The sequence below is a fragment of the Dermacentor variabilis genome, chromosome 7 (genome assembly GCF_050947875.1).
Source record: "Dermacentor variabilis isolate Ectoservices chromosome 7, ASM5094787v1, whole genome shotgun sequence".
NCBI classification, from domain to species: Eukaryota; Metazoa; Arthropoda; class Arachnida; order Ixodida; family Ixodidae; genus Dermacentor; species Dermacentor variabilis.
Genome location: NC_134574.1, coordinates 27,551,950 through 28,630,533, shown reverse-complemented (window position 1 = coordinate 28,630,533; position 1,078,584 = coordinate 27,551,950). Strand labels below are relative to the sequence as shown.

Below are 1,078,584 nucleotides of genomic sequence, written 5' to 3'. Positions count from 1 at the left end.
TGAGAAGAAGCTTTCCTTGCTCACTGCGATAAGAATTAAACTAATAGCTCAGCGTTTTACGCAGTGAAAATTATGAGCCTCATGACAAGGCTTTTGTTCCGGAAGTCTCTTTAGGGCAGCATGCATCCAGGACTCGCGGCATGTTTCCTATATCCAGTCATAACACATAATAGCGTTAAGTAAATTAATGTTATATTTCTGGGCTTCACAATTCAGAATCACTAAGGGCCACAACAAGTTTCTGTGAAGCCAAGCGGGCTACAGTTAAGGTGGTAGAATATGAGAGATGTATGAACTAAGTGGCGGTGCCGTGAAGAGAGTGTCTCCGCAAACGGTCGAGTTTACGGCTCGACTCCTTCTTAACAGCGGTTCGATATTCACTGAACTTTATTAAAGAAAGTTAATGGCAGTGCCCGTGTGTCACGCTTTTATTTTGTTTTGACATCGTGCACTACAGAAGCTAAACGATTTTGAATGAAGTGTTCAAGAAAAGCTGAAGCACAGTGCAGGCCCTCCACTGTTTCCCACCATTGAGGCGCAGACTACAGAATGAGGGCCTTTAATGACTATGACAGTGTCAAAGAAAGCGGAACTGTCCTCAGAGATCTATGTGGCCTTTCGGATGCACTACTTTCTCTTTCTTTAGTGCGTTGCCACAGTGTTCCGAGTGCAGATGTGACATCTCAGTGAGAGACATGTTTCTGATCTCCATGAAATTGAAGTTAAGCATAAACTATTTATCCCTTGTGCTGTTCTTGGCGTCCAGAAACATGGTGTCGCGACACATCAACAGTGGGCTTCCACCAGTTCCTGAGCCAACTCAGCAATAGGTTTACGTGCCCCTGGGGCATGTCATCAAGGAAACAATCCCAAGTTGCTTCAAAGTGCAGAATCCAGACTGCAGTTTGATTGCAATGATGTACGGAGAGAGCAGCCCTGCACAATACAGGAACAGCGCCTGCTGCACTCACATTTATTTATTTATTTATTTATTTATTTATTTAGCGTACCCTCTATGCCATCCCGGTACTATAGAGGGAAGTGGTTAAAGTAAAACGTTTAAGTTCAACAAACTGGAGTTAATAAGGCAAAACAAATGGCACCATAGATACACAAAGTGAGATATGGAGTTTGTAGGTACAAGTTAACTATGTGAACAAAAAGGTTCCTAGTTATATTTTATTAGCCATGACGTTCTTGAATAATTGGTGATCTGCGATGGTGAACGTCGAGCCAGGAAGGCGATTTCCCTCATTGGAAGCGCTTGGTAGAAATGACTACAAGAAAGCGTTGGATCTCCATAATGGAATGCCTACCTTATCAGTATGATCTAGTCTGGGCGATTGATACGAAGGTGCAGAAATAAGTTTCTTGCATAACAGCTGGTGGCGATACATTGGTGATGAATACATTTTGAAAAAGGTGCATGCGGAACATTTTGCGCCCTTATGACAAGAATGGTAAGTTAACGCTAGATTTCATGGCACAGATACTCGCTATTCTGTTAGAAAGAAAGAAACCAGTAGAGTTATTCTAAATCATTTCGAAGGAGTACATTAGGTGTATTTGACCTGTGCCACAGATTGACGCGGTGCTCTCAACTTTGGGCCCTGTAAGAGCTCCACAGAGGAGAAACTTTAAGGAATAAGGTGCTAAGAAATGTTGCGTCCTAAGTAACCTAGCGTTCGGTTAGCGTTACTTATTATATGCGCGATGTGGCTATTCCAAATCAGATCAGATGAATCAAACCATGATAAAACGGTGTTAGGGACAGCTTGAAGCCCGACCATTACAAGGGTGGGTATACCCTGAAATTCCTCGTAGCTATTACACCATACAGAGGAGTGTGCTAGTGCTCAAAGGCCTATGGAGGGAAGTTCTCTGATGCATTCATTACTACTGACTTCCATTTTGTAAGCCCTGTGCATTCAGGCGACGTTGTAATGACAGACAACATGATCCCGAAATTAGAACACGTCTTGAAGTCACAGAAGTAGTGATGCCTCCTTTCCTGCAACATTGTGGCCAGTTCTCAGAAAGTGATGTTCGCGAGAGGTACAAAATTGTACAAGTGAGAACTCCTGTTGGGAGGGCTGTTCAGCACACTTATATTTTCAACTTTTTGAATGTGCGTGTGCCTACAAAGCTGGCCCCAGCAATCTGTTATATATTTCCTGTCGGCTGTCTTCTGGCAAGCCTTCAGCCAACTATCATACAGGGAGCAGAAAATTCAGAAGCAACTAGGCAGTATTCATGTCCAACAAGAACGTGGAAAGCATTGATAAGCAACGAGAAGCATGTGCGCCACAATATTTTGTTGAAAGCAAAATATGAAAGTACTCTTTCGCTTATTCATGCATAAGGAGTGTTGACGCAATATACATTCACTCAAAATAACTTCTGCTGTCTAAACTCCAAGCTAAATATGTTAGGCACTGACACGAGCGAAAAGTCTTCATTGTAAAATTTCCAGGCAAGCATGACATAAAAACATGTGGTTATTCGGCCGAAAAATAAATTATTAGAAAACGTATGAAATAAGTAGGCCCATGCTATCACTCCCCAGCAATTAGGAAAATTTGCTGTTATAAACTAAGAAACAAAACCCCAATATATTCATCAATTATTGTCCATTCGTGAAAAACTTCTCTTGCTGACATCCTAGTTAGCTAACTGCTTTTCAAAGGCTTGCAGCCCCATTTTGTTCTGTGTTGCGTTAGATCTAAATAGCCTGTAGTATGCTGATTGCCTTTGCTTTCTTGAAGTCACGCTTAGGCAGTGCCCATTATGCAGCCTAGCTAGATAGTGCGTATGCACTATCACGCTTTTGTGATCTGCGCTCAATTTACAGCTTCCTTGCGCAGGGTGATTTGCAAATGCACGCACACATAATCACTGTTTCAATATTTCTTTATATAAGACAATATGGCATACGCGTATCTACCAGGCAGGCACCTGCACCCCCACCGTCGGAAGGGAGGGGCAGAGTATGCCATTTGTCTCCCCCCTCCCACTTTCGAAAGCAGTGACTGGCTGCTGCACGCTGGATAATCCAACATCCGCATTGTCCAACTTGTCTTTCAGAATAGTACCGCCGAAAGTATGTGCTTTTTTACAACGTATCCCCTGCCTTGTAAGGAAGGATTGTCTTTCCGGTTATGCAGATGGCGAGCGGCCAACCACACTAAGCAGAGTACAGTACTTCAGGGAGCGAGCTGTCTACGTGATGCGCCTTGCACTCCTGCAGTGCTAAGGCAACGTGTCGTCGGGCGGTCGAAAGCAAGTTTGCTCGTCCGCTCCTAGTATCATGCCGTGTTTGTTGGGGCCGTCTAACCTAACCATCTATGAATACGCAAAATCCGCTCTGTTTTTTTTTTCTAATTTCACGGTCTGTTATCAGTGTTGTGATTTAAGCTATTTTGTCACTTGATTTCACGATTTCTTGTCTGTCTAGCGACAAGCTTTCCAGTTTAGGGAGCAGCGTCTTCTTTGGCGACATTTTAACGACTTAAAAGCTTGGAAAGTCGCTTCGAAAATGGCATTCCAGAACGGAGCTCATAATTCAAAAGCTACATGTTGACGGCACAAAATCGCGGTGCTATGTATAGGCTCCATTCCCATGATGATGCAAAGTTATTTTTATAATGGAAGTCTTCCCAATGTATTACGCGAGGGGGCGTCGCCGCGTATGGGCGGGTATCATCGGCTCCGTGAGTTTGTTCGTGTAACTCCCGTCTTTTTTGTTATAGGCCGCCGTTCCTGCGACCCGGTCGTAGGAGTGTAAAGGGGGGGGGGGGGGTAAGCGTTATAGTGCCCTGGTCGTTCGAACGCTTAGGGCCCGAAAGCGTTAGGTTCACCCAAATAGACGCTGAATAATGGTTTGGCTTGGCTCCGTATATTATTTTTAAATAGGTGGCGCTAAAGCGATGAACGTGACGATCGCGCCCTGAATCGGTGCTTGCGTTCTGCCCGTGCGGTCTTCGCCTGTGTCCGTGGCTGTGGAGAAGTGATTGTAGCTGTTTGATGTCGTTAAATGTGAGAGCTTGTGGCGAAGTGATTGAGTATGGCCGTAGTAGTTCTGCCGATGTAGTGTTTTGCGGACTTCACCTGTGACTGATCGTGTTGCCCAATAGTTTTGTGGAAAGCGACGTGGTTTGTGTGGATGTCATCGCAGCGTTTGCCAGCTCCTGGGTGGCCCGTGTGCCAGTTATTTATGGCGTTGCCCAGTAGCTTTGTGGAAGTTGATGTACCTTGTGTGGATTTCGTTGCCGCTTATGACTGCCTTAATTATAGGTGGTAACGCTGCCTTTTGAAGCGCGTCCGAGCGCGAGAAACTTCACCGATTTTTTTTGTAAACAACGTGGACGTCTCGAAATGTTAGCTAGAAATCAATCAGCAGCAAGCCAAGTCTTTATTTTGTGGTTTTTCGAGCTTATGCTCATGCGAGCAGCAGAAGGACAAAAAATCCGTTACATAATGTCAGCTCCATAAAATTAGCTTTGCCGCAGTACAGGCCTGTTATGCGGTGAAGCATACGTAATGTATTGCGGTAAAGTATATAGAAAAAATAGGCAGGGACCACTGCGTTACTGGGCGATTTTCTTGTATTATGGTCATGGCCGTGCGCGAACAAGGAAAAATCACGGTCGAAGCGCATGGCACAAACCTTGCCAATGCTTCAACTGGAAAAAGAAAGAAAACGAATTGGAGTGGGTGATGTCAAAAACAAAGCCTTGACTTTTGTATTATGAAAGCAGTTCCGAGAATAGTCAATCATATTCCAAGCTCCTGCATTATTTATGATTGTTTAAAGTATATTCATATATTGTGCACCAGCCTTAGCACCAATTCTAATGTACTTTAATGATGCAAGTTAATAACACGTGGCAAATATATAATTTGTGCTGTATGGTGTTGTGCTGTTTATAAGCTGCTGCTTTCATGTGGTAATGTGTACATTGGCTGGAAGAGTTGATGCATCCTCCTTATAGAACTCATTGAAAGGTGAACCGCCTGTCAAGTCATCATTGTTCTTGCTGTTGTACACCAGATTTCACAAATATGGGGATAGTTATGATACAGAAAGAGTAGCTGAGGCTTAATATATCGAGATGCATGCACAGGAGTGCGGGAGTCGACCATCTATCTCTCTAAGTCAGGTTGAATGTGCCTACATGAGTAACATTTACACTTGTTGGGTGTCTGGTTTCTTTTATTGTTAGCTTAGTTTGTGTTTTTTCTAACATTTGAAGGCTTTAGTGTGTGTTGCTGTGTATGTATATAATTGCTTCCAGAGTGGCTTTCTTGTTGCTAATAAACTTAGAGAAGGCAGCGTTTTTCATTTTGTGCATCAGACAGCTAGTGAGCATGTCTCAAAGGATGTTGGATTGTGTTGCCATAAGCAACAAAAAGGCATAAGCATATAAACTGCTTGCTGGAGGTACTCTTTATAGCATTAAGAATATTATCATGCTGATAACTCTGTGCACAATAATTAGAAAGATCACATCATATCTGACATGTCTTCTTGCCACCATGAAATCTTGTCAGATGCATAACACGGGACATACACCACAGATCTTGGCCAGCCATTTTCATTTGCGATCTCGAGAGAGAGAGAGAGAGAATAAACATTTTTATTAGGTAAATGCAGCTTTGGAGAGGCGTCCTCATTCCAGAATGCCTTGAGCTCGGGCCGCGTACTAGGCCCTCGCAATCAGCCGTTGCTCATCCTCGAGGTCGAAGCTGGCCAAGGCTCTCTCCCAAAGCTCGTTAGTGGGGTAAGGGTTCGGAGGATTTAATGGTGCCGCTCTGCAACCTCCTACTATGTGCCTGAGGGACCCGGGCTCTGCGCAGAAGCGGCATTGCGGAGAGAATTTTGTAGGGTGTATGAGGTGATTTCTGGTTGGGCGGGGGAATGTATTAACCTGTAGAGCTCGGAGGAATCGCTCCTGCTCTCTAGGTAGTGACTTGTGTGGGGGTGCATATGTTCTGCGGGTTAGCTTGTAGTGTTGTGTGATGTCTTGGTAAGAGACTAGAGGGTGCATGCGCTCAGGTTCAGATTCCTTGGCGTCGGCTGAGTGGGTCAGATCTCGAGCCACGTGGTTGGCGACCTCGTTGCCAGGAATGTCTTGATGAGCTGGCGCCCAGATGATCATGACTGATCTCGTTGGCGGCTTTTGATTGATGATCTGGAGCGTAGTGGTATGAATTCTGCCACTAGCAAAGTTGCGGCACGCCTGTTGGGAGTCGGTCACTATGACTTCAACCTCTGTTTGTGAGAGCGCGAGGGCTATGGCCGCTTCCTCGGCTTGGAGGGGACTGTTTCGTGTTAGCGAAATGCTGCTCCGATGTTCTGTTTTGACGACTACGGTGGCTGTTGTGGCTGCACGTCTGGAGTAAGAAGCCGCGTCCGTGTAGGCTGTAGATGGTAAAGTTCCGTATCGCTTGTGTATGGCCAGGGCGCGGGCCTCCCTTCGCTCTGCGTGGCGCACTGTGTGCATATTGCGAGGTAGAGGACGTACGGTGATGTTTCTCCGGATGGCATGGGGTAAGCTCACAGTCTGAGGCGGCGGATGGCTCAGAGGGGCAGAGAGCCCCAGGCGTAAGAGAATGGACCTCCCTGCTTCCGTAATCGCCAGCCTTGTTCGCTGACTGGATAAATGTGCCTCGATCAGCTGCTCGGCCGTGTTGTGCACACCTAGTCGTAGTAGGCGTTCTGTGGACGTACTGATTGGTAGGCCCATCGCCTGCTTATATGCCTTTCTGATCATTGTGTTGACTTTCTTGAGTTCCGTCTCGTTGAGTAGTGCGTATGGAATAGCGTAAGTTATTCGAGACACGACGAAGGCTTGGACAAGCCGAAGTGTGTCCGCCTCCCCCATGCCTCTTGTCTTGGTTGTTATTCTCCAGATCATGTGCGTAACTTGGGCTGTTGCATTCTTAAGCTTTTGAATTAATATTGTATTGGTGCGATCCGACTGCAAAACCATTCCCAATATCTTTACGCTCTGAGACGGAACGCTGGTGTGTCCCTCCAGTTGTATGTTGATAGTGGGCGAGTCGGATGTGTGCTGCTTTCGCGGTGAGACCAGGAGTAGCTCCGACTTTTAAAGGGCGCAGCTGAGCCCGCATGACTTAGCATAGTCGCTCACCACGTCTGCAGCTTCCTGCAAGCGGTTCTCCATTTCCCCGATGGACCCTGTGGACGACCAGATGGTAATGTCGTCGGCATATAGGCCATGGCGGATCCCTGGGATGTTATCGAGGAGCGGCGGTAGGCCTATTAGGGCGATATTGAAAAGGAGAGGGGATAACACTGTGCCCTGTGGTGTGCCGCGCCCACCCAGTAGGAAGGGGTTCGTGGCTTTGTCCCCGACCTCTAGGATGGCTTTTCTATCTGAGAGGAAATCTCTGATATCGGAGTACGTCCTGGCCCCACAGCCCAGCCCGTTTAGCCTCTGTAAGATTGATGTGTGCTTGACGTTATCGAACGCCCCTTTAAGATCTAAGGCGAGGATAGTCGTGGGGGAGTTGCGTGTCGCTGGTACAATCACCTCCTCTTTCAGCTGAAGTAGGATGTCTTGAGTTGAGAGGTGTGGACGGAATCCTATCATCGTTGTTGGAAGTTTCCCCGAGTCCTCCAGGAATAGTTGTAACCGATTGAGAACGATGTGCTCTAGGAGCTTTCCTACACACGAAGTGAGGGAGATCGGTCGTAGGTTCCCAATGGCTGGTGGCTTGCCTGGCTTCGGTATCAGACGAACCTCGGCAATTTTCCAGTCCTTGGGAAGGTTTCCTTTCCTCCATACTTCGTTAAGATGAGCGGTAAGCTCTAGTAGCGAGGGGCAGTCAAAATTTACGAGTGCCTTATTGGTAATTTGGTCCATTCCCGGGGCTGTGTGGCGTCTCAAGCCCATTATCGCCGCTGTTACCTCATGTAGATGAATGTCCTCATCTAGGAGCTCGTTAGGGGTGCCGGTGTATGGTGGCAGAGGCTCCGATGGCTGGGTGGGGAAGTACTGGGCTTTGAGAGACAAAAGGAGGTCCGCGTCGTTTCCAGGAAATTGGTGAATTACTCGGGCCATATTGTGGTGGGATTCCGTTTTGCTGCTGGCCGGGTTGATTAAATACCTCAATAACTTCCACGTCTTGGAAGTACTCAGTCTTCCTCTCAAGCTGTCGCAGAGGGATAGCCAATTCTTTCGGCATAGCGTGGTAGCGTATTCCGCCGCCTCTTGTGTGAGTAGTGCTATTCGCCTCTTGAGCTTGCGATTTAATCTTTGCCTTTTCCAACGATTCAGCAGGCTACGCCGGGCTTCCTACATGTGGAGCAAGCGAGCGTCGATGCTTGGAGTGGTGGTGGACGTTTCAAGCATTTTGCTGTGCGCCTGCACATCCTTCTGAAGCTGAGTGATCCAGTCCTTAATTGACTGAAGCTGTTGGCTCTGTTCCTTCGCAGCTCTTTCTTCTCTTATCTCCCGCAGCTTGGTCCAATCCGTGAGGTGAGCTGTGCCTATCCTGGCTTTGTATTCGAGCCCATGGAGAGTGGTGGCTAGCAGCGCGTGGTCGCTGCCTAGGTACTCCTCCAGATTGGTCCAGCAAGCTTGGGGGATATTTCTGGTGAGGGTTAAGTCGGGGTTCGTGTCTCTTTGAACACTTGTGCCAAGCCTCGTGCTATTCTTTGGATCGTTGACGAGTGTGAGATCCATGTCCTCAATAACTTTGTGAAGCATGTTTCCCCGGGGGTTGGTGTACGTATAACCGCAGAGGGGGTGGGCTGCATTAATATCGTCCAGAATTAGAAGCGGATGGTTGCCTGCTGCGTGCGTGGCTTGCTCCAAAACCAGTTTGAGGACCGATGGCGCGCTTTTCGGCCGACAGTAGACGTTTAGAACAAACATGGGACCCTTCTTCTTTGTTGCCTGTGGGATAATTTCGAGCAGAATGGCAAGCGGTTCGGATTGCTGGAGATGGTGTTGAATCGCCACTAGCTTCTTAGTGACCAGGGTGTGAAGGCTGCTGCCTGTATCGGTGCCATAAGTGACGTATCCGGGTAGGCGGACGTGTGTGTTCGTTTCTTGCAGTGCGATGATTTCAGGTGGTCTTGTCGATGTAGCGATGTATTGCATCAGTGATCCATACTTGTTCTTATAGCCCCGGCAATTCCACTGCCACACCGTGGTTTCGCCTGGGGAGCCCCCGCGTTTACTGCATATATGTTGAGGCAGAGCCATTTGGTTATCAAGGGGTGGTGATGCGTGCACAAGATGGGGTTCTGGGGAGCCCAGAGAATCTGGCAATTCTGGTAAGGTCTGATGAGCTGTTTTCTTGGGGCGCCGGCCCTGACGAGCTTCCAGGGCTAGTATGCGTTCCTCTAGCCTCATGATGCGTTCCGCCAACTGAGTGTTAGAGTGTTGTTGTTGAGTTGCGAATTGTTGTTGTTGTGCAGCTGACTGTTGTATAGCTGTGAGTTGTTGCTGCATGGTAGCTTGTAGGGATGTCTGAAGGCTTTGAATAGCTTTTGCTACTACCTCTTCTACCTTCTGGAGAGTGACATATTGGACGGGTATGACTCCCTGCAGTGCAGTGGGCTGCGCGGTTGCTCGTTGCGGTGTCGGGTTTGAAGTGACTGTGTGAGCTGGCTGTTCTTCCCGTTTCCGCTTCTCCGGGGGTGGGGTTGAAGTGTTTTGTGTAGGGGTAGTGCTATTTCTTCCAAGCAATTCATCTTTAAGTGCTACGAATTCTGCGTGTACGCTAGGGATTTCTGATTTGAGTTTTGCGTTTTCTTCAGTGAGACGCCTAATCTGGGCATGTGCCTGTGCCAGCTCTGTGTCAACAGGGGGGGACGAGCTTTGGGAGAAACCACCTGTGCCCAGCTCACCTCCTGCGTGACCTGCGCTGCTCCCTTGCTTCCCCTCCGGCCGCTTGCGGAACGACCACGGCTCGAGGTCCTGCCATGGGATGGCGTCCGTCGTCGCGATGAGGTCCTACGCCTGGAACCGGAACGCGGCCTTGAACTGCTCCTCCCCTGGACAACTCCGCGTCGTTTCGGGGACCGCGACTTGCGGGATGCTGAGCGCTCGCCACGCGGCCTCGGAGACGAGGAGCCTGCTCTCAGGGTCTGCTGCGGTTTCCGGCGGTTGACGGGCGGCAGGAACCTGTTGGGGCAGACTTTCGCTGCTGTCGGGTGATTCCCGCCACACAGAGAGCACCGAGGGTGGCACTCGTGCTGCTCCGTTGCTAGCGAAGTGCCGCACTCTCTGCACTTGGGTGTGGCGGGGGGCCGCGGGCAGACGTCCTCTCTGTGGCCTGTCTCGTTGCAGGTTCGGCAATGTGGCACGGTTCTCTTGTAGAGGTAGCACCGCAGAAGGCCGGAAAATTCGATGTAATATGGTACTGTTTTTCCCAAGAATGTGATCACCATGGTGGTTGTGTTTCCCAGTCTTCTACATGTTAGCGCCTCGTATCCAGGAGATTCAATGCGTTTAAGTAACATTTCGGGCGTGGTGTCGTGATCGATGTTCTATATTACCCCTTTGGAAGAGTTATCGGGGGAAATTCCGTATGATGCAATATCATATGTTGTTCCATCAGTTGTAATTATTTACATCTTGCTTAGTGCTGAGGCCATAGCTTCTGAGGCAGTGCTCAGAACAAGGATGTTTTGGTCTTCGTCGATGCGTATTTTGAATCCGGCGGAGCCGATTTGTAGCTTTGCCTCATTTGTGATGGCGTCCAGAAACTTCCCGGGGCTCACCTTGTTGAGCTGCAGGCCGTTCCGTGGACGGACCGCCAACTTGTAATCATCGGCAGGAAGGGGGGTTGTCGGGGCTTGCGCATCGCCGGTCGGCTGTGGCGGAGAACGGGCTTCGGTGGCGTTCGGGAATGTTGGGGCGTGGTCGAGCGCGCCTGCAGCCGACGGCGACGGGCACGACTGGTAACATTGATCCACGGCTCATTGTCTTCTTCGTTCTCCTCAGCAGCCCGAAGGAGTCCTTGGGATTCGCGAATTTCCATGTCCTCGTCCTCCGGGGCCCCGGTAGCCGATTGGTGGGCTTTGTCGGCGCCGGCATTGAGCAGCGCGTTCGTCATCTGCAGCGGTGCGGCGGCCGAGGCCTTTGCTAGGCCTCGCCACTTGCGAAGTGGGTTTAGCGGGGCGTCCCCGCTTCGAAACTTGATGTGGCCGTAAAATGCAAAATATAGCACTTACACCCTCAAGTTTGGTGTTGACGTGCTCTGGCTGACTTCAGGCACACGATGATTACGTAGAAGCTGGATGCGGAGGTGATTTCGCCGAAAATGTAGCTTCTGTGCGGAGCAGATGTGGAGCCCATCCGACCCGTCGCCACACTTCGTCGTCTTCCTTGCGATCTCGACCTCCTACCACTGAGCAGACTGGCCCAAGAGACCAAACATGCAACCTTTATCTGATTAAATGTAGTGTATGTTGCACAAAATTAGATGTCAGGTGTTATTGTTGACACAGATACATATCTGTGAGCCTCATAAACTAATGTCAAAAAATAGCGAATAATACCCATGAAATGCACTCTTGGTAGGATGGCAGGACCATTCTCTTGCAGAGCTAAATAACAACCATGCAGCAGTATCATGATATCAAGCTGAACAATAATTTGCTCCAACAATAGTTTCCTTCGTGGAACATTGCATTGATAGTCTTGAAATACAATACCCATTGCTAACAGAAGGCCTTCCAATTTATGCATGACAGGAGGGCATATTTTAGGTAGCAAGAAGAAACAAACGGAATAGTTTAAAAGCAAGTGGTTTAGAGACAAAATGCCGTTTTATTCCATGCCAGAAAAGCAAGCAGAGGTTGAAATGCTTTCCACATACATGCCTTCAAGGTGCATGTACAGGGTCTGTCCTGAGAGTAATGTCAGTAAGGCGATCGAAAATCATTTATTGAATTTGTTGTTACAAAAAGTTTAAAAATCTGCAAAATACTCTCCTTTTGCGCCAATACATCGGCTCCAGCGAGACTTCCAGCTCTCGAATGCGTTGTGGTAGTCCTTTTCCGGAATGGCCTTTAATGCTGTGGTGCTAGCTGCTTTAATCACGTCCGCTGTCCCAAAATTATTGCCTTTCAGGGGTGTTTTGAGGCATGGAAACAGAAAAAAGTCGGGGAGGGGGGGAGCCAAGCCCGGGCTGTACGGGGGCTGGCGGATCGTTGGCCCCACTGCATTAACCAGGTAGTCGGTGACGATGAAGGCACTGTGGGCCAGCACATTATCCTGGTTCAACTTCCAGTTGTGTGCAATGTCCGGCCGGATATGTTGAACCCTGCGTTTCAGTCTTTCGAGGACATCCACATAAAATTTGGAGTTATCAGTGGTTCCAGGTTCTTCAAACTCATGATGAACCAGCCCGTCGATGTCAAAAAAACAATGAGCATGATCTTGATCTTTGATTTGCTCATCCTGGCTTGCTTCTGGGGAGGGGACGAGTGTGTGTGCCACTCACATGATTGCCTTTTGGTCTCCAGGTCATATTCAAATACCCAAGTCTCGTCTTCCGTAATGACGTCGTCCAAAAATTTTCGCTCACTTTAGCACATGTTGAGATTTCCTTGGCATGTTTCAACGCGGCCTGACTTTTCGTTGTCAGTGAGCACTTTTGGAACCATTTTTGTGCACGCCTTCCGCATGCCGATATCGTTTGTAACAATTTCATGAACTTGAGTTTTCGGAACGTTTAACCTATCGGCCATTAAACGAACACTTAATCGTTGGTCTGAGTTCAACAGTTCCCTCGCTCGTGTCACATTGTAAGTCGTAGTGGTCGTGGATGACCATCGAGCACAGTCCTTGTCGTCGCCCTCTTCCCGGCCTTCCAAAAGGCCTTGCGCCACCGAAACACTTGCCGATCTGACCAGGCATGTTCTTTATAAGCAGTCTTCAGCATACTAGCAGTTTCCGCAGCGGTATTGCCAAGTTTCACACAAAACTTGATCGCAAATCTTTGTTCTAATGAGCACTGCATTTTCACTTGCACAAGAATAAAAAACAGCTCTCACAGACGGGCCCGTCCGACACTCTCCGATGTTCGGAGCACACTGACTGGTGCACCGCTGCTTAGCTGGATTCCGTCACTACTAGTTTCAACCAGTTAGACCGCTCTGACATACAGTCACATCACAATAAATTTACTGACATTACTTTCAGGACAGACCCTGTGTGTGGTGATATACAAGCTTTTTAGATATAAATGTTGGGAAGATATAAATGTTGGAAATGTTGTTGTTGTTATATATATATATATATATATATATATATATATATATATATATATATATATATATATATATAATTTTGTACAATCAAGCACAGAATCATTGCCTTCTACCTGAGCTAACGTATGGGGCAGAAACTTGGAGGTTTCTTGGAGACAAAAAGGGGCATTGTGTTGTCATGTTGGAAAACACTTTTCCGGAGGAGGGTGTGTCAGCTACTGCCATAAATTTTAATAAAATTTATACCAATATAGCTGACATCAAATGTTGAGCTGTCACGAAGTTGAATCAGTCTGGTTTGACAACAGTCTCAAATGATGTTAAGGTGGGAAAAGGTCTTCTTTTATGCGCCTTCTTCCGTGCAAAACACACAAGCTTAGGCAATCCATTTCAGAACCATTGTGTCGGAATATAAATCATGGCTTCATGTTTCAGAATTTCTGCAGACACACATTGACAGGCTGGGAATCAACGACCAATTCCTTGCCGCCAGCAATCAGACTGTTGTGCCCTTCCTGCAGGAGCATAATCTGGGAAAATGGGCAGGCTTTAGTATAGATGCAGAATATTTATACAATTCTTTGCCGCAGGTGCGTCTCTTGCAGTTTGTTAAGGACTGCATACAAAAGCAAGAAGGTTAGCTGGAATTTGCCTAAAGGTGTAAAATTATTGTTGCAAACTTTCTGAAGCTTCTTGATTTCTATTTAAGGTCAATTTTGGTCTGGTGGAAAAGTAAAATATGTGTCCAGAATGCTGGCATCTGGATTGGTTCCGGTGTTGCACCAGTGGTCAGTAATATTTTAAGTTATGTTGACCAAAAAATAATCAAAACCTGAGTGGGCTTGCTCTTAAAATTTTCAGATACGTGGATGATTATTTGTTTTTCATGAGCAAATTATAACTTTCGCAGAGCTGTCATCGAAGCACTGAAGCTATTTAGAGAACAATAGCAAGGTTTGAACTTCGCTTTAGAAGTTCCAGAAAAAAAAACGTGCTGCAACTTCTTATGTCAGGCTTACTTTTATGTGCGATCACGTATGCTGGGGATACCAGTTGAGAACTTCTAAGCTCCTTCTTGATTATAGGTCTAGCCATTCAAAACTTATTAAGTACAGTATTGCCACTCACGCAATTCGAGATGCCCCAACCAAGAGCTATCCTAACCTTATCCTTGAAAGTGTAAGGAATCTGGTGACAAGGCTTAATGAGGCTGGTTATTCAGTTTCGGCGGTTTTTTTATCTTGAAGCACGTTAATTAAGGAACTTAAGGTGCGACCAGGGTGGAAGAAGCTTATGGAGCAAGAGCGAAACAAAGTTGCCCTTACCCCTCGATTAATTGTCGCACAGGCAGAAAAAGGTGGCTTCTAAGTTCCAGGAGAGGATTGGGTTTTCATTTAAAGATAAGCTCAAGGGAATATGTGAAGCAATAAGCAAGCACATTCTTCACAACGGGTGTCTGAGCAGGGAGGACTGCAGAGTGAAATATAGCATACAGTTTGTCTCTTGCACACGAAATGTTGTTTATTCGATTCCTTTTTCTTGAAGCCTACAAAATAAATATCAGTCGGACTGGAAGGTGCTTAAACATTCGACTGAGGAAGTACCATAGTTTTTTTAAGGGTTTTTGCGCATCCACACCTTTCTGTGCATTGTTGCAGAATTGGGCGTCATCCAGTTTTTGAAAGTACTATTCTGCTGTTCACACACTGTGAAAAGCTCTCACATGAATTAATGGAGGCTTATCACATTAGAAAGAAAGGCTCACTATGAGTTAGCCAGCCATCCATCTCGCTGCAAGATAGCGAGGTTGCCGTACTAGATCTTAAGTAAAGCCACTGAGTTGCATTGTGCCTTAGTAATTGTTTTTTTTACATTGATTAACCAGCCGTGACATGTGTGTGCCGTCATACATGTGCATTCGGTGATGTGAAGGTTGTTTTGGTATGTATCTGCATTTGCTAGGGGGCCGGGTGTTGGTCACGTGGTGTGTTATATATTGGTTGTTTTCTTTCAATAAACTTCATTTGATAGTGTTGTATCCTGTCCCATTCTATTACTTTTGTCGGCATCTGTCATGCAGTAGCTGCCATGAAGCTTCAACAACTTGCCCAATTTTCTATCGTATTTTCTATCGTATGGAGCATTAGTTACGGAATGGGTGCAATGGTATATATATATATATATATATATATATATATATATATATGTGTGTGTGTGTGTGTGTGTGTGTGTGTGTGTGTGTTTGTGTGTGTGTGAGAGAGAGTGTAAAGGTAAAATGGTGGTAAGGTGGGGTGGTAAATGTAAAATGAAGAGATTTTCACATCATGACTAGTCCTTTTAACACATTTACCTACATAATTAAACACTCTGTTCTAATTAAGCACCTTGTACATAGGTATTCATATTACTAATAATCTTTCAATGCAAATGCATATCAACTTTTTGAGTAATGCTAATAACTGAACACATGGCTTATTGTGGTGCAAGTTTTCTTGGGACTCCTGCTTCGCCTAAACTTATACTGTATAATATGTATAATATACTGTAATATGCAAAACTGGAGTATGCTTCATCAATCCGGGATATACCTTCAAAAAACACAACTCTCATATTTAGTTGAAGCCATACAAAACCAACCTGTACATTTGATTGTAGCTGCTTATTCCCACACCGCAAGCATATCAACAATTAAAAGTTGCCTTGTTTGGCTAGGCAACAAGAAAACTTACCTTTTTATTTCACGAATTCTCAATTGAAACATGTTTTTAATTACCTCCTTGTAGCTCATTGATATATATGTGTGTGCGTGTGTGTGCGTGTGTGTGTTCTGAGGCTGCCTTTTACAGGAACAGTAAAGATTGGTTTGGCAAGTTGGCACCTGTACCTTGAGGTTGTACTTCATTCTCAATGAGATACAAGGAGGTAATAACATATGTTTCAATTGAGAATTTGTGAAATCAATGGGTAAGTTTTTTTGTTGACAAGCCTGGCCAATCAAGGCAAGTTTTAATTGTTGATATGCCTGCGGTATGGGAATAAGCAGCTACAATAAAATGTACAGGTTGGTTTTGTATGGCTTCAACTAAATATGATAGTTGTGTTTTTTGTCGGTGTATCCCGGATCGATGAAGCATACTCCAGTTTTGATCTTGCAAGCATATTATACGGTATAAGTTTAAGGGAAGCAGGAGTAAAAGAAAACTTGCAGCAAAAAAAGCCATGTGTTCAGTTATTGGCATTAGTCAAAAAGTTGATATGCATTTACAGTGAATGATCACTAGCAAAAAATCTCATAGGGCAACCTAATAAAAGTTATATCAGTTTTTTTCTATTGCATTATGAAACGATACAACTGATACACTGATAAAATTACTTTTAGTTCTAATCCGGACGTATATGTGCTATTCTGCTTGTACAAGTCTACTAGTGTATTGTTTTTATTAGTGTAATAGTGTATTCATATTAGTTTGCCAGATCTGTAGTCTATCAGTATCTATGTGTGTTGTATAGGTGTAATGTGCTTCAAGGAGAAGCAAGCTTAATCATTTGCCCAAAAAATGAGTCAGAAATAATGCATTCATATTATCAGAAAAGACAATACATATAAATCAAATACGAAGCCCAGGATTCAGAAAGGAAAGATTGTTGGAACAAATATACACCATACAACAGCTTAAAAAGAATAAAAATGTGACCACATTTAAAAGAGAAAAGATGTTTAGATTGGTTCACAACAAAGTTTACCTCTTTAAACAGGAGGTTATTGGCAGTCAAGCCACCGAATTGGTTCACACGTACACCAGAAAGATTAATAGACTTCACAATCTTGAAAGCTAGTGAATGGAAGTGGTGGGTTCTTCATTATTCATTACCATGCCATCATGGCTTTTTGCCAGATAAGTATGTCAGACGTTCCAGTTTGCTTGTGGAGGGTGTCTATATACTTCTACTAGACACCGTCACTTCAGATGACCATAATGAGATCATTTGATCTTCTCTCGCAGTTTGTTGTGAAAGCACAGTCTTTGTTTGGATTGGGTGCAATGACATACAATGTACACCAAATCCTGCAGCTTCCAGAAAGTGCGGCTAAACTAGGACCTCATTGGTCGCATTCTTCATTTGTATTTGAAGGCGGAAATGAACTTCTTGTGAAATTGGTCAGCGGAGCTAATAATGTTCCTTTACAAATATTGGAATGTTATCTACTTGCTCGAAAGTTACAGCCAGCTAAAGCTAGTTTAAATCTTTCACCAGAAGCAGTGAGTTTTTTTGGTGTACAGGAGAGGAGAGCTGGTCAGCAAACAGTTTTGTTAGGCACTGGAAAGCTGTGCCTGAACTTGGATGAAAGTGAAAAACAGGCTGTAGTCCACAACCGTGGCTGTGACTCAACAAGTGTCACTGAATATTAGCGAATGGTCATCAAGCAACAAACATTCCACTCTCTCTGGTACACATGAACTATAAAGACTAAAAACAGTGCATTTTTCAGCTTCTCAAGTGCGTTTTCTCTCATTTGTAGAATTCTTACTGGAGCGAATTCTTTAATTCTGAAATGCAAGAAACTATTTCCTGTTGAAATTCTCCATGCAAAGCACCTTTCAGTCTGCATCAGAAGAGAGGAGCCACTAGTTTACTTGACACCCAGCGAAGTTATGCGCCTTTATGTGTTTATAGAAATAGACAACAATATTTTTAACGGACAATACGAAACCTTTATGAAAGAGACTAATTCCCATGCTCAAGACATGGCAACGATGAACAGTATGTCTTCAGCCATGGTACATGGATGTCTGGTAATAACAGGTTATAGCTTTAAAAAAACAGTTGGTAACAGTGCACCACACTTTATGGCGTTCTGTAATAATCAGCTTTTTGATGTTTGAATATATTAACCAAGCCAGAGCCATCAAAATTCTAGAGTGTTTATTTTTTCTTGCGTTAGCTTCCTGTTTTCCTAATGAACCAGCTAGCCCAATTTGCCACTCTTCATTATTGTACTCTTGTTGATTAAGTGCTTGGGGAACTGCATGGTCTGCATGTTGGCAGTAGTGATACAGCTGCTGATGAACAGCTGCAGTAGCCAAAATGACAATATTTTACAGGGCTTATGCACAGTTTCGAGTTAATGTCCTTACATTTAGCGAACGGCCCTACTTAACCAAGTGACTGCCTTGAGTGGGTGATCACAGTGAACAAACAGTGCTTCACTGGCAGATGGTAAAGAGGTAAAGCTTCTCAATCTGTATGCAGAGGCATGGAAAGCAGCTGAATATTAAGTGAGCAGTTATGCTACTTGATACAACAGCATCATTTTCACACCATGCATCTGTCTGCCTCACTTTATTTACTCCTTTGACTCAATGTAGCTAGGTGCAAGTTTATCCGTTAACTGTGGCAGCATGACTAAGACACTATCTTTTTTCTGAATGAAACCCGCAAACTCTGAAATTTTATTTTAACAGTGTATTACGGTTTGAATCAAAGACTCCAAACACTATATATGAAGCCTGTTCTGATAGTCTTCTTTGCTTTCGCATGCTGGTGGCTACACAGGTTAAACTACTTTTACACATTTCGACGTGCGGTTGTTGAACTAGCACCCAGTGAAGAATTGTGTCTTCTGATTTTGCAATGTGTGCACTGATGTTTAGCTGTTTTTGTTCGTGATTATGTGGTTTTAAATATGGTAAATCCATGTTCTTACTTGAATAAGTTCTCAGATCTGTACTCACTTTTGCTTAAATAATATTGCTGTGTTATCATGTTCTGATATATTGCTGTAGATCTTGTACCAATAGCGATGCTTGCCCTGTTTCCTTGCTTCCTGTCAGTGTGCCATGCCAGTTTGTTCTTTTTCCACAAGCTCACTTGTGTTCTGTCACATATCACAACACTTTTGGGGTGAATGCAAAAATGCATAGTCTAGAGAAAATAGCTTCATATGAAGTTGTATTATTATGAAAGCATATGCCAAATAGACCTGGTGTTCTATACAGCATCTGTGAGCACAAATGGGCTTGGTGAAGTTGGTACTTCAGTCTGTGTTCTTCCTCTTATGTGTTTGTTTAAATGTGGCTAAAGTTGCTTGCCTATCATTTCGATAGTGGAGTGTAAAATAAACCTTAGTCATGTTTGTAGTCATGTTGCTTGTGTCTTGTCCTTGTTCCTTTGTGGATGGATGCATTAGCATTGTTATAGTTTTCAAATCAAGTATGCACAAACTAGCCCAGAAAGTAGCTTTAATGAAATCAAGTTGGTAGTGTCTAATTTATGGCAATCACAAACTCAGCCGGACATGTTAGAGCTACAGTTAGTATCCACAGTCTTGAAAGTGCTTTGTTTTGCTTTTGTAAATAAACTTTACTACAACAGTAGGAAGATACCTATGAAGAAAGGAGTCAGAGAAGTAGACACAATCTCTGCAGTGCTATTCACTGCGTGCTTGGAAGAAGTATTCAAGCTATTAAACTGGGAAGGTTTAGGAGTAGGGATCGACGGCGAACACCTCAGCAACATTCGGTTTGCCGATGACATTGTTCTATTCAGGAACACTGCGGATGAGTTAAAACAAATGATTGAGGACCTTAACACGGAGAGTGTAAGAGTGGCGCTGAAGATTATTATGCAGAAGACAAAGATAATGATAAATAACCGGGCAAAAGAACAAGAGTTCAAGATCGCTAGTCAGCCTCTAGAGTCTGTGAAGGTGTACGTCTACCCAGGTCACCTAATCACAGGAAACCCTGACCATGGGAAGGAAATTCACAGAAGAATAAAAATAGGCTGGATCGCATACGGCAGACATTGTGAGCTCCTGACTGGGAGCTTACCATTATCATTGAAAAGGAAAGTATACAATCAGTGCATTTTATGGGTGCTGACATATGGCGCAGAGACTTGGAGACTGACAAAGAAGCTTGAGAACAAGTTAAGGGCCGTGCAAAAAGGGATGGAATGAAGAGGGCTAAGTATAACTTTAAGAGGCAGAAAGAGAGCATTTTGGACAAGAGAGCAAACGGGTATAGATGATATTCTAATAGACATTAAGAGAAAAAAATGGCGCTGGGCAGGTCATGTAATGTGCAGATTAGATAACCGTCGGACCATTAGGGTGACAGAATGGGTACCAAGAGAAGGGAAGTGCAGTAGAAGATGGCAGAAGACTAGGTGGTGCGCCAAAATTAGGAAATTTGCGGGTGCTAGTTGGAATCGGTTGGCGCAGGACAGGTGTAATTAGAGATTGCAGGGAGAGGCTTTCGTCCTGCAGTGGACATAAATATAATGATGATGATGATGATGATGATGACAGTAATGCTGTTTTGGATATGCATTAAATGTTGCACATCCGTCTCGCAAAATTTGTAAATGTAATTTTGTATTAAAAGAACTGGAGCACACCTGCTACAAAGATGGACTGATGCTTTTCTCATGCAACTTCCCCAATGTACTTTCACAGGCTAAGTAACACTGCTGTGCTTTGAAAACGTTTGCTTTAATTTATGTTGAAACATGTTTAGGATAATATATGTGCATACAAGCTGTAAAAGGTTTTGATAATTGCACAGTTTACACACTTCATTTTTATTTGATACTCTAATATCCCAACTGTGTTTGTTAATCTGTTCACGTGGCAGGCAATGCATTCAGGGTTGTACATTCAGTTCATTTTAAAAACGTCTCTTCAGGCGTTTGGGCACCGGCATGTGTGCTATTTCTAACATGTTTTATCAGTGCCTCAATGAGATTTCTGTATGTCATATGATGATATCTATCTGGGTTTAAAAGACTGATACGTACATCATGCTATTTGGTCTTGTAGGCAGCACAGTGAGATCTAGCTGCTGCCTGCCAGTCTGGTAAAGAGTTCTATGGGTCAGGTAGGAATATATATCACTCTTAGAAGGAGCCGTACAACCTATACATATTCCTAAGAGACTTGTAGAAATTTCTATCAGTTTTTTTTGCTAGGGTACTGATGTTAGGTTTTTAAATAGTGATGGCACTCCAAAGAGACATTAGTGGAGACATTGCCCCACTGGGAACGTGCAGCAGCTAAGCCCAGTGGGGGGGGGGGGGAGGGGGGAGAGATATGGACTGGGCGCTGGCTTGCGAGAGCAAGGATGACGTGGCGTTGCGGCGGCGCCCTCTCCCCTCACGCAACACCTGGCGCGCTATAGCGACGGCAGATGTACCCTTTCGCCCGCTCTGCTCCGTATAGGCACGCTCGCAATGTGGTCACAACCAATGGGATTTGAGGTTCCATTTCGCTGAGACGACAGACGCTGCCTTTTTTACTCAGTGGGCCATTTGTTTAGTCTGTTTGAACAGAAACGGACCTGCCTGACTTTGGTTGTTTCACGACAAAACACACAGTAATCAAAAGAAAGTTTAGTTTTCTACGTTAAGTTCATTGCGAGATCTAAAATGAGAAAAATCAAGGGCCTAAACACTCAGCATTGAGGCACGCCAGAAGTGACAAAAGACAGATTTGTCAATTATGGTTGTTAACATACAAATTGTGTTTAGTCATGAAGAAAGCATTCAGTGAATTTTAGCAATTGCATGTAGATCAATATTAAGTTAGCTTATTCAGGAGAAGGAGGCCGTGGCACGAAGTAGCAGAATTTAAGACGCTAAAAGCATCCATTCAACGCAAGAACTAAGTTCAATGGAGGAGATCAAGTTAGTGAACTTGACAATATAGTTGTGTTTTTCATGAGAGACAAGGTCTTATGGAAACCATGTTGACATTTGTTGTAGAAGTTTTGTGACACAATTTAGGATTATTATGGAGATTGAAATAAATGATGTTACAGGGAGGCTTGGCAATTGAGGCCAGCAATTGTTCCGCCCAAGTGTCTCTCATAATATTACTGTGGTAGATCGCCACGTGCATTCTGTTGTAGAAGCTGAAAAGGTAATGCTAATCTGTGTAATGCATCTGTCGAATGCCGACAACAGCATGATGCTGATGTGGTGACAACGATGGCGTGATCGACGATGGGATGACAATTCTAGAGTCATCACGATTGAGGCATAACGACTTGGGATGATGAGTGCATGCATGGCAATGACTGCGTATTTACTAAACAGCGTGAAGGCGGCTGCATCTGACGGCGTGATGTTGCAACTACTTTGAAATGACAATGTAATGATGACGACAGATTGAAGACTGTGAATGGTGAACAATGATGCGTCCACTTGGCAACAAAAGAAAAACATATGAGGACAGCTAAGCATGTCTTAGCTGAGTTGTGATTGTGAAAGCAATAATGCCCAATTGAAAGCCGCTGAGCAGTCTTTCGAGTTTTACGCTGCAAGTGTTGCACCCTAGAGCTACATTGGGCCCGAGCTAGCAAGCAGCAGCAGCCTGCGGTGCCAACACCGCATGCCACCGACGTGCTGCATGACCAGAGACCAGGAAACAGCAGTGGCCACCAAGGCCGGCAGGCACGCGCAGCAGTTAACCCCAGTGGAGGGGGGAGATACGGACCGGGCGGCGGCTTGCGAGAGCAAGGATGACGTGGCGTCGCGGCGACGCCCTCTCCGCTCACGCAACTCCTGGTGCACTATAGCGACAGCAAGTGTACCCTTTCACCCGCTCTGTTTCGTCGAGGTGCGCTCGTGACGTGGTCGCAGCCAATGGAGTTTGAGGTGCTGTTTCGCTGAGACGACAGACGCCGGCTTTTTTGCTCAATGGGCCATTTGACAATTTCGCATAAATAATCGCTACAGAATAATGATGACGTGGTTATGTTGAGGTCGCATTCACGTTTCGTCTACACGGACCACCCTACCTGTGTACTTTTGGTATTGGGGCCAATTCTGTACCATGCAATACATTCAGCCATGGAGCACCCGCAACGATCACGCGATAGGCTAAAAACGCTGTGCCCTAAACATGCACCCATAGAGTGCCCCAATATTGAAACCAGCCGATCCGTGCATAGTGAAACGTTCGCATGGCCGCGTTTGCCACGTGGCCGTGCTATGCGAGTGTGTGGCTGATATATCAATTGAGTAATCGAAAGACAGGTTCCGAATACATTTACTAACCAATTTGAGCCCGCGGCACTTTTATGTGCTGCTTTCAATAACTGTGTGTGGTACCCCGGTTCCCGCAGTTGCCGAATGCATGTGGCACGTACATTAGCAGCAGCGCTCGGTGTGTTTCGACTAAAGCAATTTCGTTTCAATTCTGCTCGCCACTCATGGCGGCTGTAGCTGCTTATAGTTATACAGTACTTTGGTGATAAAGTGCAGTAAGTCTAGTTAATAAATTCATTGGAATGTGAGGTTTTATTTTGTTAAATCGAGAACTTCGTCAAATTGAAACCACTTGATTAGATCAGGCAACATGCCATAAAATTGATGCAAGAGCCAAAAATGTCGTTTTTCCTACATTCACACTTATTGTAGCAGTTGATCATGTACTCTGCCTTAACAGAAGAAGCGAATAAACATTCTTAAAAGCTATACGTCAGTGATACTAAAATCACCAGAACTCAATAAAACCTACTATACCCACATTTTCTTTTTAATTATGGCAAATCAGGCAAGATATTAGTTGATTCTAGGTTTTCAGTGCTCATGAATGTGACAGTGAAAGCATTCAATGTCATGTAGTGTAATGCAACGAAAACAATGACACAAGAAAAAGCAAAACACAGACATAATTAGGCGCTTGTGTCTCTGTTTCATTTCTTCTTGTGTTCTTGTTTTTGCTGCGCTACACTACAAGCCGTTCCATGATGATCAACGAACAAGCCCACATTGCCGCCCCCGTGTAGAGAACAGGAAATTTCGTTATACACTTAAACTTTGATGTAACAAAGTAGGTAAAATCGGCAATTCGCTTCGTTATATAGAAATTTCCTTGTATTGAAATTCGATCTGTTATGCAAATGAGTACAGTCGCCGATCGATTTTTGTTGCACGGAAAGGGGGCATGCAATTTTCCGAATTATTGGGCAATAAAGAAAAAGCAAGTTTGAATGAGAAAACATTTTATTTTGACGAATATAGGAGTCAGCGATGAATGATACGGTTTCATGCCACGTTGATATCTTCACATCAGCGGTACGTACGAATTAAGTGACGCCATATGCTTTCGCGTGCCCTTCGCCCCCAAAGCATCGCCCGGTCGCACTGCGACGACGCTATCATGAAAAGCGCCGGCAGCTGGGAGCGAATGCTTCGTCTGCTTCTCGTTCCAACGGGTCATCAAAACTCGAGATTGCGCAACCTTCAATATTAACGTGCGGGAAAACAGCTTACATGATGCCACGCCGTCTTGGCATGCCCGCTCTTTCCACGTGCAGCAGATTACCTCTAGAGCAGGGTGCGCGGCTGCATATGCGCTCAGCCGCGCTTACAGCCACGCGCAGTCATGGCCGAGACGCGCGCCAACTTACTCCGCCCCTTTGCGCGCGCTTGATCGCGTCACCGCGAGCTCGCTTACCTTCCCCACTTTGCCATTGCTCGCGTGGGAAGGCCGCACTTACGAAGCCACCATCTTTCTTGTCTCACCCTCGCACTCTTTCACTCGCACCTAAAGCACAAGTGCGCGGGGCGCGACAGGATCTGATCGCACTTGGACTTGATTTATACGGAACATGATGCGGCTCCAAGCTGTTGTTCTTGTCGCGCTGCACGCAGTTTGAGAGGTGCGTTTGCAAGCAGCCTCTTGTAATTCAATCATTTGACTATCTGCGTCCGCGGAAATTACCATTGATTGTCTTGGCACTCCTCTGCGGCAGAAGCGAAATTTCGTTATATTGAAATTGCACACAAACACACATCTTTATATTGAGGCTCTAAATGCATGATGTTCTATGGAGAAGAGGTTATGAAAAGGTAAATAGTTCGTTATATCGAGAATTTCGTTATACTGAGGCTTAACTGTATAGAGATTTGAATTTATATACCTTGTTGTGCAGCTCCTTGGGTCATGGTTTCTATGACTATGACTCATATGATTCTGTATCTGTTGCGTAGAAAATCTCTCTCGCCCCGTTTTCCTACCGTTCTCCTTTTGGAGGAGGCCCCCTCTTGATGCTGTCCTTGTTCCACTCTTGGCCCACATCATTTCATAATCGAGGCATGTAAGGCCACAGTTCCTTATGCGATGCAGCTCTGACATCATGCGTACCATACAGAATTGTACATGAGCCTGAGCCCATGCATAACCATTCTTCTGATCAAATGTTAATATTTAAACTGACGTCCTTTCCTCTTGCATGACAGTTATCTCTGCTGTATTGTTGCTGCTCTCTCATGTATGTATACCAATCAATTATCTTAGTCAATTTCTTCTTAAACATTGAGTCCAATCTTTGCCAACTTAAGTGTGTGTTGAATGTTAATTTTTTAAGACCTGTCTTCACAATCTGCCTCCACCTCATCCATTTTAGCATGCTCAATTCAGTCACTTCTCCATTCTGACTTCTAGGTGACTTTATTAAAATTGTTTAGGTTCCATACAGTATTGCTGGTCATGTATTGTCCTATAGGTTTATTAGACAGTGAAAATCTTCAACTTGACTAGAACCTGTGTAACCTAAATAGCATAATGCATATTTTCAATTTTTCCAAACTCTGTCAATTCTGCTGATTCTGTGGGCTGTCCAAACTTTCCATGTTGGTGCTTTCAGTTATCATTGAACCAAGGTATCCGTCTTCTCTATGGTTTACCCTCAAGGCTTCCCTTTCATCTACTCTGAGAAATTGGCATGCGGCTACCAGATGTGGGCAGCTTGCCTCACAACACATACACATGCTCAGCTACTTTTGCCAACCTTTGTGCTAGATCTCAATCAGCATGAGCGAAGCAGCGAGAATGGGGAATTATGAAATTAAGGCAGATGTTCGAGCATTAAGGGAAGTCATACTTATGTGGTGAGTACATGTGAAGAAAAGTATTCAGAAATGTTGGGAATTTGCAGTTTCCTGTTTATTGGTCTATTAAACTCTCCCTAGCTATTTCAGTTATTTCATCATGTGTTGCAAATTTTAGTTGCAATATGTTCTTCTTAAGGGCTGCCACACTTACTACTAGAAGTTTGAGAACTTATATACCTTATTCACTTGGTTCATTCATACCTACAAGCAGCAGTCTTTTCACTTTACATCAGCTATTGAATGTAATGCCCAGATAAGTTCTCAGTCTACTTAAGTGGGAGTCACTAACATAGTGAATGATCATGAAGCATGTGTGTTAGAAAGTGCCTTCATGTGGTGCAGCTGTAAGTTAAGGTAGGGGATGCTTTGGAAAGCACGTTATGTGGCTTACATGAGAATTATTTTATGCCAGAAAGCACACAAATATTTGTGTTTATTTCTGGTGTTCTTCTTCCTTAATTACGTTCTTGATTCAGCGCACATATATAAAGCAAGATATCTTAGCTTGTTCTTTCTTTACATTAGCGAATTACATTAATCATATGATAGCACACTTTACATAATTGAGCACATTAAAAGTCACTTGGCGAGCAAAACATGTACTTGTCTTTTTGAATATTCCAGCCTAATGTTTTAGTGTGTGCAGTTTGGACGTGATTCTTGAGAAGCAATAAATCTGCTTCAAATATAAGAGGTATAACTGCTTTTGCTTAAAAATAATCCTAATCCTCCTTTGATAGCTGTCCTTTTTTACTAGACAATACAACCATGGTGCTTAATTCCAAGATAAATATGCCTGCTGTAACTGTATGCATCAGTGTTTGACTGTTCGTTACCTACTATTCCTATTAGAAAAATGTATTTGCCAAGCTCCATTTATTTGCAATGAAGTAGTGAAGAGTTTGACGGCAGCCTGTCTGGTTTGGTTAAAAGAGGCACGGTAAGTAGCTTAAAATTAGATGCTAACCATAAAAATGAAAAATAAGAACTAGTTCAACTGGAGCTTTGTTCACAATTTTTGCGAACAAGACTTTCAAGTGGGATCCGAAGCATCTATCTTGTATGCCTGATCTTCATTTGCTCATTATTATTATTATTTGAATTCATCTAGCCCTAAAGAGGTGGCAATTTATTTCGAATACTACTCTTTGCATTTTGTTTCCATTGCTGAGTTTTTTTTAAAGTAACTTCATGCACCACACAAGTACAACTCAAACATTTTCATTCTTTCAAGGACGTCACAACTAGTGGAAGGTATTCTGCACTAACATAATTATTTTGAGATTTCCAGTAAATACGTAGTCCTCATTAAAAGTATCTAAATAATTTTGGCCTAAGCGGTTATACATTAACCATGTAGGCTTCATCAACTTCTGACATCACTTGGTCTTGGCAAACTTGTGAGCTGACAAGTTTGAGCATGCAGTCACTTCCCTCCATATTTGGTTCGATGAAGGCTTGCCCTTTGGTGCTACTCTGGATCCACCCCCGTTTCCTGTGATTACCACTACGGGCTTCAGGCACACACCCTCAGGAAGACTTTTTATGCACAAACCTGGTTCTTTCACACTTTTGGTAAGACAGACATGGAAAGCAAGGATGGCATAGCAGGCATGTTGGTTACAGAAGTACTTTATTAAATAGCTCTGTACGTATTCATCTTGTGGACATTTCCATATCCTCTTCGGCTGAATTAGCTGGAGGAGCATGTCTCCTTCTCATGCATACCCCAGCCCAGCCAATCAGAACTTCAGCAGCGGATGAAATGGACATTTACACTAGGTGGACACGGAATACATCCCCTGTGCTCTGTCCTATCTTTCCACCCTTCTCTATGTATTTTACTCAGTAAACTACTGGTTCAGCAAATCGGCCACCTTAAGCAATCTTCCAATCGCTCAGCACCTAAAAGGTATACAATACAAATAAGGCACTGTAAACCCAAGCAGTTAGGCTGGCGATTGCTGCTGTTATGCACCATACAGGCAGATGCAATGGCTTCACTGTAGCTTTATAAGTTAACTTTACTGAACTTTGAATTTAGAGAAGGCAGAATATAAAAACAGACTAGCATCTTTCTTATGTCATTCATGCCTCTGCTTTTTTGTGTTACTAAAATAAGTATGTTGAACCTAAATGAAGTAAAAGGAAAAGGAAATTGTCACACTAATTTCATTTCACTGTCTTTTGAAAGGTATAGCAAGATTTTTTAACTGCAATACGAGTTGTTACGTGTTTCGATCTTAATGTTCATTTCTCATACTCCAATTGGACTACAACTGTTCCCTCATCCACAGCTATCAAGGCCTTATGGCAAATTTGGAAGCTCTCTGGACTGAGTAAATGCTATGCATTGCATTATTTCTTAATAAATTTTTATGGCTGCCTTTAACCTCTATAGTTCCTCATTACAGCCAGCATCTCTCTTGTGACCACATTTAAAGAGCTGGTGGTAATGTATGCCTAACAAGAAAGATGGGTACCTTGTAGGGCTAGTATGCTCTAAGTAAATTGTTTTATGCAAAAATTGCTGACATAATTGTCTGACAAATACTGCATCATGTTTGCTATTTTGCCTTCTGTTTCAATTTCACTGCATCTATACATTTTACGAGTGCATGAGTAGGGTTCAAGGCTGTTCTTTAAAATGCTCATGAGCACTCATCGTGATCAGTTCCCCATATAAGTGGTTTTGCTGATGAGAATACAGGAATACAAGCAAAATTGACATGGAACCAACATATACATAACGTCTGCATGACTGCCTATCAAAAGTTATATTTTCTGAGAAAAATAAACTGGAACATGCATCGCGTAATGTAAAACTTATTGCATACAGCGCCTTCATTAGGATGATACTGAATATTCAGCCGTTCTTTGGAGTCCCCATCAAGTGACGCTTAAGAGGAAGTTGGAAAGGATACAGAGTCTGGCGGCACGTTTTATTTGTTCGACATACCAAAGGAAGGAATCGGTCACGCTTATGTTACAGCGTTGCAACTTCTATCTTCTTGAGGTACGTAGGAAAAAATATAGGCTGAAGGTGCTTTATCAAATAATGCAGGATCAGCTTTAGATTCATAAGCTCAAATATATACATGATCCAGGCAAAAGATATCTGCGAACTAACCACGACTATGTCATAAAGCTGGACCGTACCAACAGCGATACATATCGATACTCATTTTTCCTGGATGCGATAGAAATGTGGAACCAATTGCCAAATGCTATTGTTAGCCTAAAAGATGTCACCGAAAATGCTGCTGAGGCATATTTATGGGAGTTTTCGAGTTAGTTTTGAAGTGCCAAGTGATATGTGCGACTTGATATTCATTGTACGTATTTTGATAAATGGCAGAAGTGTGCTGAACAGCATTCAAGTGAACATCTTATTAACTGTGAATTGACAAGTGTTAAGCAACTTTACGTACATTCACATTGTCCATATTTGATTTATGTAATTGTATTGTCCTCTTTGTTATGACCCTCTAGAGGGTTGACAGTATAAATAAATAAATAAATAGACAACGAGGAATGTGGGTAAGAACACTTTATTTTCAGCACATATGTATTTTTTTAATGAACGGCTGTTATACTGCTAAAATCTGCACATTTAATAAAAGTACACTGCTCTGCTACATCACTGCACGCTAAGTGCAAGTATCCTGTACCAGGAAGTCAAACCAAGACGTGGGATGTTCAGTCTGTGAAAATAAAAACGAGTTTGAAACAATAACGTGCAAAAACTAAAGCACACTTAAGAAAATAAACACAGCACAGGAACATATCCAATGAATCAGAATTACTTTGAGAGCAAACATATAGTTTCTATGGAACAGTGAAGAAACCTTATTCCTCCGGCTTTTTTTGTGCGCGAGAAAATATGAAAGTGCATGCGTTCTCCCCATATTGTGTATCTGTCACCTTTTCACACACAACAAAGATGTTGTCTCAATGTGCCCAACTGTCTTTGCATATCCATTTCTCTGCTCTCATACCATGATACCTACAGTTAAAGGCTGTAACAATGCTTAGCTTGAATGAACCAACACAAGCTACATGCACTGTGTTGTTGAACATGGCATTGTAAGTTAAGATTTATGCACAGAACATTCATGTGCTATAAAATTTGATTGTCATTGTAGGCGAGATAAATAAAAAGAAGGTATGTAAATAAGAATGTTCCCTAATAAGCTGTGCAGAAGTGCTCTCCCGTTTGGACAGAAGCCGAGCACAGCTGCAGTGAACAAGAAGCCAACTTTTACAGCATTTAAAATCTAGGTTCTATATGTGCTACAGATTTTTCTGAATTCATGGTCGAAAATCTAGGGTTAAAGGTGACAAACATTTAAACAGGTCTCTATTCGGACTGGCAATGCTATGTGTCACCTAGTTTGATAAAATATGCCATATCAATGGTCTCCCAAGCTAAGGCTGCTGTCCAGTTGCAAGTGCAAATCACTCAATTATGTCTAGGGCACGTTTGAGCAAAAGGCAGCCAAGATTACTGTGCCATTGAGGTCTATTTCCTGACATCTGATTTCTTCTCAGAAAGCTACCTCTCTAAAAAAAACCTCCACTACAACATAACCCAAATCTTTCTTGAGAAAAGCCATCACACTGGTCCTTGAACTATAATTACACAGTGGCTCCTTGTGACGTAATTTTATGTACATCAGCACCTTACAAAGTACAGGAAAATTTAATAATGGCAGCGTGACAGGTACACCAAAAAGTAAAGGGATAAAACATCACACATGCTGCCATCAGTGTTCATATCTCTATTTCAATGTGGATGTTTTTAGCAGTGAATACATGTTCTCATTCAACTGAGTTATAATATTACAAAAGCGAATAATAATATATGGGGTTTTACGTGCCAAAACCACTTTCTGATTATGAGGCACGCCGTAGTGGAGGACTCCGGAAATTTAGACCACCTGGGGTTCTTTAACGTGCACCTAAATCTAAGTACACGGTTGTTTTCGCATTTCGCCCCCATCGAAATGCGGCCGCCGTGGCCGGGATTCGATCCCGCGACCTCGTGCTCAGCAGCCTAACACCATAGCCACTGAGCAACCACGGCGGGTTACAAAAGCGAAGGGCAAGGGTCTTTACATTCTAAACTGACAAATGTGCTTTATTACGATTCACCACAATACAGGAGGTGTTTTGCAGTGAACGGTCACGTAAGGTTTTGGCTAACTACGGCAGGCGTGTCCTGCAGCGAGGCCTCTTGTGTATTGCGGTAAAGCGTATTATTGTGACAAGAGCTTACCTGGCATGTGTGGCTTTAGCCAACAAAAATTCTCAAGACATCATGCATCCTGCCGCGAAAATCTGCTTTGTTTAGAGTAGAACATTAGGTTCTTCGCTGACAGAAACCATACATTCCACATTCACGTAAATCTGTCCCAATATCGGCGCGCTTCACCTCAACACACAAATATGTTGCGGTGATAATGGAGGTCGAACAGGCTGGTGCAAATGTTTCGACAGGAGAGCGTGCCTTCATCAGGGCAACTGCTTTCCTTGGCAGTTGTCATATACGTGACCCCCCCCCACTCCCAACAGGGGGAGATTTAGCTAGACCTTTGCAAAGAAACGTACCGACAAGCGTTTGGTAGTGGCTGGTAGAGATGCAGGAGTCTAAAAAGCGTTGCAAAATTCGGTTCCGTAAGGTTAGCTTCACCGCAATACAAATATGTTAAGCAGTTAGACACATGTTTTGCCGTGAATTATAGCAAGGTTACCTGGCCTTTGATGCAAAGCAGCTTCCCAAGAGGCACGCTAATCCAGTGGCTAGTTATGCAGTTCCCCGCATGCGTGTGAGTTTAATGCGTTCGGCGGTTTCCCAGTGACATACAAAATGACATTGATTGACTGTGTTGTAAATGGGCGATGGCACTATATGCTGATGCAAAAGCGTCGTTTCGCTTTCGAAAACTGCACTCGGCTAAAGAGAACACCTTGACTCGCATATGACCAAAGCAGTTGAACAGGGAACTACGAAATTACGTAGCTATTATGGAAGAAATCAACAGTTCAGAAAAAAATGGCCGTGTAAACATTAACTGGCTTACGAGGTCGACAAACCAACGGTTCAAAGCATCACAGCCACGTCCGAAATAGCGCTGAAGGCCGGCCAGTACACTTAGGCGCCTCGGCGCGCGTAATGTAATAGGAGACGGCAGGTCCACAAGTACATCATTAAGGAACACATATATGTCGGTGCAAGCGGTCACTCTTCAGTTCTGACATTCTTCACCCCGTCGTCTACTGCGGCGAAGCTGACTTCAGGACGCCGATTTCTTCAGCTCATCTAGCGAGGCAGGTCCGTTTATCACGCTTGGCAATGTTTGACATTTTCTGCATTATTTCTTTTGTTCTTCTTAATTTTATTATCACAGTGACCCTGTATCACGCAGTAGCAGAGCTAGTGCCGCGTCTTAGCTGCTTTAGGAAAGGTAAGCGTGTATGCATGCTGGAACGGCGGCATTGGCTCTTATTTGGAAACTTCAAGAGACGCTCTTCCGCGCAGCGATGCCATTTGTATTATTAAAAGAATGCCGGTGATGAATAAATGAGCCGCAGCAAAGCTGTAAAAAAGTAGTAGGAATGCTGTTCTAAGATCCTCTCGCTCGAGCGAGATGGTCTTAGAAAAAAAGCGCGATGTAACGCGATCTAACGGAACACCTCGTCATGCCAGTGTTTTCTTACGTCCTCATTCTTACGCGCACCCTCCTCTGAATCAGACTACTGAATGGTTCTGTGCACGCACTGATGATCCTGACGAAGGCAATACCACTCACATGAGCAGCTCCATATAAGATATGCCACGGCCCATTCCACATGCCGGCTGCAATTTGACGCGGCCATGAGACAAAACATGCGCACAAGGTACATAATGGTAACGCATCAAACAACTCACAGCCCCACTCCTTTATTACAAGCATATAGCGTGGAAAGATGAATTACTCACGCTCTAAGTGGGCACGGAATACGAACCGCTTCGCAGCGCAGCCGGCTCCGTAAGACAGACGCCATGGAAATGAGCGGATGTGACATCATGGGTTAGAGCGGACGTGACGTCATAGGTGAACGCAGACATTTCGGGCACCTTTTGTCTGCTGTGCCCCGGGCACAGCAGACACGGCCTTTGTTATATCGTAGTCGCTCTTTCAGGCGACATGTGTGAAGATTTTCGCGACCCTTTGAGACTATTTTTGAAAAGGTCTGTGCATTAGAACGCCTTTTATTGTGACTTTTGTGGTTCCTCGCCTACAAGAGCTTGGTGGCTCTCTGACGCTGTAGGCGTTGACACGCCTCGTGCGTGCGTCATGAACCAGGTTGAGGTCATCATCATTACCATCAGCCTGGTTACGCCCACTCCAGGACAAAGGCCTCTCCCATACTTCTCCAACTACCCCGGTCATGTACTGATTGTGGCCATGTTGTCCGTGCCAACTTTTTAATCTCATCCGCCCACCTAACTTTCTGCCGCCCTCTGCTACACTTCCCTTCCCTTAGAATCCATTCCGTAACTCTTAATGACCGTCGGTTATCTTCCCTCCTCATTACGTGTCCTGCCCATGCCATTTCTTTTTCTTGATTTCGACTAAGATATCATTAACTCGCGTTTGTTCTCTCACCCAATCAGCTCTTTTCTTATCCCTTAATGTTACACCTATCATTCTTCTTTCCATAGTTCGTTGTGTCGTCCTCAATTTAAGTGTAACCCTTTTTGTAAGCCTCCAGGATTCTGCCCTGTACGTGAGTACTGATAAGACACAGCTGTTTTAAACTTTTCTTTTAAGGGATAATGGCAACCTGCTGTTCATGATCTGAGAATGCCTGCGAAATGCACCCCAGCCCATTCTTATTCTTCTGATTATTTCGGTCTCATGGTCCGGATCCGCAGTCACTACCTGTCCTAAGTAGATAGATACCCTTATCACTTCTAGTGCCTCACTACCTATCGTAAACTGCTGTTCTCTTCCGAGACTGTAAGCATTACTTTAGTTTTCTGCAAATAATTTTTAGACCCACCCTTCGGCTTTGCCTCTCCAGGTCAGTGCGCATGCATTGCAGCTGGTCCCTTGAGTTACTAAGCAAGGCAATATCATCAGCGAAATGCAAGTTACTAAGGTATTCTCCATTAAATCTTATCCCCAATTCTTCCCAATCCAGGTCTCTGAATAACTACTGTAAACACGCTGTGAATAGCATTGGAGAGATCGTATCTCCCTGCCTGATGCCTTTCTTTATTGTGATTTTGTTTCTTTCTTTATGGAGGACTACGGTGGCTGTGGAGCCGCTATAGATATCTTTCAGTATTTTTACATACGGCTCGTCTACACCCTGATTCCGCAATGCCTCCATGACTGCTGAGGTTTCGACTGAATCAAACGCTTTTTCGCAATCAATGAAAGCTATATATAAGGGTTGGTTAAATTCCGCACATTTTTCTATCACCTGCTTGATAGTGTGAATATGGTCTCTTGTTGAGTAGCCTTTCCAGAATCCTGCCTGGTCCTTGGGTTGACGGAAGTCTAAGGTGTTCCTGATTCTATTTGCAATTACCTTAGTAAATACTTTGTAGGCAACGGACAGTAAGCTGATCGGTCTATAATTTTTAATTCTTTGGCGTCCGCTTTCTTATGGATTAGAATTATGTTAGCGTTTTGCCAAGATTCCGGTACGCTCGAAGTCATGAGGCATTGCGTATACAGGGTGGCCAGTTTCTCTAGAACAATCTGCCCACTATCCTTCAACAAATCTGCTGTTACCTGATCCTCCCCAGCTGCCTTCCCCCTTTGCATAGCTCCCAAGGCTTTCTTTACTTCTTCCGGCGTTACCTGTGGGATATCGAATCCCTCTAGACTATTCTCTCTTCCATTATGGTCGTGGGTGCCACTGGTACTGTATAAATCTCTATAGAACTTTTCAGCCTCTTGAACTATCTCATCCATATTAGTAATGATATTGCCGGCTTTGTCTCTTAACGCATACATCTGATTCTTGCAAATTCCTAGTTTTTTCTTCACTGCTTTTAGGCTTCCTCCGTTCCTGAGAGCATGTTCAATTCTGTCAATATTATACTTCCTTATGTCAGCTGTCTTAGGCTTGTTGATTAACTTCGAAAGTTCTGCCAGTTCTATTCTAGCAGTAGGGTTACAGGCTTTCATACATTGGCGTTTCTTGATCAGATGTTTCGTTTCCAGCGATAGTTTACTCGTATCCTGTCCAACGGAGTTACCACCGACTTCTATTGCACACTCCTTAATGATGCCCACAAGATTGTCGTTCATTGCTTCAACACTAAGGTCCTCTCCCTGCGTTAAAGCCGAATACCTGTTCTGTAGCTTGATCTGGAATTCCTCTGTTTTCCCTCTTGCCACTAACTCATTGATCGGCTTCTTATGTACGAGTTTCTTGCGTTCCCTCCTCAGGTCTAGGCTAATTCGAGTTCTTACCATCCTATGGTCACTGCAGCGCACCTTGCTGAGCACGTCCACATCTTGTATGATGCCAGGGTTAGCGCAGGGTATGAAGTCTATTTAATTTCTAGTCTCGTCGTTCGGGCTCCTCTACGTCCACTTTCGGCTATCCCGCTTGCGGAAGAAGGTATTCATTATTCGCATATTATTCTGTTCCGCAAACTCTACTAATAACTCTCCCCTGCTATTCCTAGTGGCTATGCCATATTCCCCCACCGCCTTGTCTCCAGCCTGCTTATTGCCCACCTTGGCATTGAAGTCGCCCATCAGTATAGTGTATTTTGTTTTGACTTTACTCATCGCCGATTCCACGTCTTGGTTGAGGTAGTAGAAGCGAAAGACCTTTCCCCGGAGGAGATGCTCAAGTGGTGGAAAACGCACATATACGACGCCGCATGTCAAGACTCACTCCGCAAGGACGCCATCGCTGCCACCGCCAAGGCCGCAGCATGAAAACAGATGACCTCCAGGAATGACAAAGTGAGGCCCCCCAAGTTCCTCACATGCTCATACAAGGCTATTTTCGCATTCGCGGAGGTTTCGACGCCTCCCGCTTCAGCCACTTACAACTCACCAAGCTTCTCTCTACAGCACCCGGGTTTTCCGCCCACTGTGGAGCTGCGCCAAGAGGTCGTTACCATCAACCCTACCACTAACACAGTTACCCTCAGCACGGAAACCTGCGATCTCTTGACGAAATATCTCGCCATCAAGTCGCTGACGGCCGATGGCGTAAAACACGAAGTCAACTCCTACAGCGTTCTATCTGCTTCTATCCGCAAATAAACGCGATACGCCTAGCATTCAGATTATTATTAACGGGAAGCAAGTTCCCGTAGTAGACAAAATCCGTGTACTTGGCATGCACATTCAATAGAACCGATTCAATACGTATACACTTCTATCGGTTACTGCCAGCGTAGGGTACACCACACGGCTTATAGGAAGGGTTTACAATAAGCACGGAGGCCTCCACGAGGCAGAATTGCTAAGACGTTTTCCTTCCGTAAAATCATATTGTCCCTTCCTTATCTCCGTTTAACTAGGGCCGAAGAAGATAAGGATGACTCATTGATACACAGACTCTAAAAAGTTGCCCCAGGAGTGCCAAATAGAGCCTCCACTGAGAGCGTTTTGGCTACAGGTACCCTTATTACTTTAGTAGGTTGGCAGAAGCCCACCTGACAGCTCAATACCAACGTTTATCGAACACCCACACTGTTAGGCACTTTCTAAACTTCCTAAGTATTACACCAGCACCCATGACCAATGAGAAATGCAGTACTCCTCACGCGATACATGAGCGCTTTCATATCGCTCCTCTAAGAATACGCACCCTGTTCATCACTAACATAGAAGGTAACAACAAGCTCAAGCCCAGCAGAAAAAGTTATTTAACTACAAAGACGTGCTCTATGTTCATGCCGCAGAGTATCTGTGTGGGCAGAAATTCGCCATATCAGTCGTTGACTCCACTGGCACTGTTGCGAAGGGAGCATCCATTATAGCCTCTTCTTCGCAGGAGACGATGGTGATAGCGGTGGTACTGGCCGCAACAATACCCAATTACTCTGTCATAGTAAGCGACTCAAAAACTGTCATACACAACTTCGGAGCGGATAGGGCCTGTAGGACACCCTAGCCATTCTTTCTCATAATCTGCCAGCCCAACTTCTGAGTTTACCCTGGACACTTGTTCACGTAGGCCTAATCGGCAATGAAGGGGCGCCCCTAAGTGCTCAAGCTTTCGCGAACCGAGCGCAGGCTTGACTAGGGGAAGGTTGACACATCTATAACCTCCCTCCAGCATTCACCTCCAATGACAGATTGTTTAATGCCGCGACATTTGCGGGCATTACTGCCTAGGTCGTCTAACCTTTCCATCATTATAGATTCGGTCGTCACGCATACACGAGGTAATATGGCGTAAACTACAGACTCGCACTTTTCTATCTCCTGCTTCACGTCACAAAATTCATCCGGGAATATACCCTACCTCAGCCTGCGAGTTTTTCCCTGCTAGCAGAGCGGACCTTAACCACATTATGTGGCAATGCAAGAACCACTTTCCTCCCGCTAGCCTTTGTAGTGTTTTAAAGTAGGGAGCTGTAGGAGGCGGTCATGCGCAGCTACAACCCTGAACTTCAAAAAGCCATCCTCAGGTGGGCTGAGGTGGTGCAGAAGGCCTACCATGAGTAGGATAACCTTCCTCGCTTGCGTTTCGCAGCCCCTTTCCCTTTAAGATGGGATAAATATAGTTGTTTCTCTCTCTCTATCATCGTAAATCTGGTTCCCCGCACTATCGTCAATCACAGTCTTCCTATTGTGTGTATAAAATTGTTTTCTTATTCTGAACAAAACCCATTTGAGTGAGGTGAAACGCTGCCTTTTCTGAGGCATGACTAAATGTTCTCGATTGGAATACATTCGCAAGTGTAGGAGTAAATGATCTAATTGGAACTAATTTTATGTTCAGGTCGACAGTAAGAAGGGCGTAGAGCTCGGAGCTGTTGAACTTGTTCACGCAAATCTGAAGAAATTGCTTCCCTTTTTCACGGCTTTCCGACCAATTATTACTTCGCGCGGATTTTAGGTAGAATAAGGGTGAAAGCATAGTGTTTGACTTGCATAAATTTCGCGTAATTGTTATCGCCCTGTTAACCACATCGAGTTAAGAATTTATTCTCCTATTACGAATGTCGAGAACCAGAAATAATTATTGACTAAGTCCATTTTAGTGATAGGAAATGGTTATTTGTGTTCTTTTGAATTGAGCTCTATTTGCAATTTTTCAATCTGAAAGTGAACAGAAAATCTAAGCTGTCATCATCCGTCATTTAAATGTATTTGTAGGATATCAACACCGCTTTATTAAATGTTTCAAACCTCTACTCAGCTAACTGAAACCATTCGTGGTTGCACATTAATGGTAACCAAACAGTTAATTTGTTATGGATTTCAGTAAAACATTTGAGAATGTTTCTCACAAATAGTTAGTTTAAACTCCTCAATAGCAGGCAATTGAGAAACTGATTGTCAAGCTACCTATAAAACTGGCAGCAATATACTGTTTATGAAGGCCACTCTTCAGAAAGATTTTCAGTAGAGACAGGTACCGCAGGCATCCGTGCTTGGGCCGCTTTTATTTTTCATATTCATTATACAGAAGGGAACAGATATTTCATTTAAAATGAAATTGTACAGTGACGATTGTTTTGTTGCTTGGAGATCGAAAATTTTTCTGACCGAGAATACCTAAATCAGAATTCCCAGAAGAATATTCATTGATGTCAATTCTGGCTAATCGAAATCACTTTCGAAAATACCTTTATGACTATTAGACAGAATCGAAAATCTTTAAAATTTACGTTTGTGCAAATGATCTGCTTCTTGATAAAAAACTTGGTTCAAATACTTAGGACATTGGATGAATCACACCCTTCGTTGGTCAAAGCACAATTACCATGTTACAGCTAAGCCGAACCGAAACATCTTTTTTTCCCAAGAGCTTTACAATTATCAAGCAGTGCTTTTTTGTTGCTAGCCTATGAAGCTGTTGGCTTACCACTAGGACACCATGCTTCTGTGATGTGCTACTTTGACTCAGATTGATACTGGCAAAACAGCCAAAATACAAGAAAAAAATGATGTCCGCTTTACATATAACCGCTTGGGACGCTCTTCAATAATGGCTCTATTGGCCAAAGCTAATTTACTTGTCTCGTCCCAGAGGATTCTTTGGTCCCATATTAAGTTTTACTTATGGGCAAAACAATACTCATACACCAAAAGTAATCTCTTTCTTATCCAGATATGCCTCCAAACAGAAATAATTTAGGTTACTCCCCTTCGCACATGCGTTAATTGTTTGATGTACTCCTTTTTTTGTGAGAGTTGTTAACGATTGGAACAATCTAAGTAATGACGCAGTTCTTCTACGAAATGCTGACTCTTTTGTTTTGAAACTAGTGTGCTGAAATCGTGTTCTTCTGTCATTTGTATGCTTCGAGTTGCGTCTTTATTTCATATCTACCACCTTTTTGCAATTTTATCGTAAAATGACCAATTTAGAGAGCTTGGTTACGATTGTCGTATTAACGCCAATAATTGTACGGTTTCTCATTTCCATCCTATGCGTTAGATTGAACTAATCTCAACAGGATGCAAATATATAGTCGTCGAGCGTTGTTTCAGAGCCTCATATTTTGGACTCGCTAGATTATGCTGACCTACCGGCGGCAGTGCGACCATTAAAATGGCAAGTTAAAATTTGGCCGCTATTCCATGGTTATTTCACGAATAAACATTACTAATATTTCCGCTTTTCTTTGATGCAAATAATCTATGATGCAAATAATTCGACGCTTCTTGAAGCGACACTATAGGCAAAGTTTAAAATAAAGTATGTGCGTCTTGATTTTTCAAAACAATTAGTGTGCATAACACAATAATGGCATTTCTTGGCTTCGGCAGTAGTACTTATTGCATTTTTAGGCTGGCAATTCTGGTATTTGTTACATTTTGGATTTAGCTTTGTTCAATTATGAGCTCTGCGAAAATTCCCCTAGGGGATTGTAGCATCAATTAATAAACAAACATAAATGAAGGCCATGTATACCATGTTGATATTGTCACGGCTGACTTGAGACAACAGTGGATAGTGGTATTTTATCGAGACAATTTGAACAAGCGCTCAATTCAGGCTTCTTCATCTATAGCACCTCGCTTGCACACTCGAGGTCTTCATCGTCAGCGTGGTTGAGAACAGATAGCGCCGGGGCGTTTGCCCCCCTCCAGAAGGATCATCGTCCCGATGCTCGGTGGGTAGCACCCGGTGTCCAGCAAACCAGAGAGTGTCCCTGTCATTCGGGAAAATAAGGTTCATGGGCACCACGTGCACAGTCTCAGGCAGGTCCTGACGGCGCCTCGAGCAGGATGGGCTGTCTCGAACGACTTCATAGCTGACGTCGCTAAGGCGTCGTAGAACCTTGTATGGTCCGAAGTCATCATAGTATGCCCCAGCGGTGCCTTTACTGATGTGCCGGCGTTCATTGGTAAAATTTATCAGTAGTGCCTCTGTGCGACCACAGATTAGCCCGACGATACCCCGAGCCATGGCAACACCTTGAGGGAACAGAATTGCAGTTAATTGTTTGGCTACACCGTCCTTATTAAACTGTTCTCCGCAACTGACGGAGACAAGTCTGCATGGTAGTGGTGGTATGCAGACGTCGTCATCGGCGACACGTAATGACGTACGTTGGTGCTCTTCGTCGTAGCTCGTGTCTGTACTAGTTGACAGGGTTATCTCGCCATCCCGTATATCAACCACAGCACCGTACTGCCGCAAGAAGTCCATTCCAAGGATGAGTGATCAGCAACAATCTTTTAAAATCTCAAAAGTGGCGACAAAAGCTGCATTTCCTATCTGAGTCGTGCCGTACGTTTTCCTGTAGGTGTCCTAATCTGGCCCCAGGCATTTCGAATATAAGGGCACCTCCATTGCATTTTGACTTTCTTAAGCCGGTCAGCTAACTGCTCACTCATTATCGAAAATCTGCGCCAGTATCAACTAAAGGAAAGCTGTCACGCCGTGCCCATCAATCGTTAAGAGTAAGTCGGCACTCCCGAATTCGTCGGCGTCTCTGTTTCTACAGGTTTCTCTGCTCGTTTCTCAGTAATAATGGGGGATTTTCGGCAGTTCGACGACTTGCAACCATCCCCCCCACGTCACTGATTTCAGTTTCCCCACAGTGGGCTTGGAGAGCGGCCCCTTACCATGTCGGCGAAGCTGCGATGGTTCGGCGAAAAACAACGTAACGGAGACAGCGAGCGTGACCGGAGATTATCTGAGCTACTTTGTTGCCGAGTTACACTGGACACTGTCGTCGAAGCATGAATGTCTCTCTGGAAACTGTCCCGGAGTGGCAGGTGATATTTCTTGGATGCCACCCTGGCGATGAGGGCAAAAACGATAAATGTGCCCTGGTTTGCCACACTGAAAGCACGCTGGTGTGCGATAAGTAGTGCACCATACGTTGGTCCTTCGACGCTGGGATCTCCTGAAATGCTCCTTCTGTGCCTAGGCAGCCATAGGTGGCTGCTGGTGGTACTGCTGTACTGGCACGGTAGAAAGAGGGTGACGGACAGCGTTTGCGTAGCTATATGCGCGTGGCTCGAAGCGCGGCTCGGGACCCGGTTCAGGGAATGGCTCACGAGATGCAAATGCTTGCCGGATTTCTTGGCGGACAACTTCAGTGACCAAATCAACAGTAAATTCCTCCGATGTCGCAGTTTGCTTCGCAATCTCCTCGCGCACAATGTCTCTTATTAGTTCACGCAGCGAGGTCTCGTCTGTCACTGTCAGTACTGCAGCTCCTGCAGGCGCATGGTTAGTCAGGCGTTCGTATTGCCGGTAACGCTGCTGGAGCGCCCGCTCGATTGCTGTGGCTTCCTTAATGAATTCTTCCACTGTTGTAGGTGGGTTACACACGAGACCGGCGAATAGCTGTTATTTGACGCTGTGCATGATATGGCTCTGTTTCTTCGAATCAGGCCTGTTGGGATCCACGTGGCAAAACAAACGAGACATGTCTCGGCAAACATGGAAACAGTTTCGTTTAGTTTCTGAATGAGCTACTCGAGAAGGCGTTGTGCATTACCTCAACGATCAGTGGTTCCGAAGGTATCAAGTAGCCGACCACAAAATTCGTTCTACGTTGTCAGATGTGCCTTGCGGTTTCGGAACCACGTCCTTGCGCTACCTTCAAGAGCGAAGTACACATTCGAAAGCTTCTGGTCGCGTTTCCACTGATTGACCTTAGCTATGCGTTCGTACTGATCCAGCCTGTCTTTGGCTTCTTCATGTGTGTCACCATGGAAGACTGTGGGGACTAGATTGTTTTTGAATGTTCACCTGTGCTGGACTTGCAAGCGCCATTCCCTGAGTCGGTGAGGCCGCTGACAAAATTCCTTTCAAGAGACCGAATTCCAGCCACAGACATTGCGGGCGGCGGCTTCAGTGGTGCATAGGTGTCTCGACGCGTGGATGATGTCTTTAACGGCAGGATGCAGGGCTACTCGCAGTCGACCTCCCTATCATTAGGCAATGATGCGATACCCAGTACATCCACCAGTGTCACGGCTCACTTGAGACAAGAGTGGAGAGCGGCATTTTATCGAGACAATTAGAACAAGCGCTCAGTTCAGGCTTCTTCTTCTCTAGCACCACCCTTGCACCCTCGAGGTCATCGTCTTTGTCGTCAGCGTGGTTGGGCACAGATAGCGTCGCGGCACTATATTCACTGTCAAATACATGGACATTACACAAGCCTGAAATGTTTAGATAACTCATTTACTTCATCATCATCATCAGCGTATTTTATATCCACTGCCGGAAGAAAGCCTCTCCCTGCAATCTTCAATTACCTCTGTCCTGCGCCAACGGCTTCCAAATTGCACCAGCGAATTTCCTAAGTTCATCACCCCACCTAGTCTTCTGTCGTCCTCGACTGCACTTCTCTTTGCACCTATTCTGTAACCCTAATGGTCCACCAGTTATCTAACCTTCACATTACATCGCTTGTCTTGCTCCATTTTAACGCGATAGCGTTAAGGAGCTCGTGTCGCAGAAAAGCCGGTGTCGTAGGCGTCGATGTCGGGCGTCGGCGTCCGCGGCGTTGGCCGTGAGCGATAAATCATGGCAGGCACTTCATAAATAAAAAGCAACTTCCAAGATGGGCTGGGTGTGAATCGAACCAGGGTCTCCGGAGTGTGAGACGGAGACGCTACCACTCAGCCACGAGTTCGATGCTTGAAATCGGTACAAACGCGCTTTTAGTGAACGCGGTGTTGCCTTAAAAACGTGCCGTAGAATGTTATACTGCGGTGTATATCGGTAATTATGAGCACGTAACTTACAGAAGTCGCATTTACACGAATAGCGAAGTACGTTTCCGCTACATTTCTTCTGCGCTTACCGCACACGCAGAGCCATCTTGCGGCAAACACAGAAGACCCCTCCTCTCAATGTACGGCGCTGCCCCGACAGGTGGCGCGCCATGCGCGCATTGGGGCTGTGCTGTGCGCGGACCGGTGCCAGGCGCGTTGCGGCCCCGACTCCCTCTCCCCTGGCGACGCTTCGCCGTGCTCCCACGCGGGTTGCAGAATCGAGCGCCGTTCCTTTCTTTAGATTACTATCTCTCTATCTCTCTGCCCGTGCCGATCACGACGTTTGGCTGGCGTAGATCGTTCCCCCCTCCGAGACACCGAGTTCTTTGGTTCGTTCCGTTTGCTCAGGCGCACGTTTCGTTGCCGCGCAGAATGCTGCGTTGCTCGACGCTCTCCGTGTGATCGGTGGGCGCAAAGTCCGATGCGGGGCGCCTCGTAAGTGATGCCTGTGCCGTAGCGCTTTGTCTTACACCCCTTGGCGGGTCGATGGGAACGCTGTCGCGTTCCACTCTTGAAGGCGAAGCTTAAGCGTCCTCCAATTTTTCTTTTCTTAATGTCAATTGCAATATTGCCTATACTCGTTAGCTCTCTCATCCACATTGCTATCTTCCAGTCTCTTAACACTACGAATAACATTCTTTGTTGCATCGCCCTTCGTGCGGTCCTTCTTCTCGATCGTTTTTGTCAGTCTCAAAGTTTCTGCCACATATATTAACCCCGGTAGAACGCATTTATTTTAGACCTTTCTTTTCAATGATAGTGCTAAGCTTCCAGCGAGGATCTCACAATGTCTGTCGTATATACTCGAGCTTTACTTCACGTAAGCTTATAATATATTTTTCCAAACTTATTTAAAAGTGAAGGAAATTCACTAAACTTTGTTAAAGTTAGTGGAAACTTTAACGACCTCTTTGGCTGAATTCAGCAACACGCTTCAAAAAGGTTTTGCATCACAGGTGTGTGATGGTTCATTATGCATGACTGATAAGCAGGCCTGTCAATGGTCAATCAGGTCTGCCTGCGACGAGTCTGACCAACACTGGTCTGCGACCGGATACACTGCGGTACACCACCTTCACGCGGTGTACGAGCCCAGCAGCGCCTCGACAGAGAAAGCCGCGGACTGCCCCGCCGCAAACATAGGCTCACTGGGTGTCGCCGTCGGCTTCACCGAAGACGATGGGAAGTTCATGGCTTTATGTGGCCCCTTAGTTAAAGAAAAGGAAAAAACAAAGTAGGGGCAAACCCGCACCATCGTTAAGGTATAACGGGTGTGAAGGCTAATATAAAATAAATGAAAAGGGGCGGCCAAGGCAGCCCAAAATGGTGTTAGAGAAAAAACAATTGGGAAAAATAAAGGAGGCTGAGGCAAGCTTATAATTAGGCAAGCATTGTGTATAGAACAATGTCAATGAGGAAGAGGAGGGGAGCTGTAGATAGTAAACTGCTTCCTAGTAGAAACGGCTCTGCAAGCTGCACATGCACCCAAACCCACATCGCCCCCAGGGCAACCCACCAACGCCCACACAGGGACGCGCAGCTGTTTTATTGAAGAAAAGGACCAAGGCATCGGTGCATGTTTCGTGGTCGTACTCTTGCCGCGTAATCTTCTCGCGCCGAGTCGACTTGAGTAGTCCGGGTAGTGTCGTCTTGAGGGTGACGTCGGGCTTCGTCAGGGTAAACAGCTGCAAAGTTTGTGCAATAGTAGACGACACATGGAAAAGGGAAAATTGGAAAGAGGGAGTGGAGAAAATGGGAATGTAGCATGCGGTTAGTGCCATACAGCACGGGGAAGCCCCGCCATAGTTGGCTTATGCACTGCGGATGGCCAAGAACAGTCCTGCGAGAGTAATTGAAGTGGTGAAACGAGAGTGATAAGGAGCGAATTAGTGAGCGTCAGGAAGCGAAGGAGAGACAGGATCAGAAGGGGAAGGAACGGAGAGGGTTATGATGCGTATTAGCTTGAGGAGCAGGGCGCGGGATTGTTTGGTTTTAATGAGTGCAGGATACACGTCGGTTGAAAGGACATCGAGATTCAAGAGTCGGCGCAACCGCGAAGCAACGAGTGCGGTACGCCGGCATAAAGTCAAATAGTGAGTCTCATCTACATTAGGGGTACCACACGCGCACCGATCGGAGGGACTGAGACGGAAGCGATGGAGGTAGTACAAAATGTGGCCGTGTACGGTGAAAAAAATGGGTGAACAAACGAGTCGGGGGGAACCAAGATGGAATGGCATGTACTCTCCTGACCCATCTGTAAAGGCTGGTACCTTTGCCCTCGCGCTGCCAGCAAGATTGCCATTGTTGTAATGAGGCGGTAAATAATTACTTCTTGACGGACCGTAATGAGGTGGGGCAAGAACGAACGAGACCACTACGTATCGCCGACGACGCGGCCGCGTCGGCGATTTCATTACCTGCCACGCCCCGGTAGCCAGGGACGTGGAAGAGGCGGACGGTGCGACCCACGAGTTGCAGCCGGCGCAGCACTTGTTCAAATTTCCAGACGCGTTCATCCTTAGTGTGAAGGCTCGAAATCGCCGTCAAAAGAGATAGGCAGCCTGTATATAAGTGGATTATCCAAGCTCCACACACGTTCATTATAAACTCAAGGGCTTCCTCAGAAGCAATGGATACCGCTCTGTATGCGCTAGTGGCGTTCTCAATGCTAATCTTGTGCACCGCGAGAAGGCGGCCGCGCGGATCGAATGCCACGTACGCTACTCCCGCCGCGACTGTCGTGAAGGCGTCGTCTGTATACACGTGGTATGCCGGCAAGGTGGAAAGTATGGCTGCCTGGGAGGGCGTCAAGCGCGTGAACAAAAAACGACAAGCCGCGCGTGGGTGATGCGACCACTCCTCCAATGGACGCGTCCAGTGGACGCGCGGGTGGAAAGTGACCTGGCCATAATGGGTGATTTGGCGGAGAGTTAGCATGGAGGCCCCCAACCTGTCCAACTCAATATTCAAAGGTGGACAGTTGGCTAGGACATGCAAAGCCGTGGTGCGCGTGGTATGAAATGCACCGGTCAGAGCCACGAGAATGGAGCGCTGGACAGACAATACTCGGGTGGTTAAGAATGATGATGGAAAAGCCGGTCACCCCGCCGGAGACGCGTATGCAATCGCAGGAAGCAGAACCTGTCTATATAGACGCCGTATAAGCACGGGACGCAGCGAGAACTGCATGCCTAAAAATTTAGGAGATCTCGCAACCAAAACCTCGGCTTTGGTCTTAATAAAGTCAACATGGGCATGAAAATTAAGCTTGACATCAAAAACCACGCCAAGAATTTTAATGTTGTCGCTGGTTTTTAGGCAAGCGCCAACCAATCTAATGGATGGATGTCGCTTAGAGGTGCCAATGTGCCCATTGTTGAAAAAGAGGAAATAGGATTTTTCGTGACTAATTTTAACTTTCTTTTGTCCGGCCCAATTGCAAACCAAGGTGAGTACAGATTCTGCAAGAGCCTGCAATTGCAAGCGCGACGGACCGGAAACGAGTATAACTGTGTCATCTGCATACGCCTGGATGTGCACCCCCTGTGGAAGTGGAAGGTCTAATAACGAGTAGATCACCAAATTCCCCAGTAAGGGGCTAATCGGTGAGCCCTGAGGACTTCCAATAGACGGACGCGCCGATGCGTCTCCCGCGTTTGCTCGAAAGACTACTTGGCAGTCCTTCAGGAAGGATTTCAGTAGGTGGTAAACATTGGCGGGCAGCGGTGTTGGCGCAGAAAGAACACCGAATCGTGCGACAAGCTGTCAAACGTGCCTGTGAAGTCTATAGAGATCAACACCATCGGTATCTTGTCAGCTTTCAGCGCACTGCATGAGACGACATTTTAGGGCATACAGAGCCAGAGAGGCGTCCCGCGCTTGCGTAAAACCGAATTGTCGAGCCTGAAGGAGGTTGTGTGTGTGGAGAAAATAATACAGGAGAGAATTTAGCAGTCATTCTAATATCTTGCCCAACATAGAATTCATTACTATGGGGCGATAGGCAGAAGGGACAGAAGGGGGGCGACCGGGTTTTGGGATTAAGATAATCCGACCGACCTTCCACATGCAGGGGAAGTGGTCCAAACGGAGAGAGGCATTAAAAATGTCAAAAAAGAAACGCGGATGTAGTCGGTACAGGTTGCGAATGGACATGGCGGTCAGCCCGTCTAGTACTGGCGCCTACAGCGGATTCCGCCGGCAGACCGCTCGTTTAATCTCCGCTTCAGTGAATGGATAATCATCCCGTACCGCAGGATATGGACTCTGCACCATAGCCCGGATGCGACGATGGTAGTCGCTGTCAGCGGTTGGGTCTTCCGAAGCTACATGTGTCCGTAACACGAGGGCCGCCGAGTCTAAGACGGACGTGGTGGGAGTGCCGTCCGGACCTTGTAGCGGAGGAAGAGACAGTATGGGTGGTGAATTTTGAAAGGCGGTCCTGAATGGCACACCAAAGAGTGCCCGTGCCGTAAGGTCTTGGCACGCCGCCCGATCAGTCGCAGCCTTCGCCTGCCGGGTTTTGCACTTCTAGATAGAGTAGGCAGCAGCATACTGGGCTCGAAAGGTCTGACGCATGGCAGGGTCACGCGCGCGCTGAAAACGGCGTCTCATCGAGCGCACCCTGGCACGCTCTTCCTTCAATAGGGGCGACCACCAGGCCTTTTGCCCCGTCGCTGCGCGGACGAACCTTTCTAAGGTGGAGCTTACAGAGGGTGTTATAGATGTAGTAGAAGCCCTCTAGCACCATGTCGAGAACTGCGGGTGTTCAGTACTGACATCTGGAGATGCCGCGGAACTAGTTGTGGTCCCGGAGACATTCTAGCGTTTGGCCGCGTGTAAAGTTTGTCACGACGCACTGTTGTCGTCGTAGCCGCGAAAAGTGTGAATTCGATGTAGCGATGGTCCGACAACGTCTCCTCCTCGGATACCGACCAGCTATATCCCTGCTCCGTCAAGGAGAAAGAGGCTAGCGAGACGTCGATCCATGATCAAGCGTATGGTGTCTCGAAAGTCGGGAGTGAGTCACAATTGTTTAATATTTATAGTTCATTTCCGCATTCGAATTGTACGAGTTTAGCCCACCGCCCATCGCTCACCTCGGGTCCCCACAGCGCATGTTTAGCGTTAATATCACCGCCCAAAATTAAGTTGAGGGTGAAATGCTGGGAGACGACCTGAGTCAGTTCGTCCATAATTGGGTCCAAGGGGCGATGGGGTGGCGCATAGACAGCCACGACGACGAACGCCTTCCCAGCTCGTTCGCAGCGGAGCGCAACGATCAACTGGGAGGAGTATACTGGGAATATGTCGAAGTCTGGGGCCCGCGCCAGCAAGACGACGCGCGTGTGCTCTGAAGCGTGAAATGAAGTGATAGAGCGGGGCAAATTCTTCATGTGGTTGTCGCGCGTATGCGGGTCGAACAACAACGCAAAACTGAATTCACCTGAGATCATGTGTTCCACAAGCAGCTTGGTAGCATCGCGCGTACCGGCAAGATTAGCCTGGATAAATTTGATTGGTTTTTCTCTAGCCATGGCGGATGAGCACATGGGTGTCGGCAAGATCATTATGTGCACCCGGCAGACGTCACGAGGAGCGCCGGCGATGGTACCAAGACCGCGTGCACGAAGCCGACACCGCTAAGGGTGGTATCCTATCAAAGGAGGGCAGCACCGACGGGCAAGAGTGATCGGCCCAAAAACGACTAAGCGCACAATTCTGCCCTACTCCTGCAACTGTCCGACATAGAACGCTTTGGAAAAGGTAGTGGTGTGAAATAAGAAAGGATGCAAAACGGTGTAGACAGGGACGTAGATGAAAAGCGAATGCGGACACGTGTACGAAGACGCAAGATACGAGGCCGAACGGATGAACGAAAGGAAGACTGGGGAAAGGCGATGCAACGTACTTAAATGGGTGACTAAGGCGCGGCGGCCCCGCACCCGCCCGCGGCGGCCGCGTGCGCTGTCTCCCGCGCACGTAAAAGCCCCCCGACCACCGCGGACGAAGCGAAGCCACCGTGCTGCGACAGACGGGCCATAGGATTCAGGTTAGCCATAATCTGTTCGCACGCGCAGGCGGGCTATCCGAGCCATCAGAAGAGGGCACCCCCTATCGCCCGTCGGGTGAGAGCTCGGCCGCCCCGCCCGACGGCACTCGCTGCAGCACACCATCGCATCGCCCATGTGCACGGTGCTCTGCTCACCGAGATGTTGGCCGGCGCATCTGGTGCAGACTGCCCGTTCCGGTTGGTCGCGCAGAGGACACACACGCCGGGGATGGCCGTAAGTGGCACAGAACGTGCACGTGGGGACGTGCAGGTCCTCCACCACGGTGGCAGACGTCCATCCCACCTTGACGCGGCCGCAGCTAGGGAGCGCCGGGCACGCTGCGGGGCTCACCGCAAGCATATGGAAAAGTTGCCGGACCGCTCACGAAATGAGACCCGCACCTCGCAAGTCTCAGGGTCGAGGTTTACGTCGTGGTTTCCCGCGTTGATCTGGGCAACAATGTTTAATGCCAGGACATCGGGATCAACGCCAGTGATCTTGACCTGGGGTTTGCGTCGGTCAACAAGCCACACCGACATAGTCATTTTTGTGATTACGTTTTGTTCGATCGCCGCTTAGAGTCATTGGACAGATGTTAGGTCGTTGGTGAGAACAGTGAGGCCGCGGGACGTCTTTCGTATAGTTATGTCGCTTATTTTTTCTTTTGCCGGGTCGATGTTAGCTATTAGGATGTGTGATAGATCTTTCGCAGGAGTGTTGGTAGGGGCGAGCGGCGACAAAAACATAACGTTGGCGTGTTCTCGCCTTGACAACTCGTCCTCCGCGGTGACATCGACGGCCGAAGGCGCCGGGGCGAATGCGACAGGAGCGGGCATGCCAGGCGTGCCCACATGCGACACCGATCCTCCTATACGGGCCACAGCGGCATAGGATCGTGCTGGGGTCGCCGAAGGAGCAGCGGTCGGGCATAGCTCCGGACCAGCCGCTCCCGCCCGCGCCAGTTGGTTCCCGCATCTCGTCAGCACTTGCGCATTGCCGGGCCGCGACCGCACGCAGTTCAGCACACTCCTGCAACATATCCTCAATAGGGCCAAGTTCTGCGACCGGTAGTTGTTGGTTATCTTGCAATTATTATCGGACATGATGTCCGTTATTTGTTTATGATTGTCAATGGCGCGGTGAAACGAGGCCGAAAGAGCGGCATCAACGGCCCAGCGCTCGGAGCACGAGTCTGCAGGCCTCCGTCAACGCGGCCGGCGATCGGCAGACACCTGCCCCGGAGGCGCGGGTGCACCATTCTCAGACGGGCCGAGGTTGACATCCGCTAGGATGCGATCGCCATCAGCAGAAAATACTCATGCGTCTGAGCGCGGCGAGCTGCCTGTCGAGGCAGAGCCGTTCCCAGGCAGATGATCAGTAGCGGAGTTTACGCTCTCCGCCATGCCCCTCTAGCGGGTATGAGCCATGTGGCTCGTAGACCGGCAGCCGGCCATGGCGAAAAGTCGAAAACATAGAAAAATAGCCCATTTTAGCACAAACCAGCACGTCGAACTCGATCCCCAGATGTTCAAAAATAACCTGTGATAGAAATTTGGAGCCAGGAATCAGAAATTACTGACCTTTCGCCGATAAACAGGAGGCCGAGAGAGATAGGCTGTCAGGCACTTGTACGAGCGCTCGTGCAAGTCATCGCGACCAAGGCTCCCGCGTCAACCAACCACCGGGCGGCGCATCACAAACCGACACCCTCGGCTCCACCACAGCCTCTAAACACGCTGCAAGTCGTCGCTAATCATTCCATACGGCAGTCTATGCCGGCTGAGCTGCTGCGACAAAAACGCTACGAAGCTCGAAACCTCCAGCATCTCACCGCTGCAGCGGCACATAGGAAAGTTTTGGCGGACTTCCTCGTCATCTTCTCGACTGGAGATCCCGAATGAGAACAATTTTTACCACCAAGGGATCACGGCCCTTCGCATCGGTGGATCGATGGACGAGAGGAAGACGTATATTGCCATGCCGGAAAGCGGAGGGAAAGGAGTGATCCATGACGTCCCACTGGATGCAACTCACGAGGAAATCCTCGGTGCACTTAGAAGAAATAAGAAAAACCTATCGATCATTGGAGTCGGAAGACTTGGGGCGAAATCCAAATCTGTATTGATCCTGTTTGAAGACTGGAAAGTGCCGATGCAAGTTTACCTCCGATGCTTCGCCGCACGCTGCTACCTATACAAGAAAAAATATCAAGTATGCGTCACCTGCGGAAAACTTGGACATCGGGCGGATGCTTCCCGAACCCCAACGACGTCAGATGTCGGGGGTGCGGAGCCGGAAACACCGAACCAAATCACAGCTGCGAGCCTCGATACTTGCTATGCAAGAAAGCCCACCTCCTAGGCGACAACAAGTGCCGGAGATATATCACATGCCGTACATCATCAAGAAAAAATTATGGGAGAAGAAGATAGAACAATAGAAGCTCCAGGTGCAAGCCCCAACTCAAGGCAAGCTTCAGGCCACCACCTCGGCACCTAGAGAGGAGCACCGAGTCAGAGCAAGGGATGCTACAAGAGACCAGGCGGGGCAGCAGTCGAGAGCGAGATCTAGCTCGAGACCCGGAAGGAGGTACAATTCGTCGTCCGGAGGAGGCCGCCAGCAGACTTCAGCCAAGTGGCCTGCTGACCAGGGCCGGGTACCCGGCTTGCCACCCAGGGACTCCAAGGACCCGTGGGGAAAAAAGAAGAAAGAATAAAATACCCACTTGGTAAGCTTTGGTAGCAAGGGCTCCCAGGCTGAAAAACATGAGATTAGCTTACTTAATAAAGAAATAGAGGAGCAGAAGAAAGCAAACATGAGGTTAGAACGATTGCTGAGGGAAACCCAAAATCAGCTGAGCACGCTAAAAACAGAGAAGGTACCTGCAGAGGCTCCCAAAAAATGCAACACCCTCATCACTCCTCCTGCTCCTGTGCCAGCTGCATCTGGTCAGGAGAAAGATGATATGAATGTGGATTTTACGAAACAACCCCGTTCCAAACGTAAGGCGGGGGAGACCGACCCGTTGGCGAGCTGGCAAAAGAAAATTGAAACGTGGCTGATGAAAATGGACAAGGAGAACGAAACCATGAAAGCAGGACAGCTAGAGAATGGAGGAGTAATTGCGCTATTACAGGCGCAAGTGAACCAACGATCATGCAAGATAGACGCCCGAAGCACGTCGATGGATACCTTAGGCACGATAATAGCTAGACTGTGCGAAAAAATCGGCGCCATAGAAGCGATTCTTAATAGAACTGGATAAAAATTCGGTTAAGAAAAATGCCTCCACATTCATGCAGTGGAATTGTAGGGGGTACCAGAGGAAAAAAGCGTTGCTGCAACAATACCTCGAGCTGCAACAGGAAGCACCCGTAGCGAAAGTCGTGCAGGAAACGGGAAAGGCCCCTGTTAGATTATCGGGTTACCAAAGCTTTGACAGCGGCAAGGGGGATAAATGCTGAGTCGCCACCTTCGTAAAGCGAAACATTGCAACCATTGTCCATGATGTCTCCCCCAGCGAGGAAGAGGCTGTTCTCGTTGAGATTATCACAGGGAAGAAAAATAGAGATAGCATATATCCTGCTGAATGTGTACAGCACACCCAAGCAAAAGAAAATTAGATTCATTACTTTATCCCGCAAAGCACTCAAAGCCGTAGATGGGAGACCTCCCATCATTATGGAAGACTTCAACGCGGCTCACGAGGAATAGGAATATACATACAGGGACCCCAAAGGTAGACGAATGTGGGAAGATATACAAACGCTAGGGCTTACTCTACATACTGACACATGCGTCCCTACGTGCAAAGGCAACAGTATAACCAGGGACACAGCACCCGACCTCACGATAAGCCATATGGCCGGAACAGTAACATGGAAAAGCTCAGGACAAAATCTAGGCAGCGACCACTTTATTATTTCGCTCACGCTAGGAAAAGGCGTCAAAACACGCCTCATCAAACAACCGAGATTAACGGAGTGGGATAAATTCAGAGAGATAAGAAAGGAGGCCTCACTGCCGGACGATATCTACAATATCGACGAGTGGACACACCTTCTTAACACGCATATAGGGGAAGCGACTACAACTATAGAGGATGAGGATGCGCCGCCAGCACTACACAGCAAACCGCTGAACATGTGGATCAGAAAGAGTAATCTGGACAAAAGACTCAAGGCACAAAGATGGAACAGGAATATCCGGCGCGTACTAGCCAGACTCAACAAAGAAATAGAAACATATGCGATTAAGCTCAACGAGCAGAATTGGTACAGCAAGTGCGATGAGATGGAAGCCAATATGGGTCTCTCCAAAACATGGAGCCTTCTCAGACATCTAATCGAACCTAGTAAATCAAAAATGCAAGCTAGTACAAACCAGGTGAGACGAGGCATGGCTTTGTTGCCACAGATGACGAGCTCATTAGCGAGCTCCAAGAGACATATCTTGGAAAAGCAGAGAGCGAGGTGTTTAGGGGCTACGCGGGACCTCCCAATCCAGATCTCGGTGCTCCCATCACCATGACAGAGGTTAGAGCAGAGATTAATAACCTCAGCAAGAGATCGGCTCCCTGTCCGGACGGTATAACAAACACAGCTCTTAGGAATCTAGACGATGAGTCCATCATTGCATTAACGAAATTCATGAACCTGGTGTGGGAGAAAGGAGAACTCCCAAAAACATGGAAACAGGCGGACGTAGTCTTTATTGCCAAGCCAGGTAAAGTACCCCGCTTGAACAACATGCGACCAATCTCCCTCACATCGTGTGTAGGGAAATTGATGGAGCATGTTGTTCAAACGAGACATGGAGGAGAATGATCTCTGTCCGCATAAAATGGTTGGATTCAAGCCAGGGCTCAGTACACAAGATGTTATGCTAGGACTTAAACATGATATCCTAGACCGATACGACTCAACTGACACCAGGGCGATCCTAGGTCTCGACCTCACCAAGGCATTTGACGTTAGCCATAAGGCTATCTTGGTAGGCTTTGAAGAGGTAGGGGTGGGACACAAGGTATATGCATACGTGAAAGACTTTTTGTCACAGAGGGAGGCGAATATAAAATTTCTGGATGTAAAATCCCTTCCCATCACACTTGGGAGCAAGGGATCGGTGTTCTCACTCTTCCTATTCAACATAGCGATGAGGGGTCTCCTGGTGGAACTCAATAAGATTAAATAGATTAAATTTAGCATGTCCGCGGATGATATCAACATCTGGGTTAACAGTGGGAGTGACGCAGCCATCGATAGCGGCGAATATGGTGGAAGAGTATGCGGCCAGCAGAAGCTTGGCGTGCTCGCCACAGAAATCGGAGCTGTTAATTATTGAGGCAAAACATCAAAGGGGACGTGCTGGTAGCATCAGACCCATCACTGTTTTCGTAAACGGAAATGAGGTTCCCAAGGTGGAGGAAATAAAAATTCTGGGCATGCATATTCAGAGAAATGGATGCAACATCACGACGATCAAAAAGCTAGAAGGATACGTGGCGCAGGTCACGGGGATCTTTAGGGGGAATTTCACTCAAAGGCAGGGGCCGCAAAGAGAACAGCCTCCTCAGACCCATGCAAGCCTTCATTACCAGCCGTATAGCGTATGCCACACCGTATCTTGTGCTTAAACGAGAAGAAAAGGGTAAAATAGATGCGATCAATAGGAAGAGTGTTAAGAGAGCCCTGAATAAAGGGAAAATGAGACATCCACCTGTTCGTAGCAATCGCTACAAAGGAAACCCATACGGGTTCCTCGAAAGAAAAGCGTCATAGTTGAAGAAAAATTCGTCCTGGTCCGGGACTCGAACCCGGACCACAACCTTTCCAGGGCAGCCGCTCTACCATCTGAGCTAACCAGGCGGCTAGCAGATGGCAGGGCGAAGTCGAATTTGTCGACAACACGAAGCAAAGGCAAGAGTTTGACGTAGTGGTTCTGCGGAAACCCGCAAGTTGGAGAGAAGCAATGAATAAAGGGGAAATGAGACATCCACCTGTTCGTAGCACTTGCTACAAAGGAAACCCATACGGGTTACTCGAAAGAGAAGCCTCATGGTAGAAGAAAAATTCGTCCTGGTCCGGGACTCGAACCAGGGACCACCGCGTTTCTGGGGCCGCCGCTCTACCATCTGAGCTAACCAGGCGGCTAGCAGATGGCAGGGCGAAGTCGAATTTGTCGACAACACGAAGCAAAGGCAAGAGTTTGACGTAGTGGTTCTGCGGAAACCCGCAAGGTGGAGAGAAGCAATGAATAAAGGGAAAATGAGACATCCACCTGTTCATAGCAATCGCTACAAAGGAAACCCATACGGGTTCCTCGAAAGAAAAGCCTCATAGTTGACGTAATGTAATGTAATTACAATACGTCAACTAATGTAATGTAATGTAATGTAATGTATACCCCGGCGATGACGTAAACACGTCATCGCGAGGGTTGAGCACTTGACTTACTTGTTTGCACAACGCGTCAGTGCGGCCTTCCGCGGTTTAATGTACAAGACCTCCTGCCGTGCTTTGCATAGTGCGACGAGATAGCGGTCGGCCGGACATGCGATCCGAGCGCAACACTCTGTAGCGACCCCCACAGAAGTTGGTTGCGTAGAAAAGGGTTTTAATGACTTTCTGTTAACGGTTATTAGCGCAACTAATAGTTTTTCATCACCAGCGCGCCCTCACAACCACCTGAGCTATCTTTGGCAGCATGGCTGAATGTAGTGAAGAGCAAGACGCAATTGGGCTCGCGCGCTCGGACTGCGGGCGCGGGCAGATGCGAGACGACAAGAGAGAGAATGAAATAGCCGGCCCAGCGAGCGTGTACTGTCTCTTTTCTTTCGTTTCCAGTAAATATATAGCCATGGTTGACTGAGAAGGGGAACTTTAGTTGAGAGAGGTCGTCCTGTCACACTCTATCGGCACACTTGAGAATAGGCAACGCAGTCTTCTTTTATTGAGCCGGCGCGCACTCTCGAGCGGATCGTTTTTGCCGTCACCATCGTGGCTTGATGCAGACAGGGACGCGTCATTGGCCTCCCTCCAGAGCGATCATTATGCTATCATATTAGTCAGTGCACAACTGCAGGTTGTACATGTCACTTGGAAACATGAGGCATCATGCGCAACACCTGGACAGTTTCAGGTACATGCTGGCGTCGCTTCGAGTAAGAAGCGGGGTCAGCAGCGTCTTCATAGGTGACATCACTAAGACGGCGCAGAATTTTATACAGTCCGAAGTGCCGCCATAGAAGTTTCTTAGAGAGGCCACGGCATCTAATACGCCTCCATACCCAAACTATGTCGCCTGCTTGACAAACGACAGATCTGTGGATGAGGTTATACCGACGGGAGTCACCGTCCTGCTGGCGGGTGATTCGAACACGCGCGAGCTGTTGGGCTTCCTCGGCGTGCTCTGTAAAATCTGCGGTGTCAGTCTCTGTGTCGCTACAGTCGTGGGGCAGCATAGCGCAAAGCATCGTCATTACTTCTTCACACTGGAGAAAATCGAACGACCTCATTCCTGTAGTTTTGTGGCGTGCCGTAAGATACGTAAAGGTGAAATACGGCAAAATTTTGTCCCAATTCTTCGGTTCCGCATCGACATACATACAAAGCATGTCAACGAGGGTCTAGTTGGGTCGTTTAGTAAGCCCAATCATTTGAAGATTGTAGGATGTTGTCCTCCTATGGGTCGTGCCGCTGAGCGTGAGCATAATTACACGCTCCCCACTGAAAGCGATTCTTCTGTCTACTATGACAATAGCTGGGGCACCATGTCATACAACGACGCTCTCAATAAAAAATTGGGCCGCATCAGCTGCCGTGCCACTCGGAAGTGCCTTGATTTCCTGTACCTGGTGAGGTAGTATGTCGCGACTATGACCCCACCTATTTATTTCCGCTGGCAGATGTCGGAAATGGGCCTACAAAGTCCATTCTAAATTGCGCAAATGACGGGTTAGTGGGTGGCACTTCGCGTCGCTGACTGTCAAGGCATGTTGTGACCTAATGCATCACCTCTGCTGTAAGCCTTGACCAGCAGTATTTGCTTCTGATTAGTGGCAACGTCTGGGTGAAGCTGAAGTGGCCTGAAGTGGCGTACCCAGCTGAAGTGGCCTGAAGTGGCGTCGTAGTGGCATGCCTGCAGGATCTTTTTTGAGGAGAGTATACGGGAAGACCAGCAGGTAGTTGTGCCCTGTCGAAGAATATTTCTTTCGAGACATGATGCAGTTGCGTAAGCAGAACGATGACAGCCCGTTTAAAAACACTTTTCGCACATTTGTACGTCAGCCTTCCAAAATATCAAGTAGTAAAAGACCTCCGGATCGTCTTGTTCTTGATGAGACAAGGTGACAGCATCAACAACCGCTAAAAGGCCTGCGTATTTATCATCATAAGTACCTGGTGATCTATTTGGTAATCTTGAGAGGCAGTCGGCATCCAAGTGCTGCTTCCCCGATTGATGGACCACTGTCATGTCGTGCTCTTGAAGCAGTACACTCCAGCGTACCAAACGTCCAGATGGGTCTTTCATGTTTGTGAACCAGCAAAGCGAGGGATGGTCGCTCACTACTTGGAAGGAGCGGCCGTATAAGTACGGGTGAAACTTACTGAGTGCCTACTATAAGCAGACATTTCTTCCATGATAAAACACTTGGACTCTGCACGTGACAGGGTCCTACTTCCGTAAGCAATGCCTCGCTTGGCGTTGTCTTGCCACTGAACAAGCACGCGCGCTAGGCCCGCTTGGCTGACATCTGTGTGAGTTGATGTAGGTGCATGCTCATCGAAGTGAGTGAATACAGGCGTGGTTTGTATGTGCCGTTGTAACTCGTTGTGTGCCGCTTTCTGCTCATCTCCCCATTAAATGCTCCCGCATGGGCGTCTGCATGAGCAGACGTTTGGTGTTGTTCGACACCACGTACCCAAACACACGAGGGTTGCACCCTCCCGCGTATAGCCATGCGCGGCTTACCGTGTCCGGGGAAAGGGGGATCCTGGGGGTTGAGCCGATGCCAGGTGTTCAGACTGTTGAGGTCCCCCGGCAGAGGCAACACACCTCTTTGGCCTCTGCTTCACGTAGACGGCACCTCCAGGCTGACCCACCTAGGGGAAATCGGCAGTCGCCTTTTCCTGTCCTCCTTTCCGATCTTCGTGTTTCTCTCTGGCCTTTTTCATCTTTCCTGTCTTCACATCTTATCACTTCCTAGTTTCCTGGCGGTAAGGTCGATCCTTGTGTGGCTAGCCAGCCTTGGTTATGCTGTATTTGGTTATAGCAGCGATGTACGGCAGGCGTAGGCAGGGCTTATCTTGAAGGAACCTTTGACACGTCCCCCTGTTGGTCTCCATGGTGGGTGGTTGGCATCGCTGCCGAAGCCCCATCATTACTTATGGGAATAAACTCTCTGATCGCCCTCAGAAACGAGGGGGCATCGAATATGTCTTTCAGTTTTTCGGACGCCAAGTCCACAACTTCGCACGTTTCCATGTAGTTCACTCGGAAAAACTCGACAAACCAGTGTGCACCGTTTCACTGTTCGTTGTATCAAAGTCTTTAACTGATATTTTTGGTCCCGGTTATAAGGCGACGAGGATAGCAAGCGGTGATCTATTCCTGGAGCTCCGCGATCAGAAGCAGTAAGAGAAACTGCCGAAACTATCGTCACTTGAGGAAACCCAAGTAATAGTAACTCCGCACCGTACTATGAATACCACCCATGGTGTAGTTTCAGATGATGGTTTATTGGAGTTAACTGAAGCGGAACTCCTGGAGGACTTCAGTGAGCAAAATGTTATCAATGTCATAGGAATTAAGATGAGGCCGGATGGCAAAGAAATCCTAACCAAGCACCTAATAATCACCTTTGGTTCAAGTGTCCTGCCCAAGTCAATCGAAGCCGGGTACATGAAGCTCTGTGGTAGGCCATACGTGCCAAATCCCCTCCATTGTTTCTCATGCCAGCGTTTCGGCCACAGTTCGCAGAGCTGCCCAGGCCACCAAACATGTGCGAAATGCAGTGTCCACGAACACACCTCTGAAGCTTGTGAGAATGCTCTCCACTGTGTAACCTGTGATGGCGAGCACGCCGCGTACTCGCGGTCGTGCACATCCTGGAAAAAAGAAAAAGAAATTGTGAAATTAAAGTAAGAGAGAACACAAATTTCAAGGAGACATGCAGGCTGATTTCATATCTGGCCGAGAACACCTTTGCCGATGTGACGCGTCAAGGGGCAGCGACACAACGGTTACCGGCGGCTGTCTGACCCACAAACAGTGAGTGGGCAGACACGCCATCTGCATCCGTGGTGGTTGCAGCTAGCGCTGCTCCGTTAGCACAGCAGAAAGGGCCATCCAACTCCGGGCAGGTAGTCTCAAAGGTCTCGTTGAACGTGCCGAGGCCTTCACGTCAAACAAAGCGCTCAGAACAGCGCGTGTCCAGCACCGACGGCGCCACCAGTGCCAAAGCAGCGGCGAGCCTCCCTCGATCGCTCAAAAAAAGACAGATCCCGCGTCACGGCGCCTCCAAAGGGCCCATGAACTAATCTCAGTCTCTTAAATACACAGCACCAAACACATTTATCATTATGGAAACACAAATACTACAGTGGACTGTACGAGGGCTTCTACATAACCTCGACGACATTAAAGAACTTCTACATGAATACAGTGCAAAGCTGCTGTGTGTTTAAGAAACAAACCTCAGACATACGCTAACTAATTTTCTCCGGCAGTACGCTATTTTCCGTAAAGACCGCGATGACACTGTAGTGTTGTCCGGAGGTGCGGTTATCATAGTTAACAAAGGTGTTGCCTGCCGGGAATTAAAACTTCGTACGCCCCTAGAGGCTGTTGGTGTCCGAGGGGTGTTGTTTAACAAGCTAGTCACTATTAGCTCTATATACATTCCTCCGAATTGCATACTTCACAAAACAGAATTTCAAAACTATTTAGATGAACTTCCGGCACCCTACATAGGTGGTCGAACTGCCTCTTCATATCTTCGCGGTATCGCTGATAGGCTTCCGCTCCTTTTCGCTTCTCGCACAATTCCAGGTGGTCAGCAATACCAAGCTGTTGATCAGCAGGGAGAACCGGTGTCTTTCCAAGTGCTGCGAAATAGAGACTGCAGCCAATAGTGGTAGTGTGCGACCGGTTTTGATGAGCTACAGCGGCCTCCAAGCAGCGCTTCCATCCGCCTTTGAAACTGTGATACATGGAAATAAACTGCTTCAAGTCTCGTATGATTCTTTCAGCCATGCCATTTCCTGCAGGATGGTAGGGCGCGCAGCGTAGCAAAACAACTCCTCGTTCTTTCGCCCACTCTTGCAGGCGCTTGCCTACTAATGCTAGTCCATTGTCTGATATTACTACTTTGGTATTCTTAAACATCTCTCGGCTCAAGAGGGGCAGCCACACTATTTGCGCCTTCCCTACGCGGTGGTGCAGCCACAATTCTAGTGCACCAGTCTGTTGCCACTAGGAAAGACTGTTTTTCTTACGCCTGTAGCCTTTTTCTTAAACACTGCAAAATCCACCTGGATCACTTTAAACGGTATGTCAGAATGTCGAGTTAGAACCATCTTGTCTGTTCTCTGAAGGTACTTTATGGACTTGACATTGACGGCAAGACTGGACGTACCACTGGACGTCATCTTTCAATTGTTTCCACCGGAAACGCCGAAGAACCTTGCGGTAACTTTGCCAGAACCCGTCGTACCCGCCAGAGTCCGGGCAGTCATGGTAAAGTTCCGAAATTCGAGGCGCCATTGTTTCCGGGACTCCTAACTTTCCATCGTGGAACTCCAATTCTTCAGTTCCCTCGCACAGCAGAGTTGCGCTGACAGTCTCCTGATCAGTTGTTATCGCAAGTCTGGAGAGTGCGTCTGCATCCTTCAGGTGTTCTCCAGGTCTGTGATGGACCACGAAGACAAACTGCGGGACTTCACTGACCCACCGCGCAATTTTTTCCTCTAGGCTTCTCTCTAGGCTTTTTCCTCTAAGAATTCGTAATCGGTAAAGAGCGTGAAGCTCTTCCCATCCAGGTAAGGTCTAAAATAGCGTACGGCCATGAGCACTGCCAAAGCTTCTTTCTCTGTAGTCGTGTAATTCAGTTGCGCTTTCGAGAGTGTATACGAATAGTATCCCACGACCTTTTGTTGCCAGCTCGGTGGAGCTTCTGAGTCCCTCTAGTAAAGCACTGCACCTGTGCCACAATGAGAATCGTCGGTGTTCATCTCGAAGGGCAACTTGAAGTCGGGAAGCGTCAGAATTGGGTCAGACGAAATGATGCTCACAAGGCTTTGATGAACAAAATCACACTCTGCTTTCCACCGAAATTGCACATTCTTCGTGGCCATTTCTGTGAGGCAGTTTGTTTCCGTGGCATAATCTCTAATTAAAGCCTGAAAATGCCCCGAAAAGCCGAGAAATACCCGCAATGAGTGTAGCTCATACGGTTTCTGCATTTTTGAGATTCGTTCTACTGATTCCTGCTTTGTTGTCTTGGTTTGGCCATCAAATACTCTACCTAGAAACACAAATTTTCTTTGGAAAAACTCACTTTTCGTGCCATAAATCTTGAGCTCCGCATCACTCAGTGCTTGAAGTACACTAGCAAGATGCTCTGAGTGCTCTTCCTCATTTCGAGGGTAAATTATTATAACGTCGATGTAGTGCCATAAATCTTGAGCTCCGCATCACTCAGTGCTTTAAGTACACTAGCAAGATGCTCTGAGTGCTCTTCCTCATTTCGAGGGTAAATTAATATAACGTCGATGTACGCGTTACAAAACTGGCCAAGAAGCGGTCGCAAGACGTCACTCATCATCTTCTAGAACCAAGCGGCTGAGTTCCATCTAAACGGGAGTCCATAATACTCACAGATGTCAAAATGCGCTATGAAGGCAGAATATTTCTTGTATTCTTCAGAAAGTGGAACTTGCCAAAATCCTTTACATAAATCAATAGGCGAAAACACTCTGCAGCCACCCGTCTCGTCTGTGATAGAGTCCATTCGTGGAATATGAAAAGAAAAAAAGCTCTGTCTGCTTATTAAATTGCCTGTAATTCGTGCAGAGTCGGAGGCTTCCATCTTCCTTTGTTGCAATAGCGATGGGCGACGCGAATGTAGACGTGGATAGACGAATTATCTGTGCATCCAACATCTTTCGAACTTCGTTCTTCAGCCACATCCTGTTCTCCCGTGACATATTATATGGCTTTTTTCTTAACACTGTAGTATCGCCTAACTTAAATGGTACCTCAAACTTTGTAGTTGCCTTGGGATATCCCTTCAAGCATAGTAGTTCCGGGTAAAGCCTCTTAAGATCATCGCATGACGATGGCTGCCGCAGGCTCCACGAAGAAGTTGAAGAAACGCTCAGATTGTGCCCCTTTTCATCCGTAGCTACTTCTCCATACCAGTAGATGTTAAGGAGAAGTGCACTGATGGCTTTACGTGGTAGGAGCAAATTCACAGGGTAGTCCGTCGAGTACTAGCGCCTGCGTAGCAACACTGTTACCGAGACAGGATATTGGTAAACATGTCCATTTATCGTGAATAACTCGCCTTCCATCGTGTCCATGTACTTCCACAGCCCGTCCCTGTTGTACTTTCTCAGTCTCAACAATACGGGCATTTATAATTGTCAAGCTTGCTCCACTGTCAACTAACGCGCTCCTTTCGTTTCCATTAACAAAAACATATATATGCAAGAGGTTTGCATGCGACAAATAAACAGCTTCTCTTGTCTTCAGGCGGAAGCTGAAGCCCTGTTTATTTAGACTTTGTCACAGTGTCTGACTCTTCGTGTTGGCTTGAGAATGCTTGGTCAGTCAGAAAGGACACAGGAGAAGCGGTAAACTTCCAGCTTGCAAGCGGGCGTCTTTCGTCAGCTCGTGTGGCAGTTGGGCACCTTGCACCAGGCATCATGGGCTGCCGCTAGGGTCCCGAGTCCTATAGGTAGAGGTTTCGCATTCCCTGCAAAAGTTCTTCAGGCGTTTCGGGCCCTCTCACTTGTATTTGCTTCTGAAGGTCCGGACTCAAACCATGAATGATAAGCGGAACTACGGACGTCTCAGGCAAGGCTGAGTCAGCCAGCTGGAGTAGCTTCCTTTTCTCATAAAAATAGCTGAGTACAGACCCAGACCTGTACTTGAAAGCGATAGCTTCATCCGATAATAATACCTTGTTCTCTCCAAAAGAGCCGAGAAAATTCTCCTTCCACTCCGTCCATGGCCTGTTGATGTGAGCGTTGACACGCAATTGGCTATTCCTGACAGGAACAGTCGCATGCTTTTCACTTTATCTTCATCACTCTTCCAGTAGTTTTCATGCGCACATACTCATAAAATGGTAGCCAGGACCCAGGACTTCTGGAATCGCCATCAAACATGTCTGGCTTCACGTGTTCGAGACTCGTCCTGTTCATTCCCCTTTCAGTCACGTTTACAAGCAAACACATTCATTCATTTTCCTGTCTGTTCTGTTCTTCTTGCACTTCAAGAAACTAGTGAGCAGGTTGACGCCCCTGTCAGACAAAGCAATGGTAGCAGAATTCGCGCAGTTTCGAATAGAAGTCAGCACAAACTTCTCAAAACCTTGCAGTTTCATATTCAGCTACACTTATTCTTTCGCAACTAATTCATCATAAGTGAGCTTTATTCTGGCGCTCATACAGGAGACAAATGTTTCAGTGCTCACTGCTTCGGGAAGAGCTTGTTCCTCTTAACCTTGAGGCGTTGCAGCCAAGATTCGGATACCACCGCATTCATTTGCTCCAATGATTTGCTCCACCCACATCTCGACTTGAATGTCCATACGAATACGGAGGTCGGTATCGTGGTTTTTACCGTATATGTGTCGCCGAGTGCATCTCACTGCGATTTCGAAAGGCTCATCGCTACTTACGTTGCCTGGGTTAGTTGCAATGGCACTACCTCTGTGTTCGTCAATGTGGATGTGTCGAGACTGAAGAGGCAGTGGTTTGCACGTGTCATGTTGCAGACATATCTCCTGCGATGCTACACCTATCAGGCCCAACCGACCACAAAGCGGCCTACACGCCTTCATCCTGGACTAGCAAGATGAAGATAATGGGGTGTGTGGTGACTGTGCGCCATAAAGAGGGAGGATGGTATCGTGGTATTTAACGCGTATGTATGGCCGAGTGCATCTCCCGGCAGGGCTGTTACGCTGCTGCCATGGCGACTCTCTACCTTTCTCCCTCCTTCTATCTCCTTCACGCCCATTTCCAACCCCCTGCTGGCGGTGAGCCGTGCTCCCGCAAGGGTTGCAGAAGATAGTGCCAGCCTTTCCTCCTTTCCCCACAAGAACCACTTCTCTCTCTCTCTCACTGCGATGTCGAAAGGTTGATGTACACTTTGTGTTGCTTTGCTGCAATGACACTACCTCTGTGATTGTTGTCGGAGATTTCAATGTGGATGTGTCTAAACTAAAGAGGGAGTGGTTTGCAGGTTTCTTCTTGGAAACATATCTCTTGCGATACTACACGGATCCGGCCTGGCCGACCACACAGTGGCGTCGACGCCTTCATCCTGGAGTCGCAAGATGAAGATATTACGGTGTGTGGTGATTTGTGCCCCGTAAAGGTGGAGGGTCTCATCGTGGTATCTGCCATGTATGTATCGCCGGGTGTATCTCACCACGACGTTGAAAGGTTCATGAATACTTACTTTTCTTGGGTTAGTTGCAACGAGACTACCGCTGTGATCGTCTGTGAGTTGGATATGCATTTGTTGGGACCGAAGAGGGAGTGGTTTACGCATTTCTCCTTGCAGACATATTGCTGACGATGCTACACTGATCTGGACCAACCGGCCACCCAGCGGCGTGCGTGCATCGATTTGACATCCTCAAAGAACGTGTCTGCAGCTTCGACGATGCTGATCAGTGTATATCATGGCAACCACAAAGCCATTTTGACGTCGTTATTAAGTAACAACGGGTGATGCCAACAAAGCCTTTACAAGTTTTTTTACCGCGACGTTCACAGCTCCTCTAGTCATCCACGTTTGCAGGGTAGAATGGCCTTGATTTTTTAAAGCTCCGTTCTCAGTGCTCTCAGATCGAAGCTGAAAATACGTGCTGGTTCCACTTACTCATAGCCGCTGTCGGTGGTGATGGACTATATTGTGTTCCTTTCATGAGCGTCGATTCAGGGGGAGGGGCGGTTAGGGAAACAGCTGTTCTTCCTCCCCAGGCCAGAAAACTTAGACATCCCCAATTAGCCGCTGCATTTTGTTGTGGACATGTATACAGTTCTACTCATGTAACGTAGTAGAATTAGAAGCGCTCCCCCTGCTACAGCATTATTAAATAACCTACACGCAGCCACGAGCAACTCTTTGTAAATTTTGCAAGAACCTGTTTAAGAAATTTCCCAGTCTTCTTACACTGATTTCTTTGGGTCACTACCAACGGCTTATTTTAGTTAACAGTTCATAAGAAGAGCAAGTGCGAATAGAGAACCTTCCTTCAGCGGTTTACCAGCTGCAATCCGTTAACTTCGATGGGACCAGGCCGCAAGTACTTATCTTTATTTCTTCCGAAGAGATGGCGCATCAGTGGTGGCGACGTGATTTCGGGGGGCACGAGCACGTTTGGCAGCGTGTGAAGCCCGTTCTGTCAGCCCTACGTTATGATGTTTTCAACGTGCAATTAATGCGCACCCTCCCCCACCCCTCAAGGTGACGTTTCGGCCACACGCCCCCCCTCCTCGCCCTAGGAAAAGGCGGTTGCTGCGCTGCTGGTTCCTTCCAAAAATATAGTCATAGGCTCACGCACCAGAGTGCAGCATGACATTCCAGTGAGTCATGTGTAAGCTTATTTCTATCGCTAACTAGAGAACATAAAGCTGACAAGCGTCACTGCTGCCGGTAGCAAATTCGCTATGCTTTAGCGCACGCACCCTTGACGCACCCGACACTTGCCATGTGGTTGCGCTATCGTTACTTGACACTGCGCATTCCGCTAAGACTAAATTCTACAAAAATGGAATCAGTTTATAAACCCGTAACCCGGTTTCGGCGATCAGTCATTTGGGGCCAGTCTGCCAACACAAACTAGCTGTAATACGCCGATGGGATCCGCTGCAAGAGTTATCTTTCCTGTGTAAAGACATCGAGTCACTACCTGTTGCCGAGGCGTGAATCTAATCAGTGGCTCCGTGGAGCAGTGCGGCTTTCCCTGTCCGGTGCGCTCCTGTTAGCCTTCGCAAATGCGAGGGAGGGATTGTGATTTTCGTGCCGGTACCATGTACATTTCCGCAGCAGATCCCCCAGTCGAACAGCCTCTAGTCAATCGACCAATTTAGGTAAGAGAATTCGTCAAAACGGACACATGACCTTAGAAAAAAGATCGACTGTGAGGGCTGAGCTGACTCTGAGGTTGAGTGGGTCGGGACGAGCCCTCGGAGGCATGAGTGAGGACGCAAGGACTGCTTGTGTGGCTGTTGTAGAAATTGAAAGCACCAAAGGTATGCTACCATAGCGTTACTGCGATTAACTGTAAATCAAAACTACAACGTGCACATGGGCATTTTCTGGCCGCTGCCATAGGCTCTATTTGTAATTAAGTTAAATTGCGGTCATGCTCATTTCATACGCACCCGCAATAAGCTTTGGCGATACATAGCTGTCGATAGAGCACTTTGAACAAATCACTGTTTGAGTAGTTTGTAGGTTCTTTCTTTTTACAACAGCGGCGAAATTAATACGCATAGTGTCATGACTACTGATAATCGCAAACCACAACGATTCCAGGAACATCGTTCGGTTACTGAGTAATACGCATACTTAACAGGCACAATTTTCACGCCAGAGATAAGTGCAGAAAGGCCGAAAAATATGCGCAACAGGCCGGCTGCATCCAAGCCGTGGAGCTAGAGAGCAATGCTCACGGGGCCCCTATTATGACGCTACTTGCGGTGGTTCTCCTTTCGTCTTGTCCTATCCCCCGCTGAGCTCGTCCCGCGACTAGAGCGCAGCTAAAGCATAAATTAGATTGACGGGCGCCGCGTAGCGACAAGCATTATCGAGGAAATCATTTCAGGAGTTAATATTACTGCGACAGCATCCCAAACCAGCACAGATCTTCCTTCTTCAGAGCCACTTCAGCTTCCCTTTTAAGAAAGATTTAAGACGCCCGTGTAGCATTTCTTCAAGTAGCACTCCATTTTCATCGGCATGTCGGATAAAGCAGTGTCTACATGCAATAACGACCAGTCGACAGTCCGAATTTGGTTTCGCCATAAGAACCGTGCCTCAGGTCAGCTAGAATTTGAGATGCAGTACATGAAAAAACACGCAAATAAATAACACGACTACAAGCCAAACCGCAGCGCTTGTGTGAGCACAGCCATTCGGTCATTTTGAAAGACATAAAAGATAGCTGGACATAAGCTTGAATAGGTTCCCTATTTCTTCTCGTGGAAGAGCTAGATTATAGTGGTCAATAAGAACAAACTATGTGTTGTAAAATAGAAAAAGCGTATGCTAGCCCATTTAAGAGGCAAAAATTACTAAAAGTGAAGTAATACATTATAGCAAACAATTTTACAAATATATTCTAACCTTTTCTTGACATACGTTCCTTTGTTCGTTTTATTGTTCCCCCCACACACATTCGCGCTTCAGTCTTGCTCCACTCCATGATATTGTCGGCAATGCGTTTTGCACCGCTTGTCGGACCAATTTTCGCGACCAGCATAAACCCAGCTTGATCAGTGCACAACATTCCACGAACTATTATCTGGGCTGCAGATCACAGATGACGACGCAAAAAGCGGGGAAATATATAACGTGGGCTTATGTGAGGACAGACTCTACAGCAGCAACAAACCTAAAATTTATGCGTACCTAGAAGAATAATTTCTTTGACAAATAAAGTTTGGCAGTGGGCTCTAGCACAGGCGCTCTCTATGTTTACCACCTCTTCCAATTCTATGCGTATACGCACATTGTCTTGTCCAATCTTTTACTCACAATGGTTGATTTTTCAAGCGCCGGCACGCGACTCTAACCTTTTGAGCGAAGGGAACAATTGTCTAATACTGGGTGCTATAACGCAAAATTATTCATTCTGACTTTATTCCAACCTCCTGACATCAACTCGACATAATCACTGACGCAAACATCAGGCGGTTGTCCATTGCTGTTCTCTGAACATCCCAATCAAGCGCTCTCCTCTTTTGTAGAAGATTACATTTGCTTGGTTTGCAAGCGAATAGGATCGCCTACGGCGACAGGTTTTCCTTACCTAATTGGCTGACTGGAGGTGAGGACGGCGCAGAAGAAAAGATGGTTTCCGTGGGGCCGAGCAAGCGCACTGAGAGTAGATAACCGGGCGAGAAGGGTAGTGCCGACGTCTCTGATTGACTAGCTTCCCTTAGGTTGCAGTGCTTGCGCGAAACTCGCACCGGCGTTCAACAGGTATCTAAAAGCGCTGCGAATACGGATTCTCAGTGAAGAATATTTGGCGCACTGATAGCGTATACGCGCAGAAAGCGCTTCGAAACGTTATACTACCACGCGAAATTTTTATTATACTTAAGGAAATCAATTCTCGCCGGCAGCTCTGAAAACACAGTGCCAGAGAGATAAATGTACAGGCATCTGGTATTGCTTTTGGAACGGGCCAGCCTCCAGCTATTCCAATATAGTTCAGTTTTGTTCGGCATATTAATGTGATTCTTAGAGCGTCTATAATTGTTCATGCGGTTTAGATTGTTTCCGCGGTTTTATAACATCGCGTGACAGACCGGCGAACTAGGCGTGGCCTCGAAACACATTCACCTGTTGTGCAAGGTTAACGGTGACAACGCTCGGGTTTCTCAAACAACGACTCTAAAAATAGATGTACAACTGCGCGAATTCTATCCGCGTGTGGTGGATTTACATACAGTGATACAACGTCCGGGGTCACAAAGAGGCTGCCTGTGGGGATACAAAGGTCAATTAGTTTTGATAGAAAGTAAGTGGTGCACTTTATGTGAGAAGCGAATCCAGGGCGAAATTCCTCTAATAAGGCCATCTACGTAACGCGATATGTTTTGTGTTATGATTCCAATCACAGAGACAGTGGGATCGCCCGGGTTATTTTCGGTAGGAGATAAAACCTGCGTGGGGTAGTCCTCAGCGGAAGCAGGGATTTGGCAGTGACATTACTGATCCTGTTTTCTTTAAGAAGGTCACTGAGTGCCCTCCGAACTACTTGAAATTCCTTAGTGGGGTCTGTGTCTGCCTGTTTGTATAACATGGTTTTCTCCAGCTGGCAATCGCCTTCTTTGGGTAGCCATTGGTACTGATAATTACAATGACACCTCCTTTTTCCGTGGGCTTCATAACTCAAACTGCCCTACCGCGGAGGTTTCTTAATGTCTTTCCTTCTTCTTTAGCGAGTTTTCTGCGGAAAGGCTTTTCTTTCTAATTACTGAGATTGCACCCTGCTTTAATGTATATGCCCTGCCTTAATGTATATGTCGAGGTATTTGTGACATTGCGGTGCGGGAGTATACATTTCTCGTATATATATATATATATATTTACAGGAACCAGGATTGCTAACAATAAATATCGCTTCGAAAACAACCACAGTGAAAGGGACGCTGAACTTGGTTTTACCCAAGCAGTATGACCAGTGCGGTTACTTTTTAAAAGAACGCCGCACTTGGAGTATACGGAAAGACAACCGCAAGCAATTTTCTTGCTCTGTAAGTAGGCGTCCCACAGATTACACTGACACGGTTACTTGTTCTTTATTCGGGTGGTCGCTTTTCACACTCTAACAAATGTTATCCCTCAACGCGAAACGCGCCGGCATGTATCGGAAGTTTCTGGAATGATATTGATGGTTCTATCCGCTGTCTGTTGGCACCGAACCTTTTTTAATGTGATGGCACGTATGCGCGGCACGAATGGTGTCGAAAATTTTGGAGTACACGCGGGGGCCAGCTTTTTCTCTAGAGCGTTCGATAACTTATGTGTAAAAGCCGACGCGCTTGACCGGCAGATCAAATTTTCGACCATCACCGACTGTGTTCGCGACTATTGTTGTTCTTTAATTGTAACCTCTTTTTCGAGGGCACAATAAAACATTCGTTCCGTCAATCACCGTTTTGCTGCCTTCTTCACCGTCACTACCATGTGACAATACATTTCCTCCTTATTTGTAGCACCTATGTCGGCCGTTCTGACAATGTCAGGAACGTGGCTGTGCCGTTCTACTGCTGTGCACGAGGTTGTGCCCGAGCTTCCTGGCGCTAGTGACCGCATTGTCAAGCGAGTGATCCACGAAATCTCGATCGTAGACGTTACTTGAAAATTTGATGTCACATGACTCGCATAGCTTCAGGAAGTAAAGCGCGAAACTTTATTCTGGCAATTGTTTCAATCAGGAGCAGCAGCATCGATGAAATTAAAACAAAACCGGCTCAAAAGCTGGCACTAAAAGCGTGAGGCTCGATGATTAAGAGTTTCTGTAAATTTATATAATATGCGGTAGATGCTTTCCCCCACCAAATTTTCATGGTGCAGTACTTTCTAGCCTAGTTCCCTGCTTTCACAATTCAAAAGAGGTTCAAACGATGTGCTGAATACACAACAAATGATGCTTTGCCTACCTATGGTGTTATAGCTTCCCATCACTAAACAGTTTGGCTGAGCCAAGAGCACAGCATATGCATGGAACAGAACTCTCTTTTTCTTGAGCGGACCTGCACAGAAAAACAGCATTTAGGTATTGATAGCCTTCCTTATAGCAACAAGCTGGTCAGACTTTGAAGCAGTTGCCATGAGCCATATTCAGTTCCAGAATTTTCGGCACCACTTTTTCAACCAACGTCTGGCCAGTCGATGCAAGGCTCCTCAATCTACCAGTTTGCTTGGTACGATACCCACATTTAATGCAGCATTTACATGTTTTTATCTCGACTCGTAAGATGTCGGGGCATATTTTTATCTGAAAGCTACGCTCACAGAAGCCAGCAGATGTTGCGCCGAATGTTTATTTTCGCTTTATTTCAATTACAATCTTTTGTTTCATTACACGGCTAGCACAGCTTCATACATTAGTTTCAATGAATATTATATATCGTGCAGCGTCACTGCAATTTTGACTCAGTGACACCTACCTTATTTTTTTTATCCACGTGTCATTTAATCGCTTGATGAAACGGAAGCGATTAATGAAGGAGCACAACCGTATGTCGAAGGACGTGGTAGGTAGAAGCTTTATGTCTTGGTAACGTTATGCGCATAAACAAATGCACAACTAATCTAGAAAAAGAAGACGTCAAAGAATTGAAAAATTATTGGCCCATATCTTACTCCAAGTATTATATAAAATATTCACTAAGATAATCTCCAATAGTATAACTGCAACACTGGCCTTTAGTCAAGCAAGGCAACAAGCAGGTTTCAGGGAGGGATGCTCTACAATGTATCACATCCATATCACCAATCAGGTAACCCAGAAATCCGCAGAATACAATCAGCCTCTCTATATTGCTTTCATATATTACGAAAATGCATTTCAATCAGTAGAGATACCAGCAGTCATAGGAGCATTGCGCAATCAAGGAGTAGAGACCGCTTACGTATATACTTTTGAAATATATCTACAGAGAGTCCGCAGCCACCTTAATTCTGCGCAAGAAAAGTAGGAAGATCCCTATAAAGAAAGGGATCAGACAAGGAGAGACAATCTCCCCAATGCTATTCACTGCACGCTTCGAAGAAGTATTCAAGCTATTAAACTGCGAAGGCTTAGGAGTAAGGATCGACGGCGAATACCTCAGCAATCTTCGGTTTGCCTATGACGTCGTTCTATTCAGCAACACTTCAGACGAGTTACAACAAATGATTGAGGACCTTAACAGGGAGAATGTAAGAGTGGGGTTGAAGATTAATATACAGAAGATAAAGATAATGATGAATAATCGGGCAACAAAACAAGAGTTCAGGACCGCCAGTCAGCCTCTAGAGTCCGTGAAGAAATACATTTACATGGCTCAATTAACCATAGGAAACCCTAATTATGATAAGGACATTCTTAGAAGAATAAAAATGGGTTGAATCACATACGGCAGACATGATCAGCTCCTTACTGGAAGCTCACCGTTATTGAAAAGGAAGGTATACAATCAGTGCATTTTACCGGCGCTGACATATGGGGCAGAGACTTGAAGACTGACAAAGAAGCTTGCCAAAAGTTAAGGAACGCGCAAAGAGTGATGGAAGGAAGTATGCTAAGCATAACTTTAAGAGACAGAAAGAGACTGGTTTGTCTCAGAGAGCAAACGGGTATAAACGATATTCTAATTGATATTAAGAGAAAATTAAAAATTAAATTATGGAGTTTCACGTGCCAAAACCACTTTCCGATTATGAGGCACGCTGTAGCGGAGGACTCCGGAAATTTTGACCACCTGGTGCTCTTCAACGTGGACCTAAATCTAAGTACACGGGTGTTGTCGCATTTCGCCCCCATCGAAATGCGGCCGCCGTGGCTGGGATTCGGTCGTGCGACGTCGTGCTCAGCAGCCGAACAGCATAGCCACTGAGCAACCATGGTGGGTGACATTAAGAGAAAGAAATTGCAGTGGGCAGGTCATGTAATGTCCAGTATAGATAACTGTCGAACCATTTGGATGACAAAATGGGTACCAAGAGGAGGGAAACGCAGTAGAAGACGGCAGAAGACTAGGTGGTGCGACGAAATTAGGAAATTTGCGGGTGCTAGTTGGAATCGGTTGGCACAGGACAGGGGTAATTGGAGATGGCAGCGAGAGGCCTTCGTCCTGCAGTGGACATAAAATAGGTTGGTGATGATGATGATTATGATGATGATGATAAATTTTGCTGTAAGAAAAACCAGGCTCAGGGTATGGTCAGTTCGCGCATTTAACAACGCTCCTATTGCCCACGCTTTATTTGTAGGGCGAGATTAATACCGGCAGGTTTTGTACACACATGCCGTACTAAAGCACGAGAAGTCACTGACGCGAGCGGTTGTCTTCGTCACTTCATAAATTTCACCTATTATTTGTGCACAAAGCCTGTGGATATGAACTGCTGTTACCGATTCGCCCAAGGAGGCACAAGTAGGCTACTCAGGCCAAGATGTTGTGTTATAACGAACCTGTAGCCGTATGCGCGATTCGAGAATATGCTAGTGTGCTGCCTGCTTCACGTAAGTGTGGGAACGTTGGGCACATCTTGCTAAGAGCCTGCATTCGTGAAGTAAAAGATGAAAGCGTGTAGTTCCCTACTAGAACTATAGAGAGAAGGCTAGCACTGACGGCAAATCGCGCCACTACTGGAATGCTTGATACATTATGGAAATCCCCCTACTTTTTCATTCACCTTTAAAAGGAATTCTTGTGTTTTAACTTGGTGAAATGTGTTCCAAATTTCCTTTGTGGCAATTAATGACCTCATACTGCTACCACGAGTGAAATGCCGAATGGTATGTGACATGCTAGTCGGTGTGCAAAAGAAAATGAAGGCAGGAGACACGCGCCTTTGGCACAAAGGAAGGCCTGATGAAGAAGAAAATAAAATTATGGGGTTTTATGTGCCAAAACCACTTTCTGATTATGAGGCACGCCGTAGTGGAGGACTCCAGAAATTTCGACCACCTGGGGTTCTTTAACGTGCACCTAAATCTAAGTACACGGGTGTTTTCGCATTTCACCGCCATCGAAAGACGGCCGCCGTGACCGGGATTCGATCCCGCGACCTTGTGCTCAGCAGCCTAACACCATAGCCACTGAGCAAGCACGGCGGGTGAAGCAGAAAATGATGAACTACTTGGTGTGGCACAAGTGAGTGGAGACGCCAAATAACAAGAACACTACAGCTAATTGGAGACTTGCACATTCTCTGAGAAAGAAAGAGGTAAAGTAGAATTGGAAGAGCAAGTGCGAGCCGAACCACGCAGGTGGGAAGACGCCGACAGTGCTTCGAGTACTAGAGGAAGCTGTCGGTCCCCGGGACCGAGCATCGCGACTGCTACCGAGCCAAGGTGATTCCCCCTGTGTGAATTATAGCATCCTCCTCACTGCATCCACGGCATGTGGCACGCCTGACGTTATTAACCGGCGTTCGCCTTGGGGCGATCAGGAACTGCTGCAACTTCCGTCACCACGATTCGTCTGATTGGGCCGTCCAAATATCCTGGACTACACCAAGCCCTAGTCATCACTTTCTGTGCCAAAGGTGACCAATTTTTCTAGTCCTTTCCTGCCACGTTACGCGTCCTACGGAATCAGGACCTTGGATGAACTCAGAATGACATTCTCGTTTTGAGATATTGCTGTGTGCCGATAAGCATGACTTATCTTTCCTCCTTTTTCTTCTGTGCTTTGTTGTGAGGGCTTCCCACACCCCGCCCAAGCTCGCCCAAGACGGTGCGCGAGAACTCATGTACCGCGACGGTCTGGAGGCTCCGGAGGGGCAGGAAGGGACTCAGCAGAACGATCCACTTCTGACACTTAATGAAACTATTAGCATTACCAACTGGGCAGGAGAACTCACCCGAAGCTCAGTCGAGGCCAGTCAGCTACTCTTAGAATGTTGCAGACTGGATCTTTCCCGTCGTGGGACTACCTACGTAGGATATACTCGGATGCGGACCCTGGTTGCCCCGACTGTAATAAAACCTTTTGCTCTGTGGCGCACATGCTCTGGCGATGTCCCAGGTAGTCTAACGGTCTTCTCTCTAGCGAAGCCGAATGCTAGGAGGCCATCAGAAGCACGGTACTCTGAAAACAAGCTCAGGCTATCCAGTGGGCCCAGGAAAGGGCAGAGCATCATGGCGTTCTGTCCTCTACGTGGGCACAGCCAGTGGTTACAACAGCCTCCCGTTAGGGGGTTCTGACAGTAGCTCCTCTGGATCAAATATATTTCGCTGTCTGTCTGTCTGTCTGTCTGTCTGTCTGTCTGTCTGTCTGTCTGTCTGTCTGTCTGTCTGTCTGTCGGTGAATATAGTTTCTTTTGTTAACGTTCCAATACGGCTTCGTGTTCTATCGTCCCAGTCAGGCTTAGCTTAAGTAGCGACACTAATGCCCAGAGAACCTTGTAACGATTGGCGTCCCCGACCGGACGAAGCCATTTTAAGCGCATCCTTGGAAATGGCTTCAGAAATGAGTTCAATTGACTTAATCACGGTGGCAAGACGTCTAGAGCTGGAAGGGCAAGAGTTAAGTAAGTGGGTCAATCATGTATGGTTGATTATGAGCGACAAAGCTGTGAGGGAATGTGAGAAACGTAGAGCCGAGTGGGCCGCTAAGTAAGGGCGCCTACAGGAACATCTCCGTATTATGAAATCGTGGGATGATGCAACTCGGGCACTTAAGCTCAGCACAAATTGCGGGGGTCTAAGGTTTTGTGAATGCAAGGACACAAATCAAGGGAGACCACTGATTGTGATGTCAGTGCCGGGCAGTATTTGTTGATAGGTGTGCAAGCTGAGACCGGTGCCGAGACGCGTGCTGAAGGCCGCCAGTGAAACCAGAAACATTATTCCTGAGAACGACAGGTATCAATCAAATAGCGAGAAGCAATTTAGCTGCGAATATCAGCCGAAGGCGGGCGATTGTACCGCAGAGCAGACGCAGATCATGAAGGTTGTCGACAAACAGCTGACCACTTCTGGCGAACTGACCATTAACGTTTTCGAAGGTGATCTCGTTCAGTAGAGAGCTAGCACTGCACACGTGCGCCGTTGCTTGCCCTATACGAAACAGTATGTGTCCTTTCAGACATCGCGTTTGGTGGACACGTAAGGTTCAGAGTGGTAGATGTTTGATTCCCTCGAAGTGTCGATACTGCAAGTAGGGATAACTGCTAACAATCATGAGGGCAGGCCCCTCTTTAAGAATATGGGTGGCGTCGGTAAGGACTTCGAACCTTTATTTGATTATGGTAGTCCCAGTGTAGATACCCCTATTCCCACTTGAAATTTTGTTAAAGGCGGTACCACAATAATAAAACCCACTGTAGATGCTAGAATCTGCATTACGCACCGTTCAGTAGCAACGATTGATTGCAGCTGCAACGCTTTTATACATACAATTCACAACGTCCCAATGCTCTTGATGCATGAATGTATATGCATGCCTTTTGGTGTTCGCGGGACATTCATTGTACTACCATTCTCCACACGTCAAAGACAATTTTTAATCCGTCTTATGTGGGAACGAATAACATAAAGCAGCTAATTGATGACTGACTTTTTTCAGCTTTGACTTTGAAGTGGACACTTTTTAATTTCCTTCACGGTCTTACGTATAACTTGCTAATATGTGTGTTGATCTGCTGCGCAAAGTGCTCCAGTTTGTTGTTCTTTTTTGTTCTTTTTTTGAAGGAAAGCTTTTCTAAAGGGGGATTTTTCTCATGAGCAATGCGTACTAATGTGAAGTAAGATGCTAGTTGATGTGGAAAGAAATACGAGGACAGCTGACAACCGCTGATCGCACGAATGAACAACCGAATCAAGACAATGATGAAGACAATGCTGTGGCACGAGCAGTGGAGACACCAAATAACAAGAGCACTACAGCCGATTAGAGACTGACACCCTCTGTGAGAAAGGAAGAGAAGAAAGATCTCGAACAGCAGGGGAGCGCGAGACAAACCAGGCAGGCGGAAAGGCGTCACCACTGCATCGGGTTCTGGAGCAAGCTGTCGGGCTCTGGGCCCGAGCTTCACGACTAGAAGCGAGGCAAGAGATTACCTAAGCGGGAACTATGACCTCCTCCTCGCTGTCTTCACTGGAAGTGGTTGGCCTCGCGCGACTACTTGGCATTCGCCTGCAAGCGAATGGCGACCATTAGGAACTCCATCATCACAATTCGTCTGCTTGGGGCGCCAATCCTCGCGGACTTCAACCATTGGTAGTCCTCACCTTCAGCACCCATGGTGACCGTTCTTTCTAGCCCCTTTCGCGCCACGCTTCGTGTCATACTATATCACAACCTTGCACGAACTCACACTGACTTTCTTGTTTTGAGTTATTACCGTGTGCCAGTAAGCTTGACTTATTTTACTCCCTTTTTCTTGTGTGCTTTGCTGTGAATATTTTTTTCTTTTGCCGAAACGGCTTCACATCTAACGTCGCCCTAGTGAGCAACGCCCATACCCAAAGAGCCTCATAACGAATTCCTGCTATTCATTATACCACTGTAAGATCTTCAAACATAAGAAAGCTTAAAAATCTCGAAATTTGGAAGTAGTTTCCCGTGGTGAGTTCTAGAGCACAATTTTCCCCTATTCGTAGCAACGTCCAATTGTTCGACTGTGGAAGCGAAAGGATACATAAATTACTTGATAACGAATATTCTTGAGGGCCCTAAAAAGATATGCGGTTATCAGGTAGCGAAGCTCGGCGATAGTCGCAATGACTTTAGAAATTTGAAATCATCTTGAAGACGTTTTTGTAGTTACTTAACATGATACTGAATAGCTCCAACACATGTTCTTGTGTGCAACCGCGTGCTGACTGGGGCTTTCTACACACACTATGGTAAACACTCATATTGCTAATTGTAATAATCTTTATTTCATTCTAGTAGAATCTATTTTTAGATTCTGAGGTGTTCTCGTGAATAGTTCAAGGCTGAGCTGTCATTTCGCCGTTTGCAGGAGTGTTACAAAATGCCCTTTTGGAATTGCTGTACATGCGTCCCATAGAAAATGTGCACTAGCTGTAGCCCTTTTTCATCCAATACTGTCCTCTTTTCGTGATATACTACAACAGCGTAGCCCGTCGACACTACGCGAACCGCACCTGTGTGCCTGTGTCCACGGCCTGCATGGACAATGAGGTTGTACGCCCAGTGCTTTTAAAGTGTCCCTTGAGTGGAGGGGGGTGCTCTCATAAGGCGGCGATCAGTATAGCGTGCGCACACTCACAAACGCTCATATATATATATATATATATATATATATATATATATATATATATATATATATATATATATATATATATATATATATATATATATATATATATATATATATATCAGTGGCATAGCCAGCAATTTCGTTCGGGGGGGGGGGGCGGGCGGGCTCACGTTGCAGCTTGGCCTCCTCCTTAAGAGCAAGCTTTATTTTGCATTCTCCTCAGTACATGTAGAAGGTGCATTAGTTTTTCTTGGAAACCACTGCACAAAATTTGCTGAGGCTTGCGAACTATCAGTTCGAATTTTTCATTTAGATTGTAAATTTTTTCTTAAAGATTGGCACAAATCTCAAATTTTCAGAAAACGAAACTATCACGTTTAGAACTCTGTAACTCGACAATGAAAAATAATATCACAATTCTGTGAATCGCATATAATAGTACATCTACAGCGGACAAAATTGATATGTTACAAATGAATCTCAAACAATTTAGCATTATCAAAATACGGCTTTTGCAGAACCCTTGTACACCACGTAACTAATTCACGTAAGATACAAATTGACATACCAAATTTGACCGCTTTGACCCTTATAATAGATGCCGTTTGAAGAACCGCGATAGCTGTTTTTGATGAAGAGCTTTTAGTTTGTAAACGTCGTGCTTCTATGTTTTGTCGCACTTTCAAATTTTTCAAAATATTTTGAACAAAATTCAGGCCTTAAATCAAACTTCCGCTTCCAACAGATACTAGAAGTTAACTTTCTCAAATTAAACAAGTTCCATTAAAAGTGATCCAGGGGTTATCTCAGAAAAGCGTTTCTGCATTTTACATGCACTTGAATAGGCCACGTTGGAGTTTGGCCCGAGCTGAAGCTTCGTCTTAAACAATTTGTCGAATGTTCAAATACATGAATAATAACTGCATTGCCATTGAAAAAGATGCTGCAAACGAATTCTTGAACGCAACGCAGTGTCAAAACAAGAAATATATGTCTTTTTTAATAAAAATATATACTAGTATGTGCCAGAAATTGCGCTCATAATAACTGATATCAATGCTTGCATGTTTTTGTCTGTTTAATAAGTAAAGAAAATATCACATGATCCTTGGAACTGTATCAGTTCGAAACCAGCAAAGCAGTGCATGCCACTGGTATGAAAAATGTAAAGGCCATGAAATGAATAAGTTGAGGACAAATATGTTAACGAAACTTTGTCATTCAACAGCCTTGTTTACATTTTTGTACATATGCAATGGCCATTGAAAAATCTCAATGACGCTTTAATTTATTCCAATGTATTACGCAGGAGCAGCTGTCACCGGTCGTGTATCGTGAGTAATTGCACCGAAATTATTGTCCCAACAGAGAGCACCTATATAAAGCCGTTTTGCAAAACATACGTGGGTGAGTCAAATGAAAGTGAGCCAATGCAAATATATGATAAACGGGGTACTTAATTTAAAAGTAGTCTCCATGAACATTTAGACATATATCCCATTGACTAACGAGTCGGGTGATTCCCGCCTCATCAAACTCCTTAGGTTGCTGGTTCAAGAAACCTGCAACTGACTCTTTCACGTCATCGTGCGACACGAATCTGTTTCCTTAAGCTGCTCTTTTTTCATTTGTCCCAAAATGTGGAAGTCGCAAGGCGACAGGTCTTAGCTGTATGTCGGAGTTGCAGCGTTTCCCACTTGAACTTCGCCAGTTTTGTATTAACCACATCAGCGACGTGAGGACGGGCATTGTGGAAACATTTTAAATTAAATTATGGGCTTTTACATGTCAAAACCACTTTCTGATTATGAGGCGCGCCGTAGTGGAGGACTCCGGAAATTTCGACGACCTGGGGTTCTTTAACGTGCACCTAAATCTAAGTACACGAGTGTTTTCGCATTTCGCACCCATCGAAATGCGGTCGCCGTGGCCGGGATTCAATTTCGCCACGTCGTGCTCAGCAGCCCAACACCATACCCAGGTCGTGGAACAAGATGACCCCCTTCGTCAATTTTCCACGTCGTCCTTGATTGCGACACGCAGCCGATCCGGCGTTTCACAATATCGGAAACGATTGATAGTCTCTCGGGCTTTAGAAAATGCTATTAGTAATGGCCCCTGACGATCGAAGAAAAATAGTAAACAACACCTTTCCGGCGGAAATGACGGCCTTTGCTTTCTTTGGGAGCGGTGAATTCAAATGTTTCCACTGTAAGCTTTGCCGTCGTCTCTCAGGCTCGTAGTAGTTGCACCATGGTTCGTCCCCTATCACAATTGCTGGCAAGAAATCGTCACCCTCATTGTGATACCGGTTCAGTGAGTCAAGGCTGCGCAGAACCTTCTCCTGGCGGTGGTTCAAAATCGTGGGCATCCATTACGCACACAAGAGCCGATGACCGAGATGTTCATGAATTATGGTGTGAACGGAACCGCGTCAGATGTTCACACCCCCTGCCAGTTCATCGATGTTTATCCTTCGTTCTTCTCTCATCAGCTCATGAACTTTTACACTTGTGTTGGGGGCGATTGCACAATGGCTTTGGCCCGGTCTTGGATCGTCTTTGCAACTTTCACGCCCTTTTTCAACCGTTTGCTCCAATGCTTCACAGTAGCCGATGATATGCAATGTTCAACGTACACGGCAGCCATACGGCGAATAATTTCCTTTTGGGAAACACCTTCAGCTTTCAAAACATTCACTGCACCCAGCTGCTCAACTTCTGGAGTGTCCATTACGTCACGCAACCATGTTAAGTCCAGTGTATGAAAGCATTAAACAACATTTACCTTCACATCTGCGTCTGACTTTTGTAAATGAAAGATGCCTGTGTGCTACGGGCATGCCTCGAAAATAATGAACCGAACCATTATTGCGCGGTGTGGGTAGGCTCACTTTCATTTAACTCGCCCTGGTTCATTAGAAATGCGAAGATACAATGGAATACACAAATTCTTGCTAAAGGGCAAAAAAAGTGTCACTGGAAAGAAAGTTCACAGCACGTATACGCGAAACGTCGCAACAATGTATATAAATATACCTATAAGTCTCCAAGAAATCTACGTATCTAAGAAAATGTCACTGTATATAATGCGTCAGACAAGGCAAATAAACATGTAGCGCAATCAAAGATTCACCGAATCCTAGATCCCGCCCCCATTTCATCCACTCCATAAGATGTACCGCGTGCTACGGAAGACGGCGCGCTTGCTCCCCGCTTTTCTCCTTTGCGCACGCAAGACTGCGCCACCATCGTCGGCTCACCCATTCCACCCCTCCTACTCTTTCTCTCGCATATACAGCATGCGGCGCGCGGTCACGACGTTACTGCCCTGAGAATTCATACGAAACATTAGGGCGACGGCGACAGCAGGAATGCGCCTGGAGTCTTCATATAATTGCTATCACAATAATGTAACAATAGTATCCGGCAGCCGAAGCGTGCCGTGGCCGATCACTTTCCGCAAAAGAAGTAACAAACTGTCACCATGCGACAATGCACTGCGCCACAACGGTGTATCTTTTTTCTTTCCTGTTGTAGGTCGGGAGCACCGAAATGAAGAAAAACGCAAAGGAGAGTATGTTAGCCACAATCCACTGCCTACTTTGGGCACCTAATGTGGCTACCCAATGAATATCGAAGAAAACGTGGTGGCTTGGTCCACCGAGAACCATACGCATACTGCTCGGTATTTTACACCGGCGAGAGAAGACTTTCCGGAGAGATTGCGCTTAAGCGAACACGGTGTAATCCGTCAAGTCTTCACAGTGATGGCGGTGAGCGACCATTGTTTCTTTTTCTCGTCTGCTAGCCAGAAGGCGTCCAAAACTCTGCCAGGCGAAAATTCACTCGGCCAGAGAAATCCACGCGCCCACCGAAGTACACCGCGCGGTGGTTTCGGGGCAACACAAGAAAAACGCATGCCCTCTGGCTGCCTCAGGCATCATCAGGCAAAAATTTAAGAGGCTCAATGTGTCCTCACGAATAAAAGTCAAACTAGAAAAAATAAATAAGAACGTAGTTACCCCGGCTGGCTTTAGTGTCTTGACATGAATATTTTGACGTAGGTGAAAAAAAAATTGTGATATTTTTTATGCGACATGACAGCACAAATGAACCACCCCAGCGTATCTCGCTGCGTGTTTTGTCAACATTCCTGATAATGTGTTGATTTGGCTTGTCTCGTTGTATGTTCCGATCTAAGACTTTAGAAAAGTCCATGCACCTTTTTCGTCAAATGTTTATAGAAACATTAAGCCCACGAAGTTCCGGAATTGAAAATCTAAAGCACGACTGTGGAAATATCAATGCTCAAATATCAATGAAAATATCAAATATGAATGAAAAGTTTATTAGAACTTTAAACCCATAAAGTATCAGAATTGAAATCCAAGTGCTCCCGATTCCGCGGCCTCAGCGAGATGCCGCGACGAGCCCGCCCGCTACGCCTTTGGAACTTTGTGCTCGGATGAAGCTCTTTGTGTTACAATATGCGACTCCCGGCGAATGGGCGTTGCCGCGAAATACACCCGGATTTCGCGATGTTCCCGCTAAAATGTTTTTTCGAGCGTGAAAGGGACGTTCGAGACAAAATCGAGCATGATTTCCGGCGCCGGGGGTTTTTTGGCCGGCGGCGCATGGACGGCACGAAAAAATTTGGGGGGAGGGGACTCACGCCCCATAAGCCCCCCCCCCCCTGGCTACGCCCCTGACATATATATATATATATATATATATATATATATATATATATATATATATATATATATATATATGGATTGTAAGAAAGATAACGAACGTGAGCGCAGAGTCAGCAGCCTCGGCAGCACCAAGCGCACAGCAGAGGCTCGAGCTGGGCGACTGTGCTCGGTGCATGCTAGAATCGGCTGAGGCTACGGGCTCAACCAATATCCTTTATAAGTGATGAAGCCGTGCGTGGTAACGTTCCACTCTATCATCATGGAACTCCGTTCTCGGAGGCTCCCCTCTGCCGTGCCGCCCGCCGACCAGCAGGCTCTTCCATCGCCACCTTTCCCTTGCGCTGGCACCCTTCGCCAGCGGAAGCCTCCCATCTTCAGCGGAACCGACGACAACGAATTTGAAGAGTAGCTGTCGTCCTAGAACGGGTGAGTGTTCACAACAAATGGAATGACTCGGAGAAGCTGGCTTACGTATCATTCTACCTCGCGGGCATGGCCCCTCTCTGGTTCAGAAATCGTGAGAGGGATATCCTAACGTGGTCGGCGTTCCAGACGTCGATTACAGAAGTATTTGACTGACCCGCCGTCAAGAAACTCCGAGCTGAGCAGCGTTTGCGTACATGCGCACAGGACACGGTTGAGACATTCACCAGCTACATAGAAGACGTTCTCGATTTGTGCAGGCGCGTGAACGCTGCCATGACGGAAGCGGAAAAGATCAAGCACGTCATGAAGGGAATAGGTGATTAGATGTTCCAGATGCTTCTGGGCGAGAACCCGTGCACTGTTTTCGACGTTATCAGCTTGTGCCAGAGCTATGAGGAATTACGTAAGCAGGGAGTTCTGGCAAGGCGACATCCCACGCCAAATGCGGCATTACTCTGCAGCCTGACCACGGGCCCCGAACAAGCCTCCCTGATAACTCGAATCAACGATTTCGTCCGCGAAGAAGCCGCACGACAGCTATCTCTGGTGTCCATCACTGAGGAGTCTGCCAGCACGTTGCCGTCTCATCTCCGTAACGTGATCCACGAAGAAGTCGCGGAAGCGCTGCCGGCTATTCGCCAGCAGGATGCCGTGGCTACACCAGTCACTTATGCTACGGTTGCTGCAATGGCCCCTCGCAGTGTGCCCGTGCGTAGCTTCCAGCAGCCTGTGCAACGCCCTCCTCCTCCCGTCCCCTAGGCCACCACTGCCGTCGCTAACCAGTGGCGTACGCCGGACACAATCGCCCTATATGCTTTGCATGTAGGTATCCCGGTCATGTCGAAAGGTTCTGCCGCCGCCAATCGCAGGCGTTCGATGACGATCGACGAGCGCCCTATGTGCCGCATGATCCAAATGCACCTTACGGACCCTTCGACCCATCCCGAGCTCACTCCCAGACAGATCGCCATCCTCACTTCCAACGACTCCGGTCACTCTCCCACGTCACCGATAGCTTTCCCCTATGCGTCAGCGTCCATCTCTAACGAAAAGGGAAACTAGACGACGCCGTTCCCGAGGCAAGAACTGCGCAAGCGTCGCCATGCCGAAGTCCTCCTTCATTACCTGCCAATGTCATTGATGTGTTTATCGAAGATGTCGCTGCAGTCGCCGTTGTCGATACCGGTGCCGCTATTTCAGTTATGGAAGCCAGTTTCTGCGGCCCGCTTCGTAAAGTGACGACGTCTCTGTCTGGATTGTCGCTTCGAACGGCGAGTGCTCAACTCATTCGCCTTACTGAAGCTTCTAGAGCCTGTGGGACCGTACAGGACATCTTATACACGATTGAGTTCATAGTTCTTTCATCGTGCTCCCACGCCGTTATTATAGGATGGAATTTTCTCTCACGCCACAATGACATAATCAATTGCGCTCGGGCCGAGATTAAACTTTCCCAACTTGGTGACCTGGCGTCGGTCGATGCTCATCCTGCCTCTAAAATTGGCGTGAAAGAAAACACCGGTATTCCCCCGTGCTTTTCAGCGTTCATACCAGTCTTGTGTGCTACTATATCCGACGGGACGGTCTTCTCCGTGCCCTCTCATCACTTTGTTACATAAAAAGCGCTTCCTTTGCCCTTTGCAGCTCTTGACCTTGCCACTGGTGTCAGCATAATTCCAATTTACAATCATCTTTCATCGCCGCAATCACTACTCCGCCGTGAATGCCTTGGTTAAGTCGAGTCAGTCGATTCAGCTCGAATTGTCTCCGTCCTCGACGAAGTGCCTTCTACTGCCGTTCATGAACTGAATGCGCTCTCCCTACCCGACTCATCATGAACTGGTGTGTTCAGCGCATTCATTGTCGAAGATCTGACACTTTAGCAGCGATCTCAACTTTGCCAGAATCCTTCACCATTTCCGCCGTTCTTTCGACGTTGCGCAAACATCTCTTAGCCGTGCATCAACAGTCGAGCATCAGATCGACACTGGCTCTCATTCACCGCTGCCACAAAGGCAATATTGCGTGACCGCTGCGGAACGTCGCGTCATTGCATATCAGGTCAATAACATGCACCGTCGAGGCGTCATTCAACCTTCACAGAGCCCATGTGCCTCTGCCGTGATACTTGTCACAAAGAAAGACGGTTCCATCCACTTTCATGTTGATTTTCGGCGGTTGAACAAGACCACGTTGAAGCACGTCTACCATTGCCACGCATCGATGATGCTCTGGACTGTTTGCAGAGAGCCGAGTTCTTTTCTTCGCTGGATTTGCGGTCAGGCTACTGGCAGGTTCCGATGGCAAAGGCCGATCACCCGAAAACTGCCTTTGTTGCACCAGACGGCTTCTATGAATTGACCGTCATGTCTTCTGGACTTTGCAACGCACCTGCTGCGTTCGAAAGAATGATGGATACTGTTCTGCGTGACCTCGAATGGAAATCTGCCTTTGCTATCTTGACGACATTGTAGTGTTTGCCCCTGTATTTGCAACGCACCTGCTCCGCCTCCAGCACGTACTCACTTGCTCGATCAACGCCGAGTTGCAATTTAAGCTGAAGAAGTGTCGATTTGCTGTTCGCCAGCTCACAATTTTAGGCCATGTCATATCGAAAGAGGGCATTCGCCCAGATCCCGAGAAGCTACATGCTGTTACTGCGTTCCCACAACCTACCACTATGAAAGAGCTGCGTAGTTTTATCGACCTCTGCTCTTACTTCCGGCGATTCGTTCGAAACTTTCCATCCATTAAATCGCCTCTCACGCAGCTCCTTGAGGGCGCTAAAGATCTCTTATCACGGTCTCCAGCGTGTGACGACGTCTTTACAACCTATTTGACCCTCAAACGCCAACCGAAATCCATGCCCATGCAAGCGGTGCAGGCCGTGGTGCTGTGTTCGCACAGCGTCGACCTGGTCACACAGAATACGTCGTCGCATAAGCGAGTCCCACGTTAACCAAGGCGGAGACCAATTACAGCGTAACAGAAAAGGAGTGTTTGTCCATTGTCTGGGCGCGTGACGAGTTTCGCCCATATTTATACGGCAAATCTTTTGACGTAGTGACTGACCACCACGCACTATGTTGGCCGTCGACGCTAAAAGACCCATCGGGGCCGCCTTGCCCACGGGTATACTGAATTCAAGAATATGCGTCCGCGTGGTTTACCATTCCGGCGAAAGCGCTTCGACACTGACGCGCTATCCCGATCACCGCTTCCCCCGAAGGCCAATCACGACTCCGCCTGCGAGTGCACATTGTCCTCTCTAGACTTTGACACTATCGCTGCTGCACAGCGTAATATTCCCTGAACTGCATCTCTGATCGACCTTCTCTCGGATGCGTCGAAAGTTCCAGCGTCACGAACGCTTCGACGCCAAGTTCCCCATTTTAAGATTCGAGACCAGCTACTATCGATGCAACTGTGGCCCAGAGGGACGCCCCTGGTTACTCGTCATTCATAGAATCTTGCAATCAGAGCTATGCTCCCCGTTCCACGTCGACCCTCAGTGCGGCCACACGGGAGTCTTGAAGACCTACGAAAGACTTCGACACCACTAATAATGGCGGCGAATGTACAATTTCGTTCGAAACTTCGTCCGCTCTTGTCACGAGTGAATACGCCGCAAAGCGCCACCGCACAACTCCACTGGTGAACTCCAGCCTTTACAATGCCTATGCCGATCCGCTGATCGCGTGGACATAGATCTCTACGGGCCACTTCCGTTTACTTCTACCGTGAACAGGTGGCTAATCGCTGCGGTAGACCACTTAACAAGTTATGCGGCGACTGCTGCTCTACCAAATGCTACAGCGCAGGAGGTCGCCAACTTCATACTACGCCGTTCTTTCCTTCGTCATGAAGGTCCACCTGAACATTTAAGCGACAGAGGTCGCGCCTTCTTATCTGAAGTCATCGAACAACTCCTTGCTGAATTCGCTATTGTTCATCGTAAATGCACTCCTTAACACCCACAGGCTAACCGTACCACGAAAGGCTTTAAGGGGGGATGCTAGGCTAAAGGGTCAACTTTTGAAGCGCTCAACCAATGTTCATGAAAATTTCAGGGTTAGCTGACCTTGTTGTCATTAGAATAACTGCCAAATATCAGCACCCTAGCGCAAGGAGGAAAAAAGTTATAACTGTTAAATTTAGCAATCTTGTGTCAACTTAGGAAAACTATCATTCACAAAATAATGAAAATATACAAATTATTTGAAGTCGAGGTTTTGACGGAAGCCCGTCTGGTCGGGAGGCATCATGAAGAAGGGTAAAAAAAGAAGGACACCGACCACTGAATGAATACAAGAAAAGACGTTTCGGCTCCCCTGACGGGAGCCTTGTTCACAATGAAATCAAGTACGTGCGATACAATGTTTATATGGCTTTAAAATATGATGTAAGCAGCGCGTGTAGATGGGGGGGGAGGGTTCCGTCATTCCGGTTGAGGGTGCTATCTGTGATTTGGATTAGGAGGGATTCCAAGTGGTGTCTTGATGTCAAAAGGTAGACGATGTGTTCTGCATAATTCAGCGAGAAAGTAGACGATGTGTTCTGCATAATTCAGCGAGAAGTAGACGATGTGTTCTGCATAATTCAGCGAGAAGAGTAGACGATGTGTTCTGCATAATTCAGCGAGAAGAAATTCCTTCATTTTTGTCACATTTAAATAGTATTGAAGCGTCTATCCAATTCACAGTCGAGGAAGAAAAAGATGGCGAGCTGCCTTTTCTGGACGTCCTCGTAAAACGTGACAGGCGCAGTCTGACATTTACCGTGTACAGAAAGAGCACACACACAGGCAGGTATCTGCATTTTAATTCAGTACACCCGATGAACCAGAAGAGATCGGTAGTAGCCTCTCTTGTCGGCAGAACCAAGCGTATCTGCACAACGCCACAAAGCCGGGCTGCCGACCTACAAGAGGTTCACCGTAATCTCTCCGCATGTGGCTACCCGAGGTCGTTTGTGAACTCGGTGGAACGCCATCTGTCTCAGCCCCCAAGGCCTGACTGTGTGCTACCAAGAAAACGCGCCCCCATACCGTATGTGCCCGGTGTGAGCGAGGGCTTAGCCCGCGTTCTACGCGGCTATGACGTTCAGGTAGCTCACGTACCGTCCCAAAAATTACGCCACCGGCTGGTAAACGTGAAAGACAAGCTTCCAAAGACTAAGTTTCCTGGCATCGTCTACGGGATTCCATGTGAAGACTGCGACTGCGTATATATCGGCGAGACAGGAAATTTCGAACAGCGGTGGAAGCAGCATATCAACGATGTCAAAAAGAAAAAAGTCGCCTCAAACGCCTTGGCAGAGCATGCAGATGACTTGGGCCACAGGATTGATTGGGATAACGCCAAGATATTAGAAAAAGAGAGAAATTTGACATCAAGACACCACTTGGAATCCCTCCTAATCCAAATCACAGATAGCACCCTCAACCGGAATGACGGAACCCTCCCCCCCATCTACACGCGCTGCTTACATCATATTTTAAAGCCATATAAACATTGTATCGCACGTACTTGATTTCATTGTGAACAAGGCTCCCGTCAGGGGAGCCGAAACGTCTTTTCTTGTATTCATTCAGTGGTCGGTGTCCTTCTTTTTTTACCCTTCTTCATACAAATTATTTATGATTAGACACCTTCTAGATGGTTTCTAGTGCAGGATAAGGTCAGTTGCACATTTTTAAAGTCATTTCTGTAAAAATGGCATGAACTTTCTTTTTTTCACTGTCATTACATGTGAAAGATCTGCAAATGATTATATTGTCGCCATTTATAAGGTATTCTTTGTCATTTGTACATTATCATCATCATGTGGGTTTCATATGGGGTTCTTCTTTGTCATCGCATGTAGGGCTGGCTCTCGAGTGTGATTCGTGCTGTGGGCGTGATCGGTTCGCCGCATCTTCTACTTGGAATAAACGTAGTGACAACTGCTACGTCGCAAGTGGTGCAGCGTGCTTTTTGGTCCTCGGTCCTCTGACTCCCCGCTCAACCTCCTGGAGCTTCGATCCGGTCGCCGATTGCGCCAGCTGTCCGCCAGCATGTCGCAGGATGAGCCAACAGGCACTTCTACTTCCACCATCTCGGCCTCGGCTACCCCATCCTCCCCGTATTGGGTTGTCAGTGGACACCAGCGTGATCCCCATCTGTTTGCTGGACTTCGCGGGGAAGACGTCGAGGATTGGCTAGACGACTACGACCGAGTGAGTTCGGCTAACCGTTGGGACGATGCGTCCAAGCTACGCCACGTCGCCTTTTATCTGACCGGAGTAGCGAAGACATGGTTTTTCAACCATGAGTTTAATTTCACGAACTGGGGTGCTTTCAAACAGCAGCTTCACCAAATCTTCGCCACACCGGCTGTTCGTTCCGCCATCGCAAAATAGAAGCTCGACACTCGCAAGCAACAAACCGGTGAATCTTATACGTGGTACATCGAGGATGTGCTTGCTCTTTGTCGACGCGTGAACACGGCTATGACCGAATCAGACAGGGTTCGCCACATCCTCAAAGGCATCAGAGCTATTGCTTTCAATGCTTTAGCCATCCAGAACCCCGCTACCATCGCTGATATCGTTGCTACTTGCCAGCGCCTTGACGAACTCGAATCAGTACGGTTGCAGCCAGACCCCACTGCGAACACTACTGCCGACGACCCTACTTTACGAGCAATGGTACGCGCAATGATTCGAGAAGAGCTCCAGTATCTTGGCTTACCCGCAGGGCCTAAGCCTTCTCATGCCTCCGATACCAATCTGCGAGACGTTATCAAGAAGGAATTGGCGTCCATGACTGGTGCAGCGTACACGGACCCTCGAACCCCTAGGACCACATCCACGTACGCACAAGTAGCCGCAGCCACTAAAGTCATCGTTCCACCGATGCCTCCAAAACCAACACCGCCCCCATCGCGTCCACCACCAGCGCACGTACCCAAACCAGCTATCGGCAGTGGTGTCCTCCTCGTCCCATCTGCTACTACTGCGGCTATCGTGGCCACATAGCACGTTTTTGCCGCAAGCGCCAGCAAGACGAGCATCACGGATACGACGTATACGAACGGGATGACTTTTCGCCCGGAGCTACTTTCCAACGTCTAGGGAGCTTCCATGACCAACGCCGTCCTTATGGTCCACCACGCGGACGCTCTCCATCGCCTACTGTAGCATCCGAGTCGCCTCAGACGTACCGTCCTGCGAGACGCCGCTCGCCATCACCCCTTCGCCGCTCTACGTCCCCACTGAGACCTGCTTCTCAATTAACCGAGCGTCGTCCGGAAAACTAAATTATGCAGCTTTTGGAGGAAAAGCTGCATCGAACGACACGACAGAAATTCATCCATCGCGTCCGTGCAATGTGATATTGGTTGTAATAGAAGGTGTACAAGTAGAAGCTTTAATAAACACTGGTGCTAGTGTTTCAGTCATTCACTGTGAATTGTGTTCGCGACTTCGGAAAGTTACGACCCCTTATGATGACCCTACGCTACTCGCTGCTCAAGGGGCTGCCATTCGACATATCGCCATGTGCACAGCTCGTATCCATCGATGAACTTCTGCATCTTCGACTCAGAATAAACGTAGTGACAACTGCTACGTCACAATATGTTGGAAAAAATTTCGGCATCTGAAAAGTACTTTATCTTGTTCCTCACAAAATTTCAGTCTAGAGACAACGTCGGAAGCAGCATTCGGTGATGCAGATTGGAAATGATACTTTTCTTAAAGCTCTGCAGCTTTAGCAGCTCTGCAGCTTTTTCTAAACGCTGAAGCTATGGCTCTGTGGCGATTCTAGTGACATCAAGAGTCTTCACGAACTGGGTAAGCGTCATGTCGTGGGACTTCAACTGTTGAATAGGAGTGAAAAAGCGTCACAAATACTCCTCGTTGCAGTTTTTTTTTACATCTGGAGCATTGTCTTTCAGGGCAGATGCATAGTAAGCAGTGAGTTTTCTTACAACACTTTGTGTCAGCTTCGCCTTGCTTCCTAGACCTTGCGTCGTTTTCTTTAGTTTCGCAATTTAACTAAAAAGCGCAAAAAAACAAACTTGCTAACGTGGGCATTCACTTTGCGTTTCGTTTCTTGCCCACTATGCGGCCGCGTCTGTAAAACTGCGTTCAGAGTCGCGTTCGACGGGAAATGCGCGCCACCAACTTGTGAAAATATTCATTTTCTTCCTTTCTGCAGCTCAGATAACTACCATACTTGGTGAGAAGATTCTTTATTAAACACGCAATTCAGAACAACTCAGAATAAAAAAGTTTTTTTCACCGAAATCGGTATTTCAGCCCCGCATCCCCTCTTAATCGAACTCTTGGTGATATGATTGCCATGTATGTCGAACCTGATCACTCTAAGAACTTGTTCTTCCGTTTGTCACCTATGCCTACAACACCACGACTCAGGCCCCTACCTTATTCTCACCCTTTTACCATCTTTACGGCCGTCATCCTTCGCACGCAATCGACCCCATTCTGCCCTACCAGCCAGACTCATCCGAATGCCTGCTGATCTTGGAAGCCGCCAGACACGCCTAAGAATGTCGCAGCTGGCGCGCCGATTCACCTCGGACGACCAGAACCGTCAAAAAGCCAATCACGACGCCCAGAACTCGACTCCCACTTTTCTCCCGGGCTCCCTCGTCTGGTTGTTAGTGCCACACCGCACGCCTGGGATCGCTTCAGAACTCCTTCCGAAGTACGACTGGCCATACCGCGTTCTCGAGAGAACATTACTCGTTAATTACCGGGCTGAGCCGCTAACGCCCCCGTCCGACATGCGACGTCGTAACCGCGAAGTTGTTCACGTTCAGCATCTCAAACCATATCATCATTCGACCGTCCTTCCAGAACACTAAGTCGCCTGGAGGGCTCCTTTATTTCAGCGGGGCCATTGTAAGGAAAATAATGACGGTCAGCACAGAGTCAGCAGCATCGGCCGCATCAAGCACGCAGCAAAGGCTTGAGCTCGGGGACTGTGCTCGGTGCGTCCTAGAACAGGCATTCGCTTCGAGCCTGAATAAATCTCCTTTAGAATATATATATGATGTAAGCATTATTGCCCTTTATCTTTCTTCAGCTGTGTGTACTCATCATCATGGCCAGCGCCATTCTCATAAGCGCGTGGCTTTGCTGAATGATGCATAGAGGTATAACAGCTGCCTCGCAACTGGTGCAGTTTGCTCTGGATTCCTTGGTCCTCTGCGACTTCCAGTTTTTCTGGAACTTTGTTCAGGTCGCCACTCCCTCCGTCTTTCGACCGTGATGCCCCAATAAGAGCCACCAGGAGCCTCTGACGTCACCGTCGCTCCAAAACCGGCCGCACCTCCTTGACCGTCACCACTCAGCACCGCGGCCCTACCATGTGCGCTGGGCTCCGTGGTGACGGGGTTGAAGACTGGCTGGACAATTATGACCAAACGAGTGAGTGACCAAGTGAGTGAGTTCGTAAAGACTTCTCCGATGCCTGAGGCAGGCAGCTCAGACCGTGAGCTGTTTGGATACATTCATCAATACGCAAATAGTGAATTCCCGGTAAGCACTAAAATATTTTTTCTCTTTTTCTCTTTTCTTTCACACTACTTTTAATTGCTATTCAATTTCAGCGAAAATATATTGTGTATCTCGACGAGTGCTGAATCCTTTTTCCTTTTTCCAACTTTTTTTTTTCACTCCAGTGGTAAGTGCAGTTCAAGTCGGCCGAAAATATATCGTGTACCTAAGCGCTTTCAAGGCCGCTTGCGTGCGAAAGATTCGCTAACCACGATGTTAGGACAATTGAGAATTGACGCTATATCATGCAACTCCACGGAGGGCGGATAAGCAAACGGATCTCTTAGGCATGTAGGGCTCTCTGAACGCTACTTTTCGGCGATAAAGTAGCGTCGCCGCCTGCGCAATTATCCGACTGACCTATGTCGAATGCTCGGTTGTCATAGTCGGAAGTTCCAATCCTGTTTTAATTTTTTTAAATGGACGATGGTGTGCCTGAACTTGACCTCTTGCAGTGCACTACATCTGCAGGCTTGGAGTGACGCCTGACAACGGCAAAAGATGCCGAGAGTGAGTGGGGCTATACTAATCCAGGTACAACCAAATTAAGAAGGTCCACTAAGTTTCAGCAAGGAGAGTCCCTCACCAAAACAGGAATTGGACTCCCTGGTGCAGTATTCAGCCGCTGCCTTCCTCATGATTCCTAAAATTAACCCATGGCCCTCAGGCCCCAGCAGCTGCGGAGCATCTGACCAAGGCGGCGGTCAGACCTGTAGCGCAGCAGAGGCTGCTAAGAATCGCTGGACCCGGACGGGCGGCCAATGGAAACTGACCCTGGCATCCTTCAACAGCCGAACTCTGTCCAGTGTGGCCGGCTTGGAAGGACTCCTTGAGGAACTATCAGATATTGTTTGGGATATCGCTGACCTCAGCGAGATTAGAAGAATTGGTGAGGCTTACCCAGTGCTGACTAACGGCCATGTCCTCTGCTACAGAAGTCTCCCAGATAAGAAGCAATACGCGGTAGGATTCCTAATTTATAAGGACATAGCGGACAACATTGACAAATTCTACAGCATTATTGAGAGGGTAGCAGTAGTCGTAATCAAACTTAATAACAATTGTAGATTAAGGGGAGTACAAGCCAACGCTCCAACCTCCAGTCACGGTGATGATGAAGTAGATCAGTTTTACCAAGATGTTGAATTAACGATGAGATATTGCAAACTCATTATACTGTAGTAATGGGTGACTTCAAAGCAAAAGTGCGGAAAAAGAAGGCTGGCGAACGAGTAATTGGGAAGTACGGCGTCTATTCTAAGAACGCTAGAGGAGAGATGCTGTTAGAACTCCCAGAAAGGAATAAGCTTCGAATAAAGAACACCTTCTTCAGGAAGCGTAGCAATGAAAGGTGGGCCTGGAAAAGCCCTAATGGTGAAACAAGAAATGAAATTTATTTCATACTTTTTGACGATCCTAGCATAGCACAGGATGTTGAAATGACAGGTAAGGTAAAGTGCAGTGATGATAGCTTCAATTTGAACATAGAAAGAGTAAAATTGGTCAAGAAGAAGCAGGCAAACCTAGAGGCAGTAAGCGTGAAAGCAGACAACTCAAGCTGATACTTGCAAACAACTATACAGCTTTAGAACAGAGAGATGAAGATCACTGTGATGATGTGGACAGTGGTGTGTGGGGGTGACAAGACCAGCTTGGGATGATGATTGTGTTGTGGCAACAATAAGAAGAGAATTGGTGATGGTGATTGCGGAAGAAGATCACGTGCAACCAACAAGGAAGCGGCGTGCAGAGCACGCATAGCGTGAGAGCGAGTGGAAGTCTCGAACGGCAGCTGGCAGAACGGTGGTTCAAGGCTCGCGACCGGGTGTCCTGCTACCGTGTGAACCTGGTTGGAGATCCCACTCGTGGCTGAGCTCTGCTATGCACCAGCGGCCTGTTTTAGCGGCCTGGTGCAGTGCTTCCTGCAGGGCACCGGGACGTCTGAGGTAACTGCCTGCTGAGAGAGCCCGATAACTGGCTACTGTGATGACTGATGCACTACGCAACGACAACTGTCATGGTCACCACAACGACGACGCACACGAGCGAGTCATGATGTATTATTGATAGGCACATGCTTATATAGAAGGACGAACGGTTTCCGAATTCCAGTCCACGTGTATGTAAATCGTCTACATCGTGTTAGTGTTTCTATATAAAGTCTGTGTCGCATGTAAAAAGCTCCCGTCTGCCGTGTCGTTAATTGTAGTATCCTGGGCCCAATGGAAACAGCAATTTCGTTTCCATCACAATTTTGCGAGCCTACCAGGTTCCGCCAGTAATATCCCAAACGCGGAGAGCGGCATTCGGGTGTATACACGCAACGCTAGACGACCGATATGGATTTAGACAAGTTAGCCACCACTGCAACACAACTAGAGTCTCTGGCGCTGAATTTCGTGAGTGGATGGAAAGAAAACAGGCTAGGGAGCGGGACGAATGAGTAGCTGAGCGCGAAGCAGCCAAAGAAGCAGCAGAAAGTCAGCGGTTTGCAGACGAAATACAGCTACAAATCTTGCAGCTGAAGGTCAAGCTTCAAGAAGGAGCGCAGAGCCAGACATCGGCCCCAACCGCGCCGGTAACGTCACCAAGCCTACCCTTCTTCAATCCCCAGGAGTTACTGCCGCTTTTAGATGAACGATGAAACGACTTGCACGCGTATCTGCAGAGGTTTGAGTGCGTAGCCACTGGACAGGACTGGCCTAGAAATAAATGGGATGCCGCCGTAAGCATGTGCTTGACTGGTGAGGGATTAACTGTGAGTGGCCGTATGACTGCTGCTGGCTCCCAAAATTACGACAAAGTGAAGAGAGCGGTTTTTCAACGCTTCACATTTACAGCCCAAGCCCTTCACATTTAGAGCCCAAATTTTGTAAAGAATGACCAGAAGATGGCGAAACAGGAAAACAGTTTGCTGCACGGATCTCAAGCGACTTTGATAACTGGATTGCGATGGCTGACGTTTTTAAAATGTTTGAAGACCTGAGGGATCACGTTATCGCTGAGCAGTTCTTGCGTTATCGCTGAGCAGTTCTTGCCACCCCAAGCTTGCCATCTTCCTCAAGAAAAGGAAATGCAAAAATCTTACATCTCTTGCTTACACAACCGACCATTTCCTCGAAGCCCAGGTCTATAATATTGGGAGAGTAGTAGACGACTCCAAGAGGGTCAATCAACCCAGTGTTGCACCTCAGAACAAACAGCAGCAGATATGTTTTCTTTGTCACCGCAAATGACATACGACGCCTGATTGTCAAAGCGCTTCAAAAGAGGCTGAGAAATGGAAGTCATGCGGGCGCATTGGACACGAAACAGCTTAGTGCAAGACTAAGCCGAAGGAGAAGCACGTATCTTGCATCATAGAAAACAGTGTGGAAAATGGATATTCTGGTTCTCTGGCCAAATCCACGGAAGAAACATGCGCTATAATTTAATGCGCCACAACGATCGAGAACCCGCCAATATTCTTAGTGGATAGTATGCCAGTTGTAGAAGGACGAGTACTAGGAGAAGTAGCAAACGTTCTGCGAGATACGGGCGGCAACACAACCACTGTGTCGCATGATTTGGTTCCCGATGAGTACCTAATTGACAAAACCAGGAAAGTTGTACTGTTAGATGGCAATGGCAAGTACTTACCCAAAGTACACATCCGAATTCATACACCTTACTTCACTGGAGACATAAGTGTACCCTGCATGAATAATCCTCTATATTAGCTTGTGCTTGGCAATATTCCAAAAGTCCTGGAGCCACATGGGCCGGATCCTGATTGGGAATGTCTAGACTAGCCTCCTGAAGCAAATAATTTCAGTCCACCGCCGGCATCTGGAGGAATGTCACACATAGATTCCGCCGTAGCATGGACGCAGAATCAAACGGACTGTGGGATAAAAGTGCCGTTCACAGATTCGCCAGAAGTTACTCTGGCACAACTAGCCGAGGAACAAAAAAAGAACCCAAGTCTTAAGAGTAGCTTCAGTAAGATTGGCACTCGACTTTGTTCCCAGAAAGATACGGAGTATTACTTTTTTGAAGATGCAGGTCTTGTGTACCGTCACTACAGTCTACCTGCGGGAAGAACTTTTAAATAAGGAGTCGTCCGAACAAGTTTTCGACTCTATATTCTGAAAGTTGCTCACGAAAGCATCATGGCTGGTCACCAGGACGTTCGACGTACTGCCGACCGTATCCTCGGACATTTCTAATGGCCTGGGATGCATGAAGACATCAAGCGTTTTGACCGGTCTTGCGATGTGTGCAAGAGGACAACGCCAAAGGAAAAGTTGGTGCGCCCCTTTGGGCAACATGCCTCTTATACGGACACCGTTCGAAAGGGTTGCGGTTGATCTGATCAGACCGTTATCTCTGAGGTCAGATAAAAAAAATCGCTATCTGCTGACACTTATTGACTTTGTGACGCGCTATTCTGATGTCAGAGAGCTTGCTAATATCAATTCTGTCAGTGACGCTGAAGCACTACTTGAATTGTTTTCCAGAGTTGGCTTGCCTCGAAAGGTAGTCACCGATCAAGGTACAAGTTTCACTTCTGAGCTCATGTAGGAAGTCTTTCCACTACTTTCGGTCAAGTTTTTCCGGACCGCTACGTACTATGCTGTGGCCAACGGTTTGGTTAATAAGTTCAACGGTACTCTGAAGGCCATGCTGAAAAGAATGCGCCAAGAAAAACCACAGTCTTGGGATCGATACATCATCAGCCTGGTTACGCCCACTGCAGGGCAAAGACCTCTCCCATACTTCTCCAACAACCCCGGTCATGTACTAATTGTGGCCATGTCGTCCCTGCAAACTTCTTAATCTCATCCGCCCACCTAACTTTCTGGCGTCCCCTGCTATGCTTCCCTTTCTTTGGAATCCAGTCCGTAACCCTTAATGACCATTGGTTATCTTCCCTCCTCATTATATGTCCTGCCCATGCCCATTTCTTTTTCCTGATTTCAACTAAGATGTCATTAAATCGCGTTTGTTCCCTCACCCAATCTGCTCTTTTCTTATCCTTTAACGTTACACACATCATTCTTCTTTCCATAGCTGATTGCGTTGTCCTCAATTTAAGTAGAACCCATTTCTTAAGCCTCCAGGTTTCTGCCCCGTAGCTGAGTACTGGTAAGACACAGCTATTATACATTTTTCTCTTGAGGGATAATGGCAATCTGCTGTTCATGATCTGAGAATGCCTGCCAAATGCACCCAGCCCATCCTTATTCTTCTGATGATTTCAGTCTCATGATCCGGATCCGCCGTCACTACCTGCCCTAAGTAGATATATTCCCTTACCACTTCCAGTGCCTCGCTACCTGTTGTAAATTGATGTTCTCTTCGGAGACATTTAAACATTACTGTTAGGTTTTATCAGATTAATTTTTAGACCCACTCTTCTGCTTTGCCTCTCCAAGTCAGTGAGCATGCATTGCAATTGGTCCCCTGAGTTACTAAGCAAGGCAATATCATCAGCTAATCGCAAGTTACTAAGGTAACATAGATACATAGATCGATACATAGCTAATCTTATTTTCGCGTATTCAGAGCTGCCGCAAGCCAGTTTGGACTTTTCGTCGTTGGAATTCTACGACAGGCACGTGCGCGGACCTTTAAGCGTTTTGTAAGAGCTTTGAACAAAACATCACATCGGCGATGAGGTACGTACAACCTACAGCTATCTTGTGGACCTCAGGAACCAACACGAGGAGACATCTCACCTTGCCCACAAACAGCTTAGTAAGGCCCATAAAAACAGAAGTTTGATTATGATTGCAAGAGCAGACAAAGAAGACTGCAACCCGGGGACAACGTACTGATCCTATTACCGACTGACTCGAACAAGCTATTCATGAAATGAAAAGGCCCATTTACGGTATCTGAAGTCCGGAATGATGTCGACTGTGCCAATAACATAGGTGGAAAGATAAAAGTATTCCATGTTAACATGTTGAAGAAGTACGAGGAGCGGGAACTACCGAACAACCAAGTGTCTACAGCCACCGTTGTCAACGACCTAAACACGAAGTCAGAAGTTACTGACGACAATTATTCAGAAGATAATATGCCTTCTCTAAGCCTACGCCAAACCCAGACCACCGCGGACGTCAAGGTATCACAAAGCTTACATCTAAAACAGCAGGAGCAAGTTCAGGAATTGTGCAACGAGTTCGCAGAGATAGTTTGAGATTTCGCAGGCAAAATAAAACTCGTTGACTGTTCGCTGGAGCTGATATCTGAGAAACCTGTTCACGTACCCCGGTAGTCTCTTCCCCTGGCTCTGCGTGAGAAGGTAGAAAGCGAGGTACAACAGATGCTGCGATTAGGCATAATTGAGAAGTCAAAGTCCCCATACCATGCACCGATCCTTATAGTTAAGAAACCCGACAACACTCTTCGTTTGTGCATCGATTTCCACAAACTGAACAAAAAGTTGTTTTTGACAGTGAGCCAATCCCACGAATTGACATTGTCCTTGCGCTTGCAGGGAAACAGAAGTATTTTTCGAAATTTGACTTTACAAAGAACTACTTGCACGTACCCATGACTGCACAGAGCCTCGAAAAAATTGGCATTTTCAAGCATGTTGGGGCTCTATCACTTCAAATTTATGCCCTTAATTTGGAACCGGGACTGCCCCAGCTCTCCTTGCACGCCTAATGAGGGCAGTTTTAGGAGACCTACCCTACATATATAACCACTTTTACGACGTGGTAATCACCACCACTACCTGGCAAGAACACTTCGATGCCCTGCGACGCGTTTTCCAAAGCATACGCAATGCGAATTTCACGATCAAACCTAGCAGTGTCCAATCGGGCGAAATAGGTTTGCCTTCCTCGGACACCGCATTGGAGGTGCGAAGTTTGAACGAATGCTAAGAGCACTGGACAAGATCTTAGCCGCTAAGAGGCTAACCACGAAGAAAGCCGTGCAGTCGTTTCTCGGCTTAACCGGATACTACAGAAAGTTTGCTCCCAACTACGCCGAGATCGCCAAGCCCCTGACTGACCTTACAAAAAAGGGCCAAAACCATGTTATATCTTGGGGACCGACACAAGAAAACGCCTTCACCGTCCTCAAGGACAAGCTCGCCGCCAGCCAAATACATCAAGCCCCAGACCTCACGAAGCCTTTCGTCCTCCGCACGGATGCCTCGAATACGAGTCTAGGCGCTGTACTTCTACAGACCAGCGAAGACAATATTTTACGCCCCGTTGCTTATGCTAGTCGCAATATGCTGCTTAGAGAAAACCGTTATTCCACCATTGAACGTGGCTGTTTAGCGCTTGTCTTGGCTGTCTGAAGTTCCACATTTACCTTTGCGGGAAACCTTTCATTATCCAGTGCGACCATCAGCCACTGCAGTACGTGCAGTCGGCCAAGCACGTAAACAACCGTGTTCTACGGTGGAGCTTCTTAATGCAGGAGTATTCGTTTACTGTGGAATACATCAAAGGGTCGAACAATGTAGGTGCAGATTACTTAAGCCGTAAATGTACTGCGTCACCTTTTGATTCCAAATAAAGTTATCACACACACACGCCTTTTTAGGGCAGCACTTGTTAGAACTTTGGCATGCTTTCCGAAGTCTCAATGTGTTTGGGGATCAGTGCGTGCTCGTTAGCTGTTTCTGTGTACCACGAACCACCCGCCGTGGTTGCTCAATGACTATTATCATCATCAGCAGTAGCAGCAGCAGGGCAAAGGCCTCTCCCATACTTCTCCGACTACCCTGGTCATGTACTAATTGTGGCCATGTCGTCCCTGCAAACTTCTTAATCTCATCCGCCCACCTAACTTTCTGCCGCCTCCTGCTATGCTTCCCTTCCCTTGGAATCCAGTCCGTAACCCTTAATGACCATCGGTTATCTTCCCTCGTCATTACATGTCTTGCCCATGCCCCCCATTTTTTTTCTTGATTTCAACTAAGATGTCATTAACTCGTGTTTGTCGCCTCACCCAATCTGCTGTTCTCTTATTCCTTAACTATGGTGATATAGTGAGTGACTATGGTGTTAGGCTACTGAGCACGAGGTCGCGGGATCCAAATCCGGCCATGACGGCCGCAATTCGATGGGGGCGAAATGCGAAAACACCCGAGTACTTAGATTTAGGTGACGTTACAGAACCCCAGGGGGTCGAAATTTCCGGAGTCCTCCACTACGGCGTGCCTCATAATCAGAAAGTGGTTTTGGCAGGTTAAACTCTATAATATAATTTTTAAGGGGACCGTTAACTTTTTTTGAACTATCTGCACGTTCTTGCTCTCATGCACAAGAGCCTCTTATGTTATTTAGAATACTTGCTGGCCACTACATTAAGTTGGGGGCACTTGGGATTATGTGGATATTGGCGTGTGGCGGTGACAAGACCAGCTTGCAATGATGATTGTCTTGCGGTAACAACAAGAAGAGAATTGGCGATGGTGATTGCGGAAGAAGGCGCCGTGCCATCAACATGGAAGCGGCGTACAGAGCGCGCAGAGCGTGAGAGCGACCAAAAGTCTCGAACGACAGCTGGCAGAAAGGCGGTTCAAGGCTCGATGACCGGCGACCGGGTGCCCTGCTACCGTGCGGACCTGGCCGGAGATCCCTCTCGTGGCTGGGCTCTCCTGCTTACGAGCGACCTGCTGTTCTAACGGCCTGGTGCTGTGCTTCTGCTGGGGACCGGGACGCCTCAGCTAGCTGACTACTGAGGGAGCCCGACGACTGGCGAACGGGATGACCGACGCCCTACGCAGCGACAATCGCCATGGTCCCTGCAACGATGACGCACAGTCGCGATGCATGAGAGCTAGGCGCATCCTTATATAGGACAAACGACTTCCGAATCGCAGCCCGCGTGTATGTAAATCTTCTGTATCGTTTAGCGTGTCTGTATAAAGTGTGTGTTGCATCTAAAAAGCTCCCATCTGCCGTGTCGTTGTGAAAAGAATCCTGTGCCTAACGGAAACACGAAGTTTGTTTCCATCACAATGACATAGAGGTAATGAATGAAACCGTAACTAGGCTGGCTTCAGAGGCAGCAATTGAAGTGGGAGGCAAGGCACCAGTAGGCAAGCTCTACCAAGTAACAAAGGACCATATAACTTAAGTTAAAGAAATATAGTGTCCAACTCAGGAGATAAGATAGAAATCGCGGAACTGCCAAACTGGTCAACAAGGCGAAAATACGTACGGCTGGCATAAGCTATCACCTGCTCTGTGCCCTCTTGGTGCTGTACCAGGATACCGCCAAGACTCACGTTGCTGGCCTCGGTACGGCCTTCAGTATCAACGTCCGCGTCAAAGTGAGGAGCATCTGGTGGTGTCTGAAAACGCTCCCGTAGCTCTGTGAAAACCGCATGCTGCTCTTCATTCCAGACAAATGGTATATGTTCGTGTGTGAGGTGAGTGAGAGCTTCAGCAATCTTAGAAGAATTGGTGATGAAACGGCGATAGTACGCGCATTGCCCGCGAAAGCAACAGACTGCTTTCTTGTCACAGGAAACAGGAATCAAGGCTACGACAGTGGTCTTGTCAGGGTCAGGCCGAACACCATCCGCGCTCACAACACGGCCTAGAAACTTAATTTATATATCACCGAAGTGGGCATTTATCTGGCTTCAGCATAAGGTTAGTGCCGCGAAGCGCTTCCAGCACAGACTTCAGACGATCCCGGTGTTCGTCAATGTTGCCGAAAAAACGACTACGTCATCAAGATACGCCACACAAGTATGCGATTTCACACCGGTAAGAACCGTGGCCATCATTCTCTGGATTATCGCTGGCGCAGAGCACATGCCGAAACGAAGCAATTTGAATTCATACGGACCACCCTGTGTAACAAAGGCAGTTTTTATCAACCCCGTTCATCAACTTCAATCTTCCAGTGCCCGCTTTTCAAGTCAATAGATGAAAAATAATTGGCCCGTCCCGGTATATCGAGTGAATCATCGATGAGGGTAGGGTATGGTCGTATTTTCTACTCACGCTGTTTAGCCTCCTGTGGTACACGCGCAAGCGCAGCACTTCACCTTGTTTACCCGGAAGACTGGCGATGACCAGCGACTTTTGGAAGGCTTTATAACATCGTCCTGAAGCATCTTTTCACCCGCCGTGGTTGCTCAGCGGCTATGGTGTTAGGCTGCTGAGCACGAGGTCGCGGGATCAACTCTTGGCCTCGGCGGCCGCATTGCGATGGGGGCGAAATGCGAAAACACCCGTGTACTTAGATTTAGGTGCACGTTAAAGAACCTCGGGTGGTCGAAATTTCCGGAGTCCTCCACTACGGCGTGCCTCATAATCAGAAAATGGTTTTGCCATGTAAAACCCCATAATTTAAGCATCTCTTCGACTTGCATATGCATTGCATCATGCTTTTTGGCCGAAACTCGGTAAGGCTGTTGTTTTATGGGCGAGACGTCGTTATTGACGCCGGCACTATATTACTAATAAGACTTCCAAGAAGCTCGGCCTCCTTGAACGGCACTTGCATTTCGCTGATAAAGATACAACACTGCTCGCTTTCAAATCATTGATTCGGCCCTCTCTGGAATATGCTTCTATCTTATGGCATCCTCACCTGACAGGTCTTACTAGCATGCTTGAAATGTTACAGAGCAAGGCCGTGCAGTTTGTCCCGTCATCCTATTCACGATTCGTTAGCGCTTCGTCACTGCAAGCTGAACTTAATCGAGCTACGCTTGTCATGCGCAGGCGACGTACCCGGCTAACGCTTTTTTCACTCACTTTACCATAGCAACCATGTTCGCCCAAGCGCACATTTTTCCAGCCCGTCATACTTCAACCCGTCTCAATCATGCGCACAAAGTATCGCCCATTTTCGCCCGTACGAACAAGCATCATAATTTATCTTTAGCATTGAGTATCAGCGAATATAACTCTCTGCCGTCCAACATCGCCGAGATACCACATCCTTTAGTATTTCACTCAGCGCTCCTTGACTATTTACAAAATTAAAAACATTACCAACCTATATCTGCCTGTCTTCGTTTTATATACAGTCACTGTACGCTTTATTTTTGCAGTGTACTTTGTAATGTATTATAATCAGTGTTTTAATGGCTATTTAATAAACGTCCAATACTCGTCTTCAATCTATTTGGTTAGTCTATTAACTATGCTAATCTGAACATCTTGATTCAAATCAACTTGCTGTTCTTTTTCTTCTTTTTTTACTTATTACTCTTGTCTTCGATTTGTATTGTTTGTAAATCATATTTATGTGCTCACCTAAAATGCCCCCTCTTTGATTCCCACTAGGGCCTTTAGGCTATTGAAATAAATAAATAAATAAACACGTAATTATTCGTTGTTTCGTTGTAGGCGTCTGACGCACCTTAGAGAACGAGGCGAAATATTCTTCGAATTGAAGCAGCAATTCATGCAGCGCTCGTCGTTGTTGTTCCGGGAGGGTCGAATTATTGTCTACCTTGTCGAGTGATGCCGTCGCGGTACTCGGTGTCAATCGCAAATTATTGTCCAGTGTTGCAGATGTATAATATTCAACAATGTTCCTTATGGGGTAGGCGAAAGCGATATCAGTGCGATGAAAAAGGTGGCGGTGATTCTTTTAGAGACCAGTGTTCCCTCGCGCTGAAGTATTTTTGGCTTTTTCCTGTGCTTTATCGGGAGACGCCGCTCCCAGTGTCATGGCAATGCAAGTGGAGTCGGCAGAATGCCGAGGCGAGGTGACTGCTTCAGCAGCAACCAGCCCGAGGAAGAGAAATTGCCCTCCTAATGAAGCTGACAGCAAGGACACTGTGTTGTACTCCTGCTCAATCGATGACGCCTCAGATGACGAAGGCTTCAAAAGAGTGGTACACCGCAAGGCCGAAAGAAGAAATATCAGCGGACGGTCTTCGTCGAGTAAGTCTACCTTATGCCACAGTGAAGGGCATTGGCGCACACAATTCTTTTTGTGCCGAACACACCTACCGACCACCTCAACTGCCTTAATCGACAAGCGATTTTAGTTTCTCAGGAAGCTCTTTCTCACAAGTCAAGGATATCAGAATTAATAATCGAAAGAACGTCCTGGCTATTGATGTCCAGAAATGAAGCGATATCATTGCGTTGATGGCAATAAAGCTCCTGGGCAACATCAACGCCCACTACCTTATTCCGCCTTACAACGAAACCATGGCTGGTGTTATTTATGATATTGACACATCGATTAGCGACAGCGACCTGCCAATTTTAATCAAACCTGCGACAGATGGTGTCGCCTAACTGCAAGTTCGGCGCCTTGGCAAGTGGACCTGTGTAAGGCTCGTGTTTAAAGGTGACCGCCTATCATCACATGTAAAGGTCGGCCACTTTCGACATTTGGTACGGTCTTTCGTACCCAAACCACTCCAGTGCAGAAGGTGTGAAAGAATTGGACACGTGAGTGATGCCTACCGAATGCAACGATATGCTCACGATGTTCCGAAGAACATGACACTGACACTTGCCATACAACAGATCTCTAGCGCCCAAATTGTCAAGGCTCGCAAATTGCTTCCTCAAGAGACTGCCCACGCCTAAAGAAAAAGCAGAAAATCTTGACGAAAATGGCCAGAGACGGATCATCACACAAAGGTGCTTCTGCGGCGACAAGGCGACATCGCTCCCTGAAACGAATGTTTACGAAACACTCTTCCGCTTCGAGGGACATGTCCGGCAACGCCGCCTCCTGTTCCATGTGTCTCCAGTAAGAGCACGAATGTCAACGAAAAAACCGGCCATCCCGTTCATGCTTCATCAAGTGAGGTGTGGCCAGCACTGTCGAAGACATGCCACGCACCAGACCCAGCGCACATGACTCACCACTTAAAGTCCAATGTCGCTTCAGTTTACCAAATGCGAGACAAGGATTCTCAAGTGATTGCTGTGCTTAAGTCACTCACGGATTTCATGCGTCTACTACTAACAAATATGGACACTCCGACCGTTCTTAGCGCACGGCAAGTGCTGGACGCGCTGACTCCAGTGCTTGAAAGCATCGCATGGAACCATGGCCCGTTCCTCGCTGCCCTTCCGCAAGGAAGTCAAGAAAGCAACTCTATTGCAGTGGAATGCCCACGGCCTCAAATCAAGAATTTCAGATTTTAGACACTTTGTCTTCGACAATCGTTATCCCATCCTCGTAATTTGCCAACCGAACGTGCATAATATCATACAAATTTCTGGCTATAAGGCATTCATGTCCGCTACCTGTGGTGATGTGAGCAAGATTATTGTACATATTAGATGTGATCTGACATACGTGTTGCACCCAGTCCCGCCTCACGATGACAACCAGTACGTTTGTTTAATTGTAAAAACAGAGAAGCTTACGTTCACTCTCGTTGCTGTTTACATTGCTACTTCAAGTTGCTTCGACTCTAAACGACTGCACGACGTGCTATAAGCGACACCCGGACCTACGATTTTTGCCGGGAACTTTAATGCTTACCATCCGCTTTGGGGCAGTTTGAGCATGGACTCCAGGGGAAGGAGACTAATCTTTTGCCACACAGCACGACCTTTACTGCCTCAACGATGGAAGTCCGACATATTTACGCAGGCTTATATACAGTAGCTGCCTAGACTTCACGCTGGTTTCTCGGTGTCTCGAACGAAGCACGCAATGGTTTCCAGATATCGAATCGCAATGAAGGGACGCTATTCCTACATACCTGATGATCAAGGGACTATTTAAATGCTCCTCCACGAGCCTCCGGCGACTTCACTTGTCAGCGTTTTGGTCGCACATGGAGAAAGTATGTCAGCAAAGTAGCCATTCAAGTCAGGTACACGAAATTCAAAAAGCCATGCAAAAGGCTGCGCGCGGTTTTCTGCCTTTCCCGAAATATAAAGAACTTGAAGCCGAACTGCAGCGACTACGAGCGATTCGCCGGCGAACTGAGACAAGATACAGGAGAACCAAATCCATCCATGATCTCAGAGAGGCAAGGCGGATGCAAAAGAAGATTCAACGCCGCATTGATGCGCAACAATCTGAAAGATGCAAATGTTTCTGTGCGTCGCTGCATCCACGTGAGCCCTTATCTCAGATTACCTCATATATAGAGAACCATGCGTGGACTTCGCGTCTCACCGCAACAGCGCGTTCCTTTGAAATCTCTCGCTTCGCACCAAGGTCACAGAGAAATTGAAATTGCTGAATAATTTTGCTCGAGCCTTGCCAGCTTGCAAATTCAACGAGCACTTACACCATGTGTCACTCCTGTGCCTAGGGATTCCCGCATGGATGTAACGTTTTCAGTGGAGGAGTTTGAAGCGGCACTGGCGACTTGCAGGCGCTCTTCGTCACCTGGGCCGGACTGCTTTACCTATGCGGCGCTCGCCAATCTTGGACAGAAAGCACGACTTATGCTGCTAAACTATTAGGAGTTTTCGGCGCAATGGTTTGGTTCCACAGGAATTGAAATGCAGCCGCTTGGTTCCACTTCTCAAACCTGGTAAATCACCGTTAGATTTGTCATCGTACCGCCCCATCGCTCTGGCCAGCTGCATAGGGAAAATAATGGAAAGAATGATTTTGACGCGCCTAGAATGACACCTGAAGAATTACAACGTGTAGCCAGATGGTATCACTGGCTTCCAGCGTGGGCGCTCATCAATAGATAATGTCATCGGTTTGGCCACGTTTGTTCAACATCACAAACGTCTCAAACGACTCACTGCGGCATTACACCTTGATATAAAAGGCGTCTAAGGTAATATGGCACATTATGTCATTATAGAGACTCTGATTGAAGGCTGAATGGGTGGCCGCACTTTTCAGTGGCTCTGCAGTTATTTGACCGACAGGCATTTCTTCGTGATTACCGAGGATGGCGCCACGACTCAAGATCAAACACTGCGTGGAGTACCACAAGTGGGAGTGTTGAGCCCGACGCTATTCAACCTAGTGCTCGTTGGCCTAGTCAGATGCTTGCCCAACACAGTTCAACTATCAATCTATGCCGACGACATCTGCATTTGTAGTCTGCTGTAACACGACTGCAGGTATGAACAAGGCTACAAAAGGCAGCTACGTTAACATCACTGTACATGCGAAAACATAACTTTGAGCTATGTTCACAGAATTGTTGCCTTGTTGCATTGACTCGGCAGGCAATGAAGCTTTACTCTGTAAGTGTGAATGGGCAAGCAATTGAAAACGCATGAAAACACCTCTTTTTAGGGGTAATTATCGACAGCAACATATCATGGAGCCCACACGTTTCATTCCTAAAGAAGAGGTTAGTAAGAATAATACATCTCCTCCAATTTCTCGGCACAAAGTCATGGGGAACAATGGTGCGGTCAATGCTGCAGCTTTATTACGCCTTGTTTCTCGATTTCGCAAGACACAGCCTCTGTGTGCTCGGCAACACCTGCAAAACAAACCTGCGTGTACTCCAGAGACTACAAGCTCCAGCCCTAAGGACGTGTCTGGGCCTTCCAAGGTGTGCGTCTAAAACGGCAACGTCATAGCTCGAGTTCACCCAATATTAACGTACTTGGAAACCGACGCTCTCAAGGCGCATATTCGGCACGTTGCCCGACTACCTTCTCACCATCTTGCCGCTCTACCCGCGGAACGGTTACACGCAACTTTCAGCCGTATAATTGTTGCCAATCGTACCTCATTGCCATCGAAGTACAGCCGCCGTGATTTTTAATAATATAGCGCGAACGTCGACTGAACTGCTGGTGAGCGCCTTATAAAGGCGATAAGCGTGCAACAAGAGCGTGCAACAAGGCGAGTGCAACAAGGCAACAAGGCTCGTGCGCGAACTCTCGCCTTGTTGCACGCTTATCGCCGTTATAAGGCGCTCACCAGCAGTTCAGTCGACGCTCACGCTATATTATTAAAAATCAGGGCGGCTGTACATGCCTGCAGCAAGATCATCCTCACGTTTATGGAGCCTGCAGAAACATGCAATACGCCTCACCATCCCAGGAACCATGAAGACAGCTAACATGTCCTGAAGCAGGCCACATTAGAACTTTTACATGAGGTGCACAGTGACCGCGTACACGTTTACATCAATGGCTCAGACACATCTGCAGGTTCAGCTGCTGCTGCGGTAATACCAACAAGATCCGTCAAAATACAGCTAAAACGCCACGTGTATCATCAACGACAGCTTCTGAACTGGTAGCCCTGCGTGCGGCTCTGCATTTCATTCAGGAGGAACCACCCTATGCATGGTCAGTCTTCTGTGATTCCAAGGCAGCCCTACAGAGTGTACTCTCAGCACTGTACCATGGACCACATGAGCAGCTCGTCCCAGATATCAGCGAAGTTGCCCATCGCATAGTTGACGAAGGACACGATATAATATATCAGTGGTTGCCTAGACACTGTGGCATACATGGCAGTGATCGAGCAGACGCCATTGCCCAATCTGCCCATGACGGCGTCAACTGCGTTGCCATTCCTCTTTCGAAAGCCGACGCAGCGAAGAAACTTTCCGCACTTGCTCGTGACTTAGCGTTAGCTCTATGGAATTAATCCGAGTTCACTAGTTCACGCTTTAATACCCTGGGCCATTATTTACAACTCCGCATTCCACCCGAGCTTCCATGACGTGACTGCACCCTTCTAGTCCCTCTAGGACTTGGAGTAGCATCTTCGAATGCGTACTCTTTTCTTAATGGCCCACAGTAAATGGCGAACAGTCCACTTTGTGACTTCTGTGGGAGAAATGAAACAATCGTGCATCTTTTTCGTGAGTGCCCTCGTTTCAACCCGCAAAGGGCAGTCCTCTCACCAACCCTAGACAAACTGGACAAGCATCCAATGACAGGAAACAGCATCCTTGGAAACTGGCCTACGCGAGCATCAGCACGACCGCTATAAAGGCGCTGCTGCGGTACTTAAAAGACACGGGACTTTCTGACAGATTGTGACTGTACACTGTGTGACGTAGGATTGCACGGTGACACTGCGTAACACTGGGAATGTCTTTGCAGGTTGCGTGACAGTGCCCACAGAAACAATTCGTGTGTATTGTGTATATCGTGTGTACGCGTGTGTGCGTGTGTTTTCATTATTTTTCTTAACCTTTCCTTGATCTTTTTCTCTGTCTCACCTATCGCATCCCTTTGCCCCCCTTCCGGTACAAGGTAGCCAGCCAGAGATTATCTCTTGTTAACCTCCCTGTCTTTCCTTTGCCTTTCTCTCTCTGTCTCTCTCTCTCTCTCTTTCATTACTAAAATGTATTACAGGCAGTGTTGAACGTCCATCACGAAGCGCGAGGAGGCTGCGAGCAGCGCAGATACCTAGTGTGAGCAAGAGCGACACGTTGCCTTTAGCGATTGCCTCATCGCCACGTGTGCGTCCTTGTTGATGTCGCACACGACATCAACGAGGACGCTCGAACGCGGAGGCAACGCGATGCTATCGGCATAAACGCACAACGTGCGGAGATGGCTGCCGTCGGTTTTGTCTGGTGCTCTCTCCGTCGAGAGGGTCAACGTGCGCTTCCAAAGGTCGATAATAGCACAATATTTCCGCAGAAAGTCGATTCCGACGATGAGGTCTTGGGAACCATCTCGAAGTACAAGGCAACTGGAGAGAAACGTACATCCAGGGATGTTAACTCTGAGTCTGCTCATACCAAGTGGAGTGACTACATGCGCGCCGACAGTACGAATTTGTGTTCCGTACCGAGGCGTAACGACTTTCTTCAGGTGCGCCGCTAGCTTTCGACTCATGATTGAGTAATCAGTCCCTGTATCTAACAGCGCACTGACTTGATGGAGACAGTCGAGTACCAGAGGTATATCTAAAGATGGGCGGCGTGCGGGTTCAGTAGCTGTCATCATCGAATCGCTGCTGGTACGGGTGCGCCTTGATGAGAGGCCCTGCTCGCGTCGATTGACAGTGGCCTCGCCCCCGAAGGTTGTTGTCTTTAGTTTTCCCGTATAGGTCTTGGCGAATGCCCCTGCGCCGCCACTGGATTGCTATGGGAATCTTGAGAAAATCCTCTCGGAGACAGAGACCGTGATTGCCGCCGCAAGGGCAGTGGAGTGCACTACTGAGACACGTATTCTTTAATCACTTTTGGTCTTTCGCCTAATCTTGGCCTAGGCGAGTCGATGGCAAAACCAAGGCGGCGATAAGGACATTCACAGTAAAAATTTCCGCCTTCGCCACAGTGATACACAGTGTTCGCCTATCCGGTGCACACCAAACGGCCGACTGCTTTTGAAATGGCGGCCGATCTCGAAGTGCTGCGTCAGTTGCACTGGTGGAAGTCTATCGCGAGGCGTGGACCACACGAAGCGTGGTGGAGCAGAAATATAACGACTCCCAGCTTTCGCGTATGATGCGAGCCGGAGCTCCATCGGCACCGTTGGTGCGACGTCACTGGCAAGTGCAACTTACAGAGTATGCTGTACCTCCTTCTTTATGAAGCCGGGTATGGATCCCGCAGTAAGTTGAGGCGGCCAATGAATCCTTTGTAGCTCGTTGCGAACCGCTGATCGGGTGAGGTCGCAGAGAGAGCCCATCTTGACGTTACTTCCGGCAGCTGCATTCTGACCCATTGAAGGTGCGACACTGATTTGGGGGTCGTTCATAAATTACCCCTGCTGAAGCACTTTTCCCATTCTCATGGCTTCCGTTAAAAACTCAGCCACGGTCTTCGGGGAAACTGAGCGAGGTCAACGAAAAGCGGCTCCTTAACCCCTCCCATTAAGCGGCGGAGCTTTCTATCTTCTACCATGTCCGGGTCAGCTCGACGAAAGAGGCGCTTCATGTCCTGAAGGTACTTCACTAGGCCTTGGTACGGTATTTGGATGCGCGACCGAATGGTCCGCTCGGCTCGTTCCCAGCGATCAGCATTGGCGTAACTCGCCCGTTGGTGACGGCAAAACTCACTCCACGATGAGAAGAGTTCACGGTTCATTTACCAGGTACAAGTGCCATTCTCCACGCTAAATTACGCATTCTTTTGCTTGGTCATATCGATCTACCCATTGAAATCAGCGGCGCGTTCGAACTGAGCCAACCAGTCTTCTACGCCCTAGAGGAGGGAACAATGGAAGACTTATGGCCCTTTGTGTAGTGTATACTGAGAAGCAGTAGTAGTGGCTTCCATACCGCTTTGATGTGTGTCACTGATGTCGTCTCGAAGAGGTCCACGCTCAGGGGGTAATCCTCGGATTCTTTGGCTGGCGCGGTGAACAGGTGTTGTCACTTCAGGTACAGGGCTATCAGGAGGCGAGTTGCACATTGGCTGGGACTACCCAGCTCCTCCAACAGTTTGTCATGTCATGTGCTACAGGAGGTCTTTATGACAAGAAGTACTACATCGGCAGAGACGAGCTCTAGCCGAACAGATGGCCGATCCAAAAACAACTACTTACTGAATGCTGGCTCGTGCTCACAGCACCTGGTGACCTGGTAAAAATATCACCGACGTTACTGTAACAGGCCTATACGAGCACGTATTATCCCTATCACTTTGCTTTTGTAGATCAGGTTCATTGTTCTGGACACGCGTTGCCATCTAGTAGCACTGCCGAGAAGTAGGCGCGTGGCCTCCAAGACGACTAGCTTGGCGCTCTGTTTGTGAATGCTGAGAATCGTTCGTTCGTTTGCGCCACACTCCGTGGCACATAGTGACCCAAGTTGGGGAGTGGTTCCTTGAAGAGTGACTCATACCAAGTGTAGGCATGGCCCAGATTTCTAAAACTTTGGCGTGGAAGGCGTTCACTGAAAGCGGCACATAGCCATTGCACTTGTGGCGCAGCCTGATAATGTGCCGGGTTGCTGCCCTTGTGGAACCGCTGTGATGTGGATTCGATTCCTCCCAGCATGGCTTAAGTTTAACTGATCATTTTCGTCATTGTAGAGTGGCGCATTCCAGTGGCTCATACCCAGTAACACAAGTTGGCGTCACCGAAATTGGTGGAGCATGGCCTGACTAGCATTTGCGTCATTAATCCCTAATTAACTAACTAAAATAATTGAAGAGCGGCAGACACGTACTGACCAGTGCCCAGTGACCCGAATTCGCATCAAGGAAGTTCATTGAAGACCAGAACTGACCAGTTGGCACACAGACAGTGCTCCAAGTAGACGTCAAAAAGTTTTAGTGAAGAGCGGTGCATATTAAGTGCCGCATCTAAATTGACCCACGTCGGCGGGAAAAAAGTTCATTAAGAGCGGCACATTTGTATACATTGCCACATACTCAGTGATTCTAGTTCCCGTGACTGTTGATTTAGAACTCTATTCTCTCATTACAGCCAGCCTGATGTTCACATTCCACCAACACAAAACCCCGAGTGCGGAGCAGTGGGAGAGCCGGCTCACCAGCAGCGAGCTCGCCGCCCAAAGGGCAATGGTGCAGCACGCAAGCGAAGCAGCGCCGCTCAGTGGAGCCGTGGACTAGGGGCCCAACCCTGCTGAGAAGGTCAAGCGTCTGCAGCGATGAAGACGAAGACCGCACACTAAACCCTTAATCGACGAAATAAAGTGTTCTCTCTCTCTCTCTCTAGCCAGTCGACAATGGACTACACAGTGACACAAGTTGTCGTTGAAACGGTTAGGTATAAACATAGATAGATAGCCCCTGAAGAGTGCGTAAAGCACCCTGAGAATGCTAGCGCATTTACATGTTGCGCGCAATAATGCTCATGACACTCTTGTACATAAGGAATGACGAAGATGGAATGGCCACAACGGCATGAAGATGACGGTATGGTGACGACGCAACTGCAATAAAGAAATGATGACGAAGGCGCAATGACAACGACATTATAGTAACTACGACAAAATATCACGATAGAACGACCACAACGGCATGATGGTGACTGCTTGATGACTATGGTTTCACGACGACAGTGTGAGGACTGCGAGATCACGACGCTGGAGTCGCGATGATAGTATGACGACGAGGACAGCGCATTAAGCATGGATGATGTCGTTGGTGTGACGGTGGTGGTATGGCGACCATAAGTTGACGACGCTCGAGATATGATGATGTATGACGACAATGGTGTGATGAGAATGGCTTGACGAAGCTGGAGGAACGACGATGGTATGACGACGGTTTGACGGCCCTGAGATGTCGTCATGTTGGTATAATACCAATGGTGTGATGAGCATGTGGGCATGTGGGTGACGAAAGAAATGACAGGTCTAGAATGACAACTGCCGCATGACAACAAGGACATGACGACATTGGAATGACGAGAGCAGTATCCCTACGCCAAAATGAGGACGACGGAACAACCACGATCGCATGATGACTACCCTGCGATGACTGGGCGATGAGGGCAATCGCATGCCGACAATAGAATTATGACGATGGCTCGAAGGTAAGCGACCTGATGAATGAAAATATGACAACGCAGTGACAGCGACAGTACAGAAACAGCGAAAGGATATCGATGGCATCGATAACAAAGATGGCATCGATGGACAACGAAGAAATTATCACCACGGCAAGAAGGCGATCAACTCTAGGTGACGGCATTAGAACAAGAAGTGCTGCTAGGTGGGCCAGTTAGGCCACCGTGACACTTGAGAAAACCAGCGAAAATATTTAGACGCAAAGACGACAGAAAGAGGTGGTGTGGTGTCGCGTTATTGTGTCTCCGTGGTGTTGGTGCCAGCACTGTGGTACCTCTTCTTTCGGTCGTGTTTGCATCTCAATTTTTTTGCTGGTTTTAGCAAGTGTCGGCATAGGAACATTGGCATGTGGGTGTTAAAGATCACGTTGTGTTCACGTGCATCACGTAGCTCTAGTGGCTGCCTTAATTCGCATTATATCACGTGTTTGTTGGCACTATGTCTGGTACGAGCTAATTGGGCCACCCTAATTCGCACTGTAAGCGGTGTTTGTATGCATTATATTCGATAGCGACAAATCGTGCAAGACTAGCCAGCAGCCAGGGCAATGTTGCGACGAAGATGGCGTGATAACATTACTTTCAGTATCACCCACGTATTTAACAAAAGTTAATCGGCCCTAATGCAGTCAGCAGCAGCAGCACTGTTGAAGGAGAAGAAAAATAAATGTTCGCTCTAATAAGTACCGCTTCCTTGCACTAACCTGCAACATACGAAACAAAATAATTTAGTAGAGCACGTTGTTGGGCGAGTCGGTCGTACATACTTAAAGAAGGGAATTGCGCTAAAAAAGACACGGACAAGTAAGGACATGGACGGGCGCAAACTCGCGACTGATTTTATTCAGGAAGAACATAAATATAATACCTAGATTCTTATCCAATCATTGCCTAAGCGCACATGCCAAGAACGTTTTCTCTTTCTTATACAAATTGACACTAGATTCGCTTACGCATCCATCGCCTGACTTATCAATGTAAAAAGCCTCTGGAAGTTCACGTGCTACCTGGTTGCGACTGCGCCTTAAGATTTTGGCTCTAGCCAGCAAAGGCTGGCATGCTTTATCAGGCATAGCCAAACGGCATGCGCCGCAATGTAAGGGCAAATTTGACCCTTTTTCGTTAACCATAGAAAGCTTGTGTTCCCTTAGTCGTTCATTTAGACAGCTGCCCGTCTGGCCAATGTACACTTTTCCACATGTCAGGGGTATTTCATACACAGCCCCGACCGAACACCTGACAAACTGGGTGGCGTGACGTTTCGTGCAGTCTCGCACGCATTCCTCGCCGGAGACAATCCGGGGGCACAAAGAGGCCAACTTGCGCGGAGCAGAAAATACCACCGGCACACCGTAGCGATTGGCTACATTCTTTAGGTTGTGGGAGACCCTATGAATATAGGGGAGAACCGCGGGTCTGGTCTTCGGTTGACCGCCACGTTCTTGAGGTGTTCTAGGTTTGAAGCTTTGCAGAAGCTTCTCTGCCACAGCAGCCACGACGGAAACGGGAAAACCAGCCTTCTGTAACCTGCCAATCTGATTGTTGAGGCTGTCCTTTACCAGTTGAACACGTGATTTTTACAGGGCTTCCTTTAGGCACAGCATAACAATGGCGCGTTTTACCGTCTTAGAATGAGCGGACTCAAATGGCAACAGGTCTTTCCGGGCTCGTGGTGAGTACATCCAACACGTGTGATCTGGTGTTAAAGTGATGTTAATATCTAAAAACTGCAATCTATCTTGTTCAGGTAATTCGTGGGTGAAGGTTAGACCCCTCCCTTGTCGTTTAAAGACAGATAAGGCTTATTGCACGGTAACCGTGTGTGGTAACACGCTTTCTATGGTTAACGAAAAAGAGTCAAATTTGCCCTTACATTGCGGCGCATGCCCTTTGGCTACGCCTGATAAAGCATGCCAGCCTTTGCTGTCTAGAACCAAAATCTTAAGGCGCAGTCGTAAGCAGGTAGCACGTGAACTTGCAGAGGCTTTTTACATTGATAAGTCAGGTGATGGATGCGTAAGCGAATCTAGTATCAATTTGTATAACAAAGAGAAAACGTTCTTGGCATGTGCGCTTAGGCAATGATTGGATCAGAATCTAGGTATTATATTTATGTTCTTTCTGAATAAAATCAGTCGCGAGTTTGCGCCCGTCCATGTCCTTACTTGTCCGTGTCTTTTTTAGCGCAATTCCCTTCTTTAGGAAAAATATAAGTTTTGAGGTTTTAAGTGCCAAAAACACTTCCTGATTATGAGGCACGCCGTAGTGGAGGACTCCGGAAATTTCTTTAATATGCACCTAAATCTAATCACACGGGTGTTTTCGCTCCTACCATAATGCGGCTGCCGTGGCCGGGATTTCATCCGGCGACCTCGTGCCCCGTAGCCCAACACCATAGCCACTGAGCAACCACGGCGGGTCTGCATCGTGCAAGAGAAAGTAAATATGAAGGATAAAATTTCCCTTGTGACTGCGCAGCTGCAATGCACATCTTTTGAGCAGTACACACCAGCACATTTTAGAAAATAAAAATAAAATGGAAACATTTTCCTTTTATAAGCTACTTACTTGGACTTCCCAACTCCTCCACCTACATGTACGACTGCGTAGTAGTTCTTAGTTTGAAAGTCAGCTGCATTTTTGTTTCGCTGAAAAAAATGTATGATCATTGCTGCACGCACATCACAATTATCTCACCAGTTCTTTTCATCAAAGTACCCACCAGAAATCTTGTCAGAAATTTTGAACCTAAGAAATATCTAACCGGAGGAGTAATAAGTAACTAGGAAGTGCTATGTACGCCGAGTATAGCATTACAAGAAAACAACCGGAAAGTTAAATGAACAAAAGCTTTTAGTATCTGATTCCTACAATATACGTTCCGAAGCTACATCCACGATATATATCTAAATTATAAAATATTCTTGCTCACAATTATTGGTTTATGGCCTTAGTGCCCAATGCTACAGCGGGATTGTAACAATTGCTATTGTACACATCCTTCGAAGTATTTGTGCGCCAAAGAGACACGGCCTACCATGCACAACTAATTCACGGCGACACAATTAATGTGTCGCCGTGAAACAAATCATTGACATCAACCGTGCTCCGCTAGTTTACAGAAACATCTCTCTAACTTCTCGTCTCAGACGGCAGTGGTACAAGAGATCAAGCACATTTGATTATCTCATTTGTATTGCACCGGTTGCTGGCTTGCTACTCTTCCTAACAAAGGAAACAGTTGACATGAGTATTGAAACTTGGAAATTTAAAACAGGGAACTCGGCGTTCCGGATTCGATTCTGAATCGTGCATTATAGACTATGCTTTTAATTAAGGCAGCATCACCGTATAGCGACTACCCAGGACGCTCATCTGGTTGTGGAAGCCACGGCTGATTGCAAGTCACCAGCCAAATTACGAAGCAGTCTCGCGCATTGCAAACTGCTGCCGTTCGTCGCTTAAATGACCAGCGCGTCTACTGCGCGGGCAACACGTTCATCGACTGCAGCCCCGAGCGATCTACACGTATACACAATAAGCACCATCAAGCGGGTTTCGCAGCACAGTATTCGGTACTCATGATTTCATGATCTGGAACCCACCCGAAGTAGGTCTCACTAATACCCTAGAATCCGTTCAAAATCGTGCTGCTAGATTCATTCATGCTTCGTATTCGTATGAAATCAGTGCTTCATCCCTCAAAGCCGAGTGTAACTTATCACGTTTTTCTTACCGCCGACGCATTGTGACCCTCTCTCTATTTCACAAATTATTTCTCTTGCCACTTAATTGCGCTCGTTACATCATCCCTGCAGCTCATATACCTCATCGCACTGGTCATGTGTTACAAGTTTCTCGCCCACGTGCCCGCTATAAAACATTTTCTGCTTCATTTTTTTTCCAGAGCAGCAATAGATTGGAACGGCCTTTCTTACAATGTCGCCACTATCACGTGCCCATCAAGCTTCATGCATAGCATATCAAATATAACATCGCACTGACCATTGTGTCAACAATAATCTGCGTAAAAAAACCACCCCTATGTAATACCCCCTCGGGGTTTTTAAGGAAATAAAAATGAATGAATGAATGAATGAATGAATTGTGGTTTATTGTTAACATAGATCTCACACAGACATCAAGCAGACTGAAAAATAATCTGACCAACGTAACGGCAATTTAAAGACGGCTTTCCAAGCTAGGAGATAGGTTTGTAGTTATCGACAATTTGCGAGAAGAGTTCCCGAGCATGAACTCTACACTTCAGTAATCGTATCTCCATCTAAAGACCATGAATCAAAGCAGTTTTAACAGGCAAACGCAGTAGTTGGTTATCTAAACAATTGAATGCCACGTAACTCCTTGACCATAAATTGTATCCAAGAACAACTGACACAAATTGGGCGATAAAGAAAAATTGATCGGTGGTGAGACAAAAAACCTTGGCAATCAGGCAGACGAGATATAACGGCCGTGCCAAATAGAACAAAGAAGATCAGGCCATGACGACACTACCTCTGCTAAGCTTCTAAGTTTTGAGAACAAGACAAGCATACAAAAATGCATTTAAACTATAAAAATTAGAACAACCTCGTACGCGACCTGAGGTGGACTTTTCGCCTCAAATTCAGATAAATAAGGAAAAGCTCCAAAGTCTTACACGCAAAGAACAGAAACCACAGTGAGAAGTATCGTACAAATTACTGCTTGATAAACTTGTAATATGGACATATTCTACGCGTTTGAAAGTTCAAGTGAGGGGGTCGTGTTTCTTCTAGAGCATGATACAGCCAATCGTTCTGATTGACGCGAGAAATTTTGTACACATAGAACACTGTGCTTCAACATGTCCAGTTTTCGTAGTTGGCTAAACAAGTACAGTATCCTGATAAGGGGCATTCATTTAATGCTGTAAAATTGATGTTTTTCTGGGAACGAGAATTTGGTTCGATCCTGGCACCGACCATACATTTCTCGTGACTATTGCGTATTTATGAATACATGTGCGCATCACGCGGGGGTAGCGCTATTACACCTGTGATAAAACATCCCGTAGCTAGATTATTAAACAAATTCTCTCGTAGAAGAGTCGGGTGCTACGCCTGTTGGTACATGCACGTGTTGGTTTTCGTCTCTTTTGCACCCAATTGTCCCATTAAGCTCTGTCCGAATGTGTGTGGTTCTCTTTTTCTCTCCCCTTGTGTACCAGTCTTCGAAGGCTGGGTTTCGTAGTTCGTCAAAAAATTTGTATCGTATATAAAATATAGGTAGCCTTGCAAATGTCCAAGTTTTATCATGTATTGCCAGTGTCTGGAATCGTCCCCCAGATTCGCCTTATATGAATTGACTTGTGATATGAAGAAATCACTTAGTTTCATGCAAGATAAGTGTCCAACCTCAATTACAAATCGTGATGTCGACTTTAACTACCGATAAGAACTGGGGGATGTGTGCCCACGAAGGCCTTGCAAGGAATAAGGAATTCAAAAATTCCTCGATCTCCTTTCCTGGCTTGGTTTGTCACATACTTATTTCTGGATAGGTGACAAATGTATTTTACACTTCGTCTTTATAACCAGTCCTGAAACTATACCTATGCCAAATTTAAATTGTATTAGTGATCACAATGGCGGGCATTGTAAACCCGTGGTAAAAAGTATAAAACCAGAAATTCTAACAGACACTATCTAGGGCTACACATGTGCAAACTTTGACCGTTTGAACAGTGAACTGTCATCCTTGCGTGAGCAGTTCTTGGAGCGAATATCAAGCCGCAGTAAGATTGGCAACTGCATTCTACTAAGTGCCACACTGCGAACTAAAAGAAAAAAATTACATTGAAGATTTCACCTAAAAACATGTGATTCACTACAGACGTAATGTGTAGCATCAATAAAGGAACCACCGCTTAAGTACGCAAAGCTCTCTGCCTTGTTCACTTTCCCGCTGCTGCTGCAAGATGCTGTCTTGCCGAATAGCTAACGCACAGATCGGCATCCCTATATTTACCACCCATGCTCATGATCATTGCTGCGTTGCCATGTTCAAAATGGCATGAAGGTGATGAAATCTGACGAAGCCACACACATTGTCGTTATGCCACCGTCGTTATTGTACAGTTGTCGTACCTTTGTCGTCAAGCTGTCGTCGTCGTGCCATTGTCACCCATGTTGGCTGCTGGCTGCAGTCTTGTACAATTTGCCGCTGCCGGACATAGTGCACAGACCGGATATTGTGCAAATCGGGACATCCCGCGCTGGCCGATGCTACACGTAGGCGTGAATGCAAGCACCAACACCAACGCTCCGTCGTTGTCCTGCCGGCGTTCTCTTGTCGGCGTTCTCACTTCGTCATCATTTCATCGCTTCCATGTCATTGTGATTATTTTTGGTCGTCCTGACATCGTCATCCTTTAGCTGTCTTTACTCCTTCGTGATCGTGTATTGTAGCGCGAAGTGAACACGTACACACAAAGGAGCAGACAGGACGAGCGCTGACTCTCAACCAAATTTAGTTGAGAGTTAGCGCTTCGTCCTGCCTGCTCATTTCTGTGTCCGTGTTCACTTCGCGCTACAATCCAAGATCATGTTACCGTACCAACTCGCCCAACTTTCTATCCTTTTGCTTTACTCCTTCGCTGCCACTGCGTATTCGTATCGTCGGTCTCACGCCGCCATCTTCAAGCCGTCGTTGCCACACCGTCATCGTCATTCCGTCGTCGTTAAAGAATCCCCGTCATGCAATCGTGGTCGATTTATATTCGTCTCTTTGCAGCAAATTTCGCTGCCGTCATCGCCTTATTTTCAAAACTTTGTCGTCACGCCGCTGTCGTGTAACAGCCGTCGTCATTCCAGCAGTCATACTATTCTCAACCATTATTCCATTTCCACCATTGTCATCGTGCCGTAGTCGTCATTCCAGCTCCGCCATCTGATCGTCATGCCGATGCTGTCACGTCGTTGCTGTCGTCACACCAGCGGTTTCTTGTTTGAGGGACCTGCTGGTCGTCATCTCGCGATCATCATGCCATCGTCATGTCATTGTCGTTACTGCATCTTCGTCATGCAGTTGTTCCCATGCAGTCATGGTCTTTCCATCGTTGGCATATTTTTGCAATAATTCCACTGTCACCATGCCATTGTCGTCACGACATCGTCATCATTCCATCATCATGATTAGGTCGTCGTATACAGCCAGCTTAATACCGTCGTGGTCGCTTCATCCTCGCAATTCCTAGGCCGTGAGTCATGGAATGTTCATGTTCAAGCGCAACAAGTTTGTGTTCAAGGAGCTGGTTCCCGTGGCAATGTATCCAACTGGATCGTGTGATATCTGCTTGCAAACGATCGCTAAGCAGGAGATAGATAGATAGAACAACTTTATTGAAGAATAAAACGCTCAATGGTTGGAGCCCCTAGACAAGGGCCCCACTGGTTTCCGCACGCCGTTTTGCTTGTCGGATGATGGCCCTTTGGACCTCTTCCTGTGAGCTGGACAGCGCCGCCTCCCATTGTGTATGATCCGTAATTTCTGTGTTTGTCTTTTGTGTATATGCCGTGCATGCCCATGAGATGTGGTCTAAGGTTGGCGTGGCTCCGCACCATGGGCATGTGTCAGCATATCTTTCAGGGTGAATGCTATGGAGAATGTGCAGGTTGTTATATGTATACGTTTGCAGCTTTCTCCTTATAACCTGTTCTTCCTTACTGAGGTTTTTATCTGGGGGTGGTAGTTTCATTCTATTTCCTCTGTGGTAGTTTAAAATTGCAGAGTAGTTCTGGTCAATCGGGATCAGGTCTTCAGAGGTGTCCTGTGAGCACCCGTGGTGTGTAGCATGCGCACGAGCTACTCTGTCAGCCTCTTCGTTTCCCTTCATTCTTTCATGACTGGGTACACATATAAGGTGAAATCTGGCTCGGGGTTTTATATTTCGTAGAATCCTATAGGCTGCGGTGCATACTCGTCCCCTGAGGTAGCTTCTGCAAGCCCCTTGAGAGTCTGATAGGATGGTTATTTGTTGTTGGCTTGGTTCCGTCGCTTTGATAGCAAGGGCTATTGCGATGTCTTCTGCTTCCACGATAGTGGTGTTGCGAGTGGAGGCGCTAATGATTACCGTTCTTTTCTGCTTGCCTGGGTATCTTGCCGCGTCCACGAAGCGGGAGTTTGGTTTGTCGCCGTGCGTTTTCTCAATGTATGTAGCTCTGGCTTCTCTTCTGCCTGCATGTAGAGTTGGGTCCATATTTCTGGGTACTGGCGCCACTTTGATGCTGTTTCTGATTATTGTGGGGATGGGTTTAGCTTGCTTGTGTTTTTCTAGGAACTCGTGATACCCGAGTCTGCCAAGGAGTTTCCTACCCGTGGTCGTTTGTGCGAGTCTGTTTCTTTGAGTTATCAGTTGAGCTTCTGCCAGTTCTTCGAATGTATTATGAATTCCAAGAGACATGAGTTTTTCGGTTGAGGCGCATTGCGGAATTTGTAGGGCGATCTTGTATGCTTTCCGTAAGCACGAATTGATCGCATCCCTCTCTGTTTTCGTTTGCTCGTAATACGGCAAGCTGTAAATGAAGCGGCTAACCACCAGACTTCTGATTAGGTGAAGGGTGTCTGATTCCTTCATCCCCGACCTTTTAGTGGCTACCCGCTTTATCATTCTTGAGACTTGTGTTGCCGTCTTGATGAGGTTAAGCCCGTGTTGGCAGTGTTGATTTGATTGTAGCCACATGCCCAGTACCCGGATTGTGGTCTTCTCAGGTATTGCATCATTGCCAAGTCTGATTTCCAGTTTAAGGGCAGGGTCCGTCGGGGCGTTACGATTCCCTTCCCCTCTCCAGACTCGTATAATCTCAGATTTCTCTGACGCGCATTGCAGCCCTCTGGCTCTCACGTATGTCTCGATTTCACAGGCAACTGCTTTTAATCGTTCTTCTTTTTCACGTAGCTACCCGGTGACACACCAGATTGTAATATCATCCGCATATAGGGCGTGCTGGATACCCGGGATGGCTTGTAGTTTCCTTGCAAGGCCTATCATCGCCACGTTAAATAGCGTTGGCGAGATCACTGCGCCCTGGGGAGTGCCCTTGTTGGGTGCCTTGAAGGTCTTCATTTCTACTGCGCCAAATTTAATCTCAGCGGTTCGTTGGTTTATAAAGCAAAATTTTTTTAAACGTGAATGAAAGGGTCACCTAAACCGATGTTTAGAAACCGTAGAATCAGTGTTTTGTTAATTCTAATAATATTGTTACGTTGCAGAAGTCACATATAAAGATGTATTTACAGTATTTACAAAAGAGATAGTGACACATAAACAAGATGGCTGCCGAGACCGATTCCACCTCTACACGTCAAATCGTCGTCTCCTAACTGGCGCCACTCTTGGCTGCGCCGTAACATAACCCCCGCCTGTAAAGGCGCCGTCTTGGCGCTAACTATAGGGAAAGTGAACTCTTCAGCCAGGATACATGTACAACGTCCGTGGGGACACGCAAGCCTAGCGGAGCTTTCTCGTAGTGTATATTGCCAAGCTGACATAATATCGTGTAGGGCCCTTTGTTGCGCGGCATCAGCTTTTCAGACAAACCGACACTGTGACGTGCTGCCCATGGGAGTAGAACGCATCCAGGAGGAAATCGAACGTTCCGATGTCGGCTGTTGTAGCGGATCTTCTGCTGGGCCTGAGACTCGGTGAGCGGGGAGCCGGCGATCTGGCGTGCCGTACGAGCCCGGGCGAAGATTTCTTGAGCATATTCAGTGGGAGTGTTCGTAGAGGAAGGAAGCAGTGTGTCAAAAGGCAAAGAAGGGTGGCGGCCGCACAGAAGGTAAAAGGGTGAAAAGCCAGTGGTCCGGTCACCGGACGAATTATAGGCGAATGTCACGAAGGGTAACGTGTTGTCCCCATCACTGTGGTCATCGGAAACGTTCATAGCCAGCATTTCTGTCAACGTGCAATTGAGCCGCTCCGTTAATTCGTTTGCGTACGGGTGGTAGATGGTGGAAAGCTTGTGCTCGGCAAAACAAGAGCAAAGTCGGTCTTCAACTACTCGGGACAAGAAGGTGCGGCCGCGATAAGTGAGGAGCCACCGGGATGCGCAATGATGGAGGATGACGTCATGTACAAGGAAATCTGTCATCTCAGCTGCGCAGCTTGTGCGCAAAGTTCACGTGATCGCGTTCCGGGTAGCATAATCAATCGCGACAACAACCCACTTATTGACAGATTTTTACTTCGGAAAAGGGCCGAGAAGATCAAGGCTGACGCCAAAGAATGGTTGTGAGGGCACATCGATGGGGTGAATGCGTCCCGCGAGCAGCACATCAGGTTTTTTGCAGCGCTGACAGAGCGCACAGGCTGCAACGTAGCGGAGCACAGAGCTGTACAGGCCTGGCCAGTAGAAGCGGCGCCATACGCAGTCCTAAGTACACGAACAGCCGAGGTGGCCTGCACTGTGGCCGTCATAAAACTGCTCAAGAACTGACGTCCGGAGATGGCGTTATACAACGAGTAAAAATTCTGGTCCTTCAGGGCATTGGCTACGACAGTAGAAAACGTCGTCGCGGAGCACGAACATGCGCAGATTGGGCTCCGAATGTTTAGAATTGAGACGATCGATGAGAACATGTAAGCAGTTATCACGCCATTATTCAGTGCGGATGTCGTGAAGATCAGACATGGCCAGTACGCCAGAGTCAGTATCATGCGCATCATATTTAGGGCGGTCGACAGGATGACAGTATAAGCACTCGGAGTCCTTGTGCATATGGCCTGACTTGTATCAAACAGCAAATAAACATTCTTGGAGCCGTAGCACCCATCTACCCATTCATCCGGTGGCGTCTTTAAGCGACGAGAGCCACCGCAAGGCGTGGTTATCGGTAACCACAGAAAATGTACGGCTATACAAGTAGGGGCGGAATTTCGCAACTACCCAAACTAACGCCAGGCACTCCCATTCGGTAATAGAAAAATTCCTGTCGGAGGCTGAGAGGAGACGGCTGGCGTATGCAATTATTCACTCTGTGTTACGCTGCCATTGACCAAGTGCAGCCCCAATTATATGGCCGCTGACATCCATGTTAAGTTCCGTGGCGGCAGATGGATCATAATGAGCCTGCGATGGGAAAGCCTTGAGCAAGCGTACGAGGGTGGATAAAGCTCTGGTTTGCGCAACGCTCCATGCAAAAGTAAGTCGGTGAGTGGGCGAGCGGTTTGGACGAAATTATTGATGAAATGACGGAAATACGAGCATTGCACAACAAAGCCTCTTAGGTCTGCGGCGGAAGACGGAACAAGAAAAATCTGGACCGCGCGAATCTTGTGAGGGTGGGGTTGAACGCCAGCGGCACCTACGAGGTGGACAAGAACGTTAATTTGACAACGTCCAAAGTTGAACTTGGATGAGTTTACTTGTTGGCCGGCGCGTCGGAAAACAGCAAGAACAGCCGATAGAAGCGTCAGATGACTCGTGAAAGTTGGTAAATAGAAATCACATCGTCTAGATAACACAGACATCTGGACCATTTATATCCGCGAAGTAATGAGTCCATCATTCTCTCGAAGGCTGCCGGTAAAAACAAAGGGGAACCGCATAACCTTGAATTAGTAGAAGTCGTCAGGTGTTAAGAAGGCAGTTTTCTCACGGTTGATGTCCTCTACCGAGATTCGCCAACAGCCTGATCGGATGTCTATCAATGAAAAGTAACGGGCTCCGTGCAAGAAGTCCAAGGCGTCACCAGTAGGCGGCAAAGGGTTGACATCCTTGCGTGTGAGTTTGTTGAGGTATCTGTAATCGACAAAAATGCGCCAACTGCCATCCTTCCTTGACAAGGACAACAGGGGACGCCCACGGACTGCAAGATGGCTCGATAACGCCTTAAGTCAACATCTTACCGACTTCTCATTGTATCGTTTGTCGTTCAGCATATGAATCATGGTATGGCCGGCGGCGTATCGGATTGGCGTCCCCGGTGTAAATACAATGGGTGATCACCAATCTCTGGGCTAAAGAGCAGCCGCCAAGGTAAAAATGTTGCGGTAAGTTTCGGTTTCGAATGGACGGTGGAGGTCAGCAGCTTGTGCCGGAAGAAGATAGGTGCAATCATCTTCCTAAGTTCGTTTGTGAGAGTCGATGAATCAGAAGTTCCTGTAGAGGGTGATGGAATTTCAGCGTCAAGAGCCGACATCTCACAATCATTCACAGGCGAGATGTCGCTCAAAGACATGCCTCTGGGAGGGAATTGAGTCGAGCAGGTAAAATTCAGTAAGGAGAGGGAGCGAAGTCTGATAGCCTATAACACTGGGCATGGTATGGGGAATGGCAAAATTTCTTTCAAGTAATATGTCAACGTTTGGACATAGTACATAGACGCCGTCAGGAACAGATGGGAACGACAATAGAGTGAAGTATGTAGTGGCTCGAGGCCACAGGCGGATTTGGGAGAGCATAATTGTGGTTTTGTGACTGCTGAACTCTAGGAGCCGTGGGGCAGTTGAGCTGAATGACACCAGACACGCAATCAAAGATGCCTGAATGGGACGATAAAAAGTCTAAGCCAAGTATAGTGTCATAAGGGCTTTGTTCCAAATTGGTAAACAGTCGTTAGGCGCTTCGCGATGCCAGTGGGAGGGGTGCACGTACCAAGCACGGTAGGCGTTCCATCGTCGGCGGCGCAGAGAGTGTGTTACACAGCGGGTGGGAGAACTTTGTTCAGGCGTTGGCGCGACTGGGCACTCATCACGGATACATGCGCGCCAGTGTCAATGAGTGCGGGGACACTGACGCCATCGACTAAAACGTCCATCAAGTGCTGTTTCGTCGGCAAAGTGATCAGAGGGTATTGCGGTCGAGTCGTCAGTGCAGTGTCACCTCCGGGAGCTGCATCAATTAGTTTTCTGGAGACGGGCGTCGGGGCTGCACAGGTGGCAGTGGGCGACGAGCCTGCGGCGATAGGGACGATAGTCGACGAGCTGGTGGTGACAGGGACCGGTGGCGTCGGAATGACGACGAGGGGCTGTTCCAAGGAACACGAGCGTCAGTGTTTGCCTTTTGCGGTGCCAATGGAGGCTGATAACGACGCTCCCTCTGTTCGGCGCGCTAATAATTGGTGAATGGTGGTCGCAGACGGAAGGAGACAGTATGGTTGTTACAATGGTGAGCAACGTGACCTATACCGTGGCAGCCAAAACATATTGGCCAATGGTCTGCGGATCGCAACTTGGTTGGATTTCGGTAGCGCGTAGGATACCACGGACCAGTCGATGGACCTGGAGCCTGAAGAAGCTGTAAAGCGGCAACGGCACCGACAGAATGAACTCCAAGGTTAGCCAGTTCTTCACGGACTATTTCCTGCACAAATGATGCTGTAGGCAAGTTGTTGGGTTCAACTGTTCAAGTAAAGGTTCAGTACGATTGAACTGAATCTTTAGTCACCGAGAAAACACTTTTCGCTGATGTCCTCCGATGTCACAAACTTTACTTCCGCATGTTATCTAGGACATGGGTTACGTTCCCAATGAAATGGAAGCGCAGACGCACTATTGCCATCTAATGGCACAAAAATGAGTTATGCGTGCTATCAAGTACACGGGTCACATTCAAGCAGTCTATCTCTTCATTGGTTAGGGCGATTGATGGCACTCTGACACAAATGTTTCTACATCTTGCCATCTCAGCCGCCTCATTGATTTCTCTGGTTGTTTGGGGGCCATTTCTGTCTAAAAGCACGCAGCCTTGTAAAAAGGCATATAAGTTTTTTCTAGGTGATTCAAAATTCACTTAGAAGTCAGCGCTGTCTGTGTCCTAGTCTCTTCTTTCGCCCACCTGAAGCCTTGCGCTGTAAGAATAGGTAAGAATACGTGCCAATCTTTCAGCATTCAGAGAACCCGAGATCAGACCGGTCTGTCGCAATTTCCCCCAATCAGATCAACGCTTTAGTGTGCAATTGAAGTTTACTCATACTAAACTTACGCATCAGTCGACATTATTTGCAGCTGTCTACCATCGAAAAAATTGCCAAGTGAAATCGCTTGCGACAACTACCACGATGTATTTTTTACTAAAGTGTTTGCTGCATGCTGATAGGTTACAGGGTGTTGGCAAATTGTATTTTATCTTCTATTTCTTGTTCAAAAATTGTTTTTTGTGAGTGTATCCATCTTTCCTTATCGGGCCATATTTTCACTTCGTGAGTGCATTAATTTTGTATGGTTAAGGTGATTATATGATAGAACTAGGAACAGCGCAGCAGCGACAGTCTAGCCAGAGCACGGTCTCCGAACGTGAGCCGCATTCACGAGCGAAAGCGCTGAAGAGGAAGACCCACTAGAAAGCGCTGGAGAGGACGACCCACTATATCGTTCCAATCCTTCTCTACGATTACCCCCGGGAACGAAAAGGGACCCACCCGGCGACCTAACAGCTTTTTAATTAGTGGGTCATAGTAGGTCTTGCGGTGGTCGACGTTGACAATGTCTAGTCCACGACGGCGCATGTCAGGCGCTTCAACAGGCTCGATTACGTAGTTGACCGGAGATATGCGTTCGATGACATGGTAGGAGCCTTCATACTTGGGCAGGTTTGACGAGAGACCGGGTGCAGTGGAAGGGACCGAGAACTACACAAGCGCTCCAGGGAGGAACGTGGGCGCAGAAGTGGTGTCACCGCGAAACCTCTTCTGGTGCTTGGTTATTTGAAGTAAACGCCCGTGCGAGATCGCGACACTGTTCGGCGTGTCTGGCTGTAGCAGAAATAGGCGCACACTTAGATGGATCCGGCTTGTACGGAAGGATTGTGTCGATTGTGTGTGACGGGCGCGGGCCCTACGATAGTAAAAGGGTGAAAAGCCAGTGGTGCTCTGAGTGACGGTATGGTAGGCGTAGGTTGCGAAGGGTAGAATTGCATTCGAACTTGTGTGGTCGGAGACTACGTATATTGCTAGCATGTCGCCCAGCGTGCGGTTAAAGCGTTCTGTGAGGCCATTGGTTAGCGGATGGCAAGCAGTAGTTGTGTGGTGCACAATGTGACACTCCTTGAGGATGGATTCGACGACTTCCAACAAGAAAACCTGTCCGCGATCACTGAGCAAATCCTGCGGTGGACCATCACGCAGTATGAATCGCCGAACCTGGCAGGAGGCAACGTCCCACGCTGTAGCCGCTGGGAGGGAGTTTGCGCGATACGCGCTGAGAGTTTGCGCGTATCGCGTGAGGTGGTCAACAGCCGCGATGGCCCAGTGTTTACCAGCAGATGTCATGGGAAGTGACCCATGCAAATTTATGCCGACGCACCCGAACGTCCGGGTGGGGCAAGGTAATGGTTGCAAACTGCCTGGCGAGTGGCGCAGTGAAGATTTCAGGCGTTGACAATCGCCGCACGAGCGAACGAACTTCTGAACATAGCTGCATACCGCGCCAGTAGTGCCGCAATGCGCTGACAAGTTTTGAATACTCCCTAGTGTGCACACTGTGGATCAGAGTAGAATGACACGCATACTTAAGAACGCAGGCTGCGGCTCCTACTAGCAACTACTGGCGGCCATCGGTGGTGTATTTGCGTCGGTGGAGTAGGTCGTCGGAAATGGCGAAATGGTGTCTTCACGATGTAACGCGCGAGCGGTTAATTGTGCCGTTCGATCAGAGACCAGGTCTATCAGCGAGGCGATTCAGTGGTCATTGCGTTCGGAAGTGATGTTGCGTAGGTCGATGGGAGAAACGGCAAGCTGCGATACGGAGCAGCGGGCATTGTTGTCGGGCAAGTGAGAGCGCGAGAGGGCGTCGGCGTCAGACTGCTGGCGGCCGCTACGGTAGAGCACGCGAATGTCGTAGTCCTGCCGGCGAAGTGCCCAACGGACAAGGCGGCCTGAGTGGTCCTTCAGTGATGACAACAAAAATTGTGCATGGTAGTCCTTGACGACGTCAAATGGGCGGCCATACAAATGTGGCCGGAACCTACTAAGAGCCCAGATTATTTTCAAACATTCTTTTTCTGTCACAGTGTATTTACTCTCGGCTTTCGTAAGCGTGCGACGTGTATAATCTGCAACGTATTCAAAAAACCCGTGTTTGCGATGCGCAACGACCGCGCCGAGGCCAGCACAGCTGGCATCAGTGTGCACCTCTGTAGGGGCCGTCGGGTCGTATTGACGCGGTAGCGGGTAAACGTCCTTGCGATTAATCTTGCTGCGACACCGAAAGTCCAATCAGAAGCGTACAGAACCGTCTTTTTTCGCAACAAGAACAACAGGTGGTACCCATGCATAGACTATTCGAAGATCGAATTACTTCGCGTCGAAGCATGTCGTCGACTTGCTCGGTAATTACACGGCGTTCTGCAGAAGACGCCCGAAACGGGCAATGTCGCTGTGGTGGTTGATAGCCAGTGTCGATGCGATGCGTAACACTGGACATCAGGCCCAGGCAAGGTTGCCCAACGTCGAAAGAACAACGAAATTTTAACAGGCTGGGAATGCAACAAACTGGGAAAGTTGAGCCGGCGTAAGGTTATCAGGAATGGAGGAACGAAATACATCATAGGGTGACGGAGCAGACGTAGAAATAGCACTGAGCGTACTGTAAGTGGCGCAGTGCGTGCCATCGGGCACGTCCATAACTTGCGCGGCTTCAATGGCTTCCACGCTACCAAGACGTTCCCCTCGCAGAAACATCACAGTGCATGGGGACAGGTTGTTAACAAAGATAGCGCTGGATGCCTCAGTGACTTCTACGGACGCAAGAGGTAGCAGCAGACATTTTCAGGGTGCAAAAGTGGTAGGATAGAGAAAGTAGTGCAGCGGTGTCGTAGAGAAGAACTTCACTTTGGCCTAGTTGGTATTTACTGCATATCATATAGACCGCCAATAAAGACGGGGTCAGAGGGAGAGAACACATAAACAGCACGGGCGGGAACTTTCAACTGTTTTATTCACAGCAGCCCGTGGGCATATATAGGCAAATAGAACATGCGCAGATCGCAGCAAACAAGAATATACTTCAGCTTTGCGTGGCAACCAATTATAAAAAAAAATCTATTTCCGATTGAAACAACCTAATGGAGGTATCGCTAACACAGTCTTGGCGTTCCTTTTTTATGTGTTTATCGCCTCTTATTGAGGAGATAAAGATTCTGGGGAGAAGCCATGACCAGACTGCACGTGAACTGATGGAGGCTTATCACATAAAAAAGAAAGGCCAAGACTGTGTTAGCGATACCTCCATTAGGTTGTTTCAATGGGAAATAGATTTTTTGATAATTGGCTGCCACGCTAAGCTGATGTATATTCTTGTTTGCTGCGATCTGCGCATGTTCTATTTGCCTATATATGCCCACGCGCTGCTGTGAATAAAACAGTTGAAAGTTACCGCCCGTGGTGTTTATGTGTTCTCTCCCTCTGTCCCCGTCTTTATTTGCGGTGAATATTATATGCGGTGTCGTAGAGGCTGTTGCAATAGACAGTCACAACCGTTGACAAGTTCGGACAAGTTCGGAGGGACTCTGGTGTCGTTTTTGACGAATACCTTGTTCAGAGTCGGACCGTCGGCTAGCGCCAAGTCTGACAACAACGAGAGTTATATTTCAGCGCGCGCGCAATAAATCAGGGCATTGTGGCGAGAAAGAAAATCCCAGCCTAAGATGAGGTCATGCGATCATGAGGAAATGACGAAATCGACGGTGTATAGAACGTCCGCAACGACAACACGAGCGGTTCACGCCGCTATGAGGTGAATACGCTGAACCCTGTGAATACGGAGTGATATTCCAGAAAGTGGGGTCGTCACTTTTAAGAGAAAACGGCTAAGTTGCGCGGTCATGACGAATACGGCAGCTACAGTGTCCACAAGCGCAGATACGTGAACACTGTCCACAAGCTTGTCTGTCCCATTCGATGGGTTTTGTTGAGGGCTTTCAGATTTCGATGGCGTCGCAGGCCGTGCCTCACGGACTGCGACGACTAGTTTTTCTCCTCGCGAGAGAAAGGACGAGGCCGCATGGGCGATAGTCAGCGATGACGGGATAAGGTGAACGGCGCGTGACGGGCCTCGGACCTACTCCCGGTGACGATTCAGAAGGCGGGTCACCATATGGGCGGGGGGAACCGACAAGACTACTTCTCGGGGGTGATGCGGCGCTAGAAGGCTGCACGCGATTGCAAAAACGTCCCACGTGGCCGGCGTAGCCGCACGCAAAGCAGATGGGTCAATTGTCAGAAGTACGCCACCTATTCGCCGTGTCAGGACCCATCCTTGCACAGGAGGCATTGTACAGGTCGGCTGGTAGAATGGTTGCCCGGAAGGCTGCAGTCGAGGTCTAGACACGACATCAGCTTAGCTGAGAGGCGCACAATGCGGAAGTGGTTGGGGCTAGGCGGCGACATCGGCGTGGCTGAGTGGCGCAGGCGCACGGATCTGTGAGGGCCGGGTGACGACGTCTGCGGAGCTGCGATGTGCACCCGAAAGAACATTCTGGCGGAGCTCGATCAAAGTCACGTTTGTCTCCTGCTCAAGGGCGCGGTGGAGCGGAGGCACCAAACGTGAGGAGGGCTCCTGCATATGCTGCGGCTACGCAAATGACAGCAATGATAGTAGGCGGGAGATCTCCTCACGGACGAACGCCTTCATTTCCTCTAGCAACGCGGACTGGTTAGAAATTGTAGCCAAACCAGCGAGGGGTTCATGGCCCGATGAAGAGCGGCGGGTCAACGACCGCTGCCACCATAACTCTTCATAGCTCTGCCCAGTGTGATGATTTCGGACAGGGAGTGAGGATTCTTGGCGAGAAACATATTGAAGGCGTCGTTTTTCATACCTTTAAGTACATGATTGATCCGGTCAGACTCTACCATGGCCGAGTTTGCTTTCTTGCACAGGTCTACGATGCCTTCAATGTAACTGCTGAATGATTCACCCGACTGCTGAAAGCGTGCCCGCAAACGCTGGTCGCCGCGCAGCTTACGAACAGCAGGGTGACCAAATACATCGACAAGAGCAGCCTTGAAGGCGAACGAGGTCGGAAAGTCTGCTTCGTGTTTGTTCTACTACAGGCTGGCGACACCCGCGAGGTAGAACAGCGCATTGTTCAGTTTGGCTGGTTCGTCCCACTTGTTATGCGCGCTCACCCTCTCGTATGTGGTGAGTCAGTCCTCCCCATCGGTTCCCCATGTATCGCTTTGACCATTAATCGCGTGTAGCAGGGAGCGTTATGTGAACTATTAAGCGAAAGATTCCATCTTATTATATCCCCGTTCAAAATAATCTTGAAACTGTATGGGCACACGCTCATAAAAGGCCCGTGTTTTGCGGTTTGCTGCCGTCCACCTAATAATTGCTGAAATTTCGGTGGCCATTTATGTGTCGCCATTGATGCCGTTAAAGCACGCTATTCTAACACTTCCATTTTTCTAGTTCGAGATTAACTTTCCCAACATGTCCTGGTGTTCTGATCCTCCGGTTTCGAAACAGTTTTTGTCATAAATCTTTGCTCGGTATTTTCACTTTACGAGCTTGTTTTGCTACTTACTAGGCTATCATAATATAAAACACGATAGGTTTAATACTTAAATACTCTGATTTATCGTACATGCCTGGTCCTAGCGATGATCTAGCGCTCTGTTTTGTCGCAAAACATTGTCAGCCAAAAAGCCGTAGTTAAACAGAGCCTTCATAATCACAGGAACGTCAACTTTGAGGCTATTATTAATGAACTGTCCACAGTTCTATATGTTTTCTTAGAGGACCTCGCCTATGTCGAACAGAAACTTCTTTAAGAACCTAGTCATCAAATGCCTCAAGAACTTTGTTGCCATGAAACTAAGTATTCGAGATCACAAACGCCCACGGATGACGAAGTAAATAGTGCGGCTCAGAAGTAAAGCTAAACGAATAAGAAATCACCGTCAGTGTACCACAGAAGGTAATGACAGCAAACTTTCCAACATACGTCTGCAACTAAAAGTAACCAGTAAAATAGCAAAAAGCTACTCATGAAGTGTATATTTGAACAATTTGCTTCTCTCCTCCCCTGGCAAAGTTGGTGCGACATTTTTCTTCGAAAAGGCTGTCTTTGTCCTGTTTCTGTACACACAGAGAAACCGTACCTTATAACAGTTTGATCGCAAAGTCTTTCAATCAGCTTTTTTTTTTGTGTGTGTGTATGTATGTGTTCGGTATTTACCGACGACGACGGTCGCAAAATAAGCGTTCAACTTCCAGTTGATTGTCCGCCAATTAAAAATATCTCAGTGACTGAAGAAGGTATTTCATCTCTCTAGCTAAATTTAAATACCAAGAAACCGCCTGGAAGCGATGATATACCTAGCGCTTTTCTCGCGAGATGTGCCGAGTGGTGCTCGAAATATCGGTGCATTCTACTTGAAACGTCTTTATCGTGTGCAAAAGTTCCGGGTGACTGGAAGTACGTAAAGGTTACCCAATACCCAAATCATAAAACAGATCGCTCATCAGTTCGTACAGACCTTTTCCATTGTTGCCCCCACGTGCAAGAACTGTTAAACAAATTATATTTACACATATTTCGGTCTTCCTGAATGACAACAATATAATTGATTCCAGGTAGCATGGGTTTCGGAAGGGACTGTCTATAACAACGCAGGTTCCGAAAACTATCCACGAACTCGCAGCAATTCTAGGCAGACAGGGCCAAACTGATATATTTAAAGATTTCGAAAAAGCATTCGACCATGTGTCTCACTATAAACTACTTCTAAAACAACAAACACTACTTAAAAAATGATTCATTGATTTCATGGATTTGTGCATATCTGTTGCTAAGGCTGCGAAGTGTGTTTATCGAAGGTGACCGTTATGGCTCAGCACAGGTTTGGTCGGGCAATCCACGGGGGTCCGTCCTTGAGCCCTTTTTCTTTTCAATATTTGTCAATGACTTAATAATTGAAGTGCTCGTGAAAATACGATTTGCAGATGAGTGTATACTAAATGAAGAAGTTAACAGCGTAACCGACTAATGCTGTTCGAATTCTTCACCAGCCAAGGTGGAAGCATGATGCGCCACGTGGCAAATGCATATTATTGCGAAGAAAGTGCTCGCTACGTCAGTAACAAGAAAACGGCATCCCTTAAAATTTTCTTGGTTTCAGTGGTTATATTCTATTTATGATTAGTAGCTACAAAGACTTAGGCCTCGTAATTTCATCCGCGCTTAGATGGAACGAACACGTATCCTATACTGCAAAAAAAGGCAATGCGCCAGCATGGTTACTTCAGAAGGTTGCTACAACAGTCCGCACCAGAAATCTGCCTTTTAGCGTAGAAAACCAATATTAAGCCAATTCTTGTGTACGCTTCAGTAGTATGGGACCCTTACGCCCTCAAGAACATTAAGCAGTTAGGAGGCATTGAAAGAAAATCCGTGAGATTCGCAATTTACTTTTATAACTGGCACGTAAATATATCCGACTGATAATTTTCACAAACCAAACTTGGAGAGATTAAAATTAAGGCGATATTTTTATGTATTATTTTATTTTTTTATTTATTTATTTCCAGAATACTGCAGACGGAATCGGTCCAAGCAGGAGAGGGTACATGCATTTGTTAGTAAGCACTATGCCTTAGGATCAGCAACAATCGTGAACTTACAATTTACAACCAGAAAATATAATAACAAAACCAAACAAGGTTACAAAGCAAATACACTTTATGAGAGTACATGCCGGAAACACAGGCACATAGACAAAGAAGCACACTATGCACAATATTAAGTAATCATTATTTCTAACCATACAGTCAGATATATAGGCTCTCAAAAAGTTGAAGAACGGAGAGGTGATTCATGAGGCAGGGAATTCCAGTCGGATGTTGTTTTTGGGAAAAAATGAATATTTGAAGAAATTCGTGCGCGCAAATATTGGCTTGATGCTATGACTATGTTTATGTCGTGAGGGTCTGGTTCTGTCCCTTTCCAAGCAGTCCTGTGGCTGAATGTCTAGTTTTTGAAAATACAAGGAGTGAAGAAAGCGCAGGTGGGCAGCCTTTCTTCTTCCAGCCAATGGCTCAAGGGCTGCTGATGTAACATGGCAGACGGAGAGTCCCTTCGCTTATTCGCCCTTCGCCCTTGGTACAATTATTTTTGCACTGTTTGTGTCAGTGAGCCGACACATACAAAGAAAACCGAATTCACACATACATATACAGTGTAAAGTGCGCTTCTCCTTCTGAAAACGCAGCCACCAGTTCCAATGCTGCTGAAAGGAAAGGTTATATAGAGCCCGAGATTGCATGGAACTACCACTTATGACTGTAGGTGTATAATCTGCTGATTGGAGAGGTAGTCACATGCTATTTCTAGTCTCTTTTAGAAGCATTACTAAAGGTTGAATAGAAATTTATTCATAACTCACGAATTTCACGCATCCACAGTTTGGCTAAATAAATTGTGAGAAAAAGACATGTTTACATGGACTAGCGACCTTTTTCCTGCTGCAAAACTTTCCTTCGAAATAATGAAATAACTTTACAGCATCATAATAAATTGCATTTATCACAACTACTTGCTGGCAGTGACGAGTTACAGTGTTTATACCTTACTCATTGGGCAACAATACTGCCGAACACAAATGCTTCACGAACACGAGAACACGTCACTCGCAGAGAATAGCAACCATATATGCCTCTGTGAGATATGATAGCACATTTGTGGTCAAAATGTACGTTAGAACGACATCACCATCTCATTAAAAAAGCCTCAGTACAAGGCAGCAGCCAACTGCATAATGTGAATTTGCAACTGATGTCGAAAACTGGTGGCCTGTGTTTGAGTTACTTCTGGCAATTGACTGGGTGCTGAGAAATACCCGTCCTGGGCTGTCCCTACAAAACATACAGGGTTATGTCAAATGTTGAATATATACGCCAGCATTTAATAATTAAGTCGCAAAACAAACGAGTAAACCAATTAACAAATGTAATGTAAACAGAGTGCGCATCATAAGATAGGCTGTCAACTGGTAATGCATTATGTGAAAAACCTGAAATTACGTGAAACCATCACGTGAAAATGCATAGGAAAGACTATATGTTTGCACACAAAGCTGATGCACAATTTAATTTTCTCTAGCTTTTCCCGTACAATATATATATATATATATATATATATATATATATATATATATATTGTATATATATATATATATATATATATATTATATATATATATATATATATATATATATATATATATATATATATATATATATTCAAACTAATACGCCTGGTAATGAGAGCGTAATTAGTGTAAAATACTCACAAAAGTATGTACCCTGGAAAAATTTTCTTCAAGAGGCACCTGTTCACGCTTCGAATGAGTAGCGTTGTAAAATTTACGTACATGGCATTTAACATAGTTGCTGAAGATGGATTCCTTTGCCCTGTGTCATGTACAGTGAGCTACATGTATCTGCCCCCTCGCCCTTTTTTGTACTAGCTATACTGCGTGCCATTGCACCTATACGCGCGTCAGAAACCTCACGACACAAATAAAAAAAAGAAGCGCCCCTCACCAATTCGTGCATGTTGTACTGGGCCTGACCTAACCAAGCATGGACTGTTGCTTTTTATAGTAAACACAGGCACTGTGCTTATTGCAAGTATGCATCATGTCACTAAGCAAATATGCGATTTTATTGCACCACTATTTTTTTATCACGTGGATGTATCTGTTGAGAGGCAAGACAAAAAGCAGTCACTTCTCACAACTAGTCAGCTTTTTTTAAAACATGTTTTTAACTTTTCAATGGCACTTGCTGCTATGTGTTTGTCCCCAGAAAGCATACTTGATTTGACTTTCCAATAAGAGACATTACGTAAATATACCATGTTAAGATGACTGCCTAGAGCACGTGAACAATTTCATCTTGGGGTAACATACTGTATCTTGATTTTGTTGACATTTGGTCAAATGGTACACCCTATATACCCCCATATGAGTTTTCTTGTCCAAATTGCACGCCAATGTATTTTGATTTTTTGGCATTCGCTCCTCTGCTCTAAGTGAAGTTGCGCTGCACTGGCTCTTTCACATCCATGTGTCCTTGCAGCTGCCTTCTCGCGTTGTATAAAGTGGGTGCCTGAAAAATATAGTGTGCAAAAGTGAAAATAAGGGCATGGTATAAAACGAAATCAAGACAGTCAAGGTCATGGTAATAAAAGAAAGTCTTAGCTCTTAGTCTTCCTAGTGAAATGCGTGCAAAACATCCAAATGACTGCAACAGACACCTGCTAAACTAACTTCAATAATTAGATTTAAACAAAAAACAAATAACCAATATTTCATCCTTGTTTATCACCAATGTTAAAATACTCCTGCTAATAAATAGAATATTGGTCATTGTCAGACGTCATAGGTCTGCCGTAAGTCTGGTGTATCGCAAACACCACTTGTGACACATCCTAAGCACGTGCCCAGTGTGCCCCCCGCACCATCCCTGGTTGTGCCACTGCTGAAGCCATAATTTGAGGATCATAGCTGCAAACATGATGAGCAGTAGGAATAAAAATATGGTCCTCCAGTTCAATGGATATGACTGGATGTGCCTATAAGAAAGGGCAACAAATGCTTGTTATGGCAAGCTTACCCACATTTCAATACAAACAAGAAAGTTCACTGCGGCCTGCATCTAAGCTTACTAAAAGGCATGAACTTATTTTCATTTATGAGGTGCGCAATGGAGTTCATTTTTGACAGACTCGACTACTGCTGCAGTTTGAAATCTAGCATTTTTTATTCTTGAAGGCATGTAAAAGTTGCGGTTAGACCGCAGTAATTAGCTTATTAGACCAACTTATTGTTTTGTGTACGACAGACGACTGGTAACACGGAATTAAAGCAACATTTTATTTTGATATTTTATTTCTCTAAAAATATTAAAGCGATAAACACATTTTGATCTGCCATGCAGTAGCAAAAAGCACACGTTACGCTTGTAACCCCTAGAGGAAGGCTGATTTAGCTGTCGATATCACATAACTCTCACACGCCAACTCATATTCGCAAATGCATAGGAATGTCCAAAACAATAAGCGTATTCAAAGCGCCCCTACAATTGCAATGCCACACAGCAGCCGTTATATTCGATGCCGATGCATAACTCGCTGCTTGACAAATCAACGAGTTCGTAGACATAAGCATCCTTTCAGTTTCGCACTGTGCTCGAAAACCGCAACAGGAGACATTAAAACAGGCCAATAATCACACCATTTCAATACATGAGCAAAAACAGTTATGTCTTAGGGATAAACACCGTGAGAGCAATTTAGTGCGTGACGGCGGCGAGCGACGGCTTCCTAAGACAAAACTGGCCGTCGCTTGAACAGATGGCTCGGTTCTGGAAACCCAGAAATCGTCGCTCGTCTCCCGGAAGTTCTATGAGCGATTAGCCAATACCGCGAAGCCGGAACTGGATGTACATCACTCAAATCCTACCGAATGTCGCGCGGAACGAGCAGATGATTTAATTTTTATACATGCAAGGATAACAACCTACTGCATGACCTCCGGAAATATTTTATGCTACTTCTATAGTAAAATACATCAACGTAACTTACTAAAATACGCGTCACGCGTGATTGCAGCCCTCATACCGGCAACACCGGGGAGCCGTCGCTCAAGATCGTCGCTCGCACGGAGTTGGACTTGTAGGCGACGAGTGAACGCGACAGCCATCTCCATCGCGTCGCTTGTAGCTGTCGCGCGCAACAACGCTTATATGGGGTTTATACTTTATTCAGCATAAAACATGGATTCCTCATGCGCTTTCAGTAAGTTCAAGATAACGCGCCCAATTGACCTCTTGCAGCATGCAGCTGAATGCCTGCGGCAAAGTTTCTAACAAGCACTGGTGCTGCACGTAACTGATGTGGTCTTATGGAACATACCATAGTTCTGGCAGCGTTTGCAATTTTCAAAGCTCTTACGGATAACGGCAAAGTGATAAAATCACATGCAGTTATCGCTACGACTGGTTTTTTCGACTGACATCGGGAGACAGCGCGCTTGCCTAGTCCGTTATCAATCGCGTCGGCTAAGCACCGCGGCGACTTCCTGGCGATAACATTTCATATATGGAGAATGTGCACCTAAGTTAGAGTTCACTTCCCGTGGAGGACATATCCAAGGAATGACGAACGACTGTAGTGTCTTCGCGGCAACGTGAGATCGCTGACACACGATCTCCCTTGAATGTCCTTTGTTGCTGCTCGCTGGACGGATCTTCTTTTTCCGGTGCTGTCCTGTTCCGCGATCTTGAGTGCGCGCGAGAGGTGGAGCAACTCCGAGTGAGAAAGCAGAGCGCTCGCTACGCGTTCTTTTGAACGGTGGCGGCCTGTTCTCTTAGAAGCAAAACGATGTGTTCTTTGTTCAGCGTGCATGAGTGATACATTGCCATGTTCGGGGCCAGCCACCTACAGTTAAAGCAGAAGATTACGCTACGTTTTGTTCTCTATTGCAGCTACAGTAAAACAGGCATTCACTCTCTCTGAAGCGGAGAGTGAAAACCACATTTCACTCTCTCCTTGGTGACAGAGTGAATAATGCATTTCACTCCACTCGACATTTTGCGAGAGTAAAACAACGCTTTGAAGAGTGAACCGGCTACTGCACGCATGCGATACCCCCGCAGGGGCGTCTGCGTCAGCAGGGTGTTTGGTGTGTTGCGAAACCACGTACCCGAGCACACGAGCGTTGGACCCTCCCGCGTGTAGCCGTGCGTGGCTTAGCCGTGTCCGGGGAAAGGGGGATCCTGGGGGTTGAGCCGATGCCGCGTGTTCGGACCTTTAAGGCCCCCCGGCGGAGGCAACACACCTCTTTGGCCTCTGATTCACGTAGAAGGCACCCCCAGACTGACCCACCCGGGGGAAATCGGTAGTTACCTTTTCCTGTCTCTCTCTCCCTCCAGCCTTTGTCTTTCTCTCACTTTCCACCTTTCCTGTCTTCTCCTAGCTTCCGTTTACTTCCAATTTTTCCAGGCAGCAAGGGTTAACCTTGTGTGAATAACCAACCTAGGTTATCTCATATTTGGTTATAGTGATAACGTACAGCTAGCGTATGCAGGACCTGTTTTTACAGTCCCTGTAACGTCCCCTTGTAGGGCTCCACGGTGGGTGGTTGGCGTTATTGCCGAAAATTGCATTATTCTATGGCTAGTTCCTTCTCTCCCCTCCTTGATCGCCCTCAAAAAAGAGGGCGCACCGAAGATGTATTCAAGTTCTTTGGTCGTGAAAGGCCCAACTTCCCACTATTTCATGTGATTCACTCAGAAAAGTCAGACACACAAGTGCGTGCAATCTCCCCATTTCTAGTATCAAAGTCTTTAACTGAGGCCCTTGGTCCAGGTTACAAGGCGACAAGGATGGCAAGTGGTGATCATTTAGAACTGCATGATCAGAAACAATATGAAAAATTGCCCAGTCTAGGGTCATTTGGGGATGTTCCCATAACAGTATTTCCACACCGTACTCTGAACACCACCCGCGGCGTTGTCTCGGATGATGATCTGCTCCAGCTGACAGAGGCTGAGCTCCTGGAGGGCTTCAGTGAGCAGAATGTTGTCAATGTCAAGAGAATTAAGATGAGGCGGGATGGCAAAGAAATTGCGACCAAGCGCCTAATACTCACATTTGGTTCAAGTATTCTGCCCGAGTCTCTAGATGCCGGGTACATCAAGCTCCGTGTCAGACCGTATGTGCCGAATCCCCTAAGATGTTTCAAATGCCAGCGTTTAGGCCACAGTTCGCAGAGCTGCCGGGGCCGCCAAACATGTGCGAAATGCAGTGCCCTTGAACACGCCACTGAAGTTTGTAAGAACTCTCTCCACGGTGTAAACTGTGACGGGGATCACGTCGCGTACTCGCGGTCGTGCCCCTCCTGGAAGAAGCAAAAGAAATTGTAAGCATAAAAGTAAGAGAGAACATATCGTTCAAAGAGGCACGAAGGCGGGTACCAAACCTGCCAAAGAAAAGCTTTGCCGATGTGGAGCGTCAGAGGGCAGCGTCACGACGGCCTCCGGCGGCTGTCCGACCCACAAGAAGTGAGTCGGCAGTTACGCCATCTGCCCCCATGGTGGTCGCAGCTAGCGCTGCCCCACCAACCGAGCAGAAGGGACCATTAACCCCGAAGGTGGGTGCAGCCGAGGCTGCCCCAACCTCCCCGGCCCCTTCCAGCGCTGGCAACAGCCGGCGCAGCCAAATCCCTCAGGGAGCCCAATCGACCTCCGGGCTGGTGGGCGCAGGGGTCTTGCCCTCCAAGGCGGGACATTCCCTGGTAGCTTCTCGCTCACAAGAGCACGTGTCTGGCACCTCGAAAGAGGCAATGGACACTACACCTATCCCCACGGCGCGCCAAGCGCCTAAGGAGAGGCGAGGCTCCCTCGAACGCTCCAAAAAGGGCAGAACTGCCGTTACAGGGCCTCGAAAGAGCTCTGTAACCTAAGGCATCACCTCCAGTTCTAGACAGACAGCACTTATTTACTTCCAATATGGATACACAAATAATCCAATGAAACATCAGAGGTCGTCTTAGGAACCTTGATGATGTACAAGAACTTATCCAAAAACACAATCCAAAAGCGCTGTGCCTACAGGAAACACACCTAAAACCACAACACACAAACTTTATCCGACCGTATGTCAAGTTTCGCAAAGATCGGATGATGCCGTCGTATCATGAGGCGGTGTTGCCATTTTTATTCATGAAAGCGTTTCCTGTCAGCGTTTACAACTACAAACGCCCCTTGAAGCAGTGGCGGTTCGAGCTGTTCTTCTAAATAAACTCATCACCATTTGCTCGCTTTACGTACCCCCACACAACAAATTAAACAAACATGAATTTCAGTCATTTATAGACGAATTGCCAGAACCTTATGTTGTTCTTGGCGATTTCAACGCGCACAGCTCCCTGTGGGGCGACTCTTGTATAGATGCGCGAGGTCGTCTTCTTGAACAGTTCCTTTTTTCTTCTGGTGCGTGCCTTCTGAATAAGAAGAAACCCACATATTACTGTCTTGCAAACAATACCTTTTCTTCAATTGATCTGAGCATAGTTTCCCCGTACATACTGCCTGAACTCGAATGGGAAGTTACGAACAATCCCTACGGAAGCGACCACTTCCCCATGCTATTAGGAACACTTAAACAAAACGAATATCCACCACAGTCTCCTAGGTGGAAGATTGACACAGCAGATTGTGAGAAATTCCGAACCTTAACTAGCATATCATGGGTGACATGTCCTCGTTTGAAATTGATGCTCCTGTGGATTACTTTACAGCCTTCATTATAGATGCCGCATCTAAATGCATACGTGAAGTAAGTGGCTCGGTATGCAAAGGGCATGTCCCGTGGTGGAACGATGAATGCAGAATCGTACGTAGGAATGAGAACAAAGCGTGGGGTTTGCTACGCGCATCGCCCACTGCAGGAAATCTAGTCAACTTTAAAAAAGTAAAGTCCCAAGGCAGGAGAACCCGCCTACAGGCTAGAAGAGAAAGTTGGGAGAAGTTTTTATCGAGTATAAACTCTTATACAGATGAGGCCCAAGTATGGAACAAGGTAAATAGAATTAGAGGGCGACAAACATATTCACTCCCTCTGGCAAATACACAGGGCGATACACTGCAAGATCAGGCAGACTCACTTGGGGAGAACTTTGAGAGCGTATCAAGTTTTAATCATTATTCGCAATTCTTCCTGAAATATAAACAAATAGAAGAACGTAAGCCAATAAAAAGAAAATGTCGAGAGAATGAGCCTTACAACCGTCCGAATTGCCGAATTGAGAGCTGCCCTGAGCGCATGCAAGAGCTCCGCACCAGGATCTGATAGAGTCATATATGAAATGCTCAAAAACTTACACAATGATACGCAAGTTACCCTACTCACACTTTTCAACACCATCTGGGATGCAGGGTACCTTCTAACCGCATGGAAGGAAGCCATTGTGGTCCCTGTTTTGAAACAAGGCAAAGACCCTTCCTCAGTGGCAAGTTACCACCCCATAGCCCTCACAAGTTGCATTTGTAAGGTGTTTCAAAAATGATAAATCTGCGACTCATTCATTTCCTTGAACAGAGGAAAATGCTTGATCCTTATTAGTGCGGCTTCCGATAAGGGCGCTCCACAACCGATCATCCCGTACATGTTGAAGGAAATATCCGGGACGCATTTATACATAAACAGTTCTTCCTATCGATATTTCTCGACATGGAAAAGGCGTATGATACAGCGTGGCATTACGGAATCCTAAGAGACTTGTTAGAAATGGGTATCCATGGAAATATGCTTAACCTAATGGAAAGCTATCTGTCCAGTCGTACCTTCCGGGTAAAAGTCGGCAATGTACTTTCACGACCTTTTATGCAAGAAATTCGTGTACCCCAAGGAGGCGTGCTCAGCTGCACACTCTTCATCGTGAAGATGAGCGCGCTTCGCGCTTCATTACCACCGGCAATCTTTTATTCTGTTTACGTGGACGACATACAAATAGCTTTCAAATCTTGTAACCTCGCAGTCTGCCTGAGGCAGGTACAGCATGGCCTGAACAAAGTCTCAATGTGGGCAGACTAGAATGGATTTAAGATCAATCCTAACAAAAGCTCTTGCGTTCTTTTTACAAGAAAGAGAGGAATGATCCCAGATCCTTGCTTAGAACTATGTGGACAACAAATACCCGTAAACAAAGAGCACAAATTTCTAGGTGATATACTAGACTACAGACTCACCTGCGTCCCCCACATTAAACATCTTAAAGAAAAATGTCTGAAAACAATGAACCTAATCAAAATTCTATCCCATACTTCGTGGGGTAGTGAGAGGAAGTGCTTAATTATTCTCTATTAGAGCCTGATCCGTTCACGATTAGATTATGGTGCCGCAATCTATCACTCTGCACCCCCGAGTGCGCTAAAGATGGTAGACCCTGTTCTCCATCTAGGTATCCGTTTAGCCACAGGAGCTTTCAGAACGACTCCCGTACAAAGTTTATATGCAGAATCGAACGAGTGGTCACTTCATATCCAGAGAACATACATCAGCCAAACATATTTTCTGAAAGTCCACTCAAATACTGAACATCCCTGTTTTAATACCGTTAATGGCATGACATATGCTACACTCTTTCGCAATCGTCTCCCCGTAAGACAGCCTTTCTCGCTGCGTGTGAGGGAGCTTAGTGATGAAATGCATGTCCCACTCGTCGAGCTCCGCCTAATGCCTCCAGCTAAGCTGCTACCTCCTTGGGAGTGGCAGATGATACAAGGCGATATATCTTTCATGAAGGTTACAAAACACGCTCCAGAGATTGAAATCCAGATGCATTTCCGGAAACTGCAATACAAACACTCCTGCATGGAGTTTTACACAGACGCATCGAAGTCACGCGAGGGGATGTCATATGCAGCCGTCGGTCCATCCTTCTCGGAATCGGATTTACTGCATCCGAAAACTAGTATCTTTACGGCTGAGGCCTACGCAATATTGTCGACCGTGAAGCATATAAGGAAACCAAAACTAAAAAAATCAGGTACATATACGGACTCCCTTAGTGTTGTGAAGTCTTTGATGTCGTTCTGTAAGCACAAAAATCCTATAATAATTGAAATCTATTCCGTCATATGTAAAGCATATGTATCTAACCAGCATGTGCTTATATGCTGGGTGCCTGGCCATAGGGGCATCCAGGATAACGTTCTAGCGGACCAGATGGCCACATCAATTGCATCACCACACTGTTAATTCTACCGCTGCAGTCCCTGTCACAGACCTGAAATCTTTCTTAAGAAAGAAACTGCGAAACTACTGGCAATGCTTGTGGGACCTGGAAACAAATAATAAGTTGCATGTAATAAAGCCACAATTAGGTTTCTGGCCTCCTGTAACAAAATCACGCCGGATAGATGTCCTATTCTGTTGTCTAAGAATAGGACACACTTTTGGCACGCATAACTTTTTACTACTGGAAACGAGCCTCCAACCTGTGGTAGATGCGGGGAGAGGCTGACCGTCCTCCACGTCCTGCTGGAGCGTCGGGAAGCCGAATATGAAAGAAAGAAACATTTCCTCTTAGCATACCGGCAGCACATCCCCCTTGATCCTGTTATGTTACTCGGTGGAGAACCACTCTTTGATACTAGCGCTGTCTTAGGTTTCCTGAAAGATGTTGCATTACATGTAATTAGCCCATACATTCGTAGCGCCTCCTCTCTATAGAGGATAGCGCTGTGATAGTTGTTTCGTATAGCACATGCCTCTCGTCCCTTGGGTTCAAGGGCTCTGGCGAGGTAGTAGTGCTCTTAGAAAATTTTACCATCTCACATATTTTGTACATTGCATCATTTTTCCCAATACATTCTAGTGTTCATAGTATTCGTCATTAGTCATCGCCATAATTTTATAGCACGTAGATTTTACGCACTTTACAGCGACTATTTTAGGCCACCTTACAGCCAAGTCACATCTTCTTCACAGGACCCATCATTCCACCGCGAAATCACTAACACTGTCTTTGCGCTCTTTGGCTATATCTGGCCCTTGCGCCACTAAACCACACACATCATCACTCCTGCAATACCCTCCCTAGTTTTTTAGAGTGCATACATATTTGTCATGAAAAAGTATCCTTTCAGTATTCCGCGAAGGACTTCAGAAGCTGTCGGGCTATTCACCTCCTACGATCAGCTCTTTGTCAAGCGTTCTTTGTGATGAGGTCCAGCAACTGCTAAGAGACCCTCTTCTTAATGCGGACGCGCAACTGTTATTACGCTAGCCTCATCACGCGTCCTATTCTGAGGCTTTGAGGAGTCCTGTTACTCGTCCAGCTCCCCTTAACACCCTGTATCTCATCATGTTAAAGTCAGTCCGCCACCAGTCGTTCTATACATCAGCGGGGTGATTATCACCTATGGGCAGCATATACTCGAGCATGATGCAGGGACGTTCGACCAGCCCGCTCCGACAAAACTGACCACGCCAACCTTCTTAAATGAGGCCACTAAAATTGCGCGTGCGCAAGGTTCCTATCAACGCGCATCAAAAATAATGATACATCGACGACGACAGTACCTGACCCCACAACAAGAGTTTGCCTCGAAATACCTGTGCCGATACACGATCGCAAAATCAAAGCCTCATAGACGCGGAGTGCTCAATATTACGCGAAAAACTATGCTACTTGCCTCTACACCACTTGCCAGCTTGAGTATTCTTCATAGATTTTCGCGAGATCTAATCATCCGCACGGACGTTCTGAGCGAGAAGGGTGCTGTCATCGACCTTCGACAGCACTTAGTCATTTTCTCGACAAAGCACGCCGCAGGCGCAAACGATAACAACGAATCTGTGGTGTTTAGTGGCACAAGGGCCACGTATGGCCAAAGAGTGCCATTCGAGTGTTAATAAGTTTCCTGTGGAGTTATGACCTCTATGAACCTAATGTGACGTGGCTGTAAAGGGGCCTTAAATTTAGTTGCTATAAAGTTCGCAAATTGCATGACAAATGACGAGGACAAATGACGGATACTATATACATTAGGAAGCATTGTGAAAGAATGATACAGTATGCAGAATATGTCTGATGTTAAATTGGCTAGAGCACTACTTCCTCATTTCAGCCCTAGAAATGCAAAAGCCTGGAGAGACATGCTATAAACTATGACACCTGCATTCTCTGCAAATAGGATGCGCTACGAATTCAATTTGCTTATAACATGCAGAACAACATCATTTAAGAAACCGAGGACTGCTTCGGTGTTAAAAAGCGGTTCTTTACCAAGAAACATAGCCGGGCAAAGCGGAACGCAACACCCGTATGTAAGAGGAACATATTTGTTTCTCTCAATTTTGGCTTCCCGACACTCCAGGAGGACGGTCAGCCTCTGACCACATCTACCACAGGTTTCCACATCTACCATTTCCAGTAAGCAGAACGATAGGTGCCAAATATGTGTCCTATTCTGAGACGACGGAATAGAACATCCTTTCGCCATGATTTTATTGCGGAAAGCCAAACAACTAACTCTCGCTTATCACGTGCAGATCATTACTTATTCCTGCATGCCTCATGCATTGCATGTGGTTTAGCAGTTTCTTTAGTAAGAAAGGCTTCATATCTCTAATGGGGACCGCAGCGGTACGCTTAACAGCATGTGATGCAATTGACGTGGCCATCTGTTCAGCCAGAACGTTAACCTGGGTGACCACATGGCCAGGCACTCAACATAAAATGGCATGCTGGTTAGATAGATACGCTTTACACATGTCGGAATAGAGCTCAATAATTACGGGGTTTTCGTGCTTCCGATTGACATCAAGGCCTTCACGACACTTAAGCAGTCTGTATATATAACTGGTTTTTGGAATTTTGATTTGCTTATACGCTTCACAGCCGACAATAGTGGGTAGGCACGGCCGTAAAGGTACTTGTTTATGAATGCAGTGAATCGGATTCCGAGAAGGATGACCGACGGCTGCATAGGACACCCCTGCATTTGAACTGGGATTCTCTGTGTAGAACTCTGTTCAGGACTGCTTGTACTAGATTTCTACGAAATGGTTTCGGATTTCAACCTCAGGAGCGTCCTTTGTAACTTCTAGAAAGGATATGTCGCATTCTACCACCTGTCACTTCGAAGCAAATAACAGCTTTGTTGGATGCATTAGGCGATGCTCGAGGAGTGGGACATGCATTTCAGCGCTAAGCTCCATCAAACACAGCGAGAAAGGCTGTCACACAGGGGGACGATTACGGGAAAGTGTAGCACACGCCATATCATTAGCGGTATAAAGACATGGATGTTTATGATTGGAGAGAATTTGAGAAAATATGTGAGGCTGATTTAGGTTCATTTGATTTTGCGTATAAGTTTTCCATAGGGCTTGTCCTGAAAGCGCCAGTGACTAAGCGGTACCTAGATGGTGGAGAAGATCTAGCATCTTTAGTGCGCTCGGGGCCGCAGAGTTATATACGACGGCAGCACAGTCTAATCGTGATCGAATTAGGCTGTTATAAAGATTCATCAAACACTTCCTGTCGCTACCCCATGTTTCATGGGATTTTACTTTCAGTAAGTTCATTGTTTTTGGACATTTGTCTTTAGGATAGTTATTGTGTGGAATGAAAGTAATCCTGGAGTCAAGCAAAAAACCTAGATATTTGTGCTCTTTGTTGACAGGTATTTGTTGTCCACACAGTTTTACGCAAAGACCTGGAACCAGGCTTATAAGAAAGATATAACTGCTTTTTTGGCTACTGATTGTAAAACTGTATTTGTCTGCCCCCTTGGACACCTTGTTCAAGCCCTGCTGTGCCTGTCTCTTGCATACTGCGAGGTTACTGGATTTGAAGCCTATTCGAATCTCGTCTACGTAGACGGAATAAAAAATAGCCGGTGGTAATGAAGCATGAAGTTCCTTGTGACCTAATTTTTTACATAGAACTAGATTTTTGGCATTTAGCGATCTGCACCATACGCCACATGCCTGTTTTGCTGCCTTCGCGCCTCTCTGCAGTCTTCATTTAACCAAGGAACAGGTCTCGTGAGTGAACCACCCATTCGTTTGCGAGAACAACTTTTCGGCTGCATCAGTAATAAAAGTGGCAAAATGTACAACTGCACCATCTATATAAAAATTTATTATGAAATGTTGTGTTTGATAAGTTGATTGAATAAAATGGCCGCTGTCCGAGGATGCAAATTTCCGTTGAGAAATATGCGGAGGGTTCGCATGCACAGTTATCTGGCTTCCAGTTACATCAAAACGGTCACTTCGAAACAGTTTATTGATGAAGTTCGGTTCCATGTGAGGAAGAAGGGAAGAGCCAATGGTTAGATCTATCGCTGATTAATTGTTGTGTAGGATACGGTAATACGTAGGTCCCTTCTTATTTAAAAGCCGGCAGTAAACGTGAGGAGAAAATTTTCAATGAATCGACCTCTAGCGTCGCATCGCGAGTCTCTCCCCACCGCGTTGTGGGCATTTAAAATTCCACAAGTATGAAGGGGTCAGGAAGCTGATTAACGTTATAGCTGATTAAGGTTATAGAAATCACTTCTTCTGAGATGAAAGTTAGGGGATATGTATACAGAACGCGTACTGGCCAGTATAATAATAAGTATTGCCTGAAATTGAACCGCCGGAGGCGTTAGCCTCATCGCGGTGTTTTCGGAAGACACGTTTAGTTGCGAAGAAAGATAGTGTTTTGTAGGTTTAACATGTGTCCCTTGAACACACAGCAAATTCGAATTTTGTGTAGGAGTTCTGTAATATTGCCATGGTTATGAAGAAGTCCTCTAACATGCCATTGTAGTATTTTTGTCTCCATTACGTTAAATGTGTTTAGTGTTGTGTGGTTAACAGTCAAAGATTAGTTCCCGCACCCGTTCCAAGTGCCGTGACTCGAGGTTTGTCTTTTTGGAGCGATCGCGAGAGACTCTCCACTCCTTGGGCGCTGGCGTTACCGCCTGGCTGGTTGTTGAGTCCATTGCCTCTAGCAAGGGTCGACACGCGCTTTTGCGAGCGCTTTGTTTGACGTGAGGGCCTCGCCACGTTGCACGTGACTTTTGAGGCCACCTGCTCGGAGGTCGATGGTCCCTTCTGTTGGAAAAGGAGACGCAGCTGCGCTAGCTGCAGTCGCCGGGGCGGGGGGGGGGGGGGGGTGACGTCACTGCCGCCTCACTGCGTGTGGGTCCCACAGCGGCCGGAGGCGGTTGTGACGCGCCTCCTTACGCTCCACTTCGGCAAAGCTGTGTTTTGGCAGGTAGGATACCCGCCTGCATGCTTCTTTAAATGAGATATTCTGTTTTACCTTCATCACCGTAGTTTCATTTTTCCCAGGATGGGCAGGACTGCGAGTATGCGCCATGCTCCCCATCACACTTTATACAATAAACAGCGTGCCCGCAAGATGAAGAGGTGTATTCAAGGGCACTGCATTTAGCGCAAGTTTGGCAGCCTCAGCAGCTCTGTGAACTGTGGATGATATTTTCGCATTTCATACATCTCAGGCGATTAGGCACGTGTGGCCTAACATGGAGCTTGATGTATCCGGCCTCACTAGAATCCTCCAGAACAGTTGAACCGAATGTGAGTATCACGTGCTTGGTCTGCGCTTCTTTACTGTGACACCTCAACTTGATTCGTTTAACGCTGATGACGTTCTGCCCACTGAAGCCCTCCAGGAGTTCAGATTCAGTAAGCTCCAGCAGATCATCGTCTGAGACAACACCATGGGTGGTATTCAATGTACGGTGTGGGGTTACTGTTACTTGGGCATCCCCAAATAAAACTAGATTCCGCAGTTTTTGGCACTGTTTTTGTTCGCGGAGCTCCAGGAGAGGAGATTTCCCCTTGCCATTTTTGATGCCTTATAACTGTATCAAAAACTTCGGTTAGATACATAAAAACAAGGTATGGTGAGATTGTACGCACTGGTATGTCTGGTTTAACAGTATGAATGACATAGAAATGGAGAAAAGATTCTTTTTGCCGACCAAGGAACTGAACTACTTCATCAGTTAGCCCACTTTTCTGAGGGTGTTCAGGGAGTGGGGGGAAAGAACTAGCCATAGAACAATGTGTAGTTTTCGGCAATAACGCCAGCCATCCGCCGTGGAGCCGTACAAAGGGACGCTACAGGGACTGTAAAAAAAGTTCCTACCAACGCCAGCTGTACGTTATCACAATCACTAAATATGAAATATCATAGTCTTCTATTCACACAATCTTCCACCATTGCTGCGTGGAAAAATTGGAAGAGAAGCCAGGAGAAGAGATGAAAGATGGAAATTGAGAGAGATGAAGGTTGAAAAGAGAGAGCGACAGGGAGCCATAACTATCGATTTCCCCCGGGTGGGTTAGTCCGGGAGTGCGGTCTACATGAAGCCGAGACTAAAGAAGTTTGTTGCCTCTGCCGGGGGGGCCTTAACACTCCCAAAACCCGCCATTGACTCAATCCCCAGGATCCCCGTTTTCCCAGACACGGCTATGCTGAGCACGGCTACACGCGGGAGGGTCCAACCCTCATGTTCGCGGGTACGCGGTGTCGCCACACACCTAATGCCTGCTGACGCAGACGCCCCTGCGAGAGCGGAAATGATGACAGCCTTCCGAGAGCCACTTTTCACGCCAATGACGACACTGACACTGTCACACTGTCACGTGACAGCTTATCTGTACAAGGTGTAGCAGACTCTCTCCTGTAGTATCAGGGTGTCTGCATGACAAGAAGCATCATTGACCTCCAAGAAGGCCACTGTGAGGTGCTCGTCACGAATTTCAGCTATGAGCACCGGCATCTTTTTCCTGGTACTGCCATCGCCTAAGCCGACACAACAGCTGAAGTCACTATGTTTGGCTTCGGAAGCAGTCAACACTACAGAAGCGTCTTTCACGCCGTAGAAACAAGTCCAGCCCTTTCGGAGGACAGCAAAAAGGCGACCGCTGCAGAAACTGTTGCTGTGGGGTTTCCGCATTTGCTGAATGAATGAATGAATGAATGTTTGGTTTTGATTGGCGCAACGGCCAGGTATGGCCAAAGAGAGCCAAGCCAATGTTGATGAATTCGCAATGTAGTTATGAGTTCAATGAGGTTGATGTGACGTGGCTGTAAAGGGGCCTTAAAACAGTCGCTCTAGAGTGCGTAAAATCTATCTGTTATAATATTATGTCGATGATAATGACCTGTTCTATGAGCAATAAAATCCATCGTGAGAGAATGATGCATTATAAAAGATATGTGAGATGGTAAAATTACCTGGAGCACTACTGCCTCGCCAGAGCCTTTGAAACACAAGGGCCTGGAGGCATGTGCTATACAGTATGACTATCAAAGCGGTATCCTCTCGAGAGAGGAAGCGCTACGAATGTATTGGACTAATAACCTGTAGGATAACATCTCTGAGGAAACCTAGGACAGTGTTTGTTTTAAAAAGCGGTTCTGGACCGAGAAACATTACAGGATGAAGAGGAATGTGTTACCGTAAGCTAAGGAAAAATGTCTCCTCTCAAATTCGGCTTTCCGACACTCCAGGAGGACGTGGAGCACGGTCAGCCTCTCGCCGCATATGCCACAGGTTGGAGGGCCATTTCCGCTGAGTAAAAATTTATGGGTGCCAAATGTGTGTCCTATTCTAAGACGATAGAATAGGACATCTGTCCGCCGTGATATTATTGCAGAAGGCCAGAACCCTAATTGTGGCTTTATTACGTGCAGCTTATTATTTGCTTCCCTGTCCTCCAAGCGTTGCCAGTAGTTTCGCAGTTTCCTGCGCAAGAAGGTCCTCAGATCTGTGACAGGGACTGCAGCAGTAGGATGAACAGGATACGATGCAACTGATGTGGCCATCTGGTCCGCCAGAACGTTGCCTTCGATGCCCCTATGACCCGGCACCCAGCATATGATGACATGCTGGTTACATATATACGCTTTACATGGGACGGAATATAGTTCATGGATTACTGGATTTTTGTGCTTACAAAATGACATCAAAGCATTCACAGCGCTTAGGGAGTGCGTATATGTAACAGACTTTTTGAGTTTTGTTTTCCTTATATGTTTTACAGCCGACAATAGTGCGTAGGCCTCAGCCGTAAAGATGCTTGTTTCCGGATGCAGTACATCGGATTCCGAGAAGGATGTGCCGACGGCTGCATAGGGCACCCCCTCGCGTGACTTCGATGCGTCTGTGTAGAACTCCGTGCAGGAGTGTTTCTATTGGAGTTCCCGGAAATGCATGTGGATTTCCATCTCTGGCGCGTGTTTTGTAACTTGCATCAAGGATATATCGCATTGTATCATCTGCCACTCCCAAGGCGGTAGCAGCTTAGCTGGAGAAATTAGGCGATGTTTGAGGATTCGGACATCCATTTCAACACTAAGCTCCCTCACACGAAGTGAGAAGGGCTGTCTTACAGAGGAACGATTACGAAAGAGTGCATCATATGTTATATCGTTAAGGGTATTAAAACACGGATGTTGAGGATTAGATTGGGCTTTCAGGAAATATGTTGGGCTGATGCATGTTCTCTGGAGATGGAGTGACCACTCATTTGATTCTACATACAAACTTTCAATGGTACTTGTTCTGAAAGCGCCAGTGGCCAGTCGAATTCCTAAATGGTGAACCTGATCTAGCATCTTTAGCGCGCTCGGGGCTGCAGAATGATAAATCACGGCACTGCAGTCCAATCGTGATCGAATGAGGCTTTTGTGAAGATTCATCAATCATTTTCTGTCGCTGCCCCATGTTGTATGGGATAAAATTTTCAGTAAGTTCATTGTTTTTAAGCATTTCACCTTGAGATGCTTTATGTGTGGAATAAATGTTAGTTTAGAGTCAAGTATCATACCTAAGAACTTGTGCTCTTTGTTCACAGGGATTTGCTGGCCGTACATTTCGATATAGGGATCTGCAACGAGGCCTCTCTTTGTTGTGAAAAGCACACAAGAACTTTTGTTCGAGTTCACTTTAAATCTGTTTTCGTCTGTCCATTTAGATACCTTGTTCAAGCCCTGTTGTACTTGCCTCTCACACACTGCAAGGTTGCAGGATTTCAAGCCTATTTGTATATCATCTACGTAAACAGAATAAAAAAATGGCTGGCGGTAATGAAGCACGAAGGGTGTTCATTTTGACGATAAAGAGTGTGCATCTAAGCACACCTGCTTTAGGTACACTATTTTCTTGTATAAAAGGTCGCGACAATACATTGCCGATTTTTACGCGGAAGGTACGTTTGCACAGATAGCTTTCTATTATGTTTAGCATATTTCTACGGATGCCCATCCCCGACAAGTCTCGCAACATCCCGTATCGCCACGTCGTGTCGTACGCCTTCTCCATATCGAGGTATATCGATAGGAAGAACTGTTTATGTAGTAATGTATTGCGGATATTTGCTTCAATGCGTACAAGATGATTAGTTGTGGACCGCCCTTCTCAGAAGCCACACTGATAGGGATCAAGCATATTGTTCAGTTGAAAGAAATGAATTGGTCTACGATTAATCATTTTTTCAAATAGCTTACAAAAACAACTTGTAAGAGCTATAGGGCGATAACTTGCCGCCAAGGAAGGGTCTTTACCCAGCTTCAAGATGGGAATAACAATAGCTTCCTTCCATGAGGATGGGAGGTATCCGGCAGCCCAGATAGGGTTGAAAAGTGCCAGAAGTGTCATTTGTTTGTGTTCGTGTAAGTTCTTAATCATGTCATAGATGATTCTATCAGCTCCCGGTGCAGAGCTTCTACATGTGCTCAATGCAGGTTTAAGCTTGGCAATGTTAAAAGGACGGTTATATGGTTTATCCGGACGGCATTTACGATCAAGTGTCTTAAATTCAGCTAAGTGTTTATATTTGAGGAATGATTTTGTGTAATGTGTGGAGCCTGATACATGTTCCAACTGTTCGCCCAGAGCGTTTGCCTGGTCCTCCGAGGTAGTCCCTTGGTCGTCCACTAAGGGCAGAGGGTGGATTTGTTGCCCCTTTATCTTTCTTACACCATTCCAAACTTTAGATTCTTGAGTGTAGGATGTGATGTCCGGGAGAAACCTCTCCCAGCTAGCTCTCCTTGCCTGTCTCCGAGTGCGCCTCCTTTGTGACTTTGTCAATTTAAATTCTATGAGGTTTTCTGCAGTCGTGGAGCGACGCAGCAAACCCTACGCTTTGTTTTGTTTCTTTCGTGCTAGTCTGCACTGTTCCTTCCACCAGGGTACCCGTCTTTTACAAGAGAGACTTTGTGTTTGGGGAATGAACTTTACAGCTGCGTCGATTATAAAACAAGTAAAATATGCTACTGCATTGTCTATGTTAAAATCAATGATAAGATCTCGTGATAGGTAAGTTGCTTCCTTAAAATCATTCCATCCGGCGGAGGCTACTTTTCAATGGGGTGTATGTAGGGGGCATTCATGCTGAGGCATTGAATTTAACATTACAGGGAAGTGGGCACTTCCATAGGGATTTTATATTACTTGTCATTGCAAGTCCGGGAAAATTGAAGCCGAGCCAATAGACAGGTCTATTGATGAATATGAATTATTATTATTATTATTATAAGTTGGCTCCTTCTTGTTGAAGAGGCATGCACCGGAGTTCACAAGAAAATTTTGAATGAAACGACCTCTCGCGTCACATCGTGAGTCTCCCCACATGGTGTGGTGGGCATTAAAATCGCCTGCGAGTATGTAAGGGTCCGCAAGCTGATCGATTAGGTTATAAAAATCACTTTTTTCCAGTTGATAATTAGGGGGTATGTATAAGCAACATACAGTGATCAATTTATTAAAAAGAATTGCGCGAATTGACACTGTCTCAAGGGGCGTCTGAAGGGCGACCTGGTGACAAGCTACGGACTTGTTTACAACTATTGCTATACCGCCAGACGAGGTATTCGCCTGGTTGCGGTCTTTACGGTTGATGGCGTACTGACAAAGCAAGTTTGTTTGTGTACGTTTAAAATGTGTCTCCTGAACACACATCACCTTTAAGTTATGCCTGTGTAAGAGTTCTTCAATGTCATCGAGGTTGTGGATAAGACTTCTAACGTTCCAGTGTAGCCATATTTGTGTAGCCATATTGTTCGTGTCTTTATGCTGCGTTTCAAGAGGAGTCAAGTTAGGAAAATGACTTACGGAGCCTTTCAAGGCCCCGTGATTATGGTACGGGTTTTGTCTTTCTTGGAGCGGTCGCGAGACTCGCGCCAGGGGGGCTGGTGGCAAGGCCGCAACCACAATCGCTGTGGGCTGGGCCGGAGCCGGAGTCTGCTGCGACGTTGCCCCCTTGCGCGCCGCACCACCATAACCTGAGGTATGGAAAAACGAAAGACGTTTCCGCGCTTCTTGAAATGAGATGTTTTCTTTGATTTTCATTGTGATTGTGTCTTTTTCTTTTTTCCATGTAGGGCAAGTTCTAGAGTATGCTGGGTGTCCACTATCACAGTTGGGACAGCGGAGTGTGCCATTACAATTGTTTGATTCGTGTTGGTGTTCGCCACACTTTGCACAGGTTACTCGGCCACGCCAGCTTTGCGAACCATGGCCATATCTCTGACACTTGAAGCATCTTCGGGGGTTCGGGATGTAAGGCCTGACTGTAATTTTGGTATATCCCGTTTCTAGGGTTTCTGGTAGCACGCTCGATGCAAAGGTAAGGATGAGATGCTTAGTAGGAATATCTTGGTTGTCTCGCTTGATCTTTATTCTTTGAACTTGGATAACATTGTGTTCTTTCCAGCCCTTCAGGAGCTCTTCCTCGCTTAGGCTCAATAGACCTTCCTCGGAGATGACTCCTTTGCACGTTTTCAATGATAGGTGGGGAGTAACGGTGATTGCCACATTACGTAATGCTAGGAGATTAGAGAGTTTGCCATGCTGTTGAGTGTCGCGGACCTCAAGAAGAAGATCGCCACTGCTCATTTTCGTCACTTTGTAGCCAGCACCTAGTGTGTCGGTAAGGCATTTAGCTACGATGAAAGGTGAGATTCTTCTGTCTTTTCGGGATCTTGACTGTATCACATGAAAGCGGGGGAAGTTTCTTTGCGCTGGCTGAATAGCTGAAAAGTTTCTTCGGTGCGTCCTCATTTTGAAACAGGACGATAGGAAAGGGGGGGGAATGACCTCTTAGCCATGCAGAATAATTTAATTTTGGCAGCTACGCCAGCCGCCCACCACCGAACCCAATAGGGGACGCATCGAGTCCGGGAGGAAATGCAGACGCCAGCTGTACGTAGCCACTCTAACCCAATATAAAATACTTAAGGTTGGATACATACACCAGGTTAACCCTTGCCGCCAAGGAGAAGGAAGTAAATAGAAGAGAGAAGGAAACAGGAATGGTGGAATGTAAGGGAAAGACGACGGTTGTAGGAAGAGAGAGACAGGAAAAGGCGACTGCCGATTTCCTCCAGGTGGGTCAGTCTGGAGGTGCCGTCTATGCGAAGCAGAGGCCAAAGAGGTATGTTGCCTCCGCCGGGGGGCCCTAAAGGTCCAAGCACCCAGCATCGGCTCAACCTCCAGGATCCCCTTTCCCCAGACACGGCTAAGCCTCGCACGGCTACACGCGGGAGGGTCCAACCCTCGTGTGCTCGGGTACGTGGGGTCGCAACCCACCAAAGGCCTGCTGACACAGACGCACCTGCGGGGTTCCGAATTTGCTCCGGACTTTCGTCTCAGATAGAGCCAAACACCGATTACGAAACACTACATAATCCCCTACGAAGACGTGAACCGCATACGGCTACAGCCTTATCGTATTTCTCCAACGGTACGACATGCGATTCAGGTGCAAGCGAAAGAAATGCTTCAGCACAGTGTGATCCAATCTTTCCGCAGTGCCTGGTCATGACCGGGAGTTCTCGTTAAAAAGAACGATAGGACGCTACCCTTTTGCTAGCATTACAGGAAGCTAAATAGCATCGCAACGAAAGTCGAGTACCAGCTGCCTCGTGTTGCCGATCCTCTAGACAGGTTGCTACATGCGCGGTGTTCTTCCTACATCAATCTCAAGATTTACTACTAGCAGATAGGAGTAGGTGAGCGGAACTACCACAAAACTGATTTTGTCACTCCGGACGGTCTCCATGAATTTTGTGCTCTCGCGTTCCTCCAATGTTCTGCTCCCGCTACATTGCATCGAATGTTCGATACCATTCTCGCTAACCTGAAGCATACAAGCTGTGTCGTCTATCTGGCTGATGTTGTTGTGTTTTCTGAGACCTTTGATGGACGACTTCGTCGGCTTCGGAAGGTACTCATAGCCATTCGATCGGCAGATCTCACACTCAAGTCTCAAAAATGTGATTGTCAGCAAAATCTCAACAATAACTGAAGTAGCTCCGGCACGTGTTCAGGCCCGTAAGAGCTCGCTCCCATCCTGACAGGACTGCCGCCGTTGCCGATTTGATATCTACAACTGAAAAGACATAGGGACGACAATTTACAGGTCTGTGCACCTACTGTCGGCTCGCAATTGAAAATTTCACTGAGATTGCACAGCAGATATTTTGCCTAACGCGCGATCATAAACCATTCATGTGGACTGGGGAAGAAGAGACTACATTTGCGAAGCTACATCATTGCTTGTCTTCAGCGCTCCTGCTGGGTCATTTTGATGAGGACACTAATACTAAGACAAACATCCGCCTCGAAGCTGTACTGATGCAAACACAGGACGATAATGAATCAGTTATAGCCTACACAACCCGTGGAGTATCATGCGTTCAATCAAGCCATTCTACCTCAGAAAAAGAATGCTAAGGGGTGATTTGGGCTCGACCTAAGTTTCGACCATATTGCTAAGGCAGATAGTTTTATGTCGTCACCGAGTATTACGCTTTGTCTTGGTTGGCGAACTTCCGAGACCCTTCAGGACGATTAGCACATGGAGTCTTCTGCTTCAGAAATTTGATCTCGCCATTGTATACAAATCGGTAGACAATATCATGATGCCAACACTCTGTCAGACGCACCTCTTGAAGCTGACAATGAGACGTGGAAGATGACAGTGCTTTCCTGGGAGTTCACAGTGTGCCAGATCCTCTCGCTAGACAGCGAACGGACGCACAATCACGGCATATCGTTGATTCTTTTGAGGGCCACTACGCGCCTATCCCCATTTTAATTTTACGAGGACTGTCGTCATTCTGCTTACGAGAGGGCATCTTATACAAAAGAAATACAGGAGCCGGCGACAGATCCAATCTCCTAGTCGGGCCCAAATACCTCCTAAAGGATGCTCTCTTATCCTGCCGTGACAGGCCTACCGCAGGTCACTTGGCCTATTCAAGTACATTAGCGAGAGTACGCAAAATACACTACTGGCCTAGTCACGCTACCCTCACCGTTAACCGTTATGAGAAAAACTGTCGCGAATGTCAGCGAGGAAAATCAGCGCCTTTAAAGCCAGCTAGCCTGCTTCAACCTACGACCTACTGGGCGCGCCGTTTTGTCACGTGAGAATGAACCTTCTTTTACCGTTTATCTTGTCTTCTCCTAGAAAAAAGTGAATCATTGTCGGTACTGATTATTTTACTCGTTATGCTGAGACGAAAGCGGTACCACGGGGAGCAGCATCTGAAGTAGCCCAGTTTTTTACGCACCGTACCGTGCTTCGGCACGGCGCCCCGTCATTCGTCATCACTGACCGATGATTAGTGTTTACGACAATGTTCGCGGATGGCATCTTTACACTGAGTTACACAAGAAACTGGAAGACCACTGCATTCCTCCCTCATACTAACGGCTTGACTGAAGCACTTTACAAAACGTTGGCAGACATGATCTGTATGTATGTGGATGGGGACCAGAAAACCTCGGACGAAATCTTACTGTACGTAATATTTGCGCGCAACACTGCCACACACGAAGCAATACACTTCACGCCATTTTATATTGATAATTGTACAGATGTTCAAATGATGCTAGACGCCATGATTTCCTACTACAACCCCGACCGGTTCAATAAGCTAACTACTGACGCCGAGGAGTACGTCCAGTGCGCCGAAGAATCATGTCAACTGGCCCGCGTACAACTAAAACAGCCGCAGTGCGCAGATGCGCATTGGTGTAATCCTCATCATCGGCAAGTTAACTGCCAACCTGGTGACCAAGTTTCACTATACACTCCAATCGAAGGGCGAGGCCTCATAGAGATACTCCTGACGAAATACTCGGGACCATATAAAACCTTAAGACGTCTGAGTGACGTCAGCTATGAAGTTGTTCCAGACGGAGGCGCGCAGCCGAGTTAGCGCCGAGAACCCAATACGAAGCTTTTACATGTCCTCCACGTAAAGGCTTTTTTCACGCAGTGACGTTAATGTCCAGCTGTGATGGTTATACAGTGTTTCTCTTGCCACCTTTGATTTTGTTCCGGGAACTGTTAATGCATTCTTTTCTTTTTCGCGCACACTGAAGGTATATTTCGTGTGCATCTCCATCCGGTATTAAGCTGTGTGCCATTTTTTTCTTATAGAATCGAGTTTATGCTTATTTAAGAGGTTCTACATGCCACCTGGTGTTTGCAGGCAATCTTACAAACGATGAAATGGACGTATGCCACGCGCTAGTTATATAGAGTGTTTAGGCTAAGTGGTAGAATCAGAGGTCTTAGATCATGGACCCACTCGAGATCGGGTTTTTGTGTCGAGTATCGCTCTACGTAAAGCTGTTTTGTTCTGGTGCGCGACAGAAATTATTAAAAGTGCGCAGAATAAACACCAGGTCTGGGACAGTACTCTAAGAGCCGTGCAGTGGAGTTGGTTTAGTCACGGCTTGAGTAAGGTCATACTGCAGCGGAATGTCATAAAGAATAATCACATGGTTGTGTGGATGCGCTCCAGAATGTAGCTGGTCCCACTGAAACGCTAGGAAATAAATGCCTGGCATATAAAAATCACCAACTAAACGCAATGTGCTGATCGCCTACTCATGCATGTATTCTTCTAATTTACTTAAATTTTTTGGTGATGAATCTGGTGGTCTGTACGTAGCAAAGAAAATAAGAGTGCTGCTCCAACGAGGCAGTTTTATGCATATCCATTGCAGCTCAAGTAAATCATGCAGTTAATTCATACCAAACAGCTTTTTCTTAAGCTATGCTACTCGACCGTTTGTTGCTAATCAATTTTTGCGGAAAGCTAACTGGTGGCCGCAAGCCATTTCCGTGGCACATTTCATTGCGTAGCCATATGTCTCAGTGATGATAGTGATTTGGACATCATGCTGCAATAAGATTAATTCGAATGCGTCAGTTTTATTTGTAACGCTGCCGGTGTTTAACATGTGGAGCACCGTTAGCACTAAAGTTATGTAATGTAATTCCCGAGCTTTCTTCTCTCATCGCTCGCTCGTGACTTCGACTGTTTTTGTTGCGCCTCACACAAACACACACACACACACACACACACACACACACGCACACACACGCACACACACACACACACATATATATATATATATATATATATATATATATATTTATCACAATGGCCAAGGAACATGAATATAGTCTGGTAAATGGTCAACAGAGCGAGCACAAGCGCAAACAAAAGTCTTCTTTCACGTCTATGCGCGCATCCGTGGTTGCCACTACAGTTACACCCTGGCTGAAAAGCCAACCCTGAGGCCTAAGGAAACGGTAATACTGCCGTGTAGTAGTGCGGCCTAAGCCTATTCACATGAACTGTTTTGCGGCCGTGGTGCCGTTGGTCCGTAGATGGCTGGAGGGGCTCAGTCACTTTGTCGACAGGGTACGTATGATAATCCGGCCGGGAAGGAGCGGCATGCTTAGGCAGAAGCTTTGTGGGAAGGCTTGGAGGGGAAGAGGGAACGCTAAGTCATACCAATGCGCCAGGTGAATATGACGACAAAGAGCAGCTGTGGTCGTGACAGTCTTTCTAGCAGGCCTAATCTTGTGAGGCGGATGAGCGCGCAAAGCCGGTGGCATTGCTTAGCATACGTGGCGGCTGCAGATAAAGTCGTGGATTGAGAAGCATCAGGGAGGAAGGTGTTCATTAAGGAGGAAGACTCACGGTCGTAAATTAAGAAGAATGGAGAGAATCCTGTGGTTGTTTGAGGAGAGATGTTGTAAGTGTGGGTAACAAAGGGTAGTACCCGATCCCTATTGGTATGGTAAGCGAAAACACTATTTCCGAGGATGCTGCCTATTGTGCGAATAAAGCGCTCGCTCATTACGTTCGTTTGTGGATGATATGCGCTGGTAGTCTGATGCACCATCTTGCATTTACGTAGAAGAGTTTCAACGGCTTCGGAAAGGAAGGAACGTCCGCGATCACTGACTAGCTCTCAAGGCGCACCTTCGCGAAGCACGAAATTATGACGGATGAAAAAGGCGACGTCACGCGATTTGGCAGATGGAAATGCAGAAGCTTCACCGTAGAACGTGAGGTGGTCTATAGCGGCGATGATCCAGTGCTTGGTATTTAGAGTATTCGGAAGGGGTGTGTACAAATAAATTCCGATGCGGTCAAAACTGCTTAGTAGGGCAGATCAGGGTTTGGAGTGGCACAGAATTCGCGTAAAGTAGGCTCCTATGTTGTTGGAATTCGGAGCACGAGGGGACGTACTGCCAGAAGGAGCGGAAAATTCCGCGCCAGTAGTCGTGAAGCTGCACACGTGCGCAGGTCTTTAGCACTCCGGCGTGCGCGCCTTGCTCGCGGCTCCGCAGGGAAGGATGCACTTTTGTCAGAACGGAGATGACGCTGAATCCCCACAAAACATTTACGGCCACCGAATAAGCAAACGCGGCTGTAGAGAGGGTCATCGTGGATAGTAAAGTGACGAGCAGTGCTTCTAAGCATGCGGTTCGTTGTACACAGCTACGGGTCAGACATGAACTTCAGGAGAGAGGCCGTCCAAGGATCCTGGTGCTGCTCGGATGGCAAGTCGGTATATGTAAGGGAGGAAGAACCGTAGCTGGGGACAGAAGCAGCACCAGGCTCATGCGGAAGTGGAGAGTGGGAAAAGGCGTCGGTCTGCACATATAAGGCCAGACATGTATTCAGTTCGAGTATGATAGTCTCGGATACGTAGTGCGCAACGGGCCAGGCGAATACATAGATCCTTCACGCAAGGCAACCAGTACACGGGCACGACGTCGAATGGTTGGCCGTAGACATAAAGTGCAAATTTTGTGTTCGCCCAGACGATGGCTAGACACTCTTTCTTCGTAACAAAATTGTTTGCTTCCAATTTGGGGAGGGCCCGGCTTGCGTAAGAGACTACGTACTTTTTGGTGTCATAGTTGCTTTGGGCCAGAATATCGTCGAGGTGGACAGCGCTAGTATCGGTGTGGATTTCGGTAGTAGCCTCCAGGTCAAAATGGGACTAAATAGGAGGGGAAGGTTGGAGTAGCGTAAACTGGCGAATGTGTCGCTGTAAGCGGGCGACAAGCCAAAACAGCATGTTTGTCTGCGAGAGGCTGTGTAGAAGAGGCGATGATGGACGCAGAGTTGGGCACGAATCCGAGAAAATACGAAGAAAGGCAGATAAGGTGGCTTTTTGGGCATATTGGTAGGACATCAATGCCGCTTTTTGTTCACAACACGAGGAAAAAGAGGCTAACAAACGCGAGCGGAGACTAACAGTGTTTTATTTTGAAGAAGGTGACCACATATATAGCAGCATCTTTGGCATATCACGTGTGCACCGCAGGCAGAAAATTCCTATCTCTACTCAATAAGGATAGCTGTTTGCTAGAAAGGGCGATATACGATTTTGACGCAAAGGCGTCACCACACCATGTCAATCACTTCCTCTTCGATGATCAATCGGGTTAAGTGATTACAATTTTTGTTGACAATTGAGCAAGCACTATATATGGCTTTACACATAACCGTATTGGTGGCGTTTGCCTCATTACGCATACAATTCACAAAGTGGGAATCTAAAACGGCCCTTGTAGCCTGCTCCTGTAGCCTGTCTAAGGGATCGTCGGCTCTTACAAACGTACTTGGATCCACAGTTCAAATGCAGATTACAAGCTATTCCTTCCGCACAGTCAACGAGCTTTCACTTATGTCTCTTTTTGCATGCAGGCTCTTTGTGGGCACACGCACTGGTGAACCTGCACAAATATTGCAGTTTATCGGGAGGGGAAAAAACACATTTACATTGACCCGCTGGCCAATCCTGTTTAGTCGATGCCATATGCCATAGATATATGGAATAACAGCGACTTTCTGTAATGTGTGGAAGACTGAATGGCATTAGTTAATTGTGGTGACATGCGCTTCAACAGGGCTTCAGCAATGCTAACAAAGACATATGTAGGGTACCATGCGCTCATGAGGCCAAGTGCATATTCAGAGAGGCTGTCAGCCATGAGCTCTGGGCCAAAATTGCTAAAACAATTGGACAGGCATAACTTCGCGATGCCCGTTTTTACCAGGTTTGAGTACGCTGACCCATACGGGAGCAGTGCCGTATTGGCAGAGGGCTCGTATTTCCAGTATATGCGTTTGCCGCACAAGTTGCTGCCTAATGGAAGCTTACACTTTCTTGACCTCAGATTTTTATTCCCACAAAACGGCTGCTGTGCTGAGGGAACAAGGTTCGAAACCAACTATAGGAGCAAGTTGTTATGATGTGATAACTTTATTTGGAATTCGGCCACTGGGAGGCCCGGGCGTGGGGCCGCCTATGTGGCCCCTGGGAGCTCCTGCTCCCATGCTGCTTCTTTCGCTCGCTGAAAAGCCCAAAGTTGGTCTTGGAGTTCTGAGCTGCGCAGCACGGCCGAACAGCGCGCCCGTAGATTTTCTGGGGAGACTGCCATTTTACTTTGGTATATTTGACGCCACCCCAACATGTGTTGGAGGGTGGCTCTAACAGACGTGCATAGCTTGCACATATCACTCTCGTATATATCGGGGCAGAAAGTTTTTAGTTACACGGGGCTCGTTTATGTTTCTGTTTGCAGTCGCCTCCAAGTAATGGACTCAGCTCTATTCAGTTTAGTGTGAGGCGGTGGTAATACCCGCCTCCAATTTTGATAGAATTAGGTAATATCGCTAAATCTTGTTAATCTATCTTTTTCTCTCCAGATTTCTTCTTCCGCCTTCCCCTGACCGATGGAAGTCACTCTTTGCTCAGCTCGGCGAGTAAGACCTCGAGCATTGCAGTGTGCTACCTCGTTGAGGTTGACTGCGGGAACGTCTGGAGTCCTATGTGCTGGGAACCAGAGCAATTGCCTGCCGTTCTTCTCTGCATTGGAGAATTTTGCTTCATTCTCTCGTATGATGTGCCACGCCTCAGGAGAGATCCTACCTTTTGCATAATTTATAATGGCCGGTTGAGAATCACTGATGACGTACTGAGCATTCGTGGAGACGAATGCTAGTGCCAGGGCTACCTTTTCTGCTGTCTCGGTATGTTTGGTATAAATTGATACTCTTGTAAGAGCTTTTTGGGTGTGGTCTATCATTACTGCTACATAGCTCTTGATGTGTGGGTATTCAGCCGCGTCTGCGAAGGTTGCTCTGTTGTCTGACTCAAAGCTTCCGATCATTTTCTCTGCTCTACTCTTGCGTCTTCCGTCATTGTAACCTGGATGCTAGTTCTTGGATATAATTGGTACGAGGAGTTTGTCACGAATTTATCTCGTTATCGTCCTCTTTTTCCCGTGCAGAATGTGGTAATTCATTCCTAGTTTGCTTAGTATATGCCGTCCCGATTTGGTTTTCGTTAGTTGTTTTGCTTGAGATGTTTGATGCGCTTCTATAAGTTCATTCAGTGTGTTGTGGAGTCCTAACTTTGGCAAGAGATCCGTGCTCGTACTGATGGGAATCCCTAGTCCTAGTTTGTATGCCTTTTTTATCAGGTTGTTAATTGTTGTATTTTCAGCTGGAAACCAATTGTGGAAGGCTGCTATTTATGTGATCTGACTGATTACCAATGATTGTATGAGCGGTATGATACTTTCTTTCTTTATGCCCTGGTGTTTGTTAGTAATTCGTTTGTATAATCTCATGGTGTTTGTTACCTTTGTGTTTAACTTCTTTATGCTTTCCCATTTCTGCCTTTGTTCTCGATTACCTGAGCCGGCACCTTGACCTGGTTGACTATTGGGATAGTCCGCCCGTTCTTGGTGTGTAGCTTGATTTCCTCACGAGCCTTGTTTCTGTCGTAGCCTTTGGGATGCCTGCCCTTAAACGTGGGCCGGTACAAGAGAAGTTCAGATTTCTCTGGCGAGCATGTGGGGCCTGTTCCTTTGAGGTGTTCCTCTACTGTGTTAATTGCAGTCTGGAGTCGATATTCTATTGATCCGTCGCTGCCATCACAGGTCCAGAAAGTAATATCGGCCGCGTAGATTGTGTGATTCAGGTAATCTATGTGATTAATTTTCCGGTGAGTCCCATCAAGACGATATTAAAAAGCATCGGCTGGATGAAAGCACCTTGCTGCGTGCCGCTCTAAAAGTTATGTTTCTTTTTACCAGCGTGGTTAATGCCCTGGTGTCCCCTTCGGCATAGCCAAAAGATCTGTATCCTGCTAGCTTTGTAATCCCTTGTGTTTCCTGCAGGATTATGACGTCCGGTGTATCCTTGTCTTTTAAATACTGCTGCCAAACTGACTTTTCGTTTTCGTAACTTCTACAATTCCACTGCCATATCCTGAACCCTTCTATAACACGCCTCATTTCGGGTGCGACCATGGGAGAGAGATGGGAGGTTGGAGATAAACTGATCTTATATAATTACGTGTTTCTCAAGTGGGTAAGGATTGTGGTGCTTCTGACTCAATTGAGGGGAGTACATTACCTGGTGGCTGGTTTGCCTCTAGGATATCTAATCTAATAATAATTTCTGCTATTGCCTTAGCTATTTGATTCATCATTTCGTCCCGTTTTTCATTTGACTTTTGTATCTCTGCTAGGGTCTTTTGAATATCGGCTAATGCTTTATCTACCACTGTGTTATCTTGTTTATCACTTCTGACTTGAGCCTTGCGTTTGAGTGAAGGGGAGTAACCACCTTCGTTCATCTCAATGTCAGGGATTTCAGATGGCTCTTTCTTGTTTGGTTCACTGGGTCACTTGGATCGCTGAGTATATGACAATGTGTGCCGACCTGTCGCCCTTTAACGAACCTCTTTCACTTCGGAATAGGTCATGGGTACATAGGGGACTGGGAAGGCATCGGTTTTCCAAGAAACTCCTTGACGTCAAATTTCACCACCGGGGATGTTCTAATCGGTATGTGGTGGTCTTGAATGACCCTGTTTAAAGCCATCGTGGGTGACTGAATATGTCCTAGTAGGTGTGTGCAGATTTTTTATGAATGACACCGACTTGGATAACTAGGAATGTGCTACTGGAATTGTGCCGCTCTGCAAAAAAGGAACCCTTAAACTTATAAAACGCTGAATGGAATCGAGCCCACTCCACAAAGGCCCCTCGAGAACTGCAAACCGATGCTTTAGCAGGTTGTTGCATAAAGGCACTGGGTGTTTGCCCATTTTAACGGACGCCTTTCAGGCAATGCTTTAGCGAGCTGCGCCATGAATTCACTGGGTATGTGCAGTACGATAGACAGCTCGGCAGCTTGGGTCATTGAGTATGCACGTCTGAGTGTGTGCGGCAAGCGAAGTAACAATTATTAGCTCTCGCAAGCACCAGCGCTTCAGGCTTCTCGTGTCGCAGGCGACGCAGGGCCTTATGGGCAGTGCCACTACGGGGCGCAGCGTGTAAATGAAGACACGCGAGAGAGGAGCCCGGTTCTCGCATGACGGGTTTCACACCGTTTTTAAGCTCCGAGGCACCATACATTTCAGAGTCCCTCTGCAGACTTCGCAGCGGCGGCGCGACGTCGTGGCAGTTTTTCTTAGGGAAGCTGTAAAAAGGAGTCTTACTGCCGTACACTCCTCGTACATACCTTGTTTTGATGTCAGCAGTACTTTGTGTCCCTATAGTGACTCTATGCTAAAGCATTACCATCGACTGCCATTGTGGAATGGGTTACGTCGCTTTATTCATTGAAACAAGTGGTCTTGAGCGCTCTGCGACGACTGGGAGGTAAAGAACTCAAAGCCTGAAGGAGCGTCCTATCGATCGCCAATAAGAAGTGCATGCCGCAACGTTAAATTAACGGTTCTGCCAACAGGCACACCCAGACGGAAGATAAAGCGAGGCTGAAAAATGCGTTCTCAGAAAAGTCATAACAACACGTGCACGATTGCCAGTTTGTATTATAATTCACCAGGAGTGCACCTCACAGCTGATTTCGTATAACAGCTGCCGACACGAGAACGCAAGAAAGATGAACACGGAAAATCGAATGTTTTATTTTTCATTGATAATTGTCACTATGAAGTGTACTAACATATACAAAATGATGCGAAAAAACAGAGACACATTACGCAGTACTTAAGATCGTTCGCTTGATCTTAGGATCTTGTCATAGTCGCCGCAAATTTTTTTTTCATATTTATAGGCATTATATGCAGGATTCCCACACAAAGCTGTCAGAAGAAAATTACAATGTGATAGCGGATTGTTGATTGCTGCTTGTGTAACCCATAGGGAGCATGAAACCCGCTCTGTAAAAGAGAAATACAGTAATGAGGGAATAGAAAAAATAAAATATCTGCAAACATGTAGATCTACCTGCGGATAACATTATTTTTTGACTGTGGCCAAAGGTCCATCCATTCTCTTCCTTGCACTCTTTTTACAGGTAGGTAAGGCGGATCAGGAATGTTTTTTGTTCAAATATGTTCGATCTACCTCGGTGATTTTGCTTTGTTTCCCGTTTATATCCGTCAAACATAATCACGTGGAACGGCTAAATACTGACTTTCTTCGCGTCAGCCTTACTATTGCATGTTGCAGTGCAGCGGACCCGATACAGCGAAGCAAGTGCAGATGCGCGAACTAATTACTGCTGCAACTGCTGCATTCGCTTGTATAACAATTATATGCACTTTCATAGAAAGAAAAGCCCACTCTAGTTGGCGCCTCTCGACACGATAATAAGAAGTGTGTTTTTCGATAACCAAACAATGGTGCAATTACGTAACACTACACAAATTCAGTGTCTGGTGGAAATTCGTCCGGATTGCAGCTCCTCGCAGTTACGAACACGTCAATGTCAGTACAGCAATGGACATCAAATAACAGAAACTTCTAATAGCCTAAGCAGACCAAATCAAATCTTGTCTAAATAGTTTACTGCACTAAGCGAATTAAAGCCACGCTCTTTTTTTCTACGCACTTTATTTTAGGCTCAGAAGCACTTCCTTCTTGAAGCTTCTTCGGGAGGTAGCTTTATCGAAAGCTTTAGTCATATTGACACGTATACTTAACTTTATCGGGCGACCACGTTTCGCCGCCTAACAATTGTTATCGCACAGCGCAGGACGCGCCTGCATGTAAAAGAAGTTTCAGGAATGTTATCGATGGTTCCGTCCACTGTCTTGCACCGCAACTTGTGTAATCTGATTGCATCTATCCGCGACACGAATAGTGTAGAACTTTGCGGAGGACACGCGGGTCCCAGTGGTTAATCTGGAACATTCGACGACCGATCTATAAAAGCCGACGCGCTCGACCCACTGATCAGATTTTCGACGATCGCCGACCGTGTTCGCCGCTATCGTTGTGCTATATGCGTAGCCTGTTTCGTGGGCACATTTTCGCCCAATAAAAGTTAATTTTGTCGTTTACAGTATTGCTACCGTGTTCTTCAACGTCACCACCACGTACAATTTGGTGGAGGTGCTTTATGTTCATGTACCGGACGCCCCCGACAAGCCGTAATACAAGCCCGGACCGCAAAGACAACACCAACGTCGTCCAATAATACGGAGCAAGCCGCCGGCTACAGCAGCTGCCCCCGGAACACAGTTTTCTACCAGATACCACCAAGAAGACAGTCCAAGAAGATTTGTCCAGAAACGACCAAGAAGACATCCCCAATGGCAGCCGCAGCAGCCCAGGGAACCACCGACATACCGCGGTTCCACACTTGAGGACCCAGAAAGCTGGCTGGAAACGCATGAGAGGGGGGCTACGTTTAACAGCTGGGAAAGCGACGACAAGCTGCGACATGTCTTTTTTGCATTGGAGGATGCCGCCTGGACGTGGTTAGAGAACCGAGAAGCCACCTTAACGATCTGGGACCTGTTCCGAACTGCCTTCCTACAGACATTCGCAAGCGTCGTACGACGAGAACGAGCCAAAGCGCTATTAGAAACCCGGGTGCAGCTACCTAATGAGACAACCGCAAACTTCACGGAGGAAATGAGCCGTCTATTCCGCCACGCCGACCCTGAAATGCCTGAGGAGAAGAAAGTCCGCCTACTCATGCGCAGTGTGAAGGAGGAACCTTTTGCCGGAATGGTACGAAGCCCACTGTAGACCATCGAAGAGTTTCTTCGTGAGGCCACCAGCATCGAGAAGACACTCGAGATGCGAAACCGGCAATTCGACCGCCGCACCAACTCTACAAGCTATGCCGGCGTTCAATCACTGGCCTCTGACGACCTGCGCGAGGCTATCAGGGCAGTCGTACTAGAGGAGCTTCAGAAGATCTTCCCGTCGTCGAAGCCTCTACTGGCCTCGATTGCTGACAGCTCCAAAGATGAGGTTCAGCGGTCACTTAGAGTTCCGGAGGTGCAACCTCAATTCTTGAAACCGCAACCAGAAGCGATGACCTACGTCGCCATCGCCCGCCGTCAAGGTCCTCCTCCGCGACCGCGCCAGGGCCCTGTAACGCCGCAATTCCGTCGACCACCGCCGCCGCCAGCATGCCCACCTGTCCCCCAGCGCAGCTACCCGAGGAAGACAGACGTTTGGCGCGCTCCTGACCACCGCCCGCTCCGCTACCACTGCAGAGAAGCGAGTCACGTCTACCGATGATCTCCATACCGGGAGATGGGACTGCGAGGTTTCGCCGTCAATGTTCAGCGCCCGCAGCAAGATGAACGCCCTCGGAATATCGCCGACTACCTCGCCGCTACTCAATGGTGCTCTCGACGACCGTCGCGTTCGCCATCACCAGGCCGCTACCTGCCGCCGCAGCGCTGACCATAGACTGGCCCAGCCCGGGGCCGGTCAGCGAGCCCATATTCGGAAAACTAAAACAGCAACCGATGGAGGTGCGGTTGCTGTTCCTCTAACTGACGAAGATCCTCCGCCACCGACGAAGACACCGAAGAAACTACCTCGACGACATAACGACACGCCGCCGTCCCGACGAAGTCTGGAAGCACAGAGTACGACGACGGAAGACAACCTGATGACGCGACGTTCCAGCTTCAGTTCAACACGACGCAGCCGTGATCCGACGCCGAGACCTAAGTGCATAGCCAGACAAACAACCGACCTCGACGTGCTTCTCGACGGCCACGCAGCTACCGCCTTAGTGGACAAAGGAGCCGATTACTCCGTAATGAATGGACATATCGCCGCCCCGTTGAAGAAAGTTAAAACTGCATACGAAGGCCCTCAAATTAGAACGGCTGGAGGACACCTCATTACGCCGACTGGAAACTGTACGGCAAGAATTACCGTTAATGACCGGACTTACCCTGCCACCTTCGTTATCCTCCAACAGTGTTCACGAGACATCATTCTCGGCATGGATTTCCTGAGCCAACACGGCGAAATCATAGACCTGAAGTCAAAATCGATAACGCTGTCGGAAGATCAAGCGATACCGCCGGAGAGCTCTCGTAGTCACCATGCCTTGAGTGTGCTCGAAAGTCAAGTCAGCATCCCGCCTCGCTCCAGCGTTGTTATTTCGGTCGGCACAGAAGTACCCGCTGACGTACAAGTCGTCATCGAAGGCGACCAACGTATTCTACTCGAACGTGAAATTTGCGTCGTTACAGGAATCGCTCGACTGCACGAAGGAAACAGGAAAGTGCTGCTGGCAAACTTCAGCCAGGAGTTCAAGCACATAAACAACGGCACGACGATCGCATACATCGACGAAATCCTGGAAACCAGCAATGTGTTTCCCCTCTCGGATTCTGCCACATGTACCCCGAGCACCGTAGTTCTCGAACCAGACTTCGACATAAATCCAAGTCTCCCCATGATTAAGCAACAACAGCTGAGAAGCTTACTTCGACGATACAAAGAGTGCTTTTCGACGTCATCAAGGATTCGACAAACGCCAGTCGCAAAGCATCACATAATAACCGAAGAGTGTGTTCGACCATTCCGCCAGACCCCTTATCAAGTTTCTGCACCAGAAGGTGAGGCTATAAGGTACCAAGTTGTTGACGAAATGCCGCGCGGCGACATCAACCAGCCGTCCAAAAGCCTGTGCGCATCTCCTGTAGTCTTGGTGAAGAAAAATGACGGAACCCTACCTTTCTGCGTCGATTATCGTCATCTGAGCAAGATCATAAAGAAGGACGTATACTCCCTCCCACGAATAGACGACGCATTGGATCGGCTCTGCAACGCTAAATACTTCTTGTCAATAGACCCCAAGTCTGGCTATTGGCAAATAGAAGTCGACGAAAGAGATCGCGAAAAGACCGCCTTCATTACCTCAGACGGCCTCTACGAGTTCAAGGTTATACCATTCGGACTGTCCTCGGCGCCTGCAACGTTCGAGCGCGTGAGGGACACGGTTTTAGCAGGATTGAAGTGGCAGACATGTCCCGTTTACTTGGATGACGTCGTTGTCTTCGCCGGAAATTTCAACGATCACCTCCAGCGGCTTGCGACAGTACTAGAGGCCATCAAGTCATCGGGGCTTACTCTGAAGCCGGAAAAAAGCCGCTTCGCTTACGATGAGCTTCTGTTCCTAGGCCACGTCATCAGCAAATCTGGTGTCCGTCCAGACCCGCAAAAGAAAGCCGCCATCGCACAGTTCCCGCAACCCATTCACAAGAAGGCAGTGCGTAGATTCCTTGGCATGTGTGCCTGCTACAGGCGCTTTGTCAAGGTCTTTTCACGCATCACTGAGCCGTTGACACGTCTAACTAAATGTGATGTTGAGTTCAAGTGGGAAACGCCGGTGGGCGACGCATTTGAAGAACTCAAACGAGGCATGCAGTCGCCGCCGGTACTTGCGCACTTCGACGAGTAAGCCGATGCAGAAATCCATACTGACGACAGTAGCCTAGGCCTCGGTGCCGTTCTAGTCCAGAGGAGAACGTCGCCTAACCGCCGACGTTGCCTGGTACGTCAAGACATGCCGAGACAGTCAGCGACGCAAGACACCACCCACAAGGCCAGGCGGATTACTACAGCCGATCAAGCCTCCTTGCAGACCTTTTCAGCAGATCGGGATCGACTTGTTAGGACAGTTACCGACATCAACTTCCGGAAATTAGTGGATCGTCGTGGCGACGGACTATCTCACCCGCTTCGCTGAAACTAAAGCTCTACCCAAAGGCAGCGCAGCCGAAGTGGCGAAATTTTTCGTCGAGAACATCTGCTGCGACATGGTTCTCCAGAAGTCCTCATCACCGACAGAGGAACGGCTTTTACAGCAGAGCTCATGCAAGCCATTCTGAAATACAGCCAGACAAGTCACAGGAGGACAGCTGCCTACCATCCGTAGACGAATGGTCTCACGGAGCGCCTGAACAAGACCCTCGCCGACATGCTCGCAGTGTACGTCGACGTCGAGCACATGACGTGGGATGCGGCCCTGCCGTACGGAACGTTCGCTTACAACACGGCGGTGCAAGAAACAACACAGATCACGCCATTCAAGCTCGTTTACGGCACGAACCCGACGACGACGCTCGACGCCATGCTGCGGCACGTCACTGATGAGGAAAGTCTTGACGTCGCTACCTATGTCCAGCGCGCCGAAGAAGCCCGACAGCTCGCCCGCCTGCGGATCAAGAACCAGCAGAAGACCGACAGCCTACACTACAACCTCCGACGACGCTTCGTCGAGTACCAGCCCGGCGACCGTGTCTGGGTATGCACCCCGATACGCCGACGAGGACTCAGTGAGAAACTTCTCCGACGTTATTTCGCACCCTAGAAGGTCATCCGACGTATTGGTGCCAGACGAGGTCGTGTACGAGGTCGTGCCAGACGGCATTTCGCATTCACAGCGGCGCCGCGCACGATCTGAAGTTGTCCACGTAGTGCGCCTTAAACCCTTTTATCGACGCTGACGAACTTCCTTATTTTTGTTGTTTTCTTTGCAACGAGTGCTTTTGTTTATTACTTTCGTTTGTTTGCAGCATCGGGTTGATGCTTTCTAAGAGGGGGGTAATGACACGTGTACTTAACTTTATCGGGCGACCATGTTTCGCCGCCTAACAAATGTTATCGCACAGCGCAGGAAGCGCCTGCATGTAAAAGAATTTTCTGGAATGTTATCGATGGTTCCGTCCACTGTCTTTTACCGCAACTTGTGTAATCTGTTTGCATCTATCCGCGACACGGATAGTGTAGAACTTTGCGGAAGACACGCGGGTCCCAGCGGTTAATCTGGAAAATTCGACGATCTATAAAAGCCGGCGCGCTTGACCCTCAGATCAGATTTTCGACAATCGCCGACCGTGTTCGCCGCTATGGTTGTGCTATACGTGTAGCCTGTTTTGTGGGCACAGGTTCGCCCAATAAAAGTTAATTTTGTCGTTCACAGTATTTCTACTGTGTTCCTCAACGTCGCCGCCACGTAACAATATTTTTATAAGTTGTCAGGATACAGCTATGCAAACCACGAGTAAAGCTTTCAACTTGGTAGCGCGTTGTGTGGCGTCACTTTAGACGTCGTGGTTTTGTCTACATAATAAAGCCGACTTGATTGTGTTCGCACACATTTATAATTTAAAGCTACTTCTTCTAATTAAAGTATTTTTGGCTTTAGAGGTGGGGTTCGTTGCAAACGTGAAGAAGAATCTACGTGCAGTAGCTTAGGGGGGCGGGGAGAGGACGCATCGATAGCAGTCGGTGCCAGCGTGGCAGAGGGCGGGCTTTCTTAACGAAACAGGCGTTTCGATATAAATGTACGTGTTGAATACACGAGAGAAATATAATATAACAGAACATACGTGAGGTACACAAAACCAGTTTCGCAAAGGCTGAAGGAACCTTAATGGTTTCCAGTCAGATGTTAAAGGAACGCTTAAACGCTTTCTTTGAAAGTCTGTAAATGTATTTAAAGTTTAACGACGTGGTTTTATAAATCCTTTCCAGCAAAAATCATTTATATGCGTTCCGCGGAAACTAAATGATTGTCAGTATATCATCGCCTTTCATTCCCTACGTGGCGCTGGCACTCCTTCCTCAATGGCTTGCCGCAGGAAGGTTCGTGCGGAGAGGTACATTCCCAGAACGCTCCACCTAATCAGCATCACCGCGGCGCGCAATTAAAGCTTGATTTTACATCTTCACGTTGACCCCATTACTTCGGGAATATGCGCTACAATGCGAAAAATTGGTTGCCTTAAGTGAGACGCAGAGCGCTCAGCAATCAGGGTCATCGCGGAAAACCACGGCGGCGGCGTTATTTACATTGCGTAGCAGACTGCTCTTACACGCAACTGTAGTGCGTATCCGCAGCGTTTTCTTCGTGCACAAGAGGGCTGGAGGGTGCCTTCGCGCTGATGTGCTCTACTTTGGCCGTGCTACGTGGTGCAGACCGGCTTCGCCCTACACCAACTTGACGGACAGGTATTATCCACATGCAAATGGCACACTTTTCGGTGCTATCAACAGGTCAATGGAAGCCTGCGAACGCAAATAACCAGGTGCGGCTTTGAGTCGTGGCAAGCGTGTCTGTGGTCTGTCCTTAAGTTTCACGGGTTTCTAGGCTATTTGAGGGTTCTTGAATTCAGCGACACCCGATGGCTAAAACATGCATAAGCATGCTGGCAAAACTAATTCCCACGCAGGCAGTGGTGGCCGAGTTTAAGCAGATGATTATCGGCTTCTTCCTGAAGCACGTAATTGTTATCGAAATTCGTAAACACATTGTCGCTTACTGCAAGCTGTATATTTTCCTGCGTCCATAAATACACAGAGTGAAAGTACGAAGAGGCGAACTGATTGTAAGACACTTCTTGACTGATGTTTGCTATCCGCCAATTGGCGCCATGTATGTGACTCTTGTATATGACAACACATGACAGCCACCGGCCGTTTCAAAGCGAGTGAGAATACCTCGTTTGCGAAAACAGGGTGTGCAATTCGCACACCGCTTGTTAGTTGCAACGGCTGCACACAGCTGCAAAATTTGGATGATATATTCACAGCAGCCAACACTAAAAAATTTACATCATTATACGGAATAATTGCAGGCAAAAATAGGGAAAGTATGTCATATTTCAAAAATACGGCAAAAGCGCCCGTTAATATACGGAACGTGCTCTCAGTTTTAAGCTTTACGGACATTTGACTGTGATAATACAGCGGCTATACGCTGTTTTGAACGAGACTGACAGAATTCCCTATTTTCGTAATGCGAACATCCGTGTTATTTCGAGAAAATTTAAGCTGTCTGAATGAGCGCTTATCACAAAGTCTCAGCTAACCATATTTTATTGAACACGCAAACTGTACGCATTTGACTGTACAACTGGTCCTGCAGTCTGACGTGGTGTGGCTCGCAAGCTAACATGCCTTCTGTTTTGTAGCACTCGCATACCCGGCAGATCAACGGCAAAGAATATTTTCCTGCTGCCTTGGTCGACACCGCACGCCGACCAGTGTGGCTGTCCAAGCTGCGCATGCGTCAACGTTCCGCTGGCCGTCGTCTGCCCGGCAGCGACACGAGGGACGGCTATCAGGGACTGGACCGCATTCAAAAGCGGCAGCGGACAGCCATCCTGTCGCAGTCTGACGGGGTATGGGCTCGCAAGCTTACATGCCTTCTGCTTTGATGGTAAGCTATAATTTTAGCGATATCCACTTTTTCTTGCTTTGATACCCCCCCCCCCCCGCCCCGTCTGGCTGCGACAGGGCTTTATGCGTTGTGCTGTGCATTTTGTCATTTCCCTTGCATTCAAAATTGCAAACTCTACTGCTTGTCGCGAACCGGTGCCACGGGATGCGCTAAGCGTGTGCTGTTGTGAATGTACCAGCTTATATTACAATGGGAAGTACTCAGTCGTTGCAAAAAATAACGTAAAAGTCAGCTGGGTGATTTCTGAGTGTGCCATGAAGAAGACATCTGGCGCAATGATCAATTCTGAAGAGCCGCAGCCCACTCTGCGCGAGGTTTTGGCAGCCATAAGCTCTGTTCAAAGCAGGCTGGATGAATTCCACTTGAGAGTAGACAGACTTCATAAGGCCATGCAGTTACAGTCTACTGAGAATGACTCAGTGCTGGGATTAGCTGAAATGCAGAGTAATCTAATCAAAAAATTGAAAGCTCGATGGAAATGCTGTCAAAAAATATGATGAAATAACCACAAATATCGCTGCTCTCAGGAAACACTCTGATGAAATAGACACGTCTTGTGGCGAAGCACAAACAAATTGAGCAGCTGCAGATAGTGGTAACCAATTCGTAGATTTTTTCTAGAAGGAATAATATCAAAATTCATGGCGTGAAACCTGGTGGTAATGAAGACCTTAACATTGTTTTGAAATCACTAGCAGAAAAACTCGATGTAGCATCACTGACTGCTGATTGCATTAATGCAGCTCATAGGCTGCCAGCTAGGGAAGGAAGGATACCGCCCACAATCGTTAAATTTACTTCAAGTATACAAAGAGACACATGGTGTAGCAAACGTAGAATCTTCGTAAAGGAAAACATTCTCATCAATGAGAACTTGACGGCTGAAACACGGAGACTGCTCTGGCAGGCAAAGCAAGTTGCAAAGGCTAAGGCATTCAAGTTTGTGCGGACTAAGAATCGAGTGGTTTTCAAGAGAAAAACTGAAGGATCTGTCGCGAATAAAATTGTCAGCGAAGCTGATCTATTGAGGCTGAATTAGTCATCTCCACAGCGCTCAATTCATTCGCGGAATGGGTACAAAGTAGGTTACGCTCAAATGATGGCTGCACTGCACCATTTCTAGAGCTTCTGCACACTAATATCAGTAGCATTAAAAAGCACTGGGATTCACTAAGTGTGTACCTGAGCGAGGTATTGCAACCCTCAGACATCCTCATATTAACAGAGATAAAGATAACGCAGTCCGAATCTGCAGCGTTTGTTCTCAAAGGTTTTCAGTCACATTCAAAGTGCCGTGACCTGAGCAAGGGTGGTGGCGTCGATGTGTTTGTAAGAAGCGAATGGATAATGGAAGTAATTTCTGCGGACTTTACCGCAGCGTAAGTCGTTCCCTTTACATTATGCAAGCCTAAAGCTACTTTCATGGTATTAGCAGTATATAGACCACCTAATTCAGGTCTCAAAGTATTTTTATCTGAATCATCTGAATACATCCAGACTGCTGAAACGAGTGACCAACCGGTGAGGGGGTTTGAAGGAAGAAAGCCTCATCCGCCTTTTCCAATCTTTCATCGTCTGTCGCATTACTTACGTTGCGCCCTTTCTCAACTGGTACAAAGCTGAAAAGACTAAATTAGGTATCGACAACACGCTAGACGAGTTAATCGAAGCCCAACGTCGATCCCAACTAGAGCGCCTTACCCTAACAGAAACGGGCCGCAACATTTTAAACAAGCTTAATATCACCTACCACCGTCAACATGGAGACAAACACCCAATACCACGCGACATTCAGCAATGCCTACACGCCGACCCTATTCCTAAAAACATGCACCCAGACTACAACAAAGCACGCAGGAAGGCACGAGCTACCTCCCTCATCAAAACTTATGCCAACACCGCGGGCGTCGCCTCCGTCGACGCAGTTGAGTACCAAGATGGACGGCGCTTTGCGGTGGTCACCACGACAGGCGGCTTGCTCCGACATGCTGCCAGCATCGTTACCAGAAATTCCGAGACGGCCGAGGAAGTGGCCATCGCCCTGGCCACTCTTGACCCAGCCTGTCACACCATACTGGGCGATTCTCGCGCAGCAATCAACAACTACATCAAAGGTCATATTTCTAAGCAATCACTCCGTATCTTACGACAAGCCCCGCATTCGCCTGAAAATCAAATCACCCTCGTCTGGATCCCAGCACACGCCGGCGTTGTCCACCCGCACCTCACCAACCTTCATGAGGTTACAAACTCCGTAGCACGAGGACTAGTCAACCGCGCCGGATACGCTGCTGGTGCACCCGCAGGACGCGACCACCTTACAAGATACAACGACGTTGTGAAATCATTTTACCTCGCAAGAAGAACCTTCCCCACCCCTGACCGCAAGTTAAGGAGGGCACAGGCGACCACCCTTCGTCTGTTACAGACGAATACATGCCTCTCCTTCACACGCTATCACACTATATACCCCGACATCTACCCGAGCCAGACGTGCAAGGTCTGTAAAACTGAATCAGAAACACTCACACACATGCTATGGGAGTGCAAACGTCAATACCCAGACCTTAATCCCGTGGCCCTCTCGTCGAGATGGCACGCCGCCCTGCGCAGCTCCCATCTCGACGACCAACTCTGGGCGACCCAGTAGGCCTACGAAGCTGCGAAGAGGCAAGACCTCGACGTCCCATCGTGGGAAGCCTATGCCCAGCCGACTGAACTACTGGGGCTCATTAAAGCGCACTCTCTCTCTCTCTCTCTGAATTGTCTACATTCCTCACTAAACATGCTCCTCATAACATAATTAATCACCAAATCACCAAACCAAGAAAACAGGGAGTGGCTGACTATGTAGACTTGCTTTCAGCCCATGGTTTGGTACATCTTATACATGATTTCACCCGTGAAGAACTTGTAGCTTCTCGCCATCAGAGTGCAAATGCATTACATTTGCACTCTGCGGCAGCAGCAGCGTGGCGCTAGTCCTGTAGCTACATTCATAACCCGGGAATTCTTTCAGTAAACGCAGGTCCCTACGTCTGCGCATCTCGGCCAGGCATACAGTTTTTTTTGGCCTTCTGCAAGCTGAATTGCATCACTGCCACGTGTCTTGACTGCCTTCGCGGTGCCTGCGGTTGGGCGGCACTATCTACTGGTGCGCCGTACGTACCTGCTATGAAGTGCATCGCCTGTCTGTGGAGCAGCTGCCACCCGGGAACCAGTATATGAAGCCACGTCGACTGAAGACCGACTGCATTTGCACTCTGCGGCAGCAGCAGCGTGGCGCTAGTCTTGTGGCTACATTCATAACCCGGGAATTTTTTCTGTAAACGCAGGTCAGTATACACCACAACGTGAACCTCCTCCACCGCTACTTGATATTGCCGCCTGCTGCTGCTGCTGCTGCTGCTGCTGCTGCTGCTGCTGCTGCTGCTGCTGCTGCTGCTGCTGCTGCGGCCGCGAGTGCCCTTGTTGCATGTGTACAAATTTTCTGCAATGGGCCGATACTGCTCAGTGTGCTTCATGTAGCCTAACATTTCGCGGCGATGCACCTTACATTTTATGCGTGAGCTGTGGTTGCGGGTACCACTTAGGAAGTTGTTCGGGGGAGGACGAAATAACTATGACTCGAAAAAGGAAAAAAAAGTGGAACTGTGAAGCCTACAAACCTGAAGCAATGATTGACCCGGACAGCTCAGCAGATGCACGCTCTATCACTGATGTGCTCAATGAGCTAGCTGCCATAAATCAAAAGCTGCTTGAAGTGAACGTAATAAATAAAAATGTTGAGTTACTGAATCTGAAGGCCACTGTGGACGGCATCGAGTCTTTGGTAACACTTGTTTCCGAGAAGTATGATACGCAACTGGATAAGATGACAGCTCAGCAAAACAAAATTGGCACGTTAGAGAAAAGAGTTGCCGACATTGAAGCGTCAGCGCACTGTGAAGAAACAAAAAAACTCAGAAATGACCCTAATCAACTTGAGTAGTATGGACGACGACACAATATGGAAATACACGGCATAAGCTTCACCGACAATGAGGACTTGCTCAGCAAGGTTAACATCCTTGCTAGTGAACTCGGTCTGCAGCCTGTAACTACAAGGGAACTCGATGCGGTTCATAGACTTCCAGCGAAACAAGGAAAGACACAGTCGATACTACTGAGGTTTCAGTCTCGAACTACTAAAGAAGAATGGCTCAAAAAGAGTGCTGCCTTGAGGGAGAAGAAATCAACTGTGGGTTTGCGTGAGAACGTTACAACTACGAACAAGAGACTATTTTGGCTAATGGAAGCAAAGGCAGCTGAAAAAGATTACATGTTTACATGGATAAAGGAAGGAAAGCTGTTCGTCAGGAAACGTCATGGGGATCGCGCAATTAGAATTCAATCAGAAGATGACTTGTCCAAGATAGAATAGAAGCTGACAATGTCAGCAACACTGATATAAAATGGCAGAACTCTTAGCCAAAGAGACAACCGATACTATAGTCAAGCAAATTTCCGAGTAAATATGGGCAACTATATTCGTAACAAGCAATGCTTCTAAATTTTTCGCATGAATGCTAGAAGCCTCAGGAACAAATTTGACGAAGTTACCATGCTTCCCGACTCTCTGCACTACAGTTTCAATGTCTTGGCTTTTACAGAAACCTGGTTCAGTTGTAATGATTTTATACCCGAACTTGAAGGTTACAGCTGTGTGTCTGTTTGGCGATGTAAACGAAGAGGTGGTGACGCTGCATTCTATTTCCGCGATGACGTATTGTACAGCGAGCGAAAAGAGTACAATATGGTTATCGATGATTGTGAATCACTTGTGGTTGAGTGTGACGGCCCGCTTCTTGTTGTCCTGTGCCATCCACCTGCAGGTAGTGTGAATATTTTTTGCAAACTGTTGAAAAGTTCCTGGAGCAGAGCTTGTTGTTGAAAGTGGCCGTGTTACTCACTGGTGACTTTAATATTGACCTCCTTCTTGAGAAATCTCATAAATATGATATATTAGATGTTATTCACTCTTATGGTTGTCGGAATTTAATCGAAGCGCCAACAAGAACTCAACAAGAACTAGAATGTCAAAACAAGTACACTGTTAGACTTGTGTATAACGAACCATTTCAGTGATGAGATGGTCTCAGGCATAATATCTAGCGGCATCAGTGACCACTTACCAATCTTTTGCATTATACCGCGCTCCAACCATCGTAGTGTTTCGCAGAATGCGAAAGAAGCGACAGCAAGTAGAAAAATAAGTGACAATAACATTACGAAGTTCCAGGAGCTTGTAACTAACACCGATTGGAGTGTAATAGAGAGAGAACAAAATGGTGACCAGGTTTACAGTAAGTTTATAGCACTCTTTAAAGAAATTTACGACACTTGTTTCCCACTAGAAATGCGCAAAACGCAGCGAAACATTAGAAAGCCATGGGTCTCCTACGAACTATATAAAGAAATTAAACGCCGTAAAAAGTTATTCGAAACATTCATTAAATCGATAGATCCACACGTTCTGCAAGCCTACAAGCAGCTTCGAGTTAAAACAAACTCGAAAATGAAGAAGGCTAAACGCGAGTGCTATAAGAACAAGTTTACTGCGGCTGCAAACAATCCTTCACTGTTTTGGAGAACATTTCGATAATTATTGGCGGGCAACAAGCGAACTGTCCTCAGCAAATAGTTATCGACGGAATAACATTGTCAGGAGAATGCCTAGCCAACAAATTTAACTCGCATTTCCAGGTTTCTGCTGCGCAGTGTAGCGATGCTCCTGTAGGCCGATGTGAAGCATACAAAAGATGTCCTGATATGCCCACTATATTCCTGTATCGAACAAGCCCAGCCGAGATAGCAGACGTCATCTCTTCACTAAAGAATAACTGCGCATGCGGACCGGACGAAATAACTACAAATACTATAAAGAGTGTAGCGCAAGTAATGCCAACCGCTTTCGCATATCTGCAACCTCGCCTTATCGACTGGTGAATTTCCCGTGCTCATGAAAATTGCGAGAGTAGTGGCACTGCATAAGGGGGTGCGTTAGATAACTCAATAATTTCAGACCAATCTCAGTTCTTCCTATCTTTAGTAAAATCCCTGATCGCATTTTAAATAAAAGAATAGTTGGGCACTTGAAAAAAAAACAAAGCAATAGTACCAGCACAATTCAGGTTTCAGAAACAAAAGCCTACTGAGGAAGCGCTTTTGCATGCGAAAGACCATTTAATTAAGAACTTTGAAAAACAGACTTACACAATCGGAGTGTTTTTGGATTTTCGAAAGGCTTTTGACTCTATTTATCACGATATTTTGCTCCGAGAGTTACCCTGGTATGGCATAAGAGGTGTAGCATATACTTTAAGTACTATCTCAGCTCCCTTAAGCAGTTTGTTTGCCTAAAAGATTCTTAGTACCAACTTCTTGATTTAAACTGCGGTGTTCCTCAGGGTTCAATCCTAGACCCAACTTTGTTTCTTCTCTATATCAATGATATTGTTAACACCCCAAACACACCGTGCATAACTTTGCATGCAGATGACACCAGCGTTTTCTTCTCTGATCATACAATTAAAGAAGCATTTAGCGCATGCAAGAGATGGATGGGGCGCCTCAATTATTGGCTAAATTCAAATAAAATACAACTGAACTGCGAAAAAACAATGTACGCCATATCTAGACCTAAAGGAAAGCAGCTGATCGGTCACTACGAGTGAAATTTTGGGGGGCGCGTTATAGAAAATACGACGTGCGTAAGGTGTTTAGGCGTATGGTTTAACGAAAACCAGTATTGGTTAATTCATGTGGAGAACCTCAGAGCCGACATTCGTAGAGCGACGGGAATGATTAACATGTTAAAGTATCTTATTCCAATGAATTTAGAGAAACAGCTATATTACACACTAATACAATCTCGTCTACACTATTACCTTGTGGTCTGGGATACTACTACCAAAACTAACTTTATGTCACTGTATAGGCTGCAAAAAATAGCCGTAATGGCAGTTTGTAACCTACCTGATCTTGCACATACTAAACCGTTTTTGATAATCTTGGCATACTCCATATAGACCACCTATTTTTGCATAAACTGTCGCTCGAGGCGTTCCGTCTCCGTCAAGCTGATCACATACAGTTTAATCAGACCTTCGCCACCAAAGAAACTACGTATAATCTCAGATATGACCCAATCTCTATACCGCTTACTCGCACGAACTACGGCAAACAGGCATTAAACTTTCAAATATCAACCTTACTAAACAATAATCCCACAATCCTGGAACGATTACAAACCTCGAAATCAAGCTTGAGGTTCAAGAAATCTGTTAAAACGTATTTTCTTCGCTGCTTTATTGTATAACTTCCTTATGTACCACAATGTCATTGTTTTGTTTTCATTTTTAACATGTTCTGATTGAGATTCCAATGGTTAATCATTTTTGATATGTTTCGAAAATTGTAACACTTGTTGTGCTGCTGTTTGCTCCAGCGTGTCAACATGCTTTGGATGCTGCAGCCTTTGTCAGGCAAGAATATTGCCTTTTGCTGCAGCACCTGAGACAGCTGTATGACTCAAACAACAAATAAATGAAAAAATCATATAGCGTCGAAATGCCCACACTTTGAAAACGAGGCGGTAGTTATACATAAAAAAGTGGCAGATCATTATTTCGTGGCCTTGCGTGTTACAGATACTATCGCTCCTCAAGATGACGTAAATCACGTGGGCTACTTCATAGACGACAGACAGGTAGATAAGCTAGTCAGAAACTTTGACTGGACGACATTTGACTGCAGGAAATGCAGCGCTGTATTGACTTTTTTCGTAAGCTTTCATTAGTAGGGATGTTCAGAATGTTGTCATTACAGAAAAGTAGGATGGGCTGACCACTCGTTGTACTTCCCGACACAGATGACCTAAATATTGGATGTGAACTGTCACGAAAACAGGACAAGCTACCAACTTTGCCTAAAATAATTGGCTGATCACCATACACTGTGGGATAGGATGTTAGCGAAGCTTTGTATGCAGTTTGCTTTGATTGACGATGCTTGGCGGTGTCGTTGACGGCTAATATGTAATTCTTGCAGCGTTCAATTCAATGCCAGGGTGGTGAGTAGATGCTACACGTTACCTTTGGTGAACCACTGTTGTTTTTCTGCGTAGTTCACGAACAAACAGGGAGACGTGCTTCCTTGAGGCACTGATGTGCATTAGTGTTATTAATGCCTGGGAGGGTTGATAGATATCATCGCGTCACATGGTACATCGCATCGTGGCAGGAACCATGAACTTTATATGTGGGGCTGTATGTATACATTGTGTACATACATTCGTGGTCTGCCCCAAGTTTCTCTGCGTAGCAAAGACACTCCTGTTCCGTGCAACACTTCTTTCGGGCCTGGCGGTCCTCGACGCTCAGCGCAGGCCTTGGAGTCATTTTGCTGCCGCCGGTTCACGGGATACTTCTGGATACGTTGGCAGCACGCAGTTCAAGCGATATCTTTAGGCTATGGATGATTCTAATATTTACACTATTACAGCCCAGCACTTGCAACGCGCCGGCAGGGCTGTGCGGAGGCGAGCGTCATGTTGTATTGTTGCAGGAAACCCAGCTGCGTGTACCGACTAGACCTAAGCTTCCTGAAGAAAACCAATGTTAGCGAAATACTTTTATCTTGCCGCCGCAGCTGTAGCGAGGAGCATGAGAGAAGGCAGGAGAGAAGGCGTGCGTCTCGTAATTGGCTGAGCACCATCACGTCGAATTTTTCGCGCCGTTCTTTCTACTTGCTTCTTTTTTCGACTTGTCCGTGCAAACGTCGCCATGACAGTTGCTGGTCTAATATCTGTGAAGCGGTCTTCGCACGGTATTTTGTTTCTTTCGTGTAATATTCCTGACTACCTGCCTCATTGGAGAACCGTGCTATTTTTTGTTTTATGTTAGGGATTGCGTTTCAGTGTGCTGAAGGAGCAATAGTGCACGAACAAGGCTATTTGCTTCGTTCACGGGCTACTGAACTCAGGCGTGGTTAAACTTAGGCTTTGTTTGACTTGTGCGAGGGTTTCTTTCCCGGTTTTGGTGGAGATATTTTTCTCCTGATTGCGCTACCGTCAGACAACACCTCTGTATCAACAATTGTATATACCTATAAAGTGCATAGGCTGGCTGCTGTCTTATCTTGTGCATAAGATGTAGCACGCGTTATTTTACTACTGAGAATCCATTGCTTTGCCACTCCGTGCCTTTTTAGGTGCTGCAAATATATTTTTCGAGGACAAGCTGCTCTTTACAAGTGTAGATCATTTTCACTATTGTGAGTAGGCGTTATAGCTAGAAAAGTATACGTGGGGATCTTGAACGAGACTTCCCGCACTGTCTTTCACGCGTTGACAAAAATGTGTGACTTTGAGCAATTTGAAACTACACTATACCGGTGAACGTCATGCAAGCATTGTTCCGTTGTCAGCACGAGTCTGCGTGATTAAAGCGTGTTGACTGTCCATGCTATATTCTTTGTACATTTGCGAATGTATACTATTCAGTACAAACTTCGTCCAAGACGTTCGTTTTGTTTTCAAATGAAATCAAAACGAAATTTTATTACGCAATCATATGAAAGTGCGTACAAAGATATTTGGTTCAATAACTTAAAGCGGCTAGTTATGGGTACAATACAAAAAATGTATTGCAATAATTAGCAGTCTTATACAAACAAAATAGCGAAAGTATCATACATAAGCGGTAAATACTATATCTGATCACAGAACGGCGCTCAAAACGAACAAAACAAAACAAAATAAAAACTCAAGAACGTGCTTGGTAAGATAAGAAGTGGCATTTGCATATAATCTCAAAATTTGTCGCGAGTTTTATTTAAAGTGGCAAAGTACTCCACAGCTTCACCCCAGAGAATTGAATTCATCTTTTGCCGTACACATTAGAACATAAAGGGACATTAAGATTGCCGTTCCATGCATGCTGTTTGTTTGACAACGGAAGCGTGAAGATGGTACACGGCAAAGGTGTGTTTCTGTTCATTATTTTATTTACTAAGCAGGAAATCCTGTACTCCCGTATGTCAGTAAACGGCAGTATACGCATGCTCGCTAATGACCCCGTGAACCGAAGGCATTGGGCTTGTCGCCACATGTTCGCATGAACACCAAATATATTATTTTATCTTGTATTACGCGTGTCAGCGTTGTAACAGTTATTTCGTTTTTCGATGCGAAGTGAAGCTTTCTTGTTCACACTTTCTGTGTTTCTATCTACAATGAAGTGCCTTCCAATCAAAGACATGTTAGTAGTCTGCAATCATGTTTGTCTATTGTCCCTCTTTTATAGTTTTTTAGTAGCATCAAAGAATGCCTAGCTGTGGCGTAGAGGTAGAACACCCGCCTCGTGTGCAAGAGGTCCGTGGCTCGAATCCCGGTGCCGCGCAATTTTCCACCGGAATAAAAAAAATCCGAGTGTTGATAAAATTGCAAAAGAGGCCTGGAGTGTGGCCTGATCCCGGTGACCAGAACCGGTAACGCACTCCCTCACGAGAGCAGGATTGACCACCCTGGTGCAGTACTTGGCAACAACATCCTATATGAACACAACAATCAAAGGATCGACATTTGGGCGAGTTGGTACTGGTTGAACATCTTGAAGGGGCAGCGCAAAAAGACGATGACAGAAGGCAGGAACACACAGGACAGCGCTGAACTCACAACTAACTTTATTCGAAGGCATACATACACTTATGTACACAACCCATAGCCACGTGCTCTCCCGTCCATGGCGTCATTATCAGTGCGCAGGCAAAAAACACGCAAAACCATTTAATCTAATGCTACGTTATGTAGCGGCTTAAAAATTCAAATTCACTATCATGCAAGTTTATCGATGGCATGCTTACACAACGCGACCCTTTTTTCCTGATATGGAAGGCCTCAATAATCTCCCTCATAGTGTGATTTTTGTGCGTGGAAAGTATTGTGGTGTCTTTATATATTGGAGTGCACCCATGCTCAGAGCAATGCCGCGCGACGTGCGAGTAGGCATCACCCGTTAGTGAGCGCCTATGTTCAGATAATCTAATATTGAGGCAGCGACCTGTTTGACCGATGTATACGTGACCGCAGGAAAATGGAAGTTCGTAAACAACTCCCATTCTACATTGCACAAACGGGGAAGTATGCTTAACAGTGCAGCCTTTCCCAGCATGAGTGGAGGCAGCCTGGGCCAATTTCCTATCGATCTTACCACAAATTTTGATCAACTTGTTAGGGGCGGAAAAAACAACCTTTATATCAAATCTGCCTGCTACATTCCTGAGATTATGTGATAGTTTATGTACATATGGAATTACAACCAGTTTTTTCTTCTTGTCGGCAGGCTCTGGATTATTCATTCTTGTGGGTGCTCCTAGTTTTACACGTTTGACAAGCTTCTGTACTGCCTTGTATGCCTTATGTATGCCTTCGAATAAAGTTAGTTGTGAGTTCAGCGCTGTCCTGTGTGTTCCTGCCTTCTGTCATCGTCTTTTTGCGCTGCCCCTTCAAGATGTACAACAATCAAACCCCGGCCCTCAGTCCCCAGCAGCTGCGAAGCAACTGACCACGGTGGCGGTCAGACCTGCGATGCAGCAGAGGGTGCTAAGAATCCCTGGCTCCGGACAGGCCGCCATTGAAATATGAACCTGGTAACGCTTAACGCTTGAACGTTATCTAGTGAGGCGAGTCTAGCAGCGCTATTGGAGGAATTAGAGAGCAGTAAATGGGATTTTATAGGTCTTAGTGAAGTTAGGAGGCCAAAACAAGCATATACAGTTCTAAAAAGCGGGCACGTCCTGTGCTTGAGAACTTGAAGTCGGATTCCTGATTAATAAGAATATGGCTGGTAACATACAGGAATTCTAGAGCATTAACGAGAAGGCGGCAGGTCTGGTTGTGAAACTTTATAACAGGTACAACATGAAGGCTGTACAAGTCTACGCCTCTACATAATATAAGTCATACTCTATAACTCTATAACTACATCTCTATAAGTAGTCTACATACTCTATAAGTCTACGTGTCTACTCTGCGCTAACCCTGGAATCATAAAAGATGCGGACATGCTCAACAAGGTGCGCTGCAGTGACCATAGGATAGTAAGAACTCGAATTAGCCTACACCTGAGGACGGAACAGAAGAAACCGGTGCATAAGAAGTCGATCAATGAGTTAGCGGTAAGAGGGAAAATAGAGGAATTCCAGATCAAGCTACAGAACAGATATTCAGCTTTAACTCAGGAAGAAGACCTTAGTGTTGAAGCAGTGAACGACACTCTTGTGGGCATCATTAAGGAGTGTGCAATAGAAATCGTTGGTAACTCCGTTAGACAGGATACCAGTAAGCTATCGCAGGAGGCCAAAGATCTGATCAAAAAACGCCAATGTATGAAAGCCTCTAACCCTACAGCTAGAATAGAACTGGCAGAACTTTCGAAGTTAATCGACAAGCGTAAGACAGCTGAGATAAGGAAATATCATTTGGATAGGATTGAACATGCTCTCAGGAACGGAGGAAGCCTAAAAGCAGTGAAGCAGAAACACGAAATTGGCCAGAATGAGATGTATGCGTTAAGAGACAAAGCCGGCAATATCCTTGCTAATATGGATGATTGGATGGATATGGATGGATAATATGGATATGGAAAAAAATCCGCGTGTTGATAAAATTGTACAAACAGGCCTGGAGTGTGGCCTGATCCCGGTGACCAGAACCAGTAACGCACTCCCTCACAAGAGCAGGAATGGCCACCCTGGTGCAGTACTTGGCCACAACCTCCTATATGAACACAACAATAGCTGACATAAGGAAGTATAATATGGATAGAATGGAACATGCTCTCAGGAACGGAGGAAGCCTAAAACAGTGAAGAAGAAACTAGGAATTGGCAAGAATCAGATATATGCGTTAAGAGACAAAGCCGGCAATATCATTACTAATATGGATGAGATAGTTCAAGTGGCTGATGATTTCTATAGAGATTTATAGAGTACCAGTGGCACTTTCGACGATAATGGAAGAGAAATTAGTCAAGAGGAATTCGAAATCCCAAAGGTAACGCCGGAAGAAGTAAAGAAAGCCTTGGGAGCTATGTAAAGGAGGAACGCAGCTGGGGAGGTTCAGGTAACAGCAGATTTTTTGAAGGATGGTGGGCAGATTGTTCTAGAGAAACTGGCCACCCTATATATGCAATGCCTCATGACCTCGAGCGTACCGGAGTCTTGGAAGAACGCTAACATAATCATAATCTATAAGAAAGGGGACGCCAAAGACGAACTATTTGCCGTTGCCTACAAACTATTTACAAGGTAATCGCAAATAGAATCAGGAACACCTTACACTTCTGTCAACCAAAGGACCAGGCAGGATTCCGTAAAGGCTACTCGACAATAGACCATATTCAGACCATCAATCAGGTGATGTGCGGAATATAACCAACCCTTATATATAGCTTTCATTGATTACGAGAAAACGTTTGATTCTGTCGAAACCTCAGCAGTTATAGAGGCATTGCGGAATCAGGCTGTCGACGAGCAGCATGTAAAAATACTGAAGGATATCTATAGCAGCTCCACAGCCACCGTAGTCCTCCATAAAGAAAGCAACAAAAAGCTAATTAAGAAAGGCGTCAAGCAGACAGATACGATCTCTCCAATGCTATTCAGTAGGTATTCGGAGACCTGGATTAGGAAGAATTCGGGATAAAGGTTAATGGAGAATACCTTAATAACCTGCGATTCGCTGATGATATTGATTTGCTTAGTAATTCAGGGGACCAATTGCAATGCATGCTCACTGATCTGGAGAGGCAAAGCAGAAGTATGGGTCTAAAAATTAATTTGCAGAAAACTAAAGTCATGTTTGACAGTCTCGGAAGAGAACAGCAATTTACAATAGGTAGCAAGGCACTGGAAGCGGTAAGGGAATACATCTACTTAGGGCAGGTAGTGACGGCGGATACGAATCATGAGATGGAAAGAATCAGAAGAATAAGAATAGGCTGAGGTGCATTTAGCAGGCATTCTCAGATCATAAACAGCAGGTTGCCATTATCCCTCAAGAAAAAAGTGTATAATAGCTGTGTCTTACCAGTACTCATCTAAGGGGCAGAAATATGAAGGCTTACGAAAAGGGTTCTACTTAAATAGAGGACGACGACACGAGCTATGGAAGGAATAATTATGAGTGTGACGTTAAGGGATAAGAAAAGAGCAGGTTCGGTGAGGGAACGCAGGCGAGTTTATGACATCTTAGTTGAAATCAAGAAAAAGAAACGGGCATGGGCAGGACATGTAATGAGGGGGGAAGATAACCGATGGTAATTAAGGGTTATAGACTGGATTCCAAGGGAAGCGTAGCAGGGGGCGGCAGAAAGTTAGGTGGGCGGATGAGATTAAGAAGTTTGCAGGGACAACATGGCCACAATTAGGACATGACCGGGGTAGTCGGAGAAGTATGGGAGAGGCCTTTGCCCTGCAGTGGGCGTAACCAGGCTGATGAGGATGATGATGGTGATTAAGATGCCGAGCAATATGATGCAAAGATTCTCGAAGTGGGGTAAATTAGGTTTGAGACGTATTGGTCAACAGCTGCCTTAGACATCCGGTAGCAATAGTAAACGGCTGATTCGAAAGAGGGAGAATCACTTACCCTTTTTGCATTCTTGTTGCAGCGCGCAAGGCCAACTTTTGGGAAGTGATCAATGAGGGAAACCATTTCCATGTCTACCTTTCGTCCTTGAAAATGCTTTCTTTATAAATGAACTACAGGTTTGACTGCTATGTTTGAGCTTTAGAGGCAGCTGCGCAAGTTTGTCACAAAGAGGCACCGCCATTTTCACCGCATGCAGAGTTGACAGGTAGTGACGAAACGGCGAGAGTAGTTGGTATACTGCGCGTTTATAGCGCACATTTACACATGTTGCTGGCGTTATTATGGGAATATAGCACGCGCCTTAAGTTCTCTCATCGTGGTACTAATAATATTACTTTATGAGGGTGCACAAGCTCGAAACGCGGAAGCAGATTGGGTACACGCAGATGTACACGTAGGTACCTTCGAGTAACGCAAACACAACGAGTTCCTGAATCTGTAGGCGCCACAAAATCTTGTGCAAACGCATCACCTTTCGTGTGTACCGGCGAAACATTGAATTGATCGCAAACCTTTCACGTCAGTGAAGCGAGAACAACAAATTTGATCTCTGAAATAGAAATATCTCGCGAAGCGGCTTATTCTGTGAAAGTCGCAAAAGTATTTTTGCCCTCATGCACACTGCATAGTCCTGGACGACACAACACTCAAAGCGTCGGCATGTATATCAGCATCGTGTACATTACCTATACATTATTGGCGAGACAAAGGGTTCCAATTCTTGGGCTAGTACTGCATTCAAAAAGAATTTGTCACCAAACTAGCCTGAAGTGTTCACTCTAATGTACGTGGTTGTGTTTGGCATGAGGGTATACCGCTGAATCAATATTGATTGCCTATTAAGCCGCTCATGATAGCGTTGGGTATTAGATCCATAAACAGGATCGTGTTGGTGTCAGGTCCCCGCGTAGGCCCAACAGTTTGTGTAATGGAGAAGGAAGAGGTCCTGGTGTTCCTCCTCTTCCCCTTGCGGCTCGGCACAAGTTCGAACTCATCATCGGACGGGTCCTCGTTGCTGCGGAAGTAGACATAGGTGCCTTTGCTCTTGCTGTCAGTGTGCAGCCTGATCTGTTGTCTGGAGGCGGCCGTCGCTGACGCTGCCGGTTACGGCAGACGCCCTGGACAGTCCACTTCCATCACCACCGAACTAGGTGAGGCGACTGATAGATACACTGCAGATTCCGGAGAAATAGCCAGAGGTAGAAAAACAACCCTCCGCAAAGAGACACTCTCTCCAATCGCACTCAAGTGTTTTGCTTTTGTTAATGCCGTGATGTCCCTCGTAAGCAGTGTGAAGACTGCTAAACGGAGTGATCATGGAATCATCAGGCAGGCGCATTTGAGAAACAAGCAATTGCTGACTGAGAGTTCATCAACCATCGCGGAATGGGTGAAGACAGTCAACGCACTAACTGTAGTGTCCCAGTGCCTTCGGGACGACCACAAGTCCAGACCACCAGGGCGTAGGTCTTTCGACGCCGCATACCACTCCGTCACTCTCACGCTTCTAAGCTCACGCCAGACAATTTCATGCAACGGGATACGAATCCGACTAAGTATGCTGAGGGAGAATTGAGTGGTATCTGATTTAAAGCGAATTTTATACTCATCCTTGACGGTAGCAACTCCGCAGAAAAGTTCAGCGTGCCGGGGGCAACGCAAGGTGGCGTCGGCGCGTGTGTACGTGTCTCATCGGCTCCGTGAGTTTTTGGCTGTAATACCCGTCTTTTTTGTTATATCCTAGTCGCTAATTCATCGGGAATGTGTGAAGATTTCCGCGATTATCTGAGGCTATGTTAAAAAGATATGTGCGATATAACGACCTTTATTGTGACTTTTTTGGTTCCGCGCCTGCAAGAGCTTGGTGGCTCTTCGACGCTGTAGGCGTTGACTCAACTGGTATATGCGTCGTGAACAAGGTTGTGGTAATAGAAGGGGAGAATGTTTCCCCGGAGGAGCGGCAAGCGCAAATATATAGACTCACTCCGTAACTCAATATAGGCTCACTCAGTAACGACGCCATCGCTGCCATGCCAAGGCTGCTGTATGGAAACAAATGATCTCCATGGATAACAAAGTGAGACCTCCGAAGTTAGCCGAAGGCTCATAAAACCCCTTTTTCGTATTATCGGAGGTTTCAGCACCTCCCACTTCAGGAACGTAGAACTCTCCAACCGTCTCACTAGAGTAGCCAGCTTTCCAGCCGCTATGTAGCTCCACCAAGATGTTATCATCAACTCCACCACCAGCGCAGTTGCTCTCAGCACGGAAAGCTTAGATTGCATGACGAAATACTTCGCAATCAAATCACTCACGGTCGATGGCCAAGAGCACGTAGTCACGTCCTACAGTGTTCTAAACTCCTAGATGTGTAAGGACATTATCTACATCGGCAGAGTATGCCTTGGGGAAGTTTTCTACGAAAAGGACATTCAACCCATGCTTCGGGAGTGCAGCCCACAAATGAAGTTTCTAGAAGCCAGACTAATGGAGAAAACTTCCGATGGAGCATTTGTGACTTTCTAGGGAACGAAAGTTCCATTTTGGGTCACGTATGAAATGGTGATGCTCTGGTGCAAACCTTGCAGCAAAAAAATGGATGCCTGCACACACTGTTGGAAAGTTGGAAACTGACCAAAAGTCTGCCCTACGCACAAAGGATACTTCCCATAAATACGGAACTATGAATTCTGCAACTTTTGATGCCTGCATACCCAAGTATACCCAAGTATAGCCGAAGTCATGAGACTACATCCATTCCGTGTGCACTACGATGAAAGCCACAAATCTCACTCCCCAATGTGGACAACACTCCTCCTCTATCCTAGACCAAGTCCCTTCCTTGACCCAAGAAGTAGAGCCCCATTCTTAAGGACAAGCAACATAAAGATTGACCTCTTCTATCGGCTTGGTTTCACAAGCAAGTTTTGTTTCGGTAATAATTTCCTACACATTATCTAATGTTGAATTCCAATGGCGGAGTCGGAGCAGCCGACGGACTCCGCGAGCGAGCACTCGACTCTGGCGCAGAGCAACGCCTCCAGATCCGCGAGTGGAACACAACCTGCGCCGCCGGAGCAAGGCGGAAGCGGAAGTTCTATCACAGAGTTACCCAGGATGCCTTGCGTGTTGTCATTTCCTTCCGCTGTTTGCTCCCAGCACCGCTGCACTGATCACTTGTCTCTTCAGCGCCGTTCACCTGTTGTTTTTTTTAAAGTGCGGAATGGATATCTCGCCAAGCGTGCCGCAGCTTTTCCTTCCTCGCGAGTCATGACCGGTGGCGCCTCCCAGCAGACAAACGTGGTAAAGGAAATACGTCACGCAGAGTTCCGGCCCACTCCGCCGATTTTCGCGGAGCATCTTTTTCTGCTCCACGGAGTGACTCCCGCTCTGAATCCCCTCCGACTCTCTCATTGGAACACCTTACTCCCGCCCTCACTCTGCCATTGGAACAAACTTGCTCCGAAACGAGCAGAAAAAGTTGCTCCGACTCCGCCATTGGAATTCAACATAAACCTAATTAATCACCTGGATGCCTCCATGTACACCCTCCTACAGAAGTTTCAGGAAGAAAATCGTGTTCTACTAAACAAATTCTCGACCTACAAACCCCTAAGTAGCGGATATACATAAGTAGCGGATATAATCGTTGTCTTCGCTGCAGATTCACCTTGTTTGTGTCGCTTAACCGACAAAAGTTCCTTGCATGCAGTGTCGCTTGTGATGACTGTTGTCTTGTGATGAATGTGTTGTTTGCAGGCTTCCGATAAAGAATGGTCCTCAGTTTCCCGCTTTTTATGTACACGTTTTCGTCGAAGGAATTCATTTGAGTAGGAGAGTGGCGAGCAGCGAATTTCTTACTCGGGTGGAAGCGAATGAAATGGCTTGTGCCGTGTACAAATATTATTATTATGTCTTCAATGTAAGGCAGATTGGTGTAGGGTTTTACACGGCACGTAAGGATGCTTAAACAAAGGCGAGGAGCAGCAGATAAACAGCAGCCTAGCAGCAGCGAGCAGCGCGAGCTCTCTTGCTAAACACAGCACGGGTCGTCGTCGTCGTCGTCTCCGAGCCACTCTCGCAAACACGAGGCACTTCTGCTTCATTACATTGGCCCCGGGTGTGAAACGGAGCCATCCTGGCGACTCAGGGAGCAGAGAAGAAGAGGGGATCGAAATAAGGCTTCAGCCGGCTAACATGCACTGTCTCCCGACCTCGGCAACGAAGGTCCGGCGATGGTGTTACGGGCTCAACGATATAGTTCAAAGGTGAGGAGGCGTCGATGATCCGGTACGGACCGTGATACCGCGCAAGTAGTTTAGAAGAAAGGCTGGGCATGTGAGGTGGTATCCATAGCCACACAAGGGAACCAGTAGAAAACCAGCTTCTGACGACCCTGATCCTCGCTGGTCTACGAACGAACCAGCTGGCGGCAATTTTCAGCGTATCGGCGACTCTTGAAATAGTTGTGCACTCCGAAGCGTCAGGTCGGTAGGGCAGGATAATATCCAGAAGACACGAAGGCTCACGCCCATACAAGAGAAAAACAGGTGAAAAACCGGTGGTCGCTTGTGTCGCGGTGTTACAAGCGAAAGTAACGAACGGGAGTACGGTGTCCTAATTAGTGTGGTCGGACGAGTCGTACACCCTCAACATGTCGCCCAGTGTTCGGTTAAAACGCTTGGTGAGAACGTTCATTTGGGGGTGGTACGCGGTCGACTTCCGTTGAATGGTCTGGCACTCGCGAAGGAAGGATTGTGTTGCTTAGGACAAGAAGACAACGCCTATCACTGAGTACTTCTCGACGAGCACCGTGGCGAAGGACGAACTTGCGGAGAATGAACATCCAACTTCGCGTGCGGTGGCAGCGGGCAGAGCCGCGGTCTCTGCGTAGCGCGTCAGGTGATCGACGCCAACAATATTCCAGCGGTTTCCACATCTGCTGTATGGGAGCGGGCCATGTAGGTCAATGCCCACGTGGTCGAGCGGTCGAGCAGGGCATGGTAGCGGCTGTAGTGGGCCAGTAGGGTACCGTGTGAGAGTTTCGCTTTGTTGGCAGGCGCTGCACAATTGAATGTACTGCTGCACAAACCGATACATTCCACGCCTGTAATACCGTTGACGCAGTCTGGCGAAGGTTTTTAGGACGCTGGCGTGCGCGCTTTGAGGGTAAGCATGGAAGTACGGGAACATGTCGGAGCGCATGTGATGAGGGATAGCCAGAAGCCATTTCCGACCGTCAGGCATATAGTTGCGGCGGTAGAGGGTGTGGTCTCGCACGGCACAGTGGGCAGACTGACGGCGGAGCGTTCGCGTTGAAGGAACAACCGATGGAGCGGCAAGGTAGTCGAGCAGCAGGGCAGGCGATGGGCCTTTGCGTTGTTCGGAGGGCATGTCAATAGCGGCCAGTTATGACGGGTCTGATGTCGGAGAAGGAACGGAAAGAGAAGCCATATCAGGTGTCATCGTCGAGTGAGAGCGCGCGTCAGCGTCAGAATGCTTTCGACCAGAGTGGTATACGATACGAATGTCATATTCCTGCAGGCGAAGCGCCAACAGCCGAGGCGGCCCGACGGGTATTTCAATGAGGCGAGCCAACATAGGGCATGATGGTCAGTGATGATGCTGAAAGGATGGCCGTAGAGATAAGAACGAAACTTGCCCAATGCCCAAATGATGGCTAAGCATTCCTCCTCTGTAACGGTGCAATTTATCTCAGCTTTTTAAGGGTATGGCTGGTATAAGCCAGGACGTATTCTTCACTTGTGGATTTCCGTTGGGCCAAGACCGCGCCAAGGCCGACACCACTGGCGTCGGTGTGAACCTCTGTCGGCACAGTTGGATCGTAATGGCAAAGAATCGGCGGTGAAGTCAGAAACTCGCGTAACTTGTCAAAGGCTTCTTCGCACGCTGATGACCATGCGGAAATGCCTTTACTTGCCCTAAGCAGCTTCGTCAAGGGTGCGATAATAAAGGCAAGTTCCGCACGAAGCGCTGAAAATAACAGCACAGGCCCATGAAACTTTGCAGGGCGTTGATACATATGGGCTTCGCAAACTCGGCGACGGCGCGAAGCTTGTCGGGATCAGGAAGGACTCCGTCTTTCGAGACAACGTGACCCAAGACAGTTAACGTTCTGGCAGCGAAACGGGACTTCTTGAGGTGGAGCTGTAGGCCAGCTGAAGTGGGACAGGTCAGAATTTCATGGAGACGGGCGAGATGTGCCGGAAAATCCTGTGATAAACAGCTATGTCATCCAGGTAACATAAACAAGTCTTCCACTTGTGTCCGCGAAGGATGGTATCAACCATGGGCTCGAAAGTGGCGGGAGCATTGCAGAGCCCGAAAAGCACACAGGCCATCGGGAGTAATGAAAGCTTTCTTTGGGCGGTCAGTCTCAATCATGGGGACCTGCCAATAGCCAGAGCGGAGATCTAAAGACGAGAAGTATTCGGCACCTTGCAGACAGTCAAGAGCACCGTCGATCCGAGGCAGTGGGTAGACGTCTTTCCTCGTAATCCTATTTGGGCGGTGATAATCGATGCAAAACCGAATGGTGCCATCTTTGTTTCGCCCTAGAACGACAGGTGACGACCAATGCCTTTGAGAAGGCTGAATGACGGCGCGCTGCAGCATGTCGTCCACTTGTTCCGTGATAACTCCGAGCTCTTCTGGGGAAACGCGATAGGCACCCTGTCGCAAGGGGACATGGGAACTGTTGTCGATGGTATGAGAAACATTTGTCGTGCGACCCAAGGATGGTTCGTTGCAGTCGAACGAAGAAATGAACTCGTTCAGTAAAGAAGTTGAGTGCGATGAAATGGCGAGAGGTCTGCGGCGATGGCATTTTCGTAAACTGCTGAAGGCGGTGATGATGAGACGGAATTTATTGCGTCAAGTTGTAAAAGAGGGCCGCCATCGCGAACGTCAAGGTGTTCAATACACGTGACAACTTGCACAAATCCCAAGGTCTCATCGCGCAGTATGTTCTTTGGATACCGATGCGAGTTACAGATGGGTATTAAAGCGGATTCAGACCTAACAGTGAGGACGGCGAACCGGAGAAATAATTCCTTGCGTGGAGCAAGCATGTGAGATGGCGTAAACACCATAGTTGAGTCTAGCACGGCAGTACACGATAAGGTCGCAAGCGCCAATGTCTCTGGAGGTAGATCAATATCATCATCAACGAAGACTGTGAAAACTGAGGTCGGCGCCGATAGATGGCGAGTCACATAGCGGCGAAAGGGCCCCTTGCGTGCGAGAACAATCGATGCTGGCACTATGACGGGACAGGAAGTCCCACCCGAGGATATAGATCATGAGAACAGGAGGGCAACACAAAAAACTCGATGATGTACAAAACGTCTTGGATGACTACACGGGTGGTGCATTCAGCCGTAGGATGAATGCGTTGCGCGCTAGCAGTGCAGAGTGCCATGCCATATGGAGAGGTCGCGACGTTTTTCAGCTGGCGACAATGATTTTCATGGATGACGGAAACTGTGGCCCCGGTATCGATAAGCGCTTGAGTGGATGCTCCCTCGACGTGGACGTCAATGACATTCTGCGGCGAAAATTGAAAGAAATTTCGCTGAGCTTGCAGTTCTTGCCTCCGGAACTGCGCAAGTCAGTTTGCCTCGGCGGTAGGTGGCCGACGACGAATAGGTGACAGCGACCATCTACGTGGAGACGGAGAACGGCGACAGTCTGAATGGCGGTCGCGATCGAAGGGTCTCGGCGGTGAGTCAGTGGCATCTTCGCGGCGTATCTCAGCGGCATGTTGTGCCGCGTAGGGAAACTGGTCGAAGGCGTCACGGTTCGAGGGCATGTTTCGACGACGAAACCGCGCAACGTGACCAGCACTGCCACAGGCGAAGCAAATGGGCCTGTTGTGTGGCGTGCGCCACGTGTCGGCTGGACGAAGGAGCTGGGGTGACTGTCGTGGAACGGGAGCAGGTGGAACCCGGTGCTTTGGTGGTGGGACGGAATATGACAGTGGGGGTGGCCGTGTGACAGCGGCAGCATAGTTGAGCGGCGGAGGTGTGACCCGCGATGGGTAGCCGGCATAAGAGAGTGGTGCAATCGGAGATGCGAAGAGCGGCGGGTAGTCAACATAGGAGAGTGGTGCTGTCCCAGGACCTGGCGGGCGAATGGGGGTAAGTGCATCAGATATTTGGGTATAGATGGCTTGTTGTACGGCCGGAGGTAGTGTTGGGGCAGGATCCTGGCTGTGAAGGAGCAGCGAGAGCTGGCGGGCCGCTTCCTCACGAATGAAGTCCTTGAGCTGAAGGACGAGAGCAGAAGGATTGCTATGGCCAGTGACATCTGCAATGGCCGAGACCGAGTCAGCCTGTGGGATGGTTTGGCGGGCGAAGTTCGGTTGGCGGTGCAATTTGTCGAAACTCTGACACAGGTTGAAGAGTACAGAGACGTTGGTTGGACTCTTCGCCAGCAGCATTTGAAACACGTCGTCCACAATACCCTTCAAAATATGGTTGATCTTCTCATCCTCCGACATCGCTGGGTTAACAGGGCTACAGAGATCCAAGACACCCTCAGTATAGCTGGGGAAAGTCGCGCCCGGTTAATGTGCTCGCTGGCGTAGACGCTGTTCGGCGCGTAGCTTGCGGACGGCGGGGCGGCCAAACACTTCGGTGAAATGTGTCCTGAATGCCGACCAACTCAAAATGTCAGATTCGCGGTTCCTAAACCAGAGATTGGTGACGTCAGCAAGGTAAATTAGGACGTTGATAAGTTTAGGCTGGACGTCCCACTTACTGTGAGCGCCTACACGTTCAAAGGGGGAGAGCCAGTCTTCAATGTCATGTTCTCCGGTCCCACAAAAGATGGCCGGGTCGCGCTGACGGGGAACGCCGGTGGCAGCCATAGGTCCAGTCCACGCGTACGTCGCATCAGCCATGGTAACGGTGGCCAACGTACGATTGTGGAGCTGCAGGTTGACTTGAGAAATTCCAGCAATCTCCCAAAAATGTAAGCATATTTAAATAAAGGCGAGGAGCAGCAGATAAACAATATCCTAGCAGCAGCGAGCAGCCCGAGCTCTCTTGCCAAACACAGCACGGGTTGTCGTCGTCGTCTCCGAGCCCCTTTCGGAAAAACGAGGCGCTTCTGCTTCATTACAGGTAGAATTTCAGCAGGTCTACTCAAAGCTGTCCCATGAAAGTGTTCGCATAGGTGGGAGCGAAAGATGTTTCCATGCTAGTGCCGCAAGTTTGCAGATGGTGAATAGAATTGAATTCCAAATAGCTGAGCGTGAGAACTAACCTAAGGAGCGACAGGTAAAGATATGGAGCGTCTGCTTGGGGTTCGACTACGACCAATATTGATAAGGTTTTAATTCCTTCACTCATGGGCATATTATGTGGAGCACACACATAAAAAATGAGTAGAATAGCATGGTCAGAAAGGATTTCGTTGCCGTTGTTGCCGTCAGTAGTCCGAAAGGAGTGCGGCGTACCTTAAACAAAACATTGGATGCTGGAGGCATGTTTGACTGCGGGTGAGTTCAAAATTTAGAGAATGAATGGTAGGTGTGTTATTATCAGACGCTTTATACCAACCTGGGATTTCTGTTGTAAATATTTCTAATGGAGCGCAATGTATTTTAGGAAGACAAAAGGCGCCTGTTCTACAATCTGAATATGGCTTCGTGATGCCCAAGAAAAAAAGAAGCAGGCCGCTTTTATTTTGGTCAGTCATTTTGACCTTGGTCAGTGATCTTTATTTTCAACAATAATTTTACTTCCCCAGATGTCATGCCGCGGAACTCTTAACTCCATTGGCCTCCGCCACAAATATGGACAACTGGGTACCAGTGGGATTCAATGGTTCCTTGGCGCGTCTAAGCAATAGACAGCCTTCATGATGCAGCTACCAGACTCGGGTTTTGTTCAGTACACGGAGTTGTAATTTATCACGTCGGAGGTAGGCCCTCAAACACACCTTATTGAGAACCAGTAAACTAGACGCAGAATAAATAGGCAGGGGGCATCACAAGAGCGAAAGCAGAGTGCCCTTCCAGTAAGAGACCTGATAAGCACGACACTTCGGGGTCGGGAACATGTCTTCCTACAAGGTAACTGCTCCAGAAAACAATTTTACGCATTCAAGTAAAAAATTATACCGGATTAAGCAATCGCAGACGCCGGAGGTCGTGTGTGCGGCGGAATGCGCAATTGGCTTCCTTGAAAAAGATGAGCACGGCGAAGTGCGCACTCGAGTAATATAATTGCTTTCGGGTGTTGCAAATCTAGCACTCAGCAATTTCTCTCGAAGCACTATTGAAAAACGGTCAAATCCTCACCTCAAAGCAAGAATTTTGACGTTATGCCTGTCAATAATTGTAACGTCGCAGTAGTGCTCGGCCGTTCGGCATACCAGTCGAAACACAGATACCTAGGGATAGCGCATCGTATGCGAATTCTGATAGGAATGTGACCAGGAAGGTTCAAACAGGCTTGCAAAAGCAGCTATTAGATATTTCCCTGCAACTTCCTCAGTCAGGAAAGAAGCTGTATTGCAAAGTGCTCTGCACCAATAATTCGACTGCTGCCGTCGAGGGATTGCAAAACATCCGCAAGAGCGGTACACCTCTGATGCCCGTAGTCTACTTTCAAATGTCGCGCCTATTCCGCCTCTCAGAGTATATTGCCGCGCCGGTACTCCGTTGAAGAAAAGGAGAACGCGAGCGTGCAAGAGCGTATTTGTAAAAGCGCAGTGAAGAAGAAGAAGTCGCGGTGGTGCTGATATATAAAACGGCAACCTGATGCTGTTCTTTCTGCTCTACAACCCCTATTTTGACACTGTGACACTAGTTGAGGCGCGGGAGCCTGCGACCCTATGCGAGCAACCACTATTTGTAGCCGTACACCCAGTCGCGAAGCTCTACCTTCCGTAACGACTCCAGTGCACCGTTTTAGTCGACGCCTGCTTCACCTAAGCCCGTACTTCCCTCCCGTTGCGACTCCCACCAGCATGACAACATCATCGGCAGTTCTCCCTCCTTTACAGACGGCGTTTAGCCTTTCCCAGATGACTCTTGAACACCCTGACGTCTTCGAAATATTCCACGGCGATGCCTTTGAAGATTTTCAGCACTAGCTTGACCAGCATGAACGTGTCGTTCTGGTAAATCTCTGGAAAAAACAAAAATTTGCCCAGGCCCACTCTATGCGAGAAAACAGTGCTCGTACATGGTACGTAAACAGGGAAGCGTGCTTGCAAATGTGGGGCAATTTTAGTCGTCAGCTCCTCGACACATTCGCGAGCTCGGACCCGCGAAAATTACGCGCAACAATGCGTAATAACCCCAGAGATTACGCGCAACGAAACCGTCATCATGTATGCGGCGGAGCCCGTCTGAATCGCCGAGCTGACCCCGATATGACCAAGGCAAAAAAATTGCGTCATCTGATGGGGGAAATACGGAACCAGTCTTTGCCGGTCTTGTACAAAACTCGCCAACAACGGTCGGCGAATTCATCAAAGAAGCGACTGTCATCAAGCTGGTGCTTCAGCAATGTTGCCGCTACTTCGAACGCCAGCGAACAAATCAAATAAGCTCCGCAGCTCAGGTTGTTGACCACACTTAATTACGGGACATGATTCGAGACATCCTGCCTCAAGAGCTTTGCGCCATCGACATTCCTCCTACAGATTCGCCGGTCGTTTCTCCTGCCGAAGTCGTGCGCCAGGAGTTGCAGTAAGCCTTCTCCTTGCAAGCCCCATGTGCAACAACACGTCCGCCGATCTATCCCGACATGGTCCGAAGTCCTCCCCTTTCACCGCCGATAGCTCCATTTCAAGCAAGGCCCGTTCCCGTGCCGTGGTGACAACGGGAGTCGGTGAGACGACTTTCAGTTCACCGTACCGACTTGCGGCGCGGCCAACCGTCGACCCTTCTGCTTCCATTGCGCGGAAACAGGTCACATTGCGCGTTACTGCCCCCATGAAGATGCTGGAGCCTGTCCCTTTTCGCGTGCCGCTTCTCTGCACTTCGACGACCGTCGCGTCCCGAAGAGCGATCAGCTGTCGCCCCGCCAAGCAACCCGACTATGTCGTCGCTGGCAGACCCCTTCACCTGTGCCGCCTTTCGCTTCCCCACACCACCAGAGTTTCCTCAAAGACAGCCGCAGGGTGGGTCGCTCACCTAGTCCGCACCAGGGAAACTAACGGCAGCGACCTGCGGGGGGGGGGGGAGGTTGCCTTGTGTCGAGACACCAAAAATATCCCCATGCTCCCCAGGAAGACGATTGCTAACGCCGACGAAGACTACATGACGACGACGAATACTCCCACCGACGAAGACGACATGACGACGACGGATACTCACGCCGACGACTTTGCCCATGCCGATCTTAGCCTTCTGGTCGATGGACATCACGTCACCGCACTTGACACTCGCGCAGACTTCTCGGATATGGGGCAAGAACTAACCGACCGTATTACAAAAGTGAAGACGCCGTGGACAGGGCCCCACATAAGACGAGCCAGGGCTCAGCTAATGACACCAAAAGGAACATGCGCCGCCCGAATTCATATCGGTGATTCCAACTTCGTTGTGGCTTTCGTCATTCGCGCCGACTGCTGCAAAGATTACATCTTGGGGATGCATTTTCTGCGAGATCACGGCGCAGTCATAAACATTCCGGAACGTATGGTGAAGTTTTCTGTGAGCCCAATGGTGACACGATGTATGATGGGAAACCTGAACGTTTGCGAATCACTCACGATATGAGCATTCAGCCGCGTTCCTGCTGTCTTGTCTTTGCATCATGCAAGAATCCCTACCACAGGGATCCGACTGCGCAGCAAATTGTTGCACACTTGCTCCCGCAGGGTGTTTCTATTGTTAGAGGCGTACTCGACGTGACACACTGGCATGCGGAAGTCCTCACGAACATCAGCAACGAACGCCATCCCATCCAGAAGGGTACAGCATTGTCTACTACGACGACATCACCCGAGTAAAAGGTTCTTTCGCTCTACGAGACATGACTGGGCCGCCCTTGCCACCTTTGTCTGTTGACGTCAAATCCACCCTGTTGCTTTTGGAGCAGCAGCGCCTATTGGAGCTGATGCACCAGCTCGGAGATTCCTTTTCGATTGTGTCAAAGATCCAAAAAATCCCTAATGAAGCACCGTATCATCACGAATCACACTACGTGGGTGATTGGACAAAATCCCTACCGTGTAGTTCTAAAGGAACGTAAAGAGATTTAAAAACAATTAAAGGAAATGCTCGAGGACAGTGTGATAAAGCCTTCGAAAAGTCCCTGGGCGTCACCCGTGGTATTAGTCCAAAAGAAAGACCGCAGTCTGCGATTCTGCATCGATTACCGCAAATCAAACCAGGTCTTGAAGAAAGACGTCTACCGACCACCACGCATCAAAGATTCGACGGACAGGCTGTAGCATGAACGTAATTTTTCATCAATGGATCTGCGAAGCTGGTATTGGCAGATCGAGGCCGATGAGACAGATCGCGAGAAAACTGCCTTTGTGAACCCCGACGGTCTTTACAAATTAGAGGTCCTCCTTCTTTTCGGTTTGTGCTCAGCGCCTGCCACTTTTCATCACCTAATAGACACCGTACTGTCAGGTGCTGAAGTGGCAAACATAATTAGCCTATATGGACCACGTCATAGCGTTCTCAGCTAAATTTGAGGAACACCTAAGCCGGTTACCCACTGCTCTCCATGCTATACACTCAGGTGGCCTGATGTTAAAACTCGAGAAATGTCATTTTGGTTTCAGTGACCTGCGCTTCCTCGGCCACGTGGTCTGTCACGAGGGCGTACGTACTGATCCAGGCAAAATAGACGCTGTGGCAAAGTTCCCCACACCTCCGGGCAAGTAGGCGGTGAGGCGCTTCTTGGGACTGTGCGCCTATTACCAACGATATATTACGAACTTTTCGTGTATTGCTGCGACGTTAACACGTTTGACACAAGACTATGTTCCCTTTCTGTGGGGGAAAAGGTGCAAGTAGCATTTAGCAAACTACGCCAACGCCTGCACGCGCCTCATCTTCTTGCGCACTTCCACCAGCATGCTCCTACAGCCCTTCACACTGATGTGAGCAATGTTCGTCTGGGTGCCGTACTGGTGCAGTGGCAAGACAGCTCCGAAAAAGTAATCGCCTACGCTAGCCGAACACTCTCTTGTACGGAGGAAAAATAGTCAACTACCGAAAAGGAATGCCTCGCCGTGGTGTGAGCGGTTATCGAATTTCGCCCTTATTTGTACGGCTATTCATTCAAGGTTGTCGGCGATCATAATTCTCTATGCTGGTTGACTAACCTGAAAGATACATCTGGCCGTCTGGCGCGGTGGAGTCTTGGGATTCAGGAGTTCGACACGACCTTAATTTACAAATCAGGGAAGAGGCAGACCGACGCAGACTGCATCTCGCGGTCACCCGTCGAGTCCGCAGGTACCGATGATGTGGACGTGTATGCTGCATTTATTGGCGTCGTCGACGCTGTCACAATTTGATAAGAGCGGCGCCACGACCCAGAATTGCTCCCACTAATTATATTTCTTGGAAGGCCGAAGTAAACATGTTCCGCGACGTTACGGGGATTGCCGTCGTTTTCTCTACGTGAGGATGTTCTCTATAAGAAGAACTTTTCAGCGAGTGGCAGCACGTACCTGCTTGTTGTACCGGCATCACTTCTAAAAGCAATCTTAAAAGTATGCCACGATAAAACCACCGCAGGTCATCTAGGCCACAGGAGAACGTTTCCCCGACTCTGACGCAACTACTACTGCCCAAAGCTATCCGCTGCTCAAAGACATCACGTGTAAATATGTGCCGACAGCTAAAGGCGCAAGGTCCCTCCCGGTAAGCTTACATGTCTCTTATATCCGGCCAGGCCAGACCAGCCATTCCCCATACCAGGCCAGCCATTCGCCCAAGTTGGAATGAATTTCCTGGGCCCATTTCCAAATTCTACAGCTGGCAACAGATGGATAATCGTTGCCACCGATTACCTGACGTACTACGCGGAGACAAAAGCTACCCAGCAGGGCACAGCAGCCAAAGCAGCCAATTTTTTCAACGAAGGCATCATCCTGAGGAACGGCGTCCCAAAAATCCTCATCACAGACAGGGAGTTCACTTCTGAACCCCTTGACTCGGTTCTCAGACTCAGCACTACAAGCCACCGAAAACAACCGCATATCATCCACAGACGAACTGACTATCCAGGCGTCTTAATAAGACCCTCGCAGACATGCTTTCCATGTATGTCAACGAAGAACATAAGAACTGGGATCAGATTTCCCCTTACGTTACCTTCACCTACAAAACCTCTTGACAAGAAACTACTGGAATGACACTGTTCAGCTTGGTCCACGGTCGCGAAGCCGCGACAACACTGGATGTCACGCTGCCGCACGGGCTTGACGGCATACCTACCAATGTTGACGAATTTTCTTAGCACGCCAAAGAAGCCAGACAGCTTGCCCGCGTACGTATCTGGATTCAGAAAGACCAAGATGCGAAACGATACTATCTTCCACACAGGTCAGTTTTTAATAATAATAATATTTGGGGTTTTACGTGCCAAAACCACTTTCTGATTATGAGGCACGCCGTGTTGGAGGACTCCGGAAATTTTGACCACCTGGGGTTCTTTAACGTGCACCTAAATCTAAGCACCACAGGTCAGTTTTTGACACTCCCAGCGACATAGTACGGGTTTGAACACCGACACCACGTCGTAGACTTTCCAAAAACTCCTACGACGGCACCTTGGTACGCACAAGGTACGACGGTACCTTGGGCCGTACAAAGTGATCCGCCGCCTGAGTGACGTGAATTACGAGGTCGTTCCTGACAGTGACAATAGTTCAAGTCACTGCAAGCACTTGCCTGAAGTGGTACATGTGGTACGGATGCAGCAGTACCTGACAAACAAATTTTTTTTTACTTTCTTGTTTTTTTTTCTTGCGTGTTTAACTCTGGGCCGTGAACCACTGCCCTCATACGCCTAAATTGCTCATCGGGACACTGCTTCCTTCGGAAGGACGTAAATGCCGCGTCTGTACACCGCTGCAGAAAAGAGGAACGCGTGTGTGCATGTGCGTATTTGTAAAAGCGCAGTGAAGAAGAAGTCGTGGTTGCGCTCATAATTAAAACGGCCACGTTCTGCGGTGCCTCCTGTTCTACAACCCCTGTTTTGACGTTGTGACAATACGCTTAGCATACTGACTCTGCACACCAGCAAGACGGAGGCTCATCTCTAGAACATATGTCATTACATAAACAAGCTGAGGGGCATCTTTATGGATGAAGATGAAGAACTCGTGTCATTCGACGTAAGCTCCGTTGTACAAGCGTACCTGTGGATCTTCCGGCCTAAACTTGTAGGCAATTGCTTCATAATCAGCAGACTTTGTAGGGTCGCACCACTTTGTACGTCACCGAGCTGTGCACCTGGTGATAGTTTTGCTTGCACAACATGTACTTCTCGTGCAATGGCGAATTCCGCATTTTTGGTGAAGTGATGGCAGCATCCATTTCACTCACGACTGCAAATCTGGAAATGGAAGCACTTCAAGCCATGGCCTTTAGTCATTTCGCCCATACCTAAAGTGCTCTTGAGAAACGTTGACGACTTATTCCGCGTCATAAACAAGAAGGATGTGCACCGCTTCCTTGACTCTCTTAATGGTGTGGAGACTTCTATCAATTTTATTGTGAAAGAAGAGAAAGCCGGTTGTTTTCCTTTCTTGAATAAGATCGATAAGCACGCTTCCGCTCGCCTCGCCATGAGGGTGTACCAAAAGCCAACTCATTCGAGTAAATATTTTGGCTCCTAGTTTATTCCTCCGACCGGCCACAAATGTTCAGTGGTTTGTTCAATACTTCAACTCACACTTCACACCAGCTGCACTGCAGACAGCCTGCAAGAAGGCTTAACGAAGAATGCGTATCCCAGGCACCTTATACGGAGGTGAATCAAGTTCCTGATGAATAATCTACAGTCGGGCAGGCAATGGGTACTTAAGCATCGAGACGAAAGCACGCTACTGTCCCTTATACTCGAGGTGCGCACGAGCGACCCACCACAATGGATGAGCGATTGCAGTACTGCGATACTAAGCACGAGGTCGCGATATCAAAATCCGGCCTCGCCGGTCCTATTTAGTTGGGGGGATGCAAAAACGCCTTTATTACGTGCATTGGGGGCACATTTATTATAACTTTCTGATCAAAATTATTACGAAGGCGTGCCTCATAATCAAACAGTGGATTTGCCACGTGAATTTCCCGAATTCAGTTCAGTACTGCTGCAAGCGAAAGCCTAGCTTGAGTTTTAAAGAAACGTAATGTACAGATTGCGCATGTGCGAGCAAGTCAACTTAGATATTAATTGTTTATTGTGAGGGATCTTATCCTTTGGGAACAATTTTCCGGCATGGTATACAGGATAACGTGCACCGATTGCGAGTCTGTATATTTAAAGCAGAAATATCTGCAGCCTTCCCAAGCAGCACAAGAAGGATGTTAGCAAAGGCCACACAGTGACAAATGCCCTCGGAGATTATGCCAATCTGACGGGCTCCGAGATAAGTTTGGACAACGCACGCATTATGGCTACAGAGAAGAAATTGTCTACGAGACGTAATCTTGAATCACGAATAATTCAAACTACAAGTAACACAATCAACAGATCTCGAATAATATACCCTGTGTACTCCCAAACAAGGCATCAAGTACCGAACGCTTCTTGAGAACCTTCTTCTTAGCTGATATTCCATTGTGAACAAGCGATATGTATGAATCCTGAAACGTAACGTTTTTTTTTATTTTTACCTCGGTCAGTAAGCTGCTTCCTCTTTATCATTAATGTTATCGGACTGGACGGTATTCCTTCGAACAACTACATGTTGATGTTATGGCAGTAATTTACTGCCGTGAAATTACCGAAGTAAATATTTTTTACTAGGCAGGCTAAAAACAAATATAATTTTTAAGGATTGCGTTCGTTCAGCTTGCCATTCGAGAAAAGTTTCGCTGAGCGTCTGCGCTTGCAAGGGAAAATTCATCAATATTAGCCGTCCAACCCTACAGCTCATAAAATATTTCCATGAATTTTTACTCAATTTGAAGACTCTCTGTAAAGACGCATAACGCAATTAAAAATTTTTCTATGAAGTCTGAGAATTTCCTCCTAGAAAATTCGTTTGAACGGCTCAGCTTCATTCCATGTGCAACATTCACATAACAGCAATGCGGATATCGACACATTGTGGCTCACGTGTAGAGTCATTATATCTTATTGCCAACCAATTACATGCCATGTAGACAAAAGAAACTTAGTAGGCATAATCCATGGAAAACGCGTGAAGTTACATGCGCGAAATGCAAACTGAATGAGAAAATCGCTAGAAACTAATATATAAATATTAACGCATGACGATCTCAGGGCAGCTACCCAATGTAAGAAATCAAGAATTAGTAGAGCTAAACAGTTCTCTTTTATTAATATGCCTACAAACTTTTTGAAAGCTTCTCCCACAAGGTTTTGGAGCTACGTTAACGAAAAGAATTGTAACGACAGCGGAACCTCAAACGAAGGTATTAAAAACTCTGCGAAGTTGCTTAACGACTACTTCTGCTCCATTTTGACTGATGACAACGGCACACTACCAAAGCAGGCTTCTCTAGAAATGAGCCTCTAGAGCCACTCACACTAACCGAAACAGGCGTACTTAAAAACAACTTAACTTAGACCAAAATAAATAACCAGGACCCGATAGTATACCAAATGCATTCCTTCGCAGATAAGCTGAGGGGATGGCTAAGTACTGATTAATAATTTTTAACGAATGAATATCTTCGGGCTGGGAAACAGCGAAAGTGAAATAAATGACTGAATCGGGAAGTAAAAGAGAACCCGCTAACTACAGACCAAGCTCACTAACATGAACAGTCTGTGAACTACTAGAACACATTATCCTAAAGTAAATAGCGCGATACCTTGAACAGGAAGAAGTACAGACAGATCGTGCGCATTGTTTTCGCAAAAGAGTTTACATAGTCCCACAACTAATTCATATTGTTCACGATGTATCGTTAAGTAATGAGCTACAGAAACAGCATTGCCATTTGTTGGGCGTGTTGGTAAACTGAAAGCACATTTAGCGCCAGCAAACAAGGACGGAAGGGAGACGACACCACAATGCGCTAACTTTAACATCTTGATTTTCAGGAAATACACCTATATAACCCATGCACAGTGGCGCCACCTTATACAAATCTTACCCATCCAAAAAAGCCGTCTCCTTATCTAACAAGTCGACTGAAGGGGCACTAACACACGTGTCACTATTCCGCGAGATAGCCTGAGCCTCAATAATCTCTCCCACGTCTTTATCTTTGTGCTTCGCAAGAACCCGGCAGGATCCATACACCGGCGCACAGCCGCATTCCTGACAGTGGGTTGACAGATAACCGTATTGCTTATTTTTCACATTTTGGCAATGTTCCCGTAATCGGTCATTAAGACATCTCCCTGTCTGTCCGATGTATTTTTCCCACAGGACAGCGGAAGCTCATATACAACAGCTTCTACGCATCCCACTGGCGCTTTTGGATGATTCGTAGAGCATCCGCCAGCTGGCTTACGGTACGGGTCCGTTAATCGATATATTTTTGCCAGCTTTTCTGGTGCGGAAAAGATCACTTTTGTGTCCACCCGGCTAGCCATTTTCCTAAGTTTATGTGCCGTTCTATGCAGGTAGGGCTATCTTCCTTCGCTATTCGCTATCTTCCTTCTACGTTCCGTCCCTTGATTTGCCGTGTCCCGAGTTGTGCTATCTGACCTGTACCTTTTTAGCAGCTCCTCGACGACCGAAACTTGCACTGATTCCGGAAACCCTGCTGCTGATAACCTGCCCGACTGATCCATAAGACTCGTATAGATCTGTGGTGGCAAGACTTCTTTAGAGCATTTCCAAAGCATAAGTAGGCAATGCTCCTCTTGACGAGCTTCGAGTGAGCTGACCGACACGATAACAGGGGCTTATTAGCTCTAGGTTTATACTCCCAACACGTAGAAGCTGTTAGATATGAGCTGTTAACGTAGATGCGTAGACGCTGTTGTATATAAGCTTCCGCTGTCCTGTGGGAAAAAATAGATCGGACAGACAGGGAGATGTCTTAATGACCGATTACGGGAACATTGCCAAGATGTGAAAAATAAGCAATACGGTCATCTGTGTATGGATTCTGGCGGGTTCTTTCGAAGCACAAAGATAGAGACGTGCGAGAGATTATTGAGGCTCAGGCTATCTGGCGGAATAGTGACACGTGTGTTAGTGCCCCTTCAGTCGACTTGTTAGATAAGGAGACGGCTTTTTCGGATGGGTAAGATTTGTATAAGGTGGCGCCACTGTACATGGGTTAGATAGGTGTATTTCCTGAAAATCAAGTTGTTGAAGTTAGAGCATTGTGGTGTCGTCTCCCTTCCGTCCTTGTTTGCTGGCGCTAAATATGCTTACAGACACAAATCGATCTACTCTTTCTAAACTTTTGCAATGCTTTCGATCGTCTAACACAAAAAAATTAATTTATAACTCAAACTTACCTTGATAAAAGGCACTATTCTCCACTAGACCAACGTCTATCTTACTAGCCCAACTCAATTTGTAGAAGTCAACCAGCAATATTCCATTAAATCTAGCGTAGGATCCGCAGTTCCACAAGGAATTATTACGGCTGCAATTTAATTTCTCATATACATTCTAATAATCCAGTTAACGTTAGACATTTTGGTGACGATTGTGTTCTTTATCAGGTAATGAATTCCAATAAAGACCACGTGGCTTAGAACAACGTTTTGTCACTTGTATAAAAAGGTGTAACGAACGCCAAATGACTCTAAAGATTAACGAATTCGCTACTTTAACACTCCCGTGAAAAAAGATCAGATCAAAATTTTCTTACAATATAAATAACGCCACACTTAAGAAAGCGAAGAAGTACAAGTACATTGACTAAACATTAACACACGACTTCAGATGGGAGCGCTATGTAAACAACGTTACCTCAACCGCACAAAAAAGTTGTGTTTCTTAGACGTCTCAGACTAGCACCCCCAAACAAAAAACAACTAGCATATAACACATTTGTCAGATCTGTATTAGAATATGCTAACGCTGTTTGGTTTCCTTTCACCAAAGAACTCATTTACAAATTAAAAACAATTCAAAGGAAGGCACTACTATATATTTACAATAGATATAGGTTAACAGACTCACCCACAGAATTGTTAAAACAGGCCGGTCTACTGATCGTGCAAAACCGAGCCAAGCTCGCACTATTAAAAATTATGTATCAACTTATTCACATTGAAATAAAAGTAGACAGGTCGAAATACTTATATACTATAGCTAAAACACGATACTATATACTATAGCACAAACACGACTCACCTGCGAAGCATACGCTATCATTAAACAAGCACCCTTTTCATGCAGAAAGCCAAAAGTCTTCGTTTTTCTGAGTAATGACGCGCGAATGGAATAAGCTGGACCCTAATATTACAAACAGTCCAACCTTATCAACTTATTTACCATTAGCCGAAAATGAATTGCATGCTTCACAATTAAGACCTTCATAATATGCCTGTGTCGCCATACATTTCTGTGCCATTTATTTGATTTCACCATATTGTGTTCACAAGCTCAATTTATTCAAGAACACCTGAAACGTGTCTTATGCGCCTCTTTTGCACACCAAACTTTTTTATCTTGTATTACTTGCCATTACTAAGTATTTTTTTCATTCATGCAAATTGTTTACCTCTTTTCCTGTTGTAATTGTAATCTCAATTCCGATTGTTGCTCTTAAATTTACTGTCATGTGTTATTGTGTAATTAATACCTACCATTTTGTTCACCTTTGTAAATTGTCAACCTTTTTTATTACCTCTTGGTTTTCTTTAGCATTGTTAAAATGTATTACGTTATTTTCCTGCTTACTATGCTGTTTGCTTTTGCTAATTGCCTATCTATTGTGTGTGTAATGCTAATATAGTGTAATTATTACTATTGGATTATAACATAACTGTGTAAATGCCCTTCCTGTTATGATCCTTGATGGGATTGAAAGTATAAATAAAATAACTAAAATAAATAACTAAAATACAAATATAAATTGCCGCGACGTAGCCAGAGAAACTGGCAATAAATCAGTTTTCTGCCCTCAACAACCTCTAAGTTTATAAGTTATATTTAATCCCCTATTGTTCCCAATAACTTAGTTAGGTTGACGTTGAAAAATTCCTACAGCTCTCATGGGAAGCGCCAGTCACTTGACGTCGCCATTTGGAAAGAATAATTTGCATTAGTATTTCTGGGACGGCTGCATGTTTTTGTGCCGTAGACAAAACTGTACCGAAACTCTGAGCCATATACGCACGAAGAAACAATCAGAATACGCGAACTCTGCTAGACATCACCAACTTGGTGGCGTAGTTTCAGTAGCTACCGATCAAGTATAGCGGGTTCCTCCATGTATGTACGCTCAAACCAATGGGTAACCTCATGTGATAGACAACCGCGCCGAACGTCAAGTTACAAGTCTTACCCGTTTGATTGTAGGCTCCAATCAGTACACACTTGTCATCGCTGTAGAGCACGTACTCCATGTACACGTTTTCTAATAATGTTGTGCCTGAAGAGAATAAACCAAAACTGTCACACATAAGTCGCCAATAAATATTTCTCACAATCCACTCTCTATGGCTAAATTTCTCTTTCTTTCGGTCTAGTTAGTACTGAAAAGCGTCCACAGTAACACAATTTGCTGTTTTCTGACGATACAGCTCGTGTCTCCTGATCACCATACTCTCTCAAAAGGTGCTTGGGTACGAGCACACTTCGGCCACGGCTACTTGTCTCCGCACACTTGGCCTTCTGGGGTTGGCTCTTCGCACCAGATTTCCCGCAAAATGACAAGATTTCTGTTCCACTGTGAAAATAGCTCTTAGAGCTATTTTTCCTGGCGTAGCCGAGAAAACGCACCCATTATCATCATCATCACCACCATCATCATCTATTATTCTCTTAAAGGCCCCTGCTCGTAAGGGAGGTATTGCATAAGGGAGGCAGGTGGTTGGTACATTTACAGAATACAAAAAATGGTCGGTAATACAAAATGGGGAAAACTTGTGAAGTAATTGAATGAATAATGAACAGGATATGCATCGTCGAACAGGGATCACTAACACCCACAGAAAAAGAACATTATAAAGCACACACGGCGAAGCGAAATACAATTCAAGAACGCTTGGTACAGAGAAGTGAAATTGAAAAACAAAGCATGATTGAAACGAACAAAAATGAAGGTGAATTGTAGGTAATAGAAGAATTATTGTATGGACAATAAATAACGAAATTTTACATGATCACGTTCGAGCACAATCAATTCGGAAAATTCGTTCCATTCCAATATAGCAGTAGGCAAGAACGAGTTGATAAAGGCATTAGTATTACCGTGAAGACGCTAGACGCTCAATGAATCGAAAAACCGTGAGAAGGGTCAATCGTGGGACGAAGGAGCGTTCCAAGTAACTGCGAAAATGTGTAGTATATTGCCTGAAATAAACAGATTAGGACAATTCGGCGTCGGTACGCTAAAAAACATAGAGAGAAAGTTATTTATTTCACTGATGCTGTGCTTATAGTAATAATTAGAACATGTAAATCGTGCTGCGCGCTTTTGGACTGCTTCAATGGTGTTAATGAGGTAAATTTGATGGGGGTTGCAAATACAAGGCTCATATTGAAGCTTTGTGCGTACATATATGTTTCATAGGCCAGTTGTCTAACAGAGGGTGGTGACAAAGATTGATTTCTTCTCAATAATCCCCATGACCTCGACGCGTCTGCTGCATCCTTTATTATGTGTTATCACCAGGTTAGCTTTGTAGTAATTAAAAGGACCCCGGAACGATGTTGCCGATTTTGTACAAACGTACGGAGTCGTTAGAGCAGGTCCTTCTGATAAATAATTGGCGTACCTAAGGGCTCCTCGTAAAGTGTGTAATTTCATCCTCATCATAGTCATCATCACCATCATCATGATCAGTCTAATTACGCCCACTGCAGCGCAAAGGCCTCTACCATACTTCAACTACTCCAGTCATGTGTTAATTGTGGCCATGTTCTCCCTGAAAACTTCTTAATCTCATCCGCCACTGAACTTTCTACCGCTCCCTGCTATGCTTCCCTTCCCTTGGAATCCAGTCCGTAACCTTTAATGACCATCGGTTACCTTCCCTCCTCATTACATGTCCAGCCCAAGCCCATTTCGTTTTCCTAATTTCAACTAGGATGCCATTAAGTCCTGTTTGTTCCCTCACCCAATCTTCTCTTTTCTTATCCCTTGACATTACACCCATCATTCTTCTTTCCATAGCTCGTTGCGTCCTCCTCAATTTAAGCAGAGACATTTTCGTACGCCTCCAGGTTTCGGCCCCGTACGTGAGTACTGGGAGGACACAGCTGTTATACACTTTTCTCTTGAGGTGTAATGGCAACCTGCTGATCATGACCTGAGGATGCCTGCCAAACGCACCACAGCCTATTCTTATTCTTCTGATTATTTCAGTCTCATGATCCGGATCCGCTGTCACTACCTGCCTTAAGTAGATGTATACCCTTACCACTTCGAGTGCCTTGCTACTTATCATAAACTGTTGTTCTCTTCCGAGACAGTTAAACATGACTTTAGTTTTCTGCAGCATAAGTTTTAGACCCACCCTTCTGCTTTGCCTTTACAAGTCAGTGAGCATGCATTGCAATTGGTCCCCTGAGTTACTAAGCAAGGCAATATAATCAACGAATCGAAAGTTATTAAGGTATTCTCCACTAACTCTTATCCCCAATTCTTCCCAATCCAGGTTTCTGGATTTCTGGATCTCCTGTAAACACTCTGTGAATAGCACTGGAGAGATCGTATTTCCCTGCCTGACGCTTTCTTTATTGGGATTTTATTGTTTTTTTATGGAGGACTACGGTGGCTGTGGAGCCGCTATAGATATCTTTCCGTATTTTATATACAGCTTGTCCAGAACCTTATTGCCTAGTGCCTCCACGTCTGCTGAGGTTTCGACTGAACCAAAGGCTTTCTCAAAAGCAATGTAAGCTATATATAAGGGTTGGTTATATGCCCGCACGTTTCTCTATCAACTCACGGACAGTGTGATTGTGGTCCATTGTTGAGTAGCCTTTACAAAATCTTGCCTGGTCCTTTGGTTGACAGATGTCTAAGGTTATACTGATTGTATTTGCTATTACCTTAGTAAATACTTTGTAGGCAACGGACAGTAAGCTGATCGGTGTATAATTTTGCGTCTTTGGCGTCCCTTTTCTTATGGAAAAGGATTATGTTGGCATTCTTTCAGGATTAGGGTACGTTGGAGGTCTTGAAACATTGCGTATACAGGGCAGCCAGTTTTTCTAAAATAATCTGACCACCATCCTTCAATTAATCTGTTGTTACCTGATCCTCCCCAGCTGCTTTCCCCATTTGCATAGCTCCGAAGGCTTTCTTTACTTCTTCCGGCGTTACTTCTGGGATGTCAATTTCCTCTAGACTATTCTCTCTTCCATTATCGTCGTCGGTGCCACTGGTATTGTATAAATTTCTGTAGAACTCCTCAGCAACTTGAACTATCTCATCCATATTATTAATGATATTGCCGGCTTTTTTTCTAAATGCATAAATCAGATTCTTGCCAATTCCTAGTTTCTTCTTTGCTGCTTTTAGGCTTCCTCCATTCCTGAGAGCATGTTCAATTCTATCCATAATATACTTCCTTATGTCGGCTCTCTTACGCTTGTTGATTAAATTGGAAAGTTCTGCCAGTTCTATTCTAGCTGTAGGGTTAGCGGCTTTCATGCATTGGCGTTTCTTATTGAGACGTTTCGTCTCCGGCGATAGCTTACTAGTATCCTGTCTAACGAAGTTACTACCGACTTCTGTTGCAAACTCCTAGATGATGCCCGTAAGCTTGTCATTCATTGCTTCAACACTAAAGTCCTCCTCCTGTGTTAAAGCCGAATATATGTACTATAGCTTGATCGGGAATTCATCTATGTAATCTATTATAAGGTTTCAAAAATGTACATCGCTGCCGATGACAGCTCATTGCTCAGCTTAATTGTCACGGCCCCTACCCATATGACGTAAATCACCCAATTGACGTCAGTTGGGCGAGCTAACCAATTGGCTGCCCAGGGTGTGTCATCGATAATTTTTCCAACTTTATGGTGAACAAATGATGTTCGTAATAGTTGGAATGTTAGTCAATTCGTTTCTATAAAAATAAACAGGAAGAGAGTGCAGAAGAACAATTTCTCACTACACGTAAGCACTTCCACCACAAAGGAAGCGTCGTCTGCTTGTTTTACAACTTGCTCCATTTTGACGAGAGCTCCGCGGTCAGAGTCGGTCTCAGTCTTTTCGCGAGCACTATGATTCGTAGAGGAGGAGGAGGAAGAACTTTATTAAAAACACCAGTCAATGAACGTCAGGAGAGAAATGCTTCTCCCCCTTCGCCCCTAGCCGTCGGCCGGAATACCGTGAGACACAGCAGCAGCAAGGGCTTGACCGATGAGGTCCCGCTGGACGTTGGGGTCTGGGCTGCGGAGCAAAGCCTCCCAGGATTCTAGAGTGCGCGAACTATCATTCTTAGCCTGACATGTCCACACCATGTGAACCAGATTTGCTGCCTCATCACAGAATTTGCACTTTGACCTGAATACTCCTGGATGCCACTTGCTGTAGAGTACGGGGTTTGGAAAAACCCCCATCTGTAATTTCCTCCACATAACCTCATCTTTCTTGCTGAGCGTTCTGTCCGCTCCCGGGTAAATTTGGCGATTTAGTCTGTAGTATGCTATGATTTCCTGGTATGCGCGCATATCCTCTCTTCTGTTTATAGTTTCGGTGGTTTGGGAGCTTCCGGGGGTCGACCGGTAAGTGAGACCTCGGGCGACCGAATGAGCCTCCTCGTTCCCTCTAAGTCCCTGGTGAGCTGGTGCCCAAACGAGCAGAACAAGCTGCCTGGGTCCTCCTTCCCTGTTTAATATACGGATGGCAGTTTCCGTCACCCTCCCCGATTCGTAATTTCTCACAGCGTTTTTGGAGTCGCTGATGACCACATTTACCCCCCTTTGGCTGAGGGCCAAGGCTATGGCTACTTCCTCAGCTTCAACCGTCTCGACGCCACTGACTGTGCAGCACGCCACCGGTGTTCCGTCTTCTCTAACCGCCACGGCCGCGTGTGCCGCTTTGCTTTCATATTCCGCAGCGTCCGTATATAGGACGTCCTGTCGACAAGTGTATCTAGCTTGTAATGCCTCTGCCCTGTCTTTACGCCTGCCGTCGTGAAAGGCAGGGTTCATGTTCCTGGGTAGCGGAGGTATTTTTATCTTGTCCCTGATATGTCTGGGTATGTCGCCTGAGCGCACTTGCTCATGTTTGGGCTCGTAGCCTAATTTCTCTAGAATTTTCCTGCCTGTTTTAGATCCAAGTAGCCTTTGGTGCTGCGCGGTAACGGCAGCCTCAATCAGTTCCTCGAGAGTGTTCGACACACCAGCTTCATAAGTTTGCCGGTGGGCGTGTTCGGGGGGAGTCCGAGCGCGACCTTGACACTTTTCCTAATAATGATTTCGAGCTTGTTCCGTTCTACAGAACTGAGCTTGAGGTAGGGTGCCACGTACACTATCCTACTGATTACGAAGGCTTGTGCTAGCCTCAGGAGATTCGCCTCCTTCATCCCAGCGTGCCTGTTCGCTATTCGTCTGATAAGACGACACGTTTGATTTGAACTGGCTTCTAACCTAGCAAGCGTTTCATAATTTTTCCGGTTGGCCTGAATCCTCAGCCCGAGGACGCGGATACTGTCGACCGCAGGGATCTCGGCGCCGTTGACGTACAGGTGTATGCCCGCCTCACGCTTTTGGTGAAGCCGCCGTTTTCCGGGGGGCATCAGGAACAGCACTTCCGACTTTTCGGTCGAACATTTAGGTCCTTTGGGTTTCAGGTACTCCTCGATAATGTCAATTGCATTTTGCAGGGAGCTTTCAATTTGCCCATCACTGCCCTTGTTTATCCGTAGTGTTAAGTCATCCGCGTATATGGTGTGGTTTAGATTCTCAATTTCCTCCAACCGTTCAGGGAGTTTCAACATAGCAATGTTGAAGAGGGTAGGTGATAAAACCGAGCCCTGCAGCGTCCCCGCGTTACCCAGGTCAATGCTCTTTATAGATTCTTCCCCTATCTTGAGAGTGGCTTTCCTGTTGGTAAGAAAGTCCTTGATGTAATCGTACACTCTCTTCCCGACATTGAGTGAGTTCAAATTCTCCAAGATGGACGCGTGCCTCACGTTGTCGAATGCCTTTGCCACATCTAACCCCACAATCACTTTCGTGTCTCGCGTTTGCTTATCTATAATTTGGTCTTTGAGCTGCAGCATCACGTCGCATGCCGACAGCTTTGGTCGAAAACCGATCATGGTGTCCGGATACAATCCATTTTCCTCCATGTACCTATTGAGCCGCGTCAGAACAACGTGCTCCATAAGCTTACCCACGCAGGAGGTGAGCGATATAGGCCTGAGGTTCTCGAAGCCTAGTTTTTTGCCCGGCTTGGGAATGAAAATGAGGTTGGCGAGTTTCCACTCCTGCGGTATCGTCCCCTTCTCCCAGCACTCCTGCATATACGTTGCGAGGTTGGCGATTGAGCTGTCGTCTAAATTACGGAGCATTTTGTTGCTCACTCTGTCCGGCCCTGCCGCTGACTTAGTCCGTCGCCGATTAATCTCCGCTCTGACCTCAGCCAGGGTGATGGGGGCGTCTAATTCCGAATTCTCTCCCCCTCCGTAGTCCGGGAGGGGTTCAGGTCCGGCGGGATTGATGTACCTATTCCTAACTACTTCTAAGAGTTCCTTCTTAGTGCCATCAAACTGATGTGCCATTCTTTCCAGCTGTTGTTTGGACGCTGACTTTGTGCTATCCGGATCTAAGAGGTGGCGAAGAAGTCGCCACGTCCCCGCGGTACTCATATTCCTCTCCATCTGATCGCAGACGTTCCCCCAATTATGCTTCGTGAGCGTGATTGCGTGCTCTTCAATTTCCTTGTTTAAAGCCGCTATCTGTTTCCTGATATTTCGATCCCATCTCTTCTGTCGAAGTCGGTCCTCCAGCCTTTTCTTTTTCCTCCAGAGATTAACTAATCTCCTGTCTACCGCTTCGTTGTCCCCCTCAGTTTCCACCACTTCGGTGGCCTGTTTAACAGTGCGCACTACACCATCGCTCCACTCTGCAATATTAGAGATGGGAGCCGGGTCTCCCCTGAGTGCCCTGAAAGAGTCCCAATTTACAGCATCCACCCTCCTTTTCCGGGAGGTTGTCGGGCCTCCTTCTACCACCACTTCTATGATTTTGTGATCGCTGCCTAAGTCTTCGTTTGTATTGCACCACGTGGCTTTAGTGCCGTTCCCCGTCAAGGTGAGATCGGGTGTCGTATCACACGCGACACTATTTCCCTTCCTCGTAGGCTGCATCGGGTCGGGTATTAAATCCAGATTATGAGTTTGTATGTCGTCCCACAATTTCCTACCTTTGATCGAAGTCTGCTTATATCCCCATGCCGTGTGGTGAGCGTTAAAGTCCCCCACGATCAACAGCGGGTTGTTCTTAATTTTACGTAGCGTCGTCGCGAAGAGATCCCCGAAGTCGCATTTTCTTTGTCTGGGAGAGCTGTACACATTTAATACAAACAAGCTACAGTCTTTCTTTCTTCGCGGTATCAGTTCTACGAGGACGTGGTCGATTTGTGCATTCCCGGTGTCATGCTGCACCGCTGTGACGTTGCGCCTGATTAGGGCGGCCACCTGCGTGCTTTCGCCTTCGCCTAGATAGGATTTGTACCCCGACAATTTTGCCTTTCTGCCGCATTCCTGTAGTGCTATTAGCTCCGGTCGATCCCCGTTCCTCAGGAATTCCTGTAGGACCGCACGCTTGCGCGTGAAGCCTCTACAGTTCCATTGCCAAACGGTGTTTTTACTGGATCTGTGAGCCATGACTGCCAACTAGCTGAGTTCCTAATACTTGCTGGGTGAGCTGCTCATATGCCCGGTCTCTCTTCGCAAATTCTGCCTTAAGTTCTTCAGTGAGTTTGTTATCCCTCTGATGCAGTCGCTCTGTGAGATTGTTATCTCGCTGATGCAACTGCTGTGTCAGATTTTGGAACATCCCCAACATGCGTTCCTCGAAGGCCTTGCGCCATTCATCGTCCTGACCAGACTTGGTCTCAAATTTTTCCTCCAGTTTCGCTATCTTAATGTCTATCACTGCCTCTATGTCCTTATCTATCACGTGCTTCTCCATTTCCTTCGCCCTCTTTTTAGCAGGAGGCGGAGACGCTATCTGCTCCTCTGACCCTTCTGTATTTGGCTTTTGCGACACTTGCAGTTGTTTAACATGTGCTGAATTAGGCTTAAGCGCTATCTTAAGCTCCTCCATTTGCCTATTAATCGCGGCTAGCTGTTCTTTAAGCATGCGATTGGGTTGGGCAGGCAGGGCCTCCCAGGATAAACGCGATGAGGAAATGTTTCAGATTAAGGAAGAGAATCGCATGATTCGTAGAAGGATCGACATTTGGGCGAGTTGGTACTGGTTGAACATCTTGAAGGGGCAGCGCAAAAAGACGATGACAGAAAGCAGGAACGCACAGGACAGGACACATTCGTCTTTGTTGCGTTGTGGATTGCAAACTTAGCGAAAGCTGCGACATCGTGTCCCCCTGCAAAGCAGCAGACGAGCGGTCTGGCAGCGGCTCATCGGACTGCCGCTATCCGAACGATGCAAAGAATTGCGCGTTTGCAGCCGTCACTTTGCACCGGGAAATTACCAACGCAATAGCGTTTCGCGAGTCCGGTATTCGGGTAAACGCAAGCGCAAGGGTACAGGGCCTGGCCGCTTGACCGTGTCGTGCCACGGCATGAGCAGAAACGCAAATGTGAATGGCCTGCACGGCGCAGCCACCTGGTGGCACAGACTCAACCACACACAGTAGCAGTAACGAAATGTATTCTTGTTTGCTGCTGCTGTAAATTTTTCGCAGGAGTGTAATCGTTAACACGTTGCTTTTGCAAAAGTTTAAAACGTTTTACACTTGGTTAGAGCGATATCACCTCTTTGTTTGGCTGGTTAATCTCTGCACCAATGGGTGGCTGCACCGTGGAGACCAATCAGGCAGCTCACGCAAGTCTGCGCTAAAGTTCCTTCATCAGATTGAGTTTATGCCTCTAGCTATCCCCCCAAATGCCCAGTACACATGTGGTTACGTGAATACCAGACACGTTCGGCGCTGCCACAGAATGCTCGCAACACACGCTGCTTCGATACCTCTTACTTGGGGTCGACTGCCACGCAGCTGGCGGAGCGTTTGTACAGGCTTCGCGCTCTCGTTCGTAGAGAACCGGGAGTCGATGACACGACGTGCCATCATGACGCAGCGAGCGCGGAGCTTAGCCCCGATCATTCAGCGAAGGATTTGAGGAGAAAATGCATGACTATGAAGGAGGCTAATTAATATCGTCCGTGGCTCTCTTCATGTGAGACGTTTCACGCAAATTGTGGTGCGAATGATTAACTTTAGTTTTACCCTACGCATCTAGAAAATTTGTTCGAACCGTTTCAGGGGTCCTTTAAGACGCCAAGGTACCAATATTCCTGTACTTGCGAAAATAGTCTCGAGTGCGGCGAGTATGTTTAAGTTGAGATAACGCGTTTTTGAGACACGTGCATAAGTTTACATTTCGAAAGATTAAACTTCATCATCCACTTTGAGCACCAGTTATCAATTAGGTTTAAGTAATTCTGCAGATGTACGTGATCTCGGTGGTTATTGTTGCGGCGCTAGAGTACGCAGTCATCTGGGAATAGACGGACTGTAGATGAAATTTCTTTAGGTATGTCGTTGATAATTATTAAGGAAAGAAGCGGGCCAAGAACCGAGCCTTGGGGGACACCAGATGTTACTTTTGTTGTTGAAGGATGCTGACGTCCTATAGCAGCAAACTGCACTCGGTCTGTTAGGAAGCAGTTTATCCAGGATAATAATAATGGGTCGAGACTGAGTGCAGCGAGTGTATTGATAAGTATTTGTGATTGACACGATGAAATGCTGTCGAGAAATCGATATAAAGACGTCGGTGTGAAAGAAATACACTAAATTAAGGTGAAAGTCTATAGTAAATTCAAAAAGCTGCATTTCACAGGATAACCGAGGGCGAAAACCACGTTTTCGATAAAAAACTAGTTATACTAGTAGTTTTGTGTTATGTGTGGGTATATGATCTACTCCAGTAGCTTGCAGGCTATACTAGTTAGTGAAATGGGGCGATAGTTAGAAGGATGGCATAGATTTTCGGTGCTGAATACTGGGACAACCTTCACTGTGAGCCAGTCCTTTGGAACACATCCCTCCAGGGATAGAATGCGTAAATATTACCTGCAGGATGCAACTCGAGACGGTCTTAGTAGCCTTTAAAATTTTGGCTGGAATATTGTCAGGTCCAGGAGCACATGATATTTTAAGTTTGTTATTCAAAATAAATATACCAGTGGAAGTGACAGTGGCAGGATCTCGGTAATACAGGTGCACCACAATTAGCTCGCGAGTAAAAACTGACGTGAAGTGCGCATTCATTACATCTGAGCGTTCCTCACAAGGAACATGTGACCCGTCAGGATTAGTTGAAGACATATTAGAAGTGTGATTTTTGGGGTTTACAATATTGAAAATTTTTGCGGGGCTAATTCACACAAGATGCAACTTGACTTTATGAAAAAAAAGCGTTAACCGAATTCAGTATATTAGTGTAGACATGCGAAATGTTATTTCCATTTATTTGCCGAGGGTGAGGTTTTGGCTGCATGGTAAAGACGATTTTTTCTTTTCCGTAATCTCCTGATCGAGACTGAGTGCAGCGAGTGTATTGATAAGCATTTGTGATTGACACGATGAAATGCTGTCGAGAAATCGATATAAAGACGTCGGTGTGAAAGAAATACACTAAATTAAGGTGAAAGTCTATAGTAAATTCAAAAAGCTGCATTTCACAGGATAACCGAGGGCGAAAACCACGTTTTCGATAAAAAACTAGTTATCCTAGTAGTTTTGTGTTATGTGTGGGTATATGATCTACTCCAGTAGCTTGCAGGCTATACTAGTTAGTGAAATGGGGCGATAGTTAGAAGGATGGCATAGATTTTCGGTGCTGAATACTGGGACAACCTTCACTGTGAGCCAGTCCTTTGGAACACATCCCTCCAGGGATAGAATGCGTAAATATTACCTGCAGGATGCAACTCGAGACGGTATTAGTAGCCTTTAAAATTTTGGCTGGAATATTGTCAGGTCCAGGAGCACATGATATTTTAAGTTTGTTATTCAAAATAAATATACCAGTGGAAGTGACAGTGGCAGGATCTCGGTAATACAGGTGCACCACAATTAGCTCGCGAGTAAAAACTGACGTGAAGTGCGCATTCATTACATCTGAGCGTTCCTCACAAGGAACATGTGACCCGTCAGGATTAGTTGAAGACATATTAGAAGTGTGATTTTTGGGGTTTACATTATTGAAAATTTTTGCGGGGCTAATTCACACAAGATGCAACTTGACTTTATGAAAAAAAAAGCGTTAACCGAATTCAGTATATTAGTGTAGACATGCGAAATGTTATTTCCATTTATTTGCCGAGGGTGAGGTTTTGGCTGCATGGTAAAGACGATATTTTCTTTTCCATAATCTCCTGATCCAGTTTGAATACCAGGAATTTTTTGAACCACTTTTAATGCGGACCAGGGGTATGTCCTTGTCTATTGAAGTTAGCATTCTTTGTTTGTAGATTAACTAATTTTGTTCAACTGATCTAGTTAGGGCAGACTGCGAAAAATACTTACAAAATTTGTCAAGTTCTGAATTATTGGCCAGCATATTAGAGTTTCGGTAGTCGCGAATGTACCTTTTGGACGGTTGGCGTACGGGAACCTCAAGTGATATGTTGAATAAGGCAATCCTGTGTTCACTAATACCATCAACGCAATATACCGAATGAACTTGCTCTGGCTTGGAAATAAATACCACGTCAAGTGTGTTATTACCGCGAGTTCGTTCTGTTAACCACCTGGTAAAATTTAACAAATGGATGAGATCAATAAAGTCGTTGGACAGCCGTGACGCTGCAGTTAAATTGCCTCAGTCAGTATCGGGGAGTTTAAAGTTGCCGCTAAGAATGTATTCGGCACGAGGAAAGCGAAAAAACAGTCCCACTAACAGAGTGTGCAGCACGTTGAGGAAAGAGGAATCGGATTCAGGTGGATGGTATATGGCTAGTAGTATAAGTGTGGTGGAGGCAACGAACAGTTTAACGCCAATAATTTCGTAGTTACAGTTAAACGTGTGTAGATAAGCAGGCATGTTATATTTACGAAGAGCAAAACACGACCAACTCTGCGCCCCCTCCTGTCAAGCCTGTAAGTTGTAAAAAGTGATTTATCGTGAAAAAGTTTATCCTCAGCTATTAGTGGAGTAAGCCACGATTCGGCAATCACGACTGTGTCAGTCCTGCTCTCCTTGAGTAAGTCTTCAATATCTTTTTAGGCATATAGCTCTCAGCATTTTTTAGCATGTAAGACAACCCGAGATAACGCTGTGAAGGGACCTGTGTGGGGGTCGACAAGGAAGGAAAAGATCGTGCTGGTGCAAGAATATGCCCTAATAGTTACGACTTCAATTCAGTGACAGAGTCATTGTGGGCACTGTAAATAAACTGCTCATTAGCCATCAGGAGCCTATAAAAACGGATTTTGAAGGGAAACATTTTCTGTTCGGGCATAAAGTAAGGTTTGCTTCTCGCCTGCCACACACGCGCAGAATGTTCTTCCCGTACTGAAAACGAACAATCATTAGGTTTCGATACGGCAGCAACAATTTTTTTATTTAACTTAAAAACCCGCAAGCTTAACAATTCTGGGACGATATTTCCCGCTGTGGAAGCGGCCAAGCCTATGCGCTCTTTAAATAGCGTTGAATTCGAGAGGAACATCAAGCTTTGCGTCGCAAAATCAAAGTATGTGCTACTCTGACTGACACCACATTTCACCTTTCGCGTCTTTAGCGCCCCCCCCCCCCCGCCGCCTAAAATAAAACAACAGGTTGCATCGACGGAGACGGTCCTCGGCGTCATTACCTTTCTCCGTAAGTGCTTTAATTTCAGATGAAAGTTGGGAAAATGCGTTATTAGTGCCAGCATGGGAAGCAGGTTCTCGCTACCTATTATCCTAGACATTTTTTTTCCAGCGCATCAAGGCGCCTGGAAAGGCGGCCAGCAAGATTCTGTAAATTACATTGAACTTAACGGATGAGACAAAGTATTTTGGATTGTTTTCAGACGTGACAGTGCATTGGAAATAGAATCAAGAGTGGCTCCGCGGTTAGGTTAAATGTGTCCTGAAAGCATCAACAGGAGGGAACATAAGTACTGATACAAAACGCACACACCGGTTGATAGAGAAACCGACCCCATGAATCAAGAAGTTCACGGGGTCACAGCACCACAACTACAAAAGGTTCACTAGAACTGTAACTACAGGTATGTGGTAAATAATTACCCTCTGTTTCAAAGCACATATTCATGACCACGGTCTAGGCGGTGGCGTATTCCAACTGAAATTGCGGCGGCACGGGCTTTTGTAGAAAAAAATAATTATGGGGTTTAACATGCCAAAACCACTTTTTGATTATGAGGCACGCCGTAGTGGAGGACTCCGGAAATTTCGGCCACCTGCGGTTCTTTAACGTGCACCTAATCTAGGTTCACGGGTATTTTCGCATTTCACCGCCATCGAAATGCGGCCTGGATTTGATCCCGCGACCTCGTGCTCAGCAGCCCAACACCATAGCCACTGAGCAACCACGGCGGGTGAGGCTTTTTGTAGTTGCGTCGAAAATCCCGCCCTGATAATCACCATGTGTGGCCAGGTGACTGTGTCGATGGTGGCGGGAAATGATGGTGCTGGGTTAACTTTGGTTTCGGTTACGCTAGTAACGAGATAACGCAGACATGATCACTCGTTCGGTTGAAATTCTGGGAAGGGCCAGGTAGCATTGAAAAATTCGGCGGCGTTATCCATATTGAAAGAACCTGCATTATAAAGGGTATATTCATGACCATGGTCTAAGTAGCAGCGTTCCCCTAGCTGAACTTGCGGCTGCACAGGCTTTTGTAGTTGCGTCAATAATCCAGCGCTGATTGCAACTGTGTGTGGTAAGGTGACAGTGTCGACGGTGACTGGAAATGGTGGCCCTGGATTAAATTCGGTTTTTGTTGCGCTGATAACGGGATGACGCAGGCAGGCTGGCTCGCAGGGTTGATATTCTGGGGAGGGCCAGGTTGCACCGAAGAATCCTGCCGTCATGATTCATAGTGAAAAAACTGCGTGTGAAAGGGCATGACCTTGTTCTAAGCGGAGCGGTGGCGTGCCCCGCTTTTATGTGCATTTAGTGGACTTTTTCACAGAAGGAGCAACAACGCGACAGTCATTGAGCAAGGATATCTTTATGTCACCTTCGCCTGCCGACCAGTTGGGTGGAGAGGGCATCGAGTGACTTTGCAGAGACGATACCTGCAACTGTACGCCCACCGTAAAAGCGAAAACGCGCAATATCTCGCATGTGCACGAGCAGTGTCAACACGTGTCACATGACTGGAATCCTATCTTTACCTCATGCGCAAGCATGAGAAAAGGACGTCAAAAGCACTGCTGTCATGAACATGGTGCAATATAACTAGATGCTTGAACTTGAAGCACTACGGTGCGTGAGCAACTGACTGGGTGAGCGGACAACGTTCGGCGGTGAACTCGTTATCTTGCTTCGTGTGCGCGGTCCATTGGTTGCCCTGCAAAGCGTGCGCTGAACAGCATTATGGTCGTGGTGAAACGGTGCTGCAGATGTATGATCGATATTGAATTTAGTTCTTGCTGCAAAGGCTAGAAATGGCTTAAGTGCGCCATGACGCTTAGTTATGAACGACAATGACAAAATGAGTTGCAAGTGGCAGATTCAAGATGGCTGTATGTCAGCCTAAGAGTATTCGCTGTAAATAGCCTAACATTTCTCTATTAATATAATACCAATGAACAGTGAGTCCAACGGCTGTAAAAGTATCTGACGATGAATTACTTTCTAATACGCGTTAATTATATATAGCAGCACCAGCAACCATGCCGCACAAGGACGGTGAGGCATGTGCTCTGTAAGTGGCTGCATTGTTGCTGCACCCTCCAAGCAGAGGCTGTGCTACGAAAGCCCTGGCCAAATTATTTCTACTGTATTTCCTTCTGCTAAGAGATTTAGTGCTGTTTTAAAATAAATAGAGGCTCAATGTTTTGTAAAAAACGCTGGGCGCATATGTATTGGCACGTTTACTCTTTATCTTTTTTGGGTGACCGCTTTTCACCCTTTTCACCCACCTAAGAAATGTTCTTGCTAGGCGCGGGACGCGCCCGCATGTATCGGAAGCTTCTAGAATGTTATCGACGCCTCTTTTTGCTGCCTGATTTCACCGAAGCATATGCAATTTGAGTGTATAAGTGACCCGCATTGTGTAGAACTTTCTGGATGACACGCGGGCACCAGAGATTACTCTGGAAGCTTCGATGGCACATGTGCAAAAGCCGACGCGCTTGACCGGCAGATCAGATTTTCTATAATCGCCAACTGCGTTCGCCGATATCGCCATTCTTTCAGTGTAGCTTACTTTTGAGGGCACAGGCTCGGCCAATGAATCGTCGGTTTCGTAATTCTCAGTTTTTCTGCTCTCTTCGGCATCACTACTGCGTGACACCTGATAGAGGTGCTTGGTGTTCATTCAACGGACGCCCCCAAATGGCGTGACTCATGCTCAAACGCGGAAGACCGCACCAGAGTCGTCATGATGCCATCAGTTGCCATCAGCGCCCCACGATGCCGAGATTCCGTCGCCCAACGCCACCACGCCCACCTGTCGACCAGCGAAACGCCCCACTGAAGGCAGACATATGGCGCACCACTGAACACCGTCCGCTTTGCTATCACTGCAGAGAAGCCGGCCACATCTACCGCCGATATCCTGACCGCCAAATGGCACTGTGAGGGTTCCCCATCAAAGCACCGCGCCATCAGGAAGATGAAAGGCCACGTGATATCGCCGACTACCTCCTTGCTACTCACTGGAGCCCTCGACGACCGGCCCGTTCACCGTCACATGGCCACTACCTACCCGCCATGGTTGCTCAGTGGCTATGTTCTTGGGCTGCTGAGCACGAGTTCGGGGGATCGTATCCCGGCCAAGGCGACCGAATTTCGATGAGCGTGAAATGCGAAAACACCCGTGTGCTTAGATTTATGTGCAGGTTAAAGAATCCTAGTTGGTCAAAATTTCCGGAGCCCTCCATTATGGCGTGCCTCACAATCATAAAGTGATTTCGGCACTTAAAACCGCATAATTTAATTAATTAAGGCCGCTACCTTTCGACGCAGCGGACTCCATACACTGGCCCAGCCTAGGCCGGGCCATATCCGGAAAACTAAAAGCAGCAACCGATGGAGGTGCGGTTGCTCTTCGTCGAACTGACGAAGATCCATCGCCACCGACGACTACGGCGAAAAGGCTATCTCGACGACATAACCGCGACACACCGCCATTCTGACGAAGCCTGGTAGCAAAAATGCACTGACATGAAATGCCTATTACCTGATGACGTGACGTACCAGCCACACGCCAACGCGATGTAGCTGTGAGCTGCCGCCAAGACCTTACTGCAACGCAAGACAAAGAACCACCGACCCTGATGTGCTTCTCGGCGGCCATGCAGTCATCGCCCTACTGGACACGGAAGCCGACGACTGCGTCATTGATGGATTGTTCGCAGCCAAGCTGAAGAAATTCAAGGCTGCATGGGGAGACCCTCAACTTCGTACTGCTGGAGGGCACCTAATAACGATGACTGGAATGTGCACCGAAAGCATCACCTTTCACGACTGCATTTACCCCACCGCCTTCGTTATCTTCCAACAGTACCTTTCTCGGCAAGAACTTCCAGATTTAACATGTCGCAATCATCGACCTGAAGTCGAAGTGGATGACACCGTGGGAAGATCAAGCGATACCGCCGGAGAGCTCTCGTAGTGACCATGCCTTGAGGGTGCTGGAAGATCAATCGAATATCACATCTCGCTCTAGCATTGTTATTTCCGTCGGCAGTGAAACACCCGCGTACGCAGAAGGCGTCATCAAGGGCGACCAACGTCTACTGCACTATCGTGAAGTATAAGCCGCAAGAGGGATCGCTGGACTGTGCGCAGGGAAAGCGAAAGTGATGCTGTCAAACTTCATCCAGGAGTTAAGCACAGCAACAAGGGCACCAGAACCCTCAACATAGAGGAATTTCTGGAAACCAGCAATGTGTTTGTCCTCTCAGATGCTGCCGCAGCCACCCCGATGATCATAGTTCTCGAACAAGATTTCGACACAAATCCAAGTCTCCCCCTGAGTAAACAGCAACCGCTGCGAAGCCTTTTCGGACGATACAAAGACTGCTTTTCGACATCATCGGGGTTTCGACAACCACAAGTTGCAAAGCATCGCATAATAACTGGACAGTGCACCTGGCCATTCCGCCAGAGCAATTACCGAGTTTCGACGCGAGAACGTGAAACTATTAGGCAACAAGTCAACATAATCCTGGATGACGACATAATCCAGCCGTCGAAAAACCCGTGGGAATCACCTGTACTCACATGTAATTGACGAAAAGAAGGACAGAACCCTACATTTCTGCATCTATTATCCTCGACTGAACAAGATCACGAAGGACTATAACCCCTCCTTCATATAGTCGACGCATCGGATTGGCTCTGCAACGCTAAATATTTCTCATCGATGGACTTCAAGTCTGACTACTGCCAAATAGAAGTAAATGAGGCAGGTCGCAAAAAGACCGCCTTCATCACGCTCAACGGCCTCTATGACTTCAAAGTTATAACATTTGGACTTTGCTCTGCGCCTGCAACGTTCCATCGCGTGATGAACACGGTGTTAACAGGATGGAAGTGGCAGACATATACTGCTTACTTGGATAACATCGTCGTCTTCCACGGAAATTTCGACGATCACCTGATTCCACTTACCAGAGACCATGAAGTCACCAGGGCTCGCTCTAAAGCCGGAACTCAAACCACGCATGCAGTCGCCACCGGTGCTTCGGCAACTTCGAAGGATGTCGACGCCGAAATACGCGTTGACGCCAGTAGCCAAGGCCTCGGTACCGTCCTGGTCCAGAGGAACGAGGAACTTGAACGCATGATAGCTTACGCTAGCCGGTCGATGTAAAAAGCAGAAGGCAAATATTCTACAACCGTAAATGAATGTCTCGCCATGATTTCGGCTACAGCAACATTCCGCCCTTACCTGTATACAGGCCATTCAAAGACGTTAGCGACCATCACGTGTAGTGTTGGCTAGCGAACTTCAAAGCCCCTTCAGGACTCCTGGCACCATGGAGCCTGAGAGTTCAAGAGTATGACATCACAAGTTCGGACGAAAATACTCTGATGCCAATTGCCTATGGCGCGCCCCAAGTGACCCGTCGTCGCAAGATGACGAGGGTGACGACGCCTTCTTTGGAATAATAAGCGCGGAAGACATCGATGAACAGCAACGAGCGCATCTAGAGCTTAAAAGCCTGATCGAGTATTTGGAAGGGAGCACTGACGTTGTCCCCAAGGTATTTAAGCGAGGATTGTCTGCGTTCTCCCTTCAAAGCAACTCACTCGCGAAGAAAAACTCCCCAGTCCGCGCCAGGTACCTTCTTGTTCCCTCACTTCTGCGTCCAGAAGTACTGCACGCCCTACATGAAGATCCGACCGCTGAACGCGTCGGACTCTCGCGGACGATATTGAGGGTACAAGAAAAGTATTAGTGGCGACGCCTGGCCACTCAATTCGCCTGTTACGTTAAGAGACGGCGAAAATGTTGGCGTTGCAAGACACCCCGGACAAGGCCAGCGGGATCACTACAGAAAATCTAGCATCCTTACCAATCGATGTACGTGTTGGGAGCCTTTTAGACGTGAACATCCATAAATAAGTGGATCGTCGTGGCGACGGGCTACCGCACCCGCTTCGGTGAAACGAAAGCTCTCACGAAAGGTAGTGCTGTCCTGTCGAAGTGTTGAAGTTCTTTGTCGAGATAATTCTGCTGCGACATGGCACCTCAGAAGTCGTCATCACCGACACAAAAACGGCCTTCATAGCGGAGCTCAACCAAGCCATTCTGCAATACAGTCAGACAAGCCACAGGAGGAAAACTGCCTACCACCCATAGACGAATGGTCTTACCGAGCTCCTGAAGAAGGCCCTCGCCGACATCCTAGCAATGTGCGTCGACGTCGAACACCAGATTTGGGATACGGTCCTGCCGCACGTAAAATTCGCTTATAACGCGTCAACTCAAGAAACAACTTAAAACCAGCTTAAGCGGCGTCAAATGACGCTGCTTAAGCTGGTTTACGGCATGAACCCGGCGACGACTCTCGGCGCCATACTCCCGCAGGTCCCCGATAAGAGAATCTTGATGTTGCCACCTATATTCAGCGCACCGAAACAAGTCCACCAGCTCACCAGCCTACGGATTAGGAACCAGCAGAGGACCGACAGCCGACACTACATGCATCGACGACGGTACGTTGAGTACCAGCCCCGCGACCGTGTTTGTGTTAGGGCCCCAATATGCCGATGAGGACTGCATAAGTAAAGGAAGTACTTTTTGCCCTCCTGTTCTCCTAATGGGCACTAAACGAAAACGTGAAGGACTGAGACTACTGCCACACCTGCTACATGTCGGAAGGTAGTTCCGTTTAGAAGAGAGGAGTTAGTAGTGTATAAGTGCATAAATCTTAAGTTGCAATGCAGTACTTCTTGATGACTTGTTTTCTGAAAGATCCAGTTCTCTATTTTTGGCTTGATTGCCTACAGTTTGTTGGATGGCAGTGCCTCAGCAAGCGTTTCCGTAGCTCATGGCTTAACTTCTTTGTAAGGTACAGATGTGTTAACGTCTGCACCACAAATAGCTACAGACAAAGCCCTTTCGTCAGTAGGAATTTTGTCCTCTAGGTTTCTCTTGCCAAGCACCCAACAAAGAACAAATATATGGTTGGACATGTATGCTGAACACAGAAGGTTCTAGACATCATTATGAATAGATTTTTTGTATTTTCGTACTTTAGATACCCTACAAACAACACTGAGTGAGTCTATGAATATGACAGCCTTTGTTGTAGAAGTTTGCTGTATGTGTTTAACAGCAGTAAGGATCAAGATGCCATGGTTGTTAAGAAGCTCGTTTTCGAAATGCACCGGACGTTGAAAACTACGGTCCGAGAGCTGCACACGCTACACCATAGGCAGACTTTGAAGCGCCTGCACATAATTCGCAGAAGGCGTACTTTGCCTGGAGTTAAAGAAAGTGTGATTGTATGTGTACCTCCGGCATTGCGACATTGCTCCGATATTGCGACAAAAGACATATCCCACTAGAAACTGTACCATTACCAAGGTGGTGCATGGGAAGTTGGAGTTTTTAGGATTGTTTCTTGATGGGCAAGGCTAGTTTCATTAGCCACTTCTTATATGAACAAAGACAAAGGAGTGTGAACGTAAGGGAGGTTATGCAAACTCTGCCAGAAGACAAATGAGGCAAAGTTCAGTGACACGAACGTGCATTATGTACGAGAAGCTGAGGCATGTTCCATGTAGACGTAAGGAGCATTTCTTGGCCTCGATGTACAGGTTTTCCTCAGGGTTTGTTCTGAAAGTACCTGTTGCCAGGCGTATACCGAGTTTCTGGACGGGGTCAAGCTTATTAGGACACCCTTGGTGGCGAATAGCACACCGCGGCTCCATAGTCGAGCCATGAGCATACGAGACTCTTCAACAGACTAAGACACCTCCTGTCATAGCCCCAGCTTGTTCGAGACAGCAGCTTAAGCAGGTTCATAGTCTTCGGACACTTCGGTTTGAGGTATTTGTAGCGGAGAATGAAATTAAGTTTTTTTTCTAAGTTAGCACCAACAAATTTGTAGGCAAGGCTTACCAATAGTCTTTCTATATTAAGGTTTAATTTATTGCAAGTTTCATACGCTCACTTGTTTAGGCCAAGCTGTAGCAGTCTCTCGCCGATGCTGAGATGGCAAGACTTGAAACCTATCTGTACATCGTCCACAAAAAGTAAACAAGTGCGCCAGATATCACACTTTATAACGAATTTATTTTTATAATAAAAAGAGCACAGCCCTGCACAACACCCTGCGTTACACCTGCCTCCTGTATCTATGGTAGAGACTAAACATTACAAATTAAATACGACACGTGTTGTGAGAAAGGTAACTGCCATAACTGCTAACCAAGTTGCCGTGAATAGCAATTCCAGAAAGATCCCGGAGGATCTCTAAGCGCCACGCAGTATCATACCACTTCTCCATATCAAGGAATACTGATAAGGCGAGCTGTTTGTGAATAAAGGCATCCCGAATCTATTTTTCTATGCGAACAAGCTGGTCTGTCGTCTATCTGTCTTCCCTAAAACAGCATTGGCATGGCTCTAAGATGTTTTTAGATTAAAGACAGTTGAGCAAGTGCCTGTTTACCATCTTCTCCAAAAGTTTGAATTGCCAAATGTAAAAGCCATAGGCATATAACTGTCTGACAAATGAGTGTGCTTAGGCTGTTTTAAAATGGGAATTAAAATGGCCTCCTCCCAAAGAGAGAGAATCTAGCCGGTAGACAATATAGCATTGTAGAGAAAAAGAAGCGTTTTTTTGTTTTTTCATACGGTAAACGTTTTAACTTTCATGTATTATGCGATCAGACCCTGGGGCAGCCTAGTTGCCGCTTTCAGAGCTAGTTGAGGCTCTCCCATGCAAATTGGTCATTTGTATGCCTCGCTTTTTGCATTGGTCGTTATAATGGTTTTCGTTCTATTAATGTGATGTATCGTTGGAATGCATTGGAACAGTGCGACGAACCGAATATGCGTTCAAAATTTGCGTCCAGAAAGTACACCTGGGCTTCCACCTGTATCCATGAGTATTTACTTACAGTAGTTAATAGATTCGTGGAACTTTTCTTCACGCTATGGTATGGTTCACATAAGTGATCTAATACAGATTAGATTTCATTATTATTGAGCTTACACTTCGGGGGTATATATATGCGACATAGTGTGTCCGATTTATTTAAAGGTATTGCCCGAACTGACACTGCCTCAACGGTCGTCAGAGGGGCAACGTGTCGACAAGCAACATACCTGTTTGCCACTATTCCTACACCGGCGGAGGCGTTCGCTTCGTTACGGTTTTTTCGGAAGATGGTGTAATTACGAAAGCAGTTTCTGTCTGCAGCTTTTAGATGTGTCTCTTGAACACAAAGATATTTTTAATTATGTTTGAGTAGAAGTTGTTTGATATCGTCGCGGTTATGAACAAGTCTGCTAAAACAACATTGTAGTTTTGTGTCACCACAATGAAAAAGTGTCCGTGCTGTTTATTAAGGAGGCGAATATTAGCTAACGGGGCCCTTTTGAGGCGCCATGACACGCGATTCTTTCTTTTTCTCTCGAGTGGTCGACAGAATCCTGCCGCTCATTAGGTGCTGGCTGCACCGTTTCAATTGGTGCAGTATTACTCGCCTCTTCTGGAGCACTGGCAACGTGATCTGGTCAGCTCTCTGTTTGACTTAAAGGGCTCGGCAAGTCGGACGAGACCCTTGAGCGCACAAGCCCGGAAGTGTATGGCCCCCGCTCCTGGGGTGGTGGAGCAAGTTTGAGAGTATGCTGCATGTCCACCTTCACTGTTAGGACAACGTAGCGTGCCAGTGCAGTTGTCCGATGCGTCCTCGTGTTCGCCACATTTTGCACCGGTCAGTTGTCCTCGGCAGCTTTGCGAACCATGGCTATACCTCGCACCCACGAAACATCTTCTGGAATTTGGGATCTCCGGTCTGAGTCTAATTTGGGTATATCCTGTTCGTAGAGTTGCCGATAGCACACTCGATGCAAATATTAGGATCAGATGTGTAGTTGGAATATCACGGTTCCCTAATTCATTTTTCTCCTTTGCACTTGGAATATGTTGTGTTCTTTCCTTGAGTCCTCCAGGAAGTATTCCTCATTCAGGCTCAATAGATCTTCTTCAGAGATAGCTCCTTATTATTGTTCAATGATCAAGGGGGGGGGGTAATAGTGATTGCACCATTACCACCCCATTAGTGTCTGAGACCTGAAAAAGAAGTTCACCCCGGTTCATTTTCGTCACTTTGCAGTCAACACTTAGTGTGTCGGTGAGGCATTTAGCTACAGTGAAAGCTGAAATAGTTCTCTCTTTTCGGGATCTATACTGTGTATTACATGGAAGGGGTGGAACATTTCTTTGCTGTTGCTAGACAGTTAGGAAGTTTCTTCACTGCGTCCTCTTCTGGGAAGAGAAATTGAGGGAAAGACGTCTTAACCCTACGAAAAACATTTAATTTCCGTAGCTACACCAGCCACCTGCCACCGGCTCCAACAAGAGGACGCTACGATACCTGAAAGAAACTCGGACGCCAGCTTTACCTAGCTAATATAATCGAATATAATATACCCAACGTTGGGTATCTACCCCACATATGTACGCCCAGGAATGTTGGGAGAAATCATAAGAAGACGGGAAAGAAGAAACAGCGAGAGAAAGCTAAAAGGTTGAACAGCAGGACAGAAAAAAGCAACTGTCGATTTCCTCCAGCTGGATCAGTCTGGAGATGCTGTCTATGTGAAGCAAAGCCCAAAAAAGTGTGATGGACTCAGCCTCCAGGATCCCCCTTTCACCAGACAAGGCTAAGCCGAGCATGGTACAGATGGGAGGGTCTAACGCTCGTGGGTTCTGGTACATGATGTCGCAACACACAAAACGTCTGCTGACGCAGGCGCGCCTGCGAGAAAGGGCGTTCCAAACACAGGAAGGAAAGAGAATACAAGGAGAAGCATATTTCGTCCTTGTTTTCTTGTCTCATCCACTTGGTTTTAGCGTGTTTTCAACACGAATGTACCCTAGGAACTAGTTCACACTGTGATCATGTTACCTGCTGGCCATCATCTCAGGGTGATCCGAACCGGTTTCTTTCTCGCCATATGCGTGACTATAAATCATCGCTCATCCAAACAGGCGAGAGCAGGATAAGACCTCTCCTTAGCTATATTGTTCGAAGGTGTAGGACAAGCACGCCGCGGCTGGCCGCATGACGACACGGACGCGCATCACATTGATGCACGGAGCTTGCTGCTAGTGCATTAGAGCTCTAAAGAAGACGTACCGCACTCTAACTCAGCGTAACGCGATGATATCAACAACCACAGGCCGTCAATGTTTCAAGCGTTAGGTTCAACTAGGTTTGCAAATTTGAACATTGCCTCTAATTTCACCTGTATGTTATTCAACATGTAAAAGCGCCGACAAAATTGGTATACTCCACGCAGCGGGAGCCGGAGCAAAGGCAAACTTCATCGCAACGCCATCTACAGGCAGCGTCTGGGATCGAGACAGCCAATGGGTGCCCTTTATTACCTACAGGCATCTCGCTTGACTCGTGTCAATGTTTCGTGCTTCAGCTCGCCAAAATGCCGAGCGACGCCGCTGCAGTAGCAATCTGCGCGGAATATACCACTTTTGTCGGTGCATGTGCATTTCATAAAGAAACCTAGAAGGATACGGGGGAAAAAGGGGCGGGAGCTTTTACAGCACAGTACTTAGGTGCCTGTTCCTGCGGCAAGCGTAGGCATCAGCGGCGCATAACCACCGCGAACGAGCACAGCGAAAGATGGAAGCGAGCGCCGGGCACCGCGTGGCATGAAAGAAGAGAGGAGGAAAGCGGACCAAGGGGGGGGGGAGGCGGAAAGCAGAGGAGGTTACGTGGGGACGAGGAGGTTACGTGGTCACTTAATAGCGCGTGCTTTTTTGGTCCGTAGCAGACGCCGGCGCCATTGCCGGGTATCAAAATTGCGTTTTAGTTCGTTTCTGGCGGCGGAGTTTTGGCGTAGAGCGTTTCGCTAGCGCTGCTGCCATTTAAGTATTGCGGCGATACCAAGCCTGTGTTGCGCTAATGGGTGCAGCAACCAAAGAGGCAAGGGGAAAAGACTGTTCGTCATACCATCCGCAACAAGCTTGGCTGCACAAGATCGGCCGGGCAAAGTTTGAAAATGTGCGGGACCCGCGCCTTTGTTACGTAGTGGCCGTTCATCAGAAGTCGCTCGTATTTTTTCGAGAGATATAGGCCGAAGCGCGAGTGTTTGCAGCCTTTCATCGCCCTAAATAACATTCGGCATGGTTGTAGTTGGAAACGTTCACTCACTGCTACAAAAGCCGTACTTCATAAGGAGTGAGCCACGTCGTTCACGCTTCTGGTTGGGCAGGCTTCATTGTGATGTCGTGCACATTGCTTGGCGCACTCGATTCGCTGTAGTTGAAACCGTTGCTGGGCTCAGGCACGAAAGTTGCGCTTCATATGTCAATTCGCCCACGCTGTTCACGCTGCTTGCTGGGCAGGTCTATCTGTAATCTGACGCTCATTTCTAGACGTATTGTTTTTAGTTGGAGTCTGCTGACGAACTTTAGACTTAAACGACGGTTGTCGTTTGAGCCCCGCTGTTCGTGTTACTCGCGGTGCAGGTCTAGCTTTTAGTCAGCGCGCAGTGTTGCGCGTGATTGCATTTTCGGGGTTGTTACCAAAGTCGGCAGTTACTGTGCCTAGGCTCGTGGTAGGCCTAGTAACGGCAGCTATATCTTAAGTACGCCATATCTGCGCGCATAATAAATCATAATGCAGACATCCGCCAAACGCGTCCGAAAATATATCTGGTGACAGTATCTCGTTTTCGTGGTATTGTTCCGGTGAAGGCAATACCAGTTCCCTCTTGTTTCTACACCAATACTGCTGAAGACGCTCAGGAGCTTTCGAACAGCTGGATAGTTTTGTCGCGGAACCTGTCATCAACCTTTTGTCTTATAGCTTCACCTCCGCACCTGGAAACGCTGTTAGGTGTCTGGCGGTCTGGTCGAGCGCATTCTTCAGTTATTGGGCGATGCTTAGCAACTGGTGTTTGTCGAATCCTTGATGACGACGAGAAGGAAACCTTGCGTTGTTTCAGGAGACTTTTAAGCTGTGCCTCGGACTAATATTGAAGGCAAGTTCAGTAAGCTAGACCATCGTTTTAGGTTCGTCTGAATCCGAGCGGCCTAGCGCATCGCTGTCTGCTGTAACTCCTTCCACGCATGAAACCTTCGTGCGCGTGTTGAGGTGTTTAAAATCATGACGGCAGTTTGTCACCATTTCATGCACTATACCGGAGCGCAGTTGCATGATTCTCCATCCGAAGCTAACTTCACGGTGTTGTTCAGCTGTTCGTCACGCTCAACGGTGGATTTCATGTCTCTGCTGTCTTGCTGTCTTTTGTTCCCGCGGAAATTATCATGCTAGCGCGGAGTGGAATAGTGATTTGACCTTGAAGCACGTTCAAGGGATCCGGAATTAGACTCTTACTATATAGCAGAGCTTGGTCCGTGGGCAGCGTTATTGACTTGCACCTTAAGCCGATGACTATGCCGTGTTTGCTTAGGAACTCCATGGTGAGTATTATGTCCCGCGAGCATTGTGGCAAAATAACCAAAAATTTAGGGACTGCAAGCGACTGCTGAAGAAAGCACATACTGCGCAGTTCTAAGCGTAGAACGGCTCTGATGATCTATCAGAGCTCGTCGGAGACTAGCGCTTACATTTTGATTTTTGGCGAAAAAATAAGTAGGTTATATGGCCGCGTGCACATTCGCAGGGTCTTTCTGACACCCGTCGTTTCCGTTAAAATTGATGCGACTGTTTTTGGTGGATGCCGAATTAATCAGTCGAAGAGCTCTTGCTTTGGACCACGCATGAGGAAGTGGTCTTTCTTGTGCTGATACATGTCCGTGTGCGCGAATGACAGCTGTGGGGTCATGGCTTCCTGATAAATTACAATGTTTTCTTTCGGGACATTCTCACGTGATTCTACTATTGCTTCAGCCATCTTTTTGAGACGACGCTCGTGAAGGGGTTCAAAAATTCGAGGACGCTTAGGCTTCGCCTTCAAGAGTGGAACGCGACAGCGTTCCCGTCGACCCGCCAAGGGGTGTAATACAATGCGCTAGGGCGCAGCAATCACTTACGAGGCGCCCCGCGTCAGACTTTTCACCTACCAATCACGCGGTGAGCGTCGAGCAACGCAGCGTTCGGCGCTGCGTTGCTCGACAATCGTCGCTGCGTCGCTGACGCTGCGTCGCCACGACAATCCACTTATTTCCGGAAACTGATGTCGGAAACGGTGCCAACAAGTCTATCCCCATGTGCTGAAAATGTAGTCTATCCCCATGTGCTGTAGTGATCCCGCTGGCCTTGTCGGTGGTGTCTTGCGTCGCTGACAGTCGCGGCATGTCTTGACGTAACGGGCGACATTTACGCTTAGGCGCGGCCAGTATTACCTTTCTTGTATCCTCGATAGCGTCCGGGAAAAACAGAGGTGCCCAGCGGTCGGATCGTAATGTAGGGCGTGCAGTACTTCTGGACGCAGCGCCGACGGAACAACAAGAAGGTAGTTCTTTCTTTTTTTTCTTTCTTTTCTTCTTTATTGGTTTATCACATATACATGTGATGGGAGGCGAAGAGAAAAGCCATTCAAGGATGGCTTGAGGGAGTCCTTCGCCCCCACGCTGGCAAAGACAACAGCAGAGGCACACACGTCCTGTTCACATGGTCATACACATTTACAAAACCATCATATTAAGCACAACATTGCCGTAAAGCTTGACAAAACCATAAAATTAAACACATTAGTTACTGTCCTACGTAGGGCATCATGCGTTAACATACTTTACTTCACCTCAGCATCGAATGACAGCACATTTCATAAAAATGTACGCTTAGTAATAGTGACATTGAAACAATATATTTAAATAGAAATCGTAAAAAGCTCGAGTGGTCAATGTTAGGCTGGAAAGAATGTGTACAAGTCAGGTAATGATGCTTCGCGAATATTGATTTGTTCTTTATTGAACTCATTTAGTAGACGTGGAAGTTTGTTTTGGAGCATTTGCCGACCATAGCTAGTGTGACAATATGGGACATTCCATATTTCTGTTGTTCTAGTGGCATATGATGCTTCCTTCAAATGGAGATTCACCAAACTCATGAAGATAGAAATATGACAGTCATAGTTAAGGTGATATTCACGCAACAATTTATACTCACATGTGTCTTGTACTCTCACTATTTTAAATTTTTAAAGAGCTCCACAGTAGAATGCCGGAGTGGCACATTCTCAATTATTCTCAAAATTATTTTTTGCATTACTAATAGCCGCGAGAAATTCGATTGTGTTGTAGTCCTCCAGACCAAATGACAATAGTTTAGATAGGAAGCGAAGAGGGCGTTATAGATTAACAATTTTATTGACTTCGGAATTAAGTAGCGGTTTCTGTTCAGTATTCCCGTTATTGCACCTACCTTTTGTAATATCGCATTGATATGCTCATCCCACTGCAGTGATTCTGAAAAATGCACACCAAGTGCTTTAATAGACCTAACTAGCTCTATCTCTGAGCAGCGATAAACTAGGTTACGTACTACTGAAACCTTCCTGCCTATAGAATGAAACATCACAGCCTTTGTTTTCTTTGTATTTATCTTTAATTGGTTATTATCTGCCCACGTGCTTAGTTCCTCTAAAATGGCATTATCTTTATGAAAAAGTTCGGCATCTGATTAAGACGAAACAATTATGCTAGTGTCGTCAGCATAAATTACAAATTTACCTTCTGAAGATATATGGACTATGTCATTTATATATAAATTAAAGATCAAAGGCCCGAGAATGCTACCCTGCGGTACTCCTGAGATTATTTGCTTTCTGTCAGATACCATTTCATTCATTGACACAAACTGACGTCTTTCTGAAAGATAACTTTTCAGAAGCATCAGGGGAAGCCCACAAATGGCATAGTGACTTAATTTTTAAAATAAAATTTTATGATTTATGTAATCAAAGGCTTGCGTAAAATCAACAAAAACACCAAGAACCAATTGTTTTTGTTTAAATTTCTCCAATATGTATTCTTTCTGGTCGAGAAGAGCTAGTTCTGTTGACCGATTTTTTATGAATCCGCACTGGCATTTCGTTATCCCGTGCTTGTTGCAGAAAGGATATAGTCGATTATAGATTATTTTCTCGAAACCTTTAGAAAATACAGGCAGTATCGACACTGGTCTAAAATTCGAGGCGTCTTTTTTGTCTTCTTTTCTTATATAAAGCCACTACACGAGCCACTTGCATTTTGGATGGAAGAACACCGGTTGAAATACATAAGTTATATGTATATGTCAGCACAGGAGCGATTTTATTTATTACGTATTTTACTGGCCTTACTTGCAGCCCATCAGCATCGCAACTTTGGCTGTTTTTTTAGGCCAAGAAAACAGCGCTAACTTGAAGTTCTACTGTTGCTTCCAGAAAGAATGTATTTGCATTTTGAGGATCTAGAGCTGTGTAGGATGCACGTGGCCCAGTGTCAAAATCTCGCTGCACGAAGTAGTTGTTAAACACGTTGACCATACGGTCACCACTGACTGTTTCCGCACCGTGCAAGATTTCTGTCACCGGTTCCTTCCTGTCGCTCCGTCTTATAAATGAATTCAACTTGTTGCATAATATATCGGTTCGTTTAGAACAGGAAGAAAATAGATGAAAGTAATACATTTCCTTTGATTTTTTAAGTTCTTTATCTAAGGCATTTCTAAACCGCTTAAATGCACTTAGGTCTACTTCTTTACGCGTACGCATAAACTTCTTAAATAAACGATCTTTTTTGTCAATCTTGTGCAAAAGCTCACGCGTCATCCATGGCTTCCGACAGCCTTTCACCCTTTCTAGTCATTTGTAGATGAAGTGTTTTTTGTATAGTGCCGAAAAACAACTGAAAAAAGTATCATAAGCCACATTGGCATCACTAGAATGAAAAATATTGTCCCAACACACGTTACTTATATCCAAATAGAAAGCATCCAGAGCCGTTTGCGAGACACGCTGGAAACCAGAAGCAACATCAGTGTCCACTCTTGGACTGTCGGTCTTAATACAGCAGCATATTGGCCTATGGTCGCTGATTGGGTACGAAAGCACTCCTGTTGTAACCAAGGACTTATATTAATTTGCTATAAACAAATCAATGATGGTCTGCGAGCACATGGTAACCATTGTGGGAATATTTACGACGTTTGCACAGTTATAACATGAACGCAAATTTTCGAACTCAAATTTTTTTACATTATCGCAATTCATATCTATGTTGCAGTCTCCGCCGCTGACAACATTATACTGATTTTCATTTACAAATGTAAGCAAGTTATCTAAGAAAACAAGAAAAGAACGCATGTTGCCATCTGGAGGACGATAACAGGAAAGAATGACGACATTGCTAAAAAGAACACACACTACTTCGTAATCAGCAGTTACACAAGAAAACTCTTCAACCAGAACTGATTTAAAAGAACTATTGACTAACAAAGAAACGCCTCCCTCTCGTCGGGTTAGCCTACGCACAAAGAAAGTTTTCATCTCGGCAATTTGAAAAACATCCCAGTCATCTGATTGCCAGGTTTCTGTTAACATAATAATATCAAAGCAGTAATTCATCCTCTTGAAAAGACATTCAAGTTCCGCGACCTTGTTTCCAATGGACTGCACATTTAAGTGAAAGCACCGAAGAAAACCACTGTGCTTGTTATCGAATTCTCGGACTAATTCAGTGAGTGTAATACAGCCTAAGGAATCCATTGCAAGTCGTGTAATACGTTACACAAGCAGATACGCTGACAAAATAGGTCAGTCGCACAGGGCAGTCAAGTCGTCCTCACCCCTGATGACTGCAGCTGGTTCCCCATTCTTTCGGCGCACCAGGACTTTGCCGTTCGTGTGCCATGCATAATCATACCCAACCCTTGTAGCCCATGCTCTTGCTATCCCAAGGAGAATTCTTGCATGCCTAGTCATGTTCTCTGTTATATAGAGGCCCTCATTAGACTGTCGGAGAGCCTTCCTCCTCGCCAGCCAGATGTGACGTGTGTCCTGGTGCACAAAGCGAACGACCACTCCCAGTATCTTGCCCGGCTTGGATGCCATCCTGTGAAGGGCGGAAATGTCTGCACGACCAAGTTTATCAACACCCAACTTTGCAGCGACATAATTGATTTTAGATAGAAGGTCCTCCCCCTCTTCCGCAGGTATTCCGTGGATTTCTATATTCAAGCGCCTACTGCGCCATTCAAGGTCGTCAACGTCAAGCTGTAGATGGGCAAGACTTTTAACATTACAGGCTTTCTCAATTTTACCAACTCGTCCATGAATGCATTTTATCTCGTTCTCGTGCTTGTTTAGACGTTCCTGAATGTTATCAAATTTATCAGATAGCAGTTGAGCTAGCCTTTCCACTTCTCCGACTTTGTCAGTCAAAGGAAGGAGAGCAGTTATCTTCTTACTCATGTCTACTATCATGTGTTTGATTTCGGCATCTCCCAACTATTCTACAGTAGGTGCATTGCCCTTCGTACCACCAGGCCTGCAAGCCTCACACTTCCAGTTCTTCCTCTTAGTATCGCGTTTGGACGCAAATGCTTCTTCTGTCATGCCCGAACAGACTGTGCCATGAAAGCTAAATTCACAAACGCTGCATGTAATAACATTCTTGCCATCATTCAGTATAGCTCGGTAAGTGTAACACTTAGGCATGCTTGCAACTCAAAGTATCAGAACAATGGCACAAAACACAATGGGTGGCAGCGGCGACAGTAAAAAAAAATAAAGAGCAAGAAGCGTGCACACAGTGCACGAGAGTTACCAACCTGTAATGTACAAGAAGAACGGTCAGACGTGCGGCCTGCACTGTCGCCGCTGCCAAAAGGCGAGCTTCGTGCCTGACGGTACGCCCCCGATGCGAAGCACAGATCCGCCGCTATGTCGCTGTTCGTCATTGACAAACGGCGCGTTGCAAGACGATTTTCTTCTTGATAACAAGCAGGCGCGGGAAATTCAAAGTTCAGGCAGAATACGGCCGGCACAGTTGCTGGTTAAACTCCAAATTAAGCTATGAACACAGGGCCTGTAATGTACAAGAAGAACGGTCAGACGTGCTGCCTGCACTGTCGCCGCTGCCAAAATTCGGCACGGACTGGTGAGAAGTTCTTCACGAGTAGGCTGTTTTGAAGCGTGAACGAAGATAATCCGCGCCTAAATGCCCTAGGGACGTCGGTGTGCCCTTCCAAATATTCAGCGAAGTCTTCCGCGCTTATTATTCCAAGGAAGGCCTCGTCATCCTCGTCATCTTGCGGCGGCGGGTCAATGGAGGCGCGTGATAGGCAATCGGCATCTGAGTGTTTTCGTCCGGACTTGTAGGTTGCAGTGATGTCGTACTCTTGCAGTCTGAGGCTCCACCGCACCAACCATCCCGAAGGGTCCTTTAAGTTAGCTAGCCAACACAACGCGTGATAGTCGCTCACGACTTTGAATGGCCTGCCATATATGTAAGGGCAGAATTTTGCTGTTGCCCAAATGATGGCGAGGCATTCCTTTTCAGTCGGAGAATAATTGCCTTCCGCTTTTGACAGCGACCGGCTAGCATAAGATATGACCCGTTCATGGCTGTCTTTGCTCTGCACTAGGACGGCACCGAGACCTAGGCTACTGGCGTCAGTGTGGATTTCGGTATCGGCGTCTTATCGAAATGTTCATGTACCGGCGGTGACTGCATGCGCCGTATTAGTTCTTGAAATGCGTCGGCCTGCGGCGTTTGTCAACTCAAAATCAGATTTGGTTAGATGCGTTAGCGGCTCAGCGATCCGTGAAAAGTCCTTGAGAAAGAGCCTGTAGTAGGCACACATGCCAAGGAATCTACGCACTGCCTTCTTGTCGATGGGCTGCGGGAACTTTGTGATGGCAGCTGTTCTCTGCGGGTCCGGACGTACTCCGGATTTGCTGATGATGAGGCCTAGGAACAGAAGCTCATCGTAAGCGAAGCGGCACTTTTCCGGCTTCAGAGGGAGCCCTGATCATTTGATTGCCTCTAATACTGTCGCAAGCCACCAAAGGTGGTCGTCGAAATTTTCGACGAAGACAACGGCGTCATCCAAGTAAACAAGACACGTCTGCCACTTCAATCCTGCTGAAACCGTGTCCATGACGCGCTGAAATTTTGCGGGCGGTGAGCACAGTCCGAATGGCATGACCTTGAACTCGTAGAGGCCGTCTGGCGTGATGAAGGCGGTCTTTTCACGATCTCTCTCGTCAACTTCTATTTGCCAGTAGCCATATTTGAGGTCCATCGACGAGAAGTACTCAGCGTTGCAGAGCCGATCCAATGCGTCGTCTATCCGTGAAGGGGGTATGCGTCCTTCTTCGTGATCTTGTTCAGTCGACGATAATCGACGCAGAAACGTAGGGTTCCATCCTTTTTCTTCACCAGGACAACAGGAGATGCCCACGGGCTTTTCGACGGCTGGATGATGTCGTCGCGCAGCATTTCGTCGACTTGTTGCCAAATAGTTTCACGTTCTGGCGTCGAAACTCGGTAAGGGCTCTGGCGGAGTGGTCGAGCGCACTCTTCAATTATGATGTGATGCTTTGCAACTGGTGCTTGTTGAATCCTCGATGATGTCGAAAAGCAGTCTTGGCATCGTCGGAGAAGACTTCTGAGCTGTTGCTGCTTGCTCATGGGGAGACTTGGATTTACGTCGAAGTCTGGATCGGGGACTATGGTCGGCCGGGTAGATGCGCCAGAATCTGAGAGGAAAAAGGCATTGCTCGTTTCCAGAATTTCCTCGATGTACGCGATTGTCGTGCCCTTGCTGATGTGCTTGAACTCTTGGCTGAAGTTGGTTAGCGTCACTTCCACTTTCCCTCCGTGGAGTGAGCGACCCCTCTTGCGACACAAATTTCACGGTCGAGTAGTAGATGCTGGTCGCCCTCGATGACGTCCTCGATGACGCCCTCTACATCAGCGGGTGTTTTGGTGCCGACGGAAGTAAAAATGCTGGGGGCGCGGCGGGTTGCCCACTTGATCTTCGAGCACACTCAAGGTGTTGTGACCACGAAAGCTCTCCGATGGTATCCCTTGATCTTGCGAAAGCGTTATCGATTTCGACTTCAGGTCGATGATTGTGCCATGTTGGTTCAGGAAGTCCATGCCAAGAATGACGTCTCCTGAACACTGTTAGAAGATAACGAAGGTGGCAGGGTAAGTCTGGTCATGAACGGTATTTCTTGGCGTGCAGATTCCAGTCGGCGTAATGAGGTGTCTACCAGCGGTCCGAATTTGGGGGCCCTCCCATGCAGGCTTAACCTTCTTCAACTGGGCGGTGATGTGTCCACTCATTACGCAGTAATCGGCCCCTGTGTCGACTAAGGCAGTGACTGCATGGCCATCGACAAGCACGTCGAGGTCGGTGGTTCTTTGTCGGGTGTTGCAGTTGGGTCTTGGCGTCAGATCACGGCTGCGTCATGTTGAACTGAAGCTGGAACGTCGCGTCGTCAAGTCGTCTTTCGTCGGTGTAGTCTTGGCATCCTGACTTCGCCAGGACGGCGGCGTGTCGTCATTAGGTCGTCGAGATGGTTTCTTCGTTGTCTTCGTCGGCAGCGGAGGATCTTCGTCAGTTCGACGAACAGCAACCGCACCTCCATCGGTTGCTGCTTTTAGTTTTCCGGATATGGGCTCGTAGAGCGGCCCCCGGCTGGGCCGGTGTATGGTCGGCGCTGCGGCGACAGGTAGCGGCCTGGTGACGGCGAACGGGACGGTCGTTGAGGGCTCCATTGAGTAGCGGCGAGGTAGTCTGTGATGTCACGTGGGCGTTCACCTTCTGTCGGCGATGTGCGTTGACGGCGAAGCCTCGCAATCCCAGGTCGCGGTATGGGCATCGGCGGTACACATGACCGGCTTCGCCGCAGTGGTAGGAGAGCAGTGGTTGGGGGCGCGCCAAATGTCCGTCTTCGTTGCGTATCTGCGCTGCGCGACGGGTGGTCGTGCAGGCAGCGGCGGACGACGAAATTGCTGTGTTACAGGGCCCTGGCACGGTCGCGGAGGGGGACCTTGACGGCGTGCGACGGCGGCGTAAGTCTTCCTTTCTGGCTGGGGCTGCGGTAATTGTCGTTGCACCTCAGGAACTCCAAGCGATCGGTTCACCTCTTCTTTCACGATGTCGGCGATCGAGGCCACTTGAGGCTGCGACAATGGCAAGACCTTCCGCAGTTCATCGCGCACAATGGCACTGATGGTCTCGCACAGATCGTCCTTGGCCAGCGAGTGAATTGCGGCGTAGCTTGTTGGCTTGATGCGTCGGTCAAATTGCAGGTTCCGCAATTCCAGTGTCGTCGGGATGCTCGTCGCCTCACGAAGAAACTCGTCGACGGTCTTCGGTGGGCGTCTTACCATTCCGGCGAAAAGTTCCTTGTTTACACCACGCATCAGTAGGCGGAGTTTCTTCTCCTCGGACCTTTCTGAGTCGTCGAGGCGGATTGACGGATTGGTGTGTCGGCGTGGCGGATTTCCTCAGTGAAGATAGCGATCGTCTCCTTCGGCAGCTGCGCTCTGGTCTCCAGTATAGCTTGGGCTCGCTCTATTCTCACGATGCTTGTAAATGTTTGCAGGAAGCCGCTTCGGAAGAGGTCCCACGTCGTCAAGGTTGCTTCTCGATTCTCGAACCACGTCCTGGCGGCGTCCTCCAATGCGAAATAGACATGTGGTAGCTTGTCGTCGCTTGCCCAGCTGTTAAACATAACGACCCTCTCATACGTTTCCAGCCAGCTTGCCGGGTCCTCAAATGTGTAACCGCGGAACGTCGGTGGTTCCCTTGGCTGCTGCAATACGATGGGGGACGCTGGGGCTGGCATTAGGGTTGCCTTGGTCACAATCGTCTTGGTCTTCTCCGGTAGAAGTCCGTGCTCTGGGGGCAGCTGTTGAAGACGGCGGCTTGCTCAATGGTCCGGGACTACGTTGGTGTTTTCTTTGCGGTCCGTGCTTTGATCACGGCTTGTCGGGGGCGTCCGGCTCATGAACAAAAAGCACCTCCACCAGATACCACGTGGTGATGGCGTTGAAGAACAGTAACAATACTGTGAAGGACAAAACTTTTATTGGGCGAACCTGTGCCCACAAAAACAGGCTACACTTAAAGCGCAACGATAGCGGCGAACACGGTCGGCGATCGTCGAAAATCTGATCAGCGGGTCAAGCACGTCGGCTTTTATACAGCAGTCATCGAATGTTCCGGACTAATCATTCGGACCCACGTGCCTTGCACAAAGTTCTACTCCATTCGCGTCAGGTGATGAAATGAGATAACATGGGTTCGGCGACAACAGACAGCGGATAAAGAATCGATAACATTCCAGAAGCTTCGCATACATGCAGGCGCGTCCCACGCTGTGCGACCACATTTGTTAGGCGGCGACACGTGGTCGCCCGATAAAGATAAGTACACGTGTCAATATGATCTGCTGGTTAAGAGCATCGGCCTTTATACATAGCTCATCGAAGGTTTAAGTGCAATTGCTGGTGCCCACGTCACGCCTAGAAAGGACTACACAATTTGTGTCGTGAATACGTACTGATTACACACGGTTCGGCACGAACGTAGACAGCATGTTAAATCAAGGATAGCATTCGAGTAAACTCGAAATCATTCAGGTGCGCCTTGCGCTGAGCGATAAATTTATTGTGTTAGAGGGTAAAGCACAGTCTCTAAGTGAACGCTAAATAAGTACACGTGTCATTATTGTGAGGCCAAAGGTGAAAATTATGTGTTGGAGTCTTTGCACTTACCATCGCCATCCAGGGAACGCGGCGCCAGGGTAGTTGGCGGTTTGGTAGGTGGAGTTTTCTTAGGTACTTCTGGCTTTCTCTGTTCCACTGCAAATATTAAAAGAAGTAGGTTTACGCCTAAATAACGTCGACATTGCCGCGTGACCAGCAAATGATAGCTGCCGCATTCCGAATTGAAATTAAGATCGAAGGTAAAATATCCAAACGTATGTTATTTTGCATTAGCGTTTTTCACCTGTAAGAGAGTCCTTGTGGTTGCTGAATTTCAATTCACAGGCGGTATAGGGATCTTTTCTTCAAAAGCTAGGTACATTAACTCGCTGCTTCGGGTAATTCATTGACGCTCATTTCAGGCGACAGCTTGCGAGAACAGTGCATGTAGAGATATGATATGCGAAATGACATGCACAATATTGCCTTTTCTGTATCTTAAATATACCATGTACAATCGGGTTGGATAGTTCCACGTGCCAATAAAGCAAACAACGGCCGTGAATACAAAAGATTGCTCCAACCATATCTCACGCTTCGCCATTTGCTCTTCGAAAGCGCCTGCTGGTTTTACGCAGCTACTAGCGATTTCGTTTAATGGTGCTCTTTTATAGCGACTACAGTTGATAGCGCGAAACTGCGCTTGCGGCATCCATTTGTCTTTTGCGTTGAGCCGTCGACGAGTGTTTTTCGTCAGATCAAATACCCATCTGCAGCTTCACCTCGTCAATGACCAAGAAAAATCAGCCCACCATTACCGGCATTCAGACTTTAGCAAATGCTTGGCAATTCGACGGTTATTCCACTGCGGTCATGTGAAATAACTACAAAAGCGCTGGGACTTCTTTGCTTGGTAGACCTATGATGTCTACTATTCATTCTGAGCACAAGAAACTGAATTCTAGGTCGATATTATTACGAGGGCTATCTAATCGGGAGTAATTGGTTGGTACTCTTCATGCTACACTGCACAAAATCGCAGGTCAATACCTAGCTCGAACTTTCAGTCATACCTTCATCGATGTATTATCGCTCAACTGTAACAAGCCCGGGCGTATGAAGCACTGTTTTAGTGCTTGCTAATAAGTTATAAAGTTTGAGGCGAGAAAATGCACAATGTCGCTTGGTGGTGTGGCAGTCGATGACTTGGGCGTCAGCAGAGATATTTCATAGTTGACCGATGCTATTTCGTGCAGGACTCGATATGTCCCAGCGTAGCGTGAAAGGAGCGCCTCGCGAAAAGCAACATGACCAGATGTGAACCAGAGCAAAACTAGAGGGCTTGAAGTGAAGTAGGCATCTCAGCGTCGACCATCGTAGAGAAATTTTGTTCGGCCTGCAAGGAAGAAAACCGATCGCGGGCTACCATGCGATAATATGGAGTGGCTACCATTCATGATCATATGCAGTGGTTGATGTTGAAATACACGGATGCGCGATGTTGTAGGGCAAATGGGGTCATGGCCAAAGAGCAGCTAAAACGGCGAGTAGGTGGCTGTTTCATGAGGGGATGTATTGTCGGTGAAGGGTGAACGGCCGAGTCGTGTCCCAATCACTGTGGTAGTCGGCAACAAACATGGAGAGCATGTAGGCCAGGGTACAGTTAAGGCGTGCGGTAAGACCTTTGGTCTGGAGTGATATGAAGTCGCAAACTTGTGTGGAGTAGTACACGAGTGGGGAAGGTCTTCAACCACTCGAGACAAAAAGCAGTCACCGCCATTAGTTGGTAGCTGACGAGGCGCACCATGCTTAAGGATGATGTTGGAGGCGAAAAGTATAAGTGACAGCAGAAGCGCAGCTGGTCAGCACTACTCGAGGGATTGTGTATTGCGTGGTATCATCCGTAGCGACCACAACTCATTTGTTCCCCGTGGTAGATGTGGGAAAGGGGCCTCGAAAGTCCACCCTGACACTATAAAATGGTTTTGTAGTTCCTACCAAGCCGAAGGAGACCACCACGTGGTGTCATAATGGTAATGAACTGAGGTAATGGCGATAGTGAAACATCAGCGTGACGTTGATGGCTTGAGGGCAATATTAGGACGATGACCGTGTGGCGACGATTGCGTGAATATGATGGCATGACGGGAGTCGAATGCTAAAGTTAAAATGACTGCCACAGAAAGACTGACGGTGCACGACGACGGTAGGACAAAACATGCAGAACAACATTATGAGAATGACACAATGACGACGATTGCATGGTACGGGTATGAGTATATTGAGCTGATGAATTTATGAGGACAACGAAATGAAAACGCCTTTATCACTGAGCCTGTACGACGATAATGGCATAACGATAATATAGGTAAAGGTCGGATGTAGTTCGAATGATGACGATTGCACGACCACGGCAGCATTCTGGTATGACAACGAATGAATGACATCGCCTGTCGATCGACGACGCAATGAGAACGATGACATAATAACGTAGGAAAAATGACGATTCATTGAAGATTACCATCAATGGAACTACGGATGTGGTAGGACTCCAATGGTACGACGACAATGGGATGGCGGTACTGAAGTGATCACGATAGTAGAGTGATAGTGTTACCACGACACCATGGCGATAATGATATGACGAGGACTTTGTGACAATGAAGGCATAGTGAGAGTCGAATAAATAAGTTAGAATGATGATCAAGGATTGACCATGACTGCACCACTACGCTTTGACATCAAATGCATGCAGACAACTTTGACGACGGCGTAACAACAGCCGAATGACGAAACTGGAATCACGACCATTCAGCGACCACGAACAAGCGTTGTACGAATACGAACATGCGTAGCGGTCGAAGCCATTAGAAAGCTTGAATTGGCGTAGACGGCTTGACGACGATGCCATGATGGCAATAAGATTATGAAGACAGAATGCGACAATGGCATGACCACGACTACACAAAGACCATCACCTCGCGGTCAAAGCAGGCAGACCGCTTGGGTTACCGGGTCAGAGTGAGTGGATAGATAGATAGATAGATAGATATAGAGACAGATAGATGGATAGATAGATAGATAGATAGATAGATAGATAGATAGATAGATAGATAGATAGATAGATAGATAGATAGATAGATAGATAGATAGATAGATAGATAGATAGATAGATAGATAGATAGATAGATAGATAGATAGATAGATAGATAGATAGATAGATCACCATTCCTGAGAGTACGCAAGGGCCGGCGGAGAAGAAAAAGAGAAAGCGCGTTGGAGAACGCGGGTGGAGTCGAAGGAAAATCCAGGAAGCGACAGAACAGGCACGAAAAGAAAAAAAAACTGAAATACCATTTTTTGTTCTTCTTGTCTCCATGTTTTTTCTACGATTGCACTTCCGCAATTCATACTAACGTGCTAGGCATTGTGTTGCTTTGTATCAACAGAATGAAATGGTGTTTGTAAAGCCACTGTGTGTGGTAAATAAGATTGCTTGTGTATATCTCCCGAAAATTTTTGGTTCATTCAAAATGCGTTATGTTGTGTGATGAACTAACCAAGTTGTACATTACAACATGGATAACTCACATCTGAGATATAGCTCGAAACAGGGCAGGAATCAATACACATTGGACATACACTACACTTAACGTGCCATATTTCTACGTTTCCTTCTTGTGCCATTGTCTTCTACACCGCTTTATCAACGTGTCAGTGCTGTCATGTGGTACTTTGGTTCGGTGTTTGACATGAAGAAAGCATACATGAAAATTCGTGTCGAAGAAACAAGCCTCCTGAATCTCAACAAAACTGTGCGTTTATTGAACTTTATTGAAAAGAGATCTTACATGACTAGACATTAGAAATTTCATGAATAGAGGAAGGATTGGTAGAGAATTGGCATGACTGGCTGCTTGGAGGTGCCGTCTACTTTGGCTGCAATAGAATAAACAGCAATTTATAAGGCTTGTCAATATTACTACCACCAGCAACATTGTTAATCAGATAAACAATAAGTTACTTCTAATCAACAAATTTAATTACAAATGCTCTAGTCAAAATAAATTGATCACACTAAGCCTTGTTTGTATAGGTTCATAGCCTTATAGTCTAAAACCATCAAATGAAAAGGACCAGAGTAAATTGGTGGTTTCTTCGGAACCGGCAAATATGTCACGTGCCCTTTATAACATTCAGAAATAGCATTTTCAACATATAGGTCGAGCAGCCGCGGCTGCATACTGTGCATTTGAGCTTTCAACTTCCACTTCTCCAAAAACAACCTTGCAGGCGTTGCTGTTTCTGAAAGCAATCACACACTCTTGAAGCAAGCTCAAACCACGCATGTATAATTTCGACGCAGAACAAGCAAGCCAAAGGTACTTTCTAGGTCACATGCTGACACAATAGCAACAATGCAATGAAAGCGTGCCTTGCTCTACGACGTGTGGCTGTCAGGCCCTTTCAGGTATGGCTTGTTGTGTGGCGAAAGAAGTATTGTTGCATGATATTCTTTTTACTCCAGCATTCAAAATTGAAAATTACGGCCGTCAGTGTTAAACGTAAGCTTCCGATTCTCTTAAGAAGTTCTAATTTTGAACCCTCCTCATAAAAATTGCTGTTTTGTCAGTATATGCTTTTCAAGGTGACCTGTAGCATCTTAGTTACGTAAAAAAAAGCAACCTGTAAGTACGCATGGACCCCATACGTGACTCCAGCAGATAGTACCGCTTATTATAACTGTTCCGTGAATTGCAAATTTACAACCGAACAATGAAGGCAGCATGTTTTTGCAGATTGCCTTACTACGCGTGAATGCGCCTAATTGAGGAAATGTTTTAAAAGGTTGTCCTTCAGCGCCCAAAATAAGTTAGGTAGCCTGTGCCAACATGCCACACGGGTGACCAACAGCAAAAGGGCATGTCAAGAGCAGAAATGCAGTGGTATATTTACTGTTGTGACGCTGCGAAAAGGTTTCTCCTTCATGCAAGAGTTTCTATATCTATCAAACGGGGCAGTGGGTTCAAATCGGCATGCGTGAACTCAAGAAATGTTCAAAAACAGGTTAGATATACTCAGTTGTAACTGCATTGCAATGAATGCGCCCGCAAGCAGTCTTTTGAAGATGTGAGGTTCTTGGCACAATACCACGATAACGCTGTGTTTCCGAATCCTTTGATATCCAACTAGTGCCAACGCATGTGTAAGCCTCCCCGCGATTTCACTCCTTCCGAAGGAGATAACTTTCCTATCTCATTGATTACAATTTATCGCCGCTGTGCACGCTGAATTTATGTTCTTTTTCCTGTTTTTTTTTTCTCTTCTGGTAAATGATATGATATGTATATGATATGCTAGAACCAATACGGAGTAATATTCTTAAAAAAAGAACATAGCGGGCAACAATGACTAATTCTACAGCATTACTGGGAGGGTAGCAGCAGTGGTAATAAAACTAAATGACAGGTGTAGAATAATGGTAGCAGAAGCCTACGCTCCAACCTCCAGTCGTGATGAGGAAACAGAACAGTTTGATGAAGATGTTGAATTAGCAATGAAATAAGTGAAGCTCAATTTACCGTAGTCATGGAGGACTTCAACGCAAAAGTGTGGAAAAGCAAGCTTGTGATCAAGCAATTGGTAGCAATAGCATCAATTCCAGGAACACTCAAGATGAGAGGTTGGTAGAACTCGGGGGAAAAAAATAAGCGGCTAATAAAGAATACCTCCTTCAGGAAGCGTTGGAACCAAAAGTGCACTTGGAAAACCCTAATGCTGAAAAAAAGAAGGAAATTGACGTATTACTTTCTGCCGATGGGCAAGCGTAGTGCAGGATCTAGAAGTGTTACGTAGGTTAAACTGCAGTGATCATAGGATCGTGAGGTCTAGAATTCACCTCAATATGAAGAAAGAGCGAAATCGGTCAAGGAGAAGGAGGCCAACCTAGACGTAGTAAGGATAAAGCAGAATAATTGAGGGTAGTCTTGCAAACAAGTAGTCAGCCTTAGACCAGAGGGATGGTGATTACACAGAGGTAATGAACGAAACCCTAACTAGACTGGCCTCAGTAGTATAAAATAAAGTAGAAAGTAAGGCACCAAGGCAACCCGTAGGTAAGCTCTCTCCAATAACAAAATATTCCATTAGGAACCGACAAAGAACAAAAGTGTCCACGTCAAGAGATCATATTCAATTCGCGGAACTCACAAAATTGATCAACAAGGAAAAAGTATGAGATAGTCGAAAATTGAAATGTGAGAAAGACTGAGAACGCAGTAAAAATGGAAGCAGCATGACAGCCATGAGAAGAATATTTCACATAGGACAAGCCAATATGTATGCACTGAAAGGTCAGCGGGGGGATATCATGAGCAATGTCAATGATGTAGTAAAAACAGTGGAATAATTCTATGCTGACCTGTACAGTAACCAGAGCAAACATGTTACAACCAGTACAAATAATAATGGAAAAGGTACAGAGACTCCTTCTATGAATAGCGATGAAGTTGACTGGCCTTGCGTGGCATTAAACGGAAAAAAGTGGCACAAGAAATAATAACAGTCGATTTATTAAAAGATGGCGGAGAGATCATGCTTGAAATGCTTGCGGCTCTTTATGCCAAATGTGTATCGACTTCGAAGGTCCCAGAGAACTGGAAGAATATCAACATTATACTAGTCCGCTAAACACGACACACTGTATATTTGAAAAGCTACGGAGCCATTAGCTTGCTTACAGTAATATATAAAATATTCACCAAGATAATTTTCAATAGAATAAGGACAACGCTTGACTTCAGTCAACCAAGAGAACAGGCTGGCTTCACGAAAGGAGACTCCACAATGGATCACATCCATGTCATCAATCAGGTAGTCGAGAAATCTGCAGAATAAAATCCGCCTCTCTACGAGGCTTTCAACGATTATCAAAAGGCATTTGTTTCAGTAGAGATATCAACATTCATAGAAGTGCTACCTAATTATGGAATACAGGATACTTACGTAAATATCTCGGAAAGTATTGTTACGGGCAGAAAAGACGCTTGACAATATATATATACGCGATATATACAACGGGCAGAGGAGAGACATACAAGATGGAGTCCGTGCGCCCGACTAGCGGTGATCATCGTCTTCGTCAGCCCTCTCATCATCGTTTGCTTCTGAAGTGTCTCGTCGCATGACCTCAGCGGCGAAGGCGCTTTCCCGGCGCTTGGTAAGTATGAATGATATCGCTTCAGTCGAGCGACCTGAACGATATCAGAGGAGGATTGTGGTGTCAAAGTATCGAGAGCTTCTAACTCATAGGCAACGTCTGCCACTTGATGCAAGACGGCGAAATCAGCTTCCCACAAAGAGCAGCTCGCCAGGCTGGTTACCAAAGCAGCACGGTGTCACCAGGGTTAAAGTGGGCAGCGCGGTGGCGAGCGTCATATATGCGTCATTCCTTTTCTTGGGAAGTGGTCAGACGCAGGCGAGCAATCTCACGTGCCTCGGTTGCTCTAGATGGGGCATCTCGCCCATATTCTGTTCGGCAATTCACGTTTGGGGATCGAGTAATTGCGTTCGGCTGGTTGCAGATGACGGCTAGTGGACGCAATGACACAATCGCAAACGTGCAGTTGACATAATCAGGCCCCGAAGCGCGTGTACTTGTTTTGCCGGAATGTTAGTGGCGATCATCTTCGTTGTGTTATCTTACATCGAGAGGCTCGAATCAAAAGCATCAGGAGACGGGGAAGCAGACTCAATTAAGATGGAAACATGTCAGTCAGACGCTCGAGCTAGGGTTGCAAGAGAGAGATTATAGAGTATCACTTGAAGGCATTGTCCGAAATTCACATTAGGGAGACATGCGGCATTGCCGTTTATACAAATGACTGAGTGCGGGAACATGACATTTTGCGAGCAGAGGAAGGTACCGTTGGGCGACACGAGGTAATCGCCGTCGCCCACAGGGCCGTCAGGGGAGACGTTGATGCACGGCATTGCTAGATGTGGTAGACGAATATAATGAGCGGAACACAGCTGACTCGGCGCAGAATGAGAAGGCTCAACGGCATGAGGTAAGGCAAGCAAGATGACCCCTGTAGAGCACTCAATAAGAGCCGGATTCGCCGAGAGAATGCCATGTCCTAAGATGATTGCATTGGGGCACTGATCCAAGACGTAAAATAAAACTGAAGTGGGGCGCCCGGAAACACTGACATGGGCGGTGCACACTTAACAACAGCCGGAGTTGCATCATCGGCTACGCGAACTACCGCGATTGGAGCCGCGGTAACAACGTTCTTCAGACGAAGACGAAGGTGTGAGTTCATGACCAATATGTGGATGCCGGTGTAAATGGGTGCGATGACAGGTACACCGTCGACGTCTACGTTGAGGAGGTTGTGATGTCCCAGAAGTGTGAGCAGAGGAATGTCGAATGGGGTCGCCGTGGCAGGCTCACCTCTCGGAGCTGCGCCCTTCAGTTTTACGATGAGCGGTGGGAGTATGAGGGACAAGGAGAACGACGAGGCAGACGTGAGCGTGGCAGGGGGCGATATGGTGATGCGGAACGGTTTGATCGTTCTGATGGCGACGATTGCGAAGCGCTGTCTTCGCCATTGTTTACCAGCACTCGGAAACTGCCACCTGAACGTCGGATATTTCGATAGCTCGCCTAAGGCTGCGAGTTCCATGCACTGCAACTGTGGCGGGAAATGTAACCGACTCCACAACTGAAGCAGATGGACCCGTCATGGGAAGTGTGCCATTCTGCGGAATTCTGATAAAGAGGACGACTGGAGAGGCGCTAGAACAGTTTCGATAAGAAAAAATAGTTGCATGAGACTCGTCGGGGATACGCACCTGAAGGGGAACTGAGGAGGCAGTTTAAATCACGCGGCAGATGATGCACACAATACTGTCGGATGCATCAGGAACGGCTGGAGCAGGTGGGAGACAGAGGCCCTTGCAGGAACATGGAACATGGAACAGTCAGAACATGGAAAATACGCGATCTTTTCTGGTAAATACCTAACCATATAACCATATACCTAACCTGTACTCCGCAAGACAAAGATGAATCCCAAGTCATCATCATCATCATCAGCCTGGTTACGCCCACTGCAGGGCAAAGGCCTCTCCCATGCTTCTCCAACAACCCCGGTCATGTCCTAATTGTGGCCATGTTGTCCCTGCAAACTTCTTAATCTCATCCGCCCACCTAACTTTCTGCCGCCCCCTGCTACGCTTCCCTTCCCTTGGAATCCAGTCCGTAACCCTTAATGACCATCGGTTATCTTCCCTCCTCATTACATGTCCGGCCCATGCCCATTTCTTTTTCTTGATTTCAACTAAGATGTCATTTACCCGCGTTTGTTGCCTCACCCAATCTGCTCTTTTCTTATCCCTTAACGTTACACCTATTATCCTTCTTTCCATAGCTCGTTGCGTCGTCCTCAACTTGAGTAGAACCCTTTTCGTAAGCCTCCAGGTTTCTGCCCCGTAGGTGAGTACTGGTAAGACACAGCTGTTATACACTTTTCTATTGAGGGATAATGACAACCTGCTGTTCATGATCTGAGAATGCCTGCCAAACGCACCCCAGCCCATTCTTATTCCTCTGATTATTTCCGTCTCATGATCCGGATCCGCCGTCACTATCTGCCCTAAGTAGACGTATTCCCTTACCACTTCCAGTGCCTCGCTACCTATTGTAAATTGCTGTTCTCTTCCGAGACTGTTAAACATTACTTTAGTTTTCTGCAGATTAATTTTTAGACCCACTCTTCTGCTTTGACTCTCCAGGTCAGTGAGCATGCATTGCAATTGGTCCCCTGAGTTACTATGCAAGGCAATATCATCAGCGAATCGCGTTACTAATGTATTCACCACTAACTTTTATCCCCAATTCTTCCCAATCCAGGTCTCTGAATACCTCCTGTAAACACGCTGTGAATAGCATTGGAGAGATCGTATCTCCCTGCCTGACACCTTTCTTTATTGGGATTTTGTTGCTTTCTTTATGGAAGACTACGGTGGCTGTGGAGCCGCTATAGATATCTTTCAGTATTTTTACATACGGCTCTTCTACACCCTGGTTCCGTAATGCCTCCATGACTGTTGAGGTTTCGACAGAATCAAACGCGTTCTCTTAATCAATGAAAGCTATATATAAGGGTTCGTTCTATTCCGCACATTTCTCTATCACCTGATTGATAGTGTGAATATGGTCTATTCTTGAGTATCCTTTACGGAATCCTGCCTGGTCCTTTGGTTGACAGAAGTCTAAGGTGTTCCTGATTCTATTTGCGATTATCTTAGTAAGTACTTTGTAGGCAACTGACAGTAAGCTGATCGGTCTTTAATTTTTCAAGCCTTTGGCGTTCCCTTTCTTCTGGATTAGGGTTATGTTAGCGTTCTTCCAAGATTCCGGTACTCTCAAGGTCACGAGGCATTGCGTATACAGGGTGGCCAGTTTCTCTAGAACAATCTGTCCAGCATCCTTCAACAAATCTGCCCAGCTGCCTTCCCCCTTTGCATAGCTCCCAAGGCGTTCTGGTTCCCAAGGTGCAGTGGTGGCGTAGAGGAAGAGCACCCGCCTCGCGTGCAAGAGGTCCGTGGTTCGAATCCCGGTGCTGGCAATTTTACACCGGATTAAAAAGAAATCCGGGTGTTAATAAAATTGCACAAAAACAGGCCTGGAGTGTGGCCTGATCCCGGTGACCAGAACCGGTAACGCACTCCCTCACCAGAGCAGGATTGGCCACCCTGGTGCAGTACTTGGCCACAACCTGTTATATGAACAGAGAATCGCAAATACTATACTGATAAAGAAAAACTGTTCAAGACTCCTAGCAACCAAGTCCAACAAATAAATGATTCCAAATTTATGACATATAAGACAAGCCATGGTATTTTCTTTATAATGTGGAAGTGTGGCCTAAAGATATAATAAAATCAGTCAGCTTAATGTTTTGTAAAAAAATATGGAGACCATCAGGTGTAATTTCGCGATGTGGTTTGGAGAAATTCTTTCAAGGAACGTATCGACTTAATCATACTCGTGCAATATTTGCGGAAAGTCATGGCATAATAAAATTTATGCTTGTTTAGAGTTTTGTGAGGAGTGATCAGCACGAGACATACGGGAGTTAAAGAAGCATCCCTAATAAATGCTGTCGAAACTTGTAAAAAACAAGTCAAAAGCAAGTTTCCACACATTCTCTCATTACCGAATTTTTGCTTATGAGTGTCATATTATTTCCTTTCGTGGTAATACATTGTTTTCACGGACATAGCCTAACAAACTATCGCACGTTTCAGAAACAGCAGCGCATACCAGTTGGTAAACAATGGAATTTTAGCCTTATTCCGACTGCACAGTATCTATTCCATAGAAAACACGAGTAGATAGATAATGGCATCCGTTTGGCACAGTTTCTGATTATAATACAAAGCATGAATCGCATAACTGCAGTTCTCCAAGAATGTGATACCTATGCGATTATGCGGAGAAAGCACGAACAGAATGGACAAAGATAGATAACAGGAGCGTTGGCCAACAAGTTGATTTATAAACACAAACACACACAAACACACACACACACACACACACACATATATATATATATATATATATATATATATATATATATATATATATATATATATATATATATATATATATATTGTACTGAAGGCACTGGGCAGTGGGAATGGTGCTGGTGTGCTGGTGCAAGAGAAGACGACGACGAGAAGTGCTTGCTTCCCCATTACGATATAGCGCAGACCTGTTTAAGCCTAGCGCTACAACTTATAACTGGTGACCCTTCTGCTAGGCGAACACCCCCGTTGCATTTGGTCGAGCTGCTGGGTTTCTCTTCGACAACCTGCAACTCCGCAGTCGAACGCTACCACAAGCTGTTGCAATAGATGAACCGGGACCGTCCCAGACTGCTGCTCCCGTGCGCCCCACCATCGTCGGTTCTGGCGTCATCCGGCAGCGCGCTCCGTCTATATTTAGCGGCACAGACGACCACGACGTGGAAGACTGGCTCGCCGAATATGACTGTGTAAGCGCCTATGTTGGACGACCGCGCCAAGCTCACAAATGTCATATTCTACTTGACTGACGTGTCAAACCTATAGTTCCGCCATCATGAAGCCGATTTTACCACTTGGTCGGCTTTCACGACAACTTTGGCAGAGGTCTTCGGCCATCCCTCCGTTCGCCGGCTTCGCGCTGAGCAGCGCTTGCGTGGTCGAGTTCAACGCCAGCAGGAGACCTTCATCAGTTATATTGAAGACGTGCTCTCGCTATGCAAGCGCGTCAACTCATCTATGGACGAAGCTGACAAGATCAACCACGTCATGAAAGACATCATGACCATGCCTTCCAGATGCTCGTCGCAAAGAGTAAGTGCGGAAGCAGCGTGCATCAACACGCGCCGCTCAGCAGGACACCGCGCACCTATCTCCGTTAGATTTCGGCCGCGACGCTGCCGAAATCTCTGCTTTAATGTCGGAGATAATGTAGTTCATCCGACAGGAAGTCGCACGCCAACTCGCTCTGGCGAGCAGCACACCCGAGCCCCCGTCGACAACCTTGGCTCCTTCGCTTCGCCACGTGATTCCGACGCAAGTTGCCGCGCCGCTGCAATCTTCCCCTCCTCCGCAGCCTGCAGCTGGACCACTAACGTACGCTGACGCGTTCTCCTGACCTTACGCTCCTCCGGCTCATGATGCTTACTGGGCCACTGGCACCTTTTATGTGCCGCCGCCACCTTCACGCCCGATTTTCGTCCCTTACTCAGCCGCTGGAGCCCCTGTCGTCAACCCGTGGCGTACATCTGACAACCGGCCAATATGCTATTTCTGCCATTTTCTGGGCCACGTAGAACGATTCTGCCGCCGCCGTAGCCGCCGTTTACATGACAGTGGGGGCGCCTCAAGCTACAGGCCTGCTCGACTTCCTCGTCAGGACCCATCTAGCCTTCCTCCGAACTCATCTTACAGTCGCCTCCCTTTCGATGCACGCCGGTCAGATTCCCCACGTCGCGGATCCATTTCCCCAGCTGGTTCGCCGTCCCAGCCCAGCCCAAGAGTAAAACTAACAGTCGCAGTTGGAGAGGCAGGAACTGCGCTAACGTCGAACATTTCAAGGCCTCATTCTTCCCCGGCAAACGAAATTGAACTGTACGTAGACGGCGTCAGCGTAGACGCACTTACCGACACCGGAGCCGCCGTTTCTATTATTAGTGAGAAGCTTTGCCGCAATTTGAACGAAGTGACCAATCCCCTTACCTCTCTTTCTCTGCGTACGGCAACCTCGCATCACATTCAGCCTTCAGCGTCGTGCACAGCACGGGTTGTCATTCAAAGCGTTATGTATGTTATAGAATTTGTCGCCCTATCTCGTTCCTCACACGACGTTATTCTTGGATGGAATGTCATATCTGTCATTCAAGCTCTTATCGACTGCACTCATGCTGAACTTACGTTATCAGTGCCGTGCTTCGACCCTGACGACCATTCTGTTAAAGTTGTTGCCGCCTTTGACATCGATATCGCACCTTTCTCCGCCGCTCTGGTTCCTGTGTCATGTAACTCTGCTGCAAACTCATCTGTTCTGTCTACACAATCGGCCACTTGTGCGTGCCGCCGGAACTTTCTGCTTCCGTTTGCTGTCGTCACATTTTGCGATGGTTCTGCTGCCCTTTACGTGTGCAATCCGTCCGCCTGCCCATCACCCCTACTCCGCGGCGACTGCTTGGGTACCGCTGAAGCTTTCGATAGCGTTCTCCCGGCCACCATGTTTGGTGATACGGCATCACTTCCGATTGGTTCCGTCACTACACCCGCTGCGACTGATGCCCCTGTAGGCGTCTTCGCTCGTGCTGTCGACGCAGAACTCACACCTGCGCAGCAGACAGAAATCATCGGGCTCCTCCAACGTTTTCGCTCCTCACTTGACATTGACCAACGATCTTTGGGCCGAGCGTCCGCAGTCGTTAACCGTATCGACACCGGTCAACAAACACCATTGCGCCAGCGTCCGCATCGTGTGCCGGCTGCTGAACGCCGCATCATCGACGAGGGTGTTGACGACATGCTGAAGCGTGGCATCATCCAACCCTCTAACAGTCCCTGGGCATCTCCGGTTGTCCTGGTAAAAAAAAAGATGGCTTCATTCGGTTCTGCGTCGACTATCCCCGCCTTAACCGAATAACACGCAATGATGTCTATCTTCTGCCGCGCATCGACGATACCTTGGACTGTCTGCAGGGAGCGGAATTCTTTTCCTCGCTGGATTTGCGCTCCGGGTGCTGTCAAGTGCCAATAGCAGAGGCCGATCGTCAAAAGACAGCCTTCGTAACGCCGGATGGGCTATATGAATTTACTGTCATGCCGTTCGGCCTCTGCAACGCGCCTGCCACTTTCGAGGGAATGATGGACAACATTCTTCGAGGGCTGAAGTGGAAAACCTGCCTCTGGTATTTAGATGACATTCTGGTTTTTTCCACCGACTTTGCGTCGGGCCTCAGCCGCCTTGAGCAAGTACTTGCGTGCCTCTCCACTGCAGCGCTGCAACTAAATCTGAAGAAATGCCACGTCCGCGCTCGTACGCCTACTCTTCTGGGCCATGTAGTTTCAAAAGACGGTATCCTCCCAGACCCCACAAAACGTAGCGCCGTATCCGAGTTCCCTAAACCAATCACCATGAAAGAGCTTCGCAGCTTCATAGGCCTGTGGTGATATTTCCGACGCTTCGTCCGTAACTTTGCCTCTATTATTGCCCCCCAGACGCAGCTTCTCACCGGCAGTTCTGAGCCACCAGCCTTGTCCCCGGCGTGCGATGACGAATTCCAAGAACTACGACGCGTTCTCACCTCGCCTCCAGTACTGCGACACTTCGATCCCTCTGCTCCAACTGAGATCCATATGGACGCTAGTGGTGTCGGGCTCGATGCTGTTCTTGCACAACGCAATGGTGGCTTCGAAGAGTACGTCGTCGTGTGTGCCAGCTGCACTCTTACCAAAGCCGAGGCAAACTACTCGGTTACTGAGAAGGAATGTCTGGCCATCACTTGGGCTATCGGCAAATTTCGTCCTTATGTCTACGGGCGTCCATTTGACATCGTGACCGACCATCATTCTCTATGCTGGTAATCTTCACTCAAAGATCCAGCTGGTCGGCTTGCCCTTGGGCATTGCGCCTAAGAGAGTACGACATCCGCATTGTTTATCGCTCAGGCCGAAAGCATTAAGACGCAGACGCTCTATCCCTGTCACCCCTGCCCTCTGGTCCTGTCCACTCGTCTATTTCCATCTGCGGTGCCTTCACCCTCAACATTTCCGACACACCATCACAGCAGCGCAAAGACCCATGGATCTCTTCGCTTATTGACTTCTTGTCTAGCCAATCGCCAGTACCGATCTTTCGGACGCTTCGTCGCCAAGCCACGCACTTCACCATTCGGGTTAACCTGCTTTACCGCCGTAACTGCAATGCGAGCGGCCGCAAGTGGCTTCTTGTTATACCCTGACACCTCCGCTCCGACATCTGCGCACGTTCCACGACGACCCACACTGCGGCCACGCTGGGGTATTAAAGACATACTTTCGCCTCCAACTTCGGTGCTACTGGCCGGGTATGTACCGTTTCGTTTGCCAGTATGTCCGGTCATGCCACACATGCCAACGACGCCAGACGCCGCATCAACATGCCACCGGCCCCTTAGAACCTTTAGCGTGTCCCGTGTGCGCGTTCGACCGCGTCGGCATTGACCTATATGGTCCGTTTCCTAACACTCCAAGCGGCAACCGCTGGGTTACTGTTGCTATCGACCACCTCACGCGGTAGGCTGAAACTTCGGCCCTAGCATCTGCCACAGTAAAAGACGTCACCAGTTTTATCCTTCAAAACCTGATTTTACGCCATGTAGCACCTGGAGAATTACTGAGCGACCGCGGTCGCGTTTTCCTCTCTGACGTCCTTTTAGCATTGCTAAAGGAGTGTCGCATCATCCACCTTACTACCACAGCATATCATCCTCAAACTAATGGGGTGACAGATGCTTCATCTGACCACTCGAATTGGGATCGCATTCTACCTTTCGCCACCTACGCTTGCAATACCGCCACGCACATCACCACTGGGTTCTTCCCTTTCTTTCTCCTTTATGGACACGAACCTTCATGCACTATGGACACGATTCTACCTTACCGGCCAGATGCTTCAGAGTGCATGACTGTTTCTAGTGCGGCTGCTTGCGCCGAAGAATGTCACCAGCTCACTCGTTCGTTCATATCCCAGGACCAGTGGCGCCAAAAGCTTCCCTACGCTCCATCCTATACGGCGACGTGCTTTGCGCCTGGCTCGCTGGTCTGGTTGTGGGTCCTCTACTCCTCCAGGCCTTCCCTCCAATCTGCTCCCCAAGTACCACGGTCCTTATCGGGTACTGAAACAAACAACCGCGGTCAAATACCCATCGAGCCAATCGATACGCCTTCCGATCAGCGTCGTCGGGGCCAGGAAATTGTCCACGTCTCCCGGCTCAAGCAGTGCCATGACCCCCCGGCCCTCTCCTGTCCTTAGGTCCCCAGGATGGCTACTCTTTCGGTGGGGAGTGATTGTACTGAAGCATTGGGCAGTGAGCATGGTGCTGGTGTGCTGGCGCAAGAGAAGAAGACGACGAGAAGAGCTTGCTTCCCCGTTAAGATATAGCGCCTACCTGTTTAAGCCTAGCGCTACAACCTATAACTAGTGACCCTTCTGCTAGGCGAACACCCCCATTGCAACACACACACACACACAAATATATATATATATATATATATATATATATATATATATATATATATATATATATATATATATATATATACTTGACATATCTGCAACTGCAGGATACCAGGGTGTCGTAAGTAACAACTGAATAGTTGATGATTTCCATTGTGTGCCTCTTGCAATTCCTGTCAAGGCTTGGTTCTTTTCACCTTTTCGCGGAATGCACCCAGATTGCTCGACGGAGAAAAATGAAAGGCATGGTCTAGCTTTCTGAACAGTGTTTCTGATACTATGACTGACCTTGTGAATATCGCATAGCAGTGACCACCCCACCGTCAGCAAATGCTGTACCTGGGTCGACAAGCTCTCCTCCACTTGGTGATGGTGCTTTGATGAAGAGCTTCACAGCCAAACAGTGCGCCTATGCAGAAGGCAGAATACCCTCCTTCTAACATGAAGCATTGCTCCGTCGCACATGGCAATCACGAAAAACAACACTGAGGATAAGAAATTCAAGGTCACTGTCTAACGGTGGTTTTTCCTATACATGAACTTATGTAACACTGCAGAGAAGACAGGGAACAATCACTCTAGCCATTTAGTATCCCTGCGTCGCGTGGTATACAGTAGAAAGTTGTTAATGAAGCAGAATACCTTTACTACCATGGTGCCAACCGTAGCTAGTGTTTTACGATTTGTTGACTGTGTTCTCCGCTGTGAATAATTAGCCAGGTAGGGCTACTCAAGGGGCTGAGCCACGTTTTAATGTCTTCTTCACAGTGTCATGCATGTTCATGTAAGCAAAACTGCTACAGGAAGGGAAGCTCCAATATCTGGGCCTGAAAATTTTCTCTGGTGAGCCTTGTGCTTCAGCTATGATCCACACTCAAAGGTGGTTTAGCGCACTTGAACATTGAATTGTCTTGTTCCTACAGTAATATCACGGAGCACTCTTATCGTGTACACGAAGTGCTAGGCAGCTTCTAGACCCAGGTGCAACGTTTGCTTTTAACAGGGTGTTCGCACTGGGTTTCGACATCTCTCAGAAGCATTTACCGGCGTTGAACGTCGGTGGCATCTCAGGTTATAGAACTTCAAGGAGGTGGTGGCCTGCCGCTGTTACACAGTAAGTACATAAAGCCAGCCGTCAATTCAAGCAAATTCCTTGGAGTGTGGGAATTATCTTTTTTTTTTCAGCGCCAATCTCGGCACGTAGGTAAATGACAATTAGACCAGGCCAAGACGTCAAGTTTGCATCAGAGGTATGGGCTGGAGTTCATAGGATGTGCGGTCGGTGCTGTTTACAACATCCCACCGCCCGGCAGCAGCAATACGTAGTACAAACAGGCCAACTACCTCAGGAGTATCTTAGGAGACACGCACAGGCCCTTGACGAAAGATGTGTTAGCAACGTAACTCTAGATGTTGCTTTGTGCAGATCTAGGCCAAATGGTAAGCAAAGAACTATTCTCACGACAAAGTATCAAAGCAACGGTTCGCAGAATTGCTCGCACATACGCTAGCGTGTCGTCAGTTAATCTGCTAGGCAAATTGAAGCGTTCAGATCAACTACAGGAGCGTTCTGAGCAGGGCTGGTTGTTGCAATTTTAGAAGGGAATGGAACAGTGCACATATAGGATGAACTGAATACGTTTTTGCGCCCATTGCCTTCCTTTTTTCCTGGGAGTTGCGTTCACTCCCTTCCATATATTCATATATTTTGCTCGCCTGACCAGCAAACACAGCTGCGTGCTCTCGCTATAATTCGCCATTTTTGTATTGCCTTCTAATCTTGCACTTAACTAGGGGTGCGCGAATAGTGATTTTTGAGACGCCAATCAAATAATGGTAGAAGTGAATCGAACCGAATGTCGAATTCTTTTTAAACAATTATTAGCCGTTATCACAATTATTATAAAACAATGTTCACATCCCAGTATTCTTAAAATTAGAAATTATCTGTGATTTATGCAGTGCATTTTGAAGCATAGGTTATTAAAGGCAGAAGAAAAGGATTTGGAGTGAAGAAGTAGTCTCTTCAAATGCGCACGACTTTCAGAAAGAGCGAACTATCGCTGCACAGTCTGCGAAATGAGGCTACCTAAGCAGCGTGTACTGTTGTATCACGCAAGTTCTCATGTTTTATGACTATACTACGCCGGTGGAGTGAATATTTGCTGTAATTTTGCTGGAATGTTAAGTTGATTTCTGCGCGATTGATACTTGCCAATATTCGCATTTAAGAATGGCGATTATTTGATTTGGAAACCGAATAAAATAGGACATTATTTGATTCGTTATGCGAAAGTTTTAAATATTCGCGCACCCCTAAACTTAACTTATTGCGTAGATGAATTTTCACCTATTACAGTAAGCTGAACACAGACATAACAGGGGATAACAGTGAGCTTAGCAGTTTCTACACATGGTTTCCATGGAGCCTAAGCAAGACAGTGCTAGAGAAGAACGCGCAGGTGTATCTGCTTACTCATTAAGACAACTCTAGACAAACAATTATCTTATAGGTGCATGTTTTATCTGTTGCCGGAAATCCTGTATTACGGCGCTATTAGTGTTTGTCAAACACCACGCATATGTGCACCTAAATCAGGTATGAAACAATATCACTTTGAAGCCAACTTGCTCATGCTGAAATAACTGGTTGCCACAGGTAGAACAAAATGTCAGTTACCTTTTTGGATGCATCTTCATCAATTCTTCTAGATGCAGAGGCCTCATCCCATCCACCAACATTTGCAGTCAATGTCCATTAGGACTTTATATGCAATACCGATGTACGATAGAATGACACAGTTTACCACTACAAATGGCACCACCCAACAGAGTGCTTTGGCGCTGGTACTTGAAACAGACTCCCATGGCTGAGGAACTGAGCGCAAGGTGGCACCCATACACATAGTAAATCAATGAAGGGGGCTAATTGCTAGAAGTTCATGATCAAATTGCGCTAAGCATTGCACTGACGATTTTAGGTGAAGGACAGGACGTGGACGTACGTTCACGTCCTGTCCACTTAAAATCGTTAGTGTAACACTAAGCACAATATAATCATGAACTCATACATACTACACTGGTGCAACAGCTGCGTTTCAAATACTGATATCAGTCAGTTTTCGAGTTAAATTTTCCAGTTAAATCTCTCTCAAAAACTGTAGTCAATCGTCGCCTAAGCCTCCCCCTTACCGAATATCTCCTAAAATGATGCCGTCTACATGTTTTTACGCTCCTGTAATATCTAAAACGGCCACAAATAACGCAGGCCACGTATAAAAGCAGGCCACATAAAACAGGCCGCATATGGCGGTCTGCTTTCTACTCTTGGTATTTCAGCACACTGAGTTTGGACAAATAGTTTGCCCAAATGCCTACCTATTCTGAACGAGAAGAAAGGGGTTAACCGAGGGGCCCGATTTTTATGTCATATCATAAGAAGCCAGCAAACACTGACACCAAGGACAACATAGGGGAAATTACTTGTGCTTAATGACTGAAATAAAGAAACGATAAATTAATGGAATTTAAAGTGGATGAAAAAACAACTTGCCGCAGGTGGCAACCGAACCCACAACCTTCGCATTTCACGTGCGATGCTGTACCAATTGAGCTACCGCGGTGCCGTTTTGCCATCCACTTTCTTCGGTATTTATGTGTCCTATTAGAACCCTGGGAGTGTTAGCCACCGCCACCACTCACAGACATTGGCGGCGGACGTGGAACGTCCTTTATGCCGCAGGCGCCACCAGAACGTGATATTCTTTTGGAGGGTGGAGGCAACTGGTCAGTAAACCCACATATGCTAGCTGAAGGCATCAATGTTGCCGGATTCGAGACCCTCGTTATTTAATAAACGAAAAGAAAGGGGTTAACCGAGGGGCCCGATTTTTATGTCATATCATAAGAAGCCAGCAAACACTGACACCAAGGACAACATAGGGGAAATTACTTGTGCTTAATGACTGAAATAAAGAAACGATAAATTAATGGAATTTAAAGTGGATGAAAAAACAACTTGCCGCAGGTGGCAACCGAACCCACAATCTTCGCATTTCGCGTGCGATGCTGTACCAATTGAGCTACCGCGGTGCCGTTTTGCCATCCACTTTCTTCGGTATTTATGTGTCCTAGTAGAACCCTGGGAGTGTTAGCCAGCGCCACCGCTCACAGACATTGGCGGCGGACGTGGAACGTCCTTTATGCCGCAGGCGCCACCAGAACGTGATATTCTTTTGGAGGGTAGAGGCAACTGGTCAGTAAACCCACATATGCTAGCTGAAGGCATCAATGTTGCCGGATTCGAGACCCTCGTTATTTAATAAACGAGAAGAAAGGGGGTTAGCCGAGGGGCCCGATTTTTATTAGTCATATCATAAGAAGCCAACAAACACTGACACCAAGGACAACATAGGGGAAATTACTTGTGCTTAATAAATGAAATAAAGAAACGAGAAATAATGGAAATTAAGGTGGATGAAAAAACAAATTGCAGCAGGTGGGAACCGAAGCCACAACCTCGCGTGCGATGCTCTACCAATTGAGCTACCGCGGTGCTGTTTTGCCATCCACTTTCTTGGGTAATTATGTGTCCTAGTAGAACCCTGCGGGTGTTAGCCAGCGCCACCACTCACAGACATTGGCGGCGGACGTGGAACGTCCTTTATGCCGCAGGCGTCACGAGAACGTGATATTGTTTTGGGGGGTGGAGGCAACTGGTCAGTAAACTCACATATGCTAGCTGACGGCATCAATGTTGCCGGATTCGAGACCCTCGTTATTTAATAAACAAGAAGAAAGGGGGTTAGCCGAGGGGCCCGATTTTTATTAGTCATATCATAAGAAGCCAACAAACACTGACACCAAGGACGACATAGGGGAAAGAACTTGTGCTTAATAAATGAAATAAAGAAACGAGAAATTAATGGAAATTAAGGTGGATGAAAAAACAAATTGCAGCAGGTGGGAACCGAACCCACAACCTCGCGTGCGATGCTCTACCAATTGAGCTACCGCGGTGCCGTTTTGCCATCCACTTTCTTGGGTAATTATGTGTCCTAGTAGAACCCTGGGGGTGTTAGCCAGCGCCACCACTCGCAGACATTGGCGGCGGACGTGTAACGTCCTTTGTGCCGCAGGCGTCACGAGAACGTGACCTTTTTTTTGGGGGGGGGGTGAAGGCAACTGGTCAATAAATCCACATATGCTACCTGAAGGCATCAATGTTGCCGGATTCGACACCCTCGTTATGTAATAAACGAGAAGAAAGGGTGTTAGCCGAGGGGCCCGATTTTTGTGTCATATCATAAGAAGCCAGCAAACACTGACACGAAGGACAACATAGGAGAAATTACTTGTACTTAATAAATGAAATAAAGAAACGATAAATTAATGGAAATTAAAGTGGATGAAAAAACAACTTGGCGCAGGTGGCAACCGAAGCCACAACCTTCGCATTTCGCGTGCGATGCTCTACCAATTGAGCTACCGCGGAGCCGTTTTCCTATCCACTTTCTTGGGTATTTATGTGTCCTAGTAGAACCCTGAGAGTGTTAGTCAGCGCCACCACTCACAGACCTTGGCGGCGGACGTGGAACGCCCTTTATGCCGCAGGAGTCACGAGAAGGTGATCTTTTTGGGTGAAGTCAACTGGTCAATAAACCCCCATATGCTACCTGAAGGCATCAATGTTACTGGATACAAGACCCTCGTTATCAGATCGAACGTGATCACGTGAGAACGTGATCTTTCTTTTTTTGATTGAAGACAGCTGGTCAATAAACGGAAGGTTGCGAGTAAACCGAAGGCAATGCGAAGGTTGGGGTTCGGTTCCCACCTGCGGCAAGTTATTTTTTCATCCACATTAATTTCCATTAATTTATCGTTTCCTAATTTCATTTAATAAGCACAAATAAGTTCCCCTATGTTGTCCTTGGTGTCAGTGTTTCTTGGCTTCTTATAATATACCTATGCGGAAGCCATTATAAAGGTCTCCAAAAATTCCATAATTCTCTCTCCATGCTTGCAGCTTTAATTGCCTGCATTGCTAGCCATATATTACCGATGTAACGGGGAACAGCTCATACGAGTGAAATCTGCCCCCCCCCTCCCTGCCTTTATAAACTAGATTCATTCTTCTTTGCCACAAACTGCCTGGTATTAAGTAATGTCCGGTTTAATAGCTTATACAAACAGGCGGGTACAGTAGTAGAGCATAAGCTTCCAGATTTATTTTATGCGGACGACACTGTGTGGTTAGCTAAGAAGCCAATTTATTTGCAACATCTGGCGAATATCTGTGGACTGGAATTTGGACTGGAATTGTGGACTGGAAGTGGTCGATTTAGGCACCACTGGCCTCCTTGAAGCCCTGGAGTTCAGCGAGAATAGTAGCAAAGTAAACAAGTCCGCAATAGAGATTATCAAGAGGGGATCGGAAGTATGCGGAAGCAAAGTAGGGAAACGGCCAAAAACGGAGACGTACAAAAAGAAAATTCACAATAGGGGGTCAGAAAATTCGGTTGTGGGAATTTATCGGGAGTTTGTTGCCGTTTTCTCTTTTTTACATAGGCGGTATAATATCAAGGGGTAGGGGGCATGACCCACCGCCCAGTTCAAAACAGTACGCTCAGAACATCCCTTCGTCCATCCACCGCCACTGGACGACAACGCCATCGTCGGCTCCAATGGTGGTGCTGCGCTCCAAGGGTGACGCCTCGAACATCGGGGAAAATGGTGCCAGAATAAAAGAAAGCAAAGAAATTGAATTTTTACCTTCTGAGCGGTTTTCAGCTGCATAGATATATGGCTGTTTTTCTTCAGGCTTGATTACCTTCATCCACAGTTTCATTACTCTACAAGACAGAGAATATCAGCGAAATATCACTCAAATATCGATCTACAGCCAAGCTATTTGACAGTCTATTAACACGCAGTAAGCGCATTTTCTTCGGTTTCACATTACCTTCACTAATACGCAGCCGCTCCACATAACTTTGGAAGACCATCAATCCCCGTGATTCTTCGACTCCATATCTCTGTTAAATCAAGTCGGTATCGCCATTTCAAAACATACAGCTACTGAGACTCTTAACAACACATTTCGATCGGTCTTCACCAATGAAACTTGCAATAGCCCTCCAGCATACCCCCTGTTCAATCATGCATACATGGCTAGTATCAATTTCTATCTCCGTGGTATCTCCAAAATCAAGGACTCATTAAAAGTAACCTCATTTGCAGGAACTGACGTAATTATTCGCTAAATATTAATAACTACGAAGTATTGGCATATCATAATAAGCCAACAAACACTGACACCAAAAACATCATAGGGTGAAATACTTGTGCTTGATAACAATTAAACATATTAACAATTAACAATAAGCAATTAACGATAAAAAATAAGCAATTAACAAGAAATTATTGGAAATTAAAATAAATGTCAAAATTACTTGCCACAGGTGGGGAACGATCCCATAACTTTCGTAATTCGCTTGCGATGCTCTACCAATTGAGCTACCACGGCGCCATTACCCCATCCGCTTTCTCAAGTACTTCTGTTTCCTAGTAGAACCCTGGCAGTGTTAACCAGCGCCACCACTCATTGACGTTGGCGGCGGATGTGGAACATCCTTTCTGGCGCAGGCGTCACGAGAACATGATCTCTTTGGGTCACCCAAAAGATCCCGATCTCGGAAATTAGGCACCTCGGTTAACCTCATTTCTTCTCGTTTAAGCATATTATTAGAATCACTTTAGCGGAAATCTTCCAACAGTTTCTCGAATCAGGCTCTGTTCCTTTAGATTCGAAAATTGGCAATGTAATATATGTTCCAAAAAGTGGTTCAACCGACACTTAACGCCTCATTATCCTCACCAGTGTGTGTTTAAAAAATATGAGACCACGTTATTCACTCACACGTTGTCAAATTTTCTACTTCTGTCGATTTTTTTACTCCTAGCCAACACGGATTCAGCCAAGGCCAGCCTTGTGAAACTCAATTAGTCTTTTATTAATGATATCAGTTCCAATCTCGACAATAACATTCCAGTAGATGGCGCATTCCTCGATTATGAAAAAGCCTTCGAAAACATACCTCATACTCGAGTGTTGCCAAAGTTATCGTGTCTAAGCTTACACCCCTTAGTGCTTGTATGGATATGAGAGTTTCTCACCGATCGGCAACAGTTCGTTTCCGCCAAAGAAACCAATTGCACCTTGTGTACGGTCACCTCCAGTGTCCCAGAGTGACACTGGAGTGCCTACTTCCGCTACATTTTTAATTTACATCAATGACCTCCCCGCGTGCATCTCTTCAAACATTCGTCTATTCGCGGATGGTTGTTTCATTCACTGCTCCATCACTAATCCCACCGACAAACTGATGCTTCAGCGCCACCTTATAAACGTTGAAATTCGATGTGATAGGTTGCTCGTGGTTCCTAATATTCAGAAAACTTCCGTAATTTCTTTTCTTATTCGATAGGAATATGAAACTAATACGTACATGCCTAATGGTGAAGTCATTTGTTCAGTAAGTTCCTCCAAATATTTAAGACTTCACATTCCCCATGGCCTCACGTGTTCATCACAAGTCGATACATCACAAACAGAGCTTACCGCATCCTTGGCTAGCTGCGACGTAATATCGCCCTTTCCCCGCCCTCCGTTAAGTTATTAGCCTGTCAATTTCTTGTACAACCTCAGTTAGAATATGCTTGTGCGATCTGGGGTCCTCATAAACACAGCCTTAGCAGGACACTCGAGTCGGTACGAAATCGCGTAGCCAGATTCATCTTCTTTGACTACTCATATCATACAAGTGTCACTCAGTTAAAATAAAGGGCTAATCATCCCAAAGAAGAGAAGCGCCACAAAACATTCAGACTTTGCCTTTATCATAAGCTCTGACACACCTTCTCTCTCGACTACCCCCTTATCAAACCAGCATACCGTCCTTCAATCCGTATTAGCACGATAAAGCAGTTGATCCGCCACATCCTCGCACCCCAACGTCTCATCTTAATTCCTTCTCTTAAGGGCCTCATTTTACTTATGTGAACGTGACATTTGTGAGAACGTTTGATGGTGTTGAATTTTGTGTCGAAAAGGATGACGATAAAGGAACCAGAAGGCGATCCAAGGATGTGTGGTATGGTATGATGAACTTTATTTAATGTCCTGAAGATCAACCCTTAGGTTGATGCAGGCGGCTCCCACGTTGGTACAGTAAGGTTTAACCTTACCGCCGTATCGTAGGCCTTCTGGACGGCCTGTACTTGATCGAAAAGAACTCCACTGTGTAGGACTCGCCGCCACCAATCTCTCTCTTTGTCACAGTTTGTGAAAGTCACAGGACACTGCCAAAGCATGTGATCCGGAGTAATGATGCCATTACACTTCTCGCAATTGATTGGTAGCTCTCTTTCAGGATATAGCTTATTAATAAAGTTTGGACTTGGATAAGTTCGTGTGTGCAACAATCTGAGTCACCGCTTGAGCTCTATTAAGCTTAGCGTGTGTCACTGGGAATTCCCTTCTGCTCATGTAGCAATGCCTCGTGATTTCATTATGTGTAACAGGTCCCTGTTCTCCTCCGGTATATTAATGTCCTGGTCGCGTAGTGCACGGATAGTAAGTCTTCGCGCAGCTGCGTTAGCCATCTCGTTTAAATTCATCCGGGATGGATCGACAGGCCCCATGTGTGCAGGAAACCAGTGGATTTCAATCTCTTTGCTGTCCCACTCACCGATCAGCTGGGCAGCCCTTTTTGTTACAAAGTCATTGGTAAAGTGTCTAATAGCCATCTTAGAGTCACTGTAAATCTTCGTCCACTGATTATTCCTTAAAGCCAATGCTATCGCTACTTGTTCCGCGACTGTCGTGTCTTTAGTCATGATTGTAATATCATCCCGAGTGAGACCATCTGCATCTACTACTACTGCCGTAAAGGCTTTGTTTCCTCTGACCCATGCAGCATCTACAAAAGTCGCATGTTCTCTGTCGTGTTCTATCTCTTGCAGGAGAGCTTTGGCCCTTGCCTTTCGTCTTGCCAGGTTGTGCACCGGGTGCATATTTCTGGGGAAAGGAGTCGTCTTGATTATCTCTCTTATGCTATCTTTTAGTGCTACTCTGCCTTCACCTAAAATTTTGGATTCGGTTGGGCACCACCCTACCTCTTCTAGTATTGCTCTACCTGGCTTTCTTCCAGACACCAGAAATTTCAGAAATTTCCAGAAATTTGCTGAGCTTCCATTATAATGGCTATTGTGCTGTGGAACCCCAGTTTCAGTAACTTATTTTCCGTCGTGTTACTGGGTAACCCTACTGTTGTTTTGACTAGTCTTGAAATTATTCTGTTCAACTTGTTTAGCTCTGTCTGTGTCCAACTGAACATCCCAGCTACATAGGAGAAGTGACACAAGGCGAAAGCGTGGACCAGTCTCATGGCGCTCTCCTCTCCCAGTCCTCTGTGTCTGTTAGTGATTCTCTTTAGCAGTCTTATTACCTCCACAGTCTTGCTTGTGATGTGTCGTATTGTTCTTCCGTTTGCCCCTTTTGCCTCCAGGTATAACCCTAAGACTCTAATGTATTCTACATGCTTAATAGATTCGCTTGCCTTCGTGGTTAGTACTAACCTGGGTTCTTCGTCGGGAACATATCCCCTCGGTTTTCTACCCTTTCTTCTGTTCTTGAGTACAAGGAGTACAGACTTATTAGCAGACCATTAGACTCCCATGTCTTCTAAAATACACCCTACCTCATAAATGCTCTTCTGAAGTCTGCTTTCCGCATGTCCCATACTTCCATCAGCGGTCCATATAGTCACATCGTCTGCATAAATGGTAAAGTGAATGCCCTCCATCCCTTTTAATCCCTTCGCCACTTTTGACATGGCCAGGCTGAAAAGCATAGGTGACAAGACCGACCCTTGTGCTGTCCCTCTGTCACCGAGATACATCTTCTTTGATTTAACATCCCCGAATCTAAGGTGAGCAGAACGATTGCCAAGGAAGGTTTTGACCACTTCTTAGAGTTTTCTCCCCAATTCCAGTTCGGAAATAACTTGAAGTATTGCTCTATCCTTAATTCTGCCAAAAGCTTTTTCGACATCCAACCCCAAGAGAGCTCGAGTGTTTTTGGGTTTAGCTAGTATCAGATTTACGGTAGGATGTCATTGTCCTCCACATATTTTTTTTAGTCTGTTCAATATTACATGCTCCATTGTCTTTCCTAGACATGATGTTAACGAAATTGGCCTTAGTATATTCAAGTTGAGTTGCTTGCCCGGCTTTGGTATTAAGATAGTACTGGCCGTCCTCCATTCTTCTGGATATACCCCATCTTTCAATAGTTCATAATTGTATGTGGTGAGATATTTTATTGATTCGTCGTCCAAATTCTTAAGCAATCTGTTAGAGATGCCATCCGGGCCAGCTGCTGACCTACTATTCCGATCATACAGTGCCGTGCGTACCTTACTTTCGGTGAATTCCTGATCCATATATTTGCATTCTACCCCTAAATAGTCGGGATAGCTCACATCCTGATCCTCTTTCCTGAGAGGTAAGTATTTAGTAGCCAATCGCTCCATTATGCTCTCTGCGCTTGCAGTCTGACTTTCCTGGTGTACCAGTTTTGCCGCTGCCGTACGTCTGTTCGATTTAGTGCCTTTTTCGTTGAGCAGATGCCTGAGCAGACTCCAATTGCCTCCATGTTTTATCCTTCCGTCTACACATTTACACACCTCATCCCATTTTTGTTTCAGTAAATATCGTGCGTGTTCCTCTATATTCCTATTGAGATGAGCAATTGGTTTTGTAAGTCACCTGTTTAAGCGTTGTGATTTCCATCTTTGTAAAATTGATTGCTTGGCTTGGATCAAATGCGCCAATCTACGATCAATTTGTTCGACCTCTTTCTCTGTCTCTATAGCATTAGTTGCTGCATTCAAGTCGTCCCTTAGCTGAGCCACCTACTCTTGTAGTCTGAGGCACCCCTTTCTATCTGTGTCTGCTCTGTCTTTTCTGATTTTTCTGAAGTGATGCCAGTCTATGTGAGTGAAATGTTTTACCTCCACCCCCTTCGTTACCACCATTATGTGTAGTATATAATGGTCGCTTCCTAGGTCCGTACCAGAGTTGATCCAGTCTGCCCTGGGTAAGTTATAAGTGGAGGATAAGTCCTGGGTAGGTCTCTACACATTGAACTGCCACTCCTGGTAGGAAAGGCTGGGTCCGTGACAAGAGAAAAGCCTAAGTCCGTGGCGAGATGCCAGATTCCTTCCGCTTTCTTACTACTCCAGCGGTAACCACAAAATTGGTGCGAGACATTTGGGAGCTTAGGCGGCTGGCTGGGGAAGGGCGCACTCTCGCCGACTGAAAGGGTAATCAAAATACTCAGGTATTGATAGCGCTCGTGCTGTCAACTAGTCTGACCAATGATCAGCTGAACAGATGACACCATTTTTAGTGGTGCGCCGGATATTATAGGAATAATCAGTTCCGTTTTTGCATGCTTCGTATTATATATATATATATATATATATATATATATATATATATATATATATATATATATATATATATATATATATATATATATATATATATATATTGGTTTCAGCGCTAGTGGGCCAAGCGCTCTTGCACGGGGAGAGAGAGAGAGAAGGGAAGACGGAAAGGCGGGGAGGTCAACCAGACTGAGTCCAGTTTGCTACCCTACACGTGGGGAGGGGGAGGCGTAGGATGTCTATAGTCGGGCACTCAAGTCTGTTGCCCTCGGGTAGCGACAAAGCACTCGAACTGCTTTCTGGGATAATGAACTGTGAGGCCAGGCTCCCAAGATCTTCGCTTCCGTAAATGGCCTGTCATCCAGTCTATTTAAGTCATACTGGAGAGCCTCACGGTGATTATCGAAGCGAGAACAGTGGCACAGAAGGTGACTGATGGTCTCTTCACACTTGCACTGAGCGCAGATTGCACTCTTGCACTCTTGTACGGTGATGGCTCTTGTTCTACGGAGCTGTCACTGTCCTGACCGTTGACGTTGCACTGCTCTGAGCTCTACCAAATAACCACCTTTAGAATGAGTTGAATGTGCTGGGTAAACTCCGACAACCATCCTGGAACTCCGGTCTCATACTCTAACATCTACCATGCCCCACTACGCCTCCCAGCAAACGCCTCCTCCCGCACGTACCGCGTGTCCCGGGGTGCGTCGTGACCGCAACCCTCCTATCTACACTGGAGTGGACGATACTCACTTGTACGAATGACTCACGGCATACTAAAGGCCAAGCGCCCATAACAACTGGGACGAAGCGGCCAAACTGAGCCATGTTCTGTTCTACCTGGCTGGTGTGTCCAAACTGTGGTATAATAACCATGAAACAGAGTTCCAGACATCGTCTGAAGACTTCCCTCGCCGCTGTATTTGGTCGCCCTGCTGTTCGCAAGATGCGTGCCGAGCAGCGTTTGCCACAACGAGCACACCAGCCAGGTGAAGCATTCACCAGTTACATTGCAGATGTCCTGAACTTAGGCCGGGATGTCAGTTCGACCATGGCGGAGTATCATCGAATCGAAAGCGTCCTGAAGGGCATAGAGAACGACGCCTTAACATGTTGCTAGCCAAAAAATACCCGATTCGTGGCCGAAATTATCACACTGTGTCAGTGCTATGAAGAACTACGCATGCAGCAGTCACTGAGCCGTCGATCTCTACCGCGTGCCGAACCACTTGCTGGATTGGATGCCATATCGGACCAAGCAACTTTGCTAACAGAAATTAAGGCGTTCGTCCGTGAGAATATTGCCCAGCAACTCTCAATGATAGATTTTGCGCAGCCGCAGCCGGTACACACGCCAACGCCGAGTTTTGCGCCTCCGCTTTACCGCGCTAGCGCAATAAATCAACGAGATTTTGCCCGAGCACCATCAGCACGTTCCTACGGCTGTGCCTCACAGCTACACCGAAGTAATGGCCAGGCCCTAACAGATCCCGACAGCTGCGCCAATAAGCTACGCGGAAGTCGTCACCCAGCCCCACCAACTCCCTCAACGGGGACCTCTCACGTATGACAATCTCCTAGCTATGACTTGACAACAGCCTGACCTGCAATTACTTCACCAGCCACGCTATCCAACGCGTCCTCCCCCATGAGTGGGACCTGCCGCAGATTTGGTGGCGTACACAGGTCAATCCACCGAAATCTATTGCGTGTGGCTACGCAGGCCACGTCGCACGCCACTGTAGTCGCGTGCCGTCGCGTAGCACAACACCATATGGGTACAATCGTATGGTGGGTTCACCGCGCCCATATTACAACTACAAACCTCGGGCTTCGTCGTCACCATGCCGCTGCTCTGCTAACATCTGCCGCTCATCTTTTTCACGTCGACGCTCCCCATCACCAGTGCGGCCTTGTGAAGCAGCTAGGGAAAAGGAAAGCTAATCGTCGCAGTCAATGAGGCAAGGGCTGCAACGCCGTCGGAACGTGAAAGTCCTCAACCTAGCCCGACCAATGGGATAGACGTGTTAGTTGGCGTGCGCACATATGCCCTCGTGGCCACCGGGGCTGCTGTATCAGTTATGGACACAAAGCTTTGTCGTTCCCTTCCAAAGGATCACGACGCCCCGTGCTGGAGCCTCCTACAGCACACCAGGCACAGTCTCTTCCACCGATAGTGGCGTGCTCCACTCGTGTTCACATCGAGGACGTTGTATACGCCGTCCAATTTATTGTTATTTCATCGTGCTCCCACGAATTTATCCTGGGGTGGGAGGATGCCGTCATTCATTGTGCACGGGTCTAGCTAGAACTGTCCCCGATCTTAGATATGACGCTTGCTGATAATGCTCCTTTTGCGAACAAACTACTCGTCAGGCACCACACCACCGTGCTTCCCAACTCGTCAATGATTGTCTCTATGTATTGCAGCAACCTCTCTGACGCCGTCGCACTACTTTCTCCATCTGGCCCATTTAAACATTGTGAGGTCTGCTGTTGCCTTTTGCGACAGTGAACGTCATACACGGCTCAACAGCTATTTTCGTCTGTAACCCCTTCGCATACCCTGTGATGCTGCTTCAAGGCGAATAACTTGTCTATGTGGAAGTGATCGACAGCGTACGAATTAGAGATGTTCCCGAAAACACGTCCTGCGCCAGTTAGAGCACGCTCTGTGCTCTCTCTAAGTCCGATGCTTTGCCCACAGATGCGTTCGCTTGATCTATTGCCGATAGCATCACCCCAGCTCGGCGTTCTCAGCTTCTGCGCAAATTAGAAAAAAATTGTTCTCCTTCTGATGTTGAGCAACCTTTCCTGGGCCGGAGGCCTCCTTTCATACACCATGTTGACACTGACACCCAATAGCCATTGCGGCAACGCCCATATCGCGCCTCTGCCGCAGAAAGTCGTGTGATTAATGAGCAAGCAGACGAAATGATTCGCCGCGAAGTGATCTGACCCACAAACCGTCCATTGTCATCTCCTGTCGTCTTCGTTACGAAAAAAGGTCACTCCGTACGGTTCTGTGTAGACTATTGGCGCCTGAAAAAGATCCCTCCCAAATATTTATGCTAGTGCAGCAACAACAAACGGGTGTTGCGGGAAAACTGGTTATCCGGTATTCAATTTACTGGTTATTAGAATTTGAAAACCGGATAACCGGAGTGATCGGTTATGCAATTGGCAATTCGGTTATCACTAACCGCATATTCGGATAGCAGGTTATTCTGATACCCTGGTGTTTGTTCATCTGTACTTTTGCCCAAATTACCTGTGTTGCTCTTTTGTATTAGATTTGTAGATATTATTGCAACCGCTCGTGCAAACATGATATTCAGTCTTCTTAGCCTCCTTGCCTTCCGTTTTAAATTTATCTTTTGGAACTCCTTTGCTCTCTAAAATAGTACTACACTTCCTCCACCTCAAACAATTCCAAGCACCAGCTAGTTTAGTCGAAGTGCAAGTCAATTTAATGCCAGCGCCAAATAATTTCTTTTACATGCGACGTATTTTATTCCTAACGCCAGTCAATTAAATCCAAAGGTGCATTTACGGAGGTGTTTTACAAGTTCGAAACAATGACGAAATGTTATAATTTTTGGCCGACCATACAATACTGAAGAGCTTTCTTGAATAACATTCTCATATGACTACAGAAATACCTTTCCTGCGCTGTGCAGTATCGAAATATCGAAAACGCTTGGCTTTCTGAGGCGCAACTTGCAAAATTCATACGCCACGTGAGTAAATTAGCATACCTGACGTTCATACGCCCGCAATTAGAATTTGCATCCGCTGTATGGTCACCACACCAAGAATATTTCATAACCATGCTGGAACGCATCCAGTACAGAGCTGCCCGATATATAACTCGGAATTTTGAACGAAAGTCAAGTATAACGCTGATCAAGCTCGATATTTCGTTACAGCCCATAGACACCCACTGCAAGGTTTCTTTGCTCTGTCTATTTCAGAGGCATGTTCCTTCCGATAAGCCATGCATATTACCCCTCGAAACCCCGCCCACGTCCTCAAAATTACATAATCATTTTAGCTTCAAGGGAATTTTCGGTAAAACCACTCCTGTCAATTTACCGGCTGTACCTCGTGCCATATGCCACTGTAATGGTCTTCCCGATGATGTCGTCTGGATAACTGATCGTAAAATATTTCGTGAACGCCTGTGCCTGCGAATTACATAATCTCCTTGCTCTTATATATCTGCTATGCTTGATCATGCTGTGCTTTGCTTTCTTTTTTAGTTCAGTCATTGTCTTAGGTTTATATTTCAGTTGTTTCGATTGTACTTAACCGTTCTTTGTTTCATTGCCCCCTTACTCAATGCCCGACAGGGCCTGTAAGATGTTTTCTAAATAAAATAAAATAAAATAAACATCAAGTAACTTTAGCCACACTATAGATAATTATCAACTACGCCGACATGTATATCAAATGAGCGGGATAATCAAAAGCTATGCGATGGTGTACACGTAGTTGATGTCAAATCACGTGGGAAAGGGTGTCACCTCACATCGCGTATCTTTTGCTAGCCCATGCGTAATTCCCAAACATACTGACATGGATATCAAACGATCCACCTTCATACAAGATCAGCCTTAGTACGCACTTTGCGTACTTCAGACCACGTGGAAAAAGAGTCTTGTGACATCACGTAACTTAAGCCAGGCCGTAGATAATTACCAACGATGCCGACATGAATATCAAACGAAGCAGCGGTGTTGCCCTCGGTGCGGTCCTAGCACAGCGGAAAGAAGGGTTTCCTAAATATTTTGCGGCACATGCAAGCCGTATCCTTACTAAAGCCGAGACCAATTACTTCGTCACGGAAAAAGAATGCCTGGCGATCATCTGGGTGATTACCAAGTTCCGGCCCTATTTGTATGGTGTCCAATTTAATGTCGCCACGGAGCACCATGCACTATGCTGGCTGTCGCCATTGAAGGATCCCTCAGGCCGTCTCGCACGCTGGGCGCTTCGCTTACAGGATTACGATATCCGCGTACTGTAACGCAACGGACGCCAGCATGCTGATGCTGACGCCCTCTCACGTTCTCCCTTGCCAGAGACGACAATGCCTGCTGTGCAATATCCCAGCTTGACATTTCTTCCGTCGACATTTGGACCATCGCTTCTGAGCAGCGCAAGGACCCCTGGATTGCCTCCATCATAGACTGCCTTTCTGATCCTTCATCGCAGCCAACCACTCGTGCATTGTGCCGCCAAGCTCGCCATTTCGCTATTCGCGACAACCTGGTTCACCGACGCAATTACACCTCTGACGGCCGCCAGTGGGTACTAGTTGTACCTCGAAGCCTGCGTTCTAAAATCTGCGCATCGTTCCACTCTTATTCACAGTGTGCTCCCTCGGGACTTTTCAAAAAAATAGTCGTGCTTAATAAATAAAATAAAGAAACGATAAATTTATGGAAAGAAATGTGGATAAAAAAAGAACTGACCGTAGTTCGAAAACGATCTCACAGCATTCGCATGCGACGGTTGGGATTTCATGATTTCATTTATTAAGCGCAAGTAATTTCCCCTATGTTGTCCTTGTTGTCAGTGTTTGTTGACTTCTTTTGATATTGCGTTTGATTTATTTTCACCTTAAAAGCCCGGAGGCATTACATAAGGCAGCACTTTATCCCTAGTGACAATGTTAGAACAAATTTGCAGAACAGTAAAGAGGCAACAATAAACAAAAAAGAAGCCAGGAACAATCGCGAAAAATGGGAAACATCATGTTAGAGTAAGGGTAGGTGGGATCGGTAATTAAGCAATGTGGTTATATAAAACTTCGCGGAAAGTTTTATGGTCAGTACATGTAACGATATCTGCTGGAAGATTCTTGCAATGGGTTATTGTGTCGGGGAAGAACGAAGTGCTTATGGCAAATTATCGGGTGTTATTGTTTGCTATGGGACGGCTGTGGCTTAAGCAAGAGGATGTACGTAAGGGTGGATTTAATAGTGGATACCTGAAGTGCGGATGATAATAAAAGGTGTGAAGCAAGAAGACAAATGCGATCATCCCGCGCGAAGCAAGCGATCGAAGTTAGAGTGTACGTTTTAGTGCGGTTATGCTGGTTTCACGAGAGTACTTTGAAGTTAGAAACCTAACAGCGCGATTTTGCATTGGTTATATGTCATAGGTAAGATATGATTGGGAAGGGCGCCAGGTAAATCACGCATATTCCAACTGCGGACATACGAATGTTAGATATGCCACTTGTTTTTCTGGTGATGCGGCTTACAGGTTGCGTTTTAAATATCCAAGTAATACGTGAAGTATTATAACAGATAGTGTCAATATGAGTTGCCCATGATAGTGTCGATGTCATGTGAACGCCGAGATATTTGTACAATGGGGCATGATTGATAGGAGCCGAATTTATTATGCAGCTTTGACTGATTAAGCTCTGGTAGCGAGTGAATGACAGCGCTTTGCATTTAGTAAGGTCAAGCGGCATGAACCATTTCTCGTACCATACTGCGATGGAATCGAGATCCTGTTTTAGTGCAGTGATGTCATTCAAACCTTTGATAGGGGAATATAGGACGCAGTCATCAGCGAAAAGACGTGATTTATTCCTAACGTTAGTAGGTAAGTCATTGACGTAGATGAGGAAAAGTAGAGGCGATAAACCTGCGCCGTGTGGCACACCCGATGATACGCTGCTAAGCGATGAATTATGGTTATTTGCGGAGGTAAACTGTGTGCGCCCTTTTAAGAAGAAATCGGGCCCCTCGGTTTTCGCCCTTTTTTCTCGTTTAAAATATTGTTACGGGAAGGGAAACAAGAAGGTGCCATGATGTAGAGGAAGATGAAGACTGGCCGTTGCCTGAACGCCATATACAGCAATTGTATACATAAGGTATTTTACACTCGTGAGCCTGCTTTCTTCCTGCAACATTCTCGTGGAAGGTTAGCGATACAATCGCGGAACTTCGCAGCCGACGTCATCGACCTTGCGGCACAATGCCAATCAACCGACACAAGCGACAACCCCTCAGTAGCACGTGCCAACGGTCATGCTCTCTCATCCGCGGGACCCGGGGAAATTTTGTGGCACGGACAACGCCGACGTCGAGGACTGGCTTGTGAAGTACAAGCGAGTGTGCGAGAACAACAGGTGGGATCTAACAATGATGCTAGCACACTTGATATTTTATCCGAGAGGAACTGCGAATGAATGGTACGATAAACATGAAGCTGACCTAACGAGCTGGGATGTCTACAAAGACAAAATGCTAGACCTGTTTGGCAGACCTGTCGGTCGTCAGCTGGGAGCAAAAAATATCTTGCGTGCCGCGTTCAGACGTCCACAGAATCCCATGTCGTGTACATACAGGATTTGCTGACCCTCTGTCGCAAGACTGATAACAACACGACCGAGGCTGACAAGATTGGTCACATGCGATAAGGTAGTACAGACGATGCCTTGAATCTACTGATGTGTAAGGATTGTGACACTGTGCATTCAATTATAAAGGAATGCCGGGGTTTCGAAAAAGCGAAGGGCCACCGCATCGCTCAAAATTTCGACAGATTGAGCAATACCGCCGCGACATCTTCTTGCAAAGACCCGCCGCGGTTCATTCAGCCGACAGGATCGGTAGATATAACAGGCATCGTTCGCCGTGAGCTTCAGGCCATCACCCGGCTCCAGTTCTTTGCGACTGTCGAGAAAGCGTGCACGCTATCTCCCTTATACTAGCCATCCTTCGGGAGGAAAAATGAAGATTGGGCATTCCATCTCTCTGCTCGGTCCGCCATACAAACACCTACCAGATTTATCCGGCCGCTCACTCCCAGACGCAAAGCTTCCTGCCACTCCGTCGCAACGCAGCTGACTGCCGCACAGCGGATGATACATCCATCTGTGCTAATTGTTCTGGTATTGGGCACATCACCCATCATTGCCGCAACCACTGGTTGTCGCCTCTTCGGAGGTCGTCTCCGAGTCACCACCGCTAAGTGCCAGACAATCGTACTTTCTCGCGCTATATGCCCACTAGGAACATCAACGCCGACAGTGCTCCACCCAGATTCAGCCGCTCCCCGTCTCCGCAAGGTCGTAGGTCCCGTTCGCCTCTCGTTAACCGATATTCGTCCCCTTCTGCAACCGGTCACTTCGCGTCGGGAAACTAGGTGGTGCAGCTCCCAGAGGTGAAGTTGCAACTCCGACCCGGCCCACAAATCCTCTGTTCACCCTGCTTACATCTGGAAACCTACTGGACGTTGAGGTTGATGGCGTTCCTGTTACATCTTTCGTTGACACAATAGCGTGGCTTTCAGTTATGAGCGCTGCTCTCCACTGAAGGCTCAAAAAGGTTCTGACGCCCGCCGTACCGTGCACTGTGTTAGTAGCCGATGGGAGTACTTCACCTGTTCTTGAAATGTGCACAGCACGTGTGACGATAGGCGGCCATTTTACCGTTGTTTTATTTATCGCCCTTGAGCACTCTCCGCACGAACTAATTCTCGACCTCGATTTCCTTTCGAAATACTCTGCCCAAATTGACCACTCCGCAGGTGTGGTACAGTTGGATCTGCCGCTTCCTGCCGAAGCAACAACTTGTGCTTCACACCGTTTATGTTCTACTGAGTTTGCAAGGCTGTCTACACAGGCGGCTGCAAATGTCCTCCTGACGCCCTGTCCTCCCGTACCTGATGGCGAGTACGTCGTGTCGCCGCTTACTGGCGTGGTTTTCTCGCGCGATATTGCCTTACCGACCACCTTAATCCGTATCCGCGAAAATTCCGCTTGCATTCCAATCCTCAGTTTCGGATTTTCATCGCATGTGCCGCCACATGGTATTGCCATAGCGCATATCACTCCTTTAGAAGAATTTTAATTTTTTTCTTTGACCTCTGAACCATTTCTCAGTACCAGCGGACCTTTGTCGCCCACGCCAGGGGACGATGTTTGTAAGATGATTTCCCCTGACCTTCCTTCCTATCAAACAACAGCTCTTCGTCACCTCCTGTCATCATATCGGTATAATTTTATTTGTCTGACCGTCCACTGGGGCAGACATCTGTTCTGACGCATCGCATCAACACCGGTAACGCCAGCCCCGCTCAGAGGCGGCCATATCGTGCATCCGCAACATAAAGTGCCACCGTACAGAAAGAGGTAGACAGGATGATGGAAAAAAGATATAATTGAACCTTCCAGTAGCCCGTGGAGTCACTTGTTGTATTAGTAAAGAAAAATGTCAACTCGAGGTGCTTCTGCGCTGACTACCTTCACGTCAACAGGATAACAAAGAAGGATGTTTATGCCCTGCTTCGCATTGATGGCGCTCTTGACTGCCTTCACCAATCCCAAAACTTTTCATTTTTTGACCTCCGCTCCAGGTATAGGCAGATTAGCGTCGATAACAGGGACCGCGGGATAAGCGCCGTCATCACCCAGGACGGTCTGTACCAAATGAAAGTCACGCGCTTTGGATTATGCAATGCGCCAGCTACATTCGAGCGCATGATGGACTCTCTCTTGCGCGGCTTGAAGTGGTCTACAGGCCGCTGTTACCTCGACGATGTGATGGTTTTTTCGCCGAACATTGAGAACTACGTGCGGCGCCTCACGACTATACTCTCCGTGTTTCGCAGGGCTTCCCTTTAACGAAACTCCTCCAAGTGCCATTTTGGTCACCGTGAAATTAGTATGCTCGACCATCTCGTAAACGCCACCGGAATCCAACCTGTTCCAGAGAAAGTTCATGCCATGTTCAACAAATGTTCACCTTGTTCAACAAACAATATTCATAGTTTTCTGGGCTTATGCTCTTATTTCCGGTGATTTGTGAAAAACTTTGCCCATATCGCTCATCCTCTCACTGACTTTCCTAAGCAAGATATGCCTTCCTCTTGCGGAGCACTGCAGTAGAAAGCCTTCTCTACCTTCATTGAGCGGCTTACAATTTCCCCGATTCTCTCGCACTTTTACCCTTCTGCACACACTGAAGTACGAACTGAGGCGAGTGGTCATGGCATCAGCACTGTCCTCGCTCTGCGTCAACAGGGCCAAGACCGTGTCATTGCTTACGCCAGCCACCTTCTTTCCATGCCTGAGCGAAATTACTCCATTACTGAGAGGGATTGTCTCGCGTTCATAGGGGTGGTCGCAAAATTTCCGCCGTACATTTTCGGTCCGAGCCGAACATCAAGCCCTCTGCTGGCTCTCCTCTTTGAAGGACCCGACTCGACGCCTTGCACGTTAAGTATTGCATCTACAGGAATATATATTTTCTTTTGTGTATAAGTCAGGGCAGCTGCATAAAGACGCTGACAGCCTGTCCGGCAATCCCGTGGATCAACCGGATGATACCGATGTAGACTCAGACATCAGTACTCTTTCCCACTCCGGCTTCTTCCATATTGGCCACGAGCAATGCCAAGATCCTGTTATTCGAACACTTATGGAACGCCTAAGCTTCTCGCCCAGTGACCCATCCCTCCGGATGTTCACCGTGCGCGATGGAAAATTATGCCGTCGTATCTTTCGTCCTGATGGCTCGGAGCTCATTCAAGTCGCCCCCAAGCACTTCCGACTGGCGTGCTCCAGCAACTTCACGACGCTCTTACTGCAGGACATCCGGGTATCATACGCACTTACGACTGCCAGCGGCGCCGCTTTTTGTGGCCCGGAATTTATCGCTCTGTGAGCCGTTATGTCCGTTCTTGGGACCTGTGCCAGCGTCGGAAGACGCCGGCTATGTCACCACATGGTGTGCTTAAACCAACTGATATTCCTGCAGAGCCCTTCTTCCGTGTGGGTCTCGATCTCTTTGGCCCATTTCGAATTTCCATAAAAGAAATGGATTGCTGTTGCAGCAGACTATGCCACGGGATATGCGATTGCACGGGCGATTCCAACCACCTGCTAAAGATGTCGCTGACTTCTTACTATACGACGTCATCCTGCACCATGGCGTCACTCGCCAGTTACTCACGGATCGTGGCCGCTACTTTCTATCGAGGGTCGTCGATGATCTGTTCAGCGCATGTTCTATAGAAAACGAGCTTGCTACAGCGTACGACCCTCAAACGAACGACCTCACCGAGCGACTCAACGGCACACTAACTAAAATGCTGGCCGTGAACGTTTCAGAGGACCACCGCGACTGGTACATCGCTTTACCATACATCACTTTCGCATACAACTCGTCGGGTCACGGCACTACCGCGTCCCCACCTTGCCCTTGGACACGTTGCTACCATCCGCAGTAAAATCACCCCGCACTGGTTACGCTCGCGATGATATTGCCTTAACCACCCAGGACCGAGAGGTTCCACGTCATCGCCTCATAGTTTCGCATGCTTTTCAAACGTGACGCTACGACCGTCGGCGCCGAGCCCACCATTTTTCTCCTGGTTCCCTTGTCCTTACCTGGACGCCTTCACGTCGTGGCGGCTTGTCGGTAAAACTACCTTTTCGTTATTCCGGTACGTACCTGATCTTACGTCAACTGTCCGACGAGACATACGACATCGCCCCATTCGGTCATCCTTCAGTGCCTCCTAATGTAGCCAGTGATGTTGTTCATGTTTCCAGGCTCAAGCCTTATGTCCTCCTATTAAATAAGGCTCTATAACTTGTACCGCTACAGAGCTAACCCCGCCGGGAGGGTAATGCCACGGTGAAGGGAAAGAAGGTGGTGACATGAACTAGAGGAAGACGAAGACTGACCGTTTCCTGAGCGCCATATACACCTGTTATAAATATACCTTATCTCACATTAGTGGGCCTGCTTTCTTCCTCCAACAATATTGTTACGGCGTTAAAAACAATCACACGTATATTTACATGATATTTACAGTAATTGTAGCAGCTGACAACATGGTAGACAGCGCGCGAAGTCCAGAGCGTCGTCTTCTTCCGACCAAGATTAAAACAACTTTCTCGTCAGCATGCCACATGACCCCCGGGACCTGAAGCACAGGCTCGGTACTGGTTAGGAGGTGGGCGAGTGATACAACTTAGGACGCGCGACGTGGACCATGTCGGAGTGATGCTGAGCCACGCTTAGCTCAAGAGGGGCGATTTCGTACGTGACGTCATTTGCTTGACGCAAGACACGGTAATGGCCAGAGTAGCGTGAAAGTAACTTCTCTGAGAGGCCAACGCGTCACGACGGCGACCAAAGGAGAACGAGGGCGCGCGTTGTGTAATGGACGTCACGATGGCAGGCGTCATATAAGCGCCGCTAATTGCACTGCGACTCCACAAGTCGATGTCGGGAAATATGGCGTGCTTCTTGTGCTTTGAGTATCGCTTCGCGGGCGTGCTCGGATGGCAAATTCCGACTAGCAGGCAGAACGGTCTCGAAAGGTAGCTTAGGGTTGCGGCCAAACAAGAGAAAGAATGGAGAGAAGCCTGCGGTTTCACGGCGAGACGAATTAAAGGCGAAAAAGACGAACGGCAGGGCAACGTCCCAGTCGCGATGGTCAGCGGAGACATACATGGACAGCATGTCAGTAAGGGAGTGGTTTAAGGCGCTCGATTAGATCTTTAGCTTGTGGATGGTAAGCAGTAGCAAGTTTGTGTTTACTCGCACACGAGTGTAGAATGTCATTGACAACTTTCGAAAGAAAGTAGCGGCCTCGGTCGGTGAGGAGCTATCGAATGGCGCTGTGTAGAAGGATGATGTTCTCTAGGAGGAAGTCGGCGACATCGGCTGCACAGCTTGTCGGAGGATCGCATTTGATTGCACATCGGGTTGCGTAGTCTGTTGCTAGAGCAATCCACTTGTTTCCCGAAGCAGACGTAGGAAAAGGGCCTAAAAGATCAACACCTAAACAGAATAATGGATCCGATGGTACGTGAAGTGGTTGCCGGCGACCAGCAGGGAGTGTGTTCGGGCTTTTTGAGTCGTTAACAAAGGTCACACGCAGCGACATAACGGCAGACATCACGGTATAGACCAGGCCAGAAAAAGCGCCAACGAACCCGGTCCTAAATCGGTGACATGCCAAGGTGACCTGAAGTCGGTACATCATTAAGCTGGGTGAGAACAGTCTGACGCAGATTCTCAGGAACAACGAAGAGTCGGTCGGGGCCGTCCAGACGCATGTTAGATCGGTACAATAAACCATCTTGAAGTTCAGACATGCGAAGGGAAGGATCAGGCGTCGTTGAAGTGATCTGTTGAATAAGGTGTTCCAAGGAGGCGTCCCGACGTTGTTCGGCTCCTATATCGCGAAAAGCAGCCAGAGAGAGAACGATGACAGGTATGCCGGCACTTAAATGGTATTGCGCGACAATAAAACGACACGGACGTGAGAGAAGACGGCACACCAAGCGCTTGGTGCGTCGTCTTCTTTCACGTCCGAGTCGTTTTTTTTTTGTCGCGCAATATCATCTAAGTAATAGAATACCAGCTTGCCCGGAATGCTGCTTTCATTAGGTATGCCGACCGCAGAAACGTCAGGAGGGTCGACAGGATGGCGCGACAAGCAGTCCGCATCTTGTTGTAACCGGTCGGTCTTGTATACAACTGAATAGTTGTATTTTTGAAGGCGCAGAGCCCAGCGGCCAAGGCGCCCTGAAGTATCTTTGAGGGACGAAAGCCAACACAAAACGTGGTGATCAGTGACGACTGTGAATTGGCAGCCGTACAAGTACGGGAGGAATTTACCCACTGCCCATACGAGAGCCTGACACTCGCGTTCGGTGATAGAATAATTGCTCTCCGCAGAGGAAAGAACGTCGCTGGCGTAGGCAATAATATGTTCTCACACTTGTTGTTTCTGTACAAAGATACCGTGGCCACTGGCATCGGTTCGGACTTCTGTTGGAGCTGGCGCATCAAAGTGAGCGAGATGGGCGGGCACGTAATCAGCCCAATCAGCTCGGTGACAGCACCAGCTTGCTCAGGGCCCCAAATGAAGGCGGCCTCTTGCTTGAGAAGCTCATTGAGAGGGCGCGCAACGTTCGCAAAATTTCGGACACACCAACGGAAGTAGGAGCATCAGTAGGAGCAAGTAGGAACACCAGAAGAGTAGACGAGGTGCCCGAGCACAGAAATTTCACGACGACCAAACTGGCACTCGGACGAATTTAGTGGTAGCGTCGCCTGACGGGAATCAAATAGGATCGTCGGTAGGCGTTCGAGGTGTGTAGCAAAAGTCGGAGAAGAAACGCTCACGTCGTCTCGGTAACAGAAGTAGATGGACCACTTGAAACCGTGTAGGAGGGCGTCCATCATTCGTTCAAATGTGGCGGGGGCATTGCATAAACCAAAAGGCATCACTTTTAACTGTTACAGGCCTTGAGGAGTAATAAAAGTGGTCTTCTCGTGGTCCATGTCATCGACGGCAATTTGCCAGTAGCCGGAGCGAAGGTCGATGGACGAAAAATATTGTGCTTCATGCAGGCGATCCAGGGCATCGTCAATGCGTGGTAGCGGATAGACATATTTCCTATTTACATTGTGGAGGCTTCGGTAATCGACGCAAAATCACCAACTGTTGTCCTTCGTTTTAACTAGTACAACAGAGGAGGCCCATGGGCGGCAAGAAGGTCCGATGACGTCTCGAGAAAACATCTTATCAACTTCATGTTGAATGATATGTCGCTCAGTAGGCGAGACGCGGTAGGGTCGCCGATGCATCGGGCTCGCATCACCGGTGTTTAGTCGATATTTTACGACAGATGTTTCTCCTAGAACGCACTCTCCAATGTCGAATATGTCCCAGTATGAGGCAAGGAGGCAACGTAATTCTTGAGCACGCGGGAGCGGAAGGTCGGGTGCAATCATTTTCGTTAGGCAATTCAAGTCTTAAGGAACAGGGGGCAAAGAAACAGTTGAACACGAGGAGCTGTTCCAAGTTAAAGCCGAAATGTGGTAATCTCTGGCTGGCGTTATCTGCGCCAGGGGTGTTCCGCGCGGGAGTACATTTGTACAGAGTTCAAAGTTCCCAAGCGGAAAGGAGGACGTGTTGTCCCAAATGGTAGTGACGGTGTGAGGAAAGGCACCGCTATGCGAGAGCAGGACATCCGGATTAGGGGATACGATGTAGTACCGTCTGGTACAGAGGAATCGGGGTGACACCAATATAGGTAACGGCACGGTGAGGAAGGCGAATATGCTGAGTGGAAAGTAGCCGTATCGAAGAAATATCAGGAGGGTCAGTAGCAGCAGGAAGAGGGAGTTGCACAACACCAGCAGAACAGTCTATCAAAGGAAAATGGGTAGAAAGAAAGCCAAGGCCCAGGATGAGTTAATGAGCCCCCCCCCCGTGCTCTAGAACATAAAATAAAACAGCAGTATGATGTGCGGCGACAGTCGCGCAAGCAGGACACATGCCAATAACGGTTGGTGTTTCACCGTCGGTGACTTGGACCACAGGCGACGGGACTGGAGTGAGGACACGCTTGAGACGATTCCAAAGCTGAGCATTCATCACATATATGTGCGCGCCAGTGTCAATGAGAGCCGTAATAGGTACACCATCCACGTTCACTTTAATGAGGTTCCGATGTGTGGGCAAGGTGAGAAGGGGATTTTTGCGTCGGGTCGGTTTGGCAGCCTCAGCTCCAGGTACTACAACCGTTAGTTTTTCGAGTGGGTGCGTCGGAAGGAGCTAGGGGACGGTGATCGGCGTGATGCGGGCGATCGGGAGAAGCGGCGACGTGGCGAAGGAGAGCCGCTAGAGCTGGTAGGAAGAGAAGTGTCGTCAGAACTTACTTGCTTCGTTTGCGGGGGTACCGAGGAGCAGCATGAGGGACGGGGGATGGCAGGTAGGACCAGGGGGTCGAATTCAACGAAGACCGGCAGTGAGATGAAATATGGCCGATACGCCCACAAGTAAAGTATATAGGGCTGTCATCTGTAGTACGCTATTCGGCCGCGTTGCGATACCGCGGTAGGGCATTCAGGATACGGGTGCGTATGACATCGCTGGACGAAGTGTAATCAGGCCGACTAACTGAGCAGATGTTGGCCAAGCCAACTTTACCCAATTCTTGGCGACCGACGGACAGCATCAATGAGACGGTCGCCTGGTAATTGTCAGGGCCATCGGTTGGGGTCGTGACAGGACATGCGGCTTCTATTTCACGTCGCATGATATGTACAATGTCATCAAAGCGATTGGGCTTGGGCGGAGTGCGAAGGTCTTTGCAGGTGGACGTAGAAGCCGTGTTGGGAAGGCGGGGAAATGGCTTGGCAATGTGGCGACTCCTCGGTTCTTCAAACGGCCGCAATTCGATAATAATGGCTTGCACAGTAGAAGAATTCTTGAACACAAGGAGATGGAAGGCATCATCTGCTACGCCCTTAATGATATGTGCAACCTTACCAGGTTCGGACATCTTCGAGTCCACTTTGCGGCACAGATCGCGTATGTCCTGGATGTACGTGAAGTAGGAGTTATTGCACGTGTGGACTCGCGAAATGACGTCTTTTTGGGCGGCGTGCTGACGTCCAACAGGCTTGCCATACAAACCTTTGGGCGTCTGTTTACAATTCACCCAGCTGGTAAGTTCCTCCTCGTGTGTCGGAAACCAGACGCGTGCCGTGCCCACGAGGTAAAATATCAAATTAGCGAGCATGATGGTCTGATCCCAGTTGTTGCTACCGCTAGCCCGCTCATATAGTTGAAACCAGTGTTAAACATCAGTATCGTCGGTGCCAGAAAAGGCTCCTGCGTTGCGGGATTGTGCTAGAATGACGGTGGGCGTGGGTACCGACGGGGCCGAAGGATCCTGCCCTTGATCTGCCATTGTACAAGCAGCCAAACAGATCGCGCTGAGTAAATCCGTATTGATAATGATCCCGCAACCTCCACCAAAAAGGTTACAGGGTGTAAAAAAGTTAGACGCATATTTACAGGATATTTTCAATAATTGTAGGAGCTGATCCCTATTGAAAAATTTGTATGAGAAATTGAACGAGATGTATGCATGTCGTACAGATTTGACGAGAAATTGAACGATATGTATGCATGTCGTACAGATTTGACGAGAAATGAACGATATGAAATGCGTATTGAACGAACTCTCATAGAAAACGAGCGATATCTGTATGATGTGCTACGCAGACTTTTACGAAGTGCACGACATTTATGCGATGTGCGATAAGAATGCGTAGAGCTTGTATGACATGTGTGCGATGAGTTGCGTAGACCTGACGAGATTATGTATGACGTGTGTGATGTGGCGTGTGATGTGTACGCACTGTAGTCGTATGAGCAACTTGATCTTTGAGGATGACTATGAATTGCATACAAGGTGTGTGTACTCAAGTCGTAGTGCATACAAAAGCTCATTAATGACAGTGAGATTTATGATGAGTTGTTTGTAGTACATGCAAGAGCGTGATCAATGTGCTGTATGATCACATTGAACCATTGTGACACATATATACCAGCATAAACTACAGAGCAAATAAGATGTTCAGAGTTCAACTTCTGGAATTTCATGCAACGAACACATATACTTCCCCATCAAAGCTGGTGTCAGTACTTTTGATGCAATGATTTTCACTTGGGGACATATTCTCGGATGAACACTTATGGCGATACTACTGCCTTTGCATGACGCATTCCTCGACCAGCCAATAGGCACTGGATAGCACCATGATATTGTCGAAAGCTATCATAAAGAATGAATCCTTTGTTCAGAGTAGATCTGCCTAAGATTTTATTGCAACATAGGAGTCAGGTACCATCAAAGTCTCATAATAAAATGCTATATGTTTGTTTGTGCACGCAATAATCTGGCAATGTGATTATAGTACATTGGAAACACTTCAAACAAGGACGAGTTGGCAAAGTTTATTGCAGGAAGCTTGATCAGTGACAAATTATGCATGCACTTTGTCACATCCTAATAATATTGCTTTGCATCAGAGATATCAGTCAGAGGTAGTAATTTGCGAACTTGAACCTGCATATTTTCCAAATAGCCAAGTGCGTCAACCACAATACTGTCAAATACAAATCTGCTAAGAGCATGTTAGTGCGTGTTTATGTCAAATTGTAAAAGGTAGGCATGGGATTGGCCATGCATGCCCACATATAAAAATAAAAAGCACAACCACAAAACAGTGTAATAGGTTGGTGAACAGATAGCCAAAATAGCAGTCAAAATCCATCGCACTTTGTCACAAATAAATAAAAGATATGATAATAACAATCCCTAAATATGTCATGTGATCAATTGTGGTCATGATCACAGTTACTGCTGTGAAAAATTATTTGCACTAAGTGTTTCACAACTTGCTAAGAGAGCTTGACCTAGTAAAAAATCCTCATATGTGCACAGCAGTGGCAAAAAACGAGATGAGCGTCGCAACTTGGTGACCATTATCTGCCTACATACAACACAAAACTGAATTTGAATTTAAAGGAGAAATGACAAAGCAGTTCGTGTGCCAATGATGGTTAAGCACACTGCAATGCCTTGCCATGTGTTGAAAGCTGACCTCCAAGCAACCAAAATGTAAGTGACCATACACTGAAGCAGGGTCTTTAAATGACGAACGTGTATCACATCCTGGCGTTCGCGGACGCAGTCACCAAATGAAAAACACCTTTGCAAATCGCAATAACGACGAATGTCACGCGCGCGCACACAGACAGAATGCGAGCAGTTTCCGAAAGCACTCATGAAAGACTGTACGGACGTTCCTACGCATTCGACGCATATCAGAAGCGCGCGCGTGCGCACACACGCACACGCACACACACACACACACACACACGCACAAAAGGCGAGCAGTTTCCGAAAGCACTCGCCAAAGACGGTACGGATGTTTTTACAAGAAAGCAAATCCCGCCGGCGTGGCACCATTTTCCGAAGCACAAGCAACACCACTCATTAACAGTACACATCCGTAGAACGGCGCACAACAAGCCTGAACAAAGTGCACACCACTCGACGCCAAATCTGTCGTCGATTACGTCGCTGAGAAACACGAACACCTTCTAACATTCACAAACCAAACCACGATGTGCTGCGAACTTCAAACAGATTTCACGGCCCTGTCCGGTTGATAGGGCTGCTCCACAGGCTGTCCTCGCTGTTGAAAGCAATGTCAGCAAAGTTGTTGAAAAAGGTCGCCTAAAACACGCAAGGACATTGAAATAATACGCCTGTACTACCCCCACGCTACCCATGCGATCACGGTTACCGGAACCACAGACGGCGAAGTAAACAAAAGACGTCATTTCCCCTCATTTCGGACCGAGACTTATAGTTACTTTCTCAGTTGCACAACTCTTCCTTTCGAGCAAGGCGCGACTAGTTTCTGGGACTGTGAGGGCGCTGCGGTCGAGCTCTGCACCAAGTGAGCGGTGCTGCTCTGCTGACATGTGCACGTTAGTTGCGGGTGTTTGCGCTTCTTGTGCTGTAGCCGATTTTATTTTCTCACTGCATGTGCCTTGTTACTGTCCTCGTGCACGTGGCTGGCGGTCGAGCTCTTTTGCGTCCGGTCCAAGTTTTGCGCTCACGGAGACGCCCGTACCGGCGAAGTGTGGGTCACCGAGCGTTAACATTGCGTGCGCACTTTGGTTTGTGGACCCACTTTTTTTTTTCATCTCATTCCTTTCTTCCGACCTGCACCCCTAGGTATGGTGTCTGTAAAGTATTATACTTCAGCTTAAACAACAACAGAAAGAAATAACGGCTGCTTTATTCAGCGAGCACCATGTAAATGCCGAGTGCCGCGACAAACACCCATAACCGTGCCAGGCTATAGCAGACGACGCTCGGACGCTTGGCGCGGAGGTCGATGGCAGCGCTGCGGTGGCGGGAACGGCTGCGGGCTAAATGGTGCGCATAGGCTAGTAGTTGGGACACCCAAAGAGGTCTATAAACGTTATTGCGGCGGACCGGGCGGTCGATGTGGTCATCATCATCATCATCATCATCATCATCAGCCAAGTTACGCCCACTGCAGGGCAAAGGCCTCTCCCATACTTCTCCAACTACCCCGGTCATGTACTAATTGTGGCCATGTTGTCCCTGCAAACGTCTTAATTTCATCCGCCCACCTAACTTTCTGCCGCCCCCTGCTACGCTTCCCTTCCCTTGGAATCCAGTCCGTGACCCTTAATGACCATCGGTTATCTTCCCTCCTCATTACATGTCCCGCCCATGCCCATTTCTTTTTCTTGATTTCAACTAAGATGTCGTTTACCCGCGTTTGTTGCCTCACCCAATCTGCTCTTTTCTTATCCCTTAACGTTACACCCATCATTCTTCTTTCCATAGCTCGTTGCGTCGTCCTCAATTTCAGCAGAACCCTTTTCGTAAGCCTCCAGGTTTCTGCCCCATATGTGAGTACTGGTAACACACAGCTGTTATACACTTTCCTTTTGAGGGATAGTGGCAACCTGCTGTTCATAATTTGAGAATGCCTGCCAAACGCACCCCAGCCCATTCTTATTCTTCTGGTTATTTCAGTCTCATGATCCGGATCCGTGGTCACTACCTGCCCTAAGTAGATGTATTCCCTTACCACTTCCAGTGCTTCGCTACCTATCGTAAACTGCTGTTCTCTTCCGAGACTGTTAAACAATACTTTAGTTTTCTGCAAATTAATTTTCAGACCCACCCTTCTGCTTTGCCTCTCCAGGTCAGTGAGCATGCATTGCAATTGGTCTCCTGAGTTACTAAGCAAGGCAATATCATCAGCGAATCGCAAGTTGCTAAGGTATTCTCCATCAACTTTTATCCCCAATTCTTCCCAATCCAGGCCTCTGAATACCTCCTGTAAACATGCTGTGAATAGCATTGGAGATATCGTATCTCCCTGTCTGACGCCTTTCTCTATAGGGATTTTGTTACTTTCTTTGTGGAGGACTACGGTGGCTGTGGAGCCGCTATAGATATCTTCCAGTATTTTTACATATGGCTCATCTACACCCTGATTCCGTAATGCCTCCATGACTGCTGAGGTTTCGACTGAATCAAACGCTTTCTCGTAATCAATGAAAGCTATATATAAGGGTTGGTTATATTCTGCACATTTCTCTATCACTTGATTGACAGTGTGAATATGGTCTATTGTTGAGTAGCCTTTACGGAATCCTGCCTGGTCCTTTGGTTGACAGAAGTCTAAGGTGTTCCTGATTCTATTTGCGATTACCTTAGTAAATACTTTGTAGCAACGGACAGTAAGCTGATCGGTCTAAAATTTTTCAAGTCTTTGGCGTCCCCTTTCTTATGAATTAGGATTATGTTAGCGTTCTTCCAAGATTCCGGTACGCTCGAGGTTATGAGGCATTGCGTATACAGGGTGGCCAGTTTCTCTAGAACAATCTGACCACCATCCTTCAACAAATCTGCTGTTACCTGATCCTCCCCAGCTGCCTTCCCCCTTTGCATAGCTCCTAAGGCTTTCTTTACTTCTTCTGGCGTTACCTGTGGGATTTCGAATTCCTCTAGGCTATTCTCTCTTCCACTATCGTCGTGGGTACCACTGGTACTGTATAAATCTCTATAGAACTCCTCAGCCACTTGAACTATCTCATCCATATTGGTAACGATATTTCCGGCTTTGTCTCTTAACGCACACGTCTGATTCTTGCCTATTCCTAGTTTCTTCTTCACTGTTTTTAGGCTTCCTCCGTTCCTGAGAGCCTGTTCAATCCTATCCATATTATAGTTTCTGATGTCCGCTGTCTTACGCTTGTTGATTAACTTAGAAAGTTCTGCCAGTTCTATTCTAGCTGTAGGGTTAGAGGCTTTCATACATTGGCGTTTCTTGATCAGATCTTTCGTCTCCTGCGATAGCTTACTGGTTTCCTGTATAACGGCGTTACCACCGACTTCTATTGCGCACTCCTTAATGATGCCCATGAGATTGTCGTGCATTGCTGCAACACTAAGGTCCTCTTCCTGAGTTAAAGCCGAGTACCTGTTCTGTAGCTTGATCCGGAATTCCTCTACTTTCCCTCTTACCGCTAACTCATTGATTGGCTTCTTGTGTACCAGTTTCTTCCGTTCCCTCCTCAAGTCTAGGCTAATTCGAGTTCTTACCATTCCATGGTCACTGCAGCGTACCTTGCCGAGCACGTCTACATCTTGTATGATGCCAGGGTTCGCGCAGAGTATGAAGTCGATTTCATTTCTAGTCTCACCATTCGGGCTCCGCCACGTCCACTTTCGACTAACCCGCTTGCGGAAAAAGGTGTTCATTATCCGCATATTATTCTGTTTTGCAAACTCTACTAATAATTCTCCTCTGCTATTCCTAGAGCCTATGCCATATTCCCCCACTGACTTGTCTCCAGCCTGCTTCTTGCCTACCCTGGCATTGAAGTCGCCCATCAGTATAGTGTATTTTGTTTTGACTTTACCCATCGCCGATTCCACGTCTTCATAAAAGCTTTCGACTTCCTGGTCAACTTGACTGCATGTAGGGGCATAGACTTGTACCGCCTTCAATTTGTACCTCTTATTAAGCTTCACAACAAGACCTGCCACCCTCTCGTTAATGCTATAGAATTCCTGTATGTTACCAGCTATTTCCTTATTAATCAGGAATCCGACTCCTAGTTCTCGTCTCTCTGCTAAGCCCCGGTAACACAGTACATGCCCGCTTTTTAGCACTGTATATGCTTCTTTTGTCCTCCTAACCGCACTGAGCCCTATTATATCCCATTTACTACCCTCTAATTCCTCCAATAACACTGCTAGACTCGCCTCGCTAGATAGCGTTCTAACGTTAAACGTTGCCAGGTTCAGATTCCAATGGCGGCCTGTCCGGAGCCAGGTATTCTTAGCACCCTCTGCAGCGTCACAGATCTGACCGCCGCCGTGGTCAGTTGCTTCGCGGCTGCTGGGGCCTGAGGGCCGGGGTTTGATTGTTGTATTCATATAGGAGGTTGTGGCCCAGTACTGCACCAGGGTGGCCAATCCTGCTCTGGTGAGAGAGTGCGTTACCGGTTCTGGTCACCGGGATCAGGCCGCACTCCAGGCCTGTTTGTGCAATTTTCTCAACACACGTTTTTTTTGTATTTTCCGATGGAGAATTGCGCTGCACCGGGATTTGAATCACGGTCCTTTTGCACTGGAGACGGATGCTCTACCGTCCCCGCAGGATTTAAATTAAAAATTGGAGAATGGGGATTTGCGTGACAAAACCACTTTCTGATTATGCACGCCTTAGTGGAGGACTCCGAAAATTTCGACCACCTGGGGTTCTTTAACGTGCACGAAATTCTAAGTACACGGATGTTTTCGCATTTCGGTCGCCGTGGCCGGGGTCCGAAATGCGGTCGCCGTGGCCGGGGTCCGATCCCGCGACCTCGTGCTCAGCAGTCTAACACCATGACCACTGAGCAACCACGGCGGGTCCCGCAGGAGTTGTACGCCTCATTTAACCTACAGTGGTGCCCAATTTGATCAGTCAAGGTGGGCCAATCTGAGCTCGGTTATACCGCATAGATAGCACTCGGCTAGAGAACCTGGTATTTATGACCTGCACATGTGTGGCCACACATAATTGAGGATATATAATTTTTTCTTTTAGGAGGGTTTCCGTACAGTGATAAAATGAAGGAAAAGACATTAAAAAAAAGAAAAAAAATGAAAGGGGAAAAAAAGGAACATAACTTGTGATTTGAACTCGTGATCCTTCAATGTTGCCCGGAAAGGTAGCTCAGTCGGTTGGTTCGTCAAGCCAGCGGTTACTTTCAAGCGCTATAGCTCCTGTTCCGAGCCTCATACTTATGTGGAAAGGGGCTGGTGTTGTCCGCGACTGTCGGTTGGAAGGCATAATTTCTTGGAAAAATGGCCGCCAGAGGAGCAGCGTGAACTCGAGCGGCTTTAGAGACTAGGAAAACTGCCTTACAATATTTAGACTTGAGGGGAAGCTTCGTTAACAAACTATAACACGGCAATCAGCACTCGAATACGACGAGAGAAATTATTGAGACGTGGAAAATTCCCTTGAAATAATTCTGGTTTGCGAGACAAATGCTTGTATGTATTGAATCTCTTAAAAGATGAGGGGGGAAATATGCGCTCACCGAGAGGGCATCGTCATCACGAGACCACCACCTGGCTCCTTACGGGGATGTGGAGAGCTTCGCGGCCGGAACGAAGCCTCCCCTCTCCGCCGGCCAGGCGTGGAAAACGCGCTTTCCGATCGCTCAAGGTTGCGCAGGAATAGTTTAGCTCTAGCGTCTAGGAAAAGCTTTCACAGGTGCGAGGGCGGCACGCATAGCGTGGGAAGCTAGCCGCCGGATTAGCTATCTTCGAGAGCTACTCTATATTATATTATATTATACTTCGGGAGCTATGACTGATGCTTTTCTATATATATGTATTCATCTCATCTATGCGATCGCATGCGCATGCTGTTTCTTTGTCTCTGCGTGTAGTAGTTAAGAGAGCCAGTTTAAGGGCAGAGAAGAGGGAAGGAAAGGAAAGCAAACTTGCAGCGCCGTGGTTTTAAAGCGCAACCGTGGTAGAGAAACGGAAAGGCGATATAAGCATGCGTGGCCATGATACGCACACGACAAACTGCCTTACAATATTTAGAATTGAGGGGTAGTTTCGTTAACAAACTATAACACGGCAATCAGCACTCGAATATAATTATAACCCTAATAATAATTGTAAATATTCATCTCATCTATAGGATCTAAAGCGCGCGCTGTTTCTCGGCTCTGCGTGTAGTAGTTAAGAGAGCCAGTTTAAGGGCGGAGAAGAGGGAAGGAAAAGAAAGCAAACTTGCAGCGCCGTGGTTTTAAGGCGCAACCGTGGTAGAGAAACGGAAAGGCGATATAAGCATGCGTGGCCATGATACTGATCGTTTAATCATATTTACGCGGTGCTTAGAGAACATGTGCTCCTTTTTTGTGTGAATTAACGATCACTAAGCCCTGGGTCCTGTGCAATGCTATTAGCTCGCTGTATGTTTCTTGCGGTGCGCCGTTGTTGGTTATCGTAGTGCGGTCCACACGCGCTTTCTTTGTGCCCGGCTCATGAGAAGCTGGTGTACTGTCGCCGCTCCCGCCTCGGCTCACAGTGCACGGAAGAATGTGTTGATAGTTGTGCTATCGCGTGCTGTAGTTCACCGCAGTTCAACACTACGCTGGATGGACTGTTGGTGCATTTGATGCGGCGTGAACGGACACGAAGGAGCACTCGCCTCAGAAGGTAAGTCCGGCGCCTAGCGCATTCTTATGGTTCATGTAGTGTACCTTGTCATGCGCAGCAGAAGATTAGTACAGCTACAAAAACAGTAACAGTGATTCCCTAATGTTCGTTCGATATCGTAGTGCACATTTAGCAAAACGTTTCACGAAAATTACCCCGAGATTGATGTTGTTGAGAGCTTCATCTATTGTTTATTTTCTTTTTGTTATGAAGTATGCTAGCGCCGGGGCATCGCTTGGTCTGAACGGGCAGAAAAATGCAAGCAGGGAATGTCACTGCTTCTGTACGTAATTTCTCAGCAAGAAATCGTATAGACAATTCTAGAAGTACGTTGATGTGTTGTGCAAATGATCTGACTCGTGAGAAGATTTTAGCTTGTATGCAAACTTTGATGATTATAGATTGTCGCCAAGGCAACCTGTATTTCTTGTGTCTAGTGTTCTGTTTGTTTTCGTGCCTTTGACACGTTGAATAACTGCCTGTGATGTAAGAATGAAATATTTAATTTGTCTAAGCGGATGCAGCTTCTTGTAGCTGGCTGTACGAGAGCTTTCCACAATTTGACGCTGTGTTGTTAAATCACAAGTTTGCAGATTCAGCAGTGATTACAATAAGCTTTTATTGTTTAGGGATGTCACAATTTCCAGAGACGGAGGCATCTCTGCACCACAAAGGAGACTGCGGCACTATGCAGCCTGAACAGCTCGACAAAGCATCTGATCTGCCTGCTTTGACAAGGTACGTACAAAACAGTCACAGCCATTTATGTGTTCTAGGTTCTGTTCGTGTATTTGGTACCTGCCAACTTTCCCGATTAGTTTCTGCTTTTCCAAGTGTGCTGTTTGTGTACAGCGTGTCAAGGTAAATAATGGTTAATAATGTATGCATAGAAAAATGCGGGCGCTGAGAGCGCTTGGGCGCTTATACTCTTGCGCTGAGAGAAAGCTTTAGGAAAGTGCGTGCTGTCTTTCCAACACAGGATTTCTGTGTAGAATTCTTGCAGATATGAAGTGCAGAGGCTGGCAGGTTTGGCAAACAATGTTCAACACTTCTGCTTTAGATTTTAATGTAGCCAGTTCATTATCTGCCCCTAGTATAGCATAGCGTCAAGCTTGAAGCTGATCTCTGATGTCACGTCAGTTGCAGGATATAATAATGTGTTATCACGAACTGCTTGTTACGCATGTCTGTCAACATGGTGCAGTGGTCACAGGTGCGAGTATAACCAAAAGCTGGGCATTCTTTGCCCTTCTGCACATGATGTGGGATAGAGCTTGAACTATGCTATAGTGGCACCATCTCCCTCACCTTCCCTTCCTCATTATTCTGTTAACTTGCAGTAAAATGCACAACTTCTAGAGGCTTAATTATGGTGTTGTCTGCTGAACTTGGCTGATGTGAATTTCAGTAGTCTGGAGTACCCTCAAAGCCATGCTGTACTTTGCATGCATTTTAATATGGTCAATTTGAAATATGTGATTGGCTGTGGCATTCTCAGAGAAACAAGGCCTCTTGTGGATAATGCATACATGCATTATTCGCATTTTCTAGTACTCTTTCAAGAAGCAGCCTGTAGGCTGCTCCTCGAAGAAGTGACCACCTTTGCTTACTCTACGTGGCAGTCTGGTCCAGTTTACTTAACCTGTCTGCCATCTATGCACGAGGAGGACAGAAGCGAAAAAAAGGGACCTTCGATTAATGTTTTTGCACAGATGGCTCATACATTGCACTTTTCTTATCTTGCAGGCTTTGTTAACTCAAAGCTTTCTATGGGCGAATATCAGTATTTCATTCCTATTTATACCTAATAAGAATTACTTTGTTCATAGTGTCACTTTTTATATTATACTCTTGTGAGAATAAGCTCACTTGTTTTAATGCAGATGTGGCTGGGCCTGCAGAAAGAGTGTAAGCAGACTACTGTGTTGCTGATCAGTGCTGGTGCTGATCTCTACATCTGAGTTGGCCTCACAACGTCCAGGCACCACTGTGCTTTGCTTCTTTGACAAGGTAATATGATATAGACAACTTGCACCTCAGTATCAGTTTTGAGAAATATGCTAAGACACAAGAGTTGGCCTTGGTGATAAATACACTCGTGTTCTTTTTTAAAGCGTTCTTCTTGCAGTGCTCCTCATGCACATGTTTTCAGAAGATGCTTAAATGCAAACCGCCATGGAACTTGTTTATGCCTTAAAGTAGCACTCTTTCACCAAAAAAAGCCTTATTTAATGCACAATTCATAACGAAGGTGAGGAAGTGACAGGACATAAGTCTAACAACCATCCAGTTTTACTGCTTGCACGGCACTTAAAAGCGAGAGGTGAAAGGGCAAGAACAGAGGAATCGAAAATGCATGTTGCTCACACAATTGCGAAAAGGACACATGGCATGGCTACTATGACGCTTGTTTTACAATGATAAATAAGCAGTCTTGCTGTCTGATAGTCCACTGGAGGTGGAGCCAACTTGCAGATTTCCTGTCACACATATAAGGAAATCTTAACGAATTTCGCCAGCCCTATGGTCCTTATACATTGCCACAGTTGCACAGTTTTCAAACAAAATAATGCAAGTGAGCTTTGCACTACCAAGTGACCACAAAATGACCTGAGCATTCAGTTAACATGGTTGCAAATCCAGCCTGTTTTGCCGACGTAGTGTCTACTGCACGACAGTGGTATTTAATATCCATCAACACCCCTGTGCTCTACGTACTCTTTCTTGCATCCTTCTTTTTCACAGGTAGTGGAAGATTACTTGATTCCAGAACAGTTTGGTTTGTTCTACACATGATAGTGAACTTGCCAGTCTTATATTAAACAGGGAATTGGGTAGAAAGATGTGGTATTTCTTATGGTGCCCTGGTGCGTTCAGCTTCTGCAGATGCTTCAAGCTTGTATTGACAAAAATTGGGATGAAGCCATAGGAGGAGAGTTGTAAAAGTGTAACAAAAGCCTCCTGATAGATATGCTGAGTTGTGCTGCTGTGGACACTTATTGGTTATCCCTACTGGGTAACGCTGTTAGGGTTATGGATGCTTTGACACTGTAGGGCCTATAAGATGGCTAGCATTACAGAACACATTAAAACGACTAGGGATGCGTGTCGTGCTATGCTATCATAATTGGCCCACAAAGTGACCACCTTTGCTTACACTTTGTGGTAATCTGGCCCAGTTTACTTAATCCAACTGCCATCTATGCATGAGGAGGAGAAGGGACTAAAAAAATGAAGGGACCTTCCATTAATGTTCTTGTACAGATGGCCCATACATTGCATTTTTCTTATCTTGCAGACTTTGTTACTTAAAGCTTTCTATGGGCGAATATCAGCATTTCAGTCTTATTTATACCTAATAAGTATTGCTTTGTTCACAGTGTCACTTTTTATATTTACCGTATTTACTCACATAAGGATCGCACTAACGTAATGATCGCAGCCCTGAATTTTGTCGTCGAAATTCGATTTTTTTTTATTTTCTGTGTTGATCACACTCCGAACTTGCCGCAGCGATCTGTCATGTGCCATGTCTAGCTATTAATGATAGCGCTTACCATCTGTCGGATGCTATGCGAACAACTCTTCAAGACAAACAAAGCAGTCTGCATGCACCAAACATTCTTAAGCAGATGCCCGATTTCATTCCTTTCATCACTTTCTGCACGTCCATGACAAAAAAGCTACAACCAAAATTGCCTTCATTATGTGTAGGCTTTGTAATGGTTGTGGTCAAGAACAACAAAAAAGGTACCTTTCAATTCTTTTCATCTGCACTCGTGGGCACGCAACAAATCTTGTAACACAGCTAAGATATTCGCCCACCCTTAGCGGAAACGTGCTTTATTAGGATAGTAGTGAAGACAGATGCCGCAGTTTCTGCAGCATGCCCGCCGTGTCTTTCTACGTCACTGGCAGCTAAGCACGCCCATCTGTTTCTGCCCCCTCATAGTGGACATGGCTACGTTATTGCCACAAACTTACTGATATTAATGATATTATTCATTACAGATACGGAAGAAACTTTCAATTCATGTAATGTACTCGCGAGAAAAAAAATCGCGTTCGGCGCATTTGGTGTGTTCAGCTTGCTGCGCCGGCTGCCATTTTTGTTTTGGTGTCCCGCACTGCACTCAGTGGCAGCCACCTATTTGTTGACCTGTTGCCATCCCGCAGCAAACGCGGGATAAAAAAAATTCTTTTTGCAGGAAATTTAACCGGCGTAATGATCTGAATAACATCTGAATTTTCGCCCATTTTTTTACAAAAAAGTGCGATCATTATGCGGGTAAATACAGTACTTTTGTGACACCAAGCTCACTTGTTTTAATGCAGGCGTGGCTGGGCCTGCAGAAAAGCTGTAAGCAGACTGCAGTGTTGCTGATCAGTGCTGATCTCCACGTCCGAGTTGGTCCCACAACCTCCAGGCGCCACGGTGCTTTCACAAGGTAATATGATATGGACACCTTGCACCTCAGTATCAGTTTTGAGTTTGACTTTTGATAAATATTTAAGAAGACACAAGGGTTGGCCTTGGTGATAAATACACTCGTGTTCTTTTTTTAAAGTGCTCTTTCTGCAGTGTTCCTCATGTACTATCGGCCAAAAAAGTAAACGGACCACGGCTAAGGTGGCCGGAGCGGCTGTGGGGCCTCACTGGGGCGCTGCTATCTCGCTCCGCGCGCTGACCGCGAGAGTGCCCCGGGTGACGCCACACTTCGCCCTCACTCTCACGCGGTGCCTTGTCACGCTTGATAAATTTCTAGTGCGCCGTTCGGTTGCTCTACTGCTGACGGTCGCGACGAAGGGGACCATGCATCGCCGGTAGTCCAGCACATGGCGCTGTCCTGCAGTTGCGGGAGCCGCAGGGCATCAAAGCGCGGCACTGAGAAGGAACGGAGACCCATTCTGATTGTTCTTTTGTTTATGTTCACCTTATGTTTTATATTAGTGCATGTCGCCGGCGTCCACCACTGCTCGATTTTAGGCAATATCGCGCAAGTAGCCTTAACGGCGGCTACGGTGACACGCTTTTTTCACGTCAGCACGATAAGTTAGAGAGTTGGAAGCGCTGCGTGGACGTCCGAAGCTATTGCGGCGGTGCTCTCGGTGCCAAGGCGAGTAAGCCAAGTCATCGCGGTCGACGGCAACTTTTCATCGCACTTAGGACCTCTTCAAGCCATGGAATGCTTCCATGAATAAACTTTCATGACTGAGTATAGTTACTCCTATTCGTCTTCCCAATTACCTCTTCCTGGCCGTACTTTTGTAATGTTTCATAACGGCCTACGCATTGTCGTATATAATTAAAGCAGTTTTCAGAGGCGTCGCTGATATTAATATTAAACGTACCACTGGAGACAATGACGGAAAAGTGATCTCGACATATAACCGTGCCCGCAGTAAACCTTGCCGCCTGCGGCTATCGCACCGGCGTGAAAGAGCGCGCGTCACCGTAGCCGCCGTTGCGGCTACTTGCGCGATGTTGCCTAAAATCGAGCAGCGGTGGACGCCGCCGACATGCACTAATATAAAAGATAAGGTGAACATAAACAAAACAACAATCAGAACGGGTCTCCGTTCCTTCTCAATGCCGCGCTTTGATGTCCTGCGGCTCCCGCAACTGCAGGACAGCGCCATGTGCTGGACTACCGGCGATGCATGGTCCCCTTCGTCGCGACCGTCGGCAGTAGAGCAACCGAACGGCGCACTAGAAATTTATCAAGCGTGACAAGGCACCGCGTGAGAGTGAGGGCGAAGTGTGGCGTCACCCGGGGCACTCTCGCGGTCAGCGCGCAGAGCGAGATAGCAGCGCCCCGGTGTGATCCCGCAGCCGCTTAGGCCACCTAAGCCGTGGTCCGTTTACTTTTTTGGCCGATAGTACATGTTTTCAGAGGATGCTTACACTCCTTAAATGCAAACAGCCATGGAGCTTGTTTAGGCCTTAAACTAGAACTCTTTCACAAAAACTATCATTTAGTTTCTATAATAGTATTAAAGGTGAATTTATCTTTCCTATAAACAATTCTGCAGTGGCATCTATGCAGTGTTTTCCGTCTGCATATTCCGCAGTGCGGTTGCAAAGAGCTGTGCTATCTGTGTATTCACTTGCATGAGCTTGTTATACTTGTTCATTTAATGTAAAATACTTGTGGAAAAGTATTAGACTATTTCTGTGGTCTTGTATTGCAATTCTGCAGCCATTTATATTGTTTGTAAAACACGAACATTTAACAGAGACAGGAACAAGACAATGTGAGGACGAGCACTTGCTTTCAACTGCTGTGGTTAATGTTGAAATATCACTTTACATAGGTAGAAAACTCATAAGCCTCCGTGTTCTCTTTTTCCTGTTTCTCTGTGAGATTTTCACGCTTTACACACAATATCATGCAAGAACCAGCCCATTCAGTTATGCAGTGGAGCCACCTATTGTGCATGTTAGTTCCAATGGCTTGTTAGAATCTAACAGGGCCGGCTGCTTTGTTTACATTTTTTTGCAGAGGCATACGAGCACTTTGTGTCAAAAACGCCGAGCACTGTGGATACAGAGGCAAGGAGGCTGAAGGACCTGAACAAGCACCTGGCCACCATGCTTCGGGATGCAAAATAAAGATGGTTTGTGTTAATTGTGTGCCCTAAAAAGTGTCCTCTTTGTCTCCGAGCTGGCACATCGGCCGACTCATGTGATAGAAATTAACTCGCTGTAATGTTGGCAGTAGATGTTACTGTGTGGAACTTCACCAAAAATATTGCATGAACAAAAGAACTCATTCAACACGAATGAGAACACCTGTAGAATGCAGCTAAACAAGAATAGTGTCATTTTCCATAGCTGAACGAGAACATTTTCATGTAGCATACACAAACGAGAACGATATCGTTGAGCATAGACGTGCGAGAACTATCTCGTCAAGCAAAGCTATGCGAGAATAATCTCGTTTAATGTACCCATACGAGAACGATCTCGTTCAGTGACGATGTCCTCTCGTACACATACGACATCGTTGAGTCTACGGAGCAATAATAGCGTAGAGAAGTTCTCGTAAAATTCTCATACAAATTTTTTCAATAGGGATACCATCGTAGACAGCGCGCGAAGTCCATAACGTCATCTTCTGCTAACCAAGGTTAAAACATTTTCTTCATCAGCGTGTCGCAATATTATAAAGTCACTTCTACCAATGACGAGAAAGAAGGCACAAAAGGGACTTAAACTTGCAAAGCTGCTGAACTACTACTGCGGTATGGATACCTAAATATAAGAAGAATTTTAAAGTTTGGAAGCAAGTTACCTTCGTGTAACACGTGGAGGGGAAAGCCTGCTGCATACTTGGTAATGCATTAAGTTATAGGATTGGAGGGGTCAGATTTCTTGCAAGACAGAACGAGCCTCAGTGTGAACTAGCCGTGGAGCGTTTTAGGTGGATCTCCTCAACGGCACGTGCGAGCACCTAATGCGCTACCTAAAGGTGCAGCATTCTTCTTGCCAGTAAGTGTTACTAACGTGTAAGGGAGGCTGAACAAAGGGAAAATCCGACATCTACCTGTCCGTAGCAATTGCTACAAAGGAAACCTATACGGGTTCCTCGAAAGAAAAGCCTCATAGTTGAAGAAAAATCCGTCCTGCTCCGGGACTCGAACCCTGGACCACCGCCTTTCCGCGGCAGCCGCTCTACCATCTGAGCTAACCAGGCGGCTAGCAGATGGCAGGGCAAAGTCGAATTTGTCGACAACACGAAACAAAGGCAAGTAAGTGTTTTACGTAGTAGTACCTTTCCCTTCGTTCATTACTTCTCTCCACCTTACGGGTGTTCGCAGAACTACTATTTAAAGGAGGCTGAACACAACTACGCTGCATTCTATCTGCAGGGGAAAACAGGTCTCGTGGTCGAACGCCTTGCTACCGCCACATAGCACGTCGAACCTGGTTTCTCGCTTGGCGAGCATCCTCAGCCGTACCGTACTTCCGAAGCCTACCGTACAATGGGCTCAGGTGACTACACCCCGAGCGAGTGTCCTTCATCGTCGTGTCTCTCGCTTCGCGGTTGACTGTCAGTGCGGCCGCCGCATGACGTTAACGAAGAAACACCTGTCTTTTTCTGTCAGCTCCCGCCGCTCGTTCCCTCTACACCCGCCGCTGGCTGGGAGCAGGTCACGTGACTTGGTATGTATCACTCGATTAGACGCCGAGTTTTTTTCAAGGCCATTGGGCAATGAGCCACTTAGGGATTTCGCCTTAACAGTAAGCTCATGGCAGGAAAATTCGCGAGCAAGAGTAATGCCAAGCCATACAAAGGCACTTTCTATCTATACCTTAACTGACCCGTTTCACATGCACATTGAAAGGCGGTACTGGGGAAGGAAACTCTAAACACTTTGTCGGGAAAGCACACGACCCCTAACAAAATCCTGTAAAATAGCAAGAAGTATCAGTAAAGAATCTACGAAGTTATATGAATGAATGCTGGGACAGGGAAGAAATTCCAGAAGCGTGCAAAAATGCCCAAATCATCATGGTTTCAAAGCCTAACAAACAGCTGCAATTTGGGAATCTCCACCCTATATTCCTTGCATGGTGTGCCGGAATGTCGCAAAGAAACAATCCTACGAGGGTTCTTGACTCAGTATGGCGCATGTTTTACCTGTGTCACCCCTATCTTGCTTTCTTGTCGGTGCGTGTAATGTGCGTAACTTGCGGTCCTGTATCCCGTACCTGCTGCGTTTATCGTGTCATTCATGAAAGTTCTTAAAAAAAACGCGTCTCTACAGCATGCATGTGTAATGTATTGGTGTTGAAGTAATGAGACTTAGTATACTTTTGAAACGTCTGCATGGTACTTGTAGATGATTTTAGCACTCTAGCTATAGACATCGACATTGAAAGCAACATAGCTGAACTATTTAAAGCATGTGAATCTTATTATTACGTGTTAAACCTCACGTAATTGTACAATCTAAGTCCTGAGGGTCTCGCACCATGTTAAAAGGCAAATGAAGGTGTTTACTTTGCTCTGAAGTAGTGTATATCATTTCTTTATATCAATTATTCCAAGTAGAAAATTTTTCACGGGTGAACTGTTGCTATTTCGCGTTCATAGAGTTGGAGATAATATACAGCAGTATGCGTTGCAATGCTTCTATATAAGTTGACAATTATAATGCGTTGTGCCGTGTATAGTTGATCGGCAGCAGTATTTAAATTGTTATGGAGCCGCGCGCTTAGTGTGACTACGAACAAAGACGATGATTTCTCGACAAGAGTGCGGCTGATGCGGGCAGCCATATTATGTGTGTAATGTCGCTGCAACTCGTATATATTTGTTATTGCGTCTGCGGTTCAGTATTTCTGCTCCGTGGCGTTTGGATAGCGGTGCTGGGTAGCCCCAAGAGACCATGGAGCTCCGCAGTGGTCGTCGTCTCGGCATTAATATCATGAGAAAGGAGACGCGGCCAGCGCCAGCGGTGACAAACCCAACTATTTACGTTGAGTATCCATCGGATCAAGGGATCTTCTGCGGCACAGAAAACGCCGACGTGAGAGATTGGATTGCCATTTATGATCGTGTGAGTACCCACAGCTGATCGGATGCAAATGTAATGTTGGTCAACCAGATGTTCTACTTACAGGGCACAGCGAGGATGTAGTTTGACATCAAGGAAGATGCGCTAACGGAGGGGGAAACTTGTATACAGAAGCTGGAAGATTTGTTCGGCCGTTAATTCGGGCGGAAGAACGCCGCTCAGAAAGACCTAGCGACTCGTGCGCAAACTTCAACGGAAGCATATCAAGCTTTGCGGCACATATCATGCGCCGCGTCACGTGTCTTGTTAACCGCGAACTCGTCCGACGTCATTACCAATGAACCTCCGACGCTCCAGCTCCCAGAGGTGATGCTGCACTGACGATCAGACATACAAAAATCTCTCCTTACTTTACCAACCAGACAAAACTAGATTAGCGTTATAGTCGATGACATAAACATTGCGACATTGATCGGCACTGGTGCCGAACTACCGGTGATGAGTGCCCAGTTTCGCCGCCACCTGAACAAAGTCCTCACACATACCGCATTACGAACAGTCAGCGTCGCCGAAGAAGGGATGCCAACTGCGCTTGAATTGTGAACTGTTGGGGTCAGCTTGCCAGAACGCCTTAGTACTCTTTTGTTTGCAGTTTTGGAACAGTACCGTCACAGCATTATACTGGGATCAGACCTCTCATCATCTCATTCCGCCCTCTTTGACTTCGCGTCCGGTGTGATTCAGCTGCAACTGCCCCAGAGTTGCGATATTCCACAAGAGACACCACCCCGCTTATGTTCCCCCTATGACAGGTGCGCGGCACCGCAAGACACAAAGTACGTTACTGTGATCTCATTTCCGCCTTCTCCTGACGGCGTCTATGAGCTATGTTCGGATGCCCACGTAATGCTTGACATTAGACGCACCCCTACCATTACGCACACCCTACTAACTGTTGCTTACAACTGAACCACTCTTCCTTTCAAAATTAACTAGTTCGTATGTAGTTTAGAAGAATTTGCTGTTGGGCGAGTTGGTAGATATTAGCGAACGTTGTTTAACTGCGCGAACAAACGGACCACAAGGACAGCATGGTACATGGACCTGCGCCCGTCCATGTCCCATGCTGTCTTTGTGGTCCGCTTGTTCGCGCAGTTAAACAATGTTCGCTTAACTAGTTCGTCTTGAAAATTATAACAGCGCGAACACACGCAACCACAAAGAAACAACACTGGACACAAGCGCTTGTGCCTCGTCGTTCGAGTAAAAATAGGCAAATTATTATGGAAATCAAAGTCAGGAGCAGTTTATTATAACTTTATCTTTTCTTTGAAGTTTGTTAAGATTAGAAGGTAACTATATGTGCCACACTCGCCCCCAACAAAAAAAAAAAACAGTATAGCAGGAAGACTACTATCGCTGTCGGGCTCTCTAGAAATATACCTTTTGCCGTCTTACTTCCAATTACCATTGCCAACTATCTGCAAGAACACTTTTTTTTCTCGGGGGAATGCGCGCCGACAGAATGACACTCGGCGCGTGGAAATGCATTTCCTCTATGTGCAATCAATTTGCCCGTGTTAGCGGAGTATAAAACAAGAGCAGTAAAGGTACTTAAACGCTTGATCCGATGGATCCGAAGTGTAGCACTGCGGCAGGCGTGAAGACACAATGCTTCCCATCACCTAGTTTTCGCTACGTGAGCGCAACGCACACAGACAAAAAAAGAAACGAAAGAAAACAATTACTCAGCTAGTATTGAAACCATGTAGCCAGCACTGGAACGAAGATTTTACTGCAACGCTAACAGAATGGCCCACTTGTAATCGTTGCTGTATCTCCCATTACAAATTGTTCAAATCCCTGCCGTGTAGTTATTGTTGATTAAGGAATCGCTGAAAAAAGTTAGCAGAACCCATCTAAAGATGTCTGTCGACGGTAATGCACTTATCATTGAATCAAAATAGCGACACAGCTTATGGGCACAGTCGAAACGAGTTATGTGTAGGGCTTGCACAGCTGCGGCACTCCTCTTCCAGGGCTTCCCTAAGGATACTCGGTGCAATATATCCCCGCTGCGGTGGAACCTACGCACCGCATCCGAAAAGCGTGGCACGAATGTTCGAGCGAACGCGTCAAGCGGGTACCTCAACCGGTAACCGAGAATGCGGCAACTAGGCTGCCCTCTCGCGCTTCGTTCTTGCCACGCTTCACCAACCAGTGCCACCGCCAAGTACTCAACGCCTAGTCTCTGAGACGAGAAGCGTGGCGCGCTGGTACATGCGAACGCTAATTGTTCCCTCACTTCCCGCACGAGTGGCGCATATTGACAGACCCAAGTTCGCGAGAGCTTCCTTGAAGAGCTCCACATGCCCAGTGCATTGGTGGCGCAGCGCGCTTATACATTTGTGTGAAAGACGTTCGCTGAAAAGATGATGTTTGGTATTTTATGGCGCAACGGCCACTTATGGCCAAAGAGGGCCATGACACATTGTTATGTTAACAATGTACTGCGGATCGCAAGGACAATGAACTCCTCATGGTAGATGTGACATGGCTGTAAACGGACCCAAGAAACTCGCTGTAAATAACGTAAAACATATAGGTACTAAAACAACGATACTGATTAGTTAGTGATGTGGGCTATTGGAATCAGGTTTCGAAAAACATGAAGCAACAAAACATAACAGAAACACCAAAGCTTCAAGATAGTCCTTGAATACAAGCGCTGTTAGTCGTGTGCAAAAAATTGCCTGGCCAAATCAGTTTCAGAGTGTTTATTTCACCTAAAAACTCTAACAATAATTTCAGGGTAAAAAGCAGTTCATTGCTAAAATAATGCCTGGTGAAGACGTATATTTGCCCGATATGCAGAAGGAAAATACGTTCCCATATCGGATTCTATTGCAGGACATTAACTAACAACAGGCATTACTGACAGATTTTTGCCGCAATACCTACAAGTCGTAGGAGACCCCCCCCCCCCCCCCCCCCCCCCGCCCGAGTTCAAGAGGCAAGATTGAATGCTGTAAGTATTTTCTATTAACCGACAAAGGAGCACTTCATTGCATCATGATGTTTTCTCCAATATCCAGTGCACTACTCTGGGTTTGATCAAGTGTAGTTCTTGGATATCTGGTATTATACTGTTTCTGCCAGTACATTTTCACCTTGACGTGAGTATGGTATAAGATCTGTGGCTGAAATGGGTATCTTTTTGTTGGTGTCACTAAAGGCTCTGAGGTAGCTTTCTCGTCAGCAGCTTTATTGCCTTTTATGCCAAAGTGGCCAGGTACCCAGCATAGGATGATGAATTGTTTAGCACGGAAAGCTGAGCATAGCAATTTATATAGTTCCTTCAAGACAGTGTTTTAAGTTTTCGTACATTCATTTGAGCTTGTACTATGCTGAATGCTTAAAAATAAAAATACTTGTATGTTAATTAGTAAAAATAAAGTAAAAATACTTGTTTGTTAACTTAATGTAAGTGTGTGAGCACGATAGCCCTAGTTAGATTCGTTTGCTCGATGTGCTTGACTGCAGAAAGTATTGTTTATGCTTCCGCTGTAAAAATACTTGTATGTTAATTTAATGTACTGGATAATAAAACGATTGTCTTCGTGCTACGTTAGAAACACCAGAAGCAGACTTCGAAGCATCTGTCTGAATAAGCACAAAAATGTATCTCCTGCAGTTGAAGAAAATGAGAATATATGTGTGCGTCACGTGCCTGTTTTGATATTTCTGTAAAAAAGACGCCGCACTCGACACTCTTCCACTGCCAAGGCAGTGGAAGCCGCGTAGGAGCCCTTAGAACATCTTCTAAATGTGAGGCGCCCATTTCTTTACACAGGGCTTCCCACCGGAAGGACAGGGGTGGTCTATTTTCTGGGTGGTTACGGAACAGCCTAGCCGTGAACAGGTCGCGAATAACTGAATGGCATGGCTGATAAAAGTCTCGTTTCACTTTCGGGGCGTAAAATAAACTTAAATATGTCCTTCACAGATGCAGAAACCATTCGCTGGATTCAGGGTACAGGCTTTCTACGGGTCAAGTCCTGAACGCACCAGTTGCAAGAGGGACACCGAAATGGTGGACGGAATCAGGCATCTTCAACGCACTAGGCGTGGCAGAGTTACAGGCAATGGCTCCGTAGTCAAGGCGTCAGCGTTTGAGCATTTTGTACAAGCTCAAGAGGAATCTTCCGTCACTTCTCCAAGATGTGCGGGACAAGAGCTTCAGTAGATTGTCTTCAACCACTTCGTTTTCAAATATTTCAAGTGTGTGATACAAGTTCAAAATCTAAACTGAGGTCTATAAATTTAGTTCCATGGCTCATAGATAGCCGTTCTCCGTTAAGAAGAATAGCGGGCCCCGGTATAATACCCGTCTTCGTTAAGAGAATGCACGTACTTTATTGAGGGTTTAGTTTAAAACAGTTCTCATCTGCCCACTTACACAGCTGCACCCGTTGCTCATAGATACTAAGATTACATGATTTGTAACCTATTTGGATTTGATCCAATTATACAGATTTGAACATTTTACATATTATCATAGTATAGAGCGAGTTCATTTTTACAACAAATAGAGTGCATCTCAGCACCCCACTCTTTGTCACACAAGTCATTTGAGTAAATAGACGAGACAGGACGTTACCGATCCGAACGCTAATTGTGCGGTTCCAGAGATAACGTTGAATCATGCTTATCAAGCTGCCGCGGACTCTCATTCCAGCTAGATCACAAAGGATTCCGAAATGGCAAGTAGTATCATATTCCTTCTCCATGTCTAAAAATACCGAAACGAAAACTTCTTCTGCTCAAAGGCATCACGGATATTTGTCTCGATGCGGACAAGATGACTTCTTGTGGGTGTATTTTCGCTGAAGCAGCGCTGCAAAGGATCTAGTGTCTTGTTGCTTTCAAGAAAGTTGATCAGGCGCCGTTAGTAATTTCCTCAAAAAGCTTCCATAGGCAACTTGTTAGAGCTATAGGCCCATTGCTGCTCGCCAAAGACGGCTCCTTGCCTTCTTTCCCATTAGGAATTAGGACTGCTTGCTTCCAGACGGATGGAATGTAGCTGGCAGATAATATGGCGTTAAAAATAGGAGTGTTTTGTGTGCTTCGGGGTGAAGGTGCTTAACCATCGCGTAAACAATTTGATCGTTTCCAGGGGTCAATTTATTAGAACAATCTATTGCAGCCTAAAAATGTTATAAGTACGGTTGTAGGATTCATTTGTTTTGCCTTTCCGATCCAGAGGCAGTCGCTCGGCTTGTTGCTGGTACCTCAGGAATGTATCTGAGTATTAAATGAGCTAGAAATGTACTCAAAATGTGCTCCTAGAGGATCAGCTTGATACTCAAGAGTATTTCCCTGTGTGTGTGCTATTTGTAGAGGATGAGTTTGCCGACCTTTGATTTTGTTCACTCTTTTCCAGGCTTTTCTTTCGTCCGTATCAAAGTTAATGCTGGAAATGTACGTTTGCCATTTTTCCCCTTTGGCACAGCGCCGCGTTCTTCTACCCTCAGACTTTATTTTCTTGATGATCATCAGGTTCTCTGTAGCTCTAAGCAAATATTTTGGTTTCTACGCGCTTCCTTGAACTCGCCGTTCCCCCGAGGAACACATCGCTTACAGGCTAATCTATTTGTTACTGGGATACATATTGACGCCGCGTCAACTATAAACGCTGTGAATTATGCCGCCGCATCACCTATATAAAGTGTAGAGGTGTCATTTCAGGTCAAATGCGTCAGTTCCTTCTATCGTGTCCAGTCGGCACAATCAACTTTCCACCGGAAGGCATGCGGAGAGCACTCATAACTTTTTGTTAGTTTTATGACAATGCGGAAAGGGTCACTTCTGTACAAATTCTTAAGTAAATTGAACTCCAGATGCGGCAAGAGTGTACTTGACGCGATGCTCAAATCAATAGATCAGAATGTTTCGTTTCCGCCACTGTAGAATGTGGGATCTTTCCCATTTAGCAAGCAATCATCTGCAGTGAAGAGGAAGTTTTCTGCTAAGTGTTCTCTGGCATCACAATGACAACCTCCCCAAAGGATTTTGTGTGCATTAATATCTCCAACGACAATATAAGGTTCGGGCAGTTGATAGAAATAGCTGTGAAATTCCGTTTATGAAAGATGCTAGTATGGGGGGATGTATAGAGAGGTAATTGTGACCAACTTATTAAAGGGCACGGCACGGACCACAACTGCCTCTAGGGGCGTTTTGAAGTTTTCTTACCGGGAAGCAACACCTTTATCTTCTGCTATTGCCACACTACCTGAGAAGGCAAGGACCTCGTTGCGGTCTTTTCAATAAATGGCATATAGCCGGAGAATGTTCTTTTGGGAAGGTTAAAATGTGTTTCTTGGACACACAGCACCCCAGTAGTGTACTGATGTAAGAGTTGCTTAATGTCATATAGGCTGTGAAGTAAGCCCCTGACATTCCACTGTAATATCTGTCTATCCGTATTATACCAATTGTGTGCTGTGTGCCTAAGAGGTTAGATTAAATTAGCTCAAGAGACCTTTACCGGCCCCGTGATACGTGATTTTTCGTCGCCCTGCGCGCTCGTGGGAGCGGCGTCATTGCATGGGCATCTTAAAAACCAGACTTCTGCTCGTATCCGTCACCTCGTGTGAGGTGGCGGATACTGCCCACGCAGGGAGAATCTTCGTGTGAGTTTTTGGCCGATCTGCACGGGCAGCGGCCGCGGGTCTGGCAGGCCTGTGGGTCAGCTGGCCTTCCTTTGCAGGGTACGGAACAGCATTGACTGTTCGAGTCAGGAGGGCTGATAGCGTGACTTCCGTCAGGCTCCGTGTGCTTTGGCCGGCCGCCTAATGATCTTCTGCTGCCCCCGGTGCGCCAAATCGGTGCAGGATGGACTGGACTGATTGTTTGAATAGAAATCGTTACGTCCCTCCGGGGAAGACAGATTTAGTTTCATCTTGAGTTCAATTATATGTTTCTTTGCTTTTTTCCACGAGAGGCAGGATAACGAGTAAGCAGCGTAGTCTCCTTGGCACAGTGCGTTGCTGAAGTATAAACCTAAGAGTGTTCAAAAAAGCTGCACTTAGCACAAGTCGCACACCCTCTACAGGTTTGCAACCCATGCCGGGAGCTAAGACTTGAAGCATGGGTTTGCATGGGCAGACTCAGCATGGGTTTGCTACCCTTGCTGTGACTTGAAGCATCGACGCGGGTTTTGTTTGTACGGTCTAACCCGAAGCTTAATGTAACCGGTTTCTGTTGATTCACAAAGAATGCTGGTAATTCTTTATAGTAATTCACTTTCGCTAAGTTCAAGAAGGTCATCCTCTGAGATGACTTAGAACACTGTGTTCATCGATGAGTGTGGGCCTACTGAAACGGCAATGTTCCAAATGCCACAAGTCTCGAGCGCTTGGTCGTATTGTGGCTTGTCGCGAATTTCGAGAAGAATATCGTCACTTCTCATCTTCGTTACTTTATCACTGGTTACTCCCATTGCAGGGCAAAGGTCTCTCCCATACTTCTCCAACTACCCGGTTATGTGCTAATTGTCGCCATGTTGTCCCTGCACTAGATAACGTGCAGACAATATCATAATAATATCAGACAATATCATATAATAAGACAATATCATAAGCGAATTACTAAGGTATTCTCCATTAGCTCTTATCTCGAATTCTTTCCAATCCATGTCTCTGAATACCTCCTGTAAACACGAAGTGAATAGTATTGGAGAGATCGTATCTCCCTGCCTGACGCCTTTCTTTATTGGGATTTTGTTGCTTTCTTTATGGAGGACGACGGTGGCTGTGGAGCCGCTACAAATATCTTTCAGTATTTTTACATACGGCTCGTCTACACACTGATTCCAAAATGCCTCCATGACTGCTGAGCTTTCGACTGAACCGAGCACTTTCTCGTAATGAATGAAAGCTTACATTAGGGTTGGTTATATTCCGCACATTTCTCTATCACCTCACTGATAGTGTTAATATGGTCTGTTGTTGAGGAGCCTTTACGAAATCCTGCCTGGTCCTTTCGTTGACGGAAGTCTAAGGTGTTCCTGATTCTATTTGCTATTATCTTAGTAAATACTTTGTCGGTAATGGACAGTAACCTAATCGGTCTATAATGTTTCAAGTCTTTGGCGTCCCGTTTCGTATTACGTATATATTACGTATATATTAGCGTTCATCAAAGATTCCGGTGCGCTGGAGGTCATGAGGCATTGCGGATACAGGGTGACCATCCTTCAACAAATCTGCTGCTCCCTGATCCTCCCCAGCTGTCTTCCCCGTTTGCATAGCTCCCAAGGCTTTCTTTACTTCTCCTGGCGTTAAGTGTGGGATTTAAAATTCCACTAGACTATACCCTCTTCCATTAACTTCGCGGGTGCCACTGGTAGTGCATAAATCTCGAAGAACTCCTCAGCCACGTGACTTATCTCATCCATATTAGTAATGATATTCCCGGCGTCTCTCAACGCATACGTCTGATTCTTGTCTGTTCCCAGTTTCTTCTTGACTGCTTTTAGGCTTCCTCGGTTCCTGAGAGCGTATTCAATACTATCCATATTATGCTTAATTATGTGAGCTGTCTTACTCTTGTCGTATAATTTGGAGTGCTCTACCAGTTCTATTCTAGCTGTAGGGGTTATAGGCTTGCATACATTGGCGATTCCTAATCAGCTCTTTTGTCTCATGTGATAGCTTGCTGGTATCCTGTCTAACGAAGTTACCACCGACTTCTATGGTACACTCCTTATTTATGCCCATAAGATTGTCCTCTGCGGATGAGGATGACCCTCTGCTGCGTCACAGGTCTGACCACCGCCTCGGTTAGTTGCTTCGCAGCTGCTGGGGACTGAGGGCCGAGGTTTGATTGTTGTATTCATTAGGAGTATGTGAACAAGTACTCCTCCTGGGTGGTCAGCCCTGCTCTGGTGAGGTAGTGCAGTACCGGTTTTGGAAACCGGATTCAGGCCTGTTTATGCAATCTTATCAACATGCGGATTTTTTCTAATGCGGTTGAAAATTGCGCGGCACCGGGATTCGAACTATGGTCCTCTTGCATGCGAGGCGGATGCCTCTACCTCTACACCGCCGTTGCAACCATTCGTTGCTTTTTAACCTGGGCCTATTCTTTTAGTGAGATATTGGGCTATATGAAATGCTGAGGTTATTCGAACGGTCTTAATTTCGCGCTCACTGTAAACAACGTGGTATTTGGGAAAAGACTTTCAGCCGCATAAATAGGTTCAACGGTTCATTGGTGCGCCCCCTCTTCAGGGAGGGATGACACAGGGGGAGGGGGAAGAACATTTGCCATACAAAGTTCGAAAATTCGGTGGGGCTTATAGCAACCCACTGCCAAGTACAACAAGGGGGCGCTACGAGCTCGGGAGAATACCCGCAGACGCCAGCCATGTATCGCCACGGGAATCTAACATAAAATACTCAAGGTTGCGTAAATATACTAAGGCAGCCCTTGCCGCCCGGAATACGGAAGTGACAAGAAGTGAAAAGAAGACGCGAAAGAATGCTACTACGTATACCTCTTTATCTATGGTAGCTAAGAAATATTAAACGTTATCGCTCAGCGCAGAACGCGCCTGCATTTATCGAAAGTTTCTCGAATGTTATCCGTTGTATCTATGAAGCTGTTCGTAATCTGATAAATACGCGACGTGAATCATGTAGTACTTCATGGAAGCCACGCTAGCACCAGCGATTACACTGGAGCCTTCTACGAGTCAAGCATAAAAGCCGACGTGCTTGACACGTTTATTAGATTTTCGACGATCGCCTACTTTGCTCACCGCTATCGCTGTGTTCGAGTGTTAGGTGCTTTGCTGGGCACGAGTTCCCTAAATAAAAAGGTAAACTTGTAACTGATATACGTTTATGCACTACATCGTTAGTCACCGTCACTACAACGTGACAATATGTTAACTTTCATATATAAATTTTTCTTGGTTTTTTTCTCATGCAGATTGTACGCGCGTCTAAGGACCTTTAGCGGTCCCCTAAATCGTGGAAAGAAACATTCATGATGATGGTAAATGTGAAGTACTCACTGATATCCAAACGCAGTGTTCCTACTGGAAAAGACAACCGTAAAATTCTTGAATTAGGGATCTCTTTTTCTATTGTATTATTGTAATTTTGTTCTCTAACCTGGAGAACATGATTGGCAAACATCTAATTGCATGTGGACATAGGTCTGCACTTTATAAAGCTTTGTTATTGTGCCACATGATACAACTACCTAGTGCTTGAAAATAGATTAACGTATCGTACTGGCATCTTATTCTGCTTAAGTACGGTAATAAAATTATGAGTACTGCTGCACCTAAAATTTATTCGAATGGTTATTTGAGTAATAGATAATAATGGCTCGGAACATTTTTCTAACTGTCAATCGTTCCGTTCCTTGGAAGCAATGAGAACGACTATGTTTTTGCTGCTGTTCACGTAACGGTGCCAGGTTTTGTTCTGGCAGTTGAAGAAACAATCATATAAACCTATCCAATAATAAAGGAGTAACATTTGCAATGTAAAGAAAAGCTTGCGTTGAGACTCACACAGGAATCCCATAGTACTCTATAGTACGGTGCACCAGTTTATCTTGTTTTTCCATAAAGTTTGACTTCATGCACTTGGTGTTATCTGGATTCCAGCCGTAAGATGCGCGATACAAGTGAACAGTACCATTATAATTAAGGACCTGCAGAAGAAAGGAAAAGATTCATTAATATATTTGTATAAATTTATTGGCCCATTCTATAAGTATTATATGGCAGCTCAAACGTATAAAATGGGGTGGTGAGTTCCTAGAGTTACGGTAACGTAATTCAGTCACTTCCAGTATAATATCGACTCTTCAGTTAGCTTTTCGCAAATCGTTTGTTTTCTTGGCGCTCATCTTTTTGGTTACGTTTCATTGGAAGCTTCATGTAAGTGTTAAACTTGCAGCAGTCGCTCATATTCGGTAAGATGAGGGTGTACTTCACGTTTCCTACTCAATTGGCGCATGAAAATAAAATATGAATTGGGGGAAATTGGTGCGAAGCTGGAGATACTTGCCCGGCTTTGTCTAGGCATGCTATTTCTGTGCTCGTAGCCACAGAAAGTTGGCTCTTCCTTCATATTCAAATCGTATATAATGGACAATGAAGCATGATTCTACGCCCTCGAGTGAGAATAAAATCACTGCTTGAACTTGAAAAACATTGACGGGAAAACGCGGCGGAAGGCAGGAGATGGAAATTCAGGACGATGAGCAAAACGAGAACACAGTGAAAGGAGAAGCCCACGTTTCGACAAGCGGATTTGTCTCCTAGAAGGCGACAAATGCATTCCTCGCCACAGTATAATAGGTGGGTTCCTCTACAGGGGAGAGGGCGTAAACTGGCGGGTGTGGCATCGCGCGAAGGTGTGCTAGCGGCGAGGGTGTCGAATTGAGAATAAAAGAGTGCTGTGCAGAAGGTCAGGGACACGGCCTTCTGCCAATCACGTGTCAACGCCTGTGTGTCAGCCGGCGTGTCAACGGCGTGCACAGCAGCTCTCTGTTACCTGTTTCGCTCCCGGTCGGGGGCTATCGTGTCTCTGAAAGAGATGATAGAAGGAGTGGCAGAAACTGGGGCTCATTATAAAATGAAAAAAAATGTAGCGAAGAGGAATGCCCAGCGCTGCAGCCACATCGCCATTCGTCCGGAAGGCGCAAGCTCGAGATTGCCTGAGCTTCTCTGGTTGAGACACGCTGCCTTCTGCTCTCTTGTACTGTATTCATATTATATTCTGGTCGAGGTGCTGCGGTTTTCCCCCAACCTGGAATTACGCACCCGAACTTTGCCATCCGTCATGCCTGACGACCCCAGCCCAACATCCCCACCGTTTACTCCAGCCATCGTATGTACCGGTGCCCAGCGACAGCGGGACCCTGATTTCTTTAGCTGCACCATTGGAAAAGACGTTGAATAGTGGCTGGAATTCTATGAACGCACAAGCGACACCAACAAATGGAACGAACCCCTCAAGCTCGGCAACGCAAACTTCTATTTATCGGGCGTCACCAAGCTGTGGTCCAAAAATCACGAAGCCGATCTCAGCACGTGGGCTAGCTTCAAAACCAGCATCGCTGACGATTTCGGCAGCCGGCAGCGCAAACTTCGCCCTGAACAACGACTCCGAAGCCTATCCCAGCAAACCGGTGAAACGTTCAGCAGCTACACAGAAGACATCGTCGACATCTGCCGGCTTGTCAACCCGACGATGGCGGAGGCGGACAAGGTACATCAAATCATGAAGGGCATTTCCGACGATGCCTTTCATATGCTGCTGTTCAAAAACCCAGACACTTTTTGTCAGGTCATTAAGCTTTGCCAGAGTTTCCACGAGCTCTGCGGACAGCTGCTTCCCACGCGGCGCCCCCTGCGTCAAACTAAACCCTCGCGAGCATGACCGCGGCTCCTGTGATCGACTCCCTGCTTTGCCAGATAAAAGAGTTCGTCCGTGCTGAGGTCGCTCGTCAGCTTTCGCTGCTGCCCTCAGCCACGCCACCACCTTCGCCTTTGCCGGCCAATCTTCGCCAGGTCATCCACGAGCAAGTGTGCGGAGCTCTTCGTTCTGCCCGCGAGACTCCGCCGGTCCGAGTGCCGTTGCTTTGCCCGAGGTGACTGCACCTCACAGCTATGCCGACGCTCTCGGGCGGCCACCATCTCCGACCTTAGTGCCATCCCCATCAGTCGTGCTACTGCGTTCAGCTCCTCACTTCGTTCAGCTGCGGTGCCCACACAGCAGTGGACAGCGGCGCACTCCTGTCAACTGGCGAATATGGTTTGCGTGTAGTCTATCTGGCCACGTTGCAGGATCCCATAATCTTGTCGTCGCCGCGCAACAGCCTACCGCCGTAGCTTCGACACCAAACCATATTTTTTCCCATACCCGTCATCCTCTGCCTCTCAGAACCCTGGCCAGATGTCTTCCTACTCGTACCACCACCCTCTTGTTGACCACCGTTCGCCATCGCCTCGACGCCGCTCGCTGTCGCCGATGCGTCGTCGTCCTTCTGCGCCGGGATTGGAAAATTAATCGTGGCAGTTCCAGAGGCAAGACCTGCGTCACCAACGAACAGACCAAGGCATCTCCATTCTCCGACTGATGTTATTGATGCATATGTGGACAGCGTCGCTTCACTCGCCCTCATTGACATATCTACATAAAATACGTAAATGCAATAAATAAATAAATAACAGGAAAAAACGGAAACAAGAAGAAAAAACAAACGCAAGGAATCAAAACTAAGTGTTGTTGCCTGTAGCTTGAAATTTAGCATAGCAAAGAGATTGTAAAGCTCCCTTTGAAACATTTATGCCTATTGGTTGCAATATCTTGAACTTAAGTATAAGGTATGATTCTCTGTATTTTCTTTCTCGTTCAGAACGGAAATTTGACTGTAAGAATCTTAAGTTGAAGTTTATCAACGTTATGACCTGGTTAGCTTAAATGCTCGACAACGGCTTTGGGAAACTTTTTAGCTTTGTCCGCACGATGTCCATTTATTCTGACGTTCAGTGATTGTCCTCTTTTACCGATATATTGTATCTTACAGCAGAAACATTCAAGAATATAAATAACATCCGAACTTGTAGAAGTGGCGCTACATTTGACTTCGTGTGTACAACTCTATCGCCTTCGTGTGTGTACACTCGCGGTGCTTTTAATTTTAACGTAATTTTGAACTGGCCTGCACGTTTTTCATCTGGAGCGCCAACGTGGTGTAATTAGGAGAGAACGATGTTACCCGCGGTCTGTTAGATTCTGGAGTAAGCTGTTTCTTCGCTAATTCCAATTGTCTCTCCATTGTTAACGCGACACTTCACGACAGTCCACATAGAAAACAGAAAACTTAGAACGCCACTTTACCGGAAGTCTACGGATATCCAGCAACATTTAGATTACAACAGCCATCTCCCGCGACACTGCAAGCAAGAAATTATTATAGGAAAGGGGAAACGAATGAGACAATAAGCAGCGAAGACCCCGATTATGTCGACCACCCAATGTCCCGAAAACAAGGCTAACAGAAAGAAACTATCTGCAAGTTGCTCTCGACAGAGCTTATGATGTCGCGGCAAGATTGGAGAAAGAGTCGTAATTAGCGAAAAACAGCCTACACCAGAATCTGAAACGCATGAAGACATTATAACAAAATATTCTAAAGCAGTGCAGACGTGGAAGCATAGGCTCCGTTTCTTTTTCCAAGCTCCGGTCGCCAATTTTGAGAGTGCAACGAAAATAAGCATACCACTGGATCCGCGAAGCGATGGCGAATCTACTGACACAAAGATTCGAGGTGGGGCTTGTTTCTTCACAACTTTAGGAACGTTTTCTTCTCCTTAATGTCGAGTAGGGCCTTTGTTGGGCCTAGTAAGCCCACCTGACCGCAGCCATGGTGGATACAAGCATGGAAGATGAAGATTTTGCTGGGAATGAAGGAAACAATGATCAGGACGATTACGGCTGGCAAATAGTGGCTGGCCTCAAATCACGAGCTATCACAAAGGCTGTGGACGAGGAGAGCACATTGCAACGAAATCAGCGAGAGCATGGAGTCAAGGGAACCGCCGTCGGTGGAATGGTCAAGCATCGGATTATAAAAGCTTCGAGTATGCCTCAACTGCCCGAGGAGCACAGAAAGATCATTATACGACCTCGAAGAGGGCTCAATTTGATCAAGGTGAGCACCACCACGATTGTTTCCACAGTCATCGAGGCGTCCGGCCTAACGGAAGAGGAGGCCCGTGAAGATGTTGTCTGCCCGAACTTCAGTCAAAATATAATCGTAGTCAATACACCTAAGCCCGAACATGCTGCGAAGTACGTTAGAATCAAGTTATTCAAGATTATGGAAGCGGAATACGAGGCAAATGTATGCGAAGCGGCACCACATGCCACATGCAAAGGCGTCATCCGAAGAGTGGACATCAGAGACTCGCAAGCTATGAAAACAAGGAACATCGTGCATGACTTGAACCCGCTTGCGCTGGCTGCGAAGCGCATCAAGACGTCGGAATGGGTCATTGTACTTTTCGATGGACTCAATGTGCCCAATTTTGTCAGGTACGGATCCACACTAGTGAGATGCTACCTCTACAGGAAGCAATTCGATGTCTGCTTTACCTGCGGAAGGGTCGGGCACCGCTCTGGTGTGTGTCCAACACCTCGCTTTGTTCAGTGCAGGGGATGTGGAACTCGCAACCCAGGAGATGAACATGTGTGTGTGTACCTAAGTGTAAATTTTGTGAAGGCGATCACCCAACCAGCGACAAGTTTTGTAAGCAAGAATTTCAAATCCCTTACGTCGTACGACTTCGTCGAACAGAGCGCAACAGGACTCGGTCGTGAACAAGAGTGCAGTCGGAAGCGCAACAGCTGGCGCCCAACCATCGCCCCGAGGATAGGGAGCACTCACGCTCCAGGGGTCGCACCAGATCCAGGCATCGTTCACTATCCAGGGAGAGAAGGCGCTCCAAGTCAAGGGAAGTGCAGGTGCACTTCGTGCAAAGGGACTCAATACCTGGCGAGAAGAAGACACCAGGAACCACTTGGGCTGACAAAGTAAAAGGTATGGCGAGAGTTGCTGGTGGCGCCTCGGCTGCTGTGGGTGATGACAATGATGCCAGGATAGAGCAATAATTAAAGAAGTAACTTCTTTAAGAAAAGCTAATGAGGAATTGACCAGGCAGGTAGCACACCTTCGTAAAAAAGAGCAGTCGAGCCCTGCTAGAGTAGAGATAGGTAGACCTGTAAGCAAAACCAGCGATCCAGGGGAATTCAGCTCTCCTGCCCCTAAAAAGAGGGTGGTGAGTTCCGAGGTTGAGTCAATCTTCTCAGCCCTCAGTGAAATAAAGGATGCAATTAAAGCGATAAGAGAGACAGTGGAAACGACCGACCTTAAAGTGGACAAATTGTGGAAATGGAGGCTAACGTCCGAGAAAAGCCTTAGGAAAATTGAGACGCGATGGGATGACGACGATGAGTATCTGCCATCGGAGGCGGATAGTGTAAAGTCCATTCCTGGAATGTCGGGGACCATCACAAAGAGGAAAGTAGCGTGTAATAGAAAGGCAGCCTCACCTAATAACAATGGACAGTAATCATGGATTTAACGTATGGCAATGGAATTGTCGCGGGTGCCAACACAAAAAAGCAGCACTGCGACAGGTGATCAGGTCATCTGAGGCCAGGCCAACAGTAATTATGCTGCAGGAAACCTTAGCGGACGAAATTACGCAAAGTTACAAAGTACAAAGTTATACGTAGAGACAAAAAAACGGGGAGCGGGTTGGCGACCCTCATTGACCAAAATTGCCCATAGATTGAGCATGATATTCATCTTAGACATTCCAGGTTTGAATGTATTCTAGTTGAGATAATACTTAAAAGGAACAGAGATAAGAGGCAAAGCATATTCTGTTTGAACATTTACAGCAGTCCTAACGACATGAGACAGAGGCTTAGAGCACTCTTCAACAAGGTGCTTTCGGTTGCCAAAAACTCCCCGCTCATTATTGGAGGGGACTTTAATGCTCTCTATCACACATGGGGATACACTTGGAACACAAAGAAGGGAGAGGAGACATGGAGTCTTGCCATGGATCTGGGGTTATGCTTGATTACTGATCCGGCGTATCCCACCCGTTGTGGCATGTCCACAAGCAGGGACTCCACACCAGATCTTACTTTTGTAAACAGCTTAAGAGGAGCCAATTGCGAAAATTCAAACATGGATCTCGGGAGCGATCATTATATCATACACATAACCCTACGCATACAGAGACAGGAAACTAGAATTTTCAAATTCACTGATTGGGATCAGTTCAGAAAAATCAGGGCGAACAGAAGGAAAGTGGGGCCTCTAGATGCCGAGCAGGATCCCCTTCACACGTGCTCAGATCCAGCTTAGATAGGACGTCAAAGAGGCCACCTAAGAAATCAGGACAGAGGAAATTACTGAGGCGACGGACCGCAGGCTGGTGCATCTGATTGAGGCCAAACAGTCTATAGTGCAGAGATAGAAAACGCAGATACCTAACAGAAAGCTACAGAAAAAATAGCGCAATTAAACAGAGAAACTGATGATCACTCGAAGAACCTCGTGAAGCAACAGTGGGATGAGATCTGTAATTCGGCTGATGGTAGACTCAATCATGGAGGTAGCTGGAACCTCCTGAAGCACTTGCTTAACGAGAATGAAACAAGGACAAGCAAGCGAACAGCTATATCTAAGTTGGTTCATCAGGAAAGCCAAGATAAAACACAGAAGGATATCATGGATAGTCTCGCAGCCAAATATCTCCCACTTAAACAACCAAACGAAGAAGACGACAGCCCCGAATATACGGGAGGCATATGTGAAGAACTTGACGGGGACTTCACTGAGAGTGAACTGAGGGCGGTTCTTCACAGTCTTAATAGTAGATCGGCGGCTGGACATGACGGAATAAATATCAAGATATTAAGAAATCTGGATGATGAATCAATTTCTTATCTTACTGAACATTTCAATTAATGTTGGAGAAAAGGTGTATACTGAGAGGAATGGAGGGTGGCCAATACTATCCTCATACCAAATCCAGGAAAACAACTCACTCTGGACAACCTCCCTCCTATTTCCTTAACGTTATGTCTAGGCAAACCTATGGAACATGTCATCCTAAATTGACTCACTAAATACGTTGAGCAGAACGACATCCTCCCATAAAACTTGATCGGCTTTCGTTCCGGGCTGTCAACTCAGGATGCTATGCTGCTGATCAAACACCAACCTATAGAGGCCAGCCCAGCACATACGAAAGCTCTTTTGGGATTGAATGTGGAGAAAGCTTTTGATCGTATAAATCATAAGGCAATACTTAGCGTCCTCTCGGAGATGGGGTTAGGTAAGGGACTTTTTAACATGATTAAGGACTTTCTTAGAAATCGAACTGCACAACTCATGCTGGGTGAGCTTAAATCAGAAGCTAAGAATTTGGGAAATAGGGGCACTCCACAAGGGGCTGTGCTCTCACCCATGCTATTTAATTTATCTATGTCCAAGGTTGCAAGAAATCTGGAGACTATTGAAGATATACATTATGTGGTATATGCCGCAGACATAACCATATGGAGTGCCAAGGGTAATGCAGGACAGACAGAGACCAGATTACAGGAAAGATTATATGTTGCAGAGAACACACTGGAAGACATGGGGTTGAAATGCTCGGCAGCCAACTCAGAACTCTTGGTCAATAAACATCGCAGAAAAGGTCGCAAACCAAGAGCTTGCATCCCGACAGATGAGCCAACAGTGTGCTTATACACCCATGAAGGTTCCGCAGTCAGGCTACTTGATAAAATCAAGCTTCTTGGGTATCACATAGACGGAAAGAATGCTAACTATAGAACAATACAACATATCTCGAATAAAACAGATGAAGTCATTAGGTTACTAAGGAGGTTACCAATACCACAGGTTACCACACAATACAAAGGTGACCAATAGACACAGAGACTTAGGAGAAGACAGCGCTTTGAGGCTAATACACGCCTTTGCTCTCTGTCACTTCACTTATGCGGCTGCATTATTCAAATGGAAGCAGGCAGAACTAAACAAACTTAAGGTGATGCTGAGGAAGCTCATTAAAGTAGCCCTAGGGATACCTAGTAACGCTGCAACTGACAAACTCATGAGTCTAGGGGTGCACAACACAATGGAAGAAACCGCAGACGCCCAACAGCTAGCGCAACATGAAAGATTGACAAAATCACGAGCTGGCAGGAACATATTACAGGCAATAGATGCAGAACTGAATACATCAAGGAGCCCAATAGAGGCTGAAGTAGAATTAAGGACTGACGTTAGGAACAAGATTAGAACCAACCCTCTCCCCAGAAACATGCATCCAGAATATCATGTCGAAAGGGGAAATGCAACAGCTGAAGCACTCTTGCAGGAAATAGAACAGCAAAACCAATTGGCAGCTATTGTTGATACAGCCTGGGTGAAAGGTAAAAAGCATATACGGCCATTGTCTCAAATTATCAAGGGAAGGTGCAAGATGCTATCACTATTTTTACCAAGGACACCATGGTGGCGTAACAAGTGGCAATTGCTCTAGCCGTCAGGAGTAATAAGTGGGCCTGCATATACAGTGATTCGAAATCCGCTATAAAGTGTTTTGATAAAGGCTACGTAGCTGGTGTTGCAGCTAAACTGTTTGAAAACATTGGGGTTATGAGAACTGAAGTCCGATGGTTTCCTGCGCATATGGGGGTAGTGGACGAGACTCGGATAAACCTCAATGAGGTTGCTCGTGACTTGGCACGAGGACTTGCTAACCGTAACAGTCACAACCAAGCCGTTCACCATCAAGCAAGCGAATCTAGACATCATTTATTAGCATACAATGAGATTACCAAACAATATTACTTATCCTCAACATCATCACCACCCCCACCATGATCATCAGCCTGGTTATGCCCACTGCAGGGCAAAGGCCTCTCCCATACTTCTCCAACTACCCCGGTCATGTACTAACAGGACGCAGGCAATTTCCATTGCCACATTCAAAACTGAACAGGGCTAAGGCAGTCTCACTGCGCTTATCCCAAACAGGTATATATCCCAAACCATACACCATTATTAAGCATATCCAGAGAGTGAGATTAAGATGGACTGCAACCATTGTATGGCATCATTGGAATCAGACATATGCAGCCGGAGTGTCCCGCGACTCTCCCCATCCTCGTTGAAGAATGGACACAGTGGGAGAAAAAGATTCAAAGCCCATTGTTTCAGGACCAACTAAGGGCCGTCCAGAGAGCCCATGATGTCGCTGAAAGGCTTGGCCTGACAGCGCCAATGTGGGAGCGGCCCGCCTTGGCTTATGAAGGCGAGCCTCCGGACCTCATTACAATAAATGTTTTCACACACACACACGACAACATCAACCAATATTATCAAGTAACGAGCGCCAGAAAAAATTGCTTCAGGGTGTAACAAGGTCACGTGGAGGGCATTTATGTTGTCTTTTTAAGCATAGGAACAATGGGAAGTGGTCACTTCTAAGAGGATCTCCTTATTACGCTTCATTCTAAATAAGGTAGAAGGACTGTAGTGCTAATCGCTCAGTGTATAAAACAATATGCGCTATGATAGGCGTTTAGAAGGTTTGCTCTTATCAATTAAGCATACGCCTAAAACCTTTCAATTATTCGGCCTCTCGTGTCGCTACGGGAATCTTTCCAGTGTTTGATATGGGCGGGAATGTTGCCGGTGGTAATGTATGTTTCAGGGAGCTGTTTAATGAGTCTGTGAAATTCAGTTTTCCTCAGCTTATATTAGGGCAGTATGTAAATGGAGCCAATGATTACTAGCTTGTAAATCAAATTTCTCGCACAGATGCAGCCTTGAGGGGCGTCTGAAGGGAATATTGTTGGCAAGCAACATACATAATTACAGCTATACCTACACCTCAAGACGAGGCAAAAGAGTCATCACAGTTTTTACCAAAAGTTTAACTGTGCATGAGAAAGTTCAACTGTGTAGAGTTGAAATTCTTAGCAACAGAGCATCTTCAGATTAAATATGTATGATGTTCCACTGTAGTATCTGCGTATTCATATTGCAGATGTTTGCGGTGTGTACCTAGTATAGGGAGACTAACTGAACCTACAGATCACTCTTCGGGCCCTCTGCTGCGAGGTTTTTCTTTTCTTTTTGAGTGATTGCCAGATTCTTGCCGCAATTTAGGCGCTGGGGGACCCTCCGGCCGCTCATTTCCATTGCCTCTGCTGAAGTGTTCGACAGCCAACGCAAGCAAACCAACTGTTTTCTCGAGCGATTCGTTGGAGCTGATGGCCTCGGCTTGAAGTAAAACACTCTGCAAGTCACCAGCTCGGAGGTAGATGGCCCCTTCTGAGACGGCGCGGAAGCGCTGGTTACATCTGCGAGGGCGGATGGTGTAACTGGCGGCTTAGTGTGTGTGTGCTGGACAGCCATCGGAGCCCATTGCGGCGATGCCTCCTTAAGGCCATCTGGCAAAGCTATTATGCTAAGCATATTACTAGAGCTCAACCCAGCTCCTCAGGCGCGGCGGTGTCGCCTTCAAGGCTGACCACGTGACGCCGTGACGTCACGACAGAGGAGAAACGGGGCTCCAACTCGCGCCGTCGCTCGCGGCGTCGCGGTGGTATATAGGCAGCTGCGCTTGTTTCTAGGTGGCTTTGGCTCAACTCTTGCAAGATGGGCTGGGTGGGAATCGAACCAGGGTCTCCTCAGTGTGAGACGGAGACGCTACCACTGAGCCACGAGTACGATGCTGCAAAACGGTACAAAAGCGCCTCTAGTGAATGCGGTGTTGCCTTAGAAACGAGCTGTTTCTAAGGCTCAGGCGTGCGTCGCTTGCTCAGGCGCACAGTTCGTTGCCGCGCCGAACGCTGCGTTGCTCGACGCTCACCGCGTCCAATGCGGGGCGCGTAGTCGCTGCGCCGTAGCCCCTTGTCTTACACCCCTTGGCGGGTCGACGGGAACGCTGTCGCGTTCCACTTTTGAAGGCGAAGCAGAGTAACGCATGAGTTGTTTCTTCGTCTAGCCGAACCAAATATAGCCAAGCAACAGCAGTTCACCAGGCTAAACAGTGGTTCAACAACTAAAATAAAGGCTAGTATGCTTCGCATCCTTGGCTTAACCTTAGCTAAGCCACAGCCATTTTTTCTTTGGGGCGTGTAATAACCGTAGGCGTGGCTCTTCGAAGTATAGATTTTCTTCGACTTAGTATAACAATATCTTTTTATATGAAGAGCAGGAGCCATGGCGTGCTACCCATCACAGTTGACGCATTGTGGAGAATTGTAAAAATCGTTTGCTCGGTGTTCATGGGCACTACATTTAGAACAAGTGAGGAGGCCATAGCAGTTTTTATAAATGTCTCCAAATTTATGCCATTTCACGCATCGGAGAGCATTGGGGATCTATGGTCTGACCCGAATCTTCATGTACCTTGCCTGAACGGTCTCACACAGCAGAATTTGTCGGAAAGTTGGAATAAGGTGCTTAGCTTTGAGGTGTTTTCTACCATGCCTCGTCCTGATTCTCTTGACATTGGTAACATTCTGATCACACCAGCCGTCTAGTAGTTTAGCTTCAGTCAGGTTCATCACACTAGCATTGTATACGACACCACGAGCTGGGTTCAATGTGTGGTACAGGGACACTGTCACTGTCTTTTTATCACAGATTAAGCCCATTATCACAGATTAAGTCCATCGCCGCTAGCCATCTTCGAAGCGTTATAACCTCATCCAACTGCGTCAGCCAGATCTTCTGCAACAAGAAAATATAAGTGTTCGTACGACTGTTTGTGCTTTCTCAGAGTAAAGGACATGGAATCGGGGTAAGGATTTTTTTGGTAACCAACAATCTGGAAGACTTCATCGGTGCACCCTCTTCTCTAAGGGTGACCCGGAAGCTAGAGGAAAGATCTACTCATAGGTAAACGTAACGTGTAGTTATGGCAGAACTGCTAGTGACCCACTCTGTACGCTAAAAGGGGACGCTGCTGGGGCAGTACAAACAATCCCTGCGAACGCCAGCTACACGATACCAATAGAAGCGGCTATGAGATAAACCTATGTTAACTACTCACACGAGGTTAATGCTTGTTGCCCGGAAGATCGGAATTAATATAGAAGGGAATAGTAGACAGTAACGAAGGAAAATAAGAGAGGATGACGCATATGGGCGAAAAGAAGAGTAGAAGGCAGCGATGGATTGTCCATGGATGGGTCAGAACGGAGGCGCCATCTACGGGAAGCTGATGGTAAAGATGGGTGTTGCTTCAGTCGAGGGGTCTTAAAGTTCGAAACACTTAGCTTCAGCTCAATGCCCGGAATCCCTCTTTCTCCGCAAATGGCTAAGGCACACACGATTATACATGGGAGGGTCCAACCCTCGTGTGCTCGTGTCCCTCGTGTCCCTCGTGTCCAACCCTCGTGTCCCTCGACAACCCTCGTGCCCAACCCTCGGGTACATCGAGTCCCAACAGAATAAACAGTTATTCCTCTACGGGGGACCATCCGACTCTTGTCGTACCGTCATCTTTATAGAGGCTTCACGAACACTCATCAGCATGCCATTAACATCATACACTCGTCTTAATTCCATTGTCCTCATGCCATAATCAATTCATCGTCGCCACTCCAACGCCGTTATACAGTTGTAATTCATTCGTTTCTATACTATTGTCGGGTACAGTGGTAGTCGTTTCATCGTCATCATTCTAAGTTCAACATCCGACCCTTGGCATGCCGTCGTCGTCATACCTTTGTCGTCAAGCTATCGTCATCATCTTCGTGATCAATTCAGTAACGTCATCGCATTGCTATTATTCCGTGGTCGTCATACAACCTTTGCCAATTGATTAACCTCGTTCTTTTGTCATTCAATCTTGATTATGCTGTCCTTGTCATTAGATCATCGTGACTGCGTCAGCGTACCATAAACGCAACGAGGAATTTTTTCATACCGCCGCCTTCATGCTGGGTTAGCCAAGCCGGCGTCAGTGCCATTTCTTCACTCAGCTGTCGTCATGCTGTCGTCATTCCGCCATCGTCGTCATGCGGGCGTCATCTCCTTGTCGTCATGTGGCCGTGGCCATATTGTGGTCGTTATACCTTCGTAATAACTTACGAATCGATATATCATTGTCGTCATGCCCTCGTCGTTATACACATTTCTCGTTAAACGAGACCATTTTTTCTTCGTCATGCAAATGTCGTCATGCCTCCTCCATGCTTATGGGTAAGCTTGGCAAGCTAGCTTTATAGCGAAGTGGGATGGTGTCAGACTATGTGACATATATAGGTGAAAAACGGTACTCTGATAATTACCACTGCAAGTGTTAGGTAAGCATGGCTTCATTAATATGGTCTCTCGCCGCATTGCTCGATTGTTATTTAGATTATCGTCGAAGTCATCCTGAGAGGAGTTCTCTTTCTCATTTCGTTGCTAACTATTCATTTACTTTGCCCAGCACAGAATTTGCTGTTATTGCTCGCTCTATCGCTTTGGCCGCTAAAAATAGAATAGTGTCCTCAGCATAAAAAATGTAGATTGTTTTCCTGTCAACAGTACCGATATTTTTCGCGTAAATAATAAATAGCAGCGGGCTGAATATGCTTCACTTAGGGACGCCTAGCTATATTAGCTGTATCTGATATGAGTTATCCTAATTCTTCAAATACTGGATTCTATCACCTAAGTACGAACGAAACAGCTCTAATGCACCATCACGGATGTGGTGACAAAGATACGGTGTTTGTAGCAGCTCACAATTGATACTGTCGAACACTAATACAGCCGAGAAAAACCTCTAATGTGAGCACCCTTTTCGTTTAATATTTTTAGGAATACAGTCCAACACCTTTAGACCGAACGCGTCTACAGCGAAAGGAAATGTATAATGAAGGATTGACTACAGCCAGGGTGAATTCCTCTGTTTTAAATATATTGTAAACGGAGACTACTACAGCGAATCAGCCTGCACAACCAAGAAATTCGGGGCCCCCGGTTTGCTGCTTTAGAAGAGTTATGTAGCGGGGCCACCCTGGCTCTCCACAACCTTCAGCGATGTAATTTCTGTGACAGCGCTAACGGCAATGTTTCATATGCGATTGGCGAATGTGCGGATATTAGCATTAGTCCAACAAAAAAGCCTCAGAAAAAGCTAAATTCGTACAGCAGTCATTCTAAGCCAACAGCGGGAGCGACAGCCCACGAATACGTCGCATTTGACGGCCCTGTGATAATGTAACCGTAATTTACATCCAACGATGTCTTCTAAGGCGTCTTGAACAGAAAGGATTGAATGCCAACGAAGGCAGTAGTGATGAAGGTCCTGTAAATCAATCAACAAGTGTAACATTAAACGAAGCGATAGCAACAGTCGCATATTCACTGCGCTACTTTGCGTAGCTGATGCGTTGCACCGCTGAGCATGCTGAGAAGCTAGATGCAATATGGTTAGCCAGCATTGCGCTCAATACACTTGTGACTTATTTCTTTAGGTCCCTCTTGAATTCCTGCTCCCTCTTATTGAACGTGCGTGCTTCGGCAGCTCTATTGTAAGCAGTATGATGCACGAACTTTAGAGCAAGAGAGAGGGAAATCATAAAACAAAGGCAGGCAAGTTAACCCGGATGAGCCCCGTAGACTACGCGGTGGAGAGGAAACAAAGTTAGTCTGAACAAAGTGCGTCTGAAGAAAGTTCACACTACCTATCGCCCGTTTTATCGACCTAAAGTTGCACGTGTTTGTCTGCTGGTGCATCCTTTCTAATGTGTACTAAACAGCACACATTACTGATGCAACGCAAACCGCTTCGCCGCTGTGCAGTACTACGCAAAGCAGGTTCAGTATTTTTATAGAAATCTCTACAGAAATCTTTGACAAAGCGACACGCCACGACTGCAAAACGCTAGAACAGAACAACAGAAAACAGAAAGTTCATAGGTTAAGGCTGCTCGAGAGAAATACAATACTGTGCTACTCAATGAATCAGAAAAAAAAACCGGCCGACGAAGGCAACAGAACACGCAGAGCACATGGCCAATAGATTATAATAATGGAACGCTACACACCACAACATCGACTGCTTCTCCTCATAAAAACAACGAAATATTCATACGTAGATGCCCTCAGAAAAATCTTCGTGATTCTTTGTGTCCCAGGTAGGATATGGTACGGTCATTCCTAACAGCTTGAAGGTTGATACAATCGAGAATGACTGTCGTCTTTCTCAATGTTTGCGTTCCCAAACAAATAATTCTACACGACATCCTCCTGCGAAGTTACGTGGCATTGATCTGTGATCGTAGGGTTACGAACTTCACTGCCGTCCCCTAAAGTGGTCAGAATGAACGTGAACATTCTGATTTCAATTGAGATGGAGCGCGATATCCTCACTCGTTATATATAATCGCTTGTACATTCTTTTTTGGTGTTTAGCACTTCAGAATTGCATTATGATAGTGGGCGGCTATGAAAACTTCATCTTATTCTTTCAAAAGCACAGAATACAAGTATATTGATCCAGATATCTTTTATTAGTTACAATCACGAACTGATCCTCACCATGGCCTATGATACGTATTTGCTAAAGAGCTCTGTATGATATTCTTCTAGATAGGAAACTGGAAAACCTAGAATAATATGAAAATTACTTTATCGCCCCGGGGTGAAACTTTCGAACTTACCTTAGTTGCATCTTCGTATTTGTAAGCTTCGTACTGATCTGCGTACATTGGTGGCTCGGTAGTGAGCTCGGCTGCCAGCACCACAAAAGGTGCTAAGAAACAACATAATGTGTGCAACATTTCATACAGCCTAGATGCCCGTACTGCCGCCCTATGAAGCAGACGAGCGTTTTATATACAGTCTTATGGTATTTCCGATTCTGCTGACATATGTATGTATGTGTGTATGTATATATATATATATATATATATATATATATATGCGTGTGTGTGTGCTTGTCTACCCTCTTACATGTCCATTTCTCGACCATCGTTATTGCTTATTCCTTGACAGAAACTAAATACCGGCATATCTGAAGCTTCGCATTGTGCAAGCGACCGCATCGCACACAATGCAAACGAACAAATGCGCAGAAGAGAACTATCTTGATATTCTTGAAGGAAGAGAAATATTAACGAGTGTTGTTCTTTGTTACGAACAACCGAATGAATGCTGTCACTTTTTTCTTTGAGTGAGTGAGTGAATAAACTTTTATTTGGTCCAGCAAAACGCGATAAAACGCGCACCCGGCTAATCCCACGACGGGACTGACATCCTCTTGTCTCTGCGCCCATTAGTAGACGAACCTCGAGGTACTACAGTGGACCTCCGCGGAACAACATAGTTGAGTGTACGTACCTATTTACGAACCTGCGGTCTTCCAAGAGCTTACTTCGGAGTTTCAGAAGCTGATTAGCGTGCGTAGGTTGCGAAAGTTGCTTCCAAATCAACGAACGGCCTTGTAAGCCGACGTTTATGATTGTATTGCACTTAGTATAATACTGACGGAAAAACATAAAGAACAAACATAAAAGAACAAAAAATGGACGTACGTCCCGCAAACTACCAAGTGGATCTTAAGGGCCCGCTTATATACAGGGTGACACAGTGGAGGGCGAGGAATTATTAGATATTCTGACACGCTGAAGAAGAATATGTTTTGAGCTTGGTCGGAAGAAGACGACGCTTTGGGCTTCGCGCGCTGTCTACCATATTGTCAGCTGCTACAATCATTGTAAATATCCTGTGTATACACGTCTAACTGTTTTTACCACCAGAACATTTTTGGTGGAGGTGCGGAATCATTATCAAGACGCATTTACGCAGCGGACGCTCCTTGGCTGCATCTACAATGCCAGCACAAGACGAGGATGCTTCGGGCCCGTCGGCACCCAAGCCCAACGTCATTCTAGCACAACCCCGCGACCCAGGAAGCTTTTCTGGCACCGACCACACTGATGTGGAAGACTGGCTTCAACTTGATGAGCGTGTGAGCTCCAGCAACCAATCGGATCAGACCATCATGCTCGTTAATTTGATATTTTACGTCCTGGGGGCACGGCATGCGTCTGGTTTCAGACCGATGAGGAGGTACTTACCAGCTGGGACAATTGTAAACAGGAGCTCAAGGACTTGTTTGGCACGACTGTTGGACGTCATCGCACCGCCCAAAAAGACTTCGTTGCGCGTGTCCAGACGTAGCACGGAATCCTACCTCACGTACATCGAGGACGTACGTGCTCTTAGCCGCAATGTGGATCCAAAGATGTCCGAACCTGATAAAGTTGCACATGTCATTAAGGGCATAGCAGATGATGCCTTCCACCTCCTTATGTTCAAGAATTCTTGAACTGTGCAAGCCATTATTACCGAATGCCGGGCTTTGAAGAAGCCAAGAGTCACCGCATTGCCCAGCCATTTCCCCGCCGTTCCAACACGGCTGCTACGTCCACCTGCGAAGACTGTTTTTAACCCCATAACTATATCTCAAGGTCCACCGGTGTAGGTGAACACCGCTGTTCTGGCCCACCGCACCATCACATGTCATAATCATCATTATCAGTATATTTTCTGTCCGCTGCACGGCGAGGACATCTCACTGCAATCTCCAATTACCCCTGTCCGGCGCAAATTGATTTCAACTAGCGCCTGCGAATTTCCTAATTTTATCGCCCCACCTAGTCTTCAGCCGTCAGCGACGGCACCTCTTATCTTGGCCCCGTTGTGTAAATCTAGTGCCTCGCCGTTTATGTAACCTACGTACTACATGACCTACCCAGCTCCATTTCTTTCTCTTATTGTCAATTAGAATATCGGATACTTCCTTTTGCTCTCTGATCCAGACAGCTATCTTCACGTCTCCTTGAATATACGCTTAACATTCTTCGTTCTATTGCTCTGAGAGGGGTCCTTAACTTGTTTTCGAACTTCGTTGTCAGTCTCCAAGTTTCTGCCCCATATGTTATCACCAGTAGGGTTCATTGATTGTACAATTTCGTTTCAACGATAGTCGTAAGCTTCCAGTCAGGATCTGACAACGTCTCCCGCATGGGCGCCAACCCACGTTTATCCTTTTGTCTATTTCCTTCTCATAATCATAGTCCCCTGTGAGTAATTGAACTAGGTAAATGTACTCATTCAAAGACTCTAGAGGCTGGTTGTAGATCCTGAACTCTTATTCCGTTGCCAGGCTATTGATCGCTTTGTCTTCTGGTTAATAATCTTCAGGCTTTCTGTTAAGGTCCTCGATAATTTGTTGTAACTCGTCCCCAGGGTTGCTGAAGATGACAATGTGATCTGCAAACAGAAGGTTCCTGAGATATTCAACGTTGATCCTCACTGCTAAGTCTTCCCAGTTTATAGCTTGAATACTTCCAAGCATGCAGTGAATAGCATTGAAGATATTGTCTCTTGGACTGACCACTATTTTTAAAGGCATCTTTCAACTTTTGTTGTGGAGAATTAGGGTCGCTATGGAATCTTTGTAAATATTTTCGAAGAGATTTTCGTAAGCCTCTTGTACTCCTTGCTTACGTGATGCATATGACTGCTGGTATCTCTACTGAATCAGATGTGTTTACGTAATCTATGAAATCCAAATGGAGTGACTTATTGTAATTGCTTATTTTATGATAACGTTCGAGAAACTTTCGATACATGTGGGTGCGTCCCACGCTTAGCGATAACATTTGTTAGGCGGTGAAACGCGGTCACACGAAAAATATAAAAAAGTGCACGTGTCGATGCCCCGCTCTCAAAAAAGCATCATACCGATGCTTTACAGAGGAAAGCGAAAAAAGAAAACGACACTTAATAAACACTTACAAAACAACAACCAAACGAAGTCCGAAGTAATACAGTCCTTCAAAAGAAAGACCACAGTTTAGCGATGCAAAGCCCCAAAGTTCTTTAGCGCTGGTAGAACGATTTAGGTCTATCAAGATGGACTGTTTAAGGTCCTGAGTGGCGCCGCCGTCAAGTGCGCATATGCATTGGATTATCTTTTAGGCCCAAAATAGCGGTGCAAAAGCTTCTCACTAAGTTCTGGTAGGGTATTAGGGTTATTACCCAAACACAGTCACCAGGCTGGCACTCGACGTAGCACCATCGAACATTGTAGTTTTCGCTGTGGGTTCTCTGCTGGTTCTTGATGCCCAGGTGGGAGAGCTGTCGGGCTTCGGCAAGTTGGAGACAGGTGGCGACGACACCATCCTCTTTGTCGGTGAGGTGCGGCAGCATGGCGTCCAAAGTCGTCATCGAGTTCCGGCCAGAAACTAGCTTGAACGGCGGCACCTATGTTGTTTCTTTCACTGCCGTACTGTAAGCGAAGGTTACGTAGGGCAGCACGGCATCCGAGGTCTTGTGTTCGATGTCGATGTACATTGCTAGCATCTCGGCGGAAGCCTTATTCAGGCACTCGATAAGACCATTCGTCGGCGGATAGTAGGAAGTTTCCTCCCGTGACTTGTTTGGCTGTGTAACAAAATGGTTTGTGTGAGCTCCGCTTTAAAGGCCATTTTTCTGTCGGCGATGAGAACCTCTGAGACGCCATGTCGCGGCCGGATGTTCTCGATGAAGAATTTCGCCAGTTTGGCTGCGCTACCTTTTGGCGGAGCTTTTGTTTAAGCGAAGTGGGTGATGTAGTTCGTCGCCACGGCGATCTACTGGTTTCCGGATGTTGACGTCGAAAAGGGTCCCAACAAGTCCACCCCAACCTGCTTATACGATCCGCAAGTAGGCTCGATCGGCTGTGGTAATCGTGCTCGCCTTGTCGGTAGTGTGTTCCGTCGCTGACAGTCTCGCCACGTCTTGGCGTAACGGGCAACGTCGGTGGTCTGGCGCGGCCCGTAATATTGTTCCTGTGTCGTCGATGTTCTGCAGAAGAATACTAGGTGCCCAGTGGTTGCATCATCATGTAGGGTTTGCAGTACTTGTGGACGCGGCCCTGAGGGCACAACAAAAGGGTAGTTGGCGTGGACTGGTGAGGGCTTGCTTACGAGCAGGTTGTTTTGAAGGGACAACGAAGACAAACCTCACCTAAATCCCTTAAGGACAAGGGCAGTGTGCCCTTCCAAATATTCGACGAGCTTTTTATCTGTGGGCTTCGTCTTTCCTCTACAACGATGTCTTCCACGGTAACTATACCAGGGAAGGTGTCGTCATCATCGTCCGCTTGCGACGGCGGATCAATGGGGGCGCGCCATAGGCATTCGGCATCGGGATATTTTCGTCCGATTTTATATTAAGGTCCTGTCATATTCTTGCAGTCTCAGGCACCACGCCACGCGTATTGAAGGGGCCTTTAATTTCCCTAGCGAACAGAACGCGTGATGACTGCGGATGACATTGAATGACCTGCATATACGTAACGGCATAGTGTTGTTGTAGCCGAAATGATGGCGAGGCACTGCCTTTATATCGTAGAATAATTGCCTTCCGCCTTTCACAGCGACCGGCTAGCGTAAGCTTTCACCTGTTCCAGTCCGTCTTACCTCTGGTCTAGGTTGGCACTGAGACCTAGGCTACTGGCGTCAATGTTGATTTTGGTAACAACGCCCTCGTCGAAGTGCTCAGCTATCAGTGGCGATTCTTTGCGTCGTTTGAGTTCTTGAAAAGCGTCGGCCTGCGGCGTTTCCCACTTGAACTCAACATCACATTTACTTATATATGTGAGCCGCTGAGCGATGTGTAAAAAGTTCTTGACAAAGTGCCTGTAGTAGGCACACATGCTAATATACGCACTGCTTTCTTGTCGATGGCCCGCGGGAACTTTACGATGACAACTGTATCCTGCGGGTGGTGTGCACTTCAGATTTGCGGATGACGTGGCCCAGGAACAGAAGCTCAACGTAATCGAAGAGGCACATTTCCATCTTCAGAGTGAGCACTGATTTCGGCGAAGACAGCGACATCATCCAAGCAAACAACACATGTCCATCACTTCGATCCTGCTAACGCCGTGTCTATCAGGCGCTGGAACGTAGCCGGCCCCCAGCACACACCAAATGCTTGACCTTTTACTTCTGGAGGCTGTCTGGCGTGATGAAGGCAGTCTGATCACCATCTCTCGCATCTACTTCTATTTGCCAGTAGCCAGAGTTGAGCTCCATCTACGAGAAGTATTTAGCGTACAGGGCCGGTCCAATGCATCTTTTCTCCGTGGGAGGAGGCATGCGTCTACCTTCTTGATCTTGTTCAGTCGACGGTAATCGACGCAGAAACGTAGGGTTTCCTCCTTTTCCTTCACCAAGGCTACATGAGATGTCCACGGGCTTTTCTACGGCTGGATGATGTCGTCATCCAGTATTTAGTCTTCTTCTTGCCTAATAGCTAGAGTGGGGGGGGGGGGAATCAGACATGCACCTGATCGTAGCAATTGCTACGATCGGGCTAAGATCGACTTCACCTTCTCGCGTCAAAACTCAAAGGGCTCTGGTGGTGTTGTCGAGCGCAGTCCTAAGTTATCATGCAATGTCTTGCATTGCACAATATGACGTCGAATCCGGTGGTGTTGAATTCTCGATGACGTCGAAAAGCCGTCTATCGTCGGCGAAGGCTTCTGAACTGTTGCTGTTTACTCAGGGGAAGACTTGGATTTACATCAAAGTCTGCTTCAAGAACTGGGCGTCAACGTAGATGCGGCAGAATCGGAGAGGAAAAACGCATTGCTCGTTTCCACAATTTCATCGATGTACGCAATCGTCGGGCGCTTCTTCATGGGCTTGAACTCCTGGCTGAAGATTGTCGGCATGACTTTTGTTTTTCCTCCATGTAGACAAGGGATCCCTCTTGCGACGCAGATTTCGTGGTCGAGCCACAGACGTTGGTCACCCTCGATGACGCCTTCTACGTCTGCGGGTGTTTCGCTTCCGAAGTAAACGACAATGCTGGGGCGAGGTGGGATGCTGATTTGGTCCTCAAGTACGCTCAAGGCACGCTGACTCGAAGGCCTCTTTGCCAGTATCGCTTAGTCTGTGTGCAGTGTTATCGACTTCGACCTCAGGTCGATGATTTAGCCATGTTGGTTTACGAAAATTACGTCTCGCCAGCACTGTTGGAGGATAGCGAGCGTTGAAGGGTAGACCTGGTCATGCACTGTAGTTCTTGCCATGCAGATTACCGTTGGCCTTATGGGGCGTCCTCGCGTTGTCCGATAGTGAAGGCCGTCCCATGCAGTCTTGCCTTTATTCAGCTTGGCGGCGAATCATCCACTGATGGCGTAGTAGTTGGCTCCTGTGTCCACTTAGGCGGTGACTGCGCGGCCGCCAAGAAGCACGTCTAGGTTGCTGGTTCTTTGTCTCGCGTTGCAGTTTGTTCTTCCTGTCGGATCACGGCTGCGCCATGTGGACGTGTGGCTGGAACGTCGCGTCAACAGGCCTTTGGCCGGTGCATTCTTTGCTTCATGCTCAATCTAAATGGCGGCGTGCCATTCCCATATCGTTGAAATAGTCTCTACGGCATATCGTTGGGCAGCGGAAGAGCTTCAGTTCGACGAAGAGCAACCGCACCTACATAGGTTGCTGGTTTTAGTTTTCCGGATATGTGCCGACGGACAAGCCCTGCGTTTGGCTTTTCTATGGATGGCGTTGGGGAAACAGGTAGCGGCCTGGTGACACCGAACGAGATGGTCGTCGAGGGCTCCACTGAGTAGCACCGAGGTAGTCGGCGATTTCACGTCGCCGTTCAAGTTTCTGATGGCGCGGTGCATTGACGGGGAACCCTCGCAGTGCCATCTCGCGATATGGACATCGGCGGAGGATGTGGCTAGCTTCTCCGCAGTGATAGCAGACCGAAAGGTGGTCGGGGGCTTGCCACGGGTCAGTCTTCCTTTGAATGTTGCGCGCAGCGATGGGCTGGCAAGCTGGGGATATCGGTAGTGAACGACTGAACTATGGCGTTACCGAGCCCTGCCGCAGGCGCGGAGGGGGAACGTGACGACGGGCTACGGTTGCGTAGGTCATCGCTTCCGGCTGACGCAGCGGCGATAAAGGTACTCCAAGTAATTGTTGGAGTTCCTCGCGTGCGCTGTCGGCAATTGAAGCCACTTGAAGCTGTGATGAAGGCAAGATCTCTTGAAGGTCCTGCCAAACGACGGCTCTGATACAACTCCGGCGAGCAAACTCCGGCGTAGTTTGTTGAGTTGTTGAAGAATGTTGAATTGCTGAATTTCCCGTTCCCTATTTCCAATGTGTTCTCGATGCTGGTGGCCTCGCGAAGAAGCTCGACCACGTTTTTCGGGGGGTTTTGTGTCATTCAGGCGAAAAGTACCTCCTTTATACAATGCATGAGTAGGCGGACATTCTTCTCCTCGGAGATTTCCCTGTCCGCGTGGCAGAATAGATGGCTCTTCTCCTCCGACAAGATTGCGATAGTCTCATTAGGCAGGTGCACTATGGTTTAGAGAAGAGCTTGCGCTGCTGATTGTGTACGACGCTTGTGAATGTTTGCAGCAAGGCGCTTCGGCGGAGGTTCTACATCGTTAAGGTGGTTTCTCGACTCTCGAAGCTCGTCCTGGAGGCTTCTTCAAAAACGGAAAATTCATCTCGCAGCTTGCGGTCGCTGTTCGAGCTGTTAAATTTTGCGATCCTCTCATACATCTCAAGCCAGCTTTCTGGGTCCGCGAATATTTACCTGCGGAACATCCGTGGCTCACTAGACTGCTGCAGTAGGATCGGTGTAGGTAACACTGGGGCTGTCATTGTAGCTGCTGTCGCAGCCGTGCAATTCCTCGTCTTCTCTGGCAGCAGTACGTGCTCTGGGGGCCGCCCTTGTAACCTATGGCTTGATCGGACAACTTTGGTGACGTTGGTATTGTCTTCGCGGCACAGGCTTGGCTCACGGCTGTGCCGGACGTTCGGTACATGAAAGCACTCGCACCACCACCATATGTCACGTAGCAGTTACGGGTATAAAGGCAGTTATGATAGCTATGTTAGTTATGATAGCTATGATAGTTATGATACTTATGATAGTAGCAGTTATGAAATAAATGGGATATAAATTTAGTTTTTGCACACCTCCGTTTGTTCACAGATTTTTCTGCTTTATGTACGATTAGGGTTGTCTCAATACTAAATTGGCTACTTTCGAGACAGCACCACCACGCAGATTACAATTTATTTTCTTCACTTATTTCAACATATTGTAGCCCCGGACAGCCATCGCAGAAATAGGGAGTACAAAATGCAAGGTTAGCAAAGAATAAAAAGGCGAAATAAGAAGAAAACAAGAGGCAATTCAAGTTCATTGAATAACACATAAAAGCACAAAAACTCAGGATGGTGACAAACAATGAACGTGCCCGGGAAAAGAATTCCACATTCTACAGTTTGGAAAAAACGCTTTTAAAAGCCTCGGTGAGGTGATTAGGAGACATATTTAGCCAGGAGAGTGTAAAGTGGATGTGTGTCCACGAGTTGTGAGGAGGCTGATAGGTAAAGAAAATTGTGGAGAGATAATCATAGTATGGAAAAACTTCAGTTATTAAATGTGGCGTTAGGAAAAAAGAGTGGCAAGTTGAAGATGGAAACCATTGCACTAGAGCTTTGCCTAACACTTGTGGCAGAATACATAACATGAGTTACGATATGAAGCGAGGCAAACCAGCCTCGAACATCAGCTCCTGTCGCCCAGTATCACTCACCTCGGTACCCGGCAAAACGATGGAATCGATGGCTTTGAACCGCCTCGATTGGATCGCCTCCGCCCTCGACGCTCTTGCCCCGGAACAAAGTGGCTTCCGCCGACTCCGCTCGACAGCTGATTCCATCGCGGACGTTGTTGCCACCCTCGAGCACGCTGCAAGCCGCCACGAAGCTGCATACCTGGTGCTGCTCGATGTTGAACGCGCGTTTGACGGCCTCCCGCACGGCACCATCATCCAAGCGCTTCACGAGCTGCGCGTCACCGGCCGCCTACTGGACTATGTGTCGGCCTTTCTTAGCGACCGAACACTCAGAGTGCGTGTTGGCGACGAGCTCAGCACCCCCCGTAGCGTGACCGCTGGTGTTCCTCAGGGCAGCGTGCTTAGCCCCTTTCTTTTCAACTTGGCGCTTGCTCGGCTCCCCGATTTCATCCCGAAGCTGACAGCCTTCGAAGTCCGTGTGGCGATTTACGCCGATGACATCGCTCTCTTCGCTTCCGGACCCACGGACTATGGCTGCCAAGTGCGGCAATCACTTCAGTCCGCTATCAACGCCGTGGACGAATACCTCACCAGCGTGGGGCTTCAGCTCTCGGCGTCAAAAACCGAGGCGCTAATGATTCATCCCCGTGCTAGTCGTGCTCGCTCCGAAGTGCCCACTCTCTCGCTGCGCGGAAGCCCCCTCCCGTGGCGGAAAAAAGTTCGCTACCTGGGCCTTCACATCGACTGCCGCCTTAACTTTAATGCGGCAACCTCACAGCTCTGCAAGGATGCCAGAAAGGTCGCAGGCGCTGCACGCTCCCTGCTCGCCCGTGGCCGTGGCTGCACACCGCACCTTGCGCTCCGAGTTTATAACTCAATTGCAACTGCGCGAGCGCTCTACGCGCTCCCACTTACCAACGCCAGTGCAGCCAACTGGAGGGCCGTCGACGTAGAACACCGCACTGCAATTCGCCAGATGTACGCGCTTCCTCGCTTCTCGCAAGTGGGGGCAACTCTCGCCGAAGCGGGAAACTGGCCGCCCTCACTTCGTGCGAGGAAACAGGCGCTTCACCATGTCGAGCGTCTGCAACGGTCGCCACAAGGCCAACGTCTCGTGTGCCGCCTCCACACCCTCGAGGGCTCGGGCATGGGTCAGCATGCCAACGACTTCAGCACCCGCATCGCGTCCCTGCCGCAACTGCTCCCCTTGCCGCCATCGCCGCACGCCTCCCCGCTCCTTGACGTTAGCACCAGCGTCCCTGGCGCCACGAGCAAGCGCCGAACGGCACTGTGCGCCATGCAACAGGAGACGGCTGCATTGCTTCACGACCACCTACGTGATCGCCTCCTGGTCTTCACTGACGGCTCTGTCTCCAGCGATGGTTCCGCTGCTGCCGCGTGCACGGCACCGGACATCCCTGCGTCGCGTCAGTGCCGCCTCTGCTTCCCTGCCTCATCAACAGTCGCCGAGCTCGCGGCCATTGACCTCGCGGCTGACCTTCTGTACGAGTGTAGTGCTTCGTCTGCTGCGATCCTCACGGACTCGCGCGCGGCTCTGCACATGCTGCGAAAAGACTATGCCGGTCTCCCACTTGTGCAGCGCGTGGGATCGAAACTGCGCCATGTCGTTAATCAGGGCTGCGACTTGGTTTTGCAGTGGGTCCCCGCGCACATTGGCCTGCCCGGAAATGAAGCAGCTGACGCCCTCGCGAAGCAAGCCCTCGCGGCTCGCTTCCCCCTCGCCACCTCTGTCTCCCGCTTCGACGTGGCCCGGACTACTATCACGCGCACCCTCCTCGCGCATCACCCTGACGCACGTGTTGCGGCGGGGACACCCCCTCGCCTCCTCCCCCGCGCCGGCCTCTCCCGCTGGGACCGCGCCTTTCTTCTCCGTCTCCGCGTCGGCTGCTACAATACCGCCGCCCGCTCGCACAGACTGCGCGGAACCGGCAGCCCCGCATGTGCGGAATGCGGCGAGGAGGAGACTCTCGCACATCTCCTGCTCCGATGCCCATCGTACGACGTTGAGCGCACCGCGCTTTGTGCATCCTATCGTCGAGTAGGTCTACCCTGCAACACGGAGACAGAAGTCTTATTTCCTGCAGCCCACGCCTCCATCGCCAAGAGAGCGTTTGCTGCCCTTCTCGACTTTTTTGTCGAAACTCAACTGAGAGCGCGGCTGTAAGCCCCGCATTGCTTCTTCTTTTTCAACCCTCTCTTTTTTTTTTTCTGCCGCTCTCTTTCATTCTCTCTAATCCTTTTCTCCCCACTTCCCATTCCCTGTGCAGTGCTGTTGAGGTGCCCTCCTTTGAGAGGCAGTTACGGCACTGCACTTCTCTCTTCCCCTTCAACTCATAACCACTACACACATATTTTCTACATGAAGAGGGAAAGTTTCAATGGCCACAAAGCTACGCATTTGCTTTTATATTGCATTACAAAGATGCTTTATACAATGATACATGGCATATATATATATATATATATATATATATATATATATATATATATATATATATATAACATGGAACCAAAACTTGACACGGGAAAGGGAACTTAGAACAGGGCCTTGACAGACCTGTCGTCTGTCAAGTTCCTGTTCTAGCAATTGCATGTATATATATATATATATATATATACATATATATATATATATATATATATATATATATATATATATATATATACAAACACACACACACATATAACTATATATAACTATATATATATATATATATAAACGAGAAGTAAGGGGGTTAACGGAGGGGCCCGATTTTTATTATTCATATCATTAGAAGCCAACAAACACTGACACCAAGGACAACATAGGGGAAATTACTTGTGCTCAATAAATGAAATAAAGAAACGATAAATTAGTGGAAATAAAAGTGGATGAAAAAACAACTTGCCGCGGGTGGGAGCCGAACCTAATAGTTCTAAATAATATTTCGAACTTAAAAGAGCTGACTAATGAAAATCGGTCCCCTCGGTTAACCCCCTCTTTTCTCGTTTATTACTTAACGAGGGTCTCGAATCCGGCAACATTGATGCCTTCAGGTAGCATACGTGGGTTTATTGACCAGTTGCCTTCACCCAAAAAGATCACGTTCTCGTGACGCCTGCGGCAAAAAGGACGTCCCACATCTGCCGCCAAGGTCTGTGTGTGGTGGCGCTGGCTAACATTCCCAGGGTTCTACTAGGACACATAAATACCCAAGAAAGCGGATGGGAAAACAGCGCCGCGGTAGCTCAATTGGTAGAGCATCGCACACGAAATGCGAAGGTTGTGGGTTCGGTTCCCACCTGCCGCAGGTTGTTTTTTCCTCCACTTTATTTTCCAATAATTCTTCGTTTCTTTATTTAATTTATTAAGCACAAGTAATTTCCCCTATGTTGTCCTTGGTGTCAATGTTTGTTGGCTTCTTATGATATGCCTAATAAAATCGGGACCCTCTGTTAACCCCCTTTCTTCTCGTTTATTACATAACGAGGGTCTCGAATCCGGCTACATTGATGCCCTCAGGTAGCATATGTGGGTTTATTGACCAGTTGCCTTCACCCAAAAAGATAACGTTCTCGTGGCGCCTGCCGCAAAAGGGACGTCCCACGTCCGCCGCCAAGGTCTGTGTGTGGTGGCGCTGGCTAACACTCCCAGGGTTCTACTAGGACACATAAATACCCAAGAAAGTGGATGGGAAAACAGCGCCGCGGTTGCTCAATTGGTAGAGCATCGCACGCGAATTGCGAAGGTTGTGGGTTCGGTTCCCACCTGCGGCAAGTTGTTTTTTCATCCACTTTATTTTTCATTATTTCTTCGTTTCTTTTTTTGATTTACTAAGCACAAGTAATTTCCCCTATGTTGTCCTTGGTGTCAATGTTTGTTGGCTTCTGATCATATATATATATATACATATAGTTTTAGGGTGTTTCATTATTGAATGAATTTTATTGCTCAGATCCCCTACTATTCAACCTTTACAAGAACGGGAACTTCTATAGTGGTTGTTGTCTCTAGAACAAGCAGGAGTTCGACGGGAAATAACCAAATATTTGCAGAAAAACAGCGCTATATATATTATGCTTGCTTTTTCCCAGCGTCCCGCTTCTACTTGATTGCCTAATATGAAGCTTTGGAAAATAAGTAGCTTCAAAATATTTTGGTTTAATGTCTAATGAACGCGTACGCATCTTACACTTCGTAAGAAGGTATGAAACAAAGGGGTTATGGCGAATAGAACTTTCTGTTTGTAACTTTCAGAAAATCACTTTCTAGTGATATGCTGAAAGTTGCTGCTGCTGCCTCTAATTCATCCTTCATATTGCTTGCTATTATTTACGTTATATTATATGAAAGAGTGCATGAGAACCAGACAAGAATTCTGCAAAGGGAAAGGGAAAATAGACCGATATTTACGAGACACAAACACTATGCCTACAGACACTGGCTTGGCAAATGTGTAACTCGGAAAACCACACATGTTCGCATAGTAAATCTGTCGTTTTAGCAGTAATGTGATGTAGGAGGTTATTTTCTAGTGATAAAATTGCTCCTCACACCGCGTTTTGTCGCATTGTCCAGACAAATGCATATAAACATCCCCCATGGACAATACTTTACTGATAAAGCCAATTTCCAACACTAACAAGATTGTGTGGAATAATATTCCTTAAGCAGAGGCTTAAATGATTTTTTGCTTCATGACCTATGAACTACATCCAATGGCGGAATCAGATTTTTTTTAATTCGTACACACTTGTATGGAGTCACAATGCAGGGCACTATATATAATACTCTTCATTTCGTATCGAAACGTGGAAAAACATACTGTTCAATGGTATCTCAAGGTGTCTTTTAATTCGATAAGCCAGCAGTTCACCCAGCAAAATATTTTGCTTGCAACAAATGGTATGATGAAATGGTATACACTACCTCAGATGAGGAGTAAATTGCATGTCGTTTACATACTGCATCGCCCTCAGCACCGAGAACATGCTGAGATGCAGACACGTTATAATAAACTTCACCTAATGGAACAAGTTGACATATTTTACTTTATAACTCGATGTGCAGAGCTGGATTGCTGAGATTTTGTAAAATTACCACTGACTGCTATTCACAAGAAATAAAGAGCCGGATTGATCGATCCCCATTACTTATATTTTTCACGTTCAAGCATGAGCGTATTTACAATGACACTCATTGAAGAGGGCAAACAAAACACAATATTAAACATTCACAATGCAATACCATGGAAAAGCGTTGTGTTTTCTGTCGCGGATACAGGTATATCATAATGATAATGAAGAAACAAAGAAAATGTGTGTAACCAGTTGCGTCTACTCACTGTTATGCACCGCCGCACTTGGATCCAAACACATCGTGCAGCACCGCAAACTTGTGGCTCACATCACGTGGGCGTTCGTTCTTAGAATTTAGTGACGCAAATTTATAGCCTCAATGCGAAATGGAAAATATTGAGAAGCGTTTCCTTCCAATAAGAAAGATAACGTTCGGAAGTTATCGCATTCGTAATGTGTGCCTTTGAGCGAATTGCCGCTATTCTGGTGAAGTTTCATAACAACGACTCATCTGCCTTTTCACCCATTATTAGTGCAATGACGTTTCTTTGCTTGTGGATGCTTCGACGTTGTAGGTGATCTGTGATTGCAAGTTTTTGGTTTACGAGCACTTTGCGGCGAAAAAAATGTAAGCAGTCGCAGATTGCTACTAGTATAGCCTACATTTTAACACAAAGTGTGTTGACCTAAATTTGAAGTAACTAAAGCTCATACAGGAAAGTTGATTAAGCTGTCATGAAAAAAATATTGTCGCGTAAACAATGATTTCTTTGTAATGTGCTCTTGCTGCGTGTGTTAAAATTTTAGTCGGACGAATGATTCCTATTATCATAATATTCACCAGTAACTTCAATATTGTGCTCTTTTGATACCCTACGCTAATGTAAACAATGTTTTCGTGGCTATTTTTAGGTGCTGCTTGCGTGTGTTCATAATTTGGCAGCTTTATGTGCCCCTGCAATGAGTTAACACAGAACTTCTTTTGTAGTGGCGAAGCCGTGACCCACAATAGTGTCCATATAACAAAGGAGCCTCCAGAAATGCAGCAGCACGAATCATGATGTGTTTGGACGGGTCAGCAACATACGAAGTGTTCTAACAAAGAAGGGCATCGGCATCATTCATGGATAAGGTTATTGGCACATTTCTTAATGCACCTTACTCAGTAGACTAAATATATTGTGACGCAGCAGTTATCACGACGTTTATTCTGCGTCAAAGATTGGGCGAACCGACCACGCCCACAGCACGGATCACACTCGAGAGCCAGCACCACAAGCGATGGTGAAGAACCCCATATGAACCCCGCATGATGATGACAATGTACAGCTGACAAACAATAGCTTATAAAGGCCCACACTAATGTCCCCCCGCGCGAGAGCGGCCATCCTGGCCGCAATTCAAAGGAGCGGTGAACGTGTCGTGAAAGGCTTCATACGAAAAACGTGGACAATCTCGGCGGCGCGACAGCGGCGGTCATTTGGAACAATAACTGGTTCCACGTAATAGTTAAGCGGAGAAGTCTGCTCCAAGATTTTGTAGGGTCAGATGAACCGGAGCTGAAACTTGTCACACAAGCCTGGAGTACGAACTGGTGTCCGGAGTAGAACTTCCTCGCCAGGGCGAAAGCACATGACGCGATTAGATGCGTCGTAATGCTGCTAGCGGTCCTGCTGGCGTGCTTCGGTATCGATGCGGGCGAGCTGGCGACAACGCAGAATGCAGGACACATATTCTTCACAGGAGTAAGGACATTAATGGACAGTTGGCATGAAGAGATGCCAAGACAGGAAGAGGGCGAACGACCATAGAAAAGGTAGAATGGCGAGTAACCGGTTGTGCGTTGAAGGGCGGTATTATATGCAAAAGTCACGAATGGCAAAACTGCGTCCCAGTTTCTGTGATCCGGGTCGATGTACATGGCTAGCATGGCTGACAGCGTGCGATGAAATCGCTCTGTGAGGCCATTGGTTTACGGATGGTAACTGGAGGTAGTCTCGTGGGCGGTTCCGGAGGCTCTGAGTACTTCGTCTAGTAGTTGCGAGAAGAATGCTTTTCCACAGTCGTTCAACGGGACGCGAGGAGCACCGTGACGCAGATTAAGGATTGAAGTATGAATGCAGCAACTTCAGAGGCTGAGGCAGAACTCACACACATTGTTTCGGCGTAGCGTATCAAGTGATCAACGGCTGTCACAATCCATCGTTTACCGGTGAGAGTCACAGGAAGAGGACCATACAGGTCAACGCCGACGACCTCAAATGGTTGTGACGAACAAGGAACCGGTTGAAGTTGTCCGCTTGCAGCTGATGTAGGGAGCTTTCGGCGCTGACATAGTGCGGAGGAAGCGACATACCTCGCTACACTGGCGGACAATCCAGACCAGTAGAAGCGACTTTTGATGCGGTTATAGGTTTTCGGGAAACCAAGGTGACCACCAGTCATGTCGTCGTGAGAAGCCTGCAGGACATGGGCATGTTGAGAGCGTGGCAGGACAAGAATCCAGCGTTGACCGTCAGGGAGATAGACATGACGGTATGGGTCGCGATAGTAAATCTTAAATTGCGTCAGCTGTCGACGAAGGCGGGCGTTAGGCGGGTGCGAAGCTCCTTGAAGGTGGTCTATGATGCGCCGACAGTAAGAGTCAGCAAGTTGATGAAATTTGAAGGATTTGTTGTTGTCTGGAAGCATCTCGTGGACAGTGGCCAACAAGAAAGCATGTGAGGAGGGATCGTGCGAAAGCTTGTCACGGATGGTAGTTGGAGGTCCACTGCATGGTGTCGTAGGAAGTAGACAGCGACAAAGCGCGTCTGCATCTAGGTGTTTTTTTTCTGCACTTGTAGGTAATACTAAAGTCGTATTGTTGCAGACGAAGAATTCACCGACCAAGTCGTCCAGACAAGTTCTTCAGCTTTGAAAGCCAGCATATTGCCTGATTGTCTGTAACGATCGTAATGTGGCGGCCGTGAAGATAAGGTCGAAACTTCTGCACGGACCAAATGATAGCTAGGCATTCCTTCTCCGGCGTTTCTTTTCGGCGTTTGTCAGAACGCGACTTGCATATGCGACGACACTCTCACCTAAACTGTCGTATCGCTGTAGGAGTAGGCCACCAATTCCGTGACCACCAGCATCCGTATGCAGGAGGGTAGCAGCAGCTTCATCAAAATGGCGTAGTAGTGGTTCAGATGTGAGAGCGCGCTTCAGATGGGCGGAACGCAGATTCACATTCGGGAGACCACAGAAAGGGAGCATTAGAACCAAGCAATTTGTGCAGAGGTGACGCTATTGAGGTGAAGCCCCGTATGAATTGGCGGAAACAGGAAGCGAGATCTAAGAAACTACGCATATCTTTGGTGTTTTCGAGTGGGGGGAAGTGCTGAACTGCCGAAACTTTGTCAGGATCAGGACGAATGCAATCTTTGCTCACAATGTGACCTAGTGCTTTGATCGTCGTGCTCGCAAAATGGCAATTCTTGGTGTTTAGCTAAAGTCGAGCGTTGGCAAGGCACGTGAGAACTTCATCCACACGTTGCAGATGCTGAGAGAAGGTTGACGAGAAAACAATAATATCGCCCAGGTAGCACAAGCAAGTCTTCCATTTCAGGTCACGAAGAACGGTGTAAATCTTGCGCTCGAACATTGGGCGCGCTTTGAAGAGGCCGAACGGCATGAGATTAAACTCGTAGAACCCAGCTGGTGTTGAAAACGATGTTTTCTCTTTATCGTCCTCATGCATAGGTATCTGCCACTATCCGGAACGCAGATCGATGCTGGAGAAGTACTCGGCACCCTGTAGGGAATCCAAGGCATCGTCTATTCGCGGTATAGGGTATACATCCTTGCGTGTGATCACGTTAAGTGCTCGGTAGTCGACACAAAATCGAGCAGAGCCGTCTTTTTTTCGAACCATAACAAGGGGGAAGACCAAGTGCTAGCAGAGGGACGTATTATGTTCCGTTGAAGCATGTCGGTGACGTTCTCGTCAATGAGTTTCCCTCGGCTAGCGATAAGCGATATGGTCTACGGCGCACGATGGATGTACCATCTGTCTCTATCCGATGCGTTGTAATCGAAGTCTTTCCCAACGAAGCTGATAGCGCTTCAATCGAAGCTTCATGTTCTTGGAGCAAATCAAGCAATTATTGTGAATGCGAAGGTGTCAGGTGGGAACTGATGGCAGCTGCAAGAGCCGAAGGAGATGCGGCCCGTCCGGTACAAGGAACTTCAGAGGAAGCTGGTTGAACGGAAATAACAGATATAGACTCCGATTCAGCGGGGCAAGCCAATGTACTGCCTTTAGAGATGAGAATCTTTTCGGATGTAGGGTTTGCAGCGTAGAGAAGCGCAGAGACATGATCAAACCAAGCTAGCACTAATGCAAAGGCTATCCCTCTTGCGAGACAGCGTGCAGATGGTAATACGAGCACGTCGCTGCACTCAATAACGTCAGACGTGACGGTAAGGATGCTTTGATGGCGAGGAGTAGCGCGGTATCTTCTGCAGCAAGCAAGTGAAGTGGTGCGTCATCTTCATGAAGTGAATAGGTCGTCTGGGTCATGTGGAGAACGCGTTGCCCGCAGGAGACGGAGGCGGAGGCCGTAGAAAGTAAATCCCATCCCAATATGGGCTGCTGGGCACACGAACTCAGCACTGCAAATTGCACGTAATGCAAAAGTCCATCGATTGAAATACGAGCAGTCCACATGGCAATAGGTCGAATGGCGGCTCCTTGAGCAGCGAGTAGCGTAGGTCCATTATAGGAGGTCGTAACTTTCCGGATTCGCGAACACAATTCACGGTGAATAACTGAAACACTAGCACCAGTGTCTACAAAAGCTTCTACTTGTAAACCTTCAACTACAACCAATATCATATTGCCCGGACGCGATGGAGGAATTTCTGTCCTGTCGTCCGATGCATCTTTTCCTCCAAAAGCTGCATAATTCAGTTTTCCGGACGACGCTCGGTGATTAGAGAAGCAGGTGTCAGTGGGGACGTAGAGCGGCGAAGTGGTGATGGCGAGTGGCGTCTCGCAGAATGGTACGTTTGAGCCGTCTCGGATGCTACAGTAGGCAATGGAGAGAGGCCGCGCGGTGGACCATAAGGACGCGTTGGTCATGGAACCTCCCTAGACGTTGGAAAGTAGCTCCGGGCGAAAAGTTATCACGTTCGTATACGTCATATCCGCGACGCTGGTCTTGCTGGCGCTTGCGGCAAAAGCGTGCTATGTGGCCATGATAGCCGCAGTAGTAGCAGATGGGACGAGGAGGACGCCACTGCGGATAGCTGGTTTGGGTAGGTGCGCTGGTAGTCATGGGAGCCATGTGGGCCGGTGTCGGTTTTGGAGGCATCGGTGCAAAGATGACTGGATTAACTGCGGCTACCTGTGCGTACGTTGGTGGGGCCCTAGAAAAATAAAGGGTCTGTGTACGCTGCACCAGCCATGGACGCCAATTTTTCCTTCATAACGTCTCGCAGATTGGAAGCCGAAGCATGAGAAGGCATACGCCTTGCGGCTAAGCACCCCCCCCCCCCAAGATACTGCTGCTCTTCTCGAGTTATTGCGCGTATCCTTACCCGTAGTGTAGGGTCGTCGGCGGTAGTGTTTGCAGTAGTGTCTGGCTGCAACCATACTGATTCGGGTTCGTGAAGGCGCTGGCAAGTAGCGACAATATCAGCGACGGTAGCGGGGTTCTTGATGGCTAAAGCATTGAAAGCAATAGCTTGATGCCTTTGAGGTTGTGACGAACCCTGTCAGATTCGGCCATGGCCGTGCTCACGTGCCGACAAAGATGAAGCACATCCTCGATGTATGACATATAGGATTCCCCGAGTTTTTGCTTGCGGGTGTCGAGCGTCTTTTTTACGAGGGCGGAACGAACAGTCGGTGTGCTGTTTGAAAACGTCCCAGTTCGTGAAATCAACCTCATGATTGAAAAACCAAGTCTTCGCTACTCCTGTCAGATAAAAGGCGACGAGACGTAGCTTGGAGGCATCGTCCCAACGGTTAGCCAAGCCCACTCGGTCATAGTCATCCAGCCAATCCTCGCCGTCTTCACCGCGAAGTCCAGCAAACAGATGGGGATCACGCTGGTGGCCACTGACAACCCTATATGGAGAGGCTGGGGTAGCCGAGGCCGAGATTGTGGAAGTAAAAGTGCCTGCTGGCTCGTCCTGAGACATGCTGGCGGACAGCTGGCACAATCGTCGACCCGATTGAAGCTCCAGTAGGTTGAGAGGGGAGTCAGAGGACGGAGGACCGAGGAGCACACTCCACCGCTTGTGACGCAGCAGTTATCACGACGTTTATTCCGCGTGAAAGATTGGGCGAACCGACCACGCCCACAGCACCGATCACACTCGAAAGCCAGCCCCGCACGCGATGAAGAAGAACCCCATATCAACCCCACATGATGATGATCATGTACACATGACAAAGACTAGCTTATAAATTCCCACAATATGTGCAACTTTCTTGAACTGGCTGCTTATTTTTGTCTTCGACCTTATGTGCACTTTATGGTGTGCTATATAAAAAAGACATGGCATGTCCTGACGTTTAGTATATTTTCTTGCGTCAATTGCTTGGGTGCAAGTTGCATTTTATTTTTGCTTGGTATACTATATATATATATATATATATATATATATATATATATATATATATATATATATATATATATCTTCTAATGGGTGCACTGAACAGTTCCGATGGTAACGTCTCTTCGTAACCGAGGAGGCAGGTGACACAGAGCAGGAACAGCTGGTAGCTCGAACGGCTCACACTCGTGCCAAGCACTGGCGATCCGGCTGGCCCACTGGTTGCACAGCAGGCATGGAAGAGACGTTCTGGCTGGCCTTGTTCCTGTGCTCTTCTTCTTCATTACAATTACCCCCGGTGCAAAAGCGGAGCCATCCTGGCGACTTACGACGTGGAGACGAGCGGTTCATAGAATTGTTTCAGGCGGCGCACGTTAACAACGTCCCGTCCACGGCGGCGCTTGTCGGATGTCGATGTAAGCGGCTCTATGACACAGTTGGCGGGAGAGGTCCGTTCGACGATGCGGTATGGTCCATCATACTGCGAGAGCAGTTTTGTCGAAAGTCCAGGCGTGGTAGAAGGCACGGACAACAAGACAAGGGCGCCGTGAGCGAAGTTCGGATTCGTAGCGTCGCCATCACGATTGGCTTTTTGTCGTTGTTGGTCAGCGGAGGTTAACTTTCGGGCTAATTGACGGCATTCCTCGGCGTATCGGGCGACGGCTGAAACGGGAGCACATTCTGACGCGTCTGGTGTATAAGGCTAAACCGTATCGATGGTATGGGAAGGATCGCGACCGTAGAGAAGAAAGCATGGAGAAAATCCTGTGGTACTTTGTGTAGCCGTGTTATGTGCGTACGTGACAAATGGGAGGATGATGTCCCAGTTTGTATGCTCCGATGAAGCGTACATGGCGAGCATATCACCAAGGGTGCGATTGAAACGCTCTGTAAGTCCGTTAGTATGAGGATGGTACGCCGTGGTGGTCCGGTGAACTATGCGACATTGAGCAAGCGGAGTTTCAACCACCTGCGACAGAAACACACGGCCTCTATCACTCAGCAGCTCCCGAGGTGGGCCGTGACGACGAATGAAACGATGGAGCAGAAAGGATGCAACGTTACTGGCGGTCGCTGCAGGTAGAGCAGCGGTTTCGGCATAGCGTGTAAGGTGGTCAACTGCGACAATAATCCATCGTTTTCCAGCGGGTGTTAGTGGTAGCGGCCCGTACAGGTCAATTCCCACACGGTCGAAGGCACGAGCAGGGCACGGAAGCGGCTGCAATAATCCGTGGGCTGGATGAGGCGGATATTTGCGGCGTTGGCATTGCGGGCACGAGCGGACAAACTTTTGGACAAAAGTAAACATTCCGCGCCAGTAGTAACGTTGCCGCAGGCGCTCATACGACTTCAAAACGCCTGCGTGTCCACATTGTGGGTCAGTATGGAAAGACGCGCACATGTCGGAACGCAAAGTCTTAGGGATAACCAGGAGCCACTGGCGACCATCGGGCTGGTAGTTCCGTCGATACAAGAGTTTATCCCGGACAGCAAAATGGACAGCCTGGCGACGCAGGGAGCGGGAGATGGGAGATGCAGGCGAGCCAGAAAGGAGATCCAAAAGAGAGGCCACCCAAGGATCCTTGCGCTGTTCTGATGCGAGCGTGTCGATGTCGACCGAGGATACCGCTTCAATGGTGAAGAGGGAGGCCGCGTCGTCAGGTAGCGGAGAGCGGGACAGAGCGTCAGCGTCAGTGTGCTTGCGACCCGGAGCGGTATTTGACGTGTATGTCGTATTCTTGAATGCGCAGAGCCCAGCGGGCAAGGCGTCCAGACGGGTGTTTTAAAGAGGATAACCAACAAAGGGTGTGATGGTCAGTAACCACATTGAAAGCCTGCCGTATACATAGGGGCGAAACTTCTCGAGTGCCCAAACGATGGTCAGGTATTCTTTTTCTGTGACGATGTAATTGCGTTCAGCTTTGGTCAGCGCACGACTGGCGTAAGCAACGACGTACTCGGAGTAGCCAGACTTGCGCTGCGCAAGGACAGCGCCAAGGCCAATACCACTGGCATCGGTATGCACTTCAGTTGGGGCGGTGGGGTCGAAGTGTCGCAGTATAGGCGGAGACGTCAGGAGACGGCGTAAGGTCACGAACGCGGTGTCGCATGCAGGAGACCAGGAGGATAGGTCGTTGGCGTCACTTAAGAGGTGTGTCAGAAGTGATATTATCGAGGCAAAATTGCGAACAAAGCGCCTGAAGTAAGAACAGAGGCCGATGAAGGCGCGGAGGTCTTTGAGTGTCTTTTGTTTCGGAAATTCTGCCACGGCGCGAAGTTTTGATGGGTCGGGGCAAATGCCTTCTTGTGATACGACGTGACCCCGAATCATGAGCTTGCGCGCGGCGAACTGGCACTTTTTCAGGTTCAGTTGCAGGCCTGCGTTGGTCAAGGACGTCAACACTTGCCTAAGGCGAAGAAGATGCGTGCCGAAATCAGGGGCGAACACAACGATGTCGTCGAGATAGCACAAACACGTGCTCCATTTTAGGCCGCGCAAGATAGTGTCCATCATTCGTTCAAAGGTAGCAGGTGCATTGCATAGGCCAAATGGCATCACATTAAATTCGTATAAACCATCTGGCGTAATGAATGTAGTTTTAGGGCGATCAACTGCTGACGTCGGGACCTGCCAGTAGCCCGAGCGTAAATCCAACGAAGAGAAGAATTTAGCGCCTTGCAAGCTGTCCAGAGCGTCGTCAATGCGCGGTAGAGGGTATACGTCTTTGCGCGTTATCTTATTGAGACGGCGATAATCGACGCAGAACCGAATGGAACCATCTTTTTTTGTGGCAAGAACCACCGGTGATGCCCACGGGCTATTGGAAGGTCGAATGACGCCGCGCTGAAGCATGTCGTCCACGTGCTCACTGATCACCTGACGCTCCTTGGCGGATACGCGGTACGGGCGCTGCCGCAATGGCACGTTGGAGCCAGTGTCGATGTGGTGGCTGACGGTTGACGTGCGACCCAGAGTAGGCTGAGCGACATCAAAAGAAGAACGAAACTGGGCAAGCAGGTGAAGAAGCTGGGAGCGCTGCTCGGAAGTAAGGTCATCGGCAATGAAAGGTGTGAATAAGTCACCTGATGGCGGAGCAGAAGTGGAAAGTGCACAGAAGGCAGTGAGCTTTGTATACGAAGCGTCCGGCACGTCGGTTATAAACATGTCATCAAGAGGCTGAACATGGCCAAGTGCTTCACCGCAAAGAGCCGTCAGGGCTGTAGGAAGCGGATTGCAGACAACGATGGCGCTGAGTCCGGCTGAAATGTCAAGCGTGGCGAAAGGGAGGGGAACATCTCTGCGGGTTATGAAGAGTTCCGAAGGAGTGAAGAGGACAGTGCCTCCAGAGACAGCGCCACAGAAGACGGGAACAACGGCAGACGAGTACGGCGGTATGGTGATGTCTTCCCGAAGGACTATCTTAGCGGGAAGAGATGTGGCGCCGACGAGGGGTACGTCACACAGAGGCGATAATTCGACTTCAGCACGTGCACAATTGATGACGGCGTTATTTCGCGAAAGAAAGTCCCGCCCAAGTATCACGTCGTGAGAGCAGGACTGAAGAGCCACAAACTCCACAATGTAGAGAACGCCCTGAATAACAACTCTAGCTGTGCAAGCTGCTGAAGGCTGCACTGGCTGGGCGCTTGCTGTGCGAAGAGAAACCCCAGAAAGTGGCATCGTAACTTTTCGTAAGGCGCGAGAGAGGCGTTCGTTTAGGACAGACACGGCTGCTCCAGTATCAATTAGCGCAACGGTAGGGAGGCCGTCCACAGTTAGATCGACAACGTTCGAAGGCGACAATGGAGGACATGTACAGATCGATGGCGACGCAGTTCTTGCCTCCTGAACTGCGGCGCTTAGTTTTCCTCTTGCGTGGGTGAAGGGCGCCGACGCAAGGAGGATAACGAGCGGCGACGCGGGGAAGGCGAACGACGTGGAAGGACCGGGCGCTCGGCTGGTGGCCTGTTGGACTGCCGACAAGATAAGTGTCTTGAAAAGGTTGCACGTCGACGTAGGGAGGCGACTGCACCAACCCATCAGAGTGCAGCATGCGGCGGCGGCAGAGTCGTGCAACATGGCCGGGAATACCGCAGGCATAACATATGGGCCTGTTGTCTTGTGTGCGCCAAGGATTAGCAAACGCAGGAGCAGGTCGATGAACGGGATGACGAACGGGTGGTAGCGGCCGTGGATGCAGCGCAACTAGTGGTTGACGAGGAGGCTACGCGGCGGCGGATGCGTAAGTAGGTGGCGCAGCACCAGGGTACAGCTGATGCTGCATCGGTAGAGCCTCAGCAATTTGAGGCTGCGCGGCGACAGGGTGCTGCTGATGCTGCATAGGTAGGGCCTCAGCAACTTGCTCTTCAATAACCCGCTGGAGCGTAGGGGCGAGCTATGTAGGAGGCACTGAAGGCAGCTGCTGCTGTTGGGGTAGCTCAGCAAAGGACATTAGAGAGAGCTGACGTGCAATTTCCTCCCGCACGAAAGCTTGGATTTGTGTGAGCAGGGGGGAGCGATCAGGGAGGACGGTCATGGAAGAGAGGGTCTGGTCAGCCACTGAGGGGCGCTTGGTCAAAGCGCGTTGCCTTCTCAACTCGTCGTAGCTTTGGCACAAGTTTATGAACTCTGCTACGGTGCGCGGACTCTTGGCGATCAACATTTGAAAAATGACATTGGCGATGCCCTTCAAAATGTGCTTTAATTTCTCATTTTCGGGCATAGAAGCATCCACACGTTTGCACAGGTCGAGAACCTCTTCGATGTAACAGGTGAATGTTTCACCGGGTTGTTGCGCTCGCTCTCGTAACCGCTGCTCGGCGCGCAACTTGTGGACGGCAGGGCGACCGAAAACTGCAGCGAAACTGGTCTTGAACGCGGACCAGGACTGAAAGTCGGCTTCGTGATTCTTAAACCACAGGTGAGCCACTCCCGCTAGGTAGAATATGACGGCATTTAACTTGGCGGTATCATCCCATCGATTGTGCAAGCTCACCCATTCGTACGTAGCCCACCAGTCATTGACGTCCTGTTCGTCCGTACCGCGGAAAACCGCTGGATGGCGTTGCGGGACAGCGCCAGAGCAGGCAACGGGGGCTGGTGGCGGCGTCGGCTGGCGAGAGTCAGGCATGACGGGAGGCAGAGTCCGAGACCGGAGTTCCAGGGTGTAGATGTTCTTGAGTACCCAGCACCTCCACCAATTGTAATGGGTGCACTGAACAGTTCCGATGGTAACGTCTCTTCGTAACCGAGGAGGCAGGTGACGCAGAGCAGGAACAGCTGGTAGCTCGAACGGCTCACACTCGTGCCAAGCACTGGCGATCCGGCTGGCCCACTGGTTGCACAGCAGGCATGGAAGAGACGATCTGGCTGGCCTTGTTTCTGTGCTCTTCTTCTTCCTTACAATATATATATATATATATTTATAGTATTTAAGGTGTTGATTGTTTTGAAGCTTTTTCCAATGATGTAGCTGGTATTGAGGGTCTTTTTGGTGTTGGTACTGCATGCTGTTGTAAGAGTTAAAAGTGTAAGAGGCCAAATGTGTCACAGGTGTGAGTGTACAGCGTGCTAACCATTGTTTAATAATATTGATGCTCACAATTATTTCTGTGTTCTTCCTAGAATAATGGCCCCTGGCAAATACACATTTGGCGAGCATGGATTCCTCGAAATGATACACGAAGGTCCCTACTTACATTACTAGAGTTACTAGAGTAATGAGGTGTTTTCTTGTAGGATTGCATTTTCTCTCTCTTTTCTTCTTCGCAAGCTATTCCTCATTCGTGCAAGTAGGCGTTGTAACAGTTGCGAGTCTGCCTAGTTACATAACTTTTCACTCCAAGTCGATAAAGCATAAGCCACGTAGATGGTAGATGGTAGATGTAACTGGTAGATGCAACTGCTAGATGTATCATTAATAAAGCGTGCAATTTCGTGAAAGGAGCTTAATTTTCTGCTTGCTTTTGCTATGATGTTTGCTGGTTATAGTAGTGCTGCTCATCAAATGAATTTGAATTCAACGGCACCTCGTAGAACATTCTACTTGGCATTGGCACTAATGTACTGCTGTCAAGAATTTTTTATAATATGTTGGGTCCCTTTCATGCGTTCTGTTGCATCCTATGTATTTGTAGAGCACAGTGAGCATTCTTCTGTTTTCTGCTTGGCACTGTTCTGGTCTGAATGTGTTCAACCAGCAAGTCCAAATTATAATGCTATTATCGTGACTTCCATTGCTGGGCAGCTAAATTCATAGCATCATATGTAATCGAAAAGGTATGCGACAAATATATCTGTCTAGAATAACCATCGTCTGCACTGCAACTCTTCGCGTTTTGGTTTGGGTATGGAAGTATCTATAGCCATTTTCCACATATTAGCAAGTGTTTAGCTACATGATACAACCTATGTGGCGACTGCTGAAGTCGCACCTATGGTTGTAGTGTCTTCTTATTGTTCTGCACATACATTTCTCTGGTGCTTAAGGACTGTAGCTGTGGGAGAAGTGTTGTATTGCTGCAATGTTGAAGCTAGCTTGCACCTACTATTGATATAGGATGCGAATAGATACTTATCACTGTATTTGTGTATGTTCTGAGGACCAGCTATGTCTGCTAGGTAAAATTTGTAGTGTCCTTTTGAGTCTCCCCATCAGTTCATATAACTTTTTAGGACAAAATTTACGCAGGCAGCAGACGGAAACCATGCAACATGACCGCTGCTAACTGCTGACAATTTTGACGGAAACACTAACACCTGTAGCACTGGCTGTGTGGTTGTATTGTGCGCTAGTTATTTTTCCGTGGGAAGGCACAAGTCGGTAATAGAAAGGCGTAACTTCACAACAAACGCATTTATGTAAAAAACTAAATATACACGGACTAATTTCGGTTTCTTGTCATCTACAAGGCGTGCCTCTTTTCATGCATGGATAATGGGAGCTTGCTCACGCATCTTACTTATGTAGAACGCCTCATTGATTTATCTTGTGAATTTCTCACAGTGGGTGAAAACATACTAAAAATGTTGACCCGGCATGAAGACCTATTGCTGCAATGCACGACCCAGTCAGACGAGCATACTGGTCTTTTAAATGATATAGTTGGTATATAGAATATACCAACTAGAATATAGAATATAGTTGGATATAGAATAAGTATGGTGCAACAATACACTTTTAGAACTTTGATTGCACAGAAACGTATTGTGTTATTAAGTTTGTCATAAAATCGGACGATGTACCGTTGCTGTCGCCGGTAAACTTACTATATGACTTAAAGAACAACTTTGGCTGCGTAAATATTTGGCAAACACAGCTATTAAAGTGATCGTGCAGCGTTAATTATACAATATATGTAGAACAATATGTACTGTGCAGGTATGTATTGAAGCGCTTACAAGAAGCGAAGAAGTTTGCATTAAAGTAGCCACTTTGGCATCTTGATTGCATATCATCTACTTGTGGCCAGACATCGCCGCACTGAAGCACATAGAAAGTACGCATGAATGTACAATAAAGTCACAAAGAATGGATAACAGCGACATTTGGTTCTGCTCATGGGACGTACTCTTCCATACGAGGCACATCTAAATGGATGCGGGCCGCGTATGCTTCCATACAAGGCACGTTTCGAAGAAGTACTTGGCACATTTGCACAAATACGTGGTTCGTCAAAATGTATGCGTAGCTCGTGAGGATCCATACCTGGCTCGTAAGAGTGTATACGTGCCATGTATGAATATATATGTGGCACATATGAATGTTTAGGTGGTACGTGTTTTTTAATGCGAAATTTTTCGATAGGGGCAAGTCGCATGATGAAGCTCAAGTGATAAAAATGCAGTGACAAAAGCCTCCTCCTCGCGCGCTATAGCCGAGGCCGACACTGCGTCACTATTGCCCTAATAGCATCACGTCGGCCCTCGCGCTGGCTTCGTGTCTTACAGTTGCGCTTCAGCGCCATTTTCGCTTGAGAAACGTCCACGGACTGGCGAGAAGCGCAAATTGGTGCCCTTGCTATTCTGCGGCAAGTTGTGATTCATCCACCTTCAATCCCAATCATTTATGTTTATTTCAGTTAGTAAGTACTAATAATTCCCCCGGTGTTGTCCTTGATGACTTTGTTTGGTGCCTTCTTATGATAAGATTAATAAAAATGTCGGGCCCCTCGGTTAACCACCATTGTTCTCATTCATTACATAACGAGCGTCTGAATCCGGCAACATTGATGCCTTCATGTAGCACGTGTGGGTTTTTTAACCAGTCGCATTCACCCAAAAAGATTGCGTAGTCATGACGCCTGCGGCGGATAGGGTGTTGCACGTCTGCCGCCACGGTTTGTAAGTGGTGGCACTGGCTAATACTCGCATGGTTAATTCTAATTGTAACACATAAATACCCCAGAAAGTGGATGGGAAGACGGCGCCGCGGTAGCTTAATTGGTAGGTTATCCCATGCAAAATAGGAAGGATGTGGGCTCGTTCCCCATCTGGAGAACGTTGTGTTTTCATCGGTTTTTAATTCCAATCATTGAAACTTTTTTATTTCATTTATTAAGTACAAGTAATTTCCCCTGTGTTGTCGTTGGCATCTTCGTTTGTTGGCTTCTCATGATTTGATGAAGTCTGCCACTCAGTGCTTCTGATCAAGCTTGCACACTGTGATCTTGACTCGCCAGTTATCAGTCTCTTACGAAGTTATCTTCTTGATAGATCCTGTTATCTTAACGTCAATGGCCGAACGTCTTCTTTTTGTATGAAAGCTTGCGGTGTGCCTCAACGATCAGCGTTAGCACCAATCCTTCCTAAATTTTTAATAATGACGTTAATTCCGCTATTCGGTAATCTTCTTTCGTTTGTTATGCTGACGACATCAAAATTTTAAAGAAAATTCACATTGTTGGCGACTGTCGCACCCTGCAGTCGAACCTCCTTTCCTTTTTCTGAATGGTGCAAATATAGCCTCTCCTTCAATGCAGCTAAGACCAGACATAATTTTTACAGGCAAAACAGGCAGCTTTGATTTTTTTTTATTCTGTATAGTCTGTGCCGTTGTGTAAGGTTTCTGAGATCAATAATCTTGGTGAACTTTTTGATGCAGCCTTACACTTTTCTGCTCGCTCCGAACGCGTTACTATGTGGGATATGTGCTCGCTTATCTCTATTTGCATACTATCAGGCAACTAAAGCCTCCTACACTGTTCTGCAAGTTCCACACAACTATCTGTCTTCCTCAACTTGATTGTACATCGGTCGTCTGCAATGGCTTTTCTAGATCCAACAGTAAAATAATAAATAGGCTCCAGAAAAAAACTTTCTAAGCGTATATCGTCGCCGCTTTCCAAACACTGACATTGCACCTTGTTCTATAAGTGTTTCACTAGTCTGATTGCCCTTTCATCGCTCCCGACGTCATCGAGCCGGCCTTTTGTTTCTCTTCAAACTCATTCACGGTATCCTCCCCTGTCTCAAACTCCTCAGTCGTATGATGCCTCGTATTCCACGCAAGATCACCAGAAACATAGATATTTGCATGTACCTGCTTCTCATTAACAATACGGAACCGACAACATCATAAAATGTCTTTATAAGGCTTCGTGACCTTGATATGTTTCACATGCCGCTTTTATCGTTTCTTTCCGAGCTTTGCCTTGTTGCGTCAGTTCCATGCGTTGTTACACTGCCCCTTTCCTCCTTTTCCTTTTGTATTTTAATTGCCTTTTGTTGCATCTGCTTTCTTTCTTTCGCAATTTCTCTTACTCTTCATTGCTCCCTTTCACTTATATTCCGCTGCAGTGTTATTCTTTTTTTGGACTTTATTGTGTGTGTTCGCCAGCACTGGGATCTTTGGGTTGTTCGTGACCACGATAAACATGATTGATTTATTGATTGATTCATTGGTTATATTGTCGGAACTCACAACGAATGTTAACCTTAGGGCCATTGAATATTTACACATTCTTCTATATAGCAATCTAAACCTAATTAATATAATTACTTCAGAACACCATTACTACATATAGACCAGGAAAATAGGGAGGTGTTAGAGTAGAAAGTGCGACCAAGAGGCACGCAGCATTTACGACTTGTTAGAAAAGAGGGCATAGAAAGAAAAGTTGAAGCTAGGAAGAAGTGAAATAAGGTGGAAAGAAAAATAAACATTACTGCTCAGGAGCCTAAAGTAAATCAAAGACAAAGAATAGAATGCGCCACTATAGAAACGGAACTGAAAGAGTTACAAACGAAAACGTGCAGCAACAGAATAAGAACAGGTCACATGAATAAAAAATTCAAAATACGAAACATCCTTGCTCCCTCGCCAAGAATAATTGTGCTAAAAGCGGGAAGCCCCATACGCTTCTCGAAAGGAAAGTAAGTAGGGCACGATAAGTCTAGAAGACTCGAGAAACGTGACCACACTGACATAGGCAATCATGAAGGGTCTCACACCATCGGCACTGAAGACGATATCCTCTCAGTGACAACGTGAAATACGCAAGGAAAACAGCATACTCTAATGTAAGGTGCTGGCGTATTTCGCAGTAACTAAGGGACACACATTACGGACTGTCCTCATGTGGTAGTTAATATAAAAGTTCGAACACGGCAAAGCAGCCAAGCGTAAAATTCAATCATTGTTTTCCAGCCTGATGAGGCAAGATTCGACTATGAACACGGGAAGGGAACGAAGTGTTTGCAACACGCTGGTCTGGAGCTCTTTGGGAAGGTGAAGTACGAAAAGGTAAGCACTCCATACAAAAAGCATGAAGACTTCCAAATAAAGAAGTCCGATGGCCCCTAAGCATTCCTTAGCAGTTCTGAATGCAAAAAGCATTATTATACAACGAAACGCCACTGAGCAACCCTTCGAGTTATGAAGTCCTCAAGGGTAAGCGAGCCCGTTTCTTGATTTCCCGTTACCGAGGCACACATAGAACGCATGTGAGAGTTTGTGCGCATAAACGGAACACGCGGGTAAAACAAGCGTCCAAGAGCAAGCATGACGTGGCGTGACAGGGATGCCCATTTTTTCCAGGAATGGGACTTCCACTTCGACAGTTGACGAGAGCTGTCACACCTCCTTAGTTTCTGGTGCACTGTAGTCTACGCCGTGATCGTTTGGCAGAATGCTCGCTTGCATCTGTGTTGACGGTACTCAGCGGGCGAGAATCCGCAATGAATTGTCGGCCACCACTTCGCCCAGGCTGGCTTGCCACCGCAGGACTTCCAGCGAGACATCTATTGACCCTCTTGTGTTGAGTTTTGAAGTGTTGCACGAACGTTTATTGTTCAGGAGCAACTCCTTTGCCATATTTCTCAACTCATGGCTTGTTTGTCAGGGGTCGGCCATTTTCGCACCCTCACCCGACCATGATTACGGTACCGACTAGGCCCTCGGGCCGCGCCTCGCCGATACTACCAGCGTAAAAATAAAATAAAAGATGTCCACAGCCCAATCGACACACCTGACAACAGCAGACTCAGCTTGCTGCCGCAACTGGAGACCATCGTTGGACAGAGTGCCCCACTTTGCAGCGAGGGGAGCATACCTCCCTTAAAGCCAGCAACAGCCCTATATCTCTTCGTTGTCAGTCCCACTCCCACACTGGAGCGACAGCGAAGAATAAATGGCCCGAGCCACGTGCCACAAGGTCTACGGAAGTGCGAGGATGGCATTGATTACGCGGTGCCCTGCAAGCAGCTCTCTCCTCCCTCTGCTAAGCCCACAACGAACTAGGCAGCTATTCCCTAGCAGCGACAAGGTCGTTCCGTTGAGTGAATAAGTCGTTGTGATTGCCCCAGTTGATTGCATTTGGTGGGAAAGACTGTAGCGTATGGCTAGCCACGTCCCAGCTCTGCTGCAGCATCTGCTTCCTTGTAGACCATAGCGACCACTGATGCGTTCACTGCTGTCCTCAGTGGCGCTGATCCCGCTGTCGCGAAGCCCGGCGATGCGGTTGCGGTGGGCGGGCAGGGTCCTTCCGACCCCACATAGCTTCGGGCAGGTGGCTTCACCCTGGTCACTGCGCGCTCGCACCATCCATAACCGCGAGGTCCAATGCAAGAAGCCATTGATCGTCCTGCTGCTTCCGTGCTCCAAGCGGCATCCAACAAGGCGACCACCAAGGTTATTACATGGCTCCGGGAAGGTGGCTTCACCCTGGTCACTGAGCGCTCGCACCATCTCCAACCGCGAGGCCTAACGCAAAAAGCCACTGATCTTCCCGCTGCTTCTGTGCTCCAAGCGGCGTCCAACAAGGCGACCACCAAGGTTATTGCTGACAAAGCTCTCTTCCAGCCTGACCCCGCTTGCGCGTCCTTTTGCCGCACCTCCCATCTCAACATTGTCCAGGTGTTTTCTGCACGTCCCGGCGTTGTGGAGGTGCAGGTAAACATGCGCGTGGACATCGTTGCCGTGGATGCGGGTTCTCCCAGACGCCTGCAAGAGCTGCATGCCACGATGAAGCTCATAGGAATTGCAGTTGTCTCTCGCCCCACCCCCACTCCCGTCGACCGATTCCATCTCACGGGTTTCTTGCACGGGGTCGATAGAGACATATATGACTACAACCTACTGGCAGTAGTCTCGTCTTCCTTGTCTGTGGTTTGCGTCAAGCGTACCGTTAGCATAGCGACATTTTGTTCCTTGGCGAAAAGCCCCTTGCATGTATTCGCCTGCATCGGATGCCGTTTTCTGTGAAGGTGATTCGACCCTGCCCGATTCCGTGCATGAGTGTGGACGCTACGGTCACACTATACGACCGGTGCTTTCCCAGAAAGGTGCCAGTGGTGAGGCGGGCAACATTGCACGAGCTTTTCTGAGCAGCAAAGCCTCATTGCTTGCACTGCAGCGGACCTCACCCCGCAAACAACCCCTGGTGGTCGCGCAAGCAGGAGGAGCTTAGGTGGCAACGCTGGTGGCTGCTGCCCCTGGTACTCTCTGTCAACAAGGAGCCTGAGCCACGGTGCGGGCTGAAGCTTCGGAGACCACGGCCATCAATAGCTCTGTTGGTGTGCCCGCGCTATCTACACGTGAGAGCCCAAGTTACGCCATTTTCACTTGCGAGTCATCGACGTTGGGATCCGAATCTTTGAACTAGCATAAAACAACAACTGGAGTGCTGGATCTGGTGCCGCCCCATCCTGCGAACCGACCTTTCGGGTGAAGGAGACGCAATCACAACACTTCCATTAAGCTGTCTCAGGCCATAGCGTCTGACGTGCAGAGGCCCCTACTTCGTAAGGTAGTCCTACGGCCAGCCCAGAGCACCCGACAGAAATCGAGGACGTTCTTTCCATCCTGACAGTGACGACTCAATCTGCTATAAATTCGCCTGCAGATTCTGACGTCAGGCAAACCTGACGCTTCCGCAAAGTTGGTAGAGTGCCTGCTCAGCCATCCGTGTGCTCGCCATTTTTTGAAGGCACCGCAACTTCCACGATTACTCTTGTGTGACCCCACGATATGCTAACCAATTCTGGCCATCGCGATCACCTTGGGAATAGGCGAGATGGACATGGAAGTGCGATTAGTGGACCTCTCTTCACACCAGTCCCTTTCGACTCTTGTTCCATCAGTGCACTGGAGCAGACCCCAAACTAGAACTTTCTGTTGCCTGCTAAGCCACTGCCATTCGTGGAGTACGGTGCAGATTTAAGCCCTGTGCGACTACCCGATCAATCGCTACTCGCCACGATCGCGATCACTTGCCACGATCACTCTTGGCCGCTCTGGGCTGCACGAAGCGACGCACTGCACCGGTGTTGGATGGTACCACATTCCAAATGCTACGGAACCTGGCTAACCCGGCGAAGTACCGGCTGTTGAATACTTCAACGAAATCTGGTGGCCTGGCTGTATTCCTTAGGCTGATGTCTGTGCATGTGCCAGCCTTGAAACCAAGAAAGTCTGCCAATGTGCTAACCTCCTAGAAGCCCGTGTCCCCCATCCCCGCCCGTCAGCGGCTGGCACAGTGTTGGTGGCTTTAGTATTGGCACACCTCGAGTGGATCTCACGAGCTCTAGACTTCTTCCTGGAACAGCATACAGGGTTTTGTCATCACCGGTGGACTGCTGACTCCATCGCGGAAAGTCATGCTCCAGGCACACACCAGCAATGGTCAAGGTATGGCCCAATTCTGGCGGAAATGTGTAAAAATCCTCAACCAACTCTGCCATCTTGGCAAACTGCAACTGAATCCAATAGTGGCCGAGAGTTACAGCCAAGATTGGAAGAATATCAGACCAATACAGGAGCCATTGCATTGCTAGCGTAGCACCAGCGCTCAACCATATTGTTGCCATTATTAATGCCAGGTTTGACCCAAGCCTTTCGAATAACAAATATTGTAAATACGATTGTTCTAGAGTATGCAGCCATTATTACAGCGAACCTATTGCTAGCGGCATTTTTACAATAAATTTACCCATACTGTCTGCGTCGATTGTAGCTTGCAAAACTCGACAGAAATATGTTATGTCAGAAAGCAGAAGTCACGAATACGTGCAACTAATATAAAACAATACTGAACGACACTTTTATAACAGTTTATTTATGAATAAAATAGCACAAGCAGGCATTTTCCGTGAACCCATATGGGTAACGCTGGGTTAAGTTCACACAGTTTATTTACAAGCAAGTGCAAAAGAGGCAGCTCTCGTGAAGCTAGGTGGATGGCGGTGGATAAGGCAAGTCACTGAGGATAGGAATTCGGCACTGTGTGGAGCATGGTGGGCTAACCAGGAATTTTAGTTCAGGAGCTGACGTCGGTAGGCTGGTTTGTCGGTGCCCGGAGGACGACGGGTTGGTCAGGCACCGAAGGACCGCACTACCACAGCGTATTTGCTGCCACTTCCCCAGAGCAATTTCCCCCTTACTTGTAGAAGATGCATCCGCTGGAAAATAAGAAGAAATAATATCAGAGGGGTGGTATGACAAATGTATGCAGCAATGTTGTCAGGTTGAAAAATCGCCCATAGCGTAAGAGTATAAGTTTGAGCCGACAGTTCTGAAGGCGTAATCGATAAATTTTTCAGCAAGAGATTTGGCAAGGAATACTCCTTGAAATTTAAGCATATATGTCATATTTCATAGAAGGTATAACAGAACATTTGGAACACAAACACAAAATGCACACGATCCGTCCGTCTTGTTTACACCCTACGCCTTCTCAAGGTAGCCCATTCGAAATAACGAATTGCAACAAAGGGTGGTACAGCATAAAAAGCCTAGTTTCAAATAGTGTAGATACAATGTGGTCTTCATGCAAAACTTTACATGAGCGAACTAATCCGAGAAGTTGAGAAAGCAAGCACCAGAAACATGAAAATAAGACAATACTGCCGCATGCACTTGCTGGAACTGATGTTTTACCTAGATCAGGGAGACCTACCCTAGTTGTTCAGTGGCTATGGTGTTGGGCTGCTGAGCACGAGGTTGCCGGATCGAATCCTGGCCACGGCGGCCGGCATTTCGGTGAAGGCGAAATGCTAAAACACAAGTGTACTTAGATTTAGGTGCACAATTAAGAACCCCAGGTGGTCAAAATTTCCGCAATGTCCCACTACGGCGTGCCTTATAATCAGAAGGTGGTTTTGGCACGTTAAACTCCATGATTTATTTTTAGATCAGGCAGAACAAGTGCGGTATCTCGGAATAACTACCAGGATGATTGAGCAAACATGGAATGATAAAATCAAAGTCCTGGAATTTGTGTGGAACTTACAACAGATTTACGCGTATTCAAGTTTGGGCACCATTCAAAAGCTGGTAATATAGGAACATAGGCAATTACAGGCACTGCATCTTTGCCAGGGTTACCTCAGTAGTATATATGCCGCGTGGCAATGCTTGTGTTGGCAGCAATTTATAGCATTCATCCTAATACAGCATAAAAGAATTGTGAATTCAGCTAACATTGTTTGTGTTCACTAAAAGTTGATGGATGTACACCCGAAATTTACAAGAATTTAGATTCACGAGGCCAAAAAATAAATAAAGTGAAACAGCATATTTCAGTGGCTCTTTAGGCTCTGCGCTCAATTACTGCGAGAGCAGCATTTTCCAGCTGTGAAGACTACCGCTTTATTTTAGATTGCCTTATTGCTAATGAAATAATTATGTTCCGTCATGGCATAAAATCGACAACGATGTAGCAGCTATATAAATATGTACTAATTTACAGAAAGGATATTGAAAATTTGTATGATACCATTTTAAATGTTTTGCTGACACATGAAAATCTGTTTCAAATTTCTAGTAAACCTAAACTTAAATCTGCACGTGATTGCCCCCATATTATAGCAGACAACCGCAATATAGCGTTGCAACCAACGCCACATACAGTGCGTTCGGCCGTCTCAAATTGATGCAGTGCCAAGCAACGTCAATGTAAAGAAATTCAGCGTTAGGGATGTAACGAAACTATGACAAATGTTAGAACTTCAACAGTAAAGTGCACTCAAATTGTGGAATAAAGGCGAGAAGAAAAAGCGCTTGAGTAGCTGGACACAATCTGTAAGGAATCAGTATTCTGAAATTTAGTTCATTGAAACAGTCTTGGTTGTAAAACACATAACTCAATGCGCCGTTTCCTTATTCCCTACATCTGGCGCCTTAGAAAATTTATAACATGCGCAATACAAGTTCACTCACCTTTGTAAGGTCGATACTCCTTTGTATCCGAGTGAATCCGAAATCGAAGACGGTGGCCACCAGCGCCGTTTTTTTCTATTGGTTACATATGCCTATAACTATTTTTAACGCTCACAATATACGTGGACATTTTGCTGGATATTTCAGGACGTAGGCTTCGCAGTAGGAACGATGACTGCAAGGGAGAATTTTTCAGCGTAGCAGTGTGCTGGCAAGAACGAACAAGACTGCAAGCATTAACGCCACAAAGTTTGTGTGCTAGCTATGCTTACGAGGTAAAGGATAGAGTGAATGAAGAAAACGGCATAAATGCCACACTGTTTCCCGCAGTACCTAGACCCATCACGTTCTTCTGGGAGCAGCGACGAAGAGAGAGAAGGCTACGTTGGTCACGCCACCGCGTTCTTCGGGCGGCAGCGAAGGATGGGGACAAGAGGAACAGCAATCACCCCATCGCAGTCCCCTGTGTCTTTCGACACAACTGCCAGAGCGCTTCATTCAAAGCACTGACCAGGCTATGAGCGTGTGTGTGGGGGAGACGGAGATGGGGCTTTAGGTACGGAAAGTGAGGACAAAAAAAAACGAAAATGTGCTGTGCCAAAGACAGGCAAGCACGACAGGTTGTTGACACGAACAAGCACAAACTTGCCACTAAATTTTCTTTTTGTCAGAGGCGTCCTACATGAAGCTTACTACCCAAGCACAAACGAGCGAATCTATTAGAATAGGGGCATGATGATTACGTCGCCACAACATGCGAAGCATGAACCTTTCTTCAATGCTAAACAAAAAATAGAAGTTTCTCTAATACATACTTGCTCTATCTCGAGGAAGGCAGACGTTGCAGTGGCACTCAATGGCGCTCCATGCGTATCAGGGCGTGCCAACAATCACCGTCGGCGTCCACTTCGTTATAGCTGCCTCACAAGGCAGCAGTGATCTCTTCTGCGGCGCCTGCATATCGGCTCCTCCTGGACGACATCATGAAGGTATAAGAAAGGCTTGGCTTCCTCCTCGGCATGCTCAGCGCGCGGCGAGGATGAAGCAATCGATCATCTACTTTTTCCTCACCGCCTTCCGTAAAGAGAGTGCTCCTCTCTACGTGTCATTGAGAATCTTGGGACTCCCAGTGGTCTCGTCATCTCAGCTGCTGTTTCCCAGTCGGTGCCACGGCTCTGCCTTCAGGTACGCCTTTTGTAAGTTCCTGGAGGACACGAGACCGTCGTGCATATTGTGAATGCGCCAAATGGATACCAATGACAGCCATACCTCACGGTACCAAGTTCTGCAATAATGTAGACCTTCTCTCGCTTCTCTGCTTTCTTTCATTTTGCTCCTTAAAGGGCTGCAGAAAAGAACGCCTATTCCTCTTCACGATCACACACTCTCTTTCTCTTCCTTAAAGAACAACTGGCACGATACTGCGGCCACAGCTGCTCCTTCTCTCCCGTTCTGCTTTGTCGAGGTGCGCTCGTGTCGAAGACAGTGGGGAAAGCGTCAGGGCGTGCCCGTGACGGGGCGACAGAGCCAATGGGAATTTAGGTGCTGTTTTGCTTCTACAGACGCCGTTTTTTTCACTCAATAGGCCATTTGACTTTTTTTTCATAAAAAAAATGACCAACGGACAACCGCTACTCGGAATACGCCGAGGCCCGTGAGCTTACACTACTGACGCATATTTTTGATGACGTTTTGTGATGACGTGAGTTCACAGCAGCGTTTGTCCTCGGGACGTTTCTTTTCTTGTACGATTAATATTGTTACTTTCTCGCGACGGTAATAACCCGGCATGGTTGCTTAGCGGCTATGGTGTTAGGATGCTAAGCGCGAGGTCGCGGGATCGAATCCCGGCCATGACGGCCGCATTTCGATGGGCGTGAAGTGAGAAAACACCCGTATACTTAGAATTAGGTCCATGTTAAGGAACCACAGATGGTCCAAACTTGGGGAGCCCCACTACGGCGTGTGTCCTAATCAGATCGTAGCCTTGCTACCTAGAATCCCATAATTTTAATTACCACAGTATAGCAACAGCTGTGAATCACGAATCTAACTTTTCATTCGGTGAACCTGCCACCACAAATGCAAGTGACAGCTCATGCAGAATAGGAGTGGCGAGCACAGTCGGCGATTGCCGAAATCTGATCTGGGCTTGAAGCGGGTGAGCTTTTATACATGACTCGTCGAAAGTTCCAGGGTAATCGCTGGTACCCGTATGCCTTCCAGAAACTACTATGCAATTCGCGTCGCCACTACATTCAAGTTGTAAAAGGTTTGACGAGAACGTACATCACAGATAGAAATAAATAAACAATACCATTCCAGTAAGTTTGATATCATGCATGCGCATTTTGTGATGAGCGATGACTTGTTAGCGGTGGATGTGCAGTCCCAAAGTCACAAAGTAAACGTCCCAAAGTAAATGCAGTCCCAAAGTAAATGTCGTGATGTCTATATGCGCCTAATCTGTATGCTATGTTTGGTACGAAGAATGTTTCGGCCCATAAAGCATGCTGCATTATCTAGATTAAGTTTCACATTGGTTTCTATATGTTAAATTTACAAGTTGATTAGGGTACAAGCCATTGGTGGTAGTACGGAAAAGTTAACTCAAATGTGATTCTTTAGCGTGTATACACGCTACATTACACAAGGGGTTTTTGAAATAATTCCGTACCGTAATGCAGTGGCCGTGGCCGAGATGAAAATCAAGTCTGCGTGCTAAGCAGTGCAACGTCATAGCCACTGAGCAACCATGACGGGTGCATTCGTTAAATTCAGTGTTAGTTGGAAGTGCTTGTCTACTGCATGTTAATTCATCCTACAGGATTGAGTGCGCATGTAAACCGCGCACACGAAATGTGTGGCTATGAGCCAGCGTCTCAGTGACGTCTATAAGCATACTGTAGACGTGCCGTTAGCTATTACGATAAGGAATCTTGTGGCACATGCAGGATGCCGTTAAGGTGCGGATCCTTTGTGGAATGGTTGCGTGAAGAGATGGCCTCAGCGCCACTATTCATTTAGGACAGCCGGCCATGGTGCCGCGGGATCCCAGGAGCGACAAATATCGCGACCGCTCAGGTCCAACGCGCTAGCGTGTTCTATAACCTCGAGCTACATGCGCTAGAGCAATCTCCGGCGATAGTCTGGCTACTACACCTTCAAACAACAAAAAAAATCACCCAAATTGTTTTCCTCAACTAAACCAAAGCAAATAAACTTTCGTATTTTCAGGTTTAAATTTTTCTCCTCCCCTTGCAAGTATGTCTCACCGGTCCGCCATTATGATCAGAATCATTACGAGCTCTTTCTATATATAAAAGCACAATCCTTGATTGTCTCTAAAGCGAGAAATAAATGATTTCTTAAATTTTACACACCGAAAGAACGACAATATTATGAGGCGCGCTAAAGGGAGGGGGGTGGAAAGACTACGTCATAACTTTCCACCTGGAGATTTTAAAGTGCAACCAATTGACGGTACAAGGGCACTTTTGAATTTCACCTGCATTAATATTGTCACGTGGTCGTGACGTCCAAGAACACAGTAGCAATACTGTGAAAGGCAAAACTAGGTTTTATTGGGTGAACGTGTGCCCACAAAAGGGGCTACACTTAAAGCACAGCGAGAGCGGCGAACACAATCGGCGATCGTCGAAAATCTGATCAGCGGGTCAAGCGCGTCGGCTTTTATACACCAGTCGTCGAATGTTCCAGTCTAATCGTTCAGACCCGCGTGCCTTCCACAAAGTTCTACAACATTCGCTTCACGCGATGAAATCAGATAACACAAGGTTCGGCGACAACAGACAGCGTCTAGAAAGATCGATAACTTTCCAGAAACTTGGGATACATGCAGGCGCGTCCCGCGCTGTGCGATAACATTTGTTAGGCGGCGAAACATGGTCGCCCGATAAGTATAAGTACACGTGTCTATATCCCCCCTTTAGAAGCATCGACCCGATGCTGCAAACAAACGAAAGAAATAAAGAAGCACTCGTAGCAAAGAAAACAACAAAATAAGGAAAGTTCGTCAGCGTCCATAAAAGGGTTTAAGACGAACCACGTGGACCACTTCAGATCGTGCGCGGCGCCGCTGTGAATGCGAAATGCCGTCTGGAACAACCTCATAGTCCAGTGCGCCAATACGTCGGATAACTTTGTAAGGTCCGAAATAGCGTCGCAATAGTTTCTCACTCAGTCCTCGTCGGCCTATCGGCGTCCATACCCAAACACGGTCGCCGGGCTCGTACTCGACGAAGCGTCGTCTGAGGTTGTAGTGTCGGCTGTCGGTACGCTGCTGGTTCTTGATACGTAGGCGGGCGAGCTCTCGGGGAGTTGACTGTTGGGCTAGTTGTTCGTCCATATTTGAAGTAGAAGCTTAGCGCAAATAAAACCACGGACACAAGGAAGACAGACAAGGACAAGCGCTGGTGCTTGTCCTTGTCCTTGTCCTTGTCTGTCTTCCTTGTGTCCGTGGTTTTATTTGCTCTAAGCTTCTACTTCAAATATCAGCTCTCGGGCTTCTTCGGCGCCCTGGAGATAGGTAGCGACGTGAAGATTCTCCTCGTCAGTGACGTGCGGCAGCATGGCGTCGAGCGTCTAAGTCGGGTTCCTGCCGTAAACTAACTTGAACGGCATGATCTGTGTTGTTTCTTGCACGCCGTGTTGTAGGCGAATGTTACATACGGCAGGACCGCGTCCCACGTCTTGTGTTCAACATCGACGTACATCGCTAGCATGTCAGCGAGGGTCTTCATCAGGCGCTCCGTGAGACGATTCGTTTGCGGATGGTAGGCAGTTGTCCTCATGTGGCTTGTCCGGCTATATTGCAAAATAGCTTGGGTGAGCTCTGCTGTAAAAGCCGTTCCTCTGTCGGTGATGAGGATTTGCGGGGCACCATGTCGCAGCAGGATGTTCTCGACGAAAAATTTCGCCACTTCGGCTGCGCTGCCTTTTGGTAGAGCTTTAGTTTCAGCGAAGCGGGTGAGATAGTCCGTCGCCATGACGATCCACTTATTCCCGGATGTTGACGTCGGAAACGGCCCCAACAAATCCATCCCAATCTGCTGGAAGGGTCGACTAGGAGGTTCGATCGGCTGTAGTAATCCTGCTGGCCTTGTCGGTGGTGTCTGGCGTCGTTGACAGTCACGGCATGTCTTGACGTAACGGGCGACGTCGGCGGTCAGACGCGGCCAGTAATACCTTTCCTGTATCCTCGACAGTGACCGGGAGAACCCGAGGTGCCCAGCGGTGGGATCGTCTTGTAAGGCGTGCAGTGCTTCTGGACGCAGCGCTGACGGTACAACTAGAAGGTAGCTGGCGCGGACTGGTGAGAAGTTCTTCTTCACAAGCAGGTTGTTTTGTAGCGTGAACGAAGACAACCCGCGCTTAAATGCCCTAGGGACAACGTCGGTGTTCCCTTCCAAATACTCGATGAGGCCTTTTAGCTCCGGGTCTGCTCGCTGCTGTTTAGTGAAGTCTTCCGTGCTTATTATTCCAAGGAAGGCGTCGCGTCCTCGTCGTCTTGCGGCGTGGGATCGATGGGGGCGCGTGATAAGCAGTCGGGGTCAGAGTGTTTTCTTCCGGACTTGTGTATTACGGTGACGTCATATTCTTGCAGTCTGAGGCTCCACCGCGCCAGCCGTCCTGAAGGGTCCTTTAAGTTAGCTAGCCAACACAACGCGTGATGGTCACTGACGACTTTGAATTGCCTGCCATAGATGTAAGGGCGGAATTTTGCTGTAGCCCAAATGATGGCGAGGCATTCCTTTTGAGTCGTAGAGTAATTGCCTTCCGCTTTTGACAGCGACCGGCTAGCACAACATATAACCCGTTGAAGTCCGTCTTTCCTCTGGACTAGGACGGCACCGAGGCCTACGGTACTGGCGTCAGTGTGGATTCCAGTATCGGCGTCCTCGTCGAAGTGTGCAAGTACCCGCTGCGGCTGCATGCGTCGTTTAAGTTCTTGAAATGCGTCGGCCTGCGGCGTTTCCCACTTGAACTCGACATCACATTTCGTTAGATGTGTTAGCCGCTCCGCGATGCGTGAAAAGTCCTTGACAAAGCAGCTATAGTAGGCACACCTGCCAAGGAACCTGCGCACTGCCTTCTTGTCGATTGGCTGCTGGAACTTTGCGATGGCAGCTGTCTTCTGCGGGTCCGGGCATATCCGAGATTTGCTGATGACGTGGCCTAGGAATAGAAGCTCATCGTAAGCGCAGCGACACTTTTCCGGCTTCAGAGTGAGCCCAGATGACTTGATGGCCTGTAATACAGTCGCAAGCCGCTTAAGGTGATCGTCGAAATTTCCGGCGAAGACGACGACGTCATCCAAGTAAACAAGACAGGTCTGCCACTTCAATCCTGCTAAAACCGTGCCCATCACGCGCTTGAACGTTGCAGGCGCCAAGCACAGTCCAAGTGGTATAACCTTGAACTCATAGAGGCCGTCTGGCGTGATGAAGGCAGTCTTTTCGCGATCCCTTTCGTCGACTTCTATTTGCCAGTAGCCAGACTTGAGGTCCATCGATGAGAAGTATTTAGCATCGCAGAGCCGATCCAATGCGTTGTCTATCCGTGGGAGGGGGCATACGTCTTTCTTCGTGATTTTGTTCAGTCGACGATAATCGACGCAGAAACGTAGGGTTCCGTCCTTTTTCTTCACTAAAACAACTGGAGACGCCCGCGGGCTTTTCGACGGCTGGATGATGTGTCGCGCAGCATTTCGTCGACTTGTTGTCTTATAGCTTCGCGTTCTTGCGTCGAAACTCGGTAAGGGCACTCGCGGAGTGGTCGAGCGCACTCTTCGATTATTATTTTTATTTATTCAATACTGCCGGCCGCCTTTTGTTAGCCAGTGCAGGAGTGGGTACATGACGCTTTTCATATTAATGGTCCATCAAGAAAACAACAACAGTAACAGTTACGACAGAGAACCACATAGGCACACAGAAGGTTACTGCGAAGCAAAGCAAATAAATTAAGTTGCAAACGCGTTACATTCAAATCCAAAAAAGAAAGAGAAAAAAAACGAGCTCACAAAGGTTATTGGCTAGAACTGATTGCTGAAAAAATGCATCGGGTGATGATAAGGTGGCCACATCGTAGGGCAACTTGTTCCAGTCTGCAATCGTTCTTGGAAAGAACGACAGCTTGTATGTGTTGGTTCTGCACTCAGGCATTATAATTGTTTTGTCGTGTTTATGTCGAGTCTGTCGGCTTCTGTTGTACTGCATGTAAGTGTGGAAGTCTAATTTGGTATGATTAATAATGATTGCAAATAGCATCTTCAGACGGTGCATTTTTCGACGAGATTCCAAGGTGGGAAGACCGGAGCGGCTAAGAAGATCAGATATCGATACCTGTCTTCCGTAGGCGTGGTGTATAAATCGTAGTGCCTTTCTCTGAACCCCCTCGATACTTTTTACATTCGTTTTAGTGTGCGGATCCCAGATCACGTCAGCATATTCCAGTAGGGGGCGCACGAGCGAAGTATAAGCTACAAGTTTTGTTTTAGTGGTTGCATGTTTTAACCGATGTCTTATTAGCCATAGTCTTTTGGATGCCACTGAAACCATGTTTTTAATGTTTGGGCTCCAACTGAGGTTCGAGCTGATCGTTACGCCAAGATACTTAAATTGTTCTACTGGTTCTCGAGGAGCGCTATTAATTTTGTACGAATACTTCAGTGGAACTTTCTTTTGGGTTAAGGTCATTTGTTTGCATTTCGTGACATTTAATGTCATCGACCAGTTTTGGCACCAATTACTACCAGCACACTAGTAGTTATTTAGAACGAGCTGGTCACGTTCGGCGAGAATTGTGGGATAAATTACGCAGTCATCTGCCAAAAAACGGGCCCGCACAGGAGAGTCAAGCTTTAGGTCATTTAAATATATAAGAAAAAGAAGCGGCCCAAGGACTGAGCCCTGTGGCACTCCTGAAAATACAGGAGCGATGGGTGAGATTGAACTGGATATCTGGACGTACTGTTGCCGGTGAGATAGGTATGAATCAAGCCACTGTAAAATTTGTTGATTCTGTAAGATGTGTCAAAGTTTTGGCAGAAGTTTACTATGCAGTACGCGGTCGAAGGCTTTTTCAAAGTCCAGAAAAATGGCATCTATTTGTCCTGCTTTGTCAAGCGTTTTACAGAAATCATTGGTAGTGTGAATTAGCTGTGTCACAGTAGATAACCCGCGACGAAATCCATGTTGAGCTTCAGAAAAAAAATTATTGTCTTCCAAGAATGAGGCGATGTGTTTGAAAACAAAGTGTTCTATAACTTTAGCTGCGGTGCACAGCAAGCTAATTGGCCTGTAATTAGTGACACAGAGCTTGGTACCAGATTTGTGCACAGGAATAACCTTAGCCAGCTTCCAATCCCTGGGAACGTCACCCTCTCGTAGACGAGTACGGAAAATAATAAAGAGGAATTTTGAACACCATTCCGCGTATCTGGAAAGAAACGTGTTCGGAGTATCATCTGGTCCAGATGATTTCTTTGTATTCAGGTGTAGAAGGGCGGAAAAAATGCCTTCTTCGCCTATGCTAAGATCAGGTACCTGGAAGCTGGTTGATCTGAAATTGGTAGACGGACCAGCACCACGCAGGAACACAGAAGAAAAATAGTCGTTGAATGTTGCCGCTATTTGTTGTCCGTCACTAACGTCCACGTCATTTATTGTCAATTTGTGTATGGGGTCCTTTTTTGAGCTAGATAATTCCAGAATTTTCGCGGGTCATTAATGAGGAAGTTTTGCAGTTTTACATTTATGAATTGGAATTTTGATTGTCTTATTTGATTTCTTAGCTCTCTACGAAGTGATGCCACAGTACTGTGTGCAGCCCTCGAAATGTTACGGGAAAGTCTGCTTACGCGACGTTTTAGGTGAATTATTTCGCGTGTAATCCATGGACTGTGGCTACGAATTTTCTTTTTCTTCAGCGGTACGTACCGATGAATACACATATGTACCGTACTTTTAAAGTTCAACCACAATTCATTCGGACTTGTGTGGCCTTCACTGTACCTTGCAAAAAAATTGTCGTATTCTTGTTCAAGAAGGTCTAAAATACTCTCGTCTTCAGCGTCATTGAAATCGTAAAATTGTTTTGTTGATTGGCGTGTGATTGGTCGTGCCATATTGGTTTTGAAAAGCACTAAATCGTGGTCCGATATACCAGGCATAATATTAACCGTGAAACCCAGCCTTTCAATAGCATCAGACACAAGTACAAGGTCTAGACGTGAGCCCGTGGTAGCAGTAACTCGCGATGGTTCAGCCACAACCTGCTTCAAGTTAAAAGAAAAGGCAATATCGAGTAGCAAATCAGAATGCCGGCATGAAGATGAGACGCTCAAGGATTCCCAGTTGATTTTTGGCAAGTTAAAATCACCACAGAAAATGACATGTGTATATCGCTTTTTGTGCTCATTCAAAAAGTCATACAGCGTCTCGAGCATACCTAAATCTGAATTTGGTGGCCTGTAAACGGCGCCAATAAAGATGCTGTGTTTGCAAGTATGAAGTCGGATCCAGACCATTTCTATGCTAGTAGGGTTTGGTACAAGCGTGTAATCTATTCCTTTCTTTATCACAATGGCTGCCCCATCCCCTCTAGAACTGCGGTCATGGCGGATAATTTCGTGAGAATGAGGTATCACTTCCTTATCGGATATGTTATAATGGAGCCACGTTTCGGTGAGCACTGCAACATCAGGCTCATACGTTAAAAGAAGACCTTCGAAGTCTTCCGTTTTATTCCGGATGCTGCGGGCATTAATGTTCAGAACAGAGAACTCGCTTTGAACTGTGTCTCTATGGCCTAAATTACGGCTCTTAAGCGGACTCTCATTTCCGAAGTTACAGTTAGGCCGTCATTGTGAAGCTAGCGGGACTATTTTATCTTGAGTGTCGTCCCATTGGAATAGTTTACCATTAATTTTGATTTATGCGATGCTTTGCGACTGGTGTTTGTCGAATATTCGATGACGTCGAAAAATAGTCTTTGTATCGTCGAAGCAGACTTGAGCTGTTGACGTTTAATCACGGGGAGACTTGGATTTATGTCGAAGTCTGGCTCGGGAACTACGGTCGTCGGTGTAGATGCGACAGAATCCGAGAGGACAAACGCATTGCTCGTATACAGAATTTACTCGATATATGCAATCGTCGTGCCCTTGTTGATGTGCTTGAACTCCTGGCTGAAGTTCGTCAGTAACACTTTCGTGTTTCCTCCGTGCAGTCGAGCGATCCCTCTTGCGACGAAAATTTCACAGTCTAGCAGTAGACGTTGGTCGCCTTCGATGACGCCTTCTACGTCAGCGGGCGTTTCGGTGCCAACCGAGATAACAATGCTGGAGCGAGGCGGGATGCTCACTTGATCTTCGAGCACACTCAAGGCTTGGTGACTACGAGGGCTCTCCGGCGGTATCGCTTGATCTTCCGACAGCGTTATTGACTTCGACTTCAGGTTGATGATTGCGCCGTGTTGGTTCAGGAAGTCCATGCCGAGAATGACGTCTCGCGAACACTGTTGGAGGATAACGAAGGTGCCAGGGTAAGTTCAGTCATGAACGGTAATTCTTGCCGTGCAGATTCCAGTCGGCGTAATGAGGTGTACTCCAGCGGTCCGAATTTGGCGTCCCTCCCATGCAGTCTTAACCTTCTTCAACTGGGCGGCGATGTGTCCGCTCATTACGGAGTAATCGGCCCCTGTGTCGACTAAGGCAGTGACTGCGTGGCCGTCGAGAAGCACGTCGAGGTCGGTTGTTCTTTGTCTGGCGTTGCAGTTAGGTCTTGGCGTCGGATCACGGCTGCGTCGTGCTGAACTGAAGCTGGAGCATCGAGTGGTAAAGTCGTCTTTCATCGGTGCAGTCTTGGCTTCCTGACTTCGTCGGGACGGCGTCGTGTCATTATGTCGTCGAGATGGTCTCTTCGTCGTCTTCGTCGGCGGCGGAGGATCTTCGTCAGTTCGACGAACAGCAATCACACCTCCATCGGTTGCTGCTTTTAGTTTTCCGGATATGGGCTCGCAGAGCAGACCCGGGCTGGGCCGGTGTATGGTCGGCGCTGCGGCGACAGGTAGCGGCCTGGTGACTGCGAACGGGACGGTATTCTAGGGCTCCACTGAGTGGCGGGCAGGTAGTCGGCGATATCACGAAGGCGTTCACCTTGCTGCGGGCGCGGAGCGTTGACGACGAAACCTCGCAGTCCCATCTCCCGGTATGGGCATCGTCGGTAGACGTGGCCGGCTTCGCCGCAGTGGTAGCAAAGCAGGCGGTGGTCGGGGGCGCACCAAATGTCCGTCTTCCTCGCGTAGGTGCGCTGGGCGACGGGTGGTCTTGCTGGCGGCGGCGGCGGCGGACGACGGAACTGCGGCGTGGCAGGGCCAGGCGCGGTCGCGGAGGGGGACCTTGACGGCGTGCGACGGCGGCGTTGGTCATCGCTTCTGGCTGGGGATGTGGTAAATGAGGTTGCACCTCAGGAGCTCCCAGCGATTGCTGAACCTCATCTTTCACGATGTCAGCGATCAAAGCTACTTGAGATTGGGACGAAGGCAAGAGCTTGCGGAGTTCTTCGCGCACAATGGCCCTTATGGTCTCTTGGAGATCAACGGAGCCCACGCTTGGATGGAGCACTGAGGCGTGAGCTCTTGGCGGTTGTATTGCCTAGCACGCATTTCTAACGTTTTCTCAATCGTCGCAGCCTCTGTCAGGAAGTCAGGGTCGGTCTTCGGTGGGCTTCGGATAAGTCCGGCGAAAAGTTCTTGCTTGACGCCTCGCATCAAGAAACGCACTTTTTTCTCTTCGGACATTTCCGGGTCAGCGTGCCGGAAAAGACGGGTCATTTCTTCTGTGAAGATGGTGATGGTCTCATTGGGTAGTTGGCCTCGGGTTTCCAGCAGAACTTCGGCCCTTTCTTTCCGGACAACGCTCGTGAACGTCCTCACGAAGTTACTGCGGAACAAGTCCGATGTTGTTAGGGTGGACTCCCGGTTCTCGAACCAAGTCCTCGCGGCATCTTCCAAGGAGAAATACACGTGTCGTAGCTTATCCTGAGAGGTACAGTTATTGAAGGTCGAGATCCTTTCGAAGGTTTCGAGCCAGGTTTCAGGATCCTCCGACGTAGCTCCATGTAAGGTAGGGGGCTCTCTGGGTTGTTGAAGTACGATGGGTGAGACTGGGGCAGCCATTGCGGTTGTCTTGGCCAGAATCTTCTTGGTCTTCTCAGGTAGAAGTGCGTGCTCCGCGGGCAGGCGTTTTAGACGACGGCTTGCTCGATGGTCCATGACTACGTTGGTGCTCTCTTTACGGTCCGGGCTTGGATCACGTCTTGTCGGGGGCGTCCGGTACATGGACGAAAAGCACCTCCACCAGATGTCACGTGGTCGTGACGTCAAGGAACACAGTAGCAACACTGTGAAAGGCAAAACTAGGTTTTATTGGGCAAACCTGTGCCCACAAAACAGGCTACACTTAAAACACGAGAGCGGCGAACACAGTCGGCGATCGTCGAAAATCTGATCAGCGGGTCAAGCGCGTCGGCTTTTATACAGCAGTCGTCGAACCTTCCAGACTGATCGTTCGGGCCCGCGTGCCTTCCACAAAGTTCTACACCATTCGCGTCACGCGATGAAATCAGATAACACAAGGTTCGGCGACCACAGACAGCGTCTAGAAACATCGATAACTTTTCAGAAACTTCGGATACATGGAGGCGTGTCCCGCGCTGTTCGATAACATCTGTTAGGCGGCGAAACATGGTCGCCCGATAAATATAAGTACACGTGTCAATATGTGGCCACCAGGCCAGGGATTTATTACCGCACCAATGGGCTTATTGGCGCACGGTAAATGCTACAACGCCAACACAGCGGGCCCAAGCAAGATGGTATTCCCTATAGTGCCATGCCCGTGTTGTGTTCAGTAAATGTCCTTCATACTGCGATTAACATTCTTTGCCTATTTATACTGTTCTTTGTTTTTCTATCTATCTATCTATCTATCTACCTATCTATCTATCTATCTATCTATCTATCTATCTATCTATCTATCTATCTATCTATCTATCTATCTATCTATCTATCTATCTATCTATCTATCTATCTATCTATCTATCTATCTATCTATCTATCTATCTATCTATCTATCTATCTATCTATCTATCTATCTATCTATCTATTTATCTGTCTGTCTGTTTGTCTGTCTGTCTTTCTGTCTGTCTGTCTAGTTTGCCTCTTACGCCTGCTCAGTGGCCCACGCTAATAGCTTGGGCCACAAGACATGTGCTCGTAGTCACCATTGCAAGGCCATCATTCCGCCTTCATGATTTGAATCTCATCATGCCGTCGTCGTCAAGGCTTTTACCCCTACCCATTTGCCCAATAGCTCGAGCCACTATGTATTTACTCTTGGTCGTAAGCCCGTAGTCATCATTGCATCGTCATATTTCCAGCTTTATTACCCGGCTATAGGCATGTCCTCGCCATCACTCTATAGTCGTCATGAAGTCATCATAAATACATTGTCACAATACCCTCACAATGTCATCATAGTTTTTCCAACTTCGTCACTTGAGTTTCAGCAGACGACCATCGCCATGCCTTCATCGTCCAGCCATCGCCATTATATAGCCATCGTGACACAGTTGTCGTCACGCTATCGTCCTCGTAATAACCTTATCGCAATCAAAATTGTCTTCGTACAGTTATACCATTCTCATCGCTGGGTCATCGTAATAGAGCTGATGCCATGCATTCATTATCATACCTTCTTCTCAATGCCGCCAAGGTCGTTATATCATCGTCACTCCAGCTTCGTCAGCCGACCCTGGTAATGGCATAATTGTCACGCCAATACACTCATGCAATCATTATTATTGCATTGTCCTCATACCATTGGTATTCCATATTCCGAATTGGGTAGCCCTTATATAGTCGTCCTAACGTGTTTGCTATAGCTTCGTGGCAAGACCATCGCAGTCGTTTCACCTTCGTCATATAACCTCCACTATGCAGTCTTTCCAACGCCATTATGGTCATGCACTCATCGTCATGAAAATTATTGTCATACTGTTGTCATAGGATTATCATTATTGGTTAATCATAACACAGTCATTGTATATTTGTCAATTTTCATACATTACTCCTGTTGCCATCAACGTCGTTTCGTCATCCTCACTCCGAGTTGTCTAAGTCATCATAGTTCTGCCATTATCGTCGTAGGCCTTCTTAGTTCCCTCTAGGTTATGCTTTCTTCGACATTTTATTGTATATGTACTGTTGTAACTCAATCCGGATAATACCGCCCTTTTTTCCATCGTCATAATTGCATAGTCGTTTGACAATCACAATAAAGCAATCGTTCTGATACCGCCGACAACAGTCGCTGGGCCGGAGCCATCACCGTTACTTCATCTACGTCAATTGAATGACGTCACGGCATTGTCGTCACCCATTGTTCTTATAGCCTTCGTGATGCAATCGTCGTCACACATTAGTCTTCATCCCGTTATGATCACAACGTTACCATGTCATGTATGTCATTGCATAGTCGTCAGGCATTCCTTATCATAATGTTGCGGTGATGCCGTCTTCATCACAAAGTGGTCGTCGTATCATTTTCGTCATGTCGTCTTCTTGCCATGCTGTTACCAATGTCATCATTTCATTAAAGTCATATCATTGTTATCATTCCGTGACGGTCATCCCACCTTTGCGCAGCCATTGACGTCATTCCTTCGCTCTATTGTAGTTATTCTGTTGTCGTTCGATCGCAAATATAACACCGCCGCCATACCACCATCTTCAATGAATCACCGTCAGGCAGTGATTATGAAGCATATGGTGGGGCATCGTCGCTTTCCTGCCTTTATGGTCGTGTCATCGTCATCATGCCAGCTTCTGCGGACAGTTGTCGATGTTGAAGATTACTGGCGACAGGCCGCGATGGGGAATTTAAGGGAACGACGAGGAACCGCACGACAATACGATGCTTTGAGGCAACTACAACTATAAAAAGACAGAGTGCTTGGTGTAGGGCTCACGTCGTTCTAACTCATTTCGTTCGGTTCCAAAACACCCCATCATAGAATATCCAAATCTTCTAGCTTCGATGCCATTTGTAGAGCACCTGCGCAAGAACCATGGCGTTGTCAATGCCAATGCCACAAAAGCTATTACACTCCTGACCACTAGCTGCCGGCCTTCGCTGCCGATGTCTCTTAATTGATCTCCCACGTTATGTACCTTGCTCAGAAGAACGTGGAGCTCGTCAGCCTCGACAAGCAAATCTCCGGGACCACTGACGACGACGCTTACGAAAACTCGACACATAAGAAGAATATGACGGAAAGGAGTCATACTATATACTAAGCGCGGTTCCTTTTTTGCGAGCATGCGAGGAAAACAAAAGCGGCAAGTACCGCAAGTCACGGAGCAACTCTATCGAATGGTGACGCCTATAGAGACCACATTTCATCAGAAAATAGGTTCATGAACTCTTCACCTCGCCTACCAAGAGAAACCACTCCCAATCACTATACCGCGCCTCGTCATCGCAGTGTTCTTGCCCAAACTGCGAATTCAAATTTTCCCGACGCACTTCGCTGTTGGCTGTCCTTTTGGAATCATATTTCTGCCACAATCTATCTCAACACCGACATTTTGACCACGGAGAAATTGAAGTACCTATTAACAAGTTTGACTGGCAAAGCTAAAACAACAATCGAGGGCATACGGCGGACGCAAGTAAAAATAGCATCACCATGAATTCCTTCAGGGAGCAATTTGGTCGATGCGGCTTGCTCATCAAGGGCCTTGTTGACCACCTCCTCGCCTTCTCACCAACCAAGCCTTCAGAAGAGGTCAAAATAGATGGTCTGTTCTACGACAATGTCAGACTTCGTGTTTCCACGTTGACAGGTTTGGGCATATCGCCTGATCAATACAACGTATTGATCAACCACATGCTGATAAAGTGCCTGCCCAACGACCTCGCGATACTCTATCACTGTAAGTCTCAGGAGGTGCCGCAGCCTACTTCATGTGACACAAGTCCCAAAGAGAGAGCTCGCAGGCTACAGAAATGCTGAGTTTTCAGCAAGTCCAGATTGAGGTAAGAGAAGAGGGCAGAACAGGGCGCTGCCGTCCACATTCTCACGTTTTGTACCTGAAGATGACAAAAGCTGTGAGTGGGGTCTCCATCTGCTACCGAGTCCGTTGTCAGTTGTCATCATACCATCGCGGAAGACAACGCTTAACTTTCACTATAAGAAAAAAGTGCTCGATTGTGTAGTGCTGGATGTTTCTACCTGTGCGGCAGGAACAATCACGTCACACTTCTTAACCGACGGCGACGACACATCGTGCTCAGGAATGTCATCGTCACTATTTGACCATTCTCTGCGAGTTATTTGAGACTGCTTCATCAGCCACTGCAGGAGTGACGACATCGGATGAATATGTACCACGACTTGCATCGCATGCGCCAGTCTTCTTACAGTGACATCTGTTCCAAGTGTCCTCACGAGAGTCAATGCGGTACTACTTCAGATGGGACGGGTGTGGATTTAGTGCGGGTAAAGAAGTCATTTCGTGAGCATTCTTCCCGAAAGCTGGAGCTAGGACACTTTTATGAGAGCGGACCTATCGAACGACTTCATGTGCCCGGTCGTAGAATGAGTAACTAGGTTCTGTTACGTTCGGCCACTCAGAGACCAGCAAAGTCATGTGAACTTGTAGGGTAGCTTTGACTCTGCGAGACCAACACAGTGACATTGCGGTTACATGTGAGGTTCTGGAGCTGCCTGAAGTGTGTACAGTCACAAGCGCCCGCTCAGCGCTGTTCTGGCAACTTTTCCGCGACACAAAATATGACGTTGCGGACAGCTCTCACGTCGACAGTGTGCTGTCGCATGAAATAAGTGTTTCACTCAGGTTCTGTGTGCACTGAAAGGTAGCCATTAGAAAATAAGTCTTTTCGACAGTATCTAACGGCCGTGGAAACCATGTTCGGATGGATCGTTCAGAGAACCGTGGAAGCCAAAAGTTAGACAACTACGAGCGTTCGGTCCCTTATTAGCAACCCTACTTATTTCACTGACTGTGATCCTTCTGTCCCGTGGCACCTCGACTTCATTGGAAGTAACCCATCTAGAGATGAAAATGGAAAGGCTCACACAGAATTTGAGACATGTGAAGATATCATCCGCAAATTTCATTGCCGCTATCGGTACCATCACCGCGATACCATCTTTGACATTATTGCCACGTGTTTCCTTCTTCATATCTTCCCCGTCAGCGCTTCACTGTCTTACTGTTGCCGTCATCCGGCTATGCTCATAGGCAACCTTAGCAAGTAACGGAGTAAAGTGGAATGATACTACAGTATGTCAAATTTAGCCATCAAAAATTGCAAAAATTACCATCGCTTTTACGTTGCATAGCTGCATTTCTCGAATGCTAATAGCGTTCTTATCATCATGCCATTGATCATCATACCATTCACTCTTGGTGAGATTTGTGACTCGCTTTACTCTCTTTGTAGTTCTTTTCATGTTGAAGAGTTAAGAAGTAGCTGTTTGCGTGCGTTAAGCAGTGACTATTCGTAGGTCCATTGAGTCGGTGCTCTGTGTCGTTTCACGGACACGGCTTGTTTCCCGTTTGATGACAATGCCGTAGCTGGCAAACCACTAGGAAGTTTGTCTAGTAAATTAGATAAGCAAACATTTTCTTCTGTTTTTCTTTGTACTCGGTGGACAGATTTCACCCAGTATCATGAGTACCAATTATGAATCATGCAGAACACGCGCTTTCTGGGTTCTGAGGTTCTTGGATGGTATGGCCAATTTCAGAGAAAGGTGCCTTCTCTACGCTCCACGACGCTACGAAGCAGAAACGCACGTTTTTAATACTCGTTGCATGCTGCTTGCTGAGCTTAGTACTATTTAAACCTTTTCGGTTTGTTGGCTTTTTGGTACACAGATATTGTTTTCCAGTACCTGTAAACTAAAATGCCGAGCCTCTGTCGGCGAACATGTCGCTTGAGTAAATTGATACATTGTCCTCGCTAAACTGGCTTGACGTAAGAATGTGAGAATCGCCGTCTTTCAGAAGGAATAAACTGTCTATAAGGGTGCTTGTATGCAGTTTTTTTCTGAAAAGAAAACGCTTTATCTAAGAAGGCAACTTTTCGCATGACGAAGATCGAGTGCGAGAAGCGAGAACCTTCATCAGTAAGCTACATTCAATAATAGCTCGATTGCGTATATTTTACTCAATACATAACCTTCCGATCGCAGTTGGCAACGCATACGGGCACTGTAAGGCTGCTCATATGACCAAATGTTTCTGTTTGGCAATATTTTCCAATGTGTTTCCACTATCATGTCAGCGCTTGGCGGTTTCAACTTGATGCGTTTAGGCGAAGTACAAGTGATGGAATACGTACGTGCCGAGGTGAGGAAAATGTTCCGCTTAGGTTCTGGTTCACACCATGGGATCAGTGCTCTAGGGCGAAAATTTTCACTCCATAAATTCGTTTTTTGGCGCAGGAAATATGATAGCTGCATTTGGCTTACTATGTATTATTTAACAATTGATATCTATGTAATCGGCTGCCTGCATGCACGGCCTCCGCAGTACTATATGGCCATATAAAATTTTCGATTGCGAGAAATAACCGAAGGCTTAAATCGATTTACTGAAATGTGCAGTCCTTGGTTTTAATCGCCGTAACATTCTAAAATAATTGACACACATTGAATAGGTATGATTGACATTCTTCATATTACGTCAATGCTTAGGGCAACAAGAAATCGTAAGCATGGCGCATAATCTTCAAGGAAGAACGGCGAGCACGCAAATGCCGTACTGCATCACGGCAGAGCAAACACCACGAACACGCACCGACGTGTGTGTGAGCTATGCGTTGGTGACATGATAGAAATTAATTTAGGAAAAAAATAAGGCCCAAAGGGCAGAGCACTACACTGTCCAATGAAGCTTTGCTAGAAAAATGGCACTCATGCACATATGCATGCCGTACCACAGTACCTAGGGACGCAGTACGTGAGTTGACTCGCATTCTCGCAACTCTTATTGTGCGTGTATATGCATGTACCAACTTCTCCTATAAAGCTTCGGTTGAGAATGCAGCGTTCTGGTCTATCGCTCGTCGTTTTTAGCGATTCTTTTGCGCTAATTTGCGCTCACCACAAAGAAGAGGCCGCACCATCAGCAGCGTGTATTTAGACACACGAATGCTCAGTTCCGAGCAGCCATATATAGGCGCACCCTTTCATCATTCGACGTTATACCTATTTTTGACCAAAGCTGCAATAACATTTGTTCCATGAATTGTATTCCCGGCGAATGATAAATCCGGAAAATTGTACTTTCTCTATCGCTTCCGCCGCATGAAACCAGTAAAGAATGTCCATTAAGATCCGCTTGCTTAAAAAAAAGGGCACAACCACTGAAGCGTCTAATTCGACATCATCTATCATCTTTGCAGATGTACCAGTAAATATTCAATAAATGCGAAAACAAAACCATATTTTACTTAAATAAGCCAGCTATTCATGAATGAATAGCACCGAACCAAGGTCCACATCGCCCTGAGCCGATCACGAAGGTTGTCAGCAACAGTTGACAAAGCGGCATGTTCCTCACGTTTTTCTTTTGTTCTAAATACTTTCAGTGTGGCGTAAAATATCGTGATTTGAGTTCAAGACTGGAACCCGTCACCTTGGAACAGAGATGGGTACATTATAAGCGAAGCACAGCAGCGTTGGAAGCTTACGCAACTGTGCCGAGGCTCGGTTCTCGGCGTTCTTTTGGGGCCGTGCGATGTGCCATTTGTGTGCTCGTTCGTATGGGAAATTTAGATCACTACGTGCTTTCTCAGTGTGGTGATATTTGCACTTAATGTATTTCACTTCGTCTGCAATACTGCGCACGCAGCGGCATCGAAAGCGTTTTTTGTAATCGAGCACGCGTACACAGCTTGGATACGGCCGACATTGCACTCAATGGATGTTAGTGCTCTGCGTGTGTGTTATCTTTGTGGTAAGTCCATTGTCATTTTATATGTTTGGTCTCCTTAGTGTAGTATACAAATGAGGTCTTATAAGCCGGCGTGGCGAACTAAAATAATCTTCCAGAAGACCTTTACACAGCGTTCTTTTAGGTGGGGTATAAAACCGTTTTCCCAACGGTTTAATGCTGGTATCACACGTGAACTTTGGATCACCATCAGCTCTGCTGCATGGTCTAACCAAGCAAGTTGAGTTAGTTCTAGCGTAACATGTTTCGTTAAGTGACTGACGTACTTAAATACTTTGCCAATTTTGCAGTAAAATTATTAGTGCAGACGTCATCCTCTGTATGTAATCATTAGGTTCGAGCGCAGTGTACTGAATCAGGTTGGTGTGCAGTCGCGATGTGAGAGAACCGCGTACCAGCACCCGATCATTATCGTGCATCATTCGGATACGGCTCGATCGTGATTAAAATTGCATCTGTGAAACTTTGAAGATTGCGTTCAAGACGTATGATAAAAGTGCATTCAGTTGCGCACATGACTGACAACTGAGGCTCACTGGCCGGGTCGATCACATTATTGCATCCGACAATCTGTCTTAGATGTCTGTCAATACAGACGTTCTAATAGCAGTGGTTGAATATGTGTTTAGTTTCATTCTTGCATGCAGGCTGTGTATTGTAGCAACGAAAAAAAACACCTCTACTGTGTACTATGGGGGAACTGCGTGCGATGCAGCAAGGTGTTTTGTTTTAAATTATATGTGGGCAGGCAATGTGTTCATGTCAATGCGTTACTGAGCTGTGAAAGCTGCTTCGTCTACCAAAAAAATTGGACGTGCCAGAGAAAGCAAGTTAAATTAATCTGGAATGTAATTATAGTCCTGTTGAATTTCTAAAGCTGGGACTTTATATCCATGGAAGTAAGATTGTATGGGTATTTAATAGGAAGGAATTATTTGACATTACTTATCCATTATTTTCTTTTACTGTAACTCTAGTTCCTGTTTTCCTGCGGGAACTGAGGAGAGGTCCGCTGTCTGCCATAGGTAACGCAAGGAAACTCAAGTGTTGCCACAGGTGAGGAATTTTCTTCTTCATGAATATCACTCACAGCTGTTTTCTTAGCTGTGTAGGCAATCACTGTTCGGGACTTTCGAGTGGCCCTGTGCAATTACTTCAATATTACAACACACCTTGGAGAATGCAGTTGCGTAAGTATGCGACATGGCTAACATATAAGCCAAATTGTGCACTCACGTTAATAGATTGACGTCGTTCAGTGGTGATCTTCTAGACGAAAATGTGAAACAGAGAAAAAATTGCTTTTTATAGCCAAGCTGATACACTGAAAACAAGACATCTTCAGATGGGTTCTGTGACATGCCAACACTGGATAGCTTCTGAGTCAAGCGCTAGTGATATAGTTTCTCTGTAAAAAATGAAGCAAGTTTCAGCATGCTACAGTGTTTCATTTAGGGTTACGATCTCTTGTTTTTCTTGTGGCACATTTGTAGGCTTTTCGTGCATGTTCTTATTCCTTGTTACTCGTTAGGCAGCTTTGGTAGCACATCTCGAAGTTCTGGCAGCCAGCTAGGCTGTCAAGTAAGTGTTTGAGATCATGCCAAATGTTCATGATTTACCAGAAACTTTCGGCAAATCAACCACAAAACTACATCCATAGAATCAGCACGCAATGAAGTTACATTTTGTACGAATATCAGATGTCGAGAAATGTAAGGTACGAGCTCTTGCCCTCGTTCTGATTGGGAAGGAACTTGTCTAAAAAGGCATAAGCAATATTTGCGATCGCTGGCAATTGAAACGTTATACCAAAATGTTATAGTGTTCTGAAAAGTTGAATAAGGAACACCTTTCTTCATATGCCTGTATTTCACTGATATTGAACTTTACCAGATTATTCCAAAACCCGTATTTGCTGTTCCAAGCGAACCAATTCATGCTCCAAGCCTGCTCCAATGTGCCAAAGTTGCTGCTGCCAGAGGTACTTCTGAGCTTTCTTTAACGCTTCCATCCCTGAGCAGACATGTTTATTTAGAAAAAGCACTGCCAAACTAGTAAATTTATTCTTGTCTGTGTAGTCTTTGCCGACAAAGTTTCCTGAACATGGTCATGGCTCTTAAGAAACTGAGGCCAGCTCCATGCACTGTTTCTGCGTGTTGCAGTACACATATTTCGGCCTTCACAGGCTGCGTTTTCCAAAGTCTAGTCATCACGTCCTGGACTATCATTTGCCACAAGCAGTTCTTACAGTGATTGCGAAGAGGTACCACGCAAATTAAACTTGTCACTCCACCTTTTTCGCGTATTTTTTTCTTCCAAGTGAGCTAACTAGGTGATTCAATGATGGAAAAGAAATAGAGAATGAACAGCTTTGATAATAGTATTCTGTTGGAATCCTAGAAGACATTCTACTGCTACAGCCGAAAGTTGTCATGCAAGAGGAGTGTCTGCAGAAATGCAGAAATAAAACCGCGTCATCCATACTTCGCCGTTAAATTTCTATTCGCAGAGTAGCCTTTTCAACTTCAAGCCTAGCGCTTTGTCGAACTTGCCGATCACGAGGAGAAGAAGTACTTCGTGGCAATCTTCATCGGCGCAGTACAGTAGGATGAGATGCTCTTTTCCACGCTTACCGCCGTGGCAGCTGTCTACCTTTAATGCCAAAATTTGCTGGAGTTGTTTGTTGTAGAAAAACTCCGGTATGGTCCACGTTGAACCAGTCGGATTCCTTGTATTGCAGTACCAATTCAAGCAGGGATGCAGCGCAATGGACAACAGAGGAGGGGTTGACAGACGCGCTTTCTACACAGGAGTCACTGAAATGACTCCAAGAAAGGTTCTAGCCGGTCATTACATGATTTAAAATAATCAATGTTGCAGCGCAGTGGAGCCATCCCTGCCTTCTCTTTCCAGATTAAAGCGTCAATCGTATTCCCCACGCTGCGTACTTGGTGCAACCTCTCCTCGAGGATGTTCTCTATGCTGGCATATTTTCTGTCCTTTGCAGCCTTTATTTTCAGGCTGAACTTGCTTGCATTTAGTAGAACACTGTCCTTCTCGGCTAAGATTGTTTTCCGCTGCGAATGACGAATATTGATGTCGGGGGCAATGCTAGCCTTTGTTGCCCCATTTCGCTTCCCGGCCTCTTCGAATATTTGAAGCTTCTTTCCCAATGTCAGTGATTTTTGAATTGGTGACATCGTAAGCCGCACCAGTCGAAGACGAGTATACAGGAACTTCGTCGCAGACTAAAAAGTAAAGCACGTCTCGCAATACGGAAATCTCTGCAAAAGCAAGCAGCAGCAACGGTCCACCACCTTCTGGGCAGCTTTCTTCCGTACAAAGAAGAGCGTCGACTGGCGGTGGTTCCATATACGTGTAGAGGTGACGGATCACGGCGTTCCAAGAAAGAAGAGTGATACGTACTAGCGCAGCTAATGTCTGAACGTGGACGAATGGCCGTGGTGGCAGCGTGGCATAGGTCAAGATTATAGCACTCTCGTTAGCATTTGGTTCCAGTGTGCTCAGCCTGCATCTCCTTAGGTCTTTTGTTCAGGGATGGTACCAGACATGCGTCGTACGATATGGGGTTGACATAAAATTGCCTCGTCTAATCGAGGTTTTACTACAATATTTTTATGGGGGACAGGACCACATCACTTAATTGTCAAATGTGGGTCGTGGCATGACTACGAGACGTATGATCGAGGTATTACACTACCTGAATTGGAGTTCTTTGTGTTTTACAAGGGTAATGAAATAACAAGTCATGAACTGTTTTTCTGTTTAGTATATCTTAAATATATCAAAAGAATATATGGCTAACATGTAATTGGCTAACTCAACTGTGCTGGAGCAAAAGTGATATTGTGTACTTTGGGTTTGCAATTTCCCATATAAGGATACTAATTTTCTTAACATTTTTTGAAGTTCTCTTCCGTATAAAGAAGCGTATCTTCTGGCACTGGTTCTCTAAACGTGGAAAGCTGACAGATTACTGTGTTCCAAAAAAGAAGAGTGATACATGCTAGTGTAGCTAGTTATTCTCTTAAATAAAATATGCAGCTCCTTCTGGTACTATGAATGGGTTTCTTTCCTGTTAATAATGTGTTACTGTGAGTTATCTTAAGCAGGCCTATCAGAATCAGTTTATTCATGACGAAAGTGGGTATAATAATGTAACAGGTATATACGGAAGGAGCTCCCGTAATAAGAAACTGAAATGAGAGCTCCTGTGCACGATGACAAAAATTAATATTACAAACAATGAAAACGGGTAAAATTTACGATAGGAAATGTTTTCAGGAGCCAAAGCATAAATGAACAGAAAAGCAGCAGCTGAAGGCAGAAACAATAACAAGGCTTTGGATTAGTGGATACAAAGGGAGCTTTTAGGAATACAAAGGAAATAGAAAGGCAAACTCCAAAGGGAGCTTTTTTTCAGAAAAGTCAACTTCAAAAATGCTGCAGACAAATATTCAAACAAAGGTAAACTTAAAAGCAAAATATACATACATGCTAAAATGGAAGTCCCAGGAAGCTAAAGAAAGCAGCTAAATTGTGATCAAACCTGTGGGGTTTGAGCATTATTAAAGAAAATGGTAATGTGTTCCAGAGGGATTAAGCAGAAAGAATAATTACTGCTTGCCGTAGCTGGTACGAACGCAGCGTAAAATGAAGTTCATATTACCTGCAAACCTGGTATTGAACATAACATTATTAACAATGCTTAAGATTTTTATTATATTGTAACGGATACGAAAGACGAGGACAAGAGAGAAGAAAAGATGAAGAGAACGAAGAGTTTGAGAGGCCGGGCTGCGCTACGATCACGCTGCGACCATCATCCATCGCCTTTATATAAAACCATTTCTTCGCAGCTCTTCGTAACAGTTGTGGTGGAAGATGCTGGGTAATCGACACCCGAAGACGGAGCCTGGAGCAGAAGTTCTTCGACGGAGCCGTCGCCTTGCTGGACTCCTACCGAATCTACTGGAGTTCAATATGTCCCACGATGCAGACGAACAACGGCCCATTCCAACAGCTGTGCCGACAAGTTCCGTCCTACAACTGAGAGATGCGCGTCCCTTTGCCGGAAGATCGGACGAAGGCGTCGAGGAATGGCTCATCCATTATCACCGGGTGAGTGCCGCCAACAAGTGGAACAGCGCTTCTCAGCTTTCGAACGTCGTGTTCTTTCTAACGGATACTGCGCTGTTGTGGTTCGACAATCACGACGAAACGTTTACAACATAGGGAAGACTTGTTTCCGAAATCAAAGAGCAATTCGGCGACTCCGCGACGAAAAAGAAAAGAGCAGGACAGACGCTACTGCAACGTGCGCAAGTGCCAGGCGAAACCTGCACGACCTACATAGAGGCGGTAATAAAACTGTGTAGGACGGTGGTCTCTGGAATGTCTGAGGAAAACAGTCGGGGACATACTGAAAGGAATTGACGAAGACGTTTATAATTTCCTCATCGCAAAGGACAACCTGGCTTCCGTCGCTGACATCATTCGGCACTGTCCTACTTTCGAGCAACTGAAGACGAGGCGCATCACACCGAAGTTTGGCAGGCTAGCCAACATGACGACAGTTGCAAGCGTGGCCAGCAACCAGCCCCTCGATCTGGCATCAATGATACGACAAGTAGTTCGGGAAGAGCTCAGCCTGCACGCGCAAGTGACCTATCCAGGCACTCATAGCTTCCGCCTACCACGAGATTTCGAGCCAAACGTGGCATCCTTCTCCCCGTATCCTGCGGCGAGGGGCACTGAGGATTATGAACTCGTGCCCCGACAGCAGCCACGTCTCTACGACAGAGGCCCTACTTATGACGTTCGGCCACAACGAGAGCAGCCGCGTTTTTACCCCCGAGGCCCTGTGACTTCTGTCAGGCCGCGACAAGAACAGCACCAACCCTACTACCACGACTTGACTTATGAACGACATAACGGATTTCAGCGAGCAGCAGAGACACGTTATCCACATGACAACCAACATTTACGCCGCCCGCAGCAGCCTAGCATTCGTTCCGAGGAAGATGCTGTGAACCACGACCCTCCCGAGTGCTACGACTGCGTTCCAGAGGACATATAGCTCGGTATTGTCGTCAAAACCGTCAATCACGAAGGACACCACCGATGTTCTCGCCACCCAGAACGCGTACTTCATATGACTTGCCGACGACCGAATTGCTTCCAATGGACCACTTCTCACACGCGACCAGACGCACCGATTCGCCAGCTTCTGAGCGGAGTTTGAAGCCACCAAGTAACCGTCCCCGTCGCTCTCCATCCCCTCGGCGCCGTTATTCGTCACTGCCGCCGGGAAACTAGCATCCGCGGCCAAAGGAGGTGTGGTCGCCGGACGGTCTTTGCAATAAATAGCTCTGCCTGTTTGATGTTCAAAAACAAAGTGAATGTCTCGATTGACGGAATACCGACCATGGCGTTAGTTGATACTGGGGCGACTGTGTCTGTGATGAGCCTTGCTTTCAAAAACCGTCTAGGCCACAAAGTTACGTTTTCTTGGAACGACGGTATTACCTTTCGTAGAGTAGGCGGCGAGTGGCCTCAACCCATTGGTGTTTGTGCTGTGAGTGTTTTGTTGACTGGGAAAGCGTTTGTGTCGGAATTTCTTGTTCTTTCTCGTTGTTCGCACGATGTTATTCTTGGTATAGATTTTCTTGAACAGTGCGGCGCTTCCGTGGACTCTGGTTGTGGCGAAATATCATTGAACAGGTTATTTATATCAGCACAGTCCGAACAAAGCTCGGGTGGTGAAGACAGGGACACAGACACTCTCAGTGTTCTTGATAAAGTGATTGCACCTTCATGGTGCCTGATGCCCGTTCGTGTTTCTGCAACTACTGTCGATGCTGATTGTGACCTTGTACTTAGGCCTCTCCGCATAAACTGTGCTAAACAAGATATACTTGTGCCCTGCTCTGTCGTGTGCATGACGAAAGGAGTCGCCACATTGTGGGCGCTGAACTGTTCCGCCACGCCGGTTGTCCTTCCTCGCGGTGTAAAAATCGCTCTCTTCGATAAACCCGCATGTAGCTCAATAGCGGAACTAACTACGGAAGTTTCTACAGCTTGCTCTCCTTGCGATAATCGCCATTCCGAAGAGCTAATGCTCGGTATGATCTGCAAAGCTCTCGGCACATCGGAACGGTCAGCACTGGTACAGGTCCTTGACAGACATGAGACTGCATTCGACTTCACCCATGGAGAAGCACCCCTTCATTTACCGTCGTCGCGCGCTCGTCACAGAATAGATACTTGCTTAGCTCACCCTATCTGCCAGAAGCCCAACCGAGTGTCATCGTCTCAGCGCAAAGTTTTTGCAGAGCAAGTCAAGGAGATGATGAACAAAGGTGTCGTTCAAAAGTCGTCTAGTCCATGGGCAGCCCCAGTAATCCTGGTGCGAAGAAAAGGTGGCTCCTGGAGATTCTGCGTAGAATACAGACATCTAAACGCAGTGACCAAGAAGGATGTGTATCCACTACCGCGAAAGACGTTGACACGCTGCTTCTTACTTCTCAACGATTGATTTGCGATCGGTGTATTGGCAAACACCCATGGACACTGCCGACAAGGAAAAGACCGCTTTCGTGACTACAGATGGCCTATTCGAATTTAGTGTTATGCATTTTGGCCTTTGCAATGCTCCTGCCACCTTTGAAAGATTCATGGACACAGAACTATGCGGTCTAAAGTGGGAGACATGTATGTGTTACCTCGATGATGCTGTAATCTTTGGCCGCTCGTTTGAAGAACATAACCAGCGCCTCAGCCTCGTTCTCGACTGCATTGAGAAAGCTGGACTGGTTCTAAACTAAAAGAAGTGTCGGTTCGGCGGACACAAACACTGGTCCTGGGACACTTAGTCGACAAGGATGGCGTCAGACACGATCCTCGTAATATTGAAGAGGTGAGCTCCTTCAAGCCACCGCAGTCAGCACGAGAACTCCGCGCATTAATTGGCCTATGTTAGTATTTTCGTCGTTTTGTTCCCCGGTTTGCCGACATCGTTTACCCGTTGACAAGTATTCTGCGACAAAATGCATCCTTCAATTGGACACCAGAGTGTGACACATCATTCTCTCAACTGAAGCTTATACTAACGTCAGCACCCTTCTTGCGCCACTTCCATCCATCTTGCCTGACTGAAGTTCACACTGATGCTAGTGGAATCGGCATAGGAGTAGTGCTGGTACAACGTCACAGTGGCATAGAACATGTTGTCGCATATGCCAGCCGTTTCCTGAGCAAATCTGAACGCAATTATACGGTTACGGAACAGGAGTGCCTGGCAGCCGTTTTCGACTTACAAAACTTTCGATGTTATTTTTACAGTAGATCATTCAAGATTATCACTGACCACCATTATTTTTGCTGGCTGATCGGTTTGCGTGATCCCTCTGGTCGCCTCGCACGTTGGGCGCCGCGCCTCCAGGAATACGACATTGTGGTATCGTACAAGAGTGGCCGTCGTCACGCTGACGAAGACCACCTCTCTCGGATTCGTCTTGCGACTACCGACGGCGATGCTGAGAATTTTGACGACTGTCTCGCTGCTGTTACTTCTACGTTCCCTGACGCGGCAGACTTTCAGCGAGAACAACGCAATGATAATACCATCGATCCGTTTTTACAACCTACAAGAAAATGCACCCTGAAGAAGACTGTATACCTCATTTTCATATTTACTACAAGTATGCAAATGTAATTCTTGCAAGTTTAGTATATGTTCGATTACTTGTACTCGTCTTAATGCAGTGCTTTTTGCTGTAATGGTTTGTTCACAAATCCACAGTAAAGCGTAATTTTGGGGTGAAAAATGTCAGGCAACGTATTGGCATGTACTTGTAAGTGAAAAAGACAAGTATACTTTACGTAGGTATTTCTGTACACCCATTTGAGCTTTCATTAAGCCTGAAGTCCTCCGGCTTAAGTAAAAGCATGTCATAAATGTCCCAAGCACTGTTTATTGGACCTTCTAACGGTATTTCGATGCATCCAGTCTGCCGAGAGAAGACCGCTGGAGTGGGTTGCTTGGGTGAGAGCGAGCAGGGCACCTGGAAAAGTAAAGCCAATTATTTATCTTGACTCATGCAACAGGTTGGCACATAGGCAAATTTGCCTATGTTCCCACAGATAAGAAAGGTTCAGCATTCCGGTCATACGAGATAATTAATAAATCTTATTGAAAAATATGTGGTTTCATGCAATGCCTATGTTTCAAGGGAACATGGATTACTGTGGGAGAATAAGCTGTCATAATTAGCAGGCGATTGAAGCAAGTGTTATAGGAAAAAGATGGACACATCGTTTGATTTACAATAATTATTAGTATTGAAGCAACAGAATACAAACATGAAATACCTTTAAAAACAACACCGACAGGTTGAGATAATAAATTATTCAGAAACTAAACCCTTCTGCCAGCAAAATACCGTAGTGTACTGGCTTTGACATTGCGCTGCTCAGGCAGAGAGCATGGGATTGAATCCCAGCCACAATGGCTGCATTTAGATGGCAGGGAAATGCCAAAACCCCTATGTAAGGTCTATTGGGTACACGTTAAAGGAGACTAGGGATCCCGCCAACTTGAAGTTATAAAAACCGGGGTAAATTTTGAGATAAGCAAACTCACAAAAGTAGAAGGCCCTGGTCATGCGAAGACCATATAAAGCCTTTTAAGGTAGGTGCCAGCAGCCGCAAAATTTCTTGCAAAAGCGAAATATAGCAGAAGCGGTATTTTTCTGTAGATCACTTTTGCAAGGTATTTTACAATTTGACACCTGACATGCTGGGCATCTACGGGCAACAGCAATTCTGGCACAGATCATAGCAAATACTGTTGCACCTAGGTATACATAGACACATAGGTATAGGTACAGTCACCGACTGACTTTCCGGACTCCGAAAATTCGGACATGATTACTCGGTCTGCTTCACGGCACCGCCATTCTCCCCATGGACCATAATGCATAACAACTTCCGAAAGTTCGGACGCCTTGCAACCTCTCATCTGATTTTTCGGACACTCCTTGAGCCAACTTGATCGAGAGCACCATGCACCGACTCTGACCGTTGCATGGTTCTACTTGCTGAACGCCATTTTTGTTTTGAACGGAGCCTCCTTGCTGCCCCACGAAGTGGCGCTACTGCAAATCGCTGCTCACCATCCATCGTTTCTGCCTGGTTTGTAGCTACAGCAGTTCCGGTCTCAGCTTAGTATGCCATGTCAAGACAATCCAGCAGGTGATTTGTTTGTTTCTTCGTGCACGACGCTGCGAGTAGGCCAGGTTTTTGTTTGTGCAACTGATGTCGGCGTGACGATGTTTGATGAAGCAAGATGGGCCAATTCATTTCACTAATATCTAGAATAGCTACCTGTAAGCACCATCTACTTTTCAACAACATTTGCAAAGCAAAAAACCTCATCCTGAAAAGTCTGCACATGAAGACATCAGTAGCATCATCAGTGTGGGGCCTCAAGATAATTCGGCATGCCAAGAAATTACTGACAGCACGAGTGCAAGCATGCCAACAGGAAATCAGTGGCTGAATAATGCACCTTCTACCAATTGGTAGACAGTACATTTTCGCAAAGCCCTAACTACAGCAGATCATTGTTCAGGAGTTCCCGAATGCACAACTCTATGCCATTTTCACGCCGACTCTAGGGAAGCACCTCTGCACAGTTGCAAGAAAAAAAGCTAGATGCCCCAAGAGAAATGAGCCCACTCAAGCCACGGAAGTTATGTTTACCTTGTCTTCCTACAACTACTGAAAACCTAGGACTGCTGTTTTGCACAAGGGAACAAACGTCAACATTGGTGCCTCGCCCAACACAAGTGGTCTGCGCCGTAGAAGGTACCATCAGTCAGCCCACAGATGAGGCCCACATCAGTGCTGTCAGTGTGCTGTACAAATTGCAGAAGCACAGCCTACAAGCTTGTCTGCCTTAGTGTGATCGCACCAATGAACTAAAACCAACGAATCAAGTTTGTTTCGTGCCGAGAACAGTTGCCTCATGCTGGATTTTCCTACAATTCTTTCTAAGCACAGATAATGCTTGGTTTGTTGTGTAGGCATGTAAATAATGAAAAGGCCTGCATCACTATCTCTGAAAAAAATCATGTAACAAAGCACGTACAGTACACAGGTGCAGTGTCTATCACATACCATTTCGTGCAGTAGAGGCTACATCGGATAAACCAGCCAATGTATAAATGACTGGCAGCGTGACCAAGCAAACTTGATGCGTGGGTCAGTTAGCAATGGTAGTGCACTGCTCTCGGCGCACATGCACCTATGTTTGAAAGCTGCTTGATCGTGACAAAATATAAAGACAAAAGCGCTGGAGAGATATCTGAGGCTTTTCTTATATGTATGACGAGGAACCTAGCACTAGCTCCCCAAGCAGAGAATTACTAGACAGTGATACTGCTTCTTATCATTGTAAAACAAGTGTCACGCTCACCATGTGATGCATCCTTTTCGTTTCTGTGCGAACAGCATGTATTCAGATCTATTCTCCCCCTTTCACCTTTTGCACAATATCACTGTGCGAGCAATAATACTGAACTGTTAGTAGCAGTCTGTCATGTTGCCTCCTTTCTTTCCTTGTGAATTGTGTGCTAAATAAGGCTTTTTTTGGTGAAAGAGTGTTAGTTTAACGCATAAACTAGCGCCATGGCACTTTGCAATAAAGGAGTTATAATTATCCAAAAATATGTCCATGCAGAACAGTGTCAAAAGAACACCTTAAAGAAAGAACATGAGCGTATCTATCATCAAGACCAATCCTTGACTTTTTTCCTTAACATAATTTTCAATACCGATATTGAAGTACAAGCTCACCATATTATATCACCTTGTAAATAAAGCAAGGCACAATGGTGCCCAACTGTCGCAGGACCAACTTGGATGTGGAGATCAGCGCAGATCAGCAACATAGCATGGTCTGTTTACACTTCTTCTCCAGGTCCAGCAATACCTATAGCAGCTATAAAACAAGTGAGCTTAGAATCAGAAGCGAAACAACACAAAAAGTGACACTGAACAAAGCAACTTTCGTTGAGCATAAATAGCATCGAAATGCTGAGATTATTCCCATAAGTCACTTCACTTTGAGCAACAAAGCATCCAATTTAAGAAAGATTATATGTGTGAGCTATCTATGTGAGAAAGATTAATCAAACGCCCTCTATTTGCCATACCCCTCCCTTTATGCATGGATGTCTTCCTGACTGAGTGAGCTGGGCTGATCCCAAGTATAGTGTGATTAAAGGTTGTCACTTGGTGGGCTAATCCCGATACCATTGCATGACTTGTACAATAATTTTAATGTGTATTGTAATGCTGGCCATCCTGCAGGCACTGCAACATTATAGCACCCATAAGGCTAATGGTATTACCTGATAAGGTTAACTAATAAGTGTCCCCAGAAGCATAACTCGGCATGTATACTCGGAGGCCATTATTATAAGAGAAGCAATAGCAGAGGTGAAGCTTTATCCTGTGCCATATGCAAAATGGCCGAGCACGCCCAGCTTTTTGGTTACATTCTCACTTGTGACCACTGCAACAGGCTGACTGACATGCGTAACCAGCAGTTTGTAGGACCACATTTTCATAACCTGCAACTTTTTTTACATCTGAAGAGATCAGCCTCAAGCTCCATGATGCGCTGCACTCGAGAAGCATTATAAACTGGCAACATTTAAATGCTATGCTGCATGGTTTGTTGCATGCTTTAGGAATTTACTTATTTATTATACACATAGCTCATAGGCTCCAGTTGGAGTATTGCATGAGGTGGCAAGAAAACAAATTCTGAACTAACAAGGAGAACATTCAACAAAACAAGTCAGACCAAAGAAGAAAAAATAACATACTCTCATAATAGGACTATGTATCTGGCAGCTAGCTTATAAAAAAGACAATTAGGAATGTTTTACTACTGGTAGCGCTTTGGAATGTTTTACTACTGGTAGCGCTTTAGGGGATGGAATGTAGAATTCCAAGCTTCATACACATTTAAGCCACCTTTCGTGGCTTTTTGTTTTGAAGTCCTATTCTCTGTACTATTATAGAAATGAATACCCCCCTCCAAAATTAAACGAAGAAAAACATGTAATGCACGGTAATGTAACACAATAATGTAATGCACAACAGTGAATACTTAGAAAAATGTAATTAGGAACATGGAGTCTATGTGGGCACAGATGTTAGAAGTCTACATGAAAGCATAATAATAAAGGTGGGCAAAGCATTTATGCTTTTGTCGGGCAACCTGCAGCAAGACATACAGGTAAAAGGATATGCATGCCTCACAACACAGTCCCTAAAAATATCTGTCACAATACAGCGAGTAGGTATATCATGCATATCTACAATAGCCCCTAATTATATTTAACTCAGAGGGGGCTACCTATGTAACTTGATCAAACTGAAGGTGGGCCAAATTCTAAATATACGATTCAAGTAGACAGAAAATGGACATATGAAAATGCATCTACAGCAAAAGTGCTGTACATTATGTCATACCTGCCAACCTGTGAACATAATATTTTGTAAAAATGCTGCAGACACTAAATTCTTTGTTGGGGACATAGCACACATTATTTTAAAGCTTGCTCTCAGCACCCCCATTGTTGCATACCCACACACATTATTAATAAAGGGAAAATCGCATATCTACCCGCTCGTAGCAATTGCTACAAAAGAAACCCGTACGGATTCCTCGAAAGGAAAGCCTCACATTTGAAAAAAAGAAACCGTCCAGGTCTGGGACTCAAACCCGGGACCACCGCCTTTCCGGGACAGCCGCTTTACCATTTAAGATAACCAGGCGGCTAGCAGATGGCCCAGCGAAGTCGAATTTGTCGACAACATGAAGCAAAGGCAAGGGTCTGACGTAATAGTTCTGCGGAAACGCGCAAGGTGTAGAGAAGTAATGAATAAAGGGGAAAAAAATATTACGTCAAACCCTTGCCTTTGCTTCGTGTTGTCAACTAATTCGACTTCGCCCTGCCATGTGCTAGCCACCTGGTTATCTCAGATGGTAGAGTGGCTGCCTCGGAAAGGCGGTAGTCCCGGGTTCGAGTCCCGGACCAGGACGAATTTTTCTTCAACTGTGCGGCTTTCCTTTTGAGGAACACATACGGGTTTCCTTTGTAGCAAATGGTACGAGCGGGTGGATGTCTGATTTTCCCTTTATTAATTACTTCTCTCCACCTCGTGCGTTTGCGCAGAACTATTATGTCACACACACATTATCAACCATTATTTAACTTGTCGTGCAGCACAAAAAGCAGCAGCGAACTTGAAACCAGTAACTGACAACATTGTTTTTTTTAGATTACAGAGCTTTACGCTGCTTCAGGAATTTATCTGACCAAACTTCCCAAAAGCAAGTGCCCCTCTGATGTTCTCGTTAGATATATTGCATCGTTAATAATAAAGCAGTACAAGTACCATTACAATTAATTTTTTACATGCATTTTAACAATGTCATGCCATCAATCTCTCAACAGCTTCAAAACATCTTAACCAACACAACTTCATTGTCTTTCTAAAGTGACATTCATAAAATTGTAAAATGAGCCCACATTTGTAAACCCACGCAAAATTCAGGAGAGTTTCCAAACATGGATGATACCAACAAAATCTGCAGCTGATGTAAGTGGCAGCAACTGCTTTGCACGCACCTTGTCACAGCATGCACATCAGGTACTTTTCCGTGCTGTTGAGGCTGCAGAAGTGCCGCAGGTGCATATGTGGAGGTGCCTCTGGTTCACAAAATCTTGCCATCCCTAAAAAATAATAAATGCTTAATTTATTGTAATCCCTGCTGAAACTGCAAACTTGTGATATAAAAAGATCACGTCAAATTTTGAAAAAAGTCTCATGCAACCAGTTACATGAAGCTGCAACTGGTTGTGCAAATATCTGATTGTAACATCACAGGCGGTTAAATAACGCGTAAATCGAACTGTAGCAAACATGAATCTACTATGAAAAGGTTTACACAAACGTACAGCTGTATAACGTGAAATGTGAATTGTACTATCAAAAAATTCCGTAGAACATGAAAAGCGTTCCAAAACCTAATTTGTTTATGCGGCGCAACAAAGCACTGCTCCCAAAGGACGATGCGCTCAAAATTACAACAGACCACCTCTTTTTCTGGAGAGACAATACAGAAAAGAGAAAGATTTTTCGATCAAAAAGAAACATTGCTTATGTAATTTCGGCTTCTCTGCAAGATCGGAACCCTTCACAAGTACACGAAAACACACAGGACACTAATACACGTCATGTGACGACACTCTATAAACAGAAGAATTTCCATACAAGCTAAAAATCTGGCCATGCGTCGACGAAGGAATCGGGTGCTATCTCGCGCAGCTGTTAGCTGTGAAGACGACACATCGACGTACTACTTCTAGAAATGCCTATACCATTTCTCAATGAAAAATAATGTACACAAACAGTAACTTTCTTTGCTTGAATTTTTGTGCCCATTTATATCAAAGAACCACCCGCACTAGCGTGCTTCATAGGTGAAAGTAAATAAACCACAGATAGAGCTGTTGGTAACATGAATACGTTTTAGGGCAATTTCCATGGAACTTTTTGCTAAATGTGCACTGCGGCATGAAGAACAACCATTTGAAAAGCACATTTATAATTCTTGCTGCTTTACAAATCCGGATTCGGTTGTTGTACGGATCTTGCGATACGTACAACAGCGCACACTTCACGAACCATAGACAGGAAGAATGCGCGCAGGCGCCGGACTTACCTTTCTCGGCGTACTCGGAAAACGCTCCTTCTAGTGTCACAGGTGCCGCGGCATCGACTGCACCAACGGTTCTTCCGGCGCACGCACTGTTGAATTGCGGCTCAACTACAGGATGTAAGAGCACAACTTTCACCAAATTCTTCCGTACAGTGCGATACGATGCGACAGTGCCAGAGGAGGAGATCCTTTTCATGAGCCCGGAACAAAGGAAGCGCGAAGGGTCATATCTTCGACATCGGCGCACCACACGAAGGATACTGCAGGCTACATTACGCGGTCCCAGGGGTTTTGTGATTCTCAATGCATACAAAATGCACCAGAATTTCTCTCGGCACAGCGTACACACGATTAAACAACTACATCGGACGGCGTCAATACACAGCAAGCACTCACATGTAGCGACAACTGCAGACGGCAAAATAATATCACCTGTAACTTTACCGGCGCTACCTGTGGTGCCATCTGTAGGCCGCCACCGAAAGCGACCGGGCTTTCGGTGACCTCATGGATGGTGACGGCGTTGTATTTCGATGTTATGCGAGTCGTACAGCGTCTTGTACGACGTGTTTCAGCAACGTTGCTTTTAATAGAGAGGACAGCAATCTGCGTATACGTGGTATAAACGTCTCACCCACTTGAAAACACAACAGGAAATTTTCAGTCTGTCGTATTTTGGGACGTTGTGACTGTCGTTCTGTCCTCTGTAGTGTGACGTCCTGTAGTCGAAAATTCTGTAGTTCCTGATCAATATTTGATTAAAAATTGACAGAGACCACTTTAAGGATATGTAAAATTATTATTACGAAAAAAATTAAAAAAAAGAAGTAGAGAAAAAAATGCTTTCGCCTAGGATTCGAACTTCAGATCTACCGGTCCCGAGACAAGCGTCTTACCACTGCACCACGCCGAACATTTTTTTTTTCTTTATTACATGGAAAAGAAAACTGAAGGTGTATTACAAAGTGGACACGACTACACACTTAAAACTCAGGCAAACACACACATGCATCCAACAAGAGCATCCAGTCTGGCGGAGGTTCCTGCGCAGCGTAGACACTTCTTACATAAGCAGCACTTTCGCGAAAGAGGGACGTTGTAGATCGCGGGCTTTCGGCATGGCGGTCACACAGTCTACTTCTCCATAGGCTATGTAAACCAAGTACTATGAACATGTCATAGGGAGGACCACCCGTAACCTTAAACGGTAGAAACCTAATTGCATATGGGGTCATGTCAATGTCCTTTTTGAGCGTCCGTTGGAGAATGTCCCAAAAGAATACAGCGTCCCTACAGTCTATGAAGCAGTGATCTATGGTTTCGGCACGTGGACAGAGCCGACAGTTTGTTGACCACGGCACAAAGCAACCCCTCGAATTCAACCAAGTTAAGCACCACGCCGAACATAACTGCTATTGAATTGTTTAAGCTATGCCAACAGTGTAAATCGCTGTCTGGGTTGCTGTTTACATTTACATTTTAAAAGCGATGATGCGCTTTCACTTCACCGCGTCAACTGCCGCATCTCTAGATGAGCAAAAGTGTTGTTACCATCGACAGGTACATCGTGGAGTGCTAGACCATCAATTTTGCTGTAACGATATCCATATTTGATAAGAAATTCAGAAGTAGACAGCGGTGACCGGGGACACTGAGGGTTGTTACTGCTAATTTCGACAGTTGTCTCTTGCTCTTTACACTTTTGAGCTCGCATATAATTCGTGTTCAATGCTATATAGCTACATAAACACTCGTGGGTGAGTCTTCATCCCGACAGAATACTGGCTTCTCACGGCAGCGCTGTACCAGATTAATGAGACCTGAGCGAGACAGCTTTTCTCGCAACTTTGTGGAACAATCCAAAACTTCCTTTCCGCTTCGCATAAGCTTGTGCAATATTTCTGGGAAATTAACTAATGTGTCAGTGTAACCGCACATGTAAGTCCACAGGCCTGTGTGCCCCATCTTACCAAATAAAACAAAGCTGATACGCAGCCATTCCCGCAGATGGTATGATTTTGATCAGCGGCCGATTTTGAGGAGGCCGGTAGGGCGTTGCTGGTGCCGCGTCGTCACGGCACAATTATAACAATTGGCCACGTCGACTTTAATACCGGTGTCGGTGCTATCAATATTGCCGCCTTCAGAGAAGCACGATTGAATACCGCGCAAGAGAAAAGTACAGTGTACACCACCGATGCGAAGCTGACATTTTAAAGGGCCGCGACGGAAAGTTCTTCTGTTGCGACTTCAGAACTCTTGGCCGTCGCGACCGAATGTTTCTATTGCGACGTCAGCATTGCTGTCGTGACGCCAGAAATGTCTGTCGCAACTACAAAAACGTTAGGAACTTCTGTCGTACAACAGAAATTTCTGTAGTTGCAGCAGGAATTCCTGTTGTCTTTTTCAGCTGGGCAGGACCGGGAATCGGTTTGAAATTCGCAGCTAGCATATCGCAGTTTGGTCTGTGAATGTTCCGAGGTGGTCACGCAATTTCTGTAGAGCTTGATAATGGCCCCAATTTAGCACTAGGGGCTAAATTGTCAGGATGTAGAACAATAAAAAAGTTCCTCCCCAGTTCTATTCAAGCATTAAATTGGTATGCATGATACCATTCAGTGTGGTTGCCACAAAGCTCCAGATTAAACCAGCTTTTGTGCCAAACAGGCGACCCTATATGGTGCCACTGCGTCTAGTATAAGCCAGTTTAGTTGCGAACAGGGCCCCTGTTAAGACCCATTTCTGCGTGAACTGTTCGTGCCTATACCTGCTTGCATGCCAAACAGGACCCCGCTCAGACCTGTTCGTGTGTGAACTGGTCCTGTTTGTACATCTTTGCATGCCAAACGGGACCCCGTTCAGACCTGTTCGTGTGTAGACTGGTCCAGTTTATACCTGTTTGCATGCCAAACGGGACCCCGTTCAGACCTGTTCGTGTGTAAACTGGTCCTGTTTATACCTGTTTGTTGCTAAACAGGTCCCTGTTAAAACCAGTTTAAACCTGTATAACCCAGTTTGAACTTAAATAGGATTTTCCAATAGGGATTGACCTTTTGGGTCCATTTCCGTTATCTAACAACACGAACCGTTGGATAATTGTCTACATAGACCGTCTTATGCGGTATGCAGAAACTGCAGCCATGCCGTCTTCCACCGCTGCTTGCGTGGCGGTCTTCCTGCTGCGTTCTGTGGTCTTTCGTCACCGCCCACCACGTGTCATCACACCGAACGTGGTCGCCAGCTCACTGCTGATGCCATTGAAGGGTCACATCGTTTGTACACTTCACAGTTCCATCATTTCACGCCGTATCATCCACAGACCAATGGTCTCGTTGAAAGGACGAACAGAACACTGACCAACATGTTAGCCATGTACGTCTCCTCCAATAATAAGAACTGGGACCATATATTTAACTTTTACTTATGTTCGCTGGGATCACCGCGTCCTATGGCAGAAGCTGGCAATCTGCATTGACTCAAGCGTGCCACCGGTACTTAGCGATGTGCGTTTTTAGGCGAGGTAGATGGGATACATTTAAGCAAAGCTGAAGCTTTTTATCTTTGAAGGTTTCTATAATTGTCGGCAATCTTGTGGTAATTTGAGACAATACTTCTGTCTCTTTCGAGCATAATGTTGCAAACATTTAAGCACGTTATACAGTGTCAAAAACTAACGTGCACACTGTCGGTATATGACTCGATCAAGTTTTTATATTTGGAGGTGTATTTTTTTAGCGGCGCTATACGCTGGCGTTATGAGCCAAGAGCTGAAAAAGCGCTCTTCCCTCACAACACAGCCCTTTCAAAACTGCTAAAACGTCACATTGCAAAAGAATGCTATGCGAACGCTTTGAGTAAATCATGTTGTCATAATCTTGATGTTTTTGCAGCAAACAGAGGGTCTCAAGCAAACCTGTTTTCTGAAACATGTGCTTTTTGTCCGTAGCCAAAAGGATGCTGAAAAAAATCACAAACGACCGCGTTTCCATCCCGAATGATGCACAATCATTTAGCAAATAATGGCGGAAGGTGATTATTTTATGATATTTTAATCGGAATGGCACACTCTGAGCATTGTCGGGCAACACGGCGAACCAAAAGGGCTGTTTTGGGGGCCATAATGGCCCCAAAGCCATTACGGGCCGTGAAATGTCCCGGATATGCGCGAAATGTCCCGAAATGTGCGAAAACCCCTCGGAATACATCTAAAAATCTTTTAGTTAAGTACATCTAATTCTGTGATCTACCAGACCTTTCGCTCTCTCTCTCTCCCTTGCGCGAAAATTACGTTACTCAAATAACGACCGTCAGCTTGCCATTGCTTGCTGAGATTGTCCTTGCAAACAGAATATTTACGAATGTTAGGTAGACTGCCGGTGCGAGTACAATTGCACTGGGGAAATCATGATGGCATGGTCATAATATAGAGGTGATATTAAAGGCCATGCCTTCTGTTTCGCTTTCTCACAAAGAGATTGATTACCTGAGGAATAGTGCGCACAGAATGTGCACACACAATGCCATGTCTGGTGCAGCAAAGAATTTTATTTTTCAAAACGAATTAGTTGTAAGTAGGGCTTCACGTGTCATTTCCCCCTTTCTTTGTCCGTGTCTTCAAACCCGAAAACATTTCGTGGGAAATATCTGCTGGTTAGCCATACCGCAGCGCTTCGGTGCAGCGGTATTATTGTTGTGGAGTGGTAGCAGACGACTCCATGCGCTGTTTGTGGCGCGCTGGAAAGAAAAACAGTGTGCTCAGTTATTGCGACAATTTCTTTTTAGTCACATATTCTCTGCTCTTTTCTTCTTCCAGGCAACCTCTCCTGTACTTGTTATAGTTAAAACTTTATACTGCCGTCTATTTCGCTCCACTACTCGGCAGTTTGCTGACCACTCGGCAGGAGCACGCTGAACTATGGCGTTCACGACAGCGACAATCACTCGCGCAGTAAGACCAGCGATGAAAATTTTGCAAATGTAAGGTTTTGTTGCATTTTGTAGCAAAGAAGAACGGGATCAAAGAAGACAAAAGAGCTGTCACACATGCTAAGAACCCTATGGCTCCAGCAGATTCACAAAAACAGACTTCCACGTTTCTTTGACGACCTGTCGCGTTTCTGGTGTGCACTTTCTCTCACGTGATGCCGTACATTACATTACGCTTTCTACAACAGTCATGTTGCAATCGCCGAAGACTCTGAGTTTCGGTTGCTGAAGCAACCCACTAGTGAGGTATACATGAGAATCTACTGACTCGTAGCACTTAAGCTGTGGTTTTGACATGAGGTTCGTCGCGTGGATTAAGTAGACACCGATGTCGCCGCTGTTTACTGGGCGACACACGCCAATGTTACTGGTTAGCCGGTCATCAAGAAGTGTTAAGGGGTCGTCGCCACCACATTTCCTCACAATGAACACGTATGTGTCACGGCAGTCGCCTCTCAGTATCAGCGCATATTAACAGAGTCACATGTTTTACATAGGCAATGCTGTGAACCTCGAGAACGTGTAATTCAGCACATATGGGGATACGTAAGAAGCGAGAGGCAGGCTAGCCATCTGCAAGCATAACACCGCCATAATGGAGCCGCACTTCAGCGCCACAGTGCTGCCCTGCGGCTGGGCGGCACTGCATAACTGCCCGCACTCCAAGATATTCCCTTCCTTGGCGTAAAATATTATTGTAGGTCATTCTTAGCATTTGTGGGTGTAGTTGGAGATTTCGCGGCTGAGAGTAAGATCACGCGTGACCTCAATATAATGTGTGTTTGACAATATACGGTGTGAGGTGGTGTGCATCACTGTAGCCTCCTTTGGGTAACAAAAATCTCATAGGCATTGACACCACTAGCTGCACTGCGACGGAAGAGATTGAGCGGGACGGCAAAACGTCATCAACCCCAAATATTGGACCACCCCCTCGGTGTTCCTTAATAGCGCCATTAAGTAATGAAAAAAAACTCACGTTGAACTTTCATAAATATTCTATATCTCCTCTTAATATTGGTAATATTTCACGGGTAGATTTTGACAAACCGTGTTCGAGCACACCAAAACACAAACAAAACGCTGATAGGCTAAACGCACCGGTAGAATTCCGGAAACCACCAGCAAACATTGTCAATACTTGGTGCACTCATAAAACTAGCTAAGCTTAACACACACAACTTTCTCTGGGCTACCACTGACGGTTCTCATTAGGTATATTAGGATAGATAGCGCAGGATGAAATTTAACTTCAGTGAAGTAAAAAGAGTGAATGAAATTGACCTATTGAATTGTCTAAGCTGCTGTGCTCGCCGGCCATACTATGCATATGGTTTTTTCTTTGCATGCGGGCGCCGGAAGGGGCACGCAAGTTCGCCTAATGAAGAGGTAAATTTTTACAACCTAATTGGACAGTTTCTGTATGGTGGCCGCCAATAAAATGACAATACCACTTACCGACATAATACGACGGAGCTGGAAGTTACAGGCAAATTTCGGTGGCAGTTCTTGTGTGCTCAAAGGCTACAATGCTTCGCACAGCTTCACGCCATTGCGGTATCGAAGCGACTAACACGACTTCTGGGCGCAAATGGTATGAGTTCTTTTTGCACGGACACCATTATTCCAGAGAAGTTTGAACACTGCTCATGGGCACTTTTTATGGCTAAGGAAGCAGATGGATAGTTTTTATTTTAAATAATCTCGGAGCTAACGGACATTCATGCCTAGTTGACGTGCACAATCTGAAGCCAAGGCTTAGAAAAAACGCCCTTTTTCGTTGATACATCCTATTAAAAAATAGCGACCGTTACGGAAAACTCTACTACAGTAAAGTCTCGATAAACGGAAAGCGCTTAAACGGAATTGCCGCTTAAACAAAACAGTCGCCAGTAGTTTGGTTGGTTTTGTATTCACATAACGTAAAAAAACTTTCGGTAATCGGAACTAAAATTTCCGCGTCACCGTGTAAACGGAACCGAAAATGAAACTTCTTGGCAGACACATTGTAAGTTTTTTCCGGTACCGGCTGTTTCTTGTTTTTAGTCGTAAGCCTCACCTCGTTGGTAGTCAGCCGTGTTTGCGCAACGAATGAGCAGTTTTTGTGAAGTGTTAGCACAGGACTTATTCTAGTCGTTCGTCAGTTCACGTCGCCGAGGTTACAGGGCATAGCCCCCGCCGCCTCGTTCGTGCCGTCGGGGTGCCATTCATGCTTCATTGCCGCGTTGGCGTTTTCTAACATCGGGGGCCTGTAGGCGCTCGCGAAGTTGAGGCCTAGCCTCTGTTGTTTCAATGGCGGCACAGAAGCGTGCACACCATGCGCTTACGTTAGAAAAGACGATGGACATTATTCTGGACTTCGAAAGCGGCTCTTACACGAAGTCAGCGCTCGCGACGAAGCACGGCGTCCCGAAAAGCAGCTTAACGAGGATCCTGCACGACCAGGAGAAGCTACGGAATGTCTTCGAAAGTTCACGATTCGGGCCCCGGAGGAAGCGTCTGCGACAAGGCGACCACTAAGAACTAGAGAAGTTTCTCGTGTTGTGGCTTAGGAGAGCCCTGAGCCAGAACATTCCCATCAACGGACCACTAATCCGTGCCAAGGCAAAACAATTTGTCCTTCAACTCGGGGTAACCGACTTCTTGTGCTGTGAGGGCTGGCTGGCAAGGTTCAAAGACAGAAACGGCCTTGTTTTTCGCACCATTGCAGGAGAAGCCGCAGCAGCTGATGCGACAGCATGTCGCGACTGGCGCGCAGGACGGCTTCCGGAGATTATGCGTCAATTCAAGGACGATGACATCTACAACGTAGATGAATCCGCGCTTTCTTTTAAGCTCCTGCCAACGAAATCGATGGCTTTCAAAGGTGAGAAATGCACAGGTCTCAAACTGGGCAAAGAAAGACTTACTGTTCTTGTAGGAGCGAACATGTCGGGCAGCGACAAGTTGAAGCTGCTTGTGATCGGGAAATCGAAAAACCATCAAAGTTTTAAGGGCATAGCTAATATGCCCGTCACTTACGCGTCAAACTCAAAAGCGTGGATGACACAAGCCCTCTTCAACAAATGGCTGAACACCGAGGATGCGCGATTTTCGCTGCAGAAGAGAAAAGTACTTTTCCTTGTTGATAACTGCCCTGGAAATGGGACTGTAACAGGACTGAAGTCGATTCAGTTGGAGTTTCTCCCAGCCAACACCACGGCACTGTTGCAGCCAATGAATCGGGGAGTTAGTTATTCACACCCTGAAAGCCCGCTTCCGCAAGCGTCTCCCGCAGAGGATGCTGGTGTGTATGGACCAGAATAAGGAGTACAAGGTGGAGATTCTTGGCACCATTCATGTTATTGCCGACGCCTGGAGGCAGCTGGCTGCTAATACTATAGCAAATTGTTTTAGGCACGCGGGATTTTCTTCGAGTGACCAGGCATCCGACTTGCAGGATTTGCCTGAATGTGACAGTGAAGATGCCCTTGAGGGGCAGGAGGTAGTAGAGGAGTGTGCTTTAAAGGAAATCCATCTGGACTTTGATGAGTACGTGCACATCGATGGTGATGTTGTGACTTGCCCTGAGAATACTGTGGAGAGCATTGTTGCTGAGGTGTGTGATGAAAAAGAAAGTGAGCCAGAAGAGGAATCTGAAGGGGTAGCTACCGTGGAGCCTACCACACTACAAGGAGGAGAATCAGCTGTGCAGTATCTCAAAAAATTTTTTATGAGGGAACCAGGGTCGGAAATGTTTGTCCAACGACATGAAAAAGCAATCCTAAAGATGCAGTTCCAAGGACTCAAACACAACAAAATTGGTGCATATTTTAGTGCACAGTGACTAATTGTTGCCAGCTGTACAAAAACCTCTTGCAGTTTTCTTCTATTTACAAGGTACACTCACTTTCTAGTGCTTAGAGTTCCATAAAATGGTATTAAGACTGCACGCACATAAATCTGCACTTTTGCACATCTCTCTCAGTAAACGTAACTCCTGTTAAATGGAACAAATTTTTCGGTCCCTTGGAGTTCCGTTTATTGAGAGTCTACTGTAGTTGTTTGAAGCATGGTTCATGTATGGCTTCCGCGTGCGTGAGTACCGAATGACCCTTATCAAGAATAAAGTTCATCTGAGACGACCGAAAATGTTTAATGACGCCAAACAAACGCGCTAGCGCGCTTCTTTAGTGCCCTTTTTACATGATGAAGTCTTTTGGCATGTGACAAAATACATGTTTCCAGGGAGCATTCTAAATGTCATCTTACGGGCTTAGTCGAACTAAACATGCTCATTTACACAACATAAAATGTCAGAATACATTTCGGTTTTTGACCTTCAATTATCAAGTTGTAGGGTGACGCTTGTTCTTCTCGCCTGTTCTCTTTCTTTTTTACGTTCTCATGAAAAGGTCCGTTTTTACTATCGAGAACCATTACCGCCTGTGCATACCTAAAGTCAAGGCACAAGACAATCTTAATTTTTCGTGCGGAAATGCTTTCCTCAGATCAATGCAAGAAACGAGCCAGAATATATTTCGTTCCGGTAACCTTGGCAAAGCAATAATTAAATATTGGTATTGGCACAGAACGATATTTACTGAATTCTGGGAGGCTTCCAGATGGCACGAATCTTAAACTTAGGCTGCAAAGAGCTATTTACGATGAACATTATTACTATATTTGGTATACTAAGGAATTTACTATAAACTAAGGGCTATTTGCAATAGAACAAAAAGCATCCCTGAATAATTTGGTTTATAGAAATTAAATTCTAGTGTTTAAACTCCTACGCCACGAGATTATTTGAACGCACCCCGAAGTGCGGGGCCCTGGAATTTTTAGCACCAGGGTTTATTCACCGTGAAGCCAATGCACGGCACACGGCAATCAACGCATTGCGGCCCCCTCGAAATGCGTCGGCCACGACTGAGATTTGATCCCAGACATCGGCCTAATCGCACAACGCCCTAGCCACTACGCCACCGCAGCAGGTGAAGTGTTTAGTAATAATTGCAACCAAATCCAAGCACTGCATATTCAATAGTCTGCGACACTAACACGCTGATTTTGGTCGTTGTATATGAAAGATCAAAATAGGTAGCAGCCCGAAGTCAAATTGAAAAGAAGTGCACCTTGAAGACAGCATACTTGAAAATCAAGTAAGAAGATGAAGGACACCCACACAGCAATCAACTCTAGTGGCTTCTTCTGAACAGAATGCGCACTTCGTACATAGGCAAAATACTCACGGAAAAAAACATCAGACCTCTGAATTCCAGCATGTGTTACCTCTTTCTATTGATAGTTCAAACCGAGGACCGATCTCGTAAGGTAAGACATGCTGTCAAGGTTGCATAAGGAAACAAAAACGCCCGTTTTTTTCATTTTTGTTTATTAAGAATTCTCCAAAGCAAACGACACTTGTTGAACAAAAAAGACTGCTTCATGGCTACAATGGCGTGATACAGGTGCACGTTGTATTAGCATAGGAGAAAAGCACCTCGTGCCTCAATGAATTAAATTCCAATGAACAATTACATTTCGATGAACAGGGTCGCGCACCGAGGGGCAATAAAAGTGTTATTTTTGGAACCATAATACTTCCATGCATGTACAACATCACATACTCATAGAACAACGCTCATGGAATGCACTACAAATCTTTGAGATAAGTACGTCCAATTCTGTGACCCTCTAAATCTCTCTTTCACTTCCACAAAATTTATCCTTCCCTCACAAAATATCAGCACTAAAAAGGCAGTAGTTCTGAGAATTATATGTACACATTCCTAAACCTGCACGGATACAGCAAAATGTGCCCACTAAGATATCGCCGCAATGACCCCAGGTGTCGCCCACGCCCTGCACTCTTCCAGATCTTGTGGGGGTGCCAGTGCAAAACTCAACACTTATAAATGCCTAGCACGTTATTTGAGCGCTGGTAGGCAAAGCTGACCTTCGATACCCTGGCGAGACAAGCAGCCTTCGACCAGCAAGTTCTCCGAGCAGCCATGGCCGGTGGGGCCCTGTACTGATGAGACAACCCACGGGAACTCACGAGCGACAACCTCTACGGTTATAATAAATGTTGTCTCGCTCCCTGTTGTGCAAATAATTACGTTACTCAAATAGGTTGGTGCCCTTATGGAATTTCTGAAGAGCGTAACTATCAAGTAAAGAAATGACCGTCATCTTGCCATTGATTGCAGAGGTTGTCTTTGCAGACCGAATTTTTTCTCACGGTTAGTAGAATGCTTGAGCGAGTACAAATGAACTGAGGAAATCATCAAAGCCATTCTAATACGGCTGGCGGCGATTGTACAGTTATGCCTTCCTTTTCGCCTTCCAACTAAGAAATTGGTTACCTGGGGAATAGTGTGCCCTCTAGTATAAATACCTTGTGTAGTATAGTAGCGCATTTTCAATTCCAAATAAGTTAGTTTTAAGTAGGGCTTCACGTATCATTTCCCCTTTCTTTGTCTGAGTCTTCAAGGAGGAGGCTATAACATTATTGTGTGTCCTATAAGTTGGTGGGGAGGGCCAAATGCCCCGGCTAGGTAACGGTCAAGAGTTTGTGGGTGTTGACGGCATCCTGGGCACGCTGGACGGCCCACAGTTGATTGTCGAGCGCGGGGCTGAGCAGCGCTTGCGAAGGCTGTTGCTATAGGCCGCGATCTCGTTATTGTTATATATCCCTCAGCATTCCTATAAAGTATTTTTGAGGGTGGCTGTAGATTCACATTTGTTGTGTTTGTCCATTCGATATATATCCGAATATATGATGTGCGAGAGCGCAGGATTCGGATAAGTCCTAATTTGTAACTACCGCCATGCCACAGACTTTTTTTGCCAATTTTGGGTGAGGTCGCGGGAATATGCCCCTCTGTGACCTATGGTATTCTCTGCTGCCAATATATCTGGTGAATCTGTCCTCCCACTACCACTCATCTACCTCGCCATCACGTCTGGAGGGTGCCGAGGTGTCACTGGCGACCGCGATTCGGTCCGTTAGCCCTCGAGTCGCGTCGTGGGCCGCCTCGTTCTTGCCGTCCTTCGTGACGGCCTGAGCGGGTGTCCATGTTATATATGTCATTCTTTTGCAACGTTGACCTCCTGGAAGAAGGATGCGTAGTGCCTCCGTGGAGATTGAGCCGTTCGCAAAGTTTCTTACTGCCGTCTCAGAGTCGATATCACGGCTGCGTTAGTTAGCTACTGCAAGTGCTATGACTACTTCAACTTTATCGTTACTTGTGGCGCGTATCGTCGCGCACGTCTTACACTTTTTCTCGGTATCGATTACGGCTGCCGTAAATGCCCGTCTGCAATTGTATCGAGCCACGTCTTCGAAGATTACGTGCTTGTCGCTGCTGCATTTCTTTTGCCTCTGCTTGGCTCTGTTCCCACGTCGATATTATTGCGGTGCGGGTGCTTGTTCTTTTGTATCGGGGTATTACGACTGTTTCCTTTGTCTCTCCTGGGATGTCCACCTGGACACTCTGCTGTGTATGGTAAGCTATGCCTAGCCTCTCTAGGATGTGTCTGCCTGCTCTAGTCTTGGAGAGGCGTTCGTATTGTACCGTACATTGCGCTTCAATGAACTAGTCTATCGTGTTGTGTATGCCTAATTGTAGCAACTTGTCCGTACTGGTGCTGATCGGTAGCCGTATGGCTAGTTTGTATATTTTCCTAATGACGCAATCTAGTTAGACTTGTTCCGCGACCTGCCATTTTAAGTATGGTGCTACCTATATTATTCTACTTATGATGAAGGCCAGTATTAACCTGATCGTCTTTTCCTCTTTCATCCTGCTGGTTTGTTTGCTATCCTTCTGATTGCCCTCATGATTTGCGGTACAGTTCCCTCCAGTCTCCTGACGGCTTCTCCGTTTTTGCTCTTGCCTTCGTTGAGGAGCCCCAAAGCCAGGATCCTGTCGACCTTTGGTATGTGTTTCTCGTCGGCCCTCTTTAACTGTATCTCCTCTCCCTAAGTGATATCTTCCCTGTAGATGCCTGGCTTGCGACATCAGCGAGTCGGTCTGTACATCAACAGCTCCGATGTATCTGCCTAGCCGCTTAGGCCTGTGCCTCTAGATATTGTTCGACTGTTTCGGCTGCTGTTTGAAGCGTTCTTCAATTTGCCAGTCACTGCCGTTTCTCACACATAGGGCGTTATCGTCTGCGTATGAAGTTTGATTAACTCCCTCGATTTCATGTAGCTTGGCTGCCAGCCCGATTAGCGCCAGATTGAATAGCATCGGGGATAATACCGAACCCTGTGGCGTATCTGCGCTGCCTATCGTTCTCCTCCGAAACAAGATCCGCTATCATGATCTTTGCCTTTCTGCCAGTTAAGCGATTGCGTACGTCATCATACATCCGTTTTCCCAGTCCTAGTTCTCCTACTGTATGTTTGTTACATTATCGTCATCTGTTAGGTTATCCAAGGTCTTTTTACGTCTAACCCGAGACTTGCCTTCGTGGATGTGCTCGGATATTCCGTAATCGGACGGTTTAGTTGTAAGATAGCGTCGTGCACTGACAGATTTCTCCTGAATCTTATCATTGTGGGTGGGAGTGCGTCCCAGTGCTAGAAGTAGGTAGTTATCCTCAAAAGAACCATGCGCTCCATTACTTTTCCTTCGGAAGAAGTCGTAGATACGGGTCACAAGTTCCATTCTGCAGTTTGTTGCCCGATTTGGGTATTATCACCATTTCTCCCGTCTTCCATTGCTGCGGAATCTGCTCAGCCTCCCAACATTTGTTAATGCATTCTGTTAACTTAGTTACAGACTCATCATCCATGTTCCTTAGCGTTTTGTTCGTCATCGCGTCTATTCCGGGTGCCGACTTGGTATTGAGTTCCTGAAGGGCAGCGCTGACCTCTGACTCACGCTTTCGTTGGCTAATTCATCATTTGCTTGCCCTGTCTAGTAAGGGTGTATGGCGGGCGTCGCTTGGGACATATATCTTTTCTCAAGTTCCTTGAGGAATTCCTGCCCTGTTTCCTCGAAACGCTTGTACAAGCCAATGTATATTTTGCCTATGCGCCGATTTGCTTTCGTCCGCGTCTAACAAATATCGAAGCATGTGCCACGTTTTGCCATTCTTATCTGACTGTCCAAATGTTTGCATTTATCCTCCCACTGTTTTCTGCATAGCTGCTAGGCGTATTTTTGAACGCCCCTGTTCAATTTCGCTATCCTTCTACGAAGCGTCCAGTTGTATTTTGTTTTTTTTTCCTTCTCCATTGCAACCCTGCCTTAGTGTCCCACATGTGTAGAAGCCTATTGTATACGTTCTCTAACTGTGCCTCCATCTGGACTGTTTTCCTAGTTGCCGCCACATATGCCGTTAGTTTTTCGGTACATTCCTCAATACCTTGCGTTGTGTCGTCGGCCTCCTCCCTTATTTTTCTGGTTTTATCCAGTCGACAATCTTAAATTGTCGATCCGGGTTCGTGCGCGGTTTGGCCCTTACTATTATTTCTAGTATATTGTGATCGTTCCCAAATTCGTGTTGAGTATTTGTCCACTCAGTGTCCCCGATGCTCTTGGTGAACGTTAACTGTGGCCTAGTATCCGCGCAAACACTGGTACCTATTCTCCTGGGAACCTATAGGTCGCTAACGAGCGTCAGGCCTTCCTGCTGTGCGTCCAGCCAGATGTTCCTGCCTTTCTGAGTTTCGATTTTTTTCCCACATGCCGCGTGATGGGCGTTAAAATCGCCTCCGATCACTACCGCTCGGTTGTCCGCTATGGCTACGGTTTTTCTAAAAAGCATGCGAAATTTATGGTGTCTGCATTTTGGACTGCTGTAAATATTTAATACAAAGAGACTGTCCTTCTGTTTCCGTATGGGTATGAGTTGTAGGATAATCTTATCAATTTACTTAACTTGGGTGTCGTGTTCCACGACCGTGTGAGTTCGCTTTGTCAAAATCGTCAACACCTTCGTTTCTCTTTTGGCACTAACAAAGGATTTGTGTCCCGAAATTTTGCCAACGTGTGAGTTTCCTGCATAATTATGATATCGAGGCTTTCTTTGTATTTAAGGTGTTGTTGGAGAATGTATCGCTTTGGTCGTATCATCTATAATTCCACCACCAAATCGTGTATCTATTTCGTCTGTCCATGGCGGTGTTAGAGCTTTTGAAATCCCTCAGCGGGTACCGGGGGCCTAGTGTACGGCTTGGAGGCCGTCTTAACCAGTCCCCCTTACGTGTTTTCGGTCCCCATATTGCTAGTGTCGCTTCGAGGTTAGCCAGAATTTCTTGCACTTTCTATAGTACCACCTTTCAAAGCGCCTGTATTTTTCCCTCAAGTCTCGCTTGCAGTTCCAGTTTAGTTTCAAATTTCGTTTGGTTCTGTTTGATGGTGGCTTCAATTTTCTGTTCAAATTCCTCCTGTCCTTCTTGGAGCGTCGTGGATGGCTCGGGTTTGTTTGCTCGTTTCAATTGAAGTGTTCTTGGTTTTACATTTAATGGGGGTGAGTACTACGTCTCCTTCCATTGCTGGGTCTGTTTCCTTCGTTATATTTCGCGAGGTTTGTTCTTTGCGTGGCATTTAACCGCTGCTCAAACGGTCTTTCTCTTCCTTACGTTTTCTAATTTCATCCATAAACGCAACATTTCTCCACCTGATTTGCGCTAGTTCTTTCTCTGGCGTCTTAACTCTATTTTGAAAACCAGCCACTGCCTCCGCACGCGTCATGGAAGCCGCGTCTGACCAACTCACCTGTAAGGGTGCCGCGGCGCCGTTGATGCTGTTCCTACCTTTTGGGATCTGGAATCCTCCTGCCCCCTTTGCTCCGGGAGATCCGGTTCTACTGGTCTCTACTACGGTAGACACCAGTAGTACTACGGTACTACTGGTCTCTACCGTGCCAATAGTGCAGTGCCAGTGCCAGTAGTACTGCGGTACTACTGCCACACCTGGACCTCAATCTGGATCACAATATCGAGCCCGTTCAGCTGTTGGCCCTCTAGCGGCCCCTTTTCCTTGCTTGGAGCTCGGCCACGTCTTTCCGGTCCAGATTCGTCCCTCGTCCGATGTTCCGATCGTTTTCTCTAGTCTTCCCCTCCTGTCATGTACAGTCTTTCCGCTCCCCTTTCGTTGCACAATGCTTATTCCTCTCGTCTGGCTGGCTCCCAGCGATGCCTCTTTATTAAGTAGGGTACCTTGCATCTGGCATTGTATCAGCCATCCATCATAGGGCGGTGTTTGCCGCATAGCTAGCATTTCGCACTCGTGGTCCTGCGTCCGGTTCTCCGACCCGCAGCCTCTGCATAAACGGCTGTTCGGGCTAGGGCAGGCATCGGCTCTGTGACCGAGGCGTCAACACTGGCAGCACACGTCTGTTTGATTTAGGTATAGTAAGCACTTGACTAGTGCCCTTCCGTATGTGACGTAGTTTCGGACTTCATGCCCGTGGAAAGGATGATGGTGTTTGGGGTCTTTCCCATCCTCTTGGCCATGAGTACCATTCAATTCCTTGGTGTTACTAGCATCTCCACTATTTCTCTAGGAGACACCTCATGACTTACCCCTCCGATCACTCCCTTAGATATATCTACCGGATCCGACTCTTACGCGTTGGCTTCGAACTCCTTGATTCCCATCTTCAGCCGAGTGTTAGCACTGTATTTTTTGACGCGCTCCTCCAATGGCGTGATCACTAGAATGTTCTGTTTTTAGTTGGCACTCATGGTGTAATCTTACGATTCCTTCCTGCGGATTCCCGCGGCGTTGGCGACGCAGCATTACAGGCAACCGATCGTCGGTCACCTTGAAGCAAACTGGGCATCCTACTCGGCGCCATCATTTGTCTTCCTCACGTCCTTTGCTCTACCTATTATTGACTGCGTTCTGCCTTGAGATGCACGCTGCCTCATTCTTGGCTCTGCGCGATTGGGTCTGCTCATTGGCACATCGTCCTCTCTTCACAACGCGCAAACCTGCTGCATTCTCCTACTGTTCTCTCGTTATATCCTCTCATTCCGCGCTCAACACTGCCATCTTTTTCCATATATATCTATTGCCTTCGTTTGTCCATATGCCAAGGTATTTATATTCTGCCACCCGAGGTATTTCTTGGACCTGTACCTCCTCTGTGTGTTCACTGTTTTCATTGAATACCATAACACCTGATTTTCTAACACTGAATTCCTGTCCGTAGATATTAGCCAGACGTCACAAACCACTTTGCTTGTTAGCTATTAACACAATGTCATCCGCATAAAATAAACCTGGGAGTTGCTGCCCTACCACTGTACCCGCCTGTTTGTATGAGAGATTCAACCCGATATTACTTCCTTTTAGCACCCTCTCTATCCTCACCATCTGCATCATAATCAGCAGCGGGATAAAGGGCACCCCTGCCTCAGCCCCTTGCTGATATCAACTTTCTCCTCGCTCCTTCCCATTCAACGCAAAGGGTATTTTCTGGGCAAGTCCCTCTCAAAAGCTGAAGACAATCGTCACCTAAACCTTCCCCTTTTAAGATATCCGACAAGATGTTGCGGTCTACGTTGTCATACGCTCCTGTTATTTTTAAAAAGGCCACATACAACGGTCTGCTTTGTACTCTTTTTATTTCAATACACTGAGTAAGAACAAATGAGGTTTCATCCAGATGCCTACCTATTCTGAAGCCACTCTGAAGTTCTCCAAACATGACGTTATTCTCTACCCATGCTTGCAGCTTTAATTTGACTGCCTGCATTGCTAGCCTGTATATTACTGATGTAATTGCCAGCAGGATGTACAATTCTTTCTCCCCCTTACCTTTATAAATTAATTTCATTCTGCTTAGTCGCCAACTGTCTGGTATTCCTCTATCATTTCAAGTTATTTCAACTGCTTTGACCAGAGCTTCCTTACTTTTTGGTCCTAGCTCATTATTGAGCCTAACGGAAACTTCGTCTAGCTCTATGGATGTGCGCTTAGGAATATTCTCTTCTGCTTTGTTCCTGATGAAATTTCTCATGACCAGCTTCTTTTTCATCTGGTTCTATGTAACGCTCTTTTTTCTTCAAATACACCCCATTCAAATACAACGTACACAAGGATATTCTGAGGTTCCCTTAGGGGACCTTCATTAGTACCTAGTAGGGCCTCATCAGCGCCCGTGGGCCCCCTAAAAAAGCAACAGCGCGACCACCAAGTCGACAGCCCACTTCTCGTGCCAGCCTGTAATTAAATTGGATCCGGTCTCGTTCCAGACCACCACACCTTCTCACCTGCTTGTTTACTTCGACATCCTCGAGACCTTTCTCTGAGTTCATTTTCAATATCGCCTCATAAGCAGCCACTACGGCTCTTTGTACGTGACTCTCACATAAAGGCACCTCCTGCAACATACGCACCACGATCTGTACCTGAGGGATCGCGCGCACAAGTCGTCTACCCCCATCGCCAAGCGCTTGGCTACTACAGTCCCCTTCCTGTTTAGGACGTCATTTAGCCCACCTGCTACTATGAGAAGGTTGCGCGTCTGGGCATTTTCCGTGAGCTTTGCTTTTGATCGCTCCACGACAGCACCGAATGTTCGCCATGCAAATGTCCCTACCGCCATTCTTTTGTCGCATTTCACCCTCTCAAAATGGCTTCTGAACACGTAGTCAGGTTTGAGTCACCGACGATAGTCACCATTTCACTCTCTTACCTCTCCCTGCTTCTCATTGTTATTTTCCGCATTATTCGGTCTCGACAAGTGGCACTGACCCCGGCGCTCCTGCTTTTTGTGTGTTGCGGCCTAAAGGTAGGTGCCACTCTTTCCAGCTACCTCCTCCCCACGTTGCGCGCATTCCACGTGCTATTCTGACACTCCCTCTCCTGTAACGTCGGGGGACTGCGTTCCATTGTCACGACCATTCTCGTCCGAAATGGCGGCCCTGCTCAGCTTTTCCTCGGCTCCTTGAAATCTTTTTTCACTACCTTCCGCGGATCACGCTCCATATTCAGTTCATTTTTCAGCTCTTCAACCTGTTTGGCAAGCTCTTCGTGGAAAGCCTCCATTTTCTTCATCTTAGCATCGACATCAAAATTTCGGCCAGTTAACTCGTTTCCTTCTCCATTATCAACCATCCCCTCATATGCCTTGAGGACTCCCCCGAACAGTGCACTCTTTACCGGCTTTCTTGCCCATGTATAGCACAGGTTTTTCTGATGGAAATTCTATAATATAATAATACTATATTATTAGAGAGCACACGCTTTCTATCAAAAACCGATACCCGCAGGATCTAAATCCTCGAAACGTCGCAAAGTAAACCTCTCCAATGTTTTGAAAGAAATCAATGCCGCACAGACCTAAGTTCTGGCACATTTTCGCACGTGTTCAACCGCGCGGCCACGCTCTCACTTTCCTACCAAAGCAATATTCGCGATACCAAAGCACGCACAGTAAAACCACCAATGCCTATTATTCTCGCAACTTCCAAACTAATATTTAAAGGCTATAAAGACTTAACGTCCCACCCGGTTGCACGTGTTGAAGCACGTGGCGCGAAAGGATGCTCTGATTATCCTGCAAAACCAAATGTACACAAAACACATGCGCGCACACGAAAAAAAATGAAAACTACCCATTTAGTATTCCGGTGATGTCACGTGGCCGCTCACGTAGTTGTTGATGCGGTGCGTGGACGGCGACCCGTCGTAGTCTGAAATCGCTGTGTGGTCACCGGCGGTACACAAGACCGGTTTCCCTGCATTGGTGGAAGAGCGGGCGTTGGTCGAGGGCACGCGACATGTTTGTCGTCCTGGCGGCGTTTCGCTGGCCGACACGTGGGCGAGGGGGCAGCGACGGCGCTGGTGGCTTCTGGCGACGGAATCGCGCCGTCGTACGGCCTTTGTGCGAGCGCAGAGGGCGAATCTGGCGGCGGGTGAAGGCGGCGTATGTCATCGCTTCTGGCTGGGGCTGTGGCGATGATGGTTGCGCTTCATTAACCCCAAGTCATCGATTAAACTCTTATTTGATGATGTCGGCGATTGAGGCCACTTGAGCCTGCGACGTTGGGAAGAGCTTCTGCAGGTCCTCGCGAACGACCACTTTGATGGTCTCTCGCACGTCGTCGCTCCCGAGTGCATGAACATCGGTGTACTTTCGGCGGTTATATTGCCTTGTCCACCTATCAAGCGTCTTCTCAATGATTTTTTCTTCAGAAACAAATTCAGCAACAGTTCTGGGCGGGTTGCATATCGATCCGGCGAAGAGCTCTTGCACGCATGAGGAACCGAATTTTCTTCTCCTCAGGCATATCCGAGTCGGCGTGGCGGAACAGGCGCGTCATCTCCTCGGTGAAGATCGCTATGTTCTGGTTTGGTAATTGTGCTCGGGCTTCTGGCATAGCTTCGGTCGCTGTTTTGCGCACGACGCTCGTAAAGGACCGCAAGAAGCCGCTACGGAAATGGTCTCACGTTGTCAGGGTCGACTCCCGGTTCTGAAATCACAGTCTGGTGGCGTGTTCTAAGGCGAAGTACACATGACGCTGCTTGTCGGTGGAGTCCCATTTGTTGAAAGTCGCGATTGGTCATTCGTTGCTCCAGTCGGACGCTGACCCTTCGAAGGTTGGTCGCATCCGAGATTGTTGCAGTAGAATGGGGGAAGCTGGGGAAGCCATAAGGGTTGTTGACTTGAGCTTGATTCCTCTGGTTTCCTGTGGAAGAGGTCCGTATTCCGGTAGTAGTCCTTGCTGCCTTGGGCTGGCTCGCTACTTCTTGTCGAAGTGCGTGTTCTCCTCCGGTTTCGGATCGCGGCTTTGCGGGGGCGTTCGGTACATGACCGCATTAGCACCTCCTCCAGATGTCACGTAGCGGCGATGGTGAAAAAAGCAGCAAATGCCAACGAATGACTGCGGCCGTAGGATCTCTGCCAGACCGCGTGAAACCATGTCACTCTCGCCTTGGTACGTTCGGTGCGTTGACGGTGCAATGCCTGGGCTCTGTCGTCCGGTGTCACCAATTGTGGCGCTGACGCTGGCACAGCGTGGCTCATCACATTCGGATTTCCAAGCCTGTGGGAAGGCAGCGAGAAGAGGGAGCCGCTGTGCCAAGATTCATTTAGGACGGCCAGCCATGGTGCTGCAGGATCCCGGGAGCGGAAAAAAGCGGGACAACTCAGGTCCAGCGCGCTATCGTGTTCTCTAATGTCGCGTTACATTCACTTCAGCGGTCTTTGAATTCACCGGCTCAGGAGGCGATGGTCGGGACACCACACCTCAAAACAGCAGAAAAAAAATCACCCATATTGTTTTGCTCAACCAAACCAAATCAACTAATGTTTCATGTGTGCAGGCTGAGGTTTTTTTTCGCCCTCAACGTCTCAACGGTCAGCTATGGTGATCAGAATCACCACGAGCTATGTGTCTATATACAAATACAATCCTTGGTCGTCTCCGATGCGAGGGAAAAAATATTCAAAATTTTACGTACCGAAAGTACAGCACCTTTTTGAGGCGCGCTTAAAGAGGGGGGGGGGGGAGGAAGCGGAAGGAGTCCGTGATAAGTTTTTTCTACTGGTATTTATACCGAGCGACCAACGCATGGTACAAGTGCGCTTGTGCGTTTCACTTGCATTGAAATGTTGCCACCCCAGCTATGATTTAGTTCCGCATTCACAGGCTTAGCGGCACAACGTGAAAGCTGCTATACCGCCACGGCGGATGAAAGCAAGATAGAATTCCCCGCGGTGCCATGTCCGTGTTGTGTTTAGCATATGTGTTTCGTATTGTGATTAACATTTTTTGCCTATTTAAGCTGTTCTGTGTCTGTCTATCTATCTATCTATCTATCTATCTATCTATCTATCTATCTATCTATCTATCTATCTATCTATCTATCTATCTATCTATCTATCTATCTATCTATCTATCTATCTATCTATCTATCTATCTATCTATCTATCTATCTATCTATCTAGCCCACGCTAATAGCTTGTGCCACAATATATGTGCTCGTAGTCGGCATTGCATGGGCGTCATTCCGCCTTCGTGATTTGGCTCTCATCATACCGTCGTCGTCATGCCTTTTACTCTGACGAATTTGCCGAACACGTCCAATAGCTTAAGCCACTAAGTCTGTGCTCTTCATCGTATTGCAGTCGTCGTCGTTCCATCGTCATCATTCCAGCTTTAACACACAACTGTTGGCATGCCATCGTCATCACGCTATCGTCCACTTGAAGTCATCATAAATGTGTTGTCACAATACCCTCGTGATCCTGTCCCAATTTATCCAACTTCTTCTGTCGTACTTCATCACATGACTCTCGTCATCACCCAGCCATCGCCATTATATAGCCATCGTGACACAGTCGCTCTCACCCTGTTGTAATCTTAATCACCTTATCGTAATCAAAATTGCCTTCGTACCATTATACGGTTACCATGATTGGTTCATCGTAATAGGGCCGCTGTCATGTGTTCATTATCTAACCTCCTTCTCGATGCCACCATTTGGTAGCCGTTATACAGTCACCTCACGTGTTTGTTATAGCTTCATGGCGAGGCCATCGCAGTCGCTTAAGCTTCGTCATACTGCCTCGCCTCTACAGTCGTTCCAACACATTGTCGTCATGCACTCAACCTCAGGAAATATATTGCCATACCGTTCTCATACGATTATCATTACTCAGTAATATTATTGTAGTCGTTGTTATTTGTCAATGCTCTTATATTCTTTGCGTTGCTATCACCTTCGTTGCATCATCGTCACTACAACTGAGTCATCTAACACTTCATAGCGTCTTCGTCACGCCGTCGCCTTCAAACAGCCGTCCTCATAAAGTTTCGTCGTAATGTTAGCGTAACGCTGTCGTTGTACCATCGTGATCCCTTCAATAACGTAATTACATTGTTACAGAATCATCATCGTAGTCCTCCGTAGTTCCGTCTACGTTATTCTTTCTTCGACATTTTATTGTAAATCGGTTGTCGTAACTTAATCATGATAATGCAACCCTTTTATTACCATTGTCACCATTCCATAGTCGTCAGACCGACACAATAAAGCAACGGTTCTGATACCGTCGGTAGCAGTCGTTGTCGCTGTAGCATGACCGTCACTCAAGCTTCGTCTTTCAAATCACGTGATAGCGTCGTCGTCAAGCTATCATCGTCACCCATCATAATTATATAGTCTTCGTGGTACAAACGTCGTCATACATTTGTCGTCATCCCTTTGTCCTCGCGACGTTGCCATGTCATATCAGTCATTAAATAGTGCTCATGTTATCATCATCATGTATTCATTGCCATAATGTTCCAGTCAAGCCATCGTCATCACATTGTGGTCGTCTTACCAATGCCTTCATGTTGTTTTCATGCCACGCTGTTACCAACGTCATCACTTGATTGACGTCATCCTAGAGCCATGATGCCGCGAGTTTCATGCCGCTTTGTCCAGCCATCGACACCATTCCTTCTTCATACTATACAATTGTGGTGTCGTGCAATCGTAAATATACCACCGCCGTCATACCACCATCTTCAGTGAATCGTCGTCTGACAGTCGTTATGAAGCATAGGTTGTGGTATTGTATTTGTCATGACCTCATGGTCGTGTCATAGCCGTTACGCCAGCTTCTTCAGGGGGTTGTCCATGTTGAACATTATTGCCGACAGGCCGTGATGGGAACTAAGAAGGGAACGGAGAGGAGGAGAAGGGAACGAAGAGGATCTGCACGAGCATTATGATGTTTTGAGGCAACTGCAAGAACAAGAATAAAAAACACAGAGTGGTTGGTCAAGGGCTCACGTCATCATAACTCATTTGTTTGGTGCCAAACATCCCACGATACGATTTCCAAGTCTTCTACCTTCGATTGCATTTGTAGAGCGGCTGCGCAAGAACCATGATGTTGCCAATGCCAGTGCCATAAAAATAATTAAACCTCTGACGAAAAGCAGCAGGCTTTCGTTCCTGGTGTCTCCTTTATTTTATTTTTATTTATTATTACCTCAAAGGCCCCAGTGTGGGGTATTACATGAGGGATGGGTGACCACTTCAGTGGAATATGGACTCAATGGCAGCCTTGAAATGATGTGGATTGGAGTGGTGCACGGCGTCGGCGGGAAGGTCATTCCAGTCCCGGGCAGTCTTCACAAAGAAAGAATGTAGGTGCGCAGTGGTCCGGGCAGGCGGAGGATACACAGATTTTTCATGACATAATCGGCAAGACTGGCGGTGTGCTGGAATGATGGCTGGAGTACTAGGAGCAGAATGATAAAATTTGTGATAAAGGCACAGTCTGAAAACTTGACGCCTTATATCTAGATTGGAAAATCCTGCTTTTAATTTTAGCCGAGAGACACTAGTGTGGTAAGAATAATCAGAATAAATATAGCGACCTGCACGATTCTGAACTGCTTCTAGAGTGTTAGAAAGGGTGGTTTGGTGTGGGTCCCAAACAGAGTATGCGTATTCTAGCTTAGGTCTGACAAAAGTTAGATAAGTTAGTATCTTTAGGGACGGTGGTACGAAGCGCAAGTTGCGGCGGAAGTAACCAAGCGTGCGATTGGCTTCGTTAGTGATGTTCGTAATATGAGGGGACCAAGAAAGTTTATTTGAGAGTGTAAGGCCTAGGTACTTGCATGACTCCACTGATGATATTTCCGAGTTGCAGAGAACGTACTTAGGAGTATGGTGAATCTTCCGTCGATGAAAAGGTATTAGTAAGGTCTTTGTAATGTTCAGTGACATTAGCCACATGCTGCACCACAAGGTAACTTTGTCTAGATCATCTTGCAATGCGTGGTTGTCGGTATCAGCTAGGATTGGGCGATAAATGACACAATCGTCAGCAAAAAGGCGAATGTTAGATGTGAGATTAGCCGGTAAATCATTAATATATATAAGGAATAGGAGGGGCCCAAGAACGGTGCCTTGGGGTACACCGGAGAGAACAGGGCTTTTAGAGGAGGAGTGGTTGTTAGCATACACAAACTGTTGTCTGTTAGTTAAGAAATTTTGTATCCAGTTCAAAACAAGGGGATTAAGCTGCAAGCGAGAAAGTTTTAGGAGTAGTCGTTGATGCGGAACTTTGTCAAACGCCTTTTCGAAATCTAAAAAGAGGGCATCAACTGGAATGTTTTGATCAAGGTTAGAGCTTATGTCATTTATAAAGAGTGCTAATTGGCTATCACAAGATAAACCTTTACGGAAGCCATACTGGTTAGGGTGGAAGAAACTGACAGATGTTAGGAATGAAGCAATGTGGGAGTAAAGCACATGTTCCATCAATTTCGAACAAACGCTAGTTAGAGAAATTGGGCGGTAGCTACTACATGATGATGAAGGACCTTTCTTTGGTACTGGAATAACCTTACTCACTTTCCAGTCATCCGGCACCACTCCTGATGATAAGGATTGCTGAAAAATGTGACATAATATCTCGCTTGTTACATATTTAGTATATTTTAAGACTTTAGAATTAATACCATCGATGCCAGGTGACGACGACAGCTTTAAGGAATCAATGCATTTCCTGATTCCATCAGAACTGAAGGTGATTGCGGGCATGGTATGGTAACTGAAAAGTGGGAATTCAGGAAGTTCACCTTTAGGCTCATTCGTAAACACGGAAGAGAATGCATGATTAAGCGCTTCGGCGATTTCCTGATCAGGGATAGGCTTATTTTTCTCGGCGCACAGAGCAAGTGGTTGCGAACGCTTTGGATTTATAATATTCCAGAATTTTTTGGAGTTATTTCGCAGGATGTTTGGTAGGGTAGTCGAAGAAAAGGAGCGTTTTGCTTGACTAGCAAGGGATAGGTACGTTTTTTCAGCGGTGTAGTATTTCTGCCATGCGCACTCAGAGTTGGAATGCCTAGCAGCGCGGTAAAGCCTTTTCTTTTTATTGTTGAGATGCTTTAGTGTCGTATTAAACCAGGGTGATGAGTGCTTTTCAGTTACAGTGATAGTAGGTATGTAAGTTTTTATCAGCTCATGCATTTTATTTTTGAAAAGAAGCCAGTTAATTTCAACAGAACGTTCTAAGAAACCGGTAAAGAACGAGCTGGCAAATTCCGCTAGTTTAATATTCATATCAGTATAGTTGCCTTTGTCGTAAAGCGTAATAGTCTTTCTAGTTTTAGTGAAGGCAGGGATGTCACTTTGGAACGAGGTATGTAGCACTGAATGATCGCTAAGGCCAGGTAAGTGCGTCAGTGGTGAAACATTATCGGAGTGAGAAGTAAGGATGAGGTCTAATATGTTAGAAGACTTATCATTGTGCCGCGTGGGGTTACTGACAATTTGTGTTAAGCCAAACGTAAGGCACGTATTAAGAAAATCACTTTCGACATTGTTTTTTGACGTTGTTTCAGCTATATTGAACCAATTGATGGCAGGGAAGTTGAAATCGCCGAACAGCATGATGGGTGATTGGGGATAAAGTACTGTTACGGTGTGAAGCACCTTATGGAAGTCAGCTACGAAAGAGCTGTTTGCGTCGGGTGGACGATAGCATGTACCGATAACAACGGCTGGGCGGGAAGCGTTGCTTATCACAAAGACAATTTCTAAGGGCGTTGTTACTGTTATTTCAGCACACTGAAGACATTCGTGTGCTCATATCAGTACGCCGCGCCCCTTTTTGTGGTATCTGTCGCGTCGAAATGTAGAAAAATTTGGAAAATGTGAAAGAATTTCTGCATTATTAATAGACGGATTAAGCCAAGTTTCAGTAAGAAGGACTATGTTCGATGCCGTTGTACTGATCAGGCTTTGGAGGGCATCAAGTTTGGGAAGAATACTGCGAATATTGGTGTAAAGAAATGAAAGGGAGTTATAGGGATGGTTATTGGGATGGTTGTTGCGACGGTCGGATGCTAGGAACCCGGTGATCGAGCGACTACCTTATCGGAACTATGGTCGTATGTGTAAGTTGTACATCCCATTAGTAATTTGTCGTGGCGTAGTTTGAAGGGTCTATTTTGCGCTTTGGCAAACTGAACTAGGTGTCTTCTAGCAGTTAGCGTGTTAGAAAAGTAGTCTTCCGAGATCCAATATTCAGTTCCTTTTAGTTTTTTAGCGCATGACAACACGCGTTCTTTTACTTTAAAATGCGCAAATTTGACAATTATAGGTATATTTCTGTTACTATTAAAGCGACCTAATCTGTGTGCTCTTTCTATGTCTAAATGTTCAACGGTGGTGTTAAGTTGTGTACTGCAGTGTTGAATCACTAGGGCTTCGGACGCAGCCCATCTTTCATTTTCAGTGTCTTTCAAACCAAAAAATACTAGATTTGATCTTCGCGCTCTATCTTCCGAGTCATTAAGTTTAGCCTGAATAGACGCAATCTGATTTTCACTCTGTTCGGCGAGCGTCCTGAGCTCGTCGACCTCTTTTTTTACCGCGATAAGTGTTGAGCAGTCTTCTTCTATCTTAGTCGTTTTTTTATCTCATCAAAAGATTTGTCGCTCTGGGACAACTTTTGCTTGATCGACTTCATATCATTTAATAATGAAGTTTGGCTAGTACGGATTTCGATAAGTGCTTCCAATATATCATTAGGTTCTTCATTGCCGCGGGTGGTAGGTCCGGGGTTAAGCTCAATGTCACCGGATAAAATTAGAAGTTGCCGAAGAATATGAAAACAGTCGAAAAGAATAGCAAAACAACAACTTGGGTTTGGCAGCACCAATAAAGCAGCATAGCGAGTACGTCGAGACGCGAATAAGCAATAGTGATAGTTTACCTGCGTGACAAATAAGCGTCGAAGCTTAGCGTTCATCGCCATGGCTGTGGTGCTGCCAAACCCATGAAAGGCCGCGCGGATTCCGTGCGGCCCTATTTGGCAGAGGTGCGGAGAGGGTGTAGATGTCTCCCGATTAAACGTGGCCGGTATCACAAGGGCATGCGCAGTCCAGGGCGGAGGCAGGTTAAGCGCAGCCGTGCGCTGGATTTGTTTTGGTGTCCCGAGGGCGCTGGAAGGCGTGTGATCCGGCTGTACAAGCGGTGGTGCAGCAGGAATGGTCGATTGGATGAAGTTACTCGGAACGTCGACGGCATACCCACCGCTTGGTTCTTGTGGCGGCAACACTGGGCAGGAACTCAGCCGGGCTGAGTGCATCATGCTAAACGGTGGATGGCATGGCGAGCCGGCGAAGAGCACTTCGGCGGTGGGGTTCCAGGACGTGGGGCCGGCAGTTCCATTGGTGACACCAGGAATTTCCTCACTGTGATGCTGGAGGTAAGACAGCAGGAACATCTGCGTGACAAATAAGCGTCGAAGCTTAGCGTTCATCGCCATGGCTGTGGTGCTGCCAAACCCATGAAAGGCCGCGCGGGTTCCGAGCGGCCCTATATGGCAGAGGTGCGGAGAGGGTGTAGATGTCTCCCGATTAAACGTGGCCGGTATCACAAGGGCATGCGCAGTCCAGGGCGGAGGCAGGTTAAGCGCAGCCGTGCGCTGGTTTTGTTTTGGTGTCCCGAGGGCACTGGAAGGCTTGTGATCCGGCTGTACAAGCGGTGGTGCAGCAGGAATGGTCGATTGGATGAAGTTACTCGGAACGTCGACGGCATACCCACCGCTTGGCTCTTGTGGCGGCAACACTGGGCAGGAACTCAGCCGGGCTGAGTGCATCGTGGTAAACGGTGGATGGCATGGCCAGCCGGCGAAGAGCACTTCGGCGGTGGGGTTCCAGGACGTGGGGCCGGCAGTTCCATCGGTGACACCAGGAATTTCCTCACTGAACTAATTGAACTCTTACGTTACCTGCCTTACTGAAGAGAACGTGGAGCTCGTCCACCTCTACAAGGAAACCTTCGAAGGCACTGACGACGACGCTTACGAAATATGACGGAAATATGTCCTATGCTATCTAAAAAGCGCGGTATTTTCTTCGCCAGCTTGCAAAAAAAAACAAAAGAGACATTTACCTCAAGTCCGGAGGCAACTCTATTGAAATTTGACACCGGTAGTGACCACACTTCATCAGAAAGTATGGTCAGGGACTCTTCACTTCGACTACCAACATAATGAACTCCCAATTACTAGAGCTCTCCTCGTCATCGCGCAGTGTTCCTGCCGAAACTAGGAATATTAAGTTTCCAAGCGCACTTAGCTGTTTGCAGTCCTTTCGGAACCATTTGAGTGCCACAATCTATCACAACACTGACATTTTGCCCATGGAGAATTTTTAGTACCTTTTAACAAGTCGAAAGACGGACTGTTCTGCGAGAAGTTTGAACTTCAGGTTTCCCCATTGATGGTTTCGGGCGTACCACCTGATCAATACAACGCAGTCCTCAACAATGCTTTAGTAAAGTGCCTGCCGGATGACCTCGCGACACTCTATATGTCTAAGAAGGCGTTGCAGGATAGTTCATGTCAAACAAGTCCTAAAGAGAGAGCTCAGCAGTCTAGAGAAATGCTGAGTTTTCTCCGCGTCCACATCCAGATATGAGAAGAGGGCAGGCCAGGGCGCGGACGTTCACATACTCACGTTTCGTACCCGAAGATGATGTCCTGGCTCTCTCAGCACAATCGAAACAACAGCTGGGTACCGGTTCTCCGCTTGCTACCAATAGCCTTGTACTTACGGAAGAACGATGTCCGTTTGCAAGAGTTATCATGATACTATAGAGGAATACAATTTCCAATATTCAGTGGCTTAAAGAAGCGATCGCTTGTGCAGTGCTGAATGTTTCTACCTTTACGGCAGGAACAATCACGTCACAGCACTAAGCCGAGGGTCACGCCGCATCGTGTGCAAGAAGTGTCATCGTCACCATTTGACTATCCTCTGCGAGTTATTTGTGGTTGCTTCACGCACCACTGCAAGTGTGACGACAGCTGATGAATACGTACCACGACTAGCATCGCATATAGCAGTCCCTTTTCGGTAAAATCCATCCCAAGCGCCCTAAGCAGAGAGAATGCGGGGTTACTCCAGATAGGACCGCTGTGGATTGAATGCGGTTAAAGAAGGCGTTTCGTGCGCATTCTATTTGAGAGCGGTAGCTAGGGTAATTTTATATTAACCACCCTGGCGAAGGGCTTGAAATGCCTGGTTATTGGTAACGTTGGACTATCTCCTGTTACGCTCGGGCACTCTGAAACCTGCCAAGTCATGCGCACTCGTTGGGTACCTTTGACTCTGTGAGACCAAAACAGTTACATCGCGGTCACCTGTGAGGCTCTGGGGCTTCCTGAAGTGTGTACAGTCACAAAGCTCCGCTAACTGGTCTTCTGGCAGTTCTTGTGTGATACAAAATATGACATTGCGGAAAATTTCCACCTCGACTGTGTACAGCCACCTGTAATAAGTGTTTTACTTAGTTCCGACGTGTACTGGATGATAACCATAGGAAAAATAGTCTGTTTGACAGTGTAACGTCCATGAAAACCAAAGAAACTGTGGAAGTCAAAGGTTAGCCAGCCAGGTTCTGTTCCTGATTTGCAGCACAAATTATTTTCCTCACTGTGATCCTTCTGCCATTTGGCAGCTCGACGTCCTTGCAAGTGACCCATATAGATATGAAAATGGCAAAGCTCACAAAGAATTCGAGATATGGGAAGACAGCATTAGGAAATTCCATTGCTGCTACCGGTAGTGTTGATGATACAAGCTCCAGGGATACATTAAGGCTGTGGTAACGTATGGTTAGCCGAGCGCAGCCCGTTAACCCCGCGGGTGGCGCTCGGTTACAACAGTTCGAAATCGTGAAACAGTAACACACGTCAATCAGAGCTTATTTTAACAAAGACCACGGATAACGAATTTAAGAAGAGCAACTGCGAAACAAATGTGTATTGTTTGCTCTGTCACGCGGTTATCCGCTACGATGCTATCACGACAAAGCTACGTGTTTGATGCTTCCTCGAGATGTTGTCACGATAAAGCTTCGTGTTTAGGCTCAGACATGGTCGCATACGCTTGGTCATCCCTGCCTAAACGTGACACCATCAAAAATATAAAGTTGAGCATTTCATAGTCTGCCACAGCTACTCCTCTTCCAATGCCACCCAGTCATATTAATTGTTGATATACAAGTTACATGCTTGAAAGCCTCATGCGCTCGAAATACCGCGACGTGCTTCAATTCTTCTGCATTGGTCGATTGCCTTTAGAAGCTGATCTATCTCCATATGGTGACTCTTAGATACATCAACTTGCTCTTCAACGAGCCCGTTGAGCACGTTATTAGAACAACTAACGCAGCCAGATTACTGGTGCCGTTACCAGGTTGTCGTCATATATACCTGTCGTTTTCTCATTATCCGAATATCATCATCCTCACATTGCGGTCCATATGCCATTTTGGTGCCGTCATCATCATAGCACCTTTGTCATTCCTGCCAGGTTATTCCTGCTTATCGTTATTCATTCATCGTATTACGTGCATCGGTGTCTTACTGTCGTCATCATGTGACCATGCTGATAGGAGACCTTAGCATGTGATGGAGTAAAGTGGAATGATAATGGAGTATCTGACATTTAGCCGAAGCAGCCGAAACCAAAAATTACCATTGCTCATGGTAAATAAACTTGACTTCCGAAATATGTTGCAGAGATACATCTCTCGAATGCTAATAGCCTTACTACGATCATGCCATTTATCATCATGCCAATCGCTCTTTGCGGAATGTCGGCCTTGCTTTACTTTCTTTGTAGTTGTTTTCGTGTAAAATAGTTAAGAATTAGTTGTTTGCGGCTGCTAGGCAGTCTGTCTTCAATGGTTCATTCAGTTTGTGTTCTGAATCCTTTCATAGACGTGGTTTGTTTCCCCTTTGATCACAATTCCGCAGCTGAAAAAAAACTGTGAAGCTTGTCTAGTACATTATGTGCGTCAATACTCTTCGATTTTTTTTTCTACGCGGTTACTAGATTTCACCCGAAATCATGCGTACCAAATAAGCATCATGCAGAACAAGCGCCTAATGTGTTCTAAAGTTCTTGGATGTTGTTGCCGATATTAGAGAAAGCTGCTTTCTATATGCTCCGCAACAACATTCGGTGGCAGCGCAGGATAAGCTACGAAGCAGAAACGTACTTTTCTATACTGGTCCGCATGTTGCTTGCTGAGCGCAGAACTTTTTGAGTCTTGCTCTTTTTAGTTTGTTCGCTTTTTGGTACACATATATTGTTTCCGGTACCTGTAAACTTAAATGGCGAGGCTCTATTGCAGAGAAAATGTTCATAAGCTCCGAAAGAGATTATCCGGAGGAAAAGAAGGTAACCGGGCGTGTTGGAATGTTATTTCTTTTTTGCTGTTGCTTGCTCATATGAGGGAAATATCTGTGCTGTAAAGTTAACCTGATGTTTCCAGCGTAAGTACGTCGGTGTTAAAATACGCTCGAAAAGGTCACGTCGGCACCTTTAAGCCAGTCGCCTAAGAGCAGTTTGCCAACTGCGTAAGCACAATAGCGCCATTAGAAGCAGTACATTAAGAAACGACCAAACATATTATTCTTAGTGCGACTGCTCTACTATTCCAGGTACAAACCCAGAAAAGGCCTTGTTCCGTAAATTTCACCTTCAAGCTCAGACTAGGTCAAACTACGACATTGCTCGCCACTACCGGCGCCTGCTGTGTACGCCGCGCGGGCGACCATATCTTTAAAGTGGTCTGCGATGTGAACAAAGTGCGCAGAGTGCTGTTAGCTTTGTATGCGCTTTGCGTTCTACAGCTAGTCCGCATTGGAGGGAGACGCATCATAAAGGCCATTTAGCTCCCTGCTGCTGGCATGCCTAGGCGCTTCTCTGCGTTCTTTTGTGCTGCAATTGTAGATGCGGGAGTTGGTGACCCCACCGAGCGGCTTCTGGTACCACTCGAGAAATTCTTCGAATAAATGTTGTTCAACCCCGAGGATTCCTGAAGACCATTAAAGAAATGCTGCGGGCACGCTTTCAATACCAATACAAATCTTGAATATCCATCAAGGTTCCCTGAACGACACCCCTCTAACAAGGACGCTATTCTTGAATGCCAATCAGGGCTGTCTGTGGGCAATTTTAGAGCAACAATACGAAGCTGGAATGCCACTCAGGGCCTTCTATGGGCGTCTTTCCGACACCGATACAATTCCTGAATGTTTTTCACAGCTTTCTGTGCGGGTCTTTCCAATACAAGTGCGACTCGAATCCGCCAAATTTTAACCTCAATGCCGTGCTGCAGACCAAATGTACGATCGCTCAATTAGCTGGATTCCTCATTGTAAACTTTCTCTTGAACGAGTTTACAAACAAACTATTCCACAGACCATGTTAACTGAATATAATTTCATCTTGGTAGGCCTACAACAAGCTATCGACGATCGCGAGTCGTTGTAGTGTGCAAGCTTTCTTGCCGAGGACGCCGGAAAGCTGCCGACCGTCGTTGTAATGTAAGCCGTGGAGCGACAAGATAGGTCTTTAGCATCAACAGAGCAATTTACGCTGACGCATGCGCTTTTGTCTACACTTGTTCATGCTCACAATGAGTTAAAACGTCGTTCCGTCGGTGTAATGCTCCAACTACGTAGCCGATCGACAGCAAATCTTAATTCTGGTTCAGCGAAGGCGGTAGGCCTAGCGCTGCCGAGTCCTTGCACTCTCAACAGGGTTCTTTTAAGTAAATCCAAGCATTTCAGGAGCGCTTATAACTGCTTATGTAGTTTGCTTTTGGCCATGTAGCAACTTCAAATGAAGTACTCTTCATTTCGTACAATTGCAAGAAATGGGAAACGGCAGCTCGGCACGATAAAAAATCGCGTTGCAGTTCCCAGAAAAAGCTTGGCGTTTGTATTTGGTCACCGGCACTTCCAGGAATGAGGAGTGGTAACGCACAGATGGGTGGATCTCTATGTAATGTTATGTGGATGCAATATTAAGGTTTTGAGAACTGTTCTCCTCCTCTACGGAAAAGGCAGCAAGCTGCGGCCGCTTCGGTAGAACAGGTAGCTAGAGTAAATTATGTATTCGCCTCGCTAATGTGGCTTCAAGTAAGAATGTGGGCATCGCCGTCTTTCAGAGGAAATAAACTCTCTATATTAGCCCTTGTATGGAGTGTTGCGTCTAGCAAAAATGCTTGCTCTAACAAGCAAAGTTTCCGCATGATGAAGATCGATTACCCAAAGCTAGAACCTTCAACAGAAAGCTGCGTACAATAACAAATCGATTACGTATATTTTGCTCCATATACAAACTTCAGTCGCAGATGGCAGCGCATACGTGCATTGTGCGGCTGCTAATATGCTGAAATGTTTCTGTTTTGAATGTTATTGCACTACTAATGTCAGCGCTTCGCGGTTTGAACTCCATACGTTTAGGCGAAGTACAAGTGGTGGAATACATGCGTGCCGAGGTGAAGAAAATGCTCCGCTTAGGTTCTGGTTCACTCCATGGGATCAGTGCTGTAGGGAGAAAATTGTGTGCTCTATAAAGGGGTATTTTGGCGCAGGAAATGTGATAATAACTGCATTTGGCTAACTATCAGTTGTTTAACAAATGACATCGATGTAATCGGCTGAATGCATGCAAAGCCTCCGTCTGTTTCGTTTACGATATTGCGAATTTTTGTTTGCGATAAATGACTAAAGTTAAAGTGATTTACAGAATTTACCGCAGCGCTAAAGTCCACCCGCACTGCGCTGATCACGGCGGATGTCAGCAACAGTTGACAAAGTGTCAGGTTCCTCAGCTGCTGGCTTTTTCGTTTTGTTGTTGTAAATACTGTCAGTATCTACCAAAAAATCTGAAGATGCCAGATGATGCAAATACAATTTACATACTGTAATATACTTACAGTTGCAATTCTAACGCTGGGACTTTATGTGCGTGAAAGCCCAATTCTGCGAATATTTAGTGGGAAGACACTACTTTGAAGTTGCTAATCCACCATTTTTGTTTGCCCAAACTCTAGTTCCTGTTTTACTTGGGAACTCAGGAGAGGTGCCACGTCTGGCATAGGTAACGCAAGAAAACGCAAGTGTTGCTTCGGGTGAGGAAATTTCTCTTGACTATCAGTCAAGGCTGTTTTATTGGCTGTGTAGGTAATCCCACATTGTGACCTTCTAGGCCCGGTGGGTCATCACTTCTTCAATATTACATCACATCTGGCAGAATGCTCTTGTGGCAGTATATGCGACATGGCTAACATATACGCCAAATGAAGGTCTCTGAGCGAAAATATTTATGACGTTCAGTGGTGATGCTGTAGACAAAAATAAACAGAGAAAAAAACTGCTTTTCGTAGCTTGAACAAGGCAGTCAAGCTGATACACCTAAAATCAGGAATTTTAGGATGTTTTGCAATATAACAACCCTGGATAACATCTGAGTGAAGCGCTAGTGCTATAGTTCCTCTGCAAAAAAGAGGAACTGTCAATATGCTACGGTGTCTCATTTACTATTACGATCTCTTGTTTTTCTTGTTACACATGTGTCAGTTTTCTCGTGCACGCTCTTATTCCTTGTTACTGGTTAGACAGCTGCGGTAGCATGTCTCGATGTTCAAGCAGCCAGCTAGCCGGCCAGAAAACTATAGTAAGATCGTGCCAACTCTTTCCTTTATGATTTACTAGAAAGTGTGGGCAGTTCAACCAGAAAAATACATATATAGAATCAACACGCAATAATGTTTCATTTTGTGCAAAGATCACACGTCGACAAATGTGAGGTACTAGTTTTTGCCCTCCTTCTGTTTGTGAAGAAAATTCAGTGTAAAAGAGCATAAAATTTATTTGCAGCCGCTTGCGATTGCAATGCGTTTCAGATTACCAGAATGACACACAAAGAATGTTTCAAAAACAGAAAAGCTCAAGACCAAGGCTCTAAACACAGTGAATTTTCTAGTGCCTGGTTCAACAAACCAAAGGTCGGGCATGAAGCATGCTCTTTGCTGCTAGGTAAACACTCTTGTCCTAGGCTGCTGCAAAATTGCATACGCCACTCAGTGGCTCAAGAATCTTGTTGGCTACCTGAAACAAGCAACCTGTTTAATGTTGACATGGTCAAATGATATTCTTTTTTATCTAATGCTCCAGTAGAGAAGGGCAACACTACTGGAGAAGCGCGGGAAGCATGCAGCACCCGTCAACACCGGTATCGTGATATATTGCATCTGCATACCATAGTTTTATGGCCGTGTGTGTGAGTGAGTTGAGGATGCTTGCGTTTTATAATTTCTGACTTAACATGCATTACCCATTTCATCTGTGTGATAACACCATCACGAAAAACAAGCACTGCGTCTATGGCGACTTGGCATTCCGCATGCGGGTATATTTGATGCTTTCATAGCGTGCCAAATGCCCAATTTTCGCCAGCTAGCCATTGGAACAGCTATAATTTCAGAAGACCACGCAATGAGAGCGGTGTCTGTTTTGGCTGTTGTGATATGTAGGAATGTCCCAGAGACTTGATCGGCTCAAATAAGACATTTCTGTCGTAAAGCAGTGATTCGTATTTTGACAGTAGGCTGGTGAAAATTTTGCGTATGGGCAGGTGCATGAGCATCCGGTCCTTTCTTGCATGTTGCACGTTAGGCAAGCTGGAAGCTGTATTTGCAGCTACAACAGCTGAGCCATGAATATCACACCATGCCTTGAAAAGTAAACATCAACCCGAAAGTGTCAAAGCAGTATGGATGGCGCCTACAGGGATTGAAGTGCCGCACCGATTCCGCCATGTTGCGCTAAGCCATCAAGCTGTGCCAACCTGCGCTAAAACAACAATTTCAAATGGAGCTTCCAAAATTTAGCTGGATGTGCTTGTACAGTGGCAACACAGCCATAGACATGTGTTGGATAGCGCTTAGCCCTGAAATACAAGTGTAAACAATCCGTTTCAGCATGGAAATCCTTGGAGTGTGGCGTATCTTGTGGCATCATTGTAACTAGGTGTCAAGAAAAGGAAAGCCGTTTTCTGCTAGAGAATGTATTACGAATGTTTAATAAAAGTGCAGCGCATTTGCGCATATGGGAGCCCAGCTCAAGCTGATTCTTACGGCCGCTAACTTCTTGGGGCCAGTCGAGGTAAAAAAAGCCATGCTGAATGAATATTGTCGCAAAGTGCGTTCATCGTGTAACTTACCAGTTTTGTTATGCACTTTAGCACTGAACTTTGCGCCTTTTCATACATGTAAGTCTATTCACGTTCTAAATCTGTTTTTCATAGGCACCACATCCGGTTCCTAGGATGATAGTGGGGCACACCGACAAACGATCTGCTGACTTTTATGAAACTGCTTTTCACTCAATCTTCCACTAATATCTGCAGGGCCACCTCACAAAATCAAGTTTTCGCCGCCACATATGGCAAGCCAAGGATAAAAGGTATTGTGTGCACTCAACATTAGGAGCCAAATGTTGGTGTTAACGAAAGGTTCAGCGACAACGCCAGGCTCCATAATCGCCTTCGCGACAAGAATGTTCACGAAGCGTCTTCCGCGGATACTATCGAAAAATTTTGTGAAAGCGTCCTTCCCCACACGAAATATCAGTTGTCATTTTATACTGGCTTCATAGCCAATGCGGTTTAACTGCCCTTAAACCAGAATAACCAAGCCTATTCAAAATATTGATCGATGACGCTCACCGGCAGTCCAGTGAGCATTTTTATCCAATAGGTGTTTTGAAAAATATCATGGAGCTTCTTCTCGGCCAGTGATGTGAATTACTGGCAAACGTGCAATAACCAGTATGTCTCTATTCTTCGGTATTCTGCTATTTTTACTGCATCCTGCAAAGATTTAAAAATTACCAGAGGCCCTACTCCAAAGGCATTCACTGTGCCTTTATGGGACTTTGTCGTGGTGGTCAGTGTGATTATATTTCGTTCTTCGGCCGGAATATGTTTAATTACCCAAGCTTACCCAATTAATGAGATATCTATGAAAAAGTCTGATTGGGAGAACAACTAACCTATAACACCATTTAAAGCAACCTAGAATTTGTGAAGCCTTTTAACGAGAAAGAACGCCCACGAAAACAACAAAAAGTGAAAAATAAACCGCTTTGAACATGATAACGCCTCCACGCAGCAAATAATATATAAATCTTTCCGCAAACTTCTTCAAATGGAGCGAGCGGCCATGCTTTCTTCTCGGCATGTAATCAGTTTTTGGCGCCCATCTACGCTACCTACCATCGCGAAGTAGGGCCATCATGGAACGGTTCGCTTTCCCAACTGTTACGTAACCCTGCCCAAGGTTTTAACGTTGGTAATATACACAGTCCACTGATTATGACGTCTTCGGCCAAAATAATTTCCATTACTGGTGTCAGGACGCATTGTCACATGTAGTTAAAAAAAGATTGGAGGACTTTGTTCACATTTTATCGGAAGAAAAGACCACACGTCAGCGAAGTCGCTACATACGCTGTTATCGGTCATTTCTCAACACACTTCCCTACCTCTGCGCGGGTAGCTTCAAAAATAATTAGGTAATAAATGTTAGGTAATAATGTTAAATATTAGCAGCGTTTTGAAAATAAAAAAAGCTTGACTAGCATTACCATAAGCCTAAAACAGTGAGTGGGCACTGTTCGCAGAAGGTTCGCATTTATTTTTGCAGGCCACAGTTACTTGGTACATCCGGTATGTATTTTAGGTATGGGTTCTGAGAAGCCTGTACGGGTTTCTCTTGTACCTTCCTGGTACTGTCGGGTGGATGGCGATTTTTCTGTCATGAATTTTACTAGCCTTGCAGATCTACCATAATCTTATGGTGTTCTCCAAAGTCCAATAAGAAACTCCATTTCTTTATATTGTAACGATGTGGGATGGACTACGATGCGGAGCAGCAGCACCAACAAATACACTTTATCAGTCGTCAGAGAGAAAAACCAACGTCTTCTTCGTCTCTACTCTTAACCCAAAAACCCGCGCTACATCTACCTCGTTCCAACTGGTACATACCCGCGGCAATATATATGTGCCAATATATATTTGCGCAGGAGCTTTCCATAAAGGCTACGCTGACTAATAGGTGCGCAGACCCATGCTTCGTCGCCGATGTTGTATTTTAGGGGGTCTTTGCCGAAGATTCTAAGCGTTAGGCTTCACAGTCCTATTCGTGAATTCGCAGACGCGCAAGCTGCCTAGCTGCCTCTGCTTGTTGTGTGATCTCTTCAGCACCCGTCTCGTTGTCATGAACTTCATGAGGGAGCATTGGGTTTAATGTTGTCGTAACGTAATGTTAAAGTTGTCATAACAGACTGAAGTGGGTCTTGCGAGTGGTCTCTCGACGAGCCGTATTCTACACGAAGGGGACATAAGTTAAAACCTCCGTCCCAGTTCTTGTGCTCTACGTCTATGTACACGCTTATCATATCCGCCCCTTTCCTATTCAGTCGTACCCTCAGTCCGTTTGCTTGGGGGTGATATGCCGTTGTCTTCCGGTGGGCAGTACCACTTTTACGCAGAACGATATCCGAAAACATGGCCATGAACGCAGTACCTTGGTCTGTGACGACTGCTGCAGGAGCACCATGCCTTAAAACGATGGATTTGAGAAAAATTGTGCCGCTTTATTTGCGGTTGCCCGTTGCAGAGCCCCTCTCTCGGCATATCTAGTAAGAAAGTCCGTGGCGACGATTATCCACGTATTGTCGGTAGTAGACGTTGGGAAGGGGCCCGAAAAATGCATGCCTACTTGTGCAAATGGTGTGGCGGGTACTTCAACAAGGTGCAGCAAGCCGGCTTGCTTGACGGATGGCGGTTCGCGACGTTGGCAATCCAGAAATGTCTGAACGTAACGTTTAACGACTACAGTAAGTCTCGGCCAGTAGTAATTCTGGCGAATACGTGCCAATGTGTGGGTGCAATCCAAGTTCCCAGCGGTCCGCTCGTTGTAGCAGGCGCGTAAGATTCAACGTCGAAGCGATAAGGGAACAACGCGTAAGTAGTTGCTACCGCTAGGTGAGAAGTTATTCTTGTAAACGACGTTGTGGCCGAGGCAGCACGATGCCAGCCGTCTTGCAAATAGCCTCGACACGCTGTTGGTTCGTCTTTCCAGGTAATAAATAAGTGGCAGCAATTCAGTGTCATCCCATTGCTGGCGTGAAAGATGGGCAAAGTCCATGAGTCCCAAAAAGCCTTTGTCGTCATCGTCTTGTGCTGCCGGCCCAACAGGAGACCGAGAAAGCCCTTCAGCGTCTGCGTGCCGTTTTCCCGACTTGCATGCGTCAAAAAGTAGAACTGTTAAAGTGGAAGACTCCAGCGTGCGAGCCAGCCGGAAGAACCTTTCAAATTAATGAGCTAGCAGAGCGAATGGTGATCACTAACGACGGTGAAAACTGACCGTACAAATAGGACAAAATTTCAGAACTGCGCATATCATTACGAAGAATTCTTTTTCAGTGGTGGAGTAGTTAGCCTCGGCTGGGGATAGTGTCCTACAGCGTAAGCAGTCACCTTTTCGATATTTTTCGGCCATTGTACGAGCACTGCCCCAAGACAGACATTACTAGCGTCTGTATGTAATATCGTCGGGGCGTCTTCATCGAAGTGTTCTAGCACGGGAGGCGCTTCCATGCGCTGCCGGACCTCATGAAAGGCCCGATGCTGATCTTCGCCCCAAGTAAAAGGAATACCTTCTCTGGTGAGCTGTGTTAACGGCCATGCCATGCGCGAGAAATTTGCAATAAATCGCCGGTAGTATGCACAGAGTCCCAGGAAAGGTTCTTTCTGTCTGATGGGGTAGGAAAACTAGCGACGGTAGCAATTTTATCCGGATCAGGTCGGACCCCTTGGCTACTGTCGACGTGACCTAGGAACTGGAGCTCGTTATAACAGAAATGGCACTTCTCAAGCTTCAAAGTGAGAGCAGCAGAGCATCTTGCCTCAAAAACACTTTTCAGCCTTCGTAACTGTTCGTCGAACGTTGCGGAAAAGACAATCATGTAATCCAGGCACACAAGGCACGTTTGCCATCTGGGTTCAGAGATTAGTGTGCCGAGCACAAACCAAAGGGAAGTATCTGAAATTCGTAAAGTCGGTCGGGCGTCACAAAGTCGGTTTTCTCACGGTCTCTCTCATCCACTTCGATCTGCGAATAACCACTTTTGTAGTCTATTGACGAAAAGTAGCAATCGTTTCGCAATCTACCCAAGGAATCATCAATTCGTGGAATCATCAATAAACGTCCTTATTTGTCACCTGATTGAGTTTCCGATAGTCGACGCAGAAGCTACCATCCTACATTTTCACTAAATCTACAGGTGATGCCCAAGGACTATTAAATGGTCGAATAACGCCTTCTTCCATCATCGTCCTCACTAGTTTTCGTAGTGCTTCGCGTTCGTTTGGGGCCACCCGATAAGGGTTTTGTTATGTGGGTCTCGGGTCAACATCAGTAATGATGCGGTGTTTAGTAAGTGGCGGTTGACCAACTTTTTATGCAGATGACAAAGAGCCCTGGGCACAGTTTGATGAGTTCAAGACAACGGTCTGGCTCAACGGCCGTTAACATTGGAATAGCATCTACGATAGGCACAGATGTGTGGATGGTTGAGGCCGCCTCCTGCGCTAAGTGGCACTCTTGTATTTGTGGTACTTCCTAGAAATCAGTGACAGTGGCGCCTCAAATGATGTGTCGACATTCTTTACTAACATTTGTCAGCAACAGTTTGACGCTTTCGTTCGTTACATTTAATAAGTGCTCTGGCAATGGAGACGCCACAATTCAGTGCTAGCGCGTTGGTGTATTCAACGACTCCAGTACTATTCAGCAGGCTGTGAGAGTGCATCGGCACGAGAGAGCAACTCCGGGACAAAAGTATGACGTCGTCCGCAACAACACGTAAGCGAGGTTGTTGTTTCTCATGAGTGACATTATCTGAGCTCTTGGCAAACGTGTCGCTTCTGTCACGGATGTTAGGCACGACGCCATACTAACGTAGGAAATCTATGCCCAATACAAGTTCTTTACAAGACTCAGTAAGAATGACGAGCGTGGCGACGAAGGTTGAACCGGCGATTAAGAGTCAGACCGTGCGTTTCGGGACAGGTGTCATAAATTTACGTTCGATGGTTCTTATGTTGGCCCCGTGCCGGGCGTCTTCATTCTCCTTAGTTTACGGGCGAGCAGTAAGTTTATGATTGAAAAACGGGAGCCACTGTCAACAAGTGCGACTGCTTGGTGGCCATAAATGAGAACTATGAGGTATGCGCTGACGACATCACTTACGTCTTTCGTAGTTGTATCCGACATATTCGACATTGTATTCGGCGTCTATGTTCCTGGGCATTTTTTCGTTACCCCGTCTGGGCCCGCAGCCGACTTCGTTTTAAGTCTTACGATCTCCGCCCTCACTTCCGCTTCTCTGATGGGGGCGTCCAACGCCTCGTTAGGCACTTCACCATAGCCGCGAAGTGAAGTTCGCGTTGTTTCCCGCCGTAAGTCTATTTCTTCTCCGCTTCGTAGGGATTGTAGGCTCGCGGTGTGCACAAAGCCAACTGTGCAAATTTGCAGTGCCTGGGAGGATTTTCTACTGAGGACTGGAGTACCCATAGGGTACAGTCACCTGCCACGCCTGCAAGCAGAAGGACGCGGTAAAAATTATGCGGTAAGGGTAGGCGAAATTAGAATTTCTATCACTAAAGTATTACAAGCTCCACACTGATGGACATGATTCACAGGTGCGTGCAGTTTTAGTTAGTAGTCATTATTCCGTCATATATGTGTGGTCTAATATGCTGCATGTCGATAGTGTACCATCAATGTTAAGGTAAATAAAGCTGCTTTGCATATGATATTTGGTAATTTGCCCCGCTGATGTTCCCCGACACTTCTAAGCAAACACTTATATGTTTATACATGTATAAACTCGTTCAGACTGAAACTACGAGCGCGATCATCCCAACTATGCTTGGTCATGTTTTAAGACTTGTCACGTAGTTGCCAATGCTGTTGCTTTTAAATTCCTTTCTTCTACATTCAGCCTAACACTTTCTGTACAGCGTACTCACCCACGGTTTGATATTTCTGTTACAAAAACAACGTACCATAGGTTGATGTAAAGAATATGGCGAAAATACGCTGTTTCGTTACGTGTTGCTTACATCAAACTAGGCATGGGACCATGACATATATTAATACAAAACATGAATGACATGTAATAACACCAATGCTATACATATTTCTCATAACATGTATGGCATGGCATAAAAGCTTTGATTTGCATGGTGCCAGCGTCACCGTTTCTTTGCCCCAATTTAAATGATGAACATGCATGATAGACCTGGCATGGATGACGTGACATGAAGGTCATCTCATGAATGACATTCCTGAAAAAGATTTACAAGTATTCCAAGATTGAAATATATTGCATGACATTTCATGTGCGTCATGACATGAATAACATGACATGCATGCGCATCTATGTCATTCATCAATGACATCACATGCTTGTCAAGGGATGCATGTCGTAACGCAAACAGTGCGAATGGCATGATGTCATCGCGATAGTTTCCTTACCTTGGTATAAATCAGGATATGAATTTGTTTCATGCATCACATGATGTCTGGACAAGAATGACAGGGCATGTATGACACCATTGACGCCCCATGCTCGTAATTGCACGTATATCAATACATAAATGGTATGAATCACACGCCGCGGTCGTGGTCGTTTAACTAAATATAGATATACATGTCTTGATATGAATTACATGAGATGGATGCAAAATCTGACATAAATGATAAGGCGTAGATGTATTCTATGACAGATATATGGTTTGTGGACTCGTGAAGCTGCCCCGGTGCCGCTTCTTTCTGTGGCTCCTCCATCTGTACTCTAATATGAGAAATAAATTAACCTAGAAATGTCATTTCATGAATGCCATGCCTACCATTACCCCATTAGCATGAATTTCATATTTCATGTACATCATGACGTTACATTTTTTGAAAGTATTTCGCGTCACGCATCTACTGATACCTATACTAAAAGAAAGAATCACGATACCCTCAAGTCAGGTCATTTACGTCAGCCATAAGAATCACATGATGACATGCATGTCTTTCATGTGATGCGTGCCATGTCGTTTCGTTCGTGTCAACTATATCATGATACATTACTTGCTAAAATGGAGCTGATAGGAGCGACAAGTTCGCGACGTGGATGGCATGAAATGCTTATCGATATCAATTTCATAAGTTACGATAGATGAAAATATAGGGTTAAATTACCTAACATATATTTAATTAACTAGTTGTATTCTGAATATGCGGGTTATGGCATGCATGTATGACGTCCATAACATGTCGTGACATACATGCCATAACATTGATTAGCACGAACGTCATGAGTGCTTATCATGGCGAATGTGTTCATCAAGCCATTACCTCATTTCCATAAGTGTCATATGACATTAATGAAAAGAATGTCATGCATAAATGTATTGAGTGCATGACGAAAGCATAATTATCGTGACTAGAATTTGTTCTGACCGTTTGGGAAAAGTTGCGTGACGACCTTGGCCGATAGCGATATTCTCGAGTTCGTGAAGTCATGAAGGTCACTGGAGCTCTGGTATCCAACATTCGCCTCTGATTATCGCTTGCTAGATGCGCTGATCTGGGAGAGGCCTTCGCCCTGTAGTGGGCGTAGCCAGGCTGCTGCTGGTGATGATTATGAAGATTACATGCGCTGGAGTTAGGTGGCACGCGTAAGTAGATCCCCTTAGAACACCGGGTGGTGGTTGCATCCGTAGAAAAAGCGATAAGAAAACATCTTTTGCACGAGTTTGTTTGCAAACGCTAGACAGCATCGCACTGCTCTTCGTTTCTCCCTAAGCTCGTAGCTGAATTTCACGGCCCCTCTCGTCTTACCAGGCCACATAATGAAACGTCGAGGCCTCCTCTCTCCTGGTGTAGTTACTGCCCACGTGTGACACGGCTGCACTGAATTCCACTATGGAAAGCGTCACCACGGCTCGACCAAAGCGAGCAGTGCACCACGCCTCTCGGCCACATTACTATAAAAAGGACATGGGGTTCATGATGTGCTACACCTTCCCCGTCAAGTAACCGCCAATTGATAGCCGGAGGTGTCGAATCTGAGCATTTAATTTCTGCGTTTCTGACCCATCTGGCACCTTCATACCACTCGTTTGCATCCATTAGATTAACCTTACATATTATACAATCGTCATTAATGTCGTCATCTTGCTGCGATCGTTACACGCACATACTCTCGCGTTCATTCAATTTAACGGTACTCACGTGACACACACATACTTCATTTAAACAAGTAGCAAACACCCTTGCAGCACTTTATAGAACGATAAGCATTGCCCCATGCAAGTAGCCTGGAAAATGCTTCGCATAACGTCGATTCCCATAGCGCGTTGGATTGTATGATAGGTTGAATATTGGGGTTTTATGGCGCAAAGGCCAGTTCTGGCGAAAAAGCGCCAAATACATCACCAATGAATTAAAAATGCTTCATGAAATCAAAGATGTATCATGGTTAGAAAATGGCCTCAAAGCAGCCAAGCGTAAAATATATATGTACCTATATGTTGCGTGGCAAGCTGAGCACTGAAGTGGCAGTAGCTCTCAAACTTATTCAGACCAACACATTACCAAACCTACACAGATGCAGCAAAATGTACCCACATACATATCGCGGCATCTGCCCCTGGCGCAGTGACACATCTCCTAGACTCTTTCCCATCTCATGGGGGTGCGGGGGCAAACCGCAACACTTAAGTACGCCTAGCACGTAATTTGAGCTGTGGGAGGTACAGCTGACCAGCGATACCCAGGCGGGACAAGATTCTCTCGTCCAGCAATTACGTCGAGCAGCCATGGCCAGTGTAGTCCTGGAATGAGGACACCACCCATTCGACTTCAAAAGCAACGACCTCGATGGTCCAAATAAATATTTCGCTCTCTCTCTCTCTCTCTCTCTGGCAAGCGACGTGTGCTTTGACCATAAAATATAACTTTTTAAGAGATAATGAGATAGAAATGTAAGGGTCTGCAAGGAGCACTAATGCCTGACGTGGGTCCTTGAGCGCCATAGACGGAAAGCACGCGCTCTAAACAGTGCATCATGTACAAGATTTAGCCTACCAATATTGTCTTAGAAAAGCTAAAATAATTTACTCTCAACGAGCGGATCTTCGCCTAGAAACATTGCTTGATGTAGTTGAACATGTGGACAGTTTGGTAAACAAAAGTGTTTTTTGTGTGCTACTCTATCACCCGACATTTCTGCCGCACGTGCAAAGCAACCAAGGTCTCTTCAACTTTACCACAGATACGTGGCTCATAACTGGCTAGCAAGTGCCAGTCTGTGCCATTCGTGTGGCCGATCTCTATCGACAAATGGAGACGTCTGTTCTTTGTATTTTTTACATGGGCGGTGAATTTCGTTAGCCAGGTTTAATGACATGCAGCTTGTTACATATTTCCGTGTTCTATAAGCATTCCCAATTGCTCCTAGGTTTTCTTTCCGCAAGAAAGTTTCCAGGTCTATGGCTGTAATAGATAGAGAGACATTGGTGGCTTTTGCAGTTATTTATTTATTTATTTATTTATTTCCTGTACCCTCAAGGCCAGAGGCATTAAACAGGGGAGTAGTTACATCAAATACAGAAAAAAGTACAGTGCAGCAAAATGGTTATTAGTACAGAAATAGATGGCTCTCGGTTATACAACGTTATCTGAGTGTTCTTGGAGTACTGGTGAATAACATTAAATACGGTGCATGCAGTGCAGTAATACAGTGTTCTGGTACTACAGGAACAGTGATACAATTGGTAGTAGAAAAACACGAATGAAATGCTCCTGTTTATACAATGTTATCTAATACTGCCATGAAGTGCAGATGGTCAACAATAGTAGCGGTTGAGGCTGGTAGGCGATTCCACTCGGCAGATGTACGCGGAAGAAATGGATGAGACATTACATTGGTTACGCGGGAGGAATGGATGAGACATGACATTGGTTTGGCATAATGAAATTCCAACTGTGTTATTGTAATCTAACCTTGATGAAATGTATTCAGGAGGGGAGATAAGTTCATCGCAGAGTAAAAGATGATGAAATATTTTATGAAAAAATGAAAGTCTAAGGCTTTTACGGCGAGAGGGTAAAGATGGCAAATCAAAGTTTAATTTCATTACAGAAGTGCTGGAAGTTCGGTTATAATCAGAAAAAAACGAAACGAGCAAACGTATTTTGTACCATTTCTAAAGAGTGAATTAGGTTTTTCTGAAAGGGATCCCAAAATGCTCCGGCGTACTCAACCTTTGAGCGGACTAGTGACTTGTATAGCATTAATTTTAGGGAAGACAGTGCCTTAGTAAAATTGCAATTTAGGTATGCCAGCATGCGGTTAGCGTATTTAATTGCGTGAGAAGCGTGCATGGACCACGAGAGGTTTCTGGTATTATGTACACCAGGATATTTGTAGGAGGAAACATGGTCTAAGGTGAGATTAAGGGGAAACACGGGCATAAATTTATATATTTTCATATTTATTTCCGTTGAGCACGATTTGCACCAAGTAGAAATAGCGTTAAGGTCGGATTTAAGAGAAGATATATCAGTGTCGCATATTATTTTCCTGAAGATTACGCAATCATCGGCGAACAAATAAATGTTAGAGGAAACACAAGAGGGTAAATCATTTGTGTAAATTAAAAAAAGGAGGGGATGAAGTACCGACCCTTGAGGTACGCCTTGAGTTTCACCTGCAAGCCTAATGCCCTGTATACCTGTAGGAAAAGGTATCCAGCATGACGTAATGTAGTGGTTAGAAATACACACTGTACGCAGAAGTGAATAAACATAATTAGGCGCATGATCTTTGTGCTTAGTGAACGACATTCTGAATATTATGAGAGATAAGTAGTGAGTGAATGTAATAACGTTAGCATCTTTGTTTTTTTTATGTCTTTCACAAACGACAATACTGTATACAACCCAGCCACGCAGGTAGCCATTTCCGGATGGCGAAAATTTGTTTCAGAGAAGCATGAACCAATTGCTGCATAAGCCACACCGGCCTGTAAAGTACCTGTGTAGAGTCAGTCCAAAATGCGCCAGTGTAATATTCCTGGCCTGAATATTTACTGAATATTTGTTGAAGTTCGAGGAAATGTATTGGAATATGTTCATCTGGGGGGTGTTTTTTAACGTCTAGAAATGGTGTGTCACATTTTATAATCTACTAGTGTCACGACGTCACTGGAACAATTAGGCTATGCTCAACGAGTTAGACAGCCACCTCTTCGCTGAGGCTCCTCATATGCAAAGAGAAGGCCTGTCTCACCCCATGTCCACATGAACGATTTTGGCACGGGCCATATCGCTTGCGGTTAAATAAAAGAGAGAGTAAAAGTTGACATCTAATTTCAAGATGCCCATGAACGCAGAATATGGCCGTTGCAGGTGGAGTGACCACTTGTTAGCCTATCCGTAGAGGCTTGCCGTATGATTTGTACCGAAGGCGACTGTGGCCAGGTGGATGCCTAGATGGTGGAAGGGATCCAGCATCTTGCAGCACTTAGTATAGAATACTGGTACACTATGGGGCCGTGGTCAAATCATGTACGTATGAGGCTCTTTTAAAGGCTCATGAGGCGTTTCTTATAACTGCTCCCGATAGACGGCGACCAAACTTCAAGGAACTGCGCTGTGTTTTAGGAATTTAGGATACTTTATGTGTGGAATGAAACTTAGCTTTCAGTCATGTATGATGCCTAAAATTACTTTGTGTGGGAACTGGTATTGTCAGTGTAGTTCTGCATTGGGCCCTGTAAATGAGCTTTCTTTCTTGTAGAAAAGATACAAAAACGTCTAAGGTGATTTTACCTAAAGTCATTTTATTCTGCCCATTTAAACACGCTTTGTTTAAGCGAAGCTGAACATGTCTCTCACAGACTGCAAGATTACATGGCTTGAATCCCAACTGTACGTCATCTGCATATACCAAGTAAAACCTACTCGGCAATATAGATTAACAGAAGTTGATTATTACGACAGAACGGGTCCAGCTTAAAACCCACCTTGTGGCAGCCTACTTTCTTGAACCAATAACCTGCATAGAGCATTAGTAATTCTAACAGGAAATGTGTGTTAAGACAAGTGACGATGATGACTTGTGGGACGTATTGGTGCAAGGGAGAGGTGACTGCCAGAGGGCCCTCAGGCAATAATAATCATTTGTAAATGATAAATGAACTGCGAATAAAGATGGCTTAACGAAACACGGCTGTATGGATGCCTAAAAACATTTGTCGAAGGTGTAAAATATATAAGTATCTATAACACGAAAATGACAAATGACGTGTTCCATGAACAAAATATATATTACAGAGAGGTTAAATAGTCAAATAAATCGCTGGCTGTAAGTAGCACTACGGGTTGAGCAGAGCCCGTAAGCAGAAGCGCCTGGAGCCACGTGCCATACAATAGGCTACTATCGCAGCAGCAGCCCCTGTTGAAAAGATTGATCAAATCCCGGCTGCAGCAAGTATGTTTTGAGTGGGCCGAAAGACGAACACTCTCGTATACAGTGCGCTGGGGACACGCTAAGGATCCCCTGGCAGTTAAATTATTGCTTAGTCCCCCACTACGGCGTCCCTAATAATCATATTGTGCTTTTAACACATAAAACCCAAGAATCCGTCCATCCTATTGAAATGATACGCTACATTTTGTCAACATATAGCGTGCGGTCAACGTAATGTGAAATGTTTAAACCAAATTTATCGTGAAAAATGCCAACCACTCCACACTGCGATGATAGAATGGCAGCGAAAGCTGACGACAGTCAAAGCTCTAAAGCGAAAACAAAAGTGCTTTTGCTGACAAGAAAGAGCAGAGATTGCTTGCACCGCCCGCCCAGCTTGAAGTCGGCCACATCGCCGCGAACGTCTAGGAAAGTACGGGACAGTGCCTGTTCTGCACGGTCCGGTTTTGTCACGTCTAGTACATTTGGTATCCTCGTCAGGTCGTTCTCCTCCCACAGAGGGTCACACACTCTGCAACTAAATGCGAAATGTTTATCCAGAAAGTCTGGTCGGAACTTGGCATCTCCACCTTTTAAGTAATTCTCTCGGTCCATCCGATACCTCTGTGGCCGTATTGCGTTGCGAGTATGGTACGTTGCTCTATAGGTGGGGCCCGGGCTCACGATTGTCGCTTTTGTTCAGCATCGCGGGAACCTTCTTCGTCCGTGGTCGTTTAAGGCTGGTACCATTTATATTATCGTTGTTGTTTCCTATGGCGCTCCTCGTACGCATGTTGTTCTTCGGGTCTACGAACTATACTTTCCCGCCCCATCAATAACGCAGCTGTTGAATGGTTTACACCCCCTAAATCAATGGCTCATGCACACGTTCACGCAGCCTCCAAATCCCGAAGACAGAAAAGAAGGGCATTGTAGAATGATAAGCGGGGTCAGGTTCCCGAGCCGACAGAGGTATGTGGTATTGAGCATGTACCGTTTCTGCGCCATCATCAGGATCGGCCCACATGAAGATTTTTTTTCTGTTGCACGACGCCAAAAAAGTATGGATGGTAGGATAAACTGAAGACCTTATTCATCGTCAGAAGGTTGGAAGATGGTGATGGTGTGTTGTTGATCGCACTAGATGACCGGAAGCCCCTGGCTCTCGGCGACCTCTTTCGCCCGCTCGAAGACCCAGAGTTGCACTTCGGGGTCGCAGTTTAGCTGCATGGCCTCCCACTGTTCGGAAGTAAGGAGCTCAGCCAGTTCCGGCGGAGATAGGTCCTCCCGACAATTCCAAGGTATGTGACCTAAGGTGGTTCTATCGCCACAGCGAATGCAGGAGGGAGAGTAGTGATCAGTATATATATGAGAGCATACTGCCGGGTCGGGGAAGGAATAGCTCTCTAATTGGCACCAGATGATTTCCTGGGTCTTCGGTAAGGTGTTGTGAGGGGGAAGGGTAGTGTTGCCTGTTAAGGCGATAGTGGTATGTTATATTGTCAAACGAGACCAGCCTCTTTTTCGCAGACATCAGGTCGGAGATGTCTACGGCCCCGCCGCCGAATCCTCACGCGCTAGTGTGGGCTGTATCGTCCCCTGGGTTCGAGGAGTGGGCTGGTACCCAGACTCAGTTCAACCCCTCGGATGGGACATACGGTGTGACGAAGGATGTGGAGGGTGGCGCGGAATATGCGGCCCTTCGCAAAGATGAGTATGGCGACTTACGAGTCGCTGAAGATCATATAGGGGGTAGTGTTAGGTATCGCAAGAGCAACCGCAACTTCCTCCGCTGTTTCAGGGGAGGTTGAATATATGATTGCAGCCGCAAGAGAAGTGCCAGCCCCAGTTACTACAGCCAGTGCAAACGCATCGTAGGCAGGGTATACGGCTGCATCGACGTAGGTGGAGTTGGAGTACTTGCCGTATTTGGTGTGAAGGGCACGTGCTCGTGTCGTACGGCGATCGTTATGATGGACGGGGTGCATGTTCTTGGGAAGGGGTATTATTTCTAACGCGTTGTGATTGTGTAGTGGGAGTTGAACGGGGGCCGGGTCTGAGGAATGGAAGCCTATGATAAGGCAGTGGAGGATAGACGTGCCCGACGGAGTACGGGTGAGTCTGGGACTGGGAGGTGAGGTGGGCCTCGCACAACTCGGGGGGAGTCTTGTGGATTCCTAAAACGAGTAGTCTGGTTGCGGTAGTTGTCTGTAGGGGACGTAGCACAGACTTATATGCTTGGCGAATGAGGCCGTCTACCGTTAGTTTCTTGGCGGTCATGCGCATCAGTTACACACATTGTGATATATTCCGCATAGAAGCAGTGCTGCAGGCCCAAAATGGCGGTGAACTTAGGGGGCAGTACGATAAGGGCGAGATTAAAGTGGAATGGCCAGGGAAGCGAGCCTTGCAATGTGCCGCGGCTGCCTAAGGGTATTGGACCCGACTTGGGACTGTCTATCGTATTCTCGGCAACCGATCGGAAAGGAACGAGGATATGTAGTTGAACAAGCGTTCACCGGGGTTTATAAAGGAGAATTTAGTAAGTATGGCTTCTTGCGAGACGTTGTCAAAGGGTTTGGTCAAGTCGTGCCCGCGAATAGCCCTCTTACCGGTATTACAACCGAGATCGAGAACATCTCTCGAGAGTTGACGCATGATGTCCAACGCGGAAAGGCGGGTATGGAATCATGGTAGGGGGAATTCGTGGTCTTCCACGTTATGGTTGAGGTGGGTGAGGATAATGTTCGCATGATGTTAATTAAACATATTGTAATCTATTCTATCAAGTTCCTTATACAGGAGGTGAGAGATAAGGGGCAAAGGTTTTCGATCAAAAAGGGTTTTCCCTGTTATGGGTTAAATATGACTCGAGCATGTCGCCAGGCTTGAGTGAGTTTGCCTTCCCGCCAGTGGGAGGTTATCTGTTTAGGTAACGCCGAGAGAGAGTTGAGGTCAAAGTTTCGCATGGCTATGTTAGAGACCCCGTCTGGGCCCGGGGTCGAAGGTGCTCGGTGTTCGTTTAGCACGTAGCGCACTTCCGCGTCAGTGAGGTCCGCTTCAAGGGCCTTGTTAGGAAGGCCTTGGTAGGTGGGGAAGGCGTCGTTGTGTGACGTGTTGAGATAGCGAGAACGTAAATATGGTAGCAGATCTGTATCAGAACCTTGCAATTTATGAACGAGGCGTGTTAAGCCTCTCGCTGGGAGGACTTTGATTCCGTGGGATAAAGCAAATATCGCGACAAATTCCACGACGTTTTGGAGTCTAACTTTCCGTTCATGCTGCTTCAGATCTCCCCAATGTGATCCCGCCAGACCGAGCGTATAATGTTTGATCCAGCGCTGCGGTTTTGCGCTCCTACAATGCAGCTGGCGGTTGTGCCGTTGACATTTTCGGCGTTTAAGAAGACTGGCGTGTGCTTCCCACATGTGGAGGAGTTTCGCAGCTGTTGTGTGGTTGGAATTAAGAGCTACCGTGTCTTTTGTAGTGGCTACAATTTTTTCTAATAGTGTTGAGCCCTCATGGAGGACATTAATTTCTATAGGTGCAGTTTGGTCGCGTAGGCGTGTTTTGTGATTTGTGATTTGCATACGGATAGGGAGGTGTTTCTTAGGCATGGTGTCGAAGGTTAAGGAGAGAATGTAGTGGTCCCTGCCGCGAGTGTGACCACTGTTAGACCAGTGGGCGTCGCGTGTAGGTCTGACGAGGGTGATGTCGTGGGAGGTGTCTACGCTGACACTGTTCCCTATAAGGTTTGTGATTTCAGGTCGTTCAGTTGGGTCAAGCCGAGGTTCAGGGTGGTTTGCCAGAGTTTGGCGACTTTGAGATTACTCTTGCGGAAGCCCCACGCAGGGGGAGGGCATTAAACTCGCAAACTACGGGAAGTCGGGCTTTGGGCGCTAGCCGGGTTACCTTTTGGAGGAGATCCAGAATGCCAGGACATTTGTCTTCGGAAGAGCTATAGAGGATGTGAACATAAAGATTTAGGTCTCCTTTTTTCGTGGAAGGAATCTCAAACAAGGTCTATTCTGCGTCGGAGCCATCGATACTATGCCAGATTTCTTTGATATTGCACTGGAGGAGGATCGTGGTGCTTGGGACCGGCATCTCAGGGGTGTCATAGACTTTGTATCCCGGTAATTAGGTCGGGCCGTTTGTTTCTTGTAGAGCGAATATAACTGATGGGGAGGCGATGTGCTGGATGTGAAGCAGCAGGTTGCCCCGCTTATTTAGGTATCCCTGCCATTCCATTGCCATATTCTAATTGCTGGCAGGGCGTCATGGCGGAGTACCGCTACGGGCGGTTCAGATTGAAGTGGGCAAAGGGGTGGGAGTTGGATTTCGACAGCCGCGAGGCGGTCCGTAATTTCTTTGAGAATCCCATGTAGATTATTAGTGGACGTTGCTTCGAACGTTGCTAGTCTGCACACGATTGTTCCAAAACATGCAAGATTCGAGCGCGTCCAGTTTGACCTGTACTTTCTCCATGGTGGAGAGTTTGCTTTTGAAGTGAGAATCTTCATTCGGGGTAGGATTCGCTGAGCGTTTTAGCGCCGGATTTTGCTCATGGATAGAATCCGGGGAGCACTCTTGCTCCAGGGAAGGCATGGCGTTGGAAGGAGGACTACAGTCGAGCATTGTAAGCTTAGAAGAAGGTAGTTGAGTTTTCGACGATGGGCGGGTTGAGATTGTAGTGATGGGATTGGTTGATATTTCGCGGATGTGGCTGAAGCAGCAGCAGTGATAATTTCTGGTATTCAAACTTCTTTAAGTTAGACGCTTTCCTGACGGAGAGAGGTGACTAGTTTTTCAAAGGCCGATATTCTGTTGAGCAGCTCCTCACCTCGAGCAGCGTTGCGGGAGGCCGTGGCCACCCAACTCCTCTGTCTCTCGGAGTGGCTGCTGCTGCGCTTGCGCCTTTTGGTTATGGGGGAGTTCTGGCTGGTGTCTAGGGGAGGGAAAGAAATGGATCAACTACGGCATCACCCACAGCTGTGATACGGTATTTAGGAACGTACTCCGGACTGGGTTTTCAGATAGGCGCGGGATTGGTGGTCATGAACCTCGGCTTCGGTTGAAGACGTGCTGGTATTATTGGGGTATGGACCTATGAAGCGGTTTTTTTTTATTTGTTTCCGCCGGTGAGGTTGGAGATGATGCAGCTTGGTTCCTAAGTGGGCGGCTGATTTTTACCACATTAGTGACAGAAGTAGGTCACAGGCTTGAGGCAAACATTGGTGCGGTAGCCGGTTTCCTGGTACTTGAAGCGCGTCTTCATACGGCTACAGAAGGGGTGGCAGAGAAGCGACCCATTCGCAAGCAGATTGACCTGGGTACTTGGGTCTCACCAAACGTGATTACAGTGGAAGTGATCTGTCCCAGGCAGTGAGCGGCTATGAAAGGAACCACTGGAGTGTATTGGAGGAAGCCGTGCAGGATTTCCGACGCTGCCTCATTCCAGCAGGCGTTGTAGAGGTTCTCTGATTCCCTGTACAGATTCGTCCGGTGGCGGAATGTTGGCGGCTATGGCGTATGTTTGGTTGTCCAATTGGAGGGATTTCAAGGTAACGTGGACGGGTGCCCTGCACTTGACTGCGGTGCTGATAGTGAACGTATTGTTGGTGCGGTCAATATGGATGCGGTCTTTGTCGGTCACATCTTGGAGTGGGAGTTCAAGGTCGCAACGCATTGCAATGAGGATGGCTGGTGAGCTTATGGTGCGGAGTGAGAGACATCCGCGTGACCTCATGGCGACATTACACTCATCGGCGGGGAGGCGAGATAGAGACGGCTGTTTACGACCCAGGTTGTGCGGGCGGCGTCAGCTTGGGTGCTGACTAGGCAGTAGGGAGGTGGCTCTTGCCTCGTTGAGACGCGTCTGTGGCACTGCGGGTAGTGCGTCTGGCGGCTATGGATGGTAGGCATGGTTCAGGAAGCCTGGTCACCAGTTCCCCATTGTGGTCACTCAGCAGGCCCGGAGGAATCTCTTCGCCTACAATGGCGTATTCCATGGTGCCAGGAAAGCGTGCAGGCCCGAAGGCCCCTGCCTAGTGCCGGAGAGTAGGCGTAATCGGGGGTTCGCCAGTGCATGTGGGGAGAACTGGCCTGGAAGAATCGCCAAAAGTAGACGAAGAAGGAGCCCATGCGGAACACGTTGTCCTTATACCATGAAGAGAGAGAAAACCACAAGAACTACAGAAGGTTACTCATATACAGCTTTCACTGTAAAACGATTCGGATCTAAGAAAGAATGCTAGATAAATGACAATGTGCAATTGGTACGCTCGAGAAAACTGCTGTTTTCATTCAGATTTGGTTCACCGACCCTCCAAAGTGATTTGGGGGCCGGTTAGCGTGCACCACATTTACCACGCATAGGTTTAGCACCCTTCAAATGGCAGGAGCGCGTATCAATAGGCGTATCTACACGGGGGCGTATCATATCAATATGCGTATCTACCCGTATAAATAGGCGTATCTACTCCTCCGCTGTAGGAATGGCTGGAAAACTACGCCATTTGCCACTCTTCCGCTTTCAATAGTAGCCACTGTCTTAAGCACACCGGAAAATAAAAATAAAAACATCGGCTAAGTCATTTCTTCTCCGAATAACGCCGATATAACGATAATTTATTTACTACGTATTTCCGGCTTAGGCAGCGAGGATGGTCTTTCTGGCCTAGACGCTACGCGCTGTAGCAAATCACGCTCGACCGGCTGCATTAAGGAAGAGTTGTGGTTCTTCGCAGCGCAGCCGCATGCGGAACGCGCCTTGCACGTCTACATTGCAGACAAAACAGCGGTCGGCGTGTCCAAAACAAATTTCCCCTTCCTCCATTTGCACGTTGCCATATTTCGTGGGGCCATGAAACCTAACCATCTCTGAAAACAAAAAAAAATACCCTTTGCTTTTCTGTAGTTGACAAGTCTGATCTCGATGTTGGCGCTAGATATATATCTTTATTTCCTTCTTAGGGACTTGGCTTTCTATCTAGAGATCGCTGACTTTTCTGTTGACTTGAACAAAAAAATGGTGGAATTTCGGTTACTACGCAATTATGAAAGTTGCTTCAAAAGTAGCCTTTCAGAATGCAGTTCACTACTGAAATTTGATACTGCCGCGAGAAGGGTGAGAGAAGTCCAGCGGCAGTGGACAGCAACTTTACTGAAGTGGCCGAAACAACCAAAGTTATTCATTTCGTGTCCTACACACAAGCTGTTTGAAAACTTGCGCCCGATCTGATTATAATGATTATGAATTAAACATGCAAAAAACGCGCGGTAATGGGCGCCCGATCAGATGATTGTGATTATGAAATGAGCATGTAAAACACCCTCGGCATTATTCCCTTCCCTGAAAATGCACCATCCCCATGCTAAAAAGCGATTGAGTCAGGAGCGCTATAACGAGAAACTATTCCAAACTTTTCCATTCCATTTCTGTAATAAGCCCTCCCCGATTGCGCAAAAACTTTTTATGACCATCCCCACTTCGCCTGTCTGTCACGCGACGTCACGAAATCCGCGGTAGCTCTCCGTCTAACATGGCGTGTACAAACTGATTATGCATGAGTGGACCGAACAAAACAAAAATAGTTATTTGTCACTCGACTCGTTTTCGCCAATAGCCCTCGGCAATCGGTCAGAAGTTTTCGGGCGGCACCCCCTTCCACCTGCCTATCAAGCGACGTCAGAAAACCGGAAAACTCACCACGTCAAAGTGGCGTGTTCACGCTAAAGATTCAATAATATACTTAACACAACCCAATTCTTTTTTACCTGAATAGACGCAGGCTGCCTTATTCCGAAAGGAATAAAATGGCTGCCGCCGACCGCTAAGGTACTGGCTACTTTAAATGCCGGAGAGAGTGGGTTTATTTGCGTATAACAAAGCTTTCTACGTGGACGTGTAACGCATTCTAGGACTATCAGCACGTTTACGACCTCGCTCTACCATCCGTTTTCTGCTGAGGATCAGTTTTGGCAGCATTCTCAGACTTCCGTTGCACGCCGCTGCAATTTTCGACCAGCCACGGCAAGCAAAGTAAGGGAAAGCGGACTAATCGTAGCAGCCGGCACCACCCTCTTCATCCGCTTGCCTATTTTCAGTGCCCTGGCTGGGGTCCATCGAAACCTTCTCCACATGAGCGGGCTCCGCCCCTCCTGGGACCCAATTACAACGAGAAACCGCCAAATCTAAGCAATATTATTTGTTTTCAAAGTAAAGAAAAGTTACCTCCAATAAATTAGGAGGGCGTTTGATTGGGCGGTTAAGGCAACGCTTCGGGTCACCATTCGATGCATATGTCGTTGGTTATGCAACTTTGACATGAGAAAATACGAACAAAAACTCATTGGAATAGTTTTACATTATGGGGCCCAGGTGAAAAAAAGACAAGTGCAGAAGAAAACTTACCTAAGAAAGTAGTGCACAAGGAGCGCCGACATGAGAGCACGGAATACGTAAGTCTTGTTCAATAATAGGCCCTCATGTGAAGTATGTGTGCAATATGTGGCACACGTTTACAGCGGGAGCTCCGTGAAGAGTATACGTGGAACACTCCATAGTTCACATCATTGATGCGTTGAAAAACTACGTATGGACCAAAGTAACGGCATAGAAGTTGATCGGGAGCACTCTCTTTCGCGTATAAGGCTCCGCACAGAGGCTTCATCGCCTGGGCTCTACAGGACTTCTCTATAGCGAAGTTTGTAAAGGTGGGTATCATAATTTCGCTCTAAATGTTCTGCAACACCTGCAAGGTCGAGAAAAGTAATTAATAACACGAAGATGACGCATTCTCCCAATCATAGTAATAGCTAAAAAGGAAACTCATACGGATTTCTCGAAAGAAAAGCCTCGCATTTGAAGAAAAAATCGTCCAGGACCAGAACGAATTTTTCTTCAACAGCGAGCTAAACTTTTCTTTCTTGAGGATGTTGCGAAGTGTCTTCCTCAAGGCAGACGATGAGGGGCTGCAGCTGAAAGTCTATTCGTTGCTGTTTGGCTTGACCGGATACTTCCAGAGAAGCAAGACAACCGCATTCCTCTTCGAGATCCGTGCTGCCAGCGTCGATGGGAGCATGAGACAGACAGTCAGTGTCGTCATGTTTCTGCCCCGAGTTGTGCGCACCTCTTGCATCAAACTGCTTCATTCGAAGACTCCACTCAGCGAAGCATCCTGAAGGATCTTTGATATTCGCCAGCCTACACAGAGAATGGTGGTCGCTTAGCACATGCAAAGGTCGTCCGTAAAAGTGAGCTCGAAACTTCATGATGGGCCAAATGACGGTGTAGACACTGCTTTCTGTACTAGAAAAATTTCTCTTCGCAGATGATAAAGTGCGGCTGGAGTACGCAATATCTCGTTCAACACCTTCTTGTGGCTGCGCAAGAACAGCACCGATGCCAGCGCTGCTTGCATCCCTGTATAATTCTGTATGGGTACCAGAGTCAAAGTGGCCGAGAATTGACGGAGACTGAAGGCGGGTCTGGAGCTCACGAAAGGTGTCTTGCCATCCTTGCGCCGAGAGGAAAGAGACGTCTTCCTTATTAAGTCAACTTACTTGTTCAGTGAGGTGTGAAAAATTATCAGAAAAGCCGTGGTAGTCGGCGCGAAGCACCAGGAAGACCAGGACATCCCGCGTGTTTTTAGGTGTCGGCAAATAGTCAACAGCCATAGTTTTTTTCTGGGTCCACCTGAAATTCAGCGTTGCTGACTATGCGGCCAAGCAATTTGAATTTGTCGCACGCGAAGTGGCAGTGTTAAGGTTTAAGGGAGAAATCAATGCTACGGCTGGCGTAAAGGACGAGAATAAGTCATGCCGGGTATTCCTCCAACGTTGTAGAGAAGACTACGACATCATCTCGATACATGAGACAAGATTGCCACTTTAGGCTAGATAATATAGGGTCCAATGTTTGTTGAATAGTGGTGGGAGCAGAATCCAAGCCTTAAGGCAGAACCCTAAAATCATACAACCGATCCAGTGTAATAAAGGAAGTCTTCAAACAATCGCGCTCATCGACGTAGGTCAAACAGTCCCCACTGCCAAAGTCTATGTAAGAACAATAGCAGGCATGTCGGAGACAATCTATGGAGTCTTCGACGCGGGGCAATGAATACACGTCTTTTTTGTGGCGTGGTTGCGCTTGGCAGTTATCCACGAAGAACCATAGGTTGCGTTTTTCCCTTTTCAACAACACAACCAGTGTTGCCCACAGACTAGTGGAAGTTTGTATAATGTCGTCTTCGAGCATCTGCTTGACTTTGCAGTGAATGACATGATGCTCCGTCTGGGAAACTTTGAAAGCACGTCGGTGCACGGGGCTGGCAGTTGGCTCAGTGATGATGCGTGTTTCGTGAGCGGAGCCTTTTCCACTAGGAAAATACAGGCGAAACAATCTTTGAACGAGTGCAGAAGGCAAAGCAGACTCTACATCTACGCTTGCGTTAGGTGCGGGCTCATATAAATGGCACTGACAACATTTTCGTCATTGGTGCTGCTCAACGCCACTTCTGTCAAAGACGCATAGTCCACTGATACATCGAGGTGAATGAAGTGCGCTTTAGCAGTGTGCTGAACCAAGTGGTGGAACTCTTCACTGAAATTCGCCACCCTGATCGCCTTTTGGTTGCGCTGGAGTTCAGCAACACCCTTTGCGACGCAGAGCTGTCCAGCAAGTAGGACGCAAACATTCCCTTCGCAGATACAGGGGGAAGTCTTCATGGAACTCACACTCAACGAGTAGGAAAACGCTACTCCGTGGTGTTTCTGTAACTGTGCGACGTATTCTACGCAATACGGTTTGCTTTGAGGGTTTCGTCCGGTCGTACGATGCGTTGGCTAGAAAATTTAACTAGTAGGTCCTGCAGATTGATAGTGGCTTGATGTTCTCGAGGAAATCAATCTCCAAGATGGGTTCCCGCATTCTATAAGGCAGCATGGAGAACCAATGAAGGTAGAGTTGCGGACTTAAGTTCCGGCCTTGCAATGCCCTGTGGGTGTGGCAAGAGGACCTGCGGATGTGCGCAGCCGGGGAGCTTCACATGGCGTCGTAAACATCCGCAGTGCAGCTGCGGATGTATCCCTGGGAACAGACTAATCGACACAGCTGTCAATGAGAGCAGTTATTAGATGCTCATCAACAAAATTGTAATGCTAGCGGAAACAGTGGTATGAGGTCCTACGTCAGAAATTGGTCGGTCGCTGGTCGGTTGCACTTCGGTCACACGTTGTGTCAATGGAGAAAATTTGACAGTTTCGCGGACAGCGGACTTACTCCCGCAGGTCGCTTTCCCTAGCTTCCCCGAAATGGGCCTGAGCAGTTGCGGCCATCGGAATCAAATGGGGTAGTGTGAAGGCTAGGGGGCACAAAGCACCTAGAAGAGGGTGATCGAGACTGCCATCACTGTCGAACCGCAAGGTGATGACATCTTGCCAGATACGCTTCGACTTCGGGAGAGCGCTCGCCTTAGCGGGGGCAACACATCTCCGGCAGAAAGCCGCGGAGACCCATTTGGTGCAACGTAAATTCGCGGCAAAGGTTGCCAGCGTCCCCACCGAGGTGGCACAGTGGACGACTCTCGTCCGTGCGCTGCACATTTGCCTTCCTCTTGTTTACTCACGGATCACTGTACGTAGCCGTACGCGGTGCGGCCTGTCCCGTTGGAGCGGAGAAACTGCCTGTACGTGGCATGTCGCACGCGCGCATTCAGTGTAAGTTACCAAGGGGTGTTTGAAAGGTTGCATTACTTACCGGATCTCGTCACGAACCATATTTGTAATTGCCATCACATTCCGCTGGAGTCCCGTTGCTTGCGACTTTTCGAGTTCTTCCTTCATCACACGGCGTGCGAGGTCTGTGAAAGTTTCATTTTCGTTTCCTGACGCGAAGAAGTATGCTGTGGCTGTGAGATGCTCATATTTCGACGACCGCTACCGAAGCATCCTTTCCACGGTTGATGCCTTACGAAGGAACGCCACAACAGTGGCAGGAGGACTACTCACAAGGTCAGCAAACAGTTCCTATTTCACTCCACTCATAAAGAGCCGCACCTTCTGATCGAATATGGAGAGATCCGCTCGCCGAAGCAGCCATGAAATTTCTTAGACGAACCTAGCAATCCCCTCGTTTTGCCTCGAATTTTGTGACGCGAAGGCTTGCTCGGCTTGTTCTTTCATTGCAGCGCTGCCTTAGGGTGTCGCGAAGCTGCTCCCGAAATTCCAACCAACTCCTCAGAGAACATTACGGGTTCATCTTCCAAATACACGTTTAATCATCGAGTGCGAAGTAGACGTATCAGATCTTCATGGTGTCGTCCCAATCGTTGAAGCTGGCGACTCATGCGAATTAACCAGCTTCATCTAGTCTTTGATGTTCTCGAAGCGTCGCAGTGAAAAAGATCGAGGCGTGCGTGGTCCATATGCAATCAAAGGGGCAGAAGCAATTCGGGTCTCTTGCCACGGGCCTGTCGTAGTGGTGGACGTTACTCTCGATGGACTTGCCAGCTGATCGAACTCAGGTGGCAGCTCTTGCAGACGACGGCTTCCTCGGGCGACATGGGGGTGAGAAAGGTAGCAGCGTCGGCAGGTGTGGGTCCACATTGCCTAGTGTGTTGCCTCGGTCCTACCCGGCACCTCAACCAGTATGTCGCAAGAGGAAGAGCAAGAGAAGTCCCGCGGCTGCGAACGGTACCTTTACTGAGGCGGCCACAACAATGAGCGTCATTCATGCCGTCTTCTACATAGAACCAGTTCGAAATAGTGCTCCCGGTCTGAAGATAGTGATCATGAAATAACAACGTAAAACACGCGCGGTAATGGGCGGTCGATCTGATAATGATTAGTATGCAATGAAAAGGTAAAAGACACGTCAGAATAATATTTAACCAGATCGATCTCCCTTAAAGGTGTTTATAATCGCAGACAACTTTTCTTGGCTATGGAGTGAAGGCTACAGACACTAAGCGCGCCTCTTCCGCCGCTGCTGGAATTTATTCCCGCAGCTTTGTTCACGTTTTCTTACGTAGGAAATAGGAAACAATATTATTTTTGTTTTTTAGAGCACATAATTTGGAACGATACATAACACTGACCAGTCACCTATAGGTATTTTATTGTATTTTGAGTTTGCTCTTTCGAGTTTTCGCACACCAGAAACCATCACTCGTTTTGCATGTTCATCAAACGCAGCATGGTGCCCGTGTCTACTGGTGAGTATTATTCGCCTTCTGTCCTGCCAATCAACTCCCCTGGGAGGCTGTTGACGAACGTTTGGAACGAAAGACGCTTAGCACACACACACAGAGAGAGAGAGAGAGACACACACACTAACACACACACACAAAAGTTTGCAGCTTCTGCGCAGAAACCAGGCGAACCCATCTGGAAATCGCAAACTTCTGAATGCACAAACGAGTGATCGGGCGAGCTCACTGCTGCGCCGGCTCTACCGACGCCAGCGTCGACTTAGCGTTCAACTCCTAACCTAAGACATACGGGTGCCTCGGAGCTCTCACCCCTCACGCAGGCTGCGATGCTCGCTGCTCAGAACTTGGTACATGTTGGATCTGAATAAATATTGATTCACGCCGAATTAACTGTATATTCCTTCACTAAAGTAAAGAGGTGCGAGGTTGGCGAAACGAAAACCAGTGCCGAGGGCACCCGGACTACATTGCGTACGAATAGAGTCATGTCTAGAAGCTCCGCCCCCGTAGCTTTTGCTTCATAGCGAAGAAAAGTCGTCTGCCGGGGTAGGCTGCATGGCCATGATTAACCAACAGTTGCCATCGAATTCGTAATCTTGATATTCTAATTGTTCTTCACATCACAGTGGCCAATCACGGACTTCGCATTTTGTCATATAATTTCTGTTTCTTTGTTACAAAACTGAAATGAAAGTGTAAATTATAGGATTAAATAGTTTGGAGCCGATCGGAATACATTTTACGTTTAGATTTGGAACACACTAGGCGAATACTACATAATGACATTGAAAAAAGGCGTAGGGAGGAGAGCTAGTACAAGCATATTAGGAAAAATGGCATCAAAACTCGGTGCGCCGGCCAACTATTCACGGTGGCTTTGAGGTAGTTTAAGTACGAAAGCGTAGTATTTGAACTTTATAAAGCTCCTGTAATTGTCACCATCATTTTAACAACTTTCGGTGAAGAATTTCTTTATCATATCACGAACTTCGAGAAGCCTAAATATTGAAGGATCTAGAAAATAAACTAAGCGGTCTTCGTGTTAGAAAGTTAGGTTCCTTCTGTTTATGTCAGTGATGATATATTGGCAATGTAACAATACGAAAGTAAGCGCAGAATTTAGGTTGTAATCATTTCTCATACATATTTATAATTAATATACCAACAGGCATTGAGAAAAATTGTTATTCGACTTTACTTAGCTAATCAAAACCGTTCATGATTTCGCAGTAGATAAGAAGAATAGTGGCCAAGCTTTGTCAATTTTCATAGATATCCTCACAGCACTTGACACTGTTTCCAACAAAAACTTACTTTAGCAATGAAATGAAGTCCTTAAAATACAAAAGTGATAACCTTGTTTTCAGCCTACGTAAGACACCGGCAGCAATATTCTGTTTTCAAGAATCACCCTTCAGAACGACTTTAAGTAGACTATGGCGCCCCAAAAGAATTAGTGGTTGATCAGTTTTTATTTGTTGCAATAAAAATGACACAATAAATATTTCACCGAGAACATCATTTTGCTAAGGTTACTGCCTTATTTACGCTGGCATCAAAACTCCTTCGGTTAACACAAACTTCATCAGGATTTCCAGGAAATAATTGAATGTTGCCAATTCTGACAAATGGAAATCGATTTCTAAAATACTCTATTTATGACTATAATTCTGAAAGGAAAAGCTTCTAAATTTAGTATTTCTTCCAATATTACGCTTTTTGCTAAATCAACTAACTTTAAACGCTTAGGATATAAGATGAAAAAATCACCGCGCCTTCCAGTCCATGAAGATCGTCGAAAAGCGAAGCTTTGTTAGTTACACCGAGTCTCACGCTATGCAAATGAAACCTCGCAAGCATTATATATTGTAAATGTTTTCTTTCACCAGTGTTCCGCCTAATTTATACTTTTACGCACTTCGCGTGGTGCCCATGCTTTAGGAGGCGTCTCGGCCGCGTAGCTCGGGGCTTGCCTTCTCGCACTGCCCATGTGTTTCCACGTCTCGCGCGCGCACTTTGCGATCAGCCTCGTGGCGCTACCGTTTAAATTCGGCGTCTCAGGTGCGCAGCTTGGGGTCGGCCCGGTGACGACGAGCCCGTTGACGAGCCAACTCGCGCTGATGCTCGCGGTAGGCAGCTTCTTCCTCCGGAGTAGGCATTACTCGTGTTCTTCCCATTGTTGTCGCTGGGATAGAATGTGCGGAACCACTAATGCACTGCCCCGTATGTTGTGCGCATGGCTCCCCACCAGTTATGAGGGTGCTGCGATGATTTTAGTGATTGCATAGATTGGTTTTCACAATTGACGTGGCTGCCGGCACTTCTTGCTTGCGGAAAAAGTGCCAGCAGACACGCGCTCTAAGCATCACGTTTCAATCGTTGGGAGCAATTTCGTTGGCAGCAATGATTCGCGCATAAAACAGCATTCTCACATGCGGAGGGGGGTCACTCTACCCTCTTTGCTTTCTTCTCCTGTTTTTTTTCCTACTATCTTCACGGATATTCTTAATTGCACGAATCACAGCTCCATTGAAAGATTCATCCCTTAATAAATTGGAATTCAATTTCTATGGCTCCCATGAAAAACTCTTGCTCTCTTTCCTTGATCCTATTTGACATATTACAAGGCCGTGGTCAGTAAAAGAAATTGGCGAAACACCATAACTGCGACACTTTGGGATATCCACTGACAGGTACAGTCGGTCTAAGCGGGCATGGCTGTTGCCGTGAAAAAGCGTGTACTTCACAGCTCGGGAGCCCTCCAGGCACTCTGCAATATCCTCTAGCTCATGATCTGCAATCATTTGTGACAACACATCACTGCTTTTGTCTCTAACCATTCTTCCAGTTGACCTATAAATTGAGTTCAAAACGCACCTAAAATCCCCAACCAAAACGAGCTGCTTATCAATGCACAAATAATGTCTTAGGTTATAAAAGAAATGAACGCGTTCCTGCGCCACACTTGGAGCATAACCACCCATAACACGCCATGCAATATCACTATATGTGAAATCGCACAGCACATATCTACCGATGCTTTGCGCGCCGACCTTGTCTCCTTGGCTTGTGGCGTCTTCCAGGGGTCTTTTAACTGCCGAACTGGCGTCAGTACTCCCCGCGATTTCTGCGTCCGCTCACCTCGCTGGCTGAAGAGGAAGTGCTTAGCCACGAATTCGATGGTTCAAAGCGGGAGACAAGCGCCTCTAGTGAGTGCGGTGTCGCCTTAGAAATGTGGTCTAGAAAGTTATACTGCGGTGTATATCGGTAATTATGCGCATGTAAATTACAGACATCGCAGTTAAACGAGTAGCGAAGTACGTTCCCGCTACACTTCGGCGCTTGGCACACGCGCAGCGCCATCTTGCGGCAAACACAGAAGACCCCCTCCTCGCAATGGACAGCACTGCCCCGACAAGTGGCACGCCACTCGCTCGCTTCTCCCCTTCGTCTCGTTTGAGCGCATTGGGGCCGTGGGGGACCGGTGCGAGGAAGACCGAATACGCTTGCATTTAATAAGTTTTCTCACTCTCTTCCCTTCCAACTTCAATCGTGTATCACTCGAACCCTCGTGTTTAAGCGACGCGGCTCCTCTTTCTGCTCACAGGGCCATTCCTAGGTGCAGCGTCCGATGTGGGACGCCTCTGACGTGAGGAGACGCAACCCACGCCCGGCGTTCTTCGGACGTGCCTCGCATGGGCTCCGCGATTTCTGCTCCTCGTTTTAGCATCTCGCCCGGGATATTCTCCAGTTTCTGCTACCGAGCACCCGGAGGTGTAAGGACCTTCCTCACACCTCATCTGCCCGGACCCGCCGACCAACGTTTCACCAGGACCTCATCTTTAACCAGCCACGGGGCCGCCGAGCTAAGCCCAACGCTCGGCGCAACGCCACCTCGCCCGCAGCGCGCAGCTGCACCTAGCGTCGCACCGGCGTCCGCTGCGCCGGCACTCGCTCCCCTTGTCTCGAAGCCGCCGATATGAAAAGTATAGTCGACGGTACACTCATCTCCCAACGACAATTTGATGACGACCCTCGCTGGTCCCGAATGCTCCAAGCCCACCATGCGGCCCATCCAAAGGAAGCCGTTTCAGCCACGAACGCCCACCTCAAGTCCGCTATGGCCCCCCCGCCGTCGCTGAAGACTCACCGCCTACGCCGCCACGTCCCGCTGCCTCGACTCCCAGCGGAAGACTACAAGATAGTCTTCCGCCCTGGAGGTGGCCTCGACCTCCGCACAACCACCAATGGGGCCCTCCTTGCCTCACTCTGTTCTAGCGCCAGCGTTGAGTACGGCGACGCCCGTGTCGAGGACCGCGTACGCATAAACCCGTACAACTACTCTTTCACCGTCAGTACACCCTCGGAGCAACGCACCCGACAGTATGTGCGAACCTCTGAGTTGCATCTCGCCACCCAGCTGTACCCACTGCGCGCTTATGTGGCCGCAGCTGACAACGCCCTCCGCGGCATAATCTACAACGCCGTGGACAATCAAAACCAAGAGGAGATAATCGAGGACCTGCAGGCTATGAATCCCAGCAGCACTTACGCCATCGCCGACGCAAGGCAGATGGGTCGCACCCGCTCCATCCTGATCACCTTCGTCGGCACAAAAGAACTCCCTCGCACCGTGGTGTTCAACTGCGGCCTGTTCATCTGTCACCCCTTCCGCCCCAAGGCTGAAGCTTGTTTCATTTGTTGGAGCCATGGTCACCGCTCCGACGTATGTACCAAGTCCAGGTCCGGACGCTGCCCACGCGGCGGAGCTGTGCACGCGGCTCGGGACCCCCTAGACTGCACTCCTAAATGCATCTTGTGCAGCGGCACACATGTCACGGGGTCCCGCCCGTGTAAGCTCCGCTTCGAACGGGGGGGTCCCTCCCCACTCGCATCCAGTCCCAACTCAGCGCAGTCAACACCATCCGCCAAAGACAACCGCTCATCGCGTCCCCGTCAACGATCCAGCTCCCGATCAAGCCGGGACCGCAGCCCCGCCATCGCTCCGTCTCATTTCCACCGCTACCGGGGCAAGACAACCCATCGACTGCTTCCCAGGTGAGCTGGCGATCGCAGCCTCCCACACACGAACCCGAAAAAGAAAAGCTCAAAGCTCAAATCGCAGCCCAGAGCAACGAGATTGCCCTGCTGAAAGAACAGCTGCAGGCACTGCTCGCGCGCCCCCACCTCCCCACCTCATCCCCTCACCAAACCTCACAACCCATCGCTCTCCAGACCCCACCGCCACCACCTCCCGCCCCAATGTCCGCCTCCTCTTCGGCCGCGTCTTCTCGTGCCGCCTCCCCCTCCCGCAGTCCTCCACATAAGAGGCGCTCCTCTACCGAACCTGCCGCCACCCCGGAGATGGAGGCTGTCATCCACCACACGGCCTCGTTCCTCGAGGCACATGAACGACGCATCATGGCCGCCATTACAGCTCTGCGTACGGACACGCAGAGCTGGATGGCTCAAATTAACAACCGCATGGCCAAAATTGAGGCCCGCCAGAGTTCCCTCGAGGCCGATCTTGCCCAGATGACCATTAATGTCTCATCCCTCCTCCCCTCATCTTCATCTCCCAAACACCCTGCACCAGCAGGGGCACCCAGGCCTCAAGATGGCCAGACACCCCCCGCGCCTTAATTTCTGGCAGTGGAACTGCCGCGGCTTCCGCGCAAAGCGGAACACGCTGCAGCTCCACGTCCAGAACATCCCTCCCTCCGACCTCCCCGCTATCATCGCCCTTCAAGAAACCTTCTCCCCAGTAAAACTACGGGACTACACAGCTTTCCACCCTGCTTTCCCCTTCACCTCCGAACGTTGCCACGCTAGTTCATCGCGCCTACATGGCAATCGAGCATCCGCTCGACGTTCCGGAGTGCATCCACCTCTTCATGGAACTCCTTCCCCGGCGGCGGCAAGATGCCAGCCTCTTTGTCCTTAATGTATACAGCCCTCCCTGCACACCTGCAGCTCCCCTCCTCCTCCTTCTCCGCAACGCCATCTCACGCGCGAGCCGGAACGCGCTCCTAATTCTTGGGGATTTCAACGCTCATCATGTAAGTTGGGGCTACCCCAAGAACTGCAGGAAGGGCCTGACACTATGGACCTTCTTGCAGAACGAACAGTTGACCGTCCTTAACGATTTCTCGGAACCCACCCGCATTGGCTCCAGCGTACAACGGAACACTAATCCGGACCTTTCCATCTGCAAAAATATCCCGGACGCGGTGTGGACGAACACCTGGGTCTCTCTCGGTAGCGACCACAATATCCTGTCCGTCTCTTTCTCCTTTCCCACCCTATCTTCCTCCCGCAAGCGTCTGGTGCAGGTGGTGGACTGGGATCGCTTCCGCCAGTCGCGGCAACAAGCCTCCACCTCCATCTCAGACCTTTCTCAGTGGACCACTAACTTGCTTCAGGATGTTTCCTCTGCCACCTCCACCGTCCCCACCCCTCCTCACTCCTACACGGCTGATAGTCGCCTCCTGCACCTCTGGGAGGCGTATCACTCCCTGCACCGCCGCTGGCGTTCCCAGAAACACAACCGCTCGCTGCGCCTCCGTCTTGCTCGCCTGGCAAAGGACATGGAGGAGCACTGCTCCTCTCTCACCAGACAGCAGTGGGGCCAGACCTGCGAGCGCATGGCCGGTAACCTCGGGCTGAGGGATACGTGGGTTCTCCTACGTGTCCTCCTTGACCCGTCGCATTCCAAGGCCACGCACCGCAGGGACGTGACGCGCCTCCTCCACTCATCTCCACTCTCTGATTCCGACTTTCTTCTTGCACTTCGTGATCACTACCTCTGCACCAACCCCCCTTCCTCTCTCCCTTCCTACGCCGGCAACCCTAATTCTGCGCTCGACGCAGATATCACCCTGGGTGAGGTTCGTGCCGCACTGCATAAGATCCGCACCACCTCCACACCGGGGGCCGACCAAATCTCTAACAAGACCCTCCGTAATCTGGACACCCCATCTCTCGAGGCCATCACTGACCTCTTTAACAAACATTGGCATGAAAGCACTCTGCCTTCCGAGTGGACCCACGCTAAGGTAACTTTCATCCCCAAACCTGGCATACCAATAGACATCCAAAATCTCCGCCCTATTTCCCTCACCTCTTGTCTCGGTAAGCTCTTGGAGCACGTTGTTCTCGACCGCTTGCAGAACTTTCTAGAAGACAACCACCTTTACCCCGATTCGATGTTTGGCTTTCGCCCTTCCCTCTCTACCCATGACGTCATGCTCCAGCTCTCCGAAGAAGTTCTTCACCCTCTTCACGCCAAGCGCACTCGTGCGGTCTTGGCACTGGACATGACGAAAGCATTTGATAACGTCCTTCATTCCGCCATCCTAGATGCTCTTTCCACCCTTAACGTGGGTCCTCGTATCCACGGTTATATCACGGCTTTTCTTGCCCGTCGCACTGCTGAGAATTCATTCGGCCCTCTGACTTCTCCAAATTTCACTCTTGGAAATCAGGGCACCCCCCAGGGTTCCGTCCTCTCCCCCCCTTCTCTTTAACATCACTCTATTCCCCATGGCACGCACTCTCGCTGCCATTCCAAACCTTTCGCATGCTTTCACCGCCGATGATATCACCCTCTGGGTAACCACCGGAAATATTGGAGAGATGGAGGCCGTCCTCCAGGCGGGTGCGGAGGTGGTTGCCGGTCATGCTCGCGCAGTTGGGCTGGCCTGCTCCTCGTCAAAGTCGGAGCTTCTGCTCCTCCCTGCTCGAGGCACGCCCCCCACCTCTTCCCCCACCCTTAGCATCATTACTGACGCGCACCCCGTACCTTCTGTCTCCTGCCTCCGCATTCTGGGTCTCCTTCTCCAATCCAACGGCAAACACACTGCCGTCCTTTCCCGCCTAAGTACCACCGTCCACCAGACCGTCAGACTTATTCGACGTGTCGCTAACCGGCACCACGGCATGCGTGAGCACGACCTCCGTCGTCTTGTCCAGGCGTTCCTTCTCAGCCGCTTTGTCTACTCCCTCCCCTATCTCTTTCTCTCTCGCACCGAGGAAGACAAGGTGAACTGCCTCATCCGCCAAGCCTACAAGTCAGCCCTTGCGCTCCCCACCTACACCCCCACATCTCGTCTGCTTGCAATGGGCGTCCACAATACTCTTTCAGAGCTTGTGGAAGCCCATCGCACGGCACAACTCGACCGCCTTTCTCGCACCCCATCTGGTAGAGCCCTTCACTGTTCCCTCCGCTTGACCCCTGTGTCCCCTGTCTGTGTAACCCACCCCTTACCCTCCTCTGTATCTTCCATGCTCACTGTCAACCCTCTTCCAAAGAACATGCACCCTGAGCATCACGCCGCCCGCCGCTTTGCCCGTGCCTCTACCCTCTGGCGCCAATACGGCACACAGTCTAACGCTGTGTATGTCGATGCGGCGCCATACAATTCCCACCCCGCCTACGCCCTTGCCACCATTTCCCATACACTTTCTCCCCTGACCGTTGCCACTATACCTGCCCCCACTTCCACTGCCGCAGAGGAAGCAGCTATTGCGCTCGCCATTGCCACTACCCCAGCCCGTTTCATACTTAGCGACTCCAAAGCAGCAGTCCACAACTTTGCGAAGGGTCGTATCTCCTCCTCCGCGTTTAGCATCCTTGAGCACTCCCCTACCCCTTCTCGTCGTATACAACTCCTCTGGGTTCCGGCTCACGCCGGGCACCCTGGCAACGAGGGGGCAAATTCCATCGCTCGCGAGATGACAGACCGAGCTGGCCCCCTCCACTCCGGGATGGACACGCGTGACTCCCTCCTCACCGTCCATGACATCACCCTTCATTACCACAACTCTCGCCTATCCCTCCCCCCCCCCCTCACAAATCCCTGTCTAAGCTCCAACAGAGCACGTGGCGCCATTTACAGGCCCACACTTTCCTCTCTCCTGCCCGACTTGCCCTTATTCACCCCGGTGCCTTCTCACCTGAATGCACGCTCTGCAGTCACCCACCAGCAGACTATGATCATATTCTGTATTCGTGCCCTAAACACTCACCCCCTGCCTCTTGGCATGTATCTAGTCCGCTGCTGTGGGAGGCTGCTTTGGCCAGCTCGGAGCGGGATGTCCAGCTACGGCTAACGATCTGGGCAGCGGAAGTCGCCGCCAGGCATGATCTGGTGGCCACGACCGGCAGCCTGAAGGCCACCCACGGAACGGCGGCATCTTAATTTCCTTTCTTTTTTGGCCTTCACTAAATAAAGTTTGTACCACCACCACCTCTGACGTGATCGCTGCGTAGTAGCGCGTCTGGTGGGAAAGTGTCCCCTTCAATGTGTGCCGTGCTGCTGGTGAGGAGCCATGCGTCTGCGTGGTGCTCTTAAGCGAGATAGAGGACGATTCCAACGAGGCGTCAGCCCCATGATCACGCCCGCCTTCATAGCGCGTACCGATGGACCATCTCCGTCAGTCGGGGTTCGACAACGAGGAAGGCCACGCAAGACGAAGGCACAGAAGGCGGAGACCAAAGCTCGCATGCTGACATCATGCGACGAAAGTTGTGCTGCCAGTAATAGAAGTGCTGTATATAAAAACTGTCTTTGGGTGACTCAAGAGCATGCCAAGCGCGTGAGTGGGCGGTGTGAATGGGGTGCGATAAGGCTATCGCGTTCCACACTTGAAGGCGAAGCTTAAGCGTCCCACATTTTTTTTGCTTCTAGGCTTCGTCGGGATGGCGGCGTCTCGTCGATATATCGTCGAGATAGTCTTTCGGTGTCTTCGTCGGCAATGGAGGACCTTGGTCAGTTCGGCGAACAGCAACCGTGCCTCCACCGGTTGCTGCTTTATATTTCCGGATAATGGGTCGCAGACCGGCCCCGGGATGGGCCAGTGTATTGTCGGTGTCGTGGTCACAGCTAGCGGCGTAGTGCTAGCGAACCGGACGGTCATGGATGACCCCACTGAGTGGCGGCGAGGTAGTCGGTGAGGTCTCGAGGGCGCTCAGCTAGCTCTGTACACGTCACATTGACGGTGAACACTTGCAGTCCCCAGTCGTGTTATGGGCATCGGCGGTACACATGACCAGCTTCCGCGAAATGGCAGCAAAGCGGGCGGTAGTTGGGGATGCGGCCAATGTCTGTCTTCCTAGGGGCGTTTCGCTGGCCGACAGGTGGGCAGGGGAGACGACGGCGATGTTGGCGACGCTTGGCGACGGAATCGCAGTGTCATGATGCCATGGCGCTGGCACGGAGGCGGAATCTTGTGGAAGGCGAGTGTGGCGTATGTCGTCGATTTCGGCTGCGACGATGGCGGTTGCACTTGAGTAATTGTTGAACTTCTTGTTTGATGATGTCCGTGATTTACGCCCCTTCAGGCTACGAGCTTGGGAAGGGCCTCTGCAGTTCCTCGCGAACGACGTCTCTGATGGTCTCTCGCATGTTGTCACTGCCGAGTGCTTGAGCATCGGTGCAGTTTCGGCGGTTAAATTGCCTTCTCTGCATGTCGAGCGTATTCTCAATAGTTGTGGCTTCAGAAACAAATTCAGCAACAGTGTTGAGTGAGTTGCATATCAACCCCTCATCAAGAAGCGAACTTTTTCTCTTCTGGCATATCCGGGTCGGCGTGTCTGATGAGGTGGGTCATCTCCGTAAAAATCCCGCATTTCGCATTGGGTAGTTTTACTTGGGCTTCTAGCATAACTTCGGCCCTTTTCTTGCTCACTAAGCTCGTAGAGGTCCTCAGGAACCCTCTATGAAATAAGTGCCATGTTGTCAGGGTCGACTCCCGGTTCTCAGACCACGTTCTGGAGGCATCTTCTAAGGGGAATTGGACTTAGCGCAGCTTGTTGTCGGAGTCCCTGTCATTGAAAGTCGTAATTCGTTCATCTGTCTGCAGCCAGAGTTCTGGGTCTTCAGACGATGGTCCACGGAATGTTTGTGTGTCCCGAGCTAAGAGCAGAATGGGGGATGCTGGGACAGCATCCCCCATTCTGCTCTAAGCTCTAAGCTCTAAGCTCTAAGCTCTAAGCTCTAAGCTCTAAGCTGACTTGCTGACTTGCTGACTTGGGCTTGATCCCTCTCGTCTTCTCGGGAAGAGGTCCGTATTCGGGTAAAAGTCCTTGCTGGCCACGACTAGCTCGCTGGTCCTTGGCGACGCTGGTCTTGTGCTCGGGTTTCGGGCATAGATCGCGGTACCTCGACGGACAACCATCTCCACTATATGTCATGTAATAGTGCCGATGAAGAAAGCAGGATAGCTGGTAATGACGAAACTAGCGTTTTATTCGGCGAACCTGTGCCCTGAAAAACTGGTGACACTCAAAAAACGACGATAGTGGCGAGCACGATCGGCAATCGTCGAAAATCTGATCGGCCAGTCAAGCACATAGCCGTATATACACGAGTCATCGAACGTAATTGGTGGTGCCCGCGTGTCTTTCAGAAAGTTCTACGAAATTTCCGTGGCACATGAAATAAGATTACACGAGCTTTGGTGACAACCGGACCATCGGTAATATTTGAGCAAATCCCGATACATGTAGACGCTGAAAGCGTTCACCCGAAAAAGAAAGAAAGTGCACGTGTCAGTATTATTCAGGTGGTTTAGATCCCGCTCATACTCACACACAATCAAGAAATTACCATGGGGATGTTTGACTAGCAGAACTTAACGCAGTTTTTCGGCAGTATATCTGGACAAGCAAAACGGAAGTATACCAAAGTGGACGAAAAAGCGCGTCCTGCCTTGTTCTGCTTTCTTTGGAGCCATGGCTATTGCATTTAATACAATCACTCCCGGTAGAAAATGGATACATCTTGGATGTTGGGAAGAATATGACAGGGATACTCTGGCACTGTTTGAGCCGGCAGGCGCAGAAAATTTCACGAGCGGGTAGTGCTGACCTGGAGACGCTTCAAACCGCCAAACTAGGTAGGAAACCGGGGATGTTTGTTGAAGTAGCCGATAGGGACCGCGATATAGTCTGAGAACATCTTGGTCGAGAGCCGTAGGAATGCACCGGATCCAACGCCAAACCAGCGAACCAGGAGCAAAGCACGCAGTCGTGGTGGATGCATGGGGGCAAAACTTCAAGCACCACTTGTCATGGACTGTGATCAAACGTATAAGGTCGTAACATTCTTCACCATATGCAGCCATTAAAGAAAGAGATGTGGACTCTTAGACATGCCACCGTTAGGGAAGAATTGTTTTCATGGTTCATGAAGTTTCGAGGCCCTGAAGAAGAAGCAAACACGAGTATCAGATGGTGCTTTCTATGGTGGTGCTGTAAGTGCAGCACCGCCATAGTACTTTCTATGGCGGTGCTGTACTGCGTTGCTGTAAGGTAGAATCCCGTCTGACTTCAAGTGGGGACATAAAACATGCCTGTCCAGTATATCGCACAAGGTTTCATTAAAGCACTCAGTGTACCCTCCATCAACGCTATGTTCACTCTGCAAACCAGCTTATTGAGGCCTCACAAATTCTCAGGAACATCAGTTAAACAGCATGAGTGACGGCTGCCTTTGTTGCATGCTTCTTCAGGATATCCTAATAAGTAACAGCAAATGCTTATGATAGATTTATGGAAGATGTAGCTACCATATGTCCAATTGAGGCGAATTCCCTATCGTGAAGAAGTTGTATTGCTTACAGCATTGTGGTCATTAGCGCGTGACCACTACAGCAGCGCGGCCCTCTATAATGCAGAGACCGAGAACATGATTTGAGTAGAAGGTCTTGTGTGGAAGGCCCAAAGTTCAGCCAGTACTGCTTGCCTCGTAAACAGAATATATTGACAAGTGTACTGCATGCGTACGGGAGACTCCGAAACCACGATGTTATAGCATTGAGAAATGCAATGTTGTGCAACTTCTTGCGATGAGCAAAACCCGTATATTGTGGATAATTCAAGAATGTTTTCAGGCATTTGAGATACAAGAAATTAGCTTAGACTAGCACATAAACCTTGCGCTGACTTTGTAGTGAGAACCCCACCCGCCGTAAGAAAAAATTACCGCGCGAAAGAAAGAGAGATGAGAAAAGTTATGAAAAGGCTCGCACTGTCACGTAAACATCAAGGAAAAGATAAAGTAGCATCAGAAGTTCCAAAGTTCACATACAGAATTTCATCAGGTCCAAAGCTGTCGTATTTTGCGTCCATTAATTTCTTCTACATTTGCACTTGCATTCGTTTTCGCGTGTTTGAGTTTGTGCCCCCATAGATGACCAGCGTGTGTTCACAACTGCTAAATTGCAAGTATTGCAAGTGTGGCGACAAGGTGGACGTCAACAGCTTTCCCGCGCCAAGGCCACAAAGAATGTGTAACTGATCCCAGACGCATTCGCTGTAGCTTAGAAGCGGCATCGTATAAGCACTTTCCAAGTGTAGAGCAAGTCCGCTTGCAAAGTCGCCTAATTTATGCCCGGCTCAGAACCGAAAATGAAACTTCTTGGCAGACCCATTGCCAGTTTTTTCCGGTACCGGCTGTTTCTTGCTTTTAGTCGTAAGCCTCACCTCGTTGGTAGTCAGCCGTGTTTGCGCAACGAATGAGCAGTTTTTGTGTTGTGTTAGCACAGGACTTATTCTACTCGTTCGTCAGTTCACGTCGCCGAGGTTACAGGGCATAGCCCCCGCCGCCTCGTTCGTGCCGTCGGGGTGCCATTCGTGCTTCATTGCCGCGTTGGCATTTTCTAACATCGGTGGCCTGTAGGCGCTCGCGAAGTTGAGGCCTAGCCTCAGTTGTTTCAATGGCGGCACAGAAGCGTGCACACCATGCGCTTACGTTAGAAAAGAAGATGGACATTATTCTTGACTTCGAAAGCGGCTCTTACACGAAGTCAGCGCTCGCGACGAAGCACGGCGTCCCGAAAAGCAGCTTAACGAGGATCCTGCATGGCAAGGAGAAGGTACGGAATGTCTTCGAAAGTTCACGATTCGGGCCCCAGAGGAAGCGTCTGCGACAAGGCGAGCACGAAAAACTAGAGAAGTGTCTCATGTTGTGGCTTAGGAGAGCCCTGAGCCAGAACATTCCCATCAACGGACCACTAATCCGTGCCAAGGTAGAAGAATTTGTCCTTCAACTCGGGGTAACCGACTTCTTGTGCAGTGAGGGCTGGCTGGCAAGGTTCAAAGACAGAAACGGCCTCGTTTTTCGCACCATTGCAGTAGAAGCCGCAGCAGTTGATGCGACAGCATGTCGCGACCGGCGCGCAGGACGGCTTCCGGAGATTATGCGTCAATTCAAGGACGATGACATCTACAACGTAGATGAATCCGCGCTTTCTTTTAAAGTGGTTGGGACACCAAATTTTGAGGCCATAAAAAGCATGTTGTAGGCTGCTTCCGTATGCAAGGACACCCAGAACGAGGTATTGGACGCTGCAAACATTCCAAAATAATTTTAATTCAGCTCCAAAAAGTCTTTAACACTCCTCTCGTAGTTAAGACCCATCGCTAGCGCTGCAGTTACTACGTCACAGAGGAGGAACGAAAATATCGACGTCATAGCACACTAGCACAAAAACGTGACGTATGATGAGTAGCGATGAAATGCCGATTACGAAGCCTGCTGAGCCGAGCGACCGAGCATAGCCTCCAATATGACTGAGCTGCAGGCATATAGAAATCCTTTCTTAATGCAAAGAAGGGGTAAGGCGTGCAGACACGGACACAAGAGGAGAGAAGTGGACAACACGAACGCCACACGGCGGCCCGCGAACGGCAAACTGCGTGCGGCGTGTTGTCGTGCGGACGGGCCTTTACACGTTTGAGTGTAACATTAGCCGCCCGGCTCCGAAAGGAACCAGGGTATGCGGCGTTCGTGTTGTGCGCTTCTCTCCTCGCATAGTCGCATAGTTCGGCAGCTCGGAGCGGTCTCTCGTTCGCTTGGCCTTTCTCAATCTGAGGGCCCGTCCACGGTACCAGCACCCGTGCGATGGATGTTTTGATCGCGAACGGCGAGATTTCCTTGCCGTAGAAAGGACGGGTCCGGGACCCATTTGTGCGGCGGCCGTACGGCGAAGCGGCCAATCAGTGACCGAGGACTGCTCACTCTGGCACCGACGGCAGCTTCACCGCTTCTGATCGTTCGGCGCCGCCGATGTCATCGCTAGGCCTTTTCGGTTTACTTCAAAGCTAAAGCTTACGGCGCTTCGAAATGAATCACCGACTCTCACAAGCCGCAATATTTTCTTACCGTTGTTGTCGCTCTTCGCAATAATTATAATAATCGCGACATGCACTTCGAATCGCCAGTTGCTGACCTCTGCTGGGAGAGCACGCGTGTGCGCGAGCAGACGACGCAGCATAGTTTTACGTCACAATTTTTTGTGGCCCACGTGACCAAGCCATATTGCGCTTCCTCCTCTGTGACTTCATAGCATCCCCCGGAGCCCAGAAACCGAAACCGAAATCGCTCGGTATAATTATGCTTTAATTAAATTATTTATCGGATATATATGAATCCCGCTGTGTGTATCGTGCTCCCTGAAGCATGACCCAGCGTTTGAATCAACAAACACATGAACGAAAATTTTGATGTCTCCACCCCTTTAGGCTCCTGCCAATGAAATCGATGGCTTTCAAAGGTGAGAAATGCACAGGTGTCAAATTGGGCAAAGAAAGACTTACTGTTCTTGTAGGAGCGAACATGTCGGGCAGCGACAAGTTGAAGCTGCTTGTGATCGGGAAATCGAAAAAACCATCAATGTTTTAAGGGCATAGCTAATATGCCCGTGACTTACGCGTCAAACTCAAAAGCGTGGATGACGCAAGCCCTCTTCAACAAATGGCTGAACACCGAGGATGCGCGATTTTCGCTGCAGAAGAGAAGTACTTTTCCTTGTTGATAACTGCCCTGGAAATGGGACTGTAACAGGACTGAAGTCGATTCAGTTGGAGTTTCTCCCAACCAATACCACGGCACTGTTGCAGCCCATGGATCAGGGAGTTAGTTATTCACGCCCTGAAAGCCCGCTTCCGCAAGGGTCTCCCGCAGAGGATGCTGGTGTGTATGGACCAGAATAAGGAGTACAAGGTGGAGATTCTTGGCACCATTCATGTTATTGCCGACGCCTGGAGGCAGCTGGCTGCTAATACTATAGCAAATTGTTTTAGGCACGCGGGATTTTCTTCGAGTGACCAGGCATCCGACTTGCAGGATTTGCCTGAATGTGACAGTGAAGATGCCCTTGAGGGGCAGGAGGTAGTAGAGGAATGTGCTTTAAAGGAAATCCATCTGTACTTTGATGAGTACGTGCACATCGATGGTGATGTTGTGACTTGCCCTGAGAATACTGTGGAGAGCATTGTTGCAGATGTGTGTGATGAAAAAGAAAGTGAGCCAGAAGAGGAATCTGAAGGGGTAGCTACCGTGGAGCCTACCACAACACAAGGAGTAGAATTAGCTATGCAGTATCTCAAAATTTTTTTATGAGGGAACCAGGATCTGAAATGTTTGTCCAAAGCCATGAAAAAGTAATCCTAAAGATGCAGTTCCAAGGACTCAAACAGAACAATATTGGTGCATATTTTAGTGCACAGTGACTAATTGTTGCCAGCTGTACCAAAACTTCTTGCAGTTTTCTTCCTTTCTGAAAACTTATCAGCTGCATTCACTTTCTGGTGCTTAGAGTTCCATAAAATGGTATTAAGGGTGCACGCACACAAATCTCCACTTTTGCACATCTCTCTCAGTAAACGTAACTCCTGTTAAATGGAACAAATTTTTCGGTCCCTTGGAGTTCCGTTTATTGAGAGTCTACTGTAGTTGTTTGAAGCATGGTTCATGTATGGCTTCCGCGTGCGTGAGTACCGAATGACCCTTATCAAGAATAAAGTTCATCTGAGACGACCGAAAATGTCTAATGATGCCAATCAAACGCCGTAGCGCGCTTCTTTAGTGCCCTTTTTACATGATGACGTCTTTTGGCATCTGAGAAAATACATGTTTCCAGGGAGCATTCTAAATGACATCTTACGGGCTTAGTCGAACTAAACATGCTCATTTACAGAACATAAAATGTCAGAATACATTTCGATTTTTGACCTTCAATTATCAAGTTTTAGTGTGACGCTTGTTCTTCTCGCCTGTTCTTTCTTTTTTTTTACGTTCTCATGAAAAGGTCCGTTTTTATTATCGGGAAACATTACCGTCTGTGCATACCTAAAGTCAAAACACGAGGCAATCTTAATTTTTCGTGCGGGAATGCTTTCCTCAGATCAATGCAAGAAACGAGGCAGAATATATTTCGTTCCGGTAACCTTGGCCAAGCAATAATTAAATATTGGTAATGGCACAGAACGATATTTACTGAATTCTGGGAGGCTTCCAGATGGCACGAATCTTATACTTAGGCTGCAAAGAGCTATTTACGATGAACATTATTACTATATTTGGTATACTAAGGAATTTGCTATATACTAAGGGCTATTTGGAAAAGAACAAAAACATCCCTGAATTTTTTGGTTTATAGAAATAAAATTCTAGCGTTTAAGCTCCTACGCCACGAGATTAATTGAACGCACCCCGAAAGGCGGGTCCGTATAATTTTTAGCACCAGGGTTTATTCACCGAGAAGCCAATGCACGGCACGCGGCAATCAACGCATTTCGGCCCCCTCGAAATGCGTCGGCCTCGACTGAGATTTGATCCTAGACATCGGCCTAATCGCACAACGCCATAGCCACTACGCCACCGCAGCAGGTGAAGTTTTTAGTAATAATTGCAACCTAATCCAAGCACTGCAGACTCAATAGTCTGCGACACTAACACGCTGATTTTGGTCGTTGTATATGAAAGATCAAAATAGGTAGCAGCCCGAAGTCAAATTGAAAAGAAGTGCACCTTGAAGACAGCATACTTGAAAATCAAGTAAGAAGATGAAGGACACCCACACAGCAATCAACTCTAGTGGCTTCTTCTGAGCAGAATGCGCACTTCGTACATAGGCAAAATACTCACGGAAAAAACATCAGACCTCTGAATTCCAGCATGTGTTACCTCTTTCTATTGATAGTTCAAACCGAGGACAGATCTCGTAAGGTAAGACATGCTGTCAAGGTTGCATAAGGAAGCAAAGACGCCCGGTTTTTTTTTCATTTTTGTTTATTAAGAATTCTCCAAAGCAAACGACACTTGTTAAACAAAAAAGACTGCTTCATGGCAACAATGGCGTGATACAGGTGCACGTTGTATTAGCATAGGAGAAAAGCACCTCGTGCCTCAATGAATTAAATTCCAATGAACAATTACATTTCGATGAACAGGGTCGCGCACCGAGGGGCAATAAAAGTGTTATTTTTGGCACCATAATACTTCCATGCATGTACAACATCACATACTCATAGAACAACGCTCATGGAATGCACTACAAATCTTTGAGATAAGTACGTCCAATTCTGTGACCCTCTAAATCTCTCTTTCACTTCCACAAAATTTATCCTTCCCTCACAAAATATCAGCACTGAAAAGGCAGTAGTTCTGAGACTTATATGTACATATTCTCAAACCTGCACGGATACAGCAAAATGTGCCCACTAAGATATCGCCGCATCTGCCCCAGGTGTCGCACACGCCCTGCACTCTTCCAGATCTTGTGGGGGTGCCGGTGCAAAACTCAACAGTTATAAATGCGTAGCACGTTATTTGAGCGCTGGTAGGCAAAGCTGACCTTCGATACCCTGGCGAGCCAAGCAGCCTTCGACCAGCAAGTTCTCCGAGCAGCCATGGCCGGTGGGGCCCTGTAGTTTTGAGACTACGCACGGGAACTCACGAGCGACAACCTCTACAGTTATAATAAATGTTGTCTCGCTCCCTGTTGTGCAAAAAAATACGTTACTCAAATTGGATGGTGCCCTTATGGAATTTCTGAAGAGCGTAACTATCAAGTAAAGAAATGACCGTCATCTTGCCATTGATTGCACAGGTTGTCTTTGCAGACCGAATTTTTTCTCATGGTTAGTAGAATGCATGAGCGAGTACAAATGAACTGAGGAAATCATGAAAGCCATTCTAATACGGCAGGCGGTGATTGTACAGTTATGCCTTCCTTTTCGTCTTCCAACTAAGAAATTGGTTACCTGGGGAATAGTGTGCACTCTAGTAGAAATACCTTGTGTAGTATAGTAGCGCATTTTCAATTCCAAACAAGTTAGGTTTAAGTAGGGCTTCACGTATCATTTCCCCTTTCTTTGTCTGAGTCTTCAAGGAGGAGGATGTAACATTAATGTGTGTCCTACGAGTTGGTGGGGAGGGCCAAAGGCCCCGGCTAGGTAACGGTCAAGAGTTTGTGGGTGTTGACGGCATCCCGGGCCCGCTGGACGGCCCACAGTTGATTCTCGAGCGCGGGGCTGAGCTGCGCGTGCGGAGGCTGTTGCTATAGGCCGCGATCTCGTTATTGTTATATATCCCTCGGCATTGCTATAAAGTATTTTTCAGAGTGGCTCTGGATTCACATTTGTTGTATTTGTCCATTCGATATATATCCGGATATATGATGTGCGAGAGCGCAGGATTCGGATAAGTGCTAATTTGTAACTACCACCATGCCACAGACTTTTTTTGCCAATTTTGAGTGAGGTCGCGGGAATATGCCCCTCTGTGACCTAAGGTATTCTCTGATGCCAATATATCTGGTCAATCTGTCCTCCCACTACCACTCATCTACCTCGCCATCACGTCTGGAGGGTGCCGAGGCGTCACTGGCGACCGCGATTCGGTCCGTTAGCCCTCGAGCCGCCTCGTGGGCCGCCTCGTTCTTGCCGTCCTTCGTGACGGCCTGAGCGGGTGTCCATGTTATATATGTCATTCTTTTGCAATGTTGACCGCCTGGAAGAAGGATGCGTAGTGCCTCCGAGGAGATTGAGCAGTTCGCAAAGTTCGTAATTGCCGTCTCTGAGTCGAGATCACGGTTGCGTTAGTTAGCTACTGCGAGTGCTATGACTACTTCAACTTTATCGTTACTTGTGGCGCGTATCGTCGCGCACGTCTTACACTTTTTCTGGGTATCGATTACGGCTGCCGTAAATGCCCGTCTGCAATTGTATCGAGCCACGTCTGCGAAGATTACGTGCTTGTCGCTGCTGAATTTCTTTTGCCTCTGCTTGGCTCTGTTCCCACGTCGCTATTATTGCGGTGCGGGTGCTTGTTCTTTGGTATCGGGGTATTACGACTGTTTCCTTTGTCTCTCCTCGGATGTCCACCTGGACACTGCTGTGTATGGTAAGCTATGCCTAGCCTCTCTAGGATGTGTCTGCCTGCTCTAGTCTTGGAGAGGCGTTCGTATTGTACCGTACATTGCGCTTCAATGAACTAGTCTATCGTTTTGTGTATGCCTAATTGTAGCAACTTGTCCGTACTGGTGCTGATCGGTAGCCGTATGGCTAGTTTGTATATTTTCCTAATGACGCATTCTAGTTAGACTTGTTCCACGACCTGCCATTTTAAGTATGGTGCTACCTATATTATTCTACTTATGATGAATGCCAGTATTAACCTGATCGTCTTTTCCACTTTCATCCTGCTGGTTTGTTTGCTATCCTTCTGATTACCCTCATGATTTGCGGTACAGTTCCCTCCAGTCTCCTGACGGCTTCTCCGTTTTTGCTCTTGCCTTTGTTGAGGAGCCCCAAAGCCAGGATCCTGTAGACCTTTGGTATGTGTTTCCCGTCGGCCGTCTTTAACTGTTTCTCCTCTCTCTAAGTGAGATCTTCCCTGTAGAGGCCTGGCTTGCGACATCAGCGAGTCGGTCTGTACATCAACAGCTCCGATGCATCTGCCTAGCAGCTTAGGCCTGTGCCTCTAGATATTGTTGGACTGTTTCGACTGCTGTTTGAAGCGTTCTTCAATTTGCCAATCACTGCCGTTTCTCACACATAGGGCGTTATCGTCTGCGTATGAAGTTTGATTAACTCCCTCGATTTCATGTAGCTTGGCTGCCAGCCCGATTAGCGCCAGATTGAATACCATCGGGGATAATACCGAGCCCTGTGGCGTATCTGCGCTGCCTATCGTTCTCCTCCGAAACTAGATCCGCTATCATGATCTTTGCCTTTCTGCCAGTTAAGCGATTGCGTACGTAATCATACATCCGTTTTCCCAGCCCTAGTTGTCCTACTGTATGTATGCTACATTATCGTTATCTGTTACGTTATCCAAAGTCTTTTTAGGTCTAACCTGAGAATTGCCTTCGTCGATATGCTCGGATATTCCATGATCTGATGGTTTAGTCGTAATTTAGCGTCGTGCATTGAGAGATTTCTCCTGAATCTTATCATTGTGGGTGGGAGTGCGTCCCAGTGCTAGAGGTAGGTAGTTATCCTCAAAAGAACCATGCGCTCCATTACTTTTCCTTCGGAAGAAGTCGTAGATACGGGTCACAAGTTCCATTCTGAGTTTGTTGCCCGATTTGGGTATTATCACCATTTCTCCCGTCTTCCATTGCTGCGGAATCTGCTCAGCCTCCCAACATTTGTTAATGCATTCTGTTAACTTAGTTACAGACTCATCATCCATGTTCCTTAGCGTTTTGTTCGTCATCGCGTCTATTCCGGGTGCCGACTTGGTATTGAGTTCCTGCAGGGCAGCGCTGACCTCTGACTCACACTTTCATTGGCTAATTCATCATTTGCTTGCCCTGTCTAGTAAGGGTGTATGGCGGGCGTCGCTTGGGACATATATCTTTTCTCAAGTTCCTTGAGGAATTCCTGCCCTGTTTCCTCGAAACGCTTGTACTAGCCAATGTATATTTTGCCTATGCGCCGATTTGCTTTGGTCCGCGTCTAACAAATATCGAAGCATCTGCCACGTTTTGCCATTCCTATCTGACTGTGCACATGTTTGCATTTATCCTCCCACTGTTTTCTGCATAGCTGCTAGGCGTACTTTTGAACGCCCCTGTTCAATTTCGCTATCCTTCTACGAAGCGTCCAGTTGTATTTTGTTTTTTTCCTTCTCCATTGCAACCCTGCCTTAGTGTCCCACATGTGTAGAAGCCTATTGTATACGTTCTCTAACTGTGCCTCCGGCTGGACTGTTTTCCTAGTTGCCGCCACATATGCCGTTAGTTTTTCGGTACATTCCTCAATACCTTGCGTTGTGTCGTCGGCCTCCTCCCTTATTTTTCTGATTTTATCCAGTCGACAATCTTAAATTGTCGATCCGGGTTCGTGCGCGGTTTGGCCCTTACTATTATTTCTAGTATATTGTGATCGTTCCCAAATTCGTGTTGAGTATTTGTCCACTCAGTGTCCCCGATGCTCTTGGTGAACGTTAACTGTGGCCTAGTATCCGCGCAAACACTGGTACCTATTCTCGTGGGAACCTATAGGCCGCTAACGAGCGTCAGGCCTTCCTGCTGTGCGTCCAGCCAGATGGTCCTGCCTTTCTGAGTTTCGATTTTGTTCCCACATGGCGCGTGATGGGCGCTAAAATCGCCTCCGATCACTACCGCTCGGTTGTCCGCTATGGCTACGGTTTTTCTAAAAAGCATGCGAGATTTATGGTGTCTGCATTTTGGACTGCTGTAAATATTTAATACAAAGAGACTGTCCTTCGGTTTCCGCATGGGTATGAGTTGTAGGATAATGTTATCAATTTACTTAACTTGGGTGTCGTGTTCCACGACCATGTGAGTTCGCTTTACCAACATCGTCAACACCTTCGTTTCGCTTTCGGCACTAACAAAGGACTTGTGTCCCGAAATTTTGCCAACCTGTGCGTTTCCTGCATCATTATGGTATCCAGGCTTTCTTTGTATTTAAGGTGTTGTTGCAGAATGTATCGCTTTGGTCGTATCTTCTATAATTCCACTACCAAATTGTGTATCTATTTCGTCTGTCCGTGGCGGTGTTAGAGCTTTTGAAATCCCTCACCGGGTACCGGGGGCCTAGTGTACGGCTTGGTGGCCGTCTTAACCAGTCCCCCTTACGTGCTTGCGGTCCCCATATTGCTAGTGTCGCTTCGAAGTTAGCCATAATTTCTTGCACTTTCTATAGTACCACCTTTCAAAGCACCTGTATTTTTCCCTCAAGTCTCGCTTGCAGTTCCAGTTTAGTTTCAAATTTCGTTTGGTTCTGTTTGATGGTGGCTTCAATTTTCTGTTCAAATTCCTCCTGTCCTTCTTGGAGCGTCGTGGATGGCTCGGGTTTGTTTGCTCGTTTCAATTGAAGTGTTCTTGGTTTTACATTTAATGGGGGTGAGTACTACGTCTCCTTCCATTGCTGGGTCTGTTTCCTTCGTTATATTTCGCGAGGTTTGTTCTTTGCGTGGCACTTAACCGCTGCTCAAACGGTCTTTCTCTTCCTTACGTTTTCTAATTTCATCCATAAACGCAACATTTCTCTACCTGATTTGCGCTAGTTCTTTCTCTGGCGTCTTAACTCTATTTTGAAAACCAGCCACTGCCTCCGCACGCGTCATGGAAGCCGCGTCTGCCCAACTCACCTGTAAGGGTGCCGCGGCGCCGTTGATGCTGTTCCTACCTTTTGGGATCTGGAATCCTCCTGCCCCCTTTGCTCCGGGAGATCCGGTTCTACTGTTCTCTACTACGGTAGACACCAGTAGTACTACGGTACTACTGGTCTCTACCGTGTCAATAGTGCAGTGCCAGTGCCAGTAGTACTGCGGTACTACTGCCACACCTGGACCTCGATCTGGATCACAATCTCGAGCTCGTTCGGCTGTTGGACCTCTAGCGGCCCCTTTTCCTTGCTTGGAGCTCGGCCTCGTCTTTCCGGTCCAGATTCGTCCCTCCTCCGATGTTCCGATCGTTTTCTCTAGTCTTCCCCTCCTGTCATGTACAGTCTTTCCGCTCCCCTTTCGTTGCACAATGCTTATTCCTCTCGTCTGGCTCGCTCCCAGCGATGCCTCTTTATTAAGTAGGGTACCTTGCATCTGGCATTGTATCAGCCATCCGTCATAGGGCGGTGTTTGCCGCATAGCTAGCATTTCGCACTCGTGGTCCTGCGTCCGGTTCTCCGACCCGCAGCCTCTGCATAAACGGCTGTTCGGGCTAGGGCAGGCATCGGCTCTGTGACCGAGGCGTCAACACTGGCAGCACACGTCTGTTTGATTTAGGTATAGTAAGCACTTGACGAGTGCCCTTCCGTATGTGACGTAGTTTCGGACTTCATACCCGTGGAAAGGATGATGGTGTTTGGGGTCTTTCCCATCCTCTTGGCCATGAGTAGCAGCCTCTACGAGGACGTTCGGTGGTTTTCCCAGCGGGAAAACTACCGAACGTCCTCGTAGACCATTCAATTCCTTGGTGTTACTAGCATCTCCACTATTTCTCTAGGAGACACCTCATGACTTACCCCTCCTGTTACTCCCTTAGATATATCTACCGGATCCGACTCTTACGCGTTGGCTTCGAACTCCTTGATTCCCATCTTCAGCCGAGTGTTAGCACTGTATTTTTTGACGCGCTCCTCCAATGGCGTGATCACAAGAATGTTCTGTTTTTAGTTGGCACACATGGTGTAATCTTACCATTCCTTCCTGGGGATTCCCGCGGCGTTCGCGACGCAGCATTCCAGGCAGCCGATCGTCGGTCACCTTGAAGCAAACTGGGCATCCTACTCGCCGCCATCATTTGTCTTCCTCACGTCCCTTGCTCTACCTATTATTGACTGCGTTCTGCCTTGAGAAGCACGCTGCCCCATTCTTGGCTCTGCGCGATTGGGTCTGCTCATTGGCACATCTTCCTCTCTTCACAACGCGCAAACCTTCTGCGTCCTCATACTCTTCTCTCGTTATATCCTCTCATTCCACGCTCACCACTGCCATCTTTTTCTATATATATCTATTCCCTTCGTTTGTCCATATACCAAGGTATTCATATTCTGTTACCCGAGGTATTTCTTGGACCTGTATCTCCACTGTGTGTTCACTGTTTTCATTGAATACCATAACACCTGATTTTGTAACACTAAATTCCTGTCCGTAGATATTAGCCAGACGTCACAAACCACTTTGCTTGTTAGCTAGCAACACAATGTCATCCACATAAAATAAACCTGGCAGTTGCTTCCCTACTACTGTACCCGCTTGTTTGTATGAGAGATTCAACCCGATATTACTTCCTTTTAGCACCCTCTCTATCCTCACCATCTGCATCATAATCAGCAGCGGGATAAAGGGCACCCCTGCCTCAGCCCCTTTTTGATATCAACTTTCTCCTCCCTCCTTCCCATTCAACGCAAAGGGTATTTTCTGGGCAAGTCCCTCTCAAAAGCCGAAGACAATCGTCACCTAAACCTTCTCCTTTTAAAATATCCGACAAGATGTTGCGGTCTACGTTGTCATACGCTCCTGTTGTGTCTAAAAAGGCCACATATAACGGTCTGCTTTGTACTCTTTATATTTCAATACAGTGAGTAAGAACAAATAAGGTTTTATCCAGATGCCTACCTATTCTGAAGCCATCCTGAAGTTCTCCAAAAATGACATTATTCTCTACCCATGCTTGCAGCTTTAATTTGACTGCCTGCATTGCTGGCCTGTATATTACTGATGTAATTGCCAACAGGATGTACTATTCTTTCTCCCCCTAACCTTTATAAATTAATTTCATTCTGCTTAGTCGCCAACTGTTTGGTATTCCTCTATCATTTCAAGTTTTTTCCACTGCTTTGAACAGAGCTTCCTTACTTTTTCGTCCTAGTTCATTATTGAGCCTAACGGAAACTTCGTCTAGCTCTATGGCTGTGCGCTTAGGCATATTCTCTTCTGCTTTGTTCCAGACGACATTTGCCATGACCGGCTCCTTTTTCATCTGGTTCTATGTAACGGTCTTTTTTCTTCAAGTACACCCTATTCAAATACAACGTACACTAGGATATTATGAGGTTCCCTTAGGGAACCTTCAATACTACCTAGTAGGGCCTCATGAGCGCCCGTGGGCCCCCTAAAAAAGCAACAGCGCGACCACCAAGTCGACAGCCCACTTCTCGTGCCAGCCTGTAATTGAATTGGATCTGGTCTCGTTCAAAACCACCACACGTTTTCACCTGCCTGTTTACTTCGACATCCTCGAGACCTTTCTCTCAGTTCATTTTCAATATCGCCTCATAAGCAGGCACTACGGCTCTTTGTACGTGACTCTCACATAAAGGCACCTCCTGCAACATACGTACCACGATCTGTAGCTGAGGGATAGCGCGCACAACTCGTCTACCCCCATCGCCAAGCGGTTGGCTACTACAGTCCCCTTCCTGTTTATGACGTCATTTAGCCCACCTGCTAATATGAGTAGGTTGCGCGTCTGGGCATTTTACGTGAGCTTTGCTTTTGATCGCTCCATGACAGCACCGAATGTTCGCCCTGGAAATGTCCCTACCGCCATTCTTTTATCGCATTTCACCCTCTCAAAATGGCTTCTGAACATGTAGTCAGGTTTGAGTCACCGACGATAGTCACCATTTCACTCTCTTACCTCTCCCTGCTTCTCATTGTTATTTTCCACATTATTCGGTCTCGACAAGTTGCACTGACCCTGGCGCTCCTGCTTTTTGTGTGTTGCGGCCTAAAGGTAGGTGCCACTCTTTCCAGCTACCTCCTCCCCACGTTGCACGCATTCCACGTGCTATTCTGACACTCCCTCTCCTGTAACGTCGGGGGACTGCGTTCCATTGTCACGACCATTCTCGTCCAAAATGGCGGCCCTGCTCAGCTTTTCCTCGGCTCCTTGAAATCTTTTTTCACTACCTTCCGCGGATCACGCTCCATATTTAGTTCATTTTTCAGCTCTTCAACCTGTTGGGCAAGCTCTTCGTGGAAAGCCTCCATTTTCATCATCTTAGCATCGACATCACAGTGTCGGCCAGTTATCTCGTTTCCCTCTCCATTATCAACAGTCTCCTCATATGCCTTGAGGGATCCCCCGAACAGTGCACGCTTTACCGGCTTTTTTGCCCACGTATAGCACAGGTTTTTCTAATGGAAATTCTATAATACAATAATACTATATTATTAGAGAGCACGCGCTTTCTATCAAAAACCGATACCCGCAGGATCTAAATCTTCGAAACGTCGCAAAGTAAACCTCTCCAATGTTTTGAAAGAAATGAATGCCGCACAGACCTAAGTTCTGGCACATTTTCGAACGTGTTCAACCGCGCGGCCACGCTCTCACTTTCCTACCAAAGCAATATTCCCGATACCAAAGCACACACAGTAAAACCACCAATGCCTATTATTCTCGCAACTTCCAAACTAATATTTAAAGGCTATAAAGACTTAACGTCCCACCCAGTTGCACGTGTTGAAGCACGTGGCGCGAAAGGATGCTCTGATTATCCTGCAAAACCAAATGTACACAAAACACATGCGCGCACACAAAAAATGAAAACTACCCATTTAGTATTCCGGTGATGTCGCGTGGCCGCTCACGTAGTTGTTGATGCGGCGCGTCGACGGCGACCCGTCGTAGTCTGAAATCGCGGTGTGGGCACCGGCGGTACACAAGACCGGTTTCCCCACATTGGTGGAAGAGCGGGCGTTGGTCGAGGGCACGCGAAATGTTTGTCGTCCTCGCGGCGTTTCGCTGGCCGATAGGTGTGCGAGGGGGCAGCGACGGCGCTGGTGGCTTCTGGCGACGGAATCGCACCGTCATGCGGCCTTGGTGCGAGCGCAGAGGGCGAATCTGGCGGCGGGTAAAGGCGGCGTATGTCATCGCTTCTGGCTAGGGCTGTGGCGATGACGGTTACACTTCATTAACCCCAAGTCATCGATTAAACTCACATTTGATGATGTCGGCGATTGAGGCCACTTGAGGCTGCGACGTTGGGAAGAGCTTCTGCAGGTCTTCGCGAACGACCACTTTGATGGTCTCTCGCACACGTCGTCGCTGCCGAGTGCATGAACATCGGTGTACTTTCGGTGGTTATATTGCCTTGTCCACCTATCAAGCGTCTTCTCAATGATTTTTTCTTCAGAAACAAATTCAGCAACAGTTCTGGGCGGTTTGCATATCGATCCGGCGAAGAGCTCTTGCACGCATGAGGAACCGAATTTTCTTCTCCTCAGGCATATCCGAGTCGGCGTGGCGGAACAGGCGCGTCATCTCCTCGGTGAAGATCGCTATGTTCTGGTTTGGTAATTGTGCTCGGGCTTCTGGCATAGCTTCGATCGCTGTTTTGCGCACGATGCTCGTAAACGACCGCAAGAAGCCGCTACGGAAATGGTCTCACGTTGTCAGGGTCGACTCCCGGTTCTGAAATCACGTTCTGGTGGCGTGTTCTAAGGCGAAGTACACATGACGCAGCTTGTCGGTGGAGTCCCATTTGTTGAAAGTCGCGATTGGTCATTCGTTGCTCCAGTCGGACGCTGCCCCTTCGAAGGTTGGTCGCCTCCGAGATTGTTGCAGTAGAATGGGGGAAGCTGGGGAAGCGATAAGGGTTGTTGACTAGAGCTTGATTCCTCTGGTTTCCTGCGGAAGAGGTCCGTATTCCGGTAGTAGTCCTTGCTGCCTAGGGCTAGCTCGCTGCTTCTTGTCGAAGTGCGTGTTCTCCTCCCGTTTCGGATCGCGGCTTTGCGGGGGCGTTCGGTACATGACCGCATTAGCACCTCCTCCAGATGTCACGTAGCAGCGATGGTGAAAAAAGCAGCAAGACTGCCAACGAATGACTGCGGCCGTAGGATGTCTGCCAGACCGTGTGAAACCATGTCACTCTCGCCTTGGTACGTTCGTTCCGTTGACGCTGCTATGCCTGGGCTCTGTCGTCCGGTGTCACCAATTGTGGCGCTGACGCTGGCACGGCGTGGCTCATCACGTTCGGATCACCAAGCCTGTGGGAAGGCAGCGAGAAGAGGGAGCCGCTGTGCCAAGATTCATTTAGGACGTCCAGCCATGGTGCTGCAGGATCCCGGGAGCGGAAAAAAGCGCGACAGCTCAGGTCCAGCGCGCTATCGTGTTCTCTAATCTCGCGCTACATGCACTTTTGCGGTCTTTGAATTCACCGGCTCAGGAAGCGATGGTCGGGACACCACACCTCAAAACAGCAGAAAAAAAATCGCCAATATTATTTTGGTCAACCAAACTAAATCAACTAATGTTTCATGTGTTGAGGCTGAGGTTTTTTTTCTCCCTTGCAAGTTAGTCTCAACGGTCAGCTATAGTGATCAGAATCACCACGAGCTAAGTGTCTATATACAAATACAATCCTTCATCGTCTCCGATGCGAGGGAAAAAAATATCCTAAATTTTAAGCACCGAAAGTACAGCACCCTTTAGAGGCGCGCTAAAGCAGGGTAGGGGGGGGTGATGAGGCGGAAGGAGCCCGTGATAAATTTTTCCTACTGGTATTTTTAACGAGCGACCAACGCATGGTACAAGTGCGCTTGTGCATTTCACTTGCATTGAAATGTTGCCACCCCCGTTATGATTTAGTTCCGCATTCACGGGCTTAGCGGCACAACGTGAAAGCTGCTATACCACCACGGCGGATGAAAGCAAGATAGAATTCTCGCGGTGCCATGTCCGTGTTGTGTTTAGTATATCTGTTTCGTATTGTGATTAACATTGTTTGCTATTTAAGCTGTTCTGTGTCTATCTATCTATCTATCTATCTATCTATCTATCTATCTATCTATCTATCTATCTATCTATCTATCTATCTATCTATCTATCTATCTATCTATCTATCTATCTATCTATCTATCTAGCCCACGCTTATAGCTTGTGCCACAATATATGTGCTCGTAGTCGGCATTGCATGGGCGTCATTCCGCCTTCGTGATTTGACTCTCATCATACCATCGTCGTCATGCGTTTTATCCCGACGAATTTGCCCAAGACGTCCAATAGCTTGAGCCACTAAGTATGTGCTCTTCATCGTATTCGAGTCGTCGTCGCTCCATTGTCATCATTCCAGCTTTAATACACAACTGTTGGCATGCCATCGTCATCGCGCTATTGTCCACTTGAAGTCATCTAAATGTGTTGTCACAATACCCTCGTGATGCTGTCCCAATTTCTCCAACTTCTTTTGCCGTTCTTCATCACATGACTCTCGTCATCACCCAGCCATCGCTATTATAGAGCCATCGTGACACAGTCGCTCTCACCCTGTTGTCGTCTTAATCACCTCATCGCAATCAAAATTGTCTTCGTACCATTATACGGTTACCATCATTGGTTCATCGTAATAGGGCCGCTGTCATGTGTTCATTATCTAACCTCCTTCTTGATGCCGCCACGGTCGCTGTAATATGGTCACTCCAATTTGCTCATCCGACCCTCGTCATGACGTAGTTGGTACGCCACTGCAGTCATGCACTCATCTTCATCGCATTGTATTCATATCGTTGTTATTCCATGCCCACCATTTGGTAGCCATTATACAGTCGCCTCTCGTGTTTGTTATTCCTTCATGTCGAGGCCATCGCAGTCGTTTAAGCTTCGTCATATAGCCTTGCCTCTACAGTCGTTCCAACACATTGTCGTCATGCACTCAACCTCAGGAAATTTATTGTCATACCATTCTCATACGATTATCTCAGTAATAATATTGTAGTCGTTGTTATTTGTCAATGCACTTATATTCGTTGCGTTGCTATCACCGTCGTTCCATCATCGTCACTACAACTGAGTCATCTAACTATTCATAGCGTCTTCGTCACGCCGTCGCCTTCAAACAGCCGTCGTCATAAAGTTTCGTCGTAATGTTAGCGTAACGCTGTCATTGTACTATAGTGATCCCTTCATTAACGTAATTACATTGTTACAAAATCATCGTCGTAGTCCTTTGTAGTTCCGTCTACGTTATTCTTTCTTCGACATTTTATTGTAAATGGGCTGTCGTAACTTAATCCTCATAATGCAACCCTTTTATTACCATCGTCACCATTCCATAGTCGTCAGACCGACACAATAAAGCAACGGTTCTGATTCCGTCGGTAGCAGTCGTTGTCGCTGTAGCATGACTGTCACTCAAGCTTCGTCTTTCAAATCACGTGATAGCGTCGTCGTCAAGCTATCGTCGTCACCCATCGTAATTATCGAGTCTTCGTGGTACAAACGTCGTCACACATTTGTCGTCATCCCATTGTCCTCGCGACGTTGCCATGTCATATCAGTCATTAAATAGTGGTCATGTTATCATCATCATGCATTCATTGCCATAATGTTCCAGTCAAGCCATCGTCATCACATTGTGGTCGTCTTACCAATGCCGTGATGTTGTTTTCATGCCACGCGGTTACCAACGTCATCACTTCATTGACGTCATCCTAGTGCCATCATGCCGCGAGTGTCATGCCGCCTTTGTCCAGCCATCGACACCATTCCTTCTTCATACTATGCGATTGTAGTGTTGTTCAATCGTAAATATACCACCGCCGTCATCCCACCATCTTCAGCGAATCGTCGTCTGGCAGTCGTTATGAAGCATATGTTGTGGTATTGTAATTGTCATGCCCTCATGGTCGTGTCATAGCCGTTACGCCAGCTTCTTCAGGGGGTTGTCGATGTTGAACATTATTGCCGACAGGCCGTGATGGGAACTAAGAAGGGAACGAAGAGGATCTGCACGAGCATTATGATGTTTTGAGGCAACTACAAGAACAAGAATAAAAAACACAGAGTGGTTGGTCAAGGGCTCACGTCATTATAACTCATTTGTTTGGTGCCAAAACAACCCACCATAGAATTTCCAACTCTTCTAACTTCGATTGCATTTGTAGAGCGGCTGCGCAATAACCATGATGTTGCCAATGCCAATGCCATAAAAACAATTAAACTTCCGACCAAAAGCGGCAGGCCTTCGTTCCTGGTGTCTCCTAATTGAACTCTCACGTTACCTGCCTCACTGAAGAGAACGTGGAGCTCGTCCACCTCGACAAGGAAACCTTCGAAGGCACTGACGACGACGCTTACGAAATATGACGGAAATATGTCCTATGCTATCTAACTAGCGCGGTGTTTTCTTCGCCTGCTTGCGAAAAAAACAAAAGAGACATTTACCTCAAGTCCGGAGGCAACTCTACAGAAATTTGACACCGGTAGTGACTACACTTCATCAGAAAGTATGGTCAGGAACTCTTCACTTCGACTACCAACATAACGAACTCCCAATTACTAGAGCTCTCCTTGTCATCGCGCAGTGTTCCTGCCGAAACTGGGAATATTAAGTTTCCAAGCGCACTTAGCTGTTGGCAGTCCTTTCGGAATCATTTGAGTGCCACAATCTATCACAACACCAACATTTTGCTCATGGAGAACTTTTAGTACCTTTTAACAAGTAACAAGTCGAAAAACTGACTGGTCTGGGACAAGTTTGAACTTCAGGTTTCCACATTGATGGTTTCGGGCGTACCACCTGATCAATACAACGCATTCCTCAACAATGTTTTAGTAAAGTGCCTGCCAGATGACTTCGCGACACTCTATATGTCTAAGAAGGCGTTGCAGGATAGTTCATGTGACACAAGTAATAAAGAGAGAGCTCAGCAGTCCAGAGAAATGCTGAGTTTTCTGCGCGTCCATATTCAGATATGAGAAGAGAGCAGGCTAGGGCGCGGACGTTCACATACTCACTTTTCGTAACCGAAGATGATGTCCTCGCTCTCTCAGCACAATCGGAACAACAGCTGGGTACCGGTTCTCCGCTCGCTACCAATTGCGTTGTACTTACGGAAGAACGATGTCCGTTTGCAAGAGTTAGCATGATACCATAGAAAAATACAATTTCCAATATTCAGTGGCTTAGAGAAGGGATCGATTGTGCAGTGCTGAATGTTTCTACCTTTGCGGCAGGAACAATCACGTCACAAGTCTAAGCCGAGGGTCACGCCGCATCGTGTGCAAGAAGTGTGATCGTCACCAATTGACGGTCCTCTGCGAGTTATTTGTGGTTGCTTCACGAACCAATGCAAGTGTGACGACAGGTGATGAATAAGTACCACGACTAGCATCGCATGTAGCAGTCTCTTTACGCTAAAATCCATCCCAAGCGCCCTAAGCAGAAAGAATGCGGGGTTACTCCAGATAGGACCGCTGTGGATTGAATGCGGTTAAAGAAGGCGTTTTGTGCGCATTCTATTTGAGAGCGGCAGCTAGGGTTATTTTATATTAACCACCCTGGCGAAGGGCTTCAAATGGCCGGTTATTGGTAACGTGGGTCTATCTCCTGTTACGCTCGGGCACTCATAAACCTGCCAAGTCATGCGCACTCGTTGCGTACCTTTGACTCTGCGAGACCAAAACAGTTACATCGCGGTCACCTGTGAGGCTCTGGGGCTTCCTGAAGTGTGCACAGTCACAAACCTCCGCTAACTGATCTTCTGGCAGTTCTTGTGTGATACAAAATATGACATAGCGGAAAATTTTCACCTCGACTGTGTACAGCCACCTGTAATAAGTGTTTTACTTAGTTCCGGCGTGTACTGGATGATAACCATTGGAAAAATGGTCTGTTTGACAGTGTAACGTCCATGAAAACCAAAGAAACTGTGGAAGTCGAAGGTTAGCCAGCTAGGTTCTGTTATTGATTTGCAGCCCTAATTATTTTCCTCACTGTGATCCTTCTGCCATTTGGCAGGTTGACGTCATAGCAAGTGACCCATATAGATATGAAAATTGCAAAGCTGACCAAGAATTCGAGATATGTGAAAATAGCATTAGGAAATTCCATTGCTGCTACCGGTAGTGTGGATGATACAAGCTCCAGGGATACATTAAGGCTGAGGGAACGGATGGTTAGTCGAGCGCAGCCCGTTAACCCCGCGGGTGGCGCTCGATTACAACAGTCCGAAATCGTGAAACTGTAACACACGTCAATCAGAGCTTATTTTAACAAAGACCACGGATAACGAATTTAAGAAGAGCCACTGCGAAACAAATGTGTACTGTTTGCTCTGTCACGCGGTTATCCGCTACGATGCTATCACGACAAAGCTTCGTGTTTATGCTTGTTCGAGATGCTGTCACGATAAAGGTTCGTGTTTAGGCTTACACTTCGTCGCATACGCTTCGTCATCCCTGCCTAAACGTGACACCATCAAAAATATAAAGTTGGGCATTTCATAGTCTGCCACAGCTACTCCTCTTCCAATGCCATCCAGTCATAATAATTGTTGATATACAAATTACATGCTTTGAAAGCCTCATGCATTCGAAATACCGTGACGTGGTTCAATTCTTCTGCGTTGGTAGATTGCCTTTAGAAGCTGATCTATCTCCATAAGGTGACTCGTCGATACATCAAATTGCTCTTCAACGAGCAGGTTGAGCACGTTATCCGAACAACAACTAACGCAGCCAGATTACTCGTGCCGTTACCAGGTTGTCGTCGTACATACATGTCGTTTTCTCATTATCCGGATATCCTCAACGTCACATTGTGGTCCTTATGCCATTTTGGTGCCGTGATCATCATAGCACCTTTGTCATTCCTGCCAGGTTATTCCTTCTTATCGTTATTGATTCATAGTATTACGCGCTTCGGTGTCTTACTGTCGTCGTCATGCGACGGTGCTGATAGGAGACCTTAGCAAGTGATGGAGTAAAGTGGAACGATAATGGAGTATCTGACATTTAGCCGAAGCAGCCGAAACCAAAAATTACCATTGCTTATGGTAAATAAACTTGACTTCCGAAATATGTTGCACAGATACATCTCTCGAATGCTAATAGCCTTACTGCGATCATGCCATTTATCATCATGCCAATCGCTCTTTGCGGAATTTCGGCCTTGTTTTACTTTCTTTGTAGTTGTTTTCGTGTAAAATATTTAAGAATTAGCTGTTTGCGGCTGCTAGGCAGTCTGTCTTCAATGGTTCATTCAGTTCGTGTTCTGAATCGTTTCATAGACGTGGTTTGTTTCCCCTTTGATGACAATTCCGAAGCAGAAAAAAAAGCTGTGAAGCTTGTCTAGTACATTATGAGCGTCAATACTCTTCGATTTTTTTTCTACGCGGTTACTAAATTTCACCCGAAATCATGCGTACCAAATAAGCATCATGCAGAACAAGCGCCTAATGTGTTCTAATGTTCTTGGTTGTTGTTGCCGATATTAGAGAAAGCTGCTTTCTCTATGCTCAGCAACAACATTCTGTGGCAGCGCAGCATAAGCTACGAAGCAGAAACGCACTTTTTTATATTGGTCCGCATGTTGCTTGCTGAGCGCAGAACTTTTTGAGTCTCGCTCTTTTTAGTTTGTTCGCTTTTTGGTACACATATATTGTTTCCTGTACCTGTAAACTTAAATGGCGAGGCTCTATTGCAGAGTAAATATTCATAAGCTCCGAAAGAGATTATCCGGAGGAAAAAAAGGTAACCGGGCGTGTTGGAATGTTATTTCTTTTTTGTTGTTCCTTGCTCATATGAGGAAAATATCTGTGCTGTAAAGTTAACCTGATGTTTCCAGCGTAAGTACGTCGGTGGTAAAATACGCTCGAAAAGGTCACGTCGGCACCAGTAAGCCAGTCGCCTAAGAGCAGTTTGCCAACTGCGTAATCACAATGGCGCCATTAGAGCAGTACGTAAAGAAACGACCAAATATATTATTCTTAGTGCGACTGCTCTACTATTCCAGGTACAAACCCAGAAAAGGCCTTGTTCCGTAAATTTCACCTTCAAGCTCAGACTAGGTCAAACAACGACATTGCTCGCCACTACCGGCGGCTGCTGTGTACGCCGCGCGGGCGACCATTTCTTTAAAGTGGTCTGCGACGTGAACAAAGCGCGCCGAGTGCTGTTAGCTTTGTATGCGCTTTGCGTTCTACAGCTAGTCCGCATTGGAGGGAGACGCATCATAAAGGTCATTTAGCTCCCTGCTGCTGGCATGCCTTGGCGCTTCTCTGCGTTCTTTTGTGGTGCAATTGTAGATGCGGGAGTTGCTGACCCCACCGAGCGGCTTCTGGTACCACTCGAGAAATTCTTCAAGTGCATATTGTTCAACCTCGATCTTTCCTGAAGACCATTGAACAAATCCTGCGGGCACGCTTTCAATACCAATAGAAATCTTGAATACCCATCAAGGTTCCCCGAATGACACCCCTCTAACAAGGACACTATTCTTGAATGCCAATCAGGGCTGTCTGTGGGCACTTTTACAACAACAATACGAATCTGGAATGCCACTCAGGTTCTTCTATGGGCGTCTTTCCAACACCGATACGTTTCCTGAATGTCTTTCACAGCTTTCTCTGCGGGTCTTTCCAATACAAGTGCGACTCGAATCCTCCAACTTTTAACCTCAATGGACGTGCTGCAGCCCAAATGTACGATCGCTGAATTAGCTGCATTCCTCATTGTAAACTTTCTCTTGAATGAGTTTACAAACAAACTATTCCACAGACCATGTTAACTGAACATAATTTCATCTTAGTAGGCCTACAACAAGCTATCGACGATCGCGAGTCGTTGTAGTGTGCAAGCTTTCTTGCCGAGGACGCCGGAAAGCTGCCGACTGTCGTTGTAACGTAAGTCGAGGAGCGACAAGATAGGTCTTTAGCATCAACAGAGCAATTTACGCTGACGCATGCGCTTTTGTTTACACTTCTTCATGCTCACAATGTGTTAAAACGTCGTTCCGTCTGTGTAATGCTCCAACTACGTAATCAACCTTTGCAGCCGCCGAAGCCGATCGGCAGCAGATCTTAGTTCTGGTTCAGCGAAGGCGGTAGGCCTAGCGCTGCCGAGTCCTTGCACTCGCAACAGGGTTCTTTTAAGTAAATCCAAGCATTTCAGGAACGCTTATAACTGCTTATGTAGTTTGCTTTTGGCCATGTAGCAACTATAAATGAAGTACTCTTCATTTCGTACACTTGCAAGAAACGGGAAACGGCAACTCGGCACGATGAAAAATCGCGTTGCAGTTCCCAGAAATAGCTTGGCGTTCGTACTCGGTCACCTGCGCTTCCAGGAATGAGGCGTGGTAACGTACAGATGGGTCGATCTCTACGTAATGTTATGTGGATGCAATATTAAGGTTTTGAGAAATGTTCTCCTCCTCTACGGAAAAGGCAGCAAGCTGCGGCCGATTCGGTAGAACAGGTAGCTAGAGTAAATTATGTATTCGCCTCGCTAATGTCGCTTCAGGTAAGAATGTGGGCATCGCCGTCTTTCACAGGAAATAAACTCTATATGTTAGCCCTTGTATGGAGTTTTGCGTCTAGCAAAAATGCTTGCTCTAACAAGCAAAGTTTTCGCATGATGAAGATCGAGTACCCAAAGCCAGCACCTTCAACAGAAAGCTGCATGCAATAACAAATCGGTTGCGTATATTTTGCTCTATATAAACCTTCAGTCGCAGATGGCAGCGCATACGTGCATTGTGCGGCTGCTAATATGCTGAAATGTTTATGTTTTGAATTTTATTGCACTACTAATGTCAGCGCTTGGCGGTTTGAACTCCATACGTTTAGGCGAAGTACAAGTGGTGGAACACATACGTGCCGAGGTGAAGAAAATGCTCCGCTTAGGTTCTGGTTCACTCCATGCGATCAGTGTTCTAGGGAGAAAATTGTGTGCTCTATATAGTGGTATTTTGGCGCCGGAAAAGTGATAATAACTGCATTTGGCTTACTATCTGTTGTTTAACAAATGTCATCGATGTAATCAGCTGAATGCATGCAAAGCCTCCCTCTGTTTCGTTTGCGATATTGCGAATTTTTGTTTGCGATAAATGACTAAAGTTTAAGTGATTTACAGAATTTACCGCAGCGCTAAGGTCCACCCGCACTGCACTCATCACGGCGGATGTCAGCAACAGTTGACAAAGTGTCAGGTTCCTCAGCTGCTGGCTTTTTCGTTTTGTTGTTGTAAATACTGTCAGTATCTACCAAGAAATCTGAAGATGCCAGATGATGCAAATATAATTTACATACTGTAATTTACTTACAGTTGCAATTCTAACGCTGGGACTTTATGTGCGTGAAATCCCAATTCTGCTAATATTTAGTGGGAAGAAACTACTTTGAAATTGCTAATCCATCATTTTCGTTTACCGAAACTCTAGTTCCTGTTTTACTTGGGAGCTCAGGAGAGGTGCCCTGTCTGGCGTAGGTAACGCAAGAAAACGCAAGTGTTGCTTCGGGTTAGGAAATTTCTCTTGACTATCAGTCAAGGCTGTTTTTTTGGCTGTGTAGGCAATCCCACATTGTGACCTTCTAGGCCCGGTGGGTCATCACTTCTTCAATATTACGTCACATCTGGCAGAATGCTCTTGTGGCAGTATATGCGACATGGCTAACATATAGGCCAAATTAAGGTCTCTGAGCGAAAATATTTATGACGTTCAGTGGTGATACTGTAGACAAAAATAAACAGGGAAAAAAAACTGCTTTTCTTAGCTTGAACAAAGCAGTCAAGCTGATACACCTAAAATCAGGCACTTGAGGATGTTTTGCAGTATAAAAACCCTGGATAACTTCCGAGTCAAGCGCTAGTGCTATAGTTCCTCTGCAAAAAAAAGAGGAAGTGTCAATATGCTACGGTGTATCATTTACTATTATGATCTCTTGTTTTTCTTGTTGCACATGTGTCAGTTTTCTCATGCACGCTCTTACTGCTTGTGACTGGTTAGACAGCTGCGGTAGCATGTCTTGATGTTCAAGCAGCCAGCTAGCCGGCCAGAAAACTATAGTAAGATCGTGCCAACTCTTTCCTTTATGATTTACTAGAAAGTGTGGGCAGTTCAACCAGAAAACTACATATATAGAATCAACACGCAATAATGTTTCATTTTGTGCAAAGATCACACGTCGACAAATGTGAGGTACTAGTTTTTGCCCTCCTTCTATTTGTGAAACACATTCAGTGTAAAAGAGCATAAAATTTATTTGCAACCGCTTGCGATTGCACTGCGTTTCAGATTTCCAGAATGACACACAAACAATGTTTCAAAAACAGAAAAGCTCAAGACCAGGGCTCTAAACACAGTGAATTTTCTAGTGCCTGGTTCAACAAACCAAAAGTCGGGCATGAAGCATGCTCTTTGCTGCTAGGTAAACACTCAAGTCCTAGGCTGCTGCAAATTGGCATACGCCACTCAGTGGCTCAAGAATCTTGTTGGCTACCTGAAACAAGCAACCTGTTTAATGTTGACATGTTCAAATGATATTTGACATGTTCAAACGCCTCCACGCAGCAAATATACTATGAATCTTTCCGCAAACTTCATCAAATGGAGCGAGCGGCCCTGCTTTCTTCTCGGCATGTAATCAGTTTTTGGCGCGCATCTGCGCTCCCTACCATCGCGAAGTAGGGCCATCATGGAACGGTTCGCTTTCCCAACTGTCACGTCACCCTGCCCAAGGTTTTAACGTTGGTAATATACACAGTCCACTGATGATGACGTCTTCAGCCAAAATAATTTCCATTACTGGTGTCAGGACGCATTGTCACATGTAGTTAAAAAAATTGGAGGACTTTGTTCACATTTTATCGGAAGAAAAGACCACACGTGACCGAAGTCACTACATACGCTGTTATCAGTCATTTCTCAACACACTTCCCTACCTCTGCGCGGGTAGCTTCACAAATACTCAGGTAATAAATGTTAGGTAATAATGTTAAATGGAAAACTAGCGACGGTAGCAATTTTATCCGGATCAGGTCGGACCCCTTGGCTACTGTCGACGTGACCTAGGAACTGGAGCTCGTTATAACAGAAATGGCACTTCTCAAGCTTCAAAGTGAGAGCAGCAGAGCATCTTGCCTCAAAAACACTTTTCAGCCTTCGTAACTGTTCGTCGAACGTTGCGGAAAAGACAATCATGTAATCCAGGCACACAAGGCACGTTTGCCATCTGGGTTCAGAGATTAGTGTGCCGAGCACAAACCAAAGGGAAGTATCTGAAATTCTTAAAGTCAGTCGGGCGTCACAAAGTCGGTTTTCTCACGGTCTCTCTCATCCACTTCGATCTGCGAATAACCACTTTTGAAGTTTATTGACGAAAAGTAGCACGCGTTTTGCAATCTACGCAAGGAATCATCAATTCGTGGAATCATCAATAAACGTCCTTATTTGTCACCTGATTGAGTTTCCGATAGTCGACGTAGAAGCGCAGGCTACCGTCCTACATTTTCACTAAATCCACAGGTGATGCCCAACGTCTAATAAATGGTCGAATAACGCCTTCTTCCATCATGGTTCTCACTCGTTGTCGTAGTGCTTCGCGTTCGTTTGGGGCCACTCGATAAGGGTTTTGTCGAGTGGGTCTGGCGTCAACATCAGTAATGATGCGGTGTTTAGTAAGTGGCGTTTGACCAACTTTTCACGCAGATGGCAAAGAGCGCTGGCACAGTTTGATGAGTACAAGACAGCGGTCTCGCTCAATGGTCGTTAACATTGGAATAGCGTCTGCGATAGGCGCAGATGTGTGGATGGTTGAGGCCGCCTCCTGCGCTAAGTGGCAGTCTTGTATTTGTGTTACTTCCTAGAAATGAGCGAAAGTGGCGCCTCAAATGATGTGTCGACATTCCTTACTAACATTCGTCAGCAACAGTTTGACGCTTTCGTACATTACGTTTATAAGTGCTCTGGCAATGGAGACGCCGGAATTCAGTGCTAGCGCGTTGCTGTATTCAGCCACTCCAGTACTATTCAGCAGGCTGTGAGAGTGCAACGGCCCGAGAGAGCAACTCCGGGACAAAAGTATGACGTCGTCCGCAACAACACGTAAGCGAGGTTGTTGTTTCTCATGAGTGACATTATCTGAGCTCTTGGCAAACGTGACGCTTCTGTCACGGTTGTTAGGCACGATGCCATACTAACGTAGGAAATCCATGCCCAATACAAATTCTTTACAAGACTCAGTAAGAATGACGAGCGTGGCGAGGAAGGTTGAACCGGCAATTAAGAGTGAGACCGTGCGTTTCGTGACAGGTGTCATAAATTTACCTTCGATGGTTCTTATGTTGGCCCTGTGCCGGGCGTCTTCACTGTCCTTAGTTTGCGGGCGAGCAGTAGGCATATGATTGAAAAAACGGGAGCCAATGTCAACAAGTGCGATTCCTTGGTGGCCATAAATGAGAACTATGAGGTATGCGCTGACGACATCACTTACGTCTTTCGTAGTTGCATCCGACATATTCGACATTGTATTCGGCGTCTATGTTGCTGGGCATTTTTTCGTTACCCCGTCTGGGCCCGCAGCCGACTTCGTTTTAAGTCTTACGATCTCCGCCCTCACTTCCGCTTCTCTGATGGGGGCGTCCAACGCCTCGTTAGGCACTTCACCATAGCCGCGAAGTGAAGTTCGCGTTGTTTCCCGCCGTAAGTCTATTTCTTCTCCGCTTCGTAGGGATTGTAGGCTCGCGGTGTGCACAAAGCCAACTGTGCAAATTTGCAGTGCCTGGGAGGATTTTCTACTGAGGACTGGAGTACCCATAGGGTACAGTCACCTGCCACGCCTGCAAGCAGAAGGACGCGGTGAAAATTATGCGGTAAGGGTAGGCGAAATTAGAATTTCTATTACTAACCTATTACAAGCTCCACACTGATGGACATGATTCACAGGTGCGTGCAGTTTTAGTTAGTAGTCATTATTCCGTCATATATGTGTGGTCTAATAGGCTGCATGTCGATAGTGTACCATCAATGTTAAGGTAAATAAAGCTGCTTTGCATATGATATTTGGTAATTTGCCCCGCTGATGTTCCCCGACACTTCTAAGCAAACACGTATATGTTTATAGATGTATAAACTCGTTCAGACTTAAACCACGAGCACGATCATCCCAACTATGCTTGGTCATGTTTTAAGACTTGTCACGTAGTTGCCAATGCTGGTGCTTTCAAATTGCTTTCTTCTACATTCAGCCTAACACTTTCTGTACAGCGTACTCACCCACGGTTTGATATTTCTGTTACAAAAACAGCGTACCATAGGTTGATGTAATGAATATGGCGGAAATACGCTGTTTCGTTACGTGTTGTTTACATCAAACTAGGCATGGGACCATGACATATATTCATACAAAACATGAATGACATGTAATAACACCAATGCTATACCTATTTCTCATAACATGTATGGCATGGCATAAAAGCTTTGATTTGCGTGGTGCCACCGTCACCGTTTCTTCGCCCCAATTTAAATGATGAACATGCATGATAGACCTGGCATGGATGACGTGGCATGAAGGTCATGACATGAATGACATTCGTAAAACAGATTTACAAGTATCCCAAGATTGACATATATTGCATGACATTTCATGTGCGTCATGACATGAATGACATGACATGCATGCGCATCTATGTCATTCATCTATGACATCACATGCTTGTCATGGGATGCATGTCGTAACGCAAACAGTACGAATGGCATGATGTCATCGTGATAGTTTCCTTACCTTGGTGTAAGTCAGGATATGAATGTGTTTCATGCATCACATGATGTCTGGACAAGAATGACAGGGCATGTATGACACCATTGACACCACATGCTCGTAATTGCACGTATATCAATACATAAATGGTATGAATCCCACGACGCGGTCGTAGTCGTTTAACTCGATATATATATACATGTCTTGATATGAATTACATGAGACGGATGCAAAATCTGACATAAATGATAAGGCGTAGATGTATTCTATGACAGATATATGGTTTGTGGACTCGTGAAGCTGCCCCGGTGCCGCTTCTATCTGCGGCTCCTCCACCTCTACTCTAATATGGAAAATAAATTAACCTTGAAATGTCATTTTATGAATGCCATGCCTACCATGACCCCATTAGCATGAATTTCATATGACATGTACATCATGAGGTTACATTTTTGGAAAGTATTTCGCGTCACGCATCTACTGATACCTATACTAAAAGAAACAATCACTATACCCTCAACTCAGGTAATTTACGTCAGCCATGAGAATCACATGATGACATGCATGTCTTTCATGTGATGCGTGCCATGTCGTTTCGTTCGTGTCAACTATATCATGATACATTACTTGCTAAAATGGAGCTGATAAGAGCGACAAGTTCGTTACGTGGATGGCATGAAATGCTTATCGATATCAATTTCATAAATTACGATAGATTAAAATATAGGATTAAATTACCTAACATATTTTTAATTAACTAGTTGTATTCTGAATATGCGGGTTATGACATGCATGTATGACGTCCATAACATGTCGTGACATACATGCCATAACATTGATTAGCACGAACGTCATGAGTGCTTATCATGGCGTATGTGTTCATCAAGCCTTTACCTCATTTCCATAAGTGTCATATGACATTAATGAGAAGAATGCCATGCATACATGTCATGAGTGCATGACGAAAGCATAATTATCCTGACTAGAATTTGTACTGACCCTTTGGGAAAAGTTGCGTGACGACCTTGGCCGATAGCGATATTCTCGAGTTCGTGAAGTCATGATGGTCACTGGAGCTCCGGTATCCAACATTCGCCTCTGATTGTCGCTTGCTAGATGCGCTGGTCTGGGAGACGCCTTTGCCCTGTAGTGGGCGTAGCCAGGCTGCTGCTGGTGATGATCATGAAGATTACATGCGCTGGAGTTAGGTGGCACGCGTAAGTAGATCCCGTTAGAACACTGGGTGGCGGCTGCATCCGTAGAAATAGCGATAAGAAAACATCTTTTGCACGAGTTTGTTTGCGAACGCCAGACAGCATCGCACCGCTCTTCGTTCCTCCCTAAGCTCGTACCTGACTTTTACGGCCCCTCTCGTCTTACAAGGCCACATAATGAAACGTCGAGGCCTCCTCTCTCCTGGTGTAGTTACTGCCCACGTGTGATACGGCTGTACTGAATTCCACTATGGAAAGAGTCACCACGGCTCGACCAAAGCGAGCAGTGCACCACGCCTCTCGGCCACATTACTATAAAAAGGACATGGGGTTCATGATGTCCTACACCTTCCCCGTCAAGTGACCGCCCATTGCTAGCCGGCGGTGTCGAATCTGAGCATTTATATTTCTGTGTTTCTTACCCATCTGGCACCTTCATACCACTCGTTTACATGCATTAAATTGACGTTCGATATTATACAATCGTCATTAATGTCGTCATCTTGCTGCGATTGTTACACGCACATACTCTCGCGTTCATTCAATTTAACGGTACTCACGTCACACACACATACTCCATTTAAACAGGTCGCAAACAACCTGGTAGCACTTTATAGAACGATAAGCATTGCCACATGCAAGTAGCCTGGAAAATGCTTCGCATAACGATGATTCCCATAGCGCGTTAGATTGTATGATAGGTTGAATATTGGAGTTTTATGGCGCGAAGGCCAGTTCTGGCGAAAAAGCGCCAAATACATGACCAATGAATTAAAAATGCTTCATGAAATCGAAGATGTAACATGGTTATAAAATGGCCTCAAAGCAGCCAGAGTTTAAAAGCGTAAAATATATGTGTACCTATATGTTGCGTGGCAAGCTGAGCACTGAAGTGGCAGTGCCTCTCAAACTTATTTAGACCAACACATTACCAGACCTACACAGATGCAGCAAAATGTACCCACATACATACCGCGGCATCTGCCCCTGGCACAGTGACACACCTCCTAGACTCTTTCCCATCTCAAGGGGGCACGGGGACAGACCTCAACACTTAAATGCGCCTAGCACGTAATTTGAGCTGTGGGAGGTACAGCCGACCGGCGATACCCAGGCGGGACAAGATTTTCTCGTCCAGCAAGTACGTCGAGCAGCCATGGCTAGTGTAGTCCTGGAATGAGGACACCACCCACTCGACTTCAAAAGCAGCGACTTCGATGGTCCAAATAAATGTTTCTCTCTCTCTCTCTCTGGCAAGCGACGTGTGCTTTGACCATAAAATATAACTTCTGAAGAGATAATGAAATAGAAATGTAAGGGTCTGCAAGGAGCACTAATGCCTCACGTGGGTCCTTGAGCGCAATAGACGGAAAGCACGCGCTCTATACAGTGCATCATGTATAAGATTTAGTATACCAACATTGTTTTAGAAAAGCTAAAATTAATTTACTCTCAAAGAGTGGATCGTCGCCTAGAAACATTGCTTGACCATTTTACCTAAAGTCATTTTATTCTGCCCATTTACACACACTTTGTTTAAGCCAAGCTGAAGATGTCACTCACAGACTGTAAGATTACATGGCTTTAATCCCAACTGTGCGTCATCTGCATATACCGAGTAAAACCTACTCGGCAATATAGATTAACAGAAGTTGAGTATTGCGATAGAACGGGTTCAGCTTAAAACCCACCTTGTGGCAGCCTACTTTCTTGAACCAATAACGTACAGAGAGCATTGGTAATTCTAACAGGAAATGTGCGTTAAGATAAGTGACGATGATGACTAGTGGGCCGTATTGGTGCAAGGGAGAGATGACTGCCAGAGGGCCCTCCGGCAATAATATTCATTTGTTAATAATAAATGAACTGCGAATAAAGATGGCTTAATGAAACACGGCTGTATGGATGCCTAAAAACATTCGTCGAAGGTGTAAAATATATAAGTATCTATAACATGAAAATGACAAATGACGTGTTCCATGAACAAAAAATATATTACAGAGAGGTTAAATAGTCACATAAATCGCTGTAAGTAGTACTACGGCTTGAACAGGGCCCGTAAGCAGAAGCGCCTTGAGCCACGTGCCATACAGTAGGCTACTATCGCAGCAGTAGCCCCTGTTGAGAAGATTGATCAAATCCCGGCTGCAGCAAGCATGTTTTGATGGCGGCGAAAGACGAACACTCTAGTATCCAGTGCACTGGGGACACGTTAGAGATCCCCTGGCAGTTAAATAATTGCTTAGTCCCCCACTACGGCGTCCCTCATAATCATATCGTGCTTTTAACACGTAAAACACCAGAATCCGTCCATCCTATTGAAATGATACGCTACATTTTGTCAACATATAGCGTGCGGTCAACGTAATGTGAAATGTTTAAACCTAATTTATCCTGGAAAATGCCAACCATTCCACACTGCGAAGATAGAATGGCAGCGAAAGCTGACGACAGTCAAAGCTCTAAAGCGAAAACAAAAGTGCTTTCGCTGACAAGAAAGAGCAGAGATTGCTTGCACCGCCCGCCCAGCTTGAAGTCGGCCACGTCGCCGGGAACGTCTAGGAAAGTACGGGAAAGTACCTGTTGTGCACGGTCCCGTTTTGTCACATCTCGTACATTTGGTATCCTCGTCAGGTCGTTCTCCTACCACAGAGGGTAACACACTCTGCAAATAAATGCGAAATGTTTATCCAGAAAGTCTGGTCGGAACTTGGCATCTCCACCTTTTAAGTAATTCTCTCGGTCCATCCGATACCTCTGTGGCCGTATTGCGTTGCGAGTATGGTACGTTGTCCTATAGGTGGTGGCCGGGCTCACGATTGTCGCTTTCGTTCAGCATTGCGGGAACCTTCTTCGTCCGTGGTCATTTAAGGCCGGTACCATTTATATTATCGTTGTTGTTTCCTTCGGCGCTCCTCGAACGGATGTTGTTCTTCGCGTCTACGAACTATACTTCCCCGCCCCATCGATAACGCAGCTGTTGAATGGCTTACACCCCCTAAATCAATGGCTCATGCACACGTTCACGCGGCCTCCAAATCCCGAAGACAGAAGAGAAGGGCATTGTAGAATGATAAGCGGGGTCAGGTTCCCGAGCCGACAGAGGTATGTGGTATTGAGCATGTACCGTTTCTGCGCCATCATCAGGATCGGCCCACATGAAGATTTTTTTTCTGTTGCACGACGCCAAAAAAGTATGGATGGTAGGATAAACTGAAGACCTTATTCATCGTCAGAAGGTTGGAAGAAGCTGATGGTGTGTTGTTGATCGCACTAGATGACCGGAAGCCCCTGGCTATCGGCGACCTCTTTCGCCCGCTCGAAGACCCAGAGTTGCACTTCGGGGTCGCAGTTTAGCTGCATGGCCTCCCACTGTTCGGAAGTAAGGAGCTCAGCCAGTTCCGGCGGAGATAGGTCCTCCCGACAATTCCAAGGTATGTGACCTAAGGTGGTTCTATCGCCACAGCGAATGCAGGAGGGAGAGTAGTGATCAGTATATATATGAGAGCATACTGCCGGGTTGGGGAAGGAATAGCTCTCTAATTGGCACCAGATGATTTCCTCGGTCTTCGGTAAGGTGTTGTGAGGGGGAAGGGTAGTGTTGCTTGTTAAGGCGACAGTGGTACGTTATATTGTCAAACGAGACCAGCCTCATTTTCGCAGACCTCAGGTCGGAGACGTCTGCGGCCCCGCCGACGAATCCTCACGCGCTAGGGTGTGCTGCATCGTCCCCTGGGTTCGAGAAGTGGGCTGGTACCCAGACTCAGTTCAACCCCTCGGATGGGACATACGGTGTGACGAAGGAGGTGGAGGGTGGCGGGGAATATGCGGCCCTTCGCAAAGATGAGTATGGCGACTTACGAGTCGCTGAATATCATATAGGGGGTGGTGTTAGGTATCGCAAGAGCAATCGCAGCTTGCTCCGCTGTTTCGGGGGAGGTTGAATATATGATTGCAGCCGCAGAGAAGTGCCAGCCCCAGTTACTACAGCCAGTGCAAACGCATCGTAGGCAAGGTATTCGGCTGCATCGACGTAGGTGGAGTTGGAGTACTTGCCGTATTTGGTGTGGAGGGCACGTGCTCGTGTCGGACGGCGATCGTTATGATGGACGGGGTGCATATTCTTGGGAAGGGGTATTATTACTAACGCGTTGTGATTGTGTGGTGGGAGTTGAACGGGTGCCGGGTCTGAGGAATGGAAGCCTATGATAAGGCAGTGGAGGATAGACGTGCCCGACGGAGTACGGGTGAGTTGATTGCACTGGGAGGTGAGGTGGGCCTCGCACAACTCGGGGGGAGTGTTGTGGATTCCTCAAACGAGTAGTCTGGTTGCAGTGGTTGTCTGTACGGGACGTAGCACAGACTTATATGCTTGGCGAATGAGACCGTCTACCGTTAGTTTCTTGGCGGTCATGCGCAGCAGTTACACACATGGTGATATATTCCGCATAGAAGCCGTGCTGCAGGCCCAAAATGGCGGTGAGCTTAGGGGGCTGTACGATAAGGGCGAGATTAAAGTGGAATGGCGAGAGAAGCGAGCCTTGCAATGTGCCGCGGCTGCCTAGGGGTATCGGACCCGACTTGGGACTGTCTAGCGTATTCTCGGCAACCAATCGGAAAGGAACGAGGATATGTAGTTGAACAAGCGTTCACCGGGGTTGATGAAGGAGAATTTAGTAAGGATGGCTTCTTGCGAGACGTTGTCAAAGGGTTTGGTCAAGTCGTACCCGCGAATAGCCCTCTTACCGGTTTTATAACCGACATCGAGAACATCTCTCGAGAGTTGACGCATGATGTCCAACGCGGAAAGGCGGGTATGGAATCATGGTAGGGGGAATTCGTGGTCTTCCACGTTATTTTTGAGGTGGTTGAGGATAACATTCGCATGATGTTAACTAAACATATTGTATTGTATTGTATCAAGTTCCTTATACAGGAGGTGAGAGATAAGGGGCAAAGGTTTTCGATCAAAAAGGGTTTTCGAGGGTATGGGATAAATGTGACTCGAGCATGTCGCCAGGCTTGGGTGAGTTTGCCTTCCCGCCAGCGGGAGGTTATCAGTTCAGGTAACGCCGAGAGAGAGGTGAGGTCAAAGTTTCGCATGGCTTTGTTAGAGACCCCATCTGGGCCCGGGGTTGAAGGTGCTCGGTGTTTGTTTAGCACGTAGCGTACTTCGGCGTCAGTGAGGTCCACTTCAAGGGCCTTGTTAGGAAGGCCTTGGTAGGTGGGGAAGGGGTCGTTGTGTGACGTGTTGAGATAGCGAAAACGTAAATATGGTAGCAGATCTGTATCAGAACCTTGCAATTATTGAACGAGGCGTGTAAAGCCTCGCGTTGGGAGGACTTTGATTCCGTGGGATCAAACAAATATCGCGACAAATTCCACGACGTTTTGGAGTCTAACTTTCCGTTCATGCTGCTGCAGATCTCCCCAATGTGATCCCGCCAGACCGAGCGTATAATGTTTGATCCAGCGCTGCGGTTTTGCGCTCCTACAATGCAGCTGGCGGTTGTGCCGTTGACCTTTTCAGCGTTTAAGAAGACTGGCGTGTGCTTCCCACATGTGGAGGAATTCGGCAGCTGTTGTGGGGTTGAAATCAAGAGCTACCGTGTCTTTTGTAGTGGCTCAAATTTTTTTTTATAGTGTTGAGCCCTCGTGGAGGACATTAATTTCTGTAGGTGCAGTTTGGTCGCGTAGGCGTCTAAAATTGTCCCAATTTGTGATTTGCATACGGATAGGGAGGTATTTGTTAGGCATGGTGTCGAAGGTTAAGGAGAGAATGAAGTGGTCTCTGCCGAGAGTGTGACCAGTGTTAGACCAGTGGGCGTCGCTTGTAGGTCTGACGAGGGTGAGGTCGTGGGAGGTGTCTACGCTGACACTGTTCCCTATGAGGGTTGTGATTTCAGGGCGTTCAGTTGGGTCAAGCCGAGGTTCAGGGTGGTTTGCCAGAGTTTAGCGACTTTGAGATTACTTTTGCGGAAACCCCACGCAGGGGGAGGGCATTAAACTCGCAAACTATGGGAAGTCGGGCTTTGGGCGCTAGCCGGGTTACCTTTTGGAGGAGATCCAGTATGCCGAGACATTTGTCTTTTGGAGAGCTATAGAGGATGTGAACATAAAGATTTAGGTCTCCTTTTTTCGTTGAAGGATTTCAAACAAGGTCTATTCTGCGTCTGAGCCATCGATACTATGCCAGATTTCTTTGATATTGCACTCGAGGAGGATCGTGGTGCTTGGGACCGGCATCTCAGGGGTATCATAGACTTTGTATCCCGGTAATTAGGTCGGGCCGTTTGTTTCTTGTAGGGCGAATATAACTGGTGGGGAGGCGATGTGCTGGATGTGAAGCTGCAGGTTGCCCCGCTTATTTAGGTAGCCATCCAGTTCCATTGCCATATTCTAATTACTGGCAGGACGTCATGGCGGAGTACCGGTACGGGCGGTTCAGGTTGAAGTGGGCAAAGGGGTGGGAGTTGGATTTCGACAGCCGCGAGGCGGTCCATAATTTCTTTGAGAATTCCATATAGATTATTAGTGGACGTTGCTTCGAACGTTGCTAGTCTGCACACGATTGTTCCGAACATGCAAGATTCGAGCGGTTCAGTTTGACCTGTACTTTCTCCATGGTGGAGAGTTTGCTTTTGAAGTGGGGATCTTCATTCGGGGTAGGATTCGCTGAGCGTTTTAGCGCCGGATTTCACTCATGGGTAGAATCCGGGGAGCACTCTTGCCCCAGGGGAGGCATGACGTTGGAAGGCGGACGACAGTCGAGCTTTGTAGGATTAGAAGAAGGTAGTTGAGATTTCGACGATGGGGGGGGGGGGGAGGATTGAGATTGTAGTTATGGGATTGGTTGATATTGCGCGGATGTGGAAGCGGTTTTTTAATTTGTGTCCGCCGGTGAGGTTGGAGATGATGCGCTTGGTTCCTAAGTGGGCGGCTGATTTTTACCACATTAGTGACAGAAGTAGGTCACAGGCTTGAGGCAAACATTGGTGCGGTGGCCGGTTTCCTGGTACTTGAAGCGCGTCTTCATACGGCTACAGAAGGGGTGGCAGACAAGCGACCCATTCGCAAGCAGATCGACCGGGGTACTTGGGTCTCGCCAAAGATGATTACAGTGGAAGTGGTCTGTCTCAGGCGGTGAGTGGCTACGACAGGAACCACTGCAGTGTATTGGAGGAAGCCGGGCAGGATTTCCGACGCTGCCTCATTCCAGTAGGCATTGTAGATGTTCTCTGATTCCCTGTACAGATTCGTCCGGTGGCGGAATGTTGGCGGCTGTAACGTATGTTTGGTTGTCCAATTGGAGGGATTTCAAGGTAACGTGGACGAGTGCCCTGCGCTTGACTGCGGTGCTGATAGTGAACGTATTGTTGGTGCGGTCAATATGGATGCGGTCTTTGTCGGTCACTTCTTGGAGTGGGAGTTCGGGGCCGCAACGCATTGCAGTGAGGATGGCTGGTGAGCTTATGGTGCGGAGTGAAAGATATCCGCATGACCTCATGGCGACATTACACTCATCGGCGGCGAGGTGAGAGAGAGACGGTTCTTCACGACCCAGGTTGTGTGGGCGGCGTCTGCTTGGGTGCTGACTAGGCAGTAGGGAGGTGGCTCTTGCCTCGTTGAGACGCGTCTCTGGCACTGCTGGTAGTGCGTCTGGCGGCTATGGATGGTCGGCATGGTTCACGAAGCCTGGTCACCAGTTCCCCATTGTGGTCACTCAGCAGGCCCGGAGGAATTTCTTCGCCTACAATGGTGTATTCCATGGTGCCAGGAAAGCGTGCAGGCGCGAAGGCCTCTGCCTAGTGCCGGAGAGTAGGCGTAATCGGGCGTTCGCCAGTGCATGTGGGGAGAACTGGCCTGGAAGAATCGCCAAAAGTAGGCGAAGAAGAAGGAGCCCATGCGGAACACGTTCTCCTTATACCATGAAGAGAGAGAAAACCACAAGAACTACAGAAGGTTACTCATATACAGCTTTCACTGTAAAACGATTCGGATCTAAGAAAGAATGCTAGATAAATGACAATGTGCAATTGGTACGCTCGAGAAAACTGCTGTTTTCATTCAGATTTGGTTCACCGACCCTCCAAAGTGATTTGGGGGCCGGTTAGCGTGCACCACATTTACCACGCATAGGTTTAGCACCCTTCAAATGGCAGGAGTGCGTATCAATAGGCGTATCTACAGGGGGGCGTATCATATCAATATGCGTATCTACCCGTATCAATAGGCGTGTCTACTCCTCCGCTGTAAGAAATGGCTGGAAAACTAAGCCATTTGCCACTCCCCCGCTTTCAATAGTAGCCACTGTCTTATGCACACTGGAAAATAAAAAAAAAACGTCGGCTAAGTCATTTCTTCTGCGAATAACGCCGATATGACGATAATTTATTTACTACGTATTTCCGGCTTAGGCAGCGAGGATGGTGTTTCTGGCCTCGACGCTGCGCGCTGTAACAAATCACGATCGACCGGCTGCATTAAGCAAGAGTTGTGGTTCTTCGCAGCGCGGCCGCATGCGGCACGCGCCTTGCACGTCTACATTGCAGACAAAACAGTGGTCGGCCTGTCAAAAACAAATTTCCCCTTCCTCCACTATCACCTTGGAATATTTCGTAGGGCCATCAAACCTAACCATCTCTGAAAACAAAAAAAATACCCTTTGCTTTTCTATTGTTTACAGGTCTGCTCTCAATGTTGCCATTTTAGCGATTCCGCTGCTAGATCTATAACTTTATTTCCTACTTAGGGACTTAGCTTTCTATCTAGAGATCGCTGACTTTTCTGTTGACTTGGAAAAAAAAATGGTGAAATTTAGGTTACTACGCAATTATGAAAGTTGCTTCAAAAATAGCCTTTCAGAACGCAGTTCACTATTGAAATTTGATACTGCCACGAGAAGGGCGAGAGAAGTCCAGCGGCGGTGAACAGCACCTTTACTGAAGTGGCCAAAACAACCAAAGTTATTCATTTCGTGTCCTACCCACAAGCAGTTTGAAAACTTGCGCCCGATCTGATGGTAATGATTATGAATTTAACATGCAAAAAAAGCGCGGTAATGGGTGCCCGATCTGATGATTGTGATTATGAAATGAGCATGTAAAACACCTTCGGCATTATTCCCTTCCCTGAAAATGCACCATCCATATGCTAAAAAGCGATTGAGTCAGGAGCGCTATAACGTAAAACTATTCCGAACTTTTGCATTCCATTTCTGCAATAAGCCCTCCCCGATTGCGCAAAAACTATTTATGACCATCCCCACTTCGCCAGTCTGTCACGCGACGTCACGAAATCCGCGATAGCTCTGCGTCTACCATGGCGTATACAAACTGATTATGCATGAGTGGACTGAGCAAAGCAAAAATAGTTATTTGTCACTCGACTCATTTTCGCCAATAGCCCTCGGCAATCGGTCAGAAGTTTTCGGGCGGCACCCCCTCCACCTGCCTATCAAGCGACGTCAGAAAACCGGAAAACTCACCATGTCAAAGTGGCGTGTTCACGCTAAAGATTCAATAATATACTGAACAAAACCCAATTTTTTTACTAAATAGACGCAGGCTGCCTTATTCCGAAAGGAATAAAATGGCTGCCGCCGGCCGCTCAGGTACCGGCTAGTTTAAATGCCCGAGAGAGTGGGTTTATTTGCGTATAACAAAGCTTTCTACGTGGACGTGTAACGCATTCTAGGACTTTCAGCACGTTTACGACCTCGCTCTACCATCCGTTTTCTGCTGAGGATCAGTTTTGGCAGCATTCCTTCCGTTGCACACCGCCGCAATTTTTGACTAGCCACGGCAAGCAAAGTAAGTGAAAGCGGACTAATCGTAGCAGCTGGCACCACCCTCTTCATCCGCTTGTCTATTTTCAGTGCCCTGGCTGGGGTCCATCGGAACCTTCTCCACATAAGCGGGCTCCGCCCCTCCTGGGACCCAATCACAACGAGAAACCGCCCAATCTAAGCAATCTTATTTGTTTTTAAAGTAAAGAAAAGTTACCTCCAATAAATTAAGAGGGCGTTTGATTGGGCGGTTAAGGCAACGCTTCGGGTCACCATTCGATGCTTACGTTGTTGGTTGTTCAACTTTTACCTGAGAAAATACGAAAAAAAAAACAGATTGAAATAGTTTTACGTTATGGGGCCAAGTGAAAAAAAGACAAGTGCATAAGAAAAATTACCTAAGAAAGAAGCTCAGAAGTAGCGCCGACATGAGAGCACGGAATACGTAAGTCTTGTTCAATAATAGGCCCTCATGTGAAGTATGTGCGCAATCTCGGGCACACGTTTACAGCGGGAGCTCCGTGAAGAGTATACGTGGAACACTCCGTAGTTCACATCATTGAGGCGTTGCAAAACTACGTATGGACCAATGTAACGGCGTAGCAGTTGTTCGGGAGCACTCTCTTTGGCGTATATGACTCCGCACACACACTTCATCGCCTGGGCTCTTGAGAACCTCTCAATGGCGAAGGTTGTAAAGGTGGGTATCATAACTTCGCTCTAAATGTTCTGCAAAACCTGCAAGGTCGAGAAAAGTAATTAATTACAGGAAGATGACGCATTCTCCCAATCGTAGTAATTGCTAAAAAGGAAACTCATACGGATTTCTCGAAAGAAAAGCCTAGCATTTGAAGAAAATATCGTCCAGGACCAGAACGAATTTTTCTTCAACAGAGAGCTAAACTTATCTTTCTTGAGGATGGTGCGAAGTGCCTTCATCAAGGCAGTCGATGAGGGGCTGCAGTTGTAAGTCTATTCGCTGCTGTTTGGCTTGACCGGATACTTCCAGAGAAGCAAGACAACCGCATTCCTCTTCGAGATCCGTGCTGCCAGCGTCGATGGGAGCATGAGACAGACAGTCAGTGTCGCCATGTTTCTGCCCCGAGTTGTGCGCACCTCTTGCATCAAACTGCTTCATTCGAAGACTCCGCTCAGCGAAGCATCCTGAAGAATCTTTGATATTCGCCAGCCTACACAGAGAATGGTGGTCGCTTAGCACATGCAAAGGTCGTCCGTAAAAGTGAGCTCGAAACTTCATGATGGGCCAGATGACGGGTAGACACTGCTTTCTGTACTAGAATAATTTCTCTTCGCAGATGATAAAGTGCGGCTGGAGTACGCAATATCTCGTTCAACACCATCTTGTGGCTGCGCAAGAACAGCACCGATGCCAGCGCTGCTTGCATCCCTGTATAATTCTGTATTGGTACCAGAGTCAAAGTGGCCCAGAATTGACGGAGACTGAAGGCGGGTCTGGAGCTCACGAAAGGTGTCTTGCCATCCTTACGCCGAGAGGAAAGAGACGTCTTCCTTCTTAAGTCGACTTAGTTGTTCAGTGAGGTGTGAAAAATTATCAGAAAAGCCGTGGTAGTCGGCGCGAAGCACCAGGAAGAGCTGGACATCCCGCGTGTTTTTAGGTGTCGGCAAATAGTCAACAGCCATAGTTTTCTCTGGGTCCAGCTGACTTTCAGCGGTGCTGATTATGCGGCCAAGGAATTGGAGTTCGTCGCACGCGAAGTGGCAGTGTTAAGGTTTAAGGGAGAAATCAATGGTACGGATGGCGTAAAGGACGAGAATAAGTCATGCCGGGTATTCCTCCAACGTTGTAGAGAAGACTACGACATGATCTCGATACATGAGACAAGATTGCCACTTTAGGCGAGATAATATAGGGTCCACTGTTTGTTGAATAGTGGTGGGAGCAGAATCTAAGCCTTATGGCAGAACCCTAAAATGATACAACCTATCCAGTGTAATAAAGATAGTCTTCAAACAATCGCGCTCATCGACTTAGGTCAACCAGTCCCCACTGCCAAAGTCTATGTAAGAAAAATAGCAGGCATGTCTGAGACAATCTATGGAGTCTTCGACGCGGGGCAATGAATACACGTCTTTCTTGTGGCGTGGTTGCGCTTGGCAGTTATCCACGAAGAACCATAGGTTGCGTTTTTCCTTTTTCAACAACACAACCAGTGTTGCCCACAGACTAGTGGAAGTTTGTATAATGTCGTCTTCGAGCATATGTTTGACTTTGCAGTGAATGGCATGATGCTCCGTCTGGGAAACTTTGTAGGCACGTCGGTGCACGGGCCTCACAGTTGGCTCAGTGATGATGCGTGTTTCGTGAGCGGAGTCTCTTCCGCTAGGAAAATGCAGGCGAAACAATCTTTGAACGACTGCAGAAGGCAAAGGAGACTCTACTTCTACGCTTGCGTTAGGTACGGGCTCATATAAATGGCACTGACAGCATTTTCGTCATTGGTGCTGCTCAACGCCACTTCTGTCAAAGACGTATAGTCCACTGATACATCGAGGTGCATGAAGTGTGCTTTAGCAGTGCGCTGAACCAAGTGGTGGAACTCTTCACTGAAATTCGCCACCCTGATCGCCTTTTGGTTGTGCTGGATTTCAAGAACACCCTTTGCGACGCAGAGCTGTCCAACAAGTAGGACGCAAACATTCCCTTCGGAGATACAGGGGGATGTTTTCATCGAACTCACACTCAACGAGTAGGAAAACGCTACTCCGTGGTGTTTCTGTAACTGTGCGACGTATTCTACGCAATACAGTTTGCTTTTAGGGTTTCGTCCGGTCGTACGATGCGTTGGCTAGAAAATGTAACTAGTAGGTCCTGCAGATTGATAGTGGCTTGATGTTCTCGAGGAAATCAATCTCCAAGATGGGTTCCCGCATGCTATAAGGCAGCATGGAGATCCAATAAAGGTAGAGTTGCGGACTTAAGTTCCGGCCTTGCAATGCCCTGTGGGTGTGGCAAGATGACCTGCGGATGTGCGCAGCCGGGGAGCTTCCGATGGCGTCGTAAACTTCCGCAGTGCACCTGCGAATGTATCCCTGGGAACAGACTAATCGACACAGCTGTCAATGAGAGCAGTTATTAGATGCTCATCAACAAAAATGTAATGCTAGCGGAAACAGTGGTATGAGGTCCTACGTCAGAAATGGGTCGGTCGCTTGTCGGTTGCGCTTCGGTCACACGTTGTGTCAATGGAGAAAATTTGACAGTTTCGCGGACAGCGGACTTACTCCCGCAGGTCGCTTTCCCTAGCTTCCCCGAAATGGGCCTGAGCAGTTGCGGCCATCGGAATCAAATGGGGTAGTGTGAAGGCTAGGGGGCACAAAGCACCTAGAAGAGGGTGATCGAGACTGCCATCACTGCGGAACCGCAAGGTGATGACATCTTGCCAGATACGCTTCGATTTCGGGAGAGCGCTCGCCTTAGCGGGGGCAACGCATCTCCGGGAGAAAGCCGCGGACACCCATTTGGTGCATCGTAAATTCGCGGCAAAGGTTGCCGGCTTCCCCACGGAGGTGGCACAGTGGACGACTCTCGCCCGTGCGCTGCACATTTGCCTTCCTCTTGTTTACTCACGGATCACTGTACGTAGCCGTACGCGGTGCGGCCGGTCCCGTTGGAGGAGAGAAACTGCCCGTACGTGGCATGTCGCACGCGCGCCTTCAGTGTAAGTTACCAAGGGGTGTTCGAAACGTTGCATTACTTGCCGGATCTCGTCACGAACCACATTTGTAATTGCCATCACATTCCGCTGGGGTCCCCTTGCTTGCGACTTTTCGAGTTCCTCCTTCATCGCACGGCGTACGAAGCCTGTGAAAGTTTCATTTTCGTTTCCTGGCGCGAAGAAGCATGCTGTGGCTGTGAGATGCTCATATTTCGACGACCGCTACCGAAGAATCCTTACCACGGTTGATGCCTTACGAAGGAATGCCACTACAGTGACAGGAGGAATACTCACAAGGCCAGCAAACAGTTCCTATTTCACTCCAATCATAAAGAGCCGCACCTTCTGATCGAATATGGAGAGATCCGCTGGCCGAAGCAGCCATGAAATTTCTTTGACGAACCTAGCAATGCCCTCGTTTTGCCTCGAATTTTGTGACGCGAAGGCTTGCTCGGCTTGTTCTTTCATTTCAGCGCTGCGTTAGGTGTCGCGAAGCTGCCCCCGAAATTCCAACCAACTCCTCAGAGAACATTAGGGGTTCATCTTCCAAATACACGCTTAATCATCGCGTGCGAAGTAGACGTATCAGATCTTCTTGGTGTCGTACCAATCGTTGAAGCTGGCGACTCATGCGAATTCACCAGCTTCATCTAGTCTTCGATGTTTTCGAATGCGTCGCAGTGAAAAAGATCGAGGCGTGCGTGGTCCATATGCAATCAAAGGGGCAGAAGCAATTCGGGTCTCTTGCGACGGGCCTGTCGTAGTGGTGGACATTACTCTCGATGGACTTGCCAGCTGATCGAACTCAGGTGGCAGCTCTTGCAGACGACGGCTTCCTCGGGCGACATGGGGGTGAGAAAGCTAGTAGCTTCGGCAGGTGTGGGTCCAGCTTGCCTAGTGCGTTGCCTCGGTCCTACCCGGCACCTCAACCAGTATGTCGCAAGAGGAAGAGCAAGAGAAGTCCCGCGGCTGCGAACGGTACCTTTACTGAGGCGGCCACAACAATCAACGTCATTCATGCCGTCTTCTACCTACAACCAGTTCGAAATAGCGCTCCCGGTCTGATGATAGTGATCATGAAATAACGACGTAAAACACGCGCGGTAATGGGCGCTCGATCTGATAATGATTAGTATGGAATAAAAAGGTAAAAGACGCGTGAGAATAATATATAAGCAGATCGATCTCCCTTCATGGTGTTTATACTCGCAGAAAATTTTTCTTGGCTATGAAGGGAAGGCTACAGACACTAAGCGCGCCTCTTCCGCAGCTGCTGGAATTTATTCCCGCAGTTTTGTTCACGTTTTCTTACGTAGGAAATAGGAAACAATATTATTTTTGTTTTTTACAGCACATAATTTGGAACGATACGTAACACTGACCCGTCAGCTATTGGTATTTTATTGTATTTTGAGTTTGCTCATTCGAGTTTTCGCACACCAGAAACCATCACTCGTTTTGCATGTTCATCAAACGCAGCATGGCGCCCGTGTCTACTGGTGAGTATTAATCGCTTTCTGTCCTGCCAATCAACTCCCCTGGAAGGCTGTTGACCAACGTTTGCAACGAAAGACGCTTAGCACACACACACACACACACACACAGAGAGAGAGAGAGACACACACACTAATACACATACACAAAAGTTTGCAGCCTCTGCGCAGAAACCAGGCGAACCCATCTGGAAATCGCAAGCTTCTGAATGCACAAACGAGTGATCGGGCGAGCTCACTGCTGCGCCGGCTCTACCGACGCCAGCGTCGGCTGCGCATTCAAATCCTGACCTAAGACTTACGGCTGCTTCGGAGCTCTGACCTCTCACGCAGGCTGCGATGCTCGCTGCTCAGAACTTGGTACATGTTGGATCTGAATAAATATTGATTCACGCCGAATTAACTGTATCTTCCTTCACTAAAGTAAAGAGGTGCGAGGTTGGCGAAACGAAAACCAGTGCCGAGGGCACCCGGACTACATTGCGTACGAATAGAGTCATGTCTAGAAGCTCCGCCCCCGTAGCTTTTGCTTCATAGCGAAGAAAAGTTGTCCGGCAGTGTAGGCTCCATGGCCATGATTAACCAACAGTTGCCATCGAATTCGTAATCTTGACGTTCTAATTGTTCTTCACATCACAGTGGCCAATCACGGACTTCGCATTTTGTCATATAATTTCTGTTTCTTTGTTACAAAACTAAAATGAAAGTGTAAATCATAGGATTAAATAGTTTGGAGCCGATCGGAATACATTTTACGTTTAGATTTGGAACACACTAGGCGAATACTACATATTGACATTGAAGAAAGGCGTAGGGAGGAGAGCTAGTACAAGCATATTAGGAAAAATGGCATCAAAACTCGGTGCGCCGACCAATCGTTCACGGTGGCTTTGAGCTAGTTTAAGTACGAAAGCGTAGTATTTGAACTTTATAAAGCTGCTGTAATTGTCACCATCATTTTAACAACTTGCGGTGAAGAATTTCTTTATCATATCACGAACTTCGAGAAGCCTAAATATTGAAGGATCTAAAAAATAAACTAAGCGGTCTTCGTGTTAGAAAGCTAGGTTCCCTCTGTTTATGTCAGTGATGATATATTTGTAATGTAACAATACGAAAGTAAGCGCAGAATTTAGGTTGTAATCACCTCTCATACATATTTCTAAGCAATATACCAACAGACATTGAGAAAAATGGTTATTCGACATCTACTTAGCTAATCAAAACCGTTCATGATTTCGCAGTAGATAAGAAGAATAGTGGCCAAGCTTTGTCAATTTTACAGATATCCTTACAGCATTTGACACTGTTTCCAACAAAAACTTACTTTAGCAGTGAAATAAAGTCCTTAAAATACAAAAGTGATAACCTGGTTTTCAGCCTACGTAAGACACCGGCAGCAATATTCTGTTTTCAAGAATTACCCTTCAGAACGACTTTAAGTAGACTATGGCGCCCCAAAAGAATTAGTGTTTGGTCAGTTTTTATTTGTTGCAATAAAAATGACACAATAAATATTTCACCGAGAACATCATTTTGCTGAGGTTACTGCCTTATTTACGCTGGCATCAAAACTCCTTCGGTTAACACAAACTTCATCAGGATTTCCAGGAAATAATTGAATGTTGCCAATTCTGACAAATGGAAATCGATTTTTAAAATACTCTATTTATGACTATAATTCTGAAAGGAAAAGCTTCTAAATTTAGTATTTCTTCCAATATTACGCTTTTTTCTAAATCAACTAACTTTAAGCGCTTAGGATATAAGATGAAAAAATCACCGCGCCTTCCAGTCCGTGAAGATCGTCGAAAAGCGAAGCTTTGTTAGTTACACCGAGTCTCACGCTATGCAATGAAACCTCGCAAGCATTATATATTGTATATGTTTTCTTTCACCAATGTTCCGCCTAATTTATACTTTTACGCACTTCGCGTGGTGCCCATGCTTTAGGAGGCGTCTCGGCCGCGTAGCTCGGGGCTTCCCTTCCCGCCCTGCCCATGTGTTTCCGCGTCTCGCGCGCGCACTTTGCGATCAGCCTCGTGGCGCTACCGTTTAAACTCGGCGTCTCTGGTGAGCAGCTTGGGGTCGGCCCTGCGACGTCGAGCCCGTTGACGAGCCAACTCGCGCTGATGCTCGCGGTAGGCAGCTTCTTCCTCTGGAGTAGGCATTACTCGTGTTCTTCCCATTGTTGTCGCTGGGATAGAATGTGCGGAACCACTAATGCACTGCCCCGTATGTTGTGCGCATGGCTCCCCACTGGTTATGAGGGTGCTGCGATGATTTTAGTGATTGCTTAGATTGGTTTTCACAATTGACGTGGCTGCCGGCACTTCTTGCTTGCGGAAAAAGTGCCAGCAGACACGCGCTCTAAGTATCGCGTTTCAATCGCTGGGAGCAATTTCGTTGGCAGCAATGATTCGCGCATAAAACAGCATTCTCACATGCGGAGGGGGGTCACTCCACCCTCTTTGCTTTCTTCTCCTGTTTTTTTCCTACTATCTTCACGGATATTCTTAATTGCATGAATCACAGCTCCATTGAAATATTGAAATATCCCTTAATAAATTGGAATTCAATTTCTATTCCTCCCATGAAAAACTCTTGCTCTCTTTCCTTGATCCTATTTGACTTATTACAAGGCCGTGGTCAGTAAAAGAAATTGGCGAAACACCATAACTGCGACACTTTGGGATATCCGCTGACAGGTACAGTCGGTCTAAGCGGGCATGGCTGTTGCCCTAAAAAAGAGTGTACTTCACAGCTCGGGAGCCCTCCAGGCACTCTGCAATATCCTCTAGCTCATGATCTGCAATCATTTGTGACAACACATCACTGCTTTTGTCTCTAACCATTCTTCCAGTTGACCTATAAATTGAGTTCAAAACACACCTAAAATCCCCAACCAAAACGAGCAGCTTATCAATGCACAAATACTGTCTTAGGTTATGAAAGAAATGAGCGCGTTCCTGCGCCACACTTGGAGCATAACCACTCATAACACGCCATGCAATATCACTATATGTGAAATCGCACAGCACATATCTACCGATGCATTGCGCGCCGACCTTGTCTCCTTGGCTTGTGGCGTCTTCCAGGGGTCCTTTAACTGCCGAACTGGCGTCAGTACTCCCCGCGATTTCTGCGTCCGCTCACCTCGCTGGCTGAAGAGGAAGTGCTTAGCCACGAATTCGATGGTTCAAAGCGGGAGACAAGCGCCTCTAGTGAGTGCGGTGTTGCCTTAGAAATGTGGTCTAGAAAGTTATACTGCGGTGTATATCGGTAATTATGCGCATGTAAATTACAGACATCGCCGTTAAACGAGTAGCGAAGTACGTTCCCGCTACACTTCGGCGCTTGGCACACGCGCAGCGCCATCTTGCGGCAAACACAGAAGACCCCCTCCTCGCAATGGACAGCACTGCCCCGACAAGTGGCACGCCACTCGCTTGCTTCTCCCCTTCGTCTCGTTTGAGCGCATTGGGGCCGTGCGGGGACCGGTGCGAGGAAGACCGAATACGCTTGCGTTTAATAAGTTTTCTCACTCTCTTCCCTTCCAACTTCAATCGTGTATCACTCGAACCCTCGTGTTTAAGCGACGCGGCTCCTCTTTCTGCTCACAGCGCCATTCCTAGTTGCAGCGTCCGATGTGGGACGCCTCTGACGTGAGGAGACGCAACCCACGCCCGGCGTTCTTCGGACGTGCCTCGCATGGGCTCCGCGATTTCAGCTCCTGGTTTTAGCATCTCGCCCGGGATATTCTCCAGTTTCTGCTACCGAGCACCCGGAGGTGTAGGGACCTTCCTGACACCTCATCTGCCCGGACCCGCAGACCAACGTTTCACCAGGACCTCATCTTTGACCAGCCACGGGGCCGCCGAGCTAAGCCCAACGCTCGGCGCAACGCCACCTCGCCCGCAGCGCGCAGCTGCACCTAGCGTCGCACCGGCGTCCGCTGCGCCGGCACTCGCTCCCCTTGTCTCGAAGCCGCCGATATGAAAAGTATAGTCGACGGTACACTCATCTCCCAACAAGAATTTGATGACGACCCTCGCTGGTCCCGAATGCTCCAAGCCCACTGTGCGGCCCATCCAAAGGAAGCCGTTTCAGCCATGAACGCCCACCTCAAGTCCGCTATGGCCCCCCCGCCGTCGCTGAAGACTCACCGCCTACGCCGCCACGTCCCGCTGCCTCGACTCCCAGCGGAAGACTACAAGATCGTCTTCCGCCCTGGAGGTGGCCTCGACCTCCGCACAACCACCAATGGGGCCCTCCTTGCCTCACTCTGTTCTAGCGCCAGCGTTGAGTACGGCGACGCCCGTGTCGAGGACCGCGTATGCATAAACCCGTACAACAACTCTTTCACCGTCAGTACACCCTCGGAGCAACGCACCCGACAGTATGTGCGAACCTCTGAGTTGCATCTCGCCACCCAGCTGTACCCACTGCGCGCTTATGTGGCCGCACCTGACAACGCCCTCCGCGGCATAATCTACAACGCCGTGGACAATCAAAACCAAGAGGAGATAATCGAGGACCTGCAGGCTATGAATCCCAGCAGCACTTACGCCATCGCCGACGCAAGGCAGATGGGTCGCACCCGCTCCATCCTGATCACCTTCGTCGGCACAAAAGAACTCCCTCGCACCGTGGTGTTCAACTGCGGCCTGTTCATCTGTCACCCCTTCCGCCCCAAGGCTGAAGCTTGTTTCATTTGTTGGAGCCATGGTCACCGCTCCGACGTATGTACCAAGTCCAGGTCCGGACGCTGCCCACGCGGCGGAGCTGTGCACGCGGCTCGGGACCCCCTTGACTACACTCCTAAATGCATCTTGTGCAGCGGCACACATATCACGGGGTCCCGCCTGTGTAAGCTCCGCTTCGAAAGGGGGGGGTCCCTCCCCACTCGCATCCAGTCCCAAGTCAACGCCATCTAACTCAGCGCAGTCAACACCATCCGCCAAAGACAACCGCTCATCGCGTCCCCGTCAACGATCCAGCTCCCGATCAAGCCGGGACCGCAGCCCCCGCCACCGCCCCGTCTCATTTCCACCGCTACCGGGGCAAGACAACCCATCGACTGCTTCCCAGGTGCGCTGGCGATCGCAGCCTCCCACACACGACCCCGAAAAAGAAAAGCTCAAAGCTCAAATCGCTGCCCAGAGCAACGAGATTGCCCTACTGAAAGAACAGCTGCAGGCACTGCTCGCGCGCCCCCACCTCCCCACCTCATCCCCTCACCAAACCTCACAGCCCATCGCTCTCCAGACCCCACCGCCACCACCTCCCGCCCCAATGTCCGCCTCCTCTTCGGCCGCGTCTTCTCGTGCCGCCTCCCCCTCCCGCAGTCCTCCACATAAGAGACGCTCCTCTACCGAACCTGCCGCCACCCCGGAGATGGAGGCTGTCATCCGCCACACGGCCTCGTTCCTCGAGCCACATGAACGACGCATCATGGCCGCCATTACAGCTCTGCGTACGGACACGCAGAGCTGGATGGCTCAAATTAACAACCGCATGGCCAAAATTGAGGCCCGCCAGAGTTCCCTCGAGGCCGATCTTGCCCAGATGACCATTAATGTCTCATCCCTCCTCCCCTCATCTTCATCTCCCAAACACCCTGCACCAGCAGGGGCACCCAGGCCTCAGGATGGCCAGACACCCCCCGCGCCTTAATTTCTGGCAGTGGAACTGCCGCGGTTTCCGCGCAAAGCGGAACACGCTGGAGCTCCACCTCCAGAACATCCCTCCCTCCGACTTCCCCGCTATCATCGCCCTTCAAGAAACCTTCTCCCCAGTAAAACTACGGGACTACACAGCTTTCCACCCTGCTTCCCCTTCACCTCCGAACGTTGCCACGCTAGTTCATCGCGCCTGCATGGCAATCGAGCATCCGCTCGACGTTCCGGAGTGCACTCACCTCTTCTTGGAACTCCTTCCCCGGCGGCGGCAAGATGCCAGCCTCTTTGTCCTTAACGTATACAGCCCTCCCTGCACACCTGCAGCTCCCCTCCTCCTCCTTCTCCGCAACGCCATCTCACGCGCGAGCCGGAACGCGCTCCTAATTCATGGGGATTTCAACGCTCATCACGTAAGTTGGGGCTACCCCAAGAACTGCAAGAAGGGCCTGGCACTATGGACCTTCTTGCAGAACTAACAGTTGACCGTCCTTAACGATTTCTCGGAACCCACCCGCATTGGCTCCAGCGTACAACGGAACACTAATCCGGACCTTTCCATCTGCAAAAATATCCCGGACGCGGTGTGGACGAACACCTGGGTCTCTCTCGGTAGCGACCACAATATCCTGTCCGTCTCTTTCTCCTTTCCCACCCTATCTTCCTCCCGCAAGCGTCTGGTGCAGATGGTGGACTGGGATCGCTTCCGCCAGTCGCGGCAACAAGCCTCCACCGCCATCTCAGACCTTTCTCAGTGGACCACTAACTTGCTTCAGGATGTTTCCTCTGCCACCTCCACCGTCCCCACCCCTCCTCACTCCTACACGGCTGAAAGTCGCCTCCTGCACCTGTGGGAGGCGTATCGCTCCCTGCACCGCCGCTGGCTTTCCCAGAAACACAACCGCTCGCTGCGCCTCCGCCTTGCTTGCCTGGCAAACGACATGAAGGAGCACTGCTCCTCTCTCACCAGACAGCAGTGGGGCCAGACCTGCGAGCGCATGGCCGGTAACCTCGGGCTGAGGGATACGTGGGTTCTCCTACGTGTCCTCCTTGACCCGTCGCATTCCAAGGCCACGCACCGCAGGGACGTGACGCGCCTCCTCCACTCATCTCCACTCTCTGATTCCGACTTTCTTCTTGCTCTTCGTGATCACTACCTCTGCAACAACCCCCCTTCCTCTCTCCCTTCCTACGCCGGCAACCCTAATTCTGCGCTCGACGCAGATATCACCTTGGGTGAGGTTCGCGCCGCACTGCATAAGATCCGCACCACCTCCACACCGGGGGCCGACCAAATCTCTAACAAGGCCCTCCGTAATCTGGACACCCCATCTCTCGAGGCCATCACTGACCTCTTTAACAAAAATTGGCATGAAAGCACTCTGCCTTCCGAGTGGACCCACGCTAAGGTAACTTTCATCCCCAAACCTGGCAAACCAATAGACATCCAAAATCTCCGCCCTATTTCCCTCACCTCTTGTTTCGGTAAGCTCTTGGAGCACGTTGTTCTCGACCGCTTGCAGAACTTTCTAGAAGACAACCACCTTTACCCCGATTCGATGTTTGGCTTTCGCCCTTCCCTCTCTACCCATGACGTCATGCTCCAGCTCTCCGAAGAAGTTCTTCACCCTCTTCACGCCAAGCGCACTCGTGCGGTCTTGGCACTGAACATGACGAAAGCATTTGATAACGTCCTTCATTCCACCATCCTAGATGCGCTTTCCACCCTACGAGGACCGTTAACGTGGGTCCTCGTATCCACGGTTATATCACGGCTTTCCTTGCCCGTCGCACCGCTGAGAATTCATTCGGCCCTCTGACTTCTCCAAATTTCACTCTTGGAAATCAGGGCACCCCCCAGGGTTCCGTCCTCTCACCCCTTCTCGTTAACATCACTCTATTCCCCATAGCACGCACTCTCGCTGCATTCCAAACCTGTCCCATGCTTTCTACGCCGATGATATCGCCCTCTGGGTAACCACCGGAAATATTGGAGAGATGGAGGCCGTCCTCCAGGCGGGTGCGGACGTGGTTTCCGGTCATGCTCGCGCAGTTGGGCTGGCCTGCTCCCCGTGAAAGTCGGAGCTTCTGCTCCTCCCGGCTCGAGGCACGCCCCCCACCTCTTGCCCCACCCTTAGCATCATTACTGACGCGCACCCTTGTGTCCCTTGTGTCTCCTGCCTCCGCATTCTGGGTCTCCTTCTCCAATCCAACGGCAAACACACTGCCGTCCTTTCCCACCTAACTACCACCGTCCACCAGACCGTCAGTCTTATTCGACGTGTCGCTAACCGGCACCACGGCATGCGTGAGTACGACCTCCGTCGTCTTGTCCAGGCGTTCGTTCTCAGCCGCTTTGTCTACTCCCTCCCCTATCTCTTTCTCTCTCGCGCCGAGGAAGACAAGGTGAACTGCCTCATCCGCCAAGCCTACAAGTCAGCCCTTGCGCTCCCCACCTACACCCCCACATCTCGTCTGCTTGCAATGGGCGTCCACAATACTCTTTCAGAGCTTGTGGAGGCCCATCGCACGGCACAACTCGACCGCCTTTCTCGCACCCCGTCTGGTAGAGCCCTTCTCTGTTCCCTCCTCTTGACCCCTGTGTCCCCTGTCTGTGTAACCCACCCCTTACCCTCCTCTGTATCTTCCATGCTCACTGTCAACCCTCTTCCCAAGAACATGCACCCTGAGCATCACGCCGCCCGCCGCTTTGCCCGTGCCTCTACCCTCTGGCGCCAATACGTCACACAGTCTAACGCTGTGTATGTCGATGCGGCGCCATACAATTCCCACCCCGCCTACGCCCTTGCCACCATTTCCCATACACTTTCTCCCCTGACCGTTGCCACTATACCTGCCCCCTCTTCCACTGCCGCAGAGGAAGCAGCTATTGTGCTCGCCATTGCCACTACCCCAGCCCGTTTCATACTCAGCGACTCCAAAGCTGCAGTCCACAACTTTGCGAAGGGTCGCATCTCCTCCTCCGCGCTCAGCATCCTTGAGCACTCCCCTCCCCCTTGGCGTCGTATTCAACTCCTCTGGGTTCCGGCTCACGCGGGGCACCCTGGCAACGAGGCGGCAAATTCCATCGCTCGCGAGATGACAGACCGAGCTGGCCCCCTCCACTCCGGGATGGACAGGCGTGACTCCCTCCTCACCTTCCATGACATCACCCTTCATTACCGCAACTCTCGCCTATCCCTCCCTCCCCCTCACAAATCCCTGTCTAAGCTCCAACAGAGCACGTGGCGCCATTTACAGGCCCACACTTTCCTCTCTCCTGCCCGACTTGCCCTTATTCACCCCGGTGCCTTCTCACCTGAATGCACGCTCTGCAGTCACCCACGAGCAGACTATGCTCATATTCTGTATTCGTGCCCTAAACTCTCACCCCCTGCCTCTTGGCATGTATCTAGTCCGCTGCTGTGGGAGGCTGCTTTGGCCAGCTCGGAGCCGGATGTCCAGCTACGGCTAACGATCTGGGCAGCGGAAGTCGCCGCCAGGCATGATCTAGTGGCCACGACCGGCAGCCTGAAGGCCACCCACGGAACGGCGGCATCTTAATTTCCTTTCTTTTTTCGCCTTCACTAAATAAAGTTTGTACCACCACCACCTCTGACGTGATCGCTGCGTAGTAGCGCGTCTGGTGGGAAAGCGTCCCCTTCGATGTGTGCCGTGCTGCTGGTGAGGAGCCATGCGTCTGCGTGGTGCTCTTAAGCGAGATAGAGGACGATTCCAATGAGGCGTCAGCCCCATGATCACGCCCGCCTTCATAGCGCGTACTGATGGACCATCTCCGTCAGCTGGGGTTCGACAACGAGGAAGGCCACGCAAGACGAAGGCACATAAGGCGGAGACCAAAGCTCGCATGCTGACATCATGCGACGAAAGTTGTGCTGCCAGTAATAGAAGTGCTGTATATAAAAACTGTCTTTGGGTGAATCAAGAGCATGCCAAGCGCATGAGTGGGCGGTGCGAATGGGGTGCGATAAGGCTATCGCGTTCCACACTTGAAGGCGAAGCTTAAGCGTCCCACATTTTTTTGCTTCTAGGCTTCGTCGGGATGGCGGCGTCTCGTCGATATATCGTCGAGATAGTCTTTCGGTGTCTTCGTCGGCAATCGGCCTTGGTCAGTTCGGCGAACAGCAACCGTGCCTCCACCGGTTGCTGCTTTATATTTCCGGATAATGGGTCGCAGACCGGCCCCGGGATGGGCCAGTGTATTGTCGGTGTCGTGGTCACAGCTAGCGGCGTAGTGCTAGCGAACCGGACGGTCATGGATGACCCCACTGAGTGGCGGCGAGGTAGTCGGTGAGGTCTCGAGGGCGCTCCGCTAGCTCTGTACACGTCACACTGACGGTGAACACTTGCAATCCCCAGTCGTGTTATGGGCATCGGCGGTACACATGACCAGCTTCCGCGAAATGGCAGCAAAGCGTGCGGTAGTTGGGGATGCGCCCAATGTCTGTCTTCCTAGGGGCGTTTCGCTGGCCGACAGGTGGGCAGGGGAGACGACGGCGATGTTGGCGACGCTTGGCGACGGAATCGCAGTGTCATGATGCCATGGCGCTGGCACGGAGGCGGAATCTAGCGGAAGGCGAGTGTGGCGTATGTCGTCGATTTTGGCTGCGGCGATGGCGGTTGCACTTGAGTAATCGTTGAACTTCTTGTTTGATGATGTCCGTGATTTAGGCCCCTTCAGGCTACGAGCTTGGGAAGGGCCTCTGCAGTTCCTCGCGAACGACGTCTCTGATGGTCTCTCGTATGTTGTCACTGCCGAGTGCTTGAGCATCGGCGCAGTTTCGGCGGTTAAATTGCATTCTCTGCATGTCGAGCGTATTCTCAATAGTTGTGGCTTCAGAAACAAATTCAGCAACAGTGTTGAGTGAGTTGCATATCAACCCCTCATCAAGAAGCGAACTTTTTCTCTTCTGCCATATCCGGGTCGGCGTGTCTGATGAGGCGGGTCATCTCCGTAAAAATCCCGCATTTCGCATTGGGTAGTTTTACTTGGGCTTCTAGCATAACTTCGGCCCTTTTCTTGCTCACTAAGCTCGTAGAGGTCCTCAGGAACCCTCTATGGAATAAGTGCCATGTTGTCACGGTCGACTCCCGGTTCTCAGACCACGTTCTGGCGGCATCTTCTAAGGGGAATTGGACTTAGCGCAGCTTGTCGTCGGAGTCCCGCTCATTCAAAGTCGCAATTCGTTCATCTGTCTGCAGCCAGAGTTCTGGGTCTTCAGACGATGGTCCATGGAATGTTTGTGTGTCCCGAGCTTAGAGCAGAATGGGGGATGCTGGGACAGCCATTCGGGTTGCTGACTTGGGCTTGATCCCTCTCGTCTTCTCGGGAAGTGGTCCGTATTCGGGTAAAAGTCCTTGCTGGCCACGACTAGCTCGCTGGTCCTTGGCGACGCTGGTCTTGTGCTCGGGTTTCGGGCATAGATAGCGGTACCTCGACGGACAACCATCTCCACTAGATGTCATGTAATAGTGCCGGTGAAGAAAGCAGGAAAGCTGGTAATGACAAAACTAGCGTTTTATTCGGCGAACCTGTGCCCTGAAAAACTGGTGACACTCAAAGAACGGCGATAGTGGCGAGCACGATCGGCAATCGTCGAAAATCTGATCTGCCAGTCAAGCACATAGCCGTTTATACACGAGTCATCGAACGTAATTGGTGGTGCCCGCGTGTCTTTCAGGAAGTTCTACGAAATTTCCGTGGCACATGAAATAAGATTACACGAGCTTTGGTGACAACCGGACCATCGGTAATATTTGACCAAATCCCGATACATGTAGACGCTGAAAGCGTTCACCCGAAAAAGAAAAAAAGTGTACGTGTCAGTATTATTCAGGTGGTTTAGATCCCGCTCATACTCACACACAATCAAGAAATTACCATGGGGATGTTTGACTAGCAGAACTTAACGCAGTTTTTCGGCAGTATATCTGGACAAGCAAAACGGAAGTATACCAAAGTGGACGAAGAAGCGCGTCCTGCCTTGTTCTGCATTCTTTGGAGCCATGGCTATTGCATTTAATACAATCACTCCCAGTAGAAAATGGATACATCTTGGATGTTGGTAAGAAAATGACAGGGATACTCTGGCACTGTTTGAGCCGGCAAGCGCATAAAATTTCACGAGCGGGTAGTGCTGACCTGGAGACGCTTCCAACCGCCAAACCAGGTAGAAAACCGGGGATGTTTGTTGAAGTAGCCGATAGGGACCGCGATATAGTCTGAGAACATCTTGGTCGAGAGCCGTAGGAATGCACCGGATCCAACGCCAAACCAGCGAACCAGGAGCAAAGCACGCAGTCGTGGTGGATGCATGGGGGCAAAACTTCAAGCGCCACTTGTCATGGACTGTGATCAAACGGATAAGGTCGTAACGTTCTTCACCATATCCAGCCATTAAAGAAAGAGATGTGGACTCTTAGACATGCCACCGTTAGGGAAGAATTGTTTTCATGGTTCATGAAGTTTCGAGGCCCTGAAGAAGAAGCAAACACGAGTATTAGATGGTGCTTTCTATGGTGGTGCTGTAAGTGCAGCACCGCCATAGTACTTTCTATGGCGGTGCTGTACTGCGTTGCTGTAAGGTAGAATCCCGTCTGACTTCAAGTGGGGACATAAAACATGCCTGTCCAGTATATCGCACAAGGTTTCATTAAAGCACTCAGTGTACCCTCCATCAACGCTATGTTCACTCTGCAAACCAGCTTCTTGAGGCCTCACAAATTCTCAGGAACATCAGTTAAACAGCAGGAGTGACGGCTGCCTTTGTTGCCTGCTTCTTCAGAATATCCTAATGAGTAACAGCAAATGCCTATGATATATTTATGGAAGATGTAGCTACCATATGTCCAATTGAGGCCAATTCCCTATCGTGAAGAAGTTGTATTGCTTACAGCATTGTGGTCATTAGCGCGTGACCACTACAGCAGCGCGGCCCTCTATAATGCAGAGACCGAGAACATGATTTCAGTAGAAGGTCTTGTGTGGAAGGCCCAAAGCTCAGCCAGTGCTGCTTGCCTCGTAAAGAGAATATATTGACAAGTGTACTGCATGCGTACGGTAGACTCCGAAACCACGATGTTATAGCATTGAGAAATGCAATGTTGCGCAACTTCTTGCGATGAGCAAAACCCGTATATTGTGGATAATTCAAGAATGTTTTCAGGCATTTGAGATACAAGAAATTGGCTTAGACTAGCACATAAACCTTGCGCTAACTTTGGAGTGAGAACCCCACCCGCCGTAAGAAAAAATTACCGCGCGAAAGAAAGAGAGATGAGAAAACTTATGAAAAGGCTCGCACTGTCACGTAAACATCAAGGAAAAGATAAAGTAGCATCACAAGTTGCAAAGTTCACATACAGAATTTCATCAGGTCCAAAGCTGTCATATTTTGCGGCCTATAATTTCTTCTACATTTGCACTTACATTCGTTTTCGCGTGTTTGAGTTTGTGCCCCCATAGATGACCAGCGTGTGTTCACAACTGCTAACTTGCAAGTATTGCAAGTGTGGCGACAAGGTGGACGTCAACAGCTTTCCCGCGCCTAGGCCACAAAGAATGTGTAACTGATCCCAGACGCATTTGCTGTAGCTTAGAAGAGGCATCGTATAAGCACTTTCCAAGTGTAGAGCAAGTCCGCTTGCAAAGTCGCCTAATTTATGCCCGGCTCAGAACCGAAAATGAAACTTCTTGGCAGACCCATTGCCAGTTTTTTCCGGTACCGGCTGTTTCTTGCTTTTAGTCGTAAGCCTCACCTCGTTGGTAGTCAGCCGTGTTTGCGCAACGAATGATCAGTTTTTGTGTTGTGTGAGCACAGGACTTATTCTACTCGTTCGTCAGTTCACGTCGCCGAGGTTACAGGGCATAGCCCCCGCCGCCTCGTTCGTGCCGTCGGGGTGCCATTCGTGCTTCATTGCTGCGTTGGCATTTTCTAACATCGGTGGCCTGTAGGCGCTCGCGAAGTTCAGGCCTAGCCTCTGTTGTTTCAATGGCGGCACAGAAGCGTGCACACCATGCGCTTACGTTAGAAAAGAAGATGGACATTATTCTTGACTTCGAAAGCGGCTCTTACACGAAGTCAGCGCTCGCGACGAAGCACTGCGTCCCGAAAAGCAGCTTAACGAGGATCCTGCACGACAAGGAGAAGGTACGGAATGTCTTCGAAAGTTCACGATTCGGGCCCCAGAGGAAGCGTCTGCGACAAGGCGACCACGAAGAACTAGAGAAGTGTCTCGTGTTGTGGCTTAGGAGATCCCTGAGCCAGAACATTCCCATCAACGGACTACTAATCCGTGCCAAGGCAGAAGAATTTGTCCTTCAACTCGGGGTAACCGACTTCTTGTGCAGTGAGGGCTGGCTGGCAAGGTTCAAAGAGAGAAACGGCCTCGTTTTTCGCACCATTGCAGTAGAAGCCGCAGCAGTTGATGCGACAGCATGTCGCGACCGGCGCGCAGGACGGCTTCCGGAGATTATGCGTCAATTCAAAAACGATGACATCTACATGTAGATGAATCCGCGCTTTCTTTTAAAGTGGTTGGGACACCAAACTTTGAGGCCATAAAAAGCATGTTGTAGGCTGCTTCCGTATGCAAGGACACCCAGAACGAGGTATTGGACGCTGCAAACATTCCAAAATAATTTTAATTCAACTCCAAAAAGTCTTTAACACTCCGTCTCGTAGTTGAGACCCATCGCTAGCGCGGCGTTACTACGTCACAGAGGAGGAACGAAAATATCGACGTCATAGCACACTAGCACAAAAACGTGACGTATGATGAGTAGCGATGAAATGCCGATTACGAAGCCTGCTGAGCCGAGCGACCGAGCATAGCCTCCAATATGACTGAGCTGCAGGCATATAGAAATCCTTTCTTAATGCAAAGAAGGGGTAAGGCGTGCAGACACGGACACAAGAGGAGAGAAGTGGACAACACGAACGCCACACGGCGGCCCGCGAACGGCAAACTGCGTGCGGCGTGTTGTCGTGCGGACGGGCCTTTACACGTTTGAGTGTAACATTAGCCGGCCGACTCCGAAAGGAACCAGGGTATGCGGCGTTCGTGTTGTGCGCTTCTCTCCTCGCATAATCGCATAGTTCGGCAGCTCGGAGCGGTCTCTCGTTCGCTTGGCCTTTCTCAATCTGAGGGCCCATCCACGGTACCGGCACGGAAACTCGCCGCACGCCGTTTGCCGTTCGCGGGCCCCCGTGCGACGCTGGTTTTGATCGCCAACGGCGAGATTTCCTTGCCGTAGAAAGGACCGGTCCGGGACTCATTTGTGCGGCGGCCGTACGGCGAAGCGGCCAATCAGCGACCGAGGACTGGTCACTCTGGCACCGACGGCAGCTTCACCGCTTCTGATCGTTCGGCGCCGCCGATGTCATCGCTAGGCGTTTTCGGTTTACTTCAAAGCTAAAGCTTACGGCGCTTCGAAATGAATCACCGACTCTCACAAGCCGCAATATTTTCTTACCGTTGTTGTCGCTCTTCGCAATAATTATAATAATCGCGACATGCACTTCGAATCGCCAGTTGCTGACCTCTGCTGGCAGAGCACGCGTGTGCGCGAGCAGACGACGCAGCATAGTTTCACGTCACTATTTTTTGTGGCTCACGTGACCAAGCCATGTTGCGCTTCCTCCTCTGTGACGTCATAGCATCCCCCGGAGCCCAGAAACCAAAACCGAAACCGCTCGGTATAATTATGCTATAATTAAATTATTTATCGGATATATATGAATCCCGCTGTGTGTATCGTGCTCCCTGAAGCATGACGCAGCGTTTGAATCAACAAACACATGAACGAAAATTTTGATGTCTCCACCCCTTTAAGCTCCTGCCAATGAAATCGATGGCTTTCAAAGGTGAGAAATGCACAGGTGTCAAACTGGGCAAAGAAAGACTTACTGTTCTTGTAGGAGCGAACATGTCGGGCAGCGACAAGTTGAAGCTGCTTGTGATCGGGAAATCGAAAAACCATCAATGTTTTAAGGGCATAGCTAATATGCACGTGACTTACGCGTCAAACTCAAAAGCGTGGATGACGCAAGCCCTCTTCAACAAATGGCTGAACACCGAGGATGCGCGATTTTCGCTGCAGAAGAGAAAAGTACTTTTCCTTGTTGATAACTGCCCTGGAAATGGGACTGTAACAGGACTGAAGTCGATTCAGTTGGAGTTTCTCCCAACCAACACCACGGCACTGTTGCAGCCCATGGATCAGGGAGTTAGTTATTCACGCCCTGAAAGCCCGCTTCCGCAAGGGTCTCCCGCAGAGGATGCTGCTGTGTATGGACCAGAATAAGGAGTACAAGGTGGAGATTCTTGGCACCATTCATGTTATTGCCGACGCCTGGAGGCAGCTGGCTGCTAATACTATAGCAAATTGTTTTAGGCACGCGGGATTTTCTTCGAGTGACCAGGCATCCGACTTGCAGGATTTGCCTGAATGTGACAGTGAAGATGCCCTTGAGGGGTAGGAGGTAGTAGAGGAGTGTGCTTTAAAGGAAATCCATCTGGACTTTGATGAGTACGTACACATCGATGGTGATGTTGTGACTTGCCCTGAGAATACTGTGGAGAGCATTGTTGCTGAGGTGTGTGATGAAAAAGAAAGTGAGCCAGGAGAGAAATCTGAAGGGGTAGCTACCGTGAAGCCTACCAAAGCACAAGGAGTAGAATTAGCTATGCAGTATCTCAAAATTTTTTTATGAGGGAACCAGGATCTGAAATGTTTGTCAAAAGCCATGAAAAAGAAATCCTAAAGATGCAGTTCCAAGGACTCAAACAGAACAAAATTGGTGCATATTTTAGTGCACAGTGACTAATTGTTGCCAGCTGTACCAAAACCTCTTGCAGTTTTCTTTCTTTCTGAAAACTTATCAGGTACATTCACTTTCTAGTGCTTAGAGTTCCATAAAATGGTATTAAGGGTGCACGCACATAAATCTGCACTTTTGCACATCTCTCTCAGCAAACGTAACTCCTGTTAAATGGAACAAATTTTTCGGTCCCTTGGAGTTCCGTTTATTGAGAGTCTACTGTAGTTGTTTGAAGCATGGTTCATGTATGGCTTCCGCGTGCGTGAGTACCGAATGACCCTTATCAAGAATAAAGTTCATCTGAGACGACCGAAAATGTCTAATGATGCCAATCAAATGCCGTAGCGCGCTTCTTTAGTGCCCTTTTTACATGATGACGTCTTTTGGCATGTGAGAAAATACATGTTTCCAGGGAGCATTCTATATGTCATCTTACGGGCTTAGTCGAAATAAACATGCTCATTTACACAACATAAAATGTGAGAATACATTTCGGTTTTTGACCTTCAATTATCAAGTTGTAGTGTGACGCTTGTTCTTCTCGCCTGTTCTTTCTTTTTTTTACGTTCTCATGAAAAGGTCCGTTTTTATTATCGGGAAACATTACCGCCTGTGCATACGTAAAGTCAAAACACGATGCAATCTTAATTTTTCGTGCAGGAATGCTTTCCTCAGATCAATGCTAGAAACGAGGCAGAATATATTTCGTTCCAGTAACCTTGGCCAAGCAATAATTAAATATTGGTATTGGCACAGAACGATATTTACTGAATTCTGGGAGGCTTCCAGATGGCACGAATCTTATACTTAGGCTGCAAAGAGCTATTTACGATGAACATTATTACTATATTTGGTATACTAAGGAATTTGCTATATACTAAGGGCTATTTGCAAATGAACAAAAACATCCCCGAAGTTTTTGGTTTCTAGAAATTAAATTCTAGTGTTTAAGCTCCTACGCCACGAGATTACTTGAAGGCACCCCGAAGTGCGGGTCCATGGAATATTTAGCACCAGGGTTTATTCACCGTGAAGCCAATGCACGGCACACGGCAATCAAGGCATTTCGGCCCCCTCGAAATGCGTCGGCCACGACTGAGATTTGATCCCAGACATCGGCCTAATCGCGCAACGCCCTAGCCACTACGCCACCGCAGCTGGTGAAGTTTTTAGTAATAATTGCAACCTAATCCAAGCACAGCAGACTCAATAGTCTGCGACACTAACACGCTGATTTTGGTCGTTGTATATGAAAGATTAAAATAGGTAGCAGCCCAAAGTCAAATTGAAAAGAAGTGCACCTTGAAGACAGCATATTTGAATATCAAGTAAGCAGATAAAGGACACCCGTACAGCAATCAACTCTAGTGGCTTCTTCTGAGCAGAATGCGCACTTCGTACATAGGCAAAATACTCACGAAAAAAAAACATCAGACCTCTGAATTCCAGCATGTCTTACCTCTTTCTATTGATAGTTCAAACCGAGGACACATCTCGTAAGGTAAGACATGCTGTCAAGGTTGCATAAGGAAACAGACACCGTTTTTTCATTTTTGTTTATTAGAAATTCTCCAAAGCAAACGACACTTGTTAAACCAAAAAGACTGCTTCATGGCTACAATGGCGTGATACAGGTGCACGTTGTATTAGCATAGTACAAAAGCACCTCGTGCTTCAATGAAATAAATTCCAATGAACAATTACATTTCGATGAACAGGATCGCGCACCGAGGGGGCATAAAAGTGCTGTTTTTGGCGCCATAATACTGCCATGCATGTACAAAATCACATCGCGAGGACAACGTTCGACTAGCGGGAGTCCACCCGTACAACATGGAACCTGCTGCGCAGTAACTTCCTGAGGACGTTCACGGGCGTTGTCCGAATAGAAGGGCTCAAGGCCGACTCGAAGCCTGAGTCCAACCACTCACTAGACGATCGCCATATTCACGGAACAGATGACCGGTCTTTTCCGGCACGCCGACCCGGAATCGTCCGAAGAGAAAAAAAGTGCGTTTCTTTAGATTTTATTTATTTATTTAGTCATACGGTTAACCTTCCACTGAGGGTCGTTACAGGGAGGGAAGAAGAACATATACGTTTCATAAACACTTCAATGAGCAATCATGAATCAGAATTCAAAATTTGTACACCATTTCTCAAAAACATATCGACATCCAGCTCAAACTGTTGCACGTTCACAGTCTCCACAACGTCACTTGGCAGTTTGTTCCATAGTTCAATTACATCAGGAAAAAAGGAATACCGATATACATCCTATACGTGTGTTAATAGGTTGTAGTACCCTGCTGTGGTTTTTTCGTGAACCACGTTTTAGAGGCGCTTTCACATAATGTTCTTTATTTATTTTTAATGTCCCTTGCATTATCTGGAAAAAAGTTTGAGTCGATGTTTTATTCTTCTCATTTCCAGCGTTTCTAATTCACACTGCTGTATCATCTCTGTAACCGAGTCAGTACGGCGATACTTGGAGCATATAAAGCGCGCTGAGAACCGCTGAATCCTTTCCACCTTCTTTTTCAAGCATTTTTGGTGAGGGCTCCACACAGCATTCGCATATTCCAGAACTAATCGTGTAAAGGTTTTGTAGGCGACCAATTTAATTTCTTTACTCGCAGCTGGAAGCTTTCTCCTAAGGAAGCAGAGCTTTTGGTAAGCCTTCGAACAGATATTCTCAATGTGAATACGGCAGTCTAGATTATGCGTCACTGTTACCCCTAAGTATCGGAAACTCTGTACCTCGACCAAGGCATTTTCTCCTATATTGTATTCAAAGCTGATAAAGTTCTGTTTTTTACTTACGTGAGGTTATGTAGATTTTTTTTAAATATAACTACCACGCCCCAACTTTGGCACCACGAGTTTAATGATTGCAGGCAGCTGTTTAGTTCAATCTGATCTTCCGCGCAGGTTACACACGTGTAAATTAAGCAATCATAGGCAAATAGTTTAATTTTTACAGGCAGATCAACATTAAAGGAATATCATTAATATACAATAAAAACAATAGCGGACCTAAAACAGGCCCCTGCGGCACTCCAGACACATCTTCACACTTCCCCGATTCCCTTTTCCCGATACTGACCCTTTGATAACGGTTTGTTAAATATGCCTGAATCCACAATACTGTATTTTTACTAATTCCTAGGCTTCTCAATTTGGAAAACAGTTTATGATGTGCAACTTTATCAAATGCCTTCGTAAAGTCTATACATACAACATCTATCTATTGGCATTCATCTATAGCTTTACAAAGGTCATGTACAGTTTCGATTAACTGTGTCACTGTCGAAAGGCCAGTTCGGCAACCGTGCTGAACTGGGCATAATAAATCGTTTTTTTCTAAGAAATACAGAATATGTTTAGCTATTGCATGCTCTAGTACTTTACAGCACACAGAGGTGAGCGAGACTGGTCTATAGTTGTTTGCACATAGCCTATTGCCACCTTTAAATATCGGAACGACGGTGGCAACGCGCCAGTCCTGAGGTACTGAATAATCCCGCAAAGATTTTTCGAATAAAAGCTGCAACAAATACGACATCCATTCAGCATACCTTCGAAAAAATGCCTTCGGTATTTCATCTGGGCCACACGATTTTCTTGCGTCCAACGTAAGAAAATGTTGGAACACGCCCTCCCTTCCATTGGGTATTGTATTGTGCAGAGTAAAGGATCATCGTCACTATCACATCTATTCTTGGTAAAAACTGATTGGGAGAACTTATTAAGTAAGTTTCCAATATCTTTTTTTTTCTGTGACGACAACGTCGCCATCTGCTATCTGTTCTATTTCATTCTTTCTATCTGTGAAATATCGCCAAAGCTTTTGTGGCGAGCATTTGAGGAACTTTGTAAGCGTTTTATTGAAGAATGTTTTCTTGGACTTCACCAATGCAGATTTCAGCATTTGTTTGGTTATTGAAAGTTCTGTTGCCCTGCTTTTTTTTCATCAATCTTTTTATCTTACGCTTAAGACGTATGATGTTCCTAGTAATCCATGGATTTCTTTGCTTTGATCTATTTATACGTCTGGGGACAAAATGATCTATGCAGTGTTTGATGATGCCTTTAGGTCCGTCCCATAGTTCTTCTACACTTTCGCTGTTTGATGCTATTTCAAATTCATTAAACTTTTCTTCCAAAACGTCTAGGATAGAGGTGTCATTCGCACGGCCATAATCCTTAAGATACATCACGACATATGCTTGCTGGCAGATTCTTGTGCGCTGTGGTACATTCAAGCAAACCATCTTATGATCTGACAAACCATTTTCATATGATACAGTATAGTCAGGTAGTCTACTGGATATGAGGCGTAAAGCAAGAATTTTTCGCCGGACTAATCCGAAGCATACCGAAGACCGTAGCTGAGTTCTTGACAGAGGCAACCACGATTGAGAAAATTCTATAAATGCAAACAAGGCAATATAACCGCCGAGTGCTCACGTCGCAGTGTGCCATCGAAGCAATGTGCTCTGGTGACCTTCAAGGGACCATCAGGGCGATTGTGCGCGAAGAACTGCGCAAGATGTTTCCTTCGTAGCAACCTCAGGTGTCCTCAGTCATTGAAATTGTGAAGCACAAGCTTCGACGAACACTGGGCGTTACTGAAGTGCAGCCCGAATCTCCGCTTCCTGTGCCGGAAGCAGCGATCTACGCCGCCGTCGCCCGTCTTCAAGGTCCCCCTCCACAAACGAGTCATGGCGCTGTAACGCCGCAATTCCGTCGTCCACCGCCAGCACGCCCGCCCGTCGCTCAGCGCAGCCACCGCTGAAGAGGGACATTTGACGCGCCTCCAACCACCACCCGCTCTGCTGTCACTGCGGGAAAGCCCAACATGTCTAGAGTTCAAAATGAGACTACGATGGTTCGCCATCAACGCTCCGCGCCCGCAGCACGGTGAACTCCCTCGCAATATCGCCAACAGCCTCGCTGCTACTTAGTGGAGCTCTTGACGACCGCCCCATTCGCCATCACCAGGCCGCTACATGTTACCGCAGCGCCATCGATACACTGTCCCAGCCCGGTGCCACTCGGCAAGCCCATATCCGGAAAACTAAAAGCAGCTAGCGATGGAGGTGCGGTTGCTCTTCGTCGAACTGACGAAGATCCTGCGCCGTCGACGAAGACGCCGAAGACACTATCTCGACCACATAACAACGACACGCCAACGTCCCGACGAAGTCTGGAAGCAAAAAATATGCCGACCAAAGACGACCTGACGATGCCACGTACCAGCCACAGGTCAACGCGACACAACCGTGCTCCGACGCCAAGACCTAACTGTAAGGCAAGACAAAGAACCACCGATCTCAACGTGCTTCTCGACGGCCACGCAGTCAATGCCTTAGTGGCCACAAGGACCGATAACTCCGCAATGAGTGGACACACCGCCGCCCAGTGGAAGTTAAGACTCCATGGGAAGGCCCTAAAATTCGAACCACTGGCGGACACCTCATTACACTGACTAGAATCTGCACGGCAAGAATTACCGTTCATGACTGGGCTTACCCTTCCACCTTCGTTATCCTCCAACAGTGTTCCCGAGGCGTCATTCTCGGCATGGACATCCTGAACCAACACTGCGCAATCATCGACCTCAAATCGAAAACGATATCTCTGTTGAAAGATCAAGCGATACCGCCGGAGAGCTCTCGCAGTCATCACGCCTTGAGTGTGCTCGAAGATTATGTAAGCATGCCGCCACGCACCAGCATTATTATTTCCGTCGGCACCGAAACACCCACTGACGTAGAAGGCGTCTTCGAGGGTGACCAACGTCTACTACTCGACCGTGAATTCTGTGTCGCAAGACGGATCGCTCGACTGAACGGTGGAAAAACGACAGTGTTGCTGTCAAGCTTCAGCCAGGAGTTCAAGGACATCAACCATGGCGCGAAGTTCGCATACAACGAGGAAATTCTGGAAACCAGTAATGCGTTTGTCCTCTTGGATTCTGCCGCATCTACATGGACGACCGTAGTTCTCGAACAAGACTTCGACATAAATCCAAGTCTTCCCATGATTAAGCAGCAACAGCTCAGAAGTCTGCTTCGACGATACAAAGGCTGCTTTTTGATGTCATCGAGGATTCTAGAAACGCCAGTCGCAAAGCATCGCATAAATACCGAAAGGGTATTCGAACACTCCGCCAGAGCCCTTACCGAGTTTCGACACGAGAACGTGAAGCTATTAGGCAACAAGTCGATGAAATGCTGCGCGACGACATCATCCAGCCGTCGAAATGCGCGTGGGCATCTCGAAAGCCTTCGGTGAAGAAAAAAAATTAAATTATGGGGTTTTACGTGCCAAAACCACTTTCTGATTATGAGGCATGCCGTAGTGGGGGACTTCGGAAATTTCGACCACTTGGCGTTCTTCAACGTGCACCTAAATCTAAGCACACGGGTGTTTTCGCATTTCGCCCCCATCGAAATGCGGCAGCCGTATCCGGCATTCGATCCCGCGACCTCGTGCTCAGTAGCCCAACACCATAGCCACTGAGCAACCACGGCTGGTAGGTGAAGAAAAAGGACGGAATCCTATGTTTCTACATCGATTATTGTTGACTTAAGAACATCTCTAAGAAGGACGCATACCACCTCCGCTATCGGCTCTGCAACGCTATATTTCTCGTCGATGGATCTCAATTCTGGCTGCTGGCAAATATAAGTCGACGAGAAAGATCGCGAAAGGACTGTCTTGGTCAGGCCAGATGGCCTCTACGAGTTCAAGGTCATGCCATTAGGACTGTGCTCGGTGCGTGCAACATTCCAGCGCGTCATGGACACGGTGTTAGCAGGACTGAAGTGGCAGACCTGTCTTGTTTACTTCGATGACGTCGTCGTCTTCGCCGGAAATTTCGACCGTCATCTTAGGCGGCTTGCGACAGTACTAGAGGCCATCAAGTCATCAGGGCTCACTCTGATGCCGGAAAAGTGCCGCTTTGCCTGCCATGAGCTTCTATTCCTGGGCCACGTCATCAGGAAATCGGAGTGTGCTCCGACCCAGAGAAGACAGCCGCCATCTCAATGTTCCAGCAGCCCATCGACGAGAAGGCAGTGCGCAGATTCCTTGGTATGGGTACCCACTACAGGCGCTTTGTCAAGGTCTTTTCACGCACCGCTGAGCCATTAACACATCTAACTAAACCTGTTGTTGAGTTAAAGTGGGAAATGCCGCAGGCCGATGCATTTGAAGAAACTCAAACGACGCAAGCAGTCGCCGCCGGTACTTGCGCACTTCGACAAGTACGCCGATACAGAAATCAATACCGACGCAGTAGCCTAGGCCTCGGTGCCGTTCTTTTCAGGAAGAAAAACGGACTTGAAAGGGTGATAGCTTACGCAAGCCGGTCGCTATCAAAAGCGGAACGAAAGTATTCTACGACCGAAAAAGGAATGCCTCACAATCGTTTGGGCTACAGCAAAATTTCGCCCTTACGTATGGCAGGCCATTCAAAGTCGTCAGCGACCATCGTGTGTTGTATTCGCTAGCGAATTTAAGGGATCCTTCAGGTCGGCTGGCGTGGTAGAGCCTCAGACCAAAAGAATACGACATCAAAGTAACCTAATAGTCCGGACGAAACCACTGTAAAGCCGATCGTACATCACGCGCCCCAATGACCAGCCGACGCAAGATGACAAGGATGACGATGCCTTCCTTGGAATGATAAGCGCAGAAGATTTCGCTGACCAGCAACGAACAGACCGGGAGGTGAAAAGCCACGTCGAGTATTTGGAAGGGCACACCAACGTTGTCCCTGGGGCATTTAACCGAGCATTGTCTTCGCACCCGCTTCAAAACAACCTACTTGTCACAAAAAAACTTCTCACAAGTCCGGACCAGCTACCTTCTTGTTGTTGTTGTTCCCTCAACGCTGTGTCCAGAAGTACTGCAAGCCCTGCATGACGATCCGACCGCTGAGCACCTTGGATTCTCCCGGACGCTATCCAGGATAAAAGAAGGGTATTACTGGCCATGTCTGATTGGCGACGTTGCCAGTTACGCCACGTTATGTCCGAGACTTTCAGCGGCGCAAGACACCACCGACAAGGCCCGCGGGATTACCACCGCCAACCGAGCGTCCTTGTCGACCATTTCAGCAGATCGTGGTGGGTTTGTTGGCACCCTCTCCGACGTCAACAACCGCAAATAACTGGATCGTCATGGCAATAGAGTACGTCACCAACTTCGCGGAAGCAAAAACCCTGCCGAAAGGTAGGTCAGTCGAAGTGGGTAAATTCTTCGTCTAGAACATCCTGCTGTAACATCACGTTTAAGAGTTCCTCATCACCGACAGAGGAACGGCCTTTACAGCGGAGCTCACCCCCAAGCGATCTTTCAGTACAGTCAGACAAGACACAGGAGGACAACTGCCTACCACCAAGAGACGAATGGTCTTATGGTGCGCCTGAATAAGTCCCTCGCCGACATGCTAGCAAAGTACGTCGACGTCGAACACAAGATCTGGGATGCCATTCTGCCGTACGTAACCTTCGCTTACAAGACGGCGGTGTAATTAACAACAGAGATCACCCGGTTCAAGCTGGTTTAAGGCCGGAACCCAACGACGACTCTCGACGCTATGCTGCCGCACGTGACGAAGAGAATATTGACGTCGTCACCAACCTCCAGCGCGGAAGAAGCCCGACAGCTCGCCCGCCTACGGATCAAGAACCAGCAGCGTACCGGTGGCCGACACCACAACCGCCGACGATGCTACGTCAAGTGCCAGCCCGGTGACCGTGGTTGGTTATGGACCCCGATACACCGACGAGGACTCAGTGAGAAACTATTGCGACGCTATTTCGGACGCTACAAGATCATCCGGAGTATAGGCGAACTGGACTATAAGGTCGTGCCAGACGGCATTTCGCATCCACACCGGTGCCGCCCACTATACGAAGTCGTCTAGGTGGTGCGTCTTAAGCCATTTTACGCACGCTGACGAAGTTGCTTACTTTGTCGTTTCTTTTCTACGCGTGTTTTTGTTTATTTCGTTTGTTTGCACCATCGGGCCGATGCTTCTTAAGCGGGGTTATTGACAAGTGTACCTGTTTATCTATATTGGGCGACAAGGTTTGTCGCCTAACAACTTTTAGGGCACAGCAGAGGACGCGCCTGTGCGTATAGGAAGTTTGTGGAATGTTATTGATGTTATAGATTGTTATCGAATGTTATCCGCTGTCTGTCGCCGCACGTTGTGTGATCTTATGGCATGTATGCGCGACGCGAATAGTATCGAACTTTGTGGAATACACGCGGATCCCAGGAATTACTCTGGTACAATCGATGACTGATGTATAAAAGCCGACGCGCTTGGCCTGCTCATCACATTTTGACAATCGCCGACTCTGTTCGCCGCTGTCGCCCTTCTCTAAGTGTAGCCTGTTCTTGTGGGTACAGGTTCACCCAATAAATGTTAGTTTCGCCTTCCGCAGCATTGCTACTGTGTTCTATGTACATCACTACAACGTGCCAATATCATTTTTGTTCGCCTTAAAATAAAATATTAGGCGCGGCTTGTTTGCAGGTTTTTGCAGGTGCAGTGTTGTTTCTTGAAATTTCGCATTTTTTAGAATTTATGTGCGAAAAATTTAAGCTAATTAGGAATTCCCTTTCTGAAATTGCATTTAACTTTCTTTTAAGTTCAACATAACTCATTAATATCGGTCGAGTGGTTGTCAGAAGAAAGGATTGCTAATTTCTCCTGTAGGATCTAAAGCGTCCCGTTATGTTCGATTTCGAATTATATTGTTGCTGAGGTAACAAGCGAGACGGGATCGCATATAGTGTATGGCGGCCGCACATTGATGGGGGCGAAATGCAAAAACACCCGTGTACTTCGATTCAGGTGTGCGTTAAGAGCCACTGGTGGTGGATATTTTCCGGAGTCCCACACTACGGCGTGCCTCAAAATGAGGTCGTCGTTTTGGCACGTGAAACATAGTTATTTAGTTTATTTTTAATATGCAGAATGTACAGTAACATAGAGAGAAAGAGAGAAGTGCTTCTTGTGGGGAAGGAGGAAAGGATAACACTATCTTCTGCAACCAGTGCGGGATGACGGCTCAGGGCCAGCAGGGTGGGGGAGATGGGATTAAAAGAGAGGGAGGGTAGGGGGAGAAATGTAGGGGGTCGTCGTAGCAGCATCAGAGCATCAGCGCTGGGAGGGCCCAGCGGGTTCGAACAGAGGAGTAGGCTGGCGGCAGACCGTATAGGAGGTGGCCCAGCCGAAGCCGAGTGGTGGCGGATCAGGAAGCCTGAGGTTGTGGGGTGGCCGTTGGGCCATCCGCCTTTGTATTAATTTCCTATAGTCTCGCCGAGAGCCCCGACGAGACGAGGTACTCGACGACACTTAGGAAGACTGGTAGCTGATTGCGACAGGGGAAGAAGATATCTTCCTGTCGTGAACATGGGAGCCCCAGGCGGTGGAACTCCTGCAGAAGTCGGCCGCGGTGCTGCAGGTGAGCAGGGCAGACCTGCAGGAGGTGCTCCAGAGTCTCTGGTTCATCACGGGAGGCACAGGCTGGCGAGGTGGCTTTCCCAAGGCGGTGCCGGCGGGCTGCCGACCAGTAGTAGCCAACCCGCAGTGGCAGCAGCAACGAGGCATCCGTTCCTGGGAGGCCGTGCTGTTGAAGAGGCCGTGGAGGCAGTCCAAGGGATACCCGATCGTCCGGGTGGAAGGCGATAATGCGCCGGCGCAGCCTCTGTCTCGAGAAGTCTGCGGCCGTTACAGCAGGGCTGAGGGGGACGCTTGAGTGGCGGGCACTTTTTGCAAGAGTGTCCGCCTCTTCAGTGCCCGGGATCCCCACGTGTACCGGTAGCCAATGCTGGGATAGTGAGCATCCTGCGTCCTGAAGGGCAGTAACATACAGTAATTGGCAAAGACAAGTCTACAGCAGGCAAGTCACTGAGGCTTTTTCTTCTTCACTCCCGTGAAGCCCGTGTTCATCTCCCTCTGCGTTATGCAGAGCTCTGCAACATATTTCCACCCGGCGTTTTGGCGCCGTTGCCTGTTTTTTGGCAGAAAAGGATTGCTAGCGCTTTAGGCGGTGTTGTGCCACACTGCGTGCCTTCATGGAGACAACGGGCGCTCCACCCGCCGCCCTCTCTCTTTCTTCGGAAGTGGTTGCCCTTGGTGACAACCTGCGAGGTTGCAGGAAGCTGCCGAGCCCCTTCCGTGGGTCGAACTGAGTAGTCCGCGGGCAAAGAGCCCCCTTTCTATGGCCTGAAATAAAGCGTGAACACCGACGAGCATATGGAGCTTCTTTTCTTTAGTCTTGCATGAACTCCTACTACTCCGCGGCAGCATTCCCTGTCTTCCCTATAATTTAAACTTGGTTTCGAATTATTTGACGTTAGTGCTATTTACTTATGTATCAGCCTGCCAGAATTTGGTGCCGCATGCAGAATGCAGGTAATTATACTATATATGCTATTCTTTTCTTTTCTTCATCACCGAACACAAGCTTTCTGTCCCCATATATCTAACTTAGCAGCTCCACGAATTCCTCATTGTACCATTGTGCTTGAGAACATCCTACAGCAATACGTGTTCCATGCTGTCACAGGTTTTCTTATTATCTAGGAATGCTATTCATAAATGTATTTTTGAGCTGTTGAAATCACTATGCAGGGGTAGTATATGAGTGTTATTTTGTAGAGGTCTGTCTAGCCGGAACCAATTTTGTAGTTCCCCTTATACCTATTTTCTACCGACTTTACATCTGCAATTTTGTGTCTTGCATTCCGTTACAGTAGCCGGTCTGTACGGGCCAGTCTTATCCTCATCACATTTGCCTTTACAGATGAGGTTCATCTTGCTTACACACCACCCGATCGGGATGTTGTTTGTTTTAGGCACATCCTCTATGAGAATTACAAGCTGTATGATTAGCTCTATTAGAATTTCATCTAGCCCGGTATATTCGATTCTGCTTTTTTTGTTATAAAACATCTCAACGTAAAATTCAGCTCACCCAACTTTCTCTGCTGCATGATGTAGTTGAGTCTGATCAACGCTTTCTTCTATGTCGTAGTAATCACTAAGAATGTCTTTCATGCACCGGATTGCGTCGCCTGCTTTGCACATATTAGCGCTTCATTTCCTTATAGCCCCTTGCGAATTTTGAGTTGGCGCTTGTATACTTTTACATAAGTTCTAGAATGGGATGGGTGCTCGTCTGTTCCTTTCGGCAATGTTACGAACCCAGCTTTAACGTTTAATGTTTTTGTTACACGAGTTTACACAGCACCCATGTATTTTATCGGTACTTTTTCGATCTACAGAGTGTCTGTTCTACATGTAATCCTGTTTGGCGCCTTCTTTATGATCCCTAGACGTCTACTTACGGCCGTTTATACCTTGCTTTATTTGCTTGTTCCACCACTCACGTGGCTTTTTCTTTCAACACCAACATTCATAGCTGTACGTGACTTAACTCTTGTTCACTAACGTCGACATGTTCATTGTGTTGCGAGACTGCTGTAGGAAGCACCTCAATTTTCTACATTTATGCGACCTCTGCTATTTGATTTTCATTTTATTTTAGTTCTGCACTGCTATTCGTGTTTGTAGGAACATGTAGGTAATTGTAGAATTGAATTCCTCATAGGGGACACTACTAAAAATTTTTATTTGCTCAAGTTGTGTTTGTCTGCAGAATCGCCCCAGTTTTTATTTGTTCATCCGCATTATGCACGTCTGCCGCAGTTTACCCACCCATCTTACGTGGGGTCGTCTAAGGCTTTCGTAGAAATGTTTGCAGCCTCGTATTTAGTGTCTCCAATTCATTTGCGTCCGTGTCTGTGAGAAGCAAACATTTCTAAGTTATACACGTCTGTGAGCTCTCTCCGCTGTACACAATATTGAGTTCGGCATGCAGAAGTCGACAGTCAGCGCCGCTATTTAGTCAACAGCAGCTCAGTTTTTTAATAATCAGCATAATCTAAAGTGCGCCGGTTTTTCAACTTACGTGTCCCAACATGAAGGGACTTTTTTTGTCGAATCAATTGCTTTTGTGCATGGTCAATAGTATGTAGGAACAGACGAATTTATTTTATAAGCTATACCAGATACTTAAAGGAATTACTATAATTAGGTACCGTAAACGACATTAAAGAGTTGATAAGTCTCTGACACCTATTATTCCTTGCTATTCGGGTGCTGTAAAAGCCCCTAGTGACCGGTATGTGGGGCAGCTTGACGCCAACTGTTGTAGAGATCGCAATATTTCTTCTCAGTTTTGTAGGCGTTGTAGGCTCGCGGTGCGCACAAAGCCAGCTGTGCAAATTTGCAGCGCCTGGGAGGATCTTCCACTGAGGACTCGAGTACCCATAGGGTACAGTCACGTGCCATGCCTGTAAGCAGAAGGACGGGGTAAAAGTTATTAGGTAAGGGTTGGCGAAATCAGAATTTCTATTACTAACTCATTGCGAGCTGCATACTGATGGACGTAATTCATACGAGCGTGCAGTTTTAGTTAGTATATCATTATTCTGCCATATATCCTTGGCCTGATATGCTGTATGTCAGTAGTGTACCTGAAATGGTAAGGTCAATTAAAACTGCTTTGGATGTGTGATATCTGCTAATTTGTCGCGCTGGTGTGCCCCAACACTGGGTTATAGACTTCTAAGCCAACACGAATATATCTATATATGCCTGACCATTCATAGGCTCTAACTACAGTCACGAACGTCCCAAATATAAATACATGCTTGGTCATGCTTGAAGACTTGTGCCGTAGTTGCGAATGCTCCTGCTCTTAATTTCCTTTGTTCTACCTTAAGCCTAACACTTTCTGTACAGCATACGCACCCTCGATTTGATACTTCTGTTACAGAAACAAGGTACCATAGGTCGATGTAATAGATATGATGGAAATACCTTGCTTTGTGATGTTGCGTTTACATCAGACTAGACATGGGGGGGGCATGACATATATGCACACATAACATGAATGTAATAATTACATTCAGTGCTCTACATATTGCTCATAACTTGTGTGACAAGACATTAAAGCTTTGATATGCACGGGGCTACCGTCGTCGTTTCCTTGCCAAAATTTAAATGAATGAACGTGCACGATTCACCTGGCATGGATGACGTGACATGAAAGTCATCACGTGAATGACATGCGTGGAATAGATTTACGTGTATTCCATGAATGAAATAGGTTGCATGAGATGAATGGCACGACAAGCATGCGCATCTACGTGGTTCATCTATGACATCACATGCTTGTCATGGGATGCATGTCGTGGAGTAAATACTATGATTGACCTAATGTCATCATGATAGTTTCTTTACCTTGATATATATCAGGGTATGAATGAGCTACATGCATGACATGATATATCATGACAGGCATGACAGGGCATGTATGCGCACGTTATGTCATGACATCATTGACGCCACATGCTCGTCATTGCACATATATTATTGCATGAATGCTATCAATAACATGACGCGGTCGTGGTATTGTAACTCGATATATATATATATATATATACATACATGTCCTGATATGAATGAAATGGGATGGATGCAAAATCTGGGATGAATGATCAGACGTACGTGTACTATATGACGCATATATGGTTAGTAGACTCGTGAAGCGGCCCTGCCGCCGCTTTTTTTTCCCAACACCTTAATCTACACTCAAAGATGGGAAATAAAATTGACCTTGAAATGTCATTTCACGAATGTAATGCCTTTTATTACCTAATTACCATGAACTGCACAATAAGTCATGTCCATCATGACATTACATTTTTGTGAAGTCATACATGTATTTCTCGTCACGCATATACTGATACCTATACTAAGATAAACGATCGCGATACCCTCAACTGAGGTAATTTATGTGAGTCGTCAGAAGCACATGATGACAGGCATGTCACTCATGTGATGCGTGTCATAAAGTTTCATTCGTGTCAACTATAACCTGCTACATAACTTGTTCAAATGGAGCTGATAAAAGCGACAATTTATTGATATGGATGGCATGACATGCTTGTCGATATCAATGTCATAAATGACGTGCGATGGAAACAATGTATTCAATAACATAGCACATACTTATTTAACTTTTATATTCTGTATATGCGTTTTATAGCACGCATGCATGACGTGAATAACATGTGGTGATATGCATTCCATAACATTGATTAGCACGAACGTCGTAAGTGCTTATCATGGCATATCTGTTAATCAAGCCATGACTTCATTCCCATGAATGTCATGACCCTCATGAAAAGAATGCCATTCATACACATATTGCGTACATGATGAAGGCATAATTATCATCGCAAGAATTTATGCCGTCCCATTGGGGAAAGCTGCCTAATGACCTTGGCCGATGGCTCGAGTTCGTGATGTCATGATAGTCACTGGAGCTCCGTAATCCAACACTCGCCTCTGATTCTTCCTTGCTACATGCGCTGATCTGGGAGAGGCCTTTGACCTGCAATGGGCGTAGCCAGGATGCTGCTGATCATGATGATGACATGCACTGGAGTTAGGTCGCACGCGTAAGTAGATCCCATTAAAACACCCGGTGGATGTTTCATTCGTTTAAATAGCGATTAGAAAACAACTTTCGCACAAGCGCTGGTTTGCAAACGCCAGACAGCATGGCGCCGCTCTTCGTTCCTCACGAAGCTCGTAGCTGACTTTCGCAGCCCCTCTCGTCTTACCAGGCCACTTAATGAAACGTCGAGGCCGGCTCTCTCCTAGTGCAGTTACTGCACGAGCATGACAACGCTGCATTGAATTCCACTACGGAAAGCGTCACCACGGCTCCGCCAAAGTGAGCAGTGCACCACGCCTGTCGACCAAATTGCTATAAAAAGTACTCTGGGTTCATGTTGCGCTACACTTTCGCCGTCAAGTAAGCGCCAAGTCATAGGCGGTGGCGTCAACTATGAACATGTAATTATTACGTTTCATACCCATCTGGCACCTTCATGCCACTCGTTTACTTGAATTTGTCCTTAGATATTATTCGATCGTGGTTAACCTCGTCATTGTGCTGCTGCGATTGTTCCACACATACTCTCGCGTTCATTCTATTTACCTATACTCGCGCCACACAAACACACATACTTGATTTAAACAAACAAATTGATCAACGTGGCCGCGCTTTGCGGAACCATAAGCACTGCTACATGCAAGCTGCCTGCAACATGCTGCCTACAAAGAGCGCTCGATTGTATGATAGGTTGAATATTGGGGTTTTATGGCACAAAGGCCAGCTTTGGCCAAAGAGCGCCAAACACATGACCCAATAAATAAAAATGCTTCATAAAATCGAAGTGGTAACATGGCTATAAAATGAGCTAAAAGTAGCCACCTTGTAAACGCATTAAATATATATGTACCTCAATGTGGCAATGCTAAGTGACGTGTGCTTCGACCATAAAATATAAGTTGTGAAGAGATAATGAGATAAAAATCGTAAGAGCGTCCAAGCAGCACTAATGCCTCACCCAGGTCCTCGAGCGCAACAAAAGAAAATCACGCGCTCTAAACAGTACATCGTGTATAGCATTTAGTATACCAACAATGTCTAAAAAAATCTAAAATTAATTTACTGTAAAAGAGCGCATCGTTGCCTGGAAACATTGCGTGATGTAGTGGAACTAGTCAACGGGGTGGTAAATGAAAGTGCTTTTTCGTGCGCGACTCTATAACCCAACATTTCAGCTGCACGTGCAGAGCAATCAACGCCTTTCCACATTTACCACAGGTACGTGGCTACCAACCGGTCAGCAATTGCGAATGTGTGACCATACGTGGGGCCGATTCTAAGACGACAGATGGTGACCTCTGTTCGGTGCATTTTTTACGTAGGTGGCGAATTCCGTCAGCCAGGTTTAATGACGCGCAGTTTCTTACACATTTTCATGTACCAGAGGTATTGCCGCTTGCTCCTAAGTTTTTTTCCGCGAGAAAGTTTCCAGGCTTATGGCAGGGACGGCTAGAGAGACGTTTGTGGCTTTTGTAACTATTCATGCGGTGGTCGCATCTGGAAGCATAATGCCCTCTATACCTCTATGCCCAGGTATCCGGCATGTCGTAATATGCTGGTTAGACATACACATTGTACGCAGAAGTGAATAAAGTTTAATTAGTTGCACGATTTTTAGGTTCCTTAGCATTCGTAATTTTACGACAGATAAGTAGACAGTGAATGTACCAACTTTTGCATCTTTGTTTTATAGATGTCCTTCACAACCGACAATACTGCATACACCCCAGCCACGCAGGTACCCATTTACGGATTCCGAACATCTGATTCAGAGAAGCATCAGCCAAGTGCTGCATAATCCACACCGGCGTGTAAAATGCCCGTATAGCGTAAGTCTAAAATACGCCTGTGTAATATTTCCTTCAAGAATATTTCTTGAATATTCGCTAAAGTTCGATGAAATGGATTCGGATATGATCCTCTAGAGCGTGTTTTTAACGTCTACAAATAATGTATCGAGTTTGATGATCAATATTTCACATGGCGTTTGCTATAGGCCCCCTCATAGTACTCCAGAGTTACCTTTCAAGCTAATAACATCTTAAGTGAAATAACGACCAAACACCCCAGCACGCATGTAATTTTATTTGGATACGTTAATTTTCCTAATATCGATTGGTCAAGCCGACCTGCACCAACAGCTACATCAAGCGAATCGAACTAGTTGCTTGAGGTATGCCTCAACTTTAAATTATCTCAAGTGCTCACAGAACCAACCCGTCTCGCCGATAACTGCCAAAATATTCTAGACCTTGTCATAACAAGTAATCCTGAGGGCGTGTCATCCATCGCGTATTTTCCCGAAATCAGTGACCATAGAGTCATTCATGTGGACTTCGTAAATAAACTCGTTTTGAAGCCGATTGTTAAAAAGACTGATCGGTTGTATGAAAAGGGCAATTATGAAGCAATTAATCATTAATCTTACCCCTGTTTTGCAAGTGGCTTTCCTTGTCATACCAACGGTAAAAATTGACTCATATTCAAAGACAAACTAAACAATCTAGTTGGCAAATACGTTCCCCAAATTAGCTTTCACTTTAATTCAGCCCAACCCTTGTTCAATAAAGCACTGAAGCAATTAGAAAACAAGAAAAAGCGTCTCTTCCGCGCAGCTAAGTCCCGTAACACCCCTGACGCATGGAATAAATACAAAGCCGCTGAAACTGCCTATCTCGAAGCCATACATCACGCCAAACGCTCATTCTTTTATTCTGATGTGCCGAACATGCTTAAGAACGACCCTAAAAAATTCTGGCAAGTCTTTAGCCCACAGGACACGCGAACTACTACCCTATCAAATGAATCAGGTGATTTGCTAACCGACGCTGAATGTGAATGTACTTGTTTAACACAACATTTGCGTCTGTTTTTGCACAAGAAAGTGAAATGTCATTTTCTATTCCCCATGCGACCTTTCAATGTACCATGCCACCAATTACATTTTCTTCATCCGGCATTTCATCCCTCATAGACAATATCAAACTTTCATCGGCTGCTGGTGTAGACGACATTACGTCTAAATTTCTAAAAAAATATAAACATATTTGTGCTGCATATCTCTGTCTTCTATTTTCACAGTTAGTTTCAACAAGCGTGCTGCCTCGAGATTGGAAGCACGGAAAGGCCGTTCCAGTTCACAAAAGGGGCAACAAAGACTCCCCATTAAATTATCGCCCCAACTCATTAAGCAGTGTACCCTGCAAAATCCTTGGGCATATTATCTACACACATATCATGGACTTTCTTGATGCCACCCATTTTTTTTAAATCCTGCGCAGCATTGCTTCAGGAAAGGCTTTTCCTGCGAAACGCAGCTAGCTGTGTTCGTTCACGACCTGCATGTATACCTTGACTCTAACTTCCAGACTGACGCCATCTTCCTAGATTTCGCCAAAGCTTTTGACAAAGTTCCTCATGAGCGTCTACTACAAGAACTTGCCGCATTACATCTTAATACCAATATCTAGCATGGATTATAGAATTCCTAAGTAACCGTTCAGAATCAGTCTTTGTCAACAATCAAGCATCTAACTCTACCCCTGTAACCTCAGGCGTACCCCAATGGCCCGTCCTTGGTCGACTACTATTTTTAATTTACATAAATGACCTACCAATGAATGTATCTTCTAATATCCGTATGTTTGCAGATGATTGTGTAACTTATCGTAAAATTAACAGCGTTTCTGATAGCACATCCCTTCAAAACGACCTGCGAAGTGTACAGGAATGGTTTAATCTTTGGCTAATGGAACTAAACCCTAGCGAATGTAAGACTGTCTCCTTCCACCGCCGCAGAAATCCACTTGCTTTCTCGTACCAAATTGCTGACATGAACCTTGAATTAGTTCCTTCCTACAAATATCTCGAAGTAACCCTTTGTAGTGAGTTTACATCGGAAACGCACATTATGAACATCATTTCATCTGCTAACAAAACACTCGGGTTTCTTAAAACGCCATTTGCTTCACGCCCCCGAAAATGTAAAATTACTAGCCTATCAGCCTCTCGTAAGGGGGAAATTAGAATATGCATCCATCATTTGGAACCCTCATCAAGTATATCTCATCAATCAACTGGAATCACTTCAAAATCGAGCTGTAAGATTTACTCATTCTAAGTAATCCTATGACATCAGTATATCGACTCTAAACACAGAATCCGGCTTATCATTGCTTGCATCTCGCCGCCGCATTGCTAGTCTTTGTCTTTTTCACAAGTTCTTTTACCGCTCACCTGGCAAAGCACCATACACTCGCCCCCGGCACGCATATCCAGCCGCACCGGTCACCCGTAACAAGTCCCACGCCCACGTACACCTACTGTCACTTTTTCTTCTTCACTCTTTTTTCGTGCAGCAGCAGACTGGAACGACCTTTCCAACGAAATCACAGTCACAACCTGTCCTAGCACATATTTAAACACCATAACAAATGATTTTACCCTGTAATAAAAATATGGCCCTCAATTTTTCATGTATGTATATACCCACCCCTTATGTAATAGCCCTTCAATGGGGCCTTTAAGGACATAAAATGAAATGAAATGAACATTGACGAATTATATAGTATCAACGAAAGGCTAACAGTAGTGGTAATATACTGAATAAGAGGTATACATTAAAGGTAGTACAAACCTACGCTCCAAAGTCCAGTTACGTACATGAGGAAGTATACCAGTTTTATGAAGATGTTGAATTAGCGATGAGAAAAGTGCAAACGCGGTATACGGTTGTAATGGGTGACTTCTATGCAAAAGTGGGGAAAAAACAGGCGGGTGAACAGGAAACTGGCAACTACGGTGTCAATTCTAGAAACACTAGAGGAGAGATGCTGGTAGGATTCCAGAAAGGAATAAACTGAGAATAATGAACACCTTTTTCAAGAAACGCAGCAGCAGAAAGTGGACCTCGAAAAGCCCTAATGGTGAAACAAAAAATGAAAATTATATCAAACTTCCTGCCGATCCCAGCATAGTGAAGGATGTAGAACTTATAGGTAGGATAAAGTGCAGTGATCATAGGTTAGTGAGGGCCAGTATTCACCTCAATTTGAACTGAGAAAGAGTAAAATTGGTCAAGAAATGCAGGGCCACTTAGAGGCAGTAATGGTGAAAGCGGACGAATTTAGGCTGGTACTTGCAGGTTAGGTTAGGTTAGGTTAGGTAACGAACGAAACTGTAACGAGGCTGGCTTCAGAGGCAGCAATTGAAGTGGGAGGCAAAGCACCAAGGCAATAAGTAGGCAAGCTCTCCCAAGTAGCAAAGGGCCTAATAAATAAACGACAAAGGTTGAAAGTGTTCAACTCGAGAGATAAGATAGAATTCGCGGAACTGTCAAAACTTATCAACAAAGCGAAAGTTAGCGATATTAGAAAGAAGAGGGAAAAAAGACTGAAGAAGCCGTAAAAAATGGACGCAGCCTGAAATCAGTGAGACGGAAGCTTGGCAAGGGACAAACCAAGATGTATGCACTGAAAGATAAACAGAGTATTATCATCGGCAATATCGAAGGTATAATAAATGCTATGCAAGAATTCTATACTGACCTCTACAGTACCCAGATGACTCAGGATAATATATTCGCAACGATAATGAACTGTACACAGAAACTCGTCCTATAACTAGAGATGAGGTCAGAAGGGCCTTGCAAGGCATGAAACGGGGAAAAGCGGCAGCAGAGGATGGAATAACAGTCGATTTAATCAAAGACCAAGAAGACATAATGCAAGGAAAACTGGCGGTTGTCTATATGAAGTGTCTCTCGACTACAAAGGTCCCAGAAAACTGCAACAATGCAAACTATACTAATCCACAAAAAAGGGTGACGTTACAGAACTGAAAAATATTAGGCCCATTAGCTTACTCGAAGCATTATATAAAATATTTACCAAAACAATAACCAATAAAATAAATGTAACATTGGACTTTAGTGAAGCAAGGGAGCAGGCTGGCTGTAGGAAAGCATAATCTACAGTGGATCACATCCATGTCAATATTCACGTTATCGAGAAATCTGCAGAGTACAAAAAGCCTATCTGTATGGCTTTCGTAGATTACGAAAAAGCATTTGATTCAGTAGAGACATTAGCAATCATAGAGGCCTTGCATAATCATGAAGTACAGACGGCCTACGTAAATACCGTGGAAAATATCTACAAATTCCACAGCCACCCTAATTCTACACACAAGAAAAGCAGGAAGATACCTATAAGAAAGGGGTCACACAAGGAGACACAATTTATCCAATGCGATTCACTGCGTGCTTGGATGAAGTGTTCAAGCGATTAAACTGGGAAGGTTTACAAGTAAGGATCGACGGCAAATACCTCAGAAAGATTCAGTTTACCGATGACATTGTTCTATTCAGAAACACTGCGTACGAGTTACAACAAATGATTGATGACCTTAACAGGGAGAGTGTAAGAGTGGGGCTGAAGATTAATAGGCATAAGACAACGATAATGATAAATAACTCGGCTTGGGAACAAGAGATTGGAAATCAGCTTCTAGAATCTTTGTAGGAGTACGTTTGCCTAGGTCAACTAATCACAGGGAACTCTGACCATGAGAAGGAATTTCACAGAAGAATAAAAGTGGGTTGGGTCGCATACAGCTGATATCGTGAACTCCTGACTGGGAGCTTACCGCATTCATTCAAAAGGAAAGTACAAACTCAGTGCATTTTACCGGAGCTGAGATATGGCGCAGAGACTTAGAGACTGACAAAGGAGCTTGAGAACAAGTTAAGGCACCACGCAAAGAGCGATGGAACGAAGAATGCTCGTCATAACTTTAAGAGGCAGAAAAAGAGCGTTCTGGATCAAAGAGCAAACGGGTATAGACGATATGCTAATACACATTATGAGAAAAAATGGCGCTGGGCAGGTCATCTAATGCGCAGATTAGATAACTGTTGGACCATAACGGTGACAGAATGGGTACCTAAAGAAGGGAAACGTAGTAGAGTACGGCAGAACACTAGGTGGTGCGATGAAATTACGAAATTTGTGGGTGCTATTTGGAATCGGTTGGCGCAGGACAGAGGTAATTGGAAATCGCAGGGAGAGGCCTTTGTCCTGCAGTGGGCATAAATATGCTGCTGAGGATGATGTTGTTTTTAGGAATTTGTTAAGGTAGAATATGTGTGGGATGAAACTTATCTTTCACTGTAGTATGATGCCTTAAAATTGCGTTGTGTGGGAACAGGTATACCGTCTGTGTAGTTCTGCATTTGGGCCCTGCAAACGAGCTTTCTTGTGGAAAAGGCAAAGGAGCTTTTTAAGGGGAATATGCCTATAGTCATTTTCTGCTGCCCATTTACACACACTTTGTTTAAGCCATGCAGAACATGTGACTCACAGATTGCAAGATTACATGACATGAATCCTAAGTGTACGTCATTTACGTATGCCGAATAAAACATACTCCGCGATATAGATGCACCGAACAAGTTCATTTTTACGATAGAACGGCTCCAGCTTAATAGCGAACTTGCGCAGCCTACTTTCTTGAACCAATGACCTGATTCTAGCAGGAAATGTACGGTAAGGTAAGTGACGATGATGATTAGTGGGGCTTATTAGTGCAAGGGAGAGATGTGGCCAGAGGGCGCTGATTCAATGATAATGATTTGTCAATGGTAAATGAACTGCGAATGAATGAGGTTTATCGAAACACGGTTGGATGGATTCCTAAGAACATTCGCGGAAAAGTGCGCAAAATGTATAAGTAATTATTATACAGGAAACCAGTAAGCTATCGCAGGAGACGAAATATCTGATCAAGAAACGCCAATGTATGAAAGCCTCTAACCCTACAGCTAGAATAGAACTGGCAGAACTTTCTAAGTTAATCAACAAGCGTAAGACAGCGGACATCAGAAACTATAATATGGATAGAATTGAACAGGCTCTCAGGAACCGAGGAAGCCAAAAAGCAGTGAAGAAGAAAATAGGAATAGGCAAGAATCAGATGAGTGCGTTAAGAGACAAAGCCGGCAATATCGTTACTAATAAGGACAAGATAGTTGAAGTGGTTGAGGAGTTCTATAGAGATTTATACAGTACCAGTGGCACCCACGACGATAGTGGAAGAGAGAATAGCCTAGAGGAATTCGAAATCCCACAGGTAACGCCAGAAGAAGTAAAGAAAGCCTTAGGAGCTATGCAAAGGGGGAAGGCAGCTGGGGAGGATCAGGTAACAGCAGATTTGTTGAAGGATGGTGGTCAGATTGTTCTAGAGAAACTGGCCACCCTGTATACGCAATGCCTCATAACCTCGAGCGTACCGGAATCTTGGAAGGACGCTAACATAATCCTAATCCATAAGAAAGGGGACGCCAAAGACTTGAAAAATTATAGACCGATCAGCTTACTGTCCGTTGCCTACAAAGTATTTACTAAGGTAATCGCAAATAGAATAAGGAACACCTTAGACTTCTGTCAACCAAAGGAACAGGCAGGATTGCGTAAAGGCTACTCAACAATAGACAATATTCACACTGTCAATCAAGTGATAGAGAAATGTGCAGAATATAACCAACCCTTATATATAGCTTTCATTGATTACGAGAAATCGTTTGATTCAGTCGAAACCTCAGCAGTCATGGAGGCATTACGGAATCAGGGTGTATATGAGCCATATTTAAAGATACTGGAAGATATCTATAGCGGCTCCACAGCCACCGTAGTCCTCCACAAAGAAAGCAACAAAGTCCCTATAAAGAAAGGCGTCAGACAGGGAGATACGATATCTCCAATGCTATTCACAGCATGTTTACAGGAGGTATTCAGAGGCCTGGAGTAGGAAGAATTGGGGATAAAAGTTGATGGAGAATACCTTAGCAACTTGCGATTCGCTGATGATATTGCCTTGCTTAGTAACTCAGGAGACCAATTGCAATGCATGCTCACTGACCTGGAGAGGCAAAGCAGAAGGGTGGGTCTGAAAATTAATCTGCAGAAAACTAAAGTAGTGTTTAACAGTCTCGGAAGAGAACAGCAGTTTACGATAGGTAACGAAGCACTGGAAGTGGTAAGGGAATACATCTACTTAGGGCAGGTAGTGACCACGGATCCGGATCATGAGACTGAAATGACCAGAAGAATAAGAATGGGCTGGGGTGCGTTTGGCAGGCATTCTGAAATCATGGACAGCAGGTTGCCACTATCCCTCAAAAGGAAAGACTACAACAGCTGTGTGTTACCAGTACTCACATATGGGGCAGAAACCTGAAGGCTTACGAAAAGGGTTCTGTTACTTCTGTTATATAATGTTTTCCTGCTTACAAAATAATTTTAATAATAATATTTGGGGTTTTACGTGGCAAAACCACTTTCTGATTATGAGGCACGCCGTAGTGGAGGACTCCGGAAATTTTGACCACCTGGGGTTCTTTAACGTGCACCTAAATCTAAGCACACGGGTGTTTTCGCATTTCGCCCCCATCGAAATGCGGCCGCCGTGGCCGGGATTCGATCCCGCGACCTCGTGCTCAGCAGCCCAACACCATAGCCACTGAGCAACCACGGCGGGTCAAAATAATTTTGATGGAATCGACTTACGCATTTACTATATTGCAAATTGTTTACGGCCTGCTCAAGGCCTTTGTCTGAATTCTTGCTTTTTCTAGAAAACGAAGCCCTCGGCCTTAATTCCACCTGTTCGATACACGTGTCCTTGCCATGTACCTCACTGTAAATGACTTTTGTAAAAGGACAGTGCCCGTTAACTTACCAGGCTTTCTCAGCATTCCTTTTTCCGTCATCCCTATGTATAATACTGTCAGCAGTCCGCTTCGCATCCGCCTTAATGCCATGACTCATCCTTTCCATTCTAATGATCCATTTATCTATTGCCCAGCATACTTTCTGTAACCAGTATTGATCTTCGCTTTGGATAAAAATGTGGACTACCTATTTAAACAATGCTAAAGAAAGCAGCTATTGTCTTCTACAGGAGGTGTTTCCTTTGCGGCCCATTGTTAAGCTTTTTAGGTGTCTTTATCCTCCTTCGAAATTTCGCCTCTGTAAAGCTGTTACCTGATAAGAATGTCGCCTCCGTCATGGGAAGGACTTGAAATTTATAAAAGAGACCATGGGTCATACTTACCTTCTTCTTTCAATCCCAAAACTATACACTTGTTTGCCGCATATAAAACATCAATTCTGTTGACGCCTCTAACGTACAAGACACCTGTTTTGTCATTGGCAAAAAAAGGCAGTTCGAATGCAAATGGCTTTGAGTGGACGTATTGCAACATTATTTTTCTTGCTGCATAGCACTTTGTAAAATGTTTTTTTTATGTTTCTTGGGAAGAAAACTGTAGGTGCGCGTTCGCATTATCTAGGAGCCGATAGAGCACGAAATTTTAAGTAGAAATAGAATTAGCACTTTCAATTTGCCAGTTAAAATATAAAATGAGATCAATGGTACTGTTATGGAACGGTTCTGTTGATGCTTTTCATAAAAATGGCTTTAATAGTGTAACAATATTTCTGTATCGTTTAAGTGTATCGAAAGTTCTGATACTACTGCGTTCAAATTCGCCTATGCAGGCTTGCTGAATCTGCTATGTATCTAAATGATTCGTTGAAATTGAAAACCACAATAATTTTATTTTGGAAACAATAGCACAGAAAGTTAGGAGCAAAAATTTGAAGACGCCCCGTGAAAACTGACGACACATAAGAACGGTTCTAAATTATAATGGCATAGTAAACTACACGTGGCATTAAACTGAAATAAGACATCTGTGATAAAATCTGAATTTTACTTTGGCAAAATAAACTACATTCTCTATATGTCCTTATATTGGCTGGTTAGTACGTTCATCAAGGTATCGCTCGAGCATCACTATAGCTGTCACGTAAAACACATTCGTTTTATCGAACCATTGTCGCCTCTTGTCATTACGTGCATAGCGAGATAGCGCTGTTCTAATCAAGTCGGACGCACGTCATGAAAGGTGTTCCACATTTCTGAACTGATTAGAACTACAGAAAGCTGAGCCAGATCGTAAGGATTCATTATGCAAAAAAGGTGAGGCGTGCAGACAGGACACAAGAGAAGAGAAGTGGAAGTTGCGTTTGTGTTGTCCACTTCTCTTCTCTTGTGTCCTCTCTCTACGACTCACTTTTTTTGCATTTCGAACAGATTCAGCACCACTGATTGATTCTGCGTTTACTGTAGAGCACCATGTTTGCCGCCAATCCTAGTTCCATTACTAGGTGGTTGACTGAAGCGTCCCAATTTTTATTAAAAACCCGCTACCACTATAGGATACGAGTGACTTCATTAGCCTGATTATCGGCCCCAAGGACGTTTCGACGCTCTAAGTAAACCGCAGAATGGAAAGAACAAAATAGAGGGGAGTGGAACAATTTCATACGGACATTAACAAAAAATGTCGAGCAAAATTACTCTTTCCTTTAACGTTTAGCCGCTCGTATCTATACTGCACTTTAAGTGGCAACCAGCGTTGGCCAGGCTACATCAAGCTAGCCACGCAATCTCTGCACTATTTATTACACTTAACTCCAAACCATTACATATATAACTGTAGCATTTTATCTATTCAAAATTGTCAAGTAGTAGTGACAGTAAAGCAACCAAAAAACCGGTAATGACGAAACTAGCCTTTTATTGGGCGAAACTGTACCACCAAGAACAGGCTAGACTCGAGCAACGGCGATAGCGGCGAACACAGTCAGCGATCGTCGAAAATCTGATCTGCTGGGCAAGCGTGTCGTCTTTTAAACACAAGTCATCGAAGGTTGCAAAGTAATCGGTTGTGCCTGCAAGTCTTCTAGGAAGTTCTACGCAATTCGCATCACACATGCAATCAGATTACGCAAACTTCGATGACACCAGAACCATCGATAACATTCGAGAGACTGCCGATACATGCAGGCAAGTCCCGTGAGGAGCGACAAATTTCCTTAGACGATGAAAACCACTTACCCGAAAAAGATAAATGAGTACACGTGTCCATGCCCCCCTTTCAAGAAGAATAGTGCCGATTATGCAAGCATAACGGGAGAGCAGGAGAAAAACAACAATGAACCGAAGTCAAATGTAACAAAGTCCAAGAAAACGAAAGAGCAGTGTTCAGCAATGCCAAGTCCCAAGCTTCGTTAGCGCTGGTAGAACGGCTTAAGTCACACAGCATGAACTATTTTACGTCGTCAGCGGTGCCGCTGTGATAACGAAATGCCGTCTCGTATGTCTTTATACTCTAATGGGTCAATGCACCAGATCATCTTGTGGGGTCCGAAATAGCGGCGTAAAAGCTTCTAATTCCTCGTCAGCGTACCGGGTTCGAAACCCAGATGCGGTCGCCAGATTCTTATTCCACATATTGTCGTCGAAGATTGTAGTGACGGCTGATTCTTAATGCACAGGCGGGAGAGCTGTCACAATTATTCGACATGCGGGAGATAGGAAGAGACGTCTAGATTCTCTTCGTTCGTCCCGTGCGGCAGCATGGCGGCGAGGGTCTCGTCAGCTTCCTTCCGTACACTAGCTTGAACAGGGTAATTTGAGTTGTTTCTTGCACTCTGATGTTATAAGCGAAGGCTACGTATGGAAGAACAGCGTCCCATCTTTCGTGCATGATGTCGACGTACTATCGGGCAAAAAAGTAAACGTACCATGGCATAGGTGCCCGGAGCAGCTGCGGAGCCACAGCGGGGCACTGCTATCTAGCTCGGCGCGCTGACAGCTAGAGTGCGCCGAGTGCCGCCAGAGTTCGCCCTTTTTCTCACGCGGGGCCTCATCACGCTTGATAAATTTCTAGTGCACCGTTCGGTTGCTTTGCTGCTGATGATCGCGACGAAGGGGACCATGCATCGCCAGTAGTCCAGCATCTGGCGTTGTCGTGCAGTAGCGCGCGGCCACAGGGCATGAAACCGCGGCACTCAGAACAAAGACCCATTATGATTGTTGTTTTGCTTATGTTTCATTTTAGCGCATGTCGCCGGCCGTCCACCAAAGCTTGATTTTAGGCAACATCGCGCAAGTAACCACAACGGCGGCTACGGTGGTGCTAGCTCTTTCACATCGGCGCGATTAGTAAGAGAGTGGGAAGCGCTGCGCGGACGGTCCGAAGCTACATCTGTGGTGCTGTCGATGCCAAGTCGAGTAAGGCAAGTCATCGTGGTCGAGGGTAACTTTCCATTGCTCTGTGGAGCCCTTCAAGCCATTGAATGCTTCCATGAATAAATTTTCACGATTGGCTAGTTATTGCGATTTCTCTTTCCGATTATCTCTACCTGGAGGTACTTCTGTAAAGTTTCATAACGGCCTACGCATTGTAGTAGCTAATCAAAGTATATTCAGTGGCGTCCCTGATGTAAATATTAAACCCAATGATGGAGACACTGCCAAAAAGTAATCTCGAAAGCAAAACCGTGCCCTCGGTAACTTATCGGACCGGCGTGAAAGAGCACATTTCACCGTAGACGCCGTTACGCCCACTTACATGATGTCGCCTAAAATGAAGCAGCGGTGAACGCAGGCAACATGCAATTAAAGACAACGTGAATATAAGCAAAAGACCACTCAGAACGAATATTTGTCCCTTCTCAGTGCCGCGGTTTAATGCCTAGCTGCCGTCCGCTACCGTGCGATAGTACCATGTGCTAGACTACTAGCATTTCACGGTTCCCTTCGTCGCTACCATCAACACCAGAGACACGGAAACGCGCACTAGAAATTTATCGAGCGTGATGAGGCCCAGCGTGAGAGTGAGGGCGCAGTCTTGCGTCACTTGGGGCACTCTCCTTCTCAGCAAGCGGAGCGAGTTAGCAGCGCCCCGGTGTGGCCCCGCACCCGCTCCGTCCGCCTAAGCCGCGGTCCGTTTACTTTTGTGGCCGACAGTAGATAGCTAGCATGTCGGCGAGAGCCTTGTTCAGGCACCCCGGAAGATCATTTGTCTGCAGGTGGCAGGCAGTTGCCCTCCTTGCCCTTGTTTGGCTGTACTTCAATATGGGTTGGGTGAGCTCTACCGTAAAGGGCGTTCCACTGTCGGTGATGAAAACAGATGGGACACTATGTTGCAGCAGGATGTTCTTGAAAAAGAATTTCGCCACTTCGGCTGCGCTATCTTTCGGCAGAAATTTCGTTTCACCGAAGCAGGTGAGGTAGACCGTCGCCACGTCGATCCACCCGTTTTCGGATGTTGACGCCTCAAAGGTTACCAGAAAATCCATCTCGATCTGTTGTAATGGTAGGCAAGGAGGCTCGGTCGATTCTAGTAATCCCGCTGGCCTCGACGGTGGCGTCTGTAGTCGCTGAGAGTCTCGGGTTGTCTTGAGGTAATGGGCGACGTCGGCGGTCATGCGTGGCCAGAAATACCTTTCCTGTATCCTCTATAGCGTCCGGGAGAATCCGAGCTCCGCAGTGGTCCGATCATCATATAGGGCGTGCAGTACCTCGGGACACAATGTTCAGGGTACAACAAGAATGTAGTTGGTGCGTACAGGTGAGAAGTTCTTGATGAATAGGTAGTTTTGCAGCGGAAACGAAGACAATCCTCGCCCTAATACGTTAGGGAAAACGTCAGTGTCCCGTCCCAAATACTCGATGAGGCTTTTTAGCTACGGGTCTGCTCGTTGCTTTTGAGCGACGTCGTCCGCGCTTATTCTTCCAACGAAGGCGTCGTCATCCTCGTCACGTTGCGGCGGCGGGTCAATGGGGGCGCGTGATAGCCAATTCGCATCAGAGTATTTTTGTCCGGACTTGTAAATTAGAGTGTTGTCAGATTCTCGCACTGTCAGGCTGAACCACGCCAGTGGTCCTCACGGGCCTTTTAAACACGCTAGCCACAGGAATGACTGATTCTCGTTGACGACGTTGAGTGGCCTGTCATAGAGGTAGGGGTGGAATCTTGCTGTAGCCGAAATGATGGTGACGCATTTCTTTTCGGTCCTAGAATATATGCCTTCTGCTTTTGACAGCGACGTGTTAGCGTAAGCGATCCGCCGTACAAATCCGTCTTTCCTCTAGGCTAGGGCAGCACCGAGGCCTTCGTTACTTGCGTCAGTGTTTATATCTGTATTTGCGTTCTCGGCGAAGCGGGCAAGTACTGGTGGCAACTACTTGTGTCGTTCGAGTTCTTGAAATGCGTCTGCATACGGCGCTTGCCACTGCTGGATCTTTGCTAAGCTAACTGTAACCTGTGGGTGGGGGCGGACTCCTGATCCGCACCTAACAAATACAGCTGGGCCACTTGAAATCATGAAGGAGTGTGCCCATCATGTGTTCAAAAGCAGCTGGAGCATCACATAAAGCGAAAGGCGTGAATCAAATTTTTTAAAGGCGCTTTCCTCGCACTTCATGTCAACAGCAATCTGCCAGTAACCGGTACCAAGGTCAATGAAAGAGAAGTACTGCGCACCGCGGAAGCATTCGAGGTCGTTATCAACGCGTGGTGGGAGATAAACGTCTTTCTTGGTGATCTTCTTGAGGTGTCAGTAGTCCACGCAGCAGGGCCAGCTTGCGTTCTTTTTAATTAGAACGACAACGGACACCCTAGGATTGCATGAAGCTTCAACAATTCGTGAAGAGAGAATCTTTTCGACCTCCGTTTGAACGGCATGTCAGTCATGCAAGGACAGACGGTATCGTCGCCTGTGACTATGGTGTGCGTCACCGGTGTCAATACGGTGCGTCGTGAGAGAGCTCTGGCGGAAAGGGAGACCCAGGTCATTAATGTCACTGAACGCTGAGAGCTGCTGGCATAAGTGGTCGGCGTGGTGAGGAGAACGTTCGGGAGTGATTACGTTTGTGAACTGAGGAAGGACAGCCGGCAACGAAGATGGAGTCAACGGGAGATGACGTTATATAAGCAGACAAGACGGAAAATTATCTAACTCGCAAGGACTGCGTACCTAAGGCTATGCTTCGCGGTAGGACGTAGTCACCGATTCCGAAATTGACGAGATGAAGGCTAGCAGTTTTGTTGGTAGTAATGGCGACGTTGTGCGGAAGAGCAACGTGATGGGCAAGGAGCAGGGCTGGGTAAAGACAATTTTCAATTGTATTTTTTTTTCACGAGCACCGGTTTTTGTTGCTCCTTCTATTATCGCTTTGAGGGACAAATAGCCCACGACCACCAGCAAAACAGCGCCCACACACCTTACGCCCTCTCCCCTTCGGAAGAACCCCACCTATATATACATGGCGAGGAAATAGTATGTCGCCTTGAAGAAGACAATTCCACTTTTGAAACGTTGGCTCCTACTTTCACCTTGTTCTCGTTTTGCTCATTGTCTCCAATTTCCATCTCTCGCCTTCCCCGTGTTTACCCTGGGTTTCTACCCACGGAAGATAACAAAACAACGTGACCGCCCTCTGCTTTCGTTGTCACACGTAGCACTAATTGCAGACATTCAATACAAGTACATTCACAAACAATTCTCATCATGCCAACAGTCACCACCCATTAGCTCGAAGAGTGGCACCACAGCAAACACTTTCTGACACCCCATTGCTAGCACCACCTGAACAACACCCGCTCATACGGAAGCCCACAACCACTCGCGAAGCTTTCATGCAAATAGTTACACACACTAATAAACAGAGAGATGCACAGAAAGATACACCGAGAGACATCGATGCAGGCCTCGATAAGAAAATTACGCGTCAAAAACACCACCTCAAGATGTTTCGCCCCAGAGGTCTGTCCGAACCAAACAGAAATGACTACCACGCACTACGGGTAGTACACGCAACGACAAATCTCGCCCATTCCTCCAATCCCGCAAATTCGCTGCCAAACAGACAGACAGACAGACAGACAGACAGACAGACAGACAGACAGACAGACAGACAGACAGACAGACAGACAGACAGACAGACAGACAGACAGGCAGGCAGGCAGGCAGGCAGGCAGACAGACAATAAACTTTAATTGGTCCGAAGGGACTACGTTGTCGTAGTCGCGGACCGCACCCGCGCCGGGTCCGGAAGACCGTGATCTTCAGCTCTGTCGCAGGCCATTTTGACAGCCCGAAGCTGGACTTGAAGGTCGTCGCTCTTGACGGCATCATCCCAGTCTTCTTGCCTGTTGAAAGGCGAGTGGCGCAACGCAGAACATTGCCACAGCATGTGATTCAAGGTGGACCGTTCCTCGCCGCAGTCTGGGCAGCGGGGATCCACACCCGGAGTGTAGTGGCTCAGCGTTGAGCGAGACAGAAAGGAGCCCGTCTGCAGCATTCTCAGCACCGAGGCTTGGGGTCTGCCTAGCTTCGGGTGAGGAGCCGGAAGCTGCCTGCGTCCAAACTGGTAGCGAGCAGTTATCTCGTAGAAAGTAAGCAGCATGTCCGTGGTTTGGTCGATCCCCTGCGAAGCCGGGCCCCTCGGACCGTCGCGGTAGGTGAGACCTCGCGCCGTGTTGTGGGCCACCTCATTTGGGTTGATTGAGCCGGGTCAGACGTTCCGGCCCATGTGAGCCGGGAACCAATTGATGACGTGACGGGCCGTGCCTATCTTGCGGGTCCTCAGCACTGCCACAGCCTCGGCCGGGACCAAGCCGGCGAGAAAGGCCTTCGCCGCCGACCTGGAGTCCATGAAGATCTGCGTGCGCCCGAGTTCGCACAGAGCCAGCGCCACTGCGACTTGCTCTGCGACGGACGCCGTCGAGCGTTGGATAGACGTCGCATTCAGGTCTTGCCCTGGGGGTCAACCACCGTGGCCACGTAGGAGTTTGATCCCGGATACCGCGCCCCGTCGACAAAGGACGCGAGATCTGTGTTCTGCAGGGCAGTCTTGACGAGTGCTCGGGCTCTGGCTGCGCGCCGGGCCTCGTTGTGTTGTGGATGAACGTTCCTTGGGAAGGGGAAGACTCGAAAGGCGTCCCTTTCATTCTCGCAGAGCGGGGCTGCGCACGACTCCTCGGCCATGGCTGCCAGACCCGCCATCTCGAGTATTCGACGACCGGCCTAGGTGGTAGAAAGGCGAACGATCTGTGCTGTTTTCTGTGCTTCGACCACTTCGCTCAGGGTGTTGTGGACCCCGAGTTCCATCAACTTCTCCGTGCTGGTCGTCACGGGGATGCCGAGGACTCGTTCAATGCTCTTCCTCATGAGTGCGTCGATCTTGTCCTCCTCCGACCGAGACCAGCTTAGCGCAGAAGCCACGTAGTTGATATGGCTCATGAGGAAGGCGTGGTAGATCCTTATGAGGTTGGCTTCACTGATGCCCCCTTCCTGCTCGTCACTCGCGCAACGAGTCTGAGCATGTTCTCCGTCTTCGCGCTGAGGCGCGCGATCGTTTGTGCGTTGCTGCCCTTTGCATTGAGGACCAGTCCGAGCACCCTGAGAGAATCCACCCTCTGGATGCGCTGACCCGTCATCGTTCTGAGTTCGATCGGTACTTGGTCCAGCGTCGTGCCGAACATGTGGCATCTTCTGTCGGGCCGATACAGCAAGAGTTCAGACTTGGTCGGGGAGAGAATCAGGTCCCTGCCCTCGAGGAATTCTTCCGTGACGTGCAAGGCCTCTTGCACGGCCCGGTCCACCGCTGCGTCCGACCCACCGCCGCACCAGACGGTGATGTCGTCCGCGTAGAGAGAGTGATTGACATTGACGGCCCCGATTCGGCCGAGTCGGACTGATAGGTCTCTCATGGCGATGTTGAAGAGCAGTGGAAATGACACCGCACCCTGCGGCGTGCCGCAGGCTCCCAGCGCGTATCGATCCGACTTGATCTGGCCCAATTTGATCATGGCCTTGCGATATCTTAGGAAAGAGCTCACGTACGTGTGAAAGCGTTCGCCAAGGTTCAGTCTTGTCACAGAGTCGAGGAGGTGCTTGTGTTTGACCGTGTCGAATGCCTTGGTGATGTCCAGTGCCAAGATCCCTCGGACGTCTCGCGTGACCACGTCGACTATCTGCCTCTTGATCAGCAGCTTGACCTCTTGAGTGGACAGCGAGGGTCTGAAGCCGACCATATTCGGCGGAAAGAGACGTCGTTCCTCAACATGCCTCGATATTCTGTTGTGGATGACATGCTCCGCCGCCACCTTGCCCACGCAAGACGTGAGCGAAATGGGTCGCAGACTGTCTATGGCTGGTGCCTTGCCCGGCTTCGGAATTGGAATCACCGTGGCTTCCTTCCAGGCATCCGGTACGATGCCGGCCTCCCAGACATCGTTGATTTCTTTGGTGACAAATTCGATCGAGCCGTCGTCCAGATTTCGAAGGAGTCTGTTCGTGATTCCATCTGGTCCGGGCGCCGATCTTCCGTTGAGGCCTTGAAGGGCCGCTCTGACCTCCGAGGCAGAGAAGGGGGAGTAGAGCTCCTCGTCCGCCTTGCCGCCATAGGCCGGGTAATCTTCTAGCCCAGACTGCCCGATGGGGAAGTAGCGACGCGCGACCATGTCCGTGACTTCGTTCGTAGATGCGCCTTCGCTATTGAGCTTGCGGACCAGCCTATCGATGGCCAGAGTGTGGTTTCTCTCGGTGCGTGTCATCCAATAACTGCTTGAGGAGGTTCCACTTGCCTCCCGCACGCATCTGGCCATCGACCGACGCGCAAACTTCGTTCCATTGCTGCTGGCCGAGCCCTTCGCAGTGCGATTCGGTCTCACGGTTGAGCGCAGCTATCCTCCTCCGGAGGTTGCGATTCAGCTTCTGCGCCTTCCATCTGGCCGTGAGGGAATTCTTTGAGCAGGTGCGCCAACCGAGCGTCCGTGCGGTCAACCTTGAGATCCGTTTCGACGGTCCTGGTGACCGCAGCTACGTCCTTCTTGAGCTGCGCCACGAGGTCCGCAAACGACTCGTATTTTTCGTGGTCGTCCTTTGTTCTCTTTCAGAAGGCGTCCCAGTAAACTATTTCGAAAGCCCTCTGCGGGGCCGCGCTGACCGGTACGGAGATTTCCACGTTGTAGTGGTCACTGCCCATGTTCTCTTGTAAGTTGTACCACTCCGCGCCCGGCGTGTTCTTGACGAAGGCCAGGTCTGGGGTGGTGTCTCTTGAGACCGAGTTTCCCGTGCGCGTGGGGTAATGGGGGTCGGTTATCAGTTCTAGAGAGCTATCAGACGCTGCCTGCAGGAGTCAGCAGCCTTTGGGAATGGTTCTCACATAGCCCCAGGCTTCGTGCGGTGCGTTGAAATCTCCAGCCATAACGAGTGGCGTCTTCCTCGCCTTAGACTATGCCTTGGTTGTGAGGCTGTAGAAGGCCTGCCGGCTGTCCCTAGGAGAGCAGTACACATTGATAACGTAGACACTGTTCTTCAGCCAACTGTGGGGTATGATCTCGACGAGCAACGCTTCCAGTTTGGTGTTGCCAAGACGGAGATCGTGCTCCCCGAAGGGCGCACTTTTTAGCAATATGTATCGCGATGGCGAGCACGTTCACCGCCAGCAAGGAGACAGCTCGGTATCCCTGGAGCGAGATTGTTTCCATTCACGTTTGCTGTAGCAAAATGATGCGGGGCCTCTCTTGAGGCTCCCGGGCCTTGATGAACTGCACCAGTTGAGGCCTGCGCCTTCGGAAGCTGGCGCAGTTCCACTGCCCCACGATGAGCTTACTATCCGGTCTGGTCATGATTGGGCATGTTGGACCGGAGGTGGGCTGGGGTGCCATCTTCCTCGTCAACCCATGACTGCTGATTGTCTTGTAGCAATTCACTGGACACCGCCTCCGGCCTGGCGGCGTCGCCGTAGTGTAGGTCACAACGCTTGGCAAGCTCGTTCTCAAGCAGTTGCACTCTAAGTAGACGGGTCTGGTTACTCTGTGCCAGCTAGGCAAAGGATTTTTGCATTCGGTTCAGGGACCTCTGCATGGCAGCCTCCGCCGTGCTCACATCCTCATCCGTACCCTGGCAGGAGGTGGCTCTGCGCTTGACCGCCCTTGCTGTGGCCCCTTCTTCCGTAGACGTTTGCCTTGACGCGGCCGCTTGGATGGCGCTGGCGTTTCGCAAGGCCTGAAAGTGGGCCTTCATTCTCTGAATTTCCTCCTTGAGACTTGCGCTTTCGCTCATCAACTGTGCGATTCTGGCATCGTGTGCCTGCTCGCTCTCCTGTGCGGCGGCGTGTTGCGTCCGGCCCGTCTGCTTCATCTGTTTCACTGTGTCGGCCCAGGTGGGACCTCCTGCGATGCACACCTTGGACTTGGAGCGGCCCCTAGATTGAGAGCGCCCTCGTTGCACGGAGCGCCCACGTGAGCGGGAGCGCGTTCTAGAGCGCGAAAGACTGCGCGAGCGGGAGCGCCCCCTCGAAGAGCTCCTCTTCCGTAGCGCTGACGTGAGTGCCTGGCTCACCTCGCTTGCCGCGTTGACGCCCTTCTTGGCGTCGCCAGCTTTCTTCCGCCGGCGCCTTCTGCGTCTCTGCCTGACGGCATACGGCATTTGGAAGCGTTGCTCGCACTTGCGATCACCCGTTGGGTGAGGGCCTCCGCATATGCCGCATTTGGCCTCACACTGGTGGCCTTCAGTGGGGGACGCGGTTCCGCATCCCATGCACTTCTTCACGCTTGGGGTCGGACATACATAGCCCCTGTGGCCCAGTTTCACACAACCGTAGCACACGCCAACTTGCCTTCTGTATAAAGAGCAGGGCAGCGTGCCCGCTCCACGCATGAGAAAGTTCGGCACCCTCAGTCTGTCGAACAGGACGATAACCGTGGTGGTGGTCTTGATTCGATGCACCTCTAACGCGGTGTGGTTCCGCTGGTGTACGATCATTGCGCGGAGCTGAGTGTCATTGAATTCGATGTCGACTCCCTTCACAACATCCTTGCATGTATTGTCCGAGGCGGACATGTACGCGGCCACTTCAAAGACCCTTTCGCGCAGGTGGATCTGTTGAACCATCGCGTAATCACGTGCGTTAGTTTCTTCTGCTGTTGAGACGACGTAGATGTTTTGCACGTTATTTGGGCAGACGGTGTCTTCGCCAACCTCGTCAGGTGAAAGCGCCGCCGCCTAGGCCAGCTCTTGTGCCACCCTAATAGTGCTGATCTTTTTCATGTCGAGGCCACCCCTTGGCCTAACGATGATTCAAATATGGTGCCGTGGCACTCTCGGGAGCCTTGAGGCTGCGGCCACCTTCTTCAGCGCGTTCAGTGGGGCTGCCATATGGCGGCCGCCCCTGCCGCCTCCCTGATTTACCGGGCTCGGCGTCGACTTGGAAGTTTATTGCCTTCTTAGCCTTGCCCGTTGCCTTGGTCCAGCAGGGGCCCCTTGCTTTTTCGGGGGTGATTTCTACCCCCTCCACCATATCGACTTCGGGCATGATGGCCCACCACCCCAGAGTTAGGCCAAGGCCTAGCCCGTACTCGTCACCAGCATTAACCCGTTAGGGTTAGATCCGCCCGGCGTCGCGAAAAGTTCAAGGTCGTATAAAAGTTCGAGAAAAGCACCTACCGATATAAATTCGGTATCGGCTTCATCCCTGCAACAAACTGCATGGAATGTTGCCCAATGTTCAAGCGTTTTCGCGGACTGTAGCACCGAAAATATTTGAGGAATCGGGAGCCGATGTTTGCTCGTCCGCACTTCTCGGCGCCCCCTGGCGATTTGTCTCGCTGCCAAACAAAAAAAGATATAGATTATAGATGGATGGATCTGCAGCTCTAGTACGCTTGTGCTGGTATTCATTCAGTAATTGTTCCTCCCTAGTTTGGACGAATTGTTCAAGTTCTCTTCTTTCCGGTTAAGATAACTTTATGCTGTCGAGTTGATCAGCAATTATCGTAAGTTGTTCCTTCCAGTGTTCTTCGAGAATATCAATTAGAAATAGCGATGCATTTTCTAGGACAGCAATTTACTTCAGTAATAGGCTGGGGGTAAATAACCGAGGGCACATCGAACCTTAAATGCAGAGACCTTTTGGGATTTTCCTCTGTCCAATGTAGCTAGTGGAATCTATATTTTTTTTCGCTTTTTATTCCAATCTCCTGACCTTAAATTTGCGCAACCGCCGACGCAAGCATCGGGCGGTCCCCCACAGGGTTGTCTGAACCAACCAATCAGACGCTCCCCAGGTTCACAGGAGGTCACTTTTGTTTGCTTGCAAAACAAATAACGTGGCCTGCACTGAGCGGCTTGTCTTATCTAATTGGCTCACAAGACGCCAGGAGCATGTCCAAGTGGAGAGGGATTCGATGGGGCCGAGCCACTGCACTGAAAAACGATAACCGGTGAAGAGGGTGGTGCTGGCGTCTGCGATTGGTCCGCTTTCTCTTACTTAGCTTGCGGTGGCTTGTCGACAATCGCGGCGGCATGCAACGGAAGCTTAAGAATGAAGCTAAAACGGATCCTCAGCAAAGAAGAGTTGGCAGAACGAGGTCGTTAACGTGCCGAAAGTTGTCGAAAACATTACACGGCCGCGCAAAAAGTTTTATTACACGCAAATAAACCCACCCTCTCCGGCAGGGGCGAGTAGCCAGTGCTGGATCGATCGGCGGCAGCCATCTTTTATTCCTTTTGGAACGGGGCAGCCTGCGGCTATTCAGCAGAAAATTCAGTTTTATTCGGCATATTAATGCAGCTTTAACGCTTACGCGTCACTTTGACGCGCTAAGTATTTGCCCTTTTGTGACGTGGCTTGGTAGGCAAGTGATGTGGGGCAGCCCGAAAACTTTTGACCGATAGCCGAGGGCTAATGGCAAAGATGCGTTCAATCAGAAACACCTATTTTTGTTTTGTTCGGTTAAATTATGCATAATAAGTGTGTACACGTCGTATCAGATGGGGAGCTATAGCGGCTCTCGTGACGTCGCGTGACAGACAGGGGAAGTGGGAGTGGTCCAAGGATGTTTTTGACCAATCGCGGTGGGCTCATTGCAGGATCGGAATACAAAAGTTTGAAATAGTTTTACCTTATAGTGCCCCAAGTTTAAATCAGGCTAGACACTGAAGCATCTTCTTCAGCCGGAAGCTCGCGCTTATCTTCCTCAGCGTTCTGCAGAGCAGTGTAACAATATATTTGTTGGTGGGATGTGTTTGTAAAACAGCTTGGGAAAGAAGACAGCAAAGAAAGGGAGAAAGCAGGGATGCCACTCAGAAGGGCGCCTGGTTGGCTAAAAATTACTAAATGCTTACTTATGGAATTCTATAGGGGTTAGTATAAATAATCTAATAGATGCTGCTACCATGTGTACCAGGTACTTTCAAAGGACTACGCTGCAAGGTGTCTTACAGTGCTCCTGTTCTTCACTAATTACTCCTAATATAAAGCTGAAATATTATCAAGTTCTAACTTAGCAATCTATAAAACGCACAGCCTTTGTGCAAACTTACAAAATCCATCAAAATTATAGGTCAAGGTGACTCTGTCGAACAGTTGCAGCAGAAATTTTATTGCCTTTCATATTAACACACACTTAAAACTTGCCGCGCATGGGATTCATGCTTGACCCCGATTTCCTCCACAATGAAAGCCAGTGTCACGCCTCGCTCTGCAAACGCGCCCTTAAATATAAGTAAAACGCTGACGTAAAGCCATAAATGACCAAAACGAATAAACTTTGGACGCACATCTGACGTAACCTGCGCCATTTCTAAAAAATTAGGGTGTAGTTGCCTATTTTAGGTGACCAAGGACGATAGGAATGGCTACTATGAGCGTCGTATTACATATGGAAATAGGAAAGGAAGCAGTATTCACTAATTAGCTACAGAGCTAATAATCAAGCCAGAGATTGCTCAGTTGGCGCTGCAGTGAAGCAGCTGGTAATTTCTTTCGTTATCCTGATGCCATCAGCATTTGCGAGTTGTACTGCTATCGAATAGTGTGTGATTTAAACATATAAGTAATCAATATTTAAAGTATCTATTATCAGTTTCTTGTTTCAAAAACAAAAACCATGGCTCTAACAAGGGTAAAGGCGAAATGTGGTAAGTGATAACCACTGGTTTAAATTCCAAAATCTTTAATTCTTACGAATCCTTCTATTTTCATTTGTTTAACGGCGACTCATGCAAGTTAAGCTTTAATTTTGTAAGCGCGACAGCACCGTGTCATTAGGTAATGGTTATGTAGCGTCCAGATGTTCACTGATTATGGAGGTATCTATAGAGAAATAAAAGAATTACTAATGTATTATTAGAGTACTCTCTTACCTGGACGCCGTAAATAATTGGTGGAAGGATGGCTCATGGAAATAAGCGCTAACTAATATAAATTTAAGTGCGTGTGACGGATTACTTTATATTTATTTTTAATTTATGCATGAAGCGTAGCGTGATTAGGACATTATTACGTGCATCAAACATAGACATTATTGCGGTACACCACATCCGCAGGAAGTGAATTCCAAGCAACAATAGTTGTTGGAATTGTAATCCTCCAACACAGTCGGAGAATAACGAAGGCGACAGAGTACGTCTGGACATGGAGGGCACTTCTTGACATGCAGATTCCAGTCGGCGTTATTAGGAGTCCTCCAGCTGTCCGGATTTGAGGACCTTCTCATGCAGCCTTAACTTTCTTTAACTGGGTGGCAAGGGGTCCAGTCATCATGGAGTAGTCGGCTCAGTTACTACATGGCCATCGAGAAGCACGTCGAGGTTGGTGGTTCTGTCCTGTGTTGCAGTTACGTTTCGTCATCAGATCACGGCTACGTCGTGCTGACCTGTGGCTGAAACGTACGCGACGTCAGGTCTATTGTCTGGGTATTTTTTGCTTCTAGGCTTCGCCGGAATGGCAGGGTCTCGTCGATATATCGTCGAGATAGTCTTTTCAATGTCTTCGTCGATAGTGGAGGATCATGGTCTGTTAGACGAGCAGCAACCGCACATCCACCGGTTGCGGCTTTAGATTTCCGAATATGGGCTTGCAGACCGGCCCCGGGCTGGGCCAGTGTATTGACGGTGTTGCGGTGAGAGGTAGCGGCGCAGTTCCAGTGTCGAGAACCCCACTGAATGGCGGCGAAGTATTCGGCGATGTCTCGAGGGCGCTCCACTAGCTGTCGACGCGGCGCGTTGACGTGAAACCTAGCAGTCCCAAGTCGTGCTATGGGCATCGGCGGTACACGTGGCCGGCTTCCTCACGATGGTGTCATTGCGGCGGTGGTCGCGGATGCGCCAAATGTCTGTCTTGCTCGGGGCGTTATGCTGGCCCACCGGTGGGCGGGGTGGCGATGATGGTGGTGGTGGTGGCGGTGCCTGGCGACGGAATTGCGGCGCCTTATTGACACGTGTACTTATCTTTATCGGATGACCACGTTTCGCCGCATAACAAATGTTATCGCACAGCGCGAGACGCGCCTGCATGTATCCGAGGTTTCTGGGAAGTTATCGGTACTGCTATCCGCTGTCTGTTGTCGCCGAACCTTGTGTTATCTGATTTTATCGCGTAACGCGAATGATGCAGAACTTTGTGGAAGGCACGCGGGTCCCAACGAGTAGTCTGGAACATGCAAAGACTGCTGCATACAAGCCGACGCGCTTGACCCGCTGTTCATATTATCGACGATCGCCGGCCGTGTTCGCCACTATCGTTGTGCTATAAGTGTAGCATGTTCTGTGGGCCCAGGTTCGCTCAATAAAAGTTAGTTTTGTCGTTCACAGTATTGCTACTGTGTTCTTCAACGTCACCACCACGTGACATCTGGTGGAGATGCTTTACGTTCATGTACCGGACACCCCAGACAAGCCGTCATCCAAGCCCGGACCGCAAACAAAACACAAACATCGTCCCAGAACGCCGACCAAGACGCCTGCTACAGGAGCTGCCCCCGGAACACGGTCTTCTACCAGATACGACCAAAAAGACAGTCCAAGAAGATCGTCCAGAAACGTCCAAAAAGACATCCCTAATGGCAGCCGCAGCACCCCCAATATTTATTCAACAGCCACGGGAACCACCCACGTTCCGCGGTTCCACATTTGAGAACCCGGAAAGCTGGCTGGAAACGTATGAAAGGGTCGCTACGTTTAACAGCTGGTAACCCCGACGACAAGCTGCGACATGTCTATTTCGCATTGGAGGACGCCGCCAGGACGTGGTTCGAGAATTGAGAAGCCACCTTGATGACGTGGCACCTGTTCCCAAGAGGCTTCCTGCAAACATTTACAAGCGTCGTGCGAAAAGAGCGGGCCGAAGCTCTACTGGAGACCAGAGCACAGCTGCCGAAGGAGACGATCGCGATATTCACTGAGGAAATGAGCTGTCTGTACCGCCACGCCGACCCGAAATGTCCGAGGAGAAGAAAGTCCGCCTACCGATGCGTGGTGTGAAGGAAGAACTTTTCGGCAGAATGATACGAAGCCCACCGAAGACCGTCGACGAGTTTCTGCGTGAGGCGACGAGCTTCGAGAAGACACTGGAATTGCAGAACTGGCAATTTGACCGCCAAGCCAAGCCAACAAGCTGCGCAGGAGTTCAATCAATGGCCATCGACAACCTGCGCGAGATCATTAGGGCAGTCGTACGAGAGGAGCGTCAAAGAATCTTCCCTTCATCGTAACCTCAAGTGGCATTAATCGCCGAAATTCTCAAAGCAGAAGTCCAGCGATCGCTCGGAGTTCCCGAGGTGCAACCACAATCGCCGCAGCCCCAGCCAGAAGCGATGACTAACGCCACCGTCGCCTGCCTTCAAGATCCCCCTCCATGATCGCGTCAGGTCCCTGTAACGACGCAATTCCGTCGACCACCACCACCAGCACCAGCACGCCCACCCGTCACGCAGTGCAGCTACCCGAGGAAGACGGACGTTTGGCGTGCTCCTGACCATCGCCCGCTCTGCTACCACTGTGGCGAAGCCGTCCATGTGTACCGCCGATGCCCATGCCGGGACCTGGGATTGCGACGGTTCGCCGGCAACGCACCGCGCCCTCGGGACGGTGAACGCTCTCGTGGCATCGCCGACTTCCTCGCCGCTACTCACTGCAGCCCTCGACGGCCATGCCGTTCACCGTCACCAGGCCGCTACCTGTCGCCACATCGCCGACCATACACTGGCGCAGCTGGGGGCTGGTCAGCGAGCCCATATCCGCAAAACTAAAAGCAGCAAACGATGGAGGTGCGGTTGCTGTTCGTCGAAGTGGAAGATCCTACGCCGACGACGAATACGCCGAAAATCCTGTCTAGACGACATGTCAACGAGACGTCACCATCCCGACGAAGTCTGGAGGGAAACAATTCCCCGATGAAAGATGACCTGACGACGCCACGTATATGCCACAGCTCAACGCAACTCAGCCCTGATCCAACGCCAAGACCTAACTGTAACGCAAGACAAAGAAGCACCGACCTCGACGTGCTTCTCGACGGCCACGCAGTCACCGCCTTAGTAGATAAAGGAGCAGATTACTCCGTCATGACTGGACCCATCACCACCCAGTTGAAGGAAGTTAAGACCGCATGGGAGGGCCATCAATTCGGACCGCTGGAGGACACCTCATTACGCCGACTGGAATCTGCACGGCAAGAATTACCATTCATGACAGGACTTACCCTGGCACCTTCGTTATCATCCAACAGTGTTCACGAGACGTCATTCTCGGTATGGACTTCCTGAACCAACACTGCGTAACCATCGAGCTGAAGTCAAAGTCAATACCGCTTTCGGGAGATAAAGCGATACAGCCAGAGAGCCCTCGTAGTCACCATGCCTTGAGTGCGCTCGAAGATAAAGTGAGCATCCCTCCTCGCTCCAGCATTGCTATTTTGGTCGGCATCGAAACATCCGCTGACGTAGAAGGTGTCATCGAAAGCGACCAACGTCCACTACTCGACCGCGAAATTTTCGTCGCAAGAGACATCGCTCGACTCCACGGAGGAAACACGAAAGTGTTGGTGACAAACTTCAGCCAGGAGTTCAAGCACATCAAAAAGGGCACGACGATCGCATACATCGCGGAAATTCTGGAACCCAGCAATGTGTTTGTCCTCTAGGATTCTGCCGCATCTACCCCGATGACCGTAGTTCCCGTACCAGACTTCGACATAAATCCTAGTCTCCCCACGATTAAGCAACAACAGCTTAGAAGTCTCCTTCGGCGATACAAAGAGTGCTTTTTGACGTTCTCAAGGATTCGACAAACACCAGTCCCAAAGCATCGCATAATAACCAAAGAGTGTGCTCGACCACTCCGCCAGAGCCCTTATCGAATTTTTACGTGAGAATGTGAAGCTATGAGGCACCAAGTCGCCCAAATGCTGCGCGACATCATCCAGCCGTCAAAAAGCGCGTGGGCATCTCCTGTAGTCTTGGTGAAGAAAAAGGACGGTACCCTACGTTTCTGCGTCGATTATCGTCGTCTTAACAAGATCACGAAGAAGGACGGATACCCCCTCCCACGGATAGACTACGCATTGGATCGGCTCTGCAACGCTAAATAGTTGTCATCGGTGGACCTCAACTCTGGTTATTGGCAAATAGAAGTCGACGAAAGAGATCGCGAAAAGACCGCCTGCATCACCCCATACGGCCTCTACGGGTTCAAGGTTATGCCATTTGGACTTTGCTCGGCGCCTGCAACGTTCCAGCGCGTGGTGGGCACGGTTTTAGCAGGATTGAAGTGGCAGACCTGTCTCGTTTACTTGGATGACGTCGTTTTCTTTGCAGGAAATTTTGACGATCACCTTAGGCGGCTTGCAACAGTACTAGATGCCATCAGGTCATCAGGGCTTACTCTGAAGCCGGAAAGGTACCACTTCGCTTACGGCGAGCTTCTGTTTCTAGGCCACGTCAACAGCGAAACTGGAGTCCGCCCCGACCTGCAGAAGACAGCTGCCATCACAAAGTTCCCGCATCCCATCGACAAGAAGGCAGTGCGTAGATTCCTTGTCATGTTTGCCGACTACAGGCGCTTTGTCAAGGACTTTTCACGCATCGCGGAGCCGCTGACGCATCCAACCACATGTGATGTCGAGTTCATGCATTTCAAGAACCCGAACGACGCGTCAAGTCGCCTCCGCTACTTGCACACTTCGACGACAATGCCGATACCGAAATCCACACTGACGCCAGTAGCCTAGGCCTTGGTGCCGTCCTTGTCCTGAGGAAAGACAGACTTGAACGGATGATATGCTCGCCGGTCGCTGTCAAAAGCGGAAGGCTGTTATTCTACTACTGAAACGGAATGCCTCGCCATCATTTGGGCTACAGCAAAATTCCGCCCTTACCTATATGGGAGGTCATTCAAAGTGGTCAGCGAACATCACGCGTTGTGTTGGCTAGCTAACTTAAAGGATCCTTCAGGACGGCTCGCATGGTAGAACCTCAGAATACAAGAATACGACATCACTGTAACCTACAAGTCCGGACGAAAACACTCAGATGCCGATTGCCTATCACGCACCTCCATTTACCCGCCGCCGCAAGATGACGAGGATGACGACGCCTTACTTGGCATAATAAGCGCGGAAGACTTCGCCGAACAGCAACGAGGAGACCCGTAGCTAAAAGCCCTAGTTGAGTATTTGGAAGGGCACACCAATGTTGACACTAGGGCATTTTGGCGTGGACTGCCTTCGTTCCCGCTTCAAAACAACTTACTCGTGTAGAAATACTTCGCACAAGTCCACGCCAACTACCTTCTTGTTGTTCCGTCGGTGCTGCGTCCAGAAGTACTCCAAATCCTGTATGACGATCAGACCACTGGGCACCTCGGTTTCTCCTGGACGCTATCGAGGATACATGAGAAGTATTACTGGCAGCACCTAACCGCCGATGTCGCCCGTTACGTCAAGACATGCCGAGACTGTCAGAGACGCAAGACACAACCGACAAGGCCAACGGGATTACTACAGCCGATCAAGCCTCCTTACCGACCTTCTCAGCAGATCGGGATGGACTTCTTGCGACCGTTTCCGACATCAACTTCTGGAAATAAGTGAATCGTCGTGGCAGCGGACTATCACCAGCTTCGCTGAGACAAATGCTCTGCCGAAAGGTAGCGCAGCTGAAGTGGCGAAATTCTGTGTCGAAAACATCCTGCTGCGACATGGCGCACCAGAAGCCCTCACTGCTGACAGAGGAATGGCCTTTACAGCGGAGCTCACCCAAGCCATTGTGCAATACTCATACAAGGAACAGGAGGAGAACGGCCTACTACCCAGAAACGAATGGTCTTACGGAGCTCCTGAATAAGACCCTCGCCGATATGCTAGCAATGTACGTCGACATCGAATACAAGACCTGGGATGCCGTCCTGCTTACAACACGGGGGTGCAAGAAACGACACATATCATGCCGCTTAAGCTGGTTTGCTGCTGCTAAGCTGGTTGCTGCTACACCATGCTGCCGCACGTAACGGACGAAAAGAATCTTGACGTCGCTACCTATCTCCGGCGCGCCGCAGAAGCTCGACAGCTCGCCCGCCTACGGATCAAGAACCAGCAGCGTACCGACAGCCGACACTACAATCGACGACGACGCTTCGTTGAGTACCAGCCCGGCGACCGTGTTTGAGTGTGGGCCCCGATACGCCGACGAGGATTGAGTGAGAAAACATTGCGACGCTATTTCGGACCCTACAAGGTCCTCCGACGTATTGGTGCGCTGGACTATGAGGTCGTGTAAAGACGGCATTTCGCATTCACAGCGGCGCCGCGCACGATCAGAAGTGGTTCACGTGGTGCGCCTTAAACCCTTTTACTAACGCTGACAAACTTCCTTATTTTGTTGTTTTCGAGTGCTTTGCTTTATTACTTTCGTTTGTTTGCAGCAGCGGGTCGATGCTTTCTGAGAGGGGGGTATTGACACGTGTACTTATCTTTGTCGGGCGACCACGTTTCGCCGCCTAACAAATGTTATCGCGCAGCGCGGGACGCGCCTGCATGTATCCGAAGTTTTTGGGAAGTTATCGATGCTCCTATCCGCTGTCTGTTGTCGCCGAACCTTGTGTTATCTGATTTCTTCGCGTGACGCGAATGGTGTAGAACTTTGTGGAAGGCACGTGGGTCCCAACGATTAGTCTGGAACATTTGACGACTGCTGTATACAAGCCGAAGCGCTTGGTCCGCTGATCAGATTTTCGACGATCGCCGACCGTGTTCGCCACCGTCATTGTGCTATAAGAGTAGCCTGTTCTGTAGGCACAGGTTCGCCGAATAAAAGTTAGTTTTATCGGTCACAGTATTGCTACTATGTTCTTCAACGTGACCACCACGTGACAATATTATCGCTTTCGGCTGCGGCTGTGGCGATGGCGGTTGCACTTTAGTAACCCCGAGAGATCGCTGAACGTTTCGTGTGATGATGCCAGTGATTTAGGCCCCTTGGGGCTACGAGCTTGGGAGGAACCTCTGCAGTTCCTCGGATTGACAGCTGTGTTAGTCTCTCGCATGTCGTCACTGCCGAGTGCTTGAACATCAGGGCAGTTTCGACGGTTTTATTGCCTTGTTTGCATGTCGAGCGTCTTCTCAATAGTTCCGGATTCGGAAACAAATTCAGCAACAGTCTTAGGTGGGTGGCATAGCAATCCGGCGAAGAGCTCTTCCTCGACTTCCCTCATCAAGAAGCGAACTTTCTCTCTTCTGCCATATGCGGCCGGCGTTTCTGAGCAACAGACGAAGCGGGTAATGTCTGTAAAAAACGCGGTGTTCACATTGGGTATTTGTACTTGGGCTTCTAGCATAGCTTTGGCCCTTTCCTTATTCACTGCGCTCATAAAAGTCCGCAGGAAGCCTCTATGGATAAGTCCCATGTTATCAGGGTCCATTCCCGCTTCTCAAACCACGTTCTGGTAGCATCTTCCAAGGCGAAGTAGACATGGCGTTGCTTGTCGTCTGAGTCGTAGTTTTTGAGAGTCACGGTTCGTTCATTTGCCTCTAGCCAGATTTCTAGCTCTTCAGACGATGCTCCATGCAATGTGGTGTGTCCCGAGGTTGTTGCAGCAGAATGTGGGACGCTGGAACACCCATTCGAGTTGCTGACTTGGGCTTAATCCCTCTCGTCTTCTCGGGAAGAGGCCCGTATTCAGGTAGTAGTCCTTGCTGCCCACGACTGGTCCTTGGTGAAATTGGTGTTGTGTACAGATTTCGGGGTTCGATTACGGTACCTGAATGGGCTAGCACCTCCACCAGATGACATGTAACAGCGACGGTAAAGAAAGCATCAAAGCTGGTAATGACGAAACTAGAGTTTTATTTGGTGAGCCTGTGCCCTCCAAAATAGGCTATTCTCAAACAACGGCGATAGCGGTGAGCACGATCGGCGATCGTCGAAAATCTTGTCTGCCAGTCAAGCCCGTAGACTTCTATACATATGTTGTCGAAAGTAATTGGTGGTGCCTGCGTGTCTTTAAAAAAGTTCTGCAAAACTGGCATCACACGTGCAATCAGATTACACGAGGTTCAGTGACAACAGCACCATGGATAACATTCGAGAAAATTCTTATAGATGTGAGCGCTTCCCGCACTGAGCGATAACATTTGTTAGACGCTGAAAGCGCTCACCCGAAAAAGAAACAATTACACGTGTCAGTATTATTCATATGATTTAGATCCTGCCCATCATCGCACACAATCAATAAATTACCGTGAAGATCTTTGACTCGGAGAACTTAATGCAGTTTTCCGTCAGTATACCTGAACAAGTAAAAGGAAAGTGTACCAAAGCGGTCGAACCAGGACGTCCTGCCCTCTTCGGCAGTCTTCAGCGCCATCGCTATTGCAGCTATCAGAATAACTCCCGGTACAAAAAGGAGCCCTTCTGGATGCTGGGAAGAATACGACAAGGGTGCTGTGGCAGTGCTTGGGGTAGAAAATGTGTGGCAGGCGTCGAAAATTTGCCGAACGCGGTGGTACTGGTCTGAAGACGTGTCCAGCCGCCAAATTAGGTAGGAAACTGGGGAGGTTTGTTGAAGTAGCCGATAAGGACCGCGATATTGTTTGGAAGCATCTTGGTAGAGAGCCGTAGGAATACAGCGGATCCAAAGCCAAACCACAGAGCCGGCAGCAAAGCACGCCGTCGTAATTTATGCATGGTGGCAGAACTTCAAGAACCACTTGTCATGGACGGTGATCAAACGGATAGGGTGGCAACGTTCTTCAACATTGGCGGCCGTTGAAGAAACAGTCGTTGACCTTAGCCATGCCACCAGTAGGGAAGAATTGTTTCTATGGTTCATGAAGGTTTGTGGCCCTGAAGGAGAAGCAAACATGAGTATTGGTGGTACTTTCTATGGCGGTACTGTAAGCGTATGTAAGGAAAGGAAGAATCCCGTCTGATTTCAAGTGGTGAGATAAAACATGTCTATCTAGCGTATCGACCCAGGTTTCATTAAAGCACTCAGCGAACCCTTGATCATCGCCATGTCCACTCTGAAAACCAGCTTCTTGAGGCCTCATAGAGTCTCATGAACATCAGTTAAATAGCAGGAGAGACGGCGGCCTTTGTTACTTGCTTGTTCAGGATCTGCTAATAAGAGCAAATGTTTATGATAGATTCATGGAAGATGCAGCTACCATATGCCCTATTGCAGCCAATTCCCTAACGCGAACATGTTGTATTCGTTACATCATTGTGGTCGTTAGCGCGTGACCACTACAGCAGTGCGGAACTCTATAGTGCAGAGACCGAGAGTATGATTTGAACAGAGTGTCTGTATAGAAGGCCCAGAGCTCAGCCAGTACTGCTTGCCTGATCAGAATAAGATATAGAGACGTGTACCGCATGCGTACGGGGGACTCCAAAACCACGATGTTCGAACAATTGAGAAATACAATGTTGTGCAACCTGTTACGATCAGTAAAACCCCTACATTGCGGATTATTCAAGAATGTTTTCAGGCATTTGAGATATCCGGAATGGGCTTAGACTGACACACAGACCTTGCGCTGACTTTCTAGTGAGAACCCACAAAAAAAAGATATAGTCTCGCAAAAGGAAGAAAGGAAAGTGATGAGAAGGCCTGCAATATCACGTAAACAATAAGGAAAAAAATGAAGTAGCAACACCAGTTGCAAAGTTCACGTACAGCATTTCGTCAGGTCTAAAGTGGTCGAAGTTTGCGTACATTTATTTCTTCTACATTTGTACTTAAATTCGTTTTCGCGTGTTTCTGTTTGTGCTCCCGTAGAAGACAAGCGGGTGTTCGCAACTGCTAAATTGCAAGTATTGCACGTGTGGCGACAAAGGGGAAGTCAATAGCTTTCCCGCGCGAAGTGTACAAACAACAGAGACATTTAGCGTGTCCGGTATTCCGGCAAGCGGGGCGGGGGGGGGGGGGGCGGTTTACCGTTTTAGCGGGGGCGTAAACGTGAGCGGCCGGGTTGGTGGCGCCAGCTGGTGGCGCAAAGCTCAACCACATAAACACAAAGCTAATTAATATATTCTGCTTAGCCACTGGTGCAAATTTTCGACAGTGGCGTAATTGTGTTCAGAATTACGCCGCTGCCAAAAGTTTGCACCAGTAGCCAAGCAGGATGCAGTGGGTTATTGCACTTTTAGCTCTGTTTGTCTGGTTGAGCTCTACGCTACCTGGTGGCTGCACCGCTTTTGTCGCTCATGTTTACGTCCCGGAAATCCAGCAATCCGCCCAAACTGCTCCCGTTTACTGGAATAGCGGACAGGCTAAAGGTCCCTAATGTGAAACTGCGCGCGTACGCATTCGCTGTAGCACAGAGGAGGCATCGTATAAGCACTTTCAAAGCGTAGAGCAAGGCCGCTTCCAAGGTCACCTACTTTACGTGCGGCTCAGAACCATATAATTCGGGTGGCCCATCTCGTAAGTCTGAGCATTTGCCCTTTGAGCGAAAGGCTCTGCCACTGCACTCTCCTCACACCCAACGTATCAGCCTTCGGTGACGCATGAGTATCAGTTCCGTGTTGTTCGGAAAGACTTATCGAACGTCTTTGGCAGGCAGACGCGACCGTAAGCTGTTTGGTGAACCTGCATCCATGCGAGGCTTCTGAATTCCCGGTAAGTGCTGAAGAGTTTGTTTTTCTCGTTTTCTTTTATATTTGCAGGTTACGTTTAGCTGCTGTCCAGATTCGCCGAAAATATATCCTGTATCCAGCTGCTTGAGAAGCAGCACATACTGAGTAAAAACTGTAATAGGCTCTTGATCTCTTTTTTGTTTATGGAGAGAGCAGATGATGCGAGTGCATTGCTGGGAAGGTGAGAAGGTGTCATCAGTGCTTTGTGCACTCGGTACGCATAAACTGCACAAACCTCTTCAGCCCACACTGAAATGTTTCTCGCTGCGACACTATAAAGTGTAGTCAGGAAACAGATAAACTCAAAACCAAGTTCCGAATAAATCTTAACAGAATGTGTTTCAATAAGAAGTTAACACTTCCACTGCAACACTATGCCGGTGTACAGCATACGCGCTTGAAATGAACACATTCCGTAAATGTGAACGGATGGGCCTGCATTAAAAAACATGTATTCGAACTGCCGTAAGTGCTGCCATGATTATCAGAACTGATGCGAGTGCAATCTACTTCCACGGGGGCACCCCTATAATGACTGTTGGGGCCCTCCCAATCCGCGTGTAACATTCAGCCCTTATCTAGACTTTTCTGCATCTGCCACCAGCACTGTATCTAAGGATCATCGCATTTTTGGTTTTGTGTCCGGTGTCTCCCTTCTCCCAGGACTTGAGGTTTTTCGAGCACTCTAGACTTCTATCATAATGCCACGGCTTGAGCAATCCTCATCAGTATATTCTATGTACGAAAATCACTTCGCTGACAAACTTGATTTTGTTTAGCGCTGGGCAACCCGCACCCTCTACTCCCATCTACTCCCGTCAGCTCATGCCAGCGTACGAGGATTGTGTCAAAGCACTCAAGTGGCGCACCCTCCAATACCCGCGCAGCATTGCACTAGTCTTTTCTATAATGAAGGTTGCTTGGCGGCTCTCTGGATAGCACTCATCACTCTTCTTCAGACCGTCTGAACAAGCGGTCAGCACGGCCTAGCCACATCACGCCTGTACTGCCCGACACCTCTACTACTCCATACTTATATCTCTGGCGTCCAGATCTTTCTCTCCAGCCCCCCCCCCCCCCGGCGATTCGGGCTCCCCTTTTTTGCGACCGGACTGAATTGGCACTCCTTCGTGTTGGGCACCAAACGACTGTGTGCGTATGTGCAGTGCAGTTTAGCAAATGTATGTGTGTGTGTGTGTTTGTTGTGGTGCGTTGGCGTTTGTGTGTGTGCACGTGGAGGGGGGTGTCTTCTGCACCCTGCAAATTTCTGCTCTATGTGGCTGGCTTTTAGACACCCTAGCGTACAGGAATTAGCCTTCATTAGTCTTGTTAGCTGTGTAGAGTTCCACGTTACAACCATGATTATTATTGCTATTATTATTTTTATTATTATTATTATTATTATTATTATTATTAGAATCATCACTACAACCACATTGAATGTGTTGAAGCTAGCCTGACACCTAATTGAAGATATTTTAGGAGTTTTGTGTATTCTCACTTTTCTAAAGAAAGCGCCAATGATGTACGCCTTCTTGATGAAAATGGTGATGTCTCGAGCACTGCTCATGGCTTTGCACAACATTTGTGTTTTTTATATGGTGCAAAAGATGCTTCAAATAACCTTCCTTCCCAGTCTGGCATGGTGTGCACCCCATTAGTGAATGGAGACCTTGTTTTCACGTGCATGAAGAGCCTCAAACCTTCCCTTTCTTGTGGTACTGATGGTTTTCCTTTGCGGTGATTAAGACGTATGGAAGCATATTCGTTCCCTCTTCTCACAAGCATCTTCAACAGTTCCCTAAAATCTGGTACGTTTTTTAGCACTCGGAAGGTAGGACGTACATTGCTCATGCCAAAACCTGGTGCTAGACATTCAGTTACTAACTGCAGACCTATATCGCTCCTCAGCAGTGCGTAAAAAGTATTTGAATTGGTATTGCACTCCTTGCTTTCACTCAGTACTAAGAACACTAAAGGAAATCAACAGCATGGCTTTCTGTGCCGGCGAATTAAATTTATTTGAGACTGTCAACAGTGTACACAAACCACAAAGACATTTTTTCATTCTCAAACTGGTGCAGAAACAATGCGGCACTCTCAAATGCTTCCATTACTATGGCATTAAGTTATATGTGGAAAAGATAACACGCGCAATTTCCATACACCCTTCGAGATGCTCCACTGCCCAGGGTCGATAAAATAAAAGATCTTGGTGTGTAGTTCGGCGAAATGCTAAGCTTCTCTTTACACAGATGATCATACAACATACCATTCACGCTGTTGTAATTGTACGTCGCATATAGCATTATTTCCGTTCACCTGTTCTGTTTCTTAAATTGTATTCTGCTGTGTGTCTTCCACTACTAGGGCAAGCCTCTATAGAGGAGGGTGCAACATGCAAATCTAATTTTCACCTCATTGAACGCGCCCAGAATAAATTGATATCTATCTTCAAGCACCACATTTGGCCTTCAGGCGACCATAGATCCGCCTTCTCAAGTATACCTCAGCTTGCACCTATAGACTCAATACTTATTTATTCAGAGCTTTTGTTCTACTATAAGGTGGTCTATGGCATTATATATTTCTCAAAGCTTCTTGATCATATGCACTTGTTCGTGCCGCAACCGTATACCAGCCAGCATACCGCATTCTTTTCATGGCCTTGTTTTATTAACGACTGTGCTATATATGACTGGACTCCATAAAACATGTATGAAGGATTGTGACTGTATTGACATACTTCAGATTTCATTTCCAGTGTATTGCGTATCTATGGTTCACTGCCTTTTACCCTTCCTCGTTTTCTTTTCCCTATATGTTTCTCTGTGAGGCGGTGCTTTGTCTACCATATTCATATTTTCTGCACATTTAGCCTCACACATTGCTTTTTAGGTGCACCAGTACGAAGGCTCTCTAGCTGTTCCTGGACACTATAATAAACATGTGATTGATTGATGGATTGATTGTTTGACATATTATTACTGTTAGATAAGTTCGTCCTTTTAAGTATGCAGTAGTATGTTATTTCAGTGCAGTAGCTTTTGTGCAATTAAAAAAAGGGCATGCATTAAGAAAGGGCAATAAAATGCTATGTGCCTGTTCTTATGCATTGTGCTAATAATTTCTTCCGAGTTTTTAAAACGCTTAGCTAGTGTGTCCAGTGTTGTGCAGCAAATTAATATGCGACAACAATCATTGCATGCCTCACAGAAAAAAATTAAATCTCTTTCTAAGTCAAATTATAGTAGGCTCAAAACAACAAACGGGTATTTTTGTGGTGACTTGAAGTGTAGAAATTGTGAAAATAAGTTGTTTATATATATTTGTTACATAATGCAAGCGAGCTATTCCATACATTCGAATAAGTGCTTCTATAGTACGACTTGGCAAAGGCCAACGAAAGACACCTAATAACACCATCCGGTACTCAAACACGTATTACCTGGCGGTATGTCATTTTATTATTGTCGAGAAAGAAAGACTTGACATGTAGAAACCAGTTACAATAGAACATGGCCTTCACACAGTGAAAACTTTTCTACGAATACACACAATGTGAAGGCATCCAATGCGTTGTTGATGCTTTAAGACAACCTAGAATAACAAATGAGGTGCTCCACCGGCTAGATTTGACAGATTCAAGAATGGAGATGAGACGACCTAATTACGTAAATTTGGCTTTTCTGTGAGTGATACAGCCGTTTAAATTCTTCTTGCTGATTTTCTGAGAACTCACTTTTTCACGTTTCTTTCATGCACAAACAAGCATCATTATATTGACACTGATACTTTTTTATCTCTAACCGGCGACCATATATCATGGACTAACAATTGTTAAACGTTACCGCTCGTGGCCAGATGCTCCTGCACGTATCGCAAGTTTCGCGAAAGTTATCAGTGGTTCTGTAGGTTGTCTGTGGTCGACGAACCTTGTATAATCTGGCTGCATACGCCACGCGAATTGTGTAGTTGTTTCTGGAAGGCGCGCACCAGCGAATACGCTGGAACTTTCGTCGACTGATATATGAAAGCCGATGTGCTTGACCCGCTAATGGCATTTTCAACAGTCGCCGACTTTCCTCGCCGCTGTCGTTGCAAATGAGTGTTGCTATTGGTGGGCGCAAGTTCACCTAATAAAGATTGAAATTTGTAACTGCCCGTTTTCATTCTGCATCATTTTCACCGTCAATTCTACGTGACAAAATTTTTATGACATATTTTTCAATAATATTTTGCACGCCTAATTCTTGCATAGGTGGCTGCGCTATCAGATACCACATATGACATCGTACAACAGCTTTTGATATGATATAGCATGGTCGTGCACGTGTTTGCAAAGCTATCTTGTAGAATCAAAGGTAAAAAGGAACTGTTGCGGCAAGCGTACTTTGTATAATCAAACGTTTTTTTATATCTAAAAGACCATACGGACCACTAACTTATTGTTTGAAGCTTAGTTTACTGGAGGCTATTTTTGTTCTGACTTGGATGGTTGAAGGCGAAATAGTCCAACAACAGTGCGCCGCAGCCCAGGTACGAGCGTCAGTGCGTGTCAGAGCTCCTGATCAGTGGTTGCGTGCCTCTTTCCTCCAGCCGACGCGAAGCGACGCCTTCGACGCACCGAAGCGTGCCGATGCCTGCCAGTGTTTGGGCCTTGCCGCAGCAGGATATCTGGGCCCGCACAGGCCGCCAATGGAAACTGACCCTACCACCAGTTAACGCCTGAATCCTCTCGAGTGAATCTAGCCCAGCAGGGCTCTTTGAGGAATTATCAGACATTGTTTGGGATATTATTAGACTTGGTGAGGTTAGAAGAATTGGTGAGGCTTATGCCGTGCTGATAAATGGTCACGTCTTCTGTTATAGAGGACTACCAGATAAGGAGCAGCGCGGAGTAGGATTCCGTATCCATAAGGACATAGCGGGTAACATTAACGAATTTTTTTGCAATAATGAGAGGGTAGCAGTAGTAATAAAGCTGAAGAGCAGGTATAGAATGAAGGTAGTAGAACCCTAAGCTTCGTACTCAATTCACAAATTATGAAGAAACAAAAGATATCTATGAAGGTATTGAATTAACGATGCGAAAATCGCAAACTTGGTATACTGTAGTCATGGGCGAATTCAGTGGAAGCGGGGGAAAAGCTAGGTGGTAAACAATCAATTGGAAACTATGGCGTGGATTCTAAGAAAGCTCGAGGGGAGATGTTGGAAGAATTCGCAGAGCGTAATGAGCTGCGAGTAATGAACACCTTCTTCGGGAAATCTTGGAACAAGAAGGGAACCTGGAAAAGCCCTAATTGGCGAAACAAGAAACTAAATAGATTTCATACTCTCTGCCGATCCCAGCATAGTGCAGGATGTAGATGTATTAGGTAGGATAAAGTACAGGAGTCATAGGTTACTGAGGGCTAGGATTCAGCTAATTGGAAGAGAGAGTAAAGTTGGTCAAGAAAAAGCTGGCCAACCGAGACGCAGTAAGGGTAGAAGCATACAAATTCTGGTTCGCACTTGCAAACAAATATGCAGCCCTACAACAGAGAGATTAAGATGACATAGAGGTAATCATCATCATCATGAGCCTGTTTTATGGCCAACCGATTCCAGCTACCGCCCGCAAATTTCATCATTCCACCTAGACTCCTGCTCTCCTCGACTGCGTTTCCCTTCTCGTGGTGCCTATTCTCAAACCCTAATGGCCTAACGGTTATCTATCCGGCGCATTGCGTCACCTACCCAGCTCCATTTTTTTCTATTGATGTCACTTATAATATAATCTATAGCCATTTTCTCTCTGATCCAAACCGCTCTCTTTATGTATCTTAACGTAATGCTTAGCAATCTTCCTTCCATCGCTCTTTGCGCGGTCCTTGACTTGTTCTCAAGCTTCTTTGTCAGTGTCCTAGTCTCCGCTCCATATGTCAGCACTGGTAAAATGCACTGACTGAACACCTTCCTTTTCAATGAGAATGGTAAGCTACCAGTAAGGAGCTGACAATGTCTTCCGTATGCAATCCAACTCATTTTTTTTCTTCTATAAATTTCCTTCTCGTGATCAGGGTTCCCTTTGATTAATTGACCAAGCTAAATGTGCTCCTCCACAGACTCTAGAGGCTGGCTGGCGATCCGGAACTCTTGTTCCGCTGCCCGGCTATTCTTCATTATCATTGTCTTCTGCATAATAATCTTCAACACAACTCTTACACTCTCTCTGTTAAAGTCCTCAAACATTTGTTGTAACTCGTCTGCATTGTTGATGAGTAGAGATATGTCATTGGTAAACCGAAGGTTGCTGAGATATTCGTTGTAGATCCTTACTTCTAAGCCATCGCAGTCTAACAGCTTGAATATTTCATGGAAGCATGCAGTGAATAGCATAGGAGAGATTGTGCCTCCCTATCTGACCCCTTTATTTATGGTATCTTATACTTGTGTATTTTGTATCTTGTATCTTGTACTAGTACCTTGTACTTGTACCTTGTGCAGAATTATGGTAGCTGTAGAACGTCTGTAGATATTTTGCAAGGTATTTACGGAAGCGTTCTGTACTCCTTGATTACGTAATGCCTCTATGATTGCTGGTACCTCCACTGAATGAAATGTTTTTTTCGTAATCTATGGAAGCCATATAGGGAGCCTTATTGTACACGGCGAATTTCTCGATAATCTGATTAATCACAAAGATGTCATCCATTGTACAGTATCCATTCTTGGAGCCAGCCTGTTCCTTTCGTTGACTAAAGTCCAGTTATGCCCTTATTCTATTGGAGAGTGTTATGGTAAATATTTTCTGTAAGACTGGGAGAAACTAAAGGGTCTATACTTTTGAATTCTTTAGCGTCTCCATTTCTGCGGATTAGTATAGCGCTTGCGTTCTTCCACTTTTTTGGGACCCGTGCAGTCAATCTCTAAAGAGCCGCGAGTTTTCCAAGCATTGTCTCCATCTTTGAATTATTCGACTGTTATTCCATCTTTTCTTGCTGCTCTTTCTCGTTTCTTGTCTTGCAAGGCCCTTCTGACCTCATCGCTAGGTATAGGTGGAGTTTTTTACGCGCATCATTTACTAATGAAGGTGTCCTGACTCCTCTGGGTACTGTAGAGGTCAGCACAGAACTCTTCCACTTCTTTTACTATAACTGCGAGATAGCTTATTATATTACTCTGCTTATCTTTCAGTGCATTCATGTTGGTTTGTCCTATGCCAAGTTTCGTTTTCACTGACTTTAGGCTGCGTCCATTTTTATGGCTTCATCGGTGTTTCTCATGTTATATATTCGACTATCACTTTTCGCATTGTTCACTTTAGACAGTTTCGCGAATTCTATCTGTTGTTTTAAATAACTTCATTCTTTGTCGTTTCGTTATTTGGGGAATTCGTTACTTGAGAGAGCTGGCCTACTGGTTGCCTTGGTGCCCGACCTTCTACTTCAATTGCTGCCTGTGAAGCCAGCCGTATTACGGTTTCATCCATTAGCTGTATGTCGTCTTCATCCCTCTGTTCAAAGGCTGCATATTTGTTTGCAAGTACCAGCCTGAATTTGTCTGCTTTTGCCCTTACTGGCTCTAGCTTGACTTGTTTCTTCTTGTCTTATTTTGCTCTTTCTCTCTTCAAATTTAAGTGAATCCTAGCCCGCGCTAACCTATGATCACTCCAATTTACCCTACGTATCAATTCTACATCCTGCACTACGGTGCCCCCCTCACCCCTCAGCAGAAAGTATCAATAAATTTAATTTCTTTCTTCAGCAATAGGGTTCTTCCTGGTCCACTTGATGTTGCTACGCAAAGGTGTTCATTCTTCGAAGTGTATTGCTTTCTTCGTATTCTTCCAGCATCTTTCCCCTAGCGATATTAGAATAGACGCCTTATGCTAATTTCTTGTTCACCAGCTTGCTTTTTCCCCACTTCTACATTGATGTCGCCCATTACTTCAGTATACTGACTTTGCACTTTTGTCATCGCTAGCTCAACATCTTCATAAAACTGATCTGCTTCCTCATCATCGTGACTGGGTGTCAAAGCCTAGGCTTGTACTACCTTTAAGGTATACCTCTTAAGTGTGATTATGACAACAGCTGCCCTCCCATTAATGCTGTAGAATCCGTCAATGTTGTCCGCTATGCCCTTATGGATTAGGAATCCTACCCCGTGTTGCTTCTTATCTAGGAGACCTGTATACCACTTGACGTGTCTGTTATTCAACAGTGAATATGCCTCGCCAGTTCCTCTATTCTCACCAGGGCCGATGATATCCCAAACAATGTCTGATAGTTGCACAAGGAGTCCTGCTAAGCTGGCCTTACTAGCGATGGTTCGGGTGTTAAACGTTGGAAGGGTAAGTTTCCTTTTGCGGCCTGTCCGGACCCAGAGATTCTTAGCACCCTCTCCTGCATTACATGTCTGACCGCCGCCGCGCTCAGGTGCTCTGCAGCTGCTGGGGACAGCGCCGTTGGGTAATTGAGTAAGTCATCCGGAGGAAGTGGCCGAATACTGCACCAGGGAGGCCAATTCCTGTTCCAGTGAGGGAGCGTCGTGTTGAAGCTTAGTGGGCCTTCCCAAATTTGTTGTACCTAGATTAGAATAGCCCCATTCGCTCGCGGCATTTTTTGCCGGTGACAGGCGTCACTCCAAGCCTGCAGATGTTGTGCACTCGAGCAGATGAATTTCATGCTCACCATTGTCAAAAAAATTAAAAATAAATAAGAAACACCTTATAGAAGAGAGGTAATGAATGAAGCCGCAACTAGGCTTGCTTCAGAAATAGCAACTGAATTGGGAGGTAAGGTATCATGGTAGCCAGTAGGTAAGCTCTCTCAAGTAACAAGTGATCTAATAAAGGAACGACAAACAATTAAAATTTCCAACTGAAGGGATCACCTAGAATTCGCTGAGCTATTAAAGCTGATCAACAAGGAGCAAAAGGCATATTAGTAAGATATACGCAGCATGAAATAAGTGAAAAGAAAGCTTGACATAAAACAAAACAACATCTATGCAGTGAAAAATAAGCAGAGTAATATCAACAGCAATCTGGAAGATATAGTAAAAGCAGCGGACGGATTCTATACTGACTAGTACGGCACCCAAAGCAGCCACGATTCGAAGTTCAGTGAACATGTTACAGAGGCTCTTTCTATAAGAAGGGATGAAGTTAGAAGACATGAAACAGGGAAAAGCGGCAGGAGAAGATGGATTACCAGTCGGTTTATTCGGAGCTGGAAGAGTTACTTTGCACGAAAAACTACCGGCCCCACATACGAACATTCTATCGATTTCAAGGGTCCCAGAGAACTGGGGGAATGCCAAGATTATGCTAATTCACGAAAAGAGAGACGTTAAAGAATTGAAAAATTATTCACGCATTACTTTACTTCCGTTATTGTATAAAATATTCACCACGACAATTTACAATAGAATAAGGACAATACGGTACTTTAGTTAACTAAGGGAATAGGCAGGTTTCCGGAAGCCACACTCTGCAATGGATCACATCGATGTTATCAATCAGGTAGTCGAGAAATCTGCAGATACAATTAGCCTCTCTAATGGCTTTCATAGATTACGAAAAGGTATCTGATTCAGTAGAGATGCCAGCATTCATAGAGACATTACGTAACCAAGCAGTACAGGACACTTGGGTAAATATCTTGGAAAGTGTCTACAGAGATTCCACAGCTACCTTAATTCTCCGTAAGAAAACTAGGGAGATACTTATAAAGAAAGGGTTCAGGCTAGGAGAGACAATCCCTGCGTGGTTGGAAGAAGTATTCAAACTATTAAACTGGGAAGGCTTACGAGTAATGATTAACGGTGAATATCTCGGCAACCTTCGATTTGCAGGTTACATTATCCTGTACAGCCACACTGCGGACGAGTTACCACAAATGAATGAGGATGTTTACAGAGAGAGTATAAGAATGGGGTCGAATACTAATATGCAGAAGACACAGATAATGATGAATAGCCGGCGAAGGAAACCAGAATTCATGATCGCCAGTCAGCCTGTACGATCTGTGTAGGAGTACATTTACCTGGGTCAATTACACAAAGGGGACCCGCATCATGAGAAAGAAATTTAGAGCAGCATAAAAATGGCTTAGAGCGCATTCGGCAGACATTGTCAGATCCTGACTGGTCGCTTAGCATCAACATTAAAAAGGAAGTTGTACAATCAGTGCATTATACCGGGGCTGAAATAAGGAGCAAAAACTTGGAGACTGATAAAGAAGCTCGAAAACAAGTTAGCAACCACGCGAACAGCTATGGAACGAAGAATGTTAGGCGTAACGTTAAGAGACGGGGAGAGAGAGATGTGGATCAGAACATTGCGGTCTTCCCGAAGAAATGACTCGCCTCTTCCGGCGCTCCGACACTGACATTTCTGACTAAAGTTCGGTACTTGATGCGTGACGGGAAAACACAATAATTCATCGAATTGATACGCAACGCACCCGAGGAGGTCTCTGAATTTGTTTTGGAGGCCACAAAGATCGAGAAGACGTTTGACATGCGCACCACGAAGTACAACCGCGGCGCGCTGACAACAAACTGTGCCGAAGCTAAAGCGCTACGTGACGATAACCAGCGCGAGGCAATCATAGCGGTCATGCGGGAAGAGCTGCAGAAGTTGTGCCCAAGGTAGCAGTCCCAGGTGGCGCCGAACGCTGACACAGTTATACAGGACCTTCAGCGGTCACCAGAAGTACGAAAATTCCGGTATCGCCACACCCCAGCCGCAAGCGATAACCTACGCTGCCGTCGACCGTCGTCAAAGTACCCTCCAGCCACTGCGCCAGGGCTCAGTAACAGCGCTATTCCATCGTCAAGCGCCGCCGCCGCCAGCACGCCTGCCCATCGCGGCGCACTGACAAAAACACGATATTTCTGAATTGCACAAACTACGGCAAGGCCTTCACTTTCGGTTATACCACAGGCTAATTCACGTGGTAGTAATTTCCGGCATGCATAAGATACTAGGTGAAGACGACATTGATGCTCCAGGAGTAGTACTGCTCCTAAGCTTGGTGAAGACGAATCTGTGTGCAAACCAAACAACTTGAGCTACTTCAGAAATTTCAGCACAGGCTGCGTGGCCAATAGTCTCTTCCCTGCTTGAAACGCTTTTTCGTATTCTTTCCGCCAAACTAGTTTATTTGGGAAGCCTTTCTTTATACGTTCTGTCAATCCATATGTCAGCTCAGCGTAATTGCACAAAAAGTCACGATAGTAATCCGCAAGGCCCAGGAGGCTTTCAGTTCCTCTTTGCGGTTTGCGGTTGCTTTTTGCTTTGCGGTTTGCGTTTGTACCACTCCTCTTATTTTCTCAGTAGTGCTTTTTGTCATCTGTAGTACACCTTGCTTGACGATGTGACCCAAAGAGCTGGTCGTTGGGCAGGCGACTTCGCATTTGGCTGGCCTAATAGTTAAACGAGCCGTTTTGACGTGCTCAAAAAGATCTCTTTAGTCTTTCCAGATGGCTTTCCCAAGTCTCGGTGGTAACAACTACGTCATCAAAGTAGTAAAACATATTGGGAATTTGTTCGGTGATGACTCGCATTAACCTATTAAACACTGCCAGTGCAGCCATAATGCCAAAGGGCATAAACTTGAAACGGTAGAGTCTGGACTCACATGAAAATGCTGTGAGCTCTCCAGATTGGCGGACAATCGGTACGTGCCAGTATCCTGTAGTAAAATCAAAGCGTGAAAAACGTTAAATCTCATGAGCCTAATAAACACCATATCAGTGCGAGGGGTCGGCTCAAATTCTGGGAGAATAACCTTATTCAGTTCGCGAAAGTCGATGTACAAGCTCATTGCGCCACCTTTCTTTTTAACGACCACCATAGGTAAGTGGTGGGCCAACGTTTATCTTTCGATGATGCCCTGCTGCAACAAGTCATTCACTTCTTTTTTCACTGCTTTCTTGATAGCAAAAGGCGACGGGTATTCTGGCGCCTGTATCGGAGCCTCTGAAGTTAGCTTCAATCAACATTGAACAGTGTCCGTGTTGCCAGGTAAATCGGAGATATCCGAGAAGTTGCTCAGAACATCCCTGACTTAGTGTCGCTCGTCTGAAGTGAGCTCTGGCGCTATACTGACGTCTGTTCAGTCCTGCGTCTGTCCTAGTATTACATGAGGGACATCACTGTGAGAGTCTTGGTTCGCCGAAATCTCAGTCGTCTTAGCGGTAAGTAGTGGCTGCAACAATTTCTTGGCTTAGGGGTCTAGGCCCTTCATATTTCTTCGATATATTTTTATTATAGAGTGACATTATTGCCAAGGATGACAAGGTATTCGATTTCACTGCGTTTTTAAATATCTTCAAACGAGCCTTTCCTAGACAGCACCAGTTTGTTTTATCGGCTGGTAATAACACTAGCAACCGGTCACCAGGAAAAAGTTCTCGCTTCCTCGCCTTCTTGTCATATTATCATTTGTGCAGTTTTTTCATCTTCTCTAATTCTTCGAGCACAAGTGCACATGTGTGTTCCAGACGACGCCGGAGCTCAATTATATATGTATATGTCGTCTTTGTCTCATCGTCTAGGTGAGTATTTGTCCATCACTCCCTGAGAACAGCCAAGGGCCCTCGAACACGAAGTCTATATAGCAACTCAAACGGAGAGAACCCACTGCTACTGTGCGGAAGCTCTCTATAGGCGAACGATAGTGGTCCACCGTAACGGTCCCAGCTCTTTGGACGCTCTTTACACATGCACCCTACCATGCGTCTTAACGTACCATGAAAAGGCTCGGCCAGCTCATTAGCCATCAGACGGCAGGGCGTAGTAGGTAGTTGTTTCAAGGACAGTACCCGGCCAAACTCCTTCATGACTCTACAAATAAAAGAACAACCGCGATCACTGGTGATCTGCCTCGGTATGAAAACGCAGGGGAATATATTCAGGAAATGCTGTACAACATGCCTCGATTGAATTGAAGGTGGTGCTACAGCATCGGTGTATCACGTCGCAAAATCCACCATAGCATATGACGATAATCTTTTTGAAAGGTTGGGGACAATGGACCGATGATGTCTATGCCAACTCTCGGGAACGGTGCCTCGTTGATAGGCATGGTGCCAGGGGGACGCGTTCCACCAGGTGAGGAGGAACCGTCCGTTGTTGACATGTGTCACCAGATTTCTCAAAGCGCTTTGTGTCGAACTGGACGCCGAGCCAGTAGAAGTCTCCGGTACTTCTGGTTACTGTTTTCGTGATGCCCGAATGGCCGGCTCATATGCCTTCATGTGCTAATTTCAGCCCTATTCCTCGCAGTTAGGGCACCACGAGTTGATCCAGTTCCTTCTGACAAGGTAGTTTGTGCTTGCGGAATAGCGTCCCGTCTCGCAGTAAGAAAACCTTTTCCCGATACTTCGACATTATTTCCTTGCCAACAACCTTAAAGCAATTCCTTAGCGTTTATTCGTCATTCTGTCTTTCCTTAAACGCCTCGCTTCCTACACGCAAACAGGAAGTGACATCACAGTTAAGGTTGTATCTTCCACTGCCTTTGTTCCCGCTGCTCCTTTGTAGATTATATCTGGTTCAGAGATCATTTCTAACTTGCCATTCTGTAGGAAATCCTTGGATTCTGCTCGGGAAGCCGAAAAATCACCGGATACTCTGTGCGTCATCTTATCAAAATTTTCGTTGCCACAATTCTTCCCCTGTCTTTTCTCAGTCTTCATGGGAGTACTGAAGCGAAGTTGCGACTCATTGGGAGATAACGTATCTGGTAATACCGCGTTTTGAAGTTTCCCAAAGTCACGTCATAGGACTCCGCCATGCATTTCACGAGCACCTCACTTCCAAAAAACGGACTCAGCAAAAAGACTTTGGCTTCTGGGACGTACCGCACACTACGATCTCGCATTATTTTAATGATTGGAAAATGTAGAGAGGTCGGCTGGTAATAACGCTGGGCTTGTTGCACTAAATTGGCCTATAAGAACTGATGCTTTCCGCGCGACAACCCTGTTTCAGCCGGTGTCCCGCAGCACTCTAACTGGATCCTTTTCGAGAAATCTTTTGGCAATGGATAAGTCACCGTTTCCGCCAGCTGTCACACCGCGGTTCACTGCAGTTTTCACGAAGGGAATCTTCTTGCCATCGTGCAGGACGACGTAACCCTTGTTCTCTGTTGAGCTTGCATGTGTCTTGTCCATAGAAACCACACACCATGCCTGTTTCTTGTCCACCCTTGCGTCGAAAAACTTCTCACTGCTATGACGCAACTTGTCGCCATTTCGGTCATGCACTTGGAAACCTCTTCTGGCCCGCGACTAGCAGTCAGTTGCTATAACACTTTTTTTTCTCACAAAGGCAACAGCGGTTGCTGTCTTCTCGCAGGCTCCAACTTCGATGCTTCCGGCCCTAATTTCTTGAGGACGCTCTCTTACATTGAAGAGCGCCTGCGCTTCCTTAAAGCGGCTAGCGTTATCACACAACCAGCTCAGTGTCTTGCAATTTTTTTTCATGACAATGATACGGAGTGCTGGGGAACGGCTGTTAATAAACTCCTCACTTATGAATAATTCCCCAAGTTATCATGGCTTCTCTCCGTCTTGCCTATTTCTAGCCAACGCTCGAAGCAGCCGGAAATTGTTGCAGCATAATGTATGCCGAACTCGTCTTCTGGTTTTGCTCGGCGAAATACCTACCGATAACTTTATGCGGTGTACCGGAACCACTGCAGTAATGCCACTCCTAGCTGATCATAATTGAGCGCAACTGAGGGACCTAAGAGTCTTCTGACAGTTGCCACCTCACCAGTCATACATAGGGTCAGTGAAAGAGCCCACTTCTCGGGACCACCTTTGACATGCTGCGACTTCAATCCGCGGCATGTAAGCGTCTAGGTCGTCACGTGCTTCTTTGAGGTATTAGCTTCTGAGGCTTGCAGACATCACATGCGCATGTGCCATTAAAGCGAGATCCTACTGGTTCGTCAGCCTTAGGTGACTGCGACCTGTTTGTACATTCCATAGGTCAAAGCTCGAGCTCCAGGATCTTCACCTCTTGTTCATCAGCTTTCTGTTGATGCTCTAAACGTATCTGTTACCACTCTGTGTTTTCTTTCGCGACCTCATGTTCCTAAGCGCGCTCCTCACGAGTATGGGCGCATTCTCTCTCTATCCTTTCTCTGAGCGCAACACTCTCAAAGCCTAGCTCTTCGAAAAGTGCAAAAAGTTTTTTTCCTTTTCCATGGCTCAGCTCCGTATCTGAGTAATGGCTTTCAATGTTAATAAGCAATCCTGGCAGGCATGCCCATTGTGATGGTTAGTAGGCCCAGGGGCTCAGATAGAGGTAGCAAGGTCATAGAGAGGACAAACATTTATCAATGACAGGCGGCAACAATTGCATTTCTGATGAGCAAGCAAGACACTGAACTGTTTCTATAGCGGCCCACTCCGCCCACGCCTCTTGCGCTTTTACAACGCGTGTTTTTGGTGATGGTACGATGAGCCGTCGCAAGATTGCCACTCAAAGTACGTGCTTACGAGGTCGGAGGCGCCGGCTCTTGCAGACTTGCACTGCATTGTCTACAAGGACATTGTAAAGGTGGCCAGTGCATGAGTAGACCCTGAATAGTTCGCACGACAGCACGGCAAGCCCACGCTGACAGGAACGCGACACCACTGCCACGACCCTAATGGTGCATCCAGACGAAGGACCGAATCCGGATGTGCAGGGCCGGACGGCGCGTCACGTGACCTCACATCAGCGATGTGCTTCGTCCGCGCCTCTTCCGTGAGCCGCGCGGACGGATAACGCCAACCCGTTTTTCACATCCAGATTCTGGCGGGGTAAAGCTGCAGCTTTAACTGGCCAGGAGAAGAGTGTCTGGCAACCAGTACACTTCTCTCCTGCTCGAGGACAGCCGCATTGCAGTAAGCATCAGTCCGTTTGCTGGCGCCTGGTTTCAGTGGTTTGTAGCTCCTGGTGCCGTTCACGTCTATTGAACAATGAACTTGTGCGATGACGCTGCCTTTTATTTCGCATATTTCCATTCCTCCTCCGTGCGGGGTGTTCTTATAATGTTGCTTCCCAGTTCTTCGTAAATGGCAGTACATGTTTCATGTATAATGTCATTCACACCTGAATGACCGAGCCTAAACTGTCGGCTCAGGGAATAGTGACTCTCTCCTGTAACAATAAAAAAAAAGAAATCTCAGTGAACTGCTCGCGAGCAGACTACAAAAAAAGTAGGAAGTGTACAACAAATACATCTGATATCTGGCTGTTTCAGAGCAGTAAATGAATACAGTATCAGCGAAAAGCAATCGCACTCACTGGCGTAGTTAAGTGTAAACAGATCAATATTATCTCATGCATGTTTATGCAAAAAGTCGGTGCGGACAGCACGGCCGTACAAAACTTGTGTTTACTCGTGATACCCCTTCCACGCGAACCCTCTGGATCTGCATTGGATATTTCGGGTGCCATTGAGCTTGTACGCTACCACACGAGCGCGCTTCAACACACTGGTGTAGTGGCCTTTGATCAGCATCAAGCTCAGTTTTTAACCGATATACATTTACCAGGGCGCTCTCCGTAATAACTTGGAAACGTGTGACACTTACCTGAAGCAAGGTACCGCAGTGTCACCTGCAGCCGTATTGCCGCCGATATAGAACGGCGCATAACGGTATCCTCCCTTCGTATGCGGGGCCCCAGGCGTAACAGCAGTTGCAGAAACTGCTCTCAGCTTACACGAAGTAGCCTCCGATATTCGTCGAGGTCAGTCTTCAGGAGCTCTTCGTAAAGCAGGTTCTGGATCCCCAATTCTTTCCTTCCCATCTAGTCTTTCCGCCAACAACGCCGTTTTCGTGGAAGCAAATCAAAGTCCTCGTCAATCTCTGACAGAACAACAGCCATCGCGGCCAAACGTCACTTTCTGCCGGCCTCCATTTTGTCGAACACTCACAATTCGCGGAAGAAACTCTCAGACCAGACTGCTGCTAGCCTGCGCAGAGACTGCGGTCGAGAGTAATCCGGCTCTGTGGCGCTGTCGCCTGCTAGGGCCTCGTCCGCCGTGTGGATGCGCTTGCATCCGGACGGTCCGTGGCATAGTCGTCCGCGACCGCGAAAAATCCGGATTCGGTCCTTCGTCTGGATGCACCATAATAGGCGGGTTCTGTCGGACCCTTCCATGTGGCACGCCCGAACATCTTACTCTCGACCAGGGTCCTCTGCTACCGCCGCGTTCGAACGCTCGTTCACCACAGGAACTGTCTCGTTTGCATCTTAGCTCTGGCCTGGAACTTTGGTTCACAGCATAACACGCCTGTCTCATCCCGGCTGGTCTGGTTGCATCGGCTCCGCCCGTGTTGTGCCTCAGGTTGAAACCATGCAAGTCATGGATAGCCTGGCAGCGCGAGCTCACCCGTGTTCCGTTTCGAGAGCCTAGAGCTTCCACGCACCGTTTGTCTCCTTCCTTCCTTTTCATCCTCCTCCTTCGTCTTGAGCTCACGCCTTCACTTCTTCGTGGCTTCCGCTGGCTTCATCCATGTTGCTTAACTAGTTTCTCAATGCAGCCATCAAGTCATCGATGTACTCTCTAAAGCAGGAAAAGGGCCGCCTCGTTTCCCACCAGTTTCTGTTCTTGGGTCACGTCATCAGAAAATCTGGAGTGTGCCCTGATTGCCTTCACTAACTTTCCACAGCCAATCGGCAAGAAGAGAGTGCACAAGTTCTTTGGCGTGTGTGCCTATACAAGCGCTTGGTCAAGGTTTCCCGCATAGCAGGGCCATTGACCGCTCTTACGAATTCACACGTCCATTTCGAGTGGGAAGTGCCACAAGCCTAAGCATTCCAAGAGATTTACCTAAGCCTGTCAGTTACTTACGATGCTCACCCACTTCAACGGAGACGCCGTCAAAGAAACAGGCACACACCGACGAAAGCAGCCAATGCCGTCGCCGTCCTGGTCAAAAGGAAAGACGGACTCGAAAGGGTCGCAGAAGGGTTGAAATCTGGGCCAGTTGGTACATACTTGAACAAAAAAAACCAGTCAGAAACACAAAGGACAAGAGGAGAGGTTCACACCACAACGACTGTCGTTGTGGTGTGAACCTCTCCTCTTGTCCTTTGTGTTTTTGGCTGGTTTTTTCGATCGAAAGGGTCGTCGCTTTCGCTACTGAGTCGCCGTCAAAAGGGGAAGCCAATTATTCTATGATGGAAAAACAATGCCTTGCCGTCATTTGGGCTAACAAGAAATTCCGTCCTTACCTATGCAACAGGCCCTTTGAAGTCCTAAGTGACCATCGCGCGTTGTTTTTAGCTGACAAATTTAAAAGTCCCTTCAGGAAGTCTCGCACGATAGACTCTGAGACACCAGGAATTTTACCTAGCCATCGCCTTAAATGAGGAAAAATACACTCTGATGGCGACTGCCTAACACGCGCGACCATTGATCCACCACCACAACACGAAGAGGACGACAACGGCTTCCTTGGAATAATAAGCGCGAAATACTTCACTGAACAGCAGCGAGCGGATGAGGACCCAAAATAATATTGTCGAATATTGGGAAGGCAACAGCGACGTTGTCCCTAGAGCATTTAGACGAGGATTGACTTTGTTTTCCCTGCCAAACGATGTCCTCATAAAGAAGTTCCCACCAATCCGCGCGAACAATCTTCTTGATATTCCTTCAGCACTTCGTCAAGAAGTACGGCACGGCCTACATGGCAATCCGACCACTGGGCACCGCGGATTCTTCCGAAGGCTATTGGGGCTCTAGGAAGGGTATTACTGGTCGCGCCTCACCACCGATGCTTCCCATTTGTTCAAGACATGCTGAGACTGCTAACGGCGCAAAACACCGCCGAAAATGCCAAAGGGACTACTACAGCCGATTGAGCATCCGTGCTGACAACTTCATTAGATAGCGATTGATTTGTTGGGACCCTTTCAGACATCAACATATGGAAATAAATGGCTTGTCATGGCTACCAACCACGTTATCCGCTACGCCAAAATGCGAACTCTGCCTAAAGGTAGTGCTGGCCAAGCTATCGCCGTTGGAGTTCGTTTACGGATGAAACCCGGCACCGACTCTCGACGCCATGCTGCCGCGCGTTGCCACCGACGAAGAGAATTTCGATGTGGCCGGCTGTCTCCAGCGCGCCGAAGAAACCCAACAGCCCACCTGCCGGCGTACCGAGAACCAGTAGAGGACCGAGAGCCGGCACTACACTCTTCGACGGCGCTACGCGAACTACAAGCCCGGTGACCGTGTTTGCGTATGGACTCCTCTACGCCCACGAGAACTGAGCGAGAAATTCTAACGACCCTATTTCTGCCCCATAAGATCATTTGACGTATTGGCGCACCGGACTATGAGGGCGTGCCAGACGGTATTTCACAATCGCAGTCGCGCCGCGCACGACGTCAAGTGATCCACGTGCTGCGTCCTAATCCTTTCTACGCCCCCGTGAAAAACATTAGGGCCTTCTGCATTTGTTGCTTTATTGTTTCGTTTTAATTATTATAGCGGTTCTGTTTTCAATTTCCTGTCTGCAGAATCGGGATTGCCCTTCTTTAAGGGCGACGTATTGACACGTGTACTTGTGCATCGTTCTCGGCTGAGCGCTTTTCACCGCCTAAAGGTGCATCCTCAATTGCGGAAATACGCGCACGATAGGCGGCGCGCTCATAAACGCGCGCCGCGAAAGCAGCTTTCACGTCAAGAATTGCCTAGTATAGCAGCTTGGGCTTGTTGGTTTTTCATCCTGGTGTTAACAGCGCAAAACGTGGATGGGATACGAGACGAGAAGACGACACCAGAAGCGCTGCCGCAACAAGCGCGCCGCCTTGCGCGCGCCTATTTCCTCAAGTAAGAACGTAGCTTAACAAATTCTATCGCTCAGGCCAGGACACTTCTCCATGCATCTGCAGTTTCTCGAATGTTATCGATGGTTTCACCCGTTGTCTGTTGACGATGCACCTTAATCCGATTGTATGCGCGACGCGAATTCTGTAGTACTTCTTGGAAAACCCGCGGACACCAATGATTACGATGGAAGGTTCGATAACTCATGTATAAAAGCCGACACGCTTGACCCGCAGATCAGATTTCAACGACTGCCGTCTCTGTTCGCTGCTACCCTTGTGCTTCCACTGTAAGTTGTTATTTTTGGCACAGGGCAGCCTAATAAAAACTTAGTTTCGTCATTTACACTTTTGCGACTGTGTTTTGCACAATCCCTACCACGTGGTTGCACACACAAAGAATATTAATTTTGTATATTTAATAGAACTTAATATTCGGGCAGCATGAAATGAGTAAGTAGAAAATTTTCTATCAGGAAAAGGCTTTATCTTTCAATAGACGTTAGCGCCCTCAACCACATAGGGTCGTATCACTTTTGCATGCCGCCGCGACAACGCCTGCGACAAACTACTGAGGCTAACCTCCTTTGAAGGACAAAGTAGCTGCCGTCCAGCTACACTAGTCATTGCCACTGCGTTCTGTGTCTCCATTTAATGTTTTCAAAATTACCCGATGCCTTGCTGTGGCGTTACTAAACTCATTCTTTTAACCGATCTATTTTTCTTACTTGCACACCGACTGGCTCGCGGGCTCTTCTAATGCCACAAACGCACGCCGCCTACGACACCACTGAATGCTGTATTACCTCTCGCTCCCCGAACACCCGACTGTCATATGTCCTCTCTCTCTCCCTCTCGCTCATTTTTTTCTTTTTACTTCTTATTCTACCACCTTCTTCCGGTCACTCTCTTGCTCTTAGAAACTATGCCTAGAGCCGTCAAACGACATTCCTCATTTTCAGTCTCGCGATTCGCCACCGACAAGGACCGCACGTGACGTCGCTCCACTAACCTGTTAAAACATACCTGCCGAGGGGGATGGGGCTACGTTTGGCGAAGATAGGTCCTGTTATCGAAACGTTGCCGAGCCTTTTCGGGTCAACTTATCACTGTTTATAACGTATGTACATTTTTGGACTTCCGCACTTATCTCTCTATTTGAATCTTGTGCGTAGATACCGCAAAAGAATCCACAGCACATTTTAGTAAATAGGCCTTTCTGGGCAGTATGGAATCATGTGAATGTTCCTCTGATAAATACGTCCTGTATTTCAAACAGACGTTCCCAAATTGATGCTATGATTAACTGCCGGATTTGACATAAAGCTATCCACAACAAGAGAGCCATCACCGATATGTCTAGACCACATTCAACTTGGGAAAAAGCCTGAATATCCTTGACGCGAGCTTCTGCGACCACACGACTACGCCACAGGCTGCTCTAAAGGTTGTTATCCTGAAGCTTCAGTACTTCCAGAGTGCACCTAACCATCTCTATGAAAGAATAAAACAAAGTATGATCTAGAATTACGATGTCTCCGTCAAGGGCTGCGGACCTTGCCAAACCATAAAAAGGTTTTTCGTTCGCCGTCCTCAACATTGTGGTGTTGAAATACAGTAAATTGAGTTGAATGGAAATACCTGTGAAATTTTAACCAACGTAATAAACTGAGCGATGTGGTTTAGTTCAGGACAAAAAAAAAAGTGATTTTCTTGTCCAGTGATTGTAATGTTGCAAATTATATCGCCGCATCGATGGATTTATGTAAGCTTCGTGCATCTAAACGCAAGGCAGCAAAATACTTAAACAGTCTGTTAAAGTTCGGCATCCTTTGGAGCTGCAATTTCTTGGGCGGGGCTGAAAGCAGAAAAGGATTAAGGTAAATGAGCGTCGCCAGTTTCTCGAGAGTACGGCGCTGGAACGCTGGAACACGGTGATACGCCATCGCTCACATCTGATTTTTTCCAACCGTTGCTCTCTGAGCATCTACAATAATTATGATGGTGATGATGATGTTTATGACAATGATTAAGTAATATTCGTACCATATTGATCATCAACACTGTGTGGTTCCATCGCAGATAGTTGTTTTTTAGGCAACTCCGTCGTCTCTTGCTCTTCTTCCAGCGGAAATGATGGATTTTCTGCAAGAGGTTAATAAATATTATTGAATAAGGAGTAATAATCGTATAACCTTTACATGAATATCGCCGGTAAAAACAATAGGTATGAAGCAGTTCACACTTAAAGTGCATAATACAGCCGAGCTGAATTATTATGACAATTAACCAGGCTCCATATACTACAAGCAAATTGTCTTTCACCATGCGAGACGAAATGAGCGGATTCATACCTCATACCGAAGTTTAAATGCCTACACCCAACGGGAACAAATTTTGCTCGTGGCGATCTATAATCGCTAAGGACTGCAAATTCAAACCGTAAATTTTGTTATCATTAACAAATGTAGAAAAGCACGTTATGCCGCAGTATAACCTCGATACCTCAGCTCACATATTCCTCTCTTTCCAGCTCTTGCCAGCCCCTACCCTAGCACTCAATTTATTGTTTTCTTCCGCGTTTCTGCGCACGTATCAACCATATGAACCCTTATGCAATGTGCACCTGCTCCTTCCTGCTTCTTCGGCTGTTTTCCACCTCTTCTCTTCTGTGTTCTGTTGTTAATGCTATTTTAATATTGGGGGGACCCGCCGTGGTTGCTCAGTAGCTATGGTGTTGGGCTGCTGAGCACGAGGTCGCAGGATTGAATCCCGGCCACGGCGGCCGCATTTCGATGGGGGCGAAATGCGGAAACACCCGTGTGTTTATTTTGGCGAACGTTAAAGAACTCCACGTGGTCGTAATTTTCGGAGTCCTCCACTACGGAGAGCCTCATAATCAGAAATTGGTTTTGGTGCGTAAAACCCCATATATGAATTTTTTTTGAATTATGGGGGGAAGCCGCCACTAACACATCCCCAAGTCCAAGACATCAGCATATTTTCTTCAGTGATTTCACGACAAAGGGTCGTCCTATTTCCTATGTATAACGGCGCGACGATGCCTAGGCCATACGACTGAGGGAAAACTTCCGGAAAGACCAAGCCACTCCCTTACCACCACCTTCCATCCTTTCGCCGATGTCGTGTCGCCATATTGATACCTTCTAAGCTCTCCCGGCGAACTGACGTGGGGATAATCAGGTCATTTATCAGCTCTTCTGCTTTAGTTGCTCGCTGGCTGACCACACCATGAATCTTCTAAAACAGCAAAGGTACGCCGCGTACGCCACAAGCGGTTTTTGTTCAGTACTACCAAGGTGTACCATCCTCTCGTTACCCCAACAACCTCGTGCGCCACCCTCTCTCTCTGTTACCGTTTCTCATCTTTCTCTTTTCTTTATGGCGTTTTGCTTTTTCCCGCTGCCTGTCTCATACCCCGCTATTTTCCCTTTTCCTCTCGTCTTAGAGACGTTGAATGACAGCACTCATTCTTGTTTCTCTCTTCCTTTAAAGTCAGCCACCGCTAACGCACGAACCCCACTAACGCCTTAGACTAGCTCACCGAAGACGGTAAGGCCGCCTTTTACAGAGCTAAGCCTACCTATCCAAACGGAGGCCAGCCTTTCTCAGACCCCTTGTCTCTGTAATTTTTATCGCACCGTGCTACTCCTTCTAGTAATCAAGCGTATAAAAACTAAAATATGCTGAGAAGAATCATTCTAAAGAGGAAGTTCTATCAGTAGACGAGCTACGAAAACGGGTTTAGTGAGCCTTGCATTGCTCATCGATGCAAAGAAGACGTGATCGTTTACAAGAATCGGTTTACCAAGGACTACTGTACCGTCACTTGATGACGACGTGATAAATGTCAATTTGCCCCCATAAATACTTACACATAGCGTTCTGCTGTGGCTATAAAGTGATGTTATCCTGTTCGAGAACGTGTGAGATTACAACCACACCCACCAGAAAGAAATGCGAAGTACCAGAACTGGCCAAAATTAGGAGTAGCCTGGAGCAATACACTCACAAAATGTTATACGTTTCGCAGCCGCTTGTCATGAACGGTAAGACTTTTCAGACTGTGAGTGAATATATTTATTTAGGGCAAACAACACATCTTATAATTTAAAATTATTTGTCAAGGTAAAGGCCTTCGTATTAAATGCGCAGGTTTCGCGGTAGTGAACGGACAAGGCCCTCGGACAAGAGAGCTTGTTCATTTAGTACGAACGCTTCTCTCTTTAAATAGGTGCGGGACCCCGGGTGTACGAGAGAGCCTCACGAACGTGAATGCAGCATGGCGACCACAGTGTGTGCGGCACATCACGGAAGTAAACGAGTACATAGCCGGAAACCAGTTCGATCTCACGGTGATTCACGTGATGTTTCAGCGTCCGCATAAAGATGCCTACGAGCTCGCCAAGGTGACAAAGGAACTTGAAGCGAAAGTGATCTGTATGGAGATTGCTACCCACTGCGACTGCGCCGAAATGAAAAGGTCAGAGGGCATGCCGTAGATAGTATTACAGTGAGCCCCTGTTTATCAGTCCTGCGGCAACAACAGATTTCCTAAATGTGTTTACTTGCACGATCTTCTAAATATACTCAATTGTGCAGTTCGTATTTGCAAGGTACACAAAGTGCAGTGTAAGGGCCATCCTTACAACACAGTGTTAAGTATACGCATTGAAGTAGCCAGGCGGAGGCGGCCAGGCCTCTCCAGCAATGAGAACGGTTTAGAATAATGAGTGCACCCATGTGCGTTCTTTATGGGGTATAATCCTCACATAAAACATTCCCGAAATTGGTGTAGGGCACTGTACATAAATATATACCTAGTAACACGTACGTATTGCCAAACCTTTGAAACATCCCAGTACAGGGAAACGCTTTATATAAGGGACATGGTAGATAATACATGCGTAGTCACCGTCATAACCCAGGGAAACCAGTAATTTTGTGCTTATGCTTGTGCTATTATACGCAATATGAAAGGGAACACGGTAGCGCGTAGAAAACACCGTCACACCCAGCTATGGATGATACGCAGCGGCCTCCATCGGAAACAAAGTGGAAAGGGGGAGGCTGCTCTAACAACTGTTCGCACGCAAGCCGTGCGTCTGAAAAGTGCGGAAATTCGCATCGCCAGCTGACAGTGATAAAATCGTTAGATATTGCGTCACTGGGAACTTTTGTGCGCCAAATCGTTACAAAACGTAGCACTCTTTCGATATTGATTAATGTGAAATCTTGTAAATCCGGAAAAAATACGCTGTAAGGGCGAGTTCAAAATAAGTTTTTTGGGCACTTGCCGAATATTCAAAACACATTGCTACACGCCTTTGGTATATGTTTGTTTGAACATATACCAGTTTTTCTTCAAACATGACCGTTCGAAGAAAAATTTTGACTTATTATTAAAGGCTAGCGGGCTTCCTAACATGATTCAGCTACCAACGCGCATAACAGCTAGATCATCGTCCCTTATAGATCTGTTCATAACAAATGTTGCGAATAAGTTATCTAAATGTGGTGTAATTATCTCAGACATCAGTGACCATCTGCCGATATTCTTGTGTTTGAAAGGAAAGCTCAAAAATAGAGACAAACAATCATTCTCTTATCAAGCGATCACGGAGGAAAGCCTTCTCGTTTTTAGACAGCATGCATCTGAAGCTCACTGGGATGCTGTTCTTTCGGAACGTGACACAAACCTCGCTTATCAGGACTTCCTTGCTATTCTGAAATCAATGTACGCTGCTTGCTTTCCCGTAAAGACATTTAGGCGAAATAAAAAAAAAACCGTAAACCCTGGCTCACACCTGATCTTCTGCTTAAGATAGTAAAAAAGAGTAAACTCTACCATAAGTTTATCAGAACGAAGGAAATGGGCGACTTGCATACCTTAAAAACCTATCGTAACCGCCTGAACAAGATACTTAAGAAAGTTAGGAATGAATATTTCATAAATGATTTCGAATCAACTAAATGGCGTAGTGATCTTGTTTGGAAAAAACAGAACAGCCTGATAACTAGTGATACAAATCCTAGAGCAATTACATCATTGAAATTAAATGGGACACATGTGTCCGACCAAAATCTAGCGGACGAGTTTAATAAATATTTCCTTGGTCTTTCTTGTGACAGAGACGTGGATAACGACTTAAATGACGTCCCACTGTTGGACAAAACGATATATCTTAAACCTGTGACTGAAGTTGAAGTAATGACAATTTTCACAGAGCTCAAAAATAGTACCTCACGACTACAAATACGGCCCATAAAATCAGTTCTGGATATTATTTTGCCCTACATCACTCACATCATCAATCTCTGTATTGCAAATGCTGTATTTCCTCATGGAATGCAAGTTGCGCGCTGTTCTGTACTTTTCAAGAAGGGAGATAGGAACCAGTTAGGCAATTACCGCCCAATATCCATACTTCCAATATTCTCAAAGGTATTAGAAAAAGCTCTTCACAAACAGTTTACAGAATTTGAATCCAAACGTCATATACTCACCAAATCGCAATATGGGTTTAGAAAGCACCTTTGAACAGGATTCGCACTCTTAGAAGAGAAGGAATATATACTAAAACAATTTGAACATAACATTATAGTCTTGGGTATTTTCATTGATTTTACAAAAGCGTTTGACCTTATAAATCATGAATTAATTCTCCGGAAGCTTGAACGATACGGTTATCGCGGGCACGCAGCATCCATAGTCAAATCGTATCTGTAATATCGCCGACAAGCTGTAAGTGTAAATGGCTTCATCTCAAAAACTCTCCCTGTCCGCTGCGGTGTTCCGCAAGGAAGTATACTCGGTCCATTTCTCTTCAATCTTTATATCAATGACATTGTCAACGTATTTCCCCTCGCAAAATTTATCATATACGCAGATGATACAAGCATATTCTTATCCGGCGAAAATGCCAATAATCTAATAGATTCAGCGAACTGCATGCTCAAACACCTAGACAAATGTGCACAAAAATGCATTGCAAATTAATGTGAGGAAAACAAAAGCAGTTGTTTTTTGGGCCAAGAATAAACAAGTTACTCTGACAAAAGAAATATATTTTAGATCTTGTCCGCTAGGAATAGTACCCCAGTTTAAAACTCTGGGCGTTGTGTTTAACCAGTAGATGTCCTGGGACGATCATGTGGCCCACATTACTTCCAAATTATCACAAATAATTGGTCTGCTCTATCGCAACCGTGAAATCTTACCCTCTTGTGTTATGATGTTAGTTTATTACTCCTTATTTATTTCTCGCCTTAACTATTGTAGCCTGATCTGGGGAACTACAACACAGGCAAACCTGAACAAATTACTTGTATTACAAAAAAAAGCAATGCGGATTGTTAAAAATTACCGACGTTGCATCATACCAGAGAAATATTTTTAGAACACAAAATTGTTCCAGTAACAAAAACCTACGACTATCGCCTCAGCCGAGCACTTAAACAAGAACATTTAAACAAAACATCTTTGATTCAAGCTCTTTCAGGCCTGAGAAGGCATGAACAAAGCTACAACACAAGAAATAAGGATGTGTGGGAAATTAAAACATTTTGAACAACATATGGGCTACAAACGTTAGAACACCGGCTTCCACAACTTCTTAATGACCTATTGAGACAGGATATAACACTTCAATATGCCACATTTCGGACACACTTGGCTTACTTTCTTTCCTAAACGTTTTCTTATTTCTTTATGCAACTAAAGCCAAATCGCTTTACAGAAGTATAGTGTTGCTCGTTGTTATTCCTGTTTTTTTCTCTTAAAGTGCCTTTGCCATGTCATTGCATTATGTAACCCATTAAAAGCCTTGATTTTTTTGCCATGTGTGTATGACTCAATTCTTTTCTTTAAGTTATGTACCAGATGCGGCCTTTATGTAATATGTTTATATATTGCTCTGTAGTGTAATGTGACCGCCGTGGGCAGTGCTTCTTTTTGTGTAACTTCTTTTTTCTGACTTTGTATGCTGCTGCCAAATAAGGCGGGCCGTTGCTCTGTCAAGCTGTTGAAAGACAGCTTTTACTTCGGTTCCCCTGCATCATCATGTATGACGTGAAGGTCGAAATAACTTACTTACTAACTAGGCGCGTTGGCACCATCATTCCAGAAAAGTGGAGGAGGAACGAACTGGGCTCGCGCTCTGAATCTAACCGGTCAGCGCTGTCACCGTTGTTGTAAATATAATCTGTAAATAGTTGCTCATCTTACTGACTCGTCCTTCGTGTAACATTGTGGCGCAGGTGGAACGTTCCCCGTCCTCGCAACGGAGCTCCGAAGCATCCGCACCGTCGTCTTCCCAGCCATGGCTTCAGATGGACGCACCCCGTCGCCACCTACACCTGCGGCGCCATCCACAACGTACGTCACAGTTCCTAGCCTCCGTGATCCTGAAACATTCTCCGCCCAAAATGGCGTTGACGCCGACGACTGGCTCAGCATGTATGAGCGTGTTAGCCAAAGCCAGAACTGGGACCCTACCATCATGCTTGCCATTGTGATCTTTTATCTGGATGGAACATAGCGTGTCTGGTTTCACGCCCTTGAGGTGGAGCTCTCCAGCTGGGACATATTAAAAGAGAAGCTTCACGACCTATTCGGCACCCGTCAGCTCACCAACAAGCTGCGCGAAAAGAGTTTGCCACCCATGTCCAGTCGTCGACCGAATCCTATGTCTCCTACATACAGGAAATGCTCGCGCTTTGCCTGAAAGTCGACGAGCACATGACGTAGGTTAACAATGTGGCCCATACCCTAAAAGGCATCGCGGACGATGCCTATAATTTGCTCGTCTATAACGTCTCTACCTTCGACGCCATCGTCCAAGAATGCCGCCGCTTTGAGGTAGCCAAAAGCCGCCGCGTCCTCCCACAGTTTTCCCGGCTCTCAAATACCCCTGTCACGTCCTCTTGCACGACCATTTCAAGAGAACGTCACACGGATCGTTCGCCGTGAGATTGAAGTGGCGAGTCCAGCCCTCCTTCATCCACGACGCCTCGACGGTACCTTTGACCAAGCGGCCCCCACTATTTATGTTATTCAAGCAGTTGTGTGGCAAGAAATTGCAAACCTAGGCATCCCTACCACCTGCTCTGTCCCCCAACCTGATTCGGCACCCGTTCCTATGCCCACAACCTCTAATGACCAGAATTTTGCTCCCAGACCACGCAATCCTGCTGAATGGCGAATCCCAGACGACAAACCGATCTGCTTCCGCTGCCACCGCGTTGGTCATGTGGCCCGCCACTGACGAACCACCTGGATGTGGCTGTACTGGAGCTCATTCCTTGCTCCTCGCCCATACGCCCACGCTCGCCGTTATTCACCTCGCCGTCTGTACCCTACTTCCGATGCCCCTGTCAGCCGCTCTTTCACGCGATCGCCTTTGCCTCAGTGCCGCCGCTTCCCGTTACCCCAAGGTCGCCGCTTTTCCTCGCCAAACCGACCGACGGAAAACAAGGCCATGCAGCTCTTGGACGTGGTGCTGCATCAAGTTCGTCCTGTCCAAATCCTCCGATGACGCTCCTCACCAACACGGACCTAATTGAAATAGACGTCGATAGTGTTCCGTCGACGGCATTATTTGATTCCGTAGTGCAAGTCTCCATAATGAGCGCTAACCCATGTCATCGCCTCAAAAAAGTTCTTACGCCTACCATCACTAGAGCCGTACGCGTCGCGAATGGCGCCACTGTTGCCGCCAGGGGTATGTGCACTGCTGGCATAAGAAGTGTTGGCCGCCAAGTTGCAGACATGTTCACCGTGCTGACCGGTTGCACTCATGACCTAATCTTCGGGCTCGACTTTCTGACGGCGCATTCTGCCCTCATCGACTGTTCCTCTGGTACGCTGTACCTCGAACTTCCTCTTCTTTCGCACATTCGGCCTGACCTTCGCCAACGGCAACCGTGCCTGATGTCGTCGCACCTATTCGTGATGTCCTCCTGGCACACGACATCCGGTGCCACATTCCCTCGTAACGCTTGCCGCTAATCGCATGTGTCTCCCCGTTATCAATTTTGCCTTCACAAAGCAATTATTACCAGAAGGCACGCTCTGGTATATCGCCTATCACTTACGCTCCGTTAAGTGATAGGCGACCACGTCACTGCCTTAGCAGCCGACGCAGCTCCAGATCTTCCTGATTACCCGCAGGATGCCTTGAACGTCGACGGACCATTACGTCCCATGGTCGCTCCGGACCTCGCACCTGACCAAGCAGCCGCCCTATATCGCCTTTTGCTTTCCTACCGCGACATCTTCGACACATCCAATCGACCACTCGGTCAGACTTCTCTTGTTAAGCATCGGATCAACACTGGTGATGCTGTTCCCATTCACCGCCAGCCGTATCGCGTGTCCACGGCAGAGCGGCAAACTGTTCAGCAGGAAGTAAACAAGATGCTCGCCAGAGGCGTTGTTGAGCCCCCGTCGAGTCCACGTACTCGTCAAAAAGAAAGATGACATGTGGTGTTTCTGCGTTGATTACCGCCGCCTCAACCGCATTACTAAAAAGGACGTTTACCCTTTACCACGAATCGACGACGCTCTTGAATGTCTTCATGGTGCCAAATGCTTTTCGTTCAATGACCTTCGATGTGGTTATTGGCAGATTTCCGTTGATGAGGAAGACCAAGAAAAGACCGCCTTCGTCACTCCAAATGGCCTCTACCAGTTCAAGGTTATGCCTTTCGGTTTATGCAATGCCCCCACCACCTTCGAACGAATGGTGTACTCTCTGCTTCGAGGTTTCAAATGGTCAACTTGCCTTTGTCACCTCGACGACGTCCTTCTGTTATCTGCTGCATTTGAGACGCACCTTGAGCACGTCGCAGCTGTCCTTGACGTCTTCCTTGAGGCTGGGCTCCAATAAAACTCATCGAAGTGCCACTTCGGGCGCCGACAGATTACAGATATCTCGTCGATGCTTCCGGAGTACAACCCGACCCAGACAAGGCTCGAGCAGTAACGACTTTTCCTGTACCTCCGTCTGTCAAAGACTTCCGGTCTTTGTGGGGCTCTGTTCTTATTTCCGACGGTTCGTGAAAGATTTCCCAGCAATCGCTTGACCACTCACTGAACTTCTGAAGAAAGACGTGTCTTCTACATGCGGTTCCCTTCAGGCTGCCGCATTTTCACGCCTTATCACGATTTTCACTATTCCACTGGTCTTGGCCCACTTTGACCCTTCCGCACCTACAGGGGTCCGAATTGATGCCAGCGGTTATGGGATTCACGCCGTCTTATTGCAGCGCCAACACGGACCCGACCGTGTTATAGCCTACGCTAGCCGGCTCCTGACAACTGCAGAGCGCCAATTTTTGATTACCTAGCGCGAGTGTGTTCCTCTCGTCTGGGCTGTTTCAAAGTTCTGCCCATACTTATATGACAAACCCTTCTCAGCAATCACAGAAAATCATGCGCTCTGTTGTCTTTCGTCGCTCAAGAATCCTACTTGCCGGCTCGGAACTGAGAACTCGGTCCTTCGCGTAACAATATTGAAGCAAATGAAATAAGGCAATAGCTTCATCCCAGCTTATGCTCGTCCTTTGTTTTGTTCGTTGGCGGCCTAATAACGCATCATGCCACCGCTGACTTGAATGACGGCCTCCATTCTTTGGGGCAGAGACGCGTAGAGGGCCTCGATGAATGTGGTATCAGGCTCAAGGCGCTTCCACTCATGTTCTATTGCCTCCCTTAGTTGGTCGGAGTTCCCCAATTCTAGAGGCCCCTTCTAAAGGTTCACTTTCATACGGCCCCAAATGTGATCTATAATATTCATGTCGGTACCCTTCCCGCACCACTGAAGTTGGATTACCCATCGCTCTTTCAAAACGCGCGCCACGTCCTTCGATGTGTGAACGCAAGACATGTCCTGGTGGAAAAAATAACACCCATCCGGGTGTGGCCCGTTCAACACATAGGGGATCATCTGGGGCTCGAGCAGAGTGCAATATGCAACATTGGCGAACCTCCCATCAATTCTCACCAGTGGGCCTGGCCTTCGTGGGAAAACGGCCCCCAAACATTCACAGACACGCGTCCGCTGGCGGCCACCTCCCGCATATTCTGCGCACTAAAGCGTGTGTTTTCTGTCCGCCACACTCTCCTTCGTTGGTCCCAGCGGCTCGACAACGTGGGCTCATTAGAGAAAACCACATACTTCCACTATCTCTCTCTTTCCAGCCGTGGTGTTCTGTAGCGAACCTCAGGCGAGCTGTTTTGTTGGCTGCGGTGAGCAGAGGTTTCTGTGCGGCGATGCGACTTCGCCGTCCTGATTCTCTAAGCCATCGTCAAACCGCGCTGTCGCTCGAGTTGTCCAGGCCAAGAGTACCTCGAACGTCCTTTGCAATTTGTAATAGTTGTCGCTGACGGCGGCCACGATGCAAAGGTCTTGGTCGTTTATGTTGATTGGGGTCGCCTGCGGTGCGGCGCATCGTTTCTATGTCCTTCGTATCGGTAAGGCCGGATAATCCAGTTGACCGTTTTCAATGAGAGGCCTGTCACGAGAGAAATATTGCGCTGCGTATAACCTCTTCTAGATGTTTTTATTATATCTTCCGGCTCTTTAGGAGACACTTGAGGCATCTTGAGGCTGCAATATCAGAATTGACTGCTCTGTGTGGGCCACTGCAGTGTGCTACGTGAATATTGCTGAACGAACTCGGTGCAATAGAGCCACACGAGAGAGAGTGTATCAATGTTTTTTTTTCTAATTTTTAAATTCTATTCATCTGTCATCACTGGTTCAAGCGCCGCCTTTGTTCAAGGTGCGACTGACAGCCGGGTGCGTCGATTTAAATGAAGAATCGATTTGAAATAGAGGGAAATCTTGGTCTAAGAGTACTATCAAGCGGTTGCGCGAATAAAAAAAAAGAATTAATGAAAGAAAACAAAATTAATTGGTGTAAGTCACTGCGACGATTACCGTGTTATCGGCTGTCGGACGATACCATATTATCGGCGAACTGGCGTAAGCTGCTGCTTTGTAGAAATGCCACCGTGGTGGGAGTGCCATTAGTTAGTGGAGGAGCGTTCTCCTTTTTCCCTTTGTTTTTCACAGCGCCATCTGCGGATCGCTCCGACTTTGTTTCGAGGCTGTTTGCCATGCGTTCCTGTGTTCGCTTTCATGTTGCTCATAACAGTACAGCTCCTAACAAAAAAGAACAAAGCGCTGGGCTCTCAAATGCAACCAGGAGTCTGGTTGAATGCAGGCACCGTTCATGGCATGCTAGTGCACGTGAAATAAGCAGTCACCATCACGTAAGTGATCCCCTCACCCTCTAAAGAAATTTAATTCTTCGCTCCAATTTTGACATGATCTCAACAGCCCACGCACTTCCAAGAGGGAGCATATGAGCATAAATGGCACAATAGGAATAATAAACCAGTAGCCTTGGCACAGAAGCACGCCTGCACGTTTTCTAGGCTTTCATGTTTTTCAGCCACCATACTTACTAGCCTCTCTAGTCTAACCTACGTGTTAGTCATCTAAATGGCCACGAATTTGTGACTGATTCTTATTAAACTGCGAAGTAGTTCCGAAACTGATAAAGGAAAAATGAGACATCCACCCGTTCGTAGCGGGTGGATGTCTCTTTTTCCCTTTATCAATTACTTCTCTCCAACTTGCGGGTTTCCGCAGAAACATTACGTCATACTATTGAAACTGCAGCTGGATGTAAGCACTGGTGCAAATATTCTGCTCCCTTTGTCTTTACCTACTTTTATCTATTACCCTTTCGTGGTATGTACGTTATGTTTTTTTTCTAACCTGTCGTTGTTTTCGTGCGCTGGGGCATAACTCGTTGAAGTTCAAAAACGAAATAATGTTTCGCATTGAAAATATTGGGAAAACATGTTTCGCCGAATGAACGTCTCACTGAACAAGTCCGACCACGCAACGAATTCAGTTACCTCAGCGAGGCACAACGACACTTGTGGGGATCGTTATGCAAATTCAAGATACAATGACGTATTTTTGTAATACGCATCCGCAGAAGAAAGTTAAATGGTGATTGTAACGGTGCCGTAAAACTTTATAAAGAGAGCAAGGACGCGCAGTTTTGTGCGTGATATCCCTCTGTCCCTATTTGTGCATTTCCCAAGTTTATTTATTCTTGCAGAAATTCTGTATGTAAACGACGAAGAAAAGTGTTTAGTAATTTTTAAGATCAAAATTATGATGCAGGAATACTTTATTTACAGCTATAAAATACGGGATAAAGCAAGGCGGAATATAAGAGCATGAAGACCAACTGAAAAGGCGGCAACGCAAAAAAAGACACGGGCAGAGAGGATGCGACAGGTACGAGCGCTGAACATCCAATAACTTTTAGTGACAATGGTTCACGAATGTATACTTGCTGACCGAACCAAGAGTTATGATATGCTCATGCGTAGATGTGCCAGCTCTTTTTCAAAAAGCGTGACAAATGCCACACTCTTGGACAAGAGTGTTCTTAAAGTGTTCCGCTTTGTGGTTGAGTTTTGATTGTTGTAAACTGTGAAGTGCAGGCCATTGAATGTGAAAGCAGAAAAGTCTTGGCTACGTTCAAAAATGCAAAGCCCGCTTGATCTAACGCAAGAACTCTTGGGCAAAGACCAAATTAGACTTTTAGATATCGAGTTCCTATTTAAAGGTGTTGGTGTCTGCTGGTGCTATGAGCCGCGCACCAACAAACCATTTCTGACTTTCAAGACCGCCCTCGCTATCTAGTGAAACGATCTATTGCTCAGTTGCGCCTAAAGAACGCTCTCGGCAAATCTTGCCCGTACTGTATCTGACATGCGTTCAACCGTGAATCTGAAGTACCATAGAGAAAGATATATAACAGGAAGGGACACTCGCTCAAAAGTGGCAACAGGAAATACGTCACGGTATAGTGTATTAACGCCGACCGTTTCCTGCCGCGAGCATCGAAAAAATAAAGAATGTGAAATGGGATTAGGAGAAAATGTTTTATTTTTTATATTACTTCCCGGCAAAAGTAAAACTATCCGCGTATAAATTAAACTAAGTTTTGCGGCTTACTTCCGTGGCGTAGCGACAGGCGAATCGGCGAATGACGAGCGAGATGCTTGCGTCATTCGTCAGACACACCGCTGAAGCCAGCGAGACCGACTGCGCATCTGAGCGTTGGCCTGTTCGGTGACCCGTATGCCTGTTCTTGTATTTTTGGATTTAGCCTGGTTTGGTGGGCTACCGGTGAATTCTTGCATTCCTTCTGAATTTCTGTATCGCGTCACGGCACTATTGGACTACGTCAAGGTATTTTTATTGGACTACGTCAAGACAATATTTGTGTCAGGCATTTAAAACTGGTTGCGCATTTAGTTTGCGACACGCTCTGTAATATTATCAACCTTATGTTGAAAGAAGGTGCATTCCCTTCATTTTTAAAAAATGCCAAGATTATTCCTGTTTTTAAAAAAGGCGACAAACATACAGTTAATAATTACCGACCAATTGCAATTCTTTCCTGCCTTAGTAAACTCATTCAGAAATTATTTGTTAAACGTCTTAATAACTACTTAACAAAGTTTAAATTGCTAAAGAACAATCAATTTGGTTTCCGCCCAGGAAGTTCCACGAATCTAGCTGTTCTATCTCTAACTGACTACATAAAAAAAGTATTGACTCGGGAAACTTAGTCGGATCTGTATTTTTAGACTTCAGTAAAGCTTATGACACGGTTAACCATCAAGCCCTGTTTAATAAATTTGACTCTTATGGTATAACCGGTCCTGCGCTAACATTCTTAAAAAATTATTTACGTGACCGGCCATACACAGTACATGCAGCAAATACTTTCTCAGTAACAAAATGTATTAACCAAGGTGTACCACAGGGATCAGTTCTGGGCCGTTTGCTTTTTCTTTTATATATTAATGATCTTCCGGATTCTCTTAACTCCACCAACGGCGTTCATTGCATTTTATACGCAGATGACACAACCATAGCTTCATCTGACAAATCTGTTACTACTCTTACTTCTAAGTTAAATATTGCATTAAGTAACATTATAAAATGGTGTAGCAACAATTACTTAGTTCTTAATCCTTTAAAAACTAAATTTATGTTTTTCAAAAGTGCTCAAGGGCCTTAACTTCTATTCCTGAAGTAAAGCTTGGAAGTCATTCAATTCCCGTTAGCACCGATGTCACTTTTCTTGGCATACATCTTGACCCTAACCTTACATTTCGCTCTCACTTCCAACATCTCAAGCACAAGACTGCGTTTGGTATACGTGCAGTAATTAAAGCTCGCCCTTTTTTTTCTCGTGAGGCTCTGCTAGCGTTGTATTATGCGTTCATTCATAGTCACATTAATTACGGCATTGTTTCATGGGGCAACACGTACGCTTGTCACTTATCATCAATTCAACATATCCAAAATCAGTCAATACGCATTATCACTTCTAGCTCCATGCAATCCAATGCCTCTTTGTTACTTCGCGCGTATAATATCTTGTCTATTAATAATTTGTTCCAGTTTAACATACTCGTCTTACTCCACAAGTTGCTTCATATTAACCTTATGTATCCGTTCATTGCAACTGACCTTTTGCAGAATAAAAATAAGACCAGATTTGCGGCTAACAACAATTTCTTGTTACCCATGGTTCATACCAATTACGGCAAAAAAACATCTTCCTTCGCTGCAATTTCTCTTTGGAATGAATTACCATCAACCATAAAAACCTGTACTTCTCTTGCAATTTTTAAAAATCACCTTAAGCATCATTAACTGCGATAGCTTAACTACGATCTAGCGGCATACCTCTGACATTTATCCCACATGTCATTTGTTGTATTTCATCCATGCTTTTTTCCGACTTTCTGTTATAACGTGCTTTTTCGTGTTTCATTGTAAATGACATGTATAATGATGTATTTGATCTGTAGATGTTGTTTATAATACGCTAATTTGCTGACTATTGATGTCACCATCAATGTTGTTATTATTAACCGAGGATCCCACTACAGTTCTTTCACTTTGGGACCCTCGTCTGTATATTTCTTATGTAATTACTTCTTTTTTTTGGAACGAATAAATCTGAATCTGAATGTGAATCTGAAAAATTGACAGTCTGCGACGCATTTAAAGCAATTATGCTTACGGCACGGCACCTAGACTAAATTTGTAACGCAGTTAACGAAAAATAAAAAGGCCGTCGTGGCACGCGCTTTCTATGAGCCGCAATAATATTTTAACTTATTTCGGTAGATTTGCGGAATGGTGGGCTCACAGGATGCTTTGACGCAGTTTCGCGTATACTGAATCTTGCTGCGACAAGTTTTGGCGCTTTCTAGACCCCCAGCGTTAATGTAACCAATTTCGTTAATTTTCGAGGTACTTCTCAAGCAGAGTGGGCGTGCCTGGCGCTGTGACGCGGTTAGTGAAAAACAGGTCTACCGTGGTGCGCAATTAAGTTTCGCGCTTTAATGCGCCAACAATACATGTTCGTGGCGCTTTAGCTGACAACTAATACTGTCGAAAATTATTTTCGGCACTTGTTTTGCTACTTATGAGGCACGTTCGCTGCGCCTGTCATGACTCGGTGAAGAGCAGCTCGGCCGTGGTGACAGTTAGTTTGGCGCGTACTGGATCTTTCTGCGGCAAGTTTGTGACAATTTTTATGGCCCCGCAACAATTTAAGTCTTCTTTCGGTACTAACACTTGTCGAAATCGCGACGAGCAATTGCGAAGAGTGATTACATGGGAGCGTGTTCCTCGCATCGGCAGAACATTTGGTCAAGATAACGAGCTTAAAAGCCAGGAACTTCTAATTCGAAAATTCTGTCTTCTGAACGACTGAAGACAGGCTTTGCATCCACGCATTTATCTTGAGTGCGAGTAGAAGGAAATCTGCGAGGGTCCAGCATGGTCTGGTTGAGAGCCTGTGTTGTGGCCACCACTGTGTATTCGCAGTGTACTATCACCTCGGTTGTAGCCAAGTTCTGAAAAGGTGCAGTAGCCCCTGTATTCGTGCTACTAATGTGCAGCAAATAAGGCCCGGGAAGAGGAGACTGCTTGGAACTAGGTTTTCGGGGTATGTACGGTATTGCTTGGGATGAGTCGCATATTTTCTACGCAGTCTATGTAAAAGTGAACCGCCTTTGTTTGTAATACCAGCCATTCACCTCTACACGCAATATTCTTGCATGTTAATATCAAAATGATACGTACTTGTAATTAAATTTTTTCAGCTTACTGCCTCTGGTGGAGATTTGTACGGGAACCTCTGCTGCTTACTTGGTGCCACAACTTTGGATGCATGCACAAAAAGCCCGCATCGAGCATTTATAAAAATTAAAATAAACATTTGCTAATTTCACACGGTGTCTTGCGTGTTTACGAAATTGCACGTGGCACATATTCGATGGAGGCTTGTTAAGACCTTTCGCAATGAATTTTAATAAACAATTTGCTAGGAATACTACGCGCAATCAAGCTACAGAAGCAAAAAACGCAGCCGGCGTGACGCATACAATCTACAATTCAAAACGCGCGAGCACAAAACCGGAAGTCTAGTACAGGTATTAACGCCGGCGGCTTGGTGCGCTGCAGTCAATTGGGCCGCTGGGCTCTATGGGCGTGCCCGCTCTTTTTAATGCGAGAGCGTTAAGGAGCTCGTGTCGCAGAAAATCCGGGGTCGTCGGCGTTGGCTGCGATCAAAAAATCCCGGAAGGCAATTCATAAATAAAAACAACTTGCAAGATGGGCTGGGTGGGAATCGAACCAGGGTCCTCGGAGTGCGAGACAGAGACGCTACCACTCAGCCACGAGATCTTTTTTTTTCTTTATTACCGTTTTCATGGTACATACAAAATATACACACTTTACAAATGGTAAAAATGCCACCACTCTTTGGTGTGCACGTGGTTTTAAAACCGCCCAAGTTTAGCAAGCTCGTTCAATAATCTAATCTATTCTGGTTTTTCATTTTGAGCATCGTAGACTTCTTTTAAGAAACAGACACTTTCAATAAAATATTCACGAGTACTTCGAGCATGTACATCCGCATGTCTAACGGCCATGCGCGTGCGCCACAGGCTGTGCAACCCTAATAACATAAACATGTCGTAAGGCACTCCTCCTTCGTTTTCCGTTGGGAGAAAACGGATGCCATAGGGTGTTATCAGCAACTCTTTCTCTATAGTTCGCTGGAGGACATCCCAGTGAAACAAGGCGTCCCAGCAGTCTATGAATATGTGTTCAATTGTTTCTTGCTGATGGCATAGTAAACAGTCTAGAGACCAGGGAATAAAAATACCTCTTTCCTGAAGCCACGGTTTTACTGGTAGTGTATTGGAATGTAGTTGAAAAAAGAAAGACTTTACCGATGGCCTGACAGGCATACGTTTTACCCTTTTCAGCACATTTCTTTCAGTACCTAAACTGAACATAGATCTGTACAGCGGTACTGGGAGTACTACATCAATTAAATCTTTATACAGACGTTTTTTAGGAACGTGACTGAGGTATTCCATTAAAAAGCGTACCTTCAGAAACCGAAATGCCCATATCACTTCTTTCAGAAATCCGCTCATAGGGCCACTGTTGACTACACAACTAGATATAATGAATTCAGGAAGAGCCGTACCTAGTCTCAGTTGCATCACATTAATGAAGGATGGGTCTTTTTGGTCTCTAAGAAACGTAAAACGAAACACTATCTGTTTCAAGAACAGATGTGCCAGTCCAAGCCCTCCTGTTTTGACGGATCGAAATAAATTTGTTCGACTGGTTCGCTCCCACTTTGACCCCCATACATACACTGCCAGTACCCGATGCAAACGCTGCACGTGCAATCTAGTCATAGACAATGATTGCAATACATAGCACACTTTTGCAACGGCGAATAAATTACAGACCGTCGCGCGGGCAAACATTGAAAGACTACGGCCACCCCATTTAACTGTTTTTTCTTGCATTTTCTTTGTTTCGTTTACCCAGAATGCCGCAGTCTCCTTGTAGTGCTCAAGCGGTGCCCCAAGATACTTTGTCGGCGCAACGGTCCACTTCACATTCACAAAAATAGGTGGGGTGTTTTCCCATGTTCCATGCCATATTCCTAGGCACTTATCAAAGTTTATGACGCTATCCGTCATTTTACAAAACGATAAAACGTCCGCTACCGCAGTCGCGACACTTTCCTTATCGCTACAAAACAAAGCAATATCATCCCAATATGTTAGCAGTTTTACTTCCGCTGACTGCAAACGAGAACCTGTAATACTGTTATAAATCATTTTTCTGCAGAATGGCTCAAGGTATAACGCAAATAATTAAGGACTTAAAGGGCACCCCTGGCGCACACTTGAGCGTACGTGAAAGCTCTCACTTACATCCTTATTTATTATAAGATTAGCGGTACAGTTAGCATAACACATCTTAACTCCATCTAAAAGCACCAAACCAACATTTACATAATCAAGAACAGCGAAAAGGATATTGTGCGATACACGATCAAACGCTTTTGTAGGTCAAGCTGCAGCATTGCTACATGCTCGCCGCACGCATCGCAACATTCTAGAATGGTTCGTGCAACATGAATATTTGTGTAGATTGATCTACCTTTGATTCCGCATGTCTGATGTGGTCCTACAATTCGTGTTATAACTCGCTGTAACCTCTTTGCCAAGATTTTAGTAAATATTTTATAATCGACGTTAGTCAATGCTATTGGGCGATAAGACCCTACTGACAGCAGTTTCCCTGGGTCTTCCGTTTTGGGAATGAGCACTATATGCGACCGGCCAAAGGACGGGGGTGCATATCTTCGTTTATATGCTTCAGCAATTACCTGATGCAAGATTACGCTCACATCTTTTTTGAAGGCCCTATAGAAGGCCGCTCCCAACCCGTCAGGTCCAGGAGACTTCCCACGACCTAAATCGTCAATGGCCTCTTCAACTTCTTTCTGGCTGATCGGTTCTTCCAGACATTCGCGGTCAATATCATCTAGTTTTGTCATGCTGGCAAGGAACCCTCGTTCGAACTCTTCCGGGACATCGCAACTTCTTCGAAATAATTCGTTATAGTGCTCTAAGAACCCTCTCTCTATTTTTGCTTGTTCGTCAGTAACTTCATCCTTATAACTTATTTTTCGTATTAGGTTTTGCCTAGCGTAAGCCTTTTCATCTGCAAAGGCTTGCTTTGTGGGCGTTTCGCCGAGCCATAGCTTTTCGGCTCTTGCTCGGATAACCGCTCCTCTGTACTTATCTTCGTCGATAAGCTCCAGTTGGCTTTTAAGTTCATTGATCTGCTTTGTGAATGTACCAGGCCTATCGGTTTCTATTCTGTACAAAAAATCCAATTCTCGTTGTATTTCTTTCTGCTTTTTCCTTTCTTCGTATTTCATTACACTCGCTTTTTCTATTGCACAAATTTTTATTTCTTCTTTAAAAAGCTCCCACCGTTCTATCACGTCATCATGTCTCGCCAATAGCTGTTCGAACTTTTCCTTTACGCACTCTACAAATGATTCATTATGCAGCAGCTTGTCATTAAATAGCCACATTTTCCAACTAAAGCGCGAGGCCTCTTTATGCGTCCCAATTGTGACTGACACCAAACAATGGTCGCTGAATGACACATGTTTAACGTCATAACTATGGCACGCCGCTACTAAATGCAATGAAACATATACCCTATCCATTCTCGCGTGGCTCGCGCGCTGGTAGTGTGTAAAGACTGGCTGCGTCCCATTAGTTAATATATTTCCTATGTCTTCTAGATTATGGTCTTGCACCATTGCAATTAAGCGTGAGGCACTCTTATCCCTTAGTGGGGCATTTTTCACTCGATCAGCTACTAAGCAAACACAATTAAAATCTCCAAGCATAATTATTTGTCTTTCAGAATTCAGGTACTGCTCGAGCCGTTCAAAAAACACGTCTCGTTCATTTTCGGCGTTCGGCGCATATAGGCAGATGATTCGCCAGCAAGACTCGGACATAAGAAAATCTACTAAAACAAATCTACCACTTTGGCACACAAGCACGGTCTCAACAACTATTCCTAAACTGTTTCTAAGGAAAATGGCACATCCGCCTGACGTGCCGAAAGCATGAGAAACACAAACATCGTACCTTGCTCGGAAAGGCAGCACCATGCGGTCAGTTTGTTCCTCGCTATCTATTTTCGTCTCTTGTACAGCTACTACATCCAAGTCGTTCTCCAAGAAAAGGCGACTTAGCTGATACTGTTTCTTTCTAGCGTTTAAGCCTCGAACATTGATAGTCGCAATTTTTAGTGCTGTACCGAGATTTCTCGCCATTTAATAAAATTACATATACGCCATGATGCATACCTCGTGAGCGCAGGCACACCAGAAAACCCGCCGCTTATTTCCAAGAAGCAACCCTATTCCCGATGCCTGCAATCCTCGACCTTCGGCTTGGGTTGCACGGCAGAAGGCTCCAATCATTGTCCTTATTGGATAGTTGATGTGCGTCGACGTAGTCCCTAGGAACCGCAGAGCGTCAAAGCTCGCGGCTACGTTGACGGTTTCAACAGCGCTTTTCTGTCTGGTGGAACGTTGGGCTTGGCCTTCAATGACGCGCGTCGAGTCGCTACCGTTTTCGTTGGTGGTTCCACAGACACAACGACGTCTTGTCTGTCCTCGTCGTCCGTTGTAGCTTCGCGTCCTCGTTTGCCGACTGCGCCTCCGGTGGATTGCACCGTGACGTCCATGATTTCCATGTGTTGGCTCGCTGGATCCTTTGAAGGTTCACCGTATTCAGCGCTCCCACTTGTCTTTTCAGACACTTCCCTGACGTCGGGCTTTTCTACAAGGCTATGGTCTCCTTGCTGTTCATTTTGTTGAGGATACGAAGGCATGTCTGCTGGTCGCATCTCCTTTTGAGTCACTTGACTCGACGTTCCTGCAGCTTCTTCCGCGTCGGCTTCGTCCATGACGAGCTCTGCTGCGTCAGTTTTTCCAACTGGTCCTGTTACACTTGCGTACGTCTTTACACACGAACTCTCGTCATGCCCAAAACGACGGCACCGAGCACATCGAGGGACACGGCAGTCGCGTCGTATATGTCCCGTGGTGTGACAGCGCAAACACACTGGTGCTCTTCCTGGCGCAATAGGCAGCGCCAGTTCCCCACCAACACGAAGTTGATGTGGGAGGTCGTCAACCTTGACGCCTGGATGGAGCTGAATGCTCACCGTCCGCGTCGTCGTACTTTTCTCGTGGATGCCATTCACACGCCACTTTTCTTTCACGACATCTGTTACCTTCCCGAACATGGCTAGTGCAGCACGTACATCTTCATCGGGAACATTGAAAAGCAGCCAGTGCAACTTTAAGCGCAGGGCTTGGTTCGCAGGGTCAACTACAACACAGCGGCGACCCTTCACCTTCATTTCACCGATGGTCAGAGCCTTCTTCACGCCTTCCACATTCTTGAAGGTGACGGCCCATACGTGACTCATCTGGTACGCCCCCAAGGCTAGTACCTCAGGGAGCAATGCCAGACGGTCCAACGTATCCTTGAAGTCTTCAACTCGATAAGGCCTGGCCCGAATATCGGCATGTAAAAATATGGTATTCAAAACTGTACGACCTGTAGGCAATGTAGGCAAGATGACTTCGTAATCTTCACGTTCAGCAGGCGCCGCATTCCTGTTACCGCGGCTATTCATTGCCGCAAACACCGCCCCATCGGAGCACATGATAACCACGCCCGCTCTCTTCGACAGACGCACTCCCTCCACTCAGCCACGAGATCGACAGTTCAAAGCGGGACACGAGCGCCTCTAGTGAATGCGGTGCTGCCTTAGAAACGTGCCGTAGAACGGTAAACTGCGGTGTATATTAGTAATTACGAGCATGTAAATTACAGAAGCCTCAGTTACACGAGTAGCGAAGTAGGTTTCCGCTACATTTCTTCTGCGCTGTGCGCACACGTAGAGCCATCTTGTGGCAAACACAGAAGACCCCCTCCTCGCAATGTACGGCGCTGCCCCGACACGTGGTGCGCCACTCGCCCCATGATCGCGTCCGCTTTCATGGCGCGTCGCGGCGCGGCTGTCCGTGCCGATCACGACGTTTGGCTTGCGTAGATCGTTTTGAGTGGGCGGTGCGAACGGTGTGTGATAACGCTATCGCGTTCCACTCTTGAAGGCGAAGCTTAAGCGTCCTCCAATTTTTCCTTTCTCGATCAAAATACTGCGGAGTGCCGGATATCCCCAGCACCTCCTAATATTGGCTGAAGAGGGCATCTCAAAAAGATGCGCACAAAGGTGCAAACGTGTTCCGCCCGCGCATAGAATAGGGAGAAGGTAGCTGTGATAGCTGACGCTCACACACTATCACACAGTCTGAACAATGTGGTGCAGCGTTACGATGTGTAAGACGTGTTCTCTGACCACAGCAAGCTGTCAAAGCTTTTCAGGATGACCGACGTGGCGGCGACCGACAAATGTGACGGCGTCAGAAAGCGCAGGCGGCCTCATGTTGAATGCGCAGAAACTGTAGCGTATCACTCTCCTTTAAGCTGCGCAAAAGTGTACGCAGGCCAAACTGGAAGATATATTAAGGATAGGTTAAGGTAGCACGCAAACAACTGAACAAATTCGCGTGAACGCGCGATTTAAAGGATTTACTGGCAAGTCATATTCCCACTAGCAAGGACTGTTCACCCTACAGTGCAAACACTTCAGGTTTCATGAAGAGTAAAAGGTGTGTGACACGGGAAATAGCAGAATTTGAACGGATTTCTTGACTCGTGCAGGGATGTGTTAGCATGGCCTCTATCAGGCTTTCAGACATCATATGTAGGCTTGCACAGACGATAATCCCTGTCTCAGACAGCATGTATATGCTCGTAAATAATTCACAAAAGAAAACTTGGAAGTTCAGCCCTCATCTTTATCGTCTGGTCTCCGTTCAATTCTTTTTTGATCCGTTTCTTATTGAAGATCAATCAAGATCAAGTGCAATGTAATCAATGTGGCTAGCCCGCTACTGCAATCAGTGGCGAGAAAAAGAACATAGAAAAATCGAAATGGGAAAACATAGGGATCTGCGTTGTCGCTGTTTTTTTCTTCTATTTTTGCAAATTCGGAGGATGTTTTTCGGATGTCTTTGTGACAGAATTCATTGTTTTTTTGTGCGTTTGAAATTACCATACGACAACATACTACAAAATTGGATCTTATAGGTTTTACTTGTTTGTCCGAAAATACTGTAAGCTGCTTTATAATGCAAGAACATACTGTCAACATTAAAAAAAACCTTATTGAGCAACTGCAACCAGAATCAATGTCGCTAGGGACAACATGTGACATATGGCAGCATACTATCCAATGTTTTCATTGGCAACTATGGTACGCTGCTTCCTGCTCACAACATGGAAGAAAGAAAACGACATTTCGACGTTCGCAGTAGATACTGGTAAGACTGGCACATAACATGCACAACGTGAAAACAGGGCAGTCGTGGCAGAAACACCATTGCCTCAGCTATTTGTTTCACATCATTCGCCTATTAATGGGAAATGTCTGCCTCTAGCCAGGTGATAATATTATCTGTCAAAACTAGGGCAAAGAATGCCAAGTAAATCTCGAATTTCCGTGGAGAAATGCTGTTTATGTGTTCATGGTGCGATTTCCCAAAAAGCAAACATCGTGTAGCACGGCCCAATGGAAGGGGGCGGCCCTATGAATAGCGCTTTGTCCATGTAGTCCTTCCCCATCTACTTGCGCTAAAGGAGCATGTTCTTAGCAAGGAAACTTCTTTTGTTGATGTTTATCTAGTCCAGTTTGTGCTTTCACGTGTGATTTTGTTTAGGCATGTCATGCATTGCGGTGTTCTCGACGAAATGCTTAATAGGGGATCGACTGCGCAACATTTGGACGACACACACAGAAGAGAAAGACACACCACAAAGCGCTCTGTGGTGTGTGTTTGTCTTCTGTGTGTGTCGTCCAAATGTTGCGCAATCGAGCCTCTAATATGCTGTACCAACACGCCCAGTCCTCAATCTTCGCGACGAAATGCATTGGCAAGTCAGAGGCACAAAAGTCATTGTCAAATATTGAAATGATACATACCTTCAAAATTATAGTTGTTCGGATAATGCCGAATGCGGGAAGACATTTCGGGTGAGTGTTCGGTCGGATTTTCTCATATTTATCCAGAAACACCCACTGCTAATTATGTGCCATAGTGATAAAATACACACTAACAATGTAATCGGGTCGCTGTAGCTTCCTAGGGGAATCGTTTAAACGATTGTTACATGGATACGGCGATGGTAATTGTCGGCAACTGCACCACTTTTTTTACTGTCACTTTCGTAGTACTATTACTTATATAAAGCTTAAAGAAATGTGGTTTAACGGGCAAAATTGTAGCACTCAGTTTGGTACAAGGCGCTTTCGCTGAGCGAATTGCAGATAACGCGCTTGATGTTTCATTTTACTGTGGCACAATGCACATCATAATGTACACGCAGAATAAAAGTCATGCGGATTTGGTGCCGCGGTGGGAAACGGTTCTAATGAAACTTCCTTTTGTTAATGTAAGCAAAGCTTTTCTTGCTTAGCAATCATGTGATGTGTAAATTACACTACCAAGCTGGACACGCTTTTACGTATTATCCCTAAACGAAATTTTTGCCACACGAACAGCGAAAGCGCATCATAGAGCAGCCTTAGCGCGTCTCGCGCACAATAAATTAAAGAATTCCTTCCTGCACGAAAGGTTTTCCGAACTATCCTTGGGCACTCATCAACGTCATTCTGTAGTTCTGCTGTCTCTACCTATCGGCGCCGCCTGGTTTCTCGCTTGAGAGCAAGTGTGAATTATGGTTCCAAGCCATTCGTCGCTGCGAGTCAACACTCCTACATACCAAGTTGGTGAGCGAAATGTTCTGCGTCTTCCACCGAACTATTTGCCGCCACTCCACGCTGATAACTTTGATTTTACAAGACAGCAGTCACACTCTATGCCGCGCGTTCTAAACCACTGTATTGAGCCTAAACCACCGGCCAATGAGCGCAACCAACATGACTAATGCGGCATATTGGGTCCTCACCTTTGTGACCCATCGGGAGGGAACAACCAGCTACTTCGAATTGGTGGGAAGAGATACAAAAACCTTCCATTTGAAATGGAAGCAATGTCGCACCTTTTCCTCCTGCTTCAACTGCTTCGATGTAAGTTTTGGTATCGCCCTTCTTCTTTATCCTCATCAAGAGTGTCAAGTTCCTGCAGAAAGCATTATGTGAGCGAAATTACTTGCTCAAATTAACCGCAATACATATGAAGCTCATCTAAGAGAAGAAGCAGTTTCAAAAGCAAATATTTACAAGATAATGCTTATTTCAATTGCATCTCGTGCTTTGTACTTGCGTTCCATTGAATAGCGCTTTTAAGACTATGCAAAGCCAGCAACCGCACTTCTGCCGGGTTAGAATGAAATTACTTTTGACGGCTTAGAATGACGTGCACGGGGAATAAACTCCATAAAGCATCATTATTACAGAAGACCCGCTATGGCATCTCTAATAACCCATGCACTCTTTCAGGATAATATACCCTTCTATGAACAGCGAACTGGAAACTGTCGGAGAACGTGTTTATTTACAATTACGACCAGAAAAAGGAGTGTTGGAAGAGGTGCTACGCTGAAAAATATTGTTACCGAAGGATGAAAGAAGTGAGACGAAGAAGAAGACCGCGGCAATCTGGCTGCCGAGTGTTGTTGGTAATCAGCATTTTTAACTACTCTAACTCATCTTGTATATATATAGTAAATACAGTCTTTCTTTACTCCCACTATCCCCCTAACATGTATCCCCCCCACTATCCTCGGCAGTGGGCGTCACATCACCGTCCGCACAATGAATGACGGTGAGCACGCGGGATAAACGTCGTTGCCGCCTCCTACGTCAGCGTCGCCAGCTACACCGCTGACACTTTCGGTTGCTGTTCTGCAACCCAAGGATACTGGAACTTTCTGCGGGACCGATGGCGCCGACTTTGGAGAGAGGGTGGATATGTACAAACGCGTGAGCGGAATCAACAGATAGGTCTCACGCTTATTCTAGCTAAACTGTGGTTATACCTAAGAGGCACGGCAAAGGTGTGGTACGAAAACCACGATGAGGATGTAACCAGCTGGGACCAATGCAAAGAGAAGTTGTCATAATTGTTTGGCAAACCAGCCGGCCGTAAAATTGCAGCAAAGCATGAATTGGCATCCCGTGACCATTCCCCCACAGATTCCTATGTCTTGTACATCCAAGACGTGCTGGCATTTTGTCATAAAGCCGATCACGACATGGCAGCAGCTGATAAGGTCGGGCACGTGCTTAAGGGCATTGCTGACGACGCCTTTAATCTGCTCATGTGCAAAAGCTGCTCTACAGTTGATGCTATCATTAAAGAGTGCCGACAATTCGAGCAGGCCTAAAGCCGACGCGTCTTGCAATCATTCACCAGACTTTCGAGTACTGCCGCAACGTCAACGTGTGAAGATGGACCCGCACAGCAGCATGGGTCGCCATCACAGGACGTGGTGCGAATCGTTCGATCTCAACTGGATTCGATGACGCCCGCAGCTTTTAGTTCGCATAGCCCTGATGCTACCAGTTTTTCAGTTCCCCTTGTACAAGCCATCGTTCACCAGGAACTTCAAAACATTGGTTTAGATTCTGTCTGTCCTCTCGTCAATCCCAGAGCTAACGAACGCCCTTCGACTATTTTTGCTTCACTCCGACGCTTCTCTCCCCGTTATCGCGACCCGAATGAGTGGAGAACTGCGGATGAACAACTGATATGTTTCACTTGTCGCCGCATTGGTTGTATCGCCCGACACTGTCGCAACTCATGGCCCTCAACACCTCGCATGCCTACCAACATGAACAGTTTTAAGGGAAATGCCCGTAACGTTTCGCCCACCGCCGAGTCTAACAGTGTTTACAACTCTGCTAGGAAAACGTTGTACCGTCGTTCACCATCGCCGCGCATTCACCAGTCTCGTTCACCGCAAACACGTCGCGCACCTTCCCGCTCGACGCAGCCACGTAGCCTTTCGCCCCTGTGGCTTTAGGCCGCAACCTTTCTGAAAACAGTGTAAGTGCAGCCCTCGGGAATAGTGCTGCAATGCTTACTACTGCAGCAAATCATCTGTCTGTGCCCACAACGAGAAGTCTAATTGGCGTAAATATACGGCGTACCTGTCCAAACACTCGTCGAAACTCGAGCCCCCGTATCTGTGACGAGTGCTGGCCTACGTAGACTAAAGAAAGTCCTCGCCCCAGCAGCTGCCCGGGTGCTGCGTGCGGCCGACGGCGGCGTGCTGGCTGTTCTTCGAATGTGTACAGCGCGTTTAGGTATAGCCGGCGGCCGTAATTCTATTCTCATTGCTGTGATCGACAACTGTCCGAACGATGTTACCCTTGGATTGGACTTTTCACCCACTTATTTTCCTCTCACCCACGGCGCGACCGGCGTTCTTCAGTTAGAACTGCCTCAACACGCCGATGCTCTGAGCACCACACCACCGCACACGTGCTCGCTCCACAATGTGCGTCTGTCACCCGAGGCCATTACTTACGTCACTTTGACCACCCAACTCAGGTTCCCGACAGTGAATATGTGCTTGGCCCCTTCATCGGCGTGTTTTTGAACCGGAACGTTGCTGTTCCGCATTCGCTGATCACGGTTACTTATAGCGACGTCCTTCTACCGCTTCTGAATTTCAGCCTGTGCCCTCAAGTGATTCCGGCCGGCATGTTCTTGACCAGTGTTTCTAGTGTTTCCCAATTTGACATTGAGAGCCTGAATACCTAGAGTGGTTTATAAGCTTCAATTGCAGGTCACAGCCCTCGTTCCTTCATGGATGAATTCGCGAAAATGAAGGCACCTGACGTCACCTCTGCACAGGCCACGAGCATACGTCTCCTGCTTCAATCGTATGGTGACATCTTTGATTTCGGCGACAGGCCTTTATGCCAAAAATCTGTTGTTCTTCACTGTATGAACACTGGAGACACGAAACCTATTCGTCGGCGTCCCTGTCGTGTATCAAATGCTGAACGTCGAGTCATCCAATCAGAAGCAGGCAATATGCCCCACAAAGGGGTCATCGAGCCATCAGGCGGTCCTTGGGCTTCGCCTGATGTCCTTATGACAAAGAAATATGGTACCTGATGTTTTTGTGCCGATGCTGCTTCGCATGATCCGGCGACCTGCGTCATGGCTTTTACTGACATGACCGGCATGCACGCTAAACAACAACGCGACGAATCCTTACAGTCAATCATCGCCGGAGTGCAATCTGACAGTACCGACGGCACATGCCGCATGTACGTGCTGTACGATGGCATCCTCTACCGCCGCAATATCAACCCTGACGGCCCTAAGTTGCTCCTTGTTATTCCTCGTCATCGTCGACTCTTCGCTTTCGTACAACTTCACGATGCATCGACGGCGGTCCACCTTCGAGTTTTCCGTACATACGACCGCGTACAAGGCCGATTCTACTGGCCGGGTCTCTACCGCTCGGTGCATCGTTATGACACAACCTGCAAATTGTCTCCCCACCGGAAGAAACTTCCCGTGCCACCTGTTGGACGACTTCGTCCAATTGAAGTTCCCTCTGAAGCGTTCTTCCGCGTTAATCTGGACCTGCTTGGCCCTTTTCCGACGACGACAAGAGGAAAGGAGTAGATCGCCGTCGCTATGGATTACGCGACATGCTACACGATAACAAAGGCGTTGCCAACTAGTTGAGCAACAGGCGTTGTCGATTTTCTCGTCCATGGCGTCATTCTCCACCACGGTGCACCTAGACGGTTACTTACAGAGCGGCAACTCGTTCTTGTCTCCAGTTGTCGACGACCTCTTCCGCTGTTGGGCTACTGAGCACAAGCCCTCCGCCAGCTACAATCCACAAACGAATGGTCTTACGGAACGTCTGAACCGAACAATCAGAGATGCTGTCAATTTATGCCTCCGACGATCACCGCGGCTGGGACGCCACGCTGGCCTACGTGCCGTTCGCCTATGATTCGTCCCGAGATGACACCGCAGGATATTCACCTTTTTATCTTTTGTATGGCCGCGAACCCACGTTGCCGTTTGACACCATCCTCCCTTCTGTGCCACGTGCTGAAACTGAGTACGCTCGTGAAGCCATGGATCGCGCTTACCTGGCGCGTCAAGTCACGCGATCTCGTTTAGTAGCCTCGCAGCATGTACAAAAAATCGTTGTGACTGGTGTCATTGCAATGTTGAGTTCGCGCCAGGTGCTTGAGTGCTCCTATGGTCACCATTTCGTCGGGTTGGCCTCTCCCAGAAGCTTCTCTCTCGCTGCAGAGCGCCTTATGAAATTCTTCGTCAAGTTAACGACGTAACGTACGAGATTTCGTTGCTACAGTTTGATGCATCCTCAAGTCCGACGCCCGTTGACGTCGCGCACGTTTCGTGGCTGAAGCCTCACTTCGCTCGAAATTCTTCGCCTACCATGCAAATTTTGCCAGCAAGTTGCGACAGCGGGCGTCAACTTTTCCTTGAATGACACCGCAAATATCTAGCCACAGCGTCACTAAGTCGTCTGTGTGTGGAGAACAATACGCGCGTCCTCGACTCTCCGTCAGTGGAGCCAAGATGAGTGCGACGAAGAAGGCTTTGTGCCTGAATCCGCCACCTCTAACCTGGTCTGTTGTGAACGAGGGAGTCCCCTAGGGAACGTAGTTCGAGGCCCTTTCCACGCGCCATTCAAGACGCAAGACAATGGGCAACCGGCGGACGCGCTGCGGGGGTCAGCTCGGGGAATAAAATGCGCCTTTATTGACATAAGCCCCGAGTTCTGCAAAGACCATCTGACCTTGGTTGAGCAGCGTGAACCTGTGCGGAAATGTGTATGTGTAAGCCCTCCCGCCTACGGTGCCTGGTCGGCTCGCCTACGGTGCCTGGCCAGCTCGTCTATGGTACCTGGTCGAACGTTTCTCTCACCTTGGGATCGAGGGAGGACCGAGTCTTTATAAACCGCTGTTCTGCGGCTGCTCAGTGCACTTTCTCTCGCAGTAATGAATGCTAGACTGATGAACTGGAACGTCCTTATGTAGATACTGTAAGTAAACGCATATTCCTCGTTCTCGATGAGAAGCAGTCTTTCCCTTCAACAACGTCCTCAGCGTGGATAAGTTGGACGACGCATGTGCCAGCTACCTTCTAATTCATGCCACACTTCAATTTTCACAACTGGTTACGATTGGTGCAATTGAGCCCCCAATACTTACAACTGGCTGACAGCGGTGAGATGGACTTTGCGACGTGGTGCTGTGTGTGCGGTGAGTGCTTGGTTCTTGCTTTGACTCTCTAGGCTTAATTTTGTGGTTGTTCTGTTTAAAACAGTAGGGAAGCTGGATTGTTGAGTGTTAGCTAGGTTGTATTTTCCTAGCTAGATTTAGCGAGCAGGATCAAGGCGGTAAAGCAGCAATCAAGGAGTTAAGGACACTGCTGACGGAAGAATTGTTGATTGTTGGTGAGGAACTGGGCCTAGACGTACGCAAGGAATTGCTAAAAGCGGAGTTATTGGATGTAATTGGATGAAATTGAAATGGGCAGGAAGTTCTGAAAAAGAGAGAAACGGGACAGGGAGAGAGAAGAACGGGACTAGGAGAGTGAGCAACGCGATATAAGATCGCGAGTGAAGAAAAATGCAACTTGAACTTGAAAGCAAACGTTTGGAGTTTTCTCAAGGAACTAAAGGGGCTCGGGACGATCAAGTGAGGCAGAATCATACCGCATGGGTATACCGCATTAAAGCCATTTGAAGTGGGGACCGACATAGGCTTGTTCCTAAGCAATTTTGAAAGGACTTGCGAGAAGATGAACTTCGGTCCGAGTATATGTTGCCATGCTGCCTATGTTGCCGTGTGAGGCTGCAGAGGTAATCACCAGATTCAGTGCGGATGATGCATATGATTATGCAAAGGTGAAGGCCAGTCTTCTGAAGAAATACCGCCTTTCAGCCGAAGCTTTTCGGCAAAGGTTTAGAAGCACAAGCAAGAAACATAGGGAGGGGTATCCGGAGTTTGCATATGGCTTAACGGCCAACTTAGTCGAGTGGCTGAAAAGCGCGGAAGCGTACGACAGCAGAGACAGGATCATTGAATGCATGTGTCTATAGCAGTTTGACGAATGCATCCCACCATCTGTGAAGCTGTGGGCGCAAGACAGAGCGAACTTAAATAATGTGGAAAGGGGGCCTGAATTAGCCGAAGAGTACGCAACGCGCTGAAAGTTTAATGCCGAGTACGGAAATTCGGATGGTCGAAATGGACCACGGAAACCATTTTCGTTCAAAATGGGTTCGCAGACTAGACGACCGGAGCCTGTAGACGGGCAGGAAAAGCCCTAAGAAAAAAGTGAGGAGAAATCAAGCGGGGTAAAAGTAGCAAAAGAGCAGAAAAGAAAATTCGAATCTTTCAGACTAATCCGCTGAGATAAATGCAACAAACTGGGACATATGGCTGTAAACTGCGGGCAGCCTAGCGTAGTTTTCTCCTACGTGGATGAAAAAAACGAGAATATCGAACTTTTGAGCCAATATCTTCATGACCTGCAAGTCAATGGGAAACCACGTAGGGTGCTAAGAGACAGTGCCGCCACGATGGAAATTGTCCCTCCGTCTTACGTGGCGGTAGATGACTTCACTGGAGATGTAGCACGGATCAAACAGGTTGTAGAAGAACACAGCGTGTGTCTGCCCATGGCCAAAGTCAAAATCAGTGGACCATTAGTGGAGCTAGTGACCGAGGCTGCAGTTTCCAAATTTTTTTCACTGAAGTACCCTCACATTGTTTCGAATCATTTGGATCTGTTACTGCGTGAAAAAGGGCTTAAACTGGGAGAGGGCGTAGTACAGGCATTGACGCAAGACCAAGCTCTTAAAATCGCGTCGCTTTCGGCTGAAAATGCACAAGCTGCTCCAGCGGAAGCAGCCTAGGAGATAACTTCAATAACAGAATCTGAGCTAGGCTCGAAGGATGAAAAAACAGTTGAGGAAAGCCTGCCAGCTGACCAGCCCAATGAGAGCGTATCGCCAGGGTGTCAAAGTTCCCCCCTGCAGGAAGAGCCCGCCGATACACTCGCAAGAGAAATAGGGTCATTACTATCACCGGCCCCAAAGAACTTTGATCAGCTCTTATGTGTGGATAGAAAGTCACTGGCAGGCGAGCAAAAGAATGATGAGAGTTTGGCTAAATTGCATCACACAGCTAAAGAAGGCATTGCTAGGCGCAACGTGACGATACATGAGCGAGGAGGATTGTTGTATGGCACTACACAGATCGAAAGGTTAGGTTTTTAGATCAGTTAGTCGTACCTACTAAGTACAGAGAGGACCTTTTGAGTCTCTGTCATGGAAATGCGTGGTCCGGCCACCTATGCATAAACAAATAAATTGAAAGGTTGCTTATGGAATACTACTGGCCTGGTTGTTTCAAATACGTAAAAAACTTTGCCAGACTGCTAGCGCTCGAGTAAACCAGGAGAGACATAGAAAGCTCCACTAAAGGTAGTGCCCTTAATAGCAGAACCTTTCAGACGACTTGTGATAGACACGGTAGGGCCTCTGCCAAAAACAAAATCGGTTTACAGGTACTTGTTTACCATGCTGTGCCCGGCTACAAAGTTTCCAGAAGCAATCCCTCTGAAAGAGCTCAGCTCTACCGAAGTAGTAGACGCGCTTTTGACAGTATTTGCACGAGTTGAGTTTCCAGCCGAAATTCAGGCGGATAAAGGGTCAGTATTCACCAGCGCACAGACTTCCACATTCTTGCAAAAGTGCGGGGTAAAGTTGATACACAGTTCCGTCTGTCACCCTCAGTCAAACAGTATAGAGAGGCGGCATTCAGTGCTTAAGCGAGTTTTGCGTGCGCTCTGTTACGAGCACAAGGAAGACTGGGAGAACTATTTGCCGGCAACATTGTTTGATTTGCTAACGGTTCCACATTAGGCTACAGGATTCTCTCCGGCAGAACTAGTGCATGGGAGGACACTCCGTTCTCTACTGAGAATGTTGCGAGATATGGGAGGAAAGAGGGGAGAGTCCAACAGTGGTTTAATACATGCTAAATCTGCTGGAACGGCTAAGCGCAACCCATGAACTAGTCGAAAAGAACACGGGAGTCGCTCAAAAAACACAAAATTCTATTACGAAAAGTATGCGAGGCTTCGTACGTTTAACGCCGGAGATCAGGTAATGATCCTCAAACCTTTAAGAAAGAACAAGCTTGAAGTTCACTGAGACGGGCCCGTTAAAGTGTTGCACAAACATTCAGATACTAACTATGCTCTGAAAATGCCCGGTCGCCCAGCCATGTTGTGGGGTAGGTTTTCAAGTTGCCTGTCCTTGTTGGATGTTTTGCGGCGGTGACACCATACACAAGTGGTCGCTGCGAGCCAAGGCATCACCCCTTGACCACCAGCCGTTCTCTTCCTGCCCAGCGGTTGTGCGCGCTGGATAGTTGAGATTTTCCGGGCCATGGAGGCGCTGTAAGGAACGGCCCGCTGACGTGCAAATTTTGCCATCCAGTTGCCACAGCGGGCGTCAACTTTTCCTGGAACACCACCGCAAACCTCTAGCCACGGCGTCACTAAGTCGACTGTGTGTGGAGAACAATACGCGCGTCCTCGACTCTACGTCACTGGAGCCAGACGAGTGCGACGAAGCAGGCTTTGTGCTTGAACCCGCCACCACCAACCTAGTCTGCTGTGAACGAGGGAGACCCCGAGGGAACGTAGTTGGAGGCCCCTTCCCACGCGTCGTTCAAGACGCAAGACATTGGGCAACTGGTGGGCGCGCTGCGGGGGTCAGCTCGGGGAGGAATAAACTGCGCCTTTATTGACATAAGCCCCGAGTACTGCGAAGACCATCTGAACTCGGTAGGGGACCGTGAACCAGTGCGGAAAGGTGCGTGTGTGTAAATCCTACCGCCTACGGTGCCTGGTCGTCTCGCCTACGGTGCCTGATTGGCTCGCCTACGGTGCCTGGTCGGCTCGCCTATGGTGCCTGCTGGAACGTTTCCCTCACCTTGGGATCGAGGGAGGACCGAGTGGTTATAAACCGTTGCTGTGCGGACGCTCAGTGGACTTTCTCTCGCAGTCATGCTAGACTGATGAACGGCAACGTCCCTATGTAGATACTGTAAATAAACCTATATTCCTCGTTCTCGATGAGAAGCAGTCCTTCCCTTCAACAACGTCCTCAGCCTGGATAACATCGACGACAACATGGGCCAGCTACCTCCTAATTCATGCCAGACTCCAATCTTGAAAACTGGTTACGAATGGTGAGATTGAGCCCCCAATCCTTAGAATATATGGGTAGGGTTCTTGTAAAGGGGTAAGGGTGTAAGGCTGTTGGGCTAGGAAAGTGTTAAAAGCGAACGTGCAGAAGTAAAAAAAAAGTGTGCTTTTAAACGTCGGTGGCGGAACGTGAGATAGCGCTGTATGTTTTTCGTGCAAGGTTCCTGAACAACGGGGAATGTGGGGGAAGAAAACTGTTAGCTGCTCCGCTTCAGGTCACTGAGCGGTCGTCTCTGTGAATTAGAGACTAAAACAAGCGGCAGAAAATCGTGCTCCTGGAAAAAAGTCAAAAATGTAATAAACATACTGTGAGTATTTTTCATACGCTTCATATTCTGACCTGTACAAACTCACCATCTCTGTTTTGGGGCCTGGTGGTGGGGCTTTCACTCGGAAGGAGAGACTGGCTGCCTAAACTTTGTCTCACTAGTGGTGGTGTGTGCTGTCCGGTTTATTCGTCCTCTCGCTCGTGGTCTCTCTCCAGCTTCACCTACGCTACATCCCTGGAGCTCCGCTCGGGTCGTCGCCTCTACCAACGGCACTCGACCTTGTCTCGAGACCAGCAGACCAATACTACGACATGAACCTTGCCTGCTCCTGGGGGAACCCCTTCTTGAACGTTCCCCACCCCTCAGAAGGATACACCGTATTTGTTGGACTTCCAGGTGACGTCGTTCAAGACTGATTGCATCTGTACGAGCTCGTGAGGAACTTTAACCACTGGAACGAATGTGCAAAGCATGCTCGCGTCACCTTCGACCTAACAGGCGTCGCGAAAACTTAATTTAACAATAATGAGCTCGGTTTCATCAACTAAAGCACCTTTAAACTCCACCTACGCCAGATTTTCGCGAACTCGTCTGTCCGCTCTGATATCACCAGGTAGAAGCTTGCTGAGCGTTTTCAGGACTCGGGCCAGTCGCACACTTCGTACATAGAGGACGTCCTCGCCTTCTGCCACCGCGTGAAGACCTCGATGGCAGAGAGTGACCGTGTACGCCACCTGCTCGAGGGTATTGGGACGGTGGCATTCAATGCTCTTGTAGTGCTGAACGCCACTACTGTCCCAGACATCAGTACGTTTCAGCGCCTTGACGAGCTTCATATGCTCCGCTTACACACTAGCACATCTGATTTCAAGGCGTCCAATTACAGCGAGCTACGTGCCTTGATTCGCTCCATCAACCGTGAGGAACTGCAAGCCCAAGCTTCATCAACCCCTCCCTAGGTGCATATGACGGATACTTGCGGCGCCCTGCACCAGATCGTGGGGGAAGTGACTGCTGCCGTGACCTGCCCGCACGTCCCGAGCCCGCGCCCCATCCCTACGCCGGCTTACGCTCAGGTTGCCTCTATAGTGCCACCCTCCCAGTAGACACCGCAACAGGCAACTGCACCGCACGTGTTCCTGAATTCTATCACTACAAGACTACCACCTCTTCCATCTTACAACGCACGGCGCCCGCCTCAACCGGTTTCCTACTATTGTGGCATCCTTGGCCACAATTCCAGGTTCTGCTGAGGCTGTCAGCAAGATGAAAGACGTGCCTATGACGGGTTTGAAAGGGATTAGTTTTCTGGCCCTGTACCGCAATGTCGGCATTCTTACTGCGATTATTATCCACGACGGTCCCCATCTCCACAGGAATTCAACACTGCTGGTTCATTGCGTTTCCTGCGTCGTGGCTCTCTATCACCGATGCAGCGCTCCTCTTCCCTTCTTCGACTGGCTACTTCGTCCTCCAATCACCGCCTGGAAAACCAAATGGTGCAGCTTTGGGAGGGAAAGTTGCATCCTTTGGACAACGTGAAATTTCCTCGGAATGCCCGTCAAATGTACTTTTGGTGTTTGTTGAAGGTGCCCGAATGGAAGTATTGGTGGACACAGGTGCGTCGGTTTCCGTTATTAGTACTGATTTATCTTTTCGATTGCAAAAAGTGAAGACAGCGTATAATGGCCCTCGCCTTCGTTGTGCAAATGCAGTTCTTGTTGAGCCATCTCGTGTTTGCACAGCACGTGTTTTCATTGATAGCGCCCTTCACCACATTCACTTTGTCGTGGTGTCTTCGTGTACGTACGCCATGATTTTGGGATGGGACTTCCTGTCCTCCACCTGAGCTTTCATCTCTTGTCGTCAGCGAATTATCCATATGACGGACACTAAATCTTCGACTGCTGTCGATGATGCTCACAGCCTAAGTTTCGTCACGTCTGCCGACTGTTTCATTCCCGCGGGGAATGAGCATATTCTCACACGGACTTCAGACACTATTGTTAATGGTGATGTGTGCCTTGCGCCGAGCAGTCGCTGCATTTCTGGTGGGCTTAGCCTTACTTCTAGCCTGGTGTGGTTTCAGGACAGTAGGGCGTTTGTAGGTGTTCGAAACCCTACTTATTCGCCACTTGTGCTCTCCTAGGGCACTAATGTGACTTGCGTTACTGACATCGAACATCTTTCGCTGGTACGACTTCGCACCGAATCACCTCCTTTGTCTACCACAACTGCTGATCATACTGCTACCGCGGCTTTCACGGCCGCGAAAAATCCCGATCCGACTGCTTCACAGATAGAAGACATTTTGGCACTCCTGTAATACCACAGCGCCTTATTTGACATTTACTCCAAGCTTCTGGAGCGCACTTCCATCACAGTACATCGCATCGAAACTGAAGGCAGTTTGATTTTACGCCGCCGCCCGTATCGCGTGTCTTCCGTAGAACGGAAAATCATTGCGGATAACGTTGATCACATGCTCAAAAGTGACATCATTCGGCCATCGTCCAGTTCTTGGTCGACTCATGTGTTGGTCCACAAGAAAGACGGCTCTTGCGTCAATTATCGAGCACTTATTAGGATCACGCGCGAATACGTATGTCTTATGTCAAGAATCTACCATGCCATTGACTCCCTACAGCATGCTGAATATTTCTCTAGTCTAGAGCTCCGATCCGGGTACTGGCAAATGCCCATGCAGGAAGCAGACAAGGACAAGACAGACTTTGCAACAGCAGACGGACCTTACGAGTTCGTCATGCCCATCGGTTTATGTAGTGCTCTTGCAAGATTTGAACGCACGATCGACACAGTTTTACGTGACCTTATTAAGTGGAAGAGCTGTCTGTGCTATTTAGAAGACACCGTTATTTTTTCTGCAGCTTTACGTCAGCATCTTGAGCATTTCCACGAAGTATTCACATGCATTTCCAACGCTGGACTCCAACTCAACACAAATAAATGCCATTTCGCCAGAAAAAACGTCAAAGTTTTGGGTCACCTTATCAGTAAAGACGGCGTTCAACCAAGTACAGACAAGGTTGCTGCCGTGCTTTGCTTCCCTCGCCCTGAAAATTAAAAACAATTAAATTTCTTGGGGCTCGCATCCTACTTCCGCCGCTTCATCAGTCATTTTGCCGCCATGGAGTCGCGGCTACACAAGTTCCTCACGTTGGGTAATGCTTTCCCTTAGACAGACGACTGCGAACTTTCTTTCCAAGCCCTCAAGCAAGCGCTACCACCGACCCAGTCCTCTGTCACTTCGCTGAGAACGCACCAACTTGTTTGCACACCAACGCTAGTGCCATAAGATCGGTGCCGTGCTTCTACAGTGTAGTACCACCTCACGAGGGAGAGTCTGTCCTTTGCCAGCCGCGCATTAGCAGATGCCGAAAAGAACTACTCGATCCCAGAACAGGAATGTCGGGCAGTGGTATGGGCGATATAAAAATTTCGGCCATATCTTTTGGATGCCACTTCATGGTCGTAACCGCCCACCACGTCTTATGCTGGTTGTGGTTAATCAAAAATGTGTGGACGTCTTGGTCCCTGGATGGTCTGCTCACAAGAGTACGATTTTGACGTTAGGTGGTCAAAATTTCCGGAGTCTTCCATTACGGTGTGCCTCATAATCAGAAAGTGCTTTCGGCACGTTAAACCCCATAATTTTTCTTTAATTTGACGTTGACTACAAGCCTGGGTAAAAGCATCAAGATGTCGACGCTGTTTCTCCCTGCCCCCTGCCACTATTATCTTCGAGTACATCCCTCCATTTCTAGCACCTTGATAATATGACTAAGTCTCCACTCCCGTTATTGCCTCTAGGGGTTACGGGCACGTTATCTCCCAATCGCGTCACTAAGCTCGCATCGTGTCAACATTCGGATCTCTGCTGCAACAGCATTATGCAACGCCTGTGCGGAACTACTTTTGCACCGAATGCCAGATTGCGTCGACAACTGCGACTATTTAGACTCGACAGTGATGTGCTGCACCGATACATATACTACTTCGACGGACACCGCTGGGTGCCTTTTCTTCCACGTTCGCTGCGCACACAAGTCCTTGAAGCCTTTCACGACGACCCATATGCTAGCCATTTGGTTTTCCACAAAGCATACAACCGCGTTAGGAGCCTTTTTTTTGGCCAGGCATGTCTGCCTTTGTCGCCAAGTACGTCGCTTCTTGCGTGCGGCGTCAACGGCGGAAACGACCGGCTTCGCCTCCTGCTGGGCTTTTACAGCCCATCCAATGTCCCGAGACACCCTTTGCCATCGTTGGGATAGACCTAGACGGCCCTCTGCCCATAACGCCGGCAGGTCATCGATGGGTCGTGACAAATATTTACCAGCTCACACGTTACGCAGACGCCGCTCCTCTACACTCTAGTTCGGTCTGAGATGTTGGCACCTTCTTTCTGGATGCCATTGTGCTGCATCACGGTGCACCTCGTGTACTGTCAAGTGACCGCGGCAAGAACTTCACGTCAACAATGATCACAGAAGTACTGGGAGCGTGTGGCGCACTTCATAAGACGGCATCGGCATATCACCCTCAAACAAATGGCTTAACAGAGCGATTCCATCACTCACTAACACATAAGATATCAATGTATATCGGACCGAACCACAACTAGGACAAACTTTTTTCTTTTGTGACGTTTGCTCCCAATACTGCTATCCAACTAACTGCCATGTACTCACTTTTCTACCTATTGTATGGCCGTTCACCGACATTCACCATCAACACCGCTTTATTCAATGCCCCAACTAACACCTCGCCCAGTATACGCGAACAATTCGTCTCGAGACATGGGGAGTGCCGTCAACGTGCTTGCTCCAACACAGAAGTGAGTCAGCTAGATCGCAAGCAACGTTACGACATCTCTCGTATCAACGTCTCCTTTCGTCCTGCGGAAGAAGTGCTCCTTTGGACGCCCGCTCATACACCCGGTTTGTGTCAGAAGTTTCAATCCGGCTTCCTCGCACCCTACATTATTCATGAACAAACATGCCCTGTGAATTATCGCGTTACTCCCGTAGACGTTTCTTCGGATCATCATTTTCGTGGTTCGGAGATCGTTCACGATTCAAACGTTCAAACGATTCGTTCAAACGATTCGTTCTGCGTTTCCCTCCTGGCTAAATTGCGGCCTGGCTGGCCACTTGCACGCACGGGTGAATTACTGTGAACATTATTCATACGCTTCATATTTTCACCTGTACTTACTCGTCATCACCGTTTTGGGGCCAGGTGGTGGGGCTCTCACTCGGAAGATAAAGAAGAGACTGGCTGCCTAAACCTTGTCTCACAATATAAATAAAAGAAAAAAGGGGATGAAGAAAAAAGAAAAACAATACACAAAGAAACCGGATATTTTGATGCCTATTACTTGATATTTAGCATATAGAATAGACTATAAAGCTCCCTTAAAACGGTTACGGGTATCGGTTGCAATGTCTCGAACTTATGGATAAGGTCGGATTTTCTCCATTTGCTATCTCTCACATAACGGAAATTCGATTGTAGGCTGCCGTGTTTAAGTTGATCAAAGTTGTGACCTAATTTTTAAATGTTTGCTGATGGCTTTGGGAAGCTTCCTAGCTTTCTCCGCGTGATCTCCATTTCAGCCGACGTTAATTGATTGTCCCGTTTTACACATATATTCTTTCTCACAGAAGCACCATTAAAGTATATAAATCTCATCGGAACTAGTGCAAGTACAGCTAGTTTGTACTTCGTGTGGATAATTATTTGCGGTGCTTTTAATTTTATTGTCACTTCGAAGGTGCCCCTGGGTTTGGCAGCTGGTGCGATAACATGATTTTATTAGTGGGGGATGATATTGGCAGCATTTTCCGTGTATATTTTGAGGGTCAATGACGTAAATATACGGCGGCACGAACAAATCCTTAAATGGTCGATGCCGTATATTTACGGCGCCGTCTCTACATTTAAAAAGCGCGCCAATTTCATAACGTTTGCTTTTTTGTCATGTGCTGCCACTATGTGGGATTACAGGGAATTTTTTTTTTTTTGCACGCCTCCCTCTCTTTGTTTTCGTTGCATGGCTTGTTTTAGAGGTAGTTTGCTCCCGCGCCTCTGTATACTAACGCTGGCGCATTTGTACGCGTATGTGCGGGCGGTGTTTCGGGTTTTGTTCCGTGGGCCGTGGCGGTTTCTTGCGCTTGCAAAACTGATGGCTAACACGTTTCTAATCGCTCAAAGGGCGACCGCCTCTTTCTCGCTCGTTTAGTGCTCACAGGGGTGCGCATAGGAAGAATGCCGCCGTGCATGCGTTTCCGTTGCCTTTCTCTTTTTACATTTGCGAAAACTAATTGCCTCTGGTTGCCATAAGATTAAGATTAGCGGAACTTTGTCAAACGTTGGGCTTTTTCGAGGGCCACAGAACCCCACAGACTACTTGAGTGTGCGCACCTACGCAGTTCGAATATGCAATAGATGTACATAATAGTGTATTAGCAGGAACATTCAAGCCTTGCAAAATATTTTCGTCTGTGCATTTTTAAGGCCTTGAACTATGTGTATAAAATGCATCAAATTTAGACACTTTATAAGTTTATTTTCTTTTTATTGTTATTATTCATGAATGAAGAGTACATATATACCGATGCAAAATATTTTTTCTCACTTTAGTCACCCTAGACAAAATGCGGGAAATTTTCTTCCAAATAAGTCCCTAAGAATTGGGATCTCCAATAAAAGAAATCGACGCTGGGCGGTCCCATATGGCAACAAAAATCGACCCTCAAAGGGTTAAAATGGCTAAAATTTATGTTGCTGCTTTCGGTCACCCTTCGCACGAAAAGAAGCGCTTTTCTCTGACGCTCGTTACTTGATAATATTGGGTGGTATTTCCTTAGGGTATTGTTTATTCTCGGGAGGGCATTGCAATATTTTGTTATAAAGGCTATTACTCTCTCTGATTCTGGCACAGGATGTTTCTTAGCTAATTCCGACTACCTTTCCATTCTTGACGTGACGTCATAAGCTTTGTCGGAGGAACTTGCGGACATTATCCTTCTCCTAGCGTTAACTTAAGGTTAGTTAGGTGGGGGATATAATCGTTGTCTTCGCTACAGATTCTCCTTATTCGTTTCACTGGCACTACAGAAATTCTTCGCTTGCAGTGTCGCCGATGATGACTGGTGCAGTTTAAGTATTACTGGCTATTCGTAGGCTTCCGTTAACGTTTCGTTCACAGTTTTCTATTTTCTCTGTAGACCATCGTGTCGAGAAAGTTAATTTGACTAGGAGATGGTGAGCAGTAAATTTATAACAAGCTTGAAAGCGGTTGAAGTGGATAATTGGGTCCTTTAGCGGGTTCGATCCGTGTTCTCATATTTTAAATATGTCGACAATGTGAGACAGATAGGTGTAGGGTTTTAAAGAGTATGATTTCATTAGGTTAGTTTCAAGCTGTCCCATGAAAATGTTGACATGCGTGGGAGTGAATGGTGTTACCCGTTCTTGTGTGGAAAGTGTGCAGGTAGGGAATGAAATTGAATTCGAAATAGTGGAGCGTTTGAACTAACTTAGGGGGTTACAGGTAAACTTAAGGAGCCTGTGCTTGGGGATCGACTGTGAGAGGCTTGGATACATTCAATTCCTTTGTTCATGGGCACGTTAGTGTGAAGGGCTAAATCCTCTCAAGTCACTAGAACAGCGCAGTGAGAAAGGATTTGGTTAGTGTTAATGCAGTCGATCATGTTTTGAAGGATGGGAGGATGGTTGGAACCTTTGGCAGGTGGTGGTTGAATAATTTGAATACTGGCTTGGTCGGAGTGTGCATATTAGACACTGTAAGCCATCCTAGGATATGTGCTGCAAATATTTCTTTTACGGGCGTTTGCTACTTGTGCGTTTTAGGAACAATATAAATGTGGCCTGCTTTTTTGGTTTTGGGTATCGTGAAGGGACATTCACATTGGGTAATCAGTTCTCTGGACAGCAGCTCCCCGCAATTATATTTTTCATAAGGTTACTATATTCGGAAGTTGGGTTAGACTGGAGTTTTCTGTAATGGGTGGGGTTCCTCAGTTGTTTGGACGCATCATTCTTCTACTTTTCTATAGGCCTGATTACGGTACTGCCACCTGTGTCTTTTGTTTTTATTACAATATCCATTCTTTCCGCGAGTTCTTTAGGAATTTCGTGCTGAGCGGGAGAGAAATTTTTGCGCTTAGGGGAATGCCGCGTTGCCTCTAGAATTTCCTTTAACATTAGCTCTATGTATAAATGTAGGTCTGGGCACTGCTCGGTTTAGGGTGTCCAGGTGCTAGGTGGGCTAAGAGAGTCTCTATCGTGTTTTTCTACGTCTGGACTATTCAAAAAGAATTCCTTGATATGCATGCGTCTTGAAAACTGTGTTTTATCTTTGTGAGGTTCGTATTCATTTACTGCGTAGTTTGTACGAGAAAACGTTACACCACGTTTGAAGGTATCAACTTCAACGGGATTTAATCTCTGTGATATGTCTGCCATGTTGCTGCAGTGCTCTGGATGCTCTCTCGTAGCAGTATTGGTGGAGCTATATGCTGTAGGGGCCATAATAGTTTTCTTCGGTGGATCTTCAGCTGTAATACCTCTGCGCTGGTATTTATCTAGTAGGTTTGCCTTCTACATTCTACGAATTGTTGAAGTTGTAATTTTGCCGGCTGCGATTATATGTATGCTGTTGAGGTGATTATAATCTATAGCAAGTGGTTCCTGGCAGTGTTCTTTAAAAATATCAATTAGGAGAGAGATGCATTTTCTAGAACGGCATTCCACTTCAGTAATAGCCTGGAGGGTAAAAAAAGATCTGAGGGAAAATCTAACGTAAATTTGAAGGCCTTTTGCGACTTTGCAAGGTTTCATGGAGCTAATAAGTTTATAGGTAATCTGTTTTTATTTGTTTGGCGGGGAGTTTGCGCTATCGGAGGAAGGGGCGAGATTTTTTCTTGCTTGTGCTACCCGTAGTGTGTGACTTATTTCTGTTTATTTCGGGCGCACCTACTGCGTGAAACATCTTTGGGCGGTGCGTTTTTACGTTTTATTTGGTTGTTGAGGCCGGCATCAGTGTTACTGTGGCTGTTGTGGCTGCGCGTCTGGAGTAAGACCCCGCGTCCGTGTAGGCTGTAGAGGGTAAAGTCCCGTATCGCTTGTGTATGGCCATGGCCCGGGCTTCCCTTCGCTCTGCGGGGTGTAATGGGTGCATGTTGCGAGGTTGAGGACGTACGTTGATGTCGCTCCTGATGGCATGGGGTAAGCTAACAATCTGAGGCGGCGGATGGCTGAGTGGGGCAGAGAGCCCCAAACGTAAGAAGATGGACCTTCGCGCTTCCGTAACCGCCAGCCTTGTTCGCAGACTGGATAAATGTGCCTCGATCAGCTCCTCGGCCGTGTTGTGGACACCTAGTCGTAGTAGGCGTTCTGTGGACGTACTGATTGACAGGCCCGTCGCCTGCTTAAATGCCTTTCTGGTCATTGTGTTGATTTTCTTGACTTCCGTCACGTTAATTAGTGCGTATGGAATATCGTAAGTTATTCGAGACACTACAAAAACTTGGACAAGCCGAAGCGTGTCCGCCTCCCCCATGCCTTTTCTCTTGGTTGTTCTTCGCCGGATCATGTGGGTAACGTGGGCTGTTGTATTCTTAAGCTTTTGAATTAATATTCTGTTGGTGTAATCCGACTTGAAAACCATTCCCAATATATTTACGGTCTGAGATGAAACCATGATTTGGCCCTGCAGTTGTATGTTGATAGTGGGCGAGTCGGATGCGTGCTTCTGTCGCGGTGAGACCAGGAGTAGCTCGGACTTTTGGGGGGCGCAGCTGAGGCCACACGACTTAGCATAGTCGCTCACCACATTTGCCGCTTTCTGCAAGCGGCTCCTCATTCCCCCGATGGACCCTCTGCACGACAAGACTCTAATGTCGTCGGCATATAAGCCATGCCGGATACCCGGGATGTTATCGAAGAGCGGCGGAAGGCCTATTAGGGCAATATTGAAAAGGAGACAGGAGCCAGCGTGTTTAGCCTCTGCAAGATTGCTGCCTACTTGACACTATCGAACGCCCCTTTAAGATCTAAGGCGAGGATAGCCGTGGGGGAGTTGCGTGTTCCTTGTACAATCACCTCCACTTTCAGCTGAAGTATGATGCCTTGAGTTTCAGGTATTCACGGAATCCTATCATCGTTGTTGGAAGTTTCCCCGAGTCCTCCAGGAATGGTTGTAGCCGCTTGAGAACGTTGCGCTCTAGGAGCTTTCCTACACACGAAGTGAGGGAGATTGGTCGTCGGTTCTCAATGACTGGTGACTTGCCCGGCTTTAGTATCAGACGAACCTCGGGCGTCTTCCAGTCCTCGGGAAGGTATCCTTCACTTCATGCTTCGTATAGATGAGCGATAAGCTCTGGCAGCGAGCGGCTGAAACGATTGACAAATGCCTTATTGGTAATTTGGTCTATTCCCGCCCGGGGCTGTGTGGTGTCTTAAACCCATTATCGCCGCTGGTACTTCATGTAGATGATTGTCCTCATCTAGGAGGTCATTAGGGGTGCCGTTGTAGAGTGGCAGAGGCTCCGATGCCTGTGTGGGGAAGTACTGGGCTTTCCTGGAAACTGGTAGATTACTCGGGCCATATTATGGTGGGATTTCATTTTGCTGCTGGCTGGGTTGATTAAATACCAAAATAACACCCACGTCTTGGAAGTACTCAGTCTTCCTCTGAAGCTGTTGCAGAGGGATAGCCAGTTTTCTCGGCATAGCGTATTCCGTAGCCTCCTGTGTGAGTGTTGCAATTTGTCTCTTGTGCTTGCAATTTAATCTTTGCCTTTTCCAACGTTTCAGCAAGCTACACCGGGCTTCCCACACGGGCAGAAAGCGAGCGTCGATGCTTGGAGTGGTGGTGGTTGTTTCAAGCATTTTGGTGCGTGCCTTCACATCCTTGTGAAGCTGAGTGATCCATTCCTTAATTGACTCAAGCTGTTGGTTCTGTTCGTTTGTACCTCTTTCCTCTCTTATCTCCCGTAGCTTGGTCCAATCTGTGAGGCGAGCAATGCGTATCCTGGTTTTGTATTCGAGCCCACGGAGAGTGGTGGCTAGCAGCGCGTGGTCGCTGCCGAGGTATTCCTCTAGATTGGTCCAGCAAGCTTGGGGGATACTTCTGGTGAGGGTTAAGTCGGGGTTCGTGTCTCTTTGAACGCTTGTGCCGGCCCTCGTGCTGTTCCTTGGATCGTTGACGAGTGTGAGATCCATGTCCTCAATAACTTTGTGAAGCAGGTTTCCCCTCGGGTTGGTGTACGTATAACCCCAGAGTTGCATTAAAGTTACCCACTTTTAGAAGCGGATGGTTGCCTGCTGCGTGCGTGGCTTGCTGGAAAACCTGTTTGAGGAACGATGGCGCGCTTTTCGGCTGACAGTAGACGTTTAGAACAAACATGGGACCCCTCTTCTTTGTTGCATGTGGGATAACTTCGAGCAGAATGTCAAGTGATTTGGATTTTCGGAGATGGTGTTGAATGGCCACTAGCTTCTTACTGACCAGTGTGTGACGGGTGTCACCTGTATAGGTGCCATACGTGACGAATCCGGGTGGGTGGACGTGTGTGTCCGTTTCTTGCAGTGCGATGCGTTTCCCACAACTGGCTACTATGCGAATGCATTTTGAGTCAGCCAGTTCAGCAAAGAATTACAGGTTATAGTGCGCCATAATTGTTCCAGGTCGAAGCCTGGGTCGAGTTTGCTAGAAGGGGCGACCTCTTACAAAAGTCTTCGACAAAGTTGTACGCCACATACCGGATCTGCGGAGACCATTTCACCTCAGATAATTTATCTAAAAAAAGGCTATTTCTATGGTTCAGCTAACAGGACACGGGGAGTGCCAGCTCACTCGTGGCAACTTTCAGTGTGCACTTGTCGCGTAGTTAAACCGTTGATAGAATCGCCCCACCAGTGAAGCCGTGAATTCTCGTGTTCTCGCTATGCTCCATGATTATTACCACAGGACCCATTCAATGAAATTCAATGATGCCCACTGGTTAAAGGCTTACTACATTACTAGATAAAATGTATTGTTCCACAAAAGCTTGTCGCATCACTTTTGCAGGCAATATACACTTAAGGCCCAATGTCCCAGTCACCGCGTCATCACAAGCGCCATCCCTCTTTTCGGGCCCGATCAATTCGGGAAATAGTTGTCAATCACCATCCACAGTTGCCACCGATGAGAAACGACTTATGTTGTTTTTGTCACTTACTTAGAAGAAGCATGTTTAGAGATAAACAAGATAACTCCAAAAAATAACACCGGACATTTTTTTCTCAGCACGCTTTGCAACATTAAGCACGCCTTTTGATTTGAAAGAAATTTTTAAAGCTTTACTTGAATAAATGCAACAAATAAGTTAACTAATTGCATTTCAAAATGCTCTTGGTCACTAAAGATTACGGCAGGAACAACATGACGTTCAGCTCATTTGTGGAAAGTGTATCAAAGGTGTATCAAATGTGAATTCGTCAATGGTGTATCCATGTTTCTTTGACGTTAGGTGAGGGATCTCGCCCTCGAATTTGTGTATATGCTAATGAAGGGCTTGTTCTTGACGTAACAAACTGTTCCTTAACTTGGCTGTACTGCCTGCTTTACCGGTGTTTACGCTGGTTCTGGATCACCATACACCATCGCAGCAATCGCTTTATCGGAACCAGTGTCATTTCCATACCTGACTCATGTTCCTGTCGGCACCAGCCCTCTGCAATCGTGTACAACAGGAGCTGGTCAAGATAGCCTTGCATTGGATACTGAAGTTGTTGCTGACCTACCAAGTAATGGTACAGCCTTACAGCCTCAATGTAGTGAAATTTTATGCCTTCCTACGATGACATATACAGCTGTAGAGACAGTTTACGATACAGGAGGTTGGCGATATTGAGCTCGAAATATGACCGAGTATGGGATCGTACTTTAATGTTAACTTTCAGTTTGTGGTACTTATCACGATATTCATAATGATTCATTGAATTTGAGCCGCCACACATTAAAGGAGCAAAAATTCACAATTACAGATATTCTTGTGTTCTAGTAATGACTGTGGCCTACTGTACGTGCGAACTTAAGACAAGTCACGTCAGTGCACCTCAAAGCGTCTTCTTCGCATTGATGCCAGGAACCACTGACTGTTGTTCTTCACTTGCACATGCAGACACAGTTGCACCAAGGCCCACGACAACCACAGCAGCATCTGCGGGGTCATCCCATTCTGTATTTGCAAGAAAATCTTACAAGGCATGTATTAATTTCATTATCTTCACTCTAGCAGCACGAGATATGATGACAAAGAGATGGAACAGAGAAGGACAAACCACTGCACTATTGTTTGTCCCTTAATTTAAAAGCAACCATGGAATCGTAAGACTAGGCCAGCCCTCGACATTTCGTACTTCGTTCTGCCAACGAAATACAGAGATAAGCTCTATTCTTTAAATCGGATGGAAAACTAAAGTGTCGGAGGCTAGCATCCCAGGAGGCAGCATAGCTTCGTTGCACGATATGAACTACCAAAACAACCAGACACAGTTGGAATCTTGGTAACGGTTAAAACTAATACAACGATAAAGATGACTGATGATATCCATAAAGCCAAACCTCCATAGCGTTTCAGTCGGCATTTAAAACATTTACAAATAATGATTTAAAGCCCTTTCTAGCTGAGATCTCCCAGGTTGTTACAAAAAGACTTTCTACTCCAGCTGTTGCACACAGCGTGTTGCTCAAGTTTAGTTTTTTTTTCTAGCACTTGCAGAGGGAGAGGCAAAAACCAAAAGGCATTGCGCCTGACCGAGGCCTCTGTTGACTCTGTTGACGTTCGACATACATATGCCATTATATTTGGTATAACTCAATTTGTATGCTTTCTGCAGACAGCGTATGTCATTGTTTTTAAAACAGGCACGTTCCGTACAATTGACATTCTCATGAACTTGTGTATACATACGAGTGAAACTGAAATTGAACACGAAGCAGTTGATGCGCCTAAATACTGCAAGATTCTTTTGTATGAGTGTTAATTTTCTTAGAGTCATTTTCCCAACTCTAGAATAAGCGAGAAGCAGCGAAACAGGCTTTAAAGTAAGAACATATATAACTGAATTGATTTTTTCAGCACCATCTGCTGCAGCTCGTCCTCGCAATTTCCGCGACTCATCGAGGAAAGTCATCAATCGACTTCAGGCCAAAGTGTCCAAGTATAAAAAGAGAATATGAAGGCTGCGCAACATAGAACGCAAGGTTACCAGCGACGCTTTCAGAAACTCTAGAGTGGATTCGGCCTCCTCTAACGGACGAGGTACTTAAGCTTATTTGCTGTCACATGAGGCTGCAGTTAAAGGCTAGAGGGAAGCGGTTTTTCTTTGCGACTAAAGAACTTTGCCCACCAGTTGCACTTTCGCGGCCCACCAGCATGCCGCTTTCTGTCGTCCTGCTTAACACTTCCAACGAAGCGCTCTTTGAGACGATGGCTGAGCAATGTAAAAATGAGTCCTGGAATTATTCCTGAAATACTACCTACATAGCTCCCAAAACAGTCATGAAGCCAACGTATTTGTGTCTGCTCTATAGTTTTTGATGAAATAATGTTCAAGAAAAATATTTCGTATGATGTTACACAAGATGTCATCCATGGATTTACAGATGATGGAAGGGAAAGAACATCATCAGTAGTGGGTAGGGCGACGGTATTTCTTCTGTCTGGTATTCAAAGAAATAGGTTGAGCCTATTGCCTACAAAATTTGGGCATGCGTCTTCCACCTGTTCTGTATCTGGAATCGGCGTCACAGTGAAGGCTGTTATTTGTGACCAGGGCGCTACTAACATTAGCCTCGCGAACTCACTGAGCGTGCCGATTGTAACGCCATTCCTTTTTTTTTTGTAAATGACGAAGACATTTATTTTATATCTCATGTTCCACACCTCATCAAAAGTACCAGTAGCAATTTGCAAGCACCAGGCTTCACATCAAAAATAACATTTCGGATTCGTCCCGTATCATATTTCAGAAACGGTTCAGTGCAATGAAGGTAAATAGGGCAGCTCAAGTCCTCATTTCGTCTATGTCAATCGCTTTGCTCGCTAAGGTATATGCCAAAGAACTTCCCCAAAAGACAATGTCAACTGCTAATGTTTGTGACTGCATAGACAAGCTGTTTGATTGCCTAAACAGCTCACGTGTAAAAAGACAGAACAGAAGCTGTGGCACGCAATCCGTGAAGGCGACGTCGAGTTAACCATGTTTCTTGAGTCCGATATTGTGGATATCTAAGTGGAAATTTGAAGGAAGGCGTCGACCACACACACTTATTGGATGTCACGTCTCAATTAGAGCTATTTTTCTGCTATGGGAAGATATCTCAAGGAATTATGATTTCTCTTTTCTGCTCACACGCCGTCTCCAGCAGGGTTCCGTGGCAAATATCTTTGGCCACTCGAGATAGAACAGGGATGCAATACCAATCCTAGCGTGTCTCAGTTCACATCTGGAGGTAAACACATAATGATCCGGAAGATATTCAAGCTTTCCGAAAATGCAAATTCTGAGAACGTTGGGTCTGAGCTAATGCATGCGGTGACACCATTTTTTTTTATAAAGGAATCGGTGGCTCCCGTTCCCCCTGTTGACTCGCCTGCCTTAGATGACATTGCCCATTTAGTCGCAGACGTATTCTACCAGGTATTAGAGCATTCTGCAAGCCTACTACCTTGCTGGATTTCTGATTATGCACTTTCTTGAAAAAAGCAAAGAAAGAATGCACATGCTACGAAGTGCTCAAAGATGAGATTTGTGGCTTAAAGAAAGAACATCAGTATTTCACCATGCTCAGATGTTGTCATATTGTGGGTAGATTTTTTTAAACTTGACAGTGCCTTCTGAAGCAGCTTTTGCATTTCTAAAGCTTCTGGAGACTAAATTCCTTCCCGTAATTGAAGAAACAGCAGTGGGCAAGAGAGCAACATCAGTGGGCAAGAGAGCAACGTAGGCAGCATGGTTCACGCTTGGCCCGTTTGCGCTTCGCAGGTTTTTTTGCCATCCGTCCTTATGCTGTGCCTGCCTCCTACTCAGACGGCAATCACCATTTCTACAACTCTGGAACGCCTGGATTACATCGTAGAATGCCACGCTTTTCCGGGTGTTGTCTCGGATGCTTGCCCAGCACCGCAGCTCGCTGTCTGCAGGGAATACTCATCGACACTGGCATCAGTTCCTGAGACTGCCTATATCTACTGGCGGCAAGTTCGTCACTTCAGGGGGCAAGAGAGCAACGTAGGCAGCATGGTTCACGCTTGGCCCGTTTGCGCTTCGCAGGTGTGTAAACGATATTTCTTATATGTTAAAAAAAGCGACAACCCGTACTTGCTGTTGCTCCCTTGCCCACAAGTGTTTTATGAAATTGCCTGTGGCTGTTTTTCGTTAGTGTTTCTACTACTACGCTCCGGTGATGTGGAAACAAATCCCGGGCCTGACACTCGTTCGGCATCATTGCTTTCTTTGGAAGACTTTCCCGATGATCGCGCAGAACAAATGCGGGTTCTTTTTCATTTACTGAAAGATCTGCATGCTTGTTCTGTGCAATCAGCAAAAAGTCAGGCCGAACTGTCCGCTGACATAAAAGCCATAAAAAGCAGTCAAAAATGTATCGAAACGAAGATTGGCAACACTCACGATAGATTGGATAAACTCGATGAAAAAAATAAATCGTTCGGCAATATGTCTGAAGAACTTAACGGATTACGCCAGACAGTGGAAGGCGCTACCGCCAGGCATGACTCTTCGGAAGCTCGTGTAGACGATTTAGAAGATAGGTCGCGTCGCGACAACTTAATTTTTCGAGATATACCTGACACCTGAATCGTGGGACCAGTCTGGAGCACGTTTCAAATCTGCCCTTCTTTGTGTTGCGGATAATTGGCCCGGTAATGCTATCGATCGCGCGCATCGTATCGAACCTTTCGTCGCCAATAAGTGCCGCCCCATTATTGCGAAGTTTTCAAACTATACAGTTAAAAAAAGTTCTGAGTGCACGTAAAAAGCTAAAAGAAAATAACATCACTATGAGCGAAGATTTTTCACCCGCAACACCTCGCATACGCTCGAAACTTGCTGATTTTGCCAAAAGTCAATCGGAAATGGAGCCCTATCAGCTTAGGTACAAAACCCTTGTCATGAATAAAAAGCATTGCGTGTACACTGCAGAAACAGACAGCGTCGCTGAACGTAAGCAATATGCTTCATCTGATAACCGCCGTACAAATGCCAACGCAACTAAAGGTGCACCAAGCTAGAGGTGCGCGAGGGGCTGTGGGCAAGATCAGTTACACACATCTGTACTCTTTACTAAAATTCGAAGTCTGTCTAATAAGCGTGACCGTTTAAACTCTGCTATTGATACTTGCAATGCACGCATTCTCGTATTAACAGAAACCTGGCTTCGGCCAGAGGTAATGGATCATGAACTTTTTTCATCAGTTAATGAATTTTCTATATATCGCTATGATCGAGGGTCGCGGACAGGCGGTGATGTATTGCTCGCCATCTCGAACTCCCATCCTACTGCATCCACATTCCAAGTGAGTTGGAAAAAGTTTGGGTTTTCGCTGAATTTCCCAAGCAAAAAATAATTATTGGTGTCTGTTACCACCCCTTTCTCACACTTCCATTCTCGTAAACGAACTACAGGATGTGATTAATTCTGTGGTGTGTCAATTCCCGAGGTTACCGCTTTTCTTAATGGGGGATTTTAACATCCCTAATGTATCGTGGGACTGCGAGCCACCTGCGCTAAATTCACCTTCTTCACTCGCAAGAGATATTTCAGATATGTGCGCTGTATTTTCTTTAACACAATCCTTAACGAAACCAACTAGAATAGCTGAATCAACAGCAAACGTTCTTGATCTCATACTAGCAACACACCCTAAATACATTTCTAACGTCACTCACCGACCCGGTATAAGTGACCACTCTATTCTGTCATTTCGCATTAATCTTGCACGTAAAAAAAGCAAAAACAGAAAGAAAGGTATAAAAGATTTTAAAATGCGAATTTCGAACTAATCAACTAGGAACTTTGCACTTTTCTTGACGGTTTTCTCGGTGGTTTTGAAGAGCGAACGGTACAATCAAACTGGGATTTATTTTTATTTAGATTCAAGAATTAACAAACAACTACATACCTACTCGTACAATAATTGTAAACGCTGATGCACCATGGTACAACCGCCATATAAAACGTTTGTCGAATAAAAAAACGCACATACCGCTCGGCAATATGGTCCCCAGATGACGACCGTTGTGCAGCCTACGAACAAGCTTCCGCCGTGCACATAGCAGCCATAAAGAATGCTAAAGATATATTTCTGAATAACACGTTACCGTCAATGCTCACATCCGATCCCAAAAAGTTCTGGCGCGTGTTTCATCCTGAAAGTGATAGCGCAATCAGTCTTGTTGATTCTGCAGGGATTGCTATACCTGATGCGCAATGTGCCCGTGTGTTAAATGAAGTCTTTGTCAGCAACTTCTCTACAACAACTCAAACAATGCTTCCTCATGTTAAGCCTTTAGGATTTATAGTAATGTCTCCCATTATAATTGATTACAATGACGTGGTCAAAGCTATAATAAATTTAAAAGCATCCTCCTCACCTGGGTACGATTCTATTATTCCCAGGTTTCTTACATACAGTCTGTTACTCATCAATTATATTAACAAGAAATGTTTCAACAGTCTCTAGAGAACAGTTCCCTCCCCACTGACTGGAAGATAGGGAGGTTGGTTCCGCTTCACAAGTCTGGCAATACACGCTCGCCTCTAAATTATCACCCAATTTCGCTAACTAGCATTCTGTGTAAAATTTTCGAGCATATTCTATTTTCAAATCTAGTTTCTTTTCTTGAATCGAATTCATTTTTTCGCCTCCACAACATGGTTTCCGCAAGACATTCTCGTGTGATACTCAACTCGTATGTTTCACTCACCGTCTTCATGTCACCCTCGATCGTTCTTCTTTAGCTGACTGTATATTTTTAGATTTTTCAAAAGCCTTCGATAAAGTATGCCATAATCTCCTTTTATATAAGTTGCAGTTACTAAATTTGAATTCCAAACTCCTTGCATGGCTCGAATGTTTTTTACTAAGTCGTTCCCAGTTTGTCTCTGTTAATAACACTGACTCTCCTCCGAGTCCTGTTTCCTCAGGAGTACCACAAGGATTGGTGCTTGGCCCTCTCCTCTTTCTAATCTACATTAGCGACTTACGTTCCTGCGTCTCTTCCCATATCAACTTGTTTGCAGATGACTGTGTAATATTTCGAGAAATAACTAGTCCTAACGATACTACTATTCTACAGCCTGATCTTGATTCTGTGTCCGCTTGGTGTAAGACTTTGTGCATGGAATTAATCACTAAAAATGCAAAGTCATGCGTGTAACTACATCTACTAATGTAAATGTTTCATATCATCTTGATAACTTTCCTTCAGAAGTATACGTCATATAGATATCTTGGTGTCACTAAATCTTCAAAAATAACCTGAATGATCATATTGAATCCATAATCGCCAGCGCCAACAAAACACTTGAATATCTTCGTCGGAATTCCTCACGCGTTCCTCAGGCTCTTAAACTTTTACTTTACAAAACACTGATTCGTTCGAAGGTGGAATACGCCGCCTCTGTTTGGGACCCTTTCCATGACAATCTAAACTACTCACTCCAAATGGTTCAAAATTACTCTGCACGATTTATTATGTCTAATTATGCTCGAACCGCAAGTGTGACTAATATGAAATCGAGCCTTGAACTACCTTCACTAGCATCTCGCCATAAGTTTTATCGTTTGTGTCATTTTCACCGCATATTTAATGATCGTTCGCTACACGATGATTTCATCTTTCCTCCCCAGTACGTATCATCACGCATTCAACACCGACATAAAGTAGCCGTTCCTTTTTGCAGGACTTCTACTTTTCAGTATTCATTTTTTCCCAGGACTTGTGAAGAGTGGAACCATCTACCTACCACTACTGCAGAAATTACAGACCATCAACATTTCAAAAATGCTTTAACAGTAACTAATTAGTTCTTTACCTCATGTTAGTTCTCGTTTCTTCCTCTTGTTTGCTTGTGCTTACTTGTATCATCTACTCATTTTACATAGTTTAGTAGTTTGGTGATTTCCATTGATTTGATTTGTTAATTAGGGTATTTGTATTGGTACATTATATACCTCCATGTATAAGTGTATCTTTTCACAGAAATCTTGTTTTGCAACTCCCCTCTGTAATGCTTCGGCTCTGAGGGTACAATAAATGAAAACGTTTGTGGTGCACGGCATGCGGTAATGACAGATGTTGGAAATTTTCTTTTTGCTCGCTCCAGTGTCGTGAATGGTTTCTCAATATGTGCAAGACTGCGGGTCGGCCTAGTTGGAACAAATTCATCTTTAAAACTTATTGTGCGCAAACAAACAGGGACGAAGAATAGAAGAAACACAAGGACGAGCGCTTTCTAACAACGCGTTTTATTTTTGAAGAACCATCTGCTTATATACCCACAGATCTGCGCGATCTAGTCAAACAGAGCACGCCTATAGCGCATATAGTACACACAAATCTGCGCGATCAAGTCAAGAGAGCACATCTACAGTACATATACCACTTGTGATGAAAAAACACAAAGACGTGGACCAAAGCCACCCGGTCAACATAAGAACAGCAAGGTGCATGAAACATCCAATTACGATAAAAACGCGTTAAAGATGTGATGATAGAAGTGAATTTTCTTTATCCAACAATGAAACCGATGGATGGCTGATGCATTTTTCTTTTTGTTTTTCAATCCAGTGTGCTTCCACAATTTCCCTCGCAGTTTGATTCCTATTCCTATACAAAATGTTGGTGCTACTAAGACAGCGGGAGCAATTATGCTCTTGGCAATGCATTGCCAAATGCGTGCTAGGGCGACCTTTCTGACTGGACAAGTGTTCTCTTAACCTCGTGTTAATGCATCTCGCAGTCTGCCATACGCACACATGACCACACGTCATAGGGATCTGCTAAACGACGTACATCGCGCAATCAACAAACTGGTTCTTGCGCGGATGTTTAACATTACATTCTTTCTTTGCATCATCCTTTCTTTCGAACTTATTTTTAACCTTAGAGCACACACTACCTATTTTGTTTTTGGCCGAAAATACCACTTTTACTGCGTAACTACCAGCCGCCTTTTTAGGTCTGTGTGAAAGGCCGTGCACATACGGAATCACTGAAATCTTGGAAGCTACATCATTTTACCTTTGATTCTTCTTGCATTGTCCTTTATCCTGCTTAAGTTTTTTCATTAGCCTATCGCACGACGCCAACATCACAGCGAGCGGGTACCCAGCCTTTCTCAACCTATCAACTTGCTCAAAAAATGCACTCTTTACGGTGTGGTGACATGAATTCAACAACGCTGACCGGAAACACGAAATGACTATGCGATTCTTCACAAGCCTGGAATGGTTTGAGGCATAATTCATTAGCGGTTTTCCAGCTCGGGGTGAAAATGACCAACATACATGTTCCGGTAGGAATTATAAATTAACATCAAGAAATTGTAGCTTGTTATCTACCGGTACTTCAGAAGTAAACGTTAAACCCTTGCCCTGAGAATTGAAGGCTTCTACAACCCTATTCCTGAAAGCACCCTTGTCTACATGACAGCCTAAAATCAAGTAGTCATCGACATATCTGTATACCTTATTTACTACACCTTCTAAATCTTTGGCCAACTCTCCGTCTATGCTTCACAAAAAAAGGATACTTAGGATGGGAGCTACCTTTGACCCGATGCACACACCCTTTGCCTGTATATACGTTTCACCACAGAATCCTACATGTGTATTCGCTAAATGAAAATGCAGAAGTTCAAGAAAGGATTCAATGGCCATGCCACAAGTGTTGCGGAAAGACACCTCGTCATTCTCCTTAGTTATGCAATGTTTAACACTTCACATTAGGGGCGCATGCGGTAAGGAGTAGTAGAGATCTTGAACACCTATGCTGAATCCCCAGCTGCAGCTTGTCTTATCTGATGCCAGAAAATTCACAAGGCCTTCTGAGTTATTCAATAAGAACGGATCCTGTACTTCTAAGGAATTCAACATATTTTGCAGGAACTCAGCGACCATAACCTGCCAACACCCTCGCTCGGACACAATTGGCCTAAACGGAATTCCTTGTTTGTGGGTTTTTGCTGTAAAAAATATCTCCAATTTCATTCCTTTTGAGTTCTTTACACGTGACGCAAGCTTTTCTTGGTCACATTTCTTGAAAAACTCCACCGCCTTCTTTTTTCAACTTCCAATTCTTCAACTTGGAATTTGAGAAAGTAAAGAAGGAGCGTGACGAGCTTGTGCAAGAAAACAGATCTCTCAAAAAAAACAAATGAGAAGCTTGTTTTGGACTGCGAGGCCCTTGAAGGGCGGGCTTTTCAGCTTGAGCAACGCATGACTGCCTCCGAGCAGTACTCCAGAAAATGTAACCTCGAGGTGAAGGGTTTGCCTTTCACTCAGGGTGAAAGCATTCCTGACACCCTGAGTCAGATTGGTAGACTTGTTGGTGTGCCCATTTCTGAGTCAGATATTGACGTCTGCCACCGTGTTCAAGCGAAAAACTCGAATGTTGCTCCTAACATTGTTGTCCAGTTTAAATGTCGATCAAAGCGTGACACTGTGCTCGAGAAGCCAAGAAAGCTGAAACTTTCGACGCGTGACTTTGGCCATAAGTCTAGCGAACCTGTGTTCATAAACGAGCACCTTTGCCCTGCTATGAAACAGTTGCTCGGAATGGCAATCGCGCAAAAAAAAGCGAAAAACTGGCGCTTTGCTTGGACACGTGGTGGCAAGGTCTATGCGCGAAAAGAGGAAAAATCTCCTGTCTTGCACATCCGTAGTGCGCATGACGTAGAAAAGATTGTGTAAACTGCTCCAGTTTTCGCGAGCGTGAGCAGTCTATCTTGAATGATGAACGAGTCACCGCGAGATGTCAGCAACATAATTCAAATGAACTCCGATGTATGCTTTTCTTGCCTACACCTTAACATTCGTTCAGCTAGACACAAGGAAGATGAGTTATCAGTATTTCTAGACGAATTTAGTTTCCAGTTCGACGCTATCATGTTGACTGAAACATGGTATACATGTGGCGAAGAAATTTACAAGCCGGACGGATATAAGCTTCTTTGTATATCGATCCCGTAGGATGGGGGGCGGGCTTGCTATCTTGGTTAAGAATAAGTTCGACTGTGAAGTTCTTTCGGAATTTTCATTTATATGCAACGAAGTTGAATGTTTAACTTTGCTATCACAAAATTATATTTATTCCGTAGCGTACCGACCCCCTAATGCTGACATAAGTACCTTTATTGAATTTCTAGACCGCCTCTTCTGCTACGTAAGCGATTACAAGTTCAATTTAATTCTTCGGGGCGATTTTAACATTGATCTCCTGAAACGATCTCCTGCGCAGGAAGCGCTTTTACTAATTATAGAATCGAGTGGTAATTGCATACTGACTCAGACGGCTACACGCGTTACGATGCAGACAGCCACGCTTATTGATGTATTTATCTCTAACCTAAATACTAGTAGTTTACCTTGAGGTGTATTACAGAGTTCTATCAGCGACCATTATCCCATTTATGTGCTCCTGAAATGTGCCGCAAATAAACAACACAACCTATCAGCGCAGAATACTGTGCAAAATATTACTTCGGACACCCTCGCGTCCTTTTTTTCTATTCTTTCAAATCAAAACTGGGATGACGTCTTTTCTTCTGAGACTGTAGATGCGGCGTATGAGGCATTCATCACCTGTTTTAAACGCCTGTACCATGATCATTTCCCTGAGAAAACTGTAAAAAAGTCCACTAGAAGTCGTAAGCCATGGATAAATCGAGATTGCCTTAGAATGATTAAAAAGAAAGACCAGTTATACAGGAAATTTATGAGGACCAAGTCACTTGCTTATCTAGGCAAGTTTAAACAATACCGCAATAAAGTGACGTCTTTTCTCAGAAACGAAAAAAGAAACTTTCTGTACAATGAGTTTGACAGCGAGTTCCGTAATGGTAGCGCACATGTTTGGAAAAAAGTTAATAAATTATTAAACCGAGCCCAGTCTACGTCAGGAGTTACAGAGCTTTGGTTTGAAGGTGAACGTATTGAGGGTGTTGCACTTGCAGATAAATTTAATACGTTTTTGAAAGATATGGTAAATACCGGTCTGAGTTCAGATTTCGCTTGCAACACTATACAACGGAATAGCAATAGGATATTTTTGGAGCCTACGGATGACACTGAAGTGTGCAGTACTTTTACTTCCTTTAAGAACAACAGGTCTTGTGATATAGATGGCATTCAAATCTCGCCTGTAAAATTTGTCCTCACTCTAATAGCACCAGTATTAACTTATATTTATAACCTTGCCTTATCAAGCGGGTCCTTTCCAAAGCAGATGCAGAAATCTAAGGTAATAGTGTTATATAAAAGCGGTGATAAAAATAGCATGTCAAGTTACCGACCGATTTCCATTTTACCGCTTTTTTCGAAAGGGTTGGAGAAAATTATTGAAAAACGGTTATTAAAATTTTGCAATAGGTTTAAACTGTTATCAACAGCACAACATGGTTTTTTGCGAGGTAAATCTACCGAATCAGCTTTATTGTCTCAAAAAGAAATTATTCTTAACGCTTTTGAAAATAAAAAATTGTGCATCGGCATCTTCATAGATTTCTCAAAGGCTTTCGATCGCCTTAATCATAATACCTTACTTAAAAAATTAGACCTTTATGGCATACGTGGCACTCCACTTGAACTAATGAAATCGTACTTGCGTCATCGTGTACAATGCCTTAAAATAGGGCCACATGTATCTTCATTTCAAACTATTACTGCTGGTGTCCCACAGGGTAGTATTTTAGGACCTCTACTTTTCATTTTATATATAAATGACCTTGTTTTGACTGTTAGCCAGCCGAAATTCGTAATTTATGCTGACGATGCAAGTTTATTTTTCACAGGTAGTTCCATACAATCTCTGGTTTCTGTTACTAACAATGCTCTTGATAAACTTAAGGAATGGTCTGAAGCAAACTCTTTACTCATAAACACGAAAAAAACTAAAGCGGTTCTATTCAGTACAAGACAGTTTCCCACTCAACCCGATATACATATATACATAGGCGATTCACGTGTCCAGTTTGTAGACACTGTCAAGATTTTGGGGGTAATTTTTAGCAAGACCATGAGCTGGGACACTGAAGTTCAGTTCATTATGAGTAAACTGGCAACGTGCACCGGAATTCTCGCGAAGTTTCGGCATTTTCTGCCCGAACGAATAAAATTAATTATTTACAATGCGCTGTTTGTATCCCACCTAAATTATTGTTTCTTGGTTTGGGGTACTGCCACTAAAACAAATATTAATAAAATATACATGCTTCAAAAGAAAGCTGTACGCTACATTGCAAACGTAGACTACCTTGCTCACACTCAGGAACTGTTTGCTCGTTACCAAATTTTGCCGAATAATACCATGTACGAATATTACTTAGCATTAAAATATAAGCGTTGTATCCAAAATAACCAGCTTAGTTTTCTTGAATTACCCTGTCTCAGTCAAAATCTTTCAGAATAATCCTTTCGCAGAAAAGAAATTTGGCACATTCCCTTCTCCCGTACAAGGTACGGGCAACAGATGCTCCGACGTAGCCTGCCCACTCTTTTGAATAAATTATTGTCAAGGGGTATAATTCCTGAAACATGTCCACTTGTTGAGATGAGAAGTGCACTAATTCACTAATATCTTCTTTTTGAAAGCCGCGTTCATGTATTTTTTTTTCGTATCTTGCTGCGATGTATCCTGTGTAATTTTATCTTGCTGCTATGCATTTCTGTGGTTTTTTTTCTTCTTTTTTTACTATTATGCTGTGTTTTTTTCTGTTTATGCTTTGTTCACAAACTCGTGGATATACGAGATATTTTGCCCTTATTAAATTGCCAGAGTGTTACAATGACTATTACACTTTACGTTTTCGCTGTATGCCTTGTACGGGGGGGGGCTCGGGCGTCCCTCAAGTGATTGTGTTCACTTTTTGCCCGGGCCTACCCGCATCGTTGATTTTTTTGGCGATGTAAATAAACTTCAACTTCAACTTCAACTTCAACTTTTACGTTTTCTACACTTACGTCACATTTCTTAAAGCACTTATTCACCGCTAGGAAAGCCTTTTCTAAGTAACAATCATTTGGTAAAACAACCAGAAAGCCTTCCTTGTCTGCTTGAACAACACGCAGATTATTCGCAACCAAATACTTAGCAGTCCTATCAACATTGGGTCTGGATCCATCGCTTACCAAAGCTTTCGCCACCACGTCCACACATTCCACCACACATCGTTCTTTTTCTTTCTCTGGTACACTGCTGGCAATGTCCCTTGTAAGTGCTAACCTGTCGACGATGTCGATCCTTGGTTCCACGCAGAACTTCTTAGAAAGGCTTTCCTTACTTAGAAAAGGCTTTCCTAGCGGTGAATAAGTGCTTTAAGAAATGTGACGTAAGTGCAGAAAACGTAAAAAAGAAGGCGGGGGAGTTATTGAAGAAATGTGGCCAAGAAAACCTTGCGTCACATGTAAAGAACTCAAAAGGACTGAAATTGGAGATATTTTTTACAGCAAAAGCCCACAAACAAGGAATTCCGTTTAGGCCAATTGTGTCCGAGCGAGGGTGTTGGCAGGTTATGGTCGCTGAGTTCCTGCAATATATGTTGAATTCCTTAGAAGTACAGGATCCGTTCTTATTGAATAACTCAGAAGGCCTTGTGAATTTTCTGGCATCAGATAAGACAAGCTGCAGCTGGGGATTCAGCATAGGTGTTCAAGATCTCTACTACTCCTTAACGCATGGGCCCCAAATGTGCAGTGTTAAAGATTGCATAACTAAGGAGAATGACGAGGTGTCTTTCCGCAACACTTGTGGCATGGCCATTGAATCCTTTCTTGAACTTCTGCATTTTCATTTAGCGAATACACATGTAGGATTCTGTGGTGAAACGTATATACAGGCAAAGGGTATGTGCATCGGGTCAAAGGTGGCTCCCATCCTAAGTATCCTTTTTTTGTGAAGCATAGACGGAGAGTTGGCCAAAGATTTAGAAGGTGTAGTAAATAAGGTATACAGATATGTCGATGACTACTTGATTTTAGGCTGTCATGTAGACAAGGGTGCTTTCAGGAATAGGGTTGTAGAAGCCTTCAATTCTCAGGGCAAGGGTTTAACGTTTACTTCTGAAGTACCTGTAGATAACAAGCTACAATTTCTTGATGTTAAGTTAGAATTCCTACCGGAACCTGTGTGTTGGTCATTTTCACCCCGAGCTGGAAAACCGCTAATGAATTAGGCCTCAAACCATTCCAGGCTTGTGAAGAATGGCATAGTCATTTCGTGTTTCCGGTCAGCGTTGTTGAATTCATGTCACCACACCGTAAAGAGTGCATTTTTTGAGCAAGTTGATAGGTTGAGAAAGGCTGGGTACCCGCTCGCTGTGATGTTGGCGTCGTGCGATAGGCTAATGAAAAAAACTTAAGCTGGTAAAGGACAATGCAAGAAGAATCAAAGGCAAAATGATGTAGCTTCCAAGATTTCAGTGATTCCGTATGTGCACGGCCTTTCACACAGGCCTAAAAAGGTGGCTGGTAGTTACGCTGTAAAAGTGGTATTTTCGGCGAAAAACAAAATAGGTAGTGTGTGCTCTAAGGTTAAAAATAAGTTCGAAAGAAAGGATGATGCAAAGAAAGAATGTAATGTTAAATATCCGCGCAAGAACCAGTTTGTTGATTGCGCGATGAGCGTTGTTTAGCAGATCCCTATGACGTCTGGTCATGTGTACGTATGGCAGACTGCGAGATGCATTAACACGAGGTCAAGAGAACACTTGTCCAGTCTGAAAGGTCGCCCTAGCACGCATTTGGCAATGCATTGCCAATAACATAATTGCTCCCCCTGTCTTAGTAGCACCAACATTTTGTATAGGAATAGGAATCAAACCGCGAGGGAAATTGTGGAAGCACACTGGATTGAAAAACGAAAAGAAAAATGCATCAGCCATCCATCGGTTTCATTGTTGGATAAAGAAAATTCACTTCTATCATCACATCTTTAACGCATTTTTATCGTAAGTGGATGTTTCATGCACCTTGCTGTTCTTATGTTGACCGGGTGGCTTTGGTCCACGTCTTTGTGTTTTTTTATCACAAGTGGTATATGTACTGTAGATGTGCTCTCTTGACTTGATCGCGCAGATTTGTGTCTACTATATGCGCTATAGGCGTGCTCTGTTTTACTAGATCGCGCAGATCTGGGGGTATATAAGCAGATGGTTCTTCAAAAATAAAACCCGTTGTTAGAAAGCGCTCGTCCTTGTGTTTCTTCTATTCTTCGTCCCTGTTTGTTTGCGCACAATAAGTTTTAAAGATGAATTCTAAATATGTATTGCAAAATTCGCCTTTTCTGGCATGTATGTTTCTTTATTCGAAAGTTAGCATTCGCTTCAAGAACTCCGTCTCTGGCAGACAGCTAGACAAATTCAAAGCCCGATTTCTTGTTTGCCGCATCGCTCGCGGCCAAAAAACCACAGGCTTCTCTTATTTATATCCGCCGCTAAGCTCATTATTACACTTGTGAGCTATGGAAAGAAGAAATATGGGTGTAACGTTAAGGGATAAGAAAACAGCAGATTGGGTAAGGGAACAAATGCGAGGTAATGACATCTTAGTCGTTATCAAGAAAAAAAAATGGGCCTGGGTAGGACATGTAATGAGGAGGAAAAATAACTGATGGTCTTTAAGTGTTACGGACTGAATTCCAAGGGAAGGAAAGCGTAGCAGCGGGCGGCAGAAAGTTCGGTGGGCGGATGAGATTAAGAAGTTTGCAGGGACCACATGGCCACAATTAGTACATGACCGGGGTAGTTCGAGAAGTATGGGAGAGGCCTTTGTCCTGCAGTGGGCGCAACCAGGATGATGATGATGATGATGATGATGATGATGATTCATTACATCTTTCCTTTGCTTTCTTACCTTCGATAATTTTTAAAGGCGTGGACTTAATTCTGTACAAGTAGGATAATGGTTGGTGTAAAGCTGCGTTATATTATATTGTTCTTAAACTACAGCCTTTCTGAAGTTACATTGTGTCCTTTACCATTTGTCCATATTTGTCTTTGTATTAGAGGAACAGTATGCAGCGTGTATGTGGATATTTTTTACATGGTACATGGTGCGTAAGCCTTCACCAAAAATCGTTATAATAATCGGTTTTGATCAAGAGTGCAAGCTTAACATTATGAAACTTTGATGTATTCAATATGTTCTGCTCGGATTTCGCAACAGCCTACTGCTCAAGGTTGATGTTGTACAGGAATTGCGCGCGGGCCGTACAAGCCTTTTTTCACCCTTACGTGCGTGAAGCTGCTGACAACACCTTTTGTGTGGCTCTCACAGGCGATGTTTTAGAGGAAAAACATGCAGCGCGTATGCGCATTCTTTCTTTTGTTTATGACATGTTGCCACGCGCTTTACCGCGCCTTCTTGTTGCTCATTGTAATTTGATGCATTTGATCGAGTGTGTGATCCAGTATTTTTATGTCCACTTCACGATGTAAACAAAAAAAATTAACTTTATGTATAGTATCATTGCCTGACATTGTGTGTAACGGAGAAAAACTGCCATATGACTGCAGACGATTCAATAAGAACAGCTCTGATCGCTTCATTTTTTTTATTTGCATGCTCTAATTCAGCCTTCCTTAGGTTCTTGGAAAAGCTTCCTGATTTTCCAGGTAAAAAGTCTGCCATCCACAATTTACTACGCCTGTATGTACGGCACGTTTAGAAATGAAATATTACACGATTTTTAGTCCACTATAGAAAACGTAGTTGAACATTTTGACAGCTAAACAAAAATTGAAAGCATTGCTATTGAAATCGGAATCGATACAGAGCTAAACCATACGTCTAAAATCTCGGAAGACATAATTGCGGTCAGTTTCCCAATAATTGCTGCCGCAAAAAAGCTCGAATGCTGCATTGGTGCACCACCACTTTGAGAGGCACTCAGTTCAGAAGGCGTTTGAGGTTCCATAAAGTGTGTAGTTTATTCGGCGACGATGCCTGTAACCAATCACTAAGCACAACAAACGGATATGGCAGGGTGTGCGTGTTTGGGGGGGGGGGCAGCGCCACCATGCCAACAACGCATTATCGTCATACCCGTATGTGCTGTAATGAAGGTTGGTTACATCCCACCATGTTAACACTTGTTGGAGAACTGGAAGTAAAAGGAAGCGAAAAGACGACCGGAAAGAGTGGAAGTGGGAAAAATGAAGATTAAAGTGAAGAAAAGGGCAGCTTCCCATTTCCCCATATTGGGTGAGCCCGGAGGTGCCGTTTACGTGAAGGCCAAAGAGGTGTATTGCCTCCGCCAAGGGGCCATAAAGGTCCAAGCACTCGGCATTGGCTTCGTGCTACGCTGTTCTCGTTCGCTCCGTTACGAGGGACTACGTGGAAGCCCATGCTCGCCACTGGAAAGAACACCCAATAGCTTCGCTCTAGCAACTGTAAATCGCGAAACTAATGCTTTATAGGGCGAACCTGTGCACAGAAAACCGGTTACACCTAAGGCACGAAGACAGCGGCGAGCACAGTCGGCGGACGCCGGAAATCTCATCAGTGCGTCAATCGCGACCGCTTTTATGCATGACTCAGCGTAGATACCAGCGTGCTCTATGGTGCCCACGTATCTTCCAGGAAACAATAAAAATTCACCTCGAGCATAGAATCAGATTACACAAGAGCCTGTGGCAACCAGACAATGGATAGAGCCATCGATGCCCCTCGGGAAACTTCGAATACACGCATGCGCGTCTTGCGCTGAGCGATAAGGTTTGCCTTTTTTTAGCCAGTGAAAAGAGATCACCGGAAAAGGATAACAAGTACACGTGCGTGCAAAGAAGGAAGCTAACAGCTGCTGACGGCGGTGGTGGTCACTGCCCGAGGCTGGGGCTGCGGCAATTCGGGCTGTACAAAGGGAACCAACCGTGACCACTGAATTTCTTTTTCACGATGTCGGTGATCGAGGCCATTTCAGCGTGCGACTCGGCGATTATTTGACGCAATTCTTCATGCATGACGACCCTGGTGGTTTCTCTGTGCTCGTTGCAGCCATGTGCTTGGACTTGGCGTTGAATTCTTGGCGTTGATATTGCTTAATGCGCATCTCTAGCGTATTCTAAGTGGCGCTGGCTTCCGCTGAGAATTATTTACCTGGTTCTTGGGATGCGAATTAATGCAGCGAAGAGTTCTTGCTTTATTCCCCACCTGAGGAAACAAACTTTCTTTTCCTCGGACATATTCGGGTCATCATGGCGGAGCTGACGGGTCATCTCTTTCGTGTAAATGACGACGTTCTGGTTAGAAAGCTTCAGTCGGGCCTCTTGCAGAGCTTCTGACGTTTGCTTGCGCAGGACGCTCTTAAATCTCTGCAGGAAGCCGTTGCAAAACCGGCTCCATGTCGTCTGTGTTGTCTCCCGGTTCCCAAAGCAGGTCCCCGTGGTATCATCCCAGGAGTAGTTTGCATTGCACAACTTGTTCTGAGAGTGCCAGTTCCTAAACATCGCAACTGTTTCTTATGTATACTGAAAATCGGTCTTCAGCCGATTATCTGCGAAAGGTGCGCGGCTTTGCTTTCTGATTTATTGCAAGACGATGAGAGACACGCGTGCTACGATTTCGTCTATTGGCTTGGCTTTGATCTATTTGGAAGTTCCCTGTAGAAGTCTTTGCTCCGGCAGTTTTTATGCCTCCTGTGGCTAGCTAAATGACGCGGCCCGACGTTGTCGACGTGTTCAGATCTTTCGCTTGCAGGGACGTGTTTCATAACGAAACACGTCCACCAACTGTCACATTGTTGTGACGTTGAAATAAGGCAGTAGCAAAATCCCGAATCACGAAACTCATTGTTTGGGGAACCTGCACCCTAAATTCACGTTCCACTAGAAGCACTGCGATGGCGGAGAGTGCAGTCCTCGACTGTCGAAAATGTGATGAGTGGGTCAAGTGCGTCGGACTTGTGCCTTACTCGTCGAAGGCTGGAGCAGTTCGAGCGTAACCGTTAGTGCCCGCATGTCTTCCAGGGAGTACAACACAACTTTTGGCGTGCATACAATCAGACTACACATGGTTCGGTGACCAAATACAGTGAATAGAATCTTGAATAAGATCAGGGAAACTACAGGTACATCCAAGCGCAACCTGCGCTGAGCTACGATGTTTTATGTTCGTAAGCCGGTAGTCAGCTGGAGAGTTTACTAGTTGAGGTATATGCTACGGTTTGCAGTCCTTTCTGAGCAGTCTTCTAAGTATTGCATTCAGCTGCAGCGGCACAAAGGCCATTCAGCAATGCACACGGGGGCTGTGAGGAAAATTATTTTGATAGCCGTGACGGCGTTAGCTCAGACAGTGCGCAGAGCACTGACAAAGCAACGCGGGAACTGTTTCGTGGAAGTGAACCGTGGTGGTGGGACCTTAAGGGAGAAAGGAAATTCCACTAGGTGCTGCTTTTCAACATTTGTTGCTGCGCAGTACTACTAGCCAGTAACTGTTTCGGCAAGTAGGCAAGTGGCTACCGGTAGCGAGTAACTCGAAATGCTTCAGGGGTGCAACGAAATGGAGTGTCGCTGCCGCAAAGGCGGGTGAAAGCCCGCACATTCAAAGAATGTATGCTTTTTTGTTGGGGTTGTTTGACTAAGCTAGAAGAAGCCTTTAATAATGGCCGCTCATGATGAGAGGGGGAGAGTTCTCTGGGCGCAGCGTGGCCCCACGCTCTGTTGCGGAAATAAACGCTGTCCTCCACAGGAGGCTGGATCTTTCTTCACGTTTCCATAGTCTACACGGGCTACCAAAGGGCGCCATCCAGGACCACTGCCAGCCCCGAACATCCATCCCTCATTCCCATGAAAAGCGGTTACCCAAGAAAGGTGAACAAGCGCGTGTGTCAATAATTTACGCGTAGGTACCCGGAAGCAGCAGTCGTCCACCTCGCGCAGCAGCGATAGGTACTCGACTATTTTACCAAAGCTGTGGTGGGGACAACGGGCACCTAGAGGCCCTCCCAAATCTCCATGGGACATCTTTCTAGATGAGAAACTATACAAACACGTAAACAGCATGTCGCGGTTGGTCTATACCTATTTGGAAATAAAGAGAACTGGTCGATTTCCGGCGGCACGTGAATTGAAATCCCAGTGCCGCCTGCATGCGACGTGGCCAATCTACCATTTCATCACAACTGTGGTCAAGTCGTAAGTCCGAACCACATATTATTTGCATCCTTTATGGTGCGGCCCCTGAAAAACTGGAATATACTTTCTGCAGACACCATGTACTACCTAAGTTTTATCGACTTCCAGAACAAGCTCCTACTGCGCTCACCACTCGTGTGTATTTCACAAACAGAGGCATTTGAGGCATTCGCATTAAAGAAGCCTTAATAAGGGCATTTTGTAAGCATTGTTTGGTGACTTTACTTTGCCTGGAACATTTTGTCCTCGAAACCGCCTAAACCGCTTGGGAAATCATGCTGTGCGTCGCTAGCACGAAGTTTTATTTGTGTTATATTTAGTTTTTCATTGAAGATACTGCATCTGGCGGCTTTATGCAGTGGATTATTCCGGTGGACAGAGCGCCGATCCTCCATGGTTGGAGTAGCATATGAACTGAAAGACGGCTTGATAATGTGGAACTTAGTCCCTAATGCCACACAGCTCGTGAAGGATGTGGTTTGACGCGAACCCATTTGCGAGGTTTGTTTAACATCCTCGGCAGGCGGCGAAGATTACATTTTAGAATATATAGACGTACGCATTGTGCACTTGCTTTAAAGATTGGAGGACAGCCCTCGCAACAGTAACATTATGCACTCCACCACGAGCTTCAGCAGGTCCAGTTGTCAGGCCAGTAGAAGGACGGTTGGTTGCTGGTGAGTGGGAGCGGCTGTGTCAGGAAACGATGTGGAAGGCACTACCATTTGTCGAGAGAATGGAAGTTGGTGCTAAAGGTGGTCCACTTTTGCGTGAGCAAATGCCATTATTGCATACGATGATATTACAATGTCTGGCGCTGACATGCTCGAATAAAGAAGCACCCACCGTTCTTGCCTAATGCCTATGGTGTTGAGGCGCTCAGCACGAGGCCGCGGGATCGCATCCAGGCCACGGCGGCCGCATTGAAATAGGAGCGAAATGCGAAAACACTCGTGTACATAGATTTAGATGCGCGTTAAAGTACCCCAAGTGGTCAAAATTTAACGAGTCTCCCACCCACTACGACTTGCTTCATAATCAGATCGCGGTTTCGGCATGTAAAACCCTATAAAAATAATAAGAAAGTGCCGAGCGTGCGATCGGAGATGGTATGAGCGATTTGTCGAATTGAGCAAAATAACTTTTATTTTCAGTGAAATACATGAATTTAGCTATATAGAACGGTCTGGTTCTCAATCGCCTACAATCTTGGAATTATTGTTTAGTTACAGAACGTGAATGTCGTACTATTTTAGTTTATGATGATACTTTCGTGTGCACTGTAGTTCTGTCGGGCGCTTAGGAGACATTCCGTCATGACCACTCCATTTGCAAGCATCCCAGCGCACGCGGAACATGCTGCTGCGTCTGTGACAGTATTCGGTTTTGTACAAGTATAGGATGCACTCATAAGTCCTTTTTTCAGCAGCAATGGCAAAACCAGGCTAAAAGAAAGAAAGGCCGAGGATGTAGGATGCAGGCTTAATATCGCGGCTTCTCTGGAGGGGTGAGAGGATTTTGGAGAGTAACAAGACATTTAGCGATGTTTTCTTTGTGGTACCTCGGAAACAGCAGTGTGTCCTGCGCCGTAGAGCTCCCTGCACCAGATACCTAGCTTTTCACTCTGCATTTCGATGTGCTTCTGGCGTCACATTACGCGTGCTCGCAGCACCTGATATAGCGTTCTAGCATGATAGGACCACCCATACTTATCTAGTGTGCAAGCTCATCTGAGCGAAGAACAAGGCCAGTTGGTACAACATCGTTGAAACTACGTCATTTGTGTACCTGTCAGGTGTGTTTAGCGTCACCTTGTGTACGTCCCCAAGTGACGCCTGCGTTTAAAAGGACGTCACATATCCGCGTGCTAGACCATGAGCGTCGCTGGCTTAATCTCCAAGGGCTAACCTTCTAAACAAACGCAAATGCCCAAGAAGCGCGCCAGAGAGTGGGTAGCTTATTGGTAAAGTACTGCATGTTTTATACGGAATATGTGAGTTCAGCTCTTACCTGCAGCTAGCTATTCCGCCCACTTTTATTTACCTATGATGTTTCCGTAGCTCAAGGAATTTTATAGCGTATTTAATTAAATAAAAACATTTGTCCAAAGCTGGGGAAATTTTGCGCAGAGATGTTGCCCCACTGGAAAGGCTTACATTACAGCTGTCTTTAGCTATCAGTCGCTGAGAATTACTTTCGCACTAGTATGCGAACTGTGACTTAACTGCATTGCCGCATTGTGAACGCATCTCGCTAGGTAAACTACAGGGTGCGAATGCCCTGGTTGTTTAAGAGAGCACTGGTACTACGATTTTGCCATTCAGTCCTCCAGCTGGGTGGACTGTGTCGGTGCATACTCAATGAAATATTTATCTGTAACCAGCGCGATAAACATATATTTGTGGGATGTCGTGTCTGCCGAAGGACGAATCCCAACATAAAAACGTAACGCTTCTTTATTCCACTAACGATGGCAGCCGACGGGCCTACCAACGCTACGTTCGTCCCAGTAGCGGAAGGTAGAAGGCCGTCTTTCTGAGCCAGGCAGCCTGTTTTAATAGCCACCGTCGGTGACGCATACCTCGCAAGGTAAATATACCTGGTAGCGAAGCTTCCATAGGAGCCCATACGTTCAAAACATGGCGGTCCATCGGCGGTTCATGGGGCTTAGCGCCATCTGTATGTGGTGGGAACACTTCCGGCGGAAGAAAAAAATAATGTGACGCCGTGTTCTTTAAAAGCAGAAGTGACGTCATTTTGTTTTCGAAGGCGCGAAATTTGTTTTGTTGTCCTTCCTTTGGAGTTATATATTCAAATGCCCCGCCATTCGACTTGATGGGCGTTTCGAGCTTTCAGCGTGGAAAGCGATGCAGGAAGAGGCCAGCCGTACGGTTGTCGAAATCGCATCCCTGCACAGAACATACTTTCTTTGGAGGCCGACGAAAGCTTTAGGTGTAGAGTGCTGATCCTATTGTCGGATGCCAAGCCCGTCGGCCAGCGCAGTCTCACGAAAACAACTACACAATTATCTGGCGGTCGTAACCCACTCCTTTTAACTGAACGGATTAAGAAGCGATGAAGCTACCCGCGTCACCAAATTCAGACAAACTTCGACAAGCAAGAAAGCACAAACTGTGAGGGGGGCGTATTTCAACAGGTGAACTTTACGAGTGCGCCTTTTTGCCCATTTCAAGACGTGCATTGCATTGCGAGTGATAGCGGCGTAGTGATAGCGCCCATCGCTACAGGGGGCGTCAACGCCCCCTGTAGCGATGGGCGCTGAAAAGAAATGCATTGATCAATAATAATACAATTAAACTTGTATTTTCTTAACTCGTCACGAATATATAAAAATGACTAGGGATTTTATTTTCGTTGAATGAGTCTAACTGTGTCTCGCTTGAATTAAAAAACGCGTTTTTCTTTCCGAATGTTTGTTCCCTCCAAACATAGTCGCGCTTCAATCGCTGCTCCCATAACCCCCCATGCTGATCTCGGTGACAATCTGTACTGAACCGCTCTTCGCCCGAAGCTTCGCGACCTATTTAAATCGACCTTGTACCTCGGGTGACGTGGCGGTGGCGCTATGTTTTGTCGACCATGCAGTACAGCGTGCACCTGTGTTATGCTGGGCAACATGATAAGAAGACGGAGGGTGCGCAGAAATATGCGCGGAGTGTATCGCCACATCACCCCCCCCCCCCACCCGCGGAGTGGAGAGCCCTCAGGGCTTAAAAAAATCTGGTCAGCGTACGCGACGTCCGCTGCGTGTAGTGACAGAAGCAGGCTGCGATGTCGGCGGTCGTGGATGAACGTCTGTGGGTGTACTGGTATTCCCTGGTCCGGCGGAATCGGTGTAGGCCGGCTTCAGACGGTCGTTAGAGACGCGGATGGCGTTCCCTTTAATGCGCAGGGGGATGGTTTTGTCGTCGCGACGGAGAACTGGGTAGGGTGCGCTGTAAGGTAGCTGTAAAGGCCGGCGGACGGTGTCGTCGCGGAGAAAAGTGTGCAAGTACGTTGCGAGATCCTTGAAGACGAAGGGGGCGGTCTTACAGTGGTGAGCTGCAGGTGATGGGCTGAGGGTAGCAATAGTGCGTCAGAGCCGGGCGACGAAATAGGGGGGATCTGACGTCGCGGTGGTGGATGGCGGTGCAGCGAGAAATTCACCTGAGACGGAGGGGTTCCCCGTAGACCAGCTTTGCGGGTGTTGCCTGAATGTCGGGCTTGAAGGTGGCGCGAAGAGCTACGGTGACGGCTGCGATGGCTTCAGGCCAGGTTGAGTCCGGGTGGCACATGATGGCTGTTTGAACTGTCGGTGGCAATTTTCGATCATCCCGTTGGCACATGGGTGGTAGCTGGTGGCCCGCGAGCGTTCGAACCCGATGGTCAGCCCGATCAGCCGGAAATGGTGCGATTCGAACTGTCGTGCTTGGTCGGTGGTGACGCGGCGAAGGGCCCCGAAGCGGGCAATCCAGCCGGCCAAAAAGGCCGAAGCGATGTCTTCCGCAGTGATTCCCTCGAGGGGCCATGCCTCAGGCCATCGAGTGTACCGACCGATGGTGGTGAGGCAGTAGCGATAGCGTCCAGCTGGAGGCAAGGGCCCTATAATATCAAGGTGGACGTGTTGAAACCGACCAGTGGTCTGGGGGAATGCGCCGAGTGGTGAAGTGACATGCCTGGTGACTTTAGCGCGCTGGCATTGAATGCAGGAGCGCGCCCAGGTGCTGCAATCCCGCTGCATGGAAGGCCAGACATAGCGGTCAGCCACGAGGCGTGCAGAGGCGCGTATGCCGGGATGGCTAAGATTATGTAGCTGGTTAAAGAGGCCACGACGATGGGAAAGGAGCACGTAAGGCCTGCTACGTGCTGTTGATGTGTCGCAGTAGATAGTCTTTGTCGATTCAGGCATGGGGACTTGCTGCAGCTGTAGCGAGGACCTGCCCTTAAGAAGCTCCTGCTGTTCAGCGTCGGTGGTCTGAGCCTCGGCTAGCACATCAGCTGTTATCTGCGAAGGGCTAATAGCTGCCACACGTGAAAGCGCGTCGGTGACCATGTTGTCCTTCCCGCTGCCATGTTGGATGTCGGTGGCAAACTGGGCGATGAACGAGAGCTGGTTCTGCTGGACCGGCGGGAATTTGTCGCGGCGCTGAGAGAAGGCGTAGGTCAGAGGTTTATGGTCGGTGTAGATAGTGCAGTGTTGTGCTTCGAGAATGTGGCGAAAGTGCTGAACTGCTTCGTATATCGCCAGAAGTTCGCCAGAAGCTGGCGAACTCGACGGTGCGGGAGTCGTGGTTTCGTCGGTGGGACTGGCCGCAGAAGGGTTCGTTTTGCGAGCTGATAGTTTCTTGGAGAAGAACGCCAAGGGATGCCAGGTGTTGTCTACGTGCAGCATAAGGGCGGCGCCCACGGCGATGCTAGAGGCGTCCGTGAAGAGTCCCAAGGGAGCGTCTGGCACAGGATGGGAGAGAAGTGTGGCGGTGCAAAGAGCAGCTTTGCATTTTTCGAAAAGTTCCGTTAAAGCCGGAGTCGAAGTGACTGGTTGGTTTCCTCGTAGACCAGCCAAGGCATCATGGAGGGGAGCCTGGTAGTCAGCTGCGTGTGGCAACAAACGCCTGTAAAAGTTAATCATGCCGAGGAAACAGCGAAGGTCTTTAGCGGTGGTTGGTTGAGTGTAATTTTGCATGTATGAGATGCGTTGAGGTAACGGTCGAGTTCCCTCTGATGAGACTTCATGGCCGAGGAATATGACGACTGAAGCGCCGAGCGTGCTCTTTGGGACATTGACGAGTAAGCAGTGGTCATCGAGGCGCTGGAAAAGCAGACGAAGGAGCCTGTGGTGTTCGTCGGTGTTGCGGGAAAAGACCAATATGTCGTCAAGATACACGAAGCAGAAGTCGAGGCCGCGGACGACTTCGTCGATGAAGCGTTGAAAGGTTTCTCCACCGTTCCTCAGGCCAAAGCTCATGAAAGGAAGCTCGAACAAGCCGAAAGGAGTAATAATTGCAGTTTTCTGGACGTCGTCCGGATTGACGGGTATCTGCTTGTAGGTCTTGACCAAGTCAAGCACGGAAAAAACGTGGCAGCCGGAAATGCAATGGGCGAAGTCCTGTATGTGGTGAATGGGGTACTTGTCCGGAATTGTGCGGGCGTTGAGGGCACAGTAGTACCTACAGGGCCGCCAGCCTTCGGTATTCTTAGGGTCCAGGTGAAGTGGCGAGGCCCATGGGCCGTCGGAGGGGCGGGCGATTCCCTCCCGGAGCATGGCTTCGAACTCTGCTTTGGCTATGCGCATGCGGTGCGGGGCAAGGCGACGGGCGCGACAGAAAACCGGGGGGCCTGGGGTGGTCCGGATGTAGTGCAAGGTGGTGTGCTGCACGTCGCGTGCCAACCCGCTGGGACGCGTCAAACCGGAAAATTCGGCGAGGATGGCGTGGAACGGCGAAATATGTTCGACACTGAGCACTTTTATGCTTGGCTGGTGGGTAGTCGTTCACTGTCCTGGCGCAGAATGTCCCGTTGTCGCGTCGATGAGACGTTCGTGGCGGCAGTCCGGAAGGAGGTTGTAGTGTGCCAAAAACTCTGAGCCGATGATTGGCTCTGTGACGTCGGCGATGACAAAATTCCAATGAAGGTCATGGCGTAGGTTTTTAAGCTGGACGTGCAGGCAGAGCGAGCAGTAAGTTTTGATCGAAAGACCGTAAGCCGTAAGTTTTGAGCTCGAAAGACGTAGAAGGACGGGGACCTTGAAGGTGGGCTCGCGGTTAGCAGCAAATGTCGGAACCGCTGTCGACAAGGAACCGCTGCTTTGTAACTTGGCCGGTGACGAAGATGCGACGGCCTCCAGGTTGGCAGCTCGCAGCCGTGGCTACGAGCTGCCGTTGGCGTTTCCCTGATTTATAGCGGAGCAGGGTGGTCGACATTGCCGTGCTCTGTCCCCGAAGCGTCTATGGTAGTAACACCGGTCGTCGTCACCAGGCTGCTGCGACGGAGTAGTGTTTTGTCACGGCTTTGCGAGTGGCGCGTCGGCAAGTGTTGATCCAGGCATCGTTGAATGGTGCTGAGCTGTCGGTTGATATCGTCGATACGCCGCGCAAGCTCTATGGTGTTCAGCGGTGCGGCGACAGCCTGGACGGTGGGCGACAACGGCGGCAAAGAGACCTCGATGACGCGATCAGCGATCCCGGCGAGTTGGTCGAGAGGTAGCGTAAGCTGGAGCCTGCATAATCGCTTGGACGAGCGGTGGAAGTCTGTGAAGCCAAAGTGCTCTCAGTGAGGAATCCTGGACTTCCATGTTGCCCGCGAGAGCAAGCATGTGGCGGAGGAGCTGCGAAGGCTTGCGCTCGGCAAGTTCTGCGGACTGAAGTTGTCGCACGTTCTGGTCTTCCGAGAGTGACAGGTGGCGAATGAGTTCCGTCTTGAGGTGTTCGCAAAGGTTGGCCGTTGGTGGGTTGGCTAGGATATCCCGGACCTCGCTGGCGTAGCGGGCATCGAGGTGGGCGACGACATAATCGTAGCGGGTCCGGTCTTGTGTGATGTGCGCGAGGGAGAACTCGGCTGAAGCTCGACAGCGACACGCCACACGCCGTGTGGGGCAGCGTGCGGTATACCATCTGCCGGGGTTCTGATGTCCTCGTCGGAGCCGGCAGGATGCTGCTGCACGGAACCATCGGGTTGGTCGTGCCGTTCCTGAAGCTTTTACTCTTGCTTCTGGATCACCTCTTGCTGTGCGTGAAGCTGTCTGTTGAGAAGTTCCAGCTGTCGTTGAAGGGCGTCTTGTTCGTCCATGGCGATGCGTTCTTGTTCGTCGTGTCTGCCGAAGGACGAATCCCAACATAAAAACTGTAACGCTTCTTTATTCCACTAACGATGGCAGCCGACGAGCATACCAACGCTACGTTCGTCCCAGTAGCGGAAGGTAGAAGGCCGTCTTTCTCAGCCAGGCAGCCTGTTTTTATATCCACCGTCGGTGACGCTACCTCGGGTGACGTGGTGGTGGCGCTATGTTTTATCGACCATGCAGTCCAGCGTGCAGCTGTGTTATGCTGGGCCAGAGGATAAGAAGACGGAGGGTGCGCAGAAATATGCGCGGAGTGTGTCGCCACATATCTTAGCATGAAACAAAGCAGTATTAGAGATTTAGGACCTGAGCGAACACATGCATACCGCCGAACACGACCCCGTTGTCGTAGCACTAAACAGCCAGCTGTCCATGCATGTACCAAAATTCAGTGGGTACCGCCTCTTGGCAGGGGAACCTCGGACAGAGTTCCAGTGGTCATATGTCTGTGCGAGTTTTGCTTAAGAGTAAGTATAAGAAATCCCTCGTGTATCTGCGTCATTCGCTGCAAATGACGTATAAGCATGTGTGGTGGTGCTACGTCAGTACACGTCATGCAAAAAATATTCACATTTTTACGTTGGTATCGCCACCTGGCACACTGCTTTGACATTGATTATATTCTGTTAAGAAAGCCTGCCTGCAAAATTTCTTTCCACTCGAATAACGTTGAGCGTATTATTGTTTCGTTGCTCGGCGAACAAAAGAACTTTCAACGACAAATAATGTCTTAAGCAGACCAATATTCTTTGCATAGTACTTGCATTCGGTCAGTATTTTCGCATGGCTACATATACTTCATTGTTTCATTATTCGAAAACAAGCTTCGAAAAAAAGTGTAAAGTATAAAATTTGCAGTCTATCATAGCACGGCTCTGAGGCGCACGTTGCTTCGGTGAGCGTGGGCGTAACCGAGCGGACGAGCTCATTGAAGGATGAAGGAGCAAACTCGGAGCATAGCAGGCAATGAAAGACCGAGGACGAAAGCGGAGGGGGAGGGCATTGCGAAAACATTAAAAGTTTAGTGCGGCTACGATGGCTACGAGATGTCGCCAGTGTAGCGCGAGGCAGTCGTGCTTCATTGGGTCCGTTGGCAACGCGCCGCACGAGACAGATTCTCCGCGACAGCCAATATATCGCGAAATGCAAAATGTATAGAGCCGCTCTTAAATTTCGCATTAGCGAATATCGCCACTGTCAGTGATCTTTTATAATCAACCGACAAATTTAACTCTGCCGAAAAATAATATGAAAATGTAATCCACATTTTATCAAAACATAGAAAGCCCTAGAGAACTTTTTTCCCCAAGTTAGGAGGAAACTGGCTTCGGAGGTTCGCAGCACTGGGGCAGCGCCTACCATTCAGCGTGGTAGCCCATACTAGACATATCTAGAAAATTATGGCTACTAATTTCGTAGTGACACGTGTTAACTTACGTACGTCGAAGGATACTCACACAGGCCCAAAATATGGCTTTGTCCTGCAAAAAAAATGCAGAGAAGAATTAGTAGTGTTTTGCCATTATATTTTTGTCTGCTTCAATAAAGCAAAACATTCACTGGGCCAGTTCCACCTGCCACGTCTCTACATTACGTATGTAGATTTACCGTGCGGAAAGTGTTCATGCGAAGCTTAAAGGCAGCCAATGGAAAGGTTCTGATCCTGCTCACATAAGCGACAAAAGCGTTTAGCTCTAGCAACGTAATTTTCGTTTCGCGCCAACAACTCCTATGCGGTGCAACGACTTTGCAAATGAACTCAGTCATTTGAATTTACCGTGAATAGAGGCAGAAGACGTGGTCTAGGCTGGGTACGTTCCCAAGACGTTTGCTGTGCGAAAAGTGTTTTGTGTATTCCTCCCGCCAATCGCTATTGCAAGTGTCCTTCGAACTATCTCGTTTAGCTGAAACGGCTACATGTATTGTGAATGGTCCCAATGTAACGGGTCTGAATGTCCACTGTGTAAGATAAGGAGGTAGGTCTTAGAACTTTAAGAGTATTGGCGAGACAACTAAGAGAGTTTTGTTAGCAAGCGCTAGATATGATTGAGTGATGTACGTTCTGCTGGGATTCTTGATAACATATGAAATTGCGCACCGATGATGTGTTCATAAATAATCTATTGAGTAGAAATCCTTCAATTCACTTTGATGATTCTTGTTGAAACCTGAGTGAAGCAGCTTGATGTGAAATATATCAAACAAAGGCGTGTTATTGCGTTCCTGACGACGTGCGTAAACGCCATTTGTATTTGCGAGACAAACTGCTCTGCGCAGATAAAAACCCCACTATGAGTCTTATAGATCACGTTTCCTACCGTCTTCCACTTTTAATTGAGATAGGAATTAAATGGACATTAAACGCGCATTTTCGTCGTCGGCGTACGCGTGGACGGGATGTCTCGTGTAAAGTCCACGAACGATAACACCATCGCCACGCGCCTTATGCTGAACGCGCGAGTGAAACCGCGCAGAGCGAGCTGATGATCGCGGCTCAATGTGGCGCACGAAAGGCCGTGGGCGGATGAGGGGGATGGAAGCAAGGGCGGCGGCATTGTTCTCCGGCAGCAAATGCGTATTTCGCGACCGCGCGCAATGGCAGCCGACGATATTGGCTCAATCTCGCGTGCTCAAGGGAGGGACGAAAGCGGGCAGGAAGTGGCCCATTTGGTCGCGTGCACGCAACCGGAACCGGGTAAAGGGAGGGGGGAGTAGGTGGGTTGCTGTTCTTTGGCAACAATACGTGGGCTTTCTCTTGAAAGCGGTCGGCTTCAAGAACAGAGCCTCAATGGGCCAACGGTACCTAACTCTGCGTGTGCGGTGCTCTCGCCTCTAAGTTTGCGGTGAAGCGACCGACAGCACGAATGCCACTTCGTTAGCTGCTGCTGCTGCACTCCCTCACGCCAGCGTTTTAGCTGCAAGTGTCCGCGATGATCGAGTGTGATGTGTTCGTGTTTTCCTGTGCGCGCTGACGCGATGTGTAGCAAGCATGTAACGCCCCCTCAGGCATAATGATCGCCTGGTGTGTTCGTTCGCCTGACGGTGAACGAACAGACCAGGCGATCACATCACCACACACGTCACACGTCAGGCGATCGTGACACTGGCCACGAGTACCCACGGAACATCCCACGCCGCCGTGAGTGGAGAAACACCGCCCCCGTTGCTGTCGCAATGCCGCTCTACGGAAGGCTAGAGCCGTTCGAGGGAGATGGGTCCGCCTGGCTAATTTACGAGGAGCAAGTCCACGTGTTCTTCCGGGCAAATGACAAACCCGAGGCCAACCAGCGCGACATTTTCCTGGCCAGCTGCGGGACCCGTGTCTTCAGCCTCTTGCTCGGCCTTCTCAAGCCAGCCACGAAGCACGTTAAGACGCTGGGTGAACTGCTTGCCATACTGCGCTCGCATTTTAACCCAATACCGTCCACACTAATGGAGCGTTTCCACTTCAACAACCGGAGCCGCCTGGAAGGAGAGACCCTCGGGCACTTCGTTGCTGCGCTACGAGGGTTAGCGAGTGCCTGCGTCTTCGGGGAACAACTGGACTCGCTTCTCCGGGACCGTATCGTCTGCGGAATCAACAAACCGGCCATGCAGATTCGACTCCTGAAGCTTCACGACCCGTCGCTGGACCACGCCGTGAAAGCAGCGCTGGCAGTGGAAGCTGCCGCAAAGGACGCCGGCGAGATTTCTAGTGCGACTGGCTCACCATCGGCGTAAGCGGCGGTCAACGAGTTGGCGACAAAGGGCAGTACCTGCGGTCGCTGTCGTGGTGCCCACTCTCCCTCACAGTGCCAGTTGTCTCAAGCACAATGCTTTACGTGTGGGAAAACTGGGCACCTGGCACGTGTATGCCGAAGGGGGAGGACGAACAGCAAACAGCAGCAGCAGCCTGATTCAAGCCCAGGTACCACACAAGCACGCAACCAGGGTAGGCGTCGCAAGGGTACGCGGCGGGAGCGTGCAGCAGCAAGCTCAAGTTCTTCCGCGGCCAGGCTCCACGTCGCGGCAGAGGACCCACTGATTTTCGACATGTGGCACACAGGCTTTGTACCGTCATCTGTGCCGCCATACATGCTGACCGTCGAAATCTGCGGGCACCCCATTTCCATGGAGCTGGACACAGGGGCCAGCGTGTCAGTAATGGCTGGGAAACTCTTCAAGCATAATTTAGAAGAACTTGTTCTTGGGCGAGTTGGTAGATAGTAGCGAACATTGTTTAACTGCGCGAACAAACGGACCACAAAGACAGCATGGGACATGGATGGGCGCAGATTTGCAACTGATGCAGATTGCAACAGATTTACAACATCAGCTGCACATCTGCGCCCGTCCATGTCCCATGCTGTCTTTGTGGTCCGTTTGTTCGCGCAGTTAAACAATGTTCTTCGCGCGTACTTTCCTCAGCGTGTCCGTCGAGGCTTCGGGCGTGATGCCGCGAATCTACTCCGGACAACTCGCCCAGGTCCAGCGTCAGGCAGAGGTCAGCGTTCGCTTTGGCGACAGGGAGCAACCCTTCCCCTTTACATAATGAACGGGTCGTCGCCGACGCTGCTTGGCCGAAACTGGATTCATGCACTGGGCATTCGTCTACCAGAGTACCAGGAAGCCAGCCTACAAGTGGTGCAAGACGTCCCCATCCTCCTCACTGAGTTCAAGTCCCTGTTCCAGCCAGGGTTGGGCGCATTTGCTGGCACGACGGCTGGCATCTATGTACCTGAGGGAGCCCGGCCACGTTTATCAAGCCTCGCCCACGGCCGTTCGCCCTGAGGCACGGTTACAGCGAGAGGGCATCCTGGTGCCTGTCTAGACATCTGAGAGGGCCGCTCCTATCGTACCGGTCCTCAAGCTAAACGGCAGTGTCAGGATCTGCGGAGATTTCAAGGTTACTATCAACCCCGTCGCTACCGTCGAGAAGTACCCGCTGCCCCGGATTGAAGACATCCGGTCAGCGTTGTCCGGTGGACAGAAGTTTACCACGCTCGACCTCAGAGATGCTTACCAGCAGCTGGTGCTCCAGGATGCCTCCCGGAAGTATGTCACTACATCGACAACTTTGGGACTCTTTCAGTACACGCGCTTACCGTTTGGCGTGGCCCCGGCCCCACCCATATTCCAGCGGGAGATGGACAACCTCTTCAGGGGCATGAGGCTTGTGGCGGTGTACTTGGACGACATCCTGGTTATTGGCAGCGACGACGGGGACCACCTGCAGAACCTCCACAACGTCCTGGCATAACTGCAGGACTCCGGCCTCAAGCTCAAGCTGGAAAAGTGCGTTTTCCTAGCCCCTAGCGTTGAGTACTTGGGATATGTCATTTCCCAGGCAGGCCTAGCCCCGGCTCCCCGCAAAGTTGATGCGGTGCTCGAGGCACCCAAGCCCCAGAACAAGAAGGAGCTTCAGAGCTACCTGGGCCCCATCAACTTCTACAGGATTTTTCTGCCGAACCTGTCGCAGCATTTACAGCCGCTCCATCTTCTGCTTCGAGATGGGCAACAATGGGTCTGGAAGAAGGAGCTGGACCGGGCCTTCCAGCACAGCAAGGAGCTAATCACCAAGGCTTCAGTGCAGGTGCACTTCGATCCTGCTAAGCCTGTTGTCCTTACCGTAGATGCGTCGCCGTACGGTGTGGGAGCCGTCCTGGCACACCGAGGCAAAGATGGCCAGGAACACCCCATGTCGTTTGCTTCTCGACGGCTTCATGCTGCGGAGCAACGTTACAGCCAGCTCGACAAGGAAGGTTTGGCCCTCATGTTCGGTGTCGAACGCTTCCACCTGTACCTGTGGGGCCGGAAGTTCGAGGCGGTCACGGACCACAAGCCACTGTTGGGGCTGCTGGGGCCTAACAAGGCAGTTCCTGCGCAGGCATCACCTCGAGTGGTGCGCTGGGACTTGTGGCTGGCAGCTTACAGTTACCAACTGGTTTGCCGTCCGAGAAAGAGCCTGGGACCTGCTGATGCCCTGAGCCGCCTGCCCCTGCCAGAGGTGCCTGATGCTGTTCCAGAACCTGCTGAAGTGTTCATGCTGGAACACGCGTACCCGGAGGTGCTCTCCAGATCTGCGGTATCTCAAGCGACCAGCCGGTACCCAGTCCTGTCTCAGGTGGTCAAGGTAGTGTCCCGTAGAGAGGAATTGGTTCAACAGGTTTATAGCCACAAGGCCGCTGAGCTGAGCTTGCAGCAGGGCTGCCTACTGTGGGGTTCTAGGGTGGTGATCCCGCAAAGTCTCCGGTCCCGGGTTCTGAAGTTGCTGCACGCGGGTCATCTTGGCGTAAAAAAGACCAAGATGGTGGCCCGGTCCCATGTTTGGTGGCCTGGCCTGGACCAGGAGATTGCTCACTTGGTGCAGAGCTGCCAAATCTGCCAGGAGCATCAGCGAGCCTCGCTTCATGTGGAGATTACCCCCTCGCCGTTCCCACAGAGACCCTGGTCCCGCCTACATGTGGATTTTGGGGGACCCTTCAAGGGCCATTACTTCCTGGTGGTGGTGGACGCCTTTTCAAAGTGAGTGGAGGTTCTACCTATCACCACTCCGTCAGCAGGCGCGACCATTGCAGCGCTACGACAGGTCTTCGCCACCCAGGGGTTGCCGGATGTCATCATATCCGACAATGGTCCTGCTTTTGCCAGCGTAGAGTACCTGGCCTGGCTGACGAAAAACGGAATCCGCCGGTTGATGGTTCCGCTGTACCACCCTGCTTCAAATGGTGCAGCCGAGCGGGTGTTGCAAACCATCAACGACAAGCTCAAGAAGAGCCAGTCTTAGGATTTCCGGACGCAGATTGGCCGGTTACTATTTCAGTACCGGACCACGCCCCACGATGTCACTGGCCGTGGCCCCTGTGAGCTCCTGCTGGGTCGGATGGTCAAGGCACCCTTGGACGTCTCGCATCCGGACCTCCGATCCACAGTGCTCTTGAAGCAGCTGAAGCAGAAGCTGGCTGCTGACCAAGGGTATCGTCCCGGACCTTTGCCAGAGTCCGGAGGTCCAGTTTTTGCCAGGAACTGCCGTCCGGGCCCACCCTCGTCTGCCGGACAGGTGGTGTCTCCTGCCAGCGCCTCATCGCTGCTCGTGCGCATTCCAGACGGAGCAATGTGGCACTGACACGCCGACCATGTCAGGCCTCGCCTCGGGTCCTGGCCAGCACCCTCGACTGCCACTTCGTAGTTCCAGCCCGCAGGAGGACTAGTGGTAGCCCTATTCGCTTCCAGCGGAGCACCACATACCTCGTAGGTGGCAACCGTAGCCAGTGGTGCGGCACCCTTCGGACCGGTGTCGAGCCCGGCACCACTCGCAAGGCGGACTACTACGAACCCTCCGGATGGAGCAAGGCTGGCTCAAGCAGCTCCCGGCGTTGCAACACCTGACCCATCAACACCGGTACCCAGGCGGAGTACTCGACGGCGGAGGCCACCGGACCGTTACTGGTCTGGATAGCCGGCACCGTCCACCCAGCTAGGGTGGAGGCAGAGCCTCGTATTTTGAGCATGGACGTTGGATCTTTGTTTATTTTATTTAACAAACAAACTGGGGTGTAGCAAGCATGTGACGCCCCCTCAGGAATATTGTTCGTTCGCCGCCAGGCTCTATGGCCTGCCACTCTCGGCAGGCAACATTGGTCACCGCACCACAATAAACACTGACGAGCAAGGCTGCTCGGCGGTCAGTCATCGTTCAGCACCACCATGCTGCGGAGGGTCTGTCTATCGGAGGGTGCCTCGAGCCCTCCCTTGTTCACGAGCCCGATTGGGTCGTGTCACCGTGGTTGTTAATTTAGGTATTAGGCGAATGTTTCCAAACTAATATGGCCGATAAACCTACTATATTATGTATACCTGTCTATTAATTTGCTATCGCAATCGCTGCGATCTTCATTCGGGCAAAACTGCTACTTTTTTCTTTGCAGTTCTGCTCGCCCTGCTACACCAATGAGTGCGTTGTCCTTTTCACGTCACCAGGGCACACGTGGTTCCTTGTAGGCACGCCACACCGCTTGCCTGTTTAGCCAAGTCAGACAACTTGCCGATGACTGCCGCAACGGCCAAGTGCGTGGTTTTGCGGAAGCCGGTGTAATGAGCAGAAGTAAGCGTCCGCTCTGCTCGCCGCCTTCGCTGCCATGTAGCTGCGATGATGAGTACGTTGTCCTTTCACTCAGGAGGCCACACGTGGTTCTCTATATGTGGCCCACGCCAGTTGCCAGCGCTACCACGTCAGCCAGCATGCCGATGAATACCGCAATGGACGCGCGTTTTGCTATAGCTATAGCTACCTACTATATGCTATATGCTATAGCGGCATTGTTCTCCTGCAGCGAATGCGTATTTCGTAACCGCGCGCAATGGCAGCGGACGATCTTGGCTCCATTTCGAGTGCTCAACGGAGGGAAGAAAGCGGAGAGGAAATGCACCGTCTTCGGTCGCGCGCACGGAACCGGATCCGGGGAACGGAGGGCAGCCGCGAGGTAGGGGAGCGGGCGCCGTACTCTGGAAGCAACGCGTGGGCTTTATCTTGAAAGCGGTCTGCTTCAGAGACAGATCCTAAGTGTACCGACAGCTCCCAGCACTGCGTGCGCTGTACACTCGCCTCTATGCTTCCGTTGAAGCGATCGACAACCCGAAGGTCACTTCGCTCGCTGCTGCTGCTGCTGCGCTTCCTCACTTCAGTGTTTTAACTCCAAGTGTGCGCGATCGTCGAGTGTGATGATTTCATGTTTTCCTGTGTGCGCTGATATTATGGTTGTTAATTTAGTATTTAGGCGAAGCTTCGCAAGCTTATACAGCCAATAAAACTACTATGATTATTTAGTATAGCTCTCTACGAATTCGCTGTCGCAATCGACTGCGACTTTTTGTTTGCCGTCCTGCTCACCCTGTGGCGATGATGGGTGCGTTATCCTTTTGAAGTCACCAGAGCACGCGTTGTTCATTGAGGGCAGGCCACACCGCTTGTCAGAGCAGCCACGTAAGTAAATTTGCCGAGGACGGACGCAATCGGCTCGCTTGATGCTGCTGAACGTGTGATAGGAGCAGAAACAAGTGTCCACTCTGCATGCCGCCTTCGCTGCAAAGTAGCATCGATGATGGGTACATTCTCCTTTTCATGTCACCAGGGCACACTTGCTTCCTTGTGGGTGGTCCACACCACTAAGCAGTGCAGCCACCTCAGTCAACTTGCCGATGACTGTCGCAATGGGTGCGCTTAATACTGTGGAAACGTGTGAAATAAGCAGAAATAAGCGTGAGCTCTGCTCGCCGCCTCCACTGGTGCGTTGTCCTTTTCAAGTCACCAGGGCACATGAGCTCGGTTCCTTGTGGGCGGTCCACACCGCTTGACATTGCAGCCACGTCAGTCAACTCGCCGATGACTGTCGCAATGGGCTCGCTTGATGCGGTGGATATGTGTGAAATGAGCAAAGTAAGTGTCCGCTCTGCACGCGCATTTCGCTGCCAAGTAGATGCGATGATGGGTACGTTGTCCTTTTGAAGTCACCATGGCCCAGGTGTTTTCTTGTGGGTGGTCCACACCACTATTCAGTGCAGCCACATAAGCCAACTTGCTGATTGCTGTCTCAATGGCTGCGCTCTTCATACTGCGGAAGCCTGTGAAATAAGCAGAAATAGGCATCCGCTCCGCTCGCCGCCTCTGCTGCCAAGTAGCTGTGACGATAGGTACGTTGTCGTTTTGAAGTAACCAGGGCACACGTGCATCCTTATGGGCAGTACACACCGCTTGACAGTGCAGCCACGTCAGCCAACTTGCTGATGACTGTCTCAATGGCCGTGCGCTTCATACTGCGAAAGCCTGTGAAATAAGAAGAAACAGGCGTCCGCTCCGCTCGCCGCCTCCGCTGCCAAGTAGCTGCGACAATGGGTACGTTGTCATTCTGAAGTCACCAGGGAACGCTTGCATCCTTATGGGCAGTACACACCGCTTGGCAGTGCAGCCACGTCAGCCAACTTGCTGATGACTGTCTCAATGGCCGCGCGCTTCATACTTCGTAAACCTATGAAATAAGCAGTAGTAAGCGCCTGCTTGCCTCGCCACCTCCGCTGTCAAGTAGCTGCGACGATGGGTGCGTTGTCCTTTTCCAGTAACCAGGAAACACGTGCTTCCTTGTAGGCAGTACAGAGTGCTTGACAGTGCAGCCACGTCAGTCAACTTGCTGATGACTATCACAATGGCCGAGCGCTTCATTCTGCGGAAGCCTGTGAAATAAGCAGAAACAGGCGTCCACTCCACTCGCCGCCTCCGCTGCCAAGTGCCTGCGACAATGGGTACGTTGTCGTTTTGAAGTCACAAGGACATGCTTGCATCCTTATGGGCAGTACACACCGCTTGACAGTGCCACCACGTCAGCCAACTTTCTGATGACTGTCTCAATGGCCGCGCCCTTCATACTTCGCAAACCTGTGAAATAAGCAGTAGTAAGCGTCTGCTCGCCTCGCCACCTCCTCTTCCAAGTAGCTGCGACGATGGCTGCGTTGTCCTTTTCCAGTAATCAGGAAACACTTGCTTCCTTGTGAGCGGTACACACCGCATGACAGTGCAGCCACGTCAGCCAACTTGCTGATGACTGTCTCAATGGTCGAGCGCTTCATACTGCGGAATCCTGTGAAATAAGCAGAAACAGGCGTCCGCTCCGCTCGCCGCCTCCGTTGCCAAGCAGCTGCGAAGATGAATACATTGTAGTTTAGAAGTCACCAGGGCACACGTGCATCCTTATGGGCTGTACAGACCGCTTGACAATTTGAAAGTTTATTTTCCATCTTGTAAGGTACAGATGGGGGATGGTGGAAAAAAAAAAGCTTTCCATTGGACAGCTTGACAAGTCCACCATCCCTCATTTGGGCAGAGGCAGCATCGCATTCTGTCATTCATTAGAAATATACACATGTATACCGCACATACATAATATTGCACATCATATACATTACTGAACAAGTCACAAAGAGCATCAATGGAAAAATACACATAGAATGGTCATGCAAGTATTACAAAGCAATCACATACATATAGCCGGTGCTCATTGAGAGACGAAGAGAAAAGACTGAAACGAACCGAATTGTAATAGTTTAGGAGTGTGGGTAATGTATACCTCAGACACTGTTTCCCATAGTTTGACTGTGGTCTCAGTACCGCCCAGTCTTCGAAGTGTCTTGTGCTTTAATTTGATGCTGAAGTTTGCAATTGGGCGAGTTTATGCAGACTAAAAATATTCTTATAGACTTCTGCCTTATAGACACGACTTAATCGATATTTGTATAGATTAGACACTAGAATTACACTAGTGTTCATGAAGAAAGTTATTGTAGGTGCAGTGTAGGGAGCATTATATGTTTGTCGGAGACATTTTTTCTGCAGTAAGTGAATATGCTCCAGATTGTTGAATGTCGTGTTTCCCCACACTAACTGACAATAGTTCAAGTGTGAAGAAAAAAGGGAATTATATACTAAGAGTTTGATGCGCATAGAAAGAATATAACTTAAGCAGCCTATTACACCTGTTATTTGGCCAATTTGATTAGAACATTTTTCACATGATTATCCCAAGACATTTTCGCGGAAAAGATGACACCCAGACATTTAAAATTCGCGACTATTTCAGTACTTCGCAAGTTTGATTTATTATCTGGATGCTCAGGTATATGTTTATTTTTAGGATTAAATATAACTGCTTACCTCTACGCCACCGCTGCACCTTTGTAGATATATATATATATATATATGCATATGTATATAGGGAATTCATATATAGTAGCTTTATTCCCTTGCCACTTCCAGCTGCCCATTGTAAATTGCTGTTCTCTTCCGAGACTGTTAAACATTACCTTAGTTTTCTGCAGATTAATTTTTAGACCCACTCTTCTGCTTTGCCTCTCCAGGTCAGTGAGCATGCATTACAATTGGTCTTGTGAGTTACTAAGCAAGGCAATATCATCAGCGAATCGCAAGTTACTAATGTATTCTCCATTAACATTTATCCTCAATTCTTCCCAATCCAGGTCACTGAATACCTCCTGTAAACACGCTGTGAATAGCATTGGAGAGATCGTATGTCCCTGCTTGACGTTTTTCTTTATTGGGATTTTCCTGCTTTCTTTATGGAGGACTATGGTGGCTGTGGAGCCGCTATAAATATCTATCAGTATTTTTACATACGGCTCGTCTACACCCTGATTCCGTAATGCCCCCATGACTGCTGAGGTTTGAACAGAACCAAACGCTTTCTCGTCATCAATGAAAACAATATATTAGGGTTGGTTGTATTCCGCACATTTCTCTATCACCTAATTGATACTGTGAATATGGCCTATTGTTGAGTAGCCTTTGCGGAATCCTGTCTGGTCGTTTGCTTGACAGAAGTCTAAGGTATTCCTGATTCTATTTGCGATTACCTTAGTAAATAGCTTGTAGGCAACTGACAGTAAGCAGATCGGTCTTAAATTTTTCAAGTCTTTGGCGTCCCCTTTCTTATGGATTAGAATTATGTTAACGTTGTTCCAAGATTCCGGTACGCTCGAGGTCATGAAGCATTGCGTATACAGGGTGGCCGCTTTCTCTAGAACAATCTGCCTGCGATCCTTCAACAAATCTGCTGTTACCTCATGCTCCCAGGCTGCCTTCCCCCTCTGCATAGCTCCCTAGGCTTTCTTTACTTCTTCCGGTGTTACCTGTGGGATTTCGAATTCCTCTAGGTTATTCTCTCTTCCATTATCGTCGTGGGTGCCACTGGTACTGTATAAATCTCTATAGAACTCCTCAGCCACTTGAACTATCTCATCCATATCAGTAATGATATTGCCGGCTTTCTCTTTTAACGCATACATCAGATTTTTGCCAATTCCTAGTTTCTTCTTCACTGCTTTCAAGCTTCCTCCGTTTCTGTAAGCGTGTTCAATTCTATCTATATTATACTTCCTTATGTCAGCTGTCTTACACTTGTTCATTAACTTTTAAAGTTCTGCCAGTTCTATTCTAGCTGTAGGGTTAGAGTCTTTCATACATTGGCGTTTCTTGATCAGATCTTTCGTCTCCTGTGATAGCTTACTGGTATCCTGTCTAACGGAGTTACCACCGACTTCTATTGCACATCCCTAAAGATGCCCTCACGATTGCCGTTCATAGCTTCAACACTAAGGTCCTCTTCCTGAGTTAAAGCCGAATACCTGTCCTGTAGCTTGATCTGGAATTCCTCTATTTTCCCCCTTACCGCTAACTCATTCACCGGCTTCTTATGTGCCAGTTTCTTCCGTTCCATCCTCAGGTCTAGGCTAATTCGAATTCTTACCATCCTATGGTCACTGCAGCACACCTTGCTGAGCACGTTCACATCTTGTATGATGCCAGGGTTAGCGCAGAATATGAGGTCTATTTCATTTCTAGTCTCGCCGTTCGGACTCCTCCACGTCGACTTTCGGCTATCCCGCTTGCGGAAGAAAGTATTCATTATCCGCATATTATTCTATTCCGCAAACTCTGCTAATAACTCTCCCCTGCTACTATTTCTGGTGCATATGCCATATTCCCCCACTGCCTTGTCTCCAGTCTGCTTCTTGCCTACCTTGGCATTGAAGTCGTCCATGAGTATAGCGTATTTTGTTTTGACTCTACCCATTGCCGATTCCACGTCTTCATAGAAGCTTTCGACTTCCTGGTCATCATGACTGGATGTAGGGGCGTAGACCTGTACAACCTTCATTTTGTACCTCATATTAAGTTTCACAACAAGACCTGCCACCCTCTCGTTAATGCTATAGAATTCCTGTATGTTAACAGCTATATTCTTATTAATGAGGAATCCGACTCCAAGTTCTCGTCTCTCTGCTAAGCCCCGGTAGCACAGGGCGTGCCCGCTTTTTAGCACTGTATATGCTTCTTTAGGCCTCCTAACTTCACTGAGCCCTATTAACTCAGCCCTAGTGGCCAATGTGTAATTTATTGTAGCAAACATTAGGAACATTGAAATTGTTTGTCAATTTTACATCGTCAAAAACATGCTCATATGATTTATATTTAAGGTAATAATGGGTGAGTGTTTGTGTTTCTGAGTCCTTGTGTATGCCAGGAGATCATATGGCATGACACCTCCGTGATAGTGGGCTGCATTTCTTTATATTACTTCATCAGAAACTTTCGATCAGTATTGACAATGAAACTAAAATGTCATAAGTCTTTCCAGGTCATCGCTTATGTGCAGTGTATGCCGCTCCTTGCCAGGTCACTGCTGCAGCTGAACAGCAATTCTTTTTATAGTTGATATCATGAGAAGAACGTTTACACTGTAATGATGTGAATAAATGTTTGTAACTTCAGAATATTTCAAATGCTATCGTCGTTCTTCCATCATTTCTTCTTGAACTCCTGTGCCCACTGTGATTAGGCATGTTTAGTAGGTTTTACTGCTATTCTTGCAAGTGCTCGGACTCCGAATGTATAAGCAGGGTGTTTCAATTATCTTAAATTTTTTTATGGTTGCATGAGTAATAAACATTCCTGACGAGACATTGTGATGGTAATGTTTTATCTTTTGGTCATGGGTGTTGCCTATACCAGAAAAGATATTCAGTAATTTTGTTATTGATTACGAAGCGTCTGGCCAAATGTACTTGGCTAACACTGAATGACAGGCACGAAGAGTCATGTGCAGGTTTAGAACAGGAACTCGGGACGAGGCAGAAGTTTGGCAAGAGGCTCGCGTTCTTTTGAAAGCGGGCTGAGAGAACTCAGACCAATGCAAGATCTTCGCAGCAGTTGTGTCAGACATGATATATAAGGCAAACGAAATGTATATGAGTCACACATAATGAGAGATGTCTGTACAGATGTACAATTAAGCCATAGATGCATTTGCATGAAGCCCAGGTATTTCTACATGGTGTTTCCCCCATACTGCTGTAAGAGCCTCAGGAACATTTTCTTTACTCTTTGTTTTGTGTGCTCAATCTCAATGTGTTTTAAATACCGTGATAGAAACAAAATTTATCGTTTTTCTGTACGTCACTATGAAATGGATGAACAGTTTCCATACGGCTCGCGTATGTCATCTTGCAGTTGTAAAGGTTTTTTTATGCAACGGAAGGTGCACCTGCATTAGCCTAATAGCGTACTAGAAGTTTTAATACCTTGATCTTCCTATACCTGCTGACATCATTAACAAAAGTTTTTGAAATGGCTACAGAGGGCCTCGCAAAACGTCCTGTTCTTAAATTCGCTAGTGAATTCGATGGTCTTTACGACGACTACGAGACCTCTTAAACCATGCGACAAGGTTTCATCACGATAGTTACAAGACTTTTCAAGCTATCTGGGAACTTCTCGAAGACATGTTGTAGGAGTTACAACATGATTGCTAGGATGTTTAGGCAACATTATCAAGACGCCTTGTAGGTATCTATAGAAAGTATGCCTGTTCAGTGGAATTGCCTTTATTATGAAGGAGTGATGCCTTCCACGTAAGTGATGCGTTCTGAATGCACACCATAACCTCAGACATTTTTAATGTTTTCCTAACACAAATGGTTCTTGTCAGTACCGCGATTATAAAAGCACCTTTAGAGAAGGAAGAAATGTATAACAAAAATTTGTTTCAGAGAAGCAGTGAGATGAAAACATTGTTCATAACTTTCTCAAAAATATAAAAGAGGGTCGAGAGCAGTGTAGGAGACATTGCCGCAGAAGTATAGAAGTAAAACGTATTCTACTAGGCAAAAAGGGTGAGGCGTGCAGACAGGACACAACAGAAGAGAAGTGGACAAAACGTCCACGTATAGCTTCTTGTGCCCTGTCTGCACGCCTCACCCTTTTTTGCCTCATGAATCCTTACGAACTACCTCAGCTTTCTGTCGTTTTGTACAGCGTATTCTATAAAGTGAATTAGAAGCAGTGCTTACTGCTTTACGTCTAACTGGTGACTACTTTACGGCAACTGTTAGCATATTTATCATGATGAGAATGTCGTTACTCACACATGAAGCCCCCAATAATACAAAGTTCGCTTGTATTCTTGCTTGGCTGTGTCGAAACTCAAGTACTGCGACTTCATGCACATGCTGCCGCTTATGCTCCATCCATGCGGCGGTGCACGAAACAGGTAAATATCTTCTTGCGATTTCAGCAGCTACGAAATATTATAGAATAATAATAATTCAAATATTATTAATAATACCTTTATTCATAAAAACAAGTGGTAAAAAATGCCAAAGCCAAGGATCATTAGCAATATAAAGCATTAATTTTTATACTTCTATCTTATAAAGGTATTACAAAACATGTGTGCATAAGCAAGCAGAAAATTCAGTGTATTGTATATATTACATAGAAATGAAACAGTGAGAACAACTTTGTAGTAAACCTAACACGACATTTGCGGTCTGAAATGTTACATAATAGCAGAAAAAATTAGGAGTTCTTCTAATTAAATTTGTTGTAACATGGGATGTTGAAGGCACCGCGTGATCAATTGCTCTTGCTCACTGACAGGTGGTGACGTTCTTTCCATTGGATGCGCAAGTTGCGCAACCCATCACCTCTTGAGCCTATCACTGAATAAAGACCCTACTGGTGGAGAGAAAAGCGCATTACAGCCATAGACTCTTTTTATTACTTCTACGCAGGATATCATTTGACTTAATAATTACTTTAAAAAGCATCTCATGGTGACTGTCGACAGTAATGTGATTAGCACTCAAGAAGTGTAGACCCACACCTGATGGCTGAAGAACAGCTTATTTAGAATCAACAGCCTCCATTTTGAGAATTCCTTGCTTCGGCTACCTGCGACATATGTTGTCTCCGGCATTGGCTCACTTTTCTTTGACATTCACATGCCAAGATTGGCGATGAGCATGATATGTATATATCGTCATGTATACTCTATGACAACAACTAGGTGACGGCCATTGAATGGCGACGAAAGAACAACATCAACAGAACAAGGAAGGCGCTTTGACAAAGACAGCAGACTGTATTGAAAGGACAATGAAATAATGACGGTGGCATGGAGCGAATGCGATAATGTCGAGGATAGGACGACTATTGGCATGGCGATGACTGTATCACGAAGATTATGACAATGAAGGCGCGATGATGTCGAAGCTAGAATCATGATGGCAGAAGAACCACGACGGCACGACGACGAACGTATGAAACCATATACATGATGATGTTGGCCTGGCAACGGCGGCATACTGACAATTCACTGACGACAGCACAAATAGGAAGGAATATCGAGGAAGTAATGACGTCGATGGAAGGATGAAGGCGCTATGACGATGATGGCAGCATGACGACGGTATGAAAGCGAATGCACGGTGAGGTTGGCCTGACAACGTGTGACAACGCCTGACAATGGTGTCACCGCATGATGTGACAATGTATACATGTCAATTAGTGTATGACGAGGACCCAATGACGTCAATTGAATGAGAACTGTATGAGAGCAATTGGTTGAAACGAGGTTATGATGGCGATGATGCCACGACGACTGTGCAACGACGGCACGAATACAATGGCATGGCGTGATTAGGGTGACAAAGCTGGAATGATGACGGTGAACTGACTACGAAGACATCACGTCGGCGGTATGAAAACTAATGCATAACAACTGTGCGATGAAGATGGCATGATGACGACAAGCATGATAGGAGTCGGATGACGGGGCAATGTTGACGTTGCAGTGACAACGATGCCATCATGATCGCGAGCTCATAGTCGCCGAATCTATTCGTCAACTTGGGACTCTGGGTCGATGTGAACCGTATAACGACAGCGGTATGATCAGAGCCGGGTGATAACGTAGTTACGGAAATGAAATGTCTATGCTCGCATCAGATCGACGGTATGACAAAGAATTCACGACTGTTGCATGGTGAGGACTGGCTGCTGATGAAGACCTGACAAGAGTGGGATGACGAAGCTGGAATGTCAATACTGCAACGAACATGACGACATCAGGAACATGAGCGTGCACCTGCATTGGTCGAAGCTATTACACAACTTGCTTGGCTGAGTCAGCTCAAAAGGCCTGAAGACGACAGCATGACAACTGTCGGATGATGAAATTAGAATGCCGAGCGAGCTGTAAAGAACAATTAGCACAATTACTCATTTTTACGTAGGTTGAGATTATTCAAATAGGCACACGTAAATGTTCTTTGGCTAATTATTAGCCTAAGATGCTTCAACGCCACCACTTCGTGCACCTACAAAGAGTGGACCAGAGTAAATAGAAATGTACTTAACCACACTTTCGCCGCACCTCGTATTCACGCAGCTCTTTAGCATTTCCCGCTATATGTGGCCGTCCCGTAGCGTTGTTACAACAAAAATCAGTTGCTACGTGGTTTCTTATATTACGTACGAAACCATAGTTAGGTCACGCCCTGTTTGATCCGCTACAACTACCGCTTTCCAGCAGTTGCAGCTATGTAACCTTAATCTTTACCGGAAAATTCTTGCGGCGAACGTTCTGCGCGAAGGATATATTTTTTGTCTTGTTTTTCGTTCCCCCTCACTGCCGCTGCCGCGGATGCGCGGTGGCGAGCGGGATCTGCTGGTGCTGCAAGGAACCCTACGGCAGGCGTCTCCCAAGCCTTTACCCATGGGAACGACAGAGCCACTGGGATTTAGAACAATACATATTCACTGTAATAAATGCAAATCGGTAGAAAATCATTTTGTTCATTAACAAGTCCCTCATTGCCTCGCACTTACACATACGCGGTGTTTTTTAACGCTAACACTACTCTAAAAAACACGTGTCTTGCAGCGCAATTCTATTTCAGCTAGATTCTTTCGAAGCGGACATATCTGTGTAATAAATTGAATCAATATTTAACATCAGTTGCAATAAAATTAGAAACAGTAATGGCGCAAGCACGCTCCCTTGAGCAACGCAAGGCGGAACGCTGACCGGCCATGACGTCGAGCCAGTTACCAAAACCTGCTCTGCATGCCTGTGCAAGCAATCGTTTATGGAGTCATAAAACAAGCTTTCAATACCACGTCAGGGCAACTTCTGTAGCAGTAGATAGTGGGACGCAACTTCGAATTACCTCTGAAGCCGAGGCAAATCGCATCAAGTGCCACATCAGTGATGCAGGATTTCCCGATTGTTAGCCAAGTCTTGAAGGTTTTTAAAATGTTTTTTTTTCTGATAAGTGTGAAAAAGCCTGTATGACTCTTTCTGACGACGTATCTTTCAGAGTGACTTCTTCTCATGAGCGTTTGTTAGGACGACTCAAACCTACGAAGCCTTCCTGCTTTTGCCGATGTCTTCCGCAAATATGCCCACTGAACTGTTAAAACCTGTATGTAGTATTGAGATAGTTTACAGGACTTGTAGTCGGCTTTGATGAAGAATCTCCGCGCCATCGGCCACAGATGCGTGATGGTGGAGAAGCGCGTGTTCCTTCGATCCGGCCGTGGAATAAGAATAGACAGGTGTCTCTTTATTACCCGGGAAGCGGTTCCTTCAGTGTTGGTAGTTTGCGTATCTCCAGCGAGGGGCGATACAGAAAGGGGGCATTATTTTTCCCCTCGAAAGCATGGAACTATATTTCGCGATCACCGCGAGCCCGCGAGCCCAACTAACCTTGGGAGTGTTAGCCAGTGCCACCACTCACTAACCTTGGCGGCGGATCTGGAACATCATTTCTGCCGCAGGCGTCAGGAGTACGCGATCTTTCTGGGTGAAGGCAACTAGTCAATAAACCCGCACATGCTACCTAAATGAATCAATATTGCCGGATTTTACACCCTCCTTGTAATTTTCAGAAGAGATAACATTAAAAAATATGCGCTGTGGTTTTTTTTATTGGATTTGTTTGTAGGCTACCGTTCTTAAATTTCCAAGGAATAACTTTCCAAAGAATGAAAGACCAGGTATCAGCTACTTTCATGGTAGAAGAATGGTTGGGTATTCGTGGTTTCGGAGTTTGGTTCGAAATTCTTTTTGTCGAAGCGATGTCTGACGTTGGATTTTCCCTGACCCGGCGCTCTTAACACTAGCGCGTGAATACATTTTAGGGGTACTAGACCGCGATTTCAGAACTATGAGATACGGCTTCACAGTCGCACACGGGGGCAAAACACAAAGATGCAGCTTTCGAGCCTTTCAAGGTCACGCTTGCCATTTGTATGTATGAACTGCACTTTTCATTTTTATTCACATGGTATTGACGCTTTTCTTAACGTGGTAACGTAAGGGCCCCACGAGATGAAAATCTGGTATTGGCGTCCGTTACCGTAGCGTAATCTGGCGTTGGCGTGCCGTAAGCAAAAACTGCTCTATAGAATCTATACGGCACTAATCTTTTTCTGTCACTAAAGTTGCTCATACTGGTCTTACATTACTTACAAATTTATTCCTCTGAATTTTGACAATGACAGCCCATAAATAAAGGTCATGAAACAAAACACCGACAGTGCATGCATTTTATCTCATGTTTCCTCAGACTGAAGTATCACAACTCCTGAACAATACCAGAAGATCGGCTCACGCGAAAAGCCGCGTTTCTGCCAGAAAGCTCGCTTCCGTTCATAGCGTTCGCCGACAGCGGTTGTCGGAAAACATTATGGTTACATAAGGTGCAATTGCAGAAAGAGAGAGAATCGGTCAGGGATCATTGAGTACTATTGAATACCACTATTAAAGGCGAATCTCATGCGCACTCGAAATTTTTGCTGACAAGGTTGTTGCAACGCTGAAGAGTGAGGAGCAAGCAGACCGCACCAGGTATATATGCAAATAATAAATTGCATTGATAATTCCTATCTTATGCACTGCAGCAGCAGAAGAACAAATGCACCAGTCTTCATGTTGTGCACAGAAGGCGAATAACCACCGTTTACCTAGTAGAGATATGTGCGTGATTTGCATGCAGGCTCAGCAGGCACTTTACTGCACATTGCTGCTATTAGCGCAAGGTACTTTGATGTTGGGAGTATCTTGAACCGGAAGTATCTTGTAAGTTGCTCTAATCTATTATTTCGTTTCTTGTAGTCTTTCATTCATTGTATCGTTACGCCGAGTAATGTCCACGCAATAGGGTCGAAAGTTGGCGATTTGCTACAATATTAACATTGTTGCAACGCGAAAGGTGGAAGACGTAGACGAGATACACAGGGCAAGGTAGCCATGTGTGTGTTCGTCCTTTCGCGTGGCAAGAAATTGCATCATCCACCTGATCTGTTGAACGCTAGCACGGCACGCAGGCACAAATATGAAGAATACGCATGTACATGATTGTACAGACATTCCTCAATGGAAAATATATTGTTAAGGCTAATATTGAAGAGTGTTCACATAAAGGGCAAGGCTGATGGTGAGGTAAAATGTCGTCAATAGGCTGCACCAGCTAACGTATTCTTTCTGTTCTCCTTGCCCGGCTCATGCCGTAACTGTCCCCGGTTCCCCGACGTAGTGCGCTGGGCAAGTACAGAACAATGCGAAAGTATAGGGTGAAACCGTTAAAGACGAGCAACGTGTACTTAGTGGGTAAGGCACGGCCGACATCTAGTTGATTTCAAGCGTGTCATCACGTAGGTAAGTCGCTCAACCGATATATAATGATGTCTAGGGCTGTGTAACGGGGTAATAACTTTTCGCACACTTCACGTTTACGTTGCGGTGTCCACAACCGCGCCAAGTCTCGTTTAGCGTACGAGACAGACTGATGTCGGCTGTCATAGCGCTCTTTCGATCGGCGTTGGGATGCCACAGTACCAAAAGGAGCTAATCTATGGGCTTCTTTGGTAAGACACAGCGTCTTGTGAACAGAGTGCTCACTGTGAAAGTCGAAAGGTAGTATGGTGTTAATGCAGCTTAGCGGTGGACATGCGAAAAGGTTGTAAAAACGACTAGAGTCAGTGGTTTTATGGTTTGCAGTACTATAAGCATAGGTGATGAAGGTAAGAACGTTATCTTTAGTGTTTGTAATTGGAAGATGCGTACATAGCCAACATGTTAGACCTCTGTTCATGCGTTCTTCACATCTGAAGGTGATAAGGTGCTGAATAGCGAAACTCCGAAGTGCAGAGACGAATCAGTTCTTCTGCGGCGTCCAGAAAGAACTGACGACCACGATTACTAACGATGACATGAAGGGACCATGCCTAAGAAATATGAATTCAAACAAAACGATTGCAACGCACGCACCTGTTGAAGATGTGAAACCAACACTGAGTTCTTAGTTTGGCTGAAACGACATTTCTTGGAATTTAGGATCAAGCCGGCTTTTTCGGCACAATTCAGAACAAGAGTGAGACGTCTGTTATGCTCACTCAATATTCTGCCAAAAATCACCACATCATCAAAGTAGCAAAAATTTTCCATTTAAGCACACGCATACATTGTTCCGCCAAAACGAAAACAAATACTTAAACGAGTAAGACTTACGTGAGTCCATATTGAACTTTCGCATACACTGAGCTAGCTCCGGCATGTCTACGGTTGGGAACTCAAGTCTGTTGCCTTCAGGTACTGAAGAAGCTCTTGAATGGCTTTCTGTAATAATGAACCGTTAGGCCAGGCTCCCAATACCTTTGCGTCTTTAAATATCCTATCGTCCCGTACATTCAAAGCCGATTGGAGAGTCTGACATTGCTTATAAAAACGAGAACAGTGGCACAGAAGATTACTTATGGTCTCTTCACACTTGCAGTCTTCTTCACACTTGCAGTCGGCCCTTATAATACGATACTTCTAGGAGTGAGTGAATGCTGCGCCTACGAGCAGAAGACAGAGCACTGTTGCATCACGTCGTGGAATGTTTGCTGGTTATTCCAGTTGCAGTGATGAGTCGAGGCTGTATAATCGATGCTAAGAAGTCTGAAGTGTATTCGTGTAAGTCAACGTGATGTTACGAGCGAAATTGCGAAGCTGTCTTACAAGGTCTACTCTCGATAAGCGTATAAGTAGTGTTGGTGCTCCAGCCTGTGCACGTCGGGCAGAGTCACCAGCGAGGTGATTACCAACTATGTCAAAAGTTCCCGGCAGCCAAAGAAAGATTATATTGTGTCCTCGTTTATGGTAAATTTCTCTGATTTGGGACACCAGCTGTTCGTATCTTCCACGCCGTAAGCCTCGCAAGCTTTGACGGCTTCTTCCTAATCACAAAGCATAGTGTATTTACTAGGTGGCTTTTTTTCGTTGAATTCCACGGCAGACAAACAATGGCAAGTTCGGAACCTGTAGGTGTCTTGACGTGTGAAGTCTGCAACTTGATGTCGAACAATTAAGATGGTATAACAAATACGCCCGTCGAACTCTGCGAGAGAGATCTGTCCATGTAAACATGGATTGGGTTAGCGTACAGATAATGCAAAAGTTCCATTGTGATCTGCGTTAAAGGCGAGGTCGTCAGACCAGCCTTTTTCGCAATTCCTGGAACAGCAAGGTACACAGGAGCCTTTTTCAAGCACCACTAAGGGAATGACGTTCCTGTTGCGGGCGAATATCTGAATGACAAAAAGTGCTGGTTAGCCGTAACTGCTCTGCAAAACGAGAGCGCCAGCGAAAGAGATGATCACCAGAGACTCTTGATATATGGCGAGCATGCGCCTGAACTGTATCGATAGTTATTTATGTTGTTAGTTGGTGGCCTCTCACCGCGGAAATTTTTGCTACGGTTGAAGTACAACCAGGTAACTTGATAAGCAAAACGAGAACAAGGTGAAAGTATGAGCGAACGTTTTGACAAGTGGAGTTGTCTTCGCCAAAAAACAGGGTGAAAACTGGAGCCAACGTTTCGACAAGTGTACTTTTCTTCAAGAACAAGCTGAAAGCGGGAGCCAACGTTTCGACAAGTGGACTTGTCTTCTCCAAGGTAGCTTGCAACACAAATGCCAAAGGGAATAAGGCACTCTTCAATGACACCGTGAAAAGTCACACCACCATTCCACGGCAGCATAACTTTCCGACCCAGCCTTTCTTTGAGGGGTGGGTGGGAAACGGTAGCGCCTCATGACGAAAACAGTACAACCAGAACCAACTAATGTAGTTGCTGCTAAGCCAATTATTAACACACACACGTTCTTCTTCATCATCATATAAGAAAAACTTGTTTATCACAGAGACGCAGACTACTGTGACCTTACCTTCATCGGTCCTGCCGGCTAGTTTCTCGACATTGGTGGTGATGTAGAATGTCGCCGTGGTGACGGTGAGCGGCTTTCGCGACTTCTTGGTGACGTCAGGCTGCGGCCTGATGCTGGCAAGCTACTCCTTCAGTTATACTTGTAGCGCCTGCGACATCGACGCGATCAACCTAGGAATAACACGAGTTCAGGCGAGGCCACGAGCAGCGACGCTGCTTAGCTGCTGCTGGGGACAGAAGAATTAAAATTTAGTTGAGTTTGAGCTCAGGAGCTCGAATAACATCTTGTTGTCTCTCTCTAATGGGCTCTACATACTGAGCGAAAGTATTGTGACGTGGTGGGGACGTTGAAGAACAGAGTAGCAATACTGTGAACGACAAAACACTTTTATTGGGTGAACCTGTGCCTACAAAACAAGCTACGCTTGTAGCACAATGATAGCGGCGAACACGGTCGGCGATCGTCGAAAATCTGATCATCGGGTAAAGCGCGTCGGCTTTTATACAGCAGTCGTTGAATGTTCCAGACTAATGGTTCGGACCCGCGTGCCTTCCACAAAGTTCTACATCATTCGCGTCACGCGATGAAATCAAATAACACAAGCTTCGGCGACAACAGACAGCCGGATAGAAGCATCGATAATTTTACAGAAACTGTCCACGCTGGAGTTGTCCATGCTGGAGCAGCCTGAGGTGGCTACTGCTCGCCCTTGTGGGACATCGGGATCTCCAGTGGCGTCGAAGGAAGTCGAGCGATGCGTTCGCTTCAGCGGGGGACTTGCTGCAGCAGCCCTGTCGCTTGGTCAACGTACCCAGCGCCTCAGCCACGAAACTGGTGCGGTTATGGTAAAACAGCGTTTATTTAAAGGACGAGGTTGATAGTCAGGTAAAGATGTCGTTGTTGTTGTTGCCTATCACGTGTGTGGCTCTTACCCACAATAGGGGATTGGCCAAAAAATAGGTGGATTATTACAGATTATTATGTAGCATAAATTTCCGAATATCTATGAAATTAATATTGAATAGCGTAAAATTGTCGGTTAAGTAGCTAAGTAAAAGTCAGGAAAGTCACATATAATAAGTAATAATTAAATATAAAGTACACCATATAGAATTTAGCAGGGCATTCGTTTCTATTCTGTAAGAAATGTTTCGACAGGGAAGCAAGCATCCCTGTGGTGGAATCCCAAAGTGGACGCCCCGATCAAAAGAATAGGAGGTTCTTTAAGTCCAGACCAAATCTTCCGAAAAGTATTCCCAATAATCTTTTTCTCGCCACAGTAAAGCGGCGACGAGGCAGAAGAAAGTGATGTATCGTGCCCTCCTCATTACAAAACGAGCAGAGGGGGGAGGGAAGCAAACCCGACCTGTATAAGCAGAAATTGAAGGAGGGAATGCGGCAATGTAATTTGGTCAGCGAGACCTCGAGCATCTTTGTGTTACAGGATTCGCTACGCCAGGGAATCCGCCAGGCGCTCATAATCTAGATAAGCAGTCAGAACTGGGTTTGATAAGGCTTTTCTAATTGATCGCAACTGAAATCAAGCCGCCGTGATCTATATTGGCGTAAGGAGGCTGCGCCAGGTAACGTCTTCTTCTTCTCCTCTCCCGGCTAATGCCATAGAAGTATTATTGTCTGCATTAAGCGCGTGATCACTAGAATAATGCTTGAAAAATTGTATGTAGCGAAAACAATATGAAAAAAGGAGCTGTACTCACAAATTTCAAAATTTGAAGGTCCATGTACATAAAAAGAATGTGTTCATGGCATCGACAGCTCAGTACATCTCTATTACTGCCTGCATTCTAACGCACAATCGCAACTGTAATACAGAATGTTTCACAAGAGACAGAACTGAAGCACATGTACAAAGCACAGGTGAAAAAATTACTGAAAAGCACTAAGACAACGGTCCGAGACGGGGACGGTGTGGGGTTTCCAGGCACATGTCGAAATTTTGATCGCACATAGCACGGGAAACAGTAATACAGAATCGGTAAGAGCTAGTAGTGCCACAGAACAAGAAACGTCGTGCGTCCTATGGACATTCTGCATCGAAATACGTAAGCACAGAGCCTTATACCGCTAAGAGATGACAGAAAATTATGGACGAATCGCTGGATGTTATGAGCGTCCCCTTTGGCATGGGCGGGGGGTTGCGCCACCAAGCTCTTGCTATTGTACTGCCCAATGTCCTACGTAGGTAAAAAAAAAACTCATGATGAATTCCCATAACCAAATTTTCTGACTCCCTATTCTGAAGTATGTTTTTGCACACCTCCGCTTTTTCTCATTTCCCTACTTTACTCCCTTCAATCTCCCAATCGCCTGTTACTAGTTCTATTGCGGACATGTTTACTTTCTTCCTGCTTTTGCTGAACTCAAGAGCTTCGAGGAGGCCAAGGGCGCGTAAATCGACTGCTGAGCAGATATCTTCACGTTCTAATAAAACATGCTCCATCGTTACCCTAGCTTTACCTCAGCAAGCCCTTGCTTTTTGTTCCTTCTTATACTCTTATATCCTTCCTCCTTCCTTCTGCAGCGCTCCTGCCGGTGAAGGAACGAAGCGCGAATTGAGTCGTTGTCAGCTTGCTCTGCACACAGAGGGCACCACAGAGACCCAATGCCTCTGACAATACGTTTCTGCTTGAGTCTACGTCAACTCTGATCGAAGCCATGGCGCTCGCACGATGGGGGCTGCTGATACAGTCCCTCAACACTGTTAACAGTGGCGGTTCGGTAAAAGATTTTCAAGCCTTGTTCATAGTTCCATATACAAAGTATTGCACTCTGGCTGTAAATAAATACATGCACTAGTCACTTCATAAGCTCTCTACTATACAATACGCTGTGACAGTAACTGTGGCAATATGATGAAGCTGAAACTGTAAGTGTTTTCCGGCAGTTAGGCTGCAGTACATTACCTTGTCGCCGCAATGAGGTGGCCACCTAGCGTTTGCATGTGATGAGCATTGGTTTCAATTTCGTTATCTTGCTGTATCCTTGTTCGATTAACACTGGTCTCTGTACTGGTGGGAACAGAAAATAAACAATACTGTTCATTTGCCAAAAAAAAAAGTTTCTTATCCTTTACATATTTAGCTGTATTCACAAATCGTCGTTCGGATGCGAGAGGAGAATGCTTTCCAGGCTCGTGCAAATATAGCTCTTTGGCGCACTTGGAACGCGTGCTGCTCGATATCTCATTGACTTCTGGATAACCCCAACTTAACTAATGCACTGCTTTTGGCATCGACTCAGGTAGCAGTAAAACCGGTCATCAGGTTTTTATTTTCATACCTTTTGAAACAATTGTGGTTTGCTGATGGCAGCACATATAGATTTTCCTCCATCACAGCAACGTGTTGCTGCACCTGCTTATGCATTCGAAAACCTGACAATAATTAGCAGCCATCTATCAGCGAAATAGATCGAACAACACTGATTGCCCCAAATTTTGGTACCTGCATATTTGGGTCACCCAGCCGACAGAAATAAAAGGTAGCATGAAAGCTAATTTCTAATTTCACAAGCATTGCGAATGCAAGAATTTACCGTATTTTTTTCGTGTATTTCAAAGGGACAGTTCTTGATTTGAAAACCTAGGACAGATCATAGTGCCTTCTATAGCATGAACTACATGGTGTCTGCTACCTTGCCTTTTAGACTGAATAAAAAGGCAACGAAACATCATAATTTACGATAAACTATTTGCTATGATTTTGCTATACACTTTGCTTGCGCAACGTTTCGTTCGCCTGATAAGTTGTCGCTGGGCGTTGCTGTCTCAGCTGAGCAGCGCGGTATTCCACTATTGCGCGTTCGTATATGTGTTGCCCCTGCATTATGTTGGGGCAAGCTCAGATTGTGTGTCTAAGGCCCGCCCATTGATAATAGTCTTTATGTCTATCTGACTAGAGTTGTGGGTAACAATGATTATAAGCGACCGCGTCCGGGAATTGGTTTGTTTGTAGTAGGTGCCGAGCTGTCGCCGGCTGTTAATGAGGAGTTTGGTGGGAGTAATACCCCCTCCTTAATCCGTAGTGTCTCTTGATTTCATTACATTGACCATGCGGTCTCTCTCCGGACCCGCGCTCCGCGTTGTTCCTGCGCCTGTTCGGCTCGCTAACTCTAGAGGAAGAGTGTGTGCGGTTTCGTTGCCCGGGAGAGATGAGTGGGCGGGCGCCCATATGACATGAACGACATGCTCCCCGCGAAAGTCAGTCGTGATCCTAAGCGCTTCTACCGAGACCCGTCCCTTAGCGAAGTTATTCAGCTCGGTTTTAGAGGCAGTGATTACTGCGCTGCCAGTTGTGAAGGCGAGCGCCAGCGCTATGGCCGCTTCCTCCGCGATTTCCCAATTTCCTGTTTTAATGGTGCCGCTGGCAAGCTGGCAGCACGCTTGATTTGAGGCGACCACTGCCGCGTATGACCCGTCTGCATATTCCACTACGTCCACGTACACCACGTCCATGTCTTTTTGAGAGTTCTTGTGCAGTGCTTTCCCGCTTACATTCCTCCGCTCTCGTTGATGTTCAGGGTGCATGTTTCTGGGTATCGGGGGTATGATGATGCGCTCTCTGGTTCCTCCTTGGGATGTCCTATTTATCCCCGTTTTGCTCAGCACACGTGATGCTGAGCTTGTGCAGGATCTATGGTTCCTTTGTGCTTTGCGCGAGTCTTTCCTATTGTGTTGTTGTACGAGCCTCGATGAGTTCATCAAGCTTGTTGCGCATTCCTAACGCTTTGAGGTCGTTAGACGTGATGATCGGTAAGACGATGGCTTGTCTAATGCCTTTTTCATGAGGCAATCAATCTTTTGTTTTTCCGCCACTTGTAATTTAAGGTATGGGGTCATATATGACTGACGACGAAGGCTTGGATGAGCGGCACTATGTTGTGTACTTTCATGCAGTAGGAATTGTTAGAGATGGCCTGTTGATTTCATTATATTGACCATGCGGTCTCTCTCCAGACCCGGGCTCCGCCTTGTTCCGGCGCCTGCTCGGCTCGCTAACGCTTGAGGAAGGGTGTCTGCTATCCTTATTGCTTCTCCCTTATGTCCATTCTCAGATATTCGGGGTCCCAGTACTCTGAGGTGTTGTACCGGGGCAATTGGTGACCCACTTCGGAGATTATGATATTGCATCGCTCTTGATTGCGCTTGCGTCCATTGTTTGTAGGTCTCTAGAACAGTAGCTCCATTTTATCGGGAGAGCATTTTAGGCTCTTGTTCCCCAGGTACATATCTACGGTACTGACTGCTCGCTGTGAAATCTCTTCAATGTGGCTGTCACTTCCACCCGTCACCCATGAGGCGATGCTCGAATACAGACTGTGCTGAAGTCCTTCGATGCGTTCCAGTTCTGCGGGCATGCCCAGCATCGCCACGTTAAATAGGAAGGGGGAAACACCGAACCTTGTGGTGTTGTCTTGTTACCTAGTTCTATTTGTTTGGATTTCCCGTCACCTGGAGTGATAATGGCTTTACTCTTAGCGATGAAATCTTTTATGTAGTCGTACGCTCTTTGACCTTGTGGAGGGTTTCCAAGTTGAAAAATATGGCCTCGTGGGTGGTCTTATGAAATGATTTTTGTAGGTCAAGATCCAAGATGGCCATTGTAACCAGGGTGTGTGTTTCAGCGTTAATGATTGGGTTCTTTAGTTTCAGCTTGAAATCTTGTGTGGAGAGTTTTCGTTGAAAGCTCATCACGATGTTTGGGCATAGCCTGCTTTCGTCCGCGTATATGGCGACACGTGATAGTACCGTTCTTTTCATTAGCTTTCCAATACAGCACGTCGATCACATGGGCCTGACTTTTTCTATTTGTGGTCTTTTTGCCACGTTTCGGTATTAGTATGAGTTGCGCTGTTTTATATTGCTGGGGTAATGTATTCTTCCCTCAGCATTCGTTTATGTACTTTGTGAGAGCGGCGATGACTTCGTCATTTAAGTTGCTAAGTGTTTTATTTGTTGCGCCATCGGGACCCGTGCGGAATAAGGATTGAGTCGTCTGAGTCCATATCTAATCTCTGACTCCCTTATGGGGGCGTCGACGTCAACGTTAACCTTCCTTTGATAGTCTCGCGGGCGTGTCTTTGTTCCGTCGCCTACGCATATCTAGCGTAGATTTCGTAGGAGCTCTGCCTCTGCGCCTGCGTAGTTGTGTAGCGTCCATTGCAGACTTTGTCTTCGTGTTGTTTTCGTGTATTCTGGTTTGAAGGGCCCTCAGAGTATGATCCAAGTTTCGGACGTTCCGAACTGTCTGTCCATTAGAATGCACATGGCTTCCCCCTGCTGCTGAGATGCGTGCTCTTCTATTTCTAGGCCGAGAGCGACGATTTTCATTCTTAGGCGCCGCTTCTGTTCTGAAGATTTCCAGCGCTTGGGAAGCTTTGTTTCGCCCCCGACATGTGTTTTCTGTCTATTTACTCCTTGCCTACCTCTTCGGGAACGTTTTCAGTGGATTTCTACACGCTACGCTGGAAAGTGTGTGTCCGCTTTTCTATGTATTCAATGGTTTTTGTCGCATTGTCATAGCGGAGCTTACGAAACATGTCCCACTCGGTTCGCGTTATTTTCCTGCATTTTATTCTTCGTGGGCCGCCTTGTATCATTGTGCTCACAATGCAGCGATCACTGCCTAGATTTACGTTCGTGTTGGCCCATTTCGTGTTGGCCACGTTTTCGTGAATGTCAGATGCGGCATAGTGTCTCTGTGAACGCTACTTCCCATTCAATAAGGGTATTCTGGGTTAGTGATTAGCGTTCTCCCACATCTTGCGGCCTTTAGCGCTCTCGATAGTGTAACCATAGGCTGCGTGTGGCGCACTGAAGAAGCCCACGGGGATGAGTGCCTGTCTGCCCACCACGTTTAACACTTTGTGAAAAAGTGAGCCAAACTTTTCGTTGCGATGGGGTTGGCTGTATACTTTCAGCAGGAACAGGCATCGCTACCTTTAATCGTTGGGGATGATTTCCAGTAGGACGTGCTGTATATTTCGCACGTCGGTGTCATGTTCTACCGCCGCCATGTTTCGGTGTACCAGAGTGTTGTTAATGCAGCCTTTTCATTAAACAAGTAGAAAGGTGGTTAATCGAGGGGCCCGATTTTTCTTTCTTGATTTGTTTGTTGATTTATTTAAGACAATGCACAGATTGCCTTAGGGGGCACGGCTAAAGGCCAAAGTAGTGTCCCGTTTATTAATCATATCATAAGAGGCCAACAAACGCTGACCCCAGGGACAACATAGGGCAAATTACTTGTGCTAAATAAATGAAATAAAGAAACGATAAATTAGTGAAAAGTAAGGTTGATCAAGAAAATAACTTGCCGCAGGTGGGGAACGATCCCACAGCCTTCACATTACGCGTGCAATGTTCTACCAATTAAGCTAACGCGGCGCTGTTTCAACATCCACTTTCTTGGATACTTATGTTTCGTAGTAGAACCCCGGGAACGTTAGCCATCGTCACATCGCTCGCAAACCTTGGCGACGGATGTGGAACATGCTTTCTGCCGCAGGCGTCACGAGAACGGGAACTTCTTGGGTGAAGCCAACAGGTCAATATATCCACAGATGCTAGTTGAAGACATCAATCTTGACGGATTCCAGACCCTCGTTATATAATAAACAAGAAGAAAGGACGTTAACCCAGGGGCCCGATTTTTATTAGTCATACCATAACAAGCCAACAAACACTCACACCAAGGACGAGAAGCTAGGGTAAATTACTTGTGCTAAGGAAATGAAATAAATAAACGATAATTTTTTGCAATATTCATTTATTTCATTTATTTAGCAGAAGTAATTTCCCCTATGTTGTCCTTCGTGTCAGTTTTTGTTGGCTTCTTATGATATGACTAATAAAGATCGGGCCCCTTGAATAGCCCCCTGTCTTCTCGTTTATTACATAACGAGGGTCTCGAATCCGGCAATATGAGGTAGCGTGTGCGGATTTTTTGACCGGTTGTCTTCACCCAGAAAGATCATGTTCCCGTGACGCCTGTGGCAGAAAGGATGTTCCACATCCGCCGACAAAGTTTGTGTGTGGTGACGCTGGCTAACGCCCCAAGGGTTCTGCAAGGAATCATAAATACCCAAGAAAGTGCACGGGGAACGGCACCGTGGTTGCTCAATCGGTAGAGCATCGCACGCGTAATGTGAAGTTTATAGGATCGTTTCCCACCTGGGGCAAGTTGTTTTTTCGCCCATTTTCATTTCCTATAATTTATCGCTTCTTAATTTCATTTATTTAGCACAATTTATTTCGCCTATGTGGTTCTTGGTGTCAGTGTTTGTTTGCTTCTAATAATTTTTCTTCTAAATTGCTATGTGATTTGTATGCTGATAATTTTGCGGTCGCACCAGTCTCCTGGAGCGAGATTACGTCCCATGCATGCTTGGTTTTTGCGAACTGCTGTACGTTACGCATTTTACTGGGAATCCCACGACAATTCTCCTGCTAAATTTCGTACTCGTTACGCAGCGCCATGTTGAGTACTCGAGTTCTCTATACAGCTGTTCTCAGCCTCAGGTGGCCTGCTGTACGGCTTGGTCTTTACCGGTCTCACTCCTGTGGGTAGGGCATCTTTGCACACGCTTTCCAGCTGCGCTACTCTACCCTCGAGGACGTCGAACCGCTGCGACATCTCCACTCGCATTTGCGTTATCTTCTGTTGTTCATCCGGCGCATCTGCACGAATTGGTGTGGTCAACCTGCGAACATTTCCTGGAACATGCATTTTACTTATCCGAATGTCGAGTCCCTTTGCCCTTCTGCTTTCTCCTTTGCCCTTCACTTGTGCGGCGACGCCTCCGCGCTCATCGATCTCGGTACGCGCGTCGGTGGAGCTCGATTTCGTGTCGACACCCTGGTAGCTTCGGGTCAGTTAAGGGCTATGCCTTTTGTTTGGATTCTTATATATTGTATTTTCCACTTTAAGCGTTTTTATTTCCTTCTTTAGGATCGCGCTTTCTCGGGTTAGTTGCTGTAAAGGGGGCAGAGTAAAAATGTTGCGTGATGCCAGGATAACTTACGCATATTACAAAACCGCAACGCACGGCCGACTGCCCAACCAAGGTTGCGTATGCCACCTGCGAATCGGCTACAGCGAGATTGCCGTAATTTCCGCTCGGACTGATCCACGCTACGTCATGGAGAAACACGTTCGCTCTATCAGTCTAAAGAATGCCACGCTTAATTTCACCCTGACATGTAAGTATAAGCGTGCCGCGCATTTAGAGAACGCGGCTATACCGAATAAAGTCCCACTTGACCGAATATAAGCGTGAGATTTCTAAATGTCAGCCGGAGGACGAGACAGCGTAACATGCCTTTTGGATAAAGCAGCGTCGTCCAGTGCCTTCCAGTGTAAAACCTGCACGCTTTTTTCTGACATTCGATTGCACTGAGGACGCTGGCGCACGCTGGCAGTCAGTGGGACACGAGTGGGACGCTGGATAGGAGCTGGGTCACACTGTGGACCATTGGGTTGCGCTGGCCGCATGCTCGTTCTCGCTGCAGTTCATTGGCCCGTACTGAAAACTGCACTCATTGCGTTCGTGCCGCACTGGTTCCAATAAGCAAGGAGCTATAGACGCGGCTGAATATTCAATGCCTTATACAAGTGCAACGCTAGATAATAGTTTCTTTCTAAATAAAACTATATCCTTGCGGTCAGAAAAGCCTATTTCATGTCGCAGGTTCGAATGAAGGTGCGTGAGCTGGGGGGGGGGGCTGTTTATGCATGCATATTTGACACTGAAGATCACTTTCGCTGTTTACATTTTACCTTTTGACTGGCAAATAGCTATGTTCTTGAACGAAACACGCAAACGCAGAGGCCGCCTCGTTTTTTAGTGCTTTGTTAGTAACCGATGACTTCGAGCTCTCAGCGTTGTTGCACTGTTGTGGAGTCGACAGGAAATCCAGGTGTCGTTCAGACGCGTTCAAGAGGACCCCGAGTTCGAAGCCTACCGCTGAATAATATTATGGCACCCATAACAGTGCTGAGGAAATTCGTTCGCTTTCACTTTGCTCAGTATGCCAAAAATAATAGACAGAAGGATCTGACGCTGAAATGCACACGTTTTAGCATTGGCCAAGTACCCGCGCCGACATAGCCCGAAGCTTAGGCCTAGCGTATCCTCCGAGTCCGTCTTCACGCTATCGGCCTCTTTGGGCTATGAAATCAACAAGCATAAAAAGGATAAATCACTATATATTTCAGATTTGACATCAATGTCCTTAAATAACTATATTCTTTTTGTGTCCACAGTGTCTGCACAAGAAGTGATGAGCGCCGATTTATCGCGTTACAAACAAAAGTATATGTGTTGTTGCCGAAGGCTGCCAACACTATCCTAGGCTTCTGTGTGACGAAGATATGTGACTAGACAGACGTGTTGATTGAAACCCATTATTTAACTAAGAAAACGTAGCATACCCCAGCGCGAAGTGAAAGAAAAGGCTATCAAAATCGGCAGTAACGTCCAATACAGAGTCCCGGGTCGGCGGCTGCCCTAGGATTTTTTCGAAGTTAGAATACCATTCGCAAACAAAAAATGGTGTTTTGGAACCTCAGGGCATACTTTTGAATACGGATAACAACATTTCGTTTCTTATACAGGCGTAAGGTTTAGTTCTGGAGCGATAGCGCATCTATCATATGTGTGCGAGACGCGTCTCAGTGAAGCTAAAACTGCGCATGGATCTTGACAGGGCAAATTATCCACAAAGTGCCATGTGCTGACGTGGCGTAGTTTTTATGAAGCTGAAAAATATTGTCAAAATGATCTGTGAATATTTTCGTGATTATAGCCTACTCATTAACAATTGCTCATCATCATCATCATCATCATCATCATCATCATCATCATCATCAGCCTGGTTACGCCCACTGCAGGGCAAAGGCCTCTCCCATACTTCTCTAACAACCCCGGTCATGTACTAATTGTGGCCATGCCAGGCCTGCAAACTTCTTCATCTCATCCGCCCACCTAACTTTCTGCCACCCTCTGCTACGCTTCCCTTCCCTTGGGATCCAGTCCGTAACCCTTAATGACCATCGGTTATCTTCCCTCCTCATTACATGTCCTGCCCATGCCCATTTCTTTCTCTTGATTTCAACTAAGATGTCATTAACTCGTGTTTGTTCCCTCACCCAATCTGCTCTTTTCTTATCCTTTAACGTTACACCTATCATTCTTCTGAATTCTGAATTCTTCTTCTGAACTCTAAATCGAGCACTTGCTTCGACTGAGCATGCCGACGCTTATCACCGCGCGAACGACTACAAGGCTTTTGCTCAAAATACCGACGACTATGCGCTCGGACTAGTTACTAACAGTGAAACTGTAAAGGAAAAATGTGTTTAGTTGCTGCCAAAGTTCAGTCAAAAAGAATGTAATGAGGTTGATAGCGACATATATATCACAAACTTCGAAGGAACCATTGCTTCGCTAGCTAAAGGCAAAACTCCTGGGCATGATGGCTTGAGTGCGGAATTTTATCAGTGCTTTTTCTGTATATTGGCTCCCTTTCTGCTTAAAGTGGATGAAGAAACTTCCTGGATTGGATATCTACCCGCCACGCTCTATCAAGGGCACACAGTACTTATCCCAAAGAGCAGTGATGAAACTAAATTGCAGAAAGTCGAAGGATCTCATGCCATACCACTTTGCAAAGGACAATATAAACTATTTGCCAAACATTAGCTAGTCGCCTTCGAGACGTAATGCAATCCGTGGTGAGAGACTATCAAACGTGTGGCATTTCAGGAAGATCAATCCAGACAAATTTCCACGTTGCGCGATCTGTGCTAGAGTGTGTGACAGAAAGTACAGCTCAAGTCGCAATAATTCAGGTTCATTTAGCAATAGCATTCGATAAGGTTAATCGCTACTTCTTGTACCATCTGTTAGAGCACATAGACATTTTGTCTCTTTTTAGATGCGTCACTGTCTGATATGCTAATGGCACAAGGCTTAGGGATAATGATTGTCTAGCCAAATCTATCTACATGAAAGCTTCGGTAAGGCAGGGTTGTCCCTCCTCCCGTCTATTATTCGCTTTCTACATAGCACCACCTTGTGCACGAATTTTTAAGGTTCATCGCTTTAACAGGTTCAAATTGTTATCGAATGAGTTCCACGTACGTGCCTATGCAGATGACCTAGCCTCCTTTTGTGATGACAACGAAAAATATATAGCATGCCATTGCCCTAACGCAACAGTTTTGTTCAGCTTCTGGTGCAGCAATAGTCTTTGAGAAGAGCTAAGGGCCTTGGTTCGGTCCATGGTGGAGGCAAGGCTTCCAGTGGAGGCAAGGCTTCAGGTACTTAAGTGTACCTCTTTCTCAATATCTCAACAGTAATCCACACTGGTCAGTTGCAGTTGCAGATCTACAACGCAAAGTTAACAGCTGGCAGGGATGGCATTTGCCCATGTTAGCCGAGCTGATTCTTGCAATGTGTTCCTAGCAGCTCGACTTATGTATGTCATGAGGGTATTACACTGCTCGCCACTTAGGTTGCAAACGTTTCATCGTGTGTTTGCTACCTATGTATGGAGCTCACGCGGTAAGGCTATGCGACCTGATAGCATTTTTCTTCCGTTGAGGGCGGGGTTCTTGGCATAGTTCACCATTTTGTTACAGAATTTGTCTGCCGGTTATTCTTCGTCCATGATATAAACAGTCCATATCTAACGGAGTTGTTGCACCCTCGATTAATCAATTTCCTTCCAGAAATAGTTGTGTCGTCATCTGTCGGAGATGCACCACGGGCTCCTTGGAGCTTCCTTAAGCAGGTTGTGGCAGGATTTCACTTTCTTAAGGCTCACTTTAGTAGGGATTACATTTTCACTCCCTCTCCCTAAGATATTTCCGCTGTACTCAAAGGCACACTGTTTCCTGCTTCCATTATCGTGCGCCTCATTTGGTATGTCATTATTTGATGTACTTAGGCGTGTCTGTCGAGTCACCATTCCTCTAGGTATCAAACTTCTCTCTTCAGATTACATTCCGCACCCTCCCTGTCAAAACGTGGCCAGAAATAACAAAGCCGGCGCGGCGTAGTGGTGAAGTATCAGGCATGGTATCTGCAGATCAGACGATCGAGTCCTGGTACCATTATATGTACTTCATTTTGTTGCACTAAAACGCTCTCTGTTGCTTTCTGTAACGTATATATATATATATATATATATATATATATATATATATATATATATATCTTTGCCGGGCAGCGCGTATTTCAGCTCTAGCGTTGCTTTTCGCACAAGTACCGTTACAGCGTCTCCCAGTGTGCCGCGCCTGTCCGGCGCCCCAGCTTCCAGCGCGTGACACTGGACCCATAATCCGGCATGGAACAGGACACTGGATACTAGGTTTTGCAACAGGCATGGTTCCATTGTGTGCGAGCGTCTGCAAGCCACGTGCACGTGAGAAACGCTGATCTCGTGCTTAAGATTCCACGGACTGCTCGCGGGGAAATTTTCCATCACGCGTATATAAATCCTAATGGGCGAACTGTCGTATTCACGTCCCCTGCATGGAGTCATGACGAGGGCGAACAACGACCTCCGCTTCCTTACCTTATAGCTGCCAGGCGGGGATTACAAAATTTACCTTGCGGAGGCTCACGAAGGCCGGAGTATTATTAAAGACTGCTGCCGGCCACCTTTGGTGTGGATTTTCCGGCGGACTATCACGACATTTGTTCATTGCAGAGAAGAGCTTTCGGTCTAATTCTCGGAGTTGGCGCCTATCACCGTGTTCAATTACACAGACATTCTAGGCGCACAACGTGGTGGGCTGTGGTGCAGGTGCATCCAGCGAGGCGAGCACCACCATACAATTGGCGAAGGCTTCGCCGGGTGATTGTATCGCATGGACCTCTGAGTTTCAAGAAGGACGGGGCCATTATTGCCCACCGTGACAAAGGCGTCTGCCATAATTCTTCACTAAATTTGGCGATGGCTCTTCGCAGTAGCGATGAATAAAGCCCTGCAGTCATGCGCTTTTAAGCGTCACCTATTGTTACTCTATAGCATAACTTTGAGTTGTAATCGTAATGTATACGTCTTTCTTTATTTTCCACACAGTCGAAAAGTCCCTGTAGATGGTTATATTTGTGTTCACCTTATTTACGAGTAAATACAGTATGCACGCCTAACGAGAGAAACAGCTTTCCCGCCGTTTTCTAGACAGTAATGCAGATAACAATTATTTTACACAGCAGGAAGAAATGCTCTACCAGCCTATGTTGTCGCCGCACATTTATAATTCTGATGTGCGCTGGTCACTGAGAGAATTGACGTCTTGTACTTGGTACCGCTGTGATTTTGGTAGTACTTAGCATTATATGTTGATGCCCCGCATTGCATGTGCTCTGCTTTGTTTGCCTATGTGGTTTGCAGGTATATTGCTGGTTAGAAATGTTATTTATAGAAGTAATTAAACACATCCTGCCAGCCTAGGTCATCTGTTATTAGCTCTGGGGAACGTGGGCTTCGGGCAGGGATGCTACGAGAAGCGACATCTCAAGCAACAAATCTCGTGCGTTTTTCACTACGAAGGGTCAACAGAAAAAAAGGCCGTTATTAAACGTTACAAAGAGTGACTGTAAATCTTTGAGATAGATTTTCAGAACAGTAACAATAGCTGCATTACAACGCCGTAACGGAAATAAAGTGCGAGCACAGTGTGAGCTTCCCGGGGAGCCGCATGCCGGTCACCAGTGGATTATCCATAAATTGCACAAGTGAGTGGTTCCCCACTACACGTGAGTGACGTGACACCGCTGCTGGCAAAGCTGATTATCAAGCTAGCTGTAGCGTATGCCTGGCATAGCATACAGTTGCCAACAAAGTCAATTTTGCCACCCATTGGGCAATTGACAGTAGCCTGCATCTGGGAGGCGCTGCAAGACAGGTTGCAAGCACACGTGCTACCTGCGACCATAAATGTGCTCTGAATTACGAAATCTCGTTGCGCAGCTCAGCATATTTTGCATTTCGGACTTTGAAGAGAGGAAGTGTGACTGTGTTTAATGAGGAGGAAAATAATATGGCCCTCGCAAATGCTCGTATGCAGCTCTCTATTTCCAGCCACAAAACCACCTATACCTTACAAGCAACAGAATAAAGAACTATTTGTGAACAACGACTTCTGGATTCGCCAGGAAGCCAAAACAGTCACAAAGAAACACGTTTTTCTACATACGATGGCTTTACACGCTAAGCAGTTTATGAACTCGAGCTATGGGTGAGATATATTCCATGTCCTGCCCCCTCTACTGTGGTGCTTATTTTTTATATCCTGCTATCTAGGGCAAAGAATTATATATATATATATATATATATATATATATATATATATATATATATATATATAAGCAGAAAAGAGAAGACGAACCTTTTGGAAGTAAGGCGTGTTTACCTAATGTTTTCGGCTGGTGGACCACCCTTCGTCAGAATACAATAAATGTGAGTAAAGTTATTCGGTTACTGTACTTTGACGAAGGCTTGTTTGCTAGCCAAAAACGTTAAGTAACCAAGCCTTCCTTCCAAAAGATTCTTCGTCTCTCTCTTGCATATGCTTCGTCGGTTCCTGCGTGCTGAACTTTAACGAAACCCCCTATATATATCGCAAAATTTTAGATGCCACTCTCGCTAAATGTTTAGTGTGACGCTTCCTTTGCAAAAAGCTCGCGTTTTGTGTCTGCTGCTTGTTTTGGAGTATCTAGAGCACGATTCGCCTATTTGGTAAAAGACTACATGTGTAGGGCATGAGAGGTGATCTTCACACTGGCTGCTCTGCGTATGCTCCGCCCAGTCACGAACATAAACTTAACTATCACTTCCAAATAGACATTTTACAAAAAAAGATCTACGTTGAATTAGCACGTAAAATAAGAGATCGTATCATTACACATTGGTCTGCGGCCGGTAAAGTGGCATCTTTTAACCTCTCCCCTCCCTGACGTCCCCCAAATCCACCCGCACTGCATGCCGGCTCGCTCCGCTACCATTGGCAGCATCCCTTTTGGTGAGGCTTTTTGTTAAAACATACGAAAAAGCAACATGCGCTGCAGAAGTCAAAGGGAAAATTGGTATTCAAGTTTACAGCAGCGAAGCTTTTGTTATTGAAATGGCGTCTCTAAGCCCAGCGATTTGAGCCAAGGGTTACCACGGCACCACCACGACCGTCACTTTCTATTGTACTGAAATATGTAAAGCATGATAAAACAAAATAAAAAAATATGGCATAGAAATGCAATCTGACCTTGTCTCAAACAAAGGGATCTTGCCAAGGGTAGCGGAGCGACCCGGCACGCAGCGCGGGTGAGGCTTTTTATTGAGGCACTCGAAAAAGGAACATGCGGTACCGAAGTCAAAGGGAAACTGATATTCAAGTTTATAACAGCGCAGCATTTGTTGTTGGAATGACGTCTCTCAGCTCAGCAATGTGAGTCAAGCGTTACAAGACACTTCACCCGGACCGTCACTTTGCATTGTACAGGATTATACAAAGCATGATAAAACAACATGTTGGGAGGCCAGTTCCTGCTCTGGTGAGGGAGTGTCTTGTTCAAGCTTAGTGGGCCTTCCTAATTTGGTTGTACCTGGATTAGTATAGCCCCCCTCGCTCTCTGCATCTTTCGCCGGTGTCAGGCGCCGCTCCAAGCCTGCAGATGTAGTGCACTGGAGCATGTAAAAAAGCGGGGAGGGGAGAATTTGGACATCCGATCACCGCAACTGAGCATTCGGCATAGCTCAGGGAGATAAACCCTCAGCCAGCGAGGCTACCTTGTCGCCGACAAGTACGTCTAAGATTTGTCCGCCGTGTGCGGGTTTTCGTCATAGGCTCCACGATATGGTGTCGATTCTTCGTGGTCCTAACCTCTTGTTTCCCGAATCTCACGCATGCATGCGGTCTTGAGCGCGCCTAGGTACACGGTATATTCTCGCTGAATTTGCACAGCACTTAACACTTGTGTGTAAAAATAAAAAAAGAAACAGATTGCAGCGCTTACCGAGAGGCCCCGAGTAGCGTATAAGCCGCTCGTCACGTCTGCTTATCCTTTGGTGTCCGAAAACTATCGCTGCCGGGTAGCCATTCGGGATGGCCAATCGCTCCGCCGTCTCAATACCGCTCTGAGCATCGCACGAAGCAAGCGGCCTTGACAGCTTCCAGTGGTTCCTTTATCCTTTCTAAAGTTACATAAAAGCTAGCTTGTACATATCTTGGAAACGTATTCAAGGAACCTAGTACGCGAATAGATGTCGGCACTACACATTCAATAACACTACAAATGTTCAAGAACTTACCAAACAGCAACTTACGAGGCGCGCTTCCAACACGGGCTTTCTTTGAAGATGCGAAATTTCCGCACAAAAGGTACAGAGAAAAATGACAGGAAGGTTTATTTTACAGTATTCATGCAGAAGACAGATATTGATTAATAACCGGGCAAGGGAACAAGAGTTAATGATCGCAAGTCAGCCTCTAGATTCTGCGAAGGAGTAGATTTACCTTAGTCAACTAATTACAGGAACCCTGTCCATGAGAAGGAAATTCAGAGAAGAATAAAAATGGGTTGGATCGCATACGGCCGACATCGTGAGCTCTTGTCTGGTAGCTTACCGTTACTAATGAGAAGGAAAGTAGACAATCAGTGCATTTTACCGGTGCTGACATATGGGGCAGAGATTTGGAGACTGACGAAGAAGCTTGAGAACAAGTTAACGACAGCGCAAAGAACGATGGAACGAAGAATGGCAGCCATTACTTTAAGAGACAGAAAGGAGGAGTAAGAATTCGATGCCGACAATCGATCGATTGGTTCGTTGAAATTCACCCCCACCGCTGGCGTCCGAGACGCACCGTCAGAGACGGTCTGCACAGGTGGTTCAATGGGTGACTTAGGTTCGAAGGACAAAGCCGCTGCAGTAACGAACGAACAACAACTTGTATTTACAGATAAAGTTACAAAGTTCGGTTACAAGATTGCATAGTTTCAACAGTACATCGGTTACAAATAGTAACACTGGTTTGGACCCCATAGGGCGGCCCTATTTCGGCAGCGCCGATGGTGCTTAGCACCGAAGCCAGGTCCAGAACTTTCCATCGGAGCGCTGTGGCCGCGTTTTCTACACGGAACGCTCCGCCCACAATCTTTGCTGGCGAATTACTGCCGGGTTGCGTCTCAACTGGACAATCCGTTCACCAATCACTGCGTTCAGCAGAACTTGCGTGCGTGATTGGCCAGTTGAACAACCATCAGTCAAAGAACATCTTTTTAGTACAGTTCACAGTGTAGCATCCTCACCCGAAATACACAATATACACCAACAAAGGGGTGAGGGTCACGCCAGCTGTACACATCGCAAGTTCCGATCAACGGCTCACGAGCACAGCCGGCGCAAGAAGCACTGACCAACAAAATACATTCACAACCCAAAAGCCTGGGAACGTCGGGACCATGTTTTCAGTGCTCGAACACGTGCGCGACGCGACCGGATTCCAAGAAACCGAAGGCCATGCGGCGCCATAAACAAGCAATTGTTTGCAAGCCAAACTGTCACAGAGGAGCACGGGATAATTGTCCACCCGCCAAGGTCGGCCTCGTGTCCGGGCCGTAAGCCGAAGAAGACATTCCCACGGCGCCTCGGAACCGAGACGAAACCGCAGGCTCTTTTGCGGCTCAAAGAATCCCTACGCCGGTCAGCGCGCGCTGCAAAGCCGTAAAAAGTAATGAGGCTGGCGCGCCTGCTTGAGTCCGCGCGGTCTCCGTTGCCCGCGGCCAGACCCGAACCAAGCATTCTTCAAGGGCACCCATCAGAGCACCACGGAAGTCAGACGCGCCCGCCCGTTACCGCGTTTGACGCCCATTCAGGGAGACCCCAGCTGTGAAGGAGTTCACACCCGCCAGCCGGCCGTGCGCAAGGAAAACGCCTGCGGGGATTCCCAGGAAGCGCAGTGCGACGGGGGTCCGAAGCTCCCCTTTTACTGTGATGCGCGACCGCTGCTGTGGCGCTGGTGGTCCTCTCCGCTCCCCGAACTGTGCGGCAGCCATGGGTGCCGCCCGCGTGGTTACTCTGCTTGCTTGCAAGGCCCCGCTCTGTGTCAACCGTTGACATCCATTACTCAAGTGTGCAAACAATCTCGTCGGGACGCATGCCCCCTGCCCAGATGGCCCGCGCCGTCATTTTGGGTTTGTTTTGCCGCCGCCCGTAGCGGGGCTTCAGATCAGAGAGCAAACGGGTATAGACGACATTCTAATAGGCATTAGTAGAACAAAATGGCGTTGCGCAGGTCATGTAATGCGCAGATTATATAATCGTTTGACCATTAGGGTGACAGAATGAATACCAAGAGAAGGGAAGTGGAGTAGAGGATGGCAGAAGACTAGGTGGTGCGACGAAATTAGGAAATTTGCGGGTGCTACTTGGAATCGGTTGGCGCAGGACAGGGGTAATTAGAGATCGTAGGGAGAGGCCTTCGTCCTGCAACAGACATAAGATAGGCTGCTGCTGCTTATGATGACGATGATGATGATGGTGTTGATGAGGCTCATCTTTCCTTCACGCCATCCAATCGGAATTTCTGTTTTAGTAAATTACTTCATGGCATTAGTTGGCAGTGTCTTGTTTCCAGGACTGAAATTTTTCATTAGCTGTAATGGTATTTCAATGGGTCGTGCGGGCGCTTTAATTGGGACATTTTTTTCCCCTTTTTCGAATGAAAGCTTTCTTCTTCGATTGATATCTCCGGCTTCTTTGAAGTTAATAGCTCTGTTTGAGTGTGAACTATGCTTTCTTTTGTGCCGAAGTTATCAGTGATAACACCTCTGATAAAGCGCAGCGCTACGTCTCCTTCGAAGATGTAACCGTTTTCATCCCTTGTAGCCATCTCAGAAATTTTTGTTGGGGTTCTGAGTCCTCCTTAACGGTTCGATAGTCCTTACGGTGTGCTTTTGTCTCTATTACAAATGCTATTCACCCAACGTTCACTTGCGCGTATATTTTTTTCTTGTACGAGCTCTCTCGCCACCCTTATCATTTCTCAGTATTTCTTCCATTTAACCAGCACCTCTTCTTAGCGTAATCCCAACTTTTTGGTTTCTCGATGATTCCTAGACGCCTTTTTACACTGTTTTATAGCTTGCTTTATTTCATTGTTGCACCACTTACGTGGTTTACTCTTTCCACTCGAAGAACCTTTTTGCCGCGTCTCTCATATCTCCTGCTGGATGGAGGATGGTGGACAGATTGTTCTACCAAATCTGGCCACCGTGTATACACAATGCCTCCTGACTTCTAATGTACCGGAAATTTGGAAGAACGCTGACATAATCCTAATCCATTAGGAAAGGGACGCCAAAGACTTGAAAAACTATAGACCAAACAGCTTACTGTCCGTTGCCCACAAAGCATTTACTAAGGTAACCGAAAAGTGAATCAGGAAGACCTTAGACTTCTTTCAACCAAAGGACCAGGCAGGATTCCGTAAAGGCTACTCAACAATAGACCACATTCACACTATCAATTAGGTGACAGAGAAATGTGCGGAATATAATCAACCCTTTATACACTTTCATTGATTACGAGAAAGCGTTTGATTCAGTCGAAACCTCAGCAGTCATGGAGGCATTACAGAATCAGGGTGTAGACGAGGCGTATGTAAAAATACTGAAATATATATATGGCGGCTCCGCAGCCATCGTAGTGCTCCCCAAAGAAAGCAACAAAATTCCAATAAAGAAAGGCGTCAGGCCGGGAGATCTCCAATGCTATTCACTCTCAATATCTCCAATGCTATTCACAGGGTGTTTACAGTAGGTATTCAGAGACCTGGATTGGGAAAAATTGGGGATAAGAGTTAATGGAGAATACCTTAGTAACTTGCGATTCGCTGATAATATTGCCTTGCTTAGTAACTCAGATGACCAATTGCAATGCATGCTCACTGACCTAGAGAGGCAAAAAAGAAGAGCTGGACTAAAATTAATGTGCAGAAAACTAAAGTAATGTTTAACAGTCTCGGAAGAGAACAACAGTTTACGATAGGTAGCGAGGCACTGGAAGTGGTAAGGGAGTACATCTACTTAGGGTAGGTGGTGACAGCGGATCCGGATCATGAGACTGAAATAATCAGAAGAATAAGAATGGGCTGGGGTGCGTTTGGCAGGCATTCTCAGATCGTGAACAGCAGGTTGCCATTATCCCTCAAGAGAAAAGTGTATAACAGCTTTGTCTTGCCGGTACTCACGTAAGGGGCAGAAACCTGGAGGCTTTTGAAAAGGGTTCTACTTAAGTTGAGGACGACGCAACGAGCTATGGAAAGAAGAATGATAGGTATAACGTTAAGGGATAAGAAAAGAGCAGATTGGGTGAGGGAACAAACTCGAGTTTATGACATCCTAGCTGAAATCAAGAAAAAGAAATGGACATGGGCAGGACATGTAATGAAGAAGGAAGATAACCGATGGTCATTAAAGGTTACTGACTGGATTCCAAGGGACGGGAAGCGTAGCAGGGCGCGGCAGAAGGTTAGGTGGGCGGATAAGATTAAAAAGTTTGCAGGGACGACATGGCCAAATTAGTACATGAGCGCGGTAGTTGGAGAAGTATGGGAGATGCCTTTGCCCAGCAGTGGGCGCAACCAGGCTGATGATGATGGTGATATATATATATATATATATATATATATATATATATATATATAGTTTGAAAATACATGATGCTCTAGCCACCACACCGACCCTGCCGAGCCCATTATGAAGTACGTTTTTTACGCATAGATAAAGCCCAATAATATGAGCATGGTGATTGAAGTTAAGGTCAAGGTTCATGCAGTACGCTGAAGTGACCATCAGAGCAATCGCCGATATACTTCAATGAAAAGCAGTAAAATGTCGCAATCGAAATAAATTATAATGCAATATTGAGAGCAGTAGCAGACACATCGTATCTAGAGCTGCTTTTTGTAAGGCTAAAATTAATTCTGTAGAAATAGAAAATACCTAAAACTGCAACAGCTTCTTGTTTGTTTGTTAAAGTCACCAGTTTTGCTAACTTGTCACCTAATTAACATAGCACAGAATGCTCAATTGAGACCTGACCGTGGGCCCATCAGTGAACGAATCCATGACTGGCACGAATGAGGCCCGCGGCTGAGTTCTATAGGCAAAGGAACACGTCGCTGCACACTTTATGAACGAATGTGGGCAAAAACGGGCGTCATTCTTAGATTGTCATTCCAAGTGAATATCACTTGTAAGCTCCAGAAGCTTCAATCCCCAAATTTCAATACATGCTCTAATTAAATACAAGCAGTCAGTTGACTTGTAAATGTTTCTTACTCGATTATACAATTTCATTTCTTTATAAAACGAGACCCGCCTGCTTTATGGCGGGCGAATATATCGCCTTCCCCCCAGTCCCATATAAAATACTTCACTTTCTTCTCTACTGTAAGAACAACGAGAGTAATAATTCCCATTCGATCTCGGTGGTGCTTGCCACTAAAATCTACGTAGCGGCTCAACCTCCAGCACGCTATGTGCTCACAGTTTGACATGCGCGTTGTTCGTGATCATTTGCCCAGGAAGAATTTATTTATTTATTTATTTTTATTAATTCAATGCTGCCAGCAACCTTTTGGCCGCCAGGGCAGTAGTGGGTAAATTAAAATATAAGTTACGTTGGAAGAAATCATTGTCGTACACTGACGACGAAAGTGCAATGAGACACAAAGAGGAATAATAGCCATATAATGAACTATTAACATTTATTGGCATATGGGCACTTTCTAAAGACTAACAAAAAACGCGCAGCAATCACAAGAAAAGAACAACGGCTGTTAAAATAGATTCCGACGTTGTAAAGTTCACCACTTCATTACAGCGCTTTCTGCATGAGGAGGGTATGTCCGCATTTATTTTTCAAAAACCCTATCCACAGCGCCCCTATATGCCTCAAAGTAGCCTTCTCGAAGAAGGGAGTGAGGGTGGGAGATAGAGGGTGAGAGATACGCAGAACTCCAGCAGCTGCTCTTCCACCTCAGTTTTACTTCTTTTCTGCCAAATATGATCACCCACCAATAAGCAAAACGTGGGAGGCACATTCATGAGGAAGTGAGCCATTCTAGCGCCGTGCAGTTTTGAAACAATGTTCCTGTATTTTTCGCCCTGAAATGACTAGAACGAAAATCTGGCGCAGCCAATCACGACCAAGTGAAGCATGGAGTTGGTTGCGTAGGTGTTCCTTGTCGCAGCTAAGCAAGCAGTGGTTTTGATGATTTGGTTAACCGTTAGCGCTCTTTCTAAGCAATCTATGTTAATTAATCGCTGCTGTGTTCTATTTGTGTTGAAAGGTGTCAAAAAGGAAAAGGTACAACCAGTACCTCTACGATGCCACCTGCGATGTTCCATTTCGGACACTACATCGACAAAAGATCACGGCCGTAACAAGTAATGCTTTGGCTGTTGCTAGATCTTGCGACAGTGGCAGCAACGAATTTCATTCGGATTCGGTAAGCGATACCTGCACAACGACGGCTGAACTTCCCAACGGAGACGACAATGAGAAATGTAGCTTGCACTTTGACAGGGATAACCCTAGAAACCAAAGTTCAAGCGGCAGGTACACCTCGAGTGACGACGACGACGACGGCGAGCCAAGGGCTGCCGTGGTTTCAGCTAGTGAACTGGTAAGTTAATTACAGCAGGCCGTTTTACTTTGGCGGTATGACAAAGCTGGCATGACGGTACTACTGGCCGCGTCTGACCGCCGACGTCACCCGTTACGTCAACAGATGCCGAGGCTGTCAGCGACGGAAGACACCACCTACAAGGCCAGCAGGATTACAACAACCGATCGAAGCTCCTCGCCGACCATTCCAGCAGATCGCGATGGATTTGTTGCGGCCGTTTCCAACGTCAACATCCGGAAATAAGTGGATCGTCGTAGCAACGGACTATGTCACCCGCTTCGCTGAATCTAAAGCTCTACCAAAAGGCAGCGCAGCCGAAGGGCAAAACTTTTTTCGAGAACATCCTGCTGTGACATGGTGCCCCGGAAATCCTGATCACCAACAGAGGAACGGCTTTTGCGGTAGAGCTCACCCAAGCCATTCTGCAATACAGCCAGACAAGTCACAGGAGGACAACCGCCTACCACACGCAGACAATAGTCTCACGGAGCGCCTGAACAACGCCCTCACTGACATGCTAGCAATGTACGTCGACGTCGAGCACAAGACGCGGGATGCGGTCCTGCCGTATGTAACCTTCGCTTACAACATGGCGGTGCTAGAAACAACACAGGTCACACCGTTCAAGTTGGTTTACGGCAGGAGCCAGACGACTACGCTCGACGTCCTGCAGCCGCACGTCACTGTCGAAGAGAATGTTGATGTCGCTACCTATCTTCAGCGCTCCGAAGAATCCCGACAGCTCGCCCGCCTACGGATCCTCGAAAGGGTCCAGGAGAATCCGAGGTGCCCAGTGGTTCGATCGTCGTGCAGGGCGTACAGTACTTCTGGACGCAGCGCTGGCGGTACAACAATACGGTAGCTGGCGCGGACTGGTGAGAAGTTCTTCTTCACGAGTAGGTTTTGTAGCGTGAACGAATACAAGACGCGCTTAAATGCCCTAGGGACAACGCTGATGTTCCCTCCCAAATACTCGACGAGTCCTTTTAGCTCCGGGTATGCTCGTTGATGCTTAGTGAAGTCTTCCGGGCTTATTATTCCACGGAAGGCGTCGTCATCCTCGTCGTCTTGAGGCGGGGGATCGATGGGGGCGCGTGATAAGCACTCGGCGTCAGAGTGTTTTCTTCCGGTTTTGCATTATTACCGTGACGTCATATTCTTGCAGTCTGAGGCTCCACCGCACCTGCCGTCCTTACGGGTCCTTTGGGTTAGCTAGCCAACACAACGCGTGATGGTCGCTGACGAATTTGAATGGCCTGCCTTAGAGGTTAGGGCGGAATTTCGCTGTAGCACAAATGATGGCGAGGCATTTCTTTTCAGTCGTAGAATAATTGCCGTCTGTTTTTGACAGTGACCGGCTAGCATAAGCTATCACCCATCCGCCTTTCCTCTGGGCTAGGTGGTAGTGGTGGTGGTGAAAACTTTTAATTGCTGCAAGAGTGTTTGGGAGTCGCAGAGTGGCCCCGCTACATGGTCGACGTCCCTAGTCCGGGACATCGCATGACAATGCCCCGTCTCTCGCCCGTTTCACCAGAGCCCTTTGGGACTCAAGCGAGGAGCAGTTGAGGAGGGCAGTCTCCCATGCCTCTCTGGAATGGGTAGGGGAAGGGGGGAGGTGGGGATTTTGAGTACATGCCCACAGCATGTAGAAGATATCACAGGTCACCCCACAGTGCGGGCATCGCCCATCCGTGTTAGGATCGTAATGCTTTAAGATTGCAGGACAGAGCAGAGTACCTGTCTGCAGGCGCCTTAAAGTTCGCTCCTCCGTCTTATTCAGCCCCTTGGCAGGGGCCGGGAAAAGGCGGTGGTTGTCGCTATAATGCGTTATTATTTCCCTGAATCGCGGCTGGTTAGTCTCCGAGCCAGAAGAGCTGGGATGAGGAGCTCGGTAAATAAGCGCTCGGGCAGCTGCGTCAGCGGCCTCATTACCTCGTACGCCCTGATGGCCAGGAGCCCAAATGATTCTTTTCGGTGTTGGATCAGTCCCAGTCCATCTTAGAATGCAAGCAGCTAAGGGGGAGATCTCCCCAGCCAAGTAATGATCACATGCTTTTCGGGAGTCTGTAATGATGATTCTCGAATTGGCGTGGGCGGCAGCAAGCGCTATCGCTAGTTCCTCGGTTCGCATTGAATTCGGGGCTCAAAAAGAGAGTCCATCGACGTGCATTTCCTGGTGAACAACAGCGCCGTGTAAAATCCCGTGGGCGATGGCCCTGCTACGTCTACATAATATACACCGGGTCGGGAGCCGTGTTGTCTCTCAAGAGCCCGAGCCTGCGCTTGTCGTCTGTTTTCGTGCATGTCGGTGTCCATATTACGGGGGAGCCGGGAGACCCAGAGCATATGGCGCCACAGTACTGGGATACGCTCAGTCTCCTCTGGAGTGCAGTCGTGTTGGATGTGTAAGCGGTTTAGCAGGCGGCGCCCAGGGGCCGTCTGCATAAGCCGCGTGTATTGGTTCACGAGGTGGGCCTCCCGCAGCTCCTGGTAGGAGTTTAGCACCCCCAATGCCTTCAGTTTGGCATTAGAGGTAGCCACCGGGAGATGCAGGGCTCGCTTAGTTGCCTTGCGGATGATGGCGTCTATTCGCGCCTCGTCTTGCTTAGTAGTGCGGAGATATGGCATGGTGTAGAGGATCCGGCTAGTCACGAAGGCATAGACGAGCCGAAGTGCGTCCCTGCCCCGCAGACCAGCCCGCTTGTTGGAAACCCGGCGGATCATACGCCCTACCTGTTCGCCTACTCTCTTGAGTTTCACGATGGTGGAGACCGGTCTGAGTCTGTGGTGAATGAAAAGGCCCAGAATACGGAGCTCCTCCACCTCTCTAATAGGACCTCCTGACAGAGAGATGTGAATTGATGTCCTATCCTTTGGGTTCGTTCTGACATGCAAAAGCTCTGATTTCGCTGGAGCACATTGGAGCCCACAGTCCATAGCATACGCATCGACTATGGAAGCGGCCTGCTGAAGGCGGGCCTCCATGTCCCCCAGGCTCCCCTCAGTGGTGCAGATTGTAATGTCATCTGCATATAACGCGTGTTGAATGCCTTCCACCCGGGCCAGTTGGCTTGGGAGGCGCATCATAGCTATGTTGAACAGGAGCGGTGATAACGCCGCTCCCTGAGGGGTACCCCGGGTTCCCATTATGTAAGGGCCGTATTCCTCGCCCTCAATCCGAAGGAAGGCCTGGCGATTAGTCAAGAAATCTCTTACATACGCGTAGGCCCTAGCCCCACAATCGGTAGAACTCCAGTTGGCCAGGATGCTTCCGTGTTTAACATTGTCGAAAGCCCCTTTCAGATCAAGGGCGAGGATGGCTTTGTCATTGTGTTACTGTGATGACCCACTTATGGGCAAAGGTTCGTGTTCTCAATGTTTTAGCGGTTCTCTTAGGCGGAGCCTCCGAGAACCCAATTGAGGACGAAGCCGTTGGTTTGGACACACACACAAAGACTTTTAATCACACACAAAAGAAGCATAAAGCAAATAAAAAGAAACGGAAAACATGCTCGAAATACACACTCAAAAAGAACATTGCGGTAAGGAACGCTCTTATAGGGCTTGCACGAGGTTAACGAGGGTGCGAGTTCGGGCTTGCCACGAGGGCGGGGACGCGTCGCAGTCTCGACATGGCAACGCGGCGACAAACTGGCAGAAGGGGTGGCGCCGGTCTCACCAAAGGTTGCGGCGTGGGCTGACTGACCGGGCGCCGGGAGCGCGCCAGCTCTGGTGAGGCGAGGTAACGCTGGCGGCTGGGTGGCAGGAGTGGACGGCGGCGGCGTTCTGGCCGGGCAGAGAGCTCGGGCCCGTAGCCCGACTGCTCCCCTCTCGCCCACGGGCACGGAAGCTCGAACGCCAGCCTCGGGCAGCAGGCGGCACGGCAGACGGGGGTGGCGTTCTGGCCGGGCAGCTGGCGTAGAACTCGGGCCCGTAGCCCGACTGTTCTCGTCCTGCCCACTGGCGCAGAAGCTCACCGGCCTTGAGGAGCTGACGGCACGCTCAGGTAGACGGGCGACGCACAGGAACATGTTGGCAGGAGGCCCCGGGCGGGTGAAGTCCTGGTGGGCTCGGGTCCGGAACCCGACGGCCCGTCTTCAACGCCCGCTCCGGTGGTTGACCTCCTCCTGCCGTCGTTTCCTGGGACGATCCTGGCGTCTCCCCGGCGTCGCCCTGCGTGTCCTCTTGCGTGTCACCCCCGTTCTGCCAGCGCACCACGCTTATTGTCGTGGTCTGGCCGATTTGGCATTTACTGATTGGCTGCCCGACGCCCCGTGGTCTTTTCTCATTGGTTGCTTTTTTTCCTTTTGTTGTCTTTCCCGCGCCGCGCGTTCACGTGCCGGGCGCTCTTCGGCGTCGTCGTTTTTCCTCCTTCCAGCTCGGCGCGCGTGCACTCCGCGCCGTCTGCTCTCGACGGTCCCGAACACCGCACCGTGTCGCGCACCACACATCACATAAGCCCCTTTTTTAACAAGTTTTTCAGAAGAAAAACTGCCGCTCAGTGCGCGACATAGTTCACACATGCTCGGAACACTACAGTCACAGTCATGGTCCGTTCACAAGAACTCACAGTACAGTTCACTGAGCATACAGATCAAAGACATTAACAATTCAAAAACACCACAACAACTCAATAATAAAAACTGTAGCACCAAAGGCTATCACAACACACTCTATAAACAATCAAGTTGAAGTAACCAAGTCCGAGGTCAAAAGTCCGTGAAGAGCCATAAGCGAAGCATCGGCTTCTTCAGGTGACACTCTCCCACATTAAGCGGACTAGACATCTGTCTTTTCGTTTAGAGTACACTGGCCCGTCTGTGGCCATAGCGCTCCAGGCATTGATGTCTCTGCTTGGTGTCGACCAAGTCACTGCCTGCGTTCTAAGGTAGGCAACGGTGTAATGAGTGGTTGCAGCATCAGTGTAAACGGTCAAACCACACACGAGTGCATAAGAAGACAAAAGATTTACTGAATCCTCAAAGCCCTGAGTTGATGTGGTACCCAGGCCTGAGCCCTTCCAAGTGCCCATAGTGTCACAAACAGTTTGTGTCGAGGGACGCAGTAACGACCCCTGAATACTTTTTGGGGAAACCAAACACGGTTCCACAGGAGCCCTGATATATTCAGGTTCATCCTGATCACGATGCGAACCTTCCAACGTGCTATCTTTAGCCTGTCGGGGTTGCTCTGTTCTAACTTCATCAACCAGGCCCCTGTACTGCAAGTCGGAACCATGTGCGAGCCAGTCATCACCTGCGCTGGTCTCGCGCAGCACCGGTTGAGATACGGAAGAGATATGCTTCTTGCTTCGCGAGCAAACATCAATATCTTTGCCTAAAATGGCATCATTACAAGTTGTATCTCCTTGAGACCCTTTTTGCTCGCCAAGGCCTGACGTCATGTCGGAGGGAACCCTTGGGTCGCCGCTGCGCTGCTGTGCTGCATGCTCAACCGCGGATCTTGTCCCCTCGGGGCAAGTATCCGCGAGTGCCTTAATGCGAACGCGCACCCTGCGAAGCTCTTCCTCTATACGTTCCGTCTCAGCTGCCTGTTCTGCCACTCGCCTGTTGCGCTCCCTCTGAGCTTTCTCACATATTATTAACCATCTCTCTTGCACCCACCTGTGCAAGTCTGCCCCATGCAAACCCAATCGCTGGGCCACGGTGGCTAAGTCAAACAGACTAATTTCTGGCTGTTTCTTGCCCAGATATGCGCCTTCCGCCTCTGCGACTTTAAGCCGTAATTGTAAATTTTTCTCCTCAAGCGCAAGCTCCTCCTTGGCCTCGCGCTCCGCTGCCCGCTCTTCTCGCGCCCGCGCTTCCTGCTCGTTCAACCATGCCCTCAACTCCGCACCTTCTAGCCCCATGCGCTCGGCTAAGGCTAACAAGTCTCGTGCGCTAGCCATAGTTCCTAGCCGCTAGAATAAAAAATTTCCAAACGAACGGCTTTGTCCTGTCGCACGGACGCCAATTTGTGATGACCCACTTATGGGCAAAGGTTCGTGTTCTCAATGTTTTAGCGGTTCTCTTAGGCAGAGCCTCCGAGAACCCAATTGAGGACGAAGCCGTTGGTTTGGACACACACACAAAGACTTTTAATCACACACAAAAGAAGCATAAATCAAATAAAAAGAAACAGAAAACATGCTTGAAATACACACTCAAAAAAAACATTGCGGTAAGGAACGCTCTTATAGGGCTTGCACGAGGTTAACGAGGGTGCGAGTTCGGGCTTGCCACGAGGGCGGGGACGCGTCGCAGTCTCGACACGGCAACGCGGCGACAAACTGGCAGAAGGGGTGGCGCCGGTCTCACCAAAGGTTGCGGCGTGGGCTGACTGACCGGGCGCCGGGAGCGCGCCAGCTCTGGTGAGGCGAGGTAACGCTGGCGGCTGGGTGGCAGGAGTGGACGGCGGCGGCGTTCTGGCCGGGCAGAGAGCTCGGGCCCGTAGCCCGACTGCTCCCCTCTCGCCCACGGGCACGGAAGCTCGAACGCCGGCCTCGGGCAGCAGGCGGCACGGCAGACGGGGGTGGCGTTCTGGCCGGGCAGCTGGCGTAGAACTCGGGCCCGTAGCCCGACTGTTCTCGTCCTGCCCACTGGCGCAGAAGCTCACCGGCCTTGAGGAGCTGACGGCACGCTCAGGTAGACGGGCGACGCACAGGAACAGGTTGGCAGGAGGCTCCGGGCGGGTGAAGTCCTGGTGGGCTCGGGTCCGGAACCCGACGGCCCGTCTTCAACGCCCGCTCCGGTGGTTGACCTCCTCCTGCCGTCGTTTCCTGGGACGATCCTGGCGTCTCCCCGGCGTCGCCCTGCGTGTCCTCTTGCGTGTCACCCCCGTTCTGCCAGCGCACCACGCTTTTTGTCGTGGTCTGGCCGATTTGGCATTTACTGATTGGCTGCCCGACGCCCCGTGGTCTTTTCTCATTGGTTGCTTTTTTCCTTTTGTTGTCTTTCCCGCGCCGCGCGTTCACGTGCCGGGCGCTCTTCGGCGTCGTCGTTTTTCCTCCTTCCAGCTCGGCGCGCGTGCACTCCGCGTCGTCTGCTCTCGACGGTCCCGAACACCGCACCGTGTCGCGCACCACACATCACAGCTACATAGTTGTGGGTCGTATTACATCCCTGTGCAGCTGGAGAAGGACATCCTGTGCAGACATGTGGTGGTGAAACCCCAACAGGGTGACTGCAAAGAAGCCCTTACTCTCCAGGTATGCAGAGAGGCGATCCCGAACCATCGTCTCCACAAGATTGCCCGCACGTGAGGTCAGTGATATGGGCCTCAGGTTGTCCGTATTCACGGCCTTACCTGTTTTAGGGTGGACTAGGTCGGCACTGATGCTTAGGCTACTTGCGTCAGTGCGGATTTCGGTATCGGCGTCCTCGTCAAAGTGTACAAGTACCGGCGGTGACTGCATTCGTCGTTTCATTTCTTGAAATGCGTCGGCCTGCCCCGTTTCCCACTTGAACTCGACATCATATTTGGTTAGATGTGTTAGCGGCTCCGCCATGCGTGAAAAGTCCTTGCCAAAGCGCCTATAGTAGGCAGACATGCGAAGGAATCTGCGCACTGCCTTCTTGTCGATTCACTGCGCGAACTTTGCGATGGCAGCTGTCTTCTGCGGATCGGGGCGTACTGCAGATTTGCTGGTGACGTGGCCTCGAAACAGAAGCTCGCCGTAAGCGAAGCGGCGCAATGCCGGCTTCAGAGTGATCTCTGATGACTTGATGGCCTCTAATACTGTCTCAAGCCGCCTAAGGTGATCGTCGAAATTTCCGGCGAATACAGCGACGTCATCCAACTAAACAAGACACCTCTGACAGTTCAGTCCTGCTAACGCCGTGTCCATGACGCGCTGAAACGTTGCAGGCGCCGAGCACATACCGAACGGCATGACCTTGAACTCGTAGGTGCCGTCTGGCCTGATTAAGGCGGTCTTTTCACTTTCTCTCTCGTCGATTTCTAATTGCCAGTAGCCAGACTTGAGGTCCATCGACGAGAAGTGTTTAGCGTTGCAGAGCCGATCCAACGGGTCGTCTATGCGTGGAAGGGGGTACACGTCCTTCTTCGTGATCTCGTTCAGTCAACGATAAACGACGCAGATGCGTAGGGTTCCGTCCTTTCTCTTCACCAGGACTACAGGAGATGCCCACGGGCTTTTCGACGGCTGGGTGATGTCTTGGCGCATCATTTCGTCGATTTGGTGGCTAATAGCTTCACGTTGTCGCGTCGAAACTCGGTAGGGGCTCCGGCGGGGCGGTCGAGCGCACTCTTCGGTTATTATGCGATGCTTTGCGACTGGTGTTTGTCGAATCCTAGATGACGTCGAAAAGCACTCTTTGTATCGTGGGAGAAGACGTCTGATTTGTTGGCGCTTACTCATAGGAAGACTTGGATTCACGTCGAAGTCTGCTTCGGCGACTATGGTCATCGCGGGAGATGCGGCAGAATCCGTGAGGACAAAGGCATTGCTGGTGTCCACTATTTCCTCGATGTACGCAATTGTCATGACCTTGTTGATGTGCTTGAACTCTTGGCTGAAGTTGGTTAGCATAACTTCCGCTTTCCCTTGGGAGTCGAGCGATCTCTCTTGCGACGCAAATTTCACGGTCGAGCAGCATATGTCTATCGCCCTCGATGACGCCTTCTACGTCAGTGGGTGTTTTGGTGCCGACGCAAATAATAATGCTGGAGCGCGGCGGGATGCTCACATGATGTTCGAGCACACTCAAGGCGTGGTGACTACGGCAGCTCTCCGACGGTATCGCTTGATCTTCCGACAGCGTTATCAATTTTGACTTGAGGTCTATGATTGCGCCGTTTTGGTTCAGGAAGTCGATGCCGAGAATGACGTCTCGTGAACACTGTTGGAGAATAAAGAAGGTGGCAGGGTAAGTCCGGTCATGAACGGTAATTCTTGTAGTGCAGATTCCAGTCGACGTAATGACGTGTTGTCCAGCGTTCCGAATTTGGGGGCCTTCGCATGCGGTCTTAACTGTCTTCAACTGAACGGCGATGTGTCCTCTCATGACGGAGTAATCGGCCCCTGTATCGACTAAGGCTGTGACTGCGTGGCCGTCGAGAAGCACGTTAAGGTCGGTGGTGGTTCTTTCTCTTGCATTACAGTTTGGTCTTGGCGTCGGATCACGGCTGCGTCGCGTCGACCTGTGGCTGGTGTGTAACGTCGTCAGGTAGTCTTTCGTCGTCGTATTCTCTGCTACTAGACTTCGTCGGGACGGCGGCGTGTCGTTGCGTCGTCAAGGTAGTTTCTTCGGCGTCTTCGTCGGCGGCGGAGGATCTGCGTCAGTTCGACTAACAGCAACCGCACCTCCTTCGGTTGCTGCTTTTAGTTTTCCCGATATGGGCTCGCAGGGCCGTCCCGGGCTGGGCCGGTGTATGGTCGGTGCTGCGGCGACAGGTAGCGGCCTGGTGACGGCGAATGGGACGGTCGTCGAGGGTTCTATTGAGTGACGGCGAGCTAGGTGTCGATATCGCGAGGTCGTTCGCCAATGTGTGGTTGCGGCGCATTACCGGCGAACCCTCGGAATCCCATGTATCGGTATGGGGATCGGCGGTAGACGTGTCCGGGTTCTCCGCAGTCATAGCAAAGCGGACGGCGGTCGGGGGCGCGCCAAACGTCAGTCTCTCTTGGAATGCCGCGTGGGGTAATGAGTTGGCGTGATGGCGGCGGAGGTGGTGGTGGACGACAGAACTGTGTCGTCCCTAGGCCCTGCCGTGCGCGCGTAGGGGGTAAGTGACGGCGGGCTACAGTGGTGTATGTCATCGCTTGCGGCTGAGGCTGCGGCAATTCTCGGACTACTCCGTGTTGTTGTTGGAGCTCCTCGCGTACGGCGTCGGCAATCGAAGCCACTTCAGGCTGTGATGACGGGAACAGCTTCTGTAGCTCCTGCCGCACGAGTGCTCGGATAGTCTCCCGCAGGTCGCCGGTGGCCAGTGACTCAACTCCTGCGTAGCTTCTCGAGGTCGTGCAGCGGTTTAATTGCCGGTTCCGCATTTCCAGTGTCTTCTCGATGCTTGTGGCCTCGCGAAGAAACTCGTCGACAGTCTTCCCTGGGCTTCCTACCATTCCGGCGAAAAGTTCCTCCTTTACACCACGCATCAGTAGGCGGACTTTCTTTCCCTCGGAAATATCCGGGACGGCATGCCGGAACAGACCGCTGATTGCTTCAGTAAAGATGGCAACGTTCTCGTTAGGTAGCTGCACCCGGGCGTCTAGCATAGCTTCGGCCCTTTTCTTGCGCATGACGCTCGTAAAGGTGCGCAGGAAGCCGCTACGGAACAGGTCCCATGTTGTCATGGTCGACTCCCGGTTCTCAAACAATGTGCTGGCGGCGCCTTCTAAGGCGAAGTATACATGCCGCAGCTTGTCGTTGGAGTCCAAGTTGTTGAAAGTAGCGATTCGTTCGTAGGTTTCATTCCAGGATTCCGGGTCTTCAGTAGCTGCTCCACGAAAGGTCAGTGGGTCCCGCGGTTGTTGCAGGATAACAGCAGACGCTGAGGCGGCCATTGGGGTTGTGTTGGCCACGATCTTCTTTGTCGTCTCAGGTTGAAGTCCATGCTCTGGGGGCAGTCCTTGCAGTCGGCGGCTAGCACGCTGGTCTTGGGCGATGTTGGCTTTGTCCTCGGGCTTCAGGCTTGGATCACGGCTTTGCGGGGGCGTTCGGTACATGGACGCACAAGCACCTCCACCAGATGTCACGTGGTGGTGACGTTGAAGAACACAGTAGCAATACTGTAAAAGACAAAACTAACTTTTATTGGACGAACCTGTGTCGGCAAAAACAGGCTACACTTTAGAACAACGATAGCGGCGAACACGGTCAGCGATCGCGGAAAATCTGATCAACGGGTCAAGCGCATCGTATTTTATACATCAATCGTTAAATGTTCCAGACTTATCGCTGGGACCCGCGTGTCTTCCACAAAGTTCTACACTATTCGCGTCACGCATACATTCAATCAGATTACACAAGGTTCGGACACAGACAGCGGATAAGCATCGATAACTTTCCAGAAACTTCCGACACATGCAAGCGCGCCCTGCGCTGTGCGATAACATTTGTTAGGCGGTAAAACGTGTAGACCGATGAAGACAAGTACATGTGTCAAAATGCTGCTGTAGTAATGCACTGGTTACCGTCGCCAATCCATGCATTGCTTGGGCTCTATTGCATTCAATATGAGCTACAACAATGAGCTGCGGTGGCTTTCCCTCCTGGTCGAGCTGGTGTTGCTGCAACATGTTTTAACGAAGAAAAGTGGAGGTTTTTAATTATCTGTGAAATGCATATAACTTAATGCTTTTGGTTGTGTGCTTTTTCCATGGAGGGATAAGTACTGGTGCGCCAAGGAGCGTGACATCATGTGTACTTAGTGCAGCACGCTTTGTTATTGCACTCTGCATCCTGCCGGCAGTGTACTATCACTGCAGAGGAAGATGACGAAAAGCATGGGTGTGTGTGTTGCTGCTATCGTAAAACATAATTTTTTGTTGCCTGAATGGGCCGCACATTGTATATAAGACCACATGATAGCCGAGAAGCTCAATTTGGCGACGCCTCACAAATTCTGATTCATACTGAAAAAGATAGTACCATAGCTAATGCTAGGCTGCATCAACAGCTTATCTGTCCATTAACTACATGGCTGTAGTGAACGCTAAAATCATTGCAGGGATGGCACCCTTTGAAGGGTGTTGTCCATGCTACACCCATATTGAAAGGGTGGTGTCTGTGTTAGACCGATATAGGAAGGGTGTTGTTTGTTTTACACCCATGTCTTAATGGGTGCTTCTCATTTAACACCTATAAGCAAGGTGCCGTCATTTTAACACCCTTTCCTTTGTGGGGTGTTACTTTACACCCCTTTGCTTTGGGTGTAGCAATACACCCAAGAAAGGTGTCACCATTGGGAGAAGTCATTTACACCCTTAAGGGTGTTAAAATGTTAAAGTGTACTTCAAGCACAGACCTTGAATACACTTCCTTATAAAGGAAATCGAACCTGCTTCATTGAAAAGCTGCCATAGTCATTTATTTAGCATGCCATAAGGCTTGCCAGCATTTCTGAGTTTCTGGATCTTCGTTGAATGATAAAAGAAGGCGTGCCAGTGCAGCTTTAAACTTTGGGTATTGCTAATATTGTAATATTTATTAGGGCATCAAGCTTGAAGGCTGTGAGTAGCTTAACCTCTCTTTAAGCCACACAGCTTCATTGAAATTAGTTCATTGGTTGCCTATTATGGACTTAACGCGTCTGTTTCATGTATACTTGAAAAGTTAAACATCAGAGTGAGATTCCTCTAATAATGATTTGTGATTAGAACACAGTGCGTTTTTCTTTACTGTTTTGTATACCATGCTAGTAAAGATAGGAAGTTCAGAATAAGAACGCCACTTCACCTTAGTACTTCTGCCTTCATACACTGAATAGCGTGTTTCCACGGTGCTGTTAAGATTCTTGTGGCCTGCAAATGAGCAAATGCCATATACTCAGTCAACATGTAACCACGGATTTCTATCACTGCACAAAGGTTTTTCAGGAAGAGCCCTTGTACCAGGAAGCAAAGCTCTGAAGAGGCCAAAGTCTTGTCATCATTAGGGCACACAACCTGCGGCATCATTCTTCCAAGGAAGCTACGGAAAACGTTCAGTTGATTGACGCAAATATGCCTGTAGGCACACAGAAGTTGTGGAAAAGGGTAGAGGGCACACAATGGTTTTTGCAATGCAAGAACCTGCGGCAAACTTAAGAACAGATGGAAGCTTCTTCCGCTATGCTAAAAGGGCGCAGAGGATGGGGGAGCCTTGCCGAGGTAAAAAAGGCCGAAGTATTCTTCTTATGACATTCTTTAGCTTTTCTACGTCATTCGTTGTTGACTACATGCATGCAGTGTGCAATGACTTTGTGGGGACTACAGCATTTATATGGTTCAACATCAGAAGGGACACTGGTGTTACGTCCACCAAATGGATGAGAGGCTGAAGCAACTAACTCCAGTTTGGGAGAGGAATCGCTTGCCACGATCACTCACAGAAATGAAATTCCGCAGGGCATCCGAGCGGAGAGGCTGGTTACGTTTTTATTCTCCATTTGTATTGAAAGACTTCGTTTCAAGTTATGCTTACAGAAGCTTGACCAATTCGTTCGCATTATGCATTTTTGTTTGCAGTCTACTGTTGTAATGGACAAAATTTCAACGGTCAAAGAACTTCTAATTGAGTTCCCGAGAGAGTATGAAGACATTTATGGGAAGAAGTGTATGACCTATAATTCCCATATCCTTGTTCACATGGTGGACAATGTCAGCCAGTGGGGACCATTTTGGAGCTACTCGGCTTACCCCTTTGAGTCTATGAATAGGAAGCGTATGCATTTTCTAATGGGAAAAGATTTGCCCATTGGCAAATCCTTGAGAAATTCTGTATTTTGCAGAGTGTGCCACAGGTTATGTCTGCAACAATACATTGGAAGAACAAAGACTTGAAGTTGTTTGTCAAGTCTTTCTTGAAGGTTACAAACTAAGAAAGACGAGTGTTCAAGTTGGAAACATATTACTTTATGGAAAACGAATTTAGGAAGGCACTAGACAGAAATACGGAAAGGCTACAGTGGGTGCTTTCACCTCTTGTGTAGCTGCTATGGATAAGTCAAGAAGAAACTCTTACATTGTCGCAAATGACAGTGTCTTTGGGCATATATTTGACATCTTCTCTAGCTGTGAAATTCCCTCCTGACCCGATAGTGACCACGTACTCTTTAGAGTAAAGGAATGGCTTGTGAGGAATGTTTTTTAGCTTGCATTAGTGACAGCAAGACTGTTCCTTTTGTCAGTGTGGAGGACACAAGTGAACATGCCTCTGTACGAGCTTCCGATGTTAAAACGTGTATTGTTATGCATTGTGCTGGCATGACAGTCTTGTCTGTAATACATGAAGAGTGTATGTTAGAATCAAACTAAATATAGGTGGTTGCTATGAAGATTAACTTGCCCAGATTCTCGAGCAATGTATTGTCATAAGCCATTGCTACTTCAAAGTCGGCGAGTAATTGTAGGGTTTAGCAAACCATATGGCAGCTGTGGTTAGAAGCACTTTGTTTCTTTTGCCTCACACTTCAAAAAATGTACTTAAAGGGAGCGACAAAAAACTTCATGGTACCAGATTATGTCGCTGCAAGGTCTGTCATCCAATGGTATTGGTTGGAAAAGCAAACGAAACTCAATAAAATTCACAAGCTTGTAGCCAGGAATGTTTTCATCAGGGAAACAAGCTTCGATTTATCTAAACTGTCCGCTTTCGTGGTATATATATATATATATATATCTATATATATATATATCTATATATATATATATATAGACTGTCACGTGGTAGCGATGCTAAAGAAGGTAGCAAAACAGTGATTAACGAAACGAGCGTTTTATTGGGCGAACTTGTGCCCTCAAAAACAGGCTACACTCAGAGAACAACGGTAGGGCCAGCACGATCGGCGGTCGTCGAAATCGGATCAACGGGTCAAGCGCGTCCGATTTTGTACACCAATCGTCGAATGTTGCAGATTAATCGGTGGGACCCGCGTGCCTTCCACAAAGTTCTGTGCCATTCGCGTCGCACATACATGGATACAGAATACACGAAGTTTGGTGACACAGTGGATGGAACCATCTATAACGTTCCAGAAACTTCCTATATATGCAGGCGTGTCCTGCGCTGCACGATAACATTTGTAAGGCAGTGAAACATGGTCACCCGATAAAGATAGACATGTACACGTGTCAATATATATGACAGTGTACTAACACACCGATGATAAAACAAGAACAAGTTGAGTGAAACTAAAATTCACCCAAAGGGCACCTAATCCACAAGTAATCAAGATGTGTTGAGGGTGGCATAATGCTCTGCACATTTCACAGTGGAACACTAAATTAACTATAGTAAGTAAAAAATGTTTTGCACTTGCCTGCTTTATGATCAGAGCATTGCAAAAGTTGTCTCTTGATATTCAGCAATCTGGAAATTTGGGCTAGTGGATGATTATTCATCACACCTTGCTGTTGAAGCAGTGCACAGACACGGACATAGTGAAGACACACGAAAAAAGACACCACTCGCTGCTTGTATTGGAAATAAATTCAGTAATGTGGAAAGTTGGGCTAGTCGGTAATTATTTGGAATTAGTCGGAATTCTCTAAGCAGCGAGTGTCGTCTTTTCTTGTGTGTCTTCACTGTGTCGGTATCATTGCACTGCTTCACCAGCAAGGTATGAAGGTATCTTGACGTTTCTCACAAACCTGCTTATATCACTGTCAAGGTCACAATGACATCAATTTTCATCCCTTTTTGTTCTCAAGTAAATTCCCATAGTTGTTGAGAAGTTCTGACGTACTGCTCTCAGTAGCTTCAGTGCAGCACATCATTAGAATGGCGGTCGTTACTAGCAGTGAATGTTCTTGTGTGACTAGCGAAAATTCCAGATAACAGTAAAGTGCAGAACAAAGAAACTGGATTGTGTAATTGAAGACGTGAAACAGTCCAGCGTTTTCTTAAAAAAAGCCGCTGTTGTGCACATGTTCTTGTATAGTTGATGAACCTCTTTGAATATTGCTACAGTTCAGCATATAGTTGAGCAATGACCATTGAAGTCAGATATATTAAAAAAATTACAACTCTGCCACTGCGACTCTGCAACTGTCAGTTCCAGAGTCACAAACGGAACAATCACACATTGGAAATTCATACCATTGCAACCACTAGCACCGAAGCTTTTGTGACAGACATGGCATTGGTCAAAATACCGACACAACCTACAACAAGCAAGGGGATAGGTTCCCCAATTACACATCTATTTTCACTCTCCCCTACAGTAGACCCTTCGTATTGCCCTTGATGTCCTTTCTCCCCGGAGGCCAGGCTCTTTCCTTTATCGCAGCCATGAATTGCGTGTATCGTTCCCCTTTTTCTATGCACCAGCCCGGCAGCTTAACATTTCTAAAGTGTTGCCGTGCTGGCCGTGAGAATGTTCCCACGGAGCCACGGCTATTGATGATATGTGTGTCTCACTTGGCCTTGATCTCCTCTGGCACCAGAGGCCAGGCTCGTGCTTGTACTTGTAACCAACAATTGCTATTGTCGTTCCCCTTTGTCTATGCACCAGCCCGTGGGCTGAACATCTGTATGAAGTCATAATGCAGCCTGCGAGAAGGTTCCCACGACGCCACAGCTATTGATGATATGTGTTCCTCACAGTGGGCTGCCTCGCCAGCACTAAGAAAACTCGGTCACCCCATGCAGCTGTGGGCCAGGTTGCTTGAATGTCCCGAGCACCGTAATTGTGACCCGACGCCGATCCCACACAAAAGCACGCATCACTCGCAGCCTTTTCGGTAGTCGCAAAAATATGTCCGTTTTCTGAAGGTATTCCCAAAAGGCGGGCGCAGATTTCAGTGACACTGAAACTGGGTGGCTGCGTGTCATATCACCTTATTTCCATCACTATGTTCCCCGTCTTGCGGCGAGGCCCACAAAGAAACCACAGTAGTCATCGAGAATGTCAACGTGACATCTGAAAAGCCCGGGGACATATAGCAGTAATGATGACTTCAAACACACCCCTTCCACTTCACGCCAATCTCCGCGAACGTTTCCCCTTCAGCTCGTAGCGTCTTCCCTTTTGTTCCAAGCAAGGATGTGCTTTTGGCAGCTCTTCTACAACGAAACCACTAAGCCACATTTCTTTTCATTGGGTGTCTCCCGTGTCCCCTCTTTTAGGAGCCGACCCGCATCCTTCGATTGCAGTAATTGGCCGATAAAGCAGCGTGTGAAATCATCCTGCGCTTTGCAGTACTCGCATAAACTAGGCCACACAACAACCACAGCAGCGACTCCCTATACCTCACAATCACACACATCTGCATGTCATGCAAAAATGTCAGGCTGCATGCCTACACTGCAAGGAAGCCTTTTCTCAAGGCTTTCGTTCATGATTGTGCATAGTTTGGTATATTTAAGAGCTCCTTGGGATACAGGTTAGCATATCAAGTGCATTGCTATGCAAATGCGTAAAAAGTCTTCAAATTACTAGTGCTATGTCTTGTCAAAATGAGATGTGTTTTAACCTTTTATTGTTTGTGCAGTAGATAATCGTCAAAAATATTCGAATTCATATTGCAACTTTCCCCGTCAGGTTTTTTGTATTTTTGGCATTGTTCTCTGACCGATGATCTAGAAGTAAAAGTATATTTCGGCTGTGTTGAAAAGCAAAAGACCTTATTGACCTCTGCGGCATCTTTGGTGTAAAGCTGAGTGTTATGTTGTTAGGAAGAAAATCAGTAGGTTATGTTGTGCCAACTCTACATAGCAATTCAAGCAAACGAAAATTTTGAAATTCGGTTCGGTGTATTGCTTTTTCTTACAGTGTTGGTTTCACTTGAGTTAAAGTGGGTAGTCAGGTGATGTGTGAGCAATACTGTTGTTTGTTATATTTTCTATTTTTTGGTCCAGTGTACAGATACCAAGGCATCTTATAGAGTGCAAGAGCAATGTGTCATAGATTGATTTGATTCCATTCACTGAACATTTTTGTGTTCTTACAATTTTCTTCTGAGTGAGCAGTGCCTGAATGGCAAACCACTACTTGTCAAACTATCCTCTGTCCAGTGAAAAATACTACTGTAGTTATATGCCAAATGAGGCAACAAGATAACTACTGTAGTGTGTCTAATGTAGAGCAGCACAGCCATCAATAGAAGGGTGCTATGAAAGCTAATCGCAGAGTTAAGAGCACGAGTTGCAGCCCCAGTCTATTGTAAGAATTGTCAGTTTACAATTCTTTATGTAGATGCCAACTTAAAGTCCGTGATGTTGAGAAAGAAAGAGAGAAACATCAGTAATTTTGGTTGTTGAGTAGCAGTTTTAGTCTAGTGCCCCTGTGATGTCCATGAGGGCCCTAGTCTTGCAAACACTGATTGATCTTGGTAGACCCGTGTATTTCTGTGAGGAAACTTGTGCTTTGTACATACTTCGGTGCCACTTTCGGTCTTATGACTGTTGTGTTGTGCCTTATATTTGTACAATGTTCGGTTAACGTGTATTGATGTTTGATATTCCCTAGATCTTGAGTACATATTTAATAAGCAGCCATGCTGTGGTCAAGACGATTTTGTCCAATTTATTTATGTGATGTTCGTAAACTTTCACGCTTTCCTATATGAGATATTTGTAATTTGAGTGTAACTTGCGCATTTTCTCCAGTTCCCTTTTTTACTTTTGTACTCCTACATTAATATTATAAATATGGCATTTTATGCCATGATGCGTCCTCCATTGTATTAGCCAGGTCCCCACCTGTACATTCTGCATATTTCAAGGCAATTATGCTTCGAAGAGGCATTCTGGGTCTTGAGTGCTTCTGCCTGTGTGTTCATATTTCTCTTAGTGAAAGGAGCAAAACACTGCCCAATTGTAAGAAAGAAAATTAAGCTGCCAAAAACTGCATTATGATTTGCATTATGGAAAATAAAAAAAATTACTTTCAGTTTCAAACTTTTAAACTTGTTTCGTTATATTTACGTTCTGTTGTATATTGCAAAATTGTTGTGAATTCTTTTCTGTGGATTTGCATTCATTGCTATCATTTCTGCGCATTTATACCTATTGCCAGTTGCCTAATGTGTTTTGAATGTCTCAATATAATATTGGCTTCTTAAGTCTTCTATATTTTTATGCCTTCATACATTCCCTGGCTTCAGGAGGCAATATTGTTTCAAAAAACTAAATATTATTCTGATTCTTGCCCCTTAGAATTTGTCTACAGGTTTTTTTATTTATTCTGGGGAAATTTGACGGCATGCAGAATTTATTTAGAGGTATAAAGACCACATTGATAAGTACAAAAGCTACTTGTAACTAGTTCTTTATGGAAGGGTATTGAATGATTATACTTAGAGAAAAGTGCATCAATAAACTGAATTACTTGTAAACACATATTTGCTTTTCTTTGTCCTATGCATAGCCTTAGTAGATTTAACGTATTTGATATGTCAGCCTACTGGAATAACTTGGGACCGGAGAGATAATATGTGCCTGAGAATCCTGCTAAAAAGAAGAAGAAAAACTATGCACATATGCATTATTAGCCATTTTCACTCGCCGAATAGTCCGTGTAAAATGAATCTTACTCAGAACTAATTATAAAATTAGTAACTAGCGTAGAGCATTTGCACCAGACATGAGATCATTCTGTCATTGTATATCACATTACATACAGTTGCTTGAATTCTATCTTATGAAAGCTAATAAATAATTAGTTCCACCTTCACCTGATTGAAGACGAAAGGGTGAAAATATCTACATAAATTTCATTAATATTTACAGGGCGTCTTAAACCTTTCCAAACGTTTGGTGAACATCTGTAGCATATTTTTCCACGTACCTAATAACTTTACTGGCATCAGTGATTATCTTTATCAATTTAGTAACCCTTGTTTATAAGTATTTTAAAAATAAAGGCTACTTGCTTCATTCAAATGTTTTATATTGGGTATAAGTAGAAGTTGAAGTTGCCTTTTCTGCAAAGCTTTCTTACATTTCCTTTAGGAATTCGTGCTTCTTCTAAAGTGATGTAATTTTAAAATTGGGTGTGGAACAATTAAGCATATATTATACTTTTTACGTAGTCTCAATTTTCGATAGAATGTAAAGACATTCTAGTACTTTCATTCTCCTAAGTGACCATTTTGGTGCTCTGAAATTGAATACTATATATACAGCAATATTATTTAGAGACAATTATTGAAAAGCATGGAGGTGCTTTTTATCCGCTAATGGTAAAGAATATGACGAATGCACGGTAGGTCTTTCACGGCTCACACAGTTGTTTTCAAGCTTGCCATTGTTTCGTGATTGTTTCCTGTGTATGGCACACATCGCACCATATCTCATTTATGTCACTGTTATGCAACAATATTGCCAAAGATATTTGCAGCCAATAGAGCAGCTTTACCTAGCATGGCATACAACTGCTAGCCCACCAGTCATCTACAAACTTTCAAGCAACATGAACAGGTGCGTGCACTTCGCAGACTATATATTGTTAAGCATGAAGAAAACAAAGACCGCTGAACGTGCTTGCAGTCCCGAGTGGGGGAAAGGAGAAGAGAACGACGCTGAGTTCTTCAACCAGCTGGCCGCTCTTCCGCTCACCTTCGCGACCTAAAGTAAATAGCCCCATTCTTCGGAGAGGGTGATAAACGGTCTCCTTCAAGCGTTACAATGTGGTGCAGGCGCTGGGTAGCGCTGACAGCAATGGAACCGTCACTGGCGCAGCTTCGTCGAAACCGTCGACTTGCCGACCTCCCGCCATCTGCCTTGACCATCTTCGACATGCCAGAAGAAGTAGCCGCTCCGAGTGCGGCGCCTAGCAGTACACTGCCTTACTACCGAGTTCCACCTACCTTCTGAGGCAAAGCAGGGGAAGATGCCGACGAGTGACTCGTCCACTACAAACGAGTGAGCAAGTCCAATGGCTGGGATGCACCCGCTCAGCTTACCAATGTGGTGTTCTACCTGACCGATACGGCCTTCGTGTGGTACGAGAACCACGATGAGGCCCTTAGGACGTGGGAACATTTTCTTGGCGAGTTAAATCGTCTTTTGCGGACTCGGTCGCCAAAAAGAAGCTTGCAGAGCAGATACTGTCGCAACGGGCACAGCTACCAGGTGAGGCATGCACAAAATATATCGAAGAAGGGCTAAATTTGTGCAAGGTGGTGAGTGCTCAGATGTCCGAAGAAGATAAAGTTGTACATTGCTGAAGGGAGTAGCTGAGATTGTGTACAATTTTTTAACTGGAAAGGAAAGCCTCAATTCTATGTCCGACGTCATTCGGCATTGCAGAACTTTTCAAACGCTCAAGATGCGTCGGATTGCGCCAAAGTTTGGTCGGTTGGCAATCGTTACGACGGTTGCCATTGTGGACACGAGCCCTTGCCTGGACCTTGCTTCGACCATCCAACAGATTGTCCACAAGGAACTTTCCCACCGCGAAGTGATGTTGCATTCAACTGCTGACCACCATGGCGCGTACACGTCACGTGAGGTTATGACGGCACCACATTCGGCCCCATGACAACCGATGGTTACCGCAGCGGCCGTAGAGTACAGCGCAGCCCCATAGTCGAGGATGACAACACGCTCTCCTATTCCGTGCTATGACCAACGCGCTCAGCGCACGCCTTCTCGACTCTTGATGCATCGTCGTGACATACGCCTCAAACCAAACCACTTTACGAGGGAAAATCATAATCTCCGCTTCACCGACGAAGAACCAAGGTTTCGACCTCTCTCGGTGTGTTATTCCTGCGGTTGCCCGAGTCATATATCACGGTTTTGCAACCAGAATATGACCACGTGGTATGGCCTGTCCTCAGAGTTTTCTCGGCCATCCGAATGTCCACACGGTACCCCGTGGCCAGCACACGTATAATCTGACGACGAGTATTGGCCGAGCAGCTCCCAGAGTCCCTCCCCGGCATCGGACAGAAGTTTGACATCCTCACCACTTCGCCGCACCACGTCCCCTTCATCACCGCAAAACTAGCTAGCGCGGGCGATGGAGGTGAGGTCGATGGACACGTGCTGCTGACAGAAATGCCTCCTGTGTTGATGCTTAAAAGCAAAGCGCGCGTTCTTGCACATAATGTCCCTCTCATGGCTCTCGTGGACACAGGCACAATAATTTCGGTCCCTCGCGTGTCTTTTAAACGCGTGTTAGGTCGAAAGGTTTTGTTTAAACGGGACGAAGATCCAAAGTTCTGTGGAGTGAGGGGCGAGCCATTGTGACCTATGGGAGTGTGTAGGGCTGATGTGTTTTTGGGCTGTCATGTTATTACGACAGAGTTTGTAATTATTCCTCGGTCGACCCATGATGTTATTCTCGGCATGGACTTCTTGCGGGAGTGTGATGCTACTGTCGACTGCCGCACAGGGAAGGTATTCATAAGTAGTAGGATTCCATCAGGACTCCTGGAGAACCCTGTAGATCGCCAAACTTCAATGTGTGTATGGTGTGAAACAGTCCTACCTGTATCATCTACAGTTTGTGTTCCCGTTGTCTGTTGCCACGCCGATTCCGACAGACTCGATGCCACTGTAGAACCGACGCACATTAATTGTGTGAAGGAGAATGTGTTGGTGCCACGTTGTGTAGTGTCGATCAAAGGCGGACACACTGGCTCATGGACCGTAAACTGTTCTGAGGAGCCCGTTATACTACCAGACGGCATAAAATTAGCCTTCGCCAGGGGACACGCGCCTTTATCAGTGCCTGAACTTACAGATGTGCTGGAAAAAGCCGATGGCCACAGTTTGGAAACGGCCCTTTTGTCAATGGTAAATAAATCACTCCGCACGAGGGAACGCCGAACCTTACTGGCTGTGCTTTCCAAGCACGTTTCGTCATTCGACATTGCGCAGGACAAAATACGTACAAACCCCGCGTCTTAAACACGCCATACCATCCGCAGCGGTTTGGAAAATCTGATTAGACCAAAACCATATCGTGTTTCACCATCAGAGCGCCAGATTATCAACGAACAAGTGCACGACATGATGAACAAGGGAGTCGTACAAGACTCAGCGAGTCCGTGGGCAACTCCAGTGATTCTTGTTAAAAAAGGTGGATCTTGGCGATTCTGCGTCGACTATCGCCGTTTGAATGTTGTAAGAAAAAAGGATGTGTACCCACTGCCACGTATTTATGACGCAATAGGCTGCCTTCATTCCGCCTCTTACTTTTCCTCAGTAGATTTATGATCTGGCTATTGGCAAATTCCGATGCATACTGACGGCAAGGAGAAGACTGCCTTTGTAACCCCTGATGGGCTCTACGAATTTAATGTGATGCCATTTGGACTGTGCAACGCTCCGGCAACTTTCGAGAGATTTATGGACTGTTCTGCGCGGCTTGAAGTGGAACATCGGCATGTGCTACCTTGACGACGTCGTCATCTTTGGCCGCACCTTTAGCGGGGCGGTCAGCACCTTCAGCAACTTCAACTCACGTCTCCATATTGTCCTGAAATGCATCAGAAAGGCTGGCCTAGTTTTAAATTCCAGGAAACGCCACTTCACAGACCGCCAAACCCTTGTGCTTGGACACCTCGTAGATAACAATGGCATCCGCCCTAATCCCCAGAAAACAGCAGCCGTTGAAGTGTTCAGTGCACCACGCTCCGTCAAGAAGCTCCGTAGTCTTCCGGGCATTGTTCCTAAATCGGCCGCTTTATTCCTAAATTCGCCGACGTCGCGTATCCGCTGACATGCCTGCTACGAAAGGACAGCCCCTTTGAGGGGTCTCCGGAGTGCGACTCTTTTCGTCAGTTCAAGTTTCTGCTAATATCACGACCGGTTCTTCAACAATTCAGTCATGCAGATCCGACGGAACTCCATACGGATGCCAGTGGCACAGGTATTGGTGCCATCCTAGTTCAACGCTGCTGTGACCACGAACACGTGATCGCATATACAAGTCGCTCATTAGGTAGGTCCGAGAACAATTACAATGTAATGGAACAAGAATGACTCGCGGTACATTTGCGGTTAAGCGGTTGCGTTCTTACCTGTATCGAGGCCCTTTTACTGTGGTCACCGACCACCACCCATTGTGTTGGCTTGTGAATGTTGGCAACCCTTGTGGCCACCTTGCAAGAATACAGCTTCAACAATACAGCTTCACCGTCTCTTATAAGAGCGGTCGACGACACGCTCATGTGGACTACCTCTCGCGTATGCCACGTAACACTACGGACTGTGAAGCCGACGACTTCAGTCACCTGGTGGCTTCTGTGTCGCCGCGTTTCCCAGACTTCGACTGTTTCAAAGCCAAACAGCGAGAAGACGATAAATTAACAGCGATCTTCACCGCTACGATCGCCTCAACGACAGCAAACCATTACTGTGTACGCGATGGACTCCAGTATAAGAAGATCTTTTCCAGCACTGGCCCTTGTTTTCTCCTAGTAGTACAGGAGAGCCTTCGCAAAGCGATTCTGAGTGCTATGTACGACGACCCTACGTCTGGCCATTTAGGTTCGGCGAGGACGCTCTACCAAATTCAGGAACACATTTATTGGGCTGGAATACGACAGTCTGTTGAGAGGTATGTGACCAGCTGCATGCAGTGTCAGCGCCACAAACGGCCATCTACTGCTCCAGCTGTTCTCCTGCAGCCGATCCCGCCTCCAAGCGCGCCCTTCCAACAAGTCGGCATTGACTCCGTGGGCCCTTTTCCAAAATCAGCCAGGGGAAATCGTTGGATAGTTGTTTGCGTCGACTACCTCACACGCTATTGCGAGACGGCGGCCGTCCCCTCCGCAACTGCCACTGACGTTTCAACATTCCTGCTGCAATATGTCATCCTGCGACATGGTTCGCCTCGTGTGATCATCAGCGACCGTGGACGACAATTAACAGCGTATGTCGTAGAGGAGCTGCTCTGTTCGTGTCAATCCCACATGCGTCACTCGACACCATACCATCCACAAACGAATGGGCTTACGGAGCGCACCAACCGAACAATTGGAAACATGCTATATATGTATGTTTCATCCAACCACAAGAACTGCGATCGCGTACTGCCTTTTATCACGTACGCTTTCAACACCGCCAAGCACGAGACTATCAGCTATAGCCCTTTCTTGGTGCTGCACGCATGACCACCCCGGTACACCGGAACACAATCGACACTCTTTTCAATTTCTGTAGTCAAGAAAATCCCACTGTCAGCGATACTCTCTGCCTTGCCGAATAAGCTCATCGTATTGCTCGTTTGCGCACTTTGGCACCGCAGGACAGACGAAAAGCACGCTAGGGCATTCGCAACCATCTGGTACGATATTGTCCTGGTGATGTAGTCTGGCTGTGGACTCCAGTAAGGAAACGCGGGTTATGCCAAAGGCTTTTAGTAACCTACAATGAACCGTTTGATATTATTAACAGACTCACGGAAGTCATCTATAACATAACTAGCCTCACGAGAAGTGGTAGAAGAGTTGCCAAGACCAAGTGGTCCATGTCACCCGCTTGAAATTGTTCACGTCAAGACAAATGGATTGACTCGCCCGGCGGACTTCGTCTGCGACGAGAGGAATGTCACGCATGAAGAATACGATGTCCAGTGAACATGCCTGCAGTCCTGAGTGGGGGAAAGAAGAGAACGACGCTGAATGTATCAACCAGCTGGCCGCTCTTGCGCTCACCTTCGCGACCTAAAGTAAACAGCCTCATTCATCTGTAAGGGTGACAAACGGTCTTAGTTTTCTTCATACGTAACACACGAACTATGACGACTGCTTTAACTACAGCTAGCTGACTAGAATGAAAGCTGTAAAATGGGTGTAAACAGGAAGGGAAGAAGATGAGGAGGAATAAACGTTTATTTTTGAAACACTATCTCGGGGTAAGCCCCGGCTCTACTCTAGGTGGGAGGTCTCCTCATTCAGGGAACCCTCTGGCCTTTGCTGTCTCCTTGGCTCTGGTGACGAGTCGTCGTTGTTGTTCCAGGCCCTCGGAGACGAGCTTGGCCTCCCACGTGTGCATGAGGTCTTCGCTTTCTTGTCTGGCGTTACAACAGTCTTTGTCTAGATGCCATGGACATTCTAGGATCAGGTGCGCTAAGGTGTCAGGTACGCCGCACATTGGGCAGTCGTATCCTTGTAGCCTTGGGTATACTCTATGCATGATAATTCCGTGGGTGTAAGTATTACTCTGTAGACTTCCAAGTGTAGTGATTTCTTCTTTGTGGAGCTGTGGGTGTGATGGTGAGTATACCCTGCTTTCGAGCTTGTGATGCTGAAGGATCCCTGAGTAGGTGATGGGTACGGTTTCTGCCCATGCTGACGCAGACCGGGCATCTCGAATGTGGGAAGGGTAGGCCCCGCATGTGTGGCCTCCGGCCGCGGCGTTTGCCACATCGTTCCCCTGCAGCATCTCGTGCCCAGGACCCCATGTCACGAAGGTGTAGGGGATCGGAGTGCTGCGGCGCTTCAATATATTCAGTGCTTCTGTCGACATGCGACCCTTGGCAAAGTTCCTGGCAGCTGCATCAGAATCGGAGAAGACGACAGATGCGTCCCTTAGAATCTGCGACGCTCAGGGCGTAAGCGTTTGTTTGCGGGTATTTGGCTGCGTCGGTGTGTCTGGCGTCCGGATCTTGCCTGTGTCTTCCCCGTAAAGCATCCACTCCGGCTTGGATTCTTTGCTTCTGGTGCGTGGGGTGGATTTTGTGTGGATCGGGGCTATGTATAGAGGTTCACAGATGTTTGAAGGAATTCTTTCTTTTCAGTTCATGGTGGCTATAAAAGCTTCACCGTATCTCAGCCGTTGCAGCACTGAGCTTTCAGTGGGCGTGAGCTTCAGTCGTTCTAGTTGACTGGCTTTAGGAGCTTCACCTAGTTCTTGCCAGGTGTTGTGTACGCCAATCTTGAGACGTCTCGCAGTCGAAGCCTTAGATGATAGGCCCAGGGCGATTTTGATGGCTTTGCGTATTTGAACGTATATATTTTCTACCTCTGCATTTTTCAGCATGAGATAGGGCGTGCCGCATGTAATTTTACTGATGAGGAGTGCTTGCAACACGCGTAGCGTGTCTTGTTCTTTAAGTCTGCTTCTATGGCTTGCAACTTTGCTGACGAGATGCGTGAGATCTGATAGCCTTCGCTGTAGTCAAGGGAGGGTGGGCGCCCCAGAACCGTCTTTGTGTATGTGTAGCCCTAGAGCTTGTAGGGTTTTGACTATTGGAAAGGGCGTTCCATTGACGGTGCCGTTGACATCGTGTTCATCGTAGCCGGGTGGTCTGCCTCTGGTTCTTGACTTGACGACCAGGTGTTCCGACTTCTCGGGAGCACAGTGGAGACCGCGTTTGTGCAAGTAGCTCTCGATGGTGTCTACTTCTTACTGTAGGCGTGTTTCTTTTGTTCCAGTGTTTGAGGCCCTTGTCCTTAACGTAATGTTATCTGCATAAAAAATGTGTCTTAGGTCTGGTATCGCTCTCAAGGAGGCGGGGTAGTTTGATCATTGCGACGTTGAAGAGCAACGTCGATACCACCGAACCCTGCGGGATGCCTTTGCTCGGTAGCTGGAAGCTGTCGCTGCGCAGGTTGTATATTCCAACTGTGGTCGTGCAGCCCGTGAGTAGAAGGTTGATGATTAAGTGAAGGGGGAGAAATAGAAAGCCAATTAGGTTCATCATCATGCTGCTGCTGCTGCTGATGATGATGATCCGATTAATCTAGAATGTTCGATTGGAAGGTACGCATGCGTATAACCAGGACAATTTTACAGTATTATTGTTATGCACATCAAAGCGTTCGCAGCTGCTGCTGCTACTGCTGCTGCTGCTGCTGCTGCTGCTGCTGCTGATGATGACGATGATGATCCGATTAATCTAGAATGTTGGATTGGAAGGTACGCATGCATATAACCAGGACAATTTTACAGTATTATTGTTATGCACATCAAAGCGTTTTATACGCCTACATTTAGTGTAATGCTCTTAAGAAATGCAAAAATATATTTATTTAAGATGATCAACATCAAATCTTAATAAAGTGATTGTCACCAAATTTTATGGATAAATTCAGCCCTTAGAAAGTTTGTTGCAGAGACTAATAGCGACTATACTTAGGGTTCTTTAAGGTGCACCAAAGCAACTGTTTTATTGCATTTCGGTTTCCCCCATCACAAAATGCGGACGGCATCGAACCTACAACCTCGAGCTCGATTGCACACAACGTTACGCGCCATTTTTATAGCGACTGTGTGGCAGCAGGCGAGTATAGATGAGTTTATGCTGAGTAGATATGTGACGCAGATTTAATTTGATCAGTTGGCTCAATCTTCAATCGTGCATACATGTCCGTACGGTCAGATGATTAACGGTGTTTATAAATACGATGCGCACGATGTGGGATCGACACCTGAATATTTTATGTGAAGCAATGTTTCATTTATATGAACTGTAATTTACGATAAAGAGCTTGATCCCTTAGGTTATATATCTTCACTAGGTGTACGAGCAAAATTTATAAATTACCCTTTAAATTATCAAAGGAACTACAATTTCTGCTCAAACATTATTGGGGAAACAGTATGAGCTGTTGACATACTGAATATATATGTCGTTCAGAAAAAACAAACTCCTTTGACAGTGTATAGTAAAACATTCTTCACACAAAAGCAACAAGTAATTTGATGGAGTATTAAAAACATTATTTTATTTGTGAATACTGAATACTGCGATCTTGTACACAAGATCATAGCAGGTGGGAAACATTGCGTTAAGATACAGAATTACAGACACAAAGGAAACAAAATTGCACATAGAAATTCAACAAGAGAATACAGTGACAAGGTCACTTAACAACAATTAATTCAGATGCTCTTGAAATGAATGTAATGATGTCTCTCTGACAACATCATCCGTGAGGTTATTCCAATCAGTGATGGTCCTTGAAAAAAGGAATATTTAAAACAATTAACTCGCGGATTTAATGGTGTTATAGAAAGAGAATGGCGATTTCTAGTTTGGTACCCCGAGGAATAGATAAGGATATTGGAGGTGTCAACTTTTAAATTATTATTAATTAACTGATAGAAAAACTTTAAGCGACATATGCGATTTCTGTTAGGAATAGAGGGTAAACCACTTTTTTTGAGGAGGTCACTGACTGATGCTCGCCCGTAAGTGTTATATATAAACCTTACTGCTTTCTTTTGGATTCTTTCAAGTTTATTTATGTTTACCTTCGTAAAAGTGTCCCAGATAATTACTGCATATTCTAAGATTGGTCTAATAATAGTGTTGTAGGCAAGGAGGCGTGTACCAGGGGTTGCTAGCTTAAGCGAGCGTCGTAAGAAAAAAAGCTTTCGGAGAGCGTTTGCTGAAACATAGTCGACATACCTGGTCCAAGAAAGATCATCAGAGATCCATAGACCTAGATACTTATATTCTGTGACTTCATGAATAAAATTATTATTAGCAGTGTAGTAATATAGAAGAGGGATCTTTTTAAGTGTTATTCTCATAAATACGGTTTTTTCAAAGTTAATTGACATTTGCCACTTCTCACACCAAGAAACTATTTTTGCAAAATCATTATTCAGCCTAATTTGATCATCAGTGGAACTTATTTTCTCATACAGCACGCAGTCGTCCGCGTATAGCTTAACACGTACAGACAGGTTTTTAACAATATCCTTAATAAACATTAAAAACAGTAGGGGGCCGAGGACGGATCCCTGGGGAACACCAGAATCGACAGGAACGTAATTGGAGCAAGTTTTATGCAGTTCGACAAACTGACGGCGATCAGATAGGTACGATTGTATCCATGTTAATATCTGTTTATTATTTATATTAAAACTGAGTTTATGAAGTAGTTTCTTGTGAAAACCTTATCGAAAGCTTTTCGAAAGTCCATAAAGATAACATTAGTTTGTTTTCCTTCGTTGATTGCTGTCGCAAAATCATGGATTGTTTCGACCAGCTGAGTGCATGTGGAATACCCTCGTCTGAAACCGTGTTGAACAGCTGCCAGTACATTATGCTCGTCGAGGAAATTAGTTAGATGCTTATGAATGATGTGCTCCAATAATTTGCACGCTGTTGAAGTTAATGAAATAGGGCGATAATTTTCAATACACGTCTTCTCTCCACTTTTGTGCAAAGGCTTAATTCTAGCTGTTTTCCAATCACACGGTAGAACGCCTTCTTTCAATGATCGAGTGAATAGGACGCGCAAATACTTTGAACACCACTCTGCATACTGTTTAAGGAAGGCATTTGGAATATCATCTGGACCAGGTGATTTCTTAATATCCAGTTTTAACAATAGATTAAAAACACCCTCTTCAGAAATTATAACATCAGACATGGAAGGAAGTGACATGCTAAAGGGTGGGAGACGCCCGTCATCTTTCGTGAAAACTTTCTTAAAGGTGTTATTAAATGCTGCCGAAACCTGGACATCGTCACTTACATGTTGTCCATGTATAATAAATGCATCGGTAGAACGAGAAACTGGTGCAATTGACCGCCAAAACTTTTCAGGTGCAGTTTTTATAAGAGCTGGAAGTTGCTTATTGTAGTATTTTTCTTTATCTTTCAGAATGCACTGTTTTAATTTCTCTGAAACTTCATGAACTTTTGCCTCTAAAAAGACTGAGCTTGATCTTTTATTCTTTTCTTTAATCGCTTTAGCTTGCGCTGCAATTGCAATGTTTCTCGCGTAATCCAGGGATTGTTATTGTCTGACTTCTTGCATATCACTGGTACAAAACGCTGAATGCAGTCACGAACAATGTTTTTGAAAACAAGCCACAGGTCATCCCCGCTACAAGTGCTGTGCAGAAAACTGTAATAATGAATATATAAAATATCAATAATTGATTCATTGTCAGCACGGGCAAAATTCGGAAAGTGTCGAGTATCACCCTTTCGATCCAATAATATGTCTTCTATTACCAAGATTACGGCTTGATGATCAGAAATACCGGCCACTACATTACATGAAAGTTTTTCTTTGATATTGCCTCGTACCAAGAATAAATCCAGTATTGATGAAGAATCTTCTTGGATTCTAGTAGGGTTCTTCACAATTTGTAAGAGATCGAAATGAAACATGATATCAAGCAGAGCATCTCCAACAGTGTGCGGAGATTCAACAGAAAAAGTAGCCCAGTTTATGTTTGGTAAGTTAAAATCTCCAGCTAAAATTAACTTATCGTCTGGTTTCGTGTAGCAATAAAGATATTTCTTAACTTCATCTAGGACAGCGACAGAAGAACCGGGAGGCCTATAGATAGCACCAACGATATATCGGAAATTGTTAGCATATACTTTACAAAAGACAGCTTCAACTGTAGCAACATCAGGCAGTTTTAAAATCTGAAATGTGCTTTTGAACAGTATAGCCACTCCGCCACCTCTTCTGTCGCGGTCTTTCCGAAAGACTTTATAGTTTCTTGGCACAAATTCGGAATCAAATATTTCTTCATTTAACCATGTCTCTGTTAACACAGCTATGTCGGGATTATGCGTTAACAGCATACCTTCCAGATGGGAGACTTTGTTTACAACGCTACGACAATTAATACTAACTATTGTTAATGTGCTCCTATCTTCCTTTTGTGGTCATTTCTTTCTTTCAGAAATTTTGTAGCGAGCATTGTTCGCTGAGTCCCAAGCAAACATCACACCATCTACACACAGCTTGTTAAAAAATAGCTTGACCCTAGCTCCGTTCGATCTCTCTTCCGCAGAGCTTTCCCATAACTTCTTTCTAATATTTCGAACGGCGAAAGAAAAGTCTTCCGTGATCGAAAATTGCGTTCCCTTGAGCTTATAGCAAGCTTTTAGGATGGAATGTTTTTCGCGGTAGTCTAAAAACTTAATGATTACTGGGCGACCATTCTTGCTCTTTCTTCCAAGCCTGTGGCATCGCTCCATGCCTTTAACAGTAACATCTAGTGTTTCTTGGAACACCGTCTCGTTCACCTTCGCGATAAGAGATTCAGCAGTTTCATCGCTCTCTTCTTTTATTCCGAAAATAATCAAGTTATTCCTCCGGCTCCTGTTTTCTAGTTCATCAACCTTGTCTTGCAGGTATGTCACTTTATCCTCCAGCTCAGTCGTCGTTGATTTTAAATCGCAAATTCGCTCTTTTAGTTCATCTAAGGACGCCAACTGAACCTCTAACAACTGCATCTTTTCGTTCAGTCCTGCGATATCTGCTTCAATCTTTCCTTGATTTGTCAAAATGTTGTTGATGGAGGCTGTCATATTACTCTGGCCCGAAAGAATCATCTCCAACATTTCCTTATCAGTAGGACCTGGATTTGACTCAATGTCGCCACAGCTCAAAAGGCACTTCCTAAATGAACACACATCCAAAAGTAAATTTCTTATACTAAGTGGGCAAGGCAGCAGCAGTAGGAAACGGTCATCACTGCGTAAACATTTGGCATGTAAGTATGCACTAACCTGCACGACAAAGCAGAATGGGTTGACCATTGTGTCCGATGTGCTGCTGCCGAGCCCACTCATTCCGAACGCCAGGCTGCGGCTTCTTATACCCGCTGGTGGAAGCCTATGATGCGACGTCACTGATGCCGGCGCAGGCGTAGTAGCCACAATGAGTGGCTGGAAGATGCTGTCTACGGGGCAGTCAATGTCTCGTGCAGATGCGTCGATGACCAGGCGCTGCATGGCAATTCCTTCTTCTGCGCAGATACGCGGTGCTTGCATTTGTAGCAAGGAAGCTAGAACCTGCACGACAAAGCAGAATGGGTTGACCATTGTGTCCGATGTGCTGCTGCCGAGCCCCCTCTTTAGCCCATTATTTAGACAAATGTTAGAAGAATGTATGTTGACGGCGTATTTAAAATATTCTTTATAAAGAAGTAAGAAGGAAGTCTTTTAACGGTGTACGGACATATGTTCTTTATACAAAAGTAAGAAGGGAGTCTGGTAAAGGTTCTTTTAAAACACTCTTTAAACAAAAGTAAAAAGAAAGGTTGTTAACGGTGTGTTTGAAATATTCTTTATACAAAAGTAAGAAGGAAGTATTTCAAGGGTCTTGTTACGGCATTCTTTAAACAAAAATGAGAGAGTCTGTTAACAGTGTATTTAGAATACTCTTTATACAAAAGCAAGAAGGAAGTCTTTTTATGGTGTATTTAACACATTCTTTACACAAAAGTAAGAAGGAAGTGTTAACGGTGTATTCAAAATATCCTTTATACAAAAGCAAGAGGGAAGTCTCTTAACAGTGTATTTAAAACATTCTTTACACAAAAGCAAGAAGAAAGTCGGTTAACGATGTATTGAAAATATTCTTTATACATAGGTAAGAAGGAAGTGTTTTGAACGTGTATGAACAAATGTTACTAGAATATAAATGTAAATAGACTGTCAGTAAACAGAAAGTCGGTAGGAGTTTTAAGAAATGTTATTGGGAATTTTTTATAAAGGATGCGCCCGCTCAAACCATGGAAGTCATGTTTAACTTCTCTTCTTCCGACTACAATGAACCTAAACGTGTTTTGTGCAACGGAACAACCATCAACACTGGTGCCTTGCCCGACCCGACGAGAGTCATTTGTGTCGCGGAAGGGGTCGTCCCTACGCTACATTCCGAAGATGGGGCCTGCACCTGCATACTCAGCGTGCTGTACGAATTGCAGCACCTAGCCTAAAGCTTGACCGCCGTAGTGTGAGCAAGGAAGCCGTATGGGTTCCAAAGCTCATCGAAGCAATCAAATAATGCAAAACCAAACGAACGAACCTAGCTTGATCAGTGCCCAGAAAGGTAGGCGCTCGTGGGCTTTTCCTATAATTCTTTCTGGGCGTGCTAGGCACATAACCCGCTTGATTAGTTGTGCAGGCGGGTAAATAATAAAGGAAAGCATGCAACTTTTTCTCTGTAAATAAGCAGGCTATAAAGTACGCAAAGTAAAATGGTATAATAGTCTATCATTTACAACTATCGTGCCGTAGATGTTAAAGTGGCAGAACTACCTATTATAGAAATGAACGGCTGCGTGACCACGCGAACTTGAGGCGTAGCTCATTTTGCAGTCACGTGCTACTGCACTGCTGTCGCTTTGTGTGCACCACTTTGTTGGAAATCTGGCTGACTGTGGCAAAATATAGCGCTTACAATGGCTGGATAGTTTGTAATGTTTTGTTTATACACGTGATCGTGAACCTGCGAGTTAGTTTCCCATGGAGAGGCTTATTAGGCAATGATAAAGAGCATTTATCACTGTATAACAAGTGTCAGGTTAGACATGTGACGTACCCTTTTCGTAGTTGTGCCAGCAGCTTGCACGCACATTTAGCTGTTTTGCTTTCAACTCTAGCTTTATATTCCTGTGCGATCAATGAAATTTCATTGTTATCAGTTGCGTTGTGTCCTGTCAGTTCGTTTCCTTCCTGAACATTGAGGGATAAACAAGGCGTCCACTTTTTGAAAGAGTGCTTGTTGAAGCAATAAACCAGCTTTATGGCAGTTTCCAACCAAGGAGTCTTGGCGTGCTCTGAAATCGCGTCAATGTAGAACACTGCAAAAAGAGGACATTAAGAAAAATATGGCCCTATCTATAACGGAGGCCAGACATTGCGTTTGTTTCCTACACACATTTGTCAAAGTTCAAACTCAAAATTGAGTTTGAGCTTTGAGTTTCAAACTCAATTGAGTTTTTCAAACTCAATTGAGTTTTTCAATTGAACGCAAATTGAAGATAGTACCATAGCTAATGCTAGGCTGCATCAACAGCTTATCTGTCCATTAACTACATGGCTGTAGTGAACGCTAAAATCATTGCAGGGATGGCACCCTTTGAAGGGTGTTGTCCATGCTACACCCATATGAAAAAGGGTGGTGTCTGTGTTAGACCGATATAGGAAGGGTGTTGTTTGTTTTACACCCATGTCTTAATGGGTGCTTCTCATTTAACACCTATAAGCAAGGTGCCGTCATTTTAACACATTTTCCTTTGTGGGGTGTTACTTTACACCCCTTTGCTTTGGGTGTAGCAATACACCCAAGAAAGGTGTCACCAATGGGAGAAGTCATTTACACCCTTAATGGTGTTAAAATGTTAAAGTGTACTTCAAGCACAGACCTTGAATACACTTCCTTATAAAGGAAATCGAACCTGATTCATTGAAAAGCTGCCATAGTCATTTATTTAGCATGCCATAAGGCTTGCCAGCATTTTTGAGTTTCTGGATCTTCGTTGAATGATAAAAGAAGGCGTGCCAGTGCAGCTTTAAACTTTGGGTATTGCTAATATTGTAATATTTATTAGGGCATCAAGCTTGAAGGCTGTGAGTAGCTTAACCTCTCTTTAAGCCAGACAGCTTCATTGAAATTAGTTCATTGGTTGCCTATTATGGACTTAACGCGTCTGTTTCATGTATACTTGAAAAGTTAAACATCAGAGTGAGATTCCTCTAATAATGATTTGTGATTAGAACACAGTGCGTTTTTCTTTACTGTTTTGTATACCATGCTAGTAAAGATAGGAAGTTCAGAATAAGAAAGCCACTTCACCTTAGTACTTCTGCCTTCATACACTGAATAGCGTGTTTCCACGGTGCTGTTAAGATTCTTGTGGCCTGCAAATGGGCAAATGCCATATACTCAGTCAACATGTAACCACGGATTTTTATCACTGCACAAAGGTTTTTCAGGAAGAGCCCTAGTACCAGGAAGCAAAGCTCTGAAGAGGCCAAAGTCTTGTCATCATTAGGGCACACAACCTGCGGCATCATTCTTCCAAGGAAGCTACGGAAAACGTTCAGTTGATTGACGCAAATATGCCTGTAGGCACCCTTTTCCAAAGGCTAAGCTCCTATTTCTTAAGAGCTTCTCTTCCTTGTATGAGTCTGAGCGTGTGACTCATGCGTATTGCTTTGAGTGCTTGGAGTATCTCACTGCTCTTCCACCTGGAACAGCTGAAGTACAGTGCTCGAAGTACTCGCTCATGGGCAAGGTTAAAGACATTTTAGGGTCAGCCTCCTTTTTTCCAACTGTAGACATTGACAGTCAGGTTTGAGTTGCTGTAAAGTGGAAAGATATCTCGTCTCCTCAGTGGTGTTCAATATGATGTCAATGACATTACTCAGGGTGCCTGATACAAGAAATTGCCTATGACAAAAGATGACATATCAGTAACCTGGAACACTGACGGTGTCCCACTGTTTGAGTGTTCAGGACACAGTGGGTTTCCCCTTTTCTACAAGGGAATGAACTTCCGTACAAAGAGAGAGGGAACGAGCAGTTGTTGTATGGGTTGTGGTTTTGAGGCAAAGAAAGAAAGAATGAACACATTTCTGAGGCCTTTTACGGAAACAATGAATGGGCTTTCTTCAGAAAAAAATTCTTGCTTTGTTGAAGGATGTTCATTGAATGAAACATGCCGCGTCTACCCCGGACCATGCAGCGTGGACACAGTTGCGCGCGGCATGCTCATGAACATGTCCCAGTTTAATGGTGCTTATGTCTATGCTTGGTGCGAGCGCACAGAAGTTGTGGAAAACGGTAGAGGGCACACAATGGTTTTTGCAATGCAAGAACCTGCGGCGAACTTAAGAACAGATGGAAGCTTCTTCCGCTATGCTGAAAGGGCGCAGAGGATGGGGGAGCCTTGCCGAGGTAATAAAGGCCCAAGTATTCTTCTTATGACATTCTTTAGCTTTTCTACGTCATTCGTTGTTGACTACATGCATGCAGTGTGCAATGACTTTGTGGGGACTACAGCATTTATATGGTTCAACATCAAAAGGGACACTGGTGTTACGTCCACCAAATGGATGAGAGGTTGAAGCAACTAACTCCAGTTTGGGAGAGGAATCGCTTGCCACGATCACTCACAGAAATGAAATTCCGCAGGGCATCCGAGCGGAGAGGCTGGTTACGTTTTTATTCTCCATTTGTATTGAAAGACTTCGTTTCAAGTTATGCTTACAGAAGCTTGACCAATTCGTTCGCATTATGCATTTTTGTTTGCAGTCTACTGTTGTAATGGACAAAATTTCAAAGGTCAAAGAACTTGTAATAGAGTTCCCGAGAGAGTATGAAGACATTTATGGGAAGGAGTGTATGACCTATAATTCCCATATCCTTGTTCACGTGGTGGACAATGTCAGCCAGTGGGGACCATTTTCGAGCTACTCGGCTTACCCCTTTGAGTCTATGAATAGGAAGCGTATGCATTTTCTAATGGGAAAAGATTTGCCCATTGGCAAATCCTTGAGAAATTCTGTATTTTGCAGGGTGTGCCACAGGTTATGTCTGCAACAATGCATTGGAAGAACAAAGACTTGAAGTTGTTTGTCAAGTCCTTGTTGAAGGTTACAAACTAAGAAAGACAAGTGTTCAAGTTGGAAACATATTACTTTATGGAAAACGAATTTAGGAAGGCACTAGACAGAAATACGGAAAGGCTACAGTGGGTGCTTTCACCTCTTGTGTAGCTGCTATGGCTAAGTCAAGAAGAAACTCTTACATTGTCGCAAATGACAGTGTCTTTGGGCATATATTTGACATCTTCTCTAGCTGTGAAATTCCATCCTGACCCGATAGTGACCACGTACTCTTTAGAGTAAAGGAATGGCTTGTGAGGAATGTTTTTTAGCTTGCATTAGTGACAGCAAGACTGTTCCTTTTGTCAGTGTGGAGGACACAAGTGAACATGCCTCTGTACGAGCTTCCGATGTTAAAACGTGTATTGTTATGCATTGTGCTGGCATGACAATCTTGTCTGTAATACATGAAGTGTGTATGTTAGAATCAAACTAAATATAGGTGGTTGCTATGAAGATTAACTTGCCCAGATTCTCGAGCAATGTATTGTCATAAGCCATTGCTACTTCAAAGTCGGCGAGTAATTGTAGGGTTTAGCAAACCATATCGCAGCTGTGGTTAGAAGCACTTTGTTTCTTTTGCCTCACACTTCAAAAAATGTACTTAAAGGGAGCGACAAAAAACTTCATGGTACCAGATTATGTCGCTGCAAGGTCTGTCATCCAATGGTATTGGTTGGAAAAGCAAACGAAACTCAATAAAATTCACAAGCATGTAGCCAGGAATTTTTTCAGCAGGGAAACAAGCTTCGATTTATCTAAACTGTCCGTTGTCGTGGTATATATATATATATATATATATATATATATATATATATATATATAGACTGTCACGTGGTAGCGATGCTAAAGAAGGTAGCAAAACAGTGATTAACGAAACGAGCGTTTTATTGGGCGAACTTGTGCCCTCAAAAACAGGCTACACTCAGAGAACAACGGTAGGGCCAGCACGATCGGCGGTCGTCGAAATCGGATCAACGGGTCAAGCGCGTCCGATTTTGTACACCAATCGTCGAATGTTGCAGATTAATCGGTGGGACCCCCGTACCTTCCACAAAGTTCTATGCCATTCGCGTCGCACATACACGGATACAGAATACACGAAGTTTGGTGACACACAGCGGATGGAACCATCTATAACGTTCCAGAAACTTCCTATATATACAGGCGTGTCCTGCGCTGCACGATAACATTTGTAAGGCAGTGAAACATGGTCACCCGATAAAGATAGACATGTACACGTGTCAATAATGACAGTGTACTAACACACCGATGATAAAACAAGAACAAGTTGAGTGAAACTAAAATTCACCCAAAGGGCACCTAATCCACAAGTAATCAAGATGTGTTGAGGGTGGCATAATGCTCTGCACATTTCACAGTGGAACACTAAATTAACTATAGTAAGTAACAAATGTTTTGCACTTGCCTGCTTTATGATCAGAGCATTGCAAAAGTCGTCTCTTGATATTCAGCAATCTGGAAATTTGGGCTAGTGGGTGATTAATCATCACACCTTGCTGTTGAAGCAGTGCACAGACACGGACATAGTGAAGACACACGGAAAAAGACACCACTCGCTGCTTGTATTGGAAATAAATTCAGTAATGTGGAAAGTTGGGCTAGTCGGTAATTATTTGGAATTAGTCGGAATTCTCTAAGCAGCGAGTGTCGTCTTTTCTTGTGTGTCTTCACTGCGTCGGTATCAGTGCACTGCTTCACCAGCAAGGTATGAAGGTATCTTGACGTTTCTCACAAACCTGCTTATATCACTGTCAAGGTCACAATGACATCAATTTTCATCCCTTTTTGTTCTCATGTAAATTCCCATAGTTGTTGAGAAGTTCTGACGCACTGCTCTAAGTAGCTTCAGTGCAGCACATCATTAGAATGGCGGTCGTTACTAGCCGTGAATGTTCTTGTGTGACTAGCGAAAATTCCAGATAACAGTAAAGTGCAGAACAAAGAAACTGGATTGTGTAATTGAAGACGTCAAACAGTCCAGCGTTTTCTTAAAAAAAGCCGCTGTTGTGCACATGTTCTTGTATAGTTGATGAACCTCTTTGAATATTGCTACAGTTCAGCATATAGTTGAGCAATGACCATTGAAGTCAGATATAATAAAAAATTACAACTCTGCCACTGCGACTCTGCAACTATCAGTTGCAGAGTCACAAACGGAACAATCACACATTGGAAATTCATACCATTGCAACCACTAGCACCGAAGCTTTTGTGACAGACATGGCATTGGTCAAAATACCGACACAACCTACAACAAGCAAGGGGATAGGTTCCCCAAATACACATCTATTTTCACTCTCCCCTACGGTAGACCCTTCGTATTGCCCTTGATGTCCTTTCTCCCCGGAGGCCAGGCTCTTTCTTTTATCGCAGCCATGAATTGCGTGTATCGTTCCCCTTTTTCTATGCACCAGCCCGGCAGCTTAACATCTCTAAAGTGTTGCCGTGCTGGCTGTGAGAATGTTCCCACGGAGCCACGGCTATTGATGATATGTGTGTCTCACTTGGCCTTGATCTCCTCTGGCACCAGAGGCCAGGCTCGTGCTTGTACTTGCAACCAACAATTGCTATTGTCGTTCCCCTTTGTCTATGCACCAGCCCGTGGGCTGAACATCTGTATGAAGTCATAATGCAGCCTGCGAGAAGGTTCCAACGACGCCACAGCTATTGATGATATTTGTTCCTCACAGTGGGCTGCCTTGCCAGCACTAAGAAAACTCGGTCACCCCATGCAGCTGTGGGCCAGGTTGCTTGAATGTCCCGAGCACCGTAATTGTGACCAGACGCCGATCCCACACAAAAGCACGCATCACTCGCAGCCTTTTCGGTAGTCGCAAAAATATGTCCGTTTTCTGAAGGTATTCCCAAAAGGCGGGCGCAGATTTCAGTGACACTGAAACTGGGTGGCTGCGTGTCATATCACCTTATTTCCATCACTATGTTCCCCGTCTTGCGGCGAGGCCCACAAAGAAACCACAGTAGTCATCGAGAATGTCAACGTGACATCTGAAAAGCCCGGGGACATATAGCAGTAATGATGTCTTCAAACACACCCCTTCCACTTCACGCCAGTCTCCACGAACGTTTCCCCTTCAGCTCGTAGCGTCTTCCGTTTTGTTCCAAGCAAGGATGTGCATTTGGCAGCTCTTCTACAACGAAACCACTAAGCCACATTTCTTTTCATTGGGTGTCTCCCGTGTCCCCTCTTTTAGGAGCCGACCCGCATCCTTCGATTGCAGTAATTGGCCGATAAAGCAGCGTGTGAAATCATCCTGCGCTTTGCAGTACTCGCATAAACTAGGCCACACAACAACCACAGCAGCGACTCCCTATACCTCACAATCAAACACATCTGCATGTCATGCAAAAATGTCAGGCTGCATGCCTACACTGCAAGGAAGCCTTTTCCCAAGGCTTTCGTTCATGATTGTGCATAGTTTTGTATATTTAAGAGCTCCTTGGGATACAGGTTAGCATATCAAGTGCATTGCTATGCAAATGCGTAAAAAGTCTTCAAATTACTAGTGCTATGTCTTGTCAAAATGAGATGTGTTTTAACCTTTTATTGTTTGTGAAGTAGATAATCGTCAAAAATATTCGAATTCATATTGCAACTTTCCCCGTCAGGTTTTTTGTATTTTTGGCATTGTTCTGTGACCGATGATCTAGAAGTAAAAGTATATTTCGGCTGTGTTGAAAAGCAAAAGACCTTATTGACCTCTTCGGCATCTTTGGTGAAAAGCTGAGTGTTATGTTGTTAGGAAGGAAATCAGTAGGTTATGTTGTGCCAACTCTACATAGCAATGCAAGCAAACGAAAATTTTGAAATTCGGTTCTGAGTATTGCTTTTTCTTACAGTGTTGGTTTCACTTGAGTTAAAGTGGGTAGTCAGATGATGTGTGAGCAATACTGTTCTTTGTTATATTTTCTATTTTTTGGTCCAGTGTATAGATACCAAGGCATCTTATAGAGTGCAAGAGCAATGTGTCATAGATTGATTTGATTCTATTCACTGAACATTTCTGTGTTCTTACAATTTTCTTCTGAGTGAGCAGTGCCTGAATGGCAAACCACTACTTGTCAAACTATCCTCTGTCCAGTGAAAAATACTACTGTAGTTATATGCCAAATGAGGCAACAAGATAACTACTGTAGTGTGCCTAATGTAGGGCAGCAGAGCCATCAATAGAAGGATGCTATGAAAGCTAATCGCAGAGTTAAGAGCACGAGTTGCAGCCCCAGTCTATTGTAAGAATTGTCAGTTTACAATTCTTTATGTAGATGCCAACTTAAAGTCCGTGATGCTGAGAAAGAAAGAGAGAAACATAAGTAATTTTGGTTGTTGAGTAGCAGTTTTAGTCTAGTGCCCCTGTGATGTCCATGAGGGCCCTAGTCTTGCAAACACTGATTGATCTTGGCAGACACGTGTATTTCTGAGAGGAAACTTGTGCTTTGTACATACTTCGGTGCCACTTTCGGTCTTATGACTGTTGTGTTGTGCCTTATATTTGTACAATGTTCGGTTAATGTGTATTGATGTTTGATATTCCCTAGATCTTGAGTACATATTTAATAAGCAGCCATGCTGTGGTCAAGACGATTTTGTCCAATTTATTTATGTGATGTTCGTAAACTTTCACGCTTTCCTATATGAGATATTTGTAATTTGAGTGTAACTTGCGCATTTTCTCCAGTTCCCTTTTTTACTTTTGTTCTCCTACATTAATATTATAAATATGGCATTTTATGCCATGATGCGTCCTCCATTGTATTAGCCAGGTCCCCACCTGTACATTCTGCATATTTCAAGGCAATTATGCTTCGAAGAGGCATCCTGGGTCTTGAGTGCTTCTGCCTGTGTGTTCATATTTCTCTTAGTGAAAGGAGCAAAACACTGCCCAATTGTAAGAAAGAAAATTAAGCTGCCAAAAACTGCATTATGATTTGCATTATGGAAAATAAAAAAATTACTTTCAGTTTCAAACTTTTAAACTTGTTTCGTTATATTTACGTTCTGTTGTATATTGCAAAATTGTTGTGAATTCTTTTCTGTGGATTTTCATTCATTGCTATCATTTCTGCGCATTTATACCTATTGCCAGTTGCCTAATGTGTTTTGAATGTCTCAATATAATATTGGCTTCTTAAGTCATCTATATTTTTATGCCTTCATACATTCCCTGGCTTCAGGAGGCAATATAGTTTCAAAACAATAAATATTAATCTGATTCTTGCCCCTTAGAATTTGTCTACACCTTTTTTTATTTATCCTGGGGAAATTTGACGGCATGCAGAATTTATTTAGAGGTATAAAGACCATATTGATAAGTACAAAAGCTACTTGTAACTAGTTCTTTATGGAAGGGTATTGAATGCTTATACTTAGAGAAAAGTGCATCAATAAACTGAATTACTTGTAAACACATATTTGCTTTTCTTTGTCCTATGCATAGCCTTAGTAGATTTAACGTATTTGATATGTCAGCCTACTGGAATAACTTGGGACCGGAGGGATAATATGTGTCTGAGAATCCTGCTAAAAAGAAGAAGAAAAACTATGCACATATGCATTATTAGCCATTTTCACTCGCGGAATAGTCCGTGTAAAATGAATCTTACTCAGAACTAATTATAAAATTAGTAACTAGCGTAGAGCATTTGCACCAGACATGAGATCATTCTGTCATTGTATATCACCTGACATACAGCTGCTTGAATTCTATCTTATGAAAGCTAATAAATAATTAGTTCCACCTTCACCTGATTGAAGACGAAAGGGTGAAAATATCTACATAAATTTCATTAATATTTACAGGGCGTCTTAAACCTTTCCAAACGTTTGGTGAACATCTGTAGCATATTTTTCCACGTACCTAATAACTTTACTGGCATCAGTGATTATTTTTATCAATTTAGTAACCCTTGTTTATAAGTATTTTAAAAATAAAGGCTACTTGCTTCATTCAAATGTTTTATATTGGGTATAACTAGAAGCTGAAGTTGCCTTTTCTGCAAAGCTTTCTTACATTTCCTTTAGGAATTCGTGCTTCTTCTAAAGTGATGTAATTTTAAAATTGGGTGTGAAACAATTAAGCATTTCTTATACTTTTTACGTAGTCTCAATTTTCAATAGAATGTAAAGACATTCTAGTACTTTCATTCTCCTAAGTGACCATTTTGGTGCTCTGAAATTGAATACTACATATATACAGCAATATTATTTAGAGACAATTATTGAAAAGCATGGAGGTGCTTTTTATCCGCTAATGGTAAAGAATATGACGAATGCACGGTAGGTTTTTCACGGCTCACACAGTTGTTTTCAAGCTTGCCATTGTTTCGTGATTGTTTTCTGTGTATGGCACACATCGCACCATATCTCGTTTATGTCACTGTTATGCAACAATATTGCCAAAGATATTTGCAGCCAATAGAGCAGCTTTACCTAGCATGGCATACAACTGCTAGCCCACCAGTCATCTGCAAACATTCAAGCAACATGAACAGGTGCGTGCACTTCGCAGACTATATATTGTTAAGCATGAAGAAAACAAAAACCGCTGAACGCGCTTGCAGTCCCGAGTGGGGGAAAGGAGAAGAGAACGACGCTGAGTTCTTCAACCAGCTGGCCGCTCTTCCGCTCACCTTCGCGACCTAAAGTAAATAGCCCCAGTCTTCGGAGAGGGTGATAAACGGTCTCCTTCAAGCGTTACAATGTGGTGCAGGTGCTGGGTAGCGCTGACAGCAATGGAACCGTCACTGGCGCAGCTTCGTCGAAACCGTCGACTTGCCGACCTCCCACCATCTGCCTTGACCGTCTTCGACATGCCAGAAGAAGTAGCCGCTCCGAGTGCGGCGCCTAGCAGTACACTGCCTTACTACCGAGTTCCACCTACCTTCTGAGGCAAAGCAGGGGAAGATGCCGACGAGTGACTCGTCCACTACAAACGAGTGAGCAAGTCCAATGGCTGGGATGCACCCGCTCAGCTTACCAATGTGGTGTTTTACCTGACCGATACGGCCTTCGTGTGGTGCGAGAACCACGATGAGGCCCTTATGACGTGGGAACATTTTCTTGGCGAGTTAAAACGTCTTTTGCGGACTCGGTCGCCAAAAAGAAGCTTGCAGAGCAGATACTGTCGCAACGGGCACAGCTACCAGGTGAGGCATGCACAAAATATATCGAAGAAGGGCTAAAGTTGTGCAAGGTGGTGAGTGCTCACATGTCCGAAGAAGATAAAGTTGTACATTGCTGAAGGGAGTAGCTGAGGTTGTGTACAATTTTTTAACTGGAAAGGAAAGCCTCAATTATATGTCCGACGTCATTCGGCATTGCAGAACTTGGTAAGTTTGGTCGGTTGGCAATCGTTACGACGGTTGCCATTGTGGACACGAGCCCTTGCCTGGACCTTGCTTCGACCATCCAACAGATTGTCCACAAGGAACTTTCCCACCGCGAAGTGATGTTGCATTCAACTGCTGACCACCATGGCGCGTACACGTCACGTGAGGTTATGGCGGCACCACATTCGGCCCCATGACAACCGATGGTTACCGCAGCGGCCGTAGAGTACAGCGCAGCCCCATAGTCGAGGATGACAACACGCTCTCCTATTCCGTGCTATGACCAACGCGCTCAGCGCACGCCTTCTCGACTCTTGATGCATCGTCGTGACATACGCCTCAAACCAAACCACTTTACGAGGGAAAATCATAATCTCCACTTCACCGACGAAGAACCAAGGTTTCGACCTCTCTCGGTGTGTTATTCCTGCGGTTGCCCGAGTCATATATCACGGTTTTGCAACCAGAATATGACCACGTGGTATGGCCTGTCCTCAGAGTTTTCTCGGCCATCCGAATGTCCACACGGTACCCCGTGGCCAGCACACGTATAATCTGACGACGAGTATTGGCCGAGCAGCTCCCAGAATCCCTCCCCGGCATCGGACAGAAGTTTGACATCCTCACCACTTCGCCGCACCACGTCCCCTTCATCACCGCAAAACTAGCTAGCGCGGGCGATGGAGGTGAGGTCGATGGACACGTGCTGCTGACAGAAATGCCTCCTGTGTTGATGCTTAAAAGCAAAGCGCGCGTTCTTGCACATAATGTCCCTCTCATGGCTCTCGTGGACACAGGCACAATAATTTCGGTCCCTCGCGTCTCTTTTAAACACGTGTTAGGTCGAAAGGTTTTGTTTAAACGGGACGAAGATCCAAAGTTCTGTGGAGTGAGGGGCGAGCCATTGTGACCTATGGGAGTGTGTAGGGCTGATGTGTTTTTGGGCTGTCATGTTATTACGACAGAGTTTGTAATTATTCCTCGGTCGACCCATGATGTTATTCTCGGCATGGACTTCTTGCGGGAGTGTGATGCTACTGTCGACTGCCGCACAGGGAAGGTATTCATAAGTAGTAGGATTCCATCAGGACTCCTGGAGAACCCTGTAGATCGCCAAACTTCAATGTGTGTATGGTGTGAAACAGTCCTACCTGTATCATCTACAGTTTGTGTTCCCGTTGTCTGTTGCCACGCCGATTCCGACAGATTCTATGCCACTGTAGAACCGACGCACATTAATTGTGTGAAGGAGAATGTGTTGGTGCCACGTTGTGTAGTGTCGATCAAAGGCGGACACACTGGCTCATGGACCGTAAACTGTTCTGAGGAGCCCGTTATACTACCAGACGGCATAAAATTAGCCTTCGCCAGGGGACACGTGCCTTTATCAGTGCCTGAACTTACAGATGTGCTGGAAAAAGCCGATGGCCACAGTTTGGAAACGGCCCTTTTGTCAATGGTAAATAAATCACTCCACACGAGGGAACGCCGAACCTTACTGGCTGTGCTTTCCAAGCACGTTTCGTCATTCGACATTGCGCAGGACAAAATACGTACAGACCCCGCGTCTTAAACACGCCATACCATCCGCAGCGGTTTGGCAAATCTGATTAGACCAAAACCATATCGTGTTTCACCATCAGAGCACCAGATTATCAACGAACAAGTGCACGACATGATGAAAAAGGGAGTCGTACAAGACTCAGCGAGTCCGTGGGCAACTCCAGTGATTCTTGTTAAAAAAGGTGGATCTTGGCGATTCTGCGTCGACTATCGCCGTTTGAATGTTGTAAGAAAAAAGGATGTGTACCCACTGCCACGTATTTATGACGCAATAGGCTGCCTTCATTCCGCCTCTTACGTTTCCTCAGTAGATTTATGATCTGGCTATTGGCAAATTCCGATGCATACTGACGACAAGGAGAAGACTGCCTTTGTAACCCCTGATGGGCTCTTCGAATTTAATGTGATGCCATTTGGACTGTGCAACGCTCCGGCAACTTTCGAGAGATTTATGGACTCTGTTCTGCGCGGCTTGAAGTGGAACATCGGCATGTGCTACCTTGACGACGTCGTCATCTTTGGCCGCACCTTTAGCGGGGCGGTCAGCACCTTCAGCACCTTCAACTCACGTCTCCGTATTGTCCTGAAATGCATCAGAAAGGCTGGCCTAGTTTTAAATTCCAGGAAACGCCACTTCACAGACCGCCAAACCCTTGTGCTTGGACACCTCGTAGATAACAATGGCATCCGCCCTGATCCCCAGAAAACAGCAGCCGTTGAAGTGTTCAGTGCACCACGCTCCGTCAAGAAGCTCCGTAGTCTTCCGGGCATTGTTCCTAAATCGGCCGCTTTATTCCTAAATTCGCCGACGTCGCGTATCCGCTGACATGCCTGCTACGAAAGGACAGCCCCTTTGAGGGGTCTCCGGAGTGCGACTCTTTTCGTCAGTTCAAGTTTCTGCTAATATCACGACCGGTTCTTAAACAATTCAGTCATGCAGTTCCGACGGAACTCCATACGGATGCCAGTGGCACAGGTATTGGTGCCATCCTAGTTCAACGCTGCTGTGACCACGAACACGTGATCGCATATACAAGTCGCTCATTAGGTAGGTCCGAGAACAATTACAATGTAATGGAACAAGAATGACTCGCGGTACATTTGCGGTTAAGCGGTTGCGTTCTTACCTGTATCGACGCCCTTTTACTGTGGTCACCGACCACCACCCATTGTGTTGGCTTGTGAATGTTCGCAACCCTTGTGGCCACCTTGCAAGAATACAGCTTCAACAATACAGCTTCACCGTCTCTTATAAGAGCGGTCGACGACACGCTCATGTGGACTACCTCTCGCGTATGCCACGTAACACTACGGACTGTGAAGCCGACGACTTCAGTCACCTGGTGGCTTCTGTGTCGCCGCGTTTCCCAGACTTCGACTGTTTCAAAGCCAAACAGCGAGAAGACGATAAATTAACAGCGATCTTCACCGCTACGATCGCCTCAACGACAGCAAACCATTTCTGTGTACGCGATGGACTCCAGTATAAGATCTTTTCCAGCACTGGCCCCTGTTTTCTCCTAGTAGTACAGGAGAGCCTTCGCAAAGCGATTCTGAGTGCTATGTACGACGACCCTACGTCTGGCCATTTAGGTTCGGCGAGGACGCTCTACCAAATTCAGGAACACTTTTATTGGGCTGGAATACGACAGTCTGTTGAGATGTATGTGACCAGCTGCATGCAGTGTCAGCGCCACAAACGGCCATCTACTGCTCCAGCTGTTCTCCTGCAGCCGATCCCGCCTCCAAGCGCGCCCTTCCAACAAGTCGGCATTGACTCCGTGGGCCCTTTTCCAAAATCAGCCAGGGGAAATCGTTGGATAGTTGTTTGCGTCGACTACCTCACACGCTATTGCGAGACGGCGGCCGTCCCCTCCGCAACTGCCACTGACGTTTCAACATTCCTGCTGCAATATGTCATCCTGCGACATGGTTCGCCTCGTGTGATCATCAGCGACCGTGGACGACAATTAACAGCGTATGTCGTAGAGGAGCTGCTCTGTTCGTGTCAATCCCACATGCGTCACTCGACACCATACCATCCACAAACGAATGGGCTTACGGAGCGCACCAACCGAACAATTGGAAACATGCTATATATGTATGTTTCATCCAACCACAAGAACTGCGATCGCGTACTGCCTTTTATCACGTACGCTTTCAACACCGCCAAGCACGAGACTATCAGCTATAGCCCTTTCTTGGTGCTGCACGCATGACCACCCCGGTACACCGGAACACAATCGACACTGTTTTCCCTTTCTGTAGTCAAGAAAATCCCACTGTCAGCGATACTCTCTGCCTTGCCGAATAAGCTCATCGTATTGCTCGTTTGCGCACTTTGGCACCGCAGGACAGACGAAAAGCACGCTAGGGCATTCGCAACCATCTGGTACGATATTGTCCTGGTGATGTAGTCTGGCTGTGGACTCCAGTAAGGAAACGCGGGTTATGCCAAAGGCTTTTAGTCACCTACAATGAACCGTTTGATATTATTAACAGACTCACGGAAGTCATCTATAACATAACTAGCCTCACGAGAAGTGGTAGAAGAGTTGCCAAGACCAAGTGGTCCATGTCACCCGCTTGAAATTGTTCACGTCAAGACAAATGGATTGACTCGCCCGGCGGACTTCGTCTGCGACGAGAGGAATGTCACGCATGAAGAATACGATGTCCAGTGAACATGCCTGCAGTCCTGAGTGGGGGAAAGAAGAGAACGACGCTGAATGTATCAACCAGCTGGCCGCTCTTGCGCTCACCTTCGCGACCTAAAGTAAACAGCCTCATTCATCTGTAAGGGTGATAAACGGTCTTAGTTTTCTTCATACGTAACACACGAACTATGACAACTGCTTTAACTACAGCTAGCTGACTAGAATGAAAGCTGTAAAATGGGTGTAAACAGGAAGGGAAGAAGATGAGGAGGAATAAACGTTTATTTTTGAAACACTATGATGATCCGATTAATCTAGAATGTTCGAGTGGAAGGTACGCATGCATATAACCAGGACAATTTTACAGTATTATTGTTATGCACATCAAAGCGTTTTATACTCCTACATTTAGTGTAATGCTCTTAAGAAATGCAAAAATATATTTATTTAAGATGATGAACATCAAATCTTAATAAAGTGATTGTCACCAAATTTTATGGATAAATTCAGCCCTTAGAAAGTTTGTTGCAGAGACTAATAGCGACTATACTTAGGGTTCTTTAAGGTGCACCAAAGCAACTGTTTTATTGCATTTCGGTTGCCCCCATCACAAAATGCGGTCGGCATCGAACCTACAACCTCGAGCTCGATTGCACACAACGTTACGCGACATTTTTATAGCGACTGTGTGGCAGCAGGCGAGTATAGTTGAGTTTATGCTGAGTAGATATGTGACGCAGATTTAATTTGATCAGTTGGCTCAATCTTCAATCGTGCATACATGTCCGTATGGTCAGATGATTAACGGTGTTTATAAATAGGATGCGCACGATGTGGGATCGACACCTCAATATTTTATGTGAAGCAATGTTTCATTTATATGAACTGTAATTTAAGATAAAGAGCTTGATCCCTTAGGTTATATATCTTCACTAGCCGCTGTAGCTTTTCTCCAAGCCACTGGGCTGGACGCACGCCTTTAGAGATACCACAATTCTGTGAATTTGTATATACGCATCTCTTCCTTATACCATCATCATTCATCAGCCCTTTCCCTCCCCGTCCCTTTTCCCCAGAGTAGAGTAGCAGGCCAGAGCAAGTTATAGCTCAGGCCGACCTCTCTGCCTTTCTGTAAATAAATTTCTCTCTCTCTCTCTCTAGGTGTACGAGCAAAATTTATAAATTACCCTTTAAATTATCAAAGGAACTACAATTTCTGCTCAAACATTATTGGGGAAACAGTATGAGCTGTTGACATACTGAATATATATGTCCTTCAGAAAAAACAAACTCATTTGACAGTGTATAGTAAAACATTCTTCACACAAAAGCAACAAGTAATTTGATGGAGTATTACAAATATTATTTAGACAAATGTTAGAAGAATGTATGTTGACGGCGTATTTAAAATATTCTTTATAAAGAAGTAAGAAGGAAGTCTTTTAACGGTGTACGGACATATGTTCTTTATACAAAAGTAAGAAGGGAGTCGGGTAAAGGTTCTATTAAACAACTCTTTAAACAAAAGTAAAAAGAAAGGTTGTTAACGGTGTGTTCGAAATATTCTTTATACAAAAGTAAGAAGGAAGTATTTCAAGGGTCTAGTTACGGCATTCTTTATACAAAAATGAGAGAGTCTGTTAACAGTGTATTTAAAATATTCTTTATACAAAAGCAAGAAGGAAGTCTTTTAATGGTGTACTTAACACATTCCTTACACAAAAGTAAGAAGGAAGTGTTAACGGTGTATTCAAAATATCCTTTATACAAAAGCAAGAGGGAAGTCTCTTAACAGTGTATTTAAAACATTCTTTACACAAAAGCAAGAAGAAAGTCGGTTAACGATGTATTGAAAATATTCTTTATACATAGGTAAGAAGGAAGTATTTTGACCGTGTATGAACAAATGTTACTAGAATATAAATGTAAATAGACTGTCAGTAAACAGAAAGTCGGTAGGAGTTTTAAGAAATGTTATTGGGAATTTTTTATAAGGGATGCGCCCGCTCAAACCATGGAACTCATGTTTAACTTGTCTTCTTCCGACTACAATGAACCTAAACGTGTTTTGTGCAACGGAACAACCATCAACACTGGTGCCTTGCCCGACCCGACGAGAGTCATCTGTGTCGCGGAAGGGGTCGTCCCTACGCTACATTCCGAAGATGGGGCCTGCACCTGCATACTCAGCGTGCTGTACGAATTGCAGCACCTAGCCTAAAGCTTGACCGCCGTAGTGTGAGCAAGGAAGCCGTATGGGTTCCAAAGCTCATCGAAGCAATCAAATAATGCAAAACCAAACGAACGAACCTAGCTTGATCAGTGCCCAGAAAGGTAGGCGCTCATGGGCTTTTCCTATAATTCTTTCTGGGCGTGCTAGGCACATAACCAGCTTGATTAGTTGTGCAGGCGGGTAAATAACAAAGGAAAGCATGCAACTTTTTCTCTGTAAATAAGCAGGCTATAAAGTACGCAAAGTAAAATGGTATAATAGTCTATCATTTACAACTATCGTGCCGTAGATGTTAAAGTGGCAGAACTACCTAATATAGAAATGAACGGCTGCGTGACCACGCGAACTTGAGGCGTAGCTCATTTTGCAGTCACCTGCTACTGCACTGCTGTCGCTTTGTGTGCACCACTTTCTTGGAAATCTGGCTGACTGTGGCAAAATATAACGCTTACAATGGCTGGAGAGTTTGTAATGTTTTGTTTATACACGTGATCGTGAACCTGCGAGTTAGTTTCCCATGGAGAGGCTTATTAGGCAATGATAAAGAGTATTTATCACTGTATAACAAGTGTCAGGTTAGACATGTGACGTACCCTTTTCGTAGTTGTGCCAGCAGCTTGCACGCACATTTAGCTGTTTTGCTTTCAACTCTAGCTTTATATTCCTGTGCGATCAATGAAATTTCATTGTTATCAGTTGCGTTGTGTCCTGTCAGTTCGTTTCCTTCCTGAACATTGAGGGATAAACAAGGCGTCCACTTTTTGAAAGAGTGCTTGTTGAAGCAATAAACCAGCTTTATGGCAGTTTCCAACCAAGGAGTCTTGGCGTGCTCTGAAATCGCGTCAATGTAGAACACTGCAAAAAGAGGACATTAAGAAAACATATGGCCCTATCTATAACGGAGGCCAGACATTGCGTTTGTTTCCTACACACATTTGTCAAAGTTCAAACTCAAAATTGAGTTTGAGGTACAAGGTCTCCACATTACAGCACTTTATTAGCATTGAAAAACAAAACCCAAATGTCGTGGGACCAAGTCCGATGTGGAGATCAGCACTGATCAACAACACTTCACACTTTGCTTACGCTTTCTCTGTAGGCCCAGTCATTCCTGTGGCAGCGCCTAAACAAGCGAGCTGTGTGTAAAGATAAACAATATAAAAAATGACACTGTGCCAAAAGCAGCCTTCGTCAGACAGAATTATGAATAAAATGCAGATATTCTGCACAGAGTAAGCCTCAGCTTGAGCATCAAAGCTTGCAAGGTAATAAACAATGAATCTATTAGTCCTCTATGCGAAAATGCCGTAAATATGACTTTTTTTACCTGCTCCTGACTGTCAGAACAAGTAAACTTTGCCAGACAGTCACATGGTGTACACAAATGTGTTCACTTGGAGGTCCAATCCTGATACCATAGCACGACATGCGGCCTTGCAATGGTTTTATTGTGTTTTATAATGCTAGCCATTCTGCAGGCTCTGCAGCGTTACATCACTTGGCCCATAGGATAAGGAATACGTGCCCCCGCAGCATAACTCGATATGTGTACTGGGAGGCTATGACTACTCTTTTACAACTATCCTGCTACGGCTTCCGCCCAATACGTGCCAACCTAATAGAATGTTTAGGCATCTGCAGAAGCTGAGTGCAACAGAGAATATAAAGGACACCACAATATTTTCTTGCCAAATTCCAACTTGAAATACAAACTAGCATGTTCAGTGCTATGTGTAGAATAAATAACATTTTTCGGGAATAGAATTAGCCCCCTCCCTTCTTATACAGGGAGAAACGCCAGCATTGCCACTGACATACGGGCATTTTATAGACGGACAGACCAAGTGCAAAAGTTGAAGCTTGGGCAAGTTGGTAACCGTTCATTAAGGTCATGTTAAGAGCGCACACATGCCAAGACACGACAGACTGGCAGTGAAAGAGCGCTGTGGTTTTTCGCGTTCTGTCTCTTATTTCCATGAACATGTGCACTGTGAATAACGCTGAGAGCAACATAGTGACCAGAGCTGGGTATAGCTACTAAGACAGATGCTCTTTGATGCAGCACATCTTGATACAATACACTTTCTAACCAACATGCTAAATCTTCCAATACGCTGAAAAAAGCCTATTTCAGTTGCTGTGCCAGAAAACAATTTCCTTTGACACGAAATAATTACAGTTATTCATTTATTTTATCGAAGTGGCGGTAATGGAGTATTGTGTAAAGGTGCTGTCATTAAAAACCGCTTTAATTCTTGTGTAAGAAACAAGCATACAGTCAATTAATCAGTTCAGGCTAGATTAAAATGTGCCAAGAAACATGGTTAAGCAAGCTTTGCATGATTGCTGGGGTAAATAAAATTGCCGACACAACCTCGACAAACTGTACATGCTGTGTCGGAGACAGCAAAAGAGAATTTTAAGAAGTTCGAAAGCAAAATCTAATGAGCAGGGATTTTCTGCTGCAATCATTTGCCAGTGATCCAGTAAACACAGTATGATATAATATACAGCGGAATATTTCCAATGGACGCTTTTATGCTTTCCTAGGGGATGATTACAGTGAAGAGCAAGTGCTGTGACATGTCTGAGCACCTCAAAGACCGTGCTGGTGATTACATAGCGCCACAAACCGCTGACATGCAAGGTAACTTGTTGGCAGCATTGTCTCTTGCGACATTATTCAGAGAGATTTCCAAAGGATAATAAATAGCAGAACTAGTAAATTACGGTTCCACAACACAAAGTAAAAACCAAAAGAGGATGATTCTTATACCACAAAAGACACAGGAACGAAATATGGGAAGTCAAACGACAATGAAGTTTCCTTACCTGCTCGCTGTCTTCTAAGGCCTTTTTAATTTGTTTTCTTTGAATATGGATTATATTATATAGTAAAATAGCCCAAAACAGAAATTATTAGTTTTTGGGGAAGTGTATGAGCCGCAATACAAAACAAGGAAGTGCCCTTGAATGTATGAGTCCCCTGACGTACCAGTGGTGACGTTCCGGCGTTTTTTAGGAAGAAAATGAAAAATTCACATTAATTTCCTCTTTGATTACTTAACCTCTCAACACAAAATTAATGCTAGAAGAGCCGTCAAACAATAGTTGATATGTCTAATTTATTGTTTCTTTTTAGTGTTTTTTAAAGCCTAATCGGTAAGCTTATTCCGTGAGATGTGTGTCCTGAGTCATTTTGTCCACTTTCAAACAAATTATGTTTGGACTTGCTTAACGTGCCTTTGTATGTCATGTCACGTGCGACACAGCGCAGGCAGCCAGCGCCTCGCCCATTCGTGTCCCATCAGTTTCGCCGGCCAGTATTCGATTCCCTGCAGGGGCTAAACTACGCCATGATAAGAGTGACATGGCCATTATCACAAACCGCTTCCTATTGCAAGGGATCAACAAAGATATTTGAAGCTGGGCAAGAAGCTGCCAAGCATGTGAAGCCGTGAAAGTGATCCGGCACACGCATGCAACAGTGAAACAGTTTCGACCATCGGAGAGACGTTTCGATTCCATGAATTTAGAGTTGGTGGGGCGCCTTCCAACGTGCCAAGCTTTGAGGTAGCTGAAAGGTGGCCTGAGATGATGTTTCTACAAGACACCATGGCCGAAACAGTGGTGGAAGCAATTGTTGCTACGTGGCTGCCGCTGTATGGCTGCCCTTTGCACATCACTACTGACCGAGGCCAGCAACTACTGCCCTTGCGAGACTGCTTGGCACGCGCCTTCGTAACACCATGGCATACGACCCAAAGAGCAACGCCATGGTCGAGCGTCTCCACCGACAACTGGAGGTGCCATTGGCGGCCACGCTTGACAGACAGCACTGCTACGAAATGCTACCTAGAGTACTACTGGGGCTGCGAACAATCAAGCGTGACCTTAGAATTAGTGTAGCCGAAACGCTCTAAGGATCGGAAATCCGCGTTCCAGGGGACTTTTTCGGCACCGAGCATGGCACTCCAACAGCGGCGGTGCAGCACTTAGACAGGCTACATTCCTGGCTCGACCAGCTTCTATCTACACCCCCACGTATCGCCCGCGGGCAGCCTGTGTTTAGCTTCCCGACGATGAACGCAACCACGCACGTCTTTCGGCGAGGCGACTCTATAACGCCACCATTTACTCCTTTCAATAAAGACCTCTTTCGTGTAGTTTCGCGTTCACACAAAACCCTGAGGATTGATGTTCGCGGCAAAGAAAAGACAGTGTCTAGCAACTGCATTAAATAAGCATAACTTGAACATTAATTCTTCATTCCTTGCGCCATTCACACCTAATGCTGCGGTATACTAGGGGGGGGGGGGGGTGCCTTTCAGCGAGTGTCCGTGACTACGTTGTCCCCGCTTCGCTGGTTTACCTCGAGCTTCGAGTTTGCCTCGCCCTACCTCGCCGTGGCGTAATTGCCCCAGCCCGTTTACATCTAGAAGCGTACGGTGAGGGGCTAGTTGGTATGACATTATGAGAACAAAGAAAAACTGCCCAAAAAGAACAAGACAGAGAAAGAACCACACGACACGGGCGCAGACTAACAACTGGTTTAATGCTCCAACGCCGCTTTCCTACCTACAACAGAACGCATGCGCACCAACCGCAAAGACCAATGCCGCTATCATGTAGTCAAGCCTAGAAACGCCAACTCCAATAAATGTGTTAGAAACGCCAATAAATGTGTTAGTGAGGCTTCCATACATTTGTACCGCAAGGAGTTGGCGTTTCTAGGCTTGACTACATGATAGCGGCATTGGTCTTTGCGGTTGGTGCGCATGCGTTCTGTTGTTGGTAGGAAAGCGGCATTGGAGCATTAAACCAGCTGTTAGTCTGCGCCTGTGTCGTGTGATTCTTTCTCTGTCTTGTTCTTTTTTGCGCAGTTTTTCTTCATTTCATTTCATTTCATTTTATTACCTTAAAGACCCCGTTCGGAGTATTACATAAGGGGTGGTTAACATGTGAACATAGGAAAATGCAGGTGTTACATTGAAATACAAGTTTCAACAGTTTCTAGAAATTGTGAATGACATGTGATGGCAGCGACATTAATGGGTAGGTCGTTCCAGTCCTTGGCAGCTCGAGGAAAAAATGATGATTGAAAAGTGACAGTTCGTGTTCGAGGACGAGAAACTTGGAGTTGATGGCTGGTGCGCTGTGACATGCATGAAGATGATGGCTTTGTTCTCATACCGTTTACATCGCCTTCCCTCGCCGTGGGGGTCATTGCCTCCTGCTCTTTCTTGGAACAGAAGCGGCTGCCCGCCTGAGGCCCCACCAATTTCACTCTGTAAACGTCGTTTTACTTTTTAATAAAGCCAGTGGACTCTCCGTTCTCAACATATGAAAACGTGTATTCCTTGCCTCCGCTAAAAAGAGCACATCAACAGTATCATCATCCAAATAAAAAATTAAAGTTGTGGCGTTTTTACTTGTAGTAGAAATGTGTTATCTTACAAGATATCCTGAAAGCTCATATTGCTAGTTATCTTTGGAGTTGGACTATGTTTATTTGATCAAAAGACGACATTGCAATTTTTAGTTCGTGATCTCATATACGAAGAGTGTGTGTGCACGTGATGTGGTGGATGGGCAGCGACTCTAAAACCAAAGAAGGAATGGTGGGATTCGTCATGAGCTCGCAGGGCGCGTGGCATTGGCCAAAAGCTAATGTAATCACACGATTTGTCGGAGAGGGTGTTGAAGAAGAGAAGATCTAAAATTACTGGAGGAACATTGTGTTCGTCTGCCAGTGCATAATCACTATTTGCCGCACTGGGCTATTTTCGATATTTGGCAAATATCGTTGACACGTTCCTGGGTGCCACTGCAAAGTTAAGTACATTTTGCATACTTGGCTCTTCATCTGGAAGCTTCGTAAGTACAAGAGAATAACAGCATTAGCTGCATAAAATAATTTGGCGCCAATGCACGGCGTGTGGGTGGTTGGCCAATGAAGTTGTGAAGTCATCTGATCCGATAGACCAGTGTGACCTCGCCTTGAGCAATTGAGAAATGCGCTACATGAAATGGTGAACAGCAAGAGCCTAGCCTAGCCTGAGCGCGACGTGGTTGTGCATATTGAAGTTATTGTTCCCGTTGGCACTCGTCGCTTAACGCTGCTCTTCGGGAGTTATCAAATAAGCGTGGCTTTCCCATAGGGCTTTCTCAGCACCAACGAAATCAGTTGCTTAGCGGGTTCTTCTTTTACATATGAAAGTGCTATGGTGTCACTCTTTGCTTCGTTTGCACAGTTGGCGTTTCACGGCAACTGCAGCTCATGCAACCGTAATCTCCATTCGGAAACGCACGCAGCGGACGCTACGTGCTTCACATTTTTCAAACGCTCCTCATCATCTACCATTAGTTCTGACACTTTTGTCATTTTCTTTGTTGAAACGAATATCAGGCTGTCTATTGCATGGGTATTTCCACTGGAGGTAGGCACTTCTCGCTTCAATTCGTTTAATGCTTTTCTCTTTACTGTTTTGTCGACAGAGACGAAAAAAAGAACCCGGGATCGAAGCCATATGTAGCTTTGGCGCAAATTTTTTCCTCGTATTTCCTCTTTCTGGCGTACTTTTTTGCACTTGGTAGCTTCATGCGTCGCGCGCTAAGACAGCGCTGTCGTAGTTTTCGCTTTGAATGTCTTTCGGTTCGTGTGTTTCCAGTGGTCTCTGCGCACGTGTAAGCATCTCCTTTCTTTTGAGCATTGTAAATTTTTTTTCGACCAGTTTTCTAGCAAAGTAAACAAAACAGAAGAAAGGCCACAAAGCGTTCTGCGCAGCTCTACGTTGGGCCTACATGGTCAAGGACTGCAGGGCCACTTTTTTCTCCTGGCACGAAAGTGAAAGGTAAGCAAGCTTTTTATGGGCTCATTAGATGGCCAATATACGCTGAAACGGCTATGAAATGAAAGTTAACGTTTTAGCCTTACCCGGTAAATTTTGTTGCAGTAGCAATGATATGGACACTTCAGGCGCATTTCTGTGTTCGGCGTTGGCGTCGCCATGATGTTCCGTATAAACTCTGAGGGCGATAAAATCGTCGTCGCCCGCCGTATCGTGTAAGTGTGAGTGTTGCGCGTGACGCATCGGGAGAGGCAAGGGAGGGGAGGGTCGTTCTATTGTGGCAATGGCTTAGTACGGTGCGGCCCTATCTTTAGATTGGTCTGCGAGTGGGAAAGTATGTGTCCTGCGCCTTTAGTTTCGTGTGCGCTATATTTTCACCGCTTAGTTTGCGTTGAAGCGAGATGTGGCACGACATTGAAAAAAGAGGTTACACTAGGAATAAGCGTCGACTTCTCCATGGCCTTTGACAGAATAAATCCCACAGAAATAATTCAAATTGTTCTCTACTTGTGGAGGAAGAGAGGTGGCACTTGAGGACATCACAAGCTATATCAGTGACTGAGTTCAATATGTCGCACTCTGTAGTTCGAAATCTAATTGTAAGCACAACAGACATGGCGTACCCCTGGCTAACATTTTAGGACCCACGTTATTTAATATTTATGGTAATGATCTAGTGCACATAAAGAGTAAAGGTGGATACGCAACCTACGCAGACGATACCACTTTATTTATTCGATGAACTCGTGTAAACTTCTTGATATGCAGAGCAAACGTAGTATTATAAAAAAATGACGAGCCTGGTCTGGGGTGAAGGCTTTTTTAACAAACACAGACAAAACAAAAGCAGCTTTATACAGAGCAAAAAAAAAGGAAACATGTCGCACACAGACAATCAGACTCCTGCTTTCAGCACCAATTTAATCGATATAGCCAGTCAAGTTAAAACCCTTGGTATAAGTTTTGTTGTCATTATGTAGTAGGACGCGGACATCGAAAATTTAAACGGCAAGCTATGCCAGATTTTAGATATGTTAAGATGACTTCAAACCACACTGCCTCAGAAAACTAAGCGGCTAACATATTTTGCTCTATTTTAACCCCACTCAATATGCTGCTACTTCGTGCGGGGAACAACCAGGATAAGGAATACGAAAAAATTTATTGCTTTGAAATAGGGTTCGTTAAAGCTATTGGCAAGGTAACTTTTTAGCACCCTCAGTACGGCTATACTCTATTTTTGTGTTATGAATGTAACTGTTCTTTATCCCATGCGTATTATAGGCCTGCAAAAGTTGCAAATTCAGCCCAGAATAAAACCGGAAACTTTATCGAAAACTGCGACTTTTCAAAGGAACCCAAATCACTATACAGCAGGACACCATAAATTCTGGAATGTCCAATGCTCGAGCACAAATTATGGAATGCAAGCATATACATACGCTTTTCTGTCGACTCTAAATAACCGTACTAGCAATTATTTATCTGTTGAAACCCGTTCTTATAAAAACTTTAAGAACATATTTTTGTCATTTCTTCCTGCAGTTCTGAGAGTTGTTGTAGTGATGTGTATTTTCAGATTTCAGTTCTGTAATCATAGTGCTAGATGAAAATACTATTTGCAGTATAGCATTTGCAGGCGGGAGATGGAAATTCAAGACGATGAGCAAAACGACAACAAGGTGAAAGCAGGAGCCAACGTTTCGACAAGTGGACTTTTCTTCAAGGCACTATATGCTTTCTTCGTTACACTATATACAGGTGGAGTTCTAAAGGGGAGAGGATGTAAGGCGGGTGGGTGAGGCAACGAGCAAAGGTGTGTCGGCGTGTCGTATTGAGAATGACGGAGCGCTGTGCACAATAGTTACCCAGTTCATCATCCGTCCGCGTGCAACTGCCTTATGCACTTGGGGGACATGGGAGGTTTGTCAAGCAGTGATACAATAGCTTTGTCTCCGCCTCCTCAGCCACGTGATGTGGTACATTCGTGGAATGATAAAATGCCGCAAAAGTCAATTCGCTCGTTGCTGTTGCTGCGTTTCCCCACTCCAGCGTTTTTACAGCGCGTTTCCGCGGTCATCGACTGAGATGTGCACAAGTTTGCAAATGCGCGTGTGACGCCATGCTAATTAATTAAGTTAGTAAGCGAATATTTAGAACTTTATAAGGTCTATAAAAATACTATCCTTACTTCGTATAGCTAGCTGTCCAATAATTTGCTATCGCAATCGATGCTTCGCTTGTGGTGCGAAGCTGCAACTTTTTTTCTGTGGTGTGTAATTGCACTGAAGGTACAGCCGCTCCTGAGTCGATAGGGTGCTATGTAACGCACCTTCTGAAATTGCTCTTTGTTATATCTCGGCGACTGCCGTTCGTTTTCTTGAGGAATAGGTTTTTACAGCGAAGGTATTTATGGATAGCTTCTGGTAGGTGTCATGTCCCCTGGCATAGAACAACAGTTTACGCTCCTCTCCACCGCCGACGCCTGCTTCCCAAGTTGTTTATACTCCTCGCCACGAGTGCCGTCTCTTTACCGACATTGCGCAATTCCGCGGCGCGCGCTCTTCGGTGGCCACCTGTGCGGCGCACTAGAGCGCGTGCCATGAATGGCGTTGCCACGCTATGAATAAACGTCATCGTATCTATCCACCAATCGTTGTGTATCATTCCCTTGTGACTTCGAGATCGCGTCACTATCTTCATCAATTGCACGTTGTTCTCGGCATGGGGAGGATGCGTGTTGTTTGATCGGAAGAACAGCGGGACTACAGTGAGCGCCGGCGCGCACAGAATTGCCAATGGGCGCACCGACAACGTCAGGCGGCTCCTTACCTCTGCACCCAGTCCGGCAACATCGAGTGCCGGCGAAGCTCTTCTTGAAGAAGTGCAACTCCCCGAGCGCCGACGTGAGGAAAAGCATCGGTACGAGCAGCGCCATCGAGCGAATGCCACCGCCGATGACCGAAGGTAGGCCATACGCAAGCGCCACGCATACCAAGGCCCTGTATATCGCGCAGCGCAAACAGACGTGGCCGCCGTGAGGGGCCACCAACAGAACGTTTCGCGGGTGCGACGTCGAGCTTTCAGAGAGAGTTCATCGAAAGCTCGTTTGGCACCACGAGTGTCCTGTGTAATATAATCAGATTGCCTGCGTGTCCACTTTTCTTTAGAGGATATTCGTCTGCGATGTACGATGTTCGCGATTGTTAACTGAGAACTAAGCAAGCGAACAGATTTGCCTGAGAACCTGCGAATTTACTTTAGCGGAAGTCACGCACCCACGCATTCCGTACGAGGGTGCCTACGTCGGTGCTTAGTGACCCACGAACTCCGGCGTGGTCGAAAAGCTTTGTTTCTCCTGTGCAACAGAAATTCTTGTTGAGCATGAAATGCTCCTAGACTGCCAATCGGTGGCTTTCATCTTATGGAAGCTAGTCCTCCTGTCATTCAGCAGCACGAGGAAGACAAGTAGTAAATAAACAATGGAACAAGCTATATTGCGTTAGTGCTTTAATTACAAGTGAGACAGAAATTCATGGTTCAAGAAAATTCAGCCATCAATCACTGATAAATATTTTCAGACATCTTTCTGAATGGTTTTTGAAACGTCTTCACTATAATACTAGTTAAACGAACAATTTGGCTTGTTCAATATTTGTGCGATAGCTTTAGCATAAATATCGGAAACAGTGCTGAAATACGTTACAGCAACCATGTTGTGTGAAAGCACGTAACTTAATATCCCCTTTCTTTCCGTACCACAGACCCAGCACAGAGAACTCCCTCCTGTGAGTTTCTGGCTCTTTTGTGTCTAGGTATAGAAAAAATTGCATTGATCCTTTCAGTCAATCGTGCTTCTGATATTTTTTTACAGATAACCGTAGCGGCAAACAGTTTGCTTTTGTAGGAGTGTCACAAGACACACAAAAGGAAATGACGTTCGCTATGTGGAAGTTCTAAGACGCTTTACACTCAGCCCTGTAATATTGCTTTGTGTATTGTATGTCTTGCTGTTCAATATTTGCTAACAAAATTCCGAGGCAAAGCCCATTTTGCCTATCGATGTCCTGCCGAAACAAAGTAGCGGCATGCAGTGGTGTGCTAGATGCCCTAAATTGAACGGATCGGGGTAAGTTTTTAAGAAGCGCGGTTGCGCTGCTCGCTTCTAATTCGTAAACAACCAACCAAACAAAAGATTTATTACAGCAAGAATGAGGTTGAAAATAGCAGCTGCCACGACAAAACACTGCAACCCGACGCAATACTCGCGTTGGTTTCCTGTTGCATCTGCCGAGAAAACCACGCAGTGGTCCAGCGCATCGCAGAGAAGCGGGATGGCGTCTCCTGCTCGCCCATAAACAAAACTGTTGCGAAAGCATGGGACCTGATTTTCCTATTTATTTTTTTTTTAGGAACCATGGGCTACCAGACCCCACGACATTTACTGACTTTGGTAACCCAATTCCCATTTACCTGCGCATATACCAGCTCACATAAACGTGTTTTCAGTCACTCATGCTGTACTCGTGCTTCCTTGCTTCATCGATTGATTGACTGAGTGATTGCTTGATTGATTGATAGAATGAATGAATGATTCATTGAATGTCCGAGTTACCCACACTATGGTACCTATAACGTAATACTATACTAATGTGTTTCTATTCAAATCTTCTGACCTCAATTTTGCGCAACGGCCAACGTAAGCATCAGGCGACTACCCGAAGCGTTGCCTAAACACCACAATCAAACGCCCTCTTAGTTTAGAGGAGGTCACCTTTCTTCGCTTTCAAAACAAAACACATTACCTAGATGGAAGGAAGGAAAACATTATTTGGTCCTGCAAGTAGTGATAATTAACCACTAAGCGGGCCGCTCCCACGTCGGGACCAGAAGGCCCATCCTCACGCCACGTCGTGAGCCTGCTGGACAGCCCAGAATTGTTCATCCAGGTCCGGGCTACGAAGTGCAGCCTCCCACCTGGACGCATCCTTGATCGCCGAGTCTTCAATTCTTTTGCAAGACCAGAGCATGTGTTCGAGCGTGGCTAAAACACCACAATCTTGGCAATAAGGCTCTGTATACGTCACCGGGTAAAACATGTTCAGTCTCCGTGGGCAAGGACAAGTACCAGTCTGTAGTAAGCGTAATGTAAGTGCCTGAGCCCTGTTTAGTTTAGGATGCGGCAAACGGGAAACCCTGCGATTAAGAAGGTAATACTTCGTGATTTCATTGTTTGTGGAAGGGGAGTCTCTGTTCTCGGGGAGTACCGCCACGCCGTTGCGCGGGGCAGAGCGGAGGGCAAGATCTCGCGCTGCCTCATCAGCGGACTCACTTAGGTTCGGAGGGGCTCCCTCGATCATCCCAAGGTGAGCAGGGAATCAACATAAAATAGTGTTGAGAGATCTCACATGTCTGCATAATTTTAAAAGCAACCTTAGCCCCCGAGCCCCTCTCAAAGGCCCTAATGGCCGACTTTCAATCGCTATATACAAAAGGCCTGCGCCTGTCAACCAGGACGAGCGCAATAGCCGCTTGCTCCGCGACCTCTGGCCTATCCGTCCGAACGGAAGCAGCGTTAACGACACTGTCCTCATTGTCCGCGACAGCTATGGTAAACACCTTCCTGTCCTCATTAAAAGAAGCACGGACGAAGCCCACCTTCTGATTCTCATCACGAATGAGTCTCAGTAGGCAAGCTCCCCTGGCCTTTCTTCTACGAACATTTCGCTCCGGATGCATGTTCCTGGGAACAGGCTTGACGTGGTACCGATTACAGACCTTCAAGGGAATACTGACATGAAGCTGCGAAATCATCTCCTGAGGAACACCTAACTCTCTCAGAATCTACCGACCCGTGCTAGTCGTAGAGAGACGCACCATCTGCGTCCTCTCCTGAGCCTCAGCTATCTCATCCAAGGTAATATGAATTCCCAGCTGGAGAAGTCGGTCGGTGCTTTTGCACATTGGCACTCCCAACACATTCTTCGTTATCTTCCTAATCTGCGTGTCAAGTTTCTCCTTCTCCGATGGTTTCCATTTGTGCATGGATGCCACATAAGTAAAGTGACACAATACAAATGCGTGCATAAGTCTAATCAGACTAACCTCCTCGAACTCCTTCTGCCTGTTGGCCACCCTCTTCACTAGGTGTACCGCATTTTCTCTCTTGGCAATGATCTTCTGGATCGTCAGCGTGTTGGTGCCGTTCGACTCAATATTCATCCCCAGAACCCTGATCTTATCAACCCTAGGTATGAGATCGCCCTTTCTTGTACGAAGCTGAATCCACAGCTGGTCCACGCGGATCCATCCCCTTGGCTTGGGTCGCCTTCTAGTGGGACTGTAAAGCAACAACTGCGACTTGGAGGGGGAGCACCTTAGCCCAGTCGGGTCCAAGTATTTCTCAATTACATCTACTGCCTCCTGCAGAACACTTTCAATATAGCCCGCACTACCACCGGGACATCATATGGTCAGATCATCTGCATACATGGTGTGCCTAATCCACTCAATCTCCAAGAGCTCCTTGGTCAATCCGACCATGGCCAGATTGAACAATGTGGGCGAGATGACGGCCCCCTGAGGAGTGCCCCTGTCTCCAAGATTTAACGTCTTTGACTCCAGCTCCGCAAACCTCAAGGTAGCCTTCCTGCTTAACAGGAAGGACCTGCCATAGTCGTGCAAGCGCGTACCGAGGCCAAGATCCGAAATGGACTTAAGAATATAAGAGTGCCGAGCTTTGTCAAAAGCATTCTCCAGGTCCAGCCCGAGGATGGCCTTAACACCCCTTCCATCTCTATCAATGACCTGGTGCTTGATGAGCTTCATTGCGTCTTGAGTCGACAGCCCGGCCCGCAAACCAATAATAGTGTGGGGGTAGGCCTGGTCATCCTCAAGGTACTTTGTATGCCGATTAAGCACCGCATACTCGGCTACCTTGCCCACACACGAAGTGAATGAAATAGGCCTTAAGTTATCAATGCTCGGGACTTTGCCAGCCTTGAGAATCAGCACCGTGAGAGCTGTCTTCCACTGCTCCGGAACAACCCCGTCTCTCCACATAGCGTTAAACTCCCCGGTAAGGTACTTGATTGACCTATCGTCCAGATTCTTCAAAAGCTTGTTCGATATCACGTCCTGTCCGGGAGCCGGCTTGCTCTTAAGGTTATGCAAAACCGTGCGTACCTCTTCCACAGGAAAGTCCTCATCTAGGGAAAAGTTGTCCTCTCCCGTGTAGGCCAGCTCCGTCAGAAGAGCATCCGGGTCCGCAACAGGAAGGCATTTGTTGACCAGGTTTTCAACTGGCTATTCCTCCGAGGCAGACCCCACTGCTTCGTGAACAGCTCTAGCAAGGACGTGCCTCTGACTAACCCTCGTATTGGAGTCGTGCAGCAAATGCTTAAGCAAGCCCCATGACCTCCCGTTGCGCACTTGCTCGTCCACCGAGTTGCATACCTCATCCCACTGTTGCCTAGACAAAAGCCCACAGTGCTCCTCAATCAGCTTATTCAGCTCGGAAATCTTTTTACGCAACCTGCGATTAAGCCGCTGCCCCTTCCACTTAGCCAGCAAAGACCGCTTGGCATCAACCAGATGGGCCAGCCTGCTATCAACACTATCCACCTCCAAATCCGTATTGATCTCCTTCATAGCCTCCTTTACATCCTCCCCCACCTGGGTGACTCAATCATCCAGAGACGGCCGGCACAGGCCTTCGAATTCCTTCCCCCTTTCTCCTCTCTCCTCCCGGATCATCCAAAACTTATCCCAGTCTATAAACGTTAACGCCCTAGGGTGCCTGCCCTCAACCTCAAAAACGACTTGGTTAATATAATGATCGCTAACTAGGTCTTCGGCAAGATTGCACCAACTAGGCTTCGCCGCGTTCTTTACAAAGCAGAGGTCAGGGGTAGCATCCCTACACGTCGACGTCCCTATACGTGTCCGAAAGGCAGGGTCAGTGACCAGTGCAAGGTCAAACTCCACAGCCCTCCGTCAAAGGTCTCTCCCTTTAACTGTGTCATGCTTGTAACCCCACACGTGATACGGAGCATTAAACTCCCCAGCCACGATCAGCGGATGGTCCCCCGCAAGTTTAAAAGCCTTCTGCAGATGCAGTTTGAATATCGGCACCTTCTCCCTCGGGGCACTCTACACGTTCAGAATAAACACGCTTTTCTTGTACACCCGGATAGGAAACACCTCAATCATGACATATTCCAGGGAACTGAAAGGTATCTTAAGATCATGGATCACCTGCGTCCGTTTGCTATCCAACAGAATGCAAGTCCCCTTTGGATCCGCCGAAGACGGTTCGGTAGCCTGTCAGAGAAACTTCTTCCGTCATTGTCTCCTGCCGTAGAATTGACTGCGACCTTCCCTTATACGCGCGAAGATACTGCTGTAGAGGCGCCCGTTTATGAGCATACCCCCTGCAGTTCCATTGCCACACACAAAAAGCCTCACTTTGTCGCGCCATGTTGAAGCAGTTGCTGCGAGCCATCTTGCTGAGCCTGAGACTTCCCTGTCGAGGAAGCAGCCGACCGAGATCCGGACCTAAGAAGTTGAGAGGCACTCAGACTGGATTTGCTTTAGAACACCTCTATTCTACATTGCAGCTCCTTGAACCTCCCATCAATCGAGCCGAGCGACTCTTTGAGACGCGTATTCAGCCGCGCCAGACCATCGTTGACCTGTTTAACACTAGCTACAACACTCGACAGCATCTCCTTCATCTCAGATCTCAGCTTCGTCGATGTGTGCTCCGCCTCATGAGTCATCGCCTTCCTCTATGAGGGGCGCGACCCACTAGCCTCACCTACATCAGCAAAGTCCACGCTTTCTATGAGGTCAGGCATTGCCCTCTCGGCCGGTGCAGGTCCTGCGACACCTTTTAGTGAAGCGATTTCTGCCCTAAGCAACCTCACCATTTCTCTCAACACTGCGTTTTCCTGTTCTAGCCTCTTGAATCTCGCCTCATTCTTGCTTTACCACTGTCTGTACCACTGGCCGCTTGACTGGGGTCCTTGCCTTGTATACCCTGCAACCCACTACTCTTGTGCACACCCTGTCCCGCAGTCCCGTTGGGGCCACGCGTAGTCACAGTTCCCAACTGTCCGTCCAGTCCGAAGCGCACCTTAGACGCTGATCTGCTCCCAGACCGGCCAACGGAGCGGCTGCGAGATGCTCTACCTGGTCTCCTTGATCTTGATCTTGCATCTTGCATGATCTTGCATGCATAAATCCTTGATCCTCACGTACTTCGCAGCATTTTCTTCTTCCTAGATGCTAATTAATCCAATATTCTGCTGATAATTGGGGCAGATCGTATCTGCTTCTCGCTTTACCTAGTCCATGCAAGCAGCAGCGGTGATTGCATCAGCCACCGCGCCTGCCCCAATTTTAGCAATATTCAGACCACCGCTAATCCTGACGATAATCTTGATATCGTTTTTCGGCAGCGGAGGCATTTTACCGCGAAGGATGATACCCTTCTTGACGCTAGCAGGCGAGTTTGGGCTCACTTTGCCGTTCTTGGGTCCCGGCCCGCCGTTAGGGCTAACAGCGTTGCCGCCGTATGGTGGCCTTGGCTTGGTCGTAGAATTCCTCTGGGTGTTAATTTTCCAGCCAGCATCCTCCGAAACGGCTTCCGGAGCAATATCTTCCTATCTGCCTAGATTCAGCGGTTTTTCGTTTGTAATGGCCTGCCAGGAGGACAGCAGCACAATCAAGAGAAGAGTGTTTCGATGGGGCAGAGAAACCCACTGAAAATAGATAACCGGGTGTAGAGGGTGGTGCCGACGTCTACGATTGGTCCACTTTTCCTTACTTAGCTTGCCGTGGCTGGTCGAAAAGTGCGGCGACGTGCAACTGAAGGTTGAGAATGCCGCCAAAACGGGTCCACAGCAGCGAAGAGTTGGCAGAGCGAGGTCCTAAACGGGACGAAAGTGCTCTAAAACGTTACACGTCCACGCAGAAGGCTTCATTGTACGCAAAATAAACCCATGCTCTCCGGCAGGTACGAGTAGCCAGTGCCTGAGCGATTGGTGGCAGCCATATTTTATTCCTTTCGGAACGGGGCAGCCTGCGGCTATTCAGAAAAAAAAATTTGCTTTTGTTCGGCAAACTTGTGCATCTTTGACGTGGCACGTTACTTTGACGCGGTGAGTTATCGCGTTTTTTGATGTCGTGTAACAGGCAGGTGAATTGGGCGCAGCCCGAAATCTTCTGACCAGTAGCAGAGGGCCAATGGCGAAAAGGCGCCGAATGAGAAATAACAATTTTTCTGTTGTTCAGTCCAATCATGCATAACCAGTGCGTACACGTCATATCAGATAGGCAGCAATCGCAGTTTTGGTCACGTCGCGTGACAGACAGGCGATATGGGGATGGTCCAAAAAGTTTTTCACCAATCGCGGAAGGCTGATTGCAGAATTCGAAGAGTTAGGAATAGCTTTACGTTATAGCGCCCTATGTCTCACTGTCTCGAGGATGATGCAATGTGTATGCAAGTATTGCAATGACACGTCGTATTTACCTATTTTCCGAACCCATTTTGTCGGACATAACCTTATTTCGGGAAATAATGCAATCGCAATTACACGAAATAAATATAATAATACAATATGAAATATTCTATATTACTCTTAAGCTTGATTGGGCTTAAATAGGTTATCGTAATAATTCTTAATTTAGGTTAACTCAGCACAAAAACTCGCAAATATTCCTGATTAGACCTTTGATATTTTGTTTAATACACTTTGTGATAATAAACCAAATTTAGGTCAAATTTCTCATGTGTACGCTTAATAATTATTGTGCAGATTTATTTATTTACCCTAAATATAATTTATGAGGCTGATTATTCGAATCAAAATTTTTTGAATGAGCCTCATTATTATTTACATACAATTATTTGTCATTACGCCTGAGTAATTTTACTGTATTTATTCTCCATTAGCCTTCGTTACCCTTCTGCATACCTGAAGGCGTCCTGAACCACTTTTTAATGAAGCCGAGTAACATATCTGAAGCTGAAATAGACTATTTGAGAAAAACATTCTCGCAAGAAGTACTGCAACGCGTTCAGAAGGAACAGAGTTTTTGGCAATTGAACGCCGCCTATGATACCCTTTGAAGTGCTTCCGCTCCTTCTTCAACGCCTTGCACTGGAAAAGTTACGGCTCCGTGGGGCGTGCTCATGGCGATCCGTCTATTGAATATCAGTGGGGGTGCATATTTTATTTCATATTGGTTGTTCAAGGAGAGACCGCTACTTCCGATTTTGACGCTTACGAAGCGCGAGACTCGGAGCCTTTGCCTCAACCTACGGTGGAGTTCCAGGTATCTCATTCCTTTGCTGCGCTATATGCGCCACCCGGCAGTCGCATTTCCCGAGGGTCGAGCGATACGTCCTTTTTATGTTTGCTCGTTATGAGCTTCGACCATGATGACGTGAAATGTCGAAGACGTGCAACTCGGGAGGAAAACAACCTGTTCCAGTGGGATCTTGGCGTTCAGGCGTGCTCGCCATCCACCTAAAGCCATGTCGCCCACAGGGGCCACTCAGAGCATACAGTGTCCACAGCGAGCTACAGTGAGCTCAGCGACCGGGCTCGCCGTGGCTCGCCTGAGATACTTGCAGCAGCGACTGCTATTCGCAGAATCTCTTTTTTAACAAGCCCGAGGGGTAGTTTTGTGACGTCGCCTGTCTGACATGCGACGTTACAAAAGAGCGAAAACTCACCTCGCCAGAGGGACGTGTACGCAACAAAGATGCAAAATGACCAGACCCTCACCAGGTCTGGTCATTTTGAGCTGACAAGAGCAAAGCATCCAATGCGCGCCAACCATCGTGTTTGCAAAGAAATACAACTATACGTGCCGCGGAACGTCTGAAATTTGAATCCGAACGCCATTTTCAACTTAATTATTCAACGAATTCTTCAACGCACCATCTGGTATTTATTACTTGAATTGACGAATTGAAGTTTAGAGAAAGAATAAAACACACAAACGATATGTCTGCGCGTTTTTTTTTTGTTTTACTTCGCACCGAAGCAACAGAGATGTACTTCCGCTTCGTCTGCTTGTTGCCACGGTCGTGCGGTCACGTGCTCAGGTACCAAAACTATGATATTTTCCACCGTGTCCAGCGCGTAATCACGCTCTGCGATCCGCTTGTTCTTCCTCAGTATACGTGTAGCACTGAATTATACCGCTAGTCACGTTTCCTTGTGCACAGCGAGGAAAATTGTGCTCTGCGTGAACGAGACAACAGCTCAAACGCGACGCCGTCAGCGGAAGTGCGTAGCGCCGATAAAAAAAGCGAGGAAAAAAAATTTAAGGCGGGGTCAGTGACGTAAACGTCACGCAATCTACGAGGTCCGGTATGGGAGAGCGCAGGGAAGGAATTTTGCTTGCGGAGGCTGGACGGGGCGAGTGGAGAGATGTCTCGCTATGCAGTGGAGCCGGCCTGCTGATATCATGGGTTCGTGGTACTGAAATATTTCTATCTTGGCTATTATTGAGGCGATTTGAAAAATATTTGTGGCATAATGCTCCCTAGAGGACATGTAACAACTTCCAATAAACAAAATGTGCTATCAGCACGGGTGAGGGGCCCTTTAATATGCCAAAAAATGAATATTTTTCTGAGCAGCCGGGCACTGCCCCGTTTCGAAATGAACTTAAGACGGCTGCCCTGCGATCGCTAAAGCTCTCGTTGCTCGCATGTGCTGCTGAGGGTGGTTTCGTTTCCGTAGAATAAAGCTTCTTTCGCGGCAGTAAAACTTTATTTAGCTCTTTCGGTATGTATAAGACCGCACTCTGCCAGCTATTCCATGCTTAGAGAATCCGTTTTAGCAGCATTCCTAGCTTTCCGCTGCACGCCCCTGTGATTTTCGACCAGCCACAACAACCTAAGTAAGGAAAGACGGACCAATCACAGGCGCCAACTACCAATTTCTTCATCCGGTTATCTACATTCACTGCGCTAGCTCGGAACCATCAAAACCCTCAACAAGTGAGTATGCTCCTCGCCTCTTGGCAACCAATAAGATAAGAAAAGCCGCTCAGAGTGGGCACTGTTAATCATTTTGAAAGCGAACAAAGGTAACCCCCTATGAACAAGGACAGCGTTTGATTGGGCTGTGTAGACAACGCTACGGGTCACCACCCGATGCTTGCGTCAACGGTTACGTAACTTTGACGTCAGGTGATTCGACTACAGACAGATTAAAATAGTTTTACGTTACAGGGCCGCTGTTAAATTTCACAGCCCGAGTCCTCTCGCACAAACAAAAATCTGGCGTCTCTCGATGGTGTAATCATCCTTCGAGGAATTGTCTCACACTTCGTTGTTGCCAATACTGCTCCACCTTCCCGGTGATACTGCAGCCTCTCCCTATCTTTTTTACACTGAGTCCGAGTATAAACGCTGCTTCGCATGACCGTTATAGAAGTTGGGGCGTTATAACCTGAAACTATCCCAAGCTTTTCTATTTCAAGTCTGTAATCAGCCCTCCGCGATTCGTAAAAACTTTTTTTGGCCACCCCCACTTCACCAGTATGTCATGTGACGTCATGAAAGCCGCGTTAGCGCCCCATCTGATATGACGTGTACACAATGATTATGTATGATTTGACCGAACAAATGAAAAGTAGGTATGTCTGATTCGACGCATTTTCGCCATTAGCCCTCGGCTATCGGTCGAAAGTTTTCGGGCTACGTCCACTTCACTCGCCTCTCACGCGATGTCACAAAACCACAAGAACTCACCGCGTCAAAGTAACGTGTACGCGTTAAGGTTGCATTATTATGCCGAACAAAACAAATTCTTTATCAGGGGCCGTATAACGTAAAACTATTCCAATATGCTTTTATTCCAATCTCCTGCCGTCAAATTTCCGTAACCACCAGCGCAAGCGTCGCGCGTTCACCCGCAGGGTTGTCTGAGCAAACTAATCAAATGCTCCCCTCGTTCATAAAAGGTCATTTTGTTTGCTTGAAAAACGAATAACATTGCCTTCACTTATCGCCTTGTTTTACCTAATTGGATCACAAGAGGCGAGGAACATGCTCAAGTGGAGAGGGATTCGATGGGTCCGAACCACTGCAATGAATATCGATAACCGGATGAAGAGGGTGGTGCTGGCGTCTGCGATTGGTCCGCTTTCTTTTACTTCGCTTGCGGTGGCTCGTCGACAATCGCGGTGGCATGCAACGGAAGCTTAAGAATGACGCTAAAATGGATCCTCAGCAAAGAAGAGTTGGCAGAATAAAGTCGTAAACATGCCGAAAATTCTCGAAAACGCTAGACGGCCACGCAAAAGGTTTCAATACACGCAAATAAACCCATGCTCTCCAGCAGGGGCGAGTAGCCACTGCCGGAGTGATAGGCGGCAGCCATCTTTTATTTCTTTCGGAACAGTGCAGCCCGCGGCTATTCAGAAGAAAATTCACTTTTGTCCGGCATATTAATGCATCTTTAACACGTACACGTAACTTTGAAGAGGTGAGATTTTGCGGTTTTGTGACGTCGCATGAGAGGCAGGTGAAGTAGGTGCTGCCTGAAAACTTTTGACCCATACCAGCGAGTTAATGGCGAAAAGGCGTCGAATGAGAAATAACTATTTTTTGTTCGCTCAAATCATGCATAATCAATGTGCACACGTCATATCAGATGGGAGCTATCGCGGTTTGCGTGACGTCGCGTGACAGACGGGTGAAGTGAGGGTGGTCCAAGAAAGTTTTTGGCCAATCTCGGAGTGTTGGTTACAGAATTTCAATAGAAAAGTTTGGAATAGTTTTACGTTATAGCGCCCCTGAATAGCGGCAGGCTGACCCGTTCCGAAAAGAACAAAAGATTACTGCCGTCATCCACTGAGGCACTGGCTATTCCCACCTGCCCGAGAGCATGGGTTTATTTGCATATAAGAATACTTTTGCGTGGCCTTGTAACGTTTTCTATCACTTTCGGAACGTTTACGACCTCTACATTCACAACGCTGGCTCGGGCCCATCGAATTGCTCTCCACTTGAGCGTGCTCCTCGCCTCTTGTCAGCTAATTAGATAAGACAAGCCGCTCAGTGTAGGCAATGTTATTTGTTTTTCAAGCAAACAAAAGTTACCTCCTATGAACAAGGAGAGCGGTTGATTGGCCTGTTCAAAAAACCCTGCGGCTGACCGTCGGATGCTTGCGTCGGCGGATACGCAAATTTGACGTCACGAGATTGGAATAAGATCATATTAGAATAGTTTTACGGTATAGGGCCTCTGGTTTCAAGTGAATCCGGCTTGGACTCATTTCGGTTACTGTGTGACTTATATACAAGAGTCCTAGCTAACATTAGCCAGAAGTTAAAAAGAACGCCGATGCACTCTAAGATGACGCGACCAAATGCATGTTGATGATAACTGTACGGAGCAAATCACACTATTTTTGCAGTCTGCCTAATTGCATAATTAGTAAATATAATTAGTCAACTTCGGAAGCAATAAAGTTTTGCGAGAATTTCAATTAGAAGTTTGTAGAGCGCTTTGCAAAACGTCCCATTAAACAGCTTCTAACTTTTTATGTATTAGTCTTAGTGTTTCTACGCTTACTGCCGATGGCCCCGAAAAATAAAAATGGCACGTGACATGCTCGCTTGCGCCCCGTGATTTCAGCGCTGCCAAACGCTCTGCGTACAACTGAGCACATCATTTAGCTGGATATGCTGCTGCTGGGCTTGTCGTTATGATGAATCACCATGAGGGAAGCACATCGGTGGCGTAAATCACACAGGCAGAGCCTGCGTCACAGCCCTGTCGCCGCTGAAGCAGATTGTCAGATTTGCACAAATAAAGCGAAAGTACGAATTGAAAGCGTGCATGTATGCGCCAACAATGATGCAGGTAACTTTTAGTCACAATATATTTTAGGCGAAAATCGAAAGCGAACGCAAAAAAAAATTCGCAAGGGGCTCCGGCCCCGCAGCCTAACCCCCCCCCCCCCCCGTTTTCGGCGCCCTTGCAAAGGTCAGTTCGCTCGCTGCTGCTGCCGCGGTTACTCAATGCTGCGTCTTGACAGCGGCTTTCCACAGTATTGAGTGAGATGTGTTCAAGTTTGCTTGTGTGTGCGTTATGCCATGCCTTGTAATTTAGTCAGTATGCAAGCTTATGCAGCTGATGAAACTACTATCCTCACTTCGTATGGCTGTCCAGTAATGTGCTATCGCAATCGCACTTTCGCTTTTCGCGCCAAACTGTTACTTTTTCATAAAAGAGCTCATTCGTCACTCATTTCTTTTACCTGTACTTGTTACATATACAGAGTGGTTATTATTATTGTAATTCAGTTTTGCGGCTTCCCTATGGTCCGTAGGCGCCTGCTTACATCTTTTTATAGTTTGCTTTATTTCCTTGTTCCACCATTCAAATGGCTATTTTTTCAAATCCATTAATGTTTAGCTTTGTTTGACTTGCACTATAACGGTAAGTGTTAATCGTGCTCCCAAACTGCTGTAGGAAGTGCTTCCATTTTGTGCGTTTATGCGATCACTGCTATTTGGTTCCCATTATTTTAATTACACTCCTTCTACTAGTTTTTATCTGGTGTGGGTCAGTCTTGAATATTTTAAGTGCACACTTTCATGATTGCTATGTAGGCTACTTTTTGATATTCACCTGTCGTCATCTAGTCCAGGGAAAACACGGGGAAGGCGGGAGATGGAAATTCAAGACGATGAGTAAAAGGAATCACTGTGAAAGCAGGAGCCAACGTTTCGACAAGTTCCCTCGTCGAAAAGCTGGCTGCCGCTTTCACCTTGTTCTCGTTTTGCTCATTGTCATTTGGTCGACTTGTTCGTAGATCGTTTCCAAGACTAAGCAGTAGTCGATATTTGTTTGCCTATTTGAGCATTGCCACGCTTCTTCGCCATGGCTCTTATTCTACCAGTTATGTACCATCAGTTTGCTTCATCTCGGAGATCCAGCAATAGAGAACCGATGTATTCACTCTATCCGTCTAAATCATCCATGTGGCGCATTCGTACCTTCAATGAATATCATTTGGCCCTATTTGCTTTGCACTCTAATATTGCTTCTTATGAAATTATTCATACTTATGCATTGAATTTATTTTTGCTATCACCACTGGTCCATAGATAGGTTTATCTGAGCTGCGTCTTTCTTCTTTCCCATTGTGTCGTAATGTATTAAGGTTCCTTAATTGACTGTTTACGTGTTGCAACTTTAGATCCCGTGCAATTGGCATGCCTACTCCTCCACCTTTTTTTACCTAGTCATTCTATTGCACTCTTCCCTTTTAAAATTTCCATTGCAGCCGACTGCTCCAAATGACGCAGATGCGTTATCGTCAAGAAGTACAGGCTAATATTTTCGTTGTTTAGCTGCGCTTAGCCTTCGAGCCATTTTTTCTGCTTGTGACAACCCTGCATGCTTATGTAAGAAGTTAACGCATCTGTAATTATTCGCTGCTCGCTTGTCCTAACTCCTCGTGTTTAGTTTTGGGCTGGGCTAACAATCTATTCTGGCCTGACACCGCGCAGTGGCGGCATGCGCTAGAACTAGACGAAACCTCTGACGCCTTGCGCTCTTCCCGCTGATGGGCAGGCATAAACTTATTTAGAAGGGAATGACTGCCTAGAACTGTGGTATATCAACACAGTTGACAAAGCTTTGAGGGGTACAGGAATTGATGTTGTGTTATAACTTTTGGCGTTAGTCGTAAATGTAGCATTCTCAAGAAAACACAAAGAGTTGAATAAATTGAAACGAAAAACACGCAGGCAAACCGAAGAATAAATTCCTAACAGGTGAAACGCGCAGCACTTTATTTTCTAAAATAGTTTGATTGAATAAAGTTTTTTTTTCTGCACAGTGGCACCAGTCATTATTTATTCCTGTGGGTTATGCAGTTTACCGCAGTTTGCCCAAACTTCTTATCTGGTGTCGTTTAGGGCTTCCGTAGAAAACTTTGCAGCCTCGCATTGGTGTCTCCACATCGTTTGTCTAAGTTCCTGATGAAAGCAAACATTTCTAAATATAGGCGTGAGTGACCTCTGTCCACTGAATATAATATTATGCTCGACATGCAGAAGTTGGTTGCCATCACGGTTATTGAGCCGCAGTTCAGTTTTAACCTAACCTACGGTGTAAGATATGTGCTCTTTGGGAGTGGAACATCTGGGCTTGGTTGCGAGGCGCAATCGACCAGTTAAAGTGAAAATGGCCTGCGCCTGTCGGCACATTGACGCCAGCGGCTACCCCACTATAAGCGGTGCGACGCAACTTCAAGACAGAAAAGCTTTTATCTCCCGTTGGTATCGCAACCGGCACTTTGTGGGCATTGCGAAATCATTGACCGACACTGCGAAAGTAGGTCAATGGCTGAGAAAGAAACGTGCCTATGACGCGCCCCCGACAATAGCGGCTATACGACTGACAGGTGACGCCGCAGAAGGAGCGCCCGCGTTTCAGTGAATTCAGATTTCGCGCGAAGCACCAATTTCTATATCAACGCTAGAAGAGAGACTTTATTTTCTTGAAATTGCGCCGTGCCGCCGAGAGATTTCCGCGGCCGGCACCGGACCGAAGGGCGCGCGCTGTCGCTACGTTATCTGGCAGATCGCGCCTCACGAGTGTCCCCACATAGCGTTTATGTCTTACGCCGTAGCCTGACCTAGCAATGTTACGGGTTCTCAAAGTGAGTATCATAATGTGCTTAAAAGAATGTTTTTTCTTCAAAAAATTGCTTTTAGGGATGATCAATATTGCGTAGCAACACAAGAATTGATTTCGAAAGCTCTACCGGAAAAATAAACATTTTGAAAGTTTGAAAGTTTAAAAGTTTATTTAACATAATGGACGTATACAATTGCAAAGTACACACTTTTGGGACCCAACAAATTTGTTAAAGGGTCCCTACTGATTGTTATCAGGAAAAAACACTTCTATGGCAGCTGTTTTTTTATACTACAAAATCACATAAAACCTAAATAGCTGAATAAGTAAAACAAGAAAATACAGTAGTAGGGAACATTTCACAAATGAGATACATTTTTCTAACAATTTTCTTTGTTACGTCATCGAAAACATCGGCACAGGAAAAGAAAAAAGGAGAAAAGTGAGGGCATTTGCAAGCATGCGCAGTGTTACGCATCGTTAATAAGTGGGAGTTTTAATCGTTTAAGAAATGTATGCAATGTTCTTAGAGCGGTTAGGTCACTATCAAGCTTATTCCAAACTGAGGTACCTGTAAACTGTAGTGTAGAGCGACCGTAATTAGCATTTACCTTCGGCAATAAAAAACGACAGCGAGATGTGTTTCCGACATGGCGAAGTGAGGGATGGAGCGAGACTGTTGTCAAGGCCAGTTTTTCATGAACTATTTGATGCATGACGGAGGCGATGTTGTATGTTGTCAAATTGTAAATGTTGAAAATGTTAAGGGTTTTAAATAAATCTTTACTCTTAATATGCATACTGTTGGGTGCTATAATGCGAAGAGCTCTTTTTTGAAGTGTAAACACTGGTGATAGATGAGTTTTGTATATGCAACCCCAGCTCGCTAAGCAGTAATTAATGTGAAAGTGAACAAATGCGTAGTAAAGATTGATAAGTGTGTGGGGAGGGATATAGTTTCGACATTTCGACAGCACATGCAAGCCATATGAAGCCTTTAGAACTACGGAACGCACATTAAGGCGGAATTTTAAATGGTTACCGATAATAACACCAAGAAGTTTTGCCTCAGTAGATTGTTTTATCGGATGGTTATTGTAAACGACATCTGAATCAATAGCCGTTTTCCTTTTTTCAGAGTGAAATAAAATAAAAACTGTCTTAGTTGGGTTAAGGTGAAGGGCATTCATTGTACACCAACGGTGCAAAATTTGTAATTCAGAGTTAAGTTTATTAATTAGGTTGCATTCTTCATAATCTGCTATAGTAAGGTTAGCATCGTCTGCATAGAGTACAGGGGTAGCACACACAAGCTGCGAAGGCCGGTCATTTATATAGACTAAAAAAAATAAAGGTCCGAGTACGAATCCCTGGGGAACGCCAAGGTTAATAACGGTGCTGTTGGACGGATAATCACCTAGTTGAACAGTTTGTTGACGATTTTCTAAGTAACTGCGAATGAACGTCAAAGGTATTCCATTAATTCCGTAACGAAGCAATTTAACGCTGAATATAAAATGATTGAGGGAATCGAAAGCTTTCGCAAAATCTATGAACAATCCCGCGACCAGATAACCACTGTCTAATAATTTTCTAATTAAGTCGGTAAATTTTGAGACTGCAGTTTGTGTGGAAAGGCCGTTTCTAAAACCAAATTGGTGCCGAGAAAGAATGTTGTGCTTATCCAGGTAGTCATTAAGGCACCTCGCAAATAGTTTTTCGGGTATTTTGCTGTAGAACGGTAGCACTGAAATTGGATGGTAGTTTTCTATTCTATGCTTGTCCTTTGACTTGTACAGTGGCAGCACCTTGGCAATTTTCATCCGTTCTGGAAACATACCCGTGACGAATATAGTATTGACGATATGCGCGAGAACTGGTGACACGATGTCAGTTATTGCGAGTTATTTGTATAGGTGTCCTACGCGACACGAAAGGGGCGATAATTCATGAAACCTTATTCTTTCTCTTTGTGTGCAGTAAATAGCTCCTAACGACCGGTATGTAGGGCAGCTTGTGGCAGACTATTGTAAACATCACAATAAGGCTTCTCCGTTTCGTAGGCATTGTAGGCGCGTGATGTGCACAAAGCCAGCTGTGCAAACTTGCAGCGCCTGGGAGGGTCTTCTACTGCGGACTGGAGTACCCATAAGGTACATTCACCTGGCATGCCTGTAAGCAAAAGGAGGTGGTTGAACATTATTGGGTAATGGTTGCCAAATGTGCAATTTCTGTTCATAACTTATTGCGAACTTCATACTGATGAATATCTATAACAGGGCGCCTGCAGGTTAAATTAGTAGTTACTAATCGATCGTCTTTCTCTGTCTAATGTGTTGTTTTTTGAAAGTGTAACTGCAATGTTAAGCTTAATCAAGGGCGCTGTAACGTACAGTTATTCCAAACTTTTCGATTCATATTCTGCAATCAGCCCTTCCCGCTTGGTCAAAAATTTCTTGGACCACCTCCACTTTGACTGTCTGTCACGCGACGCCGCGAAAACCGAAATAGCTCTCCATCTAATCTGTCTTGTACACACTAACTATGCATGATTGAACCAAGCAAGAGAAAGATAGTTATTTCTCATTCGACGCCTTTTCGCCATTAGACCTCTCCTATTGGTCCAAGATATCAAGATGCGCCCACTTCACCTGCCTGTGTACGTGATGTCAGAAAAACGCGACAACTCGCCGCGTCAAAGTGACGTGTACGCGTTAAGATGCATTAATATGCCCAACAAAATTGAATTTCCTTCTGAATGGGCGCAAAGATTGCTGCCGCCGATCGCTCAGACACTGGCTGCTCGCACCTGCCGGAGAGCATGGGTTTATCTGCGTATATTAACACTTTTGTTTGGCTGTGTAACGTTTTCGAGCAATTTCGGCACGTATACGACCTTGCTCTGCGAACTCTTCTTTGCTGAACATCCATTTTGGCGGCATCCTTACCTTTCCGTTGCATGCCACTGTGATTTTCGACCGGTCACCGCAAGCTAAGTAAGGCAAAGCGGACCAATAGCAGACGCCGGCACCACCTTCTTCATCCTGTTTTCGATATTCAGTGCACTGGCTCTGTCCCGTCGAATCCTTCTGAACTTGAGCGTATTCTCGCTATTGTCAGCCAATTAGATAAGACAAACCGCTCAGTGTAGGCAATGTTATTGATTTTTAAAGGAAACAAGTGATCTCCTATTAACAAGGAGACCGCTTGATTGGTCAATGCAAACAAACCTGTAAGTCACCGCCTGGTGCTTACGTTGAAGATTACGTAAATTTGACGTCAGGAGATTCGAATAAAAGCCTATTGGAATAGTTCTACATTATAGGGCCCTAAAACTCATTTACTTATGTTGTATTTGGTTCTTCGCCGCGCACATGCGCTTCGACAACAGGTTATAGAAGTTTTGGTCTACATAATTATTTCTTCACATGCAGACCCTCTCATACCGTAGCTGTGTTCATTCAAATTGGAAATATTGTTACGGAAGGATGAAAGATGAGAAAGAAAGAAGAATTTCGCGAGACGCTGGCAACTGCGAGTTGTTGCTGTTGAGCCATCTTCACCGTATTGCCTGTGCTTGTACATATCTTGTAAATAATGTCTGTCTATACTCCCAACATTCTTGTAACACATTGGTGGGAGGTGCTGGGTACCACGGATGCAAACAGAGTTCCGCAGTGGACGTCGCCTAACCATCCCACCATGAATAACGATGAGCACGCGGGATCAACGTCGTTCCCGCCTCCAACGCCACCGTCGCCAGCTACGTCGCTGTCCCTTTCGGTTGGGACTTTTCCGATATTGTTACGTTCTGGGACCCCAGGGATCCAAGAACTTTCTGCGGGACCAATGATGCTCACGTATAAGAGTGGGTGTCAATGTGCAAAAGCGTGAGTGGAATCAAAAGATGAGGCCCTGCGCTTATGCTAGCTGACCTGTTGTTCTACCTAAGGTCTGGTATGAAAGCCACGTAGGGGAGCTAACCAGCTTGGACCTATGCAAAGAGAAGTTAAGAGAGTTGTCTGCCAAACCAACCGGCCGTAATATGGTCGCAAAGCAGAAACTGGCCTCCCGTGCCTTAACCCCCACGGAGTCCCATGTCTCGTACATCCAGGGCGTGCTTCTCGCTTTCTCGTAAAGCCGATAACGACATGACAGAAGCTGAGAAGGTCGGGTACGTGCTGAAGGCAATTGTTGACGACGCCTCTAATCTGCTCAGGTGCAAAAGTTGCTCTACAGTCGATGCTCTCATGAAAACGTGCCAACAATTCAAGCAGGTTAAAAGCCGACACGACCATCAGCCATTCGCCAGGCTTCCCAATGCTGCCGCCACGTCGACTTTTGAAGATTAGCCCACACAGCAGCATGCATCGCCATCAAAGGACGTGGTGCGAATTGTTCGACGTGAGCTGGATACAATGGCGCCCGTAGATTTCTGTTCACCGAGCGCTCATGCTAGCCCCGTTTCAGCTACCCTCGTACAAGCAAATGTTCGCCAGGAACTTTAAAACATTCGTCTACATTCTGTCTGTGCTGTTGCCAAGCCCAGAGCGAACAAACGCCCTTCTACAATTTTCGATCCACGGCGTCGCTTCTCTCCGCAATATCGCAACCTGACTGAGTGGAGAACTGCGGACGACCAGCAGATATATTTCACCTGTCGCAGCATTGGTCATGTCGCCCATTCCTGTCGCAAGCCCTGGCCCTCAGCACCTCGCTCACCAACTAACCTGATCCGTTTTTATGGAAATGGCGTGTTGTTTCGCCCACCGCCGAGTCTAACAGCGCCGACAACTGTGGTATGAACACTTGGTATAGTCGCTCACCATCACCGCGCATACACCCGTCTCGTTCAACGCAAACACGTCGCCCATCTTCCCCTTCGCTGCAGCCACGTCGCCTTTTGTCTCCTGTGGCTTTCGCCACACCCTTTTGGAAAAGTAAGAAATGCAGCCCTCGGAGGTGGTGCTGCATTGTCTACTACTGTAGGAAGTCCTCTTTCTGCTCCCACGGCGACACTGGAGCCCAGTTATCTGTGATGAGTGTAGTGCCTACCTTGACATTTAAAAAAGGTCCTCATCCCAGTGGCTGCAGAAGTGCCTCGTGTGGCCGATGCCGGCAGGCTGGTTGTTCTTGGAATGTGTAGTCCGCCTTTAAGTATAGCCGGCCGCCATACGTCTGTTCTCTTTGCTGTGATCGACAACTGCCGTCACGAAGTTATCCCTGGATTAGACTTTTTATCCATCCATTCTGCTCTCATCGTATGCGCAACGGGCGTTCTTCAGTTGGAACTACCTCAACTCGTCGATGCTCCAAGCACCGCCCCACCACACTTGTGCTCGCTTTAAGATGAGCCTTTGTTACCCGAGGCAGTCACTTACGTCGCTTTTAGCGCACAACCACAGGTTACTGACGGTCAATATTTCCGTCGCCCCATCATCGACGTGCTTTTGAACCACAACGTTGCTGTTCCGCGTACGCTGGCCATGACTACTAATAACGACGTCGTTCTTTCACTTCTGAATTTTTGCCTGTGCCCTCAAGTGCTTGCAGGGGGCATATTGTCGGCGAGCGTTTCTAGTACTTCCGAATTTGACATTGAGAGTTTGAACGCTGAGAGTGGTTTATTAGCGCCAATTGCAGCTCACAGCTTTGATTCCTTAATGGATGGGTTCGTTCAAATGATTGCACCTGACCTCAGCTCTGCACAGGCCACAGGCATACGTCTCTTGCTCCAATCGTACAGTGACATCTTTCATTTCAGCGACAGACCTCTAGGCCAACCAACTTTGTTCAGCGGGGGATAAACACGGCATGCACGAATCCTATTCTTGAGCGTCCCTTTCGTGTCTCGCATGCTGAAAGCAGAGTCATGCAATCAGATGTGGACAAATGATCCACAAAACGGTGATCAAACGATGAGCGAGCCCTTGGTTTTCTACTGTCTTCCTTGTAAAGAAAAAAGATGATACCTGTCGTTTTTGAGTCGATGATCACCACTTAAACAAGATCACGCGAAAAGACGTCTACCCACTACACGCATCGTAGGCGCCTTGGAATGCTTGCACGAAGCTAAATACTGTTCGTCCAGCGACCTTCGATCCGGCTACTGGCAGATCGCAGTTGATGAAATGGACCGCGAGAAGACGGCATTCATCATACCGGATGGCTTATATCAGATCAACGTCATGCCTTTTGGCCTATGCAATGCTCCTGTGACATTTGAGCGTATAATGAACTCTTTTCTGCTAAGCTACACATGGACCAACTGACTTTGTTATCTTGACGACACTATTGTTTTTTTCCCTCACGTTCGGCAGCCACCTTACCCGACTCGCTGTAATTCTTGCGGTGCTTCGAAAAGAGGACCTCCAACTAAACTCCACGGAACGTCAATTCGGGCGCCGTCAGATTACCGTGTTGGGACACATCGTTGACGTATCCGGAATCCAACCAGATCCGAAAAATCGCGCCGTTTGCAGTTTCCATCTGCCACGTTCTCCATCGGATGTGCACTGCTTCGTCGGCCTTTGTTCCAACTTTCGCTGTTTCGTCAGAAACTTCGAGAACCTTGCTCGGTCTTTGACAGATCTAAAGAATATCAAGCCATTCTCACGAGGCCCGGAGCAGGCTCACGCATTCGCCGCTCTACTCGGGTTTCTGACCACCCATCACATACTTCCCCACTTTGATCCATCTGCACTGACAGAATTCCACACAGACACAATCGGCCGTGGCATCGGCGCTGTTCTCGCCCAACACCAGAATGCTACCGAGCGCGTGATAGATTACACCAGCCTCCTGCTGTCCCCTCCCGAAAGAAATTAATTCATCACTGAGCTTCATCACTGAGCCAAGCATCATGCGCTTTGCTTTATTTTGGGCTGTCTCCAAGTTCCGGCCATATCTGTATGGCCACACGTTTTCGGTTGTTGCAGACCAGCACGCCTTCTGCTGGCTGTCTTCCCTCCGGGACCCGACAAGACGGATTGGTTGCTGGGCAATGCGGCTCCACAAATTTTCATTTATTGTAAACTACAAGTCTGGACATCTGCACAAGGACGCCGACTGTCTCTCTCGTCGCCTAGTGGATCCTGCTGATCCTTTTTCTGCAGATTAATTTTAGACCCACCCTTCTGCTTTGCCTGTCCATGTCAGTGAGCATGCATTGCAATTGATCCCCTGAGTTACTAAGCTGGGCAATATCATCAGCCAATCGCAAGTTTCTAAGATATTCTTCATTAACTCTTATCCCCAATTTTTCCCAATCCAGATCTCTACATACCTTCTGTAAAAATGCAGTGAATGGCATTGGAGAGATCGTGTCTGCGTGCATGACGCCCTTCTTTATTGGGATTTAGTTGCTTTCTTTATGGAGGTCCACGCTGGCTGTGGAGCCGCTATAGATATATTTCAGTATCTTTACATACGGCTCGTCTACACCCTGATTGTGTAATGCCCCCATGACTGCTGACGTTCGACAGACTCAAACGATTTCTCGTAATCAATGGAAGCTATATATAAGGGTTGGTTATATTGCGCACATTTTTGCATCACCTGATTGATAGTCTGAATATGTTCTATTGTTGAGTAGCATTTGCGAAATCCAGCCTGGTCTTTTGGTCGACAGAACTCTAAAGTGTTCCTGATTCTATTTGCAATTACGTGAGCAAATTTTTTCTAGGCAACGGACAGTAAGCTGATCGGTGTATAATTTTTGCTGTCTTTGGCGCCCCCTTCCTTATTGATTAAGTATATGTTGGCGTTCTTCCAAGATTGCGGTACGCTCGAGGTCATGAGGCATTGCGTGTACATTGTGGCAAATTTTTCTAGAACAATCTGCCAACCATCCTTCAACAAATCTGCCTTTACCTGAACTTCTCCAGCTGCCTTCGCCCTTTCCATAGCTCCAAAGGCTTTCTTTACTTCTTCCGGCGTTACTTGTGGGATGTCAAATTCCTCTAGACACGCAGACTTTTTTTAATGCGGTGAAAAATTGCGTGGCATCGGGATTCGAACCACGGCCCTCTTGCAGGTGAGGTGGATGCTCTACCTCTACGCCACCGCTACAACCTTATGGGCATCATTAAGGAGGGTGATATAGAAATCGGTGGTAACTTCGTGAGACAGGATGCCAGTAAGCTATCGCAGGAGACGAAAGATCCGAACAAGAAACGCCAATGTATCAAAGCATCTAATCCTACAGCTAGAATACAACTGGCAGAACTTTCCATGTTAATCAACACGCGTAAGACAGCTGACATAAAGAAGTATAATATGGATGGAATTAAACATGCTCTCAGAAACAGTGGAAGCCTGAAAGCAATGGTTGGTTATCGCATCATCGCCTGATGATAGGGACAACTCCTGCGAGTAGCCATGGATCCAGCCCTTCAAGACATCACCCACGTGTCGAGACACCTGTGCACCGCGCAAGGCGCCGCCTGCAAGGTCTGTGCCCGGAATTCGGCCTCTTGCAAGGAACATTGTCTGCGACCTCACCGACTCAGGAAATGGCACTTGCAAGTTCATCAGCACAGGTGACTGTTCAAAACAATCTAGTCCCCAATAGCTTCCGCGGTGACACTTATGAAGACGCCGAAGTCTGGCTGCACCAGAACGTAGATAAGGTCAATAACTGGCGTCCGGACCGGAAGCTTTGTAATGTGTACTTTGCTCTTGAAGGTCGCACGAGGACGTGGTTCGAAAACCGCGAGGCACATTTGACAACGTGGGACAAATTTTGCCGTCGGCTACTTGACAACTTCGGAAGCACTGATCGCCGAGAAAATGGACAACGCCTTCTCGAGTTGCACATTGCGAAACCCATCGAAAGTGTTTCAATGTTTGTCGACGACATGTTCCGTTTGTTTAGTCACGCGGTTCCCAAGATGCCTGATTCGGAGAAGCTGAGCCATCTCATGTGCGGCGTCAAGGAACAGCTAATCGCTGATCTCATGCGTAACCCGCCTACAGCAGTGGAAGAATTTTAAGGCAGCCACTGCAATCGAGCGCGCGCTGCAGCAGTGTTGCGGGCTATACGAACGCCTGATTAACGATGCGCCAGCAGGAGCCGCAGTACAGACGAGACCGCGCTGCATCAACTATGAAGAGACATTGTGCGCGAGGAGATTGCGAAACAAACTGTGATCCCAAAGGAGTTTACTGTTGCTTCGGTCGCTGAAGTTGTCCGCCAAGAAATCCAGCAAGCATTTACATCGCCTGAGCCACTTACTGAACCGTGTTCCGAGCCGCGCTTCGAGCCGCGCGTACACTGCTACGCAGACTATGTCCGTCGCCCGCGTTCTGCCGGGGCCAGTACAGCAGTACCACCAGCGGCCACCTATTGCTGCCTGTATACAGAGGGATCATTTCAGGCGACCCCAGCTTTGCAGGACCGACATATGACGCACTGCTGATCGCCGACCATTTTGTTTTCACTGTGGCGAACCAGGGCATATTTATCGTTTTTGCCCTCATCGCCAGGGGGGCATTCAGGATATGTCGCCTGCCACTCCACGACAGTTTCCAGAGACAAATCCTTGTTTTGACGACAGTGTCACTCGAGAAGAAGGCAGCTCAGCTAATCTCCGATCGCGCGCGCCGTTTCCGTTACGTTATTCTTCGCCGAACCGTCGCAGTTCGCCGACGTGGTAAGAGGCCACTCTCCAAGCCCAAGACGTGGAAACTGAAATCAGCGGCCTCCGGGTGAAGGTTGCAAGTCGTCGAACGGCCGAAAGTACCCCATTATTACAGAGAAACGAGCAGAGCAAGCCGGAGAAACAGAACGCCGACGAATTTGTGAGTGTGGACTTTCTCTTAACGATTGAAGGGCACGACATGACAGCTTTAGTTGACACTGGCGCAGACTTTTCCATAATGAGTGAGCTGGTGGCAGACCCGCTTAAGAAAGTAAAAATGCTATGGACGGGCCTTTATATTCAAGATGCTGGGGGCCACATAATGATACCTGCAGGAATATGTACTGCATGACTACAGATAGAAAATACAGCTTTTGTCGCCACTTTTGTGATTTTAAAAGAGCACTCTAGACCACTCATGCGTGGGATAGACTGCTTGCTGCAGTACGGCGCCGTGGTTAACATACGGGACGGCGAGATAACCTTGTAAACTAGTACATACACGAGCCACGACGAAGAACGCCAGTGTACATCGTTACGTGTCGCCGACGTAGATGTCTGCATACCGTCACTATCATGCAGTCTTGTCTCCGTCAGTTTCGGAAAACAATTGAACAAGGACGGTGTAGCCAAAAAATTAACTGCACATCTGTTTCATCAGGGTTTTCCCATCACTCGCGGTATCGTCAGCCTAATCGGTGGTTGCACACAGGTACTTCTGACAAATTTCACCAATGAACGCCGGCACGTCAGTAAAGGCACCGCTTTGGCATACTTTGACGAAATTGACCACGTTCGACACTGCTTTGGTGTAAAAGAGGAATCGACCACCGATATGATGCCACATGAACCCGTCGTCGACGTTGACCCTGGTTTAGCGCTGCAACAGAAACAAAGTCTCAGGGAACTGCTTGACGATTTTCAAGACTTCTCTACAACATCGCAGGCGCGTAAAACACCACTGACGAAACACAGGATCACAGGAAAGCCCTTGGGCCTCGCCCGTGGTATTCGTTACGAAGAAGGGTGGTAACCCGCGGTTTTGCATCGATTATCGCAAGCTCAATCAGGTTACAGAAAAAGATGCGTATCCCTTACCACGCATCAACAATTCCCTCGACAGGCTCCGCATTCACAATACTTCTCATCGATGGACCTAAAAAGTGAATACTGGCAATTAGAGGTCGATGAGTGGGATCGAGAAAAGACTGCTTTTGTAACGCCTGACGGCCTGTATGAATTCAAAGTTCGCCCTTTTGTTTTGTGTTCCACCCCAGCCACGTTCCAAAGACTAATGGATACTGTTCTCTCAGATCTTAAGTGGAAGGCTTGCTTAGTGTACCTAGAAGATGTCACTGTTTATTCTGCCACATTTGATGAACATCTCAAACGGCTACAGTCGGTTCTTCAAGACATACGGTCCGCTGAGCTTACCTTAAAACTATGAAATGTGCCACTTTGGCTATGAAGAACTACAGTTTTTGGGCCACGTAGTAAGTCACACAGGTGTCAGACCTGATCCGGAGAAAATCGCAGCCGTCGCAAAGTTTTCAAGGCCTACAGACAAGAAGGCAGTCAGAGGCTTCCTGGGTCTATGCGCTTATTACCGACGATTTATTGCGGGTTTTGCACGCACCGCCTCATCACTCACCTACTTAACCAGAGAAGATGTCACGTTTGTGTGGGGTGACTAGCAGGAGACGGCATTTAGCGAGTTGCAACACCGTCTACAAACTCCGCCTGTTCTTTCCCACTTTGAAGTGGATGCGCCGACAATGATCCACATCGATGTCAGCAACGTAGGTCTAGGCACCGTCCTTGTTCATCGGCAAGACGGCGCTGAGCGAGTCATCGCTTACGCCAGTAGAACACTGTCACGTGCCGAGTCGAACTACTCCACCACAGAAAAGAAATGCTGGGCTGTAGTAGGGGCAGTTGCCAAGTTCCGCCCATACATATACGGCCGCCCATTTCAAATTATAGTTGTCTAGCACTCTCTGTGTTGGTTGACCAATATCTCTGTTGGCCGCACCACAGGTGAAGCACTACGTTTGAATGTCCCTCGACTGTCAGCGACCAAAAGTGCCAGCTACGAAACATGCCGGACTATTACATCCCGTTCTTGTGCCGGAAACGCCGTTTGCACAAATTGGGCTGGACCTTTTGTGCCCATCCCCAATATCTGCTGCCGGAAATAAGTGGGTCATAGCTGCGACACATTCCCTCACGCGGTATGCTGAAGCTAAGGCACTTCCGTGCAGCAGAGTTGCCGAGGCCGCACAGTTATTCGTGAAAAACGTCGTCCTGAGGCACGGTACTCCAGCGGTCATCGTAACCGACATGGGAGCCGCGTTCACGACTGCACTTTTGCGAACTGTACTCATCCTCAGTGGCACGGCACACAGAAGGACGACAGCCTTTCACCCGCAAAACAATGGACTTACGTAGCGCCTCGACAAGACTCGCAGACATCCTGTGCATGTATGCCGATGTGGAACACAAGAACTGAGACCAAATATTAGCCTACGCAACGTTTGCATATAATATGGCTCGGCAAGAAACAAGAAGAATGACGCCATTCAGTATCCTCCACGGTTTAGAAGTGACTATAATGATGGATGTTATGCTTCCTCATGATTCCTGCGATTCCGAGACTGACGCCGCAGATATTACGGGGGGCGCCGAAGAAGCAAGACAGCTCGTGCGCGTTCGCATAGCTAGCCAGCAAGACCGCGCTGCCTGACGTTACAATCAACACCATGAATGCGTCGCCTATCAGCTCGGCCAAAGAGTCTGGGTTTGGACTCCAGCACGCCGCCGAGGCCTCGCGAAGAAACTTCTGCGCGGATACTTCGGACCGTACAAGGTTCTACGACGCCTTAGCGACGTCAACTACGAAGTCGTTGCTGACAGCCCATCCTGCTCGAGGCGCCGTCGGGTCCTGCCTGAAACTGTGCACGTCATGCGCATGAAACCTTATTTTTCTGAAAGACGTGGACACTCCCTGGTTTGCTGGACACCGGATGCTACCCACCGAGCGTCGCGACGATGCTCCTTCTGGAGGGGATGTTACGTTTCGCATCCGAAGTGCGGTATAGCCGGCGCGGATGCAACGGACGCCGGGGCTTCGTTCACAGCGGCGGGTATTTTGGCCAGTTCAGCGCTGTTCCAACGCCTCCTGCTAAGCGCGTCCAGGCATGTTTCAATGCCATGTGTCTTCGTGTGTGTGTGTGTGTGCATGTTGGTGCCCACGCTTGTCAAAGCGCGGCAGCCGGGAGAGGAGCTCCCCAACTGTGAAGCGAGGAGGTCTGGCCGGCGCCGGCCCGGCGGAGACTTGTCACAACGTGTCCGTGCGCCGCCGCCACGTGCGCCTCGTCCGAGCCGTTTCTTCTTGCCCTAGACTCCGAGAGTATAAAAGCAGCTGCCCCGGACGCCAAGGGAGAAGCTTCCATTTATTCAGTCGAATAACGTGGTCTCTCGTTTCTCCACTTCGGTCGACCTGACCGGCCGCTCTTTTGCGATGCTAAAATAAACAAGGTGTTCTGTTAGCAGTCGACTCATCCTTTGCCAGGACCTTCGGTTGCTTCCAGCTGTGCCCCAGGTCGCCAGGCCAACGCTACCCTTGGGGCTTGCGACCCATTTGCAACAACTGGTTGCCAGCGGTGAGATCGCGACAATGGAGGCCAGCAGCGAAGATATGCGGTCGACTGTATGCTGAGCAGCACAACGACCATCCGGGAGCAGTGCAACGAGCCCTGTGAGATGACTGGTTGCCAGCTGCGGAACGACTGCACTGAATTCTTGGCTGCGAGGTTTGGTGAGTGCGGGACTTTCTTCTTCTGAGTTTTGCCAGGCTTTTGTTAGTGTCAGAAGCAGAGCTGGTAATTGTGGGTGTCGTTGCTGCCGGGTTAGTTTGCGGCAACACAATAGTAGGCAGTAGAGCAAGCCGCATTCAGAGCAGCCATGGATTTGAAGTCGTTGCGCCAACCACAATTGCTAGAGCTTGCAAGAGAGTTGGGTCTGGATGTCTCAGGCAAACTCAGAAAACGAGAACTGCTAAGGGCTATTCTTTAGTTAGAAGCTGAGGATGACGAGCTGTCAGAATGCCTTGAGACCATTGAGGAAAGGGAGACGGCAAAAAGACAGGAGCGCGAACGTAAAGAGCAAAAAGAAAAAGAGGAGCGCGAACGTAAAGAGCAAAAAGAGAAAGAGGAGCGCGACCGTCAACACGCTTTGCAAATGAAACGTCTCGAAGTAGAGCTGGAACGCGCTCGTAATCGAAGTCAGGCAAACGGTGCAGGAGAACGAGTATCGTTCAAAATGACTGACCTGATGCGGCCGCTTAAGCTTGGAGAGGACATTGGTTTGTTCCTGGTTAACTTTGAGCGAACGTGCGAGAAACAGGGGTTCTCTCGGGAAACGTAGCCACATCGCTTGCTCACTTTGTTACCCGGCGAGGCGGCCGACGTAGTCGCTCGCTTGAAGAGAGAGGAGGCAGAGGATTTTGACCAAGTGAAATCGAGTCTGCTAAAAAAGTACAGGCTGTCAGCGGAGTCGTTCCGTCGGAAGTTTCGGGAAAATGAGAGAGGCAGAAGTGAGTCAAATACAAAGTTTACCTACAGGCTTATGTCAAACATGCAAGAGTGGCTCAAAGAAGAGAAAGCGTTTGGTGACTACGAGAAAGTTCTGCAGTGTTTCGGGCTGGAACAGTTTTATAATCGGTTACCTGAGAACGTGCGGTACTGGGTCTTGGATAGGCTAGACGTTAGTACGGTGGCTAAAGCCGCCGAGCTAGCCGAGGAATTTGTGACGCGTCGGGCTCGCGGAGCTAAGGACGGTCAAAAGGGTGAATTTGGCTCCAAGTTTGAGAGGCCGAAGTTCACACCCATGAGAGCAAGGGGGGACACACGTAGTGCGGATGCGAGTGAGAGCAGTCCGACCAAACGTAAGGAGACGGTGACAGCCGAAGTCGAACGCAGAAAGCGGTTCGAGACCTCGTCTCGTAAGATCTCGTAAAAGATCGCAGTATCCATAAATAAAGAACTACTGACAAGAAAAACTGTATTGTGTGCAAAGGCATCACGGATATTTGTCTCGATGTGGGCAAGCTGATCTGTTGTGGATCTACATTCCTTAAAAGCGCACTGTAAGGGATCGAGTGGTTTGTTGGTTTCAAGAATACGGATGAGGCACCGGTTAATTACTTTATCGAATAGTTTGCACTGATATATTGCCAGGACCGTGAGCCCATAACTACAGGGTGAGGACGGGCCCTTGTCCTCTTTGAGAATAGAAATTACGAGTGCTTCTTTCTATACAGACGGAATGTTGCCAGCAGAGAGCATGGAGGTAAAGAATGAAAGTAGTGTTCCGGGGGTATCAGGGTGCAAGTTTTTCATAATCTCATATATTATTCTGTGGCTTCCTGGATTGGACTGGATACAACAAATAAACGAGGCCTAGAACTCCACCATTCTAAATCGTCGATTCTGTACTTCACTAAATGTGCCTCTCCGACCCAAGAGGCAGTTGCTCTGCTTGTCGCTAGTGTTTTATAAATCTGTCTCTGTAAAGCAATGTGCCGGTGATGTGCTCGAAAAATATTCCTAGACCATCTGGCTGGGCCTCAAGAGTGTCTCCATGTGTATTTACTAAAGGTGGAGGATGAGTTTTGCGGCCCTTTATTTTATTTACCCGGTTCTAGGCTTTTCTTTTATCTGTGTATGAAGTGATGTATTTTGCCCAACTTTGCTGTTTAGCACGGTAGTTTGTTCTTCTACCTTGTCACCTAATTGCCTTAAAGTTAATTAGGTTATAATAAAATGTCGGAGCGCTAAAAATACCAAGGATGTACAAGAAGAAAAGAGACACCACATGCGCTCACTCACAACTGATGTTTATTGCACGTATGGAAAAATACATATATAGAAAATGGACGCTTCGCGCATGTCAAGATGAGGTACAAAAGCTGCATACAGCTAAGGCACGTGTGAGCATGGAGCAATAAAATTGAAATATTTCTCACGTATTAATAAGGATGGTTAGCATAAACACAGCGCGGTATTTTCGGTGATATGATTGGCTTCCGAGATTTCTCGTGTGGTTTGATTAGGGTGACGGAAAAAATGACTGTGGTTTCGAAGATGGGCTTACTAGGACTCGATTTGCACTATAAGACGAGATGAGAGGATGGGGCGCCGTTCAATGAATGTCTACGCTCTCTGAGGCATGTGTTGACACATCTGCTTGTTTGGCCAATGTACCTATGGCCACTGCTTAGGGGAATTTTGTATACTACTGTTGAGCCACAATTAACAAAACGAATAACTTGTTTCATACTGCACCTTCTACCACCCAATGACGCGCCCTGTGCCCTTCTGTGCACAATGGAGGAAATTCGACTAAGCCATTGTGGTGCAGAAAATACCACCCGAGCACCACAACGCTTTGCCACATCTTTTAGGCCATGTGAAATTTAATGTACGTTGGGAATGGCTGAAAATTTTTCGTTTCCTTCATTTTGAACAGAAGGATGACGCCCGCATTTTCCTTGCTTTGCAATGCGAACGAGCTTTTGACGAAGGGGTGTGCTGAGGGACACAGGGTGATCTGCTGCTTTTAGCCGTTCTACTTGCATACGGAAACTCCTGCTCACCTTGTGCACGCAAGTTTATTCCAAGGCCGCGCGTATTCGCGGCAGACCAATTCCGCGTTTCACAATTTTTAGTGCCCCGACGTCAAAGCTAGAACTGCATTTGCGGATCGTGGATTCTAGTGCCAGCAAACATGATGCGCATAAAAATTCATTCACAAGTCAGGAAACTATAGTCTAGTATTGCTCGGCAACGCAGAGGTGAATTTTATACCAGTGCCTTCTTTTTAAAGCAATCGACAATGTCTTTCATCTGCCAATAAAAATCAAATATTCGTCCAAATAATCGTCCGCAATGATACACCCTCTTGAAGATTTACATTTACAGCACTATCTACTACGCCAAGAAAAATAGAACTTATTATTGGCGCTATGCAAGAACCTATACAAACACCTGATTTCTGCATATACAGTTTCCTGTGCTAAATAACGAATGTAGATTTTCAGTAGAACGTCAGAACTCCTAAAAAGGACTCCACCGAAACACCACGTCTATTCCTAAAGGCAAGTTCGGCGTGATATTCTGAAGTACAATCGCGGTTGTGAGGGTGGGCTGGTGCTGCAAAGCCATTGCATACAAGCCTAGGTAATCGAAGCAGTCGTTCTTATGATCGTGCAGCGCGCAACCGCTTCTCTAGGGATTGGTGTTGACTCTTATGCACTGGTGACAGGTCCCGCCTACGATCCTCTGTTCGCAGTTGAAAAAAAAAACAGGGCAGGTGATCTCGGACACTCAACTCCCGTCTGTCTCACAAAGTAAGGTTGATCCCACTGATTGTGGTCACACTGGTAACGGTGTACTAAATTACCGCGTTACTGGCCGCTCAAGGCTCTTTGCGTGCATCCACGTGCTTGTTTCACGCTCGAAAAAACACTTTTATGTAACACGTATTTGGCAACAGAAAGCTGTTTTGGCAGTTCTTCAGGTTGCTCTACAATTTTCTCCTTGACTCTTTTAATCCAATTATGATATTTGAGAAGGCTGGTGATTAGGACTAATTACGTAATTAAGCAGAATTCAAGAAAATCTCAGTATCTCCAAGCAATAGCAAACAACATTAACTTGGTTCTCACCAGCTAAGTGGCATTTGTACATCTTTAAATCTTGCTGCATGATAGCTGGGACACTTTGTATATCAGGATATGCATTGCGTGATACGTGTGACATGATTGACATGGATAACCTACAATATGTCACTTATGCTGTCTAATGGCATTGTGGTTGTTCCTTTGCCTGGATGTATATCTGTATACGCCTGACATACCATTGTGGCATGACATGATCGATATGTACGCACGGCATGGTAATCTGACATGTCGTGACATGAAATCTACCATTGTATGTCTGACATTACCTGACAAACATTTCATGGTATTACGTGTATGTTATCACATGAATGACATGATAAGCACAGCATGGTTGACAACAGGCATGGCATGCATTACATGACTTGACGCGAATAGCATGCCTTTATAACATGAATGTCAGCCATAGATTATATGACATGTAGGACACGAGATGCAGGACATGTAAGCTTGACATGACATGAAGGACATGTCGTGATGCGCTTTTCAGAATATTTATGATACGCTTGCGTGAGATGCCTTGCAACGAGACAAGCATCGTCGTCATTATCGTTTGAATGGTGAGAAAAAAGCTCGGCTGCACATACGCCTTATACATGACGCGTTTCGCAGTGAGAATGCGGCGTCAACATTGCTTCAATACTAATTGCATTACCATAAACAGTTATCGGAACATCGTGTCTGCCGGGATTTTTAATATCCCGCTTTGCCGAATAGCAATGTTTTGTATACATAATTTTTCTATCGTACAATATTGTCCTCCTAACCCAACTACGTTGATGTAATTTATTTATGCATTTTATAAATTTAAAGCTGTTTATGCATTGCTCAATACTGTTGTCTGAATTCTTGCTTCTTTAGGAAACTAAGTCCTGTGCAGTGACTCCACCTATTCGACGCACCTCTCCTGTCCTCCTTCTTTGCCATGTACCTCACCGGCAGTGGCTTTTGTAAAAGTGCAGTGTCAATTAACGTACCACGGATTCTCAACATTCCTTTACCCGCCACCCCTATGAATAGCAGGGCCAGCAGTACAGTTCGCATCCACCTTACTGCCATGACTAATTATTTTTTAAACTCAACTATTCGTCTAACCCTGTGCTTACCTTTCGGTACTTAGTCATGTTCTTCGCTTTAGGTTTAAATTGAGCTACCTTTTTAAACGATGCTCAAGAAAGCAACACGTCTTCTGCAAGAGGTGTTCTGTTCGCGGGCTACTGATCATTTCATATCGACAGGCTCCTAAGTGCCGTTTACTTAATTAAAAATTTCGCCTCTGTAAAGGTGTTACCTCATGCGAATGTACCTTCCTACGTGGAAAAAAATTAAGGTGTTATGTATAATAGAGGATGTGCAATGCTTACCATTTTTCTGATGTCCCAAAACTACGCACTTGTTTGCAGCATATATGACGCTAATTCTGTTCACGCCACTAACGTACAAGACACCTGTTTTGGCATTCACAAAAAAAACAGGTTGTTTTCATGCAAACGGCATTCAATGAACGTGTTGTCACATTTTTTCCATGCAAAAAACACTCTGTAAATTGTATTTTTCTTTTTACTTTTCAGCCAGAAAACTGTAGGTATGCATTTGCATTATCTAGCAACCAATAGAACATGAAATGTCAACAAAAAAGAAATTGATCGCTCTTGGTTTATGAGCCTAATATAAAAGGAGATAAGTGGTATGTACTCTTAAGCAGTACAATTGATGACATTTATAAAAATTGCTGTAATCGTCTAAGCATAATTCTTTATTGTTTAAAGGCATTCGAAGTTCTGCTGAAGCTTCGTTGATATTCGGCTGATGAACGTGTGCCGAAATGGATGTCTGCATAAATATTTCGTTAAAATTGCAAGCCGTAATACTTATATATTCGAAAGAAGAGCCAAGAATATTAGGAGCAAAGATTTCAAAACTTCCTATTAAACCAAAAGGCACATAATAAAAAGCGTAAATTATTCTCGCGCAGTAACTTACACGCTCCAATAAAGACAAATAAGACTTCCATGACAATAAGCTAATTCTCTTAACGTAAACAGAAATATTCTTTTGATGTCTAATTTTGGCTGGTTACAGCGTTCATGAAAGTATTACTTATGTATGTGTATAGCCCTCATTAAAAAAATACTGGCTCTCCCGCAATTGAGAATAGATGTCAGCATGGAATGGTAACCGGCAAAGCAGATTGGTGGAAGGTATACTAGCCACAATCTTACAATGGGCGTAGCTCATGTTCGCAACGACACACCCAACGACACTACACCACCCCACACGGCTCCATACTGTGCACAGGTCCATATGTACGCTGCCCAGCTAGAAAGAGAAAGCCGGCTGAAATCTGCTCGACAGGCAGTGAATGACTCGAGCGAAACAGGCCGCACTGCCCACCTAGAAGATTGAATTTAATTCTGGGGTTTTACGCGCAAACCACAATTTCATTATGAGGTACGCTGTATTGAGGGACTCCTGATTTATTTTCACTAGCAGGGGGTCCTTAACGTGCCTCCAATGCGTGGACGGGAGTTTTTGTGTTTCGGCTCCATCGGCATGCGGCCGCCGCGGCCGACATTTCGTCCCGCGATGTCGTGCTTAGCAGCGCTACACCATAACCGCTGAGACACCATGGCGTGTAAAAACGCATGAAGGAGGCGCTACGCGTCGTGATGCCACCTGTCGAGGCGACACCAAACAAGCGCTGCGGAACATATGGACCGCTGGTGTTCAAAAGAGCGCTCAACTCCATAAGATGGCAATGAAGTGTATGAAGCCATGTATATGCCTTTTGAACGTCCACTATTGGAAATTACAAATGAAACATCAGCGAGCTAGTAGTTGCGGCTTGAGTGATATTGCGAAAAAATAAACATTAGCAAGAACTCGGAAGTAATATTCTTTTGTAACTTGTTTGGGCAGTAACTCGCGTGTGTTTTTCGGTCCTGTACAAAGGGTTGGGGGGCCAGAGCTAGACAGCATCTTTCGAAACTTTTAGCTGGTTGCCTTAATGATCTCGTTTTGTCCTTGCAACTCGGCCTGATGTTCTCATTTGAGTGTCCGGATAACGACTCTGGCCTTTCGCTCAAGGTTATTTGGAAGTCACGGGCAAGGCTAAATAAATTTTTCGTACAGGCAGGGTTTGAGACCGGGCTAGTTGGTTTTCCATGCTGAAGTGACTAGCGCAAGACTGAACACGGGACACTGAAAAGGCGGCGAGGACAAGCGCATAATGGTCGTATGTGGGTTGTTTTCATGCAGACACGAACATGGCCATGTTCTAATAAAGTACGCACGCCGTGACCGCTGTTCCATATTTCCACAATGATGTGAGCACCACGGAATAATTCTGCGCGTGCTATAGCAAGATCCATCTAACTAGGTCGCGAAGCTGGGAACAAAAACAGTGCCAAAACTTCTCGCGAGAGATATAACCTGGTGATGGCGATTGAAACGTGCCTAGATGACACGTGAGACGAGCAATGATACTGTATTACCTACGTGAAAAAAAATTTCGCAAATTTTAAATCCTGATACTGTCATACTTGTAAATATTCAGTTTCAAATATTTCTTCTGTACTAAAGCAACAAAGGTTATGTTTTTATAATTCACAATTCAATAGCTTGTTCATGGTGACTCCTACCAACCAGTGATTCTGGCACAAGACACTGAATTACGCGAGGAAAATAACAAACCTAGATCACAAAGAAAGCAAAATAATAGCTCTTTAATTTAAGACTCCCCTCCGAAAACACCATCAAGACAAATAACTAACCCACTCGGTGCCACCGCAGCCTCTTCGTTATCATGCTCTCCACAACGCAACCACCCTGCAAGAAAAGTGACCTCTAGTGACAGATAAAGATCCTGTGGATGAACGTAAATCCTTGCAGGAGCAAAATTTCTCACAATTTACCGCAGAATTTGGCAGAAGAATCGAAACTCTTGAGGCCAGACAAAGCATACAAGAAGCCGTCGTTGGTAGCTTCACATACACCTTTGAGCATTGTGCAACTACTTCAGGTTTCAGGCAACGTCCAGAAACCCCTCATTGAACTTCAGCGTGCCCAAATTACAACAATTTGGCAATGGAACTGTGGAATTTTCGCAAAAAACAAATTGGTAGTTCCACATACAGAAACCTTAAAGGAATAAACTCTCGCCGTTATTGCCTTGCAGGAAACACTTGGAAATGTTAAAGTGCGGGGCTATAGACCCTATGAAAAAAATTTTTACAGAAATACGAAATTTCGCCATTAGTCCTGAAAAATCTACCAAATACTGAACAGTCCCGAGATATCTAACTGCCATAGAACATGACATTAAAATGTTTGACTTCGACTGTCTCTTAGTAAAACTAATTCCAAAAACGGTATGCATACCCGCCACTTTCATACTTAATGTATACAGCAGCCCGAAGGGAGGACACCGTACCGTTGTCGAAGCTATGAATAGGACACTAAAAATTTCTAAACAGAATCCACTGGTCATAGTGGGAGACTTTCACGCACAAAACAATGCCTAGGAATGCAGAGTTAATAAAAATAAAGGCACGCATCTATGGAGGTACATCCAGGATACGCGCCTTACGATACACACAGTCCCAGTTACCTTTACTAGAAATGGCAGGAGCAGGCAGGTTAGCACATCTCGAGACCTGACGTTCACAAAGCATATAGGGCAAGTGACATTGCAGAACACAATGAGTAACTTAGGTAGTGACTACTACATAGTGGCAAGCAGTATAATCTTCCAAAGACCTCAGAGGCAGATGAATGCAACCGATCCAAATTACGGATTGGGACAAATTTACACAACTTCGAGATCAAAACGCAGTTATGCGTTTTGACCATAATCTGCGGACAGTCAGTTGCTACATATGTGGGAAGCATACGACAGTCTGCAGAGAAAGTGGCAAACGCAGAAACTCAATGGATTATTGCGCATTAACATTGCAGAGCTATAGAAATAAAGAGAAGCTTATGCATAACAGCTTACCAAACAGCAATGGGCCAAGTCTGGGACCAATGAGTGGCAAACTTGGCCTCAGGGATACTTGGCACCTCCTTAGACATGAAATAGCGCATAGCCAAAACATCATTAGACTAGTGCATAACCAAGCATTCACATATAAAGAATCCTTCGAGGAACTCAGATACACTTACGTAGAAACATCAAACAATGTCTCTGCTGAGACACTCGGGAACCCTGAAGCAGAAACTTTACGAGGGGATGCAAGTGAGAAGTGCGAGCTGCGCTTCAAAGACTGCGGACCTCCAGGCTTGAGGTGCGGACAGGATTAAAAGCAAAACACTAAGAAACTTAGATGACGCCTCGATCGAAACTATTACTAAACACTTTAACAAATGTTGGGACAGAGGGGAACTCCCCTGATCCTGGAGGCATGCAAAGATCCTCTTCATGCCGAAGCCTGGAAAGAAGCCTGACATCCAGAACCTCAGGCCCGTATCTCCCACATCCTGCTGAGGCAAAGTGCTATAGCATGTAATTTTTAGCAGGTTGCAGAGCCGCATAAATAGTGGGAATAACTTGCAGCACGCCATGATTGGCTTTAGAGCAAATCCATCAGCACAAGACATCATGCTAAGACTCCCAGAAACGGTTTTACACCCTATTCAGCGGAAAAAAACTAGAGCTTCCTGAGCCCCGGATCTAACAAAAGCCTTTGACAACAATAAGCATGAAGCAATCATGCTTGCATTGGAGAAACCCTTTGCTGAGCACAAAAATTACCACTATATCAAAGCATTCCTCTCCGACAGGACTGCCAAACTCAAGCTAGGCTAAATCGCGTCGTCCACATTGCAACTTGGTAGAAAAGAACCCGACGGGGATAACTACTATACCCTTTCCTTTTTAATATCTGTCTTACACCGCTAGCTACCGCACTTAGCACAATCCCTCGTTTAAGACGCTTACAATGTGCTGGCGATTTCACCCTCTGGGTTAATGCCGGAAGCGGTAGAGAATACGCTGCAAGCAGGAGCACACCGAGTGTCATATCATGCAAATCAAATATGTCTCTCGTGCTCCGCCCCACAAAAGTAAGAACTTCTGATTGTAAGGGATCAACCACAAGCAAAAACACCTCTCCCGGACATCAAAGGGATGATACATGCGAAATACGTACTTGAAATGCAGATCTTTACGATCCTAGGTATGCAGGTACAAAACAACACAAAGAACGAATTCATTCTGAGCAATATCATAGGGTGTGTTACCCAGACTAATTAAGCGAGTAGCAAACAAATTTAAGGGCATAAAGGAAGCGGATCTCAAACAACTTGCCGCAGCCTTCTTCCTCAGCCGGATAATATATTCTCTTCCTTACCTGCACCATTACCCAGCTGAAAAGAAGAAAGTATATTACCTATTCAGATAATCGTACAAATCAGGCTTTCACCTCCCTGGATACAGGGCTAGTGAGAAGCTCATATAATTGGGAATCCAGAATACCCAGAGGAGCTGGATGAGGCACACAAACTAGCACCGATAGAGAGGGTACCCAAAACTGAATAAGGAAGACACAGACCAGAGGATCTGAGGATCGATATGGATTGATAAACGCATGCAAATGTAAATTTCCACTAATATACAACACAAATTTAAGGATATACCCAATAGCAAAAAAAACATGCATCCGGAACGTCATAAGGACAGAAGGAGTGCAAGAGATAAAGCTCTACATAAACACAACTCGGGCTTGCAGAATACAGTCTACATCAACGTAGCGGAATAGTCAAGTAGATATGCCTTCTGTGTAGGCATAGTTAACAATCAAAGTTATACCTTCTCTGCAGCAACAGTTAGGTGCATGCATGCAGGGGAAGCAGTAGAGCAGCTATATCTCTGACTTTAAATGACACCCCTCCAAAAATAATTTGACGATTCTAAAACTGCACTTAGAAACGTTGTCAGTGGCAAAATCGACAACCGGCCCTGCAAATTCTAAATAAACATCCAGCACCTGATCATCCAACTCAAATCATCTGGGTCCCGGCATATTCCTCGCACCCAGGAAATGAGACTGCCCAAAATTATTCCCGAGGTTTTGTCAGCTGGATAGTGGGAGGCCTCGACCTTGGTTCAGTGAGGGATCGCATGGTGACGTTTCGCGAAATTACTATCCAGTTCCGCGAAGGTAGACAAAAATAGCCGCTCTACATAAAACACTGGATAAGCTGCAACAGGTTATTTGGCGACATATGCAGACTGGCTCATTTACCAACCCTTACAAGTATTCACTAATATATCCAGGCTGCTTCTAACCTAAATGCAGAAACTGCGACATCGCTATGGCGGTCCTGACACTTATGTTGAGCGACTGCCGCGCGCTAAAGCCTAGGGCGGAACGCCAGTAAAATACCACTTCGCACCGGGGGTAGCGGTGTCCAGCTTAGATCCCGCAGTCCAGATGTGGACAGTCCACTGGGCTTTGGAGATCGCCGAAACTCAAGCGTTTACGGCCACCTCATGCTGCCTGGCAGAAGAAATAACGCAGCAATTCACATAATTCTAATATCTGACGAAAATAAAGCTTTTCCTCCTCCTTGTGATGCAAAACTTGGCAAGCCTGTGCAAACCAGTTGTTATATAGTGTGAAATCGCGTTGGTCCCTCGAAAGCGGCGGTTTCATCCGAGTTTTTTTTTATTTACTTGCGTGTTTGTTCAAAGCGTTGCGTGTACTTCAAGTTTTGCCTGGCTTCCCGCACAGCATTCATTAGCGAAAGGTGTCACTGCAGACTTTTTGTCATCGTGCAAGTTCAGGCTGCGGCATCCAACGCGCTGCGTCTCTTCGTTACGATAAATGCATAATGCTCAGCGAAACAACGTCGTGCTATTTTCGTTCTCTCCTAACGCAGGCTCTGAATACCCGACGAGCAGCAAAATTAGTAACTCGAATGTTCTGCGTATGCTAATATGGGGGGAATGCTGTCTTGTCTGATAACTGTCTTGTCTTATCATGGGGCTGTGGCCTAGTCAAGCTGTTCTGAAAAACAGCTTTCTGTCACAGTCCTTTCTGTATCATTGACAGAATCAATATAAAGATTGAGTGATTGATTGATTGATTGATTGAACTCTTGGATATAGATACATGTTCTCACACGCAATTACGAATGATTCGGTCAAAAGGTTTTGCATACGTTGCTATGCATTACGACTGTGCATGCTGGCCATAAAATTTTTCATCCAATGACACCTGTTGTTTTTGTCAAATATATTGCTTGCATTATTCTATACGAATAAAATTCAAGTTGCTTTGCAACCTCTGTGGCCACGCCATTTATTTACATCTTATTCGATCACCTTCCTGAGGAACCTACTGGAGGAACTGCCGTTAATAATAACCTAAATAGATTCACAATGAGACAATCGTCAGTCTTATAGTTTAATGACAGGCTGGCGCTTCAACGAGTCTCAAGCTCGCCTCAACCTCAAAAGCAAAACAATTGCTTGTGCAGTGGTCGATATGCCGGACGCTTAAGAAATTCAAACATGTACGCCATGCCGCATAAGATCTTCACATGACTGCCATTTTCGCTTCAGACGACACATTTTGTTTTTCATTTTTTTAATGCTAATACTTTCACCCCCCCCTCCGATACGCAGAGAGCGACGGTTGCAACGAGCCACCATTTTCTGGACACGTGGGCTTCTATGAAAGCTTTGCTACCAGCTTACATATACCTTGTACTATAGCGCAAGGTGTTCGCTGCTATTCTAGTAACCTCTGACTATGTCTTTGACTCACGCTCATGATTTATTATTTAAAAGACAGCTGCCACTAAGATACCAGTGACTTCAATGTCATTATTATCGGCCCAAGGACGTTATGGCGCTGTATGTAAACACCAGAATGGAAAGCAAAGAATACAGGTGATAAAACACAGCCGAACTATGTTAAAATGGACGAACCAGCACGTTCTACCGTGTTCTTCTTTCCTCAGCACGACCCTTATTGTCTTTACTGTACTCATTCCCGGCAGAAAAAGGAGCCTTGCGGGACGCTGTTAGAAATACGACAGGCATTCGATCTGGGTGACGTAGAAAATTTCACAAACGTGATGAAGCTGGTCTGGAGCAGTGTTGTCAGGATTGGCTATATATACCAAATTGGGCTAAAGAAAAACATTTTTTGGCGTTGACTTGGGCGAGTTGGCTATGTGGTTATATTTGAGCTACTCAAAATCTTAAAATTTGCACGAGCTATAAGTTGCACCATAATCAACGCTCGAGAGGTGGCGCTCACCTAGTGGAAACAAATCTTGAAGGATATGATTTAGCTCGCTGAGCTGGCAGCGTAGCGGTGCGTCTGTGCGTGTGTGAAATCCCTCCCACCGACCCTCCCCTCTTAGCACTGTTGCTTGAGCTGGTGGCTTTGATCTTCGATGCCCCTAAAGCGGGCCTCCACAAGTCCACCACTTCGGTGGCAGTAGAGTGCCTGGACGTTAGTGCCGCCTCCCACGGAGAAGTGTCGCATCGAGGCCCCCCAAGTAGTTAGCACTATCTATCGGGTGGGTGGAAAATAAAATTCGCTTCTTTCCCATTCCTACTCGCCACTCCGCTCTCCTCGCCCTACCTCGTAACTCCCTGACGTTCAACTGTCTCCACGCTGATGGTGGAATTTTGGCGTACAGCTAAAGAGCAGAGCTCCTAGTGAACATTATTGTATATGACTACAAATATTAATTGAATAGTAAACGAGAAGGACGTGGGTTAACCGCCACCACACACAGACCTTGGCGGCGGACATGGAACGTCCTTTTTGCCGCAGGCGTCACGAGAGCGTGATCTTTTTGGGTGAAGGCAACTGCTCAATAAACCCACATATGCTACCTGAAGGCATCAATATTGCTGGATTCGAGACCCTCGTTATGTAATAAACGTGAAGGAAGGGGGTTATCCGAGGGGCTCAATTTTTATTAGTCGTATCATAAGAAGCTAACAAACACAGACACCAAGGACAACATAGGGGAAATTACTTGTGCTTTTTCATCATTCATGCTTTTTTTCAGTTGTTTTTTCAACCACTTTAATTTCCATTAATATATCCTTTATGTATTTCAATTATTAAGCAGAAGTAATTTTCCCTATGTTGTCCTTGGTGTCAGTGTTTGATGGCTTCTTATGATATGACTAATAAAAATCGAGCCCCTCGGTTAACTCCCTTCCTTCTCGTTTATTACATAACGAGGGTCTCGAATCCGGAAGCATTGAGGCCTCCAGGTAGCATATGTGGGTTTATTGACCAGTTCCCTTCACCCAAAAAGATCACGTTCTCGTGACGCCTGCGGCAAAAAGGACGTTCCACGTCCGCCGCCAAGGTCTGTGAGTGGTGGTGCTGGCTAACACTCCCAGGGTTCTAGTAGGACACATAAATACCCAAGAAAGTGGATAGCGAAACGGCGCCGTGGTAGCTCAATTGGTAGAGCATCGCAAGCGAAATTTGAAGCTTGTGTTTTCGGTTCCCACCTGCGGCAAGTTGTTTTTTCATCCACTTTAATGGCCATTAAATTATCGTTTCTTTATTTCATTTATTAGGCACAAGTAATCTCCCCTATGTTGTCCTTGGTGTCAGCGTTTGTTGGCTTCTTATAATATGACTAAATGAATACTGTGATACTGTCACGTGGTGGTGACGTTGAAGAACACAGTAGCAATACTGTGAAAGACAAAACGAACTTTTATAGGGGCCCCCATGCCCACAAAAACAGGCTACACTTATAGCTCAACGATAGCGGCGAACACGGTCGGCGATCGTCGAAAATCTGACCAGCGGGTCAAGCGCGTCGGCTTTTATACATCAGTCGTCGAATGTTCCCGAGTAATCGCTGGGACCCGCGTGCCTTCCACAAAGTTCTACATTATTCGCGTCGCGCAAACATGCGATCAGATTACACAAGGTTCGGTCGGAGATAGGGGATAGAATCATCGATAACATTCCAGCAACTTCCGATACATGCAGGCACGTCCTGCGCTGCGCGATAACATTTGTTAGGTGGTAAAACGTGTCACCCGGTAAGGACAAACAAGTACACGTGTCAATACCCCCCTCTTAAAAAGTATCGACCCGATGCTGCACACAAACGAAAGTAATGTAATGAACGTAATGTAAAGTCTCTGCCCCATATGTCAGCATTGGTAAAATGCACTGATTTTAGAGCTTCCTTTTGAGTGATTATGGTAAGCTTGCCTTCAGGAGCTGGCAATGTCTGCCGTATGCGATCCAACCTATTTTATTCTTTTGTGAATTTTCTTCTCATGATCAAGGTTCGCTGTGATTCCTTGACCTAGGTAAACGTGCTCCTTCGCAGACTCTAGAGGCCGGCTCCCGATCCTGAACTCTTGCTCCTTTGCCCGGCTATTTGTCATTATCTTTCTCCGTTATTCAGCCATGTATAACCTTCACCAGTTCTTCCAATCTAACTAAGGCTGATGATATCCCAAAGAATGTCTGATAGTTCCTGAAAGCGTCCTGCTAAGCTAACCTCACTCCAGAAGGTGCGGGTGTTAAACGTTGCAAGGGTCACTTTCTATTGGCGGCCTGTCCGGAGCCATAGATTCTTAGCACCCTCTGCTGCGTTATAGGCCTGACCGCCACCTTGGTCAGGTGCTCCGCAGCTGCTGGGGACTGAGGGCCATAGGGTAATTGAGTGAGGCATTTGGGGAGGGGGTGGCCAACTGCTGCGCCGGGGAGGCCAATTCCTTTTCTGGTGAGGACTGAAATTATAGCTAAGTGGAATATGCAGAATTATGTAAGGTTGAACGTTATGCTAGATATCAATCATGCGCACTTGAAGTCAACGCAAATACAAATGTCATGACAATTAGAAGAATAGGACGACCACTGTCTAAGCTAAAGTATTTAACACTCACCGGCGCCCAAAAGCACACACAAATTTACCGCACATCTTATTATTTTACTAATTGGAGTATGTCAAGATACAGATGCGCTTCGCAATATAACAATAACCAGCTTCATAAACCCAAATTTTAATTTTCATTGTATATGTTGTGGGTATCATGATGTCTCAAATAGTTTATTATAAAGATTACAGCGATATGCGATATGCGTTTATGCAGTAATAAGTGTCATTGCTAAATAAAACACTAATGTTTCTTCTGTCTTGTTAGGCACGGCTAATGCCTCCTGATATACCTGCGCTCTTGATTAGCTGTGGACATGGAGGAACCGTCTTTCCAATAATGGGTGCTATCATTCGCAATGATGAAATCATTCAAAGAAGCATCTTACTGCCCCATTTTAATTTGCTTTTGTATAATGTACTGTCTTATGTATAGGCGCCTCTCGGCTTCTGCCATACTGTACGGCGGGTTATCTAGTAGAGAATTATAGTTTAACTTCTATGAAAAGCTTTCATAATTACTGCCACACTAAAACATTATAACAAGAAAAACGGCGACACTCTGCTTATGTAACTTGCCTTGTGAAAGCTGCATTACAGAAATCGTATATATGAAAAGAAAGTGTCAGGGCTGGGATGGGCCACGAAATCTCACTGCTTGCATTGAGCAGGTGCACGTGATTATAATTTCATGCTGTTAAATTATTTTTATGATTGTGACATAGTCTTAGGTGGTCGAATTGCACTGGAACTCAAGCAATTTTCGTATTCTTTGTTCTTTTTACCGTTTGTCTTTGCTACGTTATCGTTTTATGCAACTGATATGACTCACGACCTCCCACTTTCGCTCAACAGTCTATAAGCGACTATGATGTTTATATTTTTCTATTCTGATTATTATACCTATACTACCTGACGGAAATGTTATCCATTTATATGAGTGTGTTTATTATTGGTACCACTCTGGTGTGCGCTGCATAAAATCTCTGCCGACATGCCTGTGGGTGAAAATCGATCAAGTTGACTTATCGGAAGCTTCTTTTTACCCCTGAAGTTAACGAAAGCACGAATAAAATGTTTTTATTTATTGATTGAAGAATTGATTGATTATACCGTTTTATGTACATATAGAAAGGGTGTTTGTCTTTCTTTCATATCGGCGCTCCTGTTTTGCGAGAGGTAGCTTCTGAGAGTACTGTCCTGTGTTAGACCACCATAAACAAAAAAAAATTCAGTGCACTGAAGCAAGTGCAATGTTAGGGTTGTATGCAGAACTTGCCACCCGTGTGAATAAACAAAATATACGCAAAAGTATGGTACTATCAGCGCTCGAAGCTAACGTGTAAGAAAATCTCGCTTCATTTTCAGCTTAGCATGTCAACTAACACACAGAAATTGCAGAGCCGAATATGAGTACGACTTGTGATATTTCGGGATCGCGGTAGCGTTGACGGTCTTGACAAGTACTAGATTGCCCAACAAATGGCACGCCACGATTACGTACTGCTTTCTGGATTAGACGATCAGGACAGACGCTATTTGTCAACGCCACCTTGACCAAAATCACCTAATAGCTGTTGGTCCAACGTTGATAGATGTTCTCTGTTTTTTTTTCTTTTTTATGTATTGGCCTCCCAAAATTGCAGCTCCTTGGGGCCACGTCGCAGGGGTAGGGCAGGATTGGCATTATCATCGCATGCGACTGAAACAACATTTTCGAAGCTATGATCAATGCACCTCCGAAACAGTCTATGCACGGTCGGCCAATATTCTTGGAACGCCGCGCAGCTAAACACTCGCTGTCTGGGCACACTGAACTTCTCAATTATAGCATTCTCAGCGATGCTCATCAGTATCCTCCTGCAGGCTGTACCTTACGACAAAATTCACCTTTTCCAACGTGAGATTTGATTATGTTTCACGAATAATTGAATTACGAATGAAGATTTGATGAATGATGAACGTGAGATTAGATTGATGCGCGAGATTGTACAGGGATAGGAATGAAGATACGCGCCTTATGGTCGAAGCATGATATATAAATAATGGTGGAAGTGCGCGCGTGTGACAGCCTTCGATTACTTTACATAAGGAAGAAATCAAATGCCTTTACAGCTACCTCTCACCTATACCAGCACGTGTATCCGATTGACATGCGGTGCTATCATTCCAGAGCATGCGCAGATGAGTTTTGTGTCTTCCTTTTTTTTCGCCTCAAGTGCTTCCTTCATTTGATAGTCGGCATTCGTGCTGTCCACATCTCTTCTCTTGTGTACGTGTCTGCACGCCTTACTCCTTCTTTGCATTATGAATAGCTAACTAGCTGAGCTTTCTGTTGTTCTAAGAAACAAAGCCCCGATTTGCGGGAAGGGTGCTGTGATAGCTTCTCTGCAATAGCTTCTGCGTCACTTTAAAGAGCAGCTTTGTAGGACGACATGCTCAATGATCTCCTACAGTTTATGCGAATGGAACTGAAAAGCAGAGAGCAATGGGCGTGTTCAACTTAATGATCCGCCGTAGGTGTGCGTACGAACAGACGACTTAGCGGTACATTTACGGAAACCGTTTTGCACTCCACATCGGCCGCTATGTCGATATGTTTATTCTGTCTCACTTATCAACATGAGACGCACAGTTTCAACGCGGACATACATCTTGTTGTCAATGAAAGAGCCACTAAGAAAATACAACTGGCGTTTCCGCTGCACATGAAGCGGCCATCTAGCAAACAACTTCCAAGGGAAGCTCACTTTTTCTTCTAGAGGTGGAAGAGAGGTTTAAATTATAGTCATCAACATAAACTTATTTTTATGTCAACTTCAGTACGAAGGCCTCTCCCAATGACCTCAAATTACGCCTGTCTCAGGCGTCACGTATATGAGACTCAGTTACAAAATGGTTACGTAATGGGGCCGTCAGCAAGCACTATGATGTTTCTAGCGCTCTTTTTTTACTGCAAAGAACCTTCGTTGACCGATTATAGACTATGGACCACGCAGTGTATCTCCAGTCATTCAGCCTACAGGTGGTCCAGAACGCCAAAAGCAAATACGCTAGCGCTATTCTGGATTCAGATTGCAGTCTCTTTTCTTGGAGAATACATAGCCTTGAAGCATAACCCTAAGGTGGTTAGAGAGGCATCACTAGCACTAAACAAGTTCAGAAGCACTTGTTTCTCATTAGCGGAAAAGCGCCACGTGTTAGAAGTGCCGCTTCGAATTTGATACAGCAAATTTTTTTCAGCTTAGCAGATGTCGCCTCTGCATCTGCCATCACACAGCTATCGCGATGGTGGTAAACTCATTTGTTTAGGCATTGAAAATAAAACGCGTGCTTCTTGCGAGTGGTAACGTAGCTGCATATGATATTGACCGCAAATAAAGACGGTGACAGCGGAAGAGAACATAAACACGACATGGGCGGTAAATTTTCAACAAGATGAAAGTTACCGCCCATATGGTTTTTGTGTTCTCTTCCGCTGTCCCGGTCTTTACTGTCCCCGTCTATATAGAGTAAACACCAACTAGGCCAAACTGAAGTTCTTCTGGATAAAGTAGATGTTAAAGATGCCTCATTGTCCGAGATTAGCCTTCCAATAGGCCCTCAATACCTATGACCACTCATCACAGCAGAAGTTGCCTGCGGGCCAGACCTTCCAGGCTTCGTTGCAACAAACCCAATGTGTGGCTGGTCAATCCAAGGACCAGTTTGTAAAATAGCTTTTTTTAGACTGTGGCAGTTATGTCTGCATTGCGTCTTACGCGTGGATGCTAGAAAAATACAACAGCAATTTTTTTTTTGAAGAACGAGTTAATGGACATCATGGAATCAAGCGAATGTCCCTTTGATAGGTGCCTTCTATATTTCAAGCATATATATTGAAATAAAGGTTACCATGAACTCCCGCATGTGATACATACATAGCCCGAAACTAGAGAAGCGTCACCGGTATACCTAGCCCATGTTCTAGTTGGGAAAATGCACGGGTAATCCTGACTACAGCTACATCGACAGCTCAACTTAGCTGGATGCTACGGGAAGAAATGTTACTCTGAAGTTTGAGTACGGTCAGAGCAGACGTAATCATGCCTATGAGACGTTAAAAATAGAGTATCTTCTGGAATGACGATGTCTGCATCAATATCTGTAAAGTTCTAACCAAGGTAACTAACTGAACGATGTGATATAGTTCAAGGGGAGAAAAATAACCATTTGTTTTTCCAGTGGTTTGAGCACTGCAAGTATATCCTGGTAGCGGTAGATTTGTGGAAGCTCGCTGCATCAAAACGCAAGGCAGCAAAGTATCTGAAAGGCCTGGTAAAGTTTTGAATTTTCTGGAGAAGCCACCTCTTGCACAGGGAAGAAAGTCAAAAATCACAACGGCAAATAAGCGTTGCCAGCCGCTTTAATATACGACGTCACACAGGTGATACGCCATGGCTCCTGTCTGAGTTCTACCAGTCTCTTCTCTCTAAGTATCTGCAATATTTACGTAGAATAGGAAGCTTATGACAGTGATTAAGCAAAAATTCGTACCGTATGTGTCATCTTGACTGCGGGGTTCCAGCGAAGGTAATTTCTTTTTCGGCAACTTCGTCGTCTTCGGCTTGTCTTCAAGTGGAAACGATGGATTTTCTGCAAGACATCCTTAAATATTAGCGACTGAGGAGTAGTAATCCCACAAATGTTTTTTATGAATACTGCTGCTGAAAACAATAGGTATGAAGCATGTATACACTTACACTACGTGAAACAGCCCAACAGAATTATTATGACAATGCCGTATATTCGATCAAGCCAAGCCCTATCTAACTTAAGCAAATTTGCGGTACTGTGCAAAATGAAATATGCGCTGTCATACCTTGTACAAAGGTTTAACTACCTACACGCTACTGGGAACTTACAATCGCTAAAAGCTGAAATTTTTATATAAAACAAATGGAGAAAAACACATTGCGCCATCAGCTAACCTCCATTCTCACGCTCACATAATGCTTTCTTTCCAGCTCTCCCCTGCTCCTACTCTAGCACTCAATATATTTTCTTCTTCGCTTCTAAGCATATACCTACCATACTAGCTCTTTTGCAATCCGCACCTGCCTCTTCATGGGTCTACAGCCGTTTTCCTACTGTTTTGTTCTGTTTTTTTTTTTTCGTTTAGCATATTAAGTTTTTAGACACCATTATCGTCATGTCCCGAAACTCAAGCGTATTCATATCTTCTTCGGTGACTCCAGCATACAGTGCCGCCTCATTTCTTTTGTATGGCCCGGCGACGCGTACACCGAACTACTTATGTTAACTTCCTGAAGGACCAAGCCGCTCCCTTACCATCACCTTCCATCCTTTTGCTGATGTCGTGTCCCCCACCTTAATACCTTCAAAACTTTCTCGGCACGTTTATGCTATTGTAATGGGGTCATTTTTTAAAACTCATCTCCTTTTGTTACTGACGGGCTGAGTGGCATACCCGACCATCAATCTCCTAAATCAACTAAAGTGCATCGCCTACGACACTATGGTTTTACTTAAGTTTTTCGACGTCTTCGTGTCCTCTCGTACCTCCAAAAAACTCCGCGTATATTCCGCATTGCCCTTTTCAGATTTTATTCTTTCTCTCTTCCTTATAGCTCTCTGTTTTCCCTGCCGCCTTTCCAAATCGCCCGTTCTTTTCTCCTCCTCTTACAAGCCATGCCTGCAAACATCCAATGACAGCGCTCATTTTCATTTGTATCTTGCTTTCCAGCCAGCTGCCACCGACATCGACAGCACGTGACAAATCCCCAGTAATGCGTTAAAACTAGCGCACTGAGGATGGCAAGGCCGCCTTTGACACAGATATGCCCACCTATCCAAACGCCAGCTAGCTGTAATACTCCTCAGAATGAACTGCTCAGTGGGACTTGGCGCAGTAGCCAACAGGCACTGCGCCAGGTCCCACTGTGTATATATATATATATATATATATATATATATATATATATATATATATATATATATATATATATATATAAAAGGGGCAGTTTCCTCATGCTGCAGAAGAGGCTACGGCTGTTGGCCACTGCGCCAGGTCCCACTGAGCAGTTCATACCGAGGAGTATTAACGAAGAAGCCAATCAGCCCCAATGGTTAACTGCAACCCGCGCCCACCGTTCCTTGCTTTTCGAGCGTTTTGAACTGAGCGTTTCTCAACTACTTGGAAGCCCTCGGCGTAGAGGAGCTGTAGACTAAACGCTGCAAAGTGATACCGCTCAAAGCACTTGGCCTGGAGGGACAGTGGGTGTACTACAGAGACAACAGCAGACAGCAGTACGAATGTCAAAGAAGACAGCATTGCCGTTTCCAAAGAGGCACTCGCAGTGCCAGACAAGAATTTCGCCACGACGGTGTACGAATTGATGGAGCAGCACCGTTTTTGTAAGCGTCGACAACAAGCGGGAAGCCCAAGAAGGCTTACTGCGTTTCCTTACATGAGCTTGCCGCATGCTGAAACTTCGGCGACGGAACCGAAAAGGCGGTACGTGACCTGCTTTTGGGAGGAGCAGCATCGCAGCAGATACGTGAGCGCCTTTCCTTTGAAGGCTCTATTTTGACGCTCATTCGTGCGGTTGAAATGGGCAGGCACAAACAGCAGACTCAAGGCGATCTGAAAGAGTTCAGCGCTGATAAAGCGGCGCACCATGTCACTGAAATGCCGGCAAGTGCTACGGCCTTTAAGGCTTCCGGTGCGGGCTGTCACTGTGGCTCGAATGCACATCGCGCCAATGCGCCTGACAGCCCTCCCCAGAACGCAAGGTGCCAAAAATGCATAACGATAGGTCATTTCAATTCAATGTGCCAGTCAGAAAGCAAGTACAATCATCGGGATGACGGTGGAGAAAATGATCGTCGGAAGCGACGAATCCGATCACCGCTATGACCTTGGGCGCCGACGACAATCCAGGAAAGGGAATTCACGTGAACTTCAGCTTTAACCACGTAAGTCTGCGTTTCCTCGTTCACACCGCCCCTTCTTTCTCTCATCTGAATGGCGAACGTTTTTTTCGAAACACTTTGCCGGTTGTTCACTCACCGTTGCTGATGTAACGCTATTGGACTACTCACGCAAGCAAATTCAAGTGAGAGGTTGCTTCCTCATGGATGTCGTCTACAAGCAGACACGCACGTGTGTTCTGTTTTATCTGGTAGAACGCGGAAAATTGATTTTGAGACTTGATGCCATACGGGACCTGGAAATTCAAGGTGACACCCTCAGCTGTGTTGAGATCAACGTGAAATCATGGACACTGCCACCAGCCAGACTCTTTTCTCCGTATATTCGCATCTCTTCTCTGGGGGAGTAGGCCTGGCGAAAGGTTTGTGCATCAAATCAGGAGTGGCCCGTCGAGCAAACCTGTCGTTGCCAAGATACGTAGGCTGTGGTTTGCGTTACAAAATATGGGTGTCGAAGGAGTTGAAGCAACTTGAACAGTGCGGCATGATTGCATGCGTCGACGCTGCTTACTGGGTATCTCCCATGGTGGTATTGCAAAATATAGATGGGACAATACCTATACCTGACCTATACGTTGATTTACGAGATGCCACCAAAACAATTATTGTAGATGATTTTTTCACTCCGGCAAAAGGAAAAAATTTTGCACCAGTTGGTAGGGGCCGCAAGATTTTCGAAGCTGAATTTGAAAGCGGCGTACCATCAGCTGGAGCTCAGAATATAAATTTCTCAGTTCACGACGTTCATCACACACGACGGTCAATTCAGATTCAAGCGGGCTGGCTTTGGAATCGTATAAGCGCCAGCAGCTTTCTAGAAGAGGATGCATGCTAATATGCAGGGATTCAGAGGAGTTATTTGCTACATTGACATCCTCGCGTGTGAAGCACGATTAGTGAGCATGACGAAAATTCAGAAAGGGTCTTGCAGTGCATCTCTAATGCTGGGCTGGAGCTAAATGACACGTCGTTTGGCGCCGACCATTGATTTTCTCAGGATATCTAATGAACAAGGAGGGTCTTATTCCTATTCATTCTAAGGTGGAAGCTATTGAACGCGCACCTGTGCCAAAATACGTTGCTTCCGTTCGGTCATTGCTGCGGCTCGCAGGATATTGCTCTCGTTTTGTGCCACGTTACGCTGAGGTGGTGGAGCTACTCAGGACATTGCCACGTCAAGAGCAAGCATTCAACTCGAATGACCATGCACAAAGGCGCCTTGAGCAGGTCAAGCGCTCTTTTTTGTCATATGAAGTAATGCATCTGTCTCATCCGCAGCTTCCAGTGGTGGTAACAACAGACGCTTCGGACACAGGCCTTAGCGCTGTCCTACAGCAGCCAGCTGGAGAAGAGCTGTGGGCGATTGCTATTGCATCAAGATCACTAACAGCTTCAGAAAGGAAGTACTGTACCGGTGAGAAAGAGGCACTAGCGTGCTTGTTTGCCTGCGAACGCTGTCATGTGTACATATCGGGAAGACGATTTCTTCTCAGGACAGACCACCAAGCACTGGTCATCCTTCTTTCATCAAAAGTCAACTGGAGGGAGACACTAGGTGGCGGCGACCAGTCAAGACGCCTTCGCGTAGAGCTCCAACAATCTCTTGCATTTCGTCGTTTTTCCTACTACCAGCCTATCGACGACATTATCCTCGGATAGAGTTCACTCAAGGAACGGCTGGATGCCCTACCCTCCACAAGTGAGCCCATTTTCTGTATTTCACGAGAGTTCTTTACCCGACCACGCCGCTACGCCTAACGCCGGAGCTGAGACGCAATCCTGCAACATACCCACACTCTCGTCGACGGTGGCCTCATGCCACCGCGTGGGACGGAAACTCCGGATTCGGAGACACCTCGCTCACTGATAATGAGCCTTACCGTGCCTGTCCCAGCAGCTGAACAAGCCAATGCATTGGACACTCAGCAAGACCAGAATGCTGCTGAAGACGGCTGGACATTAATTCCAAACTAGAACAAGAATCTTACCGCCCTCCTGCATCCTACGGCACTCCACAGAGACGTAATTCGACCTCAGAGTCATGTGCACTTTCCTCAATACTAATAGCACCACGTATCTCACACGCCGTACGGCAACAAGCCCTCCTCACCCCACACGAAGCCCGGGATCTCTCACTGAGTTCCAAGCCGCGAAGCAATATAATCGTGATCAAGACCCCAAGTTCAATAGCCGCAGAGAAAATCGCTGCCATGTCTCAAGTCTCACTTGGGCCAAACAAGCACATTGTCACAGTATACATAACCGCACCAACCAACTTCTGCAGGGGGGTTATTCAACGAGTGGACGCCGCACATCTTCAGAGCTCCTCCTGCAGAACTTTGACACCTCAGGACCTACCATACTAGCCGCAGGTATGATGGGCCGTTCAGAGACTGCTATTATTGCATTTCAAGGAAGCATTTGTCCCTAGGAAAGTCCTCTATCGTCGAACTGTGTTCCGATATTTGCCCCAACACCCCCAAGCCGAGTTCTGTTCCTTATGCCTTATGTATGGTCATTGTGCTGACAACTGCCGCACCAAATCAACTGTGACCAGATGTGCTGACTGCATGAGACAACTCAAGCAAACAGGAGAAGAACACCAATGTTTTCTTTTCTGCGTGCACTGCGGTGGATATCACAGGACCAACGAACCCAGCTGCCAAATCAAAAGGCAAAGGGACCATAACAAAACATAACGAGCCCACTTACAACACATCGTCTGTGTAACAAGCAGCAGCCTCCACTAACTTCCAGCACACCCAACACCACAACCTCGACCGATTACCAACGCGAGCACCCTGTGTTATTATCGCACGGGTAACAACTGCAAACAACGCCGCCACAACAGCCCCAGAAGAAGCAAGAAGATTTGAAAACTAAGGCACAGCTGTCAGAGCTGGCGACATCGGCGGGGCTACACAGAGCGTGCAACGAACGATCTCTAGCCAATGCCCTGCGCGCACCCCACAGTCTGGGAGAACCGATACACCCAAGGCGCCTGGTAAGCCAAGCACTCTTATCATCCCACAATCCCCATCTTTCAATATCCATAACTCATAAGCACATTCTACTACTCCTATTTACGTAGCAGCGCAGTAACAGCAATGTGTTCTACACGTGCATTCCCACAAGACACATTCACCGCTAGGGTCTTGTCTAAACAAATCACAGACCCTGTTCGCATGCTATGAAAGCATAGAGAATAAACTCGACCGCCTGCTCGACATTTTCGCACAACTTGCCTCAGCCTGCGAACGTCACGAAACACGCCTAGCGATACTAGAACAACAAATAGACCACATGCTTCAGCGGCTTTCTTTAAATGAAGATCTTAGCTGCGAAGACACGGACGACATATTTCATTCTCAAAAGACACAACTTCCTGATGACCCAATCGACACCTCCAGCACCCAATCTAAGACCGCAAAGGTCGCTAATTCATAGCACAAGTAAGTGACGGAAACTTTTGCGTTTGGCAGCAAAATTGCCGCGCTTACATTATCAAAAAAGCAATGAGGACGCAATACTTCCTAAAATTGAAAAACATCCCCCACATTGGTTACTTCTGCAACAAACATACAAAGAACAGAACATCCCGGGATACAAAGCTGCACACTCACCGCACAATAAACACCCCCAAGCTATAGTTTCGACATACGTAAAACATAACAATAAATAATACACTGAAATAGCAGCAGATAGTTTAGCAAATAACTACGATATATCCGGACAACTCACAACGACTTGTCAAGCTAACAACACCTACCATACAACAAAGTCCACGTACCTTAGTCACATCTTCAAACACACTAAAAATCATCAAGAACACACATGGCATTTACATCGTGGGATACTTCTATCCACCAAACATATTATCGGGAGACATGGCGAATGCGAAACGGTTAGATTGCCGGAAGACAATATAAACAAATTTCAATAAAGAGTTCTCAACACTCCGGGGGTAACAACTAGCACAGGGATGCAAAGTCAAGTTCCAACTACACCTGACCTCGCGTTGCACAAAGGAGAATATCCTAAGAGTTGGGAAAACATCTCTGAAACCTAACTAGCGACCACAAGATAATAAACTTCACTATAACACGACCTCTCGAAAGCACCGTGCTACGCTCACCTTCACAAATTGGGACAGCTTCCGGAAACTGAGCCAGAATATTACTCACACCAGGCACGAAATAAGCACGTGTGCTAAAGGCCTTGTAGAAACTTATACCGTAGTTACAGACACGCATACCACTTCAGCGCCGGCAGACCGGCCCGACCCGCACTTCGCACGCGTCTGGAAAAAACGCAAAAAAAACTTTTGAGAGCCTTATCTAAGCAACTGCATTACAATCACCTTCTTGAAAGGGTAGATGATATAACTATTAAAACGATCAACTATTCCATGGCGCTCTTACACATAGAATGCAACCATATATGCGACAGCATCCAGAATACGTGAGATCAAAAAAAACACACACACGGGGCCTCATTTGCGTGCCCTGCTCGGCATAAACAAACGAGTGATCCCTACAATAGAGAAGCTGTATACCGCCCCAGTCCTAACGCGGACACAAACACAAACTCAAAAACTCGAATCTTCACTTAACACCCTTCGCGAGGCCGCTCTGGGTCTACCGATAATCACCTCAAATTATCGCCTGCAACACACGGGCCTCTCACACTTTCGCCGAACTAACACCACAGCGAGATAGACAAGTATGCCGCTTCCCTTGTACGGAGCAAGGATGCGACATCCTGAAACGTGCAGATAATGACCCTATCCAATTAACACCAGTTTGTCATAGGCCTCAGCTAACCAGTAATATTACGCTTCCAAACACTCCAAAAAATAGGACACCAGACCTACATGATGGTTGACGTCAAGCACAAGCAAAACATCACCGCATAGCCAGGAAATGCATCACAATATGCACGGACGCCACACGCTCTAACATAGGGTTATAAGCGTATACAATATATACATTTGGATAGACAGCACCGAAGACCCTAACAGCTGGGCCATATTACAACCCCCCCAACATAGCCACTCTGGAAACTTGCGCGATAGCACATGCCATACAAGAAGCCTCTCTGCTCCCTAAGCCCAAGTCCAGAAACATCAAGCATTATACTGACTCTAGCAAAGCCGTTAGTAACATAAAACACCGACTATTGGAAACGCACCTACATGGCATTCTAACAGAACCCTGTAACCGCAAATAGAACATTACAACGGCCCTGCGTTGGGTACCTGGTCAAGCTGCGATTGAAGGAAACGTGTTGGTTTATCAACATGCCTGCAAACTTAACCTCCGGGCACCCCCAACATCTTGTCCGAATTCAACGACAGTGAAAGACGCTGCCACGTACAAAGTGAAAATAGCTGAACACCACAAGAACATCAGGGAAAACCGCACCATTTTTTCTCAAGCTCATCCGTCACTGAACAAAAAACAAAGCACATGTCCTTTGCAAAGGCCAAACGAACACTTTTTTCACCCCACGAATGCTCTACAACTTCCTTTGGCGTAGTGCAGCTCACTGCCCCAGCTGCCCGGAGATAAGGGCAGATAGAGAACACATTCTGTACTCATGTAATCCTCCCATTACCTCTTTTTATTTTCCTTAAGCTTCCCTTACTTCCTGAAGTGCTTGGCTTCACTTGCACGCTGTGGATCAACAACAGACCTTAGCGGAGCGCTCTTCTTTACTGGGCCTTAATAGGAAGCTTTAGTGGCTTTAGCTCGGGCCCAACTCCGACGTGACCTATTTAAATACATGTAAAACGCAAAAACATTTTTCTGAAGTAACCCCTGGGCCGATAATAATGAAATTTATCGCATTTGTGAGAAAAAGCTAAATTCTAGTGACTGTTGGAAGCGGAATTTCGATTTGGGTCCTGTATTTCGTTAAAAAAAATTTCAGAAATTCGTAAGCTTGAAGAGCATAGAAGCACGAAGTATACAAATTCATGGCTCTGCATCAAGAACAGGTATCGCAGTTCTGTGAGCGGCATTCATTAGATCATTGAAAGTGGGCAAGTTAGGTACGTGATTTTGCATCTTACGTGAGTTTGTTACGTTGTGTACGAGGGTTCTGCAAAAGCTGTATTTCCACATTACTGAATTTTTAAGATACATGTGTTACTCATCAATTGTGTCCGCTTTAGATGTACTATTAGATGCAATTTACAGAATTTTGTTATCATTTTCGTTGCTCAGTTACAGTAATAAACTTTATGGTTTGGTTTCTTGAAAAGTTCACTTTTTGCGAATTTTTAATAAACAAATTTACGACCTAAATCTAGCATTCGAAACCAGCAGTCACTATATTTTAAGTTTCTCTTTTAAATGCAAGAAACCTTGTCAAATTTTATGCAGTAGTTGCAGAGAAAAACGAATTCTCCTTTCGCATGTATTTAGATAGGAGCGCCGGAGCTAAAGCTTCCTCTTAATGTTGGCCTTAAAGTTTCTTTCCTCCTCCTCGATGGGAGGAATCCAGGTTACTATACTACAACTCCGACGTCGTCAATCAAAAAGGGTGCCACAATGTCGTGGCATACACGTTGTCTTGGTTACCTATGGCATCAGCTACACCACGTGATATAGAAAAGGAAGATATTCCATTTCTGTCATCTTGCGTTTCCAAGGAGCAGGTGCAAGTAGCAACATCCGTAGAAGATATGCTACATTTGGTGGCCAAGTAAATCGAAACAGGATGGCCAGCCAAAGGAATGCTGCCATCGTGGTTGAGGCCATTTGACCAGTTACAAGAACGACTTTCCGTTGTTAACGACATGGGTTTGAGGGAGGACAGAGTAGTGCCAGAAGTGCTGAATGCCGATCCCGTTTGCTTTGACCATGAAGCGCACCCTCACATCACCCGAACAAAACAAAATTGCGAGACAAGTATTGATGGCAGAATATGGACAAGGATGACACAGTACGAAGCTGCTGTGTGTGTCATTCTGCAGACAAGTCGGCAAAGACTTCAATTGCTCCACTTAATCCAGTTGCCTTTCGAATAGGACGCTGTAAAAAGTTGGATATGGAAACTGTTGGGCCACTGAATGTGCCTGAAGCCACGAGTCCAAAGGTTATCCTCACGTTTGTGCCCTATTACACAAAATGGCACGAAGTTTGCTCTTCAAGCACAGTTACATCAGAAGTCGTAAAATACTTTTGAAGAACAATTTATAGTCGAGAAGGTTGCACGGAAGACCTTGCGACACTCCGAACTGTTCGAGAACCTTTTGGAAGAAAGGGGCATTGAGAATTGTGTCTTGTCATTGTATCACCCAAGTCGAATAGGTTAGTCGAACGTTTTAACCGAAGCGTAAATTATTTCATTCAGCTGTAAGTTTTCCAGCAAACACTTCGGAAACTGGCTATCCTGGCTTACTTGGCTGTCTATCGGGCTACGCCATGCGGCACCACAGGTGTTTCCCCTGCTTAGCTCCTTCACGGGCGCCAGCCTAGGACCCGACTTGATGTTGTTAGTATGCCATCAAGTGATGTCGTAGCTCACGTAGCTCACGTACCTGTTGCATTTCTGCTTTCTGCTGAATTGCAACAGCTGCGTGAGCGTGTGCAGGCAATGAAGCGCTGCATGAAAAAGTACACGGACGCCAACAGGAGTGCAAAGGTGCCCAAGAATAAGGAGGGGGGCGTTGTACGTGTTCGCAAACCAGGAGCACGTACAAAGGGATAATTTTTTATATTTTCGTCCACTGAAAGTCGTCAAACAGCCTAGGGGGGCATTCAGGCTTCAATATAGACGTTGTTTAAATGCATCTAAACTTGCTGTGGTACAAAAGGAGTGTCTTGTTACTGATGGGCAGATACGTGAGCCCCCAGCACCAGCTGGTCAAGTGCCTTCTCTGTGGCCTACTCAAGTGGACTAGGTATAGCTCCAGTGACACCCCAGCTCACTCCAGAATTCAGTGCGTCCGAATCCGGAGCAGAAGCCGCCAGCCAAAGAAAATGTGATGCGTCCTTACTGCCATCAGCTTCTGATCCCGAGGACAGCCTCGGTGAAGGACAAACTGGGAATGTGGTGGCTGGATGAGAACCATCGTCAAGAGTCGGAAGAAGAGCAGAACGTTTCGGGGACTATGTCATGTGACCGTGTTCTGTTCGAAGTGTAGCTGAATTAACCTGGTTCTTTTTTTAAGGAGGGTATGATGTTGTTTTGGGTTGCCGACTCTAGTGAGGCAATTTGACCTTGAGCTGTGATATGTTTTTATTTTTATTTATTTATTTCATACATACTGCTAGCCTCCATTTTGAGGCTGTTGCAGGACATGGGAAAATACATTGCATCAAAATAAGAATGACAAACTTATACACTTGTTAGTATTGTAGTTTACAAGTAGACGTAGTGGAGTAATACAACAAAGGGTGTGACCTTCCTGAGTCAGGCCTTAAAGGTTAATGAACAGAAATACAGAAGCATAAGATAAACAACAAAAAAGTACATCAAAACCAATTAGAGACAAAATGCGGGGTCTGCAGGCGATACTGGTAAATCAAGATGCGCATTCATAGACATTTCCAGCATAGGAAGGAAATCGTCAGGTGAGCAAATTATGATATCACTAGGCAATGAATTCCAGTCTCTGATTGTCTGGGGAAAGAAAGAATACCTGAATGTGTCTGTGTGGAACCTGTATTCAATTAAATGTTTATGATGTTTAGTTCTAGTGTTTCGCTGTTCAGTGAAAGATACATATGCACCACTGTTTAATTTGTAGACCCCGTTAAGGAGGTGGAACAGAAACTTGAGGCGTAAGTATTTCGCACGCTTGTAAATAGTCGGGAGACAAGCTTTATCAAGGAGTTCTGTCGGAGAATCATTACGGTTGTACCTATTATAAATGAATCTGATGGCTTTTCTCTGTATTGTTTCTAGGCGTTTTATGCACTGTTTGGTATGTGGAGACCAGCAGGTAATACCATATTCTAGTATAGGACGAACGAATGAGGTGTAGGCTAGCATCTTAGTGTCTGGTGAGGCAGATTTTAAAGAGCGTTTAAGCGAACAAAGTGTTGTAAATGCCTTAGAAGATATGTGTGACACATGCTTGTCCCATTTCATATCAGATGATAGGACAATGCCCAAATATTTATAATCATCGACTATCTTTAATTTTTGCTGTTCGATCGTGTAGGTGAATTCTAGTGGGGTTCTTTTTCGGCTTACTCTCATAAAAACAGTCTTGTCTAAATTAATCTTCATTTGCCATGCCTGACACCAATTTGCTACTTGCGCAAGCTCGTGATTTAGTATTACTTGATCATTATGGTTCCTAATCTCCCTATATATAATGCAATCATCTGCAAACATGCGCATCGTTGATTTTATGTTATCTGCCATGTCATTGATGTATGGTAAAAAAAGAATTGGTGCTAAGACTGTTCCTTGTGGTACTCCGGATGACACTTCTACCCAATCAGATTGCTGACTTTCGATTTCTACGTACTGTTGCCGACCTGCAAGATAAGCTTTTATCCAGTTTATTATGCTGCCAGATCCGAGAATGTGTTGTAGTTTGCCCAGGAGTTTAGGATGGGATACCCGGTCGAAGGCCTTCGATAGATCTAAGAATATTATGTCAGTCTGCCCGCGGTTATCAATTGTTAGAGCGAGATCATGCACAGTTTGTGTCAGTTGCGTAACAGTAGACAGTCCTTTTCTGAAACCATGTTGGTTGATGCTAAGCAAGTTATTATCTTCCGCAAAGGTTACGATGTGTTTTAGTATGATGTGTTCGAGAATTTTGCAAGATGTGCAGGTTATCGAAATCGGTCTATAATTTGATGGGCTTGTTGCGTCACCTGATTTGAGAATCGGGACAATCTTTGCTATTTTCCAGTCTTTGGGCACGTCAGACGATTCTAGAGATTTTTTAAAGATAAGTAAGAGGTATTTAGAGACCCATTCTGCGTATCTCTTGAGGAAAGTATTGGGGATCCCATCTTGGCCACAAGATTTTTTAATGTCGATGTTAAGCAGCAGTGAAAGTATACCTGATTCTGTTATCTCTATATCACCAAGTATGTCGCCGGTTCCCCTCGGCTGATGGTTTAAATCTGGTGAAATTCCGTTGTCTTGTGTAAAAACGGATTTAAAAAAGTTATTAAACTGATTTGCTCTTTGGAAAGCATCCTTCTGCGGCAAATTGCTTTGCTTATGCACGTTCGCGTTAAAATATCTCCAAAATTTTTGAGGAGCCGTCTTGATGAAGTTGCTAAGTGTGACGTTCATGTACGTATGTTTTGCTTGCTTTATCACTACTTTCAACTCATGAGCCAATTTTCTAATTTTGTCAGAGAAACAGGGATTTGATGTCTTACCCTTAAGTTTCCTCAGCCTTGACATTTTACGTTTCATATGTATTATATTCCTTGTGATCCAAGGGTTTCTTTTGTGCACTTTCTTTTTTTTCATGGGTACGAAGTTTGATAAACATTCGTGTACATAGGTCTTAAATTTCGCCCATAATTCATCTACTGTCACAGAATTATCATGGAAAAGACAAGAAAAATTGGGGTAGTGATAATCAAAAAAGTCAAGAATGCCGACATCATCTGCGTTTTTCCAATCATATATTCGTGTGATCAATTTTTCTGAGCGTGCTGACGACGGTAGTGATAGACAACATTTGGTTGCCTTGTGGTCCGAAATTCCGTCAATTATTTCCCATGATATGTCCTCTACAGGAATGTTTTCACTCACAAAAGTTAGATCAAGAATTGTGCTGCTCGACAAAGTGACACGTGTGGGTAGCTGAATGATTTGCTTTAAACCACTATTGAAGGCCATATCAAGTATCGCCTCAGCGCTGTCCTTATCGATAACACCAGCATCGTACGAATCCCATCTTATACCTGGTAGATTGTAGTCCCCCGTAAGGACAACCTTTTTGTCCCCTTGAAGGTGACGCTGCATGTAGTCAGACAAGATATGTAATGGCTCCGGGCCAGAATTCGGTGCTCTGTACATTGTACCAACATAAAGGGAATATACGCCGATCGTGATCCTACAAAACAGTGCTTCTGCGCCGGTAATGTTAGGTAGCGGTGTGGTCTGAGTGCCGTCTTTCACTAAAATCGCGACGCCACCGCCACGTGTACATCTATCCTGACGAAGAACTATATAACCTGGGGGAAATATATTGTTGGTCAAGATACATGATGACAGCCAAGTTTCACTAATGGTTATGATATCAGGTTCATGTTCAAGAGACAAGGCCTCAAGTTCTACCGTCTTATTAACTATACTCCTGGCGTTGATATTAAGAATAGTTAGTTTTTTCTTAACTTAGCAGGTTGCCGTTCGGCAATTCGAGGAGACACTTTTTTTACTGGTATTTTCTCGCCTAATTCTTCATCCCATGCAAAGAGTTCATCATTTACTTTGATCTTATCGTAAACGAGTCTGACCTTTTCATGCTTTTCTCTATTAAGTTTGCAACTATCCCAAAGTTTTTTTCTTATATTGCGTACCGCCAGAGAAAAATCTTCGCTGACAGAAATTTTGGAACCCTTCAGTCTAAAACAGTTCTTAAGTATCTTGGCTTTGTCTCTGTAATCGAACAGCTTGAAGATCACGGGGCGCGTTTTGTTAGCCTTCTTCCCTCCCAAGCGGTGAATTCGCTCGAAACCGGAAAACGTTACACCAAGCACTTCTTTAATTAGTTTAGTGCTAACCTCGTGTTCTAGGATTTCCGATGTTTCATCCTCGAGTTCGCTTAGTCCGTAAATAATTAGGTTCGACCGTCTGCTTCGGTTTTCTAGGTCGTCAATTTGACGCAGAAATGATTTCATGGTCTTTTCCAGTTGCATGCACTTTTCCTCGATGGTTGACATGCGACTTTCAAGCTGTCCTAAAAGATCTAGTTTGGAGTGAATACTTGCTAACGACTCACTTGAACCCTTATTTTCGTTTCTGATAGCGGTGATGTCGGCAGCCATTTTTCTAATTTCAGCAGCAAGTTCCTGCATGTTGTGGTAATAAAGGGAAGACCTTGCGCTCTTCGTGCTCGTTGACAGGAGCACTTCAGCGTCCGTGTCTTCTTTCCCGCCCCGTTTCCAATTAGCGCCGCCTTCGCGATACAACACCAGCCTTTCTCAAGCACAGTGTGTTTGTAACTTTTATGCCGCCGTGAACTACATCGTCTGTCAAACACACTGTGTATTTCGGATTACAATTGTAACTTTTTCTGGTTTGAACTATTTCCTTGTTGCATGGCCCAGCGTGACTCTGGCAACCAAACGTTTAAAAACGAAAACAGCGGTGAAGGTTCTATCTTGATATGAAGTGCAGTTAGTTGATAAGCCACCACAATGGATTAAGTTAGCCTTGTATTCCACTCCGACATGAACAGAACTGACTAGATTACGCAAATCCAGTTTCTACGGCTGCTTTACCATCACTTAACGACGACGTGATAAATGTTAATTTTCTGGAATAGATGTTTAAATATAGCCTTCTACTGCGGTAATAAAGTGAAGTTATCCTATTAGAGAACGTGTGCGATCACAAGCACACACCAAGAAAAAAATAGGTGGCAGAATTGAGGAAATTCAGGAGTAGCCTTCAAAAATAACCTCGCAAAATATGTGTTTCATGCTTTGCAGCCGCTTGTTATACGCTCTAAGCCATTTCAAACTGGGAAAGAGTACATTTATCTGTGCAAATTTCGCGATTGTATATTTAAAGTTATTTACAAAGCCGAAGTCCTTCGTTATAAGAGAGCAGGCACCGTCGTTGTGTAGGGACAAGTTCCTCAGACAAGAGAGCTTCCTCAGTAATTACTAAGGCTTTCGCGTTTACAAATAATTTTCAATAAAAAGCTGTCAGAGCTTTCCAGGTTGACCGGCGAGGCGGTGATCCGCGAACGTGACTGCGGCACAAAGGGGCAACGGCCTCGTGTTGAATGCGCAGATGTATAAAATTCGTTTAAGGTGCGGAAAAGTGCACGTTGGCCAAACAGGTAGATGTGTTAACGATCGGTAAGGGGAGGGCGCTAACAAAGTAAAACGTGCGCCTGGAGTTAAATACCAGGGATGTGGCAAGTCATTGTCTGACTTGCAAGGACTGTTTATCGGACTTTACAAACACTCCGTTATCAAGAAGAGTAAAGCGTGTGTGACAGGGGAAGTCCCAGATTTTGAACGGATTTCTAGACTGGTGGAAGGACGTGTCCGCATGATCTCCATCACGCTTTCAGACAGATCTGGCATATTTACGCACGCGCCGATGATAATCCCTGGCTCAGACAGCATATACGAACAACGTTCGAAATGTATAATTTTCATCATGTATATTCCAATTAAAACATCATTGCCAAAAAATGCACCTTAGCACCATGAAATATACAAATTCCATTCTTTTTCCACCTTGTCTTCGCTGATATTGGGAGCTTTGTCGTAGCGTGCAACCACTTTGAAAAAACCGCTTTGGTAAAACTTGGTGCCTGGTGATGCAAGGCCTGATACATGACCTCTTCACCACACACCATCTGGAGTCGTACGTGGGTGACGGCCACACTTGTTGCACGTGCACATTCATACAGCAATTTTATTGGCGACATCGTTGTCAGCACATGTCTGTCTGCCGTCTTGATTTTTTCTCGAATAACCTCATAGACACCGGTCAGCTGCTACTCTCTTCTTCGGTGCTCTGCGTATGCGTCATTCCTCCTTCAATGACGCTTCTTCCCCCGTTGAACCAGCAACAGACGTGGCTTCTTACGGCGATTGTTTGTTTCACCTTGTGTACAAGTTGCTTTTTAAAAAAAATGAAAATGGGGAAAATTACTTTCGGAACGTCCCCCTTATATGTTCGTAAGTCATTCATAACAAAACTGGGAAGTTCAGCGCTCGTCCTTCACGTGTCGTCTCCGTCCATTTCTCGTTTCTTTTTTTGCGCTGCCTGTCTTTTTTAATATGCGCCAGCATGCCCCATCCGCCGCATGTTATTCGCCATCCATGTATTCAAAGTCCCTAGCAGGACAACGCAATCAGTGGCAACAAAAATAAAATAGAAAAGGAAAAAATTATGTGAGCGTATAAGGGGTCCCAGCAAGTACACACTCGAGCACAAGTAAAAAGAACGGACAGGACAACCTGTTCTGTCCCTTCCTTTTACTTGTGCTCGCATCTGTACCTGGTGAGACCCCTCTATCTTCACAATGCACTGACTGGCCCAGCAAATCACTCTACTAAAGAAAAAAGTAGTATTCTGCGTTTTCGTACTTTTGAACAATTTTGCAAGTTAGGAAGATGTCTTTCGGATATATTTTAAAAGAAATTCGCAGTTTTTCGGTGTGCTTCAAACTATTACGCTTTCTTAGTCAAGTCCTTGCATAGCGTCATCTGTATAAGCGGTATATCTTGAGTTTAGCCCAGACTGCCGCAAATAATCGTACATTCAATGGAAAGCAAGCGTAACAAAGCACAGACTGCACGCTGATCACGTTTGTATGCGGCCAATGAGCAAATGCAAGGTTTGCATAATAGTCTTCATCAGGCCAAAATTATTTCCACTCAGGACGAAGGCCTCTCCCTACGATCTCCAGTTACCCCTGTCCTGTGCCGATTCCAACAGGCACCTGCAAATTTCCTAATTTCTTCACCCTAACTTGCTTTCTCCCATCGTCGACTGAGCTTCTCTTCTCTTGGCACGCATCCTTTAAATAATGGTCCACCGGTTATCCTACCTACGCATTACATGGCCTGCCTAGCTCCATTTGTTTTCATTTAATACGAAATGCAATATCAGCTATCCCCGTTTGCTTTCAGATCCATACCACTCTCTTCCTGTGTCTTAACTATGGGCGTAACATTTTTCGTTCTATCGCTCTTTGTGCTGTTCTTAAGTTGCTCTCCAGCTTATTTGTCAGCCTCCAGTTTTCTTGTCCTTATGTTAGAGTTGGTAGAATGCATTTATTGTACATTTTTCGTTTCAAAGATAGTAGTAAGCTGCCAGTCAGAATCTGCCAATGCCTGCCGTATGCACTCGAACTCATTTATATTCCTCTGTAAATTTTCTTCACATAATAAGTCTCCTCTGTGAGCTAAAAGGGTACATAAATGTATTCCTTTTCAGACTCTAAAGACTAACTGGCGATCCTGAGCTCCTGTTCTTTTGAGAGGCAACTGAACGTTATCTTCGTCTTGTGCATGATAATCTTCAACCCCACTCTCAAACTTTCTCTGGTAAGGTCCTCAATCATTTGTTCTCATTCGTCCCTTAGGCAGCTGAACATGACAATGCAATCTACAAACCAAAGGCTCCTGGGGCATTCACCGTTGATCCTTACTCCAAAGCCTTACCAGTTTAATATATCGACTACTTCTTCCATGCATGCAGTGAATAGCATTGGAGATATTGTACCTCCTTGCTTGACTGCTTTCTTGATAGCTAACTTTCTACTTTTCTTGTGGAGAACCAAGGTAGCTGTGAAATCTGTAAATATTTCTGGAGATATTCACGTATGGCTCCTGTACCTGCAGATTTCGATTACCTGATTGATGACATTCATGTCATCCATTCTAGAATATTCCTCCCTGAATCCGTTCTTTAGGCGGCAGAGGCCAGTGGGGCCCTGGACTGAGAGGCTCCGACCACCTCACCTTCAAACCTTTTCAATTGCAATAAAGTTTCTCTCTCTCTCTCTCTTGGTTGCCAGAAGTATAGCCCCTATTCTTTTAGAAAATAACTTGCGGAATATTTGATACAATACTGAAGGCAAAATTATGGCCCTATAATTTTTCCATTCTTCAACGTCTCCCTTCTTGTGGTGTTGGCATTCTTCCAGTTCTCTCGTACACTTAAAGTGGTGAGGCGTTGCGTATAAATGGAGACAAGCTTCTCAAGCCTGATGCATCCTCCATCTTTTATTAAATCGACTGTTATTCCATTTTCTCCTGCCCCTTTTTACCGGTTTCTGTCTTTAAAGCCCCATTAGCTTCATCGCTAGCCATAGAAGGAGCATCTGTATCTTGCTCAACACTACTTCGAATGAAGATAGGGTAGCTGCTCTTGGTACCGTAAAGGTCGCTACTGAATTCTTCCGCTGTTTTCACAATGTCTTCCAAATTGCTGATATTCTCACGTAGCGAAACCAGTACACAGTAGCAAAAGAGTGAATGAGGAAACTAAGTTTTTTTAGCAAACCTGTGCCCACAAAAACAAGCTTCACTAAACGTAAAACGATAGCGGGGAATGCAGTCGGCGATCGTTGAAATTTTATCAGCGGGTCAAGCTCGTCGGCTTCTGGGCATGAATCATTGAACATTCCAGAGAAATCGCTGGTGCCCGCGTATCTTTCAGAAAGTGCTACACAATTCGCGTCGCGCACATATACATACAGATTACACAAGGTTCGAGAACAACAGACAGCAGAGACAACCATCGATAACATTCGAGAAATTTCGGATACTTGCAGGCACGTCCTGCGCTGAGTAATTGTTAGAGGGTGAAAGGCGGTCACCCGATAAAGGTCAACGAGTACACGTGTGAATACCTCATTCATGAAAAAGAACACCTTCCTGATGCTACAAACGCGAAAGCGAAAACAAAACCACGCATAATAAAAATAAAAAATACATTAAAAAAACAATGAAACTGACTCCCTAACTATCGCCAGCTGGCGCACAAAAGCTTAAGACTAAACACGTGGATGACATCAGGTCACTCGCGGTGCCACTGTGATAGCGAAATCTGTCTGGCACGACCTCGTAGTCCAGTGCACCAATAGATCGGATGATCTTGTAGGGTCCGACATAGAGACGTAAACGTTTCACAAGGAAGGCTTGGTGGGCTAGTTGGTAAAGCATCTTAAAGGGTTAACAGCGCATACGGACGGGGACAAAGTAAGGAACAACAGCACACACCGCGGATGCGCTGTGTCCCGTTGTTCCTGACAACATGTCCACTCTGCCCCACCGTATCATTCAAGCGAGCCTGGACGACTACCTCGAGACTTCAAGATTTTAAGGTTTCACTCTACACAAAGCTACCAATACGGTCTCAGTATGGAGTTGGCTTTGGCACTAGTTTATAAGTTCGAAGAACTGCAACAGATGCAAGTCTCAGAAGAATGTGTCGTTCCAGTCCAGGCGTGCCTTGCCAGTGGCACTGATCTAAAGCGCTATGTGGTTGACGGCGTTTACTATGACGATGAATCCAAAATGATCCTGTAGGAAGTATTGTGCCCCACGCACAACGTTCTGTCTGCTCGCTACCTAGGCAGCGGTCGTGCATGCCTAATCACGCTTTAAGGTCCTGATTCGCCACCGTAACATGTACTGTGTTTCGGCTGCGTACTGCACCTGTGTCGATTCAAGCCTTCCGCTGCGTAGTGCTCCTCTTGTTTGAACAGGGGCATGAAGTCATCCTGGCCCTACTCAACCAAGGACGCCCCCATTGAGCTTGAACCATCAGTTTCGTTTTGATGTGGCCTTTGCCAAACAAGCGACCATGACAAAACTTCCAGGACGTGCCCTACGAAGTTGTAGGCCACTCAAAAAGCTTGACAACGCCGTACTCGACAGCCAGCAAGGGCCCGTGAAGATCCATCGATGAAACAAGCCATTGTATACCACCGTTGCGCCCTTCTGGCTTCGCTGGAAGAGGGAGCTAGCCAGATGACAACAGCAAGTAAAGCTACAAGTCACACTGCCACACATCCATATGGCGCGACTATTAGGCCATCCACTTCGCGACCACAACGGGCATCATAATAGATAGAAAACACGCAGCCTCCCTTGGCGAACACAAAGCTCTAGATTGACCCTCGCCTAGCCATCCTTGATAAGGAAATCCAGCGTCTCAAGAAATGCCGCACAGTGCTCTGGCATCGTCATGACGGAGTGCGCTTATAGCATTCGTCGTCCACGTCCATTCCGGTTCATATCGCTAATTAATTAAGCTTTTTAAATTAATAACTATTCTGCAACGTTAATGAGGCCCTCGTCTACATCCTTCAATTACTACGAGAATGTTTTGAGACAATATTTTCGGAGACCTACAAATTATGGCGAATACGAACAGGTGATTTTACGGCCATTACGTACCCTCCAATATCTACAGAGATTTCACAGATACCTTAATCCTCCACAAGGAAAGTAAGAAGATAGCTATAAATAAAGGGGTCACACAAGGAGACAATCTCTCCAATGGTACTCAGTGCGTGCTTGCAGGAACTATTCAAGCTGATAAACTGGGAAGGCTCAACAGTGAGGATCAACAGCGAATATATCAGCAACCTCCGATACTGGGGACTGGTCACTACAAATGATTGAGGACCTTAACAGAAATAGTGTAGTAGTGGGGTTGAAGATTACTATGCGGAAGACAAAGGTAAAGATCTATAGCTGGTCAAAGGAACAAGACTTCACATTCGCCAGTGAGCATCTAGAGTCTTTGAAGGAGTGCCTTTACGTAGGCCGATTACTCACAGAGAACCCTGATCATGAGAAGGGAATGCACAGTACAATAAAAATTGGCTGCACAAAACGCCGTGAATATTGTCAGATCCTCTCTGGAAGCTTAGCATTATCGTTGAAAAGACAGGTGTGCAATCGGTGCATTGTACCGGTACTGACATATGCGATAGAAACTTGGAGACTGACAAAGAAGCTTGAGAACAAGTTCAGGACCACGCAAGGAGAGATGGAACGAAGAATGCTAGGTCTAACCTTAAGAGACAGAAAGATAGCGGTTTGGATCAAAGAGAAAACGGGTTTAGCCGATATTCTCATTGACAATAACAGAAAAAAATGATAGCTGGGCAGGTCATGTAATGCGTAGGATAAATATTAACCGCTGGACCATGAGGATTACACAATGGGTGCCAACAGAAGGGAAGTGCAGTCGATGATGGCAGAAGACTAGGTGAGGCGATGAAATTAGGAAATTCGCGGGCGCTAGTTGGAATCCGTTGGCGCAGGACAGGGGTAATTGGAGATCGCAAGGAGAGGCCTTCGTTCCGCAGCGGTATGCATATTGTTACGCGTAACAATATAATAGGCTGAGGACGCTGACGATGTACATTATCTTCTAAAGACTCAAATCGGAAATTTTCCTGGGCTATTTCGATGATGTGGCGATTTTTATGTGGCGATCTATTCGTCAAAAACGGGGTGAGACCAGATCCACGGAAGATTGACGCAGTCAGCTCCTTCGAAGCACCGACATCAGTGCTGGAGTTCTTTGACTGTGCTCGTGTTTTCGGTGCGTCGTCCACAGGTTCTTCAATGTGGTGTACCACCTCACATGTATTCTTCAAAAGGCGTTCCTTTCTACTGGACATCGGCTTGCGATGACGCGTTCCTCCAGCTAAAACTGTTGTAACGTCAGGGCGAATACTGCATCACTTCGATGCATCCTAGCCTACGTACGAGAGTGGACGCCGATGCCATTGGCAATGTCATCGGTGCCGTACTAGTGTAGCCAAATCAAGGAGCTGAACATGCTGTGGCTTATGCTAGTCGTTATTTGAATAATTCGGAACGCAATTACACCGTCACTGAACAAGAATGTTTGGCATCTATTTTCACTGTCCACCAATTTCGGACCTATATATACAGACGCGCGTTCACTATCGTTACTGACCACCACATGCTAAGCTGGTTAGTGAATCTCCGTGATCCGTGTGGTCAACTGGCACGTCGGGCTCTTCGACTGCAGGCGTACTGCTGTGTTATTCCCTACAAGTCTGGACGTCGCCTAACTCTGACATCGATGGAGTGTGATGAAAATAAATTTGACGACTGTATTGGGGGGCTCCCATTTCTTCTACATTCCCAGACTCGATGACTTTCACTGCAGACCAAGAAGATTATATTAGTTTGGAACCATTATTTCTATATGCATCCCGTCCTGGAGCCACCAGTCTATTTTGTATTGATCATGGCCTGTATTACAAGACCAATTATTCGGCTAAAGGGCCACGCTTCTTTCTGGTGGTGCCTCAGTGTGTGCGGGCGGAAACACTGAGAGCCATGCATGAAGATGTGACCTCTGGCCATCTAGTGTTCGGCAGAACTTTGAAACGGACACAGCAGCATTTATACGCGCTGAGAATACCAGATGTATTCAAGCAAAGTGTGGCCAGAGCATTACGTCCACTGCGCCGGGACTTCTTCAACCTCTGTCACCACCTCGCGTGCCATTTGAACAAATGCGTATCAATATTTTGGGCCCATTTCCACTATCAGTTAGCGAAAACTGCTGATTGATCTTATGTTTTGACCACCTGAACCGTTACGGAGAAACGGCGTCCATACCATCTTGAACAGCTGCATGCATTGCAACGTTTTTGCTTCAATTCACCATTCTTCGGCATGGTCCCCGCCAGTGTCATGATTAGTGATCATGGTCGTAAGTTTGTTGCGGACGCCGTAGAAGAACTGCTTCGTCCCTGCAGCTCGCAGTTCCACCATTCCGCACCTTTCCACCCTCAGAAAAATGGGCTTGTGGAACGTAAGTCTAACATGCTGGTCATTTACATATCTTCCGATCACAAAGACTGTGATGATGTTCTCTCCTTCATCACCTATGCTTATAATACTGCAAAGCGTCGGATGACTGATTCCAGTCATTTTACATACTTTACGCACGTCCACGGCTAAGCTGCATTCAGACCATACTACTGTTCGACTTTCACAGCGAGTACTCTGTTGCCAAGAAGCTGGCGTATTGCTCGTCTTCGTGCAGTGGCATAGCAACACCGATTCAAAGAGCGCTATGACAGCCCACATCAGTGTGTCTCTTATGCAAAAGGAGATATTGCGTGGTTGTGGACCCACAGTATAAACGTGGTTTATGCGAAAAGTTATTACCTTACTGCACGGGATCATACGTTATTCGACATCGCTTCAGCGACCTAATGTGCGTGGTAGCGCGCTTGACCTTAGCTAGTCATTGTTCTAGGCGGACCCACTTGGTACATGTTGAGAGTCTTAAGTGGTATCACCCTACATTTCCCGAGTGCTATGTGCTTGCCCAGCGGGCTTCGCCTGGCAACCGGGGATTGCTACTGCATGAGCCTGGCGAGGAGAACAAGAAAAAGACGCTGGCGCACCCTATTGACGCCTTATTTCTCTGACCATGACCCTCGTCCTGTAAATGAACAGCTCAACCTTAACCCGAACAGTATAATGATACCCTGCGCAGCATGACCCTGGCTGGCACCTGTGCATAAATAAATAGTTTTTGATAAATAATGCTCACTCGGCTGCATAATCTTGAGTCACATGATATTTGAACTGCCTAGTAAGATGGACTAACTTGATCTGAAATATCACATAAAACAATTTGGTGTTATGCATGCCATTTGCCAAGTGGCGCTGCGCTGCGACAAATGAGGCTGTTTAAATGCTGCCCGCAAGTGCAATAGTCCCACAAAATAGTCCGCATACGCAGTGGCCACTTGCAGTGAGCCATTTGGGTCGAAATTTTGATCTACTTTCCTCGTTCTATGCGTTGTTTTAAGACAGTATTGACTAAGAGTGCACCATAAAAGTCACAACTTATGAGTTTTTATTGTTTTAATTATTTTTCTCAAATTTTATTTTATTGTTCTCTAATTCAAAAATATACTGTAAATGCTGGAAAAACCTTTAGTGCGCAACTACTACCACAAACATTGTCGCTAACTAGACCTTCGGATATATACGAGCACAGTTTCCAACATTTTCATCGGCAGCTACGCACCCTGCTTCCTTTTCACAACTTGGAAGAAACAGAACGACATTTAGACGTTCGCAGTGTATAATGAAACGACTAGGACATAACGTGCGTAACGTCGGAGTAGAGCACTGACGTGTGCCTGCATGGGTCGAAACACCTTTGCCTCAACAATTTCTTTCCCCAGGTCAGACGATATTATTATCTGGCAATACAAGGATAAACAATGCTAAATATGTATCGAGTGTCCGTGGCGAATCGGTCTTTACGTGCTAATGATGTGATACGACAAAATGCGAAGGTGCTGCAGCACCGCCGAATGGAAGGGTGTAGCACTGCGAAAAACGCGCTCTCTTCGTAGTCTTTCCCCTTTTACATGCGCTAAATGAACATTTTCTGAGCAAGCAAACTCTTTTTGTTGATATTGTGGTATCTGCAAACAATTCTGTTGTACTTTGACATGTGATACTGTTTAATTATCTCTTGAATTGCGCTGTTCGCGGTGAAATGCATTGTCAAGTCAGATGAACAAAATCCAACCTGAAATGTTTCGTCTATGTGCCACCAAAATTGTAGTTGTTCCGGTAATGCCGAATACGGTAAAAAATTTCCGGCCAGTGTTCTCTTGCAGTTTTTCAGAGTTATCCGGAAACTCGAATCCTAAATATATGCCCTAGTGAATAAAGGTATGCATGTGTGCCTGTAGGTTGTTAGGGGATCGGTAAAATCATTGTTGCATTGATACGGCGGTTGTAATTGTGGGCAACTGGCTCGCTTTCTTTTTACACATTCTGGCAGTAATTTTACTTCTATAAAACTTAATGAAGGGTGTCCGAACGTTCAATATTGTAGCACTCATTTAGTTGTGAATGCTTTGGCTGAACGAATTGCAAATAACGCACTTCCTACTTCATTTGAATGTGGAATAACGGAAATAATACTTCACAAGCAGAATTAATGTGCCAATTTCATGCACTATGGGAGTCGGATCAAACAAAGCTGTTTTTTTTATTCCGAGGAGCGTTGTTCATGTTTAGCAATCATGTGATGTGTAAACTTCATTACGAAGCTGGATACGCGTTTACGGAATGTTGCTCAAAGTAAATTACATGCGCGGCAACGCCAAATATACATTATAGAGCACCCTTAGCTTGTCCTGTACAAAATACATCAAAAAATGCTATTCCTGCACGAAAGGACTCTCGAATGTTTTTTACGCAGTTATATATGTCACTGGGACGTCCCGCTGCGATCTCACACATCGACCCTGCCTGGTTTCTCGTTTGCGAGCAAGTGTGAGTTCTCGTATTCAAGCCATTCTTCGCTGCGTGTCAACACCACACATAAAGTTGATGAGCGAAAGGTCTTGAGCCTTCCTTTGCACTTTCTGCCACCATTCCACGCTGCTCCACTTTCACTTTACGAAGCATCACGCACACACCCCATTACAGGCGTTCTAAATTACTGCACTGAGCCTACCGAGAGCTACCAAGATGACCAATGCGGTAAATTCGGTCCTCACTTTTCTGATTCATCTGGCTGGAACAGCTAGCAACTTCGAATTCGTGGGAACAGTTACCATCATCATCAACATCATCATCATCATCAGCCTGGTTACACCCACTGCCGGGCAAAGGCCTCTCCCATACTTCCCCAACTGCCCCGGTCATATATATATTGTGGCCATGTTGTCCCTGCAAACTTAATCTCATCCGCCCACCTAACTTTCTGCTGCCCTCGGCTTCGCTTCCCTTCCCTTGGAATCCAGTCCGTAACCCTTAATGACCATCGGTTATCTTCCTTCCTCATTACATGTCCTGCCAATGCGCCCCCCCCCATTTCTTTTTCTTGATTTCAACTAGGATATCATTAACTCGCGTTTGTTCCCTCATCCAATCTGTTCTTTTCTTATCCCTTAAAGTTACACCTATCGTTCTTCTTTCCCTAGCTCGTTGTGTCGTCCTCAATTTAAGTAGAACCCTTTTCGTAAGCCTCCAGGTTTCTGCCCCGTAAGTGAATACTGGTAAGACACAGCTGTTATAAACTTTTCTCTTGAGGGATAATGGTAACCTGCTGTTCATGATCTGAGAATGCCTGCCAAATGCATCCCAGCCCATTCTTATTCTTCTGATTATTTCAGTCTCATGATCTGGATCCGCGGTCACAACTTGCCCCATGTAGATGTATTTCCATACCACTTCCAGTGCCTCACTACCTATCCTAAACTGCTGTTCTCTTCTGAGAGTGTTAAACATTACTTTAGTTTTCGGCAGTATAATTTTTAAACCCACCCTTCGGCTTTGACAGTGCTATTGATCCGCTGAGTTATTAAGCAAGGCAATGTCATAGCGAATCGCAAGTTACTGAGATATTCTACATTAGCTCTTATCCCCAATTCTTCCAAATCCAGGTCTCTGAATACCTCCTGTACACACACTGTGAATAGCATTGAAGAGAACGGATCTCCCTGCCTGACGCATTTCTTTATTGGGATTTTGTTGCTTTCTTTATGGAGGACTACGGTGGCGGTGGAGCCGCTCTAGATATCTTTCAGTATTTTTACATACGGCTCGTATGTAAAATACTGAAATGCCTGCATGACTGCTGAGGTTTCGACTGAATGAAACGCTTGCTCGTAATCAATGAAAGCTATATATAAGGGTCGGTTATATTGCGCACATTTTTCTATCACCTGATTGATAGTGTGAATATGGTCTATTGTTGAGTAGCCTTTACGGAATCCTGCATGGTCCTGTGGTTGACGGAAGTTTAAGGTGTTCCTGATTCTATGTGCAATTACCTTAGTAAATACATTGTAGGCAACGGACAGTATGCTGATCGCTCTATAATTTTTCAAATCTTCGGCGTCCCACTTCTTATGGATTAGGATAATATTAGCGTTTTTCCAAGATTCCGGTATGCTCGAAATCATGAGGCATTGCGTATAAAGGGTGACCAGTTTCTGTAGAACAATCTGCCCACCATCTTTCATCAAATCTGCTGTTACCTGATCCTCCCCAGCTGCCTTCCCCCTTTGCATATGTGAAGAAGTGCGCAGAAACTACCGAGCGCAAGAGCAGACGACATTGCGGCCGTCCTCAACAAGAGAAAAAAAAAGACGAGGGAGGCTCGTGGAGCGCGTGAAAAGGGGTCTCGCGCAACGGAGATCGTTGGAACGCCGGCGCGACTAGGGCCACCGGGTCTACGGGACCCACATCTACCGGTGAGGTTCACCTGACCGAGCGTCCGCCTTCGGGACAGGGAACGCCTCGGGTCGTTGCACGGCACGAGACCCCGGAACGGCCTGCTGCAGCCTCGAACCCGCATCTACGCGCGAGGTTCGGGAGAGCGAGCGTCCGTCGTCGAGACGAGGAGCGCCTCGGGTCGTTGCCTTGCACGAGGCCCCAGGTCGGCCTGCCGGCATCTTGGAACCCGCTTCTACGCGCGAGGTTCGAGTGACCGGGCGACCGAGTGGCCTGTTCGCGTCTACGGAGCTGTGGGCCGTCCACCTTTTCCTGCCCGTGCTGCTGCGTCTCCTATTCCACGCCGGTCATCACTCGACGAACAAGCGTTTCACGTCAAGGACTCTACGTGTCACCACACTCCGGACTTAACCGCAACCTCGTGCGACTGCATTTTTTCCTACTTACGAACAACCTTGTATGTGTGGGTCTAGGTTAAGATATTTTTTTCGTGTTCACGTGCCGTCTAGTATAATTGTGTGTTGGCTCATCATGCACCGTCTCCTCCATCTTCCTCGCGTCACACGCTTTGCAACGTGACGATCCTAACAACATCACATATCTGGCGTTCGCGAACAGGACTGCTCTTACGCTATCGAGAAGAGCAGCACATTGCATTTGCGTGTCTGACGGGTGAGGATGGAGACAGACAAGCTTACGGCAATTGGAAAAGAACTGGGGTTGACTGGCCCGGCACTGAAACAATGGGTAGACGAAGAGCGCGCACGCGAAAGGGAAGCGTGTGAAGCACGTCTGGCTGAACGAAATGCAGCAAAAGAAGCCGATGCTGAAGCGCTAGCTAGATTAAAGGCTGAAAGGGAAGTGCTCGAGCTCAAGTTAAAGTTGAGGGAGTTAGACGCGACAGCGGATAGCATGAGTACTGGGCAGCTTACAGAGAGTGTGCACGCAGGTGCTTCCGAGAGCTACCAAAGTCCGCACAAGCTAATCCCACCATTTAACGAAGAAGGCGATGAGTTGGATGCATACATTCAATGATTTGAGCGCGTCGCAACGAGCCAGGGCTGGCCACAAGACAAATGGGCCCTATCGCTGAGCCTCTGTTTGACAGGCGTAGCTCTAAGTGTTGTCGGTAGAATGGCACCGGATCATGCCATGGACTATGCGACATTAAAACAGACGCTTTTGCAACGCTTCAGATTCACGGAGGAAGGCTACCGAAGGAAGTTTCGGTCGGCGAAACCTGATAATTCCGAAACTGGTAGACAGTTTGCCGGTCGTTTATTGGGATACTTTGATCACTGGCAAGAAATGGCCAATACGGACCGGACATACGATGCTCTGCGGGGCAAGCTTGTCTCAGAACAGTTTCTGATGACTTGCCATGAGAAACTGGCAGTCTTTTTGAGAGAGAGGAACTGTCAGGGACTTGACAAGCTAGCGGAAGCTACTGATCATTACCTGGAGGTATCAAGGGTTAGTTAACCTTGGCAAAGGTAAAAACGAGAGGAATACTAGCAAGCCACCAGGTGAAGCTCGAACTCCTGAGCGACAAGAAGAAAAGGAAAGACCACGCTGTTTTCTTTGGGGTAAACGCGGTCACAGAGCTGCTGATTGCTGGACCAATACGAAGGGTCCAAATACAAATACATCTCTCTGTGGAAAGTGCCGCCGCACTGGGCACAAGACAGGTGACTGCCCCAAAAATCCCAACAGTACTGAGAAGGCTTCGCGCTCGATGCAACAAGTAGACATGTCCAAGGCAATAACCGAAGAGACACAGACCTTGCGTCGAGTTCCCGGAAGTTTGGAACGCGGGAGAACGCAGACGCGTAAACAAGACGAAAAGTCTATGCCTACTGCCGAAGGTGTGCTTGAAGGACATCCCGCTACTGTCTTGCGAGATACGGGATGTGACTCTATTATTGTCAAGAGGTCCCTTGTACCATACAGTAAGCTGACAGGAAAAATTTCCTCGGTGTGTCTCCTGGATAGAAGATTGTTGAAGCTACCTGAAGCAACCGTGGAGATCGCGTCACCGTTCTTCACAGGCAAGACTAGAGTTTTATGCATGGACAATCCCTTATATGATGTTGTCCTGGGAAATGTGGAAGGCGTACGGAATGCCTCCAATCCTGACAATGAATGGAAAAGACATCTTTATACACCAAGCGCTGCGGATGATTGCTTTAGAGCAGAAGGTGGAAACGGTTCTACTAATGAATCCATCTCTGCTGACATGTTATCATCGGCTGCTAGTGAAACCAGGGACAAGTCGGAAGTGGCGGCGACAACCAGACAGCCAAGATCAAGTCCGCCTTCATTACCAGTACCAGCTATAAACCCCCTAGACATCAGCCCAATCGACTTGAAAAGCAGGCAAAGGGAGGACAGCAGTCTACGTAAATGCTTTGAAGCAGTGGACAAAGGGATGAAGGCTAGGTTCGCCGACGTCCAATTCTTTATAAAGGAGGGAATTCTTTACCGAAGATACACACTGCGGTCAAAGAAACAAATGGAACAGCTTGTCGTACTCAGAAGCCTTCGTCATTTTGTGATGAAAATGGCTCACGAAGGGATCCTTGCCGGACATCAAGGAATAAAGCGAACCACAGACCGTGTGAGCGAAGAGTTCTACTGGCCTGGATTCCAATCAGACATCACGCGATTTGTTAAATCGTGCGATACGTGCCAGGGGACTTTTCCCATACATCTAATAGGTCGAGTACCATTGGGAAATACTCCCGTCATTGATACCCCTTTTAAGAGAGTTGCCATTTACATTGTGGGACCATTAACTCCCATGTCAGAGAAAGGGAATAAGTACGTTCTGACAATGGTCGATATGGCAACGCGGTATCCTGACGCTGTGGCACTGCCAAGCATTGAAACAGAAAAAATTGCTGAGGCACTTCTAGAGATGTTCTCTCGTGTGGGAGTCGCACAGGAGATAATCAGTGACAGAGGCACATCATTCTCGTCACGCCTGATGAAGGAACTGAGCCGTCTTCTCTCTTTTACGCAGTTGCCAACAACTCCATATCATCCGATGGCAAATGGCCTTGTGGAGAGGTTCAACGGCAGCCTTAAACAAATGATAAGACGAATTTGTCGAGAGAGCCCGAAAAAATGGGACCGTTACTTGGCACCCTTGCTTTTTGCTTATCGCGAAGTCCCTCAGTCAAGCCTGGGTTTTTCACCCTTTGACTTGTTGTATGGCCGTCATGTCAGAGGACCCATGGCGATATTGAAAGAATTATGGACAGGTGATCATCTTGATGATGACACAAAAACCTCATACGAGTATGTAGTGGAGCTACGGAAGCGTCTTGAAGACACTTGTCGTTTATCCAAGGAGGAGCTTCAAAAAGCTAAACTTCTACAGAAGAAACACTATGACCGGAAGGCCAGACCACGTCATTTAGCCGTTGGAGACAAGGTTTTGCTACTGCTGCCTTCAGACAACAACAAATTGATTCTTACGTGGAAAGGGCCATTCACTGTACTTGAGAGGAAAAATGACGTCGATTACGTTATTGACCTCGGGACAAGGACGACACTATTTCATGTAAATCTACTGAAAAAGTATGAGGAACGGGTACCTACATCACCGCCGTTACCGAAAGCGCCAGCTGCTTGTCAGACTGATGACACCGAAAATGACGATCGACATGCGTACCGTTTCAAGGAAAAGAAGCGGCGGCCGACGTGAGTCTGTCGGAATCGTTCTCTCAGGGTGTTTTAAACATGGTGTCTAAACATGGTGTTGAAATAGCAAGCACTTCAAACCGGTGCAACTTTAATATTGAACAACATTTCCTGGCATGTTAGTTTTGTGGACTTTTTTTCACCCTCTATCGTGGTGTTGTGTCTTGTTAAGGTAGTCATCATGCTGAGTGTGCGGTGCTCGGAACTCTAGTGTTGTAGTAATTTTCATGTGTACTCTTACATACCGAGTGTGCGGTGCTCGACACTGTAGTGCTGTGGTAATTTTTATGTGTACTCATACGTACCGAGTGTGCGGTGCTCAGATATGCGGTGCAGTGGCTATACTCTTGTGGTGTGTGTGTGCTACGGTGGACCAGCAGCTATCGAGTACCCTTAAGTTCTTTGAACGAAAGAACTTTCTTAAGTAGAGTGTGATTGTGAAGAAGTGCGCACAAACTACCGAGCGCAAGAGCAGACGACATTGCTGCCGTCCTCAACAAGAGAAAAAGAAAGACGAGGGAGGCTCGTGGAGCGCGTGAAAAGGGGTCTCGCGCAACGGAGATCGTTGGAACGCCGGGGCGACTAGGGCCACCGGGTCTACGGAACCCACATCTACCGGTGAGGTTCACCTGACCGAGCGTCCGCCTTCGGGACAGGGAACGCCTCGGGTCGTTGCACGGCACGAGACCCCGGAACGGCCTGCTGCAGCCTCGAGCCCGCATCTACGCGCGAGGTTCGGGAGAGCGAGCGTCCGTCGTCGAGACGAGGAGCGCCTCGGGTCGTTGCCTTGCACGAGGCCCCAGGTCGGCCGGCCGGCATCTTGGAACCCGCTTCTACGCGCGAGGTTCGAGTGACCGGGCGACCGAGTGGCCTGTTCTCGTCTACGGAGCGGTGGGCCGTTCACCTTTTCCTGCCCGTGCTGCTGCGTTTGCTATTCCACGCCGGTCATCACTCGACGAACAATCGTTTCATGTCAAGGACTCTGCGTGTCACCACACTCCGGACTTAACCGCAACCTCGTGAGACTGCATTTTTTCCTACTTACGAACAACCTTGTATGTGTGGGTCTAGGTTAAGATATTTTTTCGTGTTCACGTGCCGTCTAATATAATTGTGTGTTTGCTCATCATGCACCGTCTCCTCCATCTTCCTCGCGTCACACGCTTTGCAACGTGACGATCCTAACAACATCACACATAGCTCCCAAGGCTTTCTTTACTTCTTCCGGCGTTATCTGTGGGATTTCGAATTCTTCTAGACTATTCTCTCTTCCATTATCGTCGTGGCGGCCACTCGTAATGTATAAATCTCTATAGTACTCCTCAGCCCCTTGAACTATCTCATCGATATTAGTTATGATATTGCCGGCTTTGTCTCTTAACGCATACATATGATTCTTGCCAATTCCTAGTTTCTTCTTCACAGCTTTTAGGCTTCCTCCGTTCCTGAGAGCATGTTCAATTATATCCATAATATACTTCCTTATGTCAGCTGTCTTACGTTTGTTGATTAACCTCGAAAGTTCTGCCACTTCTATTCTAGCTGTAGGGTTAGAGGCTTTTATACATTGGCGTTTCTTGATCAGATCTTTCGTCTCCTGCGATAGGTTACTGGTATCCTGTCTAACGGAGTTACCACCGACTTCTATTGCACACTCCTTAATGATGGCAACAAGATTGTCGTTCATTTCTTCAATACTAAGGTCTTCTTCCTGAGTTAAAGCCGAATACCTGTTCTGTAGCTTGATCTGGAATTCCTCTATTTTTCCTCTTACCGCTAACTCATTTATCGGCTTCTTATGTACCAGTTTCTTTCGTTCCCTCCTCAGGTCTAGGCTAATTCAAGTTCTTACCATCCTATATGGTCACTACAGCGCACCTTTCTGAGCACGTCCACATCTTGTATGATGCCAGGGTTAGCGCAGAGTATGAGGTCTGTTTCATTTCTAGCCACGCTGTTCGGGCTCCTCCACGCCCACTTTCGGCTATTCCGCTCGCGGAAGAAGGTATTCATTATTCGCATATTATTCTGTTCTGCAAACTCTACTAATAACTCTCCCCTGCTATTCCTAGTGCCTATGCCATATTCTCCCACTGCCTTTACTCCAGCCTGCTTCTTGCCTACCTTGGCATTGAAGTCGCCCATCAGTATAGTGTATTTCGTTTTGACTTTACCCATCACCAATTTTACGTCTTCATAGAAACTTTTGACTTCCCGGTCATCATGACTGGATGTAGGGGCGTACACCTGTACGACCTTCATTTTGTACCTCTTAATGAGTTTCACCACAATACCTGCCACCCTCTCGTTCATGCTATAGAATTCCTGTATGTTACCAGCTATATCCTTATAAATCAGGAATCCCACTCCTAGTTCTCGTCTCTCCGCTAAGCTGCGGAAGCACGGACGTGCTCGCTTTTTAACCCTGTTTATGCTTCTTTTGGCCCCCTAACTTCACTGAGCCCTATTATATCCCATTTACTGCCCTCTAATTCCTCCAATAGCACAGCTAGACTCGCCTCACTAGATAACGTTCTAGCGTTAAACGTTGCCAGGTTCATGTTCCAATGGCGGCCTGTCCGGAGCCAGGGATTCTTAACAACATCTGCTGAGTCGCAGGTCTGACCGCCGCCGTGCTCATTTGCTTCGCAGCTGTTGGGTACTGAGGGCCGGGGTTTGATTGTTGTGTTTATATAGCAGGTTGTGGCCCAGTACTGCACCAGGGTGACCAATCCTGCTCTGGTGATGGAGTGCGTTACCGGTTCTGGTCCCCGGGATCAGGCCACACTCCAGGCCTGTTTATGCAATTTTATCAACACGTGGATTTTTTTTAATTCGGTGGAAAATTGCGCGGCACCGGGATTCGAACCACGGATCTTGTGCACGCCAGGCGGGTGTTCTACCTCTACGTCACCGCGGGAACAGTAGCAAAGACCTTACCTTTAAAACCAAAGCAATGTCTCACCTTTTCCTCCTACTTCAACTGCTTCGATGTAGGTTTCGGTATTGCCTTGCTTCTTTATTCTCATCAGGACTGTCAAGTTCCTGCGAAAGCATTATAGTGAACGAAAGTACTTGCTCAAGTGAGCTGCAATAAATGTCATGTGATCGGCGCATCTAAGGAAAGAAACTATTTCAAAAGCAAATATTCGTAAGATTGTGGTTGTTTCAATTGCAGCCCCTGCTTTGTACGCGCGTTCCCATGAAAAGTACCTAAGACAATGTCAGGCTCGGTAAACAAATTTGTACGGCCCTAAAATGCAAATATTTTCCAAGGCTTAGAACTGGGTGCTCAGCAAGCGAAATTAAATCGTCATCACTGTAACAGAACCCCACTTCAGCATCCCTAATAACCCATGTGCTGTTTCGCAACATTATATCCCTCTATCTAGTGTTTTGTGAGCAGTGAACTAAAGACTGTCCTAGAACGTGTATATTCACAATTAGGCAAGACAAAGCGATGGAGGGAGGGTGCTTCGTTGAAAAATATTATTGACTCGCCTGCAGCAAGAATTGCTAAAGTAATCTTGGCAAGTATTTCTACTTCTGGTAAAGAAATTGCCTACGCAACTTGTATCTACCACTGCACAGCAATACGCCTTGTGGTTGTAGCTAAAGAGATATTGTAAGACTATGAATATATGCAGTAAATGCATTTTTCCTTTTCTTTTTCTCACTGATACGTTATGAGAACCACAGGGGTGTTTGAGAGGTGCAAGTGATAGACAGCGCCCAACATAAAATGGAAGCGCATTCATAAATGTGTGGTGGTTTCAGCGAGCGCGGCACCAACACTGAAGGAGAAACCGGAAACCAAGGTGGAATATAGCTGATGACTAGAAAAACTGACGGCGAAATTGTAAAGCAGGAATCCTTGCCTGTATAAAATAAACAGAAAGTAAAACGATGCAGGCATGAGACGCGGTGTTTCCTATGTTGAGGGAAGCTGACAGTATGGTGCATGTGAAACAGGAGTACACTGCTTCAACGTCTGACTTCAACAATCTGACTAACCGAACCCCTGTGCGTTTTCAGCTTATTAAATTTATTAGGTATCAGGTGTCTGAAGACGTCCTCTAAATCCACCAGCCCGTGGGAAGTAAAAAGATGTAATCATTAATGGTTAGTTCTCTCCTTCATCATAGGGGCCCTACAATATTCCAGAATATTCGGGTAATTCATGATTATATTAATTTTGCTCAATGCACAACTGCTAGCGATATTCACACAGCGCCCGCTTCTTTGCACATCCAAAGTTGGGTCAGCAGAAAAGATCACAGTTTTGCAGGAACGATAAGGCAATGCACGCGATATCAAGCCACGAGAATAATGTACAAATTAAGGCTAGCAGCTTCAGGAGCTATGAGTTCAATGAATTGTAGTAAACACGATATTGAAAGTAGGCAGGTGTGCGGAGGCGTGGCCTTCCTCATATGAAGAAAGAGACTGCATGACGACGATAATCTTCTTATAGAGCGCTGACATTGATGAAAAGGTCCTCCTGTGGGAAGCGTGTACAGGTCCAAAAGGCTAAATACATTCCGCATTGCCGCTTCAGTAACCGATGCATGTGTGCCGTGCTTCGATATGTGAGTAGATGACATGACGTTCACTGTAGGGCGTGGTGAAAGGTAGCGCACTCAAATGTAGAACGCGAGCAGCGGTCTCGACTCACCGTCGCTCTGGTGTGGCCGCCATTGCACCTACAACTGTTCACACGGCTTGCAACACTAGACAAGGGAGACATTCGCGATCGAACACGCGCTCAAATGTGCTTAGAATTTTGCTACTGCAATAATCATTTCAGAAGAAGTAATTACAGTGTTATAAGGCGTTTAAAGTCAGTACAGTAAATATACCATGAGGATGTAAACACACGTAAATGTGACGCAGTGAGGACCCACAAGGACCCACTTGAACAAAGTTCACTCGTCGATTGCAAGAGCTGTCTTTTTGGTCGCTGAAGCAGGTTCTAAATGGCACGCAGCACACTTGGTACGCAACGTGACACCCTTTCCCATGACAAGGTTAAAGCAAGTGTTGTCGCATGTATTAGGACGCGTGACGTCCGACAGGAGGTGTAGTCCAAGTTTGGCACCGACGAATATGACGAGCCACTCACTTTGCAGTGGAATGGCATTGACGCTGTAGGATTTGGCAGTCGTAGCTGTAGGAAGGAGCTTGACTATTTGTCGGGGTTTAGGCGAGCAGGATTTATTTGCCGTATTTACATTTTAAACATGGGATACATTTACACAGTCTAGCGTCACTCCCAAATGGAGCCCACAAGACAAAGCATACAGCAAACGAGCACACAGCTCACGAGTACATTGACCAGCACAGAGCGCGACGACGAGCACACACTAGCCGCCGACAACAGCTGGTTATATCCACTTCGTGTTCCCTAGATCCCTAGGTGAGGCAAAACGTTCGACGTCAGCGTAAACAAGCCGCCTCTCTGCGGGACGTTTTACAAACGCACACACGCACACACAGGTTTCAGTGCCCCCTCCGAGGGCAGACGATCTTTGCAGCGCCGTCGTCGTGGTGTCCACTGTCCTGGGTCCCCGTAGCCAGGTGCTCATGCCCGAACCCAGCCGGCGCCTCTAAATTCCAGAGCTGCCGTAGTCCGCAGTTCTCCAAAGGAAGTTCACGGTTGGTTAGCGCTGTCCTCGCTGGTTCTCTGAGGGTGGATCGAAACACGTGCAGCGGGCTGAAATAACTTGCACGTTGCCGCCTCGGCAGGCCATTCATAACATCGCCGAAGTCTCTGGGAATATTGACCAGCCCATCCTAGATACACACCGCATAGATTTTATACAGCACGAAGTTAGTCATCCTGGTGCACGAGGTTCCGACGCGAGAAGTACACTTCTGCTACGATGAACCCCTCTTAGGTTCTAACGGAACACACATCACCACAACTCATCAGGGCAAGGATTTGACTTCGTGGGGAATGCTTCGCGGTAAGAGTGTAGTTCCGTGTAAGTGCCTATAAACGGGACTACAGCAGTTCTGTGATCGTGACATTTTGCCAGGTAAACACATTTATAACCTAGCAAGTCTACGGCAGTGTGTGCCCTTGCTTCGGACAAGCAGAGTAGTGGCACCTTTAGGACGACGCCATCGTGTCGGACAACGAAGGTGGGTGCGGTTAACGAGTGTACCTTAATACGCCCGTGCGGCAGTACGAAAGACCTACGTACACATGCGTTTCCGGTACCACTGGCTTGGAATGTGTCACTTTCTCCTGCAGCACATCCACTCGAGCTCCGAGTGCCAGCGCTCCATAAGTCAAGCTAGCGCAACCACGAGGCCACTCGACCGCATCGGAATTTGTACGGGCCCGTTCCGAATATTCCAAACGCCGACCACTGAGTGTTCGTCCTTGAGGTCCACCTCACGCGCTGTGCCGGAACTCTAGCGCTTCCGTCTGCCACATCAGGTGAAGTCACCTTGTTCATCCTCCATAACCTCGTCCTTCGGCACGTTGCGCTTCGCGAGCTACTGCAGTAGCAATGATGGCGACAACTGCATTAACCTCGTAAATTGCGTTCAGGCCTTGGATGGCGCCCTGCATGTTGTACGCTTCACAGTCCTTGTTAGAATAGCAAGTCGTGACGGCGTGAGGACAGCAGCACTTTGCAACGTATTGGGATAGGAAGCCACCGCAAAAGATACCAATTAACTTCTTTCTTTGCGAGCGGATGAGCGTCGCGGATCTTTGACAGGGCGGTGCAGATTATGACATCGCTCTGGAAGGCGACTTGCATAAACGGGAAATACGATAACTTATGGTAACCTACGTGGGTGCTGAATATGTTGTTGCGTGTTCCAGTGCCTTTTTAGACCTCGTTGGCACGGACGGGGGCAGCTGCCGCAAGCAACGGCACAGGACGAAGTCTAAGCTGCCGAAAAGGTCGTTGTGAATCCTCGTGATCTGTTGAAGGCAATCTTCTGCCCTTGTTAGTTTCGCTGCTCATCACACCGCATTCGTATACCATGACGCACTTCACGTTGCTGAACGCTGTACGGAAGGAGTTGAGGTTTCAGTTGGGCAAGCCCCCGTCGGTACTCACACTGAGCCTTGAACCGCAAGCGCTGCCTTGCTTGTTCCGGCGCACGCGACATACGCCCTGTGTGTGTACGTCAAGGCAGTGGTAGTATAGCGGTTGTAGATGTCCATGATAAGGCACAAAGGAAAGGTGTTGCCACAAGTGGCAACACCAGTCACGAAAATTCTCAGTGGATTGGAGGACGGTGTCGTTAGGCGTTGTATTACTTCACGAAGAACTCCTAACTGCTTCTTTTTGGTGAGGCGCATCATTTCGCTGTAGGCGTTACCGGTCATGACGTCCTCGCCCGTGCAGTCCTCGCACAGGGGTTTAGCTTCAGGCGCCCCTATCAGATCTTTGTCGTCATTCTCATCGACCAAAGGCACGTGCGGCCGGTCACTTGAAGTGTGTGGTACGGTACCGCGGTCGTCCTCTTCATGCATCCGGAGGCATATTTGACGCAGCGCTTGCATATCGAACTTCTGATCGTACTCAGTTCTTTCGGGCACAAAGCCTCCACGTTTTGAGCCCACATATTCTCAAAAGTATTGTAATAAAAAAATGTACAGTTCTCTGCGGAAAGCAAGGAACAGTGGGACTGCTTGTAGCTGAACGAGCCTTCGATAGAGTTGCAGCGATAGCGAATTTAGGTTGGTTTGGCTAGCTTTGCACAATATATTGCGCCGCAAAGTATTATAAATTGTGAGGCCGTTGTTTATATCTTCACCACACCAAAAATTACCAGACATCCGATGACGGCTCGCCGAGACGGCTTCTTTCACCTGCTCGCGCGTTGAGCGAAAGCGGGTGTGGTCTTCGGGAAGGCAAGGGAAATGAAAATCATACATGTACTGGACTCAGACATATCCTAATGGAGGTGCGTGCAGCAGCTTCCTGAGCACTCATCTCAACAGCCTTTAGCATCGTAACGCCGATTTATCAAAGCGCTTGCGCATAAGCTAAGTTTGGAGTAGCTGCCAAAATGTCCCTCATAGCTTTCTGGGAGTTTCAAACTTCGCGATTCGACATATTGACGTGATCTACGACAGAAGCAGCACATGGTTAGGCGTATACGACCATCTGGAGGTTCATGTTCGAGTTTAGTGTGGAGGCGACAAAAAATTCATAGTGTTGATCCCCTTTTACTGAATGATTGTTTGGAAAAGCAAAGGGGGGCACGTCACACGAGCGTGGATCACTTAGACGTAATGTTCCTGGGAAACCAATGCATGGTATCGGATGAATCAGCGATATTGTCGAAGTCTGTGCTTTCTAGAGAGGCTGCGTCTCCAAGAAGCGTTCCTTCAGTGCCGCGCACCGGTTGTGTCGGCATTGTCTTCGCGGGCGAATAGGGAAGCAGCAACATGGTGTCTTGAATGTGTGTAGAGCAGGGCACAAAGATCAGGACAAAAGAAGAACACAAACGACACGGCCGGCGCCGGTCCCGTGGTTTCGGTCTTGTCCGGTCCTGTCGGTCCTGTCAACTAGCCGTCCTGGCTAGTTGGTTCAAGTGTTAACCAACTAGCACAAGCAAGAATTTGGCTTGGCCATGGTGTCGCCAGCGAGCCAGGGAGGAGTGCCCAAACTGCACCGACAGTTTCTGCGCTTGTAACAGGTGCGTGTCTGTTGGTGTACTTGAGGGCGCAGGTGCGGCAACAGAGAGGTATCGAGGCACATCAGGTCCGCAGGGAGGTGGATGATTTTGACATCTCCAAGCAGATGGTTTAGTCAGGTGCGTTATCCAGTCAGAGTAAGATTTGATCGTCTGTACTACACCGGCAATGGAGTTGAGGTAATTCACGGGGTGGCAGGCTTTCAAAGGCGAGTGAGTGCGCTTATGCAGAACGTTTATGATGACGCAGAAGACCTTGTGGAAGCAAATAGTACACATCACGGTGTCAGTGTTGACGAGCTGATGGCGGTACATGAATTGCATAATCGACACGTCCCCTTGTAAGCCATGCTCTTGATGGTGCAACCGCTCAATCAGGGTGAGTAACGCGGCCAATGCTCTCAGGCCGACAAGGGAAGGAATGCAGTGGTTTTCCAAGCTGGCGTATCATAGCGGCGACATCTATTTTCGCTGCAGCCAGTAGTGGACCATGTTGGGAACCCCCTTCATATAGGCCATGTCTTGGCCTTTGAAATCCTGCATGAAGTCTTCGTCTGAAGTGTTCGACAGCTACTCATTCTAAATCGAAGCAGCTTCCTTGCCATGAAAAGGATGTGATGAGGTGAGACACTGTGGAGGTCTTTGCGATGCATCACACTGGTGGCATGTGTAAACAGCTTGGAATGAGCTCTTGGTATAACCTGCCAGGTTATATCTGAGGAATAGACCGCTCTCCCTCGCTTTCGTAATTGATTATGCTGAAAGGTTTTTTTGCTAATCAGGAGCTATAGCCAGGTCGCGCTCTTTTTTCCCACACCACAGACCCTTGTGCCACACATACATCAACTGTATTGTACATGTCGGGACACTGCGGCAGAGTTTCTACGGAATCCACGGGCAGTAGCAATCAGTCATTGTTGGGAGGAGCGTCTAAACAGGAGCCGGCAAGGGTGCTACTAAAGTACTTGCAGAACGTACTTCGGCACAACACGTCCAGCTAGGGTTTCAACCTTCTTTTTTTCATCATGTCAGAGAGGTATGCTGTCTTGCTGAAAACTATTGGTTTCATGTGAGCAATGAAGGCATGGTCTTCGTGAACATTTCGAGTTAATGAATAAATCCTGCTGTACAATTTGACGGGAACGGTAATGACGAGTCCCTCAATGTCATGCTCTCCTCCACCATTCATGATGCGTCGAACTTGTACAAATATTACAACAGGAGCAAGCAAGCTGTCGCTCTTTAAGTCGGCGTAACACAAGGTGAATAACCGGCTAAATGCCACGGTTACTTTGAGATAGGGCTGGTATTGTGCTTCTTTACAGTTCGCTGCGGCGTGCACAGCACAATTTATAACGAATAATGCCGGTCTTTGTTGAGAAACTCGAAAGCGAGCAGGGGCACATTAGGAATGCGGATAGGTGAGAGGTCAGCTTGAAGCTCAAGGCAATCACGAAGATTGCATGCATATTCCAAGGTGTGTTGAACAACTGTCTTTCGAAAGTTGCAGTGAAAGACAATTGAAACGCATGGAGCAAGGTGACGTTGTTCGTGTTTTTATGCTGCATACTTATCATGGTCTGTATTATTTTACTCTACACAATTTACGTGTTCCATAAGAGAAATATTAAGACTTTACGTGCATAATCGTTCATTTAGAGAGAACGAAGTTTTCTCGCAGAAACCTCCATGCCTGTACTGACCCCACTGGCAGCTGAAAAGGCGCTTGCTGCTGGCAGAATTTGATGCATCAAGGGGCCTCTACTTGTTGCCGTTTAGGGTAAGAGAGAAACAGTGTACCTCGGAAGCTAAATAATGGATCAGTAAAATACGCTAAATTACAGAATGAGTGAAGTCACATTTATTTTGGAAGCGTCGGCGAGTGCGACTGGCAGCTTTCGAGAATGGCAAAGTACCGATGTTGACAGTGTGCCATGTCCAGACTTCTCGCTTTTCGTTAAGGGCCCTATGTTGCAGAAAATCTGGTATCGGCGTCCGCCGCCCGCGTCCCAGTATATACTTCCCGTATATACTTAGGCATATGTAGGTCCCAGGCCTTCCTAAATGACATGCCGTATATGGGGGTTAAATTTTCACAGCATTCTATCACTAGAGCTGTTCATCCTTTGTGTTGCTAACCACGCCGCGACCAGCTCATCCCGCCGCTGCCTGCTTGGCGCATGCGCTTTCCGCAGTTGGATCACTTCCTGGCCACGTGACTCGTCGCGCGGCTCGCTAAGTGGAGCGCCCTGCTCGCCTAGCCATTGCGAGCTTGGCCACGGATAAGAGAGAGGCCAACCCGTCTTCTCTGAGCGTTGCCCGGGAGCGGCAGGCTTTCCTCAGTCGCCAAGCGGCGTTTCACCACCCCGAGGATATCGCCCGGTGGACTGCTTCCCTGAAGAAGGTCCGGAATGCAACATCCGTCGCGCCCTTGAGATTAATGTAGCGACCGTGTTCGCACACTCAGCAGTTTGTGCTTCGACAATGCGCATGTTCGGGGCGTCTGTTTGCATGTATAGCACTTGCGCTTTCCATGTGGCCCAACAGGGGCCCAATAACGTAATACTATTCCAATATATTTTTATTACAATCTCCTGACGTCAAATATGACTAACCGCCGACGCAAGCATCTGGCGATGACCCGCAAGGTTTTCTGAACAGACCAATCAAACGCTGTCCTCCTTTATAGGAGGTCACTTTTGTTTGCTTTAAGAACGAATAACATTGCTACGCTGAGCGGCTTGTCTGCAATTGCAATTGGCTGACAAGAGGCTAGGAGCATGCTCAAGTGGGGAGAGATTCCAAGGGGCCGAGCTAGTGCACTGAAAATCGATGACAGCATGAAGACGAGGGTGCCGGTGTCTGCTATTGGTTCGCGTTCCCTTACTTGGCTTGACGTGGCTGGTCGAAAATCACGGCAGCATGCAACGGCAGGTTAAGAATGCCGCTAAAACACATCCTCAGCAAAGAACAGTTGGCATAGCGAGGTCTTAAACATGTCGAAAGGGCTCGATAACGTTACACATCAACGCAAAAGGTTTTATTGTAGGCAAACAGACCCATGCTCTTCGACAGGTGCGAGTAGCCAGTGCCCAAGAAATCGGCGGCAGCCATCTTTTATGCCTTTTGGAATGGGTCAGCCTGCGGCTATTCGGAAAAAAATTCAGTTTTGTTCGGCATATTAATGCATCTTTAACGCGTAGACGTTTCTTTGACGCGGTGAGTTTTAGCGGGTTTGTGACGTCACGTGATAGGCAGGTGAAGTGGGTGTAGCCCAAAAACTTTTCACAGATAACCGAGCGCTAATGGCGCAAAGGCGTCGACTCAGAAATAACATTTTTTTTGTTTGGTCTAGTCATGCATAATCAGTGTGTACGCGTCATATCAAATGGGGAGCTTCTTGACATATCAGATGGGGAACGTTTCTTGGAAGACAGGCAAAATGGGCATGGTTCAAAAAAGATTTTGTCCAATAATGAAAGGCTGATTGCAGAATTGGAATAAAAAGTTTTGGAATAGCTTTACGGTATAACGCCCCAGGCGTCGCACCATCGAGCAATGCGTGTCTACCCAAGCCTAATCACGGTTATGTCTAGCTACCGACCTAGGCACAGCCGTCATAGCTCGCTTAACAATTATTGTATGTATATCTGTAATAACTGCACCTAAAAGAATCGTTAACCAACTGAACCGAAGACTCAACCAGACTAAACTAAGTTATCGCTTTCCACATCCAGGGTTAGCTCGGCTAAGCCAGGGCCAATTTTTTCGCAGTTATTCCTCGGAATGCTGAGAATTACAGCCCGCAAATAAACGGCATGAAACAAACACCGACAGCACATGCACTTGATGTTAAATTTGCTAAGGCTGAAATATTAAAAGTATTAAACAATAATCAAGCTTGCAAATCATGAACTTTTTTGGTGCGGCTGTGCAATATCTCTAGGATCGGCCCACGAAACAGGCCACCCTGGTAACAGAAAGCTCGCGCTCTTCTATAGCATTTGGCACTAGCGTCTCCCTGGAAAAGTTAAGCTTACACAAGCTGTACTTGCCGGGAATTGTTGAAAGCAGTCGTGTATCTTTTAATGCTATCGCATTCCACTCTTAAAGGGACAAGAAAGATCACCAGAAAGTCAAGTTAATGTGATAAAGCAATGTTCTAGAACGTCTAAGGCGACAATATAATCGTGAACAGAGCTTTAGTAACCGAGAAATTGAGGTAAATGCATGACACCATTTGAGATCCCCCAGCGACATTCCGGTACTAGCCCGATGACGAAAGCACTCCTCATCATAATTTATGTCACTAGTACTCAACTACTCGTATTAAAAAGTTCATTTCATTAGATTATAAGACGGAAGAAAATGCTACTTGTCTACTTCTATTCGATTCTAAGAAAAAAATAACATTTTGCCGTTACCCTTGAGTAGTGTGGGTGATCGAAAGGCTTCGTTTTCGCTCGACTCTGCGCGCTCGACCTTGCGCCGCGCGCGCTTTGGAGTTTCAGTTGTTTCTTTATCGCGTCGTGCTGCGGTGGTCCTGCTGGCTCGCGAAACATGCAGTTGGAACAAGCAGCGAGAATGCCACGTCCATGTGATGTCGTGGGATGCGCGAACGGTCCGCGGAACTTGGCCAAGCGCAGTTGCAGCGGCGAATCCAACGTTACTTATCGCTGTGTGCCAACGAGGGAGCCTCTCCGTTCGAAGTGGTCAAGTGCAGTGCCTCTGCCACAGCGCGCTGGCAAAGAGCTGAAAAATCAAGTAGTGTGCTCGGTGCACTTTCCTCCAGAGGATTACGGGTTCAACGCCCACTTACTGAAGTCGCGGGAAGTGCCTTTCAAAGCAGGCCGTCGTCGTAGTAGTACGAAACGACGCCGGCAGCGCGAGCCCTCAACAGCAGGTCACGTTCATCCGTGCTTAAGTCGCTGAACTCGAGCCCTGCATCGCGAGCTAATGTGTCGTTGCCAGGGTCATCCATTACAACGAGCGTCAAAGTTGGCGTCATAAAATAAAGAACCAGCTTATCGTGTTGCGCTTTCCCTTCCGCTAGCCACCTTATTTCCGCTATCGCGCTGCTGTCGGCTCTGTCTTGGATCTGTTTCTGGCCGCGCGTTTGCGTTTTGTGCAGAAAAGCCGTAGCGCCGTCAGCGGGAGCCGTTTTACTCACCGACGGCGCGACGTCACTATGAGACCATGATGTCAATACTCCTCGATCGGAGGGCGGGTGACTTGAACTGCGCTAGGGGTACGCGGAACGTATTTTCTCTTAAAGTAAGTCTCTTCTTCGCACGAAACAAGCGTTTCGAGGTTTCTGGGATGGTATTTCAACAGTCCACGCTGACTTAATAATTACCTTTAGTGTCCCTTTAAATAGGAAGCTTAAGCGTTCTCCAAAGTATTTGTATGCGCACTGTACAAAATGAAGAATAGTTTATTTTATATCTGTATTGTCCAAATTGAACTGCAAAAGAGTTTTCTAAATCCTAATGGCCAAATTAGCGCCACGTCAGTCGCTCAGGCCCGCTGGTAGAAAAGACGCGTGAACTCGGTGACTATGATGGGCCTAACCTTGGGTAAACCCGACCGACATAAGCTCATACTGTTTGGCTGGCGATCGAGGTCTAATTTCGGGCAGGTAACAGCAGAACACCCCTTTATACCCATCATCTGCCTGTCCACGTACAACCTACGCTCCTTCGGTTCCTCGACGCTGCCGTCAGCAATTCATTCCAGCATGCCACGCAGGTGCCACCCTTTACGTCATAACGTAATGTGGTCAGTAGGAGAAGAGCAGGCAAGGCAGGCGGTTGAAGGTAATCAACAAAATTTTGTTTTGAAAGTTATGCTAAAGAAAATTTGTTTGGGAAAAATCAGCGGAATCCTCGAACATACTTTTTTGAGAACACGGCGAATGTGCGCAAATAAATCGTACGTAGCGAATTTATTTGGTTCGTTACAAATTGTGCAAAAAGCCTTGTGTTGCAAAATGTAGACTTTCTTTATATTAATTTCTAAAGTTACACCGAAGTATTCAATCAATTCAATCACTCAAAAAAGGTAAATTGTATACTAGGTATTCATTAGAACCAAGCAGGTAGCTTAAAAAAATACACCAATGATTTGTGGATGATTACATGTAAGAAAAAACTATGATTCATTGATTAATGAGCTATTGTGGAGCAAAGGCCAATTCTGTTCAAGGAGCACCAAACACATAGCGCCGCTACTTGACAATGAAAATGCTGTCAACAATATTCCTCGCCTGTAAAAAGGCTTAAAATCAGTCCATGTACATATGCGTAAAATATATGTGTATTCAAATATGACAACGACCAGTGAGGTGGACTGTGCAGATAGAATGCATGATGCGAAGTTATCATAGAAGTAATGTGAGAATATGCAAGCCTGACTACTGTCTCACCTGCGCCCACGAGAGCAAGGGCCGGGCAACTCGTGCTCTAAATACTTCCAACGGAGCAATAAATTCTGACAGAGGCCATGCTACGGAGCACTTCCATGCATAATATGGAGTGCACGGGCATCACTTAAAAAGCTATATTATAGTGTCAAAGAGCGGGTGATTGCTAAGTAATATTCCTGGATGCAGTGGAACTTGTTGACGGTGTCGTGAAGGAAAGAGTGTTTTTTTTAAAGCGCAGATATTTACTTCCACTTTCTCACTGGTGCTGCTACTGCTGCTGTTGCTGCTGTCTGGCGCACCGCGTCAGGAGGTGGTTCAGAGCGTGTGTATACATGACAGGAGAGAGGCGTTAAATAAAGGTGACACAAGAAACTCGTTTGGACCCCACCACGTAGAATGTCCACAATTCCCTGTGCAACTCCCTAGGACTCACCATTTCAGCTTCTTGATAGCTGTTATTATCCTTGACCCCCTCAAAAGTATTGCAGAAACTGCAGCGCTTGCCTTTCTACTAACGTGCAAGTCCAGGTGGGACGTAGCTAAAACTGTTAAGAGCAATGGGGAGAAGAAGGTCGCATACGAGGGAGCAGATGAGGAAGGTGACGTGAGAAATCAAGGAAACATCACTACTATAGGCGCCACAGCGGTTGCAAGGAAACTGCATCAACTTATGTTCAAGGTACGGTACAGTACGTTTCCGCTATTCCTGAAAAATAAACAAGATACAGATATGTCAAGCTGACAGCTTACACAGGGCGTGCAGAAGCACATCCGCATTAATTAAAGCACACCGCAGGGTCCAGGCCTCGAGGCCACACTACGGAAGTGGAAGCGACACTCCGGAATAAACATTTCTGTGCCCGCCGTGGTACCTTTGCGCATACGGCATGCTCGAGGTCGCGGATTTTATCCCGGCAACGGCAGCCGCATCTCGACAGGGGCAAAACCTAAAGGTCACGTGCACTTAAATTTTGGGACACGTCAAGAAAACACCATGGTGTCCAAATTAGCCAGGAGTCCACAACTATTGTGTGCCTCCTAATGCGGCTGTGGTTTTGGCACGTAAAGCCCCACAATCCAATTCAAGTTTATTACCTCTGTCACTATGCGATGTGCCATGTTAGGCGATTACAAACCGCAACGTTCTCAACGCTTATGAAGTATGACACGCAACAACGCCTAAGGCAAACAGCTCTCCCTGTGTATTCTGTGCACTACGCAGACAAACAGCAGGTGTGCACGAAAGGTAACGTTTAACATCAACTCACCACTCTTGTGTTAGAATAATCGTTGAAAAACTTAAGCTTTCAAGGTCCACATCACCGACAATTATCTTCAATCAAAGTAACCAGCAGAGAAAGCTTCGCTTAAATCGATTTCCACAGTGTGTTGAATCTGCATATTTTTTTATGTGGCCCTCCCATTGACGACATTCCAGCAACACGTGGTAGGCAGTCAACGTCGCGCCATATTTGGCACAGATTGTTGAAGGATGGTGGGCAGAGTGTTCTAGACAAACTGGCCACCCTGTATACGCAATGAATCATGACTTCGAGCGTATTGGAATCTTGGAAGAACGCCAACATAATCTTTTTCCATAAGAAAGGGGATGCCAAAGACTTGAAGAATTATAGACCGCAAACAGAATCAGGAATGCCTTAGACTTCTGTCAACTAAAGGACGAGGTAGGATTTCGTAAGGGCTACTGAAAAACAGGCCATACTCACACTATCAATCAGGTGATAGAGAAATGTGTGGAATATAACTAACCATTATATATAGATATCATTGATTACAAGAAAGTGTTTGATTCAGTCCAAACCTCAGCAGTCATGCATGCGTTACGGAATTAGGGTGTACACGAGCCGAATGTAAAAATACTGAAAGATATCTATAGCGACTCCACAGCCACCATAGTCCTCCATAAAGAAAGCTGCAAAATCCTGAAGAAAGGGCATCAGGAAAGGAGATGCGCTCTCTTCAATGCTATTCACAGTGTGTGTACAGGAGGTATTCAGAGACCTGGATTTGGAAGAATTGGGGATAAGAGCTAATGTAGAATATCTTAGTAACTTGCGATTCGCTATGATATTGCCTTGCTTAATAACTCAGCGGACCAATAGCACTGTCAAAGCCGAAGGGTGGGTCTAAAAATTATACTGCCGAAAACTAAAGTAATGTTTAACACTCTCAGAAGAGAACAGCAGTTTAGGATAGGTAGTAAGGCACTGGAAGTGGTATGGAAATACATCTACATAGCGCAAGTTGTGACCGCGGATCCAGATCATGAGACTGAAATAATCAGAAGAATAAGAATGGGCTGGGCTGCGTTTGGCAGGCATTCTCAGATCATGAACAGCAGGTTGCCATTATCCCTCAAGTGAAAAGTGTATAACAGCTGTGTCGTACCAGTTCTCACCTACGCGGCAGAAACCTATAGGTTTACGAAAAGGGTTCTACTTAAATTGAGGACTACGCAACGAGCTATGGAAAGAATAATAATGGGTGTAACGTTAAGGGCGCATAAGAAGCGAGGAGATTGGGTGAGGGAAAAAACGCGAGTTAATGACATCTTAGTTGAAATCAAGAAAAAGAAATCGGCATGGGCAGGGCATGTAATGAGGAAAGTAGATAAGCGATGGTCGTTAAAGATTACGGAATGCATTCCAAGAGGAGGGAAGTGTAGCAGGTGGCGGTAGCAAGCTTGGTGGGCGGTTGATATTGAGAAGTTTGCATGGACAACATGGCCACAATTAGCACATGACCGGGGTAGTTGGAGAAGTATGGGAGAGGCATTGGTGATAATTGCAGTGGGCGTAGCCAGGCTGATGATCATGGTGATGATGATGATGATGATGGCGCATCAGTAGTCAGCAGGTACAAATCTGTGCCTTTAGTGTGACCGATTTTAAGAAGACAGATAATAACTTTGGTTCGCAGTATTCTTGATGTGGATGGCCACTTTTGTAGGTTTTCACAACATGCAACTTATCAGATGCTCCATGGTCCCATAAGTGCTGTCAAGAGCTTCTAAGCTTTTTCCGTAAGAAATTCTTGCATTCCAGCCCAGGGACAGCTTTGAAGAAATGTCTGGGTGTTGTGTCTACAGGTGTGGCGCGTTCGTGACTAAGTGCATTGCCCTCAACATATGTCTGTCTAGGCACCATGCATATTGTCATGTTTTAGTGAGTGGAATGAATGGAACGGATGCCAAGCGCCACAGACGACGGGCCTGACCGTCATGCTCCTCAACACGAAAAGATTTGTCGGTTGGGGTGTGTGCGACGGGATTATCCACCAGTGCAAATCCCACTCTTGTTTGTCCTACGTTTTCCTCCTCTACACGAGGGAGTGGTATTGCACCGAATTCCTATGTGCAGGTTAGCCAGTCGGTTAACCAGTGTGTCGACGCGACGTCACCTACGATCCCCACCGCTACTTCAGTGAGTAGTTTTTCTTCGTATTTCTCTGTGTGCGCTGACCAGTGTGATAACAAGGCCCTCTACCAGGGATAAAGAGAGGATGAGGTAGCCCAGATAGTGTAGCGTATAAGCAGGTAAGCGAGATGACACGAACACGTCGTATTATTCTTACTCATCGTATTACTCTTACTTACTGTTCGGTCGTGGCCCTGTATTACCATTGGACCCTTCACTTTCATTGGTGCAGGAGTCGAGGACCGAGTATACTCGCGGCGCCATCGCCCAGGCTGACGATGCGCGCCAGCTTGCGCGTACTCGTCTGTTGGCATAGCACAAAACTCAACGGCACGCTTACGATCACCGCCATCGTGACATATATTTTTCACCAGGCTACCGTGCTACTTTAGTCCCCTTGCCACCGAGTGGGACTCTCCGAGAAACTTCTTCCCTGCTACAAATACAAAGGCCCTTACCCTTTTTCTACGTCAAGTGACCAATGTCACTTACCGAGACACTCCCCGTGACCTCCGTCATGCCACCCGGTTCCACATCACCTGACAACCTACACGTATCTCGGCTTAAGCCTTACTATGCCCTTACCGACGGGCCCATCTGAAGCACCGGGACGGTGCTTTTTCTGTCGGGGGTCGTGTTACAGTGGAAAAAGCGGACAAGGTTGTCGACGGTGAAGACGACCAAGTGGAAACAGCCTCTCGGGATTCTGGGCTGCTGTATATATACGCATTGCGTAAATACATCTTGTAAATAGTTTTATACCCGTGTCAATATCAATGTCCATGGAATTCAAAATAAATGAAAAATATGATTGGGCTGCGAAAGTTATGTGGGGTCACGTGATACTCTTCGCCACCTAGTCTGAGGTTCGCTACGTGGGTATCAACGCATAGCTTTTTTAACTGCCGTTCGCTTGATTATGATATCGGTATGTTTTCAAATTAACCATGGGCTTGCAAAACATACGTGACGTTACGTGACTTTTTTTCTTGCAGTCTAAAGTACTCGACGTGCGTACCTTCGCACGGCTTCTTCGAAGCCGGTTGGTTTCACATTAATGTCAGTATGGTTGGGAATGCCCCATGAGCTTGGCGACACATACGTAATATCACGTGACACCATTTCCCATCTGACTTGACATTCGCAACGTGCGCATCATCTCGAGCTTTTGCGATCCTTGTTCGCCTAATAACCATATCAGTGTGTTTGTTAATCACATGCCGGCTTTTGAAAGATGCACTAGGTCACGTGACACACTTTACCACTTGGCCTAACGTGTCTTGCGTGGGTGCCATCACGGAGCCTCTTCGAATACCGTTTGTTTGATATTCATGTCAGTACGGTTGGCAGAGACCCATGAACTTGGCGAAAATTGCGTAATGTCGCTTGACACCCTTTTTCTCGTGATTTCACGCGTGTACCATCGCAGACCTAGTTCGAAGCCCAATCGTTTGATATCCATGTCAGTGTGGTCGGGAATTACGCCTGGGCTAGTGAAAGATACGGGAGGTAACCTGACACCCTTTCCCACGCTGTTCGAGGTTTACTACGTCTGTCATCCCATAGCTTTTGATTTTCCCGATCGTTTGGTATCCATGTCGGCATAGTTAATAATTACCCATGGCCCGGCTAAAGTTACGTGATGCCAAGTGACTCTTTTCCACGTGGTCTGAAGTACGCGAAGTGCGTGCCACTGCAGACCTTGATCAAAGCCCAAGCGTTTGATATCCATGTCAGTGTTTTGAGAATCACGCATGGGCTAGCGAAAGATACGTGAAGTCACGCGATACCCTTTCCGACATGATATGATGTTAAGTACGTGTGCACCATCACATAGCTTTTGATTTACCTGTTCGTTTCATATCCATGTCTGCATGGTTGGTAATTATCTATGGTCTGGCTAATGTTATGTGATATCACTGGACTCTTTTCCACGTGCTCTGAAGTACGCGAAGTGCGTACTATCGCCGACCTTGTTCGAAGCCGGATCTTTTGATATCCATGTCAGTATGATTGGGAATGACGCATGAGCTAGTGAAGGATACGGAGGTCACGTGACACCCTTTCCCAAGTGAGTTGACGTTAACTGCGTGTACACCATCGCATAACTTTCGATTTTCCCGTTCGTTTGATATACGTGTCGGCATGGTTCATAATTATATCTTGTCTGCCTAAGGTATTTGATGTCACGTGACTCTTTTCCACGTGCTCTGAAGTGCGCGAAGTGCGTACCATCGCAGACTTTGCGCGAAGGCGGATCGTTTGATATCCATGTCGGTATGACTGCAGCGTTGGCGTAGAGGTAGAACACCCGCCTCGCGTGCAAGAGGTCCGTGGTTCGAATCCCGGTGCCGGCAATTTTCCACCGAATTAAAAAAAAAATCCGCGTGTTGATAAAATTGCACAAACAGGCCTGGAGTGTGGCCTGATCCCGGTGACCAGAACCGGTAACGCACTCCCTCACCAGAGCAGGATTGGCCACCCTGGTGCAGTACTTGGCCACAACCTCCTATGAACACAACAATCAAACCCCGGCCCTCAGTCCCCAGCAGCTGCGAAGCAACTGACCACGGTGGCGGTGAGACCTGCGACGCAGCAGAGGGTGCTAAGCATCACTGGCTCCGGACAGGCCGCCATTGGAATATGAACCTGGCAACGTTTAACGCTAGAACGTTATCTAGTGAGGCGAGTCTAGCAGTGCTATTGGAGGAATTAGAGGGCAGTAAATGGGATATAATAGGGCTCAGTGAAGTTAGGAGGCCAAAAGAAGCATATACAGTGCTAAATAGCGGGCACGTCCTGTGCTACCGGGGCTTGGCGGATAGAAGAGAACTAGGAGTCGGATTCCTGGTTAATAAGAATATAGCTGGTAGCATACAGGAATTCAATAGCATTAACGAGAGGGTGGCAGGTCTTGTTGTGAAGCTTAATAAGAGGTACAAAATGAAGATTGTACAAGTCTACGCCCCTACATCCGGTCATGATGACCAGGAAGTCCAAAGCTTCTATGAAGACGTCGAATCGGCGGTGGGTAGAGTGAAAACTAAATACAATATACTAATGGGCGATTTTAATGCCAAGGTAGGCAAGAAGCAGGCTGGAAACAAGGCAGTGGGGGAATATGGCATAGGCACTAGGAATAGCAGGGGAGAGTTATTAGTAGAGTTGGCGGAACAGAATAATATGAGGATAATGAATACCTTCTTCCGCAAGCGGGATAGCCGAAAGTGGACGTGGAGGAGCCCGAACGGCGAGACTAGAAATGAAATAGACTTCATACTCTGCTCTAACCCTGGCATCATACAAGATGTGGACGTGCTCGGCAAGGTGCGCTGCAGTGACCACAGGATGGTAAGAACTCGAATTAGCCTAGACCTGAGGAGGGAACGGAAGAAACTGGTACATAAGAAGCCGATCAATGAGTTAGCGGTAAGAGGGAAAATAGAGGAATTCCAGACCAAGCTACAGAACAGGTATTCAGCTTTAACTCAGGAAGAGGACCTTAGTGTTGAAGCAATGAACGACAATCTTGTGGGCATCATTAAGGAGTGCGCAATGGAAGTCGGTGGTAACTCCGCTAGGCAGGATACCAGCAAACTATCGCAGCAGGCGAAAGATCTGATCAAGAAACGCCAATCTATGAAAGCATCTAACCCTACAGCTAGAATAGAACTGGCAGAACTTTCGAAGTTAATCAACAAGCGTAAGACAGCTGACATAAGGAAGTATAATATGGATAGAATTGAACATGCTCTCAGGAGCTGAGGAAGCCTAAAAAAAGTGAAGAAGAAACTAGGAATTGGCAAGAATCAGATGTATGCGTTAAGAGACAAAGCCGGCAATATCTTTACTAATATGGATGAGATAGTTCAAGTGGCTGAGGAGTTCTATAGAGATTTATACAGTACCAGTGGCACCCACGACGATAATGGAAGAGAAAATAGTCTAGAGGAATTCGAAATCCCGAAGGCAACGCCGGAAGAAGTAAAGAAAGCCTTAGGAGATATGCAAAGGGGGAAGGCAGCTGGGGAGGATCAGGTAACAGCAGATTTGTTGAAGGATGGTGGACAGATTGTTCTAGAGAAACTGGCCACCCTGTATACGCAATGCCTCATGACCTCGAGCGTACCGGAATCTTCGAAGAACGCTTACATAATCCTAATCCATAAGAAAGGGGACGCCAAAGACTTGAAAAATTATAGACCGATCAGCTTACTGTCTGTTGCCTACAAATTATTTACTAAGGTAATTGCAAATAGAATCAGGAACACCTTAGACTTCTGTCAACCAAAGGACCAGGCAGGATTCCGTAAAGGCTACTCAACAATAGACCATATTCACACTATCAATCAAGTGATAGAGAAATGTGCAGAATATAACCAACCCTTATATATAGCTTTCATTGATTACGAGAAAGCGTTTGATTCAGTCGAAACCTCAGAAGTCATGGAGGCATTACGGAATCAGGGTGTAGATGAGCCATATGTAAAAATACTGGAAGATATCTATAGCGGCTCCACAGCCACCGTAGTCCTCCATAAAGCAAGCAACAAAATCCCAATAAAGAAAGGCGTCAGGCAGGGAGATACGATATCTCCAATGCTATTCACAGCGTGTTTACAGGAGGTATTCAGAGACCTGGATTGGGAAGAACTGGGGATAAAAGTTAATGGAGAATACCTTAGTAACTTGCGATTCGCTGATGATATTGCCTTGCTTAGTAACTCAGGGGACCAATTGCAATGCATGCTCACTGACCTGGAGAGGCAAAGCAGAAGAGTGGGTCTAAAAATTAATATGCAGAAAACTAAAGTAATGCTTAGCAGTCTCAGGAGAGGACAGCAATTTACAATAGGCAGCGAGGCACTGGAAGTCGTAAGGGAATACATCTACTTAGGGCAGGTAGTGACGGCGGATCCGGATCATGAGACGGAAATAATCAGAAGAATAAGAATGGGCTGGAGTGCGTTTGGCAGGCAGTCCCAAATCATGAACAGCAGGTTGCCGTTATCCCTCAAGAGAAAAGTATATAATAGCTGTGTCTTACCAGTACTCACCTACGGGGCAGAAACCTGGAGGCTTACGAAAAGGGTTCTACTCAAATTGAGGACGACACAACGAGCTATGGAAAGAAGAATGATAGGTGTAACGTTAAGGGATAAGCAGATTGGGTGAGGGAACAAACGCGAGTTAATGACATCTTAGTTGAAATCAAGAAAAATAAATGGGCATGGGCAGGACATGTAATGAGGAGGGAAGATAACCGATGGTCATTAAGGGCTACGGACTGGATCCCAAGGGAAGGGAAGCGTAGCAGGGGGCGGCAGAAAGTTAGGTGGGCGGATGAGATTAAGAAGTTTCCAGGGACGGCATGGCCACAATTAGTACATGACCTGGGTTGTTGGAGAAGTATGGGAGAGACCTTTGCCCTGCAGTGGGCGTAACCAGGCTGATGATGATGATGATGATGATGATGATGATGATGGTTGGGAATCACGCAGGGAAAGCGAAAGTTACGTGAGGTCGCGCGACACTCTTTTCCACGTGGTTTGACGTTTACTACGTGTAAATCATCGCATAGCTTTTGATGTTCCCGTTCGTTTGATATCCATGTCGGCATGGTTTGTAATTATCTCTGGTCTGGCTAAAGTTACGTGATGTCAAGTGACTCTTTTACACATGGTCTGAAGTACGCGAAGAGCGTACCATCCCAGACCTTGTTCGAAGGCGGATCGTTTGAAATTCATGTCAGTATGATTGGGAATCACGCATGTGATAGCGAAAGATACGTGAGGTCACGTGACAACCTTTTCCACGTGATTTAAAGGGACACCAAAGGTTACCATGAAGACAAGTTAGTTATAAAGCAAAGCTCTAGAAAGTCTAACGCGTCAGTATAATCGCGAACAGAGCTTTAGTTACCGAGAAATTGAGGTAAATGCATGACACTATTTGAGACACCGCAGCGACATTCCGGTACTAGCCCGATGACGAAGGCACTTCTCATCATAATTTACGTCACTAGTACTCAACTACGCGTACTAAAAATTGCTTTCATTAGATTATAAGACGGAAGAAAATGCTACTTGTCACCTCCGATTCTGAGAAAAAAAATAACATTTTGACCTTACCGCTGAGTAGTATGGGTGTTCGAAAAGTTTCGCTTTCGGTCGACTCTACGCGCTCGACCCTGCGCCGAGGGTTCTTAGGAGTTTCAGTTGTTTTGTTATAGTGGCGCGCTGCGCTGGTTCTGCTAACTCGCGAAACTTGCTCGCGACGGCATGTCCAGATGGTCTTCGACGCCCGAGGTCACATCGCTCGATACCTCGTTGCCATCGTGCTCCGGACAGCTGGTGTCGAGGCCGCCGTCGTAGTAATACGTATACGACGCCGGCAGCGCGAGCCCTCAGCAGCAGCTCACGTTCACCAGTGCTTAAATCGCTGAATTCGAGCCCAACGTCGGGAGCCATTGTGTCGTTGTCAGGGTCGTTCATTGCAACGAGCATTGAAGTTGGCATCGTAAAACTAAACAACCAGCTTATCGTCGCGCGCTTTCCCTTCCGCTAGCCACCATAGTTCCGCTTTCGCGCTGGTGTCGGCTCCGTCTTGGCTCTCTTTCTGGCCGCGCGTTTGCTGCAGAAAAGCTGCGGGCGCCGTTTTACTTAACGCCCGTCCATCCACGCGTCACCACCTGATCGGCGGTGGCGCGGGGATGGAGGGGCTTTAATTTTACTCACCGACGGCGCAACGTCACTATGAGACCATAACGTCACCACTCCTCAATCGGAGGGCGGGCGACTTGAACTGCGGTAGAGGTGTGCGGCCGCTTCAGAACGCATTTTCTCTGAAAATAAGTCCCTTCTTCGCACGAAACAAGCGTTTCGAGGTTTCTGGGATAGCATTTCAACAGTCCACGTTGACCTAATGTTAACCTTTAGTGTCCCTTTAACGTTACCTACTTGTACACCATCGGATAGCTTTTGATTTTCCCGTTCGTTTGACACCCATATCTCACTGTCTTTGCGAATCACGTGTGGGCTTCCGAAAGTTAAGCAAGGTAGCGTGACATCCTTTACCATGTAGTCTAGCGTACCCTTCATGGGTACTATCACAAAGCTCCTTGGAAGCCCGCTCGTTTGGTATCCATGTCAATATGGTTGATAATCAGGAATATGCTGGCGAATCATACGTGACATCCCGTAACACTCTTCTCCACGTGATCTCAGATACGTTACGTGGTTATAATCGCATAGATTGATCGAAGCTCGTTCATTGGATATCCATGTCAGCGGGCCTTGTTGAAAGCAAAATGATGAGAGGACACGTGACGCTCTTCGAATTTGTTTTTGTCAGCTTTGGCAATGAACATTTTGTTGCTGGATGCCGCTTTGCTTCAATGCTTGTCAGCAAAGCTTTCAAACCAGCCACGTTTTGCATGATCTGTTCAAGGCAATAATATAATGCCCATAACAGTGCAATATTTCGATGCTGTATCGCGCGGGAAAGACATTTTTGTAGTCACATGCAAATGATCTTCAAGAAAACTCTTCAGTTTTGTTTGGTTGGCGCAAATGTATAACATGTCGTCCTTGTTTTGAACTTTTTAAGCCCCTCCGCAAAAGCACCTTTGGATTATATTCAGTGGTGTTAGGATTAAAATACGTGGCGTGTATAATAAATTATTTGGCGCTCGGAATAAATTGACTGGCGCTTCGACTAAACTAGCTGGCGCTTGGAATAAATTGAAGGGGAAGAACCGTAGTGCTATTTTAGAGAGCACAGTAATTCGGAAAGATAAATTTAAAACGTAAGGTAAGGAGGTCAACGAGACAGGGTATGGTGTTTGCACGAGCAGTTGCAATAATAACTACAAATCTAATACAAAATAGTAAGAGAGTAATTTGGGCACAAGCACAGATGAAAAAATACCATCCAAAGGAACGACGAACTCTTGTGCTAGGCCATCTGGTCGCTAAAGAAGGCATCGGACCAGATCCACAAAAGACTGCAGCCGTAGAAGCGTTTCGTGCACCCAACTCTGTCAAGCAGTTAAGAAGTTTCTTGGGCTTGTGCTCCTATTTTCGCCGATTCATTCCCCGGTTTGCTGACATGGCTCATCCCCTTACACGCCTTCTTCAAAAAGGCGTTCCCTTTGAGTGGACTGCAGATTGCGACTCATCGTTTCGCCAGCTCAAGTTCCTGTGGACATCCCAACCAATTCTTCGCCGCTTTGATCCTTCATCACCAACTCAGATTCACATCGATGCCAGCGGCGTATGCATCGGTGCTGTGCTAGTTCAGCGTGTCGGCGACAGTGAGCACGTGATCTCTTACGCTAGCCGGGCCTTGAGCCGCTCCGAGCGCAACTACACAGTGACCGAACAAGAGTGTCTGGCGGTCATCTTCGCCGTGCAACGGTTTCGTTCGTATCTCTATGGGCACCCCTTCACTGTGATAACCGATCATCATTCGCTATGCTGGCTTGTGAATCTGCGGGATCCCTCAGGACGACTAGCGCGCTGGGCCCTCCGTCTACAGGAATACGATTTCGTTATTTGCTACAAAAGTGGCCGGCGGCATGCTGACGCTGATTGTCTCTCTCGGATGCTACATCAAACAACTGAATGTGATGCGGACAATTTTGATGAACAAATCGCTTTTGTGTCCCCGGAATTTCCGGATATGGGTACCGTCATATCCGAACAGCACAAGGACGAGAGCTTACAACCGCTCTTCGTGGCAGCACAGGAGTCACCTGCAGGCAGTCGCTTTCGCCTACGGGATGGTGGCGCGCTGTATAAGAAGAGCTACTCGACCACCGGTGCAGGCTACCTTTTAGTTGTCCCCACGAACCTTCGCCACCGAGTATTACACGCCATGCACGATGACCCAACTTCCGGTAATCTTGGTTCCACACGTACGCTCTACCGGGCTCAAAAACGTTTTTACTGGCCTAAGATGCGGAAAGATATCGAACGGTACGTCGCCAGCTGCTCTCAATGCCAGCGCTACAAGCGTCCGCCACAAGCGCCACATGGCCTGCTTCAACCAGTTCCCCCTTCTAGCGTCCCCTTTGAGCAAGTTGGTATAGATCTGCTGGGCCCTTTCCCGCGTTCCTCCAAGGGTAATCATTGGGTTATCGTTTGCGTCGATCACCTTACCCGCTATTGTGAGACCGCCGCATTGCCATCAGCCAAAGCTACAGAAGTTTCTATCTTCTTGCTGGCTAACGTTATACTCCGACATGGACCTCCTCGCATAGTAATCAGCGATCGTGGGCGACAGTTTACCGCGGACGTGGTTGAAGAAACCCTTCGTCTGTGTTCATGTAGCTTCCGCCATTCTACGCCCTACCATCCACAAACTAATAATGGTCTGGTCGAGCGCACAAACAGAACGCTTGCCAACTTTCTTTCCATGTACGTCGATTCAGCACACAAGAATTGGGACAGTATCTTGCCTTTCATTACCTATGCCTTCAATACCGCGAGACACGAGACCACTGGTTACTCACCATTTTTCCTTCTGTATGCTCGTCCGCCGCGCTACACCCTCGACACCATATTTCCCTACTTCGCTCATGACAGCGAATCAATTGATGAGATGCTATGACGAGCAGAAGAAGCGCGACGCCTCGCTAGGCTACGCACCATAGCATCGCAGGACCGGTCCAAGATACGCTATGACGGGCGTCACCGCCACGTTTACTTCGATCCTGGTGACCTTGTCTGGCTCTGGACGCCGTTGCGGAAGCGTGGCTTGTGCCAGAAGTTTCTCGCCCACTTCTACGGCCCTTACGTTATTCTGGAGTGCCTCAGCGAAGTAAACTACCCCATTGCGCGTCTCACGAGCAGTGGACGACGCTCCGCCAAGGCTGAAGTGACACACGTCGCGCGTCTGCGGCGTTGCAACCCACGAGATGACTGACTCGCCCGGCGGGCTTCGTCTGCCAGCGGGGAAATGTCACAAGCTATCATGAGCCACGCCTGCCGCGCAAACAACCAGATGAAAGAAGGAAGAGAAAGACGTTAGCCAAGCTGCCGCGAGACCGCTCTTCAACAACCGCGCCTATCAACCAGATTCATCTGGTTCTGCATTAAAACACCTCGTGTGTAACAATATTATATGTATATATATATATATATATATATATATATATATATATATATATATATATATATATATATATATATATATATAAGAGTAATAAGCGTTCCTCTTCCAGTGGAATGCCAGAGGCCTTAAATCCCACATTTCGGACTTTCGTCCGTTTGTTTTCAAGCACAAATTTCCCATCATTGGCATTTGCGAGCCAAACATTGAGGGCGCCTTCCGCCTATCGGGATATGAAGCTTTCATGTCTGCCACCTACACCGACCGCAGCAAAGTCATCTTCTACGTCAGATGCGATCTCACTTATCTTTTACACCCAGTGGCACCTGATGACGACAATCAGTACGTACGTTTAGCTATAAAATGCAAGAACGTTTCACTCATGCTGGTAGGGGCCTACATTTCACCTTCGAGTCGATTTGGCAACGCAAGACTAAGTACAATTTTAGCAGCAACACCTGGACCATGGATTCTTACCGGCGATTTCAATGCGCATCACCCGCTATGGGGAAGCTTGAAGATGGATTGTCGAGGAAGGCGTGTACTATCCTTCGCGTCGGACCATGAACTCTGCTGCCTAAATTATGGCAGTCTCACTTTTCTGCGGGGATTGACATACATTAGCTGCCTAGACCTAACTGTTGTTTCAACATGCCTCAGTGCCAGTGTGAAATGGTTTCCGGACAACGAAACACATGGTAGTGACCATGTTCCAACGTACAATAATATCGATGGCATACGCAAGTCACACTCCACCACAGTTCTTCAACGCATCGACTGGCCTAAATACAAGTTACTCATGGAGAAGAATTGCCAACATATCCAACAATGTCCACCTGGCAACATCGAGGAGCTCATTAACGACGCTTCTCGAGAAGCCACAAGAGTTTTTAGGCGTATTGCTAAATTTTCTGAATTCGAAGCAGAATTGGAGCGGCTTTGAGCGATTCGCCGTCGCGCGGAACGGACGTACAGGCGCACCAAGTCCATCTAGGACCTAAGGGAGGCGAGACGCATATAAAAGAAGATTCAACGTCGGATCAACTCCCTGCAGTCTGTGAGATGGAAGACTTTTTGTGGTTCCCTTGATCTACATAAACCCCTATCACATATATGGAGAACGGTGCGCGGTCTTCGAACATCCCCACAACAACGCCACCCTTTCAAATGCCTGGCTCTCAGTCAAGGTCGCCGAGAGATCGACGTAGCGGGTCTACCATCCTCGTTTCCCTTGACGTTCCGATCTCGCGGGATTCTCGTATGGACAATCTGTTTTCCATCGAAGAATTACAAGCGGCGTTGGCAGCGTGTAGACGTTCCTCATCGCCTGGGCCTGACGGGGTGACTTACGCAGCTCTTGGCAACCTCGGTGAAACAGCCCGGCATGCTCTTCTAGAGGTGTACAACGATTCATGGCGGGAAGGAGTGGTACCAGCTGCATGAAAGTCCAGCCGCCTTGTGCCTTTGCTCAAACCAGGTAAATCACCCCTAGATGTGGCGTCTTACCGTCCCATTGCTCTGGTCAGTTGTCTAGGAAAAGTGATGGAGAGGATGGTGCTGACACGTCTAGAGTGGTATCTAGAACACTACAAGATATACCCTGACGCTATGGCAGGCTTCCGACGCGGACGCTCTTCAGTAGACAATGTCATAGATCTTGTCTCGTCTGTACCACACGAAAAAAGCCTAAGGAGACTGTCAGCGGCGATGTTCCTGGACGTTAAAGGCGCTTATGACAACGTAACACATCGAGCCATCCTGGACGCCTTGGGCGATGTCGGCCTAGTGGGACTTGTGTTTCGATGAATATTCAGCTACTTGACAGACAGGTCATTCTTTGTCCAAACAGAGGATTGTGCATCATCACAACACAACACCTACCGCGGAGTACCACAAGGCGGAATCTTGAATCCCACTCTATTTAACCTCGTGCTCATCGACCTGGTCCACACCGTTCCACAATCCGTCCATGTGTCGATCTATTCAGGCGATATATTCATTTGGTCATAAGGAGTGACACGTCCACAGGTGCGCGTCAGACTGCAAAAAGCGGCCACACTAACATCCAGCTATCTTCGAGCACGAGGTTTGGAGGTGTCCTCCCAGAAGTGCTCTGTGGTCGCTTTCACGCGCAAAGCAGTGAGACAATACGTTGGTAGAATTAATGGATAGCCTATTGCCTACGAGAAGACGCACCGTTTTCTAGGAGTAATAATAGATCGAAACCTCTCCTAGAGTCCTTACGTCTCTTACCTAAAAAGCAAACTAGTTATGATAACAGACGTGCTCAGATTTCTTGCAGGAAAGTCATGGAGTGCGTCTGTGAGTGCAATGCTCCAACTCTATAACGCACTGTTCTTGGGTTTCCTACGCTACAGCTTACCTGTGCTAGGTGGGACCAGTAAGACCAACCTCCGAGCCCCCCAATCTGTACAAGCTCAAGCTCTGAGAATTTGTCTTGGCTTTCCGAGGTGTGCATCAACGGCAGCAACAATAGCCATCGCGCGTGACCACCCTATCAATACGTATATTCATGTCGACTCCTTAGGGGTGCACATCAGACACTTTGCCCGACTTCCATCGCATCATCTCGCCTCCCTTCCTGCCGCTGCCGCGTTTAGCAGAATTATTGCCGCCAACCACGGAAGTTTATCGTCAAACTTCACACATGCAGCACGGCCATCTCTACCGCTGTGGTGCCTGCATCCACTCCAAGCCCTTCTTGTTATTCCCGGCATCAAAAAGAAAACGGAAATGTCATCTATCGCCCTCAAACAAGCCGTCCTTTCATTCTTACGTGAAAAACACAACGAACGCACTCACGTTTACACGGACGGTTCTGTCTCCTGTAATAGTTCAGCTGGAGCAGTGGTACTTCCCGCTCAATCTGTCACTATCAAATTCAAGACGTCTCACGTTATATCATCGACGGCTGCAGAACTCGCAGCTCTGGAGTTTATAAGTCCCAAGTTACCACATTCATGGTCCATCTTTTGCGATTCAAAGGCAGCTCCCCAGCGCCTGCTGTCCCCTTCAAACCACGGACCAAATGTACAATTAGTCGCACACATCCGACTACCACCATTACGCAATCGACAAGGGACACGACATCATCTACCAGTGCACACCGCGTTACTGCGGAATTTCGGGAAATGACAGTGCGGATGACGCTCCCCGGCCGTCAAATGATGGTGCCCAGATTGTACCCATACCGCTGTCAAGAACAGATGCAGCCACAAGTCTTCGCTCCCTCGCACGCGAGCTTACGCTAACTCTGTGGAACACCAGCGAATTCACGAACACACGTCTTCACACATTGGATCCAAGTTTGCAACTCCGTCTTCCACCAGGGTTGCCACGAGCGGAAGCAACACTTCTGTACCGCCTATGCCTCGGCGTGGCATTCACGAACTCCTATTCCTTCCGTATTGGAATGGCCGACAGCCCTGCTTGCGACGCCTGCGGCTGCGAAGAGACGATCGCGCAGATCCTCTGTGACCGTCCACCTTACAATGTGCAAAGAAAAGTGCTCGTTACCGTGCTCGAAAAACTGGACAATCGCCCCTTCACAGAAGAGAAAGTTCTAGGACACTGGTCCAGACGGGTTTCGGCACTCAAGGCCTTAAGGGCTTTGCTCAAGTCCATAACGACATGTGAATTGTGCGAACGCCTTTGACTATTGTTGCGCGTAATATCGCGTTACTGTGTGCATTTTTCTTGTTTTTTATTCTCTTCCTTCTCCTTTTATTCCCTTTATTTCTTTCCCCAGCACAGCGTAGCCAGCCGATATTTACACTGGTTAACCTCCCTGTCTTTCCTTCCCTTTTGTCTCTCTCTCTCTCTCTCTATGGCATTAACGAGAGGGTGGCAGGTCTGGTTGTGAACCTTAATAAGAGGTACAAATTGAAGGTCGTACAGGTGTACGCCCCTACGTCCAGTCATGATGACCAGGAAGTCGAAAGCTTCTATGAAGACGTTGAATAGGCGATGGTTAAGGTCAAAACAAGATGCACTGTACTAATGGGCGACTTCAGTGCCAAGGTAGGCAAGAAGCAGGTTGGAGACAAGGCAGTGGGAAATATGGCATAGGCACTAGGAATAGCAGGGGAGAGTTATTAGTAGACTTTGCAGAACAGAAGTAGATGCGGATAATGAATACCTTCTTCCGCAAGCGGGATAGCCGAAAGTGGACGTGGAGGATACCGAACGGCATGGCTGGAAATGAAATAGACCTCACACTCTGCGCTAACCCTGGCATCATACAAGATGTGGACGTGCTCAGCAAGGTGCGCTGCAGTGACCATATAGGATGATAAGAACTCGAATTAGCCTAGACCTGAGGAGGGAACGGAAGAAACAGGTACATAAGAAGCCGATAAATGAATTAGCGGTAAGAGGGAAAATAGAGGAATTCCAGATCAAGCTACATAACAGGTATTAGGCTTTAACAGAGGAAGTGGATCATAGTGTTGAAGCAATGAACGACAATCTTATGGGCATCATTAAGGAGTCTGCAATAGAAGTCGGTGGCAACTCCCTTAGACACAATGCCAGTAAGCTATCACAAGAGACGAAAAATCTGATCATGAAACGCCAATGTATGAAAGCCTCTAACCCTACAGCTAGAATATAACTGGCAGAACTTTCCAAGTTAATAAACAAGCTCAAGGCAGCTGACATAAGGAAGTATAATATGGATAGAATTGAACATGCTCTCAGGAACAGAGGAAGCCTAAAAGCAGTGAAGAAGAAACTAGGAATAGGAAAGAATCAGATGTATTTCGTTAAGAGACAAAGCCGGCAATATCATTACTAATATGGATGAGATCGTTCATGTCGCTGAGGAGCTCCATAGAGATTTAAACAGCACCAGTGGCACCCACGACGATAATGGAAGAGAGAATAGTCTAGAGGAATTTGAAATCCCTCTAGTAACGCCGGACAAAGTAAAGAAAGCCTTCGGACCTATGCAAAAGTGGAAGGCAGCTGGGGAGGATCAGGTAACAGCAGATGTGTTGAAGGATGGTGGGCAGATTTTTCTAGAAAAACTGGCCACCCTGTATACGCAATGCCTCATGACTTCGAGCTTACCGGAATCTTGGAAAAACGCTAACATAATTCTAATCCATAAGAAAGGGGACGCCAAAGACTTGAAAATTTAGAGACCGCAAACAGAATCAGGAATGACTTAGACTCCCGTCAACCAAAGGACCAGGCAGGATTCCGTAAAGGTTACACAACAATAAACCATATTCACACTATCAATCAGGTGAAAGAGAAATGTGCGGAATATAACCAACCCTTATGTATAACTTTCATTGATTACGAGAAAGGGTTTGATTCAGTCGAAACTTCAGCAGTTATGGAGGCATTGCGGAATCAGGGTGTAGACGAGCCGTACGTAAACATAGTGAAAGATATCTATAGCGGCTCCACAGTCACCGCAGTCCCCCATAAAGAAAGCAACAAAATCCCAATAAAGAAAGGCGTCAGGCAGGGAGATATATTCTCTCCAGTGCTATTCACAGCGTGTATAAATGAGGTATTCAGAGACCTGGATTGGGAAGAATTGGCAATAAATGTTAATGGAGAATACCTTAGTAACTTGCGATTCGCTGATGATATTGCCTTGCTAAGTAACTCAGGGCACGAACTGCTATGCACGCTCACTGACCTGGAGAGGCAAAGCCGAAGGGTGGGTCTAAAAATAATCTGCAGAAAACTAAAGTAAAATGTATAACAGTCTCGGAAGAGAACAGCAGTTTACGATAGGTAGTCAGGCACGGGAAGTGGTAAGGTAATACATCCACTTAGGACAGGTAGCGACTGTGGATCCGGATCATGAGACTGAAATAATCAGAATAATAAGAATGGGCTGGGTTGCATTTGGTAGGCATTCTCAGATCATGAACAGCAGGTTGCCATTATCCCTCAAGAGAAAAGTTTATAACCAGCTGTGTCTTGCCAGTACTCATGTATGGGGCAGAAACCTGGAGGCTTACGAAAAGAGTTCAAGGTAAATTGATAACGACGGAACGAGCTATGCAAAGAAGAATGATAGGTGTGACGTTAAGGAATAAGAAAAGAGCAGGTCGGGTGAGGGAACAAACGCGAGTTAATGACATCTTAGTTGAAATCAAGAAAAAGAAATGGGCATGGACAGGACATGTAATGAGGAAGGGAGATAACCGATGGTACTTGAGGGTTACAAAGAGGATTCCAAGGGAAAGGAAGCGTAGGAGAGGGCGGCAGAAAGTTAGGTGGGCGGATGAGAATAAGAAGTTTGCAAGGAAAACATGGCCACAAATAGTACATGACCGGGGTAGTTGGAGAAGTAGGGGAGAGGCCTTTGCCCTGCTGTGGGCGTAACCAGGATGCTGATGATGATGATGAGTACCTGTTTTTTAGCTTGATCCCGAATTCCTCTGTTTTCCCTCTTACCGCTAACTTATTGATCGGCTTCTTATGTACCAGTTTCTTCCGTTCCCTTCTCAAGTGTAGGCTAATTGGAGTTTTTACCATGCTATCGTCACTACAGCGCACCTTGCCGAGCACATCCACATCTTGTATGATGCCAGGGTTAGTGCATAGTATTAGGTCTACTTCATTTCTAGTCTCTCCATTCAGGCTCCTCCACGTCCACTTTGCCTGCTTCTTGCCTGCCCTGGCGTTGAAGTCGCCCATCACTATACTCCATTTTGTTTTCACTTTACCCATCGCCGATTCCACGTCTTCTTAGAAGCTTTTGACTTCCTGGTCATCATGAGTGGATATAGGTGCGTACACCTGTTCGACCTTCAATTTGTACCTCTTATTAAGTTTCACAACAAGACCTTCCACCCTTACGTTAATGCTATATAATTCATGTATGTTACCAGCTATATCCTTATTAATCAGGAATCAAATCAGGCCAATCCTGCTCTGCTGAAGGAGTTAATCACGGCTCCTGGCCACCGGAATCAGGCCGCACTCCAGGCCTGTTTATGCAATTGAATCAACGCGCGGACTTTTTTAAACAGTTCAGCACCTAGCAGGCCTCAACTTTCATGTCACCGTCAAGAGCATGGCTTTCATGACTATAATCGTTGATGCTGGCTGCCTTGTCATCGGTTGCGAGCGTTGTTCTGCCGTTCCCGTCGGCCCGCAGGTCACCAACGTAACCAGCCTCTTCTTGCCGTCCTTCGTTCCGAATAAAGTCCTGTCCAGGCACTATCATCATGCGGCAACATTCTGTCTGTCAACGCTGGTCTTATGGGTGGCCGACGTGGCGTGTTCAAGGGCACCCGCTTCGTTCGGATAGAAATGAGCACCACAACTCCTTTCCCCAATTACCTGCGAGTCTTTGGTTATTGTCAGACGTTTGACTACCGCAGCTAGCAACGCGTGTATGATCGGTGCGGCTACAACGACCAGCACAGTGCACCGCAGCGTTCTGTGGGCGTTGTGGTATCAATCGCCAAGAAAGCGACGGATGCGTTGCGGGGATGGCCACCCTATGGTCGCGTTTCCTGTGCTTCGTTCATGCGGACGCTGCTGCGGGAAGCTATTCCCCCTTACCGTCGGCGCCAGCTGCGGTTGCGACTGCGCGTGAGCGTGATGCCGTAACATGAGAAGTTGCCCTGACACCGCATAAACCAGCGTCGGCAAATGACAAAGAGGCCTGCAGCTCGGGAAATTGCAGGCCTTTTTTGTCTTCACAAAATGCTGAGATAAATGTGAAAGGCAAGTGAAAAACGAAAGACCTACTTTCAATCCTGAAAGAAAACACACAATAATGGATTGCGGTAGCAAGGATAGTTCCAAACATAAACAGGTATCACGATACACTCAAACACTAACATTTGGAAAGGCCAAAATGCAAGGTTTAAATTTTGATAATGTAGGCAAATAAATCCTACCTACGCCACAGGTTTCTTTTTACAAGGGCTCTGTCAACACAAGCGTACGTAGATCTTCAACAAGCCAGAGCTTCTTGAATAAAAAATAAAAGTTAGGAACATATTGTTACGGAGATGTTGGCAGTATCGAAGATTGTATTTACAATGTATATATATATATATATATATATATATATATATATATATATATATATATATATATATATATATATATATATATACGAAATGAGTCGGATTAGATAAGATGGCTGACCGCCAGCAATACGCCGCCGCCAGCGTCTCCGATCTTCTTCTTGCTCTCTCTTATTTCATACTTTCATAGCAGGACCCCCGGGTGGCGAAACGCGGTCTCTGTGCATGGTAAGCAAAGAATTTTGAGCGAAGTATGGCTTCAGCCGTGAAACATGCACGACGTCAACAGGCCTAGGATTTGCGGACGCATCAAACAGAAGCGGCCAAATCTCGTAATTTACGTCGTTAACTCGACTTAGGGCTTCATAAGGCCCTGTGTCGTGAGAGAGAAGCTTCTGGAAGAGGCCAACCCGACGACTTGGCGACCAGAGCAGCACCCAAACACCTGGCGCCAAATTAACATCGCGATGCCAACGGTGCTAACTCTCTTTTTGTGCATGCTGCGAGGCTAATAACCGCGATCGCGCAACTTTACGTGCCATGTAAGTGCGATCGATGACTTCACGACCACACTCAGTTGATACACGCGGCACAGAAGGCAGGGTGGTGTCAAACGACAACGTGGGGTCCCGACCATACAAAAGATAAAAGAGCGAATATATGTGGTGTCATGTCGGGACGAGTCATACGCGAACGTCACGGAAGCTGGCGTGGCGTCTCAGTCACCGCGATCATTGGAGACGTACATCGATAGCACTGGGCGATTGTTCGTTTGAGACGTCCAGTAACACCTTCCGTTTGTGGCTGGTAGGCGGTCGACAGCTTGTGCTCAATGGCACAAGAGCGGAGGAGGTTGTCGACAACTCGAGACAAGAACGAGTCGCCGCGGTCTGTAAGTGACTGTCGTGTGCACCGTGGTGGAGAATGATGTCGTGGAGGAGGAAATCGGCGATGCCTATTGCGCAACTAGTCGGCAACGCCTTTGTTATCGCGTAACGTGTCGCGTAATCCGTACCGGCAGCGATTCACTTATTCCGTCTAGTCAACGTCGGAAAAGGGAAAGCAGGTCCAGGGAGCTCCAATAGGATGCAGTTGTCCGACAGGTGCCAGGGGAGGCGTCTTCCATCGCTGACCCAATTCGCAAGTTGCGACATAAGGACGCACAGAGCGGTAGAGACCCGCCCAGAAGAACCGGCGTCGTACGCGGTCGTATGTATGCAAAACTCCAAGGTGTTCTGTCGTCGGTGCATCGTGAAATTGTTGGAGAACGACAGGTCGCAGATGACGAGGAAGGACAAGCAGCAACTAAGGGCCGTCAGGGTCAACATAGTGGAGGTAGAGGATGCCGTCATGCAGTGCGAACTTGCGGCACGTGCCCTCGGTGCGGGGAGATTTCACTCTGGCGATGATGGACTGTAAGGATACGTCGCGTTGTTGTTCGGCGCGCATGTCGGTCATGTCAGTCAAAGCGATCATCAGGTCACCGGATCATGCGCAACAGGTTCGGGAGGATCCACGGGGTGACGCGAGAGGCAGTCCGCATCCTTGTGGAGGCGTCGAGATTTGTAATGGACACTAAACGAAAATTCCTGGAGCCGCAAAGCCCAGCGACCATGCCGTTCAGTCGGGACCAGGAGGGAAGATAGCCAGCAGAGTCCGTGGTGGTCTCTAACGACCGAAAACGTATGGCCGTACAAATATGGCCGGAACTTGGCGACAGCACGAACTTGGCCAAGCACTCCCGCTCGGTGATGGAGTAATTTCTCCCGGCAGGTGACAGCAGGAGGCTGGCGTAAGCTATCGCGCACTCGGTACCATTCTGGTGTTGGGCGAGAACAGCGCCGATATCATAGCCACTTGCGTCAGTGTGGACTTCGGTCTGTACACACGGATCAAAGTGGGCAAGTATGGGAGGGGTCGTGAGAAACTGAATGAGAGCGGCAAATGCTTGAGCGCCCTCCGGGCCCCATGAGAATGGCGCGGTCATTTTTAGAAGATCTGTCAAAGGCTGAGCAACATCGGTGAAGTTTTTGACAAAACAGCGGAAGTAAGAACGCAGGCTGACGAAGCAGCGCGTGTCAGAAGCAGAGTGTGGCATAGGGAAACTGCATACGGCGCAAAAAGTCATACAAAAAGTCCCATCCAAGGATAGCATTGTGAGGGCACTTGTCAATCACAGCAGAGAACAGAAGTAGGGCGGCTGGCAATACTGAAATGCGCAGTACAGATTCCCAGAACAACCAGCACGCCACCGTCGTCTACACGAAGCACTCGGGCAGCTGCTGGGGTGAGGACCCTTTTTGTATGTCTACATAGGCTAGCACTCATCACAAATACGTGGGCTCCTGTGTCGACGAGGGCTCGGACATGTACGCCGTCTTTTTTAACGTCTATTACACTTCTCCTTGTGGGCACAGACAGAGGATTTGCTGCAGTAGTCGGCAATGCGGCACCTCCTCCTAGGGCTGCATTGTCCTAGTTTTGCGAAAGTGTGCAGCCAAAAGCTACAGGGGCTGAAAGGCGATGTGGCTGCGGCGAGCGGGAAGATGGGCGACGTGTTTGCGGTGAACGAGACTGGTGTCCACGCGGCGATGATGAGTGAGTGTACCACATGTTCCTAGCAGAGTGGTCGGCGCTGTTAGACTCGGCGGTGGGCAAAGCATTGCAGGCGTTTCCACCAAAACGGCTCAGGTAGGTCGGCGTGTGAGGTGTTGAGGGCGACAAGCTGCAACCGTATCGGGGAACATGACCAATGCGGCGACAAGTGAAACATATCGGCTGTGCATCCGCAGTTCCTCACTAAGACGGGTTGCGATAACGGGGAGAGAAGCATGGGTGTGGAGGGAAAATAGTATTGGGGCGTTGGTTAGCTCTGGGATTTGCGACAGCATCTAGAGAATGTAATCCAATGTTTTCAAGTTCCTGGCGATCGATGCCTTGTACGAAGGGAACTGAAAATGTGGTAGCATCAGGGCTACGCGAACAGAAAACTGCGGGCGCCATCGCATCCTGTTCACGTTTAACAATTCGCACCACGTTTTCTGATATGGCGACGCTTCCTGCTGTACGGGTTGATCTTCACATGTCGACGTTGCGGCAGTTTTTGGAAGTCGGACGAATGGTTGCAAGACGCGTCGGCTTTCGGACTGCTCGAATTGTCGGCACTATTGAATGATTGCATCAATTGTAGAGCCACTTTTACAAATGAGCAGTGTAAACGAGTCCTCAGCAATGCCCTTAGGCATATGCGCCAACTTCTCAGCTTCTGTCAATTCGCGATCGATTTTACAACAAAGTGCCAACACGTCCTGGATGTACGAGACATAGGACTCCGTGGGGGACTGGACACGGGAGGCCAGTTCTTGCTTTGCAGCAGTTTTACGGCCGTCTGGTTTGCGAAACAACTCTGTCAACTTTTCGTTGCATTGCTCCTAGCTGGTTACCTCTTCTTCGTGGTTTTCGTACCGCACCTTTGCAGTGCCTCGTAGTTAGAACAACAGATTCGCTAACAAAAGTGTACGGCCCCATCTGTTTATTCCACTTACGTGTTCGTACATGGCCACCCACTCTTCATCGTCGCCGCCATCGGTCCCACAGAAATTTTCAGGATCCTTAGGTTGCACAACGAAAACCGAAGGTGATGGCGATGTAGCATGCAACGGTGAGGTACGAGGCGGCAACGACGTTGATCGCGAATTCTCACAGTTGTTCTTAGTGCGGGCGGCGCTGCAACGTCCGCAGTGGAGCTCTGTTTCAGACGTGGTACCCCGCACCTCTCACCAATAGTGTCACGTAGGGTGACGTTGAAGAAGACAGCAGTAATACTGCGAAAAACAAAACTAACTTCTATTACGCGAACCTGTGCCCACAAAAACAGGCTACACTTATAGCGCAACGACGGCGGCGAATACAGTCGGCGATCGTCGAAAATCTCGCCAGCGGGTCAAGCATGTCGGCCTTTATACGTCAGTCATCGAATCCTCCAGAGTAATCGCTGGGACTCGCGTGCCTTCCACAAAGTTCTGCATTATTCCCGACACGCACACATGCAATGAGGTTACACAAGGTTCACTCACAGACAGCGGTGGAAGCATCGATAACATTCCAGAAACTTCCTATAGATGCAGGAGCGTCCTGAGCTGTGCGATAACATTTGTTAGGCGGTGAAACGTGTTGCCTGACAAAGACAAACAAGCGCACGTGCCAATACCCCCCTCTTAAATGAAGCATCGACCCGATCCTGCAAACAAACGAAAGTAATAAACAAAAACGCCCGTAGCAAAGAAATAACAAAATAAGGAAGTGCGTCACCGTCCGTAAATTGGTTTAAGACGCACCACGTGGACCACTTCAGATCGTGCGCGGCGCCGCTGTGAATGCGAAATGCCGTCTGGCACGACCTGATAGTCCAGTGCGCCAATACGTAGAATGATATTGTAGGGTCCGAAATAGCGTCACAATAGTTTCCCACTCAGTCCTCGTCGGCGTATCGGGGTCAAACCCCAAACACGGTCGCCGGGGTGGTACTTGATGAAGCGTCATCGGAATTTGTAGTGTCGGCTGTCGGTACGCTGCTGGTTGTTGATCTGCAGGCGGGCGAACTGTCCGGCTTCTTCGGCGCGCTGGAGATAGGTAGCGACGTCAAGATTTTCTTTGACGTGCGCAAGTATGGCGTCGAGCGTCGTCGTCGGGTTCCCGCCGTAAACCAGCTTAAATAGCGTGACCTGTGTTGTTTCTTGCACCGCCGTGTTGTAAGCGAATGTTACGTACAGCAGGACCGCATCCCACGTCTTGTGCTCGACGTCGACGTACATTGCTAGCATGTCGGCGACAGTCTTCTTCAGGCGCTCCGTGCAACCATTCGCTTGCGGATGGTAGGCAGTTGTCCTCCTGTGGCTTGTCTGGTTGTATTCTAAAATGGCTTGGTTGAGCTCTGCTGTAAAGGCCGTTCCTCTGTCTGTGATGACGATTTCTGCGGCACCATGTCGCAGCAGGATGTCCTCGACGAAAAATTTCGTCACTTTGGCTGCGCTGCCTTTTGGTAGAGCTTTAGTTTTAGCAAAGTGGGTGAGATAGTCCAGCGCCACGACGATCCACTTATTCGCGGATGTTGACGTCGGAAACGGCGCTAACAAATCCGTGCCAATCTGCTGGAATTGTCGGCGAGGAGGTTCGATCGGCTGTAGTAATCGTGCTGGCCTCATCGGTGGTGTCTTGCGTCGCTGACAGTCTCGGGATGTGTCGACGTAACGGGCGACGTCGGCGGTCAGACGCGGCCAGTGATACCTTTCCTGTATCCTTGACATCATCCGAGAGAAGCCGAGGTGCCCAGCGATTGCAACGTCATGTAGGGCGAGCAGTATTTCTGGACGCAGCGCTGACGGTACAACAAGAAGGTGGCTTGTGCGGACTCGGGAGAAGTTCTTCTTCACGAGCAGGTTGTTTTGTAGCGTGAACGAAGACTACCCGCGCTTAAATGCCCTAGGGACAACGTCGGTGTTCCCTTCCAAATACTCGACGAGGCCTTTTAGCTCCGGGTCTGCTCGTAGCTTTTTAGTGAAGCCTTGCGCGCTTATTATTCCAAGGAAGGTATTGATGTACTCGTCGTCTAGCGCAGGGACATCGAGGGGGAGCGTGATAGGGAGTCCGCGTCAGTGTTTTCTTCTAGACTTGTATATAACCGTGACGTCATATTCTTGCAGTCTGAGGCTACACCGCGCCAGCCGTCGTGAAAGGTCCGTTAAGTTAGTTAGCCAACACAACACGTGATGGTCGCTGAAGACTTTGACTGGCCTGCCATAGAGGTAAGGGCAGAATTTTGCTGTAGCCCAAATGATGACAAGGCATTCCTTTTTAGTCGTAGAATAATTGCCTTCTGCTTTTGACAGCGACCGGCTAGCATAGGATATCACCGGTTAGAGTCGGTCTTTCCTCTGGACTAGGTCGGCACCGAGGCCTAGGCTACAGGCGTCAGTGTGGATTACGGTATCGACGTCCTCGTCGAAGTGTTCAAGTACCGGCGGCGACTCCATGCGTCGTTTGAGTTCTTTAAATGCGTCGGTCTGCGGCGTTGCCCACTTAAACTTGACATCACACTCGGTTAGATGTGTTAGCGGCTCAGCGTTGCGTGAAAGGTCCTTGACAAAGCGCCCATAGTAGGCACACATGCCAAGGTATTTGCGCACTGCCTTTTTGTCGATTGGCGGCGGGAACATTGCGATAGCAGCTGTCTTCTGCGGGACGGGGCGTAGTTCCGATTTCCTGATGACGTGGCCTAGGATCAGAAGCTCATTGTAAGCGAAGCGGCACGTTTCCGGGCTTCAGAGTGAGTCCATGCGTCGTTTGAGTTCTTTAAATGCGTCGGTCTGCGGCGTTGCCCACTTAAACTTGACATCACACTCGGTTAGATGTGTTAGCGGCTCAGCGTTGCGTGAAAGGTCCTTGACAAAGCGTCCATAGTAGGCACACATGCCAAGGAATTTGCGCACTGCCTTTTTGTCGATTGGTGGCGGGAACATTGCGATAGCAGCTGTCTTCTGCGGGACGGGGCGTAGTTCCGATTTCCTGATGACGTGGCCTAGGATCAGAAGCTCATCGTAAGCGAAGCGGCACGTTTCCGGGCTTCAGAGTGAGTCCTGATGACATTATGGCTTCTACTACTGTCGCAAGCCGCCTAAAGTGGTCGTCCAAATTTCCGCCGAAGACAACGACGTCATCCTAGTAAACAAGACACGTCTGCCACTTCAATCTTGCTAACACCGTGTCTATGACGCTCTGAAACGTTGCAGGCGCAGGGCACCATCCGAATGGCATGACCTTGAACTCGTAGTGGCCGTCTGGCGTGATGCAGGCGGTCTTTTCGCGATCGCTCTCGTCGACTTCTATGTGCCAGTAGCCAGATTTGAGGTCCATCGATAAGAAGTATTTAGCGTTGCAGAACCGATCGAACGCGTCGTGTATCTGTGGAAGGAGGTATACGTCCTTCTTCTTGATCTTGTCCTCCAGTCGGCGATAATCGACGCAGAAGCATAGGGTTCTGTCCTTTTTCTTCACCAGGACTACAGGAGATGCCCACGGGCTTTTCGACGGCTGGATGATGTCGTCGTGCAGCATTTCGTTGACTTGTTGCCTAATAGCTTCACGTTCTCGCGTCGAAACTCGGCAAGGGCTCTGGCGGAGTGGTGAAGCGCACTCTTCGTTTATTATGCGATGCTTTGCAAGTGCTGTTCGTCAAATCTTCGATGATGTCGAAATGCAGCCTTTGTATCGTCGGAGCAGACTTCTGAGCTGCTGTTGCTTAATCACGCGGAGACTTGGAATAATGTCGTAGTCTGGTTCGGGAACCATGGTTGTCGGGGTAGATGCGGCGGAATCGGAGAGGACAAACGTATTACTGGTTTCCAGAATTTCCTCGATGTACGCGATCGTCGTGCCCTTGTTGATGAGCTTGAACTACTGGCTGAAGTTCGTCAGCAACTCTACCGTATTCCCTCCATGCAGTCCAGCGATACCTCTTGAGACTCAAATTTCATGGTCTAGCAGCAGACGTTGGTCGCCTTCGATGAAGCCTTCTACGTCAGCGGGTGTTTCGGTGCCGACCGCAATAACAATGCTCGAGCGAGGCGGGATGCTCACTTGATCTTCGAGCACACTCAAGGCGTGGTGACTACGAGGGCTCTCCGGCGGTATCGCTTTATCTTCCGGCAGCGTTACTGACTTCGACTTCAGGTCGATGATTGCGCTGTGTTGGTTCAGGAAGTCCATACCGAGAATGACGTCTCGTGAACACTGTTGGAGGACAACGAAGGTGGCAGGGTAAGTCCGGTCATGAACGACAATTCTTGCCGTGCAGATTCCAGTCGGCGTAATGAGGTGCCTTCCAGCAGTTCGAATTTCAGGGCCTTCCCATGCAGTTTCAACTTCCTTTAACTGGGTGGCGATGTGTCCACTCATTACTGAGTAATCGGGCCCTGTGTCCACTGAGGCGGTAACTGCGTGGCCGCCGAGAAGCACGTGAAGGTCCGTGGTTCTGAGGTCCGAGCTCGATCATGATGTGTTCGACATTTAGGTTCGGCCTAACGTCGTGACGTAAATAGGCGAGCCTCTTTGAGACGAGTGTCGCTATTCCTTTTTCGAACTCCGAAAAGTACGCTTCTGCATGGCAGTCGCGAAGAGCGATCACATCGGTGAGTGTTTTCTGGAGGAGGATTACTGACGGCCTTTCGTTAGCAGAGCTAACAATCTGATACCACAAACCACAAACGACCCACAAGAACGTTCTAGAACATTCCGCCATGCCTTACGAGGGAATGGTAGAGGGCGAGAAAATCTCCAAAGAAGATGCCGAGTCCAACGGCTGGATTACCGCTCACAGAAAGCGGAACACGACAAAACCTGCGTTGAGAACGAGATGCGCAAGGCAAAGCAAAAAGATGCCCGCGTTGGCGCCAAACAAGCCAGCCAAAATTCGTCAGACCCGGAGGTTGTCGCTTGGAAGTTGGCTGTGAAGCGTCAAAAGAACGAGCGTGCTAAGGCAAAACGTGGGATCGAGACACAGGGGCAACGCGAAGAACGCCTAGCGAAAAGACGTCGCCAAGAAGCTCAATGCCGTACCATGGCCTTCAACAAAACAGCGGCAGGATCAACCAAGTGTCACACACGATCCCAAGTCTCGACGGTGCCCTGAACATGCTATGAAACTCGGTGAGATTTCGAGTGCGTCTACACTCTTCCTTTCGGAACACAGATTAGTGCCAGTAGCCTTGACGCTATTTTTCAATGTCGGGGTCGGTCACAGTGACGCGAAACTAGCCATTTCCTGAATCGACACTTGTCTCCAACGTGCTCGCGCTCGGTCGTAGTAGCATGTCCAAATCTGGTAGGTACAGAACCTTCTGTACACGTATTTTCATCATATTCATTTATCTGCCTTATAGAGACGTGGTAATTGGTACCAGACAATTGCCAGTACTTTCCAAAGCGATCCTCCAAGCTGCCATCTTTGAAATGTGCCCAAAAAACATACTCAAAATGAGACAGTATATGGCAAGTTCGTGCAAGGCGTATGTAGTGTGGCTGAAAGCTGTGTGCGTTTCACGTGTCAGGTGGCCATTGTCATGTTTGAGGCTTCCCCAGCGATGAAACCATTCAACTATTCTCTCCAATAATTCTAGTTGAGGACATCACGATGAAACTATTTGACCTTGCAAACGATCTCCAAACCGCTCTCCTTTTCCTGACGTTTTGACGTTAACAATGTTCGACGAAGTCAAAATGGTGTCGACATATTAGGATGCTTCCTTTGCACTTTGCAACATTTCGACACTGAGAGCAGCAACAGTAGATGAGTTAAAATCTTTATGGCCAGTTTAACGTTCTGCCGTTTCATGTTCGACGGGTTCAGTGCCTTCAAAGTGAGCGTTGGCGCTAGCTTCAAGAGCTCATGCTTTTCAGCTTCGTGGAAATGGCATATTACCTTGAAAGACGCAGTACCTTTCGTTCAGTATCATCACTCTTCGGTTCAGGAAAGTACATGCATTTGCCTATGTTTCTTTGATTCAGCCAGTTATTTCTTATACACTCCAGTATGTGAACTGGGTCCACCACGAAAAACAGGAGACATTATGGGTCAGCAGGATGCTGGTAACAGAATGCTGGCACTTGACGTCTTAGCGAAGTAAGACATGGCTTTTCTGTTTATGGAATTATCGTCCGAGATCACTGCAATTATTCTAAAACCTGATGCCTCGAGATCAAGAACAATCTTCCGAAGGAAGACATGCAGCTCCTTAGCATTGATTTGAGCCACCCGATGAATGTGTACAACATCCTTGTTTGAAGAAAGCAGCAGGCTCTGTGTCATAAATACGTGGGCAGTTTGTGCTGCAGTCGGTGAATTTACCGCTACGCCAGTAACAAAGCCGACCTTGCGGAAGCTGGCGCAATTCCATTGCCAGATAACTATATTGCTTGAGTTAGCCATTTTACTTACGTAGTGGGGACGTACCGCGGAGCGCAAGCTGTCTGTCGGATTCTAAAATTTCGAGCCTTGCTGTGTGCTCGTTCAGGTGGAGCTTGAAGGGGCTCATTTCGGCAACTATGTCCGAGCGTAGCTGGTCAAGCAGTTGCTTGATTCCCGAGACGTTAAGCGTCTTCTCGTCCATGGGCTAGGGGATTGCCCTGCGTTTAGCGCCTCTGTTGAGAGAGGCAGCTGCTACGGCAGCTTAGCCGCCGATCGCGCCTCCTCTCTGCTGCATTTCCTGCAACAATGAGTTAATATCAGATTGTTCCTTTCTTAGAGACCCCTTTTCACTCCCGAGTGATTGAATTCTGCCTAGCGTTTGCTCTTGGAGTTGCCCTTGATGTGCGCGGGCATGGGTCTCACCTGCTTTGGCTGCCTTGTCTGCCCAGCTGGGTTGTGAGTTGATCCAGACCCGGGATCTGCTCTTGGATCTCGATCTAGAGCGTTCCGTGGTGGCGTTTCTGGGAGCGTTCGTAGTTGGCGTTGTGACTGGAACTGGGGTTCCTCGAACACCAGCGTTGCTCGTTGCGTTCTTATTCTGGTTGCCCCGTTTCCTTCCTGTTCTGCGTCGTCTCCTCACGACATAAGGAACTTGATACCTGTTCTTGCAGGTTCGGTCGCCGGTGAGGTGAACGTCTTCGCAGAGCGCCCACTTGGGTTGCACATATTCGTGTCCGTTTGTGGTTTGCAAAGTTCCGCACTTTTCACACACTTTTTCGGTCGGTCTGCGGCAAACGTCGTGCCTGTGACCGACTCATCCGCAGTTGCGCCAAGTGTCTATGTGCCTCTTGTACAGCGTGCAGCTACCGTGTTGGGGCCGCAGCGGACATAGTTGGGCACTTTCATGCCGTTGAATAGTATGATCACGGTAGTCGACTCTTTTATGCGCCTGACTCCGAGCACCATCGGGTTTATGGGTGTGATAAAAAGGCTTTGCTGTGCAGCTTCGAGCAGATCGGCATCGACGCCTCTGACGACGCCTCTACAGGTATTACCTGGAGGCGTAATCTAAGCCGTGATAGGGTGCCGTTTATCCGCCAAGATAATCTCCCGGACTTGGGAATATGCATTGGCGTTCAATTCGGAGGGTGTGCTTATAACAAAGATATTCTACATTGCATTCGCACACACGATATCCTCCTCGGCTTCCACCGGGGCAGCTTGGCCGCCATTAAAGTGGCGTTCGTGACTTTGATCTGACTGCATTTTCGCACTTCCAGCCCTCCCCCCGGGTGGATGACAACTTGAAAGTGGGATTTAGGCAGGCGCGGTAGCCTGAAGGCTGCGGCAATCTTTCTTAGCTGGCTGGCTTGTTTGGCGCCAACGTGGGCGTCTTTTTGCTTTGCCTTGCGCATCTCGTTCTCGACGCAGGTTTTGTCGCGTTCCGCTTTCTGTAAGCGGTAATCCAGTCGTTGGACTCGGCGTCTTCTTTGGAGATTTGCTCGCCCTCTACCATTCCCTCGTAAACCATGGCGGAATGTCCTAGAACGTTCTTGGGGGCCGGCTAAGCGAGCGGCCGCGCCTTCCCGCCTTTACGTGCTCCGGCGGAGCCGTGCCGTGCTAAGCCAAAATAGGCTTAAACCCAGGTGACGCAGAAAGGACACATAAAAAAGGTTTCAGTAAACCTACCGTGATAGATGCGCCATCCAATTGCTCCTTGTAACTTCCCTGAGTCGTTCCAGTAGAACTTGTGAGGAAAAAGTACGTTGGAACACGTAGGTCAACTTCGGTTGGCGGAGCTGATGCAGACACGTCCGCACCTCACGCCTCGACCTAGCGTCCCACCAGATCAGTGGAGCTTCGTGGCAGTATCCGCCAGTTCTTATGACATGTGTCCTTTGAGTGCACGTCCTTCACTTGAACGATGCAGACGCCACTGCACCTTGACGCGTCCCATGACTCTCGGTCAGATCTCGAAAGAGAGGCGCAAAAGACTTTTGACAAACTAGAGCGTGAGCGCGCGTCACGTAGAACGCTGATGTCGAGACGCGAAGGTTTTATTGATAAGGTCGCAGGGAAACAAATTTCAAGTATAACTGGTCTATGATCAGAAATATAAACAAGACATGAAGGTAAACTTATCACAACAAATTGGAAGACATCTTGAGTTGAATTGCTTGGCACCTAGGCACGGGTCTAACCTACTTGACGGCGTGCCACATCACCTCGTCCACACAAATGAACAACCATGGAAAAATTGGCAGTGGCTTAGCTCAGCTATTCCAGGATATACGCAGTGTAAAGGTACGGTTGTGCTTGTTTATTCTCTTGCATTGCTTGCTAACCTGAGCTTATCCGACAATGGCCTTGTTTGGCCTTGTAATTCAAATGCCAGGCTTTCACATACGCCACAAATGTTTCCAAACGGATTGTTCGCAAAGTCCGAAAGGAAGAGTGTAGACGCACTCGAAATTTCACCGAGTTTCATAGCATGTTCAGGGCACCGTCGAGACTTGGGATCGTCTGTGACACTCTGTTGATCCTGCGGCTGTTTTGTTGGAGGCCATGGCACGGCATTGAGCTTCTTGGCGACGTCTTTTCGCTAGGCGTTCTTCGCGTTGCTCCTGTGTCTCGACCCCACGTTTTGCCTTAGCACGCTCGTTCTTTTGACGCTTGATGGCCAACTTCCAAGCGACAACCTCGGGGTCTGATGAATTTAGGTTTTCAAGTCTTTCGTGCCGACTGGCAGCGGCTCGACTCTCCTTAATCTCCACGTCGAGCGCGCTGCGTCAACCGTCTCTCCCGGGCATTTATACGTACAGTGCACCCTCTTCGCGCATGCGCAGTGCCGCGCGGCGCCGCTATGGTAAATGCAGCAGTGGGCGCGCACGGCGCCAGCGCGTCTGCGGAGACTGCGACGTCACACCTCTGGAATGCGCCACAGTCGGCGGATGCGAGGAGTGCTCGCTGGCTGCGGCGACGGTGACGCAGCTGTGCCTCTCGTGACGTCACGCGGCTCTTGCTCATGCGCAGTATGGCAGGCGCAGAAGCACGCAAAGCTCTGCTCCAACCCGCGTAGTGTAGCTTTACGCTACAAAAGTTTATATGTATCCATGAACGAAAAGCGCTGGACGAGGGGACGCAACTCCCGTTCGTTACAATCAGGGCAAACCCAGCGCGGTCCTTGCACGTCCGCTCGCCTGTGCAAATCACAATTAAACCCCCCAAGAGCCAGCACGTGACGGCCGTCCAGGAAATACACGTCCAGGTCACGGGAAAAGTTATTCGACTTAGTGGCAGTGGGGGTTCATATATGTGCAAAATCTGCAACCTAAATGAAGTACACAATCAAATGCCAATATCTGCCCAATCTTATCACAAAAAAACATCGTCATCTCGCAAGAGAGCTCGGTTGAAAATAACAATACCAATTCCACTAGAGCGTGATATCGCGAAAGAAAAAAGTCCAGTTGTAAAGTATATTAGCAAGCAAGAACATGTACAATGGTAGAAAATTTGTTCCTTCGACACAAAGAATGTCACAATTTCTTGCGCGGACCATGCTGATGATTCCGGCTTGTTTTATAGGACTTCGGAAGCGCTTTGCGTGTAAACAAATAATATTCAGGGTGTGGGCTATATTTAATTAAAGGTGCCACCAAACTGACCTGGTCCCGTTGTTCATGTTGGCGCCCCGGGAACAAGTACAGGTGGCATGCACTGCAAAGCTGACTTCTTCGACCCTCTCAAAGAAGGTCGAGGTTTCTTTGGCCGCTGTAACTCAACGGGGCGATCCGGGCCGCCATCTAAGCCAGAAGGTGATGTATGGGCACGCTTTACGTCTTGTGGGGCAGCCATTTCTGCATGGAGTGCATTTATAGTGTACGAGAGTCCAACACTGCTATCAGCTCCGAGGCCGAAGCTGTTTTTTTATTATGATGATGATGACGATGATGTCGGTAGTCGTAGGGCTGCGGGATTGAGCTTATCGTCCCCGATGATTTCGGCAGCCCGGGCCTCATTCAGATGCAATAGATGCGGCACTGTAGGCTATGCAATTCAGGCGTATGAAGCCACAGCAAATTTTATGGGCATATTGACTGTAAGAATCGAAGGGTCAGGTGTTTTAGCCGTGTTTAGATCTCCGGTATGATCAGGAGGACTGATGATTGCAGCTGAAGTGGAGGCCTTAGCTGCTTTGGAGGCCAGCGAGAACGGCGTGTTGCCATGCGCCACGTTATCAATAGCACGATCTTCTTTTACACTAGAGGAGGCTGACGAACAAAGCGCGGTGTGATTGCTCAAAGCCACCTAGCAAAAATTATAAGGCCACCGCATCACCATCTCTTGTCAATACGTCCTGAGAGTCGGATGGTAGCGGCGGATTGGGGAGCGCTGAGTTTTTACAACGTGGCACGCACTGGGAAAACAAATATTCTGCGTTACTGTAACGCTAGAACGACATCATGTGGAGCTTTTTCTATGTGGCTTTGGTGGAGCATGGTGCGCCGTAAACGCGATTGCTTTTATTCGATTGTGCTTGGTCGGTCGTTGCCTGGCTGCCTGGCTGTTCTTGCCTGGATGTTGCGTGGCTGTTGCGTACCAAACTGCAAGTCCAATTATGACGGAGACCAAATGTCCGAGTCCACAAGTTCTCCTCTGACCGGGCGATTCGGGCAGGATGGGCGCAAGCTGTTCCTAAAAAGGACTTCTCGCCAACGAATTACAGAGTGGTAAGCATTGTTTCTCTGAGTTTCCAGACGAATAGGTTTTCTCAATATAGTGCGCTATGTATCCGTGCCCGCGCGCACAGTATATGGGTCTCTGCACCTGTCGACGCGCTTTTAAATGCTACATTTTCGTCGAGCTTCATATCTGTAACGGCCTTTTGTTATCTAAGGTCTATGAAAAGCATTTATTGCCATCAGGTTACTTGAAGCGGACACCTTATACGGACGTCGAGACAGGAAAAGTGGTCGAAGTTGCCATGAAAAACATTCGTCTCCAGAAAACTGTAGCTCCGAGCATGTCACCCAATTGCTCTGCCTATTTATCTTATCCGCAAGCGTGCGTTCGAGAAGCGCCGGGAGCGAGAAGAGTGCGCTTGGAAGCCGCATCTTTGTAAATAGGAATAATGATTCCACTGCAAACCGAAGCAGAAGAGTGCACCAAAAATATGATTGGTAGTTTTGCGGACTTGCGGAAGGCCTTGCCAAGCTTTCGGAGTTCACACTTATAGACAGTAATGAACAAGATCTCCAAGGTTTTCAATTTGGAATTCTCACTTCAATCTGCTCCTGCAGTCCGTACTTCAGTGATTGTGCCCACAGACTTGCGCGTTGAATATTTTTTGCTGAAACGGGTGTGAGCAAGGGTGGTGATGTGTTAGTTCCTGAAAAGCTGTGCGACTTGAGAGCACTGAGCGTTCTGAAAAGGCCCGTCATCTACTGACATTGGTTTCGACGTTACTAGAGCACATAAGTGGAAAACGTTTCGCATGCGAGTTGCGAGAATGACATTTGGAAGTGCTTAAATTTTTGAAGAGTCAAGTTGATCTTCTTTTGAATAATGCTGGCCGAAATCCCCCGATTTACTGGTTTTTGCTAGCTTTTTGTTCGCAATTTTACCTCATCCATACCGATTCGTCAGAAGGTCGATGAAGCTTAAGATGCCACATCCTGAATAAGATCAGAAGAATGTGTTCATTGTGCGATGTCAGCCCTTGAACGAAGCAGTAGAAATGTAGCTTTCTCTCCTAGGCGAAGCGTATTGTAGGCACATATAAAGAGCATGAAAAGACTAGCGTTAGCGATTGACGAGGTTCACCTTTAATCATTTTTTCATTCCAAGGCCGGCTTTGTTACTGGCGTAGCGGTAAATTCACCGACTGCAGCACAAACTGCCCACGTATTTATGACACAGAGCGTGCTGCTTTCTTCAAACAAGGATGTTGTACACACTCATCATGTGGCACAAATAAATGCTAAGGAGCTGCATGTCTTTCTTCGGAAGATTGTTCTTGATCTCGAGGCATGTGGCTTTAGAATAATAGCAGTGATCTCGGACGATAATTCCATAAACAGAAAAGCCATGTCTTACTTCGCTAAGACGTCAAGTGTCAGCATTCTGTTACCAGCATCCTGCTGACCCATAAAGTCCCCTGTTTTTCGTGGTGGACCCAGTTCACATACTGGAGTGTGTAACAAATAACTGGCTGAATCAAAGAAACATTGGCAAATGCATGTACTTTCCTGAACCGAAGAGTGATGATACTGAACGAAAGGTACTGCGTCTTTCAAGGTAATATGCCATTTCCACGAAGCTGAAAAGCATGAGCTCTTGAAGCTAGCGCCAACGCTCACATTGAAGGCACTGAAGCCCTCGAACATGAAACGGCAGAACGTTAAACTGGCCATAAAGATTTTAACTCACCTACTGTTGCTGCTCTCAGTGTCGAAATGTTCCAGAGTGCAAAGGAAGCATCCTACTATGTCGACACCACTTTGACTTCGTCGAACATTGCTAACGTCAAAAGGTCAGGAAAAGGACAGCGGTTTGGAGATCGTTTGCAAGGTCCAATAGTTTCATCGTGATGTCCTCAACTAGAATTATTGGAGAGAATAGTTGAATGGTTTCATCGCTGGGGAAGCCTCAAACATGACAATGGCCCCCTGACACGTGAAACGCACACAGCTTTCAGCCACACTAACCACGCCTTGCACGAACTTGCCATATACTGTCTCATTTTGAGTATGCTTTTTGGCCAAATTTCAAGCTGGCAGCTTGGAGGATCGCTTCGCAAAGTACTGGCAATTGTCTGGTACCAATTACCACGTCTCTAAAATGCAGATAAATGAACATGAAAAAAATGCGTGTACAGAAGGTTCTGTGCCTACCAGATTTGGACATGCTACTACGACCGAGCGCCAGCACGTTGGAGAGAAGTGTGGATTCAGGAAATGGCCAGTTTCACGTCACTGTGACTGACCCCGACATTGGAAAAAAAGAAACGTCAAGGCTACTGGCACTAACCTGTGTTGCCGGTTCTTGTGCTCACGGAGCTTTAAAAAAGTTGACATGGGGATCTTGCAGTGAAAACCTTGTGATGAAAGACGTCGATATAGATGATCCTGCGAATGCATAATTCACGAAGCGGACGAGGGGTGGGGTGATGTTTGCACGAGCAGTTGTATTTAATGTTGTACTATTTACTGAAATTATAGTGGACAAGCTCAGGACACCAGAATATGCCGCATGATTTTCAGACTTCTTAGGCAGAAAGAGACTCTTGTAGGCCTTGCCTTCGCTGCCCTTCCGGACTTTGATGATATAGATTTGTGCGATTTCTGCCATCCTACACAGGAGGTAATGGAGCATGTTTTAGGTGCAGCAGCGAATACACTGCTGAACAACTTGTGCCGCACAGAAAGTGATAAATTACGCAATGCCAAAAATGAAAAAAAAATTACAGACCTTGAAGGCCGGAGATATTGTTGCGAAAGGATGAAAGAAGAGAGCGGAAGAAGATCGGAGACGCTGGTTGCTGCGTGTTGTTGGTGGTAAACCATCTTACTTATTTGACTCATTTTGTATATATATTGTAAATGCAATGTTCTATACTCCCAACGTGCCCCTAACATATTGAAAGGTGTGCTAGTGTGTCTTTATCGCGCGACACGTTTCACCGCCTAACAAATGATATCGCACAGGGCAGGACACGCCCGCATTTATCAGAAGTTACTGAAATGTTAAAGATGCTTCCATCCGCTCTCTGTGATCGAACCTGGTGTAATCTGATTGCATGTTTGCGCGACGCGAATAATGTAGAACTTTGTGAAAGGCACGCGGGTCCCAGTGATTACTCTGGAACATTCGACGTCTGATGTATAAAAGCCGACGCGCTTGACCCGTTGATCAGATTTTCGAAGATCTCCGAGTGTATTCGCCGATATCGTTGCGCTATAAGTGTAGGCTGTTTTTGTGGGCACAGGTTCGCCCAATAAAAGTTAGCTTTGTCTTTAATAGTATTGCTACTGTGTTCTTCAACGACACCACCACGTGACATCTGGTGGAGGTGCTTTCGTTCGTATACCCGACGCCACCACAAAGGCGTCACCGCAGCCCGCACACGGAAGACAACACCAACGTCGCCCAGAACCATCTAGGTATCCGCAGGCTGCAAGGACTGTCCCAGGATCACGGACGTTTGCCTGAGACGGGCAGGAAGATCATCTCCCAGTCAACCCTAATGGCAGCCCCAGCGTCCCCGATCCTGCTGCGGCAGCCTATGGAGCCTCCGTTGTTCCGCGGTTCCACATTCGAGGACCCGGAAGCCTGGTTTGAGACGTACCAGAGGGTCGCTGCTTTTAACAGCTGGAACACCGACGACAAACTTCGACATGTCTTTTTCTCATTGGAAGACGCCGCCAGAACATGATTCGAGAACGAAGAAGCCGCGTTAACGCCATGGCACCTGTTTCGAAGCGGCGTCCTGCAGACATTCACAAGCGACATACGCCGAGAACGAGCCCAAGCACTACTAGAAACCCGAGTGCAGATGCCTAATGAGACCACTGCGATCTTTACAGAAGAGATGAGCCACCTATTCCGCGACGCCGATCCGGAAATATCCGAGGAGAAGGTCCGCCTACTGATGCGTGTTGAAAAGGAGGAACTTGTGGCTGGAATGGTTCGAAGCCTACCGAAGACTGTCGACGAGTTTCTTCGCGTGGCCACTAGCATCGAGAATACACTGAAAATGCGAAACCAGCAATTCAAGCGCCGCACGAACTCGACGAGCTACGCCGGAGTTCAGTCACTGGCCACCGACGACTTGCGCGAGACTACCTGAGCGTTCGCGCGGGAGGAGCTACAGAAGCTGTTACCGTAATCACAGCCTCAAGTGGCTTCGGTTTCCGATGCCGTACGTGAGGAGCTCCAACTACAACTTGGTGTAGCCCCTCAATCGCTGCAGCCTGTGCCGCAAGCGATGACATATGCCGCTGTAGCTCACCGTCACGTTCCCCCTCCGCTCCCACGGCAGGGCCCAGTGATGACACAGTTCCGTCGTCCACCACCAGCACGCCCACCCGTCACCCCACGCGTCATTCCAATGGAGAATGATGTTTGGCGCGCCATCGACCACCGTCCGCTTTGCTATCACTGCGCAGAAGCCAGGCACATCTACCGCAGGTGCCCATACCGGGAGATGGGACTCCGAGGGTTCGCCGCTAACGCGCCGCGACCACAGATTGGCGAACGACCACGCAATATCACCGACTACCTCACCGCCACTCAGTGGAGCCCTCGACGACAGTCCCGTTCGCCGTGACCAGGCCACTACCTTTCGCTGCAGCGCCGACCATACACTGGCCCAGCCCGAGGCCGCTCTGCGAGCCCTTATCCGGAAAACTAAAAGCAGCAACCGATAGAGGCGCGCTTGCTGTTCCTCGAACTGAGGCTCGCTATTTGTAGACTATTCCACAACCTAAAAAATCCTGGCATGACCAAGAAACAAATTACAGAGGAGCTGGCCTCGAGGTACCTTTGTATCAAACCCAGCTCTAACAATGACTACCCCTCTGCGACGCACGAGAACGAAACGGACCCTCTGGGCTCCCCTTTCACGTACGCGGAGGTGACAGACGTATTATACGAACTTAATTGTAGATCAGCACCGGGTCCCGATGGGATCACAAATAAACTGTTAAAGAATTTGGATGATGGGGCCATCGAGATACTCACGAATAAAATCAACGAGGTTTGGGAGACAGGCGAGGTACCACTGGAGTGGCGTAACGCGACCGTCAGCCTCATCCCGAAGCCAGGGAAACCCTTAGAGCTTGGCTCGCTCCGGCCGATTTCACTCATTTCCTGTGTGGGGAAGGTCGCTAAGCACGTCATTCTCATAGGGCCACTAAATTCACAGAGGAAAGGAAATTCTGTCCGTTTAATCAAATTGGATTCAGACCATCCATGTCCACACAGGACGTAATGCTGCTTCTAAAACCCAAGATTGTTGACAAGGCCTCCAGAGACAACAGAGCCGTTCTGGCACTGGACCTAGAAAAGGCCTTCGACAAGGTAACAGACTCTCAAATACTCGAATAGATTAAAGAAGCGTGTCTGGGTGAAAAACTCTACAAGCTCTGGACTCGAGAACATTCCATTTTGGATCCAGAGGCACCCCGCAAGGGGTAGTCCTCTCCGCGTTTTTATAGCTATTCCGGCGGCTAGCTTCCCACGCTATGCGTGGCGCCCCCGCACCTGTTTAAGCTTTTTCCTAGACGCTAGAGCCATACAATATCCGCGCAACCTTGAGCGATCGGAAAGCGCGTTTTCCACCCTGGGCCGACGGAGAGGGGAGATTTCGTTCCGGCCGCGAAGCTCTCTACATCTCAGTAAGGTGCATCGCGGTGGTCTCGTGCTGAAGATGCCCTCTCGGTGAGCGCATATTTCCCCCCTCATCTTTTAAGAGATTCAATACATACAAGCATTTGTCTCGCAAACCAGATTTATTTCAAGGGAATTTCCCACGTCTCAATAATTTCTCTCGTCGTATACGAGTGCTGATTGCCGTGTTATAGTTTGTTAACGAAGCTTCCCCTCAAGTCTAAATATTTTAAGGCAGCTTTCCTAGTCTATAAAGCCGCTCGAGTTCACACTGCTCCTCTGGCGGCCATTTTTCAAAGAAATTATGCCTTCCAACCACTCAGAATGCCGGTGACAACTTCACGTTTGATCAATTCTGGATATTGTAAATAGTAAACAGCTACTTTTGCTTACATGATCGGCCATGACATTGAAATTGCTGATACAGCGGCAAGCATTGCACCGGATGCACGTATATAGAACTGTGTATGTTGAGCGAGATAAGAGCTGCACTATAGGCATCGCAGGCAGTTTTAACTGGAGGCAAACTTGGCAAGTGCGCCTCGAATGATAAATTGTGTTGTCTAAACCGAAACAGCGCGAATTGGTAGGCTGCATGAAAGAGAGACATTCTTATTGAATGTCAGGAAGTTATTCGGCATATATCTGGCGATCACTCAGGAAATGGTTGTTGTGGAACGACGAGTCGGTTCTGATGTACTTCGCTATAAAAACGCGCGAGATAGTGTCGAGCAGCCTATATTGGCTTTTGTGTGTGTATATATATATCAATTCTAAATATTGTAAGGCAGTTTGTCGTGTGCGTATCATGGACACGCATGCTTATATCGCCTTCCGTTTCCCTACCACGGTTGCGCTTTAAAACCAACAGCGCGCGCATGCGATCCCATAGATGAGATGAATACATATATATAGAAAAGTATCAGTCATAGCTCTCGTAGCCGTTTCCCTTTTCTTTTTCTTCCCTTTGTTTTTTTTCTTTGAAAGAAGTCCTATTAGGGTTATTATAAATACACGAAGGTATTTCGCCCTCGCCAGCAGCAGTACTTGAGATAGCTATTCCGGCGGCTAGCTTCCCACGCTATGCGTGGCGCCCCCGCACCTGTTTAAGCTTTTTCCTAGACGCTAGAGCCATACAATATCCGCGCAACCTTGAGCGATAGGAAAGCGCGTTTTCCACCCTGGGCCGACGGAGAGGGGAGATTTCGTTCCGGCCGCGAAGCTCTCTACATCTCAGTAAGGTGCCTCGCGGTGGTCTCGTGCTGAAGATGCCCTCTCGGTGAGCGCATATTTCCCCCCTCATCTTTTAAGAGATTCAATACATACAAGCATTTGTCTCGCAAACCAGATTTATTTCAAGGGAATTTCCCACGTCTCAATAATTTCTCTCGTCGTATACGAGTGCTGATTGCCGTGTTATAGTTTGTTAACGAAGCTTCCCCTCAAGTCTAAATATTTTAAGGCAGCTTTCCTAGTCTATAAAGCCGCTCGAGTTCACGCTGCTCCTCTGGCGGCCATTTTTCAAAGAAATTATGCCTTCCAACCACTCAGAATGCCGGTGACAACTTCACGTTTGATCAATTCTGGATATTGTAAATAGTAAACAGCTACTTTTGCTTACATGATCGGCCATGACATTGAAATTGCTGATACAGCGGCAAGCATTGCACCGGATGCACGTATATAGAACTGTGTATGTTGAGCGAGATAAGAGCTGCACTATAGGCATCGCAGGCAGTTTTAACTGGAGGCAAACTTGGCAAGTGCGCCTCGAATGATAAATTGTTTTGTCTAAACCGAAACAGCGCGAATTGGTAGGCTGCATGAAAGAGAGACATTCTTATTGAATGACAGGAAGTTATTCGGCATATATCTGGCGATCACTCAGGAAATGGTTGTTGTGGAACGACGAGTCGGTTCTGATGTACTTCGCTATAAAAACGCGCGAGATAGTGTCGAGCAGCCTATATTGGCTTTTGTGTGTGTATATATATATCAATTCTAAATATTGTAAGGCAGTTTGTCGTGTGCGTATCATGGACACGCATGCTTATATCGCCTTCCGTTTCCCTACCACGGTTGCGCTTTAAAACCAACAGCGCGCGCATGCGATCCCATAGATGAGATGAATACATATATATAGAAAAGTATCAGTCATAGCTCTCGTAGTATAGCCTTCTGAGCCGTTTGCCTTTTCTTTTTCTTCTCTTTGTTTTTTTTTTCTTTGAAAGAAGTCCTATTAGGGTTATTATAACTACACGAAGGTATTTCGCCCTCGCCAGCAGCAGTACTTGAGATAGCTATTCCGGCGGCTAGCTTCCCACGCTATGCGTGGCGCCCCCGCACCTGTTTAAGCTTTTTCCTAGACGATAGAGCCATACAATATCCGCGCAACCTTGAGCGATCGGAAAGCGCGTTTTCCACCCTGGGCCGACGGAGAGGGGAGATTTCGTTCCGGCCGCGAAGCTCTCTACATCTCAGTAAGGTGCCTCGCGGTGGTCTCGTGCTGAAGATGCCCTCTCGGTGAGCGCATATTTCCCCCCTCATCTTTTAAGAGATTCAATACATACAAGCATTTGTCTCGCAAACCAGATTTATTTCAAGGGAATTTCCCACGTCTCAATAATTTCTCTCGTCGTATACGAGTGCTGATTGCCGTGTTATAGTTTGTTAACGAAGCTTCCCCTCAAGTCTAAATATTTTAAGGCAGCTTTCCTAGTCTATAAAGCCGCTCGAGTTCACGCTGCTCCTCTGGCGGCCATTTTTCAAAGAAATTATGCCTTCCAACCACTCAGAATGCCGGTGACAACTTCACGTTTGATCAATCCTGGATATTGTAAATAGTAAACAGCTACTTTTGCTTACATGATCGGCCATGACATTGAAATTGCTGACACAGCGGCAAGCATTGCACCGGATGCACGTATATAGAACTGTGTATGTTGAGCGAGATAAGAGCTGCACTATAGGCATCGCAGGCAGTTTTAACTGGAGGCAAACTTGGCAAGTGCGCCTCGAATGATAAATTGTTTTGTCTAAACCGAAACAGCGCGAATTGGTAGGCTGCATGAAAGAGAGACATTCTTATTGAATGACAGGAAGTTATTCGGCATATATCTGGCGATCACTCAGGAAATGGTTGTTGTGGAATGACGAGTCGGTTCTGATGTACTTCGCTATAAAAACGCGCGAGATAGTGTCGAGCAGCCTATATTGGCTTTTGTGTGTGTATATATATATCAATTCTAAATATTGTAAGGCAGTTTGTCGTGTGCGTATCATGGACACGCATGCTTATATCGCCTTCCGTTTCCCTACCACGGTTGCGCTTTAAAACCAACAGCGCGCGCATGCGATCCCATAGATGAGATGAATACATATATATAGAAAAGTATCAGTCATAGCTCTCGTAGCCGTTTCCCTTTTCTTTTTCTTCTCTTTGTTTTTTTTCTTTGAAAGAAGTCCTATTAGGGTTATTATAACTACACGAAGGTATTTCGCCCTCGCCAGCAGCAGTACTTGAGATAGCTATTCCGGAGGCTAGCTTCCCACGCTATGCGTGGCGCCCCCGCACCTGTTTAAGCTTTTTCCTAGACGCTAGAGCCATACAATATCCGCGCAACCTTGAGCGATCGGAAAGCGCGTTTTCCACCCTGGGCCGACGGAGAGGGGAGATTTCGTTCCGGCCGCGAAGCTCTCTACATCTCAGTAAGGTGCCTCGCGGTGGTCTCGTGCTGAAGATGCCCTCTCGGTGAGCGCATATTTCCCCCCTCATCTTATAAGAGATTCAATACATACAAGCATTTGTCTCGCAAACCAGATTTATTTCAAGGGAATTTCCCACGTCTCAATAATTTCTCTCGTCGTATACGAGTGCTGATTGCCGTGTTATAGTTTGTTAACGAAGCTTCCCCTCAAGTCTAAATATTTTAAGGCAGCTTTCCCAGTCTATAAAGCCGCTCGAGTTCACGCTGCTCCTCTGGCGGCCATTTTTCAAAGAAATTATGCCTTCCAACCACTCAGAATGCCGGTGACAACTTCACGTTTGATCAATTCTGGATATTGTAAATAGTAAACAGCTACTTTTGCTTACATGATCGGCCATGACATTGAAATTGCTGATACAGCGGCAAGCATTGCACCGGATGCACGTATATAGAACTGTGTATGTTGAGCGAGATAAGAGCTGCACTATAGGCATCGCAGGCAGTTTTAACTGGAGGCAAACTTGGCAAGTGCGCCTCGAATGATAAATTGTTTTGTGTAAACCGAAACAGCGCGAATTGGTAGGCTGCATGAAAGAGAGACATTCTTATTGAATGACAGGAAGTTATTCGGCATATATCTGGCGATCACTCAGGAAATGGTTGTTGTGGAACGACGAGTCGGTTCTGATGTACTTCGCTATAAAAACGCGCGAGATAGTGTCGAGCAGCCTATATTGGCTTTTGTGTGTGTATATATATATCAATTCTAAATATTGTAAGGCAGTTTGTCGTGTGCGTATCATGGACACGCATGCTTATATCGCCTTCCGTTTCCCTACCACGGTTGCGCTTTAAAACCAACAGCGCGCGCATGCGATCCCATAGATGAGATGAATACATATATATAGAAAAGTATCAGTCATAGCTCTCGTAGCCGTTTCCCTTTTCTTTTTCTTCTCTTTGTTTTTTTTCTTTGAAAGAAGTCCTATTAGGGTTATTATAACTACACGAAGGTATTTCGCCCTCGCCAGCAGCAGTACTTGAGATAGCTATTCCGGAGGCTAGCTTCCCACGCTATGCGTGGCGCCCCCGCACCTGTTTAAGCTTTTTCCTAGACGCTAGAGCCATACAATATCCGCGCAACCTTGAGCGATCGGAAAGCGCGTTTTCCACCCTGGGCCGACGGAGAGGGGAGATTTCGTTCCGGCCGCGAAGCTCTCTACATCTCAGTAAGGTGCCTCGCGGTGGTCTCGTGCTGAAGATGCCCTCTCGGTGAGCGCATATTTCCCCCCTCATCTTTTAAGAGATTCAATACATACAAGCATTTGTCTCGCAAACCAGATTTATTTCAAGGGAATTTCCCACGTCTCAATAATTTCTCTCGTCGTATACGAGTGCTGATTGCCGTGTTATAGTTTGTTAACGAAGCTTCCCCTCAAGTCTAAATATTTTAAGGCAGCTTTCCTAGTCTATAAAGCCGCTCGAGTTCACGCTGCTCCTCTGGCGGCCATTTTTCAAAGAAATTATGCCTTCCAACCACTCAGAATGCCGGTGACAACTTCACGTTTGATCAATTCTGGATATTGTCAATAGTAAACAGCTACTTTTGCTTACATGATCGGCCATGACATTGAAATTGCTGATACAGCGGCAAGCATTGCACCGGATGCACGTATATAGAACTGTGTATGTTGAGCGAGGTAAGAGCTGCACTATAGGCATCGCAGGCAGTTTTAACTGGAGGCAAACTTGGCAAGTGCGCCTCGAATGATAAATTGTTTTGTCTAAACCGAAACAGCGCGAATTGGTAGGCTGCATGAAAGAGAGACATTCTTATTGAATGACAGGAAGTTATTCGGCATATATCTGGCGATCACTCGAAATAGTTGTTGTGGAACGACGAGTCGGTTCTGATGTACTTCGCTATAAAAACGCGCGAGATAGTGTCGAGCAGCCTATATTGGCTTCTGTGTGTGTATATATATATCAATTCTAGATATTGTAAGGCAGTTTGTCGTGTGCGTATCATGGACACGCATGCTTATATCGCCTTCCGTTTCCCTACCACGGTTGCGCTTTAAAACCAACAGCGCGCGCATGCGATCCCATAGATGAGATGAATACATATATATAGAAAAGTATCAGTCATAGCTCTCGTAGCCGTTTCCCTTTTCTTTTTCTTCTCTTTGTTTTTTTTCTTTGAAAGAAGTCCTATTAGGGTTATTATAACTACACGAAGGTATTTCGCCCTCGCCAGCAGCAGTACTTGAGATAGCTATTCCGGAGGCTAGCTTCCCACGCTATGCGTGGCGCCCCCGCACCTGTTTAAGCTTTTTCCTAGACGCTAGAGCCATACAATATCCGCGCAACCTTGAGCGATCGGAAAGCGCGTTTTCCACCCTGGGCCGACGTAGTGGGGAGATTTCGTTCCGGCCGCGAAGCTCTCTACATCTCAGTAAGGTGCCTCGCGGTGGTCTCGTGCTGAAGATGCCCTCTCGGTGAGCGCATATTTCCCCCCTCATCTTTTAAGAGATTCAATGCATACAAGCATTTGTCTCGCAAACCAGATTTATTTCAAGGGAATTTCCCACGTCTCAATAATTTCTCTCGTCGTATACGAGTGCTGATTGCCGTGTTATAGTTTGTTAACGAAGCTTCCCCTCAAGTCTAAATATTTTAAGGCAGCTTTCCCAGTCTATAAAGCCGCTCGAGTTCACGCTGCTCCTCTGGCGGCCATTTTTCAAAGAAATTATGCCTTCCAACCACTCAGAATGCCGGTGACAACTTCACGTTTGATCAATTCTGGATATTGTAAATAGTAAACAGCTACTTTTGCTTACATGATCGGCCATGACATTGAAATTGCTGATACAGCGGCAAGCATTGCACCGGATGCACGTATATAGAACTGTGTATGTTGAGCGAGATAAGAGCTGCACTATAGGCATCGCAGGCAGTTTTAACTGGAGGCAAACTTGGCAAGTGCGCCTCGAATGATAAATTGTTTTGTGTAAACCGAAACAGCGCGAATTGGTAGGCTGCATGAAAGAGAGACATTCTTATTGAATGACAGGAAGTTATTCGGCATATATCTGGCGATCACTCAGGAAATGGTTGTTGTGGAACGACGAGTCGGTTCTGATGTACTTCGCTATAAAAACGCGCGAGATAGTGTCGAGCAGCCTATATTGGCTTTTGTGTGTGTATATATATATATCAATTCTAAATATTGTAAGGCAGTTTGTCGTGTGCGTATCATGGACACGCATGCTTATATCGCCTTCCGTTTCCCTACCATGGTTGCGCTTTAAAACCAACAGCGCGCGCATGCGATCCCATAGATGAGATGAATACATATATATAGAAAAGTATCAGTCATAGCTCTCGTAGTATAGCCTTCTGAGCCGTTTCCCTTTTCTTTTTCTTCTCTTTGTTTTTTTTCTTTGAAAGAAGTCCTATTAGGGTTATTATAACTACACGAAGGTATTTCGCCCTCGCCAGCAGCAGTACTTGAGATAGCTATTCCGGCGGCTAGCTTCCCACGCTATGCGTGGCGCCCCCGCACCTGTTTAAGCTTTTTCCTAGACGCTAGAGCCATACAATATCCGCGCAACCTTGAGCGATCGGAAAGCGCGTTTTCCACCCTGGGCCGACGGAGAGGGGAGATTTCGTTCCGGCCGCGAAGCTCTCTACATCTCAGTAAGGTGCCTCGCGGTGGTCTCGTGCTGAAGATGCCCTCTCGGTGAGCGCATATTTCCCCCCTCATCTTTTAAGAGATTCAATACATACAAGCATTTGTCTCGCAAACCAGATTTATTTCAAGGGAATTTCCCGCGTCTCAATAATTTCTCTCGTCGTATACGAGTGCTGATTGCCGTGTTATAGTTTGTTAACGAAGCTTCCCCTCAAGTCTAAATATTTTAAGGCAGCTTTCCTAGTCTATAAAGCCGCTCGAGTTCACGCTGCTCCTCTGGCGGCCATTTTTCAAAGAAATTATGCCTTCCAACCACTCAGAATGCCGGTGACCACTTCACGTTTGATCAATTCTGGATATTGTAAATAGTAAACAGCTACTTTTGCTTACATGATCGGCCATGACATTGAAATTGCTGATACAGCGGCAAGCATTGCACCGGATGCACGTATATAGAACTGTGTATGTTGAGCGAGATAAGAGCTGCACTATAGGCATCGCAGGCAGTTTTAACTGGAGGCAAACTTGGCAAGTGCGCCTCGAATGATAAATTGTTTTGTCTAAACCGAAACAGCGCGAATTGGTAGGCTGCATGAAAGAGAGACATTCTTATTGAATGACAGGAAGTTATTCGGCATATATCTGGCGATCACTCAGGAAATGGTTGTTGTGGAACGACGAGTCGGTTCTGATGTACTTCGCTATAAAAACGCGCGAGATAGTGTCGAGCAGCCTATATTGGCTTTTGTGTGTGTATATATATATCAATTCTAAATATTGTAAGGCAGTTTGTCGTGTGCGTATCATGGACACGCATGCTTATATCGCCTTCCGTTTCCCTACCACGGTTGCGCTTTAAAACCAACAGCGCGCGCATGCGATCCCATAGATGAGATGAATACATTTCCCTTTTCTTTTTCTTCTCTTTGTTTTTTTTCTTTGAAAGAAGTCCTATTAGGGTTATTATAACTACACGAAGGTATTTCGCCCTCGCCAGCAGCAGTACTTGAGATAGCTATTCCGGAGGCTAGCTTCCCACGCTATGCGTGGCGCCCCCGCACCTGTTTAAGCTTTTTCCTAGACGCTAGAGCCATACAATATCCGCGCAACCTTGAGCGATCGGAAAGCGCGTTTTCCACCCTGGGCCGACGGAGTGGGGAGATTTCGTTCCGGCCGCGAAGCTCTCTACATCTCAGTAAGGTGCCTCGCGGAGGTCTCGTGCTGAAGATGCCCTCTCGGTGAGCGCATATTTCCCCCCTCATCTTTTAAGAGATTCAATACATACAAGCATTTGTCTCGCAAACCAGATTTATTTCAAGGGAATTTCCCACGTCTCAATAATTTCTCTCGTCGTATACGAGTGCTGATTGCCGTGTTATAGTTTGTTAACGAAGCTTCCCCTCAAGTCTAAATATTTTAAGGCAGCTTTCCTAGTCTATAAAGCCGCTCGAGTTCACGCTGCTCCTCTGGCGGCCATTTTTCAAAGAAATTATGCCTTCCAACCACTCAGAATGCCGGTGACAACTTCACGTTTGATCAATTCTGGATATTGTAAATAGTAAACAGCTACTTTTGCTTACATGATCGGCCATGACATTGAAATTGCTGATACAGCGGCAAGCATTGCACCGGATGCACGTATATAGAACTGTGTATGTTGAGCGAGATAAGAGCTGCACTATAGGCATCGCAGGCAGTTTTAACTGGAGGCAAACTTGGCAAGTGCGCCTCGAATGATAAATTGTTTTGTCTAAACCGAAACAGCGCGAATTGGTAGGCTGCATGAAAGAGAGACATTCTTATTGAATGACAGGAAGTTATTCGGCATATATCTGGCGATCACTCAGGAAATGGTTGTTGTGGAACGACGAGTCGGTTCTGATGTACTTCGCTATAAAAACGCGCGAGATAGTGTCGAGCAGCCTATATTGGCTTTTGTGTGGGTATATATATATCAATTCTAAATATTGTAAGGCAGTTTGTCGTGTGCGTATCATGGACACGCATGCTTATATCGCCTTCCGTTTCCCTACCACGGTTGCGCTTTAAAACCAACAGCGCGCGCATGCGATCCCATAGATGAGATGAATACATATATATAGAAAAGTATCAGTCATAGCTCTCGTAGTATAGCCTTCTGAGCCGTTTCCCTTTTCTTTTTCTTCTCTTTGTTTTTTTTTCTTTGAAAGAAGTCCTATTAGGGTTATTATAACTACGCGAAGGTATTTCGCCCTCGCCAGCAGCAGTACTTGGGATAGCTATTCCGGCGGCTAGCTTCCCACGCTATGCGTGGCGCCCCCGCACCTGTTTAAGCTTTTTCCTAGACGCTAGAGCCATACAATATCCGCGCAACCTTGAGCGATCGGAAAGCGCGTTTTCCACCCTGGGCCGACGGAGAGGGGAGATTTCGTTCCGGCCGCGAAGCTCTCTACATCTCAGTAAGGTGCCTCGCGGTGGTCTCGTGCTGAAGATGCCCTCTCGGTGAGCGCATATTTCCCCCCTCATCTTTTAAGAGATTCAATACATACAAGCATTTGTCTCGCAAACCAGATTTATTTCAAGGGAATTTCCCACGTCTCAATAATTTCTCTCGTCGTATACGAGTGCTGATTGCCGTGTTATAGTTTGTTAACGAAGCTTCCCCTCAAGTCTAAATATTTTAAGGCAGCTTTCCTAGTCTATAAAGCCGCTCGAGTTCACGCTGCTCCTCTGGCGGCCATTTTTCAAAGAAATTATGCCTTCCAACCACTCAGAATGCCGGTGACCACTTCACGTTTGATCAATTCTGGATATTGTAAATAGTAAACAGCTACTTTTGCTTACATGATCGGCCATGACATTGAAATTGCTGATACAGCGGCAAGCATTGCACCGGATGCACGTATATAGAACTGTGTATGTTAAGCGAGATAAGAGCTGCACTATAGGCATCGCAGGCAGTTTTAACTGGAGGCAAACTTGGCAAGTGCGCCTCGGATGATAAATTGTTTTGTCTAAACCGAAACAGCGCGAATTGGTAGGCTGCATGAAAGAGAGACATTCTTATTGAATGACAGGAAGTTATTCGGCATATATCTGGCGATCACTCAGGAAATGGTTGTTGTGGAACGACGAGTCGGTTCTGATGTACTTCGCTATAAAAACGCGCGAGATAGTGTCGAGCAGCCTATATTGGCTTTTGTGTGTGTATATATATATCAATTCTAAATATTGTAAGGCAGTTTGTCGTGTGCGTATCATGGACACGCATGCTTATATCGCCTTCCGTTTCCCTACCACGGTTGCGCTTTAAAACCAACAGCGCGCGCATGCGATCCCATAGATGAGATGAATACATATATATAGAAAAGTATCAGTCATAGCTCTCGTAGTATAGCCTTCTGAGCCGTTTCCCTTTTCTTTTTCTTCTCTTTGTTTTTTTTCTTTGAAAGAAGTCCTATTAGGGTTATTATAACTACACGAAGGTATTTCGCCCTCGCCAGCAGCAGTACTTGAGATAGCTATTCCGGCGGCTAGCTTCCCACGCTATGCGTGGCGCCCCCGCACCTGTTTAAGCTTTTTCCTAGACGCTAGAGCCATACAATATCCGCGCAACCTTGAGCGATCGGAAAGCGCGTTTTCCACCCTGGGCCGACGGAGAGGGGAGATTTCGTTCCGGCCGCGAAGCTCTCTACATCTCAGTAAGGTGCCTCGCGGTGGTCTCGTGCTGAAGATGCCCTCTCGGTGAGCGCATATTTCCCCCCTCATCTTTTAAGAGATTCAATACATACAAGCATTTGTCTCGCAAACCAGATTTATTTCAAGGGAATTTCCCACGTCTCAATAATTTCTCTCGTCGTATACGAGTGCTGATTGCCGTGTTATAGTTTGTTAACGAAGCTTCCCCTCAAGTATAAATATTTTAAGGCAGCTTTCCTAGTCTATAAAGCCGCTCGAGTTCACGCTGCTCCTCTGGCGGCCATTTTTCAAAGAAATTATGCCTTCCAACCACTCAGAATGCCGGTGACCACTTCACGTTTGATCAATTCTGGATATTGTAAATAGTAAACAGCTACTTTTGCTTACATGATCGGCCATGACATTGAAATTGCTGATACAGCGGCAAGCATTGCACCGGATGCACGTATATAGAACTGTGTATGTTAAGCGAGATAAGAGCTGCACTATAGGCATCGCAGGCAGTTTTAACTGGAGGCAAACTTGGCAAGTGCGCCTCGGATGATAAATTGTTTTGTCTAAACCGAAACAGCGCGAATTGGTAGGCTGCATGAAAGAGAGACATTCTTATTGAATGACAGGAAGTTATTCGGCATATATCTGGCGATCACTCAGGAAATGGTTGTTGTGGAACGACGAGTCGGTTCTGATGTACTTCGCTATAAAAACGCGCGAGATAGTGTCGAGCAGCCTATATTGGCTTTTGTGTGTGTATATATATATCAATTCTAAATATTGTAAGGCAGTTTGTCGTGTGCGTATCATGGACACGCATGCTTATATCGCCTTCCGTTTCCCTACCACGGTTGCGCTTTAAAACCAACAGCGCGCGCATGCGATCCCATAGATGAGATGAATACATATATATAGAAAAGTATCAGTCATAGCTCTCGTAGTATAGCCTTCTGAGCCGTTTCCCTTTTCTTTTTCTTCTCTTTGTTTTTTTTCTTTGAAAGAAGTCCTATTAGGGTTATTATAACTACACGAAGGTATTTCGCCCTCGCCAGCAGCAGTACTTGAGATAGCTATTCCGGCGGCTAGCTTCCCACGCTATGCGTGGCGCCCCCGCACCTGTTTAAGCTTTTTCCTAGACGCTAGAGCCATACAATATCCGCGCAACCTTGAGCGATCGGAAAGCGCGTTTTCCACCCTGGGCCGACGGAGAGGGGAGATTTCGTTCCGGCCGCGAAGCTCTCTACATCTCAGTAAGGTGCCTCGCGGTGGTCTCGTGCTGAAGATGCCCTCTCGGTGAGCGCATATTTCCCCCCTCATCTTTTAAGAGATTCAATACATACAAGCATTTGTCTCGCAAACCAGATTTATTTCAAGGGAATTTCCCACGTCTCAATAATTTCTCTCGTCGTATACGAGTGCTGATTGCCGTGTTATAGTTTGTTAACGAAGCTTCCCCTCAAGTATAAATATTTTAAGGCAGCTTTCCTAGTCTATAAAGCCGCTCGAGTTCACGCTGCTCCTCTGGCGGCCATTTTTCAAAGAAATTATGCCTTCCAACCACTCAGAATGCCGGTGACAACTTCACGTTTGATCAATTCTGGATATTGTAAATAGTAAACAGCTACTTTTGCTTACATGATCGGCCATGACATTGACATTGCTGATACAGCGGCAAGCATTGCACCGGATGCACGTATATAGAACTGTGTATGTTGAGCGGGATAAGAGCTGCACTATAGGCATCGCAGGCAGTTTTAACTGGAGGCAAACTTGGCAAGTGCGCCTCGAATGATAAATTGTTTTGCCTAAACCGAAACAGCGCGAATTGGTAGGCTGCATGAAAGAGAGACATTCTTATTGAATGACAGGAAGTTATTCGGCATATATCTGGCGATCACTCAGGAAATGGTTGTTGTGGAACGACGAGTCGGTTCTGATGTACTTCGCTATAAAAACGCGCGAGATAGTGTCGAGCAGCCTATATTGGCTTTTGTGTGTGTATATATATATCAATTCTAAATATTGTAAGGCAGTTTGTCGTGTGCGTATCATGGACACGCATGCTTATATCGCCTTCCGTTTCCCTACCACGGTTGCGCTTTAAAACCAACAGCGCGCGCATGCGATCCCATAGATGAGATGAATACATATATATAGAAAAGTATCAGTCATAGCTCTCGTAGTATAGCCTTCTGAGCCGTTTCCCTTTTCTTTTTCTTCTCTTTGTTTTTTTTCTTTGAAAGAAGTCCTATTAGGGTTATTATAACTACACGAAAGTATTTCGCCCTCGCCAGCAGCAGTACTTGAGATAGCTATTCCGGCGGCTAGCTTCCCACGCTATGCGTGGCGCCCCCGCACCTGTTTAAGCTTTTTCCTAGACGCTAGAGCCATACAATTTCCGCGCAACCTTGAGCGATCGGAAAGCGCGTTTTCCACCCTGGGCCGACGGAGAGGGGAGATTTCGTTCCGGCCGCGAAGCTCTCTACATCTCAGTAAGGTGCCTCGCGGTGGTCTCGTGCGGAAGATGCCCTCTCGGTGAGCGCATATTTCCCCCCTCATCTTTTAAGAGATTCAATACATACAAGCATTTGTCTCGCAAACCAGATTTATTTCAAGGGAATTTCCCACGTCTCAATAATTTCTCTCGTCGTATACGAGTGCTGATTGCCGTGTTATAGTTTGTTAACGAAGCTTCCCCTCAAGTCTAAATATTTTAAGGCAGCTTTCCTAGTCTATAAAGCCGCTCGAGTTCACGCTGCTCCTCTGGCGGCCATTTTTCAAAGAAATTATGCCTTCCAACCACTCAGAATGCCGGTGACAACTTCACGTTTGATCAATTCTGGATATTGTAAATAGTAAACAGCTACTTTTGCTTACATGATCGGCCATGACATTGAAATTGCTGATACAGCGGCAAGCATTGCACCGGATGCACGTATATAGAACTGTGTATGTTGAGTGAGATAAGAGCTGCACTATAGGCATCGCAGGCAGTTTTAACTGGAGGCAAACTTGGCAAGTGCGCCTCGAATGATAAATTGTTTTGTCTAAACCGAAACAGCGCGAATTGGTAGGCTGCATGAAAGAGAGACATTCTTATTGAATGACAGGAAGTTATTCGGCATATATCTGGCGATCACTCAGGAAATGGTTGTTGTGGAACGACGAGTCGGTTCTGATGTACTTCGCTATAAAAACGCGCGAGATAGTGTCGAGCAGCCTATATTGGCTTTTGTGTGTGTATATATATATCAATTCTAAATATTGTAAGGCAGTTTGTCGTGTGCGTATCATGGACACGCATGCTTATATCGCCTTCCGTTTCCCTACCACGGTTGCGCTTTAAAACCAACAGCGCGCGCATGCGATCCCATAGATGAGATGAATACATATATATAGAAAAGTATCAGTCATAGCTCTCGTAGTATAGCCTTCTGAGCCGTTTCCCTTTTCTTTTTCTTCTCTTTGTTTTTTTTCTTTGAAAGAAGTCCTATTAGGGTTATTATAACTACACGAAGGTATTTCGCCCTCGCCAGCAGCAGTACTTGAGATAGCTATTCCGGCGGCTAGCTTCCCACGCTATGCGTGGCGCCCCCGCACCTGTTTAAGCTTTTTCCTAGACGCTAGAGCCATACAATATCCGCGCAACCTTGAGCGATCGGAAAGCGCGTTTTCCACCCTGGGCCGACGGAGAGGGGAGATTTCGTTCCGGCCGCGAAGCTCTCTACATCTCAGTAAGGTGCCTCGCGGTGGTCTCGTGCTGAAGATGCCCTCTCGGTGAGCGCATATTTCCCCCCTCATCTTTAAGAGATTCAATACATACAAGCATTTGTCTCGCAAACCAGATTTATTTCAAGCGATTTCCCACGTCTCAATAATTTCTCTCGTCGTATACGAGTGCTGATTGCCGTGTTATAGTTTGTTAACGAAGCTTCCCCTCAAGTCTAAATATTTTAAGGCAGCTTTCCTAGTCTATAAAGCCGCTCGAGTTCACGCTGCTCCTCTGGCGGCCATTTTTCAAAGAAATTATGCCTTCCAACCACTCAGAATGCCGGTGACAACTTCACGTTTGATCAATTCTGGATATTGTAAATAGTAAACAGCTACTTTTGCTTACATGATCGGCCATGACATTGAAATTGCTGATACAGCGGCAAGCATTGCACCGGATGCACGTATATAGAACTGTGTATGTTGAGCGAGATAAGAGCTGCACTATAGGCATCGCAGGTAGTTTTAACTGGAGGCAAACTTGGCAAGTGCGCCTCGAATGATAAATTGTTTTGTCTAAACCGAAACAGCGCGAATTGGTAGGCTGCATGAAAGAGAGACATTCTTATTGAATGACAGGAAGTTATTCGGCATATATCTGGCGATCACTCAGGAAATGGTTGTTGTGGAACGACGAGTCGGTTCTGATGTACTTCGCTATAAAAACGCGCGAGATAGTGTCGAGCAGCCTATATTGGCTTTTGTGTGTGTATATATATATCAATTCTAAATATTGTAAGGCAGTTTGTCGTGTGCGTATCATGGACACGCATGCTTATATCGCCTTCCGTTTCCCTACCACGGTTGCGCTTTAAAACCAACAGCGCGCGCATGCGATCCCATAGATGAGATGAATACATATATATAGAAAAGTATCAGTCATAGCTCTCGTAGTATAGCCTTCTGAGCCGTTTCCCTTTTCTTTTTCTTCTCTTTGTTTTTTTTCTTTGAAAGAAGTCCTATTAGGGTTATTATAACTACACGAAGGTATTTCGCCCTCGCCAGCAGCAGTACTTGAGATAGCTATTCCGGCGGCTAGCTTCCCACGCTATGCGTGGCGCCCCCGCACCTGTTTAAGCTTTTTCCTAGACGCTAGAGCCATACAATATCCGCGCAACCTTGAGCGATCGGAAAGCGCGTTTTCCACCCTGGGCCGACGGAGAGGGGAGATTTCGTTCCGGCCGCGAAGCTCTCTACATCTCAGTAAGGTGCCTCGCGGTGGTCTCGTGCTGAAGATGCCCTCTCGGTGAGCGCATATTTCCCCCCTCATCTTTTAAGAGATTCAATACATACAAGCATTTGTCTCGCAAACCAGATTTATTTCAAGGGAATTTCCCACGTCTCAATAATTTCTCTCGTCGTATACGAGTGCTGATTGCCGTGTTATAGTTTGTTAACGAAGCTTCCCCTCAAGTCTAAATATTTTAAGGCAGCTTTCCTAGTCTATAAAGCCGCTCGAGTTCACGCTGCTCCTCTGGCGGCCATTTTTCAAAGAAATTATGCCTTCCAACCACTCAGAATGCCGGTGACAACTTCACGTTTGATCAATTCTGGATATTGTGAATAGTAAACAGCTACTTTTGCTTACATGATCGGCCATGACATTGAAATTGCTGATACAGCGGCAAGCATTGCACCGGATGCACGTATATAGAACTGTGTATGTTGAGCGAGATAAGAGCTGCACTATAGGCATCGCAGGCAGTTTTAACTGGAGGCAAACTTGGCAAGTGCGCCTCGAATGATAAATTGTTTTGTCTAAACCGAAACAGCGCGAATTGGTAGGCTGCATGAAAGAGAGACATTCTTATTGAATGACAGGAAGTTATTCGGCATATATCTGGCGATCACTCAGGAAATGGTTGTTGTGGAACGACGAGTCGGTTCTGATGTACTTCGCTATAAAAACGCGCGAGATAGTGTCGAGCAGCCTATATTGGCTTTTGTGTGTGTATATATATATCAATTCTAAATATTGTAAGGCAGTTTGTCGTGTGCGTATCATGGACACGCATGCTTATATCGCCTTCCGTTTCCCTACCACGGTTGCGCTTTAAAACCAACAGCGCGCGCATGCGATCCCATAGATGAGATGAATACATATATATAGAAAAGTATCAGTCATAGCTCTCGTAGTATAGCCTTCTGAGCCGTTTCCCTTTTCTTTTTCTTCTCTTTGTTTTTTTTCTTTGAAAGAAGTCCTATTAGGGTTATTATAACTACACGAAAGTATTTCGCCCTCGCCAGCAGCAGTACTTGAGATAGCTATTCCGGCGGCTAGCTTCCCACGCTATGCGTGGCGCCCCCGCACCTGTTTAAGCTTTTTCCTAGACGCTAGAGCCATACAATATCCGCTTAACCTTGAGCGATCGAAAAGCGCGTTTTCCACCCTGGGCCGACGGAGAGGGGAGATTTCGTTCCGGCCGCGAAGCTCTCTACATCTCAGTAAGGTGCCTCGCGGTGGTCTCGTGCTGAAGATGCCCTCTCGGTGAGCGCATATTTCCCCCCTCATCTTTTAAGAGATTCAATACATACAAGCATTTGTCTCGCAAACCAGATTTATTTCAAGGGAATTTCCCACGTCTCAATAATTTCTCTCGTCGTATACGAGTGCTGATTGCCGTGTTATAGTTTGTTAACGAAGCTTCCCCTCAAGTCTAAATATTTTAAGGCAGCTTTCCTAGTCTATAAAGCCGCTCGAGTTCACGCTGCTCCTCTGGCGGCCATTTTTCAAAGAAATTATGCCTTCCAACCACTCAGAATGCCGGTGACAACTTCACGTTTGATCAATTCTGGATATTGTAAATAGTAAACAGCTACTTTTGCTTACATGATCGGCCATGACATTGAAATTGCTGATACAGCGGCAAGCATTGCACCGGATGCACGTATATAGAACTGTGTATGTTGAGCGAGATAAGAGCTGCACTATAGGCATCGCAGGCAGTTTTAACTGGAGGCAAACTTGGCAAGTGCGCCTCGAATGATAAATTGTTTTGTCTAAACCGAAACAGCGCGAATTGGTAGGCTGCATGAAAGAGAGACATTCTTATTGAATGACAGGAAGTTATTCGGCATATATCTGGCGATCACTCAGGAAATGGTTGTTGTGGAACGACGAGTCGGTTCTGATGTACTTCGCTATAAAAACGCGCGAGATAGTGTCGAGCAGCCTATATTGGCTTTTGTGTGTGTATATATATATCAATTCTAAATATTGTAAGGCAGTTTGTCGTGTGCGTATCATGGACACGCATGCTTATATCGCCTTCCGTTTCCCTACCACGGTTGCGCTTTAAAACCAACAGCGCGCGCATGCGATCCCATAGATGAGATGAATACATATATATAGAAAAGTATCAGTCATAGCTCTCGTAGTATAGCCTTCTGAGCCGTTTCCCTTTTCTTTTTCTTCTCTTTGTTTTTTTTCTTTGAAAGAAGTCCTATTAGGGTTATTATAACTACACGAAGGTATTTCGCCCTCGCCAGCAGCAGTACTTGAGATAGCTATTCCGGCGGCTAGCTTCCCACGCTATGCGTGGCGCCCCCGCACCTGTTTAAGCTTTTTCCTAGACGCTAGAGCCATACAATATCCGCGCAACCTTGAGCGATCGGAAAGCGCGTTTTCCACCCTGGGCCGACGGAGAGGGGAGATTTCGTTCCGGCCGCGAAGCTCTCTACATCTCAGTAAGGTGCCTCGCGGTGGTCTCGTGCTGAAGATGCCCTCTCGGTGAGCGCATATTTCCCCCCTCATCTTTTAAGAGATTCAATACATACAAGCATTTGTCTCGCAAACCAGATTTATTTCAAGGGAATTTCCCACGTCTCAATAATTTCTCTCGTCGTATACGAGTGCTGATTGCCGTGTTATAGTTTGTTAACGAAGCTTCCCCTCAAGTCTAAATATTTTAAGGCAGCTTTCCTAGTCTATAAAGCCGCTCGAGTTCACGCTGCTCCTCTGGCGGCCATTTTTCAAAGAAATTATGCCTTCCAACCACTCAGAATGCCGGTGACAACTTCACGTTTGATCAATTCTGGATATTGTAAATAGTAAACAGCTACTTTTGCTTACATGATCGGCCATGACATTGAAATTGCTGATACAGCGGCAAGCATTGCACCGGATGCACGTATATAGAACTGTGTATGTTGAGCGAGATAAGAGCTGCACTATAGGCATCGCAGGTAGTTTTAACTGGAGGCAAACTTGGCAAGTGCGCCTCGAATGATAAATTGTTTTGTCTAAACCGAAACAGCGCGAATTGGTAGGCTGCATGAAAGAGAGACATTCTTATTGAATGACAGGAAGTTATTCGGCATATATCTGGCGATCACTCAGGAAATGGTTGTTGTGGAACGACGAGTCGGTTCTGATGTACTTCGCTATAAAAACGCGCGAGATAGTGTCGAGCAGCCTATATTGGCTTTTGTGTGTGTATATATATATCAATTCTAAATATTGTAAGGCAGTTTGTCGTGTGCGTATCATGGACACGCATGCTTATATCGCCTTCCGTTTCCCTACCACGGTTGCGCTTTAAAACCAACAGCGCGCGCATGCGATCCCATAGATGAGATGAATACATATATATAGAAAAGTATCAGTCATAGCTCTCGTAGTATAGCCTTCTGAGCCGTTTCCCTTTTCTTTTTCTTCTCTTTGTTTTTTTTCTTTGAAAGAAGTCCTATTAGGGTTATTATAACTACACGAAGTATTTCGCCCTCGCCAGCAGCAGTACTTGAGATAGCTATTCCGGCGGCTAGCTTCCCACGCTATGCGTGGCGCCCCCGCACCTGTTTAAGCTTTTTCCTAGACGCTAGAGCCATACAATATCCGCGCAACCTTGAGCGATCGGAAAGCGCGTTTTCCACCCTGGGCCGACGGAGAGGGGAGATTTCGTTCCGGCCGCGAAGCTCTCTACATCTCAGTAAGGTGCCTCGCGGTGGTCTCGTGCTGAAGATGCCCTCTCGGTGAGCGCATATTTCCCCCCTCATCTTTTAAGAGATTCAATACATACAAGCATTTGTCTCGCAAACCAGATTTATTTCAAGGGAATTTCCCACGTCTCAATAATTTCTCTCGTCGTATACGAGTGCTGATTGCCGTGTTATAGTTTGTTAACGAAGCTTCCCCTCAAGTCTAAATATTTTAAGGCAGCTTTTCTAGTCTATAAAGCCGCTCGAGTTCACGCTGCTCCTCTGGCGGCCATTTTTCAAAGAAATTATGCCTTCCAACCACTCAGAATGCCGGTGACAACTTCACGTTTGATCAATTCTGGATATTGTAAATAGTAAACAGCTACTTTTGCTTACATGATCGGCCATGACATTGAAATTGCTGATACAGCGGCAAGCATTGCACCGGATGCACGTATATAGAACTGTGTATGTTGAGCGAGATAAGAGCTGCACTATAGGCATCGCAGGCAGTTTTAACTGGAGGCAAACTTGGCAAGTGCGCCTCGAATGATAAATTGTTTTGTCTAAACCGAAACAGCGCGAATTGGTAGGCTGCATGAAAGAGAGACATTCTTATTGAATGACAGGAAGTTATTCGGCATATATCTGGCGATCACTCAGGAAATGGTTGTTGTGGAACGACGAGTCGGTTCTGATGTACTTCGCTATAAAAACGCGCGAGATAGTGTCGAGCAGCCTATATTGGCTTTTGTGTGTGTATATATATATCAATTCTAAATATTGTAAGGCAGTTTGTCGTGTGCGTATCATGGACACGCATGCTTATATCGCCTTCCGTTTCCCTACCACGGTTGCGCTTTAAAACCAACAGCGCGCGCATGCGATCCCATAGATGAGATGAATACATATATATAGAAAAGTATCAGTCATAGCTCTCGTAGTATAGCCTTCTGAGCCGTTTCCCTTTTCTTTTTCTTCTCTTTGTTTTTTTTTCTTTGAAAGAAGTCCTATTAGGGTTATTATAACTACACGAAGGTATTTCGCCCTCGCCAGCAGCAGTACTTGAGATAGCTATTCCGGCGGCTAGCTTCCCACGCTATGCGTGGCGCCCCCGCACCTGTTTAAGCTTTTTCCTAGACGCTAGAGCCATACAATATCCGCGCAACCTTGAGCGATCGGAAAGCGCGTTTTCCACCCTGGGCCGACGGAGAGGGGAGATTTCGTTCCGGCCGCGAAGCTCTCTACATCTCAGTAAGGTGCCTCGCGGTGGTCTCGTGCTGAAGATGCCCTCTCGGTGAGCGCATATTTCCCCCCTCATCTTTTAAGAGATTCAATACATACAAGCATTTGTCTCGCAAACCAGATTTATTTCAAGGGAATTTCCCACGTCTCAATAATTTCTCTCGTCGTATACGAGTGCTGATTGCCGTGTTATAGTTTGTTAACGAAGCTTCCCCTCAAGTATAAATATTTTAAGGCAGCTTTCCTAGTCTATAAAGCCGCTCGAGTTCACGCTGCTCCTCTGGCGGCCATTTTTCAAAGAAATTATGCCTTCCAACCACTCAGAATGCCGGTGACAACTTCACGTTTGATCAATTCTGGATATTGTAAATAGTAAACAGCTACTTTTGCTTACATGATCGGCCATGACATTGAAATTGCTGATACAGCGGCAAGCATTGCACCGGATGCACGTATATAGAACTGTGTATGTTGAGCGAGATAAGAGCTGCACTATAGGCATCGCAGGCAGTTTTAACTGGAGGCAAACTTGGCAAGTGCGCCTCGAATGATAAATTGTTCTGTCTAAACCGAAACAGCGCGAATTGGTAGGCTGCATGAAAGAGAGACATTCTTATTGAATGACAGGAAGTTATTCGGCATATATCTGGCGATCACTCAGGAAATGGTTGTTGTGGAACGACGAGTCGGTTCTGATGTACTTCGCTATAAAAGCGCGCGAGATAGTGTCGAGCAGCCTATGTTGGCTTTTGTGTGTGTATATATATATCAATTCTAAATATTGTAAGGCAGTTTGTCGTGTGCGTATCATGGACACGCATGCTTATATCGCCTTCCGTTTCCCTACCACGGTTGCGCTTTAAAACCAACAGCGCGCGCATGCGATCCCATAGATGAGATGAATACATATATATAGAAAAGTATCAGTCATAGCTCTCGTAGTATAGCCTTCTGAGCCGTTTCCCTTTTCTTTTTCTTCTCTTTGTTTTTTTTCTTTGAAAGAAGTCCTATTAGGGTTATTATAACTACACGAAGGTATTTCGCCCTCGCCAACAGCAGTACTTGAGATAGCTATTCCGGCGGCTAGCTTCCCACGCTATGCGTGGCGCCCCCGCACCTGTTTAAGCTTTTTCCTAGACGCTAGAGCCATACAATATCCGCGCAACCTTGAGCGATCGGAAAGCGCCTTTTCCACCCTGGGCCGACGGAGAGGGGAGATTTCGTTCCGGCCGCGAAGCTCTCTACATCTCAGTAAGGTGCCTCGCGGTGGTCTCGTGCTGAAGATGCCCTCTCGGTGAGCGCATATTTCCCCCCTCATCTTTTAAGAGATTCAATACATACAAGCATTTGTCTCGCAAACCAGATTTATTTCAAGGGAATTTCCCACGTCTCTATAATTTCTCTCGTCGTATACGAGTGCTGATTGCCGCGTTATAGTTTGTTCACGAAGCTTCCCCTCAAGTCTAAATATTTTAAGGCAGCTTTCCTAGTCTATAAAGCCGCTCGAGTTCACGCTGCTCCTCTGGCGGCCATTTTTCAAAGAAATTATGCCTTCCAACCACTCAGAATGCCGGTGACAACTTCACGTTTGATCAATTCTGGATATTGTAAATAGTAAACAGCTACTTTTGCTTACATGATCGGCCATGACATTGAAATTGCTGATACAGCGGCAAGCATTGCACCGGATGCACGTATATAGAACTGTGTATGTTGAGCGAGATAAGAGCTGCACTATAGGCATCGCAGGCAGTTTTAACTGGAGGCAAACTTGGCAAGTGCGCCTCGAATGATAAATTGTTCTGTCTAAACCGAAACAGCGCGAATTGGTAGGCTGCATGAAAGAGAGACATTCTTATTGAATGACAGGAAGTTATTCGGCATATATCTGGCGATCACTCAGGAAATGGTTGTTGTGGAACGACGAGTCGGTTCTGATGTACTTCGCTATAAAAGCGCGCGAGATAGTGTCGAGCAGCGTATGTTGGCTTTTGTGTGTGTATATATATATCAATTCTAAATATTGTAAGGCAGTTTGTCGTGTGCGTATCATGGACACGCATGCTTATATCGCCTTCCGTTTCCCTACCACGGTTGCGCTTTAAAACCAACAGCGGGCGCATGCGATCCCTTAGATGAGATGAATACATATATATAGAAAAGTATCAGTCATAGCTCTCGTAGTATAGCCTTCTGAGCCGTTTCCCTTTTCTTTTTCTTCTCTTTGTTTTTTTTCTTTGAAAGAAGTCCTATTAGGGTTATTATAACTACACGAAGGTATTTCGCCCTCGCCAACAGCAGTACTTGAGATAGCTATTCCGGCGGCTAGCTTCCCACGCTATGCGTGGCGCCCCCGCACCTGTTTAAGCTTTTTCCTAGACGCTAGAGCCATACAATATCCGCGCAACCTTGAGCGATCGGAAAGCGCCTTTTCCACCCTGGGCCGACGGAGAGGGGAGATTTCGTTCCGGCCGCGAAGCTCTCTACATCTCAGTAAGGTGCCTCGCGGCGGTCTCGTGCTGAAGATGCCCTCTCGGTGAGCGCATATTTCCCCCCTCATCTTTTAAGAGATTCAATACATACAAGCATTTGTCTCGCAAACCAGATTTATTTCAAGGGAATTTCCCACGTCTCTATAATTTCTCTCGTCGTATACGAGTGCTGATTGCCGCGTTATAGTTTGTTCACGAAGCTTCCCCTCAAGTCTAAATATTTTAAGGCAGCTTTCCTAGTCTATAAAGCCGCTCGAGTTCACGCTGCTCCTCTGGCGGCCATTTTTCAAAGAAATTATGCCTTCCAACCACTCAGAATGCCGGTGACAACTTCACGTTTGATCAATTCTGGATATTGTAAATAGTAAACAGCTACTTTTGCTTACATGATCGGCCATGACATTGAAATTGCTGATACAGCGGCAAGCATTGCACCGGATGCACGTATATAGAACTGTGTATGTTGAGCGAGATAAGAGCTGCACTATAGGCATCGCAGGCAGTTTTAACTGGAGGCAAACTTGGCAAGTGCGCCTCGAATGATAAATTGTTTTGTCTAAACCGAAACAGCGCGAATTGGTAGGCTGCATGAAAGAGAGACATTCTTATTGAATGACAGGAAGTTATTCGGCATATATCTGGCGATCACTCAGGAAATGGTTGTTGTGGAACGACGAGTCGGTTCTGATGTACTTCGCTATAAAAACGCGCGAGATAGTGTCGAGCAGCCTATATTGGCTTTTGTGTGTGTATATATATATCAATTCTAAATATTGTAAGGCAGTTTGTCGTGTGCGTATCATGGACACGCATCGACTGCCGCGGACAACATCAGTCCCTTTCCACATAAGTATGAGGCTCGGAGCAGGAGCTTTGGCGCTTGAAAGTAACCGTTGGCTTGACGAACCAACCGACTGAGCTACCTTTCCGGGCAACATTGAAGGATCACGAGTTCAAATCACATGTTATGTTCCTTTTTTTTCCTTTTTTTTCTTTTTCTTTTAATGTATTTTCCTTCCTTTTATCATTGTACGGAAACCCTCCTAAAAAAAGAAATTATATATCCTCAATTATGTGTGGCCACACATGTGCAGGTCATAAATACCAGGTTCTCTAGCCGAGTGCCATCAATGCGGTATAACCGAGCTCAGATTGGTCCACCTTGACTGATCAAATAGGGCACCACTGTAGGTTAAATGAGGCGTACAACTCCTGCGGGACCCGCCGTGGTTGCTCAGTGGTCATGGTGTTAGACTGCTGAGCACGAGGTCGCGGGATCGGACGCCGGCCACGGCGGCCGCATTTCGATGGGGGCGAAATGCGAAAACACCCGTGTACTTAGAATTAGGTGCACGTTAAAGAACCCCAGGTGGTCGAAATTTTCGGAGTCCTCCACTACGGCGTGCATAATCAGAAAGTGGTTTTGTCACGCAAAACACCATAATTCAATTTTTAATTTAACTCCTGCGGGGACGGTAGAGTATCCGTCTCCAGTGCAAGAGGACCGTGATTCAAATCCCGATGCCGCGGAATTCTCCACCGGGAAATACAAAAAAAAAACCCTGTGTTGAGAAAATTGCACAAACAGGCCTGGAGTGCGGCCTGATCCCGGTGACCAGAACCGGTAACGCACTCTCTCACCAGAGCAGGATTGGCCACCCTGGTGCAGTACTTGGCCACAACCTCCTATATGAATACAACAATCAAACCCCGGCCCTCAGTCCCCAGCAGCCGCGAAGCAACTGACCACGGCGGCGGTCAGATCTGTAACGCTGCAGAGGGTGCTAAGAATACCTGGCTCCGGACAGGCCGCCATTGGAATCTGAACCTTGCAACGTTTAACGTTAGAACGCTATCTAGTGAGGCGAGTCTAGCAGTGTTATTGGAGGAATTAGAGGGTAGTAAATGGGATATAATAGGGCTCAGTGAGGTTAGGAGGACAAAAGAAGCATATACAGTGCTAAAAAGCGGGCATGTACTGTGTTACAGGGGCTTAGCGGAGAGACGAGAACTAGGAGTCGGATTCCTGATTAATAAGGAAATAGCTGGGAACATACAGGAATTCTATAGCTTTAACGAGAGGGTGGCAGGTCTTGTTGTGAAACTTAATAAGAGGTACAAATTGAAGGTGGTACAAGTCTATGCCCCTACATGCAGTCATGATGACCAGGAAGTCGAAAGCATTTATGAAGACGTGGAATCGGCGATGGGTAAAGTCAAAACAAAATACACTATACTGATGGGCGACTTCAATGCCAGGGTAGGCAAGAAGCAGGCTGGAGACAAGTCAGTGGGGGAATATGGCATAGGCTCTAGGAATAGCAGAGGAGAATTATTAGTAGAGTTTGCAGAACAGAATAATATGCGGATAATGAACACCTTTTTCCGCAAGCGGGTTAGTCGAAAGTGGACGTGGAGGAGCCCGAATGGTGAGACTAGAAATGAAATCGACTTCATACTCTGCGCGAACCCTGGCATCATACAAGATGTAGACGTACTCGGCAAGGTACGCTGCAGTGACCATAGGATGGTAAGAACTCGAATTAGCCTAGACTTGAGGAGGGAACGGAAGAAACTGGTACACAAGAAGCCAATCAATGAGTTAGCGGTAAGAGGGAAACGAGAGGAATTCCGGATCAAGCTACAGAACAGGTATTCGGCTTTAACTCAGGAAGAGGACCTTAGTGTTGAAGCAATGAACGACTATCTCATGGGAACCATTAAGGAGTGCGCAATAGAAGTCGGTGGTAACTCCGTTAGACAGGAAACCAGTAAGCTATCGCAGGAGACGAAAGATCTGATCAAGAAACGCCAATGTATGAAAGCCTCTAACCCTACAGCTAGAATAGAACTGGCAGAAATTTCTAAGTTAATCAACAAGCGTAAGACAGCGGACATCAGGAACTATAATATGGATAGAATTGAACAGGCTCTCAGGAACGGAGGAAGCCTAAAAACAGTGAAGAAGAAACTAGGAATAGGCAAGAATCAGATGTGTGCGTTAAGAGACAAAGCCGGCAATATCGTTACTAATATGGATGAGATAGTTCAAGTGGCTGAGGAGTTCTATAGAGATTTATACAGTACCAGTGGCACCCACGACGATAGTGGAAGAGAGAATAGCCTAGAGGAATTCGAAATTCCACAGGTAACGCCAGAAGAAGTAAAGAAAGCCTTAGGAGCTATGCAAAGGGGGAAGGCAGCTGGGGAGGATCAGGTAACAGCAGATTTGTTGCAGGATGGTGGTCAGATTGTTCTAGAGAAACTGGCCACCCTGTATACGCAATGCCTCATAACCTCGAGCGTACCGGAATCTTGGAAGAACGCTAACATAATCCTAATCCATAAGAAAGGGGACGCCAAAGACTTGAAAAATTATAGACCGATCAGCTTACTGTCCGTTGCCTACAAAGTATTTACTAAGGTAATCGCAAATAGAATCAGGAACACCTTAGACTTCTGTCAACCAAAGGACCAGGCAGGATTCCGTAAAGGCTACTCAACAATAGACCATATTCACACTATCAATCAAGTGATAGAGAAATGTGCAGAATATAACCAACCGTTATATATAGCTTTCATTGATTACGAGAAAGCGTTTGATTCAGTCGAAACCTCAACAGTCATGGAGGCATTACGGAATCAGGGTGTAGATGAGCCATATGTAAAGTTACTGGAAGATATCTATAGCGGCTCCACAGCCACCGTAGTCCTCCACAAAGAAAGCAACAAAATCCCTATAAAGAAAGGCGTCAGACAGGGAGATACGATATCTCCAATGCTATTCACAGCATGTTTACAGGAGGTATTCAGAGGCCTGGAGTGGGAAGAATTGGGGATAAAAGTTGATGGAGAATACCTTAGCAACTTGCGATTCGCTGATGATATTGCCTTGCTTAGTAACTCAGGAGACCAATTGCAATGCATGCTCACTGACCTGAAGAGGCAAAGCAGAAGGGTGGGTCTGAAAATTAATCTGCAGAAAACTAAAGTAATGTTTAACAGGCTCGGAAGAGAACAGCAGTTTACGATAGGTAGCGAAGCACTGGAAGGGGTAAGGGACTACATCTACTTAGGGCAGGTAGTGACCACGGATCCGGATCATGAGACTGAAATAACCAGAAGAATAAGAATGGGCTGGGGTGCGTTTGGCAGGCATTCTCAAATCATGAACAGCAGGATGCCACTATCCCTCAAAAGGAAAGTGTATAACAGCTGTGTGTTACCAGTACTCACATATGGGGCAGAAACCTGGAGACTTACGAAAAGGGTTCTGCTGAAATTGAGGACGACGCAACGAGCTATGGAAAGAAGAATGATGGGTGTGACATTAAGGGATAAGAAAAGAGCAGATTGGGTGAGGCAACAAACGCGGGTAAACGACATCTTAGTTGAAATCAAGAAAAAGAAATGGGCATGGGCCGGACATGTAGTGAGGAGGGAAGATAACCGATGGTCACTAAGGGTTACGGACTGGATTCCAAGGGAAGGGATGCGTAGCAGGGGGCGGCAGAAAGTTAGGTGGGCGGATGACATTAAGACGTTTGCAGGGACAACATGGCCACAATTAGTACATGACCGGGGTAGTTGGAGAAGTATGGGAGAGGCCTTTGCCCTGCAGTGGGCGTAACTAGGCTGATGATGATGATGATGATATATATATATATATATAAGGTGTGTTTAGGGACCCCACGCGGTCATCCGCAGCAGGCACAAGCGTTTAAAGCATGTTCTTCCATATCAATGGACTGAATTGTGAGCGTCGCTGGCTTAACCTTGTAAGGCTAACCTTCCACACACACATAAATGTCCAAGAAAGTGGGCGAGAGAATGGCTGTCTGGGTAGCAATTGGTAAAGCACTTTATGTCTAATGCGGACGATAAGATTTCAGATCCTACCTACAACTAGTTATATTCCGCCTAGTTTCAGTTCCCGTTGAAGTTTTTCTAGCTTTGGGAATTTTAGACCATCTTTATGAAAATAAAAAACATTTGTCGACTGCGGGGGAAATTTCGAGTGGACATGTTAAAACAATGAAACGGCTCAATTGACAGCCGCCTGTGGTTATCAATCAATGCAGATTACTTTCGCATTGGTATGCGAACTGCGAGTTTCATGACACTACAGCGCAGCGAACATGTCTCGCTTAGTAAACGACAGGATGTGAATGTCCTGGGCTCTTTAAGGGAGTAAGATTACTGGTACTGCGATTTTGCCATTCGTACCCCAGCTGGGTTACCTGTGACTGTGCATTCTGAATGAAATATTTATCTGTAATTAGCGTTATAAACGTATATCGTAACACGAAACAACGCAGCACGGCGAATTTGGACGTAAGCGAACACGACTACGTGGTCGTAGATCTAAGAGCCAGCTCTGCATCCACATATAAAAATTCAGTGGACACGGCCCATTCAAAATCGAACCTCGCACAGAGTTCGATTGGTAATGTGCTAGCACGATTTTTCCTTAGAAGTAAACATAAAAATCCCTCCTGTGTCTGCGTTCCTTACTGCAAATCACGCGTAAGCAAATGTGGTGGTGCCACGTGAGTACGCGGCGTGCAAAATATATTCACATTTTTAGGTTGGTATGGTGCGCTCGCACACTGTTTTGACATTGAATACATTCCTTGACGAAACCCTGGCGCCTAAATTCCTTGTAATTCGAACAAATTTGACCATATAGTCATATTGCTCTACATAAAAAACAAGTTTTCACGACAACCTATGACATGATCTTGGCTTGTAGCGCGAAGTGAACACGGACACAGAAAGGAGCAGACAGGACGAGCGCTCGTCCTGTCTGCTCCTTTCTGTGTCTGTGTTCACTTCGCGCTACAAGCCAAGATCATGTTACCGTACCAACCCACCCAACTGTCTATCCTTTTGCACGACAACCTATAGACGGGCTGGCATCTCCTTCAGTGAATGTGGCTCAAGCAGAAATCAGTATTGTTTGCATATCAACTTGCATTGTGTCAGTATTTAGGTGTGAGTGCATTGACTTCCCTATTTCATTATTAGAAAGAAAACGCTGCGAAGTAAATGTAGAGTACAGAATTTGCAGTCTGTTAGAGTGCAATGCTTAGGCGCCCTTTCCTCCGGCAAGCGTCGGCGTAACCGAGCGAACGACCACATTGAAGTATTCAAGAGCGACCGTGGAGCGCCACAGGGGATGAAAGACGCGAGGAGGAAAGCCAAGAAGGAGCGTATGAAGAAAACATGAGAACAAAAGCGTAGTGCGGCATCTGTCTGCGGTGGCTCCTGTAAATTGCGCTCACGCATCACCCAAGAGCTGCGTCTTCCGATCTACATATTAGCGAGGCAGTAGCGCCCCACTTGGCTCCGTTTGCAAGTGTCGTATAAGATATTGTCCAGGCCAGCCAGTGTATTGCGAAATGAAAACATTTATAGCCTTGCACTCAAATTTGACATGAGGAAGTATCGTGATCGTCGGTTATCTTTTTTAGTAATAAAACGACAACTTTAAATTTGCAGAGCTCTTTGTGAAAAAATGATCAACGTATAGCCAAAATCTAGGAACACCTAGGAAATTTTTTAGCCATGTTAGGAGGAACCTCGCTTCGGATGTTGAGAAAACTAGGGCAGCACCTACCGATTAGCACGCTAGCGCCTCACGGATCTATTTAGAAAATTATTGCCACTCATTTGGTAGCACCGTGTGTTAACTTATGTACGTAGAGGGATACTCACACGGGGCCAAATTCTGTCTTCGTCCTGCGAAAAAAAAGCAGAGAAGGATTAGTTCAGCATGACCAATAATTTTTGTCTACTTCATGAAAAGACACCATGCACTTGTTTACTTTCACTTGCCACATCTCCCTGTATTTTACCTATGTAGATTTACCCTGCGCGAAGGGCTCATGCGACGCCTAAAGGCAGCAATGAGAACGGCTCTAACTGTGCTCACGTATGCGACAAAACCGCTTAGCCTTAGCAACGTAATTTTCCCTACGAGCTAAAAAGTCCTACGAGGCGCAACAACTTTCCAAGTGAACTCAATCATGTGAAGTTACCATGGGTAGGGGCTGAAGATGTTGGCTAGGCTGGGTATGTTTACCAAGAAGTTTACAGTGCGAAAAAGTGTTTTCCTTCATTCCTGCCAACAATCGTTATTCTAAGTGTCTTTTGACGTATCTCGTTTACATGAAACGGCTACATGCATTCTCGACAACCCCATTGTAATCGGTCTGACTGTGCACTATAATAAAAGAAGGTAGGCTTCTTCAGTATGGGTGCCATAACTAAGAGAGTTTTGTTACCAAGCACAATATATCATTGAGCGATGTGCGTTCTGCTGAGATTCTTGATAACATATGAAAATGTGCACGCTGATGTGTTCCTAAATAGTGTATTGAGCATGAATCTTTTGGTTCATTTTCACAACTCTCGCTGAAACCTGAGTAAAGCAGCCTAATGTGAAATACACCAAATTAGTGTGTGGTCACGCGTTCCTAGAGCCGTGCCAACACCATTTGTGTTTGCCAGGCATAAACAGCTCCGCGCAGGTCGATACCCCACTATGGGTCTTATCGATAACGTGTCCTATTGTTTTCTGTGTTTTATTGAGATAGCTATAATATGGACACTCTGGCCCATTTTTGCCTTCGGTGTCGGCGTGATCGGGATATTCCTTAGAAAGTCCACGGGCGATAACATCATCGCCACGCGCCGTAAGCTGCACGTGTGAGTGAAACAGCGCAGAGGCAGTAGACGATAGCGGCTCAGTGTGGCTCGCAAAAGGCCGTGGCCGGATGATACGGAGAGAGGGAGGGGGGCGACGTTGTTCTCCGGCAGCAAATGAGTATTTGGTGATCGGGCGCAAGGGCAACCGACAATCTTGGCTCAATGTCGCGCGCTCAAGGGAGGGAGGAAAGCGGGGAGGAACTGCGCCGTGTTCCATCGCACGCACGGAACTTGTAGCGCGGGGCAGAGGAGATAGGGGGAGGGGGACTCCGTTCTTTGGCAGAAACGCGCGGGTTCTTTCTTGAAAGCGGTCTGCTTCAGGGGAAGAGATTAAGTGGGCCAACAGCTCGTAGCTCCGCGTGTGCTGTGTTCTAACAATTAAGTTTGCGCTGAAGCGATCGACCGCATGAAGGTCACCTTGCTCGCTGCTGCTGTTGCGCTTCCTCACGCCAGCGTTTCAACAGCGAGTGTCCGCAGACATAGAGTGTGATGTGTTAATTTTTCCCTGTGCGCGTTGACACTATGGTTGTTAATTGAGTTAGTGCGCGAATGTTTCCAAGCCTATAAGGCCGATAAAACTAGTATCCTTATTTCCTACAGCTCCCAATTATATTCCGCCGCAATCGTTGCTTTGCCTTTCGGACGAAACTGTTACTTTTTGCTTACCACCCTGCTCGTCTTCTTTTACTCAGGAGCATAACGACAGGTATCTCACGCTTCGAAATTTCTGAAATATTAAGTTTCTGTAAGCTATCCCCAGCTCCGGAAGTTTTCATTGCAGTTTTCATTGCATCAAAGTTGTTAACACGGTCGCGAATCAAATTCATTCTTTTCCGTCCATATTGCCCTTACCGCGTAAGCATTCTGTGGTGTAGTATATTTACTAATCTAAGGGAGCCATGAATTCATAAGGCACCAAGATTGAGAACAATTCCGCAAGCCCGCAAGTGTGAAGTACTGAGGCGACAACGCAACGGCCAAGACGCGCGAGATTACTTCCAAATTTCATTCTCTACAAACTCACGTCATGATTCAGTACACTACCACTGCCCTTATAAAGTAAATAGGTTGCTGAGGCAGCTTTATGGTGTCATAACATTATTACCTGTACTGTAAACTAAGGAGCAGTGGGGCTGTGGAGTTGAGAGAGAGAGCGACGATGACGGAGATAAACCCTGTTTCGGTGGTCGATCGGCTGTACTACCTCTCACTGCTCTATCGTTCTAGTCGCGAACGCCTACTGTCCAAAGTGCTTCACGACATTTGGTGGAGGTGCGGGCTAACTAGTGGAGGTGCGAGGTTGTACCGTCGGAACTACCTCCAGAATGGCCGCAACTCGTTCCTTGTCATCCCTCGGCATCTGCGTTCGGATATTTGTGCAGCGTTCCGCGACAACCCCCAGTGCGCGTATGCAGGTGTCCTAAAGGCATACGCGCGTCTACGCCTTCGTTACTACTGGCAGCTCATGTATTGATTCATCCCTCATTATTTCCGCTCCTGCCTCGTTTGCCAACGCCGCACAGATCCCCCTCGTAGTGCAACCGCCCCATTGCTGCCATTTGCTTGCCCAGCACGTGCTTTTGATCGAGTAGGCATTGACATTTATGGACCTCTGGCAACCACATCCGACGGTAATCGCTGGGTAATCGGGGCCATCGACCATCTTACGTGCTATGCGGAAACTTCCCCTTTGTATAGCGGTTCTACACGTGACGTCGCCTGGTTTCTCCTGCGCCCACATCATCCTTCGCCACGGAGCTCCCAGGGAATTACTTAGTGACAGAGGCTGCGTCTTCCTCTCCGACGTCATCGAGGCTCTCCTCAAAGAATGCTGCATCATTCATCGCACCCCTACTGCATGCCATCTGCACACAAATTGCGCTACCGAGCACTTTAATCGCACTCTTGGTGACATGCTGGCCATGTACGCTGCACCGAACCAAAGCAAATGGGACCATGTTTTACCATTTCTGTCCTACGCTTATAATAGCGCCACGCCGACTACCACGGGATTTTAGCCCTTCTTTCTCCTGTACGGACGCGAACCTATTTCCACAATGGATACTATCCTTCCATACCGCCCTGACACCACGGAAACCACTACCTTATCCGAAGCTGTTGCACACGCAAAAGAGCGTCGCAAACTATCCCGTATATTTACGGCAGAAGACCAGCAACGCTAGGAGCACCATCGAGAAACTTCCCATGCCCCTGTATCCTATGCTCATGGCTCGCTGGTGTGGATTTGTTCCAGCCGCTACCCCTGGACTGTCACCGAAACTCGCGTCGAAGTACCAGGGCCAATTCCGCGTGATCAACCAAACGTCTCCAGTCAACTAGATCGTGGAACCCCTCGAGCTACCTTTGGGTCATCGCCGTCGAAGACGTGAAATTGCGCATGTCCAGCGTCTCAAGCCGTACTATGATCCGCCTGTTTTATCCTACCCGTAGGTCGCCGAGAAGGCTTCCGTTTGCGCGAGTGAGATAACCTTACTGTAAACTAAGGAGATATGGGGCTGTGGCTTTGAGACAGAGAACGGCGACGAGAGAGATAAACCTTGTTTCGGTGCTCGATCGGCTGTACTACCTCTCACTGCTCTATCATTCTAGTGGCGAACGCCTACTGCCCAAAATGCTTCATGACATACCTTTCATTTTCTTTTGTTTTTATGCATTGTCATACTGTTCATTACAACGCCATATTGCCATTCAGTGGTTATTAGTTTCTTTGGTCATTACCCTGATCTGTTAGTCTCTAGTTGAAGATGTTTCTTGAGATGCTCACCGAAAAAACAGTAGCGCCACCTAGCGGCCGCGGCCACTCGGACAGATCTCAAACGGTAGCTGGAAAAGTGCTTTGTTCTTCATTTTTCACGTAACAAAAATGTGTTTTCTCTTACATTCGAACTACAATCTGATGCTATCATGTCTGCAGAGTCTGTGTAAGTGGTACTTCAGAAATTTTCTGATGCATTTTACTTCGAGACATTCTATTAGTTAAGTAACGCACTTGCGCTAGGCGTAGGACCTACAAGAATGAGGATGTATGCTGCACATCTGCCGCGCAAGTGCGTGCGTGCGTGTAGCGTGGATACGATGCATTTGTTCTATATGTGGGAGCACTCGGCCCGCTCATTTCTCGCACAGCGTGTGCTGGGACCGGAGCTTGGCAAAGATACTTTGGAATTGTACCATGATGCGATACAAGGTATCCCGGCAACAAGTATTTGAGATAATGATAGAAGATACTACCGCAGTAGTTGTACCCGATACGCTACCTTCCATTTGTACATTAAGATGCCTCGATGCATTCGCAAATTTCTGATATATCTATATCATCTAGCTGTAAAAGCGCATGTACCACACTGTTTTCTTACATACCATGGACATGTCAGCAAATTAACGCAGTCACAATGGTATCACATCCAAGTGCGGAGCATTGGGAGGAACTGCTGTTCAGCGACTGCTTCGAAGATCAGCTACGTCTAGTGTAGCGTGCATGATGGACAGCGGAAGCCAGTGTAGCCCTGGACTGAGGGCAGCCGACCATTGGGATAGAGTACGGGCGAAGCAGCGGGTGAAGACTCCGGGGAAGACACAAGGAGGAAGACTTCCCTGAAGTATGCGCCCCAGCCGAAGAAGAACACAATTACTAGAGCTCAATAGAGGTTTCACTCACTCACTCGCCATCCGGCAACATAAAAAAATCGCGTGGGCCGATTATGGGGATATTGCAGAAAGGGTCAAAGCTACATACCCCTCTGGGCGCCTGAAACGATTCCTTGAACTATTCTTGCCACACGTAGGACCAAAAGAGGTCCTAAGCACACGGGTAAGAACAGATGTTTTAAAGAACAAGAATTGCCAAGCACCACTGCAGGAACCGTATACGATTGCAGTTGCGGCATTGAACATTCATTCACTAAATCTGCATGCGCAACATCTCAATCACGATGCAATCCTGAACCAGAACACTTCCTGTGGCTTTCGCAAACGTGGTGAGACTCGTTCACTCAGCTCAGCGGCTGTTATGGAGTCGTGTGGGATCGCTGGGCGGAGTCGCACGCTATAGGTGTTGCTATTTACATAAATAAGGACTTCAACTGCAAACCTTCGATCTTGGAATTAACAGAATGGTCATCGAGTGGGCCGGTATTTGTGCTATACAAACGAAAGAAGGAGTCGTAATCTCGACGGTGTACATCTCGCCCGCTACTTCCATGTCCGAATCAAGAAGTTTATGATCATGTATTTTCAGTCGGTTAGACAGTATGATACCACAACTCTGATCACCAACGGAGACTTCAACGTGGATATTTCTAAGCCAGAGAACAAATAGTTCATCGAATACATTATGGAAGAGTTCGGCCGACAAGTTACTCTTACCGTATGAAACTTACCAGGTTTCACCACGTTTCACCATGATACTTACCACGTTTTTGATTTGATTTTAGCCAAGAACCTCTATATGGTGGCAGTCGAGCCACTGAGTGTATATCACACTGATCATAAAGGAACCATGGCTACCCTGACAAAACAAAGAGTCTCAATCGAACATCAACGATTGTCTTTAGTAAATCATCCATACAAATAGATTTACTCCCATTATCAGACACTTCGTACAAATGACCATTCTACTCTGGGACGATGGAATGACAGTGGAAGCTGACGATAGTCAAAGCTCTCAGACGAAAAGCAAACTCCTTTCGCTGCCATTCCATCTTCACAGAGTGGAGTGTGTGTCATTGTTTCCTATATGTTGTAATTATATGGTTAAACAGTTTTCAAATGGCTTGCGTATGCCTTCTTGTAGATGTAAATGTTCCTGTATTCAATATAATGTGCATATACGTTAGCTTAATAAGGTACTAAAAACTGCAGCACCTTGATCGTCCAATACCTGCTCACACTACTAACAGATGTTTTAAAATGGCTACAGAGCGCTGATCAAAACGTTCTATTTTTAAGTTTCCTGGTGAATCCGATAGTCTTCGCGACGACAAGACCTTCTAAAACATGCGACAAAGTTGCCTCAAGATAGTTACAAGACCTTATAAAGCTTTCTCAGAACTTCTAGAAGGCGTGTTGTAGCAGTTACAACGTGATTGCCAGGACATTTAGCTAACATTGTGAATGTGTCTTCTACGCGTCTATAGGACGTATGCCCGTTGAGTGGAAGTGTCTTTATTATGAAGGAGTGATGTCTTTCACGTAGGCGAAGCACTCAGGAGGAGCACCATAACCTAAGGCAGTTTTGTGTTCTCCTAACATAAATGAGTATTGATAGCGCCGCGATTGTAAAAACAACTTGAGAATACAAAGAAAATTGTTTAAACTATTATTTTTTTCAGAGAAACAGTGACACAAAACACTGCTCAGAATCCTCTAGAACACATAGATGGCCAACAGCAGTGTAGGAGAGATTGCAACGGAAGTATAGTACTAGAAATTATTCTATAAAATGAATGAGAGGCAGTGCTTATTACGTTACTACCAGATGGAGTGAGCTTGTAAGCGAAGGGCGCTGCCGCTAATATTTTCGGCGAAATGAATAATTTTACACATGTACCTGCAGTAACTGGCTGATTGTAAAGAAGTTGTTCAGATAACAACAATTATCATTCAAACTGCTTGCACATTTGTGAGAATGCTGATAATATCTTTACTCACGTATAAAACCCCCAATAATACAAAGTACGTTTGTATTCTCCTTTGGCTGCATCGAAACTCAAGAATTGCGACTTCATGCACATGCTGTTGCTTGTGCTCCATCCACTTGGCGGGGCACGGAACAGGTAAACATCTTCTTCCGACTTCAGCACCTATGAAATGTTATAGAATATATAGCATCAATTTTCAGACTATTTGTACTATAAATGTATTACAACATATGTATGCATAAGAAAGAAGAAAAATTCAATATATTGTAGGCATTACATTGAAATGCAACAGTCGGCACTCTTTTATAAACTATCTTACACGATTTTTATGGTGTAGCTTAGTATTGAAAAGCAGAAAAAAAATCGGAAGTGTTCCTCATGACATTTGTTGTAACGCGGGACGTGGAAGGCACGGCGTGGTCAATTGCTCTTGCTGGCTTACAGATGGTGCCGTTTATCCAGTTAGAGGCGCAAGTTGCACAACCCATCACCTGTGGCGCTTCTCACTGAGTAAAGCCCCTACTGATGAAGAGCAAAGCGTATTCCAGACGTACCCTCTTCCTATTACATCAGCACAGGATATCACTTGACAAAACACTTACTTCAGAAAGTATCTCAGGATGGCTATCTACAGTAACGAGATAAGCACTCAATATCGCTCGACACACGCTTATTTAGCAACAATAGCTAGCATTCTGGCAGTTCGTTGCTTCGGCTACGTGTGACACATATTGTCTCTATCAATGACTCACTTTGCTTTGATTTTCACAAGCCAAGGTTGGTGATGAGCATGACGGTAATGACAACTGCATGACAACGACTAGCTGACGATAATTCAATGACGACTAAAGGACGATATCAATGGAATGAGGAAAGCGCTAGGACGAAGATAGCACACAATGTTGAGATGGCGATTAAGTGATGATGGCATGGAGAGAATGCGAGGACGACTATGGCATGGCGACGACTGCATCACGAAGACTGTGCGACACTAGAGGCATGATGGCGACACTATGACGACACCTGGTTGGTGAAGCTCGAATCACGATGGCAGAACAAACACGACGGCACGGCGGCTAACGTATGAAAACGTGTACATGATTATTCTGGCCTGGCAACGCCTACATGATCGCGATTCACTGGCGGCAGCACCAATTGGAAGGAATAGCGAATAATGATGTTGAATAATAATGATGAATAATGATGACAAGGACGACATGATTATGACGGTATTAGAGCGAATGCTGGACGGCGTTGGCCTGACAACGTGTTACAACGCCTGACAGCAATATCACTGCACGGTGTGAGAATAAATACACGGCGACCAGCGTATGACAATGACCCTTGTAACGTCGATGGCATGAGAACAGTATGAAATAATAAATTGAAGACGAGACTATGATAACGTTAGCGTCAGAAAGACTGTGCGACGGTGGCAGAAATAGAATGACATGGCGTGATTACGGTGACAAAACTAGAATGATGATGGTGAACTCACAATGAAGATATCACGCCGAAAGCATGACAACGAATGCATAACAACTGTACGACGGAGATGTCATGATGACGGCGAGCATGACAGTAGTCTGATGAAGAAGCAATGTTGGCGTTGTAGTGACAACGACAGCATCATGATCACGACCTCATGGTCACCGAAGCTATTGGAAAACTTTAGAGACTGGGTCGGCGGGAAAGGTACAACGACAGAGGCATGATCAGAGCCGGTTGATGATGGAGTGACACATGAATTCTCTACAATGGCATCGCAACGACGGTATGAGAAGGGATGCAGACTGTTACAAGACGATGATTGAGTGCTGATGAAGACGTCATAAAGATTGGATGACGAAGCTGGAATGTCAATTATGCAATGTACACGGCAGCAATATGACCAGCAGTACATACGTATAGGCCCGAGCTAGTAGGGCAGTTTGGGGAAGTGATTCGGCATAAAGACTGCACAGACAGACAGACAGACAGACAGACACAGACAGACAGACACAGACAGACAGACACAGACAGACAGACAGACAGACAGACAGACAGACAGACAGACAGACAGACAGACAGACAGACAGACAGACAGATAGATAGATAGATAGATAGATAGATAGATAGATAGATAGATAGATAGATAGATAGATAGATAGATAGATAGATAGATAGATAGATAGATAGATAGATAGATAGATAGATAGATAGATAGATAGATAGATAGATACGCTCAGATACGTTGTTGCCACGGATCTGCCGCGGCGAGCTCCATCAGCTGATGCTCCAAGGAACCCGACGACGCGCGTCTCCCGTGCCTGTACCCAGAGGAATGAAAAACCCACTGGTATTTAGAGCTGTATAGATTCACTGTAAGAATACAGAGGGAAAGAAAGTTACTTCCGTCCCTAACTACGCTCTCTTGGCAACCCTCCTTACTTCGCACGTACACATACGCGGTGTTTTTAACGTTGAATCTGCTTTAAAAATCACTCGTCTTGTATATTACAATTGCACTTCTTCAGCTAGAAAACTTTCGATGCGAACGTTTTTTGTACGATAAATAGAATGAATATTTAATGATAATCGAAAAAAACTACAAACAGTAATGGAGCGAGCACGCTCCTTTACACACACAAACGCTTATCGGCAATGACGGGGAGCCGCTTATCAACGCTCGCTCCGTGCGCGCGTGAAGTCAATCGTTTATCCCGTCATAAAGCAAGCTTTCAATGCCAAGTCAGGGCAACTTGCATAGTAGCAGATAGTGCGATACAACTTCAAACACATTTCTGAAGTCCAGGCAAATCGCATCAGGAGAATCAATTGGCGCATCTATGATGCAGAACGTCACAATCAGTGTTCGCCAAGTCTTCACGGATTTCTAAATTTTTTTCACATAGGTGGGAAAAAGAGTGTATGGTTTCTTTTGACGTCGTATATTTCAGAATCAGTTCTTGTCCATAGTGTGTGTTAAGACGGCTCAATGTCACAAAGCGATCCTCATTTTGCTGATGTCTTCCGCAGGTACGCCCACTGAACCTTTAGAGTGCTTGTGTACAGCACTGAGATAGATTAACAGGACTTGTAGTCGGCATTGGTGAAGAATCTCCGCACCACCGGCCACAGATGCTTGATGGTCGAGAAACACCTGTTCCTTCACTCCGGCCTCACAGGAAGAATATACAGGTGTCTCCACAATGCCCGGGAAGCTGTTCCACCAGTGTTGATAGTTTCTGTATCCCCCGCGAGGGGCGATATGGAAAGGGCGCATCATCTTTTTGGCTAGAAAGCATTGAACTATATGTCTGGATCACCGTTAGCATGTACAAAAATGGCCAGAAGTTAGACTAAATAAAACTAAATAAAGCTCAAACAACCACAGCAATACATGATACTCATCTTTCGTTTCTTTTTCGCTTTAGTGGTTAGTGGGAAGCCAGAAATAAAAAAAAATTGGAGCACGCTAATACTTTGCCTTTAAGAGGAAGCTTTAGCTCGGGTGCTCCTATCTAAATACATGTAAAAGGAGAATTCGTTTTTCTCGGCAACCACTGCACCAAATTTGACGAGGTTTGTTGCCTTTCAAAGGCAAACCTAAAATCTAGTGACTGTTGGTTTCGAATTGTTTAGTTAGGTCGTCAATTTTTATCATTAATTGGCAAAAATAGAAAATTTTCAAAAAATTTAACTATCAGGTTTACAACTCTGTAACTCAACCACTAAAAATGATAATACTTTTCTGTGAATTGCATCTAATAGTACATCTAAAGCGGACAAAATTGATATGTTACACATGAATATCAAAAAATTTAATCAAAGGAAAATACAACCTTTGCAAGACCGTTGTAACCAACATAACAAATTCACGTAAGATGTAAAATGACATATTGAATTTGTCCGCTTTGAATGATCTAATGGATGCCGTTTACAGAACCGCGATATCCATTTTTGATGCAGAGCTATGAATTTCTAAACTTCGTGCTTCTATTTTCTTCGAACGGTCAAATATTTGAAAATTATTTTAAGAAAATTCAAGCAATCGAAATTTGGCTTCCAACAGTCACTAGAATTTAACTTTCTCTTTCAAATGCAACAAATTTCATCAAAATCTGTGCAGGGGTTATCTCATAAAAACGTTTTTGCGTTTTACATGTATTTGAATAGGCCGCGTCGGAGTTGGGCCCGAGCTAAAGCTTCCCCTTAAGAGTGGAAAGCGATAGCCATTTAAGACCCCTACTGCTATTCATGCTTCCCGGCAACTGCACCTTATGTAACCGTACACTTTACTGGGAAACGCTGGCGGCGAACGATATGCACGAAGGCGAGCTTTCTGGTAGAAACGTAGCCTTGTGCGTAGGTTGTTCTCCGGTGCTTATTTCGCGCTATTATTATTTCAGTCATAGAATACCTAACATAAACATATGCGGTGTGGGTTATTTCTTTCGTTAAATTTGTTTGTGGGCTGCCGGTCTCAAAATCCTGAGCAATAACTTTGTGAAGAAGGAAAGACCAGGTATGAGAAACTTTGGTGACAGAAGAGTGGTTGGATAGGTGTGGTTCGGAATATGGCTCGAAATTGTTTTTGCCGAAACGACGTGTGACCCTGAACGCTGCACGCGGGACGCCGGCGGCGACACCGGATTTTCTACGACACGAGGTCCTTAACACAACCGCCTTAATGATTTGTTAGGGTACTAGGCCACGATTTCATAGCTTTCCTATACGGCAATACTGTTGCAGGAGGGACGAAACACAAAGAGGGACTATGCGAGCCATTCGTGGTCACGCTTGCAATTTGGATCTTTTAAGAGCAATTTTCATTTTTATTGACATGGTAGTGGCGTAATTTTACCGCGGTAGCGCTAAGGGCCCCGTGTCATGAAAATGTTGTGTCTGCGTCCGTCACCGTAGTTGGCGTTGGCGTGCCGTGAGCGAAAATTGCCCTATATATTTTATACGGCTCTAAAGTTCTTCTATAACGAAAGCTGCTCATACTTCTCTTACATTGTTTACAAAGTTATTCCTTGTAATTTAGACAATGACAGCCTAAAAATATGGGTCCTGAATCAAAACACTGAGAGCACATACCTTTTATATGAAACCTTCTCAGACTAAAATATTTCAATTGCGAAACAATAAGAGAAGATCGGCCCACGCAAGATACCGCGTCTGCCCGAGAAAGCTCGCTTTCGTCCATAAAGTTCGGCGCCAGCATTTCACGAAAAACTTTACGGTTACGTTAACTGCAGTTGCGGGGAAGCTAGAGAATCAGTCAGGGATTTTTTAATGTGATCGAGTTCTTCTCTTCAAGGCGAACCTAATGCGTCCTCCATATTTTCACTGACAAACTTGTTGCGACGTTGAAGAGTGAGATCACAAGCAGACCCCCGCCAGGTATATACTGAAATAATAAATTCTATTGATTATTCAATATTTATACACTGCAGGAACAGAAGTGCAAATACATCAGGCTTTAAGTCTTGAACACAAGGTGAATTACCACCGCTTGCCAAGCGCAAGAATGTGAGCGGTTTCATTTTTGCTAAGCACGCACATAACTACACATTGCTGCTCACGACGCACGGTACTCTTAATATTGATTAATCAAACCTGCAGTAGCTTGTAAGTTGCTCTATTCGAATCTTTCATTTATTGTAATCTGTCATTTATTGTATAATCACATCGAGTATAGTCCATGCAATGGGGTCAAACGTAGAGCGATTTGCTACATTAATACCATAACTTGCTTTCAACGCGAAAGGTCGAAGACGTAGACGAGTTGCACAGGGCAAGATCTGTCCATCTGTACGTTTTCGTTCTGTCGCGTGGGAGCAAATTTACATTATTCACCTGATCTGTTCAGTGGTAACACGCCACCCAGATATACGTACGTACACGACTGTAGACATTTCCCAACAGAAAATACATTGCTACGGTTAAGGTTGAACATTGTTTATTCCCAGGACGAAGCTGATGGTAAGGAAAAAATGGCACCTATAGGTTATGCCAGCTAACGTCTTCCTCTTCTCCTCGCCCGGCTCATCATGATCATCATGATCATCATCATCAGCCTGGCTGCGCCAACTGCAGGGCAAAGGGCTTTCCCATACTTCTCCAGCTAAGCTGGTTATGTGCTAATTGTGGCCATGTTGCCCCTGCAAACTTCTTTATTTCACCCGCCCACCTAACGTTCTGCCGCCTCCTGCTACGCTTCCCTTCTCTTGGAATCCAGTCCGTAACCCTTAATCACCATTGTTTATCTTCCCTTCTCATTACAAGTCCTGCTCACGCCCATTTCTATTTCTTGATTTCAACAAGATGTCATAACCTCGCGTTTGTTCCCTCACCCAATCTGCTCTCTTCTTATCCCCCCTTAATGTTAAAGCCATCATTTTTATATCCATAGCTCGTTGCGTGGTCCTCAATTCAAGTAGAACCATTTTCCTAACCCTCCAGGTTTCTGCCCCGTAGGTGAGTACTGGTAAGACAGAGCTGTTATAAACTTTTCTGTTGAGGGATAAGGACAACCTGCTGTTCATGATCTGGGGATGCCTGCCAAACGCACCTCCGCCCATTCTTGTTCTTCTGATTATTTCAGTCTCATGATCCGGATCTGCGGTCACTACCTGCCCTAAGTAGATATATTCCTTTACGACTTCCAGTGTCTTTCTACCTATCGCAAACTGCTGCTCTCTTCCCGTGACTGTTAAACATTACTTTAGTTTTCTGCAGGTTAATTTTTAAACTCACCCTTTTGCTTTGCTTGCTCAGGTCAGTGAGCATGCATTACAATTGGTCCCCTGAGTTACTAAGCAAGGCAATATCATCACCAAATCACAATTTAGTAAGGTATTCTCCATTAACTCTTATCTTCGCCTGGCTCGTGCCATGGAAATTCTCGGTTGCCAGACGAAGCCCACTGGGCAACTACAAATCACTGGGAAAGTGTAGGGTGAAACAACTTAAAACGAGAACATGTGCCAAGTGGGCCCGGCTAGACCGACGACCAGCTAACGTCAAGCGTGCCACCACGTACGTCAAGTCGCTCAAGTGATCTACAATGACGTTTGGGCCCGCATGCCGGGGTAAAAACTTTTCGCACACACCACGTTTACGTTGTGGCCTCCACAACCACGCGAAGTCTATTTTAGTGTACGAGACGGGCTGATGTCGGCTGTCCTAGTGCTCTTTCGATTGGTGTTGCCGGGCCACAGTGTGAAGACGAAAAATACACCTGTTTCTTCTGCAAGAAAGCATCTTGGCGACAAAGGGCTCGTGTGAAGGTCGAATGGTAGTATATTCTCAATGCAGCTTAGTGGTGCAATTGCGCGAAGGAGGTAAAAGACTGTAATCACTCGTCTCATGCTTGGCAGTATTATAAGTACAGGTGATGAACAGAAGAATGTTATCCCAGTCTGTGTTATCGCAAGATACCTACATGACCAGCATTTTAGAACTCTATTAATACATTCTACTAGTCTGAGGGTGAAAAGGAATTTAATCGCGGAACTGTGAACTGCAGAGACAAAGCAGTTCTTCTACGGCGTCCACAACGAACTGGCGACTATGATTATTAATAACAATATGGGAGGACCTTGCCGAAGAATTATGAATCCAATCAAAAACATTGCAACGCACGCAGCTGTTGAACATGGTTGAAGATCTGCAACCGACATTAACATCTCGGTTGCACTGAAACGACATTTCTTCGAAATTGGGATCAAGCGGGCTTTTTCGACACAATCCAGATAAAGGCTGAGACACCTGTTATACTCGCACAATATTCTGCCAAAAAACACTACATCATCGAGGTAGCACAGATTTCCCATTTAAGTCGACGGAGGATAGTATCGATAAATGGTTCGAATGCTGCTAACGATTTACAAAGGCGACCGGCAAAACATGAAAATCATAGAGACCGTCTATCGTCACGAAGGCCATGTGCTCATTATGATTTTTGTGCATGGGTAACTGTCAATAGCCTTATCGCAAATGCAGTGGTGGAAAATAGGTAGGGGAATGTAGACATTCGATGATATCATCAGTTCTAGGAAGGGGGCACGCATCATTTTTGGTGACCTCATTCAGTTACCTTTAATCGACATAGAACCGTCAAGATCCATCCTTCTTCCTTACAAAAAGACTGGTGCTGCCCACGGATAAGATTAATTTTAAAGAACGCTCTTCTGCAGCATGTCTTTCACCTGTTCAGCCATAAGTGTCCTCTCTGTCGAAGACACGCGGCAAGGCTTTTGCTAAATAGGGTTTACAGATGCGGAGTCAAATATTTGGCGAGAACCAGAACACAAGAGTGAAGCCTGCTTGTCATCTTGTGTCAAATCGAACACCGAAAAACGTGCAAGCAAAACGTGTGTGACAGCGTGGCACTCTTGTAAAGGGAGCGACTTGTTGATCCTCCGTAGGATCTGCTCTTCAGATGAGCTTCGGTGGGGATAGCTAGTATGGGACTGCTCCTCCTCGCTTAGAACTGTAATGAAGCTGTAAGTTATTTCGTCAAATTAAGCGAGATTCATATCCCATGAAATGGACGGAAGAATATTTGAAAGCTCACAAAGTGTAGGCGCCATTGAATACTCTCACTAGAGAGCGTGGCACAGGCACATCTTTTTCGCGCAGCTCGACGTGAGTGGTTGAGTTTGAGCGTAAAATGATAAAACGTCGGTAGCTGCCACATTGACGGGTACACGTCACACCGACAAAGACGGCAGCAGCAAATCTTTGGAAACAACAAAATAGTTTTTCGCTGTTAAAGATGTGCCGGCAGGGGTGGAGAGAAGCGTGCTACTCGAAATAATGTTGTCTGTGTCACAGTTAACGGAAGCACCACAATCCTGAACAACGTCAGCTCCGAGAACCATATGAGTGCACCGCACTAGTACAAGACATTCTGTTTTAAAATCTTCTCCTCCCAATAGAACAATTTCAACAGAGAGAAAGAGAGCGAGAAAGAGATAAAAAGAGAGAAAAAGGATGGAGGAAAGGCAGGAAGGTTAACTACTGACTCCAGTTTGCTACCCTACACGTTGCATCATATCTGATGAACGCACATGTGCTATCTACATGCACGATTACCACGTGCATATATTTGCCCCTCACTGTTACTAACCCTTTCACCTTCGACTATATATAACGATGCAGAATAAAGGCGTGGTGATTTTGCTTCTTGACAGCCCAACTGTCCAGTCTGTTCGTTGCAAACGAGAACGAAAGCTGATGTGAGAAGTGGGATGCAAGGCTACCAGCTCAAGCGAATGGTACCTGGGATAGGTTAACTTGAGAAGCAACGACACGGAGCACCTGAGGCAAACTGAACCGCTACGCCTGACATCGGATGGCGGAAAGAAATGGAAGCGCTTTCGTCAGCAGTTCGAGTTTTTTCTGCAAGCGACAGTATGCAAAGCCAATCCAAGCTCGGAAGCGGTGAAGACGGCCCTGCTCCTCAGCTTCGTGGGGAAGGAAGCCTTGAAGGTTTTCAACAATCTTGTGTTCAGCGTAGAAGACAACAAGGAAGACTACAATACCATGATTGCCAAGTTCGAAGAATACTGCACGGAGCAACAGAATAAAATCTACGAGCGATGCGTTTTCCATTCTCGTAGTCAAGGTGAGGCGGAGCCTTTTAAGCAGTTTCAGCGCGAGTTGAAAAAACAAGCGCAGCACTGCAACTTTGGGACCATGGCAGACGATATGGTACGAGACCAAATTGTCTTTGGAACAAAGTCGCCAAGACTTCGAGAAAAGATGCTCAGGGACAAAAACCTGATTTTGGAAAAGGTTGTCATCCTATGCAAGGCGGCTGAAACGTCAACACGCCAAAACGAATTCTGGCAGAAAACAAAGGAAGAACTCCATAAGAACACTGTCACAGCCAGCAAGGGCACTCCTAGAGGGTCCAGGCACGACCTAAAATGCAACCGCTGCAACCGAAGGCATGCCGTGAGACGCTGCCCCCCTTACGGTAAAATGTGTTACTCGTGTAATAGGCTAAATTACTTCGCATGTTGTTGCAGCGAGAAAGAGCGCGTATACGAAATGCAGAATGAGAACGACGACTTCGAAGTACTGAATGTCGCCAGCAGCAGCGCAAGCAGAGAACGAGACTGGCATGTGAACGCATGCATTGACGGCAAGTACGTCACCTTTAAGGTAGATACAGGATCGCAGGCAAACGTGTTGCCACTTTCAATATTTAGCAAGTTCAAGATGACCAGTCTGATGCCCAGTTGCGCCGTTCTGATATCCTATGGGGGCAACATGATCAAGCATGTCGGAAAGTTTTCAGCGCCAGTCAAGATTGGCGACCGTGAGCCGTGCGGAAGTTTCTTTTTGTGGTAATGAAGGACCACAGCGCTATCTTAGGATTAGAAACCAGCGAGAAGCTGGGAATCGTACAGCGCGCTGTTGACTGCGTGAAGACGAGCAACCGCTAAGCAATTGTTAAGGAGTTCCCATGTCTTTTCCATGGAATATGAAGCGCCCTGCGTGAATACAAGAATGAGCTGCACAAGGATGCTGTGCCAGTCGTCCAGCGAGCTAGAAGAGTGCCCCTGTCCCTGCGAGAGCCTCTCCGTACTGAACTAGGCAGAATGAAAGCGGAAGCCATCATCCAGAAGGTCAGCGGCCCCACAGATCGGGTAAGCCCCCTTGTCATTGTACTAAAGACGGCAAATTGCGAGTCGGCATGAACCCAAGACGCATCAACAAAAACATCACTACCAAATGCCGCGCAGAGAGGATATTCAGGCAGACTTAGCAGGCGCGAAGTTTTTTTTTCGCGTCTCGACGCAAACGCGGGATTTCATCAAATCGCATTAGACGAACAATCATCGAAGATATGCACATTCACGACGCCCTTCGGTCGCTATCGTTTTCGTCGACTACCGTTCGGTATAGCTTCCTAGCGAAGTGTTTCAAAAAACCTTTAACGAGGTTTTTGATGACCTGCCAGATGTACGCGTGTACGTAGACGATGTGCTAATCTGGGGAGGGACCCGGGCCGAACACGATGACAGGCTGCGCAGAGCATTAGAAGCAGTTGAAGAGGCAGGCCTAACCTTCAATTCACCCAAGTGTCGCTTTGGCCTGCAATAAGTACTCTTCCTGGGTGGCATCATTAGCGACAAGGGCATTAGGCCAAATCCAGATCTCGTTGATGGTCTTTTCAAAATGCCAAAACCTCAGGACAAATTGCCGGAACAAATACTGCTGCGAGTCGTTAACTACTTCAGCAAGTACCTACCGTCACTCTCGCAGCGTACGTCTACTTTACGATCCCTCGTCAAACAAGGTGCCATCATTGATTGGACACCAACCCACGAAAAGGAATGGCAGGCGTAGGCTGCAACGTCAAGGGGACTGCTGGCAGCCGGTCGCCTACGCGTCAAGAGCTTTGACAGAATCGGAGCAAAGATATTCGCAGATTGAAAAAGAGGCGTTGGCTTTAGCTTTCGGTTGCGAAATGTTCAATCATTTTGTTTATGGCCGCCCCCTCATCCTAGAGAGTGACCACAGCCCACTGATAAACATATAAAAAAACGGCATAAGTGATATGTCACCCAGAGTGCAACGATTTTTCTTGAGATTGATGAAATATGACTACATGCTACCATTTATTCCTGGCAAACAAATGGCCCTTGCTGATATGCTTTCCCGATCACCTGTTCCAGCACTCAAGGCAGCTTCATACACGAGTGACATCGAGATCCATGCCGTCACGCTCGTATCAGCACTTGTAAGTGAAAATACAGCTAGAAATTTTGCACGGGAAACCGCTCTCGATACACATCTTGGCACTGTGTTAAGAAAGCTTGCGAAGGGAGAACCTGTCGATGGCCCCCTGAAACCAGTGGCCGCAGAGCTGTCCGTAGTCAACAGCATATTATTGAAAGGGACGAAAGTATTCACACCGACAAGCATGCGCGGCGACATATTGAAATGGATCCACGCAGGCCATCTGGGCCAGGTAAAATACAAAGCTAGAGCAAGGCAAACGGTCTACTGGCCGAACAAAAACTCGGACATTCAGTCCTTGATTGAAAAATGTCCAACCTTCAAGACATTTGCTTATAAGCAGCATTCGGAGCCTTCGCTCATGCAACCTACGCCAACGCAGCCATGGTACCGTATCAGCGTCGATCTTTTCCAGTACTCGGGAAGGGATTATTTGTTCCCATACGATTCGATGTCCAATTTCTCTGAGGAAGCACTACTGCTCTAGACAACAGCCAGTGCTGTTATCGATAGGCTGAGTGAAATTGTTTCAAGGTACGGCATCCCAGCCGCAGTTTGTACGGACAACGGCCCACAGTTTAGCAGCCAAGAGTTTATTATTTTTTTGCAAAGCGTTACGACTTCAACATGTGACATGTGACATTAATCCCGCAGTATCTTCAATCAAATGAGCTCGCAGAGAAAGGTGCACAGGTGGATAAACATATTCTGAAGAAAACAAAACCTGCAGGAGAGTGTTTTTGGCTGGGCTTGTTAAATTATAGGGCGAGTCCTGTTGAAGATGGCCGGTCTCCTGGGGAACTGCTGCAAGGAAGGCGGCTGCCCACACCATTGCTGGACTTCAATCCAATGTCGGCGACTCTCGTCAAGAAACACCGGCAGAGAAGTCGTCATAGGCGCACCTTACCAGGCCTCAGCAACAATGACGCGGTACGCTTGAATGGAACATCATGGGCCAGGAAACCCAAGGTGGTCGGATCGGCAGGCCCACGATCCTTCTGTGTGCGCACAGAGAACAATACTGTGCTCAGACGCAACCGCCGGCACCTTCTGGCGACGAAGGAATCATATGAGGTTGGCTTATCAGACGACGAAGACATGACCGACAACCAGACCCCATTTCAAAGTGTGGCGTCAACTAATCGCGTATGGCAGTATGTTTTAATGATTTTTTTTCAATCTGTCTTTACTGACACTTCTGCAGATGGTCTTTCTCCCCTCTCTCTAGAATCCCCGTACACATCACCAATGCCTAATATTCAGGTTTCGCATGAAGGCATTGTAGCTCTTTTGCTTAAAATTAACGATAAGAAATCTGTAGGTCCAGACGGCATACCAAATGCCTTTCTGCGCAGATATGCGGAATGGGTAGCTCACTATCCAGAGATAATTCTTAATTCTTCGCTGAAACAAAAACGGGCCCCAGATGACTGGCTGTTCGCAAAAGTGGTTCCGGTTCACAAGTCTGGTGAACGGCAACATATTGGAAACTATCGGCTAATTTCACTCACGTGTGTATGCTGCAAGCTACTTGAACACTTATTTTCAAAGTCAATCTACGCCTACCTTAAAGACAAGAACACTTTTTTTTCCCAATCAGCGCGGGTTTTGACAGCACCTTTCGACTGTCACACAGTTGATAGAAACGGTCAACGATTTTTCAGCTTCCTTGAACAATAGAAAGCAGGTCGACGCTATATTTTTAGATTACTCGAAGGCTTTCGATCTGGTCGCACATAACGAATTCATTAAAAAACTGATGAAAATCAATATAAATTATGATGTTATGTGGATCCGCTCAAATCTTGCCGATCGGACACAATACGTTGAAATAAATGGTAAGAAATCTAACCGATTGAAAACAACATCAGGCGTTCCACAGTGATCAGTTTTAGGACTTCTTTTTCTAGTTTATATAAATGATTGCGCCGGGGAAGGTTTGCTCGTAATTTCAGTTTCAATCATGTATATAGGCTCTGTAATCGAGGTTTAGAGGTTTGCGGTATACGCATGTAACTAACCGTCATGGTACGAGCGAGATCGTGAAGGTCTCTTGCAGCGCCTGTTCTCAATAAAAGTATAAGGAGAGTCGGTGCTCCAGCCTCGGCACATCTGGCAGCGCAGTCGGCGAGGTGATTACCAACGATGCCACAGTTTCACGGCAGCCATTAAAATATTATATAATTTCCTCATACAGAAGCGCAATGACAAATTTTCTCGATTTATGACACCAGCTGTTCTCATTTACCACGCCGTAAACCTCGAAAGCATTGGAGGGCTGCATAAGATGATGTATAGGGTTTTATGGCGCAAGGGCCAGGTATGGCCAAAGAGCACCATGTCTGTGCTAATGAGTTTGTAGTGTAATTATGATTACTGTGAAGTTGGTGTGACGTGGCTGTAAAGAGGCCTTAAAATATGCGCTCTAAAGTGTGTAAAATCTGTATAATAAAATTATGGCGATGACGTATGACTTGTACTATGAACATTTCAATGCATATAAAAAGAATGATACGATAGGAAAAATATATCAGATTATAAGAAATGCTACAGCACTACTTCCTCCTTAGAGCCCTTGAAACACAAGGGCCTGGAGGCATGTACTATGCAAAACAATTATCGCGGTGGCATCCTCTGGAGAGAGGAGGCGCTACGTATGCATGGGACTAATAACTTGTAAGACCACACCTCTGTGGAAACCTAGGACTGTGTCTGTATTAAAAAGCGGTTCTGGACCAAGAAGCATTGCAGGATGAAGAGGAATGTGCTGTCGGTATGCTAATAAAGAATGTCTCTTTCTATCAGATTCGGCTTCCCGACAGTCCAGGAGGACATGGAGTACGGTCAGCCTCTCCCCGCATCTAACACAGGTTGGGGGCTCACTTCGGGTGAGTAGAAAATTATGGGTGCCAAACGTGTGTCCTATTCTGAGACGACAGAATAGGACATCTGTTCGGCGCGATTTTGTAGTAGATGGCCAGAATCCTAACTGTGGTTTTATCAGGTGGAGCTTATTATCCGTTTCCCCGTCCCACATGCGTTGCCAGTGGTCTCGCAATCTCCTTCGCACGAAAGGCCTAAGATCTGTGACAGGTACCGCAGCGGTAGGGTTAACAGCTTGCGATGCGATTGACGTGGCCATCTCGTCCGCCAGAACGTTACCCTCGATGCTCCTATGGCGAGGCACCCAGCATATAATCATATGCTGGTTAGATCTGTATGCTTTACACAAGACGGAATATAGTTCATTAAGTACTGAATTTTTGTGTGTATAGAGTGACATCAGGGCCTTCACGACACTTAGGAAGTCTGTATATATCGCGGGCTTTTGTAGTTTTGATTTTCTTATATGCTTCACAGCAGACAGTAATGCATAGGGCTCGGCCGTAAATATACTTGTTTCCGGATGTAGTACATCGGATTCTGAGAAGGATGGGCCGACGGCAGCATACGACACTCCGGCATTACACTTCGAAGCGTCATGTAGACCTCTGCGCAGGAGTGCTTGTGCTGGAGTTCTAGGAAATGAGTTCGTATTTCGATCTCTGGTGCGTGTTTTGTTACTTGTAAAAAGGATATGTCACATTCTATGACCTGCCACTCCCAAGGCGGTAACAACTTGGTTGGATGCATTAGGCGAAGCTCGAGGACTGGCACGTGTATCTCATCACTAAGCTCTCTCACTCGAAGCGAGAAAGGCTTTCTTACAGAGGGGCGATTATAAAAAAGTGTAATGCAGGTCATATCGTTAACAGTGTTAAAACATGAATGTTGATGATTTGAGTGTATTTTTAGGAAATATGTAAGGCTGATGTAAGTTCTCTGTTATGGAGGGACCATTCATTTGATTCCGCGTATAAGCTTTCAATCGGGCTTCTTCTGAAAGCGCCAGTAGCTAAACGGATACCTAGATGGTGGACAGGATCTAGGATCTTTAGTGCACTCGGAGCGGCAGAGTTATATACGATGGCACCATAGTCCAATCGTGATCGAATTAGGCTCTTATAAACATACATCAGACACTTCCTGTCGCTACCCCATGATGAGTGTGATAGAATATTAAGCAAGTTCATTGCCCTTAGACATTTTTCTTTAAGATATTTATTGTGCTGTATAAATGCAAGCTTGGAGTCAAGTATAATACCTAAAAATTAGTGTTCTTTCTTCATAGGCATTTGATGTCCACACAGTTGAAGACAATGATCTGGAACCAAGCCTCTCTTTCTAGTAAAAAGAACACAAGAACTTTTGTGGGGGTTAATTTTAAACCCGTTTTCGTCTGCCCACTTAGATATCTTGTTCAATCCCTGCTGTACTTGTCTTTCGCACACTGCATGGTTACAGGATTTAAAACCTATTTGTATGTTATCTACGTAGACGGAATAAATAATAGCTGTTGGTAATGAAGCGCGCAGTGTGTTCAGCTTAACTATAAAGAGGGTGAACCTGAGCACACCACCTTAGGGTACACCAGTTTCCTGCATAAATGGACGTGAAAGTACACTCCCGACTTTCACGCGGAATGTACGGTTGGACAAAGAGCTTTCTATTAAGGCGATCATATTGCCACGCATGCCCATTCCCGGCAAGTCTCTCAAGATTCCGTAGCGCCACGTTGTGTCGTACGCCTTCTCCATATCGAGGAATACGGATAGGAAATAGTGTTTATGTAGAAAGGCGTCGCGAATGTTTTCCTCAATGCACACAAGGTGATAGATTGTGGACCGCCCTTCTCTGAACCCACCCTGAAAGGGATCAAGCATTTGGTATAATTCCAGGAAATGTATGAGTCGCCGACTAATCATTTTCTCAAACAGCTCTCAAATGCAACTTGAGAGGACTATCGCGCGGTAACTTGACGCCAACGAAGGATCTTTACCTTGCTTTAGTATGGGAATCACAATCGCTTCTCTCCATGTAAGTGGAAGATATGCAGCAGCCCAAATAGTGTTGAAAAGTGCAAGTCAATTTTGTATCAGTGTGTACGTTCTTAATTATGTCGTACCTAATTCTATCAGGTCCTGGTGCAGAGCTCTTGCATGTGATCAAGGCAGCTCTCAGCTCGGCAATGCTAAAGGGACGGTTGTAAGGCCCATTCTCTCGACTTTTTCTTGTTAATGGCTTACGTTGTTCTATTTGTTTATATTTCAGGAAGGATTGCGAATAATGGTTTGAACTTGACACGCTCTCAAAGTACTCCCCAACTGAGTTTGCCTGATGTTGTAGGGTATCGCCTTGTGTGTTTACCAAAGGGAGTGAATATGCTTGTCCCTATTGATTATCCTATTGACCCTGTTCCAGGCTTTGGCCTCATCAGTAAACGAGTTGGTACGCGATAGAAACGTCTGCCAACTTTCTCGTCTGGCCTGTCGGCGGGTTCCCCCTCCTTGGGATTTTACTTCTTTAAAGTTGCTAAGATTCTCCGCAATGGGAGAAGCGCGTAGCAACCCTCACGCCCTGTTCTGTTTTTTACGAGCGATACTACAATCGTCGTTCCACCACGGGACACGCCGTTTGCACGCCAAGCCAGTTACTTCTGTTATGCATTTAGATGCGACATCTATTATGAAGGCTGTAAAGAACTCCACTGCAGCATCAATTCCTAACCAAGACATGTAAGCCCATGAGATACTAGTAAGAGACCGACATTTCTCCCAATCAGCTGTCTCAATGTTCCACCTAGGAGCGTGTGGTGGATATTCGTTTTCTTTAGGTGATTTTAGCAGTATAGGGAAGTGGTCACTGCCGTAAGGGTTGTTGGTAACTTCCCATTCAAGTTCAGGCAGTACAGACGGGGAGACTATGCTAATGTCTATTGAAGAATAGGTTCCGTTTGCAAGAGAGTAATATGTGTTTTCCTTCTTATTCAACAGGCACGCACCAGAAGAAAAATGCAACTGTTCAACAAGACGTCCTCGCGCACCTATACGGGGGTCGCCCCACAGGTAGTTAAGTGCATTGAAATCGCAAGAACAACATACGGTTCTGGCAATTCATCTATAAAGGACTGAAATTCATGTTTACTTAGTTTGTAATGTGGGGGTATATAAAGCGAGCAAATAGTGATAAGTTTGCTTAGCAGAACAACTCGAACCGCCACTGCCTCAAGGGCCGTTCGTAGCTGTAAACGTTGACCGGCTACGCTTTTTTGAATTACAATTGCAACACCGCCCGATGTTGCGACACCATCATGGCGATCTTTGCGAAAAGTAACATACTGTCGAAGAAAGTTTGTGTATTTTGATTTTGAGTGTGTTTCCTATAAAGACAGCACTTTTGGATTGTGTTTATAGATGAGTTCTTGCACATCATCAAGATTCCTAAGAAGACCTCTGACTTTCCATTGAATGATTTGTGTATCCATATTAAAGAAAATTGGTGTTGTGTTTGCGGAAGCGGAAGGTATGCCCTAGAATAAAGATCCCTTCCGAGGCCCTGTTATAGGGGTTTTGCCCTTTCTGAAGCGTTCGAGTCAGTGTCGGCGCTCCTTAGGCGTTTGCTGCGCCTTGAGGACAGGTGTAGTGTCCATTGCCTCCTGTGAGACGCCGGACAAGCGCTCTTGCGAGCGAGAGGTTTTCCGAGAGGGTCCTGCCCCGGAAGGGAAGACCCTTGCGCCCACCAGCCCGGAGGTCGATGGGGGTCTCTGAGGTATTTGGCAGCGCTGGCCAGGAAGGGGCCTCGCTGGTTGGGGCAGCCTGGGCTGCGCCCACCTTCGGGGTCGGTGACGCCGTCTGCTGGGTTGGCGGAGCAGCACTAGCTGCAACCGCCGCGGGGGCAGATGGCGTAGCTGCCCACTCACTGCTTGTGGGTCGGACAGCCACCGGAGGCCGTTGTGACGCTGCCACCTGACGCGCCACATCGGCAAAGGTTTTCTTGGGTAGGTACGATACCCGCCAGCGTGCCTCCTTGAAACTTATATTTTCCTTTACTTTAACTGTTACAATTTCCTTTTATTTTGCTGGAAGGGTTCGACCGCAAGTACGCGGCGTGCTCCCCATCACAGTTTACACAGTGGAGAGAATTCTCACAAGCTTCAGAAGTGTGTTCATGCGCGCTGCATTTCGCACAAGTTTGGCGGCCCCGGGAGCTCTGCGAATAGTGGCCAAAACGATGACACTTAAAACATCGGTGGAGATTTGGCACGCATGGCCTAACACGGAGCTTGATGTACCCTGCCTCGATTGACTCGGGCAGGACACTCGAACCAAAGGTGATTATCAAGTGTTTTGTTTGGATTTCTTTTCCATCTCGCATCATCTTAATTCTTTTGGCATTTATAACGTTCTGTTCACTGAAGCCGTCCAAGAGCTCAGCCTCAGTGAGCTCCAGCAAATCATCGTCCGAGACAACGCTGCGGGAGGTATTCATCGTGCGGCGGGGTGTTACTACTACTTGGGTGTCCCCAAATGATACTAGCTGATAAATGATAATTGCTTCTGATCGCGGAGCTCCAAGAGGAGGTCACCGCTAGCCATCCTCGACACCTGATATCCTGGACCAAAAACGTCAGTAAGAGACTTTGATACAAGGAACGGTGAGATTGTTTGCACTTCTTTAGCTAGTTTTTCTGCGTGGATCACGTGAAAACGAGGAAAATTGTGGACTTGTCGTCCGAAAAACTGAAAGACCTCTTCGGTGCGCCCTCGTTTCTGAGGGCGGTCAGGAAGTTTAAGAAAGGCGTTTTCTGTAAGTTCAGTTGGGTTTTCGGCCGCGATGCCGACCACCCACCATGCAGCCCAAGAGGAGGATGTGACAGAAGTTCCTGCTAGAGAAACCCTGCCAACGCAAGCCGTACTTCGCTGCTATAACTAAATACAGCATAACCAAGGCTGGCTAGCTACACAAGGTTCACCCTTGCCACCGGGAAACTAGGAAGGGAGGAGAAGTGATGAGAAGACAGGAAAGATGAAAAAGGCGAGAGAGAAAGACGAATATTGGAAAGGAGGACAGGAAAAGGCGACTGCCGATTTCCCCGGGTGGGTCAGCCCGGGGGTGCCGTCTACGTGAAGCAGAGGCCAAAGAGGTGTGTTGCCTCCGCCGGGGGGCCTTAAAGGTCCCCCGGCGGAGGCAACAACGCAGACAGCACGGGAAACAGTATTACAGAATTGGCAAGAGCTAGTGACATCGCGTGCTAGAAGATTGTCCTGCAGCTAAATACGTAAGCGCAGGGCTTTGCACAGCTAACAGATGGCGGAAACTGACTCCACCACTCAGCGCTCCTGCCAGTGAAAGAACGAAGCATGAACAGAGTCATAATAAGCTTGCTCTGCACACTGAGGGCACCGCATAGACACCTATCTAATCTAACACCAAATCTCTAGCAATGATATCTCTGCTTGAGTCTACGTACACTCCCATGAAAGCCATGGCGTTCGCACGAGGGGGCTGCTGACTAAGTCCCTCAACGCCGTAACAGTGGCGGTTCAGTTAAAATTTCCTAAAACCATGTGCATGGTTGCGTGTACTAAGTTTTGAACTCTGGCTGTAAGTAAATCCATGCACTATTGCATTCAAAAGGTATCTACTATGGATCAGGCTGTGAGAATAACTGTGGCAGCATGATGAAGCTCAATGTGTGGGAGCCTGCAGTTAACCTGCAGTAGATGATCCTGTCGGCGTAATGAGGTGGCCACCTGGCGTTTGCATACGTTAAACATTGGTTTCAATTGCGTCATCCTACTGTATCATTGTTCCATCTACACTTCTCTTTGTGCTGGTAGGAATGGAAAATAAATAATATTGTTCATTTCTCCAAAAAGGGCTTTTGTTCTTTACATATTTGCCTGTATTCGCAAATCTTTGTTCGAATGCGAGAGAACAATGCTTACCCGGCTCGTGCAAGCTAGCTCTTTGGCGCGCTTCGAATGTGCACTCCTTGATAACGCAGCGACTTCTGGATAACCCATATTTAACCAATGCCCTGCGTTTGGTATCAACCCAGGTAGCAGAAGAACAGTTCGTAAGCTCCTTATTTTCATTTCTTTTAAAACCGTTGTGGTTTGCGGCTGGCACCACCTTAAGAGAGCTATCCGTCACAACATGTTGCTGCACGTGCTCATGCCTTCGAGAACCTGACAATATCTGTCATCTATCTGCTTAGTGCATCGAACAACACTGGTTGCCACCAACTTTTGCACGTGCATATTTATGTTGTTCAGCAGACACAAATAATAGGTATCATGAAAAGTAACATACATTGCTGCATATAACAACGGGCGATTGCAAGCTTTTGTCGTATTTTTTCGTGTATTTTAAAGGGGCAGTTGTTCATTTGAAAACCTAGGCCTTATTGTAATTCCAAGCTTCTATAGTATGAACTGCATGGTGTCTGCTACTTGGTCATTTAGACTACGTCAAAAGGCAAGGAAGCCTAATAATTTACGATATTCTGTTTGCTATGAGCTTGCTTTGAAGTTTGCTTGCGCATCATTTGAAGGTATCCAAGGGAACGGTACTTAAGTGAACCATATCGCGTGCTGGAAGTTCAAGATTAAGTTTCGAGATTTTTCCAGTGTCCCTATGCATTACTGTCATGGAACATGTTCAATGAATATTTACAGGCTCCGCACTAGCTATGTAATGCACAACACACGATACGCACGGCATTCAAGAATACGCCTTTCCTACAGTACACCTACTTCAGTCAGGCAAGCCATTAAACCTATATGGAATGTATTCTGCACTACCAGTGCTTGATCAACACGAACATTGACAACATCATTTTCTCCATGCTGTGCCCATCGCGGCTTCCACAAAAACGCGTCTGTGCAAGAGACAGTGCACACGCCTGAATGATTGACAAACATGCCAATTTTACCTTTACCAACGGAATCATTGTGAAACAAAGGAGCATTCGGAAGGATTTCTCCGTTCTGTGTGTGGTTCGTGAAGTTTGACGCGCAGCGTAGAGTCATATCCGCAGGTTAGCAGCGTTGAGAGCTCGGAATGTCTACACAACAAATATTCATGAAAGGGGGCAGATGATGAAACAGCCTATATTGAAAACGGCAAGTGGGAGGGAGTTATCTTCCCAACCTTAGATGGTGGCTTGGAGCCCTTGTCTCCCAGCGTTATCTTCGGCTTGCCTGATCACTTGCAGTCGCACCTTGCTGTCTGAGCTGTGCAGAGCGGTATCCCACTGCTCTGCGTTCGCATATCTGTTGTGTGGCCTACGCACTATGCTGGGGAAAGCCCAGATCATGTGCCCGAGGTCCGCCCGCTGATTACAGAGTTACATCAATCTGAATAGACTTCTGGGTGAGAATGATTATAAGCGATCGAGTTTGGGAAGTTGCTTGTTGTAGGCGCCATGCTCTCGCTTGCAATTTAGTCAAAGATGAGTGTGGCGGGAGTAATACTGCCTCCCCAATTTATAGTGTTTGGTGATTTCATAGTATTTCACGATGTGGTCTCTCTCCACACTCGGGCCCCGCGTTGTTCCTGCCCCTGCTTGGCTCGCTAACTCCTCAGGAAGGGTTTGTGCACTTTCGTTGCCCGGGAGGGAAGAGCGCGCAGGCGTCTTTATGAGGTGAACGTCATGCTCCCTGCAAAAGTTAGTCATATTTCTTAGCGCATTTTTCGAGAGATTTACCTTACCAAAGTTGTTAAGCACGTTTTTAGAATCACCGATTACGATGCTAGCCGTTGTGGAAGCGAGCGGAAGCGCTATGACCGCTTTCCCCGCGATTTCCGAATTTACTGTTTTAATGGCGTTGCTGGCAAGCTGGTGGTCCACTTGATTTCAGGCGACCACTTCTATGTGTCGACCGTTTGCATATTCCACCACGTCTACTAAGACCTTGTTCCCGTCTCTTTGAAAGTTCTTGCGTAATGCTTGCGCTCTTACATTCCTCCGCTCTCGCTGATGTTCAAGGTGCATGTTTTTCGGTAACGGGGTATGATGATGAGCTCTCTGGTTTTTCTTGGCATGTGATAATTATCTCTTTTTTACCCAGCGTACGTGTTACCGAGATTTTGCAGGACGTATTTTAGGTAAAATTTCAGCAACTCAAGAAAGCTTGCAACCGAAGTTGCACTTTTTAGACTAAAAGAAAGTTCGTCATTATCGATTGTGATACATTCTTTCACGCAAGCCATTAGATGATCATGAGGCATACAGTAATACGGACCTTCGGTGTTGACATCCCAGTAAATGCAGTGAATTCCGGGTCAACATCGAAGGAGGAGGAGGAAATAACTTTATTGTGTCCTGAGGAACCCCTCCCCACCCACTCATGGTTTAGTGGTCGGCAGGGGTCGCGGTCCGCCCCCACGTTGGGACGGGAAGCCCGTGAGCCTCCGCCCTTTCGTGAGCCCTCTGGACGGCCCGGAGCTGGGTCTGGTGGTCGTCGCTTCGCAGGGCGTCCACCCATCCTTATTCTTTAGTGAACATGGTGCCGCTTAACGCGGAGCATTGCCAGACCGTGTGCGCTAGCGAGCAGTACGATTCGGCACAATCCGGACATTGCGGCTCTACTTCTGGTGAATAACGGCTCAGTCTGCCTCTCGAAGGGAACGGTCCTCTCTGAAGCATTCTGAATATCGATGACTGTGGTCTAGTGAGTTTAGCGTGGGGGAGCAGGCTGGTTCTCCTCGACAGCTGATAGTTCGTTGTTATTTCGTTGAAGGTGAGCAGCGGGTCTCGGTGCTCCCCTCCCTCCCCTCCACTTCGCTCCCCACGATCGCCGTGGTGCGTGAGTCCTCGCACGCGTCCGTGCGCCAGCTCATTGGCGTTGGGAAATTCGGACAGCACGTCGGCCCCCATGTGGGCTGGAAACCATTTGACGATGTGATGACCCGCGGCTCCCTCGCTGCCGAGGACGGCCGCCGCTTCCCGCGATATCGAGCCCGAGGCGAATTCTCCGGGCGCCAATCGCGAATCTGTGTAGACGTAAAGACGTTCGGGGTCCCTCATTGACATGGCTATTGCCACCTGTTCGGCTACTTCGGTCGTTACCCCCTTAACTGATGCTGCGTTAATTATCGTACCATCCCAGCGTATTGAGACGGCCGCGTACCGGTCGCGTCGCCCGTACTGGGCCGCGTCTACAAATGCCGCCAGCCCCGGGCAGTTGGCGGTCGATTTCAGCAGTGCTCGGGCACTCGCCTTTCGGCGCCCCTCGTTGAATTGCGGGTGGACGTTTCTCGGAAGCGGTTCTAGCTTGAAAGTGCCCCTGACCGCCGCGCTGAGCGCAACCTTGCGCCTGTTGAACTCTGCCTCTGCATTTATCCCTGCTTCTTCTAGGATGTGTCTGCCGGTCCTGGTGGTCGACAGCCGCACGACCTGTGCCTTGGTCTGCGCTTCGATGATTTCTGATAGTGAATTGTGGACCCCTAACCGATCGAGCCGCTCCGTGCTTGTAGGGATCGGAAGATCTAGCACCCTTTTGATGCGCTTGCGCATCAGTGTCTCTATCTTGGCCGCGTCTCTCTTGGTCCATTTTAGCGCTGAGGCTAAGTAATTTACGTGACTCATGAGGAAGGCGTGGTAAAGTCTGATGAGATTGCTCTCGCTGAGCCCTCCTCTGTGGTTCGTCACCCTGAGGATCTGCCGGAGCATGTTCTCCGTTTTGGACGTGAGTTTCATGACAGTTTGCGTGTTACCGCCTTTAGCCTCAATTAGCAGCCCCAGGATTCTTATAGTGTCCACTCTGGGAATCGGCTGGCCGGCACTCGTATGTAATTTGATCGGTATTTGATCAATCGGCGTCAAATTCCTCATGCCTTGTTTCGAGGGACTATACAGCAACAGTTCTGATTTACTGGGTGACAGACGGAGTCCCGTTTCCTTCAGGTACTCTTCCGTTGAGTCCAGTGCCTCTTGAAAATCCCGCTCGACTTCTGCGTCGGACCCTCCCGGGCACCACACCGTAATGTCGTCTGCGTACAGGGCATGATTGACGTTGGTCACTCTCGTCAGGCGGTCTGAGAGCCCTTTCATGGCCAGATTGAATAATAGTGGGGAGAGCACCGCCCCTTGTGGGGTGCCCCTCGCGCCCAGCGTGTACCAATCGGACTTGGCCTGTCCTATTTTGATCGTGGCTTTCCTGTCTCTAAGGAAGGAGCCTATCTAAGAGTGGAATTACCGGCTGAGCCCCATCACCGAGATCGTTTCCATTAGAAATCTGTGTTTCACCGTGTCGAACGCTTTCGTTATGTCCAGGGCCAGTATGCCCCTGGCGTCTCTTGTTATGCCGTCGATTATGTGCTTTTTGAGTTGTAACATTACGTCCTGTGTGGAGAGGCCCGGTCTGAAGCCCACCATGTTATGTGGGAAGAGGCCCTCTCTCTCTATGTACCGCGATACTCGGTTATGTATGACATGTTCGGCCGTCTTTACTACGCACGAGGTTAGCGATATTGGCCGCATGTTCTACGCCGCAAGTGGTTTACCGGGTTTCAGTATTAGTATGACCTAGGCCTCTTTCCAGACCTCTGGCACTCGTCGTTTCCCACGCTCTGTTGATTTCTTCGGTGAGCTTCTCGACCGACTTTCCATCTAGGTTCCTCAACAGTTTGTTCGAGACCCCATCCGGGCCCGTAGCGGAGCGTCCGTTGAGGACTTGTAAGGCATCCCAGGTTTCCGATACCGTGAAGGGCGCGTCGAGTTCTTCGACCTCTGCCCCGGCGTATTGTGGATAGTCGCCGTCGCCTGACGGGCCCAGTGGGAGATACGTCTCCGCTAGCTCCTTTAGGAACTCGCTTTCCGTTTTGCCCTGCTCCTTTTGCTTTTGCAAAATCCTATCGATTGCCCATCTCTGATTGCCTTTGGATTGCCTGTCGTCTAGCAGTTGCTTTAGGAGGTTCCATTTGGGCCCGGTTCTCATTTGTCCATCTACCCATGCGCACACCTCGTTCCACTGTTGCTTGGAAAGCTCGATCGAGTGCGCTTCGATTTCCCGGTTTAGTGCCGCTGTTTTCTTTCGCAGTCGGCGATTCAGTCTTTGCGTTTTGCACCTGGCCGTGATGGAATTCTTTGCCTCTAATAGGTGTGCCAATCTCGCGTCCATCCTTTCCACGTTCAGTTCAGTTTGGACAACCCTCGTCGCGGTGCTGACATCCTCTTTGAGCCTTCTAAAAAGACTGTCTAGATCCGCGTATTCGCTTGTGTCTTCCTTCCTTATTTTGCGGAAGGCGTCCCAGTCGGTGACCTTAAATTCTCTCGGTGGTGCCGCCCTGATGGGGGTCGTGACCGCCAGTATGTAGTGGTCGCTGCCGAGGTTTTCGTGCAGGTTGCGCCACTCGGCCCCTCGCACGTTCTTGACGAAGGTCAGGTCGGGCGTCGTGTACCGCGCCACCGACGTGCCTAGTCGAGTCGGATAGCGGGGGTCCGTCACCAGCTCTAGCGAGCACGTAGTGACTGCCTCCAATAGCCGCTCTCCCTTAGGCATTGGCCTTGCGTAACCCCAGGCTCCGTGGGGCGCGTTAAAATCACCTGCCACTATTAGCGGGGCCCCCCTGGCCATTGAGGCCGCCTTCGTTATTATCGATGTGAACGACTGTCTGTGGTCAGAGGACGGGCTGTACACGTTCACTACGAATACGCTGTTTTTCAGCCAACTGTTCGGTATGAATTCGATCACGGTTACCTCCACTTTCGCATTGCCTAATTTGAAATCTCGTTCCTGGGAAGAGGATTTGTTCGCAACGAGGGTCGCCACTCCGCGCTTACCCTGTTCGAACTTCGACGAGGCGATCCGATAGCCGGGCAGGGTCGCCTCGCTACCCAATGTTTCTTGTAAGATTATGACGTGCGGTTTGGCTATCTGTGGGGCAACAAACTGTAGCAGTGGAGACTTGCGCTTCTTGAAGCTAGCGCAATTCCACTGTCACACTACCAGCTTTCTAGTTGAGTTGTTCACCATGATTGATGCCTTGGATTTGTTTAGCGCCTGCAGGCGCCATGTGTGCTTCGATACGCGTCACTTTTGCCGCGAGCGCTAGCATGCTTTCTGCTAGTCACTGGACCATTAGCTGCAAAGAGCTAATCGACTGCTTAATTCCCAATAGGATGCTACTGGACTCGGGTCCCGCCGGATTTCCCTCCTCCGTCAGGGAAGGGGCCCTGCGTTTGACGGAGCGAACAGACTGCTGCCCTTGCGGGGTCGGTGTACTTTGGGGCACTTGCAGCTGCTGTTGTTCGACTAGCTGGGGAGTGGAACCTTGTTTCCGAAACGATTCAAAATTCGCCCTCATTTTCTGAATCTCCGCCTTGAGGCGCGCGTTTTCTTCCGCTAGCTGAGCTATTCTAGGGTCTTCCTTGTTATGCTTTGGCAATGCTTCCTGCATTACCTTTGATTGTGATTCCGGCTGCTGCTTTGGCTTGGCCCGGTGCGCCCAGGTCGGCCCCTCTTGAATGCGCACTCGGGAGCGGGAGCGCCCCCTGGAGCGGGAACGGCCTCTCGATCGGCTGCGCCGTTGTAGTGTGGGCGTTGTCGAACATCCCCCTCTGGGCGCGCTTGCCACGCTTGAATCGCGTGACTTACTCTCCAGCTGTTCCGGCTGGCTTTGCAGCTGCGATTTCTTCGCATTTCTGCGTCGGAGCCACCTGCGCCGCACGACGTAAGGGATTTGGTATCGGTGCTTGCACTTGCTGTCCGCCGTCGGGTGTTGGCCCCCACAGAGGGCGCACTTGGGCGAGCATTGGTGGTCTTAAGCCGGGTCGTTGGCTCTGCAGCCGCGGCACTTCTTGTCAGGATTTGGACAGACGTCGACGCTGTGGCCCAAGTCACCGCACCCGAAGCACACGTCGTTCTGCCGCCTGTATAGCGTGCAGCATATTAGGCTTACGCCGCACATGACGCAGCTCGGCACTTTCATGCCGTTGAAGAGCACTGCCACCGTCGAGGTCTTTGTGATCCGCTTCGCTTCCAAGGCCTTGGGATTTCTTTGATTCACGGTCATGGCCTGAAGCTGGGCCTCGTTGATTTCGGGGTCCACTCCTCTGATGACCCCCTTGCACGTGTTGTCCGGCGCCACAATGTATCCGCCCACATTGTATGCGCCTTCTCTTAGGTGAAGCTTGTGAACTCCGGCGTATGCGTTCGCGTTCTTCTCGGTTGGCGTGGACACGACGAGAATATTCTGGGTTGCGTTTGGACAAACGATGTCTTCCCAGGCGGCACGTCAGGTTGGGCCAACGTTGGAGACATATTGGCACTTCTTGGCCCAATAATGGCCTAAGATTAACAGGGTGGTTCCAATATTGGCAGTGGCATTCTGATTCCTGGCCCAATGATGGCCTAAGGTTAACAGCGTGGCGCGAATATTGGCTGTGCCATTGTGATAGAGATCCAACGTTGGCCCACATTACACAGTCAGTAAACAATATTGGCTGTGCCATTCTGATAGAGATCCAATGTTGGCCCACATTACACAGTCAGTAAGCAATATTGGCACTGCCGTTCAACAAGGCGGGAATTATTGGACCGACTTTCGTATGGATTTGCCAATGTGGGTTACTAGTGGGCTGTCTTTGGAGGACATTGGCCCGTAATAAGCCAATTTTCGCCTTGTCGGCTTTTAGTGCTCTACGACTTGCTGAGATTGAACAACGTGTTTTGAAAACTAACGCAGTGATCACAGCCACACTGCGCAGGAACCAGAAATATATTCTTCCATGTCATCTCCATGCATGGTACACCGCCATTTTTGCACTTCTCCTTTACCGAAATGCGTCCCCTAAAGAGAAAAGCCAGTGTACCACGTAGCAAGCAGGGGAAGTCGCATAAATTTAGCCGCTGCTTTATTGATCGTGAATAAGAACATTAGCTTTCCATAAGAAGCAACGGCATTGCGAATTTGCCTGCGCATTGTATATTTTGCATGTACGCTCCGCGGCCTTGGTGGGTCAGGATTCTGAGGAGAATCGAGAATCAGTGCCTCAGAGCTGATGGAACTGGCCTGGCTAATGTAGAGTGCCTGTACTTACATAGCTCTTTTTATTTGCAGCCCGGAGTGGAACCAGGTGTAAATCTCTGTGAATTTCACCCAAATTCCCGGACTATGATTTTATCAAGCCACGCGCGCGGCCTGATCCTGCTAGTGATACCGAGGAACCACGCTTCTGCTCACTGTTATAGGTCAAGCATCATTTCCAGCCGACAGTATTTCTGTCTTTTCGTATAATGTCTCTTTTACTACTGTTTCCTGACGGAACTTCTCGGTTTCCACATTAAAAATTTCGCACGAAGGCCGCATTGTGTCTACACAGTCTGAAACTAGGCTTCTTGTGCTGTAGCAGGTTTTGCTGCAATTTTTTAATTATAGAGTGCTACGCTGACTAGGTGTGGGCTGTGAACAAGGAGGACGGATCCTGCGCATTTTATGTCTGTTCTAAATATTACGTTACACCTTGTACAAGATACGCCATATATGTCGAAATATTACGAAGCGTTACCTGACAAATCTCTTGCAAGAAAGTTTCATGATTCACCCCTTCGAACTCTCTGCTGAGACTTATAATATTGTTGCGGTATGGCGATTTTTCAAATGAAAACAGTGCCACATACATTTGTCATACCAACATCTCTGATGACATTTCTTTTTATTTTACAGCGCAAGCATCTCCTCCAAGTAATGGTGAAGTCGCTATGGGAAATGGTAGCAACTTCAACGAAACCACCGCGTTATCGGGGACCTGATCAGCCCGCCTCATCCAAGCACTGACCAACCTGCCTACCGACGTCAGCTCCCTGCCCTGAAACCCCTGGCCAGCCCACCGTCCTCGGCACCTTGCCCATTTCCTATCCTGAGGGCAGTGCCTGTAAATAAACTGTTTTTAGATAACCGAGCGTCACCCATCTAGGTCCACGGAAAATGCCTGTTTGTGAAAATTTATTCGCAAATAAACTGTCATAAACGTCAATTTCAGTATTCTTTTATTATTATTTGCAAGCATATATGACTTCTGCTTCTTGACATCTATTTGTCGAGCTTTCCTAGCTACTATTGAGGAAGACGGTAAGGGGGGGACAATTGCTACAAAAAATGCCGCTAGCAAAAGGTTTGCGGTAAGAATGTGTGCGTGTTCTAAAGCCAGCGTAGCTAAAATATTCGTCATGCAAAGGGCATTGGCTCAAAGCTGGCATTAATAATGGCAATGATATGGCTCAACACTGGTCCTACGCTGGCAGCACGATGGCTGCTGCATTGGCATAACATTGGTCCAATCTTGGCTTTAACGCTAGTCCTACGATGACTGCTGCATCGGCATAACATTGGTCCAATCTTGGCTTTAACGCTGGTCCTACGCTGGCAGCACAATGGCTGCTGCATTGGCATAACATTGGTCCAATCTTGGCCTTAACGCTGGGCCAGCATTGGATTGGGTTGCACTTTGCCAATATGCCAACATTGGTCCAACATTGGTACCAATTTCTGCCAGCATTGGGCCATGGTTGGACCAATGCTGGTGTACTGCCTGGGTTCCTCGGTCTCGTTCGGCGGCAGTGAGGCCGCCATTGCTAGTGCTTGCGCCAGGCGAATTTGACTCACTTTTTTTACTTTGAGGCCGTCTCTCGGCCTCACTATGATGCGAATGTGGTCCCTCGGTAGCCGGGGGAGCCTCGGTGCAGCGACGAGGCGCTTGACCGCGCTCTGCGAGCCGGCCGTGCGGCGGCCGCCCTTCATCTCTATTCGTCCCTGTTGCCTCGGTCCGGAACGGTCGGTCCCGGTTTGGCCTTCTTGTTTCTGCCCATGGCCGTCATCCAGCCTGGGCGATTCGCATCTTATTGGGAAATGTCTTCTCCCTCCACGACGGTCTCCATAGCGGGCATGCTGCCGCGCACGTGTACGAGCGAGGCCTGGGCCTGCTCGCTCCTCGCCCCCGACGATAGGCCTAGTCGGGTAGGGCTCGCTGAGCCGCGGCGTGGTCCGAACTAAAAGTCTCGGAAATTGAAAAGAGTCCACTGACGGGAAGAAAAATCGGACATCGGCGTGTTCCTTAGAAGAAAGTGCGTCGAATAGTGCACATTTTGTTGCTAGGAATCACAGAAATCAGTCCGAAAACGTGTACAGAAGCGGGAGCCGAAAATTCCACATACGCACTGGTCGGCTTCTTCTTCGTCCTCCCCGGTGAACATCGAAGATATGTATTACTCTATACCTCATGATGATCTAATGGCTTGCGTGAAAGAATGTATCGCAGTCGCTAATGACGAACCTTTGGTTTTAAAAGTAGAACCTCGGTTGCAAGCTTTCCAGGGTTGCTGAGCTTTTACCTAAAGTCTACGTTTGTGCCTAAGGGGGAGGAAGAACCTTACGTTCAGCGTTCAGGAATTTGCATAGGGTAGTCAGTTACTCCACTTTTAAGGGAATTTTTATGACCAACCTCGATAAAGACATACAGCTTCATCTTTCAGGACTAGCGACTAAGGTTTTCAGATAGGTAGACCATTTCTGGTCTTAACTAATGCCACTAATTTAACATGCGATATTGTAAACATTTTAAAGGTTTTCAAGAAAAACTGCTTGAAATTATGTTTTTAATTGGAATTGCCCCAGGATAACCAAATACAGTTTCTTGAACTAAGACTAGTATTTCAACCACTTTATGTCTGCAGGTACTAGCGACCCAGGTCTATTAAACCTACCCTTATCTACAGGTCACACCACTCAAAATTGTAAAAAGAGGAATAATAAAGACCAGCATAGGTTCCGCATTGAGACAATCACGTCAACACATGATGAAAACGAGCTTTCTCAACCAGATTGACAAGCTTGAATAAGCATGCTATCCTCAGTCTGACATTAGATCAGCCTGTGCTAACACATTGAAAGAAATATAAACAAAAGAAAACAGTCAGATCACTCAAGGACGATGGTTATAAAAATAGCTGTCGTTCCATACCTACATAGGATATCACATCAATGAAAGCATGTACGAATAGGTATAAGGTTGAGATTCTTTTTCAGCGAGAAAGAAACTTCAAACAATTTGTTTCGCTTATTCGTAGGAAGCCATTGCTGAGCTATATTAGCCGCGTAGAAAATTTGTAGGTTGTGTGATAGGCATAGCATATATATGACCCCGTTTAAGTGCGGTAAGGATTACGTAGGCCAGCCTGGGCATTGCGTCAACGTGAGGCTAAGAGAGCACCTGGTGGCACATAATTGATCAGAAACAACGCATCTAGCCGCGCACTGTAGGGATTGCGGCTGTTATTCTGTTTTCGAAAATACTCAGATCATCTTCAAAAGCACTGACCACTTGCACCTGAAATGGCAGAGGCGTTCTGGATAGAGAAAAGAGGAGATAACTGCGTCAGCCAACCCTCAGTCTTGCTAAACGATAAGGAATTCAACTTTCTTGATAGTGTGAACTTTTTCGCCATCCTGTTTTGGCTTTAACGTTGCCTTTCAAATGATGTAATCCGTGAGCCTTATAACGCATGCTCAGCTGTCCTACTCCGGTTTTGTCTGCATATATTTGTATTCTTGCAATAAATGTTTCAATTGTGAGTAAGCGCTTCGTCCTGTCCACTCTATTTTTTCTCGTGTTTGTGCGTTTTTACAGTTTCAAGACTTGGTTCTTTAGTTCCCGCATGACCTCTTGCGTCGAGAGTTTTGGTCGAAAGCTGAGTATGGTGTGTGGGTATAGCCCGTTGTAGCCCTTGTATATGGCGAGACGCGTTAGAACTACTTTTTCCATTAGATTTCCAATGCACGACGTCAGTGAGATGGCCCCTGAGATTTTCTGTGTTCTTTATTGCCAGGTTCTGATTTTTTTTTCGATTTGGATGGTTTTGAATTGCTGGGGCAATGTCCCCTTCTCCAAACATTCGTTTATGAACTTTGTGATAGCGGTAACGAATTCATGTTTCGGAAAATTAACAGCGCAAAACAGACGGCGACGAAGGAAAAGAAGAAAATGGCACTGGCACTTGACGCTGGCAGAACGCTGTTCTTCTTTTCCTTCGTGCTCGTCTATTTTGCGTTGTTAATTTTCCGAAACATGAATCACCACCAACTCATCCAAGGTTCTCTTCTGGTGTGGTAACCAATTCTTCGTCTAAGTTGCGAAATGCTTCATTTGTTACACCGGCCGGACCAGCGTGCGAGTTCGTATCGTATCTCTCCCTCCACTATGGGGTCGTTGAGGTCGACGTTATCCTTCCCTTGGTACTCCCTATGTCGGGTCTATGTTGCAAGTCCTACGCATATCTTGCGTAGATGTCGTAGCAGCTCTACCACCGTACCTGCGTAGATGTGTAGTATCCGTTGCAGACTTTGTGTTTGTGTTGGTTACGTGCGTTGTGGGACAAAGAGGCTACGGAGTTCGTTACAGGTTTCGGACATTCCGAAATCTCTGTCCATTAGAGCGCACGTGATTTCGCACTGCAGCTCGGTCTTCTATTTGCGGCGTCTTCTGTTTCTCGCGATGATATTCTTTCACAGGCGCCGGTTGTGATTTTTACCTTTCTAGCACTTTTGCAAGATGTGTTTGTCCTCCTACAAGGGTAGGAGTTTGCTCCCCTTTCCTCCATGCCTACCTCTTAGGGAAAATTTATTGCGGCTTTGTTCACGCTACGCTGTATTGTCTGTGTCCACTTCAGTATGTCATCGGTGGTTCCTTTCGCATCATCGTAGTGGCACTCACGAAATGTGTCCTACTCGGTTAGCGTTATTTTCCTGCATTTCTTTTTACGCGGTCCGGCTAGTAGCATTGTGTTCACAATGTAGCGATCGCTGCCTAGATTTAAGTTCGTGTTGACCCATTTCGGGTTAGCCATGTTCTTTACAATTATTAGTTGCGGCGTAGTGCGCCTGTGGACGCTATTGCCAATTCTATTAGGATATCGTGGTTTAGTGATTAGCGCGAGCCCCTCATGCTGCGCGTCGTTGCACAAGTTGCGGCCTTCAACGGTCTCGATGGTGTAAGCCCAGGCCGCGTCTGGCGCGTTAAAGTAACCCACGATGATGAGCGCCTCTGTGTCGACTACGTTTACCGCATTGCGGAAAAACGAGTCAAACTTTACTTTTCGTAGGAGTGGGCTGTATACGTTCAGCACGAACAGGCTTCCCTCCTTCTTGTTTTGGTAGGGAATGATTTCTATTAGGACCTGGTGTATGTTTTGTATGCCGGTGCCGTGTTCCACAGCCGCTATATTTCGGTGTATCAGTGAGATTACTGTTGATATTTCATCTAGCGTGACACGTTATTTGTATCCTGATAATATTGTACTGCCACCAGTTTCCTGGAGGGCGATTACGTCATGTACTTGCTTAAGTTTTACCAAGTTAGGCAGGTTGTGCCTCTTACGGTGAATCCCACGACAATTACGCTGCTATACAATGCACTCTTTACGCAGTGCAATGCTGGTTGCTCGAGTTCTCCATGCAGCTATCCTGAGCCGCAGCTGGTCTGCTGTACGGCTTGCTCTTTACCGGCCTCGCTCCTTCGGGTCGAGCATCTTTCGACGTGTTTTCCAGCTGCGCTACTCTACCATCGAAGGCGTCGAACCGCTGCGACATTTCCACTCGCATCCGCATTATCTGCTGTTGTAGACCCGGCGCATCTGCACGAATTCGTGTTGTCAACCTGCGAACATTTCCTCAAACATACGTTTTACTTCGCCGAGTGTAGAGTCCCTTTGCCCTTCTGCTTTCTCATTTGCCCTTCACTTATGCGGCGATGTCTCTAAGCTCGTCGGCCTGGGTGCGCACGTCGGCGGAGCTCGATTTCGCATCGACGCCCTACTAGCTAGGGGAGTGTTAGGATTTATCTTTTTTTTTATTCTGAAGTTTTGCGTTTTCTACTTTGAGCGTTTTTATTTCCCGCCATTAGGGTCACGTTTTATCGCGTTATTTTCCATAAAGGGGTCAGAGCGAAAAAAGTTTTGCGATGCCAGGATAACTTAGGCAAGAACGCAACGCGTGGCAGACTGCCAAGCCAGGGTTGCGTGTGTCACCTGCCAATCTCCTAAAGAAAGATTCCCGTAATTATCGATGGGAGTGATCCAGGCTACTTCATGATGAAAACCGTTCGCTCTATCGTTCTGAGAAATGCCACCCTTAATCTCACCTTGACCTGTATTTCTAAGCGTGATGGGAATGTAAATGAGGCGGGTATGACGTTTTAACCCCCAGGTGACCCAAACTAGGCACGACATTCCTTCAAGGAGGCAGGACGCCAATACTGCGTAACATCCCTCTAGCAAAAACCAGCGTCTTCGAGGGCCTTCCAGCGCGTTTTTACCATTGCATCGTACTTGGGACGGTGGCGCTCACTGGGAGTCCGTGGCTCGCCAGTGAGAACACTGGAAAAAAGTTGGATCGCACTGGGCAATATGCTGGTTTCCCGCCAACACACTAGGAAGCACTTGTTACAGCTGTGCACGCAGTGGTTCTCACTACAGTTCACTGGATCACACTGGAAACTGCGTTGATGCATTTGTGCCGCACTGGTTCCTGTATGCAAGGAGCATAGGCGCGGCTGAATATTACACCCTTTGTACAATTTCGACGCTAGATACTATTATATTTCTAAATAAAGGAATATTTTGCTGTTGTAACACTGTAGTTCAAGTCGTAACTTGGAATAAAGGCTTTGCTAACCTGCCTAATTCTATGCCTGCATTTACGTGTTTCCTTGACCGAGCAATTCTGTTGCGCCCCCTGTAATACAAAATGGTTAATAACACATGGCTGCTCCAGATCTAGTAGAAGCGTTTCGGTGATGGCGTACGCGCTGATGGATTCGTCATTCAGCTGTGTTTGAATTACAAGCCACCTTTCCTGCTGGCGAACACACTGAATATTTATGTAACAAATTTTACCGTCTGTATTTTAACCTCTGTGTGTCTTTTCTTATTCCTTGTGGTCTAATTCAGCCTGTTTTATTAAATAGTAATTTATTATTATCATCAGACATACAATTACAAAGAAAATGTAATATAGAAGCAGGTCCCAAAGTAAAAACTGTCAGGACGACCTCCTTTAGTGCATGTATAAAAGTGTAGGAAATACGATTAGCAACTAAGGTAAAAGCAGCGGAAATACAGCTGGTGTATCGCTATCATTACTGCTTAGCCCTCCTTCCTGATTGCCTGGGGCCGCCTAAGCGAGCTACTGCCGGTGTGCAAATAAACATCCAACCAATTTTCCTCCACTATCGCTCATATGTATCTTGTCATGCATAAAAGCATCTTCGTACCCTGCTCGGTGCACTTCTCGGTGATGTCAATGACAGTAAAATTACCGTAGTAAAATTACAGAAACGTAGAGCACCGCGCTACGTCGACGGTGACCTTTTTTTCTGGGGTAACCGACTCAGAAACCCTCACCCCTGACTGTGTGAATTACTTCTAACACACCTCAGCACGACATTAGTTTGTAGGTTGGTAATCTCCTTATGAAACGTACCCATCATTTTATGTGTCCATTAGGTTTTGCCTTAGCATTAGCTTACAATTTGGAAGGCCTCTAAGTAGTGAATAGGCGATGAGATCGCTCGTGCATACTTGCGGAGCCCCATACTGGTGGAGTGAACGACGCCCTAAATGTTTCAGACATCTAACTTTTTCCCGTGCCGAAGAAGCTCGAGTTATCGCAGCCACCGATTGTAGGCACGGATTCAACCCTATGAGCTCGCTGGTAGCATAGCGTCCTAGCGTCGGTACAACCTGCAAACCAAATGAAAAGGCGACGACCGCTTTATTGACAAAGTTCTGTTCGCCTGTTTTTGAGCACAGCACATAGGCGCCCGTTCCTGCGTTTCGCGTTGGCGTCGTCCCTCGGCGTAACCGAGCCTACAAGCTCAACAAAGGGTGAAAGACAATAATAGCGAACAGAGGGCCAGATAGAAAGCGCAGGAGGAGGGTGCGAGCGGGAGCATAAGCTGGAAATCGGTGGAGGAGGGTATGGCGAATGCGTGAGAGGCAAAACATGGTGCCCCGCAAGACGGGCTCTGCGGCGACGACCGCTACGAGATTGCGCCAGCGTAACGTGCCGCCGTTTCTTCCCCCACGGAATGCGGCGAGCGCGTCGACCGGTACCATATATGGAAACAAAGGACTGCATGGGCGGAGGACTGTCTACGGCGGCTGTTGTGAAGTGCGGCCATGCGTCACTCACGCGCTTCTTCTCGCCAGTTCCTGATTAGCGGGGCTATTGCGCCACACTTCTCTCCGTTTGCAATGTGCCGCTTGCGACTGATTGTCCACGCCGGCCAATATATCGCGAGAGGAAAACACGCATAGACCTGCGCTCAAATTTTTCATTAGGGAACATTCTAATCGTCGGTTAAACTTTTCGTTTCCGATTGTTTTGTTCTTGACGTTTTTAAATGGTGGGAGGGCAGTCGTGTAGAATCCAGCACCATTGGTACCTTGCGCACTCGCTATCGTAGCTTGCACATGCGTACGTCTCGCTTGCGGCTATAAAAGAAAGAGGCTTGCGCGCCTGTGGGTCTGCCGCTTGTTGCGTTGCCGGCTGAGCGGTATCTCATGAGATTTGAGTGGAACGTGCCATATCATTGTTGTGTGTTATCGGTCCTCATCTGCCGTAGAGACGGGAAACAGCAAATTTACAGTGAGTAGGAGGAATATTCCGGAAATAACGCAATACTATGTCTCAAACAGTAGGCGCAATAGGTGAAAGAGCACGCTCAATGACATCCAAGCAGTAGCACATCATATTGCCCTAATACAGCGCTATGAAAGAAATACATTATTTACCTTGGTGAAGCAAATCCACGTTTAATCATTGAAGTTCCTTACCATATAATCTTATATGCTTTATACTTAAAAAAAAACACAATGTGTGACAAAACGTTAGAAAGTGCGCAATGTATTAGAAGGGATAATGTTGTTCACGGCTCCGGCTTCACATTGTATAGCTTATATAAAATAAAAACAGCCAGAGCAGAGTAAACAGGTAAATTTGCGCTCTGCTTTTATCGCATTCTGCATTAAAGTTAATGAGACAAGTGTCAAATGGCACAAATACCTCTGAAGGATCTTCATAGCTTTGTAACTCATTTGGAGCCGACAGGTCTTTTTCTGTTATTTCGAGAGAGCATACTGACAATATAGCCGACAGTAACCAGTGCACCAGCAACAATGTCATCGCTTGTACAGGCGGCGCCTCCTTACTTGTCAGGATATTTGTGTGCACTGCCGAGGTCGTTACTTATACTCTGCACACGTTTGTTTAGTTCATACTAGCGGAAGACAAAAATGAATAGCCAGTGACGTCATAACTTCATTAATATCGAAGGCGAATGAAACTTCTGGAGTCGTTGTAAAGTCATGAACATTTGAACCATTATGCTCCTAAACTTCAATTTCTGTGTGAACGTTAATTCAGTATGAAAATGAGCCTGAAGAAAAGTACCACAACATGAAGCTGTCACATTAGCTTTTTATTATTCTGTAACCATTACTAATGTTGATATTGCTGTAAATATTGTTTCGCTTTATGCTATTTTTCCCAGTATTCATGTCATGCAGGACCAGAATAAAGTTTTCCGGTCAGCTATACGTGGAGGAGCCCGAACGGCGAGACTAGAAATGAAACAGACTTCATACTCTGCGCTAACCCTGGCATCATACAAGATGTGGACGTGCTCGGCAAGGTGCGCTGCAGTGACCACAGGATGGTAAGAACTCAAATTAGCCTAGACCTGAGGAGGGAACGGAAGAAACTGGTACATAAGAAGCCGATCAATGAGTTAGCGGTAAGAGGAAAAATAGAGGAATTCCAGATCAAGCTACAGAACAGGTATTCAGCTTTAACTCAGGAAGAGGACCTTAGTGTTGAAGCAATGAACGACAATCTTGTGGGCATCATTAAGGAGTGTGCAATGGAAGTCGGTGGTAACTCCGTTAGGCAGGATACCAGCAAACTATCACAGGAGACGAAAGATCTGATCAAGAAACGCCAATGTATGAAAGCATCTAACCCTACAGCTAGAATAGAACTGGCAGAACTTTCGAAGTTAATCAACAAGCGTAAGACAGCTGACATAAGGCAGTATAATATGGATAGAATTGAACATGCTCTCAGGAGCGGAGGAAGCCTAAAAACAGTGAAGAAGAAACTAGGAATTGGCAAAAATCAGATGTATGCGTTAAGAGACAAAGCCGGCAATATCATTACTAATATGGATGAGATAGTTAAAGTGGCTGAGGAGTTCTCTAGAGATTTATGCAGTACCAGTGGCACCCACGACGATAATGGAAGAGAAAATAGTCTAGAGGAATTCGAAATCCCGAAGGTAACGCCGGAAGAAGTAAAGAAAGCCTTAGGAGATATGCAAAGGCGGAAGGCAGCTGGGGAGGATCAGGTAGCAGCAGATTTGTTGAAGGATGGTGGACAGATTGTTTTAGAGAAACTGGCCACCCTGTATACGCAATGCCTCATGACCTCGAGCGTACCGGAATCTTGGAAGAACGCTAACATAATCCTAATCCATAAGAAAGGGGACGCCAAAGACTTGAAAAATTATAGACCAATCAGCTTACTGTCCGTTGCCTACAAAGTATTTACTAAGGTAATTGCAAATAGAATCAGGAACACCTTAGACTTCTGTCAACCAAAGGACCAGGCAGGATTCCGTAAAGGCTACTCAACAATAGACCATATTCACACTATCAATCAAGTGATAGAGAAATGTGCAGAATATAACCAACCCTTATATATAGCTTTCATTGATTACGAGAAAGCGTTTGATTCAGTCGAAACCTCAGCAGTCATGGAGGCATTACGGAATCAGGGTGTAGATGAGCCATATGTAAAAATACTGGAAGATATCTATAGCGGCTCCACAGCCACCGTAGTCCTCCATAAAGCAAGCAACAAAATCTCAATAAAGAAAGGCGTCAGGCAGGGAGATACGATATCTCCAATGCTATTCACAGCGTGTTTACAGGAGGTATTCAGAGACCTGGATTGGGAAGAATTGGGGATAAAAGTTAATGGAGAATACCTTAGTAACTTGCGATTCGCTGATGATATTGCCCTGCTTAGTAACTCAGGGGACCAATTGCAATGCATGCTCACTGACCTGGAGAGGCAAAGCAGAAGAGTGGGTCTAAAAATTAATATGCAGAAAACTAAAGTAATGCTTAGCAGTCTCGGGAGAGAACAGCAATTTACAATAGGCAGCGAGGCACTGGAAGTCGTAAGGGAATACATCTACTTAGGGCAGGTAGTGACGGCGGATCCGGATCATGAGACGGAAATAATCAGAAGAATAAGAATGGGCTGGAGTGCGTTTGGCAGGCATTCCCAAATCATGAACAGCAGGTTGCCGTTATCCCTCAAGAGAAAAGTATATAATAGCTTTGTCTTACCAGTACTCACCTACGGGGCAGAAACCTGGAGGCTTACGAAAAGGGTTCTACTCAAATTGAGGACGACACAACGAGCTATGGAAAGAAGAATGATAGGTGTAACGTTAAGGGATAAGAAAAGAGCAGATTGGGTGAGGGAACAAACGCGAGTTAATGACATCTTAGTTGAAATCAAGAAAAAGAAATGGGCATGGGCAGGACATGTAATGAGGAGGGAAGATAACCGATGGTCATTAAGGGTTACGGACTGGATCCCAAGGGAAGGGAAGCGTAGCAGGGGGCGGCAGAAAGTTAGGTGGGCGGATGAGATTAAGAAGTTTGCAGGGACGGCATGGCCACAATTAGTACATGACCGGGGTTGTTCGAGAAGTATGGGAGAGGCCTTTGCCCTGCAGTGGGCGTAACCAGGCTGATGATGATGATGATGATGATGATGATGATACTATTCTTGCATTTTGAAAACTGCAATCACTCAAGACAAGAAAGACAATAGGGTTTCGGACGTAAAATTTGCCATATATGAAATTTAAGTCTTGTTAGCGCGAATCAAAAAAAGAAGAACCTCTAGAGAATTCATTCGGCCAATCAAATTTATTTCTACATTGCCGTTAACAAAATGACCGCGATTTAAAACAATTACCTTGCATAACGTATTCATTAGGTTGACTGTACGGGCTCATATAAAATTCCCCATATAAAATATAAAAACCATAAAAAATCAATTACGAGAACAAGCTGGCAACAGGAAGGGATATTCTACAATTCATAAATAGGTAATTGACAAACCTGCAGAGTACAATCATCCTATCTTTATGTCATTAATTGGTTATGAAAATGCATTTCATTTAGTAGGGATACCAGTAGTCATCTGCGCATTGCGTAATTAAAGAATACAGGAGGAATACTTCAATATCCGGGAGAATATCTACAAAGGTTCCCCAGCGCCCTTGGTTTTTTATAAGAAAAGTAGAAAATTACCTATGAAGAAAGGGTTCAGGCAACGAGACACCATATCTGTAATGTTATTCACTACAGGTTTAGAAAAAGCATTTAAGCTATAACACTGCGAAGACTTACGAATTAGGATCAACGGTGAATATCATGACAACCTTAGCATTTCTGATGGCATTGTCCTGTTCAGCAACACTGGGAATGTACTGCGAAAAATTACACCGGCCCTTAACTGAGAAAGTGTGTAAGCGGGTTGGAGAGTGAGTGAGTAGGGCCGAAAACTAATTTGGAGACGACCAAGATATTGGTCTATAGCCTGACCAGTAAAGAATTCATGATCGCCAGTGAATCTTTAGAGTGTGTCGAGGAGGACGCTAATCTAGGTCACTCATAGGGGACTGTGACTGACAAGGAAATTCAAAGCAGAATAAAATTGTGTTAGATTGGCAGGTATCGCCGAATTCATACTGGAAACTTACCCCTGTTGTTGAAAAAGATGTTCGACAATTACGATACGCCTTAGTGAGAAATTTAAGCGCAGCTGAATACGTCTTTTAAATTCGTTGTATATTCAGGCAACGAATTTAAGTCCGCAATCACCGAACCAATTTCAGGGGGGGAGGGCAGTAACTTCAGAGCCTTCGCAGAAGAAGGGGCAGTATCAGAACGCTGGCATGATGAGCATCATCGAAGCCAGCGTGCAGTGACACGAGCGCGTTCGCGCGGTTACGCCGAGGGACGCTGATGATCAACCTGGATAGGGTGCCTAATGGGTCAATCACACCGGCGACTTGAGTAAGTCGCGCGACCATTGGTGGCTGCAGACTAAACAAAGCGACAGAACATGACCGATGCTCACACCGGCAAGCCCGGGCGAGCGCGACGTTCAAGTCGCAATCCCGGAGAGGATCGTTCTCAGTGCGAACTCTAGGGATTCTCGCAGTTCCTGCGCACTTCGCTGGTTTTGTGTTCTGGCAACAGCCACACGTTGCGGGAACAGCTGCGCCCCAGCATCACGAAGACAAACATCAATTACATTCCGGTAATGGGTCGTGCTAGTGTGGACTTTGTATTTGATGCGACGCAGAAGGACGCAGAATGAAAAGACATGCTAACATGACTTCTCCCTGCGCCACTGATTGGTTTAGCAGTTTTGTGACCACGGTGGCACGACTGAAAAATTGAGCAGCAAGAGACTGGCCCAGTATAGTCGCTTTTGGAGAAAAGCAACCATTTGCGGTTGTTTGCTACTGGTCGCTTTCGATCAGCTTGGTTGCGCGACCTCTGTCAGTGGTCGGTTTGAATGAGCCTTAGGAGCTCCGCTCTGTAAAAAGTGTACAAACATCGCGTAAGAATGGTGGTAACATTTGCGACAGAGATTTGGAGGCTGACAAAGGTGCTTTAAATAAAGGTAAGGGCCACGTAGGGACCGATGAAACGAACAACGTAAGGCGTAACATTCAGAGGCAGGAGGAGGGCGGTGTGAATCAAAGTGCAAATGGCGATAGCCGATATTGTAGCGAAAAAAATAGCTTTTAGAGATAAAATGCAGCTGAGCAGGCCATATAATGCGTAGGGCAGGTACGGGGTTGCAAAATGGGGCACCAGGACAGGTAAAGCACTTGAGGTGCGGTGCGCTTCCCTTTCACAGATTAGGTGAAGTGATGAAATAGGGAAATTGGTAGAGAAAAGTTGGTATGAGCTATTGGAAGGCTGGGGAAATTGGAAATAACCAGAAAAAGCCTTCCTCCTGTAGTGAACAGAAAGATAGCGTATGATAGTGATGATAAGTAGTATAATGACTGCCCGTTTGATGAATATTCAAGATCTTTTGTCTTATAAAGTGCTCCTTTTAATTGAAGCTCACTTGCTCTCTTGATGATCACTTACCGCTTGTTCAATAAGGAGGTTGCCTTCGGTGCAGGCTAGTGAATATGCTGCTATCTAGGGGATGGCGCTACGCTACAAATCAGCATCTGCAATGTTTCTTTATTTATTGTTATGTCTCAGGTTGTATGCTATTTGTTGACCGTCCCGGGAGACATTCGTTTTCTTCACATTTTTTTCCGAATGGCACAATATCGATATAGAAAGTGTAATAGTAAAACACCACGTTGTGCTTTAAAACAGCACAGCCTAATAACCCGCTAAGGTTCCTATTTTGTCACATCTCCTTAGTCATCCAACATCGCGTGCTGGTTTTCCTGCGGTTCCTTTCGTTAGCTGTCAATCGTCACGCGGCAACTACTCAAGTTATCCATCCTAGCTCATTGCTCAATAACACTCCCCTAAACGCAAACTAAAGTTGGTTCGCACAGCTAGTTGTGCGACATGGTTGAGTACTGTGAACGTGCAAACGTGCCTACAAAATATCGGCAAGAAGAACAACGAGAATAAAGTATGTGTCGTCCATTTTTTCGACCAAGCCCGTCAAGCCCGTTTACAGACTCTCATATTAATCGGCGGCACGTTCTCTTTTTATTTTGTTATACGAAACCACAATGAGCAAACGCCATCAAAAAAGGTAAACACTGGGGCCCATGGATCAAAGTAAAGTAACGGGCATTAAACTTCTTGTTATGATATTTTTTTTATTTTCATCGAATTGATTTCCACTGTGTCACCCAGGCAAAACGGCAGCGCACATCGTTGCTTGCCTGAGGGTATTTAATGACGGCATGATAGCATCAGAAACCATTTTTTTTAAATCTGCTCATACATTCTGTACATAACAATTCAGGCTCAGTCTGTTACACAAAACGGGTTTTAATACAATTATGCGCATACAAAAAAGGAACTGTAAGAATTATCAGGCGAGTATTTCAAGTCTGCTAAGTCTAGCTTCAAAATCAAGTCGAAAGTTATTCATCTTGAGTTGGCACATGACTTTCATTTCCTGCCCAGCCTAAGCACAGCGTGCTCGTTAGTTTCTGAAGGAGGACGGTGAATGACGTAATGTGTACCACAATATAATGGAGTAAGACACACTAATACATACTATCCATAATATACAAAACTATATACACATTATGAGCGATCACGAATACAACTGGAGCAATAATTAAACTACGAAAATAAATGAATATTGGACATCCCAATAGCTTGACATAAGCCATCTCATTGCAATTCACCGATATCTAACGCGCGAACAAGGAAAGCGACTTTCCATATACAAGAGGCCATCAGTAATTTAGCCGCAAGGATGAGCTTTATTTTTGGCGCCTCAAGAGCACGCCGAAGCGTTGAGAGAGTCTTAGAAACGAAACGTTGCAAGCAGCGGTGAGGGAGAAACTGTGAGGAAGAAAGAAAAGCGAAAGGCAAAAGGAAGAAAGAAGTCTTCGCCTCAGTTGCGTCTCAGTGGCCTTCTTTGATGGCGGAGGAGTAGGAAAGACTGCGCCGGCCGGGAAGGAGCAAAACCATGGCATGAGCTGGCGCAAGAGGCGATTTATTCGGCGGCAATTATTGTCATTTCTTTCTACGAGTGACGTTATGCGACTGTGTTCACGTTGTGAAGTCATCTGGCCGCGTCCATGAACGCTCTCGGGGATTTCAGTGATGTTCCATTCCACCGACGTTACCGGAAATTGTATGAAGCCAGTGAAACTTCGACAACTCGTGGGTGTGAGACCACAGGGTGACGATCAGCAACGGCGGGCCTCCATGTGCTATGGAGCGTCGGGCCCAGGAGTGTGTAATGCACAGCTGCGAACCACTGTCGATTCGGTAGGTCAATTTTTGCTTTCCATACGTTATAGTAGATGCGTAATTGTTGCTATTGCGTTATGAGGATGCAGCAGATCACGAATCTCGTTGATCTAAACATCTGAACGTGTAGTACTAATGCGCACACGCGCACTGAAATTTTTCTGTGTGACCTAGCTACAACTGCTGGCGTGTTTCCGTTTCGGCTTTGGTGAACGGTATCAACTAGTTTTTAATCCTGCAAAGCCTCCTTATGGGCGACAGTGACAAAGTACTATTCGCCCACGCGCTTTGTATTGTATGCCAATGAACACTAATATTATTTCGGTCATGGCATTCTTTAGCCTCCCAATTCTGGGAGACCATGAGCTTGCTCATGGCATAGTGTACTAGTGCAGTGAGTGGTGGGGCTATGTCGCAAAATTCCTTGCATCGGCTCAGTACAGACTGCTCTTCCTGTGTCGGTGGTAATGGCAGGGTACGGAAACTCCCTGTATCTCCAATGGGAAGTCATAATTGGCCATGGTCGCACGCTGGCACGTCGTGCCAGCGCACTCCCACTACTAGCGGGTGCCGGATACCCTAATCAAAGCAAATCACAAACAAAAGAAAAGTTAGCATTACCCGGTGTGGTTGCTTAGTGGCTATGGTGTTTGGCTGCTATGCAAGTGATCACGGAATCGAATGTCGGCTACGGCGGCCGCATTTCGGTTTGAGCAGCACTTGCAGAAAACACCTGGTCGCAACGCCTATTGACATTGCTTCAAAACGAAGCAGCGGACGTAATCGCGAGAACGTTAGATGAAGATGCGCGTGACTACAATAAAGTAAAGCTTCGGCTGAGGCGAAGGTACAGCTTGTCTACAGAAGCCTGCAGGATAAAATTCCGTAACACGAGGTTTGGTCAAGGGGAATCTTTCTCGGAATTCGCCTATAAATTCATGAGCTCCTTGGAATAATGGCTTAAAGGTGTCAACACATACGAGAACAACCAACGTCTGATTGAATTGTTTGCGCTAGAGCAATTCTATGCTTCAATTCCGAAGCAAATGCACCTGTAAATTCAAGACAAGTCAAACGCGGAGACGTTGCAAGTGGGAGCTAGTTTGGCTGACGAGTACTGTTCCCGCAGAATGGAAAATTCGGAAGAACGGCGAAAGAAACCATCGGGAGCATTAAAGGTTTCAGAAAGGAGCGAGAGAAAAGAATGAAGGGAAACGCTACAACGCTCCCACCCATGCATGCGGTCAACTCGATTGAACCAAAAAGTTCAAAGTTTGATGAAAACCGACTGTTAGGCTATTAAAAATGACAACAACCAGGCCATGTCGCCGTAAGGTGCCGACAAGCAAATGTGGCAGGTAATTTCCTAACTGAAAAGAGTGATTTATTCTTGCCTTACACCTTTGACATGATGGTGAACGGCATCCGTTGCAAGGTTCTACGTGACACGTGAGGAACATTTGATATCGTCCACCCGTCGTTTGTTAAGCCCGAGGACTTTACCGGATAGTGCGTAGCGGTGCGCCAGGCCCTAGAGCCCGACACAAATTGCTTGGCAGTAGCCAAAGTTCAAACGACGGGTGCCTTCAGCAAATTTCAAACTCCAGCATCGGTTTCAGACAAGCTCCCTCGAAAAATCCCTTATAATGTTTTTTATCAGAATAATGAGCAACTTGAAAAACGCAGGAATGGAACTTCATGCGAACCCTGTAATGGTCATCACGAGGTCCCGCACAAAAGCTCGAACTACTAATGCTACTTGTGCCACCCGAATTCGATAGCAAAGCGATCCCTTCCTAGCTGGCCCAACGAGCGAAACCGTTCCAGCCACACAAGCCATTCATAACGCCCTGGTCGCTTGCGCGCCCGGAGACAAAATGATAAGCCCAGTCAGCGAAAATTTTCCACTTCTTGTAAAGCTACACAATAATAATAATGTTTGGGGTTTTACGTGCCAAAACCACTTTCTGATTATGAGGCACGCCGTAGTGGAGGACTCCGGAAATTTTGACCACCTGGGGTTCTTTAACGTGCACCTAAATCTAAGCACACGGGTGTTTTCGCATTTCGCCCCCATCGAAATGCGGCCGCCGTGGCCGGGATTTGATCCCGCGACCTCGTGCTCAGCAGCCCAACACCATAGCCACTGAGCTACCACGGCGGGTCAAAGCTACACAAAAGCATGCTCAAAACAGATCACACGAACGACTAGTCACTGCAAACGTGCTGGGAAAGTTCAAGATGGAACCAAAACGGACCAGTATAGTTCACTGTCAAAGACGGTCCGTTGCACGGAACATTCAAAAACAAGAGAGGCGGCTCTTTCGAACAGCTTGTAGTTGCCCAAAGGTACCGTGCTGCACTTCTCGATTTGGTTCACAGCAATAGCTGGGCTGGCCATTTAAGAATAAACAAAACTAAGAGCAGACCATTGAACGACTACTACTGGCTGATGTGCTTCACAGAATCTGAGTAATGGGTACGTTCCTGCAATGTTTGCCAAAGGATCGAACAGACAAACTAAAAACTCAAGGCACCTTTGGTCCGAGTGCCTTTGATTGGCGAACCTTTTCACAGATTGGTAGTCGACATTGTTGGTCCATTGCCAGTAACAGCGGCGGGCAACAGATACTTGCTAACACTCATTTGCCCTGCCACGAAGTTCCCGGAAGCAGTGGTGTTACCAAGATTAAGCTCCACAGCAGTTGTAAACGCGCTGCTCGGCGTGTTTGCCAGAATCAGATTTCCCAGTGAAATTCAATGCTACCAAGGTTCTGCTTACAAGCACGCTTAACATGCGCGCTTCCTGCAGAAATGTGGCATATCCTTCACCACAGCTCTGTCTACCACCAGCAGAGAAGTCAGTCGAAAAACGTCACTCAGCAATGAAGCGGATTCTGCGCGTGCTCTGCTTCGAGAAGGGCACCGACTGGGATGCGGCTGTTACCGCAATGCTCGTTGCTCTGCACTCCATCACTCGCGAAGCAAGTGGATTTCTCCGGGCGGAACTTGTTTGCGGCTGAGTGCTTCGGTCCCCGCTCACCTTGCTGAAAAGAAAGCGGGAAGACAAATTTGTAGACAAATCCGTCGCCGAGTACTTGCTGACATTGTGGAAATGCCTACCTGAATGGCAAGAATTGGCACAGATCAACATGGCGGAAGCGCAGCAACCCGCAAAAGTATACTACGACAGATCTGCACACACTCGAACCTTCGAAGAAGGCGACAAAGTGCAGATTTAGAAGTCGTCGGAGGCAAATAAACTGTAAGTAGCATGGGATGGACCGGCCGATTTAAAGCAAAAACTTTGGGACACCAATTGCTTGGTAACGACGCACGCTAAAAGCAATGACGTGACAATCTGCCACGGCAATCTAATGAAGCCGTTTATCGAACACATGGAGGCTTTGAACATCGTCCTAAACAAACCAGAGGAAATAAATGTCCCAGTCCCTAAAGTCTCAAAACTCAAATCTGTCGCTAAGCAAGTTTTTTAACAATCAAGCAAAGAAAGTAGTTGAAAGTGCTTGTAGACAACTTGAGTGATTTGTTCAGGCCCTATCTCGGTAGGACAAACCTTGTAGAACACGACTTTGAATTGACATCTGAACAACCCTTTCGTACAAGGATGCGCAGATTTTCGCCCCGTCATGAGAAGCTGCTCAACGATTCCATCCTGAACATGTTTAAACTGTGTGTAATTGTGCCAGGGGAAAGCAAATACCTGTCGCCGATGTTTGTCCTAGAAAGTTCAGGTAAGGAAGCCCATCCCTGCATTGACGATCGTAATCAGAATGCGATAACGAAAACGAAGACGTTTCCTTTCCTAATGTTGATGGCTTGATCGAGAAAGTATCCGCTGCACAGAACATCTCTACGTTATATATGGTATGCAGCTTCTCGCAAGTGCCACTCATGAAGAACGCCAGTACGCTCGCCACTTTCATGACTCACAGGCACAGATCGCTCTCTGGTGCTCAATTTTGGCCTCAAGAATGCACTGTTCGTATTTTCGAAACTAGTGAATCAAGTGCTCATCGGCACCGAAACTTTCACTGTGCCCTACCTCGATGACATCGCTCTTTTCTCGAGCACATGACAACAGCGTTTGGAACATCTACAGCAGGTATTCTTTCGAATCCGTGAAGCAGGTTTGGCTCTATAGCTGATCAAATGTTGTTTTGCAAGCTCTTAAGTCCACTACTAATGGCATGTTGTTGGCCAAGCGAAGCGACGTGCTTCCTAACTAAACGTTGAGGCAATCACTAGCTTTCCTTTGCCAAAAACTAAGACTAACTAGCGTTACTTTTTGGGTTTAGCTGACTACCACACACGTTACATTACAAACCGCACATATCGCTAGTCCTCTTACAGACGCTCTGCGCAAGACCGAGCCTACTATTGTGCGTTGGATTATGGCGCGTAAGGACGCATTTGCTGTGTTTAAAAGAATTCTTGCCAACCGGTTCTCGCGGCTCTAGAATACTCTCGCCTCTTTGTTCAGTGTGACGTCAGTGACCATGGAATGGGCGTTGTTTGAAGTCAGGCGAACGAAAAAGACGAGTCGAAAGCTAACGTCTCACGCGAGCAAGCCTACAGCACCACAGAAAATGAATGCGCTTGCATGGTTTTGGCTCTCGAAAAGCTCGTGTTATCTTAAAGGCTCTTCCTCTCTTTTTGAAACCGATCACTACCACGTAGTGCGGTTAAACCAAGTGTCCCAAAAAATCGTCGCTTGATGAGGTTGAGTCTAGCTCTTCGACAGTTTGATTTCCTAGTGCGGCAAAATAAAGTGAAACGCCATTAAAATGCTGACTGCCTTAGCCCGCATTCCCTAGGTTTTTTTAAATTATTTTTCTCGTGTGCATGCAAGTCGATGCAAGCCTTTTCATTGTCGTGTTCGGTTTTCCTGTGTTCTGCTCCCAGTGAATTCAACTGCCAGACTTTCCTAAGCTTGCGCGCAAGGTTGCGTCCGACGTAGGTACTGCGTTTCTTCCACTCGTTCACTAAGCAACTTCAGATACTGTCGTGCCGGTTGACGGGATGAACTCTGCGCCAGAGGTCTGCAGCCGGCTCCCTGTCGCTACATGCTCGGTACCCTTTCGGCACTAGGCAAGCAGTGGTAATTATGAGCGTCGCCTCCTTCTACGCGTCCCAGCCCCTCTCCACGGGCTTGTGATTCGAGCCTGAAGACGGACAGTGCTGCCTTCATCCTTTCTGCGATGTCTAGCTGAACTTGCCCGCTTATGCCACCATGCACCTCCGCGTCTTCACCTGCTCCAAGGGAAAGGGCAATTTGATTGTGTAAAACGCGTTATTGCTGCATTTGGTCAATCTTGCATCTATTGTTGGCTACTTGCTCCCACCTTCAATTGTTCAAGAAGCATCATCCTCTTGAACGCCTTCCGAAATGGGTAGATTTGGCCAAGCTGTACCATTCGCGGTGCTGATAACATTCTATGTTGGGGCCAGCAGATAAGGGTGCTCCGCTAGCCGGAATATCTTCACATTTTTGCCACCCCCTGATTGGCGACTTAGCAACATAAGCGCGTCGCTGAAGGGATCAGCGTGATTGTCTTCCTGCCGCTGCGTGGGTCGTCTGTTCCTCGGGCCGGTCGTCCTTCCACCCTCGGAGTCAAACTACCGAATACGTAGCACAAACAAATCCAGCTTAAGGATAAGATATTCATTTTCACCATTCCTGAGTGGTTCTTTTGCATAAAAGACAGAACACTTAGCCTGAGAGGTCCCGGGCAAACAACCCGATTGTCTTGCAGCAAAAAATTCTGCTCTATCGACAGCTCGTATCGACAATGTAAGGGTGGTATTGGTATTCTATTTCTTGTGGCCAACCGCGCCACATAATCTGCGTTATTGTTCTCAAAACCTCATTCCGGCTTCCTTCTGCAGCCACTTCCTGACCTGTAAAGGGAACCTCTAGTATAAGTGAAAAAAAATTCTCGTTCACCCCTCGTACTTGCTTACAACGCCAGCCTTGATAAACCCTCTACGTGGCCGACTTGTGGATAACTCTTTTACTTGACGCACCGGTAACCGGCCAAAAAATTTGTCCATTGCTGCAGCCTTGCTAACGCTACTTGACTACACTGTCTCTTGGGACCGAACAAATGCGTCAGCCACTGATGATCAGTCACAAACTGGAGGCGTCGACCGAGAATGTACTTACGAAATTTTGTAATGTCAAAAACTAAGGCTAAAGCTTCGCAATTTGTCCATATGTCTGCTCGGCCGTTGTACGCGTGCGGAACACGAAAATGATAGGTCTTTTGTCGTGACCTTATGTATTCGCGACCGCTGCTCCGAGGCCAGATACTCTTAGTGCTTAGGTTAACCTATCTGTGTTCTATTTGCAAAGGACGCCTACAAACTAAGCTTCTTTTTTTTTCACGACAGCGCTTTGCGGGCTCTAACATTTGTGGATATTTCTTTTTTTTTGCCAAACTTTGTGGTATAGTCCAAGTTAATATTCTCATTTGTGTATCGTAAAAATATTGTTTGTGGGTGACGAAAGGCATGAGTTAAAATTTAAAAAAAATGTGCATAGAATCTTTTCAAACATTGCTCCATTTACAAGCAGCTATTTTGCTCATTTGAGCATTTTACCTTCAAGCCTAGATTTCAAACAGCCTTAGTTTATCAGCGGGATCTGTAACCCAACTGACATATCTTTACTGAAACAAAGATAAATATAAAGATCACTATGACATGGCTATTTCTTGCGTTGAAATATTCTTTATCAGTTAACTTCCTTAGCCCAGGTCAACACAACGGTAAGTCTAGCATTGTTAATTAGCTATTAGAAATTGACACTGAATTATCTTTCGCTGCCTTCAAACATGCACAGTAGCCATGGAAGTTTGACAAACCAAAACAAAATGAAAACGGGCGTTAAACCGGACAATTTCGCGTTGGGGTACATGGCCACAAGCTCCGCCCCGTGGCCTTCCTTGCCATGAAAAGTTGTCCGCGTGTACAGGAGTGGTGAAATTTCACCACAAGTACCTTTCCCAAACAGCAGCGACCTTAAAACCACTCTACAAGGTGTTGAGAAAATATTGTGAAAATACGTTTCGAAAATGCAACCTGTTTCTCTGCGAGAGGTCACTGCTGGCTTTGTACCTTTATAACCACCGCAAAAGCAGACGCAGAACACAAGAAGCGACAAGGCAGTGCTTGTCGTTGTCGCTCCTTGTGCTCCGTGTTTGCTTTTCCTCAGGTTGAATCAACATGAAATATAAGCTAACCCGATATCACGCTTTGCTAGCTTTGTATGACGGAAAGAAGCCTTTGCGCCTGTCGTGTGACGCATCGCATATGACCTTGGTGTGGTTCTCGCAAGTAGTTAGGATGATAGCAAAAGACCTAGCGCTTCCGCGTTCCTCACGCTCACAGCAGCCGAATAACCATATGCACAAATTCAGCGCGAAGCTTTACCTACAGGCTTTGACTTTAAATATTTTCATTAGTTCGAAAGTGTGACTGATCAGCTGCTGGCGCAGTCTGATCCGAAGAGTCACTGCAGTTAAGTAGCGTTAGCCAAAGTTCAGCGAAGGAAAAATTTCTCGCCTGGTTATCTGTACGTGAACAAGTACAATTAGGGTCCACAAATAGGCCACGTAGATGGTTTATCAAGGCTGCCGTTGGAAACAAGTGCGTGCGACGAAGATTTTTTTGTTCACCTCTTATGAGGCTCCCTCGACAGCCCAGGAAGTGGCTGAAAAAACAAGCAGGAATGATGTTTTGAGCTCAGTAATGAAGATGACGTGCCGCGGTTGGCCACTAGGAATAGAAGAGTAACAGCGCCCATTTTTATTCGTCGACACAAGTTTTTAATAGTGCAGAGTTGTTTGTTGTGGAACAGCCGCGTTGTTATCCCCAAAGCCCTCAGGCCAAGTGTTCTGTCTGTAATGCACTAAAACCAATATGCTAGCCTAAAGTTAGCTTTGGTACCCAAATATGGACACAGATAAAGAAACCATGGTACGAGCACGTGAGGCCTGTCAGTGTGGGCGGAATTCTGTGCACTCAGTACTGGTACAGCCATGGCTACTATATTTAAAGTGTTCGGAAAGGGTTCATTTAGATTGTACGAACGTAGAAGGGAAATCATGGCTGCTATTGGCAGGCTTATTCTCATAATGGCTTGAAATAAGAGTAATGCAGGCAGATAAGCTTGGCCATGGTGAAGGCAGTAAGGAGCTGTTTTGCAGCGTATGGCCTAAGCCAGTATGGTGGAGACCGGCAACGGTCCGCAATTTACATCCGGTGAATTAGAACACTTTTTGAAGCACAATTGTGTAAAGTCACTTTTCTCGCCCCCCTGTCGAACGGTGCAGTAGAACGGCTTGTGTAAACAATAAAAATGGACATATTAAAATTAAAGCTCGAAGCTGAGGTTTGTACGGGCTTATATTTTTGCGGCACTCTCTCATTTTTCATATCAAAATGCAATGAGCTTTTTCAGTGCATAATTGTTTTAGTCATGCGCTGCTGCACGAGGCAATAACTTAATGATGTACGGCGAACTTCTGCATAATGTCTGATAGACTGCGTTGCTGTATGCATAATAGCCTGAATGTTCATAGTCGTCATGACATTCTATTGTGTGTTAGCTAATAGAAGGGATGTGCACGTGCATGGCAACCGTCAAGTTTGTCATTGATGCATTTTTAGCACTTCTATTATATTTCTTTTCTAGTTTGACCTTTCTCCTGCTCATAGAGCTCCAGATGATTAGCTTTTCCTACAGTTTGAGGTTAAAAATCTACATGCGAGTTGCAAGAACGAATAAACCCCTGCCCGTTTCTAATGATCAACACTTGTCATTTTTGCACAATTCAGCGTCGTTATCCGTGCTGCTACATTGCCCTTCCATACTCATAGTTTCAATTCAGCACTAAGTCGAAGCGACGTAGCGTCTGTGCTCACGGCGTTTCTGATTTCCTTGCCTACGCTGTTAACCAACGTATGCGTACAACGTATGGCAATCCTGTTTACCTTATGAAGCGGGACTTCAACACGATGACATAAAAAAGAAAGTCACGAGAAAATCATGTACCACCAATGATACCAAAATCACGTGGATTGCCCCAAGAATGAACAAAGTGAACAATTGGGGATTAAGTACGCACACACTCAAGAAACATACGCACACACGTACAAGCAGACGCACACACTTGCCAGTGTGTGAAATCCGGTCACAGTAGCCCGGTATTGCAAAACGAACAGTGTACAGCGTGCACGACGCTAATCGCAGCCACTAAAATGCTTCGTGTCACCACGACCAGCATTTACTTCGCTCGAATTATATTCCATTGGTGCCCTTCCAGCCACCCACAGATCGATCACCTAATTCAGTGCTTCACGTCAAGATAGGGGTGCTTGGAGCATACGGCGGGCTTCTCAATATTTATTTCATTACTTTTAACTTGCACATTTGCATAATGCCTCAGCACATGCATCCGCAACTTTTTATGCTTCGACCCTGCCTGAATGACAGTTACGGCTTCGGGTGTTGTAATTACACACTAAAAAACAGGAAAGTACCTATCGAAAAGAAACAGTCAGGCAAGGAAGAACATTCTCTCCATTTTATATACATTGCTTGCTTAGAAGAAGTGTCCAAACTATTAGACTGGGAAGGATCGAGACCTATGGTGAACGCCGAATATCTCAACGGTCTTCAGCTTGTCGATCGCATTGTCCTGCTTAACAAGGTTGGGGCCACGTCGCACAATTGATTGATAACCTTAACCGAGACTGTTTAAGGCTATTAGCGCAGCTCAGGACGAGCAAAACAGGAAAGAGGTAGGGGTAATCAAAGGGAGCGGAAAACAGGGTGAGCGCTAACTTCCAACTGAGGTTTATTTCGTGACACAAGACTACTTATACATTCGCAAACCATGTGACATCAACAAAGAAAACCAAGCAAGAAAACCGATAGCAACCAAGTGGCAACACATTCATACAGCCTGTGGCTGCAGTTGGAGATACGCCAATTCATTTCTTGATAATGATAATGAGGGTGAGCTTACAAATGATTGGGCAGACCAATGATAGCCTTTGCTTCGATGATTTCTCTTGTGAGCTGATTACGACTGCGACCAAGAATGACGCATTCCTCTAAGATAGGTTCGCAACCGCACGTTTTGCAGTGCTGCGCGAGAAACCCCCCAGCTGTAATACAATTCTTGGCATTGTAACCATGCTCGCGCAGCCTGTCATTCAGGCATCGGCCAGTTTGACCTACGTAACGTTTTCCGCACTTGAGTGGAAAAGAATAAACAACACAATGTGCGCAATTAACAAACTTATTTTTGTGGTTCTTGTCGCAGGAAAGAGGAGCTACCTTATTCGGATTAGTGAGTTTATACCTTATATTCACATCGTCTCACATCATCTTAAGAAAATCGCCCAGCGAGCGAATGTTCGTGTAGTATTTTCTGCCCCCAATAAGCTCATGAGGATTTGCAAACTCACTAATCCGAATAAGGTAGCTCCTCTTTCCTGCGACAAGAACCACAAAAATAAGTTTGTTAATTGCGCACATTGTGTTGTTTATTCTTTTCCACTCAAGTGCGGAAAACGTTACGTAGGTCAAACTGGCCGATGCCTGAATGACAGGCTGCGCGAGCATGGTTACAATGCCAAGAATTGTATTAGAGCTGGGGGGTTTCTCGCGCAGCACTGCAAAACGTGCGGTTGCGAACCTATCTTAGAGGAATGCGTCATTCTTGGTCGCAGTCGTAATCAGCTCACAAGAGAAATCATCGAAGCAAAGGCTATCATTGGTCTGGGCCATGCATGTGTAAGCTCACCCTCATTATCATTATCAAGAAATGAATTGGCGTATCTCCAACTGCAGCCACAGGCTGTATGAATGTGTTGCCACTTGGTTGCTATCGGTTTTCTTGCTTGGTTTTCTTTGTTGATGTCACATGGTTTGCGAATGTATAAGTAGTCTTGTGTCACGAAATAAACCTCAGTTGGAAGTTAGCGCTCACCCTGTTTTCCGCTCCCTTTGATTACCCCTACCTCTTTCCTTTTTTGCTCGTCCTGAGCTGCGCTAATAGCCTTAAACAGTTATGACATACCAACTCGCCCAAACTGCCACGCTTTTGACCTTAACCGAGAAAGTGCAAGTATGGGTAGAGAATTATGCTGCAGCCGAAGGTGATGTTCAATAAGCTGTTCAATGCCCGCCAGCATGTAGAGCTTATCTAGATCAGTTACTCAGTGGAAACCCTGATCATGAGACTGAAATATACAGAAGTATGAAAATGGGTCTGGGTGCATACATCCGGCATTACGAAGCCGTGACCGGAAGCACAGCACTTCGTTTACGAAGAAAAGGGTACACTGATTCTATTCTTCGAGTACTATCACATGGGGCAATAACTTGAAGGTGAACAATGCAGCTTGGCAAGAAGTTAAGGACCGCTGAAACAAGCGACTCAAGGAAAGCTGTTGGGCCTAATGCTCAAAGTCAGGAAGAAAGCGGTGTAGATCCGAGCGGAAACGGGGGTAGTGATAGTTGAAATTAAGAGAAAAAATGCAAGCAGGGCATGCCGCGTAACTCAGAGGGCAGATAATTGGTGGTCCATTACAAATGCGGAGCGGGTGCTACGAGAGAGGACTGTGGGAAATTAGATAGGGTAATGAAATCAGCAAATTTGCAGGCACAACTTGCAGTCAGTTAGTGGAGATCAGGAGTAATCAGATGCAGCTGGAAGAGGCGTTCGGCCTGCAGTCAACATAGAAGCACGCTGGTTATGTTGTACAGCATCCAAAATTCGTGGGTAACTTAACGGATTCTTGCTCTTGAGCCGTCGTTCGCTTCGTAGTGTGAGGCCACATTCGCATGTTTGCCACTTTTTCATCGTACTATGTGTGCCGCAACTGCTCCTAACAAAGTACGTCTCTGACACAAGATGAAGGACTTGAACCCATCTGATCCGAAACCTGATAAAATATTGAACCGCTATGTGCTTCGAGTACGTTGCTGCACAGTACTCTGAGGTCTGCTTGAGCGCGTGTTCTTATGAGGCTGCTGAAATAATGGCAACGTTGGCACTGAGCATGGTGGTGATGCTGACTGAGTAGCCTTGACTTCTATGATGTGCCACTTCCACGACCTGCTTTCTCACTCACGCAAATATTTTCATTGTATACGGAGTAATATTGGCTGTGCAGGAGAAGCTTTGACCCAGAGTCTATAGTCTATAGACAATGGGTCTATAGACCGATAGTGCATTTATAGACCCAGAGCCCACTATGGGTCTATAAACTATAGACCCATAGTGCGCTCAATTTCTATTTCATTGAAGTCGAGCCCCATCTCTGTTTCTGTGAAGAAATAAAACTTATGAGAGTTCACAGCTGATGTCGTTGTTCCCTAGAATAGGACATGCTCAAATATCCTTCCTAGAATTGCAACTCAATTCTTAAATATAGTAGACGATGAACATCAAACACTGCCAACGCAGAAAATATCAAACCATGATTAAGCTTCTTGTATGTGAACACAATCCCATAATCATTAATGCAGAAGGATTGTGAGCTTTGACAAAGCCGTGCTTCTATATAAAGTTATCTTATGTTCTATAGCTCGAAAGAGCTTATGCTTGTTAGTACAAGGTAATCATTTGTATTGGGACAATTTTCAGCTCGGATGCGCTGTTCTCTAGCTAGCACAATGTTTGTAGTGCCCACCAAAGTACCAATTTTTTACACACTTTTCACCCAAACTAAATATAGGATCAGTCATCTATGTAGGGTGGAATATGTGGTGTAGCTTTTTTTCTCAAATATGGGAGGCCATGTAAAATTAGTCAATAAGTCAATCTATAGTTTGTATGTGAACAATAAAGGTACTTAATGAAAAGAACCTCAACAATATGGCTAAAAGGAACCTCTACTTTCCGGTATAATGTGAGTCAGGCAGGACAGGAAAACGCACACACGCAACAAAAAGTGATAACGGAGGTAGATATAACATTGTGGCTTATAACGGATATAACGTTAGATAAACAGCGAAGATACATCCACCCAATGAATGCGTTAACTCATAGGTGAATTACTACATATTTGTCAATGAGAACCTATTAATTGTGGCAACAATATTGCTACGGACTAGCCGCCACAGTGTGGCTGCACTGAGGAAGTGGAAGACGACATGGGCCCACTTGATATAGCGTCGCCATTTTGGCCTTCCATTAGTGTCCCTGTAAATAAAGTGTATATAGCATTGGGCTTCAGCTACACGTAAGATTAATCTGGTGGACGTTCCCCGTACCCGTAATGGAGCTTCGCAGCGGTCGCAACGGCGACAATGCAACTTCGGCTACTGCTGGCGGCATTTCATCTGCACAACCGTCTCCGCCTGCAGCCCCGACCTACGTCGCCATTCCCCCCCCCCCTCGGGATCCTGGTGTTTTCAACAGAGTCGGCAGTCCTGATGTTGACGACTGGCTCCGCTTATACGAACGTGTCCGCACCAGTCACAGGTGGGATCCGACTATTATGCTTGCGAACGTTCTTTTTTACCTCGACGGAGCTCCACTTGCATTGTTCCAGACTCACGAAGAGGAGATCTCGAGCTGGGATCTCTTTCAAGAGAAGCTCCGCGACCTGATTGGCAATCCGTTCGGTCGCCAAGTCAATGCCAAGAAAGCCCTTTCCACACGTGTGTAGACGTCGACAGAGTCCTACGTGTCGTACATTCGCGACGTCTTGGCCCTTTCTGCCAAGGCCGACCCGACCATGTCTGAGGACCATAAGGTTAATCACGTCCTCAAAGGCATTGATGACGACGCCTTCAATTTACTGGTGTTTACGAACGTCACCAGCATCGATACGATCCTCAAGGAGTGCCGCCGTCTCGAGCATGCTAAAAGCTGCCGGGTATCCAAGCACATCACGCGACTCCCCAACACAGCTGCTACGTCATCCTCTGAGGTTCCTTCCACCAGCCGTCGTGATGTGACAACTTGACCCGCATCATTCGTCGTGAGTTAGAAGCGGCACAACCGGCAGCCCCTTCATTCGCGTCACCTGATCATTCTCAGGTGACAATCTCTTTGATCCAGGCCGTCGTCCTTCAAGAGTTGTCCAACGCCCGCCTGCACTCCATTCGTTCCGTATGCTCGGAACCTCTCTCTCCACGCACGGCCCCACCGCGCCCTTCTTACTCTTATGGACAGCGCAACCCCTCCGAATGGGGAACCGTGGACGACAAGCCGATCTGTTTTAACTGCCGACGCATTGGACATGCCGCTCGCCACTGCCGCAGCCGCTGGACTTCTGCGACACGCTACTCTCCTAATTAGCACCCTCGCCCCTCTAGCGCATCCTTTTCCTTCGCCCCTTCTATGCCCGCTCCATCATCTGACCCTGCGACTCCTTTTACCCGACCCCGCTACCCCCGCTCGCCTTCTCCCTCCCGTCGACAATCTCGTTCGCCCCCGTCTCGCCATGCTCCTTCTCCGACCTACTCGCCGCACCCCCGAAAGGAAAACTAGACAGTGCTGCTTCTGGAGGTGAAGCTGCAATGACGACATTAGCACTAAATCCTCGCTTCACATTACCCACGAACAAGAATCTTTCGGACGTTCTCGTCGACATTGTTCCTGTGTGCGCGTTCATTGACAACGGGGCGCATGTGTCCATTATGAGTGCTGCTCTTCACCGTCGGCTCAAGAAAGTTATGACGCCCGCCCCGAACAGAGTTGTACAAGTCGCAGACGGAGGGACTGTCGCTATTGTTGGCATGTCCTCTGCCCGACTCACCATAGCTGACAGACACACCATCGTTCTCTTCACCGTCATCGAGCATTGCCCTCACGAACTCATTCTCGGTCTGAATTTCCTTGCCAATCATTCTGCCCTCATTGACTGTTCCGGCGGCTCCCTTCGCCTTGACTTATTTATTTATTTATTTATTTGATACATACTGCCGGCCTGAGTGTCAGGCCTTGGGCAGGAGTGGGTATATATGAAACAATACAAGAATAAAGGAATACATTGGTACACAAGTTGCTTATCAGCACCATGCTAACATTGCGCGTAACAGCACTCGTGGCTGCGCATAACAAAGCGAGCATTCGATATCACAGCTCATATATATAAAGCAAGAAAGAATAGAAGTGAAACAATAAAAAAAATGCCGCGTAAACAGCATCCCAACGCCTCGCATGACAGCACTCGGCACTGCGCATAAGAAAGAGTACTCGATGTTACAGCTCAGAACGAAGGCACATAAAAAACGCATGAACAAAAGACGCTTGATAAACAATGCAATTACTTATCGCAATCGGTCAAGCGCGCACATGAAAGACGAAATAGTGGGGCTTTCGACCACCTCAGCGGGCAGGTCGTTCCAATTGCGGTTTGTACGCGGGAAGAACGAGTATTTAAAAGCATTCGTTTTGGCAAAATATTCACCGACTTTCCTGGAGTGGAAGGATCGAGTTTGCCGTCGCTGTAATGGTTGAAAATATAAATTCTTACCTATTCCTAATTTATCATGATACAGTAAATAGAAGAGTTTTAGTCTATCACGATACCGCCTTGTCTGCAAGCTCTCCAAATTGGCTGTCTGTAAGAGGGCTGTAGGGGATGTTGTCCAACTATAGGAGTTATAAATAAATCTGACCGATTTCCTCTGAACTTTCTCGAGTTTGTGAATGTTAGTTTTTGTATGGGGGTCCCACACTACTGCGGCGTATTCGAGGATCGGTCTTACATAAGTTTTGTAGGCCAAGAGTTTAAGTTCTGTCGTTGATGTACCTAAAAATCTGCGTAAATATCCTAAGCGTTTCATAGCTTTCCTAATTATGTAAGTAACGTGATTATTCCAACGAAGATCATGATTAATTAATACTCCTGGGTACTTGTAACTCGATACTTCAGATAGACTGGTGCCATTGAGGACGTAAGTAAACTTAAAACATTGAACCTTACGTGTTACCGTCATTTCCACTGTTTTCTTAATGTTAATACTCATTTGCCACGTCAAACACCATGTCTGTATGCAATTTAACGCGTTGTTTAATAATTCCTGATCTGCCGGAGTGCGGATTTCTTTATAAATAATGCAGTCATCTGCGAAAAGCCGTGCCACTACAGGAAGATCCTTAATCAAATCATTTATAAAGATCAAGAACAATAAAGGTCCTAGTACAGAGCCCTGAGGGATTCCAGATTGCACAGGGGCAGGTTTAGAAGTTGTGTGGCCAACGGTGACTGCCTGGGACCTGTGGGATAAGTAGGCTGCAAACCATGCAAGTAACGAATCATTCTTGAGTATTGGTCTTAATTTTGAGAGCAGTTTAGAATGAGCCACGCGGTCAAAAGCTTTCTCGAGGTCTAAAAATATGATATCAATTTGACTGGACTTGTCGATGGCCAGCGTAAGGTCATGAATAGTTTCGAGTAGCTGAGTTGTGGTAGACACACCCCGGCGAAAGCCATGCTGACGGTTGTCAATTATGTAGTTTTGTTCAAGGAATGTCGACAGGTGTGTGGATATGATATGCTCAAGTGTTTTAGCACAAATACAGAGCAAGGAAACAGGCCTATACGATGACACAAGTGACTTGTCGTCTGCCTTTGGAATGGGAGTAATGATGGCTTGTTTCCAATCGTGGGGTAGTTCAGTGCTGGCGAGCGATGTTCTAAATATTAGGCATAGGCATTTCGAGCACCATTCAGCGTATCGGTAGAGAAAAACAGTAGGAATACAATCAATACCAGGTGACTTTTTGATATCCAAGTTAAGCAAGAGCGAAAACACGCACTCTTCGCTTATATGAACATCGTCAATAGGTGGTTCGTCGTCGAAACCAGGGAAGCATGGAAAGTTGTTGTCGTCACTGGTAAAAACCGAGCAAAAATAATCACTGAACGCATCAGCGATTAGCGCCTGATCAGTCACAGTTATCCCTTGCAAAAGAAGGCTGATGGGTTGTTTTTTCCTGGGAGATAGATAACGCCAGAACTTCTGCGGCGAGGAAGCAAGAAACCCTTTTAAGCGAATGGTTTGGTAGTGGTCTTTCGCCTTTTTAATGGCGTCTTTCAAGGTTACGCGTAGCCGAGACAGCATATCAACGGTAGACGAAGAAGGGCGTAGCTGATGCTTTTTTTTAGCCTTTTTAACACTGCGCCTTAGACGAACAACCTCACGCGTCATCCAGGTGTTAGGACGTTTCATGTAGCGTTTTGTCGGAACGAAGTTGTTTATGCACGAAGAAACCAGATTTTTGAAGCGGTTCCACAAAGTGTTTACAGAGGCATTGTTTTGATACTCAGAAACGAAATTGGAAAAGGAATTGGCCAGGGCATCTAAAATATCTGTATCGCTGGCGCGTGCAAACACAGGAACAAGTCTTTCTTCGCGTTTTTCTTTGAAGACAGGATTAAGTTTCATTGTCGGGCATACTGTTTTATGGTCAGATCTTCCATCAAAAATGCTGATAATTGGATCGCGAGAGAGAGTTTTTGAATTGGCGAGGAACAAATCTAAAGTTGATGAACATCCACTCTGAACTCGTGTAGGCAGCTTGACCAATTGTGACAGATCGTGAAGCAGAACGATGTCGACAAGGTGTTCGGCCGTTGGTGAAAGTGCCTCGGGAAATTCATCTGACCAGTTCACATCTGGGACATTAAAGTCGCCGGCCAACAAAATGTAACTCCAACGATTCCTGTGCCCACACAAGAACTCGTTTAGGCTTTCAAAGAAATTGCTTGCAGCGGTTGGAGGGCGATAAAAGGCTCCGATAATTAAACACGAATTGTGCAAGTTGGCCTTCAAGATAGCGCATTCAATTCCTGCAATATCAGGCAAGCGAGACACAGTTAATGACTCATCGAAAATTATTGCAACACCACCGCCTCTGGAATCTCGGTCTTTTCTGTAAATGCCGTAGCCAGTAGGTGTAATCTCGAAATCGGCGATGTCTTGATGTAACAATGTCTCGGTGATAACTGTGAAGTGTGGTTTATGTGCAATAATGAGACTTTCAAGGTCAGCCCTTTTGTTAACTATGCTTCTAGCATTTATATTAAGGTAACAGAATGTTGTGGGATTCGCGGGTCATGGCGTCTGGTCGTGAGTGGGTGCATCCCTGAAGACGCGTACTCTTTCCATTTTGGAACAGTCTCTTCTTCTTGCCTCTTCTTGAACTTGCCTCTTCTTGCCGGCCCTGCGGACCCACCTCCAAGCCGTTTGAGCTGCATGGACTTTATTCACCTACCGCCTCACTCGGTGACACACGTCGACTTGTTGTCCTCACCAGCTGTACCTGGCGGCAATTACGTGGTCGCAACAATTCCGGCAGTCATCCTTACACATGGTGTTACCGTGCCGCACACTGTGCTGACAATTACTGGCAACCGCACCTGCCTTCCCCTTGTCAATTTCGCGCTAACCACGCAAGTTCTGCCTCAGGGGATTTCACTGGCTATAATTAGCGCTTTGCAGGATGATGAGATCGAGCCATTCACAGTGGAAGATCGTCACAGCTCAGCCCACACCGTGACGTCATCGCACGGTATTGACGTCGACATTGAGAAGATTGTTTCCTCTGACCTTGCACCTGCTCAAGCTGAAGCTCTTTGCCGCGTTCTTGAAGGCTATCGCGACATTCTTTACTTTGACAATCGACCCTTAGGTCAAACGTCCATCGTGACCCATCGCATAAGCACTGGCGATGCGAACCCTATTCACCAACGTCCATATCGTGTTTCTGCGTCATAACGAGCTGTTATCCAACAGGAAGTCAAAAAGATGCTTGCAAAGGACATTATCGAGCCTTCCTGTATGCCCTGGGCTTCTCCCGTCGTACTTGTCAAAAAGAAGAATGGACTGTGGCGTTTTTGTGTAGATTATCGCCACCTGAACAAAATCACAAAAAAGGATGTGTACCCTTTGCCACGTATTGATGACGCTCTAGACTGTCTGTACGGTGCCACCTATTTTTCTTCTATCGACTTACGGTCGGGCTACTGGCAGATATTCCTCGACGACATGGACTCAGAGAAGACTGCATTTGTTACCCCTGACGGCCTTTATCAGTTCAAGGTGATGTCTTTCGGTCTCTGTAACGCGCCGGCCACCTTCGAACGAATGATGGACTCTTTGCTTCAGGGGTTCAAGTGATCCACCCGTTTGTGCTATCTGGACGACGTCATCGTTTATTCGCCCACATTTTACATGCATCTAGACCGTCTTTCAGCGATTTGTGACTTGTTCCGCCGCGCCGGTCTCCAGCTGAACTCGTCAAAATGTCACTTCGCTGGCCGCCAAATCACCGTCCTTGGGCACCTCGTGGACGCCAGAGGCTTGACACCTGATCCAGACAAAATTCGCACAGTTACGAACTTTCCTGAACCGAAGTCTACCCAGGACGTTCGTAGTTTCGTAGGGCTATGCTCTTATTTCCGACGCTTTGTGAAGGATTTTGCGACCATCGCACGTCCCCTTACCGACCTCTTCAAGAAAGATGCCCTATTTTCTTGGATACCTGACCATGCCGCATCTTTTTCGCAGCTCACTAATCTCCTTACCACGCCTCCAATTCTGGCCCACATTGACCCTTCTGCCTCAACGGGAGTTCGAACTGATGCCAGTGGTCACGGCATAGGAGCAGTGTTAGCACAACGCCAGCGTAGCCATGATCGCGTTATAGCCTATGCCAGCCGACTTCTTTCACCCGCCGAGCGCAATTGTTCAATCACAGAGCGCGAGTGCCTCGCTCTTGTGTGAGCTGTTGCGAAGTTTCGTCCATACTTGTACGGACGCCCCTTCTGTGTCATCACTGATCACCACGCGCTCTGCTGGCTATCCTCGCTTAAGGACCCCACGGGACGACTCGCTCGCTGGGCGTTGCAAGAATATACCTTCTCCGTGGTATATAAGACGGGTTCCTTGCACCAGGATGCCGATTGTTTGTCCCGCTACCCCGTCGACGAACCAACTGATGCGGACGCCATCGCTTTCGTTTTCTCTGTGTCCCAGTTGCTTGAAATCGGCAATGAGCAACGCCGCGATCATTCATTACGAGCCCTCATCGACCATCTGGAGTCAACACCTGGCGACGCCTGTCTGCGGATGTTTCTCCTTAAGGAGGGGACATTATACCGCTGCGATCTCGATCCACATGGCCTTGACCTTCTACTCGTAATTCCATCGCACCTGCGATTGACTGTCCTCCAACAACTTCGCGACACTCCCTTGGCTGGACACTTGGGCGTCTAGCGCACATACGACCGTGCATGCCGTCGATTCTTTTGGTCGGGTCTCGCCCGCTTTTTGCGGCGCTACGTTGCCGCTTGTGAGCCCTGTCAGAACCGGAAGAAGCCCTCCGCACCTCCAGCTTGATGTCTCCAGCCCATCGACATCCCACCGGAACCATTTTCCCGTGTCGGCCTAGAACTGCTTGGACCGTTTCCTCTCTCGGGCTGCGGAAATAAATGGGTCGCCGTCGCTACTGATTATGCTACGCGGTACGCAATCACCAGAGCCCGCCCGACAAGTTGTGCTACTGACATTGCTGACTTTATGCACAATGACATAATTTTAGTGCACGGTGCTCCGCGCCAATTACTCACTGGCCGTGGCCACAGCTTTCTGTCGGCAGTCGTCGAGGACATCCTCCGTTCCTGCTCGACGAAGCACAAGTTGCGCACGTCCTACCACCCATAGAACAATGGCGTCACGGAGGGCCTCAACCGGACCATCACCGACATGCTTTGGAAGTACGTCGCGACCTACTACCACAACTGGGATCTTCACTTAGCATATGTGACTTTCGCGTATAATTCATCGCGTCACGACACCGCCGGCCATTCACCATTCTATCTCCTACATGGCCGAGAACCCGCGTTGCCCTTAGACACTTTGTAGCCCTCGGCCAAGCGTTCAGCCACTGAATACTCCCGCGACGCGATCGCACACGCCGACCACGCGCGCCAGCTCGCCCGCACCCGTCTCGAGGCTTCGCAGGAGCATCAGAGACGCCTCTATGATTGCCACCATCGTGACGTGCACTTTACTCCGGGTTCTCTGGTGCTTCTGTGGTCAGGCATTCGACGTGTGGGCCTTTCAAAAAATCTGCTGTTGCGCTACACTGGCCCATACCGTGTGGTGCGATAAGTGACCGATGTCACGTATGAAGTCATCCCCGCCGACCTCTCAGCGTCATCGTCGGCTGCAAGTGACATCGTTCACGTGGCGAGACTAAAGCCATATCACACACATTTACCGCGGATGTGTAGATTAGGCACCAGGACGGTGCTTCTACTGCCGGGTGTGATGCTACGGAACAGCCGCCACAGTGTGGCTGCACTGAGGAAGAGGAAGACGACATGGGCCCGCTTGATATAGCGTCGCCATTTTGGCCTTGCGTTAGTGTCCCTGTAAATAAAGTGTATATAGCATTGCGCTTCAGCTACACGTAAAAATATCCTTGCTACTGTGTACCAAATTGGGATTAGCGATCTGTGTGTTATGGCAAAGCACGCGGCACAAGCAGAGGCCTGTCCACAATGAAAGAATGACAGATTCCGCAGCTTTGTGTACGACAATGGTAATTGTGTGGCAGTGAGGGTTAAACATCCAGTCCTTCAATTTGGTCGCTATAACTTGGTCCATAGACAAGCATAGAAACCACGGCCAGCAATTAACACATTGGTCTTTTTTGTGCATCTCCCAACTTCGATAAAAAAATCCTTCTTCCACGCTAGCATATAAGATGTCTTATAAAGCATTATATATGCTTAAACTGAACGGAGCTGTAATAATGCCTTCATACTGAGTTGATACACATGAAAGTATTTCACTGCAAATTTTGACTTCTTGTTCGCTCTGCCTAACAGCCAAATTTTCCCCGCAGTAACCCCCTCTCGTGTTTTAACAAAGTACGTACTTTCCTATAAATGTATGTCTGCTACCTTAACACATTTAGATAAGAATGTTGCTGTCCTTATTGAGCTAACATGGTCATACATTATCACTTGTTTGCGTAGTGAGCCATGCAGTTGATCAATAAGTAACTAAATACTGGAAGCCTAGGAGGTTTAGACATAAAACAGGTACATCCATTCGAAAACATGCGCACAATCATTTCCTCATTTACACACTATCACTCGGCTGTTATACAACACAGTGCTGCGAACCCATCGTCGCGTACTTTGAATAATCATTTTGCTCTTAGTATTCATTTACGTCAACGACACCTTCGCGGTATAGCATGCGTGACACTCACAGAACAACAAAATCAGCCTTTACACAATGCAAAAAGCAGGAATGTTGCTTGCACATCTGGTGCTTGAAATATTTTATTCATTCTGAAAACAAGAAGACCTCTTCATGATTAACGTGAGGTAAAAGCATTAAACTAAAGCTTTGGCATTTTTGATTATGCCGTAGTTAAAACTGAGAAACCTCAAGAAATTGTCCTTGACGGAACACTATAGTGTTCACTCAAGAAAGCAGAGCGTAGAGAAGCCTACGTTGCCTTCAAACGGATGTAGCTGGGATGGTAAAATTTCTACTTTGGTGAGCTCACAGCAACAAGTGAAAAACTTTTATCCTTTATCTATAACTCAGCAATACGTGTCAAATGTTTTCTGATGTCTATATTTCAGCTGTTGCGAGCATTTTCCCGATGACCCTCCAAAAGTGTTTACTCAATCTGTTCCCTTCCGTCTACAACTTTTGCCAGAAGAGCTCCAGGACTAAGCACGTAAACTAATACCTATTCGTCATAAAACATAATTGTTCTAGGTCTTCCAGACCTTCTAAGCCTTGGTGCATTAAGGTATGCGATTTAGAAGGACTTCCTGTTAGACGAGTTGGTGCATATTGACAAGCATTTTTAAGTACGCGAATAAAGATCACAGAGAGAGCACACAAGAGCAGGCACGGAGTCGCAATTTTACGTGCAGAAACAGGGCATATGTATATGTCGCTGTGTTGCTTCTATCTCGTGTAACATTTTCTTGTTGGAATTTGACAGACAGGTGAATGAAGGGATTATTAGCTTGAACAACAGGTTATTAGTCTTTTTCGTTATGTTGACGATCTTCTAGTGCTCTTAAATACGCAAACCACGTATGACCACGCAATCGCAGATGGATTACACCTCTTTCAGCGCCTTTGCAAATGGTTGATATTTACTAATGAGCTAATTAACGATAATAATATCCAATTTTTTTCACGCAACATTTTAACTTCCTGTGACAACCATGTGTGCTGGAAATGCCACCCAATGTTCCAGAAGGAATTCTTGCCCTATAATTCGGCTCATTCGAAGACAATGAGGCAGGCAATAGCCAACTAGTGTGTCAAGACAGCCTTAAAGGACTCGTGTATGCCAGAAGTGGAGGAACATTTTGACAAGCAGATTCTAAGGTTAGAGGAAACTGGTTTCGCGCAATGAGTCATTTCAGCATTAGCGGAGCCAGTGCTTAAGATTAAGACGGAAAACAATATTGTTGAAGCTGCTAAGAAACACAAGGATAAAAGTCAGTGCCTTTCTACTCTGTGAAGAATGATGACCAGCGAAGCAATGTACTATCTTCGACATCGCCCCACATATAGGGAGCGCTTAAAGTATGCTGTGGCTCCGCCACAGGTAGGTCCAGCATTGCACTACCTTCGGGATCGGCCCACGTAAGGGCAGTGCTTAAAGCCTGCTTCACCTCCGCCGCGGGTCGGCCCCGCATTGCACTAGCTTCGGGATCGGCCCACGTATGGGGAGTGCTTAAAGCCTGGTTCACCTCCGTCGCGGGTCGGCCCGGTATTGTACTATCTACGGGATAAGCCTACATATGGGCAATGCTTAACGCCTGCTTGACCTCCACGGCGGGTCGGCCCACATGTGGGGAATGCTTAATGCCTGTTTCTTCTCCAGCGTGGGTAGGCCCGATAATGTACTACGGGATCTAGGATATCTACGGGATCGGTCCACGTGTAGGGGGTGCTTAACGCCTGCTTCATCTCAGCCGCGGGTCCACCCGGTATTGTACTATCTTTAGTGTCGGTCCACGTATGAAAAATTATTGATCAACGCGCGGACGCGATCCGACATAATCAAGCCACAGACAGCGTCGATAGAAAAAAATGTCAAGTTTTGCCTGGCGTTCACAGAACTGCCCACAATTTAAAAGAAGTTTGTTAACCGATATGGAGATAGCGTTTTTGGCTCACAGCAAACTTCATAGAGCATGCTCGCGCATAGGGAGAAGTACAAATAGGTCCCAAGGGCACGTAATCAAGTGCACCAATTCCTACGCAGATTGCAGTGTTGGGGTAGCCCACGAGATTCCTCCATCATGTGGCAAAGTCTACATAGGCCAAACAGGAAGGCGCGCGAATGCACGCTTGCGTAAGCGTCAATTGTCAAGAAGGAATAAAGGTAGCGCGCAGCTTCCCACCCACTGCTTAGCCTGCCCGTATCATATAAGAAAGAAGGGATATGATTCCATCAGCGACACCTAAGTTTATCTAAACCACAATGAGAGGAGGTTTATTCATGAGCGCCGTTAGCTTGTGTATTTCATGAACAGAAAGCTTTTTGGTGATTATTTTCTTGCCGTGCACGCGCATTGGTGTATTTCTGGCATGTACCGATATGTGGTCTTTTTGGAAAAAGCATTTGTTGCAAGTCTTTACGTGTCCTTGTGTGCTCTGTCTGTCATTGTTTATTCACTCAAGTAAACGACGAGATCGAAGCAGGCTTCGTGGACTCAGCCGCATACCGAGACGGCAAGGCTTTTTCGGTTTCCATCGTGGACACGCTGGGCAAAGTCAACTGTGCCTCCGTCCGGACGACGAACCCAGAGGTGGCCGAGCAAGTGGCCATTGCACTCGCCATGCAAGACGGTCGGAGAGACGGTGTATAGCGATTCGAAAGCCGCCGTCAGGGCATTCCCGAAAGGCCGGGTAGCCCGGCAGGTAATTCAAATTCTGAAAGGCGCCCAACATGGAAAAAAGTCCATACACTCGATCCTTTGGTTCCCTGCACACGTCAGGGCGATTGGGGGGCGGCGGGGTTCCTCTGAACCTCAACGAGTCTGCCCACGAGGCTGCGCGTGGCTTTACCGACCGCGCTGCCCTCGGATCGGGCGACTCTCTTCCCGGACACAGAGACGCTCCTATCACGCACAACGAAATCACTAAATTCTTTTATTTAGAGAGAAGGGTTTTCATTCCGCCTCACTCCAAGCTAAGCAGGCCGCAGGCGGTCACACTCAGACTCCTGCAAACGAACTCCTACCCAAATCCGGCGTCCCTTAATAGCATACATGCCGAGATTTATCCGAATTCTTCTTGCGTGGCCTGTGATGAGGCTGCTACTTTGCCTCATATGCTCTTGGAGGGCGGGTCGCTGGGCTCGAATTTCACCAACAAAGTGTGGAACGCGCTCCTGAGAAGTCCCGTCTTCGAGTACCAAATCCTGGCCGTCCAGCGTGCCCGCGATCGGGCCGGAAGACTAGATCTGTCAGTCCGGTCGTTTGATTAGCCGGGTGCGCGTTTTATCGCGTTTTGCTGGACCAAATAAAAACTTTATTCACTTACTCACTCATTCAAAGAAATGTTTGCTACCTGTACACAGCTGTCATTATTCTACAACGAAAACTGTATATGACTAACATTCCGTAGTATTTTCGGCTTCCGGCAGTAGAAATAATCTGGGCCAATCGTGGTGACAGTTCAGAAAGGCTCCATACTCAAGGGCGCATACTTTTGTAGCCTCTGAGACCTGTAACGTGCTCTAGAACTACCCTTGTCACACGTGGCACCCACGTGTCGAAACGTCAGTGTATATGTATATGACTAACCTGAAAGCAAGCAGCGAAAACTTTATTAAGAATGCTCTGCAGTGCATTTGTTGAAGCCGTCTAACTCGTTGCCATATATTCATGACCATTCTACTTCAACTGCAGTTTCACGCAGGCGAACTAAAATGGCACATTAGGGGAGGACAGTGGCAGGTCGGCAGTATGTGGTAGCGAAAGAATATATCGTTTGGGTAAATATTCTTGAACTAACAACTTACACAGACATGCGGTACCTTGCACTAACATGCAATGCAAACCATTGTCCGGAAAACGACAAATCTGGCAGACGTCACCAGATTGTAGGGCGCAAACTTTTTAAGAACTCATCTGAAGTTATAGTTTATTTTTGTGCTTTATAATGATAGCCGTGGTGTACCACGTTATCAGCATTCACTTTCTATTCGATGATTTTTCCCATCACTTCTTCAGATGAAGCTGAACCCTCACCACGCCTTCCGGTGCTTTGCCTCTTCCCTGAAAGTCATAGTGGTGGTATCAATTTTTATGTAATGCCATGGTGTCTCATGTGGAACCACTTCTGGCCCTTGCCAACCGTAGAGCACCAATTGTTCGTCCAGATATTTAGCTTGGTCACTCTGTATATAAGGGAGAATTATTGCATTCAGTTTTTGTTTTCCTACATTGCTATGACGTATGTGGTGTTCCTTTTCATAAACGTTTGGCTTCAAGCCTAATATACTCTGCGCAGTATATCGAAGGCAGCCTCATGTCTCGCGGAGAATGAACCCCGACGGAACATGATGTCGGCATTGCCGCTGGACACTTAGTGCCACAGAGTGCTCGTCAATGGTCGCGATACCTGACTGGAGCGCTGGCTACGTTTATGGGCTCCTGCACTTCTCATTGTTCAGCTCCTGTGGACACTTATCTCGTATACTTTGTGATGAATGATGTATCGCGTGTATGCAGTAAGTGGATCTGATTGGCACGTTCTTTTTATTATTGCACTAATTCATCTGAGAGATTACGTCTGTCTGAAATGGCAACACTTCAGCGAGTTGCAGTAGATCGATGTTTTCTATTTATTTCAAGTATTTATTGCAACGTGTAGAGACAGAAATCGTCTCCTGCATGCAATAGCTCTTTGACAACCAGGTCGCTAGTGTGATGTTTTGTGGATTGTTTAGCAACAAAACGTGAAAAAAATCGAGATTCCGTACTTTTTGGACTGCTGCGGACGTAGCAGACGCGCCCTACACATTCGGCTCTGCCGCGATAACGCTCCAGAATATGTCTTAACGAATAAACTTCTGCCTTTGAACGTACTGTATGCAAATCTTTTGGTTTCAAAGATTAGTATTGTCACGAGGATCGCACCCTCGTCGCCAGTGTCACGATCCACCCCGGGTCGTGAACAAGGGAGGGCTTGTGGCACCCTCTGATAGACGGACGCTCCGCAGCGTGGTGGTGCTGAACGATGACTGACCGGCGAGCAGCCGTGCTCGTCGGTGTTTATTGTGGTGCGGTGACCAATGTTGCCTGCCGAGCTTTAGCAGGACACCGACCTTGGCGGGCGAACCAAGATTATGCCCGAGGGGGCGTCACATACTTGCTACAAGTATCTTTATGGCACCCATCTCTGATTACATGAAGCAACGTTGGCAGTGCCAGTGGATGATGACAACAGTTTCTCTCTATATAAGCTCACAACATCCATCTGTGGAAAAGAAGCAGCAGTGGCGTAAAGAGAAACTTGAATGAGGCCCAATGAGTAACCATGTGTGTATAAACACTATCACACCTGTCTTCTTTAGGGCGACGAACAATGGCTGAATGGAAACCACTATATTCCACTACTAGGTGTGTAGGCAATCAAGAACCTACAACGAGGGATGCCCGAGGAACCGCGAAGATCAGTTCCTTAGTGCGGTGAGTTTCTCTGTTCTCACTTTTTTTTACCTGCGCCTGCGGAATCAATGGTTATTAGTTCCGGTAACTAAATTTGCTGGGGCTTGTCGTAAAGTGTGGAAGGCAACGTTAATTAGCGAGACCAACCGCTATTAGAAATTGACATTCACGAGACCTTGATACAACAGGCATAAACTTGGCGGCACCAACTGGCAATTCAGTCATGAAGGAGACGCCAGCGATTCGCACTTGAATTCAAACTGGCCTTAAGCGCCGAGTTGGCTCGAAGGACCCAAGAATGTAATGGTGAGACACGACTACCTTCACCCAAGGAGCTTGAGGCGAAATGTAGAAAGCGTGGGAGCACCAGAGTCACCTAGAATGGCAACTCGAATACGCAAGCACAATGTACAAACCATGGCAAAGGGCATTACCACCATCAAGCGTAAGCTTGCAACGAAGGAAGTAAGGGCACTCGAAGCAGTTCAGGGTTAGAGCAGACCGAATCCACGCGGACAGGCATTAACTTGTATTGAAGCATGCATGGCAATTCTATCCTCATTCACGAGAAGGCGCCGGTACGACTGCCGCATATACAGACGCCTGCGGCGAAAGCATTGCAAGTACGCATATCATGCATGCGGCAGAAGGAAACGCAGACTGCGTATCGAAGGAAGACAACAGAGAGGTACTGCCTCTCGCAGAAACACTGCCACAAGGTAGGGTGGATGCTATATTTCTGCCGAAGCTGGGGTTGGCTTACTGTGCAAGCCAAGTACGAGGGACATTAATTTTCAGTGCTGTGCCACGGCAAAATCGTTCGTATGCATTCAATTCGGAGTGCAAGATCGCCAGACATCTTGTAGGCTCTGCGGAGGGCTCTTAGACACTGGATGCTAAGTGTGAACGATTTTATTACGTTGTTTACTCAGCCCATGTCCCGCCTTGCGTAGAAATACCTGGCGCCAGTGTCGTGAGTTGCAGGCAGTGCGAAGTCTTGGTTGTCGCCGGCTTGAGGAGAGAAGCCACCCTAGGCTTCTCGAGAAGTGTGAAAAAAGCACGACATAGACATCGAGCGGTGGCGGTTGGTGTTTCCTGCAGTAAGATGCGTCTTCTGTTTATTCATTCTCTTTCTTTAATTTTATACCTGGGCATTGAGTTTTTACTTGTAGTTGTGCTGTTTTACATTATTTTTTGGTCAGTTCATCTCATGCGGAGCCGCTTTAATCTTAGTTCTGTAAACGTAATATATCTTTACACGATTTTTTCTTCCTGTTATGTATCCAAGTCGCTACATTTTATTAGGTTTGAGGATTGGGCGAGCTGACATTGCATTGCAAACTGGTGCAGCGCAACATAGAAAGGAAGAAACAATCCGAGTCGGCCAGATGAAAGAACAGAGCGCTGTCTTCCAACTGGCTTATTGGCAAGTTGCACGAGATATATAGCTACAAGAAAGCATCAGGAAATGTCGTCACAACACTTCACAAAACGTCACATCGATAGAAGACTACATCATCATGAGTCACAGAACGCGCAATTCTGTCATGCACGGTTAAACTGATCAATAACTCTTACTTCCTGTGGAGATAGGCACAAAGATTGAGCGCTAACATACGTGCTGCCAGCCCTTGCTGCGAGATCAGCTTCAATAATCTCCTGTGTAAGTGGTGATCAATGCTTTTTTGATGGTGATGATGTATGGGGTTTTATGGCGCAAGGGCCAGGTATGACCGAAGAGCGCCATGTCTGTGCTAATGATTTCGCAGTGTAATTATGATTACTATGAAGTTGGTGTGACGTGGCTGTAAAGATGCCTTAAAATATACGCTCTAAAGTGCGTAAAATCTGTATAATAAAATTATGGCGATGACGTATGACTTGTACTATGAACATTTAGCTGCATTTAAAAGAATGATACGATAGGTAAAATATATCAGATTATAAGAAAAGCTAGAGCACTACTGCTTCCTTAGAGCCCATGAAACACAAGGGCCTAGAGGCATGTGCTATGCAAAAGTATTATCGCAGTGACATCCTCTGGAGAGAGGAGGCGCTACGAATGCATTGGACTAATAACATGTAAGACCACATCTCTGAGGAAACCTAGGACTCTGTCTGTATTAAAAACCGGTTCTGGACCAAGAAGCATTGCAGGATGAAGAGGAATGTGCTGTCGGTATGCTAATGAAATATGTCTCTTTCTCTCAGGTTCGGCTTCCCGACACTCCAGGAGGACGTGGAGTACGGTCAGCCTCTCCACGCATCTACCACAGATTGGAGGCTCACTTCCGGTGAGTAGAAAATTATGGGTGCCAAACGTGTGTCCTATTCTGAGACAACAGAATAGGGCATCTCTTCGGCGCGATTTCGTAGTAGAGGGCCATAATCCTAACTGTGGTTTTATCAGGTAGAGCTTATTATCCGTTTCCGCGTCCCACATGCGTTGCCAGTGGTCTCGCAATATCCTTCGCAAGAAAGGCCTAAGAACTGTGACAGGTCCCGCAGCGGTAGGGTTAACAGGTTGCGATGCGATTGACGTGGTCACCTCGTCCGCCAGAACGTTACCCTCGATGATCCTATGGCCAGGCACCCAGCATATGATATGCTGGTTAGATCTGTACACTTTACACAAGACGGAATATAGTTCATTAGGTACTGGTTTTTTGTGTGTATAGAGTGACATCAGGGCCTTCACGACACTTAGGAAGTCTGTATATATCGCTGACTTTTGAAATTCTGCTTTTCTTATATGCTTCACAGCAGACAGTAATGCGTAGGCCTCGGCCGTAAATATACTTGTTTCCGGATGTAGTACATCCGATTCTGAGAAGGATGGGACGACGGCAGCATACTACACCCCGGCATTAGACTTCGAAGCGTCTGTGTAGAACTCTGCGCAGGAGTGCTTGTGCTGTAGTCCTAGGAAATGAGTTCGTATTTTGATCTCTGGTGCGTGTTTTGTTACTTGTAAAAAGGATATGTCCCATTCTATGACCTGCCACTCCCAAGGCGGTAACAACTGGGTTGGATGCATTAGGCGAAGCTCGAGGAGTGGGACGTGTATCTCATCACTAAGCTCCCTCACTCGAAGCGAGAAAGGCTTTCTTACAGAGGGACGATTATGGAAAATTGTAGTGCAGGTCATATCGTTAACAGTGTTAAAACATGGATGTTGATGATTGGAGTGTATTTTCAGGAAATATGTAATGCTGATGTAAGTTCTCTGTAGATGGAGCGACCATTCATTTGATTCCGCGTATAAGCTTTCAATCGGGCTTGTTCTGAAAGCGCCAGTTGCTAAGCGGATACCTAGGTGGTGGACATGATCTAGGATCTTTAGTGCACCCGGAGCGGCAGAGTTATATACGACGGCACCATAGTCCAATGGTGATCGAATTAGGCTCTTATAAACATTCATCAGGCACTTCCTGTCGCTGCCCCCTGTTGAGTGGGATAGAATTTTAAGCTAGTTCATTGTCCTTAGACATTTTTCTTTAGGATATTGAATGTGCTATTTAAAGGTAAGCTCGGAGTCCAGTATAATACCTAAAATTTGTATTCTTTGTTGATAGGTATTGTAGCTGTAGCAGACGACGCAGCCGCGTCGTCTGCTACAGCGCGCCTGCACTAGTGTGTGCTGGCGGCTGAGGCCACGACTGTGGCTGCCAGTGCGCCGGCGCGTTAATTACCCCGGCGCCCACGAGCGGCGCTCCGCGGAGCGCCGGCCTGGCCGGCCGCCCGGAGCCGTGTTCAAATTTGAAGTGGACGACCGTGTACATTCCATTCCCTAATGGTTCGGGGAAAATATGAATTTCTAAAGGCTTCTGTTTTGCAGTAGTAATCTTTAAGCTGCTTAGCCGGGCTAGACCGAGTTGATCGACGAGCGAGAGGCTCGCTATACGTATCCTTGTTGGTGCCTAATTTTCCATGATAGAGCAGATACATGTACTTTAATCCTTCTTTATATCGCAGTTTCTGCAGGGTAACTAGTTCTGCTGTTTCGAGCATAGCACTTGGTGATGCGTACCGATATTGCATCCATCTGAATACCAGCACCTATGGTTGCCAATAAAGTCAGCTAACTGCGTGTTGCACGAATATCCCTTGCGAAAACCATGCTGATACTTAAACATTAAGTTGTACTCTTTAAAATATTTGACGACCTGTGAATGTATTACGTGTCCCAATGACTTATATATTGTACTTGTTAAAGATAAGAGTCTCTAGTTGAGGCATGAAGAACGCTCGCCGGACTTCAAGACTGGAATGACATTGGCCATTCGCCAATCATTAGAAATGCTTGACCTAGACTAAGATTGTGAAAATATTGCGGAGTGTATACGCGATAGCCCTTCAGGTGCGTTTTTAAGAATGTTGGGATCAAATTCATTGTGGTCACACGTAGATGATAATTTTAGTCGGCTCGTTAAAGAAAAATATGCCTGCTTCGTCAATTACTATTTCAGACAAGCCTACATCAGAAAGCGCGTCGAATGTAGGACTAGTAGCGATATCTTCATGGCCAAACAATGAGGAAAACGTGTCATTTAGAATCTCCGCACACATGAAGTCCGGAACTATCTCGCTTTTGGGACCTGCGAGGATAACATGACGAAAGGAAGCTCGATGTATTATGCGCCAGAACCTCTGAAGATAAGTGATAATCATCGATGCCAAGTCATGACGAAAAAAAAATGCTGACGTGGTGTTTTAAGCATGGATTTGTACTGGGAATTGCCTTTTTCGTATCGTTTCCATGATACAGGCGGCCTGTCTTTGTCCGCGTTTTGATAGAGACGCTTCTTATTGTTATTGAGGTGTTTTAGCTGATTAATAAACCGTGGTTTGTAGTTGCTGCATTCTTTAATAATAACTGGTATATACCTCTCAATGAGTGTAGAAAACGTATTAATTTCACAATTCATTTCAGAATAACCCTAAAGGCCATTTAGAGAGGGATTACATAGGGTAAAGGTTACATCGGTGAGGCAAAGAACCATGTATACATGCAGATACAACACAAAAGCCTAATTGGGATAAAATTAATTACAGTACGTCACCGTAAGAACACAGGAGAAAGCAAATAAAAATAGTTATCCGTACAGCAAATATAAATGATTTTCACAAACTATAACAATGTCACGGCGACTTTTCGGTTATTGGCGGATAGAAAAAAAATTCAGTTTACAAATCACAGAGTAAAACATTATATATTGTAACGAACAATTACGGGAGTCCAGACTCAACTATTTATTGTGGGCTAACTTGTGCCCTGGGGGTAAATAAAAAGCACTGCCGCGTTCTGAACAGGAGATCAAGAATGCCTTCTTCTCTCTCGAGCGTCGCTTCCCCTCTCCTTCTTGTAGACGCTAACAACGGCCATCTACGATGCGACTGCGTGCGGCGAAAACACGTACCATCATTTCGTCGTCTTTAGCTCCAATACGCCCTTGTCCTCTTGAGGGATCGCACGAACCTGCGCGCGTTGTTTAAATATGTTTCTACCTTGTATCATTATCCCCCCTACAAAACGCATCGTCCCGATGCGTAAAGCGACTAAATGTTTCACAAGCTGTTGTCCATACTAAAGTGGTATATGGCACAGAATACATGTTTGGTCGAATATTCACTGCCTGTCATAATATGGCTTCAGTCTGACCACATGCACAGTTTCTGTGCGACGCCGGCATCATGATGAGCTCACTTGTCCTTCTTGCGTAGCTTCGTAGTTCAGGGGACTGACGCGGCGAAGTACTCGGTAAGGGCCGAAATAACGGCGCAAAAGCTTTTCGGACAGGCCGCGCGTCCGCACGGGAGTCCACACCCATACTCTGTCGCCTGGTGCATACTCGACTTCCCTTCGCCGCAGGTTGTATAGGTCCGCGTCGATGCGCTGCCTTTGTTGAATGCGATGTCGCGCCAGCTGACGTGCTTCTTCGGCCATCTGTGTAAAGTCGCTGATGTCCGGCTTCTGTTCTGTACTGTCGCTGATAGGCAGCATTGCATCCAAGGGTGTCGTAACTGTTCGACCAAAAACGAATTGGAATGGCGTTACTTGAGTGGTCTCTTGCAATGCGGTATTGTACGCTAATGTTGCATATGGTAGTATCTTGTCCCAAGTACGTGCTCTAAACCTACGTAAATTGACAACATATCGGTCAGCGTCCTGTTCAATCGCTCGGTTAGCTCATTTGTTTGAGGGTGATAGGCAGTTGTTTTCCTGTGGCTGGTATGAGTCAATTTCACAATGGATTGCGTCAAATCGGCTGTGAACGAAGTTCCTCGGTCCGTGATAATAATTGCAGGGGCGCCGTGTCGTAATACTATCTTGGTGACAAATAATTCAGCCAATTCAACAGCGGTTGCACTGATGAGAGAGGATGTGTTGCACTGATGAGAGACGATGTCTCGGCATATCGGGTTAGGTAATCGGTGGCTACTACAATCCATCGTTTCCCTGATGACGATGTCGGAAAACGACCGAGCAAGTCCATTCCTACTTGTTCGAACGGGGCTCCTGGGGGTTCTATTGGTTGAAGGAGGCCTGCCGGTTTTAAAGGGAAGCTGAAGAGTATGTTGAATTCAATAAGACGCTCATATACGGATGTGAGAACCTTATAAACCATGAAGGTAAAATTTTGGGGGGGGGGGGATTTCTCACTTAGGAGCGACGCAATCGACGGTTAAAATTGCGCTGTACCTCCGCCCCCCGTCGAGCGCCGCGCATTGCTGCTGACGATGCGAGCGGAGACCGGAAACCGCGGCTTAGTGACGTCAACACTGGTGTTCCGCTCCTTCGCAGTCTCCGCGACCGTGCCTGACCGGGCTTATTTCTGCGTGCGTGCCGTCGTAATCTGCTCCGCTCGAACCTACGTTCCTTTATTTGTGTGTATATAGGAGTGGTAGCTTACGTGCGCAGCATCAATTGAACTTGTAGGACGATCATGCCGGCGTTCTGTGCAGCCTACATTTGCACGAACACCAGCGGCCGCGACGATGTTCCGATGTTCCATTAGTTCCTGCAAGACAAGAAGCTTTCAGCTAAGTGGGAGGCTGCTGTGAAGCGAAACAACTTTAAGCGCTCAAGAACAAGTGTTGCGCTCTAACCACTTCCGTGACGATTGCTACCGGAGTTTTTCAATAATGCGTGCTTTGGATTCTCCTAAATAAATAGTTAGCACGCTGAACGGAAGGTGCATGTTTATCGCCCACCCTTGACACAAGTTTCATCGCCAAGCGCCGCGAATTTTCTATTCGCACGTGTGTTGTGAAACAGCCTGCATGCAGCTACCATAACACAGTGCGAGCGTAAAGCTTGCATGTGTTGGAAAGCCTGCTCACGCCAAGACGCTGCACTCCCCCTTCTCTCGCACACATAAGAAACCGACCATCTCACGTAGCCTACGGAATTCGCCGGTTACGTGTAGCGTGCGGATGGCGCGCTGATGAAGGTTCTATACAACACGTGCTACAACAGCCGGTAAACTTTTCCCGCGTTTAAACAGTCTGTATAGATTGCCGACAGCTTTGGGGCCGCGCACAAATGCTGAAGATCGCATCACCGCTTACGTTCTACGAGGAGGCATGCAGGAACATAACACTACAGTTGTTTGCCCGGAAACGTACTCACTGGAACGCTGAATGCAGCTTAGCAAAAAACATACTCGCCAAAGAACATTTCCAGCAGAAGGAGATGCTAACACTTCGCCTTCTTTCGCGTAGAAAGCAGTGCTTGCACCAGCATTATTTGCTTCTTGGAGACGCCGGCTCTTCGCAATCGGCTCGTACATGTAGTATGTACAAGTATGTACGTACGTGTAGTATGTACAAGTATAAACCCCTTACAAGTGATCTTGCACGCAACAGCGACAGCGCTACAAGCGAGGCGATGGCTGTCGCGTTCACTCGTCGTCTGCAAGCCGAACTCCACGCGAGCGACGGCTTTGAGCGACGACTTCCCGGTGTGAGGGCAGCAATATACGCGCCGAAACTAGCGGGACGCATGCTTTATCAATTTGTGTATTTTACTGAAGAAGGATCATAAAATATTTCTGAAGGTCTTGCACTAGGTTCTTGTTCTTGCACGTGTAAAATTCAATAGTTTGCTCGTTTCGTGCGACAAACAGCAGTATTTGAGTTATGTACATCCAGTTTCGGCTTCGCACAATTGGCTAGTCGCTCATAGCATTTCCGGGTGACGAGCGACGAGTTCTAGATTTCTAGGCACTAGCTATCGAGCGACAACACCGAGCGATTTGTTCAAGCGACGGCCCGTTTTGTCGCTCGAAGCCGTCGCCCGTCACCGTTGCGCGCAAAATCGCTCTCGTAGAGTTTGGACTTAACGCCGAACTCCTCCGAGAAACGCAAGCTCTCGAAAATTTCCATGACCGTCTCCGCAAAACACCACCAAACTACTTTGCACCGTGCTTCGTGTGTAGCGGCAGCAGTCGGTCTGGATGAACACCATTGTTGACGTCACGAGGCGCCCGACCAATCACAGGCGGAAACGAGGCGCTCGAGCTGGGCGTGTCTGCTGCTGCACTTTCGCGTCGAAATAAAATATGTTTGCGCTTTCTTTCACTCAATTTCGATGCGATATTCGAATTCAGAGGGTTGAAAGCCACGGCGTACTCCTCTTCACTCATTTTTTCTCGAAAACCTTTCAGCTTCTCTTCATGGAGGCGTTTTGCGTCTTTGGCAATCCCGACATGTTCGTACATAATTTTGTACTGAAGTCAATAGCTTTGGCCAGTAGTACTTAGCGTGAATTCGGGCGAACGTTCTGCTCACTCCGAGGTGTCCTGCTGATGGGTCATCGTCACAGGCTTCGAAGATTTCGGATCGCAAAGCTGAAGGAACGACGAGTAGAAATTTCTCTGTGCTGTGTTAAAAATTTCTTTTGTACATTACGCCATTTCTCATCACATACGATCACAATCCCCGGCATAAAACTCGCGGAACATGGTCGGGGTGTCCCTCGAGGTGCCTGAGCAGTAGGAGCAACTCGGCGTCAGACTGCTGGTGTTCGGCCATGTCAGAGGTGGTCACGGCTCCAACAAACGGAAAGTCGTGTCCATCTTTAACAGGAGCAGATTCGACCGGCGCTCGTGATAAACAATCAGCGTCACTGTACTTGCGACCTGATTTCTACACGACCGTTATGTCGTATTCCTGCAGCCTCTGACTCCATCTAGCAAGCCGTCCAGAAGGATCTTTCAGGTTTGCAAGCCAGCACGATGAGTGATGGTCTCTGATTGCTCGGAACGGTCTACCGCATAAGTATGGTCGGAATTTTCCTATTGCCCATATTACTGCGCGGCATTCTTTCTCGGTGGCTGAATAGTTGGTTTCAGCCCTAGAAAGAGTGCGGCTGGCGTATGCAATCACTCTTTCCTCTCCGTTTTGCCATTGAACGAGGACGGCACCGAGTCCTTAATTGCTGGCGTCTGTGTGGATGTCTGTTTCCGCTTCCTCATCAAAGTGCGCAAGGACCGGGTGGTTTTGAAGTCGCCGTCGTAGCTCATTGAATGCATCTTCTTGTTCACTGTGCCATACAAAATGCATATCTTCTTTCGTTAGTCGCGTTAACGGCTCGGCAATCTTTGAAAAATTTTCGACTAAACGCCTGTAGTAGGCACTAAATCCTAGAAATCACCTATCGGCCTTTTTATCAGTTGGTCTAGAAAAATTTTCTACTGCTCCGGTCTTCTCAGGGTCAGGACGAATGCTTTCGGAGCTAATCACACGGCCGAGGAAAAGAAGCTCATGGAAGCCGAGGTGACATTTTTGTGGCTTTATCGTCAGCCCTGCTGAACCAATAGCTTTGAGCACAGTCCTTAGTCCTTCCATATGCTCAGCAAAGGTGGTAGAAAAAATCACGACATCGTCAAGATAAACCAGACAGGACTGCCACTTTAACCCGGAGAGCACAGTGTCCATCATCCGCTGAAAGGTGGCAGGTGCGGAACAGAGGCCGAACGGAAGTACCTTGAATTCGTATAGTCCGTCTGGTGTGACGAATGCTGTCTTCTCACGATCTCGTTCGTCCACTTCTATTTACAAGTATCCGCATTTGAGGTCGAGAGAGGAAAAGAATTTCGCATCCCGTAGTCTATCGAGGGTGTCATCGATCCTTGGAAGTGGATAGACATTCCGCTTTCTGACGACGTTTAGCTTCCGATAATCAACGCAGAAGCGCAAGGTCTGATCCTTTTTCTTTACCAGCACCACAGACGAGGCCCAAGGGCTGGTCGATGGTTGAATTACACCGTCTCTAAGCATTCGTTTGAATTGTTTGTTGATAATCTCTCTCTCCTTCGGTGACACTCGGTAGGGATGCTGGCAAATAGGCCTCACAGCTACGTCGAAAATCATACGGTGTTTGGCGATGGATGTTCTCTGTACTTTCGATATCGTTGAGAAACACGAGGCGCATTCTCGTACAAGGTTCTCTATTTGCTGCTTCTGGCTCGGTGATAGTGCTGCTTCGATGTTGACGGATGCGAGTATGGAGCCTACTTTGTCAGAATCCAGCAGTGTAGCATCGGAAGGGCTCAAATCCGTAATCTGTTCATAATCATTAAGGAGGGCAATGACGGTTCCCTTCGCAACATGTTGGACTTCATTTCCAAAATTAGTCAGGAAGACATTTGAACACCTGTCACGCAGCCGAACCAGACCCCTTGCCATACAAATCCCTTTCTCGAGTAGGAGCCTAGTTTTACTGTCTGCTATTCCTTCATAGTCGCTGAAGACAGTGCTTCTTACAGTGACAGCTATGCTGGATCTTGGGGGTATCGTGACGTCGTCGTCTATAATCTGAAGAGCATCAAATTGTTCTTCACACGCGAACGTCTCGATGGCGTGCTTCGATGAGAACGACACAAAGGATTCCTGCAAGTTGATAACTGCACCGTTCGCCTACAAAAAGTCAATTCCAATAAATAAATCCCTTGAGTATTCTGACAGGACAATGAAACTGGCGACGTATGCAAAGCCGCGTATTCCGATTCTAGAAATGCACCTAGCCCCCGGGTTGATATGGTGTCCTCCGGCGGTTCGAATTTGCGGTCCTCTCCAAGCAGTCAGCACTTTTTTCAGTCTTCTGGTAAGTACCTTACTCATAACGGAATTGTCTGCGCCTGTGTCTACTAAAGCAGTAATTTCGCAGCTATCTATAAACATACATAAATCAGAAGCAACGTCACTCTTTTCGCAACTGTTCTCGCGTCCGTCGTTATATTTCAAAATCAGCGCTGGAGGCTCTGTTCTTGCGTCCACAGCGACCTCACCTCCACAGGTCGCCGGTATTAGATTTCGCCGGCGTGGGGTTTGGGGGCGTCGCCTTGGGGAGCTTGAGGATGGACGCCGGCTTGGAGATCGATAACTCAGCGGCACTGTTGACCGAGGTTGATGTTGCTGTGAAGTATGCGGGCTTTGGCCCGTTGACAAATACCTCCTAGATCTCGAAAGGGCGTTCGCCGTTTTTTGGGCAAGGAGCGTTTACGCAAAACCCCCAATTCCGTGCTCTGCCGTATTCGCGCGTCCGGTAGAGATGACCAGCTTCGCCGCAGTGGTAGCACAGTGGGATTCTATCAGGAGTGCACCATATGTCAGCCTTCCGGAATCTCGTCTCCGGCGGAGATGGCAAGAACCGAGGTTCGAATACATGCGTAGTTGCCGCGACGAAAGTACGTGCTGGAGATCCTCTGAGTACCTCGGCGTACGATACCGTCGGCCGTACCGGTGACGACGCTTGCGGCTGTGCTTGCGGGTGCTGTTCGCGGACTGACTGTCTCACTTCTTCGCGAACCACTTCTGCTAACGAAGAGACCACTGTGAGGCCCTTGTTCAGCTGTTGTCTCTGGAGCTATTCTCGAACCACAGATCTTACGAGTTCTCGTAAGACCTCGAAGCTGTTCCCGAACATTGCCGAAATCGCATCCATAGACGCGACGTTCATATGGCGGTTGTAGAGTCTCGCTCGTTGCTGAAGAGTCGTTTCCATAGTTGTCGCCTCGGAGCGGAATTCGGCGACGGTGCGTGGAGGGCTGCGAACCAAACCGGCAAAAAGCTCCTACTTCACACCGCGCATCAGGTGCCGAAGCTTCTTCTCCTCGCTCAAGCTCGGATCGGCCCGGCGGAATAAGAGGGACATATCTTTGACACACATTGCCACGCCTTCGTTGTTTCGTTGGCTTCTTGCTTGCAAAGCGGCTTCAGCTTTTTCTCGGCGGTCTGTACTCGGATGCGTGGCCAACAGCTACCGTCGGAGGTCATCCCACGACCGGAGGACAGCTTCATGGTTTTCAAACCACGTTCGCTCACAGCCTTTTCAACGCGAAGTAAACGTTGCGGAGCTTCCGGTTTTCGTCCCATCTATTGTAGTCAGCGATGCGCTCGAAGCCTTTCAACCAGTCCTCGGCGTCTTCGTAGGTATCGCCGGGAAAAGGCTCGCGGGTCCGTGGCTGATCAACAACGATGTGGGTTGAGGCTGTCTGGGATGTCATTTCAGGATTGTCTGCTGCCGCTATTATAGTTTTCTCCTGCAGAAGAGTAAACTCAGGCGGCTCACCACGTAGGCGACGGCTCGTGCGCTGGTGGACAGGCGCGAGCTCGTTGCGTCTGAGCTGGCGTGGTTCCGGACTGCTTTCTCCAACACGAATTGGGCTGGAAATCATTACCCAGCGCCTTCACCAGAAATGTAACGAACAATTAGGGGGTCCACGCACAACTATTTATTGTGGGCTAACTTGTACCCTGGGGGTAATTAAAAAGCACTGCCGCGTTCTGAACAGGAGATTAAGAATACCTTCTGCTTCTCAATCGAGCGTCGCTTCAACTCTTCGTCTTGTAGACGCTGACAACGGCCATCTAGGATGCGAGTGTGTGCGGGGAAAACGCGTGCCATCATTTCGTCGCTTTTAGCTCCAATACGCCCTTGTCCTCTTGACGGTGCGCACGAACGTGCGCGTGTTCTTTAAATATGTTTCTACCTTGTATCAATATTAGGTATGCATGTTATTGTAAAGAGCGTCTGTAAATTTCGATGCATTTGTTTCCGTGACAATGTCCAATGGCGGATTATTCTACTCTATGATGGTGCGAGGGATAAATTAGTGACAAAATTCGAGGGCACGGCAGATGATGCATTTGACTTTGCAAGAATGATCACGACGGGGAAAAATGGCTGAGAGTTCACACATGAACTCGTTATGAAGAGATACATGATAGTAAAGCTTATAGAATAGTGTTAAACGAGATATATTGTCACGTGGTAGTGACTGTGAAGAAAGCAGCCAAACTGAGAAATAAGAAACTAGCGTTTTATTGAGTGAACTTGTGCCCTCAAAAACGGGCTACACTGAAAGAACGGCGACAGTGGCGAACCCAGTAGGCGATCGTCGAAAATCTGATAAACGGGTGAAGCGCGTCGGCTTTTATACATCAATCGTCCAATGTTCCAGACTAATCGCTGGGACCCGTGCCTGCCCGCGCGCCTTCCACAAGGTTCTACGTTATTCGCGTCGCGCGCACATGCAATCAGATTACACAAGGTTCGGTCACAGACAGTGGATGGAACCATTGATAACATTCAAGAAACTTCCCACACATGCTAGCGCGTCCTGCGCTGTGCGACAACATTTGTTAGGTAGTGAAACGTGTCGCCCGAGGCAGAGGAGTACACGTGTCAATACCCCCCTCTTAAGAAAGCATCCGCCCGATGCTCCAAAGAAACGAAAGTAATAAAAAAAAGCACTCGTATCGACGAAAACAACAAAATAAGGAAGTTCGTCAGCGTCCGTAAAAGGGTTTAAGAGGCACCACGTGGACCACTTCAGATCGTGCGCGGCGCCGCTGTAAATGCGAAATGCCGTCTGGCACGACCTCATAGTCCAGTGCGCCAATACATCGGATGACCTTGTAGGGTCCGAAATTGCGTCGCAGTAGTTTGTCACTGAGTCCTCGTCAGCGTACCTGGGTCCATACCCAAACACGGTCGCCGGGCTGGTACTCGACGAAGCGTCGTCGGATCAACGTTCAGCTATGCAAAGTCCTAAGGTTCGTTAGCGCTGGTAGAATGGCTTAAGTCGCACAACATGGACTATTTTAGGTTGTGAGCGGTGGTGCTGTAATAACGAAATGCCGTGTGACACGACCTCATAGTTGTGTGCGCCAATGCGGCCGATGATCTTCTAGGGTCCGAAATAGCGGCGTAAAAGCTTCTCGCTAAGTCCGTGTCAGCGTATCGTGGTCAAAATGCAAACACGGTCGCCAGGCTGGGAGTTTGACTTAGCGTCGTCGAAGGTTGTAATGTCGCCTATCGGTCCCCTGCTGGTTCTTTATCCGCAGGCGGGCGAGTTGTCGGGCTTCTTCGGCGCGCTGGAGATAGGTAGCGACGTTAAGATTCTCCTCATCAGTGACGTGCGGCAGCATGGCGTCAAGCGTCGTCGTCGGGTTCCTGCCGTAAAGCAGCTTGAACGGCGTGATCTGTGTTGTTTCTTGCACCGCCGTGTTGTAAGCGAATGTTACGTACGGCAGGACGGCATCCCAGGTCTTGTGTTCGACGTCGACGTATATTGCTAGCATTCCGGCGAGGGTCCTATTCAGCCGCTCTGTGAGACCATTCGTATGTGGCTGGTAGGCCGTTGTCCTCCTGTGCCTTGTCTGACGGTATTGCAGATTGGCTTGTGTGAGCTCCAATGTAAAGGCCGTTCCTCTGTCGGTGATGAGGACTTCTGGGGTGCCATGTCAGAGCAGGAGGTTGTTGACAAAGAATCTCGCCACTTAGGCTGCGCTGCCTTTCGGCAGTGCTTTAGTTTCAGCGAGCGGGTGAGGTAGTCCGTCGCCACGACGATCCAATTATTTCCGGTTGTTGACGTCGAAAAAGGTCCCAACAAGCCCATCCTGATCTGCTGTAATGGTTGGCAAGGAGGCTCGGTTGGCTGTAGTAATCTGGCTGGCCTTGTCGGTGGTGTATTGCGTCGCTGACAGTCTCGGCATGTTCTGACATAACGGGCAATGACGGCGGTCAGGCGCGGCCAATAACACCTTTCATGTGTCCTCGATAGTGTCCGGGAAAATCCGAGGTGTCCAGCAGTCGGATCGTCATGTAGGGCGTGCAATAATTCTGGACGCAGTCTTGACGAGACAACATGAAGGTAGTTGGCGCGCACTGTTGAGAATTCTTCTTTACGAGTAGGTTGTTTTGAAGCGAAAACGAAGACAATCCTCGCTTAAATACCCTAGGGATAACGTCGGCGTGCCCTTCCAAATACTCAACGAGGTTTTTCAACACCGGGTCTGCTCGCTGCTGTTCAGCGAAATCTTCCGCGCTTAAAATGCCAAGGAAGGTGCCGTCATCTTCGTCATCTTGGGGCGGCGAGTCAATGGGGGTGCGCGATAGGCAATCGGCATCAGAGTGTTTGCGTCCGGACTTATAGGTTACAGTGATATATTCTTGCAGTCTTAGGCCCCACCGCACCAGCCGTCCTGAAGGATCCCTTAAGTTCGCTAGCGAACACAAGGCGTGATGGTCGCTGACAACTTTGAATGGCCTGTCGTATAGGTAAGGGCGAAACTTCGCGGCAGCCCAAACGATGGCGAGGCATTCCTCTCGGCTGTAGAATAATTGTCTTCCAGTTTTGACAACAACCGGCTAGCGTAAGCTATAACCTGTTCATGTCCATCTATTCTATGGACTAGGACGGCACCGAGGCCAAGGTTACTGGCGTCAGTGTAGATTTCGGTATCGGCGTGCTCGTCGAAATGTGCAAGTACGGGCGGCGACTGCATGCATCGCCTGAGTTCTTGAAATGCATCGGCCTGCGGCGTTTCCCACTTGAACTCGACGCACATTTAGTTAGTTGCGTCAGCGGCTCAGCGATGCGTGAAAAGCCCTTGACAAATACCCTGTAGTAGGCACGCATGCCAAGAAATCTACGCACTGCCGTCTTGTCGATGAACTGCGCGAACCTTGCGATGGCAGCTGTCCTCGGCGGGTCAGGGCAGACTCCAGACTTGCTGATGACGTGGCCTAGGAATAGAAGCTGATCGTAAGCGAAGCGGCCCTTTTCGGGCTTCAGAGTGAGCCCTGCTGACTTGATGGGCTCTAGTACTGTTGCAAGCCGCCTAAGGTGATCGTCGAAACTTCTGGCGAAGATGACGACGTCATCCAAGTAAACAAGAAAGGTCTGCCACTTCAATCCTGCTAGTACCGCGTCCATGAAGCGCTGGAACGTTGCAGGCGCCGAGTACATTCCGAATGACATGACCTTGAACTCGTAGAGGCCGTCTGGCGTGATGAAGGCGGTCTTTTCGCGATCTCTGTCGTCGACTTCTATTTGCCAGTAACCAGACTTGAGATGCATCGACTAGAAGTATTTTGCGTCGCAGAGCCGAGCTAATGCGTCATCTATCCGTGGTAGGGGCTATACATCCTTCCTTCGATTATGTTCAGTCGACGATAATCGTCGCAGAAACATAAGGTTGAGCCTTTTTCTTCACCAAGACAACAGGGGATGCCCACGGGCTTTTCGACGGCTGGATGATGCCGTCGCGCAGCATTTCGTCGACTTGTTCTCTTATAGCTTTAAGTTCTCGCGGCGAAACTCGGTAAGGGCTCTGGCGGAGTGGTCGAGCGCACTGATCGGTGATTATGCGATGCTTCGCGACTGGTGTTTGTGGAATCCTCAATGACGTCGAAAAGTAGCCTTTGTATCGTAGGAGCCGACTTCTGAGCTGCTGTTGCTGAATTACGGGGAGACTTGCATTAATGGCGTAGTCTGGTTCGGGAACCATGGTCGTCGGAATCCGAGAGGAAAAACGCGTTACTGGTTTCCAGAATTTCCTCGTTGTAAGCGATCGTCGTGCCCTTGTTGATGTGCTTGAACTCCTGGCTGGCGTTTGTCAGCAACACTCCAGTTTTCCCTCCATGCAGTCGAGCCATCTCTGTTGCGACGCAAATTTCACGGTCTAGCAGTAAACGTTGGTAACCCTCGATGACGCCTTCTACGTCAGCGGGTGTTTTGGTGCCGACGGAAATGACAATGCTGGAGCGAAGGGGGATGCTAACTTGACTTTCGAGCACGCTTAAGACATGGTGACTACGAGGAATCTCCGGCAGTATCGCTCGATCTTCCAACAGCGTTATCTACTTCGACTTTAGGTCGATGACTGCGCCGAGTTGGTTCAGGAAGTCCATGCTGAGAATGACGTCTCTTGAACACTGTTGCAGGATAACGAAGGTGGCAGGGTAAGTCCGGTCATGAACCGTAATTCTTACCGTGCAGATTCGAGTCGGCGTGATGAGGTGTCCTCCAGCGGTCCGAGTTTGAGGGCGATTCCCATACAGTTTTAACTTTCTTCAACTGGGCGGCGATGTGTCCGCTCATTACGGAGTAATCGGCTCCTGTGTCCACTAAGGCGGTAACTGCGTGGCCATCAATAAGCACGTCGAGGTCGGTGGTTCTTTGTCTGGCGTTGCAGTTAGCTCTTGGCGTCGGATCACGGCTGCGTCGTGTTGAAGCTGGAACGTCGCGTCGTCAGGTCGTCTTTCGTCGGTGTAGTCTTGGCTTCCTGACTTCGTCGGGACGGCGGCGTGTCGTTATTATTTCGTCGAGATGGTCTCTTCGGCGTCTTCGTCGGTGGCGAAGGATCTTCGTCAGTTCGACGAACAGCAACCACACCTCCATCGGTTGCCGCTTTCAGTTTTTCGGATATGGGCTCGCAGACCAGCCCCGGGCTGGGCCAGTGTATGGTGGGCACTGCGGTGACAGGTAGCGGCCTTGTGACGGCGAATGGGACGGTCGTCGAGCGCTCCACGGAGTGGCGGCGAGGCAGTCGGCGATGTCGCGAGGTTGTTCGCCAAGCTGTGGTCGCGGCGCGTTCACGGCGAACCGTCGTTGTCCCGTTTCCCTGTATGGGCATCGGCGGTAGACGTGACCCGCTTCTCCGCAGTATTAGCAGAGTGGGCGGTGGTCAGGAGCGCTCCAAATGTCCGTCTTCCTCGCGTAGCGGCGCTGGGCGGCAGGCGGCCATGCTGGCCGCGGCGGCGATGGTGGACGACGGAATTGTGGCGTTAAAGATCCCTGGCGCGGTCGTGCAGGGTTGCCTTGGAGGCGGGTGACGGCGGCGTATGTCATCGCTTCCGCCGGGGACTGCGGTGATTCTGGTTGCACCTCAGGAACTCCAAGGGGAGGCCCAAGCTCATCTTTCACAATTTCACCGATTGATGCTACTTGAGGCGGTGACCTAGGGTACAACTTCTGCAGCTCTTCCCGTACACCCGCACTGATAGGCTCGCGCAGATCGTCGGTGGCCAGCGATTGAATTCCTGTGTGGTTGGTAGAGTTCGTATGGTGGTTGAATTGCCGGTTGCGCATTTCGAGTGTCTTCTCGATGCTGGTGGGCTCGCGAATAAACTCTTCTACGGTCTTCAGTGGGCTTCGTATTGTTACGCCGAAAAGTTCTTCCTTCACACCACGTATCAGATGCCGGACTTTCTTCACCTCGGACATATCCGGATCGGCGTGGCGGAACAGACAGTTCGTTTCTTCCGTGAATATGGCAACGTTCTCGTTAGGTAGCTGCACTCGGACGTGCAGCATGGCTTCGGCCCTTTCCTTGTGCACGACGCTCGTAAAGGTGCGCAGGAAGCCGCTACGGAACAGTTCCCATGTTGTCATGGCCGACTCCCGCTTCTCAAACAAAGTTCAGGTGGCGTCTTCTAAGGCGAAGTATACATGTCACAGCTTGTCAGTGGAGTCCCAGTTGTTGAAAGTCGCGATTCGTATGTAGGTCCCCAGCCAGAATTCCGGGTCTTCAGTAGCTGCTCCGTGGAAGGTCGGTGGGTCCCGAGGTTGTTGCAGGATAACGGGGGACGCTGGGGCAGCCATTGGGGTTGTCTTGGCCACGATCTTCTTTGTCGTCTCAGGTAGAAGTCCGTGCTCTGGGGGCAGTCCTTGCAGTGAGCGGCTAGCGCACTGGTCTTGGGTGATGTCGGTTTTGTCCTCGGGCTTCGGGCTTGCATCGCGGCTTTGCGGGGGCGTTCGGTACATGAACACACAAGCACCTCCACCAGATTTCACGTGGTAGTGACTGTGAAGAAAGCAGCCAAACTCACACATGAACTCGTTATGAAGAGATACATGATAGTAAAGCTTATGGAATAGTGTTACACGAGATATATTGTCCCGTGGTAGTGACTGTGAAGAAAGCAGCCAAATTGAGAAAGACGAAACTAGTGTTTTATTGGGCGAACTTGTACCCTCAAAAACAGGCTACACTGAAAGAACGGCGTCAGCGGCGAACGCAGTCAGCCATCGTCGAAAACCTGATCAACGGGTCATGCACGTCGGCTTTTATACATCAATCGTCGAATGTTCAAGACTAATCGCTGGGACCCGCGCGTTTTCCACAAAGTTCTACATTATTCGCGTCGCGCACACATGCAATCATATTACACAAGGTTCGGTCACAGACAGTGGATAGAACCATCGAAACATTCCCGAAACTTCCCACACATGCAAGTGCGTCCTGCGCTGTGCGATAACATTTGTTAGGCGGTGAAATGTGTCGCCCGATGAAGACAAGTACAGGTGTCAATATTACGACGAATATATAAGGCTCCAAGCTCGGCGCGATTTTTCAATGTTGTTAAACTGGTTTGTCGCGAATAATCTGAAAAGATGAGGCGGACAGCACGGTTATGCAGGCCCTGTAAGACTTATTAGGAATGTCTGATGGGCATCCATATGGCTGAAGCGTGCTCTATTTTGGGGCGAATTAGTGCTGTGTATGCCAAGTTGCGTAAGTGTACGGGAGCACGTTTCATGGTACGTTTCAGGAAACCAAACGAATGGTTTCCTGATGCGAGAATATGATTAATGTGATTATTCCACGTCAAGTTAGGGGTTAGGTGCAGGCCAAGGTATTTGTAGCTGGAAACTTGTTCAACAAGGCTGTCGTTTATGATGTACGATGTTGAAGCTCGGAGTGCCCGATTAGTAAAAAGACATGGATTTAGTTTTAGCAAGATTTAGAAGCATTAGCAAAGTTGAACACCATGCGTTTATAGAGTTTAAGTCAGATTGAAGAATGTCATGATCACAGTCAGAGTAAATATTACGATATATGGCGCAGTCTTCAGCAAATAGTGTGATATTCGATTTGACGCCATCAGGTAGATCATTAGTATAACTTAGGAATATGCACGCCCAAGCACACTTTCCTGTGGCACACCATATGCTACAGCGACTACAGATGAGTTGTGATTATTGACCGATGCAAATTGCATCCTCTTAGAAAGATTTTTATCAATGTGACCACAGTCAAATGCTTTTGCAAGATCTAGGAATACAGTATCTACGTGAATTCCGGTGTATATTGAAGAATGTGTGTGGTGAATGAAACCAGCGAGCTGAGTGTCACATGAATAGTCTTTGCGAAAACCGTGCTGTTGCTTATATATGAGGTTATGTTCTTCAAGGTAGTTAATGACTTGGGAGTGTATAATTTGTTTGATTAATTTACAATTGTTGCTTGTTAAATTAATTGTTGGATATTTAAGAGGTGAGGAACGATCCCCAGACTTGAATAATGGCACTACCTTAGCCACCTTCCAATCGTGGGGTATAACGCATGTTCATAGTGACCTTAAAAATAAGGCGGACAGTATTGGGAAGATGCTCGAGGCTACATTTTTTAGATTTGCTTTATTTAGGCCAGTATTGTCGCCCGAAGATAAAATATTAAGATTATTAAGGAGATCATAAATTTCAGAATCGGTAAATATTATTTCCGGCATAAAAGAATCTCTGCGAATCATGGTCGCTGACGGTTTTCAACATTCACGCGCGACTACCGATGAAAATGATTTGTTCAGTAGTTCGGAACAATCAGGCTGCGTTATCGCTGCGCCCTCATGATCAATAAGGACGACGTCAGGATTATGCTTGGGATTAAGGATATGCGAAAAGTCCCGAGGATTGGTTGCCGATGACAGCTCCCGTTTATAGAATTGTCTCCCTGTGGCTTTGAGTAAACGTTGATATTCCTTGTAACATGCTTTGTACCGACGCCAGCATTCAGATGATTTATTTTTGTCAGCATGCTTGAATAATCTTCTTGTTATTTAGGTGACGAAGGTTCGGCGAAAACCAGGGAGCAGTGTTATCAGATTTTGTGGAAATTATCGGGCTGTATTTATCTATGAGATTGGCGAGTGCGCTTTTAAATAGTTACCAGTTTCCTTTTACTGTCCTCGACAAGCTACCTCTCAGAAAGTCGACAGAAAAAAGCGATAATTCAT

At 46.9% G+C, this 1,078,584-nt stretch overlaps 3 protein-coding genes and 3 long non-coding RNA genes across 10 annotated transcripts; 3 read left to right on the top strand and 3 right to left on the bottom strand.

The window, feature by feature from the left end:
- Nucleotides 1-169,424: 169,424 nt before the first annotated feature.
- On the bottom strand, nt 169,425-342,145 carry LOC142588992 (uncharacterized). The gene is made up of 7 exons (XM_075700786.1): nt 341,984-342,145; nt 326,269-326,411; nt 325,762-325,785; nt 275,268-275,347; nt 251,768-251,854; nt 215,312-215,398; nt 169,425-169,695 (listed from the first exon to the last, which is right to left on the bottom strand). Exons 1-7 carry the CDS (start codon nt 342,101-342,103, stop codon nt 169,523-169,525), a joined length of 714 nt encoding a protein of 237 aa, XP_075556901.1. The 5' UTR covers nt 342,104-342,145; the 3' UTR covers nt 169,425-169,522.
- Nucleotides 310,497-312,782, top strand: LOC142588991 (uncharacterized). Its single transcript, XR_012829766.1, has 2 exons — nt 310,497-310,600; nt 312,656-312,782. It is a non-coding gene; the product is annotated as an uncharacterized LOC142588991 (long non-coding RNA).
- An 8,829-nt stretch (nt 342,146-350,974) lies between the features above and the next one.
- LOC142588579 (uncharacterized) lies at nt 350,975-353,281 on the top strand. The gene has a single exon (XM_075700417.1). It carries the CDS (start codon nt 350,975-350,977, stop codon nt 353,111-353,113), a length of 2,139 nt encoding a protein of 712 aa, XP_075556532.1. The 3' UTR covers nt 353,114-353,281.
- A 55,039-nt stretch (nt 353,282-408,320) lies between these two features.
- Nucleotides 408,321-415,597, bottom strand: LOC142588990 (uncharacterized). The gene is made up of 4 exons (XR_012829765.1): nt 415,174-415,597; nt 414,077-414,181; nt 411,225-411,369; nt 408,321-408,430 (listed from the first exon to the last, which is right to left on the bottom strand). It is a non-coding gene; the product is annotated as an uncharacterized LOC142588990 (long non-coding RNA).
- Nucleotides 415,598-449,401: 33,804 nt separating this feature from the next.
- LOC142587386 (uncharacterized) lies at nt 449,402-673,867 on the top strand. The gene is made up of 5 exons (XR_012829510.1): nt 449,402-449,435; nt 449,994-450,071; nt 452,249-452,406; nt 564,136-564,169; nt 673,851-673,867. It is a non-coding gene; the product is annotated as an uncharacterized LOC142587386 (long non-coding RNA).
- Nucleotides 565,699-1,064,309, bottom strand: LOC142587385 (uncharacterized). 5 transcript variants are annotated; one of them, XM_075698346.1, is made up of 7 exons: nt 1,022,533-1,022,678; nt 717,909-718,060; nt 703,400-703,423; nt 651,168-651,247; nt 626,021-626,119; nt 578,397-578,480; nt 565,699-566,112 (listed from the first exon to the last, which is right to left on the bottom strand). In XM_075698346.1, the coding sequence occupies exons 1-7, from the start codon at nt 1,022,650-1,022,652 to the stop codon at nt 565,931-565,933; spliced, it is 741 nt and encodes a 246-aa protein (XP_075554461.1). In that variant the 5' UTR covers nt 1,022,653-1,022,678; the 3' UTR covers nt 565,699-565,930. The 5 variants fall into 5 exon arrangements, with proteins under 5 accessions (XP_075554461.1, XP_075554464.1, XP_075554462.1 ...); XM_075698347.1 differs by lacking the exons at nt 565,699-566,112; nt 578,397-578,480; nt 626,021-626,119; ... (2 more) ...; nt 717,909-718,060; nt 1,022,533-1,022,678 and adding exons at nt 826,233-828,246; nt 844,818-844,901; nt 859,876-859,974; ... (2 more) ...; nt 984,851-985,002; nt 1,064,186-1,064,309; XM_075698344.1 differs by lacking the exons at nt 565,699-566,112; nt 578,397-578,480; nt 626,021-626,119; ... (1 more) ...; nt 703,400-703,423; nt 717,909-718,060 and adding exons at nt 826,233-828,246; nt 844,818-844,901; nt 859,876-859,974; ... (1 more) ...; nt 978,188-978,211; nt 984,851-985,002.
- Between the last annotated feature and the right edge of the window lie 14,275 nt (nt 1,064,310-1,078,584).

What these genes read in the sequence shown, in the direction of transcription:
- LOC142587385 (XM_075698346.1), bottom strand. Translation starts at nt 1,022,652, where the DNA reads ATGACATTGTTGCTGGTGCACTGGTTACTGTCGGCTATATTGTCAGTA. An exon ending in AAGCCATATTTTGGGCCTGT is followed by an intron (nt 651,248 to 703,399) that starts GTGAGTATCCTT and finishes TGCTTTCTGCAG; the next exon opens with GAACTTGACACTCTTGATGA. An exon ending in AGTTGAAGCAGGAGGAAAAG is followed by an intron (nt 626,120 to 651,167) that starts GTGCGACATTGC and finishes AACCTCTTGCAG; the next exon opens with AAAATCCATCATTTCCGCTG.
- LOC142588579 (XM_075700417.1), top strand. Translation starts at nt 350,975, where the DNA reads ATGGCTTTGAACCGCCTCGATTGGATCGCCTCCGCCCTCGACGCTCTT.
- LOC142588992 (XM_075700786.1), bottom strand. Translation starts at nt 342,103, where the DNA reads ATGTTGCACACATTATGTTGTTTCTTAGCACCTTTTGTGGTGCTGGCA. An exon ending in AATACGAAGATGCAACTAAG is followed by an intron (nt 326,412 to 341,983) that starts GTAAGTTCGAAA and finishes TTTCTTCTGCAG; the next exon opens with GTCCTTAATTATAATGGTAC. An exon ending in GCGTTCCCTGGATGGCGATG is followed by an intron (nt 215,399 to 251,767) that starts GTAAGTGCAAAG and finishes TATTCTCTTCAG; the next exon opens with GCACAACATTATTAGAAAAC.